This window comes from Ambystoma mexicanum, chromosome 13, assembly GCF_040938575.1.
Source record: "Ambystoma mexicanum isolate Mex_15411 chromosome 13, UKY_AmexF1_1, whole genome shotgun sequence".
Lineage (NCBI taxonomy): Eukaryota > Metazoa > Chordata > Amphibia > Caudata > Ambystomatidae > Ambystoma > Ambystoma mexicanum.
The window spans coordinates 442491474-443487172 of record NC_090938.1 but is presented as its reverse complement, the minus strand read 5'-3'; the positions used below and the strand labels follow the sequence as shown (position 1 = coordinate 443487172).

General features: G+C 47.0%; 1 protein-coding gene across 3 annotated transcripts; it reads right to left on the bottom strand.

Annotated features, from left to right (window-relative positions):
• Positions 1–47935: 47935 nt before the first annotated feature.
• On the bottom strand, positions 47936–821268 carry LOC138521321 (butyrophilin subfamily 2 member A1-like). Of its 3 annotated transcripts, XM_069634063.1 has the most exons (14): positions 821025–821268; positions 780873–780946; positions 722866–723213; positions 543684–543965; positions 500062–500178; positions 481003–481035; positions 465442–465462; positions 455013–455033; positions 358473–358505; positions 357269–357301; positions 356066–356098; positions 136306–136326; positions 136191–136217; positions 47936–75517 (listed from the first exon to the last, which is right to left on the bottom strand). In XM_069634063.1, the coding sequence occupies exons 2-14, from the start codon at positions 780943–780945 to the stop codon at positions 74982–74984; spliced, it is 1578 nt and encodes a 525-aa protein (XP_069490164.1). In that variant the 5' UTR covers position 780946; positions 821025–821268; the 3' UTR covers positions 47936–74981. The 3 variants fall into 3 exon arrangements, with proteins under 3 accessions (XP_069490164.1, XP_069490165.1, XP_069490166.1); XM_069634064.1 differs by lacking the exon at positions 357269–357301; XM_069634065.1 differs by lacking the exons at positions 722866–723213; positions 780873–780946; positions 821025–821268 and adding an exon at positions 554223–554505.
• Positions 821269–995699: the final 174431 nt, after the last annotated feature.

Genomic DNA, 995699 nt, shown 5'->3' with positions numbered 1-995699 from the left:
ACCTGTAACGCAGGCCAGCCAGAACTCCTGTATGGTCGGGGACAATGCCCCTGGCCCTTGGCACCTGTCTCCCATGTTGGGCGACCATCCCCAAGTCCAGCGGCAGTCCCAGTGAGCCCCGGCAGGGTCCCCATCCCTTCCTGGAGGTGAAAATCTGTAACGCAAGCCAGACAGAGCTCTGGGACGGCAAGGGTGCTGCCTCTGGACTCGGGCACCTGTCTCCCTTGTTGATCGACCATCCCCAAGTTCAGTGGCGGCCCCAGAGAGCCCCGCCAGAGGGCCCCAGAGGGAAAACCTGTAAGGCAGTCCAGCCAGAACTGCAGGACGGTTGGGGTGAATTCCCCCACCTTTGGCGTCTGTCTCTCATGTTGGGAGACCATCCCCAATTCCACCGGCGGTCCCAGTGAGCCCCGGTAGGGTCCCCATCCTTTCCTGGAGGGAAAAACTGAAACACAGGCCAGCCAGAGCACCGGGAGATGACTGGGGGTGGTGGCTCCAGGCTTGGGCACCTGTCTCCCTTGTTGATCGAGCATCCCCAAATTCAGCTACGGTCCCAGGGAGCCCCGGCAGGGTCCCCATCTCTTCCCGGAGGGAAAAGCTGTAACTCAGGCCAGCCATAGCTCCGGGACAGCCGGGGTGCTTCCTCCGGTCTGGGGCACCAGTCTCCCTTGTTGATCGACTGTCCCCAAGTTCAGTGGCAGCTTCAGGGAGCAATGGCAGAGTCCCCATCCCTCTCTGGAGGGAAAACCTGTAACTCAGGCCAGCCAGAACTCCTGGATGGTTGGGATGATGTCCCCTGTGTTTGGCGTCTGTTTGTCAAGTTGGGCGACCATCCCCAAGTCCACTGGCGGTCCCAGTGAGTTCCGGCAGGGTGCCTATCCCTTCCCAGAGGGAAATGCTGTAGCACAGGCCAGCCAGAGGCCCAGGACAGTTGGAGTGATGTCCTCGGCCTCTGGCACCTGTCTCCCATGATTGGGCGATCATCCCCAAGTCTAGCAGTGGTCCAAGTGAGCCCCGGCAGGGTTCCCATCCCTTAACGAAGGAAAAAGCTGTAACGCAGGCCAGCCGGAGCTCTGGAACAGCTGGGGGTGCTGCCACTGGGTTTGTGCACCTGTCTCCCTTGTTAGTCAACCATCCCCATTGACAGCAGCGGTGCCAGTGAGCCCCAGCAGGGTGCCCATCCCTTCACAGAGAGAAAATCTGTAAAGCAGGCCAGCCAGAGCCACGGAATAGCTGGGGGGGCTGCCTCTGGGCTTGGGCACCTGTCTCCCTTGTTGGTCAACCATCCACAAGTTCAGCAGCGGTGCCAGTGAGCCCCGGCAGGGTGCCCATCCCTTCCCACAGGGAAAATCTGTAACGCAGGACAGCCAGAACTCCAGAATGGTCAGAGGGATGTCCCTGGCCCTTGGCGCCTGTCTCCCATGGTTGGCAACCATCCCCAAGTCTAGCGGTGGTACCAGTGAGCCCTGACAGGGTGCCCATCCCATCCCACAGGCAATAGCTGTAACGCAGGCCAGCCAGAGCATCGGGACGGCCGGGGGTGCTTCCTCTGGGCTTGGGCACCTGTCTCCCTTGATGGTTGACCGTCCCCAAGTCCAGCAGCAGTCCCAGGGAGCCCCGGCAGGGTCCCCATCCCTCCCTGGATGGAAAACCTGTAACGCAGCCCAGCCAGAACTGCAGGATGGTCAGCGGTGATGTCCCTGGCCTTTGGCACCTGTCTTCCATGTTCAGCGACCATCCTCAAGTCCAGTGGGGGTCCCAGTAAACCCTGGCAGGGTGCCCATCCCTTCCTGGAGGGGAAAGCTTTAACACAGGCCAGCTAGAGCTCTGTGACAGCCGAGGTGCAGCCTCCAGACATGGACACCTGTCTCCCTTGTTGGTCGACTGTCCCCAAGTTCAGCGGTGGCCCCAGGGGGCCCCGGCAGGGTCCCCATCCTTCCTTGAATGGAAAAACTGTAATGCAGGTCAGTCCTAACTGCAAAATGGTCAGGGGTGATGTCCCCGACCTTTGGCGCCTGTGTCCCATGTTGGGCGACCATCCCCAGGTACAGTGGTGGTCCCGGGGAGCACTGACAGCATCCCTGTCCCTAGCCCGTTACAGCTTTTCCCTCTGGGTTGAGAAGGGGGCCCCCCTGGGGCTCCCCGGGACAGCCATTGAGCTTGGGGCCAACCTCCCAAATGGGAGACAAGCACCTAAGGCCGGGGACATCACCCCCGACCATCCTGGACTTCTGGCTGGGCTGCGTTACAGCTTTTCCATCTGGGTAGGGATGGAGACCCTTCTGGGACTCCCTGGGACTGCCACTGGACTTGGGCATGATCGATGGGAGACTGGCGCCCACTGCTGGCAACATCACCCCTGAATGTTCTGGAGCTCTGGCTGTGCTGCGTTAGAGCTTTTCACTCCAGGGAGAGATGCAAACCTTGCCAGGGCTCCCTAGGAGTGCTGCTGGGCTTGGGGATGGTCAACCCACATGGGAGACAGGCTCCCAAGGCCAGGGGCAGCACCCCGGCTGTCCTGGACATCTGGCTGGGATGCATTAGAGCTTTTCGCTCTGGGGAAGGATGGGGACCCTGCCGGGGCTCTCTGGGACTGCTCCTGGGTTTGGAGACTGTCGACCCACATACGAGACAAGCATGGCCGGTTACATCACCCCCCCCCACCCTCAGGGAGCTCTGGCTGTGCTGCGTTGGAGCTTCTCTCTCAGGGTAGGGATGGGGACCTTGCCTGGCTCCCTGGGACCGGCGCTGGACTTGGGGATGATCAATCCACATGGGAGACAGGTGCCTATGGCTGGCGACATCACCCCCGACCGTCGTGGAGCTCTAGCGCGCTGCATTAGAGCTTTTCCCTCTGGGTAGGGATGCGGACCCTGCCAGGGATCCTTGGGACTACTGCTCGGCTTGCAGACCATTGACCCACATGGGAGACAGGCGCCCCTGGCCGGGGACATCACCCCCGACTGTCCTGGAGCTCTGGCTGCACTGCATTATAGCTTTTCCTTACGGATAGGGATAGGAACCCTGCCGGGGGTCCCTGGGACTGGCACTGGACTTGGGGATGATTGATCCACATAGGAGAGGCACCCAAGCTCGAGGGCTGCACCCCCCAACCATCTCAGAGCTCTGGCTGGCCTGCATTATAACTTTTCCCTACAAGGTAGGGATGGGGTCCCTGCCGGGGCTCCATGGGACTGCCGCTGGACTTAGTGAGGGTTGACCCTTTTTCTTTTCCGCCCCGGCCAGTGCACCCAAACAGTGAGGTACCATTTTAGTCGGGACACCTGTGGGAACGTGGGAAGGTAGGATATGTGTTGTTGCCGGCGTGTTTCTGTGGTTTCCTTGTGGCAAATGTCTGAAAACTTTGTTTTTTCCCTACATGTTGGACTTTGCCGGGCCTTGTTGGTAAAATGTTCCACAGGGCAATTCACGAATGTCAGACCTCTTTGGATTCAGACAGGTGTCTTCCCTTCAGAAATGCATGGGGTTCCCTGTTTTCCTTAGTGGCTGCGGCACCCCAGGGACAAATCCGTGGGTCTTCCACAAGACCAAAAACCTACAAATGTCCTCTTCCCAGACCCTTTGGTATACCAGTGGTTTAGCCTGTCCCTTTGCACCGAGGTCAGTGCACCCACACATGTGAGGTTCGTTTTGGTTGGGGCACCTTTGGGAACGTGGGAAGGTAGAAAATGTGTTGTTGCCGGCGTGTTTCAGTGGTTTCCTGGTGGCAAATGTCCATACATTTTGGAATTTGCCGGACCCCGTAGGCAATAAATTCCAGGGCGATTTGGGAAAGTCAGACCTCTTTGCATTCCCAATGATGTCTTCTTTTCAGAAATGAATGGGTTCCCTGTTTTCCTTGGGCACTTCCTTTGCACTCTTGTCACACTGACGCAGTTATGCGTAGTCTGGTTGCTCAGGAAGCAAAGAGCACTGTCTCAGCGCGAAGTTGGGTAATGTACTTTGTGTCATGAGCAGAAAATACAATTGTGGGGCAACATCACTTTGCATGGCGCTAGATGTTTTGTGAATCAGGCGCTACGTTGTGAGTCTTGTAATCTTTTCTAAGCATTTTCTTGCATCTTTTTACTTAACCCATTTTGTTGAGCTTTGTCTACTACTTCAAGTGTTCATTATTTTTTCCTTTTCTCTTAAAATCATTTCAGTATTAAACTTTTCACAATCAGCTAAAGTCTACATAAGACATAGGGCCTCATTACAACTCAGGCGGTAAGGGGTTTACGGCAGCGTTAACAGCGCCGACCCTTACCGCCTGAGTACGAGGTCCCCTAGCGCCATGGTGCTTTTAACACCTGCTTTTAGCAGGTGTTAAAATCCATGGCGCTAAGGGACCATGGAGTTAATTACGCCACCGTAATTTACGGTGGCGTAATTAACGCCTTCCCCACTCCCATTATGCCCTATGGGGCAAAAATGGGAATGGGGAAGGGTAAATGGGGATTGGGGACTTACCGCCCCGCCTAGGTCGGAATGGGGCGGTAAGTCCGCCAACCACCATGGCGTAAACGTAGTTTACGCCATGGTGGTAAAGTCACGGCCCAGGCGGTAACTTACCGTCTGGGTCGTAATGAGGCCCATACTTTTTTAACCTTTTATTACTAATTCTAGTTATGCAGAACCTTTACAATACTTTGTGTATTTGTCTTTGGAGTTGTTGTGGGATGTTAATTGAACACTTTGATAACTTTTGGTTGTTGCGCCCCCACCCCCATATTACATTACATTTTTCTGCTGCCGTTACCTTATGAGGCGGTCAAGGGTTTTTATTGATTCTTCAATGGGCTCTAGCGTCGCCCCTTTCTCTCTTGTTTTATTACGAACGTCCTCACTAACCATGGCGTCTTTAACCCCAGGTTAGTGCTACAGAATACTGAGCCCTAATGCCTACAAGTTGACTTACAATTGAGGTGATGATCTAAATGTGTACTTAATTCCCCCATGGACTTCCTAACTGTCCCTACTCTATCCAGTTGTTAGTGTTCTATAGGGATCAGGAAAATGTGCCTTAAAGCTGCTCAGTTGGAATCGATCACGCTCACTCTCTCCTCTGCCTCTTCTGTTTCCTTTCTACCCTCCTTCGCCCATCTTCACCCACTCCCAGCTCTTTTCCATTCTATTGTTTGTCCCTCTGATGTCTCTCACTCTCCTCTACCCTTTGATGTTACTCCCTACTCTTAGATGTTGATCGTCCTTTCTACACCCTTCCACTCCCCCTTTCCACCACCACTCCCCCCCTGATTACTACTTCCTCCTCCACTATACTGCTTCCTTTTCCTAAACTCCCTCTCTCTGATACTACCCCCTCCTCCAAATACTGCTTCCTCCATCACTCTACTATTCCCTCCACTCTATTACTACTCAGATATCCTCCTTCCAATCTGCACAATAAAATTATTCTAACTGTACTTACTTACCACACTTGCCAAACAAACATGTACACTACAGTACTACTTCCACTCAATTACCAATACCTCACCTGTCTCAAAAATCGCCTTCACTCAGCTGCTCCTTCCTCACTTCTACTGGTCTTTTGGCCTCCACCTCCACCAACCTCAACCGAGTAACCCCCACTTTCGACTTCCTGTGGTCCATTTATATAGGCCAACCACCCTCTCTGTGGATTGGCTCTCTTCCCCTCTCATGATGGCTTGAATGCAGCAAACATTTCAAATAGGGGGAAACGCCCCACCCACTTCTGCTGTGTGGAAATTTGCAGAGGAGCAAAATGGCAGCCCGGGACGGGCAATGTTACCTGGCATTGGGTTCAAGGTATAGTCTATTGGGGAGTGAAGGTTTTGCTTCCCATCCATTCCCTGGCAGTATAGTCCATTCTTGCACAAGCTCTCTGGGTCCCCCTCTGGCACTGCGCTCCTCCTCAATCTGCCATACAAGGCGCTCCTCCTTGCAGCAACTCGCTCTCTCTGCTGTTTGTTGGCTTGCATTGCTGGTGTGCTCTGGTGTGGCTGCTGCATAGGTATGTATTCCTCTGGTATTTCATGTAGCCTGTTGACTGATTCTCGAGACAGATAGTTGCTGAGGCGGCAGCGACAGAGGTTTAAAGATCGGTGAACTTGCTGGTGTAATAAGTACATGGGCTTGGTCATTGGATGCTTGTGGATTGCAGTGATGTCATTAACAGGTACCTCCAGGACAGGAGCTTGCAGTGTTGCCATAGAACAAAGACCTCTCCAGGACGGTGGCAGTTGGGTGTATGCAAGTCTGCCCCATATGCAGTAAAGGTCCATGAGAGCAGTGGTACCCCTCTCAATATTAGGAAGATTGGCAGTTACATTGCAGTTCGCGTTCACCCCACAAACAAGCTATTGTTGCTTCTGAAATACAAGGAGAACCGTGTGAGTTTCATAACTTTAGTAGGGGGGTTATATTAGCTATCTAAGTCAAACTGTTCATGTACTTGCCCCATATGGCAGAACAAGTTTAATTTATTTTAACACCCACATTTTTGGGTAGCCCAAACCTATCTGCCCTGCCCTGCATCCAATCAGCCCTTTGACCCATTCACCTTTATAGAAGACTGTGCCTTTCATCTGTAGTTTAGGCCAACCTCCACAATCAGCCTTGCCGTATATCATTGGAACAATGGGATGCAGCAATGTCGTAAAAAGGAACTCATTCTTCCTAACTTGCTTTTCCTGAAAGTCAGTCATTTGCCCCTGTCCTCTTCTTTGATACCTATGTTTGAGAGCACTCATACCATAGTCCTCTGTTATCATATTTAACTCCACATAATTGTTGTCATATGCTGTTGTGTTAACTTCCACCCACTGTATTTGGACCTTATGTCCCTCAGCGGTGCCCCACACTCGGCATAAGGCAGATTGAACTAAACAACTTGCTACTTCTCGTGACATCTCTTGAGGTAAGAACAACCTAGGTGTGGCCACTTCATAAGGAATCAAGGAACAGACCCCTGAGCGGTGCCCCACACTCGGCATAATGCAGATTGAAATAAACAACTTGCTACCTCTGGTGACATCTCTTGAGGTAAGAACAACCTAGGTGTGGCCACTTCATAAGGAATCAAGGAACAGACAAAACAGGGGTCCGCACTGCCTTCATGTGGCGATACCACATGTCTTCTGCTTGGTGATGCACATCATCATATCTATCCTGGGATAACTCATGGATCAGTAATGTCTCTTAATTCTGGACATAGAAACATTAAGGCTCTCTAGCAGTTCAATGTGTTTAGAAACATTACTACACCCTAGAAATTCAATGGTTTCAGCATTAGTAACGTTATAGCCAGCAATATCCCGGAAGGAGAGAAAACTGAAAAAATTGAACATAAGAAAACAGAAAATGAAAAAAAGAAGAAGATGAGGCATGCACTCTCTGAGTCAGTCTGTGTTCTTTCAATGCCGTGATGAGTCCATAATGTCCTGTCGGCCAAATGCATGTTAAGAAGTCATTAATGTTATTGAATGCAAAAAAGTCAAAGCTATACTCCACTTGGTACTCCCCCCTCTTCTTCCTCCTGCTGTTGGAGGGGGGCGAGGGAACTGTTGTCCTTGCAGATGTCGTTGAGGTGAATCCATGCTTTCCAACTCGCAACTTTGACGGCTGGTGGGGGTAAAGTAATTTTGGGTGCTTACACTTGCAGACGAAGTTCCTGCCGAAAATTCTATCACCTTGAAAGTGCTGTGGTTGTAAACTCTGCGATGCCTCCTGTTCCCCCGAAGATGACTCGTTTATTGGTGGCTCTTAATAAGGAAGGAATCCCGGTAGTCACTAGTCCACTGCTAGGTGGAAATAGTGTCTACTCTGTCTATGCCCGGTAGGGCAAAACCATCAAATTATATCTGAGACAGAGCTCAAAAATAGGTTGCACACCTGGGTAGATTACTAAAAACACTATATATAAACTTTAATTAGATACATATTAAGAATTAATAATACACACAATTAATAACAATCATCACCAGACTATTAAGTACAATACAAAAAGGATCAATGTTGATCATCACATAAAAGAACATAGGATTTCGGTAATAACAATCAAATGGTTGGTCGACATAAAGTGAGCAATACATTCAACATATAGCTGATACTGTATCAGTTTCTAATCACTACTAGATAACACAAGTTTTTGTTTCCCTGTATAAATCCAGAAAAAAGTCTCAACATGTTTCTGTTCTTGGGCAAGTTATTCACAGAACATTCATCAGGAGGGTTGTCATTGTCACGAAAATCCCAATTAAAATTTTTCCAAGTGCTTCACAAGGAGAATGATATAGTGTGCACGTGCAACCTAGCGTGGTGCTTGTGGGGGCTCACAACATCAAACAGTGTAGGTTGCGGGAGGCTGTAAAGTAGCTCTTAACTTGTAACTGAGTGTGTCTTCAATTGAAGAATAGACTCAGGAGGAAAGGCGGGGAAGGTCCTTAGATGTGGCTGAACTTCAGAGTGGAGACGTAATCGCGGCACATGTAGCAAATGTGGCACTTCCGGCCCTGTGTTCGTCTCCGGTTTCCATGGAAACATTGTAAACTAGAACGGCTCAGTCGCGCGCCCCTCACACCGAGACACAAGACCAGCCGCAGACGGCGGAGCAAGCTGCGTACCGCACGGACGCTTTGATGTCCATTATTGAGATTCAGACTCGTGCCGTGCTACGCCAGCATTTGCTACATTCAGCTTTAGGAATTACAAGTTCCGTCTAATGACTAAGACGTGACTGCATAATTGGAGTTATTCATCCGCGATTACGTCTCCACTCTGAAGTTCAGCCACATCTAAGGATGTTTAGAGGCCTACCGGGGAGAAATCCACAGCCAGTCATACCCCTGAGGCAGTTGAGAGGCCCCCAATTCCTGCCCCCATGTGCAAGTCTGTTTTTGAGAAGTCTACCTTTGTTTCATACTGTACCTCCTTGATAAGATACATGGCAATCTTTTTTTTCTAGTCACTGTAGGGAAGGCATGGTATCAAAAGTATGACACTGGCACAATGAATACAATTTATAAAACCTTTATTGAAAATGTTGGGGTTGGAAAAACTCCTATTTTGCCCTAAAATGGGAGTAGTCTCGACCATCAAACAGTAAACAAAACAGTCCTAGTGGAGTCTGTCAAATCATAAATGGCCTATGCTAACAAAAACCCAATGCCTGCAATATCTCTTGTACAAATAGTGTAAAAAGGAGAAATGTATGCAAAGGAAAAATCAGTGTTCAGAAGAATAAAGGTAGTTGAACCACCTCTCCTCCTCACGTTAAACCTCAGAGAATAAGGCTGTCCATGTAGGCAGGATGACACACTCTGGCTCGGCTTCTAACACTCAAAGCAGTTCCAAACTGTGGATTGATGCCTACCTGGCTTTCTACGTTAAAGTCTCTTTCTTGACTTTCAAAATTGTATCCCAATGCAAAGTTCACTAAGGTCCCCCTCTGCCGGGCTCAGACCTTACAGCACAAAATTCACATAGGCCCCCTCTGTCGGGCTTAGACCTCTCACATCACAGTTCAACACAAACATTACAAGGGGGCTCCCTTGCCCAAACTTATTGTACTTCGGTTCTCCCTCAATTGGGCTCGGACCGCTCCGGATGTTGAAGACTTTCGAGTTGCATGGCTCTCTTTACAGACCACCGCAGGACCACTTCGACTCAAAGTTCACGTTAACTCTCACTTAATTCACTTTTGCTGTTTGTTCGCTTTTCAAACAATGTACCTTTCACAGAAACCTTTGACTGGGCTACTTTCCTTCGCCGGACCACTCCGTTACTTAGTATCGCTGATCTCACAGCTGCCTTTTATTTCAAAGTTCATTCACAGGTCTGCCTTTCCTCCCATCTCATCCACACACTTGCAGCCTTCACTTGTGATATAACATTACTATTTCATTCACTTTAACACACACCGGTCTCTCAGGTCGCTTGCCAACTCACCGGATATGTGCGTCTCTTTCTTATTTTGCTATTTTCAATTCATCGTTTAGTACCACTGGCTTGGCCTCACCTCCCTAACTCTGCCATTTAGCCGGGAGGGATGCTGGCATCTTGAAACACAATGCAATCTTCACTTGTGGGATCTGGCCTTCTCCACGTGTCTTTCATAGGCTGTCGGAGGCAACAACCTCCAGTAGAGAATACTTGGGTATTTCGGCACGCTGCTCTCGTCCCTTGGTCCGTTGCTCTGCTTCCGTAGGTGTGTCTTTGTCCCCGAATTTCAGCTCGTACTCGTGTTCCGCCTTGCTCAGAGTGTGTCTTTAGGTGTTGCCTTTTATTTGTGTGAGGAGAGCTAACTGGTATTAGGTGTATGCACTTAGTGTAAAGTGCCTGACTTTGCCTGACCCGATTAACAGGACAAGTCCAGTAGGATGTGAGAGCGTTACTCTGGTTACTCTCAGTCACCCTCTTCCTCAAACCCAGTGTTTGTGTAAAAAAGGGGTGGGGAGGGCGGGTGGGAATTTGGAAAATCCTACAAAATAGGATGGGGTAGATGAACGGAAAAGGGGGGAATACTGTGTCTCACCATCGGCTGTCTCACTCCCAATCCCTGAAGACCCCTCACACAGGTGATCCTCCACCACTGGTCTGTCCCCAGGAACTGTATCCAAAAGTGCTGGTAACGTCCTGGCCACCTTGATGACAAGTCCCTGAGGACTAGCAGGTGAGACACCCTTTGATTTCTCACATCACCAACCATCTCAGCAAGGAAATAAGACACATCAAAGTGAAAGTCTTCGTCAGTTTCCACACAACATCCGCAGAAGACCCGCAAGCCAATCACCAGCAGTGTCCCAGGAGGAAATAGGAAAAAGGAACAAGTTACTTACCTGTAACTGTTGTTCTCCAGCATGGGTCTGGCATGGATTCACATGCTCATGAATATTCCCCGTCGTCAGGCTGGGAATCCTCGGTAAAGAAAAAACCAGTATCAGTTTTGTTTCTGATCTGTCTTTCGTAGTAATAACCAATCACTGGTCTCTGCGTCATACTGACCACAGCCAATGACTGCCCTCTACCTAAGCACCGCCTCTGGCAGCCATCTTCAGATTTGGAAGCACGTGAAGTGGCAGTATGACCAAGTGAAGAGCCGCAGAGGGGTAGGCGGGAGGGTTCGCATGTGAATCCATGCCAGACCCATGCTGGAGAACAACAGTTACAGGTAAGTAACTTGTTCCTTCTCCAGCATGGGGTCTGGCATGGATTCACATGCTCATAAATAAAGAATACATAGCAGTATACACATGCACAACCACAGGAGGTGGCAAAGGCTCAACATTAAGCATAGCATCAAACTCAACATTAAGCATCTTACCTCCTCACCAGGCTCACCTCAGGCGAACAGGTTGCGCAGCACTGCTTGGCCGACCCTGGACTCCTCCCTGGAATCCCGATCGACGCAGTAGAACTTCGTGAAGGTGTGCGTCGACCTCCACGTAGCAGCCCTGCATATGTCCAGCAGGGGCACACCAGAAAGGAACGCCGTGGTAGCTGCGATCGCTCTGGTGGAATGGGCTCTCGGACGGCCGGGCAGCGGTCGGTTTGCCAACCGATGACAGTACATGATACAGCCGGAGAGCCATCTGGAAATGGAAGCCTTCGAGAGAGCCTTCCCCTGATTGACAGGTCCAAAGTTCACAAAGAGTTGTGACGTCTTCCGAAAACACTTCGTGCGGTCCACGTAGAACTTCAGCGCTCTAGCTACATCCAGCGAGTGCAAAGTCCTCTCAGCCGGCGACGAAGGCGACGGGAAGAATACAGGCAACACCAAGGGTTCGTTGAGATGGAAGTCTGACGGTACCTTGGGCATGAAGGAGGGGTGCGTCCTGAGCACTACCCTCGTGTCGTGGAAAGTCAAGTACGGGGCCTTGCAGGAAAGGGCCTGGATCTCTCCCACTCGTCGTGCGGAGGTGATGGCCACAAGAAAAGCAGTTTTCCACGATAGAAACTTCAACGGAGCCGAGTGCAGAGGCTCGAACGGAGGTCCCATGAGCTTGGTCAGCACCACGTTGAGCTCCCACGCCGGGGCCGGAGCCTTCACCGGCGGGAACGATCTGAACAGTCCCTTCATGAACTCTTTCACCAGGCGATGAGACCACAAGGACGTCCGCCCCGTGGTTCTGGTGTATCGGGAGATCGCAGCAAGATGAATCTTGATGGACGCGTGTGCCAGGCCAGCTTTGGCCAGCGTCAGCAGGTACGGCAGTACTTGGGGAGCCGTAATCCGTAGAGGGTTAATCTTCTGTGCGTGGCACCAGACAGAGAACCTCTTCCATTTGTGTCCGTAGCATTTAAGAGTCGAGGACGCCCTGGCCTTTGCAAGAACCTCTCTGCAGTCGGCCGGTATGTCGTATCCTCCAAACTCTAGCGCTGCAGGAGCAAGGCCTGCAAGTTCAGCGACTTCGGGTCGTGGTGGAGGATGGCGCCTCCTTCCCTGGAGAGTAGATCCGCGTCCGCCGGCAGCTTGATCGGCGGGGACGCTGACAAGTCCAGAAGGTCCGGGAACCATATCTGCCTCGGCCACGAGGGTGCGAGGAGGATCATCCTGCACCGTGACCTCTTGAGCAGGTTGACTAGCCGGATTAGCAGAGGCAAGGGAGGGAACGCGGAGAGGAACAGGCCCTCCCAGGGGAACGAGAAAGCATCGCCCATGCTCCTCGTCTGGGGAAACCTGCTGGCGAACCTCCGGCACTTGGTGTTCGTCGCCGTCGCGAACAGGTCGATCTGGGGTGTGCCCCACCGTCGGAAGAGGCGATCCACCAGATCCTGCCGTAGTTCCCACTCGTGGCACGAGCGCAGCTCCCTGCTGAGTGAGTCGGCGATGGTGTTTTTTATCCCTGCCAGATGAAACGGCACCAGAAAAATCCTTTGGGCGACGGCCCAATGCCACAGGTCCTGCGCCTCCTTGGACAGCGCTGGGGACCTGGTTCCGCCCTGTTTCCTGATGTAAAACATGGTGGTGGTGTTGTCGGTGAAGATCCTCACCACCTTGCCCTTGAGGGACGGAAGGAAGGACCTGAGGGCCCAAAACACTGCACGGAGCTCCAGGACGTTGATATGCAGGGACTTCTCCGTCGGGAGCCAGAGTCCCTTTGCGTGCAGATTTTCGGTGTGCGCTCCCCACCCTTCCAGGGAGGCATCCGTAGTCACAGTCTCCTGGTGGGCTGGGGTCTGGAAGTCCATGCCCGCCGTCAGATGCGCGCGGGTGCCCCACCACCGTATCGCTCGTCGGAAGTTCTCGTCGAGCTTGATCCTTTCCTCGAAGCTGCCCGTCGTCTGGATCCAGCGCGCATCCAGGAATTCTTGCAACGGGCGCATCCGGAGCCTGCACATGGGAATGAGGTAGATGCAGGAAGACATCATCCCGAGGAGGGACTTGATGGACCTCACTTTGGCCGCGTCGGCCACCAACATCCGTTGCACCTTGCCCAAGATGGTCCTGGTCCTCTCCTCCGACGGGGAGGCCAGAAGGGACACTGTGTCGAGCCTCGCTCCCAGAAACAGTGCGACTTGCGCGGGCACCAGGTGGGATTTGGCGTAGTTCACGGAGAATCCCAGGTCCGTGAGGAGTTGGACGGTCCTTGCCGTGTGAACCACGGCGAGCTCCCTCGTCTTGGCGCGGATGAGCCAGTCGTCCAGGTAGGGGTAGACGTGGATCCCCTCGCGGCGCAGCTGCGCCGCCACCGGTGCGAGGCACTTGGTGAATACCCTGGGCTTGTTCAGACGTCGGAGGTCTAGGATGGGGCGCCATCCTCCCGTCTTCTTCTTCACGAGGAAGTATCTCGAGTAAACTCCGGAGCCCCGAAGCCTCTTTGGGACGATTTCGATGGCGCCCTTCCTGAGCATCGCCTTTACCTCCAGGAGAAGTTGAGGGACGTGAAGTTCTTTCCTGGCCACGGGGGGGATGCGCGGGCACCTTCTTTGAAACTCGAGCGCGTGGCCCTGGGCCAGGGCGTCCAGCACCCAACGGTCGGTGGAGATGGACTCCCACACGCTGACGAAGCCCGCCAGCCGGCCTCCCACCGGGGTGCTCCGGTGGGGGCCCGACCCCACAGCCGGTTCAATCCTGCTTGGACGCGGCCTTGCCGCCTTGACCTCCTGGGCGACGACGGCGGGGTCCGCTAGACTTGCCTCGTCCTCTGTAGGCCTCTTGCGACGACGAGCGGGCCGCTTGACGGTAGGAAGCGAAACCGCCGCCGGAACCTCTGGAGGCGCCCTTGCCTCCGCTGCTCCGAAAGGGCGTCCGACGTTGCTGCAGAACTCCGAGGGCCCGGGCCGTCTCAGTATCCGCCTTGATGGCCTGAAGGGAATCGTCCACTGTCTTCCCAAACAGGTTGTTCCCGTCGAAGGGCATGTCCAGGACTCTGGTCTGGACGTCCTGCCGGAAGTCCGTAGCTTTGAGCCATCCACGACGTCGAAGGCAAACGCCGTTGCCCAGCTGGCGGAACCCAGTGTCGGCGATGTCCGTCGCCACGGTGATGGCGTGGTCCGAGGCCACCTCACCTTCCTGCAGGATCTCCAGGGCCTCCGCCCTCTTGTCGTCCGGCAGAAAATCCAGCAGGGGAGCTATCTTGTACCAGAGCTCCCTATCGTAGCGAGCCACGATAGCCAAGGCGTTGGCCGCTTTAATCGTCGTCGCTTCCGACGAGATGACTCTACGTCCCATAGCATCCAATTTCTTTCCCTCGCCGTCCGGCGGGGAAGTCGATGTGGAGGCCGCACCCCCCCCGCTTTCTTCCTGGCTGCCGCGGAGACGACGGAATCCGGGGTAGGCTGCGCCCGGAGGCACAGGGGGGCCGTGTCCGGGACCCGGTACTTTTTCTCGTACCGGTCTCTTCTAGCTGGCGTCGTGGAAGGGTTCTTGAGGAGGGAAAGGCCCTCATCCCAAATGTCGTCCAACAGAGGCACTGCGAGGACCATCTTCCTCTTGGCCTCGCGCCGCTGATAAAGGAAGCCTTCCTTTTTCTTCTCCTCAGGGCAGAGTTGGAAAAGCTCAGAAGCCCTGGAGATCATGGAGTGGAAAGATCCGATCTCGTCGGGCGGAGAAGCCCTGGCGGGAGGCGACGACGGAATATCCTCGTCGTATGCCTCGTCGTCCGTACCCGTCGCTGCCGTGTCAGTCCCCGTATCATCCCCTCGGGTGGACGGGGAGGAGGGCTGGACGGGGCGCGACGGTTGAAAAGGAGGTGGTGGATGGATCCTTCTTTTCTTGGTAGGGGGAACACCAGAAGGTCCCGGTTCTGGATCCCCCGACGGGAGAGGTTCCTCCGTCGGTAACGGTAGCCTCGTCCTTATCTCGGAGCATAAGGACTGTATGGCCAACAAAATGGCCGCCGAGTTGTCTTGCGGCGCTGGCAGAGGGGAATCCGACGGGCGAGCAGGGGCCCCGTCGGTATCCTCGACGATGTCGTCGTCGTCGTCACCTGCGTCGGGGTCCATTCCGACGGGCTGGCCTTCTTCCACGCCTAGGCCGTGGCTTAAGACCTCGATCAGCTCCTCTTCTGAGGTTGAGGCCGAATCTACGACGACGCCCTGCCCCCCCTTCTTCTTCCCCACGGAGGGTTTCACGGGGGTCCTATCGATGGGCACAAAAGAAGACTCCCTCCGAGGAGGCAGGGAGATTCTGGGCCCCGAGGTCGCCACCACTGGCGCAGCCTCCACAGGCTGAGCCAGGGCCGCCGCGACCGTTTCGATAGAGGGCTTGGTCGGATGGATCAAGGCCTTCACCACCTTAGGTGCGCTCACCGCCTTATCCTTGAGGGAGGGGGCACTGCCACGCTCCTCCTCTGTCTTAGAGCTCGACCGGGGCCTCTCCAGGAGTTTCGCCGGGTGCTCGGCCTTCCTCTTACCCAACCCAGAGCGTTGGCTCGTGGTTGATGGTGCCGGGGAGGGTGCGCCCTGCCTGGCGCCCGTAGAGCCCGACCGTTCGGCGCTCCCGGTGCCAGCGGACTCGCGGTGCTTAGCCTTATGTTGGGCCCCCGTCGCCGGGGCGCCCTCAAAGGTCTTAGAAGACCGCTCGGATTTCTTCTTCTTCTCGCCAGACGGGCTCTTACCCTCCAGCCAGTTGGCGAGACGTTGATGGCGGTCCTTCATGGTCCGTTCCGACATGTTGCCGCAAAACGCACAGTCCTTCTCCACGTGCGTCTTGTCCTCATGAAGGCAGTAAAGGCAGAAAGAGTGTTCGTCCTCCTTAAAGACGTTCTGCAGCTGGCATCCAGGGCAGACCCTGAACAGCTTTCCGGGCGTCGAGCTTCCCTTCTCCTGGGCCATCTCCGAGACCGGGCCTGAGAAGCTTCTGGAGTCCTCCGAAGTGTAGCTCGACGAAATCTTCACCCTTGAGGGGCGCAGACGAATCCGACACGGGTCCCCGTTGATCGGATGTAGGATCGGTGGAGCTTGAGGCTCTTTTGACCGAAAGAATCGAAGTTTTTTGTGAAAAAGCGCGAAAAATAGCACTAACGCTCGAGAGCAATAGCACGAGGATCCCAACACATGAACGTGCGGTAAAAATCTGAAGATGGCTGCCAGAGGCGGTGCTTAGGTAGAGGGCAGTCATTGGCTGTGGTCAGTATGACGCAGAGACCAGCGATTGGTTATTACTACGAAAGACAGATCAGAAACGAAACTGATACTGGTTTTTTCTTTACCGAGGATTCCCAGCCTGACGACGGGGAATATTCATGAGCATGTGAATCCATGCCAGACCCCATGCTGGAGAACTTAAGAGTGCTACTTTTGAATTTGCTTCTCATCACAAAATCCCAGGAGAGGAAGATAGGGCCAGATTGGCCAGGGACGGAGAACCAATCCAGAGAACGGGAGGGGGATAAAAAGGGACCACAGGAAACCGAAACAACAGTTTATTCAGGTGAAGTCAGATAACAAAGAGGTTGAAGACCAAGAGACCAACAGGTGGGAGGAAAGAGCAACAGAGTAGAGGTGATGTCTTGAGAAGGTGAAGTATTGAATAGTGAGTGAAAGTGGTACTGCAGTGTGAATGTGCATGAAAGTGTGGTTAAAAGGAGAGTAGGGAGTGCTGTGAGGTGAATGTGTTAGTGAAATAATGAGTCTGAGTTAGAATGAGTGGAGTGGTAGTAATGTGGAGGTTGAAGTTGTTGTGGAGTGGTAAGGAGGGGGTTATAGTAGAGTGTTAGTAGTATTGTGGAGGGAGGAGTGGTAGTTTGGAGGGAGTAGAAGTATGGAGGGAAGAGAAAATGGGAGGAGGAGAGAGTAGCAGTGTGGATGGAGTAATAGTTTGAAGTAGGAAGTAACCGCAAAGAGTGGAGGCGAGGACTAGTAGGAACGGGAGACATCGGAGGGACTGTTATGCTTGAGCTAAAACATGGCGCTGATGCGCTTTGCATTCTGGAAGCGCTCGGAGCCATGATGGATATTTACTTCATGCCGCAGTGAAAAGCTGCACTCATTTTGCTGAGAGTTAGATTCACGATGCTGAAGAAAACATGCTTTCCAAACCTGGTATGCAGTCAAGGACATTTCTGCTGGGAAAGCTAACTTTGGTATGTCTTGTTATGAGCTATGGGACTGTTTTCTGTGGTGCTTGTTTTTAGAGGAGGGAGGCACTTTGCTCCTTGAGGGTACTGTCGGTTGACCCAGCTGGCAACCAACTGCTGCTCATCAATGCGCAAGTGCGTTGCCAGAAGGTTCGAGAAATCGCCACCCCCTTTTGAATGGTGCATATATGCGGAACCCCGGAGCGGTCAGGTGACACTTCAGCCGGAGGGGGGACGCTTCTGTTAGGCATACCTGTGGGCTGTTGTGCTCTCGGCCTGGCTGTTATCGGGGTCTTCCAGCCGCTTCTGGCGAGATGAGGAATCCAGTTACGCTCACGGTGATGTATTTCCTTTTGAATTCTCTGATTCTTCTGTGATTTATTTCTGTGTTATCACTGGTTGTTTCTAAGCTTTGAATAAATAGCCGTATAAGTGCTCATTATTTTCTAAGATTGTGTGGGTGCAAGTTATTGCATCTTCCTATGTTCAAAGTATTGGCTCCGTAATTGTACTGGTGATTTATGACTGTCCGTGCACTTTGGGAGAGCAATACAGGGACAGAGGAGGAGTAGAGTATAGGTGGGTGGAATGGGACGAGTTTAGTCAAAAGGTTAACAAAGGGAGAGGAGAGAGTAAACATGAGAGGACAAGACCGAATCAAGCAGGGTGTCGCAATGCACAAATCCAACATCCCTCTAGACCACTAAAAACTGGATAGAGTAGAACAAGTTAGGAAGTCCCAGAGAGATTTTACTGAGAGAAGGCCAAGGGCCTTAAGATTAACATCTCAGTTCTTTAGCGATTTGCATACTGAGGGTAAAACAATTGTTGCATCCTAACCTGGGGCTACGTACATCTGGGTTAGAGAGGAGGTGCGTTGAGACAAGAGAGCGAGAGAGAGAGAGATGGATTGCCATAGGGCCCATTGATATAGCAATTAAAAATCCTTTTTAGTGCAAAGTAAGTGGCTTTCCTTACACATATTGGGCCTCATTACGACCCAGGCGGTAAGTTACCGCCTGGGCCGTGACTTTACCACCATGGCGTAAACTACGTTTACGCCATGGTGGTTGGCGGACTTACCGCCCCATTCCGACCTAGGCGGGGCGGTAAGTCCCCAATCCCCATTTACCCTTCCCCATTCCCATTTTTGCCCCATAGGGCATAATGGGAGTGGGGAAGGCGTTAATTACGCCACCGTAAATTACGGTGGCGTAATTAACTCCATGGTCCCTTAGCGCCATGGATTTTAACACCTGCTAAAAGCAGGTGTTAAAAGCACCATGGCGCTAGGGGACCTCGTAATCAGGCGGTAAGGGGCGGCGCTGTTAACGCTGCCGTTAACCCCTTACCGCCTGAGTAGTAATGAGGCCCATTGTTATAGAGTTGATATTTAGTTGTAATGGGAACATATAAATTGGCGTATAAAGACACAATGAACATTATTTTTAATATACTGTCACATTATTTTTTGATATTGTCTTTGTATTAACATTACTTTTGTTGTAATCTTTTCTGAGTGCAATAATGATTTTGTTTTTAACACTACATTTGTATATATTTGCTTTTATTTTTTTAAACAGGTACCATGTATATTTTCTGAACATTTAACAGTTTGTTTGTATACATTGTAAAAATTGGTGGTAGGTATATTTTAGATACTTGTTATGTGTAAAGAATATTTTATTTAAGTGGGCATCTATAATCACTGTATATATAGGGGGCAGAGATGTAATGGCCAGTGCCGGTCCTACCCCAGAGGTGGGATGATGTAATTGTATGGCCTCAGCCCCTGAAATATCCCGAGCCTTGTGTGATGTGACACAAGCAAGCCAAGCAGAATGTGGAAGGAGAACAACGACACCTAAACATCTGTGTTGACTCCAGTGCTGGTTAATGAAGAGTTCCCCTACTCACTGCCGCATTGCTCAAAGTGTCGCAAGCACAGAAGGAGCACGGCTGAAGAGGACCTTTGTGCACGTACAACAGTGGCCAAACCCCAGGATAAAGAACAGGAATAGATTGGGCTCCAGAGACAGGTGGAACACGCAACCAATAGGTAGAGGGTAGAGGGACAGAAAACCCAAAATATATGTATAAATGACCCATGAGAATCACAGAGTCTGTGGTATTTAGGAGAGGCCAGGAGTCATGGACGTGGACAGAGACCCCATAAGGAGGATGGGAGGTGGTGCAATGAGCTGAGGAGTCTGTGGAGCAGTTGGATAGGCATGTAGGTGTGGTAACGTGTGTGAGAAAGCATGTAACCTAGTGGAAAGACTGCAGCTGGGAGAGTGCCTGAGAGAGTGAATGTAGTGGAGAAGAGGGGGGAGTGCAGTAGAAGTGGTAGTGTGAGAGGATAGATGGTCAATGGAGAGAGAGCACATGAGAATATAAGGAGGAAGAGAGAGAGAGAGCGAGAGAGAGAGAGAGAGAGAGAGAGAGAGAGAGAGAGAGAGATTGAACTAGTGAGTGGAATACTACCGGGCATAGACAGGAGGGCAGAAGGTGGGAGGAACTAGTAAGGGGAAGAGGAACGTTGTAGTGTCAAGTTGGAGAAGAGTGAGGTAAAAACAGAGGGAAAGAGGAGACTGAAGTTAGGAGGAGAGAATGAGAGTGTGAGAGAGGATGAGATAGGAGGGAGTAAGAGGTGAGAAAAGAAAGGGACACAGTAGAGGAGAGAGACAGGAGGAAAGTGGGAAAAGAGAGTACAAGGTGCAGAAGTAGGAAGGGGGAGACACGGGAGAAAGTGAGAAGAAAGGGAAATATTGAGATTATACTGATGAAGGGGAAATGGGATAATGAACCAGCCCCATAAAAGGGATACCAGACTTGTGACAACCTCCTTCAATCATACTCCAATGAGCTGTGGCGCTCTTACACTTCATGCCACTGGTGGTGAGGAAGGGTGATAGTCCCTAGTATATGTATGCAGGTCTAAGTTTTTCTGAAAAAGAAGCAGTAGCTTTGTTTCTCAACTAGTTCTTTCTAAACATTGCAATTGTCCCGTCATCAGCATTTGTAAAACATGCATATAAAGCTCACAACAACACAGTTTAAACGATATATAAGTATCATACACTTTGTATGACCTGAATAAATACAGATTTCACACAGTATTAATTGGAAAAGAATTTAGAATTTGCTTGTTACAAGTTGGATGTCTCATTTGCACCTGGAGGAGGCTGCTCTGCTAATCAGGTGGCTGGAAAGGCAGGCGAGAACACAGTGTACCTCCTGCATTTTCCAGCCACTGGTGGCCCTTCCCCAGGGGGTGCTATCTTGATTGTGGTGAGGTAACAGGAAGTCTCTCCCTGTTACCTACCCACGTCCCCACCTTTCCCCCGCCACAAAGACATTCCAATCCCTCTCCCCACACCATCCCCCCTCTCCACTTACCTGCTGGGGCAGAGCTTTGTGCTCAGGTCCCAGAGCTCCTCCCACCGCGGTCGCCACCATAGACATGAAAAAGGGACTAAGCCCCTTTTCCTATGGTGGTGGCCATCTCCTGTTAAAAAACAAAATAACTATGCACCATGGGCGAACCCTGGGGTGCAAATAGCTATCACCCGCTTGTCAGGGACTTACATTGCCATTAACGGCCCACAGCCCTCGTTGAGACACTTGCTTTGCTCTGGTCTGCCTAGGCTTGAGCTGGTGGGCGGTTACCGGCCATGCACGTCCCCGGACGTGGGGGTGATTGCTATATTACTTTGCCTGCGGTCATGATTTGTGCATAAATGATTCAGATTCAAAGACAAACAGTAGTTGCAACAAATGTATTGAAATCCTTACGTTCTTTGATCTTAGATAGTCTCTCTAGTAACTGCCACCTTCACAGAATCTCTCTTTGGGCTTTCACGCTTTTAATGTTTCTCACCACCCCTCACATGCTCTGTTTTACAGTGTTCTCACAAACCTTTTCAAGCTCTAGATGCTTTCAGGATTCACAGACTTAGCTTCCCTCTCGTTTCTTTCACATTCCATTGGCTCAGAGGTGGCTATCTTGGAGCGTGTCAAATATTCCTTCTGTTTGTTTGGTGCTGCCAACATGTAAAACTGTTAGTTTGTGGGGCAATAAAATTGCTGAAATGTCAATTTAAAGGTCATTCACTGTCCTTTCTTTCTGGGAAAAGAGTGTTTATTCACAGTGCTTAACAATTCTATGCAATCCCAAAACAAGCACGGGAATTAATACAAAAAACAAGATAACAACGTTAGTGGAAGAAAAAAGTAAATGTGGCACAGGTTGTTTAGCTACTGTACATGGATTGATGTCCAAATAATTGTTAATATTCCTTTTTAACTTGTCTACTGCATAAAATAGGCTCCTTTTCTAGGATGTGTTAATTTTACGGAAGGGAATACATCCATATGAACTTCTATGTACGTATGTCCCTTCTGTGCAATTTCCATCATTTTCACTGCAAAGTGCAAAATACCTGTTAAACCTGGAGACAACAGCTTAATGCTCTTGTTTGCGCTTTGTAGTACAAAAGTGTGCATGCCTCACCCAATTTGCCTTGCAGGGATTATTTACAATTGAATTTCGATGGAATCTGACAGCTAAAAAGAACTGTAGCCTGTATACATTCAAATTGTTTCCACCAGTTAGAAAATTACATGCTAGCGAAAAACTATGTGTTTCTGGCAGGCAGAGGGGTAATGGCAGGCAAAAACAGTAATCCAGTTCAAAGCCCCTAGAAACACTTGTGTACAGGCGCGTTATAAATGACTTATCATATCATATATCATATCATGTCATGTTCCACATAACTAGAACCTAGAAAGTTTCTGGGAGAACAGAAATTGGTGTGAAGTCGGTCAAACACTTTCACACCTGCTTCTAGTACCATTATTTGTGCTCCGGAGACTATCAAAATAAGCACCCACGTTTTTCTGAAGCGCTTACAGATGCTTTGATGTCCTTTATTAATTCGATCAACCTAGTTTTGTTTGCGAATATCAATTTCCAAACTTTGTTTTAAAGAAATAATATTTAAAAAGTCACTAACACACACACACACACACGAAAAGACAAATGTTCACTTTCCACTTAAGAACTCTATTAATCAGGACTATCTAAAATCAGCCAGCACTCACAAAAGTAAAAAAAAAAAAAAAAGCATCTCATATCACCCATTTTAAGGCTTGTAATTTTGGCCACAGTCAAATGCAAGGAATGAGAGAAAAGGTGCTGTGGATATGCACCATAAACCCAAAGATCGACCATAAATTTCCATAGCAAAATGCAAACATCCCAAATGACAACTGTAAGGGAGGCATGGTATCACAAGGATGATAAGAGCTACTTTTATTAAATTCTTGGGGTTTGGAAAACCTCCTACTTTGCCCTATAGCTATGATGGGAGCTGTGTATTCTTTATTATTTGATGGCAGAGACTACTACCATCAAATAATAAAGAAAACACAGTCTGAGTCAGTGAAAATGGCCTATACTAACAAAACCTCATGCCTGCCCTATCTCTAATACAAAAAGTGTTTAAAGGGGAGTGTGTATGCAAAGGAAGGTCAATGTTATAACAAAGGATCAGGGTGGCTGAGTCAGCTCTCCTCCCCAAGTTGGACAGCATGGAGTAAGGCGGCCCCCGTAAATAGAAAGACACACTCTGGCGCAAGTTATTAAAAAAAAGGCTGTTCAAAACGTGGGTCGAGGCCCGCTTGGCCTTTGACGTTAAAGTCACTTATTCCAGTTTTCCAAAGGTTCTTTCACAGTTCAACAAAAGTTCACGTGGGTCTCCCTCTGTCGGGCTCAGACCACTCAAGGTATAAAGTACCTGATTCCACATAGATCTCCCTCAGCCGAGCTCAGGCCTCACAATCACAGCACTTGTAGGGGTTCCCTTCCCCAAGCTTCATTCACATTCATTAGGGGTTCCCTTCCCCTAACTTATTTCATGTTCCCGGTCTCCCTCAGTCGGGCTCGGACCTTTCAGTGATGTCAAAGAGTTTCGAGTGAGCAAGGCTTTTTCCATAGACTTCCGCATGACCACTTTGACTTTCACTTCAGCTATCCGTTATGTTATTTGCCCCAGTGTCTCTTGGTTTGGTAGTTCATTACACAATCAGCAAAGATCAAAGAGATCCTTCCCTTAAAGCAATCACCTTTTAACTTCCCCTTTCAACACGATTAAACTTGACCATTCTACATTTCAGAGTTCGTTCACTTGCCGCTTTATAAAAAGACAAACTGTTTCATGGAGACTTTTGAGTGGGCTACTTCCTTTCACCAGACCACTCCGCTACTATGCATCACTGGTTTCACAGTTATCAGTAACTTTTAAGTTTACTACTGGTTTGCTTTCTTTTGTGTCTCATCAGCAGGCGTGCAACCTTCAATTGTGAGATACACTGTTGCAGCTTCAATCTTTCCTTGACACAAACAGGCCTTTAATGTCTTTCACTAACTCACCAGGTGTATGCATTCCTTTCTTGTTTCTGCGGCTTTGATTCGCGAGTCAAGGTTGATACCACAGGCTTGGCCTCCCCTCCCCAACTCCGTCGTTGACCTGGGAGCGTCGCTGGTGTCCCTGACACCCAATGCAGGCTACTTCTTGTCTGGGATTTGGCCGTCTCCACGTATCCTCCACCGTTTCCCAGAGGCAACAACCTCCTGCAGGGATCTTCAGGGTTTGCTTACCCTTCGCTCTGGTCCCTCGATCAGTCGTCGTGCTAGAGTGGCTTCGCCTTTGCCCCGGAAGATCTGCTCCTTCTCGTGTCTCACCTTGCTCCGAGTGGGTCTCTATGTGCCACCTTTTATCCGTGTGGGAGAAGCTATAGGGTATCAGATGTATGTGATTAAGGTCAAGTGCCTAACTTTGCCCGACCTGATTAACGGGACATGTCCAATGAGATATGTAAGTGTTAGTCTCTTTACTCTCAGTTGTCCTCTTACTCGGCCCAGTGTTAGTGTAGAAATTGGGAGAATGGGGGTTGGGGGAGTTGGAACTTTGGAGAATCCTATAAAATAGGATGGAGTATGGGCACGGGAAAGGGGGAATACTGTGTCTCACCCTCAGTTGCCTCACCCCCACCCCCGAAGATCCCTCATCCAGGTGATCCTCCCGCACTGGTCCACCCCCAGGGTCTGGATCCAAAGTTGATGGCCATGCCCTGGCCACCTGAGAGAGTTCCCTGAGAACTAGCAAGTAGAGAACAGTAGTGCAGCCCGCATGTATCATTATTTTATCCGGAGAGAACTTAGGTTCAACCCATGAGGTGCCACATAGAATGTTGCTTTGTAATATGGCATTTGGGACAACTCTGGACAATTCGTCCCGTCTCCCGAGAGAGGAGCCACCCCCTTTATGGCTACGGAGGCGAGCCCGCTAAGCAAGACCCTCCTTAGGGATCTGGGCAAGTGGAACCTCACTGGGAATGACTCCCCCTTTGGGGACAAGGACTCCCATTCCGATAAGGAACTTCCGGTCCAACATACATTATCTGCATATATGGGAAATGGAAAGACTGTTGTTACTTCTGGTTTGAAACCACCAAACAGAGACATTTCTCCTATCTCTTTAGCTTCAGGTAATGCTGTATTCTGCCTGAACGACAACATCGGAGAGGAAGAACACAACACTTTTGTTTGTGCTTGTATGTATAAAAAAACGAGGAACTTTGAATCACGGAGTCCGAGAACTCCTACGTAGTGGGAGAAGAGAATCCTACACAGAGGCAATCGTATTACGGAAGACGTCCTAGAAGGCCAGTGCCACGCTAGACCACAGAGCCAGAGGTAGTGTGGGAAGCAAGCATAGCGCTCCTAGGACGCCGGAAGGCTGGCGTTCTAACCGACCAGGCAGCCAAGGTCAGAAAGGAGACAGAGATGGGGAAGCAACCGTCTCATCTGTTGGTGTGACCATGAAGAAGTGATGGTGGGCCCAACAACCGACGCCGATACCAGACTGCAGAGGGGACCTTGGAACCCTGAGCGCCACATGAGAAGTACATTTGCCATTGAGACAAGCAACAAAAGGGAGCACTGACAATCGAGGCTGGTGAAGCCGATGAGGTTACGGGAGCCTGATAAACCCAGGTAGAGACACAGCAAGTCTATCAGTGGGCAAAATGGCATTGGGAAACCCTGAGAAACCAAACAATATTAATAGTTCTGGCTGGAGAAGCAACAGGGGTTACGGGAGCTCGGAAAACCAGAACAGGAAGACGCCGTACCAAGGCCTTACCCAAGTAAGCCTGAAAGAGGGCCCGGAGGACTTTGAGAAGCCCAATTAACCTGAACTCTAACATATAGAATTGGGAAGAAAAGTGAACCTGGAGGGTTTGAACCTGTAAGTGTAAGACTAGGATAGGGTCAGTCACCAAGGGGGAAATGGTCCAGTCACGTTAAAGAAACCTTGGTTTGCATAAGAAGGAAACCTTATGTCAAGACTTGAGAAGCTGACATCTAGAGCCCATGGAAGGCCTGAGAACTGTATTATGTGGAAATATTGAACTTCTCTAAAATGTTGATACATTTTTCCAAGAACCTTGTGAAAAAAAACCTGTTTGGAGGAGGAATCCTAGTGTTGGGCCAGGCTGAAGTCCCGGGGAAGGCCTTGTCCTGGTCTTTTTCTTATTTTTTGATTTTTCTTAAGTTGTAAGGCCAGTTACTTTGTTAGGATTTGGACGAGAACTTTTTACTTTGAACTTTGACATAGACCCTTATTTTTAGCTCTGTTGGGTAGAGAACTTCATTCATAGCGATAGGGTCAGCTAGGCATTTTTATTTGTATTTGTAATAAAAAGCTTAAATATGGCATTAACTTGTCCAACTCCTTTATCTGGTTTGCAACATAGGGTGTCAGAGAAGTGGGATATAGGCCTGTTAATATAAGCTGGGGAACCTTACTCTTTAACAAGTTAGTAGAGAAAGTCAAAGCACCTACTCTGGCCACTCCCCAATCCATTGGTTTTGATATATATAGTATAGAGACTCCCTCTATCCCGCGGAATGAAAGGCGTTTAATATTAACATGTGCAAGAGTGCAGAAGGAGGAGATTGACACACAGGTGGCATAGTGATGGCTATAGACTTGTATTTAAGATCAAAATAAAGAGAAAAGCTAACTGTCCGTAAACTCTAAGAGTGGTTTTCTTACCTCAACTAAAATACTACAGTTTCGGTCAGGATGTCCGTATCAATCAATAGTCCACCATCCTGTGCCAAAAAGCCTACTTCTGTCCTTTACACTTATAACTAAACTAAAGAGGTAGTGGATATTCTTGGTCCAGAAGAATGTTCCCCTTCTTCAGGACAGCGGCTCACAGTTCCAGTTGTTAGACAGGATATTTACCTGAGGGAATAACTCCCTTCCCTAGGTCTCAATAATATCAACAAGCCGTAAAGTCCCCAATTCAACTCAAAAGGTAAAGTTTCAGTTCAAACATCAACATTCCTTATTGCCCAAAGTTGCATCTTCACTATTTGGGTTCCTGTAGAATGCCTCCCTTCTCCAAGTATCTTGTTCCTTGGTTTTCCACTACCAGGGGGGAGTAACTCCCTTCCTCGGACTTAAATACTTAAAAACAAACAATTGGTGGCTTTGCATCAAAAGTTCATTTTTTCTTCCCTCCAGGGGGAATGACTCCCTTTCCCCACATCATGGAGTGATCCTTCTTGTAACTCAATCACCAGGAGAGACTCTCTTCTCCTGGTGTCTGGCTCTCAGTGTTTGTCCCCACATAAAGCCAGTTGTGCTTCACGCTTTTGCAATGCCTTTTTTGGCTTTACTTTCACAGTTCACATTGCCAGGGGGAATGTCTCCCTTTCACTGGTCTTTCTTGTATATAAACTTGTCGGTGCAGGTCCCAGACCCGGGTTTCATTAGGGCCTCATTTGGGCATAACTGTTTCACTCGCCTGCCAGGTGCTGCCACAAAGAAAATGGCTAGTGCGGATTTCGTCCTCAAGTTGCAGGTCCCAGACCCTGTTTTCTCCTCTGTATTTTGTTCCTGATATACCTGTTTTACTCTCCTGCCAGGTACGATCATATGGCCAACCTCTTAAGATATTCCCCTTGGGTATATCTGGGTTTGAGGTTTCTCTTTCCCCTTTTCTCGATCCTGATAGCCCATGCACCTTCTGGGACTCTGCCGGTTCTTCCCTGTCAGTCGCATGCTTCTCTGACATCTTGTTCGACTTATCACGTTCTTATGCTGCTTCTGTGTCATCTGCAGTGACTCCTCGGCTCTTCTCTCTGGGCGTGTTGCACACCTCGCCACAACCGTGCAGTCCGGTTACTGTTTCCACCCGGACCTCCACTCCTCCGGTTCCTTGGTCTGCTCAGGCACAGCGAACCGGATAGGGATGCCTCGGATCCTTTGCATGCGTCCCAGTCAGCAACAGCCACTCTCTTCTATGCTGGACATTCCCCAGACTTGCGGGTCCTCCGCGGGGGGTCCAACAAAAAGGTAAGTAATTCCCTCTCTCTTTATGTTGAATGAGCGATGACAGCTAGAATGCTCATTCAAGTTCTTGGGAGGACTCTTCATTGTTCTGCACTTCCTCATCGTCTCAGTACCTAGCAAGGAGAACTTCATTAAGCCATCCCTACTCTTCCTCGTCTCAGTACCTGTCAAGTAGATCTTCATTAAGTCATCCCTTCTCTTCCTTGCCCCAGTATCTGTATGGTATTCAGTCTCACATATATACATGGAAGTGCGAATGTTGAGATGAACGTTTCATGTCCCAACGTAGGGAAGAGGTTCACGTTGCGAACGTCATATTATAACAATGGTGTGGCTAGGTTAGACGTGATCTTGATGCGATGTTCCAATTCAACATTTGTTCAGTGTAGATAAATTGTCAGTACCCGTACTTGGGCTCACCTGTGGAGGCTTGGAAAGTCTCTTCTTTGTGGGTTCAGGCTTCCTGCGTTTCTTAGAGGTGTGGGTCTCGTGGAGGTAAGGACGGGTTTCCTCTGACGTCACTCTGTCGAATAGTCAGTAGGGGGCTCAGCCCCGGGTGAAGCAATACCTCAGGAAGCACTAATTCCCAGGGTAGCTCTGAGTGACTGCAGTTCAACAATCCAGGGATAAAACAGGATTCCCAGGGAGGATAGGAGCAGTCTGGAGGCCACCGCGGTATGTTCAAAGGATCCGGAAACCCAGGCTGGAGTGAGAGTGGTCTGAAGGCGACCGCGGCAAGTTTGAAGGATCCAGAAGCCCAGGAAGGAGTAGCAGCAGACGGAAGGCAACTGCAGCAGGACTGCAAGGAATCGGCGGAGGCTGAACACTACAGGAAGGGTGGAGAGAAGGATGGAACCGCAGTACAGTTGTTCGGAAGGTAAGTGAACAGTAACACAGGGAATAGCAGCGTCCGAAGAACTCTGAAACTACGGAGCATTGAGACGTGCCGTACCGCAGGGGCGGGGCGCTTATCAAGCTATTGAGGAAGTCCTAGGAGCTAGACTGCAGATCTGATATGGCGTCCGCGATGTTGGAGCGCTTGGAAGGCTGACGTGGTACGGTGCCGTAGAGACCAGTAAGACCAGAGGGCACAGTACTGAGGTTTCATTACATAAATGGATTAGGATAAATGTTAATATAAGTGTAACTTGTGTTTAGTTTGGATACGTTTTAGATATGCATCACATAACAAAATAATAGAAGTTGTGGGGACACAATGTAATTGTGCAATGTACAATGTGTAGTGCTTAGAGTGGGAAGCAAGCATTATGCATGTGAGGAATAGAAGTCTGTGAGGGGAAAGCCACTGTGAGGGGTGCGGTAGCCCTGAACAAAGTACATGTAGGATTCGATAATGGTTTAGATGGGAGCCATGATCTGGGAATTAGGGGAGTATGGGGTTTGTTGCAAGTACATGGAAATATTACAGATCACCGTTCCCCCATAGCTGGGTTTCGTGTAGGCCATGGAGAGATTGGTTTGCGGAGGTGAACTTTGCATGGACTGAAGGGTTGAAAGACCAGGTCAAGGAAGGAGTAATGAAGCAAACCACATTTGGGCATCTTGCGAAACATCAAATGGTTACTTGAGGCAAAGAAGTGAGGCGAAAATTAAATGAAGTGCCATTGTGTCGTGGGTTTACGATTATATGGGTTTGTGGATATGGGGATCAAACCTTCCTGGAAGTCCATGGAAAAAAACATCAGGACCAGGGCAGAAGGTATGTTAATTTATATATGTGTATGTCTGTGTGTATGCTTGTGTTTTAAAAATGTTCTTGGTGGTGGGGAGGAAGCCTGCCCACCACACCTCTTGATTGGTTTGGGCTACCTCGCTACACTCCATCACACTGGCATATTTGCGGGAAATATTTAAAGCCCCTCCAATTAAAAAATTCACCAGCCGCCACTGGGATGTACTGTCAGAAACTGAAAACTGTAAACAATTCAACAGGGACAACGTGAGATTACTTCAACCATTGCTAAAGAACCAAAGGGGCAATTGGCTCCTTGCCCCCTGTACTCCACGACTTCATGTGATATTTCATCTGTAAAACAGACTGTCCTTGATTTTCATTTGAATCTGAGGTATAAGTGATATCTCTTCTGTTAATCTGACTCTTTTTGACTGGCTATTATTTAAAGCTAAGCTGGAAGTGATGTTTCTACTGTGAAATACCACGTCTTACTACAAAATGTTTAAAGCTGTGCTGAGAGTGATGTCTGCTTGAGTTAAAAGAACGTAGTCTAGTGCTGAGTGTATAGGGCATTTTTGCAACTGTTGAACATGACTTGACATTTTAGGTTGCAAATTAACTTGATGAAAAACGTTTTTTGCATTAAACCTACTCTAAACATGCTTAATGCCATGTTTTTTAACCAGCTTGGTTAAACCACTTTGCCCTGTTAACCCTTATTTGATGCAGAAATATAGTAGGGCAAAAGGGGGCCCCTCTTTTTGTTGAAGGGGGGCCTGACTCTGAAGGGTGAATAGACTAGCAAAAGGAAAAAATAGAGTCGAAGGCTACCCCTATTCTTGGACACACTGTAGGTATGTGGAAAAGGCAGCATAGGCTAGTTTAAACAAATATTAGCCAAGGAGAGATCACAAAAAAAGGGAGTGAATCCTCAAGGGTGCATTTTAATTAGTCATTGGATGAACATCTAAAAATACCAGGAACAGGAAGGTCTCGATAAGAAAAAAATCAAACACATACATATAAATAATTATTCACTTTGTGTGGGCTAGTAGCAGAAAAAATAGTAAGGAATAAGGATAAAAGCGCATTTTTCTGTGCTACTCAGAATTAGTAGCACGCGTTCATTGTCGACACAAAGCAATAGGTGTTTCTGGTTCGAAGCATAGTAAACCAACAGAAATGTGTGATGGAGGCAAGTTGTCTGAAGGGGATGAACTGTCGTCAGGACGCTGTTGATGGGAAGGTAATAAGGTGTACCTAAAGGGAAAGGTGACAGAGTGGTTGTCAAGGAGGTGTTCAGAAAGTACAATTATCTCGATAAATGGATGGGGATGTTTGCTGCAGTTGTAAGACCTACCTTTGTATCTTAAAGTGTCGTCTTGGAATTGAGAAAGGATTTAGTGAACCGCTGTCCGAAGTACTGGCGGGTTAATGTTGAGATCCTGTGCTAGCTAGGATCTAAGGAAATGACTCGGTATTAGTCCCGGGTGAATGCAACTTGATACTGATATTGATCTCTAGATATGGACATAGAACATACCTTAAGTATACTAAGTTAAGGTCCAAACGTGTGGCGCTGTTAATCCAGTGTTGTTGAGGGTTTTGGTTTAGCTGCGTAGGGGTTGATTGAGTTTTATGAGCAGCATGGAGGAGGCAGCTTGATTCCTAAAGAGAGGATGGGTCATATTAGGGTAATCCCATAACGAAACACACGCCTTTCGTACATAGCACACTAAAAAAAAATGTCAATGCACTATGTCTTAAAATCGAAAATTCAATGTTTCAAAAAATATTTTGCATTCCCTAATGCAACAAACACTGTTGCCCTCTTTCATTCCACATACATTGAGGGCCTTCAGCTAACCGTGTTTTGCAAATATGTTAAAAAACGTGACTGTTAAATCTGTGCTCGTAGGTAAACATTCCTTGTTTGAGAAAGAAGCAGCAGGTAGTCAGGGATGAGAGGCAGCAAACAGAATCAAAATCTGACCTTGCCTCACAAAATAAGAGGGAAACAACTTGCAAAGGCCTAAAATGACACTCGGATTTTGTTAAATCATTATTTATATGTGTATTGCAATAATGCTGTGCATATGTTTTATCACAGTATCAGGGATGATATATCACTTGCAACCATACGGTAAGGCATCACAAAAGCATACAGTCCAGAAAACCCAGTGCAGTCAAATCACACGTTGGAAAGTTGCATTTTTACACAGAAGCAGTTTTAAAATGCAAAAACGGTTTTAAAAAAAACGGGTGAAAATCACTGAATTCAGATGTGGTTTTTGGGCTGGGAACAGATGTATATCACAGGGACAATATCAAAGTGTAAGGATGGTAGTAGCTGAAGATTTGGATGAGATTTACGGGGTGGAATGGGGTTCAGGTTTAGGAAAATAGAGCAGTAAAAAATAAGAAAATCGGTTTTGAAAGAAAGGCAAATTTGACTTAAACTAAATTATCTAGACTATATTGTTAAAGCTCCAAGGTTGATTCGCAAACTCAACCTTGTCACCCCAGCGCTCAACTTTAACTGGAAATTTGTTTAATTACTCAAAATATGACACATAGAAAGTCAAGGGCAGGGTGCATGGATAATTCTAACAGTTTTAACAAGTTACCAGGGTATGGATAGGATTGCTTAGCGATTGCTTAGCGATTGTTTAATAAAGACAAAAGGGTCAAGATGGGGAGACTATGTGTTTCTCTGGGATGAAGAGATACAAATCCAAGCTTGGGTTTGGAATTTTGGAACAGCCAACTGGGTCTGGTCACCGGATGGCAAGTACAGCTGGGAAATTCGAGTCACTGGATGGCAGGGTGGGAGCGGGCATGCAATTAGTGGGCAAAAGCCGGTCTGGTTTCAGGATGCTTCCCAAAGAATACCACAGCCTTTCCCTTTGGTTATTGGGATTTAGTGAGATTTCAGGATTCAGGCCTTGCTGGGATAGGATCAGCAATGCTTTGGCCTTGCAGTGGTATCTGTAATCAGCTATGCTTTGGCTTTTCAATGGAATCTGGAATCAGGCAAGATGGATGGAGAAGATCAGCAACAGAGGCGCAGGAAATTCAGGAAAGAGTGTCCTTTCAGAGTTCTGTCAACCATCCCTTATATAGAGCCTGGTGACATCACAGAATTATTGGTGGGCAGAACTGAGCTAGGCCTACCCACAAGAAGCTTAATCGCCTCCTCGAGGAGGAGTCCCAGTTTATGAGGTTGCATGTTATGAGGTAAAAAGCCACCCCACAGGCCTTTTTGCCAAAATCCAGTTTTGCCATAAATGGCACATTTTTATGGTTGGGGCTTCTTAACAAATTACATAAGCAGATTACATATTTTACGTAGAGCATAGCCGTCCAATCCTCCAGTTTGTGAGACATTGTTTCACCCTTTTAATACTTTTTAGTCATTTTGAGTATGAAATATTCGGCTTAAAATTCTATAACTTTATACATGGGTGTGGATTATCATAAGGGAAGTATTAAAATGTGCAATGGCATCATGGATTCTTTCCTTATAATACCCAATTATCTGCCATTTCTATTCCCCATGTGTCAGTGAAGTCTATGACGTCTTAAATGAAAGCCCATAAAATCACATTTAAACTGTTAACTTTTCACATTTTTTAAAAGTCCTGTGGCAATGTTTTATTTATAAAATAGTCTTTGGAAACGTATTGTTCCCCATATATGGGCATGCCTTTCCAGGCCATCCCCCTAAATCCAGGGTTTGTCATGGAGTTTTTCTTTGAAGCTTCTTGTAGAAGTCCCAGGGAGGTGTGATTTTCTTTTCCACATCCTCATGTCCCAGCATTTCTATTGTAAGAGGCCCCTGCCCAGACCAAAGTCTGATGAGTATGTGAACTTTCTTTGTCTTGGTCAGTCAAAGTTTTCCAAAGTTTATGGTGGTTCCTTTTGCGGGAAGCCTTAGCTTAACAAGCAGGGAAAAACCTGTTCTGGAGCTTGCAAAATTCAGCCATTTTAGTTGAATTCCTTTTATTTTGTCCTGGATCAAAACAAATCTGTTGGATAAAACATCCCCTATATGTTTCCCAGCAACAAACACCTTTACATTGCTTACATGTTTTTGTTCATCATGGTACTTTTAAAACAGCCATTTTTTTCTGGTTTGCAAAAGCCCATTTTTTCCATGCGTAAAGCCAGCTGGCATTTTCTTTGCAAATTCGGTTTGTCTCTTCCATCTGCACTTCCACATTGTTTTGTAGCCATAGTTAGCTTCTTGAACACAACAGTCTGTACAAGGCAAAGGACTCCTGAAATTGACATGTGCACAGAAAGCTAGACTTCAAGTGGTGATTTTTGACATTTTGTAGCAAAGGTTTAAGCCTTTTTCCGTGCAGCTGAAGTAAAGCTTTTGTTGATTTCCTAAGATTTGGCTGGCACAGCCTGCCCTTCAGGAATAATGCTCTTTTCTGGCAGAGCACAATGTGAATATGGCTGGGCACGACAGGGTCTTGTTGGTAAAAGTAGTTTGATGAAACACAGATGAATCAATGGGATCTTTGGCCTCGCAACAAAGCAGCGCTGCTTTTTCACTCCCCTTATTTTGTACATGTAAGCAACACACTGGCAGGCTTTTTCAGTGTGCCCCCTTGTTCCATCCTGCCCAATATGTGCTTGGCAAGGTGGTGCAGCCATCTTTTTGTTGCTAAAAAACGCAGTTTTGGTGTGAGGCAGTGGTGTTCAAAGAAGCCAGCGTAGCCATTTTGCTGTTTCTGCTGAAATGCAGCTTGGTGATGTGGGGAAGTACTGCTGAGTGGGTAAAAATATCCAACAACACTGTGGATGAAATATTCAAGCTCAATAACAGCTCAGTTATTCTTCTGGGTTTCTTACACAATTTTACCAACACCAGTGCTGTAAAGCATGCCTAATAAGCAGTATAGAAAATAAACTATATCAGTTATATTTTGTATCCATGGCCTGTCCACCCTACCTTTGTATGCTGCTTCAGAGCAAAGTATTGGAAAGAGAACATTCATTTTTTGCCTGGTGACGAAGTGATGACAAAGCAATGTTGGCAGTGGGTACTAAAGTCTTTTGTGCAGTACTTCTGAATGCAGAGGTGTTTCATGATGGCGTGTAGAGGATGCAAATTTAAACGTTTTTCTTTTAGTTTCATTTTTTTAATGTAATGGTGTCCTATGCTGCCGGGGTGCTCCCGGTATCTCCATACTGCAATTTTGTAAAGTGCAAATGGTTGGAGGTTGCATTCTCTTCTAAGATCCAGAGGCAAAGCTTCCTCGTGTAGTTATTAATGTGGGCAGATCACTCGTCAGCCACATTTGCACAGCTCTTTTTTGTCTGCAGGACACCTAGCTCTCTGTTAGGTTATTGCTGCTGAGGGTACAGGGAACATTGTTCTCACACTATGGCAGTGGTCTTCAAACTTTTTTGGCCGGGCCCCGCGGAGCAAAATTTGGGCAGGCCAGGACCCCCCAAAAATGCCAAATGGACAGTATGTATGATATGATAGGTTATTTATAACACACTTAATACCCAGAGGTTTGTAAGCATGGACCCGGGGATCGAAACTGTGTTGCTTCGTGTCATCTTGCTTCTAAGGTGAGCACGTTGCAGCTGAGCTGTCCTCCAGGGCTGTCACCACTATTGCATGCTCTCACCACACCCTACTCCCAGTATAGTCCCTGGGCTCCTCCACCTGCTCCCATCACAGTCGCTGGGCTCCCTCATCCCACTCCTACCCAGTCCCTGGGCTCTCCCCACCCCATCACACACCATGGGCTTTCCCCACCCTGCACCCACCACTATCCCATGGTTCCCGCCCATCCTGCTCCCACCACAGTCCCTGGGCTCCCCCATCCCATTCCCAACACAGACCGAGGGCCAGTGGCGGCTGGTGTATTTTTGAAGTGGAGTGGCATAACTATTTCCCCCAAAAATGCCTAAGCGACTGAGCACATGAGGGAAGCTGAACCAATCAAGGGAGGATCGGGGAGTTTTCCCCTGTGATTTTCTTTTTAATAATGGGTTCAAATGTTGCATTGTAGAGCATACTTTAAAAAAAGAAATGGGTAAATAGCCAAACAGTTTGCAATTGGTGCTGGGGGGCCCAGGGGGCATCTATGGCATTTTTTACTGGACATCTATGATACCATCCTTGTCCCCTGGGCCCCACTGGGCCTAACACAATCAACATGATTATGTGTGTATGCAAGGCATTGGGGGTGCCAAGGGGGAAAGCATGGTATTTTTGACTGGACATCTATGATAGAAATCCAGTAAAAAAATACCATCCCTGTTCCCTGGGCTCCACAGCGCCTCAGAAGGAGAGCTGATTTTGGCAGGTGGGTAGGGGGATTGTGCAACAAAGGCATTTAGGCATTTTTAAAATGCCTTTGTTGTACAACCCTCCTTCCCCCTCTATCCACCACTTGCCAAAATCAGCTCAACGGACCAAAACAAACTCACACACCACATTCATACAGCAATCACTCTATCATTCACATGAGCATCCATCACCATACACTCACTCATAACACAAGCACACACGCATCCATACACATGTTTAAATTAAAAAAATTAACATAAACGTACCTTCTGGATTGGCCTGCATGTGAGTGCTGAAACTCATGGTGGCCCTGAATCATGCTGTTCCAATCTTCGTCTTGTATACTGGCTTGCAACATTATGTGTAACTACTGACTTCTGCAATTGTATTCGCTCTCCCCTCTTGCTTTCTCCACTCCTTTTGACTGCTTACTCTCTGTTCTCTCCTCCTCTCCCTTTTCCTATCTCCCCCCCTTACGTTCTTCTATGCACTTACTCTATCAGAATTGTCCCTGGACCTAGTATGATAGCAACCTTGTCTGTCTCCTCCCCACCTCCCCTTACTTGTTTTGTTTGCTGAGCCCCCTCCCCAGCACTATCTGAAATGTTGTCAGGCCTAGTATGATAGTCGCTTGTTTTGTTCCTCCCTCCCTTTCTGCACCCCTCTCCCTCACCTTTTGTTTTTCTCCAGCTCTACCAGAAATGTCGTCAGGCCTAGTACGTTAGTCGCTTGTCTGTTTCCATTGCCTTCCCACTCTCCCCCTCCATTTCTTATCTATTTACTGAAATGTCATCAGGACGAGTACGATAGCTAATTTCACATCCTTACCGTTCATGGCCTGTAAGAATGTCATTGTATTTTCCCTTGTTCCCTCCCTTGCCTTGAAGCATTTTGAAACAAATTGTGTATAGGCGCTATATAAATAAACTATCATATCATATCAGGGGCCACCCCCCATATTAACAGGTGAGCAACAGGGCCGGTGGAGAGACAAAAGGGAAACCTGCCAAAGATCACATAAAGGGGAAGACAAAACAACACCACTACCCCCTGTTGCCCAAAAAGAAGAGACTTGGCCCTCCCCACACAGAGTGAGGGATAATATATATCATCATATGTCTAGTGAGACAGGAGCAGCCAAGCCACAGAGCATAAGGGACAGACCCACAAAGGAGCAAACACAGGCTCTCAGAGAAGGGAGGGGCTGCCTGCACAGAGCTTAGCCACAGGAGGGCATCCAGCGCTGCAAAAATTCAGGAGGGAAGAAGACTCCCAACCACCTAATGCCCAGAAACCTGCGTTGACAATGGGTGAAGCCACTATCAAGGAGGACATTGCCGGTGTCATGTCGAGATAACAGCCCTTTGCATGGCCATTCAAACATCAATCTCTGAACTGCGGGGGAAGATGCAGAAGATAGAGGGGAAGGTGGAGAACCTGGAACATAACCAGCTAAATGCTGACCTAGTGGAGAGGAGACTGAATGCCAGAATGACCAACATAGAACTGAGAGAAGAAGAAGTTGCCCTGAAACGGGATGATCTGGAGAATAGGGAACAGAGAACGAACTTACGTATAGTCGGTCTGGCAGAAACAGATGGAGAAACACCAGCCCAGGTCGAGAAGAAAGTACAGGACATTGTGAACCGCCTCTATCAGGCGGAAGGAGGCAAAACAGTGCAGATCGAGAGAGCCCACAGAGGAGGAAAAGCATTTAGTGGCGGACCACGCTCCATAGTTGTGAAATTCCTCCAATACAAAGAAAAAACGGAGATCCTACTTAAAGCGACACAGGTACAGGAAATAGAGTACCAAGGATCCAAGGTGAAGCTGTTTCAAGACCTGTCAGGCTTCACCCTCAGGCGATGAAGGGAATGCAGGCCACTCACAACATGGCTAATGGACAAAGGGATTCGATACAGATGGGCATACCCCTTTGCGCTGCTATTTGAGAACAAAGGAGAAGAATACAGTCACCACAGCAGAGGAGGCAAAGCAAGTGCTGCGGCACCTAACAGAAGACACAGATGCAAGAGCGTTGACAGGCCCATCGAGCTCACACACCTCCATTAAAACGCTACCAGATGTCAGGCCTCAGAGGCGCAAAATAAGTAAAGTGGGAAGGAAATATGTGAAGTTGGACAGTCCTTCACCGACAAAGCTGTCCTGAATTTAAGTGAGGGAGGAAGGAGTCCGAAGAAAATGATTGGTGAGATGAAAGGGCAGGCAGGTGAAATGCTTGCACGACCCCCGGCGGATAGGGGTTTTTACCTGGTGGCCCTCATTTTAAAGAGGGCGTCTCAGTAAGGGGTACCATGGTTGTTGTACCCAAGGTCTTCTCTTTTTTTGTATTTTTGTTATTTGTTACAAGGGGCGTAAAAGGGTGGGAACAGACAGGATGGATCTCGAGAGGGGGTGATAGCACAGGAGGCAATCTATGCACAATGGAAACATTAGTGGAACAGGGAGATAAGCGAAAGGCACGAATTAACGAATGGCGTGAAGAATGACGAAAACGGCAGAAGAAAATCTCCTAAGGGTGGGGACACTGAAAGTCAAAGGGCTTAATTCCCCCACAAAAAGGTCACTGGTGGTGTGAGAATTTGGGAAAGCATCACTGGATGTCCTCTTTTTACAGGAGACAAGACTGAAAACAGGGGAGGAAAGACCACTGAGAGGAGGGGGAGTGGGGCATACCTAATGGGCATTGGACACACAGACAAAAGGGGGAGTAGGCCTGAATTTGCACAGGCTGGTTAATCCAGTGGTGCAATCCCTGATGGGGGGGCAGGCTATTACTGGTCCAGGGAAGCTGGCAAGGGACCTGAGTGACATTCGGACTCAGTATATACCCCCAACCAGGGCCAGAACACATTCAATGAAGAGGCGCTGTCTATTATAATGGCCAGGAGTCGAGGTGCAGTTATAATTAGGGGTGATTTTAACTCATGGGCTGACACACATATGGACAGACAAGCAACAAGAACCGAGCACTTGGGGCAGCCAAAAGGAGGGGCCGACACATTCAAAAAATGCCTTGAAATTAGGGGCCAAATGGATGTATGGAGGGTCCTACACCCATATCAAAAAAGGGCTACACATTCTTATCAGGAGTACATGTGACCTTCACTAGGATAGACTACATACTATTAGGCAGGAAATACAGGTCACGACTAAGAAGTAATGCGATCCGACCTGTGGGCTGGCCACACCAGGACATGTTCACCATGGAACTTGACATAGGGGTTATGAACAAAAAGGACTCAAGTTGGCGCTGCAACGAGTTCCTGTGGCGAGACAAGCTCTTTGCCCAGCAGTTAAAGGTAGCACTGGAAGAATACTTCCAGGTAAACGATAACAGAGAAGTAGGGAGACCACACTCTGGGAAGCGGGGAAGGCCACCTGGAGGGGGATCCTAATAAGCGAGGGAGCCAGAAATAAACAGGAAAGAAAGTTACAGGAAGAGAGGCTCCGCAAGGAAATTTTAGAGGTTGAAGGCAGATTACATGGCGAGGGGAATTATGAAGAAAGAGAATTGGAGACACTCAAGCAGAAGAGGATAGAACTCAAATCGCTGGGAATTGGGGACACGATTAGGAAGTAAAAATTCTTAAAGCAAAAATTCTATGAAAAAGGGGATAAGGTCGACAAAAACATGCATCTGCCTACTTCCGTTCATTTACAAACAGAGAAAAATTTGAAATGTTATCAAGCCGAAGCGCAAAAACCACTAGATGGATTTGAACCAAATAAGAAACAACTTGGGCACGAAGCATTGAATTAATTACCGGGACAGGGTTGGGGTTATTCCGTCACGTAGTTTTTAAAATATCTGACAGAGAAGAGGGGGACGTCTTCTCCCAAAAATATATGGTGCTTTGCAGCAGAGAGAGTTTTCTTTTGCTCGGTGTGAGCAATTAACACAGTAATACTGGGAGAATGCAAAAATGGAAAGTGAAAAAAATCAATTTGGAGCAGAAAAAGGGATGAAATCGCATCCGGCTAGAGACGGGGAGAGGGAAAGAGAACACCATGTGAAGTTGGGGAGATGGAGAGGGTTTGGGGAGCCAGTTACAGTTCGGAAATTTTTTCCATTATCAGGGAATCTCGTGAGTTTACCGCGGTACTAACGCAAAACACGCTTGGAAACGAAAATGCGTCACATGCAGCAAAGAGAGAAAGAGAGTATTGGGATGGGCAGAGGGAGGTAAAAATCAACTGAGGTAGAGTTCTAGGGAAAAGGAAGGAGGCACATGGGGAGCGCCTGTGAGGACTTGTACATTTTGGAGCGTTATCTCCTTAATTAGAGCGAGATTAGCGCAATAATTATCAGCGGATAATCGGGGAATGGAAACTGAAGAAAAAAAAAAAATGGGGGGACATCTGTTGTGATCAAATCTACTAGGCAAAGGGAAATGGGTCTTCGTGCCAGCGGCTCTGGCCTGTGGGCCCCACAGAAGCATATTGCTGCAACATGTGCAGCGGCCACGGCCAAAGGCCTTGGCCACAACAAGTGGGTTTGAAAGAAACCTATTGGATTCAAATATACAGTGGGCACTGTGAAGAAAGACACAAACAACAGATTCCAAATTCAAAACAACCAAGTTTCCTAACTTAAATGTCAGGATGGAAAAAAGGCCTAACCTGCCTTATGCTAAGGTGTTATTTCCCTACCTAAAGAAAACTAAGGAAAGTCTGAGTCAAAGAGTTCAACTTAGGAATCCATCTGTGTCCAAAAGCTATGCTTGCCCTCACAACTAATATATACAATTGTAGCGATGTCAGCAACAAAGAGAAAAAAATTCAACATAAAGTTCTGAGCTTTTTCCAGCTCATACCTTCCTTTCAGCTCCATTCCCTTTCCCAAAACAGTTCCACACAGAAAAAGGTTTTAGGACTTCCTTTCTTGGATTTAAGATGCAATAGTCTTTTCAAATCTCGGGGTTCCCTTTCCCCAGTTCCAAATCACACAATTTAAATGATCTTGAAATGAAAGGCTTCTAGTCAGGATTTAGGGTTTCCCTTCCCCAAGTTCCAAGTGCCACAATGTTATTTTTGTATTTTATTGTGCATTTGTTAGGCGCTTATATAAGAGGTAAATTGTGTTTCAAAGCGCCCACAGGGCAACAGGGAAGGAACATGCGATAGAAAGCAATTAATACACCGGAGGAGAAAGACAAACCTACTAGGCCTTGTGAGCATTCAGAGTGTACAAGTGCAGAAAGAGGAGCGAGGAAGGGCGATAAGTGCTGCAGTGCCTGTGCTCGTGAGTGAGCGAGCAGCAGTTGTAAGTGCCCAGTGTAGGAAGTGCTAGGGAACTTTCAGCTGTAATACATAAAAGGGTAAGTGCAGGCCTACAGTGGCGAAGGCCAGTGAGTGCCAAGACAAGTGCTGTGGGCCAAGGACACATAAGGGCCCTGGTCACCAATCTCAGCAGCTGTGAAATTAGCAGAGGAGGGAAGAAGGGAATGAGGAGGTAAAAGGAAAGTCTTCAGCAGCTTCTGGAATTTGAGGAGATCCAGCTCAAGAGGGAGGCTGTTCCATAAGAGGGAGCCAGCTGAGAAAAGAGATCGGCCACCGGCCCTATGTTTAGCAAAACGCTTGGCACACAGAGAGTTGGTACTGGAGGAATATAGAGGTCTAGAGGGAGAGTATTTGGTGAGAGCAAGTTGCAGATAGCATGGTCCCTGGCCCCAGACAGCCTTATGGATGATGCAGAGGGATTTGAAGTTGATCCTTGCAGCAACCTGGAGGCAGTGAACAGTTCTAAGGGAAGGAGAGATGTGGTCCCGGGGCTTGGGGCCAAGGATAAGTCTTGCTGCACTATTCTGGATTAGCTTAAGAGGTCGTAGGGAGGAAGAAGGTAGATTCAAAGGAAGGCTATTGCAGTAGTCTAGCCTAGAGAGAACCAGAGATCTGGTAACATTGAGCTTCCGGGGGGAAGTGAGAAAAGGGACAATTCCTTTGGGAAGGAAGAGTTGAAAGTGGGACTTCTTGGCAATGTCCTGAATGTGAGGGAGGAAGGAGAGAGAGGAGTCGAAGATGACTCCAAGGTTTCTGGCTTCAGATGAAAGAGAAGGTTGAGAGCCCATAGAGGGTGGCCAGAGTGAGGGGAATAAAGAGGGAGCTGGGGTCCCAGTCGGAAGGATCTCAGTCTTGCTGGCATTGAGGCAGAGATCGTTGGAAGCGCACCAGGACTGGAGGGCAGATAGGCATTCTGGGATGATGCAAGAAGCAAACGGATTAGCAGGAAGTTTGAAGAAGAGTTGTGTGCCATCAGTGTAGAACTGGAAGTTAGGAGAGAAGGAGGAAATGTGGAGTGCCAGCGGAGCAAGGTAATTGTTAAAGAGCCAAGGGGAGAGGTTGGAGCCCTGAGGGACACCCCAGGTGGAGAAAGAGGTAGGTGAGAAGGTGCCCAGAATAACCTGGGACAGACGGTCATTTAGGAAGGAGGTCAGCCAGTCCAGTGCCCGCTCCGAGATACCCAGGGTGTCATGGAGTCATTTTATGAGGATGGAGTGGTTGAACATGTCAAATGCAGAGGAGCGATTGAGTATAATGAGGACAGCTGGAGAATTAGAAACCAGGGATGCAAGCAGTTCTTCACTGGTGTTCAGAAGAGCAGTTTCTGTGCCTCTGGATGCTCAGAATCTGGATTGATGGTTTTGGAGACGGCCAACAAGTTCAGTGTGTGAGGTAAGTTGGGGGAAGGCCACTTTATCCAGGAGTTTCCAGAGGAAGAGGCTAATGGAGATAGGGTGGTAGTTGGCTGGACAAGTAGTGTCTGCTGAAGGTTTTTTCAGGAGGGGGCGCACAAGAGTACTTGAGGGAAGAAGGGAAAGATCCAGTACCAAATGAGTGGTTGCAGAAATCATTAAGTGCAGGGGCAAGAGCGCCAATGTTGTCCTTAATGGTTCTGGAAGAACAGGGGAAACCTGTTTGGTGGAGACCTTTATAGAGCGGACAACCCTGGTGACCTCATCATGTGTGACAGGGGAGAAGAGGGACATGAGGAAGAGGGAGGGTGGGAGGCCATAGGAGGCAAGGGAGTGGGGAAGAGGGTAGCAAGGGTGCTCAGAATGTCCAGAGTTTTTGTGGTGAAGTGTGTGGCCAGTGCGTTGCAGAGGGCCTGCAACAGAAGAGTGAACAAAGAGACTGTGGACGGGTTGACTAGTTCCCTGCAGATTTTAAAGAGTTCAGCCTTGTTGTTGGATGCACCAGACACCCGTGCCTGGATGGGGCCCTTTTCTTGGTGTGAATGGAGAGTCTGTATTGACTTTGGATCAGGCGGCAGGCCAGTATGTCAGAGGTTGAGTCTGAGGTATGCCACTTCCGTTCCGCAGCTCTGAATTTGCGTTTCAGGGCTGCAAGTTCAGAGTCGTACCCGGTATTATGCTTAGAGGGAGGTTTCAGGCGGATCCTCATGACTGGGGCAAGAATGTCCAGAGTGTTAGTAATGGCCAGATGGTGGTTGCTGAGAGCAGAGTCAGAGGGAGAGACGGGGGTGGGGGTATAGGGGGAATGAGAGCGGATGTGAAGACAGCAGCTGACACTTGTTTCATCGTGCAGATGTTCGTGAACAAGGTTGGCACGGCTGGAGGCGGTGCGGTCAGAGGGGACCCAGGTAATAGGAGAGTGGTCTGACCAGGAGAGAGGAGTGATCAGTGCGGGGGGGGTGAGTGAACGATCAGAGTGGATGAGGGCGTCAAGGTTGTGCTCGGCCGAGTGGGGTGGAACAGAAAGGAGAATGGAGAAGGAGAGTGAGGTGCAGAAGTCAAGGAAGAGAGTCGATGCTGTGACAGAGGAGTCCAAATGGATGTTGAAGTTGCGCAGGAGAAGGAGTTTTGAGGTGGTTGAGAGGAGAGAGGAGCAGAAATCAGCTCCTTCAGAGAGGAAAAGGGTGATAGTGCCAGGGGTCCTGTAGATACTGGCAATGGTCAGAGAGGAGGGGGGGGTGATCAACTTACAGACCAGGCTCTCAAAGGAAGAGTAAGGCTGGGTGGATATGAGGGAGGAAGGACCCACTCAGGGAAGATTAAGGCAACACCAGCATGGTTAGGTTGTGGCTTGGAAATTATCTTGAAGCCATCGGGGAGAAGGGAGTCAAAAGCAGTGACTGAGCTGGCCTTGAACCACGTCTCAGTAAGAGTGAGAATGTCAAGGTCAATGTCTTCAAGAAGGAGGCAGATGTCGGCAGAGTGTTTGTTGGCACAGCGGCCGTTAAGTGTGGCCAGGTGAAGGAGGTCTCCATCTTTAAAGGTTTTCCGAGGAGGGGCACAGAGGCGTGGTACACCAGTCGGAAGGGGGAGGGATAGAGAGAGTGGTTGGGGGAGAGGCAGGTGAGGGAAGGAAGTTAATAAGGGTTGGCACGCACCGGTCAAAGAGAAGGAGGTTGGGTTGAGGACCCTGAACCAAGATAGTGCCAGTGTGGTAGACATTAATGATACAGCTGGATGAAAAGAAGTCGCCAAGAGGACTCCCACTTGGTGCCACCATTAAGGGGAGGGGATGTTGTGAAAGGGGAGAGAGTAGAGATGAGATAAGGAGTCCATAGATCTGGGGATCTATGGACTCCTTATCTCCGAGGTTTTCCGAGGCGTGAACAGGGGCGTGGTACACCAGTAGGAGGAAGAAGGAAGAATTCCAAAAGAAAACACAGAATGTCCTTGTTTTCCACAGTTTACTTAATGTTGTTTTCAATTGCACAGTGCAGATAATGTTGTAGCTTTTACACAAATAAGGTTTTAGTATCCTTTGGTTGCCTGATCTTTTCAAATCCTGTTATATTTCAGCATACTCTGGTTGATTTATAATTATATTCATTTTAGCCCATAAATATATGATGCTTCGCATGGATTTAAACTTGTTTTCCTCTTTTAAATTTACACTGTTTTATTCCACAGAACAGGTTATCATGCCATGTTCTTTCTGGAGAGGGGCACCTGCTACCTTTTTGAAATTTGTTTGCAAGGAACTTGGGGTTAGTCACCCTGAGTTACCTGGGGGAACCCAGGCGTGGACTCCCTGCTGACTGTGCTCAGAGAGGCACAGCTCCACCTCACTGATGAGGCCCAACAAGTCTGAAACACGTGTATGGGGTTGCTGTTGGTACTCTTGTTCAGAAGGGAATTGCCGTAGCATTTCGATGCTGGACTGCCCATGTGGGCGGAACAAAGACTGATATGCAAATGTACAATTCCCATCTGTTAAAGATACAGTGAGCAACAAGCAATGGCTGTGAACTCTCAAATTGGGAAAAAAAACACAGAACAGGTTATCATGCCATGTTCTCTCTGGAGAGGGACACCTGCTACCTTTTTGAAATAATTCCATTTAGCAGCAAAGTTTTAATTCAATTCAGTGTTCAATAATGAGTTCTCTTGGCTTAGGGAATCGCTTTCACTTCATATATATTTTGCTAGTTCGTTTCACCTTCGAAAACGTGTTTCTTGCCACACGTGTCCTCTCTGATGCAAAATATTCCCCTTTGTTCAATAGTAGACAAATATAACTGTTTGTTTCACTTTAACTGAATAGTTCAGTGTTCAGAGACTTTCGAAAGCGTGTTCCTTGCCACACATGACCACTCTCTTACAAAGTATTTCCCTTTTTTGTATCATTAACAAATCTAGGCGTTTGTTTAACTTTAAATGAACAGTTAGTTGTTCAGAGACCGTCGAAAACATGTTTCATGCTACACGCAACCACTCCGATACAATGCATTTCAGGAAAGGCTTAAGTTCACACACGTGCACTGGGTTGCTCAAGCCCCAGAAACTCACTGGCCACTTTGAATGTTTGTGCTGCAGCGCGGATCACACAGCCTTCTTCCTTCAGTGCTGGGGCTCCAGTTCCTGCCCCTCAGACATTCCTGGGGTGGTGCTCCACCACAGGGGAACAAGCATGTTGAATAGAAAGTAACAGGGCAGCCTTCCAGCACAGCTCCCATCACCTTTCCTATTCTGCTCCAGGGAGTCCCCACTCCCACGCCATGCTGTACGGTCCTCTGCTGCCTGCACCGGCCTTCAGGTCCTTCTCCTGTTGATCTCTTCTGCCATTGGATTGGGCTCCATTTATACACCTGCAGCCCCTTCACAGGCTGCAGGTGTGGATGATTATTCAGCCCTGCCTGACTCCCATTAAAAGGACATGCCTGACCTTCACTGATCTTAACAGGAATCTTTCTCTTCCCAGTACTAGAGTGGTAAAATGGCATAGTCTTCATTGCTCTTAGCTGCCTCTTCTTCGTCCCAGTACTGTCAAGTGTCAACTGTGGAGAAAGGAGGGGAACTGGCTTACAATAGCCCATAAAGGTTGGGGAAGGATTGGGTAGGCTGTTGCTGGGGAAAGGGGGATACCATGTCTCACCCAGGGGCACCCAACTCCTAGTTCCGAAGGATCCTCCAACCAGGTCATCCTTCAATGCTTCATCTGCCTCAGGGTCGGGATCCAATAGCGATGGCCTTTCCCTAGCCGCCTGCACAGAGGATCCCAGGGGTCCAGGAGTGAGAATACCCTCAAGTTTCTCACAGTACATCCAAAGGCTGTGCTCACTGGCCAGGGCCAAAGGCCATCCCAAGTGGGCCCCAAGGAAACGTATATGTGGAACATATAGAGTGGCCATGGCCGAAGGTCATGGCTAGTGGACCAGCCCTAAAGAAACCTACATGTGCAACATGTACAGTGGCCATGGCCGTAGCCCATGGATAGTGGCCCTTGAATAAACTATGGTATAACAAAATCCTTGAAATTCATTGAAAAAACGTTAGTTAAGGGACGGTTATAAGGTGATCAGATTTACCGCAACAAAACCCTTAAAATTCAGTAGATGTGGTAAGTGAAGATCATCTTAACTCAGTGCCCCCCTGTTGCAAAGCCCATGCGCACAAACATAACAGTTGGGATTACAATGACAAACAAAATTAGAGGCCAGCCAGATAGCTCAGTGAGTTGAGCGTTTGCTGCTGCGATTTGTGTGAGATCTGCAGGTCGCAGGTTCATATCCAGGCCAACTCAGCTTTTCATCCTTCCAAGGTTGATTAATGAGACCAACTCCGTTTGGGCGATCTTTTATGTTATGTATATGTGTTCTATGTAAAGCGCTCAGGTGTAAGCGGTATATAAATAACACATCATTAGAGCCTAAGGGTCATCAACGGGGGAAGGCCGAGTTGAGATGATCATCACATCCGCGGAATTTCAAGGGTTTTGTTGCGTTAAATGTTATCACCTTAATTGTCTCTTAACTAAAGTGTTTTCAATGAATATTTATTATATATATATATATATATATATTTCCAAATTTTGAAATCGCCATTAGCTGGTGATAGTTGACTCTCAGAGATTTAGAAATGGTTTGCTGTATGTATAGAATTGAGGTGGCAAGTTACTTTCTATGGCTGACTAGCAGCTTGCAAACTACATATGTTGACATTTTTAGGATTGAATGTGCTAATGATGTCTGATGCAAAGCAAGCAAACATGATTGATTACTTTTTTCACTTCATAAGGTAATGCTTGACAACTGGAATGAGCCTCTGACAACCTAGCAGACTTGCCAAGAGGATAGACGGTGACTGATGCCCCATATGTGGGTCCATTGCCCTATGGTATCAATGCCTTCAAAACTATGTTAGCGCAGCAAAGGTTGATGCAGGTCTCCATGAACTGACAATAAGCTTGACCCTTTCTTGATAGGAGGAAACCGTCCAAATTGGAAGGGTAATTTGCGTTTACTGTAATGTGTATGGGGCGGTTCAGTTTTCCAATGAGAGTGCAGTTAGGTACAATCACAAAGATACAAGATCGCTCAAGGTGCAGCACGAGGATAAGGTCATTGTTTTGCTAGCCATGGATCGGTAAAGTATTAGTCAGGGCAGATGTCAAGATTGCATCCCAATGTCATTGAATTTGGATCACATATTCTTCGTTGGTGGCTTATTGTGATTTCTTTATTGCAGGATTGGTAAATAAAAATGCTTGAAAATAATAATAAATACACCAACTTTTATTTTAATTGTAGATCTTGTGTAACAAAACCACAACACAATAGTTTTTTTGCAGTTTTTCAAGAAATTGACATAAATAACTGTCTTATACAAACTTTAAAAAATGGTGAGAACACATCCACAGATCTTGGTTTATGCCAAAGAAAGCTATATATACTACACTATTAAAACTGTTCTATTTTAGAAATAACCACATTCATAATTGTGTTTTACATTTCTACGTTCAAATAAAAAAATACTTTTCTCAGTTAAACATTCTTTAAATAACAGCTCTAGAACCCGTCTTGTCCATTTGTAAACTCTCATACCAATTAAATGCTTAATTCAGAAGGAAAAAAGAAAGTGTTTAAGTCATTTTTTGTCCTGGTTATTTCCAATGGCCTGTCTTTATGTTAAACCACAATGCTTCAGTTAACATTTTGCAAGTTGCAAGACGAAGTCAAAAGTTCTCAAGCCTGAAAGTTTGAAAGCAGTCAATTTATCTAGAAGTGAAAATACTTTAATGCTTAAAATGTGTAAGCAAATGACGTCTATGACAACAAAACAGGAATTCAATAGTTGGGTAAGTAAACTGGTCTTGCCTTTGTGTTTCCAAGTCTGAAAACAAAACCCAAGACAGAGTAACAATTGTATTGTAAAAGTCCAAATTGGTGTGTGGGGAAAAATATTTACTGTCTTTAACAAATGGAAGAGTGGATGTGGTATTGAGATGTTTGCGAATAACACAAACAAAGAGAATACAATATTGGCTCAAGAATAAAACCGCATCATTTGATAGAGACAATGATGTGTACAATTATCAAGCAAGACCCATAGTGGACCTTTTATTCGATATATGCACTCTCGAAGTAGCCCTCCTAAATATATTACGGCTTTTCCTCAGTTATGGTTAACAAGAAAGTACATACTTTTGAAGTTCAATAAAAGTAAGACTCTAGAAACTGAAGGTGAGCGGAAAGGCATTAACCATAGCGAGTGATATTGCCGGTTATGTGGGGAAGAAACAATCGAATCGCTTGAGCAGAAACAAGATGTGACAGACTCATCCATATTAGGAACCAAATTTTAAAATCCTATAATAATTGTTTTTACTGCAGGGAACCTGCTCTTCTGTGACAAATATTTATGGATGGAATGACCAGCATTGTATTTATTTAATGGTCACATTTTACCACAAATGTGTAGAGATAGTTCCTTCAATTAACATGTAATTAACTGGGCTCATTACCAACGGTGGAAGATTATGGAAATTAATTTTAAATGTAATGTCTTGTTTTATGTGTGTAATGATGTATTTTAATGTAATTTATGTATACTGCTTGTTATTATATATTGTTAACACTGTTTTACAATGTATATACAAAGCATATATGCTGCATGTATATTAATATATTGAAAAGTCCAGATCCAGCCACAAGGAGTGGGGAGATATGTCCCGGCCAAGCAATGGCCATTAAGAGGGTGACCGGCGGCTAATGCTCAGCTATGCCCCCCTCGCTCCCCTCACAGGGACGCTAAGAATTTCAGCACAGGCTGTGGGGTCATGCAACATGAAGTGAAGGAGGAAACAACATTGGGCATCATTTTAAGTACGACAATGTGGGTAAAAATGACGGTAATTCCCTTACCCCCCTGCACTACTGCACCACGACTTTGGTGGTGGATGACTTACCTCCAGCAAAAAGCTGGAGGTGAATCTGTCACTTCGCCGCCAAAAGAGAGATGGAGAAGCAGCTCCCAGTGGAAAGGTGAGCTGTTGCAGACAGGTTTTTGTGCAACCAGCCTGAGAGCGGGCAAAATCCTGGGCACTCAGCGAGATTACTGCTGGTAATCCAGCATCCTGAATGGATGGCCGTGCACAACGTTCACAAAAAGGGTACTGACATTCGGTCATTATTGGGATTCACCCAAAAATGCAGAAACCTATATTTTGCATCTTAGTTTCATAAATGACTTAATGCACCCTCTCAAACAACAATTATTTCCTGTATGGCAAATAGTCAAAGCTGCCGCAAAACTGTGTACTTGAGCATGTCAGACATAGTATGGATTACTCAATACAATCCATAAAAGCAATAACAATACACACATTCATAAAAGACAAAAACATCTCAGATAATAATGCAATCATATTCTTATGAAACACCAGCAATTAGTAGCACTTTGTATCGACAAGGCATTTCTACCACTAATATTTCTATGCTTTTTATAGAAATGCTAACAAAGATCATGGTCTATTGCTACACCACCACAGTATTTTATGGACAATGTGTTGGTCATTGGTATTTCATCACTAAAATGTACTATACATATACTAACTCCAATATTTAAGACTCTGGGAAATAGGGATACCAAATCAACATACATCATGACAATGATGCATAAATTACTCTCAGGCGAATCCAACAAAACATTCCTCCTCTTAACAGCTTTAGTTATACATGGACCTCTAGCCCATCTAGCACATGGGTCCCCTAAAACCATTAAACAATCCATAATGGTTTTAACTATTATTTAATTGCTTGCACAGTCTTATTAAAGTACATTTCCTAATGTCTTATTATAGATAGCAGAAAATCAAAAAATGTTGCAAGAATTCTGTTCCTTCATTGCGGGGAGAGACAGTGATAGGGTCGTAGCCTTACTCCAGCCCTCCATCTGCGTGCCAATCTGCCCCACTCCCGTGCAGAGTGCGTTAAGGCAGGTCCATGTCTCTCCCAAATGAACTCGCTGCAGATACTTAGCTGGAGCAATTGGCAAAGCATATGGAAGATGCATTTTCACTGTTGATCTGCTGGCCATCTGGAACTCACTTTCAGCAACCAGTTTTGGCAATATCACATTCTTAATTGTCTTAGCAGCTCCAGCCCTTATTTTGTTTGTGTTCCTGAGTCGATCAATTAGACCAACACTCTATAAGCATTTCTGATATAACATAGCCAGGGCCTGCTGGTTATATTGAAATTATCAACCATGTGTTTAATTACTAATATATTCATTGTTGCATCTTCATTAGCCAAAGTTTACCCACAGCACTATTGGTTATATGGCTGTTAAATCACTCAAATATTGAATACCCACTTCCCAATACACTATATTTCACGCCTTGAAACACTTGTGTATAGGCGCGTTATAAATGCCATATCATATCATATATATTAATAATATAATTAGGGTCTTTATTGACTAGCGTCAGAAGCAACAGAGCACTTTACAAATCATAAGTGGAAGTACACAGTGAGGGAAGCCGAGGCACAAGGGAGTGAGCAGCTAACAGTGGGCGAGGGCGGGCAATCGGGCAGCAAGTAACCTAAAAGCAACCAGGAGAGGAAAGAGGGGGCCACAGATCAGCCAGTCTCACCCAAATTTCAGTTTCATTTTCCCTAGAATGCAGGTTTAAAGGTGACTAGCATGAACCCTTGAGCCAAGCTTGGGTCTGGGGCTCAACGCTCTACTGAGCAGCAATGGGTAGGGAATTCTCTGGAAGTAGTTGGCTATGGCTTTGCGAAGCATTCAGTGTAGCAAGCCCAGGGAGCCGCTGTGAACTGTGGAGTCACCTGAATGCAGAAAAATAACAGCAATTTATTTATTCAGGAAGGGCGGAATTCGGCTGTATTTCTCAATTAGAAATATAACCTCGCAATTTGGTTTAACACAAAAGTATTGTAATGTTTTCAAATGTGTCCACTGAAATTGCGTCCGGTCCCTGCAAGTAGAAATGCTTAAGGAAATGTTGGAAAACAATTAAGGTCTGGGCAGTCACTATATTTGTTGGTGCTGTAAAAACGGCATACCCAACCCTGAGCATAGAAAACTATTTTGTGCTTGTTGAATCTTATTCACTTACGAACAGCCCTATACTGCTGCTCCATAACGATATACAGTGTTTATAACGAAATAAAAATAGTGACAAACGTTTTCAGTGAAACATAAATAAGGACAAAAATGTTGAATTTTTAATAAAAGTATATGTGGGGGAGGGGGATTAAAACGTGTGGGTGGCCTGGGGAGGTTATTAAAGCAGGGAAAACAGGGGGGTTTGGGTGGGGACCATTCCAAAATAAAAGATAAAACTATTTGAATTTCTTTTGTTATTTTAGTCACTGAAAAACTGTGTCACTATTTTTCTTGTTGTTCTAAAGACATGATCGAGACAAATGTATCTTTATACACTTCCAAGACTCTGAGGTGCCCAACTGTCATCCTACTGAAAGTCAGCATGATTTTCCCAAGGTGCATTTTACGCATTGCCCATATGAGTGCAATACCTAGCCCACTAACATGGTTACGTTCATGGTGCAAGTTGCTGAAGTGACTACCCGAGTCCTCCATCCGTGCTTGGTGTCCCACTAGGAAGGAGGGGTGGCAGAGCAAAGCGGTTAAAAAAAGAAGAGGCTAGTAGCTGGTGGGAGGGCAGGTGGGGGTGTGTGCTGGGGAGGGGGGACTGTACGATGAAACATGTGTGCGAGATGCAGGGAGTGGGTGCGGGGAGGCAATCAAGAAGTCGGGGGGAAAAGCCAGGTTCTGAGGGTTTTCCTGAAGGCCATGTGATCCTCTATGAGCTGGAGTGTGAAGGGGAGGGAGTTCCAGAAAGTGGGTGCGAGGACAGAGAAACAGGCACCTCAAAATCTGGAGAACTTGAAAGGAGGGACTACCAGGAGGTGTGCGGAGCCTGATTTGAGGATTCTGCTGGTGTGGTAGCGAGTGAGCTTGTTTTGGAAGAATACCGGGCCAGTCTTGTGAATTGTGCGGTGGGTAATGCACATGGCTTTGAAGGAGGCCTGTCGGCTGATGGGCAGCCAGTGGAGTGTCCTGAGTGTGGGTGAGATGTGTTCTCTGGGGTAGAGTGTGAGGAGGAGCCTAGCTGCAGAGTTTTGAATCCGCTGGAGCTTTCTCAGTTGGTATGTAGTTAGAGTATTCTAGGCGCAAGAGGATGTGTTGTGTGTGGGTGTAAACTGAGATGCAACCTCCTGCTGGGGTTACATGAGAGTGGACTGTTATTGGGCAGTCATTTGTATGCAAATGTTATTCATTAAACATCATGCTGCTCTGTTTGTCTGAAGCATTTTTCAAGCTTGGCCAATGAAGTGTAACTGATCTGCAATACTAAATTTGATTTCAAGATTTGAAAAATTGGTACAACTTTTCTAATTTAACCCCCCCTATATCACCATTGCATTTAGCCTACAGTTCTTTCTTGCAAGGACCATGGTATTCGATTTCTTAAAGTTCACAATCAGGCCCAATGCAATTTTCATACGTTTCTACTTGCGGCTTCAATGCCACGAGGGATCTGGCTAACAAAACGGAATCATCTGTTTAACACAAAAAAGATGTGCTTGTTTCCTGTCCTGGGAACATCAGAGGTACACTACCATAACACTTTGGATAGATAATTTGTGCAGAGAGATTAAATAAGGTTAGTGCAAGCACATAACCTTGACTAACTGCTTTATTACTCTCAACCTCATTTGTTAATGCCCCATCTGGACCATACCTCACATGGGCCGTGTTGTCACCATGTAGTTCCATCCAAATTCATAAGAGTGCCTTAGGAATACCAAAGCCCTACCAGTTGACATGCTCAAAAAAATCCCATGTTGTGTAGTTTAAGAACACACATTGATAACAAAGGACATAACATTAGTTATGTTATAAGAAGAAAGGGGTAGAATTACAGGTGGTGGGAGTTACAGCATAACAAAACTCTCAATAGTCAGTAAAACAAATGTAGTTAAGGGACAGTTGAGGTGAATAAGTGCAAAAAACCCTTGACACTCTGTGAAAAAAACATTCGTTGAAGTGATGCTAAAGTGCTGATTTAATGCAACAAAATCCCTGAAATTTGGCAGGTGTTGAAAGCTATGCCACCTTAAAAGGGAAGTTCTCTCAAGAATTGTATTGGCCCAACTGATCGGGCATGCAGATTTGAGCATGTATCAATCCACATTTCGTTTACAATGCATCTTACCCTTGTTTTTCAAACATTTACACATAGGAAACCCATGATCAGAAACCGCCTTCTTGTGCTAATCTTATCCGTTGATCCACCGCCCTAAGTTCAAGTGCCCTCACAACAGTAAACCAGATCACCCGCCCCTCAAGATGACATCACTAGATGCTTACGCCACCTGTCACAAAGCCAGTGCACATCTCATGCGAATGTCCTTTGTGGGTAATCTATTGATGTGTCTCCATGCAAATGCCAATACGCATCAACAAACCCTTTCTGATCAGACAACATTGGAGATTCTTCTTCCTACGTGTCAGTCAATTTCATTCTGAGCCTCCATGACTTCTTTTTGCTCTGTTCAGCTATCTACCAAGTACGACGTACTGAGAACAGGTACTTACACTACCACAAATTAATTAACTTTGTAAGCGCTTTCTATTTAAAAAGAGGTTTTTATATAATGTGCAAATGTCTTTACCAAACCATATTAACATTTTATATTTACATGACTTCTTCTTTACGTGTGCCAATGCAAAGTTTCAACGTTTGGGCCTATTCCTCTTGTCTTTGCATATTGTGTTTTAACATGTCTGTTTCTTCACATAATTGTCTTTAACGTTTAATTTTAACCCCTTAACTGCTGAGCTTTAATCAAGCCTATGGAAAAAGGACGAGCATACTCGTCCTTAGCAAAACCTCATTTTGTTACTTTATCCAAATTACTATTTTTTTTACTTTTTCTCTCACAGTTGATTTTATACTTCTTCAATACTCATAATTATGGCAACAAATCAGCCCTACCTAGACTAGCCGGAGTATACAGAAGAGGAAATGGTTGAGAGAGAAAGAAGCCCAAAATATGGAGAAGCTACTGTAAGACGTGAGCATCAATCACAAGATCCTGATCCTATTTGCATGGATAGTGTTTCCACTTGGGCTACCCACCTTCGATGCGAGGTAATGCCAAATATGGTTGAAAACTCTAGCTGCTTGGCTTACATAGCCGGAAAAGAGCCTCCACTGGTATCTGTTACCCAGCTGCATGACTTCAGGGCAGCCTGCCCTAGAAGATCCGTCTTGAGAATGATGATGGTACTGATGCACGAACTAAGAGAAACAGTTTTCCCTCGTTTATATATTTTATTTGTGTGAACTTTGAACTGTAGCTGTTCATGTTGTTCTCCTACTAAATTGTGAGTGTGATGGTTCACTGACGATAAAAATGTTCTTATACTTGAAAAAGGTACAGTTCTTCAACATTCTATTGATTGACTTAACAATTAAATGTCATTAACTTTGAAACTAAAAAAACATTTCACTATGTTCCTATCTTTTATTGTTCGAAAGGGTGTACACATTTATATATCACCCTTACTTTAAAAGAATTGTACTGTCAGGGGGGGTGCTGTTGCGCACGAGGAGAAATGGAAGCTCCCGTGTGAGCTCTGCTGGCATCCCGGGGCGTAATACGACTAACGTTATTAATATAAGGTTCTGCCTACAAATTGGCGAGAATTTTCCTCCAGGACACTAGAACATCAGCACGAAGTTTGGACTAAATCGGGACAACGGTCACTGAGATATACCGTGGCGAAGGTGCCACGCTGCCAGCGAGGGAGGCCAGCTTCTGCGAACCGCTGTGTAAGAGGAGGAGCACAGCGGTGTGAGGAATCGAGGACCAGAGGCCCGACAAGGCAGCTCGCCAATACGCTGAGGAGGGTCGCGGGCGCTCCGAATCTCATCGAGCGCCTGCAGACCGAGTAATTCTGGCACCCGACCAGGAGCCACGGCCAGGCTAAGGCACCCAAGGAGCAGTCTCGCAAACGGTAGTAGGGGGGTCACGGGTGGAGACGGTGCAATACCCAGCCCGCTACTTACCAACATGAGCCCCGGCGTGCAGCTCCCCGCTCAGCGGCTGCCACCCCCCCCTCGCCTTCCCCCTCATCAAAGTGAGGCACCATAAAAAGGAAGGGGGACCCATCAGGAATCCCCCCACCAACATAAACGCGCAGCACCACTTAACACGCACCAGAAAACGTGGCATGGAAGGCGTGACAAATGGAGGAAGTTAGTGACAGTTACGGGAGCCAGGGGCAGGGTCGCTCCCATGCGCATCCCCCATTGAACTGGGGTGACCACGCACCAGTAAAATTCCAGGCAGAATAGTGGGTCCACCACAAACAATGATAACTCCCAGCCTGCATCAGTAATATAACTGTTCGTGAAGAGGCCCACAGGCATTGACACTCAAGTTAATCCCTAGCCAGTGACCCCAAGCACAGCGGTGGCTACCACAGCGGACAACACCACAAGGATAAATGAGACTATATCCACATCCATACAGTAACAAGCGACAGGCGCACACGTGTATAGTATACTATACATAGAACCACTGGGCTCACCCAATACTACTGCAGGAACAAGTCCACACACTTCATGCTGAGCAGAGAATACAGCTAAATCAAGGGAGGGCACCCCCAAGCTGGTTGAACACAACGTACCCGCGCCCATGCCCAGGTAATCACAATCCCAGAACGAATAACAGCAGAGAAGGAAAGCAAGCAAGCCAAAGCATAACCTACCTCAAACCACAGTGCGAATAGTTACATTCTCAAGACAGATCACAGAGGGAAGAAAAGGAACACACAGAGAATACCCCGCCTCTCCCCATAACAGCGGAATCTGACAGATCCACATCATCATCTAGACAACTAGAAATAGCCACACGGAACTCAACCGGGTGGAGCATCCAGTTCACACGAGAGATCCTGGAGCAGCACGTGACCATCGCACCCCCACCACCCTATGGCCTCTGGTCGTAAAGAACCGCAAGATATAACAGCGCCACAGACGACAGCAAAGGAAGCAAAGTACGATGCCCAAGGGCTTCGGCCCCAAGAAAGGGAAAGGAGCCATTGAAAAATACACAATGACAACGAGGAAAGACACAGAAGCCACGATGTCCACGAAAAAAGCACCATAGACACAACCGGCTACACCTCCCCAGGCGATGGACCCACAAGCAGTCTTCCTGGCCATGCAGCCGGGGTTCACCTCACTCAATGAGAAATTAGACGGGATAACTGCCAATGTCGCTTCTATCAAAACGCAATTGGACAAGACCACAACCCGAATCACTGAAGCAGAAATGCGAATATCCAACACGGAAGATGGACTCGAAGCATTAAAGAACACTGTGACAACTATGGCTAAAGAATCAGGAACGGTTAAAATCAAGTGCGAAGACTTAAAAGCTAGTCCCCGACGGAACAACATCCGTATAATTGGTATGCCAGAGGAAGCCCTGAAAGGACCCATGGAACAAGCACTGGAAAAACTCTTACGTGATCTACTGGGGCATCCTGGATGGTCACCCATGTTCATTGTGGCGCGCGCACACAGATCCTTGGCACCATGATCCAAGCCAAGATCATACCCGAGGCCCATCATAGCGCGCTTGATGAATTACAGAGATAGAGACCTAGTGTTGAAAACTGCCAGAGAAAAACAAGAACTGAAGTGGGAGGCCAATACTGTCTGCATCTTCCCAGACTATTCATTGGCAGTACAACAAGAAAGAAGGCTATTTACAGGGGTCAAGAAACTACTACACAAACTACACGTTCCCTATGCCATGCTATACCCGGCTAGGCTAAAAATACAACACCAGAACAAAACCTCCTTCTTCACATTTCCCGAAGAAGCGGCAAACTTTGTCGAGACACATATTCCCATGCCAACATATCAGCCGAGTAATGAGGAGGACTCTTAAAGTTATGAGACCCTACAATGAGGAACAAACAAGAGGAAGGAACGATGATGTGAAAACCGGTCCCCCCAACCCCTCCCGGGGGAGCCCCATAAAGAAAAAGGGCAAGCTCAATCCAGACCACCCAAAATAAAGAAATGAGCACCCTTTTTGTTCAGGATGAGCTAGAGCAACAACACGCAGAACTGGCCGCAACGCATGAGAACATAAGAAATGGCGGCCTGGGATGCCGCTACAGTCCCCCTGTAGCATGTGCACTACGAGTTAATGGGAAGGGAAAGGGAGGGACGAGCGGGCATAGTTAAAGTTCGGGGAATTATGAGGGTGGGAGAGGGCAGCCGAGTGACTTTGTTGGGGTTTAGTTCAGGGGGAGAAGAACTTAAAATAAAAAGCACACAGGTGAAGAACATACGCACAGACAAGACCACACTAAAAATGGAACACACTGAACATAATTACACACATACCTGGGAGAATGGCTGAATCAAGAAATGAAGACATTAAAATGCTAAGCTGGAATGTCTGGGGCCTAGGTTCCCAGATCAAGAGAAGGAAAATTCTTGCATACATTAATTGATTAGTCCCCAAGGTGGTCTTCCTGCAAGAAACGCACTTACTGCAACAGCAAGCCAGAAAGCTCGCCCCCAATTGGGGAACACACCAATACTACACGTCGTACTCTAGCCGTGCGAAAGGTGTGGCGACCCTCATACACAAAACCTTCCATTCGTAAGTCTCCACTCTGGATGTGACACGCAGGGCAGATATGTTCTGGTCCATGGCACCCTTCACGACAGGGAGGTACTATTACTCAACATATACGGCCCTAATACAGATGACCCTGACTTCTATTCCACTTTAGTCGGGAAACTAGCAAAGTTTCCGACAGCACACCTGATATGTGGTGGTGTTATCAACACCATTCTGGATATACACCTAGACCGCACATCGGATCAACCAAGGGCACTATCTAGATCCGCCCAAACGATACTTACCCATAAGACTGATTTGAACTTAAGGGACGCATGGCGCTCCTTGAACACCACCAAAAGGGCATTTACGTACTACTCGTCAGTGCATGACATGCACTCCAGAATAGACTTGTGGCTAATCGCTACCGACGCATTAAGCTGGATGACTGATGCTCACATATACCCTAGGACGTTCTCCGATCATTCACCTATACAACTAACTTTACGCATCCCCGACGTAAAAATAGGCAGACCCCCCTGGAGGTTCAAAGCAGCTGCCCTCCAGGACTTGGTCTATAAAACGTCATTAGCCCAACATATACGAGAATACTTTGAGATTAACGAGGGCTCTGTGTCCAGTCAAGCGGTATTATGGCAAGCATTTAAAGTCTGTATTAGAGGCACTGCAATGTCCACTGAATTCGGAGTCCTTAAAGATATTCGGAGAGATCTAGTCGGCCGAGATGCAGATATTGCCAATAAACAAACCCAGTATGCACAGTCACCTTCCCCACAACTAGGACTAGAGATCAAAACGAAATTAGATGAATTTAAGGAAGCGGCTGACCGCGAGATCTGCTACTTCCACAGGCCTGCTGTGGCACGTCGCTATGGGGAAAGAGAGCGCCCGGGGAGACTATTGGCCAGACTGGTGCGAGGAGAGCAGAGTCGGACTACTATCCCATGCATAAAACAGACAGACGGCACTGTGACCACGGACAAACAAAAAGTGATGGGGGCGTTTAATGATTTCTACAAACGGCTATATTCTCCTCAGAGCAATGCCACTCATGAGGAAATAGACCAATATCTCTCCCGCATACCTACAACATTAATAGCAGACTCCACTAGAGAGACTTTTGAAAGCCCGATCACAGAGGCCAAGATATTAGAAGCTATAAAAATGTTACCCAATGGGAAGGCGCCGGGCACTGATGGCCTCGGGGCGGAATTCTACAAAGAGTTCAGCCAGCTCCTCGTACCCAGGCTACACGCAGTATGGACAGAGGCTCTAGAAAAAGGGGAATTACCCGAAACAACTAGATAAGCGGTCATCACTTTACTGCTTAAGCCGGGGAAGCCACCGGAAGACTGTGGCTCCTACAGACCACTCTCACTAATAAACACTGACTCTAAAATCTTCTAAAAAATTCTGGCCACCCGGCTAACCCCGCTAATGCCCTATATGGTACATGAGGACCAAGCAGGATTTGTCACTGGCAGATCCACTGCTACAAATATCAGACGCTGTCACAAAATTCTGGCGGCAATACCGGACGAAACACAGGGGGTGGTGGTCTCCCTTGATATGCAAAAGGCTTTTGACACAGTACATTGGCCCTTTCTGTTCAGGGTATTACAGAACTATGGGTTCGGCCCTAATTTTATTAAGTGGATTAAAATATTATACACACGCCCTTACACCAGGATTAGTGTCAACGGCTCCCTATCAAACGTACTGGAGCTCCGTGGCAGCATCAGGCAAGGATGCCCACTATCACCTTTACTATTCGCATTGGTGATTGAGCCCCTGGCGGACATACTCAGGGCTCGGTACAGCGCATATGGGCTGTGGCTTGAAGGCAAATTGGAAATCATCACACTATACGCCGATCACATCCTATTATATCTTAAAAACCCAGCCCGCACGCTAGGGAAAGTCCTGTCAGAGGTGAGGACCTTCGGCGAGTTCTCTGACCTTAGACTCAACGCCAAGAAATCAGACTAAGTTGGAGGGTGTTAACTGATCTTTTTTTTTTTAACAATTTTTATTATTTTAAACAAACAAAACTCCAAACTTTACAACCATTTAGGACGTTTGTGATCAATGTTAAAACATTAAATTATGAAATGCTCTCCTCCGTCCTCCCCCCTCCCTCCCCAATAACTTGAGCCGTCATATCCGTTCCATCCACCTGTGTATCTTCAGGTGTCTCAACTATCATCAACTCATCCAAGTCTTCCGTTTCGTGGTTGGATTGGTGAGGGTTTGCCATTGAGGTCACCAATTGCCTCCAGGCTATCAGGGGACCCACCTCTTCCTCCCCCCTCTAGTGACTACTTCATACCAGGCCGCTGTTTCTGCCTCAGCCCATTTCAGGAGGTCTGCCCACCAGATCTCTATTCTAGGCCGATGGGCCGCTTTCCAGCACATCGCAATTCTGTGCTTGGCCAAGATATAAGCCAGGTGTCACGACCCTCGCCCAAAACCCCCTCTGGCAAACCCATTGGCCAGGTGGAATCAGGACTCGGGCCTCTAGAGCCTGGCATCCTCTTCAAAAGCCCTCATGGGGCCAGTCCTGGCGCCTATGGTGCCAGGCTCATACACCATGAACAACAATATGCTTGGGAACTACTTTATTGTATTGTCAGCCAACATGGAGGTATCCACATAGCTTGGTTCCTAAGAACCAAGCTATGCAGCCTAGTGTTTTGGGTGTGGCAGGCCTGGAACTACTTTCCCTGGTACTACTTTATCTGGGCTATATAAACCACACTCTGACTGCAGAACATGCTTTGTGTTACTTTGCAGCTTGCAACGTGACGCTCAGCGTGTCCAGCTATTCCCTCGAACCTCGAAGAAGCAGAACCTGCAAGGAGACAAAAGGAACATCATTAGCAGCAGCATCTTACCTGCAGTCTTCATCTTTAAACACTCGCAGCTACTGAGAACAGCTTCCTCGAATCTGCACGCCTCCCGGACAGAACGACTTGAAAGAGGAAGATAGAGGCAACATTAAAGAAAGCTGTAGAGACATTTACGAATTACCAACTGCTCAAAAGGCTTACCTGGCTGGTCGCCTCTCGGCTGGCACTACTCCGGACATTCCACTCGCGCTGAAGAACACCGCGACCTACAAGGAAGGAAAACACAGGTTAGCAAAGGCAAGACTTTGCAGCGCTGCGCATGGCGCTTACTTACTGCATCACAGCGCTCTTAATGCGCCATCATTTACCAGCGGGGGTCAACCAAGCCAGTTCGCCGTGCTGAAGCTCTGCATACCTAAAGGAGAAAAAAAGGGACATTTTAAACAAAGAAAGGCATGCAGGATAGCAACAAAACTAAAGAGCAGCAATAAGACCTACCTGAACAATATCAAACGGGCCGGCGTCAGTGAAGTAACTGGACCGCACTCGCCCATGAAAGACAACACACCCCTGCAAAGAAGGCAGGACGGAGAGCAAGCCTAAATCTACCACAAGGTGAGGGCACCAGAGGGACTGAAAGCATACGGGGGTGGAGGGAGGATACTTACCCCAGTCGGTCAGTCTTGAACACAGTCCTCCTGTATATTCAGGCAGAATCTTCCCTACAGACCACATCAGGGCAAATCTGAGAAGCATACCAGTGAGTAACCCAGCTGGGTGGCGTCCCTGTGGATACCAGGTGAGCGTAACACCAGGTCTTTCATCTTGCTAATATGCTTTAGATTGCGTGGCCTTGGAAATCCCCCAAGCATACATGCCCAGGCAGACCCCACGTCAAGCACCATCCCACTACTGGCCATTCTCGCCTTTAGTTCCACCCAAAATCTATTCACTTCCGGGCAGGCCCAGAACATATGCAACAGCCCAGCCTCCTTCTCTCCGCACCTGGGGCATTTCTGTATAGCCGAGCCACCAAACCTGGCTATTCTACCGGGGGGTCAAGTACGCTCTGTGGGTGATATATAGCTGGATCTGCTGGAGTCTCGCATTACGGGACACTTTTTTGTGGTACCTTTGGGCTCTATCCCATTGTCCATCTGTCATGGGTTCCCACACCTCCTCCTCCCAGTCATGCCTCAGCTGAAGCAGCTCTTTCCCCGCCTTCGTACTCAACAGCTCATATATCTGAGATATTTCATGCCCGCCCTCCGAGACATCGTACATCATTTCTATGGTGGCATCTGGTTCTTCTGCGAGTACTGTCTCGGGCCATCTTTCCCTTACCCGTTTCATGATCCTGGAATAAGTAATATTTTGGCCTTTATGCACCCCGGTCTCCTCCAGTAATCTCTGAAATCCTAATGCCTCCCCCTCCTGTCATATGTATCCATGGGTGGCCAGGCCCATCGGTTCCCAGTATCTGCGGACCCCTTTAATCAGTTGGGAGTCTCCCCCACATAACGCTACCAGCGGGAACTGCTGAGAGAGCGGGTCCGGGTCACCCACAGTTCTCCATGCTCTGTGCCAGACCTCCCAGCCCAGCACCAACACTCTCCCCATCCCTGTCACTTTCGCTTTGTGCAGCCACGCTGTTTCTTTTAAGAAGTATGGGGCAGAATCATCCTGCAAAAGCCTGGCTTCCACTGATTCCTCTTCAGATAAAAACCTAGCTACATACAGTAGCTGTCCCGCCAAGTAATACAATTCAAAATTTGGCAGATTTATGCCCCCCTTATCGCACGGGTTTTGTAATTTCCAAAGGGCCAGCCTGTTCCTGGAATTGTGCCATATGAAACCCCTGCACAGGCCATGAAGTCTGACGAAGAAACGTCTGGGGATCAAGTACGGGATCCCTTTGGGAACACTGCAAAAGATTTAGGACTACAGGTGTTAGCAGTAAACCCACTTGGTAGCAGTCTGTACCACCCAGATTTACCTGGTAGCTGTGGCTGAGCAGTCAGACTTCCCTCAAGAAGAGTTAGGCAATATGCAAAGTATACACAATAGGCACTCAGACACTCAGACACAATAGCACAAGCAAACACTGACCAGATCTTTGGTATCAAAGTATATAATTATTTATTTAAAAACACACTGTTTGAAACACTCCAGCACTCTTATTGTAAAACACTCTAAACACAGTTACTATTATGATATATACAACCCTTATTCCTTATCAGACAAGTCTTAGTTAACACCACTTATTTCCAGACAGAGGTGAGCGCTTAACTATAGATGGCACTCCAATAAGTTCATGAAAAAGGGAGGGAAAAAGACAGAATATGTGAAGATACACCACTCTAAGATTTAGGAACACTTTTAGCGAGGCAGAAGAGCAAAAGTCACTGGTGAGCCAAAGTCCATAGGCTCGGCCCACTCTTAGAGAGAGCAGAGCACAAATGCGCCCAAGATCACACAGTTACACTAGGCTTTGAAAGTCTTGCAGATGGTTTGAAAAGAGTTTAGAGAGGCTCAGAAAAGTTTAGCCAGGGTGTCCCAGGCTAACCCAGGTTCAAAAGCCGGGGGCTAAATCTACCCCGTACAGTCGGTGGCAAGGGAAGCCAGGCGGAACACGGTACCTTAAGTGGGAAGGATCCTCAAGCGGTGGCAGTTGTTCCTGGCAGCGGGTGCAAGTCTCGGCATCGTCCAGAGGAAGAGAAGATCTCGACTTGGAGGGAAGATGAAGGTCGTTGCAATGCCAGGGAAGAAACCAGCCGCAGAGTTTTCCGGTTAAAGGTATTACCCTTTATTTCGCGGTCGTGGTAAAACGTGGTATTCCGGTTGCCGGGGTGCTTGGCACGAGATGCGTCGGGAAGGCGAAAAGATGGTGAAACTGGTTATCCCCACCAGTCAAAGGAAGAAGACTCTCCGGCGGGAGATCTCCTCTGTCGTTGGGAAAAGTGGTGAGACGGTTCCGCAGGGCTCCACCGGTGGTGTCGTCGTAGCAGGTCGACTCAGCTTCTCCCTCGTCGGATTCTTAGGTCCTGTGGCGACTTCTGAAGTTCCAGTCCCCAAAGACCTGCTTTTATGCAGAAAACCCCCATTCACTCAGCCTAGCTGTCACTCAAACATGCTAAGTGGTGAGCCGGCCGGCTCACCACTTGGGCCAATCAGGACGGAGTGCGACTTGAGTTGCCTAGGCAACTCAGTCCAGGGTGCCTAAATCCCCCTCTGCCCCTCCTAAGTACCCCAGACAGAGTGGCACCACTTTGGAGGGCTTCTGTGGAGAAGCCCGCCAAAAAAGTGGAACAAAGGGCTCGACTTGGGTTGGAGTCACAGAAGAGAACACAAACGCCATTTTAGAACCGAGTTTTGGCCAAAAATACCAACCGGAGAATTAATAATAATTAAATAAACCGGCGGTATGTTCGAGGCTATCGTAATTAAATAAATAAAGATAGTAGCCTCGAATAATGGGAAAATCCCATACAGAAATATTCGCGGTTGAATATTAAAAGTAGTATCCACTGCCACCAGCCAAAACTCGAGCAGGGGGGACGGAGACATGCCCCCTCGACTAACAGACCCCGGGGCAATCGAATTGCCCCGGCCAGTACGTCCACAATATGATGGTTTGTACTGGTTCTGTTCAGAATTCAAGACTAGTAAAGTTAATGGTGACTTTATATGCCCTGGGAGACAGTAGTCAGTCCCAGGGTATGGAGTCTATACTGGGGGGTCACTATGACACCCCTGTGTTACTGCACTGAGGGTGCTGTGTAACACACATCACAAAAACACATGAAGCCCTATGGAGTAAAAGACCCCATAGCCCATTAAACACATCTAGAGTCAAAGGAATACACTCAAATCATGTCCAAGAGTGAGGGTAAAAGAGTCTCACTCTTGGCAGGAGAAAAAAATAAACCCCAAAAATCCAGCAAAGCTGCTCGGGGACTCACTAGGTTAGGAAATTCAGCCTAAACAGAGAATTCTCCCTAACAGGGACATTTACAAAAAAGTGTAGCAGTCTGGGTAAAACCACCATCTTGAGCAATGCTGCTCTTCCCATCATAGCAAGGGGCAATCTGGACCAAAACTCCATGCTATTTTTGATACCTGCAACTGCTTTCTCCGTGTTGTATTTGTGCTCTACCTCTACCTTGTGGTATATGTTTATGCCTAGGTATCGAAACGTCTCAGTCTGCCAGGGTATCTGCAGAATAGGCAGTTTTTCTAGTGGAACACTCTTATACCTCCCCAAGGGGAACACGCTGGACTTCCCGGGGTTTACTGATATGCCCGAGAGGATGGCGTAGCAATCCATCACCTCCAACACATATTGCAGGTTCTCTTCCGGGAAGCGCAGGTAGAGGAGCATGTCATCGGCATAAAGTGATATCAGGTGTGTGCTTCCTGTCGTACGAATCCCCACCTCACCGTATTGTTGCCTAAGGCAAATTGCTAACGGGTCCAACGCAAGAATATATAACATGGGTGACCAAGGGCATCCCTGTCTAGTCCCCCTACTAAGTTGCCATTTGTCTGAGATTATGGTGCCGGTTTCAACCCTAGCAATCGGAGAGCTGTATAACATCTTGACCCATCCAATGTACCCCTGCCCTATCCCGTACCCTTTCAGGGTCGCCATCAACCATGGCCATCTCACTGAGTTGAAGGCTTTGACTGCGTCCAGTGACACAATGGCCAGCTCACCCGGGTCTTTCTCAGTTTTGATCAATAATATGGTGTAGCCTCCTATGATTGTCAGTGATGCTTCTGCCGGGGACATAGCCTGTTTGGTCCGGGTGTAGCAATTTACCAATTACTCGCTTAAGCCTGTTGGCGAGCACCGCTGTAAGTATTTTGCTATCTTGGTTAAGCATCGATAGGGGCCTGTAGGACCCACAGTCCGCAGTCGGCTTGCCCGGTTTTAAGAGCGGGATGATCACTGCTTCTCGAAGGGATTCTGGCAGCTCCCCCTGTTCGTAGGCCTCATTGAGCATGGCTAGCAGCGGTTGGAGTAACTGTACGCTTCATAGAATGTGCTGGGTAACCCATCCGACCCAGGCGCTTTACATGTGGGCAGATGTTGAATCACTGTCTCCAGCTCGTCTAAGGTGATTGGGGTCTCTAAGTCTGCTCGTTCCAAGTCATCTAAGGTGGGCAGACCTACATCTTCTAATGTTTCAAGAATTTCTTGACCCGTGTCTCCACCTGCGTCCTCATACAAGCGTTTGTAATATCTGAGGAACTCTTCGGTGACACCTTCCTGGGTATTGCGGATCTGGCCTTCCGCATCCCTGACTTCTCTAATCACCAATCGGGGTGTCTTATTTTTGTATAACCAGGCCAGTAGTCTGCCCGGCTTGTCTCCACACGCATGTTGCCTTTCTATATATTTCTTATAATTCAGTTTACATAACCTATCCCTGAGCTCGCTGCTAGCCTTTTGTAACTCCTTTGTCTTAGCACTGTCTTCCCGGGTGCTCCCCCCCCTTCGCATCAAGTCCTCTAACTCTCTTTCTGTTTCCTGCAACTCTCGTCCTATACCCCCTTGGACTCCTTGGATTTTGATATAGCCACCCCACGCACCACCACCTTGAATGCCTCCCATACTGTTCCCATTGATTGCACACTGCCGGTATTAATGTCAAAATATTCTATGATGGCCTCCCTTAGGTCCTCTCGGAATCCGGGGTCCTGTAGGGCCTCAGCTCTGAGCCTCCACGTCAGGATTCGCGCCCTAGGGGGATGGTTCCGCCACTCCACGACCAAAGGTGAATGGTCCGAAAGCACTCTGGCTTTGTATTCTGCGCCTACCATTTCTCCCGCTATTTCGGCGGCAGCGAACACATAATCCAGCCTAGTATGCAGGTTGTGCAGCGCTGCGTAATACGAGTATTGCCTATCTGTTCCTCTTTCACCACCATTCTACCTTCCGGGTCTGTTGTCGACCGGAGCAGCTGAAACGGCACATGCGGTGCTACCCATATGACCACCCCTCTTGCATATGTGGAGTATGTGGCCCCCTTTCGATCGTTCCACCTTTCTGGAAGAATTTGAGTATTTTTTCACGATCCCGATAATTCAGGATCTTTGCAATCAATGGCCTGGGAGGGGTTCCTGGAGGCGGCTTCCTCGTCAAAGACCTGTGCGCCCTTTCGACAGCAAACCCCTGGGTCAGTGCCGCTCCAGTTATCTCCTGCAGTAACATGGTTTCTACGTATTCCGTTGGATTAGGCCCCTCAGTTCCTTCTGGCAATCCAACAATGCGGATGTTATTGCGTCTGGTGCGTCCTTCTGCCTCCCATGCTCTGCTTTCAAGGTTGCCCACCCGCTGCACAAGGGCGTGAAGTTCTGATTTGTGGGCGGCGCATTCCGCCGTGTTCGGGCCATCTCCTTTTCCAGGTTTCCGGTGCGTTCCGCCAGTGTTCTCACATCTTGCCTAAGTAGGTTCACCTCTTCCTGGACCGCCCCGACCTTAAGGTTCAGTGCCACCTTTAGTTCGGTCATGGCCAGCCCCAGTTTAGTCTCCCAGGCATATTTCAGGTCCGCAATCGCAGCCAGCACCTCCTGGATTGTGCCCGGAGTCTCTGCACTCCCGGTGTTAGTTTTGTCCTTACTCCTGGCCCCCTCTGTCCCTGGCGATGTCTTGGCATAGTCATCCAGTGTGGGCTGCTTGCTCCTTGGTCTTACAGTTTTGTTAGACATCGTGCTGCACTCACTAGGTGTGGGCTGGCACAGCAACTTTTTTTTCGCTTGAAGGTCTGCGTGGTGTCAGACTGTTCCTGATGATTAGGGCCCACTACGACCGTATTGAGGGTATGCGCCTACTGCCTGCTGCGCTCCTGGAATGGGCTGTGGCCTCCCACGTGCCTGGTCCAACTCAGTGTTATTCCACAGGCTCCACCTGTGGTTCCCTCAGTCATTGGTGGTCGGGTGCATTTGCTGGTTCCCCACACTTCTGCTCCGGGGCTCGACAGGGCCCCTTCGACCACTTGGTTCGCAGTAGTGGGTTTAACGCCAGTGTCGAGCTCTGTGCCGGCACAGGCTACCTTCTGTATGCTCTCTGGAGTACAGCTTATGTCCCAGAGTAAGCTGCTCGTTCTGCCCCGTTCAGTTGGTAGTGGGATCCAACAGAACCCGGGCCTCGTTCAGGCGGCTTGAGTCTCTCTACTGTGCCTGGGTATTAGCACGGGGCCCTGGCACCTTGTAGATGTTTCTATCTCCGGTGATCCTCAGGCCAAGGCGCATCAGTTTCCCCTTTCCCCAGCCTGTGTTCGACAGCGGCAACTGCGAAGTAGCTGCGGATGCCGCACCATGTAGGGGGCCCGTGCTCACATACGCCTTCTAGGGCTGAGCAAGCCTCCTTACAATCCTAATATGTGTCACCGAGGAGCCCAGCTGGGTGCACCCCTCGGGGCACTCTGTTCATCTAGTGGAGCCCCAGTGTCCAGGGCGGCCTCCACTTCTGGCCTCCCTACTCCATTCTCCGGTGTGCCAGGTCACGAGTCACGACACGGCCGATTAGAGCCCTCGCTGGGGCCGGCCGTACTTAGACCTCTCCGCTGTCTTTCTGTGCTGATTCCTGCACAGTCTACCCGGCAATCCGGGTTACCGCAGGGGCCGGCACCTCTTAGCTTATCCAGCCCCTTCGAGCTCTGACACTGCGGGGGCCTCCACTCCGTCGGGCACTTCAACCCCCTCCCGTGAGGCTCGGAGTGCACAGCGCCAGTCGCTTTGTTGCGCCATGTACAGTGGCGACAGCGCCGCCCGGGGAGATCCGCTTGAGTCCCCAGCAGTTTCCCGAAGTTGATGTGTGCGGGGAACCCCTGTCGTTCCTATCCCCGTCTCGGGCCACGGTGTCCGTCACTTGGACCAGCAGGCTTTCCTCGGGCCGGGTCCTTATGCTGCTCACAGGCTGGTCTCCACACCTCGCACAGTGCCACCACGCACTCTGTTTATGGCCTTTTGTCCTGGGCCCGCCATCTTGCTCTTCTCCCAATCTCGGGCGCCCGGCTTCTTTTCTGTGGCTGTGGTTTCTCTAGATTGCCACTCATCAGCCTCTCGCGTCGCTCGATGCGTGCACCAGACGTTCCTACATCTCTGGGTGCGCTGCGGCATGCTTTTGTCCATGGGAAACTTAGTTTTTCAAAGGATCTTTAGCGGATCTATGGGAGCCCCTCGAGATCCTGTCCGCTCACGTAGCCATCTAGCCATGCCCACGCTAACTGATCCTTATGCACAAGGAGGCCTAGCAGCACCAGACTTTGAACTCTATTATCTAGCTGCACAAGCACACTACGCCGCCCAATGAGCTACAGATTTTCTCAACCCCAAGGACTCATTGAACGACCATCACCTAACGAAACCCACCACACTACTCCACAATATGACAAAACCTTGTCCCAAACGCCACAACTCCATCAACCCAACACAGGTCACAACCACAGCTTGGGCCAGAATCACTGAAATATATGGCACAGATAAGCTGTACCACACCCAAGCATGCCAATCTGGGGTGACCCCCAAATACCACCCAGCTTGGACAGGGAGGCAGCTACACACTGGGGCGCCAAAGGTATTGTTCAGTGGGGTCAATTGTTCCCAGACAAAAGATTTGCGACCTGGGACAACCTCAAGAATATAGTGGGTGATGTGGCCAAACACAGGATGTACTACATGCGCATAAAATCATCCCTGGCAAACCTATGGCCCGACTTCCCAGCCGAACCAGAGATAAACCTGGGTCTGGGATACATGTTCACTGTGGAGAAAGGGAACATTTCGCCATCCACACTGTACAAGACCATTATTCAGTCTCGCCCACCAGAAAAACGGAAAACCAAAACTAAGTGGGAACAAGATCTGGGCCACCAGATAGAGGACTACCAATGGCAACAGATATGCACTCTGACCAAATATATATCATGCAATGCCAGATACAAACTAATACATTATAACATTGTCCAAAGAATACATTATACTCCTACCAAACTGAAACGCATATACCCAACAATAGCAGGCACATGCCCAAGATGTATTTCCGAAGAAGCAAACATCTTCCATATGTTGTGGGCATGCATACAACTGAATAAGTACTGGGCGGAGGTTTGCGCAGTCCTAGACGAAATGGCTGATCAACCCATCGAATGGTCACCAATGCTGTTTGTTTGGTGCAACAGGGAAGATGAATCCAACCTGGAGGAAGCTACTGAACTTGAGTTTATTGATAGCTAAGAGGGCCATACTGCTGAAGTGGAAATCTAATAAACCGCCCACCAAGCGAGATTGGGTTAAAGATATGATATGGACAAGCGACACCGAAGAGCTGTACATAGACTCAGTACAGCCCACCTCGAGACCCAGGAACATTTGAGCCAGATAAAGACAATACCTATCTGAGAAAGCTGTAACCGACAACCCAGAATGACAAGAAAAGTAAATGATAGTAGTGTGAATGTCTCCTAATTTAATGCAAGATGTGTATAAAACCTACCTGTGTGCAATTCTAAATAAAGGTTTAAAAAAAGAAAATAAAGAATTGTACTGTCCGTACTCCCACAGATACTTTTTTAAAACATACCAATGCCTTGTATTTTAGATGATAAGCAAAACAAGATACATGCAATTATTAGATTCATTCAACAAAACTATTTCTGTATCTGTTACACAGATGGTACAGGCTTGTGGCCTATCGAGCGTTTACATGGTGGATTCATGAAAGACTGGGATTTCCGCTTTCGACGAGCAATAACTCTGTGAGGTTCAAGCCGTTCATGAAGAATTCCGTATTAACTTCAGACAATACACAAAATGTATACAGACAGTACCTGAACCACAGCAGTATAATTTGTAGTTTGTATATACCATCAACATTTTCTAAACAAAAACGAGCATTTTACTAAAATATGTAACTTTTAATGAAAAATATATGTATAAAATAATTATGCATTGGCTTTTTTCAAATTATTTCAATTTACTATGTGTTTCATTTAAAGTTTTCAGTTTTCCTTTCAAATCTCAAGTTTTAAACAACATAAAACAAGGCACATACACTGCAATGATAAAAAATAATCTGTACTTGCATTAAAAGTGCGATTGCAAATCATACTCTTATCATTTATTCACGTTACTTTTTGCTTTCATGTAATCTATATAGAATACATTCTATTTCTGAATAAACAACTCTTTCAATAAAAGTTAACAATAACACTTTTATTGTCATAGTAAATAAAATCAATGAGGTAATATGACAAATGATTAAAAGTAACTTCTAAGTCACTAACACCTCCAAGTATACTACTAAAAAATGTATGCTATAACATCTAGATCAAGACAGAATACTGTTACTGCCATCAATAATTTTTAAATATCATTCTGACTATATCATAATGTAGCCAGAGTTATCCCTTATAAATGCACTAATTTATTTAATCCCTTTAAGGTTTCTTTTTTAATTTTGGGCCAGCAGGTGCAGCACAGTGTAAGTAAATGTACAACTCAGCGTGTTCCATCGTCTATGGACAATTGTCTCCATAGTCCCCTTAGAAGGCCACGTCTCTGCACTGAACATATCTCTGTGTCCTTTGACTAGGTTCCTGGACTTTTGCGCTCACCTCATCCACATCCACCCCCCTCCCGTATCAATGGCATTTCTCACCTGTGACTGTGTGCTCTCAAGGAGGCTGAGTGGGTGAGAACGCACAAGGTGCCGGATACCATGTACAAGTCAAAGGAGTCTTGCCTCTAGGGACCATTGTCCACATGGCCACTCCAGACCTGGTGTCTCCATACTCCCCTTTTATGACTCAGTCACTGCAATCAACATATCTCTGTGTCCTTTGACTAGGTTCCGGGCCTTTTGCGCTCGCCTCATCCACATCCATCACCCTTCCTGTATCAATGGCAGTTCTCACCTATTACTGTTATGGTATATTTATTGAGCGCAGACCTAGCTTCAAGAAGTAACAGAGCGCTTTACAGAAGTATACAACAGTACAGATGCATAACTGAGCGGTTTTCAGAGGTAACAACAGAACAGATATACAGCAGGGGGTAGGATACAGATGGATGCAGAGGAGGGGTAAAGCTATACCGGGTGGCAGAGAGTGGTGGGCATCATCTAGTGAGTCAGATGGCACAAGGGGCAGTCTTGAGTTATTTTCAGAATTTTTGGAGCGTGGTGGCGAGTCTGATGCTGACGGAGAAGCGGTTCCATTGTCTTGGGCCTCTCATGCATTCCTTTCATGAAACAGCACACACTTTCAGGCAACCCGTACCTCATCCCTGGGCTTATTGGGTGCTTCCAATGTCTCTCGTGTTTCTCCTACCTCCAACCTGCTGGCTCGTCGTGCGTCCCGTTAGCTGCTGGGTCTTTGCTGTGTCCTTCTTTACTGCGCACGGTTCCTGCTGCCTCATATTCTCAGGCAGCAGGCTTCCTGCTCTCTGGTTCCTCTTTGTGCTGTCTGCATTTGCTTTCATGCTGCTTCGCACAGCATTCTCTCCCTCAGCGTTCTGCCCGGTGACAGCCGAGGCCGCTGTACAAGGCAGCCTCTGCAGGTCTCTTCCTTTGGGGTGAGCTGTTGCAAATTTAATCTTCTCGGCATGATTGACTGACTTCCAAAGACTAGACTGCTGTGTTGGTTTATCAGTCTTGGTCGTCTTCATTGCTCCATCCCACTTTCTTATCTCAGTTGTCACGTTGTTCCTGATATGATATTGAGCATCTTGGACTCTAATGGGTGTAATCATCATGGCTCCCTGCCTCTTCCTCATTTTAGTTGTTAACATACTGTTCCTTGGGTGATATTGGGGAATACTTGAATTAGGCTTGGCAAGTGGCTGAGGGGGGAGTGTTACAATATGCCATCAGGGAATGAGAAAGGGAAGGAACATCCCTAAAAGGGCACAGGGGTATGTGACTTTCTCCAATGATGCCATGTCATCCCCCTGAGGGTCGCCTCCCACCATGTGGTCCTACCTCATATGGCCGCCCCCAGGGTCAGGATCAGATAGCAGCCCCCAGGGTCAGGATCAGATAGCAGCTGCCGTTTCCTGGCCACATGAGCAGAGGCTACCTCGGGGAAAGAATTGATAACATCATTAGATTCATCTTTCTTTCCATAACCAATGTACAGATGGCTGAAGCATTCCCACAACTGGTGTCTGTACAATAAATAGCATAAAGATGGGAACAGGTAGTGAGCCAGTTTATGATGGCGTAAAAAGAATTAGGAAATATACCGTGGACAAAATAAAACAGAAACAAAATGTAAATGAGAAAATGGGTGAATTACAAATGTAACATTAACCTAAAGGGGCAAGTGCTTCAAACTGAAGAAGAGTACTAATTATATACAAAAAATGTAATTATTAAGCATCACTGGAGGCAGTAGTGGGCTTAGGTAGAGAGGATGGGGGCGAGGGCAGGGGGGGCTCCCCAGAGGCGTAGACAGGGTAGGGCCTGAGTAGGCAAGGCCACCCAAAATCTGTCAGTGTTTACTCAACAGCGCTACGTGGGCATTTACTGATGTAAATGTCACTGCGGTGGGCCCAACTACATCAGCTTCAGGCCCCACTTGTTAGACAGATCTGGCTATGCCACGGAGGCTGCCTCTTTAGCAAGTAAGTGAAGTGTAAGGCAAACTTAAAAGAGATCCACAGATGGGGTGGCTTTGATTGTTATGGGCAGTGGGTTCCAGTGGGGCGGGCTGAGGAGGGATAAAGAGCAGAAGTGAGAGAAGGCACATGGAGGGTATGGGACAGTGAGGTTGAGTGCAGAGGAAGATCGGAAAACATTTGATGGTGGGTGAACTGAAATACAGACAGACAGGCATTGAGGAGCAAGACCATTGATTGCTTTCAAGACTAGAAGGAACTTGAAGAGAGAGGTTGCACATGAAAGCCAACCAACATGTTGTCGATAAGTAGAAGTGGGGGAAGATTTGGGGAGGTTGTATAGAGTGCAGGTAGCAAAGTTGAGGACTTTTTCTAGAGGGAAGAAGAAGTGGAGCGGAAAGACTAGGCTTGAGCAGTCTAGTGTGCTGAACACAAGAGTGGAGATTAGAGTTCTTGTAGAGTGGTTAGTAAGTAAATAACACATAAGTAATGTTGAGGAGGTTAGTAGAATATAAAATAGCATGCTAATAGTACAACAGCATGTCCTCAGCTAGATTTCCCAACACTAACACATCAGACTGTATGTTACTAGACCCACTTCCTCAGTTGGCCAACCATCTCCTGTAAGAAAATAAAGTGGCCAGTGTTGGTCTAAAAGGTTTAAAAGTGCTATATTGTGGTCCAAAAGTGCATAGATAATAGACTCTGAATCGGTTTCAGAAGAGTATAAGACACAATCTGCATCAGTGAATCAGCGCTGTTAATTCAATTGGAGGGTGGAGGGGGAACTCTACACTGTTTTGTTTCGCCAACAAAATATCTTTCACCTTGTCATTAGGTTGCAGCAACTCGATGGACATAGGTCTCAAGTAAATTGGGAAATATAAACTTTGGTGCCCTATAGCCTGACTGTAAATGCCTTTCCATACCTTACAGATCGGATAACGGAATGAGCTTGATGTAAAATCACACTGTGGAAAACCCAATGGCAGAAGTCACATCCTGCAATACGTATGGTTTCTTTGCAGCGCAGACAAGGCCAGTTCAGGAGTTTCAGTGCTGTATGACAGTATTTCTTCAAAAGACATATTACACTGTAAGCAGGACAAAAGTGGAATTCACATCTTAAGCTCTGCCCCAGGCCCAACATAAAAAAATGGAAAAATCGCCTCATGATCCTCGATTTCAATATTGTCATCCTTAATTTTAAAAACATAAATTTCTTCCATGTTTTCAGCATTGTAAAAAAAAACCACCCACTTGTCACAATCCAGAAAAACGCCAAACTTTGTTGGGATTTTTTCCAGGTCCACACTTCTGGGCCCTTCTATAGTCTTTGCGCGGACAATGGCTTCCCTGAGCGACACAGAGAAGATACCTTCATTGGGAGTTATCCTCACATCACCATTTCTATTTGCAGACTCCAGAATAACCCCCACTATGCAGTCTTTTCTTTCCCCAACCTCCACCGTCCAGTAATGTCTTCCTTTGGTGAACCCCTGTGATCCTAAGACACATGGGCGATGATCAAACCTTCCTTTATGCTTTGGTAGATCATCCGAACTCTGAGACCACTTTACACTTCTTCGGTCATCTGATAGAGCCAAGTCACAGTGATTAGTTTCTGGATCCAGAGTCACATCATGGTGCTGGGCTGAAAAATAGGATTTTGTTTTAAAATCACAGGCAACATGGCAGTCTGCTTGAAACGTGCAAGACAGAATGAAAATAAATTGTTATTGTGAAATCTCCATTGTAGTAATTATATGCCTGATTTTCAATTGTTTTATTCTTTAGACAAATAGACCATTCCCGGTCTAATTCTCCTCCACACTGCTCTGCCCCATTAGTAGGGGACTGGTCAACTCTGCTTACATGCAAAAGGTCACCAACAGCAAGCTTCCTGCTTATAACCCCATTGTCAATATCTGCATCTAATTGTATATATTATTTTCAGACAAGTTTACTGTACGTATTTCCTTAAAGATGCAGGTCAATTAAAAATGAAAACCCCTTTACATTATACCATTATACTATTTATATTTCACACTCCAGTTTTTATATTTCTTTTTATGACAATTGTATCTGTATTTATTCATATTTAGGTTTTATCATTTCCTATGCTTTTATACACTTGCGCACATCCAAATTGTGTGACGAGGTCCCCTGCCTGGCCCTGGGACCTGGAAATGGGGTGGTCATAGGAGACCGGGGCTACCCTGACCTAGTGAATGCTGGACTGGGAGAAGGTAAACAGGAATCCCAAAACCACTTTCACTATAGCCCTGGGATCGTCATATGAAGACATACAAAGACCCCATTGATGTCTATGGGGGACTCAGGCACCACAGCACTGCCTGCTTTCCCCTTGTCCTGGTGTCTAGTATACAAATGGGTTCCTGCCCCTTTAAGGGATACAAGATGTAGGACTCTGAATACAGCAGAAGCTCTGGTGATTCAGTTACTTCTGGCAGGCGTCCCTGGTAAGAGTAACATTTCAGACAATTATTGTGATACATTTCTTTCCTCTGACACGTAAACCGAGATTTGGACACATTCATTACTTTGGAAAAACTGCTAGAGAAATCGTGCAACTGGATTAAACAGACACGCACAGTTAGAGAGAGCTGTGCTGTTACAATCTTACCACAAACGTGGATTGAGAACACACTCAGTACCACCTATGGGACTTGCATGGATACAGCATTACACTCCTATTGTCCTCGTGCTCTAGAGGGTGTAGCTGGAGTTACAAAGTGGCAATGTACCTGCTATGAAAGCTTTTAATTACAGAGAGACTTCCCTGGCTTACAAATGGGATTTCGGACTCCCGTTTTCCACAATGGGAAAGCAGATGATCTCAGAGGGAAGCAGGCAGCTTCAGCACAGCTCCAAGCGGCATAGAAGGCCAGCTGTCACATGGCTAGGGATGTTTTGGAATACAAGATGGATGCAGGTATTGATATAACGCCAGGCTAGAGCTCCTACATCCTAAAGGTCCCCAGGCACATGGTCAAAAAGAGCCCAGCCTACCCGACAGGTGCAATACATTCCCTTGTGGGTCCACCTCAGGGGAGGAGGAAACAGACTACAAAAGCAGGCTTAGCCAGTCTCCAGGTGTGGGGTGTTCGAGTAGGTGCTTGGGGAAGGTGTAGGTGCTTGAGGAAGGCGTTTAGAGGAGAGTGGGGAGTGAGAGGTGTATTCAGAAAGTAGGACGTTGAAGGAAATAGCTGGAGGTTCGAAGGAGGTTATTTTGGAGGAGGAGGAGGTTTACGATTGTCGAAGCTGACAGTGTTTTATTTCTGCATTAGCCATTGATGTACATGAGCCATGGACAGAGCGAAGCCACAGACATGATAGTAGATGGCATTGAAGAGAGAGGTCCAGGTATGGCCCTTATGGCCCCCACACGACTCTTGACTCGCAGATTCAAGAATGAAAGGTGCAACTCACTCTTTGGCCAGTCCCTGCCTACATAAATGTATTGCATGTATGAGAAACAGTATTCAGTCAGGCAGCCATTCAAGCCATATCCAGTCGATGATTTCGAGGAGAAAGTGATACCATCAATCAATCAGGTCGACTAACTGTGAAGCCAGACATTGATGACGTCATTCGTGAAATCACGACACAGCCGCAGTTATACATGAAGCAAATAGGACTCATGTTGGCCAGAGGACAGATAGACATACATAATGTTTTACACATGGTCAATGCTAGGGCAACTCGTGCAAGATGCGAAAGGTATACGTGGACCAAGCTTGCTTATGCTTAACTGCTACTAATAGGAAGAAGCCAAAAGAACACATAAGGATACTATAGGCCGACTGGAGTGACTACGGAAGGAGAAATAGGCCTCAAATACGTGTAAGGGCAGACAGGACCCTGCAACCAGAGGCGCAGAGACTGTGTTCCATGCCAAGGACAAGGGCGGATGGAAAGCTCCTGGTTGCTGAGACCGCAGGCCACCTGCCAGAAGTGAGGCTAAAAATCCTCATAATTACAGGCAAGAAGAGCTCCAGTTTGTGGTCCCCTCACTCGTGACCCAGCAAGAGGTGGGAAAGAGGAGCCATTCCCAGCAAGACAGAGGTGGATTGTTACAAGTGTTGTCTACTAAACTGCAACCTGCGAGCACTCTCTCAGGCTTGGGTGATCAGAGAATGGCAAATATAGAGAACCCTGTATAGGTCTGTTTGACCGAAACAAATTGACCTTTTCCTATTTGACTGAATATATTTAGGCTTTTTTTTTTGTTCGGAATCAAGAGGGGAGACCCCCCGCACCTCCTCCCATTTCCCCCCACCTTAACCTATTCCCTTACCCCACCCCACATTAGGGATGTAACGGTATAACGGTATACCGTTAAAGATACCGTGAACCACTTAAATGAACAATAATAACCGTCACATTGTTTATACCGTTATACCGTTCATACCGTTAAGTGTGCTTTTCAACCTGATTTGGAAAGGCTGCAGTAAGCAATTGCTGCGCAGTCTTGGTTTTGCACTGTTGGATGTGTCGTCTGCCGAGTAGTTTCAGTTGGAGCAGTTTTTAATGCCATTCCATAAACCACACGTGCCTTACACAAAATCAATATGTTAGCAATAGGAAGAATAGATACAGTGCCAAGAAGGAAAAGGGTTTAATTTGGGGTGGCGGCTTTGGGGTTTATATATTTATAATGGATAATGTTCTCTAAACATATGGCAATGGGGGATTTCGCTGGTTCTACATTTAAATTTACATATAATAAGTCACACTGCGAAATTCACTCATCTCTGTGGGTATTCCCTGCTGCCATACCAAAGGGTAACATGTCAGTGATTACTGAACACCTTTTGGCCTGCAAGTAAACTAAAGGCTGTAACGTAAAGAGAGAGTGCGCGTGTGTGTGTGTGTGTGTGTGTGTATATGCGCACAAGCGTATACTACCATCACCCTCCATTGATCTGTGGCATGCAGGTTATCAAGATGGCAACATGTTCATCTTCACCAGTAGCCAGTGGGGGAGCAAAAAGCCTAAATGACCACTTAAGAAAAGCTATTCAGTTTGGTTTGCCAGTTGCAGCAGGCCTCCACCCCACCCACTCCTCTCCACACGTGTGTTTGTGTTTGGTGGAAGCAAGGCATTTCAGTGGAAAGTATGTTGAAAAGCCCAATTCTGGCCCTGGGTGCCTGGTTTTGTTTGTGATGATACATCTGTCAATTTATGACCTTTTAGAAAATATTTGTTAAGATTAGTTAACTCCACCTGCTATACCGCGATAACCATGATATACCGTCATTTGGCAAGAAGGTTATCGTACCGTCATAAAACGAATACCGTGACACCCCTACCCCACATATATATCTATTTCATTTTGACTGAAATTCAACATAAAAACAATCAAAAAAATCCAGTCAAATAGAAAAGGTAAATTTGACCTGCGATCAAGTATGCTAATACCGGGAACACACAGCCCTCCATGTTCTTTCTCATTGCCTTGAATAGGTACATTTAGCTCTGTGAACAGACAGGGTCCCAGGCCTCGGAGGACCCGCTCTAGCCAATCCAGAGGCTCTCTTTACAAGATAGTATAACATGTTGCAACGGCCAATGGTCTTCCTGCTTCCCTGCAACAGTGTAGTTTGCAACATTTAGAGGTGGTGCCAGGAGGAGCCACCCGATATGACTGCCCAATGAATGAACTAACCCTTATATAGCTAATGAGTCGAAGAGGACCAATATGATGGTCTAAGAGGTTTTGGGAATGGGATCTGATTTTGTGACGTCACACCAGAATGAAACTGTGTGACAGAGGCTCAGAATTCGAGATTAGTGGAGAATTGCTGTTTTCTGGTGTGATCCCTGTCTATTTTGTTGGAGAATAAAGACAGTAAACTTTGCCCCATGGCTGAATCTTCTGTTCCTGCGGTGGGGAGTCTTTAATTGGCCCGCAAATCTCTGCTCGTAACTGGGGTGACTACTGTGGTCCACTGCTGCTTGCCTATACAAAGTGGTAGCAGAGGACATTCGCTACGATCCTCCTGCAGTATACCATTCTCATCTCGGTGCATGCCTTGGGACTGTGCGGCGACCTGTAGAAACCGAGACCACGTCACACGTGCACTAAGAGGAGGTTTAAAGGAGCCGCCTTTGAAGGGAAATTCCTGCCCGCTTTCTGTGGGACGCCCAGTAGACCGGAAAAACAGAATGGCAGGCTGGGGGAGAGTCAGTGTCCAAACGACATCAGCAGACCATGGAGTGTAGACTCGGCTATATGGCAAAAGGGGGGAGGCAAGGGTTTGGTTTGACGTTTGTGGACTCGGCAGGAGTGAGTTGTTGAAGTTTGTTTTTAGGGACTATTCGGTCTTTGGGCAATTATTTTGGGCAATTAGCCTAGGTGATTGACTCAGGGGTACGGATAACAACAAGTATATATATAGATATAATAATGATTTTCCTGTGGGTTATTCGTTTTAGCTTGGTTCATGGATTGCCTGTGTATAGGGGCTTACCAGAAAAAGCTAGCCTATATTGCGGAAGGTGGTTCTCCTGGTAGACTTTCTATAAGACAACGCTATAGAAACAGGTCCCATGTACATTATTGGTTTTCCCTGTTTGGTAGGCAGGAACGCGGCCGTGTATTTGTTATTTAGGTTGTGTCAAAGTTGTCAGTGTGTTTCGGGTGTATATTAGCGGACATATTGAAAGGTGAGTTATTGGCAATTCTCACTTCAGTGTAGCAGTGACGTCAACAGTGAGGCTGTTGTATATGACTCGAGGTACGAGGGAAGTAGTAGACTTGAGTAGACTAGAATTGGAATTGCGGTTAAAAAACACTGGTTGTGCCTTTAGGGCGGAGCATCAGAAGCACAGGAATGAAGGTGCCAGTTGAGCCTTTAGGGCAGAAAGTTGGAGAAGGGCAGTGCGTGGAGCACACCCGAGGTAAAGGTGATGAGCCGGAGGGGTTGAGGTGGAAATGTTATTGTGGTGGTTTGATTTCCACATGTGATATTGGAGGAAAGTATCGAGATTGACGGGTATAAAAATATCTTTTGAAGGTGACTGCAATGAAATCCTGTCAAGTAAGTATTGACAAATGTTGCACACAGGCAATAGCATGAGGCACACACCCCTTCAGCATATGGGCAAGGACAAAATATAGAAATATAGCATGGAATGGGCTCACGTTACTGAAGGCAAATTGGCAAAAGCCATGGCCCAAAGAGGGAAGCTTTTCCAAATGAGTGCATCAACAAATAGACACGTATTTAGACACAGTTATAAGGGGAACAAACTAAGCAAATTAATGGCTATACTAGAACTTTGGAGAATGTTTCATGATGAGGAAGGGGACCAAGGAAGAGGACCTGGTAAGGTGATAATGGATGCTGGACCAGCGAGAGCTAGAATGCAAACTTCCCCTCCTCCTCCTCTTTAAGCTGCGAGCGCAGAAATGGCAACAGACAGCCAGGGAGTGTATTCCATGAGGGAGTTAAAAGCAGCAGCGGGATACATCAATCCCACATTTGCATCTCCAGCATATAGTGGCGAAGAGGCGCAAACTAAATGGGCAACTAGAAGAGCGCAAGCATCAGTAGTGAAAGTAGGCAGTGCAGCGAGCTACAAGTAAAACTCAGAGAGTGACTTGGGAAAGACAGGAGTGAATGAGGGACGAGAATTAGCAGTTTCAAATAAATGGGTAGGCAGACAAATATTGCTTAAACTGGACGGACAGTCTGCCAGTGACCTAGGGCATGGGGGAAAGGTAGAAGCCAAGTTATAAAGAGACAGAAGAGGAAGCGAGAGAAGAGGCAGAGGTAATGCAGGAAGTGGAGAAAAGGGAGAGGGAACAGAAGGAATTAAGTGAAAGGTTAAGGCGGGAGAAAGAACGAGCAGAGGCACGAGAGAATGAGGAAAGGTACAAGAGGAGAGAGAAAGAGTTTGAGGACATAGCAAGAAGGAAAGCAGAGGAAGAGAGGGAAAGGCAAGAGCAAGTCAAAATGGACCAGAGAAAGTTAAAAGTCGAAGGGCTAGTTAAGGAGCTCTGACGCAGAGAAGAGGATGAGCGAAGAGGTGAAGGGAGTAGATACGAGAGCAAAGAAAAGCGATTGTCCAAAGCGGGGGGATTAAGATGGATTTAGCATACTCAAATGATGAGGATGGGGAAGTTATATGAAGCAGAAAAGAAGGACTCTATAGGAGCAGGAGAAACAGCACGGCTGCCCACGGGAAGACAAGTGCTGAACCCTCAGTGAGGGGGGAACGCAAAAGGGACAAAACAAATGGAAAGCAGTCGAGCAACACAATTTTAAGGAGACTAAGCTTCAAAGACGAAGGAGACAGAGAGGGTGTCGAAAATGCAGCCTTGAACAATATGGATGTACGTTAAATAAAGTTTGACGACAGCAAAAGGATGTCATAAAGAAGATACATGAAGCTATTCTGGAATGATATGAAAATACTTAAGAATGATGATGTACCTGAAGCACTAAGAGAAACATGTACCTGATGATAAAGTAATCCTGGATGCAAAGAAGATAAAGTAACGCCCCGGCCAATAGCTGCAAATATGCAGTAACGCAAGGTAGAAAAAGCATATAGAAGCTTGGTAAAAGAGGCATACAACAAACATTTAGGACAGCCATTAGAATAAAATAGATGGCGGCTCATGTTAAAAAGGCCAAGGGATATCTGACTGGGGAGGCGGAGAGGGGAGAGGAATGCCTGGGGGATACGGGGAGATCTGTTAGATAAGCCATTCGGTCATGTGATTGAATCACTGTATGCAATGATGGGTGCTTTACGTTCTGTGGCTGTTTCTATTGTGCAACTGTTTCAAAAATCAACTCAGCTTCCTCAGAAATACATGCCCAGCATTGCAAGTAACAAGACAATCAATAAACTACTATCATGTGCAGATTAAAGGAGTAAATTGGCCTGGACGCAGAGGTGCTATTTCGAGAGTTGAAGGCAAGCACAAAGGTAGTTGAAGGAAAAACATCAAATCAAATCAAATCTTATCAGAATGGGAGTCCTTGTCTTAGAGAGGTGACCACTCCCAAAAAGGAAACCGACATTTTTTCAGGAAAACATGGAAATGGTGCCAGGTATTCTATGGACCACAACTCCATATGACGTTGGTCTATCGAAAGGAGTGGGAGCAGTGAAAATTAAGCTCAAACAAGGAGACATTTTGCCACGTGCAAAACAGTACCCAATGTCTAGGGAAGCGGATGAGGGGATATTCAAAACAATATCTGCCGTAATGAAACAAGGCATCCTAGTACCATCTGATTCCCCATGTAATACAACTGTGTACCCTGACAAAAAATATCAATGGGGGGCTCTAGAGATTTATCCAAGATTTGAGACCCCTAAAAAATATAGCTGAAGCAGAGTATCCTTTAGTTCCAAACCCTGTAAGAATATTGTGCAATATTCTGTCAAAAGCCAGTTATTGATTTGAAAAATGCATTTTCTCAATTTCCCTGCATGAAGACTCACAGGATTTGACTTCATTTTCATATAGAATTATTCACCCGAAGCCTACTTGTTTGCCCCAGGGGTACTGCGAGTCCCCTTCTATTTTTAATAGAGTCCTTCAGAAGGACCTGGGAAATGTTCAGCTCGAAAGCGCCGTAATTCAATATGTAGATGACATTTTACTGTGTGGTGAGACAGAAGAAATATGCAGAGAAGAATCTGTAAAACCTATGACAATACTTGCAGAGAAAGGGTATAAAGTAGACAAAGGAAAATTACAATATTGTCAAGAAGAAGTATTGTATATAGGACAGTTAATTTCACATGAAGGGAGAAAAGCAACACCCAAGAGAGCAGAGGCCATTATGAGGACTGTGCAGCCAAAAACGGTGAGACAAATGCAACCACTTTTAGGTCTATGCAAATATTGCAGGTCCTGGGTCTTTGACTATAGTACATATATTCAACCACTTTTGAAAGCACCTAAGGAAGCAAAGGTGGCTAAAACTAAATTAATCTGGACAGAAGATATTACTGAAGGATTTAATGAATTAAAAAAGGCGATTATTACAGCTTGTGTATTAGGGATTTCAAATGATAGTGAGGAATTTTATATGTTCTCCCATTCAAATGAAGCAGTCATGACAGCAGTTCTTACACATAAGACAACATTAGGACATGTTCATAAACCATTGGCTTATTACAGTGAGATTCTAAATCTGGTTATGAAAGAATGCTATCCTTGTGAGCTGCTGCATTTGCCATAGCAAAGGCTTCAAGTATAACTATGGGGTGGTCCATAACTATTTGTAGAGAATGCATTATTCGCAATTCTGGAGAAACCTAAAAGTACATTAACTACTCACAGACCGTCAGGGTATGAGGTAATTATCTCAAACCTTGCAATCAAAATTGTTAGATTTAGCACAGTAAATCCAGCAACATTCATAGCTGAACCAGTTGGAGAAGATGATGATGTACATGACTGAGTTACTTACAATGAAGTTATAATGATATTCCCCACGTTAGAGAGAATGCTCTAGGTAGGGACGAGGGAGGAAGGGATCTTTATTGATGGGTCTTCGAGAACAGAACAAAAGATGGGGTTGAGACTTACAGCAGCAGTAAAGCTAACCCGAGAAGGCAAATTTGAAGTATTGATTAGTAGAAGATGGCCCCCAACTTATTCTGCGCAGGCTGCAGAATTATCTGCGCTTATTGATGCACTGCGAAGTTTTGAAGATGAGGAATTGATGGTGTACTATGACTCTGCCTATGTGACGTCAACTGTACATGCAGGCTTGGCACATTTGAAGAGGGGGGCTTCATTCATGCAGACGGCCCTCCAGTGCAACATGCAGGGTTGTTAGACAAACTTATTGAAGCATTGAGCTTTCCAGAGACCATAGCTTTCGTGAAGTGTGCAGCCCATTCAAAGAGAACAGATTCAATCTCTCGCGGGAACAAAGCTGCAGACTTAGAAGCAAAAAGCGCAGCATATAATTCAACTACATTTGAAAAGGAGATGAAAGATACAAAGAAAGCGACATGGCGATGCATGCTGGTTAAAGAAGGATTTAATATGATGTCCATTGTACAGCTAATTAAAATTCAAGGACGAGCATTTCAGGAAGAATGAGAGCTATGGAAAAAGTGGGGGTGTTCTTTATCCCCCACTGAGGCAATTTGGAGGCAGGATAGTACAGGAAAGTCAGTTATGCCTCTAGCATTATTGAGAGTAGCATTGGAGCAGCTGCATTATCCAGTGAATGTGACTCGATAGAGAGTCTAGCTGCTACCATAGCAGAAGACTGGTATGGACCAAACCTTAGTGAACATGTGGCACAGTTCATTGTAAACTGTATTGTGTGACAGGAATTTGCTGCACGGCATACCTTACGAATGGTTATAGGAGCAATCCCTAGACCTAATAGCCCTTTCCAAGATCTGTATATAGATTATGTAGATATGTTACAGGCATGTAATGGTAATCGATACATGTTGGTGGTAGTATGTCCCTTTTCTAGATGGATCGAATAGGTCCACGCACACATCCGTATGTTTCTTGTCCACAAAGTGTTTCCGAAATGTGGAGTGTGCAAAGTTTTGTGGTCCGATAATGGACTGCACATTGTGAATGAACTCTTTGAAAATATAGTCTCACTCTTAGGCATCAAGCATAAGTTTGCCTCAGCCCATCACCCGCAAGCCAATTGAATATGTGAGAAATTAAATGGCCTTTTGAGAGAAAGAATAGCAAAGCTTAAAATAACACTAAAAAAGGATGGCTGAATACACTTGTGTTGTATGCATTACGCAATCAGCCTGGCTCAGATCACCAATGAATGCCCCATAAATTGGTGACTGGGTGTCGTGTGAGAACTCCTCCCACCCCTCAATAAGGGCAAAAACAGATGCCCACAGTGTAGTGAAGGCATTTAGTGACGAGATGCATGATTATCTGACAACAATGACTGGAAGTGTTTCTTTAATTTCTTAACAGGTCCACAAGCAAGTTGTCAAAGGAAAATAAAAAGGACAATTTGTCTATTAATTTGGAAGACTTATTAAAGCCCCTAGCACTATACCCCCCAGGGGACCAGGTGTTTGTACGAAAATATGTGCGTACTTGGAGCACCACTCGATTTAACGGCCGCATGAAGAGGAGGAAGTAAGCCCTACTGCTGTCAAGCTCAAAGGACGGAGCGTGTGGATCTACCTGCACAATATCGAGCCCTATCCTGCAGCTATCCCCCAGTGAAGCAAGTGAAGAGCGGCAACAAGTAACGACTAGATCATGACCAGAAACCAAGACAAATCACATGAAATGTTTTTAGATTCCGGTTTTCTTATGAACGGATGGACTTATAGTGATCTTGGAACACATTCCTTAGACAGTCCTAAAGGAACAATGAGAGAAGAGTTTAAACTTTGAAAAAAAAGACAAGAAGTTCAATCATTGTTTATGATACCTGTCATCACATTGGTATATACATGCTTAGCTTTTCTTCGTTCTTACATTTCTCAGACTTATCCAGCCTCAATTCAAAGAAGAATAAATATTGGCGCATTCTTGGAGAACCCAAAAAATAATTGGATTGTTTGAAGAGTGATAACTGAAACAATACTCCAGTTCTTGTTATAGAATTGATTAAATAGGACGTATTACATTTGCATATCTAAAGAAAACAAAAAGATGGAGAGACTCAAACATTTCAAAAACTCATTACCATCCAGAAAGTCGATTTGGGATATTGATGATAGTATCAATTGGTATTATGATTTGTATTTTTCTCCTTATTATTATAGCATTACGAACTGCTGCAAAAAGTGGTTCAGATGTGGCGGGGGAGAATGAAGCACCTATTATAACTCACACTCAAAATACAGATAGCCTGTTATACAATAAAACTAGTAGGTTATTTTGATTTAAAAGCGATATCGAAGAAAACCATGAAGGTATACCTTGAGAATTTGGTTCATTTAAAAAATAACAGCATATCTAGTATGGGTGACTAAGAAAACATCTCAAAGAGAAGACGATTATGTGCAAGCCACATAGTCAAGCGAGAATAAAGATACGATGCATCTGATATTCAAATATGAACAACCATGAGTAAATGGAGCAAGAATCAAGGTCGAAGAGAACAAGATGTTACACTGCCAAGTGTGAGAAACCTGAAGGTGTCTCACCCACTAGTCCCCGGAGATCTGTCATTCAGGTTGCCAGGACACGGCCATCGCTATTGGATCCAGTTCCTGGGGGTAGATCCGTGGGGGAGTATCACCTGGATGGGGGCTCTTCAGGAAGTGAAAGTGGGACACCGAAGGGTGAGACGCGGTACCCCCTTCCCTAGGACACCTTTTCCCTGTCCAACCCCACAGGATATTTAGAAGCTATACCTCTCCTTTTCCAACACAAACACGGTCTTACCGAATGACAAACAACGGACTAACACCAGAGCCGTTTATCTAACATGTCCCAACACAAGGGTCAGGCAGAGTCATGCGATTACCGATTTTTACACACACATGATGGCCCGTTACCTTCCCTACAGGGATAAAAGGCGGAGCATGAAAGCACACTTTGAGCAAGGCCAAACGCACAAGAAAGCAGCTATTCCACAACGGCAATTCAAACGGAGGAGAAAGGTGGTGAGATCTGAAGGGATGACACAGAGGAAATTGCCCTTTTCAACCCAGACCTGCAAAGCCTCTGAAAGGGGAATCATAAGACCAGGAAAATACAGCTGGCGTATGGTGTGACAGGTGTCAACGGTGCAACAGGCCCTCCCACACCGATAGCCAAGGCAGGGAGAAGCACTTGCTACTAGGGTACCGCCCTTGACTCCAGAGACAGGAAACACCAATGAGTCAGAGAGAGAGCTGATAGTAAAGCGGACTGTGTTGAGCCCAAGGCTGCAAATGGCAACATTATAGAAACAAAAAACATCTGTGTATTTGAACTGTTAAGAATACCCAGTGAAGGACCAGCTGCAGAGTGGTACGCCGCCACATGGGCACTCATTCGAAGGACTCCAACTGGTCCCCTTTTTTCTGTGAACTACAAGTACCAAGAGGCCTGAGGCAAGGCCGGCGTGAGGTGTCAAAGTGGTCATATGAGGGTCAAGAAAAAACCCTCATACAGCCGTAAGTCTTTGACACGTTGAGGAAGCAAAGTAAACTTTGTGACTAGAACTGTGTGAAGCCCGACTCGGGTCTGAGACCCAGAAATAGGTAAAGGGAAGAATCTAAGGGGTCTGGGATGATTTTCTCATGAGTTATGAACTGTGAGGCAAACGTGAACCCAAACGGGGGATGCCTACGAATCAGGGTGGACAGTAACACACTTGTGCACATTGTGTTGACACGCGTGAACCCGACTGTGGGATGTCCACAGTGAAAGGGATTTGAGCCCGGAAGAGGGGGATCCAGGGGCAGAGAATAAAGCGCCCAACGTGAAGATTGCTAGAAGGAACATTTTGTTTGTTGTGCTTTTGTGATACATCAGGTCCTCTGGCTTTGTTGGAAGAGACTTGGACACAGAAGGCCCTGATATTGATAATTAACTGTCAGCTTATGCTGGAGAAGCCCAGAAGTGTGCTGTGCTCGAGAGTCCTGCCTTGTCCCATGCTGAAAACGTGGGGGAGGGAGACCCTGGCCCTAACATCCTGACTTAACATTTTGTGAACACTTCTTTCTTTTCTTGTGAACATTATCTAATACTATTTTGTAGCATAGCGGTAAGGATTGGAAATATTCTTTTTTAGTTTAGGCCCTTTTTATTTGACTAGACTCCACTAGGACTGTATTAATATTTTATGGTTGTAGCTTGCTCCCATCTTAGATTTAGGTTTGGATTATGCTTTTATCTCACCCATTTTACAGTTTAATAAACACCCTTGAACTGTGATCACTTGTGTCTGTCTTACTTTGATGCCATGCCTTCCTTACACAAGGCAAGAATGAAGAAGAGATACGAATATGCTGGGATAGAGGGCAACTACAAATCAAAGGAACAGTGTTCACTCCTGGAGGATGGGCTGAAGTAGTGGTTGTGTGCAGAGCAAGGACAATGAGTGGACAATGGAATATAGGTGTGATAAATCCAGAAAAGGAATGCAAAAACCAATGGCCTAGGATTGTAAGGCTGCTGACTTGGGTTGCTGAGGAGGGGGGGACCGATGCAGATACTACTCCTGAAGAATGCATCCCTATGTTTCAGAAACAATGGTACAATAAAAGTCAAAGAAAATCGCAAGAGTGCTCGATTCTTTCATGTACCAGGCATGGATGAGGAAACTGCAGTTCTGATGGATCACTATTGGGCCTGTGGATCAAGATCATATGAGATACATTACTCACCATAATCGTATTTCTGATGCTTGTATCTGCTTAGATTCACATGCTGTGCATAGGCCGACATCTAGTGGAAGCTGTGGAGTATTACAGTTTGTTTTCCGAAACTCGAAAAGGGGCGTCGAAATAGGGCGTGCCAGTAGTACTATCCCTAGTGTGACGTCCATTGTACCCATGATCCCTCACGCGTGTAGAACCCTCAGATTGTATTTTTTCTGACATGAGGTAGCATGAGGAGTAGCATGAGTACAGAGTATCCAAGCAGATGGATAGATAAGACTACATGCATCCATGCACCTTCTCTCAGAGGGGAGGTAGGGCAGGCACATGTGAATCTAAGCAGATACAAGCATCAGAAATACCATTACGGTGAGTAATGTATCCCTTCTGAGGCTTGTGGAATCTGCTTAGATCACATGCTGTGCATAGATTAACGAGCAGTGTTAGAAGAAGGAGGTGGGATGTGAGAACAAATGTCTTAGAACCGCTTGTCCCACTTGAGTATCTGTCTTGGAATGAGTGTCAATGCAGTAGTGCTGAGTAAAGGTGTGAATAGAGCTCCATGTAGCTGCTTTGCAAATGGTGTGAAGGGGTACATTTGCAATGAAAGCCAGAGTGGCCCCAGTACCTCTTGTAGAGTGGGCCCTTGGCGTGAAAGGCAGTGTCTTTTCTGAAAGGGAGTAACACAGCTGGATACAGTTGACTATCCATTTAGAGATGGCACCTTTAGAGACGTGATTTCCTTCTGTCCCTGTAGCTACGGAGACGAACAGTTGATCTGTCTTTCTTAGCAGTCTGGTCTTGTCTACGTAGTAGAGGACCGCTCTTCTCACATCTAGTGTGTGTAGTTTCACCTCTGCAGAGCTCTTGGGTTCTTGGAAGAAGGCTGGTAGCTCAATGGACTGGTTAACATGGAATTTAGAAATGAACTTAGGTGCGAACCTAGGGTGAGTTCGTAGAACCAGTTTATCCTTATGAACAGTAAAGAAAGGATCCTGCACTGACAGAGCTTGAATCTCACTGACCCTTCTTATGGATGTAATGGCTACTAAGAAGACAGTCTTATAGGTCAGGTGCTTGAGACTAGCTTTATGCATGGGTTCAAAGGGGGGGCCCATGAGTTTAGCAAGCACCACATTAAGGTCACATCCTGGTGGTGGGTTTGAAATTGGAGGGTGGAGTCTCTTGACCCCTTCCATAAAGGCTTTAACAACCGGTACATTCCACCATGACACCTTGTTATGTGAGGTGGTGTATGCTGACAGCGCCGTCAGGTGTACCTTGAGTGAATTAAATACCAACCCTGCGTCCAACAGGTGGAGCATGTAGGTGACAATATTGGAAGGAGTGCAGTCAATCGGGTTGACTTGCTTATTCTGGCACCAAATAACAAATCTTTTCCATTTATCAAAATAACAGTGTCTTGTGTTAGGTTTTCTTGATTCTTTTAAGATGTCCATACATCTCTGTGGTAAATTGAGATGGCCAAACTATATGACTTCAGGAGCCATGCTGCCAAGTTCATTGAGTTGGGTTGAGGGTGCACTGTTTGTCCTTCGTGCTGGGAGAGTAGGTTGTACCAGCACAGAAGTCAGATTGGGTCGCACATCGCCACTTTGCGCAGGTGTGGGAACCACAGTTGTCTCACCCACATAGGAACAACTAGGATGAGCATCATCGATTCCCTGTGTATCTTGTTGACCACCTTCCTCATTAGAGGGGTTGGTGGAAAAGCGTATGCAAACATTCCTGACCAGTTCATCCATAGAGCGTTCCCCTTGGAGCTTGGCTGGGGGAACCTGGCTGCAAATTCTGGGCATTGTCTGTTTTCGCTTGTGGCGAATCGGTCTATAGTGGGGAAACCCCACTGCGAGAAGAGATCTCCTACAACCTCTGCTTGTAGACGCCATTCGTGTTCTTCTGGAAGAGGATCTCTGCTCAGAGCGTCCGCTAGTGAATTGAGATCCCCTGGAACATGTTGAGATGACAAGTAAATGTTCCGTCTGAGTGCCCATATCCACATTTTCTGGGCAAGCCTGGACAGATTTGGCGAACGAGTGCCCCCCTGTTTGTTTATGTAAAACATTGCTGTTGTGCTGTCTGTTAGTATCTGCACTGACAGGTTGGATTGGTGGGGTTCGAACGCTCTAAGCTCTCTGAAGACTGCTAGGAGTTCTAGCAGGTTGATGTGATTCTGGGCCACTGTGTGAGACCAGAGGCCCTGAGCTGTGTGGTGAAGGAGATGTGCTCCCCACCCTGACAGGGACGCGTCTGTTGTGACCACGGCCTGTGTCTCCGGATAGTAAAAGGGTTTCCCCTTTGAAAGATTCTCTCTTGTCCACCAGCGAAGACTTTGTACCAGCGTTGGCGAAACAACCACTAGATCGTCCCACTGACCACTTAGCTGAGACTACTGTTTCGCCAACCACTTCTGCATGGGACGCATGCGCAGGCGCGCGTGGGGGACCAGGTAAATGCAAGATGCCATCATGCCTAGTAAACACATCGCTTTGCGCACCCTTATCTGGCAGCCGGACTGATATTGAGGAATTTGCATCAACAGATTCCGAATTCTTTCCTCTGATGGAAAGGCCAACCCCTCTTGTGTGTTTAGGACAGCTCCTAGCTTGGCACCAGGCTTGATTTTTTCTCGTTGATTGAGAAGCCCAATTGGAAGAGGAGGTTGATCGTTCTTTGAATGTTGGATCTGCAAATGATGGGGGTTTCCCCTGTAATGAGCCCGTTGTCCAGGTAAGGGTACACCGGGATTGCCTCCCTGTGTAGGTGCGTGGCCAACAATGCTAGTACCTTGGTGAATACCCTTGGAGCTGAGGCTATACCGAAGGGCAGCACCTTGAACTGGTAGTGCTGGCTGTCTACCTTGAAGCGCAAGAATCTTTTGTGCGCTGGGAACATGGAAATATGGATGTCCAATGTTGCCATGTAATCTCCTTTTCTTAGTAGGGGGATTACTTCCTGGAGTGTAGTCATGCAACATTTTTGAGGTTTCACATATTTCTTTGCAGGGCGTAAGTCTAATACTGGGCACATCGTTAGATCTTTTTTTTGGCACAAGGAAGGAACAAGTTACTTACCTGTAACTGTTGTTCTCCAGCATGGGTCTGGCATGGATTCACATGCTCATGAATATTCCCAGTCGTCAGGCTGGGAATCCTCGGTAAAGAAAAAATCATTATCAGTTTCGTTTCTGATCTGTCTTTCTTAGTAGTAACCAATCACTGGACTCTGGGTCATACTGCCCCCAGCCAATGACTGCCCTCTCCCTAAGCCCCTCCCCTGGCAGCCATCCTCAGATTTGGTAGTACGTAAAGTGGCATTATGACCAAGTGAAGAGCCGCAGAGGGGAAGGAGGGAGGGTTCGCATGTGAATCCATGCCAGACCCATGCTGGAGAACAACAGTTACAGGTAAGTAACTTGTTCCTTCTTCAGCATGGGGTCTGGCATGGATTCACATGCTCATGAATGTAAGAATACATAGCAGTACACACATGCACAACCACGGGAGGTGGCAAAGGCTCAACATTAAACATTACATAAACTCAACATTAAGCAACTCTTACCTTCTCACCAGGCCCACCTTCAGGCGAACAGGTTGCACAGCACTGCTTGGCCGACCTTGGACTCCTCCCTGGAATCCCGGTCAATGCAGTAGAATCTCGTGAAGGTGTGCGTCGACCTTCAATGTAGCAGCCTTGCAGATGCCCAGCCGGTGCACACCAGACAAGAACGCCATGGTAGCAGCGATCGCTCTGATCGAATGGGTTTTCGGACGGCCGGGCAACGGTCGGTTTGCCAACCGGTGACAGTGCATGATGCAGCCGGAGAGCCATCTGGAAATGGAAGCCTTCGAGAGGACCTTCCCTTGGTTCACAGGTCCAAAGTTCACAAAAAGCTGTGACGTCTTCCGAAAACTCTTTGTGCGGTCCACGTAGAACTTCAGCGCTCTAGCTACATCCAGCGAGTGCAAAATCCTCTTGGCCGGCGACAAAGGCGACGTGAAGAAAACTGGCAACACCAAGGGCTCGTTGAGATGGAAGTCCGACGGCACCTTGGGCATGAAGGAGGGGTGTGTCCTCAGCACCACCCTCGTGTCATGTAAAGTCAAGTATGGAGGCTTGCAAGATAGGGTCTGGATCTCTCCCACCCGTCGTGCGGGGGTGATGGCCACGAGGAACGCTGTTTTCCACGACAGGAACTTCAAAGGCGCTGAATGCATAGGCTCGAATGGGGCCCCCATGAGCCTGGTCAGCACCACATTAAGCTCCCATGCCGGAGCAGGAGCCTTCAACGGCGGGAACGATCGGAATAGTCCCTTCATAAATTCCTTCACCAGGCGATGAGACCACAAGGACGCCCGTCCCGTAGTCCTGGTATATCGGGAGATGCCAGCCAGATGTATTTTGATGGAGGCGTGAGCCAGTCCAGTAGGTACGGCAGTACTTCAGGGGCCGTAATCCGCAGAGGGTTAATCTTCTGTGCACGGTACCAGACAGAGAACCTCTTTCACTTATGACCGTAACACTTGAGAGTTGAGGACGCCCTGGCTTTTGCAAGAACCTCTCTGCAGTCAGCCGGGATATCGTACCCTCCAAACTCTAGTGCTGCAGGAGCCAGGCCTGCAAGTTCAGCGACTCCGGGTCATGATGAAGAATGGCGCCTCCTTCTCTGGAGAGAAGATCCGCGTCCGCCGACAGCTTGACTGGTGGGGACGTTGACAAGTCCAGAAGGTCCGGGAACCAGATCTGCCTCGGCCGCGCCGGTGCGACAAGGATCATTCTGCACCTGGACTTCTTGAGTTGGTTGATGAGGCGGAGCAGCAACGGCAAAACGGAGGGAACGCGTATAGAAACAGGCCGTCCCAAGGGAACGAGAAAGCATCGCCCATGCTCCTCGGCTGCGGGAACCTGCTGGTGAACCTCTGGCACTTGAGAGTTCGACACCGTCGCGCAAAGGTCGATCCGGGGTTTGCCCCATCGTCGAAAGAGCCGATCCACCTGGTCCTGACGTAGTTCCCACTCGTGGCACGAGCGCAGCTCCCTGCTGAGTGAGTCGGCGATGGTGTCTTTTATTCCTGCCAAGTGGAAGGAAACCAGAAACATCCCCTGGGCGACGGCCCAGTGCCACAGATCCTGGGCCTCCTTGGATAGGGCTGGGGATCTGGTGCCTCCCTTCTTCAGTATGTAGAACATCATGGTGGTGTTGTCGGTGAAAATCCTCACCACTTTGTCCTTGAGGGACGGAAGGAACGACTTGAGCGCCCAGAACACTGCTCGGAGCTCCAGAATGTTGATGTGCAGAGACCTCTCCTCCAGGAGCCAAAGGATCTCCGGTGTGAGCCCCTCAACCCTCCAGAGAGGCGTCCGTCGTCACCGTCTCCTGAAACGCCAGGGTCTGAAAGTCTGTGCCTGTAGTGAGATGCGCACGGGTACACCACCATAGGATCGCCCGACGGAACTCCTCGTCGAGAAGGATCCTGTCTTGGAAGCAGCCCGTCGCAAGAAACCAGCAGGCATCAAGGAACTCCTGTAGCGGACGCATCCGAAGTCTGCAAAGGGGTGCAAGATAGATGCATGAGGACATCATCCCGAGGAAGGACTTGATGGACCTCACCCTGGCCATGTCCGTGGCTAGCAGGCGCCGCACCTTGCCCAGAATGGCCTTCGTCCTCTCCTCCGACGGGGAGGCCAATTGCCCCACTGTATCGAGCTTCACTCCCAGAAACAGTGCTACTTGCGACGGAACCTGGTGGGATTTGGGGTAGTTGATGGCGAATCCCAGTTCCGTGAGCAGCAGGACGGTCCTTGCTGTGTGTTCGACGGCGAGTTCTCTTGTCCTTGCCCGGATTAGCCAGTCGTCCAGGTAGGGGTAGACGTGGATCCCCTGCAGGTGCAGCCGCGCCGCCACTGGTGCCAGGCACTTGGTGAATACCCTGGGTGCCGAATTTAATCCGAACGGCAGGGCTCTGAATTGGTAGTGGCGTCCCTGAACCACGAACCTGAGAAACTTTCTGTGTCCTTTTAGAATGGGGATGTGGAAGTAAGCATCCTCCAGGTCCAACGACGATAGGAAGTCGTCCTCCTCCAGCTGTCCCAGCACGTGCTGGAGGAAGACCATCCTGAATTTCTGCGCCTTGATGTATTTGTTTAAACGACGCAGGTCCAGGATGGGGGCGCCAACCGCCTGTCTTCTTTCTGACGAGGAAGTACCTTGAGTACACTCCGGAGCCCTGGAGCCTCCTGGGGATGAGCTCGATGGCACCTTTCTTGAGCATCGCCCTTACCTCCAACAGCAGTTTAGGGACATGATTCTCCTTCCTGGCCACGGGAGGAATGCAAGGACACTTCTTTTGGAATTCCAGCGAGTGCCCGTTGGCCAGGATGTCCAGCACCCAACGGTCGGTAGAGATGGACTCCCACACGCTGATGAACTTCGTCAGCCGCCCTCCCACCGGGGTGCTTCGGTGGGGGCCCAACGCCATGGCCGGTTCAGTCTTGCTTGGAGGAGGCCTTGCCGCCTTGGCCTCCTTGACGATGACGGTGGGATCCCCCTTGCTTGCCGCGACCTCTGTAGGCCTCCTGGGACGAGGAGCGGGCCGCCTGGCGGTATGTAGAAGAGCCACCGCTGGATCCCTTGGAGGCACCCTGTCTGCCTCCGGAGCTCCGAAAGGGCCGTCGTTGTTGAAGTACCCCGACGGCCCGGGCTGTCTCAGAGTCGGTCTTGATGGCCTGGAGCGACTCGTCCACCGTCTTCCCAAAAAGTTTGTTGCCGTCGAACGGCATATCCAACACTCTGGTCTGGACGTCTTGGCGAAAGTCCGTCGCCTTGAGCCATCCTCGTCGTTGGAGACAAACCCCGTTGCCCAGTTGGCGAAATCCGGTATCAGCAATGTCCGCTGCCACCGTCATGGCGTGATCCGACGCCACCTCTCGTTCCTGCAAAATTTGTAGGGCCTCCGCCCTCTTGTCGTCCGGTAGGAAGTCTAGCAGGGGAGCTATATTGAACCAAAGCTCCCTGTCGTAGCGGGCCACGATCGCTAAAGCATTGGCCGCCTTAATCGTCGTCGCCACCGACGAGATGACTCGTCATCCCATGGAGTCCAACTTCTTGCCCTCGCTGTCCGGCGGGGAAGTGGAAATTGAAGCCGCCGCACCCGCTGCTTTCTTCTTGGCCTCTGCCGAGACGACAGAGTCCGGCGTGGGCTGGGTCCTGAGGCACAAGGGGGCGGCATCGGGGTCTCGGTACTTCTTCTCATACCTGTCCCTCTTGGCGGGTGTCGTGGAAGGGTTCTTGAGGATAGCAAGCCCCTCGTCCCAGATGTCGTCGAGCAATGGCACCGCGAGGACCGTCTTCCTCTTGGCCTCTCGTCGTTGGTAAAGAAACCCTTCCTTTTTCTGTTCTTCAGGCCAGAGCTGGAAGAGCTCGGATGCCCTGGATATCATGGTGTGAAAGGAGCCAATTTCGTCGGGTGGAGAAGCCCGAGGGGGGGTGATGATGGGATGTCTGTTGTGTCATCACTGCCGTCGTCGTCCGTCCCCATCGCTGTATCCGTCGCCGTATCCTCTCTAGGGTTCGGCGAGGGAGATGAGGGGTCCACAGGCCTCGCGGGCACGAAGGGAGGAGCGGGGTGGACTCTCCTCCGCTTGTTCGGAGGGCTTCCCGACGGGCCTGGTTCTGGATCCTCCATCGGGGTCCGTGGTAACCTCGTCCTTATCTCAGTACATAAGGATTGGATCGCCAACAAAATGGCCGCCGAGCTATCCTGGGGCTCGGGTAATGGCTGCGACGGACGGGATGGCCGTTCCACTGGGCCCTCTTCGTCACCATCGTCGCTATCTTCAATCACATCAGCGGGAACCGTCCCCTGGGATTGAACCTTCTCGAACTTCTCGTTGAGACCTATGAACCTCTCGTTGAGGCCCTTCCTGCTTTCCACCAGATCCTCCTCAGAGGCTGATTCTGAGTCTGTAATGGCCACCGCCCCCCCCTCTTTTTCCGCCAGGGACTTCACAGGGGTCTTAACGATGGGCTGGAAAGAGGATTTCCTCCACGGTGGCAGGGATACTCTGGGCCCAGAGGCCGTTTACACTGGCGTAGTCTCAGCCGGCTTCGCCAGGGTTGCAGCGACCACTTCGATAGAGGCCTTTGCCGGCTGGATCAAAGCCCTCACCACCTTAGGTGCGTCCTGGGCCTTCGCCTTGGGGGGAGGGTCAGCGCCTCGCTCCCCTTCGGGTCCCTTTGAGATTGACCGGGGACGTTCCAGCAGCTTACCCGGGTTCTCGGACTTCCTCTTCCCCGAACCAGAGCGCTGGCTCGTGGTTGAACATGCCGGGGAAGTCGCGCCCTGCCTGGCAGCCGAAGAGCCCGACTTTTCGGCGCTCCTGGTGCCCGCGGACTCACGGTGCTTGGCCTTCTGTTGGGCCCCCGTCGCCGGGGTGCCCTCACAGGACTTAGAAGCCCGCTCAGACTTTTTCTTCGCCTTCTCACCTGTTGTGCCCTTCTCCAGCCAGGCGGCGAGGCGTGAACGGCGATCTTGTTTGGTCCGTTCCGAAAGGTTCTTGCAGAACGCACAGTCCTTCTCCACGTGCGTCTTGTCCTCATGAAGGCAGTAGAGACATCGCAAATGCTCGTCCTCCTTGAAAACATTTTGTAATCCGCATCCAGGGCAGCACCTGAACAGCTTGGATCCGGGTGTCGAGCTTCCCTTGTCCTGGGCCATGTCCGTTGAGGTAGGCCGCAGATCTTCCGGAATCCTCCAAGAAGCGTAAACTCGACGAAAACTTCACCCTTGAGGGGCGTAGAAGAATTCCGAAACGGGTCCCCGTTATCGGAAGTAGAAACGGTGGTGCTTGAGGCTCGATTAAACTGAAAAAATGAGAAAATCTCCTGAAAAAGCACGAAAACGCAGCAAAAACTCGAGAGCTAAAGCACGAGGACTCCCAACACTTGAACGTGCGGTAAAAATCTGAGGATGGCTGCCAGAGGCGGGGCTTAGGGAGAGGGAAGTCATTGGCTGGGGGCAGTAGGACCCACAGATCAGAGATTGGTTACTACTAAGAAAGACCGATCAGAAACGAAACTGATACTGATTTTTTCTTTACCGAGGATTCCCAGCCTGACGACGGGGAATATTCATGAGCATGTGAATCCATGCCAGACCCCATGCTGGAGAATACTCCGCAGCTTCCACTAGATGTCGGCCTATGCACAGCATGTGATCTAAGCAGATTCCACAAGCCTCAGAAATAAAGTTACCAAAGAAATGGGGAGGAATTTGTTAATTGGTGCTGTTAAGAGCCTTGGCAGTACCACAGAGCGATTTACAGATTACAGACTTCCCGGAGATGGTTGCACACTTGAGGAAGAGAAGATCTCTACATCGAAGGTGACAGAAGGAACAAGTTACTTGTCTGTAACTATTGTTCTCCAGCATGGGTCTGGCATGGATTCACATGCTCATGAGTATTCCCTGTCAGGCTGGGAATCCTTGGTAAAAGAAAAAACAGTTTCACTTACACTTACAAACTGCCTTTCTCCTTTAGACCAATCACTGTCCTCTGGGTAATTTTGAACCCATCTAATGACAGTCCTCTCCCTAAGCCCCTTCTCTGGCAGCCATCTTCAGATTTGGTAAGCAAGTAAAGTGGCAGTATGATCAAGAAGAGCCGCAGAGGGGACGCAGGGAGTCCTGAATGATTATGCACACAGCACAGGATCTCTGAAAAATACAATGGTTAAATGCTGATTTGCTTTCACTGGAAAGAAAAGCATAATTTGTTCAAAATGTTAATACTCAATTGCAACTTAGTTTTCCATCTTAATTGTACAATCCTAAAATGCTAGGAAAATAAATATGCACAGTGCTTCCGTTTGCATGAGCATCAACACAGCAGTAGCTGAATGGATATCAACCAATCCTTTAATCACAGTGTGCAGTTTCTTTTTTTGAACGGCTTCAGAGAAATACATTCTGTTTCTTAGGCTTTTATCCATGGCTTGCAATTACATCAATGTATATAAAAATCTAAAGAAGCGTTCTGGTTTGTGTCAAGTGACCTGACCTTTGCACTGCCCTCTGCTCTAAACTTGTGTGTAAATGTACACAGGAAAATAATAAAGCTGTCATATTTAAAAGATTTTAATGCATAAAAAGGCCTAGTAAGCACCTTATCTGGAGCCCTGGGTAACACCAAAGACTTGTTGAGGTGGAATTCCGATGGAACCTTCGGCATGAAAGAGGGGTACATCCACAGCACCACCCTCGATTCATCGAAAGTCAAATATGCTGTTTGCAGGATAAGGCCTGGATCTCGCCTCGGCACAAGGAAAGCTGTCTTCCACAAGAGGAACTTGGGAGGGGCCTGATGCATAGGCTCGAAGGGAGCCCCCCATGAGCCTCGTTGGCACCACATTGAGTTCCCACGCCGGGGCAGGAGCCTTCACCGGCAGGAAAGATCGAAACAGTCCTTTAAGGAACTCCTTGACGAGTCGTGAGACCAAAGTGAAGAACTTCCTGGAGACCTGGTGTAGCAGGAGATAGCCGCCAGATGTACCTTGATAGAGGCGTGTACCAGTCCGGCTTTGGCCAAGGATAGCAGGGTGGAAGAATCTGCAGGGCCGTGACCCTCAAAGGGGTAATCTTCTGAGACCAGCACCGCGTAGCAAAATGCTTCCACTTCTGTTCGTATCACTTCAAAGTCGACGACACCCTGGCCTTGGCAAGGACCTCCCTGCAGTCTGCCGGCAACTCATCCTCCAAACTCTAGGGCTGCAGGAGCCATGCACTCAGGTTCAGCGATCGTGGGTCGTGGTGAAGGATTACACCTCCTTCTCTGGTGAGAAGATCCAGAACCACTGGCAGCTTGATCGGAGGTGACACGGACAGGCTGAGAAGGTCGGGGTACCAAATCTGCCTCTGCAACACCAGGGTGATGAGGATCATCCTGCATTGTCACTGCTTGGGTGTGTAGATGACTCGTAGCAGGAGATGCAATGGTGGAAACGCATACAGAAACAGGACATTCCACAGGAAGGAAAATGGGTCCCCAAGCTCCTCAGTTGGTGAAATCTACTGGCAAACTTCTGGCATTTGGAGTTCATCACCATCGCAAACAGATTGATCTGGAGCCTGCCCCACTTGACGAAGATGCGGTCAACCTGGTCCTGCCAAAGTTCCCACTCATGGCAGGAGTGTAATTCCCTGCTGCAATGGTATTCTTGACTCCCGCCAGGTGACGAGGAATGAGTAACATCACTTGTCTGACGGCCCAGTGCCACAAGTCCTGCCCCTCTTTGGAGAGCGCTGGGGATTGAGTACTCCCCTGCTTCCTGATGTAGAACATTGTGGTGGTGTTGTCCGTGCAGATCCTCACCACTTTGCCCTTCAGAGATGGGAGGAATGACTTGAGGGACCAGAACACTGCCCATAGCTCAAGGATATTGATATGGAGATCCTTCTCTTCCGGCCGTCACAGGCATCTGGCGTGCAGACGTCTGGTGTGGGCTCCCCAGCCCTCCAGGGTGGCGTCCGTGGTGACTGTCTCTTGGTATGGGGGGTTTTGAAACCCTGTGTCCCGGGTGATGTTGGAGTGAACGCCCCACCACCTTATCGCCCAACGGAACTCCTCGTCAAGCGGGATCTTGTCCGTGAAGCAACCGGGCACTTGTATCCAGTGAGCGTCCAGGAACTTCCGAAGAGGCTGCATCCGCAACCTGCAGAGCTGGATAAGGTAGACGCAAGAGGACATCATGCCGAGCAGCGTCGTGATGGTCCACACTGAGGCAGTCTTCATTGACAACATTCGTCGTACCTTCCCCTGAATGGCCGTTATTCTCTCCTCTGAGGGAGACGGCAATCAGGAGACTGTATTGATTCTGGCTCCTAGAAACAGCGCGTTCTGCGATGGCATCAAGCAGGACTTTGGGTAATTAATGGAGAATCCCAGATCCGTCAGCAGCTGGACGGTCGCCTCTGTGTGTCCAACGGCCAACTCTCGCAAGCGGGCTCGGATGAACCAGTGTTCGAGGTACGGGTACATGTGAATCCCCTGTAGACACAGATGGGCCGCCACCGTTGAACGCCCTGGGGGCCGACTTCAAGACGAAAAGAAAGGGCATTAAACTGGTAGTGCTGTCCCTGCACTATGAAGCGTAGAAACCTTTGGTGTTTCTTGTGAGTGGGGACATGGAAGTAGGCGTCCTCCAGATCCAGCGACGTCAAGAAGTCTCCCTCCTGCAGTTGGCTGAGCATGTGCTGCAACGTGACCATCCTGAACTTTTGGGACTTGGGGTACTTGTCCAGACGTCGCAGATCTAGAATGGGCCTCCAGCCCCTGGTCTTTTTCTTGACTAAAAATTATCTGGAATAGACTCCGGAGCCCCAGAGACGTTGGGGAACCAGCTCTATCGCCCCTTTTCGTAGCATGGCTCGTACCTCCTCTAAGAGCTTTGGGATGTGCCGCTCCTGGCGGGACACCAGAGGGCTCCACAGACACCTATGCTGAAACTCCAGGGTATGTCCTTGGGCGAGAGCATCCCGTACCCATCTGTCGGTGGTGATCTTTTTCCACTCGCTGACGAATCCCATCAGTCCGCCTCCCACTGTGGTGCATAGGTGGGGGCCCGACTTCCGGGCTGGTTCAGGCCTGCTTTGGCGCCAGTGTTCTGCCTTGCTGGATACTTGTTCAGGTAATATATTGGCCAGGAATTGGAGTGCACGCCTCGCCCCTGCTTTTTTAAACATTTAACTTGTGGAGATCCGGACTCCAGAGGATGCAGCACCAGGGTTATTTTGCCCTACACTGGAGAGCCATAATCATGGTTTTCCCCCCTCCCCCTGCTAAGGATATGATGTGTGTGTTGGAGGGGAGTCTTTCACTGGTCACATGAATTGTTTAAATGGGTTCACTACATTGACCATAATTCCTAGAGACTGCAACTGCATCTATATTGGTTTCACCTGACTTGAATGGCAACTCAGCCTCCCTGATGAGTATTGCAGATACGAAAGCGCTTGGAGGAGTACAACAGTGCAAGAAGGGAATTAACCCTGTGAACTTTATTGGGATTTAACCCTGTGAATATTTTGGACACTTTGGGATTTAACCCTGTGATTGTTTTTGGATACTTGTTCAGGTAATATATTGGCCAGGAATTGAGTGCATGCCTCGCCCCTGCTTTTTTGAACCTCCTCCACCGTAGACTTGGGAATGGCCTCTGTAGGCTTCCTGAGTCGTGGACCTGGAAGGCTGACGGTACGATGAGGAAAACCCTTTTGACGACCTGCTCGACTTCCATCTAGAGGAGCAAAAGGAGGAGCGGTGCTGCTGGAGCATGCCCAGGGAACGGCCCGTCTCTGTATTCACCTTGATGGCCTGCAAGGACTCGTCGAAGAACTTCCCGAAAAGGTTATCTCTGTCTAAAGGCATGTCCAGTACCCTCGTCTGGAATTTCTGGTGGACATTTGTGGCCTTCAACCAGCCATGGCAACGAAGGCAGATGCTGTTTCCCATCTGCCGGGACCCTGTGTCGGCAATGTCGAATACCAGCTGTGCAAGGGTTCTTCAAGAGGGCCAGGCCTTCCTCCCACACGTTGTCCAGAAGGGACACCACGATGATGGTCTTCCTCTTGGCCTTGCGCCTCTGGTACAGGAAACCCTCCTTCTTGGTTTCTTTGGGCGTAAACTGGAAAGGTTTGGAGGCTTTGGCGACCATGGAATGGAACAACCCTGTCAAGAATTGGGGCTGGGGAAGAAAGAGGCATCCAGTGCGCTGTTAAATTCACTTTCCGATTTTGAGAACTACATTTCCCAGCAGCCTTGGGACCAGCCTGTAGTCCTTGCGATTTGCGTGTTGTAACAGCTGCGAGCCATTAGGGGAAGACTAGTAAACTGCTGGCCGCCCATGTGCAGGTGTGGCTTATTGACGGTTAATGCAGCATGGGCAGTCATGGCGGTTGGCGTGAGGAGTTCTGATCCAGGGAGAGACGCCGAAGGAATGTTGCAGTACCTTCATCCCGGGCCGCGGCGGTTAGCACAAAACCGGTCCGGTGTATGCAACGCTCTTCAGCTACAGTACCAGGTCGTCCCTCGGGGGCGCCCGGGCCATCAGTTAAGTTCTTTGTGATTACGATTGATGAGTTTGGTGGGGACCTTATCTAACTGTGTTTAGCCCATACTGACAAACTCAATGGGTCAGGGGGTGACAACATTTTCCGCTGGCGCTCCATGGGGTCAGATCGTTGTTCAGAATTGAGAGTCATTATATTTTCATGTTATGAGATGGGACATTATTCGCCTACTCGCCGTGGAAAGCAACATCAATTCTACTACGCACAGACGTGTCACGTTTAGTTCAGCAGCATTACATGAATCAAGAGGGATTGCCCTTTAATGTTATGCAAGTCTTGTTTGCTTTCACTAGCCCAAGGGGCCATGAGTCTGTTTCTTTCATGAAGGGGAAAACCCCTGTATGTGTCACATCACGCTTGCTCTTCTGCTCATCTGTGTTCTATGTGCTACAACCCATTCTCTGTTTGATGTGCAAGTTAACAGGTGTGCTACTTCATGTGCGTTCATGTGGTCGTAACTTACAGTTTGCAGGATCAATGTGGTGTTATGTTTTATGTGCCATGTCCTTCAGGTGAAATATGCTTTTGTCTCAAGTTATATAGTGGAATTCTCCACACTGCAGCCAGTATGGAAGGGGTTCAGGTAGAATGCCAGTGACAGGTTAAGTACTTAGGACAGGCAGAGTTTCTGGTAGGATTAAGTTAGGAGTGTTAGCAAATGCTATGTGTGTTTCTTTTCCCTGAATTCCCCCATACCCATCCAATCTATATTTTCCTTACCCTCTTTCCAGTGTTCCTAATACCCTCTACCTATCCACAACCTCTCTCTAATTCGTCTACCCGCTCATTGGCTGCCACGTGGTCACCTGTTACTCTAATATTCAGGAGCCCGTGCCAACCACGGTAGGAGGGGTCAATCTATTCGGCTTCTGTGGTTTGGGTGAGGGTGTCGAACCCTCACCCTTTGTTTGGTTCTTGATAGACCCCACCTCATCCGGTGGGGACGCCCTCGGCTGCGGAGTCCCGCCGCCTGCTGCAACAATGTCATCAGTCGTTGCCGTGGCCACATCCGTCCCTGTGTCCGGGTCCACCGGGGTAGAGGGCACCCGATGCGGATGTGGAGGCTGAAATGGGGCGTCGGATGATGCTTCCTCTTCTTTGCCAGAGGCTGATCAGGGGTCTAGGGGGGGCATAGGAATCAGGCCTTGCAGCATCCTCCTCTGGATCTCCGACACCAAAGTGTGTTGGGTCGACAGGATGTCCAGAGATACATCCCTTGGCTGAGCTGGTGTGATCAGAACACTAGGCCCGGTGCCGTCGTCGTCGTCCTCCTCCACGTCCTTGTGGACTGTGTGTAAGCACTACAGGTCCTCGTCGTCCGTAGACAAAACTTCCATGGCCTGGGGCACAGCCTAGGGCTGGTACGGGGCCTCCTTGCCCTCCTGCCCATTTTGTCCACCCTGAGGGGTCGGAGCCGGGCTCAGAGATGGCACCCTATTCTCTGGCATGCCAGCAGACTTTGCTTTGGCACTGCAGTGGTTTCACAACACCTTCTGTGCTATGGGGGCTACCTTTATGGGGTCAGACCCTTTTGCCTTCATGAGAGCAGCCGTCACCAGCTCTATCGTCGACTAAGACTTCTCTTGAGCAGATTGGGCCTTATTGGGCAGTTTGGCCGCCTTCTCATCTGTCACTGGCTTCTCAGGCTTGCTTCTCCCGCAGCTTAGCCAGTGTGGACGATTTCCTTTTTGAGGAGGAGCTCGATGGCTGGCTGGCAATTGAGGCGGATGGTGATGTCGATCACACCTTGTCCATCGTGGGACCCGCTTGCGCGGTGACCCCAATGGAACCAGACTTGCAGTGCTTGGCCTTGTCTTGGGCCCCTACGGATGAGGCACCCTCAAAAGACTTAGAAGCCCACACTTTGGAGCAGTCGGTCCTGGGTGAGGCATGACCCTGCTTGGAGCATGGGACAGAGGCCTTGGCATTCAGCCATGCCGCCAGTCTACTGTGCCTATCCTTTGTCATCTTTTTGGAGTTGCCGAGGTAGATCTTGCACTCTCCTTCTTTGTGTTCCGGATGAAGACAGTAGAGGCACTGGAGGTGCTTGTCCTCCACAAACACATTCCATAGCCTGCACTTGGTGCAGGGACTGAAGAGGAATCTTTCTTCCTTCTTCTCCTACGTCATGGTTGGAGGACACAGTGTAGGCCTGATGGCCTCCTGGAAACTTTGAAGAAACTTCAACGATCTTCGCCCTTGAGGGGCACCAACAATTCACTGACAACAGGTCCCCGCTGTCAGCAGATGGAGAGAAGAGCACACAGGCTCTTTTAGAAAAATAGAATCTTTTTCCGTCGAAAAATGAAAAAACGTAGAAGTAGCTCACAGAGCGAAACTCAAGGACTACCAACACTAATGCGTGCAGTAAAAATCTGAAGATGGCTGCCAGAGGAGGGGCTTAGTGAGAGGACTTTCATTAAAGGAGAAAGACAGTTTGTAAGTGAAAGTGAAACTGTTTTTTCTTTTACTGAGGATTCCCAGTCTGATGACCAGGAATATTCATGAGCATGTGAATCCATGCCAGACCCCATGCTGGAAAAAAGAGACAATGATTTCTCAGCAAAATCAGTAGAATCCTATCATGACATTCCAGATAAGCACAAGTTGTTCAGCAGAACGGTAGTGATTTTTACATCTATGTTCTTGCCAGGAATACAGACTGCAGTAAACGCCAAGTGGCTGCAGACTACCAGATGTGAGCTGCTGCAGACGATCAACACGACAATCAAAGGCTTTAATGCAATCAAAGAAGAATTGAGGCCAATCAGGCTCATGGCTCTCCAGAATAGGTATGTCCTAGACCTGATCACAATGGACCTTCTTGCTGTACATTTATACCATTCCATGATGAAGAAAATCAAACCTTTACAGAAGCAATAACTACGCTGACAAATCTACAAACGAAGGCGGTGAAGGAAGTAGATGCAATTTTAAAAGATGATTGGTTTACATCTCTGTTTACATGGATTCCAACTTGGCTAGCAAATGCTTTCAAAATGCTTGGAGCAATACTAGTGTTCGTACTTCTAGGATTCTGTCTCATAAGGATCATAGTGGGACAATGTAAGAAGACTGCTAAGAAAGCTATTGGGATGAAGATAATGATTAACATTGATGCTGCAAATGGTGAACAAATGAAATGCGAGGCCAGCGTTCGTGAGAGCATGAAGAAAAGTACCCTTACACCTCCAGGAACTAAGTTCTATTACCCTAAGGATTGGAAGAAATATGTGGGACAATGGATATTCTGGGCACCAGCAGGAGATTGTCATCTGATGACCTGGAATGTGGATGAAAACAAAAAACGCTGGTCACCTGAGGGGGTTACAATGATATGTATCCCAAAGAAAAGAAAATATGATGAGATGATAGAAGAAGATGAAGCAGGAATTGCTGAAGAGGAGGTGAAGAGTTTGGCAGAGAACCCGACCAGAGAGTGTAATGTAGAGGAGCAGGTGGATACCTTCTCCCTGGTCTCCGCCCCTTAGCACCATCCCATTGGAATGACAGACGAAGAGCTACAAGTGGGCACCTGTGCCTGAATTCCATGCAATATTCTTGTACCACGCTGAGTATATGAGAGACAGTATGCACTCAGATAACCATTCAGTGTACCCACAAGCTGAACTGGTGGAAGAATGCTACCAGGAGGGATGTCCCTTGCTGAGGTGCCGAAATGTATCCATGAACAAAATGGATGTACGTTAAAGTTTGACGACAGCAAAAGTATGTCATAAAGAAGATACATGAAACTAATAGAAACGTGTACCTGATGATAAAGTAACCATGGATGCAAAGAAGATATAAGTAATGCCCCGGCAAATAGCTGTAAATACACATTACGCAAGGTAGAAAAAGCATATCGAAGATTGCTAAAAGAGGTATACAATCAAATGTTTAGGACGGCCTTTAGGAGAAAATGGACGATGGCTTACGTTACAAATCAACCCAGCTACCTCATAAATACGAGCCCAGGATCGCAAGTAACGAGACAATCAAGAAACTGCTCTCATGTGCAGAATAAAGGAGTACATTGGCCTGGACCCAGAGGTGCTATTTTGAGAGATGAAGGCAAGCACAAAGGTAGTTGAAGGAAAAAAGATCATGTGCGTAAGACATATCTTTCCCAAGATTAGGAGGGACAAGAACATTTACAGAAGCCAAGTATTGGGCAGACAAGATGGCAAAGCCTATGTGAGGTGGAGTGGGCAAGTCTCTAGAGGCCACAGAGGGTAAGGACACCCGGCTTATTAAAATCAAATCACAGTAAATAAGAGGTAGAAAAGGACAAAATCGTGGTCTCCTAACACATGATGAAGAACCTACGAACAAGACTATTCATTAGTCTCAAAAGTGAGATAGTGGTATACCTACACTCCCTTGAAAGTTCCAGCACAGTGAGCAGGATGGCAAGGTCAACTTCAGACCGAAGACATTGTCATAAGGCTGACCGATGAGAGAGGGTAGACTAATTGGGAAAACAAGGGAAGAGTTGACGTATCTCAGAGCAACTGGGTTTCATTCCATGCACATGCTGCTAGAGAGCCAAATGTCCAAGGTTGCATAGGGTTGCCAACCAATTATAAGGCCTGTATAAGCACTTTTACATACAATGTTGCAAATCGCTATTCCACTGCCATATTCTCTGCTGTAATCAGTATAATACGTATGTAGAAGAAGCTATGGGTGTGCCCTACAGACAAGGGACAGCTAATGAGTTATCAACACTCATGCATTCTATAAGTAGATATGTTCCCCTAATCCAATCCCAACCCTCGATAGGTTTTATAATATGATACTTAGGATGACGTCATAAATGACGTGAAAGAGAATATATAAACCAAGTGTAATCAAAAAACATTGTGATCATGCAAGCATCGTTTTGATGAATGTCGATTTACCCCGCTTTCTTTCATTGAGATAAAAGCAGTATTTGCCCATCTTCTTTGAGTCTGTCCAGTTACTTGGTCTGAGACATTTTAATGTTATTCAAACTATAACAAACACACACTTCAAGGTGCTAGAGCACAATTTAATATTAGAATATGGGATTTTCTGTGGTATGACTCATAAAAATTCAACTGGCATACAGTCAGAAATAGATAAGAAGGGGGATTAGCCAACAGAAAAACAGAACATTTATCTATGTCTTGGACACAGTGTGCTAAGACGTCTGAAGACATGCACCATGTCCATAACTTGTTTTGTTTAGTTTTTAAAGGTTGTAACATAGACCTTTTGATTCCAGGAAATCTGGGAAACTACCTAGTCTTGCTAATTTGCATAGGGAGTCATGTGTTTCAGGAAGTGTGTATGACCAATGGGTAATGAGTGGTGTTTTGACCCTTTAGTAAAATGGCAAATAAGAACAGGTTAAAATCCAAGGTCCAGATTAGCATAACAATATTGTGCAATCCTGTACTGTCTATAAAAGTGTGTTGTCATTTAACAAAATCTCACAATTCTCATGGTGGCAGATGTCATTTGCTGAGCATGTAAATTAACGTTTAATTGGGTAACAGATGGGGAACAAGATGGAAGTAAACAATGTTATTCTTTGGGGATACATACACAAATTATTAAAGAAGGTAAAAAATGCCACACCTTTGACAAAAAAGGCTACAAATACAATAGATCAGGAGGATACAATATGATTAGGGACACTATTGGTTCTTTAGAAGTGTCTTTCACGATACCTCCCATGTTGAGATAAGAACATTGAGTTGAGCGGGGTGACAGATAGAGATGCATAGTTACACTGCATGGGAGGGAGGGTAAACAATAGGTATGTGATCAAGTAGTGTTTGGATATATCAACCAGAGGGGGGAATGTAGAGGAAGAGCCTACTCCCCCTCACGTGGCAGGCAGGTAAATATGGTAGTTAGGGCCCATATAACCCCCACCCCTGTTCCACACTGTAAAAATCAGGAGTATTGTGTGTTTAGGTAGTTAAGATGCCCTTATTCAAGGCAAAGTACATTGAAAATAGGGATCAATGGACACACTTATTCAGGGCAACATAAAACATATAGGTATGATTACATTGCTCACAACATTAACACATAATATACATTTCTGATGTAAAATATAGGTTACGTAAAAAGACAGCCATTGTATCATAAATGGCCGAAGTCTCAGAATCTCATAAATGTTAAAAAGCAGACACAGAAATGAAGTGTTGTGTGCAATTCCAGAAGAGGGTGTCTGGGTACAATCCAAGGTTGACTAAGAGCAGCTGAAACAGGTGCGGATCAGTTGGCAGCATTTAATATTCGAATATGGGATTTTCAGTGGTGTGACTCATACAAATTAAACTGGCATACAACCAGAAATAGATAAGAAGAGGGATTAGCCAATAGAAAACCAGACAACTTATCTATGTCTTGGGCACACTGTGCTAAGATGTCTGAAGACATGTGTCATGCCCAGAACTTGTTTGTTCAGTTATTAAAGGTTGCAACAGAGACCTTATGATTCCAGGAAATCTGGAAAACTACCTAGTCTTGCTATTTTGCATAGGAAGTCATGTGTTTCAGGAAGTGTTTATGACCAACGGGGATTGTTTGGTGTTTTGACCTTTTAGTAAAATGGCCAATAAGACCATGATAAAATCTAAGGTCCGGATTAGCATAAACATATTGTGCAATCCTGTGTGGTCTATAAAGGTGTGTTTAAAAGGGGCAGACTTTGAGTCCTTGCTTTGCCAAATGACCACCAATGGCATGTGTGAACAACTTCCAGTCGACTGAGAATAAAACCTTTGCTGTTTGCACAATTCCATCTTTGATGGGGCCTTTATTGAATTATGATGGAACAGGACCTCCCTTAACAAAATGATCAGGGCGTTGAAAGCTACCAGAGACATGGGGAAACAGAGGGGAGGGATAGGACTGACACAGTTCCCACTACTAGAGAAAGGTGACCTCAATACATACCATGACAGCAGATGGACAAAGACAATTTAAGATGCAAGTTACCGTCGGTCGTTGACGGCCGGGACTGGCAAGGGGATTTATGAGATAGAGAGACTGACGACAGGGACGACATTAGCAGTGGGTGACATGAAGAGTTTGCTCTCTGCAATTCTTGGGGAGGTAGCAGATGATGTATGGAAAAGAGCCGGGTATCCTAGAGTGAAGGTGTTTGATACGGCACAAGATGGTGCGCCGTTTAATAACTGCTGAGCGGCCATGTGGAATACTCTTAGGGTGCAATACCCAGACACATCGGACATGCAGGGCAAGCAAGATGCGTGAGGACGAAGACCCACTTCAATATATTCAAGCTATTCAAGAGAAATGGTGGGATTATTTTACTGCATATTATGTCAGGGGTTACCTGAACAGGTAAGCAGCTTAAGAAGCTAGTGCGGATGGAGGCTAAGTCGTGGCCAGAAATACAGTTAACCATAGTACACTATTACACACTAATGCAAGAGAATGCAAGAAAGAAGCGTGAGGAAAGGAATCAGGAAGAAGCCAAGCTAGTGCAGAAAAGGTTATCTAAATATACCATTAAAGGGGCGATGTCATTAAGCGGAGAAAGAGCAGCCATACTGCAAGCGCAGCATAGACCACAATCAACAAAGGGAGATTTTGCAGGGTAAGGAGACATGAATCGAGGGTTTAGAGGGTGAGGAGACATGAATCACAGGTTTAGGGGGCAAGGAGGAGCACCTCGGGGAAGAGGATATGGACATCAGATGCAGCAAGGCCCAGAGGGATTTCAGGGGGGTCAGCAAAGACAGATGGGAGCCAATATATTATGTTGGGTATGTGGACAAGTGGGACACATATCACAAGTGAGCAGAAACCGAGAAGGGATACAACTGAATGGGTGAATGCAACACCAACCCGCATATCAGACAGAGCAGGCTGACTATGCCCAGGACCAAATGCACAGGCAGACATATGCTTCACGACAGATGCATGCACAGGACATATACATGCAGTCATATCAGCATGTGGAACCCGCACCACAGACACAGGGGCCGTATAGCCATATCAGCACACATTGCCTGGACAGAAGATGCAGGGGCACAAGCAGTCATCGCAAACCAACGCAGAAAAACGCTAGAGCACTGATGCCCATAGACTCCATGGGTTTGAATGCCGTTTGAAAGCTAGGAGGGGCGACTGTTGTAAGGGAAACCCATTTACGGGACAGGGATGTCCTTATATCCACAATAGGACAGCCCACAAACAGACCTGATGTGTTCAATCCTATCAGTTACACCCAATCCAGCAGAGGAACCACGTATAAAGGTGAATATAGGTGACAAGACTTTCTTTTCTCGTGGACACGGGGGCGACTAGGTCCTGTATCAGAGAAGAAAGATACCCAATGTCAGGCAATGCCATGAATGCGCAGTGATTTTCTGGGGTGACGGACTTGGTTCCTTTTACTGACAAAGTACCACTTTCTTTGGGAGAACACAACTTGACCATGCCACTATTGTATTCCGGACAGACACCAGTGAATATAATGGGTAGAGACATCATGAGTAAACTCAACATGACTATCTAATTCACAGACCAGGGGATAGTGTGCTTGATACCAGGAATTCATTACATGAACGCGAGGGAGACCATTCAAGCATATTGTGGCCACACTGTACAAAGAGGGGTGCCTGTAGACATGGAGTTATTTCCGTATACAGTGGAGGTAATTATTGCATAGCTTCCAGGGATTCAGGGTAAGTTGTGGCACATACCTAATGAGTTTATATGGAGGCCAGAGATTCTCGTAGATGAGCCCAAAGGAAAGGTAGTCTCAATAGAACTCGAGGCAATCATAGTGAGAGAGGACAGGATAACATTGCATGGGACAGATGACACAGGACGATCCTGGAGGACAGTGACTGCAATAGGGGAGGGATACAGATTGACTGCCGTGACAGATGAGGAACTGTCCAAGATGATCCATCAGATCATGAAGTAGTGGTTGACATCAGTATTACATATGAGGTGAGAATACACTACAGGGAGGTACCACAGAGAATGCCTGCGTTGTGCAACATGCCACCACCATTTCTCAAAGAAGACCTGTATGTGTGCCTAGTGTCCTATGGACCAACAATCCCTATGACGTGGGGCTAATCAAAGGGATAGGGGCAGTCAAGCTAAAGCTTAAACCCGGAGCAATTTTACCAAGGGCGAAAATGTATCCCTTATCAAGGGAGGCAGACAAGGGCATCTATGAGACGATAGCCGCACTAGTGGGATAATGCATTTTGGTACCATCAGAGTCACAGTGCAATACCACGGTGTACCCTGTGAAAAAGGAGACAGGGGGATTGTGGCTTTTTATACCAGATTGTTGGAGTTGAAATTCCTTTAGTTCCTAATCCAGAGACAATTATATGTAGCATCCCGAAGGAAACTACCCATTTCACGGTAATAGGTCTGAAGAATTCTTTCTTCTCTATACCGCCCCACAAGGAGTCACAAGACTTGAATTCCTTCCTATATAGAAACTGGAAATGGAAACGTATCAGATTACCACAAGGGTACTGCCAGTCACCCTCTATCTTTAATAGAGTCCTTCAGATGGATCTAGGCAACAGACAGATGGAAAGCACCTTCATACAGTATGTTGATGACATTTTGATATGTAGTAAATCAGAGACACAGTGCAAGACTGACTCAGTGTGCATGTAGACGGTTTTTGCAGAAAAGGGGTACAAGGTGGACAAGAAAAAGGCAAAGGGTGAAGCCAGAAAGGGCAGAGGTGATCCCCAGAACGCTGAAACCTAAAACTGTAAGGGAAATGCAACAGTTTCTAGGCCTGTGTAATTACTGCAGAGCTTGGATGTTGGACTATGGTACATACACATGACCTTTGTTAAGCGCACTCAAGGCAGCACAGAGAGGGGATGGTAAACTACAATGGACAGAGGAAATTACTGGTGCATGGCGTTAGGGATTCCAGATTATCAGGACAAATTTGATCTATTTTCACACTCCGATGGAGTAGTGATGACTGCAGTACTCACACAGAAGACTACTTTAGGACACAAGCCACTGACTAATTACACTGGACGGTTAGATCCGGTAATGAGAGGACATTACTCTTGTGAGCAAGCACTGGCTGCTGCTACATTTGCAATGCAATAGTCAACAAGTATTTCAATGGGGTGAAGCACCACGCTTTACATGGAGTATCCTCTCTTTGCAATCGTTGAACGACCCAAGATTACATTGATGATGCAGAGAGCCTCGGGATACAAGGTAATTATTTTAAATCCGCCCATATAAGTGGTAAGGTATAGGATTGTAAACCCGGCGACATGTGAAGCAAACCAGTAGAGGAGGGAGACTATGTTCACAACTGCACCACGTACATGGAGCAATATGACGATATTCCCTACGTGACGTCTACAATACATTCTGGGTTGTCACTATGGCAGAGGAGGGCCTTTCGATGTGCTGACGGCACAGCGGTGCAGGACGCACTCCGACTGGGCAGGCTCATAGACATGCTCCAACTCCCAGCAGTAATAGCATTGATGAAGTGCCAGGACCACATGAGGGGGGAGGACTCCGTTTCCAAGGGCAACAAAGCAGCAGACGCAGAAGCGAAGCGCACAGCATACTTTCCCTATATTTCAGATTTCAATACTCCATCAAGCACACGTAAATGTGTGCGCACAATGGTTCTAAAAGAGGGATATAGCACCCTGCCTGCCACTCAGATAATGGAACTTCAGGGTGTCAGTCTAGAAAAATGGATACCTCTCATGATTGACGGCAAACGTATTTTGGTGGCCGAAGGCCAACCGTCTCATGTACGAAACGATAGAAATACAGGTTTCCGAGTTCACCAATGAACAGCCATTTTGATGTGACGAGGATCGCCATTTTGTTTTCTTTGAATTGCTCATTGCTTTCTGTTCACATTGCTTCGCACCACATTTTCTGCTTACACTGCTCGACTGTTAACATTGTTGTCTGAACGTGAAAGGACAAGGCCGCAGGGCCGCGAGGCTAATAAGAGTTTGTTGAAACACAACGTAGGCCGCTCCGGGGAGGAATGCCCGGCTCCCTCCCGAATGTAGCCTTGAAGCAGAGCCGCAGGGCATTTAATCATTTCACAGCTGCCAGCCATTCTCGTTATATGGTAGAATATGTTAGAATAAAGCAGCTAAAGGCTTGAATTATGCTCTTCTTACGGCCCCCCTTTTCCGAGCCCTGTAGAGCGTGTCAGCTCCTAGGACACGAATAGCACCTCATAGATAGCAAGGTCTGGAATGTGACTCTTCCCCCGTATGAAGCTTGCTTCCAAGAACAGAAGCACTGTGTTCTGTTCAACAAAGAAAAGATGTCTCCGCACTTGCAAAGTTGCATATTGTTACTAGAATCTACATTTGAAGGTGTCATATTCGTCGAAAGTGTCCATCATCAAACCGAGTTCAAAGAAACCCAATAAAGGGGGGTGTTAAACATGTCACAGCTGATTGCATGATATGCATTTTGTATATATGTAACTGATGTACGTAATTCGCTGTCTTGCGTCCCTCGAGGTCTAGAGATACACGTCGCGGGGCGTGAGTCCAAGTTGGCCAACTGAGATTATTTGCTTTGCAATAAACCCAAGCTTTGGGAATACAACCTTGTGTCTGGCGTATCTATCGTGTGTGGTGACCTGTCTTGTTCCCATAGACGTGAGGGACCCCTAGGGGCCCCTTTCAAGATGGCGCCCGAATAGGGACACTCCCACACTTGTTCCATCGTGTACGTTGTAATTGAGTAAAGGCGGAGAACGACGAGGACGGGACGATCGAGCCGGGATCAAGAGGTGTTCAGGGCGCCCTGTAGAAGTGATGAGAGATTCCTTTGCGTATCTGCACACACCTGATCCCTGATCGACGTATCTGGCTAGAGAACAAGGAGGCGAGGGTCCCAAACGAGGCAGAAGCCAAGAAACGCAGATACGATATCATTGGTTGCGTCAGTATACAGACAAATTGTGTCCTGGAGGACAAATTGATTTATCAGGTGAGTCATTTCACGATTCAAAGTAATCCTGATATTGATTGAGAGTTGACTTTGCAAAATCAAATGCCCTAGGTAAGGTTGATTAACCAGGAGGTAGGTTGAAACATTCCTGGGGTATTTTCCACCCTCGCGGGGTTTTTCCGCTGTGGTGGACAATCTTTGGAAGATGGCCAAATTGCACCACCTGGGGGAACGCCGGCGTATGAGATGTATGTGAAGTATGGTGTGGGAGCGATAATATTTTGTGAGACTTGGCATAGGCAAACCAGAAAGCAACAAGACCATCAGTGGCTGGTAAATGGTAGTTTTGAGATAGCGAGAATAGATAATTTGGAAAGAGTGTTGATAAGAAGGAAAGAGCGTCCCGCAGCATTTGATATTGTTAAGGACTGGAGAAGGGAAGCAATGCTCCGATTTAGAAGTAGAGCGAAGCATGCGCGCAGGCATAAACCAAAAGGTGAAGTAGCGGAAGAAAAGGAGGAGGAGGAGTGGACTGAGAGTCTAAGAAGGTCAGGTAGACGTGAGCAGTTGATTATAGAAAAAATATACCCCCAACGAGAATTGAACATAGCAGATGAAGTAATGGAAAACATATTGATCCATACAAAACAAGGCCCAAGATCAGAAGCGAGCTCAAACATGTCAGTAACTATTGCTCAAACCCCTCCCATAGCTCAAGCCCCTCCCGCAGCTCAAGCCCTCCCACAGCCACAGACCGCGCACGTAGCAATTCCTATTAGCCAACCAGGTCCACAGCAGACACTCCCCGGTCCCATTGTCCCATCCGCACCTCCCGCCTTAGATACAGGCTCGGTACCGTCCGTCCCTCCAGGGGTTGAAGTTGAAACCGCAGGGCGAGAGGCGGGACTGAACAAAGTGGATGCACAAGGGTAACTCGCAGTGCGATCAGCAAAGAAAGGAAGGTGGAATTGCAGCAACAGGCAGAAATGTATATAGATGGGAATGATGGGACGGCAGCATTGGCTTCGATGTATGACTTCCGAAGAATCAACGAAAGACAGGTAGTGTTGGAATGCATGGGTGAATATTTGGTGGAGAGATGGAAACAGTTAATTGGGAAATTACCACCGCAGCGATTGTTAGACTTAAATGCATTAGCACGCTGTAGACAAAGAGATGAAGAAGTGAGGGAACATGTGTATGGACTTTTTGAGCTTAAAAATGAATTGGATAATGAATATGCTGAAATGTTTACTGCACCTGGGTACAGGGGTAAGGATATTGGGAGAGATAGGAAGGAAGTGCTAGGGCCACACAATCGACGGCAACAGTTACCATCGCCGAGGCGAAAGACGATGGTGGAAGAATTATTGTTATTATAACAGGTGGGGGAAGACTTGAAAGAATGCATTTTGAAAACAAGGGTGTTACTGCAGCAAGTAGCAGGACATAGTAGAGGAAGAGGGAACGCACAAGGGAGGAGTAATTTGAATATGCATGAGGGGCCATTGGGACCAAATCAGTGTGCATACTATAAGGAGGAAGGACACTGGCGAGCGCAATGTCCACATTTACAGAAGAGAAATGGATCCGGTCAGAGAAGACAGCGCAGAGGGCACCAAGGAACGATTGGACCAAATAGGAATAGTATGCAGCAGCACCACAATAATGAAGGTAATCAAAACCAAGGCCAAAACCAAAGTGCTCCTAACCAGAGTCAGCAAAACCAACAGTATGGGAATCAGAGTTGGGGAAATAGAGGAAAGAGTGGGAACATTTTCAATACGCAGCCAAATACTTATTACAGTAATAGTAGTGACTACACATCGGACTATGTGTTATTTCCCCAATAGGACAGCCCAGGGCAGGGGTCGGAACCAATGTCTACTCCCGTGAATCAGGGGGGACCCTACGTAGAAATGGGAGTCGGGAATAAGGAGCACCACTTCCTTATAGATACAGGAGCGCAAAAGTGTTCAATAGACCATCACTTGGTTCCGGATATACCACTGTCAGGGCAAAAGAATGTTTCCGTAGGGTTCGCAGGTACACCAGTCATAAACCCAGTGTCCCAACCAGTCCCAGTTAGTATAGGACCATTCACGGAACATTGTCCTTTCCTTTTAACAGACAATTGTGGGGAGAACTTGTTGGGATTGAACTTGTTGAAAAAGCTAGGTGCGATTATACATTGTACGTCAGACGGGGTGTTTCTAACGATTTGGCCACAAGATGCCCTTGTGTCAGAATTCATGTCAGAAACCTTGCCAGGAGAGTTAAGAGAAGTGCCAACCTGTATATGGGCAATGCATGACAACAATGTAGGATGCTTGAAGATAGAGCCAGTGAGGATCATTTTGAAAGAAGGAGTTACACTGCCAAGAATTCCCCAGTATAACATTTCGGCTAACGGAGAGAAAGGATTGAAAAGTATTGTTTCAGATTTGGTGAAATTAGGGGTAATTGAAGAAATTACAGGCAGTACATGTAACAGCCCGATTCTTCCAGTGTTTAAGAAAGGAGGCAATGAAGTACCATATTGTTTCATAATTGATTTGTGCGCGCTAAACAAAGTAGTAGATCCACAATTTCCTTTGGTCCCAGACGTCACTACAATATTGACAATGATACCTGCCTCAGCAGAATACTTTAGCGTAATTGATCTAAAAAAATGCTTTCTTTAGCATTCCGGTGGACAAGGACAGTAGATATTTGTTCGCGTTCACATTAGGGGGACGATCATTTACATTCACGCACATTCCACAAGGATATACGGAAAGTCTGAGTATTTACAGTAGAGCGTTAAAAGAATTACCAGTGGGGTGTGTACTATTGCAATATATAGATGATCTGTTGATCGCTGCTGATACAGAAGAGATTTGTAAAAAGAGCACTGTATTACTACTGTCACACCTAGTGGCACATGGCCATAAAGCTAGTTTGAAGAAGTTTCAATATAATCGAAAGGAGGTAGCTTATTTGGGCTACCTACTTTTGAAAGAGGGGAGAAGGCTAACGCCAGAACGCATAGTAAGTATTTCTTGTATGCCTATTCCAAAGACACAGAAAGGAGTCAGAGCCATAATAGGCATGGCTTCTTATTGCCGGAAGTGGATCGGTAATTTTGCGTTAATTGTGAAGCCAATGGTGTTATTAACTAAGAAGGATGCAGTGATGCCTTTGCAATGGAATAAAGAATGTCAGAGAGCGTTTGATCAATTGAAAACTGCATTATATTCTGCTCCAGTTTTGGGCACGCCAAATTATGAAAAAGTTTTTAGATTATTTGTATGCGAGAATGAAGGATGTGCATTAGCTGTTTTGACACAGGAACAAGGTGGAAGAAATAGGCCGTGCGGGTATTTTTCTTCTGCGCTGGACCCTGTGCGCGCACTACCACGATGTTTGCGATCTGTCGCGGCGGCTGCTGCATCGGTGAAACAAACGGAAGGGATGGTATTGGGGCATACTTTAATTCTGATGGTGCCACATGCCATAGATGTCCTATTAAATAGGACAAAGACGCAACACCTCACCTCTGCTAGACTGACAAGATACAAAATTGTCTTATTCGCACCCACATCCAAATTATGAGGTGTAGCGCTTTGAATCCTGCAGAATTAATGCCACTGCCCATGAAAGAAATTGGTGACAACGAATCACCGCCCCATGATTGCTTAATGGTCATTGAAGAAGAAACGAAGGGGAGAGTTGATTTAAGTGACATCCCACAAAAGGAGCCAGATGGAGAGTTATTTTGTGACGGCTCTTGTTTCAAACTACCTGATGGCACGACAACTGCCGCTTACGCTACCACTACCCTAGAGAGCGTTGTAGAAAGCAAAAGAATTCCCTACAACTCGGCACAAGCCGCAGAAATAATAGCATTGACCAGAGCCTGTGAGATTTCTGAAAATTTGAATGTGAATATCTATACTGATAGTCAGTATGCTTTTGGGGTGGTTCATAACTTTGGCCGACTCTGGGCTGAGAGAGGTTTCTTGACATCACATGGTGCCAGAATTCAGCATGGCCCTTTGATTGTACGATTGCTGTCTGCACTAACGTTTGCAAAGCGCCTAGCAATAGTGAAATGCGAGGCACATAAAAAGGTAACATGCAAAGTGGGAGAGGGAAACGCATTTGCAGACAGAATTGCGAAACAAAATGCCACTGATTTGAATAATAAAATGATGACAGTTCAGACTGAGGAAGTACCCTGTATGATAGAAGATGGAATTGCCACTGTGAAAGAGATGCAGGCCGAAGCCACGGCCGATGAGATACAAGGGTGGGCAGAGGGTTCTGCTGAGTTAGATTTAGAGGGTTGTTGGGAGGACAAGGAAACTAAAAACAGGATGTTGCCAAATTCTTATGTGACTGCAATGGTCACAATGGCTCACAGCCCTAATCACATCTGTGTGAAAAAAATAATACAGCACCTATCTACAGTATGGCAGAATGTAAACATAAAGAAGAATGCAGAGAGGTTGGTGCAAAACTGTATCACATTTTTACAACACAATGTAGGAAAGGGAACAGTCACTCCAATAGGCAGTTTTGGCCCGCCCTCTATGCCTTTTGAGGTAATCCATTTTGATTTCATAGAGATGGAGAGGTGCCAAAACTTGAAATATGTCTTAGTGGTGATCTGTGCATTGCAAGATTGCCAAAAAGGAGGAAGGGCAAAGAGTGCCCCAACGTTGCCCAGCAGAACCTACATCACTGCTGGCCGACACGAAATCTGCATTGCAAATAACGTCAGATACAAAACGTGTACCCCTTTGGCGCCCACCAGCACTTGCCATTTCGACAGAGCGAAAGACCGAATCCGCATCACTGTCGCGGCGCACACCAGCATCTGTCATTGCACCGCAGGCTGACGCTAAGCCTGGATTTGGAAGTGCATCGGCACTGTTCACGGATCACACAATACCAGGAGCGAGGCGATATGATTTGCGGCCTCGAAAGACAGAGTGTTCCACAGTTCTTTGGTGTTTATGCTAACCTCTGGTTCCGCTCATGGACGGAGAAGGAACTAGAGGTGTAGAGGAGAGAAGCGTGATAATTGTGCAAATCGGACAATTCAAGACTCGCGGCTCCTCGGTGCGATCATAAAAAGTACATGTGTCCTGAACCAGAGCGTACAAGCTGGGCGCACATGGTACTAAGGCAATAGAGAACTGTTCAGAAGTCCTCTGAGCAGTATAAGAGAGAATAAGTGATCTTGCCTAGAACGAATAAGCAAACCAGGCTGCAAAGGGCTGGCAGACTAAACTGTTGACAATTCCTGGAGGCGAGAGAGGGAAGGCTGGCGGAGCATCCTCGTGGCTGAGAGGGAAAAGTCGGGACTTGAGACAACATCTTTGCCGCGAGCTGTCATTCCTCCGTTACCAAGCGAGTTTAATCTACGCGTGTTCCCCTCGCGCCCCTTGCTCTGTGTAAGGCCGGCTGCTCACGAGCGAGCGAACTGCTGCAACGCTGCAACGCGGGTTGAAGCCCCGCCCACTTTTAAACTCCGCCCATTCCAGGAAGTGAGCATTCAAAACAGGAGCCCAGCAACCCTTGCGGCGTGAAGCCCGGCCGCGTAAAGGGCGACTGCTGTGACTCCTGCTGTTTGGCTGTTTGCTGCTTTTCTGCCGTCTGCCGACTTTAGGGCTCTTCTGAGGAGCTGTGTCATCTCAATTGCTCAAAGAGCTAGCGGGTCAAGGAGCAAACAATGACCCTACTGGCCGACGGCCCACTAACCCGGAGAAAATCCTCGCTGCAACGGCGCTCGACAAACCCTTGGTCCAGGATGAAAGCTGTCGCCGGGGCTAAGGTAAGCAAAACAATTGGTTGCGCGCTTATGGCTGCTAATAGCTCACTTATACCAACAAGCCCAATAATAACAGGGGGCATCAGTTCCCTAATGCCCCCAGCATCGTCGTCGCTCGACGAGCGATGCATGCCAGCTGATGACTTAAATCCATCTGTGCTGCTTATTGTTACATCGGAAGCTCCTGCAGCCCAGTTGGATAACACCCGCTCACTTGGCACCCCTTCTATCAATCTCGAATGCAATCCAGCTTTGAACGGTGAACTTTCTGTAAGCACGCCTGCCAGCGAAACTGACTTGTTAGCACACCGAGTCGCCAACGTGGATCTGCTGAAATCACCCAGCGCTTCAGCCGCCATTCCGGCGCTTCGGTCTGACGCCAAAGCGTCTGTCACATCACGACCGATGAAACCGGTCTCTACGGCTCATGTGGCCCTTCTGAACAGTAAATCTACAAATGTTGTTGATTCTTGGACAGAAAAAGGTCTCCCATCACACTTAGTGACTGATGAAGAACTGCTAAAAATCTCAAATCTAGGAGTGGAAAACCTCCCGACGAATAACTTGAGTTTCAAACAAGCGCTGAATAACAACCGACTATCTATGCCTACCATGGCATCGACTTGTCCTCTTACTGCCAAAGACACTCTGATACAGGAAAAAACCTCTAGTTGTTTCCCGGCTCAGCCGCGTTGTTTACAGATTGGCTCGTTAATGCCAAAAATGCATTGAGGCCCAAAGTTAATATTCCATGTTCTCTACTTACAACCAATCCAACTTGCTCTCTAATTGATTCCTCCATATTAAAACCAGCAGGTCGAGCTACTTTAGGAGCAGCACTTGAACGTACTGAACCTGAGAATGATAGTGCTTTGGCCTGCCAAGCACCTGATGTTGGGCGACTCTCTTATGTCGAGCATAAATGAACAGTTCATTGATGCCAATCCTTCAAGTACTCCTCAACTCTTAGCACCAAAAGCCAATCCACTCCCCACTCACCTTGATCGGAGCGTGATTGCTCGTGCTAGTTGCCTGCAAAGAGTTGCTGAGCTCAAGGCAAAACGCACTTCCATCATACCTCCCCTGCATGAAAATCCAATGCTGAATGCGAGTACTCCGCACCCCATGCAACCTCAGTTTGGCGAAGAAGTTCATCCAATGAATTTTGCAAAAAAATGTTCCACCTTCAATCCGCATTACAATCTGGACAATTCGGCTTGCTCTTCGTCACTCCATGATTTTACACCTCAATCGTTTGGCATTTCATCTGAAGCGCTTTCTCAGATACATAACAATGTGCTAGCCGCCTCTGCTGTTGCCCTAGCACCATTCACAAAGATTTTTGAATCACTGATTGGAACAATAACTGATCAAGGCGCTGCCATCTCCAATTTAATGTCTAAAATTGACAAATTAGAACACTTTTCGAGTTTTCTTCAAGCTCAAATGACAACTAATGCTGAAAATGCTGTGAGATGGCAAGACAGGCTGAGCGATTTAGCTGCACGGCATCACTGTCAAAACGACGCCTTAATGGAGGGCCTCCTGGACTCTGTGAAATGGATGCGAAAAAATACAACCATCCCCTGCACGGGGCGCCCCGAAGACACGAGACATTTCACTTGGATCTCCTCATTCTCAACCTACAACTGCATCTGTGACAGCTCCTAATGAACCTTCACAGCCTGGTCCACCACCGAGCCTGTCGGCTCCCTCTCATGATGCTCGAGATCCAAACCAGAATATGCAAGGTCCAGTCCCTCAAGCGAGCAGTTTCGCATTAAATGCAATTCCGCTTACAGGAAGCGCACCAGCTCAAACTTCCACGTCAGTGAATTCATTCAACATATTCAAAGGTCCAGCAAAAACAATCAACACAACCCTTGAAAGTAAACTGAAAAAGTTATCTGGAAAACAAGCACAGCAATCCAACAAAAAATATATCCCACCGAAACAAATACAACAAAAGGTAAAAAAATTCATAAGAAACATAACAACTCCGAAAAAGGCAAGCTTGTTCACTCGGCCAACTCATACAACTACTGGGAAGCGCATTGCCAGCAATGCTCCATCAAGATCGACAGGTGCCACACTGAGTCCTTCAAAGATCCCGGCAAAACGCCGGCGTATAGCATCCAATGACTCCTCATCTGATAACGGCATTACTGATTCCTCTGTTGACTTATGCAATTTATGGACTTACTCAGCTGATCCTGAGAATTTCACCATTGTCGCTATTGAAGCCCAAGCCGCAAAATCAACTAGGTCTTCAACGACGAGGAATCTAGAGGCAAACAAACCTTTGAGGATACCGCAGGCAAGACCTAACGATCGACAATTTTCTCTCATGATGAAAAGGCCTCCTCAGCAAGCGCTAAGCTCGAGGTTAAATCCTAAACAAACGTCGAATCAGCTAAAATCGCGTCTGCCTCTAGCTCAGCGAGTCTCTGGACCTGGATACCTTGAGACTCAAACATGCAAGTGGAAACTCCGGCTCCAAAACATCCACTCAGATGGCAACAAAGTCAATTTAAACAGAGGAAATATCCTATAATTACTTGCTTGTATTCCACCATTGCGAGCGATCTCATCAGATGATATTAAAATTGTGGAATATATCACCAAAATGTCTTCTGACCAAGTCCTTCTTCACATTTCTTCAGCGGCTGTAAAAAACATGCTACTTCAAGCAAATGAAGATCTTTTGGTCTATGGTTTTGATCTTACTCTCGAGCCACCTGCCCCGAGAATTATTTCATCCTCTAAGACAAATCTTGTCCATGAAGTAAGCCACGGAGCAGCCAAGCGAGCGGCCCTGCGTCAGTCCCTAGCTTCATCTCTCGATATTCTAGATGCTGCCACGCATCAGTCATTTCAAAGAAGAGCTAACAACGCAAAAAGATTTCCAAACGGACCACGTAAATAGCAATGACCTAACGCCAAACAACAAGAGCTAATTCTACTGTCATGGAATACGAGAGGATTCACACATTTGTTTAATACATTCCACGAACCTTTGGAGAATGTATTCGTAATATGTTTACAAGAAACGTGGCTACGTGATCCCCCTACACGCGATGGCTTTACCACGCTGATAAACCGAGCTGGCAAGAACCCAAAAGGCCGGCCTTTTGCAGGTCTAATAACTCTCTTGAAAATCTGGAACTGGTGGACGTTGGTAGCCTCCACGAACCCAAATCCATTTGTGCAAAGCACCTTGATCAAACTTTCACAGAGAGCCACTGTTTCTAATCTCTTAATAATAAATGGATATTGGAATCCCGCTATGATCTCATCAACATCTTTCATCCAGTCAGTATTGAATGAAATCGACCACACTTTTCTTAAACATGATAACGTTTCCGTACTCATCTGTGGAGACCTCAACTGCAGTGGGTTTAAATTCGATCTACTTACCAAGTCAAATGTTCGGTTGCCTGATCTTGAAGTCATTCCGAGAGGCCAAACTTGGGCTAAGGATCTCCTGGAACGCAACTGTCAGATGTTAAATGGAACAATTCAAGGCGACTCTCCTGCTAATCCGACGTGGCATAGCATGACTCGAACAAATACTCTTGATTATATTTGGGCTTCGACAGATTTTCTTGAAAAAGCTATTTCTCTTAATGTGCAGCCGATGTCATCCAGCGATCATGATATGCTGCGACTTGTTTGGTGCGAAGAGTATTGTAACATGCCAGAAAAATACTCGCACCAACTACAATCAAATGCCGCAGGAAATCGATTGAGAACTAACAAATCTGCTATTGCCCATCTAAGCCACAGTCTAAACGTACTCCAGACAGTAGAGTACACGCCGCTGCTGATGGACCAAACTCAGACAATTTTTAACTCAAGAGTCTTCGGGTCATTGCCAAAACACCTATATAGTTCTGAAATAGCAGCGGCAAAAAAACTATTAAGGAAAGATCTTAGGCAAATCAAAAGAGAGCTGAGTGACCCGCACTGCAAGGCAATGGAAGTCAAGAAGCGGCGGCAATCATATCGAAATTGGCTAAGATCACATCTAATCATCATCGACCAAGGCCGAGCAGAAACAATGCTAAAACTTCTGGTACAGAAAAATACACGTGAAATCTGGGCCATTTTAAATAAAGGCCGCTCGAAATCTACTCCAGCAATTTCAAATGAAATTTCATGCGACAAATGGTGAGAATATTTCACTCTAATATATGAAAAACCTGTATTCGAAGCTCTCCCGCCGTCCGATATGATAATTTCCACTTGGAACATTACACCTTCCTGTAAAGAGATTGAATTTGCAATCTCCAAGCTCAAAAATTCAAGAGCTGCTGGCCCTGACCAAATATCAAATCTTATGCTCAAAAAGCATAGTGTACACTTGGCTAAATTTATCCACGAGTTGTTTTTTCAGATCTCAACTAGCAGGAGGCTTCCCTCTTCTTGGTCCAAGGCAATTGTAGTGCCTATATACAAGAAGCGCTGTCAGGCCGATCCTGCGAACTATTGCCCGATCGCCCTTCTTGACACTATTGGCAAGATCTTTGGATCTTTCTTGCGCCAACAGTTGGTAAATTGGGCTCTCTCAACTGGAAAACTTGACTGTCGCCAAACAGGTTTTACAAAAAACGTGGGAATCGATGTGAATCTTACAATCTTGTCACTCTTAAAATTGTCAGCATTGGAGGCGAAAAAAAGAATCTTCTTTGCATTTGTCGACCTTCAACAAGCTTTTGACGCCATCAACCGAACTAAACTATGGGCAAAACTACGCTTGTGGCATTGTCCAGATCATCTGTTAGACCCCATCATCGCCCTGCATTCTAATACTTTGATTCAAATCAGAGTCAATTCACATGGCGACCTTACAGATCCAATAAGAACATTTAAAGGTGTCAAACAAGGTTGTCCACTTGCAGCAGATCTTTTTAAACTGTTCATAGCTGATTTACCGGAGTGGCTAAAGTCTTTCCATTGCTTTCCTCCCAAGCTTAACGGTCACTTTGTAAATCACCTGGTCTACGCTGACGATATAGTGTTGGTCGACCAAACACAAATTGGGCTCCAACATCTTCTTTCTCGCCTGCAGGAGTTTCTATCTGCTAACGAGCTGTGTTTAAATGCAGAGAAAACAAAAATCATGTGCATCGGACGTTCCATGTCAAGGAAAGACAAGTCTTTCCAATGGCGCATAGAAAAAAAAGCACTAGATGTCGTCAAGTCAATTCGATATCTAGGTGCAATGGTCAACGACTCGGTTTGTGGAGCTTCCTGGATTGGCGACTTGATGGCTAAAATAAAGATTTTGAGTCTTCAAGCTGTTAAAATCAACATTGACTACGGGAAATTCTCCATCACCCCCGTTATAATGTTTTATCTCCAAAAAGTAATCCCAACAATCACCTTTGGCGGCAAAGCTGCCTTGAATATCAACTACAACATTTGGAGCCGATTGGAAGGAAAGTTTTGGAGACGTGTTTTGAACCTTCCGAATTACATTTCAATGTCAGCCCTGAGATACGAGCTAGCTTTGAACTCAACTTATATGACAATTGTCTGGAAATCTTTATCTACCCTGCGTAAGATACTACTTGGTTCCTCTATACTGGCATACAACATCTTCAAGCCGGGTAAAGAATCCACCGACAATGTCCTTATTCATGCTTGGAAGCTCAAACTAAATCTAATTATGGTTGAAGCAGGCATATCTGAAGAAGAGTAAGCGCCCACAACATGCTAAAAAGAAGCTAGCAACATGGGACTGGATAACAACTTATAACAGCCTCTTAGCCCTCAAATCCATCTTGCCCTCTTCCAGAAGTATGGTCAAATTACACTGTCAACCAAATTATCTCACGAATTGTCCATCGCGTCATCATAGGGCACAATTCCTAAGGCTACGATTGAACGCTCTAAACACCAACGAGATACTTTGGAATGCGCAAGAACAAAGAAACAGTCAACAATAACTGCCGATTCTGCAAAACAACAGAAGTCGAGTCTTTAAAACATCTAGCAGCCATATGCCCTACGCGGTCAGGTCTCCGCGAAGTACATTTAAAGGAATTCAAACCACAATCCTATGTGTCAGAGGATTGGTGGGACTATGATGTAGCAGGTCATAACATCAAGCTCTCCTGTAACCTAATCAATTTTTTCGATGAAGTTCTAAAGTTAGTTCCTAACTGAATGTCGGGAGTAATTGAAAGTCACGCCATCACAGCCGATGTAGTAGTTTTATGTGACCGTGTCTCCTAACGGTCCAACTTGTATTGTTAAATCTGACTTTGGCAATTCTACGGAGGAGATGGAAACGAAAATGACTTATTTTTCTCTGAAATGTAACAAAAACATGATATAACATATCAAGTTGAAGTTTTACAATAAAAATTAAAAAAAAAATAATAATCCTTTGAACTTATTGACATCCGGACAAGTGCGACGAAGAGAGATATCAATGACGAATGTTGTCAGGAAGAAGGACAGTGAGAAAAATGTCAGGACCGGTTTCAGCCTCCTCCTGCACCACGGCTGAGAATGAGTTAGTTATAAAGACTGTAAACTTAGGGAAAACGCATGGTAAAAAAAATTGTATGCTGGCTTTGACGATAATAATGTGCTTCATGAGTGTGGTAGCACCAATAACGACAGCGTTGGTGTTATGGTATGTGGAATCTATACACCCATTGGGAATGTTTTTCCCAATAATTAATATATCCACTACTGAAAGCCCGGTTCAGGTGATTACTTATACCTTGTCCCCAATGGAAGAGAGACACAGAGAAGGGTATGGGAACAATACACTATTACTCATCATGAATATGACGCATGCAATTCTAAAGAAAAATAATTGTTGGGTATGCGCCCATTTACCGCAGCATGCGGGGAAAGGGATAGGGTGGTATGTACAACCATTGTCATTGAGTTCTACATGCAGTGCATCTTTAAGTGCAATGTTTTATGGGAAGTGGAACAAGAGTATTACGGGTCAATTAGACAGAGCAAACATGAATGAGTTTGAGGAAATAATTATGAGGCCTGTGGGTTGTTCCATAATCCAAAGCACAAGTGATGATCCCAGAACCTACGAAGAAATGTACGCGAAAAAGAACACGACAAAATCGACAAGATAGATTGTCCCCACCAGTTAAAACATCTGTGATGATGTTTCGTGTAAGAACCGACGGGAATAAAGATGCAATTCCCTCTTCTTACACGGTAAACTACAACCCGAGAACTGTCCCTTTTTGTCTAAAAAAGAAAGGCTCCTATTTAGTAGCAACATTTACTGGATGCATGAATACAGCAGTATTAAAATGGGAAATAGACCAGTATATGTGAGAGATCCAGTCTATTTCATATGTGGAGAGAAAGCATATTCTTGGTTGCCCAGAAACTGGGAAGGACATGTTACCTAGGTCTACTGTTCCAGGGAGTGTTCCTCTTAGAAACAGCAGACATGGCCAGACTATCCAGATCTAGAACCAAATGGAGTAGCGAAGGTGTTTGATAGCGACGGACGTAGCAAAATCATTTGTTCCATTCTTGTCCCAGATAGTGAACTCCTACAACATAAGGCAGTTGTCCAGAATACTAAAAGATACCATAAACACAACGACAGATATACTATTTAACATGACGTTGGAAGAAAAAGGAATTAGGTTAATGACACTGCAAAATAAAATGGCTCTCGATATAAACCTGGTTGATGGTGGGGGAATTTGCAAGATTGTGGGATCAGCGTGCTGTGTATTCGTAGATGACTATTCCCTTACGATTTTTGAAGCAATAAAGAAAATGCACGTCCTAAGCTCCAAACTCCCTACTGGAGAAGGGGGCTGGGGAATAGAGTCCTGGTTTTGGGGGATACTGCATTCTTGGGGATGGAAGTTTATCTCGATATTAGTATTGGTGTTTGGAATATTCATATCGTGCTGTTGTTGCATGCACTGCCTACCGATAGTTTGCACTGAGGAAACAGAGGGATGTACTAAGGGATGTATGCATATGATGACAAAAAGAAAACAAACTTATGGTCGGGATGACAGAGACACAAATGAAATAAAAACAGTGAAAGAATTAATGGCTATAGAAATTAATGAAGATGATGATGCTTATAGTAGCATGCAAAACTCAGACATAAGTGCTTCATACTTATCGTCATCAGAGGAGGATACAATAAATGAATGAGACGTTTGGCATACGGCCAAAGGAGGGTTTGTCAGTCTAGAAAAATGGATACCTCTCATGATTGACGGCAAATGTATTTTGGTGGCCGAAGGCCAACCGTCTTATGTACGAAACGATAGAAATACAGGTTTCCGCGTTTACCAATGAACGGCCATTTTGATGTAACAAGGATCGCCATTTTGTTTTCTTTCAATTGCTCATTGCTTTCTGTTCACATTGCTTTGCACCACATTTTCTGCTTACAATGCTCGACTGTTAACATTGTTGTCTGAACGTGAAAGGACAAGGCCGCAGGGCCGCGAGGCTAATAAGAGTTCGTCGAAACACAACGTAGGCAGCTCTGGGGAGGAATGCCCGGCTCCCTCCCGAATGTAGCCTTGAAGCAGAGCCGCAGGGCATTTAATCATTTCACAGCTGCCAGCCAGTTTCGTTATATGGTAGAATATGTTAGAATAAAGCAGCTAAAGGCTTGAATTATGCTCTTCTTACGGCCCGCCTTTTTCGAGCCCTGTAGAGCGTGTCAGCTCCCAGGACACGAATAGCACCTCATAGATAGCAAGGTCTGGAATGTGACTTCCCCCGTATGTAGCTTGCTTCCAAGAACAGAAGCACTGTGTTCTGTTCAACAAAGAAAATATGTCTCCGCACTTGCAAAGTTGCATATTCTTACTAGAATAGACATTTGAAGGTGTCATATTGGTCGAAAGTGTCCATCATCAAACCGAGTTCAAAGAAACCCAATAAAGGGGGGTGTTAAACATGTCACAGCTGAGTGTATGATATGCATTTTGTATATATGTAACTGACGTACGTAATTCGCTCTCTTGCATCCCTCGAGGTCTAGAGATACACGTCACGGGGTGTGAGACAGAGTTGGCCAGCTGAGACTATTTGCTTTGCAATAAACCCTAGCTTTGGGAATACAACCTCGTGTCTGGCGTATCTATCGTGTGTGGTGACCTGCCTTTTCCCATAGACGTGAGGGACCCCTAGGGGCCCCTTTCAAGGGTGGGGCACCAAGAGAGGAGAAGGAATTATAGGTGAGGAGGGGATGCTCTTTATCACCATCGGACGCCCTATGGTTACTAGAGAGCACAGGCCAACTAGAGATTCCAACAACATTGTTACAGACCCGATTTACACAGTTACATTATCCCACTCATATGGGGAAGGATGTAGTTGCTGCGAATATTGTGGAAAAGTGGTTCTGTCCCAACATGGCAGAGCATATATCCGCATTAATGAAAGGTGCAAAACGTGAAACAAATGTACCCCAGGGCATACCTTAAGGGTAGTGAGAGGACCCATACCTCGTTCAATAGGTCCCTTCCAACATCTCCATGTAGATTATGTCGATATAATCCAAATGTGTCAGGGCTGCCACTATATGATTGTGGTTGTGTGTCCATTTTCACGATGGATCGAGGCCAGTCCCTGTTCGCACCCCAATGCTCTTAGAGCACCAAAATTCCTTGCTAGGGAAGTGTTCCCACGATGAGGTGTGTGTGAGCACCTGCGGTCTGACAATGGACCTCATTTCGCCAATGAAGTGTTTGAGCATATTACAACCCTACTGTGGATAAAGCACACATTCTCCTGTCCCTATCACTTGCAAGTGAACAGGGTTTGTGAGTGCCCCAACAGCCTGCTCAAATAAATAATTGCCAAAACTAAATGGACTTTGAACAAAACTTGGCTTCACTGTTTACCTCTGGCCCTGTTCGCACTGTGTAATCAGCCTGGGTCCGACCACCATTTAACGCCCCATGAGGTGATGACTGGATGAACATGTGACTTCCCCTGTCTCCTCCCACTCGGGCATTGGCAGATGCACGTGCAGTATCAGAAATGTTTGGTAATGAAATGTACGAATATGTGGCTTCTTTGATAGCTAGTGGATCTTTCATTCCTCGCCAAATGCAGGCCCAGTGGAAGAGGTCAAAGAACAAGGTAGATAACCACTCTGGATGCAAATGAAGAACGTTTAACACCACCACTACTTTACCCCGGGGATCAGGTTTTGCTAAGGAACTTCACCAGGTCCAGGTTTAAGCCCAGGTTTGTTGGTCCTGTGAGAAACCTGAAGGTGTCTCACACGCTGGTCCCTGGGGATCTGTCTTCCAGGTGGCCAAGACATGTCCATCACTTCAGTTCCTGGGGGTGGACCAGAACGGGAAGATCACCTGGATGAGGGGTCTTCGGGGAGTGAAAGTGGGACGCCGGAAGGTGAGACACAGTATCCCCTTCCCTGTAACACACTTTCCCCATCCTACCAGGTAGGATACATATGAACTCAACCCCTGACCCCCATTTCCCGACACAAACACTTTCTCACGGACAGCTCACCGCGAGCAAAAATGGATTAACACCAGAGCCGTATACCTGACATGTTCCAATACAATGGTCAGGCAACGTCAGGCAATTACTGATCATTACACACACCGGACTTCCATCACACTGCCCCACATCGATAAAAGGCAGAGCACGGAAGCACACTCTGAGCGAGGCAAAGCACACAAGGAAACAGCAGTTTCAAAATGGCAGTTTAATACGAGGAGAAAGACGGCAAGACCAGAGAGGGTTGCAAGGAGGGAAGTGCCCTTGACTTTTTCAGACTGTTACTTTTGTGAAAATTGGAAAGTAAGAAACCTAAGACCGGGAACTAAAGCTGAACAAACCTGCATTGTGTGTTAGAGGTACTTGGAGCTCTCCTGCATCGATAAGCAAGCCAGGGAGGAGCGGCTGCTGCCGTGTTAGTGTCCTTGGTTCCAACAGCAAAGCAGCGCCAGTGAAGACAGCACAGCCGGTGAGTCGGAAAGAGTGATACTAAACTAGCCTATGTTGGAACCAAGGATGCAAGCGGCAACATTGTATGAAGAAATCTAAAGAGAATAGCGTGTGAAACTTATGTGACGAATGACGCGAATATAATTGTGATTAAACTTTGGGAGGCAAATAAGATACCATATAGTGGTCCAGAGCCATGTAGGTGCTCACTCTAAGGTCTCTGTCAGGTATACAATTAATTGGCAACTATTGAAAGGGGAAATTTGAGATCAAAGTGGTTCTGTAACGGGTGAAGCTAAAACCTGTGCACATTCGAAAGTCTTCGATAGTTGAATGCGAGCTACAATTGCTCCGTGCCCGGCTGAGGGAGACTAATTGTAACGAAGAAAGGATCTGAGCCCGGCTGAGGGGGATCCGGGGTGAACTGTGAGTCACCAGAGAAAGAGTATTCTGGAATCATTGGAAAAGGGGGATCTGAGCCCGGAAGAGAGGGATCCACGATACGGACTGTGATTTAAAAAGGTATCTGAGCCCGGCTGAGGGGGAGTTAGGGTGAGACACCTGAATTGAACAGTCGAAAGAGGAGAGCAACTGTGTGTTTATTTTGTTCTTGTACATCTTGCCCTTTGAATCAAGAGACTTTGGAAAAGCAAAGAGACTCACATTACAGAAGGCCCTGATGCTGGTAATAGAACTGTGTCCTCATGCCGAAGAAGCCAGAGTGTGTGCTTTGCTCAAATGAACAGCCTTGTCCCGTGTTGAAAACGTGGGGAAGGGAGGCCAATGGCCTGAACATCCTGACATGTAATTTTATGAACACTTCTTTCTTTTTCATGAACACTACTCCTTACTATGCATGTTTAGCGGTAAGGACTGGCAATAGTTTCTTTTAGTATATACACTTTTATTTTGACAAGACTCCACTAGGATTGCATTATTATTGTTTGATGGTCGCAGCTTGCTCCTATCTGTAGATTTAGGTTTAGATAGGCGTTTATCACACCCTTGTTAAAGGTTAATAAACACCCTTGAACTGTGGTCAGTTGTGTCTGTCTTACTGTTGATACCATGCCTTCCTTACATGTGGTATAAGGAGTGCGATGTGACCCAATTGAAACAAATTGAGGAACCCTACAATTCCAGAAGCTTCCAGAAGGTTAGTCTTAGCCTCCAACTCCTCCAATGCCACGAAAGAATCAATTGGTTTTGATATCTGTAGCAGTAGGGAAGCTACTATCCCTCCTGGGAAAAGCGGAATGATTTCCACAGACTTAGTTTTGATACCCCCTCCTGGGTGCTATATAAGATTGGCCCCAAAATCTGGATTCGCTTGGAAGTTTGGTATAGACTTTCTAGCAGGCATCATCGATCCAGACTTCCGGGAGACGTAAAGGTTCTCTTACAGAAGCATGGTGAAATCCCATTTAAAGTACATTATGGGGACACAATTGCCTAAGGGATTCTTGAAAAGGCTCTATTTCCTCATTGTAAAGAAAGTGAACCAGACAAAACAGAAAGAGGTACATTAGGATTTGGGGACGCTGATAAGCCTTCTAACATCGAAGAAAGGAAGGGAGAAGAGCCTACCACCTTTCCCAACCTAGCCTTCACCCAGCAAAAAAGCTTTCTTACAAGCTATTCCAGAAGGAGAAGGTATAGAAAAGGGGAGCCCTTTTTTCTTCCTAAAGCAGGGGTTGATAAATAGAAAAGAAATATCTACAGAAGGCTTGGAAAAAAGACAATTAGTGATCCCCAAAACCGACCGAAACGTTGTACTAGAGATTGCGCATTCCCATCTAACCGGGAGACACTTAGGACAATCCAAAACCCAGGCACATATCGGGGGGAGGTTTTACTGGCCAGGAATTTACGCTGATATAAAGACCTTTATTCAGACGTATGAAATATGTCAAAAAACCAGCCCTCACATCCCATTAACTGACCCTCTGAATCCATTACCAATCATAGAAGTCCCGTTTTCAAGAATCAGGATGGACATCATTGGGCCTCTAGAAACATCCAGACTGGGCAACAAATATGTCCTCATGATTGTTGACTATGCAACCAGATTATGCAGAATAATAACACCTAGCAAATTTTCAAAAACCTCCTACCGTATTATTCCAGGGTTGGCTTTCCTAAGGAAATACTGACTGATCAAGGTTCAAATTTTATGAGCAAGCTCATAGCTGAAGTCAAAGAGCTACTGCATCTTACCACCTTACTAACTTCTGTGTACCATCCCCCAAACCAATGGTTTGTGTGAGAAACCTTAAGGTGACTCACTTGTCCACGGGGGTCTGTCATCCAGGTGGCCAGGACAGAGCCATCGCTATTGGATACAGTTCCTGGTGGTGGACCAGTGCGGGAGAATCACCTGGATCTGGTGGGGTTTGGGGAGTGGAAGTGGGACACCGAAGGGTGAGATGCAGTATGACACCTTTTCCTCATCCTGCCCAGTAGGATATTTAGAAACTGTATCCCCCCCCTTTTCGACACAAACACTTTCTTACACCATGAGCGACAACGGACTAAAACCAGAGCCCTTTACTCGACATGTCCCAACACAATGCTCAGGCAGATTCAGGCAATTGCCGATAACTATACACACCTGACTGCTCTTTCCCTTCCCCACAGTGATAAAAGGCAGACCACAAGAGCACACTCTGAGCAATACCGAATGCACGAGGAAGCAGCTGTTCCAGGACGGCAGTTCAAACGGAAGAGAAAGACAGTGAAACCTGAAAGTTCAACAAAGAGGGAATTGCCCTTGCCCTTTTCAACCCAGACCTGCAAAGCCTCCAAAAAAGGAAACGTAAAACCCGAAATCATAGCAAGCGAATTGTGTGACGGATGTCAGCGGTACATGAGACCCTCCCGCACTGATAGCCAGGGCGGGGAGAAGCAGTTGCCATTGTGGTACCGTCCTTGACCCCATCGGCAAAAGAAATGCCAACGAGTTTAACACAGCCAGTGAGTCGGAAGAAACTGATAGTGGACCTGGCTGTGTTAGGCTCAGGGTTACAGTGGCAACATTATAATGAAGAAAGAAGATTAATAGACAGATGTCTTTTTGTGAACAAACTTGGTACCAGAGATAGAGTGGTCCGGCGCCATGTGTGCACTTATTCGAAGGTCTCTGGCTGGCATCCCTCTCCTGAACACTGAAAGATAATGAACTAAGATTGTTGAAACTACAATATAAAGATATGGTGGATTTACAGCTTGGTAAAACCTCTCGAGATAAATCTGCCAAAAATTCCGTTGAAGTCCTATGGACTCCAAAAATAGGGAGTTACATCTCACCTACCACCACCCATAATCCTGTGATAATGCCACAGGATCGAGCGGCCATAACAGTGAACGACTGTGGCAGTAAAGTGGCTGATTTGCAACTGATCTACCACCAAACTCATAATGTGGCTCTACATTTTGAAGTTTTAAAAGATACTCAGAATACTTTAATATAAAGCAGAGGGTGCTTTCAAAATGTTGATTTCCTTGACCTTTTTTGTAAATGTATGATTTTGGTAAAAAAAATAAGGATTTTGGTGGGTTTATGTCCACTGGAATTGGTGCATCAGCAAGGAAGGGATCAACTAACAAAACGCAGAAACATTCGATAGCAAAGAGAAAAAAATATATTTAATAACAAAATCAAAAGAAACTGTTTGGTGGTTTTGATTCACTTCAAAGGAATTGCAACTAATTATATTTGTCAAAAAATCCCATCACTGGATTATCCAAAAACCCAATTTGATGAAGAAATAATTGGTTTTTACCAAATCTGGTTACTTATGTGATTTTCAGTGGTCAAGCTTCTGTGCACTTGAATGACAGCCCCAGTGTGGGAGGAAAATGTTTCCAAGAAACATTTAAAGAAATTCACACTACATCAAACCAGCCAGCCTATTTTACATAAAAGCTCTGTTTACTCTTTGAATTTACAGCCAGCACTTTCACACCCCAACCTGAATTGTTTAACCAATATTACATCAGAATAACAGGGAATACCATGCTCCCTAGCCTTAGGGTTTGACGACAGACTTTTCTTTCGCCCATACGTTAAAACACTTGAATAGGATGATGATAAATTGACGACAGAAATACGTACCTGCATTCTTTATTGCACGTCTCCATTCTGAAAAGAAATAAAAGTTAGTTCTCTAGCCAAACATGCCCCGTAGGGTACATGTTCAATCTTAAGTAAACTGCAAAAAGGCACTTACTCAATTCTTCCAAAAGTGTACCTGCAATAAGCAAGAAAATAGAAATTACAAAGATAAGCGAGTACAACAAATGCTATTTAATTAATACACAGCTTATTTCATAAAATGTATCTTTTATTTATTTTTTTTGGATACATTTATTTCATTTTTCATTTTTCACAAATACATCAAACAAGTCTCAAGAATATAGAACATGAATATATAAACATTAAAAGAAAATATAACTATATGTATATATTTCAAATAATCCTATATTTGAACAAACGATAAACATAATGAAAATTCCCCCAAAAGACAAACCACTAAATGTCACACATCTACACACACATCACAACTACCCGACAATCTTCATCTTCAAAGAATCATTCAATTACAGATTCATGCTCCCTATTTATCCGTATAACTCATTAAATGAAGTCCACAGCTCAAGATATCTTTCTGTCTTTTCCAGTCCACCAAATAACACCTTCTTAAAGCTAGATTAAACTTGGAGTTAGTTAATCCAGTGCTCTACCTGTGTTTTTTTCTGCATCTTCTAGACTTTCATAATTTGCTTAGCTGCCACCGCCAGTGACTTATCTATCCAGCAACTATTTACCCGAGCCGTAATACACCTGCCAGTTTTTGACAACAGTACCACTGGTATTGGTGATCGAGGAAATTATATTCCCATAATTAGATTTAGCCTATCTAAATTCTGATTCCAGTAATCACATACCCTCACACATCCCCACAACATATGCAACAAGCTACCCACCTCTGAACTAAGCTACTCATCTCTGAACCACAATCTCAACACAAATTATCATCCATCAGCCCAAATATATGCATACACACCCGTATCCAGTACAAACGTCCTATTATCTTCTGATGAATTAACCTCATTTAAATCCAATTTTGCACTGTACCCAGCCTTCAACACTAACTCCCAATGCTCACACTAAACCTCACTCTGTTGATCCATCTCCCATTCACAACGCAACTTTTCCCAATGCTCCAGATATGCCGGATCCATGGACATCAGTTTTAGAAAGGTGGAAACTGTACGAGGTGGAGTGTTAAAAATGTCACATAAACCAGGCCTCTTCATAAGCGGAGAGTGTAACATACTTAATCTATCAGTAATTTCCAAAGCATCCTAAATCTATCACGTTCTTGCATCCCCAATTGAAATCTGCATCCCAATGCAGTGAAACTCATCAACTTTTAATTCTTGAAAACATTACCAATTTTCATTACCCCCTTCTTAATCCAACTCTGCCAATGTAAAGGTCGATTATCAATCTCTAATGCCAGATTAAGCAATAGAGGCCTCATAGTTTATCTACCAATCTTGTTCATTGTCTTCAAATCATGAGATTAACGCAAAACAGGCATCCTCAATAGATGGTAGGCTGTTGCATCCTCCTGTTCGTTTTTTAAAGGAATAAACATTATCCAAAGTGTAGGGACGTATAAATTCCCTCTCTGACTCCACCCAGTTCAGAGCAACACCTTCTACTGAACCAAAGTAATGGGCCAATTTCTTCAACATAAATCCTCTCCAATATTTTTACAAATCAGGACAGCCAAACACACCTTCATCTATACCTCGGGCCACATGAATTTAGGAATCTTTGTTTTTTCCCATTAGCGCAAAGAAACCCCAGAAAGATCTTATCTATTCTCTGAAAGTTTTTCCGTCGTAAATCTCAGATGCAATGACTGTGAAATGTATAGTACTTTAGGAGGCAATGTCATTTTGATTGCATTAAACCAGGCACAAATGCCTAACCACAATTTTTCCCACCTCCACACATCAAGTTTTGCAAAATATAAACTACCAAATCTGCCCATTTACAATCCCAAGTGTTAAAACATTTCTGGGTACATTTAGGAGACAGTGAAAAACTTCAGTCTTAACCCAATTTTTCTAGTGGCCAGACATTTGCACAACGTCTTCAAAGAACTTCTTCAATACATCACTACTCTCCCTGGGCTTGGACAAAGGTGAAACCATGTCACCGGCATAGGATAACACTTTAAATTCATGCTTTCCTACACATATACTCTGAATTCCCATCTCCTTCCTAATTTGAGCTGCCAGCGGTTCCAAAGCAATATTAAACAAAAAAGGAGAAAAGGTACAACCTTGTCTAGTTCCACGTTGCAGTTATTTCCTTTGAAAGCACCCCATTTGACCAAATCGTAGCTTTTGCCTCAAAATGTAAACATCTTATTGCTCCCAGAAAGATTTCACCAAACCCCATCTCACTCATTGTAAGTTCTAAAAATAACCAGTTCACAAGCCTTTTCTGCATCCAAAAGAAAACCATTGCAGCACCATCAGTAACATGTTTTCATAACCTTCAAGATATCAACTTAAATCCTAATATTATCATACCCAAACCTCTGACGCAGAAATCCACATTGAGTCTGATGTATAATCGCCCCAATATATCTGTCTAACTAATTCATTAAAATCTTTGTAAAGAAATTCAGGTCTACATTAAGCAGTGATATTGGACAATAATTGCCACATTTCGTGTGATCCTTATCTGGTTTTGGAATTAAAATAATAACGGCTTCCCGCATAGAGGGACAGATCCCACCTCCCTCTAGTATCAAATTGAATAATTGAAACAGAAAAGAGGAAAGCTACCGTGTAAAATTCCCCTGGCAGATCATCTAACCCGAGATTTAAGAATCTGAAATTGCGAAATTTCTGTGAAAACCTCCAAGTTCGTAACCCTCGCCTCCAAAGATATTTGACTGCCATGAGTCAATTTTGGTAATTTTAATATTTGAAAAAGGTAATCCATATCCTGGTCTTGTGGTGAGCTATTCTCCTCGTACAAATTATTTTATTTTTCTGTATTGTTAACAGCAACATTTTCTCAGTTGAAATTATGAAGTCCAGTTTGTTTTAATAGATACAGCACTGGGACATAGACCTTAACCTGTTTTCTCAACTTTGAAATTGTTGCTGGAAGCCCAGAATACCAATGCTCAAATTTCCTCATTTGCTGCCAAGGGCCTCATCACGAGTTGGGTGGTATCCCGGCGGTAATACTGGCGCAATACCACCCAACACTAATAGCGGTAACGCAACTCGGTCTGAGTTGCACGTGGGTGGTAAATCCCCATTCCCCATTGGGTCCATAGGACTCAATGGGGTTGGGGAGCACTATTACTGCAAGCAGTTATTGCGCCAGCCTTAATAGCACTGAAAATGGCCCAAACATTGTAATTTTTACCTCCAGCAAAATGCTGTGGGTAAAAATGCCATTTTCCACTAAACTCGTGATTTCGCCAGCCCTTAAATACATCGGTAATACCGTTACCGCCGCATTTAAGGGCTCAGGCCAAACTCGTGATGAGGCCCAGAGAGTGAAGGCAATCCTTACTGCTCCACCCAGCATATGCCACTGTTAGGTAAAGATTTGGGGTAGTGCCCTTAGGGTGCACTGCAACAATCTCAGCCTCCTGGCAATAGGACCCAACCTTTGGTATAAGTCTGAACTACACAGGTTGGTAGTGTGGTAGAGCAGCCAGGCTTATCTCAAGAGGGGTCAATGTGAGCAGTAGAGTGGTTACACAAATATTCACAGTGACAAGTATTCAAACAAACACTTAACTTAAGGATTCTTGATAAAAACAATGATTTATTTATACATGAGAGAGTGGAGAAAGGGCATCACTCTCTCCAGGTAAAAATGAAAAGGTCCTAGAGTCCAGCAAAAGAGCTGGGGGTCTCTAAAGTAGAGAGGAATTAGCACATTTCTGAGAATACTCCCTAACAGCCACATGTTTCTATGTGGTTTAATCTCCAACGTATTTAAATTGGAATGATCGGTCATGGCAATTTCAAAGCTGTTACCCATGTACCCTACGCCCATCTATATATTCGGTCATGGTGATCAAATTGCCACAGCCAAACAGTTCACTGCAAAAGTTGTGGAGATGATTCTACTGAAGACTATGCCACACATTACTTTAAAGCGATTAAATAATTACTCTTCCATTTATAGTCACTGAACTGCAAGGCATGATCTGTCGCTAATGGTATCTGCTAATTTAAAGGTCTGATAATGCTTTTAGAAAAATAAAATGTTCTTTCTTACTAATGTTTTATTTTTTTCCAATCAAAACCTCTTTATTTACTTTTTTCTACTTTTTTTCCACATTTTATTCTTGCTTAGTACCTGCTCCACTTTGTGAATTGCCTTCTATCACTGAAACAGAAAGTGACATTGAAGGCTGAGATGAAACACAGTCTGCAGATCTATTGTATCAGGAAAGAGGCAGTAACCTTGGTTGATTCTGGATGGCTGAGCCGCACCAGAGAGACAGTCATTCTCATTATGAGTACAGCGGTGTGGTAAAAATCGATGGTAATGGAATCACTGCTTCATTACCACCACACTACAGCACTGCCGTACTACAAGTTTGGTGGAAGAGGTTGTGGTAAATCTGCCACCTTTCTGCCAACTAACTGCAATGTCAGCAGAATTACTGCTGGCTGTATTTCCGCAGAAATCAGCATGAGTCCTATGGATTCCAATGAATGGGGACTAACACTGCCTACCACCACTTGTAATCAGACAGTAATACCGCCAGATCAAGGTGCGGTAACAGGAATTCCATTTGGTGGTATATCGGCGGATTTACTGGCTCAGATACCAAACTCGTAATGAGACCCTCTAGTGCTGTAATAAAAATTGAGGCCTTTTTCCAATGCACAATTTATCACCAAGTGCTAGAAGTACATAATATAGGATAGATGATTTTTCCTACATACCATTATTCTCAAATTCTCCCATGGCTACCTGCGATTATGGAAAAACCTCGAAGACGCAAAATGTTTCATTTCTCCAGTGACACCATTTTGCATAGGGCAACATTTTACATGTTGGTGGTAAATTGCACTGCGTGACATGTTCAACCAATCAAATGTTTCCTTTTTTGTTTTATTTAATGGGTAGTTGATGTGTGATTATATTAACTGCATGTTTTCTAAAAGCATACAACAAGGTGAATATATCACCTGGTGCAATTTATCACCACCACATACATTTCTCTATGCAATTTGACACAAGTGGGGCTAAATAACACAACGCTAAGGGGCTTTAGAGGGAATCAGCCTTTGCTGTTTTAAAATGTTTATATTTTGCTGGTAATTCCAGCGCTGATGCTCACATTCGGTTGTGCAGCTGTGATATGCTAGCCCAAATAAAACATCTTCTATCTTATTACTCCCCAGATACAAGGAAAATGTGATTTTTTCTTTTTGCTGTTAAAGCACATTGGACCTCATTACGAGTTTGGCGGTGTTAGGAAAGATTTAATTTGTATGTGTAATTTTCCCTCCAGTTGTACACCCCCAAACGTTTTGCTGGTGGTGAGACACCACAGACTGACTTTGCCAGAGAAGCACAGCCTTCAGCTGCACTCCTCTGGGCTTTCGCTCACTTTTTATGGGGAAACTGACATGCCCAGTACTGCATGTCAGTACTGACATGCCCAGAAACTGACAGTCAGTAATGGGAGACTTTGGGCCTCATTACGAGTCGGCCGTGGCAGAATCCGGTGATTCCGTGATGACGGATTACTCCACTTCCACAACTGCAAGGTTGCGGAAAGAAGGGCCGATTACGGCACTTGGGTCGCGCGCAACCCACCGAGGTGAAAACGGATTCACCGTCGTCATGTAAACACCCACACACATGGACTTTACGCCACAGAAAATGGTGCTAAACCAACCCGTGTCCGCCCCCGCCGACACGGGAACACCGGAAGCGGAAACACCAACACCCGAAGCGGAAACAGCATGACCGCAGGAAAAGAACGGAAACAGAGAGGCGGCCATTATATAAAGCACAATCCACTGCCATCCGCAGACACCACAAGTCAGATTACCTCCCTGAGACTGACAACTCATCGAATGGCATCCAGGATACCAGCACGCAGACAGCGAAAGCCGCGCTTTAGTGAGGCTAAGCTCACAGTCCTGGTGGACCACATTGTTGAGCATGCGGAAATGCTCTTCAGTGCAGATCATCAGCGCAATACTCCGCAACGGCGCAAGGAGGGGTGGGCGGAGGCAGCACGCAAGTGCACAGCAGTCGGTGTGATCACACGCTCTGTGAAGGACTGCCATAAGAGGTGGGATGACCTCAGGCTCTGGGTGCGCAACCTCATGACTGCACACCGCCAACGCAGCACTGGCACTGGTGGAGGCCCTGCATCCCCTCTCAAGTTGCAACTGTGGGAGGAGCGCTGCAGCAGTGTCATGCACCTCAAAGGCATCCACGGCATAGGAGAGGCAGAGGCAGGAGTGAGCCCACCTGCACATGCTGGTAAGTGCATATAGTACAAAGCCATAAGTGTGAATGGGAGTGACCCAATGGACCCACTCACAATGCCCCCCCCCAACAGGGCAGGAGTGACCCAATGAACCCAATCCCAATGCCCCCCGCCCAACAGGGCAGGAGTGACCCAATGGACCCACTCACAATGCCCCGCCTCAACAGGGCAGGAGTGACCGAATGGACCCACTCACAATGCCCCCCCCAACAGGGCAGGAGTGACCCAATGGACCCACTGACTGGCCAGATGACAAGTAACACATCCCCAAAGCATGAACCCTGGAAATGCACACAGTGCGCGCCTGACTGGAAGCAGACACACACACACCTGAGTGCATCAATAGTCACAAGTATGTACATGCAAGTGGTCATGGATTATCATGTTGGATGCATGTGATGGACACATGTAGTAACATCACAAAACTAACAGCATGCCCTCTGTATTCCCACAGTCGAGACAAGTGACAGCGACGGCCAAGAGGCAACGCAGCGGCCACCTGCACGCGCTCAACTCAGCACTTCTGCCCAGGAGGATGATGCTAGCTGCTCCAGCACACAAGCACCGGCTGCATCAGGCACACCGGCTACATCAGGCACACCGGCTACATCAGGCACACCAGCATACGCCGCCATCCCCATGCAGGCACCCACCCTAACCCCGGATGATGATTCGCAGCCAATCTGCACAGCTGACGAGGCTGCATCAAGTGATGGAAGTGCCCTGGCCATGCAGGCCGAAGCAGTACAACAGGGTGAGAGGGACAACATAGATGAGGTGTCACCCATCCATGGCCTACAGTTCAGCCCCCAAGAACTGCACAGCCCCATGCGCTCCCCAACTCCCTCCATGGCTGAGCTCAGTACACGCTTGCAGCACTTTGAGCAACAACAGGCCACCCTGACGCAGCTGGTGGAAAGTCAGCTGGAGGAGGCCAGGCTGCAGCGTGAGGAGGCCGTGCATCAGCGGGACGAGGCCAGGCTGCAGCTAGAGGGCAATGCTACATCGGTGCGGCGGCTCTCCAGGTCGATTGGACGATTTGCGGCCACCATTGTCACCCTGGCACGCCATCTCAGGGAAGGGAACAGTGTGCAATCCAGCATTGCTCAGTCAATGTTGCTAGCCCAGCAGGCGTTTGAAGGGCGCTTGCCCACAGTCACACCGACAGTCACATGAGCCAGCACCACCCCATCCAGCTCTGCCACTGCCAGGACACGGAGGTGTTCTAGTCGGGTGACTGCAGCCGCCAGCAAGGACACGGCACCGCATAAGCACCCCCGCAAATAGTGGCATGTGGGGATGCCAGTCAACATGACATTTGGGGACACCATGGGTGTAGGGGGGTGGGTACGTTTGGGTGGTGGGTGGGCATGGGTGTACAGCCACGTGTGCGGACATGTGCCCTGTTGTACGCATCCTCATGCCTGTTCCTTGGCCTCCGTACAGGCATCATCAGCCATGGCGTGAGTGCATATCCGGAATCTCCTACATGGGATGTAGATGTGGGAGACATGTCAGTGTTGGTAGTATCATGTCTTCATCAGATGCAGTGCAATCTTGTGTCATTGTTCATTCATGCGTATGTGTCATGCAGTGTTTTCACTGATGGGTTTTAATCTTCTATGGCCATCATAGTGGGGGTAGGCAGCTGGACATTGACCAATGCATTGGTGTGCATGTGGCTTGTGAGTATGGCATTGTGCAGTGATGTGCACACATGGCAGGGTCACTCCACAGTGATGATATAGTAGATGCAGGACATCTCATGTACAGCCATCATGTGCATTGTGAGTGCTGTGTTGCATATTATGGGGGGGGTTTGCTGTGGCTCCAGGTGTGTGTGCCAGCGGGAGTTCAGGCTGTGTGTGTCAGGTGGCAGGGTGTGTACGGCCACACTGTGGCTACCTGTCATGTGTTGCTTTGTGAAGTTTGGGTTCTGCTGTCTAGTCAGTGGATGGGTGGGGGGTGATGCATGTGCAGTCGCAGCAGCCCACTCACGTAGCTCATTGTGTAACGCTCACCTGGTTCCCACGTAGGCGCGGCGTCGAAGGCGCAGAACTCTGAAGATGGACAGGAAGGGCCCCTCTATTCTGGCTTCCCTGGCTCGTTGGATACCCTCCTGTGCGTGAAAAGGGAGTATTACCAACTGTGGAACAAAGCTCAAGCCTCCCACTCCCTTCCAACCCTCCACGATACCTCCTCCACGATTCCCCGTGAAGCCTCACCTTAGGGTTTGGAAGGATGAGCTCTCCATCCTGCTTCTGATGCAGGGGCGCGTTGAAACCCAGTTACTTCACTGGATTGAGGATTGATGGGAGTTCAGGTAAGCTTGACTGTTCAGGTAAGGTGCTGTAAAAGTTCTGTTCAAAAGTTCAAGCTTAATAATAATGTTCGTTGTCTAATTGCAGCAAGCGCTAATGCTTATGTCTTTTTCCCCTTAGGGGCCGGGGTTCGGAGTGCCGGAGATATGGCGCCGACCCGAAGTGAAACAGTTCTGGATGAGCGCTCAGGTAATGTCTTTGCATTCGCTCATTCAATGTCTTTGTCTTTTTTCCCCATAGGGGCCGGGGTCCGGAGATGCCAGGAAGCGGCAGGACCCGAAATGCAGTGGGAATAATCCAACAGGTAAGACTTAAAAGGAAACTGAGCTTTCCTTATTCCTTTTCTCCCTCTCACTTTTGTTCTTGTCTTTTTTCCTCTAGGCGCCGGGGCGTAGCTGAATCCGGAAGATCGCTGCTGAAGATGGAAGCGCCTTGCAAAGGTGAGTAAAATGCAGCGCTGCAGCGATCGAAACGAAATGCCTTTAAAATGATGTCTTCCTTTTCAGGGCCGTTGGAGAAATGACTCTGGGATGCAGATTTAGCAGGTAAGGGCTTTTCTTCTCCTATTCTCTTCCTTTCTCCCCTTGCAGGTGTTCCAGGGTGCTGGCAGGCGTGGCTGAAGTCAGGATGCAGGAGCTGACACGGTGAGCGTCCAGCTGCTAGGTGCAGAACAACGCGAAGCATGTGTGGCTGTTCGGGTGGGGTTTAAATAGCCTTGGAAGAAGTTCCTGGTATGTATCCTTCCACCAATCATGTATGTATCCTTCCCCGACCACACCCGGGTGGTGAAGTAGTCCTACAGGTTAAGTAGTCCCATTCAGGCCTCAAGAGGGCCTGGATGAAGCAGCAAGGTCTGCATCAGGTAAGTGTGCACCCAAGCACTTAAACACATATCCTCTTCTATGAGCCTGGCGCCTAAGGCGCCAGGACTGGGGTCCGCTATGAGCCTGGCGCCTAAGGCGCCAGGACTGAGTCCAAAGGGCCCCGACTTGGGCCTGCTGAGACTTCCCTGGGGAAAATGATGTCTGCCTCTGGGGTTGCTGGGCCCGGCCTGGCTCCTTAGAGGTAGGCATCATGACAGTACCCCCCCTCAAGGCCCCTCCCAAGGTCTTTTCCTCCGGGGGTTTTGGTTTGTGCGGGAATCTTCGATGGAATCTTTGAATTAATCGTGGTGCGTGAACATAGTTACTGGGTTCCCAAGATCTTTCCTGAGGTCCATATCCTTTCCAATCAACAAGATAGAAGAGTTTCGACTTAACTATCTTGGAATCTAAAATGTCTTTCACTTCGAATTCTAATTCTCCATCAATTTGGACAGGGCCTGGGGGCTCAGCCAGCCTGGTTCCAGGTTGTACTGGTTTTAGAAGAGATGCATGAAAAACGGGATGAATCCGCATGTTGGATGGTAAATCGAGTTTAAAGGCCACTGGGTTGATAATAGCTTTGATGGGGTAAGGCCCAATGAATCTGGGATTAAAAGTTCGCTGACCCTTGAGGGGTAGATGTTTAGTTGCTAGCCATACCTGATCTCCTACTTGGTAAGGAGGAGTTTTACTTCGGTGCAAATCAGCGTTTTCTTTATACTTTTTCTTGGCTTGCTGTAAGTGGGTTGTAGCTTCTTTGAAGGCTTGGGTTATTGTGGAATGTAGGTGATTTACTGCAGGCATCTCCAGGGTCAGAGGTGGATCTAGGTCAGAGGTCCGAGGATGGTAACCATACAGGGTATAAAAAGGAGTCTGTCCGGTTCCAGAATGCACTGAATTGTTGTATGCATATTCTGCAATCCAAAGGATGTCCTTCCAATTCAACTCGGATTGGTGTAACATGCACCGCAGATATTGCTCGAGAGTCTGATTGGTTCTCTCGGTTTGTCCGTCGGTCTGGGGGTGGTGGCTGGTGGATAACTGCACGTCTATTTGTGCTAGTTGGCAACATTTCTTCCAAAAGTGGGAGATAAATTGACTTCCACGGTCTGAGACTAATATGGAAGGGAAACCATGTAACCGCACTATATTTTCCATAAATTCCTTGGCCAAGGTGGAAGCTGATGGCAATCCTTTTAAAGGGATAAAATGGGCCATTTTGGAGAATAGATCCACTATTACGAGAATCGTGTTGTAACCACCACAAGGAGGCAGGTCAGATATAAAGTCCATTGACAAGGTGTGCCAAGGTGCTGGTGGAATGTCCAAAGGTTGAAGTAGGCCGGCTGGCCTTTTCTTTTTACTCTTATTTTGGGCACAGATTCCGCAAGAGAACACAAATGACTTTATGTCTTTTCTCCAAGAAGGCCACCAGAAGTGGCGTTTGATCTTTTCTTCTGTTTTCGCGATACCGGGGTGTCCTTCCATTAATGATTCATGATGACGGGTAATGACAAGTTCCTGCAATTCTTTACTTGGCAGAAATAACCGCTCTTGGAAGTAGGGTAAATCATCCTTAACGGTGTAGTGAGGACCCTTTTGACTCCATTCCAGTAAGGCAGAAGAGTCAAAAAGCTGTTTTACTTGAGCTTGGATGTCCTCAATGGTTTGCAATGAAGTCAAGCCCAGAATTCTTTGTTCCGGTATGATTGGCACAGGTTCTAAACTCGAATTGGGTTCTTCCATGCCTATCCGGGATAAGGCATCTGCCTTACCATTCTTGCAGCCAGGGCGATAGGTAATTACAAAATCAAATTCCGCAAAGAATAAAGCCCATCGGAGTTGTCGCGAAGATTGAGCTTTGGCCGTCTTTAAATACTGCAAATTTCTGTGGTCCGTAATTACGGTAATGGTGTGTCTTGCACCGAGAAGATAGTGACGCCAAGCCTTGAAAGCTGATTTAATAGACAGTAGTTCTTTGTCGGTAATTGCGTAATTGAGTTCAGGTGGAGAGAATTTTCTGGACCAAAAGGCTACAGGGTGTAGTTGGTTAGTTTCTGGGTCTCTTTGCGACAGGACAGCTCCCATGGCCGAACTGGATGCATCGGTTTCCACGATGTAAGCGAGATCTGGGCGTGGGTGCTTCAATACAGGTGCAGAGGTGAATTTGGTTTTCAGGTCCTGAAAGGCTTGTTCAGCCTCAAGAGTCCATTCAAAGCGTTTGTTTTTCTTTAGGAGAGCTGTGATGGGTTGAACAGTTCGAGAAAATTCCGGGATGAACCTTCGATAGAAATTGGCAAAGCCAAGCATGCTTTGCACTCCCTTCACAGAGCTAGGAGATGGCCATTTGAGAATGGCGTCCACTTTCCGCGAGTCCATTCGGATTCCTTGAGGTGTCAGGATGAATCCGAGAAACTCCACTTCTGTGGTATGAAAAACGCATTTTTCGAGCTTGGCAAATAATTTGTGCTGGCGCAATTTCTCAAGAACTGCCCTAACATGGTTTCTGTGATCAGATTCTGAGGAGGAATACACCAGGATGTCGTCAATATAAACGATGACACAAACATCGATAAGTTCGCGAAGAACATCATTCATGAAGTACTGAAAGGCGGCAGGTGCGTTGCACAAACCGAAGGGCATTACTTGATATTCGAAGAGCCCAAATTTGGTGCGGAATGCAGTCTTCCACTCGTCGCCCTCTTTTATACGTACCAGGTGGTAAGCTCCTCGGAGATCTAGCTTGGGGTACACACGAGCATCTTTTACTTGGTCGATAAGCTCAGGTATCAGGGGCAAAGGGTAACGATTCTTAATCGTTATCTGATTTAGGGCGGGGTAGTCAATACAGGCCCTAAGGTCTCCTTCCTTTTTAGGTACGAAGAACAAAGCGGAAGAGACTGGTGACTTTGATGGGCAAATGAAACCATTGGCCAGGTATTGATCCAAATACTGGCGCAAATGCAGGTTCTCAGGTTCAGTAAGAGCATAAATCCTACTACAAGGTAGTTGTGCATTGGGTACCAAGTCGATTTGGCAATCGTAAGATCGATGGGGAGGTAAGGTGTTAGCCTGCTCTTTCTGAAAAACGTCTTGGAATTCTTGGTATTCAGATGGTAGCTGTACAGGGGTGGAAGTTACAGAGGCTAGACCCATAGCTGGATTCCTTGGGTAACAGGTTGGTTCACAATCAGGAAAAGTTATCTTCTTTGCTCGCCAGTCTATTCTCGGATTATGTGTTTCTAACCAAGGGATTCCAAGAAGTACTTGAAATTGTGGGGCCTTGATCACATCAAACACGATTGCTTCCCGATGTCCGTCCTGATCCACCAGAGTGATTTCAACTGTGGAATGCGTTACAGGCCCTGAGGCTATTTCGGTTCCATCAACTGTAGTAATTACATCTTGGGCTACTTTCGGGCAGAGAGGAAGCTTAATCCTGGAAGCCAATTCACGGTCTATGTAATTTCCAATAGCTCCACTGTCTATGTATGCTTTTATAGCATGCAACTGCTGAGGCTGTTTTGGGTTCACAAGCACCATTGGCATGACAAAATGCGAGGTCAAAGAGTTTGTTTTCAAGCTCGGCAAGCGGACCCCTACGCTTGTCGGGCTAGGTCGTTTCCCGAAACAGGTGTCAATAACTCGTTATCAGTGGCTCCAACCACCTTCTTGGGTGGTTTAACTGGACAACTTTGAAGAAAGTGACCGTAAGTTCCGCAATACAGACAAAGTTGCATTTGTCGCCTTCTCTCTCGTTCCTTCTGCGTTAATGGTCCTTTAACACTGCCAATTTGCATAGGTTCGGAAACGTCAGTACTCTTGGAGTTAACGTGGGTCTTGATAGGTACTCTGGTTTCATACTTGAGCCGATCTGCTTTTCTATTTTGAAGTCTGTGATCAAGTTGAACCACTAAGTCTATGTAGTCTGCGCAGGCCTGGGGTGGATCTACTATCTGAGCTATAACATCTTTAAGCTATCCGCGCAGGCCTCGATGAAACAATGTGATCCTTTTATTTTCAGGCCATCCGGTTTCCACAACTAGTTTATTAAAGGTGGCGATATAGGACAAAAGATCCTGATTACCTTGTCGTAAGGATAGCAGTTCGTTGTCAAGGGCCTGTCCCTGCGAGTGTCGAGCGAACAATCTTTCCATGCTGGCCTGGAAGCCCTGGAAATCCCGGAGAATGGGATCATCCTGATTTACCAATGGAATAGACCAATCGGCAGCACAGCCACTGAGGTAAGATAGTACAAAGGCTACTTTGGTCTGGTCGTTGGGGAAGGCCCCGGGCCTGCATAAAAAGTGTGAACGGCATTGGTTCATAAAAACGGCATATTTCTTGGGATCCCCCGCAAAACGTTCCGGCGGGGCCAAAGGCATGTGTCCAGGTAGATTGATTTGTACCGGGTTATTCAAACCCATTGTTGTAGAAATATCTCCGGAAACAGGTAAAGGAGTGTGCTCTGCCTGGCCCTGCAATAACCTTTTGGCCAGATCATCAGTTCTTTCCTTGGATAGGATTAGTTCCCTTCTGAGAGCATTAGTCTCCTGCGGGCTGAGTGCACTTCTGCCCGTAATTCCCCTAAAAGATGGGCCAGCTGATCTGTCTCGGAAGTCTCCATAGCGCCCAGGTGGGAAATTGTGGTAAGGCTTCGCGTTCTGTAACGCTCACCTGGTTCCCACGGAGGCGCGGCGTCGAAGGCGCAGAACTCTGAAGATGGACAGGAAGGGCCCCTCTATTCTGGCTTCCCTGGCTCGTTGGATACCCTCCTGTGCGTGAAAAGGGAGTATTACCAACTGTGGAACAAAGCTCAAGCCTCCCACTCCCTTCCAACCCTCCACGATACCTCCTCCACGATTCCCCGTGAAGCCTCACCTTAGGGTTTGGAAGGATGAGCTCTCCATCCTGCTTCTGATGCAGGGGCGCGTTGAAACCCAGTTACTTCACTGGATTGAGGATTGATGGGAGTTCAGGTAAGCTTGACTGTTCAGGTAAGGTGCTGTAAAAGTTCTGTTCAAAAGTTCAAGCTTAATAATAATGTTCGTTGTCTAATTGCAGCAAGCGCTAATGCTTATGTCTTTTTCCCCTTAGGGGCCGGGGTTCGGAGTGCCGGAGATATGGCGCCGACCCGAAGTGAAACAGCTCTGGATGAGCGCTCAGGTAATGTCTTTGCATTCGCTCATTCAATGTCTTTGTCTTTTTTCCCCATAGGGGCCGGGGTCCGGAGATGCCAGGAAGCGGCAGGACCCGAAATGCAGTGGGAATAATCCAACAGGTAAGACTTAAAAGGAAACTGAGCTTTCCTTATTCCTTTTCTCCCTCTCACCTTTGTTCTTGTCTTTTTTCCTCTAGGCACCGGGGCGTAGCTGAATCCGGAAGATCGCTGCTGAAGATGGAAGCGCCTTGCAAAGGTGAGTAAAATGCAGCGCTGCAGCGATCGAAACGAAATGCCTTTAAAATGATGTCTTCCTTTTCAGGGCCGTTGGAGAAATGACTCCGGGATGCAGATTTAGCAGGTAAGGGCTTTTCTTCTCCTATTCTCTTCCTTTCTCCCCTTGCAGGTGTTCCAGGGTGCTGGCAGGCGTGGCTGAAGTCAGGATGCAGGAGCTGACACGGTGAGCGTCCAGCTGCTAGGTGCAGAACAACGCGAAGCATGTGTGGCTGTTCGGGTGGGGTTTAAATAGCCTTGGAAGAAGTTCCTGGTATGTATCCTTCCACCAATCAGGTATGTATCCTTCCCCGACCACACCCGGGTGGTGAAGTAGTCCTACAGGTTAAGTAGTCCCATTCAGGCCTCAAGATGGCCTGGATGAAGCAGCAAGGTCTGCATCAGGTAAGTGTGCACCCAAGCACTTAAACACATATCCTCTTCTATGAGCCTGGCGCCTAAGGCGCCAGGACTGGGGTCCGCTATGAGCCTGGCGCCTAAGGCGCCAGGACTGAGTCCAAAGGGCCCCGACTTGGGCCCGCTGAGACTTCCCTGGGGAAAATGATGTCTGCCTCTGGGGTTAATGGGCCCGGCCTGGCTCCTTAGAGGTAGGCATCATGACACATTGCCCTGGTCACACACACACCCCACTTACACAGATCCGGAGCATTGGCAGCTGTACTCACCCAAAAAGCCATGTGCTTTGTCCAGCATAGCGTTCCATGTACCGTGGCAATGTTGAATTCCGCAGTTCCATTGAGTCATGGGTTGAGCCCGAGAAACGTGCGCAGCAATGTGTAATCACTAGCGTCGCATCACATACCATCTGTACATTCAGTGAGTGGTACTGTTTCCTATTGCAGAACACCATTTCAATTGCACGTGGTACTGTCAGCTCAATGTGGGTGCAGTCGAGTGCACCTATGCAATTTGGCATGCCTGCTATGGCATGGAAGGCCAACTTGGTGGCAATCACCTGGGGGAGGGTACGGGGTAGGGCAATCTGTTCAGACACATGGCGCAACAGGGCATCCAGTACCTGAACCAGGATTATTGAGAATCAGGGTTGTGATAGGCCGTGCAGCTCACCGACTGTGTGTTGATAGGTACCGGTGCCAAGAAAGTGCAGTACAGACATGACCTTCAGGAGGGGGGGGGGTGGCGGTGGGGGTGTCTATGTGGCTGCTGATGTCGTCCTCTATCAGGCCAGTGATCTACAGGATTGTTGGACGGTCCAGCCGGTATAATGTGTGGATCTGTCCTGGGATGAGGTTCCAGGGTGAGACCCTGATGTGTGGTATTGCAGGCTGCCTGCGGGGTGCTGCCAGCTGGACAATGGGGTTTGCCATGGGTACAGGGTTAGCTGGTTGCCGCCTGCGCCTCCTACGCCTCCGCCTCCTCCTCTGCAACATTACTGCCATCATGTGCAGTGCTGCCTATTGGTTGAGTAGGCCCAGTCCCAATGCTACTAGAGCTGCTGCCTGCATGGTTCTGTTTTGAGTTGGGCTGGGTGTGGCCCTTTTGTACGCACCCAGTGGCCTGCTGGGTCCAGCTGGGCTGATTTGGTGCACCTGTGGCCTGATTCAGGACACCAGGCACAGTTTAACGCCATGTTGGCTGTGGCGGCGGTACCGCCACCGTTATCACGGTTTTACCACCATTTTTTGTTGGCGTTTCCTTGTCCGCGCTAGTTGTGATGCTCGCGGTGTTTCGTATTGCCGGTAACGGAGGAGTTTCCGTGCAGGCGGAGTTTACGGGAGCTTTAACTCCGCTGTGGCGGTTGGAGGTGGTGCTATTTCCGGGTTCGCAGGTCATGATTAGGCGGACGCGGAAACGGTGCCGTCATGGTTATACCGGCTGCGTTAATTCCAGACCGGAGCACTTGTAATGAAGCCCTTTGTTTCCCTTAGTCCTTTTCCAATGTTGCAACTTTTGTGCAACATGTAACAAATACACACTGTCTCAGTCTATTCTAATGACTCTAGATACTCTTGATGGACTTTTTGTGAGATGTGCAGATGTGTCATGGACAGGGCTGGTGGCAGCTATCTTTTTGCATTATTTTTAACCCTTTCCTGCCATGTTAACCACATTAACCGCGTTTGGCATGAATAGGTGGCCTGGCTCCAAAATGGCCATGCCACGAGGTTCTTTGTCCTGTCCTTTATCCATCTTGCCCCTTTGCCTTCGCCAGGCCAAGTCGACCCGAGTTAGTCCTTATTTGGTCATGCAGTTTCCAGCGAAACACCAAGCTTTCACTGGCTTCTGCATGCCTTATGTGTGTGCCTCGAGGATATGGGCTGGGGTGTCTGTCCCCAATACACATCCTGGGTGCCAGAGAGCCTGGAGTGCTGGGAATGACTGGGACCACCGTGGTCCGTAATGAGTCCACATATGGAGTGTGTGTTTGTGAGCAGATCTCCCATTGGGTCCTCTTCGTTTTGGCACAAAAGGAACTTTGGATAAGGGGAGGCCAAAAACACCCCTACCATGTCGATCTCTGGAGTTCTCACTGAACAAAGCATAGGATCCAAGTATCCTGAAACTACGAAGAAGAGTCGAGGAACCACTGGTGACCCGCTGGAAGGTTTGGCACCCTAAGCCTGCTGTCGTCCCCTGGGACCCCTCTGCATCTGGTCATCCTAGAAGGTCTGCGAAGACGCTCTGACCCATTGGAATAGTGGGACTAACTATTCTCGGCACCTTCATCAAAACTTGCAAGTAAGCTTTCTCGGAAGTGTCCCTGGGCCAACCAGTGGACTAACCAGCTTACCCAGTTGCTTTGCTCGGTCACCGCCGCCGTTTCGAGGAGGCCCTCGAAACTTGATATACTGCTAGCTCTGTGTCCACGGCACCCTCACACCAATGTTCGTACACTTGGCGTTCCCAGGTCTGAAGTGAGACGAGTGCGCCAGGACCGGAACATATGCGGTTACCGTGTTGCCCTGCCGCGACAACGACCCTTGCAAAGTTTGCTGCATTTGTGACCCTCTTGCTCGTGAAGCCTGCTGCAGTGCACCCGGAGTGGAGAAATCGCCACTGTCCCGTTTGGGAATCCTCACTGTATCTCAGGAACTGAATGCCGCTGAGACGTCCTTTTTGTTGCATTCAAACCTGCAAGCGAAGTGGACTGAACTGGCGAAGTTTGGGTATGAGAGCGTCTGGGATCGGTGAGTACTTCTAACACTAACCGGTGACCCCTAGTGCCAGGGCCTCTTTTTACGCATGAGTAGCCCCTGAGCGTCCCTCTATTTTCCACTGCTAGTGCGAACTAGCGACTCCATCCCGCACTCTGGAACTGCCTCTGCCTTCAAGTGGAGGTCCTCCCTGAATAGTTGGAACTTATTATTCATTGCCTCATCCACCTTCCTGAGCTGCTAGAGACCCCTGTAGAGACCCTGTTTCGCCCATTGGAACAACCGCGTACACTTGCATTGCATGTACATTTGAGCACAAGGCTCTTTGTTAGGTGTGTTGCTGATGCCGAAGGGCCTTAAAGACTACCTGCACTGCCTGTTTCCTTCCCATCTAGGTTGTTGACATATTTTGTGCAGTTAACCCTTTAGACTCCAATGGTCTTGCATATATACTGTATTGCTTGTGTTGTGTTGGTTTACTTAGTATTGCTGTGATTCTTTTGCTATGGTCTGAGTTACAAAGGCCTTGTAATAAATGTGTTTATATTTTTGATATAACACCTGTCTGGGAGTAATTTGTAAGTGTCCTTGCTCTGTGTGCTCATTGAGGTCTTTCAGTCACCCTCACCCCTCCTGAGACTTAGGGCCTCATTCTGAGATTGGAGGTAGCCATGGCGCTATTTGCGCCATGGCTGCCTCCAATACCGGGTCCGGCACCGGTCTGGTTCAATGGGGACTTACCGGTGCATTCCGACCCTGGTGGGACCGGTAAGTCCCCATTGAACCAACCATTCCCCATTCCCATTTGAGCCCCTTAGGGCTTAATGGGAATGGGGAGGGCGCTAATATCGGGCTCGCGAATAGCAGGCCTGTTATTAGCGCCCTGGTCCCTTAGCGGGACCCGTAAAGGAAGTGTGGTCAGACCACACGTCCTTTACGATTCCCGCTAAGGGACCTCGGAATTGGGCAGTAAGGGATTACCGGCACCGGTCTCCTTACCGGTGCCGGTATCCCTTACCGCCCAACTTGTAATGACCCCCTTAGTCTTGACCGCCTGCCACATCAAGCTACCTAGATTGGTCTTGCTTGTCCAGAGGTTACCCTGTTCCAAGAAACTAGGCTGGCCTTCTGAACCTCTGCCCACCAGGTCAGAGTTCAGAAATCCATCTTAACAGGCGGTAGCCGTGCCTGTAACACAGGCACGGCTGCCGCCAAACTGGTGAAAATTCTGTCACCCGCGAACGGGCAATTACCGGGTCATTACGGCTTTGACGGACCCGGTAATTGCCCGTTCGCGGGTGACAGAAAACCAGGTATGGGTGTTTGCAGGATAGGGCCTGGATCTCACCTACCCTCCTGGCAGAGGTGATGGCCACAAGGAAAGCCATTTTCCCCGAGAGGACCTTGGGAGGGGCTTGATGCATAGGCTCGAAGGGTGCCCCCGTGAGACTCGTCAACACACGTTGAGTTCCCACACCGGGGTAGGAGCCTTCATTGGCTGGAAAGAACGAAACAGTCCTTTGAAGAACTCGATGACGAGTTGGTGAGACCACAGCGAAGATTTTCCTGGAGAGCTGGTGTAGCAGGAGATAGCCGCCAGATGTACCTTCATAGAGGCATATGCCAGTCCGGCCTTGGCCAAGGATAACAAGTATGGAAGAATCTGCGTGGCCGTGATCCTCAGAGGGGTAATTCTGAGACTGGCTCCACATAGCACTTCAAAGTCAAAAATGCACTGGCCTTGGTGAAGACATCCCTACAGTCCACAGGCAACTGATATCCTCCAAACTCTAGGGCTGCAGGAGCCAAGCACTCAGGTTCAGCGATCCTGGGTCGTGGTGAAGGATTGCGCCTCCTTCTCTGGTGAGAAGATCCAGAACCTCTGGCAGCTTGACCAGAGGCAACGCTGTGAGGCTGAGAATGCCTGGGTACCAAAACCGCTGCGGCCATGCCGAGGCGATGAGTATCATCCTACATTGGCACTCCCTGAGTGTATTGATGACTTGTAGCAGGCGAGGCAACGGAGGAAATGCGTACAGAAACAGGCCTTCCCACAGGAAAGAGAATGCGTCCCCCAGGCTCCTCGGTTGGTGGAATCTGCTGGCAAACTTCTGCCATTTGGTGTTCGCCACCCGTTGCAAACAGATCGATCTGGTTCCTGCCCCACTTGACGAAGATGCGGTCCACTTGGTCCTGCCGAAGTTCCCACTCGTGGCAGGAGCGCAATTCCCTGACGACAGAGTCTGCAACGGTATTCTTGACTCCCACTAGGTGAAGAGGAACGAGGAAAATCTTTTGACCTATGGCCCAGTGCCACAAGTCCTGCACTTCCTAGGAGAGCACTGGGGATTGAGTGCCCCCCTGTTTCCTGATGTAGAACATTGTAGTGGTGGTGTCCATGAAGATCCTCACCACATTACCTTTCAGAGATGGAAGGAATGACTTGAGGGCCCAGAACACTGCCCGCAGCTCCAGGATATTGATATGGAGATCCTTCTTCTATGGCAGCCACATGCCTCTGGTGTGCAGACGTCCGGTGTGGGCTCCCCAGCCTTCCAGGGACGCATCCATGATGACAGTCCCTTGAATAGGGGTTCTTGAAACCCCAGGCAATGTTGGTGTAGACTCCCCACCACCTTATCACCCAACGGAAGTCCTCACTGAGTGGGATCTTGTCCGCGAAGCTTCCTGACACCTGTATCCAGCGAATGTCCAGGAACTCAAGAGGTTGCATCCGTAACCTGCAGAGCCGGATAAGGTAGATACAAAACGACATCATGCCGAGCAACAACTTGATGGTTCGCACCATGGCGGTCTTCATCGACAATACTCGCTGCACTTTCCCCTGAATGGCTGCTACTCTCTCCTCCGAGGGTGATGCCAAGCAGTAGACCGTATTGAGTCTGGCTCCTAGGAACAGCGTGTTTTGCGATGGTGTCAAGCAGGACTTTGGATAGTATATGGAGAATTCCAGATCCATCAGCAGCTGAACGGTTGTCTCTCTGTGTCCAACGGCTAACTAGTGCAAGCGGGCCCAGAAGAGCCAGTCGTCGAGGTACGGGTACATGTGTATACACCGTAGACGCAGATGGGCCGCAACCCGTGCCAGGCACTTCGTGAACACCCTGGGGGCTGACTTCAAGCCAAAGGGAAGGGCCTTGAACGGGTAGTGCTGTCTCTGCACTACAAAGCATAGACATTTTCAGTGTTTATTGTGAATGGGGGCATGGAGGTAGGCGTCCTCCAGGTTCAGCAAATCACAAAGTCTCCTCTTTCCAGTTGGCCGAGCACTTGCTGCAACATGACCATCCTGAACTTTTGGGATTTAGGTACTTGTTCATACGTCGCAGGTTTAGAAGGGCCTCCAGCCTCCCGTCTTCTTTTTGACTAAAAAGTATCTGTAATAGACTCCGGAGACCCAGAGTCGGTGGGGAACTAGCTCTATCACCCCTTTTCACAGCATGGCCTGCACCTCCTCCAAAAGCTGAGGGATGTGCTGCTCCTGCCGGGCCAGCAGCATGATCTGCGGACACCTGTGCTGAAACTCCAGGGTATTTCCTTTGGTGAGAGCATCCGGTCTGTGGTGATCTTTTCCCACTCGCTGACGAACCTCATCAAACGGCCTTCATGAGTGGGGGCCCGATGTCCTGGCCGGTTCAGGCTTGCTTCAGCGCTGGAGTCCTGCTTTGCGGGCAACGGCGCTGCTAACCTCCTCCACTGTAGGCTTGGGAACGGTCTCTGCAGGCTTCCTGAGTCGTGGATCTGGAAGGCTGATGGTACAATGAGGAAAAACCTTTTGATGACTTGCTCGACTTCCCTATGGAGGAGCGAAAAGAAGAGCAGTGCTGCTGGAGTGTGCCCAGGGAATGGGCCGTCTCCGTATCTGCTTTGATGGCCTGTAGGGACTAGTCGACGACCTTCCCAAAAAGGTTATCTCAGTTGAAAGGCATGTCCAGTACCTTCGCCTGGATCTCCTGGTGGAAATTTGTGGCCTTCATCCAGCCTTGGCGACGAAGGCAGACGCTGTTCCCCAGCTGCCGAAAGCCTTGGTTGGCAATGTCCAGCACCATCGTGAGGGCGTGATCCGATGCTACCTCCCCCTCCTTGAAGAGGGCGATAGCCTCCATCCTCTTGTCATTGGGGAGGAACTCCAAAATCGGAACCAGCCTGTACCACAGCTCCCTGTCATACCTGGATAGGATCGCCAGTGCATTGGCCACCTTGATGGTTGATGCAGCTGTACAAATCACTTTTCTTCCCATGGCGTCTATCTTCTTCTCCTCGCTGTCCGGAAGCAATGAAGACGACAAGGACGGGCTAGCCGACCGGTTCCTTGTGGAAACCGAAACCACCAAATCCGGCGATGGTTGCGACCTCAGGCACTTGGGTGCGGATTCCAGCACCCGGTACTTCTTCTCCAGCCTATCTCGTTTGGCCGGAGCCATGCAAGGCTTCTTCAAGAGGGCCAGTCCCTCATCCCACACGTCGACCAGAAGGGGCACCGCCATGATTGTCTTCCTCTTGGCCTTGTGCCTTTGGTATAGGAGACCCTCTTTCTTGGTTTCAACGGGCGCAAGCTGGAACAGCTCAGAGGCTCTGGCAACCATGGAATGGAAGAACCCCGCCTCATCCTATGGGAACGCCCTACGCTGCGGAGAGCGCAACGATATTGTCATTGTCGTGGCCGCATCTGTTCCCCTGTCTGGGTCTACCGGGGGAGAGCGTGCCCAACGTGGATGTGGAGGCTGAAATGGGGGCATCAGATGGTGCTTCCTCTTCTTCGCTGGTGGCTGATCGGGGGGGGCCTAGGGGACCATTGGAACTGGGCTCTGTGGCATCCTCTTCTGGATCTCCGACACCAAGGTGTGGAGGGTTGACAGGATGTCCAGAGAAACATCCCTCGGCTGAGCCGGCGTCACCAGAACACTAGGCCCCATGCCGTTGCCGTCTTCTTCCACGTACTCGCGGACCATGTGTAAGGACTCCAGGTCCAAATCGTCCGTGGATGAAACTTCCATGGTCTGGGACATGGGCTGGTCCAGGGCCTCCTTGCCCCCCCCACTTTTTCCACCCTGTGGGGTCAGAACTGGGCTTATAGATGGCATCCCCTTCTCTGGCGTGCCAGGAGACTTCGCCAAAGTCACTGCAGCGGTTTCACATCTTGGGAGTAGGGGCACTTTCTGCACTGCGGGGGCTACCTTCACGGGGTCAGCCCCCTTCGCCTTTGTAAGAGCCGGTGCCACCAGTTTTATCGTCGACAAAGACATATCCTGCGCTGATTGGGCTTTCTTGGCCAGTTCGGCCGCCTTCTCCCACGACCCTGACTTCTCAGGCATCTCCCGCAGCTTAGCCGGGTTGGGCGATTTCCTTTTCGAGGAGGAGCTTGATTGCCGACTGGCAACGGAGGCCGCTGGTTATGTCGATCGAGCCCTGTCCATCGCAGGACCCGCTTGCGCGGCGACCCTGGTGGACACGGACTAGTGGTTCTTGGCCTTTTCTTGGGTCCCCGCGGATGAGGCACCCTCAAAGGACTTGGAAGACCACTCCTCGACCGGCCGATCCTGGGTGAGGCATGACCTTGCTCGGTGCACGGGGGGTAGGCTTTGACATTCAGCCTTGCCATCAGTCTACTGTGCCTATCCTTCGCCATATTCTTGGAGAAGCCGAGGCATATCTCGCAATCTCCTTCCTTGTGGTCTGGATGCAGCCAGGAGAGGCATTACAGGTGCTTGTCTTCCACAAACACATTCCTTAGCCTGCACTTGGTTTAGGGCTTGAAGAGGGATCTTCCTTCCTTCGTCTCCTCCATCATGGTCGGAGGGCGCAAAGTAGGCCCAATGGCCTTCTGGAAACGTCAACGATCTTCGCCCTTGAGGGGCCCTGAAATTTACTGACAATGGATCCCTGCTGTTGGCAGATGGAGGAAAGAACAAAAAGGCTCTTTTGGAACAAAAATAGAATCTATTTCTGTCTAAAACACGTACCAATAGCTTGCAGAGCAAACTCGAGGACTCCCAACACTGAAGCATGTGGTAAAAATCTGAAGGTGGCTGCGAGGGGAGGGGCTTCGGGAGAGGACTTTCATTGGATGGGGCAGTATGACCCTGAGGACAGTGATTGGTTTAAATGAGAAAGACAGTTTGTAAGTGAAACTGTTTTTTCTTTTACCGAGGATTCCCAGCCTGATGACATGGAATATTCATGACCATGTGAAACCATGCCAGACCCCATGCTGGAGAATGATTTAATCTAATTTTAGCAGCAGTATTGATGAGCAGAAAAATCAAAAGCTTTACGAGGCACTTGTTGAGACCCAATTAACAAATATCCACCATATTCTCTTGCGATTTACCCTATCAAAAGTGGCTAACAGGTTTAAAATTGCTGTGAATATAGGGAATTGCCTTTTTCCTTTTAACCAATGCTTGACATTTCAGTGCGTGAAGGAGAAAGCCATTGCAAGAAGTTCCCAGACCTGAAATTCTTGGGAGTATGTTTTTTTTTGTTGTGCCCACTTTGCCAATTCCTTTAAAAAGCAGATATTTGATTAGAAAGATCCATTACGGCAATTGCTTTATAATTTTTAGGACCTTTTTTATAGATTGGAATTATAAGTTACTTTGACCATAATGAGGTAGGTTTTGATGATATTACAATATTACTAACATGTAAGCATAGGATCTTGCCCCGACTATCAGATGATATGATGGGAAAACACTAAGTAAGTTAGACTACAGCCTAACATATAAAAGTCGTCAGGATTAGTAGTGAGCAAGATTTTTGCCCGCAAAGTGAATAGTGCAGAATCCACACTGGAATTCACTTCTTCCGATCTGTGAAAAGAGCATTACGGTTCCGTTGCCACTAAAATGTACCCCAATTTTGTACAGTTTTGTGCAGAGCGTGGTGTTTCACTCCCATGTTAGTTTCGTGTAGCGCGTTGATAAACTTCAAACAGGTCTTTTTTTCCGAAACATGCTAGTTTTGTGAAGCGACATGAGAAACTTAGCAAGGTTTTTCGATTTGTGATTGGTTCGCACATTGACACAAGAAACTTCATGCATCTCTTATCGATCTGTGCTAGCTACACGACACGAGAAACTTTGTGTGGGTCTTTTTTAGATCCTTACTATTTTCATGGATCGGCATGATAAACTTTGGGTGGGTCTGTTTCGAGTCACGCTTGGTACGCACAGCAGCACAAGGAACTTTGTGCAGCTTTTTGTTTGATTCGTACTAGGCTTGAGCAGTGGCACGAGAAACTTGGTGCTGTCTTTTCGATTTGTGCAAGGTTTGCGCAGCGGCATCGGAAACACTGCGCGGCTCGTTTCGGGTTGCAAAAAGGCACGAGAAACTTCATGCCACTCTTTTCGATACACAGGGCTGGGGGAAAGGTGGATTTTGGTGAAATGGATCGAAATCTTTCAGATTACGCTTCCACGGCTTGCGGAATGGAATTCAAAAATTTCCCCAAGCCCTAGTGAGGATTGTATTGTGATCCCTTTAGACCGATGAAGCTTGGCTTTCTGCATACATTATGACTCAACTATCTCTCTATACCCATTCATTTCCCCAGGCATCCTAGTTTGGCACTCACTAACTCAAATAGACCATCTCTGTACCTTTGACTCTGCAGTCCTGCAAATATGATTGTGGAGTCTAGAGCCTAGAAACACTTAAAAAGCATTTAAGGCAGCTGTGCTTGCTTATCTACACAGTTGGCTTGAACATATCTCAGGACCCTCACACACACAAACCATTTTAATAGTACGATATCAGCCTCATGCCTTTTGTGACACTACTATTACACTGCTATTGCATTTGCATGGGGCCACTTGGTTACATGGCCAATACAATTCTCATATCCCCTCTACTCCTTCCCTTACCAACCAATCAACCCTTCCTCTTACTGACTTTTGCCCACCGATCTTGCCTAGAGTGCCTGGCTGGAACACAATATTCAAACCCTCGGACAAGCCTAGGCATTCTGAGACCACCACAGTGGTGATTTAGCACAGTATAAAAGCTATAAAACATAACAAAACCTAGGCTCAGCTTTCATGACTATGTTTACTAACCTGCCTGGACCAGAGACGCTAGAATTGTTTAGATTTTAAATTAATGCAGATATCAATGTCAGAGAATGTACCACCACATGTTTGAAAATTCAAAATTTCAGTGAAGTACAAATTGTAACGCTTACCTCTGGTGCCCTGCAGGAGTGCCTGGCCCGGACTGTTCAGAGCATTGCCCTCAAGGAATGGACTGGACATGATGGGTTCCCAAGCCACTCCTTCCTAACTGCACCACTGAAGAGCTATAGCCCAGTGACCAGAGTAGCGGGGAGTGGCCTGGTAGGATTTGAAGCCTCTGGCAAGGTTTATGAGGGACCTGGATGAGGACCTATGGGTGAACAAGTGAAAGTATTTAGTATATGCTCCCCTGCTTTCCTTTCACCTTCCTCCTATGCCTCCCCTAGCTTTGCTGGCTGGTGTGCATTCAGATTTGCTCACTGTTTCAATATGAAGCTGAAGACTGAAGGTACCAGGTAAGCATCTGATTCCATTTACTTCACTGGCAGTAGTGGCCCAGGCCAGCTGCGGCGCACAAGATGCACTGGAAGTAAGTTTTCATATAGCGCTGCATGTGTCCTGTTCTAGCCACTTGTGGCACAAGGCATGGCTTGCTTTGTATTGTTCGTTCTTGTGTCCTTGTTTGTTGGTGGCGCTGAGCGCGTATAATGCAATAATGTCTTGTTTCCCTTTTGTTTTTGCAGGTGCGGAATATGCGAAATGCCGTGCCGGAGAGGAGCCACTGCATGAGAGATGATCGGAGTTACAGCTGATGAGAATTCCAGTTGACAGGCAACATGCGCAGTAAGCCAGTTCTCAGGGAATGGTTTAAGTAGGAGTAGTTATGACTATGGGGCTCTTTCTGCAGGTCTTTCTTGTTTCAGGAGTCAGAGCCGCTACGGAGCACGATCTGTGAAGTCTTCAAGTAAGTATTGACAACGGAACCTATTTGGAGCACAGAGGAGCTTCAGGAGTTCACCAGTAGGGTTGCAGGAAGCAGCAGAAAGGTTAAAAGTCTCTGTGCACGTGGAAGCAGCAGCGGTAAGCATTACACTGCTGACATAGGTAGCAGAAGAAACGCTAAGCACAGCCTGTGGCCCAGGGTGTGGTATTACAGCCTCGGGCTGCACCCTGTAACACTAGACTACGAGGGACCCCAAAAACACAGGCCATCTTGAGTTCTGCCCCAAGTCTTGCCTTGGCAACCATGATGGTGTGGGTTGTGACAGTCTATACTCTTTAATGACCGCCTGTGCCAGCCAGCCACCTTCAATGTCCAGTCCCTCCCCACACTACTATGTAGAGATGTGCCCTGTGTTCCCAATGGGTTCATGACAGCACTCCCCTCCAAACCCCCCAAGGAGAGCCACCCCTGGTCCTGGCCGAGTCCGGTGATTGCAGTGACAGCGAGCTAATAAGTGAGGTGCATGTATGTTTTCTGTGGGCTCCCAAGTTCTATCTAGCACGCTGTAACCCTTCCAATCTACAAGATAATGTAGTTTCCTTCTAATGATTTTGGAGTCTAGAATGTCTCGAACCTCGTACTCCCTTTCCTCTCCCATTATTTCCACTGGAGGAGGCCTGTGTATTGAGTTTTGTGTTCCAGGCTGTACAGGACTCAATAATGATACGTGGAAAACTGGATGCATTCTCAAGGACGTGGGTAACCATAACCTAATTGCCACGGGATTGATAATGGAAATAACAGGATATTGACCTTTATATTTTGGGTGGAACCTTTTTGGGCCTTTCAATTGGATGTATTTTGTTGCTAACAAGAGCTCACACCCTATGTGGTATATGGATGCGTCAGTTCTTCATTTTTCAGCAAAGCGCTTGTGAGCCGCCTTGGTGTCCTGCAGTATTTTGGTAGCCTTTTCTAGAGTCTCTTAATACTGGTGTGTAGAGATGTCATAGCAGGCATTTCCAATGGTGCAGATGGATCTAGGGCAGTGGTACGTGGATCCCTCGCATGCAAAAAAAAGAAGGGTGAGAAAGCCATGGAGCTATGGATGCTATTGTTATAAGCGTATTCTGTTGCCCAAAGGTCGACCCGGCTGTCTGCTTGCACAAACATACAGCGCAAGTATTGCTCAAGGGTTTTATTTTTTTTTTTTCGTTCTGGCCGTCGGTCTGTGAATGGTGACTGGTGGAAAGACAGATTTTAATTTGGGCTTTGTTATATCAGCTCTTCTAGAACTTGGATACAAATTGACTTCCTTGGTCAGATATGATTACAGATGGGAAACCATGTAATCGGACTATATTTCCCAAGAATATTTGTGCCATTTGGTAGTCCTTTCAGGGCGATGAAATGCACCATTTTAGTAAACAGATTGACAACCACCAGGATGGTGTTGTAATCATTATAGGGAGGAAATTCTGTGATAAAGTCTAGGGATATTGTATGCCAAGAGGCAAGTGGTATGGACAGTGGCTGGAATATTCCTGGTGGTTTGGTTTTTGGTACCTTGTTTTGTGAGCAAACATCACAGGTTTTCACATATTGCATGATGTCTTTTCACCACGTGGGCCACCAAAAGTACTGTCGAATCTTTGCCATAGTCTTTGTGATTCCAGGGTGGCCTGCTGTGAGTGTATCGTGATAGGTGTGTAGAACATTGTGCTGCATACTGGAATCCGGTAAATACAAGCATGTTTGGTAGTAAGGAAGTGCATTGTCTTCAGTTCACCGAGGATCCTAAGAGACACATACCCATAATTGATCTGGCTTCATGGATTGTCTGACTTCATTCCATAGCTGGTCCAACGGGGATGGAGTAGAAGTTGTCACTCCTAACAGTTTGTTTTCAGGAATTATTGCAACTGGTTCCGGGCAGCATACACATCTTCACCCTCTGTGTCCCATCTGATACAAGATAAAGTGTCAGCTTTTCCGTTTCTCACTCCAGGGCGATATGTTACTGTGAAGTCATATTCTGTGAAGAACTGGGCCCAGAGACTGTGCTTGGGCTGTCCTTAAGTATGACAATGCATTACTTACCGTAAAAGCATTTCTGATGGTTGTATCTGCTTAGATTCACATGCTGTGCACAGTCCGACATGCAGTGGTCACTGCGGAGTATTGCATTTTGTTTTTGTAGTCGAAAAGGGGACGTCGACAAGGCGTGTCTGTAACACTATCCCTATAGTGACGTGCATTGTACCCACAATCCCTCACGAGTCGAGGTCCCTCTGTCTGTATTTTTTCTGCCCTGAGGGAGCCTATTAGACGTGAGTGAGTACAGAAAAGAGAGAGATAGATAAAGGATGTCTGCGTTCCTTCCATCCGAGTGGGGAGGAAGGGTGGGCGCATGTGAATCTAAGCAGATACAACCATCAGAAAGGCTTTTACGGTAAGTAATGCATTGTCTTCTGAAGTTTGTTAATCCGCTTAGAATCACATACTGTGCTTAGACTAGCGAGCAGTACCCGGAGTTGGAGGTGGGTTGTGAGAAGGAACAGTAGAAAAAATATGTCTTAATACTGCTTGTCCCACCTGGGAATCGGATCTAGAGTGGGCATCTAGACAGTAGTGTTTTGTAAAGGTGTCTACAGAACTCCAGGATGCCGCTTTGAAAATGGACTGCTATGGAAGCCCCAGTGCCAGGAGTAGAATGTGCTCTCGGCTTGAAGGGTAGTTCTCTCTTAGCAAGAGTGTAACAGAGAGTGATGCATTGGACAATCCATCTAGATATAGTGGATTTTGAAACTGCATCTCCTTCTCTTCCTGCTGCCGCTGAGACAAAGAACTGATTAGTCTTTCTCAGGGGTCTAGTTCTTTCCATATAAAACATGACGGCTCTGCACACATCTGGTGTATGCAGGCTCCATTCTCCTAAATTTTAAGGGTTTTGAAAGAACGTTGGTAGTTCTATTGACTGGTTGACATGGAATTTTGAAATACATTTTGGTGTAAACCTAGGATGTGTGCATAGAACCACCTTATCTTTGTGAACTGTTACAAAGGGGTCTAGTATAGAGAGCGATTGTAGTTCACTCACTCTCCTAATGGAGGTGATAGCTATTAAGAAAGCAGTCTTAAGAGTGAGGTCCTTAAGGGATGCCTTGTGCATGGGTTCAAAGGGTGAGCCCATAAGCCTGGTGAGTACCACGTTTAGGTCCCATCCGGGAGCTGGGTTGGCTATAGGAGGGTGTATACTCTTTAATCCCTCCATGAAGGCTTTAATAACTGGGACTTTCACCATGACACTTTGAGTTCAGAAGTGGTGTATGCAGAAAGTGCAGCTAGATGAACTTTAATAGAATTAAGGACCAATCCTGAGTCCAATAAGTGAGTCAGGTAAAGAACAATATGTGTGGGAGAGCAGTCAACGGGGTTGATGCTCTTATTTCTACACCAGATGATGAATCTCTTTCATTTGCTAGAATAGCAGTAACGAGTGTTAGGTCTTCTAGCCTCCCTAAGAATGTCCATGCATCTTTGAGGGAGCTGTAAGTGTCCAAATTCTATGATCTCAGGAGCCAGGCTGCTAAGTTCATGGTCTGTGGGCATGGGTGTATTGTCTTGCCCCTGTCCTGTGACAGCATGTTGTATGGGCAGGGTAGTTTCACTGGTGGAGACAGAGACATCTCCATCAGGTGAGCGAACCATGGCTGTCGGGCCCACATAGGGACCACTAGTATCATGGTGACTGGTTCCTGGTGCATCTTGTGAACTACTTTGTTGAGAAGGGGAGTCGGGGGAAAAAAGTAAACATATTTACCTGACCATGTTATCCAGAGACCGTTCCCCTTGGATCGGTTCTGGGGGTACCTGGAGGCGTAATCTTGGCATTTGGAGTTCTCCAGAGTTGCAAACAGATCTATTTCTGGGAACCCCCATTGTGTGAAAACATTGAAGACGATGTCTTCTCTTAACCGCCATTCGTACTCTGCGGGCAGAGGGAAGTCTCTGCTGAGTTCGTCTGCTAGCAGATTGAGTTCCCCTGGTACATGTTGTGACAACAGGAACATGTTGTGTTTGAGAGCTCACTTCCAGATGTTCTGGGACAGCTTGGACAGTCCTGGAGAGTACGTGCCTCCTTGCTTGTTCAGGTTCATGGCTGTGGTGCTGTCTGTGAGGACCATCACTGATTTCCCTTGCAGGTGTTGTAACGCTCACCTGATTCCCGTAGAGGCGCCGGTCTTGACTGGGCGTATACCGTATCTTCAAAGGTGATGTGTAACACACGGCTGGCTCTTTGGGCTGGACCTCTGTGCACTGTATGTCTGACTTGAAGGGTAAGATGTCTGCAGATAGAAAATATGGGATTAAGGAACTGGGTTATTGAATGTCTCTCTCTTCTTCCCTTTCTCTTCTCCTGTAGAACCCCAAAGGTTAACGCTCTCACCTTAGGTAAGTGAACGCCGTGCTCTCCATCTGCCTCGGGGCAGGGTGCTGTAACCAGTTTCTTCACTGGATAAGGGGAGCAGGCCTCTTGACTTCAGAGGACTGCTGTCTGTCGTTTACTGCACGAACGGTAAGTTTTGAGTAATTCTAATGTCTTTAAAGTCTTTAGTAATGATGTTTCTTGTTTTGCAGGGTTCCGGCGATGGCGGATGACGGGCTGAAGTGAGTTGAAGATGGAGCCCGTGTGATGAATAGAAGCGCCTGGAAGCACGTAAGTAAGCGCTTGTTGCCTGCTTCACGATGCGCTCTAACTGTCTTTTTATTTTGCAGGTACAAGTTCGGAGCGGCTGCAGGGTGCCGGAATACCCACTGGGTTAGATGTGGAAAGGAGTAATGGCACGTGAATATTAAAGTTCCCCAATGTCTTTAAACGCACCTTGTTTTGCCTTTCAGATGCGGGATGCAGCGCCGAAGGCCTCCGGAGCGTACGAAGAGTTGGTAAGCTTTTGTCTTTCAGATGCCGGAATGCAGTGTGAAGACCTCCGGAGCGCACGAAGAGTTGGTAAGCTTTTGTCTTTCAGATGCCGGAATGCAGCGCGAGGCGTTGGTGACAGCCGATGGACCAGGTAAGTGAAGAGCTGTCACTGAAGACCGTAATGCTAACCTGTTCTTTCTTGTCTTTATAGGTGTTGCTGAAGACTGGATTCAGGATGGTAAGCCTTTTTCCTTAGGCCCAGGATCAGATGCAGAAGACACGATGAGCGTTTTGCTGCAGAGGATGCAGAATAACGCAAAGCAAGATTCATCCATTGGGTGTGGTTTAAATAGCCTCCTGTAGTGCTTAGGTGTCTCCTTCCACAGCCACGCCTAGGTAAGAAAAGAGTTCCTGCTTTCCAGAAGAGTTCCAGTGTTCTGAATCTAGGGAGTGGCTCCTGCCCCACCCAACAGGAAAAGTAGTTCCAAACAGAAGAGGATCAGAGGCTCAACTGGCAGGCAAGTAAGCAGCATGGTCTGCTGCAGGTAAGTCCACCCAAGCATGATGAGCCCGGCGCTTCCAGCGCTGGGACTGGGCATATTTATGAGCCTGGTGCCACTGGCGCCAGGACTGGGTCCAAAAGGTCCCAATTGGGACTGTTTGGCACTCGGAACCTGGGTTATGGATCTGCTTCCAAGGGAGTTGGGAAAACCCTGACCTTTTGGAAGCAGAGATCATGACAGTACCCCCCCTCAAGGCCCCTCCCAAACCGGGCTCCTCCGGGGGTTTTGGCTTGTCAGGAAAGGTTCGGTGAAATCTTTTGATTAGGCGAGGAGCGTGGACATATTCAGCAGGTTCCCAGGATCTCTCTTGGGGGGCGTAGCCTTTCCAGTCAATTAGGTAAAATAGTTTAGATTTGGAGATCTTGGAGTCCAGAATGCTTTTGACTTCAAACTCGAGTTCTCCATCAACTAGGATAGGTTTTGGAGATTTAGTTAGTCGGGTTTGAGGTTGCACGGGTTTTAATAGAGAGACGTGGAAGACCGGATGTATCTTCATGTGCGGGGGCAAGTCCAACTTGACCGCTACTGGGTTTACTATGGTAGTGATGGAATAGGGACCAAGGTATCTTGGGTTGAATGTGCATGGCCCTTTTAGAGGTAGATATTTGGTGGATAACCAGACTTGATCCCCTACTTGATATTGAGGGGCTTCCTTCCGATGTTGATCTGCTCCTTTCTTGTATTGTTCTTTAGCCCTTTGAAGGTGAGAAACAGCTTCCTTAAAGGCTTGGGTGATTGTAGAATGCAGGTAGTCTACTGCTGGTGTTTCAAGATCTTGGAGGGGATCCAACTCCGAGGTTGACTGCCGTACGAAAGAAAAAACGGGGTTTTCCCAGTTCCCGAATGGACAGAGTTATTGTAGGCATATTCGGCTATCCAAAGGATGTCTTTCCAAGTTTTTTCAGTTTGTTGCAGCATGCAGCGTAAATACTGTTCCAGAGTTTGATTGGTCCTCTCGGTTTGTCCGTCGGTCTGAGGGTGGTGACTGGTCGATAGTCTCACATCAATTTGAGCCGACCGACAGCAACTTCACCAAAAATTAGAAATAAATTGACTAAATTGATCCGAAACTAGAACCGAAGGAAAACCGTGCAGTCGGACGATGTTTTCGAGAAATTCTCGGGCCAGAGTTGCTGCTGTTGGCAAGCCTTTGAGCGGAATGAAATGCGCCATCTTGGAGAATAAGTCCACGATTACTAGAATCGTATTGTATCCGGAGCATGGAGGTAGATCGGTGATGAAGTCCATAGAAAGCGTATGCCAAGGGCGAGGTGGGATGTCAATAGGGCGTAAGAGGCCTGCTGGTCTTTCCTTTTGACTCTTGTTTTGGGCGCATACCCCACAGGACATTATAAGGAACAAGTTACTTACCTGTAACTGTTGTTCTCCAGCATGGGTCTGGCATGGATTCACATGCTCATGAATATTCCCCGTCGTCAGGCTGGGAATCCTCGGTAAAGAAAAAACCAGTATCAGTTTCGTTTCTGATCCGTCTTTCGTAGTAATAACCAATCACTGGTCTCTGCGTCATACTGACCACAGCCAATGACTGCCCTCTACCCAAGCACCGCCTCTGGCAGCCATCTTCAGATTTGGAAGCACGTGAAGTGGCAGTATGACCAAGTGAAGAGCCGCAGAGGGGTAGGCGGGAGGGTTCGCATGTGAATCCATGCCAGACCCATGCTGGAGAACAACAGTTACAGGTAAGTAACTTGTTCCTTCTCCAGCATGGGGTCTGGCATGGATTCACATGCTCATGAATAAAGAATACATAGCAGTACACACATGCACAACCACGGGAGGTGGCAAAGGCTCAACATTAAGCATAGCATCAAACTCAACATTAAGCATCTTACCTCCTCACCAGGCTCACCTCAGGCGAACAGGTTGCGCAGCACTGCTTGGCCGACCCTGGACTCCTCCCTGGAATCCCGATCGACGCAGTAGAACTTCGTGAAGGTGTGCGTCGACCTCCACGTAGCAGCCCTGCATATGTCCAGCAGGGGCACACCAGAAAGGAACGCCGTGGTAGCTGCGATCGCTCTGGTGGAATGGGCTCTCGGACGGCCGGGCAGAGGTCGGTTTGCCAACCGATGACAGTACATGATACAGCCGGAGAGCCATCTGGAAATGGAAGCCTTCGAGAGAGCCTTCCCCTGATTAACAGGTCCAAAGTTCACAAAGAGTTGTGACGTCTTCCGAAAACACTTCGTGCGGTCCACGTAGAACTTCAGCGCTCTAGCTACATCCAGCGAGTGCAAAGTCCTCTCAGCCGGCGACGAAGGCGACGGGAAGAATACAGGCAACACCAAGGGTTCGTTGAGATGGAATTCCGACGGTACCTTGGGCATGAAGGAGGGGTGCGTCCTGAGCACTACCCTCGTGTCGTGGAAAGTCAAGTACGGGGCCTTGCAGGAAAGGGCCTGGATCTCTCCCACTCGTCGTGCGGAGGTGATGGCCACAAGAAAAGCAGTTTTCCACGATAGAAACTTCAACGGAGCCGAGTGCAGAGGCTCGAACGGAGGTCCCATGAGCTTGGTCAGCACCACGTTGAGCTCCCACGCCGGGGCCGGAGCCTTCACCGGCGGGAACGATCTGAACAGTCCCTTCATGAACTCTTTCACCAGACGATGAGACCACAAGGACGACCGCCCCGTGGTTCTGGTGTATCGGGAGATCGCAGCAAGATGAATCTTGATGGACGCGTGTGCCAGTCCAGCTTTGGCCAGCGTCAGCAGGTACGGCAGTACTTGGGGGGCCGTAATCCGTAGTGGGTTAATCTTCTGTGCGTGGCACCAGACAGAGAACCTCTTCCATTTGTGTCCGTAGCATTTAAGAGTCGAGGACGCCCTGGCCTTTGCAAGAACCTCTCTGCAGTCGGCCGGTATGTCGTATCCTCCAAACTCTAGCGCTGCAGGAGCCAGGCCTGCAAGTTCAGCGACTTCGGGTCGTGGTGGAGGATGGCGCCTCCTTCCCTGGAGAGTAGATCCGCGTCCGCCGGCAGCTTGATCGGCGGGGACGCTGACAAGTCCAGAAGGTCCGGGAACCATATCTGCCTCGGCCACGAGGGTGCGACGAGGATCATCCTGCACCGTGACCTCTTGAGCAGGTTGACTAGCCGGATTAGCAGAGGCAAGGGAGGGAACGCGTAGAGGAACAGGCCCTCCCAGGGGAACGAGAAAGCATCGCCCATGCTCCTCGTCTGGGGAAACCTGCTGGCGAACCTCCGGCACTTGGTGTTCGTCGCCGTCGCGAACAGGTCGATCTGGGGTGTGCCCCACCGTCGGAAGAGGCGATCCACCAGATCCTGCCGTATAGGAAATCCCCTTCCTCCAGCTGGCCCAGGACGTGCTGGAGGGTGACCATCCGGAACTTCTGCGCCTTGATGAACTTGTTCAGACGTCGGAGGTCTAGGATGGGGCGCCATCCTCCCGTCTTCTTCTTCACGAGGAAGTATTTCGAGTAAACTCCGGAGCCCCGAAGCCTCTTTGGGACGATTTCGATGGCGCCCTTCCTGAGCATCGCCTTTACCTCCAGGAGAAGTTGAGGGACGTGAAGTTCTTTCCTGGCCACGGGGGGGACACGCGGGCACCTTCTTTGAAACTCGAGCGCGTGGCCCCGGGCTAGGGCGTCCAGCACCCAACGGTCGGTGGAGATGGACTCCCACACGCTGACGAAACCCGCCAGCCGGCCTCCCACCGGGGTGCTCCGGTGGGGGCCCGACCCCACAGCCGGTTCAATCCTGCTTGGACGCGGCCTTGCCGCCTTGACCTCCTGGGCGACGACGACGGGGTCTGCTAGACTTGCCTCGTCCTCTGTAGGCCTCTTGCGACGACGAGCGGGCCGCTTGACGGTAGGAAGCGAAACCGCCGCCGGAACCTCTGGAGGCGCCCTTGCCTCCGCTGCTCCGAAAGGGCGTCCGACGTTGCTGCAGAACTCCGAGGGCCCGGGCCGTCTCAGTATCCGCCTTGATGGCCTGAAGGGAATCGTCCACTGTCTTCCCAAACAGGTTGTTCCCGTCGAAGGGCATGTCCAGGACTCTGGTCTGGACGTCTTGCCGGAAGTCCGTAGCTTTGAGCCATCCACGACGTCGAAGGCAAACGCCGTTGCCCAGCTGGCGGAACCCAGTGTCGGCGATGTCCGTCGCCACGGTGATGGCGTGGTCCGAGGCACCTCACCTTCCTGCAGGATCTCCAGGGCCTCCGCCCTCTTGTCGTCCGGCAGAAAATCCAGCAGGGGAGCTATCTTGTACCAGAGCTCCCTGTCGTAGCGAGCCACGATAGCCAAGGCGTTGGCCGCTTTAATCGTCGTCGCTGCCGACGAGATGACTCTACGTCCCATAGCATCCAATTTCTTTCCCTCGCCGTCCGGCGGGGAAGTCGATGTGGAGGCCGCACCCCCCCCCGCTTTCTTCCTGGCTGCCGCGGAGACGACGGAATCCGGGGTAGGCTGCGCCCGGAGGCACAGGGGGGCCGTGTCCGGGACCCGGTACTTTTTCTCGTACCGGTCTCTTCTAGCTGGCGTCGTGGAAGGGTTCTTGAGGAGGGAAAGGCCCTCATCCCAAATGTCGTCCAACAGAGGCACTGCGAGGACCGTCTTCCTCTTGGCCTCGCGCCGCTGATAAAGGAAGCCTTCCTTTTTCTTCTCCTCAGGGCAGAGTTGGAAAAGCTCGGAAGCCCTGGAGATCATGGAGTGGAAAGATCCGATCTCGTCGGGCGGAGAAGCCCTGGCGGGAGGCGACGACGGAATATCCTCGTCGTATGCCTCGTCGTCCGTACCCGTCGCTGCCGTGTCAGTTCCCGTATCATCCCCTCGGGTGGACGGGGGAGAGGGCTGGACGGTGCGCGACGGTTGAAAAGGAGGTGGTGGATGGATCCTTCTTTTCTTGGTAGGGGGAACACCAGAAGGTCCCGGTTCTGGATCCCCCGACGGGAAAGGTTCCTCCGTCGGTAACGGTAGTCTCGTCCTTATCTCGGAGCATAAGGACTGTATAGCCAACAAAATGGCCGCCGAGTTGTCTTGCGGCGCTGGCAGAGGGGAATCCGACGGGCGAGCAGGGGCCCCGTCGGTATCCTCGACGATGTCGTCGTCGTCGTCACCTGCGTCAGGGTCCATTCCGACGGGCTGGCCTTCTTCCACGCCTAGGCCGTGGCTTAAGACCTCGATCAGCTCCTCTTCTGAGGTTGAGGCCGAATCTACGACGACGCCCTGCCCCCCCTTCTTCTTCCCCACGGAGGGTTTCACGGGGGTCCTATCGATGGGCACAAAAGAAGACTCCCTCCGAGGAGGCAGGGAGATTCTGGGCCCCGCGGTCGCCACCACTGGCGCAGCCTCCACAGGCTGAGCCAGGGCCGCCGCGACCGTTTCGATAGAGGGCTTGGTCGGATGGATCAAGGCCTTCACCACCTTAGGTGCGCTCACCGCCTTATCCTTGAGGGAGGGGGCACTGCCACGCTCCTCCTCTGCCTTAGAGCTCGACCGGGGCCTCTCCAGGAGTTTCGCCGGGTGCTCGGCCTTCCTCTTACCCGACCCAGAGCGTTGGCTCGTGGTTGATGGTGCCGGGGAGGGTGCGCCCTGCCTGGCGCCCGTAGAGCCCGACCGTTCGGCGCTCCCGGTGCCAGCGGACTCGCGGTGCTTAGCCTTATGTTGGGCCCCCGTCGCCAGGGCGCCCTCAAAGGTCTTAGAAGACCGCTCGGGTTTCTTCTTCTTCTCGCCAGACGGGCTCTTACCCTCCAGCCAGTTGGCGAGACGTTGATGGCGGTCCTTCATGGTCCGTTCCGACATGTTGCCGCAAAACGCACAGTCCTTCTCCACGTGCGTCTTGTCCTCATGAAGGCAGTAAAGGCAGAAAGAGTGTTCGTCCTCCTTAAAGACGTTCTGCAGCTGGCATCCAGGGCAGACCCTGAACAGCTTTCCGGGCGTCGAGCTTCCCTTCTCCTGGGCCATCTCCGAGACCGGGCCTGAGAAGCTTCTGGAGTCCTCCGAAGTGTAGCTCGACGAAATCTTCACCCTTGAGGGGCGCAGACGAATCCGACACGGGTCCCCGTTGATCGGATGTAGGATCGGTGGAGCTTGAGGCTCTTTTGACCGAAAGAATCGAGTTTTTGTGAAAAAACGCGAAAAAATAGCACTAACGCTCGAGAGCAATAGCACGAGGATCCCAACACATGAACGTGCGGTAAAAATCTGAAGATGGCTGCCAGAGGCGGTGCTTGGGTAGAGGGCAGTCATTGGCTGTGGTCAGTATGACGCAGAGACCAGTGATTGGTTATTACTACGAAAGACGGATCAGAAACGAAACTGATACTGGTTTTTTCTTTACCGAGGATTCCCAGCCTGACGACGGGGAATATTCATGAGCATGTGAATCCATGCCAGACCCCATGCTGGAGAAAGTCTCTGATATCTTTTTTCCAAGACGGCCACCAGAAGTAGCACTTGATCTTTTCTGAGGTCTTGGCCATACCGGGATGTCCTTCCATTAAAGAATCGTGATAACAAGAGATTACTTTTTTCTGTAAATCTGTGCTGGGTAGGTATAATCGTTCTTGGAAATACAATAAGTTGTCCTTTACTGCAAAGTCCTTTCTCTGCAGATGCCAATTCTGTATGTCTGCTGGAGTTACAAGTTGCCTAGCTTTATCCTTAACTTCCTCTATGGATTCTGTGGCGATTACACCCAGAATTCTTTGTTCGGGAATGATTGGTACAGGTTTAGGGTTGATCAAGTGTTCTTCCACTCCCATCCGAGAAAGGGCATCAGCGTTACCGTTCTTTGTACCAGGTCGATAGGTAATTATGAAGTCAAACTCGGCAAAGAATAATGCCCAACGGAGTTGTCTAGAGGATTGGGCTTTTGCGGTTTTCAAATATTGCAGGTTTCGGTGATCCGTAATCACAGTAACGGTGTGTCGGGCCCCCAGCAGATAATGCCGCCAAGCCTTAAAGGCAGACTTGATAGCCAGAAGTTCCTTGTCAGTAATCGTGTAATTGATTTCAGGAGGCGAGAATTTGCGGGACCAAAATGCCACGGGATGCAACTGATTGGTTACCGGGTCCTTTTGTGATAGAACTGCCCCCATGGCAAGGCTTGAAGCATCAGTTTCCACGATGTAGGGGAGTTCGGGGCGAGGGTGTTTTAAGATTGGTGCAGAGATAAATTTAGTCTTCAAATCCTGGAAAGCTTGTTCCGCCTCGGTAGACCATTCAAAACGTTTGTTTTTCTTTAACAAGGCAGTGATGGGCTGGACTATTCGAGAGAATTCGGGGATAAACCTGCGGTAAAAGTTAGCGAAGCCTAACATGCTTTGCACACCTTTTACGGAGGATGGTGATGGCCATTTGAGAACTGCATCGACCTTCTTTGAATCCATACGCACTCCGCCAGGTGATAATATGAATCCCAAGAATTCAACTTCAGTCACGTTGAAAACACATTTTTCCAACTTAGCGAAAAGTTTGTGTTGACGCAATCTTTCGAGGACCATTTTCACATGTTTCCGATGTTCAGATTACGATGAAGAATAAACGAGGATGTCGTCAATGTAAACAACAACACACACATCTATGAGCTCTCTGAGGACATCGTTCATAAAATATTGAAAGGCGGCCGGGGCATTGCAAAGTCCGAAGGGCATGACCTGATATTCAAATAGCCCATACTTGGTGCGGAAGGCCGTCTTCCATTCATCTCCCTCTTTTATTCGTACCAAGTGGTAAGCACCTCTAAGATCCAGCTTTGTATATATGCATGCTTTTCTGACTTGGTCCAGGAGTTCAGGGATCAAAGGTAACGGATATCTATTCTTAACGGTGATCTGGTTCAGGGAGCGATAATCTATACAAGTTCTAAGGTCTCCTTCCTTTTTTGGAACGAAGAACAAAGCTGAAGAAGCAGGGGACTTGGAAGGACGAATAAACCCATTTGCCAGGTATTGATCCAGGTATTGTCGAAGGTGAAGGTTCTCAGGCTCGGTGAGGGCATAAATTCTACTACAAGGAGGAGTAGATCCAGGTATCAGGTCTATCTGGCAGTCATAAGACCTATGAGGAGGTAGAGATTTAGCCTGATCCTTCCGGAAAACATCTTGGTATTCTAGGTATTCGGGAGGTAACTGGGGAGTCTCTGAAGAAATTGCTGCCAGTGCAACACCAGGTGGAGGGTGACAAGTAGAGACACATTCTGGAAACTGGACCATTCTTGCTCGCCAATCGATCAGAGGATTGTGTTTCTCTAACCAAGGTATTCCTAGAATAATCTGAAACTGAGGGGCCTTGATCACATCGAACACAATCTTCTCATGGTGTCCATCTTGACTTACTAGCGTCACCTCTTGAGTGGTATGCGTTACTGGCCCGGAGGCTATCTCCGTACCATCCACCGTAGTAATGACGTCCTTTACAGCCTTGGGACAAAGAGTTAGATTCATCCTCAAAACCATTTCATGATCCACATAATTGCCGATGGCACCGCTGTCGACGTAAGCTTCAATTGCATGTAATCGATCCGGATTATCAGGGCTAATGAGGACCATAGGTATCACGAAATGCGAGGTCACGGAACTGGTTTTCACGCTCGGCAAGAGGACCTCTATTCTTGTCGGGCGAGGTCGTTTCCCTGCTCAGAGTTTGTCACTTTGGTAACTGCAGCTCCTACTGCCTTCTTGGCAGGTTTCACCGGACAGTCTCGAAGAAAGTGCCCTGAGTTTCCGCAATAGAGGCATAATTGCAACTGTTTTCTCCTTTCCCGCTCCTTTTGTGTTAGAGGACCTTTCAGACCCCCTATTTGCATGGGTTCCCCGGAGTCTACTCCTTTGGAAGGAGTTGGCGGTTTGGAAAATACTCGAGCATCAAACTTGGAACGATCGGCCTTCCTGTTCTGCAGTCTGTGATCTATTTGAACGACTAAGTCTATATAGTCCGAACAATCTTGTGGGGGATTCACTACTTGGGCTAACACATCTTTGAGCTCTCCACGTAGACCTCTATAAAACAGCGTAATCCTTTTGTCCTCAGGCCATTGAGTTTCCACTATCAGTCTGTTGAAAGACGCAATATAAGCCAAAAGGTCTTGATTACCTTGTCGCAACGAAAGAAGCTCATTGTCCAAGGCCTGCCCCTGTGAATGTCTTGCGAACAGTTTTTCCATACTGAGCTGAAAAGCTTGAAAATCATGGAGGACCGGATCATCTTGATTTACTAGAGGGATCGACCAGTCTGCCGCATTGCCACTAAGGTACGAAAGCATGAAAGCTACTTTAGCTTGATCAGTTGGAAAGGCTGCTGGCCGGCATAAGAAATGCAACCGGCACTGATTGATAAATACTGCAAACCTCTTTGGGTCACCAGAAAATCGTTCGGGCGGAGCCAGAGGTACATTCCCAGGTAGGTTGATCTGCACTGGATTCATAGAGGATGTAGAAGGAAGATTTCCCCCAGATGCGGGTAACGGGGTCTGTCCGGCTTGTGACTGTAGCAATTGTCTAGCGAGATCATCTGTTCGCTCCTTGGAAATAATCAGTTCCCTTCTTAGAGCGTTCGTTTCCTGACGGGCTGCATGCACTTCTGCCTTTAGTTCCCCAAGTAACTGGGCTAGCTGGTCGGTATCCGAGGTTTCCATAGCGCCTGGACGGGAGTTTTGTGGTAGGCTTTGCGTTCTGTAACGCTCACCTGATTCCCGTAGAGGCGCCGGTCTTGACTGGGCGTATACCGTATCTTCAAAGGTGATGTGTAACACACGGCTGGCTCTTTGGGCTGGACCTCTGTGCACTGTATGTCTGACTTGAAGGGTAAGATGTCTGCAGATAGAAAATATGGGATTAAGGAACTGGGTTATTGAATGTCTCTCTCTTCTTCCCTTTCTCTTCTCCTGTAGAACACCAAAGGTTAACGCTCTCACCTTAGGTAAGTGAACGCCGTGCTCTCCATTAGCCTCGGGGCAGGGTGCTGTAACCAGTTTCTTCACTGGATAAGGGGAGCAGGCCTCTTGACTTCAGAGGACTGCTGTCCGTCGTTTACTGCACGAACGGTAAGTTTCGAGTAATTCTAATGTCTTTAAAGTCTTTAGTAATGATGTTTCTTGTTTTGCAGGGTTCTGGCGATGGCGGATGATGGGCTGAAGTGAGTTGAAGATGGAGCCCGTGTGATGAATAGAAGCGCCTGGAAGCACGTAAGTAAGCGCTTGTTGCCTGCTTCACGATGCGCTCTAACTGTCTTTTTATTTTGCAGGTACAAGTTCGGAGCGGCTGCAGGGTGCCGGAATACCCACTGGGTTAGATGTGGAAAGGAGTAATGGCACGTGAGTATTAAAGTTCCCCAATGTCTTTAAACGCACCTTGTTTTGTCTTTCAGATGCGGGATGCAGCGCCGAAGGCCTCCGGAGCGTACGAAGAGTTGGTAAGCTTTTGTCTTTCAGATGCCGGAATGCAGTGTGAAGACCTCCGGAGCGCAAGAAGAGTAGGTAAGCCTTTGTCTTTCAGATGCCGGAATGCAGCGCGAGGCGTTGGTGACAGCCGATGGACCAGGTAAGTGAAGAGCTGTCACTGAAGACCGTAATGCTAACCTGTTCTTTCTTGTCTTTATAGGTGTTGCTGAAGACTGGATTCAGGATGGTAAGCCTTTTTCCTTAGGCCCAGGATCAGATGCAGAAGACACGATGAGCGTTCTGCTGCAGAGGATGCAGAATAACGCAAAGCAAGATTCATCCATCGGGTGTGGTTTAAATAGCCTCCTGTAGTGCTTAGGTGTCTCCTTCCACAGCCACGTCTAGGTAAGAAAAGAGTTCCTGCTTTCCAGAAGAGTTCCAGTGTTCTGAATCTAGGGAGTGGCTCCTGCCCCACCCAACAGGAAAAGTAGTTCCAAACAGAAGAGGATCAGAGGCTCAACTGGCAGGCAAGTAAGCAGCATGGTCTGCTGCAGGTAAGTCCACCCAAGCATTATGAGCCCGGCGCTTCCAGCGCTGGGACTGGGCATATTTATGAGCCTGGTGCCACTGGCGCCAGGACTGGGTCCAAAAGGTCCCAATTGGGACTGGTTGGCACTAGGAACCTGGGTTATGGATCTGCTTCCAAGGGAGTCGGGAAAACCCTGACCTTTTGGAAGCAGAGATCATGACAGGTGTGCCTGGAAAACCTTCAGTGTTTTGAAGACCGCTAGCAGTTCCAGCAAGTTTATGTGTTTGGACGCTACACCCGGAGTCCAAACTCCATGTGCAGTCTGATGGGATAGGTGAGCCCCCCATCCTGTGATGGATGCGTCTATGGTTAGAGTGGCTTCCACTGCAGGGTTGGCAAATGGTTTCCCTATTACCAGGTTTTCCTTCGACCACCATCGTAGCGAGAGAACCAAGGCCTGCGAGACCACCACTAGATCGTCCCATTGTCCGTTGGCCTGACACCACTGGCTGTTGAGCCACTCTTGCATTGGGCGCATGCGCAGGCGTGCGTGGGGTACCAAATATATACATGACACCATCATTCCTAGCAATCACATTGCTTTGCGCACCGTCACTTCTCGACCGGCCACATATTGAGGGATCTGAAACAGCATATTTTGGACCCTCTCGTTGGAGGGGAAGACGAGGCCGTCCTTTGTTCGAATTAGAGCCCTAGGAATTGTTTGATCTGGCTGGGGTCTAGGCTGGACTTCTTCTCGTTGATGGAGAAGCCCAGTTAGAACAAAAGGACTACAGTCTTTTGGGTATTTGAGAAGCATGTCTCGTAAGAATCCCCTGTTATGAGCCAATCGTCGAGGTAAGGGTATACGGGGATGAACAACCTGCGCAGGTGGGCCACTGCCACTGCCAGTACTTTTGTGAATACCCTCGGCGCTGACACTATGCTGAAGGGTAGCACTCTGAACTGGTAGTGTTTGCCCTCTATCATGAACCTGAGGTATTTTCTTTGCGCTGGCAACATTAAAATATGAAAGTATGCATCTTTCATGTCCAGTGTTGTCATGTAATCTCCCTGTGAAAGTAGGGGGGATTACTTGCTGTAGGGTCACCATGCAAAATTTATGACGTTTGACAAATTTGTTCGCTGGGCACAGATCTAGTTCAGGGCGCATGGTTAAGTCCTTTTTGGGTACAAGTACGTACACTGAATAAATACCTTCCGTTACCTGTGATAAGAGGCACGACCTCTATTGCTCCTTTTAGTAGCAGCAGTTCCACTTCTTGAAGAAGGATGGCGAGGTGCTCCAGTGATAAGCGTCGTCCCCTTGGGGGTCTGTACTTGGGGGACCGACTGAAATCTATGCAGTAACCGCGGGCTATGGTTGACAATACCCAGAGGTCTGATGTTATTCCCTCCCATGCTGGTAGGAAAGATGTTAACCGTCCCCCGACCAGCGATGCATGGGAGGGGACCCGAACCTTTGGGTCATTTGGTGTTGGTAGCCGGGGATCCTCTACCCTTGCCACGGCGTTATCCTCTTTGAGTGTATTGGCCACTGGATCCCTCAGTAGAGGACCAGTTGCCTGCAGTGTACTGCTGTTGTTGTTGCTGTTGTTGACGTTGGCATCGAAAAAAGCGTTTGTTGCCGAATCCTCGCTTATTGGGAGGCCTTGAAATAAAGTCCCTTCGCCTTCTGTGAAACCTTCTCGTAGGCTAGGGCCTTCTTTCGACAGTGGGAGCGGTCCCTTCTGGCATTCTCAGCGCTTCCCTGGCCTTGTGAGCGGTCTTCAGCGTATTACTCGCCGTCCGTTTCTGGCTGTCAGTGGAATATATACGCGCCAAGCTCTCGACGATTAATTTCTCTGTCGAGGGTTCGTCTGGCGTCGTGCTGGGCGGTGCCGAGTCTTTTTCGGCGACGATAGCACTCTTGCGAGGCGCGTCGCCTGGCGTTTTGCTGGTAGCGCCCTTGTCTACAGGTAGCCCAGTCGCTAGTCGCATCTGCGGTGGCGGGGAGGGCTTGCGACCCTTACAGTCGGTGGAGGACGTCGATGGGTCCGGCATCTCCGTTGGCGCTATGGCTTTCTTCGTCTTTGACGAAGAAGTGCTGTGGGTTGTGCGCTTATGTTTATGCCTTCTGTGTTCGTCAGTGTCGCCGGGGTGTTCATCCCCATAAGTACGGCGTGAGCTGAACTTGTCGGGGCCGGGGACAGACGCCGAGGATCGGGTACGCTCCCTAGAGAGGTATACAACTTCCGAAACGGAGTTCGGGTTATCACTATCCTCGTCACACTCGGCGGCGGCGGGTGAGGAATCAACTCTAGACATAGCATATGCTGCCCACCTCTTGACCCTGCGGTCCTTTAAAGTTTTCAGGCGAAGCAGTTTACAGGCTGCACAGCCTTCCTCGTTGTGGTCAAGGGGTAAGCAACGGTTACACAGCTTGTGCTTGTCTTTCCATGTGAATTTGCCCTTACAGCGTGGGCAAAATCTAAACGGAGTCCTCCCCATAGCTGAGGATACAGATACGAGTGATAACGACCCCGAAGGAAAGGGGGGGGGGAGAGAAAGGCATTCTTAGAAATAGAAGAAATGTCCCACGACTCCACTCTCCCTACTGTCTTAGGCTGGCGAGGCCAGGCCACGTGTTCGGCAGCGCCGAAGGATCTCCTCCGTCTAAGTCACCGCCGTCGAAGTTCTTACTCGGCGGTGAAACAGCTTCGCAGCTTCGACGTCGAAGGAGGGATCTAATGTAATGTATAATATTAAATAACGACCAAAGGGTCGAGTAAATGTTTTTGCAATTTCTCTCGAGGAGCTCCAGGTTAAGGCAACCAATATCTGGGCGGAAAAAAACAATCTGCGGGACCTCGACGCGTGAGGGATTGTGGGTACAATCCACGTCACTATAGGGATAGTGTTACAGACACGCCATGTCGACGTCCCCTTTTCGACTATGAAAACAAAATGCAATACTCCGCAGTGACCACTGGATGTCGGACTATTCACACCATGTGATTCTAAGCAGATTAACAAACATCAGAATGTAGGTTACGATGGTCGGTAAACACTGTGATGGTGTAATGTTGTGACGGGCTCCAAGGAGATGGTGCCGCCATTCCTTAAAAGCTGCCTTGATAGCGAGTAGCTCCCTAGCATAGTTCAATGCAGCTGGGGAGAATTTCTTAGACCAAAACGCCACCAGATGTAGTTGACTGGTCTCAGGGTCTCGCTGGGACAGCACGGTGCCCATTGCAACACTGGACGCATCGGTTTCCACTAGAAACAGGAGTTCTGGGTCCGGATACCTAAGTAGCAGTGCAGTGGTAAACTGCCTTTTGAGCTAGGCGAAAGCTTGCTTAGCTTCTGCGGTCCACGTGAAGGTCTTGTTTTTCCAAAGCAGTGAGGTGATTGGGTGTGCGATGTTCGAGAAAAACGGATATAAACCACTGATAAAAATTGGCGAACCCCAGGATGCTCTGCACTGCTTTTACCGATGTAGGAGAGGGCCACTGGAGAATTGCTTCCACCTTTCAATTTTCCATTTGGATTCCACGCAGAGTCAAGATAACACCCAAGAACTCTACCTCAGTCACATGAAAGGAACATTTTTCCAACTTAGCATATAACTGATGTTGTTGTAGCTTTTCCAGGACTGCCTTCACCTGTTGCACATGTTCCTCCAGTGTAGTAGAGTAGATCAAAATGCCGTCTATGTATACCATAGCACAAACATCCAGAACTGGAAGACTACTGGCACGTTACACAGGTCAAAGGGAATGACAGTATACTCAAACAGCCCAGACTTGGTGCAGAAGGCCGTCTTTCACTCGTTGCCTTCTTTCACGCGCACCAAGTGGTATGCCGCTAAGAGGTCTAATTTGGTGTATATCTTGGCATTTTTCACTTTATCCAGAAGTACCGGAATTAACGGCAGGGGGTACTGGTTCTTGATTGTAATTTTATTGAGCCCTCTGTAGTCTATACAGATCCTGATGTCTCCTTCCTTCTTGGGGATGAAGAAGAGAGCTGAGTAGGCTGGAGATATTGAAGGTCAAATGAACCCATTCGCCAGGTACTGGTCCAGATAGTCACGCAGGTGTTGATTCTCTTTCTAGGTGAGCGCATAGATGCGATTGCATGGGACCTGAGACCCTGGTATTAAATCTATCTGGCAGTCGTATGGCCTGTGCAGTGGTAATGTGTTGGCCTGTTCCTTCTGGAAAACATCTCTGTAATCCTCATAAACTGGAGGCAACTATCGGGTTATGCCAAGCAACACTATTATCTCGGTTCAGAGTTCCTGGAATCGGTGAGTAGGCGATCATGGGCATGGGTGTATAACAGGTCTGTGAGCATTCAGTGGAGAAGTCCACGGCATTAGTCGGCCAGTTGATGACTGGATTGTGGCACTCCAACCAGGACATGCCTTGTATGAGCTAGAACTGGGGTTCATTGATCAGGTCAAATACTATGCGTTCCCCGTGGCCTTCCTGGCACAACAGTTCGACCTCCTCACTACACTGGGTTACTGGTCCAGATGACAATTGCGAACCATCAACGAGACTATGTTGTCTACCTTCTCCCTTATTTGTATTGGTGCCATTATCCGCTGAGCCACAGCAAGGTCCATGTAATTTCCTATCGCTCCACAGTCAACATATGCTTCAAGGGCATGCATCCTCTGTGGTTGATTTGGATAAAGGAAGATTACTGTTATTGTGAGATGTGAGTCCCTTGTTGTCTTCTCCTTCCTCGACAAGCTGATCTCTACTCTTCTCGAGTTACAACGTTTTCCGAAGGCTTCCTAAGATCAACTGATTCAACATCAACTTCTCCCAGAGGTTTCCGCAGCAGTTTACTAGGCCAATCCTTCAGGAAATGGTTGCCTTACCACAATACATGCAGAGCTGTTGTTGTCAGCGTCTCTCCCTCTCCTCCTTGGTCAATGGCCCTATAACACTACCCAATTGCATGTGTTCCGGCAGGTTCTCTGAGGTGTGGGATGGTGTCTCTCATGGACGCAGGTACAGGCCGTCCTTCCAAATGGGATCGATCAGTTCTCCTTTCCTGTAACCGATAGTCTAAATGCACTAGCAGGTCTATGTATTCCGAGCAGGGTTTGGGCGGGTTGCCCACCTGTGCCAGGACATCTCTAAGCTCATTACAGAGGCCTCAGTAAAACAGGGTAGTACTTTTCTCCTCAAGCCAATTCCTCTCACAGATGGGTCGATTAAATGTGGTAATGTATACTAGCAAATCTTGCAAACCTTGTTGAAGGGTCAATAACTCCCCGTCCAAAGCCTACCCCTGTTTTCTGCATGCAAAGAGATTGTCTAGCTCTTGTTGAAAATCTGTCAAATTGTATAAAATGGGGTCGTCCTGGTTGGCTAACAGCACTGACCACCTGGCAGCATGGCAACCCGAATATGATAACACAAAGGCGACCTTGGTTTGATGTGTAGGGAAGGCCCCTGGCCGAAACAAAAAATGGAGCCGGCACTGGTTCATGAAGATGGTATACCTCTGTGGATCCCCCAGAAACTGATCAGGAGGAGCTAAGGGGACAGTGACAGGAGTAGTTACTTGGATTTGAGCTGGTCCTGCTATGGTGCCATCTGATGGACCTGGTAAAGGGACCTGACCTGTTCCAGTTCTGGTTAAGCACCCTGGTTAAGCGTTTTGCTAGTTCCTCTGTTGCCTTCTGGTTCACAACTAGCTCTTTTCTCATTGCGTTGGTTTTGGAGCAGGCTGCATGAACTTCTGCCCGATTCCCCCAAAAGCGCAGTCAACTGACTGATCTACCTCCGACTCCATGACACTCGGGTACGGCTTATAAATGTGGGCTTAGAGTTCTGTAATGCTAACCTCTGGTGGCCTGCAGGAGTGCCTGGTCTAGACAGTTCAAAGCATTGCCCTCAAGGAATGGCCTGGATATGACGGGTTCCCAAACCACTCCTTCCCAACTGCACGACTGACTAAAGAGCTATGCCCAGTGACCAGTGTAGTGGGGAGTGGCCTGGTAGGATTTGAAACCTCTGGCAAGGTTTATGAGGGACCTGGATGAGGACCTATGGTGAACAAGTGAAAGTATTCAGTATATGCTCCCCTGCTTTCTCCCCACCTCCCTCCTATGCCTCCCCTAGGTTGGCTGGCTGGGGCGCAGGTAAATTTGCTCACCATTTCGATATGGAGCTGAAGACGGAAGGTACCAGGTAAGCATCCGATTCCAGTTACTTCACTGGGAGTAGTGGCCCAGGCCAGATGCAGCACACGAGATGCACTGGAAGTGTGGAGGTAAGTGTTCATATAGCACTGCATGTGTCCTTCTGGAGTTCTAACAACTTGCGACGCGATGTGCGGCTCGGTTTGTATTGTTCGTTCTTGTGTCCTTGTTTGTTGGTGGTGCTAAGAGCGTATAATGCAATAATGTCTTGTTGCCCCTTTGTTTTTGCAGGTGCGGAATATGCGAAATGCTGTGTTGGAGAGGAGCCGCTGAATGAGGGATGGCCGGAGTACAGTTGATGAGAATTCTGGTTGACTGGCAACATGCGCAGTAAGCGACTTTGCAGGGAATGGTTCAAGTAGGAGTTGTTATGACTATGGGGCTCTTCCTGCATGTCTTTCTTGTTTCAGGAGTCAGAGCTGTTGCAAAGCACGATCGGTGAAATCTTCAAGTAAGTATTGACATCGGAACAGATTCTGAGCACAGAGAAGCTTCAGAAGTTCACCGGTAAGGTGCAGGAAGCAGCGGAAAGGCTGGAAGTTTCTGTGCACGTAGAAGCAACAGGTAGCAGAAGAAACGCTAAGCACAGGGTGTGGCCCAGGGCGTGGTTTTTTAGCCTTGGGCTGCATAGACCGCCAGGGATTCTAGAAACACGGGCCAGCTAGGGGCCATCTTCAGTTCTTCCCCAAGTCTTGACTTGTGGGACATGAGAGCCTATACTCTTTACTGAACGCCTGCGACAGCCAGCCACCTTCAATGTCCAGTCCCTCTCCCCGCTGCTATGTGGAGACGTGCCCTGCGTTCCCAATGGGTTCATGACACAAATGTGGGGAATGGTGCATGACGTTCCTCAAAGCGAGTCTGCAACAGGATTTATTTAAGCTAGTGATTGAACATCATTGCTTTCTGATATCAAAGCCCAAAACCTCTGAGTTTTTCCCGTTCAAAATGTTGAGCATTTCTGATCAGTTTGAATATATTAATGTTTTTACTTTGCTGAGTTTTATCATATTCTGTGGTGAAGTTATTCTGATGCAATTAGTCTTTACACAATTTATGAGAGGCATGTTCTCCTGGCCTTGAATTACTACATTAAAGTGGCAGTTTTCTAAACCATTCCTTTGAGTTGCCATTACTACATCTGCAAATATTGTATCCTGCCTGAATGTTTTGCCAGCAACATTCAGTTATGCTAATTGTGATGAATCCAATAGAGTCATCACAAATGCCACAGCAATAACCTCCTCCCATGTGGCCAGGGGATAGACGGCAGCTGCTACCTGATCCTGGGGGCCGCTACATGGGGGAGGATCACATGGGAGGAGACAGCAACCACTGGGATCTCATGCCGTCATTGGATGAGACATGGTATCCCCCATTTGCCCATGAAGAAAACCCTTTGATACCCAATACCCTAATGGCTTACTGCCATGCATCGATTCCCCCTTTAGGGAAAATAGAGAAACCTTTTCCCAAAACCCTTTAAGCCAAATTTCCATCCCTGGTCTAAAAAGTAAAAGCTCCAAGAATACCTTTTCAGTTCCAATTCCCCCTCATACAGAACTGGTTTATCATATGGAACCATTGAGAATGATTTCCCAAGTAATCTGCATCAGTAAACATCAAAGGACTTAAATTCCCACAATCCGCCCAAGTACTGGGATGAGGAGGAAGAAGGGAATGATGCAGAGCAGAAGGAGCCTCAAAGTTCAATGAGTGTGCTAGTTGCTTTCACAAGGCATCTGTGCACGGGACATTTAAAGATGGAAAATAATCTATATGGAGGCTGCTGTTCAGGTGAAGACGTTGCATCTCTCTCCGAGACGGGCAGATGCTGGAAGCACAAAACGGTGTGGCAGAGCCAATGGGCTCGCCAGCAAAGAGGAAGAGGAACGTTGCGCAAGACGAAAATGCTGAAAAGGCGCCAGGAACCAAGGGAAATCCTGGGCATTCGGCAGCTGGAGAAACCAATGTTTCACTTACCGGGATCTGAAAGAAGACAGGCATGCAGAAGCAGAGCCGTGAAAGAAACCGAAAAGACGTGGAAACAGTCCAGAGAGAAAAGAAGGTGGCAAAGCTGCGCTGCGTATGTGTGAATGGAACCAAAGACGCCACATAGAGCCTAGAGTCAACCCAAACTAAGTTGGGACTGCGGGGCATTTCAGCGACCGCACCAAACACAGTTTGTAAGCTTTAAAGCCACAGAGATGGAAACAGTAAGAAGATTGTTTGTAAGTCAAGAAGGCATATTGCAAATAGGACCCCCATCAATATATGAGTGAATGGAATGCAGATAGGGGGGAAACTTACAGCAAATGTTGAAACAACCAGATATACAGAACCAAGGAAGATATATGCAATTGTGGATTTAAAAGAGAAACTGTTACCTATGGAAATAAAAAGTCCTGGCAGGCGAGTGGACCAGGCAGTTGTAAATCCACAAGAAGTGTGAAGAAAGGCCTGTGTTTGTTGAACAAAGTTTGTCAAAGTAAAACATTATCTGTTACTTATGAATATAAGAAGTCCTGCAAGGGAGTATACCAGGCAATCACAAGTTCATAAAGAGTGCTGGCAGGGGAGTCTACCATGCACTTGCAAATCTACAGGAAGTCCTAAGAAAGGACTATGTTTGTTGAACAAAGAACTGTCAGACCAAGAATCATTTACGTTAAAGAAGAATGCAGGGGAAAGGAATAAGCCAGCCTGCTCTAGGAAGGCGCACAAGAGCAAGACCCTTCCTGTTTGCCCTGTTTGCCTCGGTGAGCCGCTGCTCGCAGCCCCACTTTAGTACTGCCCTAGAGCTACGTAAACAAACATTACCCAATCATGATTCTACGCTTATGCTTCTGCATAGACATATTGTAAGTACAACGTTTGTCGACCCAAATTGAACTCTGAAATACCCAATCCTCCAACTTTGCCGAGCTTACTTAACCTTCTTGTTATAATGGTTTAATCACTGTACCTACCCATGTGCCCCCATTCTGTTGTTCTCTGCTCACTCATAAACGTACTTCCCGCCAAGCTCACACCAGAAAGCATCGACCTAGTATAACATGACTGATTCAGCGAACTGTACCGAATTCCCAAACTCCCACGTATGCCTCCTGTGCCTTAACCCACTATGCCTGATTTCGTGTTAGCCCACTGTGCCTCAACTGACGTGCCAGCTATGCTTATACTGTTCTAGCTCACTGTGCCTATCTGAACTAGCCTGTTGTGCCCTCACTGTTCTAGCTCACTGTGCCTATCTGAACTAGCTTGTTGTGCCCTAATTCTTCTAGCTCACTGTGCCTATCTGAACTAGCCTGTTGTGCCCTCATTGTTCTAGCTCACTGTGCCTATCTGAACTAGCCTCTTGCGCCCTCACTGTTCTAGCTCACTGTGCCTATCTGAACTAGCCTGTTGCGCCCTCACTGTTCTAGCTCACTGTGCCTATCTGAACTAGCCTGTTGCGTCCTCACTGTTCCAGCTCACTGTGCCTATCTGAACTAGCCTGTTGCGCCCTCACTGTTCTAGCTCACTGTGCCTATCTAAACTAGCCTGTTGTGCCTGAACCTCAATATACTAGCCTACGGCGCCAGAGCCAACCCTGTCAAAACGCTTACCCAAATGGTTCGTTCATGGCAACCCTCTACAGAACTATTCTTACCCTGGTTTGCAACTCTGCACCTCCTCCCCCAACACTGCAACCCTCCCCCTTGCAAGTTTACAATCCCAACCCCCTCATCCACATCATACATACGCCAAGACCATGGGGTATTCTGACACTAAACAGTCCAGCCTTCTAACCTGTCCCATTAGCCCATTAGAATGGATTCGCCGATTTGCTGCACCCCCCACCCCGTAGAACCCATGTCCAGTGAAGGACGGAAACCTGAGACGTGGCTCCAGGTTCTTAACCCCCAGGACTCCCAACAAAAAACACGTCCCTCGTTCTTTTCACAACCAACCACAACCCAACTCCACGCACATTGTGGCCAACGTTAAAAAAAAACACTAGCATAGCCGAACACCCCCAGATCAGAAGTGCTCTCATCAATGCTCGGTCGCTGGTCGCCCATGCGCTTGCCATTTCCTGACCTTATCTCTGCTAACAACCTCCACTTTCTGGCTATCACGGAAGCTTGGCTGCATCAAGCAGCTGGCCCAGCCCTGACCCTCGCCATTCCCAGAGGGCTACTCAATATTAAGGAACGACAGGGAATCAGGTAAAGGTGGAGGAGTAGCCTTTATCACCAAAACAGCCCTTGGCCTCAGAGCGACCTCTTCATCCAGATTCCGGTCCGCTGAACTCCCATCAGTTAAGTTCCAGCTCTCCGCAGCTCAAACTAGCCTTATTCACCTCATTTATAGACCTCCAGGCCCCATCTCCTCATTCGAGGAAGAGATATCCGACCTTCTGACTGCTAACACAAAAACAGGATCGCAAATCATCCTACTTGGGGACTTAAACTTATGCCTCAGCGATTGCAATGATGCTAATGCGCTGTCCCTGGAAAACACCTTTTCTCAACTCGGGTTTAAGCACAAGATTACAGACCCAACACATAACAAAGGCAGAACCCTTGATTGGCTGGCGGATCACAACTGTTCCACCTCCATCCTTAAAAATGAACCAGTTGCTTGGTCAGACCACCACGTCATCTCCTTTGCAATCCAAGGGAAGGGACAGTCGAATACCTTACCGGCTACTATCCCCCAAACCCTCTCGAGAAATAACCGCAACATCGCCTTGCAAAACCTTCGCCCTCAACAATAATGGATCAGCTTGCCAACCTCTCTAATAAAACCCTTGAGTCAGCAGTAGACACCATTGCTCCCATCAAACTTACCAAAGCCAAACCGGCAGCCCACTTGAACAAATGGTTCACTCCTGAGCTTAAAATCCTTCGGAACGCCAAACGAGCAGCGGAAGCCACCTGGAGAAAAACACCCAACCCGACCAACAAATCTCTTTTTACAATAGCAGCCACCACCTACACAACTTCTATCCTCAGGGCCAAAAAAGAGCCATATGACAATAGAATCATCAATGTCAAATCAAGATTAAAAGAGCTCTTCACTATCCTCAGGGAACTCGAGTCCCCCTCTCCACCTACAGAAACCTGCGTGAAAGATGCAGATTGGTGTGAGAGCATCCAAAAAGCTCTGGCAGACAAAATTGCCGTTCTACAATCTAAAATCGAACAGAAAAAGACAAACCTAGCCAGAATAACTAACTCTCCTCTACCACCCATTTTTATAACAACTCCAACTTGCCCTCCCTTATCTTTCTCACCCGTCACAACGAAAGAAGTGGAAAACATCATCAAAGGCCTCAAGCCAGTCAGATGCCAAGGGGATTCCTGGCCAGCCCCCATCATTCAGGAAGGCGCCAACGATCTGGCCCCTTTCATAACAGCCCTAATGAACGCCTCCTTCAAAACAAGCTTAGTCCCCAATACGCTCAATGAGGCATGGGTCATGCCCCTTCTAAAAAAAAAATAAACCTATACCCCAATAACCCCAACAATTATAGGCCAATCACCACTGTCCCTTATATCCTTAAGATCTTAGACAGAGTGGCCTATCTGCACATTCAGAAGCACCTGGAAGAGAACAACCTTTTGGGCCTTAGACAATCTGGCTTCAGGCCAACGCATGGAACAGAGACAGCCCTTCTGGACTTACAAATCCAGATGGACGAGGCGAAGGACAAGGGCAATTTAGCCATTCTCCTGCTACTTGACCTCTCGGCAGCCTTCGACCACGGTGACCACCAGATCCTCACGGAACATCTGACGCCCTCAGCTGCTTTCTCCAGCCTGGCGACCACCTGGATCCAATCCTTCTTAGCCGACCGAACCACCCGGGTCTTCTCCCCGGGGGCCTCAGCCCACCCCATCCCCAGTGACGTCCCACAAGGCTTGTGTGTCTCGCCGACGTTATATAATATCTTCACTAAGCTATTATTCGACCGCCTTCACAGCTTGGGCATCACATACACAAACTATGCTGACGATACCCAGGTTCTCATCACCCTATCAGGCTGCTATGAAGAGGACTCCTTACGGATTAACAACCTCTACCTGGAGATCCAAGCCTGGATGGTAAAACACGGACTATGCCTTAAAGGCGAGAAAACTGAGCTCCTTCTCGTTGGCTCCCAACCACGGCTAAACAAATTGGACCCCTGTTACACCTCTATCAACATAGATGGTAACCGAATTACAGTGGCTAAAGAAATCAAAACCCTAGGGGTTTATCTGGATTCCACACTCTCGCTTAAAAAGCAAGTAAACGCCACAGCCTCCTCCACGGCTTACACCAATAAGCTCATCAATGCCTGCAAAGCCTTCCTCTCGCCCTCTAGCTGCATCACTCTAGCCAGAGTGCTAGTGCTCTCAAAAATAGACTACTGCAGCACTCTCTTCCTCGGCACGTCAGAGCGCAATCTGAACAAACTGCAGGTGTTGCAAAAAAATGCCATCAGAGCGGCTCTGAGTATCCCGCGACATCTACATATCTCTAGCTACAGACAAGATGCCCACTGGCTCCTTGTATGAGACAGAATTACTCTTAGATCGCTCGTCATCGTCCACAAATGCCTCTCTAATGACGCCCCAAGTACCTGGCAGATAAGTTCAACAAACACACTTCAGCCAGACCAACCAGATCAGTGTACTCCCACTGCCTTTCCATCCCCAAATTCTCCCTAAAGAAAGCAGGCGGTACCAGCTTCCCAGTCCTAGCAGCAAAACAGTGGAACGCCTTACCTATGAACCTCAGAGCAGAACCCTCCTTCTGGACCTTCAGAGCAAAAACGAAGACCTGGCTCGCCAACAAGAATTCTCCCACTGCCTGATGTATGAACTAATGTCTTTCCTCCGTATTCTGCCTGTTTGTCAACCGACCACCTTGTAACCCGGTCATTTGCACTTACTGTTATTAGATTGTATGTCTTTAATCTGTTGTAACCCGCTCTAAGTCTCTGGCGCCCAGTTACCTCAGGGTTCGGCGCGCGATACAAATAAAGAAACTAAACTAAACTAAACACCTCTGGAACCAAGGCTTCTTACTCATGGCTCATGGTGAATTCTGTCTTAAGAAGGAACTTTTGAAGAAGGAACCATAAAGCGAAGCAACTTTAAAACTAACATGATTGTTGTGGGCCAATAAAGACACAAAGAACTGTTACGCCAAGAAACATTGACATTGCATTGAAGAAGAAAGGGAAATCACCCTCTGGAACCAAAGTTATGTTACCTTGGAGAACTTTGATGTTAGAGCTGTGCTATTTTTTTTATTTATGAATACTTTTTGCAATCACCAGGTTAAAGGCATTTCCCTTTTCACCTTATTGTTTGTTTTGTACTGTGAGGGTCAGGAACGTTTGGACACAAGGACGGTTTTGATTTTTTTGACATCCTGACACAGACAGATCATTCGCTTTTGGTTATAGGTAGGAGAATTCCTCCTACAGCAGGGTCACAGAGGCCTTTTCCCAATCCGTTTTATGTTAATAAAAGTATTTAACCAAAAACATGGCAACTTTGTGTCAGGCTTTTGTTTCTGACTCCTCACATATGGTCTCAAGAGTGGGATGCTAAACCAGCTGACACAAACTGGGTTCCCACCAAAATGTTGTAATTGTATCTCTTGTGCCCTAAATACGATTCACCATCCAACAACTAGAGGAGGAGACTTTGCATTTAAAATTAAATCATGTGAGACAGTGCTTAGTGTTAAGCAACAATCCTAACTAAGTTTTCCTTCCCTATGAGACACCAACATCTCCTTTTTCAAGGTTGCCATTTGTTAGACACGTTTAGACTGTTAGACTCTGGTATAGGACCAACTAGTCAATTGAACCTTAATTGCAAAACCGAAACAGATCTACTTCTGATATCCTCGCTAGGTATCATACCTAGTATTAGGAGGCCCTCCATAGCCCTTTTCGAGAAGGAAGGACCAACAGAATCCATTTCTCTGTTAGACGCAAGTGAGCCAATAGAAGACAAACCTCCAGAGATAGAGGAAGGGGTATTTTCCTTTGCTGACAAGCCAGAAAGAAATCTATTTCAAGATCCCGATTTGTATAACTTTGAACAGGACATTGTTTTTGTTGAGAAGGAAAGACCCAAAAGAAACATTAAGATGGCTACTATAGAGGACCTGTTAACTCAGCTGACTGCCCACCAAATTCAGGCTGAAGTAAGGTTTCAAACCGGACTAGACATAATTGTTGCCTCTCATCAGAGGCTTATATTGCCACATGGGATATTACAGGCATCTAAGGAAGGGGACGATCTCAGGAATTTTTTTCTCAACTTTGAAAGATAGGCACATCAGTTAAATTGGGAAGACAAGCTGACAACCTATTACTTGACCTCCTTGCTAAAAGGCGAATTACAAAACTCCTGTCAGCTATTAATCCTTTGGGGACAGCCTCTTTTGATGAAATAAAACAAGGATTACTAAAGAGAGTGGTTCAAACAGAATTTTTATAAACAGAAAATTTGAAATATTAGACTGAACCCAGATGAAACTCCAGTGGAACTAGGGGCCTGAGCACAAAACACTAAGGGCCTCATCACGAGTCTGGCGGTAACCCTTAAATGCGGCGGTAGCTCTATTACCGCTGCATTTAAGGGTCCGCCAGATCAAGGCCTTGGCGGATTTCCCCCAGCTCCGAACTCTGAGCTGGGGGGAAATCTGCTGTAAATTTATTTTCAGCGCTATTACCGCCGGCAGATTTTGGTAATAGCACAAATTTTCCCCATTGGGCCCAATGGGGAATGAGGAATTCCAGAATGGGCCCAATGGGGAATGGGCACTAACCGTTCTGCCAAACCCGTGATCCGGCGCTAATAGCACTGGGGGTTTGAAGGTAGGGCTAATAGCGCCGGCGTTACCGCCCAACTTGTGATGAGGCCCAAACTATGGTTGGTGAAAAAACTAATTTCCAGAAGTACTGGAAACACTATCCATAGAACAGTTTGTAAACTCATTACGACCATATATACAAAAAGAGGTTCTTCAGTTAAACAGACCTGGTTTAATATTCACCATAGAAACAGCTCAGAATCATCCTGAAGTCAATAAATATTTAAACACCCTTCATAGAAGTGAAGAACCCAGAAAAGAACCAAGAAGATTCTCCATTCCTTCTTTCCCTACCAAGGATAGAAACCAAGACAGTTCCTATAAACTCACAATGAGATTCCTAACAAGGGGAGAAAGAAAGCCTATGATAACCAAAGAAAAGGGAGAAGTGAAACCAGGAGAAGGATGAACCCCAAGACCCATCTCCATGGTATGCTTCTTTTGCGGGCAATCAGGACATTTGGCCCGACAGTGCCCTTCTAATAAGAAATAAGAGCCCATGGATATTGGTTATATGGTGGGAAAAGATTGGGAGGGAATTGGCTTCCCCGAAGAGGATATTGAGTCTGCTAGGAATTTATTTTGTACAAGTACACCATTTAAAACTCATGACTCTGCTATAGTAAACAGAGTACCGGTTAAAGCCCTAATTGATTCAGGGAGTAAACAGACAGCAATAAGATATAACCTAAAATAAACCAGGGACCTTAAAAGGGGAACCCCATTGAAATGGCCTGTGTCCATGGAGACGAGGAGAGATATATAATAAGACCCCAATTACCATCCTAGTTCAAGGACAGTCCACAGAGATTAATGCTGCTGTTATTCCTGGGTTACTGGAGGAAACAGACTTTCCCAGCTTTGATACCATACATTAAAATGCCAACAAGACACCCCTTCCTTACTCTCCTTTTGATTCTTGGAAAGAAGATGGTTTTACTTCAGAAGGCCCTAATTGGAGATGGGAAACCAAGGCCAGAGAATGTCTTCCTCACATAGGGGAGGCTGCTAATCAGCATTGCGTTAGTTACCCTTATGTAGGAGGCCAGGTCTTAAGGGGAAGGCTATGTGATTAATCCAACAGTGTCATCACAAATTCCCTGGCGGTAACCTGCTTCCATGTGGCCAGAGCAGGGCAGCCACTACCTGATCATGAGGCGGCTATATGGGGGAGGATCACATGGGAGGAGACAGTCATCAGTGGGATGTCATGGCTTCATTGGATGAGACATGGTATCTCCATTTGCCCATGAAGAAACCCTCTTGATACCCAAAACCATAATGGCTTACTACCATGCATCTATTCCCCTCTTTGGGAAAAATAGAAAAACCTTTCCCCAAACCCTTCAGGACACATTTCCATCCCTGGTCTAAAAAGTAAAATCTCCAAGAATACTTTTCCATTTCTAATTCCCCCTTCATATATAACTGGTTTATCATATGGAACCATTGAGAGTGATTTTCCAAGTAATCTGCATCAGTTAACATCAATAATATGATATTGCATTTATAATGCGCCTATGCACAAGTGTTTCAAGGTGTGACGAGGCAAGGGAGGGGGAACAGAGGGAAGACAGACAACAATCATACTAGGCCAGGTGTCATTCAGATCGCGCAACTGCATGGGAAGGGGGAAAATGGGAAAGTGCGGGGGGGGGAGGGAGAGGGGACAGTGCGGTACAAGGGATATTGAAAATAAATACGCAATTAATAAAATACAGCCAGCAGGTGGCAAGTGCAAAGGTAAGTGAAGACATCGGGTGACGTGTGCTTGTGGTGAGCCTGTGGGGATACAGAATCAGTCCCCAAAAGCAAGGGTTGCCAGGAAGGAAGTGCAGGGTGTGCGACTGGCAGGGGAGAGGACCTGGGCCCAAGATCAGAGGGTGGCCAGGTAACCAGTGCAGTTTCAGCTAAGAAGTCAGCAGGGGAGTGGAGGAGAAAAAGCAGAAGCAAAGGGAAAGGTTTTAGAGGTGCTTCTGGAACCGGAGATGGTTCTCCTCAAGTTTCAGGGAGGCCGGGAGGCTGTTCCAGGGGGAGGCCCCGGCCAAAGAAAGCGATCTACCACCAACTCGTTGCTTGGAGAAGCGACTGACCCTGAGGGAGTTGGAAGCGGATGAGCGAAGAGCTCGAGAAGGCAGGTATTTCGGAAGAGAGAGTTGAAGGTATTGAGGCCCCAGGCCCCAGAAGGCCTTGTGGTCAGTGCAGAGGGTTTTGAACTTAATCCACGCAGCCACAGGGAGCCAATGGAGAGATTTCAGTCCTAGAGAGATACGATCCCTGGTCTTCAGGCCAAGCACAAGTCTCGCAGTCCTGTTCTGGATGAGTTGCAGAGGGCGGACAGTAGAAGCAGGCAGACTTAGAAAGAGGCTGTTGCAATAGCCTAGAGAGAACCAGAGCTCTGGACACAGTGAGCTTCTGGGGGAAGGAGAGGAAGGGAAGAATACCTCTGAGGAGGTGCAGCTGGTAGTGTGACTTCTTAGAGACATCAGAGATGTGAAGAGAGAAGGAGAGTGTGGAGTCGAAGGTGACCCTGAGGTTTTTAGCCTCACAGGTGGGAGCAGGGAGAGGGCCAAGAGAGGCCGGCCAGAGAGTGACAGGAAAGGAGGGAGTGGATGTGCCGATGAGGAGAATCTCGGTCTTACTGGCATTAAGGCAGAGGTCATTGGCGGCACATCACTCCTGGATGGCAGACAGACAGTCAGAGATGAGAGAGGGAGGAGAAATGGCTGAGGGTAGCCTGAAAATGAGCTGAGTGTCATCCGCATAGCACTGGAAGTTGGGGCAGAGCGCAGCAATGCAGTGGGCAAGAAGTGCCAGGTATAGGTTAAAAAGCCAGGGAGAGAGGTTAGACCCCTGGGGAAGACCACAGATAGAGATAGAGGAGAGGAAGGACCCAAGGTGAACCTGGGACGGTCGATCCGAGGGGAAAGAAGTCTGCCACGCCAGGGCCTGACCGGTGATACCCAGGTTATCACAGAGACGATTGGGCAGGATGGCATGGTTGACTGTGTCAAAGGCAAAAGAGAGATCAAGTAAGATGAGGACACAAAGGACTACAATTCCCACAACCACCCAAGTATTGGGATGAGGAGGAAGAAAGAAACGGTGCAGAGCAGAAGGAGCCTCAAGCTCAATGAGCATGCTAGTTGCTTTCAGAAGGCACCTGTGAACCGGATATTTAAAGATGGAAAACACACTATTGGAGGCTGCTGTTTAGAAGACGTTGCATCTCTCTCTGAGGAGTGTGGAAGCTGGAAGCAGAAACCAGTGTGGCAGAACCAAGGGGATAGCCAGCAAAGAGGAAGGGGAACGTTGCATGAGAAGGACGTGCCACAGAGACGCCAAGAACCAAGGGAACATTCCTGGGCATTCGGCAGCTGGAGCAAGCAATGTTACACTAAACAGGATCTGAAGGAGGGCAGGCTTGCAGAATCGGAGCTTTGAGAGAAACTGGAAAGACCTAAACTATTCGGCCACAGTGGGTGGCGTTGAACGAATTTCATTCAGTTCAGTTCGCCACGGGCTGTCTGAACCGGAGTTCCCAGCTTTTTCTTTAATGGAATTACCTTTTGGCAAGGGTCCCCATGTACATTGTGGAGGCCCCAGGCAGACCCTCAACATAACCAAATTGTCTGCGTATAAATACATGATATGGGGACTCCCCCCAATTTTCGGGCAGCAGCCTCCAGCCTTAGATAGGCGTGTGAGTAAACCAGCCAGATACAGGTTGAATAATAGGGGGGCCAAGGTGCATCCCTATTTAACTCCAGTACTGATCTCAAACCATGCAGTGGTGTCCCTGCGTCATCCAACCTCACTCTCCCCCCGTGTTAGACTGTAATCCTCTGAAAATCACCAATAACCAACTAGGGCATCCCCACTCCTTCAACTTGCTCCATAGCTTTTCCCGGTTGACCCTGTCAAATGTCGCCTGGAAGTTGATAAACATGATATATAAAGACCACCCGTCCATAGCAGCTGCAGCTCTTATCAATCTATCCATAACCCTAATGTTGTGGGTAGTAGCACAGCCCGATTGAAATCCCGTCTGGGTCATTTGCAGCAAATGATTATCTTCGACCCATGTCTGATGGGCCTCCAGGACTAATAACAAGAAGATTTTCCCTGTTACATCCAAGAGGGATAGCGGCCTGTAATTTTCCAGCATCTGTCTGTCCTCCTTTTTATAGACTGGTGTAAGGATAGACTTTTTCCAGGAAGTTGGTATTTCTTGGTCCAGGCACACCCTCGCAAATAAAGTATATAGAATCTTGGCCCATCCTTTCGGGTCAATTTTTAAGATGAGATTATGAATAAGACTAGCAAGGCTGTTAGGACCCGGAGCCCTGTTGCTCTTTGATTTTCAAATAATCAGCTCAATCTTGCGCTCAGAGAGAACCAATGGCCAGCTCTCAGGGTATACTTATGTGTGCCACTCTTTACAGTGAGGGGAGCCTTGATGACTAAGGTGCCTTAACCATGTTTTTTCCTTGATTGGATTAACAAATTTATGTGCCCTTTCGCCTTTAGCGGAGGATAATATCCTTCATATTGCCCTACTCTCACCACTTTGCCATGCAGCAATCATGTTTTGCCACTGGCTATTCAAAATTGAGCACCACTAGTGCTTAACCCAGTGCCTATATTCGATCTTAATTACTTTACTCTTGCAGCGCCTCTCGCTTTCAGGGCAATCAGCTCTGAGCAGCATTTGTAATTTCTTTCTCAGAGCCCTCTTAGCGTGACAAATGATTATATCAAACTTGTGTGCTTTTCAGTAATTACCAGGGGGACCTTAGTGTCCTATCCAGTTTCCATAGTTAAAGCACGCAGCCATTGCTCAATCTCATTGCCAGACATTCTACTATAAGTAAGGCATGGTATCAAAAGTATGAGAGACACAACAAAGTATAGATCAAGGGTGTTTATTGAATTTAGCATGGGTGGAAAAAACGCCTATCTAAACCTAATTCTAACAATGGGAGCGAGCTATGACCATCAAATAAAATAAAATGCTGTCCTAGTCAAGTCAAAAATGGCCTATACTAAGAAACCTATTGCCAAACCCTACTCTAAAGAACAATAGGGGTGTGGGATGTTGCAATGTGTAAAATTGGGTGTAATAAACAAAAAGGTCCAGGTAACGTGGTAGTTCAGGACTGCTGAACTGTAACTTCCCCTTCCCCACAGTTACGCACAGGACAAGGCGGAACAATATAGCACCTGGAGCACAATCTGACTTCCTTGGCATGAGGAGGCAGTCTCTAAGGCACACCAGGACCTTTCAGCATAGCGTCCTTTTTGTATTGTATCAAGTCTAACTGTGTTGAAATGCCTTAGTCCAATTATATAACAATTTAAAACGTTTTTTTACATTCTTTTCTCTTGGTCAACCTCAGCCGGTCAGACTTCTTTCTCTTTCTTCTTCTCAAATGAATCTCCCTCAATCTGGCTCAGATTCCTATTTTCTCCGAATACACAATAGATCCGCCTCTGCCGGGCTCACACCCTGTGCTTCAAAGAATGCTTCACACAACTTATTTTTCTCTTATCAGGACAGAATCCCTCCAATCGCGCACAAGCCTGCGTTCCTTTTTGCCAAGTTTATACGTTCAAAGACTTTTGATTGTGCACGGTTTTCTGTCTAACTGGTGTAGGACTACTTTGACACTTTCACATCTCACTGCTTTAACATCTTTCCGAGATACTCCCTACAGAGACCTTCGAATGAGAGAGACCTTTGAATGAGCACCCATGGGTGCCGAACCACTCTGTCACAATGTATCACTTTTATTTGAGTTTCAAAGGATCACTTCCTTTCGCCTCAGGCTTTCATCTACATTCTCTATTGATCCACTTTATAGCACAGTTCAATTTATCAGGTTATTGCCGCTCATAGGTTTAGTTTCAATGCCAACCGGTATCGCAATGTTGCCTCCAGCTCACCGGCTGCACTGGCATGCTTGGTCGGCGTCTGTTTCTCTCGAGCCAAGGACGATACTTCGGCGGCCGTATCTCCTGCCTGCTTGGTCTCACCACACAGGAGGTCCTTGGCCAGTCTGCACCTGTAGGACGGCAATTCTTTGTCGCGCCAGCTGTTAACCAACTGTTCAGTTTTGACCGATCACAGGGGGACAGGGTCAATGGCTTCTCCCTGCTTGTAGCCCCATCTTGACCTGTTTGTCGTCTGCCTTCGTCCAGTCGCCTGCGTGACAATCCTGCTCCATTATGCTTTTTGACTCTCTCCTCGCCTTGCTCATAGTGTGCTCTCATGCTCCGCCTTTTATCCCTGTGGGGAAAGGTAATGGGATTCAGGTGCGAGTCATTACAGATAATTTCCTGACTCTGTCTGATCCTGAGATTGAGACATGTAGCATGGAATGGCAGGGTGTGAGTCTATCTTCCCCCAGAGCGCTCAAGCCTGTGCAGTAGTGTTCATGTAGGAAAGGGGGTTAAGGCTCCCAGATAGCATATCGGATGGCAAGGGGTAATAGGAAATGGGGAAGGGGATACCGCATCTCTGCATTGGGTGCGCCACTCCCAGTCTCCCCGGGCCCCTCATCCAGGTGATCCTCCCACATGGGTCCACTCCCAGGTTCTGGATCCAATAGCGATGGCCGTGCCCCAGCCACCTGGATGACAGATCACAAGGTACTAGTCTGTGAGACACCCTCTGGTTTCTCACACTACCCAACTTGAGTGTACCTCTGTTTGTAAGTCGGGAGATGACCCTATTTGCTTTACTTATGTGGCCCGACGTCCACCGTATACAGTTACCGGAGTGGTTTGAATACAAACCCCGGCCGCCTCTATGTTTGCCAACTGGCTGTTGGCCTCTTATTGTTAGGGCCAGGATAGCATGGTCGATAAAGGTGTTAGGCACAACCCTCAACTTAACTACCCTTTCCAGAAAAGCATTGTTGCCAAAAAAATAATACAGGGTGGATCTAAATGTACCCATCCCCCAGGTGTACTGTCCCAGGCAATCCCCCCGGGTTCGACCATTCACTAAGGTAAGGTCTTGTTCCTTTTGAAAATTCACCCATCGTAGGCCCATATTATTGCTGCCCTTCTGGCAATTTCGCTTCTTTCAAACACGTTTTGGTACCGTGCTACGTCATATTCATCCGGGCAGTGGGCTTTCAAATCCCCCCCCCTTGAATTAATAGTTGACTATCGCTTGCTCCCCAATCCTACTTAGCAGTTCCTCTATGGGGTCGTATATAAAATCCAGGGAAGGGAAATTTGGGGTACATATACATGTACAATCACACAGGAATACTTCTCATCCCTGTCCCCGAGAATTAGCAAAAATATCCATGGAAGGGGCTGTACTTACCAACATTGTCCCAGGGCAGCTTGCCCAACAAGGGAGGTTTTCCTGCAGAGGGTATGAGAGGTTACCACAGAGAGGAGTATATCCACAACACAGAGTAGGGTTCCAGCAGCAAGCGGGGAGGGGTTCCCCTAAAAGGGAGTATATCAACAGCAAGGGTATTATCAACAAGGTGGGTATTACCTGCATGTGGGATATTACCAACAGGGCAGAGATACCCACGAGAGGGGGGTATGGATATAGAGGTGCAGGACCCACATTTGGAGGACAATGTTTTACATGTGGGCAGAGGGGACACTTTTAATGGACGTACCCACATGGACAACAACAGCAGTATGGCCAAGGGGGATCCCAGGTATATGTTCAACCCATGCAGCCACAGATGCAGCCCATGCAGCCACAAATGCTGCCCATACAACAGCAGATACAGCCACTGCAAGCACAGATGCAATCACATCAGGTGCAGGTGCCCCTTACACGGACAGTACAACATGCAGGACAAGGGATGACCCAGACACCACAGGCAAATCCACAGCAGCAGGCGATAGGTCCCACCGAAAAGCCTTACAGGCCCAAGCACAAATATACAGGCAAGGTGACAGCACATTGTTGGCTCAAAACACAGTAGCACACTATACGAGTGCAACAGTATTTGGAGGTAACCTGTTCCCATTTCAAGGACAAGGCCCAAATGCCCAATAGGCCAGCCCAAAGAGGACATGTGTGTGCTCAATCCTTTCAATAACTGAAGACCCTGATGAGGAACCTGAGGTAGCAATGAAGATTGGACAAAAAGATTTCTCATTTTCGATTGACATGGGAGCCACCAAATCCTCCATTTAGGAGGGCGCTTTTCCCTTGTCGTAAAATGTAATGTACACACAGGGATTTTCTGGGGCTTTAGTAACGGTTCCTATCACAGAAGACATGCCACTCACAATAGGCACACAGGAAATAGTAGTGCCCTTGTTATATTTAAAAGACATGCCTATCAACATATTAGGTAGAGGCATCATGAGTAAATGAAACATGAAAATGTCATGCTCAGCACCCGTAATTTTTTATGAGCGAGTAGAAGCAATCATACAAGCATTTTGCACACACCGCACTTTATACGGATCACTGCGCCACCTGGAGTTATTCCCCTGCGCGGTGCAAGTATTGTTAGGGTGGGTGCCCAGAATAAAAAACTAGGTATTCCGATTGGTTACAGAATTGGAGCAATACACAAAGAAGTGGCACCAGGTACAACACACACAATACACTTAGAAGCAGCACTCACAAGGAAGGATATGGTATTATTGTATGGGACAGACGAAAGTGGTACAGAGTGGCACACAGTTCTACATATCGACCCAACATTAAGACTAACAGACCAACAATTGTTTGCAGAGGACGGCGAGTAAGGGAACATGGTATTCCAGATTTGCATCCTGGGTCAGGTGAAAATAGAAGAGAGACAGGTTGCCCAGAAGATGCAGATAGCAAGCACAGTATCTGTTCACTTGCGGGATGATTTGAAAAAGGTCCCAGAGGTATTATGGACCAGTTGGCTCCATGATGTACGGTTACTGAAGGAAGGAGGGGTGGACCACATAAAAATGAAGGAAGGGCACTGTTGCCCCGGTTTAAAGAATACCCACTATCTTGCGAAGCAGACAAGGGTATATATGACACACTCCTTCACCCTATGGCGATAGGGCTTTAATAAAAACATCAGAGTCCCCATTCAATACTGTCATTTACCCTGTCAAAAATCGAAAGGTTGGGAGTGAGAATTATTCAAGATCTCCACACCTTGAACACTGTAGTGGAAGCAGTGGTTCCACTTGTACCAAATCCAGCCACCATATTATGTAACATCCCCATAGAAGCAACATATTTTCACAGTTATTGATTTGAAGAATGCGTTCTTTTCCATCCCATTGCACCCAGGTTCCAACATACTCGTTTACCACAACAGTATTGCGAGTCACCCAGTGTGTTTAATAAGGTGATCCAGATGAAACTAAGCAACTTGCAAATGCTCAGCACAGTCATCCAGTACGTGGATGACCTCCTGGTGTGCCGCACAACAGAGGACCAGTGTAGGAAAGATTCAGTAATGCTCCTGACAATATTGACAGAGATGGGAAGGAAGATGGACAAGGAGAAATTACAGACTGCCAAAAATAAGTAGTGTACCTAGGGCAGATCATATCAGTAGACGGCAGGAGGATCACTACAAAGAGGGCAGAAGCAATACACAGCACACCACAGCCACGCACGGTCAAGCAGATGCAGCAGTTCTTTGGCCTGTGCAATTATTGCAGGGCCTGGGTCTTCAAAAATTCCACATTTACAAAGCCCCTCCTACAGGAATTAAATGATTAATAGAAGCACAGAAAGTAAAAGGCCCCATAAAATGGACTTCTGAAATGGCCGACTCATTTGTAGAACTCTAGGAAGCATTAGCAAATGCACCATGTGCTCAGAATATTGCAAAATCTACAGCCACATTTCTAGTACAAAAAGTATTTCCCAGGTTTTTCCCAGTATTTTCCTCTACCATATTCATGCCTGTTGCCAGAAGGCCTTTCTAAGATGGCTGTTTGCACGTTTATGTCGAAATTGTTATTGTGCTTTCTTTTCTGGGCCAGCTCCTGCCTCCCTTTCCCATTGGTTGCCTTGGCCCCCTTTAGCCAATGGCAGCAACCGGGAGGTGGGAGCCGGCCACACTACCGAAGGCCCACAACAAAGGCCCTGTCTACCCCTGTCCACCACGGTACACCTCCCCCTCCGTGCCTGTGAATGCCCCCGCTCACCTCCCTGCCCCCCATGTGCCTGTAAATGCCCCCGCTCACCTCCCCCGCCCCTGTGTGCCTGTGAATGCCCCATCTCACCTCCCCTGCCCCCCGTGTGCCTGTAAATGCCCCGCTCACATCCCTCGCTCCTGTGTGCCTGTAAATTCCCCCGCTCACCTCCCCCACCCCCGTGTGCCTGTGAATGCCCCTCTCACCTCCCCCATCCCCCGTATGCCTGTGAATGCCCCCTCTCACCTCCCCACGCCCCCGTGTGCCTGTGAATGCCCCCTCACCTCCCCCTCCCCGTGTGCCTGTGAATGCCCCCTCTCACCTCCCCCGTGTGCCTGTGAATTACCCCCTCTTACCTCCCCCTCCCCCGTGTGCCTGTGAATGCCCCCTCTCACCTCCCCCGCCCCGTGTGCCTGTGAATGCCCCTCTCACTTCCCCCATCCTCCGTATGCCTGTGAATGCCCCCTCACATCCCCACGCCCTTGTGTGCCTGTGAATGCCCCCTCACCTCCCCCTCCCCGTGTGCCTGTGAATGCCCCCTCTCACCTCCCCCCGTGTGCCTGTGAATTGCCCCCTCTTACCTCCCCCTCCCCCCGTGTGCCTGTGAATGCCCCCTCACTTCCCCCTCCCCGTGTGCCTGTGAATGCCCCTCTCACCTCCCCCGTGTGCCTGTGAATGCCCCCTCTCACCTACCCCTCCCCCCATGTGCCTGTGAATGCCCCCTCTCACCTCCCCCCGCCCCCGTCTGCCTGTAAATGCCCCCCTTCTCCTCTCCCTTATTCTTAGCACTTACTCTTATCATGGTCGCTCACCTTTGATAATAGCTTATCTGCCCCCCCTGTTTTTCCCTTTGTTTTCTACTCCCTCGCCTTCTCCAGCACTACCTTGGTTCAGTCACTAACCCTTAAGATAGTCATTGTTTTGTTACCTCTCCCTTCCCTCTCGACCACCCTCCCCGCCCCTCCTCCCCCTCCTCTTGTCACTCTTGCACTGCAACAATTGTCGTCAGGCATAGTAATGCTACTGCTAGTTTTGTCTCCTTTTTTCCTTCCGCGCCTCTCCTTTATTGTTTCATGCACTTGTACTATCTGCTATGATATGATCGTTTTTTTTCACATTCTGGTTTGTTTCAAGGATCTGTAAGAATGTTGAAAAACTGTTTTTATCCCTTGTTCTCCTCCTCCTTGAAGCACTTTGAAACACATTGTGTATAGGCGCTATACAAATAAACAATAATTTATTCATTCATTCAGGTGGGGAGTATGCAACATGTTGCGGTCCGACAATGAACAACACTTTGCCAATTATCTTTTTAAGGAGCTAACAACACAAATTCAACCACATCAAGGCAGGCCTGCCGATCCAAAAGCAGTGAAGGTGGCCAAGAGGCGTCCATGCATTCATCTTACAGACATCCACCATGGGACATGGGCAGTGCTCTCCTGGTAGAAGAAGAGAGGGGGGGTCGACTGATGTGAAGTACAATTCAGTTCACTAGGACATTTATACCTTCCTTCCGCCTTTACAGAAGTCCTGGGAGTGGGCTGAGAGAAGTGCAGAACGTTGAAGCAGCAGGAGGAGGAAAGATATTGTATAAGCTATGTTGTTGTAGTGTAAGTTATTTTGTTTTATATTTGTTTTTTAGTTAAAAGGGGACAGTTTGCCCTGAGTAGGAGCAATAATGGAGTAGTACGCAACAAAAGAGAATCGTTTCATTATGAATTATTTGAAGATGGCATACAGGGCAGTCATGGCACTGCATCTGTCAATGTATGGTATGACCAACCGGAGACGGATGGGGCGAGAGAGGGTCAATTACACGTTATATGTGCTCTCTCATCCCACATGTTACACTGACCCCCAAGCTCTTTCTCCCTCAAGAGGTATTAGTTGAAGAGGGGGGGGGGTTGCTTGATGCATTTGGCGTTATGCAAAACAAGAGGGTTGTTCCAGTGACACTTGGTTACTGTCCAATGGATAGATGAGGGGGAGGAAGTGTTAGCGACAACTATATGAAACGTACCAGGATGGCAAATGTAGAGGCCACAAAACATACACTATTAGTATATATAACAGATGGGGCGAGAAGGGGGAGCAACTGTTCACAACCTACAGCAGATTAGATTGTTACAATGCCACAGGGCATAGTATTCCGTGGTACCATACCAGGCCATTAATACGCATTGAGCGGTCCATTTTCAAAGACGGGGTTGGGAGAGAGGAATGTTGCAATGCAGGGTGGAAGGACTGGTAGGGTTTGAAGAAAATCTGGTAAAAAAGATGGATAACAGCTGTTGTACAATTTAGTATAGGAATGTTCATGCTCTCACATGGATAGACGAGACAAAACCATCTTTACACATAAGGGAACTCGCACAATTTCCTTTGTGTTTTAGATGCAGAAGCTTGATATATTTGGGGACTAAGATAGGCCGCAAGAAGATGATATCATTGCCAGCACTGAGGAGTGGAACTGCAGTTATAATGGAAACATGGTGGAGACGCGGGACCCAGGCCTACGCTCAGCTTACTCCAGACAGGGGAGGAACTTGCTCCCTAGTGGCATTACACAGCCCAGCCCTTGTGGTGCCCCTCTCAGAGCACATTCCATTTACTGATCATCCTGTACTATTGAATAAAGATTTACAGACTAATAAAGCATTGGGCAGGAGGGCACATATACGATCGGCCCAATCTCTAAAATTGAAAAGAATTCACAGGGACAGTAATTACTGGTCGCAGACATCATCAGACACACTGCTGCCATTCCACCAGAATTTCGCATGTTTGGCAAAGCGGATACCTTTTTCTCTTCAATATTGCTTCCAGATGTCCAGGCAGCATTGAACGCGAAGTGGGTTCAAATCACCCGCTACAAAGTACTACAGTCGGAGAATTCAATGGAGAAAGGATTGAATGCAATAAGGGAGGAGCTGGGGGTAGTAAGACTGCTTGTGCTCCAAAAACCAATACATTTTGGATTTGTTAACAGCAATGGAGGGTGGTGTGTGCAAGAAGATAGGAAGCAGCTGTTGTACGTTTGTGCTCGCAAACGAAGAAGCAAATGGAACTTTGTCCGAAGCTATTGAAGAGCTGCATACACTCCATGAGACTATGACAAATGAAACCAGCCCAGTAGCATCTAACAACTGGCTCAACAGCATTTTCACTTATGTCCCCATATATTTGTCCAATGCTTTTAAGACAGCAGTCCCAATCCTCATTTGTGTTACTTATCAGCTTTTGTGCATGTCATTTAGAGTTAAAAATGTGCAAGGGAAGGGGAAAATATATGCTGCCCCTGAAGGTTGAATGGACACTCGGCGGATGACATACACAAACACAAAGGCCTGAATATGGTCCCCCAGGAATACTTACAATGCCACCCCTGGATATAGATAACTATGAGGCCTTTTGGTTAGGCTGTTCAGCTGATGTGGAGGCCTGTATTCTATTTATTTATTGGGTATTTATAATGCACATATACACCAAAAGGTGTTTCAAGACACAACAAGACAAAGAGGGGTGTGGGGGGACAGGCATGAAGAAAACAAAAAAACAGTCCTACTGGGACTTGTGTTATTCGGATTGTGCGAGTGCAGTAAAAGAAGTGCAGGGGGGGGGAAGGGAAAAGGTGCCGGTCAGGACAGAAAGAGTGCTCATGGGGTAGGCGAGTGCTAAGGGAGGCCAGGGGGACAAAGTGCACAGGGAATGCAGACAGTGCAGGGGGAAAGAACGTCCATGTGCTAAGTGCAAGGGGCAGGGCTGGAAGGGTTCAATGGGGTACAGGCCCAGCCAGGCTAGAGTAGGAGGAGGAAGCAGGTTAGGGGGGTCTGGGGAGATCAAGTGCAGTGTTATACTGGTCAAGGAGGGCCTTGTCCCCTGTAAGACTCAGAAGGAACCAGGCAACCAGTCAAGAGAGGCAGAGGGGGACATTAGCAGGGGCGGGGGAGACGGAAGGAGGAAGAAGAAAGGAGGGTCTTCAGAAGCTTCTGGAATTTAAGGAGATCCAGCTCAAGTCTGAGAGGGGCAGGAAGGCCCCCGCAGAGGACCGAGATCTACCCCACCCCACTCTCTGCTAGGAAAGCATCTGATCTGCAGAGTGTTGGAGCTAGAAGACTGAAGGGATCTATCAGGGGGCATTTAGGGAGAGAGAGTTGAATGTAGCAGGGTTCCAGTAAGCTTTGTGGATGATGCAGAGGGTCCTGAACTTGATCCTCACAGCAACTGGGAGCCAGTGGAGATATTTTAGGGCTGGTGAGATGCAACCCCTTGGCATGAGGCCAAGGATAGGTCTTGCAGTCCTGTTCTGGATTATATGAAGGGGCAAAGGGAGGAATTAGGCAGATTGAGGAAGAGGCTGTTGCAGTAGTCCAGCCTGGAGACCAGAAACCAGAAGGTGTCTCACCCGCTAGTCCCAGCGGATCTCACTCTCAGGTAGCCAGGGCACGGCCATTGCCTTTGGATCCAGACCCTGCGGGGAGGACCAGTGCGGGAGGATCACCTGGGTGAGGGGTCTTCGGGGAGTGGGACACCGGATGGCGAGACGCGGTATCTCCCTCTGTAACACCTTTACCCCATCCTGCAGGTATGATGCGGGGGAAATGTATCCTCCTTTCCATTCATGAACACTTTCACACGAACAGCCAACTCTGGGAGAAAACAGACTTACACCTGAGCAGTGTATCTGACATGTCCTACTACTATGGTCAGGTGATGTCAGGTAATTATTGGCAATCACTCACACCTGACTCCCATTAATCTTTCCCAAATGGATAAAAGGCGGAGCACGAGAGCACACTCTGAGCGAGGCAAAGCACGTGAAGGAACAGCAATTTCGAGACGGCAGCTGAACGAGGGGAGAAAAACAGCAAACCAAGAAGGGTTCGCAAGGGGAAATACCCTTGGCCTTTCCGGCAAGAAACCGTTACTTTCAAGAACCTTTCAAATTAGAAAGCTATGGCCAGGAAACCAGACTGAAGAATCCTGCATTGTGTGTCGGAGATACCGGGAGCTCTCCCATGTAACTGACCAAGTTGGGGAAGAGCAGCACCTGCGCCATGGTACCGTCCTTGGCTCCAAGAACAAAGTAGCACCAGAGAGATCAACACAGCCGGTGAGTTGGGTAGACTGATGCAAGACCAGTCTGTGTTGAAGTCAAGGTTTCAAGCAGCAATTTATATAACGAGCATAGGAACTAACATTGTTAAACGCGTGTGTTGAGAGACGTGAGTAAAGCTAAACTGCTGATGAATGTTAGAACTTTGAGAAGGAAAGCTACAATACCATTGACAGAGTGGTCCGGCACTGCAAGTGTGCTCAATCGAAGGTCTTTGTAACTTATCCCACCAAGAGAAACGAAAGTAGAAGATTGATGAGAACAATCGTGTGAAGTAAATCGTGGTAGTCCTGCGAAGGTTTAAGCAAAACCCATCGCACATTTGAAAGTCTTCAATTTCCATATCAAGAGGATCCGAGCCCGAATGAGGGAGATCCATGGTCCGAGCCCAAACGAGGGAGACCAAATGTGAACATTGTGATGAAAATGGGGCCTCAGCCTGAAGGAGGGAGACCCATGATGAACATTGAAAGCTAGAACTTGTGCATGTGAAACTCCTGATAGGAATAGAACTTAGAGATTTGTTTGTTACGACAGACACTCTACATTAATAGACTGTTATTGGAAAAGAGTCTTTGGCAGAAGGCCATGATGTCTATGCTTTGAAATGTATCCTCGTGGCCGAGAAGCCAGAGTAGGTGGAAAACTCTGACGTGCCGCCTTGCCCCATGCTTAAAACATGGGGAAGGGAAGTCAACTGCTCAACCATCCTGACATATTATTTCTTGGAACACTTTTCTTTTGCATACACCATTGTCCCACACCCTTTTGTATTTATAAGGATTGTCAATGGGTTTATTAGTATAGGCCCTTTTATTTTGACAGACTACATTAGGACTGCGTTATTGGTATTTGATGGTCGTAGCTTGCTCCCATCCTTACATTTAGGTTTAGATAGGAGTTCACCCAATTCATTGAAGTTCAATTAACAGCCTTGAACGTTGATCACTTGTGTCTGTCTTCACGGTTTGATACCATGCCTTCCTTACAGGGGGCCTTAAAAATGTAAATGAAGCCATTAAACAGTACCTTGGGAGAAGCACACGATCACTGTGAGGAAACTAAGGGCATCCTCCCATCAGGTGGCCAGAGAAAGGCCATCGCTCTTGGATCCCAACCCTTGCGGTAGATATGCGAGGGAGGATCAACTGGGTGTAGGGACCTTGGTGAGTGGGGACAGGGTGTCTTTGGGTGAGACGTGTAATGGTACTGAGAAAAATGCATGTTTGGCCTTGGGATCCCGACCCTCTCTTCACGTTATCCCCCTTTGCCTTGTAAGAATGAACCCGACCCACCCTCTGCCTTCATAGGTTATCGTCAACCTTTACCTCTTTCATACACACAAACTGTCCCACAATCCTTTGTCCAAGGAGGCAACTAAGAGTTATGCACACTTCTAGCCATTCACACCACTTTGGTACTGGACGAGGAAGAAGACTATGAAGGAATACCATTGGAATGGTCAGGCATGTCCTGCTAAAAGATTAATAGGCAGGCAAAGGACTTGCACCTGCAACGTGTTAAAGACCCACAGGTGTATAAAATGGGAGACCAGCGTGAGAAGAGGAGAATCCCGCCAGGAAAGAGGGAAAGAGAATCGCGCCTGGGGAGAAGATCCCGCCTGGGGAGACGGACGCGGCTGGCAGGGCTGAAGCAGACCGGAAAGGGGCAGGTGAAAAGGATGCCATGAGTTGCAGAATGGTGAGAAAGATGCTGGGGCCACAAGAGGGTTGAGACACTTGACAGAGCTGTGGGACACTGTGGGTTTAAGACTGCCGCGGGTCACAGCAGCAATGTTCGAAGATAGTGAGCGCTGCTCACCACAGCTCCTGAAGAGCACAAGCAGAGCGAGGAGAAGTCAAACAGAAGAAAGAAGATGCCTAGAGCAGTGGCCGCACACTGTTGAGTGTGAGAAAGGGAACCCTCATACCGGGGAGCTCCGGAGTGGGAAAACAGGCATTTGAAAATGCCGAAAAACTGAAACGTATAAGTATGTTTGAAGACCAAATTGAGGAATTTTAAATACTAAAAAAGCTGCACAGTACTGTTAAGGATGCAACCAGAATTATTGAATATCGAACTGAAGGAAAGATATGTAAAGTATATGAAAGCAGAGTACGAATGAAAGCGAAGTGATGCGCACTTATGAACCAAGTGAGAAGCACTTATGAACAAAAGCAAAGCAAGTAAAGAACATTTATTGAGAGAGTGGAAAATGAGTAACAAGCCTTAATAGTGAAGGTGAACAGAAGGTGGTGGAAAAGGATGAACACCACAGAGTGAGTTGTGTGAAATACACGTTGTGGCAAAGCCTAGAGACTGTCAAGGAGAAACAGACTTGAATGTTGATTAATGACAAAGGTTTAAAGAGAGAAAACCTGTATTAGCAAGAACAGTCCAAAGAGAACAATTAAGTATAATAAAGTGCTACAGGTTATCAATTGCGTGACCTGTAATGGGTGGACGGTGTGATCCGATGTTTGCGCCTAGGCCGAATAACCCCAATTTGAAAATAGCCAAGAACAAACCAAGATAAAAAAGGTTGTCCTGTATAACAAGTGCTGAAGTGATTGAAGAAAAGAACAATCTGTATGAACTATTGCAAAGCCTGGATGGTTAGCTGGAAGAGCTGACTTCTTGGAGAAGGGAACCCCAAGGCCTTTTTGGAATGGTTTTGAACGTGGGGAAGGGGGAAGCTGGAAAACAGGAAGGAGCTCAGAACTGTATTTGGAGCACTTTCTTTTTTTGCTGACATCCCTACACATTGTATAGCTTTAGTTGTGGAGGCAAGTATAGGTTTTGGACACAGACAGACTTTTGAGTTGGACTTAATGACACAGACTACCATTAACTACTTTCGGTAGGGAAATCCCACCTTAGCATAAGGCAAGTGAGGCCTTACTCCATCCTGACCTAAAAGAAAAATGAAGCAATTTTTAGAAAATGTGAATCTGTTGTCTATGGGCCTCATTACGACCCCGGCGGTAAGTGAATAACGATGCCGGTAAAGGATTACCGGCATCGTTTACCGGTCTGGCCCATTAGGACCTGATAAACCGCTATTAGCGGCACCGTAATTAACAGTGCCGTTAAAAGCGTCAAGTGCGCGGGCATGCGACCACCCATGCCGCAAATACCAGCATGGCACAGACAGGGGATCATCACAAGTCAGGCGGACATGCAATTAACGCCCTACTGAAGCCCGAGAAATACCTTCCCGGCATGGAGCTAATTCCGCCATCGCAGACCACCCGTAAACGGCCATGTGCAGTGTTCCCATCTGCCACAGGTGCACACAATCAGCACAGGTGGAGGCAATACAGACTGGGCCAGCACAAAAGGAGCACATCCCACCCCTTCCCACACCCAATCACACTCCACAATGATTCCAATACTACTAGCAATGCTGGGGCTGGAGGACATGATTGCAGTGGAAGTGCTACAACAACAACAACAACAACAACAATAGGCAGCACAGAGGAGACGCAGGAGGAGAAGGAGGGCAAGGCAGGGCCAGCATGCCCCACCAGTGCAGCCAGTGGCACCACGCAGGCAGCCCCCAATTCCTTGCATCAGAGCCAGTCCATTCAACCTAACCCCTGAGCAGATCCACACCCTGTACCGTCTGGACCGGGACACCATCACCACCATTGTGGACATGATACATGACGACATTGTCAGCCTGATTGAAACACACACCGGCATCCCACCCCTAGTGAAGGTAGTGTCTGTGCTCAACTTCCTGGCCACAGGCACCTACCATCACACAGTGGGGCACATGCATGGCATTTCACAACCATTATTCTCACGTACGCTGAACCAAGTGCTTGATGCCCTCCTCAAGCACACAGACAACCACATTTCCTTACCACCGTCTGCCCAGGAGATCTCAAACACCAAAGTTGGCTTCCATTCACTGGCCGGCATCCCTGGTTGTATTGGCATCATCGACTGCACCCATGTGCAATTGGTGGTCCCACATGCCATGGAGGTAGCGTACCGTAAGCTTGATGCATACTTCACCTGGCTGTGAGTGCCTGAGGGAATGGACCATGCTCATACCCCAAAGCAGCCCAGACTTGACCTGACACCTGACCACATAATGCAAGATGTAAGCAGCCCTACCATGTAAATAATGCAGTGTCACAACCATTCCATAGCCATCTGCATGTGCACTGTACCAAATCAGACCATATCCCCCTCAACACAATGCAGCTACAAGCAATTACTATGGCCAATACACAGCACCAAATACCATCAACTGAAAGGACAGTCCCCCATCACTGCGTACAAAGGAGTCACATGAGGGTCCAATACATCAATAAACCACTACACTGACACAGAGGTCCAACTTAATTGCATGTCACCATTTGTTGTGCATAGTCAGATCATCATGAGGATGACGTCAACGGTGCCAGGATGAAAGCATACAAATTACTGGACATCAGCCAGATCATAGAAACAACCGCCGTGGACTAACACAGTGCATGAGCACTCACAAGGAACTAGTTGATGGCACGCACACCAGTCCATAAGAGGCATACACACATAGCAGTCACATCGTGTGTCTCCATTCATGCATGGGAATGTGGTTGAAATCAAGAAATGAATGCATGCTATGGTGTCATTGAATGAGGTCCCATATGATGTGATGACTTACACATACATTGTTGCCCACATGCAGGTGATGCAAGCTATCCCTTGAAGAGGTGGCTCCTTACCCCAGTCTGGAACCCACAGAACAGGCACGAAGAGGACTATAATCGTGCACATACACGTACCCGTGTAGTGATTGAGCAGACATTTGGCCTCTTGAAGACACGGTTTCGCTGCCTCAGCAGGTCTGGTGGGGCACTCCTGTTCCGCCATGAGAAGGTGGCAAAGATTGTCATGGCATGTGTCATGCTACACAATATGTGCATCAGATGGAATGGGCCCCTGCCCCCCGATGCAGAACTGCAACCACCTGACGATGAGGATGAGAAGGGTGGGGATGGGGCATCACCTCAGGGAGGCAGCGATGCACAGGAGGGACGTGACATGGGTCAGACTCTGATCAACCAATGTTTCTAGCACACATGGACGGGGAGTGTGACATGGAGATGGCACTCGGGGCACTGGGTGTGTCAGGGACATGGACACTGTAGACTGTACACCAATAAAGCACACGTACACAATAAGCAATGTCCACACATGTGAATTATGAGTTACCAAAATGTGTATTGAAGAATTATAACAAAGTGAACAAGCCCTCCACCCCACACACCCTCTCCCCCCTCCCCCCTCCCCCCTCAACTCCCCCACACACCCTCTCCCCCCTCCCCGTCAACTCCCCCACACACTCTGTCCCCCTCCCCCTTAACTCCCCCACACACCCTCTCCCCCCTCTACCCTCAACTCCCCCACACATGGTGTGCAGTAGTGTGCAATAGTGGGCCGCATGGCACCAGTATGCTTGGCTGTGCCTACTGGCCTCCCCCTCTTCCAACAGCAGGTGCCCCCCTGTCCGATCTGCGTAGGTTCCTGCCAGACCTACGCACGGGGCTGGTCCTGGTTGAACTAGCAGTTGAAGATGTACCCGGTTGTTCTGAAAAGTGTGGCGGACACATGGCCTGCATCGCTGCCACCATCTCAGAGAGGACGTGCCACACTGCTGCCAATTCGGCACAAATGTCCTTCGAGGATGACTCTATGGCTGATTTCAAGGATGCAGCACATTCCCGGATGTCATCCCTTACACTCCCACATTCAGTTATGTGCTGCGCCAACATGCCAGTGAGCTCCTGCTGGCGCCTCTGAATGTCCTGGATCCCCTCTTGGGTGGTGGGGCTGCGGTGGATCTTTGAGGGGTGTCCAAAATACTATGTTCCTCGGGCACAGTTGGCGTGGTGCTGGGAGTTGCAGGCCATGAATGATCCGGAGACAGCCCGTGCATGCTGATGTCTCGCATGCTGCATGGGGACAGTTGTGGGGAATGCAGGGGGTCTCTGGCTGGAGTTGCAACATGCAGCTGATCCTCTTCCTCATCATCAGAGACTGCTGCTGTGGCAGCTGTCTCACCCACTGTGCTGCTTGCAGTCGATGCAGTCCCTTCTGCCGCTGCCACTTGGGTGCTGGTGGCTGTTGTGGGCGATGTAGTGGGGGCCGTAGAGCACATTGGTGCTGTGGCCTGTGGTGTTGTCTTAGCCTTCCGATGTGGTGCCAGTTGGCCTATGCCCCTTGAAGTGGAGGGGCGGTGTTGTCCCTCCTCGGCCCTGGCCTTCTTACGTGGTGTGCCATCTTCCTCCCTGCTATCCTCGTCACCACTGTCTGAATGCGTGCCTGTGGGGGACCAATAGAGGGAGAGGGTTAATGATGGGTCTACAGGCATTGGGCATGCATTGGGGTGGCTGCATCCATATGGAATGGCAGATGATTGACATTGGGGGAGTGACATACGGGTTGCTTGGCTTTTGGGTGGGTGATGCATGGAGGCGTCTGACCTTACACATATGGGGTGCATTCTGCATGTGGACAAGGTGATGCTCTGCACTGCCTGTAGGCAGTCTAGTACTCATGTGTCTGGTGGACCCTGCTCTACATCCTTGTACTGTCAGTTCAGGTGGACATCATCGTGGTGGTGTTAGCATTGTATCGTTTGGGACACCTACCTGCATCAGCCGATGACGGTGCTCCTCACTCCATGTCCCCGACTCCGTGAATTGACTCTGCCCCTATGGTGGTGGCGCATATCTCCTCCCACGGTTGTAATTTGATGGGGGACTCTGCACCTTCACCTTTCGCCATCCCCATGTTGCGGTTTGCGGAGAGTATGCTGCGCACGTGTAAATGCAGGTCATCCCAGCGCTTACGGCATTCTTTTGGTGTGCGGGGTGTGCTGCCAACGGCGCTGAATTTCTGGCCGCCCTCCGCCCAAATCTGCTTTTTGCGCTGCAGTGCTGGACGGGACATCTCGTTTGAGAAGACCTCATCTGCATGCTCCTGCAGTGTCTCCGCTAGCATTGTCAGCTCCTTTCTGGAGAAGCGCTCCTTGCGCAGGCAATCTCCCATTTTCTTCACAGCTTTTGGCATGGTTAAATGCAAAAGGTAGTGGTGGAGGTGTGTAAGAGTTCCGGGGGTCAGATGACTTCTGGTTGTGGTGGATGGCAATGGATTGTGTTTTTAAACATGGCCGCCGTGCTCTTTCCCATTCCTGTGCGATGACACTACTTTCAGTTCCGCTTATTAACGGTCACCGCTAATAGCAGTGGCCGCTAATGCCGGAGGAGCTATTTCCACTACGGACGGTGCCATATTGGGAGATTTTTCAGGGTGTTACGGCATGGCGGTGAGGTCTTTACCGGCATGGCGCAAAGCTTGTGCCCGCAAACTTGTAATGGGCCACTTTTAGCGGTCTATTGCCAGCACAGACACGGTAATTGCGCCATGCCGGTAATGACCGGTACTTAGCGCCCGGGTCGTGATGAGGGCCTATGTCTTACTTCATGATGCCTTCACATCACATAGACATTTGTCCTTACCATAACCTATGTTACTTGTTTTCAGTAAAATATTGTCTACGCTTAGTCAACCCCCCAGAGCAGCAGCAGATTTTTACATCTAGAAATAGTGAGTCTGGAGCAGGGTGTGGATGTGTAGGAATGTGGGGGGGGGCAGGGGCAGGGGGAGGGGTGTGTGTGTGTGTGTGTGTGTATTATTTGTTTGGTATGCTAACCTATGGCAAGTTTTTCAATCGGTCTCCATAAGGCTATGCCTTCTCTGCTCTGCCCTGCTTTGAAATACTACACAGGCTTAGGTTTGGTATGCTACACTGTATTGTGTTATGCCATGCCATGTCAAGCTTTTAAGCTGTTGGAATATGTCATGTGATGTTTTCTCTACTGGTAGCGATGTGTTTTACTCCAAAAGCTTAATGCATGGTAACCAGTTTCGCTTGTTGTTCATTTGCATTCTTATGTATTTATGCACCCCTTCTTTTGTATTTTTTTGTGCCTTCATGCGCGGTCCCTTTTATTTAGCTGGTTAGGTGATGCTTTGTCAGGTTATAGTATGTAATGTTTCATTATGTTGCTTTGCTTTAACGTCTAATGCGCAAACACCTAGAAGCAGCCATAAAGTGGCAGATAGTCTGTAAATGTGCAAATAAATAAACACAGGAACACAAATTAGACCTGCAAATATAATCTGGTAACCACGCATTACACCCCTGTTTTGGCCCAAGATTCACATGCTGCCCTCTATTACCAGGACAAGGTAACTACCGAGCCCAGGTTGAGAAGAATATACAAAGGCTGGATTATGCATATTAACTCCCAAAAGAGCCCATCTTCAATGCCTGCCTTGCACACCACTATAACAATCTCATAAAGGTCCAAGCAGGCACAGCAACCTCCAGAATTTCATGTCTGGGGCTTTTGCTCCCATGTTAGCCATGGTTTCAACATAGCCAGGCTCACAGTGAAAACCTGGCGCTGTTGAAGGCTTAAAGGTCTGACCACTGGTGAATCGAAAACAGTGTTAATGACCGTAATTACTTTGCATATAAGAATAAGCCTATATTTAATTTAAATATTCCACAATAAATAATACTGTCAATAAAACGAAATAAGTTCCATCTGTGCCAAAAATCGTATTACTGCTATGGTCAGTGACACATAGTTTCCACTTAACATTCATTGCCATACATTTTCAATATCAATAAAATCAACTCTATCAAACTCTTTAAAGTGGATTATCCGTAAATTGATTAGAACAGGACAATTCAAGACTATGGACCTCATTAGGAGTTTGCCTTTCTGGAAACAAGGGTGCCAGTAAGGTCACCAGCACTCTTGTTTCCGGATCGGCAAACTCTGAGTCTGCCTGCCGTGGCCGCTGTACCCGACAGGTCTGACCCTGCAGGGCGCAAAGGCCACGGTAGGCAGACCCGTCACAGAAGCACCAGCACCGTTCGCAATGGTGCCGGTGCTTCCGTGTCCCCACTCCCATGTGGGGAATTTACCAGCGCCTGACTTCCCGGGCCGCAAGACTCGTAATCAGCCGGTGGCACCGAGAAGTCAGGAGCCAGTGAAATATTGCGAGTCCGGCGGCAAGCTGCTAGCAGCATCGGCAGGGTTACCGCCGGAATCATAATCAGGCCCTATATGTTTCAATGCCTCTAACTCGTTTACATCCTCACATTAACGACAGTGAGGCAGTTCAATTGGTAAAGTCTTACGAATAGTTAACATTTTCCTGGTCGATAATGGGTTCAATCTAAATGTCATAAACTTAATCCACAAAAACGTATTAGGAGATCTTTTCAAATAAAGAGGTTAAATACACCTGTTTTTATGCTCATTCTTTATCTGCGAAAACAGGGAATATTTATGAGTCATTTCACAACCATTAATCAAATCCTTACTATACAGTGGCAGTTTGACCCTCCCCCGGTTTCGAGGTTCTGAATCAGAACCTCAAATGATCCTTCTGTCTCTGCAAAATATTCTGACACATCTTAACGAAGTGTGAAACTACATTCTCTGTTGACAAATTTAGGAAATGTTTCAAATAATCAAAAAAATAATAATCTGGGGGTTCCAGTACCTCTCTATAAAATAACAAGAGTCTCCATTTGGCAACAGCCTTAAGATCAAATCTTTACTATTCGGTGCCAGTTTCACCCTCCCCCGGTTTCGAGGTTCTGAATCAGAATCTCCGATGATCCTTCCATCTCTGCAAAATATTCGGGCACATCTTAACGAAGCGTGTAACGACATTCTCTGTTGACATATTTAGGAAATCATCAAAAAAAGAATCACCTGGGGGTTCCAGTATCTTTTTCTTTTAAATAACAGGATTCTCCAATTGGCAACAGCCTTAAGAGACTTGATGTCCAGCTCAAACCGAATTACAGAGGCTGGTACACAGTCCAGTAATTTCAACACCCATCGCCAAATCCTAGCCTCCAACATGTGCAACTTTGCCATCACCCAGGCTTGAAGAATCTCTATTTTTAGGAATTTAGTTTTGTGTAACCTTTTGACCATCTGCCCAGCCAAAACATTCACCCTATATAACATGTCTTATGGGACTCCATGAAATCGGGATTTACTGCCCTTTCCACGGCCTGTAATATCTCGGTAATACAGGGATATCAGGCGGCAGAAAAGGTAGGTCAGTTTCCTGGTATCTCGCCAATTTTACTAGTGGCATACCAGGAAAATTAAAATGACCCCCAAAGTGTACATCGACATTCCGTTTCAGATGCCCTCTTCCACTCTACTCCCCCACGCCTTTAGGCAGTTTGACATTGCCTGGCCCCTTGGAGGCAAAAAGCCTACAGGAGATGAAGTCTCTCTCCCAGATGTATCTCCAGATCAATGCCTTTTCCCTGGGGATGGGTTGAACAGCTTCATGTATTTCCTGCAAACAGTCCCTTTCTTGCACTGAGGTAGCCCTCTATGCAGCAGATGCTGGTCTCTCTTCTCCACTTGATACGGCTATGAATTCCCCCATTTGCTTTAGTTAGATGGCTCAGAGTCTATCACTTCCTCAGCTGTGGTGATTCGTTAATCTTCTTTGCCATATTCAAATTGCAGCGCAAATGGACAAACCCATCTGTATCTCACTCCTTTATCATCAACCACTGTGTCAGAGGGTAACAATCTCGCCTTCTCAACAGGGTGAGCCTTGACAGATTTTGGAAAATCTGGACCTACCTCCCCCTTCAAAATCAATCTCTGATGTCATCTTTGCTTTCAACAGTACTTACATTTTGTCTTTGTAGCGATGAAATCTCACAATGATGGCTTGGGACCCATTGCCAGAAGCCTTCCCACCTCTGTGAGCTCTTTCCATTTGTACTACCTTCCCGCCCTCTAATGATTTCATGCTTTCTTTCACCCTGTGAGGGGCGGGGTGGTTTCACCGTCCCGCTCCTTTACTCCGACGTCCCTCTTGTAATTTCCTTGCTCGCAATTTACCAGGTCATCCAATTTAAGAAGAAGTCTTCCTCCGAGGACCGGGACCTGGAGCGTGCATGGCTAGAGTGATCTACCTTGTCCGATCGGGACCTCGACGGCTCCCGATGATCAGAGGAATAGCGGGAACCACTCCGGGACCGAGACCCCACGGACTTACGCCGACGCTGAGAGTCGGCCCTCGAATCGTCAGTCGAAAGCCGAGCAGATCTCGATTTGCGGGGCTTGGAAACCCTAGCGACCGTCAACTTCTTCTTCCGCTCCCGCAAGGCCTTCGACATCAAAGACTGGCAATAGTCACAGTCATCGGTGGCGTGGTCCTTGCCGAGGCACCACAGGCAGACTTCGTGCGGGTCCGCAAGCGACATCTTGGAACCGCAGCCGTGGCACTTCTTGAAGCCCGACCGCGGGGTAGAAGACGAAGACATGATAACTTCACAAACAACCAAGTTCGAAGAACCAATAGAAATCAGAAGAACCGAGGCGCGCCGAGATCTCCGAAGCGAACACGTTCGCGGAAAAAATGGAACTGAGGCTATGGGCGTCGTGCACCCTACTTATAACATCCGGTGACGTCGGCTCGACGGAGGCCCTCGAGGGAGCGTATCGACATCATCGACGCAGGACGCAGACGCCGGGAATTTCGACGAAGCAGCACAGCTGTGGTGATTACCTGTCATAGATGTGGAATACGTCGGAGGACACAATCCCTTCGAAAGTAGGTTGAATAAATACCCTTGTTTACCTCGTTGGACGGCACAATCTCTAGTGCGTCTTTGAGAAGTAACGCCTTGACTTGTTCGAGAAGGATGAGCTGCTCTTCCCTTGTTGTCTTCCTTTGACGTGGGGATGGTTTGATGGTTTTTGTAGAAGCTCCACACAATACCCTCCCGCTACCGTTGATAGCACCCACTTGTCCGTGGTTTTTCCCTCCCATGCTTGGGTGAAGAGTGAAATCCGTTCCTCTATTGGGGAGGCATGGGAGTTGACCTGTAGCATGCTGTCATTGCTTGGGAGGTGTTCCTACACCTCTAGAAGTGGAGTTTCTCCCCCGGCCATGGGATCTACGCTGGCCTCTCTGGTAACCCTGGGTCCTTGGTTGTTATTCCAGGAAGAATTTTGATTTTGTCTGTACCGGGAGCCTCTCTGGGAACTTTGGCTGCAAAAGCAGCGAAAATCGTTCCCACCTCTCTGGCCAGACTTGAGGGTATCGTATTCCTCTTTGGCTGACTTCAGGGAATCCTCTACCTCTTTGCCGAATAACACAGTTGGTTCCACAGGCATGTTAAGTAATGTTGCATGGGTCTCCAGTTTAAAGCCGGACTGGTGAAGCCAAGCATTGCACTTGATTATGGTCCCTTCAGCGATAATTCAACCTGCATTATCTGCAGCGTCAAGGTTATTCTTCAGTATACAAATGGCAGTAGCTTTGCCCTCAGCCGCTACTTACGCCAGTTGGGACTTTAATGGGTTCATCCCATTTATGGCAATCATAACTTGCCAACAGTGAAGTCGCAACCTTCCTTCCCATGGTATAGAGCTTTTTGCTCTCCTTGTCTGGCGGAGCCTCTGAGGAGGCTAGTCGTGTTCCCGCCCCTGGTATAGAGCATGTCAGATGGCGCTGGGTGGAAAAGATTCTCTACACGCAGGTTTACTGCCCGAGTTTGATTAAGTGTCTCTACTGAAGGTTGGATTCTTCTCTGTACAGCTTTTAAAATTGGGATGAACTGGCTGAAAATATCCTCCACAAAGTCCTTGTCTTGCTGAGTTTCTTGTATCTGGATACCAAAATGCTCAGCTACCTTAATTAATATATCATTGTGGAGATGTTGATTATCTACTGAAGAATCAGGCACTGGTGAATCTTGCTGAATCAGTGAGGCTAGGGTATACACCTCTGCCTCATCCTCTTCATCATCATCTCCATAGTAATGATCTGAATGTTGATAGTCCTCATTATCCGCTTCAGTGTCTACATTAATGTCGTAAAGCTCTGCTGTACGAGACTTCTTTGCCGGGGTCCTGGTTTGAATCCAGCGGCTGAGAGCTGAAAGTCATGGGCTGAGAGCTGGAAGCCTGAGTGGTAGAAGGTGTATTTTGCAGGCTTTCAAATTGGCCATAAAGGTCATTTTTGACATCACCCTATCTATGTCCTATGCAGTCCATTTGGCTGAACTGGGGATAACCCAGGGTATTGCGGGGTATGAGCTTGGACCAAGGGTGTAGGTGTGGATAGGTCTTTATTTATTAAGGCCTTAGCCAAAGAAGCCTCTTCCTGTCCCTATGAGAAGTATCCTTAGAGGGGGCCGACTTGTCCTTAGAAGACTTATCCTTATGAATAGAACACTTGCATGAAGATTTTCTTGTTTGAGAAGCCTTTAGGAGGCTCTGAGGGACGTGTTTTTTAACCGGATGTGACAACCCAGAGTCTTTAGCCACTACAACCGATTTCGACGACTGATGTCGAGTTTCGGTATTGAGAGGACCTCCCTCTCGTCAGCTGACATTCAATGTTTGGTTGATGTTTTGTGGGCAGTGTCTTTCGGTTTCCGGGGACTGTCATGTGGTGATTGGGTGAAGGACCATGGGTACAGTGGATGTCACACTAGGGATAGTATTAGTGGCACGCCCTGTTGCCGTCCCTTTTCGAATTTCGAAAACAACTGCAATATTCCGCAGCTTCCACTAGACATCGGCCTATGCATAGCATGTGATCAAAGCAGATTACGCAAGCCTCAGAAATATATGTATATTTATCTACATACTTCCGTCTGATTTTTCCTGCTTTCTTTTCATTCTTCGGATGGTTCCTCTGCTCGCTTTTCATCTGGCTCATCAATCAGTCGCAAAGCGTGTCTGGGATAACCCCTTTTCAACTAATTGATGTGGACCCATTTTTCCTCTGTCTGTTCTCCTTTGGGGATGCAGATCTTATAGGCGACAGGTGAGATTTTGTCCACAATTTCAAAAGGTCACGCCAGGAAGGGGGGAATTTCCGCTCCTTGGCCTGGTTCCTTTGAAAATCGTACAAGTAGACACTGTTTCCTACTTGATATTCCTTTTTAGTAGTCTTTAAATCGTAGTGGGTTTTCATCCCCTCTGCCGATTTTTCCAGATTCCGCTGAGCGTACGCAAAAGCATGCTGAAGATGTTTTCTCAGATTCTCAATATATTTGTGTGTCGTGGACGCGTTAATTAGTGTCTGTTCTTGTGTTCTGTAGAGCAGATGCTTTCGAAGCACCATTTTTCGTCCAGTCATTAGATCGAATGGAGACAATTTGGTTGCAGAAGATGGTGTAGACCTGATGGCCATCAGGACAAGCAGTAGTCCGATGTCCCAAATAGGCCCAGAGTCCACCACAAACTTTTAAGAATGCTCACAATTGTTTTATTGTACCTCTCAACTCCCCCACTAGAGGCTTGGCGGTAGGCAATATGGAGTTTTCTCTTTACCCCAAGTATCTCCCACATCTTTGTCATCACTTCTCTGGTGAAGTGACTTGCTCGCTCCGACTCAATCCTTTGGGGAAGGATGAAATGCAAGAAGATGTGGTTGATCATCAGGGCAGGTGCTGTTTCTGCCTTGCAATTTGGGGCCGGAAGACATTCCACCCATTTGGTAAACAAGCATGTTACTGTTAACATGTACTTGTTTCCTCTAGAAGAATGAATCACTGGGCTGATGAAATCTACTTGTAAATCTGACCAAGGCAGTGTCATCCCCCTTTTCTGGAGGGGAGCTCGGTGTGCGAGTGAACTTGGCTGAAATTGCACACACACACACACGAGACACCCCTTCAAATATTGGTCGAGGTCCTGCCACATGTGTGGGCAGTATGTGACCTCTCGCAAGATTTCCAAATTAGTATGAAACTCCAGATGACCGACTGTGTCCGCATCATGGGCATGATTTAGCATCAGGCTCTGGAATGAGGTAGGTACCACCCACTGGTCACATCCAGAGATGGATCTCCATACCAACAAACCATCTTGGATTCAGAACATTTTGGCAATCTCCAACACCCAGAGATCCTCTTTCCAGATGTAATCGGTTTCGGTGAGAGGAAAAATCACTGGGTCTTCAAAGTGTTGATAATATTTCCCAATAATCGGATCACCTTTTTGTGCCGTAATCAGATCAGCATCTGGGGTCTCCTTACTCCACTGGGCATTTGAGAGTTCATTTTGGGCAAGTGTTTGGGACCTGGTGACAGCAGCGACCTGGATTTCCCCCAACAGGGACTCAATCTCAAGGAGATCACCACTGATGGCTTTGGTTTTGGCCAACTGGTCAGCCAGGTAATTTCCAGTTTTGTCTGGTCCCTCTATTCTCGAATGATCCTTGATCCTTTTCCAGTAGATGGCCATCTCATTAGAGGTGACCACATCATCAATGGATTTTACTAGTTTGCCATGCTTGAGTGGTTTATTGTTTGCACACAGCATGCCTCTGGTTTTCCAATTAATCAGGTGCTCCACGAATCTGTTCCAGACATAATCTAAATGGTGATTATGACCAGTTCGTGGAGTTGGTGTTGCACGGCAGTGAGGATGGCCTGATGAACCGCCATCAACTCACCTGACTACTTCGGGGACCGATCTTGTATCAGGCGGAGGGCTCCGGAGCATCATTCACACAGGCATTCCCAACGCCAACCACCAGTTCCTTTTCCCCGTTGTTAGGTAGGAGCACCCATCCACATAAACTGAGGGCATCCCCTTACATATGTCTTCTTCATAGACCTTGTTCAGGGAATTCAGGTAAGCCTCCATGTTGTCTTGTGTTTTGAGACTTTCGTCCTCAAGACAGTTTTCTCGAGCACAATCATGCAAGTCAACCAAAACGTGCGCGACGGGACTCTTCTTGTTTTGGCCATATCTGACCTCCACAGGAAAGCCTTGCATGGACAGAATCCAGGAAGTAATTCTGGAATTACTTACATTCCCTGCCCGTATTCTGTCAATTTGGAGGTATTGCAAAGGCTGGTGCGGAGCCTCAACAATTATGTGCTGCCCTTGGATGAACGTGTGGTAATTTTTCAATGCCCACATCGTTGCCAGGAGTGCCTTCTCACAATCGTTGATTTTTTCCTCCACAGAGGATAAAGTCTTACTAGCGTAGGAGATTACCTTATTGACCGTGCCATGCTTCTGGTATAATACTGCTGTTAAGCACGTATTTGAGAACCCTGTCTCCATGAAGAACTCCTTGCTTTTAACGGGGTAAGCTAGACATGCGCTTGTGAGATGCTTCTCTTTAGTTGTTTCACTGCCTCGGCTAGCTCTGGACCCCACTCCCACTTGACCCTGACCTTTAATAAATGGACCAGGGGACTCGTGACCTCTGTGTAATCCTCTATGAACTTTCTACTGTAATTAGTCGGTCCAAGAAAGCTTCTTAGTTGCAGAGTTGTGGGGTCTTTTAGTTTTAGTAGTGATTCCACCTTTTTTGCCTGGGGACAGTGACCCTCAGGGGTGATTTCATGTCCTAAGAAGTTCACGTGGGTCCTACACCACTGCGCCTTCTGGAAGGACAGTTTCGCTGCGGCTTTCTTCAACTGGGTCAGAACATAGCGGATTTCCACTATGTGTTCCTCCACAGTTGAGCTTTTAATTAGGACATCATCCACATAGGCCAGTTTACCCCTTTCACCCAAGACGGGCATGGCCTTGTGCAGAAAGATGTTAAATTAATTGCCAGAGTTTATATATCCAAAGGGAGTTCGGGTCCATGTGTACTGCTGCCCCCCAAAGGTGAAGGCCATCTTGTACTGGTCTTCCCTACTTATGGGTACTGTCCAGTATTCATTGGTCATTGGTCAGGTCAATGGCGGTGAACACCTTTGACTCCTGGATCTGGGCCAGTCCCTGGTCAATGTAGGGAAGAGGCCATCGTGACATGTGGCCCCGTTTGTTTAGCTCCCTAAGATCTGGGCATAGTCTCCTTTGGCCATTAGGTTTTTGTTTCCCCAGTACCTGCTTGTCAAAAGGTACTGTGGACTACACAGATTATCCCAGGGGACTCTAGGTTCTTTATGATTTCTGTGAGTGTCTCCATAGACGTGAGAGGCAACCGATATTGCTTCACGAATAAGGGAGCCATCCGAGGGTCAGTGGCATGGATGTAGAATGTATCTTGGTGCGACGACAGTCGTATGAGTCCACAGCAAAGATTTCTTGAAAATCTAAAAACACCTGATTCAGCTTTTGCTCCTCAGTCTAACAGGAATCAGCGAGGTTGACCCGTTCCTCAACCATCTGTCTGAAGCCTGGAAAGACCTCAGGTTTTGCAGTCTCTGCGGTATCCTCCAGCTGCGTGGAGAGGTCTCTGGTTATGGTGTTAACCTGGACAGGAGGTTTCAGTAGGGGAGGCAGTCACTGTGGACCTGGAATATCCCCTCATCCTTCCCGATTTCACAGGTCACCTCTTCCCCCCGTAAGGGGAAATTCCCCCTTGCCGGGTCAAGATCTTTTCTGGCGGTATGTCATCATCACAGTCGTAGCAGTCATTGGGGATCTGCCCCATGATTTCATTCACTAAGGCAATGGAGACATGTTCGTCATCTACCGCCATTCCAATAAAGGTGTCTGCGCCCAGAGTAATAGTCCTAGGGTCGCTGTTATCCACCAATATTGGAATTGGGTTGTGTTCAAACCCAACCCCTGCAGTTCGAGATGATGATTGAAATGTACATAAGCGTCCGGTTTTTGGAGTTTCTGTCCTCTTTTAAGTTTTAGAGAGATTGGGAATTGTCGGGTCCGTCCCAGGATGGTGACCTCCTCTCCAATTTGAATTTCAACTGCATATGGTAGCAATTGAGCTGACCGAAATGCCTTTGCAGGATTGTCAAAGCCCATTGATTACCCCCCAGTCGGGACCAGGCTTTGTAATTAATGAGGTCCAAATTAATTGCGAACCGATTGAGAATGTCACTGCCTAAATATAAGGCGGAGGGGACATTTCGCACGACCCAACAAGTATGCTCTAAACTTTTATCACCAATGGACAATTTTAGCATCCACCAGCTAGACTGGAGATGTTTGGAATTGGGAGTTTCCAGACCAATTTCCCACTTATCAATCAATTTAAATGTGGGAATGGTCTTATCTTTTGCGAGATTTCCTGAATAACGCTTCACTGATGAATCTTTTTCCATTATTCAGGCATAATCTGGCGAGAACAGGCTCCCCCCCTCATTTACCTGAATGGGGAGAAACAGCTGTTCACCCTTTTTCTGAATATCGGCCAAGCTTTGAGCTGTTTTTTTCATCACTTTTGATCATGGGTCTTAGGTTTTCAAATTGTGGATCAGTATAACATTTCAGGGTATTTTCTTCCAGTGTGGAATTCCACTTGGAACTGGGAGGAAGGTTGATTTTCAGAAATGGAGAAGGGTTCCCATCACCAGTTTGTTGTCCTACAACAATTACAGTGATGTCTGGGACTTGATTGGCTGTAGTGTCTACAGTTTGTTCTGACTGCAGAAACTATCTTCTTTTTCCCAGCTGTTCCAGTCACTCATGACTGGTCTTCTCTCTCCTTCCTATCGCCAGTGTTCTGCGCCGTCTGCAATCTCAGTTGCAGGTAAACCTAATACTTTTCACCGGTTTCAACGGCTTACCTTGCTCCTTTCCAGTACCGGTGCGTCTGTTTACGAACGCCTTTCTTTTAAAAAAATAAACTCTTTATTCATCTCATTTCAGAAGTATAACAAATCACAAACTAGACATGGCAACAGAGATCAACATGTCAAGAAATATCACACATATAGTATCAAACGATTCAATTATATCATAAGTAGTAGTAACACTTGTATAAATCAACTATACAGGTCCCCCATATTATTGTAGTTATCTATCACACTCAACATGACCGGACAAGACATCACAAACAGACACCAACAAACAACATCATTTCCTAATTAAACCTTCTCCTACTAAAACACAAAAATATCTATTCTCTTAGAAAACACCTGCACTAGCCATATAACTCTTCCAACAATCCCCAAGTTGCAGTGTAATACTCTTCACGCTTTTGTTTTTTGAGCATTTCTTTCTCATATCTAGATAACATTCGTAACTCTAATAGCCATCCTTCCACCTCTGGCTTTTCCATTGATTTCCACACCTTTAAAATCTGTTGTGCCCCTACCACATGTGTTCTGTTGATCCATTCAGTATGCTACTGAGCTACCACACCTCTCTCCTTGTTGGCCAGCAGGATTGTCGAATAAGGCGTTCTCAGCAGCGTATCCCTCAATACCAAGTCCATCCTATCAAGAACATCATTCCAGTAGCCGACCGCTCTAGGACACAACCATAACATGTGCAGCAATTCATCCCCATTGCAACTGCATCCCCAGTACTTATCATCCGACAGGCCCAATTTAAACTTTCTTGCTGGGGTCCAGTACAGACGGAACAGAATTCTTTCCCATGAACCTCAAACCTAAATCCAATTTCGACTGTGTGCCGATTCTCAAGGAGTCCCACTCCATTGTTGATATTTACCTGCCCAACTCTCTCCCCCAAACTTGAGGCAGTTTCTCCCAAGCATCTTCGCTAGAACTGTCCACCAGCATTAATTTCAGGTATGTTGACTTCTTGCATGGGGATGACCAAATAACATTGCAGGTCATCGGTCTTTCTTTCATGGAGTCTTCCAACATCCCCTGCCTTTCAGTGAGAAGAGATTTTAAATCTATATACCGCCTCCGCTCCCTTCCTCCTAATCCAAAAAAGGGGACCATCCGACCAGCCTTCCACACATCAGACCCTCAAAATACGCTTTTTGATCCAGCTTCGCCTACACAAAGTCCTATTATCAATCTGTAAAACCAAATTATACCACAATGACACCTCGTAGTGGATCCACACATTGTCCCCTTTGGCGGTCATAAAACTTCTCAGAGTCTCTCCTGTAACGCCCACAGTGGGTAGTTTAACAATTGATTTGGGCATTTTTCCCATCGTATAAACGTCATGCAGGGCATACGGTGAGAGTTTATCCTTTTCTATAATCTTCCAAATAGTTATGTTGTTACCCCCTTCCCCAAAGTACAGTGACGATTTCTTCAATATAAAGCCCATGCAGTAACTTTCTAAGCTAGGGTACCCAAATCCCCCCTCCCGTACAGGGCGCAGCAGAACATGTTGTGGGATCCTGGGCCTCTTTCCTTCACCCCAAAGAAACTTTTGAAAGACATTATCAATACGCCTAAGGGCTCTCTTCGTAAATCTCAATGGTATAGATTGAATGATATAGAGAACCTTAGGTAGGAGTACCATCTTGATGGCATTAATCTTTGCCCATAATCTCAATTCTAGTCGCTCCCTTTTTACAATATCTTTCCGGAGAACCTCAATAATTTTTGCACCATTGAATTCCACCATTTCTTTTAAATCACGAAACAGATATATTCCCAAATACTTCTTTTCACCTACATTCCATTGACAGTTCCAAGAATTCAAATCGCTCCTTGGCTGTGAGACCTCCAATGGGAAGACTACCGTCTTATCCCAGTTTATCTTGTGACCGGACAAATGTCCCACTTCCCCAAACATACATTTTAGTCTATCCCCTCCTTCCTTTGGATTAGACAATACGATAACCATGTCATCCGCATAACATATCACTTTCACCTCGCTGTCCCCAATCCTGAGTCTTCTAAGTCCCTTCTTCCTGCCTAATATAGGCTATTAAAGGTTCCAAAGCCAAGTTGAAAAGGTAAGGTGAGAGTGGGCAGCCCTGCCTAGTTACCCTGTGCAAGGGGAGGGAGGCAGAGAGCACTCCATTAACCCACACTCTTGCACAAATGGAGGAGTTCAGGGATTTAATAACTTTCCAGAAGGTTTCACCAAACCCCATTTTCCGAAGCGTATAGTCTAGAAAAACTTACTTAACCCTATCAAAGGCTTTTTCTGCATCCATGAAGATTAGTAATATATTCTTAATTTCATCCTTTGGGAGTCCCATTATATCCACGAGTGTCCTGATGTGGTCATAGCCATACCTCCCCTGCATAAACCCAACTTGGGACTGCCCAATCAAATTACCAATACACTTGTCCAAGCGATTAGCAAATATCTTGTTAAATAGTCCACATTTAATAATATTGGCCTATAATTGTCGCATCGCTTGTGGTCTCTTCCTGATTTGGGGATTACAGTAATGCATGCTTCTTGCACTGATGGACAAATGGCCCCCTCAGACATGAAAGAATTATATAGATGACATAGAAATGGGCTCAGTTCGGGGCCTAACGCTTTATAGAATTCTACTGGTAGTCCGTCAAGTCCCGGAGACTTACCCTTGTTAAGCTGGCCTATTGCTCTTAGTATCTCCTCCTCCCATATGGGTTGATCAATAGCGTTTACTTGATCAACAGATAATGTCGGCAAATTGATCTTCCCAAAAAACTCGCCCAAGTCTTCGGGTGTCGGGAAATGATCCTCTGCATTCAGGGATGTATAGTATTTCCTCAAAAATTCACTTATCTACCCCTTTTTAACTTTAAATGTTCCCTCGACAGTTACTATGTTTTGTACATAGGAATTATCAACTAAGTCTTTCAATTTATTTGCCAGTAACCTCCCACTCTTATCTCCCTGTTCCCAACATTTCTGCTTCATAAAAAAGATACCCCTCTCACTCTATATGCCCATTTCGTTTTTCAGAGAGTCTCGCACCCTATCCATCTCCGCTTTGTCTGCACTGCTTCTAGTCATTTGATATTTTTTCTGGCACTTTTCCAATGTATTCTCTAGTCGCTTCAGCACTTCCATACCCTTTTTCCTAGTGCGGGCTGTGATGTTCATCATTTCTCCACTAATTACTGCCTTAAAACAGTCCCAGAATACCATCTCAGAAGCAGTTCAAATATTTGTTTCAAAATATGTTTTTTATAAATGATTTTAATGAGAGAAGTACATCCTCCTGCAATATGTAAGTTTTCAAACGCCACCTTGACATTGTAGGTCGCACTCCCCCAACCCTAATTTAAGAATTATCAGAGAATGATCTGAAATACACCTTTCCATTATTTTAGTCCTAGTTATTCTGTCAACAATTCTTTCGGAAGTCAGGAAATAGTCGATTCTGGAATACGTGTCGTGGCGAGAAGAAAGTATATTCTTTTTCACCCGGATGCCGAAATCTCCATACATCCACCAGATCTAACCCATGCAGAAGTTCCACAAATGCTTTGCTAGCACTTCCCGCTGTGTAGCATTACGGCGCAGAGCGGCCCAACTTAAAATCCAGGACACAATTGAAATCTCTTCCTAAAATCATGTATTCCCCATTCATGTCTTGCAACAGAGATCTTATTCTTGCGAAAAAGTCATTTCCAGCAGCGCAAGGTCCATATATACATCCTATAGTAATCACACTATCTTCATACTTTACATCAAGCAGAATTATTCTCCCTTCACCATCCATAACTACCTTTTCCTTAATCCTCTACGAAATAGCATACCCACCCCTCTTGCCTTAGAGGTATAACAATTTAGCAATGCCTTGCTATACAGAACATTATTCATAGTGCTTTTTGACTTCTCTGTTAAATGGGTCTCCTGTAGAAGGATAACATCCGGCCTCTCCCTCTTTAGCCTTGCCAATACCTCCTTTCTTTTCCTGGGACTATTCAGTCCCTTGACATTCCACAAGCAAAATGTCAACTCAATCATCCAGATGCCTGATCACTTGTATGCATTTCCCTTTCATCATGTTACCAATTCCATGGAGGACACACTCAACATCCGGAGTGATATTATTTGCAAGCTTCATACTATCTTTCATTTGAGATCAGTACCCTTGATCGCTAGTTTTGGGGGGTAAGTGAAAGATGAGATTTTTCTATGAACCACATTTCCCTGATTTAGCAGAGATTCAAGTGTTACATAAAACACATAATACACCAGACAAAGACACCCACACCCTTACACAAAAAACAAATCCAATATAATTTGACCATTACGCCCTGTACCCTCACAGTGCGATTCTGAGTCATAATATATACACTACCATCACTGTTCTGAACTATAATCCCTTCAAGGCCCGCGCCTCAAACCTTAGTCTTACATTATATAGCACCTACCTGCACTCCATCCCGTTAACATTCCTCCTGAAATTCCCTCTAACCTATAACACCTGTTTTTTAATGTTGAGGCAATTTCATACTACACTTATGCAGTCATCTCTCAATTCAAGGCACCAACACTGAGTTAATACAGCATCATTTGTTGGCAATTTCAGCAATTGGGCACAGGCCCCCCAACATCAAAGTTTTATTTAGAATCAGTGCCCATCTAGCAATTCAACTAATGCAACTTAAAGGTCCTAGTGACCAGAAATGGCAAGTTTAAGCAGTTTTAGCACCTCAACAATTGGTAAATCATGCAGTATCTCTAACTATGAGGCTGCTTCCCTCGTGTCAACTATGGCGCTATAGAGACATGTTCTATTGCAATCATTCTGGCTAACAGGTGAATGTTGTTTGTCTAACACAGCACCTAGGATGATGTCCAACATAAGCTAGGTAACTTCTGCAATCAGCCAGGCACACGTTAGGTACAAAGCAGCCAACCTGAGCAATCAACACAATGCTAGACATCAAAGCCCTGTTTAAAATTGCTGTTAGCTTGAACTGAACCCCTCCCCAAAATTTAGAAGTGCCCCATTGGTACATCATACATTCCAGTGCCCTACTCATCACCACATATTCAATTTAGCCATTCCATGAATTTAAAGGCAATGAATGGACCATTGCAGGCCTCAAATCCTAGAACACTTCAAAGAAATAAGATAGGGAGCAAAATATCAACATACAATTGGTTTACCTTAATCCCACAAAAGCCTTTCTCTCTCTGACATTAGCATGCTCCACATAGCCCCCCGAACATCTTATACATATGTTAGTTAATGTTCCCAGCTCGGCGAGCGCAAGGCTGACCAAAAGATAAAAAATAAAAACCCAAGGACAAGTATCCACTTTAGCCACATGTACCCAATTCACCACCTCAGGGAGCAAGGCCCGCGCCACTACCAAGCTGCACCAGTCCGAAGGCGCATACCATCAGCACCTTAAAGCCAATGCAGCCTCCCCGGCAGCAGCGCAAGCCCCACCCCCCACCACCGACACAGCTGTTGCAGCGCATAATCACCCCGAGTGAACACAGCGCTGGCCGAATGCCACCCCCAGTCATGATGACCTCCTCCTATTAATTAGGCCCTTAGTTCTGATGGGCTGCAGTTGGGCCCTATGACAACCCTCACCGATTAGATCAGCTTCAATTTCCACCCGGTACCCGCCCTTCCGTATTGGTCATCCAAGGCCACGCTGGGTCAGCTGAATAGTCCTTCTCCGCTGCAGCAACCTTCTTCCTTTGTGATACGCGCTCACTTCCTAATAACTCAACGTGATCACGTCAATACCAGGTCCTCTCTTCAAATTGTCCCGAGTCCACCATACAAAAATAAACAAACCGAAGCGGCAGCAACTGAATTCGCTGCGAGACAAACATTATTAAACAAACTATCACAAAAGAGTATTGAACAAGTAAAAAAAAAAAGGAATTAAGATTTTTTTTTTTAATTAAATAAAGAGAATCCAGTACGCAAGACACCAGTCGAAGGATTTATCTCTTCTTCTTAGTAGGCAAGGTCCTCTGAGAAGTGACTGTAGTAGCTTCCATGGGTTCCTGATCTCTCTCAAGGTTGCTAAGAAAAGCTTCAGCACTCTTGTGATCACTGAATGAAAAGAGCTGTCCATCCAAAACCACACGGAATATTGCTGGGTATATCATATGATATTTAAGGTGTTTGGCTTTTGCCTTTTCCTTGGCCACATTAAACTCCTTCCTCTTGTCCAGAGCATCTTTACTTAAATCTCCAAATATTATTACTTTGTGACCACCCCAAGAAAGATCATTCAACTCCGGTGCCTTCCGTAAGATCATCTCTTTCACTAGAAACCTCAGGACTTTAACCACAAAGTGCCTACGTTTCTGACCAATGGCGGATTATGTTCCCAGGCTCCTATGTGCCCTTTCAATGTCCAGTATGATTTTTGGGTCCAAATTAAGTACAGAAACCAGAGTTTTCTCAATGAATTCCATGGGGTTCCCTTTTTCAATGTTTTCAGGTAAGCCAGCAACTCTGATATTACTTCTTCTGGAAAAGTTTTATTCTCTAAAACCTTTAAAGTACATTTTTCATTTGTGATCTGTAGGTCTCTTATCCGCTCTTCCATTTTCAGTATTCTGTCATCCGTCTCAGATATGTGAGTCTCAATTCTGCTGATGTTTGAGGACAGCTCCACATATCTCTCCTCTGCTTTTGTTACCTTCTCCTTGATTTCAGTGACATCCAAAGTCACTTTGGTTAGAAGCTCCAGTGCACTTTGTTAATCACTTTGCATATTTTGCACAACTTGATCCGAGAAATAGATGGGTCGCCTTGGCAGCCACTGAATGTATGAGTATAAGAATTGCAACGATTAATTTTTTACAGGACATGAACTTGGAATGATGGTTTTACAGTATTCTGTGAATTTACGTGGTTTTTTCTTATGTGGATTTTATGTTTATGAACTTTTCGATTCTGTATAAATTGAAAAAGTTGATGTAATTTCAACTATATTCAATAAATAAACATTTTTTAAAAAAAGAAGCTCCAGTATTTTGTCCTCCCTTTCTTCAGGGGCCATCTCTCCACCTCCCTTCTGCCTTATCGCAGGTTGTGTTGAGTCAGTTGTACTTGTTTCAGCCATAGCAGAGTGAGAGTTCAGTTCAGGCACAGGCGCACAGCTCTCAGGCAGCCATTCCTGGAGTTGACAGTTCTAGAATTCAGGAACGCCTTTCTGACTATCCTTTCCTTTTGCGCAGCTGCGTACCTTTCCCTCTCTTGGGGTTTCACTCTATTACTCATCCCTACCTTCCTATACTATTTTCCGCTTTCCCTTTTCTCTCTTTGCCTGCTCCGGAGAACTCCTCGATACATTGCGATTCCTCTTGTCTACCACTGTGGTTCCAGCTTGCCTTCAGCTCTCCGTTTCAGGCTGGTTCCTGTACTCATTAGCAAACCTGGGAACTTTGATCATCCCTTGCTCCCTGGGGGAACTCCACCTTCCTAATACTCCTGCTACCCAAAGGAAGGTGTGTCTTCACATTTTCGGAATCCAGTTAAAGGGGGTTTGTGTATACCAGCTCCAAGGACATTTTGCTACTATCAGCAACCTAAGGAACAACTACCAAGGTTTTTTGGTGCCATCTGCTTTTTCCCTAGTCTGGGGCTGACTCCCTGGGGTTCCCTTTGGCGTGGGTTTCTGTCTGAGTCAATGTGGCCTCCGGGGGAGCCAGACCCTATTTACACGAGAAGAAGGAAAAGAAGACCAAGGACAAGGAGATCAAGGAGGTCAAGAAACCCAGACGAAAGGAATCTTCAGAGACCCGAGACAGCTCTTCAGAGGAAGGAGGTGAGGAGGGGTCTCGGGAGGGAACCCCTGGTCAAGCAAGGCAGGACAGTATACAACGCCCAACAACTACCATGGCCCCCTTATAGCAATATCATCAACTGGTGGTTGCAATACAGGGGTTGACCGCTGAGGTCCAACCCATTTGTTCAGAAAATGTTGCATTACGACAACAGGTGGTGGAGGGAGAGGGAAGAGGAGACCTACCTCATATGCCCTTGCCATTTGGGAAGTATGATGGAAGCCCCAGGACTTTGAAGGAGTATCAGGACGCCTATCAAGTTTATTTTGCGTTTCAACCTCGAGCCTATGAGACAGACAGGGCCTGAGTAGGGATCCTGATCTCTTATCTTGTGGGGAACGCCTTAGCTTGGGCAACTCCCCAGTTACAAACAATTACCCTGCTTTGAATGATTATGCTCAATTTGTACAGCAGTTTAGGACAAGGTTTGACCACCCAGAGGTTCTGTTTTCTTCGTACGTGGCCATGTTGGACGTCAGGCAAGGTTCGTCTGACGTTCAAACCTACGTAGCCCGGTTTCAGAAGCTTCCAGCAAATGCCGGGTGGCCGGATTCAGCGCAACAGACCTTATTCGGGAGGGGACTCCATGAAGACTTGAAGGACGAGCTGGCTCGGGTGGCACGTCCAGCCACCTTCCAAGAACTGGTATCTTTGGCTCTTCAGATAAGAGTTTCGCCTGATTGAATGCAGACAAGAAAAGAGAAAGAATCGTGCGTACCCTCCTTTAAACGACCTTCCACCTCAGTTGAAGGACGCCCACTCGCTTGAAGAAGCCATGCAGATAGGCATTACCCGGGGACCACTAACCCAAGAAGAACGTCGGAGACGCTGAGAATTGGGACTGTGTATGTACTGTGGGTCATCCAAACATATACTTAGAAACTGCACTGAGGTTCCTCCTAGAAAGAAGGGAAACTCCTTCCCCCGATCTTATGCAGGGGAGATATCGGGGGAAGCAGAGGCAATCCCTGCAACCAAACCCAAGCAGTAAAGTAAGAAGAAGACACAAAATTAATGGTGTTTCAAGTACACTTACAAACAGCCCCAGGTCTATACCTGGAGGTTCTAGCCATGTTGGGCTGCGGGTTGGCAGGTAACTTTGTAGATGTCAACTGGACCATGGACCAAGGGATCCCTTTGGTGGCCAAGCAAAGACCCATCCCTGTGGAGGGGGTGGATGGCTCTCCCCTTTCCACTGGATCCATTGTGTTAGAAACAGAGACCATCCAGGTCAGAATGGGAGAACACAGGGAAGACTTGGTGTTTGATATAATAAGAGCAGCACATTTTCCAGTAATTCTGGGAATACCATGGCTCAGACTGCATAACCCCTGGATCGATTGGGCATTGAACACGTTAAGTTTTGACTCCTCCTACTGTCAGCAGAACTGTCTACAGAGAGCAGAAGAAGATACACATGAGGGGAAAGCTGTCCAGATGACCAATACCATTGTATCCACGATCCCCATCCACTATCAGGAATACACTAAGGTATTCAAGGACAAGATTCCTTGACTTCTGCCGCCACACAGGCCGGAGGACTGTTCAATTGATTTACTCCTAGAGGCTACAGTTCCGTTTGGACAAATGTACCCTCTCGCGCTTCCCGAAAGACAAGCGCTCAAAGACTATTTAGATGCTAACATGCAGAACAGTCTCATCTAGGTCCCCAGGAGGAGCGTCCCTCTTCTTCATACCACAAAAGGGAACTATTGAGATGAGACCCTGCATAGATTACTGCGGTCTTAACCACATCACTCTACGGGACCGCTACCCTATGCCTTTGATCTGGGATATTTTGGAAGCCGTCCAGGGATCCTCAGTCTTTTCCAAACTGGACCTCTGGGGAGCGTACCAACTCCTACAGATTAAAGAGGGAGACGAATGGAAGACCGCTTTTTGCACACCTCTGGGTTTATATGAATACAGAGTAATACCCTTCGGGTTGGTGAACACTCCCACAGTGTTCCAGAGGTTCGGCAACAAGATCTTCGCAGACCTGCTATACTTTTCAGTGGTTGTGTAGCTCGTTGATATTTTGGTATTCTCCACCAGCATGTCCGAACACCACTGATATGTCAAGGAAGTGCTCCGGCAACTTCAAGCAAACCATCTGAATGCCAAGCCAGAGAAATGCCAATTCGACGCATCCTCTGTTTCATATTTGGGGTACATTCTGTCCAGGGAAGGGCTGCAGATGGATCCAGAAAAGGTAGCAGCCATTTTACGGTGGCCAGAACCACAGAACGTCAAGGAAGTCCAGAGATTTCTGGGGTTGGGGAATTATTACAGGCACTTTATCCCTCAGTTCTCGGAAGTGGTGTTACCCATCACCTCCCTACTTAAGAAGGGAGTACAATTCTACATGAATGGAGTGACCAGACAAGCCTTTGCACACTTAAAGACCCTCTTTACCACTGCTTCGATCCTTATCCAGCCGGATCAGTCTCAACAGTTCTTTCTAGTGACAGACGCTTCCGACAGAGCTGTAGGAGTGGTATTGCTACAGAAGAGTACAGACAAGCTAGAACATCTGATAGCCTATTATTCAAGGACGTTAACCACTAGCGAATGCAATTACTCAGTATTGGAAAAAGAACTGCTAGCAATCAAGCAAGCCTGTGAAGAATGGAGGCATCTCTTGCAGGGAGCAGTTCATCCTTTCTTGGTGAGAACAGACCACAGAAATCTCAAGGTATTCCAACAGAGGGAGTGCACCAATTCTTGTCATGCCCGCTGGGCCTACTACTTTTCTCAGTATAACTTCTTGATAACCTAGATCCCTGGTTCTGAGAACAAGCTGGCAGACGCATTGTCAAGAAGCCAATGACAGGAAACTGAAGTCCAGCTAGGTAACAAACTACTACTACCGGATGATAAGAAATTCATTGCGCACCTATCTACCTTCCTACAAGCTATCCGAGACGGTATGCAGAACACTGATGAAACTGCTTTAAGACTCACTCGTAGGAACAGACTCTGTACCATGACTCAGCCTTATATGTCCCAACCAGGACTTTACAGACCCAGGTACTATCCTGGTGTCAGGACCTTCCTCTAGCAGGGCTTAAAGGTCAGAACAGTACCTTGGAGTTGGTAAAGAGGCTTTTTTGGTGTCCCGACCTGGGCAAGGATGTACGAAACTATGTATCCTCATGTCCCATATGCGCTACCAGCAAGACAACCCCTAGCAGACCTGTAGGCAAACTGCAACAGGGAGTTTTACCTTCCAGACCCTGGGAGCACGTGCCCACTGATTTTATAGTGGACCTTCCCCCATCTGAAGGGAATCGGGTCAGAATGGTCACAGCTGATACTTTCGGCAAGTTGGCACATTTTTCTTCTCTCCTGGGTGTGCCATCTGCCCCAGAAACCACTACGATCTCCCTTCGGAATATTGTTCGGCTACACAGTATCCATAAGACCCTGGTATCAGACCGAGGTACTCAGTTTACTTCTAAATTCTGGGCCTCACTCTGCACCCAACTAGGTAAACAAAGGGCCCTCTCATCGGGCTATCACTCTCAGTCTAATGGCCAGACGGAGTGCCTCAATGCCAACCTGGAACAATATCAGAGATGTTGCTGTAACAGAGAACAAGACAATTGGACCACCTTACTCCCTCTGGCAGAATTGTCATACAATAACACCTAACACACGGCCATACGCATGAGTCCATTCTTTTGTACCTATGGATATCATCCACAGCATCTTCCTTGGTCTAGCCTTTCATCCACTAATTCCCCTTTAGTGTTTATCCTTCTTGGCAGCCTCAAAGAATCACACAAGAGAGCTATTCAATCATTAGAAGAGAGTCATCAAGGGCATAAGAGGTGGGTGGATAGAAGGAGAGAAGCAAATCCGGAGTGGACACCAGGTACTCCTGTATGGCTATCCACTAGGTACCGGTCCAGATGGATCCACACAGGGAAGTTTGCTACCAAGTTTATTGGACCATTCTCCATTTCCGCAAGGATCAATCCAGTGGCATATAGACTACGACTACCCAGGAATCTGCAGAGAATTCACCCAGCCTTTCACGCATCTCTTCTGAAGGAGTATATTCCAGATCCTTTTCAGAGGAAAAGACAGACTTACAGAGTAGCTCCTCCTTCAGAGCCTGAAGAATACAAGATATCTCATCTTGTGGACTCTTGGTACCGAAGGGGTACGCTCCAATATCTGGTCCACTGGAAGGGGTATTCCGAGTCAGAACTTACCTGGGAACCCCAAAGCCATATTCATGCCCCTAAACTCATACAAAGATTCCATCGACGGCACCCAGGTAAGAAGGGAGGGGGAGGGGTTTGATGGGGAGAGGGCATACTGTCATGCTGCAGCCATGGAGGATTTGGAACAGATGGAAACTCCAGTACAGAACTGTACATGTCATGCAGAATGGAGCACCCCCGTCCGCACATTCAGTCGTGGTCTAGTCCTCACTCAAGATGGCTGCCGCTAGATGGGCGATGCTACTATAATAGTGCGTCTCTTCATAAACACGGCACGTTGTATCCATCTTTGGAGCCTGCTGTGGTGTCTACAGTTCGTTCTAACTGCAGAAACTATCTTCTTTTTCCCAGCTGTTCCAGTCCCTCGCGACTGGTCTGTTCCCTTCTTCCTATCTCCTCACAGGTCCGTGCCTTTTTCTCTGCCTCCCAGCATTCTATGCCGTCTGTTACTGCAATCTCAGTTGCCGGTAAACCTAATAATTTTCACCGGTTTCGGCCACTTACCTTGCTCCTTCCCGGTTCTGGCACGTCTGTTTAGGAACGACTTTCTGACTATCTTTTCCTTCCACGCCGCTGCGTACCTTTCCCTCTCTTGGGGTTTCACTCTATTACTCTTTCGTACCTTTCTATACTATTTTCCGCTTTCCCTTTCTCTCTTTGCCCTCTCCGGAGAGCTCCTCCGCACACTGGGATCCCTCTTGTCTACCACTGTGGTTCCAGCTTGCCTTCAGCTCTCCGTTTCAGGCTGGTTCCTGTACTCGTTAGCAAACCTTGGAATTTTGTTCATTCCTTCCTCCCTGTTGGAACTCCACCTTCCTAATACTCCTGCTACCCAAAGCAAGGTGTGTCTTCAAGAAGTTTTTGAAATCCAGTTAAAGGGGCTTTGTGTATACCAACTCCAAGGACATTTTGCTACTATCAACAACCTAAGGAACAACTACCAGGGTTTTTTGGTGCCATCTGCTTCTTCCCTAGTCTGGGGCTGGCTCCCTGGGGTCCCCTTTGGCGTGGATTACCATCGCAGTCAAGGTGGCTTCCGGGGGAGCCAGACCCTATTTACACGAGAAGAAGGAAAAGAAGACAAAGGACCAGAAGATCAAGGAGGTCAAGAAACCCAGAAAAAAGGAATCTTCAGAGACCCGGGACCCCTCTTCAGAGGAAGGTGAGGAGGGGTCTTGGGAGGGTACACCTGGTCAAGCAAGGCAGGACAGATTCTGTGCTGTCCCCCTTTTCCTGGAGACAGTCACTTGAATTGGTTTGGGAGATTTGAGAATCCACCTTTCCCCCTGATTCTGTGTTCTCAGGATGACATTTATGGGAATCAGGGATAGGTGGTTCTAGGTCAGTCCCCATACCTACCCAGTCTGAGTTATGGTCTTTTGGGACCCATTTTTTAATTTTCTGTATATATGTTTTATTGGTTATTACATTTTAAACCTTTAACATTACTCTATTTAGTACTTAGAAATACTATTCCATCCGAACAAGGTCAATGATCTATTCCAATGCTGTTGCTAATCATGGATCTTAATCCTTTAATGCTGACTCCACCAATTTTAGGGCTGCAATCGTTACTCCAATTCTTTCAGGCGTCATCAGCCCCTCCCTCCATCCTTTTTCAGTCATCGAGTCATACAGTTCAGCATATTCACCCTGGTAGTTTGCTCTACTTTCGGTAAATCCTGGACAATTAAATGTTAGATGCTTTATTGACTCTATTTTCTCCTGATCTTTACAAAAGCGACAGGCTGCCTCATTGGGGTTAATCTGATTTCTCTCAATACCAAGATCCCTTAAGGTCAGTTGTCATCAGAAATTCACTGCATCGATAATCCCCAGTGTTTGAGGTATTTGTCTTTCAGCTCTCCCTGATTGTTCAGGATCTCAAAAGGCACCGGAGGAGAAATTGTTACACATCTCCCCAGATAGTTTTCCACATGGTTATTGATGTCAGGGACTGGAGTCTAAGCACATGTCTTATCATATATCCAGGTAGGGAATTTGGTAGTCTCAAAACCTTTCTCCAGAAAAAACCATTGCAGACTCACCAGGTCTTCCGAGATAGATGCAATAGTGACTCGGATCTGTATGTACAAACCGCCACCACCTTTTGTTTGTAAAAAGTCAAAATGGGAATCATAGAGAATTTTCCATATCGGTTATGAAGAGCTCTCCCCTGGTTAGTCAGTTTTATAAGTTTATCTCTGATAAGCTTGTAGTGGCCTAATTCGTTAATATTTTTGTTGATCTTGACTCCCAAGTATATTAAAAGAGTCTACCTTCTCCAACTCTTGAGCATTGATAGACCATTCAAAGGCTTTCCCCCTTTTTTTTGTTCCTCGAGCTGACATCATTATCATCATTTTTTATTTCTTCTCATTCGCCTTCATGTCATTCTCATGTCAGTCCGTCTGGTCTATAAAGACCAGATCGTCTGCCTACAGCATCCATGGGATCTCCGCCTCATTCATTTTTGGTGGGAATGCTCGGATATCCTTTTGCGATTCGTCCATATCTACCATATAAAGAGCAAACAAGAATGGGGCCAGTGGGGGGCGTGGCTTGGGCAGGCATGGAGTAGGACATGCTTCCCGTGGAGCTCCGGAGGATCCGACAGATGATCCGTACAAACTACCTTTAAAAGTGCGCCACTGGTTCCAGAATAGATCACACACGCATGGGAATTAATGCTTCGCTCATTGTATAAAGATCGAGAAAAATCATAAGCGGGAGTCTGGAGGAATTGCTCGACGAACGACGGCGGTGGCTCGGTCCATTGTCACACAAGATGGCCGACAACAAAAGAAACAAAACCAGGGTACCCGAAGAGGACGAATAGAGGCGGCGGCCACAGGGAAAGAAGGACAATGGCGAGGTGAAGGCGGAATACAAAAACCCCGGGGGCCGTAGGTCTTGAGTCGTGAAAGCTTGGGCGCTGGCCCGGACGGCAGGGGCCCGAGGGCAGCAGAGGTGTGAAAATTCAGGCCGCACTACGATCAGCACAAGAAGCGCTTGCTCGGCATTGAACTAGCAGCGGCGAGAGGAGGTGGTGGTTGCGACTGCCAGGAGACAACCGCGACAGTCGGTAAAGAGCAGAAATGGCGGCTGGGGGGACACTCGGTCGCTGAATCGTGATAGGGAGACCCAACGGTAACCAGAAAATGGCGGCGCAGGGGCCGTGGGCGAGAATAAGACCAAACAACCCACGATGGACATTTTTGCGAAAGCACAACTGTCTCCTGCGGCCACCTCAACCAAAGGCCCGATGGCACAGGCTGAGGGCGCGACAGCGGCTGATAATCGTCAGATTTTGGAGGCCATTACGGAGCTGAAGGAATCTTGGGGGTTGCTATGATGGACCTACGCACTTCCCTGGAGGCTAAAATTAAAGCAGTGGGCATTGAAGTCCCCCTGCTGAGACAGGATGTCAGGGGACTGGCGGAACGCACAAGCAGCCTGGAGGGCGCGGTGAAATCTAATACGGACACCGGTGCCAACAATACAAAAGAGATCCATGTCCTCAAGCAACAGGTGGCCAACTTGGAGTCTCGAGCAGAAGAAGCAGAAGGAAGAGCGAGGAGAAACAACATTTGTGTGGTGGGTCTGCCGGAAGGCGAGGAGGGCCAGGACGCGACTGATTATATCGAGAACTTACTCCTACAAGGAATCAGGGCCGGTACACTCTCGCAAGGATTTGTGGTCGAGCGTGCACATAGAGCCCTCATGCGGAAGCCAAGACCGGGGGCCCCTCCACGAGCGATAATTGCCAAAATACTGAACTATAAAGACCGAGAAAAAATATTGGAATATTTTCGGAAAGGCGGTACAATCGAGAGGGCCTCGAGCGCTATCACGGCATACCCGGATTACACTATGCTGGTCCAGAGGCAGCGGTACAGCTATGTAACCATCAAAAGGAGGCTGCGGGCGGCTGGGATAAAATATATGCTGCTGTACCCTGCGAAATTGAAGGTCGTGTATAAAGGCAATATGCACTTTTTTGACACTCCGGAAGAAGCGACAACGTGGTTGGATCTGCAGGGCTGCCCGGATCAAGACACGGAGGAGACACAAAATGGACGTGAAAAGTGACTCAGAGACGGTATGCATTTTGCTATGGCGGTGAGCGAACATCCTAGGCGAAGGCTGAGAACGATGGGCCTGGCTGTAGGAGGCTGATATTCGATAACATATTGCGGATTGTGAGAGACTTGATGGACTTGAATATAGTGGCGGTTATCTATGTTTAAACTGTATAGCAATGTGAAGTTCTTTGATGTGCTATTGGAGTGGCAGGGCGGTAGCACCCTACCCACCCTGAATTGTAGTTGTAGTTATAGTAGGTTGGCCACTAGGGCAGCCTCACCCTGCGGAGCTTCGAGTACAGGCGAAAGCCGGAAAGAGCTAGATGCGGGGGAGCCTGAGATCCAGGGATGGAGCTGGGCAACAGTTGGGGGGGGGGGAGTGTTGGGGACGGGTTGGGAGGCGGGGGGGAGAGGGAGTGGGAAGTTTGGTGTGTTTTTGGTTAACGTGGTTTTAGAAGGGGATGCGAGCCTATATAGATTGGAATGGAACTTAAGGTTACACAGCACCTGGGGGGGAGGGAATGGGGTCATACCAGGCCATGGGGGACCTTAAAATACTGACATGGAATGTGCGGGGGCTTAATAGCTATTTAAAAAGGAACAAGGTTATGCTGTATCTGCGCAGGCAGAAAATAGATATTGCATTGCTACAGGAAACCCACCTTACATGTGACAAGATGGACACGATTGCGGGAAAGTGGAAGGGGGTGTTGGTGGGCTCTTCGTACTCGGCCTACGCAAGAGGAGTACTTATATGGGTGGCGCCACATGTCCCAGTTCAGTGGTTGCAAGTGGTGGCTGAAACGGACGGGAGGATGGTTATGCTGAGGGGATTGGTAGAGAATAGGGAGATAAGTATTGTTAACACGTACGCCCCGAACCAGAACACGGCGGCGTACATTAGGACATTAGGACACTGAGTGCGAACCTGAGCGTGTGTGTGGAAAGCGCAGTGATCTGGGGAGCGGACAGGAAATTGGATAGACCGGCCCCTGCAGCCAGGGCGCTACAGACGCTGCTGGATGACTTTGGGTTGGAAGATGCATGGAGAGTGTGGCACCCTGGGGATAGGCAATATTCGCATTATTCAGCCCCACAGCAGTTATCAACAAGGCTGGACTATGTCTTCACATCACCGGAAATGATAGCGGAGATTGCGCACATAGAGTACAGGGCCAGGGTCCTCTCGGACCACTCGCCCCTGATTCTTGCGTGGCAATATTGCCCCCTGAAGGCGAGGATCCCGACATTGGGGCCTACGAGCGGAGGCGTTGAGAGACCCCTTGTTTAGAGAAGATTTACGGGAGGAGATAGTAAATTATTTTGAAACGAATACTGGCAGTGTGGACTCGGCGGGGACGCTATGGGAGGCCTTTAAAGTTGTTATGAGGGGGGCGGCCATGTCGAAATCCAAGGGCCTACAGGGTGGGGTTTCAACAGAACTGAGGGAGATGGAAGCAAAATTGGAAGAGGCCTTAAAAGCCGGCGACGATACAGCAGAGAAACTAGATTTGATACTTAAGCTGCAGCAAAAATGTGCGGATTACTGGGAGAGGTTGTGCAACCTTAACTATGAAAGGTACATAGAGAGACAGCATGCAGGAGGTGACAAACCAGGGAGACTTTTGGCGTGGTTATATAAGAGCGACACCCCCAGAGCCACAATCAGAACTATAGAGAGGGAAGATGGTAGCGTAGAGGACACCCAGGAGGGGGTTAATCAAGCGTTTGTGGATTATTATAAAGGGCTATACGGGGAAGACGGGGAAAGTAGCCAGGCAATGATAGAAGAAACATTTGAGGATATGGGGCTGCCCAAGAATAAGTGAGGAGGAAAGAGAGGAATTGGGCTCCCCGATTACCCTGGAAGAACTGGGGGAGGTGGTGAAAATATAAAAAAAAAAAGAAAAAAAAAAAAGAATGGGGCCAGTGCACACCCTTGTTTTATGCCCCTGTGCGTATGGATCTTTCTTGAGAGGGAGCCTTCACTTGTAAGGCTCTCCTGGATCGTTGTATTCATGTAGAGCGATTGTATAGCCTCTATTTGGTGTTTGTTGCAAGTGCACGTTGTTTTAGCAAATTCAAAATGAAAAGATTTAATGAAGTACCTACCCACTCCAGTAATAAATGCCGCCTACCTTGGATCCAAAATACCTGCTGTAATTTCCCATTGTTTTAGATCTCTCAATAATAGTGAAGCAAATAGTTTTCCGATCGAGTCCAAAAGGGTTATCGGTCGATAGTTAGATGGGTTACCCCGGTCTCCTTTTTTATAAATGGGGACTATCATTGCTTCTTTCCATGACACAGGTATAGGCTTAGTTCTTAGCATTTGCTTGAATAGTAAAGTAATCAGATCACCCCAGCTCTCCTCGTTTGATTTCAAGGCGTAGTTTGAAATGCCGTCCGGACTAGCCGCCCTTGATGAGCTGAGGTTTTTGATCATTCTTAGTATATCTGTGCGGTCAAAGTCCAATTTCCATATACTTTGATCTTTACTACGCTCCTCACAATTACTTGTACTTTTCCTCTTGAATAGAGCCGTGTAATGCTCTACCGAGTGCTCTCCCGACACCTGGGCTACGGCAGTGGCCGATTGGAAATCGTTTCCCTTGTTGATGACATCCCATAGATTTCTGCTGTTATTTGCACGCACCACAGCTAGCATTTTTTCTGCATCACATTGTGCTCGATTCTCTCGGGTGGCTCTAATCCAGTTCTTATATCTTTGTTTACATTTCCTGATCTTTTCCTGCTTATTCCAACATTCAGATATACGCAGTGTTCTAAGTTCTGCTGTATATGTTTTTCTTTTTATCACTAGGATCTTATCATAGGCATGCTTTCTTTCTATTGTTGGTTTCTTGCTTACACCTCTTTTCATTTCAAATTCTTTTAACAGCCACCTATACTCCATACCCTCTGGATTTTCCCCCAAATAGTTTTCATATTTCTTTGCGAGTTTCGATAGATCTTTCTGTTTTATCCTCAGTCTATTCATAATTCTCAGGTCTTGCAAGGGTATTTCCATTTCATTCCTCAGCAGATCGTGATTTCTTGCTTTTTGCTTTTTTACCTTGAATGACTTGATCCATTGTACTGACTTTTCAGGCATGAAGCAATAGTCCAGGCAAGCTCGACTTGGGCCCCGGGACCAGGTGTCAGCTCCATGGAGATCCTATTAATGTGTCCATTTAACATCCTCATGTCCCCGATTTCCATTTCATTTGTCCATCGTAAAGCTCTCCCCCGCAACTCAGATTCAGTTATCGGCTTTCCTTTTTTTGTTAATAGTTTAATATTTAGGTCACCGCAAATCATAATTAATTGATTTTTATCTTCCAACATTGTATTATCCACCTCTCTCATTATATACTCAAGGTAGGTCTCAGTTTGTGACATGTATTCACTCCAATATGTATTAGTTAGTAATGGCTTAAGTTCTCGCCTGTCTAGTTGTTTGCTTATTTCCAGTATCTGCACAAAGGATTCTATAGGTGGAGGAGTAGCCATCATCTACAAAACCACATTAAAGTTTAGGGAATGCAAAATGGAATCACTTATGGGGTACAAAACCCTTGCTCTAAAACTAACCACCAGCCCAAAGACAACAATTAACTTCCTAATTGTTTACAGATCGCCAAGTGCCACCAATAACCCGGACATAGACCTACCCTACTAATCACACCCATGCTCAAACCCAACACAAAGTATGTACTCCTGGAGACCTCAACCTAGGCTTCAACGACCCACAAGATAGGAAAGCAACAGCCTGCCACAAAGCATTCTGTGAAATGCAATTCACTCTAATAGTTGATGCCCCACCCACTCCAAAGGAAGAATCCTTGATTGGATACTTACCTTGAACACCTCAGTCACCATGGCAGACATCCTTAAGATGCAATGGACTTACCACTATCTAATCCACTTTAGCATAAACCTCAAATCAGAACTAGTAACAAAAATGCCTAGCTTAGTACCCATCCAGATCAGAAATGCTCGTAAACTCACTCCCGAAAACCTAAACCCATTACTTAACAAATGACTGAACTCCAAACCCTCAAATGACATTAATAACAAACACATCTCAGACCATTACCACCAATGCCTAAAAACTGCAATTGATGATGTAGCTCCACTGAAATCCAAAATACCCAAACCCAAACACAGCTTCCCATGGTTTAACGATGAACTCATTGAACTTAGAACGGAAAAAGAGCCCTAGAACACCTAATCAGGAAAAACCACTCTACAGAACTCAAAACCATAAAGCAAAATCTCTCCAAAACCTACAAATACAAAGTACTCTCGTACAAAGCCAATTCACTTAACAATCAAATTGCCAATGCAGCCTCAAATACTAAAGAATTATTTACTATTATCAAAGAACTTGAATCCCCTATCCAACCCATCAGCCTTATTACCATTAGCAAAGCATGGTGTACCACCATACAGGATGCTCTAGCCGCCAAAGTGAACACTCTCCAAAGCAAAATAGCTGCACAAAAAGAACTACTTATGTTGACCAATGCTCCCTCACATCCCCCTTTCACCACCACAAGAACGGACATACCGGAATTTCACTTCCAACAAGTTACAAATGATCAAGTCCTTAAAACCATAGCCTCCCTTAAGCCATCCAACTGTAAAGGTGACAACTTCCCGGCCAAAGTAGTTAAAGACTGTGCCAATATCCTATTCCCCACCATCACTAACTTTGTGAATGAATCATTTAAATCCAGTGAGATACCAGCATCCATCAAGGTTGCATGGGTTCCTCCCCTACTTAAAAAAAACACTTTAGACCCCACCAACCTGACGAACTATAGGCCCATAATAACAGTACCATTCCTCCTTAAAATCATTGATAAAATAGCCTTCTACCAAGTGCAAACCCATCTAGAACAAAACCACTTGCTAGGTGACAGACAATCCGGATTCCGGCCCAGCCACAGGACGGAGACAGCTCTTCTAGACTTAAAAGACCAGATGGATTCCGGCAAACTAGGCATCTTACTAGTTGGACCTCTCTGCGGCATTCGACTTAGTGGACCACGACAAACTATGCCTCACCCTAGCCACCAATTTCCACTTCTCAAAGGAAGCCACCAACTAGATAAAATCTTTCATATCAGACCGTACTTCAAGAGTGGCCATAGGAGAAGAAGTGGCCGATCCCATCCCCGTTTCTCTGGGAATACCACAAGGCTCCTGCCTATCCCCAACACTATACAATGCATACACAAAGCTACTCTTCGCGGCACTACATGCCATGGGAGTAATTTACACAAGCTTCACATACGATACACAAATACTGATCCCCATCTCAGGCAACCTTGAACAAGACACAGCTCACATAAACAAAATATATTCCCTTATCCAAAACTGGATGGCGAACAACAGTGTCTGCCTCAACAGAGAAAAAACTGAGATCCTCATAGTAAGCTCTCCAGCCAAACTCACCAAACTCCCTCCCGACTACACCTCCATCCTAATAGATGGCACACCCATCACCATCTCACATAAAGTCAAAACCCTAGGAGTCCACCTCGACTCCAACCTCATTATGAAAAACCACATTAGCGCCCTAGCCTCTTCCACGGCCTACAAAGCTAAGCTAATAACGCTCAGTAGACCCCTCCTCTCCACTCAAAATTGCTTGACACTAGCCAGAGCCCTTATTGTCACAAAACTAGACTATTGCAATGTCCTACTGCTAGGCACCTAAAAAAAAAAATCTAACCAAACTACAACTCATACAAAACAAAACCCTTAGATAAACATAAGAGAACATATTTACCAACACAGAAGAGATGCCCACTGGCTACCAGTACAAGCGAGAATCTTCCACGAAACCCTCACGATCACCCACAAATGCATCTCCAACACAGCCCCCACCTACCTCAATCACATCATCTCCCGCAAAAATACAACCAGAATCATCAGATCTAGCGACAACTTACATCTCCACATACCACGCTTCACTACCTCCAGAGCAGGCAACTCTAGCTTCCCCATAGCAGCCCCACGTATATGGAACTCACTCCCCAACCACCTCACCAACGAAAGTTCCTTCCATAAGTTTAACAAACAACTAAAAACCTGGCTATTCATCAAATCCCTCAGACTAGAGCAACGTAAAAGTGAAAATACCTGGAAACATTCTCCGACAGAGTCCAATAAAACTAACCTCATCAAAATCTCTGGCAAATACAAGAAGGAAATAATTCTGGCTAAACAAGACTCTTATAACCTGAGAATCTCCCAATCAAATTCTAGTACTAAGGAACTGTTTAGCATCCTCAAAGAATTGGAAACACCCATCCCCATCCCCGACACCTGCACCAAAGATAAACCTTGGTGGGTGTACTAGTGTACAAAACGCTCTCTTAAACAAAGTGGCTACCCTACAAGCCAAGATAGCCAACAAAAAAGCTAATCCGCCCAGTAGCACCACTTCCCCCACTTCCATGCCACCACCCAAACATATCCGTTTCAGCTTCTCTAAAGTAGCCATCCTCGAGGTCGAAAAGGTTATTCTCTCCCTGAAACCCTCCAACTGCCAGGGTGATCCATGTCCCAAGCAGATTATTAAAGATGCAGCCAGAGACCTCTCACCCTTCATCACCAAACTAATTAACTCATCCTTCTCCAAAAGTGTCATCCCCAACAACCTCAAAGAGTCTTGGGTTCTCCCACTACTCAAAAAACAAACACTAGACCCCTACATACCCACCAATTACAGACCCATCACCACCGTCCCCTTCCTACTCAAAATCCTAGACAAGGTTGCTTACCTTCAAATTCAGCATTATTTGGAACAATCTGGCTTCAGGCTCCAACATGGAACAGAGACAGCCCTGATTGACCTTAAGGCACAAATTGACACCCTTAGAGACAATGGCAAAACAGCCCTATTCTTCCTCCTCGACCTATCTGCGGCATTTGACTTAGTGGACCACTCCATTCTCTGCAAGCACCTTAACACCGTAGCCCACTTTTCACAAGAAGCCATTAGTTGGATACAATCATTCCTCAACGACAGAACCATGCGAGTCTTCTCCGCATCTGAACATCTTCACAAAGTCCCTTTTCGACGATCTCGATGGTCTGGGTATCACCTACACTAACTATGCAGATGATACCCAGATCCTCATACCGTTGACGGGAGATTACAACAAGGATTTGGCCTTGGAGAACAGGGTGTACCTCATCATTCAGGCATGGATGGCTTCACCTGGGCTATGCCTGAATGACAAGACGGAGCTCATCATCCTTGGTACTACCCACAACATTAACAAGCTAGGCCACATCTACTCCTGCTTCTTGATTGATGGAAACACCATCGAGGTAGCGAAGGAAGTAAAAACGCTAGGCTTCTACTTAGATGCCACCTTCTCCTTCCAAAAAACAGGTAAGCTCCCTGGCCTCTTCCACCTCCTACACGTGTAAATTATTTAGAGCAGCCAAACCTTTCCTCTCCCCCAAAAGTTGCACCACCCTTGCCAGAGCCCTTATTCTATCTAAGTCAGATTATTGTAACGCCTTATACCTAGGGGGCAATAAATATATCATAGACAAAATCCAGATATTACAAAATAACTTGCTCAGAGCAGCACTGAGCTTCCCTAAAAAAGAGCACATATCCAATCTAAGAAGAGCTCACAACTGGCACTCAACCAAAGACAAAATTGCTCTAAAAGTTGCATTCTCACCCACAAATGCCTTAATAAAGCCGCGCCGCGTTACCTCATAGATAGACTCACCAGACACGCCCCTAATCGACACACGAGATCAGCCAATTCCAATACCCTCACAGTGGCCCAGATACAAACGCTCTAGAACAGGAGGCGCCAGCTTCCAAGTACAAGCCGCACAACATTGGAACTCACTCCCCTCCTCCGTAAGAGCTCCCCAATCCTACCCACTCTTCAGGCGTAAAAACATCCAATGGATCAAGGAAAATGACATCTAACTCCCCTAACCTCCCTACCTCTCCCAGCCAACTTCTGCACATTTTACATTTCCTGTACATATGACCGGTACTACTGTACATATTTTACATATTTCTATTTACTGCTTATATCTCCCGCCTCACTTGTATGTGTAATACTTACTTGTATATTAAGCTTGCCTATTTTATTTACTGTATTGTATTTACTGTATTTTCTTTATTGTATATGAACGTACAGCAATGTAACCAAGCTGAGAATATTCTTTTTTCCTTTTGCGCCCTGATACCCCCGGGTCCGGTGCGCATTACAAATATTAAAGTAAACTAAACACTTAACACCCAAGTAACAATTAAAAAATTGTGTTTACTGTGCAACTGAACCACTTTGCTTGTAACCTATGATTAAGATGTTTGAATAAGATGTAAGAGAACCATTATTACATGTAACCTAATCCTAGCAAAACATGATGTAATTTCCATTTATAAGATCTCTGTACGCCGTGATACCCAAGGGTTTGGCCGTGTAACTAAATGCAATAAATAAAATAAAGGGATTAGGGGTACGATGTTCCAGTACATTTAGACCATCGTCGATTTTAACGAAAAAGAACATGGGTTTCAACCACACCATTCACTGCGCCACATAAACAATTCAATTTGCAAAAGTAACAAGAGTAGTTGTGAAATTAATTTGCAAGAATATTTATTGTTGGCCCTATGTGATTACACGTGTTTCAGCACTAAACCGGCCTTTCTCAAATCAGGGCATATCTACTTGATTGACCTATTAGCTAGTCCAAAACATTTTGTTGAGAATGATAAATCATATACAAATCAAAATGTATTTCTGAACATTGGTAACAAAAAACATGTTATAGTTGTCACATCAGTATACAGACCCCGAAAGGGTCAAATCAGCATAAATTAGTGAGCAAACATTCAACAAACGTGAAAAATAATTAGTTTAGAAAAATGAGAAAAATAGAATGATAAAAATAAATAAAGACCGAGATTCCAGATGGGGGATCAGGGAGGTAATATAGGGTTAAGAATTGATACAAGAGAAAGGAGCATACAGAAAGATATTATGAGCAAAAAAGTCAGTACCATGTATACATCAATGAAAAAATGATGGATTCTCTGTATGTTGCAAAGTTGTGCACAAGATTAAGAACGATCAAAATATAATTGTTCTATAGGCATACAAAATGATTGATAACTCAGGTAGCAAAAAAAATTATAAATAATATGCGCCGGGTTGCTAAACAATCCCGTTTAGATTTTTCATGTATTTATGTTGTATTTGGAAAATGACTCCTGACTGCTCATATACTGTGACATTAATCATTCCATTGGTTGGTTTCAAATATATGTCATATATCAGCAGTTCCATGGTTGGTTCTCTTACCCTTGTGTATCCATGTATGTTCTGTCTTGTTACGATGCAAAAGGAAGCCCGGGTTAAATCCCACCTAGATGAAATAACCACGGTTAGGAAATTAACTACTTTAAGCATGGGTTTGTAAGCCCTTGCGCTTTGCTGCAAAGACGAACAGGAAGGCAAGTGGAACAAATATCTCTAGCGGTTCATGCCCTTGCATGGTCTTGCATGTTCCGCTGTTGTGTGTATAATTCAAGCCGACGCATTAAGTATAAACTAGTCTGCCATCTTTGGGCAATACGGTGCTGCCGGAGTTGTCACATGTACGACTGAGTATGATTGCAAAAAGCGTACATTGAAACTGGTCAATTAGAAAAAATACTTTGTGGTAACTAATCGATATAGATAGGACAATAGGATAAATATAACATCAGCCGCTGGATTGCAGCGAGTTTAAACGTGGTTCCTTACGAATAGTGATTTGGTTGGTTGCCATGGAGGGTGGGCTTTCGGGGACTACAGGGCTTAGCTTAAAATTCAAGTTTCGTGCGAACCGCGTCGGGTAATGTTGGCCGCTGTTTCTGTGTTTTTTCCTGTTTATCTACTGCTCCATGGAAACTGTGTAGTCCTACCACAGTTTCCATGACTCTGAGCATCCTGGCGGCCATATTCTGGGATGCTTTGTCTGTGTGCTATGGGCAGCGTGTTAGAAAGATCAACCATGAGCCCCCGTGTATGGGATGTCTTTTGTATTACAATCAAAAAAAATTCCAAAGACTCTGTAGATCGTTTATGTTTGGGTACCCCATTGGTACGCTCCAAAAACATTTTCTGATGCTGTGTTATTAGACTGTTGGGTTTCTCACTATGATGGCCGTGTATCATGCCTGCACCTGGGGCAGTTTTCTTATTCACATGTTATTAGCTGTGCTTCAAAATACGGTTGTAAGAAAAATGCTTAAAGAAATTGCAAGTGTCAAATGTCTTTATGCAGATAATGTTGACTGTACCTAAAATTTCCATTCAGTTCTGAGGCATATTTCCAAATAAATTTTAAAATGTAATGTAGTATGTCATGAAAGAAATGTCTTCTTCTTCTCACATGATTGTAACACTGAAGAAACCTCATGTGTCATGTGGTTTTAGCATATCCAACACTGTTGAGTATACATATTAGGAGACAGTTGACATAATGTCATAAATTTGATGCCAATTGTGTTCCTAAGAACATTTCAAAACCCAGATTGACAATCTAGTCGTTAATACCCACGATTAAGCGATCTAAAAAAATAGATATAAAAATCACATGAAATTTCACTGTGGTATAGTTCTGCTTGTAAAAAAATGTATGTTACAGAAAAGATGCCATCTTGTCCGAGTTTAAGCCACAATCCACAGTTCTGAAGCGGCAAATGAGTTTGGCTTCTTCCTGGCGGAGCACCAATTCCTGATTGCCTCCTCTTCTGCCCAAGGTGACCTTCTTTAGTCCAATGAATTTAATGTCCTTCTTGTCATTGAGTAGGTATTCGGTTTGCCAATGCTCGGCTAATGGTAACTTTTTGTCCTGACTGCCTATAGTGAATAAGCGTTCTCTGATTCCGATTCGTAATTCACGAATCGTACTGCCAATGTCGACAAATTGACAAGTGCATATGATTGCAAATATCACAAATTTGTGGAGAGACAATTTATTGATTCCTATATTTTCATCTTGACCCCATTTGGGTCTCTAAAGATATCCGTACTTGCCATTGCATACTGACACATTGAACAGGTACCACACTTCCTGAAACCTGAGTTCGGTTGTTGTAGCTAAGTTTTTGATGCCATGTCTTTTACTTCGGGTAGTAACGATGGGCTCAAACTGGTTCTGAGTGTTTTGGCTTTTCTATAAATAACAGAGGGATGATTGTCAATAAACTCGTTTATGTGTGGATCCAGTTTGAACAAGTACCAGAGTCTTTTTAATCAAATGCAAAATGTGGTGATGAATTGCACTTTGTTGTCTTGTTTCTGTTCATGTGGTGTCTGTGTCAAGGTGTGTGCTGTGGTTGTTCGTTGTGCTTTTATCCGTGCTGCTTGAATGCATTTGTTGGAGTACCCTCTCGCAGTAAATCTTGCGGATAATAACTCACACTCACAGTCTTGCACTGTCTCTCTACATTGTGCTTTGGATTTTATCACTTTTATCACTTTTACATGCTTTCTAGAATTATCAACGGTAAATCGTAGAGTTTTTTCCAGATGGTCATGCTCCATTCGGTCTACAGTCTCCTCATTACCAGTCGCCTTCAAGGGTAATCTTTGGCATTCTCTTCTAGTGGGCTACATCTGTTTTTTTATCCTTTCCTTCACTATTTTCCCCAAGTATGATGTTTTCTTCGTATCCTTTTTGTTATCATCAGATTGTCTGGCCCTTGTGTCATTTCTTACTGACTTAGGCGTTCCTTTTTCCTTCAGGGCTCAAGCAATATATTCCGGCTGTGTTTTCCAGTCTTTAAATTCAGTAATTTCATAGCCTAGTTGGGCCATTTCGTGTCTTACCTCTAAAAGCGATTCTTGGATTATAGTTGAGTTCAGATGCAGGGTTACCCAATCCGGCCTTCTCTCATTAACAAAATTCCACTATTCTAATATCATCCGATGATATATATCTTATTTTCGGAATCTGTTTTAGGAGCTTCATCACTTTTTCTCTGTTTAGGATAATCTTCTTGGAGTCTTTCGAAATTCTCTCCAATCGTATTTTGTGTACCCCCTCTTCTCTCTGGGTTTTTTCCCCCATCTCCTAACTTCACTTTGGGAATATGTTTCTTTGGGTTTACAATCGCTCTCCCCAATCTTCCTCAGTTCTTTCTTCTTCTCTTTATATGTTTTTTCCCCCATTTATGAAGTCCTTTCTTTTAGCTTCCAGTGTTCTAAACTTAACTAGTTTTCCATCACTCTCACTTGCAGCTTTTTTTCTCTGGCTCTCCTTGATTTGTTCTCTTTTGTTTAGGGTGTTATTCGCCTTCGTTTTTTTTAATGATGTCACATCTGCATTTGGTATCACCGTCAAATCCTGTACTTTTTTGTCTATTTCCTCCCACTCCACGGAGCTAAAGTTATCCCACACTTCCTCATCCTGATTTTTCTCTATGATCTCTATCAGATCATTCAAGTTGACTTCTGACTCGGCATCTTGGGAATCACAATCGTCTGGATCTTCGCTTACTACTAGCGAGTCTTCCAGCACATGCAATTCCACTGGTTCTTCAGTTATGATAATTTCTCTTCTTGCTTTCTTTGCACACTGAGTCAATTCCAGTTTAGGTGGGGATCTTATATTCCGTAAGAAAGATATTGATCCATTTCATTTCCTTTTTGGGGCAGCTTTCATATTTTGGATTTTTTTGAAAAATTCCTTCAGTTCCTTTGTAGTTGGAGGTATTATCTTTATATCACTAGTTTTTATTTTTTTCCAGAATCACTGATCCTTGGAAAATTGGGAAATTTATTTTTCCCTGTTCGTTTTTATTTAGCGGGTCAAGAGAGTTTATATCATTCCCCATTTCACTCATCTTTGGTCTTTCCATCGCTCAATTGGGATCTAGTCCTTTTTTTCAGCTGGAGTCAGCTGCACAGTCCGATCATTGATGGCTGTACTATTCTTTGGTGGCTGGCAAATGATCCTCGTCTTTGCACCTGATTTTTCTTTATGAGTAGGTTCCGCTGTCTCTGTCCGGTTTGCCTTGAGGGTAGGACTTTGCTTCCGCAATGCCTCATCCACTTACAATCTTCAAAGACTGCCTCCATTAATTGTGATTTATCGTTCATTTCTCTTCTGGCCATATCGCATAAGTGATTTGCCCATGCATTGGTTAATTCAGCTTCCTTATCAGGTTTCTGATCTATTTTCTTCATGAAGCATTCCAGTTCTAACATCTGAGAGGTGGTTTGATAATTTCCCACCTGAAGATCTTGCAGAGAGCTTTTTATAGTTTCATACAACTTTAGGAATGGGGAGATCGCTATTGTTAACGCAGACATGACTGTGTTTTGTATACGAGCCAAATCAATCCCTTTTTCGTTTATGGACAATTTAGTGCTCCGCCAATCCTCCTCCTCCTCTTTCTTCTCCTTATTTTGTGGCTCCTTATTCCTTTCCTTACACCCAAGTGCTCTGGGAGTATATTTGCTCCCTTGACAGCCACTTACTCAACGTGGCAATCTTGGGTTGGAAGGGTACGAGTGGATCCCAATGATCTCCATTCCACAGTTTTTTCGGCCGTCTTTTGCGTCAGCACTGTTGCTTTATTATCTAGTGCAGCTATTTTCTCATTTATAAAGGATAGGCTTTTACGTTTCTCTCGTCCAATCCTCCCAGTTAGGGCGGTAATATCTTTGATAAGTTTTTCCGCCAGTGCTGAATTTGAGTAGCTCCTAAAGCCTTGCTCGCCATTCATCTCATTTATTTTTTGTCCCGGTCCTATTGTCGGGGAAACCTCCCCTTCCATGGGTTCCTCTGACAATGAGATTTGCCTCATAATGGAATCCACCCTTTTTGTATCCTTGGGAGCCAAGCCTCTTCCTACTTCACTTTTTCCTTCCAATGTTGAATGTGGGAAAGTCAGGGTTCCTTTTTCCAGGCCTTTGAGCCTACTCGTAGGCCAGGTTTGCTCCTCCAAGTGATCCCAGCCATTTAAATCCTCCCAGGTCGAGCTTTCCATTTCACTGGTTGTCATTTCAATAGTCCTGGTCTCCGGCAGGACCGGCCTCCCACTGTTCTCCAGTCGGGCACCGGTCAAAGTTGGAGAAGCCTGAAGGTCTTTCGTCTTCTCATTGTCTCTCCATAGTGGAGTAATCAGAGCTTCAATTACCCCATTTCTAGTTATATGCGCTTGAGCTGGGAAACAGGGGGGGTTCCAGTGGGCCCGTCGAGTCAATTCTCATTAACTGCTCTTGATGGAAATGGACCCCCCCGGGGGTTTTCATCCGTTTCTTCCCTCTCAGCTTCATGATCCGCTCTTAATACTCGCTCCTGCTGAGGGACTTCATTTAAAAGTCCACTTGGGATTCCCTTTAGCGTTAAAAGATCAACTGGCTCCTGCATCTTCGTCGGGTCATTTTCTTTCTCGCTGGATCCCATCGTGTTTTCAAGGGAAGCAGGGGATTTTTCTCCCTCAACAGTACCTTCCATCGGTCTCATTGGGCACATCCCTTGCGCTCCCAATCCCCCCCCTCTTCACCTCATCTCTACTATTCGGTAGGGCCAGCGTTTCCAATAGTGGGGGAGCGGGTCAAGGTACGTCTTGCCTAGGACCATTCATCATTTCCAGGGCTTTATAGTCATTAAAGTGTTGCCTCAAAAGAATTAGTCTCCTTGGGCCTCATTACGAGTCTGGCGGTAACCAAGCTGGAAAAAACGGCAAGTTACCCCCGGACTCGTATTACCATTCCGCCTCCGTGATTCCTGGAATTACTGGGGCATTACAACCCCGGTGATGCGGGAATTCCAGAGGCGGAATTGTGTAAGTCCCCATTCCCATGGAGTCCAATAGGACTCCATGGGGATGGGGATAATGGAAACACTGGTTCCGTCGATGACGGAGCCAGCGTTTCCATTCCGCCTGCAGGCGGGTGGTGTTAAACCCGCCAGGTCAGACCTGGCGGGAGTGACACCTCCTGCCTGCAGGACTCGGAATCAGCCACTCCGGAAAGAACGGTGGTGGCGGTTTTACCACCACTATTCTTTCAGGACCAGCTGACTCATAATGAGGCCCCTTGTAACTTAAAAACGAATTTGCCCGTCTATTGCGTGCATTACCCCACAAATTCATATTTGCATCTGTTCCGTTAAAACCCCAAACTGTAGTCCCATTGAGAGCAACCCCTTTTGCCTACAAATCTATCTGTTATGTGTCTCTGTCTGTGTCAACGAAAACCGATTTTCCTATTCTGAGCTATACCCCTTCCCTGAGCTGCTTATCATTGTAAATCCAGTGTCTAACGAATTTCGGTCCCCCTCTGTGGGAGGGGCGCTTTATCCCCCACAGCCGGTGACCAGAGATTTTTATTACCCCCTTTGAAGTTGTCAGTTTGTCCTTGGAAGTGGGTGCAGGACGAACTCCCACCTGCCAGTCAAGTTTTTAGCCGTACTTGCTTTCCTTGAAGTCCCTGCCATCAAGTCTGGCAGAGCAGGTAATTATAACGCCCTCAGTACATCACATGTCATGGCAGGATGATTCACTAGTAGGTCCGACTTCCAGTGGGAAGCAGGCTTTCAATTGAGAAGTTTCCTGCCTGAGTCCCAAAACAGTTTTTTCTGGTATTATGAGCCTCTTCCAAGGTGATTGAAGTCATGTGGGTGTAAACATAATGTACATTGCTTAGTCAACCCCTCCACAACATATTTCCCTGTTATTACTGTGCAAGCAGAGCTATCCTTTCACAGTGACTTGTGAAAGTCATTTTTCACACGTGTGCACACTGTTTTTTCCGCTTGCAATGTTTCAAGGGCTACTGTTCAAATGAAATGGAAAGCAAAAGCCATGTTGGGTTGTAATGTTGAAACCCTTGCCCATCATGTGAATTAAAAGTAAAACAAAACCGTTTTGGGATGCAGTGCATAACTTCATGTCACTCGGATGAAATAAAAGCACACAGAGCCGTTTTTGGGAGGCAGTGCATAACTTCATGTCATTCAGGTGAAACAAAGCAATGCAGGGCTGATTTTGGGATGCAGTGCATAACTTCATGTCATTCAGCTGAAACAAAAGGATGCAGGGCCGCTTTTGGGTTGCAGTATTCCAATGCTTGCCACTCATGTGACAGGGAAAGCAAAGAACGGCCATTTATGGTGACAGGGTTCAATGCGATGTTCAGGTGGAGGGGATTTCTGTTTAGGGCCCTAAATGCACCCCACAACAGCAACTATGCTCATGACACACAAGGTCTACTCCCACTCTATGGTAACTATGACTCTGATGCCAAGGCCCTCAACACTGCTTACTCCACTATTCAGGCCTGGATGTCAGCCAAACGTCTTTGCCTCAAGATAAGACTGAAATCATGCTAGTAGGCTCCCAGGAAACCCTAAATAAACTTACTAACCAATAAACTGCCTTTAGAATCGATAAAATACAGATCCCAGTCTTCCCATCTGACAAAACCTTAGGGGTCTACCTACTACACCAAACTGATGAACGCAGCCAAACCATTTTTATCCCCTGAAAACTACCTCTCCATCGCCAGAGCCATAATAGGCCCCGGACTGGATTACGGTGACTTCCTCTTTGTTGGCACTACATCAAAAAACCTTATGAAACTCCAAATAATACAAAACATTGCACTTAGAGCTGCTCTCAACATTCCCAAAAGAGAACACATACCTGCTGCCAGACGCGAAGCACACTGGCTCCCCATCAAAGAATGTGTCCTATTCAAAACTCTTGCCATCACTCACAAGTGCATCATACACACCTCGAAAGTAGTGAGAAATGCGTTCCTCTAGACCTATGCAAACACCAGACTCCCACTGACTCATAATCCCCCGGGTCAAACAGGCCAAAGCAAGTGGGGCCAGCTTTCCTTTCATTGCTGCCAGACAATGGAACTCCCCGCCCCTCACTCTCAGAAACGAACCCTCACACACCGCTTTCCGCAAAGCACTCAAAACCTGGCTGTTTAACTAACCTCTGTCCGCACCCCTGCTCTGTATCTCACTCCTGCATACTACCAACTTAACTGTGTACACCTCATATGCTATGTCATGTACGACTGTAATTGCTTCCTGTAATTCTGTAACCAACCCACCTTCCGTGGCTTATATCTTCTATATTTCTGTACGTACCACTGTAACTAAGGATCCTACTTACCTCTGTAACAGCGCCACGATGACTGCAGGCTGTTTCTGGCGGTACAAATAAATAAATAAATAAATGCTACCACGTCTCACATGTGGGGAGTGGGGGGGTGCTACCACACAGTTTGAAGACCTCTGACCTACAAAGAGCTTCCTCAAGAAGGGGTTGGATACAGTCCTTTTGAGCTTCTCTTTGGTCACCCTGTGAGGGGACCGCTAGCTATAGTCAAGGAAGGATGGGAGCTCCCCACTCTTCCTGTCACTACTAAAGTGGTGGACAATGTGCTAGGTTTGGGAAAGAGGTTGGCCTTATTGATGGCTCAGGCCAGCGACAAGCTGAAGCCTGGTCAGGCTTTGGGTAAACATTTTATGACCAGAATGCTTCACTTGTTCATTTTCCCACATGCCAGGAAGTCCCATTATGAATCCGAAAAGGCCTAGAGCTTTACAGGATAAAATGGTCAAGCCCTTACCAAGCAGTGCAGCAGCTTGATGAGGTAAACTATTGGATCTTAAGAGACCTGATCAAGCCCCCAAAGCATTCCACATAAATAGATAAAGTATGTATCCCTATGATTGATATCAAATCTTGCTGTTTTTGCTTTTTGCTAGAAAGTCAAATCTTGCTGCCCATTGCCAAATTCTCTGTATTTTGCTTGTATACTGTTGCTTCTCTGTAACTTGCCAGCCCAGTGACCTCACCACTCTCTTTTGTCCCACACCTACCTGCCTTAGCCCCCCCCAGCTTCTCCATCCTCTCCTAGCTTCCACCGCTATGGCGCTTTCTGTTTCTCCTATATTTTCCAACTGCTTCTCCATAGACTATTCTTCCCTTCTCACCAAGTCTGGCATGAAGAAGTTAGATATGTTGCCCTCTAAACCTGGTCTTCCTATCGCCGACACCTACTCCAATGCTTCCGCCAGAAGACCCTCGCCGACATCCTCTTTGTCGTTCCTTCGCCTGATCTATGGACTCTTCATATAATCTCTGTGCTCTGTCCTATCTCCTCCTCTCCCATTAATGGTGGAACTCGCTGGGAAGTTCTCATGGCTTCCTTCGACTCCTCTAAAGTCATCATTAATGTCTACCTTAATGGCACTGTCATGGTCCAAGGCCCTCAGGCCAATCTCCTTCCCTTTGACAGGCGCTTCCCTCGCCTCATCAATTTCTTCCCATCTCCTGTTGTCCCCTCCTCTCCCCCTTGGCTACCTTGCCCTCTCTCTCCTCCTCCTCTGCCCCTCCTCAGACTCTTTCTCCTCTGCATGGCATACCTCTGATCTGTACCCGCCCCCCCCCCCCCGGAAGGTCTTTAAGGCTGGCAACCTTCTTCATCTTGCCACTCTCAACTCTCGCTCTACTGTCAAAAACTCCTCTGACATCTGCCACCTCCTTGAAGAACTAGACCTTGATGTCCTTGGTCTTACTGAGATATGGTTCATGGCCAGCTCTGTCACGAGCTTTGACACTCTCCTCCCTGATGGCTACAAGATCCTCTCCACGCCCAGATCTTCCCAGTCCTGTGAGGTTCGGGGGGTAGCCCTGATCTTTCCTGAGTGGATTCCTGCTTCTATCATTCCCACTCAGACCTACTCCTCTTTTGAATTCCTTGTCTGTAGGCTCTCTCTCTCTCTCATACCCATTCTCTTACTGTGGCTACCATCTACTGGACTCCTGGTCAAATCACTTAATTTCTCCCTGAGACGGCGGACCCCTCCTCCTCCCTCCTGGCCTCTACCACTCAACACCTCCTCCTCAGTGACCTCAATATCCATTTAGAGTCTCCTTATTACTCCTCTGTACTCTTTTGTGACCTCTGCGACTCCCTCTCCCTGTCCATCCTCCCCTCTGGCCCGACTCACTCTGCAGGGCAAACACTCTTGTCTTGATCTCCTCTGACCTCCCCCTCTCCATCCCTCTGACCACTCCTCTCTCCTGGAGCAATCATTCTGTCCTCTCCTCCCACCTCTCCCTCTCTTCCCCCCAAGCCAAGCCTACCCCAACATTGTCACCTACCTTCTCAGACATCCGGCCCATGAAGCGTGTATCAGTTGAGGCGTTCGCCGCCACTCCCCCCCCCTCCACCTCTAGCTGTATCGCATCCTGACACAGCCCTGTCTCCGCAATACTCTTCTACTTCCGATACTCATGATGCTCTTGCCCCTGTCATGTGGATCCATTTGAAGTCCAAAGCCAAGTGCAATTCCTGGTATGACTCCGACCTAGCTACACTTGAACGCAAGTGTAGGGTGGCTGAGAGGAAATGGAGGGCTTCTTGTTTATCCTCTGACAAACTGACCTGTAGCCTGCTCTAAAGGCAATACGGACTCTCTGTCCTCACCAAGAAGAGTCCACATTCAAGCCTGTGTCTCTGCAGCATCTAACAATTTGGCCGAACTCTTTAAAATCTGCAAGGAGCTGGCCAACCCTGCTGCAGTCTCTACCCCTCCTGCAGGCTCTTTGCAATGCCCTTGCATCTCACTTTATCTAAAAAAACAGGACATCCTGTTCACCCTCTGCTCCCCTTCCCCTCCTCTCCCCTCTCCGTCTGTGCTTGCTGACCCTCCTTCAGCCACCCCCCACAGTCCGTCTCTTCCTTTCCTCTTTTCTCATCTGATGAGGTCGCTAGACAAGTCCAATCTATGAAAGCCTCGTCAAAACAGGTTTATCCCTGTTCCTCTAAAACCATCAAGGACCACATGGACACCTTTGCTCTGGCCCTTGCTAATTTTTGCAACCACTCCTTTGCCTCAGGATCCTTCCCCTCCCCTCTAAAGTACTTGTGCATCCTCTTGTCAAGAACCCCACAGCTGATCCTTCTTTTCCGGCTAACTATTGCCCAATTTTCATTACTCCCTTTCTGGGCAAACTCCTGGAAAAGCTGGCCATCTCTCAGTTTAACCTTCATTCCGATTCTGTTGGCTGTCTCCATGACCACCAGTCTGGCTTCAGAGCTGCCAGAAGCACGGATACCACTCTCCTGAACATCCGTGAAGATCTGCTCTCCAACCTTGACTCTAACATTCCCTCTGTCCTTATCCTACTTGATCTCTCTTCTGCCTTCGACATGGTCAACCATACCATCCTGCTCAACTGTCTCCATGATATCCTGGGTATCACCGATCAGGCTCTGGCCTGGCTGACCTCTTTCCTCTCTGATCGACCCTCCCAGGTCCAACTTGGCTCCTTCCTATCATCTATCTCCCTCTCTACCTGTGGTGTTCCCCACGGGTCTACCCACTCGCCCTGGCGTTTCAACCAGTACCTGGCAACTCTCGCCCACAGCATTGCCATTTTCGGCTCAAATTTCCAGTGCCACGCTGACAACACAACTCATTTTTAGTCTGCCTGTTAGGAGGTGCTTAGAACCAACTTGAGATCTCATCTCCCTGTGCAATATTTTAGTCACTCATGGCATTGGGTATCTTAGTTACAAGGGAACCCTGGCTGTGTTGACTCAGTAAGGGTTCCAGATTCCAGGGAGGTTGAGAGCTGAAGGAGAGAAGTGGTTTACTGCTGGGGGCCGTTCTCATGGATGTATCTTTTCTGAATAAAACCTCTCAACTCATGTGAAGTCTCTGAAGTGTATTACAGAACCTTTTAACATTGGCGACGAGGATTGGGCCGAGTGAGACACGGCCCCAGGCAACAACAGGAATCCTGCACCAGTTTTGGATTTTACCGGGTGCAAGGAAGCACAGGAAGGGTATCCTGGTCGGTTTGACTCCCTGGACCTGGTCTGTGTCTTGGAGCGGATATAGTGCAGCCTGAAGCGGAGTGTGTCCCCCATGGTCAAATCCAAAGAGCAGTATGACCAAAGGAATGCCTGTAGAGAGTTCAAACTTGAGGAAGGTGACTGGATTAAAATTAAACTACCTACTAAAGTCCGCAAAGGTGCATCTCTATTTTCCCAGCCTAAACAGGTTGTGAAAGATTTAGGATCTTCTGTCCTTGTCAAAGGGGGTGGTATTTGGAACAAGGAGAGGATAGCACTTTGCAAGAAGATTAATGGGACCAAAGTAATTTAATATCATTGTTCCAGTAACCTATCCACTTTAAATACTGTTATTTCAGCAATGTTTTTTTTCCATTGCTTGTATACTTTTATACTTTGTTATTGTTATGTTCTTTGATTTGGTGTTAAAGGAAGGGAGGTGTTAGGAGGTGCTTAGTACCAACTTGAGATCTCATCTCCCTGTGCAATATTGTTGTCACTCATGGCATTGGGTATCCTAGTTACAAGGGAACCCTGGCTGTGTTGACCAGTAAGGGTTCCAGATTCCAGGGGAGGTTGAGAGCTGAAGGAGAGAAGTGGTTCACTGCTGGGGGCCGTTCTCATGGATGTATTTTTTCTGAATAAAACCTCTCAACTCATGTGAAGTCTCTGAAGCGTATTACAGAACCTTTTAACACTGCCCTCGGCCACATCCTCTTCCTCTCTCATCTCTGATTGCCTAACTGGCATTCAAGATTGGTGTGCCGCCAATGATCTTTGTCTGAATGCCAGCAAGACGGAGATCCTCCTCATCGGCACACCTTCACCATCCTTTCACCTCACTCTCTGGCCGGCCTCCCTTGGCCCTCCTCCTGCGAGGCTACGAACCTCAGGCTCATCTTTGACTCCACACTTTCCTTCTCTGCCCACATCTCTGATGTCTCTAAAAAGCCAAACTTCCTATTGCACCTCCTCAGAGGTACTCTGCCTTTCTTACACTTCCCCCAGAAGCTCACTGTCTCCCAAGCTCTGGTTCTCTCTAGGTTGGATTATTGTAACAGCCTCTTTCCAAATCTAAATCTACCTGCATCTACTCTTGGCACCTCTGCATCTAATCCAGAACAGGACTGGGAGACTTGTCCTTGGCCTCAAGCCCTGGTATTGTATCTCTCCAGCTCTGAAATCTCTCCATTGGCTCCCAGTGGATGCAATGATTACATTCAAAACACTCTGCATTGTCCACAAAGCTTTCTGGGGCCGGGGTCCAAAATACCTTCAGCTATCCCTCCGCAAATACCGCCCCTCTCAAGCTCTTCGCTCCTCTACCTCTAACTCCCTCATGATCAGTCGTTTTTCAAAGAAACAAGCTGGGGGTAGATCTCGGTCTTCGGCTGGGGCCTCCCTGCCACTCTAAAACTTGAGGAGAACCATTTCCGGTTCCGTAAGCACCTCAAAACCTTCCTATTTGCTTCTGCCTTTGCCCCGCCTCTCCCCTGCTGATCTGTTCTCTCTTTGCACCGTGCACCTAGCCGCACTCTGTCCTCTGGGCCCAGGTACCTGCTTACACTGCCACACTCCCGCTTTGCCTCCGGGCCACCCCTTGGCACCGGGGTCTGTATCTGTACCCATACAGCCCCACCCATCAGACCAACCCTGTCTGCTGACTTAAACCCAGCACTTGCTGGCTGCACTACCACTGTTTGTTGTCTTTATTATTTATTTATTTTTTTATCTCTGTCTCCTTTGCTCTGCACTTTCCATTCTCTCCCTTCCATGCACTTTTCCCCTCCCCCACTCCCATGCACTTGCACGTTCTCAATGTCACTGGGCCTAGTAGGATCGTTGTTTTGTTCTCCCCTGTTCCCCTCCCTTGCCTTGTCACACTCTGTAACACTTGTGTACAAGCGGGACAGAAATAAAATATCAATTCAATTCAATGGCTGCTCTGCTCTTGCCTTAAGACAGGGAGGAAGGGGAGTCTGAACCCCCTTCCTGATCTGTTCCAAGGCAGTCCTTCAGATGGCTCCTCAAATAACTCCTAAGCAATAAGGTGAGGTGAGAACTTTGCTCCCCCTTGTTTTCACTTACTCCACGTTTGACACTTTTAGGTAAGAATTGGTGCAGTCACACTGGATGAGACTACACAAGACTTATCTGCTTATTATTACGATACCCACCTTTTGGTATAGGCCTGTACTACACGAGTTGGCAGTGTGACTGAACAGAGAAGCCAGGCCTATCACAAGAGGGTACATGTGAGCTGTAGAGCTGTACAAAAGAAATCCGTAAATACAAGTAGCCAAGTAACACTTACACTCAAGGTTTCAGTTATAAATAATTATTTATTTAACGTCAGTTTTAAATAAGCATACTTTAAAAAGGTAAAAGGTTGTACCAATACAAATAAACTTTGAAACTACTTTTCAGATTCAAACAAGCCAGTGAATCATCTTTGGATATGCTTCATTCATTTCTCCTACACCCGGAGGTGACTTCAATCACAAGGATAGTATTTGCATTTATATATAACACTAGCATACTTTGCAGATTCAGAAATGCAGTAAGGAAAGGTTAAGGGAAGCAAAAACATTACAACAGATTCCCGGAATATGCAAGGACAATTGATTCCTCCAATGAAGTCTAGATACGCCTTTCCCAGCAATAATAGTGTTTAACAAGCAACAACCTATGAGGGACAAACAATATAAAAGTCAATGGATTAAGAAGAGTGTCTTTAAGGAGCCAGGACAGCCAGAGTCATTTGAACACATCTGTGGATCTGATGCACTTCTTGGATAAAAGTCTTGAACTAAGTTAGAGAGTTCAGACAAATCACTTGTAGGGTCACAAGCTATTAAACTTGTGAGAAGGGAGTTGAAATCAACTCGAAAAAGGTAAGCCAATGCAATTCCCCACTGAGAAAAACGTGGCTAAAGGCAAGTCTAAACAGTACATCTTGTTAGAAGAAGAATGGTCCAGCTGGATTCCGTCTTGCTACAGCGATGCAGATCCTGGTTCCTGAGCCTCAGTCGTGGGGAAAAGAGGGAGGACATCTGGAGGGCTCCTGCGGCAGTACTCGGGAAGGTCGTCGGCAGCTACGGGCTCTTCTCGGTTCTGCTGCACTTTACAGTTTCAGCGCTAAGCAAACAGCACTGATGTGGATCACGGACACCGGTTGGACTTCCTTCACTCCCTCAGTCCTGCACTCTGGAGAGGGAACTCTGGATCTGGAGGTCCTGCTTCTGGAGGGTCCTTCGGTGACTCCTGGAGCTTCTAGCTGGATTCGTTCCACGGCAGACGCTACACTCGACTACAGACAGTCGACACTGGGCATTGGGCTCCCGCAGCAACGGAGAGGCACAGCAAGTTTAGGGATGGTGGTCCAGTGGAGTTCGTGTCTGGGTTAGTTGGCTCCACTAACCAAGGGGAGAAGTTGTACCATTCTGAGCTTCTCTGTCAAGGTGAAAAAGGTGGTCAGCACAGCAGCAGGGCTTCACCGGGCAATTTAAAGGTCCAGGAGGTTGCGGCAAGCTTTGTTCATGGTTTCTTCGTCGGGTGTTTTTCCCACTGGTCAACTCGTCTCTAGTCCCAAAACCCTTGCCTTGTAAGCAGGTTTCTCCCATTCATGCACAGCCTAAGCTGTCAATCACACAGCAGGGTAGCTGTCCGAAAAGGACAGCCAGCTGTAAAGGAGGTCCCAGATATGGCCTGCACTCCAGCCGCCCATTTTGAAGTACCAGGAACGTACACACCGAGATATGTGACTTATGATGAGCAAATTTACCAGGAGAGAGCCGCACTAGGGCTCTGCCCAGTGCCCATCAGAAGAGCAATACCTATTGAAGTGCCAATAACCAGACAACCATGGGCAGTGATATGATATGATATGATATGGTATTTGTAACGCGCCTATACACAGGTGTTTCAAGGCGCGACGAGGCAGGGAGGGGAGGGACAAGGGGAGACAGACAACGATCCTACTAGGCCAGGTGTCATTCAGATCGCGCAAGTGCAGGGGTGGGGGAGGGGGAAAAGTGCAAGGGGAAGGGGAGGGGGGGAAGTGCAGTACAAGGTAAGTGGCGTAAAGTAATAAATAAATAAATAAATAAATAGGGCCAGCTGGTGGCAAGTGCAAAGGTAAGTGCAGAGCAAGTGCTGGGGAAGGGGGGGGGCTGTAGGGATACAGAGACAGTCCCGCAGTGCAAAGGGGTTCCAGGGCATCAGTGCAAGAGGAGAGTGGCTGGGCCAAGGACCGAGGCCGTCTAGAGTGGTCCAGTTGCAGGATAAGTGCAGTTTCAGTGAAGAATTAATTAGCTGTTCAGCAGGGGAGAGGGAGAGAGAAAGCAGAAGCAAAGAGGAAGGTTTTGAGTGCTTCCGGAACCGGAGATGGTTCTCCTCAAGTTTCAGGGAGGCAGGAAGGCTGTTCCAGAGGGAGGCCCCTGCCGCGGAGAGAGATCTACCCCCAGCTCGTTGCTTCGAGAAGCGGCTAACCCTGAGGGAATTGGAGGCGGATGAGCGAAGGGCTCGGGAAGGAAGATATTTGGGAAGAGAGAGTTGAAGGTATTTAGGACCCAGGCCCCAGAAGGCCTTGTGGACAATGCAGAGGGTTTTGAACTTTATCCTCGCAGCCACTGGGAGCCAGTGTAGAGATTTCAGTCCTGGAGAGATACGGTCCCTGGGCTTGAGGCCAAGGACAAGTCTCGCAGTTCTGTTCTGGATGAGTTGCAGAGGGCGGAGAGTGGAGGCAGGCAGATTAAGATAGAGGCTGTTACAGTAGTCCAGCTTCGAGAGAACCAGGGCTCGGGAGACAGTGAGCTTCTGGGGGAAGGAGAGGGAGGGAAGAATACCTCTGAGGAGGTGCAGCTGGTAGTGTGACCTCTTGGCGACGTCAGAAATATGAGGAGAGAAGGAGAGTGTGGAGTCGAAGATGACCCCAAGGTTTTTTGCCTTGCAGGTAGGAGCAGGGAGGGGGCCAAGGGAGGCAGGCCAGAGAGCTGCAGGGAAGGAGGGAGTGGGAGTACCGATGAGTAGAATCTCAGTCTTACTGGCATTAAGGTAGAGGTCATTGGCGGCACACCATTCTTGGATAGCAGACAGACAGTCAGAGATGAGGGAAGGAGAGGGGGAGGCTGAGGGTAGCCTGAAAATGAGCTGGGTATCGTCCGCATAGCACTGGAAATTAGGGCAGAGAGCGGCGATGCGGTGGGCAAGGAGTGCCAGATACTGGTTGAACAGCCAGGGAGAGAGATTAGATCCCTGGGGGACACCACAGGTGGAGAAAAAGATGCCGGAGAGGAAGGACCCCAGTTGGACCTGGGAGGGTCGATTTGAAAGGAAAGAGGTCAGCCACGCCAGAGCCTGACCAGTGATACCCAGGTTTTCCCGGAGACGTTTGAGCAGGATGGCATGGTTGACAGTGTCAAAGGCAGAGGAGAGATCGAGCAGAATGAGAACACACGGAGTGTTGGAATCGAGGTTCAAGAGCAGGTCTTCACGGATGTTCAGGAGAGCGGTTTCCGTGCTTCTGGCAGCTCTGAAGCCAGATTGATGGTCATGAAGACTACCAACAGATTCAGCATGGAGGTTAAGCTGGGAGATGGCCAGTTTCTCCAGGAGCTTGCCCAGGAAGGGAGTAATGGAGATAGGGCGATAGTTAGCCGGGCAGGAGGGGTCGGAGGAGGGTTTCTTGAGAAGAGGGTGCACAAGGGAGTGCTTGAGGGGGGAAGGGAAGACTCCAGAGGCGAAGGAGTGGTTGCAAAAGTCAGCCAGGGCAGGAGCCAGGGAGTCGATGTGGTCCTTGATAGTTTTGGAGGAACAGGGGTGAACCTGTTTAGACGAGACTTTCATTGATCGGACCTGTCTGGAAACCTCGTCAGCAGAGAAAGGTGGAAAGGCAGAGAAAGAGGGAGGAGGGGTGAATGCAGAAGGGCCAGAGGAAGGGCCGGGTAGGGAGGGAGGGAGGTGAAAGGAGGAGAGCGAGGACAGGATGTCCTGAGTTTTAGAGATGAAGTGAGAGGCCAGTGCAGTGCAGAGGGCCTGGGAGGGGACAGGAGAGGTAGAGACTGCAACAGGGTTGGCCAGCTCCTTGCAGATTTTAAAGAGTTCGGCGGAGTTGTTTGATGCCGCAGAGATGCGGGCTTGGATAAGGGCTCTCTTCTTGGTGAGAACAGAGAGCCGGTATTGCCTTTGGAGCAGGCGGCAGGCCAGTTTGTCAGAGGATGAACATGAAGCACGCCATTTCCTCTCTGCAACCCTGCACTTGCGTTTTAGGGTGGCGAGATCCGAGTCATACCAGGAGTTACATTTGGCTTTGGGCTTCAGGCGGATTCTCATGACGGGGGCAAGGATATCAAGAGTAACAGATATAGCAGAGTGGAGCATGGAGAGGGCTGTGTCAGGGTGGGAGTCAGCCGAAGGGGCAGGGGGGGGCGAGAAGGTAGCAGCGAAAGCCTCAACTGACACACGCTTCAGTAAGATATCCATTGAGACAACCTTACCAGCAAATGACACGAAATGAAGACTACTTAAAAACTGTCCCAGACGAAACTCAAAAGGCCTTAATTGAAGACGAATGGTGATGACACAAGGGCCCGAACAGACGTTCAGATGAACGAAACGACAACCAAAAGATGACACACAAAGACGAAACTATATGAATAAGGATGTAATGAACTTAGAAGGAGAGGCGATGTTGAACCAGATAAAGATTTAAACTGTAACGCAGGATGAAAATATTCAACTAGCTAACGCCTGTACATATGCTTGAAACGCAAGAAGCTAAGAAAACAGTGATGCTTGCTATGCTTAGTAAAAGAATAGAGCGGCAAGCGCCACCTATATATCTACCTCAACGAAGCATATTATATAAGTGCGAATCCACTTTATACAAAAGCAGAATTAACCCAGGTTACTAAGGGTCGAACAGGCCAGGATTCGTATGCCAGCGCAAAGCCAGAAGAGAGGGCTGAATCGAAACTCAGCAAGGACCAGGCCGTGCCTGGGAAGTCGAGGTCAAACCAAGAGAGGGAGGCGCATAGTAACTTCGGAGAATCAAAACTTAAGAGCAGAGCAGCCTGCCCCGTGAAGGTCGAGATAAGCAGGCCCAGGCAGGTGGCGGCCGAGAATGAGAATTAAATGCACAAATAGAAGAAAAAAGAAGCAGATTCACTGTGTGCTAACACGTGACCAGCCGAGCACGAACAGGTACCAATGTCTGATGTCACCCAAAGCAGGAGATACCATACCTTTTCCTGACAAGAAGCTACAGTTTCGAGGCCAACCTCAGCCAACTAATTGACATATAGCCCTAAAGTATTGATTGATGGAAGGGAGGCAGGGTCAATCTTGGGGCATACTGCAACTGGGTGACCATTCTGCATGCTGCTAATTAAAGTGGAGATTTATGGTTAGGGTTGTAGCCAGCCCAACCACTGTGGGCCAAATAATCTAAAGTCCTATAGATAGCAGAACCAATGAGACGTTGTACTTTTAGTGACGTTTTGCATGAGTAATGTGGAGGGAAGGGCGTAGACGCCCACCCGATAAGAGTTATCCAATCCTCACACTCCGTTACCATATACAGATATAGCATCTATACTTAAGTTACCTTTTCCAACCAATAGAATTGCATGACAAACTTGAGTGTTACATGTCAATGATGACAAATTATTACTATAACTATTGCTGTTTGAATGAAGATTGTCAGGAGTTGAAGCAAGACCGGCCATCGCATCATTTTTGATCTCCATGTTTCCCCGTTTCTTGTACTTGTCATTAAACGGACTCCTCTTTGTCAAACCATTGAGTTGTGCTTATTGATTGGTGTTGGAGTAAGAGAGTCTCGCACCCCATCCACCTCAAGGTGCAGCTATCTCATCTTAAAGTACTCTATTCTATGGGCCAGTCAGAGGTCACTCCACCTCCCGTACACTTGGTAGCAGAGGATGGTTGGAAAGCATTGATTATTGATTATTGATGAGACACCTATTGACCATCGACACAAAGTAACTCTAGGTCTTCGGCAATATTACAAGTCCTTCGCCATTTGGTTGAGTATACTGTGAAGCTTCCCGTGGACAAATGTAGTGTAATTGATCCAAAACTGCAGTGGGGCCTGAAGGGACCCGTTTTAAAAAAAGCAAAAGCCTTCCCATTCCGGATTAGGCGAAAATCTGAAGGAGGCGGTAACGGAGGCGGTGATCCCGAGGGTCCAGAGAGGAACGATGCAAACGGTGAGTGGAAAAAAAAAATGGAGTGCTTTGGCAAATTTCACAGGTATTAGAACAAGTAAGGGAAAAGGTAACGGAGGGAGGTGGAAAAAACAAAATAATCATCAGAAGTAGAGAAGACTAGAAGACTATATATATATATATATATATATATATATATATATATATATATATATATATATATATATGGGGCTAATTACTCAAGAATAATTGGATAAATGAAGAATACCATGGTGGACACCTGAGAAGAGAAGAATACCAGAGCGGACACCTGAGAAGAGAGAGAATACCAGGGCAGATACCTGAGAAGTGAGAGGATTCGCCTTATTCCTGCGCTTTAATTTAGCAGTCAGTAGAAACGTGAACTCAGAGCCGCACATAATAGGGGATGACTAGGCTACCACCACGTTTAAAGACGTTGTGAACGGAGTTCGTTTAAACTCCATGTAGGGGTAATAATTAGAGGCAGAGTTATTTGTGTCCAGCTGGTGTCTGTCTAGTCTGTTAAGTGTTTTTCTTACATGTTCTGTTGTGCCATCACATGTGAAGGAATTTTTGTTTTATGTGAGACTTGATTAAGACTTGCGCGATTCGATAGTTGAGATAGAATCGCACACAAATTGATGTTTTTGAGTAAATTGGTAATAATAAAAAAATTAATTGGCGGGAAAATTCGTTTGGAGCTTGCAGTGTTTGGTGCTCGCTTATATTGTTGGAAGTGTTAAAGTTGCATGAACGCATTGAAAAGTATTGTATAAGAGGAACAGAAACAGATTTAAGCATGGAAGACATTGCTCCATTAGCACACTTATGTAAGCAACTGCCGAAACACGCACCCAAGCCTAAGAAATATAGCACCGAGTGGGTTAAGGGTACTGCCCACAAGATGTTTATGCCGTGGCCACAAAATGGGTCTTTATCTAAAGCCGTCTTACAACACATGACAACGTACTTGCGTGCCAAATATACAGGCAAGAAGTTAGAGAAACGCCTTGCTGTTCTAGAACTCTGGAAAATGTTCGAACAGTCAAAGGAGGAAGAGCCACCTGCAGACTGGATATTAAATGTATGCACAGAGGGGGATGAGACGCCTACCACGCTACCTGCCCCGCCTGAAACAGAAACCGAGGGAAGCCTGCCTGAGGGACTCCACACATTAAGGGAGCTTAAAGCAGCCAGAGGGTACAGCAATCCCGCATATGAGTCACCTACATACAGTTGTGACGAAAATCAAGGGAAGGATAAGGACAAGAATCTTACCTCGGCAGTCCAAAGGGACAAGGGGAGACGCGATGATGAAAGAAAGGATCAGGCACAGACAAGTGCATCTCTCGATAAGGAGAGAGAGGGAAAGAAGTGGAAAGGAAGTGAAGACAGAACTGATGAGATAGCATTCGCAAAAGCCGAATGGATGGGAGGACAAATATTATTGAAGCTCGATGGGAAAGGATGTGATGATGTGAGACCTAAAGAGAGGTTAGATGAGGCACAGAGAAAAGAGAAAGAGAAAGAGTTAAGGGACGAAAGGATAAGAAGGAAAGATAGGCTGAGGCGAGAACATCTATATCGCGAAGAGCAAGAAAAACAGCTTGATCGCAAACAGAGAGCAGCCTATGACCACGAGAGACAGAAAAAGCAAAGGTTGGAAGAAGAGCAAAGGGTACATGAAAAAAGGATAAGGAGACGAAGAGATGAGGAGATACGAAAGATAGATGAACGTAAAAGTGAAAAGAAAATGGAAGAAGTTAGAGAAGAGGCAAGGAAGTGCAAAGAATTTGATGATGATATCGAACGAAAGCGTAGCCAGAGGGCACGTGATCTCAAATATCTGGAGAGGGAAGTAAAAAAACCTGATCCGGTGGTATACTGGGAAGACATTGAAGAATTCTTTCCTGCGTACGACTCAGTACCAGGCACGTCTAGGGCAAATATTGAAGATGACTTTGGCACCTGAAGCATTGGGGAAACGATGATAAAATATATGATGAAATGGGGCTAGAACAAATATCCCAAGGAGAGGGGGAAGATGAGCGCTTGGAAAGCACTCAGATGTACAACACTGAGGATGTCACCCGAAGTAGTGGGAGTAGGAAACTGTCCCTGGACAGATTAGAAATCAGTAGAAACGATGATGACACACGGAGTTGCGTGAATTGGGAACAACCAAAGTCCGACTCTGAAGAGGAGGAGCGCGAGGCAAATGAAGAAGGGAGACAGCGCGAAAGACGGCTCCCAAGGGACAAAGGAGTACGATGGTCAGACGCTAGCGACTCCGCACCAAGGACATCAGAGTCTGCCACGCAGTCCGACTGGCATGAAGTAACACCCCATGGTCAGAGGGGGGTGTCGTCACCAGTCTATGTAGACAGATTGAGGACATTGCCAGGCAGGAATATTACCCCTGCGATAGACAGAAGAGCTATGAGAGAAGAGAAAGAAGGCTGCGCATTACAATTTGCGCTACTAGAAAAGGGGGGAGCAAGACCACAATATATTCCATGGCCACACATGGATCAAGAAAACCTGAAGCACAAGCTTCCAATGCTGACATCGGGAGCCGGAAAATGTATACATGAGTTAGAAGAAATAACAGGGGGAAACACGCTAGCTATAGGGGACATTAAAGGACTCCTGATTGCCATAATTGGTGAGAGAGCAGACAATGGTCCTCATTCCGAGTTAGGACTACACCATGGAGTAAATAGCTCCATGGTTGGCAACCATGGAGCTATTTACTCCATGGAATACCGGCATGGTGAATGGAGTAATTTCCGGTCCATTCCAAGGTTGGATGGACCGGTAATTCCCCATTCACCACAGCCCTTCCCCATCCCCATTTCTGTCCCCATAGGGCTCAATGGGAATGGGGAAGGATGTAATTACGGCACCGTAAATTACGGTGCCGTAATTTACTGCAAGGTCACTTTGCGGTTCCCGTAATTTACACCTGCTAAAAGCAGGAGGTAAAGAGGGACCTGCAAAGGGAACTCGGAATACGGAGATTACCGCCATCGGTGCCCTTACAGGCGCCGGTAATCCCTTACCTCCAACCTCGGAATGACCCCCAATGGGTGGACACGGGCAGGCTACCCTGGTGTAACCACAATTAACACTGCGCACGACGGAGCGCCATTTAACAATTGCAGAGCAGCAGTATGGAAAGCGCTACGAGTGCTTTACCCAGACACTTCTGATATGGGAGCTATAATGACCAGAAGATCCGTTAATTTATATCCAGAATTTCCAAGACGTGTGGGTACTCAAAACGCATGAATCTTGGACGAAATCTATACCGTATTTTAACATATTGTGCCAAGGGTTGCCAGAACCAGTGCAGAAACAGCTCATGAAATTGGTACGAGTTGAGGCTAAACCTTGGGCTGAAATACAGTTAACTATCGCACATTACTGTAGATTGTTACAAGAAAAGAATCGAAAAAAGGAAGCGACTCTAAAGGGTGTGGAAGCCAAGCTGGTGCAAAAGAAATGATCAAAGTATGCTCTTGAAGGAGCTATGCTAACTAACCCAGCTAAACAAAACATGCAACAGGTGGCTAATCCACAACAGAACAACCAGGGTAACGTAGGATTTTACCCAAGAGGAAGACCTTTTAGAGGAAGAGGATGGCAGAGCAATCAGGGAGGTTTCCAAAGTAATCAAGGAGGCTTTCAAACCATGCAAAATGGTAATTTGTTTGTGTCAAATGGAAAAATAATCCGCCCACCGCCAGTATGTTGGCTGTGTGGAATGACAGGGCATTTGGCGCGCACGTGTGGAAGTCAAGGCACATGGCAGAATAGCCAAGGAATGGGAACAGGCACGGCAAATCCACCTGCATTCCCACAACAGGGCGTTGCACAGAATCATATGGTGTAGCAGCAAACGCAAGGAGTGCAGCAAGGGGTGCAACCACAGAATATAGGCAACTTTCCATAAGGACAAATACAACAGGCACCACCACAACTTACACAGACCCAGAACAAGCAACACCGGGAATGGGGAAAATCTGCAAGTGCACAGTGGCCCAAGCTTATATATAAAACTAGGACAGCTCACTGGGAACCCTGATGTGCTCTATCCTATCAGTGACACCAGACCCTCATAGGGAACCTAGGGTGAATGTCGTTATAGGGGGTAAAGAATATTCCTTCCTAGTGGACACGGGTGCAACATGCTTGTGCATACGTGAAGGCAAATTTTCCTTGTCCGGTGAGGCCATAGATACTCTGAGTTTCACAGGAGCTCACAGTCAAGTTCCCTTTACGGACGCACTCCCAGTCTCCATAGGAGAGTGCAAAATGAATGTACCTTTATTATAGTCACGTCATACCCCAGTAAACATTTTGGATCGAGACTTAATGACAAAATTGAACATGACGATTTTGTTCACGGAGGACGGCATAGTATGCTCTACCCCAGGAATGCACTATTCAAATGTATGCAAAATAATTAGAGCATACTCAGGACACTTAGCCATGAGAGCTATACTGCTGGAACCAGAGGTTTTTCGCTTATGGCATGCGTGTTCTTATGGCAGGATTGCCAGGCCTAACAGATAGAACTATGAGAACCCCTGATGAGTTTTTATTCAGACCAAGAATACCTATGCATGAAGAGGAGGGACAAGTATTTCCCTTGATGATACATGCTGCAGCAGTGTGAGGGAAAGTAGCATTGGTCGATGGATCCGATGATGAAGGCAGACAATGGAGCGCGATTATCGCCATTGAAGAAGGGTATCGAGTGACTGACGTCACCGATGACGATCTGTTTGAAGAACAACCAGACTCAGAAGAGACAAGGGTGGAAGTGAGTCTCATCTTTTGGGTAAAAATTATCAAAAGAGAAGTGCCTCAGAGAATGATGTTGGCGCTGAAGCGTCCGGAATATTTTGATGAGGATATAGCTAAAGTACCTGTTTCAGTATGGACTACAGGACCCTATTACGTAGACCTCCTGAAGGGGGTGGGAGAAGTGAAAATGAAACTAAAGCCAGGAGCAATTTTGCAGAGAGTCCGACAATATCCCATGTCCAGAGAGGCAGACGAAGGGATTTTTAAGACAATCACTGCCATGATGGACCAGGGCATCTTAGTGACGTCAGAGTCACCATGTAATACGGCGGTTTATCCTGTCAAAAAATCAAAAGGGAGGGTCTTGGCGTTTAATCCAGGATTTAAGAGCAATAAACAACATTGATGAAGCTGAGTTCCCACTAGTCCCTAATCCATCTATGATCCTACGTAATATACCCATCGAGGCAAAATATTTCACAGTGATTGACTTGAAAAATGCCCTTTTCTCAATCCCGTTGCACCGTGACTCACAAGATCTGACGTCATTCACGTTCAGACAAATGCGTCTAAAAAGCACGAGACTGCCACAGGGGTACTGTAAATCCCCGTCCATTTTCAATAGAGTCCTACAGATGGACCTAAGCAATATTGCATTAGAAAGTGTCGTCTCACAGTATGTGGATGACATTCTAATCTGTAGTACCACAGAAGAGCAATGCAGGCACGATTCTTTTCAGCTACTGACTATACTGGCTGAGAAAGTCTATAAGGTTGACAAGGAAAAGTTACAATATTGTCAACACAAAGTGCTGTACATAGGCCAGCTGATCTCTCATGAAGAAAAGAAGGTGACCCCAAAAAGGGCTGAAGCAATATTGAACACGGCTAAGCCACACACGATAAAGCAAATGTAGAGCTTTCTAGGCCTGTGCAACTATGTTAGAGCATGGGTTTTCGATTACAGCGTGTATACCAAACTTTTACTCCAGGCCCTAAAGAAGGCCCAGGTGACAAAGGAAGAGATTAAATGGTCTGAGGCAATGTAAAAAGGATTTGCAGAACTCAAGAGAGTGATTTGCACGGCTCCAGTTCTCGGAATTCCTAACTATGCAGAGGAATTCTACCTGTTTTCACACACAAATGGCAGCGTCATGACGGCAGTGATCGCTCAAAGAACCGTGTTGGGGTACAAGCCCCTAGCATATTACAGTGGAAACCTGGACCCAGTAATGAAAGGTCAATTCCCATGCAAACAAAGTTTAGCTGCTGCAGCGTTCGCCATAGAGAAGGCGACAACCATTGTAATGGGATGCTCCATGACGTTATACGTCGAGCACTCATTATTTGCCATTTTAGAGAAACCAAAGGGCACATTGACATCTCAGAGAGCTTCTGCTTATGAAGTGATCATATCAAATCCATCGATCAAAATAGTCTGATCTAAAATAGTGAACCCAGCTATTTTTATAGGAGAGCCAGTCACTGAAGGAGAGCCGATACATGACTGCACGAATTATGAAGAACTCTGTGATAAAATCCCCAGGGTGAAAGAAAATGCCTTGGCAAGGGGAGAGATCGTCTTTATTGACGGGTCTTCGAGAATCGAACAAAGTGATGGATAAAGATATACAGGCGTTGCTGTGATGAAACACATAGCAAACTGAGAATTTCGAGTACTAGTCAGTGCACGAATACCATCTCATTATTCAGCACAGGCTGCAGAATTATTGCAGCTGATACTCGCTATTGCGAATCACGCAGACCAGGAAGTAACGGTGTACAGTCACTCCGCCTATGTGACGTCCACAGTGCACGCAGGACTAGCATGCTGGAAAAGTAGGGGCTACATCCAAGCAGACGGCACGCCAGTGCAGCACGCAGCCTTATTGGACAGGCTGATAAAGGCACTACAGCTTCCAGTGGGAATAGCGGTCGTGAAATGCGCCACCACACGAAAGGGAGAGATTTTGTGTCGCACGGAAATCACGCAGCAGACACGGAAGCCAAGCGTATGGCATCCAAAAGTGAGGCGGTTACGGAAGTGGAAGTGGCGTGCAGCCATGAAAGGATGATGGTAGCACGAACCACACCAGAAGCCTATAGAAATCTTGGGCAAACGCAACCGATGGAGCTCCAAGGGGAGGTACTGCAGGAGGAAAAAAACCTGTGGAAACGTTGAGGGTGTTCTTTGAACCCCTCTGATGGCTTGTGGCGGCAAGACAGCACTGGCAAACCAGTAATGCCTGTAGCCCTACTAAAAATAGCGTTGGAAAAATTGCATTACCCAATGCACCAGACAAAAGAGAATCTAGCAGCAACGCTCACGGAAGACTGGTTTGTACCGAATTTAGTGGAGCATGTTGCATTCTTTATGGTGAACTGCATAATCTGCCAGCAATTCACTGCTGGGGACACATTAAAAGTATTGAGAGGAGTCATCCCCCAGCCAAATGGGCCTTTTCAGCATCTGCATGTCGATTACGTGGACATGATTCAAGTATGCAACGGGTACAGATACTTAATTGTCGTGGTGTGTCCATTCTCTAGATGGATAGAAGCAGGTCCATGTACACACCCAAACTCTACCTGTGCGGCCAAATTCCTTGTGAGGGAAGTGTTCCCTAGGTGGGGTGTGTGTGAAGTAATGAGATCAGATAATGGGGCTCATTTTGTAAATGCAGTCTTTGAGCACATTAGCTGTTGCTTGGTATAAAGCACAAGTTCTCGTCGGCGTATCATCCAGAAGGTAATGGGATTTGTAAGAGGCTCAACCGCTTGTTAAAGGAAAGGATAGCCAAGTTGAAGCTTACTCTAAAGAGGGGATGGTTGCACTGCCTTTCATTGGCATTGTATGCTCTTCGGAACCAACCAGGCTCCGACCATCATCTTACGCCACACGAGATAGTCACAGGAAGGAGAAGGAGGACCTCCCTAACCCCTCAAGACAGAGCTAGATGTGATGCCCAGTCAACCCGAGAGGTCCTAGGATCCGAAATGCAAAAGTACTTGAACTGCATGACATCCAGCCTTACTGTAATTTCAGACCAGCTGTAACAACAATGTAACGGGTGCAGCGCAGCACAGAACACCGAAGGGGGCACTGCAACAGACTCAGTTCAAGGTCTACGTGTTCCACTCGTCTTCCCTGGAGATAGTGTGCTGGTGAGGAACCACGTGAGGAAGAGGTGGGATGAGCCAAGATTCAATGGTCCTTTCATCGGGGAGGACTCCGTCAGCTGTGAAGCTAAAGGGCAGGAGAGCATGGATTTTTCTAAATGATATTAAGCCCTATATCGGAGAAAGCTCCCTGCCTGCACCCCACCGCGAAGAGACTACAGACAACAGGGAAAAACCACAGCACGTGCAGACGAGATCCATGACAAGGAAGAAGGACGCATGAGCAGTAAAATAAGACAAAGAACCCTTTTTGTAAATTGTGGCTTAAATTGGACATTTCCCCTAAGCAAAAAAGGGGATAAGGAAATAAAAAACGGACACTCTTTGCATCCTAGTTGCAGGGTGAAGAAGAAAATTGCACATATGAGCCACAGCACGTTTTGTTGACACAAACTTTTGAACCAAGTCACACTTAAGCCTTGTTGAGGAAAAGACTATAACAAAATTTGATCATTGAAAGCAAATACAGTATCCAGAGTCATCCAGTACCAAGACTTTGTTTGGCAGCACTTATGGTGTCCCCCAGTAGAGACATCACAAAGGACGTGCTTGCTTACTTCCACTTAGTATTAGTGTCATATCCGTCACTGGTAGGGAGGGTCACCAGTGTCGCAGACTTTCCACAAGATCCTGAGAACAAAAAAGTAATCAGACACCTGCTTACTATCATTGTGGAAGCCTTTATCGTACTCCCGGAGTACAGAAATAAGGACACAAATGCTTCCACCACAGGTGATACTAGATGAACTCATCAATACACTTTTCTTTCGCATAATCGAAGAGTGCCCATCTATTGTCAGAAGAACCACAGACACGTTGACATTTATTCGAGATCCAGCAAACACTGAACATTTGAGCAATCTGTTAAACAAAATTTGCATATTGGTCGCACTCCATGCGTCCGGACAGTGCAAACATTGTTTGCGTCAAGGAAATAACTTATAATCCTGAACCCAGCAAGACAGGATGAATGTCCTTATCACCGGAAGACAGCAGATTTGCATACCACGTCTTCTTTCACCTCATTGAGAACTTTCCGAGGCTAGTGGGAAGACTAACCAACGTTGACGTACTTACATTCCTCGGAGATCCAGTGAAGAAAGCACAGCTCAACATGCTCAAGCGTGCCATCGTAGTGCAAATTAGAAATAATAATGTCCATCGACTTCTTAGGAGATCCTGAAGAAACTTTACGCCGAGGGACAGATAGAGGGAACAGAGTCAAGAACCCAAACGGTTATATTTTGTTTTCATTTGTTCCATATTTCTTCATACTGACTTGTGTCCGACACATCCGTTGGACTGAACCAAATTAAAGGAGTGAACGAAGAACGCGCACACTTTGAACTCGCACAATAGAAGGTGCCTCACTGAAGTGTTATTTTAATCTATTTTTCCCATAGTAGCAAAGGAACTGTATCCTGTATCAAGAGACAATTACCTTCCGCAAGAGGGGGGACACGTGTGAACCACTTGACACTTTCTGACACTAAAACTGTCCAAAGAACAATATTAACAATATTGGGGGGAGGGGATAACAGTGACATTTGGTAAATGATCGAGATGGGGGCCCAGAACAGTAACCTGGTCCTCCCACAAGCAGAGGGGCACCCTCGCTTCTCTGGAAGAAAATGCTGCCGCCTTACTTATCGAACTATAATGTACCTATGTATTGTGTTTATCATTATTTTGCTGTCATTGACGATCAGAACTGCATTTTTTATTGGTGCACGAAGCGTTCCAATTTCAGTGCACCCACCTAATGATGTATGCATAAAACCCACAAAAGCACCGAGACCTTATATAGTCATTCCAATCGTGAGAAAATCTGATGGTAAGGTAAATAAACTGAGAATGAATGTAATTAGCAGTGACACATACACACTTGAAGTAATGAATGAGCAGGAAAGCCGGAGACAGGGTCGACACGAAAGGCATGAAAACAAAGCACTGTCACCCACACACACACTGAATGCACACGAACCAGGCCTGGTGTCAAGGACCTCAGAACCTCAAACGAAAGCAACAGAGAAGATGAAACTGCCTACTGAAAAAGCTTTCACAGAAGATAATGATAAACAACGAGACAAAGTAAGTGGAAAGCCAACAGAAGCAGTCCTCCCGGAAGCCCTCAAGAAGACAGAAATGGCAGCAGAAGGACTCTTCGCAAGGACACGAATGTTAGTAGACCTTCTATTTCCATACCTGAGTAGAGCGAGAAAACTACAAGAGGAACTGAAGAACAGAACCACAGAGGCTGTACTATCCAGCACACATAGTCCAACACGAGGGACAAATACCAGGCCCACGATATAGCCATACACTGGGCCAGCAACAGGCTGGTGGTTGATAAAGGCACTTATAGACGGCAGGAAAAGGATGCAAGAAGAGAAGGAGAGAACTGCAAAACCTCCATCTACCTCATCGATGCACTTAAAGAGACCTGCACCGTGGACCAGAATACCTGAGAATCCTCCAGCAAGAAAAAGCCATATAGACGCATTAAGGGATGTCGTTATAGCAAACTACAGGAAGACACTAAGAGTCAAGAGAAACCTACATGAAGATAACAATGAACTGAACGACTACCTGGACAGCACAGCACATCTAGGGAACAACATTTGATACCAGCACATGAAAGAAGTTGGAAGGCGAACTTCAGAAGGAGAATGCTTCGTTTGTGCACTTCTACCGTACAGCATGGGGAAATCCAAGATCTTTGTGGCTGTAGAAATTGATGTCCCAACAGCACACTGTCTGTCACATGTTGCAATGTCCAACACCAGAGGCCAGTTCATGGGGAGGGATGCCTCATTGATATAGGCAACTGAAACAGATTACCCCGATGAAGATGATTATGTTCAGGACATTAAGACGAGAAATAGAGCTCATATTAGGAATCAAGTGATCAGGTATGAAAAGCCTGAAGTTAAAGGAGCAGGAACAAGATGTGAAATAAACCTGAGACTGAACGTTCAAGGGAAAACTCCGGAAGAGGCTCAAATTTGGAAGAACAGAGGCCAAATGCAGATTTGGGGAACAGTACTTTCACCAAATGGATGGGAAGAAGGAGTGGTGATCTGCCGAGCATGGATGGTCCTTGGAGCCTGCAAGGAAGCAATAGAAAACTCACAGAGGTTGTGCAAACCTCTATGGCCAAAACTCACAAGATTACTGACATGGGTCGAAGACAGAGGAGGACCCCTGCAGATAGTGCCACTGGAAAGCTCAAAATTGTGCTTCAGGGACAATGGCACAAGGAAGATGGGAGAGAATCAGAACTGCGGATTAATTTTTGAAGCTCCAGGAATGACTCACAGAGCTGCAGTAATTATGGATCATTATTGGGTGTGTGGATCCAAAGCATACTTAAGACTGCCGAAAAACTGGGGAGGCATATGCACAATAGTGAACGTCCACGTTCCAGCACCAGTGATCCTGAAAAGTGACCTGAATATTGACAGTTTCCCGAAAGCAGATGCTCACCTGAGGAAAAGGAGATCTGTGGAGCTGGTATCCCGAATTAAGAGAGAGAATTATTTCTCTGCCAAATCAGAAGAGGCATTTCATGCAATCCCATATGAACACAGGCTGTTCAGCCTCACCTCATCAGTGTTCACGACAATCCTCATGCCAAGATTCCAGGTTGGAGCAAACACTAAATGGTTGCAAATAACCAAACTGGAATTATTGCAGACCATCAACTCGACAATAAAGGGATTCAATGCGATCAATGAAGAGTTAAGAACAATCCGCCGAATGACTCTCCAGAACAGATATGTACTTGACATGATCACAGCGATGGATGGAGGTGTTTGTGCAAAAATTGGAGAATCGTGTTGCACATTTATACCTTCTCACGATGAGGAAAATGGAACTTTAACAGAAGCCATAAGTATGCTGACAAACCTACAGAAGAACAAGTTACTCTTTTACCTGGTAACGTTCTTTCGATGGGATGGTCTGACGACGTATTCCATATCTATGACAGGTAATCACCACAGCCGTCCTCGAGGGCCTCCGTCGAGCTGACATCACCGGATGTTATAAGTATGACGCACGACGCCTGTAGCCTCAGTTGTAGTTTTTTCCCCAGAACGTGTGGCACCAATCTTCTACCAGTATGACCACAGAAAACCTTATGGAAACGTAAGCTGCAATCGCATAAGAAAGTCTGTAGTGGGGCAGGTAGAGAGGGAGCGATATGGAATACGTTGTCGGACCATCCCATCGAAAGAACATTACCAGGTAAGAGAGTAACTTGTTCTTTGAGGGGATTGGGTCCTCCCACGTATTCCATATCTATGACAGACTCCCAAAGTAGTACCAACGTATGGAGGAGGGAAAAGAATTTAGAAATAGAATTTAGAATACCCAATTAAATTGCAGAGTAAAGGACCGCCTTGCCAAAGGCTAGATCCTGCCCATGTATCGAACCTAGGGAGTAGTGTCTTACAAAAGTATGGACCGAAGCCCAAGTGGCTACTTCACAGATGTTATGAATAGGAACACCCCTCTGCAGGGCAGTAGAGGCAGCCATACCCCTAGTAGAATGGGCCCGTAAACCTACTGGAGGGTCCTTACCCGCCAAGCGGTAACATTCAGAAATTGCCAAGATAATCCATCTAGACAAAGTCTGCTTAGTAACAGCTTGTCCCAAACGCCTTCCAGCGTAACCTATTAAGAGCTGATCGTCCACTCTGACCTGGGACATGCGTGAAATGTAGAAACTTAAAGCTCTCCTAGGATCCAACCTATGGAGCCTCTCCTCTTCCTTACCAGGATGCAGAGGAGGATAAAAGGCCGGAAGAATGACCTTCTGGCTTAAATGAAATTCCGACACCACTTTCGGAAGAAAGGAAGGATGAACTCTAAGGACAACCCTGTCCTTATGAAACACTGTGAAGGGTGGCTTAACAGAAAGTGCCTGAAACTCACTCACTCTGCGAGCGGAAGTAACCGCAACTAAAAATACAGTTCTAAGGGTTAACAGTCTCAAAGGACAGGAATGTAAAGGCTCAAATGGAGCACCCATTAGGAATTTTAGAACAAGGTTCAAATCCCAACCGGGCACCTGGAAAGGTGACGGTGGAAACACATTAGTGAGCCCATTCAGAAACTGAGAAATTAAAGGAATTTCGAAATAAGAACACTCCTCAGACGAGCGCTTACATATGGACAGCGCCACCAGGTAACCTTTAATGGTACCCACTTGAAGGCCCTTGTGGGCTAATGAAAGCAAAAAAGCCAGAACCACAGGAATGAAAAAGGATCCACATTCTTTACCCTGCACCAGTCGCAGAACTTTCTCCAATGGCAACGGTATAGGGACTTTGTTGTAGTCCGTCTGCCCGAAAGCAACACCTCCATCACGTCTTCAGGAAGGTCCCAATCCCTATACCTAAACCTTTCAGAAGCCAAGCGTGAAGGTTGAGGGATCTGACCTCTGGATGGAGAACCTGACCCCCCTCCCGTGTTATGCAGAAACCTGTGCAGTTCCCTTAGGGACCACTGCAAAAAGTTTACGACTACAAGTGTTGGCAGTAAACCCAATTGGTAGCAGTCTGCACCACCCAGATTAACCTGGTAACTGTGGCTGAGCAGTCAGACGTCTCTCAAGAAGAGTTAGGCAGTATATAGAGCATACACATTAGGTACAAACATACAGTAGCACAAGCAAACACTGACCAGAGCTTTGGCATAAAAGTATATCATTATTTTTTTAAAAACACACTTATAAAAATACACTGGCACTAATACATCAAGCAAGTTCAAACACAGTCACTAGAAATATATACACCTCCCTGATTAATTATTTGACAAGTCTTAGGAAAAGAACACCACTTATTATCAATACAGAGATGAGCGCTTGATGGCACTCCAATAATTATTTAAAAAAAGGGAGGGAAAAGGCAGAATCAGGAAAGCACACAATACCAACACTTTTAAAAGCACCACAGCAAGTCAAGAAATGTAGAGTTTACTGTAGAGAAAGAAAGTTCATAGGCCCGGCCCACTCTTGGAGAGAGCAAGGCGGAATATGCCCAAGATCACACAGTTGAAGTACACTTTAAAAGTCTTTGCAGATAGTTCAAAAGGAGTTGGATCAGTTCAGAAAAGTTAGTTAACAGGTCCCATGATAGAGAGTCAAGGATTTACGGGACACCTTGAACAGTCTGTTGCAAGGGAGACCAGGCGGCACACAGTACCTCAAATGGTGTGAAAGCTCCAGCGCGGGCAGTTGTTCCTGACGGCGGGTGCAAGTCGGTGCTTCGTCCAGAGGAAGAGAAGATCTCAACGTGGAGGAAAGCTGGAGTTTGTTGCACTGCCAGGGAAGAAACCAGCCGCAGAGTTTCCCGGTTAAAAGGTACTACCCTTTTATTTGCGGTAGTGGTGAAGCGTGGCTATCCGGCCGCCGGGGTGCTTGGCACAGGTGATTAGACCAGGAGACGATCCAGGAAGGCAAAAAGAGGGCGAACTGGTTAACCCCACCAGTTCAAAGGAAGAAGACTCTCCAGGATGAAGATCTTCTCTGTCGTCGGGAAGTGGTGAGGCGGTACAGCAGGGCTCCACCGGTGGTGTCGTCGTTGCAGGTCAGCTCAGCTTCTCCCTCTTCGGATTCTTTAGATCCTGTTGCGACTTCTGAAGTTCCAGTCCCCAAAGCCTCGCTTTTATGCAGCAAACCCCCATTCACCAGTCCTAGCTGTCACTCAAACATGCTAAGTTGTGAGCCAGGCGGCTCACCACTGGGCCAATCACACAAGAGTGCGACTTGAGTTGCCGTGGCAACTCAGTCCAGGGTGCCTATTCCCTCCTCCCACACATCCTGTAGACCCAGACAGAGTGGCACCACTTTTGGAGGCTTCTGTGCAGAAGCCCGCCAAAAGTGGAACAAAGGGCTCGACTTGGGTTGGAGTTACAGAGGCGAACACAAACGCCATTTTAAAACCGAGTCCTGGCAAAAAGACCCAACCGGGGAATAAATATTAAATAAATAACCCAGTGATATCTTTAACATTGCACCAAAAAAGTGGTGCGTTTAAAATGAATGGGAAAATCCCATAGGAAATATTCCGGTGGAATATTTCGCGTGGTAACCACTGCCACCAGCCAGAAACTCGACGAGGGGGGACTGCACAGTGCCCCCTCGAAAAACAGACCCAGGGGCAATCTAATTACCCCTACCAGTACTTCCACAATATGATGGTTTGTACTGGTTCTGTTCACAATTTAGGACTAGTAAAGTCAATGGTGACTTTACATGCCCTGGGAGACAGTAGTCAGTCTCAGGGTATGGAGTCTATGTTTTGGGGGTCACTAGGACACCCCTGTGTTACTGCACTGAGGGTGCTGTGTAACACACATACCAAAAACACATGAAACCCTATGGAGTAAAAGACCCCATAACCCATAAAACACATTACAAAGTCAAAGGACATTCTCAATTCATGCCTAAGAAAGGGAGAAAAAGAGTCTCACTCTTAGCAGGAGAAAAAAAATAAACCCCAAAAATCCAGCAAAGCTGCTAGGGGACTCACTAGGTTTGGGAAATTAGCCTATACAGAGAATTCTCCCTAACATCCCGTGAGAGCAGATCATCTCGGTAGAAAAGACGGCGTGGAGGGCAGATGGACAAGTCGAGAAGGTCCGGGTACCACGTTCTCCGGGCCCATGCCGGAGCAATGAGGATCATCCGGGAACCGAAGTTCTGTAACCTCCGCAGCACTTGCTGGATGACGGGGACTGGAGGAAATGCGTACAGCAGTGGAAAGGACCACTCCACCACGAACGCGTCCCCTAAGGCTCCTCTTGGAGGAAATTCCCGCAAGCAGAACCTTTCGCACTTCCGGTTCACACTGGAGGCGAAGAGATCCACTTGTGGGGTCCCCCAAAGGGCAAAGATCTCCAAGAGAATCTCCTGAGCCAGCTCCCACTCATGAAAGATCACGCTCTGCCTGCTCAGAGCGGCTGCCGTCTTGTTTTCGTCTCTGGCCAGAAGAACTGCCGAGATCGACATTTCCTGCTGGATGGCTCAGAACCAGAGCTGCATCGCCTCCCTGCACAGAGGAATTGACCCTGCCCCTGCCTTTTTGTTGAGGTAGTGCACGGCCACTGTGTTGTCCGTCAGAGGCATTCTTCCCTCGCACAGTCGTCAGAAAAGCCTTCAGGGCAACCCTGACGGCCCTCACTTCCAACAGATTCCTATGGAGTCTGGACTCCGACGGAGGCCAACGACCACTGTCAACTCGTTGCCATGAGCTCCCCATCCCGTGAGGGATGCGTCCGTCACGATCATCACCTCCGGCCAGGGTAGCCAAAATGGAGCCCCCCTCATCAGATTGCCTTCGACGGCCCCCCACAGAAGGTCCTGGGCGACCAAGGGCGGCACCTGAACGGGGTCCGACATCCTGCCGGAGGACTGTGACCACTGCATCTTGAGAGCCCATTGCAGAGATCTCATCCGCAAACTGGCCTCTGGCACCAAAAGAATGCAGGATGCCATGAGGCCGAGCAACCTCAAGAACTTGAACGCTGGGAGACTCTAGGCATGTTGAAACTTGTGCACCATCTGCTGAATGTGATGAGCTCTCACCTGGGGAGGGAAACACTGCCCCAGAGACGTGTCGAGCACTGCTACGATGTACTGGAGACGCTGAGTTGGCGTCAAGCGGGAGTTCTTTAAGTTGAGGGAGAAGCCCAGCTTGTGAAGGGAGTGGCAAGTGACTGACAGATGATCCAGCACTTGCTCGGGAGAGCGCGCTCTGATCAACCAATCGTCCAGGTAGGGGTAGACGTGAATCTCCCTTTACTGAGATACGCTGCCACCACCACCATGAGCTTGGTAAAAACCCTCGGGCCGGAAGTCAATCCGAATGGCAGGACCCAAAACTGAAAGTGCGAGTCGCCAACCGCGAACCTCAGGTACTTCTTGTGCTTGGGATGGATCGGCACATGAAAGTAAGCGTCCTTGAGGTCGAGAGACACCAACCAGTCCTGAAGTTGAAGGGCCTGGAGGACTTGAGAGAGAGTAACCATCTTGAACTTGTCCTTCCTGAGGAGCTTGTTCAAACCACGCAAGTCCATGATGGGTCTCAATCCTCCGTCTTTCTTCAAAATCAAAAAATAAGGGGAATACCATCCCTTGTTCCTCTCTGCTACAGGCACCAGTTCTATGGCGCCTTGCTCCAGCCGGGATTGTATTTCCTGCGCAAGGAGCAGATCCGGACTCTTCAAAAAGAGATTTCCTGGTGGATTGTCGTGAGGCCTCTGCCGAAAGGGAAGACTGTAGCCGTGGGCTATGATCTCCAGAACCCACACATCTGAAGTAATGGCACGCCATTCTACAAGATGCTGCGCCAGCCTTCCCCCAACCGGCGAACCATGGGACATGGCCTTATGACTGAGCTGAAGCGGCTGCGGCATTGCCTGAGGGCAAAGAGGCAACTGCCCGGGCAGCCTTGGCACCTCGAGTACCTTGTTTTCCACCTCTGGTACTCCTACAGTGGCCCCTTTGACTTGCCGCTCCTCTCGATCTACCAAAGGATGAGTAATATCGAAAGGAACCTCCCCTCCATTGCTGTCCCCTAGGACGAAAAGGCGGAGGTTGGTGCACTGCAGCGCTCAACGACTTCGCTGCAGCTTTGGAGGTCTGCAACCTCTTAAGGCTCTCGTCAGCCTTGCTGCCAAAAAGATGTTCACCATCGAAGGGCATGTTGAGAAGCTGGGCTGTCACATAAGGAGCAAACCCCGACTTCCGCAACCACGCAAATCTGCGCATTATGGTGCTCGCCGCCATGGACCGGCTGACGCAATCTGCCATGTCCAGACCCGACTGAACGGCTTCACACATGGCATCCTTGCCATCCTGAACAAGAGCAAGAAAGCCATCCCGTTCCTCCCCTTCGGGAATACGTTCAGCCGCCAAAGAGACACAATTCCACAGAGTATGAGTGAAACGTGCTAAGGCATACACGGAGTTGGCTGCCTGTAAAGCCATACCCCCTGAAGAAAACACTTTCTTCGCCCAGCCATCAAAACGTTTTTCATCCCTATCAGGAGGGATGGTAGGGTACGATGCCTGTTTTGTCGGGGCCGTAGCCGCCTGCACCACCAAACTCTCTGGAGTGGGGGGAAGGGGAGCGTGGCTAGGCGGCCATGGCATAAGACGCGCTTCAGACCATCTCCTGCCGATCCGGAATGATCGTTGGGTGCATCGGCACTGTAATCCTGAACATTCGCCACCAAAGACAGACGAGAGTCGGTGGGAACGCTAGCTGCTTCGTATAACGGCACTCCGCCCAAAATTCACCAAGTATTAGTGCGGCTACCGCAGAAAATTGTGCTGGTGGTGAAGGACAGTGCCCGGAATCAAAGATGGTGGCCGTACGGCTCTCCGAACAAAGAAACGAAAGGACTGAGGAGGAGGCCTCGCTGGGCATCCTGAGGGACAGCGTCCCTGGTCGGCCGAGATGGCGGCTTAGAGGATAATCGCGAAGAGCCCAAGCTGCGCTGCTTATACAGGCGGTCATCGGAAACGGGAGTGCACGTGTGCTCCATAGAACTGGCGGCATCGACATAGGATACTCCCAAGGGGCCCCGAGAGCGGTTGCGCATACAGTGGCGGCATCCACCCAGAACTGGAGGGAGGCAGGGGCCAATAGTGGGCCCCCAACATACGGCTGGCCGGCCGGCGAGTCTGCGGGACTGCGGGCCTACTCATTCTACGGCAACGCGACAAGGGGCCTAACAGGCCTCGTTTGTGACCACGGGAATGCCAGACGGCAAGACGGCGTCCAAACTGCTCAAATCCAAGACGAAGCAGCCTACAATGGAAGATTTCACCAAGAACCCACAACAGGCGGAGGGGGCGAGACCTAAAGACAAGACTCTACCAGTGGACATCACTCCTACACGCATCGACCAACAGATCCTGGAGGCAATTGCAGACCTTAAGGCATCATGGGAAAGCAAGCTAGAGGCAGCCACTGACGAGCTTAAGGCAGCATTGGAGCTCAAAATCGGCACAGTGCAGGAGGAGGGCAACTTGCTCAGGTTGGACGTGCGGAAAATGGCGGAATGCACAGATGAACTAGAGAAAGATGGGACCATAAACATGACTGCCCGGAACTCGCACGCTTCGGAGATCCATGTCCTGAGGCAGCAGGTGACCAACCTGGAGAACAGAGCAGAGGAGGCCGAAGGGCGTGCTCGAAGGAACAATGTGCGCATAGTGGGCCTTCCGGAGGGGGAAGAGGGCCCTAACCCAACGGACTATGTTGAGAACATGTTGCTTCAGGAAATAGGGGCTGAGATCTTCACGCAAGGCTTCGCGGTGGAGCGCGCACACAGAACGCTTACGAGGAAGCCCCCTCCGGGTAACCCCACGAGGCCGATCATCGCCAAGATTCTAAACTATCAGGACAGGGAGAAGATACTGGAATATTTCAGGAAGGGGGGCACCATACAAAGGGCCTCCGGGACCATCTCGGCATATCCTGACTATACGCTTCAAGTGCAGAGGTGGAGGCTGAACTATGGGACGGTGAAAAGGCGATTACCAGCCGCTGGGTTGCAATACATGTTGATGTACCCAGCTAAACTGAAAGTATTCCACAAAACCAAAGCTTTGTTTTTCGAGGGTCCGGAGGAAGCGTTGGAATGGTTGGATGGCCAGAATTGCCCGGAGGGCACGGACGGCCGCAAGAAGGGCGATAAGGACGAGTGAGGCCCGATCATGGGACCGAGGTGCTGTACATATTGTGACTCTGGGACTTGATTATAATATAGTGTAGCGATTTGTTGATTCTCAGGGGCGAAGTACTTTATTGTGATACGAGGGATGCACAATGTATCACGGTAATCATCAGGAGACGAGTGAGATGCACTCTTGACCCCAATAGTTAGTATAGTAGTTAGGTCACCTAATATTGGTGACACCCTGCCGGGTTCCCGACCTCGGTATTTCGAGGTGGGACCAAAAGCGGGGGAGCCTGAGATCCAGGGATGGAGCTGGGCATTAGTTTGGGTAGGGTTGGGGGGCGGGAGGGAAGGGGAAGTGTACAGTGGGGAACAGTTGAGTGGGGGGTGGGGAGCGGGCTAGTTGGAGAGCCCAAGTTGGGGGAGGGCGGGGAACGAGCCCAATTTCATGCTGGCCAGGACTGGAACGGTGACCCGGGGGGAGGGGGCAGTGCGGTACATTTTTCACACGGCTATGGATAGCCTCCGGATTGTAACATGGAATGTAAGAGGTATCAACAGCTACCTGAAAAGGAACAAAGTAATGATGTATCTGAGGAGGCTGAAAGTCGATATAGCATTACTAAAGGAGACCCATTTTACCAGGGACAAATTAGAGGTGGTCAAGAGAAAGTGGAGGGGAACCACCTCAGGAGCTACATATTCGGCATATGCAAGGGGGGTGATCACGTGGGTGGCACCTCATGTACCTTTCCAGCTGCTCCAATCCACGCCAGACCCGGATGGGAGAATGCTAGTGGTGCGGGGATGTTGGAGAATAAGGAGGTCAACATCGTGAACACATATGCTCCCAATCAGGACACAGCGGCCTATTACAGGACCCTATATGACAAAATTAGCCCCCTAATGGGCAGCTCTACCATCTGGGGAGGCGACTTTAACTGTACAATAGCTCCCAAGATGGACAGGTCCGATAAGAAATTCGAGAGACCAACCCCTGCGGCGAAGGCACTAATAGCCCTACTGCGGGATTTTGATCTAGATGATATTTGGAGGTTGCTGCACGCGGGGGACAGGCAATACTCGCACTATTCGGCCCCCCCATGACTTGTACACCAGATTGGATTGCATGGTTGTGTCCTCAGGAATCGTCGGGGAAATGACAGGTTCGGAATACAAGGCCAGAGTGCTCTCGGACCACTCCCCCCCAGTGGTGGAGTGGAGGCATCTGCCCCCCAGGGCGAGAATCCCGACGTGGAAACTCAGAGCTGAGGCCTTGCAGGATTCGAGAGGACCTAAGGGAGGCCATAACTGAATATTTCGATATTAACACTGGCAGTGTGCAGTCGGAGGGCACCTTATGGGAGGCGTTTAATGTAGTAGTGCGGGGCGTGGCCATATCTTAGTCTAGAGGGCTCCAAGGGGGCATAGAGCGGGAGCTACAGGAGACAGAGAGGAAGCTTGAAGAGATAATATGGATGGGATGCACCTCACAGGAAGATACGTCGAGGGTGGCCCTACTCCAGCAGGCTAGCAGTGGGCACTGGGACAGGCTCTGTAAGTTAAATTACAAAAAGTACATTGAGAGGCAACATGCGAGAGGTGATAAACCAGGCAGGTTGCTAACGTGGCTTTACAAGAACGAAACGCTGCGCCCAGTGATTAGGGAGATAAAGGACGAAGATGGCCAGACCTGGGATACCCAAGAAGGAGTAAATGAGGGATTTCTCAGATTCTACAGGCGCTTATACGAGGACACGGGAGAGGAGATGGGAAGAGAGACCCGGGAAACCCTGGAGGATATAGGACTGCCCAAGCTTAGTGATCAGGAGCGGGAGGACTTAGACGCCCCAATCACTGTTGAAGAACTAGAGATGGTGGTACAGCAGCTACCCACGTGTAAGGCCCCAGGGTCAGATGGGCTCCCGAGTGAATTTTATAAAACATACAAGCAGGAGGTGCTCCCCCGCTGCTCGCCATGTTAAACGAGGCGTTTAAACAAGGGGAGCTGCCGATGTCCCTGAGGGAGGCGGTAATAATCCCACTCTTGAAACCAGGCAAACCAGGCTCGGACTGCGGATTTTACCGACCCTTGTCCATGCTTAACCAGGATAGTAAGATTCTCACTGCCCTGTTAGCAAACAGGCTTAAACGTGGTCCATACCGATCAAACAGGGTACGTACCAGGAAGAATATAACGGACAATCATAGGAGACTCCACCACATAATCGAGCAAACTGAGAAAGACCCGGGCAAAATGGCAATAGCCTCGTTGGATGCAATTAAGGCCTCTGATTCGGTGAGGTGGCCGTGGCTGCTGGCGGCGCTCAGGGAGTACGGCATGGGGCCAGGGTATTTGGGGTGGGCCAAAATAATGTATAGCTCCCCAACCGCCAGGGTTAAAACCAGCGCCATGATCTCGGACAAATGGCAGCTCAGCAGGGGCACGAGACAGGGTTGTCCATGTTGTATATCCTTGCTCTGGAACCACTGGCAATCTGCCTCAGACAACAGTATGGGGAGATTAGCATCCCCACAAAGGGAGGCACGCACCTCACCCCGCTGTATGCAGATGACATCCTGTTATACCTGCGCTTCCCGGAGGAAAGCTTGCAATTTGTCCTGGAGGTGATGGAACATTATGCCACCCTCTCGGGCATAGCGGTGAACCCCAGGAAATCGAGCTTGTTCCCTTTGGGAAGATATAGACCCAGTGGAGAACTTGCCGGTCTTGCCGATACCCTGGCAGACTAGGACCTTTAGGTATCTAGGCATTGATACATACCACTCAGTGGAGGACGAACACATACACAATAAGGAGCGGGCAGTAGCAGGTATTAAGAACAGTATGGTGTTCTGGTCTAGGCTCCCCTTGGCCATGATGGGTAAGGCGGCGCTGCTTAAGATGGTGGTCCTGCCAAGACTGTTGCACTTCTTTGTGAATATTCCATGTATGCTTCCCAGACGTTTTTTTTCGAATGCTCCACAGTTTATGTAGGGGCTTCATCTGGCACAATAACAGAAACAGGGTGGATTTATGGAAGCTACAAAACCCAAGCGACAAAGGGGGCATACATTTACTGAACTTTTGAGCTGTATTATCTGGCAGGACAACTTCAGTACGTGAACAGGTGGCTGTCCGAGGAAGAATCCGCTGAGACCAGGCTGCTGTATAAATCGCCATCTCCTTTCGAAATTAATCCCATTCCGCAGGAGTGGAATGCTTGTTTTGAGAAGCAACCCGCCGACAGGCAGAGTCCTCGGACGAGAACGGGGAAGGCGAACGGTGACGGCGCTTCCGTGAGTGCCTTGAAGAGGCAGAGGAATGGCGGGACCCACTCTGGGACCGAGACCCCCTGGACTTACGCTGATTATGCAGAGAGTCGTCCCTCGAATCGTCAGTTGAAAGCCACATGGATTTCGACTTCCGGGGCTTGGACACCTTACCGACAGAAAGCTTCTTCTTACGCTCCCGCAAGGCCTTCGACGTTAATGACTGGCACTCGTCACAATCATCTGTGGCGTGGTCCTCACCGAGGCACCAGAGGCAGGCGTTGTGCGGGTCCGTCAGCGACATCTTGGAACTGCAGTCCCGACACTTCTTGAAACCGGTCACGGGGTAGAAGAAGAAGAAGACATCATGGAAATCTTGACAAACGAACAGGTTCGAAGAACCAAAAGAATAGAACTCAGAAGAACCGAGGCGCGCCGAGATCTCCGAAGCGAACACGTTTGTGGAAAAAACGGAACTGAGGCTACGGGCGTCCTACTTATAACATCCAGTGACGTCGGCTCGATGGAGGCCCTCGAGGACAGCGTATCAACGTCATCGACGCAGGTGCCGAAAATGTTCCGAAGCAGCACAGCTGTGGTGATTACCTGTCATAGATATGGAATACGTCGGAGGACCCAATCCCCTCGAACCAGATGATCGAGGAAACTGACGAAGTTGATGATGGCAGCTGGTTTGGATCACTATTCTCGCGGGTCCCACAATGTATGGCAGACATATTCAAGTTTCTGGGAGCCCTGCTATTGATGATACTATTAGGATTTTGTGTTATCAAAAGAATAATCTTGCAATGCCAGAAAACTGCAAAGAAAGGCATAGGGATGAAGATCATAATTGATATCAAGCCAGGATGGAAGCCCAGAGACCTAACTGACGAAGAAATAAGAGACTTTGTGCAGACCAGCGAATATGCGCCAGAAGGAACAAAGTTCCTGTATCCCAGGAAACAAAGAAATTATGAAGGAAAATGGATCTATTGAAGCCCAAATGGGCAATGTCAGCTAATGACATGAAATAAAGACGAACATGTGAAAACAGCAGGAAACCTGAAAGGAGTGATAAAAATATGGACGCCAAAGAGACATTCCTTCACACCATCATGTACAAACCCAGAAGAAGAAGAAACGGATACAGAAGAACCAAGTAAGACGAATCCAAAGGAGGAAGCAGAAGTGGTCGATAAACCAACCAGAGGGGGGAGTGTAGAGGAGGTCGCAAATATGGCCTGCACTCCAGCCACCCATTTTGAAGTACCAGGAATGTACACACCGAGATATGTGATGTATGCTGAGCAAATAACCCTTTGGGAGGCAATGAAGCTAGTAACCAGAGGCGAGGTGATAGCAGAGGCTGGCGGAATTAGGAGGCAACTGAAAAGGGAACTTGAGACCAAGGAAGAGGAGATTAGACATCTGGAAAACAGTCCAACCCCATCCAGCGAGAGGGAATCCAAGCTGGCGGAAATCAGGGACGGCTGCCGACTCGCCTGGGAGAGGCTGTCCAAATTTGACTTCTCCACACGCACTGTCAAGGCACACAAGGAGGTGGACAAACCGGGCAAGATACTGGCCTGGCTGTGCAAGAAAGAGCACCCGAGGCAGGCTCTCAAGGAAATCAAGGATGAACACGGAGCAACTCAAAGGACACAACAGGCAATTAACAATGTCTTCTCAAACTTCTACGCCAAGCTCTATGCTCACGATGAGCAGGTCCCAATAGAAGACATTCGGGACACCCTGGCTGAAGTTGGACTCCCCAAACTGAGCTCAGAGCAGCGGGAGATGCTGGGAGAAGCTATCACGATGGAGGACATCTCGGAGGCAATCAGGTCCCTTTCTACATGTAAGAATCCTGGAACCGATGGCCTCACACCAGAATTGTATAAAGCCTATGAAGAGATCTTGGCACCGATGCTCCATGGAGTATACGGAGAGGCATACGAGACTGGCATATTACCTGGCAGCATGAGAGAGACGCTTATAATTCCAATGCTCAAACCAGGTAAGCCCATTGACGAATGCGACTCATACCGCCCGCTGGCGATGCTGAATTATGACAGCAAAATCCTAACAACCATACTGGCAAAAAGGCTGTCTAGGGTGATAGGGTCCATAATACACGAGGACCAAAACAGCTTTGTCCCGGGACGCAACAGCACAGCCAACCTGAGAAGGCTCCAACACGTTATAGCTGAAACCGCAGGGAGCAAAGAAGATCTGTCAGTACTCTCGCTGGATGCCATAAAGGCATTTGACTCAATATTCTGGGAATGGCTGATTGAGACTCTGAGGGAGTTTGGACTTGGCGAGCATTTCATCCGGTGGGTCAAGGTGCTCTACAACACCCCAGTGGCAAGGGTGAAGACAGGCGGTGTGGTGTCAAAAGCCTGGGATATTCAAAGAGGTACGAGGCAAGGATCCCCACTGTCGCCAATGTTATACGTCCTTGGCCTAGAACCAGTGCCGATCTACTTCAGGAAGCAGCTTTTCGACGCAGGGATCAGAACGGGTGAGACGGATAACATCATCTCGCTGTACACAGATGATGCCCTCTTGTACCTGCGCAACCCCCAAAAGAATGCACCAACAGCATTAGACATCCTCGATAACTTAGCGAAATACTCCGGGATAAAGTTTAGCAGGCAGAAATCATGCTCCTTTCCTCTGGCCGGACTCCGAGGGAAGGAAACAGAAGAACTACCCGAGATCGGGATCCAGTGGCAGACGGAAGCGTTTCGCTACCTTGGACTCACCATTACGCACACGCCTGCTTCCACACACGAAAGCAACACGGAGGCAGCAATGCGAGGGGTGCGCAAATCCATCAAATTCTGGTCCAGGCTCCCACTCTCTGTGATGGGCAGAGCGGCTATCACTAAAATGATAATACTACCGAGATTCTTGTATTATTTTACCAACATAACGTACTATATACCTCCCCCCTTCTTCAGGAAATTGGAATCCCTACTCAGAGACTTCCTATGGGGCCCGGCCAGACACAGACTTTCGCTGAATACCCTCACACTTCCATACAGGGAGGGCGGAATCCAACTGCCCGAATTCCAGAAATACTACCTCGCAGCACAACTGACACACATTGTTAAGTGGCTGTCAAACGAACCAAGGGCTCGTTTATCCGTTGGCGACAGGTCTCCTTCGCCAACGGATAGCACCAATGCACCCCAAAGAAGTAATATGGAACTCACAGGTTGGGCCCCCTGACCCGCCCATGCTGGTAAGGTTGGGGAGACAAGTCTGGAACAAGATCTGCTCATCGCTCGGCCCGAGCCAACCATACATGCTCGAAATCCCCTTGCTCGCTGGTGTCTGCAAGACACCCACCGACCTACCGGCAATGAGGAAATGGGAGAACTCCGGCCTTTACACGTGGGGGGACATGTTTGAGGATAGAACATTCAGGGACTTTGACTCACTACAGATGGAAGAAGGGCTTGCCGCTGGTCAATTTTTATGGTACCAAAGGTGAAGCATGTTGCTAAGAAGACCTGGTGCACATGGCCTGAGGAACCGGAAACACACCCTCTTGTGCAGGAGATGTACAATTTGAGAGATGGCAGGAGACCCACGTCGAGACTATATACCCAACTAAATGATAGACGGAATCCGAGGAGGGAGCACCTGAAAGATAGGTGGGAGGCACACTTGGAGACTGATATCACAGAGAATGAGTGGGACAGGGCCCTGATGTACCCGAAGGAGGTGTCCCGCAATGCCAGGTTCAGGCTCATCCAGCTGAATGTCCTCTACAGGACTTACATGACCCCACACAAGGTATCCACATTCAGTGATAAAACCCTACCAGGGTGCCCATGGTGCACCAGCGAGCATGCAGACCTAATCCACATGTTCTGGACCTGCCCCAAAACTAAGAAACTCTGGTCCGCTGTCGAAAGGACTTGCAGAGGGTTGGGAGTGGAAAGGTATGAGTGGACGCCCAAGGAGTGCCTCCTGGGCACATATCCCAGACTGAGTAAAATTAAGCACATAGTGAAATTAATGGACATGGCATGCATCCTAACGAAGAGAACGATAGCAATGGCTTGGAAATCTCCTGGAGGCCCCAGATATGAACCCTGGATCAGGGAAATGGAGAGATGGAGCAGTGCCGAAACCAAAGCCTGGGAGGAGGGGTATAACCGTGGAGGCGAGGATGTGAGTGCAACACTGGAATCCTGGATGGCCCTCCTGAGGGACAGGATCTTCTCGACGACCTTCAAGCCCCCCTAAGTAGACCCATTGTCATGGACTGTTGTCATGAAAAAGATTCAGAGACTACAACCACGACCACCCTGGCACTGTGGCTCTTCGGGACAGCTAAATGGTGTCTGGAGCGTGGCCTGGACTGGGGCTAGCAGGTATCCCTATGGTGGTGGGAGGCGGGACAGTCGAGTTACTGTTTGTTTACTGTTATTGTTTTGTAATGTTTATTGGACAAATTCTGCGACACTCTGGATGCTGAGATGCATTCATGTTTAACTGCTTTCTGTGTATACAAAATGCCAATAAAAACATTTAAAAATAAATGCTGAGCAAATAAACTAGGAGAGAGCCGCACTAGGGCTCTGCCCAGTGCCCATCAGAAGAGCAATACCTATTGAAGTGCCAATAACCAGACAACCATGGCCAGTAAGATATCCATTGAGACAACCTTACCAGCAAATGACACGAAATGAAGACTACTTAAAAACTGTCCCAGAAGAAACTCAAAAGGCCCTAATTGAAGACGAATGGTGATGACACAAGGGTCCGAACAGACGTTCAGATGAACGAAATGACAACCAAAAGATGACACAGAAAGACAAAATGATATGAATAAGGATGTAATGAACTTAGAAGGAGAGGCGATGTTGAACCAGATAAAGATTTAAACTTTAACGCAGGATGAAAATATTCAACTAGCTAACGCCTGTACATATGCTTGAAACGCAAGAAGCTAAGAAAACAGTGCTGCTTGCTATGCTTAGTAGAAGAATAGAGCGGCAAGCGCCAACTATAAATCTACCTCAACGAAGCACATGATATAAGTGCGAATCCACTTTATACAAAAGCAGAATTAACCCAGGTTACTAAGGGTCGAACAGGCCAGCATTCGTATGCCATCGCAAAGCCAGAAGAGAGGGCTGCATCGAAACTCAGCAAGGACCAGGCCGTGCCTGGGAAGTCGAGGTCAAACCAAAAGAGGGAGGCGGATAGTAGCTTCGGAGAATCGAAACTTAAGAGCAGAGCAGCCTGCCACGTGAAGGTCGAGATAAGGAGGCCCAGGCAGGTGGTGGCCGAGAATGAGAATTAAATGCAAAAATTCAGGAAAAAGAAGCAGATTCACGTTGTGCTAACACGTGACCAGCCGAGCACGAAGAGGTACCAACGTCTGATGTCACCCAAAGCAGGAGATACCATAACTTTTCCTGACAAGAAGCTACAGTTTCGCGGCCAACCTCAGCCAACTAATTGACACATAGCCCTAAAGTACGGATTGATGGAAGGGAGGCAGGGTGAATCTTGGGGCATACTGCAACTTGGTGACCATTCTGCATGCTGCTAATTAAAGTGGAGATTTATACTTAGGCTTGTAGCCAGCCCAATCACTGTGGGCCAAATAATCTAAGGTCCTATAGATAGTAGAACCAATGAGACGTCGTACTTTTAGAGAAGTTTTGCATGAGTAATGTAGAGGGAAGGGCGTAGACGCCCACCCGATAAGAGTTATCCAATCCTCACACTCCATTACTATATACAGATATAGCACCTATACTTAATTTACCTTTTCCAACCAATAGAATTGCATGACAAACTTTTGAGTGTTACACGTCAATGATGACAAATTCTTAATTTAACTATTGCTGTTTGAATGAAGATTGTTGGGAGTTGAAGCGAAACGGGCCATTGCATCATTGTTGATCTCCATGTTTCCCCGTGTTTTGTACTTGTCATTAAAGGGACCCCCCTTTGCCAAACCATTGAGTTGTCCTTATTGATTGGTGTTGGAGTAAGAGAGTCCCGCACCTCATCCACCTCAAGGTGCAGCTATCTCGTCTTAAAGTACTCGAGGGTGAGCTCTGATTCTATGGGCCAGTCAGAGGTCACTTCCCCTCCCGTACACCACCAGTAAGCCAATCAGGACTAGTTGCATTCAGGCATTCCTAGAGACAAAGGGCAGGGGAGTTTCGGGACCCTCCCTCACATCCTGTCCTTCCAGAAACTGGATAAAGGGGCGGGCAATCAGGGCTGAAGCCCACCAAAGGAAAGACAAGCAAAGGGCACAAACCTGTCTCAACGCACTGAGTAAAACCTAAGAAAGACCTCACCTACAGAAAATGGTAAAAAAAAGAAGACAGAGGTAAGTTTGACAAAATGGACACCCATGGGTGCTGTACTGCAGCTGAGGGTTCAGCCTGCAGTTGAAAAGCACAACAGTAGGAAAAATTAAGCCACTGGCACCAAGCAATTAAAGTAGTGAGGGTAACACAAAAATGTTACATGAGAAACTAGGATAAGGGTTTCTAGGTAACCCCTAGCACTCCACATAAGATGTTGTGTGCTGGACCTACAAAGAGAAAAGGTAAGTAAAGCCAATTTTACTTTACTTTTCTTGAAAACTGTAGTTCACACAAGAAAGGGTATTTAAACCTTATGAGAAATCCAAAGGATTTCCCAGTGACACTGCACTGAAGGTGCCGTGTGTCACTGCAAAAAGCAGATGCCTGTGGAGTTTGTCAGACTCCAAAAACAGTGAAAACAAAATCCAAATCAGGTACACACACATGAGAGAGGGAGAAAAAGGGTCCCACGCACTCAGGGTTAACATTAAAAAGGCCTAAATCCAGCAAAAGAGCTGGGGGTCTCTTAGTTGGGAGGAATTAAGAACTAAAACGATAATTCTCCCTAACATATAACTTGGTGCAAACTTGGAATTGACACTGGGGATAGTGTGCTTACCAAAAGTAGGAGTTATAGGATGTTAGACAAGGTAAGATCCCACATCAAGTCTGAGGTCAACAAGAAGTTGGATCTAAGGGTGATTAAACCCTGAAATAGTCCATGGTCCAGTCTAGTGGTTCTGGTGCCAAAGTCAAGTACCTCTGAGTTGAGGTTTTGTGTGGAGTGCAGGGATCTGAATGCTGTCACCAAAACAGGTGCTCACCCCCACCAAGAACAGATGAATTGATAGACCTGCTGGGTGCTTTCAAGTATCTCAACACAGTTGATTTCACGGCAGGGTATTGGCAAATTTCCCTGTAAGAAAATGCCAAGGAGAAGACTGCATTCTCGACCCCAGAGGGGCTGTATCCTTTCAGGGTAATGCCCTCTGGACTAAAGAATGCACCTGGCTAGTCAACCATGTTCTGAATCGGTTGGATGAATTCTGCATTGCATAACTGGAAGCAGTCTTCAGCCCCACTTGGGAGGAGCAGCTGAGACACCTGCAGATTGCGTTGCGGGCCCTTCAGTAGGCCACCTGACCATAAAGGTCTGTAAGTGTCTAATTGGTCAGGGGTCAGTGGTCTACCTTGGACATGAGGTTGGTGGAGGTAAGATTCAGTCTCTTCCCAGTAAGGTACAAGCAGTACAAGACTGGATTACACCCACAACCCAAACCCAAGTGAGAGCTTTCCTAGGCCTCACTGGGTATTACAGAAATTGGATATTATAGGGACTTTATGGCAGACCATGGCACCATAACTGCTCCTCTGACTGCCCTCTCAACTCCCAAGAAACCCACAAAGATAATTTGGACTGAGGAGTGTGAATAGGCCTTTCAAGGCTTAAAAGACTCCGATCCCAGGCCCCTTTTCTTATGGCATCTGACTATCAGAAACCTTTTATTGTGCAGACGGATGCCTCTGACACTGGGATGGGTGCAGTTCTATCACAGCTACATGAAAAAGGCAGGGAACACCCTATCGGTTTTACCAGCTACCAGCTTAAGGTCAGAGAGCTCAGATAGTCTACCGTGGAAAAGGAATGTTTTTCCATAGTGTGGGTACTTCGGAAGCTGAGGCCCTACCTTTATGGGACCCACTTCACTGTGCAGACTGACCATAGGCCCTTAAAGTGGCTAATGAATATGAAGGGTGAGAATCCGAAATTGTTGAGGTGGTTCATTGCAAAGCTTTGATTTCACTATTAAGCACAGGTAAGGTACCCAGCATTACAATGCTAATGGGTTGATCATAATGTTTAACCGAGCTGAACATAAGACCCATCCAGGGGTAGATTAGTTTCCCCTGTCTTGGTCGGGGGCAGGGGAGCGCAAGTGTTAGAAAGGATTTCTCTAGAAGCAACTTCTCCTCCATAGTCCATGGACCCCCAAACCTTTTGCATTTGTTTATGTATCCTAACCTGACTTTTACAGTGGAGCACAGCCTTTAGCTGTACTCCATTGGACTTAAAGGAATGTTTTGGTCAAAATTTTTTATTGTTCCTACGGGTCGGCCATGTGTTTTTAAGCCTAAATCGCACGATTTTAGAAACATTTCCTGTAGACCTTACCCGAGTTTTCGTCCATTACACGCACGCGAAAACAGGCAGCAGGGCGCAGCCATTTTGTGATAATCCTATCACTTGCCCCATCACCCTGGCTGACCTGCTTTTGCGGCACTAAATCATATCCCCCGCCCCTGAGCGTGACATTATCAAAACATTCATATTCCCCGCCTCTCTGCATGATGTTACTGTGCTGCGTAGGCAAACGCGCCCAGTCGTCTTCTACGCGACTTCACACAGAACCCGGAAACCAACACAGATCAACTCACAACACAGCGCGCCACAATTCGGAATATGAAACTGTACTTTAAAATCAAACAGCAACAGGGTACATTTGGTAAAGTACATTTATTTGACATTAAATGTTTATAGAATATTCATCAATTTGCATATTAAATCGGAATGTGATTTTTTTTTCTTTTCTCTCGATCCACAAATCCGTAAAAGTTTATCGTGAGTCACGCGCTGTTCCTTTGTGGTACACAGGGTGTTGGTTTTCGTTAAAAGAAACACTTTGGTCGCACGGTGAACCGCAAGGCTATTCCATCAACTAGGCACTAGGCCAGCGTAAATGTTGATATGTTGTTTCTAGCCGCTAGTACCGCGTAAGGTCATATGGGCCCTTGGCGATCGTCCCATAAGATCGTCAAAGTGGTGCAGTTGTTTACGATAAGCTGCAGCTGGCGGTTGAAAAAAACATCTGCCGGGGTCTGAAACTGGTGGCAGTAGCAGTAGGGTAGGATATACCTGTTTTGAAAACATAAAAATTATAAATAGTCTCGCCAGCCTATCTTTATTACTATTATTCATTTTATTTATTACGGCCGATCAGAAACTATTTGCTTGCAAGGATAGTGCAATGGAGAATGTTCGGCTCTAAAATCAATGCGAAAACTAACAAAATAAATCGAGGTTAACACTCAATGAGAAACGACTGTTTGTCTACATGCGTGTGGAATGTGGACCTGCATGCCCATGTGCCCGGTACAAAGAAGATCCCACAAACGTTTTACTTGCTCTTCGTTCGTTCGTTCGTTCATTCATTCATCCATTCATTAATTCTCCATTCCGGTATAATAGCGTCTAAAGAGTTACTTACATTATATTTGCAATTTCCATTGTGCTTCTGCGTAATGCAGTCCGTAAATCCCACTGTGCTTGTGACAACGATTTTTCGTATACTGAACTAACATGAAACTCGGTCTAGTTTCCGAATGTTCTGCCTTATCGTCTCTTACATTATTGCCCACCTCCTTCAAATGAAGCCCTTTCGGCATGGTCCCTGTCTCTCAAGGTCAAAAAACAATAGAACCAGTGCGAGTTGTGGGCCTCTTCAGGCCGCAAGCTGAAAATCAAAGCCGCTAACCTTCACTCGAAATGAGCATACATTCTTACTTTGCAACATCCCGAAGTAAATCCATCTGTGAGAACTTGAATTTTCGAATCCATCTATGTACTGGGCCTCAATGTGCAAATGCGAACTGGCTTCTCTCCCATCTGCAAAGGCTCGCTTGGCGCGTTCTAAGGCCCCCAATTTTGCCCTCGTTGTCCGCAAGCTTTGCAGCCCTAGAGAACCATAACTATGGGGATATTGACTTTTTGGGGGAAGGTCAGGGAAAGTATAAAGTACCCGAGGAGTTGAGTTGAAAGTGAGATTTATTGTTTGTTTGTTTTATTATTTGCAATACGCAAGCCTCCCCTTGGTTAACAGTGCGCAGTATTTACATGAGATTGCGAAACTTAGTTACATCAACAAAAATATATACATACACATATTGACAAGGTCAGCGATATGAGGTGAATAGGGAGAGAAGTCAAAGATGACACCCAGGTTGTTCGCCACCCAGGATGGTGAAGGTAGGGGTTAGAGTTTGCATACTTTGTATGTACACTGTACAATAACATTTTTTTACAAAAAGACAATCAGATTATAATGATTTAAACCGGGATTTGTACTTCTCAACGAGCTCTGCTTTGGGTGGACATGGAACAGTGGCAATGTTTGGTGGCAATGCATCAGTGCTCTGCACAAAAACGCTCAAAATTCCATATCTGTGCTTCTTGAGTACAGCAACAATAAGGCATTTAACAAAGTCGAACTCCATTTCCTCATAGACTGGCTTGATCACCCATTGCTTACTTCTTTTTGCAAAGGCCGTAGTGTAGCGAAGCATCCCTACATTACCTGTAGTTCTAGTGTAGTTCTAGATTGTTCACGGCACACATTCTCGTTATGGGCCAATACCTCAAGTAGAGTCCTATATTTCATGCCCTGCATGCTGAAATGCAAGCGCTTTGGCCTGAACTTTAGGCACATATTGTGGAACACTTCCAAACCTCCTGTGTGACAGAATTCTGTCAGCCCCCTCAAATCTCTTGATAGAGTTTTATCGAAAACAATCTTCTCAATGGCTTTGTGTGTGGGTGAAGATGGAACCAACCACTTCTTCTTCTGTGCCTCCTCTGGGGACAAAGGGCCATGTTCACATTGGTAGAAATGTAGGTTTTCTGTCCAGCGGTGAACGTTGGTACAGTGGTGCATCAGTGACCGCCATTTTTCAAGTAGCATTTCCACTGACCCTTCACAAGTTTTGGAGCTCCACCAAAAATGGTTGCTGATAGACTGGGACCACTGTGAAATACTTTCCAAACCTTTTTTTTCCCTGCAGCTGAGATTTTCTTATTGATTGATTTAGCAAGATGCCATACATAAAATTGATGTTTAATATGTGAGAACTGCTCTCTCATTGTCTTGGCAATTGAAACGTGTCTGTCCGTGGCTATGAGGTCGATGTGCATTCCCCTCGATTGTAGATATTCCACTGATTTTATAAATCCTAGTTTCCCCATGGCCGCTGAGGATTTACATTGGGACACCTACACGACCACCAAACTCACAATTTTCTTACTATCCATGTCCTGAAAGTGGTAGGTGCAGTACTTGGCAGAAGATCCAGGGCTGTCGCACTGTCCATCGCCGGCTAGCCTGAATCGTTTGCCTTCGAATGTACTTGCTAGAGACAATTGTTCAATTTTCCAAGCATCACTAATGGCCGGAAATAGATAATCACGTTGGTATCTGTAGTACTGCGTTTTCGAAATGAAATGGAGTCCCACAAACTGAAAGAAAGACTTTAACTTTCTAAAACTGGAGCCACTAAAAAGTGATGCAGCTGTACACAGTAGATTGCCTGCTGGCAGTTTCCCCAGCATCGGTTGTGCAGACCATAAGAACGTATGATTTAATCTACAGGCGGCATGTATTGTGACGTACTGCCTTGTTTTTGACGAGTCACAAGAATCAATGGCTTCCCACATACTTTACCTCTGATGGAATGCCCACATTTCAGCATACTTATAATATCCATCAAACAACTGTCGAATACTATGTATTTGCCATCTTTCTTTAGACTGTCATCCGGCATCACACTTGTTTCGGACTGCATCGTTGCGGACATATCAGCAGAATTGAAAGAAATGTCGCCGATATCAGGTTCTGATGCGTCGGTGAATGCTGCTGCTGGTTCATTCTCTGTCATTTCAACATCTGTTACTTCAACATTGATGGGAGAACACAACATTGTTGACAGCTTTTTGGGTGGCATTTTTTGGGCGGGTGTAGATTGTGTGAATTGATATGCGACTACTTCAGAGCTATCTTCAATACATTCAGTATCATCTTCTTGTGGTGTTGCAGTCGCACTGTAGCAATGGTCCATTGCAACTTTACTGGATTCTCCGGACACATTCAATTCATGTTCTGGCCATTGGACATGAGCATCTCTAGTCTCAACACGCGGTGTCTGAATTAATAGTTCCTCCATAGTGTAAATGGTCTGGCAAGGAACATCTCTAATTCGCTTCACTGTCTGTGTATGTATAGGTCGGACACCCACGGGTAACTAGAGGACAGATTGGAAAAGGGATGTTCAGTTTAAACACAAGATAAAGTATAGTACAATTGACTGGAAAAAAACATAAAATAGTCCCCAGCACAAAAAAAATTCTAAAGTTATGAACTGATTGTAACTAACCTTATTTTTGTTTCTTTTCTTTGCTACTTTTTTGACTCGACCTTCAACATCTGCATGCTGTAGCTCCGATTCGTTTCTGCATCTCTTCCCTTCCTGTTGCGCTGCAACGACATTATTTTCTGTATCCGCATAGACAGCACGGATTGAGGCTCCATCGACTCCCTGAAACACAGTACTTTCATTACTATGTATCACAATATTGTTAGCATAAAACACACGTGAGGACGAACACACAGGTACATCTCAATAGGTAAACACGATTTAAACATTGTGTAGAACAATCAAACGACAAGTATTCGAGCTCTGATGACCTAGTTCGATGGAACTGTCAGTATCCATACCTCTGGCTCTGCATGGACTGCCATTAATGATTATATTGGAGAGGATGCATCAGCAACTTCCGGAAACACAGTACTTGCGTTAGTATGGTTATCAATATTCTAAACATACACACACTTGGGGTCGACGGCACAGGTACATATAAAGAGATAACCACAAATGATGCTTTGTCTAAAAGAATCAAGGAATATTTAAATATGATCAGATTTAATCGACTTATTTCTCCGATTTCTTTACATCTGCATCATCTAAATGGGATGTTGTGATTGTAGTGGAAGCTCCATCGTCTCCCTGAAACACAGTACTTGCGTTAATAGGGAAGAAAGTTGTTAGGGAGAATTCTCTGTAAGGCTAATTTCCCAAACCTAGTGAGTCCCCCATCAGCTTTGCTGGATTTTTTGGGGTTTATTTTTTTCTCTCCTGCTAAGAGTGAGATTCTTTTGCTCCCACTCTTAGACATGATTTGAGGTGTTCCTTTAACTTTCCATGCGTTTTATGGGTGATGGGGTCTTTTACTCCATAGGGTCTCACGTGTTTTTTTGATGTGGGTTACACAGCACCCTCCGTGCCGTAACCTAGGGGTGTTGTAGCGACCCCCCAACATATACTCCATACCCTGGGACTGGCTACTGTCTCCCAGAGCATGTAAAGTCACCATTGGCTTTGCTAGTCCCAAATTATGAACAGAAACCAGTACAAACCATCATATTGTGGACTTACTGGTCGGGGCAATTCGATTGCCCCGGGGTCTGTTGTTCGAGGGGGCACGTCTCCATCCCCCCTGATCGAGTTTTGGCTGGTGGCAGTGGATACTACTTTTTATATTCGACTGCGAATATATCTCTATGGGATTTTCCCATTGTTCGAGGCTACCAACTTTAATTATTTAATTCTCATAGCCTCGAACATACCGCCGGTTTATTTATTTAATATTAATTCGCCGGTTGGTATTTTTTGCCAGGACTCGATTCTAAAATGGCGTTTGTGTTCTCTTCTGTGACTCCAACCCAAGTCGAGCCCTTTGTTCCACTTCTGGCGGGCTTCTCCACAGAAGCCTCCAAAAGTGGTGCCACTCTGTCTGGGTACCACAGGGGGTGTGGAAGGGGGTTTAGGCACCCTGGACTGAGTTACCCTGGTAACTCAAGTCGCACTGTTGTGTGATTGGCCCAAGTGGTGAGCCGGCCGGCTCACCACTTAGCATGTTTGATTGACAGCTAGGCTGAGTGAATGGGGGTGTGCTGCATAAAAGCAGGGCTTTGCGGACTGGAACTTTAGAAGTCGTCACAGGACCTGAGAATCCGACGAGGGAGAAGCTGAGCCGACCTGCTACGACGACACCACCGCTGGAGCCCTGCGGAATCGACTCACCACTTCCCGACGACAGAGAAGATCTCCCTGCTGGAGAGTCTTCTTCCCCTGACTTGTGGGCACAACCAGTTTACCTTCTTTTTCTCGCATCCCAGGACGTCTGGTGGTCGAATTGCCCGTGCTAAGCACCCCGGCAACCGGATAGCCACTTACCCCTTGACCGCGAACCAAAGGACCGCTCCTTTTACCTGAGAACTCTGTGGCTGGTTTCTTCCCTGGCAATGCAACGGACTCCTGTCTTCCTCCCCGACGAGATCCTCTCTTCCCCCGGACGAAGCACCGACTTGCATCTGCTGCCAGGAACAACTGCCCCCGCTGGAGTATTATCACCACTTTAAGGTACCGTGTCCGCCAAGCCTCCCTTTCTAAAGAGTGCTACAAGGTAATAATAAACCCTTAACCTTCTGGACTGGGCTGGCCGCCTTGACCATCTAACTGGTCCCCTTTCTTTTGGTCCAACTCTTTCTGAACCGTTTCGAGACTTTTGTGCACTTTTTAACCGTGTGACCTTGGACACATTTCGTTCTGATCCTCTTAAAGTGGATCCGGCTTTCTGAACTCTAACTTCACGGTTCGACTCTGCCTTCCTCTCTTGCTGTGTTCTTGTGAAAGTGTTGGGATCTGTTTCAATGTATATCCTGCTTTTCTCTCCCTTTTTAAAACGAATTATTAGAGTGCCATCTGCGTTAAGCGCTCACTGCTGTCTGAAAATAAGTGGGGCTTTACTTAAGACTTGTCTAATATTCTTTTAAGGGGGTGTATATCTTTTAGTGAAAGTGTTTTTGAACTGCTTAATATTAGTGCCTGTGTGTTTTATTAGATGTGGTTTTAAATAAATAATTATATCTCTTTTACACCAAGCTCTGGTCAGTGTTTGCTTGTTCTACTGTGTTCTTTTGACCTATTGTGAATAGTCTGTATACTGCCTAACTCTTCTTGAGGGAAGTCTGACTGCTCAGCCACAGCTACCAAGTGAATCTGTGTGGTACAGACTGCTACCAAGTGGGTTTACTGCCAAACACCTGTAGTCTTAAAACTTTTGCAGTGGTCCCAGAGGTTTCTGCCTAACAAAAGTATAGCAAATGGAATCACGTTACATGATCACGCTCGATGGAGCTGTCAGTATCCATACCTCGTGCTGCTAAAGAATATCTAGCGATGTTGTAAATGTAGTGCACACTTCCAAAAGCTGTTGCGCCGATTCGTATCCGCATGGTCCCGCTTCCACTTCCCCTGGAATTACTTGAATGTCAGGCTCCGCATCAAGTGCGGGGGTTGACGCTTCAACAACTGCCTGAAACATAGTATTTGCATTAGTAAGGATTACAATATTGAAAACATAACACACACTTGTGGTCGACCACACAGCTAACCACAAATGAAACATGGTGTAGAACAAACGACAAGTGTTCCAGTCCTGATGATCACGGTCGATGGAGCTGTCAGTATCCCTACCTCGTGCTGCTGAAGAACATCTAGGGCTGTTGTCAATGTGGTGGACGCTTCAGCATCTCCCTGAAAGACAGTACTTGCATTAGTATGGATAACACTAATTATAACTGAAAACAAACACCAGCGGACGACAACTAAGGTGTATATCAATTGGAAAGCACTAACCAAACAATTGGTAAACTAATCACACGATACATAAAAACTATTACTTGACATGCATAAAAGAAGTCTGTAGCGGAATAGCCAAGTAAGATTACCTGATACGCGCTAGAAGTGGTTGATAACTGCGAGCACGTCATGGAAGTAGAATGTTCTTGCTTCAGATTCAAGGGATAGTCAAGCAGTTGTAAAGGTAAATTATTGTTTGATAATGAAATGGCAATATTTAAAATTGCCATGTAAGGAGACAGAATACTTGAGTAATGCATTTGAAAATGCGCAATATAGCACAGTTCCCTGTGCCCATATATAGATTTTGTTTGTGGGTTATGAAATCTAAAAATAATACATTGATAAATGTCATTACTCAAAAAGCTATACACTCATATCAATGTCGAAAGTATTACAAATTGGAAAAAACACCTAAAATATCAATGAATCCATTCGGCTACCTACACACTAACGCAAGGCCTAAAGCTAAAAACTGACACTTGACTCACCAGTGTACGGAATGTGGACGAATAGAGTGGGAATAGCGTTTGCGAGCAATTTTCGTAACGTTCGCCGTTTATTCTTCTTTGTTACCCAAGATGTGGCGTACATGTTCGAGGGAAAGTACCGGCTGCAGATGCGGTATCGATCACCCCTCTTGTCCTCAAAGACTTGTTGGACTCTACTTTCAAGCTCATGCAGTGGATATCAGCAATGTCTGACCCATTCTCTTATTCGATCAACAGTTTTCGGGAATACATCATGCATTGTAGTGCCTTCAGATTTAGCATGGGTCTTCAAAGGGCAACCGCTAATCGAACATGCAAGGCATTGTTGAAAATTCTGAAAAGTAAATATCGACATTATTAAACAATCTTGATGAATAAAAATGTGATACAAAAGTAAATGAACATACAATGTTCAATGCAAAGTTTGTTTTACTCGCCGGAACTATACCAGTTAATCATGTGCGGCTTAGTGTTTGCATAAGTTGCAGAAATTTGCAAATGATGTGCCTAAACTCTGAACATGTGACTCGTCCCTTGGATGTTCTGTCTTGCACGAGAAGGAAACATGCTTACATTATGGACTGGACCCCCGAAGGATGCAATTCGATGACAATTGACACAGATGAAAATAAATAGATCTATCGATAGCATACCAATTGAAACCCAAGTCAGTAGCAATGAGCCAAATGAACATAGCACTATTGGGAACTCTAATCGCAAATAGATAGAAATTTAAAAATGACCGAAATATGACTAGTATACATGGCCTTACCTTGACCAACAAACAGTTGGATTCAGCAGGCCGAGCAGTATGTTGCAGGAGAACAGGTAGATGGCCACAGGTAGCACACTGACGAGTTTGCTCTAAGCGGTCACAGATGGCACGATGACGAGCAGATTAGCATAGATCTCAGTGCTTCTCAGGTAGAAAGTTCAGGAGTTGACTTGCAAAGCACAAAGATGTTCCCATGAGACATATCAAGTGGTTTATAAAGTATTAGAAACAGGGGTGTGTTTGTGAATGAATGACATGTGTATGTCGTGGTATTATGTGGATTGCAGGGGGGCGGCCTGCCTCAGGGGAGGCCTGCCTGCAGACACGGAGTCTGAGGAGGCCATGTGAGCGATTGCCCCTTTGGCGTGGGATACCTTTTGAAGTGTACATGGTGTTTGGCACCTTGGCCTTTATCGCCCCTGACAGCACACCATGGCAGCGCTCATGCACGGGTGCGAAATGCCTTTGATATGGGAGGGGGGGTGGATGGATGGGCCGGTGGGCGTGCAGACAAGGCACAGGAAGACTGCTGAATGGAGACACACTTATGTGGATTGCAGTGGGGCAGCCTGCCTCAGGGGAGGCCTGCCTGCAGACACAGGGTCTGAGGAGGCCATGTGAGCGATTGCCCCTTTGGCGTGGGATACCTTTTGAAGTGTACATGGTGTTTGGCACCTTGGCCGTTATCACCCCTGACAGCACACCATGGCAGCGCTCCTTCACGGGTAATGAAATGCCTTTGATATGGGAGGGGGGGTGGATGGATGGGCCGGTGGGCGTGCAGACAAGGCACAGGAAGACTGCTGAATGGAGACACACTTATGTGGATTGCAGGGGGGGCGACCTGTCTCAGGGGAGGCCTGCCTGCAGACACCGGGTCTGAGGAGGCCATGTGAGCGATTGCCCCTTTGGCGTGGGATACCTTTTGAAGTGTACATGGTGTTTGGCACCTTGGCCGTTATCGCCCCTGACAGCACACCATGGCAGCGCTCATGCACAGGTGCGAAATGCCTTTGATATGGGAGTGGGGGTGGATGGAGGGGCCGGTGGCCGTGCAGGCAAGTGTGTGGGAGCGAGGGGCCATCAGGCCCCTCTCATCCTGTACTTCTCAGTAGAAACTCGGAGCAAGTGCCTCCAGTAGTGGGTTTGCCCCTTGCCCTTATGTGATGTTAACTTTGGTTGACATTCGCGTAGATGGGACCACTGAGCAGGACACGATGCATCCATTTGTGTACCCCCTTTCGACTCCATCTTGGTGACCAGGCCTCACTGCGATAGTACAGCGCGCAGAGCACATGGCCCCCACCCTCGTTCCCACTCTGACTGGAAAACTCTGGAGGTATTTACAACACCTAATAAATGTAACACATCAATCTTCCTCTGAGATCACTGTCCTGCATGTGAACCAGCCTGAACTAGGCACATAGCTCGTTCATCTCCACAAACGTGTCCTTGCCCACGCACCCTCGCCAGTGGAAACTTACTGCCATTCTGACCCTGTGTCCCTGCAAGGTATTCTCTTCATATGCCAGACCACTGACCACGCCATGATGCCCACCTAGCAGATCCCCAACTAACAATAGACCCCTACCACAGTATATCGTTGCCTATCAATAACAAATGACACATACCGGAGATTCTTGTGAGCACAGACCCACACTTCAACCAGTGTGTTAATTGATAGTATAGATATATGTGTGACTTTTATGGAGACATAACCTACTGAAAGACTTTGAACAAGTGTTGTTTAGTGCATGCATTATTGAGAATATATTATGTTAGCTTAGATAGTGACCACCCCGCTTCACAGCGACCTGCCCTTCACCCATTCGGAGCACAGATGTCTGACGTCCATCCTTGAATGAAGACACACTTCATTCATTTAAAAAATTGAAACAACCGTTGTTGAAATATATGTGGTGTTTTATTTTGTATCTTATTCTGATGGCACAAAAATACAAGACTTTACACAGGTCAGGTTGCAGCACAGCGAGGGAAAATCCCCTGTACTGACCGCTGTCACTCGGGAACGTTTCTCTTATGGCACGAACGGCACAGGCGGGTATTACTCTTCGAACGCGGTGTCCAAGCCCCCCGTGAAGCCACCATGTAAAGGAACGATAGGCCACCAGCCGGTACCACCTGTGAAAAAGAATGATACAAACTGTTTTTAAATGAACAAGATAAGTTTATTAAACGTTTGTTGTCAATGACAATTCTTGTAACTAATGCCATTATGCTTGGACAAATGCTATCTAGAGACTGCACACTATTGAACGACTTTCATGCGTTAACATGATATGTATATGTAATTTTGGATATAGTAGAAGACCATGAAATAGGAGTGGCATCACAAGCAGAGTATACTTACTCATTACTCGGATTACGAGGACGAACAGTTGCGCAAAGTTAGTGCATAAACACCATCATTACCCTCAACACGGACCGTGTGAGGCAGGCTGCCCTGAAATCTGGCAGCTCGGTGATGCATTGCGGTCGTGGCTCGCCTTCCGAGATGTAGGCCACACATCCCGAGTTTTCACAGCACCAACACTTCTCCTCCTCGGTTGGCATTAGCTTGCACCGATTGCATGTGCACCAGGTGGAAACACCGTCCATGCGACTAGGTCCAGTGTCTTCATCCGTTGATTTGTCCTGCCAACTGCCATCCGAAGCCCCATCGTTTTCGCGTGTTTCCCTTTCCAGTAGTTCCTCCTCGGTATACTCGGGCTCGTACATGTAGGGCATTATTGTAGCCATTGTGTGGTAAACAAACTAAAATAATTTATAGCGATGATACAGGTGTTCACACGGGCTACAAACAATGAAGGTAGCTGACCAGAGCACAGAAACGAGTCACAGAATACTCAAAGAAATACAGTGAGAGGAATGGAATCGAAAATCTGCTGCTGTGTGTTGTGAAACGGTGTGTTTATACTTATTGAGGAAAGAGGCGTCCTGCCATTTGCATGGTGACACGTCATTAGCTGAAGCGCAGCGATTGTTGACACGAGACGTGCTTTGGCGTTGTGAAATGGGCGGTACGCGTCTGCTGATGACAGGCTCAGAGGCGGGGGATATGATTTAGTGCCGCAAAAGCAGGTCAGCCAGGGCGATGGGGCAAGTGATAGGATTATCACAAAATGACTGCGCCCTACTGCCTGTTTTCGCGTGCGTTTAATGGATGAAAACTCAGGTAAGGTCCACAGGAAATATTTCTAAAATCATGCGACTTAGGCTTAAAAACACATGGCCGACCCATAGGGACAATAAACATTTTTGACCGAACCATTCCTTTAACCTCATTGTTTTTGGGAAATTGACACGTCCTCCAGGGACTCAGTACTGAGAAACTTTGTTTCTCTTGTCTTTCGACTTTGTTGCCACTTGGTAACTTTTTATCAATGCACAAAGTACCTTATAATACTAGCTCTCAACTCACCCGCTTTTGGCGGGTGTCACCTGCCTTGCAAAGGGCTGCCTCACCCGCCAAGCCTCCTGCACGCCCATTCATTTCAATGGGCGTCTCACCCGCCAAAAACAAAATCGGGTGATTTCACCCGCCTTTGCGAGACAAATGGTTGAGAGCTATGGCAATGGGGTCATTGTGTTTTATGGCCCAAGGGAATTTTTGGTGATTGTGCCTTGGAACAGACTGGTGGCATTAGTAGATTTTCCTTGTATTTTGGCAACTTTTTATGAGCACGATAAACGCTGCAAAACATTCGATTCCATGTTGCATTACATGATTCTAGAAACTAGTAATACCAAGGCGGAGGATGGCAATGTCATTGTTAAAGAGTAGGGAGGAAAAGACAAAGCTATTGCTCTACCTCTGCACAGGGTATTTAAAACACAGCCTGAAAGATGAGAACGTTAAAGTGCAAAAAATCAGCATGTCTTAGCAACAACAACAGAACAACTCCACCATCACCACCACCTATGCAACCAGGTGAGCATAGTAGGACATGTCTTGTCCCACTAAGAAAATCCAAAGTGTTGAATTTCTCCATAGAGGACAAAGAATGGCCACATCTCACCATCTGCACTCTGTACAAGAAGACTCTGCACCAGGGAAAGGCTGGGACCAACTTCGGCAATATAGTGATTCAATTCCATATGCTGAAACAACCTAAGATAAACTGTCATGAACCGTCTACTGCAGCCTTTTCATCAGCAGCCCAGCACCATATAGCACTCAGCCCATGTTTTCACACCAGTAAATGCTGCTTCTGTGTCTTAGTTCTAGTTACTGCCCTCTGGTGACTCTAAATCGTAAGAGATGTAATTACTATTTCTGCCACTACTGCGCGGGTTCTCGAGTCCTGCTCTTACTATTTTACCATCACAGAAATGCCAGAGAGTCACCTTGCAACAGTTTCCTCAGTACCCTTTTCAATTATTTGGGTTCTCCCTGTTAAACAAGAATGGTACACATGACAATTGTTGGGGTTCTCCCTTTTAAACGAGAGCAGCAAACATAAGCATTTTGTGGGTTGTCCCTCTTGAAGTAGAGCTCCAAACGTGATCATCTTTTGGGCTCTCTGTGCTTGATGACAGCCAGAAACTCACAAGTTGAAGCACCTGCCAAAGTGTGCCAAGCAATATAGCACACACCATTTTAGGTGGAATATCTTATAAGATGATTATTACAACATGATTTAGTGATATACTCCCAGACACCAATATATTACTATATAATCCTGAGAGTTTCAACTGCAATAATTTTCTGTAATGCATTTTCATGTTCAATGGCATTAACTGGTTGTTTGTACATGTCCTAAAATTTCTGAGCACCTTGGGCACACGGGTGCAAAGTTGCAGGCGGATCGGCCTGCGAGGAGCCGAGATACATGCTGTTTACAGTTTCTCGTGAAACCGAAAGTGCTTTCCCTGATGCAGTGTTCCATGGGGACGGTGTGCCGGAGTGACCAGAGGACAGACTGGGGTGCGCAGTCAGAGGCCCAGGTGGAGAGCAACCCAGAGCTTCAGATGGTCCCCACCTGTTGCCCAGCACCCATCGCAGGGGTCCCTGGCACAGTTGAGCGGCTGTGAAGATGGAGACGGGAGAAGGTGATGCAGAGCCATAGGCTGTGTTAGACTATAATAATAATATGCATCTTTCATAGCCCTAAGCTAATCCCTTTTTTGTGATAAAAATCCTGTTCTTTTAGTAATATTCAAAATGGGGTCACATTTGTCAGTAATTTGAGTAGAGACAAAATAGAAATGTGTTCATGGCTTCCTCGGTCAGTCATTACAAGAAAAGGCTGGGTCCGTGTAGAGGGCATGTATCAGCCACCTGGCCTTCACCGATAAACCCAGGTAAAATAACATTAAGGACAGGTGCTCCTATTCTGCCAAGTAAGAAAGACTATTGCAATATGGCTCTATTTTCTTAGCTAAATGTTATGTAAAGACTGGCTGCACTAAGCAGAGGCTAGTTACACAATGAGTCACAGTGTTCAGCCCTTCCACTTTGTTAAACGCACAAAAGGTATCTTTTAAAGGTTGTGCAAATAGGGTGACCATTGTTGGAACGGAGGGCAAGGGGATTCTGTGTTTAGGGCCTCAAACATAAGTCACCGTCTGTGAACTGGCGGAAAGAGCTTGTAACTAAAGCCATAAGCAAAGTGAAGACTTTGGATATAACAATAACATCTGTTCAATATGCAATTTGTTCTGCCTTCTTGGGATTAGGGTATTAATGTGTATGTAGTCTGAACATATTTGGGTTGTAATCTGTTGCAAATGAATAACAAATGACCTATGTTGATGCAGGTTTCATTTTCGTATAAAATGAGATGCCATGTATTATTCAGGCACTTCACTTCCCCACTCTTCATGAAATACTGGTCGCAGATGAACCTGAAGTTCGCTCGAGTGTATGATATGCGCAAAATAAATCTTACCATGCAATTTTGAAACTCTGTCTCAGATACTATACTTTGTTTGAATTATAGCGCTTAGAAGTCCCAGATACTCCCATTGAAACGACTTGAGATCTGGGTGAGTCGGCAACAGTGACCCTTGGGTCGGTAGTGGGCAGAGGTGACTCTAGCTCCCAGGATCTTGGGGCCGGCACTGGGGGACCCTTACTGGATCGGTGCAGTGGTGCACACTGTTGCGCCTCCACTGGAAGAGTGAGGCCCTGGACCGAGGGCCTAGACTCAAGATGTGAGCCCCCGGCCTTGACTAGGAGCATGTACCCACCTTGCTTGGTGAACAATTGGGGAAGATCCTTAGGATTAAGCTGGTGTCAGTGTGTTGATGTTCCCTGCTACTGGGATGGGAGTTTCCTTGGAGTGGTTGTGCCGAGTGGGGACCTGGTGGAAGTGGTGCCAATGACGTCCCGGGCCGTGCAGGCTATAATCCATATAGTGGAAAGGCTCGTTGGAGGCACTTAGTCTGACCAGGGGGTTACCAACAGAGAAACCAGACCCTGGGGCCCCAGGTGGAATGTCTGCACAGGTGGTGATAGTACACCAAATTGGGTGTCCCCCTTCAGTATAGGAAAAGTGTGCCAAGTCTGCCGGATCCTGTCTGATGTCATATGGCAGGAAAGGTTTAAGTTACTTAGCTGTAACTATTGTTCTCCAGCATGGGTCTGGCATGGATTCACGTGCTCATGAATATTCCCAGTCGTCAAGCTAGGAATCCTCGGTAAAAGAAAAAACATTTTCACTTTTATTTTGCAACTGTATTTCTCCTCTAAAACAAATCACTGTCCTCTGGGTCATACTATGCCAATCCAATGGCTGTCCTCTTCCTAAGCCCCTGCCCTGGCAGCCATCTTCAGATTTGGTAAGCACGTAAAGTGGCAATATGACCAAGAAGAGCCGCTGAGGGGCCGGAGGGAGGGTTCACATGTGAATCCATGCCAGATCCATGCTGGAGAACAATAGTTACAGGTAAGTAACTTAAACCTTCTCCAGCATGGGGTCTGGCATATATATGATATGATAGTTTATTTATAACACGCTTAATACCCAGAGTGCGGACCCGGGGATCGAACCTGTGTTGCTACCTGTCGTCTTGGTTCCAAGGTGAGCATGTTGCCCCTTAGCTATCCTCCCGAGACTGGATTCACATGCTCATGAATAATGAATACATTGCAGTATACCATTACACAACCACAGGAGGTGGCAAAGCTCAACAGAAGCAATTAACTCTTACCTCTGGAACAGGCTCACCTAAAGTGAACAGGTTGCGTAGCACTACTTGGCCGACTCTGGACTCCTCTCTGGAATCCCTGTCGACACAGTAGAATTTCATGAAGGTCTGCGTGGATCTCCATGTAGCAGCCCTGCAGATGTCCAGCAGGGGCACACCAGACAGGAACTCTGTTGTTGCAGCGATCGCTCTGGTGGAGTGGGCTCTCGGACGGCCAGGCAGCAGTCGGTTCGCCAACCGATGATAGTGCGTGATGCAGCCAGAGAGCCACCTTGAAATGGAAGCCTTGGACAAGGCCTTCCCATGGTTCTCAAGACCAAAGTTCACAAACAGTTGTAAAGTCTTCTGAAAACTCTTCGTGTGTGTCACGTAGAACTTCAGGGCACAAGCAACGTCCAGTGAGTGCAAGGCCCTTTTGCCAGTGACAACGGTTTCAGGAAGAAAACAGGTAACACCAAAGGCTCGTTGAGGTCGAAAACCGACGGAACCTTCGGCATGAAAGAGGGGTGCGTACGCAGTACCACCCTTGATTCGCAGAAAGTCGGTTTCGGTTGCTTGAATGAAAGGGCCTGGATCTCACCTACACGTCTGGCAGAGGTGATGACCACAAGGAAAGCCGTCTTCCACGAGAGAAACTTGAGTGGGGCCTGATGCATAGTCTCAAAGGGAGCCCCCATGCGTGTCGTTACAACAACGTTGAGTTCCCATGCCGGGGCAGGAGCCTTAACCAGCGGGAAAGATCAGAAAAGTCCTTTGAGAAACTCCTTGACAAGTCTGTGGGACCAGGATCTTCCTGGGAATCTGGTGTAGCGGGAGATAGCCGCCATATGCACCTTGATGGAGGCATGCGCAAGATCAGCCTTTGCCAAGGATAGCAAGCATGGAAGGATCTGTGGAGCCATGACCCTCAGAGGGGTAATCTTCTGTGACCGGCACCACATAGCAAAACGCTTCCACTTATGGCCGTAGCACTTTAAAGTTGACAAAGCCCTGGCCTTAGCGAAGACCTCCCTGCAGTCTGCTGCTAACTCATAACCTCCAAACTCTAAGGCTGCAGGAGCCAAGCCTTCAGGTTCAGCGACCCCCGGTCGTGATGAAGAATTGCACCTCCCTCTCAGGTGAGAAGATCCGGAACCAGTGGCAACTTGACTGGAGGCGCAGCTGATAGGCTGAGAAGGTCCAGGTACCAAATCTGCTTCGGCCACACCGGGGCGATGAGTATCATCTTGCATTGGCACTGCCTGAGTGTGTTGATGACTCGTAGCAGGAGAGGGAATGGGAGAACGCGTATAGAACCGTCCTTCCCACAGGAAGGAGAATGTGTCCCCCAAGCTCCTCGACTGGTGGAACCTGCTGGCGAACATCTGGCATTTGGAGTTTGTTGGCATCACAAACAGATTTATCTGGGGTCTGCCCCATTCGGCGAACAGGTGGTCCACCTGACCCTGACAAAGCTCCCACTCATGGCATGAGTGGAGGCCCCTGCTGAGGGATTCTGCGATGGTGTTTTTGACTCCTGCTAGGTGAAGAGGGACGAGGAACATCCCCCGGTCTGACGGGCCAGTGCCACAAGTCCTGGGACTCCTTGGACAGTGCTGAGGATCGAGTGCCCTCCTGCCTCCTGATGTAAACCATGGTGCTGGTGTTGTCCATGAAGATCCTCACCACTTTGCCTTTCAGAGATGGTAGGAACGACTTGAGGGCCCATAACATCGCCCGTAGCTTCAGGATGTTGATATGGAGATCCTTCTCCTCCGGCAGCCACAGGCTGCTGGCATGCAGATGTCAGGTGTGCGCTCCCAAACCTTCCAGGGAGGCACCTGTGGTGACAGTCTCCTGGTATGGGGTGTTTTGAAATCATGTGACTTGTCCGATGTGGGAGTGGACCCCACACCGTTTTATTGCTCGTTAGAGCTCCTCATTGAGAGGAATCTTGTCTGTGAAACTTCTGGACACCTGTATCCAACGGGCTTCCAGGAATTCTTGTAGGGGTTGCATATGCAACCTGCAGAGGTGGACGAAGTAGATGCAGGACGACATCATGCCCAGTAACGACTTGATGGCGCACAGCTTGGCCATCTTTGCCGAAAAAAGCCATTGCACCTTTCCTTGAAAGGCTGCAAGCCTCTCTTCTGAGGGAGACACCAGGTCAGACACTCAGAGTTCGATGGTAACCATGCAGGTGCTACCGGAAGATTGCCGCCGGACTAGCAATGATTTACCGGCACCTGACTTCCCAGTAACACCGGGGGATTACAACCCCGGCGGACCGGAAAGTCAGGCGCCTTTAAATTGTAATTCTCAATTCCCATAGAGTCTGAGAGGACTCTATGGGAATGGGGACCACCGAAGCAACATGCACTGTTGTTAACAGTGCTGGTGCTTCCGTGGTGGTCTGCCTACCATGGCCGCTGTGTCCGGCAGGGTCAGATCTGTCTGGCACAGCGGCTCCAGAAGGCAGACTTGTAGTTTGCCAGTCTGGAAACAACAGTGCCGGTAATCTTCTGGACCGGTAAACTTAGAATGAGGCCCACTGTGTTGAGTCTAGTGCCTAGGAACAGCGCATTCTGCTGTGGTGTTAAGCAGGACTTCGGATAGTTGACAGAGAATCCCAGATCTGTCAATAGCCTGCATGCGGCAAAATCAGTCAGTCATCCAGGTACGGGTATACATGTATGCCCTATGAACGTAGATGGGCCGCCACTGGTGCCAGGCACTTCGTGAATACTCTTGGGGCCGACTTGAAGCCGAATGTTAGGGCTTTGAACTGTGCTGGCCCTGCACCACATAACAGACATTTCCAATGTTTCTTGTGAATGGGACGTGGAAATATGCATCATCCAGGTCCAACGACGTCAAGAAGTCTACTTTTTCTAGTTGTCCGAGCATGTGCTGCAACATGACCATCCTGAATTTCTGGGTCTTTAAGTATTTATTCAGACGTCGCAGGTCCAGGATGGGCCTCCAGCTCCCTGTCTTCTTCCTGACTAGAAAGTATCTGGCATAAACTCCAGAGCCCCGAAGCTGTTGGGGAATTATCTCTATCACCCCTTTTCGTAGCATGGCTCGTACCTCTTCCAGAAGCTGAGGGTTGTGCTGCTCCTGCCGGGGAACCGGCAGAGGAATACGAGGTCACCTGCGTTGGAACTTAAGGTGTACCCCTGGGCAAGAGCATCCAGCACCAATCTGTCGGTGGTCATCTTTCTCCACTCGCTGACAAACTTTGTTAGTCGGCCTCCCACCGGGGTGCATAAGTAGGGGCCCGACACCTTGGCCGGTTCAGGCTTGCTTGGGCGCCTGCGTCCTGCCCTGCAGTAGACGTCGACACTGACCTCCACTACCGTAGGCTTAGGGAGCAGCCTCTGGAGGCTGCTTGCGTTGATGAATGGGAAGGCTGTCTGTACGACCTGGAGAACCATTTCGATGACCTGCTCGACTTTGCCCTGGAGGAGCATAAAGAAAACGAGAGGTGCTGTTAGAGGGTGCCGAGGGAGCGGGCCGTCTCTGTATCTGCTTTGATGGCCTGGAGGGACTCATCGTCGTCCTTCCCAAACAGATTTTCCCCATCGAAGGGTATGTCCAGCACCTTCGCTTGGACCTCTTGGTGAAAGTTAGTGGCCTTCATCCATCCCTGTCAACGAAGGCAGACACTGTTCCCCATTTGCCGGAACCCTCTGTCGGCGACGTCAGCTGCCACTGTGATGGCGTAGTCCGATGCCACGTCTCCTTCCAGGAAGAAGGCGAGGGCCTCCATCTTATCGTCGGGGAGGAACTCCAGGATCGGTCCCAGTTTGCACCACAACTCCCTGTCATACCTGGCTAGGATCGCCAGTGCGTTGGCCGCCTTCATTGTGGACGCTGCAGTGTAAATTACCTTCTTCCCCATGGCGTCCATCCTTTTCCCCTCACTGTATGGAGGGACCGAAGATGACATGGATGAGTTAGTGGACGGCTTCCTCGTGGCTGCCGACACCCCCGGGTACGGCGATGGTTGTGATCTCAGGCACTTGTGTGCGCAGTACGGCACCCTATACTTCTTTTCCAGCCTATCCTGTTTGGCTGGAGCCATGCAAGGGTTCTTCAAGAGGGCTACACCCTCTTCCCAAATATCATTCAGAAAAGGCACTGCCATGATTGTCTTCCTCTTGGCATCTAGCTTTTGATTTAAGAAGCCCTCCTTCTTGGTTTCCTTGGGCACCAGCTGGAATAGCTCAGAGACCCTGGCGTTCATGGAGTGGAACAAACCCACCTTGTCCGGTGGGAAAACCCTATGCGGGGTATCCAAATGTGGCGACTCACCGTCCACTGCAACAATGTCTTTGTCGTCATCCGCCGTCGTGGCCGCATCCGTTTCTGTACCCATGTCTGGGTCTGCTGGGGGAGTTGGGTCCTGATGCGGTGGAGGAGATTCATATGGGGACGTTAGATGACGCCTCCTCTTCTTCGTAGATGCTGACCGGGGCCTTGGGGGACCATAGGTACCTGTGCTGGAGGCATTCTCATCTGGATCTCTGACAACAAGGTGTGGAGAGTCAAATGAATATCCAAGGAAATGTCCCTCAGCTCAGAAGACAACACAGGGAAACTAGACCCTGCGCAGTCGTCCTCCTCGTCATCGTCCTCGTGGACCATAGGCATGGACTCCTGATCTTCGTCGTCCGTGGACGAGATCTCCATGGCTTGGGAGACGACCTGGGAAGGCTGTTGCAGGGCCTCGTCGAACCCGCCCCACTTTTTTCTTCTTGAGGGCTCCGAACCAGGACCTTTGTCGGTATACCTGGCATATCTGGAGACTTTGCCAAAGTCTCTGTGGTGGTGTCGGACCACACTCGTAGGATCAGCGCCCTTAGCTGCCGTGGTAATAGTAGCCATCGACGGAGTCACAGACAAGTCTTTGCCTGTGCAAGTTGAGCCTACGTGGGCTGCACAGCCTTCTTCTCCTCTGTCCGCGGCTTCTCTGGATTCTCTCGTACCTTAGCCGGGGTAGATGACTTCTTCTTTGAAGAGGAGCTTGATGGTAGGCTGGCAATGGAGACGGAAAGTGATGCTGATCGTGCCTTATCCACTTTGGGACCTGCTTCTGCGGCAAACACAGCAGACTTGGACTTGCAGATCTTGGCCTTTTCTCGGGCCTCCTCGGATGAGGCGCCCACAAAGGTCTTAGAAGAGGGCTCCTCGGTCCGGCCAGTCCTGGACGAGGCATGACCCTGCTCGGGGCATGGGTCAGAGGCCTTGGAGTTAATATGCCACCAGGCTACTCTGCCTGTCTGTCCTTTTCTTAGAGAAACCGAGGTATATCTTGCACTCTACCTCCTTATGGTCTGGGTGTAGGCAGTAGAGCCATTGTTGGTGCTTGTACTCCACAAACACATTTTGTAGCCTGCATTTAATGCAGGGCCTGAAGAGGGACCTTCCCTCCTTCTCCTTTGTCATGGTCGGAGGGCGCGAGGTAGGGCCCAAGATGGCCTTCGAAAATCTGTGAGGAATCCAAGCCTGTGAGGGGCGCAGAACTTTACAAACAACAGGTCTGTACTGTCGGCAGATAAAGGAAAGAGCGCACAGGCTCTTTGAAACAAAAATGGAAACCTTTCTCATCAGAAAACACAGAAACACATACAAATAGCTCGGAGAGCAACTTGAGGACTTCCAACACTGAAGTGTACGGTAAAATCTGAAGATGGCTGCCAGTGGAGGGGCATAGGGAGAGGACTGTCATTGGATGGGGGCAGAATGGCCCTGAGGACAGTGATTGGTTTAGAGAAGAAATACAGTTTTAAAGTGAAAGTAAAACCGTTTTTTCTTTTACCGAGGATTCCCGGCCTAACGACGGGGAATATTCATGAGAATTCGAATATATACCAAAACGGGAATGGAAAGGAGGAGTAAAGTGCATAGACTATGGCGGCGGGAGGAGAGGACTCAATGGCTACAAAAAAGATGTTGCCTCCTTACTGGAAGAGATTAGAGGAATGAGATCGTATATTGGTGGCAAACTGGACAAGATCAAAACCAGAATTTTGGAAACTCAAATGGAGATGCGAATAGAAGAGCTGGAAAGGAGAGAAACAGAAATTATGTTGAAAATTGACGATTTTCAGATCTGAGAAATAACCTAGGAGTCTTTGAAATACCGGCGAAAAAAGGATATACAGAAATTGACCTTAAAAGATCCATACAGGAAGTGGCAAAAAGTCTCTTCGAAAATGATAGCACTGATGAGCTGAAAACTGACAGAGTCCACAGAGCGGGTGGATCTACTAAAGGTCCGAGATCGGTCCTGGATCACTTCCCTAACTACCCACATAAATCCAAAATCCTGGGGAAGGCGAGGAAAATGGGCTCGGTGGTATGAGAGTTACAGTGTTCCAGGACCTCTTGATGCTACCTTTAGCCAAAAGGTGTCTGTGCTACCCCCTAACAAAATGGCTTACCGGTAAGTGTGTCCGTTATCGATGGGGCTTCCCCTTCTCCATCTCCTTTGAGGCAGATGGATAGCAGTATAAGCTGGTCACGGAAGATAAAATCAACAGAGTTATGGGGGAATTAATGGGGGCCGAAGCACCTAATGGGAGACCTGTAGAGAATGACGATGGAGATAGACAGTAGCGGGTGAAAGTCCACAGGAGACGGCAAGTCCTGGGCTCAAGGAAATTCAGGAAACTAAATTGTAATTGTAATTGGTTATTTATAACGTGCTTAATACCCAGAGGTTTCTAAGCGTGGACCCCTGGATCGAACCTGTGTTGCTCTGTGTCGTCTTGCTTCCAAGGTGAACACTTTGCCCCTGAGCTACCTCCCGGCCCAAACACCACAAGTAAATACTTCACCAATGACAGAAAAGTGAATCTTCTAGATTGCAAGGTTTTGTCCTGTGGGGGAAACACACCTGATGGGTGTAATTGGAATAAGAGAAGTGTGGAATGTTTTCTGTGATGGAGAGAGATCCTGATTTCGGGTTCGGAGGGAGGACAGTGATATGTGACGTGGCATGACAGAGAAGATGTTTTAGACTCTATGGAGAGGTTGCCGATTGGTGGGGGTGGAGGGTGGGCTCTCGCTTATGGGAGTTAATGTGGTTATGACCCTGGTGTTCGGGTTCTGTTGGTAGTCAGTGATTGCCCTAAAATGGTTACTGGGGAGCACCGGGCACCTAGAGGGAAGGGCGCGAGGAATGGGATGGGGGTGGTGCAGGGGTCAAAGGGGTGTTTGTGGATATAGGTGTTGACTGTTCTTTGTACATTTGTGACTCAGTTCAGTGTGAACTTCTGTTAGGGAGAATTCTCAGAAATGTGCTAATTCCTCTCTACCTTAGAGACCCCTGGGTCTTTTGTTGGACTCCCATTTTTACCTGGAGAGAGTGAGACCCTTTTCCCACTCTCTCATATATTTTTAATGTGATTTTAACTCTGTGTTTCTTTTGGTAAACTACTGTTTCCAAGAGCAGTAAAGTGAAATTGACTTTACTTACATTGTAACTCTCTAGACCCAGCACACACTATCTTACCATAGAGTGCTGGAGGGGACACTTAGTAGCCCCTTTGTCTAGCTTCTCATGTAACATTTTTTTAGTTACCCTTTACACAATTAATGGCTGGTGGCAGTGGTTACTTTTTACTACCGTGATGTGCTTTTTCCACAGGCTGCGTACGCAGCCACGGGAAAGCACCCTTGGGTGCCATTTTTGTCAAAATGGCCCTGGTCTTCTTTTTTCGCCATTTCTTGATGTTTAGGTCCTTCTTGAGATTTACTCTGCGTGCAAACCTTTGTTTGTTTTGCCTTTTGCGGGATTCACGAGTGAAGCCTGCCTCTGGCTCCAGAGAGTCTGGTGGGGGCAGGAAGTGAGGGAGGTGTCCAAAACTCCCTGTACTTAGTCTTCTAGGAGACAGGAATGCACTCCAAGGTGATTGGCCAGGTGGCTGTCCGGCAAGGACAGCCACCCTGCTGGGTGACTGACAGCCAGGCTGGAATGAATGGGACAAACCTGCATAAAAGGCAAGGCTTTTTGGCTTGGAAGGAGGAGTCGAACACTGGACGAAGGAATCCGAACAAGAACTTGAAGAGGACGCCTTCTGCAACTCCTGGACCGTTGGTTTGCCCGGTAAAGCCCTGCTGCTGTGCTGAAGCTCCAAATTCATATCGACAGAGAAGCCCTGCAAGGAAGACTTCTCCCCTTGAGTTGGTGGAACCAATCAACTCCAAAGTAAGCCACCTGGACATCCTTCTCAGAGCTGATTGAAATTCCATTGCAGTTTCTGCTGGAACCGAATAGCCAGGGAGAGGAACACCAGTTTGTGTGTGTTGCTTTTAAGTTGGCCAAGAGCTCCAGGAAGATCCTTCGGACTCCCAGGAAGAAAGACTGGCCGAGCCTGAGCGCCTTCAGAGTGTGGGACCCCAGATGCAAGGAAGGCCCACCTTGACAGACAAGAACCGTGGTGTTGCTGATTGCGGTAGACGCAAGGAGCTGAAACACTGAAGTGCCACTTGTTTGAAGTTTGCTGGATGCCATCCGTGACCGTCCCGTTTTAAGTGCAGAAGTCCCAGAAGTCCTCGCTCTTGTCCCCACAACTGAGGCCCAGGAACAGGAACCTAAAGGTACTGTGAAGTCTGAGAGAACTTACCTCTCTGTGTAGATTTGCTTGTAAGCTTTCTACTTCGCAAGTCTCCCGGCTTGTGGCCCTACATTTGATTAATCTTTTTCACTAAAGACTTCTAAAAACATTGTGCCAAGACTTTTACTCACCTGCAAGAAGTGCTTCAGCTACATGGGGCTTCATTACAAGTTGCCCGGTCCGGAATGCGGTGATTCTGCGGCGACGGTAATAAAGTTTCCGCGTCCGCAAGGTTGCAGAAAGATCAGCCGATTACGGGCTGTCGGTCGCGCGCACCACACAGACGCGGAAACGATGTCACCGTTGCCACGTAAACACCCACGGAAATGGACATATCGGCCCCACAAGCAGTGTAAAAACTGTGTCCGTCACCGTTGTCACGGACACGGAAGCGGAAATACCATGCCCACGGAAGCGGAAACACCATGACCGCGAAAACCGGAAATAGAGAGGCGGCCATCATATAAAGCACAATCCACTGCCATCCAGAGTCAGCACAGGCTAAATCTGACAGTGAGAAGCCAAAAAGGACCAGCAGCATGTCAGCCAGGATCCCTGCCCGGAGGCAACACAAACAGCGCTTCAGCGAGGCGGAGCTCACTGTATTTGGTTGACCACATAGTGCAGCATGCCGAAATGCTGTTTAGTGCAGACCAACGGCATGCAACACAGCAGTGCAGGAAGGAAGTGTGGGCGGAAGCTGCACGCAAGTGCACAGCTGTGGGCGTGACTACGAGGAGCGTCAAGGACTGCAACAAGAGGTGGGACGACCTCAAACTGAGGGTGCGAAACCTGATCGCAACACACCGGCAACGCAGCAGTGGGACAGGTGGAGGGCCCCCTTCCCCACTGAGGCTGCAGACATGGGAGGAGCGCTTCAGCAGTGTCCTCCACCTTGAGGCCATCCATGGGATTGGGGATGCTGAGGCAGGAGTGAGCCCACCTGCAGATGCTGGTAAGTGCACAAATATGAATGCCATATGAGTACTTGTTGAGGCCAGGAGTGCCCCAAAGGACCCATTAACAACCCCCCTAGCCAGTGCATGAGTGCCCCAAAGGACCTATTAACAACCCCTCCCCCCAGCCAGTGCATGAGTGCCCCAAAAGACCCATTAACAACCGCCCCCAGCCAGTGGATGAGTGCCCCAAAGAACCCATTAACAACCGCTCCCAGACAGTGGATGAGTGCCCCAAAGAACCCATTAACAACCCCCCCCAGCCAGTGCATGAGTGCCCCAAAGGACCTATTAACAACCCCTCCCCCCAGCCAGTGCATGAGTGCCCCAAAAGACCCATTAACAACCGCCCCCAGCCAGTGGATGAGTGCCCCAAAGAACCCATTAACAACCACCCCCAGCCAGTGGATGAGTGCCCCAAAGAACCCATTAACAACCCCCCCAGCCAGTGCATGAGTGCCCCAAAGGACCCAATCATGACCCAGATGATGATCAACATCACTACAATACATGACCGTCAACAATCATATGCGTGTAAATGCAAATGTTCACTGATCAACCTGTCTGATGCATGTGATGCACCCATCAGGTACCACCACACAACTAATAGCATGCCTTCTGTGTCCCCACAGCCATTTCAAGTGACAGTGACACCGCACAACAGCCGAGGCAATCGGCACCTGCACGTGTGCAAGCCAGCGCCCCTGCCCAGGAGGATGCCGCTAGCAGTTCAGCAACTCTGCCACCAGTAGCATCTGGTACGTATGTACCGGCCACCAGCACCACCATCTCCACGCTGCCTGCTGCAACACAGGTGCCACAGGCACCCATCATGCCTACACAACCCACCTCAGAAAACATCTGCACTGCGGAGGAGGCAGCAGGCAGCGACAACAGTGCCCCAGCACTGCAGTCTGATTTAGGGCCACAGGGGGAGGTGCCCAACCTGGATGACTTGGCATCCTTCCATGACCTCCAGTTCAGCCCGACATCACTACGCAGTCCAATGAGGTCGCAACCCCCTCAATGGCTGAGCTCAATGCCCGCATGCAGCGGATGGAGGACCAACAGGCTACCTTCACCCAGCTAGTGGAAAGGCAGCTTGAGGAGTCCAGGCTGTAAAGGGAGAGCTACAGCACATCTGTGCGTCGGCTCTCACGGTCAATTGGATGCTTTGCCACCACAATAGTGACCCTGGCACACCATGTGCTTGAGGGCAACAACAACACTTCCAGTATTGCTGAGACTATGTTGCTTGCCCAGCAGGCATATCTGGGACGTTTGCCACCAATGCCAGCAACAGTGCCATCCTCTACCACCACCCCATCCAGCTCCACCTATGTCAGTCCACAGAGGCGCTCAAGTCGTCTAACAGGTCCCTCTGGCAAGGATGCCCGTGCGCAGAAGCGCACACGCAAATGATGGCATGTGTGTTTGGCACTGCAGGACACATGGGGACAAGAAGAGTGTAAGGGGGTGGGTACGTTTGGGTGGTGGGGGAGGTCCATTAGGGGGTTAGTCATTTGGGGCCTGGTTGGGGGTGGGTACGTTTGGGTGGTGGGGGAGGTCCATTAGGGGGTTAGTCATTTGGGGCCTGGTTGGGGGTGGGTACGTTTGGGTGGTGGGTGGGCACGGGAGTTCAGCTTCCCTACCCAATGCACCTTCTTCCCTGTTGTAATGTTAAAAATATATCATCATTGAAAGAAACATTCATGAGTGGACATCCATCATTTTATTTTCAGTCCATCAATGTATTAACTGGCATCGTCATATTCATGCAATGCTGTCAATGTGCAGTCTTTCAAATGTAAATGCAAATCAATGTATCCTGTGCTCGTTGTCCATCTTGTGCACCCCCAGGAGGAGGTGCAGCCATCCCATCCCCATCCCCATCTACATCCCTATCTCCATCCCCATCTTCATCCTCTGCGTCTGGGGGCAGCGGAATGTTCCTGCGCAAGCACAGATTGCGCAGCATGGCACAAACGAGTGTGATTTTACCGGTCTTCACTGGGCTGTAGAGCAGTGATCCGCCAAATCTGCTCAAGCAGCGGAACCGGGCTTTCAGTAGTCCAAATGTCCTCTCAATCATGCCACTTGTGCGGACGTGTGCCCTGTTCTACGCCTCCTCATGCCTGTTCCTTGCCCTCTGTACAGGCGTCATCAGCCATGGTGTGAGTGCATATCCAGCATCACCTAACATGGGAAGTAGATGTGGGGGATATGTCAGTGTTTGTTGTATCATGTCTTCATCAGATACAGTGCAATCATGTGTCATTGATCATTCATCCATATGTGGCAAGCAGTGGTTGGACCGGTGGATGATTGCCATTCCTGGGTCATTGTAGTGGACGTTGGCATCTGGACATTGACCAGCAAATTTATGTGCATGTATAGTTGCCCCTGCGGGAGATATTGGTTGATAAGTATGGCATTGTGCCCTGATGTACACACATGGCGGAGTCAATCAATTGACTGTGATGATGTTGTCGATGCAGGATGTCTCATGAGCAGGCATCATGTGCATTGAGGGGTCATTGGTGCATATTGTGGGTGGATGTATTGAGTGGCTAAAGGTTTATGGGCCAGTGGTAGCATTGGCTGTGTGTGTCATGTTGCAGGTTGTGTACGGGCACACTGTGGCAACCTGTCATGTGTAGCTTTGTGATGTGTTAGTTGTGCTGATTATTCACTCAATGGGCTGGGGGGGGAATGCATGTGCAGTCGTAGCAGCCCACTCACATAGGCCCTGGACACACACCCCACTTCCACAGGGACTGTGCATTGGCAGTTGTACTCACCCAATAGCCACGTGCTTTGTACAGCGTAGCGTTCCATGTACCGTGGCAATGTCGAATTGCGCAGAACCATTGAGTCATGTGTTGATCCCGGGAAACGTGCGCAGCAATGTCTTAGCACTTGTGCGGCATCACATACCATCTGTACATTCAGTGAGTGGTACAGTTTCCTATTGCGGGACACCATCTCGATAGCACATGGTACTGTCAGCTCTAGGTGGGTGCAGTCTACTGCACCTATGCAATTTTGCATGGCTGCAATAGGGTACGGGGTAGGGCGATGTGTTCAGACACATGGCGCAACAGGGCATCCAGTACTTGTACCAGTATTTTGGAGAAACAGGGTTGTCAAAGCCCGTGCAGCTCACCAACTGTGTGTTGATAAGTTCCGGTGCCAAGGAAATGCAGTACCGACACCACCTTCAAGGGGGGCGGATGGCGGTGGTGATGTCAATGTGCTGCTGATGTCGTCCTCCATCATGGTGGTGATATTGATGATTGTTGGACGGTCCAGCCGGTATAATGTGTGGATCTGTCCTGAGGTCAGGTTCCAGGGTGAGACCTTGATGCGGGATATTGCAGGCTGCCTGCGGGCTCGTGCAGGCTGGACAGTAGGGTTTGGTATGGGTACAGGGTTTGGCAGGTGTGGCCTCCGCCTCCTCCTCCTTTGCACCATTACTGCCATCATGTGCAGTGCTGCCTGTTGGTTCAATAGCCCCAGTCCCAATGCTACTAGAGCTGCTGCCTGCATGGTTATGTTTGGAGTTGGCCTGGGTGTGGCCCTTTTGTAGGCTCCCAGTGGCCTGCTGGGTCCAGCTGGGCTCATTTGGTGCACCTTTGGCCTGTTTCAGATCACCAGGCACTGTTTAACATCATGTTTGCGGTGGCAGCGATACCGCCACCGTGGTCACGGGTTTAGCGCTATTTTTGTGGCGGTATTTCCTTATCCATGCTACTCGTAATGCTCGCTGTGTTTCGTATTGCCGGTAACGGGGGTTTCCATGCAGGCGAAGTTTACGGGTGCCTTCACTCTGCGGTGGCGGTTTATGGTGGTGGTATTTCCGGGTCCGTAGGGCATTATTTGGCGATCGCGAAAACGGAGCCGGTATGGTTATTATGGCAGCGTTAAGTCCGGACCGGAGAACTTGTAATGAGGCCCATAGACGTTTGCCCATTGAAATTAGCTTATCCTGGTTCCCTGAAGGACTCTTCTCTCCTCTGTTACACATTGGGGGATCCAAAAGTATTTGCCTGCATTAAGAATATTTGTGATCCCTTGTTTGTTCCAATAACTCTTTCTGTTGACACTCTCAAAGCCTTCTCTGAATGTAACAGTAATATATTAATGTCCACAGTGTCCTAGATATTTAATTCACCTGAGGGTGTAGGAAGCGTCTGTGTGCCATCCCCAATGGGTCTTTACAGATTCTGAGAAACCTAAAAGTGTGTATTTCTGAAGTGTGTTTAAGTGTTGCTTTCATATTGCTCCCTTCTGAAGAAGGCTTGTTTAAATGACTGGTAAATAAATTAATAATTGTTTTATCAAGAAACCTTGAGTATCAGTGTTTATTTGAATACTTGATTCTATGTGTAACTCCATGACTGCTCACATTGACCCCTCTTGAGATGAGCCTGTCTGCTAGGCCACACTACCAACCTGTGTAGTTAAGACTTATACCAAAGGTTGGGTCCCTATTGCCAGGAGGCTGAAGTTGATGTAGTGCACCCTAAGGGTACTACCCCAAATTTTGACCTAACAACTTCCTTGATCGAATGATGGGGCGGAGTATCCTGAAAGGGCATGACTTTCAAAATGGCAGACATTATGAAGGGATCCAAAGAAGATTGCATGCAAGTCTGCACACTAAATGTAAAAGGACTCAACTTCCAACTAAAAGTTCCCTGGTTGCCAGAGAATTTCAGAGAACGAAAATGGACATACTCTTCTTACAAGAGGCCAAGTTCCTCAGAGGAGAAGGGAAAATCCCCTGTGGCCTTTTGGGTCATGCATATTGGGACTCGGGGGAACTCCAGGAGGGGCGACGTGGGGATCTTGATTCATAACAACCTTCGGATGGAGGTTACGAAGTGTGGCCAGAGGCTAAGGGGAGAGCACTGTTCATCTCAGGGGTGATCAAGGGTATACATTTCACATTTGTGAACGTGTACGCCTCGAATGCAGGTCAGATGGAGTTTTTTAAAGATATGTTGGTGAGAGCTCTGAATGAGGGTGTGCGGCATCTGATCATCGGTGGGGATTTTAATAGATGGGTGGATTTTACCTTGGACAGACTGCTCAGGCCCCCGGATGGACATGGTCCTCCCGGGAGGGGTTCGGAAGATGTCCAGGAGACTCTAGACCTATATGGGTTGCAGGATATATGCGCTTCTTCCATCCTCAAGAACAGGGGTTTCCATTTTACTCTCCTCCACACAGGACTTTTACTCATGTCGACTATTTGTGTATTTCGAGAGACTTAGGGGATGCCGCACAAGGATCAGAGATCCACCCAGTTAGTTGGTCCGATCATGACTTTATTTATACATTTCCATTTAACATACAAAAGAAGCGCACTGTGCACCTAGCGTGCCCCCCCCCCTTAGTGTCTTCTTTACCGCATAAAATGAACCGGCCATTGAACACAGAGAATCACATTGACCACAGTGCCCTAGGAGCATGTTGAACTGGAAAAGAGTAAAGTTAATGAATCGAGGCAGGTGAGGAGACTCCCGAGGAGGAGGAGATTAAGTAGTTCACATACGGGCCCCCATATGTCAGGTGGTCTTCCATGGAGTGTTAGTGTTTTGATGAATTGCACCTCAGTGTCCTGACAGTAGGCTAAATCCTGCAGCCACATTTGGGAACTTGGAGTTTGACCTCTACCCCAAGTCATAGCCACTCTCCTCTTGGCAAGAACCAGAAGAAGACCCACCAGTTTCCGTACATGGGTCGGGACCCCGCTGGTGAGTCCCAGGAATGCAATCATGGGGTCCATCTTGATTGTCTCTCCCACAATTGCTGCTACCTTCTCCAAGATTTCTCCCCAGTATCTATTTACCAGTGGGCAGTTCCATGCCAGGTGTAGAAAGTCAGCATCAAGGGCACCGCACAGCGCACATACACCTGATAGCTCAGTCCGCTGCCCATGAAGTCTGGACGGAGTCTGATAAGTTTGATTTATGTAATATGACTTGGTGCTATTTGATCTCCAATGGCTTGGGTTATGCCCGAGAAGTTCAAAGTGGAGGTGTAATGAAACCTCATGGAAGGACCCATTATTTAGGTAGGAAATGGAGACAGACATTAGACAATTATTCCTAGTGAATAGCACAGGGAAGTAAGTTATGTTAATGGATTTGTAAAGCGCACCTGGTACCCGAAGGCTTACGGACGCCGACTCACATACATTGAACATAAAACATAAAAGGACACCTGGGAAAAAAACGAGTGCCAAGAGAAGCAGAGGCAGGATCTAATTGAGTAGGACTAAGAAGAGCACAGTCTTCAGTTTTCTCTTAAAATCCACTGTCGAGGATATGGTTATCAATGCTGGCATTATCGCATTCCAGGCCAGTGGGGCCACTATTCTGAAGGCTCTGTTCCGTGCTTCATTGGTGTTACAGGGAATAGTGTTAAGCAGGTTGGTATTGTCTGATCTCAAGGACCGTCTACTGTGTTTTATTACAATGGCTTCCATCATGTAGTCTGGCATTTGGCCCTTCAGGCATTTATGGGTTATAACTAATAGCCTAAAGTACACCCTAGTCTGTATAGGAAGCCAGTGGAGACTTCTATTTGCCTCTGATACACGGTGTCCCCTATGAAGGCCCTTAACAGTACAACGTCCTTTCATCGCGGGGCGCTTATTCGCTGTTTTTTTTTACCGCAAATGTTTTTACGGAAAAACCCATTGAATTTGTTTTTGGGGGGTTAGAAAATTATATATATGGGATGTGGGTGTTTGGGAATAGATAAAAACTGAAGGGGAATTGGGACCCCCCCAAAAATATATTTTTTTAAATTTGATGGTTTTTTTCATTAAATAATTCACGGTAAAAACCCTGTGAAAAAACATCCCGCAATGAAATGACATGGAACCCCCTTAACAACCCTAACTGCTGAGTTCAGTTTGAGGGATGCCCATTAGCAAACTACAACAGTAGTGCAGTTTGGATCCTATTATAGCCCTGGCTAATGTCTCATAGGTTTTTCAGATATGAGGGGGCGCAGATGGCAGAAATATTTAATGAACTAACAAGAGGAGGAAATCAGGCTGTTCACATGGGCCTTCATGTTCAGGTTTTTGTCTAAAAGAATATCCAAGGTCTTCACCTTACTCTGAACCTCAATGTCACAGCTGCCTATATTGTAGTTATTGTATATTGGGCCTAGTTTCTCAAGTTTTGCATCTGAACCAACAAGCACAAGTTCTGTTTTTGAGCTATTGATAGCCAGGCCATTAGCCACCATCCAATTTTGTATTCTTTTTTACACTTTATTAATATAGATTTCGTCCTCACGTGCCTGTGATGGGAATAACGTATTGCGTATCATCGGCGTAGTTCGCGAATATGATCCCTTCCTGTTCCAAAATATAAAAGAAAGGAATCATAAAAATGTTATAGAAACACAGGGAGACACATGTTCCCTGCAGAGCCCCATACAAGAGAGTGGTTGGTTTAGCTTCTGCGAGGTTGCTTGCGACTCTCACTTGTCTACCCTTCAAAAAAGAAGAGATACATTAAATCGCCTCATGGGAAAAATTGGCATCATCCCTTAACCTGGTGGACAAGATGGCATGGTCCACCAGGTCAAAGGCTGCTGAGAGATCTAAGGCCATAAGAAGGGAGATTTGGCCTTTGTCCATACCATGATGGAGATGAGATTTTAAGGCTAGTAGAACGGTCTCAGTTCCGTGGTTTTGTCGAAATCCCGATTGATAATTGTGGAGAATTTGGTTCTTCTCAAGGAATGGTGAGATTTGATTATGCGCAACTCTATCCAACATTTTTAACAGAAAGGCAGTGTTTGTGATAGATCTATAATTGGATGGTGTGAGTGGGCAAAGGTTTGGTTTCTTCAATAATGGGGTGATCCGTAAAGTAAAGGGGGAGAGTGGTCTGGGAAGCGGGTAAGGCTACCTGGAGGGGGTTATTGATTCATAAGGGGGGCTGGGGAAAAAAGGGAAAGGACTCTCTTGGAAAATAAACTAAGAAGTGAGATAGGGGCTGTAGAAAAACATGCGCAGATGGCAACTAAAGGGAAAGAAGATTTGATAGTGGATGCGAGTGGAAGAAGGAGGAGCTGAGACTATTGTGAGGAGGGAAAGATTATTCATAATCTTCATTTTTTAAGACAAAAATACTATGAGAAGGGAGACAAGGCCGATGCGCTTCTGGTTGCACGACTGAGGGGACAGCTGGCAGAGAGATGAAGAAAGGAAGTTAAGGGTCAGGGGGAAATAATGTATACATCAACTGAGGGAATACAGGGGGCTTTTGCCTCCTTTTATGAAGTCCTATACAAGGGCGGGAACCAGAGAACTGAGGAAAGTTTTGGGACATATCCAAGTGATATTCCGTTGCCTACAGTAACCAGAGAAGAATCTAATGTCCCCATTATTTAAGATGAAATCTTAAATGCAATCGGGAGACTCCACCTGGGGAAAGCCCCAGGGAATGATGAGTTTACCTCTGGTTTTATAAAACATTTTCCTCGGTGTTGCTTCCCTTTCTGATAGAATTGTTTAATGATATACTGGAAGCTGGGGAGGCCAACCAATCGTTTCCATGAGCCCATATCTCTGTGATGCCCAAGGAAGGTAGAGATCTGAGCATCTGTGGCTCCTACCGCCCCGATTTCTCTTCTCAATATAGATGCCAAAATGTACACTAGAATACTTGCAGCAAAGTTAGAGGGGTTCTTGCCTCGCTTGGTTCAACCGGATGAAGTTGGATTTATTAAGGGGCGACAGGGAGCTGACACTATAAGGAAATCTCTACGCTTGATCAATGATGCATTGGGTGGAGTGGGAGACCCGTACCTTTTCTTATTTGACATGGAAAAGGCCTTTGATGGGGATGAGTGTGATTTCTTGAGGGCATTGCTGGTTAAGTACTGGATGGGTACCACATTCTTAAAGGGGATTATAGCTGTATACTGCTCTACGAGGGCCTGTGTTGCTGTGAATGGGGGTTTCTCCCAGTGGTTTGAGTTGAGTAGAGGCACGAGATAAGGCTGTCCCCTTTCACCAATTCTATTCACCTTGTCCCTGGAACTGCTGGCTCAGAAGATACGGGCGGGTTGAGGGGATAGAGGTAGGTGGGGTGGAATATAAGTTGGGGCTATATGTGGATGACATACTCTTACATGTTAGGAACCCATTGACTTCAATACCAGTGGCAGTGGGTCTTATTGAACAATATGGGGAGTTTTCGGGATTCAAAATTAATAAAAGTAAGTCCACTTTGTTGGACCGGACAAGGGATCAGGATGTAGGCAAGTTCTTGGCACTTGGGATGAGGACAAGCCTTGATTAACTTCAATATATTCAGGTTAATGTTACGAGGGATTTAAGTGAGCTGTATGACGCCAAATTTCCCCCCTTATGTCAAAATTATATGCAGATCTAGAAAAGTGGAATAGGTTAATTATCTCTTGGCTGGGACGTCTTAATGCTCTAAAGAGGTTTTACTTCCGAAGATTGTTTATTTGTTTCAGATGTTACCCATTTGGATCCCTAAGGAGTATTTTAGCAATGTGCTGCAACGTCTTTGAAGGTTCTTATGGCAGGGGAAAAAAGCGAGGATATCTCGGGAAATTCCTCCTCTCTCCAAAGATAAAGGGGGGAGTGGGGGCTTCCAGATATATGACAATGCATTACTTACCGTAAAAGCATTTCTGATGGTTGTATCTGCTTAGATTCACATGCTGTGCATAGGTCCGACATCCAGTGGTCACTGCGGAGTATTGCATTTTGTTTTTCGTAGTCGAAAAGGGGACGTCGACAAGGCATGTCTGTAACACTATCCCTATAGTGACGTGCGTTGTACCCACAATCCCTCACGCGTCGAGGTCCCTCTGTTTGTATTTTTCTGCCCTGAGGGAGCCTTCTAGACGTGAGTGAGTACAGAAAAGAGAGAAATATAGTAGAGGATGTCTATGTTCCTTCCATCCGAGCGGGGAGGAAGGGCGGGCGCATGTGAATCTAAGCAAATACAACCATCAGAAATGCTTTTACAGTAAGTAATGCATTGTCTTCTGATGTTTGTTAATCTGCTTAGAATCACATGCTGTGCATAGACTAGCGAGCAGTACCTGGAGTTGGCGGTGGGTTATGAGAAGGAACAGTAGAGAAAAGATGTCTTAATACTGCCTGTCCCACCTGGGAGTCAGATCTAGAGTGTGCATCTAGACAGTAGTGTTTTGTAAAGGTGTGCACAGAACTCCAGGTAGCCGCTTTGCAGATGGACTCAAGGGGAACATTTGCAATGAATGCTATGGAAGCCCCCGTGCCTTGAGTGGAATGTGCTCTTGGCTTGAAGGGTAGTTCTCTCTTAGCAAGAGTGTAACAGAGAGTGATGCATTGTACAATCCATCTAGATATAGTGGACTTAGAGACTGCATCTCCTTCTCTTCCTGCTGCCACCGAGACAAAGAACTGATTAGTCTTTCTCAGTGATCTGGTTCTTTCCATGTAGAACATGACAGCTCTGCGTACATCTAGTGTATGCAGACTTTTTTCTCCCAAGCTGGAAGGGTTTTGAAAGAACGTTGGTAGTTCTATAGATTGGTTTACATGAAATTTTGAGATGAATTTTGGTGCAAACCTTGGGTGTGTGCGAAGAACCACCTTATCTTTGTGAACTGATACGAAGGGGTCTAGTACAGAAAGAGCCTGTACTTCACTTACTCTCCTAATGGATGTGATAGCTATTAGGAAAGCAGTCTTAAGAGTGAGGTATTTAAGAGTTACCTTGTGCATGGGTTCGAAAGGAGTGCCCATGAGTCTAGAAAGTACCACGTTTAAGTCCTATCCGGGAGCTGGGTTAGCTATCGGGGGGTGTATTCTTTTTACCCCTTCCATAAAGGCTTTGATAACTGGTATCTTCCACCACGACACTTTAAGCTGGGAAGTGGTGTATGCAGAAAGTGCCGCTAGGTGGACTTTAATGGAATTAAACACTAGACCTGAATCCAGTAAATGGGTCAAGTACAGAATAATGTCAGTGGCAGAGCAGTCAACCGGGTTGATGTTCTTACTTCTACACCAGATGACAAATCTTTTCCACTTGCTAGAGTAGCAGTGGCGAGTATTAGGTTTTCTGGCTTCCCTGAGGATGTCCATACATCTCTGAGGGAGATGTAAATGTCCAAATTCTATGATCTCAGGAGCCAGGCTGCTAAATTCATGGTCTGAGTGGGTTGCCAGTGAATTCGTCGAAAAAAATTGGTCGACCAGACAAATGGTCGAATCAAATTGGTCGAAAACCATTTCGTCGAATTTTTTTTTTTTTCTATTTTAACCCTTTTTTTTTTCTTTTTTGGGGGGGTCCCCCCCCCCAACCCCCTTTTTTTCTCTAAAAACCCATTTTTTTAACAAAACGAAAACCCAAAAATAAATATATAAATAAAAAATTTTTTTGGACGAAATGGTTTTCGACCAAATTGCGTCGACCAAATTGCAGTCGACCAGTTTTTTTTCGACGAGTTGACTGGACACCGTCTGAGTGCATGGATGCAGTGTCCTGCCCTTGTCTTGTGACAAAATGTTGTACGGGCAGGGAAGTTTCATTGGGGGAGATAGGGACATCTCCATCAAGTGAGCGAACCATGGCTGCCGGGCGCACATTGGGGCTACTAGTATCATGGTAACCTGCTCTTGGTGCATCTTGTGCACCACTTTGTTGAGGAGGGGAGTCGGGGTAAAGGCGTAAACAAATTTCCCTGACCATTGAATCAACAGACCGTTCCCCTTGGACTGGTTCTGGGGGTACCTGGAGGCGTAACTTTGGCATTGTGAGTTCTCCAGGGTTGCAAACAGGTCTATTTCGGGGAAACCCCATTGCGTGAAGACGTCTAAGACGATGTTTTCGTGTAATTGCCATTCGTACTCTTTGGGTAGGGGGAAGTCTCTGCTGAGTTTGTCTGCTAGCAGATTGAGTTCCCCTGGTACATGTTGTGATAGTAGGAACATGTTGTGTTTGAGAGCCCACTTCCATATACTCTGGGACACCTTGGACAGTCCTGGAGAGTGAGTGCCCCCTTGCTTGTTGAGATAGTGCATGGCTGTGGTGCTGTCTGTGAGGACCATCACTGTCTTTCCTTGTAAGTGTTCCTGAAAGGCTTTCAGTGCTTTGAACACTGCTAATAGTTCCAGCAGGTTTATATGCTTGGATGCTAAGCTCGGAGTCCACACTCCGTGAGCAGTCTGATGGGATAGGTGAGCCCCCCATCCTGTAAGGGATGCGTCTGTGGTTAGAGTGGCTTCAACTGCGGGTGTGGCAAAAGTTTTCCCTAATAACAGGTTTTCCTTTGTCCACCACCGTAGCGAGAGAACCAAGGCCTGCGAGACTACCACCAGATCGTCCCATTGGGCCTCATTACGACCCAGGCGGACTTCGCGGTGCTAAATGCACCGCGAAGCATGGCGGAAAGCCGCCGATAGCGCCATGGGGTTTGGCGGATTTACCGCCCCATTCCGACCTCGGCGGAGCGGTAAATCCCCAATCCCCATTCTGCCCTTCCCCATTCCCATTTTTGCCCCATAGGGTATAATGGGAGTGGGGAAGGAGTTAATTACGCCACCGTAAAATACGGTGGCGTAATTAACAACGAGGTCCCGTAGCGCCATGGTTTTCTCCGGCTGGTAAAACCAGGCGGAGAAAACCTCCATGGCGCTACGGGAACTCGTAGTATGGCGGAGAGGTACGCCATGCACTACGCTGGCGTAATACCCTCTCCGCCAGGGTCCTAATGAGGCCCATTGTCCGCTGGCCTGACACCACTGGCTGTAGAGCCACTCTTGCATTGGGCGCATGCGCAGGCGCACGTGAGGTACCAAATAAATACATGACGCCATCATCCCTAGCAAGCGCATTGCTTTGCGTACCGTCACCTCTCGACCTGCCACATATTGGGGGATCTGAAACAGCATGTTTTGGACCCTCTCGTTGGAGGGGAAGACGAGGCCGTCCTTTGTTCGAATTAGAGCCCCTAGGAATTGTTTGATTTGGCTGGGGTCTGAGCTGGACTTCTTTTCGTTGATGGAGAAGCCCAGTTGGGACAAAAGGTCTACGGTCCTTTGGGTATTGGAGAAGCATGTTTCGTAAGAATCCCCTGTTATGAGCCAGTCGTCGAGGTACGGGTAAACTGGGATGGATAATCTGCGCAGGTGGGCCGCTGCCACTGCCAGTACTTTCGTAAATACCCTTGGTGCAGATGCTATCCCGAAGGGTAGTACTCTGAACTGATAGTGTTTGTTCTCTATCTTGAACCTGAGGTATTTTCTGTGCGCTGGCAACATTAAAATATGAAAGTATGCATCTTTCATGTCTAGTGTTGTCATGTAATCCCCCTGTGATAACAGTGGGATTACTTCCTGCAAGGTCACCATACGAAACTTTTGAGGTTTGACAAAGTTGTTCGCTGGGCGCAGATCTAATACAGGGCGCATGGTTAAGTCCTTTTTGGGTACAAGGAAGTACACTGAATAAATACCTTCTGTTACCTGAGATAGGGGGACAGCCTCTATAGCTTCTTTTTTCAGTAGCTCTTCTACTTCTTGAAGAAGAATAGTGAGGTGTTCCGGTGTCATGCGTCGGTTCCGTGGGGGTCTGTATTTTGGGGAACCGTTGAATTCGATGCAGTATCCGTGGGCTATGGTGGATAATACCCAGCGGTCTGACGTTATTCCCTCCCATCCTGAAAGGAACGATGTTAGCCGGCCCCCGACCGGTGATGCATGGGAGGGGACCCGAATCTTTGGGTCATTTGTTGGTATTGGGCGTGGGGCCTTTTGGACTGGTGCCGCGCCCTCTTCCTTTGCCACGACGTTGGCCTCTTTGACTGAACTGGGTGCTTTGGTTAGAGGGCCAGTTGGTAGCAGAGTAAAATTGTTGTTGGCTTTGCTGCTGGCGTTGGCCACGAAAGGAGCGTCTATTGCCATAGCTGCGTCTGTTAGGTGGCCTAGAAATTTGGTCAAGAGTCTTGATGGTATCAAACTCCTTCTTCGCATGTTCTAGGGCCTCATCAACTGCTTTCCCAAACAGATGTGTCTGCTCTATGGGCTTATTTATTAGGGAAGCCTGGGTTTCTGGCTTAAATCCCGAATTGCGCAGCCAGACATGGCGTTTGAGAAGTATTCCCTGAACCAGGGAGCGGCCAGCTGTCTCTGCGGCATCTAAGGAGTTTTTTTACGATGCCCTGGTTTACAAGAGTTCCCTCTGATATAGTAGCCAACAGGCGTGAACGCAGGGGTTCTGGTGCGTCCTCTGCTTCGCTGCGCAGCTTGCTCCACTGTGCATCTGCGTAGCTAGCTAGTAGGGAATTGTTATTCGCGATCCTGGTTGAGAAGGCGGCGGATGCCGTGATTCTCTTCCCAAGTGCATAGAGCTTCTTGCCCTCTTTGTCAGGTGGTGCCTCACTAGTAGTTAGTGGTACCCCTGCTCTTTTTCTTGTGTTAGTCACTACAAGAGAGTCCGGGATAGAATGTCCCCTGATGTACAAAGGGTCAGAAGACGAAGGGCTGAAGAGCTTTTCTATACGAGGGTTGACCCCTCTGACTAAGGCCGGATTGGAAAGGGAAGGAGTTATTCTTCTCTTTATAGAAGCCAGGAGCGGAATGGACTGGCTGACCGGGGCTTTTTCTTTAATAACCTTTTCTACAAAGTCTATGTCCGGAAGGGTCTCCCCTGTGTCTATTTCAAAATGCGCTGCTGCCTTGCGCAACAGTGCATTAAGTGAAGGCTGGTCATCTATGGGGGAGGTGTTCCCAATAGGTGAGTCCTTGGGAGGAGAAGGATGAAAGACATCAGGGTCTGAGTGCACTGATGGGGATTGCCAAGGCTGCACTGATGGGGAGTGCCAGGGCTGTGAGGCAGCTGTATCTTCTTCCAAAGCCCCTGCGCTAGTGTAAGGGTCTTCCTCAAACCTCTCCTCCTCAAGTTCTTCCTCTCCACCTAAACACTCCTCATCTTCCTGGAGGTATTGCTCCTCTTCAGTGAGGTCATAAGCATCTGAAGAAGGGGTAAACAGCCTAGGAATCTTGACCCTAGGGTCCTCCTGGGTCCATTCTCTTGGTCTTTTGGGTGGGGGTGGGTTTTGGCTACCCAAAAACCTCTCCATCTTTTCCATACAAGAATGGAGTCTTTCCAGGGTCTCATGGGGAACCCCTGAATAGTCTAGAGGGGGGAAATCAGTGTTTTCGGCTTCAAAACGCTTCGAACGCTCCCACAATGTCGACGAAAGGTTTCCGTCGCCCTCAGAAAAGCCCTCCGGTAGTTCAGAAGTGCCTTTAGATGGATGGGGCAGTTCCTGGCTACTCTTGTGCTTTTTCAGCGTTTCTATATCCTTGGGTGCGGTATTCGACGTCTGTTTAGTCGTCCGCTTACGTTTGTCCTCGGAAACAATTCTCGCCAGACTCTCGACGACGAGTTCGTCAGTCGAGGGTTCTGGAGTCGGCGTTGCCTGCGTTGCGCGTTGTTTTTCGACGGCCGCTCTATGGAGCGTTACGTCGGATGTTTTTGGGGTAGCGCCCGTATTAGATAAAAGCCCAATCGCTGGTCGCGGCTGCGTTTGCGGGTGGGGCTTCAGACCCTTGCGGTCTGAGGTCAACGCCGGAGTGCCCTGCGTCCCCTTCGGCGCTGGTGGATCCTTCGTCCTGGACGAAGAAGAGCCGTGGGTTGTGTGCTTAGGCCTATGGGGTCTGTGTGCGTCCTTGTCGCCGGGGTGTTCATCCCCATAAGCAGGGCGTGAGTCGAGCCCATCGGGGCCGGGGACGGACGTCGAGGAGCGCGAGCGCTCCTTCTGGGGGTTAATGACTTCCGTAACGGACGTCGAGTTATCACCCTCCTCGTCACTTTCTGTAACAGCGGCGGCGGGTGAGGAAACGAACTTCGACATCGCGTAGTCCGCCCCCCTCTTAACTTTCCGTTCTTTAAGAGTTCTTGGTTTCAAGAGCTTACAGGCCGCGCAGCTGTCCTCTTTATGATCCAGGGGCAAGCAACGATTACAGAGCTTGTGTTTGTCCTTCCAAGTGTATTTGCCCCTACAGCGTGGGCAAAACTTAAAGGGTGTCCTCTCCATAGCTGAGGCAATAAAAACTGGTGATAACAACCCCAAGGGAAAGATAGGGGAGAAAGAAAGACATTCTCGACGAGAAGGTAAAAAGTTCGAAACCCCCACTCTCCCTACTGTATGTTGGCCGGCGAGGCCTGGCCACGTGTTCGGCAGCGCCGAAGGATCTCCTCCGTCTCTTCTCCTCCGTCGAAAACTTGCTCGGCGGGGAAACAGCTTCACAGCTAACGTCGAGGGGAGGGATCTTTAACAATAAGTATATATTAAGGACCGAGGTCCGTAGTAATTGTTTAGCAATGTCTCTCTAGGAACTCCGCGTAAGGCGACCATAAGCTGGGCGGAAAAAAACAATCTGAGGGACCTCGACGCGTGAGGGATTGTGGGTACAACGCACGTCACTATAGGGATAGTGTTACAGACACGCCTTGTCGACGTCCCCTTTTCGACTACGAAAAACAAAATGCAATACTCCGCAGTGACCACTAGATGTCGGACCTATGCACAGCATGTGATTCTAAGCAGATTAACAAACATCAGAAATGTATATTATACGGCCATCCAATTTAGGATTCTGATCCCTCATTTGCAGACCCAAAGAGACTTACAATGGGTAGACATGGACAACTTCCATCTCAGGCCAGCTACTGTAGTGGAATGGTTATGGTTACCTAGGAGTAGGCTCCCCTGGAGAATCAGTGAACACCCCATCCTAGGGACAATTTGGAACATTTGGCGTTCAGGCCAGGAGATGGAGGGGGTAACAACATGGCTCTCCCCACTAAGCCACATTTGGGTGCCAGGTTTGAGAGACCTCATTCCAAACCCGGAGAGGTTTCAAAGAAGGTACTAGGCCGGTCTGGAAACAATAGGGCAACTCTGGAGGAAAGGTACATTTATCACAATATCTGATCTGGAGGAAGCACTGGGGTCTGTACCGCTTCCCTTGGACTCTGCAGGAGCGTCTGGATGTTGTGAAGCTAGTTCCATGCCACTTGCCGCCCCACACCCATGTAGCGCTAAGATGAACACCACCCAGGATAGCCGGCGTAGTGCGGATAGGTTTCTAAAACCAAAACACATTTGTCATATTCCTTAGCAATGAACTCTGTCTTACTCCCCTTCCCGTGGAAGCCTGGACTCACCTGTTTAATCGTCACAGGAGCGCCTTCGTCACAGGAGCGCCTATGTCACAGGAGCGCCTGTTTCCTCATTTTCATCTGTGCCAGTTGCTTCACTGGTGCTTCCCAGAACGGCTGTGGCTTGTCCGATGGGTTGCTTAATGTCTTTAATGTCCACTTCACTTTCTTGCCTCTCGCCTTTGTGCTCTCCTGTCTTCATGCTGCCTTAGTGCCTTTGTCTTTCTTTAATGTCTCTGCACTGTTGGAGCCTCTTAGCTCTTGTTGCTGAGCGCTATTCCTTTCTCTGTGCTTCTAATGTGCATGCCTTGCTGCTTCATGCATGCATGCCCTTGTTTACTGCTTTGCATGCGCTGCTGCCTCTGCATGCCCGTCTTTGGTTGCTGCGGTCTTACTGTCTCTTTACTTTCTTTTTAAGAGTGCCCGAGCTGCAGTCCCAAAGTGAGGGAGCCTGAAGCTGCTAAAGACAGTTGTGGCCATCGGGATGCCCAGAACGCCGGGGAAATGGAGCCGCGGAACGGTGAGTCAGACGTTGCCTCTGGGGTTGTCCTGCTTGGTACCTGCCTCGACTTGCTTTCTTTCTTCTTACTATTAGGGCCAGAGTCGGACTGGAGTTGCTGGAAACTGTGCGAGGGCACCCATAGCCTGCGGTAAGGGTTGCGCTGCTTAATAGCAGGGAAACGCAAAGCAGGGAGGAAAGCATGGGGTGTGGCTCTTATAGTCACCCAATCCATGCACATTAGTCTGCAAACCTGCAAGATGTTTTGTGGGCCTGCCGTTGTCCATATTGGTGGTGACACCGAAGGGCATACAGGGTGGCCACCTTGGAGGGGACAAGCCTATACAGTGTCCAATGCAAAACCTATGGCTATGGTGAGCACCAGGCGCGCAGCAGTGAGGTCCAGCTTTCCTTTTCCTGGCACCTGGTGTTATGTGGGTATGAGGATGTGGGGATTGCTAGGGTGATGAGCGGATCCCCTGGTGATCATGACAGGATTAGTCGGCTGTCAGTCTTTTAGGAATTGCAACTGAAAGGGTTCATTACAGCAGAGGTTTGGAGAGAAGGGATACAGAGGGACTTCACTCCCCTAAAGAAAATCTTAGACACCAGAAAGGATATGAAGAGTCTGATCGCCTCACTATGTGGGACGTTAGTAGAAATTGGTAGGGAGTCCACAGATGGAGCGAGGACCTGTTGGCAGAGGGACCTGGGTATGGTGAACAACCCTTCACTATGGCATAAACTATGTAGGGGAGCTTTTAAGGCATCTATCTCGTGCCAATAGAAACTCCATGCGATTAAATCCTTGCACAGGTGGCAATACGACCCAGTCAACCTTTCCAAAATGTATCAGGGTTTTAGCCCGCTTTGTTGGTGTGGAAGTGGGGCAAGGGTGAATTATTGGGACATGTGGTGGGGTTGTCAGAGTCCAAGTTTTCTGGGACGAGGTCCTGGGTTGGATTAAATAATTGGATGGGATCTCTCAGGATAAGTCCCCAATGATGGTCTTGTTCGGAATAGAAGTAGTTGACAAAGTCTTTATCAGACTCCCACACATGGTTCACTCCTTGTTGCTGGCGGGAAGGGCATGCCTGGTGACATATTGGAAGAGAGTCTTTCTCCCAAGTAAAGGGGAATGGATCAACGTGGTTAAGAGCATTTATGTGATGGAACGAGTTACTGCAGAACATACCTGGGAGAATTTTGTAGTGCATATATGCCCTCTCCACCATGGGGATACTTTTGGAATGATTGGTGTGGATTCCTGGGGACAGGTCTGGAGGATGTATTAAGGACAATGTAATGTTGGTATGCATATTATGGCATTAGACTTCCTGGATTGGTTACGGCGGGAAGGTGTGATATTATGTTGACCAGAGATGAATTTGCATGTTATTAATGGGGTACACTGAAGTTATTTGGCGAATGACACTCGCAGCTGGTGATGGACCGCGGGGTGGGGGATGTTGGGAGGGTGGAGATAAGGCCTATCTTGTTGTCAACCAGTTTTGAAAATGTAAGCTGGCCATGTTTAATGTTGGAATGTGCAAAACTTAATTATAATTAAAAAAAAAGAAGATGGCAAATTCACATAAGTAATAAAATATGATGTTCGAGAGGTCTTAATATACACTATAAGGTGTTTTATCCATCGCCTCATAGCCTGTTCAAAATATTTCATTTTTGGCATTTTTTTTTATTTAGCAAAGTTAATATTAACATCGGATTTGGTGGCTTGACATTTTCCAAAAGTCTTCATCATTTCAAGTACATTTAATTTCATCCAGTCATGAAAAAGACACAAGGGGCCCATTCCTATCTGGTATTATTTTGCATGTGGTGGATGAAAACTGCATATATTTAAGAACAGGAGAAATGTCATTCAATATGTTTCTGCATTTCACAATCCCATAGGATTCAGTTAACTTTACTACACTAAATTGATTCTGGAATAACACATTTTTCAACTTTGCATGCAGTGGTGTAAACTCAAGAGTTGAGTATGGTTGTTTTCTTTAACCAAACCAATAGATTATTAAAGAGGTTTTTGAAAATCATTCAGATTGTGACCCTGGACACAATTGAAGGGACTATCTCACAGCACAGAGCCACTCTCTCAATATGTGTGGAATATATCTCAGAGAGTAGATACTCCATCATGTCTGCTATTTTCCTATGCTCTTGTCCATTCACATACAAGCGGGTAGGCTGGTTTTGGAGTATATGCCTCTCCAGAGCACCCTCCACTGCCCCACAGCCACAGGGTCCAGCTCCTCCTAGCTGGTGATCATCCGGAAATACAGATGTGTGCCTGCATGCTGCATCATTCTGTCTGTCTCTCTTGCTCGGCCCAAATAAAGCTGGAATCAAAATGCTACCACCAAGCTACAGTGCAACACAGCTCTACTGGTGGATGGCTCCACTGCTAAATGCTGTGCTTTGTTGTGCATGGCGGGAAGAGGTGCTTCAGCAGGCCCAGGGTGTGGGGGGGACTGATGGCTGCTTGTACAACAAGATGTACTCTCTCGAAAGGAACCTACAGAAACTAGAGGGTGTTGTATAAAGGGTGCAGTGGAAGTTAATGTGTGCGCTCTGTAGTCATGAACATGCCACCATCGAATGTGGTTGTGCATTACCAAGGTTATCTTTTTTTTTATTAGACATCGCTTATCACACACTTTTGTCTACATCCAAACACTTCTCCAACCAAGGAGAAAAAAAAGAAGAAGAAAAGGGGAATTACATCAAATTAACCATCATAGTGGAAAAAACATCACATCAAAAACCCAATTTTCTATTAATTACTTCATTAAAAAGAGTCCCTTAAAGGATCCAATTGTTAAATTACTAACAACCTCACACCATCTTAAGGCATTAACAAATTTCACAAGTGTAAAAATCATCGAAAAATGTTGTCCAGCATAGAAAGGGCCCACTATTCCTATACATTAAGGGGTTTTCCCCTTTCTATGTATCCTCCTACGTAGCTGGTCCTAAGGGGCGTAAGGTTTCTGCAAATAAGAGCAACATGCTTTAAAGACTCAGTCTCCCACTCTATACCATAAAATCTAAAGCTTCCATCATGCTCAAGTTGTTTATAGAGCGCTGAGTTTGCCTTGTTGGTTATCAATGCAAAACCCTTTGTAGCCCTAGTGTAGTTGACTAGTCTCTTACTTAGGTTGCTTTCCATAATGCACTCCTTCCTCTAATAAGACTCCTCCAGCAAGCTAATATACTCACAGAACCATGGTGATGTGAATACTGTCATGGGTGGAGATGCCTTCTGCCCCTCCTGAAACCTAACAAGTGATGCCTGTCAATGCCTTGTCCCCCTGCAAAAGCAGGCCTCAGTCTCTTAATTATACCAAGCCATCTGCTTGGGGAATCACCTCTTTCTCCTCCACCTCTTGTTAATCTGTCTCCAGAAGTACCACAACCTACACCGTCTCCTAGTCTTTTTTCAGGACCCACAACTCTTCTGTTTCCTCTCCCGAATATCACCACCTCTACAAAACCAAAGTTCATAAAGTTAGAGTCCTTCTCCCGGTAGTCCTGTCATGTATCTGCAGCTACCATGATTTCCTCTTACTTCCCATGAAAACTAGAGCCTCCCCAGACACATCCAACTCTTTCCAACATTTCTGGCACAATGACTCCATGCATCGGCATTGGCCATATATGACAGCACTGCGTCCTTCACCTCTACTTCCTTATTTGGCAGTGACAAATCATCCCCTACTTTTCCTGAGCCATCTCCCAATGACTCTCCCACTTAAGGCAAGAACTGCTGTGAAAAAGGATGACTGAAAGTACAACTTGTACCAGATTCACCACACTCTCAACATCCTTCCCCAAGACCCGGGAAAAACTCCTCGTCCAACGATAAGTAAACCTCCTCTTCCTGCTCTACTACTTCCTCCAAGTGTAAAGCTTGCTCCAAATTACTGTTTCAAGTTCCTTACTCCAAGGACTCAAACCACAAAACAGGTATACAAAAGGAGACAATGTTTAGTCGGTAAAAGGCAAACAGGATCAGGAAATCGTTTTTTGGTCTTTAGTTTTTAGGAGATGATTCAAATAGGCAGCTTTTCGAAGGTTTGGAAAGGGCAAGAAATGGAAGAAGCCACATAAGTTCTAGGAGAACAAATATGCAGTGTATGGGTATGCCAGAGGACTGGGGTTTGTGCTACAAAGTCACAGCTTAACAGAAAACCCAAGGCCCAACTAACCCTACCCCGGCAATGAAGGAGGACTCAGCCAAAGGCAAGTTAGAACTGTCCTGTATTTTACAAACAGACAGGGATCATACAGGAAACACTAATCTCCAGCAATCACAGTGACTGAGCCCATGTCAAAAGCTTTTATTGTATTATGACATCACAATCTCTGACCGTTCCCCAAAAACCTAAGAGCCTATCTCCTTGGTTAACTGTGGTACTATCACCTATAGGTATCCCCTGTATGAGTGGCCTAACTGGTACTTCCATGTCAGATGGCCTTGACTGAGACGTTGCCAAAAACAATCTATTACATTGTTTTAGGATGTCCATTGGACCTTGCTGCATTAAACACCACCCTATGATTTGTGCTCCATGATTGGCTGAAGCAGGTCCCCCCAGGCCTTGGAGCCTGCTCTGTTCACAGCACTCAGTGTACCTTCTCAAGGTAATGAGAAAGACTGTGTCCCAATTGTGGCCACTGGCATAGCCACCAAGTCTGGGAGAGTGTCTGCAGGTTGCAATGTTCGTTGGGCAACGCATGTAACAATTCCGTCTGTCTTCGCTAGGAACCGCTTCCCTTCCAACCATGGCTAAATGGCTATTGTTCGGCTTGGCTGCGTCACTTGGGTGAGCACTGCAAAACTGTGCTTTTCGGTCTGCAATTAGTGACGATTATTTCTGTTAATGTGCTGGTAGTTCCCTGCCCCGCGTGCCAGGAATGTGCCACCCACCCTTGTCCTTGGCTGCTACCATGGGCCCTTTGCTTCGTGCTGCAGAATCTGCATCTCTTCGTTCCTTATTCTGGGGCCTGTGGTTTCATGTGAAAGCACTACAGTCATTCTATGGTTTTCCTACATATGTATATATTGTAGGAGTCTCCTTAGGGGTTAGTAATATTCGGGTGTGCCCGGGATTGAAGAGAGAAAGACACTCCTGGTTGAGTCATCTCATTCAAGACACCTACACCTACAACGAACATGAGTGTTGGGCCCACTTGATTGGAGGAGAAAAACGAAAAGGGTGATAGCAGTTGTTGGCTTCTTCAGGCAGATAGGCTTGACAGACATGAAATCACAAGAAACAATGTTCTAGGTGAATGCAATGAGGAGAACTGTGGAATAAAGAGATTTTCTTTTTTTAGGGATTTTGGAACTTTGTAAAAATTGTTTTTTTAACAATTAAATCAAATAAAAAAAATTGTTTTTGGGGTGGCACAAAGGTGAATGGGAAAATACAGGAAAAACGTTCCTTCTATGTTTTTAAACTCTTCCTGTGGGAATGTAAGGGTTGCAATGGAAAGAGGACAAAGTGGGTCTAACAAGCGCACAGACAAAAGGAAGCAAATAAGAATCAATTGATGCTAGAAATACCTAATCTTGCATTAAAAGCCAACTCTCCATCAAAGTCCAGCAAAACACCTCAAAAATATATGTTATGAGGCTATATGACGAATCTGGACTATGAGTCTCTTTTCTCCAGAGGGGAGCCATCCGTGTTGAGGCTAGGGAAGTGAGGCAGCTAGGCAAGACCCTTGCTAGGGGTCTGGGCAAGTGATACCTCACTGGGAGTGATCCCCGCTCGGGGAGAAGGACTCACGTTCTGGTAAGGAACTCCCGGACCAGAGTACATTCTCTGCCTACATGGGAATTGGAAAGTCTGTGTTTACTTCTGTTTTGAATCTAGCAAACAGTAACACTGCTTCAATTTCTTTGGCTTCAGGTAATGCTGGATCTCCTCTGAACTCCACAGTTAAAGAGGAGAGACACACCCATTTTGTTTTGCATGATGCACATAAAACCGAGGGGAACTTTGAATCAGAGAGAAGAAAGAATCCTGCACAGAAGCGAGTGTCACGACTATCAGCGTTAATCCTAATGCAATGCCTAAACCCAACATGGCAGCTCCTGCAGTCCACTGCAGTATGTGCAGCAGTCTAGTTGCCGCGCCCCAGAATGCCTTGCAACGTTTCCAGGCCAACGCGCCGACAGCTTATCTGTCTGCTTCTCCCAGACAAGAACGCGTTGCTACTCTCCAAGGAGCGTGCGAACGCTACGTGAGTCCGTGTCAGGGAATTCTGTTCCTCTTTCTACTCAGACTTACCTTTGGGGCATATATTCCTATTGCCACTTTTCATTTGAAACTAATTGATCTTTGTTGTGTTTATATGTGTTTACTTTAGGACGCTTCGTTGCCTACCCGTTATGGGGTTCTTTCAGAGCCGCCCAAGCCACTCGCCTTGAGAGAATTTGTTCACAACATCTGCCTTCGACCGGTGTTGGTTACTAGGGTTTCCTTTGGTAGGCACCCTTTTCTTCTGAAACATTTATAAGAATTGTTGTTTCTTGTCCTGCGGACTTACAGTTTGTCTTCGTCTCCCAGACACAACACCCTGTACGCTCATTCCTTCTGAACCGCAGTCACTCATCAAGCTAGAAGGGGTCTCCGTTTATTCAGGGTAACTATTGTTCTCTATTCCCCTCTTGGAGGTTAGGTTGTTTCCAATTACTCTTGAGTGTGTTGTTCATCTTTTTTCCCTTGTTCTACACCTTCCAGTTTATCCAGTCTTTCAGATCATACCGGATGGTCGGTTACTCTCATTTCTAAGTCTTTTTGCAATCAGATCCATTGGTAAGGGTTCCGTTTCCAGAAGTGTCTTTTCCAGTACTAGGCAGAATCATTTCTAATCACTTTGTTTCGCTATTTCCCTTTAGCCAATCTGATTCTCCTGCACTGGATTCTATCCTTTAAAGACAAGCGAATTCATCACCATACTCCCGGGATAGCGTAATCTACCTCCACGGGTCGTCTAGTGGATTCTACGCTCACTAGCAGCTCCACAGGGTTTTATTCCCCAGGAGGGTTTCCCTGGGAACCTCCCCTTGCCCTGGCCTTCGTGCCGTGTCTTTGGGTGTTTCTCGAGGGGAATTCTAATTGTCATCTGAAGCTAGAACATCTCCATCTGGGTACCTTTGTTTCCTACATCCGTAGCTGCTATTTTGCTCCAAACCCCCAGGTGAGAGAACTTCGTTTCTATGTTTTCCTTACACGGGACACTTTTGATTGTTGAAACAGTTAAGTATTGTGTGCATCCATAACAGCAAGCCTCTAACAGAGAGGCATCCTGGAAGGGCGGGGCCACGCTCGAACACAGAGCCAGCACTGTTGCAGATGTTATGATAACAAATGTACACAATAAAATAAATTTGCATGAGCAAGTAAAGTGCGCACAATCATTGAGAAGTGTTTTCTTAATTATATTCCTTAGAAGATAAGTAGAAAATATTTACCTATTTCACGAGTACTTGCTTCTCTTAGATTACCTAGAATATAAAGAAAATAAAGAAAAAAAAACAAGTCTATCATACCTATGGTAAAAATCATGGGGCAACCAAAAATGCACCCAAGAATCTATTTGCTGTTAGTAAACTCAATCTATACACAACTTTCGAACAGATGTCTTGGTTGAAGGTGGCATTTTATATAATCTGGAAACACTTGAATCACAATTAACCTACTCAGCCTTTCAGCTCAGCATCATGCCAAACAATACAAGCCCTTCTCCTATAGCGTAGGGTGAGGCCTCAGACAGGCTCCTTCTTGATTCAACTCCTTTACACAGGGGCTAGGGCATTGCCCAGGCTCGCCTTTTTATAGATGGCAGCACAATTACCACTTAAATCACAGTCTTTGTATCTCCTCAATTAACCGAATATTGGTAAACCATAATGCAGAAGTGTTGGCTATACATCTAGAGAAATTAGGCAATATACAGGTTTATCAACACACTACGTGCCGTTCTGTAGCATTTGGGAATGTTCACCATCTCAGATTAAAGTTAAATAAAGAAAAATCAAAAACAGAGGAAGGTCATATTTGGTCACTGTGAAACAACTCACTCTTTTTACTGTGATTGTGTCCCCTGCCAAACCCCTAGGCTATCTCTGGGAGTGAGGCTCAGGGGGCCAGGCCCTACCACCTTCTTGGTGATGTGGTGACCAGATTGGTATGGAGAGGACCCCTGGTCTCCCTGACAGAGCATGGGGGCAGGCTGGCCTGGGATTGTCACACTAACAGAGCGGCCCCTTTAATAGGAGACTTAAGAAGTGCGTGCAGAAGCTCCACAAGCCTTGACCATCTGGACCCATGGTATTACTGTATTACTGTTACTATACAGATTCATCCAATCCCAAAGTGAGAACAGAGGCCCAACAAATACTCAAAGTGTACAACCAGGGCAGAGCAAGAAAGTGCAGTTGAGGCAAAACTTTGAATCAGAGAGGAGAAAGAATCCTACACAGAAGAGAGCCTCTAAGAGAGAGACATCCTGGAAGGGCGGAGCCACGCTGGACTGCAGAGCCAGCGCTGTTGCAGGCGTTTGGACAACAAAGTTACACAATAAAATAAGTTTGCATAAGCAAGTAAAGTGCACACAATCATTGAGAAGTGTTTTCTTAATTATATTCATTAGAAGATAAGTAGAAAATATTTACCTATATCACGAGTACTTGCTTCTCTTAGATTACCTAGAATATAAAGAAAATAAAGAAAAAAAACACAAGTCTATCATACCTATGGTAAAAATCATGGGGCAACCAAAAATGCACCCAAGAATCTATTTGCTGTTAGTAAACTCAATCTATACACAACTTTCGAACATATGTCTTGGTTGAAGGTGGCATTTTATATAAGCTGGAAACACTTGAATCACAATTAACCTACTCAGCCTTTCAGCTCAGCATCATGCCAAACAATACAAGCCCTTCTCCTATAGCGTAGGGTGAGGCCTCAGACAGGCTCCTTCTTGATTCAACTCCTTTACACAGGGGCTAGGGCATTGCCCAGGCTTGCCTTTTTATAGATGGCAGCACAATTACCACTTAAATCACAGTCTTTGTATCTCCTCAATTAACCGAATATTGGTAAACCATAATGCAGAAGTGTTGGCTATACATCTAGAGAAATTAGGCAATATACAGGTTTATCAACACACTACGTGCCGTTCTGTAGCATTTGGGAATGTTCACCATCTCAGATTAAAGTTAAATAAAGAAAAATCAAAAACAGAGGAAGTTCATATTTGGTCACTGTGAAACAACTCACTCTTTTTACTGTGATTGTGTCCCCTGCCAAACCCCTAGGCTATCTCTGGGAGTGAGGCTCAGGGGGGCAGGCCCTACCACCTTCTTGGTGATGTGGTGACCAGATTGGTATGGAGAGGACCCCTGGTCTCCCTGACAGAGCATGGGGGCAGGCTGGCCTGGGATTGTCACACTAACAGAGCGGCCCCTTTAAGAGGAGACTTAAGAAGTGCGTGCAGAAGCTCCACAAGCCTTTCCCATCTGGACCCATGGTATTACTGTATTACTGTCACTATACAGATTCATCCAATCCCAAAGTGAGAACAGAGGCCCAACAAATACTCAAAGTGTCCAACCAGGGCAGAGCAAGAAAGTGCAGTTGAGGCAAGACTTTGAATCAGAGAGGAGAAAGAATCCTACACAGAAGCGAGCCTCTAAGAGAGAGACATCCTGAAAGGGCGGAGCCACGCAGGACTGCAGAGCCAGCGCTGTTGCAGGCGTTAGGACAACAAAGGTACACAATAAAATAAGTTTGCATAAGCAAGTAAAGTGCACACAATCATTGAGAAGTGTTTTCTTAATTATATTCCTTAGAAGATAAGTAGAAAATATTTACCTATTTCACGAGTACTTGCTTCTCTTAGATGAACTAGAATATAAAGAAAATAAAGAGAAAAAAATCACAAGTCTATCATACCTATGTTAAAAATCATGGGGCGATCAAAAATGCACCCAAAAATCTATTTGCTTTTAGTAAACTCAATCTACACACAACTTTCAAACAGATGTCTTGGTTTAAGGTGGCCTTTCAAATAAGCTGGAAATGCCTGAATCACAAATACCCTACTCAGCCTTGCAGCTCAGCATCATGCCAAATAATACAAGCCCTTCTCCTATAGCGTAGGGTGAGGCCTCAGACAGGCTCCTTCTTGATTCAACTCCTTTACACAGGAGCTGGGGCATTGCCCAGGCTCGCCTTTTTATAGATGACAGCAAAATTACAACTTACATCATAGTGTTTGTATCTACTCTATTGACCGAATATTGGTAAACCATAATGCAGAACTGTTGGCCATACATCTAGAGAAATTAGGAGATATTCAGGTTTATCTACACACTAAGTGCTGTTCTGTAGCATTTGGGAATGTGCAACTTTCAGATTAAAGTTTAAAACAAAATCAAAAACAGAGGAAGGTCATATTTGGTCACTATGAAATAACTCACTCTTTGTACTGTGATTATGTCCCCTGCCAAACCCCTAGACTGTCTGTGGGAGTGAGGCTCAGGGGGCCAGGCCCTATCACCTTCTTGGTGATGTGGTGACCAGATTGGTATGGAGAGGACTCCTGGTCTCCCTGACAGAGCATGGGGGCAGGCTGGCCTAGGATTGTCACACTAACAGATCGGCCCCATTAAGAGGAGACTTAAGAAGTGCGTGCAGAAGCTCCACAAGGCTTGCCCATCTGGACCCATGGTATTACTGTATTACTGTGACTATACAGATTCATCCAATCCCAAAGTGAGAACATAGGCCCAACAAATACTCAAAGCGTACAACCATGGCAGAACAAGAAAGTGCAGTTGAGGCGAGACTTAGAAGGAGTGGACCTCAGAGGGACAGAAGATTGGAAGGAGGAGTGGGAAGTGGCCAGATGTTAGAACAGATTTCTCTAGAAGCAACTTTTCCTCCATAGTCCACGGACCCCCAAACATTGTGCATTTGTTTCTGTATCCTACCCTGACTTTTTACAGTGGAGCACAGCATTCAGCTGCACTCCACTGGGCTTAAGCTCATTGTTACAGGGATATGGTCACGTCCTTCAGACTGTCAGTACTGAGAAACGTTGTTTCACTTAGTCTTTTGACTTTGTTGCCACATGTTGATAACTTTTTATCATTGGGCAACGTACCTTACAGTACCGTGCAGTGGAGTAATTGTGTTGTATGACCCTAGAAACCCTCTAAGACATTTTTCGTGATTGTACAATGTGCCTTGGTACCAAATGGTGGCAGCAGTAACCTTTTCTGTATTTTGGTAACATTTTACCGAGCCATACCGCGTTTACCGCATTTAGCTCATGACTGTGGCTAGTGTATAGAATGGCCATGCTACAAGGTCTTTTGTCTGTACCTATTACCATTTTGTCCCTTGGACTTCCTCTTGACCTTCCAGGGCCCGGATTTCCCTGTTTGGGCATGCAGTTGGCCGCAAAAGCTGCTTCTTTCGTTGGTCCCTGCAGGTCACGTGTGTAGGTACCCAGGAAGTGGACTGGGACGGTCTAGTCCCAAGCCACATTACTAATGACTGGGTGTCTGGTGTGCATGAAAGCATGAGAACCCCAGTTGGCTTTGATTCGACCACTGCTGGTGTGCATGCATAGGGCAGATCTTGCCATTGGTGGGCTGGGTGCGCACACGTACCTGACTGTGGATAAGAAGAGGGGTCCTGCATTTATTCCAGCACATCAACAATAGATTCAAACAGATCTGACAAAGGAACCAAGCATACTGAAGAGTCAAGCAGAACAAAAGACGATCCTGGGACGCACTTGAAGAGGGCTGGCACCCGAATACCGATGTTGGCCTGGTCGAACCGTGCTTTGTGCCTGATCTCAGAAGACCTGTGAAGGTGCTTCAAACCCTTGGAGTGGTGGGACCAATCACTCACAACGTCTCCTGGTAACCCTACAAGTCAGCCTGTTCGGATGTGTCCCTGGGCCATCCAGTGAGCTGTCCAGCTGAATCCTTGGTTACTGTGCAGGAGCATAACCATTTCAAGTTTCGACCAGAGACTTTGGAGAATCCCTGCTTATTCAACAAAGCACATTTCTGCTTTGGGCCGTAAGATAGGAGGCTGGGTCATACCACGAGAATTGGGCTCCCCTGCGTCACTGTGGGACAGTGATGGTTGCTGAAAGCAGTTTAACTGCGGTCCTTCCATTGCTCCGAGGCCTGCTGCATTTTTTTTCCTCGCTCTTCATCCAAATCAAGACTAACCACTTCTGTCCCATACTGGACCTGTGTTCGCACCTGCAGCGCCTGTGAATCTGGAAACCGAACCAAGGGAGGTAAATCGTACCACTGATGACCACCTCTAGACTTGCCAAGTCTGGATCATAACCAAGCTAAGGGCGATGAGTAGTGAAGTCACTTACCGGTTGCCCTTTGTTCATCCACTCACATTTACGCATAGAAGGTTAATTTTGGCCTTCCTTTGGCTTCGGTAGTACCTGCTCCCAAGCCCTCTGAAAGTCAGGAACAGCTTTGTTCACAGTAGCAGATCCTCATCTCACATTTGGAATCTGTTTCACCCCTTCAGATTCTTCTAACTTTTTCTTGCTCTCTAAGAAATACTTTGTGAACCTTACGCACAACCGTGCGTTTTAACACACTCATTGAGCACTAGGCTCCATTCATCTAACGGCTGAACTTATAAAGTTAGGGTTGCCATTTCTGAAGACTGTTGGTGCTACTAAAGTTATTCACCCTTTTCCTTTGCAGGTATTGGTGGAGTTAACTTTCTCGCACTAACTCCAGTGAGTGTATATATATTACATAGTGTGCTGCTTGTCTGGTGTTTTACTATTGCATTTCATGATTCATGTGTGTGGTTATTGGGCCTATAATAAATATTATATTTTCATATACTACTCTCTAATTGCAATTCTTGGTGTTTCATTGTGTGTGCTCTGATGAATCCTGCGGAGTCATAACTGATCTCCAGCCTAAAGTTTCCTCATGTGGCCAGAGCAAGGCAGCCGCTACCTGATCCTGACCCTGGGGGTAGTATTCTGAGGGTGGATCACATGGGAGGAGATGGCTGTCACGGGAGAGTGGTGTGATAAAGCCTGCAGAGTCCTAACAGAATCCCTGCCTAAAGTCTCCTGCCAGGTGGCATGGGGAAGGCAGCCGCTACTGATCCTAACCCTGGGGGTCGTATTAGCCGGGTAGGTCACCTGGGAGAAGGAGGCCACCTGTGGAATATGATGGCTACGCTAGGAAACCCAGTATTAATCTTCTTGGGTGAGGGTTACAATTCCATAATACCAGAATACCTAATGGCTTGTTGTCAGAGTAAGGCTTCCCTTCCCGAAATTACCCAAACTGTTAATAGTGAAAACCCTTATGGTCAACAGGGGAATTATATATGTAAGGGTCAGAGAATCAATATTACTACTCCTGTTAGCGATGATTTCCCCTTGGGTTTGAACTATAGAATCAAAAAGCAACCATTGAATCCTTTAAAAACCTCCATTAAAGATATGTTTTATAAATCATTTAAACACAGTGAATTAGAGTATGAAAAAAGGAACAAGAACATTAGGGACTTGAAGTCTCGTAATACTCTAGGTACTGCAACGAGGAAGAGGAGCTCAGAGGTGCAGAACTATAGTATGCAGTATATTCGGTCTAAAGACCCACACCAGAGTGGGACTTTTAAAGATGTAAAGCCCCTCCAGGTGCAGGCCATTAGAAGGAGAAAGCAACATCAATTGGGGGCAACATAAGCGGAAGTATGAAGACGCGGGAGCCGTCGCTGTGTTTCCATCGAGTTACTTTTCTGAGAGAGTCGTGGAAGTTGGGAATTGGAAGTGCAGAGATTCTGCATCGGGAAGCAGTGCGGATACTGACTATCCCATGGGAGAGAGGAGGTCTCCTAATTCTGTGCCTTGCTCCGGTGGCTGGCGAGTACCAGAGTATGCGAGGAGCGAAGATGGCTCCCTTGTACAGAAGGCGCGAGCACCAGGAGTGTGACCGGAGCGGTTAGACACCAAAGTCCGGACAAGAGAAGAAAATTAAGCAGCGGCAGGTCGAACGGAGGCGCAGGGAAATACCAGTGAGTTGGCCTTTGATAGGTGAGCCCGGGGAATTCTGCAATAGACCGCTGGCTGGAATTAAGCCATTTGAATACTGAACTAATGACTTAAAGCATTTTCGGAGTAGAACAAGTTACTCTCTTACCTGGTAACGTTCTTTCGATGGGATGGTCCGACAACGTATTCCATATCTATGACAGTAATCAACACAGCTGTGCTGCTTCAGAAAATCTTTCGGCGTCTGCGTCAATGACGTCGATACACTGTCCTCGAGGGCCTCCGTCGAGCAGACGTCACCAGATGTTATAAGTAGGACGCACGACGCCCGTAGCCTCAGTAGTAGTTTTTTCCCAGAACGTGTGGCACCAATCTTCTGCCAGTATGACCACAGAAAGCCTTGCGGAAACGTAAGCTGCAATCGCATAAGAAATTCTGTAGTGGGGCCGGCAAGGAGGGAGCGATATGGAATACGTCGTTGGACCATCCCATCGAAAGAACGTTACCAGGTAAGAGAGTAACTTGTTCTTCGAGGAGATTGGGTCCTCCGACGTATTCCATATCTATGACAACAGACTCCCAAAGCAGTACCAATGTAAGGAGGTGGGAAAAGAATTTAGAATATACAAATTTAGAATGCCCAATCAAATTGCAGAGTAAAGGACCGCCTTGCCAAAGGCCAGATCCTGCCCATGGATAGAATCGAGGGAGTAGTGACCTACAAAAGTATGGACCGAAGCCCAGGTGGCTGCATCACAGGTGTTATGAATAGGAACGCCCCTCTTCAGGGCAGTAGAGGCAACCACACCCCTAGTAGAATGGGCCCGTAAGCCCACCGGAGGGTCCTTACCCGCCAAGCGATAACATTCAGAAATTGCCAAGATAATCCATCGAGACAAAGTCTGCTTCGTAACAGCTTGTCCCAAACGCCTTCCAGCGTAACCAATAAAGAGCTGATCATCCACTCTGACCCGGGACATGCGTGAAATGTAGAAGCTTAAAGCTCTCCTCGGATCCAGCTTATGGAGCCTCTCCTCTTCCTTACCAGGATGTGGAGGAGGATAAAATGCCAGAAGAATAACCTTCTGGCTTAAATTAAATTCCAACACCACCTTCGGAAGAAAGGAAGGACGAACTCGAAGGACAACCCTGTCCTTATGAAACACAGTGAAGGTTGGCTTAACTGAAAGTGCCTGTAACTCACTCACTCTGCGAGCAGAAGTAAACACAACTATAAATACAGTTTTAAGGGTCAACAGTCTCAAAGGACAAGAATGTAAAGTCTCAAATGGAGTACCCATTAGAAACTTGAGAAAAAGGTTCAGATCCCAACCGGGCACCTGGAAAGGTGACTGAGGGAACACATTAGTGATCCCTTTCAGAAACTGAGAAATTAAAGGGATTTTAAAATAAGAACACTCCTCAGACGAGCGCTTAAATATAGACAGCGCCGCCAGGTAACCTTTAATGGTACCCACTTGCAGGCCCCTGTGGGCCAAAGAAGGCAAAAAAGACAGAACTACAGGACTGTCACATGAAAAAGGATCCACATTCTTAACCCTGCACCAGTCGCAGAACTTTCTCCAACGGCAACGGTACAGGGACTTTGTCGCCGGCCATCTGGCCGAAGCAACTCCTCCATCACGTCTTCAGGGAGGTCCCAATCCTTATACCTCAACCTTTCAGAAGGCAAGCGTGAAGGTTGAGGGATCTGACCTCTGCGGGAGAACTTGACCCCCCTCCCATGAGAGCAGATCGTCTCGGTAGGGAGGACGACGTGGAGGGCAGATGGACAAGTTGAGAAGGTCCGGGTACCACGTCCTCCGGGCCCATTCCGGAGCAATGAGGATCATCCAGGAACCGAACCTCCGTAACCTCCGCAGCACTTGCGGGATGACGGGGACTGGAGGAAACGCATACAGGAGTGGGAAGGACCACTCCAACACGAACGCGTCTCCTAAGGCTCCTCTTGGAGGAAATTCCCGCAAGCAGAACCTTTCGCACTTCTGGTTGACACTGGAGGCGAAGAGATCCACTTGAGGGGTCCCTGAGCCAGCTCCCACTCGTGAGAGATCACGCTCTGCCTGCTCAGAGCGTCCGCCGTCTCGTTTTCGTCTCTGGCCAGATGAACTGCCGAGATCGAAATTTCCTGCTGGATGGCCCAGAACCAGAGTTGCATCGCCTCCCTGCACAGAGGAAGTGACCGTGCCGCCCCCCCCCCTTTTGTTGAGGTAGTGCATGGCCATTGTGTTGTCCGTCAGAATCAGGACATTCTTTCATCGCACAGTCGGCAGAAAAGCCTTCAGGGCAAGCCTGACGGCCCTCAGCTCCAACAGATTGATATGGAGCCTGGACTCCGACGGAGACCAACGACCGCTGACTGTCAACTTGTTGGCATAAGCACCCCATCCCGTGAGGGATGCATCCGTCACGATCGTCACCTCAGGCCAGGGCAGCCAAAATGGAGCCCCCCTCATCAGATTGCCTTCATCGGCCCACCTGCGTGACCGAGGGCGGCACCTGAACGGGGTCCGACATCCTGCCGGAGGACTGTGACCGCTGCATCTTGAGAGCCCACTGCAAAGATCTCATCCGCAGTCGAGCCAATGGCACCAGAAGAATGCAGGATGCCATGAGGCCCAGCAGCCTCAAGAACTCGAACGGCGAGAGATTCTGGGCATGTCGAAACTTGTGTACTATCTGCTGAATGTGAAGAGCCCTCACCTGGGGAGGAAAACACTGCCCCAGGGAAGTGTCGAGCACTGCTCCGATGTACTGGAGCTGCTGAGTTGGCGTCAAGTGGGACTTCTTTAAGTTGAGGGAGAAGCCCAGCTTGTGGAGGGAGTGGCAGGTGACGGACAGATGATCCAGGACTTGCTCGGGAGAGCTCGCCCTGATTAACCAATCGTCCAGGTAGGGGTAGACGTGAATCCCCCCTTTCCTGAGATACGCTGCCACCACCACCATGAGCTTGGTGAAAACCCTCGGGCCGGAGGTCAATCCGAACGGCAGGACCTGAAACTGAAATTGCGAGTCGCCAACCGCGAACCTCAGGTACTTCTTGTGCTTGGGACGGATCAGCACATGAAAGTAAGCGTCCTAGAGGTCGATAGACACCAACCAGTCCTGAAGTTGAAGGGCCTGGAGGACTTGAGAGAGAGTTACCATCTTGAACTTGTCCTTCCTGAGGAGTTTGTTCAAACCGTGCAAGTCCATGATGGGACTCAATCCCCCGTCTTTCTTCGAAATCAAAAAATAAGGGGAATACCATCCCTTGTTCCTCTCTGCTACAGGCACCAGTTCTATGGCGCCTTTCTCCAGCAGGGCTTGTATTTCCTGCACAAGGAACGGATCTGGACTCTTCAAAGAGAGATTCCTTGGCGGATTGTCGTGAGGCCTCTGCCGAAAGGGAAGACAGTAGCCGTGGGCTATGATCTCCAGAACCCACACATCTGAAGTAATGGCACGCCATTCTACAAGATGCTGCACCAGCCTTCCCCCAACCGGCGAACCATGGGACCTGGCCTCATGACTGAGCTGAAGCGGCTGCGGCGTTGCCTGAGGGCAAAGACGCAACAGCTTGAGCGGCCTTGGCACCTCGAGTATCCTGTTTGACACCTCTGGCACTCCTACAGTGGCCCCTTTGACTTGCAGCTCCTCTCGATTTACTAAAGGATGAGTAATAACGAAAGGAACCTCCCCTCCATTGCTGTCCCCTAGGACGAAAAGGCGGAGGTTGGCGAACTGCAGCACTCAACGACTTTGCTGCAGCTTTTGAGGTCTGCAACCTCTCAAGGCTCTCGTCAGCCTTGCTGCCAAAAAGATGTTCACCATCAAAGGGCATGTTGAGGAGCCGGGCTTGCACATCAGGAGCAAACCCCGACTTCCGCAACCACGCAAATCTGCGTATTACGATGCTCGCCGCCATGGACCGGCTGACACAATCTGCCATGTCCAGACCCGACTGAACGGACTAGCACATGGCATCCTTGCCATCCTGTATAATAGCAAGAAATACGTTCCACAGAGTGTGCGTGAAACGTGACAAAGCACATACGGAGTTGGCTGCCTGAAGAGCCATAACCCCTGAAGAAAACACTTTCTTCGTCCAACCATAGAAACGCTTGTCGTCCCTATCAGGAGGGATGGTAGAATACGACGCCTGCTTTTCTGGGGCCGTAGCCGCCTGCACCACCAAACTCTCCGGAGTGGGGTGCATGGTCAAGTAGCAGGGGTCACTACTGGCTGGACGGTATTTTCGCGCCAAAGACTTGCTCACAGCCGGGAGACTCTCCGGAGCATTCCAAGCCACTGCCACCCTTTGTTGCAAGGCCATATGGAATGGCAATACCGGGTCAGTCAGCGGACCTTGGTCGAGGATATCCGTCAGGTCATCCTGCGAAAAATCCACTGGTGGCGCAGACCACCCCAAGTAATCCGTGACCCTCGGCATAAGGCGCCGGTACGAGGAATCGCCATGGGTGCCAGGCTCAGGCCTACAGAACTCCACCTCCGGAGAGGTGTCCAGACCGCTGGCATCGTGCAGCGACTGACCCAGGTCCTCAATCTGGCTATGACCAGATATAATCTTGTTTGGTACCCTGTCAGGAACCAACCCATCTTCAGAACCCTCATCCATCTCAGAAATATAATCCAGAGGCTGGAATGTGGGCACAGAATAAGGGAGAAAGACATTTTTTGCCTTGGCCAGAGCCTTTCTACGGGGTTCCACCGTGCCACGGGGTACCTCCGACAAGACAGCCTCGAAAGGCGCTGAGGGCATCAACGGAATCGGCGTCGAGCACGGTGCCGACAGGATCGACGGCTTTGACACAGGCCTGCAGCGTGTCTCTCGACAGCCTAGGTGCCGATGACGTTGACGACTTCTTCGGAGGCAGAGCCTCGAGAGAGTCCGTTGATGACCTCGGCACCGCAGGCATCGATGTCTTCTTCGAAGACATCACAGGTTCTCGCGGCCTCGAGGGCGTCGAGGAGCGGGACCTGGAACGGGCATGACTAGAACGATTCCCCTTGTTCGAGTGGGACCTCTCCCGTGGATCGTGCCGACCACCCGACCCCGAAGGCGTACGAGCGGTGTCTCTAGTACGGTCACGGCCGACCCCTCTCAGAGGCACGGACGGACCGGAGCCCTGTGATTCAAAAATCGCCAACATCTCCTTACTGAAGGAAGCCCATTCCTCAGGAGTCGAATGCTTGGTGGGACAAGCAACCCGTCGACGGGCGGCGTCCTCAGAAGAGGACCAGGAAGGCGACCGATGACGGCGCTTCCGTGAATGCCTCGAAGAGGCAGAGGAATGGTGGGACCTGCTCCGGGACCGAGCCCTCCCGGACCGACGACGATGCAGAGAGTCGCCCCTCGAATCGTCCGTCGAAAGCCCAGAAGACCTCGGTTTACGAGCCTTGGTCACCTTACCTACAGAAAGCTTCTTCTTATGCTCCCATAAGGCCTTCGAAGTAAGCGACTGGCAGTCCACACAGTCATCCGTGTCGTGGTCCTCACCAAGGCACCAGAGGCAAGCGACGTGCGAATCCGTCAACATTTTGGACCCGCAGACCTGACACTTCTTAAAACCCGGTCGCGGGGTAGAAGAAGACGAAGACATCATGCGATAACTTCACAAACGAACAGGTTCGAGGAACCGAAAGAACAGAACTCAGAAGAGTCGAAGCGCACCGAGATCTCCGAAATGAACACGTTCGCAGAAAAAACAGAACTGAGGCTACGGGTGTCGTGCATCCTACTTATAACATCCGATGATGTTGGCTTGACGGAGGCCCTCGAGGACAGCGCATCGACGTCATCGACGCAGACGCCAAAAGATTTTCCGAAGCAGCATAGCTGTGGTGATTACTGTCATAGATATGGAATACGTCGGAGGACCCAATCCCCTTGAAATACTTATACTGAGAGAGCTTGAGTGAAGAAAGACTGTAACCATCATTGCAAAAATAAAGAGGGGGCAATATCTGACCCAGATTGTAACCATCATTGCCAAAGTAAAGAGGGGGCAATATTTGAACAAGATGACAACCAGCATTGCCTCAGCCAAAGAAGGGCAATTGTAAATAAAAAGGGAAACAGCTTTCCTAAAGAGAGAAATTTGAACAGGAGATATTAGCAGTAGTTAACTGGTGTTGTAGAAAGGACTCCAAAGTGGCAGAAGAGAAGCCCTCCTTGTAGCAATCATCAAGTGTAGAGGAATATAACCTGCATTTCGTGTGGCAAACCAAGTCAATGGGCCTCATTAGGAGTTTGGCGGTAGCCCTGCCTGTATGACAGGCAAGGCTACCGCCAAACTGGCATCCGACACCAGCAACCGCAAATGGGCAATTACCGGTCCATTACGAGTTCGCCGGACCGGTAATTGCCCATTCGCGGGTGCCGTTGTTAACGCACTCCCCATTCCCATTCTGCCCCATAGGGCAGAATGGGAATGGGGAGCATGGATGCACCGTGCATCCGCGAGTTGTGCTCGCGGGAGCCGCACAGCCCACCAGGTCAGACCTGGCAGTTTGTCAGGCATCCGCGAGTACAACTTGTAGTTTGGCGGTACGGTGATAATGGTGCCGGTAAGCTTCCCGGCACCGTTATCACCGTACCGCAAAACTCCTAATGAGGCCCAATGTGTATTGTATCCTTATGGATGAAGTAGTGAATCTTAATGTTGTTGAAAGTTAAAGACTTTTCTAAAGTTTTGAAGCAAGCCTCGCCACAGAGTACTTGTAGTAGTGGTAGGAGTTTTGTCCTGACAGGCGACTATACCACGAAAGGGACTTTTTAGTGGTTAGTCCTGGCAGGATAGTGGACCAGGAAGAAGACATTGAAGTACTGTATTGTGGTGGAAGTTTGTGGTAGAAAGAAAGTGACAAGCCCACTATTGTATTGTGATGAACTGTGATGAAACTATCCTAACAGAACATTATTGTTCATGAAGAAGAAATGTGAAGACAAAGTCTTTTGGTTTATTAAGCAAGCGCTTGTGGAAACTTGGAACAATCATTTGTTGAAGAGTGGTAAATCTTGTTCAAGCAAATCCAAGTGCCAAGTTAAAGACTTTTGGAGTGAAGAGAACTTTGTGTTACATTTGGAACATAACTTGGCTATTGAAAAATACTTTCTTGACTGGAATTTTGGATTGGGGAAATCTTGCATTAATCCTGGGGAAAGAGATCCGACCCAGGTTACAGGGATACCTGTTTACAAAGTTTATGTTTGAATATAAATGTTATTTTGTTGAGTTTCACTGGCCATATGCTGCCTATATGATTTTGTTGTATGTATAAGTGTGAGGTACAGATATCTTTTGATATTCGTGTTTTCCTTTAGTCTTAGTTTACCAGGCAGGGAAATCCTTGTTAGGTTAGGGAACGTGAGGCATTTTTCTCACCCTTATTATTTAATAAAATGGCTACTTGTGAGAAAACGATCTACTTCGCAGCTTCGCATTTCTGACCCGTCACAGAGGTGACTCCATAAGGAGAGAAGCAGTATAATTCTCTTTATTGTAAAGAAAAGCCCTTAATTCTAGAGTTCTTGATGGCTCGCTGCCATTACTCAAAACCATCTGATTGTAAAACTCTGAAACACTTTGTTAAAACAGAACCCTATTCAATCTCTATGTAAACATGGTGAACCTAGGGGGTGGCGCTGTTGAGCAGCCCAAGATGGCTGCCTAGTCTTTGAGCTCCGTGGGGTTCCGGCCGAAATCCGCCATCAACTGCGGTGTTAAATATCCTCGCAACCCAATACTTCTTGGATTCACTTGGGCGACCTTTCTGCATGTGCTACAGCAATCCCGACCTGAAACGGTCCCGGGAACCAGACGAATCGGGCGTCTCTGCCGGCTGGCGGCCTCCTGACTGGGCCTCCGCACGCGCCCGGCTCCCGCCTCCTCCTCCCTGCCAGATCTCGCGGAGGCCGGCAGTGAATGGTGGGCGCGGGACTCGCAGCCCCTGATCACTGCCCGGGGCCTTCCGGCTCGCAGCCTACACCAGTCCCCCCTGGGGAGTGAATCCGACATCGCCTGCGGCCTCCCTCCGGGAGTACGCTGTAAAAGCGGGCGGCCGCTGCGGGGGCCTGCGCTGGAGCACGCCCCCACTCTTCATCGACACACCAGCTCCGCGGCGCCTGCCTTGCGCCCCCCTGTGAGGGGGACTCTGCCATCGGCTCCCGCCGCCCCTCCCTGGGGCACACCACCGCACCGGCGATCACCGTGGGAGGCCTGTGCTGGTGCGCGCCCCCACCCCTCTTCCTCACAACGGTGCGGCAGCGCTCGCTCCATACCCGCCCCGGGATAATTCGCTGCTCTCCCTCGTGGCGGCACTGGGGCCCTGTCCTCAAAGAGCTGCGGGGTGACTGGGCAGGAGCCTGGTTGCCCACCCGATATCTGCAGCTCCCGATCCGGACACCGACGCCCAGGTGAGGAGCGGGAAGGGGGGGACCAGAGCCGAGTCACTTGTGGCCTACATCACCTAGTCTTGCCGCCTAAGAGGCCCGGAGCCCAGGCCTACGCTCTGGAAGGGGGCGCTGCGCCCGGATCACCTACGCCTGAGGTGGCCTCTGTGGACCCTGGCTGCTGGACACACCAGCGCCTCCTTGCTTGGAGCTCCTGACTGTACCTGGGTTTCCCCCTTTGACCAGCTGAGTGTTTGGCCTCCATTAACATTCCACTGCTACAGGCGCATGCCTCATCGGAAATTCTACCGGCTATGCCCAACAAATCCAGAGGGAATTCGAAAGGGGACACGCGTGGACCACGCGGCCACCAGAATCTCCGACACGGAGAGCAGAATTTCGACAAACGAAGTTGACATTTTAGCCTTGCAGAACACGGTCACCTCCCTATCCCGTGACATGAAAAGTCTGAAAGCTAAGTGCGACAACTTGGAATCGCGCTCTCGCAGAAATAACCTGCGAATCATTGGTGTTCCCGAAAATGCCCTGAAAGGGCGCATGGAAGGCGCCATTGAAACATTGCTCAAAGATCTCCTCGGCAATCCGGCCCTCTCGCCCTACTTTACGGTGGAGCGCGCCCATCGGGCCCTCTCACCGCGCCCCAAACCAGGGGACATTCCAAGGCCCATCATCGCCAGAATTTTAAACTACCACGACAGAGACCTTATCCTGCGCCTGGCACGTGAGAAGGTTGAGCTATGCTTTGAGGCCAATACCATTAGGATTTTCCCTGACTTTTCGATAGCTGTACAGCAGGAGAGGCGCCAATTCCTCGGGGTCAAGAAGTTGCTCAGGGAGCGCAATGTCCCATACGCCATTTTGTTCCCCGCTCGTCTTAAAATCACATACAGTGGCAAATTATATTTCTTCACTGTGCCTGACGAGGCGGTGAAATTTATTGAAGCCCACATCCCTCTCCATGATCCAGAAGGTGGACACGCCGAAGGAGACTGACCCAACGCGCCGCGTCCTAATGGGACCTAATTAACCTATCTAGCAGAAACCCCTTTTCCTCGTCAGTGTACATGTGTAACTAGCAATAATCTACCGCAAGCACACCACGCTTGGCCCCATCTATGGCCCTCTGGCCCCTGGCTCACCGCTGGTACTTTGGACACTGATCTCTGTGCGCCTTCAGTGCTTGGAACTGAACATGACTACTTAGTACTCCTCGGTTCCCATCCTACGTTCAATGGCCAGCTGACCCTGGGACCTGACACAAGATCCGCTTACCGCAGAACCTGCACCGGACGGCTGTTGCTGTCCTACATGATGCTTAAGCGGCCGTCCTCACGGCAACAGCACACCCCACTGCAATGGAAATGTTAATGTTTGATTGGGTGTTTTCGATGGCTGGCCCCAGTTGGGCCATGGTGGGGGCACATCCCCGTTGGATGTTGTCCTTCGTCATCTTCTGTTTCACCAGCTTTGGGGCGAGGGGGGACTGCACTGCAAGTTGGGGGTGGGCAGTGAGGGTGGGGGGGATTTGTTGGGGAATGGAAAAGTGTTATGGTAAAAGGTGGAGGTGGATTGGCAGACCGCGTCGCATTGGGGCATCCGCATCTGAGGGGACTTTGTCTCGCATCTGGTTTACGACAACAGTGGTGGGATGTACATTAGACTTCTGTGCTGCCTATAACTGCGATGTCTAGCGACCCGCACGGACTGAACAAACTTGTTGGGGTTCCGGAGGTTGTGGCACACGTCAATAGGCATAAGCGCAAATGCTACCTATGCAAGAAACGCACCCTATGGGCTCTCCAGTTAAGTGTATCTTATTTAGATCATTAGAATGCCTGTAACTATAATGTCCTGGAATGTTCGGGGCCTAAGTAACTATACCAAGGGTGGCAAGATTATAGCATATGCCAGCAGGCACAGATGCAAAATTCTGCTCCTACAGGAGACACACTCCACGGGCCCGCTGGCTAGGAGCATTGCACCAACCTGGGGGCCTCACAGATATTTCACTTCATACTCCACTCGTGCCAGAGGAGTGTTGACATTGATCCATAAGTCACTCAAGTTTGTTCTCCACAAGAACTACATAGACCCGGAGGGGAGATGCATAGTGTTGTACTGCGCCATTGCCAACAGTGATTATTTGCTGGTGAATACCTATGGCCCCAATGTTCACTCTCCCGAGTTTGTTGATCAGGGGGTATCCATATTACTATGGTACGTGGGGGTGCAGATCATCTGGGGTGGGGATATGAACTTCATCCTTGATACCATGATGGACAGGACTAACACAGCCCCCAAGCCCCTGCCAGGCGCAGCGCGTAGACTCCTGACTCATTGCGCGACACTCGACATTCATGATGTATGGAGGGTATTACATCCGCAAGCGCGGGAGTTCACCTACTACTCATCAGTACACGACAGTTCTTCCAGGATCGATCTGTTCCTACTGTCCAGCCCTTTTCTGGGCAGGGTGGCGGAAACATGCATACTTGCACGCACACTGTCTGACCACTCGCCGATTGCGATATCCCTAGAACTAGGAATTCCGGCTCCCACAATCAATACATGGCGCTTCAAATCGGCCGCTCTGCAAGACATTGTGTTTAGGGCGGACATCCTTGCTGACATTCAGTCGTACTTTGAGCACAATCTGCCACAGTCCACCACCCTGGGGGTCCCCTGGGACGCCTTCAAGGTCTTCATCAGGGGGGCGTCCATCTCTAGGGAATCGGGAGTCCTTAAAACCATAAGAGCTACCCGATCCCGCACTGAAACTAAACTAAGGGACCTGGAGCAAGCCCACCCGGCCTCCATTGATCCGGGAGTCCTCTCCCAGATCAGCGTGGAGCTCAGGATCTTCAACGAGCAGGCCAATAGGGAAGTTCAGTACTTCAGCCACCCACAGGCGGCACGGAAATACAGCGAGGGTGACAGACCAGGCAAAACACTGGCCGCTCTGGCGAGGGGGCATTGGGGTCAATCCCAAATTACTTGTGTTAAGGACAGTCAGGGGGCGATACAGTGGTCTGATCAGCATATCCTGGAGGTCTTCACAGGCTTCTACTCTGATTTATACTCTCAGCCTCCCGAACACGGTGACTCCCAGATGCGGGAGCTTCTGGAACAGATTCCCACCACCATCGTCTCCCCCGCTATAAGAGACCAGCTAGACTCCCCCGTTACACTGGATGAGATAGTGGAGGCTATCTCTAGTCTCCCAAAAGGAAAGGCGCCGGGCCCCGATGGGCTGACGGCGGATTTCTATCAGGAACATGTGGCTATACTAGCCCCCGAGTTGCTCAGGGTGTGCAACGAGTCTCTGCGGCTGGGATCCCTTTCCCTGACATTACGCGAGGCCGTTATTACGGTTCTGCTTAAGCCTGGCAAACCTGCTGATGACTGTGGATCATATCGGCCCCTTTCACTTATGAACCAGGATACAAAAATCTTTGCCAAGGTGATCGCCAATCGCTTCCTACCTGTTATGCCACAAATGGTGCACGACGACCAGTTGGGTTTTGTGCCCCGGAGATCCACATCACATAATACCAGGAGGCTTCTTAACGTCCTGGCACGAATCAATCAGGACGTGAGTGCAGTTGCGGTCACCCTGGAGGCCCAGAAGGCCTTTGATATGGTGTCTTGGAGGTACATGTGTTTGGTCCTGGAGACCATGGGCATTGGGCCTAGGATGATTGCATATATCAAACTGCTGTACACCTCTCCGGTTGCCAGGGTCCAAGTCAACTCTCAAACGTCCGCCTTGTTCCCTCTTTTCTGAGGCACCCGCCAGGGATGCCCGTTCTCCCCGATCCTGTTCGCACTGGCCATTGAGCCTATGGCGGACTTTGTCAGGGAGCGCCACTCACGCAAAGGGATACGGCTACAGGGTACCCCCAAATTATTTCACTTTATGCAGACGACGTACTACTGTTTGTCAGAAACCCAGACCTCCACCGCGACCTTATTCTGCGCGACATCACTCGTATCGGTAAATACTCTGGATTCACCATCAATAATGCCAAATCCGAACTCTTCCCCCTCACGGGCTCCACGATTCAACCTGCCACGGAGTACCCGCTACATTGGTCTCCCGACGGGATGAAATATCTGGGAATCCAGGTGTCCTTGACCAAAGAAGCTCTCTTAACTAACAACTACGTGGGCAGAACTGGCAGAGTCCAAGATAGTGCGCTGGCGCTCTTTCCCGTTGTCATTGGCAGGTAGATTATCTGCTTGCTTGTGTCGTTTCTATCCTGGTACCAGCAGCCGCCTCAATTCCTGTGCGATCCGCATTTGTGAGCCTTCAGCTGGGACCTGACATCCTCTCCTGCATTCCCTCTTCATTCAACAGTGCAGCTTTTATTTTCGAAGTTCCCACACATTTTAGGCTTAGCGATACACCTATGTCTGCACATAGGGCCTCATTACTTTGTTGCCAGTCCGGATACGAGGGTGCCGGTAAGCTCAACGGCTACCTTGTTTCCGGACCAGCAAACGACATGTTTGCCTGCCGGAGCTGCTGTGCCCGACAGGTCTGACCCTGCTGGGCGCAGCGGTCACGGTAGGCAAACCATTCATCGAAGCAACAGTGCTGGTGCTTCCGTGTCCCCACTCCCATAGAGACCCATGGGACTGGATGGGAATGGGAATTGACAAATATACCAGCGCCTGACTTCTCGGCCACCGGACGCGTAGCAACGGCAGGGTTACCGCCGGACCCGTAATGAAGCCCATAGTCTTTTGCGTTCCTGTCACTTTGCATGTACTCCCTTGTCATCCTCCATGTTTCAGTACCTGATGGTTTGTGGGAGTTGGAGTCCACAGATGTTTTTGGACTTGTTATTCTCAGATGATTTCTCTCAGAGATTTCACAAAAATGCTCATCATAAAAAGGTGTTACATATGTGTTGCTGATATCTGGGTCACAAGTGGGGGCCTGATTAGAATAATTTAAGGGAAAGGTTTCTTGACTTCCTCCAAAAGGGGGAACTGATAATTGACAATAGGCCATCATGGTCTCTGATATTAGAGGGTCTCCCTCATGGGAAGTGGGGATACTGCGTATTCTCACCAGGAGGCCACCATATCTCCCTGCTAGTTGTCTCCTCCCATGTGATTCTCCCTCATATAACCACCCACAGGGTCACGAAGCACCCGTCTTTCCCTGGCCACGTGGGAGGAGGTCACCACCAGGGAAACAGTGATGACTCCAATGGATTCATCAAAAGTGGTACAACAATTCAGGCACCACAGGTACCACTCTGTGTAGTGGGCGTATCATTTCAGGAGGGCAGGAGTCGATGCTGATGGTCCCCTTGATCCTCCAACATCCTCTGAGCTGAGGTTTATTCTGGTGTTGGTTGACCATGCCACCAGGTACCCTTAAGCCATCCCACTCAAGACCTTAACTGCCAGGTCTGTTGCTAAAGCATTACTTGGCATTATCACTAGGGTTGGATTCCCTAAGAAAGTTGTGTCTGACAGAGGTAGCAAATTGAGGTAGCAACTTTATTTCTAAGTATATGCAAGCCATGTTCAAGGAATGTGGGGTCTCCTAGAAGTTTTGATCTGCTTTTCATCTACAGACAAATGGCTTAGTTGAGAGATTCAACAGAAAGTATGATTGGAGCTCTTGAGGAGCCCCAGTGGAGAAAGTGGGATATCCTTTTACTATGCTTACTCTTTAGAGAGGCCCCTAAAGAAGGAATTGGATATAGTCCCTTTGAGCTTCTCTTTGGTCACAATGTGAGGGTAACACTAGCTATAGTCAAGGAAGGATGGGAGATCCCCACTCCTCCAGTCACTACTAATGTGGTGGACTATGTGCTAGGTTTGAGAAAAAGGATGGCCTTACTGATGGCTCAGGCCAGTGACAAGTTCAAAGGCTGGTCAGGCTTTAGTTAAACATTGGTATGGCCAGAAGGCTTCACTTGTTCATTTCCCAGAAGGCCCCGAATTCCTGATTATAAATCTCAAAAGGCCTAGAGCTTTACAGGATAAATGGTTAGACCCTTACAAAGATGTGCATAAGCTTGATGAGGTAAAATATGTAGTGGATCTTGGGAGACCTAGTCAAGCCCCCAAAGTATTCCACATAAATAGACTGAGGGCATTCATGCCATAGGATTGATATGGCTGCTCTGCTCTTGGCTTCAGACAGTGAGAAACAGGAATCTGAACCCCTTCCTGATCTGTCCCAAGGCAGTGCTTCAGGTGGCTCCACTGAGGGTGCCAAAATGGCTCCTCAACTGACTCCTAGGCAACAAGGTGAGGTGAGAACTTTGCTAAGGCAGTTCTCCTTCTTGTTTTCACTTACTCCAGGTTTGACACCTTGGTGCAAACATGAAATGGACACTGGGGATAGTGTGCCTACCCAAAGTAGGAGTTAAAGGATGTCAGATAAGGTAAAATCCCACATCAAGTCTGAGGCAACAAGATGTTGGATCTACGGGTGGTTCAACCTTCCAGTAGTCCGTGGTCCAGTCCAGTGATACTGGCGCCAAAGGCAGGTACCTCTGAGTTGAGGTTCTGTGTAGATTACAGGGCTCTAAATGCTGTCACCAAGACAGATGCTCACACCCTACCAAGAACAGACAAATTGGTAGAACTGTTGGGTGCTTCCAAGTATCTCTGCACATTTGATCTCACTCCAGTGTATTGGAAAATTGCCCTGACAGAAAATGCCAAGGAGAAGACTGCATTCTCGACCCCAGAGGGGCTGTACCAGTTGGCACCTGCTACTATCCAAAGGCTAATCAACCATGTTCTGATTGGGTTGGATTAATTCTTCATTACATATTGGATGATATAGCAGTCTTCAGGGCCGCTTGAGAGGAACATGTGAGACACCTAGAGATAGCGTTGTAGGCCATTCAGTAGGCCCACCTGACCATAAAGGCCAGCAAGCGTCAAACTGGTCAGGGTTCAGTGGTCTACCTTGGGCATGAGGTTGGTGGAGGTAAGGTTCAGCCTCTTCCCAGAAAGGTACAAGCAGTACAAGACTGGATTACCCGAACCCAAACAAGAGCTTTCCTGGGCCTCACTGGGTATTATAGGGACTTTATGACAGTCTATCGCACCCTAGCTGCTCCTCCGACTGCCCTCATAACTCCAAAGAAACCCAAGAAGATCACTTGGATTGAGGAGTGTGAGAAGGCCTTCCAAGGCTTAAAAGACTCCCTGTGCTAGGCCCTTGTCCTCAAGGAACCATAATATCAGAAACCTTTTATTGTGCAGACAGATGCCTCTGACACTGGGATAGGTACAGTTCTATTCCAGCTAGATGAGAAAGGCAGGGAACACCCTATCCGTTTCATCAGCCTCCAGTTTAAGGACAGAGAGCTCAGGTGGTCTACTGTGGAAAATGAATGTTGTTCTAGTGTGGGCAGTTTGGAAGCTGAGGCCCTACATCTATGGGATCCAGTTCACTGTGCAGACTGACCATAGGACCTTAACGTGGCTGATGAAGATGAAGGGTGAGAATCCTAAATTGATCAGGTGGTCCATTAGCCTACAAGGCTTTGACTTAACTATTGAGCACAAACCAAGTACCCAACATGGCATTGCTGATGGGTTGTTCAGAATGTTTAACCGACCTGAACATGAGACCCACTGAGTCCCCTGTCTTTGGTCTGGGGCGAGGGGGAAAGTGTTAGAAACTATTTCTCTATAAGCAACTTTTCCTCCATAGTCCATGGACCCCCAAACCTTTTGCATTTGTTTATGTATCCTAACCTGTCTTTTTACAGTGGAGTACAGCCGTCAGCTGCACTCCACTGGGCGTTAGCTCATTATCACAGGGATACAGCCACGTCCTTCAGGCTGTCAGTGGTGAGTATTTCTTATCCATGCGCAAAGTACCATACAGTACAGAGCAATGGGGTCATTGTGTTTTATGGCTCAAGACACCCTCAAAGGAATTTTTGGTGATTGTGCAATGTGCTTTGGAACATACTGGTGGCAGCATCAGCATTTTTGTGTATTTTGGTAACTTTTTACCAAGCCCTACCGCGTTTGCCATGTTTGGCTCGTGACTGTGGCTTCTGTCTAGAATAGCCATACTACAACGTTTGTTGTCTGTTCCTTTGACCATTTTGTCCCTTGGCCTTCTTTCTGTCTTTCCAGGGCCGGGATTTCATTATTTAGGAATGCAATTTCCTGCGAAAGCCCTGCAGGTCATGCGTCAGTACCCAGGAAGTGGGCTAGGACTGTCTGGTCCCAATCCACATTACCGGTGCCAGGGTGTCTGGTGTGCATGAAAGCATGAGAATGCCAGTGGTCCCTGATTGGACCACTGCTGGTGTGCATGCATGGGGCAGATCTTGCCATTGGTGGGCTGAATGCGCGCACTGACCAGACTGTGGATAAGAAGAGAGGACCTGCATTCAAACCAGCAGATCAGAAACAGATTCGTACGGATCTGACAAAGGAACCAAGCATCCTGACGAGCCAAGCAGAACAAAGGACGATCCTGAGATGCATTTGAAGAGGGCTGGCACCTGAATCCCGCTGTTGTCTCGGTCGAGCACTGCTTTGCGCAAGATCTCACAAGACCTGTGAAGGTGCTTCAAACCCTTGGAGTGGTGGGACCAATCACTCTCGACGTCTCCTGGTAACCCTGTTCAGAAGCGTCCCTGGGCCATCCAGTGGGCTGTCCAGCTGAATCCTTGGTTACTGTGCAGGAGCATCACCATTTCAAGTTTGTGGATAGGCAGAAGAACACCAGTGAATTGTCTTGACCATGAAAGAGGCATGATAGATGAGATAGTGACTGAGCATTTGTAGTCCGCTATCCAATCCAGTATTCTGCCTTTTAGATGGGTTGGTTTATTAACTTTGTGAGTGAGTCCTATTGAGCTGATTATGTTGACTATGTCAGAGGCATTTTTGTTCATTTGGTCATTGAAACCTATGTTAAAGTCCCCTAATAGGAGTTATTATGAAGACGGTTTGACACTGTTCATGAGTAAGTTATGCAGATCCTCCTCGAAGGTACCAAGAGGACCAGGCAGTCTATATATTAACTGAATAGTGAGTTTGTGAGTTATTTATTTGGAATTTAGCAGAGAGAATTTCACATGATTGTGAGATGTGGGTAGGGGCTAGTCTTAGAGAGAGACACGGTTTAGAAATAATGGCAATGCCCCCACCACGGGCACCATCGCCGTCTTGTCTAACTATTGTGTACCAATCCGGGATAGCTAACATAAGTGAGGGTCCTGCTGCGTTGTGAAGCCATGTTTCCATGATTGCAATGAAATCCTTGTTCATCCAATTGCTTTTACGCATAGAAGGTTAATTTTGGCCTTCCATTGGCTTGAGTAGTACTCACTCCCTAAAGCCCTCTGAAAGTCAGGAACAGCTTTGTTCACCGTAGCAGATCCTCACCTGACTTATGGAATCCGTTTCACCCCTTCAGAATTCTTCCCCTAACTTTTTCCTGCTCTCTTAAGAACTATTTTGTGAACTTTACGAACGACCGTGCACTTTCTACGTGCACATTGACCATTGAGTACAGGTACAAGGCTCCATTCATTTTAGGGCTGGATTTATAAAGTTAGGGTTGTCATATCTGAAGACTGTTGGTGCTACTAAAGTTATTCACCCTTTTCCTTTGCAGGTACTGGTGGAGTTATTAACTTTCTTGCACTAACTCCAGTGAGTGTATTTATTTTGGCATTTGTAAAGCGCGCCTAAGCCGGAGGCATCTGGGCACTGATATTCTTAGAAGGTTACATGTTGCAGGAATATACTTAGTGGTTACAGGTTGGGGGAATCCAGGATGCTTGGTTACATACATATGACATGTTATGGGGAACAGTCTGATTTGCATAACTTCATAGATTACTCAGAGAGGACATTAGATTGGATGTGTCATCATATATTACATTCAAGAGGACATTGAATGAATCCAAGTCTGAGGTGAAAGGGTGGACATCTAGACTGTAAGAGTGTTAGATGGGGATAAGTATGTTGTTCTGGTGTGAAAAGTCGAGTTTTCAGGTGTTTGAGGAAAGTCCAGAATGAATAATTTATATATATTATACATATGTATAAACAGTGCTTCATTAGAAAATATGTCTAAGTACATTGATCAAACATTACTACCTTTAGTGTTAACGTTACCTTCTTACCTACGTGACACGAAAGATTTCCTCAGTAGAATTGAAGGAATCACCTGGGAAAGAAATGTTATGTTTGCCACATTGGGCGTAGTATCATTGTATACGTCAATCCAACATAACGATGGTAAAAAAGCATGCAAATATTTTTTGGATAGCAGATCGCTAAACTATTTGAGCCATGGAGAAATGGTTATGGAAATGGTAGATTTATGCTTGACCAACAACGTATTTCTTTTTGACAACGTTTACTACAACCAATTGCGTGGCACGGCAATGGGCACAAGCTTTGCGCCATCATATGCAAACCTTACCATGGGATGGTGGGAAAAATTCATTGTCTGGACTGATGTTAATAGTAAATACACAGACCAAGTTGTCCTTTGGTTACCGTATATTGACGATTTGTTTGTCCTATGGATTGGTGAAGAACAAGACTGGCTAGATGTTGTGTCAATATTGAATGTTAACAACTTAAATCTTAGATTTACTGAGACCCACAGCCAAGAATCACTAATTTTCTTGGATGTCGTGGTAAAAACGGACAAAAAGAAATCAGCACTGAACTTCACCGTAAACCTACAAGTTCGGACATGCGATTATTTGCAACAAGCAATCATCCAACTCCGCTTAAATGGAGTATACCATATGGTGAGTTCATTAGGATTTGACGCAATTGTAGTAAACTGGATTGCTTTGATAGAGAGTGCAAAATCATAGCCCGGAATTTCAGTAAACAAAGATATCCTAAGGCCGTCATTGAAAGAGCTTACATCAAAGCCCGAAAGTTAGATCGAGCAGTGTTGCTCTGTACTAATCGAATACCTGAACAACCATCTGAAATTGATGATGTAAGACTGATACTCACCTATGGTTCACATGCTAAAATAATAAGGCAAATATTACAAAAACATTGGCATGTCCTGAAAACCGATGAAGCTCTATCTCCTTTCAGGGGGCAACGTGCCAATATAAAGTCAATCTCCATCAAAGACACATTAGTAACAAGTTTCATGGCACAGAAAAATGCAATGCAAGCGGAACCCACATGGTTGAGTAAGAGAAACACTGGTTTTCTGAAATGCACCAAATGCAAAGCCTGCCAATTTGCCCTTAACAAAACCAGTTATACACATCCGATACTGGGACATGATGTTGAAATTAAAACTAAAATCACATGTAACACCGAATTTGTGGTATATGTTTTAGTATGCTCATGCAATCTTTGGTATGTAGGTAGCACCATCGGCAAGCTGAAATTAAGGATCTTGCAGCATATGCGTGCCATAAAGAACATAGATGCCTCATACCCCATGGCAGTACATTTTAGAGATCAACATCAAAGCAAGCTGGACAGCTTCAGATTTTTGGTGTGTACCACATTAAACTCAATCCACGTGGTGGTAACCGGGAGCTTGCACTGCGACAGATGGAAACACGCTGCATCTTAGACTTTCAAACCAAAAAACCAGAAGGACACGACCTGGACGAAGAACTATATACTTTCCTTGGGACATAGTGCACCTTTTCCATTTGAACTCAAAGTTTTTTGTAGCTCACCACTAATGGCAATGTCTTGCTTAATATTTTTGATACCTGAGCTCATTTTAACATTTTCAAATATTTTGTAAATTGTATAAACTTTTTTGTATGTGTATTGATCTTTTTAGTGAAAATTGCACAGCTCTTTTATCCCTTTTCTCTCTATACTTCCCCATTTGTTTAAAATCCGGCATGTATTTCCCCAAATTCTGGTTTTATTACAACCTATATTGCACACTGATTTACAGTGGCAATGGATGTTTACAGCACACTGCACTTTATTGAGAATATCTTCTGCTTGTACAATCAATGAGTTTATCGACAACCAAGCTATTGCCCGTATATGAGGAATAATGATGACACTATGCACTTTATAAAAAAAATGTTTGGTTTTATTTAGAACCAATGTTTACAGCACTATGCACTTTCAATCATCATGTTTCCTCTCTGTTTTCTTATATCTACGGGACAATATGCTTAAAGAAAAGGAGATCTTTAATTGAATTTGAAATAGCAGCTTATTCATTTTATCATTTATTAAAATGGGGAAATCCAGTTGGTTTGCTAGTAAACGTGTTAATAAGGTATATTGATACCGAGTACGTAGTATTTCTTGCGTTGACCACTAGTGTCACAATATTTCCGTTAACACCATTAACAAAAACTGCCGGTTTAGCAAAAAACTTGTTATCTGGTATTTACATCAAACATAACGAGAATGGCTTGAAATACACTTTAAAATGGCCGCCTGCAGTTACACAGGAGAGAATCTACATGGATTGGGGAAACGTCAAAAGAGAAAAGGGACTAATTGTATTGAGTAAAACCATAGAGTTTGAAACTTTCCTCTCTGATTGTATTTAAATGCTGTGCAAATCACTCATTTTATATGATCAAGCAACGGGATCGCCGCGAAACGCGTCAGCTCTGTTATGCCCTTAATAAAACTGGATATGGCATAAGTAACCTTGTTGGCGAATGGTTGATTTATTTTGAAGATTATCTTTGACGTCCCGACAGCTCTGAGTGCCGTCCTCGTTGGAAAAGTGGAATCACCTTTTCCTTTGAACATATATATATATATATATATATATATATATATATATATATATATATTACATAGTGTGTTGCTTGTGTTGTGTTTTACTTTTGCATTTCATGATTCCTGTGTGTTGTTATTGGGCCTATAATAAATAGTATATTTTTGTATACTACTGCCTAATTGTACTTCTTGTTATTTCACTGTGTGTGCTCATTGAAGACCCCTGATCACACTCACTCCTCCTGAGATTTAGCCTTGACTGCTCTCAAGCTACCGTGATGTGGTCTGGCTATCTTCCCAGAAGTGTTCCCCTGTTCATCTAACAAGGGTGGCCTCCTAAACATCTGTCCACCAGGGCAGAGTTTAGAAATCCATTATAACAGCAGAGAGAAGCAAGAGTGAGCATGATAGAAAGGGGACTGAATCAAACTGCGTGTCTGTAAGGCAAAATTCCCAAGTCCCAATAGAACACTAGCAATTGGATAGAGTAGATAAAGTTAGGAAGACCCTGAGAGAGTTTAGCTAGAGAAGGCACATCATCCTCTATGTAATCATCTTTTAGCATAAAACAGAAATTAGACAGTAGATGGTCAAACTTCTGTATATACTAACATGGGTAAGTGACACCTGGGTTACTGACAAGGTGCTAAATAAGACGGGAGAGAGGGGCGGCTCTGGGTGAGAATGAAAAAAATCAATAAAAAACCTTGAACCGCCTCTGCAAGTGGCAGTGATTCTTGCACCATCAGTGACAACATTTAAATCTTACAGGGATTGGAGAGTGATACAACTCAATCTCTACAATAGTTGTACTACCCATCTGAGCGGTCTTAACTAAAATGGACTCCATGACTTACATGTAACATACCGATTTCTGCTGTTGTCACATTAACCAATTCAGCTGTCCTACTGTTTTAAGACATGCATTACTCACCGTAATAGCATTTCTGATGATTGTATCTGCTTAGATTCACATGCTGTGCATATGGTCCGACATCCAGTGGTAACCGCAAAGTATTGCATCTTGTCTTTCGGGAACCGAAAGGGGACATCGGCATAGGCGTGTCTGGAACACTATCCCTATTGTGACGTTTAGTGTACCAAAAATCCCTCACGCGCCGAGGTCCCTCCGATTGTATTTTTTCTGCCATGAGGGAGCCCCAGTTTATTGTGAGTGAGTACATGAAGAGAGAAAGTAGAAGACGTCTATGTTCCTTCCACCCCGCGCATGGAGGCAGGGAAGGCGCATGTGAATCTAAGCAGATGCAATCATCAGAAATGCTATTACGGTGAGTAATGCATGTCTTCTGATGCTTGTTAATCTGCTTAGAATCACATGCTGTGCATAGACTAGCGAGCAGTACCCAGAGTTGGAGGTGGGTTATGAGAAGGAACAGTAGAGAAAAGATGTCTTAATACTGCTTGTCGCACCTGAGAATCATATTTAGAATGAGTGTATAGGCAATAGTGTTTTTAAAGGTGTGTACAGAACTCCAGGTTGCCGCTTTGCAAATGGACTCTAGGGGAACATTTGCAAGGAATGCTATGGAAGCCCCAGTGCCCTGAGTAGAGTGTGCTCTAGGCTTGAAGGGCAGTTCTCTCTTAGCAAGAGTGTAACACAGTGTGATGCATTTGACAATCCACCTTGAGATAGCTGATTTAGAGACAGGATCCCTTTCTCTACTAGCTGCCACTCAAACGAAAAACTGGTTTGTCTTTTTCAGTGGTTTAGTCTTTTCCAGATAAAACATAACTGCCCTGCGCACATCTAGTGTGTGTAGGCTTCTTTCGGCCATGCTAGTGGGATTCTGGAAGAAAGTGGGTAGTTCGATCGATTGGTTCACATGGAACTTCGAGATGAATTTAGGCGCAAATCTGGGATGAGTGCGCAGAACCACCCCTGTAGACTGTAACAAAAGGGTCCAGAACAGAAAGGGCCTGTAGTTCGCTAACCCTTCTAATAGAAGTGCTAGTCACTAGGAAGGCCGTCTTGTAAGTAAGGTCTTTTAGACTTGCTTTATGCATTGGCTCAAAGGGAGATCCCATGAGTCTGGTTAAAACCACATTTAGATCCCATCCAGGAGCTGGGTGAGAAATGGGGGGATAGATTCTCTTAACCCCTTCCATAAAAGCCTTAATAACCGGTATTTTCCACCACAACACTTTCTGTTGTGACCTTTGTTAGGCAGAATCCCGTGCAGTGCCCTTAGGGACCACTACACACAATTAAGACTACAGGTGGTGATACAAGTTTTACCTTTGGTACAAGCCTGTACTGCTATGTCATAGTGGTAGAAGTGGCGGAGCAGCCAGGCTTATCTCAAGAGTATATGAGCAGTAGCAGAGATTACACAAAGGGACCACAATTACTGTGACTCAAGCAAACACTGACTCAAGGTTTCAGGTAGAGAAATATAAGTACATTTATTTTGAAACCATTCGTTATAAACACAACACTTCTATTAAACTTCAATAAAAACCACATGTTAAATATACTACAACTAACCAATTCACTTTGCACAGTAAGTCTCAAGGTAAGTACCCTGTGTTGGAATGAACCAGTGTTAGGCACAAAAACACGTTACCGCGGATATGAATGCAATCACTTTTTGACAGTTCGGTCTACTAAACAAACGCGTATCCGTGACATGAAATGCTACCGGGGCAAAAACACACCTAGCACCTAAGATACCCAGAGGGAGTTGGAGGCAAAAATCACAGGCACTATTTTGGTTAGGCAGCCAGAATCAAGAAACACTCAGAGACAGGAGTTCAAAAGTCAAAGGGCCGGAGCCAGGATCGAAAGACACCGGGTGCCAGTTGTCGAAGATCACACGGTCTAACAGTTCACGATTCAAAGGAGCCAAAAGTACTTCGATATTGTCAATGTTCGGAAGCAAAAGTTATAAGAAGGAGGGAAGACAAGGTCAAGCCTTGGAAATGAAGAAAAAGGGATTCACCCAGTTTCCTCAACAGAACACAGTACCTTGTTCCAATGGTGCAGCTGGAGCCCTGGCAGTTGTTCCTGTTGGTTTCCCGATTCCTGGAGCTTTGTCGAGAAGGGAGGACGTCTGAAGGCGGTCTGCACCACACAGGGATGAGGCCGGCAGCAGCGACACGGAATAAAAGGTGCACTCCTTAAAAACAGGAGAGGCTCTTCGGGTGGCTATCCGGCCCACTACAGCAGTGTGCAGCGATTTCGACCACGGAAGAGGATCCTCTGGCTGTAGAAGATGAGCTGGTTATCCCCACCAAGCTCAAGGGAAGAAGACTCCGGACTGGATCTTCTCTGAGTCGTTGAAGGGCACATAGCTCAGGACTGCAGCAGGGCTTCACCGGGACGGGGTAGTTGCAGCAGCCCGGACAACTACCCTGGCCAATCATGACAAAGTGCGACTTGGGTTTCCTAGGATACCCTGTGCAGGGGGTGACTACACCCCTCCCTCACATTCAGCCCACCTAGACACCCAGGCATCCTGAGGAGGGCTTCTGGGTAGAAGCTCGCCAAAAGACAGTGAACAAAGGAGGCGTACCTAGTTTGCCGTGCAAAGTAAAACACAAGAAGGACTTTAACAAAAAGAAATGGCGAATAAAACCAACCAGAGCCAAAAGAAAGACTATTTGGTCAAGCGGTTTATGTTCAAGGCTAATATAATAGCCAAGAACAGTGCCACGTTTATCTATTATTATATTATATTATTATATCTATATATTATTATTATTATTATCTTATGTAAGATACCCGAAAGACAAGATGCAATACTCTGCGGTTACCACTGGATGTCGGACCATATGCACAGCATGTGATTCTAAGCAGATTAACAAGAATCAGAAAATAATTGACCTGCAGGTTACATGCATATTTCTACATTGGGTGCATTCGCCAACAGAGCTATATCACAAGGATTGGACTTAAGGCTTGGAGGCTTCACACAGAGTACAATAGCAAATACATGCATTACCTCCGGTATCTAACTGGCATTGGCACCTGTGACCTACTGGATTTATACTGGTTGATGCAGTAGTGCATTAATCCCTTTAGGATAGCTCACATAGTTGGAACCTGTGGCCTACAAGTTACACACAGATCGCTGCAGTTGGTGCATTAAAACCACAAGAAATGTAAGAAATGTTACGGACGTAGGAAATTGACATTCAGCACGCACACAGAATTAAAAAAGATAAGCAATCCTAATAGAATTGTAACCTAAAGGATAGACACATATCCTTGCATTAGGTGCTTTAAATCTGTGACCCATCTTACTAGGATTAGATCCTGTGGCATAAAACTGTTTGGAATCCATGACCTACTGGTTATACAGAGATCTTTAGTAGTGAAGGTGCACTATACCCCCCGATTAATGTTGATGTTGTCGGGTCACAACAACAGACGAAGCATGACTCTCCACCAAAGTAAAGTGCCATGTACAAGGGATCAACTGACAACTCTAGAATCAGGAAGCTCGGTTGAAAAGTGTTGAAAAGTGTTTGTTTTACACCACTGGAAGTAAGAAAAAATAAACACTGAAAATAGGAAACCCCAATTAATAATGTGGCTTCTTACCCAATTGTTCACAAAAAGTGTGCTGTAAAAAGCACTAGTTTAACCCATTATTTAAAACATTTTCTTGGTGGGGGGAAAAACCCCTGAACCCCTTTGGTTTGTTTGGGTTTTCTCACTCCACTCGGACCGTCCCACATTTTCAGGTGCGAAAAAACCCTCCTTTGGGTAGGCTCAACTAAATTAGGTTCAGGCCCTACTTGTTAAACAATCCTGGCTACGCCTCTGGTCTTCAGGCACACATCAGTAGTCTTATGTATGAATGGCTGTATATTTCCACTTAGACAATGTAGCCTTTTTCCACAAGCACCCATGACAAACTTGCTTAGACCTTACAAGCAGAGTGTCTCTACATATGGGTTTGGCTAAAACATGCACCACCCTTCATCTTCTCTCTTTCAGGTATGTAGGTGTAACATTCACCGTCCATGCCCAAAAGGTGTTTTTTGTGCTTTATTCTCACCCGTCAAGGAATAGAGATGGACCAGGGAAAAGTGAGATCTGTTCTTTAATGGCCTGTCCCGACAATTCTAAAGCTGCTACAGGCCTGTCAAGGTTTCACAAACGTTTAGAGATACTTTATCGAGGACTACTACGACACTGCTGTTCCATTGATAGCCTTGTTAAAGACACTAGTTTTCATTGGACCCATGACGCCTGCATTATCTTTGAATGGCTAAAAGACGCATTCACCTCTGCCCCGGTATTGCAACATCCCAACCCAGAGGAACCTTTCAGAGTTGAAGCAGTTGCCAGAGACATGGTGGCAGGTGCCGTCCGGTCACAATGGTGTGCCACCCCTCGAGCCCTGCACCCTGTGGCCTTCTACTCATGCAAACTGGCTACTGCAGAAAGAAACCACACTATCATGGACAAGGAACTATTGGCTATCCAAACAGCCTACAATGAATGAAGACTGCACTTGTTAGGAATCAAACACCAGATGACAGTGTTCACAGACCAACAAATTCTCATTGCTCTCAGCACGATCCATTGTATGAATGCCAGGCAAGCCCATTGGCACTTGTTTTCCCGCTGCAAGATTACCTTTCGAGTTGGCTACCGCAATGGTAAAGCCAATGTCCTATCACATATGCACCAACTTCGATGATCTTCGCCCTTGAGGGGCGCTGAAATGTACTGATAACTGATCCCCGCTGTCAGCAGGTGGTAGAAAAGCACACACAGGCTCTTTTGGAACAAAAACGTATAAGTAGCTCGCAGAGCAAACGCGAGGACTCCAACACTGAAGCGTGCAGTGCAAATCTGAAGATGGCTATATGGCTCACTATATTGTGAGTGAGGGTTGCAGGGGTGTCCCCCACAACCGGTCCGAATAAAAGAAAAAAAATCAGAAGTGAAAGAGAACAGGCATTGCAGTGACACAGCGAGTCAGCTGCAAGGTAAGTAGGAAGGGGGGGGTGGGTCCGGTGGGGGTGTGGGTGGGGCCAAGTCAGAAATGTTCAGGGGAGAAAAGACTGAAGGTTATTTCGGAAAAATAATCTTCGGCCTCTTCTCCCTCAAACATTTCCATATCGGGCTTTCAACCCCGATCCACTACATAGCACCATTAGGCTATCCCACTAATAGAGTCAGGCAGGGTCAGGCACTTTACTCCAACTACACACACCTGACTGCACTTTCATCTGCACTATAAAAGGTGTGTTTTTGCTAGAAGCAGTGAGCAAGATGGGGTTGCTGGATGGCACTTGGAGGTCAGAGGGCAGAAGGCTGCAACAAGAGGAGCCCAGAAGTTACGGTGGAGAACGGGATGCTGAGACACTGACCCCTTGTGTCAGAAGGGTAGTAGCGTGGCGATGGAGCCGTGTCTCCAGGGAGACGGAGCGGGACAAATTGCAGGCTATTGGCTGTGTTTAGGTCAGTGCTCGTTCGCCTGGGATGTGTGCCGGCTCCAGGGGTATCTGAGGGGCAGGTGGTGAGACGCTGACCTCAATCCAAGATCCTGAGGGCATGTTCGCCAACGCCACACTACTTTGGTGAGTTTCATGCATAAGAGAGAGAGAAACTTTGTATAGCATGCAGGTGGCTGTAGCAAGAGCAGAAAAGAAGCAAAGCGAAGCATGGGCAATTGGCCCGATGATTGAAAAGCAAAAAAGAAGCAAAGCGAAAGGAAGATAAGATGCGCTACAGGTGCGGTACTGAGACAGAAGAAATAGAAAGAAAGCAGGAAGAAAGTAAAAAGTGGGTGCTAACGACCCGAAAGCAGGGAAAAGGGCGTGAGTGACCTGAAACAGAGAAAACAGAAAGGAACAGAAAGGAACTGAACGGAAACCAAAGAGAGGGTGCGAGCGACCCAAAAATAGGGAAAAGGGTGCGAGCAATCCGTAAACAAGAACAGAATGTGCAAGAGGCACAGTAATGGAAAAGGAAGGTGCAAGAGTGCATGAAACAGTAAGGAGAGGCATGCAAGACGCACAGCAAGGTGGAAATAGGGTGCAAGTGTGCACGACGGAAGAGAAGGTGTGCAGGATGCAGAGTAAGGTGGAAAAAGGACAGAGTAAGAGAGGCACATAAGGGATAAGATGCCAGAAGAAAGGTGAAGAGAATAAGGAGAGGGGTTGGAAGTCAGAGTGGTCGAACCTGGGAGGAGCAAAGAGCCTAGCGTTCTGATAAGTCTCTAATACTATCCCTATGAAAGAAGTGTACATTGAAAGCTACATCCTGACATCCTGGCTTGGGAAAGGGAACCCTGAGAGGCTGACAAGGACATTGTGAACTTTACAGGAGAGGTCTAGACTTGGGGAAGGGATCCCTGAGAGGCCTAACAGGAACTGTGTCTTTTTGTTTGGAACTGGAAGGATCGAAGCTTGGGTAAGGGAACCCTGAGAGATTCTTATATGATTAGCATAACACCCCAGCTAGGATTCCAGACCATGAATTTCATATCATTGACACAATATTGTAGAGGCTACTGTGGCAGGAATCTCAACCAAGAATAGCATGTAAACTTTGGTCGGCTTGGTGTGGAATGGTGGGATTGGTCTCCCAGATCTCAAAAGAACTTTATTTACTTACTGCAAGAGCCTTACGTGGAAGGTTCCAAGGGCAACCCTTTTGAGTTGAACTATTTTTGAAACTGGAAGAACTACACCTATTGGTAAGACTACCTGAAACCAGCAGTGGTATACATTTCCTCTTTTTGAACCACAATTTTTCCTTCAAGAACCCCTATAACATTTGGTTTAAGAGTGAGGTCAAGCATAGGTTTGGACACAGACGAACTTTGGTACCGACGTACAGACATCGACAGCCCTTAGAAGCATCAGTTTGAGGGAACAACGCCCTTAGAGTTAGGGCCAGGTAGGCATTACACTAACCCCACCAAGTTTGACAATAAAGGTTTTCAAACTGTTACTTTTGAGTCTGTGTCTCTCTTGATACCATGCCTTTCTCAAACCGCACATGCCAGCCGCAGAGCATTGCTAATGGCCCAAACAAATGGGTTACCTTTTACGAGCAAAAGCTATGTGGTTGCAGTGAGATTTGTCCTTGTGGCTTGGAGTGCGAGGGGAATCTTATTACTTTTCTAATAGTTTGTAGGTTTATAATTCACCTAAGACACGTTTGCTTGCATCACATTTTAAAATGAATAAAATAACATGCTCAGGGGCGAGGTGTTTTTTTATGATTAATAATGAGGAAATATTTTTATCTGATGCAGCTAATTTTCATTAAGGATGCTTTTCAAATAATGAATGTATTACAGAATCATGGAGTCTAGTTTTGTGTGAGGTTTATTTTTAGTTATTTTAATGTGCCATGGCAGTTGTATATTTCGTGGTCTTGTTTTGTTGTGATTTTAATCTTTGTTAATGGATGCAATGTCAGAATAAAATGTTGTTGTCTATTATCCAGTGCTATACAGGCATTGTCCTAAGATACGTATACCATAGTGTAGTGTGTATATGGACATATTACCTACCACCCAGCTGCCCGTGGTATTACTGGGATACCATTGCTTCCCAGAAATTGTGACAAGTATCAGTACAAAGAGAATGAGAGGAGGTGGAGAAAGACCACCAAGTAGGAGCAAGCTGATGAGGAAACACATGAATGGGAGAGATTGAGGAGGAGGAGGAGGAAAATCAAATAAAAGAGGGAAAGATCAGGAGGAGAAACAATAAGGGTTGGAGAGGGAGGAACACGATGAGGCATACAGAGAAGGAATTTGAGTGAGGAGAAATATAAAGGAATAGAGAAGCGACAGGGGAAGGAGGAGGAGAAACATCCAGAGAGAGAAAAAGTCATATAAGTGAGTGGGTAAGAGAGTCGGGAAGAGAGACTTACCCCTCATCCTCACCCATTGCACCAAGAAGAATGAAAGCACTAAGGGAAGGAACTGGAACTCGTTTCTAGTAATCAGTTGATGCCATGGTCTGTTCCTTTTATTCATTAACTTGATTCTGATAACACTATGGGTGGTTTGACAACTTAGAATAGATCGTTTGTGCAGACTAAATAACTAAACATTGAATGAAGATTGCACACAATGTAGTCACTAATATCTTATCCAAAGTTTTACAAAAGTAATATAAATCATGAATAGGCCAACTATATTTCAACAGCTTTAGCCAAATCCATTCTGCCATTTCTTTAATTGAAGGTTGAAGGTGACACTGAAACACTGCCAAAGCTTTGAAGTGAGTTGTCCCAAATAGCATATGCTAATTTACAGTTTAAGGATTTCTCAGTTTGAAGTTAAAAACCATCATGACTGGATGTAGCTTTCAACAAAGATAGGGTTTCTGTTGCAATCTTGTTTTCTTTTTAAACTGCTTTTATTACGTTTCAAAAAACAAATTAACAAATCAGGACAAAAGGAAAAGCACATCTCACTATATCCAACAAAGTGAAGGTAATAGATCACATTTCCCCATAGTACACTTATCACGTGCCAACAGAGGAAATGCCTGTCGCCACAATTGTATATTTAATTGGCCTCCATTTATTCCAGATCTTCCCAAATTTGTCAGGGCAGACTCTAGCCTTGTACACCCATTCTTCCACTTCCATACAGCTGTCCACGTACAATACTCACTTGGACATTTCCCAACCAAATGTTCAGCGGCTACATTGGCATCCAACAGGGATTGCGCTGGGTAGTCGTAACTTCCGTGGAATTGTGACCACACCACATGGCATGACGAAACCGGATGTATTGGTAGAAATCCTGCCTTGTTAATTGTGAGTTCTGCTGTAATTCTTGGAAGGACTTTAATAACCCTTATGCCTTTGCCCTACAATTGGGACGTGAATGCCAGCTTCATCTATTCAGGCACATCACTGTTATGCCATAACGGGGCTTGCCATGTCACTACCCTCTCTCCCCCAGCCCATTTCCTTCCTAGCCCTGACCCAAACTCTCCCAAATTTTTGCAAGATAGAGGGCAATCCGACCCTGGTCACACGTCCATGGGGCGTCTGCAATGGGTCTTTATGAACACTGGCGCACTCCAACCTGATGTGTTGACTGCTCCTGTCTCCATTTAGCACCCATTCTAGCTGTAAGGCCCAGTAGTATCTTTTGAGATCTGGGAGACCAATCCCACCATTCCACATCAAGCCGACCAAAGTTTACATGCTATTCTTGGTTGAGATTCCTGCCACAGTAGCCTCTACAATATTGTGTCAATGATATGAAATTCATGGTCTGGAATCCTAGCTGGGGTGTTATGCTAAACATATAAGAATCTGGGCAAATTCATCATTTTCAACATTGCAGCTCGCCCCAGTATAGACAAGGGTAGGGCCGATCAGAATCGGGCATCTGCTGCAAATCCCGTACTGATAGGTTTCAGGTTACGATCAAGAATGGCGGCGTGGACTAGCCCCAATGCAATACCCAGATATTTAAACTAGCTTCCCGCTACTCTAAGGACACTATCTTGCAGGATTGCTTTCATGCCGTCCTTCACCGGAAGCAAGACTGATTTATACTAGTTGGCCCCAGAGGCTGCTGTGACGAATCTGATTGAAATTATCACTGTTTTCCCGGTGGTGACCTTCCCCCATGTGAGGGCTATATGAGGGGGGATAACATGGGGGGAAACAGTCTGCGGGGAAGTATCGCGACTTCATCGGATGAGACGCGGTATCCCTGCCAATTAAGGGACCTTAGACACCCTTTTAACATTCCTAAGAATAATTTCCTCCCTAAAGGACTCACGGGTTGCACTTATTCTCCAGTTTCCCTAAAAAGTACTGGGATGAGGGAGAATAAGAATCACTTGTAGGAAGATCACTTTCCCATTACTGTGATGAGGAAGGAGGTGAGGCACAAGGATGATCACTCCCCATGAGAACCACTATCAGCAGTCTAGTCATTCCCCAAATGCTATTGGCCAGAGACAATATAAAAGGAAGGAAAGACTCAGGAAGTGTGAAAGGCCCTCTCTGGAGGACCTGGCTGCAGGAATCCTGTGTTACAGAGAGAAGGGGTTTGAGCTGCTGTGCCAGAAGAAGGCAGGGGGGACCCTTGCTAATCAACTGTCTATGGGGAGCTTGGAAGCGCTTGGGGAGCCAGGGAGACCAGTCTACCCCCTTCAGGAAGAAGGGGAACCCCTGGACCTCAGCAGAGTGCCACAGCTCAAAAGACACTGCAGACTCCCTTACTGAGGGGGAAAACAGGGGAAGTTTGTTTTCTTACCCAGCTGGGTGAGACCTGTTGCAGTCCATGGTAACAAGACTAAAGCACTTTGCTGGCGAGAGAGGGCTTGTCCCCTCTATTGTGGCTGCTGCTGTTTATGATAAGTAGTTTGCATCGCTCTGCAAGGCTTTAGAAGCTGGGAAGCATGAACCAAGGTGGCGGACCCGAGCGTCTCACCAACAAGGAAGCAGAGAACTGCTGAGAGGACAGGACGTGCTGAAGACTCCTGGGCATTTGGCAACTGAAGAAAACAGAGTTTCACCTACCAGGACCTGGGTCTAGACAGGTGTGCTGAGGCGAAGCCGCTAGAGACCAGAACAACGCGAAAGCCGTCCAGAGTGGAAGGCAGGCAGCATACTTTTGCCACGTTGTAAATCCATATTTTCATGCTTGCTGTAGTAGTTATCATATGAGTAATTCATCCATTATTCATCCATTATATCATCCATTTGACCATGCATTTAACTAGTGAAATAGGCCATTTCAATACAATGGGTTGCTTTAGCTATAATGAGTGCCATATTTGCTGAAAGCCATGCATTTAGAATGTATATGTACACTGGTTCATATTAGTATAGTGCTTAAGAATTCTTCTAGGAGCTAGACAGAGAGCTGCTCTCTCTGTTCCATTCTGAAGGGTTTTGCTGTGCGCGATTTGTTGATGTACAGTGTGAGAACTGGAATGATAAACTGCCTCTGCTCTCTGACCCAGTAGAGAGAGACGGCCTTGCTTTGTTTTGCCTTAGCTGAGCAGGAAAGGGGGAGGAAATGTGTCTTTTCGGTGAAAGGCTGAATGCGGAGAATCATGTTTTGATTTAGCAGAATGAGATGTCTCCCTGCCATGAGCAAAAAACATGATATGCTGTCCTGTTCTTATGTAGATGTCACCGTGAACTCATGTCCACATACGCAGGAAGACATAGGGCCTCATTACAAGTACTCCGGTCCGGAATTAACACTGCCGGTAAAACCATACCGGCACTGTTTCCATGTCCGCGCAATCATGACCCGCGGCCCCGGTAATAGCACCACCCTAAACCGCCACCGCGGAAATAGGGTTCTCGTTAAGTCCGTCTGCACGGAAACCCCTCCGTTACCGTCAACACGAAACACCGTGAGCATCACAACTAGCGCGGACATGGAAATACCGGCAAAAAAATGGCGTAAATACCGTGATCACGGTGGCGGAACCGCCGCCACCGCGAACCTGGCGTTATACACTGCCTGCTGAACTGAATCAGGGCACAGGTGCACCAAATCAGCCCAGCTGGACGTAGCAGGCCACTGGGAGCCTACAAAAGGGCCACACCCAGCCCAACACAACACAGAACCATGCAGGCAGCAGGTCTAATAGCACTGGGACTGGGCCTACTCAACCAACAGGCAGCACTGCACATGGTGGCAGTAATGGCACAGAGGAGGAGGCCTAGGCGGAGGAGGCGCAGGCGGCAACCAGCCAACCCTGCAGCTTGCCCAGCCAGCCCGACCCCGCCGCCAGCCACCAATACCACGCATCAGGGCCTCACCCTGGAACCTCACCCCAGGACAGATCCACACCCTATACCGGCTGGACCGCGCAACAATCCTGCACATCACCGCCATGATTGTGGACAACATCAGCAGCCTAATTGACACCCCCACCGCCATCCCCCCCCTCTTGAAGGTTGTCTCAGTTCTGCATTTCCTTGGCACTGGCACCTATCAACACACGGTTGGTGAGCTGCACGGCATATCACAACCGTGTTTCTCAAAAATCCTGGTACAGGTACTGGATGCCCTGTTGCGCCATGTGTCGGAACACATAGCCCTACCCCGCACCCTCCCCGAGGTCATTGCCACCAAGTTGGCCTTCCATGCCATAGCAGGCATGCCAAATTGCATAGGCGCAGTTGACTGCACCCACGTCGAGCTGACAGTACCACATGCAATTGAGGCGGTGTTCCGCAATAGGAAACAGTATCACTCTTTGAATGTCCAGATGGTTTGTGATGCCATGCAACTGATTACACACTGCTGTGCACGTTTCCCAGGCTCATCACATGACTCAATGGTACTGCGGAATTCCACGTTGCCACGGTACATGGAACGCTATGCCGGACAAAGCACATGGCTATTGGGTGAGTACAGCTGACGATGCTACAACCCTGTCGGAATGGTGTGTGTGTGTCCAGGCCAATGAGCATTGTGAGTGTGCGGCTGTGACCGCACATACATCACCCCCCTTCCATCTACCAAATACACAGCGGATGCCAAACATCATGAAGGAAGACATGACAGGGCACCACAATGTGCCCGTGCACACGCTGCCACAGCCAATCCCGTCACTGTCCCATGAACCCTGTGCCACTGCAGACACCCACCCTCAATTGAAACACTGCCCCAAAAAGCATGAGAGGCGTGTAAATGAGACGACGTGTATTTACTACTTCCGTACAGTGGAGTCACTCTGCCATGTGTGGACAGCACTGCACCATGACATGCCACAATCAAATGTCACCCGCAGGGCACAATAAACATGCAAGTTAATGTGTAGGCCCATATGCAGTCAGCGACATACCTCGTGATGCCCAAGACATACCTCCATACACTGCATGGTACATATGCATGAATGAATGATGATACACGAATGTACAGCAGCAGATGAGGACATGATGCCACAAACACTGACATGTTCCCCCATCTACATCCCATGTAGGTGATGCGGGATATGCACTCACGCCATGGATGATGACACCTGTACGGAGACCAAGGAACAGGCATGAAGAGGCATACAATAGGGCACATATCCGCACACGTGGAATGATTGAGAGGACATTTGGACTGCTGAAGGCCCGTTTCCACTGTCTGAGCAGATCTGGCGGATCACTGCTGTACAGCCCAGTGAAGACGGGCAAAATCACGCTCGTATGTGCCATGCTGCACAATATATGCCTGCGCAGGAACATCCCAATGCCACCAGACGCAGATGAGGAAGATGGGGATGGAGATGGGGATGGGGATGGGGATGGAGATGGGGATGGGATGGCACCGCCTCCCCCTGGGGGTCCACATGATGGCCAGAGAGCACGGGATGCCCTGATTCGCATTTACTTTTGAGTCACAGCACATTCACAGAAATGCACAAACATGGTGACGACAATGAATTAATAGTTGCACTGCAAAATAAATGATCAATGTCCACACATGTATGTCTTGATTTGAAATGGTGATGTATTGATGTGATAACAACAGGGAAGAAGGTGCATTGGTTAGGGAAGCTGTACACCCGGGGCCACCCACCACCCAAACGTGCCCACCCCCACCCAGAGCCCATTGTCCAAACCCCCAAAACTACCTACCCCACCACCCAAACGTGCCCACCCCCACCCAGAGCCCATTGTCCAAACCCCCAAAACTACCTACCCCACCACCCAAACGTGCCCACCCCTCTCACACCCTTGTAGTCCACATGTGTCCTGCACTGCCCCACACACATGCCATCACTTCCGTGTGCGCTTCTGTGCCTGTGCAACCTTGCCCGAAGGACCCGTGAGCCTACTCGAGCACCTCCTTGGACTGGCAGTAGTGGAGCTGGATGGGGTGGTAGTGTTTGATGGGCCAGAATCTGGGATTGAGGGCATCCGTGCCAGATTTGCCTAGTGGCCAACCAACATGGGCTCTACAAACCTGGAGGTGTGGTCGTTGCCCTCCGGCACATGGCGTGCAAGGGTCACTATGGTGCTCGCAAAGCGTCCAATGGACCTCGACAGGCGACGCACTGAGGCACTGTAGCTCTCCCTCTGCAGCCTGGATTCCTCTAGCTGCCTCTCCACCAGCTGGGTGAGGGTAGCCTGCTGGTCCTCCATCCGCTGCATGCGGGCATTCAGTTCGGCCATGGATGGGGTGGGCGACCTCATGGGACTCCCCAGTGAAGTGGGGCTGAACCCCAGCTCATGGAAGGAGCCCAGGTCTTCCAATGTGGGCATCTCCCCCTGTGGCCCCGTTTCCGAGTGCTCTTGCGGCGCACTGTTATCACTGCAGGCCGCCCCCTCTGCAGTGCTGCTGCCTTCGGTGTTGTGTTGGGTGTCCATGATAGGTTCCCGTGGCACCTGTCTAGACTCAGCAAGTGTGGAGACGGTGGGGATGTCGGTGGTGGTGGTGTGCCGCACATCTGTAGTGGCTGGTAATGTGGCCAGAGGTGCAGAACTGCCGGCAGCATCCTCCTGTGTGGTGGCGGTGGCTAGTGTACTTGCCGATGCAGATTGACTGGCCTGTTGTGCAGTATCACTGTCACTTGAAACGGCTGTGGGGACACAAAGGGCATGCAATTAGTGTTGTTGTGGTGGCAGATGGGTGCATCACATGCGTCATTAAGATTGTACATTGAATAGTGTTTGTCACATGCATCTGATTGCTGGTGTCTGCATTCAGTGATATTGGTTGCCATACGGATCATGATGGGTCCTTTGGCCCACACATGCACTGCCTGGGGGGGGGGGGGTTGTTAATGGGTCCTTTGGCCCACACATGCACTGCCTGGGGGGGGGGGTTGTTAATGGGTCCTTTGGCCCACACATGCACTGCCTGGGGGGGGGGTTGTTAATGGGTCCTTTGGCCCACACATGCACTGCCTGGGGGGGGGGGGTTGTTAATGGGTCCTTTGGCCCACACATGCACTGCCTGGGGGGGGGGGGGTTGTTAATGGGTCCTTTGGCCCACACATGCACTGCCTGGGGGGGGGGGGTTGTTAATGGGTCCTTTGGCCCACACATGCACTGCCGGGGGGGGGGGTTGTTAATGGGTCCTTTGGCCCACACATGCACTGCCTGGGGGGGGGGGTTGTTAATGGGTCCTTTGGCCCAGTACTCACAACTGCATATTTACATGTGGCATTCATGTTTGGGCACTTACCGGCATCTGCAGGTGGGCTCACTCCTGCCTCAGCCTGCCCGATTCCATGGATTCCCTCTAGGTTGAGGACGCTGCTGCAACGCTCCTCCCATGCTTGCAGCCTCAGTGGGGAAGGGGGTCCTCCGCCTGTCCCACTGCTGCGTTGGCGGTGCGTGGAAATGAGGTTGCGTACCCTCAGCCTCAGGTCGTCCCAACGCTTGTGGCAGTCCTTCACGCTCCTCACTGCCACGCCCACGGCGGTGCACTTGCGTGCAGCTTCGGCCCACACCTCCTTCCTCCGCTGCTGTGTGGCACGCCGTTGGTCGGCGCTGAACAGCATCTCAGCATTGTCCACAATGTGCTCCACCAAGACGGTTAGCTCCGCCTCGCTGAAGCGCTGTTTGCGCTGCCTCTGAGCAGGAATCCTGGCAGACATGCTGGTGGTCCCTTTTGGCTTCTCAGAGTTAGGATTGTGCTGGTGCTGGCTCTGGATGGCAATGGATTGTGCTTTTATATGATGGCCGCCTCTCTGTTTCCTGTTTTGGCGATCATGGTATTTCCGGTTCCGTGTCCGTGGTGGCGGAGGCGTAAACGGGTTTTGCGCCACTTGTGGCTTGGTTATTTCTATTTCCGTGGGGTTTTCCGTGACGGCGGTAACAACGTTTCCGAGTCCGTGTGGTGCGCGCGACCGACAGCTTGTAATCTGACGGTTTTTCCGCAACCTTGCGGACACGGAAACGTTTTTACCGCCGTCACGGATTTTGCACGGTCCCGGACTGGCAGGTTGTAATGAGGCCCATAGTGTCACTTTAGGAGAGAGAAATGCTTTGCTAGTGAAAAACACATGCATTACGACACGTAGCCATAGAAATGACCAGATTGCCAGATTTGCCATTTGCTTCACAGAAGTGCATTAAGCCATGCCTGTGCTTTTTAGGAGAGAGGCCCGGCTAGCTCGCTCACACTCAGTCTTGCAGTAGGGGCCTGGCTGTCACTTTGTTGTGGGTCAGTGAATAACGGTGCAGGAGATCGTTCACATTCAGAGGGGTCTTTTGGATGAATGAGGGCTCTGATTAGAGTAGCTATTTTGTTAGGCCATGGGAGAGCGCTGCCCTGCCAAGCACACTGCTTTACAGAAGGCATTTGTTGGGGACTGCACAGAAAGGAGTCATGAGTGTGTGGCTGGGAGAACTGTTAGAGAGTGCTAGTGTGTGGGGACAGAGGAAATGCTGACAACAATTCGGAGCTTTGCTATTATTTGCTATTAGGCTCAGCTGGTCTGAGTGCTAGGCTTGCTAGGAGTGAGGCCGGAAGGGCTAGAAAGGTTGCAGTAATTAGGCACCCGTGTTAGGGGTTGCAGATTCGTTTGCTAATGTAGTATTTTTTAGTGATTTTATCATGCAATGCATGGCATGAATACATTTCATCTTGTTGTGAATTGAACCAATTTTGTGTGTCTTTTGTGTCTCATTTTGTGATTTCTTTCCATGTTTGTTTGTCTCATAGCATAGCAATTTTGCTGTAGTATCTCAGTAACACAGTGCACCATTATATTTCAGTTTTAACAGCTTAAGCGCGAACAGGACTGAGAAGGCCAAGCAGAGCCGGTGAGTCAACCCAGGCATATAAGGGGACCCGGGGCATTTTGGCGACCGCACCAAACTATAACAATTAAAGCCAAAGAGACAATACAGAGTTCGATTGAAAACGAAGAAGGCATATGGCAAAAAAGGACCCCAGCCATATATGAGTGTATGGAATGCAGATATGTGGGGAACCAAAGTGAATGATGTATCAAGGAGATGCAATATACCAATAGGACTATATGCAACAGAGGAAGTAAAAGAGGAACAATGTGTGACTATAAGAAGTCCTGGCAGGTGAGTAATCCAGGCAGTTGCAAGTGTGTATGAAGTACAAGAAGCCTAGCAGGGGAGTATACCAGGCAATCACAAGTGCATAAGAAGTTCTGGCAGGGGAGTATTCCAGCCGTTGCAAATCAACTGTGTTTGCTAAACAAGAGGGACCTTATAAAAGAAGTGGAACCATAAGGCTAAGCAGCTTTATAAGTAACAAGCTTGTTGTGGGCCAAGAAAGGCACAAATAACTGTTATACCAAGGATCATTTGTATTAAGGAAGAATCCAGGGGAAGGGAACCATCCTCTGGAACCAAGGCTCTTCGACTGTGGAGAACCTTTATGTTGGGGCTGTTCTATTTTCCTTTACAAACTTTATTTGCAATCACCTTAAAGACTTTTCCCTTTTCACTTTATGTTTTAGTTTATAGTGTGAGGGTCAGAATAGAACTTTTGGACAAAAGGACAGTGTTGATTTTGACATCCTGAAACAGACAGATCCTTAGTTTCTGGTTTTAGGATGGGAAATTCTTCTTAGAGCAGGGTCAGGGATGCCTTTTACCAACCGGTTTGCTTTAATAAAAGTCTTTAACCAAAAACATGGCTAACTTGTGTCCGAGTTTCATTCCTGACTCCTCACAACGCTATGCCACCCATAAAACTCTAGGATTTCAATTATCCTCAAAGTCAACCATTGCTGCTAACCCACATACAACGAAAGATTGTCCGCATACACAGACACTCGATCCTCCCTTCCCAAAGGCCACACAAAACCTTTCATGAGATGGTCTTCCCAAAGCCAGATTGCCTGGGGTTCCATGGCCAGACTGAACAAAGCCAGAAATAGGGAGCAGCCCTTGCCTCTCTCCAACAAGAACTCAATAGAAAATATTAAACTAACCCGGACCGCCACCAACGGTGCACATTTAACCCATGCCAGGAAGGTCATCTCGAAAAGTATGTGCAATTGTTTCCCACACAAAGCCCCAATCGATGAAGTCGAATGTTTTCTCGAAATCTATGGTCACCAGTGCCCACGGGCCAGAACTAGTGTCAGCCATATCAAGGCAGCGTGAAGCCGACGGATGTTCATATGGATTGCCCTGTTTGGCAAAAAGCCGTTTTGGTGTGGGTGTATCAGCCCTGGCAAGACCACAAGTAGTCTCATCACCAAAACATTGGCCAGCATTTTGGATTTCATACTGAGGAGGGATATCGGCCTATATGAGGCACATTCCTCCAGTGGTTTATCCGCTTTTTGGAATAACTATGACTGTCACATGGCACAGGTCCAGTTTTAACATACCCACCATCAAGCTCTCCCAAAACATCTCCAACATGGGTCCTGTATGCTCCTCACTAAGATGTTTCCATAACTCCCCCAGGAATCTATTGAGTCCCAGCATCTTCCCAGATTAGAGCACTGTCACTGCTGCTGCCATCTCCTCCCGTGTGATGATCTCTTCTAGTTCCTCTGCCTGCAGATTTATGATCTGTGGGAGAGGACTCTGTTAGGGAGAATTATCATGTCTATGCTAATTCCCTTCAACCTTAGGGACCCCCAGCTCTTTTGCTGCACTTTAGGGCTTTTAAGTTTAATCCTGGAGAGAGTGAGCCCTTTTTTCTCACTCTCTCATAAAATTTTGATCTGATTTGGATTATATGTTTCTTTTGTTTTTGGAGGCTGACAAACTCCATATGCATCTACTTTTTGTATGGTGACACGGAGCACCCTCAGTGCAGTGTCACAGAGAAATACCTTAGATTTCTCTTATGGTTTAAATACCTTTTCTTGGGGGAACTACAGTTCCCAAGAATAGTAAAGTAAAATTGACTTTACTTACCTTTTCTCTTAGTAGGTCAGCACACACCATTGTATGTGAAGTTCTGGGGGTTTACTTAGCCCCTTTTCCTACTTTCTCATGTAACATATTTGTATGTTACCCTCACTACTTTAAATGGGTGGTGGCAGTGGTTTAATTTTCCTACCTTTGTGCTTCTCTACCGCAGGATGAATCCTTAGCTGCAGTATAGCACCCATGTGTGACCATTATGTCAAAATGGCCCTGGTCTTCTTTTTTTGCCATTTTTTGTTTGTGAGGTCTTTCATGGGTTTCACTCTGCATGCCAAGCCAGGTTTGCATCCTTTGTTCATTTTGCCTTAGGCGGGTTTCAGTACTGAAACTCGCCTCTGGCTCCATTGCGTCTGGCAGGGCAGGAAGTGAGGGAGGTGCCCGAAACTTCCCTGTCCTTAGTCTCCAGGGAAACCTGAATGCGCCCAGTCCTGATTGGCTGGCTGGCTGTCCTTGTGATTGACAGCTAAGCTGTGCATGAATGGGAGAAACCTGCTTAAAAAGTGAGGCTTGTTGGACTGAAGAGAGAGTCGACCACTGGGAAGGACAACCCGAAGAATCTGTGAACGAAGCTTGCTGCATCCTCGTGGACCGTTGAACTGCCTTGTGAAGCCCTGCTGCTGTGCTTAAACTCCTTTTTCTACTCGACAAGAGAAGGTCCGGAAAAGGACGACTTCTTCTCTTGGGTTAGCGGGACCAACTAACCCTGAGACGAACTTTGCTGGAAGACCTTCCCCAACCGGCTGTACTTCTTTGGTGCTGCAGGAACCGAGTGCCAGGGGACGAGAAATCCGTAGTCCAGAAAATGTCTGTAAGCCGGCCAAACGCTCCAGGAAGCTCTAGAGGACCCTGCAGAAGCAGGACGACCAAAGCTTGAGTCACCTCACCAGAGTGCTGGACTCAATGAGTGAAGGAAGCCCAACCAGTGTCCAATATCCACGGTGGTGCCATTTTCTGAGCGCTGAAACCGCAAAGTGCTGCTGATCGGAAAAGATCCCGTAGCTGCCGCCGACTATCAAATTGCTGCCGCAGGAGTCCCTAGAAGTCCTCTGTCTCGTCCCCATGACTGAGGCCCAGGAACACAGGATCTGCATCACTGCAACCAGACAGGAGACAGCTGGACCCTCTTCTTCTAACCAAAGGTACTGTTCTGACTTTTGGGTATTTACCTCAGGGTCTGTAACTTTGCTCTTCTCAGTTGAGACTTGCATTGGCTGCTTTTCTAGAGTTGATCCCAGCTCTAACTTTCACAAGTGTAACAGCTTGTGGCCCTACATTGATTTTTCTAAACAAACTAACTGTGTGCAAGACTTTTGACCATCTAAGAAGTGCCTCAGCTTCATAGACTTTGTTCAAATTTACTTTGGCTGTCCTGGCTCCTTGCAGGCTCTTCTATTCCATTTATTTTGATTCATACTGTCCCTCATAGGAGGTGCATTGGTTTTAAACTAATATTGCTGGGAAAGGTGTTTATCTAGACTTCATTGGAATATTTAAAGTCGTCACATGCTTTGAGAACCAGTTTAACCTTTTTCCTTGCTTTAATCTTTCCTTTCTACAAATCTCAGAACTTTACAAGGTATACAAGTGATACATAAATGCCATTACTGTCCTAGTTAGAGAGGTCACCTCAGGGTGTAAGAAGTGTGTATGAAGCATCTCTATAGAGTATCTACTTGCTTTTTGTACATTCTGAGAAAGTATTTTTAAGTGCATTTGATTGCGACATATATTGCCATTTTTAAAGAATGCTTATTTACAACTGACCAGTAAATAAATAAATGATGTATATTACTAGAAAGCCTTGAGTGTAAGTGTTATTTGGATACTGGTATTGGTGAATTTCATTGTTACAGCTCTACAGGTCACATATACCCCTCTTGAGATAAGTCTGGCTGCTCAGTCACACTACTAACTTGTGTAGTACAGACTTATACCAATAGGTGGGTTACCTTATACCAAGAGGACAAGACTGGTGTAGTCTCCCACAGCGTTACTACATCAATTCTTGCCTAACAGAATCTCTCCCAGAAGGGCAGAGTATGAAGGTGGATCCCGGCCCATCAGAACTGCATAAAGATTCTTATAGTATTGCATGAATACCTCAAAGATCTGCCTATCGGCTTTGGCCATACCGCCAGAGTCATCAATGACTCCCTGGAAGGCATGTCTCGTCGCTCCAGCCATGCCAATAACTTCCCAGCTTATCCCCTATTTCATGTACACTAGCCCAGGATGCCAGATAGGCCAGTTTGGCGTGTCCATTGTGAGAGAGTGTTAAGAGTCTCTCTTGTAACAGCAGGCATTGCGTATGCCGAGAGCGGCCGTCAGGAAGAGACGATCCAGGCGCAATACTGACAATTCTGCATCCATAACTTTTATCAACCTCTCTTTCTCGCTAGCCACCAAAACCAAAATCGCTTCCCTTGTATAGCCACCTTGTATCTATCCCAAAGTGTTGCAGGACTCACTACAGACGGGGTATTAATTTCAAAATATTCCGTCGTCGTAACTTGAAGTTTGTCAACCTTTTATGGTGCCCCCAGGTAGTACGCATTCAGGCACCAGGAAGAGTGGTCCCTTCTAAGGTCTGATCCCTTCGAGATCAGCAGTGGGGAGTGGTCGGAGATGCCCTTCGCCAGTAGCTGTGCGTCAACTATGTTATGCATATCCATGTGAGGCACCAACAGAAATCGATCCTGGAGAGAGAGAGAGGTGTACCCAAGAGTGAAAAGAATAGCTGACTCGTGTGGGTGTTTATGGCGCTATACGTCAACCAATCCATTAGCACTTGCAAACTCACTCAACAGTGATTGCCTTGTGCGCGCCCGTAAATCTGTCCTTACTACTGTCATTACTTCATTAAGGTCTCTGCCCCCCAGCCACCTGTCAGCGTGATGTTGAACCAACAGTCCCTGGATTTCATGTAGTAGGTCCCTGTGCAGGTGTGGTGGAGCATAGACATTTAGCAGCCCCCAAATCTCTCCTCTAAGTGACCATGTCACCAACACATATTTTCCTCTGGTGTCGTGGACCACACTCTGGACTTGAATGGTACATGTTTCGCACTGACACCATCACTCCATGTGCTCCCCTAGTGAATCCTGCATGATCAGATAGGGGGTAATTAGATTTCCTAAAAAACATGCATTCCGTAGCCGACAGGTGTGTTTCGTGCAGAAATGCGAATGTGGGCTTGTGCCTGCTCCGCAATTGCAATACTAGCCCTCTCTTAATTTAGTCGCACAAACCCTTGACGTTCCATGACATCACTACTGCCCTACAGTTAGTGCATCATCCATCATACTGCGTGTGACTACCATCCATCAGCATGTGCACACCTGGCGGTCCCAAATTTTGGAAATTCGTGGATCTGCCCTCCAACAATGCAGTGTCCTGATCTAACAGAATAATGCCCCCTCCCAAACTAAACAGTGCCCATGTATTCCCCCCAACTCTCCCCACCCCATAAGACCTATGAACTCGGTGTATCTGTAGAACCTAATAGATAACTAAAACGTGACTTTCTGGAGGTGAAGAGAACCCTTGCAGGAAGCCGTAGCAGCCTACAACCCCCCCTTACAACCATAGTAACCCAACATCATACCATACCCTTCCCCGCACATCAAACCTCACCTCCTCCACTGAGAAGCCCCAACCTATCCCACTGTTCCGTTAATCCCCTGGTGTAGATCCAGAATCCCCCCTTCAAAAAATCCACACCAGGAGGCCTTAACCGCATTGCCATCTCTCTGCAACTAAACCGAAGGTCTTCAGCAGCCCCTTCTCATTCAGCGCGCTCAAAACATTTTTGGGTATCCCTTCCATAAACAAGGTGCAGACTACCCCTCACCACCTGATCACCAACAGCCTTGGCTGGCCTTCTTCCCCCACTGCCAGAGGGTCCCCTCTGCTGGACAGTCTCTAGCCAATCTCAGACCTCCTGGCGGCTATGAAAGAAAAGGGAGTGACCCTCTGCCAATACTTTGATTAGCTGGAAAGAACATCTTGTATTTAAAGCCTCCACCTCTTAGTTTCTGAAGCACAGAGCCAAAGGATCCGTGCAGCTTTTACACTTCCTGAATGAAGTCCAGGAAAATCATGATTCTGGCCAACCCCAGTTGGTACATCAATTTTCGCCTGGCATCTTACAGAATGTGTCTCTATCTCGAAAGTTGAGTTTTGCTACAATGGCTTGGCCCGGGATTCTATCAGCCCACTCAATCTAAAACCAATTTGACAGACCTCTGATTTTCAAAGTGTCTACAAGCCATCCTTCTATGAATAATTCCATGCTTGGACCCTCCGACCCTTTACCCACTCTGAGAATTCTCATGTTGCTCCTGCAGGAGCGCCTCTCTGCGTTCTCCGCCCGGTTTTCCAGGGATCTGTGGCAAGAGCGTTTAACCTAGATTGCAAAACTGCCACTGTTTCCTCCATGAAGGCATCAGTAATATGTTTTGGATTGCAAGGAAAACTAAAACTTGCATTGAAAACGGACAGCTTTTTCTTTGAATGGAATGTGTTAGAGGAGTCTATTAATTATCTACACAAGGCAACATGCACGGAATGGTGCACCTCACGTAACCAAAACGTTTTTTAAAGTTTCCTAGTCACCCATTGATAACTGTTAGGGAGAATTCTCAGAAATGTGCTAATTTCTCTCTATTTTAGGGACCCCTTGCACTTTTGCTGGACTCTAGGACTTTTTAATTTTTAACCTAGAGAGAGTGAGACCTTTTCCCCACTCTCGTTTGTATTTTTCTGTGATTTTAACTCTGCATTTCCTTTTGTTTTTGGAGTCTGACAAACTCCATAGGCATCCTTTTGCATTTTGTCACACAGCACCTTCAGTGCAGTGGCACAGGGAGGTCTTTCAGATTTCCCAAGGTTTAAATACCTTACTCTTGGATAAACTACTGTTTGCAAGAGCAGTAAAGTGAAATTGACTTTACTTACATTTGTAACTTTTTAGATCCAGCTCACACTATCTTACAATAGGGTGCTGGAGGGGTTACTTAGTATCCCCTTTGTCTAACTTCTCATGTAACATTTTTATGTTACCCTTTCTACAAATAATGGCTGGTGGCAGTGGTTTACATTTTACTACCATTGTGTGTTTTTACCACGGGCTGCGTTTGCAGTTGCAGTGAAGCACCCATGTGTGCTATTTTTGTCAAAATGGCCACGGTCTTCTTTTTTTGCATTTTCTTGTTGTTAAGGTCCTTCTTGAGATTGACTCTGCGTGCCAAACCAGGCTCGGTCCGTTTGTTTGTTTTTATCTCTGGTGGGCTTCATGAGTGAAATCCGCCTCTGGCTCCAGTATGTCTGGCGGGGGCAAGAAGTGAGGAAGGTGCCCGGAATGAATGGGAGAAACCTGCATAAAAGGCAAGGCTTTTTGGCTGGGAAGGCAGAGTAGACCACTGGACCAAGGAATCCAAAGAAGAACTTGGAAGAGACCCCTGCTGCAACTCCTGGACCGTTGGTTTGCCCGGTGAAGCCGTGTTGATGTGCTGAACTTCCGAATTCGCCTCGAATAGAGAAGCCCTGCAAGGACGACTTCTCACCTTGTGTTGGTGAGACCAATCAACTCCAAAGTAAGCCACCTAGACATCCTCTCGGAGCTGGTTGAATTTCCACTGCAGTCGCTGCTGGAACCGAATAGCCAGGGAGAGGAACACCAGATCGTGTGCGTTGCTTTTAAGCTGGCCAAGAGCTCGAGGAAGATCCTCCGGACTGCCAGGAAGCAGGACTGGCCAAGCCTGAGCCACCTCAACCGAGTGCTGGACCCCAGATGCAAGGAAAGCACATCTCGACAGCCAAGGAACCGCGGTGGTGCCATTTGCGGTAGACACGAGGAGCTAAAACACGGAAAGGCTACTTGTTTGAAGATTACAAGTTGCTGTCGGTGACCATCCCATTGCAGGAGTCCCAAAAGTCCTCCATCTTTTCCCCACGACTGAGGCCCAGGAACACCAGGATCTGCAGAGCTGCACAAGAACAGAAGTCATTTGCTGCATTGTTCTTCTAACTAAAGGTACTGTACAGTCTAAGAGAACTTATCTCTTGTTGTAGAGTTGCTTGCTTCTTCTACTATTCACAAACCTAACAGCTTGTGGCCCTACCTTGATTCTTCTTTTTCTTCAAAGACTTCTAAAACATTGTGCAAAGGCCTTTTACTTACCTGAAAGAAGTGCTTTAGCTCACATAGACTTTAGCCCAATTGACATTGGCCTAGCCTGGTTCACTGATTGACTCTTCTCGCCTCTGACATTATGTTGCACCTGTCCTTGCAGGACGCGGTTAACTTGCTCTGCATTGGGGGGGTCCAAAAGTATTTGCCTGCTTAAGAATATTTGTGATCTCTTGTTTGTTCTAACAACCCTTTTCTTTGACTCTCCTCTAAGTAATTCTCTTAATGTGTATGTGTGCCATCGCCAATGGGCATTTGCTGGTTTAGAGAAACTAAGGGTATGTATTTTAAAGTGTATTTGCGTGTTGCTATTATCAGTTGAGAGCCACTCACATTAACAGTCCACTCAGACAGCAAGGTGGGTGGAATGTACCTATGTCAATGACATCACGACCCATAACTCACATTTACAACATTAACCAAAAAGCCCAGCCAGAACTCACATCCTAACATCTGTATCAGAAAAGTGTCTGCCCTGTTGAAGATATCTTTTGATAGGTTTCCCTGATATAGCACTGCCTGGTATAGAATCCATATTGCTCCCTTCTGAAGAAGGCTTATTCAAACTGACTGATAAATGAATACTTGTTTAATCAAGAAACCTTGAGTATGACATGCATTACTTACCGTAAAAGCATTTCTGATGATTGTATCTGCTTAGATTCACATGCTGTGCATATAGTCCGACATCCAGTGGTAACCGCAGAGTATTGCATCTTGTCTTTCAAGAATCGAAAGGGGACGTCGACAAGGGCGTGCCTGTAACACTATCCATAAATTGACATGTAGTGTACCAAAATCCGAGGTCCCTCCGATTTATTTTTTCTGCCGTGAGGGAGCCTTATGACTATTGTGAGTGAGTACAGAAAAGAGAGAAGGTAGTAAGACATCTATGTTCCTTCCATCCGAGCGGGGAGGAAGGGTGGGCGCATGTGAATCTAAGCAGATACAATCATCAGAAATGCTTTTACGGTAAGTAATGCATGTCTACTGATGCTTGTTAATCTGCTTGGAATCACGTGCTGTGCATAGACTAGCAAGCATTACCCGGAGTTGGAGGTGGGTTGTGAGAAGGAACAGTAGTGAAAAGATGTCTTAGTACTGCTTGTCCCACCTGAGTATCAGCTCTAGAATGAGTGTCTAGGCAACAGTGTTTTGTAAAGGTGTGTACAGAACTCCAGGTTGCCGCTTTGCAGATGAACTCTAGGGGAACATTTGCAATGAATGCAAAGGAAGCCAAAGTGCCTCGAGTAGAGTGTGCTCTAGGCTTGAAGGGCAGTTCTCTCTTAGCAAGAGTGTAGCAGAGTGTGATGCAATTGACCATCCACTTTGAGATAGCTGATTTAGAGAGCATCTCCTTCTCTACCAGCTGCCACTGAAACAAAGAAGTGGTTTGTCTTTCTTAGTGGTCGATTTCTTTTCAAGTAATACATGACTGTCCTAAGTACATCTAGTGTGTGCAGGCTTCTTTCTGCCATGTCAGAGGGGTTGTGGAAGAAGGTTGGCAGTTCTATGGACTGGTTCACATGGAACCTAGAAATAAACGTAGGTGCAAACCTTGGGTGAGTGCGCAGAACCACCTTATCTCTGTGAACTGTAACAAAAGGGTCTAGAACTGAAAGGGCCTGTAGTTCACTGACTCTTCTTATAGAAGTGATAGCTAATAAGAAAACGGTCTTATAGGTAAGATCTTTGAGACTTGCCTTATGCATAGGCTCAAAGGGATATCCCATAAGTCTAGTCAATACCACATTAAGGTCCCATCCGGGAGCTGGGTTAGAAATGGGGGGATGAATTCTCTTTACCCCTTCCATGAAAGCCTTAATAACTGGTATCTTCCACCACAAGACTTTCTGTTGTGACGTAGTGTAGGCTGAGAGAGCAGCTAAGTGAACCTTCAGTGAATTAAAAACGAGGCCTGAGTCTATTGAGTGAGTCAGGTATAATACAATGTGGTTAGAAGAGTAGTCAACAGGATTGACACCCTTGGAATTGCACCAGATGACAAAGCGCTTCTGTTTACTGGAGTAGCAATACCGGGCATTAGGTTTACTTGCCTCTCTAAGTATGTCCATGCCTCTCTGAGGGAGTTGGAGGCGCCCGAACTCTATGGCTTCAGGAGCCAAGCCGCTAAATTCAGAGTTTGTGGGCATGGGTGAAATGTTTCTCCCTTGTCCTGAGATAACATGTTATAAGGGCAAGGCAGTTTCACTGGAGGAGAGAGAGACATCTCCATCAGATGAGAGAACCAGGGCTGGCGGGCCCACATTGGGGACACTAATATCATGACGACTGGTTCCTGGTGCATTTTGTGCACAATCTTGTTGAGTAGGGGAGTCGGGAAGGGAGGGGGGAGCGTAAACAAATTTCCCTGACCTTGTGATCCAGAGACCGTTCCCCTTGGATCGGTTCTGGGGGTTACCTGGAGGCGTAATCTTGGCATTGAGCGTTCTCAAGAGTAGCGAACAGGTCGTTGGAGACGATGTCTTCGTGTAATCGCCATTCGTACTCTAAGGGCAGTGGGACATCTCTGCTGAGCACATCCGCCAGAAGATTGAGTTCCCCTGGAACATGTTGGGACAACAGGAACATCCTGTGTTTGAGAGCCCATTTCCAAATGTTCTGGGACAGTTTGGACAGCCCTGGAGAGTGCGTGCACGCTTGCTTCTTTAGATAGTACATGGGCGTGGTGCTGTCTGTGAGGATCAGGACTGTCTTCCCCTGCAGCTGCGTCTGGAAGGCCTTCAGCGCTTTGAATACACCTAACAGTTCCAACAGATTTATGTGGTTGGATGCTATCTCTGGGCACCAAACGCTGTGCACCATCTGCAGAGCAGGTGAGCCCCCAACCCTGTGAGAGATGCGTCTGTCGTGAGAGTGGCTTCTACTGTGGGGATAGTGAAGGACTTTCCCTTCAAGAGGTTTTCCCTCGACCACCACTGCAGAGAGAACGAGGGCTGGTGAGACAATCACTAAATCGTCCCATTGTCTGCTCGCCTGACACCACTGGCTGTTGAACCACTCTTGCATGGGAAGCATGCGCAAACGCGCATGAGGAACCAAGTTAATGCAGGACGCCATCATGCCTAACAGTCGCATAGCCTTGCGTACAATCACCTCTCGACTGGCTACATATTGAGGGATTTGAAACAGCATGTTTTAAACCCTCTCGTTGGAGGGGAAGACGAGGCTGTCTTCTGTCCGAATTAGAGCCCCCAGAAACTGCTTGGCTTGACTGGGGTCTAGGCTGGATTTCTTCTTGTTGATGGAGAATCTCAGGCTGAATAAGAGGTCTATCATCTTCTGAGTGTTCGACATGCATGTTCCATAGGAATCCCGTTTTATGAGCCAGTCATCGTGGTAAGGATAAACTGGTATGGATAGCCTGCGCAGGTGTGCTGCTGCCGCTGCCAGTACCTTTGTATATACCATTGGTGCTGAGGAAATGCCGAAGGGGAGTACTTTGAACTGATAGTGCTTGTTCTCTATCATGGACCTGAGGTATTTTCTGTGCGCCGGCAACATTGAAATATGAAAGTATGCACTTTCATGACCAATGTTGCCATGTAATTCCCCTGTGTGAGCAGAGGAATTACTTCCTGCAATGTGACCATACAAAACTTTTGAGATTTGACAAACTTGTTCGCTGGGCGCAAGTCTAGCACAGGGCGCATGGTGAGATCTTTTTTGGGTACAAGGAAGTACACTGAATAAATACCCTTGCTTACCTGTAGAAGAGAGACATCTTCTATGGTGCCCTTTTCCTCCTGGATCTCAACCTCTTGCAGCAGGATGTGTAGGTGTTCTGACGACAGGCGTCTTGATCTCGGAGGTCTGAATCGAGGTGGCCGGTAGAACTCAATACAGTACCGGTGGGCAATGGTCTTGAGCACCCACTGGTCTGTTGTTATCCCCTCCCATGCTTGAAGAATTGATGTTAAATGTCCCCCAACCGGGGTGGCATGGGAGGTGATCCAGATCTGAGGGTCATTTTCGACCTGAGGCTGGAGAGCCTCTAGGGGTGGAATTCCGGCCTCTTCCCTTTCCACAGCGTTGTCCTCTGGGAGGGTATGGGGTGGAGGAGGTGGATCCCTGGACCGAGGACCAGTTGTTTCCTGAACCACTGGTTGTGAGGGGAGCGAGATTGGCCACGAAAGGAACGAGAGCCACCCCCTCTCTTTTGGAAAGGCCTTTCGGTAATTTGCTCCAAGGTCTTCAGAGTGTCGTGTTCCTTTTTAGTCATCTCAAGTGCCTCATCAACGGCCTTCCCGAACAAGTTGGTCTCCTCAACCAGGCATGCCGTTTTAGTAGGGCACCCTGGGCTGGGGTCCTGCCAGCTGTCTCTGCAGTGTCCAGAGTATTCTTGAGAATACTGTGATTGACCTGCTTGCCCTCGGCTCCAATGGAAAGAAGGCGAGTTCGTACTGGTTCTGGGACCTCTTGAATGCCCTCTTGTAGCAGGTTCCATTGAACGTCCGAATAGCTGGCCAACAGTGTGGTGTTGTTGGCTATGCGGGTGGAGAATACTGCAGCAGTCGGGACCCTTTTCCCCAGTGCGTACAACCTTTTGCACTCCTTATCAGGCGGTGCTTCACCTGTGGACAGGGGCACACCTGCCCTTTTCCTCGTCGTCGTCACTACCAGGGAATCTGGAGTGGCGTATCTCTAATGTAGAGGGGGTCAGAAGGGGAAGGACGGAATAGTTTTTCGACCATGGGATTGACAGCCCTGGTCTGAGCAGGTGTCAACAACGAAGGAGCCAGGCATCTTCTAATAGAATTTAGCAATGGAAAGCCTTGCTTGCAGGGGGCTTTTCCTTTAGGATGTCTTCGGCAAAGTCCAAATCTGGCACAGCTTCTTGAGTGGCAATTTGAAAGTGTTCGGCTGCCCTCTTTAAGATAGCGTTAAACACTATCTCATCGTCAACTGGAGAGGCTTGACGGGCTTGTGTGGAAGCAGGGGAGTCCATGCACAAGGTGGCTGGGTCCGGGGTAGGTGTAACGCTCACCTGATTCTCGCAGAGGCGCCGGTCTTGACTGGGCGACTACCGTATCTTCAAAGGTGATGTGTAGCACCCGGTTGGCTCTTTGGGCTGGACCTCTGTGCACTGTATGCCTGACGTGTAGAGTAAGATGTCTGCAGATAGAAAATATGGGGTTAATGAACTGGGGTTATTGGGGTGTCCCTATCTCTTTCCTCTTCTCCTCTCCTGTAGACCCCCAAAGGTTAACGCTCTCACCTTAGGTAAGTGAATGCCGAGCTCTCCATCTGCCTCGGGGCAGGGTGCTGTAACCAGTTTCTTCACTGGATAGGTAGCGCAGGCCTCTTGACTTCAGAGGACTGCGGTCCGTCGTTTACTGCACGAACGGTAAGTTTCGAGTCATTCAAATATCTTTAAAGTCTTTAGTAATGATGTCTCTTGTTTTGCAGGGTTCCGGCGATGGCGGATGACGGGCTGAAGTGAGTTGAAGATGGAGCCCGTGTGATGAATAGAAGCGCCTGGAAGCACGTAAGTAAGCGCTTGTTGCCTGCTTCACTATGCGCTCTAACTGTCTTTTTATTTTGCAGGTACGAGTTCGGACCGGCTGCAGGGTGCCGGAATACCCACTGGATTAGATGTGGAAAGGAGTAATGGCACGTGAGTATTAAAGTTCCCCAATGTCTTTAAACGCACCTTGTTTTGTCTTTCAGATGCGGGATGCAGCGCCGAAGGCCTCCGGAGCGTGCGAAGAGTTGGTAAACTTTTGCCTTTCAGATGCTGGAATGCTAACCTGTTCTTTCTTGTCTTTATAGGTGTTGCTGAAGACTGGATTCAGGATGGTAAGCCTTTGCCTTTCAGATGCCGGAATGCTAACCTGTTCTTTCTTGTCTTTATAGGTGTTGCTGAAGACTGGATTCAGGATGGTAAGCCTTTTTCCTTAGGCCCAGGAACGGATGCAGAAGACACGATGAGCGTTCTGCTGCAGAGGTTGCAGAATAACGCAAAGCAAGATTCATCCACCGGGTGTGGTTTAAATAGCCTCCTGTAGTGCTTAGGTGTCTCCTTCCACAGCCACGCCTAAGTAAGAAAAGAGTTCCTGGTAAGAAAAGAGTTCCTGCCTTCCAGAAGAGTTCCAGTGTTCTGAATCTAGGGAGTGGCTCCAGCCCCACCCAACAGGAAAAGTAGTTCCAAACAGAAGAGGATCAGAGGCTCAACTGGCAGGCAAGTAAGCAGCATGGTCTGCTGAAGGTAAGTCCACCCAAGCATTATGAGCCCGGCGCTTCCAGCGCTGGGACTGGGCATATTTATGAGCCTGGTGCCACTGGCGCCAGGACTGGGTCCAAAAGGTCCCAATTGGGACTGGTTGGCACTCGGAACCTGGGTTATGGATCTGCTTCCAAGGGAGTTGGGAAAACCCTGACCCTTTGGAAGCAGAGATCATGACAGTACCCCCCCTCAAGGCCCCTCCCAAACCGGGCTTCTCCGGGGGTTTTGGCTTGTCAGGAAATGTTCGGTGAAATCTTTTGATTAGGCGAGGAGCGTGGACATATTCAGCAGGTTCCCAGGATCTCTCTTGGGGGCCGTAGCCTTTCCAGTCAATTAGGTAGAATAGTTTAGATTTGGAGATCTTGGAGTCCAGAATGCTTTTGACTTCAAACTCGAGTTCTCCATCCACTAGGATAGGTTTTGGAGATTTGGTTAGTCGGGTTTGAGGTTGCACGGGTTTTAATAGAGAGACGTGGAAGACCGGATGTATCTTCATGTGCGGGGGCAAGTCCAACTTGACCGCTACTGGGTTTACTATGGTAGTGATGGAATAGGGACCAAGGTATCTTGGGTTGAATGTGCGTGGCCCTTTTAGAGATAGATATTTGGTGGATAACCAGACTTGATCCCCTACTTGATAGTGAGGGGCTTCCTTCCGATGTTGATCTGCTCCTTTCTTGTATTGTTCTTTAGCCCTTTGAAGGTGAGAAACAGCTTCCTTAAAGGCTTGGGTGATTGTAGAATGCAGGTAGTCTACTGCTGGTGTTTCAAGATCTTGGAGGGGATCCAACTCCGAGGTTCGAGGGTGACTGCCGTACAAAAGAAAAAATGGGGTTTTCCCAGTTCCCGAATGGACAGAGTTATTGTAGGCATACTCGGCTATCCAAAGGATATCTTTCCAAGTTTTTTCAGTTTGTTGCAGCATGCAGCGTAAATACTGTTCCAGAGTTTGATTGGTCCTCTCGGTTTGTCCGTCGGTCTGAGGGTGGTGACTGGTCGATAGTCTCACATCAATTTGAGCCGACCGACAGCAACTTCGCCAAAAATGAGAAATAAATTGACTACCTCGATCCGAAATTAGAACCGAAGGAAAACCGTGCAGTCGGACGATGTTTTCGAGAAATTCTCGGGCCAGAGTTGCTGCTGTTGGCAAGCCTTTGAGCGGAATGAAATGCGCCATCTTGGAGAATAAGTCCACGATTACTAGAATCGTATTGTATCCGGAGCATGGAGGTAGATCGGTGATGAAGTCCATAGAAAGCGTATGCCAAGGGCGAGGTGGGATGTCAATAGGGCGTAAGAGGCCTACTGGTCTTTCCTTTTGACTCTTGTTTTGGGCGCATACTCCACAGGACATTATAAAGTCTCTGTTATCTTTTTTCCAAGACGGCCACCAGAAGTAGCGCTTGATCTTTTCTGAGGTCTTGGCTATACCGGGATGACCTTCCATTAAAGAGTCGTGATAACAAGAGATTACTTTTTTCTGTAAATCTGTGCTGGGTAGGTATAATCGTTCTTGGAAATACAATAAGTTGTCCTTTACTGCAAAGTCCTTTCCCTGCAGATGCCAATTCTGTATGTCTGCTGGAGTTACAAGTTGCCTGGCTTTATCCTTAACTTCCTCTATGGATTCTGTGGCGATTACACCCAGAATTCTTTGTTCGGGAATGATTGGTACAGGTTTAGGGTTGACCAAGTGTTCTTCCACTCCCATCCGAGAAAGGGCATCGGCTTTACCGTTCTTTGTACCAGGTCGATAGGTAATTATGAAGTCAAACTCGGCAAAGAATAATGCCCAACGGAGTTGTCTAGAGGATTGGGCTTTTGCGGTCTTCAAATATTGCAGGTTTCGGTGATCCGTAATCACAGTAACGGTGTGTCGGGCCCCCAGCAGATAATGCCGCCAAGCCTTAAAGGCAGACTTGATAGCCAGAAGTTCCTTGTCAGTAATCGTGTAATTGATTTCAGGAGGCGAGAATTTGCGGGACCAAAATGCCACGGGATGCAACCGATTGGTTACCGGGTCCTTTTGTGATAGAACTGCCCCCATGGCAAGGCTTGAAGCATCAGTTTCCACGATGTAGGGGAGTTCGGGGCGAGGGTGTTTTAAGATTGGTGCAGAGATAAATTTAGTCTTCAAATCCTGGAAAGCTTGTTCCGCCTCGGTAGACCATTCAAAACGTTTGTTTTTCTTTAACAAGGCAGTGATGTGCTGGACTATTCGAGAGAATTTGGGGATAAACCTGCGGTAAAAGTTAGCGAAGCCTAACATGCTTTGCACACCTTTTACAGAGGATGGTGATGGCCATTTGAGAACTGCATCGACCTTCTTTGAATCCATACGCACTCCGCCAGGTGATAATATGAATCCCAAGAATTCAACTTCAGTCACGTTGAAAACACATTTTTCCAATTTAGCGAAAAGTTTGTGTTGACGCAATCTTTCGAGGACCATTTTCACGTGTTTCCGATGTTCAGATTCCGATGAAGAATAAACGAGGATGTCGTCAATGTAAACAACAACACATACATCTATGAGCTCTCTGAGGACATCGTTCATAAAATATTGAAAGGCGGCCGGGGCATTGCAAAGTCCGAAGGGCATGACCTGATATTCAAATAGCCCATACTTGGTGCGGAAGGCCGTCTTCCATTCATCGCCCTCTTTTACTCGTACCAAGTGGTAAGCTCCTCTAAGATCCAGCTTTGTATATATGCATGCTTTTCTGACTTGGTCCAGGAGTTCAGGGATCAAAGGTAACGGATATCTATTCTTAACGGTGATCTGGTTCAGGGAGCGATAATCGATACAAGTTCTAAGGTCTCCTTCCTTTTTTGGAACGAAGAACAAAGCTGAAGAAGCAGGGGACTTGGAAGGACGAATAAACCCATTTGCCAGGTATTGATCCAGGTATTGTCGAAGGTGAAGGTTCTCAGGCTCGGTGAGGGCATAAATTCTACTACAAGGAGGAGTAGATCCAGGTATCAGGTCTATCTGGCAGTCATAAGACCTATGAGGAGGTAGAGAGTTAGCCTGATCCTTCCGGAAAACATCTTGGTATTCTAGGTATTCGGGAGGTAACTGGGGAGTCTCTGAAGAAATTGCGGCCAGTGCAACACCAGGTGGAGGGTGACAAGTAGAGACACATTCTGGAAACTGGACCGTTCTTGCTCGCCAATCGATCAGAGGATTGTGTTTCTCTAACCAAGGTATTCCTAGAATAATCTGAAACTGAGGGGCCTTGATCACATCGAACACGATCTTCTCATGGTGTCCATCTTGACTTACTAGCGTCACCTCTTGAATGGTATGCGTTACTGGCCCGGAGGCTATCTCCGTACCATCCACCGTAGTAATGACGTCCTTTACAGCCTTGGGACAAAGAGTTAGATTCATCCTCAAAACCATTTCATGATCCACATAATTGCCGATGGCACCGCTGTCGACGTAAGCTTCAATTGCATGTAATCGATCCGGATTATCAGGGCTAATGAGGACCATAGGTATCACGAAATGCGAGGTCACGGAACTGGTTTTCACGCTCGACAAGAGGACCTCTATTCTTGTCGGGCGAGGTCGTTTCCCTGCTCAGAGTTTGTAACTTTGGTAACTGCAGCTCCTACTGCCTTCTTGGCAGGTTTCACCGGACAGTCTCGAAGAAAGTGCCCTGAGTTTCCGCAATATAGGCATAATTGCAACTGTTTCCTCCTTTCCCGCTCCCTTTGTGTTAGAGGACCTTTCAGACCCCCTATTTGCATGGGTTCCCCGGAGTCTACTCCTTTGGAAGGAGTTGGCGGTTTGGAAAATACTCGAGCATCAAACTTGGAACGATCGGCCTTCCTGTTCTGCAGCCTGTGATCTATTTGAACGACCAAGTCTATATAATCCGAACAGTCTTGTGGGGGATTCACTACTTGGGCTAAAACGTCTTTGAGCTCTCCACGTAGACCTCTATAAAACAGCGTAATCCTTTTGTCCTCAGGCCATTGAGTTTCCACTATTAGTCTATTGAAAGATGCAATATAAGCCAAAAGGTCTTGATTACCCTGTCGCAACGAAAGAAGCTCATTGTCCAAGGCCTGCCCCTGTGAATGTCTTGCGAACAGTTTTTCCATACTAAGCTGAAAGGCTTGAAAATCATGGAGAACCGGATCATCTTGATTAACTAGAGGGATCGACCAGTCTGCCGCATTGCCACTAAGGTACGAAAGTACAAAAGCTACTTTTGCTTGATCAGTTGGAAAGGCTGCTGGCCGGCATAAGAAGTGCAACCGGCACTGATTGATAAATACTGCAAACCTCTTTGGGTCACCAGAAAATCGTTCGGGCGGAGCCAGAGGTACATTCCCAGGTAGGTTGATCTGCACTGGATTCATAGAGGATGTTGAAGGAAGATTTGCCCCTGATGCGGGTAACGGGGTCTGTCCGGCTTGTGACTGTAGCACTTGTCTAGCAAGATTGTATGTTCTCTCCTTGGAAATAATTAGTTCCCTTCTTAGAGCATTCGTTTCCTGACGAGCTGCATGCACTTCTGCCCTTAGTTCCCCAAGTAACCGGGCTAGGGGGTCAGTATCCGAGGTTTCCATAGCGCCTGGGCGAGAGTTTTGCGGTAGGCTTTGCGTTCTGTAACGCTCACCTGATTCTCGCAGAGGCGCCGGTCTTGACTGGGCGACTACCGTATCTTCAAAGGTGATGTGTAGCACCCGGTTGGCTCTTTGGGCTGGACCTCTGTACACTGTATGCCTGACGTGTAGAGTAAGATGTCTGCAGATAGAAAATATGGGGTTAATGAACTGGGGTTATTGGGGTGTCCCTATCTCTTTCCTCTTCTCCTCTCCTGTAGACCCCCAAAGGTTAACGCTCTCACCTTAGGTAAGTGAATGCCGAGCTCTCCATCTGCCTCGGGGCAGGGTGCTGTAACCAGTTTTTTCACTGGATAGGTAGCGCAGGCCTCTTGACTTCAGAGGACTGCGGTCCGTCGTTTACTGCACGAACGGTAAGTTTCGAGTCATTCAAATGTCTTTAAAGTCTTTAGTAATGATGTTCTTGTTTTGCAGGGTTCCGGCGATGGCGGATGACGGGCTGAAGTGAGTTGAAGATGGAGCCCGTGTGATGAATAGAAGCGCCTGGAAGCACGTAAGTAAGCGCTTGTTGCCTGCTTCACTATGCGCTCTAACTGTCTTTTTATTTTGCAGGTACGAGTTCGGAGCGGCTGCAGGGTGCCGGAATACCCACTGGATTAGATGTGGAAAGGAGTAATGGCACGTGAGTATTAAAGTTCCCCAATGTCTTTAAACGCACCTTGTTTTGTCTTTCAGATGCGGGATGCAGCGCCGAAGGCCTCCGGAGCGTGCGAAGAGTTGGTAAACTTTTGCCTTTCAGATGCCGGAATGCTAACCTGTTCTTTCTTGTCTTTATAGGTGTTGCTGAAGACTGGATTCAGGATGGTAAGCCTTTGCCTTTCAGATGCCGGAATGCTAACCTGTTCTTTCTTGTCTTTATAGGTGTTGCTGAAGACTGGATTCAGGATGGTAAGCCTTTTTCCTTAGGCCCAGGACCGGATGCAGAAGACACGATGAGCGTTCTGCTGCAGAGGTTGCAGAATAACGCAAAGCAAGATTCATCCACCGGGTGTGGTTTAAATAGCCTCCTGTAGTGCTTAGGTGTCTCCTTCCACAGCCACGCCTAAGTAAGAAAAGAGTTCCTGGTAAGAAAAGAGTTCCTGCCTTCCAGAAGAGTTCCAGTGTTCTGAATCTAGGGAGTGGCTCCAGCCCCACCCAACAGGAAAAGTAGTTCCAAACAGAAGAGGATCAGAGGCTCAACTGGCAGGCAAGTAAGCAGCATGGTCTGCTGAAGGTAAGTCCACCCAAGCATTATGAGCCCGGCGCTTCCAGCGCTGGGACTGGGCATATTTATGAGCCTGGTGCCACTGGCGCCAGGACTGGGTCCAAAAGGTCCCAATTGGGACTGGTTGGCACTCGGAACCTGGGTTATGGATCTGCTTCCAAGGGAGTTGGGAAAACCCTGACCCTTTGGAAGCAGAGATCATGACAGTACCCCCCCTCAAGGCCCCTCCCAAACCGGGCTTCTCCGGGGGTTTTGGCTTGTCAGGAAATGTTCGGTGAAATCTTTTGATTAGGCGAGGAGCGTGGACATATTCAGCAGGTTCCCAGGATCTCTCTTGGGGGCCGTAGCCTTTCCAGTCAATTAGGTAGAATAGTTTAGATTTGGAGATCTTGGAGTCCAGAATGCTTTTGACTTCAAACTCGAGTTCTCCATCCACTAGGATAGGTTTTGGAGATTTGGTTAGTCGGGTTTGAGGTTGCACGGGTTTTAATAGAGAGACGTGGAAGACCGGATGTATCTTCATGTGCGGGGGCAAGTCCAACTTGACCGCTACTGGGTTTACTATGGTAGTGATGGAATAGGGACCAAGGTATCTTGGGTTGAATGTGCGTGGCCCTTTTAGAGATAGATATTTGGTGGATAACCAGACTTGATCCCCTACTTGATAGTGAGGGGCTTCCTTCCGATGTTGATCTGCTCCTTTCTTGTATTGTTCTTTAGCCCTTTGAAGGTGAGAAACAGCTTCCTTAAAGGCTTGGGTGATTGTAGAATGCAGGTAGTCTACTGCTGGTGTTTCAAGATCTTGGAGGGGATCCAACTCCGAGGTTCGAGGGTGACTGCCGTACAAAAGAAAAAATGGGGTTTTCCCAGTTCCCGAATGGACAGAGTTATTGTAGGCATACTCGGCTATCCAAAGGATATCTTTCCAAGTTTTTTCAGTTTGTTGCAGCATGCAGCGTAAATACTGTTCCAGAGTTTGATTGGTCCTCTCGGTTTGTCCGTCGGTCTGAGGGTGGTGACTGGTCGATAGTCTCACATCAATTTGAGCCGACCGACAGCAACTTCGCCAAAAATGAGAAATAAATTGACTACCTCGATCCGAAATTAGAACCGAAGGAAAACCGTGCAGTCGGACGATGTTTTCGAGAAATTCTCGGGCCAGAGTTGCTGCTGTTGGCAAGCCTTTGAGCGGAATGAAATGCGCCATCTTGGAGAATAAGTCCACGATTACTAGAATCGTATTGTATCCGGAGCATGGAGGTAGATCGGTGATGAAGTCCATAGAAAGCGTATGCCAAGGGCGAGGTGGGATGTCAATAGGGCGTAAGAGGCCTACTGGTCTTTCCTTTTGACTCTTGTTTTGGGCGCATACTCCACAGGACATTATAAAGTCTCTGATATCTTTTTTCCAAGACGGCCACCAGAAGTAGCGCTTGATCTTTTCTGAGGTCTTGGCTATACCGGGATGACCTTCCATTAAAGAGTCGTGATAACAAGAGATTACTTTTTTCTGTAAATCTGTGCTGGGTAGGTATAATCGTTCTTGGAAATACAATAAGTTGTCCTTTACTGCAAAGTCCTTTCCCTGCAGATGCCAATTCTGTATGTCTGCTGGAGTTACAAGTTGCCTGGCTTTATCCTTAACTTCCTCTATGGATTCTGTGGCGATTACACCCAGAATTCTTTGTTCGGGAATGATTGGTACAGGTTTAGGGTTGACCAAGTGTTCTTCCACTCCCATCCGAGAAAGGGCATCGGCTTTACCGTTCTTTGTACCAGGTCGATAGGTAATTATGAAGTCAAACTCGGCAAAGAATAATGCCCAACGGAGTTGTCTAGAGGATTGGGCTTTTGCGGTCTTCAAATATTGCAGGTTTCGGTGATCCGTAATCACAGTAACGGTGTGTCGGGCCCCCAGCAGATAATGCCGCCAAGCCTTAAAGGCAGACTTGATAGCCAGAAGTTCCTTGTCAGTAATCGTGTAATTGATTTCAGGAGGCGAGAATTTGCGGGACCAAAATGCCACGGGATGCAACTGATTGGTTACCGGGTCCTTTTGTGATAGAACTGCCCCCATGGCAAGGCTTGAAGCATCAGTTTCCACGATGTAGGGGAGTTCGGGGCGAGGGTGTTTTAAGATTGGTGCAGAGATAAATTTAGTCTTCAAATCCTGGAAAGCTTGTTCCGCCTCGGTAGACCATTCAAAACGTTTGTTTTTCTTTAACAAGGCAGTGATGGGCTGGACTATTCGAGAGAATTCGGGGATAAACCTGCGGTAAAAGTTAGCGAAGCCTAACATGCTTTGCACACCTTTTACAGAGGATGGTGATGGCCATTTGAGAACTGCATCGACCTTCTTTGAATCCATACGCACTCCGCCAGGTGATAATATGAATCCCAAGAATTCAACTTCAGTCACGTTGAAAACACATTTTTCCAATTTAGCGAAAAGTTTGTGTTGACGCAATCTTTCGAGGACCATTTTCACGTGTTTCCGATGTTCAGATTCCGATGAAGAATAAACGAGGATGTCGTCAATGTAAACAACAACACATACATCTATGAGCTCTCTGAGGACATCGTTCATAAAATATTGAAAGGCGGCCGGGGCATTGCAAAGTCCGAAGGGCATGACCTGATATTCAAATAGCCCATACTTGGTGCGGAAGGCCGTCTTCCATTCATCGCCCTCTTTTACTCGTACCAAGTGGTAAGCTCCTCTAAGATCCAGCTTTGTATATATGCATGCTTTTCTGACTTGGTCCAGGAGTTCAGGGATCAAAGGTAACGGATATCTATTCTTAACGGTGATCTGGTTCAGGGAGCGATAATCGATACAAGTTCTAAGGTCTCCTTCCTTTTTTGGAACGAAGAACAAAGCTGAAGAAGCAGGGGACTTGGAAGGACGAATAAACCCATTTGCCAGGTATTGATCCAGGTATTGTCGAAGGTGAAGGTTCTCAGGCTCGGTGAGGGCATAAATTCTACTACAAGGAGGAGTAGATCCAGGTATCAGGTCTATCTGGCAGTCATAAGACCTATGAGGAGGTAGAGAGTTAGCCTGATCCTTCCGGAAAACATCTTGGTATTCTAGGTATTCGGGAGGTAACTGGGGAGTCTCTGAAGAAATTGCGGCCAGTGCAACACCAGGTGGAGGGTGACAAGTAGAGACACATTCTGGAAACTGGACCGTTCTTGCTCGCCAATCGATCAGAGGATTGTGTTTCTCTAACCAAGGTATTCCTAGAATAATCTGAAACTGAGGGGCCTTGATCACATCGAACACGATCTTCTCATGGTGTCCATCTTGACTTACTAGCGTCACCTCTTGAGTGGTATGCGTTACTGGCCCGGAGGCTATCTCCGTACCATCCACCGTAGTAATGACGTCCTTTACAGCCTTGGGACAAAGAGTTAGATTCATCCTCAAAACCATTTCATGATCCACATAATTGCCGATGGCACCGCTGTCGACGTAAGCTTCAATTGCATGTAATCGATCAGGATTATCAGGGCTAATGAGGACCATAGGTATCACGAAATGCGAGGTCACGGAACTGGTTTTCACGCTCGACAAGAGGACCTCTATTCTTGTCGGGCGAGGTCGTTTCCCTGCTCAGAGTTTGTAACTTTGGTAACTGCAGCTCCTACTGCCTTCTTGGCAGGTTTCACCGGACAGTCTCGAAGAAAGTGCCCTGAGTTTCCGCAATATAGGCATAATTGCAACTGTTTCCTCCTTTCCCGCTCCCTTTGTGTTAGAGGACCTTTCAGACCCCCTATTTGCATGGGTTCCCCGGAGTCTACTCCTTTGGAAGGAGTTGGCGGTTTGGAAAATACTCGAGCATCAAACTTGGAACGATCAGCCTTCCTGTTCTGCAGCCTGTGATCTATTTGAACGACCAAGTCTATATAATCCGAACAGTCTTGTGGGGGATTCACTACTTGGGCTAAAACGTCTTTGAGCTCTCCACGTAGACCTCTATAAAACAGCGTAATCCTTTTGTCCTCAGGCCATTGAGTTTCCACTATTAGTCTATTGAAAGATGCAATATAAGCCAAAAGGTCTTGATTACCCTGTCGCAACGAAAGAAGCTCATTGTCCAAGGCCTGCCCCTGTGAATGTCTTGCGAACAGTTTTTCCATACTAAGCTGAAAGGCTTGAAAATCATGGAGAACCGGATCATCTTGATTAACTAGAGGGATCGACCAGTCTGCCGCATTGCCACTAAGGTACGAAAGTACAAAAGCTACTTTTGCTTGATCAGTTGGAAAGGCTGCTGGCCGGCATAAGAAGTGCAACCGGCACTGATTGATAAATACTGCAAACCTCTTTGGGTCACCAGAAAATCGTTCGGGCGGAGCCAGAGGTACATTCCCAGGTAGGTTGATCTGCACTGGATTCATAGAGGATGTTGAAGGAAGATTTGCCCCTGATGCGGGTAACGGGGTCTGTCCGGCTTGTGACTGTAGCACTTGTCTAGCAAGATTGTCTGTTCTCTCCTTGGAAATAATTAGTTCCCTTCTTAGAGCATTCGTTTCCTGACGAGCTGCATGCACTTCTGCCCTTAGTTCCCCAAGTAACCGGGCTAGGGGGTCAGTATCCGAGGTTTCCATAGCGCCTGGGCGAGAGTTTTGCGGTAGGCTTTGCGTTCTGTAACGCTCACCTGATTCTTGCAGAGGCGCCGGTCTTGACTGGGTGACTACCGTATCTTCAAAGGTGATGTGTAGCACCCGGTTGGCTCTTTGGGCTGGACCTCTGTGCACTGTATGCCTGACGTGTAGAGTAAGATGTCTGCAGATAGAAAATATGGGGTTAATGAACTGGGGTTATTGGGGTGTCCCTATCTCTTTCCTCTTCTCCTCTCCTGTAGACCCCCAAAGGTTAACGCTCTCACCTTAGGTAAGTGAATGCCGAGCTCTCCATCTGCCTCGGGGCAGGGTGCTGTAACCAGTTTTTTCACTGGATAGGTAGCGCAGGCCTCTTGACTTCAGAGGACTGCGGTCCGTCGTTTACTGCACGAACGGTAAGTTTCGAGTCATTCAAATGTCTTTAAAGTCTTTAGTAATGATGTTCTTGTTTTGCAGGGTTCCGGCGATGGCGGATGACGGGCTGAAGTGAGTTGAAGATGGAGCCCGTGTGATGAATAGAAGCGCCTGGAAGCACGTAAGTAAGCGCTTGTTGCCTGCTTCACTATGCGCTCTAACTGTCTTTTTATTTTGCAGGTACGAGTTCGGAGCGGCTGCAGGGTGCCGGAATACGCACTGGATTAGATGTGGAAAGGAGTAATGGCACGTGAGTATTAAAGTTCCCCAATGTCTTTAAACGCACCTTGTTTTGTCTTTCAGATGCGGGATGCAGCGCCGAAGGCCTCCGGAGCGTGCGAAGAGTTGGTAAACTTTTGCCTTTCAGATGCCGGAATGCTAACCTGTTCTTTCTTGTCTTTATAGGTGTTGCTGAAGACTGGATTCAGGCTTGTAAGCCTTTGCCTTTCAGATGCCGGAATGCTAACCTGTTCTTTCTTGTCTTTATAGGTGTTGCTGAAGACTGGATTCAGGATGGTAAGCCTTTTTCCTTAGGGCCAGGACCGGATGCAGAAGACACGATGAGCGTTCTGCTGCAGAGGTTGCAGAATAACGCAAAGCAAGATTCATCCACCGGGTGTGGTTTAAATAGCCTCCTGTAGTGCTTAGGTGTCTCCTTCCACAGCCACGCCAAAGTAAGAAAAGAGTTCCTGGTAAGAAAAGAGTTCCTGCCTTCCAGAAGAGTTCCAGTGTTCTGAATCTAGGGAGTGGCTCCAGCCCCACCCAACAGGAAAAGTAGTTCCAAACAGAAGAGGATCAGAGGCTCAACTGGCAGGCAAGTAAGCAGCATGGTCTGCTGAAGGTAAGTCCACCCAAGCATTATGAGCCCGGCGCTTCCAGCGCTGGGACTGGGCATATTTATGAGCCTGGTGCCACTGGCGCCAGGACTGGGTCCAAAAGGTCCCAATTGGGACTGGTTGGCACTCGGAACCTGGGTTATGGATCTGCTTCCAAGGGAGTTGGGAAAACCCTGACCCTTTGGAAGCAGAGATCATGACAGTAGGGGACGTCCAGGGTTGAATGTCGGCCGGTTGGTCTTCCTCCCAACCCTCTGCGGGATCAGCAGGATCATCAGTAGGATTTCCAAAGGGATATCCATCCTGTATGTAGTGATCTAGAGGGACCCCATCATAAGTGAGGTCATATATGTCCTCATCTTGAGGAGCATCAAAGGTCCTCTGAAATTTTACTATAGGAGTATAAGGGCTCTCCTCATGAAGCCTCTTTGGAGCAAACCTTTCAGAAAATTCAACAACATTTTCCAGTCTGTTCATGCACCCCTCAAACTTCTCTCTTGTCCATGAAGAGAAACCAAGGGGTCCAGGGGAGGAAAGGGCTCTTCATGATGATCTTCCTCCCTAGAACGTTGAGACTTTTCCCTTAAAGTCGAAGATAAGGACACTGAGCTCTCAGAATAATCTCTCAGAGACTCCGGCCGCTGTGACGTGTCTTTCGACGCATCTTTAGGCCTTTCTTTAGGTTTCGATGTGTCCATCGACTGTTCCTTCTGTCTCATCGCCATAACGACTTTCGCGATACTCTCAGTGATGCTGGGGGTCACAGGGAGGTGTTTAGACTGTGCCGGTGGCTGCGCAGTGGTTTTCGGCGCAACCGGGGCCTTGTGCGGCGTCTGCGCTTTCTTCTGAGGCGTCTTGACAGTCAAGTGAATTTTGGTGGTAGCGCCCTTGGTTTTAGAGTGCCCGGACGCATGGCGCCGCTGCGGTTGCGGGGAGGGCTGCCGATCATGGGGATCGGCGGACACTGACGAACTACCCGACATGCCAGTTGGTGCTTTTGAATGCTTCGACTGTACCGCCAAAACCAAACCGGGGGTTGTGTGCTTTGTGAGGGAAGAATGTGCGTCCCTGTCGCCGGGATGTACAGTCCCCATTTCAGGGCTCTCACCATGCCTTACAGTGCCGGGGTCGGACGACACAGAGCGAGGACGCTACGCTGTAAGGTCAATGGCCTCTGAATTGGAGCCCTCGTCGTCACTAATGCCTTTGTCACACTCAGCGGCTGTGGTGGCGGGGGAATTACTCTTGGCCTGCGACATCCCGTAGGCCGCCCACCACTTCACACGACGCTCCTTTATAATCTTGGGGCATAAGAGCTTACAAGCCGCACAGGCCGACTCATTGTGATCGAGGGGAAGACACCTATTACACTGAGGGTGTTTGACTTTCCACAGGAATTTTGCCTTACAGGAAGGACAAAATCTAAATGGAGTCCTGTCCATAGTGCAGGAACGTGATAGCGATGACAAGGGAACAAAGAGAGGGGAAAAGGAAAGGCATTCTATGTCCACCCCGACCCCACTCTCCCTACTGTGTAGGCCGGCCAGCAGGCCCAGCCACGTGGTCGGCAGCGTCGACTGGATCAACCGCCGTCGAAGTTCCGTAGTCAGCAGTGGTACAGGAATAAACCGTCGAGAGAAGAGACGGCAATAATAAATGACCAAAGGTCGGGAGATATAACAATATCGCAATCTCTCTTGAAGACCTCTGCATAAAGGTGACCAGTAAACTGGGCCCCAAAAAAACAATCTGAGGGACCTTGACGCGTGAGGGATTTTGGGTACACTACACGTCACGTTAGGGATAGTGTTACAGGAACGGCCATGTCGACGTCTCCTTTCGATTCTCGAAAGACAAGATGCAATACTCTGCGGTTACCACCGGATGTCGGACTATATGCACAGCATGTGATTCTAAGCAGATTAACAAGCATCAGAAAAGTGTTTATTTGAATATTGGTGACTTTGTAACTACCCTACTGATCACACTGACCCCTCTTGAGATAAACCTGACTGCTCAACCAGACTACTAACCTGTGTAGTACAGACTTATACCAAATGTTGGGTTCCTATTGCTAGGAGGTCATGGTTGTTGCAGTGCACCCAAAGGGTACTGCTCCAAATCTTGCCTAACACTGATGGCAGGTGGTGAGGATCTATTGTAGGGTTGTTAAACTAAGAATTTGCTTTGCTTTTGTTCAACTAAAACCTTCACAAGGCTAAGCTCCACTAGAATAGCAATTCAAACATGCCAAATGTGGATAACTTCAGTCAGGAAGCCCTGATCATTTTAACAGTAGGACAACTGAAAGAAATGTGTAAGATCTGGAATCTCCCTGTTAAAGGAAAGAAAAATGAATTGATTGCAAGATTGTTCAATCATCAAAGTCTGGGTAGTGAGCCTGTCACACCTACTAGCCCAGGAAATGTGGAAAATGATAATGAGGATGATAATTCAGAATATAACTCTAATGTCTTAGAAGAGTCAGAGGAAGGAGAGGAGTTCCAGGAAAGGAACCCCTCTATGCATCACCCTGCCCTTTTGCCTCAACCTGTATCCACTGGGACCCCACAAGGTCCATCACTGAGCCCAGAATGTGTGTCTCTTGAGAAAGTGAGACTTGAACTTTAATTTAAAATATCACAAATCCAAGCTGAAACCAAACATCAAGACATCAAACACAGGGAACTAGAAATGCAACATGCTCTTGAAAAAAGAAGAAATTGTCTCTTGAAAACATTTCTATCCCAGGGTCCTCTAGATCTTCGAGTCCAAAGAGGCCTTGCATGCCCAAAAAAGCAGTGAGTATGTATGATGTGAAACATGATCATTTGGATTGGCTGGGTGCTTTTGAATACAATTATGGGATTCAGGGTTCCACAGGGAATCAGTTGATTCCCTGGCTTTGGTCTAGGCTCCCTCAGGTTGCATCTGATGCTGTAATGGAGGTGGGGGAACTTGAAAAATAGGAGTATGAAAATGTGAAGCTAGCTTTGATTGCTAGATTTGGGAAAACTCCTTCCCAGTACCTTAAGAGGTTTAGGACCCTCAAAAAGACTCATGGTACCCCTTGGGCTACCTGGGTGTGTGAATGTCTGAAAAACTTAGATGGTTGGGTAAAGGGTTACAGAGTGAACTCCTTTGAAGGAAAGAGAAATCTATTTTTGTTGTAATCTATTTTTGATGCCTGCTCTCCTGAGCTGAGATAGCACTTGGCTGCCTCAAGAGAGATTGATCCCAAGAAGCTACCAAAGGCTACTGACTTGTGGGTTGCCAACAGGGCCACTCACAAGGATTCTCGGGCCACTTGCAAAAAGGATGAGGGGAAGCCGCACAAGAAAGATGACAAAGAAAAATCTAAAACCTCCCATCCAAAAGAGGGTCACAAACATAAGAAGGTAAGCCATATGGGAAACCAGGTCAGACTAGTGAAACCTCTGGTGCTAAACCAGGAGGGAGGTCAGCAGAAGCCCCCATTTGTCAAAACATTTGGAAAATGTTATGCTTGTGGGTTAACTGACCATGTGAAAAGTGATCCTAGATGCAAGGGTAAACCTTCAGGGGTCCACACGGCCTCCTTAGCCTTCATCCCTGAGGGAGAAGTTCATATGGCAAGTGGAAACTTTCAACTATTGGTGGCTGAAGACCCCATTGGAGTCTCTGCCAGTGTTACTTTAGTGTCCCTGGGCCTGTGGGAACAGCAGAATTTAGATGTGTATAACTCTATTCCAGATAACACAAAAAAATATTACAAGAACAGTGTACTTGTGAATGGTCAGGAAACCCTGCCATTGGAGAGACTGGGGACAGCATTACAGTGATGGATGAAACCCTTTTCAAACCTGAGGATGGTGCTAAGGCACCCAAAAGGCCCCACTAAGCTTGCTGGAAGCCCTGTCCAGATTGTTCAGATACTACCAGCTCTCATCCAGTGCAACAATATAACTGTAAGAATACATGTCAGTATACAAAATGAGGTGCATGGGAGAGTCCTGTTGGGGAATGACTTAAAAACTCTTGGAGTTGTATCAAGCACCCCCAGGCCTCCCAGTAAAAGGAAGCAGGAGCAGACTAGACTGGCCAGAGAGCAAACCTTGAATGACTCTCAATGGGAAGTTACAGAGATACCTAGAACTCCCAGTCCACAGGAAGAACAACCTTCTGATTCCAGGAAGATGGAGACAAAGGGGAAACCCAAAGTCTCAGGAAGTAAGAAAAGTGCTATCCCTGTGCACAAAAACAGGACACCTCTCGAGAAGACAATCCAGTGCCACACCTCTGACCACTTCACCAGCTGCGGCTGAGTGTGAGGTCCAACCAGAGGATGGTGAATCAGCTACTGATGACACAGAGATGGAAGAAGCCCTTCCCCCCTGTTGGAGATCTGGATCCTAAAGACCATCCTGAACTGCAGACTTTGCTTGCAGAAGGTGGCCCCTGTAGGGCAGACTTCAGCAGAGGTCAAAGAGAGTGGCCTACTCTTGAAAGACTTCGCCAACAGGCAGCTTCCCAGCTGCAAGGGCAAGAGCCAGGGAAACACAGGCTGTACTGGGGGGAGGATGGCCTCCTTTACAGTGGGCCTATTGAGACCACCCCAGGGGACTACAGGAGACTTGTAGTGCTCAAGAGGTGAGACCTCAGTTTCTACAGTTAGCCCATGAGCATCCTTTGGCTGGTCACTTAAGTTTCAAGAAGACATAGGAAAGGATTTCTCTATATTTCTACTGGCCCAAGATGGGGTCTGATGTTGATAAGTACTGTAGAAGCTGCGACACTTGTCAGATTTCTGGCAAGAGTTGAGCCAAGAATGTGGCACCCTTGGTGCCTCTCCCAGTGGTGAGAGTTCCTTTTGGGAGGGTAGGGATTGACGCTGTTTGTCCCTTAGACCCTCCCACATCTTCAAGCAACCGATTTATATTGGTTGTAGTAGACCATGCTACCAGGTATCCTGAAGCCATACCTATGAGGGCTGTTACTGCTCAGGCAGTGGCTAAGGCCCTCCTTGGTATTTTTACTAGTGTTGGTTTTCCTAAGGAGGTTATCTCAGACAGGGGGGTCAATTTTATTTCCCAATTTTATGTCCCACTACATGCAGGCCATGTGGAAAAACTGTGGAGTGACCTACAAGTTCTCAACAGCCTACCATCCCCAGACCAATGGGTTAGTGGAGAGGTTCAACAGAACTATGAAGAGCATGATAGGTGCTTTAGTGGAACCCCTTAGAAGAAAGTGGGATCTTCTACTGCCATGCCTTCTCTTTGCTCATAGAGAAGTCCCTCAGGAAGGGGTTGGCTTCAGCCCCTTTGAGCTTCTCCATCGTCATCCAGTTAACGGCCCATTGACCATTCAAGGTGGGGTTGGAGAGTGCTCCTTCCCTCAAGCCATGAGAGTCCCTGAGTATGTGTTGGGTCTCCAAAGGAGAAGGACACACATGAGGACAGAAGCTTCAGATAACTTGAAAGCAGGTCAGGCCCTGGTGAAGCACTGGCATGACCCGAAGGCCAACATGGTTGAGTTTACTCAAGACCAGCTTGTTCTAGTTATGGTACCTACAAGGCAGAGGGCCTTACAGGACAAATGGACTGGACCCTTCAAGGTTGTGGGCAAACTTGGAGAGGTCAATTCTTTGGTGGACTTCGGCAACCCTAAGGAGGCCTCCAGGGTCTTTCACACCAACCGCCTAAAGGCATATGTCTCGAGACCAGAACTGGGAGCTTTGCTTCTAGCCTTTGCTCAGGAGAAGGAGGAGAGCGAGCTTCTACCTGACCTCCTTAGGGGGCAATCTTTAGATGGCAAGATAGAAGGTGTTAATCTCTCTTCTGATCTGACTCTGGAACAACAGGAGGAGTGAAAAATTCTGTTAAATCAGTTTGCCCCTCTGTTTTCACTAACACCAGGCTTGACCCCTTGGGGCCAGCATGATATACTCACTGGTGACTGTCTCCATGTTAAGAGCAGGGGTTACAGAATTTCAGACCATGTAAGAACCCACATAAAGGAAGAGGTCAAGAAGATGCTTGATCTTGGGGTAATAGACCCATCTACAAGTCCATGGGCTAGTCCAGTAGTACTAGCGCCAAAGAGGTGAGATTCTGTGTGGATTATAGAGCTCTTAATGCAGTCACCATGACTGATGCCCATCCTTTACCTAGGGCAGATGAGCTGGTGGACAAACTTGGTCCAGCCAAGTTCCTCAGTACATTTGACCTAACCTCAGGCTGTTGGCAAAGAGCTCTGACAGACCATACCAAGGAGAAAATTGCATTTTCAACCCCAGTAGGCCTCTACCAGTTTATGGTTATGCCTTTTGGGTTAAAGAATGCACCTGCTACATTCCAAAGGATGGTAAATCATGTTCTGAAGGATGGAGGACTTCTTCATGGCATACTTGGATGACATTGCAGTGTTCAGCCCTATTTGGAAAGAACATATTGACCACTTAGGATATGTTTTGCAGGCTCATGAGCAGACCACTCTGACCATAAAGGCAAGTAAATGTAAAATTGGTCAGAGTAAAGTGGTCTACCTTGGACATGATGTAGGAGGAGGTAAAATAAGGCCATTGGCTAGCAAGGTACAAGCTGTACAAGACTGGGCCACCCTTACTACTTAAACCCAACTGAGAGCCTTTTTAGGTCCCACAGGGTAGTATAGGAACTTCATTGAGAACTATGGGACCATACCTCCTCCCTAGAATGTGATCTCGTCACCCAAATTCCCCAAGAAGGTCAGGTGGAATGAGGAGTGCACCAAGGCATTTGAAGGATTTAAGAAAGCCCTTTGTCAAGCTTCAGTTTTAAGAGCTCCTGACTACAACCAATCCTTTATTGTAGAAACAGATGCTTCCAATAGAGGTATAGGTGCAGTTCTGAGTGAGCAGGATGAGAAAGGCGGGAACACCCAATCTGCTTCATCAGTAGGAAACTGAAGGACCCTGAAACAAGGTTGGCAACCATAGAATGTGAAGGTTTCGCCCTTGTGTGGCCTTTGAAGATGTTTAGACCATACTTGTATGGATCTACTTTTGTAATTCAAACAGACCACCAACCCTTGAGGTGATTGATGCACATGAAGGGGGAAAATCCTAAATTGTAAAGATGTCTATCAGCCTTCAAGGGTTTGATTTTACCACAGAAAACAGGTCAGGGTATAATCACCAAAATTCTGATGGTCTCTCCAGAAATTATGACCGACTGGAGTAAGGAGATTCATCCAGGGGTGGATTAAATCCTCCTGTCCCTCAGTCTGAGGGGCGGGGGGAGTGTTTGGGAGATTGCTCAGAAATGTGCTAATTCCTCTCTACGTTAGAGACCCCCAGCACTTTTGCTGGACTCAAGGACCTTTTCATTTTTAACCTGGAGAGAGTGAGACTTTTTCACACTCTCTCATGTATTTTTCTGTGTTTTGAACTCTGTGTTTCCTTTTTTTCTTGGAGTCTGACAAACTCCATAGGCATCCATTTGCATTGTGTCACACAGCACCTTCAGTGCAGTGGCACAGGGAAGTCTTTCAGATTTCCCAAGGTTTAAATACCTTACTCTTGGATAAACTACTGTTTCCAAGAGCAGTAAAGTGAAATTGACTTTACTTACATTTGTAACTTTCTAGATCCAGCACACACTATCTTACAATGAGGTGCTGGAGGGGTTACTTAGTATCCCCTTTGTCTAACTTCTCATGTAACATTTGTATGTTACCCTTTCTACAATTAATGGCTAGTGCCAGTGGTTTACTTTATACTTCCATTGTGTGTTTTTACTGCGGGCTGCTTTTGCAGCTGCAGTGAAGCCCCCATGGGTGCCTTTTTTGTCAAAATGGCCCTGGTCTTCTTTTTTGCCATTTCTTGTTCTTATGGTCCTTCTTGATATTTACTCTGCGCGCCAAACCAGGTTTGGTCCCTTTGTTCGTTTTGTCTTTGGTGGGCTTCACAAGTGAAACCCATCTCTGGCTCCAGTATGTCTGACGGGGGCAGGAAATGAGGGAGGTGCCCGAAACTCCCTGTGATTAATCCTCTTCATTACAGGAATGCACCCAAAGGTGATTGGCTGGCTGGCTGGCTGGCTGGGAAAGACAGCCACCCTGCTGTGTGATTGACAGCTAGGCTGGAATGAATGGGAGAAACCTGCATAAAAGGCAAGGCTTTTTGGCTTGGAAGGCAGAGTCGACCACTGGACAAAGGAATCCAAAGAAGAACTTGGAGAGATGCCTGCTGCAACTCCTGGACCGTTGGTTTGCCCGGTGAAGCCCTACTGCTGTGGTGAAGCTCCAAATTCGCCTCGACTAGAGAAGCCCTGTAAGGACGACTTCTCCTCTTGAGTTGGTGGGATCAATCAAATCCAAAGTGATCTCGTCTGGACATCCTATCAGAGCTGGCTGTACTTCCTTGCTGCTGCAGGAAACGAAGCGCCAGGGTGAGGAACTCCAGATTCGGAGTGCATCACTTTTAAGCTAGCCAAGAGCTCCAAGAAGATTCTCTCGACTCCCAGGAAGCAGGACTGACCGACACTGAGCCACCTCACCATAGTGCTGGACCCCAGATGCGAGTAAAGCCCATCTCGACAGTTAGAAACCGCGCTGGTGCTATTTGGGGTAGACGTGAGGAGCTGAAACACCGAAGTGCCACTTGTTTGAAGATTGCTGGTTGTTGTCGGTGACCGTCCCATTGCAGTGGAGGAGTCCCCAGAAGTCCTCCCTCTTGTCGCCACGACTGAGGCCCAGGAACACCAGGATCTGCAGAGCTTCACAGGAACAGAAGTCATCGGCTACACTTTTGTTCAAAGCAAAGGTACTGTACAGTCTAAGAGAACTTACCTCTTGTTGTGTAGCCTTGCTTGTTCTCAGTTGAGACTTGTCTTGGTTCCTCCGTAGAGTTGCTTGCATCTTCTAATCTCACAAGCCTAACAGCTTGTGGCCGTACATTGATTCTTCTTTTGCTTCAAAGACTCCTAAAACCTTGTGCAAAGACTTTTACTTACCTGAAAGAAGTGTTTCAGCTCACATAGACTTTTGCCCAATTGACATTGGCCTAGCCTGGTTCACTGAATGAGTCTTCTCTCCTCTGACATGTGTTGCACCTGTCCTACCAGAAAGGGGTTAACTTACTCTGCATTTGGGGGTCCAAAAGTATTTTGACACTCCTCTAAGTAATGCTCTGAATGCAGCAGTAATATATTAATGTCCACAGTGTCCTAGCTATTTAAGTCACCTGAGGGTGTAGGAAGTGTCTGTGTGCCATCCCCAATGGGTATTTGCTGATTTAGAGAAACTAAGCGTGGTTATTTTGAAGTGTATTTGTGTGTTGCTATTATATTTCTCCCTTCTGAAGAAGGCTTATTCAAACTGACTGATACATTAATTGTTTAATCAAGACACCTTGAGTATAAGTGTTTATTTGAATACTGGTCACTGTGAATCTCTGTGTAACTACCCTACTGCTCACATTGACACTTCTTGAGATAAGCCCGGCTGCTCAACCACACTACCAACCTGTGTAGTACAGGCTCATACCAAAGGTTGGGTTCCTATTGCCAGGAGATCAAGGTTGTGTAGTGCACCCTAGAGGTACTGCTCCAAATCTTGTCCAACAGTAACAGAGCCCACTGGGTTCAAAGTACACTGCACGGGTGTGCACAATTATCTTTTTTACAGAGCACAAACCGTCACTGGGCACAACACGTTTCTCAGTGAGATAAACTACCACAACCCAAGACCATGCTCTTTCACCAGTATGCTACTTTGCATGAGATGACCCTTCACATTCATGCATGGTATACAATTGTAATAGGACCACTGAATTATCACAGCACACCATTCATCATAAACAGGAACCATATTTTTGGTTTCTTTATAGTTCTACAGGACTACTACACCTTTGCATTTTAACCTGAGGAGCAGGCAATACATGCTCAGCTACTTCTAAGGGACATAGCCCATAAGTGGTTAAGTAATGGGGATTACACATGGCAATAGTTGACAAAAATATATGACTGCATGTCCGTTTTATCTCAGTTTGGCTGCTAAACAGTGCCTTCAGCACTAATGTTTAGCAGTTGACTCGCGATTACTAATTTTGATAAATATGGGTTTCTACTGTAACCTTTTTGAAATTGGTATACCATAGATTAGAATGTTAACAATAAGAGACAATAAACAATGGTATTGCCACTATATGTGACAGTCGATAATGTAATCAATTGCAAATGATGAATTTATGATACTTACATTGGTTTATATATCATATACAATGCCTTCAGCACTGTTAAGTGGTTGATTCAAGACTCCTAATTTTGTTAAACATGAGTTTTTATTGCAACGTTTCAGAAATGGTATTACAGAGTAAAATGTTAACAAGGAGCCCATTTTTTGTTTCGTTATGACCAAATTGGTAATGGCAATGTCTGTTATATTTAAGTAGAACAGAGAAAAGCAGAGTGCAGGCTACCCCTCCCTCAAACACACAAGGGGTGCTTTGAAAAAAAACCTACTATAAGCTATTAATTGGACTAGCTGTGGATGATCACACTAACAACATAGAAACATACAGATAAAACAAAGTTAAACTTTCAGTTCTATTAGCAGATTTAACACAATAAAATCAAACAGAACCATTATTTATTACATACATCGTGTCAGTCTGCACTTTTGACATTTTTTCCATCCCCAACCCCTCCCGATCTCCCGCTGCCCCCACTTCGCCTCTGGGTAGCCAAACCTTGTGTCCCTTAAAGTCCACGTTTCGAGCTCCACCATTCAATTTTTTCCACCATGCAGTGAGAGTCTTTGTCTCTTATGTTTATAATGGGTTTTTTCAGGGTCTGGATTCAGTATTACATTTCACATTCTCCTGTACCTCATGTGGTTTGTTCCTTACTTCACCTTTCGCATTACCATCCTTAATATCTACTTCGCCACGACACGGGACGCGGAAACAACATTTTCAGTTGGGATTGATGCCAGTTATTACATCTTCAGTAATGGTTACAAGAAACAATGCTGGATATGTCCTGATTTGAGAAAGGCACCTTACTGAAACACGTGTAATCTATAGGGCAATTTAATTAAACCTTCCTATTTAGCAAACGGAGTCGAGGAACTCAAAGTCTCCGTTCTATGACACACCAATGCGACAGTGCACATTTTTGCAATTAATCAGGTCGCGGAGGCATAAAGGGATATCGACCCAAAAGTTCCTTCACATTAGTCTTAATATCTGATGTGCCCTGTCCTAAACTGTTGGATCTTTCAACATTCTCAATTTGTATGTTGCCTTCACCTAATTGTATCTTCTCCGGGCCATACTTCTTAAGGAAGGCAGACCATTCCATTTCCCTCGAGGGGGCCAGGCCATGTAATTGCCCGGCTAGGTGCTCCATCTTGTATACATCCCTGGCCTTCAGGGCCCATTGTTGCTCACCGGAAAGGATCTCCCTCTTCCATCCCCCTGCCAAACATGCCCTTGCCGCCAACAGCAAATAGTGGGGCATGTGGGTCAATTTTGTCTATTCCCCCTCTACCACTTCCATCCCAAACAACACCAACAGGGGTTCTAGACTTCTCTCCACTCCATCCAGGGCTTTTATCCATCCCAGGACCTCTTTCCAAAAGGTTTGTACTTCCCCACATGCCCACCACATATGCCAATAGTCCCCCTTTTGGCTGCATCTTCTCCAGCATCAGGGGTCTACCACTGGGAACACCTCAGATAACCATAGTGGGTCCCACTGCCATCTGTTCAGTAATTTGATGCCATGTAGATTGTACTGACAGGCAATCGATGTTAGATGTGTGTTTTCACATAACATTCTCCACTGGCCTGCATCCAGCTCTACTCCCACAGCCTTCTCCTACCTCTTTTTACATACGTCTATCTCCCCTCCCTGTGAAGTTAGTAGGGTCTGATACAGTTTTGATATTAGTCCCTTTGTTCCCCTTGCTGTGCTCAATACCGTTTTCGTGTCTGTCAATTCCCTCTGCAGCTCCTCCTTTCCATATGCCGGACATTAGAATTCCCTTGAGTTGCAGGTATTTAAACACTGAGATTTTACCTATGTCCCTACTCTTCTCTAGTTCCACTACATCTACAAATCCCCCCTCAACCCCCTGACCACTTGTCCCACCCTCTCCAATCCTGCCTCAAACCAGTCCTGGAATCTGGCGTGATTCGGGATATGATCCCGTATCGGGCGGGCCCATATGTGACTCAGTGGGGAAAGCCAGGTCATAACTCCAATCATTTCCTTCTAGACCCACCACAATGCCCAGAGTGGTCCCATAAGTCAGTATGCTTTCACTTTTCTCGGAATCGCCTTCAGTGGTGCCAAAATTCATTCCCCCAGTGTGACCCGTCTCCATTGGTAGTTGCACTGTTTCTATTGGTCCAGTCTAAGGTGGGGGATCAGGGCTCTAAATTGAGCTGCTCTATAATAAGTATGCATATCTGGGAGCCGTTCTCCACCCGTCTCCTTCGATTGCACTAGCACTCTGTACAAGACACTCTGCTTCTTCCCTTTCCATATGAATTTACAGATTCTCTTCTTTAGTTCCGCAAAGTGGAGGTCAGGCATCTCAATTGGTAATGCCTGGTATATAACTCGGGGGAGCAACGTCATCTTCACAGCGTTCAGTCTGCTCAACCAAGAAATTGTAAGTCTCAACCAAGTTTCTAGATCCCCAAAGAGCCGGTGCAGCAACAGTTGGAAGTTAACTTTATATAAATTATCCAGGTCCTTGGGTATTCTTACCCCGAAATACTTTATACATTCATCTTCTATTGGAATCCCCAGGTTGTTCCCTTCCCCACTTTTCTCAACTGCTGCCCCTCCAAAAGGGAGGAGGACTGACTTGTTCACATTAACTCGGAATCCCAATACCCGCCCGTAGTCCTCCAGTATCCGGAGTGCACTGCAGACTGATGCAGCTACATCTGAGATGTATAACAGGACATTGTTGGCATACATGCTTATTTTATAACTCTCCTCCCCCAACCTGATACCGCTTATCCGGCCCTCTTCCCTCACCTTCGTGTCTGGGGGCTCCATTGTTAAAGCAAAGAGCAGCAGTGGGCATCCCTGTCTAGTACCTTTAGTGGAAGGGCGAGTAGCCGAGATGAAGGAAAATGGGTCCAAATAAAGGGGGCAGGAGTCTGGTCGTTGGTACTTTAAATGTAAAAGGACTGAATTCAGCAATGAAGAGAACCATAGTGGAAAGGGAATTCCGTAATACATCCCTGGACGAACTATTCTCAGGGCTATTAGACTCTGCTGAGTTTAATAGCACTGGACATTTTCCCATTCACCACAATCCGTGCTGTGGGCTCAGCATAGATCGCTCCGATGGCCGACACATTCTATCCCCAAAGCCTACCTTCCGCAGCACTGTGAATAAAAAAGCCCACTCCACCCGGTCAAAGGCTTTTTCAGCGTCTAAGCTCAGCAATGGTTAGTCACCTGGTTCCCCAGAGTAGTGCTCCATGAGATCCAGAGTCTTCCCTATGACGTCATGGCCCTGTCTACTTGCTATGAATCCCATTTGATCTGGATGTATTAAGCACAGCATTTTCTCTTCGAGTCAGGTTGTCAATATGCGTGTGAATATCTTTTCATCCACATTTAATAGTGAGATGGGCCGGTAGGAGGGGCAGTGGGCTGGGTCCCTCCCTTCCTTAGGTATTGCTGATATCAATGCATTGCTAAAGGTTTCCAGGGATTTCCCTGTCTCTAATAAGTTATTGTAGAGCTTTACCGTATGATTCAGGAGTACCCCTGCAAATCTCTTGTAGAATCCTATGGTGTAGCCGTCTTCCCCTGGGGCTTTCCCGTTTGGGAGGCGAGTAATCGCCTCTTGCACTTCTTCTGTGGTAATTGGGCCTTCTAGATGTTCTATCTCCGGTTCCATGACCCGGGACATATTAACTCCTGTTAGGTACTCTTCTGCTATCGCTTCGGAACATTCTGACTTGTAGAGTACCTCATAATATTGTGCGAAGTCTTCTGCTATTTCTACTGGTGTATTTTTGGGGCTTCCTCTCGGGTCCTCCAGGGTAGTCGCCCATCTTTCAGCCTTCTGTGCCTGAAGCCTCGCTGCCAAGAGTGCGTCCGCTTTATCCCCTTTTTCGTAAAACCTCTGTCTAAGGTACCTTAGCTTACCCAGGGTTTCCCCTACTCTTAGCATTTTCAGTTCTGCCCCCTTTACTAGCAGTGCCTCCCACATCTCTTTCATGTCTTCATCCTTGACATGCATCCGTAACTCTCCCTCTATTATTTCCTTTCAAATGTTTTCATCTTGAAGCCGCCTTTACCGTTTCTTTCATGCACCTTCCCTGATCAGGAGCCCTCTCTAGGTGGCTTTCCCAGTGTACCATAACCCGTTCATGCCAACCTCCCCATTGTCGTTTATCTCAAAATATTCCGCTATTTCTTTGGTAAGCTGGTCCACAAATCTAGGATCTTTCCAGAGGATCTCATAGCATCACCAGCTGCTATCCGGCCTGTGGATCCTGTCTTTGTCTAACGACATAGGGACCCTATCATGATCAGTCTACCCCACTGGTCTAATGTCACAGCCCGTTATTCTAGCCCCCCGGTCTCTATTCGTTAGCAGGTAATCTATTGTGGTATATGTTGTATGCGGTGCAGAGAAGGTGTATCCCCTCTGTCTTGCATGTTTTAACCTCCACACGTCCACTAAGCCACGCACCTCTATTGCTCACCCCAGATGCCCAAGTCCTTCTACCTTTCCAGGGGTCTAAAACTCTCCCTATGCTTTCCTGTACAACACTTAATTGCCCAAGTGTTGAAGCCCCCCCCAATGATATACAGTTCTACTGACAGCGCTTGTATGTTGTCCAGTAGTTTCAGTATAAATCTTGCCTGCCCCTGTTAGGGACATAAACTGTGGCAAACACTACCCGAGACCCCTCCAGGGTAACCTGTACCACAAGCAGCCGTACTTCCATACATTTAGTCACTACACAGCACTGCAGTCGGCATTGCTTATGTAGGATCATCCCCACCCCACTGTGTTTTACCAGCCTAGAGGCCCAGTGGACCTGTCCAATGCCTGAGCCTCTCAAACTCTGCTGTTCCCCCAACACCTGATGCGTTTTTTTGCAAGAATAGTACGTCCAGGGATGCATTACAGAATTCCCTTGCCACTAGGGGTTCTCTTCGTTGATGAATTCAGTCGTTTTACATTGAAGTTAACCACAACCAGATACCTGCCCCTTTCATTTGGACCCATTATCCTTCATCCTGGCTACTTTCCCTTCCACTCGCATCCATCCTCCACCGACTCCCACCTTCTCCCATCCAGGCTGTTACTATTATATTGACAGACACATGCTACCCTGAGGATCATCCACCGTTAAAACACCCCAATGAACATTATAACGAACTATAACGATAAACAGGTATGTGCTCAAAAAGTTGCTGAGGTGCCTTGTTTCCCACAGAGGGCCACCTTGGAGTGAAGGGGATCTCCTCCCTCCAGCACAGTTTCTTAGTACCTTTGCTGTCCACCTGGACAACCTTAGTGTACTCAGCCGTTAGCTGGTTCCTTTGGGGGCGCTCCCATCCTGCAGCTGCTTCGGTGTCGTGGGGTCCTGCGTAGCGACGGGCCGTTCAGGCGTATATATTTTCTCCCCGTCTGTCCTCTCTTTCTCCTCTGTCGGACCAGGCTGGTGGTTGTCTTTCCCTATTTGTAGCTGGTCCGTCAGGGTGCTTTAGTTCAACTTCCATGTCCGAGGTGAGGTGGCACAGGGCGTGTTCCGCCTCATCTGCTGAGGTTATGCAGTAATCCTCTGCTTCCACATAGAACTGTAATGAGAACTCGTACCCCGATCTATATTTGATTCCTTTCTCTTGTAACCATTTTGTGAGGGGTCTGCAGTCCCGTCTCCTGGAGAGCGTGAGGTTAGACAAGTCTTTATATATTGTGAGCTTTGATCCTTCAAAATCCACTTCTTTACGCTGCTTTGCCCTGATCAGCACTTCTCTCTTATCCTTGTACCTCAAAAATGTGGCTACTATAGAGCGAGGGCTGTTTCCGTAGGGTCTTTGACCTCTGTGCACTCTCTCTAGTTGCACCACTTTGCCTCATTTAGCTTCGAAAGATGGTAGACAAGGGCCTGCACCCTCTCCTCCACTTGCCTTCGGGTCTCTCCCGCCATGTCTCTGAGACCCATTATCAGGACGTTGTTTCTCCTCTATTTTCTAAATTGTCCATCTTTAGCATCACCTCTTCTTCCCTCAGCTCTAGTTCTGTCATCCTTGTGTCCAGACGCATCTCCACCAGGTCTGTGTTGAGCTGGTTATTTTTCCAGACCCTCCACCTTGTTTGTTTGTTTGTTTATTTGTTTATTTATTTGGTAATGCGTTCCAAGCCCATGGGCAGCTGGGCGCAACAGTACAAGTAGACTCGAGACTTAGTTACAAAGTCTGACACAGCTGCTACAAAACAGTGGGAACTTTCAACAAATGATACAGGTGAAACAGTACATATAGGATCAAGATTCAAGATGGGTAAGCGCAGAAGAATATTGTCTTAACAATGTATAACGTGATCAGCAAGATAAGGGTGAATATCGTTACATATCGTTGTTGTGCAGCCATTTGAGAGCGTTAGATCTGAATCTAGTGTAGGGTAGATGGCGTCTAAGGTTAGGTGGGAGTATGTTCCATGATTGTGCAGCTCTAACTGGGAAGCTAGATCCACCCGCCGTGGTAAATTTGAATCTAGGGACTTCAAGTAAGAAGGTGTTGGCAGATCTCGTCAATCGGTTAGAGGGTCTCCAGTTAATTCTTTCAGCTAAATAGGGGGGTGCTTGATTGTTGAGGCATTTGGATGTGAGAGAAATGGTTTTAAGGAGGATTCTGTCTTTTATCTTTAGCCAGTGAGCCTCGGTCCGGTGTTTGGACATATGCTCTCTGCGTGGGTTGTTCAAAGCTGCTCTAAGAGCGTTATTTTGTAATCTCTGGAGTTTGTCAATGACTGACTTATTTGCACCTTAGTATAGGGCGTTGCAATAGTCCAGTCTGGACATGACAAGGGCATTGGCCAAAGTGAGGCAGCTGGCACTGGAGAGGAAGGGTCGGGCAGCCCGGATGAGTTTACACGTGTAAGTGGTTGTGGAGGCGAGGGAGTTCACTTGCTTTTTGAGGGTGAGAGCATAACCTTAATAGTATTATTGTCGATGTTAAATGAGGCATAGTCCGGGGTGAGTTTGGATAGGTTATGGTCTGATCCGAGAGCAGGATTTCAGTTTTATCGTCGTTCAGGAAGAGGCCATGGGTGGCCATCCATGCCTGAATGAGGATGTAAATTTTATTCACCAAAGCCAGGTCCACTCCATAGTTGCCCGAAAGGGGTATGAGGATCTGGGTGTCATCTGCGTAATTTGTGTAGGTGACGCCCAGTCTGTCCAACTTGTCGAACAATGGCTTGGTGAAAATGTTGTACATGGTGGGTGAGACACATGAGCCCTGTGGGACTCCACATGTAATTTGGATGGGATCGGCACAAGTGGAAGTGGAGAACACTCTCATGGTCCGGTTGGCTAGAAAGGATTGGACCCATGCTATAGCTTCTCCTGTGAAATTGGCAGCAAGCTTGAGGTGGTTGCATAAGACTGCATGATCCACCAGATCAAAAGCTGCTGACAAGTCCAGTAGGAGTAGCAACGCTATTTTCACACTATCCTTGAATTCCTCCATTTTAGTTTTAAGATCTATCAAGGCTGTTTCAGTGCCATGGAGAGGGCGGAAGCCCGTTTGGCGCGAGCCTAGTAGATGGTTAGCTTCTAAGTAATCTTGAATTTGGAGATAGGCTACTCTATCGATAATTTTTAGTAGGAAAGGTACAGTGGTGATAGGCCTATAGTTGGTCGGGATGGAAGGATCGAGGGTTTGTTTTTTAAGAAGGGGGAGGACCCAGGATTCTTTTAGGTTGGCTGGCACTGTATTGGATTTGAAGGGGGAGTTAATGAGCTTCGAGATGAATGGGGCTAAATCTTTGGCTGCGTCCTTTATTATTTGAGCTGGGCAACTGTCGCCCTTGCAGTTGGAAGGCTTCAGTGAGAGGATAACCTTTTCCGTGTCGATGATGGAGATGGGTTTGAAGCTAAAAGGGGGGATAGTATTAGGTTCAGTCACTGGAGGTGCTTGGTGATCAGTAGGAGAGAGGGCGTCCTTTTTTTTGTTATTTTAAGTTGGAGGGTGGATATTTTATTCGATAGGGCATTCTGTATATTAGTGCACCATATCTTGTCCTTGGGGACCGCGTCAGTTGGTTGGATGGGAGATTCCATTTCCCGGAGGATGGCAAAAAGTTCCTTGGTATTAGATTTGGCGTTGGTAATTCTGTCATTGATTTTTTTTTGTATTGATAATTTCAGACTTGTAGTATTTAGTGAATTGGGTTAAATTAGCTTTGTTGTCGTCGGTAGGCGAATTACGCCAGATAGTTTGGAGTTTTCGTTTCTGCTTTCTGAGGTCCTTAAGCTGGGGGCTGAACCAAGCATTAAGGTGGGCTTCTTGTTTAGCTTTGCGTAGTTTTGGAGGTGCAATAGTATCTAGTGCATGAGACATAGCTTTATTAAAGGTGTCTACTAGGGTGTCTGGGTCAGTATTGTCCTTCGGGCCATTGATACTAGGCAGGAGGAGGGGGATGAGTTTTTCTGTAGTAATGTCTTTTTTTACTTCTGGTGGGGAGTGGTGGCATCATTTTGATAATTTTAGGGCTGAGGAGGTCAAGCTTGGCAGTGAAATTTATTAGATAGTGGTCGGTCCATGGTTGAGGGGTGATGTCAGTAATGACTATGTTGCAGTTAAGTTCAGAAACCCAGTCAAGGGTTCTGCCTTTAGCATGTGTGGGGGTAGAGGACTTTTTGGTTAAGGCCGTGGTCATTTAGGATAGCTGTTATAGAGAGGGCATTTTTGTTGTCTGGCTCATTAAAGCCGATGTTAAAGTCGCCCAGCAACAGCGTTTGCGAGTGATTTTGGGTATTGTTCGCTATGAGGGTGGTAAGGTCATCTTCGAAGGTTCCCAAGGGACCTGGGGGCCTATAGATCAAGTGAATGGTTAGCGTGCGGTTATTGGAAAGTTGCAATTTTGCTGAGAGTACTTCGCAGGAAGCACAGGAGGGTGAGGTGGTAAGTCTGATAGGTAGAGTGGTTTTAGCGATGATGGCTAGGCCACCGCCTTTAGCATTAGGTCTGTCTACTCTATGGATCTGGTAATTGTCAGGTATGGCTAACATCAAGGAGGGTCCTGCTACCTCGTGAAACCAGGTTTCTGTTACGGCAAGGAGGTCAATGCTACTGTTGTTTAGTATGTCAGCAATTTCAGTTGCATGGGCTACCATGGATCTGGCATTGATAAGGGATCCATTAAGTGATATGGTGGTATTAGGAATAGGATGGCTTGCGGATTTATCTGTGTGCTTGTTTTGACTCGGGTGTTTCTTTTTGTGAAAGTGAGTGGGATTTAGGGTCGGAGTTAAGGGTGTTGTGGCTTGAATTTGCTTATCCAAGTGTGTCAGTATAGTTGGGGATCTAACAGTATGGTTTGTGCTGTTTCTTTTGGGTTCGTATATACAGGGTAGTCTTGCCCTTAGTCTTAAGTTTCTGTCTGTGGGGGGGCTAGAGCTGTAGGTAGCGAAGGCCATGATTGTAGTTAGGAGGGTCAGGGAGGTTAGGTTTCTGCACATGGTAGTTAGTATAGTTGACTGATACTCTTTACTTCCCTTACTTCGTTAGGATGTCTGGTTAGGATGACGCAATGTAGATTGCGGGTGGCTATTTGTAACCAGGGGTTCACCAAGTGATGTGGAGCATGATATTCAGGAATCACAATAAGAGCTAAAATGCATGGTCTCTTAATGACCATAGGGCACAACACAATCAGTGTGGTCTGTTAGCGACCATAAGGCACAGCACAATCAAAGTGGTCTGTTAGCGACCATAAGGCACAGCTCAATCAAAGTGGTTATTAGGACCCTAAGCGCATATGCAGGCAGGGAATACCTAGATTCGAAATTCAAAAATATGGCTAAAATGCAAGTGCAAACTGGGTATGCCTAGTTTTGGTACAACTAGGAATGCAAAAGGCTGGTATGCAAATCAATTAGAATTAGTACAACTAAGTTATATAAAGGCAGTGATGACGTTAAACATGCTGCCAGCTAAGTTCGATTTCGCACAGGAAGCCGAGGCCACTAATGACCAAGGAGCACAAAGAGAGCTATCTAGCTATCCGTGACTAGGAGTACAGTAGGCTAGTATGCAGATGGGTAAGTCATTATATCAACAGTAACGTAACAGTATACAGAGGTAATACAATGCTGGTACAGGTATTTACTGAGCAGGATGTATGCGCAGACAGACGGTGGATTTACAAAATCATAGGTAGATTTGGGTACAATCATAAGTATTTCGAAAGTTCATTGAGATTACGCCACGACTCAGTAGGGCAATATCAATTAGGCAGAGGGATAAACAAGCGGATCGTATATGCAGAAATATTTCTGGCATGGGGTAGTGCATTCAGATTTGGCGAGTGTGCAAGATAAAACGAATCACACGTGGGCTAATGTGTTTGGCAACTTATGCGAGTCTTTGAGAGTCAAGCATGGGTGTGTTTACCTTGAGAGCCGGTCGAGGGCGAGCTGAATAGCATTTCCGGCACATGGCAGATGGCGTGCATGGCTGTGACAGGCTAGGACAGGCACTAGCCTTCCTGCGGGTGGGCCGGCTCACGCCTCCGGTCACCGATAGGTGCAGTTGTTGGTAGTAGCAGCCTAAGGCTGAGCAGATTGATAAGAGGCGACTGCATGTTCGGCTCGGAAAATGGGGGCCACCATCTTGGAATGGCTATGGCCTTGTGGATCCTGATGGTATGGAAGACATCTCGGGGAGTGGGTAGGTAGGTAGGTAGGTCGCTTGCTTTTGACGGAGACCACTCTGCTCGTTAGGTCCACCAGTGAGGCCCATAGATCCCACGAGGGCCTCGATTTCTGCTAGAATGTGCCCAGAGTCCTCGTGTGTGGAAAAAAGGGACGTGTCCACCTCCGTTAGCACCCTTCCCTCAGGTGTCTTCCTTGATCCCCCCCCCCGCTTTCATGACTGCATCTCCATTGGATTCATCCTCTGTTTCAATCAGTGAGGGTCACCTCTTTTTTTCTTTGTTCCTCTTTTTCTTCCCCTCCCCCAATTGCCTCAGTCCTCTGACTCCACAGCGTTTTCCGCCTTCTGCTTACAACTTTTTGTTATCCGGTCTTGAGGCTACCTCCTTGTCACATGTATTACCCAATCCCTGGAGTGTCTGCCGTTGTGGCACCCGGATTTGTATTCTCTGCACTTCTCCTCCGGCGTAGGTGGGGTGTCAGTAGGTCCGGCACCGGTACCAGGGACAAGGTGCAGTGTAGTCCCTACCACTTGGCTTCCTTGCTGCTACAACTGTATGCCTCAGGGTGCCTCTCCATTCACTTCCCGTTAGTAGAGCGCGCTTTTGCCTTTCAATCCTGCAACCTCCACTTTACTCAGGGTCTCTCTTCTGTGGTGCCAGGCGTGCTATCATCTGGAATCAGGACACCCTTCCGGTCTCCCCAGGTAATTTGGTTCTCCCATGGGCCCCAGGCGTCACTCCTGCAACCTCCTTTCTGTGGGGGGGCTAGTTCTGGCACCTAAAGTGTCCTTACGACCACCCCTGCTGTCTCTCTCCTGTTGCTTGCCCTGGGCCACTCTCCCCCGCTGCAATCTCACTGTTCCGCACCGGGTCTGGAGTAGTCCAGCTGCGGTGTCCCGTGCTATACTATTCTGCCTCGCCTTCCTGCACCTCTCGAGAGGCCCGGGCCACACTCCATCGCTGTGTTCTCCTCCTCAATCGCGGTGCCAATGGGCTCCAGCTTTGGTGCAGCTGGGCCTCACCACAGGCCCTCCTGTCTGTTTGTCCCTCAAGTTGACAAGGGTCTCCGGAGGCACACACCATCCCTTGCAGGTGCTCCGACTTCTTCCGGGGGCTGCTGAACATCTGAAGTTGCGGTGAGGCCCCGCCGCCGCCGCCCTTACTGGCTGTCAGGGCCGATAAGTCAATCTCTGCTCAAGCTCCGAGTTGGCCTTCCTCGCTTTGTTTGGGGGCTCGTCTCCCCTTCTGCCACTTTTTTCTCTATCTCGTCTCCTTTGTGCTGGAGGGTGTGGGAGCCGACGTTTGAGCGGTGATATTTCCCCATGTCCTCTGGTGGTCTCCAGGACACATCTTTTAAAGGGTGTAGAGCACACGATCGAACAGGCAGAAGCCTCAGTGGTGATCCTTGGGGAGTCTCAATGGTGCCGATGTTGTGATGTACGCCCATGGTCCGGTCTTTCTGTTAGGGTCGCTGGGATCAAGCAAATAGTGCGTCAGTGGGCCAAAAGGCAGCCCGATCACTCCCAATATCAGCAGCTGGGTCTTGCTGTGGGACTCAACCCACTTGGGGAGCACGACAATGCCCTCTCAGCCCCCCCAAGTAATAGTGTGTGCTCCATGAGCCACGGATCACACCAGGTACAAGACGTTGTCCCAAATAACCTCCCAAGTGATTGATGGCTGGGTGTCATGGTGTACCCCACTCAGGTGCTGAGGATCTGTGTTTGCCCACCTCGAGCAAACACTCCTGGGCCGGTCTCGCAGGGTGGCCACCGGTTCAGGCATGTAGTTCGCATGGTCCCTCCGATGCCCCGGTGTAGCCAGTCTGCTCAGCCAGCGTCTGTCAAGGGATCTTACGTCACTGCCTCAGTTTAGCCTGCAGTTGGCAGCACACATCAGTGTTCTCAACCATGATCGGAAAGTATCGAAAATGGCGGTCACGCCGCACCCTCAGCGGGCCAGCACTGTTCTGCTCATACAGGCGACCCCCATGTTTTGCAGCGAGTGCATGGTCCTTTCAGGGGTCCACCACCAACACTGCTTCTCTGCTTCTTCAGCAGAACTCTCCGTGGGAAGATATTGCCAGGATTTAGTGGGTCATATGGACAGAGCTCATCCACCCTACATCCGCACCCTTACAGCAAGCCACACCCTCTTTCTTCAGCAATCTTGATCTATTTGCATAAAACTGAATGAAGATTCGATTGACAATGGCATATATTAGAAAATGCTAAAAGACAAATAAATCAAACGTGGCTAACTGAAAAAGACATTAGGAGAGAATGGTATACTGTGACAAGATTCTCAATAAGTCACGTGATGACACTAACAACCTTTCCATCCATACAAGAAAAGGCAATTGGGGCTCCCAGTCTAGAGGCGGTCCTTATACAGTTTCCCTCTACTTCAAATTGGGCTGAAATGGGTCTACAACCTCTAAATCCCAGGCATGCTACCCCCCAAGTTATTGACACAAGACAAGTTCACTACCGACAGGTACCCCTGCTGTCTAAGCGGACCCTAACCAAGGTGGGGCATAAAGTCCATAGCCTTGTGTTGAAGTTTTTTACAAAAGTTTGTTTAACCAACGTTAGTGGTGTGACCTAAAGCAAGGAGATCACAAATGTTATTTAGCCACAGTATTTGTACTCAGAAAACATTCCTTATTTTCACAGAGTAATTTATTTTGTGTTTTTTTTATATAAAGGATAAGGTTAATAAATACAAAAAATTGGAGATGCAGTTTGGAATAAAAGTTAAACAATTGAAGGAGAAACTGCAAATTAGAAGAAAATTTAACAGAAAAACAAATTGGTGCACGTTTTTTGCTAGTAGATAAATGCAAACAATAGATAAATCAGTGCTTGTGGAAAATACAAAAACATGTATAATAACAAAGCAAACAGGTCAGCGGCCCGAATTTCAATATACAAGTGCTGCTGATATGTAATAACAAAGCAAACAGGTCAGCAGCCCAAATTTCAATATACAGGTGCTACTGCTTTACTAAATAAAATGAACGCAGGTCTGCCTCAAAAAGACAGAACAAACACACAAAGGCCAAACTAGCCTCAGGCCAAATACCCTCAGCTAGAGGGAAAATTTTAGGCGGCCCATATTTCAATATACAGGTGTCACTGTTTTGGTAAATAAAAAGATGCAGGTCTGCCGACGTGTTGGTTCTTTGATGGGGAGTTTAACTCCTAGAAGAAAGCACGAGAAAGTTCGTGCACGAACAATGTTACAACACTAATTTGAAATCGGACTCCCAAGTTGAGTTTCAAAATAGAGTATTCCAGTCAATGAAGAAAGTTCAAACATCCATATCACGTTTCGGATCTGCCCCCTGCTGGGCATGTACAATTGTAGTAGAGCCTTCCTCAGGGCGAAAAAAATGAAGAAAAAAAGGGGAAAGTCAAACTTGACCCTGTATGAAGGCAGACAAAAAGAGAAGGAGTATCACAAAACAGGTTTTGAATTTAAGGAATGTTTTCGTCTTTTGTGGCATAAGTCTAAGTCCAAAGAAAATTGTTTGCTTGAAACAATGGTTAAAAACCCCTGGTGGGAACATAGACCTTACCCTGATTCTGCCCTTGGACTAGACCAAGAAAAACCAGTGGGGCTGGGATTCTGGTCTTGCACAGACAGCGGGGACACAGCCCAGAGCACGAGGAACCCCAGGGCGCAACCGCCCGCAGTAATGTTGGCAGTTGTTCTATAGCGGGAAAAGACAAGAACACAAACCAATGGGTCTGTCTTACTGGCAACTCATAAGTGCTAGAGTTAATATGCTAAAAAGAGATAAATAAAATTATATTTACATACCACTTGTGGGTAAGATTCGTGTCTGAATGACTTTTGCTCCCGAACTGCTTCAGACACGCCCTAGGTGACCTAAACTGGGGTGGTCTGATTGCCCTATCAAACCCTTCCCCTTGTGACACTCGAACTCCCTAACCACGCTCTCTCCTGACACACCTCTAGTCCATCTCTGACTCTCACTCTACCTTTCACTCTGCCTCTCTAGTCTCCTTCCTCATGCAGCCTTACCACTCCTCTCATTTCTGCTGTTTCCACTTTCTTCCACCAGCTTATCTCCACTCCCTCGTAAATCTGCCTCTCACCCCTCAAGCTCAACTAACTCCTAAATCTCTCACACCATTCTTTTTATCACATTCACTCACCTCCAAGCATACAACAATTGCACCCACCACTCTCTCAAGTCAAACACCACACGTTTACTCTCTCCAGACAAGTCAAAACGTTCTCCAAGTCCTCCTCCACCTGCTGCATGCTCCTCTCTGATCTACAGGTCCTCCTCCACCTGCCGCATGCTCCTCTCTGATCTACAGGTCCTCCTCCACCTGCTGCATGCTCCTCTCTGATCTACAGGTCCTCCTCCACCTGCTGCATGCTCCTCTCTGATCTACAGGTCCTCCTCCACCTGCTGCATGCTCCTCTCTGATCTACAGGTCCTCCTTCACCTGCTGCATGCTCCTCTCTGATCTACAGGTCCTCCTTCACCTCGTCCACTCTCACTCAAACGCCTTTCCCAGCAGACTGACTGTTTTTGTATAGCCGATTCCTTCCTAGCCCGAAGCTTCCTCGCACCTCCTTTGAATATTCGAGTCAGCTACTTACCTGGACCAATTTCTTCTCTCTTTCTGGACTAGTTCCAGCTCCACCCAGCTCAAGCCCTTGTGGTTTGGAATTTTCTTTGGAAGTCTTCATAAGGGACTTTAGCCACACCTCCTCTTCAGACTCCATTTATGTCCATCCTGCCATTCAGTCCCTTTTATTCTTTGCCCTCTTGTTCCCTCCTGTACTTGGTAAAACATATTGTCCATAAAGAGGGAGTGTTCACTGGTGTCCCTTGATACTGTTTAGTCCCTTGCTGGTTCGATTTCTCCTGCTGCTCCAGTGCTCAGTCAGATTAGGGGTTCTGGGGTAGATGTTGGGATGGATAGTTAATTTGTACCAGAGCAACCACCTCTTTCCTGTTCCAGGCCAGGTCATGCTGTGTCCGCTATACCCAGATAAATTGTGGTACTTGTAGTTTTTCTCTGGACTGGGCTGCTTTTCGGATCCATTATCCACTCCAGGAATATGAGAGGTCCGGTGCATGCTAGTAGCTGATGTCCCTCGTGTTGAGATACCAGCCCATTCTGTTTGCCATGCCTCCAGAAAGTCACCTGACAAATTACAAAGAGACCCCACCTGACCAGAGTCTGATAGACACCGGGTTAGGGAAAGAGGTACCAATAGCCATGTGTGAAACCAAATATACCTGGGAGCCAGATACAATGGTCGCTCTGCGCTGCCTCACTCCACCTTAGGGGTAAATCTTACTCGGGCCATGCCCCGAAAGGATGCCTACACTAGTTTGAGAGGGGTCCTTGAGGTCACATGACAGGCTTATATCCCTGACCCTGTCAACACACATTTAACAAAAGTCTGTGTCTTACCATCCAAGTACACCCAATTCTTTGTACAATTGTTGAGGCTTGCCCACAAAGTATTAGAAAGTACGGGGGAAGAGCACCTCGTCTGTGCTGTGCATTAGCCGGTAAGATAGCACAGCAAGTAGAACGCTTGCTTTGACATCAGTGCAGAGCCTGCCGATGCAGGTTTGAATCCCGGCAGGGCCAAACTCAGTCTTTCATCATTCCAAGGTCAATAAATGAGCACCACACACCTTGGGAAATAGGCAGTGCTCAGATACCAGAGTGTTCGTTGCGCTATATAAATGCAAAAAAATTTAAATTAAAAAAATATAATTTCCATCAGGGGTTTGTCAGAGCAGGCAAAGGGTTGAAAAGCAGTATCCACATGATATATTTCCCTCTGACTGGCTTTTGATAAGGAAGCCCAGGTGCAGGAAACGGAGCCTCTAGGACAAGTACATCGTCCAAGTGCATAGTTTCATAAACGGCAGATGCACTTAGTGATGCAATAGCCACTCCCACAGCACAGGACCTGTCAGTGCGAAGGGTGACACAATGGCATATTCCCTTTTATGAATCATGGCACCAGCGGAATGCAGGAGCCTGGTTCACATGGATGAACACTTGGAACATGCATGTGAAACAAACTCTTGATGAATCTGACTTAATGTGTGTGTCAGAGGGAATTGTACACAAAGATCTTGGACACCACTTTGAGCCTACATATTTCTAAGCGTCTATAATTTGCTCACCCCCTCTTTGAGTTATGAAATAAGCAATAATCCAAAAAATGTTAAACTCTCTCAAAAACCTTTCACAATCTACAATAAATTGGCATTTTCACACATATAAGGGATACATGAACATAATATATTTACCCTTCTCCTGCTCCAAATGATCTAGGAAAAGAAGAGAGATTTGTAAACATAGTATTAATTTTTACAGTAAGAATCCCCTGCACCCTCAATCCCCGTGACTATACAACAATATGGCTATATTTAAAATATAGATTTCACTTTTCTATCAGTTAATACATTTTTAGTATTTTACACTTCTCCTAATGATGCACTTTAATCCCACTGCAGTAAGGGGGTGTTACCCTCCCACTTATTCCAGGGCATAATCACATAACAAGCCCAGCGCATCTGGCCATGCTGGAAGAGTCCTTCCCAATTGTGATTCTTTCACGATTGCTTACTTGCTGGTCTTGGTTTCCCAATATTCATTGAAACCACAGCTTTTCTGAAAATGTCCAATGTACATAATCCTAGTTTTCTTGATACCGACAGACTCCCTTAAACTCAAGAACAACATATACAATTACAAATCAGATAAGAAAAAACTCTAGCCATTATGACATTTGTTGATTGTGGCTTTCGTGTTAAGAGTTGCAAGGTCACCATTCGCCTACAGTAGGTCGCGGTTTATTTTTAGAAAGGTCAGCTCCTTGTGAGTGAAGTGGGCATTTAGGTAGGCATGAAGAGACTGGCTGGTTTAAGTAGCAGGAAATCGAATAACTATGTGGCACAACTGGCGTTATTCATATGATAAAAGCACCAAGAACCACATTAATTGGTGGTCTTCTGGCACATATTTAGCAGGTTTTTCAGAGGCTGACTTTATTTTATGCCTTTGTTATTTGTTTAGGGGTTTTTAGGCTTCAACCTAACAGGGATAGTTATAACAGGCTATTAAGTGAGGTTATATCATGTGCTGAAGGTTATACATATGACGTAGAAAAAGAAAAAATCCGGGACTCAGCGCCACCAGTATAACAGTCATTTAATTGTGTTATATTGTCACACATTAAATGATGAGGTAGAGCCCATGAATGATAACATGTTTCGGCAACGCGTGTGATTTTCTTTGCCCGCTGATCTAAGATTTAGTTCTGGGGATCTGACCCCGTTACTACTACATTGACAAACCAAAATACAGGAATACAAAAGGAGACTGTTTTTTTGTAATAGACAACAGGACCAGGAAATCGTTTTTGTGTTCTTTTCTTTTTAGGAGGTGACTCAAATAGGCAACTTTTATAAGGTTCTGTAAGGGCAAGAAATGAAAGAAGCCACACCACACAAGATCTATGGGGACAAATAGACATTCACATGGGATTTTAAATACAAAAGGTGAAAAGGGCTTTTTTTACAGTGTGTTTATTGATGTTAAACATCATCAACTTACAGGGAAAAACAATATCCCCCCCCAAGGTCCCCTCCCCCCACGTGCCAGTAGTAGTATGTCCGGGTCCAAAAGTCCATTTGGTTCATAGTAAGTCCAATATCCTGATTTTGTGTGGTGTAAGCAAGGCATGGTATTAAAAATAGACAGACACAAGTGATCACAATTCAAGGGTGTTTAGTAAACTGTATAGGTAGGGTGGAAAAAAGCCAAATCTACACCCAAATCTAAGATGGGAGCAAGCTACAACCATCAAATTAAAATAAGGCAGTCCTAGTGGCATCTTGTCAAATTAAAGGGTATATACTAAGAAAAACCTATTGCTAATCCTTACGCTAAATACAGAAGAGTGTGAGATAGGGCTCACAAGAAAGAAAATAAGTGTTCACAAATAATAAGCCAGGATGCAGTAAGCGTGGTCTCCCTTCGCCACGTTTTGAGCAAGGGAAAAGGTGGGACTCTGGAGCACAGCACACGCTTGAGCTTTCCCAGCACAAGACAACAGTTCTGTTCTCAATTATCAGGACCGTCGATTGGCCAAGTCTGTGTCTTTGTAAAAAGTCTCTTGCCTTTGAGGATCTGATGTGTTCAAAATAACAACAAAAAGTTCCTTTGCAATGGTACATTGGGGGATGCCTTTTCATCCCTGTATCCCCCTCTTCCGGGTTCAGACCCTTCTCGAATGGTTGCTATCCTCCATTGGGTTCACACACTGTCCTTTCCAATTTCTTACGATGTGGGATTCACTTCCCTTAGCTTTACGATCATCTGCCGGTCAAAGACTTCGACTGTACAGAGGATTTTACTAGACCACCGTATGACCAATTTGACTCTCTTCTCGCCTTTTCCAAGGCCTTCTGGTAAATGTAGTTTCAACAAGCAGGTAATCGCCGAGAGTTTCTCGAGTGAGCACCCACGTGGTGCCTGGCTCATCTACAGCTGGCTTTCCCCCTTTCACATTAACAGTTCTTTATGGTTTCTGCAATCAGCCATTTGCTACTTTTGATCAACCAACACAGTTCAGTTTCTTTATCGGCTCTCCCCTCGACTCACTGGCTATGATGAACCACTTGGCTTTCTTCGTATCGGGAGTCGGTACCACAATAGCATGCGTCTCCCTCAGACCTGCTTATTGGCGTAGACACGTTCCGTGTACCGTTGACATCTGTTGCAACACATTTGAGCTACTGTTCGCGGCCTTACCTTTTCTTGTGAAGAGGTTTCGTGGGCCTGGGTTGGAAAAGGGCAAGGTTGCTTCTCTCCTTGTCAGCCTTTCGGGTCTCGCCGCCTTTCTCCTCCTCTTGAACTGCCGTGTCTGGATAGATGTCTTGTTGTGCGATCTGCCTTGCTCGTATTGTGCTCTCGTGCTCCACCTTTTATCCCTGTGGGGAAGGGAAAGAGCTGTTGGGTGTGTTTGATTCTGGTCAATTGCCTGACCTTGCCTGACCCTTGTGTTGAAACATATCAGTTAAACGGCTCTGGAGTTTGTCCTTCGTCTTTCGCGGTGTGAGAAAGTGTTTGTGTCAGAAAAGGGTGGTGGGGTAGAGTGTTTGAATATCCTATGGGGTAGGATGGGGAAAAGGTGTTATGAGAAAGGGGAGCCACATTTGTTTCACAGGGGAACTGGGAAAGGAAATCTACATTTCATTGGTCTTATCCTCTTCGGTGTTCCGCAGTGAAACAATAGGGTTGTAGGTCTAGAAACCATTGCATGACCCTAGGGTTGGAGTCTTTGCATTGGCTAATCCAAACTAGGGGTGAGTGATCTGTGATGAGTTTGAACTTTCATCCTAATAGGTAGTATCTAAGATGGATTATGTCCCAATTGATGGCCAGTGCCTCTAGTTCCAACAAAGAGTAATTGTTTTCACGTGGGAACAGTTTGCGGCTGGTGAATAATATGGGGTGTTCCAATCCATCGCAAACCTGGGACAGGACTGCTCCTAACCCTGTAAGGGAGGCATCCGTTTGTAAGAGAAATTCTTTAAAGAAGTCTACTACCTTTAGGATCGGGTTCTGGCACAGAGTTTGTTTCAAGGTGTTGTAGCATATCTCATTCTCGTCATTCCAATGAAGTTTCTGGGATTTGGCATTCTTAAGTTTATCTGTTAGCCGGGCTGTTTTATCCAAAAAGTTGGGGATAAACCTACGGTAATATCTTATTTTCCCGTTACCTACAAAGAAGTCTAGGTATTTTACGGCTGACTGGGCCAATCTGCATTTAGCTGGATTTTCAGTAAGGCCAGCTTTTCTGAGGACTTTCATGTTGGTATAAAGATGGAAGAGATGGTCCTCCCAGGAGTTTGTTTTACTACAAATGACAATATCATCAATGTAAGCTCCACAGAAATCAGTGTAGGGTTGTAAAATTTGATCCATGATGCATCGGAAAGTGGCTGGCGTGCCGTGTAAGCTGAAAGGCAGGACTTTAAATTGAAATAGTCCTAGAGGCATTGAAAACACACTTTTTTCCTTATTTGGCCCGTGTGCAGAACCTTGCCAGTAACCCTTGGTAAAATCTAGGTTAGATAGAAAGGTGGCTGCTCCGAGTTTATCAATTAGGTCATCGATGCGAGCCATGGGATATGCATTGAAGTCTGAGATGGCATTAACTTGACGAAAAATCTATGCAGAATCTCCAGGAACGGTCAGGTTTAGTGACCAATACGATAGGGGAGGACCATGGGCTGGAAGATGTTCAACAATATTGTCTTTCAACATTTTGTTGACTTCCTCAATCACTATCTGTTCACAGGCTTTAGTGAGGCAATACGGTTTTAAATGAACCACTTTACGTTTAGGTGTTTTGATATAGTGGTATGTGCCTTTTACGCTTCCTGGTTTTTCTGAGAATACATCGGGAAATGAGACCACTACGTCTTTTAAACCTTCTTGTTGTTGGATAGATAGCTTGGGAGGTATTAATCCAAAGTTATATTTCTCTTCGGGAACCAGACAGGCTAGTACTTTGGCATGGGTGACAATGTAATACAAATGGATCTTCTGTTTTTTGTCTGGTTGGGCTACTTTACAAGGGCAGGTTCCCACTCATTCTACTATCTCATAAGGCTTGTGCCATTTGGAGACAAGTTTGTTTTCTTAGGTGGGTAGAGAACCATTACTTTGTGTCCTATGGAGAAGGATCTTAAATTTACCTTTTTATCATAAGCAGATTTGTGTTGGCTGTGGGCCTTTTCCATATGCGTTAAAACTAAGTCTCGAACCAATTTCATATATTCTCGCATTCTGGTGGCGGTTTGTGAGATGGGAATGAGGGCCTCCTCTCGTTCTTCCCAGGTTTCCCGTAGCATGTCCAGGACATCTCTGGGTTCTCTACCATAGAGCAACTCGAAAAGAGAGAAACCTGTTGAAGCCTGGGGGTTTTCCTCACTGCAAATAATACCCATGGCATCATTCGGTCCCAGTCTTTCCCATCCCTGTCTACCAACTTTCCTAAAATTACCTTCAGGGCTTTATTGAATCTTTCCACCAGGCCACCGGTTTAGGGATGGTATACGCAAGTTCGCAAGGTGGTAATGTGGAGTAGCTCTTTGACTTCGGCCATAAACTTTTTTTTGATTGTCTATTGGTTAAAAAAAATGCCAACTTTAACAAGACATTCTTTTAAAAAGTAAAAAAGATAAAATCAAGTAAAAATCGAGTACAGGAAAAAAAAGGCACACCCAAAAAAAGATGAACAAAGAATAGACAAGTACATTTAATAATTTGCTAATTCCTTAATTAATTATGCCACAAAAACAAAAACAGTGTACTCAAACCATAAAGCCAGCACATTTGTGAATAAAAGATTTTTCATAAGATAATCAAGATGCCAAATTGTGAGTCCCCATCATAAAGGGGCTTATGCTGGCCTAGTCGTATTGGTCCAGGTTAGTTAAGGTCATTTAATTTCAGGCTATTAATAAATGTGACTACTGAAACCACCATAGACACTTGTGTGCCCGCAATACATTTTCCCCAGAATGATTCCTGATCTACACAGACAACCAAGTCAAAATCTTTTTGGAAATGGCAGTACCTCCTAGTTCTTAATGTGGAACATTCTGTTAATAGATGCTTTAAGGTTTCTGTTTTGGTATTATGTTTTCAAAATCTACATTCAGCCTCTGTCATCGACAACCTTTTCTGTCTAATCAGGACCTCCTTAGTCGGAAAAAGGTTCCAATGGAACCGTAGGTAGTCATCCTGGATCTTAGCACCAGGAAATGCCACCAAGTAGGGAACCGGAGTCCCCTTACTTCTATGTTCATGTGAAGTTGAGATAGGCGGATGTATTCATGCAAGCTTTCTGTATTTGTAAACCAATCATATTCAAAAAGCTTTTTTTGACACGTTCTGGATTACTTATCAAGTCATCCTTTCCCAATTCTAGACTGTGCAGTAGAGTTTCACAACGATCAGTGAACTCCACCAGCGTAGAAACCTGGCCAGAGTTCATGACCTCAGCAAGGTCCAAATATAAAATATTATCGTAGGGCCACAGAAATTTGGAATACAATAGCAAGAGATGCCAATGGCCTTTGGATTTCAATGGAGTCAGTCCACGTTTGTGTCTAATAGCACTCATGGGGACTTTGTTAGGCACCCCCAAAATATTATGCCAAAACAAACCCTCAATCAGGGTGAGAAAGTCCAAAACCCAGTCTTCCAATAATTCAATTACATATAATAGTTTTGGACTAATTTTACCCTAAAAAAATCTGATTAAAAGGATTATAGAAAATGTACAATAGCGATACTTAATTCTTTTCAACTGTGTAATGTAGTGTTCTGCCTTCGGTCTCAGATGATTCAAGAGGACATTTCTGTCTGAGGAGCTTGTGATTGGAAAGCCAAGGTAAACGGTTGTCTTAACCCTTTCTACGACAACCCCATTCAAAGAGCAATTAAGCTTGGTTTTTCGTGCTCTCCTTATTAGCGAAATTACCTGTGTTTTTTTGGAATTGATCTGGAGAGGATTTTCGCTTGAAAAGCCTTCGAAGGCTGCCAAAAGGCAGCGTAGCCCTGTTTGGGTGCAATCCAATAACACAAAGTCATCGGCATAGGCCAACCAATTTATAGAAATATTTCCAATTTTGGGAGAGGCAAGAGAAGCTTTCCCCAGCAAAAAGCCCACATCTGCAACATACAAGTTAAAGAGACAGGCGGCCAGTATGCACCCCTGTCTCAAGCCATTGCTTGTTGGAATCTTTTGAGATAAGATGCCCTCCATGTTTAATCTAACTTGAACATTAGTGACCTTGTGTAGTTTAATGATTAGCTTTAGCCGACCCTCAGGAATGCCCCATTTCTTTAATTTGGCCCAAAGTTGAGGTCTATAATCAGTATCAAAGGCATTGGAAAGGTCCAAGGTGACTAGGTGTATTACAAAGTATTTTCCTTTTTTGACTAAGTCCCGAAGACAGCTCATCACATGTCGGTTCAAATTTGTGCCATGATTTTAACGGAAGCCGGTCTGAAAGGGAGATAACACATTTTCACCTTGAGCCCAGCCCTTCTTTTTTCCGCCACTGCCTTATCATATTTGTGGGTTTTCTTATTCTTGGGTTGTTTAATCTTATCCTTATTCCGTTTCTCAACATGTATGGTCTCTATAGCATTATGCAAGAAGTTACCAAAATGTTTGTATGGGAACGTCAGAAGTTTCCAATCATAATTGGTGCCTTTAATTACACCTTTGACTTCTTCATTAATCTTGTCTATCTTGTGCTGGTTCCATTTAATTCTATTGGAGGCACAGTCGAGCCCAAAATACTCATCATACTTCTCTCGACCTGTTCCCATTGGCCAATTGAACAAGCAAGTTTGTAGGCTGTGGTCACTCCAGTGATTTTTGGTGATTTTGCAGTTGCTATATCTGGCCATCAAAAAATTGTCAAAGAAGATATAATCCATGGCAGATCTCCTGTCACTGTTGTGCCAGTTGATATATTCCCTTGTGTCTACGTTGGTGGAACCATTCAAGAAGTACAACCCCATATTGTTTAAACACATTTTCCATTTGCTGCCATTCAGACATAATAATTCGGGGTCCACAAAATCACCACTTTCCCAAGTAGGTGTATTAGATGACAGAGCTACACCTGCATCTGGGTCAAGACAAGTTGAATTGAAGTCACCAAGGACAATTACATGTACATCTTTGTGAGACTCCATCCAGTCCAGAGAAAAAGTGGCGAGGGCTTCAAGGAAATCGATATTGATATTTTATTTCTATTGCGCTCGTACACAAGTGTTTCAGAGCGCGGCAAGGGAGGGGAACAGGGGAGAGCAAAATAGCGATCTTACTAGGCCCAGTGACATTGAGAACGCGCAAGTGCATGGGGGAGGGGAAAAGTGCATGGAAGGGAGAAGTGGAAAGTGCGAAGCAGAGGAGAAACAGATGAATAGCAATAAATAAATAATAAAGTCAACAAACAGTGGTAGAGCAGCCAGTAATTTGCAAGTGCTAGGTTTACGGCAACAGACAGGGTAGGTCTGATAAGTGCAGGAAGAAAAAGGGGGGGCTGTATGGGTATAGATACAGACCCCAGTGCAAGGGGGGGGCCCGGAGGCAGTGGGGGAGGGTGGCAGGGTTAGCAGGTTCCTGGGCCCAGAGGACAGAGGGGGGCCAGGTGCACGGATCTGAGAACAGATCAGCAGGGGAGGGGGGAGCAAAGGCAGTAGAAAAGAGGAAGCCTCTTGAGGTGCTTCCGCAACCGGAGATGGTTCTCCTCAAATTTTTAGAGTGGCAGTGAGGCTGTTCCAGAGGGAGGCCCCAGTGGAAGACAGAGATCTACCCCCAGATTGTTTCTTTGAAAAATGACTGACCCTGAGGGAGTTAGAGGTAGAGGAGCAAATAGCTTGAGAGGGGAGGTATTTGCAGAGGGATAGCTGAAGGTATTTTGGACGCAGGCCCCAGAAAGCCTTGTGAGCAATGCGGTGGGTTTTGAATTCAATCCTTGCATCCACTGGGAGCCAATGGAGAGATTTCAGAGCTGGAGAGATATGATCTAACTGAAAGAATCAAACTGTTCTTTGCCCGCGTGCCAATAAATGTTACAAGTTAAGAGTTGCAAGAACATCAATTCGGTGTGAATTTCCCACTCAGTGGCCAGGAAGAAAGTTCTGAGATCATATGTTTTGATGAGCTTTGAATCACTGTCAGATCTACACACGATCACAAGGCCCCCTTTTGGCCTCCCCTCATACCCTTACTTGCCAGTTGTGCGGTCACAATGTATTCATCCATTACAGGCGTTTCCATTAACCAAGTCTCCTGGAGGCAAATTAGATCTAATACTCTCAACGTGCGCCCCACAGATGGATTGCTGAATAAATGCTTGTGACCTCTTGTGTTCAAAGTGGCTAGTTTGAAGGCTGTAAGTGATAGAGCCTACATGTTGATTTTTGGGGTTCACAGCTTGTGTTTAAAGTTGCTGCCAACCAAGCCTAACCCAGTAGACGCTCACCCTCCTCCCCTGTCACTCTGTCAGGGCCCATCCTTCTATCCTGTTTGCTCACATTCATGGTACAAATGGTTTATTGTAGGGGAGAGTTGTATTGACGTTTGTCAAAATTCTGCATAATGGCACACACACATCGCACCATGTACGCTCTACAGCAGCTCCTTTACTGCACTCTGATGTACATCGATCCACCTGAAATACTTACCATGATGCCCACTTGCGCTCTGTACACCGGTTTCATAGTGCCCGGTTTTGGAAAGGCGTTCATGACAGAGGGCGGCTAAGTTGGAGGTTGCCTTGGCAATGGTGGTGTCCGCTGCAGGCCTGGCATTATGATAAGGGCTGCTCCTTTCCAGATAACTAAGAATTTATAATGAGTTTACAGCTGAATCTCACGCAAGCTATCAGATTGAGTGTCAGTCAAACCATGCATGCCAAATGATGTCATGTGGGCTTGGTGAGTGGCAGTTAAACCAGCCAAACTCAGGCAAGAAGGGGTTTCCATTTAGTTGCAGGGACCAATCAATGTGTATTGTGCAATTGTAAGAAATGTCACATCAGTCTTAAACAAGTATAAAAGGAGCTGATGTTGTTGGGAGCTCATTGCTGCTGTTTTCTGGTGTCCTGTGATGCATTAAAGATGATTTTGAACACAGCCCGGGCGTTCGTCTCCCTCCTTGTCTGGTCTCCAGTACTTCAGTCTACAGATGTCAAAAGGTTATGGAGGATGTGGGGTCCTCCTATTCAACAGTAGCAGGTGCCTCCCTCTGTCCTGCTTATCAGCGTAGACATGCTCTGTGTACCATTGACATCTGCTGCAACACACTTGTGTTATTGTTTGCGGTTTTACGTTTCCCTCTGTGGAGGTTTCGTGAGCCTGTGTTGGAAAGGGCAAGGAGAGAACCCACCAGGCCAGTGTCTGATAGAGACCAGGATAGGGAAAGAGGTACACATAGCCATGTGTGAATACAAATATACCTGGGAGCCAGATACAATGGTCGCTCTGTGCTCCCTCACTCCACCTTCGGGGTAAATCTTGCTCAGGGTATGCCCCGAAAGGCTGCCTACACTAGTTTGAGAGGGGTCCTTGGGGCCACCCGACAGGCTCATATCCCTGACCCTGTCACAACATACATTTGACAAATGTCTGTCCCACCATCCAAGTACACCCAATTATGTGTACAATTGTTGAGGCTTGTCCACAAAGTATCAAAAAATATGGGGGAACAGCACCTTGACTGTGCTTTGCATGTGCATTTCCATCAGGGGTTTGTCAGAGCAGGCATAGGTCTGAAAAGACAGTATTCACATGATGCTTTACCCTCTGACTGGCCTTTGATAGGGAAGCCCAGGTGCAGGTACAGGAAAAAGAGCCACAAGGACTAATACATCCCCCAAGTGCATAATTTCATAAACGGCAGATGCACCCACGCAATAGCCACTCCCACAGCACAGGTCCTTGTGGTGAAAATTGTACATGAAGATCTTGGACACCACATTGAGCCTACATATTTCTAAGCAAGTCTATAATTTTCTCGCCGAGTTATGAAATAAATAATACACAAAATATTAAACTCTCTTAAAAACCTTTCACAAACAAAAATAAATTGACATTTTCACATATATAAGGGATACATAAACATAACATATTTACCCTTCTCCCGCTTCAAATGATCTAGGAAAAGAAGAGAGATTTGTAAACATAGCATACATTTTTACACTAAGATAGAATCCCCCCACACCCGCCAATCCCTGTGACTATACATAAATATGGCTATATTTAAAATATAGATTTCACTTTTCTATCAGTTAATACTTAGTTAGTATTTTCCACTTCTCCTAATGATGCAATTTAATCCCACTGCAGTAAGGGGGTGTTGCCATCCAATTTATCCAGGCCATCATACATACCAAGCCCAGCACATCTGGCCATACTGGAAGAGTCCTTCCCAATAGTGATTCTTTCAAGGTTGCTTACTTGCTACTCTTGGCTTCCCCATATTCATTGAAATCACAGCTTTTCTGAAAATGTCCAATGTACTTAATCCTAATTTTCCTGCTACTGACAGACTCCCTTAAACTCAAGAACATCATATAAAATTATAAATCAAATAAGATAAAACTCTAGCCATTATGGCATTTGTTTGTTGTGGCTTTCATGGTCAGAGTTGCATGGTCACCATTCGCCTACAGTAGGTCTCGGTCCAGCTTTAGAAAGGTCAGCTCCTTGTGAGTGAAGTGGACATTTAGGTAGGCATGAAGAGACTGCCTGGTCTAGGTAGCAGGAAATCAGATAACTGTGAGCACAACTGCCATTATTCATATGTTAAAAGCACAAAGAACCACATTCGTTGGTGGTCTTCTGGCACATATTTAGCAGGTTTTTTAGCAGCTGGCTGTATTTTATGCCTTTGTTTTGTGTTTAGAGTTTTTAGGCTGCCACCTAACAGGGATATTTATAACAGGCTGTTAAATGAGGTTTCAAATTTCTTATTTCTAGAAGTCACAGAGCCGTCATCTCCATACTATGTGGATCACAGTACCAGGACAATGTTTACATCCATGTAGGCTTAATTTTGCCACAATCCGTTCAACAAGAGATTATATCATGTGCTGAAGGTTATACATATCACCCGTACATCTGGTGTTTAGCTTAGGAATTGGGTGTTTGGCACTCTATACATAATTTGTGGCCATAATAGACCTGCTACTCAAACATCTTTTAACTCAAATAAGAAGTGTATCTTTAATGATCACTACCCTGCCCACTTCTTCACCTCCTCCCACCCGTGACATCAACCACTGACCTCCATAGCCAGGCACATGATGAGGGCAACAATGCATTCCTGCTTAGTCTGCTAGTGCAAACACTGATCCCCATGCTTCTTAAAATCTGCAAGGACTCTAGGCTGACCCTGACCACAATTCCATCTCCACCAGGACCACAACCTACACTGTCTTCTTGACTTTCTTCAGGATGCCCCACACATTAATTTTAAAAATGTTTATTGGTTTCACAAATTAAAACTTTAACATTAACATCAATATACTCACAAACATTCTACATTCATCCATTAAGACCAGACAGAACATCATCATTTCAATCATTTTCCTACATTATCTGTGATTTATCCTTGCTTTATCTGGGGGAATTAATTACACAATCCCTTTCAGTCCAAAGATTTTCATACTCTATTCTTCTTTATCTTTGAGCACAAAATCCACTAATTTCATAGCCGCTAAGACCAGACTTGTTCTTTCCCCTAGTAAAACCCATTCCCACCACTGTTCCGCCGACAAAGATGACATTTGTCTAGTATGGGCCTCCAAAAATCTTGGCTGTGTTCCAACTAGCGTTTTGCATGAAGTTATTAAATGAAAGAGTTTCTACACTTCCCACTTCCCTACAGTATCCACATTGTGCATTTGCCAAGTCAATTTTGTTTATCGTTAATTGAACTTCCCGTCTAGCCAGGATGTTCAGCCTATATCTAAGCAAGAGATCTCTGTAGCATACCGACGGTAATTTTTGGAGGTAAATCGGAAGTTGATTCATCAGACCCCTTTGCTACATACTGAATATTGGTCTCAATTTGTCTCTAACCCTGGTCTCAATAGTTTTTGATCAAGTCTAAATCCTGTAACTTTCTTTTTTCACTTTTGCCGGATTAGAAACTAAATCCCTTAGTTCAATTCCTTATCTACCAAGATTGCCTCCACCTTCAATCTCCATCTGATCAAACTTCCTTCTTGCACCTTCTCTTGTGGATTGGGAATAGAAAAGGGGTTCACAGTAGCCAAAAGAATGTATTTCCTATATAGTGCCATGGTTTTCCATAGCACCATCGAAGCCAATGATTGCAGCCGCAATTCATATCGTATAGAGACCATTGAAAGAGCGATTGGAAGTTTCAAAATCTTCAGCCCAACAAAAACCTCCAACAATTCCTTGGATTCAGGCTCCACTGCCCCCTCTGGGGTGGGCCAAGCCTGATTTGCATATGGTCTTTCACTTCTGTAATGGCTTGGCATGGGACGATTGATGTTCTGGAGGGTTTCCCAGAGCAATGCCAGTGGTCAAGATTCATTCTAAACCTTCAAGCCATCACCCCTTTGTTTTTGCTTTGTCACCCCAAGTGGGACGGGTATGCCCAGAGGTGGGTCCCGTGCCTCCTGGGCGTAGAAACCCAAGTTACTCCTCACAGATGCGGCCCAACAAGGCCAAAACATGTTTGGGGATGCTTGTGGTCTCGTGCAGAAGGGATGTGACCTAGCAGTTCAGGCTAGACTGCCCTTTTTGGGGTGGGGCCAAGCCTGATTTGCATATAGTCTTTCCCCTTCTGTAATGGCTTGGCAGGTGAAGAACGATGGTCTGGAGGGTTGCCCACAGCAATGCCAGTGGTTAAGATTCATTCTACACCTTCCAGCCATCGCCTCTTTGTTATTCCATTTTTCCCAACAGCTGAACAGGGTTCGTAACAAGTAAGGAGCCAAGAAGTCATGATCACTTAACAGTTGTTTTACAATTGAAAATCTTTCTATCCTTTCACTCATATTTCTTGAGACAAAGCAGTAATCTAAACAGTATCTCTGCATGCGTCTTGCCCATGTGCATGCGCCTGACCTGTCTCCTTCTGTTTGTGCATTAAGCATGCACAGTTCTCTGGATTTAGTTTCAGAGATCCAATTTCGTGCTCCATCGTCCATTTCCGATTCTTTTATTGGCCAGTCTTCATTATTCAGCAACCGAATGTTCAGGTCCCCGCATGTAACAATCCGGGCATCTTCCCATTCTATCGTGGCTTGGTCAACGTAATTCATTATTGATTTAATGAATTTCTCTTTTCAGGACATATTCACCCTCCAATACACGTTGACTAGCAGGTACTTTGTTTTCAATGGGTGGGTTCCCCTGCTCAGTTTTAAAATTTGCACATATGGATTTGGTTGTTCATGGCTGATTATTGTTAGACCAACATCCACATTTATCAGCGTCAAGAGTCCTGAGTAGGGTCTCCCCAAAATGCCTTTATAGGCTGGATTTAAGTGGGCTTCATAGCCTTAACATGAGAGGGTTGACCTGAGCCCAGTCTCTTGTAGGCATAAGATATCATATTGGCCCAGCATGGAGGAATTTTGGGCAAATAGTGACTTAAATCCTCTTGTATTCCATGATCCAATAAGGAGCCTATGGTCATCTCGATGACAATCAAGTCTATTCTTGTTTTGGGTTTCCCAACGCACCTGCCAGCCAATCCCAATTAGTTGATTTATCTCCTTTCTGCTTTTCCATTTGAGAAACCTGACCACACCTTTGTTTTTAGCTTTGGTTTTCAATGGTGAATTCCAAAAGGAAGGAGATCTTTTTTGAAGACGTACAATTCCTTTTTCTTTGCAATGTCCTTCTCCACAATTTTCCCTTTTCTGCTTACTGGATTGATCCTAGAGCAGGGCTCAATCAATATTTTTTCAGTCGCCTCCTGCCAACTTGCTTTAATCCTTTCCTGATGGTCACTTAGTTCGTATCCCAGTGGTAGAAGTGTATCATTCTGGGCTAGCAGAACCTCCTTAGTTAATTGTGAGGCCAGATGTAAGATCACCCAGTCCATTTTCCTCTCTAGCACAAACTCCACCACCCTAATATCCTCTGTAGTTATATGTCTCAGTAGCAGAATATATTGCAGTAGTTTCTTGACATTCCTCTGCTTCAAAATTGGAGCATTTGGACCCGATATAATTCTTTCCAGGTAGACTTTTACATTTTTCTTTACTGCAGCTTGTTCAGGTTTCATATGTTGTCTGGTTTTCTGATGCACTTTATGTGAGTTTGTCATGGAGCTCCTTTCAACCCTTTTTCCAGATTCTCTCTGGATAGTCTCTCCTCTGCTTGCATCTTCCCCTTCGTCAACCTTTTTTCTTCCATTGTTTTAAATGGGAAGTACTTCTTTCTTAACGGTAATTGAGAATCTTAATCCGTGGGTTTCATACTTAAACGTCTCTGTTTCGTGGTGACTTGGGCAACTTGCCTTTCAATTTCCACCCAGTCCGATCGACTTAAGTTGTTCCACTCCACATCTTCTTCCTGGCTATCCATTATTTCAATTAAGTCACTTAGGCAGGTTTCAGAGAGGGTTTCAGCTTCCACTTGCTCTTCTACTATGCTGTGATCAGAGTATGTAGGATTCGAATAATTAACTGCCAAAATGACTTGAGGCAGCGCCAGTTCTCTTCTCAGCAGTTTAGGGGATGGCCTCGTATCACTGAACGGCAGTGTTCTTAAATTCCTTAAAAACGCCCTAAAACCAATCGATTTTCTCTTACGCACTGTTGTTAAATTTTTAGACTTCTTTTCCAATTTTTCATAATTTGTTCTCTTTCTAACGGCCCTGCTCAGAAACTTCTGATTGAGAACATATTTGCTTCCTTAGTTGGTATTTGCGGTTCACGTTGTTTAGTTGCCACAATTTCCACCACTTCACAATCCTCACTCAGGTTTACTTGGGCAATTGAGGTCAATTTTGGAGCTTTCGTTTTAAGGTTCTTTGCGACAATGGCTTGTTCTTCCATTGTGACCTCATCCATTAGCAATCTCCAAGAACTGCCTACATTAGAAGGGTTTAATCAGTGGATTCTCGCCTCGCCATGTCGCACTGGCGGATTTGCCATTGACGAGAAATTTCTGCTTATTTGATTAATCTTTATTCCACCTTAAAAACAAAGCCTTCCAGACCAATCATTTTTGTCTGTATCATTGCAATCAGGGTGGCCTGGTCTTGTAGAGAGTTATGGATAGATTCATACAATTTGGTAAAGGGAGTTAGTGAAATAGATAGAGAAGCCATCAGCATCTGCTGAAAGTGGCTCAACTCCTTATTTATTGGAATTCCCTCCCACTTCCGATGGTCCCGCTTTCGCCATGATGAATTATGCGAAGGGATAGAAGGGGTGTAAACGCTGCAATCGGACAGCCTTTTTTCAAAACTCACTGCATCTATATCTGGTGAGCACGGGGTAACCTCTCTAATTTGGCTTTGTTTTTGATCTTCAAACCCATCGAGCCCCTCAATTATTTTTCCATTCATTTGCTCTATAGGTGCAACCTCAATTAGTATGTCAGTTTGTTGGTAGACTGATTTCAACCCCAATGCAAGCTTAAGCCCAGAGCTAGAATTACAAACTGCAGGTTTCATATGAGCTGCACTTTCAGCGCGCATATCTGCATTTGTCATGTTCAGGTCCAGAGCAGTCAGCTGATCCTTAATGGTGGTTAAACTTTTTCTTTTTTGGCAAGCTATTTCTTTGGTCAAATCGATCAGTTCCCTTGCTAGATGGCCTGCTAATTCAGACCTTTTAAAGTCCTTTCCACCCGCTAGAGCAATCTGTTTGAGGGGTTCCTGCATCGTCTGTTGAACTGGAAGTTGTTTATTTCATCGGTTTGGCATTCCAAAATCCTCAAATCCCAGAGGTACACTTTTCTCCAGCTCATCCCCTCCGGGTAGGTTCACTTGCACTTCGACTTGGTCGAAGCCAGCAGATGTTCCCTTCATGTCCGGTGGAGGCGCCATTTCCCGGAAACTTAATGATGCCCCATCACATTGGGATTAGTAGCAGCGGGTAGCCAAGCTTGCAGCTACAACAAGGAGGTACTCTCCAGAGTGAGTCGACATACCGTTTCACTTTCTTCACACGGCTCACTCACTTCTCTTACAGCTGATATGTCCAATGCAGACACTATCTCCCACACGGAGCCCATGGATGTGCTCTGGCTGTTGCGAACCATCCTCTTATTAGTGTTTTTAACTGTGGCTACCGGATCTCCCAGATTCACAGAGCCTTCAGAGGTATCATCATTTGGGGCATGTCGTCTTACCTGGAGTCCAGTTCTTGCTCCGGTCGGACTCTTCGAAGGCAGCGCCATTCACTGATGGATGTTTTCCTTCGCCCTAACACCGCAGCCGTTCCCCTCCTCCAGCCAACACCAGCAAACACCACTTTCCCCCACTTTCCTCCACTTCACTCCGCTTTGTGGAGGGAGGGTGGTTTTATGGGTCCTGGAACTTCCTGGTCACATGGCAGGGCAGGGCTTCAAAGATTAAAGGCACAGTGTACTCCACAGCACTGCACACAACTCCAGCAAACACCACTTTCCTCCACACATATTCTGTTCTCTCTCCCTAACACCAACCCCTGTACAATACCAAAGTTCATACACAGAGTCCTTCTCGAGGAAGTCCTGTCGTGTATCTGCAGCTACCATGACTTCGTTCTGCCTTGCTGTGGAAACTACAGCCTCCTCAGACACATCCAACTCTTTCCACCATTTCTGGCACAAGGACTCCATGCATTGGCATTGGCCCACTATGATAGCCCTGCATCCTTCATCTCTACTTCCTTCTTTGGCAGTTGCAAACCATCCCATCCCATCCTTGTGCGATCTCCCAATGACTGTCCCACTTAAGGCAAGAACTACTGTGGCTGAGGATGACTGGAAGTACAACTTACCCCCACATTCACAACGCTCTCAACATCCTTCCCCAAGTCGCGGAAAAAATACTTGTCCAACGATAAGTTAACCTCCTCTACTTGGTTTACCTCTTCCTCCAAGTCCAAGTGCAACGTGTGCTCCAGACTAATGTTTCAAGTTCCTAACTGTAAGAGCTCAAACCAAAATACAGGAATAAAAAAGGAGACCATTTTTTTGTGGGTAAAAGACAACAGGACCAGGAAATCCTTTTTGTGATCTTTTCTTTTTAGGAGGTGGCTCAAATAGGCAACTTTTAAAAGGTTCAGTAAAGGCAAGAAATGGAAGAAGCCACACAAGGCCTATTGGGACAAATAGACAGTCACATGGGATTTTAAATACAAAAGGTGAAAAGGGCTTTTTAACTGTGTTTTTATTGATTTTAAACATCATCAACTTACAGAGAAAAAACAATACCACCCCCCGCTCCTTGCGTGCCAGGAGTAGTCCCTTCTTGTCCAGATCCAAAGGTCCATTAGGTTCATAGTAAGTCCAGTATCCTGATTTTGTGTGGGCAACACTGGAGCATATAGTCACATTGTATGTATGATAGAACTTGTCCCCATTCTTGTTTGAAAACCACTTGATTCCCGTGAATTTGATATGTCACCTTTTCCATTGAAACAAAGCTCCAAACATTGCATAACCAATCCGGGGTCAGTGTTTCCAGTGTTGTGCGATCACCAGCCATGCTGCCATTAAAAGGGTTATGAATCCCCGTTTCTGTACCTTGGTAAATGTTTTCGACCCTGGGTCCCACATCCCACACATTCAGACCCACTTGCTCCGTCCCCCGGAACATCTTTTGCATCTGTGTTTTTACCCCTGATCAGAATGCTTGTATTCCCGGACAATCCCACCAAATGAGTGCCCAATCCCTCACCATATTACAACCCCTCCAGTATAAATCTGATGTTGATGGGAACATTGTATGTAGCCTTTCGGGTGCATAGTGCTACTGTAAGAGCATTTTAATCCACATCTCCCTCACCTGAATGACCCGCGTCAGCTTTGGGATAACCGCCCATAGATATTCCCACTGTCTACCTGTAATGACCTCACCCAAGGTCCTTTCCCCCCTTTTCATATACTTCCAATGAATCACTTCCCCATTGCCATTTAAGAATCTTGAAATGTTTGATACCAATTTTCTTGAGCCTGTGTGGGTCGTGGTATAACCCTCAAACGGGGTAAAATCTCTTATTGTTGCACCCTTAATTGCTTGGTCGGTTAACCAGTGTTTTAGCTGGGTATATCTAAAGCGATCTTTCTCTATTAGGCATATATCCCGTATACACTACTCAAAGGTCCTTAGAGTCTGTCCCCGATAGATATTGTGTATCTTCAGGCATCCTGCCCCGATCCAAGCCTTAAAGGAATGGTTCGCCCAAAAAATGTTATTGCCCAAAAAGATGGGCAATAATAAAACAAATATACTCGCACTTTTTTTTTGTTAAGTTCCTAAGTAAAATTTTGAGCAATTCAAGCTCAAAAATTGGAAAAGCAAGCACATGGGTGCATCCATTTTGTGAAATGGATGCCCGCCTGTGCTGGCTTTTGCGGCACTAATCAAGGAAAAGCCAGCCAGCTGTAGTAAACAAAACTACCAATGGGTGGGTTTTCCTTCATTGGTCCCGGGACTCGGAGGACGCGGACCGGAGACTACAGGCAGAAAAGCTTCAGCTGAATCTCAGTAAGTGCTATTTATTATTTTTAAAAATAAGCACTGGCTGTGGGTTTTTTTCTAAGTTTTCCGGGCTGGAGGAGCCCGGAAAACTTAGAAGCTTTTGAAGCTACCGCAAACATAAATACAACGTTATTGTGTTTGAAAACACTGCGGTTTTTCTTTCTAAGATACTTAGAAAGAAAAACCGCAGCATTTTTAAACACAACCGCGTTGTGTTTCTGCCTAAATCTGCTTTCCCATTTGGGGCTCTCGGGCTCCTCATGGGGAGCCCTAGAGCCCCAAATGGGAAAGCAGATTTAGGCAGAAACACTGCAGCATTTAGCATTTCCCATTTGAGGCTCTCGGGCCCCCCGTGGGGAGGCCGAGAGCCCCAAGTGGGAAATCAGCTGTAGGCAGAAACACTGCAGCATGTAAACACAACCACGTTGTGTTTCTGCCTGCCTTGGCTTTCACTGGGAGCACCGGAGACCCAAAGTGATAGCCACGGCAGGCAGAAACACAACGCGGTTGTGTTTGAAAACACTGCGGTTTTTCTTTCTAAGTTTCTCAGGCTCCTCCGGCTCGGAGGAACCTGAGAAACTTAGAAAGAAAAACCGCAGCGTTTTCAAACACATTGACGTTGTATTTATGTTTGCGGTCGCTTCAAAAGCGACCGTAAACATAAATTCAACGTTTTTAAAGCTGTGGTTTTATTTCTAAGTTTTCCGGGCTCCTCCAGCCAAATAACCGCAGCTAGTGCTTATTTTAAAAAATAAATAAATAGCACTTACCGAGATGCAGCTGCAACTTTTCTGCCTGTAGTCTCCGGTGCGCGTCCTCCGAGTCCCGGCACCAATGAAGGAAAAGCCACCCAGTAGTAGCTTTTGTTTACTACAGCTGGCTGGCTTTTCCTTCATTAGTGCCGCAAAAGCAAAATCCAGCACAGGCGGGCATCCATTTCACAAAATGGATGCACCCATGTGCTTGCTTTTTCAATTTTTGAGCTTGAATTGCTCAAAATTGTACATAGGAACTTAAAAAAGAAAAGTGGCAGTATATTTGTTTTATTATTGCCCATCTTTTTGTGCAATAAAAAATGTTGGGCGAACCATTCCTTTAAATGCCCCCTGTACCATTCCTTGTAGAAAATCTGGGTACCCAAACAATCGATAAAATGGGGAGGGGTTGTCTGTCAGTGCCCCTCGCTTGACCGCTGAATCCCAGGCCTCCACTCCAAGGACTTCACTATTCCTAGTGTTGGGGTGCCTATGTTTCTTATTTAACCACATGAGCCCTGATAGGGCTGATCCTGCCACCGCTCTGTCCTGCCGTGCCCATATCTTATGTTGACTATCAGCAAGACACTCTTTTGATCCTCAACTGTGCCGCCTCAAAATATCTGCGAAAATGTGGAAATGCTAGTCCCCATCAATTTCTTGGGGCCATCAGTGTGGTCATCACCACCCTATGGGGTTTAGGCCTCCATATATATGACGTTACTATTCTTGTGAGGGGTCTAAAAAAGCTCTTCGGAATCCGAACAGGTAATGCAACAGCCTTGGCAATATTTCTATCTTGACTGCTGATATTCTCCCCCACCATGAGATTGTGAGGGGATTCCACTTCATAAGCTCTACTTTTATTTTTTTGAAGGAGTTGTGGGTAGTTTGCCCCGTACATCAGTTAAATTGATCTCATGAGAGTTATGCCCAAATATCCGATACCCTCCTTCGCTATATTCAATTGTGTATTGGAGCCCATCCTGTCCTGTATATAACCATTCACTGACAAGTTCAGCACTTCAGATTTCTGCCTATTCATTTTTAAGCTGGACAACGTCCCGTAGAGTTCCAGTTCTTTCATCAGCGCCGCCACGGATTCCTCCGGATCCGACAGTGCTACCAGCATGTCGTCCGCAAACAATATTACCTTGTGTGCCTCTCCTGCCATTCCTATTCGTTTAATCTGGGTCGCCTCCCTTATCTTGACCAATAGGGGTTTTAAATAAATAGCGTACAGCAGTGGAGATAGTGGGCACCCTTGTTTGGTGCCCCTCTCTGGTGTTACCCTCTTTGATACCGTCCCATTGACAGCTATACGAATAGATGTTTAATTATAATTGGCTCTAACCATTTGAATGAACCCGGAGCCAAATCCCATATATTTCAATATGCCAAACATCAATGACCATTCGACCCTATCAAAGGCCTTTTCTGCATCCAGTGACAATAGGACTGCTGAGTTTTGAGTCATGGCTGTTTTTTCAATTAGATGACACACTCTACGGGTGTTGTCAAATCTCTGTCTATCCAGTATAAAACCTGATTGTATCTGCCAGTTTCTTTGTATATAATTTGGCGTTTAGGTTCATCAATGCTATTGGGCGATATGAGCTGGAGAGCGTGGGATCTTTGCCTTGCTTCAAGAATACCACATTTTAGCTTCGTTCATCGATGGTGTGATGGACCCCTTCTTTTTGAAAATATTAAAGTGTGTCATAAACCTTGGGGCTAGGTTATGCTGATATGGTTTATAAAAGCTCTCTGAATACCCATTTGGGCCCAGGGCTTTGTTTCTTGGCAACCTTCTTATAGCTTTTCTTACCTCTTCCTCCCAGATATCTTCCTCTAATCGCGCTCTGTCCTCTTCCGCTATTTGAGGGAGCAGTAATCCTGCTAGATACTCCTCCTGTATATCCCCCTATGGGTGATCAGATGCATATAGTTTTTGATAGTGTTCCCTAAAAGCTTCTCCCATATCCTCATGTGTCATCTTTTCATCCCCATGACTATTCTGAAGCCTCATAATTGTCTAGGTGTGACTCTTATCCTTCAACTGTATCGCCAAGAGTCTATCCGCCTTATTAGCCACCACATAATAGCACTGTTTCGTGAATAACAGCGCTTTCTCGGTCTTCTCAGAGAGAAGCGTCTCAAATTGGCCCAGTACATGTCTCAAAGCCCTCCTCAATTTATTTTTTGGATGCTTTGCCATTTCCCTTAATATATCCCTTATCTTCTTCTCTAGCGCTACCTCCCACTGTCGCCGTTGTCTATCCCTCCCTGCCTTCATTGCTATCAAATGACCCCTTATAACCACCTTAAATGCGTCCCATACCACTTCTGGGGACATGCCCTCTACCGCATTGTCTGCAAAGTATTGTTCTATTTTCTCCTCAATTTGTTAAACTTGGACCTGATCAGATAACAGTTCTGCAGGAAATGTTCACTTCAACAACCTCAACCCCCCCGGAATTCCCCAGTGTGATAGTCATAGATAACGGGGCATGGTCTGACAATTAAATAGATCTCAGTTCTACTTCAATCACTTTTCCCACCAGTCCTGTGGAGGTCCAAATATAGTCAATCTTAGATTAGGAGGAGTGCACATGGGATTTATAAGTAAAACCTTGTTCTTGCCTCTTATTTCTCTCCATATATTGTGGAGAGCCATCGTTGCCATTTGTCTGTTCAAGTGCCTTGGATGGTGCGTGTGCCCCTGATATGGTTCTCATGTTCCTATCCTGTTTGGGTGCCTAAGCCAAGTTCAAATCCCCCAGCAATATTATATCTCCTGCAGCAAACGCTTCTAACCTCGCCAGCACCCCTATCAGAAATGCATGCTGTCCTGTATTTGGGGCATACACTGATGCCAGGGTAACTTTGTGATTCCCCAAAGAAGCAATCACAAATAGGAACCTTCCCTCCTTGTCCACTTATAACGTCTGTATTTGTGCCCCCAATCTATCATGCAATGCTATGAACACACCTGCCTTCTTTTCCCCTGCATTTTCCTGCTTTAATTGTGAATACCCTCTTATTCATAATTTCCTCTTATCCTTTTTGCATATATGTGTTTCTTGATACATAAGGATATCCTGCTTCTCGCCCCTCACACATTTTTCAATGTTCTTCCTCTTGATGGGTGTATTAGGCCCCTTATATTATACGTTAACACCCTAAGGGTCTTCATTTCTTCGGCTCCCTCTCCCATTCTCACCCTTTCCTTGGAACCGTGTCCCACCTCTCCCTACTTCTGGAACCATCCCCCCTAATCCCTACCTTGCCCCACCCCATAAACCCAAACTCCCAACAACAATCTGCATCCAAACATCCCCGCACTCTATGAATGCCAAAATATCTATGGGGATTATTTGAGGACCAGGCGCGATGGGCTGAATTACCCATCACGCCTGGCCCTCAAGTAATCCCAGAGATATTTCATAGGGATTACTAAACCCCACTACTGGTTTCCAAGTGCCGTGCCCCCACCCCCACGGGCTACAGGTAGCATTTAACTTGTATGTAGTTTACCCATCCTCGGGGTTCCATGTCCATCCGCATCCACTCCTTCTCTACCCCAGTTCCGGGATTGTTCAACACTGCTGTCCCTCCGTTCCACTTCATATCTTATCGCCCCTCTTGCCTGTCCTCTGTATTGTCTTCCATTCCCATGGCTTTCTGTGCCATCTTTTTCCTCTTGGTTGACCTTCTCGCTCCTCCGCATTTCCTTCTTGCATCTTCAGAATCTGTTCTCATTCATCGCATGATGTAATCTTAGGCTGCCGTCCTTCCCATGTCCAAATGGAAATGTCCACTTATACCCAATCTGTTTCTGCTTTAAGAATTTCACCACTTGGCCCATCACCCTCCTTTTATGTAAAGTGGATTGGGCCAGGCCTTGATACAGCTGTACTTCTTCACCGTTAATTCTCGTCAAGCCCGCTGATCCTGCCATCCTCATAATCTGTTCCTTTTGGCTATACAAAGTCACTGCCACCAAAATGTCCATTGGTCTCGAGCCTGACTCCACCGCTATCTGTGGGCCCACCCTATGTATACGGTCAAACTGCACTGCCTCCTCCACAACGCATGTCAATATATCTGCAAATAGCTGCTGGACAGTGTCCTTCAAGTCCCTATCCGCCATTGTTTCCGACAGGTTCTTAATCCTGATGTTGGATCTCCGTGAATGGTTTTCCAAATCCTTACACTGGAGTTCCAGGTTTTGCGAGAGACGAGATGTCCAGAGCTCCGTCACTCTTCTGTGCATCATCCTCCATGTTCTGGACCACCCTTTCCAAAGTATCCATTCTTTCCTCCAGTTTTGCCTGATTCAATTTTATTTCCTGCACTGATTGCTTCATTTCCTCCTTCAATGTCTCAAATGTGGTCCTGAAACTTTCTAAACCAGCTATGCATATCCTCCTTATGCAAAGTCATTGTACCTTCTTCCTGGTTTCCTTGCTTCTGCTGAACAGAACTTTCCGAATCTTTTCTTGTTCATGGGGGAAGTCTCTGAACCCCACAATTGTTTAATATTCCCTTCTTGGCAGGCCTCGGGGTTTTCTAGCCTGATGACGCAGCTTTTCCTCTGTTCTTGGACATAAGGACGGTGTAAGGTGGTTCCTACAGTCACACCACAATTGGTTTGTGGGTTACCCCTTATTCCGGCTCACCACTATCCATGTAAGTATTTTTGCCTGGCCCCTTCCCTGTGCAATGTTCAGTGGGGTCCTTTGATGCTTCTTCAACCCCTTGCCCTGGGAGTTGGGGCTTCCTCTTGTACTGCAATTATGACCCCAGCTGATTCTTCCCTGGTGCTCCTTACTGGTGCTCTGTATTGCAGCTCTCCCCTGTTTCCTCTGCACTCCTCTGGATCTCCGAGCATGCTTCCCCCGTCGCCGCCTCCTCCCCTTACCACTTCACTCTTGGCCGGTCTGTTCCTTCTCCCGGGCCTAGACCCTCCTGCTGGGGATCTGCTCCGCGATCTGTCCCTCGTTGCCAGCGCTGCTCCTTCCATTGCACAGACCCCATCTGCCTTATCGGCCCGGTCTGGCTCCCCCTCACCTACACCACAGATGATGCCTCCTTTGCTCTCCTGCAGCGCAACGCACGGAGGGTCACTTGCCGATTCCGACAAGCTAACTCCAGCCCGACTTCTCAAGGCGTTCTAGGCACGACCCGCCTGGGGTGTCTACACGCTTTCTCCCCTCACTGTACGTGGTTGCCGGTCTCCTAGCCTCCGATCCTTAACCATGTTGCTTTATTGAATGCTTAGTTATGGCCCCAGTGGGGACAGAGAGATGCTTAGACACGTCTTCCTTCACTGGCCGCCATCTTGGAATGAAAAGGGCTTTTTAAAAAACATTTGGAGGTAACAAAAATAAAGGTGTTTGGGATGTTTTTGGAGTGGGGTGGCACAAAGGTGAAAGGGAAAATACATTTCTTCTGTGTTTTTAAACACTTCATGTGGGAATGTAATGGTTACAATGGAAAGAGGACAAAGGGGATCTAATAAACACACAGACAAAAGGGAGCAAAACAAAATGAATTGATGCTAGAAATACCTAAGCTTGCATTAAAAGCCCAATCTCCATCAAAGTCCAGCAACACACCTCATAATGATAAGTTATGAGTATCCTCTATATGACAAATCTGGACTATGAGTCTCTTCTCCCCTGAGGGGAACCACCCCCTTTGACGCTAGGGAAGTGAGCCCGCTAAGCAAGACCCTCTCTAAGGGTTTCGGCAAGTGGCACCTCACTGGGAGTGACTCCCCTCTTGAGGACAAGGACTACCATTCCGGTAAGGAAGTCCTGGTCCAAAGTACATTGTCTGCCTACATGAGAATTGGAAAGACTTGTTACTTCTGTTTTGAATCCACCAAACAGTAACATTGCTTTAAATTTGTTGGCTTCAGGTAAGGCTGGGTCTCTCCTGAACTCCAAAGTCATAGAGGAAAGACACCCCCCTTTTGTTTCGGATGATGTACATAAAACCAAGAGGAACTTGAAAAAGAGAGGAGGAAGAATCTGATGCAGAGGCCAGCCTCTGACGGAGAGACATCCTGGAAAGGCAGAGCCACGCTAGACAGCAGAGCCAGAAGTGTTGCAGATGTTATAACAGATGTACATAATACAATAAGCTTGCATGAACAACTAAAGTGTGCACAATCATTGAGAAGTGTTTTCTTTATTATATTCCTTAAAATATTGATCAGATAGAAGATAAGTGTGCAATATTTACCTATTTCACGAGTACCTGCTTCTCTTAGATTACCTAGAATACAAAGAAAACAAAGAAAATCACAAGGCAATCATACCTATGGTAAAAATCATGGGACGATCAAAAATGCACCCAAGAACGTATTTGCTTTTAGTAAATTCAATCTGTACACAACCTTCAAACAGATGTCTTGGTTTAAGGTGGCCTTTCAAATAAGCTGGAAACGCCTGAATCCCAATAACCTACTGAGCCTTGCAGCTCAGGATTATGCCAAACAATACAAACCCTTCGCCTATAGCACAGGGTGAGGCATGAGAGTTGGGCTTCTTCCTGCTTCAACTCCTTTACACAGGAGCTGGGGCATTGCACAGGCTCGTCTTTTTATAAATGACAGCAAAATTACCACTTACATCATAGTCTTTGTATCTCCTCTATTAACCGAATATTGGTGAACCAGAGCGCAGAACTGTTGGTCATACATCTCGAGAAATTAGTCAATGTTCAGGTTTATCTACACATTAAGTGCTGTTCTGTAGTATTGCCTATCTCTAGGCTGTCTGTGAACGTGAGACTCAGGGGGCCAGGCCCTACCACCTTCTTGGTGATGTGGTGCCCAGATTGGTATGGAGAGGACCCTGGTCTCCCTCACACAGTATGGGGGCAGGCTGGTCCTGGATTGTCACATTAACAGAGCGGCCCTTTTAAGAGGAGACTTAAGCAGTACGTGCACAAGCTCCACAAGCCAAGCCCATCTGGACCCATGGTATTACTGTATTACTGTCATTATACAGATTCACCCAATCCCAAAGTAAGAACAGAGGCCCAACAAATACACAACGGGGAGAACAAGAAAGTGCAAATGAGGCGAGACTGGAAGAGAATGAATTTGATAGAAAGGGAACTGAATCCAATCCTGTGTCCAGAAGGCATAATTCCCCAGTCCCAGTAGAACACTAACAATTGGATAGATTAAGGAAAGTCTGGATTCCGCAAGTTTCTTGTACACAACGTGAAGGAACTGGAAGTGCTCATGATGAGTAACAAGTCTTTTTGTGCAGAGATCGCCCACAATGTTTCATCCAAAAACCGCAAGACCATCGTAGAGAGGGCTGCTCAGCTCGCCATCAAACTCACAAATCCAAACGCCAGATTGCGCAGCGAGGAGAACGAGTAGACTGTCCCCTTGTCTGTGCAGCTCTGTTTGTCAAATAAAAAACTGTAAACTCCAAAAAAAAAAAAGAAAAAAAAAGGAAAGTTAGGAAGTCCCTGAGGGAGAAAGAAAGTAGGGGGTCAACATTTTGTATATACTAACCTGGGTCAGGGACGCCGGAGTTACTGAGTAGGTGAGAGAGAGGGGAGGTGGGGCGGCTCTTCGGAAAAGAAAAAAATTCAATAAAAACCCTTGAACTGCCTCTGCAGGTGGGAGCTATTCATGTGTCATCTGTGAGAACATTTAAAGCTTACTGAGATTGGAAAGTGATCCAACCCAATCTCTACAACAGTTGTACTACCTGTAAGGAAGGTATATATCAAAGTAAGACAGACAAAAGTGATCACAGTTCAAGGGTGTTTATTGAACTTTATCAAGGGTATGAAAAATGCCCATCTAAACCTAAATCTAAGTTGGGAGCAAGCTACGACCATCAAATAATAATAATACAGTTTGAATGGAGTCTAGTCAATTAAAAGGGCCTATACTAAAAAAAACTATTGCCAATCCTCACCGCAATGCTACAAAATTGTGTGGGATTATGCTCACAAAAATAAAGAAGTGTTCACAAAATTATAAATCAGGATGTTAGGCCATTGGCCTTCCTTCCCCTCATTTTTAGAACGGGACAAGGCGGGTCACTCCAGCACAGCACACTCCTGGGCTTCTCTGGCACAAGGTTACAGTTCCTTTCACCAACATCAGGGCCTTCTGTGCCCAAGTCTCTTTTATGCAAAGTCTTTTGCCTCAGAGGACCCGATGCACCATAAACACCAAAGAAAGTTCCTCTCAATATTCACGTCAGGCGATTTACTCTTCACCCTGGATCCCCCTCAGCTGGGCTGCGATCCTTCTTTCACCTATAGCCTCCCTCAGTCAGGCTGAGAGCAACTTCAGTTTTTAGGCATCACCTCAGTCGGGTTCACATTTGCCACTACAATCTTCTCGAGTGTGTTACTTTTCACCCTGTTCCGGGCTCAGACCCCTTTTCTACAATTAGTCACCCTCGAATGGGTTCAGACCAATTTCAGTTTACCGACAATCAAAGACTTTCGAATGTTAACAGGATTTAACGCAGGAGCACTTTGATTTTACAGTTCAATAATTCTTCCCTATTCAAAGGGGAAGAGGGCACCAAACAGAGACCTTTGAGTGAGCACCCACGTGCCACCAGACCACTCTGTATCTGGTACCTATCTTGTTTTCACAAAGTTCAATTGTATTCAAGTTCTCTTTCTCCCTACAATGTTGCTGCTTGCAACCTTGAGCATAACATTGTCTGGTCGGCTATCAGTTTCTCCAACTCACCGGCTGTGCTGAACTCGTTGGGGTTGCTTTGCTGTCAGAGTCAAGGACAGTACCGCAGTGGCAATCGCTTCTCCCGGCTTGGCTATCAATGCAGGCAGGCCCCGTGTACCTTTGACACATGCTACACCATTCGTCAGCTGCAATCCCTAGTCTTAAGTTTATTTTCCTTGAGGACTCTTGAAAGTGGCGGTGCTGTGTTGAAAAGGGCAAGGGCATTTCCCTCCTTGTCGTCTTCTCCGATCTTGTTGCTTTTCTCCTCGATTTAAATTGCCATTCCCAAATTGCAGCTTCCTTGTGAGTTATGACTTGCTCAGAGTCTGCTTCCGTGCTCTGCTTTTAATCCCTGTGAGGAAGAGAAAGGGATGTCAGGTGTGTGTAAGTAAGGGTGATTGCCTAATCTTGCCTGGCCTCAAAATTTGGACCACATGGCAGGCTCTCGTAGGGAGTTATAGCCCTCGTATTCCCATGGGGATTCGTTCTGTCTTCTAGTTCATTAACCCTCATCCTAGTGGGGTTGGTAAACCCGGAAGGGTGAGAATTGTAGTGTTTGTGGAATTAATTGGAAAAATCTGTAAAATAATAGTTTGGAGGTTTGTCAAGGGAGCAACCAGGATTTTTGTTGTGAAATGAATAGGGGAGATTGTGGAAGCTGTAGTGTTTTATAAAACCGTACTGGGAGTTTGGAAAAAAATAATAGGGGACGGGGAGAACAATAACTGGGAGTACTCGGGTAGTCAACAGGAAAAAAGGGATTCTGGCAGATGCAGTTTCCCAATGCAACTAGGTTTGAGTTCCTAATAGGTTTACCAGATGCGGAGGGGTTGTTGGATTTTCCTTCTGGTAAGGGGGGAGATTCATTGGGTGGAAGGGAGGTTGATTTGGAACAGCCTATAAAAGCCTCATGGACTTCGTCCTCCTCACCTTCTTCCCCGGTGTAATACCGTTTCTCGCCTGGGGTATTCCCCTGGGCATAACCCTCGGCTCCCTTACCCTGGTGATCCTCCCTCGTTCGTCCACCCCCAGGGTTGGGATCTAAGAGCGTCAGCCTTTCCCTGGCCACCTGAACGAGGGATTCTTGGGGAGAATACCCATTGGTTTTTCACATTCCCTTCCTGTATGCTGGTTGGACTGCAGTGTTTCACTTGGAGATGTCATTGTGGAACACCCAGACTGCTGGTCCAAGCATTCCAGCATATAACCTGGATTGGTCTTCTACTCTAGTATATAGAGACCATTACTGGTTGGGTCCTAAACCCTTTTCCGGTTGATCAGTGTTTGTGTATGTTAGGAATTTAAGAGTTCGCTGCTCTCTCTTTCTCCATCTTCCTTTCTCTTTCTTGAGCTATCATCAACTATTACTCTATATTTTCAGGACAAACCCCCACTCCCCACAAAATAAGCATTGTTCTAAATGACAGGTTTCCGAGTCCTCCAGAGAAATAGTAGAGGTTGACCCTCTCCTATCCTTATTCAGGGGGCTAAACCTTTGTTTTGGTGCATGACTGTTCTCTAGTTTCTGCTCCTCCTTGTCAATATAGGGTTCTCCTTGTATCGTCTCATTTGGGTTTCTCACCTTCTCTCTCATTTGCTCATCCTCGGGAGGATAGCTTAGAAGCAACATGCTCGCCTTGGAAGCAAGACGACACGGAGCAACACAGGTTCAATCCCGGGGTCAGCGCTTAGAAACCTCTGGCTATTAAGCGAGTTATAAATAACCTACCATATCATATCCCTTAATTTTCCCTTAAACCGGTAAGGATAGGTTTCTGGGATTTTATTTTTCATAGGAGGGGTCTTTGGGTCTTCTCCCTATAGATCTTCACTGGGTTTATGGAGAAATTCAGGAGAACAAATGTTAATTTGTCTCCACAAGAGAAAAGGGGTAACATTTTCATGTTATGTTCCTTGCATGGGAAAATATAGAAGGACCAACCCAAGGGATATTTTACTCTTATTCGGAAAGAGATTACGGCTTTGTCCCTACCCTGTACTAAATAATTCTGAGGGCAAAAAAGGTCATTAATATTGCCTTCAACATTCTTTTGGACAGTTAGATGGCTTGAGAAGTCAGGGGGGGGAAATTGGATTCCCATTCTCTGTTTATGGGCTGCAAGGGTTGCCTCATGTTTTACATAGACCTCACCCCATTGATGGAAAAAGAGGCTTAATTGGGTTTGCCTCTTGATTCAAAGATTTCTGAGTCACCTTGGAGGGAGTTGTTCATTCGCTCTTTCTCTAATACTGAGTATGGGAACTCAATCAGTCTTTCTTCCTGTAAGTGGGTTTTGGGGATTACTAAATGGGTTTTACTCAAGCATTCGGGAATTGTTTGTAAAAAGGCCTCAGCGAGGGCTGGGTCATTTCGCTGGGCGAAGGCTGGGTCGGGATAAATGGTAGGCACTTCGCCCTTTTCCTATACAATGCTGGATGGTTCATCAGCTTTCCCAAAGCCTAAGGTACCTCATTCTGTTTTGTCTGGTTCACCTTCTTCAAAATTAGGAAATAGAGCTTTTTCCAGGATTGCTTGAGCAATTTGGTCCCCCCGATGTACTTCAAAAAGGAATTTCACCAAGATTCTGTAAGAGAACCTTTACGTCTACCCGGAAGTCAGGATAGATGATGCCTGCTAGCACGTCTACACCGAACTTCCAAGCTAGGCCATATTATGGGGTCAACCTTATGTAACACACCGCAGGGGTATTAAAACCAAATCTGTAGGGACCATTCCTCTTTTCCCAGGGGGGATAACAGCTTCCCTACTAATACGTCTGTCAAAGCCTATTGATTCTTTTGTGGCAACAGAGGGGTTTGAAGCTCTATGACTAAGCTTCTGCAATTGTAGGGTTCGCCAATTTGTTTCAATTGAGTCACATTCCACTTCTGACACCATATGTAAGGAAGGCATGGTGTCAAAGTAAGGCAGACACAAGTGATCACAGATCAAGGGTGTTTATTGAACTTTATCAGGGGTGTGAAAAATGCCTATCTAAACCTAAATCTAAGATGGGAGCAAGCTACGACCATCAAATGATAATACAGTCCTAGTGGAGTCTAGTCAAATATAAAGGGCCTATACAAAAAATAACTATTGCCAATCCTTAACGCTATGCTACAAAATAGTGTGCGATAATGTTCACAAAAAGAAAGAAGTGTTCACAAAATGATAAGTCAGGATGGTAGGCCACTGGCCTTCCTTCCCCTCATTTTTCAAATGGGACAAGGCGGGTCACTACAGCACAGCACACTCCTGGGCTTCTCTGGCACAAGGTTACAGTTCCTTTGACCAACATCAGGGCCTTCTGTGCCCAAGTCTCTTTTATGCAAAGACTCTTGCCTCAGCGGACCTGATGCACATAAACAAAGAAAGTTCCTTTCTCGATATTTACATTGGGCGATTTATTCTTCGCCCTAGATCCCCCTCAGCCAGGCTCTGATGTTTCTTTCATGTTTAGCTTCACTCGGTCGGGCTCAGACCAACTTCAATTATTAGGCATCCCTCAGTCGGGTTCACATTTGCCACAACAATCTTCTTGTGTGTGTTACTTTTCTCCCAGGATCCCTCTCTTCCGGGCTCAGACTCCTTTTCTACAATTAGTCTCCCTCGGCCAGGCTCAGAGCAATTTCAGTTTTTAGGCATCCCTCAGTCGGGTTCACATTCGCGACAACAATCTTCTCGGGTGTGTTACTTTTCACCCAGGATCCCCCTGTTCCGGGCTCAGACCCCTTTTCTACAATTAGTCCCCCCTCGACCATGCTCAGACTAATTTCAGTTTGCAGACAATCAAAGGCTTTCGAATGTGCACAGCATTTAGCGTAAACCGCTGCAGGACCACTTTAATTTTACAGTTCAATAATTCTTCCCCATTTGGGGGGGGTGCACCAAACTGAGACCTTTGAGTGAGCACCCACGTGGCGCCGGACCACTCTGTATCTGGTAGATATCTTGTTTTCACAAAGTTCAATTGTATTCAAGTTCTCTTTCTGCATACAATGTTGCTGCTTGCACTCTTGAGCATAACTCAGTCCGGTCGGATATCAGTTTCTCCAACTCACCGGCTGTGCTGAACTCATTGCCGTCGCTTTGTTGTCGGAATCAAGGACAGTACCACAGTGGCAATCGCTTCTCCCCGCCTTGGCTATCAATGCGTGAGGGCCCCATGTAACTTTGACACACGCTACACCATTCGTCAGCTGCAATCCCTGGTCTTAAGTTATTTTCCTTGAGGCTTCTTGAAAGTGATGGTTTTGTGTTCAAAAGGGCAAGGGCATTTCCCTCCTTGTCGTCGTGCCGAGCTCGCCACCTTTCTCCCCGGTCTAAACTGCCATTCCTGAATTGCTGCTTCCTTGTGCGTTTTGCCTTGCTCAGAGTGTGCTTTCATGCTCCGCTTTTTATCCCTGTGGTGCAGAGAAAGGGAAGTCAGGTGTGTGTAATTAAGGTTGATTGCCTGATCTTGCCTGGCCTCAAAATTGGGACAACATGGCAGGCTCTCATAGGGAGTTATAGCCCTTGTATTCCCATGGGGATTCTTTCTCTCTCCTAGTTCATTAGCCCTCACCCTGGGGATTGGGGCGGGGGGGTTGGTAAACCCAGAAGGGTGAGAATTGTAGTGTTTGTGGAATGAATTGGAAAAATCTGTAAAATAATAGTTTGGAGGTTTGTCAAGGGAATGACCAGGATTATTGTCGTGAAATGAATAGGGGGGATTGTGGAAACTGTAGTGTTTTATAAAAGCAGACGGAGAGTTCGGAAAATAATAATCAGAGGGACGGGGAGAAGAATGACTGGGAGTACTCAGGTAGTCAGTATTAAAATAGAGATTCTGGGAGATGTAGTTTCCCAATGCAACTAGGTGCACTATTCCCGTCCCCCACCCTCCTTTTAATGTTAATGTTTAAGACACTCAGAAGCTGTCAGGTCACAACAGATGATGCACGACTCACAAAGTAATGTGTTATGCACAAGGGATCAACAGGCAACTTGAGAATCAGGAAGCTTGGTTGAAAAGTGTTTATTTTACAATAGAAATGGGCCAAAGGCTTCAGGTGGACTGGTTGTAACAATGAGGATAAATAAAGAAATCAACTATGTGCAAATTCCAGCGTGCTCAAGGACCAAAGTCTGCCAGCCCATTCTTCTATTTTCTTGGGCTCTGCCTCTTGGCAGTCAAATACAAGTCACTTAAAGTCTGTTGAGTTTATGTGCCCCCTGCATATCTTTCTAGTCTTTGCTGATTGGTTGCCTGGTCAGGATGTTGATTCTCCCCGTGGTATCTTCCATCTGCTGGTACACGAGGGGCCTTGGGTCATTAATCTCCACTGAACGCCAACGTAATGCTAAACCAAACTTCAGTGGGTCTGAGCAGGTTATATTGCAGGCCTCAAAGTGCTGGTGACTGACTGTGCCACAGTGTCTGTGAGCACTGGGACATCAGGTATCTCCAAACACTTCCCACCTCTGGTCCTGGTCTCCTCTCTTCGCTATGCAATAGACTTGCATTTCCTCTTGTAACTTCCTCAGCACCATCAACATTTGTACTCTCATCATATGCCCGCTTAGCATCTTGACCGTTTAGTCTTCTATTTCCCCTTTTTACTCTTGCACTTCTTTTCCAAACTCTTCCGCTTGTATAGTCAATTGTCTCTTGGGATCCTTGGTATTCATGCCTTGCATTCCTTTCTCCTTCATCCCCACTCCCCTTTTCCCAAACACCTATGTTTCGAGTGCCAGCTGCTTTACACCTTTCTATAATACCCCCTCTCCTTTTCTCTTCCCTTCACTCTTATTGTCCTTTTCCTTTCTTCCACCTCTCTCTCTCTCTGATTTTGTCCACATTCCTGCTCCTCTCAGTCCCTCCATTCAGGTCTTTCTCACCACTCCTTCTCCTTTCCTTCTGCTCACGTTCCTGCTCCTCTCAGTCCCTCCTTTCATGTCTTTCTCACCACTCCTCCTCCTTTCCCCCTGCTCACTCTCCTTTAGTTCTCACCACTACTAAAGGCCACTGCTTTCCTCTCCTGAATACCCTAGGTCTGTTTGAAGCACTGGGTGTTTATATATTCACCCAGATCCAGCCCCAGGGCCTGCAAACTCTGGACCATGCTCAGCTGCAGAGCTAAACAAACTGAGCACAGGGATTGGCTTGCAGAATTCACACAGTCTGACAGCTACTTCTACTTAGTCTGAGCACTCATGCATGGCTCCGCGGACGGAACCCTTAATAGGACTGTCCACAATGTTGTAAATGTCACTAATGAACTCAAGAGGGGGGGTGTGGCTAAATGACGACGTAGGAGGACGCGTATCCCGGAGCTCCTGCAGATCCGAAGGCTGAAACAGCTTACGGAGCGGACAATAAGCAGCAACGACAAAGCTACAGCTTCATGAACACACCGTGCATGCATCGGCCAACAAAGTGGAGGCGATGCCCACAGACTAAACAAACGCGAGGGAGAAAAGTTCGGCCAGGATTGCAAACGTGTGCAACAAAATGGCAATTGGCAGAATAAAGGCAAGTGGAATACTGGCAGCGTGAAATGGACCCTTGCTCACCAAATAGAAAAGAACTGCACCGGAGCCCATGAGGAGTAGTGGGCAGTCAGAGCTGACTACGAGGGGCCTGGAGAAGCAGTAATACAAGCGCAGGTCGGACGCGGACAGCAACCGGGGGAAACAAAAGGTACATTGAGACACGAGCCGCAATCGGAGAAGGCAGTGTGCGGCTGGGGAGAAGGTCTATGATACCGGGCTACGGCGGGACGGATGAGCGTGTGTCAAGATCCCTGAGCCGAGCCTGCTATACAAGCGGGGACAGAATAAGCAGAGGAAAAACGAAATAAAGGCAAGATCGAACAAGATATCAGCATGCAAAGAGCCCCCAGCAGCGGACACCGTGCAGTTGGACAAGGAAGACAGCCCACGCGCAACACGGATCGGCTCTGCGGATGCTTTCAGAGCACAGCAGAACTGTAACTCGCAGTGCCGGAGTGTCTGTGCACTGCGGGGAAGCATGGATCCTGCATAATGGATCACGGGGGCACTCCAAGCTGAGGAGTTCATAGAGGTCCCGTGCCCCAGAAAAAAGGAGCCTGAGTGCATCGCACAACAGCTGATGTGCGAGGCACTACGGTTGCAGCACTACCTAGCCCCAGCCACCACAGATTGCCGGAGGGCTGAGCGCACAGATGCAGGTGGAAAACGGTGCTGACCTCAGACGGCACGACATCACATGCAGGCACTTGGGGAATGAATATAGCACACAAGGTGGTGTAGAGCGAAGATCCTGGCGGTAGCTGCAACACAAGGATCACACTGGGGCCATGAGCCAGTGACCTAGGGTGGGACTAGTTATTCGGGCCTAAGGGACAACACGAGGTTTGACGCCCCACACCGTGAGCAGCAGCCAAATCCCGGAGCAGGGCGACTGTGTGCTAGTACAGTCCATAGGCAGAAGACACAGGAGTGTACAGCGGGGTGGCTGAGCGCACACCTGAACCCCTACTGCCCTGCAGGCATGTTAGAAGTGCAGCAGGACATGACTTTAAATAAACCCGCAGGTCACATGAGAAGCAGAATTTAGGGCACAACCTCAGTGGTGGAAACCAAACAAGCCTTGGGCACACCACACAGTCACCCGTACTGAAGGGCACTGCAGGTGAAAGCGAATGTAAGAAGAAGCAGTGCGTCGGCGACAAGGCTCTAAAAGCTGCCACCCCCATCAGACAAAGGACTCCATAAGTGAGGATAAAAGCAATCCTGGTGACAGGACTGAAGGTTTAGAGTCTGACCAAATGAGCGGCCAGACACTGAAGACTAAGCCCATACCAACCCCAGGAGCAGGAATGGCGGCCAAGGGGACCAAACCGAAAGGGAAACAACCCAGGTGGAGGATTTTGCCAAAGCATCCCCTGCGGGAGAAGTGGTGAGACCCAGGAAATTAGATACACAAGGGGAGGTGACCCAGTCACGAGATGACCAACAGATTCTGAATGCCGTAGCAGAGCTGAAGGTGTCATGGGAATGTAAGATCGATGCGGCTATGGTGGAATTGAGGACCTCACTGGACCTGAAAATTGACGCGGTGAGCGTGGATGTCAACCTTTTGCGACAAGATGTTAGGAAGCTAGCAGAGTGCACGGGGGCGTTGGAGAACGATGTGGAAGTCAACACAAAGACATACACCGCGAACGCCGAGGAGGTCACCGTACTGCAACAACGAGTGCGTAACCTGGAGAACAGGGCAGAAGAAGCGGAAGGGAGGGCGCGCAGGAATAACATACGCATAGTTGGGCTCCCGGAGGGTGAGGAAGGCGCGGACCCAACCAACTATGTCGAGAATATGATGTTGCAGGAGATCAGCGGGGGAGCACTCACCCAAGGATTTACCGTGGAGAGTGCGCACAGGGCCCTGACCAGACAGCCGCAGCCAGGAGCACCTCCTCAACCGCTTATAGCAAAAATCTTAAACTATAAGGATAGGGAGAAGATTCTGGAGCACTTCGGAAAAGGCGGGACCATAAGCAGGGGATCGGCGATCGTCACAGCATACCCTGACTATACCTTCTGGGTACAGCGGCAGCGTTTCAACTATGTGTCAGTTAAAAGAAGGCTTTGTGAGGCTGGATACAAATACATGTTGCTGTACCCGGCAAAAATGAAAGTGATCCACAACAGTAAGGCACATTTCTTTGACACCACAGAGGAAGTGACAACATGGCTTGATGCACGGAACTGCCCAGCTGAAGCGGAGGACCAGGCGGGGAGCAGACCGAAGAAGTGAATGAGAGCTTTGCAGGCAAGTACGGTGAGCTGGGCAGGGGGGAGGTTACCCAATACGATGACACAGACTTTGGACTAGAATATAAATTGTAATAAGGGAAGCTCCAGGTGAGCTGTGCATGCACAAAGCCTAAGGTGATTGGAAGGTTAGAACAAGAGATACCGAGGAGGTGCATTAGCAACCCCCAGCAGCTAGGTTAGTTGGGATACTGGTAGAGTGGTATCCCCATGCATAATTCCGAGTATCGGCTAGGCCCGAGAAAAGGACTAGATGCGGGGTAGCCTGAGATCCAGGGATGGGCAACAGTTTGGGAGAGGGGTGTAGGGGCAGTTGGGGCGTTCAGTGTGGGGAAGGCGGGGGGAGTTTGGTGTGTTCCAAAAGTTGGGGTTGAGGTGAGGGGAGGAGGGAGGGAAAGTTGGGGAGTTTAAAGGGGGGGAAGAGGTGGGGTTTGGAGAGTTAAAGGGAAGCGAGGGGGATATGGAGGGAGTGTGGGGAGTTATAAGGAAGCAAGCCTACAAACACATGCCAATGAATAAAAGGAGAAGGGCGGGGGTGGAGACATCACTGCGCATGGAGCGGAAGACAAGGGAGGACAGGGGCGGAACGGGGTATGGAAGAGATGGGAGACCTTAAGATAGCGACCTGGAACGTCAGGGGGCTCAATAGTTTTTTTTAAGAGGAATAAGGTCATGATGTATTTGAAGAGACAGAGAATCGATATTGCTCTATTATAGGAAACTCACCTGACAAAAGAAAAACAGGAAGTGGTGGGGAGGAAATGGAAAGGGGCCACCATAGGAGCAACATATTTGTCATCTGCCCGAGGGATAATCACGTGGATAGCACCGCATGTCCCCTTTAAGCTGTTGCAATCCACCATAGAGCCAGATGGGAGGATGGTACTAATAAAAGGACTGATAGAAAACAAAAAGCTGAGCATTGTCAACACGCATGCCCCAAACCAAGACGCTACCAGCTACTTTAGAACCCTGTACTGTAAGATCAGCCCATATATCGGGGGGGGGGCAGTTATATGGGGAAGGGACTTTAATTGCACGCTAGATCCCTGGGTTGACAGGTCAGATAAGAAGATGGAGAAGCCCACTCCAGTAGCCAAAGCTCTGAAGTCCCTATTAAGTGATTTCTGACTGGTGGACGTATGGAGGCTGCACCACCCACAGGATAGGCAATATTCTCACTATTCATCCCCACAAAACCTGCACACGCAGCTGGACTATATATTTGCGGCACCAGAGTTGACGGGGGAACTAGTGCGAGAGTCCTCTCAGACCACTCGCCATGGATTGTGACATGGCAGTACTCGCCGCCCAGGGCACGGATCCCGACATGGAGGTTTAGGGCCGAAACTTTGAAAGACACAGGGTTTAGAGAGGACCTGAAGAAGGATATAGTGGAATACTTTGAAAACAACACCGGAAGTGTAGGATAGGCTGGCACGTTATGGGAGGCATTCAAGGTGGTGGTGGTGAGGGGGGCAGCAATATCCAAATCCAAAGGCCTACAAGGCGGAAAAACGCATGAGCTACACTTAGCAGAAAAGAAATTGAAGACAATGATGCGCAAGATAGAGCACTCCCCAGAGGAGTCTGTAATCATAAAACAATTGCAGCAAGATTGTATGGGGTACAGGAAGAGATTATGCAACCTGAACTATAAAAGATACGTCGAGAGACAGCATGCAGAGGAAGATAAACCGGGCAGGTTGTTAGCCTGGTTGTATAAGAATGAGACACCCAGACAAATGATCAGAGCTGTACAGGGGATGGATGGACAAATGCTAGATACCCAGGAAGGGGTGAATAAAGGTTTTTTAGAGTTCTACCAGCGATTGTATATGGACGTTGACAAGGGAGAGGAGATTGATGTGATGGAAACATTGAAGGACATAAGCCTTCAAAAACTAGAGGAAGCGAAGAGGGAGAACTTAGAGGTCCCGATTACGCTAGAGGAGTTGGAAGCAGTGATTAAACTCCTGCAAAGCGAGTTCTACAAAACGTACAATGCGGAGCTGCCCCCCCCCCACTACTAGCAATGTTAAACAAGGCATTAGAAAGGGGAGCGCTGCTGGAGTCTCTGTGGGAGGCGATTATCATCCCACTTCTCAAACCTAACAAATGGAGCTTGGACTGCGGATCATACAGACCACTATCAATGCTTAATCAGGATAGCAAAATACTTATGGCAGTGCTGGCAAATAGGCTGAGACCGGTCATCAATAAACTCATACATCCTGACCAGATCAGGTATGTTCCGTGTAGGAACATATCCGACAATCTCGGAAGGCTCCATCACGTTATAGAACAAACCGAAAGGGACCCCCAGGAAGTTGCAATAATTTCATTAGATGCAGTGAAGGCCTTCGACTCTGTCAAATGGCCTTGGTTGACGGCGGCCCTGAAAGAATACAGGGTTGGGTTGGGCCCACGTACTTGAGATGGGTCCAATTGCTCTACAGCAAACCACCGACTCGAGTTAGGACGGGAGCGACCATCTCAGATCGATGGCAACTCAGCAGGGGCACTAGACAGGGATGTCCGTGGTCCCCGATGCTGTTCATTCTAGCACTAGAACCCCATGCAATATATCTGAGGCAACAATACAGGAAGGTGGGGATCAGTACGACGGGAGGGCAAAATTTAATATCAATGTATGGTGATGACATGCTGTTGTACTTGAGATATCCTGAAGAGAACCAAGAAATTATATATATTTCCCCTGGGTGGATATATAGGGAAAGCATGTGAGGAACTACCAGTATTACAAATACAATGGGAGACCCGGACCTTCAGATACCTGGGGGTGGATGTATATCACAGTGAAGAGGTCGAACACAAACAAAACACAGAGAAGGTGGTGGCTCACATTGAAAACAGCATGAGGTTCTGGGCTAAGCTCCCTCTGACCATGATGGGAAGAGTGGCACTGTTAAAGATGGTGGCATTGCCCAGGTTGTTACACTACTTGGGGAATGTACCATACATGATACCCTAGCGAATCTTTGTCAAAATCCAGGGTATATGTAGGGGCTTTGTATGGCACAACACTAGGAACAGAATAGCATTATGGAAATTGCAAAACACATATGACCAAAGAGGCATCAGATTGCCCAACTTCGAGATGTACTATCTGGCCAGCCAACTACAATATGTGGCCAGGTGGTTATCGGAAGACCCCACATCGGAGTCCAGGCTGTTGAGGGCTGAATGTGCCCCGTTTTTCCAGAAAGAATGGATATGGTTACCAAAATCACGGCAGGGCAGAGGGACAAGAATGTTAGACCTGTGATGGAAGATATGGCAAAGGGCTTGCAGGGCCATGGAGAACCCATACCCGTGTTCCCCACAGATGCCGCTAGTGGCACTGCATGGAGTGGATGAGCAACAGAGGAAGATAGTCCAGAAGCACCGATTCGTATAGCAACGCTGGGAGATGTGTGGCAGGATGTGAAGGCAGTGGAGTTTGACATACTGGTAGAAAGCACAGGACTACGTCAGGGACAGATCACTTATAAAAGGTTGGTGCGGAAGATAAAAGACACTTTGTCAGAAAGAGCACGGGAGAGTCAGCCGGACACGGCCATAGAAACATTTCATGATGTGTTGGAGGGAGGTCATGAGGTCTCGCGGATCTATGAACTTCTGATGTTGAGGGTGGGAAAGGAGGTGACTCAGCTGAGACGGGATTGGGAGGAGGAAGCTGGGGAACCTATGAGTGATGGGTTGTCGGTGAGGGTACCAGGGTACCACAAAAAAGTGTCCAGGAATGCGAGGTTGCAACAAATCTAGTTATCCATTACCCATAGAGCGTATATGACCCCCCAGAAGATTGCAAGGTTTAAGAATGCAGGAATACAAACATTTCCGAAATGTGGGGAGGAGAATGCGGGACTGGTGCACATGTTCTGGGTGTGCCTGGAAATAAGGGGATTCTGGCGGAAGGTGGCCCACCTTTTGATCGAAAAGGAGATTAGGCTGGAGGTGGAATCTTTGTAGGCATGCATGGTGGGGGGATTCCCCAGGTCGCACAAGTTGAAACACGTGAGTAAACTCAAGAGACCTGGCTTATATACTTGCGAAGCGCAGGATTGCCATGAGCTGGAAAACTAGTCATAGGCCAAAAGTGGAAGCCTGGTGGTACGACCTTCAGAAATGGACAGTGGTGTGGGTTGAAGCAGTTAATAGAGGGGGAGAGGAAGAAGCAGAGACATTGATAGCGTGGAGGCACTTAGTAACCTCACTGTCTGGGCCTGCCCAGACTTGCCTAGAAGACGATGGTCCCTCAGGGGATACGGAGGAAGGAGTGTCCTCAGATAGAGTGGTGGAAAGCGGTGATGTGGGGTAAGCTCGGCATAAGGGAGGAGGTAACAGGGAATTGGTGGACACATTGTGAGACTGCATAGGATACTGGAAATGTATAATCGTGGTTCACTGTTCACAGACATCTCTCCCTGGCATCGCGGCTCACCTGCAAACATCTCAGAGCGCAGACATTTTCTTCCTGGCACCACGGCTCATCTGCAAACATCTCGGAGCGCAGACATCGTCTCCCTGGCATCGCAGCTCTCTGTCATGGTCATGAAGTCAGGGGCACAGGCATGCAGGGGTCGCATGCACAGGAGACCTTGCTGGACATTGTCCTGGCGCCTTTGGTTTATGTTTTGGTTGTTTGTTGAAATCAATAAAAATTGTTTTAAAATGAAAATAAAAGTGAACTCAGGAACACACCAAATCTCGAAGATAGCTCAAGGGATTTTATTTTAAAACTCAAAAGGGTGCTCGCTAAGGGCTGTCCTCTCCCTAGCCGTGGCATCCCAATACGCCAGTTTGTTCTCTAGAGATGTTCTCTAGAGATTGGTAACCCCTGTTGTCTAAACCTCTGTATCTGTCAGATGGTCTAAGGAAAAACACTCTTCCTAACCATCTCTCTAAGGGAGAAATCTTGGCAGTCCCTGCCCTAGGTTCCTCAATGCAGATTTGTGTAAGAATTGTGACAAAGTCCCTTCCTTTGAGGATAGGGAGGTGAGCCGCTCTGGAATACCCTCGCCAGGGCTAGGGGGAAGTGGGACCTCAGCGAGAGAGACTCGATACTCCCCGTTGGTGGACAAGGACTCTCGTTTCTGTGAGGAACTCCCTACAGAGGCACACACTATGGCATACATGAGATGTTCTCCAACTCAAGAAATATCTTAAATCCAAACTGGGATGAAGAAACTTGACAGAGATGCCATTATTTTGATGAAAAGGATAATGTCGCTTTAAATAGAATTAACCAATCCACTGAGACGAGTAGATCTTATAATGTAAGGTCAAGTAATATTGAGAGAGAGCGAGGAGAACAGACGTCGGCACGGGAAGCCCCCGAGAGATGTAAAACCTGTAGTAAGCAGGAACCAAAGAGCCTTCATGTTTCAAACTTGCTCCAGTGGATCAAGCAGTACGCCAATGCAACGGCGTAGCTGTGACAAGAGAATCCACTCGAGCAGAAACCCCCCCAAAAAAATGGTGGCAGGACTAAGGGGAGATATTTGTGGTGGACCGACGGTCCAGACAACGCCACAGAGACCATTGCAAAGTGGGAGTTCGAAGAACTGCCGTTTCACATTTCAAGACCGTAACACCGAAGCGATACACCCACAGAGAAAGGGAGACTGCGAGAAATTCTGCGCCAGGGAAGGGAATTGTAGCAGTCGAGAACAGTCGAGAAAGGTTAGATGATCAGGCCTTGTACTCCTCACCCTGGCGTTCTTTCCTTCCCTTCCTACTACTATCCTCCCCTTCTTTCTGCCACGCTCCTGACACTGTCAAATATGTCAAATCATCTCCACAGTTGACAACAATGGTCCTCATTTCAGCAGTATTCCATCCATTGCCCAATGCCCTCCGCATGCCCGCAAGCACTCATCCCTGAGAGTTGCAAGCCCATGACAGGACGTTGGTAACTGTCCTCCAAGTCTTCTGTTCACTGAACCATTGCTGTATGTTTGGCTGGGCTGAAATGCGGGACTCCACATTATCACATGCTCCCGTAGGTACCACTGCATGTACCTCAGGGAAAAGGTAAGAAAGAAAAGGTATATATCAGAAGTGTATATATATAATTTTACTGGCATTAAAGGAAGGTAAAGCCAACAGGTTTATGTTCTTACAAGGGAAGGGGACTGTGGCATATACTGGCAGAACCAGCATGAACATATTTTCTTATGGTATCATTACTGGCATTATGAGCAAAACAAAGCAAGTATGAGCATATTCATATGTGGAGACACTGGAATATATTAGTGCAGCCAGCAGCTAGCATGAACATGTAGGTACACAGCTTACATATATAGTGGGCAAAAGCTTCATAGGAACGCTCCTGTGCACTCTCAGGGCTTGAAATCTAGTGGATTTATTCAAGTCTTAACCTACAAAAATGATGATAAACTATGTGGTTTTTACCCAGTTGTTTACATAAAGTGGGCTGTCAAATGCACTATTCTAACCCATTATTTAAAACATTTTCTTGGTGGGAAAACACCCCTGAGCCCCTTTGGTTTGTTGGGGTTCCCTCACTCCACTCAGACTCTTACCACATATTCAGCTAAGAACAAACCTCATTTGGGTGGGCCCTACTAAATTAGCTTCAGGCCATACTCGTTAAACAATCCTGGCTACGCCTCGGATCTTCATGTGCACAACAGTACTGTTATGCATGACCAACTGTATACATCCACTTTGACAATGTAGCCTTCCTCCACAAGCACCTATGACTATAACTTGCTTAGCCCTTACAAGAAGACGGTCTCTGCACATGGGTTTGGCTAAACACGCACCACCCTTCAGCTTCTCTGTTTAGGCAATGCAGGTGTTACTTCAGAGACCTCAATGGAAGATTTGCTCTACCTACACCTAACACGATACCTTAAGGCCATGGGATGGTTAACTTCTCAAAATGATATCGCAAGACTCTTGACAAAACCCTGCATAGCTTGCTTACTGGTAAAGTAGTAATGTTTAAGCTTCTTCTTCCAAACTGGTTCATTCCCAATTATCTTTCCTTAATTACTAAAAACTCAATGCAAACTCAGTAACTATTCAATCAATCACTCCTACTTGCTGAAGTCCTCAAAACTCAGTCAGTCAAAATGTACCTGGAACTGACTATCTCCTATACAAATTCACATCTAACTTAAACATAGCAGATTTCTAATGAACTCCCCATCAAAACAATGTATATTGACACAAAACACTGATCAGCTGTTTTTGAGCTGGACAGTCATTTTGGTTCTGCCTCACCTAAGAACATGCAAAAATAATTTGCAGCCCTCTATATTTTTCTGTGATGCTGCTGCACTCGCAATCTCTTCAATCTAATTTCTCCTTTTCCACAACGTCTGCCTTCTAACACTTCAACTCAATGCTTTTGGGGTCATATTTAAGGCGATAGATTTTACAAATCTTTGCCACACAATTTCCTGCTTCACCGGTAGGTCTCTAAATAATTCAGACAATTTTCCAATAACTACTTCATTATTATAGTGGCAGTGTGTAGCATGCAAAATTCATGTATATCTCACTGAACTCCATTTGGAAATTCACAGGCCTCCTGCATCTACAATCCAGAGACTACCCTTGCCAAACTATGCACTTTCCACTGGCTTCATAGCCACAAATGAATACAGATGCTGTTGAAGAATTCAGAAAATGTATTAGTCATATATCGTCATAAGTTCAACAAAGAGACTAAGGATGGCAAACCTAAGTTACCTTGTCTTAGGTGCATACATACCATTTCTTATTAGTAATCTCCGGATGTACCAACAAAAGGGAAGAAGAGATAAAGCCCAAAGAATTAGGATGACACACAATGCCACCATCCAGGGGTTGTCCTTCATGAAAAACGAATCTGGAAAAACATAAAATTAATATCCATCAGAAATAAATCTGAAGAGAAAATGAGAAAGGTCAATGATTCGAAACTGAAATGCACAGGGAACATTAGCCGAGAGGTTAAGGGGGACTTAAGCCATATCTTTCATTAGCAAGGTTTCATATATTATGCGTGTGACATTACTCAAATACAGAATCCAAGTATTTCAGTACTCACATCTTCATCTGTCTTACGTTTCTGTTACAACACTTCTTTGTTACAAACATTTGAGGAAATAACATGGGAAAACAGGGTCAAGGCACTGTCACGGGGGGATTAGGGACACCTCCCAGAAGTGGGAAGAGTGAGTTGGAGGTGCGGGGGGCTCCAGTCCCTTGTTACCCCCTCACATGCGATGCATGTTACCAAAGGTACTACTACTCTGTCACATGTCGCAACCCAGTACTTTGCAACAAAGAAAACCCAGATTGGAGCCAGGAGAATGGAATCAAGAACATACAGGGAATTAACTGGGAATGTCCTCGACAAACAAATGAGAGACCCAACACCTATCCTACCAACCCCAGACATACCCCAGGTGAATGAAAAACAAAATGGGGAGTGAGGTGAGACTGCAGGGGAACAGGAGAAAAACAGAGGGGGGTGAAGGTAGTGGTAAGAGACAGGTGGAGAGAGTGGTAAGGCGTAGATAGAGGAGAGGGGTGTAGTGAAAAGTGAGAAGAGGGGGAAGGAGAAAGGTGCAGGGAGAAAGACAGAGTATGTGAAAACTGTAGTGACAGAAGAGGAAGAAATGGAGACAGGACAGAAATGGAGGGAGAAAGAGAGAGAGCAGGTAGTCTAAGGAGCAGAGTGCCAGAGTATGACACAATCTTAATAACATCATTGTCAGGGTCATCGGGCCAAGGGCACAGACCTTACAGGGTCACACACACACACAGGGGGCCAGATGGACACAGTCCTGGCACCTTTGGCGCCAGGCTCATAAAGAACAATAAACAAGACACTCATTTGGGTCAAAAAATACCTTTATTATGGATATTGCACCTAATTTTCTGGTGCAACGTGTGTTTAACATTGGAACTTTCATCTTCACAGCAGCCCCATGTGCACTCTTGGGTGGGGCTGCTGCTATTGGGTTGCCTAACACGTGCTGACTCACTGGGAGTGGCAGGGTGTGGCAGACAAGCCAAGCCTAGTGGGCGTGCCCACAAGCACAGCTATATAAGCTGCTCCAATCCCTGAGGCAGATGCTTCACATTATTCTGCACTTCCATGCAGCGTAACGCTCACCGCCGCCTGGGATTCAACTTACCTTGGGAAGTCCGATCATCTGCCTCCATACTTACCATCTGGAGGATCCTGCTCTCACCTGTACTCTTCTTCCTGCCATTGCGGCTCACCTCCAAACATCTAGGAGCGCAGACATCTTCTTCCTGTCACCGCGGCTCACCTGCAAACATCTCGGAGCACAGACATCTCTCCCTGGCATCGCGGCTCACCTGCAAACATCTCAGAGCGCAGACATTTTCTTCCTGGCACCACGGCTCATCTGCAAACATCTCGGAGCGCAGACATCGTCTCCCTGGCATCGCAGCTCTCTGTCATGGTCATGAAGTCAGGGGCACAGGCATGCAGGGGTCGCATGCACAGGAGACCTTGCTGGACATTGTCCTGGCGCCTTTGGCACCAGGCTCATGAACAAAAGTAAACAAGAACATCCATTTAACCCCAAGATGCTTTTATTATGGACATAGCACTTCAGATGCATGAACCTTGAACATTCCATCCATTAAGCAGCCCCCAGTGTATTCTTGGGTGTGGCTGGTAATGGATTGCCTTTGCACATGCTCACTCTCTAGGAGTGGCAGGGTGTGGCTGGTAAGCTGGCCCTAATGGGCGTGCCCACGATCTCAGCTATATAAGCTGCCCCGATCCTCAAGACAGATGCTTTGCGTTATTCTGCACCTCCTTGCAGCATAACGCTCACCGTCGCCTGGGATTCAGCTTACCTGAAGAGATCCTGCCATCCACAATCATACTCACCATCCGGCAGATTCTGCTCTCACCTGAACGCTTCCTTCTGGCACTACGGCTCACCTGCAAACATCTTTGAGAGCAGTCATCTTCTTCCTGGCACCGTGGCTCACCTGCAAACATCTTGGAGCGCAGTCATCTTCTTCCTGGCACCGCAGCTCACCTGTAAGCATTTCGGAACACAGACAGCATCATCTGGGCACCGCAGCACAACCTCAGCGTATCTGCAACAGAAAGGCAAAAGACAAGGTTAGACACATAACAGAAATTCGTTAAAGGTGCGCTGCCATTTAACCTTGCACCTTACAAAAGCCAACACTCACCTGCTGCCGGATACTGCGGTTGCATCCATCTTCCGCTCAGCCACGTTCTGCGCCTCCACCGCCACAGTAAGGCTGCATTTCCATCTATTGGGAGAAAACAGAGAGGAACGTTATTCAGGGGAAAACAACAACGTTAAGAGCACAAAACATCAAGAGACATTGAGAGAAAGCAGAAAAAGGGGAAAAGACAAGAGAGATTGCAAGAAAGCAGAAAAAGGGGAAAAGACAAGAGGCATTGCAAGAAAGCAGAAAGAGAAGCTTAGTTGCAGCAGGACTAGACTAATACTCAGGAATCAGTGAAGGAACTCGATTCCATTAACAAGCGCCCCTGCCAGAAGCAGCAGGACTGAGAGCTCATCATTCATATTTACCAGGTGAGCCTTATGGGCCGGTACGTGCCCAGAGAAATCGGACCTTGGTTCGAAGGGTTAGGGAGATACCATTGTCACCTTTCAGCGCCACGTTTCCCCATATCCACACAGGAGCATTGCCACCGATTGTCACCGCCCACAGCTTATTCACAGGGGATGAAACCTGAAGAGGGTGATCTAATTCCAGGGAGGGCTGCAACTGTGCCCCAATGCCTCCGCAGAGACCAGGTGAGCGTAACACTCACCTGCAAAAATCTCAAAGCGCAGACATCTTCTTCCTGGCACCGCGGCTCACCTCCAAACATCTCGGAGCGCAGACATCATCATCTTGGCTCCGCTGCACGAAACGCTCCACCCACAACTGCAGCACCTGCAAATAAAAGCGAAAGACAAGGTTAGACACTTAACAGACATTAAGTTTAAGGTTGCGCTACCATTAAACCTTGTGCTTTCCACTCACCTATTGTCAGACATTGCGGTTTCATCCCTCTTCCGCTCGGCCGCGTTCTGCGCCTCCACAGCAGCTGTTGGGCCACATTTCCATCTATTTGGAAGAAAACAGAGAGGAACATTATTCAGGAAAAAACAACAACATTGAGAGCAATAACATCAAGACAGAAACTAGAAAGGGTAAAAGACAAGAGAGATTGGGAGAAAGCAGAAAGAGGGGAAAAGACAAGAGACATTGAGAGACACTTTCCACCAAACCTGAGGAGCATAGTCACAGCTGGACTGGACTACTACTCATCAGGGATCAGTGAAGGAACTAGATCCCATCAACAAGCGCCCATGCCAGAAGTTGCAGGACGGAGAGCTCATCATTCATACTTACCAGGTAAGCCTTATGGGCCGGTACGTGCCCACAGAACTCGCACCTTGGGTCGAAGGGTTTGGGAGGTACAACAGTCACCAATCAGCGCACTCACGTTTTCACATATCCACGCAGGAGCAGTGCCACCAATTGTCGCCGCCCGCAGCTTGTCCGCTGGGGGAGAAACCAGAAGGGGGTGATCTAACTCCTGGAAGGGCTGCAACCGTACCCCAACGCCTCCGCAGAGACCAGGTGAGCGTAACAATCATTTGCTACCTGGGGAAAGGTTAGGCTACCCTTACAAAGTCCAGAGGACGAAAGACAGATGAGACTCTGACCGTTAGGCCTCCATCCATAGCAAACCTTTAGATAGTAGGGCTTACTGATCTCTAGTGATAATCACATTGGGAATTGGGGATTAGGGAAGCCTAGGCTAGGGTAGATGGAGCCCACAAAAGACAAGAGAGAGGGGCAGCCATTAGTTGAACCACCCCCTTAACGTTTAATAAATACCAATGAACTGTCTGAGAGACTGTGTGCTATCATGCCCGTGTGACATAGAATAGTGGAAATTGTAATACTGTCCTCCACTCTTACCTCTCCGCCATTCCCATCCTTCTAGACCATTCTGCTGCCTTTGATACTGTGGATCCTTCACCCTTCCTTCAAACACTTTCCCTCCTTGGCTTCAAGGACACATACTAAACTCCTATTGCTCTAAAAGCTTCTCCATTTCATGGGACTCCAGCTCCTCCTCCCCGATACCCCTTCGGGGAGAGGGGGTGTTACTCAAGGATTATTCCTAGGCCCACTCCTCTTCACACTATACACTTCTTCCTTCAGCAAACTTATTTTCCCATTTGGCTTTAACTATCACCTCTTCACTTACAGTACTATGATAGTTCTTTACCTTGCCCTTGTACTCCCCTGTAATCTCTGAAGGCATAACCAAATGCCTAACCACCATCTGTCACCAAATGCCTCTAAGCTGCATCCTGCAGAACTCATAATAGGTGAAAGTCATCTTTCTCCTTACCTCCAACACCAATAACACTGTCTCCTCTACTTTCTCTTTCTCCCTGACCTTTGTGGTTGGTCAGACGGGGGAGACATACTATCATGTGCGATGTTCAACTTGCTTTTAGTTAAATAATAATTAAAATGCCTCACTAACGCCAATTTATGGAATGCCCTACCGAACAAAACTAAACTGGGGTGCTCGTCGTCAGATGTAAAGTCCAAACTTAATAGTCAGTCCTCTGTCAGAAATGGTCTATGCTGACCCTTCAACTATTAATACAAAACAAAAAGGCCAGAAGAATGACTCCCTTTTTCCGGTGGGATGCTTCTCAGGACAAGTCTATGTCTGTAGTATATATCTGACCCCTGGATGAACTTTGCTTTTCACACAAATTTGCCAATCAGTGGGATGAGGATGCAGAGCCCCTGAGTAATCTTCACTCTTCTTATACTTTTGCCAATCACTGGGACGAGGATGCAAGGTCCCTGAGTGATCGCCACTCTCCCTAAACCCTCGAACCCTATTATTCAAGATAACTGCCCAACCCAACTTTCCTGCATTCTACCCTCAGGACTTCTCTATGCAATGAGTCAATCAGCCTCATTTCAAGTTTGCCGGTCCGGAAACAACGGTGCCAGGAAGCTTACCGGCACCGTTGTTTCCGGACCAGCAAACTACGAGTCTGCTGGCGGTTGCCATTTTGCCCGCCAGCAGACTTTGACAGAAGCACTGGCTTTGTTGCGCACAGCACTGGTGCTTCCGTCCTCCCCATTCCCATTCAGTCCAATGGGAATGGGGAGTAACAAATGCCACTGCCATACTTACCGGACCGCCAGGGCTCTAATGCCCCGGTTATTCTGGCAAGTCAGGCGGCAGTAATTCATCATGAGTCTGGCAGCGGCCTGCTGGTTTTACCGGCACGGCTACCGCCGGACTCGCAATGAGGCCCAATATGTTAATAATGGTTTCAGGCTCTCAATTTAAAAAATAATTGAAGGCCCTCCAGACCCTGTCGCTGGTACATGCCCCTACTATTCTCCATTCCCCACTCAGTATATGTCATTCAATCCAACAATGATATTACGTAAAGGCACTTTACCCAAAAACTGCCTCTGCAGTAAAGGGCTTTTACAGAATAGGTTTATTGAATTGAATGGCATATGCTGGGTGTGGAAGAGAGAATAGTAGGAACATTTACCAGGGACAGGGACTGGAGGACCTTACATTATATTTTAAAATTGAGAGCCTATAGCCATTATTAACATATTTGCTCATTATAAAGAGTGGTCCTGAGTGTAGAATGCAGGAAAGTTGGGTTGGGCAGTTATCCCGAATCTGTTATTGCCTACTTTGTAAGTTATTTCTGTCTGTTTGAAATGGCACCTTGTTTGTAAATAAATACAAGGGAAAACTATCCACCCACTATCTGTCCACTATTCTAATAACTGTCCACCCAACCTGAGGCTGGGCAATCTGCTCTCCCCAGCTTGCTTGTAGATCCTTCGCTGTCAAATTGCCTGCAATCCCCTGTTGTTGGCTCCCATATCACTTTTAATGATCTCTTGCGAGCTGCTTCCTCACCATGTGCCACCCACCATGACTTATAAAGTGCTAGGCTGCCTCCCAAAGCTAGGTCGTGCTCAATAAATACTCTAATAATAATCTGTGCTACTGAATACTGAAGGCCTGCCTGTTGATTATGCTTCGGTCCTATGAGATTTGGGGTGCTTAGTCATGCTTAAGTAAGGGCAAACCTTTTGGAAGTCACCATGCTGTCCATGTAGTGAAATTCAAGATATGTCTCTCCAAGGTGGACCCCTTTATGGAGATAAAAAGCAGTACTGGTTTAGGATCTGGACTAGGCTTCTGAGACCAATAAGCAGAGGATCAAGCAATTAGATGCTCAGCAGAAGGCATTAAGTAAGTAGTGTCACAATATGTTGGCCTTCCATTCACATGTCTAGGTGGAAGTATAAAAATGCTGTCAATGACAGAAAGAAGTATGTCACTGGCATACTAGACTTGGAAAACTATTAGAACAATCTGTAAGACAACAATGGAATGAAAAATGGGCAGACATCTTGAAATGTGCTGTGATATTTGGCTACCATACCACAACCAAACATGCAGTGTCAGATGCCACAGTATGTGCCGACCAGAAATACTGCAGCCAGAACTGTGCTTAGACGACAACCCCAAGTTTTATACCCAGCAAGTGTACCAAAGGAAGTACATTGCTAGGTGAGAAAGGGCCAAAGCAGCCACTATCAAAATGCTGCTTGTGATTTCTGCCCCACGATGCACTGTTCCAACCCCAATTGGTGCATTCCTAAAACATGCACTCACATCTTTTTCTACAGCAAACTATGCAGCATTGTTGTGCCCTCCTCTCCTCCCTTTGCCATGTTTGGCGATCGACGATTGTAATTCATTTTTAGCAACACATGACACAGACAGATCTAGAAGTGCTGGTTTTCAAAATGTGGCACTGTAAGCTCTTGTTCCTAGCCACACATGCTAAAGCAAGCTGTATTGTTATCTATTAAATCAAGCACCTAGCGCAAAGCTAGAGAAACCTGCCACTGTCACTCATTATACCTGCCACTAACATCCAATGTATTGTTCCAGAAAAAGTACTGGCAAAATCAAGTGCAAGAACATTCTAGGGTGTTCTCTGCTGGGTATTTAATCAAGGCCCTGCTGCAAAATGTTCCAGCGGGTGGTATGCTGCACCACACTACAGAACAACCTGCCAGTGACAAAGATTAATAACACCACCACCAACTGTCAGACCCTTTTAGCAGCTGTGGCAAATGCTTCCAAGCATGTCTCGCTGGGGTTCTTCATTGTTTACGAAAAGCGAGCATTGGCAGCCTAGTTCTTCGCCAAGAAGGCGCCATCTCACTAGACATAATGCACGGCGTACGTCATCCATTGAGGGCGTGACTACCTCTGTTCATAAAACCGGTCCAGTGCAGGGTAAGTCGCGTTGCAACTCTCTGTTGCGGTTACGTTCAGTGGTTCTTCCCCGCTCTTCTCCTGGTCTTCCTGTTTGTTCTCTCATCTTCACTCGTGTTACACGCCTCCTCCTGTTTTCCTACTCAGCCAGTTCTATCCTCAGCGATTCCTCTGTCTTGGGCAGTCTTTCATGCTGTTTGGAGTTACATCTACTCGTCGCACTCAAGCCATCAATCTACACACTCTAACAAAGTTTTTCTCCCTGTACAGGAGTTCTTGCTTACAGGGTCTGACCCTTCTTGGAGCCACTGACAGGCAGTGGCTTCCTGTCCTGTCTCCTGTGGCTGCATGAGAGGATTGGCTTTGCTAAGCATGGTTTTGAGCTGTAGCAGCAATCAGGTTAGGGGAATTGCTGAGACCACCCTTGAAACAATTTAAGGCTCAATAAAAGTAGTGGCTAAATCAAGTGGATAGATCAAGTGCAGGGAACATTTAGAGTTCTTGTCATTGAACATTTGTAAAATTAAGTTACCAGTTTGTTACATCACACACCAGAACAACTTGCCAGAGGCACATCCTACCACCAACTCCCAACTAATTTAAGGCCACCAAATGTGGCATTTGTCACTATGTGATCAGATCCACATTGCTCAAAGCACTGTGATGAATCGCAGGTATTTGTCACTTCTCCCCAAAGGGGATACTCCCCTTGGAGGCTAGGGAGGTGAGCCTGTTCTGGAAAACCCTCCATAGGGGTTGAGACAAATGGGACCTCACCGGGATAGACTCCCCCTTTGGGGACGAGGACTCACGTTCCTGTGAGGAACTCCCTAAGCCAACTACCATAGCTGCATATTTGGGACCATCTTCTATGAAGAGTAGTGTGGCAACTTTACATTTGGCTGAAGACAATGTGAAAAGAAACATATATGGAAGAAAAAGGGAAGATGTCTCTTTAACCAGAGATGTGTATTTAACTGCGGTGAATCAGAGCAGAAGGAGAGTGCTAGCACTGGGGAAGCCCCCTGAGATCATCAGGATGTGTGAAGCTAGAGTCAAGCCAGGACACGGAGCCCGCGACTTTAGAAGAGTGAGAGAAACAAAGTGGGAGACGCCAGAGGCCCAGCGTATTCAATCGCAAAGGAAGCAGTACGAGAAGGAACACAGAGGAGAGGGGCCTGGCAGTGGTGTGACCACGTTTGCAGACTGGTGGGAAGGAAAACCGAAGAACAGTGCCGAGAGTACCAAGAAGGGAAGTCTGAATGACATTCGATTGCCAGCGTCTGGAAGGCAAGCACCCGATGAGGAATCGAGAACGGGAACCCGAGCAGCGAGAAGAGAGCAAAGCACTACCCGAGCATGCGCCAAGCTGTGCAACACTTCCCCGCACAATGAAAGGGTACTGTGGGAAGCTGGAATAGCAGGAGGCCGCCTGGGAACCATTATGTGCATGAAGAAACTCATCCCAGTCCTAAGGACGAGAACGGAAGTATACAATTCAGTGATTGGAACTGTAAAAACCAGAGAAAGCGAATAAACAACGTGGTCGGGGAAGACCTGTGTCACTTGAAGAGAGAGACTCGTGCCAGTCGTGAGAACAAAATCAAATCGAAGAAAGTAGTTTACAAGGGATGTGACGCATATATGAGAGAGAGAAGTAATCAACCTGTGGGACAGCCAACAGAGACTGGGAATCAACACCCTGGGATGAAGGGCAAGAACCCTATATCTGCAGAGTTGAAAGCTAGAGAAAGTACAAGCCAGCAACAGACAATGGGAAAGATGAGAAAGCTTGCCACTGAACATATATGTGATAACAAGAGTATGAGGAACCACTGGAAGGAAAAGTACTTCAAAGCAAGGGCCACAGAAAGCACGATACCCAAGAGTCATTTTGAAGGACTACAAGAGTTGATAAGAAAGTCTATCAAAGGTGATCACATTAAGAAGTATATGAGCCAAAAAGAAACCGGTATATAAAAAGACTATACAAGAAGAAGAAAAGACCAGGGGAGGGAGAGACATTCTCTTTGCCTATTTAGTTTAGTTATATTTAGTGGTAGGGTCAGATAATGTTAGTTTGGATGCAGGACATGTGTACTTTGGACTTCCTGGCATCTGACAAGCACATTTTGTTTCTTTAGATAGGCAGAGTATTCCCTTATAATTGCCATGAAAAGCGAGTACAAAATGTCTTCAACGTGTCCGACTCCTTCTTCCGACCCACCACAGCACACTCACTTTTTTTGTTGCCTCACTTGATGCTTAGGCCAAAAACTGTGGGAAAACAACTAACACAACAGTGGCTGCCATCTTAGAACAGCGATTTCAACCACTGTTTTATACAGCACTAGCTGTCCCCAGCCATGCGTTGCTGTGGCTCAGTCTGGTTAAATGGAAAAGAAAGAAAAGAGAATGCGCACGTTTCTATTATGTTTAATTTGACGATGCTTGTGGGTAGTTTTTAATGTCTCTGGCGGTTCTCTAAGTTGAGGCAGTTTAATTTTCCCGGCGGCACAAGTTTCAGAGCCTTGCAATAAGGACACACTTCAGTCATGGTGCCGATGAGAACATGCCAGCTCAAACTATAATCAGCTGGGTTGTACCGGAATGCAAGGCGCGTGATTTGCTGAACACGGAGTCGTGTTTGATGCTGTTCTGCTGTTTCTCGTTGACGTCTTTCAGCCACTCTCAGCGTGTCGCGTTCATTCTGTTGAGAACGAAGCAGATATGAAGCTGCTGAATGCGATCGCCGTGCTCGCAACCGTGCATTCTAAAGTCTGGCTACATGTCACTCTGCTGCTTCCTCAGCACGTATTTGAGCATTGAAATTGAATCGTAAAATAGTGTGTGTTGCTTTTACGTCCAACAGTTGGTGCTGTTTTTCAGAAAAAGCATGTTTTTGCCTGTCACAGGTGTGACATAAATGTATAGTAGGTATATAAAAACACATGCCTATTCGAATGCAACGTTGTGTCAAAACTTCAAAGCAATCGGTGAAGAACTTTCGGAGATATAAGATTTTGAACAAACAAACATTTACATTTTTATTTATATAGATATGCCAAAGTATTTCCTATACCTATTAATTAACTCTATCTGCATTTATAAATATTGTTATGTTTTAGTAATTTTCCTTAGTATATCACCTGTGGAAAACATGTTGGAATGTGCTACTGTGCATATATTGTTACTTAACGTGTGGTTGCACTTTATTCCCATTCAAAACTGATCCTTTTCATTTGTGAATTCCACCAGGAATGTAAGATTGTGAATCAGAAATAGATGGAGCCGTTCATTTGTTTTCCAATTGCTCCATGGTTGGAATTTGGATGGCTGCCATCCAGGGTTGGACTGGAACCGAAACGTGGCCCTCTGCCCGGCAGCCCCTTCAGCTAAGGACCTCGAGGCAAAGGGCAGCTCCTAGAGTGGCGGCTCCAGATTGTATCTGCAGGAGAAGCATGAAGCCAGTAGCCTGCCAACCAGCACCAGCCAAAAAGTAAGTGTGGCAAGGGTGGGGACTGAAGCAATCACTGCACGCCAGAAAGCCCTACCACTCTCACCTAAAATTCCCTAAAAGTATTACTGTTTTACATTGTACAGCCACATATCAAGGACAAACGTACCCTAACAGCATCACTATACTGAACCCTGCATGTAGACTGTTCTCCCAACAACATTGAGTGTGCCCTAATAGCGTCTCTGTGCTAAAGTTGAATTTAGTAAGTGTGCCTAATAGCGTCACTGTGTTAAAGTTGAATTTAGAAAGTGTGCCTAATAGCGTCACTGTGTTAAAGTTGAATTTAGAAGGTATTCCCAACATCATTGAATGTGCCCCAATAGCGTCTTTGTGTTAAAGTTGAATTTAGAAAATGTGCCTAATAGCGTCACTGTGTTAAAGTTGAATTTAGAAAGTGTGCCTAATAGCGTCATTGTGTTAAAGTTGAATTTAGAAAGTGTGCCTAATAGCGTCACTGTGTTAAAGTTGAATTTAGAAAGTGTGCCTAATAGCGTCACTATTCCCAACATCATTGAGTGTCCCCTAATAGCATCACTGTGTTAAAGTTGAATTTACAAAGTGTGCCTAATAGCGTCACTGTGTTAAAGTTGAATTCACAAAGTGTACTTAATAGCGTCACTGTGTTAAAGTTGAATTTACAAAGTGTGCCTAACAGCGTCACTGTGTTAAAGTTGAATTTAGAAGGTATTCCCAACATCATTGAGTGTGCCCCAATAGCGTCTCTGTGTTAAAGTTGAATTTAGAAGGTATTCCCAACATCATTGAGCGTGCCTAATAGCGTCTCTGTGTTAAAGTTCAATTTAGAAAGTGTGCCCAATAGCGTCACTGTGCCAAAGTTTAAACTTAGAAAGTGTGCCTAATAGCGTACTTGTGGTATAGTTGAATTTAGTAAATGTGCCTAATTAGCGTCACTGTGCTAAAGTTTGAATCTAGAAAGTGTGCCTATTAGCGTCACTGTGCCAAAAGCTCGAACTTAGAAAGTGTGCCTAATAACGTAACTGTGGTATAGTTGAATTTAGAGAGTGTGCCTGATTAGCGTCACTGTGCTAGGGTTGAATCTAGAAAGTGTGCCTAATAGCGTCACTGTGCCAAAGTTTAAACTTAGAAAGTGTGCCTAATAGCGTCACTGTGCTGAGGTTGAATCTAGAAAGTGTGCCTAATAGCATCACTGTGGTATAGTTGAATCAAGAAAGTGTGCCTAATAGCGTCACTGTGCTAAAGCTTAGTGGATGGAGTGGATATATCTCTGTATATCTCTGTAGCTCCTTTTTATGCTATATATATATGCTATGTTCCTGTATCCCCATGTTATCTGTATCACATGTTTACCCTATCCATCCTGTCGCTTTATATACGTGTGCTGCTATGTAGGCCCCCTGTCCTGCTCTTGTGCTTGGTCGCAGGCGCTTTACTTATAACCACCATATCACATTACTACGCTTACTCTCTCCTATACACCATCATTCAACTAGAACACAGCTATGCTATGACACATTCGGCCTAGCAGTTCCCATACTAACATGACCCCACAAACACCTCATCATACTAATAAAACACAGCTAGCTGAGCACATACCGGCTAGCTTAGGCGTCTCTTCAGGCCTAACGCCTCAAGAACTCAGTCTGGGTGTCCACCCACCAGACTGAACACATCCAACTGATTTCCTCAGCACCACACCTACTGGTAAAAAGCAGCTATCATGCAACAACCACACCAGCTGCACACATATCCGGTGCACCCACGCACCATATGACACTCTCTCTCTCTCTACTGACTTGAACTGCGGTTCCCGAGGGCGTTCAACCTACCAGCAATTTGAGGTCATACCAATGATACATAAGGCGCTATATAAATGCCAAGTAACATAACATAACATATTTCAAAATGGCCCTATATTACACTGTTTGAGCAAGCCGAACCCCAGAGTGTAGGGTTTGGGGAATTCACTCCCAAGAATATTTAGAAAAATGTGTCCAAATAGTTATTTTTTGTTTTACATCTTTTTTAAGTTCATCAGTCACAGATCGCAATAATGTACAATCAGCATACATATTAAGTATACAGTAAGCACGTCAACGTTATTACATCGCTTCAACAAAGCCTGGGGGTGTGCAGCATTTAACCTACATCAGATTGTAATCTCTGGCCAAGTATACTCTAAACTCTTTCCATATGTCCTTTGCATTCATTAACCAAGGTCAACTCCCTGAGCCATTCATCTACCTTCGGTGGGTAATGGTCTTTCCATTTTTTCACACTACTCCTTTTCGCCACCATGCAACACATATTCATAAAGGCTCTGAGTCTTCTTTCTGGTATATCATGCCATAGCCCAAATCATGCAGACATCTAGGACTTGTGTACCTCTCTTTCTATGATCTCAGACATACTGGCGAATACCTGTTCCCAATACCGGGCCAGGTTCTGGGCAGTCCCATAACATATGTGCATATCCGGCCTCTGCTGCATCGTGGACATGTAACAGCATGTTAATAGAAACATCTTGGATTTCTCATAGTTCACTGTGAATCTGGAATACATCCTGAGTCGAACGAGGTCCGTATTATATGGTACAAGTATTGGTGTGGATCTCTAATATACAATAGGACATCATCTGCATATAGCAATATGATCTCTGTGGGCCCGTGTATGCGAATGCCTTTACCACTGTGTCGAGATCGGATGAAGTCTGCCATGGGTTCTATAGCCAAAGCAAATAGTAGAGGCGACAGTGGCCATACCTGTCGTGTGCCCCTGCCAAACTCGAATGGGGCTGACCGAGTCGTGTTGGTACGGATAGTGGCCATAGGTTTTGTGTACAAAAGTGTAATAAAGCTTATAAAGGTATCGCCCAGGCCGCACTTCCAGAGCACAGCAAATAGAAACTACCAGGATACCATATTGAATGTCTTTTGGGCATCGAGATTAAAAGCCATCACGCTGGCCGTTGGGGGAATAAGGGCCATGATGTTAAATAATCGCCAATGGTTGAGGGATGTCGCTCTCCCAGGTATGAAGCCTGCCTGGTCGTCATATACCAAGGCCGGCATAAGATGCAGTCACCAATTGGCCAACACCTTGGCATAAATCTTAGTATCACCGTTCATCAATGGTAACAGTCTGTAAGAGCCACACTCCTCACTCAGTTTGCTCGATTTAGACCAAAACAGCCTCGCGTAGCAACTGCAGGAGTTGACCCTCACAAATGGACCCCCCCCCCCCATAGCTTCAACAGGGGGGGCGCCAGAAGTGCCCCAAAATTCCAAAATAAAACTCTGCCGCGAGTCCATCCGGACCCGGCACCTTGCCTCTTGACAGCTCATAGATTACGTGCAGGATTTCTTCCGCCGTAAGTGGAATGTCTATTCGATCGCAAGCAGCCGGCGATAGTACAGACATGGCATGGGGATGGATTCTAACAGGTCTTCAAGGCCCTGCACATCACCCTTTTCGTGTGCTTGATAGAGGGTGCTGTAAAATTTCACAAACATCTCATAATTGTCCTGCTCCGAGTGCCGCAGCACATGGTGTTCATTCCTGAAAACCACTATCTGACACCGGACCCCGGACCCCCTCCAGTTTCACCATATTAGACAGCGTTCTTCCTAGCCTTTCTCCTTCGCCATATCGTCTTGCTGCAGCGGGTGTGGCAAAATATTTCACTTCCCTGACCGCCAACTCACGGAAAACCTCTAGTTGAGTTTTAATAGCAGCCAGTGTAGTATGGCTAGATGTAGCTAAGTATTCAAGCTCCAAGTTTTCAAGCTTGTCTTCCCTGTTTGCTATGTTCAGGTACCCCAAATTCACATGACATAGCCATGCCCCTTATGTCAAGCGTGGCTTGCAACACTATTCCATCATTCGTCAGGAAGAATGTGTGGGTATCTTCGCCCAAATCTGTATCAAAGACCAAGGCCAATGATTTGAATCGCCACATATTGCAATGTCCGAGGGCATTTTCCCAGGGCATGGACAGCTTAATCGGAGAGTCGTCAGAGTAGGTGCGGGGAAGGATGACAAAGTCTGCAGTGAGCCCCACCAAATGGTCACAAATAAGGAATAGATCTATCCTGGACGACATGTTGTGCAACCTAGAATAGAAGGTGAACCCTCTCTTATTTGGTTTGAGTGTGCGCCACACGTCATGCAGGTCAGGTTCTACCATCAGGTCAAGTATACAGTCTGCTGCTTTTGACAGAGGTCTGGATGCTGATCCAGTGAGGTCCATGCCTATGTCCAAAATAGTGTTCATGCCCGCTCCCCACACAATCGGGACCGATGGATATGTCCCAATTATATCTGTACGTTTAAGGTAAAATCCTGGTTCATCTAGGTTAGGCCCTCAGGATCTATATGTGACTGTAACAGAACAAAGGCCACACTCTTACGTATAAGCCTCAATACGCCTCTTAACTGAGTCGGGTAATGGGTGAAAAATATATTCAAACCCCATCCTTTAGCAAATACGGCATTCATGCCCGCACGTGCGTGTCTCTTGTAGGAATAAAATCTGTATGGTGTGTCGGTTCACATAGGACATCACTCTCCTTGCCTACCCAGGCCAAGCACATTCCAGCTTAAGATGTTAAGAGTCACCAGGGCAGTTTGAAATGCAAATGTACCTTGTGCTTGTGTAATCCGTCCTTTTTACTTTCCTTGCAGGCCTTATACAATCTTGGTTTTGATTCTGTGTCTGTCTGAACAATTTTACCCCAACTTTTCTCCCAACTCCCCTTGCTCCCATCTACCCTCATTACCCTCCTAATCAGGGCCATCTGTATCCCCCCTCCCACTCTCCCCAGCTGTGGCGCACATCCCCAACTTGGGCCGGTATCGAAAACCAATCAGCAGCAACCTTGCCTGGGGGCTTACTATCTCTGCTCCTAGATATCACAGTCATGGCTGCCCTCACAAGCACAGTTAAATATAAAGGATTAACGAGTCCGTATTGAGTAGGCCCATCCATTGGTATATCTGGGTCTGGGTACTAGATCGTGCTGAAAGTTGCAAACACACCAGCTTTCAGCCAGCGTCTCCAAGTGAAAAAGGAATGCATAAGAGTTACTTAAACTAAGATCATTTTGGCAAGTACTCCACCCCATGCCCACCATTCGCCGACAGTTGGGGGGTGATTGGTATGTTAGCCTCAATGTAGGACGTAGCCTCCTCCTGATTCGTAACAAACAGAGTTTTCCCCCAGAGCTGTATGCGCAACCTTGCTGGAAAAAGAAAAGCATATTGAGTGGCCCTCTCACAGAGCATGCGCTCAACACCCATGAAAGATTTTCGTTCCAGCTGGATAGCAGCAGCGAAATCCGGATAGATGTGTATTGTCGTGTTTTCATAATTGAGAGGACCCTTTTCCCTGGCAAGGCGTATGAAAGCATTCTGGTCCTGGTAATTCAGGAGCTTTGCAATAATTGCCCTAGGGGGGCTCCAGGTCTAGGCTGTACAGTTGGTGTTCTATGAGCACGTTCTACAACAAACATAGCAGAAAAGCTCTGGTCGCCAAGCAAGTCTTTCAGCAGTTTTTCAATAGCCATTTCCATTGGGCCCCGGCCAAAGTCTTCCAAAAGTCCCACAAAACGTATGTTACTTCTCCTTGATCTAGACGCAATGTTGTCACACTTAAGATAGGGCCTTCTTTAGGTTTTTGGCCATGATCTTCATCTGGGACTTAAGGATATGAATATCATCCTCAGCTGTCACAATTTCCGTTTCAGCCTCTGACATTCTGGCACATACATGTTCCATTTTGCCATTGAGGGTATTTATGTTTGTTGTAATGCCATCTAACTTGCCTGTCATGGAGGCATAGCCAGCCTGCATGCTTTCCATCAGCTGTTTAAGGTTTGGGGCATCAGCAGGCGGGTCCATGGGGCTCGCTGCCACCTGGGTCACAGGGGTTGCCTCGGCCTGGGGCTGGCTAGATTGACACGCAAATGCCTCTATTGTGTTTTGCCTTTTCTGGCTGCCTCCCCCCTTGGTCATGATTTCAGGCGTAGGTTTGCTGGTGGGCAGACAGTTGCAAAAGTATGGGGTCTAACGTTCTCAAGAGGCCTCACGCCACAGGTAGTATAACATAGTGCCCAGCACCAGAGTTCCAGTCCTTCCCCTCAACGTTGCTTGGGCTAGATGATACAGCCACTAACAGCTTGTCTGTGGTCATAATTTGCGCATGGTCCTGGCGTTCCCACAGCTGTGCCAGTAAATTATCCCTCAATTCAGAGATCCAGCCTGCCCGTGTGCATTTGTGACGCTGAAAGGACCGGGGGCTGTGGCAAGCTTCAGGCCCACACTATATCCCTTCGAACAAGCAGCTGTGTAGCGTTACCACTGCGTGCCAGGTAGTCACCCGCGTTCCCAGTGTGTCCCTCAGATGGAGGGCTGCCAGGGTTCTCCTTCCCCGTGGGCATAGAAAAGTGGCTGGGATGTGCGCAGCACCCAGCCAGAGGCAATTACCACCCTTGTGGCCCCTCCTCCGCGTTCCCCACCAGGCAGCCGGAGTCTTCGCACCGAGGCTGGTCGAGTCGGCTGCCAGGTCACCAGCCTGCCGGCCGCTCCAACCACGTTACCGAGAGCGGCAAGGAGCACAAGCCCCCGGGCACAAGTTTCAAAAGACAAGCAGTAACTCTCCCAACGTCAGCGGCAGGTATTATATCACTGCTCCGACCCCTCTAAGCGGACTTCACAGCACAGGTCACGGGCAGCCAGTGTCGGACCTCAGAGGAAGGCATCCATCTTGCAGCTGCTCAACAGCGCCTTCCCCAAATAGTGAATTTTTCAAGACATTTGTCCCTAAACAGGGATTCAAAATTGTTAAACATAACAATAACTGGCATATAACATTAGTTGTGAGTGAAGTACAACATACTGGAATCTTTATAACACATTCCTTATTTCAGAGGGAAATGGGGCATGAGGAGAGATTGGCCCATGATACAGAGGCCCACCAGGAAACTACAGAGTTACCTTTAGGCCATTTCAGAACTGCTGCCATCTCGAGGAGGGTCGATGCATAGTTGCCGTTCTTTGCCTGGCTAAGGCTGTCATTTTTCAAAGGAATTCATCTCACTGTATTTGCTCTCAGAGACGAGCATTTGCAGCAAGAAAAAAAAAGAGTGATATGTCCAACGTTTGCTCCCAGTTAGAGGATTCAATCAAAGACCAGACACAAAAGCCATAAGTCGGCAGTGTGTTACCTCAAACACCAGAACAATCTGCTGGAGCAGCTACCTACCAGCAACCGCCAACTAATTTAACCCCTCTACATGTAGTGACAAAATCAAGCACAAGTAACACCAAGGGTGCTCACTGGTGTTTTGTATTTAATAAAGCACCTAATACAAAATCTCAAATAGGTGGTATGCTGCATCATACACAAAAAATAGCTCTGGGGTAACTGTAAGAAACCTAGGGGTGTTCTCAGTTTATTACACACTCATCGCGCTTGGATACCGACACTGGGGGCTGACAAACGAAGGAGGATCACCTGGGCAAGGGGCCCTTGAGGACCGCGGAAGGGAAACCCTGGCGAGACGCACTATCCCCTTTTCTGCAATAAACCCCTACCTAACAACCCCTCCATCTTTATGGGAAATTGCCACCACAGTCCCATCATACTCCAGTACTTCCCTTTAAGAAAAGGCAGGAGAAAAACACATTTACCCACATCTGTTCCTCCCTTTCTGACAATAACCTTCCCTCCTCTTCAGCGGAACACTACAAACCCCATATTCCCTGTTTTCTTATTGACAAAGCTTTTAATAATTATTCAGCTGACTTTGTCCCAAAATCTGCAACTCACTACTTTCACAGAATTCCCCTTCAGTCACCCTGTCTTTCAAATACTGCAAAGAAGAGGAAGCAACAAGGAGGAATGAGGATTACCCATAGCAGTCCCCTGGACCATTGACTCCTATGTAAGACCACCATTTTGTCCCGCTAACGAGGACAGGTAAAGTCAGGCATTCCCTTACAACCATGCACACCTGAACCAAATCACCACTCCCAGGAAGTATAAAAGGCGGGGCAGGAAAGCACACTTGAGTGAGTTGGGGATGCTGGAAGCTGCAAGAAGACCAAAAGAGCTGCAGAGACCCTGGGAGACCTGGCAGATGAGAAAACCACCCTGTCACTGGCCCTGTGAGTCCAGAGGAGACTGCACTGTGGAGTGGGAGCTGTACCCCCAGAAGGCAAGACCAGGGGCAGCTGGGGTTGCCTGGCGGTACCTACAGCAAGAGTCCTCCCCTGGGCCATCAGGTGAACCGCGGTCTGTCAGGGTCAGCAGAAGAGACCCTGACCTCAGAACATTATCCCCTCTTAGCTCTGCAGCTCCCAAGGCCAGAAAGTGCTGTTTTGGGGAGCTGAGAAGTGGGAGTAAAATCCTGACAGTGCATTCTGGGACTGGAAGACCCAAACCCCTTTTTGGAAGATTGTGAGCTTTGGAAGAGGGTCTGAGTCCGGCAGAGGGCCTTTGTGAACCTTGGCAGAGAAGTCCGAGCCCGGAAGAGTGAGGCCCTTTGTGAACCCTAAGAGGGGTTCAAACCCAGCAGAGGAGACCCTTGTGAAATCTTGTGAAAGAAACTGGCACCAGAGACAGAGTGGTCCGGCACCACGTGGACACTCATTTGAAGGTCTCTGGCTGGTGCCCCCTCTCCCGAACAAGGAGAAACTACAAGAACCAAGAGGCCCCAGGGGAGGCCGGAGTAAGGTGTCAAAGTGGTCACACGAGGGTCTCACCAAAACCCTTGTACAGTCCAAAGTCTTTGACATGTTGTGGTGATAGAATTTGGCTTTAGAGAGAGCCTGACTGGGGCGGAGACCCAGACTTGGGTACATCCCTGAACATTGTGACAACAAGTGTGAACCTGACAGAGGGAGTGTTTGGGCTGAGCCCGAGTGAGAGAGGCTTATATTGAGAGAAGGATCGGAGCACGGCTGAGGGGGATCCTAGGGTGAAGAGTAATCACTCGACGTGAAGGTTACCAGAAGGAACTTTTAGTTTTGTTGTATTTGGCATATCAGGCCCTTTGAAGCAAGAGACTTTGCATGAAAGACTTGGGCACCAAAGGCCCTGATATTGAATTAAAGGAACGGTAAGCTCATGCTGGAGAAGCCCAGGAGTGTGCTGTGCTCCAGAGTGCCGCCTTGTCCCCGGCTAGAAACGTGGGGAAGGGAGAGCCCGGCCATAACATCCTGACTTATTCTTATTTATTATCCCACACTATTTTGTAGCATAGTGGTAAGGATTGGCAATAGGTTTTTTAGTACAGGCCCTTTTTATTTGACTAGACTCCACAAAGAATGTATTATTATTATTTGATGGTCGTAGCCTGCTCCCATCTTAGATTTACATTAGATTAGACATTTAATAAACCCTTTTAAGGCAATAAACACCCTTGAACTGTGATCACTTGTGTCTGTCATCTTACTGTTAATACCACCAAACTCTGCTGTCGTAACCAAGACTACACTGACCATCATGGTTTCAAAGCCCGCTTCTGGTACCTCATTTAGTGGCTCGGCCCGGCATGAAGCACAATATAAGAAAGTGATTTAATGTTTTTTATTTTTAAACGCTAGCCAGAGCTGTACTCTAGGACTGACCACTACCATTCAAACATTCCCCAAAAGAGATGTCAAAACCATATGGAAGAAAAATATAGTGCCCTCTGTAATGTACAATCAATCTTTTTATGCCTCTCTGCCGAATTCCCACCAGCTAAGTATGCTCCCAAAGTCAACTTCTTCACCCTTATACCCCCAGTGTCACACCTATGAAACTGGTAAGGGAACATACTTTACTGAGTCTTCCCTCTCTCTCCTTCCAGCATCTGCATGACTCACAGAACTGTTGTTCTTTCCATCATTGTCATCTCTCTCAGATCCTGCTCAGCCAGAACTACTAAAGTTTAGAGCAGACTGGACTAGAGACATTAATTTACAGATGGTGTGATGAATTCATCCCCCATCCCCATGGGCGAGCCACCCCATTTTGGGAATAGGAAGGTGAGCCTGCTCAACTTAACCCCTAGGGGAGAGGGCAAGCGGCCTCCCACTGCGGATGACCCCACCACCCTTAGAGGACAGGAAGTCCCTAAAAGGGACAGCAGTTATCCTGCTATCCCCATAATTCCAATGATACCTTTTCTGGTTACATGGGCGTTCAAATGTCTGATAACTGGAATCTTCCTGTAAGGATTCAAGTTGGTGTGGTTTCTGACGCTCTGTGTGCACAGGATCACCTGGGATTGAGCAAGCCATGGGAAATCCCACCCCTAATAGGGATATAAAGAGCCAAGTCATTATTAGGATCAAGAGAGGGACATCAACGAGTTGGCTATGCATGGCGCCTTCCCCCTGGGAGGTGTGGCAGGAAAAGGAGAGCTCACGCCAACCATTGCAGGGCTGACCGAGCCAGAAGCCATGCAGGACACTGACAAGCCAGTGCTTGGAACCGGAAGAAGAACTCAGACTACATTAGGTCATAGTTAACAATGTTTATTTAAATACAAATCCAAAACGACTAAATAGCCCTATCGCTATGAGGGAAGTTCCCTACCCAGAAAAACTAAATCTTAGCATGCACGTCAAGTCCAAATAAAATCTCTTCTGTCCTAATCCTAACCAACTAACTGGCCCTACCACTTTAGAAACACCCAACTAAAAAAGAAAAGGGGAGGCTTGCACAATAGCCTCGGTATGGGCTTCTGCCTGGCCCAACTTGTAATCGCCTTGCTCACAATCTCAAAGCTTGTTTATAACATAATCGTATAGTCTTTATAATCTTCATAGCGAGTCCTTTGGGTAAAATTATAATTATCTTCTGTATGGGCTTCACTCTCCCCTTGATAAAGAGAACTGTCTCTTATGTTTAAACATTCCAATCCCTCCAGGATTACTGCAAAGATAGTTCTTTCTTTCCCACCTTCATGGAGCTGGGACTCCCCAAAGTCCTCTGGCTCTGTGGTAAATATCTTGTTTATCGATCACAAAATCTATCTTAGGGCTTCTGCCCGCTCGGGTAATACAGGTTCCTGTGGCCTCATGGACTTTGCAATCCGAGCTCATTCAACTGCCTTTCCCTCTGATTAAGCGTAGGACCTATGTCTGTCCTTTTTTAAAAGTCTGGTTGGGTATTCCAGCTTTGATATACAGTGTGTCTCTTTCACTTTGGTTTAATGGGGCTGTGTGCCCGTTAGCGTATCTTAAGTTCTCATACTTTTGGCAGCTATTTCAGCCTTGATTTACAGTGTTCATATCTCTTTCACTCTGTTTTAGTGGAGCCGAGTGCATGTTACATTCTCTCTGTATCTTGTACCTACCTCTGTTTCGGTACTTCTGAAAACCAGAAGTCATAGGCTTCACTCGCCTCCACAAGTTGGTAGCGTCTGATTTCCTATTGGTACTCAGTGGGAAAGGCACTTGACGGGTGGAGCTCGGACCTCAGGCTCATTTCCTGTCTCAGATCTCGGCATCAGTTGCTGGGTGCCAGGCCCACCACTGCTCATCAGTGGTCATGCCACCCAAGGAGACAATATTCTTCCTGTCATCTCTCTCCCATTGACCGGAACCTCTTGCTCGATCAAGTTACCCACCTTCCACCGCTGGCTCTGCGGCTCAATCCTCCAGGACTTAGTCGCTACAGAGGCTCACCTCTGTGCAGCGCTTGCTCTCCTCCCTCCGTAGGAGTCTCCTCTCCATTCACGTTCCGCTCTCTCCTTATACACATCATTGGAACAAAAGGAATTGTGTCCATCTTCCTTGATCATGGCATTCAGGTGACGTTCAGCATAACCTGAAGCCAGTAGAGACAAAGGAGGATCTTTGTTGAATAAAGACCTAACAGGAGATGCCAAAGTCTTTCCAACTTCCATATAGGCAGAAAGTGGTGTTTGGACTGAGTTCCGGAGTGGAATGGGAGTCCTTTTCCCCCAAGAGTGGAGTTACTCCTAGTGAGGTCCACTTGCCCAGACCCTAGGAAGGGTCTTGCGTAGCCGGCTCACCTCCCTAGCCTCAATGTGGGCAGCTCGCCTCTAGGGAGAAGGGATGAATTGTCCTAATTTGTCACACCAGAGGTCAAGAGCACCAGTGCAGAGCCCAAGCTGGGCGACGACACGCAGGCTGAGGAACAGCAGCCACAAAGTCAGTGGAAGACCGAGAGAGAGAGAGAGAGAGAGAGAGAGAGAGAGAGAGAGAGAGAGAGAGAGAGAGAGAGAGAAATGCAAGCTCTGCCCGAGGCCGAGAACACAGAAGCACTTCACCACACTCCCCACGCCGTCATCGAATCAAGGTGGGCCCGCCTGGGGGAGCCAACTTTTCTATATTTTCTGGAGCCTGGGACGTTACATCTGTGCGGACCCTTTACATGCCTCCACCTGTCCCCGGGCGCTTTCTCTTCTTCAACCTGTTTCAGGCTGTCTCCTTCCAGCAGTTCTTCTGAGACCTTTCTTATGTCTTCCTCCTTCACAAGTTTGTAGTTATAGCCTTCTACTTCAAAGGACACTGAGAAGGGGAACCCCCAATGATATCTCACCCCTTTCTCTGTCAACCACTTTATGAGGGGAGCGCACAATCGCCTCTTCACCAAGGTGAGTGCCGATAGGTCCTGATATATTGCCACTTGAGCATTGCCAAGGGCCACCGCTTTCGTCCCCCTGGCCCTCTCCAGAATCTTGTGTATGTCTGGGTAATTATGGAACCGTCCCAGCACCGAGCACGGCCCTCTCCCCTTTGCGCTATGCTCTGTGGACCCTTTCCAATTTGGGCTCGTCCATGTTCTCATCCCCAAACAGGGTATTCACCAGGTCATGTATGGTTCTCCGCAGGTCCTCTTCTGTTTCACCATCTTTTTCCAGGATCCCAAAAAATCTCAGATTGTTCCTTCTCTCCTTGTTTTCAAAATTGTCCATCTTCAGCACCACCCCACCCTCCCTTCTCTCCAGTTCCTCAATCCGCATATCCATCTGGGTTTCCATGGTGTCGAGGGATGTCTTGATTATGTTCTACTGCCTGCAGCCTCTAGTCAATGTTATCAATTCTTACATTTATTCGGTCCACTTTACCTCCAATGTCTGCCCTCATTCCCCTAATCTCCTCCAGGAGGGAGGCAATGTCTCTTTTGGAGGCCATTACGTTTTCCTTCGCTTCAGACATAGCGGTCCAGGCTTTTCCAAGATGGCCACCGCCATCCATATCAGTGCTTGCAAGGAAGAGATTGGAGGGGGCGGGGAGTTATTCTTTAGGAAGGTGTGAGACACGGTGGGGGCTTGAATTAATTTGGGATATTGGGAGATGGGCCGCGGGAATGTGTGGGGGTAAACCTCTGATGATTCAATCCTGTCGGGGGTGATGGTTCGGGATGGGGGAACTGGAGATGTAATGACTTCTTGCTTAAGGATAAAGCAGTACAACAGGAATTGCTAAGAGGGATCAAGGAATACTTCCTATTTAATGACACAGGGGAGGTGGGAATTCAAAATGTCTGGCACGGCTTCAAGGCAACGATAAAAGGTACATTGATGAGGATAGGGTCACAGAAGAAGAGAGAAAGAGAGGAGGAGGTGGTTCAGCTTCGGAGGAAGATAGAGGAGATACAACCAGGAGGTGCCCAGGGGCAATATATCTCCCCGCCATGGCTAAAGAGCTGGGAAGGGAGACAGGGCGGACAGGATACTGGCATGAAGACTGAGGGAAGAGAAAAAGAGGAGGTCCATCTGGGTCATAAGAACGGAGGATGGTAGAGACCTATGTGATACCCAGAGTATTGGGGATGAGTTCGTGGAATACTACAGAACCCTGTACTCATCAGAATGGGAGGGGGCCCAAATAGAGAAGTTCCTGAAGAAACTGCCCATCCCAGGGCTGTCGGAGGAGTTAGCGGAAGGCCTAGACAACCCCATGACCGGAAAAGAAGTGATTAAGGCTATTGCGGGAATGAAAGCGGGGTCTGCCCCGGGGGATGATGGATTCACCATAAGATTCTATAAATTGTACAGGTCCCTGTTAGCTCCATATCTAGCAAAGGTATTTCATACATGCCTTGAGGGGGAACCCGTTACGATGATGGTAGCAGTTATTGTCGCAATCCTGAAGGAAGGGAAGGATCAAACCAAGTGTTCTGCCTATAGGCCAATTTCCCTCCTCAATGGTGATGTGAAAATTCTGGCAAAGGCCCTGGGAACAAGATTAGAAGGAATTATGCCGTTGCTTGTACACGGGGATCAGGTGGGCTTCATTAAGGGGAGGCAAGGGTCAGATAACATCAGGAAGACCATCAACCTGATCCATGGGGCTCAAACGACAGGGGTGGATGCATGTCTAGTTACATTGGACTCAGAAAAGGCCTTTGATAGGATGGAATGGCCCTTTATGATGAAGGTGCTAGTGAAGATGGGGCTGGGAACAAATGTCTTGAAATGGGCGACAGAGCTGTACAAGAGGCCTAGGGTGAGGGTGTGGATAAATGGGGGCTTACGGAGTCCTTCAAACTCACGAGAGGCACTAGGCAGGGGTGTCTCCTATCCCCGCTGCTGTACGCGCTAGCAATGGAACCATTAGCAATTGCAATAATAGAGGTGGAGACTTGGATTGCAAAATCTCATTGTTTGCAGACGATGTGCTGGCGTATTTTATTTATTTATTTATTTATTTATTCACATTTTTAAAGCACACAGCTGCACTTGGGCATCGTGGCGCTGTTACAGACAGCTCACTTGTCAAGGCATAATATTGATATTGGAAGAGGTACAATATTGAGGACACAGTAAAAAGGATTGCTTAAGGACATTGCTCGTGTTCCAAGGTTACATGGGAACAGTGGGGCAGGTAACAGTTTATTTGAACAAAGTGGTCTTCAGTGCCTTTCTGAAGGCCAGGAGTGATGTTTCTTATCTCACTAATGTGCCAGTTTCCCTTCCAGCATTGATGGGTCAGATAGAGGCATATGGTCACCTCTCGGGGCTCAAGATTAATGTGGGGAAATCTGCCATCATACTGCTACTGCCAAAGAGCCCGGTCCTAGATGGGTAAAGAAGTTACCTGGGCATGAGGGTCAACCAAAAAAGCATTTAGTACCTGGGCATATTGGTGACATGGGATCTGGACGTGTTGGGGACAGCTAACTTTGCTTCTTTCCTTACACAGCTAAAAGCAGATATAAAGAGATGGGGCCCACTGATATTGGCGTGTATGGGAGGATGATGTTGATAAAAATGAATGTTTTACCTAGGCTACTGTATCTGTTTGCGGCAATCCTGCAGCGTCTCCCAGACAGGTTTTTTCAGGAAATGACAGGGGAGCTCCGTAGGTTCATATGGGGAAATAAGACCCCAAGAGTAAAACGAGCAACGCTTACCCTTCCAAGGGCGAGTGAGGGATTCGGGTTCCCGTATATTCGCTGGTACTACCAGGCGGCACAAGTGAGGGTGATGGTGGAGCGTATGAGGGAGGGATTGAGGACATACTGGACCTATTTAGAGGACCTGCTAGCGCATCCATTGAAGGTTCGAGACTATTTCTAGGCCCCACTGAGATGAATTTCGGAACGACTGAGGGCCCACTCATTGTTGGGAGTCTTTTGGTCAGTCTGGAAATATGCAAAAGTCACAAGGGGTTACACATCAATGCCCTCACTGATGTCCTCAATATGGGAACCACTGTTTGATCTGGGGAGTCCGGGCTTTAAGCATTCCCAGAGGTGGTCTGATGCAGGGCTGGAAAGGGTGGGACAACCTTTAGGGGGGGGGGCTTCTTGGAATGGGATTTGATTACCTCCGGATTAAGGGGATCTTGACAGATCCAAAGTGGGGGACAGGGGTGCCAAGAGATTTGACGCCAGCGGAAAAGGCCCTGGACCAGTCAGGTATGCGGAAAGGTATCCTGTCCAAATTATATAAGGCAATGAGGGTAACCCTGCTACAGGGGAGGCAAACTTTCCAGAGGTATTGGGAGGAATTAAGGGGTGAGGAGATCCCTGAGGAAGATTCGCCAAAAATATACAAAGTGGTCTTTCAGGGAGGTCTGCTCACTGCATCGTTCGAACACAACTTCAAAATGTTAATTGGTTGGCACAGGGACCCAGTGAAATTGTCTAAAATGTTTCGGGCAGTGTCCTCCTTATGTCCAAGGGAGTGTGGTAATCGGGGATCGCTAGCACATGTGTGGTGGTGGTACCCCAAGGTGCAAATCTATTTGAAGGAGGTGCTGAGCTGCATTGAAGAAGTAACAGGGATAGGGTTAGGACTGGACACTCTTCAGTTGTTGTTGGGACTCCTGCAGAAGGACAGGGAGGAGCAGAGACTCCCAGAGATGTGGGATGCCATGTTAAGAGCAGGGAGGTTGTCAATAGCCCAATGGTGGAAGAAGGAAACGCTCCCAACGAAAGAGGTGTGAGAAGTGATGGTACATAACATGATGGTAATGGAAAAGCTTACAGCGGTGGTTAATGATAGAGTGGCAGAATATCATACTAAGTGGTCAGCCTGGCTGCTAAAATGGGGAATAAACTACTGAGCAGATTCTTCCAAAAAGGGGGAGCTGAATGTGATGAGTGGAAGGAGATGGGGCAGGGGACACCGGTGGGGATACGACAAGGATTGGATGGATAAACTGTGCTGCTCCTTGGACCTGAGACTTTGGCAGACTTATTGTGCACCCCAGAACGACGGGCACCGTTTAACAAGGCGGTGGGAGCGCGGGGGAGTGGGGAGGGTAGGGGAGGGGAGATCTAGACTGTTATTGGGAATGTTGTTGCTACACCGAAATCTGTTTCTTTTTTAAAAATTGTCTGGTTCTCTTCAAAAATGTGAATAAAATCAAGTTTAAAAAAAGAATGGCTATGTGAACCCGGTGCAGGGATGCCAAGAGAAACCCAGGGGAAGTGAATCCTGCATTGTGATAAAGCAAAGTGAACTATGTATTTGGCGAGTGTGGATCCGGCTGAGGGGTTCCTGCGAATTGGTTTGAACAGTGATACACCCGTGTACATTGTGTTGCCAAGAGGGAACCCGGCTGAGGGATGTCCACAGTGAATGGTTGTTTAAAAAAAGATTGAGACTCTTGAATGTTACATTTTGAATGAAAGGCCGTAGTGAACCCAACTGAGGGATGCCAACATTGCAAGAAGGATCGGAGCCCAGTTGAGGGGGTCTAAGGGTGAAGAGAAATCACCCGGCGTGAAGATTACTAAAAGGAACTTTTGTTTTTGTTGTTTATTGCACATCAGGTCCTCTGAGGCAAGAGACTTTGTGTGAAAGAGATTTGGCCACAGAAGGCTCTGATATTTTGGAAACTAACTGTGAGCTTGTGCTGGAGAAGCCCAGAAGTGTGCTGTGCTCAAGAGTCCCGCCTTGTCCCGTGCTAAAACATGGGGAAGGGAAACACCAGCTATAACATCCTGACTTATCATTTTGAGAACACTTCTTCCTTTTCTTGTGAACACTGTCCCACACTATTTTGTAGCACAGCAGTAAGGATTGGCAATAGGCTTTTTAGTATAAGCCCTTTTTTATTTGACTGGACTCCACTTGGACTGGATTATTATTATTTGATGGTCATAGCTTGCTGCCATCTTAGATTTAGGTTTAGATTAGGTGTTTATCTCACCCATAGTACAGTTTAATATACACCCTTGAACTGTGATCACTTGTGTCTGTCTTTACTGTTGCCACCATGTGTTCCTTACAGTAGGTAGGTGCAGGCTACCACACACTATCCTAGGTAGGCTTGCTTAGTTGGCAATTTGTGTATATACTAGTCACACACCGGTGCTCCTTACGGAAATAGATTAACCTATGCACTGGTTAAGGAAGAGGCATATTATCTACACATCTTGCAACTCTACATTTTTGCACACCCTGCACTGCTGCATTATTTGCACTTCTGCAACATTTGCATGTTTGCATTGCTTGCACTTTTGCATCGCTTGCACTTTTGCGGAATTTGCACATTTAGTGCTACACCATGACCAAACGTAAGGCCACAGATCTCCCACCGACTGGGAATAAAAATAAAACGAGCAAACCAAGCCAGACTGGCTCCAAGATGCAGAGGGCCCAAATCTCCCAACAAACTAGCCTGAATGAATACCTAAAACAAATGGCAGGGAAAATTGAGGAGCGGATTTTGAATACCGAAAGGGCAATTGAAGTTGCATCTTCCCACACAAGCGACCTGGTGGGCATATTAACACTTACACCCTGCCCCAACACCAGTCCCCTCAGTGTATCATGCTGTATTAACTCATGAGATTCAGTGGGGGCAGGAGCATCACATCTGTCAAACATGCCTGTGTTGGATCCTGTATCTATTAGACAAAGCGTACTAGAAGGAGGCACTGAGGGTAGAGCATTATCCCACTCATTGCCTGGACAGGGTGACAACTCCATGGATTCAGTATCCAGTGACTTTAAAATCTTGGAAAACGTGCTAGACAAGAAACTGGCTCCCGTTCTCATTAGTATAACATCACTCAAAGACGCTCTGAATATTTCCCTGACTATTTTAGACGATTTAATTATGGGGGTGAAGAAGGATGACTTGGAACTCAAACATGTAGTCTCTATAAAAAGTGTGGCTACTATAGGGGGCAGGGCCTCAAGTTCAGTAATTATGGCACATTCGGTACCTCATAATGCAGCTCAGAGGAATATGCAGCCTGTAACCCCAGTAGTCCCTGGGCACACTCACCAAGACAGGATGGGAACAAGTATGAATGATGTAGCAAGTGTTAAAGGCTTAACGATAACACCCCCTAAACTTGCTGCACAGCGGAACGCTAGAATGCTGCAGCCAAACAAAGTTGTAAATGACCTCCCACCTGAAGCAGCACCATTGGTGGGAGTCATAATTGGTGTGCCCTGTTTAGTGGAAGGGGGGGAAGAAACCACAATCTCCCTAATAAATAAACGTCCCAATGGATTAACATCCGTCTACCCGGCATCAAGATCCACCCCGGGAGATTCTGATGGCAAGAAGGGTATCCTGGATAGGTAACACTCCTAAATGGGGAGGGGGGACTGTGTGATAGTCACAGTAGTGGCCCCAGCCATGTTGGACTATTTGATCTCCGCACTTAATCCTGCTTGGCACAACATGGAGAGTAATAATAACACAAGTACTTTCCTCGCCTCTGGCTGCCTTTTACCCCCCGCACACTAGCCCCCTAATTCCACAGCAGGTTGGGTGGAAGGTGGCAAAGGGGAGAGCTGGGGCAAGCTGCCCACCTAACAGGGGCATGGCAGGTGCCTGGAAGGCGGGAGGGGCAATTATCACCTCAAACCGCTTTGACACCTTGGCAGGCATCGAAGAATTGGACTGACTAGGGGCCTCTGAGGAAGGAATTTTAAAACCCTTGGGGTCGTGGTGAGAACGCCAATCTCCTCGGTGCCTGAGGAGGCCAACTGTCTGACTAGGGAACAGCCTGATCATTACCCAGAGCATGCTGTTACCTTTCTCAGCTGGAAGATCGCAGGAGCAGCGTCAAAATTTCAAAAAGGAGGGACGTTGTGTCATACATGATGACTTATGACATCATTCTTTCGCAGGAAATGTGGGCTATGGTACGGATATGTTTAATTTTCAAATCTAGCGCGTAAGAACAAAAGAGGCTGCTGCTATGGAGGAATGGCAATCCTGATTAAATCGTCCCTAAACTATCACATTGAGGCAAGGAATTGAATGTCCTCACTCTTCAACATGTAGTGGTGACACCCGAGCAGGGTTACAACTGCTGTTGGTTAATTTCTGTAATAACTCACATGCTTCAGAAACTAACCAGCTATGGGTAACAAAAGATCTGTTCGAATCCACACTCCTGGATCTGGTGAGTGAGCACATGGTAGTGGTTTTGGGAGGGGATTTTAATGTGAAATTGGGCAACGGGATTCCCACTGACCTGGCAGACGTGGGTGAAGACTTGCATAAAGGTTTGCTCGCCCGCAGATGTCTGACGATCAAATGGGCTGAAGGGGCTTACAGCTGAATATGTGGTTTATGGAACGGGGATTGCGTTCTTTGAATGGACGTGTATATTCAGATGTACCGGGCAACATTACACTTGCAAGCATCCAGGTTTCATCAACAATTGACTAATTTTGTAAGCATGTCCAAAACTGGCATCTAATCATGGATTTTGCGGTTGAGAGGAAATTGCCAGTGATAATTTTCCCTTGAAGCTGGTCATAAAACAGGACCATCTCGATTTTCCTACTGTTGCTCACCCACAACTAGACCTATGCGAAATCAACCCACACTGTAAACACAGGGTAAAATGGGCAAAGTGCGATCCGATAGTGGCCCAACACAATGGGCCTCATTACGACCCTGGCGGAAAGTGACTGACCGGACCGCAACAGCGTAAATAGCGTTTCCGCCATTGCACGAAGGAGCAAAGTGCGGCTAATTACGACCCATCGGGCACGAGCATTACGCCATGGCGGAATCCGAAAGGCTGCGATGGCGGAAATGACCCCAAAACGGCCCTTACCGCCGCCGTACGCTGCACCAGGTGCAATACCGCCACCCATCTTAGCGGTCACCGTAATGAGCGGTCACCGTAACGAGCGGGCACCGCAAATTACGGGCACCGTAAATATACGGAAACGGAAGTAAAAGCATGTGGCCGGAACGGGAAACAGCACGCCGCACAACTATAAAATCCGAATCCCAACACAACCATTAAAAATCCGACCCTGACACACATCCCAACCCGTTAGCAACCCCAGTTAAAAAAATAAATATGGGAAAGGTAGCCAAGAAAGCGTGTGATCGCAAGCGGCAGGTACACTTCTCCCGAGAGGAACTGACCGTGCTCACCGAGACCCTCCAGGAAAATGCCGCCGTCGTCTTCTCCAGTCAAATGACCAGGACGGCCCTTGCCAACAAGAAGGCCATATGGGCCCTGGTGGCACAGCGCGTAAGTGCGGTGGGGACAACACCCCGCACGCCACAGCAATGTCGCAAGCGGTGGGACGACCTGCGGATCCGCGTACGCAGCATACTTTCTGCGAACAGGAACATCGCCACAGCTACCGGGGGGGGTTCAGAGTCGCCCATCAAGTTGACCCCCTGGGAGGATATCTGCGCCTCCACCATAGGAATGGAGAGCATAGAGGGAGTCGGAGGGATGGAGAAAGGAGTGCCGACATCCGGAGAATCAGGTAGGTTGGCCAAGAGAAACAATGCGAAATCCACAAAACACGAACATGTGCAGTACCATGTGACCCCATAGTGCAATACATACTTTGCCCTGACAGCGCCCTCTAAAAGTCAGAATGAATAAACAAATCAATCAAGATGCCATAAACAACCCCTACATGTGCAGCATGCACCCCCTAACTGCAGGCAGCCAAATGAATGCATCCTCAATCCACACGAAAATGAGACCACCTCCAAGGCCCAGTCCCAAATCAGCCTCATGTACCACCCCAATGCATTTGATACGTTGCCATTCCAAATCCGACAGACCCATAACTAACGCTCGCCCCTCTTTACTCCACCACAGGGTCCGATACCAACGACGAGCTGCAGGACACCCCTACCAGCACGCCTGCAAAGAGGGCCAGGACCAACGTCCCAAGAGCCTCCACCTCAGGTGCAAGGATCAAGACACGGCAGCAGCAGGAATCAAGTGGCAGCACACTGGAGGGGACTGCAACAGGCACCCCAGCAGCCAGCAAGTCCACAACCCCAGCACCACAGGTCCCCCCAAAGAACGCATCTGATGGCACTGCCTCTGGTGGTAGCAGCACCATAGGTGACACAGCTGTCATGCCAGCATGCTCCGACACGGAAAACAGTGCTGGCGACGTAGGTACCATCCATGACCTTTCCCAATCCCCCTGCATGTTCCATCCCCTACACCATGACGAAACCACGCAGGGGCACCCTGAAGACGACGACTGGCCAACCCCCACAAGTCCTGTGCCAAGGCAACATGTGTTGAGCAGCCCCCCTGTCACACCACCGCAAATGTCCATGGCCCAGCAGAGGCAACAGTCCCTCGACCTGCTGATCGAGCAACAGCAGGAAGTGTCCACGCTACTCAAGGACCATGCAAATGAATGCGGGGGTTCCAGGGCAGCCATGGAAACATCCACCGAGACACTCAGGGCACAAATAGAGAAAAGTAGTGAGAGCCTCAGGGGAGAAATGGAGAAAAGCACCGAGAGCCTGAGAGCACAAATGGAGAAAAGCACCGAGAGCCTGAGAGCACAAATGGAGAAAAGCACCGAGAGCCTGAGAGCACAAATGGAGAAAAGCACCGAGAGCCTGAGGGGGGAACTGCATGCGACGTCCAAAGACGTTTGTGCTGAACTTGCTGCTGTGCGCCGTGTGCTCTCGGAGCTCTCACAAACCCTCAGAGACATGCATGGACGCGAGCAGGCAGAGACATCATCCGTGGCAAGTTCCGTCCAGGGCAGCCCCCAACGCAGATCTGGCAGGAACCTGCGCTCCACGGGCAGGGGTGCCCCTGATACCCGTAGAGGGGGCTTGCAATAGCGTCTAACCACGGACAGCATGCATATTTGGACACTGGTGTTGGGGGGGGAGGTAGTAGGGTGGAGGGGGTGTGTTGGGCTTCACTGGGTGGCGGGTCCATAGGGTGTATAAATCAAATCACATTAACAATACAGCACCTCATTATCATCCAATGACATGTGTGGACATTGATATTTGCGTACGAGGCCTTCATAGGCGTACAGTCCACAATGTGCCTGTACTACACACACACAGTGCCACAGGTCCCCTTTCCGTGTAATAGGCACCATGCGTGGTTGCTAGAAGCATGCATCTATGATGCTCTGTCGGATTGCACGTGCATCCTGTGCCTCATGGACTCCTTGAGGTGCCTCCACATCCCCACCCTCATCATCATCATCATCTTCAGGTGCATGCAGTACAGCGTCAGGGGGCATGGGCACATTCCTACGTATGCACATGTTGTGCAGCATGACACATGCCATGACCATCTTAGAAACCTTCTCATGGCTGTACATGAGTGCCCCGCCAGACCTGCTGAGGCTGCGGAAACGAGCCTTCAGTAGGCCGAATGCCTGTTCAATGACCACACGGGTACGTGAGTGGGCATGGTTGTAGTCCTCCTCATGCTCGTTCTGTGGGTTCCGGATTGGTGTAAGGAGCCATCTCTTCAGTGGATACCCGGCATCACCTGTATGAGACGAATAAAGGGTGTCAGTGGAATGATAGTGCTAAGTAGCCCCCCCCCCCTCCTGCAAGGTCATTGACGCATCAAATGGGCCACGATGTCATGCATGGAATGAGACTCACCGAGTAGCCAGGATCTGTGCCCTGCGTGTCGCTCCATGTAGCGTGGTATTCTTGTGTTCCTCAGGACCATAGAATCATGGGTAGATCCTGGAAATCTGGCACAACAATGCGTAAATATCTTGTTGGAGTCACACACCATTTGCACATTGATTGAATGAAATTGTTTCCGGTTGCGGTACTGGACCTCCATGGCATGTGGGACAACCAATTCAACATGGGTGCAGTCGATGGCACCAATGCAACCCGGGATGCCGCCAAGTGCATGGAATCCCACTTTTGCGTTGGTAATCTCCTGGTACGTGCGTGGTAGTGTGATGTGGTCGTCGGCGTGCTTCAGGAGGGCATCGTGCACTTGGAAGAGTGTCTGTGAGAACAGTGGCTGTGAAATGCCATGCAACTGTCCCACTGTGTGCTGGTAGGTGCCTGTGGCCAGGAAGTGGAGTGCAGACACCACCTTCAGTAGGGGTGGGATGGCGGTTGGGCTATCTATCATGCTCACGAGGTCAGCATGTGTCATGTCCACAATGGCGATTATGGTGTCCCGGTCCAAACGGTAGAGGGTGTGGATCTGCTCAGCAGTGAGGTTGAACGGATCGGCTCGGAGGCGTGGGATTGCGGGCCGCCTGCGTGGTGGTAGTGGCAGTGCTTGTGGGCCTTGCTGACCCTGCCTTGCCCTCCTCCTCCTCCTTCTCCTCCGTCTCCCCTGTGCGCCCGGTTGTTGTACCTGTTGTTGTTCGTCGTCTTCTTGTAGTTGTAGCACTTGCAGTGCTATCTGGTCCCCCAGGCCCAACATCGCTAGTCCTGCCGGTAGCATTTTGGAGTGGGAGTGGTTGTGGGAGGGGTTTGGGTCTGCTATATATGTGCTGTCGGCCTGTATGGCCTCCACCTGTGCTGATTGAATGAATCTGTGGCAGATGCAATCCCTTCTGGCCGAGCACGTCCCGCACGTAAGGCTGCATTTGGCCGCATGGCATCTTGGGATTGGAATCATGTATCAAATCCCGATGGCAGTGTGATGTACTTTGACTGATTTTCATGCTATGCTCCCATTGTTACACATGCTATGATTGCAGCCGCTTACATACCTGTGAAGAGTCAGTGGTATGTAGGGCTCGATCGATGGCCGACCCTCATGCAGCACAGTAACGTACTTCACCGACGGGCGTGGCGTCCCATTTGTGATTGCAGCCAGTTAGCATTATGACACACAGCCGCACTACATTGATGTAATTGTGAATGCAAGCGTTCACAGAAGCCTTTTCGACGTAATGTTGCAAGTGAGGAATTCGAAGGCCAGCATTTTTGGTTTTGAAGTAGCGGCGAGGATACGCCCACAGGTCTGGCTGGAAATGTAACGTTCTATTGTAGAATGTCCTTGGGACATGGCCCATAACGAGCAAGCAATGAATGATATGAATTGAATGGGATGCGCAATAGCGTAGTGGACGATAAGGCAGGACGTTCCCAAATCCATCTTGCTTCACAACACTACAGATCCGGCCAGGAGCACAGTGGTTTTTGCAGACTGCATTACGCACAGACGCGATGGAAGTTTCACATATTATGTGAGTGAATATTCATGCGTTTTCATTGCGGGATGAGGGAATGATGAATGGATGCATGGACAGATGATTCCGTTTAGGGTCTGCCATGTACATGGGTTTTTTGAATCACTCCCCTTCCCCTGCGCTATGTGATGCAAGGCTGCCATAGTGGGACTTACGTCTATCTGCCCTTGTCGGATCCTCCCTGTCTCGACGCGCCTTCATACACTTGTGTCTAGGCACGTTACTAATCCCATGTCATGGGTTCTATCTTGACGGACGCATGCACAGTAACCGACGTTGCCAATGGTGTATTTACCTCGATTGATTTCGTTATGAATCGATACTGATTTAGGGGTCTGTATATTCCTTTGGAGTGGGCTAGCATGCATATGGGTGTGGATTTGGTGTGTTGAATGAAGATTGTAATGCATCATGAGTCCCGTAATGCAATCGGTTAATTTGTGTTTCTTTTGGGTGACAGGTATCTCCTGCCCTATTGCAGATGCCATCTCTACGCCACTCCTCCAGATGGGTTTTACTCTCGACACCTGCAGCTTCGGGTGAATCAGTGGAGCACCATTTCGATCTTATGGGACGATCGCCAATGGGCCACATGCCCTTACGCTGTACTGGTGGCTAGGTGCAACATTTCGGCCTTTCAGCTCGACTAGTGCCTGCCTCATGGGACGGACCTGCGGTTCTTGCCGCTTCCATGTTGCCTTTTGGAACGTTGATGTAGGCCCTGTGTGCCATGATGGTACAGGGCGTCACACAAGTGGAAGCTGGTCAATTATTGCAGATGCAGCCCTCGGTGATGATGGATGTTTTGGTGTTATTTTGCAAATTGCTGTGGGGCCTTTGTCATTTGGATGTGCATTTAAATTGTATTCCGATATTTGTCGTGTTGCGTTATTCTTTGCAGGTGATGTGGCGATTTTCGATTTGTGGCGGTATGTATTGCGAGATGATCTGCATTGTGTTCCGCCTTCTGAGTTGAGTTGTGTGGTACAGTACTGGCCGCGTTTGCCTACGTAGCACAGTATGGTCACGGATAGGGGCTGCCATTGTGACTGTTTACATGATGTGCTGTTCAGGGGCGGGGGATTGGCTTTTGGCCGACTGGTGCCTGTCAGCCAGGTCGATTGGTGGAATGATGGGATGTTCAGAATGTGGCTGGTCACAGGTGACTGTGTTTGCGTGCGTTTGTTGGAGGGGGACTGGGGTCATGTCCATTGGAATAGCTTCTGTATTCATGCCATCTGTGCCCTGCAGCTCCCATCGGCCCCTCTTGGGATGAGCCTGGCTGCTCAGTCACTCTGCCAACTTGTGTGGTACATGCTTCTGCTGATGGTTGGTTTGTTTACTGGCAAGAGTACAGGGCTGGTGCAATCCCCCTCAGGATGCTGTTTTGGATGTTGCCTTGCGCTGGTGGCAAGCGATGGGGGACTACTGTTGTTTTGTGTCATGTGTTCTTGATTTTCAATTTGATGTATTGTACCTTCACATGCCTGTGCTGCATCAGTACGGCTATGGTGACATGCCGTACATGGATGCCCACTCACGGGGCGCTTTGAGCCCCTGCATGCATTTCTACGTTGGCATGCATGGGTGAATTGTAGATTTCACTGGTTGCATAGTGTGAGTACATTGCGCCTGCCAGGAGTTGTGCAATGTGGCCAGGGAGTGGAGTACAGGCACTCAGTGGGCCATTTACGGTTGGTTCACGATGCCGTATTTCTCGCCATGGCGGAATGGTACTTTACGACGTGCTTGATGGCGTTCAGTACATGTCCGCTAGGGTCAGAATTCGCGTACCGTTGCGCCATGGCGGTGATTCCGGTTTTGCAAGGCGCGCGTGCGCGTACTTGGTGCAGTTAGCGTTGCCGTTCACTGCGGTGTCGCTAATGGCATCGTACTTTACGGTGACGGGTCATAATCGCAACGAGCGGTGTTCGATGGCGGTATTGCATTTCCGCCATCATTTTTCCATTTCCGCCAGGGTCGTAATGAGGCCCAATGTGTTGTCTATAAATTTAGATCACATCACATCCATTCTTGCTCATGGTGCTGAACCACACCAAATCACTTGCGCCTCAGAAAAACTTTGGAGGTCCCTGGCAGATCTACTTCAGTGCGATTTTAAAATAGGTAAAGGTAAATAAATTAGTCGGTTTTGTTAGGGAGAATTCTCAGAAATGTGCTAATTCCCTCCACCTTAGAGACCCCCAGCAACTTTGCTGGATTTTGAGGACTTGATTTTTTAACATGGAGAGAGTGTGACCCTTTTTCCCACTCTCTAATGTGTTTTAATGTGAATTTTACCTCTGTGTTTCTTTTGGTTATGTAGTCTGACAAACTCCATAGGCATCATCTTTTACAATTGTGTCACACAGCACCTTTAGTGCAGTGACACAGGGAAGTATTTTAGATTTCCCAAGGTTTAAACAGCTTCTCTGGGATAAACTACTGTTTCCCAGAGTAGTAAAGTGAAATTGACTTTACTTAGCATTGTACTTGCTAGACCCAGCACACCCTATCTTACAATAGAGTGCTGGAGGGGTTACTTAGTATCTCCTGTCTCTAAATGCTCATGTAACATTTTTGTTACCCCTTCCTCACTGAATGGCAGGTGGCCATGGTTTGTATTTACCGCGGCTGTTCACAGCTCCGGTAACGCTAATCGCAGGAGCCATCTTTTTCAAAATGGCGCAGAGCCATCTTTGACAAAATGGTCCCCGGTCTTCTTTTTTCGCCATGTCTTTGTGGAAAGGTCCTTCTAGAGAGTTTCTCTGCGCGCCAATCCAGGTTTGGTCTCTTTGTTAATTTCGTCTTTGGCGGGCTTCAGGAGTGAAACCCGCCTCTGGCTCCAGAGTGTCTGGGGTAGGCAGGAAGTGAGGGAGGTTCTCGAAACTCCTTGTGCTTAGTCTCCTAGGAGACCCAAACGCACTCTGTGGTGATTGGCTGGCTGACTGTCCGGTAAGGACAGCCCCCCTGCTGGGTGAGTGACAGCTAGGCTGGAATGAATGGGAGAGAACTGAATAAAAGGCAAGTCTTTTGGCTTGGAAGGCTGAGTCGACCACTGGACGAAGGAACCGAAGAAGAGCTTAAAGAGGACACCTGCTGCAACTCCTGGACCGTTGGTTTGCCCGGTGAAGCCCTGCTGCAGTGCCGAAATGCCAAGTTCGCATCGACAGAGAAGCCCTGCAAAGACGACTTCTCCCTTTGAGTTGGTGGGATAACTTCAAAGTAAGTCACCTGGACACCCATCTCGGAGCTGGTTGAATTTCCCAAGAGTTGCTGCAAGAAACCGTATAGCCATGAGAGGGAAACCAGATTGTGTGCGTTACTTTTGAGCTGACCTAAAGTTTTTGAAGATCCTCCGGACTCCCACGAAGCAGGACTGACCAAGCCTGAGCCCCCTCAGCAGAGTGCGGGACCCCAGAAGCAAGGACAGTCCACCTTGACAGCCAGGAACTGCGTTGTTGCTATTTGCAGTAGTTCAAATGCGAAACAGCCACTGAAAGTGAAGTTTGCTGGTTGAGGGTTTTGGCTGTCCGAGTTCAGTGCAGGAGTCCCCCGATGTCCTCCCTTTTGTCACCACAACTGAGGCCCAGGAACAGTGGGATCTGCAGAGCTGCGCAGGAACAGAAGTCATCAGCTGCATCTTTTCTTCTTTACCAAGGGACTGTAAAACAAGTCTAAGAGAACTTACATCTTACTGTAGAAGTGCTTGTAACTTCCACAACTCACAAGTCTAATCAGCTTGTGGCCCTACATAAAGACTCCTAAGAACTTGTGCAAAGACTTTTCCATTGACTCACCAGAAGTGCTTTATCCTATCCAAGACTTCTGCCCACTGACTTTGGCTTAGCCTACTAAATTGAATGACTCTTCTAGTGAACTCAAAAAGTATCTGCACTGCTGAAGAATATTTGTGGTCTCTTGTGTTCTAATAACCTTTGCATTTTACAAACTTTTAAGAGTATTCTGAATGCTAACAGTAAGATATTAATGTCCCCAGCACCCTTGTTATTGAAGTCGCCTGTGGGTGTAGGTTGTGCCTGTGGGCCATCTAAAATGGGTCTTGTCTGATTCAGAAACTCAAAGTGTACAGTATTGAAGTATATTTGTGTGTTACTATTCTATTGCTTCCTTCTGAAGAAGTCTTTATAACTGACTGATAAATAAATTAATAACTGTTTATGCAAGAAACCTTGAGTGTAAGAGATTATTTGAATACCTGTAACTGTGAATCTTTGTGTAACTCCACTACAGCTCACCTTTCCCCTCTTGAGATAAACCTGACTGCTCAATACATTACCAAAACTGTGTAGTACAAGCTTATACGAAAGGGTGTGTTGCCTATACCTGTAGTCATAGTTGTTGGTAGTGTTCCCAGAGGGTACTGCATTCAAACATTGCCTAACAGGTTTGACGATACATTCAGGACTGTGCTGGTTACCTTGAAGTGGATTTTACGTAACAAGGACAGCCCTAGGGGAGACGTCATCAGGGCAGGGGCCTTTTACAAAAGGTCAGTAGAAATCAGGAAAACTTTTTTGGAGAATGAAGTGTGGGAAGAATTTCTCTTGGCTGCTTCCACGAAGTATTCCAAGAAGTTCTGGGATTTTGTTGCGGTGGACCAGCATATAGGAGGTTAAAGACACACAGGGAAAATTATGTGGGAGCCAGAACATGGTCAGACCATTTCAGGACCCTGTTCAAAGGCCAGGAAGATAGATATGAGGGTGATAATCAATGCTCCACATTACGTCTGACTCTGAATGAGGTGGAAACAGCAATCGCAAAACCGCACACCAGGCCCAGATGCGGTCCCTGCAGATTTATTTAAGGGGGAACTGGAATTGGTGTTCCACTTCAGGCCCAGATGTGGTCCCCGCAGATTTATTTAAGGGGGGAATGGAATTGTGGGTTCCACTTCAGCCAACTTGTTTTAACTCCATAGCCTTTGGCAGAGTGGATAGGGCTATGTTATGGCAGGTGCTCGGGTCCATGGGCTGCCCGACCAAGTTGATTAAAGTACTTCAAATTATCCATGAGGACACCAGAGCATGTGTTTGAATTGGGGAGCAGGGCAATGCACAGGCTACTTTAAGGTAGCCTAGGGAGTGCGCCAAGGATGTCTCTTAGCTCCAGTGTTGTTTGCACTGTACATCAATGGTCTAATAGGGCACTGGTGGAGTCGAAGGCAGATTACCCTAGGGTGGGTGCTGAAGCTCTCCCTGTATTGGTGTACGCAGATGACACAGGTTTAATTGCCCGCACCCCAAAGCCCTACAGCAGTTAATAGATGTTTACACTAACTTCATGTCTGATTTGAAGCTAACAGTTAATACCAGTAAATCAGCAGTGATGGCATGTTCTCGAAGGGGGGTAAGAAGATCAAAATGCGCAATATGTTAAGTAACGGTGCCATTATCCCACAGGTGTCTAAATTTGATTACTTGCCATTTGTTTTACTAAAAATTGGTGGGGGCTGTCTCACATACAGAAACAGAGTATGAAAATGAAACAGACGTGGGGGGGGGGGGGCATTTCACGCTTGAGGAACATGTGCCAGTGCCAGCCAATCAATCTTATTATGGAACTTTACAGAGTACAAACCAAAGCCGCAACCAATTATGGTGCGGCACTCTGGGGTAATGTAAAAATAACCTGCATTGCTGTAATTGAGAATAACTTTCTGAAAAAACGATTGGGCCTCCCCTGTTCTGCCCCGAATTATGCAGTACATATAGAATTGGGTATCGTTCATGTAGGGGATGATTGGTACATGGCACCACTTTTGCACTGGTTAACACTATCGTCAAATTCAAGAGCCAGCCGTACTCACAGCATTATCACAGGCATACTGTTGGGGTCTTCTTGATGAAAAATACCATGGCTGAATTTTATCTCAAAGTGTTATTCCAGCTGAATGCCCTAAGTTTGCAATGCCCTGTTGCACTATTATCATCAGTTGAGTCCAACAAGTATAAGCAGGTGTTTGGCACCCTAATTATGACAAATCGGGAAACATCGGAGCTTTTAATTAATTTAAACAGAAAACACTTGCTTCTAACGCAATTAAACGTAATTCAACGTCATTTGCTGCACAGTAACAAAACTGTAGACCGCTGGGCACCGACCAGGGCCCGTTGTAACCTTTTATGGCTCAGAGACAACACAAAGAACTGGTCGGGCCATGAGCAGTCTGCAGCTTGCTGTGGTTGTAGCGCTAAAAAAGCTTTGATGCATTTTGTTCTATTCTGCCTACTCTATCATGACATTAGAAAGAAGACCATTGCCCCATTGTTGGGGGAAGTCAATTGTAACCAATGTCCACCTGCATTGATCTTTCTTTTGCATGCCGAAACAATTGCTGTCGCATGGGGGTGTTTGGAATTTTTAAGAAAGACGTGGAACAGAAGGAAATATCTGGTGGATGACCAATTTTAATCTGTTATGTTTTTATTGTTATCGCTACCTATGTAACATTAATATTTTGATTTTATATATTTTGTCTGGGTAGTATGTACTGTTGCATTGTTTGTGCTGTGGTTTATGGATTTTAACTGAATAAACTTTGATTGATTGATATTGTAAAGCATGTTGGTGTAAAACGCCATATAAATGTAATCAAAAACGAAAACAAATAAAAGTGCAGCCTCAAAAGACCCATTAATGCCACTGTATGCAGCTAATGCCTTATATGCCAGATATAATCATATCTGGGGTACTCACTTGTCCAAGTACTGCATTGAATGCCCCACTAATGCCATCTTAAGACAGTAAATAACCAAAATGCCTGTTACAGTCATCCTATGCAAGGTAACGCAACAGTGCGTCCCACCCCTTATTCCTCTCTTACCCATTCTGCAAACTTCACTGTGATACGTACGGGGAGTGAAGGGGAGGGGCAAGAGGTTGGAAACACTAAAAGAAACATTACTCAGGACCTGACCTGTTTTCTTCCTTTTCCTGGTGCTGCCAATGTGAACTCTGACCAAGGGCAGTGGGGGCAGCGACGGGGGTTCCCATGAGGAAGCTTGGGGTAACAGATGGTAGCCCTGGTGACTCTTAAATTATCCCTGCTTGAGGTGCTGAGAAGGTAAGGCCATCAGTGCTGCAGTACAAAGAAGCTAGCCCATTAATGTGCGCCCACACTTTCCTTATCATTCTAGAGTACTGTAATTGCATGGTACAGTGCTTTGAGAGATAAGGTATGCAGTCATAAAGTCACCAAGGAAAATGCTGCCAAGGGGCAAAATCTATCAAAATGTGCACTCGGAAAAAAATCAAACACTTTCCCTAAATATTGTACGACTGGAGTTTAGAATAGTAAATAAAGCCAGTCCTAGAGTATGTTGTGGAAGGCTTTTTAGGGAGCAGGATCAAATTGCCTCAATGGTGACATTTTCACCAACCTTTTCACATGGAACCAGCTAGAAGGCATATACTGGAACAATATCTGGGAAAAGAACCCGAGAAACACTTACCTCTGTAACTAATACCCCTTTGTAATGGGGTCATACTTAGGAAGCACAATGTGGGGATAGCCACTTTGCTGCAGAGAAGGGCACGCTGTGGCTTGCATTCTTAAAATTATTACTTAACTTAAAGTTCAGGATAAAAAAAGATACCTGTAAAATATATTGCAGACATTTGGATTTGGTTTCTCGATGTATTATTTATATAACAGGAGACATTTTGGTTCAAGTTTTGATTGATGAGAATGGCACTTTCAATGCTGTAGAGGCCGCTGTCGTTTAGCCTTCGATCTATGGAAATTGCTGATACCACATTTCCACGTTCTCCTTTCCACGTCACTTCTGGCTTTGGATACCAGCCTTCAGACTTGCACACAGCGCGTACGCCCACGCCTCCATTAGCATCTACTTCAATGAATGGATCACTTCCATATCCTGCAACAGAAAGAAACAGTCACCATAAATTTGAGCAATATGAAGGATGTTATACAGAAGAATGGGTGAAGCAGAAAGGATTTTAGAATATCAAGCCATCTATTGAAGCGAGGATCCCAATCATCAATATTACTGCCCAATGCCAGCAGTGTCATAGGCAACAGTGACAGTCCTTCAGTAGCCATCATCACCAAGTTCCCATCTATTGGAATCTCCTTGTGACACACTCAAAATGACTGAAATCTCCAACCACCATCCTTATTATTGCCTCTCAGCTTCCTCCAAGCATTGGTATCAGTGCTCCCACTCACCATCACTGACAATCCCGCCAGAAACAATAATCCAGTTGTTACCTTTCATTACCATCAATAACAGTGTCTTAAATCACAGGTCACCAGACAATAACCAGTGCCTGTTTACATTGTCAATGCCAACACCCCATGAATAGTATACTGCATAGTAGGTGGGATCAATAGACAACTCAAAGCCGAAGGCTAGGGAAACATGTTTTGTTAGAAAAGTAAGGAACTCATGGTGGCAACAGTAAAGACAGACACAAGTGAACACAGTTCAAGGGTGTTTATTGAACTTTATAATGGGTGAGAAAAACGCCTAAACTAAACCTAAAGCTAAAATGGGAGCCAGCTACGACCATCAAATAATAATAAGGCAGTACTAGTAGCATCTTGTCAAATAAAAAGGGCCTCTACTAAAAAAATAAAAAATTGCCAATCCTTACCACTAAGTTACAAAAAGAGTGTGGGAAAATGTTCACCAGAAAGAAAGAAGTGTTCTCAAAAGTATAAGTCAGGATAGTAGGGTCTCCCATGCCCACGTTTCAAGCACGGGACAAGGCGGAACTCCTGAGCACAGCACACTCCTATGCCTCTCCAGCACGAGGCTCACAATTCCAGTTCAACAATACCAGAACCTTCAAGGGCCAAGTCTCGTTCCTCAAAGTCTCTTGCCTTAGAAGGATAGCTGCACCAAAACAACAAACAAAGATTCTTTCGGCAGGCTTGCACTTTGGCCGATTGCTCTTCGCCCCTAGGATCCCCCTCCGCCGGGCTTGGATCCTCCTTGCAACTGGACCTCCCTCCGTCGGATTCACTACGGCCTTCCTTTAACACAGTTCATGTATTTCTAACACAGTTCATGTTTTTCTCATTTTCATCAGAAAGCAGGGTTTTCCTTCTCCTAGCCTTCTTGCGGCATCATTCTGTCCGGTTCACACTTGCCTTATTTCACATTTCACAATCGTCTCAGAAAGCGGGGTTCCCTTCCCCTAGCTTTCTCTCTCAACGATGAGTCAGAGAATTTCGATTGTACAAAGGATTTGACGTGACCTTTGTAGGACCACTCTGACATCTCACATTGCCCTTTCCTAGGGACTTCTGTTGCCAGCGAGAGGCCTTCGACTGAGCACTTCTGCAGCGGATGACCACTCTGCAGCTGGCCCTTCTCTGGGCTTTCAAACAAGTTCAGATATACACATGTTCTTTGTTTCAGGTTCTTGCATTCATCAAATATTGCCACTTGCAACCTTGGGCTCAACACACGTCGGTTTGCTATCAGCTTCCTCTGACTCACTGGCTGTGTTTAACCTGTTGGCTGATCTTGCCTCTGGAGTCAAGGGTGGTACCATGGTAGCCAGTATGCCTCCCTGCCTGTGCTATTAATGCAGGAGGCCCCCGTGTACCGTCGACAGCTGCTCCTCCACACCCGCTGTAACTACCGGTCTTATGATTTCCCTCTTGGAGGCTTCGCAGATTTAATTTGAAAAGGGCAAGGGTAGTTCCCCCTTCGTCCTCCTTCCAGGTCTCGCCGCCTTTCTTCTCCGTTTGAACTGCCGGTTCGGTGTAGCTGTCTCCTCGTGCGTTCCCCCTTGCTCAAAGTGTGCTTTCGTGCTCTGCCTTTTATGCCTGTGGGAAAGGTAAAGGGCTATCAATGCCTGACTTTGCCTGACCCGCGTGTTTGGACATGTCTGTTATTGTGTAAGAAAGTGTTTGTGTTGGAAAAGAGGGTTGGAGGGTAGAGCTTCCAGGGTAGGATGGGGAAAAGGTTTTACAGGGAATGGTGTACCACATCTTGCCCATCAGTGTCCCACTTCCACTCTCCGAAGACCCCTCACCCAGGTGTTACTCCCCCACTGGTTCACCCCCAGGAACTGGATCCAATAGGGATGGCCGTGTCTTGGCCACCTGGATGACAGATCTCCAGGGACCAGCGGGTGAGACACCTTCGGGTTTCTCACAGGAACAACAGAAAATAAGGAATTAGGTTAAACTTGGGTCACAGTGTGGGATTCTTGAAGCCAACACAGCTTGTTAGTCTTTCATAGACCTTGATCCTCAGTCCTTCCCTTTCTTCCCTGAACCACTCTGCCTTCTCAGCCGGAAAACTGTAATTCACAGTGTAAGGGTGCAGAAGGAACAAGTTACTTACCTGTAACTGTTGTTCTCCAGCATGGGTCTGCCATGGATTCACATGCTCATGAATATTCCCCGTCGTCAGGCTGGGAATCCTCGGTAAAGAAAAAATCAGTATTAGTTTCGTTTCTGATCTGTCTTTCGTAGTAGTAACCAATCACTGATCTCTGCGTCATACTGACCACAGCCAATGACTGCCATCTCCCTAAGCCCCGCCTCTGGCAGCCATCTTCAGATTTGGTAGCACGTGAAGTGGCAGTATGACCAAGCGAAAAGCCCCAGAGGGGTAGGCGGGAGGGTTCGCATGTGAATCCATGCCAGACCCATGCTGGAGAACAACAGTTACAGGTAAGTAACTTGTTCCTTCTCCAGCATGGGGTCTGGCATGGATTCACATGCTCATGAATATAAGAATACATAGCAGTACACACATGCACAACCATGGGAGGTGGCAAAGGCTCAACATTAAGCAATACAACAACTCAACATTAAGCATCTCTTACCTCCTCACCAGGCTCACCTTAAGCAAACAGGTTGCGCAGCACTGCTTGGCCGACCCTGGACTCCTCCCTGGAATCCCGATCGACGCAGTAGAATCTCGTGAAGGTGTGCGTCGACCTCCACATAGCAGCTCTGCAGATGTCCAGCAGGGGCACCCCAGATAGGAACGCCGTAGTAGCAGCGATCGCTCTGGTCGAATGGGCTCTCGGACGGCCTGGCAGCGGTCGGTTAGCCAACCGGTGGCAGTGCATGATGCAGCCGGAGAGCCATCTGGAAATAGAAGACTTCGAGAGAGCCTTCCCTTGATTCACAGGTCCAAAGTTCACAAACAGCTGTGATGTCCTCCGAAAACTCTTTGTGTGGTCCACGTAGAACTTCAGCGCTCTAGCCACATCCAGCGAGTGCAAAGTCCTCTCAGCTGGCGACAAAGGAGACGGGAAGAAAACAGGTAACACCAGGGGCTCGTTAAGATGGAAGTCCGACAGCACCTTGGGCATAAAGGAGGGGTGCGTCCTAAGCACCAACCTCGAGGCATGGAAAGTCAAGTACGGTGCTTTGCAGCTTAGGGCCTGGATCTCTCCCACTCGTCGTGCGGAGGTAATGGCCACCAGGAATGCAGTCTTCCACGACACAAACTTCATCGGTGCGGAGTGCATTGGCTCAAATGGGGGCCCCATGAGCCTAGTCAGCACCATGTTAAGTTTCCACGCCGGGGCCTTCACCAGCGGGAACGACCGGAACAGTCCTTTCATAAACTCTTTCACCAGTCAATGGGACCACAGGGACGTCCGTCCTGTGGTTCTGGTATATCTGGAGATCGCCGCCAGATGAATCTTAATGGAGGCATGGGCTAGCCCAGCCTTTGCCAGCGCTAGCAGGTACAGCAGCACCTGAGGGGCCGTAATCCGTAGGGGGTTGATCTTCTGTGCTCGGCACCAGATAGAGAACCTCTTCCACTTGTGACCGTAGCATTTGAGAGTCGAGGACGCCCTGGCCTTTGCAAGAACCTCTCTGCAGTCGGCCGGTATATCGTACCCTCCAAACTCTAGCGCTGCAGGAGCCAAGCCTGCAGGTTCAGCGACGCCGGGTCGTGGTGGAAGATGGCGCCTCCTTCTCTGGAGAGAAGATCCGCGTCCGCCGGCAGCTTGATGGATGGGGACGTTGACAAGTCCAGAAGGTCCGGGAACCAGATCTGCCTTGGCCACGCCAGTGCGACGAGGATCATCCTGCACCGGGACCTCTTGAGCTGGTTGATGAGTCGAAGCAGCAACAGCAACGGAGGGAACGCATACAGGTATAGGCCGTCCCAGGGGAACGAGAACGCATCGCCCATGCTTCTCGGCTGGGGAAACCTGCTGGCGAACCTCTGGCACTTCAAGTTTGTCGCTGTTGCGAACAGGTCGATTTGGGGTTTGCCCCATCGTCGGAAGAGTTGATCCACCTGATCCTGGCGCAGCTCCCACTCGTGACACGCGCGCAGCTCCCTGCTGAGCGAGTCGGCAATGGTGTTTCTTTCTCCTGCCAGGTGGAAGGGAACCAGGAACATCCCCTGGGCGACCGCCCAGTGCCACAGATCCTGTGCCTCCTTGGATAGGGCTGGGGATCTGGTAACTCCCTGCTTCCGTATGTAAAACATTGTCGTGGTGTTGTCCGTGAAGATCCGCACCACCTTGCCCTTGAGCGACGGGAGGAACGATTTGAGAGCCCAGAACACGGCTCGGAGTTCCAGGATGTTGATGTGCAGGAGCTTCTCCTCCGGGAGCCAGAGGCCTCTTGCGTGGAGATCTCCGGTGTGGGCGCCCCAACCTTCCAGGGAAGCGTCCGTCGTCACCGTCTCCTGGTACGCCGGCGTCTGAAAGTCCTTGCCCGCCGTGAGGTGCACTCGAACGCCCCACCACTGAATCGCCCGCCGGAACACCTCGTTGAGGGGGACCCTGTCTTCGAAGGTGCCCGTCGCCTGCATCCAACGGGCGTCGAGAAATTCTTGAAGAGGGCGCAACCGTAGTCTGCATAGGCGCACCAGGTAGATGCAAGAGGACATCATCCCCAGGAGGGACTTGATGGACCTCACCCTGGTCACGTCCGTGGCTAGCAGGCGCTGCACTTTGCCCAGTATGGTCTTCGTCCGTTCTTCCGACAGTGCCGCCAGGCGCCTCACTGTATCGAGCTTCGCTCCCAGAAACAGGGCCACCTGCGACGACACCAGGTGGGACTTTGGGTAATTTATGGCGAATCCCAGGTCTGTGAGTAGCTGGACGGTCCTCGCAGTGTGTTCGACGGCGAGTTCCCTCGTCCTTGAGCGGATGAGCCAGTCGTCCAGGTAGGGGTAGACGTGAATCCCCTGCAGGCGCAGCCGCGCCGCCACAGGTGCTAGGCACTTGGTAAAGACCCTGGGGGCCGACTTCAATCTGAATGGCAGTGCTCTGAATTGGTAGTGGCGTCCCTGGACGACGAACCTGAGGAACTTTCGGTGACTTCTGAGGATGGGAACGTGGAAGTATGCATCCTCCAGGTCCAGCGACGATAGAAAGTCGCCTTTCTCCAGCTGTCCCAGCACGTGCTGGAGGGTGACCATCCTGAACTTTTGTGACCTGATGTATTTGTTCAAACGACGAAGGTCCAGGATGGGGCGCCAGCCCCCCGTCTTCTTCCTGACGAGGAAGTACCTTGAGTACACCCCGGAGCCTCTTCAGGACGGCCTCGATGGCGCCTTTCCTGAGCATCCCCCGTACTTCCAACAGCAGTTGCGGGACGTGATTTTCCTTCCTGGCCACAGGTGCAATGTGAGGGCACTTCTTCAGGAATTCAATAGAGTGTCCTCTTGCCTGGGTATCCAGCACCCAACGATCGGTGGAGATGGACTTCCACACGCCGACGAACTTCGTCAGCCGGCCTCCCACCGGGGTGCTTCGGTGGGGGCCCGAGGCCACGGCCGGTTCAGTCCTGCTTGGAGGTGGTGGCCTTGCCGCCCTGGCCACCTTGCCGACGGTGGCGAGGCGCTCCCTGCTTGCCGCGACCCCTGTAGGCCTCCTGAGACGAGGAGCGTGCCGCCTGACGGTAGGACGACGAGCCACCGCTGGATCCCTTGGAGGCCCCCTGTCTGCCTCTGGAGCTCCGAAAGTGCCGTCGTTGCTGAAGGGCTCCTAGCGCGGGGGCCGTCTCCGTGTCCGTCTTTATGGCTTGGAGGGATTCGTCCACTGCCTTCCCGAACAAGTTGCTGCCGTCGAACGGCATGTCCAACACCCTGGTCTGGACATCCTGACGGAAGTCGGTCGCCCGGAGCCATCCCCGTCGTCGTAGGCAAACTCCGTTGCCCAGCTGGCGGAACCCGGTATCGGCAATATCGGTTGCCAACGTTATGGCGTGGTCCGACGCCACCTCGCCTTCTTGAAGTATTTCCAGGGCCTCGGACCTCTTGTCGTCCGGTAGGAAGTCCAATATGGGGCCCAGCTTAAACCAGAGCTCCCTGTCGTAACGGGCCACGATCGCCAGGGCGTTGGCCTCTTTGATCGTCATCGCCGCCGACGAAATGACCTGTCACCCCATGGCGTCCAGCTTCTTTCCCTCGCCGTCCGGAGGGGAATTCGACGTTGAGGCTCATGACCCCGCCGCTTACTTCTTCGCCGCCGCCGAGACGACCGAGTCTGGCGTTGGCTGGGCCCTGAGGCACAGGGGAGCGGTCTCGGGGACCCGGTACTTCTTCTCGTACCGGTCCCGTTTGGCTGGTGCCGTGGAGGGGTTCTTGAGTACCGACAGGCCCTCCTCCCAGATGTCATCGATTAGAGGCACCGCGATGACAGTCTCCCTCTTGGCCTCCCGGCGCTGATAGAGGAAACCTTCCTTTTTCTGCTCCTCCGGGCAGAGCTGGAACAATTCGGACGCCCTGGCGATCATGGCGTGGAATGAGCCAATCTCGTTGGGCGGAAATGCCCGTGCGACGGGAGATGGGAGACCCGTTCCGTCGTCGTCGCCATCAGAACCCATCGTCGAGCCCACCGCACCGTCATCTCCCGACTCGTGGGAGGATGAGGAGGGAACTGCAGGCCTTACGGGGGCGAGCGGAGGAGAGGGTTGGGTCCTCCATCGTTTGTTCTGAGGACTTCCCGACGGGCCAGGTTGCGGGTCCTTCGGCCTGGGCCATGGTAATCTCGTCCTTATCTCAGAGCATAAGGACTGGATCGCAAACAAAATGGCCGCCGAGCTATCCTGAGGCCTAGGTTCCGGCTGCGTCGGAAGGGAAGGCTGCTCTTCCACGCCATCGTCGTCTTCCTCGGTTATCTCCCGAGGATCTTCCTTGTGGGACTGAACCTTCTCGAATTGTACTTCGAGATTCCTCGCGACCTCGGTCAGTTCCCCCTCCGAGGCTGACTCCGAGCTCGAGGAGGCTACCGTGCCCCCCCCTTGTTCCATCATGGGGGCCATGACGATGGGCTGAAAAGAGGATTCCCTCCTTGGCGGCAGGGAAACTCTAGTCCCGGAGGCAGTCTCCGCTGGCGGGGTCTCTGCGGGCTTGGCCAGAGTCGCGGCGATTGCCTCGATAGAGGCCTTTGCCTGCTGGGTAGGGGCCTTCACCACCTTAGGTGCGTCCTGGGCCTTCTCCTTAGGGGGAGGGGCGACGCCTCGCTCCCCCTCTCCCAAGATCGGACGGGGCTTCTCCCGAAGCTTACCCGGGGTCTCAGACTTCCTCTTCCCCGAACCGGAGCGCTGGCTCCTGGTTGACGGTACCGGGGAAGGTGCGCCCTGCCTGGCGACCGAAGAGCCCGACCTTTCGGCGCTCCCGGAGCCAGCGGACTCGCGGCGCTTGGCCTGGTGTTGGGCCCCTGTCGCCGGGGCGCCCGCACAGGACTTAGAAGCCCGCTCGGACCCTTTCTTCTTCTTCTCACCCGTTGAGCCCTTCTCCAACCAGCTGGCGAGACGAGATCGACGGTCCCTCATGGTCCGCTCCGACAAGTTCTTGCAGAACTGGCAGTCCTTCTCTACATGAGTCATGTCCCCATGAAGACAGTAGAGGCATTGCGAATGTTCGTCCTCCTTAAACACATTCTGCAGCCCGCATCCAGGGCAGCTGCGAAACAGCTTGGGTCTGGGTGACGAAATTCGCGTCCTGGGCCATCTCGAAGTAGGCCGCGAATCTTCTGGAATCCTCCAAGAGGTTGATTCGACGAAATCTTCCCCCTTGAGGGGCATAGGAAAATCCCGCAACGGGTACCCGTTAACGGGAGTAGAAACGGTGGAGCCTGAGGCTCGATTAACCGAAAAAATGTGAAAATTCACCTGAAAAAGCGCGAAACACGCAGTAAAAGCTCGAGAGCTAAGCACGAGGACTCCCAACACTTGAACGTGCAGTAAAAATCTGAAGATGGCTGCCAGAGGCGGGGCTTACGGAGATGGCAGTCATTGGCTGTGGTCAGTATGAAGCAGAGATCAGTGATTGGTTACTACTACGAAAGACAGATCAGAAACAAAACTGATACTGATTTTTTCTTTACCGAGGATTCCCAGCCTGACGACGGGGAATATTCATGAGCATGTGAATCCATGCCAGACCCCATGCTGGAGAAGTAAGGCTCAGACACAGATGTGACATGGTTTTGGCTAGTGACTTTTATTTAAAGAAAATGGTAGGTTGGAAAACTGCTTCTCTGTCCCTAAAGCTAAGAGGGATTTCCCTGCCTCAAAGAAAATTAATGAGAATGTCAGGATGTCAAAGAAAATGCCAGTCAACTGTTGTGTCCAAAAAGCCTATTTCGGACCTGAACACTAATAACTTAAACGAAAGTGCAAGGGTGAAGTCTTCTTCCGGTTGGTGGTAAAATGTTCTTCGCAAGTTTCCAATGTCTTTGGGTTGCTAATAAAGGAAACAAATGCACTTTTGAAGTGCCACAATGTTTCAGTCCCATGGGGGTGGCTCCCTTCCCCTGAGGCTCTTCAGGCTCTCCAAGTGATGTCAAACAATGTTCTCAGCGCCCGGGGAAATGTCTCCCTTTTCCTGGCTTTCACAATGAAGCAAAACAGGATGCAATGGGATCATGCACTTCTGTATTTGAGGATCCCCTCCTTTTATTCTTCTGGGTCCCAGACACCGGGTTCTCTTGAATTCCATTTGTTGCACACTTAATCTGGGTTCCTTCTCTACCCGGTACTGTGATTATGAAGATCTGTAAATGATGAAGTCTTTCCTAATTCTCAGGATTTCATATGGGTGCAGGTTGCAGCCTCAGAGTGCCATCCTCTGATTGCTTGGTGTATTTACCTGCCAAGCATACATTGTTTCTTTTCTCTCTCTTTGTATCTTAGGGTCCCAGACCCTCTTATCCCATTCTCTGTATCCGCTCCCTGAATTCCCCAGACTTCCAGCACTTTTCGGGTTGCCCACGTATCAGTTTGTGTGGTTCGCATCAATGCCGGCACCTCTCGAGCAGCCTTGTTTCTCCATAAGGCTCTGGTAATTCACTTCGGCTGTGACCGTGCCGCAGGTTGCTGTTTCTTCCTGGGAGTGCGGTTTCCCTCTCTAACCCTTCCCGGGTCTTCAGAAGGCCCAGAGGTTCTGTTGAGCAGCAGCCTGCATAGTCTCTTTGTCTTGGACTACCCTCAGGCTCTCTTCCTGTTCCATACATGTCGTCCCGTTCTTCTTTGCTCCCTCCACCTGACAGGAGTCTCTCAAAGTTCCCCTGGGGATGAGGATTCTCTTTAGTTTTGCTTCCATCTTCTATTTTGTATCGGATCTGCTTGTTCCAGGAAACTTGGGTGATGGATACAGCCATAGTCTCAGGGTTTCATAACTGCACTGCACCAGCAATTAAGGGTCTAAAAGGCTGCCCAAGTGGGATTGTCATTCTGGTGCCCTAAAGAACTGCGGTATTTACATTTCTGTAGTACAGATGACCCCGATATTTTATGTCCATTATTTACGACAGCTGATAGTCATTATTATAGATTGTGAAATGTCTACATAAAACCAGTAAAAGGTAGAATTGATTAAAGACTTTTGGATGAACTAAAGAAGGTATTAAATATTGATATTAAATATATCCCCTGCTTGTCGGAATGTGGATCTGTTGCTTTTAGTAATGCAGAGTTCGAAACTGCTGTGATCTAGGATCTAATGAACTCCTGCTTCTAGCCCAGGAGAGATTAGTTAGCTTGATACTAACAGCTACCAGGGACTACATTTGACTCCCCAGGATAACTGGTGCCTTACAAACATATATAAGTGACATTAACTTGAGTATTTGAGAATGGTAATAAAGAAGAATTGGGGCACTTCTAGTACAAATTTAAATATAAAGGAGCACATATAATGCTCAAAAGGTTCAAGGTGCCTCACCTGTAGAAGTTAGATTTGCGGTGCGCTGTGAACCCGCTCCTGGTTCCCCACTTGTAGCTCCTACCAACTGTGTGATGCCCAACATCCAGGAGCTGGTTTTAGCTCTTGCTCATTCAAACTTAATTTCAAACTTGGTACTGGGAGTCTTAATGATCAACATGAACCTCTCCACTCTGTTGCAAGATGTCTATGTGGAAGAGGACACGACTTGAGACTTCTAGCGCAGTTTGCCAACATCCGGATGCATTGAATGTGGATGCTTTGCTCATGGAATTGGGTTTGAGAGCTGGAAATGGACGACTCCCTGGCTGATGACTGGGAAACCTACATTCAGAAGAGATATATCACAGTCAAATATATTATATTCTTATCAACTGTATGAATTGGCATTTGACTAGAGATTTAAAGGTGGTGAAAAGACCGGACATCGACCACAACCCTGAAATTCTCTGAATTAAACTCCCTAGGGGGGGTAGATAGGCCCAGGATTGGAGCAGTAATAAGAGTTTTGATAATGCATAATAGTGACTAATGCAGAATTTAATGGGCCGATTTGATTTGCATAAACATCAGAAATTGCCCTGCATATATAAAAATGTGATACAGTGTTTGAACAATTTGCGTCTGATTTAACAATTGAAAAGGCCATGGCAAATGAACCATATAATGATAGGTGTATGGCTACAACTCCTTTTCTTACCAGTAAGTGTCCTTTGCAGAATATGAGTGCTAAAATGGGAATTCTTGGCATGACCCTGAATGTAGAGCAGTGAAATGGCCGCTGAAAAAAGCTTCAAATTATGGTTTTGTTTCTAGCAGTGGTTCAGTTGCAGCATAGTATAAATTATTGATGAAGAAAAAGAATAAACTACCTGTTAGAGATCTATGGGTATCACTTACAAAAGCAGTGAAAGATAATGATCAGAAGACATTCTGGAGCATAGTAACTAAAGGAAGAGATGCTACCCAACATCATGACAGACTATATCTCTTCTGACACATGGGTCTCCCGTTTCCAACAACTTTATACGGCCCAGAGGTATTTTGTGGAATTAAGTAGAGACTAGGAAACCGCCTAGGTCTGGATTAGTATTTTCCGAGTCAGAAGATACAAAATAAATAAAATCTCTGAGGACAGGCAAGGCTGCAGAAATTGAGAATATACCGGGTGATGTGTTTTTGCATGACCCTTTGATATGGAGCCCAATTTTGCAATGTTTCTTCAACATAATAAACTGCACTGGAGAATTTCTGAAGAGCTGGTTAGGCGCAGAAAGTGTACTAGTCTTTAAGCAGGGAGCTAGCACTTGCCCATAGAATTACTGGCCAATTTCTCTGATTGATTTTATGGCTAAAGTGCACCTGAATATAATTTTAGCACGATTAGAAGATTGGGCAGTGGAAAAGAAACTCATTACTCTCCCTAGGGAGGATTTAGGAAGAATGAGGGCACATGGAGCAAAGTTTTCTTTTAAGTGTGCTGGTGTATACATATTGTGCGTAAAAGAATGTAATTTTATATTTCGTTTTTATCGATTTTAAGACTGCTTTTGACAGGGTATTAAGGGAGAAAGTGCGGGATGCTTTGATTGTATTGAAAATCCCTGATTCATTACTCGCAGCAAAAAAAAAAGTTTATGTACGAATACTGTGGCACGGGTAAAGTTTTATCAAAGGGGAGAAGGCACTTATAATTTTAAATGTTTTAATGGAGTGTGGCAGGGGTGTCTGTTAGACCCATTTTTATTTCTTTTATATATCAATTTCTTAGAGATGTAACTCAGAAAGTAGATTATGATGTTCCAAGTTTAAGCAAAAAGAAGGTAGGTATCTTGTACTCCTATGACGTGGTGCTTATATAAATATCTCCGGCTGGGATGAAGAAACAACCTGAGAGCTCTATTGCAAGGAGTGGGGCCTAGAGGCGAACCTAAAAAAACAGTGACATTGATATGTCAGATTAAAAAAACAAATATACCGTTTGTGTTTAATGGAGATGTAATCAGACGTGCCGAACAATTTGGTTATTTGGACCTTAAATTGTCAACTAATGGGACTTGGTCCAACCATGTGGAAAGAAGTGGCTGCGTACCAAGTCAGCGGATGTAGCGGAGTGCCACATTGTCCTTTATGAGGGAATCTGGTGTCAAAGTAGTAGTGGAAATGCAGGAAGTTTATAAAGCCCAAGCTCGCTAAGCAGTGCTCATAGAAACTGGACTCTAGGGGTTTACAGCATTGAGTCGTATTATGTTAGGTTATATAGGTCTCTTGAAACTACTTTAAGTTTACCTAAAAGTGCACCCACAGTTCCACTTTATATGGAGGTTGGTTTGCAACCCATCCAACATATGGATTGGGTAAAACCCCTTTTCTTCTGGTTCCGCCTAAACACACATGAAGACTTGCCGTTTAATAAACAAGTTTTGTGAGAACCTAGAAAAAAACTGAAGGCATGCAGTGGAAATGGATTGTATTTATTATGAAGTTCTTTTCTCATTTTAACCTTATGCACTTGTGGATGGATTCTCTTAAATTATCTTTTTAAGATTGTAATATGATTAAGTCAGCTTTTAATGGATGGTTTATGACGCACTTACTTTTTGGGTCCACAATCCTTAAATCATTTGTGCATGAAGTCAACATAGGGATTCGAGACACATTTACTCTGGATTATATGTCCCCGAAAACGTGCACTTTACATAAGATTTCCGTTTGATATTTTACCGTTATAAAGTTTTGTGGCAAAATTGTACACAACAGGTCAAAATATGTGCGTTTGTGCATTTTAGGAGCAGAAATGACTATCCATTTTTTATGCTTTTGACCTCACTATAAAAAATACAGGAAGAGGTTTCATACCTTACTTTATTAGGAATAAGATCTTATATTCAGCCGGAGGACTTGTCTTTTTTAGAGCATGCACAGACCAAAAAGTGATAGATTCAGTGTCCAGTTTTCTTGATTCTGCATAGCCTTTATGGAAGGGATGCATGAAATCGACCAGTACATTGATTTTTATTTTTAAATGATCTTGCAATGCTTGCTTAGTGTGCATTGTGATGATGTTGTTATGCCTTCATGGCTATTTATACATTATCCGAAATAAAGCTTTATGATATGTCATGAATGCCAGAGCGCTCTTGGAGGAAGAGGGCCATTGTGAGGAAGAGCCGGCATCCCAACTCTGGAGGTGAAACAAAGGTGAGCAGTAAACAAATGAGGCACATGGCCCTGTGCATAAAGAGGAGGAGCATTAACTCTGGACAGTGAGCATCTGGGGCAATATAAACATAGTCTGAACGAGAACACAGTGCATGTAACAACTGTCCAGGATGTGGCGCATGTAGATGAAGTAGCATAATTGACAACCCCGTACCTGCTCTTGCATTACATAACAAGACAGCAACTGGTGGCGCACTAGGCAAGCTTACAGATCACCTGGACTAGAGGGGTGCTGGTACACCTATCGTAAACACATCTTATTTGCAGCATACCCAAGCAGCATAAACCAGTGAAAAAGACAAGTGATCAGGAATGGGATGGCGCTCATCAGGAACAAGGCGGTTGTGAACAATGGATGTGAAGAATCCACTAGCCTGGCAGAAGTAACGGTAAGTCATGTTGAACTTGCATCAAAGATGGATGCTATAATCTTTAGGGGGAACAATATCCAAACCAAGCTCAGTGAGCTTGCAGCAAGAACACAGGAGGTTGCAAAAGGAATAGGGATAGCACAGGATAAGATTACTGGCATGACCAGGACTATCAAGAAGCTGGAGTACCATACTAAAGAAAAAAGCAGAGGATTTGGAGGGGAGGGCTTAACTATCTAATTTACAGATTGGAGGATTGAGAGAGGGAGCAGAGTCTGGGAAGGTGGAGACATTCGTGGATGAATTGATACAGGGCATTCTGCCGAACACAGCGCTATCCTGGCTCTATATCCAAAAGTGCACATAGATCTCTAGGCTCATGCCTGGTACCTACAACTGAACACTAGAAAAATGCGGTGTGGAATCATTGCCAGATACTTAGGTGTATAGATCGAATTGGGGCCTCACAGAGGAGACAGAGAACATCTACTCGGGCAACAAGAGACAAGATGTATCATAGACTATGAGAGTAAAAATCCCATCGGGCATAACATCAATGAGGAATTATATATGTTTCAGGGACAATAGGGTAACCCCTTTTTCTCATAGTCAGTGTGTTATCATTTACCTCTGATTATTTTCTCTTTAGCTATGGCCATAGTACACCCTCCTGAAGATACGCTTGATATACTTTTAATGTAATTTTCACATTCATGGTTTTTACCACTTTTCTTTTTTTCCTTTTGATGGATTGATTGTTTATTTGTATAGCGCCTATACACAATGTTTTTCAAAGCGCTTCAAGGAGGGAGGGAACATGGTTGAATACAGTTACATTCTTACAGGTCCTTGAAACAAATCAGAATGTGAGAATAACTATCATATCATAACAGATAGTACAAGTGCATGGGAACAGTAAGGGAGAGGAGGGCAAGGGAAAAAAAGGAGACAATACTAGCAGTAGCATTACTATGCCTGGCGGCAATTGTTGCAGGGCAAGAGTGACAAGAGGAGGGGAGGTGAGGGGCAGGGGAGAAGGGAGGAGGAGAGGAACAAAACAAGTGACTATCTTAAAGTGTCAGCGACTGATCAAGGTAGTGCTGGGAAGGGAGTGGGAGGAGAAGACAGGGAGGAAAGGGGGACAGACAGCTAATATCAGAGGGTAAGTCTTAAGTATTGGCTTTTCAAGGGCTGGTCGGTTAGGCGACACATATCTGTTTGGCTTGAAATAAGTGTGTTACCACATAATTCTTTACAGTTTGAAGTTCCAGTGTTGCTGTCGCGTCCTGCTGTGTATGGTGGTTAAAAAGCCAAATACACCACCTGAAATATTAGTCCATCAACACACTCAGACATAAGATTGCACCAGGTAGTTATTCAGATGATTGTTTAATTATGAAAAAGAATTCAATCATAAAGTTGCCCTTTGTGATGACACGTGTTTCAGCTCATGCCGCCTTTTTCAAATCCGGGCTAGTGTCATTGAAGAAACCTTTTATGTATTCACAGAATTAGATTATATTGCAATGTGTTCATATACATACACCAATACATGGTGTAAAATAAGCATAATGTGAAATTAACATCAGCAGTTAGAGGGTGAAAAGTTCCAGAGATATATTTATAAAAACCAAGAATCTGTTAAATCACATAATGTTTCCAAAGAAAGTTTCAATCAAAATCACAGAGAATCAATGATTGGTGACGGGGAGGATTGTTGGGCTGTGAGAAATGAAAGAGGAAATAAGAAAATGTACAGTATTAATTTCACATTGTGTTAACGTTTCTTTGTTATTCATTTCAAAGCTCCTCTATTACAGTTTCTGTACATCTGGATCAAAGTATAAGGAGGGGTTTATTACCTTATTTGTGAGTCTTGTTAGGCTCTTCATAGGTATTTCCAGAATAAACGGGTTAGATCCCTGTGAGTAAATTAAATATGTATATGATTGCATTGCAATTGGTTGTTTGCCAATGTTATCATTAATAAATGGTTGCTCTATGTATGCAGACCATTTGTACCCTTTTCCCGAAAATTTAAAGCATAAGAAAAGGTACCAAGCATATCTAACTGTAAAGTAAAAATTTATAATATTCTAAATCCAAGTTCCTGAGAAAACACATGGATTCGTTCTAGGCGTAAGATCATAACTATGAAATGTGCGCTTCTAAAAGGTCAATCGTGTTGAAGCATATTGATTTGTGTTTCAGTTGCGAAACTGAGAATGTCGCCGTGAATTAGTTCTTGAGTCCTAATCAGAGATTCTAATACACATACTTTCCGCCCGCTGTCTGAACAGCTGCGCTTCTTGCTATGAAAACTAGTCAAGGCTCTGTCCGGCCGCTTGGCCGATGCTTTGTGATTGCGTTTTACATAAATAAAAAAGGTAAGGTAAAGGCAAATGGTCTCTTACCGTTGCCTCGTCTGTATCCTCGATCACACGCGTCGGCTGTTACGCGGACTCCGAATGGCCTCTCTCTAGTGTAATAACCATTGTTTGGCATTGACATGGCAACGCTCTGGCAGAAGTCCATCTTTTGTTTCAGTTGTTGGATCCATTAGTCGGGCACCATCTTTTGGGCATCCAATGCCTTGATAGCCCTTCATTTCTATTGGAATTTTCCCGGATTGGGTTGAATGCACAAAATATATGCGTGTCGTGTGAGTTCACTCTTTCTAATCTGAATTAATATTAGTAACGTACTGAAATAAATAAGTTAACCTTATTTTGAAAATAATATTCTCGTCCTATGAATACTATGGGGAGCCCAATTTAGCGCATTGATATTCTCTTTATTCAAGTACTTAAGTGTACCCAATTTAGCCCATTTGACTTTTTACAATTTCCAAACCTATATTCACTCTAAGGTGTCATCCGTAAATGGTTTCAAAATAGTCAAATTATTAGATGATCTAGGTTGATAAAGTTAGTGTTATTGTTCACAAATTTGCGAGGTTATAAGCATACTTAAGTAGAAAAAATTAAAAAAACAAAAATCAAGTACATGGTAATGATCTTCAGATATTTCTTTCATCATAATCCAAAGCTTACATTCCAATAAGGGTTAAGACACCATCTCATTGTCCGAGTTCAGGCCCATATCTGCACTGTTGAGTTTGCATTTCACTCTTGCTTCGGACTGACATAGTGCTTTTTCTTTGTTACCTCCTCTTTTACCCTTTGAGATTTTTTAGAGACCAATAAACCTGATGTCTGATTTGCTTTCCATTTGATGTGTGTCTTGCCAGTGCAGGGCGAGGGGGAGTCATGGGTCTTGACTCCCTATCTTCGCCAGGTATTCCCTAATACGAGTTCTTAATTCCCTGATGGTACTACCTATGTATACATTATTACATACACATATAATACCATAAACCACATACTTGGCCGTACAGTTTATTCCTTGTTTGATCTTAATCTCTTTGCCATGGTGGTCTGTGAATTTACTATTTTTTTCATCTAATATAATATCAGAGGTCAAGGGAACAGTGATAAGAGTAAGTGCCAAGATAATAAATGGTGAATAAAGGGGGGGGGATGGCAGGATGGCTACAGAAGGCAGGCAGCTACAATTGCTATGCCTGATGACAATTGAGGTAGTGCCAAACTTACACAGGACAAGGGGAGGGAAAGGGAGGAGGGTGTGGGGGCAAGGGACTGTAAAGAAAGCGGCTACAATTACTATGCCTGACGGCGATCAGGGTAGTGCCGGAGTTTGACAGAAGGAGGGGGGGAAAAGGGAAAGGGGGAGTAAGGGAGGGGGAGGAGGAGGAGGAGAGGGGCAAAGGATGGTAAAGCAAGCAGGGAGGGAGGGAGTAAGGTGGGGGAGCAGAGACCATCAAGGAAGGCATGGGAAGGGTGAGGGGGGGCTTTGAGACGATAACAACAGGGCAGGGGGTGAGGAGGGGACTAATGGTGTCGGGAGGGGTGAACAAAACATACTCAGGGGTAGGAGGGGCATCAGACGGAATCAGGGGCAGGGAGGGGTACACAGAAGGACTCGGGGGCGGGGCGTACACAGAAGGACTCGGGGGCAGGGGGATACACAGAAGGACTCGGGGGCAGGGGGATACACAGAAGGACTCGGGGGGGTACACAGAAGGACTCGAGCAGGGAGGGTACACAGAAGAACTCAGGCAGGGGGGTACAAAGAAGGACTTGGGGGCGGGGGGTACAAAGAAGGACTCTGGGCGGGGGTTACAAAGAAGGACTCGGGCGGGGGTACACAGAAGGACTCGGGCAGGGGGGTACAAAGAAGGACTCAGGGGCAGAGGGTACACAGGAAGGACTCAGGGGCAGGGGGTACACAGGAAGGACTCGGGGCAGGGGGGTACACAGGAAGGAGTCGGGGGTGGGGGGTACACAGAAGGAGTCGGGGGCAGAGGGATACACAGAAGGACTCGGGGCAGGGGGAATACATACTCAGGGGGGCAGCACTGTGGTGTACTGTGGTGGACAGGGGTACAGGGCCCTTGAAGTGGGCCTTAGTGGTCGGGTGCCCGCTCCCGCCTCCTGGGTTGCACTGATTGGCCTATCTAGGCCGGGCAACCAATGGGAGAGGGAGTCAGGGCCTGGCCAGAAACAAAGAAAGTCCAAATTGAAACAGAACGGCCATCTTGGAAAGGCCTTAGAATGCATGTGATTTTGCAAAAGAAAAAGCAAACAACCCAAGAAAAGGGTTTCATCCAAGTGTAACATGAATACTATAGCAAACATCGTCCAGCCAACAACAAGTCACACAATTTCAGATGAAACGCATGAAAATTGTGCATCAGGCGTGGTGTACTCCACAATTGCCAGGCTTACCTTGGCAATAAGTGGAAGGATCTGATGAGGCTGTAGGCATGGTGGCAGCCGCTGGAGCAGCAAGGCAGGCACCCAGGTGCGGACGAAAGAAGGCAGGAATGAAGGAGCAGCCCTCGAAGTGGGCCTTAGTGGTCAGGTGCCGGCTCTTGCCTCCCGGTTGCACTGACTGGCCTATCTAGGCCTGGCAACCAATGGGAGAGCGAGTCAGGGTCTGGCCACAAACAACGGAAGTCCAAATTGAAACAGAACGGCCATCTTGGAAAGGCCCTAGAATGCATGTGATTTTGCAAAAGAAAAAGCGAAAAACCCAAGAAAAGGGTTTCATCCAGGTGTAACATGAATACTATAGCAAACGTCGTGCAGCCAACAACAAGTCACACATTGTCAGATGAAAAGCCCGAAAATTGCGCAGCAGGCGCAGTGTACTCCACAATTGCCAGGCTTACCTTGGCAATAAGCGGAAGGGTCTGATGAGGCTGTAGGCATGGCGCCGGCCGCTGGAGCAGCAAGGCAGGCACCCAGGTGCTGATGAAAGAAGGCCACCGACTTGGTTTCTTTGCTGTCTACACATTCATTATTCATTATTATTTAGGGTGATCACTTTGGTAAATTGTCACTGTATCATGTTTGTAACAGACCGGACCTACATCTGCCATATTTATGTGTTATATTACTCGGCTGATGTTGCTCTTTCTAGCAATGCGCATTTGTATATATTGAGAGACATGTAGCAACTCACTCAAGTGATATTAGAAAATGAGTATGTCTGGCTATTTAGCTTCAGGAACCTCATATGTTGCCCATACTCTGATCATTTGTGCACTGTTTTGCCGTCTGAGTGGCGAGAGATAATCTTTATCATCCAAAGATCTGTCATGATGGGCACTTTCTGTGCATGCTGCTTTCAAGCACTTATCACTTTAGATCTGTCATTCCTGATATACGTCAGGCAATTTGTATAATGCTGACATGATAGGAGTGATGTATGTCATTGAGGACGTAGTAATTTTCCAATCTTTCTCTCAGTTACTGTTTCATGCTGCTGAGTGAAAATATATCGGTTATTGGCTGAAGATAGCACTAAGCATTTCATCCTGTTATATGTTTCTAGGCACTTTATAACCAGCCTATTGATAGCCTCACGCACAACACTATGTGTGCGTGATAATATTCTTATCATTGGCCATAGCTAGCACTCAGCACTTTATTCTGCTATATCCTACTTAGCACTAAGCACTTTAGAACCTGATTATTGGTTGCCACATTTACAGCACTTAAGCATATTATATGCTGCTGGGCACCAAACACTTTACATTTGAATAAATCATACACAGCGGGATGGGTTTACAACCTCCTGCTTCCTACAATCCACTGTCAGCTACAAAACACTGATAACTCAGCAAGAAGATGCAGCTCATATTCAACTATTCTGCACTTTCCATTATATGCCCGTCATCTGGGGGACTAGATGTTATAAAATACCTGCCCACACAACAATTATCTTTTCATAGAGTAACAGAGTTTAGATTATGAACTTCTTGTTACCTAGCTTAAATGGACCTTGCTGTACACCGACACTGTTATTACGCAAAAAGAAGGGAACGTATCATATATGGTCACATGCTCAATAAGATCATCACAGGCTGCATTTTACATTGGTGTGGAAGAACATAGATGTTGATTTCAGGAACATTTGCGTAACGTTGCATACCAGCATAACGTAGTAGTCACCGTACTCACGCAATATGGCCAACACTTTCTCCAACCAGCACTAGTCTGTCCTCTCTGTCTACCACTCACTTCCTGGATATTATCATGCATGTTATGTGAACAAGTGATGAGTTAGTTGTGAAACGCGTCATGCTGCCACCCTTTTTCGCTTTTACTTGTGTAACGTCATCATGATGTTTTTTTAAACAACTTTAATAAAGAAGATTTTGTGCAAACCATGGACTCTGACTGTTGGTAAATATCATTTGCTTCAAGGAGTGCAACTCGACGTCTGGTGTCCACACAAATATGGATGAAACATTGGTATCTTTTGTTACTACATTACCCTCATATCTAAAAGAAAGCTAAGATTTCTTGAGTCGAATCAAAGGCATACCATGGGAATCTACTTATTTGCTAACCACATTGGGTGTAGTGTCTCTCTACACGTCAATTAAACACTCTGATGGCCTCAAAGCATGAGAGTATACTCTGTACACCAGATCAATGAACTATCTACAACATGGACAGATGATACTGGAGATGATTAATCTTTGCTTGACCAACAATTGCTTTTTATTTAACAAAGAGTTTTTTTATCCAACTCATGGGCACTACCTTTGCTCCTTGGTATGCTAATTTGACAATGGGCTGGTGGGAGAGGTTTGTGATATGGCATCCCAGTAATAGCCAATGCACAGGCAAAATTGCTCTTTGGCTCCAGTACATTGATGATTTATTTATCATCTGGGATGGGACAAGTCTGGAATGGTTAAACTTTGTTAGGATATTAAATGTGAACAAGCTAAATTTGAAATTCACCGAGAGCCACAGCAAGACTGCTATCATATTTTTGGATATTCTTGTTACTGTGGCTCAATGTGAATTAGTAACTAGCCTATATAGAAAGCCCAGCAGTTCCAATATACCACTACATGCGAAGAGTAATCATCCCACAGCCCTCAAGTGGAGTATCCCATGTGGGGAATTCATTCGCATACGTAGAAATTGTTTGAAAATCGACACCTTTGACAGCCGATGTACCCTAATGGCGCAAAGGTTTAAACATTGTGGTTATCCCAAAAAAGTACTTGAGAGAGCTGTCTTGAAAGCTAGAGATACAGATCGCACTTCACTTCTGGTATCCAACACTGTTCCAGAGGACACCACAGACATGAGTGAAACACGTCTTATCTTGACCTATGGAAATGGGGCATAGAACATTCTCCAGGTCATGCAGATACTGGCATGTCCTAAAACTAGATGAACATTTGAGCAAAATATTGGGCGATAAAATTAATATTACATTTCGCAGATCAACTTCGCTCAAAGATATTTTGGTTCCTAGTTTTATGAGTCCCCCCAAGTAATCTGTTGGGTGGTAGTTGGCTTAATACTAAAGCGCTGGGCTTTCAAAAATGCTCAAAATGTAAAGCCTGCAGGTATGCTGTTAATACTGTTAGCTACCAACACCCAATTTTGGGCCTGGACATTAAGATTAGGTCAAGGATAACGTGTTAAACTGAGTTTGTGGTGCCCTTGTGACAAATGGTATGTGGGAAGCACAATAGGGAAATTGAAATTGAGAATGCTCCAACACATACAGGCAATGGAAAATGTTGACCCCAGATACCCGATGGCGCTACATTTTAAGACCGAACATGGAGGAAAATTGGAGGGGTTCTCTTACTTTGGCATTCATACAGTGTTGAAATCTGTCATGAACCGAGGCTTCCTCCCCCAGCTCCTCACCTGACTCTTCGGGGAAGGATTCCTTAGGATTGGCCTCAGACTTCTTCTGATCCTTTCTCCTTGAGGGAGTCTTGTCCTTTGGAGTACGGACCTTCTTATCGTGTAGGTAGGGTCTGGCCCCTCCGGAGGCCACCTTGGCAGAGATGTAACTCTGACCTCGGGGATCCCCAGAGGGCCAGTCCTAATTTACAGGGAAAAAGCACAAATGCAGAAAAAACCCTGTTCCCGGATGGGTTCTGATGGGGGGTAGTCGGTTCCTCTCAATCGACTAGGAAGGCGTAGCTTCTCCACACCAAAAGGGAATACTTGTAGAATCGCAGTCAGATTCCTCTATTGTTCAGACTGCAGGGAGTATAAACGGAATAAGACTCCAGAAGAACTCCTAATAGAATGCAGATAAGAATAAAGGATATAAGGTGAAAAAGGCAACACCACGTGATAAGAAGAAAGTATGACAAAAGAATATCATAAACCGTTTAAGGAAGGCTGACCGAAAAGAAAAATAGAAAAGTATACAGATCTAGTCTGAATTGAGCAAAGACAAAGTTCCCAGGGTGTAGTCAGAGCAATAGGGACCCAAACCTGTGAAGGGCAAGGCAGCTCCAATAGCAGTAAGGATAACGGCACCCACAATACAAATATAAAATTAGAAAAGGATAGGCTGGGTAGCGAAAGGCACAGGAGCAAATAAGGACAGACTAAAGGTACAAGCACTGAACAGGCGGCGCCGAGACACCGGGAGTGGAAATATGAATAAAAGGCAGGAGAGAAACAGAGCAAGATAAACAAAAGATGCACGGCAGGTAGGAAGAGGGTGACTAGAGTGGGATTCAAGGCGGTAAGTAGATTCGCAGAAGGCACAGAGGGATCCAAACGAGGAAACTCCAACACACGAACCGAGCGTTGACTAACAGATACAACGTACCGGCTTGTGGGAGGAGCTAGCCTCTTAAAGGTACGGCGGCCATCTTGGGTGAGGACTGGAGCGCGCGCTGATCATAGCCTCCAGCGCTTCCATAGTCTCCAGTTCCTGACAGTATACTCCTTCTTCCTCGGGGCACCCCCAGGTTTGCCCGGATGAAGTCGATGGAATCTCTGCACCAAACGTGGGGCATGTATATGGCTCACTGGTTCCCATGTCCTCTCTTCTACTGGATAATTCTTCCAATGAACCAAGTAGTATAACCGCCCTTTGCGGTAACGGGAATCCACCAAATGAGATACTTCATATTCTTCAGCTGTCGATATCACTCGGGCACGTGAGTGATTCACAGGTCTCTTGAATGGATCATCCTTGTATTCCTTGAGAAGGGATACATGAAAGACCGGATGCACCTTCCTGAGATAGTCTGGTAGCTGGAGCTTATATGCAACCGGATTGATTTGTTGCAAAATGGGGAAAGGCCCCAGAAAACGAGAGGAGAACTTCCCCCTATGAACCCATCTAGGTAGATACCTGGTGGATAACCAGACCAATTGACCGACCTTCCAGCTTGGATGGGCGCGACGACCCTTGTCGGCCCACTTCTTCTGTGCTAGTTGACTTGCTTGGTGAGCCTCCTTAGCGAGCTTGTGCACCTTCTGTAGGTCTAGTAGAATCGAATCTAGAGCTGGAATCTTGGTAGAAGGAGGACTGAGCCAGGGTAGGTGTTGAGGATGGTATCCGTAAGTACAATAGAAAGGGCTCATCTGGATCGAGGTATGCAGGGAATTGTTATAAGCGAATTCCGCTTGTGGGAGGAAGCGATACCACTCTTCCTGTTGTGGACTGCAAAAACACCTAAGATATTGTTCTAAATTGGCATTAAGTCTTTCTGTTTGGCCGTTGCTCTGTGGATGATAACCTGAGGAAAGAGCCTTGTGGATTCCGAGAGCTTGGCAAAGGGAGGACCAAAACTTTGAAGTGAATTGGGGTCCCCTGTCGGACACAATGGTCTTAGGAACCCCATGAAGATGAACAATGTCCTGGAGAAAAGTTGCTGCCATCTCAGAGGCTGAAGGGACTTGCTTGAAGGCAGAGAAATGCGCTAGCTTGCTAAAGGAGTCTATTGTCGTCATGCCATATGATGGAGGGAGGTCCACGATAAAATCTGTAGATATATGTTCCCAAGGACGGTCTGGTAGGGAGTGTTGTTGTAACAACCCCAGCGGCCTTCCTGTTCGGTTCTTGTTAGAAGCACATACCGAACAAGCAGACACGTACTGGCCTACATCTCTTCTTAAGGTAGGCCACCAGAATCCTCTCCGGATAAGATCAAAGGTCTTCCTAATACCGGAATGACCAGATAGAGGGGTGTCATGACACCAAGAAAGTATTAGCTTCTGCAACTCCTTCGTCGGAATGTAGAGAGCTCCTTCATGATAGAACAATCCATCCTTATCCTGGTTAACAGATAACGGAAGTTCAGATTCCTTCTGATACTGTGGAATTAGGTCTTGAAGGAACGAAACTGTAGACGCTAGGACGGTGAGATGTGGAAAAACCAGTTCATGTTCCTTATAGGAACTGGATGACTCTCCTAGGCTTCTGGACAAGGCGTCGGCCTTCCTGTTTTCTGTGCCTGGTATGTAAGTAATCATAAAGTCGTATTGTAGGAAAAAATATGCCCATCTGGCGTGTCTGGCGTTAGAACATTCTAACTGTTGCAAAACCCAAAGGTTACGGTGGTCAGTTCTAATAGTGAATTGATGTGTAGCTCCTTGTAGGAGATGTCTCCATTCTTGGCAGGCCAACTTTATGGCCAACAGCTCCTTTTCGATTACAGAGTAGTTGCACTCACTACTAGTCAGCGTCTTGGAGTAGTAAGCAACCGGATGCTCATAGCCGTCTTCAGTCCTTTGAAGTAAAACTGCCCCTACTGCCCCTCCAGAAGCATCCGTTTCAAGAATGAAAGGCTTGGCCTGATCCGGTTGGACCAGGATGGGTGCAGAAGAAAAACATTCCTTTAAGAAACTGAAAGCTCTTTGAGGTTCGACTCCGAATATGAACTTCACACCCTTCTTCAATAAGGAGGTCAAAGGGAGTACCTTCTTAGAGAAGTTGGGAATAAACCTCCTGTAAAAGTTAGCCAGTCCTAGAAACCCTTGTAGTTCCTTGACATTGCTAGGTTCCTTCCAATCTCTAATGGCCTTTGCCTTATTAGCATCCATCTCAATACCATCCTTGGACAGTATGAAACCCAAGTAGGACACTGTTGTGGATTCAAATGTACATTTCTCTGGCTTCACCAGTAAATGATGGAACTGCAGATGTTGTAGAACTAATCTGACCAAAGATCGGTGCTCTGATAAAGACTTGGAAAAGATTAGGATGTCGTCTAGGTACACTACTACCGACAAAAACAACATGTCGGCGAATACCTTGTCCATGTACCTCTGGAAGATGGCTGGTGCGTTTACGAGACCGAAGGGCATCACACAGTATTCAAAGAGTCCAAAGGGGGTGCGGAACGCCGTCTTCCACTCGTCACCTTACCTGATTCTCAAGAGGTGATAAGCACCTCTTAGATCTAGCTTAGTAAAGTACACCGCCCCCTGTACTGCCTCCAAGATATCCCGAATTAGGGGCATGGGATATCTATCCCAGATGGTAATCTTGTTTAGACCCCTGTAATCTATACAAGGGCGAACCTCTGTCGAGTCCTTCTTGGGAATAAAAAATAAGGAAGCCCCACAGGCGGACTTAGACTCTCGGATTAATCCGTTCTGTAAATTAGCGTCGAGGTACTCTCTTAATGCCTTCCTCTCTGGTAACGACAAGGGGTACATTCTACCAAAGGGTACTACAGCCTCCGGAATTAAGTCAATGCAGCAATCCTCAGGTCTATGTGGTGGTAGTTGTCTGGGTATGGTGTCCATAAACACCTCTGTGAAGTCTTGATAATGTAAAGGAACTGAGGCCACAGTGATAGGTTCCTGAACCCCACACTGGCTGTGTTCAAGGGTGTTAGGAGAAGCAGACCGGTTGATACAGTGGGTCTCACAGAAGGTTGAATTGAATGAGACTCTGTTGGTAGTCCAATCAATGTGAGGGTTGTGTTTCCTTAGCCAAGGAATTCCAATAACTAACGGAAAATGAGCAGCACGGATCTGGTCGAACACCAAAAACTCTTCATGTTGGCCGAGCCTCATCTTTAATGGAGTGGTCTCCAGCGTTATAGGTCCGGATGACAAGGGCCTACCATCAACCCCTTCTACAGGAATCGGGGTGGCCTTGGGTATAGTAGAGATTTGATGCTCAGCTGCCCATTTAGCGTCAATGAAATTGCCTGCAGCCCCGCAGTCAAGCATAGCGAACACCTCAGTGGGGGAATCCTCGGTCAACCACAGGTTGACCCGAAACACCATTAGGCTGTTGTCTTCCGGGGTGCTTACTGCTCTTGTGTAGTAGCAAGGGTGCTTGTTACTTCCCCCGAAACCTCCCTTGCTGTGGATCGGGGGTGGAAGTTTCCCTGTCTTCTAGGTGGGACTTCAGGACAGTCTCTCAGTAAATGCTTCGAGGAGCCGCAGTACATACATAATCCTGCTTCTCTCCTTCTTCTTCTTTCTTCTTGCGTCAAGGGACCGCGAGCCGCCCCAATCTGCATAGGTTCATCTGTCCTAGGGGTAGTTCGAGGTGAAGGAGCAGGGGATGGTTGACTGGACTGTTGTGGGAAGCCTCTGGTTCTTCTTCTCTCGGATCTTCTCTCTTGAAGACGGAACTCGATCTGGAGTGATAAAGTTACCAATTCCTGAAAAGATGCCGGACGAGCCACTCTGGCTAGCTCGTCCTTGATTTCGTCACGAAGACCCCGTCTGTAGATTGTTTGTTGAGCAGAATCAGGCCAATCTGCCTTGGCTGCCAGCCTCTGGAAACGGGAAAGATAGGTCTGTATGTCTGTGTTTCCCTGTTGGACATCAAGTATAGCTTCCAGCGAAGAATAGAATACTTCTGGTCTATCAAATCTTTCACCAAAAACTTCTGTAAAACGATCGTAGTCGCTCAAAACGGGATCATCTCTGGTAACTAGGGGTGTGGCCCATGCGAGGGCGTTTCCGATTAGATTGGCTATGATGAACCCAACCTTAGATCTGGCAGTCTCATAAGCGTGAGGTCGGAAGGCGAAATACACTCTGCAGGCATCCAGAAATTCCTTCAAACCCCCGGGGTGACCATCATATTTACCAAAGGAAAGGGGCATAGTAGGCAGGTCTCCACGATCATCCCGATGTAACACTACCTGCTGCCTGAGGGCTACATTCTCTGTCCGTAAAGCCTGCACCTCTAAAGTAAGGTTCTGTAAAGCAGCCACCAATTCTTGATACTGCTCTAGTGAGGCCATGATGGTTATTGGGCGTTGTATGCTGTCATGAACCGAGGCTTCCTCCCCCAGCTCCTCACCTGACTCTTCGGGGAAGGATTCCTTAGGATTGGCCTCAGACTTCTTCTGATCCTTTCTCCTTGAGGGAGTCTTGTCCTTTGGAGTACGGACCTTCTTATCGTGTAGGTAGGTTCGGGCCCCTCCGGAGGCCACCTTGGCAGAGATGTAACTCTGACCTCGGGGATCCCCAGAGGGCCAGTCCTAATTTACAGGGAAAAAGCATGAATGCAGAAAAAACCCTGTTCCCGGATGGGTTCTGATAGGGGGTAGTCGGTTCCTCTCAATCGACTAGGAAGGCGTAGCTTCTCCACACCAAAAGGGAATACTTGTAGAATCGCAGTCAGATTCCTCTATTGTTCAGACTGCAGGGAGTATAAACGGAATAAGACTCCAGAAGAACTCCTAATAGAATGCAGATAAGAATAAAGGATATAAGGTGAAAAAGGCAACACCACGTGATAAGAAGAAAGTATGACAAAAGAATATCATAAACCGTTTAAGGAAGGCTGACCGAAAAGAAAAATAGAAAAGTATACAGATCTAGTCTGAATTGAGCAAAGACAAAGTTCCCAGGGTGTAGTCAGAGCAATAGGGACCCAAACCTGTGAAGGGCAAGGCAGCTCCAATAGCAGTAAGGATAACGGCACCCACAATACAAATATAAAATTAGAAAAGGATAGGCTGGGTAGCGAAAGGCACAGGAGCAAATAAGGACAGACTAAAGGTACAAGCACTGAACAGGCGGCACCGAGACACCGGGAGTGGAAATATGAATAAAAGGCGGGAGAGAAACAGAGCAAGATAAACAAAAGATGCACGGCAGGTAGGAAGAGGGTGACTAGAGTGGGATTCAAGGCGGTAAGTAGATTCGCAGAAGGCACAGACGGTTCCAAACGAGGAAACTCCAACACACGAACCGAGCGTTGACTAACAGATACAACGCACCGGCTTGTGGGAGGAGCTAGCCTCTTAAAGGTACGGCGGCCATCTTGGGTGAGGACTGGAGCGCGCGCTGATCATAGCCTCCAGCGCTTCCATAGTCTCCAGTTCCTGACAAAATCATCCAGAGAAGGCAATCGTGAGCACTTGTTAAGACCACTGGAAACAAAGTGCATTCTTGATCTCGAAACTAAAAGACCTAAGGGCCATAACCTCAATGAGGAACTGTATACGTTTCTGGGTACACGAGTGCATTCACCTACCCTTCCACTAGGTTTGTGGACTAAATAGTTATCTGAACTTTACCAAGTAAGGCTAAAAAACTAAATTACTTCGGCAGTTCATTTGTAACCCAGCTTTTCTCATTTGAAATGTATGTTCTTGAATTGATGTGCTTAGTATATTACTTAACTGATTGTGAACAATTTAGATATTTTTCTATATGCAATTTGGTTTTAGCATGCTTCTTATGGATTGTGTGATTTTGACAATTTTTTTTAGTGAAATGAAAGCTTGTATAAGCTAGGGATGGACTATGATTCAGTTCATGAGACACAGAGATTATTGGACTTTTTTATACCGCAGCTTGTTTTGCAGATGTTGTGAGTCATATGCGGTTGGTAATATATTTCACATATTTTAAACTGAATCACAACTTTTAACAGCTTAGGAGGTTATGTTTGCCATTAATAATTCTGTACTAGGCACTTTATATGAGCACTATTTGCACGCACTATGCAATTTACTATTGAGTGATTTCAATATCTAGCAGCCCAGGAATGCATCCACGTATCTGTGAGGCATACATTTGCTTTTGACGTATATATGTTTTAAAATATAATACCTACAGGAAACAGGTACTTCGTCTGTATCTAATTATACAGACTGTAATTGTTACTGTTTCTCACAGATACGAGATGTACATGTTCTTATATTAAGGAGATGCATGCATGGACGGAGAGCACTATGCACTTTATGATTGCTGCTTTAGGCATATTTTCCACATTTCCTATATTGCTGCTTTGCGTATTTGCACCTTCCCTTTGCAACCGTTTCCTCATATATGCTATTTTTGAGCAATTTGGATGCTTGATTTCACGCACAATTGGTAGTGAACTGTTCGCGTAATGGGGGTGGTGGAGACTGCCGTATTGCATATGGAGGAGCTGCATCATGCACACTTATGGCCTAATTCTGCTCTACAATTGTATACAGTGAGGCTACGCTTTATTAGCAGCCCATAAATTACCATTGACAAATTAAAGACGGCTTCACAACTTGCTTGTGTCTCACGTCAGTATACAATAAATCTTAGAAGCAGTCCTCCATTAGCATAATGCGGCAGCCTCTACCAGACCCAATGTAAGCTTTGAGAGATTCAATGCATTTAACATATGCTTATACTAAAAGGCATTATAACATCTAAATATGGACGACTGCATAACCAAGTTAACAATTGCTTTGTACATCATAGAGTTGTCAGGGTATACAATCTTGTCCATCATATGTGTTTCCTATACTTACGTGATCAAGCGGTTGGAATACCGCGAAACGCGTCGTCATTTTACCAGGTTTCTTTTTCTCCAAGGCACATTTACCAATAAAGATATTCCGTGTTGCCTGGATTTGCAGTGATGACTTCTTTTTGCTGAAAGGACACTCGATCCCCAGCTGCTCCCAGGAGTGCATTCCGCTCTGCGTACTTAAGTATGAAGGTTTTTTGAGATATATATAGATATATATATATATATATATATATATATATATTACACAGCCACGGTAGTGGTTGTGTAGTTATAGTTAAGTTGCTGTTTCCATCGGAAGAGAACTTTTTGGGCGGCTTATAACTTCGCTCCCCCTGGAGGAATCCACCAAACTTTGCAAAAAAGTATATGGGCCACTCTGAATTTTTGTGAAGGTTTGGTCCAGGGGGGGAAAAGTTATAGGGGGGTCCCAAAACGTCTTTTTTTCCCATAGACTGAAAGGGAGAAAAACTTTGCGCACACCTACAGCCCAAACCGCTGGGTGGATTTTCACCAAATTTGCGGTAGGAGCAGGAGCTTGGTCCCGAGAGCGTGCTTTTGTAAATTTGGTGCCAAACCGTCCAGTAGTTTTCTTTAAAACAGCCAAAAAGTATGTCTAAAAAAATGTGTGATATCTATGCCCGCTCTGCGGTCACACTTCCCTGTTCGCTCCGTGGACAAGATAAGGATTGGCTAATGGGCTCGCGTCATGACGACCGCGGACACGCGACGTGTCCTCCGATTGGCTGGAGTGAGGCGTGATGTGCGTCAGATTGTTCGGATGCGCCCGACATCTTGGATCCGCCGATAGCGCGGCGGCGAACAGAGGTGAAATGCAGTTTTGGGGAGTGTTTTGGTGTGTCAGAGTGCTTGGGGAGGTTTAGAGAATAAGAGATGGGTGAAATACTGTATTGGTTTAGGCGGCAGGTGCGAATGATGTATTCGCCATGCCCGCGCTGTCCGGGATGTTTGTAATTACTGAAAATGAGGGGTCTCATAAGGATAGTATTTCCGTCCGTGCTGTGCGCAGGCAAGTTGAAACAGCGGTCAATACAATTGAGTACATGCCACAGTTAAAATTTTTGATTCTATGAGTGTGGTACTGAGTTATAAGCCGCCATGGGTGTGATATGCTGCAGTGGTTGTGGCCAGGCCCTAGAGTCTTGGGTACATGGCTGTAGGCCATGTCACGCCCATACATCACACCCATACAATCAAATATCTATCTGGTAGTAGTGGGCAGGGCCTAGAGTCCTGGGTGCCAATTGAGTATATGCTGCAGTTAAAATGTTTCATTGTATGAGTGTGCTAATGACTTATAAGCCACCATGGTTCTGATATGCTGCTGTGGTTGTGGCCAGGGCCTAGAGTCTTGGGTGCATGGCCGCAGGCTGTAGGCCGCAGGCCATATACCCAAGACTTTAGGTCCTGGCCACAACCACCGCAGCATATCACACCCATACATCCTGGGTGAGTATATGCTGCAGTTAAAATGTTTCATTCTATGGGTATGCTAATGACATATAAGCCATGCACCCAAGACTGAAGTGATAAGCACTGAAGTTATAAGTCAGCATGGGTGTGATGTGGTGCGGTGGTTGTGTGCACGACCTTTATAAGCAGTGAAGTTATAAGCCACAATAGGTTTGATATGCTGTGGTGGTTGTGGCTAGGACCTAGAGTCTCGGTTGCCTGGCCGCAGGCCGTAGGCCGTCGGCTATACACCCAAGACTCTAGGCCCTGGCCACAACCACTGCACCATATTTCATAGATCACACATATAGATTCGGATATGTATGAAATGTCTGAAATTATACTTTCTGTTTCATTTGTTGAGATTCAATATATTTTTTACATGACTTTAGTACTTGGAGGAATGATTCTTTTTCAATTTCTGTGATAAAAGAAAAGAGCATGTTAGTGTATGTATTTTATAAAGACTTCATCCATCCTCTTAGAGGGGTGAGGGCAGGAGCCCCCCCAGCCCAGCAGAGGATCTAGGCACAGAGCGTGCTGCCTGAATGGAGTAGGGCCTGCCTGACCCTGTCCCCATACGGTGCCCGACTTGCTCATGCCGGGCGCTGAGCGGCACGAAAACGAGGCTGAACCTCGTTTTGATCATGAAGATCCGCCGGCAGGCGGAAACGCCGGCCTCACAACAAAGGCCCATACTAAGGCCCCTGTTTGCCCCCTGTTAGCACGCTGGAGCGCGCTACTCTGCCCGTGCTCATACCTGCAGTATGATCTCTATGCCAACATCACAACTGAAGGCCGGAGGAGTAGGAGATCCCGCAATCCATTGCAGGAGCAGCAGGTTTCAGGATCGTTGGTTACGAGCCCTGCCAGACGCAAGGTAGGCCATATGCCTCCCCTAGTTGTACTCCAGATTCCAGCCACTTGCCTGTTTTTTTTTTCTCTTTCCTAGAGCGCTTGGGCACCCATATGGGCCCTCTCTAGCATACGGCATCCAGCCTGTTTACCATTGCCACATGTAGAAACAGTACATGTATCTCAACTTCTGCATTGTGCCCTATGGTCACTAATAGACCATATTTGACTTACATTGTGCCCTATGGTCGCCATATTTGACTTGCATTGTGCCCTATGGTCGCTAATAGACCACACTTGATCTGTACTGTGCCTTATGGTCGCTAATAGACCACACTTGCTCTGTACTGTGCCCTATGGTCGCTAATAGACCACATTTGATCTGCATTGTGCCCCATGGTCGCTAAGAGACCACACTTGCTCTGTTCTGTGCCTTATGGTCGCTAATAGACCACACTTGATCTGCATTGTGCCCCATGGTCGCTAATAGACCACACTTGCTCTGTACTGTGCCTTATGGTCGCTAATAGACCACATTTGACTTGTATTGTGCCCTATGGTCGCCATATTTGACTTGCATTGTGACCTATGGTCGCTAATAGACCACATTTGATCTGCATTGTGCCCCATGGTCGCTAATAGACCACACTTGCTCTGTACTGTGCCCTATGGTCGCTAATAGACCACACTTGATCTGTACTGTGCCTTATGGTCGCTAATAGACCACATTTGACTTGCATTGTGCCCTATGGTCGCCATATTTGACTTGCATTGTGACCTATGGTCGCTAATAGACCACATTTGATCTGCATTGTGCCCCATGGTCGCTAATAGACCACACTTGCTCTGTACTGTGCCCTATGGTCGCTAATAGACCACATTTGATCTGCATTGTGCCCCATGGTCGCTAATAGACCACACTTGCTCTGTACTGTGCCCTATGGTCGCTAATTGACCACATTTGATCTGCATTGTGCCCCATGGTCGCTAATAGACCACACTTGCTCTGTACTGTGCCCTATGGTCGCTAATTGACCACATTTGATCTGCATTGTGCCCCATGGTCGCTAATAGACCACACTTGCTCTGTACTGTGCCCCATGGTCGCTAATAGACCACATTTGACTTGCATTGTGCCCTATGGTTGCCATATTTGACTTGCATTGTGCCCTATGGTCGCTAATAGACCACATTTGATCTGCATTGTGCCCCATGGTCGCTAATAGACCACACTTGCTCTGTACTATGCCCTATGGTGGCTAATAGACCACATTTGATCTGCATTGTGCCCCATGGTCGCTAATAGACCACACTTGCTCTGTACTGTGCCCTATGGTCGCTAATTGACCACATTTGATCTGCATTGTGCCCCATGGTCGCTAATAGACCACACTTGCTCTGTACTGTGCCCTATGGTCGCTAATTGACCACATTTGATCTGCATTGTGCCCCATGGTCGCTAATAGATCACACTTGCTCTGTACTGTGCCCCATGGTCGCTAATAGACCACATTTGACTTGCATTGTACCCTATGGTCGCCATATTTGACTTGCATTGTGCCCTATGGTCGCCATATTTGACTTGCATTGTGCCCTATGGTCGCTAATAGACCACATTTGATCTGCATTGTGCCCCATGGTCGCTAATAGACCACACTTGCTCTGTACTGTGCCCTATGGTCGCTAATAGACCACATTTGATCTGCATTGTGCCCCATGGTCGCTAATAGACCACACTTGCTCTGTACTGTGCCCTATGGTCGCTAATTGACCACATTTGATCTGCATTGTGCCCCATGGTCGCTAATAGACCACACTTGCTCTGTACTGTACAAGGGCACAATGCAAGTCAAGTGTGGTCTATTAGCGACCATAGGGCACAATGCAAGTCAAATATGGCGCTAATAGACCACACTTGACTTGCATTGTGCCCTTGTGCCTTGGCACTGTACCTAGCATGACAGCTGCATCTAGCCTGCCTGTTCTTGGCCTTTTCAAATTGCTACTGAAACTGTACCTAGCCTGATAGTTGCATCTAGCCTGCCTAGTCTTAGCCACCTCAATTGCCATCGAAACTACTCCTATCTGATTATTATTCAGTCACTTAGCATGTACTCCCTGGGTCTTGCCTACAGGTCACCCTGGCTACCATTGTATATCGCCCTCCTCATTACATTAGGAATACAACTACCTAAAATAAGCACCAAAGTTAACATTCTGAGTCTTCGCACCACGTCCTATTCCACCCATTGCACCTGCCATATCATGCTCAACACACAACAACCCAATACTGGACTTAAAATGACCCACTATCCAGATAGCACCACTCTACAAAGGCCATGCAACACTGTAGACAGAAACCTAAGACTACGTGCTCGCCTGTCCAAACTGCATGAGCTACCAGCCAAGAAAGCTGAACTATCAAAATTCAAAAATAAAACACAGTTACCCTTGAAGGGTATTGCGGAACCTACTAGGAAACAGCCTAAGCCCAACAGACCCAAAATAAACAACTCCAAACAGACAACCAAAGGTAGTCATAACACCACCAGCCCTAACTTAGCTGACCACAAACCATATCTCAAAGGTGCACTTATAAACGCCAGGTCGCTAGTCGCACACGCCACAGAGATCTCAGATATCATTGCCACAGACAACTTAGACTTTTTGGCCATCTCAGAATCCTGGCTACATGATGCGGCTGGCCCAGCCTTATCACTAGCAGTCCCAGACAACTATACAATCCTAGGTGCGGACAGACTTACCTCCCGAGGTGGAGGTTTAGCAATCACTGCTAAAACTAGCCTGGACATGAGGATCATCACTACTACCAATATGCAATCCTGTGAATGCCTCACGGTCAAAATAGCCATCGCCAACTCCCAAACCCTAAACATCATCCTCATCTACAGACCACCAGGTCCTATCGGAACCTTCGCTGAGGACATCTCGACATCCCTGTCCAATAACCTAAAAAATACATCCCAAACAATAGTGCTAGGAGACTTTAATCTAGGCTATAATGACAATAAGGACACCCAATCGACAGCGATTGCTCTGACCTTGAAATAGCTGGTATTCTCCCAAAAAGTTGAACTACCCACCCACAACAAAGGTCGCATCCTTGATTGGATAGCAGAACATAATTGCGAAGTAAATATTACGGATTCTGTACCGCAGATCTGGACTGACCACTACCTGTCTCAGTGACAACCCACCGGGCCACTGCCCTGTCCTCACCTGCCCCACCTCTGCCAACGAGAAATAAAAAACTAATGACAGCAGAAAATCTGATGCCCGTTATAATACCTAAATTGAACTCACTACCTGACTGCATGGACCCTAATCTGTTAGTCGAACATTATAATGCAGCCATGTCCTCAGCCCTGGATCACATAGCCCCGCTCAAACTAAGAAATAGCAAACGTAAAAAACACCTCAATTCTTGGTTCATGCCCCACCTAAAAAATCTTAGGCTGGCCAAAAGAAAACTTGAAACTATTTGGAGACTTTCCCCATCAGTCAAAAATAAACTCAACCTCTCCAAAGCCTCCTCCCAATACAAGAAAGAAATACTATTAGCCAAACAAGAAACCTACAATACTAGAATATCCAACTCAAAATCTAGTGTCAAAGAACTGTTCAGCATTCTGAAAGAATTGGAAACACCCGTTGTACCCCAAGAAAACTGCACCAAGGATAAAAAATGGTGCTCTAGCATACAACTTGCTTTAACAAACAAAGTAGCAAACCTACAAACCAAAATTGCCATCAAGAAGGCATCACTAACACCACACATCCCTCAGAGCTCAGCGCCACCGCCCAAATTGGGAGCCCGATTCTGCTTTTCTAAGGTATCGACCATAGAGGTAGAAAAGGTCATCCTGGGACTTAAACCGTCCAACTGCAAAGGCGACCAATGCCCAGCACAACTCATCAAGGATGCTGCGAGAGAACTATCGCCATTTATAACCAAACTAATCAACTCTTCCTTTACCTCAGGTTCAGTACCGATCAACCTAAAAGAGTCCTGGGTACTGCCACTACTAAAGAAGCAAACCCTTGACCCTGCTATTCCGACTAACTTCAGGCCCATCACGACTGTGCCCTTTCTTCTAAAAATTGTAGATAAAGTGGCTTACTTGCAAATTCAAAGCTTCCTAGAGTCTAACCACTTACTTGGAACCCGTCAATCAGGATTCCGCCCGCAACATAGGACCGAGACAGCGTTAATAGACCTTAAGGCCCAAATAGACGATTGCAGAGACAATGGCCAAGCGGCCCTACTTCTCCTCCTGGACCTATCAGCGACATTCGACTTAGTGGACCACACAGTCCTCTGTAGTCACCTCGACTCGGCAGCCCATTTTTCAAAAGAGGCCATAATTTGGATCAAGTCATTCCTGAGTAATCGGACCATGAGAGTTTTCGCTCCATCAGCCTCAGCAGATCCAATTCCCATAACATGCGGTGTTCCACAAGGGTCTTGTGTGTCACCCACCCTCCATAATGTCTTCACGAAGCCTCTCTTTGATGAAATGGATCATCTGGGTATCGCCTACACTAACTACGCAGACGATACCCAGATCCTCCTCCCGCTCTCAGGAGACTACGCCAAGGACCTGGCCCTAGTGAACAGGATCTATAGCATCGTTCAGGCATGTTTGGCCACACACGGCCTATGCCTGAACGATGATAAAACTGAGCTTATCATCCTGGGCACCACTACCTACATATCCAAACTCAGCCCTGATTACGACAACTTCATTATCGATGGGAACAACATAAAAGTAGCTCATGAAGTAAAAACCTTAGGATTTTACCTAGACGCCACCATGAACTTTACCAAACAAGTTAACTCTCTAGCTTCTGCCACAGCATATACATGCAAACTTATCAGAGCGAGCAAACAATTCCTCTCCACAGATAGTTGCATTACACTTGCCAGAGCCTTGATCCTATCCAAATTAGACTATTGTAATGGACTTTACATTGGAGATAATAAACAGACCATCCACAAAATTCAAGTGCTCCAGAACAATGCTTTGAGAGCAGCACTCAAGATTAATAGAAACAAGCATATATCCTCTACAAGATGAGAATACAAATGGCTCTCCACCGTAGACAAAATTCATCTCAAAATCGCTTCCCTCACCCACAAATGTATCAACAACAAAGCTCCACCTTACCTCATGGATAGATTACGTAAAAGGACTTCTTCCAGACCTACCAGAATAGCCAACGCAAACTGCCTCCAAGTTCCGCGTTTCAAACTTGCCACCATAGGAGGAAATAGCTTCCCGGTCAAGGCTGCGCAGTTATGGAACTCCCTCCCCCATGATGTCAGAGAACCTCAGCCTTTCGCAAAATTTAGACAAAACCTCACTAGGTGGCTGAGAGCCAATGACAGCTAACTAGTCCACTTGTCACATTGTACATTACTGTATATAACTATATATTACGTGAACAGGACCATGCAGGAGCATGCTTCTTGCTCCCCTGTCCTTGATCTCTCCCTGTTCATATCTGCTTGCTGTAATATTGCTGATGTCTATGTCTACACTTCCTGCCTTTTCCTGTACTTGCAATTAGCCGAGCATATCTGTAACCAAGCTCAGCGCATCTCTGTACCTTCATCTGATTTCTATGTACCTGTAACTAAGTTGAGCATATCCTTGTCTGTTTGCGCCCTGATACTCCAGGGTATGGCGCACCATACAAATAATAAACTAAAACTAAACTAAAACTTATTACATTGCATAATAGACATTTTAGCTTTTTTTGACCCTCATATTTAGTTTACAAACCAGTGTACTGTGCATTTTGGTCAGTTTCTCTGTTTGTTTTTCAAATCATTGGGTCTGGGGGAAAAAAAATCATTGTCGGATTAAAAAACCCTTTTTTTGCTATGCTACAAACTATTTCTTTGTTTCCTTTGAGTGTTCACTTGTTGTTTCTGGTGAATGTTCAATCTGTTGGCTGGTTGCAGATTTTTGAAGCAGTTAGATACCTGTTGGCGTATTCTAACTGTGTATTTTTTGTTACAATTCAGTGCTATTCATTTATCTGTGTGGTTGTTATACAATCTTGGGCAGTTAGATACCTGTTGGCGTATTCTAACTGTTTATAGTCTTTTAATTGCATTTTTGTTAATGGTGAAGTACAGATTAGTAATTAAATTTTGGCTTTAAGCAGATTAAATAAGCATTTGTAAGATTTGCTGGTAATCTCTGCTTCAGAGTAATGGTACTATCATTACATTCGACCCATCCACATTTCTTTTTAATATATGCAGTGTAGTGACCTGCATTGGTTGTGGCTCCTGCGTGGTAGATTATACCTATTGTTGTGAAGGTTTTTTTACCAAGTGACACTTGACCGTGTGTGAATCGAGTCAGTTTGCAGTTGTTTTTGGTACCATCTGCATTGTAACGTAGAAGCATTAGTATTACGTATTTACTATGTGTTTGTATTAGTAAGGTGGAGCGATTATCTGAATTGTAGATAGTACATAATCTGTCATGGTTTGAATTTTGTACAAGTTGTTGAAATGGAATGGATTCACAATTAGGTATGGATACATACACAAAGCGCTCATTAGGGATTTGTTCCTGTGTCACATTGTTGCAGAGAGTGCATGTATGTTTACACATGTATGAAATCTGAAAGATTTCATTTATAGGTATGTTTTTGTTTTCCAGTACTTGTAGTAAGTACATTAGAAATTCTTGTGGATCTTCTTGTGAGTTTATAGTGAACCTCACCATTCCAACACAGTAGTCCAATTCTTGTCTTATCCCGTGAACACTATATGTGTTGTCAGGATTGTTTGTTGCGTTTCTATGAAGGACTCACATTCGCAAACACAATTGGTCTGTACTGTATAAGTAAATGCTGTTAACAATTGGTGGCAATTGAATTAGAATATTAATTGCTACATTTGCGTAGTAACTTACACCAGTTACATTTGAAAATTTGAATGGACCAGATAGTTCTGTGTCCGAGTCATTTTTTCAGAGTTTGAGTTGCTTCTTTGAAGAAGTACCCGAGTTACTTTCAATAATAGGTTCTTCTTTGGTTGTGGTAATTGATGAAGTATTATCTTCTTTTACTCTCTTTGAAGGATTTGCAGTCAGATCCTGTTGCATTTCTGTTTGAATTAGTTTTCTTTTACAATGTTTTCCTTTTTGTGGAACAGGATATGATTTCAGATGGGAGGTGTACAGTGAACGTAGTCTATTGTATTCTAAAATGCAAGAAATATCAGCGTTTACTTAACTTGCATCAAAGTTGATTAGAAACAGACCGTCAAGTGTACATAAGCGTGATAGTGCTACGCAGCTCATGCCTTCTTTAAAGACTGTGTTCCCAATATCTATCAATGCTTTGTCTAGGGTAAGACCTTGGGATTTATGAATGGTGACTGCATTTGCAAGAGTTAGAGAAAATTGTTCTCTACGTACATGCATGTCTTTGAAGAGAAGGAATCGAGCTGTTGAGCGCCCTATCCTTTTTACTTCTAAAAGTTTGTCAAAGAGAATATTGACAAACTGAATGTTGTTGTCACGTGGGTATGTTTGAAAGCCAACAACTGTAGCCAGTGCTCCATTAACTAGTCCTTGCTCCACGTCAAGGTTACGTTTAAGCAGTACTCTACAATTTAAGGATAATTTTAATATTTTTTCCAACCCAGCTGTGTTGGAGATTGAATTTTCTAGTATTTAGTCTTGTTGTGGCTTGTTGACACATGGGTAGTGTCATACCATGTACGTCCAGTTTGTCTGTGGAGCAAATTTCAAATATTGGTTGCATTTCTTTTTTAATATTGTTTCATTGAATTTGGAACAGCTTGCAAGAGTTGCCATTAAGGCCATACAATTGACATTTTTGTGCGCTAATTGTTCCATAACATCAGTAGCACATGCGTTATCGCCATAAAGTGAATGGATGTGCCAGGCTTTCAATATTGCTTGTGCTTCTTGAGATAGTACACCAATTCTATTACTTTTTAAAATGTTGGCGTAAGTGAGGTCTGCAGATTGACGCATGTTTTCTGTTAATTCTCTGTATTGGAAATGTTGCCAAAGGTTGACATTTCCTATGCTGCCAACAGTTTTACGGCACAGTTTGTGTCCTAAGGTTTTAAAAATAGGTTCACCTTTCACTGGTGTCAATTGCAGAAGGTCTCCGAAAACAATAATGTGTTTTCCTCCTAAGAGTTCTTCGTAGTTTGTTTTAAGTACTTCTTGCAATCTGAGGTGAATCAAAGCCAACATTAGGTTGGAGACCATGCTCACTTCATCTATTAGTAGCATTTTCATTTGTTTCAATACTCTGCGTAGTTCCATTGCAGCTTCTGTAGAAAGTTTATAATAGTCTAATTTGTTTTGGTGTTCTACTAGAAGGAGTAGTAATCAGTGTAAAGTGACACCGCCTATGTTGTAGGCAGCTAAACCTGTGGGGGCAGTTACAACAGCGGACAGTTTGTTGTTTGTCGATTGTTGAAGGAACTTGCTGATGATTTTGATTAAGAATGTTTCGCCTGAACCAGATTCACCACTGACGTACAGCAGTATAGGTTTGTAATTTTGGCAGGTACATTCTTTATTTTGGTGTTGTAGACCATGTGCAATTTCTTTTGTTACATCTTCAAAAATGGTGCGCTGGTCTTTGTTAACTTTTGATTGTAGTACAGTTAAGTCTTCTGTATCTTGTTCATAGTGACAAATGGTGTTTTCTACTTCTGTCATAGCTAATTCTGCCTCATTTGCTATTAGTGGCTGTCCTAGTGGTTCTTGGCTTCCTGTTACAGAAGGTTGACTACTGTCGGAAGTGTCCTTATCTAGTTGGGCCTGGAGTTCTTCTTTGTGTTGCTGTTCACTGTGCAACATTGTTTTGTACTGCGTAAAATTAACATCGGTGATAGTGCTTTCATTTGCTTTGAAAGCGTCTTCATAGCAGTCATAGTTATTTAGTATCTCTTCTTCTTCTCTCCATGGTTTAAAAAGTTGTAGCAGGAACATGTAATATAGTTCTTTCTGTTGAGGAGTTTTTAATGACAATTTGACATGCTTAATTAAGCTTTGTTTGGTAAATTTCACTAAGCTGCCTTCACAATCTGTCAATCTATATCTACCTTTGTTTTCATCAGGGTTTATATTATTTTTGTATGCAAAGTTTTGGGCTATGTGGTAAAGACACATGGTTTCCAAAGTGGTACTCCTGTTCGGGTAGTATCTGTCTAGTAAATTGTTTTTCAAAATCTCTTGGCTGTTGGGATAATTTTTGGCTATTGTTTCTATGTCCTCATATGATTTGAGAACTCTTTCTCTAGATTTAGCAGGACCAAGACTTAACCATACTATATTTTCAGATTTTCCATAGAAAACAGTACCGGTTAAACGATCTGCAGCTTCATAGGTGCCACATGCTCTATGAGAGAGCATTTTTATGCCTAGGCTGTACAATTTCTGAGATAGTGTTTTGTCTGATGATAGGTCATTTCACAGGTCTTGAAGCTCTGTTTTTTCGGCTTTTGTTAAGTAGGCTGTAACATACAATGTTTGCATTCCATAAGAAGGCAATGATTGCATTGTAATCATTGATATATTTTGATTCTTCTGTTATTTTTATGTAATACATGTTCTTAGGTGATTTACCTTTAACACTATGTCGAACTGAAGACATGAAGTTGTTCAATTCACCTGTTTCTGTAACTGGTCTAGGGAAACCAAAGCAGCATTTGGTGTACTATTTCCCTTTGTTTTTGTATTTGCGACAACAATATTTGCCACATTTGTGTCTTTGAAATTGTACAATTTGTCCATGAAGGTCACTATGTCTCGTTTGTGAAGGGATTTCACAAGTGACATATTTTTGGATGAACTCCAAAACAGTGGCATCACTGTCCTGACCAAATTTAGGTGCACCTTTAATCCATAAAAGCATGTGGATATGTGGTGCTCCTCTGGCTTGGTATTCTTTCTCCAAAAGAAGTGTTGCACTTCTCTGAGGGGAGAAACAGTTTTATTACAAATAAAGTGTAGCATAGCAATGAAATGATGGTGGAAATATCCTTAAACATTAACAGAATCTAGAGAGCAAAGTTCTCCAGGTGTCAGCATATGTATTTTGGTTTTGTTGTTGTTTGATATGCGTAGGAAATCATGTAAATCTTCCCATGCATATTCTGCACAACTTAATGTAACAAACCAAGTGGTTGTCCAAAGTTTCTGATCATGCAACGTACATCTCCGTGATGTCGGAACCAGTATTGTTTCGTACCACACATGTTTGCAAACAGATTTGTTATGCTTGATTGTAAAATATAATCTTTTTCTTGCACTTTTTGTATTAATTGCGTAGCTGACATATTTTGAAAGTGGGTTCCAGATTTCAATATGTGTGCAACTCCGTAACATAGGGTTGCTAGTTCACTTTTAAAGAGTAGGTGGAACATGTATTCCACATTTTGTCTAAATCTGGGCTCTTCAGAATACATTCGTAATGAGCGGTATTCTGATGCTGTTATCTGAGTGAGTCTATCATCGTATCTTCCTCCTTTGCCAGTAGGAAATAGTAGTGGAAAAGCACGTTCTTCTATACTTTTTTCCCATATGCTCATTGGTGAACCTTTGGTTTGTCGCATTTGGTAAGTTTCTAGTGCATCATCTATGCTGTCATTAGAGTGTAATGGATGAATTGTATAATGGTCCAAAAGAGTGGATACTGCAGCAGGATCCAGAAGTTCAAATTGACCAGTTTCTCATGACTCTTGAATTGTTTCAGTTGTTTCCCTTAAGGTTTCTTCAATATTTATTTCTTTGTAGTATTCATTATTGTCTTTCAGATATTGCAAGGCTTGTCTAACTTTATGTAAGTCCACGAGTTGTTTCCACATTTGTTTGTCTTTTGTTGGTAAACCATTTACTAAGACAATTAAAGATTGCTCTATTGGACGTTGCACTCCTAGAGTGTGCACATTTTCTGTCAGATCTAATGGTAAATAAACTACTTTGCCACGAATGCCTTTCACCCTGTTTGAATTATGATGCTCCCATACAAATTGAGTTGTTGCAGGGGCTTTGGTAGTGGGAATAATTCCAAGTTATTTGTGATAGCACGTGAAGGAGTTTGGTTTTTGTCAAGTTTTGTAGTGCAGTAACTGCAACATATTAAGGGTTCACTTATTTCGTAATTGTTTTCTGCTAAAAGGTAGAGAGCTAATTCAAACCATTTGCAGTCTTCATTGTCTTCTATGTTACGTCTATAGTTTTTGTGTTACTTTTGTAAACAGTTCTGCGGCAACACACACACACATGGTTTGGTACTTCAGCAGATGTACTTTTAAATTTTCGTATTTCTTTTTTGTATGTGTGTAATAGAAGGTTGCCATGTGCACAATTGTTGCTAGTCTGTTCTAAAGCTATTGCATTTTGTAAGTGGCTTTCACTTCCAAAATATTTTCTCTGGATACGGTCGATTTCTTCTTGTAGGTATTTGGGTGTACCATGTAGAAGAGTGTTATTGGCTAGTTCTAAAGCAGGACTTTTAGCATAGTACAGTTTATACACTAGATTTCTCACATTTGAATGATGTGTTGATATTATTTTGATATCATGGAAGGTGCTTTTGCAAATAGGTCCTGAAATGCAGGCTAATGAATGTCCTTTTAGTCCTGTGTATTTGCGCACTGGACAGGTATCCATATTTTGCAGCACTTAACTTTGATTTTGTCTTTACCTTTCACATACTGATTGAGGAACTGGCATAAAGATTTGAAAGATTTGTTCGGAATGTTACACATTGACGTGCACGGCCATTTGTATGCTGGACGTTCAGATTCAGTCGAATGGAGAGGTAATTCTGAGTTTTCTGGGGATACTTTTGTAAGCAGTGTTTCTTGTTCCATGATGGTATTATTATCCTCGTCCACTGCTATGGATGGCACTTGTGTTTGTTTGGTTTTGTTTGTATGCTTCTTCATTAAAATATGGTTCTGTGGTCGTGATGTGACTCCATTCACCTCCACAGATATTTAAGAAGTTATTTTTGTTGACATTCCGTTTATTAAGAAGTTTCTTTTGTAGTTTATTACTTAGTTTTGTTAGTGGTTTCATCCTGTTTGAAACTAAAATAAATAACTTCCTTTTGAGAAGGATTGCACTGTCTACGAGAGCTTCTAGGATTAATTTTTCTACGGTAGGTTTTAAGGGTTGTGGATGATTTCACTCCTGTTCTTATTAGATTCTGAAGGACACTGTGGCGGAATACTTTTGCTAAAATACTTTTTTTAGTATGGTTTCTTGCTAGTATATGGGGATTTATAGGAGGCACTGTTAGCAGTAGTGGTAGCCAAATTCTTGTTAAGCATTTTTTTCTGTTTCATTTCAGATTTTGATAGAGGAGGAAAAGTTTCTGTAGTTGAAGCTTCTTTTGTTTCGCTAAATGACTGCATTAGCTGTTTTGTTTGAACGTTTTGTAAAAACTCTGGTAGAGATGGATGCTTATTTTGGACACTTTTATTTTCATTTGCTCTATTTCTGCGTTGCTTTCTACGGACTTGCTTTTTGGTAGGCATTCTTTGGGGTCTGTTAAAAAACAAGAAGGTATGGTTTGGTCTGTTTTACAATGTATGTGTGCTGTGTGCATGCGTGTATGAGTTTGATGGGGAAGTTGTTTATGGTGGTGTGTGAATGTGCATTGGGCAGTTACAATGAGTTGGGAAGGCTATTTTTCTGTTTGTATGTTACTACACTCTAGTTCAGATGAGAGTTGAAAGTGAGCTAATGGTGAGAAGCATTAATAGTAAACGTAATGGTATAAAATTAAAACAGTTATTTGTTTTGCAGTACTAACATTCTAAAGCTTGAGTATGTTAGTTGTGTTCCAAAAAAATGGGGATTTGTGTGCCATTCTGCCTGTTAATCTCTGTTTACTAAATGGGGATTTGTGGGCAGAATGGTTCAGAAATCAATGTTTTTTTGGTGCGCAAATTACATGAATGAACCACACAGTGTCTTTGAGGAACAGTAAGAATATAAAGGTAGTATTCTACTTACTTTATTTTTGTGGAATGAGCAGGTTTCTTCGGATATGTTGTTTGTAGTTTAGATGCTGTTGATTTTCTGGAGAGTGGTCTTCACTGCAATTGTAAAAGGAAGACGTTAGTAATTTTGTGTGTTTATAGCACTGATGTTAATGTACAAGTTAACTTTTATGTTTTTGTGGTAGTATTCTCGTTTGATATCTGAACATAGTGTATGCACGCATTTTATTTGATTATGTGCAGCCTTTATATGTTATTTGCAGTATGTTAGTTCAACCTGCTTTGCAAATGAGTACAATTTTAAGTTCATGAAATTCAATTGTTGTTTTGCAGCTATGTTGTAGATAGCAGAGAGGTTTGGAAGTGATAGTTAATTATAGTAGATGGGCAAAATTTGAATAATTTCATATTATAACTAGACATGCGAACGATCGGGAGCACCTGAGAGGGAGATTTCACCACAGCAATCGGGAACGTTCATTTTTCTCATACAATCGCATTGGGATTAGCATTAAATTTAGGCGGGAGACACTAAAAAATGGTGACATTTCTTAATGAAAAATCAAGTTTCGCACATAAATCAGGAGGGTTGGCATGTATGTATAGGTTATGGGGGAGATAGTAAAAAGTAGCGTGATTTTTCAATGGAAAATCGCGAGTCTCGCGCTTAAAGCGGAAGCCTTGGCATGTATGTATTGCCTATGCAGATTTAGTGGCATTACTTTGTTTATATGGATTCATAAGAGTTGTACATGTACTCGGAATAAGCATGGAGCTGTAAGTAGAAATCTTCGAGACTTGCACTGTAGTTTTTGTAGTAGGTGCTTTCCAATTATATGACACTTGTATTCAGAGTGATCAACAGTACATTTGAAGTGCGGAATTCTGATGAGGGAGTTAGATGTAGAGGTCTTGTATGTGATTGGTGGATGGTTGTGTGACTGCTTAGCTGTGTCCAATGAGGGAATGGATTTGCGAGTGATGTGGGAAGGGTAGAAGGGCTGGCTAAGAGTTACGTGCCCAGCGCGGACACCGCGCCTGTCCGCGGGTAGGGCATGCCACATACAGGGTTTTACAGCAAATCCAGCATGGAAAGGGGACTTTAGGGATCAGCCAATCAGATGTTGACATTGATTTGTGTAGAAAGAGAGTGTGTTTAGTGAAGATGGCAGAGGTGGAGACAGTCAGGGTGTTGGTGCTCAGAGATATGTTTGTCCATGGTTTACAGCACTATTCTCAATGCAGGCATGTGGCAAACAATTTCGATATTATAGATTTGGAGGTGGTGTGGAGTGCTGCGACTGACTTCAATGCAGAGGCAATTCACCAAGTTTGCAGAGATATGCCTAGGATGAACAGTCCCCATGTGGTAGTTTTGCACTATGGTGCTTTCCATTTGGGCTACGTGAGTTCCCCTACTTTGTTGGGAGATTTGGAACAGTTGGTTCAAGCAGTAATAAACATCTTTCCAACTGGTGTGTGTGGGGGGGGGCGTGGCTTGATGGCTACGTGAGAGGACGTTCCTTGGAGGAGCTCCCGATGATCCGATCCTGATCCTGGGAAGAAGTGATGGTTATTGGCAGACTTTCGAGCCCACGGTGCATCCAAGGGCGCATGAAAGTGGGGGGCACATGGTGAGTGCCCTCCCCACTAGGGAGACTGCATATCCACGGAACTAGACTTCGAAGAAGGTGGTGGTCGCGCAATGGAAGGGCAGCACCCAAGATGGCCGCCTGCGGACAAAGGGCCATAAATGGTCCATGGAGCTGAGGAAGACAAAGTTGGTCGGAACGTGGGCGAGCCCAACCAGATAGACGTGTCGCATGCGCCTCTGGCTGAAGGCAAGAACAGAAGGGCGAGCCCCCACTGAGGAGGCCCTGGATCGTGGCGGGCTAGCAAAGTGAACGCAGGTCCAGCAGAACCTCGCTGTGAAGGGGCCGGCGAGTGAACCCTGTGGGGTACTCTGCAGCGCCGAGGATACAGCTGGGCGCGCGGGCCCAACCGACGCAGCAGGATGTCCTCCAAGGTGGTGCGACCCCGGATCAAACAGCCCACGATGGAGGCCTATGCTAGGTCGCCCTCGAGCGTGGAAGGGGGCAAGAGCAAAGATACCCCCGCGGCGGCGATGGACCCACCGGGTACTATCCAGGAGGTGCTGGCGACAATTGCCGACTTGAAGGTGGCCTGGGAGACGAAGCTGGGTCTGGCAATGAAAGAGCTGCAAGAGGGCCTAAACCTTAAGATCGGAGCGGTCCGAGAAGAGGTGAACCTGTTGTGCCAGGACGTGCGAACGATCGCGGAGCGCACTGGGGAACTGGAGAAGGAGTTGGCCCCGACCACGGAGGCATGCAATACTCACGCCAAGGAGCTTCATGCCCTCGTGCAACAAGTGGGCAATTTGGAGGACAGAGCAGAGCAGGCAGAGGGGCGCGCCAGGCGCAACAACATTCGCATAGTGGGGGTTCCGGAGGGAATGGAAGGATCGAACCCCACGGATTTCGTTGAAACTATGCTCTTACAGGAGATTACAGGTGGGGAGCTGACCCAGGGGTTCGCGGTCGAAAGGGCGCATAGAGCCCTGACCAGGAGAACGGCCCCAGGAGCCCCCCCGCGGCCATTGATCGCGAAGATCCTGAACTATCGTGACCGCGAGAAGATTCTCGAATTTTTCCGGAAAGGAGGCACGATAGAAAGGGGGTCAGCGAATATAACGGCGTATCCGGATTATACGCTGCTCGTACACGGAGTCGAATGAACTTTGGAACGGTGAAGAGGAGTCTTAGAGAAGCAGGCCACCGATACATGTTGCTCTACCCCGCCAGGTTAAAGGTGTTTCATAAGAACAGATCCCTCTTCTTTGAGACGCCGACTGAAGCGATGGAATGGTTGGACATGCAAGGTCGACCTCAGGAATCGGATGCCCAGACAGAAGCGGCTGGAGACAAGTAGCACGTTGCAGAGGCGCCCGTGAGGCCATAGTTATGACATTGGGACTGGAATATAGTATGATATTGTGCTTGGGGGGGGGAAGTCACGGTATCTGCCGGCGGGTCCCGTTGAACTCACTTCTCCTAAATAGACGACTGGGAGCTCCTGGGGAGCAACCTCTGCACCCAATAGTAGTATATTTAGTTGGTCACTGTTAGATTGGTGACACCCCACAGGGTCCTCGTTCTCAGACACGAGACGGGTCCAGACGTGGGTAGGCCTGAGATCCAGGGATGGAGCTGGGCTATTGTTGGGGGTTGGCGGGGAGGGGAGTTGTGTGCAGTGGTGTGAAGTTGGGGAAGGGGGGAGGAGGGCACTGTTCGTGAATAGAAGGGAAAGAGCCAGGGAACGACCCTACGTAGGGAGCATTATGGGAAGGGATGGGATGGAGATAGACCGACCAGATGGCATCGGGTAATCTCAGAATTGTGACCTGGAATGTACGGGGCCTCAACAGCTACCTTAAACGTATCAAAGTGATGTTGTATTTAAAGAGGATGCGCGTAGACATAGCCCTGCTGCAAGAGACCCACCTCACTAGGGAAAGGCTGGGGGTGGTCAGGAGGAAATGGAAGGGCACTGTTGTGGGGGCGGCGTACTCGGCGTATGCTAGAGGGGTTATTACTTGGGTGGCGCCCCATGTGCCGTTTCGGGTGCTTGATTCTACGGTGGACCCGGAGGGTAGAATGGTGGTGGTAACGGGTCTCTTGGAAAACAGAGAAGTACACATCATAAATTTGTACGCCCCCAATAATGATACAGCGGCTTACTTTAGGACCCTCTACGGTAAACTTGGCTCCCTGGCAGGGAGTACGGTAGTGTGCGGGGGGGACTTCAACTGTACCGTAGATCCCAGAATGGACAGGTCCAAGGACAGGGCAGGAAATACGGCACCGGCGGCTAAAGCGCTGAGTACCTTACTGAAAGACCTAGGCCTAGAGGATGCGTGGAGAAGGCTGCATCCCACGGATAGACAGTACTCACACTACGCAGCGCCACATGATTTGCACACAAGGTTAGATTACATGTTTGTAACAGCCGAGATAGTGAGAGACATAGAAGGGGCGGAATACAAGGCCCGAGTACTATCAGACCACTCGCCCTTGGTGGTAGACTGGAGACACCAGCCCCCACGACCGCGGATCCCCACATGGAGACTTAGGACCGAAGCTCTGCAGGACGAGGGGTTTCGGGAGGGCCTGAGGGATGCCATCGAAGAGTACTTTGATATAAACACGGGAAGCGTAAGCTCTGTGGGCACACTGTGGGAAGCGTTTAAGGTGGTGGTGCGTGGGGTAGCTATTTCCCAAGCTAAGGGGCTACAGGGGGGGGGTCGAAAGGGAACTTCAGGAGGTGGAAAGGGAGCTAGAGGATCTCACGAGTTGCGAGAGCACCGCTCATGGTAATAGAACCAAAGTAGAGGAGCTACAGTTGTCCTGCAGCGCACTCTGGGATAGACTGTGCAGACTCAACTACAGGAAATATACAGAGAGGATACACGCAGGGGGCGACAAGGGAGGCAGACTGCTGGCCTGGCTGTATAAGAGTGAGACCCCCCGCTCGGTGATAAGTGAGATCCAGGACGAGAGAGGTTGCATATGCAACACCCAGAAAGAGGTAAATGAGGAATTCCTTAGGTTTTACAGACACTTGTATGAGGACACGGGGGAGGATATGTGTCAAGACATACTGGACACATTGGGGGACATTGAGCTGCCCACCTTGGATGATCTAGAACGCACTGAGTTAGACGCACCCGTCACCTCGGATGAGCTGGAGATAGTGATTCGGAACTTGCCCACTTGCAAGGCGCCGGGTTCGGATGGGCTGCCCAGCGAGTTCTACAAAACATACCAGCAAGAGTTGCTTCAGCCACTGCTTGCCACTTTCAACGAGGCCTATGAGCAGGGAGAACTCCCATTGTCCCTCCGTGAAGCTGTAATCATCCCACTCCTGAAACCAGGCAAGCCGGCCGTGGAGTGCGGGTCTTACAGACCGTTGTCCATGCTTAACCAGGACAGCAAAATACTCACGGCGGTGCTGGCTAATAGACTGAAGAGGGTGATTAAGAAACTGATACACCCAGATAAGACAGGATATGTTCCAGGTAGGAACATCACCGATAACCACAGGAGGCTACACCATGTCATAGACCAAACTGAGGAAGACACGGGCGAGCTGGCTATAGTGTCGTTAGACGCGGTCAAGGCCTTCGACTCGGTACGATGGCCCTGGCTGAAAGCGGTCCTGAAGGGGTACGGAATGGGACCTGGATACCTCAGCTGGGTCCAGTGGTTTTATAGCACCCCGATGGCGAGGGTCAAGACAGGGTCCACAGTCTCAGATTCTTGGCAACTTTGCAGGGGGACCAGACAAGGATGCCCCTGGTCACCCATGCTATATATACTGGCATTAGAGCCGCTGGCAATATGCCTGCGACAACAATATGGGGAGGTGGGTATAAGCACTGCCAGTGGAGAGCATCTGATATCATTATATGCGGATGATATGCTCCTTTATTTGCCTTACCCAGAGGAAAACCTACAGTACGTGCTAGAGGTAATAGAACGGTACGCTATCCTCTCGGGCATATCGGTGAACCCTGGAAAGTCCATTCTGTTCCCTTTGGGCAGATATAGGAATGTCCCGGTGCAGAGGCTGCCTGTCCTGCCAATACCATGGCAGCCCATGACATTTAGGTATTTGGGAATAAACATTTACCACAAGGTCGAGGCAGAACACAAGCACAACATGGAAAAGGCGATAGAGGGGATCAAGAACAGCATGGTATTTTGGTCCGGATTGCCCCCGACCATGATGGGGAGGGCGGCCTTGCTCAAGATGGTGGTCCTGCCTAGACTTTTGCACTTCTTCGTAAACGTCCCGTTTCTGATACCTAGGAGCCTATTCGCGAAACTTCATAGCGTGTGCAGGGGTTTCGTGTGGGGCAGCTCTAGGAATAGGGTTGCTCTGTGGAAGCTCCAGAACCCATGTGACAGGGGGGGGATAGGCCTGCCTAATTTTGAACTTTATTACCTGGCAGGGCAGCTGCAGTACGTGGCCAGGTGGCTCTCGGCTGAAGACTCGGCGGAAGCCAGGCTCCTGCGTGGAGACACAGCCCCATACTTTCTGATGGAAGTTGTGTGGTTGTGCAGAGACAAACTGGTGGGCAAGGGGCGGCTACTGAGGCTGGGCTGGGAGATCTGGCACAGGACATGGAAGATTGGGGGGGACTCGGAGCCGTACTCCCAGCAGGCCCCTTTGGCGGCGCTGTGCGGGAGCGACCCTCAACTACTTGAATCGGTCCGCAGATACTGGGAACAGGTTGGCTTAGCCACCCTCGGGGACATATGGCAGGAAGGGGAGGCAGTGGACTTTCAGAGGTTGCAGGAAGAGACGGGAGTACATGGTGGCCAATATATAACCTACACTAGGCTTGTGAGAAAGACTAGAGAAAGATGGCCTGAGACAGTGCTAGCGGAAGACCCAGACGCCTCCCTGGAAACCAAGTATGATGTATCAGAGGGCGGGCATGAAATATCGAGGATATATGAGCTCCTGCGAGTAAGGGCAGGAAAGGAGTTGCTCCAATTGAGACAAGATTGGGAGGAGGAGGTGGGAGGACCCATGACGGATGGGCAGTGGGAACGGGCCCAGAGGTACCACAAAAAGGTGTCCCGAAACGCGAGATTCCAACAGCTTCAATTGTATGTTACCCACAGGGCTTATTTAACCCCCGGGAAGATTGCAAAGTTTGGGGGACCAGCTACGCAGCAATGCCCCAGGTGTGGAGAGGTGAATGCGGGACTTCTACACATGTTTTGGGCTTGCCCGGAGGTGCATAGATTTAGGGACGAGGTCAAGACGAAACTGGCTGGTGGGGGGTGGTGCTGGATGTGGAATCGGCCTGGGCATGCATGCTTGGGCTTTTTCCTAGACCCCGGCATTTGAAACACATAAGCAAGATGAAGGACCTGGCTTATGTTTTGGCCAAACGTAGGATTGCCATGGGCTGTAAGGCGGCCCACAGACCTAGGGTGGAGTTATGGTGGACGGACCTTTTGAGGTGGGCGGAAGCTGAATCTGTTGTCTGGTTTGAAACGGTCACCAGGGGGGGCGAGGAGGAAGTAGGGCCCTTGCTGGCCTGGCGGCAACTGGTGGCCTCGTTGGCAAACCCTCACCAGGGTGACAACGAAACAGAGGACCCGGACGATGACAGCCTAAGTATTGTGCTACCCAATGATGCTCCCGTAAATGACATGTGAGAACCGGCTCTAGGTTAAGGGGCGAGGGGGGAGTTGGGGAGTTTTGATGAAAATGTGCTGGAATATGATGCTTTCTATGTTTTGAAACAGTTGTAGTGTGTGTGTTTGATTTTAAAATAAAAAACAAAAAAACATCTTTCCAACTGCGAAAGTAATTTTTTCTGGATTACTTCCTAGAGCAAAATGGGACAACAGTTCTGTTTTTTGTCCTGATCAAAGCATTGCTAGTTGTGCAATCAATCAAGGCATGCGTGCTTTCATGCTAAGAGCTGGTATGTTTTTCTGTAGCCACTAGGACATTGTTTCGAGTAATGCAGCTTATTTCGAAGCAGATGGTGTTTCTTTATCTTTTTTGGGAAATGCCATGTTTTTTTGGAATGTAAGGGTTGCTTTGGAGCAGGTTATGTGAAGATTTTAGGAGTAAACTAAGAAGAAAAAAACCCCCAAAAAATACAAAATTACAGGTGTCTGTCAGGCATCCGCAAAAAAAACCCAAAAAACTGCTCTTTTCAGAGTCCACCTTAAAGGGGAAATGGGGAACAGTATTTAAATGTACATTCGCCACGCTCAGATCTTCTACATGTCCGCGGACATGGTGGTAGTCTGCAGACAGCGCGTATTACATACAGGGATTCTGGGGTGGAGAGGCATGCAAATGAGAATGAGCGGAGCTAGGGATTGGTATGTAAAGTTTAGTGGGTGTGTTGTGTACGGAGAGATTTAGTGAGGACGTCTTTTTCCTGAGAGGAGAACAGACAGCTATGGCTGTGTGTGCTCAAAACAGATTATCTGGATTTTGGGAGATTCATGGATACATTGGTTGAAGGTGCATGCAGAACGTTGTGGTATATCTGCAGATCTTGGATTCCCTCATGTGGAAGTGCACTGGCATGGAGTTCGTGGAATGAAGTGGCTGGACTTGGTACCTCTCTGTGCTACTTTACAGACAGAGCGTCATCCTGACATAATTATAATTCATTGTGGAGGGAACAGTTTAGGACATGTGTCCGGAATTTCTTTGCAATTTGAAATGAAGTAAGGACTTGAGAAGATCATGGACATGTTTACAAATTGCCAAGTAATTTTTTCACGTATTGCACAAAGACAAATGTGGCTGCGTTCTTCATTTGGTCCACAAATGGAGAAAGCGAGGCGCAATGTCAATAAGGCTGTTTGTGCCTTTCTAAGAGATGTTGGCATGTCGTCTTTCTACAATGAAAATATTATGTTTCGCAACACATTCATTTTTTGCAGAGATGGAGTCCATTTTACATATGCTGGCAATCAGATTTTTATTCGAAATGTACAAAATGCATTGCGACCTTTTTTGGAAGTATAGTCATCTATTTTGCATTACATGTTGACGAATCCAAGTTTTTGAAACACACAAAACACCACCAAAAGGCTCTTTTCAGAGCCACCACTTACTCCCAGAGAAAAGTGCATTGGTTTTGCTAGGGTTGCACCCCAAAATGTTATCTGTCCTAGGACTGTCTGCAGACTTTTAAAAAAATGTGTGGCGGCCTGCACCGTTTACTTCATAGTTCTATTTTTAAACTGAGAAAGGCGGCTCTGAAAAGATTTGGTACGTTATCATGAACGGTAAATAACCGCCACACCCACGACTCCCGGCGAGTGCTGTTAGTAGGGAGTTCCTCAACCTCATTCTCTTCATCCTCGTTCTCTACATCCTCACGCGTATTCCCCTATGCAGGCCCTTGGGGAGGTGGTAGTGGTGGAGGGTTTGGGGGTGGTGCTGAGGCTGATGTAGCAACAGCAGTCATGGATGCCATTAGGGTTGGTGAGGTAATCTCTGCTAGAGCACTAAAGGCAGCAAAAGTCAATCTCCAATAGCCAGAAGTACAATGAAGATGAGCTCTGGGGTGTGGCCTTTTATAGAGGTGGAGGGGTGCGCCTCGTCACCATATTGATCACTCAAAAGCAATCAAAAAGTTCCAAAAAACATGTGGAAAGCTAGGGCCTTTGTCTGGGACATGTGAAATGGTGATTTTTTACTGTAAAATAATTTGGATTGTCTGCATAAGTTCTTTTAAAATGTTGGGGAAGCGGCAAAGTGCGCAAATTAGGACAAACGCTCAGCGTCGGTGCGGTCACATGATGACGTCGTGAACACACCCGCGAAGGGAATGGGTGTCTGCAGGACACCAAATGCACAGGAACGGTCGTGCTCATGCACGCGGGTGCTCTACGGACAGTGTTCGGGTCCTGAAACGAATTGAAAGTGCGACACACGTGAAATGGACAGTTACGGACAGGCGCGATGTTCACAGGACTTACGGGTATGGTGCGCATGTGCGTAGATGTTCTGCAGACTGTACGGCCAGGTATAGTGTCCTTAGGCCACCTCCATTTTGTTTGACTACGGACATCGCGGCCACCGCGCCTGTTCTACGGACATTTCCATCTTGGTTGCAAACAGTAAGGACAGGTATAGTGTCCTTAGGACACCCCCCATTTTGTTGATTTACGGACATCACGGACAGCTGGTGTGTTCTAAGAACAGTTTAATCTTGGTTGCGAATGGTAGGGATAGGTGTACTGTCTTTAAGACATCCATATTTTGTTAATTACGGACAGGCCGGATAGGCGCGCTGTCCGCAGCCATTTTAACCGTTTTAAAAAAAAAAGACACAAACTATTTCATTAAAACTAACATAACATTTATTTTATTATACACATATACAGCAATTAAGAAAGAGAGGGGGAAGCAGAAACTGAAACAAATATAGGGGAATTAGGGGTTTGCAGAGGATCGCTGTGAGGGGATGAAGGGATGGAAGTTTCGTCGAAACGTTTATGTTGTTCGTGAGGGTTTGGGGATACTTCAATGGGACATGGAGAGGCAGGACAGGTACAGGTAGTACAGTGGTATCTAATTTTTCCTTTGACGTGCTCCTCCACAAATTGCCTTAAACCATTGAAATTATCTTTCAGCATGTCCACTTTCTGTTCTATGCGTTGCAAGGTGTCTTGCATTGTGCCTTTTGGTGGAATTTCTTCAATCTTTGCATGGTCTGCTAAAAATAAATATATATACGTTAAGTACACAAAGTACTGACTATTAATTAGCTTATGCAGAGAAGTGTGTACCATTATTCTCGCTATCTTCCGACATTTCATTACGCGGAAAATTCTCTTCGAGCCACTACAAAGTACTGCACATTTCTGTGTGAAAAACACAAATACATTAATTGTTCTGTAACTCATACAAAAAGTATACAACTATATAAGAAAAATGAAGTTTACTTACTAGTTTCTGGTAATTTGTATTTGTTGTGTTGTGTTTGTGTACTGTCGCGCCTAGCTCTGCAGTTTCTGTGAGGAAATTATGTTGGAAGCATATCATTTAGTTATGGTATAATCCATTTCATTACATATGGTATTTAAATGGATGGTTGATGTGTTAGACGTGTAGGTTCCACTGCCTATTTATTATTACTTATGTGTTTATGTGCTGCTTTTTAAACTTGTGCAGTTTTTCTATGGTATGATAGAACAATTTCAGATACCCCCTGAGTATTTGGGTAGTGTTGATGTCATCCGCGGATATACGCACAGTCCGTGGTGGCCTTCAAAATCATTAGCGGGGGGGGGTTCAGTATGTTACATGTATATAAAGTAAAGGAGTCCTAGTAAACATCTCCCAAATTCACACGATGAAAGTGTATATTCAGTAAAATAACTTTGTTAAAGGGATGTTATGGTTAAGTTGCGCTACTAAAAACCTATGAAATTCAGTAAAAACACTTTGTTAAAAGGAACGTTATGGTTCAGTTGTGCTACTAAAAGCCTGTGAAATTCAGTAAAAAAACTTTGTTAAAGGGACATTATGGTTCCAAGTAAAACCGAAAAACCCTTGAAATTCGCCAGTTATGGTCAACTAAGCAACCATAACTCGCGCCACCACTGTGCACTGCTAAGACTAACACCCAGGACATCAAAGATGACATCACATGTCTGGCTCCCCCTTTTTTCCTTTACTGACATATCTAGGCCACATGGTTTTGTTCAGTAACAGACAGGAATTAAAAATTGAAAAGGTACTATATTTGTAGACTTATCCTTGAAGTATGTTCTTACAGTAATTCCCTTAGGGTCCAGTCAAATCATGTTATACATATGCATAGGGTAAGTAGCAGCTTTGAAACAGAGCAATCATTTCTCTGCATAAAGGTAATCAGTTAGGTTATGAACACTTTCTGCTACTACTGCTGCTTTTTTCCTTACTTCAATTTCCTTGTATATACTCATATTTGTATGTGTTGTTGTCTCTTTGTGTTTTGTCTATAATACAATTATGTAGTAAGTGGGTTTTATTACCTACTTATCACATGTTTCATAGTACGGAAAACTCTAATAAGAAAACAGTTATTTCACTATTCAACATGGCAAGATTATGAATATTGCACCTCCATCATGTATGCTGCAAACAATGCCTATGTTTCTACATGAGTAGCTTAGTATACTGGATAGAATTTCATAATAGAATGCTATTTATATCAATGCATTGCTTAATGCACTAATTAGCACTTGATATTTATTCCTATGATCCTTCACACTTTTTGGTCAACATTATAATAAGAATCCCTTCTACAGAGTTTTCATGAAAAGTAACTGCACATGTGATGTCATCAGTGATGTCATCAATGAAATTTGTGATGTCATCTTTGATGTCCTGGGTGTTAGTCTTAGCAGTGCACAGTGGTGGCGCGAGTTATGGTTGCTTGGCTGACCATAACAGGCGAATTTCAAGGGTTTTTCGGTTTTACTTGGAACCATAATGTCCCTTAACAAAGTTTTTTTTACTGAATTTCACAGGTTTTTAGTAGCGCAACTGAACCATAATGTTCCTTTAACAACGTTTTTTACTGATATATATATGGGATACAATACTCACCGTAATCGTATTTCTGATGCTTGTATCTGCTTAGATTCACATGCTGTGCATAGGCCGACATCTAGTGGAAGCTGCAGAGTATTACAGTTTGTTTTTCGAAACTCGAAAATGGGCGTCGACACAGGGCGTGCCAGTAATACTAGCCCTAGTGTGACGTCCACTATACCCATGTTCCCTCACGCGTCTAGGACCCTCAGATTGTATTTTTTCTGACATGAGGTAGCATGAGGAGTAGTGCGAGTACAGATAATCCAAGCAGATAGATAGATAAGACTACAAGCATCCATGCACCTTCTCTCAGAGGGGAGGAAGGGTGGGTTGCATCTGAATCTAAGCAGATAGAAGCATCAGAAATACGATTACGGTGAGTAATGTATCCCTTCTGAGGCTTGTGGAATCTGCTTAGATCACATGCTGTGCATAGATTAGCGAGCAGTGTTAGAAGAAGGAGGTGGGATGTGAGAAGGGTCATGAGCAAATAAATGTCTTAGAACCGCTTGTCCCACTTGAGTATCTGTCTTGGAATGGGTGTCAATGCAGTAGTGCTGAGTAAAAGTGTGAATAGAGCTCCAAGTAGCTGCTTTGCAAATGGTGTCAAGGGGTACATTTGCAATGAAAGCAAGGGTGGCCCCAATGCCTCTTGTAGAGTGGGCTCTTGGCGTGAAAGGCAGAGTTTTTTCAGAAAGGGAGTAACACAGCTGGATACAGTTTACAATCCACTTAGAGATGGCACCTTTAGAGACGCGCTCTCCTTCTCTGCCTGTAGCTACGGAGAGAAACAGTTGGTCTGTTTTCCTTAGCGGTCTGGTTTTGTTTACATAGTATAGGACGGCCCTACGCACATCTAGGGTGTGTAGTTTCACCTCAGCCGAGCTATGTGGGTCTTGGAAGAAAGCCGGAAGCTCGATGGACTGGTTCACGTGGAATTTAGAAATAAACTTAGGTGAGAACCTAGGGTGTGTACGTAAAACCAGTTTATCTTTATGAACTGTAAAGAAAGGATCCTGCACTGACAGAGACTGAATTTCACTGACCCTTCTTATAGATGTAATTGCTACTAAGAAGGCCGTCTTATAAGTCAGGTGTTTGAGACTGCTTTTATGCATGGGCTCGAATGGGGGCCCCATGAGTTTAGATAGCACCATGTTAAGGTCCCATCCTGGTGGTGGGTTTCAAATTGGAGGGTGAAGTCTCTTTACTCCTTCCATGAAGGCTTTAACCACTGGTACTTTCCACCACAACACTTTGCTATGGGAGGTGGTGTATGCTGACAGAGCTGCCAGGTGTACCTTCAGCGAGTTAAAAACCAACCCTGCGTCTAGCAGGTGGAGCATGTATGTGACAATTGTGGAAGGAGTGCAATCAACCGGGTTGATTTACTTATTCTGGCACCAGATAACAAATCTTTTCCATTTGTCAAAGTAGCAGTGCCTCGTGTTTGGCTTCCTAGATTTTTTTAGGATGTCCATACATCTCTGTGGTAACTTGAGATGTCCAAACTTAGGAGCCATGCAGCCAGGTTCATTGAGTTGGGTTGAGGATGCACTTTTTGGCCGTGGTGCTGGGACAGTAGGTTATACCAGCCCGGGAGTTTGATGGGTTCGCACACCGCTAGTCTGCGTAAGTGTGGGAACCACGGTTGTCTCGCCCACATGGGAGCAACTAGGACGAGCGTCATCGATTCTCTGTTCATCTTGTTGACCACCTTCCTGATGAGAGGCGTTGGTGGAAAAGCATACGCAAACATCCCTGACCAGTTAATCCACAGGGTGTTCCCCTGGGAGTCTGGTTGGGGGAACCTGGATGCGAATCCTGGGCACTGTCTGTTTTCGCTTGTGGTGAATAGGTCTATAGTGGGGAAACCCCACTGAGAGAAGATATCTTCTACGATTTCTCTGTGTAGACACCATTCGTGTTACTCTGGGAGGGGATCTCTGCTCAAAGCATCCGCCAGAGAATTGAGATCCCCTGGAACATGTTGAGATGACAGGAAGATGTTCTGTCTGAGTGCCCATATCCAAATTTTCTGGGCAAGCTTGGACAGATTTGGCGAACGAGTCCCTCGCTGCTTGTTCAGGTAAAACATCACTGCACTGACATGTTCAAGAGGTAGGGCTCGAACGCCTGAAGCACTTTGAATACTGCCAGAAGCTCTAGCAGGTTGATATGATTCTTGGCCACTGAGTGAGACCAGAGACCCTGAGCTGTGTGGTGGAGATGGTGAGCTCCCCACCCTGTCAGACATGCGTCTGTTGTGACTACCGCCTGTATCTCGGGATCGTAAAAGGGTTTCCCCTTGGACAGATTTTCTCTTGTCCACCAGTGAAGGCTGTGTACAAGTGTTGGCGAAACGACCACTAGATCGTCCCACTGACCACTTGCCTGAGACCACTGTTTCGCCAACCATTCCTGCATGGGACGCATGCGCAGGCGCGTGTGTAGGACCAGGTAAATACATGACGCCATCATGCCCAGCAAGCGCATTGCTTTGCGTACCGTTATCTGGCGACCGGCCTGATATTGCGGAATTTGCAGCAGTACATTCCAAATTCTTTCCTCCGATGGAAAGGCCAACCCCTCTTGATTGTTTAGGACAGCTCCTATGAACTGTTTGGAGGTGCTAGGCACCAGACTTGACTTTTTCTCATTTATGGAGAAACCTAATTCGAAGAGGTCGATCATTCTTTGAATGTTTGTTCTGCAAATTACTGGGGTCTCCCCCGTGATGAGCCAGTCGTCCAGGTAAGGGTACACTGGGATTGCCTCCCTGCGTAGGTGTGCTGCCGCCACCGCCAATACCTTGGTGAATACCCTTGGAGCCGAGGCTATCCCGAAGGGAAGTACCTTGAACTGGTAGTGCTAACTGTCCACCTTGAAGCGCAAGTACCTTCTGTGCGCTGGGAACATGGAAATATGAAAATGGGCATCTTTCATGTCCAATGTTGCCATGTAATCCCCCTTTTTTAGGAGGGGGATTACCTCTTGGAGAGTAGTCATGCGAAGTTTTTGGGGCTTGACATACTTGTTTGCAGGCCGTAAGTCCAATACTAGGCGCATTGTCAAATCTTTTTTGGCACAAGGAAGTACGTTGAATAAATACCCTTGTTTACCTGGTGTCCCGGGACGAGTTCTATCGCGTCCTTTGCTAGAAGATTGACGATCTCTTCGAGGAGGATCTTCTGGTGGTCTAAAGAATGTACTTCATGTCGTGGAGGGTGGTTTCGGGGACGCTCTAACAGTTCTATGCAGTATCCTGCGGACACTGTGGACAGCACCCATCTGTCTGATGTGATCCCTTCCCTAGCTCGGGTGAAGTTGGAAATGCGTCCCCCTACTGGGGATGCGTGAGAAGGGACCCTGAACGGAGCATCACTGTTTTGGGGGAGGCGTGCCGCCGCCTCTATTGGGGATGCCTCTACCCTTCCCACGACCTCCCTTGTTACCCCTGCCATAACCCTGGGTAGAGTGCTGGTTGTTGTTGTTCCATGATGTACCCTGCCCCTGAGAATAGTTGGAGCCTCTTTGGGAATTTTGTCCACGTGGGTGACGAAAATTGCCATTGCCCCTTTGATTTGGGGGTTTGTTAGTTAGTTGGCCCAGGGATTTAAGAGTCTCGTACTCATCCTTGGCATTTTTAAGCACGTCCTCTACCGCCTTACCAAACAGTAGATCAGGCTCCACCGGTTTGTCTATTAAAGATGCTTGGGTCTCGGGTTTTGAACCCAGATTGCCTTAACCAAGCATGTCTTTTGATAACAGTGCTCTCTGCTATCAATCTGCCGGCGTTATCCGCGGCATCAAAGGTTGCCTTTAAGATGCAACCGGACACGGCTCTTCCCTCCGACGCAACCCATGCCAACTGGCTTTTTAAAGGTTCCGGTGCGGAGTCGATGAGGGCCGCGACTTCTTCCCACTGGTGACTGTTGTAACTCGCCAGTAGGGTGGTGGAGTTGGCAATCCTTGCCTGGTAGGCGGAGGTGGAGGCTACTTTCCTACCCAAACCATAAATCTTTTTGCTCTCCTTGTCGGGAGGAGCTTCAGTCGATGATAGGGGCGTTCCCTCCCTCTTCCGGGTGTTTGTCACTACCAGGGAGTCCGGTCTCAGATGCCCCCTTATGTACAGCGGGTTTGACTGGGCTGCCCTGAATAGTTTCTCGATCCTGGGGTTTACCGCCCTGGTGAGGTTAGGATTTACAAGAGAAGGGTCTATTCTCCTTTGTATGGATTTGAGGATAGGGATGGCCTGGGCCACAGGTCTCCTTTCTCCCACTAATTCCTCCGCAAAATCCCTCTCTTCCAGAGCTCCTTGGGTATCAATGTGAAAGTGTTCTGCCGCTCTGGACACAACCTCATTCAGGAGAGGTTGGTTGTCGACCGGGGAGTCGGTAACCGGAGGTTCTTTGTCTACCGGGGAATCTACCCTGTATGTTTCTGGGTCATCCTCGTCCTCCTCTTGGTCCGCGTCATCCCCATAGTAGCCCGTCCCAGTTTGATCTCCCAACGTGTCCAAATCTGCATCCTCAATAAAAAGTGGATCCACATTATATTGAGAGTAGGGCTGTATACAGAAAGGGTCCGAAGACCGACCTTGTGTTGGTGCTTCAACCCGGGACTTCTTACTTGGGGGTGTCGGGTCCCTAGAGCCGGAGGGTGAAGCCCCGTCAGGGGTATAGGAGAGGAAGTGCTCAGGATTCTTGGCATAGAAGTCTGCCAGGGATGACATCCTAGACATAACTCTGTCTATATCTTCACTAGACCATTCCTTAGAGCTGGGGATTACCCTTTCTTGGGAGGGTTTCCCTGTTCCATCCTGACTGGACCTATGGCCTTGTGCAGGTGTCCTGGGTAAATTGACAGAAGACTGTGGCTTGTCTGTCTGTTTTTATGGCGTAGAAGAAGGTTGGGAAAGCTTCTTTTGTTGTTTAGCCCCCTCCCCGTGCGTGGAAGAGTGTTTCCCCTGTGTTTTCACTACTTCGGAGCTTTTCGACATCTGGCGTGGCGTCGAGATACGGGGGTAGTGTCCCTATCTCTAGAGTGTGGAGGTTGGGACGCTGGCGCAGCCGTTACGCGGTCTGCTGGCGCCAACTCCTGGAGTGCGGCCTGGGGATAGAGGTCGGCTTCGTCTTCTGATGATCGAACCTCCGTTACCTTAGGGAGCGAGGCACTTTTGGCAACAGTGGATGGTTGCCTGGAGTCATGCGGCGATCTTGATCGAGAACGCCCAGAGGACACCGATTCGGTGGACCGTTCTCTGTGTGCCTCTTTCTGAGAACTCGACGTGCGCGTCGAGTCTCGGTGGGACTTATGTTTGGTGGAAGTGGTGTGGGTAGTGCTTGTGTCGCCGGGTGTTTTCCCCATAGCCGCCCTGCCGGACGACCTTCCGAGGTCGGGGACTTGCGCTTGGCTGTCTCTCGACGCCACGTTGCCCTCGCCGTCCGAAAGCACGGCGTTGCTGCCATCGCTGAAGGCGCCCTCCGCTGCCATGGCCTCTTGACGCCTGGCGTGGTGGGCCCAACGCTTGATCGAACGTTCCATTAGTGTTTTCGGTTTAAACCTACTAAACGCTCTGCAGTTTGCCTCGGGTGGTCCCTCGGCAAGCAGAGGTTGCATGTGGCATGTCTGTCAACGCAAGGGTACTTGCAGTTGCACTTGGGGCAAAATTGGAAAGGGGTACCCTCCATACGCACCTTGTAGCAGCGGGCTAATGGTTGTAGGAATATATATAGAGATGTCTTATATATTAAAGAGTGTAGAGTATGTGCCACTCCCCACTCTCCCTACTTGCAGGGTCGAGGCCAGAGGCCTTCCAAGGCCCAGGCCGAGGCCAGAGGCCTTCCGAGGCCCAAGTCCATCGTGCAGCTGTCGACGGTTGATTCCTTCTCCAGGCCGACGTCGAGTGTTAAACTTCGGTGGCTCGACGTTGGGGTGGAGAAATGGGTAAATATTAAGATATTTTAGCAAAATTGTGGCTAAGGCCAGGGACTCCGTGGGATGCTTCTAACCAGTATGGCGGAAAAAAACAATCTGAGGGTCCTAGACGCGTGAGGGATCATGGGTACAGTGGACGTCACACTAGGGATAGTATTACTGGCACGCCCTGTGTCGACGCCCATTTTCAAGTTTCGAAAAACAAACTGTAATACTCCGCAGCTTCCACTAGATGTCGGCCTATGCACAGCATGTGATCTAAGCAGATTCCACAAGCTTCAGAAATATATATATACACATACGCACACACATATATTTGATTATGCAAATGTATATAATCCTATTGCCAAAGTCAAGAAGATGCCCCTAGTAGCTCAGGGCGGGCTTTCCCTGAGATCACAAAAGGTAACCACTAAACGTTCTAGGATTTTTGTTGCATGTGCTTAAGATAGTAGGTAAATAAATGGATACACAGGCAGAAAGAGGAATGTTTTTTTAGGAAACAGAAATATTGGTAACAAGGAGATTGGGTGGGCGACTCTTAGCTAACAAATTGAAGGATTTGATGGAGAGGTTGTACATTCAAAAAGTCGAAAATAACTTAGATGAAATTGTTGTTAAGAAATCAGACATTTGTGAATGTTTTCGATCCTTTTATGCTCATTTATATACAGAAGAGTTAAATCCATCAAGGTCGGATTCCACGCTTGTCTGAGGAGGGTAGAGCCGCTTTGGATTTTCCGGTAAGTTTAAACAGAGGTATAGACCGCAATAGACCAGCTAAACATTGCGAAATCCCAGGGTAATGACGGTTTACCTGTGGAATTTTACAGATCTTTTAGCCCTCAATTGGCACCAATATTATGTGAACTGTATAATCAATTTCTGATGGATGGGGTCCTTTATCCATCCATGAGGGAGGCGATTGTTACCATGAATACAAAGCCGGATCGAGATCACACCCAATGTAGTAATTACCGTCAAATCTCATTACTTAATGTTGATGCTAAACTATTTACTAGAATCCTGACTAACAGGTTGTATAAATATATGGGAGACTTGACTGACCAATCGCAGGTTGGGTTCATGAGGCAGAGATACTGCTATGATAATATCAGGACAATTATAGATGTTATGGAATTTCTGAAAATTGAAGTGGAAAACACATTCATTTTTATGGATTCGGAAAAAGCATTTGATCGTGTTAATTGGGTATTCCTGGATGTTATACTACTCAGGATGGGTTTGTGCCCATTTTCTTTTTAGAGTGATTTGCACTTTACACTTTCCTATTACTGCGAGAATTTGGGTGAATGAAGAGCTTTCGGCCTCCTTCCCTTAGTCCAGGCTACCAGGTAGAGGTGTCTGTTGTCACCTTTTCTTTTCAATCTAGCCCTAGAGCCCTTAGCGGCTTACATCAGGCAGGAGCCGGGTGTTCAGGGCTTATGGGTAAGAGATAAAGAAATTAAGGTACCTTCTTACGCGGATGACATGACAGTGATTCTGGCAAACCCAAAATGAGGGTGGAGTATTGCTTAAAAACATGTCTGAAGAGGTGGGGCGTTTATCAGGCCATAAAATTAATTGAGGAAATCTGTATTCAGCTAGAAGAATCTTTCTCACGCGATAGTTTGACTGCTTGGAATTGCCAGTGGGTGATGTAGAGCGTAAAATATTTGGGGATTCATGTTGTTGGGATTTGAAGAAGGTTGTGGAATTCAATGTTAACAAATTGATAGAGGTACTTCGGCGGTATGTGTGTAAATGGGGCCGACTGACCATGAGTATTTGGGCGATAGTAAATGCTATTAAGAGGTTGCTTTTGCCTAAAGTACTGTATGTCATCCAATGCCTCCTCCTAAAATTTCCAAAGAAATTTCCAAAGAAAATGCTTAAACGTATTGACAAAACTTTCCAGGAATTCTTATGGTGTATCGGGAAAAGACCAAGAATAACTTGATATGTTATGGTCCGTAGTGTACGAGAAGGCAGCTTTGGTTACCCTATTCTCGAGAACTATCAGAGGATTCTTATTTAAAAAATCTGCTTATTATTTTACTGGGAATGGAACGGCTGATCCACTGTGGGTGTCAGTTGAGAGGGAGAGGTTTACAACATATTGCCTGAATGGTATATATTCTATAGGAAACATACCCAAATTACCCACCGTCTATTGAGGGTACTAAGGCTGCACGGACATCAAGGATCATTGTGGACAGAATTCATAGATGTACTATGGGCCTTCGATCTGCATAATACTGGTTTGCAGATAGAAAATAAGACATTGGGCCTCATTACAAGTACTCCGGTCCGGAATTAACACTGCCGGTAAAACCATACCGGCACCGTTTCCATGTCCGCCCAATCATGACCCGCGGCCCCGGTAATAGCACCACCCTCAACCGCCACCGCGGAAATAGGGGTCCCGTTAAGTCCGTCTGCACGGAAACCCCTCCGTTACCGTCAACACTAAACACCGTGAGCATCACAACTAGCACGGACACGGAAATACCGGCAAAAAAATGGCATAAATACCGTGATCACGGTGGCGGAACCGCCGCCACCGCGAACATGGCGTTATACACTGCCTGCTGAACTGAATCAGGGCACAGGTGCACCAAATCAGCCCAGCTGGACCTAGCAGGCCACTGGGAGCCTACAAAAGGGCCACACCCAGCCCAACACAACACAGAACCATGCAGGCAGCAGGTCTAGTAGCACTGGGACTGGGCCTACTCAACCAACAGGCAGCACTGCACATGGTGGCAGTAATGGCGCAGAGGAGGAGGCGTAGGCGGAGGAGGCGCAGGCGGCAACCAGCCAACCCTGCAGCTATGGCAAACCCCATTGCCCAGCCAGCCCCACCCCGCCGCCAGCCAGCAATACCACGCATCAGGGCCTCACCCTGGAACCTCACCCCAGGACGGATCCACACACTGTACCGGCTGGACCGTGCAACAATCCTGCACATCACCGCCATGATTGAGGACAACATCAGCAGCCAAATTGACACCCCCACCGCCACCCCCCCTCTTGAAGGTTGTCTCAGTACTGCATTTCCTTGGCACTGGCACCTATCAACACACGGTTGGCGAGCTGCACGGCATATCACAACCCTGTTTCTCAAAAATCCTGGTACAGGTACTGGATGCCCTGTTGCGCCATGTCTCAGAACACATAGCCCTACCCCGCACCCTCCCCGAGGTCATTGCCACCAAGTTGGCCTTCCATGCCATAGCAGGCATGCCAAATTGCATAGGCGCAGTTGACTGCACCCACGTTGAGCTGACATTACCACGTGCAATTGAGGCGGTGTTCCGCAATAGGAAACAGTATCACTCTTTGAATGTCCAGATGGTTTGTGATGCCATGCAACTGATTACACACTGCTGCACACGTTTCCCAGGCTCATCACATGACTCAATGGTACTGTGGAATTCTACGTTGCCACGGTACATGGAACGCTATGCCGGACAAAGCACATGGCTATTGGGTGAGTACAGCTGACGATGCTACAACCCTGTCGAAGTGGTGTGTGTGTGTCCAGGCCAATGAGCTTTGTGAGTGTGCCGCTGTAACCGCACATGCATCACCCCCCTTCCATCTACCAAATACACAGCGGATGCCAAACATCATGAAGGAAGACATGACAGGGCACCACAATGTGCCCGTGCACACGCTGGCACAGCCAATCCCGTCACTGCCCCATGAACCTTGTGCCACTGCAGACACCCACCCTCAATTGAAACACTGCCTCAAAAGGCACGAGAGGCGTGTAAATGAGACGACGTGTATTTACTACTTCCATACAGTGGAGTCACTCTGCCATGTGTGGACAGCACTGCACCGTGACATGCACACAATCAAATGTCACCCGCAGGGCACAGTAAACATGCAAGTTAATGTGTAGGCCCATATCCAGTTAGCGACATACATCGTGATGCCCAAAACATACCTCTATACACTGCATGGTACATATGCATGAATGAATGATGATACAAGAATGCACAGCAGCAGATGAGGACATGATGCCACAAACACTGACATGTTCCCCCATCTACATCCCATGTAGGTGATGCGGGATATGCACTCACGCCATGGATGATGACACCTGTACGGAGACCAAGGAACAGGCATGTAGAGGCATACAATAGGGCACATATCCGCACACGTGGAATGATTGAGAGGACATTTGGACTGCTGAAGGCCCGTTTCCGCTGTCTGAGCAGATCTGGCGGATCACTGCTGTACAGCCCAGTGAAGACGGGTAAAATCACGCTCGTATGAGCCAAGCTGCACAATATATGCCTGCGCAGGAACATCCCAATGTCACCAGACGCAGATGAGGAAGATGGGGATGGGGATGGGGATGGAGATGGGGATGGGGATGGGATGGCACCGCCTCCCCCTGGGGTCCACATGATGGCCAGAGAGCACGGGATGCCCTGATCCGCATTTACTTTTGAGTCACAGCACATTCACAGAAATGCACGAACATGGTGACGACAATGAATTAATAGTTGCACTGCAAAATAAATGATCAATGTCCACACATGTATGTCTTGATTCGAAATGGTGATGTATTGATGTAATAACAACAGGGAAGGAGGTGCATTGGTTAGGGAAGCTGTACACCCGGGGCCACCCACCACCCAAACGTGCCCAGCCCCACCCAGGCCCCATTGTTCAAACCCGCAAAACTACCTACCCCACCACCCAAACGTGACCACCCCTCTCACACCCTTGTAGTCCACATGTGTCCTGCACTGCCCCACACACATGCCATCACTTCCGTGTGCGCTTCTGTGCCTGTGCAACCTTGCCCGAGGGACCCGTTAGCCTACTCGAGCGCCTCCTTGGACTGGCAGTAGTGGAGCTGGATGGGGTGGTTGTGTTTGATTGCGCAGAATCAGGGATTGAGGGCATCCGTGCCAGATTTGCCTGTTGGCCAACCTACATGGCCTCTACAAGCCTGGAGGTGTGGTCGTTGCCCTCCCGCACATGGCGTGCAAGGGTTACGATAGTGCTCGCAAAGCATCCGATGGACCTCGACAGGCGACGCACTGAGGCGCTGTAGCTCTCCCTCTGCAGCCTGGATTCCTCTAGCTGCCTCTCCACCAGCTGGGTGAGGGTAGCCTGCTGGTCCTCCATCCGCTGCATGCGGGCATTCAGTTCGGCCATGGATGGGGTGGGCAACCTCATGGGACTCCCCAGTGATTTGGGGCTGAACTCCAGCTCATGGAAGGAGCCCAGGTCTTCCAATGTGGGCATCTCCCCCTGTGGCCCCGTTTCCGAGTGCTCTTGCGGGGCACTGTTATCACTGCAGGCCGCCCCCTCTGCAGTGCTGCTGCCTTCGGTGTTGTGTTGGGTGGCCATGATAGGTTCCCGTGGGACCTGTCTAGACTCAGGCAGTGTGGAGACGGTGGGGATGTCGGTGGTGGTGGTGGGCGGCACATCTGTAGTGGCTGGTAATGTGGCCAGAGGTGCAGAACTGCCGGCAGCATCCTCCTGTGTGGTGGGGGTTGCTTGTGTACTTGCCGGTGCAGATTGGCTGGCCTGTTGTGCAGTATCACTGTCACTTGAAACGGCTGTGGGGACACAAAGGGCATGCAATTAGTGTTGTTGTGGTGGCAGATGGGTGCATCACATGCGTCATTAAGATTGTACATTGAATAGTGTTAGTCACATGCATCTGATTGCTGGTGTATGCATTCTGTGATATTGGTTGCCATACGGATCATGATGGGTCCTTTGGCCCACACATGCACTGCCTGGGGTGGGGGGTTGTTAATGGGTCCTTTGGCCCACACATGCACTGCCTGGGGGGGGGGGTTGTTAATGGGTCCTTTAGCCCACACATGCACTGCCTGGGGGGGGGGGGGGGTTGTTAATGGGTCCTTTGGCCCACACATGCACTGCCAGGGGGGGGTTGTTAATGGGTCCTTTTGCCCACACATGCACTGCCTGGGGGGGGCAGGGGGTTGTTAATGGGTCCTTTGGCCAGTACTCACAACTGCATATTTTCATGTTTGGGCACTTACCGGCATCTGCAGGTGGGCTCACTCCTGCCTCAGCCTCCCCGATCCCATGGATTCCCTCTAGGTGGAGGACGCTGCTGCAACGCTCCTCCCATGCTTGCAGCCTCAGTGGGGAAGGGGGTCCTCCGCCTGTCCCACTGCTGCGTTGGCGGTGCGTGGAAATGAGGTTGCGTACCCTCAGCCTCAGGTCGTCCCACTGCTTGTGGCAGTCCTTCACGCTCCTCGCTGTCACGCCCACAGCAGTGTACTTGCGTGCAGCTTCGGCCCACACCTCCTTCCTCCGCTGCTGTGTGGCACGCCGTTGGTCGGCGCTGAACAGCATCTCCGCATTGTCCACAATGTGCTCCACCAAGACGGTTAGCTCCGCCTGGCTGAAGCGCTGTTTGCGCTGCCTCTGAGCAGGAATCCTGGCAGACATGCTGGTGGTCCCTTTTGGCTTCTCAGAGTTAGGATTGTGATTGTGCTGGCTCTGGATGGCAATGGATTGTACTTTTATATGATGGCCGCCTCTCTGTTTCCTGTTTTGGCGATCATGGTATTTCCGGTTCCGTGTCCGTGGCGGCGGAGGCGGACACGGGTTTTGCGCCACTTGTGGCTGCGTTATTTCCATTTCCGTGGGGTTTTCCGTGACGGCGGTAACAACGTTTCCGAGTCCGTGTGGTGCGCGCGACCGACAGAGTGTAATCGGACAGTTTTTCCGCAACCTTGCGGACACGGAAACGTTTTTACCGCTGTCACGGATTTTGCACGGTCCCGGACTGGCAGGTTGTAATGAGGCCCATTGTGTATTGGTGCAGTTCGATTACAAGAGTGATTTTAACGATTGGCGATGTTCACCAAGATGGTAGGATGGTATCCTTTGCTTTCCTTACTCGCAGGTTTGGCCTAGGCAAAAGGGAATTTAGAAGGCATAATGATTTGGAGGCTCTACTATCGGAAAGGCACGGGATGTTGGATGCCCCAATGAGAACTAAACCAGTGGTTTGTGATCTGTTTGATGCACTGTCACAAATGGTTTCAACCTTTCTTATGATGATGCCTATGGAGGACTCATATGTGGCTTCACGGGAAAAATTTAGAGAGGCATGGATTGAGGAATTGGGAAGAAATATTTCTGCTAAGGAATGGGAGGGATTATGGAGGATGGGCACAAGGTCAAAGATGGATTTAGGTTTATGTTACACTCATCAAAGAATGTTACCACATCTTTACTGGACTCCGGTACAAATGCATGGGTTGGGTATGCTGGATAGCGAGACATGTTGGGGTTGTGGTCGAAGGAGAATTACTTTATTGCACATGTTGTGTGATTGTCCGAGGTTTATTGATTTTTGGAAGAAAGTTTTGGCCACGTTGGATACAGTTCTAGGAGTGGCATTTCCGAGGTCTCCTTCCTCTGTGGTTCTACTTTCGATGCAAGGGAGATGTAATGTGGCCCATAAATTGACTTGTTGGAGAGAGAAAGCACTAATGGTGGCGATTAAGCAAATCCAGAGAGTGCCGAAAACAAGGGAAAAAATCAATGGTTGAAAGCTGGTTGTTGGATTTACAGGCTAACTACGAGAAGCACATGATGAAAAAGCAGGATTGAGAGGGGACTTACTTGTAATTTGGGGAACTGTTTAATTAGTTATATGACTGAGGGAGAGTTTTGAGTGACTTGTGGAGAGGGAACGTGTGTTTTGGGTTGTGTTACTAGTGTGTTTGTGGTGAGTTGTGTGTGTGTCTATAGTATGTCTTGTTGCCTTGTGTTGCTTCTATATGTGTTTCCTTTTTAATCATCTTTCATGAGGACATTTGTATATAGAAGTTTCATGATATATTAGTCTGCAATATGCCTATTAAGCATGGTTAATTTTGTTGAGATTGTTATTTGGATATTTCATGTTTCTCAAGGTGTATGAATCATTGTGTTGGTTATTTGATTGTTTTTACCAGATAATCTAAATAAAGTTTTTTTTTTTTAAAGACAGTAGGTATATTAGGGACTTAATGTATATGGCACTGAAAAGGTGGGTTATTCCGTGTGGGTGGGAGGGATGTATGTGAACATTTCCACAAAAATGTTTTGAAGCCCAAAATACTGATTTTCTGTTTTTGTACCCCCCTTCACTAGAAATGCAGGGAAAGAACCGTCTCAGGCTAAAGTGCGCAGGTCACTGGATTATGTAGAGTGGGTGTGAAATGTGTGTTTCCAGGAGATACATTTGAACCCAGACAGATAAGACTACATAGCAAAAACATGGGGCGCGCACAGATACTATGCTTCTTACTCTTCCTTTGCCGGGGGTCCTAATCATTATACGTAAAAAAATGAATTTTACATAGTGTTTCGGTGCACTGTTCAGAGGACCACTTTGTAGGAGTCCTGGGCTAACGGATGCAGATATGCCAGCGTTCTGTTATAATATCTGTTTGGTGCTAGCTAATTGGCCACACCCAATAATGATCTGGGTGGGAGACCTGACAGTGTATTAGGCCCAATCATGGATTGTTCCTGGGGTTCACAATGCCAGCTCTTCGTAATGGCATGCGCAGTAATGCAACTTTGTTAATACTTTAAACTAGATGATGTGCAGAGTCATTTACAGGGAGTGCACACACTACTCGGAGGCTCATAACTCGGTCGCTAGAATTTACTACATATTTATATCAAATACTGCCATTTCATGGGTGCACATTATTGGATCACAGCCCTATTCAGATGGTTATAACATTCCACACCAAGAAGCCATGGTCTAGTAGATGGCGCTTTTAATCATGCCCCCTGCTAGGACCTATGTTTTGTGAAGATATATAGAAGAAAAGGTAGAGGGATACATCAAGATAAACACAGGCTCTGTATCGTCAGTGGCAACCCAGTGAAAGAATTTAACGGTTAGGGGATATGTATTGCGAACGAATCAGGGATACTTAAAAGATCTTAGGAATGGACTGACTAGGCTAGAGACTGAGCTACATAGCTTGCAGGTGGAGGAAAGAAATAAGTAACAATGCATACTCCTTTATGTACCCCCTCTCATTTTATCATTGTGTACCATTATATTCTGTCTGCCACTGGCCATGTCCAAACCACTGTCTCTAGCTTGCATAAGGCGAGATGGTAGACTGTACTGCGCATGTCACAGTTAGAAAAGTGTGTTGCCTATTGTGAGGGGTCAGTAATGCAAGGCGGACAACTGTTTGATGATTTATCAACACATGCCATTTTATTCTCAAAATAAATGTAGTAAAATGCCTCACTATCCCTACTCTGCTGAGGATTTCCCTGCCTACCAAAGCTAAGGGAAAACACTAACATAGGGTATCTGACCTTCACTCTAAGCAACAAATACACAAAGCAAATATATGGCAGTACAACATAACATACGCATTCACAGTTTCTTAATAATCATCCAAGATATGGGTAAATCCCATTCCCCAGGATTCAAGATACATTCTGTTAATGTTCAATCAAAGAAAGAAATAGGGATATCCTTGTAGGTAAGACATGCTCAAATCAGTTCTTGAAGTTTCAAAGTCAAAGTAAAGGTTTGTTAACCAAAGTTCCAATAATAGCAATTATCTTCTCCTAGGTGAAATATCCACTTTACACTTCCACCAAATCGCACCAATGGTAATGCCAGCCACAATGCTTTGTTACTTCTTCAAGAAGACTTTCCACAGTTCAAAAGAAATGCAATATCTACAACTGTCAGTGAGACACAGTTCTTGGTTAACAGTTAGTATTTCTTTAGTTACAGTTTTAGAATTCACAATGGTATATTTGTCAGGATGACATCTCAGTGTTGCTGCTTCAACTTCAACAACTCCACTTCTACTTGATTCATGAGAACTTGATTCATGAGAACAATCAGCTTTGTCTCACAGTACTCCACTTTGTTTAGGCTACTACAGTGGTGCATCTATTGACAACCAGATATACCACCACAACTTCAGTACTTTGGACTACTACCACAACTTCAGTGATTTGTACTTTCAGACAGGCTTCGACAAGACTCACTTTAAAGTACTTTAACACCTTCAAGTAGGCAAGGCACACTTCCTCTGAATATCTTTCTTCTAAAGGGGCAGCCTCTTTGCCTCTTTTGTCTGGCTGTCACAATATCAACCTAGGTTTCCCTTTAAGATTTAATTCTCTCTTGTCTTCCACAGTCTCTGGCAATACAGGCTGTGTCCACTTCAAAATAGTCTTTACAAGCAGCCAGTGTCCCCTCCCCAACTTTATCTTCACCTTTATGCCAGCTATCAGCCAAAGTGATTACTCAGAAGCCTTGGTGCCACTCTCTTAGCTTCAGGTAATACTTGCACACATGTATCTTAGGTCGGTTAGACTCGCAGTAACAGTTAGATTGCTCTCAACTCTGAGAAAGGATGATTTCACTCTTAATATGGGGAGACTCTTGGCTTGGGCAATGCTTGCTCTCTTCAATAGTAAATACACATTAACTTCGTATATATGAAATATATACTGCGTTAAATGGAAGAATAGAGTTCAGACTTCCTTTAGGAATCACAATTAGGCACACGCGACCACTTCTTAATGTTGTTTTCACAAGATAAAGATTTGTAGTGAATTGTATTCCTGTGTGAAAATAAAAGATAAAGTTCAGTCTTCCTTTGGGAATCATAAGGTTTAAGTTACTTATCTGTAACTATGCTCTGCAGCACAGGTCTGGTATGGATTCAAATGTTCATGAATATTCTCTGTCGTCAGGCTGGGAACCCTCGGTAAAAGAAAAAACGGTTTCACTTTCACTTTAAAACTGTATTTCTCCTCTAAACCAATCACTGTCCTCTGGGTCATACTGCTCCCCATCCAATGATATTCCTCTGCCTAAGCTCCACCCCTGGTGGCCATCTTCAGATTTGGTAATCACGTAAAGTGGCAGTATGAACCAAGAAGAGCCACAGAGGGGAAGGCGAGAGGGTTTGCATGTGAATCCATGCCAGACGCATGCTGGAGAACAATAGTTACAGTAAGTAACTTAAACCTTCTCCAACATGGGGTCTGGCATGGACTCACATGCTCATGAATAATGATTACACTGCAGTACACATACACAAGCACGGGAGGGGACAAGGCTCAACAAACAAACACTCACCCCTGGAACAGGCTCACCTCAAACAAACAGGTTGTGTAGCACTGCTTGGCCGACTCGGGACCCCTCCCTGGAATCCCTGTCAATACAGTAGAACCTCATGAAGGTGTGCGTGGACATTCACATAGCAGCCCTTCAGATGTCGAGCAGGGGCACACCAGAGAGAAACGCTGTCGTTGCTGCGATGGCTTTGGTGGAATGGGCTCTCAGACGGCCTGGCAGCGGCCTGCTAACCAGTCAATGACAGCACATGATGCAGCCGGAGAGCCACCTGGAGATGGAAGCCTTCGAATAGGCATTTCCCTGATTTACAGGTCCAATATTGATGAACACCTGACTACGTGCCACGTAGAATTTCAAGGCACAAGCAACGTCCAGCGATTGCAAGGCCCTCTCCGCTGGCGACGACGGATTCGGAAAGAAGACAGGTAACATCAAAGGTTAGTTGAGTTGGAATTCCAACAGTACCTTTGGCATAAAGGTGGGGGGTGTACGCAGTACCACCGTTGGAGCGTGGAAAGACAAGTAAGCCTGCTTGCAAGACAGGGCCTGAATCTCCGTGACCTGCCGGGCTGAGGTGATAGCCACGAGGAAAGCAGTCTTTCATGACAGAAACTTGAGCGCAGCCTAATGCATAGGTTTGAAGGGCGCTCCCATGAGCTTAGTTAGCACAACATTGAGCTCCCAAGCTGGGGCAGGAGCCTTCACCAGCGGGAAAGTCCTGAAGAGCGCCTTGAGGAACTCCTTGATGAGCCTGTGAGACCACAGCAAAGGTCTGCCCGGCAACCTCGTATACCTGGAAATGCTGGCGAGATGCACCTTGATGGAGGCGTGAGCCAGTCCCGCTTTTGCGAAGGAAAGCATGTATGGTCGAAGTTGCTGGGCCGTTCCACACAGAGGGGTAATCTTCCGAGTCCGGCACCACACGGAAAAGCATTTCCATTTATGTCCGTAACACTTCAACATTGACGATGCTCTGGCCAGGATGTCCTTACATTCTGCAGTTAAAGCATTACCTCCAAACTCTAGGGCCTCAGGAGCCATGCCCTCAGGTTCAGAGACTCTGGGTTGTGATGCAGAATTGCCCCTCCACCCCTCTTCTCTGGCAAGATGGTCCAGGGACAGCAGTAGCTTGATGGACAGGGCCACTGACAGGAGTAGTACTGGTAAGTCCAGATACCAGATCTGCCAAGGCCACGCTAAGGCGGCAGGTATCATCCTGCAGTTGCACTCTCTGAGTGTGTTGATCACATGTAAGAGGAGTGGAAATGGGGAAAGTGTATAGGAACTGTCCCTCCCACAGAAACGAGAACACATCCCCCAATCTCCTCGGTTGAGGGAACCTGCTGACGATCCTCTGGCACTTGGTGTTCACGGCCGTCGCAAAGAGAATGATCTGAGGTCGACCCCATTTGTCAAACAGCAGATTCACCTGGTCCTGGCAAAGCTCCCACTTGTGGCAAGAACGCAGTTCCCTGCTGAGCGAGTCTGTGATGGTGTTCTTGACTCCCGCCTGGTGAAACGGAACGAGGAACATGCCTTGACAAATGCCCACTGCCACACGTCCTGGGCCTCCTTGGAGAGTGCCAGAGACCGGGTCCCCCCCTGTTTCCAGATGTAGAACATGGTTGTGGTGTTGTCTGTGAAGATCCTCACCACATTGTCCTTCAATGATGGCAGAAAAGACTTGAGGGCCCAGAAAACGGCCCGAAGCTCCAGGACATTGATGTGTAGGTCCCTTTCCTCTGGTTGCCAGAGGCCTCTGGCGTGCAACTGTCCAGTGTGGGCTCCCCACCCCTCTAGAGAGGCATTTGTGGTGACTGTCTCCTGGTTAGGAGGAACCTGAAATGGAGCTCCCTGGACAAGGTGCTGTCGCACACCCCACAACTCTATCGCCCATCGGAACGCTTGGTTGAGGGCAATCTTGTCTGTAAAGTTCCCCGACGCTTCCAGGAACTCCTGGATAGGCCTCATGCGCAATCTGCAGAGGCGAACCAGGTTGATGCAGGAGGACAACATGCCCAGAAGCAACTAGATGGATCGCACCGTCGCTGCCTGGGCGGACGACAAGCGATGCACCTTGCTTTGTATGACTTTCACCCTCTCCTCCGAGGGGGTCGGCAAGCACGTTACTGTGTTGAGTCGTGCGCCCAGAAATAGAGTGTCCTGAGATGGCTTCGAGTAAGACTTTGGATAGTTTTTGGAGAACCCCAGCTCTGTCAGCAAACATACGGTTTTGGCCGTGTGTTCGCTTGCCAGAGATTGTGAGACGAACACACCAGCCAGTCGTCCAAGTAGGTGTATACGTGGACGCCATGCAGACAAAGATGTGCCGCCACCGGGGCCAGGCATGTCGTAACACCCATGGGCTGTCTTCAGGCCAAAAGGCAGAGCCTTGAACTGGTAGTGGTGACCCTGGACTACGAATGGCAGGAACTTGCAGTGTTTTTTGTGAATGGGGATGTGGAAGTAGGTGTCTTCCAGGTCCAACGATGTCAGAAAATCTCTCTGTTCCAGCTGGCCGAGCACGTGCTGCAACGTGACCATCCAGAGCTTTTGGGACTTTAAGTACTTGTTGAGATGATGTAAATCCAGAATCAGCCTCCAACCCCCTGTCTTTTTTCGAACTAGAAAATATCTGGAATACACTGCGGAGCCGCTGGCGGACAGGCTCTATCGCCCCTCTCCGTAACATGGACCGCACCTCCTGCAGAAGCTGTGGCCCATGTAGTTCTTGCCAGTGAATCAGAGGGATACGAGGACACCTGTGTTGGAACTCCAATGTGTGCCCCTGTCTGAGAGCGTCCAGCAACCATCTGTCCATGGTGATCTTTTCCCATGTGCTGATGAACTTCGCTAGCCGACCTCCCACTAGGGTGCGTAGGTGGGGGCCCAGAGCCATGGCCGGTTCAGGCCTGCTTGGGGGGAGGTTTTCTGCGTGCGGGCGGCACCGCCGCTGAACTCCGCTGCCTTCAGAGTTCCTGCTGTACACTTCTTGAATGCAAGAGCGTGAAGGCTGCCTGTAAGGGGTACTATAACCCTTTGAAGATCTTCCTGGCTTTCCTCTTTATTGCCTGCAATGACTCGTTGACCGCCTTTCCGAAGAGGTTCTCCCCATTGAAGGGCATTTCTAACACCTTAGTCTGAACGTCCTGACAGAAATGTGTAGCCTTCAACCAACCTTGATGGCGTAGAGACACCCCGTTCCCTACCTGGCAAAAACCTGTGTCTGATGTCTACCGGCACTGTGATGGCGTGATCTGTGACCACTTCCCCCTCATGAAAGAGTTCCAGTGCCTCAACATTCTTGTTTTCAGTCAGGAAGTCCAGGATAGGGCCCAGCAAGTACCAGAGTTTCCGGTCATAACGCGACAAAGAGGCTAGAGCGTTTTCTGCCTTGATGGTAAATGCTGCCGTGTAAATTATCCTCTTGTCCATCGCATCCAGCTTCTTCCTCTCCTGGTCCAGAGGTACCATGGCTGCCGAAGACTGGTTCGCCAAGCGTTTCCAAGCTGCGTCCGAGCCAACCGAATGCAGCGAGGGCTGAGACCTTAGGCACCTGGGAGCCGAATCGGGCACCTTGTACTTCTTTTCCAATCTGTCCCGCTTGGTCAGAGCCGTACTTGGAATTTTAATTAGGGCTCGGCCCTCCTCCCAGATGTTGTCCATGGAGGGAATGGACATGATGGTCTTTCTCCTCGACTCGCGTCACTGGTACAGGAAACCCTCCTTCGTTGTCTTGAGAGAAACCTGAAGGCGTCTCACCCGCTAGTCGCCAGGGTTCTGTCATCCATGTGGCCAGGTGTAATGCGTGTGCGAAAATGAGCTAAAAAAAACATGGCGCCGGCGCGCAGCCATTTTGGACATTCACTTCCAAACCGCAATGAAAGTCTATTATTGTGAGCTCAGTTAGAAGTCAGACATGAATTCAGCAGTGGTTGCAAGATTATATTCTGAAACAGATGAACTCACTATGAAGGATAGTTGTTGTATTGTGCGCTCAAGGACGAGACAAGAAGGGAGTTGGAGATGTGCAGGTGCAGTGATAAGGGGTGCTGGGAGTGAGTGTGTGGGAGACAAACTGGGTTTTTCCACTACTGATTGGATTTTTCCACTCTGCGCCTCCCATGTTTGCTGTCTTTCCTCCGGCCGGGGATGTTTTGCGCCATAAGAGGAGAGGTATCGTGATGGTAGAGAGAGAATTGGAACCCCGGGTGAACGACGCTCTGCTCCGGACCCCGTTAGCATGTGTGATCTCTCGGTAGGCAGAGATAACATGTGCTAACGGGGTTCATTGGGACTTGGCAGTGCTGTGGCTGAGATGAAGTTTTCCTCTGCAACTACACTAACGCTGATGTAGCTCCTTGTATAATTATTCCTGCTTGTGTGTGTGTTTATGTATAACCAATTGCATCTATTTCAATATTTAGCTTTATATTTATATTTGTGAATAAATAGCCTATAAAGAGCCTATTACATTTTAATAGTTAGTGTAAGTGTGTATCATTTCCTTCCTGAGTCCAAGAACTTTTTGGTTCGTGTAATAGGGTAAGTGGTTCAGAAGGTCCTTACGCGTATCAGAAAAGCAAAACACCAGGACACAGCCATCGCTTTTGGATCCATTCCTGGAGGTGGACCAGTGGGGGAGGATCACCTGGATGGGGGGTCTTCGGGGTGCAGGTGTGGGACACCGGATGGTGAGACATGGTATCCCCTTCCCTGTAACACCTTTTCCCCATCCTACCAGGTAGGATACTTAGGAACTCCTCCCCCCTTCCCTCTTTACTAACACAAACACTTTCTCACGGACAGCTCACTGGGAGAGAATACGGACTAACACCCGAGCCGTACACCTGACATGTCCCAACACAATGGTCAGGCAGAGTCAGGCAATTACTAATCATTACACACACCCGACTTCCATCAAACTTCCCCACACGGATAAAAGGCAGAGCACAAAAGCACACTCTGGGCACGGCAAAGCACACAAGGAATCAGCAGTTCCAAGATGGCAGTTTAATACGAGGAGAAAGACGCCAAGACCAGAGAGGGTTGCACGGAGGGAAGTGCCCTTGACCTTTTCAGAGGAAAATTGTTACTTTCACGAGCCTTCAAGAATAAGAAATGTAAGACCTGGAATTAAAGCTGAAGAAAACTGCATTGTGTCGGAGGTACCCGGGGCTCTCATGTGTCGATAGCCAAGGCGGGGAGGAGGAGCACCAGTCAAGTCAGCACAGCTGGTGAGTCGGGGAGACTGATAGCAGACCGTTGAGGAGACTGATCGCAAACCTGTCTGTTTTAGAACCAAGGTTGCAAGCGGCAACCTTGCATAAAGAAATGTGAAGAGAACAGTGTGTGAAGCGTATGTGACGAACAATGCGAATATAATTGAACATTAAAGGAGTGACTGAACATTTGAAGCCAATATAGACCCTGTATGCTGAGTGGTCCGGCGCCACGTGGTGCTCATTCAAATGTCTCCGTTAGGTATCCAACTAAAAGGTGGCAAATGTAAAAAGGAATTGTGAAATTGAAGTGGTCCCGCAATGAGTCAAGCTAAACCCTGTGCACATTCGAAAGCCTTCGATAGTTAATGCAAACTGAAATTGGTCCGAGCCTGGCTGAGGGAAACTGTGTAAGAGGAAGGATGTGACCCCGGCTGAGGGGGATCCAGGGTAAATTGTGAGTCACCCGAGAAAGAATATTCTTTGAGCACTGGAGAAGGGGATCTGAACCTGGAAGAGGGAGATCCAAAGTAACGATTGCTGTATAAAAGGGATCTGAGCCCAGCTGAGGGGGGATCCAGGGTGAAGAGTGAATCACCTAAATTAAGTACTTGTAAGAGGAAAGGAACTTTGTGTTTGTTTTGGTACATCAGCCCCGCTGAATCAAAAGACTTTGATAAATAAAGAGATGCTGGTTATGGAACTGTATCCTCGTGCCGAAGAAGCCAGAGAGTGTGCTATGCTAGAGTGAACCGCCTTGTCCCGTGCTGAAAATGTGGGGAAGGGAGGCCAACAGCCTGAACATCCTGACATATCATTTTTGTGAACACTTATTTCTTTTTCACGAACACTACCTCACACTTTGTATTTAGAGGTAAGGATTGGCAATCGTTTTGTTTTAGTATAGGCCCTTTTATTTTGACGAGACTCCACTAGGACTGCATTATTATTATTTGATGGTTGTAGCTTGCTCCCATCTGTAGATTTAGGATTAGATAGGTGTTTAGCACACCCTTGTTGAAGTTCAATAAATAGCCTTTTACTGTTGTCACATGTGCCTGTCTTACTGTTGATACCATGCCTTCCTTAACAACTTTGGTGCCAAGGACGAGGTATCCCGTCCTTGGAATTCTCTCCCAGGTGCCAAGCACGAGATAGCAAATCCTTTTTGGCACTTTGTTTTGAGCGATCCCTGCTAAGCAGGGATCGCTCAAAACTGAAATCCAACCACCGGGTTATGTGAGGGGGAGGTCCTGTATCAGGGCCTGGGTTGGATTACCTTCAGTTTCACGTCAGCATGCGTAATGCACGCCGACATGAAACAAAGTAAATTCACTGCTGCAGCCATTTTCGGCTGCCGCAGTAAAGAGAGAAGGTAAGATCCCATCTCCCTCTCCCTCGATTTCCGGCTGTATTTCTAGCCGGAGATCCAGGGAGGTGTTGTTGAAAAGGAGAGACTCTCCCCTGCAAGAGATGCCACCCCTCTTTATATTACAACATTCTCCAGTAGTTTCGGGTGCCCCTCAGCCCCTCTAAAAATCATTGTACCATTTTCAAAGTTTCTTTTTGTTTACCCAACTTCCCTTGGGGCAGATGGGCACATAAGTGTGTCAATCTCTGCACTCTGGGGGCTGATTGGCACACTAATGTGTCCATCTGCGCCAAGGGAAGTTGGGTAAACAAAGAAATACATTGAAAATGGTAGGCTGCATTTTAGGGGGGCTGAGGGGCACCCTAAACGCCAGGGAATTTTGTAATGGAAAGGGGGGTGGCCCTCTCCCCCCACACCCCAAATGGATTTGGGGGCATCTCATGCAGAACTCCCTGGGGGCAGATATCCCAAAACCTACTGCCCCATCCATTGGGGGGACTGTCTGGGTGGGTTGGTTTTTGGCTGGGCTGACGACACAGTCTTGTACAGTTCAAGCTTCTCCTTTGTGATGCAAGTATGGAATTTGGGTTATATCAACACTGTATATTACGCGGGGGTGGATTGCTAGTGGGGTGGGTGGGAACTGGGGCTGGAGTGTTGGAGGTGTGAGCGGGAGTAGGTGCTCTGGGGAGGTATTGTGGTGGCCAGGGACACACTTGCAGGGGCTGCCCACAAATTGCCCCCCAGACCAGCTGAACAGTGCTGTTCCCCATGGAAAGCAGTTTGCCACTAAGCCATCTGTACAAGGTTTACTTTGTGCTGGGCGTTGCCATATGCCCATTTCCTATCAGTGTGCAGTTCAGCCTTCCATGGTCTTAGATGACTGGGATGTGCCATGTTTGGGGGCCGGATTGCTAGTGGTGTGGGTGGGAACTGGGGCAGGAGTTTTGGTGGTGGGAGTGGGAATGGGTGCTTGGGGGAGGTATTGTGGTGGCCAGGGACACACTTGCAGGGGCAGCCCACGAATTGCCCCCCAGACCAGCTGAACAGTGCTGTTCCCCTGGGAGGGCAGTTTGTCAATATGCCATTTGCACAAGGTTTATGTAGTGGTGCGGGTTTCCATACGCCGATTGGTCTTATTCCCATTTCGTGTCAGTCTGCAGTTCACCCTTCCGTGGTGGTAGTTGACTGGGATGTGCCATGTAGCTGGTGGAAGGAATCGAAAGGTTTCTAGATAGCAGCCTCAATATTTGCATGTAATAATGGTGAGCTGAGTACAGATTGTAATTCTTTTTTGTTTCCTTTGCAGTTGTGGAGATTCAAAAGCTTCTACTGACTTAAGGAAGTAGTTACACATTTTCCTTTTGTTAGTATGCACTGTAATGTGGGGGACGGTGGTTACTGTGGTGGGAGGGACTGTGGCTGTAGTGTCAGTGGTATGGGTGGGAACAGGTAGTGGGGAAGTCATGTTGGCAATAATGTGTGGGCCCTAAATAGAGCAAGTTGGCTGCTTTGTAGGAAAAACAAATTGGTAAACGCAAGCCTTTCGGTACAGCAGCTTTTCAGGAATTTCGCTCATGTGGACAACCTACAGATTTGGGCCTAGGGTGTCCAAGCCACCAAGGACAACAGGGAACCCCACGCATGGAACCCCACGCATTTCCGAAAAGAGGACACCTGTGGGAATCCACAGAGATCTGACTTGCGCAAATCGGCCCAGAATGTATTACCCACAACCCCCGGCAAATTTCACTCTGCTAACCAACCGAAACACGCCGCCAACAACACATGGCCTACCTTACCGCGTTCCCAAAGGTGTCCCGACGAAAATGGTACCTCACATGTGTGGGTGCACATACCTGGCCGCAAAGAGAAAAGGCTAACCCACTGGTAACCCCAAGCCTTTCGCCAGAGCAGATTTTGCTCATGTGCACAACATACAGATTTGGCTCTAGAGTGTCGAAGCCACCAAGGAAAACAGGGAACCCCATGCATTTCCAAAAAGAAGACACCTGTGGAAATCCATAGAGATCTAACCTGCGCAAATCGGCCCAGAATTTATTACCCACAAACCCCAGCGAATTCCGAAAGGTGGCGAAAAGAAACACAATTTGCGCACATTTCACTCTGCTCACGTCCCGAAACAGGCCGCCAACATCACATGTCCAACCTTCCCGTGTTCCCACAGGTGTCCCGACGAAAACGGTACCTCACATGTGTGGGTGCACCTACCTGCATGTAAAGGGAAAAGGCTAAATACCACTGGGAACCCACAAAGGGTTTGGGGAGACAACCTACAGATTTGGGCCTAATGTGTCGAAGCCACCAAGGAAAACAGGGAACCCCATGCATTTCCGTAAAGAGGACAACCGTGGGAATCCACAGAGGTCTGACTTGCATGGGGTTTCCAGTTTTCCTTGGTGGCTGGGACACCCTAGGCCCAAATCTTTATGGTGTGCACATGAGCCACATTCCTGCCAATCTGCTCGGCGAAAAGACTTGGGGTTACCCGTGTTTTACGCTTTTCCCCTTTGCCCCCATGTAGGTGCACCCACACATGAGGTACCGTTTACGTTGGGACACCGGTGGGAACGCGGGACGGTAGGCCATGTGTTGTTGGCGGTGTGTTTCGGTGGGTGAGCAGAGGCAAATGTGTGGAAACTCTGTTTTTTCCCCACAAATTTGGACTTTGCCAGGGGTTCTGGGTAATAAATCTGGGACAATTCAATCAAGTCAGACCTCTGTGGTTTCCCACTGGTGTCCTCTTTTCAGAAATGCACGGGGTTCACATTTTTCCTTGGTGGCTTGGACACCCTAGGCCCAAATCTGTATGGTGTGCACATGAGCCAAATTCCTAACAATCTGCTCTGCGAAAAGACTTGGGGTTACCTGTGTTTTAGGCTTCTCCCTTTGCCCCCAGGTAGGTGCACCACCACATGTGAGGTACTGTTTTTGTCGGGACACCTGTGGGAATGTGGGAAGGTATGACATTTGTTGTGTTTGAGTGGTTTTCATTACGTTTCGACCCATTTGCTGCTGCCCTTTGTCACACAACCCTTTCATTTCCCAAATGTGACTTACATTTAGTCGCTGCTTTAGGCACTATACAATTTTATAACCTGTACAAGTCACCTACCCTTCAAAAGGTCTCTCTGTGCTCTTTAAAAAATGTATGCTTGCCCTTCCTCACCACATTTGTTTTAATTATTTACACATGCTAAGTATGTCTGTTCAGGCCGTAAACATAAAACACCTGTATACCATGGCTCCGTTTTTGGCTTGTGGTATTGCTGGTTTTGGGAAACATTACAAAAAAAATTGTGATTCCCTAACTGCAAGAGCTGGGGGAATGGACCAGAGCACTGTTTTTATCAAAATTCATAGAAGCCATTGCCGTACCAGGCCACCATGCGCACCACATACCTTTTTGCTGTCGTTTTCCCGCTTTGTCCCCACACTATGGTATTTTTCCCTACATAGTTGTTGCCTGACCTGTGCAAATCACCCGTTCCTAAAATTGGAATTTTGCCTACTTTTCAGAAATGTATGCCTTTCCGTCCTCCCATTCAGCTTTCCTACCCTTTTCTTCCATTCCGTCCACGCATGTCCTTTTGGGGAAAAAAAGGCCTAAATTGCCTACCTCTCACAAAATGTTGATAACCATATCAAAATATTTTATTTTCGTATTTTCGTTTCCACTCAACCTGTTCTTGAAAGCCAGGAAAATGGGGAATTCAGCACAGCAAACCATTTGTTCCTAGCTCTTACAAGGAAAAAACCACAGGCTTCTTTGTACATCATTTTATTGGCATTATTTGAAAAAACCCAAAATTGTCTCCAGTTTTGGGTATTTTCTCTCACCCCCCTACAGCAAACTAGTATTCCTGGATGCCATTACGATTGCCTACATGTGGAAGAAAAAGGGGCCAAATTTGTCTGAGATATCTCATGTAACAGAAAAGTTACAAGGCATTGAATGGCAACATTCCGAAATCACCCACAAATGCCTTGGCACTGGGGGGGGGGGGGGGTAGGACCCATGGCACTTAAGGGGTTAAAGTATCCTTAGGAACTAACCAAAACAGTTCCGAGGTCCTCAAGATTACTGAATGAAAAGATCTAACTTCGTCCCGAGGGGAGGCCCTATGGGGCTTGTCCGCGTGCGGAGTCTCCCTGTCGTCACAATGAAATAGTCGTCCTCGTCGGTACCAGTAACTGTGGTAGCTGTGTCTGTGCCCGTGTGTGGATCCGGAGCTCCGGTAGGAGTCTTGCTGTGACGAGGTGGCGGCGGGGTCGAATGATGCAGAGGACCCACGCCCCCATTGGACTTTCTCTTCCGCGGGGGAGAGTTTACCCTAGGAGATTCTGGATGTGCCGGCCGTGATGGCGGCATCCTTTGCTGGATTTCGGTTAGCAGTGTGTGCAGGGTGGATAGAATGTCCAAAGACATGTCCCTAGGTCTAGGGGTAAACTGAGCCAGCAGAGTAGGATCCGGGCTAATGCGTCTCCTCTTCTGCACAGGGAAATGAGGTCCTCCCTCAAATCCTTCTCCTCTGTGGTCTGAGCAGCACCTATTGTGCGGATCATTGTCCTTGTCAGTACTCGAGTAGATCTGCTCCAGTCTATCCTCAGTAGCCTGCCGGTACGCATACCTGGTAGGCTCCACAGTTGGCACCAATTTCCCTCTCATTGGGTCTGAGCGGCCGCTTGATCTTTCCCTGGCCCTGGTTCATTCACTGCTGCTTTCCTGGACAATGCTCTCTTTCAGAGCCACAGTGAACGTTGTTGACTTAGACGACAAAGTACTTGTGGCTGCCTTCGTAAACAGTGCTATCGTTGACTCGGCCTTGGTTGAAGCCTTAGCTGGCTTTGATGAGTCTAGCCTGGACTTTTCCCTCGTTGGGCTATCGGTGGACACACAGAGTTTGGATGGGGTTAGTGACTTTCTCTTTGAAGACGATCCTTTCGTTGGCAGGCTCACCGTGGAGGATGATGGTGATGGCGAACGCCTTTTGTCCGAATCGGGACCTGTATCAGCGGCAAACCCAGCGGAGCTAGTGTTGCAGAGCTTGGCCTTCTCTTTGACACCTGCACGGGAGGATTCCTCAAAGGATCTCAACCTCTTCCTGGAGGGAGAACGCTCCTTGGACCGGCCGGTTTGGATGAGGTTTACCGTGCCCCGAGGCTGCGCCAGAGGCCTTGCTCGACTTGAGCCATGCCGACAGTCTGCAGTATCGGTCTTTTTTGGTTTTCTTTGAGAAACCACGGCACAACTCGCATCCCTCATCATCGTGGTCCGGATGCAGGCAGTACAAGCATTTATGGTGTCAATCTTGCACAAGTACGTTTCTTAAACCACACTTCACGCAGGGTTTAAAAGGGCTGCAACCTTCCTTCTTCGCCTCAGCCATGCTGTAGGCCGCAAGGCCAGTCCTTCTCAAAACTTTGATGATCCAACGCTGGATGGGGATCTTCACCAGTAGCGGAGCCCCGCTGCTGGTCTCTATCCTTCGGCAAAGACGATAAAGCAAAAAATTGTCAAATTCTAACTTTATTGCAAAACAATTACGAGAAAACACAAAATTATCTTGGAGAGCAACTTGAGACTTCCAACACTCACAAGCATACAGTAGAAATCTGAAGATGGCCACCAAGGGTGGAGCTTAGGGAGAGGACTGTCATTGGATGGGGGCAGTATGACCCAGAGGACAGGGATTGGTTTAGAGGAGAAATACAGTTTTAAAGTGAAAGTGAAACTGTTTTTTCTTTTACCAAGGATTCCCAGCCTGGCGATGGGGAATATTCATGAGTATGTGAATCCATGCCAGACCCTATGCTGGAGAAAGATTTGTATTGAATTATACTCTTGTGTGAAAATAAAGTATAGAGTTCAGTCTTCCTTTCGGAATCACAATTAGGCAGGCGCACGCGACCGCTTCTTGATGGAGTTTTCATAAGATAAAAGTTTCACCAATTGTTTTATCAAGGTTAGGTATTCAGTAATGGCCTTCGCAAAATTCACGCTTCTTAATTAGTGACACGTGACCATTCCTTCAAATAGTTACAGTCCTTAAGGGTTTAACAATGGGGGTTAAGCAGCGTTTGATCTTTATGCGAGTAAAAGGACTCTCCTAATATATGCGAGTGCTGCTTTTCCATTGTTCAAGCATTACAACATCAACGAACAACTTCAGCTCGCTGTAAACCATACGCAAATTAATATGGAACTGGATACTGTTGCTGGCAGTGCTCGCGCAAGGTATTACAAAGCCATGCTTCACACACCGACTTCTTTAACACTTGCTATGCGGGTCACACCGTTTTCCACAACAACTTCTACTGCTTCGGGCTTCTTTGGGACCCACAACCTTCCTCTCTGAATGTGTCTCTGGTCAGGCCACAAGTTTCTGGAAACCCTTTTGCTCCTGAGACCTTTGGCTTGATAACTGCTCCTCGCCTCGGTCTTCAGCACATTCTCTGCACAGCAACAGCACATTCTCTGCACAGCAATCATGCTCACAAGGGCAAAGACAGTTCTCCTACACACATTCCGCTGTGCAGCCTACGCACTTCAGAGTTTGGGGAACAGGACCTTCTCAGAGCAAGCCAGTGAAATCTGCTGTCTCCACGTTCCGGCGTCCCTCTTGTTCTCCCACTTCTGCTTGATTTGCCAGCCTCGTGCCTTCTTTCTGCTACTAATGCTCCAGCTCACACTCCAGTCGCAGTTCCAGCTCCTTCCAATTGTCTGCACGTGAGGGGGCATTTTATGCCCCCCAGGTTCCTTCAGGTGTGGGCTGTCAGGCTTAATTGCCTGACTAGAGCTACAGCATGCCTCTTCGGCCCTCTTCCTCGTCCCAGTACTCATGGGATTATGGGACTTGTAGTCCCTTTCAACAAAGTTGTTTCTTTTAACTTCTTCAGTTTGGCAAACAACCATCAAAAGTGTGGGATTACAGGGAAAGTTAAAAAGGGGGGTTTCCCAGTCTTCCTGGTCTGTCTCACTCGCATGTGATCCTCCCGCAGTACACCAAGCCCAGGGTCGGGATCAGGAAGCGTCTGCCTTTCCTGGCCACATGAGGAGGGTCCAAGACCAGGTTTCTGGGCGGAATCATCACAGATTCATCACACTATCCCAAAAGAATGCTTGCATTACCTATTCTCGCTTCTGATGTATAGCGGGTTCAATTGCGCTGAAGTCTCATGTTGCCATTGGTCATCTGTCTGCTAGCACTTTACGAAAAGAGTTCATCAATCCACCCGAATCGTGAGTGGTTATTCTTTTCCACGGAACAGGTTAGATATGACAACACATGAGCAGGGATTGTGGGCTAAAATAGATACTCTAGACCACTATAATGAAGTGGCAAAGTTGAAGACTAAATACTTAGAAAAGAAGGTGGCAGCACCGCCCTAAAGAGAATTAGAACAACTTGATAGGTCCCTGGCATGGGCGTTGAGTGGAGGAATGCGGCAGCAGTGGAATCGCTGGGGTAACTCGAATAGACATCATTTACGAAACAGACCAAGCTAAAATAAATTTGATATTTCAGAATTACCATCAGACCATGTTCAGGACCAGAAGGTCCTACTCCTATACAGAGTTGAATAATGTTCTGGATAACATGGCATTCCCACAATTACTGTATTAATCCCGGGAGGCACTTGATGCCCCCAGCACACTTGGTGAAACAAAAAAGGCAATTTGAATCATGGCTAGTGGTGAATCCGTAGGACTGGATAGGTCCTCCATGGAAGTTTTTAAGGCGTACACAGACATATTGGAGCTGATGCTGCGCTCAGTGTTCCTTGAAGCAAAACAAAAAGGAGCTCTACCACCCTCCCTAAGGGAGGTGTTAACTATCATCCTGGGAAAGCTAGCACAGTGTGCTTCACATAGGCTGCTAGCTATGTTAAATATAGATGTTAAATCATAAATATAGATAATAAATATTAGCAAAAGTGGTTGCAAATGGTATCCTTACATTTGTATCTTCTTTAGTACACCACAACCAATCAGTGTTTATACTGGGTTGAGCCTCGCAAATTAATGTATTGTGACGAATCGTGAGAAGTCATCCTCTTCTCCCCAACGGGGGAGCTGCTCCGCCTGAGAGGCTAGGGAGGTTAGCATGCTCCTCAATACCCTCCCTGGTTGTCGAGGCAAGCAGGACCTCACCGTGAGAGACTCACCCTTTGGGGACAAGGATTGCTGTTCCGATGAGGCACTCCCTGAAAACCATCTCAACAATACCTCTGACAACATTTACTATGGAAACATGTGTGAAGAATGAATCAGTATTTACTACTGTCACCCAGAACTGTAAATCTCTAAACAAAATATCTCATTGAACTGGTACGGGGAGGATGATATATGGAGGAAGACAGAAGGTGTGCGAGATGGAAAAAGGAAGACCCGGACGTATGTCGGGGAAGTACCAAACATACGTCACGCATAATGGGGGAAGAGACTGGCAGAGAGAAAAGCCTGTGAGTAACAAAATGGTGCTGCTCCCTGTTGCAGAGAGAGAATAGTGCATACAGCGTCCGGTGACCAGAAAGAAATGTGACGCTGAATCAGACACACCGCTCTTACCGAGAGAAGAGCAAGAGAAATAGTCAAACGCAGAGCGTCCTGGAATTCAGACAGAGAAACACAGCTGAATCAGACGCGCAGCATCTCACCTGGAAGAGATCAAGCGAAGTAGTCGAATGCAGAGCATTCTGGAGTCGAGAGAGAGAGAGAGAGAGAGAGAGAGAGAGAGAGAGAGAGACACCGAAGGTGGTGATGTGACCACGAGAGACTCATGGTGAATCAGGAGTCCTCCAAACAACACTGAAACCACTCTGCAGATGGAGACATGGAACCTAATGGTACAGGAAGTGCCATATGATCATCCTTGACAATGGCATAAAAAGGAAGCATTACAGAATCAAGAGAGAGACTGTTGACGGTGCAGAGAACCAACCCTGAGCAGCTAGAAGCCCCGGTGACGTTATCCCTGGGAGACACGGGAGGGGAACGGAGAATAGTTATGGGACCAACCATAATCATCCCAGTAAAAAGTCGAGAGACTGTGCTACTTGAGCTAAGAGGAGTGAATGAGAAGCGTTATAAGACCAATCATGCTCATCCCAGCCAAGAGGAGTGAATGAGAATCGTTATGGGACCAATCTTACTTGTCTCAGTCAAAATAAAGAAATCCAAATAGTAAAATCTCCATAAGGGAATAAGAATCAATACCGAAATACTAAGTTTTGTATCAGTAAAGTCCAAGGAAATAAAGTAGGAGGAAAGACTTATAAATGTTGGATAACTTTACCATGGGAAGAGAGAAGAAAACTTCTCTAGAGAGAATCAAGAGGAGAGTAATAGAAACCAAAAGGATAACCATCAAGGAAAGGTGGAGCCAAGCAAAGTCTTGACTGAATTGGATTAATTGATGAAAACAGTCACCAAATACTATCTGAAAATGAATTATTGAAACAGAAGTTTGCAAAAAGCAAATAGACTACAGGAGAAGGGAGTCATTCTTCTGCCTTTACTTATGATTAGAGTGGTAGGGTCAGTTAGGCTAGTTTGGACGGTGGACAGGTTCTGTTAAGACATTGTTAGGTAGGGACGTCTTATAGAATAGGGAAAGATGGGCATTTTTTATTTTCTTTAATAAACTGCCTAGTGAAATGACTTTTCAGAGCCTGCATCTTTCTTCTGACCCGCCACAGTATGCAGACTATTCAATACAATGTCACCAGAGGCAGTGTGGTTGGAGCTTTTTTAGATGCCAAAAAGGCATTTGATTCAGTGGAATGGCCATATCTTTGGTATGTATTGGGGAGGTTTGGATTTGGCGTGGGGTTAATACAGTGGGATCGCCCTTTATGTATTGCACCCTGGGCTAGAGTCCTAAAAAACAGAAATATTTTGGAATGCATGAAATCTGAAAGGGGCACACGCCATGGATGTCCTCAGGCCATTATTTATTTGTTCTGATGGAGCCACTGGCGATAGCGCTGCGCCAAAGACGTATGCATACGGGTATTAAATATACAAAACTATAGGAGTCTACTGTCACTATCTGCAGACACCATTGTATTACATATGAGAGACCCGGCTCCAAATCTACAACCACTAATTGGCAAGTAGGGATGTAACGGTATAACGGTATACCGTTAAAGATACAGTGAACCACTTAATTGAACAATAATAACCATCACATTGTTTATACCGTTATACCGTTTATACCGTTAAGTGTGCTTTTCAATCTGATTTGGAAAGGCTGCAGTAAGCAAGTGCTGCACAGTCTTGGTCTTGCACTGTTGGATGTGCCATCTGCCAAGTAGTTTCAGTTGGAGCAGTTCTTAATGCCATTCCATAAACCACACGTGCCTGACACAAAATCAATATGTTAGCAATAGGAAGAATAGATACAGTGTCAAGAAGGAAAAGGGGTTAATTTGGGTTGGCGGCTTTGGGGTTTATATATTTATAATGGCTAATGTTCTCTAAACATATGACAATGGGGGATTTCCCTGGTTCTATCATTGAATTTACATATAATAAGTCACACTGCGAAATTCACTAATCTCTGTGGGTATTCCCTGCTGCCATACCATGACATGTCTGTGATTACTTAACACCTTTTGGCCCGAGCCTAAATGACCACTTGAGAAAAGCAATTCAGTTTGCTTTTCCAGTCGCCACAGGGCTCCCCCCCCCCTTCCTCCTCTCCACACGTGTGTTTGTGTTTGGTGGAAGCAAGGGGTGGCATTTCAGTGGAAAGTATGTTGAAAACCCCAATTCTGTCCCTGGGTGTCTGGTTTTGTTTGTGATGATAAATCTGACAATTTATGACCTTTTCCAAAATATTTGTTAAGGTTAGCCTTTCAGTGGAAAGTATGTTGAAAACCCCAATTCTGTCCCTGGGTGTCTGGTTTTGTTTGTGATGATAAATCTGACAATTTATGACCTTTTAGAAAATATTTGTTAAGGTTAGTCAACTCCACCTGCTATACCGTGATAACCATGATATACCGTCATTTGGCAAGAAGGTTATCGTACCGTCATAAAACTAATACCGTGACACCCCTATTGGCAAGATCTCTGCATTTCGCAAGTATGCTGAACTGAGTATTAATTGGAGCAAGTCAGAACTTAACTGATGGAACTGAGAAAACCCCAATTGGTTTAGAATGTTGTTGGCTACCAGACAGTGTAAAAAATATCTGGATGTTAATGACCAGGAAAAACTATACAGATATAATTATATACCCTTATTAATCTACTTCAGTGGTGGTATGGCTAGGTGAAACAAAATTCCCCAATTTATAGCAGACCGAGCGGCCATAATTAAGATAAGTGTTCTCCTCAAGTTTCTCTGTTTGTTTTAACCATTACCAATCCCCCTAACTAAAGTGTTCTTCAATGAAGTTAAGCATATACTAGCTGGTATATTCTTTGGGGCGAGTCTTTTAAGTCAAGCTGGTAACCTATAATCAGGCCGTATTATTAAAAGGGTGGTGGTCACCAACCTATAGTTAAGGTAAAATGGAGTTACATAGGAAATTTGAAATAAGTAAATTGCTTATAACTTTTGACTCGTGCGATGGATTTGGCTGAAATTTAGCAAACAAAAGGTTTACAATACCACGTAGAGCTATGGAATAACAAAACCCTTTAAATTCAATGAAAAAACTTTAGTTAATGATCAGTAAGGTAAGAAACTTTGCAACAAAAAAACCCTGAAATTCAATGCATTGGGGAATTTAGGACCGGATTAATTCAGCACGTTACTGTTGCAAAGCCCAAGAGGACATATTTAATAGAAGAGAAGGGATTCACAATGCTATAGAAAATGGCATTATGGGGGATATAGTACTGTAGAGGAGATCAACAGGAACGTGCCGAGTTAAGCCGGTTCCGAGTTCCCCACATTTGTTGCATTGATATTACTCACTGTAATCATATTTCGGATGATTGTATCTGCTTAGATTCACATGCTGTGCATAGGCCGGCATCTAGTGGAAGCTGCAGAGTATTACAGTTGTTGTTTTTGAAATTCAAAAAGGGACGTTGACAGGGCGTGCCAGTTAAGTTGCACAGACTTAACGCAAAAAAAACCTTGAAATTCAGCGGATGTGGGAAGTCATGACCAGCTTAACACGGCGCGCTCCAGTTAATTTCCCCCATAATGCCATTTTGTATGTCATTGTGAATCCCTTCTCTTATAATATATATGTGCTCATGGGCTTTCCAATGGCAACGTGCCCAGTTAAGCTGGTCATGACTTCCCACATGCACTGAATTTCAAGGGTTTTGTTGCGTTAAATCTGCGCAACTTAACTGCACCTTAACTAAGGTTTTTATTTTCAGTGAATTTCAAGGGTTTTGTTATACCATAGTTTTTTTTTATGGGCCACCACCACCTTCAGCCATGCCCACTGTATATTTAAAATACTACCAGGCCACTAGCCATTGCCTTTGGCCATGGCCAGTGGCCACAGCCACATTTCCACTAGGTGGCCAGGACACGGCCATCGCTATTGGATCCAGTTCCTGGGGGTGGACCAGTGCGGGAGGATCACCTGGATGGGGGGTGGGGCGTCTTCGGGGAGTGGAAGTGGGACACCGAAGGGTGAAAAGCGGTATTCCCTTCCTTATGACACCTTTTCCCCATCCTACCAAGTAGGATATCTAGAAACTCATCCCCCACCCCCTTTCCAACACAAACACTTTCTCATGGGCAGTTCATCGTGAGCGACAACTGACTAACACCAGAGCCGTACACCTGACATGTCCCAACACAAGGATCAAGCAGAGTCAGGCAATTACTGATAACTACACACACACACACACCTGACTTCCATCACACTTCGCCACATGGATAAAAGGCGGAGGATGAAAGCACACTATGAGCAAGGCCAAACGCACGAGGAAGTAGCTATTCCGCGACGGCAGTTTAAACCGAGGAGAAAGGCGGCGAGACCAGAGAAGACAACAAGGAGGGCATTACCCATGGCCTTTTCAAGAAGCCTCAAGGAAAAGAAACATAAGACCAGGAATTACAGCTGACGAATAGTGTAGCTAGCGTGTGTCAAAGGCACCATGTACCCTTTGACACACGGTACCTACAATATTCGTCATTTAAAGCCAATGCGGGGAGAAGCGATTGCCACCGTGGTACTGTCCTGGACTCTGACAGCAAAGCAATTCCAACGAGTTCAGCACAGCCGGTGAGTCTTGAGAAACTGACCGCAGACCGGATTGTGTTATGCTTGTGTGTGATTGAACTTTATTAAATAAAAATAGGTACCAGGTAACCAGGTATAGAGTGGTCTGGTGCTACGTTGGTGCTCACTCGAAGGTCTCTGTTCGGTACCCCCAGAACATGTAATAATTGTAAATAAACGCAGGTTAAGTTGAATCCTGTGCACATTCGAAAGTCTTCGATAGACTATGAACTGAAATTGGTCTGAGCCCGAAAGAGTGGGACTAATTGTTTAAGAAGGGGATTTGAGCCCGGAAGAGGGGAATCCGGGTTGAACAGTAAAACTCACCTGTGAAGATATTGTGGCAAATGTGAAACCGACTGAGGGATGCCTGCGAATTAAAGTTGTTCCGAACCCGACTAAGGGATGCAAATTGTGAAAGAAGGATCTGAGAAGAGTAAATCGCCCGACTTGAATATTTGAAATTAACTTTTATTTTTTGTTTCTGGTACATCAGGCCCTCTGAAGCACTGGCTCTGGTTCAGGACATACGCCTCCCTAGCCAGCTCCTCTTTTCTCCAGGCTCCCATTTGCAGCAACTGACTTTCACTGTTTTGCTGCACCATCTGCAGGATTTCTGTTCATTCGGGCTAGGACGCTTGCCTTTCCCCAGTTCATCAACTCCATAAGTTACTCTGCTCCTTACGCGCAGGGACACCGCCTCCTCCCCAATTGGGTCCACCCCACGGTATCCGATGACACTGCTCCCCAGGGCCCTCTGCTCAGCACTTGTTGTGAGCCCAATAACCTCCTGAGGACCACTACTTATGAACCCCAGCGGAACCATGCTTCCCTTCTAACAGCATGCCTTCCCTTTTGGAGCTCCCAGCAAGAGAGACTTGATTTTTGTCCCTAGAAGAAGGCTCCCCTTCCATTGAGCCGAAACGTCAGCAGACACTGTGCCCCTCATTTGGGCTACGTCATAGTCTGCCACTATATCTCTAACCTTAGATCTAGACGTCGAGCAATACAGAGTTCATCCTTCTGCCGGGCATAGGAGTAACCCCTCAGAGGTCTCCCAATTGAACAAAAACTTAGACTTTGTAAAAATACATCTTACACAGTCTTTTCATCACATGACAACTACAAATGCAAATTCACTACTATGGTTCAAGTCACAAAATATATGTCTACTGTTAATTTATTGTGTTGAAGACCATGTGTTACTTTGGTCATTCTTTATGTTGATCATTCCTGCTGTAAATGTTTAACAGATTTATGGTAATTGGAGTGTTTATAAGACACTGTGTTGTAGCATAATTTGGCACTATTGTTTGATGCATGAACTGGTGTACTGCCAGTTGTTCAGTTTTTTATTCTTCTTTTGAATTTAGAACATGTTTAAACTTCTAAAATCACAATAGCTAGATAATAAAGAGCTGTAGAAGTATCACAGTGAGTTTTGTGTATTTCCAGGTCGCATACCCATGATACAAAGTGGTTTTATTTAATTAATTAATTAATTTATATTTGTAAAGCACCTAGCAGCCCAGAGGCATCGAGTCGCTGTTTCAAGTCTTAGTTACAGGATGTGTAAGGCAATGCAAGGGTTACAGGTGTCATGTGCCTTACAAGTTGGCAGGATGATCAAGGACATAAAAAGAATACATGTAGTCAAGTACAGTGTAGTGATCTTACACAAACAGCATGGTTTTGATTGCTTTTCGAAAGACCACGTGGGAGACTCAATGCCTCTGACAGAGGGCGGTAGCTGGTTCCAGTTGGTAGCTGCGATAACTGGGAAGCTAGAGCCGCGTGCTCGAATCCTAAGGCTTTTGGTAATGGCTAGACGGTTGGTGTGGCTAGATCTGGTGGGTCTGTTTGAGGGGGGCGCAGAGCATCTTTGCAAGACGTAGCAAGGTGCTGTGTCAAGGCGACATTTGTGGGTAGTTGTTGCCCCATTGGATGTATGTAAGGGTACAAATGTTTCAGCATTAAATAATTGCGAAGATTGACATTTTAGAGGGTAGGACAACCCCCCTGTTTGCACCTCTGAAGCAAGAGACTTTGAATGAAAGAGACTTGGGCACAGAAGGCCCTGATGTTGGTAAAAGGAACTGTGACCTCATGCTGAAGAAGCCCAAGAGTGTGCTGTGCTCGAGTAACCTGCCTTGTCCCGTGCTAAAAATGTGGAGAAGGGAGGCCAACAGCCCAAAACATCCTGACTTATCATTTTGTGAACACTTCTTTCTTTTTGTGAACATTATCATACACTATTTTGTAGCATAGCGGTAAGGATTGGCAATAGATTCTTGTTAGTATAGGCCCTTTTTATTTGACTAGACTCCACTAGGACTGTATTATAATTATTTGATGGTGGTAGGTTGCTCCCATCTTAGATTATGGTTTAGATGGGCGTGTTTCACACCCCTGATAAAATTCAATAAACACCCTTGAACTGTGATCACTTGTGTCTGTCTTACTTTGATACCATGCCTTTCTTTACAGGTGTGACAAAAATTGCCCTTCGTACAATTTTGTCTGCAATGCGTATGAGTCAAATGTTATTAGCCAATCATTTTTCTTATTTCCTATGGTACGCAACATGCACCTTAACTGTAGTGAGGCAACCGCTGCACTATTATATTATATATTAATTACATGGCCACAGTAGTGGCCATGTAGTTATGGTTAAGTTGGTGTTTCCATAGGAAGAGCACTTTTTGGGCGACTTATAACTTCGCTCTCCCTGGACGAATCCTCACCAAACGTTGCAGTATTGGGGTCACTCTGATTTTTTTTGCAAAGTTTGGTGAGGATTCGTCCGGGGGGGCAAAGTTATAGGGGGGGTCCCAAAACTTTTTTTTTCCCCATATACTGAATGGGAATTTGTTTTTGCTCGTGTCTACAGCCCAAACCGCTGGACGGATTTTCACCAAATTTGGACCAGGAGCAGTGGCGTGGTCCCGAAAGTGCAAATTTGGTGAAAATCCGTCCAGTAGTTTTTTTTTTAAAAATGACCAAAAAGTAGGTAAAAAAAAATGTGTGATATCTGTGTTCGGTCTGCGGACACACTTCCCTGTTCACTCCGCGGACAGTGTCCCGATTGGCCAATCGGCTTGCGTGATGTCCGCGGACATGCAACGTGTTCGCTGATTGGACGACGTGGAGCATGAAGCGCGTCAGATTTTCGGTAGCGCCCGCCATCTTGGACAGCGCTGTGAAACTTTGTTCAAAATTTGTATTTAGTAGAGTGTGTTGGTGTGTAGGAGTGTTTGGGGAGGGTGGGAGTGTATGAGATAGGATGAAAGTTGTGTTTTTTTATGTGTTAGACGTTCTTTTTGTGTTCGATTTGCGGACATCACGGGTGTTCTGAAATGTTCTAAATAAACTGAATGGGGGGGTGTTCTGAGGACTCAATATGTGTCTGTATTGTTCGCAAGCAAGCTGAAACTGTTCTAAGAACACTTGTGGTGTCCTGAAATGTTCGCAAATAAACAAAATGGGGGTGTCCTGAGGACGCTGTCCATATTGTTCGTTGTCAAGTTGAATGTGTTCTAAGAACACTCGCGGTGTCCTGAAATGTTCGCAAATACACAAAATGGGAGTGTTCTGAAGACGTTGTCGAACACTCGCTGTGTCCTGAAATGTTCGCAAATATGAATGGGGGTTGTGGCTGGCAAGTTGAATGTGTTCTAAGAACACTCGCGGTGTCCTGAAATGTTCGCAAATACACAAGATGGGGGTGTTCTGGAGACGTTGTCGAACACTCGCAGTGTCCTGAAATGTTCGCAAATAAACAAAATGGGGGTGTTCTGAAGATGCTTCTAAGAACACTCGCGGTGTCCGGGGAATGTTCGTAGGGGGTGTCCTGAGGACGCTGTCCGTATTGTTCTCTGTCAAGTTGAATGTGTTCTAAGAACACAAATGGGGGTGTTCTGAAGACGTTGTCGAACACTCGCTGTGTCCTGAAATGTTCGCAAATATGAATGGGCGTTGTGGCTGGCAAGTTGAATGTGTTCTAAGAACTCTCGCGGTGTCCTGAAATGTTCACAAATAAACAAGATGGTGGTGTTCTGAAGACGCTTCTAAGAACACTCGCGGTGTCCTGAAATGTTTGCAAATAAAACAAAATGGGGGTGTCCTGAGGACGCTGTCCGTATTGTTCTTTGTCAAGTTGAATGTGTTCTAAGAACACTCGCGGTGTCCTGAAATGTTTGCAAATAAACAAAATGGGGGTGTTCTGAAGACGTTTCTAAGAACACTCGCGGTGTCCTGGAATGAATGTTCATAGGGGGTGTCCTGAAGGCGTAGTCCGTATTGTTCTCTGGCAAGTTGAATGTGTTCTTAGAACACTCACGGTGTCCTGAAATGTTTGCAAATAAACGAAATGGGGGTGTTCTGAGGACACTGTCCGTATTGTTCGTTGTCAAGTTGAAAGTGTTCTAAGAACTATCGCGTTGTTCTGAAATGTTCGTAGGGGGTGTCCTGAAAACGCTGTCCGTATTGTTAGCTGGCAAGTTGAAAGTGTTCTAAGAACACTCATAATGTCCGCGGACATTAAAAGTTTCCATAGACCATAGTTGAAATGTTTGACTCTATGGATGTGATATGCTGCGGTGGTTGTTGCCAGGGCATAGAGTCTTGGGTGCATGGCCATTTGGCCATGCACCCAAGACTCTATGCCCTGGCAACAACCACTGCAGCATATCACATTCATATTTGCTTATAACTTTGGGTGAAAAACAAATGTATAAGGAACAAAGGTATTAGATACTATGGATGTGATATGCTGCTATGGTTCTCCTTATTATTGTATACTTACTTTTTGGTCTAACCGGAGTACATGTATTTCTTGTTAATTTCTGTGATAAAAGATGGCATGTTAGTATTAGTATTTTGTAATGACTTATTACATTGTATAATAAACATACTTCTTTTGGACCCTCATATTTAGTAGATTACAAATCAGAGTACTGTGCAATTTGCTCAGTTTCTTTATTTGTTGCTAAAATCATTGGGTCTGTGGGAGAAAAAGAAATCCATGTTGGATTAAAAAAAAAAACTTTTTCTGTTATGCTACAATTTTTTTTTTTTGTTTTCAGTGTTCACTTGTTGTTTCTGGCTAATGCTTTATACTTTGGCTTGTTGCATTTTATTGGAGCAGTAACATATTATTTATTTGTTTGGATACTATAAAATTTTGGAGCAGTTAGATACCAATTGGCGTATTCTAACTGTCTATTTTTTTGATATATTTTAGTGGTATTGATTTATCTATTTGGATATTGTTAAATGTTGGGACAGTTAGATACCAATTGGCGTATTCTAACTGTATTTTTGGTCTAATTTAGTGGTATTCACTTATCTGATTAGTTGTTGTAGAATCTTTGAGCAGTTAGATAGCTTTTGGAGTATTCTAACAGTTTATATTTGTTTAACACAAGTTTACTTAGGGTTTAAATACAGTTTAGTTATCAAATTTTGGTTTTAAGAACATCAAATAAGCGTTTGTAAGATTTGCTGATAATCTCTGCTTTAGAGTAATGGTACTATCATTACATTCAAACCATCCACATTTCATTTATATATATGCAGTGTAGTGCTCTGAATTGGTTGTGGCTCCTGCGTGGTAGATTATACCTATTGTTGTGAAGGTTTTCTTACCAAGTGATATTTGACCATGTGTGAATCCAGTCAGCTTGCAGTTGTTTTTGGTACCATCTGCATTGTAACGTAGAAGCATTAGTATTATGTATTTACTATGTGTTTGAATTACTAACGTGGAGCGATTATTTGAATTGCAGGTAGAGCATAATCTACCATGGTTTGCATTTTGTACAAGTCGCTGAAATGGAATGGATTCACAATTTGGTATTGATATATATATATGAAGCGTTCATTGGGGATTTCTTCTTGTGTCACATTGTTGCAGAGAGTGCATGTATGTTTCCACATGTATGAAATCTGAAAGATTTCATTTATAGGTATGTTTTTGTTTTCCAGTACTTGTAGTAAGTACATTAGAAATTCTTGTGGATCTTCCTGTGAGTTTATAGTGAATTTCACCATTCCAGCACAGTAGTCCAATTGTTGTCTTATTCCATAAACACTAAACGTGTTGTCAGGATTGTTTGCTGCATTTCTGTGAAGTACTAACATTTGCAAACACAATGGGTCTGTACTGTGTAAGTAAATGTTGTCAACAATTGGTGGTAATTGAAATAGAATATTCATTGATACATTTGCGTAGCAACTTACACCAACTATATTTGAGAATTTAAATGGTCCAGGTAGTTCTGTATCTAATTGCTTTTTTTGGAGTTTGTCTTCCTTCTTTAAAGAAGTACCTGGTTTACTTTCCCTAATTGATTCTTTTTTGCTTGTGGTACTTGATGAAGTATTAGTTTTTTTTACTCTCTTTGGAGGATTTGCAGTGACATCCTGTTGCATTTCTGTTTGATTTATTTTTCTTTTATAACGTTTTACTTTTTGTGGACCAGAATATGTGTTTAGGTGGGGGGTGTATAGTGAGCGAAGTCTATTGTATTCTAAAATGCAGGGAATATCAGCGTTTATTTTACTTGCATCAAAGTTGATTAGAAATAGACCGTCAAGTGTACGTAAGCGTGATAGTGCTACATACTCATGCCTTGTTTAAAGACTGTGTTACCAATATCTATCATTGCTTTGTCTAGGGTAAGACCTTGTGATTTATGAATCGTGACTGCGTATGCAAGAGTTAGAGAAAATTGTTCTCTGCGTACATACATATCTTTGAAGAGAAGGAATCTAGCTGTTGAGCGTCCTATCCTTTTTACTTCTGAAAGTTTGTCAAAGAGTATATTGGCAAACTGAATTGTGTTGTCGCGTGGGTATGTTTGAAAGCCAACAACTGTACCCAGTGCTCCATTAACTAGTCCTTGGTCTACGGCAAGGTTACGTTTAAGCATTACTCTGCAATTTAAGGATAATTTTAATATCTTTTCTAAGCCTGCTGTGTTTGAGATTATTTTTCTAAACTATTTGTGTCTTGTTGTGGCTTGGTCACACATGGGTAGTGTCATACCATGTACATCTAGTTTGTCTGTGGCGCTAATTTCCATGATTGGTTGCATTTCTTTCCTTAGCATGATTTCATTGAATTTGAAACAGCTTGCAAGAGTTGGCATTAAGGCCATACAATTGACATTTGTGTGGGCTAATTGTTCCATAACATCTGTAGCACATGCATTATCGCCATAAAGTGCATTAATGTACCGGGTTTTCAATATTGCTTCTGCTTCTTTAGAAAGTATACCAACTCTGATACTTTTTAAAATGTTGGCATAAGTGAGATCTGCAGATTGCTGCATGTTTTCTGTTAATTCTCTGTATTGGAAATGTTGCCAAAGGTTGACATTTCCAATGCTGCCAACAGTTTTACGGCAGAGTTTGTGTCCTAATGTTTTAAAAATAGGCTCACCTTTTACTGGTGTTAATTGAAGCAGATCTCCAAAAACAATAATGTGTTTTCCTGCAAAGAGCTCTTCGTAGTCTGTTTTGAGTACTTCTTGTACTCTGAGGTGAATCAAAGCTAACATCAGGTTGGAGACCATGCTCACTTCATCTATTAGTAGCATTTTCATTTGTTTCAATACTCTGCGTAATTCCATTGCAGCTTCTGCAGAAAGTTTGTAATAGTCTAATTTGTTCTGGTGTTCTACTGGTAATAGTAGTAATCGGTGTAATGTAACACCACCTATGTTGTAGGCAGCTAAACCTGTGGGGGCAGTGACAACAGCTGACAGTTTGTTGTTTGTCAATTGTTGAAGGAACTTACTAATGATTTTGATTAGGAATGTTTTGCCAGAATCAGCTTCACCACTGACGTACAGTAGTATAGATTTATAATTATGGCAGAAACATTCTTTATTTTCATGTTTTACACCATGTGCAATTTGTTTTGTTACTTCTTGAAAAACGCTATGTTGCTCATTGTTTCGTTTTGATTGTAGTATAGTTAAGTCTTCTTTATCTTCATACTGACACATGGTGTTTTCTACTTCTATCATAGCTAATTCTGCCTCATTTATTATTAGTGGTTCTCCCAGTGGTTCTTGGCTTCCTGTTAAAGAAGGTTGACTACTGTCAGGAGTGTCCTTATCTAGTTGGGCTTGGAGTTCTTCTTCGTGTTGCTGTTCATTGTGCAACATTGTTTTGTACTGTGTAAAGTTTACATCAGTTATAGTGCTTTCATTTGCTTTGAAAGCATCCTCATATGAGTCATAGTTATCTAGTATTTGTTCTTCTTTTCTCCATGGTTTGAAGAGTTGTAGCAGGGACATGTAATATACTTCTTTATGTTGAGGAGTCTTTAATGACAATTTGATATGATTAATTAAATTTGGTTTGGTGAGTTTAACTAAGCTGCCTTCACAGTTTGTCATTCTATATTTACCTTTTTTTTTCATCAGGTTTCATATTATTTTTGTATGTGTAGTTTTGGGCTATGTGGTATAGACACATGTTTTCCAAAGTATTGCTTCTGTTTGGGTAGTATGTGTCCAATAAATTGTTTTTTAAAATGTCTTGGCTGTTGGGATCACGTTTGGCTATTGTTTCTATATCTTCATATGATTTTAGAACTCTTTTTCTAGATTTAGCTGGACCAAGAATTAGCCATACTATATTTTCAGATTTACCATACAATGCAGTACCAGTTAAACGATCAGCTGCTTCATATGATCCACATTCTCCATGGGTGAGCATTTTTATGCCCAAGCTGTATAATTTCTGAGACACTGTTTTATCTGATGACAGGTCATTCCAGAGGTCTTGGAGCTCTGTCTTTTCTGCTTTAGTTAAGTATGCTGTGACATATCGTGCAACTGCAGTAGAATTGTCTGCAATGTACTGCACATCTATGTTTGCATTCCATAAGTGGGCAATGATTGCATTATAATCATTGATATATTTTTCTTCTTCTTTTCTTTTTATGTAATATGTATTTTTAGGTGACTTAACTTTGACGCTATGTCTAACTGAAGACATGAGGTTGTTCACTTGACCTGTATTTGTAACTGGTCTATGGAAACCAAATCGGCATTTGGTGTAGTATTTCCCTTTGTTTTTGTATTTGCAACGACAATATTTTCCACATTTGTGTCTTTAAAATTGTAAAATTTGTGCATGAAGATCACTATTTGTGGCTTCTGATGGAATTTCACAAGTGACATATTTTTCAATAAACTGGAAATCAGTGGCATCACTGTCTTGACCAAATTTAGGAGCATCTTTAATCCATAAAAGCATGTGGATATGTGGTGCTCCTCTGGCTTGGTATTCTTTTCTCCAAAAGAAGTGTTGCACTTCTCCAAAGGGAGGAACAGTTTTATTACAAATAAAATGTAGCATAGCAATGAAGCGATGGTGAAAATATCTTGAAACATTAACAGGATCCAAAGAACAAAGTTCTCCAGATGTTAGTATATCTATGTTTGTTTTGTTTTTATTTGATATGCGTAGGAAATCATGTAAATCTTCCCATGCATATTATGCACAAATTAATGTAACAAACCAAGTGGGTGGGCCAAGGTTTCTGATCATACAACGTACATCTCCATGACATCGAAACCAGTACTCTTTAGTACCACGCATATTTGCTAATAGATTTGTAATATTTGATTGTAAAACCTCATCCTTTTGTTGCACTTTTTCTAATAATTGTGTAGCTGTCATATTTTGAAAGTGTGATCCTGATTTTAATATGTGTTTAATATCCGTAACATAAAGTTGCTAGTTCACTTTCAAAGAGTAGGTGGAATATGTATTCCACATTTTGTCTAAATCTGGGATCTTCAGAATACATCCGTAATGAGCGGTATTCTGAACCTGATATTTGAATAGGTCTATCATCATACCTTGCTCCTTTGCCAGTAGGAAAGAGTAGAGGAAAAGCACGTGCTTCTATACTTTTTTCCCATATGCTGATTGGCGATCCTTTTGTTTGACGCATTTGGTACGTTTCCAGTACATCTTCTACGGTGTAATTAGAGTGCAAAGGATGAATTGTATAATGGTCTAAAGTATTTGATATTGTAGCAGGATCTAGTAGCTCAAATTGACCAGCTTCTTGTGTTTCTTGAATTATTTCAGTTGTATCTTTCAAGTTTTCTTCAATATTAATTTCCTTGTAATATTCATTATTCTCTTTAAGATATTGGAAGGCTTGTCTAACTTTATGTAAATCTACCAGCTGTTGCCATATTTTTTTGTCTTTTGTAGGTACTCCATTTACTAAGATAATTAAAGACTGCTGCATTGGACGTTGCACTCCTAGAGTATGCACATTTTCTTTTAGATCTAATGGTAAATAAACTACTTTTCCACGAATGCCTTTTACCAATTCAGAGGGAGTTAATTTTGCTGTTTTTGGTTGAAGGTGTATTATTGCTTGAAATGGGTATACTGTTTGAATTATGATGCTCTCATATAAATTAAGTTGTTGTAGGGGTTTTGGTACTGGGTATAATTCCAAATTATTTGTGATAGCACGTGAAGGAGTTTGGTTGTTGTCAAGTTTTGTAGTGCATTAACTGCAAAGTATTAAGGGCTCAGTTATTTTGTATTTGTTTTCTGCTACAAGGTAGAGAGCTAATTCAAACCATTTAGAATCTTCATTGTCTTCTATTTTGTATGATAGGTCTACAGTTTTTGTGTTACTTTTATAAAAAGTTCTACGGCAACATACACATACATGGTTTGGTACTTCAGCTGATGTACTTTTAAATTTGAGTATTTCTTTTTTGTATGTGTTTAGCAAAAGGTTGCCATGTGTAGAATTGTTGCTTAATTGGTTTAAAGCTATTTCATTCTGTGAATGGCTTTCACTTCCAAAATATTTTTTCTGGATATAGTCAATTTCTTCAAGTAGGTCTTTCGCTGTACCATGTAGAAGGATGTTATTTAACTTTGCTAGTGCTAAAGCAGGACTTTTAGCATAGTACAGTTTATAGACTAGATTTCTTATAGTTGAATGATGTGTTGATATCCTTTTGATATCATGGAAAGTGGTTTTACAAGAAGGTCCTGTAATGCAGGCCAATGAATGTCCTTGTAGTCCTGTGTACTTGCGCACTGGACAGGTATCCATATTTTGCAGTAATTTAATTTTGATTTTGTCTTTGCTTTTTACATATTTATTGAGGAATTGGCGTAAAGATTTGAAATATTGTTTGGGAATGTTACACATTGACGTGCATGGCCATTTGTACACTAGACGTTCTGATTCAGTTGAATGGAGGGGTAATTCTAAGTTTTCAGGGCATATTTTTGTAAGGAGTACTTCTTGTTCCATTATGGTATTATTCACTTTTTCATAACCTCGACCACTGCTATGTATGGCAATTGTATTTGTTTGCTTTTTTTTGTACGCTTGTTCATTAAAATATGGTTCTGTGCTCGTAGTGTGATTCCATTCACCTCCGCAGATACTTAAGAAGTTCTTTCTGTTGACATTTCGCTTATTGAGAAGTTTTTTTTGTAATTTAGTTATTAGTTTTTTTAGTGGTTTCATTTTGTTTAACAGTAAAATAAATAACTTTCTTTTGAGAAGAATTGCACTGTCCATCAACGCTTCTAAGATTAATTTCCTACGATAGGTTTTAAGCATTGAACCTGATTTCTCTCCTGTTTTTATAAGATTTTGAAGGACTTTGTGACGGTATATTTTGGCTAAAATACTTTTCTTGGTCTGCTTACTTTGCACTATATTAAAATTTAAAGAAGTAGTTTTATCTGTAGTGATAGCTGATTTTCTGTTAATTGTTTTTTGGTTTGTTTTACATTTTGATAGGAGGAGGCAACGTTTTTGTACTTGAAACTTCTTGTGTTTCACTAAATGACTGTATTAGCTGTTTTGTTTCAACTTTTTTTTACAAATTCTGCTAGAGATGGATGCTTACGTTGGACACTTTTATTTTCATTTGCTCTACTTTTGCGTTGCTTTCTACGGACTTGACTTTTCGTAGGCATTCTTTAGGGTCTGTTGAAAAAAATAAAGAAGGTTTGGGTTGGGGTGTTCTGCAATGTATGTGTGCTGTGTGCATGAGTGTTTGAGTACGATGATAAAGATGTATGTAATGGTGTGTGATTGTGCATTGGGAACTACAACTAGTATGGATAGCTATTCTTGAATTTATGTGTTACTAAACTGGGGTTCAGATGACCAAAAAAAAGGAAGCTAGTGGTGTGGAAAAGTACAAATAGTAAATCTAATGTATACAATTAAAACAGTTGTTTGTTATATAATATGAAAATTGTAGCGGTTCAGTTGGGTAATTTGTGTGTCCAAAAATAGGAATTTGTGGGCCATTCTGGCTGTAAATCGCTGTTTAAGACATGGAGATTTTTGGACAAAATGGTACACAATCTCTATTTTTAGGTACAGAAATAGTTTGTATTAACTTTACAGTATGTTTGAGTAATAATACGAATATTATGGTGATATTCTACTTACTTTTTTTCTTAAATTAACAGGTAACTTCTTAGTTCTTCTTTGTTCTTCGAATTTGGCTGCTTCTTTTCAGGAGACTGGTCTTCACTACAATTGTAAAAGCTTCAAATTAGTAACTTTGTTTGTATATAGCGCTGTTTTTAATTTAGATATTGATTTTTTTTTTTATTGAAATCCTCAGCACCTTCTTTAAAACCATTAAACTAATTTATTTACATAAGATACATTGCATCAGTTCAGTAAATATGATATGTTCTTAATGAACAATTTTTTTTGAATGACTAACTGTAGCAAAAAAAATATCTTTAATATGTCTTGTGAAATTTATAATATATCAGTGAATACCACTATTTCTGTAACTAAGCTGTTCTAGGTAATAGCGCCTCAATGTCATGTCTAAATTAAAGTAATTAAGTAAACAAATAAATAAAAACAAAAAAATATGAAATTGTATAAGTATTTTTTTAAAGATTTAAAGATAGATTGTGCTTTCATGCAATTTTGTTTGAATATATGTAGTCTATATATTTCATTTAAAAAATGTTAGTTTAACATGATTTGAGTGTGTGTGTATAAAGAAAGTAAATAGTATAAAGGTTTATAAGTGATAGTTGATTTTAGGAAATTGAAAAAAATACAGTAAATTCATTTTACAGATTACACAAGCTAAAAGTCTGTTTGAAAATGCGTTCATCTACTGTACAGAAAATATGCATACCTGAAGTTTGTGTTCATGCATATGGATATGCATGGAGCTGCAAGTAGAAATCTTGGAGACGTGTACAGTATTTCTGGTAGATGGTGCTTGCCAATGATATGACACTTGTACTCAGAGAGATTCACGGTACATTTGCAGTGCTGATCTATGATGATGCAGTTAGATGTAGAGGTCTTGAATGTGATTGGTGCATGGTCATGTGACTTCTTAGCTACATCCAATGAGGGAATGGCAGAGAGAGTGAAGTGGAAATGGTAGAAGGGCTGTTCGTGTTACGATATGTCGGCGGACATGGCGGTAGTTCGCGGACATCGGGAGTTACATCCGGGGATTTTTGGGTTCAGAAGTCATGCAAATGAGAATGAGTGCTGAAAGGGATTGGTCAGGAAAGTTTAGTGGGTGTGTTGTGCCAGAAGAGAGTTTCTTATATACTGTTTTTGCTGAGAGAACAACAGATAGCTATGTCTGTGTGTTTTAGGAAAAAGATTGTATGGATTTTGGGAGATTCATGGATATATTGGTTCAAGGTGCATGCAGAAAGCTGTGGAGTAGCTTTAGATCTTGGATTCCCACATGTGGAAGTACACTGGCATGAAGTATGTGGAATGAAGTGGTTGGACTTGCTACCTCTCTGTGCTACTTTGGAGACAGAGCAACATCCAGAAATAATTGTAATTCATTGTGGAGGGAACAGTTTAGGACATGTGACTGGAATTTTTTTTGCAATTTGCAATGAAAGAAGGACTTGGGAAGGTTATGGACATGTTTCCTAATTCTCAAGTGATATTTTCACGGATTGCGCAAACAAATGTGGCTTTGTTCTTCTTCATTTGGTCCACAAATGGAAAAAGCAAGGAGCAATGTTAATAAAGCTGTTTGTGCCTTTCTAAAAGATTTTGGCATGTCTTCTTTTCACAAAGAAAATATTCTATTCGTAGTACAAACATTTTTCGCAAAGATGGAGTCCATCTTACTTATGGTGGCAATCAGATTTTTCTGAGAAATGTATAAAATGCATTGCAACCTTTTTTGGAATTACATCCATTTTGAAGTAGGTGTTAAGCATTTATAATTTTTGACTTACAAACACCTCCCAAAGGCTCTTTTCAGAGCCACCACTTCCTCCCAGAGAAAATTGCAATGTTTATGATAGGGTAGCAACCCAATTTTTTAAATGTTCGCGAACTGTCCGCGGACTTCTAAAAAATACAAAGGGCCTTGCTTCATTTATTTTCACTTCTATTTTTTAACTGTGAAAGGAGCCTTATTTTTTTTGTTTTGTTGATATTTTGTATTTCTTTTGGTTTTTATACACGACACACTAGGAGAGGAGGGGAAAGGAAGGTAAAGGGGGGGACACCAACCACAGGGATAAGAAAGGGCAAGCTGAGAGAGGAAGATGTAGAGTGGGTTTTATTTGGGTAGTGAGCAGATCTTCTCGTGCTCTGAGACGATAGTCTCAAAAGCACTATGAAGTTGCTCCCCCCTGCAGAGTACTGTGTCACAGTACATACATACAACTGTGACCCTCGAAAGGTAAGGGTCATCAGCATTCTGTATGGCTTGTGAGGCAGCTTGAGGAAGACGCTGTCCCACAGAGGTGGTCCTTGTGGTGACAGGATCAGAAACAGAGGATGAAGTAGAGGAAATCAACCTGCTACGTTCTTCGCAAGGTACAACCCTGCGAATAGCCCCAGAGTGAAATGATCTCAGGTGTCGCTTCATAGTAGTGGTCCCAAAGCTGTACTTACCGTGCTTCCCGCGACTCAGTATCATTTTGCACTCATTGCAGGTAACACAGTTCGCACGAGCCTTAGGAACATTCCCATGAATGGTAAATAACCGCCACACCCAAGACTCACGCCTAGTGCGGGTAGTAGGGATTTCCTCTACCTCATTCTCATCATCCTCTTCTTCCTCCTCTGCATCCTCACTCCTGTTCCCCTCTTCAGGCCCTTGTGGAGGTGGTGGTGGTGGAGGGGATGGGGGTGGTGCTGAAGCAGGTGCAGCACCAGGTGGCAGTTCAGCAGCCAGGGATGCCATCTCGATGATGGTGTAATCTGCAGGTGGCAGCAAAAATCGCTGTGTTCTGAAGAATAGCCAGAAACACAATGAGGATAAGCTTTAGGGCGCGGTCTTTTATAGGGGTGCTTGTGCGCGGTCCACGAACATGCACGCTGTCCGCGGACAGATCGAACACAAAAAAAAGTTCGAAAAGTTTCAAAAGGGATGTAGAAACTCAGGATTACTATGTGGGACTTGTGCCATGGTGAGATTTTATTGAAAAATATTATGGATTAATTGAAAATGTACTTTTAATTTGTTCGGGGACACGAACAGTGTCCGCATTCAGAACACGCGATCAGCGTGGGCGCGGTCATATGATCCGTTCGCGAACAAGTCCGCGAAGGAAGCGCATGTCCGCAGGACACCAAATGCACGGAGATTGGCTAGCGCATGCGCGTTGATGTTCTACGGACACTGTTCGGGTCCTGAACTAATTAAAAATGCGTCACACGTGAAACTAACATTTCAGGACACTGCGTGTGTTCTAAGAACAGTTTAAACTTGCTAGCGAACATTAAGGACAGATATAGTGTTCTTCAGGACACGTCCAATTTCGTTTATGTACGAACATTTCAGGACACCAATTGTGTTCTTAGAACAGTTTCAACTTGCTAGCGAACACTACGAACAGGTATAGTGTTCTTTAGGACACCTCCATTTTCATTTACATACGAACATTTCAGGACACCAATTGTGTTCTTAGAACAGTTTAAACTTGATAGCGAACACTACGGACAGATATAGTGTTCTTTAGGACACATGAATTTTTTTTTTTACGAACATTTCAGGACATCGCGTGTGTTCTTAGAATAGTTTGATCTTGCTAGCGAACAGTACGAACAGGTATAGTGTTCTTCAGGACACCTCCATTTTCGTTTATTTACAAACATTTCAGAACACCTGCACTTTGCGCAGAAACCTACATTGTTTTTTTTTTAAACTAAACTATTTACAACACAATATAAAAATTAAACTTTATTTAACATATATTCATAATTTATGACAGAGAAGGTGAGGCAGAAACAGAAACAAAAACAGGAGAATTAGGGGTTTCAACATGATTGTTATTAGGTGAAGAAGGGATGGAAGTCTCATCAAAATGTTTTGGGTTATGGAGAGGGTTTGGGGATGATTGACTGGGATATGGTGAGGAGGGACAAGTACATGTGGGGCAATGGTACGAGGTTTTTGGTTTAAAATGATCTTCCACAAAAGTTTTCAAATTATTAAAATTAGTCAACAATAAATCCATGTTTTCTTCTATACTGTGAAAAGTGTTATCCATAACAGGTTTTTCTGAAGTATTTTCTATTTTGGTATGCTCTGTACAAAAATATATATATATATGTTAAATGTATACAAAATAATAATAAATAAATGGTTTATATTATGAAGTGTTTACCATTAGTTTCACTATCTTGTGACATTTCTTCATGTGGGAAATGCTCCTCTAGCCATTCCAGAGTACTAGACATTTCTGTGAGAGAAAAAAAAAAGATTATATTTTTTTATCTAATACAGAAAGTTTATAAATATATGAATAAAATTAAGTACACTTACTATTTCAGGTAAGATATGTCCTAAGTACTCAGTGGGTCTGCTCTTGTTCTCAGTTCTGTCGTGTTTGTGAGGTAATGTAACGCTCACTTGATTCCCGTAGAGGCGCCGGTCTTGACTGGGCGTACACCGTATCTTCAAAGGTGATGTGTAACACACGGTTGGCTCTTTGGGCTGGACCTCTGTGCACTGTATGTCTGACTCGAAGGGTAAGATGTCTGCAGATAGAAAATATGGGATTAATGAACTGGGTTATTGAATGTCTCTCTCTTCTTCCCTTTCTCTTCTCCTGTAGACCCCCAAAGGTTAACGCTCTCACCTTAGGTAAGTGAACGCCGTGCTCTCCATCTGCCTCGGGGCAGGGTGCTGTAACCAGTTTCTTCACTGGATAAGGGGGGCAGGCCTCTTGACTTCAGAGGACTGCTGTCCGTCGTTTACTGCACGAACGGTAAGTTTCGAGTAGTTCAAATGTCTTTAAAAGTCTTTTGTAATGATGTCTCTTGTTTTGCAGGGTTCCGGCGATGGCGGATGACGGGCTGAAGTGAGTTGAAGATGGAGCCCGTGTGATGAATAGAAGCGCCTGGAAGCACGTAAGTAAGCGCTTGTTGCCTGCTTCACGATGCGCTCTAACTGTCTTTTTATTTTGCAGGTACAAGTTCGGAGCGGCTGCAGGGTGCCGGAATACCCACTGGGTTAGGTGTGGAAAGGAGTAATGGCACGTGAGTATTAAAGTTACCCAATGTCTTTAAACGCACCTTGTTTTGTCTTTCAGATGCGGGATGCAGCGCCGAAGGCCTCCGGAGCGTGCGAAGAGTTGGTAAGCTTTTGTCTTTCAGATGCCGGAATGCAGTGCGAAGACCTCCGGAGCGCACAAAGAGTAGGTAAGCCTTTGTCTTTCAGATGCCGGAATGCAGCGCGAGGCGTTGGTGACAGCCGATGGACCAGGTAAATGATGCGCTGTCACTGAAGACCGTAATGCTAACCTGTTCTTTCTTGTCTTTATAGGTGTTGCTGAAGACTGGATTCAGGATGGTAAGCCTTTTTTCCTTAGGCCCAGGATCAGATGCAGAAGACACGATGAGCGTTCTGCTGCAGAGGATGCAGAATAACGCAAAGCAAGATTCATCCATCGGGTGTGGTTTAAATAGCCTCCTGTAGTGCTTAGGTGTCTCCTTCCACAGCCTCGCCTAGGTAAGAAAAGAGTTCCTGCTTTCCAGAAGAGTTCCAGTGTTCTGAACCGAGGGAGTGGCTCCTGCCCCACCCAACAGGAAAAGTAGTCCCAAACAGAAGAGGATCAGAGGCTCAACTGGCAGGTAAGTAAGCAGCATGGTCTGCTGCAGGTAAGTCCACCCAAGCATTATGAGCTCGGCGCTTCCAGCGCTGGGACTGGGCATATTTATGAGCCTGGTGCCACTGGCGCCAGGACAGGGTCCAAAAGGTCCCAATTGGGACTGGTTGGCACTCGGAACCTGGGTTATGGATCTGCTTCCAAGGGAGTTGGGAAAACCCTGACCCTTTGGAAGCAGAGATCATGACAGGTAATTATGTTGGAAGCCAATTTATCTTCTTGTGGTATATTCCATTTTAGAACATAGTGCATTTAAATGAATGGTTAGTGTGTTGTATATATAGGTTACATTTCTTATAATGTGTTTGTGTGCTCCTTTTTGAATTTGTTAAATGTTCCTATGTTATGATATAACAATCAAACATACCCCCCCAGAGTTTTTAGGTAGTGGTACTGTTCTTCGAACATGTCCGCGAACATTAAATGAGTTTGCGGACATCAAGTACAGTAGAAGAGATTCAGTCAGTTCCATATGACATGTATATAAAGTCAAAGTCATTATTGTTAAGTTGCACTGCTAAAAACCTTTCAAATTCAGTGAAAAAACGTTGTTAAAGGGACGCTATGGTTAAGTTGCGCTGCTAAAAACCTATGAAATTCAGTGAAAAAAACTTTGCCAAAGGGACGTTATGGTTCCAAGTAAAACCGAAAAACCCTTGAAATTCGCCAGTTATGGTAAGCTAAGCAACCATAACTCGCGCCACCACCGTGCACTGCTAAGACTAACACCCAGGACATCAAAGATGACATCACAAATGTCATTGATGACATCACATGTGTATGTACTTTTCATGAAATATGTGTACAAGGGATTCTTATTATAATGTTGCGAAACAAGTGTCAAGGATCATTGCAATAAATATCATACCCTAATTAGTGCATTGAACGATGCATTGATATAAATAGCATTCTATTATGGGGTTCTATCTAGTATACTAAGCTACTCATACAGAAACATAACATTGTGTGCAGTATACAAGATGAAGGTATAATATTCGTAATGTTAATATGTTGAATAATGAAATGATAGTTGTTTTCTTAATAGATTTTTGTGTACTGTGAAATATGTAATAAGTAGCTAATAAAACACATGTATTACATAATTGCATTACTATAGACAAAACACAAAGACACAAGAACACATACCAATATGGGTATATACAGGGAAAGTGAAGTTAGCAAAAAAGCACAAGTAGTAGCAGAAACAATTCATAATTTAACTGATTATTTTCATGCAAATAAATGATTGCTCTGTTTCAAAGCTGCTATTTACCCTAGGTATATGTATCACTTGATGTGATTGGACCCTAAGGAAAGTAATGTGAGTACAATGTATACACATATGACCATATACAGGGAAAGTACAGCCATAAAAAAAAAAACAGAACTATCAGAAAGTGCTCATAAGTCTATTGATTATCTTTATGCACAAAAAGGATTGCTATCTTTCAAGCTTGTGTCTTCCCGTATGTATATGTTTCATATGATGTGACTGGACTCTAAGGGAATTACTGTAAGAACCTACTTGAAGGATACGTCTACAAATAAAATACAATTTTTAGTTTCTGACTGTTACTGAAGAAAACCATGTGGCCTAGATATGTCAGCAAAAGAAAAATGAGTGAGCCAGACATGTGATGTCATCAGTGATGTCATCAATGACATTTGTGATGTCATCTTTGATGTCCTGGGTGTTAGTCTTAGCAGTGCATGGTGGTGGTGCGAGTTATGGTTGCTTAGCTTACCATAACTGGCGAATTTCAAGGGTTTTTCGGTTTTACTTGGAACCATAACGTCCCTTTGACAACGTTTTTTCACTGAATTTCATAGGTTTTTAGCAGCGCAACTTAACCATAACGTCCCTTTAACAAAGTTTTTTCACTGAATATATATATATATATATATGTATATGGGATACATTACTCACCGTAATCGTATTTCTGATCCTTTTATCTGCTTAGATTCACATGCTGTGCATAGGCCGACATCTAGTGGAAGCTGCGGAGCATTACAGTTTGTTTGTCGAAACTCAAAAATGGGCATCGACACAGGGCGTGCCAGTAATACTATCCCTAGTGTGACGTCCACTGTACCCATGATCCCTCACGCGTGTAGGACCCTCAGATTGTATTTTTTCTGACATGAGGTAGCATGAGAAGTAGAGCGAGTACAGATTATCCAAGCAGATAGATAGATAGATAAGACTACAAGCATCCATGCGCCGTCTCTCAGAGGGGAGGAAGGGCGGGCGCATGTGAATCTAAGCAGATACAAGCATCAGAAATACTATTACGGTGAGTAACGTATCCCTTCTCAGGCTTGTGGAATCTGCTTAGATCACATGCTGTGCATAGATTAGCGAGCAGTGTTAGAAGAAGGAGGTGGGATGTGAGAAGGGTCATGAGCAAACAGGTGTCTTAGAACCGCATGTCCCACTTGAGTATCTGTCTTCGAATGAGTGTCAATGCAGTAGTGCTGAGTAAAAGTGTGACTAGAGCTCCAATTAGCTGCTTTGCAAATGGTGTCAAGGGGTACATTTGAAATGAAAGCCAGAGTGGCTCCAGTGCCTCTTGTAGAGTGGGCTCTTGGCGTAAAAGGCAGAGTTCTTTCAGAAAGGGAGTAACATAACTGGATACAATTGACTATCCACTTCGAGATGGCACCTTTAGAGACGCGATCTCCCGCTCTGCCTGTAGCTACGGAGACAAACAGTTGGTCTGTTTTTCTTAGCGGCCTGGTCTTGTCTACATAGTAGAGGACCGCTCTTCGCACATCTAGAGTGTGTAGTTTCACCTCAGCAGAGCTTTTGGGTTCTTGGAAGAAGGTCGGAAGCTCAATGGACTGGTTAATGTGGAATTTTGAAATTAACTTAGGTGAGAACCTAGGGTGTTCGTAGAACCAGTTTATCCTTATGAACAGTAAAAAAAGGATCCTGCACTGACAGAGCCTGAATTTCACTGACCCTTCTTATGGATGTAATGGCTACTAAGAAGGCAGTTTTATAGGTCAGGTGTTTGAGACTGGCTTTATGCATGGGTTCAAAGGGTGGGCCCATGAGTTTAGCAAGCACCACATTAAGGTCCCATCCTGGTGGTGGGTTAGAAATTGGAGGGTGTAGTCTCTTTACCCCTTCCATGAAGGCTTTAACCACTGGTACTTTCCACCACAAAACCTTGTTATGGGAGGTGGTGTAGGCTGACAGCGCTGCCAGGTGTACCTTGAGTGTGTCAAATACCAACTCTGCATCCAGCAGGTGGAGCATGTAGGTGACAATATTGGAAGGAGTGCAATCAACGGGTTGATTTGCTTATTCTGGCAACAGATAACGAATCTCTTCCATTTATCAAAATAACAGTGCCTCATGTTTGGTTTCCTAGATTTTTTTAGGATGTCCATGCACCTCTGAGGTAAGTTGAGATGCCCAAACTCTATGACTTCAGGAGCCATGCTGCCAAGTTCATTGAGCTGAGTTGAGGATGCACTGTTTGACCTTGGTGCTGGGATAGTAGGTTGTGCCAGCAGGGGAGTCTGATGGGTTCGCACACTGCTAGTCTGAGTAGGTGTGGGAACCACGGTTGCCTCGCCCACATGGGAGCAACTAGGATGAGCGTCATCGATTCCCTGTGCATCTTGTTGACCACCTTCCTCATGAGAGGGGTTGGTGAAAAAGCATAGGCAAACATCCCTGACTAGTTCATCCACAGGGCTTTCCCTTGGAGTCTGGCTGATGGAACCTGGATGCGAATCCTGGGCATTGCCTGTTTTTGCTTGTGGCGAATAGGTCTATAGTGGGGAAACCCCACTGTGAGAAGATGTCTTCTACGACTTCTCTGTGTGGACACCATTCATGCTCTTCTGGGAGGGGATCTCTGCTTAAAGCGTCTGCTAGTGAATTGAGAACCCCTGGAACATGTTGAGATGACAGGTAAATGTTCCGTCTGAATGCCCATGTCCAAATTTTCTGGGCAAGCCTGGATAGATTGTCGAACAAGTCCCTCCCTGTTTGTTTATGTAAAACATCGCTGTCGTACTGTCTGTTAGGATCTGTACTGATAGGTTCAACAGGTGGGGTTCGAACGCTCGAAGCACTCTGAAGACTGTCAGGAGTTCTAGCAGATTGATATGATTCTTGGCCACTGAGTGAGACCAGAGACCCTGAGCTGTGTGGTGGAGGAGGTGTGCTCCCCACCCTGACAGGGACGCGTCTGTAGTGACTACAGCTTCTACCTCCGGATCGTAAAAGGGTTTCCCCTTTGACAGGTTCTCTCTTGTCCACCAGTGAAGATTTTGTACAAGTGTTGGCGAAACGACCACTAGATCGTCCCACTGACCACTTGCCTGAGACCACTGTTTCGCCAACCATTCTTGCATGGGTCGCATGCGCAGGCGCGCGTGGGGGACGAGGTAAATACATGACACCATCATGCCTAGCAAACGCATCGCTTTGCGCACCCTTATTTGGCAACCGGGCTGATATAGAGGAATTTGCAGTAGTAGATTCCAAATTCTTTCCTCTGATGGAAAGGCCAACCCCTCTTGAGTGTTTAGTACAGCTCCTAGGAACTGCTTGGAGGTGCTTGGCACCAGGCTTGATTTTTTCTCGCTGATAGAGAAACCCAATTCGAAGAGGAGGCCGATCGTTCTTTGGATGTTTGATCTGCAAATTACTGGGGTCTCCCCCGTGATGAGCCAGTCGTCCAGGTAAGGGTACACTCGGATTGCCTCCCTGTGTAGGTGTGCTGCCGCCACCGCCAGTACCTTGGTGGATACCCTTGGAGCCGAGGCTATACCGAAGGGCAGCACCTTGAACTGGTAGTGCTGACTGTCCACCTTGAAGCGCAAGAATCTTCTGTGCGCTGGGAACATGGAAACATGAAAATAGGCATCTTTCATGTCCAATGTTGCCATATAATCCCCCCTTTTTAGGAGGGGGATTACTTCTTGGAAAGTAGTCATGCAAAATTTTTGGGGCTTGACATACTTGTTTGCAGGGCGTAAGTCTAATACTGGGCGCATTGTTAAATCTTTTTTTGGCACAAGGAAGTAAGTTGAATAGATACCCTTGTTTACCTGGTTGCCCAGGACGAGTTCTATCACGTCCTTTGCGAGAAGATTGACGATTTCCTCGAGGAGGATCTTCTGGTGGTCCAGTGAATGTATCTTTTGACGTGGAGGGTGGTTGCGGGGGCGCTCTAGCAGTTTGATGCAGTATCCTGCAGACACTGTGGACAGCACACATCTGTCCGATATGATCCCTTTCCCATGCTTGGGTGAAGTTGGAAATGCGCCCCCCTACTGGGGATGCATGGGAAGGGACCCTGAGCGGAACGTCACTGCCTCTACCTCTACCACGGGCCCTCTTGTTACCTCTGCCGTAACTTTGGGTAGTCTGCTAGTTGCCACCCCATGATGTACCCTGTCCCTGTGAATAATTGGAGCACCTCTGGAAATTTTGTGCGTGTGCGCTGCGAAAATTACTATTCCCTCTTTGATTAGTGGGATTATTAGTCAACTGTCCTAGGGACTTTAGAGTATCATACTCGTCTTTGGCAGTTTTTAGTGAGTCCTCTACTGCTTTGCCAAACAAGACATTCAGTTCCACCAGCATGTCAATAAGGGTTGCTTGGGTCTCAGGTTTAAACCCGGACTGTCCTAGCCAAGCGTGCCTCTTAATGACAGTGCTTTCTGCAATGAGCCGTCCTGCATTATCTGCATTATCTGCGGCGTCAAAGGTTGTCTTCACAATGCAACCGGACACGGCTCTACCCTCCGACGCGATTTTGGCCAACTGACCCTTTAGTGGTTCCGGTGCGGAGTCAATGAGAGCAGCTACCTGCTCCAACTGGTGGCAATTATAGCTTGCCAGCAGAGTGGTGGTGTTGGCGATCCTTGCCTGGTAAGCGGAGTGGAGGCTACTTTTCTTCCTAAACCGTAGATTCTTTTGCTCTCCTTGTCTGGGGGAGCCTCCAATGATGACAGAGGTGTCCCCGCTCTTTTTCTGGTGTTAGTGATTATCAAGGAGTCGGGCTTGAGTTGACCCCTTATGTAAAGAGGGTCTGACTGGGCGGCCCTGAATATCTTCTCAATTCTGGGGTTCACAGCCTTAGTGAGATTAGGATTGAGAAGGGAAGGATCAATTCTACGTTGGATTGATTTGAGAATAGGAATGGCTTGAGCAATGGGTCTTTTGTCCCCCACTAGCTCCTCTACAAAGTCCCTCTCTTCCTGCGCCCCCTGCGTATCTATGTGGAAGTGCTCTGCAGCTTTAGCCAAGACCTGATTTAGAAGGGGCTGGTTATCTATAGCTGAGTCAGAAACCTGTGATTCCTTGTTAACCGGGGAGTCCATATTGTAGATCTCCGCCTCGTCTTCCTCCTCCTCATCCTGGCCCTCGTCATTTCCATAATACTCGACTCCAGTTTGGTCATCCAGCACCAAAACGTCTAGGTCATCCCCATACTGTTGGTAAGGCTGAATATGGCAAGGGTCTGAAGACAGTCCCCGAGCTGGGGTATCAAGCTGAGATCTCTTATTAGGAGGCTAGGGTCCTTGGATCCTGACGAAGTAGCATTGTCAGGGGTATAGCTAAGAAAATGCTGTGGATTTTTTTCATAAAAATTAGCTAAGGAAGATATTCTCCTCATCACCCTGTCTATGTCCATGGTGCTCCATTCTCTGGAGGTGGGGATGACAACCTCCCGATGAGGTTCCTCTTCTAATATCATATCATAAGAGGTGGGAGGGGTGAGCCTGGGTGAAGACACAGGGACGGGGGCCTTAGATTTGTCCCTATCTGACGACTTGTGTTTGTCCTTGTGTACCTGGGGTGCAGAAGTTGTAAGTGTAGACCTTTTCTGCTGTTTGTCCCCTTTCCCATGAGTGGAAGAGTGTTTCCCTGACGGTTTGGCCTTTTTAGAATCTTTGGACGCCTGGCGTCGAGATTCGGGGGTACTTTCTCTCTCTTTAGAGTGCGCATGTCGGGACTCGGAGGCAGACGCCGAACGTGCTGCCGGAGCAGACTTTGGGTGTGCGGCTTGGGGATGGAGGTCGGACTTGTCTCCTGACGAACTAACTTCCGTTACTTTAGGGAGTGAGGCACTCTTGGCAACCTTGGATGGCTGCCGTGTGTCGTGCGGCGATCTCGACCTGGAACGCCCAGAGGACACTGATTCGGTGGACCGCTCTCTACATGCCTCTTTCATCCGAGAACTCGACACAAGTGTAGAGTCTCGGTTGGAGTTAGTGTGGTTAGATGTAGAAGAAGAAGGGGTGGCACTCGTGTCGCGGGGTGTGCTCCCCATAACTGCCCTGCCGGACAATCCTCTGAGGTCGGGGACTAGCGCTGGTGTCTTTCGACACCCCTGTGCCCTCTCTGTCCGAATGGGCGGCGTCGCTGCCATCACTGAAGGCACCCACCGCTTCCATGGCATCGAGCTGCCTGGCGTGGTGGGCCCAACGTTTAGTGGAGCGGTCCTCAAGTGTTTTAGCTTTAAATAAAAGCTTACAAACTCTGCAGTTAGCTTCGGGGTGGTCCCTCGGCAAGCAGAGATTACAGGTGGGGTGTTTGTCAACCCAAGGGTACTTGCGGTTGCACTTGGGGCAAAATTTAAATGGAGTACTCTCCATATGTCACCTTATGGCAGTGGGCTAGTGTGTGTAGGAAAATAAAGAGTGTAGAGTATGTTTCCACCCCCCACTCTCCCTACTTGCAGGGCCAAGGCCAGAGGCCTTCCAAGGCCCAAAGTCTGTCGTGTAGCTCTCGACGGTTGTTTGTTCTTCGGACCGGCGTCGATCTTCGATGTCTCGATGTGGGAGTGAAAGAACGGGGAAATTAATATCGATTTTTTTTCTCGCAATGCTTCCAACAAGTATGGTGGAAAAAAACAATCGCAGGGTCCCACACGCGTGAGGGATCATGAGTACAGTGGACGTCACACTAGGGATAGTATTACTGGCACGCCCTGTGTCGACGCCCATTTTCGAGTTTCAAAAAACAAACTGTAATACCCTGCAGCTTTCACTGGATGTCGGCCTATGCACAGCATGTGATCTAAGCAGATTCCACAAGCCTCAGAAATATATATATATATATATATATATATATATATATATATATATATATATATATATATATATATATATATACACATGGGATACATTACTCACCGTAATCGTATTTCTGATGCTTGTATCTGCTTAGGTTCACATGCTGTGCATAGGCCGACATCTAGTGGAAGCTGCGGAGTATTACAGTTTGTTTTTCGAAACTCGAAAATAGGCGTCGACACAGGGCGTGGGATGTGAGAAGGGTCATGAGCAAACAGGTGTCTTAGAACCGCTTGTCCCACTTGTGTATCTGTCTTGGAATGAGTGTCAATGCAGTAATGCTGAGTAAAAGTGTGAATAGAGCTCCAAGTAGCTGCTTTGCAAATGGTGTCGAGGGGAACATTTGCAATGAAAGCCAGAGTGGCCCCAATGCCTCTAGTAGAGTGGGCCCTTGGCGTAAAAGGCAGAGTTTTTTCAGAAAGAGAGTAACACAGCTGTATCCAGTTGATAATCCACTTCGAGATAGCGCCTTTAGAGACGCGATCTCCCTCTCTGCCTGTAGCTACGGAGACAAACAGTTGATCTGTTTTCCTTAGCGGTCTGGTTTTATTTACATAGTAGAGGACCGCCCTACGCACATCTAGGGTGTGTAGTTTCACCTCAGCCGAGCTTTGCGGGTTCTGGAAGAAAGCCGGAAGCTCGATGGACTGGTTTACATGCAACTTTGATATAAATTTAGGTGAGAACCTAGGGTGTGTGCGTAAAACCAGTCTCTCTTTGTGGATAGTAAAGATTGGATCCTGCACTGACAGAGCCTGAATTTCACTGACCCTTCTTATAGAGGTAATGGCTACTAAGAAGGCCGTTTTATAAGTCAGGTGTTTGAGACTACTTTTATTCATGGGTTCGAAAGGGGGGCCCATGAGCTTAGCTAGCACCACATTAAGGTCCCATCCTGGTGGTGGGTTCGAAATAGGAGGGTGAAGTCTCTTTACTCCTTCCATGAAGGCTTTAACTACTGGTACTTTCCACCACGACACCTTGTTATGGGATGTGGTGTAAGCCGAGAGGGCTGCCAGGTGTACTTTCAGAGAGTTAAAAACCAATCCTGCATCCAGCAGGTGGAGCATGTATGTCACAACGTTGGAAGGAGTGCAATCAACAGGGTTGATGTGTTTATTCTGGCACCAAATAACGAATCTCTTCCACTTGTCAAAGTAACAGTGCCTTGTGTTGGGTTTCCTGGATTCTTTTAGGATGTCCATACACCTCTGTGGTAAATTGAGATGTCCAAACTCTATGACCTCAGGAGCCATGCTGCCAGGTTCATTGAGTTGGGTTGCTGGTGCACTGTTTGACCTTGTTGCTGGGACAGTAGGTTGTACCAGGCTGGAAGTTTGATGGGCTTGCACACCGCCATCCTGCGTAGGTGTGGAAACGATGGTTGTCTCGCCCACATGGGAGCAACTAGGATGAGCGTCATCGATTCCTTGTTCATCTTGTACACCACCTTCCTGATGAGAGGAGTTGGTGGAAAAGCGTACGCAAACATCCCTGACCAGTTCCTCCACAGGGCGTTCCCTTGGGAGTCTGGCTGGGGGAACCTGGATGCAAATCCTGGGCATTGTTTGTTTTCGCTTGTGGCGAATAAGTCTATAGTGGGGAAACCCCACTGAGAGAAGAGATCTTCTACGATCTCTCTGTGAAGGACCCATTCGTGTTCTTCTGGGAGGGAGTCTCTGCTTAGAGCATCCGCTAGGGAATTGAGCTCCCCTGGAACATGTTGCGATGACAGGAAGATGTTCCGTCTGAGTGCCCATATCCAGATTTTCTGGGCAAGCTTGGACAGATTTGGCGAACGAGTCCCTCCTTGCTTGTTCAGATAGAACATGGCTGTCGTGCTGTCCGTCCGGATCTGAACCGACAAGTTTAGTAGATGGGGCTCGAACGCCCGAAGCGCTCGGAATACTGCCAGAAGCTCTAGCAGGTTGATGTAGTTTTTGGCTACTGAGTGAGACCAGAGACCCTGAGCTGTGTGGTGAAGATGGTGAGCTCCCCACCCAGTCAGGCATGCATCTGTAGTCACCACTGCCTGTACTTCGGGATCGTAAAAGGGTTTCCCCCTTGCGAGATTCTCTCTTGTCCACCAGTGTAGGCTCTGTACAAGTGTTGGCGAAACGACCACTAGATCGTCCCACTGACCACTTGCCTGAGACCACTGTTTCGCCAACCATTCCTGCATGGGACGCATGCGCAGTCGCGCGTGGGGGACCAGGTAAATGCATGACGCCATCATGCCCAGTAACCGCATTGCTTTGCGTACCGTTATTTGTTGACCGGACTGATAATGTGGAATTTGCAGTAGTATATTCCGAATTCTCTCTTCCGAAGGGAAGGTCAACCCTTTCTGAGTATCTAGGATTGCTCCTAGGAACTGTTTTGAGGTGCTTGGCACCAGGCTTGATTTCTTCTCATTGATTGAGAAGCCTAATTCGTGGAGGAGGTCGATAGTCCTTTGAATGTTTGTCCTGCAAATTCCTGGGGATTCCCCCGTTATGAGCCCGTCGTCCAGATAAGGGTACACTGGGATTGCCTCCCTGCGTAGGTGTGCAGCTGCCACCGCCAGTACCTTGGTGAATACCCTTGGTGCTGAAGCTATCCCGAAGGGCAGTACCTTGAATTGGTAGTGGCGACTGTCCACCTTGAAGCGCAAGTACTTTCTGTGCGCCGGGTGCATGGAAATATGAAAATAAGCATCTTTCATATCCAAGGTTGCCATGTAATCCCCCTTTTTTATGAGGGGGATTACCTCTTGTAGCGTGGTCATACGGAATTTTTGGGGCTTGACATACTTGTTGGCAGGCCGTAAGTCCAATACTGGGCGCATTGTCAAATCTTTCTTTGGCACAAGGAAGTAAATTGAATAGATACCCTTGTTTACCTGGTGTCCTGGGACGAGTTCTATCGCGTCCTTTTCTAGCAGAATGGCGATCTCCTCGAGAAGGATCTTCTGATGTTCTAAGGAGTGTACTCTTTGTCGTGGAGGATGGTTCCGGGGACGCTGCAGTAATTCTATACAATATCCTGTGGACACTGTTGACAGCACCCATCTGTCTGAGGTGATCCCTTCCCAAACCTGGGTGAAGTTGGAAATGCGTCCCCCTACTGGGGTTGGGTGAGAAGGGACCCTGAACTGAGCGTCACTGCTTTGGTGGAGGCGTGCCACCTCCCTTGTTGGGGCTGCCTCTGCCTCTCCCATGACCTCTTTTGTTACCCCTGCCGTAACTTTGGGTAGACTGCTGGCTGTTGTTCCACTGTGTACCCTGTCCCTGGGCATAGTTGCCTCTTTGTGAATTTTGGCCGCGTGGGCGACGAAAATTACTGTTCCCCCTCTGGTTCGGGGGTTGGTTGGTTAGTTGGCCAAGGGATTTCAGTGTCTCGTATTCGTCTTTGGCGTTTTTAAGTGCGTCTTCGACCGCTTTCCCAAACAATAGATCGGGTTCCACCGGCTTGTCTATTAATGAAGCCTGAGTTTCTGTTTTGAACCCTGACTGCCGTAGCCACGCATGTCTTTTGATAACAGTACCTTCTGCTATCAATCTTCCTGCGTTGTCCGCGGCATCGAAAGTTGCTTTTAATTTGCAACCAGACACGGCTCTCCCTTCTGCCGAGATCCGAGCCAACTGGCCCTTTAACGGTTCAGGAGCAGATGCTATGAGTGCCGCGACCTCTTCCCATTGATGGCAGTTGTAACTGGCCAACAGGGTGGTGGAGTTAGCAATTCTTGCTTGGTAGGCGGACGTTGAGGCTACCTTTCTGCCAAACCCGTACAGTTTCTTGCTCTCCTTGTCGGGAGGAGCTTCTGACGACGATAAGGGTGTTCCAGCCCTCTTCCGAGTGTTGGTAACAAATAGGGAGTCTGGTTTAAGATGTCCTCTTATATAGAGAGGGTCAGACTGGGCTGCCCGGAAAAGTTTTTCGACCCTGGGGTTGACTGCTCTGGTGAGGTTTGGGTTCACCAGGGACGGATCTATTCTACGTTGGATGGATTTAAGGATAGGGATGGTCTGAGCGACCGGCCTCCTCTCTCCCACCAACTCTTCTGCGAAGTCCCTTTCCTCCTGTACACCGTGGGTGTCGATGTGAAAATGTCCTGCCGCGCGAGCGAGAACCTCATTAAGGAGGGGCTGGTTATCGACTGGCGAGTCGGTAACTGGGGCTTCGCTCTCTACCAGGGAATCTACTCTGTAAATTTCCTGCTCATCTTCTCCCTCCTCCTGTACCTCATCATCCGCATAGTATTCAGTCCCTGTTTGTTCCTCCATAATTTCAAACTCCTGGTCCCCCTCAGGGAAAGGCTGTCCTTGGTACCTGGGGTGTGGAGTAGAGTATGGAGTAGAGTAGGGCTGCACCTCGAAGGGTTCACGTCTTTCGAACCGGGCCTTTTTACTTAGGGGGATAGGATCAGTGGAACCTGAGGGAGTGGCCCCATGAGGGTCATACGAGAGGAAATGCTCTGGATTCTTGTCGTAAAAATCAGCCAAGAAAGACATCCTTGACATGACCCTGTCTATGTCTTCACTGGACCATTGTTTGGAACAGGGGATGATCTTAGTAGGCAATTTAGGGGACTTATCCAGGGTAATTTTGCTGGATGTTGATCTTTCAGTAGACTTGTATTTGTCTGTCTGCTTAGGGGGGAAGGGTGGTCTTACAGGAGTGGAAGAATGTGCTTTCCGCTGTTTTCCCCCCTCCCCGTGCGTGGAAAAATGTTTTCCCTGTCCCTTGGAGGGCCCGGAGACTTTCGACGCCTGCCGTCGAGGATCGGGAGAGGTCTCTTTATTTTTCGAGCGTGGGGCCTCGCTGGTGTTGACTGCGGGCTCCGTCTCTTGGAGTGCGGCCTGGGGGTGGAAGTCGTCTTCATCCTCCGACGATCGAACTTCCGTTAGTTTAGGGAGCGAGGCACTCTTGGCAAGAGTGGATGATTGCCTTGCGTCATGAGGCGATCTCGATCGAGGGCGCCCAGAGGACACCGAGTCGGACCGTTCTATCTGTGCCTCTTTCCGAGAAGTCGACGTCGTCGAGGTTCGGTTGGACTTAGTGTGCTTAGTGTGTGTAGGGTGTGTAGCGCTTGCGTCGCCGGGGGTCTTCCCCATAGCCGCCCTGCCGGACGACCTTCCGAGGTCGGGGACCTGCGCTCGGCTGTCCTTCAACGCCGTAATGCCCTCGCCGTCCGAAAGTGCAGCGTCGCTGCCATCGCTGAAGGCGCCCTCCGCTGCCATGGCCGCCTGCCTGGCGTGGTGGGCCCAACGCTTTGTCGAACGGTCCTTAAGTGTCTTAGGTTTAAACCTACTACACGCTCTGCAGTTCGCTTCGGGGTGGTCCCTCGGCAAGCAGAGATTGCACGTGGCGTGCCTGTCGACCCAAGGGTATTTGCGGTTGCACTTGGGGCAGAATTGGAAAGGGGTACCCTCCATACGCACCTTGAGGCAGCGGGCTGATAAGTGTAGGAAATATATAAGGTGTACCTATATACCAAGAGTGAAGAGTATGTACCACCCCCCACTCTCCCTACTTGCAGGGCCGAGGCCAGCGGCCTTCCGAGGCCCAGATCCGTTGTGCAGCAGCCGAGGGTCGATGTCTTCTCCAGCCGTCATCGAGTCGACGGTCGACGTCGGGGTGGGGAAGGATGTCAATAAAGAATTTTAAATTACAATATTAGCAAAAGTATGGCTAAGGCCAGGGGACTCCGCAAGATGCTTCCGACCAGTATGGCGGAAAAAAACAATCTGAGGATCCTAGACACGTGAGGGATCTTGGGTACAGTGGACGTCACACTAGGGATAGTATTACTGGCACGCCTGTGTCGACGCCCATTTTCGAGTTTCGAAAAACAAACTGTAATACTCCGCTTCCACTAGATGTCGGCCTATGCACAGCATGTGATCTAAGCAGATTCCACAAGCCTCAGAAATATATATATATATATACACACACACACACACACACACACACACACACACACACACACACACACACACACCAGGGATAGAAATTGAGATTTGATTAGCAGGAGCTAAAACCAGCTCCTGGGTGTCGGGTATCACTCTGTAGGCAGGAACTACCGCAGGGTAACCAGGAGCTATCAGAGATGCTCCTTTAATGTTTTTTTTGTGTGCACTTTTTGTCTAAATTATTTCAACCAGTTTTTTTTTTTTTTAATGGGGGTACTTTCTCCACCCACACTCCACCGCATCAGGCCCCACTCCCAAACCTCCAGATACACATATACATGCATAGTTGTATGCAACTGTTCTTGCGCTTTTTGTTCAAATCGACACACTTTCAAAAAGGCGTCTACGAAAAGACATATTACTTATCACAAGCATGTTTTGCACATTATTGGTTTCATGACACAGAGAGCTCACCACATGCACATCTTAAAAAGTTCATTAGCACACCATATGCGCTTAGGGTGACCAGACGTCCCGGTATACCAGGGACAGTCCTGGGAAAATCGCCCTCTGTCATGGGGTCCCGAGAGTTTTTCAATTTAATAAACCCTGTCCCAGGTTTGGATGGGTGGGTGGCTACGGTCCCGGTTATTGTAGAGAACCAATTCAGAAATCCCAAAGGCTTTTCACACCCCCATTTCCCCCCTTCCCCTCTCTGCCGCTCTCCTCCAATGAGAGGAGTGTGCCAGCAGCATAGAAGTAGGACTACAGTGTTATCTGTGTCCTGTTTGTGTTTACTGTAGTCCTACTTCTATGTCTATGGCCTGTCCCGTTTTTTTTGTAATTTTTATCTGGTCGCCCCACATGCCTCGATGCTACCGTAGCGGGACCAGCCATTGGGGCACGCCAGGCATAGGAATCTGGTACAGACGACAGACTAGGCATTGAGTTAAAATAGGTGGTGCTCGGGGAGAAAATGCTATTTTTTCTCCCTCATTAAAAATTTGGAATTCGCCAGACATGGGCTTCTCTAGGGAGATAAAATTTTATAGAAAATGGCGTGAGGCTGGCATAGAGTGCTGGGGAGATCTGGTGAATGAGTTAACTGCTCCGGATATAATTAAACAGCCAGATTTACATTTCGACCTGTTCTTACTGCAATAGTATAGAGCATGAGATACATTGAGGTCAAAGTGGCTGATATACCAGGAATTACTGACCACTTGAGATATAGTATATTTAACTACAAATGCTGGAACAGGAGCATCATTTGTCTCCAGAGGGTAGAGGCAGATGCAAAAAGGTTGGGTTGCACTTAGGCTAATGCACGGGACAGGTGGAATGCTCAATTAGAACCTCACCCGAGTACGGAGGAGTGGATATTAATTTGTGGACTAACCAGGGATGTATCACACAGTCCTCGGCTATGTGCAGTGCATTGTACTTCACACCTGCTTGGTTACACAAAATGAACGAAAGGCTGCACCGCTGGGACTGAGAGCATATTTCTTATTTATGCCCTTGGGTTGCCCACTCACCCTCGAATACTAGAAGAGAGTTACATGTCATCAATTTAGGGGCATGACGAAGATGGTGATACTGCTACTTCCAGTTCAGTTGGCTGCCTCCTGGACTCATAACCAGGAAAGAAAGAATTGAATACCCAATTTATAAGGGTAGAACTTTTGATAGCTAAGCACAGAGTGGCACAACTATGGAAGACTGGCTCACGAACATAATATTCGTAGACAACAACAACATATGGAGGGGAATTTACATCATGGCTTAATACTCTGACATTTGGCTGCTGAATTACATGTTTTTAAAGATAGCTTTAAGATACAATATATTGCGGCTCCCAGTGTGTCTGCAGGTGTCCGCAGGGGACGCCAGGGCCATTCCACCGCTTCATCTTGTGAGCTCCACCTGCTCCCTCAGCCCACCCCACCCCTACCTGTTCACTTCCTCGCAGTGTGGCTACACTTCTTTGTGTTCTGAATTTGTGGTAAACTAGGGTTTTTCTCCCTCTGCAGGATTCTTAAACTTCTCCACTGTGTACCTGATACGCTTACTATGTTCTGAATTTGTGGTAAATGAACGCCTGCTGCTCTCTTCCTGTCCGCTTGCGCTTGTCCTGTCTTCCCCCACCCACTCCCTCCTATTCTATGGTGCTCTCTATCTCACCAATCTTTTCTAACTGCTTCTCCATTGACTATCCTGCTCTCCTCACTAAATCTGGTAGGAAAAAGTTTAAAAAGGACATCCTGGTCTCCAACCCAGGCCTCCCTATCGCTGACACCTAAACTAGTGCCTCCTCCAAGGAAACTCTCACTGACATCCTCTTTTTCGTGCCTTCTCCTGACCTATGGACCCTTCATATGGTCTCGGTGCTCTCTCCTTTCTCCTCTTCTCCCATTAATGGTGGCACCCGTTGGGATGTCCTCTTGGCTTCCTTCCACTCCTCTAAGGCCATCATTAATGTCTATGCTAATGGGACCGTCTTGGTCCAAGGCCCTCAGGCCAACCTTCACCTCTTCGATAGACGCTTCCCACGCCTCATCAACTTCCTTTCCTCTCCTGCTGTGCCTCCTCCTCTGTCCTCGACTAACTTGCCTCTTCCCTCCCTCCCCACCCCCTCTCATGCTCCTTCTTCACCTCCGCAGGGCGTACCTCTGATCTGTACCCCTCCCCGGAAGTCCTTCAAAGATGGCAAACTTCTCCACATTGCCACTCTCAACTCTCGCTCTGCCGTCAAACATTCCTCTGATATCTGCCGCCTTCTTGAGGAACTTGACCTTGACGTACTCGGTCTCAATGAGACATGGTTCACGGCCAGCTCTGTCACCAGCTTTGACACACTCCTACCCGACGGTTACAAGATCCTCTCTGTGCCCAGGCCCAACCGTGCGGGGGGAGGTGTGGCCCTTATCTTCCCTGAGTGGATTCCTGCCACTGTTACTCCCATGCAGACCTACTCCTCTTTTGAATGTCTTGTCTGCCGACTCTCTCTCTCTCCTAGCCATTCCCTTACCGTGGCTACTATCTATCGGCCACCTGGTCAAATTTCCTCCTTCCTCTCCGAGTGGGCGGACCTCTCCTCCTCACTCCTGTCCTCAACCACTCAACTCCTCTTTCTTGGAGACTTCAACATCCACCTGGATGCCTCCTGTCCCCCCTCTGGACTCTTTTGCAACCTCTGCGACTCTCTCTCACTCTCTATTTTCCCGTCTGGGCCGACTCATTCTGCAGGGCACACTCTTGATGCCCTGATCTCCTCTGACCTTCCCCTCTCTGTCCCTCTCTCCACTCCTCTCTCCTGGAGTGATCACTTTCTCCTCTCCTCCCACCTCACCCTCCCTACCCCACAGGCAAAGCCACCCCCATCACTGCCACCTTCCTTCTCGGTCATCCGACCCATGAAGAGCGTGTCAGTCGAGCCTTTCGCTGCCACCTTCTTACCCCCTCCTCCCCCTTCGGCTGAATCCCACCCTGACACAGCCCTCTCCACTCTCCACTCTGCTATATCTGATACTCTTGATATCCTTGCCCGTGTCATGAGAATCCGCCTGAAGCCCAAAGCCAAATGTAACTCCTGGTATGACTCGGATCTCATCACCCTTAAACGCAAGTGCAGGGTGGCAGAGAGGAAATGGCGTGCTTCATGTTCATCCTCTGACAAACTGGCCTGTCGCCTGCTCCAAAGGCAATACCGGCTCTCCGTTCTCACCAAGAAGAGAGCCCTTATCCAAGCCTGCATCTCTGCGGCATCTAACAATTCGGCCGAACTCTTTAAAATCTGCAAGGAACTGGCCAACCCTGCTGCAGTCTCTACCTCTCCTGTCCCCTCTCAGGCCCTCTGCACGGCACTGGCCTCTCACTTCATTTCAAAAACTCAGGACATCCTGTCCTCACTCTCCTCCTATAACCTCCCCCCTCTATTCCCTGCCCTTCCTCTGGCTCTTCTGCAGCCACCCTCCTCTCTCCTTCTCTTCCTTTCCCCTTTTTTCTGCTGACGAGGTTTCAAGACAAGTCCGATCTATGAAAGTCTCATCAAAACAGGTCCACCCCTGTTCCTCCAAAACTATCAAGGACCACATTGACTCATTGGCTCCTGCCCTTGCTGACTTCTGCAATCACTCCTTCGCCTCTGGAGTCTTCCCATCCCCTCTCAAGCACTCCCTTGTGCACCCCCTTCTTAAGAAACCCTCTTCCGACCCTTCCTGCCCAGCTAACTATCGCCCAATCTCTATCACTCCCTTCCTGGGCAAGCTCCTGGAGAAACTGGCCATCTCCCAGCTTAATCTCCATGCTGAATGTGTTGGTAGTCTTCATGACCATCAGTCTGGCTTCAGAGCTGCCAGAAGCACGGAAACTGCTCTCCTGAACATCCGTGAGGACCTGCTCTCGAACCTTGACTCTAACATTCCATGTGTTCTCATTTTGCTTGATCTCTCTTCTGCCTTTGATACTGTCAACCATACCATCCTGCTCAACCGTCTCCGTGATAACCTCGGTATCACTGGTCAGGCTCTGACGTGGCTGACCTCTTTCCTCTCAAATCGACCCTCCCAGGTCCAACTGGGGTCTTTCCTCTCTGATATCTTCTTCTCTACCTGTGGTGTCCCCCAGGGATCTAACCTCTCTCCCTGGCTGTTCAACCAGTATCTGGCACTTCTCGCCCACCACATCGCCGCTCTCTGCCCCTACTTTCAGTGCTATGCGGATGATACCCAACTCATTTTCAGGCTACCCTCGGCCTCCTCTTCTCCTTCCCTCATCTCTGACTGTCTTTCTGCTATCCAGGAATGGTGTGCCGCCAACGACCTCTGCCTTAATGCCAGTAAGACTGAGATTCTACTCATCGGCACTCCCACTCCCTCCTTCCCTGCTGCTCTCTGGCCGGCCTCTCTGGGCCCTCTTCCTGCTCCTACCTGCAAGGCAAAAAACCTTGGGGTCATCTTCGACTCCACACTCTCCTTCTCTCCTCACATATCCAACGTATCTAAGAAGTCACACTACCAGCTACACCTCCTCAGAGGTATCCTTCCTTTCCTCTCCTTCCCCCAGAAGCTCACTGTCTCTAGAGCCCTGGTTCTCTCTAAGCTGGACTACTGTAACAGCCTCTATCTTAATCTGCCCGCCTCTACTCTCCGCCCTTTGCAACTCATCCAGAACAGGACTGCAAGACTTGTCCTTGGCCTCAAGCCCAGGGACCGTATCTCTCCAGGACTGAAATCACTACACTGGCTCCCAGTGACTGCGAGGATCAAGTTCAAAACCCTCTGCATTGTCCACAAGGCCGTCTGGGGCCTTGGGCCAAAATACCTTCAACTCTCTCTTCCTAAATATCTTCCTTCTCGAGCTGTTCGCTCATCCGCCTCCAACTCCCTCAGGGTCAGCCGCTTCTCCAAACAACGAGTTGGGGGCAGATCTCTTTCCACTGCAGGGGCCTCCCTCTGGAACAGCCTTCCTACCTCCCTGAAACTTGAGGAGAACCACCTCCGGTTCCGGAAGCACCTCAAAACCTTCCTCTTTGCCTCCGCTTTCTCTCCCCCTCTCCCCTGCTAATACTACTGAAACTGCACTGAATCTGCAACTGGGCCATTCACCGTTCTCGGCCCAGCCACTCTCGCCCTGCACTGCCTCCACGGCAACCCCTGCACTACGGGACTGTGTCTGTATCCATACAGCCCCCCTTCCCAGCACTTGTCTGCACTTACCTCGCACTTGCCACCAGCTGGCCCTTGTTATTTATCCTGTATGCTGTATGCTTATAACCCTGTACTGCACTTTCCCCTCTCCCTTTCCCCCATGCACTTTTCCCTTCCCCTCTACCCTTGCACTTGCGCGATCTGAATGACACCTGGCCTAGTAAGATCGTTGTCTGTCTCCCCTTGTTCCCCCCCTGCCTCGTTGCGCCTTGAAACACTTGTGTATAGGCACGTTACAAATGCCTTATCATATCATATCATATCATTGATATATGTACCATGACTATGTGGCTCACCTAGATGTAACATTCATAGATCATTGCTGAAAGTGGTCGCTTATTGTTATGCTGGAGGCATCTGTGTGATGATATTTAATTTTAATGTAAAATTTAAATTCTATAAAAACATATTTGAAAATAAACGTTGCATTTTCCGATAGGCCTGGATCTGTGTGGGTGTACATGCATGTGGCCCATGTACTGCTGTGTGGTTACATGTCTTTATAACGAATAATCTTATAACGAATGCACATATAACAAAAATGTTCTAATGACAAAACAGAACACATTTTTTTCTTTTGGGTGGCGACCAAATCCCCGTTTCCCACTCCTAAAAACCCCCTCCAACTGTTTCCCCACAAGATTTAACCCTTTAATCCACCCACATACATTTTCGATATGTTTTTCGTTCTATAATTTTTGTTATATAGTCTTTCTATATACAAATTCTGTTATAAAGACTGTATACCCTGCTGCATTCTCAGATGTTTTTATAGGACGGCAAATACACAGCGCGTGCACTCGGCCCCTACTGGAGGGGGGGGTGCTATGGTGCCTGTTCTAATGAAGTCAGTTTGCATTACTCTCCTAACTTACATAGCGCATGCCAGGATATTTTATGGCATTCTGCTGAGGCTGTAAATCTATTGCCTGCCTGTTGTCTGCTCTAATCAATTCATCCTGCAATGCTTTTTGTGTTCACTGTGGCGTACATATTTTGTGCTTTTAGCGCACCACATCTCCTGTAGTATTCCCACCTTCTTGTGGGAATTATATTGAATGTTTACAATAGCCAAAATTGAAATGTATATTAATACATTTGAGTGCCTTGATGGCTGCCGATGAATCAATGTGTGTCCCTAGGCAAAATTACAATACCAAATTACAGAAAGGCCGACTCAGCCTTTTCTATGTCTGAAGTTGATAGTCATGCTTGTATATGTGCTTGTTATTTGCAGCACTTTGTTTCCGCCTCACTCCTCAAAGAAATCTTCACCTCCACATGTGCAGAACTGGCAAGGTCCAACGTTAATGACTCCCTTGCCTCTGGCAACTTCCCAGAATCTTACAAAACATTGCATGTCAAACCCCTTCTAAAGAAACCATCCCTCGACCCTCTCCAACCAAGTAACTACAGGCCCATTTCTAACGCTAGACTCTTAGCAAAGTTCACTGACTGAGCAGCCAGCGCAACTCTTTAGTGTAAAATATCAACAACTTCTTAGACCTTGCACAATTAGGTTTTTGTCTCTGATACAGAACAGAAAACCACCCTAATCTCTATCTGGGATGACCTGAAGGTTACTGCTGACTCAGAAGGGTGTGCGACTTTTGTCCACCTTGATCTATAGCAGCTTTTGACACCATTAACCACATGATCCTTCTTGACAGACTACACTCCCTTGGAATCCGAGATTCGGAACTCAAATGGACTGGTTAGTTCCTCACTAACAGACAGCAAATCACCTATCTCCACCCTTTTTTCTCTGCTGCACACCCAGGAAGAGAACAACTACAGACCACAGAACTGCAGCTGAGTGATCTAACCCTGTTAATACTGAGTACCTGATTTGCAGCAAGGGATCTAACCCTGTTAATACTGAGTACCTGATTTGCAGCAGAAGGGATCTAACCCTGTGAATATTTGTCCATTTTGGGACGTGACCCAGCTACTTATTTTTTGCAACAGGTTTAATTGACCAGGACCGGGAGTGCGCGCTTCACCCACCTTCTTTTTTGTACTGAATGCTATGGGAGTCCCGGGCTCCAGAGTCAGCGCCACGGGGTGACTGTGCCCCACTTTGGAGAATCATAAAGATGGTTCTCTGCACTCCCCCAAATTTGGGAAGGACTTGTGCTTTGGAGGGGTGTCAGTTGCTGGTCACCTGAACAGAAAAAAACGTTTTCACTACAGCTACCAGAATCCTTTCAGTCCAATTAGACACACCTGCTCAACAGCCTCCCTGATGATTATTTGAGATAAGAAAGCGCTAGGAGGAGAACAACTACAGACCACAGAACTGCAGCTGATGGATCTAACCCTGTTAATACTGAGTATCTGATTTGCAGCAGAAGGGATCTAACCCTGTGAATATTTGTCCATTTTGGGATGTGACCCAGCTACTTATTTTTTGCAACAGGTTTAATTGACCAGGACCGGGAGTGTGCGCCTCACCCACCTTTGTTTTTGTACTGAATGCTATGGGAGTCCCGAGCTCCAGAGGCAGCACCACGGGGTGACTGTGCCCCACTTTGGAGAATCATAAAGATGGTTCTCTCCCCTCCCCCAAATTTGGGAAGGACTTGTGCTTTGGAGGGGTGTCGGTTGCTGATCACCTGAACAGAAAAAAACTTTTTCACTACAGCTACCAGAATCCTTTCAGTCCAATTAGACACACCTGCTCAACAGCCTCCCTGATGATTATTTGAGATAAGAAAGCGCTAGGGGGAGAACAACTACAGACCACAGAACTGCAGCTGAGGTATCTAACCCTGTTAATACCGAGTACCTGATTTGCAGCAAGGGATCTAACCCTGTTAATACTGAGTACCTGATTTGCAGCAGAAGGGATCTAACCCTGTGAATATTTGTCCATTTTGGGATGTGACCCAGCTACTTATTTTTTGCAACAGGTTTAATTGACCCGGGCCGGGAGTGCGCGCCTCACCCACCTTCTTTTTTGTACTGGATCAGTACCCGAAGATGCCTGCCTCTCAGCCCTCTTTTGAACCTCTCCTTGACCCCCCAACCTGTCCTCATCCGTTATCACAACCTCACCTACTATAACTATGCCAGTGACACACAAATCATTCTGAAGATTCACAAATCATCTGCCAACCCTCAACCAGACCTGGCAGCAGGTTTTACAGACATAGACCTCTGGATGATGAGTAACCATCTCTTCCTGAACCCTGGAAAAACAGAGATCATGATATGCGGCAAAACAGCTCTATTCCCACAACCGATTCCATGGCCTCCCACCCTCGGGCTCTGACCTCCAACCCACACCATTGTCAAAATCCTAGGGTGTACAATAAACTCTGACCTTACTCTGTCACACCACATTCACAATATATCCAAATCCTGCCAATTCCACCATAGGCCTTTGAAACGCATCTTCCTGTACCTCGCCTGACCCAATAGACTGGCAGCAATCATGTCAGCAATCATGTCTGCAGTAATGTCGACTAGATTTGACTACGCAAACTCCCTATAACTGGGCGCACTGGCCTAACAACTGTACAAACTTCAAGGAGTCAAAAAATCTGCTGCAAGATTACTCCGTGCACTCGGACCAAGAGACCACATCTCATCCGATCTCCGCACCTCACACTGGCTCCCGGTTGGAGGAAGGGTGGCTTTCAAACTCTATGCCTTACTTACAGAGCAGTGCACAAAACCAGCCCTAAATACCTACAGGAAAAGATCACCCTTTATGTCCCAAACCACAGTATAATGTCTAGCACGTCCTACCTCATATCAATCTCTGCCTCTGCATCGGCCAGGATCAGTGGATCCACCTACTGCACCAACAATGTGGAACTGGTTACCTCTGCCCATTCGACATATCCAAGATTACATGGCTATCAGAAAAGCACTCAAAACCCAGCTCTTCCCTTAAAATAGTGCGCTTCTAGCCCACCATTGATATCGGCTTCCCCGAAACACATTCTATGACATTTTTCAACATTTCAAAGATTACACAGCCTTCCGGAAAGCAGCCTAACCTGCCATGCACCTCACGTAAATCCGTATCTGTCTAGAAGTAACTCCCAGAACACCTTACCGGGTGTCATATAGCACTTAGAATCAATAAATACAACTGGCCTCGGGCAAACTGGTTCTCAACGCCACAGTTGAAATCTAGCTGGTTTCAACACCTCATCCGAAGTCTAAATGCACTCAGGCAGTGGTTTTCAAACTTTTTCTCCTGAATACCTTTGGGGATCCCCCCGCCACTTAAATAAAACATCATCACTGGGCTCGGATGTCTTAAACCCTAGGTCTATCGCTACGTCGGGGCCTTGTTCCCAGCCCTCTCTAGGTATGCCCTAGGATGAAATCTCGATAACCCTACTCATCTGAAATTAAATTGCACTGAAGCCTGGATCACAAGCAGGACTTATGGTCCATAGCTATGACTGGACATGCCTTTGGCCCACCAGGTAGGCATCTCAAAGATACAATGAAGCATAAGCAATTTGCTTGCTCAAGCGGTCTCAAGGATGGCCAATAACCAGCAATTTCCTGGCACAAATAAGGATTAGAAGCTGCCAACCAAGCACCTAGACTATTGTTGGGCCGATAAGGATGTGGCCTGGCTTGGCGAAACAATGCTAGCTCCTCAATAATAAGTAGAGTTCCTAGAGGTGCTTCCCTAATGCTGCTGGGTTGTACTCTAGGTATCTCCTTGCTGTCGCTGAGTTTGATTCTGGATGCTCTTCCATATTGATGCTCTGACATCAGTTCCCTATAACCGCTATGTCTCAATTCTAGTTGTTTCTGCTATTGCTGTTGTAGTAGGCACAGGAAGATAAATCGAGAACAGACAACTGCTCTGACTGCACAGGCACTTACACCTACCCACCAATACGCTGACTCTTTACTCTGCATCAACACACAGATAGAATGCGGCTAGGCCAAGTATAAACCCAGCTAGCTGCACACAAAATGATAAAACAACATACACCCTCAACGCTCTCTAGGACGCAGCTATACTCACAAACAAAATGGACTAGCTGCACACATAATCTCATATATAACAAAGACTCCACTAGAATGCAGCTACCCATGAAAAATTCAGCCTAGCTGCATGCATAGGGCCTGGTCTCATACAACACCCACACCTCCACTAACATTGAAATGCAGCTACCAACTTCTGCCAGCCTAGCTGCACACATAGTGAGTGCACACACGCAACTATTATTTTCTCCACTGACCTAGACTGCGGTCCCCAGAGTGTAAAAGGAGCTATTCAAATGTTCAATAACAACATAACATATCAGGTGTCATTATCACCAATGAACTAGCACCAGATAGTGATTGCTATAAAAACTAACATAGTATTATCTAGAAATCGGTTCCTTCAGATGGGGGAATTGTAAAACCAATGATGAGCATAAAGATTTAGTCCGGAGAGGTGATTAGGTGCCCAAATATAAGACTAGAACCAAAGCATCCATGCTTGTATCCTTGCTTTGCCAGCAGAAGATACCGTGATCCTGGACAAATCATCTTCTAGTAGCAGTTTGCCTTCTCAAATGCTGGTGGCATTGTTTAACAAGTGATCTGCTCTTTCATTTTATGTAGGCCATTTAGGTGCAAGGGGTTCTAGATAGAAGAGAGGAGACCAGATATCACAGACTTCTGGCAAGCATATTTTTAGGTCTGCTTATTTGAGAAAAAAGGTTTGCTTTTTTATACAATTCAAAGATTCTTCTGCACATCATCAATAACAGTCCACAAACCTGTTTTGAGTGTATTTAAAGCTGTGAATACAAAAGAGACGCCTTCATGACATTGTTTAAAATCACATTAATTAGAATGCTGGTACTTGCATACTTCCCTTAATGATGGAGACAATAAAGCTAACATAATTCCCATTTTGCATAAATGCTTCTATAAGTTATTTTTATAAAACATGTTTGTTGTTATGTGATTTGTGTACTTTACAATTCAGATTTAGTTCATGTATTTAAATAATCCCATTGCTAGAAAATTCGATTATTTTAGTTCATGAAAGTCAAACATTAACAAATAATTGCACCTTGATTATGGTAAGAACTGGAAAGGTTAGTGATAAAGTTAGGAAATTGCATATTAGGTGCAAATCCCTATTTCACCTCTTAAATAATGTGCGACATGTGGCGGGTCAGAAGAACACAGACTCTGGTTTTCCATCTCACTGATGTATGATATGATATGATATTTTATTTATATCGCGCTCTTACACAGGTGTTTCAGAGTGCGACCAGGCAAAGGGAGGGGAACAGGGGAGTAACAAAAACAACGATCTTACTAGGCCCACTGACATTGAGAACGCGCAAGTGCATGGAGAAGGGAAAAAGGGGTAAAGTGCATGGGGAAGGGAAAAAGGGGGTAAGTGCAGAGCATAGGAGAGAAACAAAATAAATAGTAAGTACATAAATAATGTGTTAGCAGTGGTAGTGCAGCCTGTAAGAGGGAAAGGTGCTAGGTAAGTCAGATAGGGAGTATCTGATAAGTGCAGATGAAGAGTGGGTGGGGAAATGTATGGGTACAGACACAGGCCCCAGTGCAAGGGGTGGCCCGAAGGCAGTGCAGGAGGATGGCAGGGTGAGCAGGTACCTGGGCCCGAAGGGCAGAAGGTGGCCAGGTGCAGAGTGCCGAGGGGAAAAAGGCAGATCAGCAGGGGAGAAGCGGGGCGAAGGCAGAAGCGAAGAGGAAGGTCTTGAGGCGCTTCAAGGTGGCAGGGAGGCAGTTCCAAAGGGAGGCCCCGGCCGAAGACAGAGCTACCTCCAGCTCGTTTCTTTGAAAAACGACTGACCCTGAGGGAGTTAGAGGTAGAGGAGCGAAGGGCTCGAGAGGGGAGGTATTTACAGAGGGATAGTTGAAGGTATTTTGGACCCAGGCCCCAGAAAGCCTTGTGGACAATGCAAAGGGCTTTAAATTCAATCCTTGCATCCACTGGGAGCCAATGAAGAGATTTCAGAGCTGGAGAGATACGATCCCAGGGCCTGAGGCCATGGACAAGTCTCGCAGTCCTGTTCCGGATTAGTTGTAAAGGGCGGAGAGTAGAGGCAGGTAGATTTAGAAAGAGGCTGTTACAGTAGTCCAACTTAGAGAGAATCAGAGCTTGGGAGACAGTGAGCTTCTGAGGGAAAGTGAGGAAAGGAAGAGTACCTCTAAGGAGGTGCAATAAGAAGTTTTATTTTTTAGAGACATCAGAGAAGGAAAGTGTGGAGTCAAAGATGACCCCGAGGTTCTTAGCTTTGCAGGTAGGGGCAGGAGGAGGGCCAAGGGAGGCTGGCCAGAGAGTGAGGGGAAAGGATGGAGAGGGTGTACCATTGAGGAGGATCTCAGTCTTGTTGGCATTTAAACAGAGATCGTTGGCAGCACACCAATTTTGAATGGCGATGAGACAGTCAGAGATGAGGGAAGGAGAGGAGGTGGCTGAAGGAAGCCTGAAAATGAGTTGGGTTTCATCAGCATAGTACTGGAAATTTGAGCAAAAGATGGAAATGCAGTATGCGAGAGTTGCCAGGTATTGGATGAAAAGCCAGGACGAGAGGTTAGACCCCTGGGGAACACCGAAGGTAGAGAGGGAGATAGAAGATGGGAAGGACCCAAGTTGTACCTGGGAGGGTCGATCAGAGAGAAAAGAGGTCAGCCAGGCCAGAGCCTGATCAGTGATACCCAGGTTGTCACAGAGACGATTGAGCAGGGTGGTATGGTTGACTGTGTCGAAAGCAGAGGAGAGATCAAGTAGGATGAGGACAGAGGGAATGTTAGAGTCAAGGTTGGAGAGCAGGTCTTCACGGATGTTCAGGAGAGCAGTTTCCGTGCTTCTGGCTGATCTGAAGCCAGATTGGTGGTTGTGGAGAGAGCCAACAGAGTCAGAATGAAGGTTAAGCTGAGAGATGGCAAGCTTTTCCAGGAGCTTACCCAAAAAGGGAGTTATGGAAATTGGGCAATAGTTAGCCGGACAAGAAAGATCAGCTGTGGGTTTCTTGAGGAGAGGATGCACAAGGGAGTGCTTCAGAGGGGAGGGGAAAGACCCAGAGGCAAAGGAGAGGTTGCAGAAATCAGCAAGAGCCGGAGCAAGGGTATCGATGTGGTCCTTAATGGTTTTAGAGGAACAGGGATGGACCTGTTTTGATGAGGCTTTCATGGATCGGACTTGTCTTGCGTCCTCATCGGGGGAGAAGAGAGGAAAGGAGGAGAAAGAGGGAGGGTGGTTTGCTCAGGGTGGGTCAGCAAGCAGAGAAGAAGGGAGAGGAGTGGGAGAGGAGGAGAGAGTGGACAAGATGTCGTGGGTTTTCGAGACAAAGTGTGCAGCCAGGGCATTACAAAGAGCCCGAGAGGGGAGAGGAGGGATGGCTACTGCAGCAGGGTTGGCCAGCTCCTTGCAGATTTTAAAGAGTTCAGCCGAGTTGTTAGATGCCGCAGAGACACGGGCTTGAATGTGGACTTGCTTCTTAGAGAGTCGGTATTGCCTTTGGAGCAGGCGGCAGGCCAGTTTGTCAGAGGATGAGCAAGAAGCCCTCCATTTCCTCTCATCTGCTCCAACACTTACGTTTAAGTGTAGCTAGGTCGGAGTCATACCAAGAATTGCACTTGACTTTGGGCTTCAAACGGATCCTCTATTCTATAAAAGCGGGAAACTCCTAATTCTGCCTAGGCTAAGGTTGTTCCTACCTAACAAAGCTAACTAAGGTGCTCGTCAGTCGTCAGAGAGAGTTCAGACAAAATTCAGGCCACTGTCCAACTAACCTATCGTGATCCTACCACTACAAGAACAACTAAAGCACAGCAGAATTACTCCCTTCTCCTGTGAGCTAGTTTTTCACCAAGTTCAGTTCAATAGAGTATCCTTAGGTAGTTCTTGGTAACTACTTTTATCAAATCATACAGTTCAGATACCGGGTTCTTCAAGGTCACAACAGTCTCTTTCACTCGCTTGTTCTTTCTTTTATTCTATTCAGTATTAATCCTTTTCCTCCACTGGACAACTCTGTTCTTTTCTCTTTATTCAGAGTTTAAGATTTTCTCTTTACTCAAAGGCCACTCTTTATATTCACTGGGACGAATTTGCAGATTCAAATAATGATTCTCTTGTCTTTCGGTCATTCTCAATAACATCCTGACTGGGACAAGTATATGTGTTCCAGTAACCTGTGTTCCAGTAGTGTCTCAGTATCCTCATTTATTCTTGTTATTTATCTTGACTCAGAAGAGTATGAACATTCCAGTGATGATTCTCACTCTCCTCAGGTACTCTTGACAGTTTATCTAGACTGGAATGATTATGTGCATTCCAGTAATGATTTTCACCCTCTTTGTATATTCTTAAACACTTCGTCCTGACTGGAACGAGTATGGGCATTTAAGTAGTTATCTTTGGTCCCCCTCTCGGGTCTCCCACCCTACCCGTAACCTGGATTGTTCAGGGATAACATAACGTCACCAGGGTTTCTAACAGGCTGGGACTGAACATCAGGTTGGCTTTTCATTCTTCATTCGGCTCGCGCCACAAAGCCCTTATGAAAGTGGTATCAAACTCGTTTATCGAACTCCATCTCCACCGTAATACGGTCGCGCCACCATCTACATCCACCTCATTCTCTCGCGTCTCATCTCTCCTCTAGTGCCACACGTTAGAAGCTGCACTCGATCTTCTCTCCATCATTGCACGCCATGCATCCAGGTTTCTTTCAGTGCTTCTCTCCCAGCTGATTATAAACTCCCAGGTACTCCCTCTCTCTCAAGGTCCACAATTCCCAACATTTATGACGCTGCCGTGGTACTTCCCCAGCTTAGTGTTAAAGTCCTTCTTCTCTGTTTGATTTATACTGTGTATTCTTTCAGTAGTTTCCTTCATCTCAGTACCATGTAAGTATTTCTTCATAGGTGCAATCAGAGTGTTTGGTTGACAATAACCGATTTTTGTTTGTTTGTCATGTTTTCTTTCACTAGATGTTTTTGAAAATGGATTCGGGATATATTGCTTAGAGAGTTCATCATAAGAACGGAAGTCCTTCTCCCCAGCAGGGTGAGGGGGTCTCTCCCGGTGAGGTCCTGCTTGCCTTTACCCCAAGGTAGGAGTATTGCATAGCAGGCTCACCTCCCTAGCCTCATAGGGAGAGGCTCCCCCTTGGGAGAAGTGACGGAATTCTGCTATTGTCCAGCTCCTAATCATCCAATTTAATCTTGTATTGCCTAACCTGTTCTTTAGCTACAGTGTTGCTTCATCTATAATAATAGTGAGCGCTGATGTAAGGGTATGCCTGTGGGATATATTGACCCACTCATATGTGCTTTACCACATTACTTTGCTGCATTGGTGCAAGAAACAGCAAAATGGCTGCACTAACTCCTGTGCGCTCCGAGATCTCAAAATTGTGTTTTTACAACCACCAAAGAAAATTGCTGCATCACCCTGCCACACACATTTCAGGCGGGGAGGAACAGAGCACACACCGCAGGAGTGTGCCAGTGTACTCTGCAACATTTAACATGGCATTAAGTGAAATAGGCAACATTGCCTTGCTGAAAACACCCAAAATTCCCTTTAAAAATTACACCCTTTTCACCCTTTAAAAATGCTGTTTTGAGGCTAAATCCATCCATGTACTATGAAACTGCTGTGATTGAAAAGGCCCGGCCATGCCCAGGAGAAGTCATTGTGCATTAGCAAAACCATGTCTAGTTCCTGAATGACAGGCCCAGTCATTTTAGCTTGGAAAGAAATGAACCAGGGGCTTTGTTTTCAGTTTACACAGGAAACTCATCTATTTGCTTTGCAAAAGTATCCAAAAATCAGCTGTCCAGAGAAAGACTCTGAATAGCTGAGCCATGCCTGTTTAAATGTATCCATGCTGCAGAACAACTCCAGCATTCAAGAGAATAACCATAGCTGCATGGCAGTGTGTGAATTTGCTGGAGATGAAAATCGAATTTAGAAGAAAGAAATGTTAGCAGTTTTTAAACACGTGTGGTAAGATGGGCTTTGCTGACTGAAAAAAAATGGCCTATTTCAAAGTAATTTGTAGAGTGAAGGCCAGCTTACTTAGCAATGTAAAGGGATTATGTGGCTGGTGATAATACATGCATAGGCTATTTTTATTCCACAGGTTTGTTAAATCAAGACTCCGAAATCAGGAAATAAAGACTTTTAAATCAACTGGGCTGAGTTGGCAAGCTCTAAAAAAAAAAAGAAAAAACTGGTCTTCCAGTTGTTCAAGTTCCAGCCCTGTAACTTCCTTTAGGAAGTGAGGCCCACCATAAAGTTCTAGGACACCAAAAGTGCTAATTGCCAGCTTGAAAAACTTTGAATGGGACAGGACAATGGGAGTTCACAAGCTCAGACATTCGTCTGTGCTCCAGGCTGGACAATAGCAGTCTTGGGACACTCAGCTGTCAAGTGTGAAGGGCAACACAACCTTCAATTAAGAGAGAGGCCCCCCCATCCTGCTTGGAAGAAACTGCCAGTGGGTGTCAGCTGGGAAATAAAAATTGACAGTCAATGGGCCTCATTACGACACTGCCGGTCTCGAAAAAACGGTGGTGGTACATCTACCACCACCGTTCTTTCCGGACCGGCTGATTAAGAGTCCTGCAGGCCTGAGGTGTCACTCCTGCCAGGTCTGACTTGGCGGTTTAACACCACCCGCCTGCAGGCGGACATGGAAACACCGGCTCTGTCATAAAGGACTCCATGGTTATGGGGATTTATCGATTTCCGCCTCGGAATTACCGGGTCACCGGGGTTGTAATGCCCCGGTGATTGGGGCAATCACGGAGGCGGAATGGTAATAAGAGTCCGGCGGTAACCTGCCAGAATTTCCGGCACGGTTACCGCCGGACTCTTAATGAGGCCCATTTGACTCCCATTTGTCTTAAGACTATTTTATAAAGAACTTTAAAAAGACATATCTCAGCTGTCATAAATGGTAAAAATTTTGAGTTTTCACAGCGTAAAAGTGAAATTGTGGCCTGTGTTTGAAAACTTGGTTGAATGTTGTGACACACTCTGGACAGAAATGGTGATATATGTTGTATTACCAGCAAAGCATCCATATTGCAAATGTCAATTTTTTTTACATAGATCCCTGTGGACAATTCGCATCCGTGTATAAAATTGTGGAATGTTAGGCCAAATCTTTCATGTGTAAAATTACCAAAATGTGTCAGAAAGGCGAAACAAAGTCGCACAGACTGGAGGTTTGGACTAATCTGTGCTGCACAAAATATGTAACCTGTGTATCTAACTTACTAAGAGGTTGCAACTGCAGAAGTATGTGTTTTAGGCAAAATCAGATTTTCAGTAAAGTAAATGTGGGAGATTCTAGATACAGTAAAAATCACCTCATAAACATGACATCACTTTTCTGATATCCAACCAACTGTAAGTAAGGCGGAGACTATGCCCTTGCTCAATCCTGTTATTAGAGGCGTGGGTAGTGAATCCTGCCCCCGGCATATTCTGTAATGATGTCATCTGGCATTATAAATAAGGGCCCCTGACAAGCACTCAGAGACTCACTGATTCCTGACTGCTTCCCGATTTCCTGCCCGGCATCCTGCCTGTTCCCGTCTTCTTGCAATTATCCATCTAGAATCCAGATCCCAACCACAAAGCCCAAACTTGCTGATCCTGCTTCAGCTAGGCCTCAATATTTAATTATCCCAATAACCAAAGGCAAGCTGTGGTGTTTTGGGATAGCATCCTGAATATAACCTGGCTTGCCACTCACTGCATGCTGCTGCCATCCTGCTCTCCTGATGCACTATCTTATCCAGTAAGCAGAAATGCTACCTGATATCCAGTCCATGCCCGCTGATTTTGTCCGGCTGTCCTGTGTTAGACCAGATCCGTGTGGTGATCCAGGGCGCTGACTGTCCACAATCCAAATTAAAAGTGGACTGTGAGGATCAATAGAAACCATAGAACCATAGCATAACTTGCCTTGCCTTGTCCTATCCCAACCTCTAAACCATCCTATCCTTATAACTTGTAACATTGTCAGAATACTTATTGCAACCCTGTCATGGATTTATCTTGCTAAACGCCATTTCTTTAGTCATTTCTATCTTGTCTTGTAAATCCTAAGCTATCAATCCTATTTCGAGTGATCGGACTGGTTCCGCCAGGGCGGGCGCTGGGAAACTAGGGTTGAACTGAATCAACCGTGGAGCTTACTGTGTCCCTCTTTGGTATCCTAGCATGAATGCTCTTGTATGGAGTAAAACTGTTCTTGTCCAAATTGAGTTTCTTTTCTGTTTTCACTAACCGATTTTTCTAAAAACGCCTCTTATTCTACATTGCATATCTGCCTCAGTTTAATAGCTAGAGACTTAATTTCACTTCCTGATTGTACCTAAGATCTGTAGCTACACCCCAACCAAAGAACCGCAATTTCACCCGTTTTTATCAAAAACCGTCTTGTCATTCTAGAAAAATGGATACCTCTACTTTGTGACCACAAACATATTTTGGTGGCCGTGGGCCAACCGTCTCATGCATGATATGACAGAATATAGGTTTCCGAGTTTGCCAATGAACGGCCATTTTTGATGTAACAAGAATCGCCATTTTGTTTCCTAACCATTGCTCATTGCTTTCTGTTCCTATTGCTTCGCAGTACATTTTCTGCTTACACTGCTCGACTATAAAACATTGTTGTCTGCACGTAAAAAGGACAAGGCCGCAGGGCCGTGAGGATAACAAGAGTTCGTTGAAACACAACGTAGGCAGCGCCAGAAAGAATGCCCGGCTCCCTCCCGAATGTAGCCTTGAAGCAGAGCTGCAGGGCATTTAATCATTTTGCAGCTGCCAGCCAGTCGCGTTATATGTTAGAATAATACAGCAAAAGGCTTGAATTATGCTTTTCTTACGGCCCCCCTTTGCTGAGCCCCGCTAGAGCGTGTTGGCTCCCAGGACACGAATAGCACCTAATAGATAGCAAGGTTTGGAATGCAGCTCTTCCCCCTGTATGTAACTCGCTTCCAAGAACAGAAGCGCTGTGTTCTATTCAACAACTGAAAGATGCCTCCGCACTCACAAATTGCAAATTGTTACTAAAATAGATGTTTGAAGGTGTCATAGTTGTCGGAGATGTCCATCATCACACCAAGTTCAAAGAAACCCAATAAAAGGGGGGTGTTAAACATGTCATAGCTGATTGTTTGATATGCATTTTGTATATATGTAACTTATGTACGTAATTCACTCTTCTTGTGTCCCTCGAGGTCTAGAGATACACGTCGCGGCGTGAGACCGAGTTGGCCAACTGAGACTTTCGCTTTGCAATAAACCCTAGCTTTGGGAATACAACCTCGTGTCTGGCGTATCTATCATGTGTGGTGACTCGCCTTGTTTCCATAGACGTTAGGGACCCCTAGGGGCCCCTTTCAAGATGGCCCCCGAATAGGGACCCTCCCCCACTTGTTCCATCGCATAAAGTTGTAATTGAGTAAGGCGGAGAACGGCGAGGACGCGACAATCGAGCCGGGATCAAGAGGTGTTCGGGGCGCCCTGTAGAAGTGATGAGAGACTCCTTTGCAGATCTGCACACATCTGATCCCTGATCGACGTGCCTGGCTAGAGAACAAGGAGGCGAGGGTCCCGAAACGAGGCGGAAGCCAAGAAACGCAGACACGACATCATTTGGTGCGTCAGTATACAGACGACTTGATCTATCAGGTGTGTCATTCCCTGATTCAAAGTAATCCTGATATTGGTTGAGAGTTGACTTTGCAAAATCAAACGCCCTAGGTAAGGTTGATTAACCAGGGGGAAGGTTGAAACATGCCTGGGGTATTGGCCACCTTAGCGGGGTTTTTCCGCTGTGGTAGACAATCTTTGGAAGATGGCCAAATTGTACCACCTGGGGGAACGCCGGCGTATGAGATGTATGTGAAGTATGGAGTGGGTGCGATAATATTCTGTGAGACTTGGCATAGGCAAACTAGAAAGCAACAAGACCATCAGTGGCCGATTAATGGTAGTTTTGAGATAGCGAGAATAGATAACTTGGAAAGGGTGTTGATAAGAAAGAAAGCGCGTCCTGCAGCATTTGAGACTATTAAAGACTGGAGAAGGGAAGCAAAGCTCCGATTTAAAAGCAGAGCGAAGCATGCGCGCAGGCATAAACCGAAAGGTGAAATAGCGGAAGAGAAAGAAGAGGAGGAGTGGACTGAGAGTCTAAGAAGGGCAGGTAGGCGTGACCAGTTGAATATAGAAAAGATATATCCACAACGAGAATTACACATAGCAGATGAATTGATAGAAAACATATTGACCCATACAAAAACAGGCCCAAGATCAGAAGTGAGGCCAGACACATCAATAGCTATTGCCCAAACCCCGCCCGTAGCCCAAGCTCTCCCTCCGGTAGCTCAAGCCCTCCCACAGCCACAGACAGCGCACGTAGCACTTCCTATTAGCCAACGAGGCCCACAACAGACACTCCCTGTTCCTATTGTCCCATCCGCACCTCCCGCCTCAGACACAGACTCGGTACCGTCCGTTCCTCCCGGGGTTGAAGTTGAAACCGCGGGCAACTGGCAGAGATGTATATAGACGGGAATGATGGGATGGCAGCATTGGCTTCGATGTATAACTTTCGAAGAAGCAACGAAAGACAGGTAGTGTTGGAATGCATGGGTGAATATTTGGTGGAGAAATGGAAACAGTTAATTGGGAAATTACCACAGCAGCGATTGTTAGATTTGAATGCATTAGCACACTGTAGGGAGAGGGATGAAGAAGTGAGAGAACATGTATATGGACTTTTTGAACTTAAAGATGAATTAGATAATGATTATGCCGAAATGTTTGCTACACCTGGGTACAGGGGTAAGGATATTGGGAGACAGCCGAAGGGAATGCAGGGGTCACATAATGAACGGCAGCAGTTACCATCACCGAGGCAGAAGGTAATGGTGAACAAATTATCATCGTTAAAACAGATGGGGGCAGACTTGAAAGCATGCCTATTTAAAACGCAGGTACTTCTGCAGCAAGTAGTAGGACATAATAGAGGGCGAGGGAACGCACAAGGAAGGAGTAATTCGAATATGCATGGGGGGGAACAGTGGGACCAAATCAGTGTGCGTATTGTAAGGAGGAAGGACATTGGCGAGCGCAATGTCCGCATCTGCAGAATAGAAATGGGTCTGGTCAGAGGAGACAGCATAGAGGACACCAAGGAGCGAATGGACCAAATAGAAATAGTATGCAGCAGCATCACAATAACGGAGGTAATCAAAACCAAGGCCAAAACCAAAATGCCCCAAACCAGAGTCACGGACAGCAAAACCAACAGTATGGAAACCAGAGTGGGGGAAATAGAGGAAAGAGTGGGAACGTTTTCGATACACAGCCAAACACGTATTACAGTAACAGCAATGATTACACATCGGACAATGTGTTATTTCCCCAATAGGACAGCCCAGGACAGGGGTCAGAACCAGTGTCTATTCCCGTGAATCAGAGAGGACCCTACGTAGAAATGAGAGTCGGGAATGAGGAGCACCGCTTTCTTGTAGATACAGGAGCGCAGAAGTGTTCAATAGACCACCACTTGGTTCCGGATATACCACTGTCAGGGCAAAAGAATGTTTCCGTAGGGTTTGCAGGTACACCAGTCATAAATCCAGTGTCTAAACCAGTCCCAGTTACAATAGGACCATTTACTGAACATTGTCCTTTCCTTTTAACAGAAAATTGTGGGGAGAACTTGTTGGGATTAAATTTGTTGAAAAAATTAGGTTCCGTTATACATTGCACGGCAGACGGAGTGTTCCTAGCTATTTGGCCACACGATGCCCCTGTGTCAGAATTCATGTCCGAAACTTTATCAGGGGAACTAAATAAAGTGCCAACCTGTATATGGGCAATGCATGACAATGATGTAGGATGCTTAAAGATAGAGCCAGTTAAGATCATTTTGAAAGAAGGTGTTACCCTACCGCGAATTCCCCAATACAGAATTTCTGCTGAAGGTGAGAAAGGATTGAAGAGTATTGTTACAGATTTGGTGAAATTAGGGGTAATCGAGGAAATTACAGGCAGTACATGCAACAGCCCGATTCTTCCAGTTTATAAAAAAGGAGGCAATGAAGTACCATACTGTTTTATAATTGATTTGCGCGCATTGAACAAGGTAGTAAATCCACAATTTCCTCTAGTGCCAGATGTCACTACAATATTGACAATGATACCTGTTTCAGCGAAATATTTTAGTGGAGTGGATTTGAAAAACGCGTTCTTCAGTATTCCAGTGGACAAGGACAGCAGATATTTGTTCGCGTTCACATTAGGAGGACGATCATTTACATTTACGCAGATTCCGCAAGATTACACGGAAAGCCCAAGTATTTACAGTAGAGCATTAAAAGAGCAGCTGGACATGCTACAATTACCAGTGGGTTGTGTACTCTTGCAATACATAGACGATCTATTGTTAGCTGCCGACACAGAGGAGATTTGTAAAGCAAGCACTGTATTACTACTGTCACACCTAGCGGCACATGGCCATAAAGCTAGTTTGAAGAAATTTCAATATAATCAAAAGGAGGTGGCCTATTTAGGCTACCTACTTTCGAAAGAAGGGAGAAGGCTAACGCCAGAACGCATAGAAAGTATTTGTTGTATGCCTATTCCAAAGACACAAAAAGGAGTCAGAGCCATAATAGGCATGGCTTCATATTGCCGACAATGGATTGATAATTTTGCGTTAATTGTAAAGCCGAAGGTGAATTTGACTAAAAAAGAGGCGGTTATGCCGTTACAGTGGGACGAGGAATGTCAGAATGCATTTGATGAATTAAAAACTGCATTATGCTCGGCTCCGGTTTTGGGTACGCCGAATTATGAGAAGATTTTTAGACTGTTTGTGTATGAAAGTGAAGGATGTGCATTGGCGGTTTTGACACAGGAACAAGGTGGAAGAAATAGGCCATGCGGCTATTTTTCTTCTGCGCTGGACCCTGTAGCGCGCGCACTACCACGATGTTTGCAATCTGTCGCGGCGGCTGGTGCGTCAGTGAAACAAACGGAAGGGATGGTATTGGGGCACACTTTACTTTTGATGGTGCCACATGCCATAGACTTTCTATTAAATAGGACACAGACACAACACCTCACCTCTGCTAGATTGACAAAATATGAGATTATCTTGTTCGCGCCCCATATCCAAATTATGAGGTGTAGCGCTTTGAATCCTGCAGAATTAATGCCACTACCCATAAAAGAAATTGGGGAGGATGAATCACCCCCCCACGATTGCTTAATGGTCACTGAGGAAGAAACCAAGGGGAGAGTTGATTTAAGTGATACCCCACAGAAAGAGCCAGATGGAGTTATTTTGTGACGGCTCATGTTTTAAATTACCAGATGGCACGTCAACTGCCGCATATGCTATCACTACCCTAGAGAGCGTTGTAGAAAGCGAAAGAATTCCCTACAATTCGGCACAAGCCGCAGAGATAATATGATTAACCAGAGCCTGCGAGATTTCTGAAAATTTGAATGCGAATATATATACTGATAGCCAGTATGCTTTTGGGGTGGTTCATAACTTTGGTCGACTCTGGGCGGAGAGAGGGTTTTTGACATCACATGGCGCCAGAATTCAACATGGCCCTTTGATCGTACGATTGCTGTCTGCACTCACGCTTCCAAAACGCCTAGCAATAGTGAAATGCGAGGCACACAAAAAGGTAACATGCAAAGTAGGAGAGGGAAACGCGTTCGCAGACAGAATTGCGAAACAAACTGCCACTGATTTAAATACCAAAATGATGACGGTTCAGACAGAGGAAGTACCCTGTATGATAGAAAATGGAGTTGCCACTGTCAAAGAAATGCAGGCCGAAGCTACGGCCGATGAAATACCGGGGTGGGCAGAAGGCTCTGCTGAGTTAGATCTGGAAGGTTGTTGGGTGGACAAGGTAACTAGAAACTGGATGTTGCCAAATTCGTATGTGACTGCAATGGTCACAATGGCCCACAGCCCTACTCACATCTGTGCGAAAAAGATAATACAGCACCTTTCTACAGTATGGCAGAATGTAAACATTAAAAAAAAATGCAGAGAGGTTGGTGCAGAACTGTATCACGTGTTTGCAACACAATGTAGAAAAGGGAACAGTGACTCCAATAAGCAGTTTTGGCCCGCTCTCTATGCCATTTGAGGTGATCCATTTTGATTTCATAGAGATGGAGAGATGCCAAAACTTAAAATACGTCTTAGTGGTGATCTGTACTTTCAGTAAGTGGGTGGAGGCATTTCCCTTGAAGGACTGCACAGCAATGAGCACGGCAAAAGTAATGCGTAAGGAATACTTTTCCAGATTTGGCTTGCCCCGTGTCCTATGGTCCGATAATGGACCACATTTTGTGGGTGCAGTGATGTTACAGATATGTGCTGGCATTCAGATTGATAAGAGATTCCATAGTTCAAGGCATCCGAGTTCTGCCGGACTTGTGGAGAGGCACAACGGATTCTTAAATTAAAGATTAGCAAGATTTGTGCGGGAAGCAAGTTCAGTTGGGTGGATGCATTACCAATAGAACTATTATGCATGCGTACGTCTGTACAGGCTAAAACTGGGCTCTCCCTGTACGAGATCGTAATGGGGAGGCCGGCAAATGTATGGTGCGCACCACAGCCAAAACGACTTAGTGAGGTAGAACATCCTGTGCTTAGTACTTATTGTGGCCTTTTAATGCAGAAATTGCGTTTGATTCATCAGCAGGTGCAGGAGGCATTACCAGTGAGATACACCGGTCCGGGGCACGCGCTGGAGCCAGGAGACTGGGTGCTGCTAAAGAATTTTGAAAGAAAGTCATTGTTAGCACCTAGGTGGCGCGGGCCCTATCAAGTACTCTTGGCAACGCAGACGGCAATACAGGTGGATGGAAGGAAGTCGTGGATCCATGCCACCCATGCCAAGAAGATTCCAACTTCACTGAAAGACTTGCCTGACCCTGATGACCGGAAAGAGACAGCGGTCCCAGGAACGTAAGAAACTGTTGCCAGCAAGCAGCCACCAAATCTGCCAAAACGAGACGTGAAACTCGAAACAAAACCTGAGACGATTGCCAAAGAGGGGGAAGGGCAAAGAGTGCCCCAACGTGGCCCAGCAGAATCGACATCACTGCTGGCCGACACGAAATCTGCCTTGCAAATACCAGCAGAAACAAATCGTGTACCCCTTTGGCGCCCACTAGCACTTGCCAGCACGCCAAAGAACGGATCTGCATCATTGGCGCGGCGCACACCAGCACCTGCAGTAGCGCCACAGGCTGACTTTGAGCCTGAATCTGGAAGTGCACCGGCACTGTTCACGGATCACACAATACCAGGAGTAAGGCGATACAACTTTCGGCCTCGAAAGACAAAGTGATCCGCAGTTCTTTTTTGGTGTTTATGTCAACCTCTGGTTCAGCTCATGGACGGAGAAGGAACTAGCGGTGTAGAGGAGAGAAGCGTGAGAATTGTGCAAGTCGGACAATTCAAGACTCGCGGCTCCTCGGTGCGATCATAAAAGTATATGTGTCAGGAACCAGAGCGGACAAGCTGGGCGCACATGGTACTAAGGCAATAAGATAACTGATCAAAGGTCCTCTGAGCAGTATGAAAAAGGACAAGTGATCTTGCCTAAAAATGAATAAACAAATCCAGGCTATTAAGGGCTGGCAGAACTGAACTGTGACAATTCCGTTGAACTTATTAACATCAGAGCAAGTGCGACGAAGAGAGATATCCACGACGAACTGTGATAAGGAAGAAGGATGACGAGAAACATGCCGGGACCGGTTCTAGCCTCCTCCTGCACCACCACTGCGGAGAATGAGTCAATTATAAAGACTGTAAGCTTAAGAAAAGCGCATGGTAAAACAAATTGTATGCTGGCACTGACAATAATAATGTGCTTTATGAGCGTGGTAGCACCAATATCGACAGCCCTAATATTATGGTATGTGGAAGCGATACACCCATTAGAAATGTTTTTACCAATAATTAATATATCCACTACTGAAAGGCTGGTTCAGGTGATTGCCTATACCCTGCCCCCAATGGAAGAAAGACACAGGGAAGGTTTTGGGAATAATACGTTGTTATTAATCATGAACATGACACATGCAATTCTGAAGAAAACAAATTGCTGGGTATGTGCCCATTTACCACAGCATGCTGGGAAAGGAATAGGGTGGTATGTACAGCCATTACCATTAAGTTCTGCATGTAGTGCATCTTTAGGTGCAATGTTTTATGGGAAATGGAATGAGAGCAGTACGGGTCAATTAGACAGAACCAACATGAATGAGTTTGAGGAGATAATAACGAAGCCTGTGGGTTGTTCCATTTTCCATAAAGCACAAGTAATAGCCCCAGAGCCCACGAGGAAAAGTACACGAAAGATAACACGACAAAATAGACGAGATAGATTGTCCCCACCAGAAAAGAAATCTGTAATGACGTTTTGTGTAAGAACAGAAGGGGACAAAGATGCAATCCCCCATCTTACACAGTGAATTATAGCCCAAGAACGGTCCCTTTTTGTCTAAAAAAGAAAGGCTCTTTTTCAGTCGGACCATATACTGGATGCATGAATACAGTGGTATTAAAATGGGAAATAGAACCAGTATATGTAGGTGATCCAGTTTATTTTATATGTGGAGAGAAAGCATATCCTTGGTTGCCCAGAAACTGGGGAGGTACATGTTACCTAGGTCTACTGTTCCCAGGAGTATTCCTCTTAGAAACAGCAGACATGGCCAGACTATCCAGAACTAGAGTCAAAAGGACTAACAAGGGTGTTTTAATAGCAACTGATGTAGCGAAATCATTAATTCCATTCTTAGGGCAGATAGTCAACTCCTATAATATAAGGCAGCTGTCCAGAATTCTAATAAATACCATAAACACAACAACAGATATACTATTTAACATGACGTTGGAAGAAAGAGGAATCAGGTTAATGATGCTGCAAAATAGAATGGCTCTCGATGTGATCCTGGTTGATCGTGGGGGAATTTGCAAAATAGTGGGATCAGCATGTTGCGTTTATGTTGATGACTATTCCCCTATAATCTTTGAAGCAATAAAGAAAATGCATGTCCTAAGCTCTGAACTGCCTATTGAAGAAGGGGGTTGGGGAATAGGATCTTGGTTTTGGGGAATACTACGTTCTTGGGGATGGAAGTTGATTTCAATATTAGTAGTGGTGTTTGGAATATTCCTAACCTGCTGTTGTTGCATACATTGCCTACCAATAGTGTGCGCTGAGGTAACTGAGGGATGTACGGAAGGATCTATGCATATGATGACGAAGAAAAAACAACCTCATGGTCGAGCTGACCAAGACACAAATGAGATGAAAACCGTAAAAGAGTTGATCGCAATAGATATTGATGAAGACGATGATGTTTACAATAGCATGCAAAATTCAGACATAAGTACTTCACACTCATCATCACTAGAGGAGGTTTCAATAAATAGATGAGATGTTTGGCATACGGCTAAAGGAGGGTTTGTCAGTCTAGAAAAATGGATACCTCTACTTTGTGACCACAAACATATTTTGGTGGCCGTGGGCCAACCGTCTCATGCACGATATGACAGAATATAGGTTTTCGAGTTTGCCAATGAACGGCCATTGTTGATGTAACAAGAATCGCCATTTTGTTTTCTAACCATTGCTCATTGCTTTCTGTTCCTATTGCTTCGCAGTACATTTTCTGCTTACACTGCTCAACTATAAAACATTGTTGTCTGCACGTAAAAAGACAAGGCCGAAGGGCCAGGAGGATAACAAAAGTTTGTTGAAACACAACATAGGCAGCGCCAGGAAGAATGCCCAGCTCCCTCCCGAATGTAGCCTAGAAGCAGAGCTGCAGGGCATTTAATCATTTCGCAGCTGCCAGCCAGTCTCGTTATATGGTAGAATATGTTAGAATAATACAGCAAAAGGCTTGAATTATGCTTTTCTTACAGCCCCCCTTTGCTGAGCCCCGCTAGAGCGTGTCGGCTCCCAGGACACGAATAGCACCTAATAGATAGCAAGGTTTGGAATGCAACTCTTCCCCCCGTATGTAGCTCGCTTCCAAGAACAGAAGCGCTGTGTTCTATTCAACAACTGAAAGATGCCTCCGCACTCACAAATTGCAAATTGTTACTAGAATAGATGTTTGAAGGGGTCATAGTTGTCGGAGATGTCCATCATCACACCAAGTTCAAAGAAACACAATAAAAGGGGGGTGTTAAACATGTCATAGCTGATTGTTTGATATACATTTTTTCTATATATGTAACTGATGTACGTAATTCACTCTTCTTGCGTCCCTCGAGGTCTAGAGATATACGTCGCGGAGCGTGAGACCGAGTTGGCCAACTGAGACTTTTGCTTTGCAATTATCCCTAGCTTTGCGAATACAACCTCATGTCTGGCGTATCTATCGTGTGTGGTGACTCGCCTTGTTTCTATAGACGTTAGGGACCCCTAGAGGCACCTTTCAGTCTGGTTAATTTCAGGCGGGAATGAGCATTTTTGCAAAGTTTTACACCTGTTATTTTTACTATCAATTGTTTTAAACCTTCCATTCATTTTCGAATTGTATGCTTTTGCTCAATCTATCGCCTATAACTTTCGCTTGTAACTTTCCAGTGTTGCTCCCGTAGAGAATTGTGCTTGTTTAAGGATTTTTGCACACATTCATTGTTTTATTCGGCCATTTCCGAGTGTCATTTTAACATTGCAAGGGTTTCAAATCCGTTTTTATCCCTTGTTTGGGGAGGGAAGGTTGAATTCGAAATGTGTTTCTTATTCCTCATTCCCGATGACCTGCTGCTTCCTTTTAACTATTTAGAATTGATCATTTGTGGGTTGAGGAATACTGCAGGCGGAAATCTTTACTTGAGTGCTATCTTTCTAAGAATTCAAAAGTGTCTCTATTCTCACCAATCTGTGTTGCTAAAGGGTTAATTTAAGTGCATTTCCTACATTCCTATTGTTACTGTCTCCACATTGGGGATTGCTGCCCCATATATGTGTATGATTTTCTTGAATTTTAAATAAAAATAAAAAAATATTGCCTTTTCCAACCAGCCTGGTTCCTGGTCCACCGTGACACGAGGTACTTGAAAAAGGGGTGTGATATGAGTAGGTATCACTCATATATTGAACCTACATGTATAACAAAATAAGCATTTCAGTTGTGCGCTGCATACTAGGCTGAGACCAGGGTGTATCAACGGATTGAAATACTTAAGATGCCCAGACATGGGTCCTGCACCTGCTGAGCCTAGAGACCCAAGCTACTCCTCACTGATATACCCAAATGAGGCCGAAACATATCTTGGGATGCTTGTGGTCTTGTGCAGAAGCAATGTGACCACCTAGCGGTTTGTGCTGGACTGCCCCTTTTGGGGTGGGACCAAGACTGATTTGCATATGGTCTTTCCTCTTTCTGTAATGGCTTGGCAGGCTAAAGAACGATGGTTTGGAGGGTTGCCCAGAGCCGTGCCAGAGGTTTAGAGTAATTCTAAACCTTCCAGTCATCACCTTTTCTCTAGAGATCCAAGGTACTTCTCTCTGATGATGTTGAATGAGGCCGAAACATATCTGTGTATGCTTGTGGCCTCGTACAGATTGGATGTGACCTAGCAGTTCAGGCTGGACTGCCACTTTTGGTTAGGGAAGCGGAAGAGGGAAGAAAGGTGATGGCAGTGGAGGGCAAGAGTAAGAGCATGTAGGGAGAGCTGTGAGGGAGAAGGAGGTTGTGGTAACATTACAAAGGGTGAGTGGACAGAAAGAGGTGAGGATAGCAAAGGAGGACTCAGCTATGGAGCCAATGACAGGAAGGGAGAGTGGACATAGGGAGGCAGGGGTAGTAAAAGAGGTCAAGGTCGATGTGTCAACCGTAGATGGGGTGGGTGAACAGAAGTTGGAGGTGGCAATATCAGATGGGGAGTGTAAAAAGAAGCAGGTGGGGGGTAACAATTTAAAAATAGTTTATGGGGCAGGTGGGAACAGCTGAGAAGACAAGAACTGAGAAGGACCAAGATGTACAAAAGAGGTGGTGGTAGAAAAGGTACAGGAAGAAGAGGTAGAATCCCAGGATCATGAAGCAGTGCAGACATTGGGGACTTGGGGTGGCACATAAGAAGTCACACATGAGGAGGGGAGTGCTACTAAATAGCTGGACGAAATCTGAGAATATCAGGGAGTGAAGGAGAGAGTGACGGAGACCATGGCATAGTTAGCCAGAATAGGAAGGTTCTGATATGCCTGCACATCCCTTAGGCAGAACCACAAAGTGGGCGGAGGAACTGTACAAGGCCAAGGAGGTTGTCAGTTTAAAGAGGCAAAGGGAAAGGCACCAGTGTATACTCAGCCCGCCCCAAGGACCCCTCTCTCTAGCTCTACATTAGGCTACTAACAACACTCATCAGACCTGGTGCCAGAGTCAACTGAGGGGAGCAGTGGCCCAGAAAGACTGCATCTAGACTAGATGAAAGAAGAGAGTTTGGGAACCAGTAAGCAAGCAACACCAGAGATGGGGAGGTGAGGCAACTTCCAGTAAACTCTAGAGATTCAGACATTGGCATCATATGCACAAAGACCTGACTATGAGAGCCCAGCCTGGTGTGAAGACTCTGAAGTATTCATCCCCTCTGGCGATACAACGTCCAGGAGGGGCAGCGTCTGCGGAGCCTGCGGTACCCTGAGCACAGGGAGCAGAGAGCGAAGGATGCCGGAGGACCGGCAATACGTGTGGTGGGCAAGCAATACGTGTGGTGGGCAAGCTGCTGCAAAGACAGAGGCAGAAAAGTCATCTCCACTGGTGGCATGACCACACTGATGCTGTGGTGGGCTAGGAGCCTGCTAACAAATGCCAACACTAATATCCTAGTGAGGAATGAAGCCTCAAGTCTGTGCCATGACACAAAGGTTACTAAAACAAGTAGCAGCAGGGTTACCATCAGAGCAGTACCCACAAGGAGAAGAGAACCAAAGATTAGTGAGGGGCCATCAGAGTGGCCCTCACAAGCCGAAGCGAGAAGCAGACACAGGAGAGTTGCCTCATGGAGACGCCAGCCCCAGGGAACAGACCCAACACAGTACAGGAAGCAGGGTTGCTAGGAGAAGGGGGAAGAAAACCGGAACAAAGAGAAGTAAAATAGAAGTATATTTATGGGAAGCCAAGAAACCCGAAGCAAACTGTATTCGATATAAAGCAGCAAGAGGGTCTGGAGGACCCCATTGAAGTAACAAGTGGGAGCGAGCCAGGAGGATTCAAATATATGAAACACAAGTAGAACCATATAATTGGACAGAAAAGGGAGACAAGAAGAATCCCTCAAATAAACAGAATTTTAGGTTTAAACCGTTATCAAGAATTGATTCAGCTCATGAGTAATGTGAAGGGGGTGAACTAGAGAACTTTGTTGCGAGATAACAGATGAAAGACATTTTCACTTGGAACCGATAAAGGAACTTTTGTGATATTTTTCTAATGAAACCTTTCTCCTTTCATGAAACGGAGAACGGCATTTGGAGATCAAAACCAGGGACTTTGGCCGGACAAGGCCCACCAACCAATAGCATGATCCTCTAGTTATTTATGTTATTTTCAATAGTGGTAGGTTTTGATGGAGGACCATTTTTGATTTCTTCAGAGGACAGACAAGCCCCCTTCACTTTACTTTAGCAGGTAGGGAATACCCTCATGTGATAGGGATAGTGAGGCCTTTTTTTAAAAATAAAAAACATTTTATTGGCATTCTGCAAATAAAGCAAAAAAAAAAAACAGTAAAAACAAATAAAACTGAGCCAGAAAACAAACAACAGAGAAGGAGCATGGTCTTAACTTGGGACCAACCGGGTCCCTGCCTTAGTGTCGGCCATGGCTTCCTTGCCAGGTGAGCCCTCCAGCTGGCATGTAGCTAAGTTGCCTCCTTTTACTGATTGCATTTTTGTTGGTTTTTAGATACAACGTACCAGCCAACAAACGACAAACAACCAACAACTTCTCTTTCAATACAACAAGCATCGGCAGGAGGGTCAAACAAACTATGTTTTTGCACACTTTCCCGTCTTGCCACATCTCATGTCCAATGGCTCCTGCAAGTGTGCGGTAGGGGTTCTTACTGCGGGCTGTCTGCTTCCGATTTACTGCATTGTCCAGCTGGTGCTGTCTCTACATGGTACGATCAGGCGTGTGCATATTCCCCTATTTCACAGTTATCTCTCTGCTGCTTCCATCAGTGGGTGCAAATAACTCCTGTACCAACCTGTTCCATTCTGTTATTTTAATGCTGCTCTCTCGTGCACCCCTCTATAATGCCATAGTCCAGACCGTCGACTCTGCTAGTACCCATCTCTTTAAATCTGCCCACCATGCCTCCACTACCGGGCCTGTGTTGCACTTCGAAGCTATAGCTATACAGCATTTTACTAAGATGCTGATTAAGTCTTTAATTTTTGCCAGGTGCGCTTTTTGCCTGCCTCCCCTTGGGAACAGTCCCAGTAAATAGGATTCTGGTGTCCACGCTTGCATTTGAATTCCCCCAGCTGCGGCTTTCGATCTTATTCGTTCCCAAAATTTCGCTATCACTGGACAGGTCCAAAACATGCGCAGCATGTCTGCATCTTCCATACTGCACCTTGGGCAAGTATGATTAGCTTTGCACCCATTCTGGACAGTCTACTCGGGGTGAGATACACCGTGTGTAATAAAAGAATTGTATTTGCTGAAAGCTTGCAATTCGGGAGAACTTCTTTAAGTATTTTAGAGCTCTTGCCCACTCTTGGTCCATGAAGGTTTTCTGAAGCTCCAATTCCCATTTCCCCTTTGCTGGGAGCTCAGTGGCGTTTGGAGTGCACAGAAGCAGACCATACAGTCTGGACACTGTGTGCCTTCCTTCTGCTACATCGTACCATGCATCTAGCACCTCGTCCGTCCCTACCCCAGTGCTCAAGCCTGGCCACCTTTTGTTCAATGCTGTCACCATACCCTTGTATAATATGAATTGGCCACTGTGTATGTTGCTTTCTTCCCATCGGGTTTGGAACTCCACCCACTGGCCCTCCCTCCAGAGGACTCCTATTTGGGCTATCCCCTTTGCCTCCCAATGTCGTCTGTACGCCATGAACGCACCTTGTTAGGGATTTACCTACCCCGCCAGGGGGACATGTACCGAGCAGGGGTCTGGGATTTTCAAGATTTTCCACACTGTCCTCCATAGGGAGAGGCCCAGTGTGATAAGCATGGGGTGCTTTTGATGCCTGGGCTGTTTCATCCATTTGATCTCCCTCAGGTTAGCAGTGTTGTAGGGCAGGCTGTAAAAGTAATGCATCTATGGAGGTCTCGTCTCCCAGCCAATGCGCCACAAACTGCAGCCGCCCTGCTAGATAGTACAATTTGTAGTTCAGCAATTTAATCCCTCTGTAGTGTACCCAACGCTAATCTGTTCCTGACGCCTCCCCACAGGAATTCCCTCAGCATTGTATTCAACTACTTGAAGAATGTCCTCAGTATCGTGTAGGGTACGTTAGTAAAGTGATACAATAGGTAGGGTAACATCATCATCTTCAGCAGGGCTGCTCTGCCCAGCATTCCCAGGGGGAGCGTTTTCCAAACACCATGGACTTCGTGACATTTTTTAGGGCTGTCAGTATGTTAGCCTGATGTGATTCGGCTGGGTCATGATGTATCTCTATCCCCAAGTAGCAGAAGGAAACTGGAGCCCATTTTAGTGCCAGATCAGGCAGATCTATGTTTACACGCCTAAGTGCAGCCAAAGTGTACAAAGAAGATTTATCTCTGTTAATGCAATTTCCCGATAGCCTAGCGAACGCTCATACTACCTACAGCAATTGCGGCAGGTTATCTTCTGGGTTGTTGACATACAAGAGCATGTCATCAGCGTATAGCAAGACTAGGTGGGTGGTAGTGTTTATGCTTATTCCCATGTCGTTATATTCTGTCCTCAAGAAGGCTGCTAGTGGTAATAAGGCCAGTATATAGAGCATTGGTGACAACGGACAGCCCCGTTTTGTACCTCATTGTATTCTCCATGCTTCCGAGACATGCTTACCTGTTTTGACCCTAGCTCTAGGTTCTGTATATATCAGCCTGACCCATCGCAGGAAACTTGTGGCCATCCCAAAGTGTTCAAGCACCTGCAGAAGCCAGTCCCAGTTCACTGAGTCAAAGGCCTTGCCCGCATCCAGGGAGGCGACTGCGCTCTCTTCCTGCCTGTGATTGGTCTGGTCTATGACGTGGTGAAGTCTTCTTAGGTTCCACATGGTGTTACGTCTTGGGACGTACCCCATCTGGTCTCTGTGTACTAAGGTGTGTATGACCTGTTTTAGTCTGTTTTCTAGGATTGCAGTAAGGATCTTACTGTCCTGGTTGATCATAGAGAGCGGTCTGTATGATCCGCATGCTAGGGGTGATTTCCCTGGTTTCAGTATGGGTATAATCAGTGACTCTAGCATGGTGTCCGGCAGTTGGCCCCGTGCATACGCCTCTAGTAGTTTAGGTGCTAGTTTGTCTTTGTATTTCTTATAGAACTCCACCAGTAAGCCATCCGGCTCAGGGGACTTAGCCGTTGGGAGGCCCTCAATAACTGTTACAATCTCTTCTATTGTTATTGGGGCGTCTAGGACCTCTATCTGTTCTTTTGTGAGCTGCGGCAAGTCTATTTGGGTCAGGGCCTCATGCATTTCCCACACATCTGCACCCAGATTCGGGGCGTATAATTCTTCATAGAATTGTGAGAACACCTGATTAATGGCCTCTTGGGTCTTAACTATTTTCCGCTGTGTGTTTTCTAAAGTCGTTGATCGGGTCTCTTCGCAATTCTTGCTTGGTCAACCAGGCCAGGAATCTGCCCGGTTTGTCGCCTTCAGCGTGTAGTTTTTGGATGCATCTCCCATAGTCTAGTTCCCCCAATCTTTCCCAGATAGCTATGCACTAGTGTCTTAATGATAGCGACTCGGCCAGTTCTGCCCCCTCCAGGCCCGCTCATATTTCTGCCTCCGCTATGTCTTTTTCTATTTTGGCCAGTTCCCCAAGTACAAGTCTCCTCAGGCCGCCAGTCTTCCTCATCGCCAACCCTCTAACCACCACTTTGAAAGCATCCCACATGGTTCCAACCTTATCTACACTGCCGTTGTCTTATGCTCAAAGTATACTTCAATGGTCTCTTGCATGAACTCTTGGAATTCACTATCTAATAGTGCCTCGGCTCTCAACCTCCACGTTGGGGTGGGGGCTCTTGTGTTTATGTATCTCCATACCATAATCAATGGGGCCTGGTCCTAGAGGGTCCTTGCCTTATATTCTGTATTCGTGAATTCCCTTATAGAGTTTCCTCCCCCGTGAAAAGAGAGAGAGAGAGAGAGAGAGAGAGAGAGAGAGAGAGAGAGAGAGAGAGAGAGAGAGAGAGAGAGAGAGAGAGAGAGAGAGAGAGAGAGAGAGAGAGAGAGAGAGAGAGAGAGAGAGAGAGAGAGAGAGAGAGAGAGAGAGAGAGAGAGAGAGAGAGAGAGAGAGAGAGAGAGAGAGAGAGAGAGAGAGAGAGAGAGAGAGAGAGAGAGAGAGAGAGAGAGAGAGAGAGAGAGAGAGAGAGAGTGTGTGTGTGTGTGTGTGTGTGTGTGTGTGTGTGTGTGTGTGTGTGTGTGTGTGTGTGTGTGTGTGTGTGTGTGTGTGTGTGTGTGTGTGTGTGTGTGTGTGTGTGTGTGTGTGTGTGTGTGTGTGTGTGTGTGTGTGTGTGTGTGTGTGTGTGTGTGTGTGTGTGTGTGTGTGTGTGTGTGTGTGTGTGTGTGTGTGTGTGTGTGTGTGTGTGTGTGTATATATATATATATATATATATATATATATGGGATACATTACTCACCGTAATCGTATTTCTGATGCTTGTATCTGCTTAGATTCACATGCTGTGCATAGGCCGACATCTAGTGGAAGCTGCGGAGTATTACAGTTTGTTTTTCGAAGTCGAAAAATGGGCGTCGACACAGGGCGTGCTAGTAATACTATCCCTAGTGTGACGTCCCCTGTACCCATGATCCCTCACGCGTCTAGGATCCCCAGATTGTGTTTTTCCTGACATGAGGTAGCATGAGGAGTAGCGTGAGTACAGATAGTCCAAGCAGATAGACAGAAAGGTAAGACTACAAGCAACCATGCGCCTTCTCTCGGAGGGGAGGAAGGGTGGGTCGCATGTGAATCTAAGCAGATACAAGCATCAGAAATACGATTACGGTGAGTAATGTATCCCTTCTGAGGCTTGTGGAATCTGCTTAGATCACATGCTGTGCATAGATTAGCGAGCAGTACCAGAAGAAGGAGGTGGGATGTGAGAAGGGTCATGAGCAAACAGGTGTCTTAGAACCGCTTGTCCCACTTGTGTATCTGCCTTGGAATGAGTGTCAATGCAGTAATGCTGAGTAAAAGTGTGAATAGAGCTCCAAGTAGCTGCTTTGCAAATGGTGTCAAGGGGAACGTTTGCAATGAAAGCCAGAGTGGCCCCAATGCCTCTGGTAGAGTGGGCCCTTGGCGTAAAAGGCAGAGTCTTTTCAGAAAGAGAGTAACACAGCTGTATACAGTTGATAATCCACTTTGAGATAGCGCCCTTAGAGACGCGATCCCCCTCTCTGCCTGTAGCTACGGAGACAAACAGTTGATCTGTTTTCCTTAGCGGTCTGGTTTTATTTACATAGTATAAGACCGCCCTACGCACATCTAGGGTGTGTAGTTTCACCTCAGCTGAGCTTTGTGGGTTTTGGAAGAAAGCCGGAAGCTCGATGGACTGGTTTACATGGAACTTGGATATGAATTTTGGTGAGAATCTAGGGTGTGTGCGTAAAACCAGTTTGTCCTTGTGGATAGTAAAGAAAGGATCTTGCACTGACAGAGCCTGAATTTCACTGACCCTTCTTATGGAGGTAATGGCTACTAAGAAGGCCGTTTTATAAGTCAGGTGTTTGAGACTACTTTTATGCATGGGTTCGAAGGGGGGCCCCATGAGCTTAGATAGCACCACGTTGAGATCCCATCCTGGCGGTGGGTTCGATATAGGAGGGTGAAGTCTCTTTACTCCTTCCATGAAGGCTTTAACCACTGGTACTTTCCACCACGAAACCTTGTTATGGGATGTGGTGTAGGCTGAGAGGGCTGCCAGGTGTACTTTCAGAGAGTTAAAAACCAACCCTGCATCCAGCAGGTGGAGCATGTATGTTACAACGTTGGAAGGAGTGCAATCAACCGGGTTGATTTGTTTACTCTGGCACCAGATAACGAATCTTTTCCACTTGTCAAAGTAACAGTGCCTTGTATTTGGTTTCCTGGACTCTTTTAGAATGTCCATACACCTCTGTGGTAATTTGAGATGTCCAAACTCTATGACTTCAGGAGCCATGCTGCTAGGTTCATAGAGTTGGGTTCCTGATGCACTGTTTGACCTTGTTGCTGGGACAGAAGGTTGTACCAGGATGGGAGTCTGATGGGCTCGCATACCGCCATCCTGCGTAGGTGTGGAAACCATGGTTGTCTCGCCCACATGGGAGCAACTAGGATGAGCGTCATCGATTCCTTGTTCATCTTGTACACCACTTTCCTGATGAGAGGAGTTGGTGGGAAAGCGTACGCAAACATCCCTGACCAGTTCATCCACAGGGCATTCCCCTGGGAGTCCGGTTGTGGGAACCTGGATGCAAATCCTGGGCATTGTTTGTTTTCGCTTGTGGCGAATAGGTCTATAGTGGGGAAACCCCACTGAGAGAAGAGATCTTCTACTACGTCTTTGTGAAGGACCCATTCGTGTTCTTCTGGGAGGGAGTCTCTGCTTAGAGCATCCGCTAGGGAATTGAGCTCCCCTGGAACATGTTGCGATGACAGGAAGATGTTCCGTCTGAGTGCCCATATCCATATTTTCTGGGCAAGCTTGGACAGATTTGGCGAACGAGTCCCTCCTTGCTTGTTCAGATAGAACATGGCTGTCGTGCTGTCCGTCCTGATCTGCACCGACAAGTTTAGTAGATGGGGCTCGAACGCCTGCAGCGCTCGGAATACTGCCAGAAGCTCTAGCAGATTGATGTGGTTCTTGGCTACTGAGTGAGACCAGAGACCCTGAGCTGTGTGGTGGAGATGGTGAGCTCCCCACCCCGTCAGGCATGCATCTGTAGTCACCACTGCCTGTACTTCGGGATCGTAAAAGGTTTTCCCCTTTGCGAGATTTTCTCTTGTCCACCAGAGTAGGTTCTGTACGAGTGTTGGCGAAACGACCACTAGATCGTCCCACTGACCACTTGCCTGAGACCACTGTTTCGCCAACCATTCCTGCATGGGACGCATGCGCAGACGCGCGTGGGGGACCAGGTAAATGCATGACGCCATCATGCCCAGTAACCGCATAGCTTTGCGTACTGTTATCTGTTGACCTGACTGATAATGCGGAATTTGCAGAAGTATGTTCCGAATTCTTTCTTCCGAAGGGAAGGTTAATCCTTTCTGAGTATCTAGGATAGCTCCTAGAAACTGTTTTGAGGTGCTTGGCACCAGACTTGACTTTTTCTCGTTGATGGAGAAGCCTAATTCGTGGAGGAGGTCGATGGTCCTCTGAATGTTTGACCTGCAGATTCCTGGGGTTTCCCCCGTTATGAGCCAGTCGTCCAGATAAGGGTACACTGGGATTGCCTCTCTGCGTAGGTGTGCAGCTGCCACCGCCAGTACCTTGGTGAATACCCTTGGTGCTGAAGCTATCCCGAAGGGCAGTACCTTGAATTGGTAGTGGCGACTGTCCACCTTGAAGCGCAAGTATTTCCTGTGCGCCGGGAGCATGGAAATATGAAAATAGGCATCTTTCATATCCAAGGTTGCCATGTAATCCCCCTTTTTTAGGAGTGGGATTACCTCTTGTAGTGTGGTCATACGGAATTTTTGGGGCTTGACATACTTGTTGGCAGGCCGTAAGTCCAAAACTGGGCGCATTGTTAAATCTTTCTTTGGCACAAGGAAGTAAGTTGAATAGATACCCTTGTTTACCTGGTGTCCCGGGACGAGTTCTATCGCGTCCTTTTCTAGCAGAATGGCGATCTCCTCGAGGAGGATCTTCTGATGTTGTAAAGAGTGGACTTTTTGTCTTGGAGGATGGTTTAGGGGACGTTGCAGTAGTTCTATGCAGTACCCATTGGATACTGTTGACAGCACCCATCTGTCGGATGTTATCCCTTCCCATGCCTGGGTGAAACTTGATATTCGTCCCCCTACTGGGGTTGCATGGGAAGGGACCCTGAACTGAGCGTCACTGCTTTGGTGGAGGCGTGCCTCCTCCTTTACTGGGGCTGCCTCTGCCTCTACCACGTCCTCTTTTACTACCCCTACCATACGCCTGGGTAGACTGTTGTGAGCTGGTGTTCCACTGTGTACCCTGGGTGTGGGAGTAGCTATTTCCTCTATTGGAATTTTGGCCGCGGGAGCGACGAAAATTGCCATTCCCTCTTTGGTTAGGTGGTTTGGTAGTTAACTGGCCAAGGGATTTGAGGGTGTCGAATTCTTCCTTAGCGTTTTTTAGAGCGTCCTCGACTGCCTTCCCAAACAGGAGATCACTTTCCACTGGTTTGTCTAAGAGCGCAGCTTGTGTTTCTGCTTTGAATCCCGACTGCCTCAACCAAGCATGCCTTTTGATGACAGTCCCCTCTGCTATAAGTCTACCCGCATTGTCAGCGGCGTCCAGAGTTGCTTTTACAGTGCAGCCTGACACGTTCCTTCCTTCCGCACAAATGCGAGCTAGCTGGCTTTTAAGGGGTTCGGGAGCAGAGTCTATTAGTGCTGCCACTTCTTCCCACTGGTGACAGTTGTAGCTAGCCAACAGTGTGGTGGAATTCGCGATTCTGGCTTGGTAGGCTGCCGTGGAAGCTACTTTCCTGCCAAAACCATAAAGTTTTTTACTTTCTTTGTCGGGGGGAGCCTCAGAGGAAGATAATGGTGTACCAGCTCTTTTGCGGGTGTTGGTTACTACTAGAGAGTCTGGCTTAAGTTGACCTCTAATATATAGGGGGTCCGACTGGGCTGCTTTAAACAGCTTCTCCACTCTCGGATTTACAGGTCTTGTCAGGTTTGGGTTGACAAGGGATGGTGCTATTCTGCGTTGAACAGATTTTAGGATGGGAATGGTCTGGGCTACTGGCTTCCTTTCCCCTATTAGTTCTTCCGCAAAGTCCCTTTCTTCCTGGGCACCTTGTGTGTCTATGTGGAAGTGGTTAGCTGCCCGAAAGAGCAGTTCATTCAGGAGGGGCTGATTATCTATCGGGGAATCAGACACTGGGGCTTCCCTTTCGACTGGTGAGTCCATTCTGAAAATATCTGGGCTATTTTCTGGCTCATCCTCGTCTTCGTCTTCGCCGTAATAATCTGATCCTGCAGGATCTTCTGGCGTGTCAATTTCCTGACCTTCTATAAGGGAAGAGTTTCCTTGGTCTGTAGGGAAGAGGTAAGAATAGGGTTGGACCTCGATGGGGTCTAAAGGCCTAAATGGTGTCTCGACCCGGGGTCTTTTATTTGAGGGGATAGGGTCCCTTGACCCTGAGGGAGAATCTTCCTGAGGGTTTAAAGCTATGAGTTGTTCAGGGTGTCTTTCGAAAAAATTTGCCAAGGAAGACATCCTTGACATTACTCTGTCAATGTCCTCGCATGACCAGAGTTTTGAGCTTGGGGTGACCTTGCTGGGACTTTCTATGGATTGGCCCTGAGAAGACTTGGTCAGTTCTTTTGTAGTGGAGGACTGCAAGGGTTGTTTCCTTTGCTGTTTACCCCCTTCCCCGTGGGTGGAAGTGTGTTTCCCCTTTCCCTTATCTTTCGACGCCTGGCGTCGAGGATCGGAGGTGGAATCCCTGTCTTTCGAACTAGCCTTCGAAACTGGGCCCTCTTTACTCCCAAGTGATGTACCCTTTTCCTGGGGTGCAGGCTGGGGGTGGAAGTCGTGTTCGTCTCCGGACGAATGATCTTCCGGGATATTAATGGTCGAGGCACTCTGTGCAAGTGTGGAGGCTTGCCTGACGTCGTGCGGCGACCTCGACCGGGACCGCCCAGAGGACGTCCTTTCGGACCGCTCCTTCTGTGCCTCTTTCCGAGGTTTCGACGACGTCGAATCTCGGGTGGATTTTTTGTGTTTAGCGTGTGTATGTGTAACGCTTTTGTCGCCGGGGGACTTCCCCATAGTCGCCGGGACGGACGACCTTCCGAGGCCGGGGACGTGCGTTCGGCTGTCTTTCGACGCCTTGGTGCCCTCGCCGTCCGAAAGTTCGGCGTCGCTGCCGTCGCTGAAGGTACCCTCCGCCTCCATAGCTGCTAGCTTGGCGTGGTGGGCCCAACGCTTGGTGGAGCGGTCCTTAAGAGTTTTGGCCTTAAACCTACTACAGGCCCTGCAACCCGTCTCGGGGTGGTCTCTGGGTAGGCAAAGGTTGCACGAAGCGTGCTTGTGCTTATCTACCCAAGGGTATTTCTTATTACACTTGGGGCAAAACTGAAAGGGCGTACCCTCCATACGCGCCTGTGGGCAGCGGGCAAGTGTGTGTAGGTAATAAGGTGTCGAGTGTGGAAGTGTACCACCCCCACTCTCCCTACTTGTAGGGCCGAGGCCAGCGGCCCAGGCCCGAGCCGAGGCGGAAGCCTCAAGGCCCAATCCGTCGGGTATTCGACGTTGATCTCCTCCCCGGTTCGGCGTCGAGATGTTGATCGACGAAAGGTTGGTCAAACGGGGCAAATTAGAATTAGTTTAGAGTGAAAATATGGCAAAGCCAGGGAACTCCGATGAAGTGCTTCCGACCAGAATGGCGGAAAAAAACAATCTGGGGATCCTAGACGCGTGAGGGATCATGGGTACAGGGGACGTCACACTAGGGATAGTATTACTAGCACGCCCTGTGTCGACGCCCATTTTTCGACTTCGAAAAACAAACTAGTATCCCAGAGTTTCCTTATGTGATTCCCTTCAGACGTCCACCAGCCTCAATTGGCTCAGAAGTGTCTGTAAGGCCTTTGCTGGTGGTGCTGGTTTCTTGAATTTTGTGCCTGGCTTGTCCAGAAGCGAGTTAAGTGGGCAGGTGTGGTCCCCGCCCCAGATGTATGCCGCTCCTCTATAAGGGGAGGGTTGAGGGGCAAGTGTCCTAAAAAATCTTGTTGCATCGTGGTTTGGTGCATACGTATTTACAAAATACACTTCCCTATTTTCTAGTAGTCCATGTACGATTTACTAGCCTGCCCTCTTTGTCCTCGTCAACAGTTATAAGATGGAAGGGGAAGTTAGGAGCTATCCAAGTCAGTACTCCCCTGGCGTATGCGGAGTAGGGTGATCCGTATATCTTCCCTCCACACTTACTTGTTATCTTGGCCAGTTTTTCCCCTGTCAATTGTGTTTCTTGCAGCATTGCTGCTTTCACTTTCGATCTGCGCAGCCATGAGTATACTCTCAGCCGCTTGACGTAGTTATTTAGTCCTCTAACGTTCCGTGTAACTATATTTATCTCCTCAGGACTCATCTTTCCCTCTCTTTACGTGGCCTGCTGTTTCCCACTGGCCCATCTGCACAACACTTGCTCCTTCATCTTTTCTTTTACCTGGGTCCTCATGTTTACAACTCTCCCTTCCAGTGTCTCTTCCATGCTCTCATCGGCTTCTCAATGTGTGGGTCTGACAAGATTTCTGTTGATCTGCATTCACATCATGAGTTGGCTCTCCGTAGTATGTGTGCTTGTTTTCGATGTGCACCTTCTGATCGCTCTTTGATGCTGTCGTGTTCTCCTGCATCCATTCTAACTTTTGAACAACAAACTTGAACTTTAAACAAACGCCCTGCTTCTCTCCCCTTGCTCAGGCTTTGCTGCTTCTCTAGCCCAGTCCCAATTCCTCTGGGATGGCCCTCCGCAGAGCAATGTCTTTTAACTGTCATTTTAAACTTTTTCAGCGTTCTGGGGTTGCTCGCTGTGGCAACTGTTGGTGCAGCCACGGGGTTACCATTTTTGGTCTCCCGTTTTTTGATGTTCCTGGTCTTAGTTTCTCTGAGTGCCTTTAGACATGTTCTCTTCTGCCTCTTCTCACAGCCTCTTTGAGCCCGTTTCCCGTTTGGTTATGGCGGTGCATTGACATTGTTATTGCGGTTTCTGACTTCCAATTGGGGTATGCCTTGCTGGTCCATCCAGGTGTGCGCCTCCTCTGTGCTCTCGAAGCAATAGGATTGTCCGTTTTGCAACACTTTAAGCTTGGCAGGGTACAGAAGCATGCATCTCAGATTCGCTCTTCTAAGTCGCTCCTTCATTGGCCCAAACTGTGCTCCCTGTTTCTGCACCTGCACAGTGTAATCTGGGTAGATTGCAATTCTCGAGGAGTTCCTGGTGATCGCGCTGCCTTCTCTTAAGAAGGTAAGGATCTTCTCTCAGTCTTTGAAGTTCATGATTTTGGCTATCATGGCCCTCGGCAGAGCTCCGGGTGGGGGCTTTCCGGCTAAGGATCTATGGGCTCTTTCTACTGCGAAACCTTGCGACAGTGTGCCCGCCCCCACCTCCTGCAGCAGCATACTTTCTATATAGTCTGTCGGGTCTTTGCCCTCCTCTCTTTCAGGTAGGCCAACAATGCCGATGTTATTTCTTCGGGCTCTACCCTCCGCATCCTCAGCTCTGTGCTCCAGGGTCCTTATCCTTTCCAGCATGCTTGTGATTTGGGATTGGGCGCGTGTTATGTTATCTGTATTTTCTTGCACCTGTTGTTCTGCTGTGCCGATCCTTTCCGCTAGGGCCCTGACATCCTGAAGCAACAGACCCACATCTACAATCACTGCATCCATTTTGGGCTATAGCGCAGTTTTCAGTGCAACTATTGCCTCCAAAATGGGTCAGTTCTCCTGTCGCCCTGTCTGTGGGTCCGAGCTGGTCGCATCCGTGTCCGCTGAGGTATGCGGGCTGTGTTTGTTCTTCGGGGCATATGCCTCCATACTTGTCTGCTAATTCTTGCCCCCTCTTTGTTTATCTGGCATCCTGCTGCCTTCCGTCTTGTGCCTTTGCCTCGGTCTATCTCCGCAGTTGTCCAGGCGTCCCTCATCAATTATTGCTAGATGTTGCTGGGGGGCCGCGTGGGTGCAGGGTCCTTTCTCAGGTCCTGTTCGCGGCTTAGGTTCTAGTCTCTGCAGCTCAGGAGTCTGGCAGTGGCGTTCTTCGGGCTGCCTCTCTGCTGGCTCCCTCTAATTTGGAGAGGGGGGAGCAAGGCCACCTTTGGTTGCGCTCTGTTGTTCTTGTGCTCTGTGCGTCTGTCTCTTTCCCCCGCGTTCAGCCGACCACACTCTGTTCACCTCGCTCTGAATGCTGGGGTGGATGCCGTACTCACTTCAACCCGGTTCACATGGTATCTCACTGTGCGCTGTCAGGTTCCCAGCACTATTATTGCGCTTTCCGTGTCTGGGCCCTTAGCTTGAGCCCCTGGTCAGTATTATAATATACCTCAGCTGCTAGCCGTATGTTGTGCCTAGTTCCCGTTTAGTCACTCCCAGGATCGAGATTGGGGTGGTGGGGGTGCTTGCGACAGCAAAGTACCACCTTCCCTGCGCTTTCCTGCTGGTCATCTTCTCACCCTATACCTTAATCGGGTGTACTCCTGCCTCCCCTGCAGTCTCAATGGTGCAGCTCCTCCTGTTTCACTGGTCCAGATGGGGATTATGTCGAGGGACAAACAACATCTCCTGTGAAGCTGAACGTGTCGTTCTGTAGCCCCTGTGACCCCCTGGTGTTCATTGGGGAGAGTTTGTACTCACAACGGCTTGTTTTCACAATAGGCTGCCCGTGTTTGTCACCATTTGTCTCTCTGTCTGTCCCTCACTCGTCTCAGTAGTGGGGCTCCTCCTCATAGGGATGCTTTGTGGAGTCGTACAACAGCTATCCCGTAAACCCTTGCTCTGCAGATCCACAAGATGCTCTGGTGTGCTAGCGTGGATGGTTCACCCCTCCTGTGCACCACGTACTAGTCCCCAATGCTGTCTTTCTTCGTGCCTGCCGCGGGGGGAGCAGGGAGGGCCCACCGACCGCTGCTCACTGCCAATGGCTGCCTTTCCTTGTTCAACTTAGTCCGGCTGCACGCTCCTTTTCTGGCTCACCCTCTATTCCGCAGCTGTCTGTAGTCTGCCGCAGGGCTGCCCGCTCCTCTATGTTGGGCAACAGCCTTGCGCTGGTGTCTTCCTCAGGCTTCCTTCAATGCTGCACTCTGCGTCGGATCGACTGCTCTGGTCCCACAGCTGTTTGTCACACTTGCACTAGTCTCTCACTGCCTGCTGTCCTTTGCTTTACTGCAGGCGCTTCAGCGTCCTTGTGGTTGCCTTCGTGCCCGTCTCTCTCGGCTTCCCCTTCAGGGCGGCTACCTCACGTCCGCCATCTTGTATCCGGAGCATACACCGCTTTTTTGCAGGCTGTCGTTTGTTAAGTCCACGCTCCCCCGCACAGCGGTTTTGTAGCCCGCCTGCTCTCTTAATCCACTGACACCTTTCCCTTAATTTCCCAGGATCGTCAGTTTAGCAGATCTATGCATAGGATCTCTTGGGAGCTCCCTACTTCACTGCATGGCCGCTAAACCATGCCCCTGGGATAGCAAGGCCTTTCTTTATCATTTAAAAATAAACATCTTTGAAATATCCTCTTTTGGTCTGCCTCGTTCTGGTTTGCCACACTGGACAGACATTTCTTTGGAAAAGAACACCCTTCTGATTGTTATTATTTCTTGGGGCGAGTGTTAGGGAGAATTTTAATTTCTGTGCTAATTCCCTTCAACCTTGGAGACCCCCAGATCTTTTGCTGAACTTGGGGGTTAAAATTAAAAACTCCTGAGTGAGTGGGACCCTTTTCTCCCTCTCTCATGTGTTTTTACCCGATTTGTATTTTCACTGTTTGTGGAGTCTAACAAACTCCATAGCCATCTGCTTTTTGTATGGTGACACACAGCACCTTCAGTGCAGTGTCACTGGGAAATCCTCTGGATTTCTCATAAGGTTTAAATACCTTTTCTTGTGTGAACTACAGTTCCCAAGAATAGTAAAGTGAAATGGGCTTTACTTAACTTTTTAGGTCCACCATCTTTTTGCCATTTTCTATTTGTGAGGTCTTTCTTAGCTTTTACTCTGTGCGTTGAGATGGGTGTGAGCCCTTTGTTTGTCTTGCCTTTGGCGGGCTTCAGGACTGAAGCCCGCCCCTCGTTCCAGTAGGTCTGGAAGGACAGGATGTGAGGGAGGGTGCCACACCTCCCCTGTCCTTTGTCTCTATGAGTGCCTGAACAAAACTAGTCCTGATTGGCGGGATGGATGTCTGTCTGTCCTGAAAGGATAGTCATCCTGCTGTGTGATCGACAGCCTAGGCTGTGCATGAATGGGAGAAAGCTGCTTAAAAAGATGAGGGTTTTGGGACTACAGGCAGAGTCGACCACTGGAAGAACATCCGAAGAAGAAACCGTGAACGAAGCTCGCTGCAACCTCCTGGACCTTCAATTGCCCGGTGAAGCCCTGCTGCTGTGCTGACCTCCCTTTTCACCTCGACAGAGAAGCTCCGCAGGAACGACTTCTCCCCTTGGGTTAGTGGGACCAACTAAACCTGCGACAAACTCCACTTGGCACCCTCCGCGACTTGCTGTGCCTCTCCGTTTCTGCAGAAGCCCAATGCCCGGGGTCGAGGCACCATAATCGCGTGCAACGTTTGCCGCAGAACGAATCTGGCCAAAAGCTCCAGGAGCCTCCTACGGGCCCTCCAGAAGCAGGACATCCCGATCCAGATTCCCCTCACCAGAGTGCAGGACCGAGGGAGCACAGAGAGTCCAACCGGTATCCAGCGTTTGGCATCATTACTGTTTACAAAGCGATGAAACTGCGAAGTGCTGCTGAAATGACAAGAGCCCGTAGCTGCCGACGACCTTCCCGAATACTGCCGCAGCATCACTCCAGACGTCCTGAATCTTGTCCCCATGACAGAGGCTCAGAAAACAGGGTCTGCTTGGTTGTAGCAAGACGGAATCCAGCTGGACCACATTTTCTTCTAACCAGAGGTACTGTTTGGGCTTGGGGGTACTTACCTTCTTGCCTTGAGTCGTGCTGTCTCACTTGAAGCTTGCCCTTACTTACTTTCTGAGTTGATCTCAACTCCATTTACACAATCTTAACAGCTTGTGGCCCTATAAGTGATTTTTCTGAACTCTCTAACTTTGTGAAAGACTCTTATCCAAGAAGTGCATCAGAACTGTAGACTGTGTCCAAATGACTTTGGCTGTCCTGGCTCCCTAAGGCACTCTTGGAAATCCATTGACTTTGGCATTGCTTCTCGCCCCTATAGGTTGTGGCTTGTCAAAACACTTTTACTGCTGGGAAAGGCTTAACGAGACTTCATTGGAGAATTCAGTTGTCTTCACATCTCCTGAGAATCTGTTCTAACCTTTTTGCTTCCCTTAAACTTTCCTTTCTGCAACTCTGAATCTGCAAAGTATACTAGTGTGACATATATAAGTGCAAATACTATCCTTGTTATTGAAGTCACCTCCGGGTGAAGGAGAAATGTATTAAGCATATCCAAAGATTATTCATTGGCGTGTTTGAGTCTGAAAAGTAATTTCAAGTTTATTCGTATTGTTAGAATCTTTTGCCTTTTTAAAGAATGCTTATTTAAAACGGACGTTAAATAAATAATTATCTATAACTGAAACCTTGAGTGTAAGTGTTACTTGGCTACTTGTATTTACGGATTTCAATTGAACAGCCCTACAACTCACATTTACCCCCCTTGAGATAGGCCTGGCTGCTGCTCAGTCACACTACCAACTTGTGAAGTACCGACCTATACCAAAAGGTGGGTTACTCAATAACAAGCAGATAAGTCTTGTGTAGTCTCACACAGTGTGACTGCACTAATTCTTACCTAACAGCGAGTTTACAGTTTTTTCATTAGATGCTCATGTAGGCACATAGTATCCACATAAAGGTAGTGAACCAACAACACTTGTGGCCCCATTACGAGTGTGGCGGTCTCGAAACAAGGGTGCCAGTAAGCTTACCTTGTTTCCAGACCGCCAAACTACGAGTCTGCCGTAGTGCCCAGCAGGTCTGCCCTAGCCGGGTGCATTGGCCCCGATAGGCAGAGTCGTCACGGAAGCAACAGTGCCGGTGCTTCCGTCTCCCCACTTCCATGGAGTCCTATGGGACTCCACGTGAATGGGGCGTTACCGAATGTGCTGCCTGACTTCCCGCTCCGGCGGGACTCATAAAATGTCAGCGGCAGATTCCGTATTTCGGGACTGGCGGGTTACCACCGACCTCACAATGAAGTCCTTGGTCTTGACATCCATCTTGATCCTAGGTCCCCTACAAGAGGATCTATGTGATCACTGCGCCGCCCGTATCTGCGACGGCCGAAAATGCTGACGCCAGTTACGGCGCGGCACAGTGATCATATCGTTCACTGTGCCCGCTCCCCCAGCCAGCTTTACCTCTCCCAACCACCCCACGCCACCTACCTTTAGGGCGGCACACTTCTGTGTGTGCCGCCCGCACTCTATGATTCCTGCAGTGTCAGCTCTTCCCACTAATGTGGGTTAGAGCTGACGCTGCTGTGTGCATTTATTTTTTCTTACGTGTCCCCTGCTTTCCAAAATGGGAAGTGAGGGACACCCCTGCAACCCCGGACTCCTGTTACTGTGCTCAAGTAGAGCAGGGGACACCCCCGCAACCCCCGCTCTGCTTGGGTGCAGTAAATGTCGCCCTCATTTTGTGCGCCTCCAAAGTCGCAGTGACTGCGGGGGCGCACAAATGAGGGCGATATTTTGGTATGATACCCTACAAGACAGTGGGCCTCATTGCGAGTTTGGCGGTAGCCGTGCCCTTAATAAGGGCACGGCTACCGCCAAACTCGCTACCGGCACCCGCGAATGGGCCATAACCGGCCCATTACGAGTTGAAGGGGCCGGTAATGGCCCATTCACGGGTGCTGGTGTGGGTGGGCTCCTGATCCCCATTCTGCCACATAGGGCAGAATGGAGGTGAGGAGCATGGTTGCACCGGCACCGTTTATAACGGTGCCGGTGCAATCACGAGTTCTGCTCGCGGGTGCCGGTCTGCACGTCTGGTCTGATCAGGGGTGCAGAGCGGCACCCGCAAGCAGAACTCGTAATGTGGAGGTATGGTAACAACGGCGCCGGTAGTGCTACCGGCGCCGTTGTTACCATATCGCCATATTCGTAATGAGGCCCAGTGTTTATGAAGAAAGTTTTATTTCTTTTAAAAAACGGTTGGATTTAAACGCAAATTTAGCAGTCTATAACTTGAAGGAAGTTGTCAATGTGGATACCCACACCCGGTTCATCTCCCCAATATGCACAGTTACCTCTCCCTGCAAACTGCCAGGCCCATCCACCCCAGAACAAAGCCTTCACATTGTCTTCCCTGCCTTACAAAGACTCTTACCCAATAAACCGCCCCTGTCTATAGGATTGCACAAACTCCCACTCTAGATGAAAGTAAACATCTCCCTACATTGCAATGCTTTTACTCTGAAAGCTAGGGCAATCACCACTCCAGATTCCAATGATAAGGATCATACGCAGCACTGTTTACACATCGAAAGGGCATCCTTCCAATAAAATAACTCAGTGAAGTGTAGCATATGTCTTCCTCCTATTTAATGATCAAAAACTAGAGTATGCACTGTACCACTATCTACAGTCTTGTTCATAGGCATTGAGAAATGATGTGCAGCAATTAATGCAAATATTAAAGGGATGGTCTAGTAAAAATTTTTATTTAAAAAATAGATAGGCAACATAAAAAAAAAAATACTACCATTCTCCGTTTTAAAACTTCCTATGTAAAATTGTGAGCTATTCAAGCTCAAAATTCACAAAAGCAAGCACATGGACGCATCCATTTTGTGAAATGGAGGCCCTCCTGTGCTGGCTTTTGCTTTTGCGGCACTAATGAAGGAAAAGCCAGCCAGCTGTAGTAAACAAAGGCTACCGCTGGGTGGCTTTCCCTTCATTAGTGCTGTAGGCGGAGGACGGGGACCGGAGACCAGAGCAGGAAAGCTGCAGCTGAATCTCGGTAAGTGCTATTTATGTATTTTTAAAAAATAAGCACTAGCTGCGTTTTTTTTCTAAGTTTTCCGGGCTGGAGGAGCCCGGAAAACTTAGAAATAAAACCGCAGCTTTAAAAACGTATTTATGTTTGCGGTCGCTTTTGAAGCGACCGCAAACATAAATACAACGTTATTGTGTCGGAAACCGCTGCGGTTTTTCTTTCCAAGTTTCTCAGGCTCCTCCGGCTCGGAGGAGCCTGAGAAACTCAGAAAGAAAAACCGCAGCGTTTTCCAACACAACCGTGTTGTTTCTGCCTGAATCTGCTTTACCATTTGGGGCTCTCGGGCTCCCCACGGGGAGCCCGAGAGCCCCAAATGGGAAATCAGCTGCAGGTAGAAACACTACGCGGCATGTAAACATAACCGCGTGTGTTTCTGCCTGCTGTGGCTTTCACTTTGGGTCTCCGGTGCTCCTGCGAGCACCGGAGACCCAAAGTGATAGCCACAGCAGGCAGAAACACACGCGGTTGTGTTGGAAAACGCTGCGGTTTTTCTTTCCAAGTTTCTCAGGCTCCTCCGAGCCGGAGGAGCCTGAGAAGCTTGGAAAGAAAAACCGCAGCGTTTTCCAACACAATAATGTTGTATTTAGGTTTGCGATCGCTTCAAAAGTGACCGCAAACATAAATACAACGTTTTTAAAGCTGCGGTTTTATTTCTAAGTTTTCCGGGCTCCGCCAGCCTGGAAAACTTAGAAAAAAAAACGCAGCTAGTGCTTATTTTTAAAAAATAAATAAATAGCACTTACCGAGATTCAGCTGCAGCTTTCCTGCTCTGGTCTCCGGTCCCGTCCTCCGCCTACAGCACTAATGAAGGGAAAGCCACCCAGCGGTAGCCTTTGTTTACTACAGCTGGCTGGTTTTTCCTTCATTAGTGCCGCAAAAGCCAGCACAGGAGGGCCTCCATTTCACAAAATGGATGCGCCCATGTGCTTGCTTTTGCGAATTTTGAGCTTGAATAGCTCAAAATTTTACATAGAAAGTTTTAAAACGGAGAATGCTAGTATTTTTTTTTTATGTTGCCTATCTATTTTTTAAATAAAAATGTTTACTAGACCATCCCTTTAAGCTCTGCTCTTCAAAGAAGAGAATCACTAAACAACTGAGAATTGAAAAGAGTACTTTCACAAACAACAAGAATGATTAATTATACACGTTTACAATTTTAGATCCTTGTTTTAATAATGTGGCCGTTTTATCTGCCCCTTTTTCCACCATAACCACAAACTATTATTTCCATGCTACTACCCAAGTAAAGGAAGTGTGATTTTCTGCAATCGATCTTTACATCATCGTATAGCAGGAAGCCCAGCCAAGACACGTTCTAGGAATCCATCATGGGTCTGGACAGTATTCTACATGTATGTCAAAATAAAGTCATGCAACAGAAAGAAAGGTTTGAGTACAATATTTCAAATAGAGAATAACAACCAAAATGTATTAAAATGTTAAACCATCCCTTTATTGTATGACCAACCTTTAAAAGGAAGCAAAATCCATTGCACTCACCAGTTACCTTCATTTCGAAGAATGCCTCATTATGGTAGGAATCTGATTGGAACAAACAGCTGTATTGTCCTTCATCTGAGACTCTGACTTTCTTTATTTTTAGGGCAACACTGCCATGGACAATGCCATCTTTAATGAACTCAGTTCTTCCCAGGAATTCTGGGTCTTTCCCTTCATCTGTGTCGTTCCGGAGGTGATACTTGTGTGCCATGAGCCGTCTGTCGGTTTTCTGCCATGCCACCAACATATCTTCAGCACTCATCTGAGGGTTGAGTTGACAGCGTAACACTGCATCTTGGCCAACGGCATACTCAATGATCAGATGTAGCGCAATCACATCAAACTTCTCTATTACAAGACACGAATAAAACAGAGTTAGAACAGAATGTAATGGGGAATGTGTTACATAAGTATACAAATCTAAACCGTAGAGCAGCAGATGACATGCATTACTCACCGTAATAGCATTTCTGATGATTGTATCTGCTTAGATTCCCATGCTGTGCATATAGTCAGACATCTAGTGGAAATCGATGAGTATTGCATCTTTCTTTCAAAGATAGAAAGTGGACGTTGACATGGGCGCGACTGTACCACTATCCCTAACGTGACATATAAAGTACCCAAAATCCCTCATGTGTCGAGGTCCCTCTGGTTGTGTTTTTTCTGCCATGAGGGAGCCTTATAGTCAGCGTGAGCGGGTGTAAGTGGTCTATGTTCCTTCTACTCCATGAGGGGAGGAGGGGTGGGCGCATGTGAATCTAAGCAGATACAATCATCAGAAATGCTATTACAGTGAGTAATGCATGTCTTCTGATGCTTGTGAATCTGCTTAGAATCACATGCTGTGCATAGACTAGCAAGCAGTACCCAAGAATGGTGGTGGGATGGATCAGTAGCAAAGAGATGTCTTAGCACCGCTTGTCCCACCTGAGAATCAGACCTAGCGTGTGTATCCAGGCAGTAGCGTTGTGTAAAGGTGTGTACAGAACTACAGGTTGCCGCTTTGCAAATGGAATCAAGAGGAATATTTGCAATTAATGCTATGGTGGCCCCCGTGCCCAGAGTAGAGTGTGCTCTAGGCGTGAAGGGTAAGAGAAACACCGTGTGATGCCGTTTACGATCCACTTAGAGATAGCTTATTTAGAGACAGAGTCCCCTTCTCTGCCAGCTGCCACTGAAACAAAGAACTGGTTTGTTTTCCTTAGTGGCTTTGTCTTTTCCAGATATTAGATAACCGCTCTCCTTACATCTAGTGTGTGGAGGCTTCTTTCTGCCACGTTAGTGGGGTTCTGGAAAAAGGTGGGTAGTTCTATGGACTGGTTTACATGAAACTTTGAGAGAAATGTAGGCGCAAAGCGAGGGTGTGTGCACAAAAGCACCTTGTCTTTATGAATCATGACAAATGGGTCCTGAACTGAAAGGGCCTGCAGTTCACCAACTCTCCTTATAGAAGTGATAGCCACCAGGAAGGCGGTCTTGTTGGTGAATGCTTTAAGGCTAGCATTGTGCATTGATTCAAAGGGAGGCCCCATTAGTCTAGTAAGAACAACATTCAGGTCCGACCCGGGAGCTGGGTTGGAAATAGTGGATGAAGTCTCTTTACCCCTTCCATAAATGCTTTAATTACAGGAATTTTCCACCATGAAACCTTGCTCTGGGACGTGGAGTACGCCAAAAGCCCGGCTAAGTGGACCTTTAGAGAATTGAAAACCAGACCTGAATCTAACAGGTGGGGTAGGTACAGGACGATATCTTTAGGTGAGCATTCAATAGGATTGAGGCCCTTGCTGTTACACCAGATGACAAAGCTCTTCCATTTTCTGGAGTAGCAACACCTGGTGTTAGATTTCCATGCTTCTCTGAGTGTTTCCATGCTTCTCTGAGTATGTCCATGCATCTTTGAGGGAGCTGGAGGTGCCCAAACTTTATGGCCTCAGGAGCCAGGCTGCTAAATTGAGTTTAGGGGCATGGATTTTGTGTTTCTCCCTGGTCTTGAGACAGCATGTGGTACGGGAACGGCAGCTTCCTGGGAGGGCAGACTGACATTGTTATGAGATGGGAGAACCAAAGCTGACGGGCCCACATTGGGGCCACCAGAACCATCCTCACTGGCTCTTGGTGCATCTTCTACACTATTCTGTTGAGAGTGGCAAAGAAGTCAACCTCTGGGAAGCCCCACTCTGAGAAGACATGGAGTAAAATGTCCTCCTGTAGCCGCCACTCGTGCTCTACGGGTAAGGGGAAGTCTCTGCTGAGTACGTCTGCCAGAAGATTGAGTTCCCCTGGAACATGTTGTGAAAGGAGGTACATTTTGTGTTTGAGAGCCCACTTTCATATGCCCTGGGATAGTTTAAACAGCCCTACAGAGTGAGTGCACCCTTGTTTGTTTAAGTAATACATGGCCGTAGTAATGTCCGTGAGGACTAGAACTGTCTTCCCCGGCGTGTTTGGAAGGCCTTCAGGACCTTGAACACTGCTAGCATTTCCAACAGGATGGTGTGATTGGATGCTATCACTGGGGACCACACGCTGTGCACTGTCTGTTGAAGAAGGTGAGCACCCCCCCCCACCACGTCAGAGATGCGTCTGTGATGAGAGCGGCTTCTACTGCGGGGGTGGTGAAGGTTTTCCCCTGCAGAAGGTTTTCCCTTGACCGTCACTGCAGAGAATGAACGAGGGCTGCCGAGACTACCACTAGATCGTCTGACTGGCCGCTGGCCTAAAACCATTGGCTCGAGAGCCACTCTTGCATACGGCACATGTGCAGGCGAGCGTGAGGAACTAGGTAGACGCAGGAAGTCATCATCCCTAACAGTTGCATGGCCTTGCGTACGATCACCTTGTGACTGGCTACATAGTGAGGGATCTAGAACAGCATGTTTTGAACCCTCTCATTGGAGGGAAAGACAAGGCCATCTTTGGTCCGAATTAGAGCCCCCAGAAACTGTTTGACTTGATTGGGGTTTAAACTTGACTTTGTCTCGTTGAAAGAGAAACCTAGGTTGAAGAGAAGGTCTTCTGGGTATGTGTTTGGCATGTTCCATACGAATCCCCAGTTATGAGCCAGTCGTCGAGGTAAGGATAGACTGGGATGGACTGCCTGCACAGGTGAGCAGCTACTACCGCCAGTACCTTTGTGAATACCGTGGCGCTGAGGCAAAGCCGAAGGGGAGAATCTTGAACTGTTGGGTTTCCTCTATCATGAAATAGAGGTACTTTCTGTGCGCTGAGAAAATTGAAATATGAAAGTATGCAGCTTTCATGCCCAATGTGGCCATGTAATCCCCCTGCTGCAGCAGGGGGATTACCTCCTGCAGTGTTGTCATCCTGAATTTTTGCGGTTTGACATAGTTGTTCGCTGGGTGCACGTCTAACACAGGGCACATGGTGAAATCCTTTTTGGGTACAAGGAAGTACACTAAATAAATATCCTTGTTTACCTGGTGAATGTGGACGACTTCTAGGGCGCACTTTTCCAGAAGGACTTGAATCTCTTCCAGCAGGATGCACAGGTGTTCTGGCGACAGGTGTCTGCTCTTCGATGGGTTGTGATCCCCTCCCAGGCATGACTAAATGACAAGCGACCCCCGACTGGGGAAGTGTTTGAGGGGACCCGAACCGGCGAGTCACTTTGAGGTGGAGGCCGGGGAGCCTCTAGGAGTAGAGTTCCTGCCTCTACCCTTTCCTCTACAAGGGCCTCTTTGCTGATATATGCTTTTACTAGAAGAGCCTTGGCCGGAGGACCATGGTGTACTCCCTGAGCCATATTGTCCATGGGAGAGCGGGAAAAAGATGTGCCACGAAAGTACCTGCAGGAGTTAGAGCCTCCATGCTGGTGAAGGGCTTAGCCGTGAGCTGGCTGAGAGCGATTTTAGTGTTTCATGCTCTATTTTTGCAGTCTCCAGGGCGTCATCAATAGCTTTCCCAAAAAGGTTGGAGTGCTCAACTGGTTTGTTGATAAGAGAGGCCTGAATTTCAAGTTTAAAGCCGGAGTTATTTAACCAGGCGTGTATTTTAAGTAAAGTTCCCTGGGCTAGGGTGCGTCTAGCGGTCTCAGCCGAGCCCAGAGTGTTTTTCAATATGTTGTGGGTAACCCGTCTGCCCTCAGCCACGACTGCCAGCAGGCGTGATCGGGTGGGCTCTGGGACATCTTGAGGCCATCCTGGACTAGGCCCCATTGGACATCGCTGTAGTTCGCCAGGAGATTAGTATTGTTTGCGATCCTAGTAGAGTAGGCTGCAGAGGCAGTGACCCGTTTAACCAGGGCATAAAGCTTTTTACAATCTTTATCCGGAGAGGCTTCCGCCGAGGACAGTGGAGCCCCCGCCCTTTTCCAAGTGGTAGTAACCACCAGGGAGTTCCGGTGTAGCATGACCCCTTATGTATAGTGGGTCAGAAGGTGATGGGTGGAATAATTGTTTAACCCGGTGACTGCCCGTGTGAGAGACGCCGACTCAAGGAAGGGGCTAGGCACTCCTTTATAGAGTTGAGTAAGGGGATGGCTCTACTTGTTAATGAAACTATCATCAACAAAGCCAGAGTCTGGAGCTGCCTCATGTCTGGAGGTGGAAAAGGTTGCCCAGAAGGGGGAGATTTTCCTAGTAAGGCCTTGGAGAGAGGCTGGGGCTTCAGAATACTCTTCTTGATGAGAGGGGTTGTCCTTGTGCTCTGTGGCTGCAAAAATGATAGCCGCGAGGCTTTCGCAGATTTTCGGCGATTGAATCGAAGGTCTCCATGCGCATGATGGCGCTGTCGCGGTCAGTGAGTCCACTGATGCCTTAGGTGCTTGTGCGCACTTGGACGGTATGTCGACAACTGTATGTTTTTTAGGGTGAACGCCCTTTCCAGAGTGACCCCCAGTCACATGCTGCGAAGACGGTTGCATGGAGAGCGCCGAACCGCAAGGTTCAGAAGGCACCGGCAAAGTTTTCGACGCCCCTGTTGGCGTTGTGCGCTTCTTCGATGACTCTGTCGAAGAGGCCTTAGGGGTTGTGTGTTTTTGTAAGTGTGGTGCGTGGGTGCTTTTGTCGCTGGGGTGTGAATTCCCCATAACAGAGCTGGTGGCCTGTCTGTTGGGGCCAGAGACAGGCATTTGGGAGCCACAAGGCTCCGCCGAAAAAGTTCAATGGCTTCCAATTCGTAGCCATGGCTACCGATGCATTCCTTGTCATCCGAAGCGACGGCGCCAACGGGGGAATGGCTATCTGCCTGCATAGGCGGCCCACCATTTAGTGTGTCTGTCTTTCAACGTTTTAAGTCGAAAGAGCTTACAGGACTTGCATGAGCGCTCGTTGTGGTCTCGAGGAAGACATTGATTGCAACAGCGATAGGTGTCCTTCCAAGGAAACTTGCCGTTACACGACAAGCAAAGATCAAAGGGTATCCTCTCCATAGCAGAGGGTAACAGCAGCCAGACCAAGAAGAGAAAGAGGGAAAAAGGAAATACATTCTTAGGGAAGAATAAACCCAGGGCCCACTATCCCTACTTTAAGGGCCTGGTGGAGGGCTATGGCCACGCAGTCGACAGTCACCGAGCAGTTGTGGATGTCTTCGGTGGCAGGAAGCCCACGAGGCAGTAGTCGAGATGATTAGTCGGGAGACTAAACACCCATAGCTCATGGGGACAAAGTTAGCAATATTAACTCTTGTGAGCTCTGCATAGGCGACCAACCAGGTTGACTGAAAAAAACAATCTGAAGGACCTTGACACGTGAGGGATTTTGGGTACACTACACACCACGTTAGGGATAGTGATACAGTCACGCCCATGTCGACGTCCCCTTTCAATCTTCAAAAGTAAGATGCAATTCTCTGTTATTTCCACTAGATGTCAGACTACATGATATGGTAGAATAGGTTATCTATAATGCGCTTAATACCCAGAGGTTTCTAAGCGCAGACCCGGGGATCGAACCTGTGTTGCTTTGCGTCATCTTGCTTCAAAGGCAAGCACGTTGCAGCTGAGCTATCCTCCTGGGACCCAGGAATCACATGCAGAGCATGTGATTGTAAGCAGATTCACAAGCATGAGAAAAAGGCGTTACCCTTTTTTTATGATCACTGAGAAGCCACAATCATCTATGAACTCCCGATGGACACCAATGGAGGATATATTCCATGGTTTACCTCAGTTCAGGCTGTGGTTAGCTCGCTGTGAGCTGACATTAGAGTGATTATCCACACAGTAAGACTGAGCCTCCGGTGCTCGTTAAATTAATCTTATTTTGGTGATATCTTCTTTTTCGTCGCCTTCTTAAAACCTGGTTATTTTAACTGCTAATTCGGCTGCTTATGTGTTAATGGTATACTCCTCGCGCCAAGAAACCTCTAGTGAACGTGCTTGTTACAAGTACAAATAATATAACAGAATACTCCATTTAGCTGGCTGATTTAGCTGATTTAGCTAAGGATTACACAACACAGAACCCGGGTTTGAGGCTAGAACCTTCATTATTTTTATTATTATTATGGTTATCATTATTGTGATTACCATTACGACTGCTCAGAAAATGCCATTTACACTCACCTGCAAAAATGAAAACTGGGAGCATGTAACTGTAATTGGGTCCTCTCAAAGCACCAAAAATGTCTGCTTGCAAACAAAGAACGAACCTGCATGCAAGGATTGACCTCTGGTTATATAGTCTGGGAAATCCCTTGCTTGTTTACCAGACGGATGTTCAGTCTTCAGCTCCTTCTCACTCTAAGAGGATGCTGCGAGAGCCTGGAGCCCCATTTCTGCTTGTGCAATGAATGTTGTGACAAAGTCCCCTGCCTGACTACGATGTTGAGGGTGGCGTCGCCTAGGGGGGCAGAGGCTGGGGCCACCACAAGTGATGTGATGCTGGGCCCATGGGGTGACATTGGGAGGATCCGGTAGCCACCCCCATCATGCCACAGGTGAAGGGCATAGGCTCATCACATTAAAAAGTAAACGGAGGAGCAGTGGTCCTGAGGAACCAGCAGCACCTGCATGCTCGGCTCTACTGCAGGAACCTCTCCCAAATCTACCTAGAGAGAGGGACGTAAGCTAGCCCAGGAAATCTGACCAGCAGACAGCAGGTCCTTGCACGAGATGTTCACTTCCATACAATAAAAACAGATAGGCCAAGAGATTTCACATGGACAGCAGTGTAATGGACGCCTAAGAGGAGGCTCTAGCCAACACAAGTCCCACCACAGGCTGGATGTCATCCTCAGAGGTGGGGCACACCAGCCATTCCATACATTTACAACCTAGAGAGGAGGGGGAAGATACACAGTTCTTAAATCTGCAGTCAACCAGACATTAGAGATCCAAAGGGAACATACAGAACTACAACTCCCCCGTTCCCTACACCAAACCTACACACCCGAGTTCCCTTAACCAAGAGAGAGGCAGGAAAGCAGGGCCACGGTTTGTCAGGCAGATGGATGGCCACCCAGGAGGAGGGACAGGCTAGTCCCAAGTCCCACATCAGAGCTATAAGCCCCTCCCAGAAATGGAGCCTGACAGCCAATCCTCATTCTGTCTGCCACAATTTAAGTAGGATTACATCAGAGAGGGTGGAAGGAGGAGCCTGAGCCCTATAAAGCCCCAACACATCAGTCAGTAGGTTGTGGGGTTAGGAGTAAGAGATATTTTGGTACTGGCTGTAGAGGTGTAGAGATGGAGCAGGAGCTGGAGAGAGGTGACTGAATGGAGTCCTTGAAGCCTGGGGACAGCAGGAGATAGGAGATCGGAAAAGAGACCCCTAAAGGTTAGGATAAGGAGGAGACACGAGGCTGCAGAAGAAGCCCTTGAGGCTGGGGAAAGACAGACCCTTAAGGTGGGGTAGTTAAGAGGTTGGGTAAAGGAAGGCCCCGGAGTAGGGAGGGGTAGTGGAGCGATAGAAGCAAAATCATACTTGTTAGGGGAGAGGTCCCCATAGGAATAAAGATGGCATCAAAAAGTGGTAAAGAAGGTGGGCGAAATAGACAAGGGTTGAAGAGCCTTACTTGTTATGACAGAGTAGACCAATGGGATCTAGAAGGAGCCTACTGGGTATAAAAGGTGGGCCAGTCAGAGAAACTTTATTTTTTATAAGAGAGGGACCTAAAAAGGGTGAAGAAGGGACCCAAAGGGTTGAAGATGAGTAGGAGAGTAGATGGCTGAATGTTCTGGCAAGAGGTGGACAAGAAAAGAACAGAGCTGAAGTAAAGGACAGTTAAAGTACTAGGGGAGGAGTTGGTAGAGAGAAGTGTGAAGTGGAACATTATTAAAGCAGAGGCAGAAGATCCTAAGACCAAACAGTGTACACCTAAGAAGACTGACACTCTAGTGCAAAGCTTTGTGGGAGAGAGAGACTTGAGACGAGATGCATGGGAAGAGAGAGATTGGTTCCGGTGTCCGGAGGAGCAGTGACAGAGGGAGGTGATGGGGGATGTAGTAAGAACTTAGCTTTGAGCTATCTTCCTGTCCTGTGGCTCTGCAGCTTGGTGGAGGGCCCGCCACTCAAGGCCCCACTTACAGAACCTGCCAAACAGGCTCCAATCTGTAGCTAAGGCTGCATTGGAGACTCTGCATTATTAAGAAAGGATTAACTTTGGGAAACGGGGTGCAGGGACCCTTAAAACTCGGGGCTGTCAACCAAATGGAACAGAGCCAGAGAACTGTGAGGAAAGGGTTCAGGCACACCTCAGAATCCACCACAACTGGGACCACAAGAAGGGTTCAAAGACCCTAAAACCAATGGCTGCAGGCTCAAAGTATATTGGATCAAGTTGCTGAAGGTGGGGCCTGGTCCCTGACTTGCTAAGAACTGAAAGAACTTTTGTTTGGGAACTTTGTACTTCCCAGGAGACATGTTGTCCAGTGGTCCCAGAGCACTAAGCCACCCTCAGGAATACCTATCCTAACTACTGTTAGTGTAATTCCAATCCTACTTGTTTGTTATTTTGGCCATCACATGTACACATTTGTTTAGTGCATTCCTATATCTGGCCTCTTTCTCGAGCAATGTCCAAGACATGAGAAGTATTTCTTTAGTGAGTTGCAGAGAATGGTGCAAGATGTGTAATTATATATGTGCTTTAACATTTTATGCTAGTTATGTTAAATGGGCGTATGAATGTGGGCACAAGACAATGTTGCGATTTATCTTAGACTGCAGCATATGAAGGAGGTCATTAGATTGTGTTGCTAGATATATTAGGTATATTTAAGTGGAGCATATAGATGAAGTCACCAGATTGCTGCGTCACTTACATAGGCTGATGCATATAATTTTGCCAGTTACATTCAACTGTGACATATATTAAATGTGGGAGCCTGTTAATTTTTGGGTGCATGACAAAAACACAGCAGGTTTGTATTTTTTTCAATTGTATGCTAAAACAATTAGAATTGCAGTAGTGCTTCAGACACTCAAGCAGTGGTATCCACAGTTTTTTGTGCTGAGCCCCCCTTAATTAAAAATATGGTTGCCACCTCCTGCCTCCCACAGGCCATAACTGCTTAAATGTTTTTTTAAGTGGCCATACTATATTCTTAAAGTGACTTGTGCCCCTGCTGGACATGCTTCTGGCCCTGTAGGGCAGGCAGCCCTACAGGTTGAAGACAACTGCAATCAAGTTATGTCTTGAAAATGGGGCTTAAGAAACCCATTTGCTCTGGTTTATGAAGATAAAGGCAAAGACAAATGCATGGAAAACTCAAACCTCTCAAAATAACTTAATTGTCCAGATATCATTGCACTTCTGGAGACCCATGCAAGAGCGCCTTATGGGCTCCCATGTATTTTTGCAGGCCTAGTGGCACAACAGTGTTTAGCTGCAGGCTCGTATTGGATCAGTTCATGTTTTCAAACCAGTGTGCTACATTGGCAGTTTGCTACGACTGGTACCACCTTTTATTGCAGTTCCACAGGGTCGAATCTTTCTCCGCTCCTTTTTAATCTGTATGTGACCCCTCTAATACAATTATTGGTATTATTCGGCATACATTTTTATATGTATGCCGTGTCATATATGGCATACACAAATCACCTCCGAGACTCAAGAAAGGTTCAAGGGTTTTTACTGAAATATAATTTTGTGGGCTATAGGGCTCAGTGGCGCCCCCAGACATTTTTCATAGGGGTGGCCGGATGAGGTCACTGCAGTGGCGCCCCCTTGGTGGCGCCTCCGCTGGTGGGTGGGGGACAGAAGTTTTATAAGGGTCCCCCCCTCACCCCCCTTGGTGGTGCCTCTGCTAGGGCTATATATCTCCCTCTCTCTCTCTCACCCCGCCACCCCACACCACCCACATGGGATTCCCACCCTAGCTCAGGTGTTTGTAACTCCCTGGTTAGTGCTACAGACCAGTAACCACCTACTGTCTACCACTACCTTCAACTAAAGAAATCTCCCTGAAACGCTGGCTCTCAAAACTCCCTTTGGGACTTTGCCTTTTTGCACACATGCACATGTAACAGTTCCCTACCACCAAATTAGAGAGCAACTCCAATATGAGCTCATAAGATTTGTGGGTTTCTATTCTCCTCCAAAGACTTGCGTTTCTTTAAATGGTAGAGTTGGGAGGGTTTCCTCCTGTCAACTTGTTGTACTCTATAGGTCAGGGCAGATACTTTATCTTTAACAACATAGGGCCCATGGCAACATGTCAACAGTATGTTTTCGGTCATGGGGGGAGCACCATGACCTTGTCACCCACATGAGACCTGCAGAGTTGGACCTTCTTGTTGTAGCTGTTAAATTGTCGCAGCTAGGTTTCCTCCATATAACATTTGGGCAGCTTCTGGACCGTCTCCATGTAGTCGCTGGTATTTTGAATGAGTGGATGGCCACTGCAATGTTGTTGCTCCGGTACTTCCCATTCTTCCCTCAGGAAATCCAATGCATCCAAGGGGTTTCCTTCCATATACAAACTCGAATGGAGAGAATCCTGTAGACGACTGAGGGGTTTTCAGATGGGCAAAGGGGGCACAGGGTATCAATTCATTCCAGTTTTTCCTATCTTCGGATACTAGCTTCTGGAGTATTTGCTTCAAGGCTTTATTAAACCTTTCAACAAGTCAATAGGTTTGAGGGTGATATATGGATGTAAGCAGTGTTCATATTTACATGAGGTCTTTCATTTCTTCTATGTGCCGAGGCATAAAACTGCTTCCTTGAGCCATCAAAATTTCAGCAGGAAATCTCACTCATGTAAAAAAGGATACCAAAGCCTTCAGGATATTTTTTGTGGTATTGCTACATAGCGGAAAGGCTTCAGGATAGCAAGTGTCACAGTCTAAAATTGCCAGGATGTAGTTGTGTCCCGTCCCAGAGAGAGGGGTGAGGGTTCGTCCGCAGGCATCCCGATCAGATGGAAAAAAAAACTCAATGATGGTTAGGGGCTGTAGCGTGGCCCAAGGAATATAATCCGGGAGGGTGTTTTGGCAGATGGGGCAACAGACGCACAATTGCTTCACCGCTGCATACACCCCGGGCCAATAGGGCCTGGTTAACAAAGTCTGTTGAGTTTTCTCCAGCCCCAAGTGCCTGGCCATCAGGTTCGAGTGGGCGAGCTCCCACACTGATTTCCTAAACTGGTTGGATACCAATAGCTGCTGATGGTTAACCACAACACCCCTGGGGTTAACAATGATGTAGTTCAGCAATCCTCTTTTCTGTATGAATTATGGGACTCTGAGGCCCTGGCTCTCTGCTTCCCACACCACAATCTTCAGCCCTGGTCTAGCAAGGCATCCATTCGCTGGGTGGTGCGAATTACACAGAGGCTAGTTTCTCTGAAAAAGGTCGGGTCTCTTCTTCCCGTCTCCTGCTGTACAGTAATGCCTCCAAACCCTGCACCTCCTCTACCTGCAGATTTGAAGTTCTCAACTTCCTCCACCATAGGTATTATGATTCTTTCACATATCATTTGGGCCCTGGCCTGCCCAGTTTCAAGATGAAGGTTACTGTCTCGAAGTGGAGTACGAGTACCTTGCCCTCGACTCGAAAGTCCTGGTTATTCACTCCTGCCCCTGCTTCGAAAGCATGTTTCCAGGCGAGGCAAACTTCAGGGCTATCCGACCAGAGGTTCCGTCCATTAAGTCCATCTTCAACCTGGTCTGAACCAAAGCTTGAGGGTAATATATTCTCTTCACCAGCATACATGTCACCCCAGCGACTCTCGGTGTAACTTGGGTAGGCATGCAGACCGTACAAGTTTATCTCACAACTCGCAGCATTCTTAGTTTGTGGGTGACTTCTGTATGGGGGTGTATCATCATCCCACTTTGCACACCACCTGTCACAGATCGCATACACAAATAACTCCTGAGACACCTGCAAAGTCCAAGAGTTGTAATGAAAGTTTTTGGGCCCTACGGCTGTCCCACTCTCTCTCTGCTCCTTTGGGATACCGACTCAATCCCAGGCATCCGTAACCCCCAATTAGTGCTCCAGACCGGTAACCCCTAGTATCTACCACTTCCTTTAATAATGAAGTATCCCGGAAACGCTGTCTCTCTAAACTCCCCCAGGGATTACCTATCTATCAGTGTCAGTTGTGCGTTTTCGTAGGGGAGTAAGAAAATTCCTAGCACTTGCTCAGTTGTACTCATGCTTGTTCAATCACACCCATGTTCACTTTTCCTCTTTTACTCTTACTATCTTCCTCCTCCTTGTATTCCTCCCACCAATTCTCTGTCCTGTGTTTAACTCCTCCTAGTGATTACCTCCACCCTTTGATGCTGCTCTCCCCCTCCTCCACTCTACTGCTCTCCCCTCCCCTCTCCCCCGCCCCTCTCCCCCACCCCTCTGCTGCAGCTCCCCACTCCCCTCTGCTGCAGCTCCCCACTCCCCTCTGCTGCAGCTCCCCAATCCCCTCTGCTGCTCCCCACTCCCTTCTGCTGCTCCCCCCTCCACTTTACTGCTCCCTCCTCCACTCTACCGCTCCTACTCAAACACTCTCCCTTCACCCTGTTGTCATGCCCTTCACATAAACTCTCTAAATTAGCCTTAGCCTTTCTATACACTTGCAACACAAAAACGCACGCTCACATTGCAGTACCCTTACACTCACTAAACCAATGCCTTACTTTTTCAGATAACAGCTTCCACACTCTGTTGCTTCATTCTTTCTCCTGCTGGTCTCTTGGTCTGCCTCCTTCTGCTCTGACCCCACCCTTACAACCCGCAACTTCCACTTCCTGTTCCCTGCTTAAATCCCCCCTACTTGCTGTTGATTGGTCACTGTTCCCTAACCAATAATATGGCTCCTTCCCCTGCTGGCTGTGTATGTGCAAGAGAAAGTCTTAACAGGGCTTTTGGCCTCATCCACTTTTTCCGTGTGGGCTTGCTGCTTGGTTCTGCTGGCAGCGGTATCGTTTCAGTGCACAATTTTGTTTGGCACAACTTGGTAAGGTTAAGGGATCTTCCCCTTGTTCCCTTGTGGTCTAGTGTAGGTTTGTTCAATTTCAGAGCGTTACCAATCGGGAATGTAATTTCGAAGGCTCAGCACTGTTGCGCTTCTATTCATTATACGGGGTGCTCTAACTTCGGCATATAGCTCAGCTCTTGGTGGCGTCAGGGCTTTGCTGTAGTGGACAGCTGTGGTGAATGTTCCTGGTGCTGATTGGAGAGTGTGGGACACTATTTAATTCAGGCTGCCTCTTGCTATGGGAAATAAAAGTAAGACTGGCTAGTTTCTGTACCTTGAGGTCTGACAGAAGTGAAAGTTCTGTCTCCAAACAAATAGGAACATGGGAAACGGGTGAAGACTGGGTCCCGCCCAGCTGCCACATTCTCCTGGCACCCTCCTTGACAGGGTCAGGTACTAGCCCCGTCACAGCTAATAATATGCAAATATTGCTACACCTATATGTTGACCAACTTGTCATCTCAATGAATTTAAAAGACTTTATTTACGTTGATACATGGATGTGTATTAAACTCGAAAAACAAAGGTTTTGTTGCCTAGGGATCTAGGCCCAATGAAGGACGCACACACGGAAAGATTGGAGGAACTTCTTTATTCTCTTACAACAACGTAGTAACTGGCGCTTGCCGCGCACGTGCCCCAGAACCCCTTTCTTCGTCAAGCTCCGCCTTCCCAACGGCGGGGGCTCGAGAGTGTTAACTCCTTCAGCCCCGGGTAACACTACCCCCGAACAATATGTCCAAACATCAACTTAACACTCTGTATCTAAACAATAACTTAACACTCTTCAACAAGTCTCATCGGTTTCCTTATGGTTCGTCACGGCCTCTCACCTTGAGTCCCGGGCTCTGAAACCTCTTGGGTTACCACTCTCTGGCTCGTCCCTCCAGGATCTCCCTCTGGGGGAATCCACATGTCGTCCCGCTGCATCCGTGGTTCTGGGGAGACGGCCCTCTGTGGTATATCTGCACCTTCTCTTCTAACGTAGTGTCTGAACTGTTGACAGTTCCTGGTGACAGCTCTGTTCTGATCTTCAGCTGTCACCATCGTGCCTTTCACCGCGACTATCCTCATGGGACTTGGAGCAAAACGCGGATCTGTCTTCCTGGTTGTTGGCTGTTGTACCAGGACTTCATCTCCTATGTGAAACTCTGGTGTCACTGCTCCGTGCCGTGCATCAGTACGGAGCCTCGCGTTCTCTTTTGCCTCAGCATCCCTTTGGAGCAGATCCTTGTCGACCGGCTCTGCACTTGACAGGTTTCGCGGAATGCGGGTTCGCACCTCATAGCGGAACATGAGCTCGGCAGGCGTATTATTTGTAGCCTCATGAGGAGTGTTCCTGTAGTCTCTTAAAAGACGACACAGTGCCTGATGCGTGTTGACTGCGTCAAGTCGTGCTCTCTGTATTGTCTTCTTGATCGACGCCATGAAACGCTCAGCCATTCCGTTCGCTTGAGGGTGTCGAGGGGTTATCTTCATATGTCTGAAACCCAGGTGCTCTGCCAATGTCCCAAACTCATGCCCACAGAACGGTGGTCCATTGTCAGATTTGACCCATTTGGGGATCCCCCACTCGCTGAAGACCTCCTCTATCGCCGCCGCTACCTGGGGGAACGCCGTGGTGTTGACCACCTTGACTCTAGGGAACCTCGAATGTTCATCTATGAAGAGTAGGAGGTAATCACCTACTTCAGTCGGCCCATAGAAGTCCATGGCTATTCGTTCCCATGGGCGATCAGGTATTTGAGTGTGTTGGAGTGGGGGCGGACGTTCAGCAGGGGCTGTACACTGACAGGCATGGCAGTTCCTTACCCACTCATTGACGGCGGCATCCAGGAAGGGGAACCACACATGGCACCTGAGCTGTTTCTTCGTGTTTTCAGCTCCTCTGTGGCCTTCATGGGCGATGCTGACCACCTCACTCCTGAGAGTGGCGGGAATGACGATCCTGCACCCTCTTAGCAGAATGTTGTTGTCTTTCACCGCAAGTTCACCATGCATCCGAGCCAGCCGCTCAATCTCCTGTTTGTTCACTCCTGGATGGGCTAGCATGGCTCTGTGATGATCCTTCCATTTGCTGGTCGACGTGAGGCTGATCGCCAGGGCTGTCGTTGGGTCAGCTGCGGACGCGGCGGCAACCCTTTCGAGGGACAACGCCGGAGGCAGCGAGTGGGATGCCACATATTGTACATAGGCAACGTCGCCCTTCCGGGCGAGCGGGGCTCCAACAGGGTGCCGTGACAGGTAGTCCGCGGGGTTGAGGTCGCCACCCGGTCGGTGTATAATGTCATAATCGTATTCTTGGAGGCGGATGCCCCACCGCTCGATCCTCGGCGGCATCCTGGTGTGCGGGTTACCAAATAGGGATAGAAGCGCCTGGTGGTCGGTGATCAGAGTGAACCTCTTCCCGATGATGAAGTTGTGAAAGTGTTCACATGCCCAGACCGCCGCCAAGCTCTCCTTCTCGGCCTGGGAATAGGCCAGCTCTGGCGTCGACAGCGCTCTGCTCGCATAGGCGACCACATGCCTGGGATTGACATCCGCGCCACTGGTTTGAGCCAAGATGGCGCCAAGGCCGACCGGACTGGCATCCACCACCACCTCGGTGTGCCACGATGGATTGAAATATGCGAGGCGGTGGGCTTCCGTGAGGGCCTGCTTGATGTTTGTGAAGGCTTGTTGACACGCCGGAGTCCATTCGAACGACGACTCCTTCTGCAGAAACTTTCTCAGAGGGTCTGTGAGGGAGGCGTAGTGGGGTATGTACCTCGCACAGTAGCCCGCCATGCCGAGAAACGAGCGGACGTCCGCCACCTGTAGGGGTTCGCTGAGGTTGGTAATCGTGTCGACCTTGTCAGGATCAGGCATCATGCCTTCCCTGGAGAAGATATGTCCGAAGAATTTGAGTTTCGTTTTGCTAAAGCGGCATTTTGAGATATTGAGTGTGAGGCCTGCCTTTTGAAGGGCTTCACAGGTGTCGTGCAGTGCCGTGTCGTGGGCCTCCTTGGACGATCCGAAAACGAGTATATCGAAGCTGTAATTCAGAGCCCCTTTTATAGGTCTGATTATCTGACGTATCGCTTCCTGGAAAATCTCTGCGGTGGACGAAATTCTGAAGTTCAGTCTCCGGTACCTGAAGAGACCGTCGTGTGTTGCGAACGTCGTAATGGCCCTGGAGTCGGGATGGAGCTCCAGCTGATGGTATCCTTGGATTAGGTCTAGTTTGGAAAACATCTGAGCGCTGTTTAACTGCACAATCATGTCTTCGATGCATGGTCCTGGGTGTCTCTCCCGTTGTACTGCTGTGTTGGCCACCCTCATGTCCACGCACAGCCGGATCTTTCCCCCTTCCTTGGGTACCACCACAAGGGGGGAAACCCACGGAGTCGGCCCTGTCGCCGGTTCTATGATGCCGTCGCGGAGCAGTTGCTGGAGCGCCTCTGATACTGCCTCCTGAAGGTGGAACCCGACCCTTCTGGGGTGCTGCGGCACTGGACGCACGTTAGGGTCGATGTGCAGCTTAATGGGGGGCCCGTGGAGTTTTCCTAGCCCCGTGCACAGCTTGGGGAAACTTCTCGCGATGTTGTCCTGCGAGACGAGCGACTGAGTCTGGTGGAATGCTATCGACCCCGTAGTGTTCCTCAGGTCTGGGCTGCTCGAGGCAGTGGTGATCACGTCACCCGCGTTCACGTGGATCTCAATCAAACCCAGGCGCGATGCTGTGTGGTAGCTGAGTAGGCATCGACTCCTGGCGAGGAACCGGATGACGTGAATGGTCGCGTTCACTTGCCGCCCATTTAGGAGGAAGCATTGGGTAAATTGTCCCACTGTCTGTAGCGGGGTGGCAGCACCCCATTGAAAAATTCTGGACCGGGACGGGTCCAGCGGCGGCGGGTGTGGTATCCGGTCATAATCCTGCTCGCCCATAATGTTCACCGTGGCACCGGAGTCGATCATAAACTGAAATTGGCAATTCCCCATCTTGATCGGGATTTTCGGGGCCTCCCTGGCTTCTTTGTTGTCGAGTATGAGGTTGACGAACTCGTCGTGGTCGTATTGATCGTACGGTGCGTAGTAGGCCATCGCCTGGTCATCCTGGTAAAGTGTCTCAGGTCTGTAGTCCGCAGGAGGGTTGTCGTATTCATCCGTGAAGTGTCTGGGCTGTTCGGCCTGGTCGTACTGTGGAGCGTATCCTGCCGATTGGTATTCGTCGATCGCCCTGACGTAGCGCCTCTGCCGAACCCTTGTTGGTAAGGTCTTGGCTGATTATATTGCAGCGCCTGTGGCCGGAAAGGCAACTTGGAGGCCACTTGGGGTCGCATCGGGGGAAATGGTACGCCCTCTCTGCAGACGGAGTGAAAATGTCCCTCTCTCCCGCAATTTGTACATCGTTGGGACAGGGGCATGACCCTGAGTGGGGGAAAGACATTCCGCAGCGGTAGCACTGTCTTTGTTGGCGTGGGGTGGGCGTTGCAGGGGTCGCCGGTGTTCTGTATGGCTGTGGGCCCCTGTCACCTTGGCGGGGCGGCTGTATGGCAGCTATGAGCTCACCAGTGTCTGGTTTAGGGTTGCCGGAGTGTCCCATGGATGAGGCTTGCGCATCCACCCTCTCATGGATGCGAGCAAGTTCACTCACTTCAGGTATGGTGAGTGGTTTTTTTAGCAGCTGCTTCTTGAGTGCGGGGGAGAGGCAGCCTTCGATCACCCTCAGCCATATGGCTTCCTCCAACGAGAACGCATCAAACTGGTAGTTCGCACCTTTCACTCTTAGACGTGTGATGAACTCATCTACAGTCTCTTGTGGCAGTTGGGTGCACTGGTTGAACAAATATCTTTCGTAGTCCCGATTGACCTCAATGATCAACAGTTTGTCTAACGCACCAATCAATTTGGGGAAGGTGTCTTGTTCAGCTGCCGGAATCGCTTTTACGACGGTTTTGATTTCCCCCCCCTACAAGGTTGAGGAAAATGTCTCTTATGTTGGGGGAGTCCCCGTCGCCGGATCCCCTCACGAAGTGATGAAAATCATCCATCCAGTCGGTCCACCTGGGGCCTTTGGTGGCTTGGGGTGTCATGGTGAATGGCGGGGGCAACCGCAACTGTATCGACTTCGCCGCCCGCGATGGTTGAGGAGATCCCTGGCTAGATCCAGGGTTGGAGGGTGGACTGCTCATGGTGCCTGAAAAATGGGGCCTGTAAGTGCGTAGCCAGCACGTGGGGCGGGGTTGCTAGGCCCCGAGCGAGTCCACGTGCGCCCAGGCGCACTTCGGATGTCCAGTGATTCGGGCGTCTTCTTCAGCAAAGTGGTTTCGGTGGCGAAGGCCTGTGGTCCAGGAGGGAGGACGTGGGCGGGATCGCCTCTGCAGGGCTCTGGAGGAGGAGGCTCAGCGGGTCGGCAGCCACCCGAGCGGATCCGGCGGATTGCCGTGTTGCGCGGAGGGGGAGCATGAGGAGGAGGCTCGCTGGGTCTCCCGCAGCGCGAGCGTGGAAACAGCGGACTGCTGCTGGAGGAGGGCTCCGGTGTGCGGGAGAAAACCTTGTTACCAAATGTTGCTTAGGGATCTAGGCCCAATGAAGGACGCACACACGGAGAGATTGGAGGAACTTCTTTATTCTCTTACAACAACGGAGTAACTGGCGCTTGCAGCGCACGTGCCCCAGACCCCCTTTCTTCGTCAAGCTCCGCCTTCCCAATGGCGGGGGCTCGAGAGTGTTAACTCCTTCAGCCCCGGGTAACAGGTTTTGCCCCTTTTCTCCAAATCTGCCCTCTGGTTATCAACCCTTTGCCCAATTTACTTGGGCCTTTTCCCAAGGCCTGTTTTAGTAGCAAGAAATACAGACATGAAAATTGACTTCTCGCTGGCTCTCTTCCTACTCATTAGGAGTGCTGTTCAGTCATGCATCTTCCAGCTATGAACTCTATGAAAAGGTCTTCACTTGCTACCTATGCTAACCTTTTTTTGTTCACCCAGGTTATATCCTCTGTTATTCCCAGTTGCATTGTAACCTATGTAATATATGTAATTAATAAGATTATTATTATGTTCGCATTGTTTAATTTTGTAATGTATTCTCCTGCCTGTATGTTTCTTTCTTGCAACCCTGTACAAATTGCGCCCTGATGCCCCTGGGCCTGATGGTATGTGCGTTATAAATAAACAAATACAAATACAAATACTATTTTAATCCTTCCCAGCAAAAATTGCAATCATTAATGGTTTAATTTCTGCTATACTAGTCTACTGTAATGCCATGCTACTTGGCCTTACAAAATAGTAAATATTCCAGCACAGCGTGTTCAAAAGGCAGCAGTTGGGCTCTTATTCAGAATGACTAACCATTTATTTCCTATGATTCGTTCTTTGCACTAGCCCCCAGTTGATAGGTTAATGCAATTTAAAACCCTCTCTCTTATCATTAAGACCTTACACACCCAACATTCAGCATCCAATGTTCCTTCGATACAACATGATGTGCTATTAAAACCACCAACAGCTTTGCTTTCAATCGCCAAATGATCTGATTGTTCCTTCTATTTGCTCCTCACATCTCAGCGGTTGTTGTGACAGGGTCAGGGTTGTGACTCCATCAGAGGAGAGGAGGGACGGCTCTCTATATGGGATAGGCGGCCTACCAGGGCATGGTCAAAGCCTGACCTACCCCAGAGGTGATGTGAGGGAATTAAAGACCCCAGTCCCCGTCTTTTCAGAGGTTTATGTGGCGTGAGGGCATTGGTATCACTGTTCCCTCAGCAGTAGCTGGCTCCCTCGTGTCCGGCCTGTTGTAATTCTCCTCTTTTTCAGGAATACGAGTCCCATAGCCTCTCAACCCACCAGAAGAAACACTTGCACTGGAGCCACAAAAACGCTGGGACAGCTTACGCATGCTGGTCGGAAATCAACTCAACAAGGAATCCTGGGAAAGAAAAGGAACCATCTGTACTTGGTGTGAGAGATGGACCTGCAGAGACCGAATTACATCCTGACAAAGCAAAGGAGCGGACACCAGAGAGCAAAAAGGGGTAGGGCTTAACAGACGTATTGAAACTTCTGTACCACAATCCAAACACCCTGGGGAAAGAGCAGGAGAGTTTAGGCCACAGAAAGTGGTGACAAGAGAAGCCAATGGGAGAAGGGAAGAAGGGTAGATAAGGATAGGCAGGAGATATAAAAGGTCCTTCACTACATAGATGAATGAGAGATGTTCGAGGGAGGAGAGCAGAAGGTGGAGAAGCATACTAAGGACATTACGGAAGTGTTGGAGAGGGCAGGTAAGGTAGTGTGTGAGTGAGAGAGGGGTACCAATTTTGGATAAGGGTAATTTGTGATGGATGTGTGAGTCTGACTCGTGAGGGGAGTATAGAGGGAGAAATAAGTCAGTATAAGAGTAGAATGGAGAAATGGTATAGTGTGAAAGCATGAATAAGAACTGTGTAGGTGAGACAGAGAGAAAGGAGAGTGATTGAAGGTTGCTGGGAGAGAGGAGGTGATGCAGTGGGGAGCTTGGAGGGCAGAAGGAAGGAAAGATGCAGAAGGGGGAGGGGAGAGCGTGTCAGGCTTGACCAGGTTGAAACTGCAATCTCAAGTCGGAGTGTCTCTCAAACTCGGGACACAGCCCTCACCCCCTTAATTCTTGATATTAAATAAGGTAAGGGAGTCTCTCTCCCAGGCAGGTGCGATTTAATGGCTCCGGCGCCTGATGTATTCAAAGCACCTCGACCTAGAAGCTGCAGGGGATGAGACAACAGAAAGAATGGGTAAGGACCTGGGGACCCTCTTTCCCCTTTGGTCATAAAGAAGCTGTTGTAATACATACAATGATATATCTAGCAGGGATTGAAATTAAGATTGCATAAACAGGAGTTAAAACCAGCTCCTGGGTAGCCACTATTAACCAGTGACCAGGATCTACCATGAGGGAACCAGGGGCTAGTACAACATATAATTGTGTCCATTATTTATGACCCCTTATGCTGTAAATGCTGTTTAGTTGCGTTTTAATGTTTAGTTTAGATTGTCCGAAACGCAGAGAGTTGAATTTGCATAGGTGTGTTTGTTCAGCCTCATTTGCCCTGGGAGCCAAAAGTAGCTCCTGATAGCTGTTGCAGTGAAGCTAGCCAGGCTGTGCTAGGCTATAAGCAGGAGCTAAATAGCTCCCAGGTCCCCTCAATTTCGAACCCTGACCGAGTGTCCTCCGTTGTCCTCAAACCACCCTTAAGATTGGTCCATGTGAAAATACACGGACCGTACAACATCTTTGAACAAGTTGAAGAACTGAGATTTTTAGGCAGTCTCATTTATGATAGCCCCTGGCAATCATTAACTCTCACTAAGGGAGTTTTCCGCTTCTTTACCCAGACATGAATTTGAAAAGTAAAAGAAAAAGGTTTACCAAACAAAAGAAAACCTGAATCTATCTAAACAGCTAAGCTTACCCAATTAATGTGGTGGAACTCAAGACCACAGGAATCCTCCATTTAAAGTGTAGGGGAATTCCCGATGACTAGGAACGTATGACGTTCCTAGGTAGCAGCAGCCATCTTGGAATGAGACGCATCATCCCGGAGATACTCAGGAAAGGAAAGTCTACAAAACCCCATAGCAAGGATAAAACTCCTAGTACATATGGGTTGCCAGAAAAGTCCCGGAAGTAATGCAGCATTTACAATGGGAGCCCTCCTCTCATGGGAAACCATAAATGTATGTCCCCCTCTCAGGATTCTTCTTATGGAAAAGCCTCAGTAATTCAGGGGCATGGAGATCCCTCGATTTAACCCACGATCTTTCTTTGGGTCTGTACCCCTTCCAATCTACCAGATATTCAACCGGATTCCTATAATGGCAAAAATCCAGGCTATGACTGATCTCATATTCTTCATCGGGCCCTACAGCAGGAAGTTTAGACAGAAGACAATCAGGGTATTTAACTGACCGTTCTATTTTAGGAGCGAAATATGGAACGCTGGATGGATCTTGTAGGATTCAGGCAACTGTAAGTGCATGGCTTTGTGATTGATCATCTTCTCGATGGGCAGGTGGCCGATATAGCAGGGTTTGCGTTTAGGGGCACAGGACGGGATGTGGCGGTTAACCAAACAAAATCTTTTGTGGCATAAGGCTGGCCAGGGCTTCTTTGTTTATCTGCACGCCATTGGGCATTGTCTTGAGCCTTCTGTAGATGGAGACTTGCCCTTTCAAGCCATCCTTCAAAATATACAATAGCGTTTTTACCACAGGGACTTCAGAAAGTAGAACCAACCCCAGGGGAATCAAGAGAGAATGTAGACCATATGTTAAATGGAATGGCAAATCCCCTATGGAAGAATGGTTCATGTCATTATATGCAAACTCTGCGTGGTGCCACGTGGAAACCCAATCCCCAGGATACTCAGTGATGTAATAACCAAGGTATTGCCCCAGTTTCTGATTTATGTGTTCTGTCTGTCTGTCAATTTGGGGGTGATATGCATTGGAAAAGTGTAGGCCTATCCCAAAGAGATTACTAAGAGACCTCCAGAAGATGAAGACGAATTGAGATCCCCAATCAGCGATAACGACACAAGGGATTATGTGCAGTCTAAAAAGGAGTTGGATGAACGCGGTAGCCAACTGTGGTGCTGAAGGGACTTTGGGTAATGCTCTTAAATGACCGAGTTTGGTTAGGGAATCCACTATTGTCCAGATTACAGTGTTACTCTGGATCCTGGGAAGACAAAGTCCATTGAGCAGGTATGCCAAGGACCTTCGGCCATGGGAAGAGATTGTAACAACTCTACTGGTTTAATATGAGGTGTTGCAGCTCTAGCACATACACCACCTCTCTTGAGATAGTCCTTCACATCCTATGCAGGGATTCCCATCAGTTGTAACGTTCCAATTTCACCTCTGTTTTATGGGTACATAAATGTCCTGCTCCAGGAACGTCATGGCCCCATTTCAAGGCATAGAGTTGCAGAAGGCAACCATAATTGTTTTCTTTTCAGTAATAAACCTTGTAGTTCATGATGGAATGGCTCTTGTTCCAAAAACGGCTTTCATCTTTCGGAGCATATGATTTCAATAATTCGGCTTCCCAGGCAGGAGCATCATCACAACCCTCTGCGAGGAGATGAAAGGCACTCTTTTGGATTCTTTGACGTATATATACGTGAAACAGGCATCTACTTTGGTGTTGGAATGTCTTGGTTTGTACATTACTATAACGCCAAAATAAGCTAAAAAAAAATGTACATCTACGTTGTCTTTGATTCATTGCTTTGGCTGTCTTCAAGAAGTCTAGGTTACAGTAGTCCGTCAGAACCGTGATGGTATGGTGTGCTCCTTCCAATAGATGATGCCAGACGAGGAATTCTTTTTCAAAGTTGCCGTAATGTTGTTTGGCGGCAGATAGCGTTTTGGAATGGTACGCAACTGGATGTGTGATCTTAAAAACGGGGTCCTTTTGTACCAGTAATGCCCCCAAAGCATGGTCTGAAGCATCTGCTTCTATCCCCCCTTTTTTGGGCAAACTCTTGGAGACGCTGGTCATCTCCCAACTAATTCATCACACTGAATCCGTTGGCTGTATACACGACCACTAGTCTGGCTTCAGAGCAGCCAGAGGCATGGAAACTGCTCTTCTCAACACCTGTGACGACCTGCTCTCAAATCTTTGTTCCAACTCTCCTTCTGTTCTCATCCTCCTCAATCTGACCTCCGCCTTTGGCAATCATTCCACCCTCATAAATCGGCTACGTGATACCCTAGGCATCACTGACTGGGCTCTGGATTGGCTGACCTCCTTCCTCTCGAGTAGGCTCTCCCAAGTTCAACTGGGTCTGTTTCGCTCCTCTATCTCACTCTCCATCTGCGGCGTCCATCAGGGCTCTATCCTTTTGCCATGGCTTTTCAACTTTTACCTTGCCCCGCTCGTCTACCAGATCGCCACCTTCTCACCAGGTTTTCAATGCTATGCTGACGACAAGCAGCTCTCCTTTAGGCTTCTCTCCTCTGCCTCCTCTCCTGCCTCTCTCATTCCTGACTGTCTGACTGCTAGTCAGGCATGGTGTGCTTCTAATGATCTCTGCCTTAATGCCAGTAGGACTGAGATTCTTCCCATTCAGACTCCTGCTCCGTCCTTCCCCCTACTCTCTGGCCGCCCTCATTGGGTCCCCTCTCCTCACCCGCTTGTGAGGCAAAAAACCTGGGTATCATCTTTGACTCCTCTTTCCTTCACACCTCACATCGCTGACCTTGTCAAGAAATCTCAATTCACCTCCTCAGTGGCATCGTCCCTTCCCTCACCTTCCCCCAGAAACTAAATGGCTCAAGAGCTCCTATTCCCTCTAGGCTCGACTACTGCAACAGCCTCCTCCTTAATCTGCCTCCTTCCTCCCTCCGCCCTCTTCAATCAATCCAGAATAGGACTGCGAGAAGTATCCTTGGCCTCAAGCCCAGGGACTGCATCTCTCCAGTGCCAAAACCTCTCCACTGGCTCCCTGTGGCTGCAAGGATCAAATTCAAGACCCTCTGCATCATTCACAAGGCTTTCTGGGGCCTGGGACCTCACTACATCCAAATATCTCTCCCTAAATACCTCCCTGCTAGAGTTATTCGGTCTTCTAGCTCTAACTCTCTGCAAGTGAGATGCTTCTCCAAGCAGAGAGTGGGGAGGGGGGATCTCTTTCTTCGGCAGGAACCTCACTCTGGAATGGATTTCCTGCCCCTCTCCTTCTTGAGACAGATCTCCGTAAATCCCAGAAGCTTCTCAAGACCTTCCCTTTCTCCTATCCTCTCCCCTTCCTCTGCTAGTTCCATCTGCCTCTATGTCTGGTGGCCTGTATCCCTCATGGGCCTTAGTGGGGCAGGCCCTCCTCAACCAGTCTCCCTCTCACCCCTTACCAGCACTTGCCCTCGGGCACCCTTCCCCGACCACCCTACTGAATCCAGTCCAACCCCCTCCCTCGCACTAGTTGACCCCTATCCCTTTTTTTCCTGAGCACTTGCCCTCCTGGGCCTCCCTTGCCACTTCCCCAGCCTCTTGGCCCCCTCCCCTTGCACTTCTCTCTCCTGCACTTCCTTTTATTGCACTGCACGATACAATGTCACAAGGCCTTGTAGGACCATTACTGTTATTTTCTACTCTATATGCCCCCCCAGGTCCTTCCATAGGGAATACTTGGTCCTGGAAGTAATCCGATTTAACAATCATACAGACAGTGTGGTGGAAGTTGGTTGGCTTCCACTGGATCAAAAACCATGGCATATTCTTAATATGCAGAATTCTTTTATGAATGGTTACCAGCCTAGTCTGGTAGTTGAAAGCGGAACAACTGGAAGTGGAACCCTCTTCCATCCTTGGTAAGTCACAATTTGCCTCTAGGGTGAGTGAACAGGGCTCCCAGAACTTTACTTCTTGATGGGCCCAATCTATTACTGGGTTGTGAAAACACAACCATGGGATACCTAGGATTATCTGATTATGTGGGGTGCTGCTATAGCATTTACATGGATGTGTCCTTAATGGTCCGGCCCACATGTCATGCAGACAGTCGTGGTTCGTTGTAAGATCAGATCCAAAGTTAGAGTGGAGCCATCCATGGACAGTATGGGTTCAGGCGTTTCTAGAGAAATCATCGGAATCCCTTTTTAAGTGGCAAAAGAGAGATCTATACAATTGTCAGTGGCACTCCTGTCTATGAGAGCTTGTACTCCCAACCATTCCTGTGGAGTTTTCTTTAGTTCTACTTGAAAGCATAAATGCAGAGCTTGAGTGGGCACTATCAGAAACGTATTGCAGAGAAGCAATTTTAAAGGGATTGTCAGTTCCTTCCCCATCACTGATGAGCGGTACCTTTTCCCCCTTGCCAAGGGTTTCTCTTGTTGCAAAAACTAACCGGATGCCCGGATTCACCACAATAGAGGGAGACTTCCTCCAGAATTCCTTTTCTTCCGATTTCAAGGGCCCTCGAGTACTACCTAATTGCATGGGTTCTGTCTCAGTATTGTGACGAACCTGAGGCTGTTGTGCCTCCTCCGCTGGGGCCAGGGCGATTTGTCCACAGTAAAATAGTCCCCCTGCGGGTGGTGCACCAAAAGAGGATCACATGGGGAACGTAGCCCCTTATGGGATTTGAGACGTCCATTCTCAGAGAACACGGTATACCCCAGGGTCAATGCACCCAAACCTTTTTCTAATGCCAAATCCTCCTTTCCCCTCTTTTTCGAAAGAACCAATCTGTTCTATTGTCAAGTTAGCCAACCTAATATACTTGACAAGACTAAAACATCAGAGAATGCAAAATATGCAACACATGGCCATATTTCAAGTACTGTGAAACCTAATATACTTGACAAGGCTAAAACGCCAAAGAATACAAAGTATGCAACATATGGCTCTATTATTAGTAATGTGAAGAAAATGATGACCGGGAGTCCAAGGATCACTTCACAGAAGCTTAGTGAGCGGTTTAGCCTCTCACGGTATGTGATCGGCCCAAAGCAATTCAACCATCCAGCACGGGAGTTCAAAGGCAGCTTGCTCAGCTGAGGTGCAAAGGGATAGCTGTCCTCCTAGGAGGAACAGGGTGGGCCATGCACCAGCCGAGCAGATGAGAGCCAGAACGGAAGCCATGAGCGGAGGAGAAGGAGAACCCGAACGTGGTCCAGGACGGAAGGACTACTCTGGCTGCTGTCGAGTCAAACCTCTGGGCTTCCCAGGCCACAGCAAACCGCCAAAGAGAGGGGACGAGCAGCCAGGAAGAACAAGACGACTGCAGAGCCGCTGCAGACCTTGCCGGTGGCCCGAATGCTACCGGAGCCCCTGAAAATGAAGCAGCTGCTCAGGAAACACTGGTACCTGCATGGAAGAGACACACAGGTATGCGAGTTATCCAACAGGTGCTGGAGATTTGGGGAAGCACAGGGGTGAAGGCAGAAACTGGAATTAGAGGCTCAGGGACCCTGGGAATGAAGTGTGAGTCTGAGACCTGCACCCTTATGAGAAACTGAGAATAAGAGGATCTGGGTCCCTAAGTGTAAGAGGAACAAACAAGGAACAGCTAGTGTGCTTGGCAGGGGAGCAGACCAAGCGGATACAATGGTACAGTACGAGTCTGGGACCCGCACCCATATGAGATGACAATTGCTTGGCAGGCGAATAAACCAAGCAAGGTACTCGCACCCAAAGAGAGACAGTCCGCGTGACAACAATACAAGTCTATAACCGCACCCATATGAGAGGACAATTGCTTGGCAGGAGAGAAAACCATGCCATTCTGAATATGCATGTCTGGGACCTGCAACCAAATGAGAAGTTCATGAGAGGACAATTGCTTGGGAGGGGTGTAAACCGAACCCTTCTGAATATTGCGAGTCTGGGACCCACACTCAAAGTGAGAGATGAATATTTAATTTAAAGGAATCCTACGCTTGGTAAAGAAAGGGTGCCAAGTTGTTGGGATAAAGCAGGGTGAATTTAAGACGCATAGTCTTGTGAATTACCCAGTGACATTTGCTGAGAATACAGGCCTGAGAGGCCTAAAAAGGAAAGAAAGTAGAACAAGAAGGACTCTAGGGTAAAGGATCAGGACCCTAGCCTTGGAGTCCTACAAATGTTATATGTTTGGATTACCTGGGAGACTGGGAACTTTTCTGTTGGTTGGAATTACAATGAACACTTTAATGTGCGAAGAGATCAACCTTGCACAGTTGGTTTAGTTTATTAGTCTTAGGGACAAGTAGGCTTTTGAGACACGACAGCAATGGACTTTTTAGTTTTTGACATTCTGGCAATTTCCTTAGTTTTCTTTGAGTTAGGAAAACCCCTCTTAATTTTAGGGATAGAGAGGCATTTTTCCAACCCTTTCTTAAACAATAAAAGTGTCTGCCCAAAAATATGCCACCTTTGTGTCTGAGCTTTACTTCTGCACCCTTACAGTAAATTTAGTGTTTTGGTCGTATTCTATGCGGGGGTAAACCATCAGGGTTCGCAGTACCTTCTGTTACCCTTTCTTACCCCCATTCTTTGATCTTATCTCACCACTAGGGATATGTATTCATACAACGTATCAGGGTGAGAAACTACTTGGCTCATGGCATCTTAAGTCATCTCTCAGGCCTCAGTAGAATAAGGTTAATTGCATGTCTTCAGCCCATAATGTCTGAACCGCAAAACTGGGAAAATGGTCCATATAAACTAGTAAATCTTTATTGCCCTGACAAATGTCTACAAGATCATTTTGGACTGGTTGGGAGGCATATAGTCTGTCAATCACACTTTGGAATGCTTTGTGGAACTGGTCGTAGTTCCACAAAATGAGTTAATTGCTGTCTATAAATGGGGTAGCCCATGAGAGTGCAGGTTTATCAAGATTTAACACTACAAATGCGATTTTAGCTTGATTGGTGGCTTGCAAGATCGGCCGATTTAAATAACGAATTCTATATTGAGTGCAGAATGCCCTGAATTCTCTTGTATCTTGTGACAAATCGAGGGAATTTATCTGAATTCCCCTTTCCCCAAGGGGATCCCCCACCCCCTGTGAGGCCAGGGAGGTAAGCCCGCTCTGCAATACCCTCCCTAGAGACAGGGGCAAGTGGGACCCCACCGGGAGAGACTCCCCCTTTGGGGACAAGGACTGTGAGATACTCCCTCAAGCTGGATGTACTATGGGCTACATTGGATGTTTAACAGTATCAGAAAACCTGAAGTGTCAAAACTGGGATGGAGAAACTCCCAAGGGTTACCATTATCTTATGAGGAGAGATCATGTCCCTTTAAATCAGAATGCCCATGCTACTGAGATGAGTATGTTAAAGAGTACATTCAAAGAGTGATGAGAGAGAAGCAGGAAAACAGAGAGAGGATTGTTTACACAAGCCGGGGGAGGCTCTGAGCTGCATAGCAACTGGTGACAACGAGAACCAGGAAGACCGTGTGTTTCAAACTTGCTTGCAATTGCTGACGCCAAAGTTGCAGCGGACCCAAAACCCAAGAAAAAGACAGGACAGAAGCCCATCTAAATGTGGTGGCAAGACCATGGAGATGAATCCGGGGTGGACAGACAGTCCGCAGAACGTTGCCGATGCCACCGGCAACAGAACGTCGCAGTGTGTGTCGAGCACCGGGAAACCGTGAGAAGACGAGAGAGAGTGAAGAGATGGATGCCAGAGAGGAAACGATACTGGCGCTCCATGAGCAGGAAGTGAGTCCCTGGGAGAGAAGCCTTCCCGAAAACGTTCCCCTTTCAGAAAGAAGGTAATAGTAGAAGTTATGAAACAAAGCTAAGTACGAAGTGAAGTATATATAAAGGTGGTGAATAAAGAGAGAACGTTGGTGAAAAGCTGGGCAATGACAGAGAGAACTGATGGATGAAAATACCCTGGGAAAGGGGAACAACAACTTGCTATCCTGAACAAGAGCAGTATATTACTAAAGATAAAGAAAGACATGGGCAGAAGCTTCCAAACTTAAACCAAGGGATCAAAGAAAGTTGGAATTATTTATAATCTAAGAATTATAATCAGAATTATATTCCTTCAAAAAGGGCACTCTGAAGTTTATGTTGATAAGAGACAGTTGTTAGGGAGATTTATCATGTTTATGCTTCACCCCCCCCCCCTCTCCTAGTGAGAACCCAAGGACTTTTTGCTGGATTTCTGGACCTTTTTCTTTCAACATTGAATGAGTGGAGCATTTTCCCACTCATTCATTCTTATGGGCTCTGTCTTTTGAAACTCTATTCTTTGTATTCTACCTGTACCATGGAGTCTGTCTGTTCCATAGCTCTTAAAGTCATCTGTGTTTTTACTTCTGCAGCACACAGCTCCTTATGGGCAGTGTTGCTGGGGACCCTTAGGGTCCTCCTTTAAGTTTCTTTTTCTATATCCTCGAGTAACTACCGTTCTTAAGGATACTTACTCTCCTACAACTCTATAGTCTAAGAGATTGGCACACACCACCTCTCTGCTCCTATGACTTTCTAGTCACATACACAATCTCCTAGTTATGGCTGGTGGCAGTGGACGTGTTCTACCAACTATTGTGTCGTTTATATACCGCAGGCTATTGTGATGGAGAAATGGGGTAAGGCTCAAGGTCGACGGACTGGGGACACAGAGAGGGAGGCGGGAGGAAGGGTAGGGGGCGGGAAAGGAAACAGCAGTTGTTATGGAGAAAATAAACAGAAAGGTTCAGAAACCCATGGCTCCTGTGTTCCTTCCTGTGGGTATGTTTGGGGCCTAACAACTGGCGATGAAGAGGCACGTCTCTTACTGCCGGACGTCGCCACCGAGTGCCGAGACGCAGGACTCGTGGAGGCATTTGCAACCTTGGTTGCGGCGTACCCAGCGGGACGCTGCAAAGGCGAGGAGAGCCATTAAAGAGGAGACACGGACGTGGAGAGCCTCGCTGAAGGACCGGTGTAGATGGAAGCCGATCCAGAAGGTGCAGCGGACCAGAGTCCCTGGGAAGAAGCAAGAGGATGAGAAGGACTCAGCACATGGAGGTGGCTGACCGGAGGAAGAGCAGATGGCAGGAGCCAGCGGTGTGATCCAGGAGGGTGCGGAGGACACACCACAAAACACCGGTAAACTGCGCACAACAGCATAAGGAGACACAGGGACATGTGCATCGCGCGTGCACCAAGAGCTAAAGAAATCAAAACAATAACACACGGCTGCACCGGGAGAGCAGCGCAGGGGCACAGAGACATGCGCACCACGTGCATATTACAAATGCTGACAGGAAGAAAAAAAAAAACATGTGGTTATTGGGAGAGCAGCTCATACAACGAGAAAGAACCCAGCCCACATTCAGAGCAGCGGGGAGAGCAGACGCACTCTGCCTCAGCCGCAACATCACCTGGCCACCAAACTACGCCATGCCACCAGGGCGGTGAGGAAAGAAAAAAGGTGGCAAAAGAGAACGAAGAGATACCAGGAGCAAGAAAGAGTGCAAGGGCCAAGCAAGGGACACACCAGGGCACAAACTGGTGGCCGCTGAGAAGTAGGCAACCAGAGACAGGGGCAGAGCAGACGCCTGCACAAGCCCCTCCACATACAAGTTGCAAGGCCTAACGAAGGGCAGAAGACCCCAAGGAAACCCAGCCTTGCTGACAGGCCACAGAACATAGACGGCACAAATACACTGTCGAAGGGGCAGGGAAGCACACCATAACCCACAACGATGACAGATGAGGCCCAACCAGCTGCAGGCGTGGCATAGTAGCCCTGGTTGTCGTCGGAACAGGACAAGCTTCCAGGGCAGCTGTCCTAAGGCAACCCAACCCTTTCACACTATAACCACATCATGACCAGGGACAGAGGTGGGAAGAATGGATGGAGGAGTTTGAGGACTTTATGAGAGCCAAAAGGGGACCGGGACTCACCCAAACAAAATTGAATTTTTTGCCAATCTAGTGGGTAAGGAGATTCAAGGGGATCCTGAAGACGATCCCCACACAAGAGAAAACTACCTACCAATGCTTAATCTCCACCATCAACAGGAAACTAATCATACTCCCTAGCAGAGATTATGAGAGATATGCATTTAATCAATGCGTACAACTACCGCAAGAGACTGTAGGGGAATTTGTCATCAGGTTCCAGAGGAAAATCACCTACTGCGAGTTTGCCACTTTCAACGATGACAAAAATCAGACTCAGGACAATTGAGGGATGCACCTCCTCACAATTTAGAAAGAACCTACTAAAGAAACCCCTCTCTCTACAAGAAACCATCGACCTAGGATATACGAACGAGTGGACGTGCAGGGGGCAGCCATGGAGAACCCATAGAAAGAAAACACCATTGTAGCGATGGCCACTGGACCTCAAGGAGACACCCGCAACCCAGGTCTGCCAGGTAGACAAGATCCCTGAAGCCCGCACTGATGACCCACCCCATGGGTCCCTTCTAGTCGTCGTCCCAAAGGACATAGGTCGCCTGAGTCCTCTGCGTGGCCATGCACATACCGAACACTGCAATCCAAAGAGAGAGAGAGAGAGAGAGAGATGGACACCCAGGACCCAACATTGAGCACATGCTGGTAAAGCTCAACCAGGCCACCTGCTTCTCCAAACTGGACCTGAATCAATGATACCACCAGCTGGTGATTGACCCCACCTCCAGACCAATTACCAAATTTGCAACGCATGAAGGGCTATTCCGCTACAAGCGGCTCAATTTTGGGATATCTTCCGCTGAAGAGATATTTCAAGAGACGATTTGCAGACTGATATCCCTGGTGCTCAACGCTCTCAACTACAGGGACAACATCCTGATCTTTGGCATCACACAATAGCAGCATGACCATGCACTAAAAGCGGTGTGCGACATACTCCACAAAGCTGGGCTCACCCTCAACGGATCATAGTGTGCCATCAACAAACATAGCCTGCGTTTCTTTGGCCACATCTTTTCGGACAAGAGCCTCACGGAGGACCCCGACAAAATCAGTGCCATTGTTGGCCTAGCCTCCCCTACAGGAGTCGTGGAGCTACGTTCTTTCCTGGGGATGGCAGGCTACTGTGCCTGCTATCTGCTGAACTATGCCACCCTCTCGGTCCCGATCCGAAGGCTTCTCAAAAAGGACTCCCGATTTGAATGGGACATGCGCTGCCAAGAAGCATTCCACACCATAAAAGAGGAACTTGCCAATAATCAACGACTCAACCTATTTTAAGCCCGGGTGGGAGACAGAACTCATTGTTGATGCCAGTCCCGTTGGCCTGGGAGCTATACTGGCCCAGACAAGCCCCAGCGGGCACCACAGGCTCAACATCATCCCATATGCCAGCAAAGCCTTGTCGCCCACCGAACAGGCGTATTCTCAAGCTGAACGAGAGAGCCTAGCAGCGGTATGAGCAAATGGGAAATGTCAGCATCGGCAGACAATTCACTCATCACTGATCACCAGGAACTGCTCCTCTTGTTCGGCAACCCCAAAACCAAAATGCCCTCACGCATCGAAAGGTGGGGCATCAGGCTCCAGGAATACGACTACCTGATCTTCCACAAACCCGGAGGAGACGCCAACCCGGCAGACATCTGTCCAGACACCCGGAAGGGAAAATGGAAGACTCCATGATTCACGAATAAGAATACAACATTTCATACCTGTAAATCAACGCCCTCCCCCCCGCCGTCGGGACAGAAGCAGAGCAGATCCCACCATACAAGCAGTGGTGCACCTCACAAATACAAAAAAAATCAGCACAGAAAGATGTGGGCGGAGAAGTGGACAAGAAAGAACTGGAAAGGATGGTGAAAATACAAAACAAACTCAACACACTGGAACAAGGCATACTGCTACAGGGCAACCGCTTAGTGTCCCCAAAGGCCTAAGGAAAGCACTCGTGAGAGTCACAGAGGGCTCAAAAACACAAAGAAGCTACTGCGAAACCAATTGTGGTTCCAGTACATGGATGCAATCATTGAGGGCTCCTTGACCCACTGTCTGCTCTGCCAAAAGACAGCGGCGAACAGTCCCCCATGCCCACTACAAAATAGTACCACTACCAGATGGACCCTGGCAAAGAATAGGCATGGACTTTAGAGGAAGGAGGCCACCTACTTGTAATCATGGACGAGTACTCTCGATTCCCACTAATAAAGCATGTACAATCCACAGCATTCCATCATGTAGCGGGAGTGGTCGATTAACTATTCAGTGAATGGGGATCCCAAAATTTGTAAAAACAGATAACGGCCCACCGTTCCAAGGGCAGGACTTTCGGAAACTCGCTACCCATCTAGGATTCCACCACCTGAGAAGCACACCGCTGTGGCCACATGCCAATGGCATTGTGGAACGGTTCATGTCCACCATCAAGCGAACCCGACAAAAGGCCACCGCAGATCAAATGTCGCTCCCCCAAGCAATATGCCAAATGCTGAGGAGCTACAGAAACACACCACATGAAGCAACAGGACAAACGCCACTAGAACTAATGATAAAGTACAAACCTCTGATCCATCTCCCGCAAGTGGAAGACTACACGCCAGAACAGGACGCAGAAATCCGAGAAAGAGACGCAGAAAAGAAAAAGGAATGCCAAAGAATGGGTGGACCAAAGGAAGAGAGCAAGGGAACGCCAATTCCCAGTTGGAGAGACCGTTCTGATGGGACAAAGAGAGCAAAGGAAGACCGACCCTAGGTACAACCCGGAACCATTCATAGTGACGGAGGTGAATGGGCCGATGGTGACCGCAACAGGAGTGAACATGGGGTGAAATAACCCGGAATGCCTCGTTCTTCCGCAAGTAATACATTGAGGAACCTGAACCAAGGGAGGAGACCGCAGCGGAAGAGGAGGAACCGAGAAGTGAAGAAGTAATCGAACCACCAGGCATGGAAAGATCAGGAGAGACTCGCAGATCAACTGGGCGCCCTCAGCGAACCACAAGGACATCCCTACGCCTGATCGAGCAAATGTGAACACTGAACTTCCATGCTAAGCAAGGGAGAAGTGGTGTGATGGAGAAATGGAGGAGGGCTCCTTTAAGGAGGACGGACTGGGGACACGGAGAGGGAGGCGGGAAAAGGGAGGAAAGGGAGGGGATAGGAAAGGAAGGGGCAGTTGTTACAGAGAAAATAAAGAGAAAGGTAGAGAACCCCATAGCTCCTGTGTTCCTTCCTCCGGCTATGTTTGGGGCCTAACGGCTATGTCCATAGCCTCGGTATGATACAAGTAATTTATAACATGCCTGTACACAAGTGTTTCTAGGCATGACAAGGGAGGGAAGACAGAGGGAGGACAAGACAAACGGTCTTACTAGGCCTTGTGTCATTCAGATTGTGCAACTGCAAGAACGCGAAGTGCAAGGGGAAAGGGAGGGAGGAAGTGCAAGGGAGAGGGGAGGGGGGAAACAGGGCAGCAATGTTCTGAATAAGTTCAGCCAGGATAGCGCGATTCTTGTTAGTGCCAGGAGAACAAGGGCCTGTAGGGTTACATTTACAGCCCCTAAGTGCGTGGCCCAGACGCAGTGCAAGGGTGACTGATCAAGAAAGAGCCTGGTAGCCAGTGAGACTCTGAGGGTACCGAAGCAACTATTCAGTACAGCAGACAGGTCGGTCAGCAGGGGAGGGAGGGAGAGAGAGAGAGAAAGCAGAGGAGAAGGGGAAAGATTTGAGCTGCTTCCGGAACTTCAAGTGGTCTGGCTCAAGTTTGAGAGGGGCAGGGAGGCCATTCCAGAGTGACCCCACTCTCTGCCTGGAGAAGCGTCTAACCCTTAGAGAGTTGGAGGTAGCGAAGGGCTTGAGAAGGAAGGTATTTTGGAAGAGAGCGTTGGATGTAGTGCAAGCCCCAGCCCCAGAAACCTTGTGGACAATGCAAAGGGTCTTGAACTTGATCCTTGCAGCAACCGGGAGCCAGTGGAGAGATTTCAGGACTGGAGAGATACGGCCCTTGGGCTTGAGGCCAAGGATAAGTCTTGCAGTTCAGTTCTGTTCTGTATTAGTTGCAGAGGACGGAGAGTAGAGGAAGGCAGACTGAGAAAGAGGCTGTTGCAGTAGTTCAACCTAGAGAGAATCAGTGCTCTGGAGACAGCGAGTTTCTGGCGAAAGGGAAGAGTCCCTGAGGAGGTGCAGCTGGTAGTGGGACTTCTTGGCGACGTCTGAGATTTGAGGAGAGAAAGAGTGGAGTCGAAGATGAGACCAACTTTTTTTGCCTCGCAGGAAGGCGAAGGAAGAGGGCCCAAGGCGGGCGGCCCGAGTGAGAGGGAAAGCAGGGGCAGTGGTCCCAATGTGAAGGATCTCAGTCTTACTGGCATTAAGGCATAGATCGTTGGAGGCGCACCAATCCTGAATCGCAGATAGACAGTCAGGAATGAGGGAGCAACGAGAGGAGGCTGAGGGGAGCCTGAAGGAAAGCTGAATGAACACTGAAAGTTAGAGGAGAAGGTAGAGATCCGGTGGACCAAAGGGGCCAACTAGATGTTGAAAACCCAGGGTGAGAGTATAGAGCCCTAGGGAATGCTACAGGTAGAGAGAGAGAGAGAGGGGAACAGAGAAAGAGATCAAGTTGGACATGGGAGGGGCGGTCCAAGAAAAAGGAGGTCAGCCACTCCAGGGCCTGACCCTGTAGTGCACAATAGGGGCACCCAGGTACCAACTTGCAGCCTCCCTTCTTTTTTCGCCATTACTAGCATGGTTAATCTTTGTTAGCCCTTTTTCTACCATTCTGGGTGGGGGAGGTTTTCTACCATTCTGGGTGGGGGAGGTCAGTATGTGTGTTTTGTCTTGGCCCGGGAACCCTTGGGTGTCCCCGTCTAGGCTCCAGAGTATCTGCGAAGGCAGGAAGTGGCGGAGGAGTCTTCCACCCCCCTGTCCTTAGTCTGCCAGATTGCCCGAATAGGACCAGCTCCCACTGGGGGTCTGGCTATCCTGATTGGACAGCCAAACGCTGCTTTCTGTAAAATGCAGAGAGAGATTGCAGAGGAGTGTGTGCTGGAACTGTAAACAAGAAACCACTCGCGAATCCACTCGCGCTCATTCAGAGCTGGAGCAGGAGCTCCGGTTCGCTGCAGGAGCAGCTTTATCCACATTCACCTGAAGCAAATGCCACAAGGAGGTATGATGCCCACTACCTTCAATACTCAATAGCTTATAGCTCTTGGCTATTCTTAGCGCTGTAACGCGCGGTAGCCACACAAATTTCTTCCTGCATGCATGCCCCCCTCACTGAAGCACCAGCCCAGCACACAATGCCTGCTGATCCGAAGCAGGTTAATTCGCCTACTCGGCGCCATTGAAACACACGAGGTGTTTCACTTTCAAAGATGGCCGCCCGTGAACCAACCCGATGTGCCGCCCCCCCCCCCCCCTATCACAGCAGAGGATAGCCTTGTGCTGATTGGACCGTGCACAAACTACTCAGGCCTATCGGAAGCCGGCAGGCGTAAGCCGGCCCTTCATGCAAAGGCCTGAGGGTAAGGCCAGCAACTGTCCATAGACTGTCCCGAGCTGACCAGAGCCAAGGGCCATACCCCCTGTTCGTATTCCCTGAGACTGTGAGTAGCCTATGACTGCCTAGATTTACTGCACTTGCCAAGCTACAAGGCACAAACTCAACTTAGTTGCCCCATTACTTTAAGGCTAATACTGAGTGCCATTCAGCGATAGCCTCTATCTCACAGCCTGACTCCTGATGCACCCTCAACTGTGCACTCTGCATTCTGCTGTACATGTACTTTTACACTTTATTCATTCCTCATTACAAATTCGAATCTAGGTGTTCTATTGTTTGTGTACCTTGAACTAATGCCTTTCTGGCTCCTACTACAAACACTTCTGTGGTATCTGCTTAGCCCCCATAGTATAGCGCCTGGTTCTTATGCATCCGACTCCACCACAATTGCTAGACTCCCGTTGCCACATATGCCAATTGCCAGTAGCCCTACACTACAGAACCCCAATGTTTGCACATGCCTTTCTAGCCCTAGTGTGAATTATGTATCTAGGTGAACCCTGTTTGCACATGCTTTCTAGCCCTAGTGTGAACTCTGAATCTAGGTGAACCCTGCTCGTATATGCCTCCTCTAGCTTAGCGTGAACCCTAAACCTAGGCGAATCCTTTACTGTATCTGCTCACACATGCATCCTTAACCGTTGCGTTAACTCTGAATCTAGGCAAACCCTTTTCACTAATCGCTTATGTACTCGCTATTACTCACCCCTGCCTATTACAGTAACTGACTTGCAAGTGCCTGTATCTGTCCACTAGCCTCCAGCCCACCTACTCTTGCCTGCTCCCTGCACCCTGCAAACTTGCATCTAGCGTGCCTGTTTTAGTAATGTGCGCTTAGGTTGCTCGACCTACACTAGGCCACTATTATGTATCTACCACTACTCTAGCTTCACTCTAGGTACTGTTTTAGCTTACAACATGCTGGATAACTGCCGTTATGAGCCTGACTGCTTATGATGAATACCCACTTGGCATCAGAGATCAATACCGCCTGATAGCACCCTGCCTTAGACTATCCTAATTGCCACCTTTCAGCCTACCATCTGTCCTTATTCTGAACATAAATCCCTTTCCTACATCTAGCCCTCACATCCCTCCTAAGCGCCAGACCACCTACCTTAGGAATACACCTTGCTACAACTAACTAGCATGCCTCCCCTGTTCAGTAGTTGGCTTGCCTGCTCCCTGCTCCTCTTAATCACCATAGTACTGACCAACATGCTGCCTCAACATCCAACTAACATGTGTGCGACCTTACCTAACTCCAATTCAACTAAAAGCTCACCGCTAATGATAATTGAGGCACGTCTAGTGCTACCGACTAGCGTCCCTTGCCCCACTATAGACAGGAAAACAAGACTCAGAGCTAGACTAGCCAAAATCCACGAGCCACTCGCCCATTCCATGCTCACCACAAAGAGACCTAGCTCCACTACCACCAGCCCAAACAACCTCAAACTTAAATTGTCTCTGAACCACCATAATAAATCTCTACTCTATCCCACTAACCAGAGAAGTACTAAATCCACACAGAAATTGTCGGCCTCTACTACCACTACACCCATAGTGAGCCCCCAAATCAAGGGAGCTCTAATCAACGCTAGATCACTAGTAGCTCATGCAACTGAAATTGCAGACCTAATTATCAATGAAGACCTGGACCTCCTTGCTATCACGGAGACCTGGCTCCATCAGGCAGCAGGCCCCATGCTTATGTTAGCAGTCCCTGATAATTACACCATCCTGAGACAAGACCGACCTAACTCTAGAGGAGGTGGTGTTGCTATCATTCATAAATGTAGCCTTCCTATAAGAATAGCTATCACCATTAGTGTCCTTTCATGCAAACTACTCTCAGTCAAAGTTACCATTTCCAATGCCCAAACCCTCAACATCCATGTGATCTATCGCCCTCCAGGCCCATTAGGCACATTCGATGAGGATCTTAACACTATCCTATCCACTAATCTAAAAAACGCCACACAGGTGCTCGCCCTTGGAGACTTTAACATGGGTTTCAACGACCCCGAAGACCAAGCCACCATCACCACGCTTAACACCCTCACCGAATTAGGATTTACTCAAAGAAGCCTGAAACCCACCCATGACAAGGGCAGAATACTTGACTGGGTGGCTGACTACAACTGCTTAGCTAACATCACTGACATCCCACCACTAGCCTGGACCGACCACCACTTGGTATCGTTCTCGCTGTCCACCACTAGACCTCCTCCTATGCAGTCCAGTAGGGCCCCACCCACACTCACGAGAAACAAAAAGAGCATCACGGTGGAGAGACTTATCCCCAACCTACTCCCCACACTCAACACACTCCCTGACAACCTGGATCCTGAGACCCTGGTTGAGGAATACAATAAAATTATGTCCACTTCCCTGGACTTAATCGCCCCTCTCAAACTCAGGCCAAGCAAGCCCAAAACACACTTGAACACACGGTACACACCATTCCTCAAAAACTTAAGACAGCAAAAAAGAAACTGTGAAACCACCTGGAAAAGAGACCCATCAGTAGCTAATAAAATCAAACTCACCAAACTAGCGGTCCTGTATAAAAAAGAAATCCTCCAAGCAAAACGTACCTCCTTTGACTCCCATATCTCCCAAGCCAGTTCAAACATGAAGGAACTATTCTCTATTCTGAAAGAAGTAGAAACCCCCATAGCACCACCAGACACTTGCATTAAAGCCAAGAACTGGTCACCGAAATCCAAAATGCCTTAGCCAACAAAATCGCTACTCTACAAAATAAAATCTCTTGTAAAAAAGCATCCTTGAATAACCCTGTCTTGTCCAAGCCACCCGACAAGCAGACTACAAGCGAATATACCCGATTCAATTTCACCAAAGTGACCATACTCGAAGTTGAAAAAATTATCCTGTCCTTGAAGCCCTCTAACTGCCAGGGAGACCTGTGTCCAGCACAGCTCATAAAAGACGCTGCCCGCGACCTTTCCCCATTGATCACAAAGCTAATCAATGCCTCCTTCACCACTGGATCTACCCCAACTAATCTAAAACAATCCTGGGTATTACCATTACTAAAAAAACCTACACTTGACCCAGCTACCCCTACTAATTACAGACCCATAACAACTGTACCATTCCTCCTAAAAATCCTGGACAAGGTCGCCTATGTTCAAATACAGAAGCACTTGGAAGAACACCACCTGTTAGGAGCCAGACAATCAGGCTTCCGACCCCAATATGGGACTGAGACAGCTCTTATGACCTTAAAACACAGATCGATCTGCTCAGAGACAATGGCCAAGCAGCCTTACTCCTCCTCCTCGACCTCTCTGCAGCATTTGACCTGGTCGACCACTCGGTCCTATGCACTCACCTACACACGGCCGCCCACTTCTCCCCCGAGGCCATTACATGGATTAGATCTTTCCTCGATGGCAGAACTATGAGGCTGTTTTCGCCTACAGATGCTGCAGACCCCATACCCATCACCTGTGGCATACCACAGGGTTCTTGTGTCTCCCCTAGACTGTATAACATATTTACCAAGCCCCTTTTCAATGATCTGGATCATCTCGGTATCACCTACACTAACTATGCAGATGATACCCAGATCCTCCTTCCGCTTTCAGGAGATTATGGAAAGGATTTGGCCTTGGTGAAAAGGGTTTACATCATCATCCAGGCATGGATGGCCACTCATGGACTATGCCTGAATGATGATAAAACTGAACTCATCACCTTGGGTACCACTGCCAGCCTAAAGAAATTAAGCCCAGCCTACTCATCCTTCATGATCGATGGCAACATTATCAGAGTGGGACACGAAGTCAAAACTTTGGGCTTCTACCTGGATTCCAACTTCTCCTTTCACAGACAGGTGAACTCACTAGCCTCCTCCACGGCTTACACGTGTAAATTGATCCGTGCAGCCAAACCCTTTCTATCCGATACCAGCTGCCTGACCCTGGTCAGAGCCCTCATACTATCCCACTTAGACTACTGTAACGCGCTTTATCTTGGGTCCTCCAAAGCCACCACCAACAAATTACAAATCCTCCAGAATAATGCACTCAGAGCGGCCCTGGGCATCTCCAGAAGAGACCACATCACAGCACACAGTCAACAGAACAACTGGACCCCTATCCCAGACAAAATCTCCCTAAAAACTGCTTCACTCACCCACAAGTCCCTCAATAACGCGGCCCCTATCTACCTGATTGACAGATTTCACAGACCGACATCCTTGAGACCGACAAGGACAGCATACAGAGACTGCCTCTCCGTCCCTAACTACAAACGATCTACCATAGGAGGTAACAGCTTCCCAGTGAAAGTGGCTAAACTGTAGAACTCCCTACCACTCACTCTTAGAATGGACTTACCCTACCAAAATTTTGGTTCCAAAATGATGTCTTGGCTGAAGGCAGCCGTTGTCTAAACATACTGAGCCATGATCCATTTCCCCCTCTTGTCATTTGGACATACCGTACACACAATTATTAACTGTATATATGTATATACTCCTTGCTTTTCTTTTAATATTATTGTGCATATGCCATGTATATATTTTATTGTCTGCAACTAAGCTTTGCAAATTCCTGAATCTGCTGTGCCTTGTTACCATAGGGTATTCCGGCGCATTACAAATAATAAACAAACAAACAAACAAACAAGGTGAGGCTTCTGGAGTGAAAAGCAAGTCGACCACTGGAAGCTGAAGTAACCAAAGAAGACGACGACCAGAGACGCCTGCAGACCCTTTGCAACAACGTGAAGCGACCGCTGTAGTCCTGACCACCCTTTCTGTGCGACAGAGGAGCTCCGATGAGGACAACTCCTTCCCTTTGGCTCGTGGGAACAACCAGTCCCAAGTTGAACTCTGAATTGAGCCATCTCCTGAGGTCCTAGGAGTTTCCAGAGCTGCAGATCCCCAATACCATGTGACCTGCCGCCCATTTCGAGTGCATCGTCGTAGAGATCCGATCCAAGTCGCCCAGACCCTGTAACGCTCTCCTGGTTCCTACGGGGGCGCTGGTCTAGTCTGGATTGCTGTGGCCTCTTCTAGCGTGATGCGCAGGACCCGGAACACCGATTGGACAGGACCTCCAAATCGTGCTTGCCTGGCCCGTAGGAATATCCTTCTTATGGTTTGGAAGGATGAACTCTCCATCCTGCTTCTGGTGCAGGGGTGCGCATTCGTCCAGTTACTTCACTGGTTTTCAGAATGGCGCTGGCAAAATCCACTTGACTTTCCTGAGCGATGCGCCGTAAGTATGAAAATTCAAAGTTCAAATGAGGCCCCCTTTATGTTGTCTTTCTAACCTGTGATCTGTCCTTTATTTCAGGTGCAGAATGAAGGCGATGCGTCGAGGGGTTAAACTGCCGAGGTGAGTAGTGATGAGGGCGATCCCTCTAAATGTCCTTATCATTCCCCAGAAATGTCTCTTGTCCTTTCCCCATAGGGGCCGGGGTACGGTACCTGCCAACGGGGCGGCGCCGACCCGATATGTGGAAGAAAAGCCGGTAAGTATTATGGCTGTTAATCAGGCTTTCCTTCTGTGTTCCTTCTGCTCACCTTTTGTTTCTTCCTCTCTCCCCTAGGTGCAGAGATGTGGCGTCCGATGCTGACAGCCGCGATGGAGCCGGGAGATGTCTCGAGGACAGGTGAGTGAAGCGTGGCGCTGCAGCGAGCAACGCAATGCTTTTAAATGGAAGTCTTTCTTCAGAAATGCTGGCGAGAAGATTCCGGATGCAGGTAAGAAGTTTGAAATAGTCCTTGGTTTTCACCTTTCTCTTCTCTTCCTTCCTTGCAGGTCTTCCAGGTTCGAGGCGGGCGTGGCTGGAGTCCAGGAGCAGGAGCAGACACGGTGAGCGTTAAGCTGCAGGAAGCAGAACAACGCGAAGCATGAGCTGCTGTCTGGGCGTGGCTTAAATAGCCTCCAAAGAAGTCCCAGGTATGTATCCTTCCCCAACTAGGTATGTGTCCTTCCCTGGCCACGCCCGAGTGAAAAAATAGTCCCTATGAAAAAATAGTCCCTTTCAGGTCTCAGGGAGGCCTGAAGCGTGCAGCATGGTCTGCATCAGGTAAGTGCACAAAACACCTCCCTTTATGAGCCTGGCGCCTATGGCGCCAGGACTGATGTCCAACATGAGCCTGGCGCCAAAGGCGCCAGGACTGAGTCCAAAGAGCCCCTATAAGGGGCCGCTGGGCTTTTACCCGAGGGCATGATGCCTGCTTCCGGGGGTGCTGGGCCTGGCCTGGTGCTCCGGGGGTAGGCATCATGACAGACCCCCTCGTCAGAGCGTGGGGCTGCAGGAAGCTAAGAAGATTGACCGGGCGATCCGTGATCTTTGTTGGTGCTGCAGAAAAGCCACCAAAACCGCAGAGTGAACCAAGAAGTTGCTGATAGTCGTGACCCAGGTCCGCCCACGAGACTGCTGCTGAGAGATCCAGTCCATTGTTCTGCCTTCATTCATCAGACCAAGGGATCCGGATTTCGGGTCCAGAGCAGCAACATCGCGGAACATCCAGCACAAACATTTTCTTCTAACTTAAAGTACTGTGGGGAAAAAGGTATTGCTTACCTGATTCCAAGAAGTTGCTCCATAGTGTTGAAGTGCACCTAGAGGTGTCCAGGGTCACCCCCTCTTACCTCCAACTCAAGCCGCTCCTTGTGTCCCTTCATCGAGTCCTTTAACAGGTCTCCCTTTTTAGTTGTTAACTTGCTGCTTCTATAACACTAGAGAATGGAAGAAATCCACAGGAACTCTTCGTATTCTGCCGCTTTTCAATACTTTGAGCCCTCTCTGTACTGCCTTTAGCTAGGGTTGCGTTTTTCTACCTAAAAGACTTACTGATGGAAGAAACCATCTCTAGAACCTTGAACCAGGCTAATGTTACACTAACTAACCATTTTCCTCCCTTTAAGTGACTTTACTCTATGTGTTTGCAGAGTAAATGTATTACCATATGAACTGTTAGAATCTGCAGGTGCGCGTAATACCCGATAATAAGATAACATTGTCTTTTCCCTTTCTAACGTTGCCACAAATGTAACCGCAAACACAAAAGTGAACGTGCCCTTTGAAGTATATTCTCAAGTATTCCGAAATTGTTCTAGTGTAAACGTCTAAAGTATTTAAAGTGATTCTGGTGTACATATAATAAATATATAATTTTATATAAATGATAAATGTAAGAGTTTCTTTGGTGTGCATGTCTAACTAAGGATCAGTGTACTTACCTACAGCTCACATCTTCCTCTTAGGATAAGCCCGACTGCTCTGCCACTCTACCAAGGTGCTGAGTTAGTACAGACTAATACTAAGAGTTGGAGATCTACAAACCACTGGGATAGTGTTACAACGCAGGTTGAGGGGTTGCAATGATGAGCCAGGAGACCAGGTTGGGTTAAGAGACTTTAGTGGGTTCGTGGTACATAAGTCACAGGTAATAAGTTACAGGCAGGATAAGTACATGAGGGAGGGAAGCATCCACCAGTCCCCCCTCTGTTCAGCTCATTTTCCAACTGAACAGGGAGAACCTTGGCACTCACACCAAAACATTCTAGATGGAACACTATAATACAAGCATTCCAGGCACAGGCTCACATATACTTAGGGAACAGCTAATGAACCAGGATAGGTAAGACATAACAGATAGCTTACTAAAAATCTTACTACCAGTAGGACTTTAGGAAAACTCCCCTAACAGTCAAAAGGGATTCCAGAAGAGAGAGAAAACTCAACATTGCCCTTGGAGAACTGAATAGACTGATACAAGAAGTTACAAGAGACTATTTACAGATTGTCTATTAAAGACTGGTACTGGACGTACCCTTAGGAGCAGGGAATCATTCTCCTAACTTAAGTTACTTTTTTTAGTGGTAGGGTCAGGAAGGTTAATTTTGGACAGCTGACTTATTTCTTTGGACACTCACAATTGACAAACGTGCACCTTAGTAACATAGGTAGGGACCACCCATAGCCATAGGAAAAGCTAGGCCTTATTTCATTGCTTTAATAAAAGATTGTAGATCATGTCCTCTGAGAGTTTGTGTCCTTCTTCTGACTCGCCAAAGTCTCCATTGAACTTGGTTGGCATGGGCACTGAAGGGATATTGGGTCCCATCAAAGGGGCTGGTAGAGTGGCCGGGGTTAGAAATGGTAGAGTATCAGAACGGGAAGTGGGAATGGAGGCAGGCCCAGCAGCTGCCCCTCCCAGTAACCCCATGGATGTCCTAGCCCAAGGCATTTTTCTGAAAGCTGGTCCACCCTTCCTTGTAAGGTAGACATGGTGTGGAATAACACTGCGGTTTCTTGTCAGGAGGCTGAAACCACGGCCTGTAGCTTTTATAGAGTGGGAGGAAAATGTTTTCAACATATCCTCCATGATTCGAAAGAGATCGAGTACAAAGGACTCACCATCTTGTCAGGCTTTACCAGGTTGAAACTGCAATCTCTTGGGAATCACCTTAGAGTATCTCTCAAACTCGGGACAGCTGACTCCCCCCACCTCCCCGTCCCCAATTCCTGATACTAAATAAGGTAAGGCAGTCTCTCTCCCAAGCAGGATCGACGTATTGTCTGCGCCTCCTGTGTATTCAAGGCAATCCGATCCAGGAGCTGGAGCGGATGAGAGAACAGAAAGAATTAAACAGAGGGTAAGGACCTGAGGACCCTCGTTCCCCTTTGGTCATAAAGAGGCTGTCGTGATACATAAAACCTAGTGTCCTGCATTGTCTTTCTCGAAACACCCTTACATTTGGTCCGTGTGAATACACACCAAATCGTACACCTTCTCTGAACAGGGTGAAGAAATTAGGCTTTTAGGCAGTCTCAGTTATAATAGCCCCTGGCTATCATTAACTCTAAACTAAGGGAGGTGTCCGCTTCTTTACCCAGACATGGATTTGAAAAGTAAAAGAAAAATATTCACCAAACAAAAGAAAACTTGTATCTATCTAAACACCTAAGCTTACCTAGTTAATGTGGGGAAACCTAAGACCACCTCTCCTCTATTTAAAGTGTAGAGGAAATCCTGATGACGAGGAACATACAACGTTCCTACGTAGCGGCAGGCATCTTGGAAGAGTCCAGCTGGCTTGCCATAAACAGCCCAAAAGGAGGCGAGCGTTTCAATGGGAGCCCTCCTCTCTCGGGAAATCCTAACAGCGGGATAGTAAGGAGAGAGTGTGCAAGAGATGAAGGGAGAGATCGGAGATAGGGAGAAGAACAGGGAGTGGAGGGAGGTTGAGAGTGTAGGAATACCAAGGTGTAAGGAAAATGTAGATAGAGGGATAAGAATAGAGAAAGCAGTGAAGGAGGGAGTGCAAGAGCATAATAAAACCAAGGGGGAGAAGATTGGAGATAGAGAGGGAGACTAACAAACGGAAGAGAATGAGACAGGATGTAGGGACAAAGGAGTGTTTGTATGTGAGGGAGAGGGAGAGGGAGAGAGAACGAAAATGTGAGAGCTATATCTCGAATTTTGTTTATATCATCTTTTGCCATTTTAGACCCTTAGTACCCTTAGGATTTCCTGAAAGCAGAGAGCTAGAAAAGGCAAAAGCCTTTACGATCCTTCCCTAGAGAAGTCTAGATATAGATAGTAGAGGAAACCAATCATTACTTACAATTCTTGGGTACCTTATGAAAGCAAGGGATTCCTGGGCTAAGGTGGAGGGATCTTAATAATAGCAAACTACCAACTACAGCTTTGTAATCCCACTCGCCTTCCATTTTACACTTACCCCCCGCTGCATTGAAACTAGTCAGGTGACTGGGGAGTAGAGCCTCTAAAGCAAGGCACATTGGAATCTACTGTGTGCCTGGATCAAAACTAGAATGGATGGTCCTAGTATTGACCCAAAATCAGTATTAATGGCTCGTCATGTTAGTTGGGTTGGCCTTAAAGAAAAAACTATTATGGGGGATTGCATAGTGGTCTCTTTTTCTAACCCTCTAATCACCAAATGTATTATTAAGTCCTCCACGTAGAAGTGTGCTTATCAAATAATCAATTTAAAGTATTACCTCTATCCTATTCTTATCCTCCTAAAGATGTTGTACAGCCCAACAGCCTAGTTTATGAGTGGAAAGGTGTTTTGCTGGTACCTCCAATCTTAATTATGAGGGCGAAAAGCCAGTGGGAATGAGCACTGAGCAAAGGGGTGTTGAAAGGTTTACTAGCGCACCACTGTGCTCTATGGGGGCACAGACACAACTGCTTCAACTGGTTCAGACACACACGGATGCCGGATGAAGGCGGGGATCCATCTGACATGAACCCAAAATGACTATATACTATTGACACTAAAAACGCTCCGAGAGATTTTCTCCTAGGATTGAGGGACCGAAAAGAACAAGCCGTATTATGCTGAAACTCGGACATGTGCTTTTTTGGACAAGCCCGTGAAGTTACAAACGGGTCGGTATTGCGGGAAGTACCACGCAATTCATAACAGTCCGACACATAGTCGCACACATGGTGCAACCATTATGAAGAGACATAACAGAATGCTTACGTGGTGAGAACCTCATTTCGTATCCCTGAACATCGCACAGACCCACATGGGCTTTGTTAAGCTTTTGCCTTGAAAAAGACTGCAAAGGTTGAAACACGTGTTGGCAAAAAAAGAGCACTATCGCCACCTTTATGCATGACGTTAACACAAATTAAAATCACTTTACTGTCAACCTCTTATTGTCTAAGTGCAATGATTTTGGCACATCCATGGTTTTTTGCTTCAATAAATAGATACAAATGTTTGTCCAATACAGAATAAGTGCAATGACCTCTAGTCAACTGGAACTCTTGCCCAAAAACCAATTCTTTATATAATCAACATTATAAATTAATCTACTTCTGCTATTACTGTTATGAATGACAATGGGGAGCGATGTGGGGTGTGACGCAACAAATAATTTATCTTTCGTAAACTGGAATATAGCAGGGACTAGAAAAAAAATGTACGTCAGTTGAGATTGTAAATACACTGTAAAACGTGATATTGTTCTTTTTCAAGAGAACTGGGCCCTATCTGATATTGTTATAGATGGTTATAGTCTGTATGGAATGAATGATAGCGAGAATGATCTGCGAAGAGCCTTCGTCGGTTTGTGTATTTTAGTAAAAACATCCATCCAATCTACAAAGAATGAGAGGTGTTCTAATTACAAATGTATACAAGCAATTGAACTACGTGCAAAGTGATGAATTAATGTTGATAATCAACTTTTATAATAGCCCTCAAAAACAGAACAATGAATATTCCATATCAGTATTCAAACCCGTTTTGAATGATTTGCTGATTAAAGATAAGTCCTGCTGGGTCATTGTATGTGGTGATTTTAATTTAAAACTGGGCAATGGTAACTCCTCAGAACCTTTTGATCTGATGGAAGATTTGTCAATGGAATTAGAGTAACACAACATGTTTGATCCCCATACATGCATAGCAGGTATGATTTTTCATACCTGGCTTATCGAATGGGGTTTGTGTTCTGTAAACTTGCACACCCTGAATGATACTCCTGGCAAATATACATTTGAGGGTTCCCAAGGGTATTCCTCTATAGATTATTTCTGCATTCCACCCAATCAATGGTTAAGGATTTAGAACTTTTTTGTATAGGAAGATGTTTGCAGTGATCATCACTCTATTGTGATCAAAATTCTATGGCAGCAAAGTTCCGAGGTATTGAATGTTATTCAACTTACGGCCCAGGTGGAACCAGCCTGACTAGGTATCGGGATTAGATGGCCAGCTATTGATAAGACTATAATACAACAAGAATCTTGCTTCAATTAATGTTCTCCTATCAACTGAGAACAAGCAAAGGGCGCAATTGTGGATGTCTTTAGTGATTTAATACACTACATGTCTCAATGGTTTCACTCGAATAGGGTTACCAGCCTGGTACACAAACATAGGGGCTGGTTTAACAAAGAGTGCACTTGGCAAAAAAGCAATTCTTATGCATTTAAAGAAATCCATTTTCAACTTAAGACATAATAACGGCCTGTGCCAGATTTAAACACACCACCACTGTTCAGAAGTAGGAACTGGATTCTAGCTGTTACCATAAAGGATTCTTGTAAGTTTTGGGATATAGTGCAGCAACAGTATAGCTACTTCTGTTGGTGATTCTGACAGAGTAACCCACTTTGCTACCCTTTACAATAGGTCTCCTTTATTTTACACTACTTATCAGTATTATCATCAACTGATCAGGGGAATGAGGCCCTCATGCCTAAATGCCGACCATTTGGAATTCTCAGTGGAGGAAATGTTGGTTTCTATCAACAAACAAGCCAGTGATCGTTGACCCCGCCCAGAGAGGATCCAGAGCAGACCTGTATAGAGACTCTGCGGAATTCGGGTCCCAGATTCAAACAATTGTTTACAATGCTGTGATACACAAAGGCATTGTACCAAATAATTGGACACGGGCAATTATTCATCCTATTTAAAAAAAAAAAGGAAAAATTGGATACCCAATTAAAACATTTTAGAAGAGCCCTTTTAGGCAAATTAAAACAATGGGCAGAAAACAAAATCTTATATGATGTACAATTGGGCTTCTGGGCATAGTTGGGCACTTCGGAACAGGCATTAAAACCTGTATCTTGTTCTGGCAAATTCCCCGTTTATAAAAAAGAGCTCACCTAAATTGCATTCATGGACCTTTTGACAACTTTTGATCAGGTCAACAGGTCCAAACTGGGGGATAGACTACAACTACTTAATCGCTCTAAGTAGTTAGTAACAACCCTGGTGAATATTCACCAAGCCACTGAAGCCTGTGTAAGGAGCAGTGGAGGGGGGGTCATTCCATACCATATTTCCAAGTTGGAACTTGGGTTAGGCAGGTGTGTGTTTTGACAAACACATCATTTTGATGGCCTGTACCCCCAGAGCTCTACAGAAGCTGCCCTCATTGAGCTGTAACAATTCTGTTATCTCGACCATTAAGGAATTTGATTATTTGGCAATTCGTTTTTAACAATATAGCAGCTGCCTCGAGTCATTGTACGAAGCAAACGCTAAGAATAAAGCAGGCTATTAGTGGTGTTTTACGTTTCTCAAAAATGTGCAAGTCGCAACTGTTGAATACGATTTTAGAAATGAACAACAAGAAAACACTTTTGGTTGTTAATTTTGGGGCTTCACGCTGAGGGTTTGGGTACACAACGTCTCTACAGACCACAGAAAATCAATTCTTAAAGAAAATATCAGGTCTCCCAGACTCTGTATTGCACTTTGCGGTGCATCAAGAACTTGGTCTGAATTTCATAGCGGACGATCTCTTTCTACAATTTAAGCCAGTTCATCATCAAAACAATTCTAGATAAAAGTAGAGCATTGTCAATACCTTGGTTGCTTCATTTCAAAGTACTCCTAACTACACACTTTGAAAATAGAACTATGGTATTTTATTTAAAAGACAAGCTACTGGTCCATTACAAAGACACACGAGAATTGATCGAATTAAGTAAACCTTTTAATTAGAGGCATGCAGCTATATGCTCCAATACCCATCAGCGCTACCTAACTTGGTCTAGGTTTATAGATGTTCTCAGTTATCAAGAGCAAGGTTTCATTGTCTACTTTGGAGAGCGATAATGGCAGTTTAGTCTGGCATCCAGGAGTCTACATGCTTAATCTGCAGTGCCCACAAGGAGGACCTTTTACATTTTGTATTTTCCTGTCCCGCATATGACCATATAAGAGTATCAACACGGGTTCCCCAACTGATAACAAAGGGGTTTCTTCAATGTTGGGTTGCTCTTGTAGATCTATTAATGGTGGACTATGCCCTAGTTGGATGGACTTGGACTATGCTAACGTACCTTAAGCATGATGCTAAATGTAGGAACATTCAAATTGCAAATTTGTAATAAAATCCTTTTTAAGGTTTTTATTCCAGCTTTTCTTTATGTATCTCTATTAGCCGTATTGTTTGCATATATATGTGTATTGTTTTTCTGGATTTTTGTTATCCGAATACATTTAAGATTTATTGATGACAATAGGAGATACCAATCATTAGTAACAAGTCTCTGGAACCTTGTGGGGGCAACAGATTCCTGGACTAAGTTGGAGGGACCCTACGTGGAGTTTGAGAGAAGCCTAGGGATCCTCTTAGTGTGGTCTCCACAATACTTCCGAATCTTCTTTGTGTTGGAAAAATCTCAAATCGAGGAAAGTATTCTACTGGTTTTTGTGGCTTTAACGTAATCTGTGGCAGTGTAATTTCACTAAGCAGTCTGCACGCATCTACAACTCAATGCCTCCTACTCTGTACAAAATTCCTGTTTTGCTTCCTTTGAGAAATGCTTTAAAAACCTGGCTATTCTCTGACAGAAAGTATCACCTTTTGTAGGTTTTTACCCCCACTGTTGCAACATTACCCCCCATGTCTCTCTACCGCACACCCCAGTCATTACAATATGAGGCATCAGACACTCCCCACAGAAACATCTTCAAAAGCTTTTTAATGCCCATTAAGGGAGGAGCGTACTCAGCAAATGGCAGCATGAATCTGAAACCCCTCCCAAGCCAGAATTTGGGGGGCGGAGGGGTTGGCTGTCTTTGTGAGGCTCCCTATAGCCATACCAGGCTTGACAGTAAGTTGAGCGGGATCCCAAAACCAGATGAGGCCGCAAGCCAGTCTTGAGTCCTCTTGTGGATTCGCTACAATGTGGTAGTAGAGCAGACCGCCAAACGCAAGAGCTCTATACTTTCCTTCATGGTTTCCATGCATGAGTAAGACTCACCATGAATGTGCGCCAGGAAGGGAGAAAGTGAGTGATCTTGTGGATGCTTCAATGCTTCATGTGCCGGGTCTGTGGATCGGGGAAGTGTGTGTTCCATTTGTTGTGCTCAGTGTTTCAGATTGAGACTTAGTAGCAGCTGGTACTACCTTGGTGGCATTGTGTCTTCCATTCTACTTGAAGAATGGTGAGCATTCTTTGAAACTGAGGCATCGAAGAGGGACCTCCACCTGCTCCTCCTCCTCAACACACACCCATCCCCACTTCACTCCCACAGGAAAAGTAGAGAACAGAGAAGATTCTGATGAAAAAAATTGGAGCATTGTAAGGGAAGGGGAGATGTTGCAATAATTCTGCACGCCAGTGGGGTGGATCAGGAAATAAATGCCGCTCTGGGGATAACTCCGACATTGACACCAAGAGTAAATATTTAGACAAAGAGAACTTGCATGCAGTTTATGCAATGGTGTGAGAAAATCTGTGTCTGAAGATCCCACTCCTTCCAAAACCAGTGGTGGCTTTTAGGCGGAGATGGTATACAGGGGAATCTGAAGGATGGGATTCCCCTACACTCAGATGCAAAGGACACTGGCTATAAAGAAAGGATGGAGTCTGGATAAAATAATGCTTCTGAGGTCTATGTTGAAGCTATATCTTCTGGTGGGGTAGGAGGACAATTTACCAGACTATGGGCACAGCCACTTCACGACAGACCAAGGCAGACTCTTAGGACTGCAGAGAAGATAATTGTGTTTATGACTTTCAACCAAAGAAGTGTTCCAGTCAGGGGAATAAGAACCATTCCTGAGATGAAGCACAGAGTCGCAAGTGAGCAAGGATCCAGACCCAAACATACTTTGCTCCTGGCTATAACACCAGCAGGTCAGGAAACCCCATGTGTGCCCATCTACTGCCCATCTACTACTTTTAGCCCAAATCTGGGAAATATAAAATCACAGGCAGATGGATGAAATAGGCAGTTGCATTGGTGTCCATGCTGGAATTGTCATCAATGAATATTACCTACCTCATGGTCATGGGATGTAATGAAGAAAGTTCCCTAACTCCGCCCCCCCCCCATCGAACCCAAGCCCCGGACGCTTTTTATTTTTGTTTTATTTTTTATTGTATTTTTTATTTATTTTTTCGCTTGCTTCTCTCTCACCCCTTGTTCTGTAAATATGGTGCTTTCTTTTTGTATATTCCGCAGATTCTGATTTTTTCATGTAAAACAATAGCTTGGATTTTTTCTGATAATCACTCTTTAATGTACCATTTGTTCTTATTTTTGTCATTAATGTTAAAATTATAATAAAATATGTTTTTTTAAAAAAAAGAAAATACAGATGGAGGGGACTGAGACTCTCCTGGGTGAAAGAGTTATCTCCCCTGTCCCAAAACACCTTAAGGGCAGAGGGGTATACTTGTTTTTCATGGTTCAGAACTGATCAGGGGTCAGGTATGTCCACAAGTTCATTGCCACAGTCCATTGGAGACCCTTCAGTAGATTATTCCTTTAATGGTGAATGGATAATGTATGGTGTCTCTGGACCTTGCAGATGTGCGCCTTCATATCTGTATCCACCAGGATTACAAAATACTCCTGTGCCTTGCTGTTGGACAGTCCTCCTATCAGTTCTGGGCATTGGGCTTTAGCTTTCAATCTGCCCCTTGCGTATTTATGAAGGTGTTGGCCCTAATACTAAGAATACTAGGATGTTTGTATAATTACAACTCCATTTACAAATATCCTACAAGACCACATACATGAACATGAAGAGGCTTGTTCTCGCATAGCTTGATGATCTACTGTGGTAAGTGCCACCTATCTCTAACCAAAGAGTTGCATTGTATAGGTGCATGGTCCTACACAATCCAGGGCATAGTTCAAAGAGGTTACAGAGTTCTCTTTTGGCTATCTAGGGACCAGAGGCATCTACGGCACAGCAGACTCAGTTTCCAAAGTCCTGTGGGAAAGATTGCATCTGGTTACACTGTGCGAACATCAGTGCAGCTGCTGGAACACGCTAGCACAGGACTTCAAAGAGCCAGTCCCCATGATCTTGGTGGGGCACCAGTCTCTTTAGTGGTGACTGGACATGATGAACTTATCCAAGGGAGTGCCCCTCTGTCTCCAGGACTGGACTGTAGGCTCCAGGTTTGTGGGCATCACTGTGGGGGCAGAGCGTTCAGGGGTTTGAGTCTGTGAGGGAACAAGCAGTGTAACTGAACTAGAGGGTGCTGTCAGTAATTTTCAAAGCCCTTCAGTATTTCCTTTCCTGTCTGCAGGATCAAATCACCATGATGGGAATGGACAACCAACTCTCTGAACTATAAAAACAGACAGCATGGAACAAGGTTGTTGGAACGTGCAAAGCTCGCCAGCAGGCTTGGGACATTGGTGGAGCATTGTTTGCCCTTTCAGCATCTAATTTCTGGGTTCTTGACAACCAACTAGAGAGTGGATTCCTTGCTTGCGGCATACGAGTCTCACTCTTCATCCCACAGTCCTTTGCACACTGAAGTACTGTAACAAAGAAACAAACTCAACTGAGGAAGCTACCAAGCAGTATGATATGCAACATTATTAACTGTACGGACACTAAGCTCCTATTCGCATACCCATTCTTTTTATTTCCTCAAATATGTGTGAACGATATGTGTTAATATGTAGGTGCTTTTGAAAGATGTATAACATATGTTCTCTAATGAGATAGCTGCACACATGATTTAAAAGGACCTTTGCTTGCAGAAACAAAATGCCCTTGTTTGGAGTGACTGCCCACACATGCTTTTGAAGTAGGCCAGTGGGTAAATTAGCCAAACGACAGCTGTGTGGTGGTATGGTAATGTTTATTTGTAAAGCTCCTATACACAAGGCAAGTGTTTCAAAGCACTTAGGGAAGGAGGGAACAAGCCCCTTGAATTTCTGAACGATACAAGTCTGCAGAGTCAGAGTAAGTGCATATAATACAATTAACAGTGTAAATGACAGCAAGTACATCTGATGACAATTCTGCAATTATTTTTCCAAGTGCATTGATGTGCACCATGCAAGGAGGGGAGACATGGAAGATAGACAGACGATCTTCAAGGCATGGTACGTTCAGATCATGCAAGTGCGGGGGGGGGTACAAGTGCAGAGGAGGGAGAGGGGGGAGTCCAAGTGCACCCAGTAAGTCAGAAACCGGGGTAAGTGCTGAGAGATGTCACGGGGTCATTGACCAAGTGCAGTAGCGATGAGGCAAGTGCAGGCCCGGAGGCAAGTGCGATAGGACTAGAAAGGGTGCCAGGGACCGGTGAGAATCTGAGGTACACCTGGCGGCAAGTCAGCAGGCTTTGTGGAAAAGGAGGGAGAGAGGAATTGAGCGGAGAGAGGTTAGCAGGGTAGAGGGAGAAGGAAGAGGAGAAGAGGAATGTCTTAAGGAGTTTCCAGAACTTAAGGTGATCAGGCTCAAGACGGTGGGCGGCAGGGAGGTTATTCCAGAGGGAGGCCCTGCTGAGGATAAAGATCTCCCTCAGAGAACCGGCTCACTCGCAGAAGGTTGGAGGCAGATGAGCAGAGGGCTCTGGAAGGACAGTATTTAGGTAGGCATCATTGAAGATAGGTAGGTCCCAGGCCCCAGAAAGCCTTGTGGACAATGCAGAGGGTCTTGAACTTGATCCTTGAACTTGATCCTTGCAGCCACAGGGAGCCAGTGGAGGGATTTCAGTGCTGCAGGGATGCAGTCCCTGGGCTTAAGGCAAAGGATACATTTTGCGGTTCTGTTCTGGATGAGTTGCAGAGGGCGCAAAGCAGAGGCAGGGAGGTTGAGAAAGAGGCTGTTGCAGTAGTCCAGTCTTGAGAGAACCAGGGCTCTGGAGAGAGTGAGCCTCTGGGGGGAAGTGAGAAAATGAAGAGAACCTCTGAGGAGGTGCAGCTGGTATTTGGACTTTTTAGAAATGTCCGAAATGTGAGTGGATAAGGAAAGAGTGGAGTCGAAGAGGACTCCAAGGTTTTTTGCCTAACAAGTGGGTGCGGGCGCAGGGCCATGGGAGGTCAGCCAGAGTGAGAGTGGGAAGCGGGAGCAGGAGTCCCAATGCGAACAACATCAGTCTTACTGGCGTTGAGGCAGAGGTCGTTTGCAGCACACCATGACTGAATTGAGGACAGACAGTCATATATGATTGAGGTAGAGAAGGTGGCTGAGGGGAGCCTGAAGGAGAGTTGCGTGTCATCCGCATTACACTGGAAGTTAGAGGTGAAAGTGCCAAACACATGTGCCAGGGCAGCCATGTACACATTGAAGAACCAGGGGGATAGGTTAGAACCCTGGGGCACGCCACAGGTTGAAAGAGTGATAGTATAGAGAAAGGACCCAAGTTCCAACTGGGATGAGCGGTCGGATAGGAAAGAGGTTAACCACATCAGAGCCGGACCTGTGATTCCCAGGGTATCACAGAGACGTGCAATCAGGATGTTATGGTTTACTACGTCAAAGGCAGAGGAGAAGTCAAGAAGAATGCAGACAGAGGGAGTAAGCTGAGATGTTGGCCACTGTCCATTTTTAGCCCATGAGTACACGACCTATCATAAAACTATTTGTGCTGAAGTGTATAAAGTGGTTTGTTCTTGTCAAAGGGGGGGGGGGTAGGAAGCCCAGGTGAACGATTGTACATCATGTTGAGCTCGCTTGAAACAAAATAAACCTCTCTGAATTTCCTTTCAAAAACCCTCCTGTGCCGGTGCTTTTTTTTATTTAAGTTATTTGTGAAGATAAGCAGGCATGCTGAAAACTAGTTTGCCACATATAGTTAAGTAAAATAAGAAAAAGAAGTACTTGACGTTTGTGTTGGTTGTACTTGCTGCCGCTCACTCCTATAAAAGCCAGTATTTTTAAGCCAGTGTAAGATACTTCATTTGCATCTGGTATTCCTTTAATGGCCACATAGGATTTATTTTAAAAGTATTTCATTTAGTGGTGCTGAAATATCTTCCTACCCCTTGGACCGGTGGTCTCCATGTCAGGTCCATTGCAGGTAAATCCACTCCACATTTTCAAGCTATCCATTGAAAATACATTTCAATATAGTGAATCTGAATTTGAGTTAAATACATAGTTGGAGGTTAACCAAAACACCTGGTGTGCTTGGGGCTCTTGAGGGCTTGACGTGAAAACATCTGCTTTAGACCTACTTTATGCAAAAAGCAGCCATTACTAGAATATTGGATTTCCAAACTTTCTTAAATTACTACATTTCCATGCATACCAGACAGAATTTAGTGAATGGTCACTATTAGTAATGGAGGAAGACATTTGTAAACATTCCGAACATTACTAAGACAGCAGTTGAAATCTGCACAAGAAACAACTTGACACTTGATGTTTAAGGTGAGTGAACACAGTGACAGCCGAACCTTAATGATAGACTGACCAGCCATTATTGTGGGATCATTATATACCTGTGGTTTATGGCCAGAGGTTAAGCCAAGAGGCTTAACTTGGGAAAAGGTAGTGATACTGTACGTTCATTGGGGCCTATAATGTGCTAAGCAGATCATGTAAAAATTGAAATAGGTCATGCGATTGTGGTATTATATACTTTTAATGGAGGTGAAATGGTTTCAAGGAAGACATTTTATTTAAGACGTATGTGTATGAACCTAAATGTAAACCAACATACTTTAATGGCAATGAAGTGAAACGGATCATTCAGATGTTTCGTTGTAGGAACTTGACGGTCTTCTTTCATAGCGGTCAGCCACAATTCTGCAGCTGCTCCCGTATCTGGAATCTTGTCTATGCCAGGAGCTATTGACTGAATTTCTAGCATTCTGATTGGCTGAGAGGTTAGTGATGAACACAAGGAGATAATAGAAATGAATACCCAAGCTGCGAACATAAATGCAAAAGAGTATTACCTGCAATGGAAGCACAGATGGCCAAAAGGATGATGGCAATTGCGTGCCACGAGGAACTTGAGCGAAAGATCATTCTGCGGGTAAGAGAAAACAAAATATGTTCGACATATTTTCTAGCAATAGTATTCCAGCAAAAAGATATTAAATCGTTGCAAATCCAAGCTAAGAAACAGTGCTGTAGCACAAGAGGTGTAGCTTTGAATGATTCAGCAACAATCCACACAACCATATCAAATGAATGCATTGTATGCATTAATATGTGTAACACTGCACTAATATTCATAACACATCAGTCTGGTTTTTGCAACAGATTTGAGCTAATTATATTTTTTTTAAAACTACCTACATAAAAAGAAAAACGGACAACAATGTGTATCAAATAGTTCTGAAGAAACAAAACAAAGCTGGAAAAAACTCTAGAGATCCTGACTGCAAAGTCACAGAAAATAACTGAAGTGCAACTACCACTATGCGGCATCATGACATGACAGGTTCCCTGCCTTAAAGTGGCAGTGTTCTATTTTGTTTTTACATCGAAGCCTATTGCCCTCCATCTGCCTCTTTATGTTTTCTGCAGGTTTATTGTTCATGTAGTTTGGACAAAAGTAAAACGTGAGCCAGATAGACTTGTAAAAATCTCTACAGTTGGCCAAAATGAAAAGAGCATTTTCTCAACAAAAGCATTCCAAGTGTATGAATTTAATGAAATGCACATGTTGGAAAACGAGAATTACAAGTAACTTCTCTGTGTTGTCAAAGCAATTTAATTTGGTTATGAATACGTCTATTTAAATAATTGATGTTTTAAAAAAAAAAATGTATTTTAGTTTTTCCTGAGGGAACCATTTTTAGGTGTGGTAGAAGAAAGTCTGAGTTTGTTCTACAATCCACATGAATTCACTGACACTTCCCTGTTGCTTTGTAGTTATTGTGTTGAATCCTGTGGAGTCATTGATCCACCGGCAAGGATTTCCTCCCATGTAGCCATGGTAAGGCAGCCGCCACCTGATCCTGAACCTGCCGGTGGTACTATGAGGGAGGGTCACACGGGAGGAGACGGCTGTCGGAAGAAGGTGGTGACCCCATCAGGAGAGATGCTGTATTCTTCCCCTTATAGAGAAGAAGGCCTCATAATTCCTAAGTTCTTGATGGCTTGTTGTCAACATACAAATCCATCCCATTGTAAAACCCAGAAACCCCTTACTGAAAATCACTCTAGACAAAATACCATTCATACCTCACACACACCTAACATCTTCTGTTTCTAATGTGTTCTAAGTAAAAGTTCTAAACAACATCACTTTAGAAATCCTAGAAATACTATGGACTCCAACTCCCATCAATCCTCAAGTACAGAGACGAGGAAGGAGGAGTTGATGCAAATTGAAAGAAACACAAAGCTGAATATGCAGACTAGTTGTTTTGGTGAATCTCAACTGTGCAGAACATATAAAAATGGTATCCGCACACGAGATGCAGGCAGAGCCAGAGAAGGAAGCAGTATGGGAAAGGACTATGCGGCAGAAGATCGAGAGAGCAGGCACTACTAGACAGCAGCTTGCAATTGCGGGAGTTACATACCGGCATGGCGCGAGGCCAGGAGAGACACAGTGGCCACCGTTGGAGGACCGTCGGAGCACCGGCGGCAGCAGCAGAGCTACCGGAGATGGTTGTGCCGAGAAGCAGCAGTCTCCAAGGCCAAGTCGTGGAGAGAAGCCGGCGGGTGAGCGCTGAGCTGCAGGGAGCACTGTAGGAAGACCTCCCCAGAGAAAAAGCTCCACCGCTGTGACATGCCACGGGTTGGGAATGCTGCAAAATACTGGTGAGTCTCCCCAGAGCCATTGGGGACCCTGGGGCATACAACCAGGCATGTATGCAAATAAATCAAATAAAAATATTTGAATACCACCAAATAAAGCACAAAGACAGAACTTGAACAAGTCTCCATGTCTGAGATGTCAATGTGGGGAAAGTTGGAACAAGTAGTACCTCAAGCAAATAAAGTAGAAACACAGTGAAATCATACAACTGTGCTATACTAAAAGACAGTGAAACTCAATAGGATGGGATAAAGGTGTTAAGTGGAGGATACCGTGTCTCGCCATCCGGTGTCCTACTCCCAATAGACCCCTGACTCTAGTGATCCTCCCTCACTGGTCCACCCCCAGGGTCTGGATCCAAAGGCGATGGCTGTGCCCTGGCCACCCGAGAGAGAGATCCGCGGGGTCTAGCGGGTGAGAAACCTTCTGGTTTCTCACATAACCTTCCCCTATGCGATGTAGCCGCATCTTTCACAGGGAAATGGAGAAAGGAAATCGACATTCCCCTGGTCTTTACCTTTTCGGTGTTCCACAGTAAAACAGTTGGGTTGCAGGTCTAAGAACCATTGCATGACTCGAGGGTTAGAGTCCTTTCGTTGGCTTATCCATACTAAAGGTGATTGGTCTGTGACAAGTGTGAACTTCCTTCCTAGAAGATAGTATATTAGATGGGTGATTGCCCATTTGATGGCAAGGACCTCTAACTCCAAAACAGAGTAGTTCTTTTCACGTGGGAAGTTTGCGAAAAGTGAATAAGATAGGGTGTCCTAATCCATCACAAATGTGTGATAAACTCCTATCTCTGTGAGAGAGGCATGGGTTTGTAACACAAACTCCTTTGAAAAATCTACCACCTTTAGGATTGGGTTTTATTCTGCTTCCCCCTTGACTTTGGCAATGAGAATTTATCCCAGCTTTTACCATATGTTGTACAAACATGGGCAACAAGTTTCACAATTTAAGTACCTTTCATTACCCCCTTCTGTTGTTGGTTATATTTGCTGGATTGGATTTGCCTTGGTTTTAGTCTCTCTGGGCTTGGGCAATGCTTGTATTGGGCAATGCTACTTCTTAATAAGATTGCCACATCGGGTTCTTGGACTTTCCATAAACTCACATATTTAGAGTTATAGTCATTTAGCATGAGGTTGTCGCAGTTTTTCAATGTTTCGATATTCACAAGTACTTTCAGAGTTATATTCACACATACGCGAGTGCTGCTTATTCACCAAATGCCTGCTTTGACCACGCAAGTGGGTACGGAGCACACCGGGGTCACTAACAGCTTGTGAACTCACTGGGTAGCTCTTGCAATTCTGATCCACTTGTTGCTTGCAGGACTTCTGCTTCTGTGGCTCATTGCGACCCGGCAAACTGCTTTGTTTGTCTGCCGTCGCCCACACCACCTGAAACAGGAGCTCCTTTCACTCTCTAGGCCCTCTGATGAACGCCAGCCAACAGAGACAGTCTCGAGGCTGTCGGGGGCACGCCAGCCACCTGAGATAACCTCCAGGCCAGGAGGTTTTGCTCGCCTTCGCTTCCCGCTGTGCAGCCTCTGCAGAATAGGACGCCAGAGGACAAGCTTTCCTCTTGAACGCTTCTCGCTGCGTGACCTCTGCACTTCAGGTTTCGAGAGGCACAGACCCTCTCAGGTCTGGCAGCAGATATCTGCCAAACAGTGGTGCCAGTGTCTTCTCTCTCCTCCGGCTTCTGCCTGTGCTGCCAGCATGACCCACGCTGCTTCAGCTTCTTGCTTCCTCTGCCCTTCTCTATGGGCTGCACCTAAAGGGGCATTTTAAGCCTCTCTGTCTCCCTCAGGTGTGGGTCATTTGAATTAACAATCTGACCACTCCTATGATATGGTACCTTTTAAGTCCTCTTCCTCGCCCCAGTGCCTAGGGAATTATGGAACTTAAGTCCCTAATGGCAAAAATAGGTTTTAATAATTTCTTCCGTTTTACAATAAGCCATTAGAAGAGTAGGGTTTCGGGGAAAGTTGAATAAGTGCGTTTCCCATTCTTCCTTACCCGCTTCCCCCTCATGTGATCCTCCTGCAGAACACCTCCCCCAGAGTCGGGATCAGAACGCGTCTGCCTTTCCCTGGCCCCATGAGAAGGGTACCAGCCCAGGTTTTCTGGGGGAAACATTGCTGATTCATCCCAATACCTAATGATGAGGAATTGTTGTTTTTCCATTCATTATGTGCATGAGCTGATGAAATCGTTTTTTTCCTCATAACTGTAGTGGTTTACATCACCGGCCTCAGACCTGAAAAATGAAAGTGATTGTAGCATTATTCTTATTCATTTCTTAGCAGATTCGTTATTTAACAAGTCATGGTGCAGTGCTGACACAAGATTTGCTCGTTTATTAGGAGAGGAGCGAGTCTTTTGTTATAAAGTAAGCTAGTGTGAGTTCCGGTCTCTCGGTTGGTAACTTCATACCGTTACTGTATTTTTGAATGTGCATTGTTTTCTTTTGTATGTACCCTATTGGAAATACAATTTCTTTAATAAAGTATGGAAGATTTATATTACGTTTGTATGGTACCACTGTTGTGTTTGGTAGGTCTATTTATCTTTTAAATTAAACTTTAAACACAGGAATGTAAGCCACTGTAATGTTAGTAATATAAACACAAGAACGTAAAACACATGTTAGTAATTAAAGTAGATTGGGTAGTGGAGACAAATAGTAAATTAATGCTGTTCAGATGTGTGTGCACGCGCTCGTTCTTCATTCCACCCCTGCATAGGTCTGTGCCCCACTGGGCCACCCCAGTCAAAAGAGTCTGGACACGCCACTGCTTGAGGCAGAATCTGCAGGAACATGCTCCATGCTTATGGTTAATTAGACAGTGAGTAGTACAGCCTGAGGGTCACGCGCCCTCTTTTCTTTGCAGACAAAGCATGTCAGCTGCACTGTGGAAGGCCATTTACACATGAATGTAAAATTCCAACCCTGCTGAACACGCCGTTTGCTCAAGCAGTTTTACAACTGAATATAAGTGATAATCATGTGAGCAGGCCCTGCCACTCAGCTGCACTGCACACCACCAGTTGTCACACCTTCCAGGTACCTACGTATGGGTTATAGGCAGACATTATTGAGGAGGCTGATAGTCACGTGACCAGACCATGCCTCTTCGTCGCACTAGTAGTTTTCGCTCTTTCCACCCAGCTATTTGCGGGTTACAGGCCAGCTCATGGAAGGCATTGAGGAGGCGGATTAGAACGTGAGCAGGCACTGCCACTCAGTTGCCCGGCGACCACCAGCAAAATCAAACCCCTTCATCCTGCCACAGAACTTCTGGACCCTAGTGCAAACCCTTGGGGTCGCACACATGGGTTAGGGAAAATATCCTTGTGATCGGTCTCCCAACTGTTCACTTGGCTCCCCTAAAAGCAGTCCGCTACACTGCAGCACATCTTATCATGGGTGCGTGAAATTACTGAATCACACGGTCCTACGCAAGCTACATTGGCTTCCTCTAAAGGCCAGAATACTGTTAAAGACTGCATGGATCATCTACAAACAGTCACAATGTACCTGGTGGCCAAGCTCCACATATCTGGTGGCACAGCAAATCGATCAATTGGTTTGAATCGCAACTCATCCGAAAAGAGGACCCACAAACAATCCTTCTCTTGTCACACGCACACCCTCTGGAACTCGGTCCTGGTATCGGCTCAGAATGCCAACCCAATTCTCCAATTTCCCAATTCTCTCAATATGTGGCTTCTTTAACAACACTTGACCAAAGCCCAATCCCAATGGACGCACTGGCAGCAATACCCAGTACAGCTCCACTGTCAAAAGATGCCAGCCCAAACGCTAGCTACCCACACTCCGTACAGCGATCTGCTAATCTCTCGAGCTAGGTCCATGTTTTAAACAATAAAATATAAATAATCACTGAAACATCCCGTGTTCCTGTTGCTAATCCTGTATTTTACCCCGAGTTATAAAAGTAAACATTTTCTTAACCTAAAAACCACCAATTGATTTCCTTAGTATTTATTTTTGCAATGCCACCTCTATTAAACACCATGCACAGCATACCATGTAGACTCTTTTAAATATGATAAAGAACATGTGATGCCAAAACACACAACGTGTAAGCCGGAAAAGAGATTAGTCTTCTGGAGTTGGCATATATGAAGTTTAAGATGCTCACCCTGTCCTGGCATATTGGCTCCCATCGCATTCTATTCTTCTGTGTAATTATTCTAGGTATTGCCCATGCAACAAAATTTTGACCCAATGTAGATTGCATACGAAAGATAAGGCCTCACTCTGCCCCACTGTGAGCCCACTCAATATGGACCCCACATTTCTGCTCGCTCCCACCTTTTTGGATGCTACCAGAGTACTCGTTTCCCACTTCGACCACTGCTACGAAGAACGTGTAGCATTCTGCTTATGTAAATCACGTGCAATATAGAATGCAGAGGTTCCATTTTCCACAGTCAAGGGAACAGCAGTTGGAAGGAGCCACTGGGGCATTACGGATGAACATTAAACCCTCTTCCATAACTCGCTGGGTACGGATTGATTATGTCACTGGCAACAAGTGGGAGTACAATTCAGGTGGCGCCCCTCGAGTCGCCACACCGTTGATTCACTTTGCCTGCACCCCTGTGGCGTGGTCTCACTGTTGCAGCCTATCTCACACCGCGTGGAATAAATTGTGTCTGGTAGCTTCCCCATGCTATGACCTGCTACTGCGGTGTGCCCTTATCATATGATAGTTTATTTGTATTGCGCTCATACAGAAGTGTTTCAGAGAGCGACGAGGCAAGGGAGGGGAACAAGGGCGAACAAAACAGCGATCTTACGAGGCCCACTGACATTGAGAATGTGCAAGTGCAGGAGATAGGGGGAGGGGAGAAGTGAAAAAGTGCTGAGCAAAGGGTAAAACAACAAGTGGTAGTGCAGCCAGAAAGGTGGCAAGTGCTAGGTTTAAGGCACAGGTCAATGGAAGAGTTATATTTAGCTCAGTTTGTACATGTGTATTTATAAACCAGTTATGAACTTATCGTTTTATGTTAACAGGACTGTACGGCTGTATAACCCTGGTGCGTAGCTGCTAGGTTCTTCCCAGACATGTTTGCTGTATACTTTGCAAGTAAGCAACAAGGACAGCACATTAGAATCGGGGGACGGCGACAGGGCCTTTCAAATGAAAGGGGCCTCAAGCCTCAGGGGACCCCCAGCAATATTACCACTCAACAGTGTAATAACACAGCAATATATTCCTTTATATATTGTACATTGGGAGGCTCTTACAGTGTGTGCTTTGCAGTGCTCACCTTACAAGCTGCTGCTGGAGCCCCATTGAGGAAAACAGAAATATTATCACCTACTTTCAACACCGTTTCCTCCATGTCACATACTTTCTTATGAAGAAGGATCATTCACAACTATTCAGCGGTCATTCAGTGTTTCAGCTCACTGCTGGCTCGTGATAATTGGCGGCTATTAACCTTATCTTCATCTCCATTATAATGTATACCCTCCACCCCCACAGGACCCTCAGACTCCTTTCTGCTTTAAGCAAGGGGAGCCCCCAAACATCATGTTGAAATGGTCCCCCACACATCTTCACCCGGGCCTGCAGAGAATATTCCATTATGTTTAGAGAGGACATTTTATCAGAACTATGTGCCCCACTACATCGAAACAATTTAGCCCTTGCAAATCATGGCCCATACCGCACGTCAAAGCATTGAATACTATGCACATGTACCAGAGGTGCAGCATTCATACAGTTACAAGAACAGTACAAACAATTTTGATAGTGGAGGTGCAAGATATCATGGCCTGAATGCACCTATGATAATTTGCATCCCCAGTCTCCCGGGGGTTAACTCACAATGACACAAGTGGTCATCCTGTTTTATGTTTAATCTGGTTCCAACCAATGTAGAGGCACCATCTAAGCCCTCCCTGGACACCCCCATACCTTTTGATTGTGGGGGGTGCAAGATAGCATGGCCTGATTGCAACTATGGTAATTTGCAAACCCTATTTCTTTTGGCAACACACTAAAACAAGTGGTCATCATGTTTTTTTTTTTTTACTCAGGTCCCAACCAGTGTATCGGCACCATCTTTCTCCTCCCTGGACACCCCCATACCTTTTATTTGTGGGGGTGCATGCATTCATGGCCAGAGCATACCTATGGTAATTCACATACCCTGTTTTTCTAGGGTTAACTCACACTGACACAAGTGGTGATCCTGTTGTACGTTTACTCTGGTCCCAAATAATGTAAGGGCACCATCTAGCCCCTCCCTAGATACCTCCATACCCTTTTATTGTGGGGGTGCAAGATATCATGGCCTGTACACACCTACAGTAACTCGCATTCAACCTGTCTCCCTGGGGTTAACTCACAATGACACAGGTGGTCATCGTGTTTTATGTTTAATCTGGTGTCATGATCCCTGCTTCCAAGGGGTCAGGACTTGCCCCACGACCTTGGAAGCAGGCCCATAACTCTGATCCCAGGAACCAGCCAGTCCCTATTGGGACCTTTTGGACCTTGTCCTGGCGCCAGTGGCGCCAGGCTCATGAAGGTGACTGGTCCCGGCACAGGAAGCGCCGGGCTCATATTAGATAAGAGTGCTTGGTGGACCTACCTGTAGCAGACCATGCTGCTTACTTACCAGCTAGCTGGTCTCCTGATCCTTCTCTGCCTGGGACTACTTTTTCTGTCTGGGTGGAGCAGGAGCCACTCCCTGGAAGCAGAACACAGGAACTCTTCTAGAAATCTGGAACTCTTTTTCTTACCTGGGTGAGGCCGTGGAAGAAGACGCCTAAGCACTACAGAAGGCTATTTAAACCACACCCGATTGGTTTCACGTGCTTCGCGTTATTCTGCATCTGCAGCAGGACGCTCACCGTGTCAGCTCCAGGAAACCTCCAGCTCCAGATCCTGTGAACACGAAATCACCTGCTGGGATCCAACCTTCAGTCTTCAGCAGCTCCTGCAAAACAAAGGCACAGGTTAGGCTAAAGCAAAGGCAGCGCATCTACTTACCTAATCCAATGGCAGCATCCAAGGCGCCTTTTTCAGCCTTTCTCTTCCGGCATCCGACATCTGCAAAGAGAAAGAACATCAGTCAGTAATATTTAACTACAAAGCCTGCTTACCTGTGTTACGCCCGTTCCAACTCAGCTCGCGCTGCATTCCGGCACCTGCAAGACAAGATACATCGGTTAGTAACGCTTAGTTACAAGACTGCTTACCTGTGTTACGTTCGCTTCCAATCTGTTCGCGCTGCACCTCGGCACCTGCAAAGACAAAAGAGACATTACGGTGCATTCTACAGCGCTAGTGCAGTCTTTCTACTTACGTGCCATTAGAAGAATAATCTTCACCGCCACAGCATCTGAAAAGGAAAAGACATAGACTTTAAAGACTTAAGACTTTTGAAAGAGAAGAGAACAATCTAAAAGGAACTTAAATACTTACAAGGCACGCTTGTGCAATAACGGCGTCTTCGCTCGCAGCTAACCCTCTGCTATCAAGAGGCAGAGCTCGCATCCAGTGAAGCAACTGGACCCAGCGCCCCTGCACAAGACGCAGGATGGAGAGCCCGGCATTTACCTATCTAAGGTAAGCGCAATTATCAACCCAGTTCCACGGGGAAAGAAAGGGCGAGAGGGGCTAGGAACTTTCCCAATCTTCCAATCACTAATACCTTGGTTTACCCTTGCAGACACCTCACTCTTCAGCTTAAACTTTCAGTGAGAAGGGGGCCCTGTCCGGGAGCAAAACAAACCCTGCACCTAACACTGAAGACGGTATCCCCACCAGATCAAGGCCTGCGCCTCCGAGGGAACCAGGTGAGCGTTACAGAACGCAAAGCCTTACCACATAATTCCCGCCCAGGCACAATGGAAACCTCAGACACAGACCAATTGGCCCATTTACTCGGGGAGTTGAGGGCGGAAGTACACGCCGCACGTCAGGAAACAAATGCCCTAAGGAGGGAGTTAGTGGTCTCCAAGGAGCGAACAGACGATTTGGCTAGGCAATTGCTGCAAGCCCAAGCGGGACAAACTCCTCTACCCACCCCTAGTGGGGGCCACGCTCCTACAGCTTTCTCAAATCCAGTGCAAATCAATCTACCAGGAAATATACCTTTGGCTCCGCCCAAACGCTTTTCAGGTGATCCGAAAAGGTTTGCTGTGTTCATCAATCAATGTCGCTTGCACTTTTTGTGCAGACCCGCCGCTTTTCCAACGGACCAGGCTAAAGTGGCCTTCGTGCTCTCTTATCTCAGTGGCAGTGCCGCAGATTGGTCTGTTCCTTTAGTGTCTCAAGATGCCCCATTCTCCATAACTTCCAGGACTTCCAAGCCAGTATGGAGAAACTGTTCGCAAGGCACTATCAGGGACAGGCCTTGGACAATGAACTTCTTTCACTACGACAGGGCAATCAAGATCTTCTGACTTATATTGCATCATTTAACAGACTAGTGGTGGAAACCGGATGGCCGGAGGATAAGAGGATCACACTGTTTTACAGAGGTCTGCGTGGGGAATTAAAAGACGTTCTGGCTCAAGTGGTAAATCCTCCACAAGACTGTTCCAAATATATTGATCTGGTAGTGCAATTGGATCATCGACTACAGGATCGGAAAGCCGATCGATCCAGATTTGAAACCCGACTTTTTCCAAGGCCACAAAGTTCCACGAAAGGAACCGATTCTGTGGAATCCATGCAAATAGGGGTTGTTAAAGGACCTTTAACCCAAAAGGAGAGGGAAAGGAGGAGACAATTGCAATTATGCCTCTATTGCGGAAACTCAGGGCACTTCCTTCGAGATTGTCCAGTGAAGCCCAAGAAGAAGATAGTAGGGGCGTCTGATAAAGGTGCCGAGAATTCTGAGCCGGGAAACGACCTCGCCCGGCAAGTGTAGAGGTCCGCTTGCCGAGAGTTAAAACCAGTTCTTTGACCTCGCATTTCATCATGCCCATGGTCCTCGTGAGTCCAGAGCAACCTAATTGTATGCATGCCATTAAAGCATACATTGATAGTGGCACAATCGGGAATTACTTGGACTGTGAACTGGCAGCCAGGATGAATCTATCTCTTTGTCCAAAGACGGTGAAAGACGTCATCACCACCGTGGATGGGACGGAAATAGCTTCCGGACCCGTAACTCACACCACCATGGAAGTAACGTTAGTAAGCCAAGATGGGCATCAAGAGAAGATCGTGTTTGATGTGATCAAGGCCCCGCAGTTTCAAGTCATCTTGGGAGTCCCTTGGTTGGAGAAACACAATCCTCAAATTGATTGGCGAGCAAAGACAATCCGGTTTCCAGAATGCGCTTCGACCTGTTACCCTCAGCCCTCCACCAAACTAGCTGCAACTGTTTCTGAGAGTCCACAACTGCCTCCCGAATACCAGGAATTCCAAGATGTTTTTCGGAAAGACCAAGCTAATTCTTTGCCTCCCCACAGATCATACGACTGTCAGATAGACCTGATTCCCGGATCCACTCCTCCGTGCAGTCGGATTTATGCCCTCACTGAACCTGAAAATCTCCACCTAAGGCAATATTTGGACCAGTACCTGGCTAATGGATTCATCCGTCCTTCGAAGTCCCCGGCCTCCTCAGCTCTGTTCTTCGTGCCAAAAAAGGAGGGAGACTTAAGAACGTGTATAGACTACCGTGCCCTGAACCAGATTACAACTAAGAACAGGTATCCATTGCCATTGATCCCAGAACTACTTGACCAAGTCAAAAACGCCTGTATATACACTAAGTTGGACCTCAGAGGAGCCTACCATTTGCGAATAAAGGAGGGCGATGAATGGAAGACGGCCTTTCGTACCAAGTATGGACTGTTCGAGTATCAAGTGATGCCCTTCGGGTTGTGTAACGCACCGGCCGCGTTCCAGTTCTTTATGAATGACGTGCTCCGTGAACTCATTGATGTGTGTGTAGTTGTTTACATTGACGATATTCTGGTTTATTCGTCCTCTGAGGCAGAACACCGAAGACACGTCACCGCGGTACTGAAGAGGCTCCGAAAACACAAACTTTTTGCAAAATTAGAATTGCGTCTTTCATGTCACTGAGGTCGAATTTTTGGGATTTATTTTGTCGCCTGACGGAGTTCACATGGACTCGAGGAAAGTAGACGCAATCATCAAGTGGCCCTCACCAACATCTGTAAAAGGGGTTCAAAGTATGTTGGGCTTCGCCAACTTCTATCGTAGGTTTATTCCAGACTTCTCTCGGGTAGTCCAACCCATTACAGCTCTCCTCAGAAAAAACAAACGTTTTGAATGGTCTACCGAGGCAGAACAAGCCTTTCAGGAGCTAAAGACTAAATTTACCTCAGCCCCGATTTTAAAACATCCCCGCCCGGAACTACCTTACATCGTCGAGACCGATGCCTCCAGCCTCGCTATGGGAGCAGTGCTTTCACAAAGAGATCCAGAAACCAACCAGTTACACCCCGTGGCGTTTTGGTCTCGCAAATTCTCGGCCCCAGAAATCAACTACACCATTACTGATAAGGAACTTTTGGCTATTAAGTCCGCCTTTAAGGCCTGGCGGCATTATCTCCTAGGAGCCCGACACACTGTCACCGTCATTACTGACCATCGTAACCTACAGTATCTTAAATCAGCCAAAGCCCAATCCTCCAGACAACTTCGCTGGGCATTATTTTTTGCCGAATTTGATTTTATAATCACCTAACGACCAGGCAATAAGAATGGTAAAGCGGATGCCCTCTCTCGAATTGGAGTAGATGAACACATGGTTAACCCTGAGCCCGTATCTATTATTCCTGAACAAAGAATCCTGGGTCTGATCGGCATGCAATCCATTGAAGAAATTGAAGCCCAGGTTAAACAACTTGTAACTCCAGCAGACATACAAAAATGGCATCTTCAGGGGGAAGACTTCACAGTAAAGAACGACTTATTGTACTTCAAGGAACGACTTTATCTACCCTGTACTAGCTTACAAAATCAAGTCATCTCTTGTTATCACGACTCCTTAATGGAAGGACACCCGGGTATGGCCAAGACCTCGGAAAAGGTCAAGCGTCACTTCTGGTGGCCATCTTGGAGAAAGGACATCAGAAACTTTGTCATGTCCTGTGGAGTGTGCGCCCAAAACAAGAGTCCTAAGGAGAAACCAGCAGGCCTCTTACAACCAATTGACATCCCACCTCGTCCCTGGCATACCCTCTCCATGGACTTTATCACCGATTTACCTCCCCGTTCCGGATACAATACAATCCTGGTAATCGTAGACTTATTCTCAAAAATGGCACATTTCATCCCACTAAAGGGTTTACCGTCAGCAGCAATCCTGGCTCGAGAATTTCTTGAAAACATTGTTCGGTTGCACGGCTTTCCTTCAATTTTAATCTCGGACAGAGGAAGTCAATTCATCTCCCACTTCTGGCGGAGTTGCTGTCGGTTGGCTCAAATTGATGTGAGACTTTCAACCAGTCACCACCCACAAACCGACGGTCAGACCGAAAGGACCAATCAGACTTTGGAACAGTACCTACGCTGCATGCTGCAACAGACAGAAGGAACTTGGAAGGACATCCTTTGGATAGCCGAGTACGCTTACAATAACTCAGTCCACTCTGGAACCGGAAAGACCCCGTTTTTTCTTTTGTATGGTAACCATCCTCGAACCTCTAACCTGGATCCACCTCAGGATCTTGGAACACCAGCAGTTGACCACCTACATTCAACCATCACCCAAGCCTTCAAGGAAGCTACTACCCACCTTCAAAGGGCCAAGGAACAATACAAGAAAGGAGCAGATCAACATCGGAAGGAAGCCCCTCAATACCAAATAGGAGATCAAGTCTGGTTATCCACCAAACATTTAGCCCTAAAGGGACCACGCACCTTTAACCCAAGATACCTGGGACCCTACTCTATCACTGCCATAATAAATCCAGTAGCGGTCAAGTTGGATTTACCCCCTCGTATGAAAATGCACCCAGTCTTTCATGTTTCACTACTAAAACCTGTTCAACCAGAAACCCGATTGACTAAATCTCCTGAACCTATCCTAGTTGACGGAGAACTCGAGTTTGAAATCAAAAATATCCTGGATTCCAAGATCTCCAAATCAAAACTACACTACCTGATTGACTGGAAAGGCTACGGCCCCCAAGAAAGATCTTGGGAACCTGCAGAACATGTACATGCACCTCGACTAATCAAGAAATTTCATCGGACATTTCCTAACAAACCAAGACCTCCGGAGAAGTTAACCTTGGGAGGGGCCTTAAGGGGGGGTGCTGTCATGATCCCTGCTTCCAAGGGGTCAGGACTTGCCCCACGACCTTGGAAGCAGGCCCATAACTCTGATCCCAGGAACCAGCCAGTCCCTATTGGGACCTTTTGGACCTTGTCCTGGCGCCAGTGGCGCCAGGCTCATGAAGGTGACTGGTCCCGGCACAGGAAGCGCCGGGCTCATATTAGATAAGAGTGCTTGGTGGACCTACCTGTAGCAAACCATGCTGCTTACTTACCAGCTAGCTGGTCTCCTGATCCTGCTCTGCCTGGGACTACTTTTTCTGTCTGGGTGGAACAGGAGCCACTCCCTGGAAGCAGAACACAGGAACTCTTCTAGAAATCTGGAACTCTTTTTCTTACCTGGGTGAGGCCGTGGAAGAAGACGCCTAAGCACTACAGAAGGCTATTTAAACCACACCCGATTGGTTTCACTTGCCTCGTGTTATTCTGCATCTGCAGCAGGACGCTCACCGTGTCAGCTCCAGGAAACCTCCAGCTCCAGATCCTGTGAACACGAAATCACCTGCTGGGATCCAACCTCCAGTCTGCAAAGGCAGCGCATCTACTTACCTAATCCAACGGCAGCATCCAAGGCGCCTTTTTCAGCCTTTCTCTTCCGGCATCCGACATCTGCAAAGAGAAAGAACATCGGTCAGTAATATTTAACTACAAAGCCTGCTTACCTGTGTTACGCCCGTTCCAACTCAGCTCGCGCTGCATTCCGGCACCTGCAAGACAAGATACATTGGTTAGTAACGCTTAGTTACAAGACTGCTTACCTGTGTTACGTTCGCTTCCAATCTGTTCGCGCTGCACCTCGGCACCTGCAAAGACAAAAGAGACATTCTACAGCGCTAGTGCAGTCTTTCTACTTACGTGCCATTAGAAGAATAATCTTCACCGCCACAGCATCTGAAAAGGAAAAGACATAGACTTTAAAGACTTAAGACTTTTGAAAGAGAAGAAAACAATCTAACAGGAACTTAAATACTTACAAGGCACGCTTGTGCAATAACAGCGTCTTCGCTCTCAGCTAACCCTCTGCTATCAAGAGGCAGAGCTCGCATCCAGTGAAGCAACTGGACCCAGCGCCCCTGCACAAGACGCAGGATGGAGAGCCCGGCATTTACCTATCTAAGGTAAGCGCAATTATCAACCCAGTTCCACGGGGAAAGAAAGGGCGAGAGGGGCTAGGAACTTTCCCAATCTTCCAATCACTAATACCTTGGTTTACCCTTGCAGACACCTCACTCTTCAGCTTAAACTTTCGGTGAGAAGGGGGCCCTGTCCGGGAGCAAAACAAACCCTGCGCCTAACACTGAAGACGGTATCCCCACCAGATCAAGGCCTGCGCCTCCGAGGGAACCAGGTGAGCGTTACATCTGGTCCCAACCAATGTGGAAGGAAGCTCCATCTAGCCTCTCGTGGGACACCCGCATTCTGTTTCATTGTGGGGGTGCAAGATATCATGGCCTGATTACACCTGTGGTCATTTGCATCCACTGCCTCACTGGAGTTAACTCACAATAACACAAGTGGTCACCCTGTTTCATATCTACTCTGGTCCCAACTAATGTATCAGCACCATCTATCTCCTCCCTGGACACCCCCATGCCTTTTCATTGTAGGGGTGCATAATGTCATGGCCTGAACACACCTACTGTAATTCACATCCCGTCTCCCTGGGTTTAACCCACACTGACTCAAGTGGCAACCCTGTTTTATGTTTAATCTGGTCCCAACCAATGTAGAGGCACCATCTAACCCCTCCCTGGACACCCCCATACTTTTGATTGTGAGGGGTGCGATAAATCATGGACTGAACGCACCTATGGTAATTCGCATCCCCTGCCTCCCTGGGGTTAACTCACACTAACATAAGTGGTCATCCTGTTTTATGTTTACTTTGATCCCAACCGATGTAAGGTCACCATCTAGCCCCTAGCCCCTCCCTGGACATCTCCATGCCTTTCGATTGTGGGGGTGCAAGATATCATAGTCTGAACACACCTATGGTAATTTGCATCCCCTGCCTTCCTGTGGATAATTTACACTGACAAAAGTGGTCATCCTGCTTTATATTTAGTCCAAACCCAACCAATGTATCAGCACCATTTATCTCCTCCCTGGACACCGCCATACCTTTTCATTGTGGGGGGTGCATGATATCATGGCCTTAACGCACCTATGGTAATTCACATACCCTGTTTTTCTGGGGTTAACTCACACTGACACAAGTGGCATCCTGTTTTATGTTTAATCCGGTCCCAACTGAAGTAGAGGCACCATCTAGCCCCTCCCTGGACACCGCATACCTTTTGATTGGTGGGGGGTGCAATATTTCATGGCCTGATTGCACCTATGGTAATTTGCATTCCCTAATTCTCTTGCAGTTATTCACACTAACACAAGTGGTCATCCTGTTTTATATTTACTCACGTCCCAAATGATGTAAGGGCACCATCTAGCCCCTAGCCCCTCCCTGGACATCTCCATGCCTTTTGATTGTGGGGGTGCAAGATATCATGGTCTGAACACACCTACGGTAATTCACATCCCCTGCCTTCCTGTGGTTAATTTACAGTGACACAAGTGGCCATGCTATTTTGTATTTACTCTGGTCCTATCCAATGCAGAGGCACCATGTAGCCCTTCCCGGGACACTCCCATACCTTTTTGATTGTGGGGTGCAAGATATCATGACCTGATTGCACCCATGGTAATTTGCATCCCCTAATTCTCTTGCGGTAATTCACACTAAAACAAGTGATCATCCTGTTTTATATTTACTCAGGTCTCAACCAATGTATCATCACCATCTATCTCCTCCCTGGACACCCCCATACATTTTAATTGTGGGGGTGCATGATATCATGGCCTGAAAGGACCTATGGTAATTCACATACCATGTTTTTCTGGGGTTAACTCACACTGACACAAGTTGTCATCCTGTTTAATGTTTACTCTGGTCCCAAATGATGTAAGGGCATCACCTAGCCCCTCCCTGGATACCTCCATACCTTTTGATTGTGAGGTGTGCAATGTATCATGGCCTGAACGCACCTATGGCAATTCGTATCCCCTGCCTCCCTGGGGTGAACTCACACTAACACAAGTGGTCATGCTGTTTTATGTTCAATCTGGTCCCAGCCAATGTAGAAGCACCATGTAGCCCCTCCCGGGAACACCCCCATACCTTTTGATTGTGGGGGTGCAATATATCATGGCCTGAACGGACCTATGGTAATTCGCATTCCCTGCCTCCCTGCAGTTAACTCACAATAACACAAGTGGTCATCCTGTTTAATGTTTACTCTGGTCCCAAATGATGTAAGGACACCATCTAGCCCCTGCCTGGATACCTCCATACCTTTTGATTGTGGGGGTTGCAATATATCATGGTCTGAACACACCTACGTTAATTTGCATCCCCTGCCTTCCTGTGGTTAATTTACAGTGACACAAGTGGTCATGCTATTTTGTGTTTACTCTGGTCCTATCCAATGCAGAGGCAACATGTAGCCCTTCCCGGGACACTCCCATACCTTTTTGATTGTGGGGTGAACGATGAGGATTGCGGTTCTTGCACGAAGATGAACCCGAAATCACTGCGGAAGAGGCCTATGAAACTCGCATTAGGTTCACCCCCGTCAAGGTCTCTGGCCTGCCTGACCGCCTGGTCGTCAAAGCTCAATACGGAGGAGCCCACTCCGGCAAAGGATATTAGGCGCCATAAAGAGACCAAAAAGTGATCACATTTGCACAGTCATTCCTCGTTCTCCTCTTCCTGTAAAAAGAAATGGCGTCATCGACAAATGTACGATTCTGGTTCCTCTGACATACACATTAAATTGGATTCAGGGCCTACATCTAGGACCGAGTTGGAGGTTTTTAAAGGGCAAATGCTCGTCATGTTTAAGAAAGCAGCTACAGGTACGGGCGACTCCTCGAAGCAGCACACTCCATCGGCTCCAGTGGTGCCCGGCCCCAAGGAAACCGTGTCAGCACCTGAGCCCTTGGGCTCGGCGCCGACTGCTTGCAAGGCATTGACTCAGCTATCAGTGCCATCTGGTGCCATCTGGTGTGGATCGGTGCCGATGATGTCCACAAGCCGATTGACGTTGATCTCGCAAATTCAGGCAATTCTTCAATGTGGCCGATTTGATGGTCCTGGCAGAGGGGTTTTGAGATGCAAGTGGCTTGGACACTTCCTCTGATGTGGAGACTCAGCAAGCCCACCCTTATGGTCAAGCAAGTGCAAAGTATCGTTCCACAGTGGACAGGGGAGTGGATGCACTAGGTAGCAGCGCCCAAGCCAGAACTCGGTCAGGATATGATCTGACTGACATTTTGGATGAGGGAGCCCCTTCAGAAAAAGCCATGCCTTTCAATATGGCCATTGCTGACCCCATCACCACCTTGTGGCAGAAGTCTTGTACCACAGCACCTATGAATTTTCTTCACAACGAAGTATAAGCTGGAAAGAGATGACCCAACATACCTCCCCTCTCATCCTAAGCCCAAGGGGCTGGTCATACAAGCAGCCACCATTAATATTAGACCATCCATGTCAACTTCCATTCTCCCTACAGACAGGGAAGGTAAGGTGGAGAGTGTTGGTCCCTTCGCTGTGGCCAAACAGTGCTTGTTCCCCTGGATGGAAGTACCAGTCCAGGAGTGCCTGAGGGGCTAAAGAAAAGAGTGCCGTGATCGGTAAGTTTCAGAGAATGCGACAAACCTAGTGCGCGTATGAAATCGCTGAGTTACATTGTATCAGAGTGGTCGCATGCGATCAGCACATTCTCGAAAGCCTCTGATCAAGCAGAAGAACGAACCGAAATGAATGCAAAGTTCAAAGTGGATTTTTTTAGAAACAATGGGGGTCATTACGAGTTGGGCAGTAAGGGTTAACGGTCACCGGTAAGGAGACCGGTGCCCGAAAACCCTTACCGCCCTATTTCGAGGTCCCTTAGCGGATCCCAGCAGGAACGGTTGGTCTGACCAGCCGTTCATTACGGGACCTGTTAAGGGACCTTGGAGCTAATAACGGGCCCGCAATTTGTGGGCCCTTTATTAGCACCGTCCCCATTCCCATTGAGCTTTATGGGGGCTCAAATGGGAATGGGGAATGGTAAACTGAATGGGGGACTTACCGGGTCCGCACAGGTTGGAATATCCTGGTAAGTCCCCATTCTGCCAGACCGGACCCGGGTTTGGAGGCAGCCATGGCGCTAATAGCTAATAGCGCCATGGCTACCTCCAAACTCGTAATTACCCCCAATATATCAGAGCGGCCACAACTCAAGGAAGTATAAGTGTTCAAAAGTCTCTGATCAAACAAGGATACTACGAAAGTAATATGAACTGTTAATGCTATGAAAACAAGAATGAAAGCTGTGAACGCTAGTGAAGTGTGAGCAAAATGCAGAACGAGCAAATGTAAGCTGATCAAGTGGGAGTAAAGGCTGCAAATGAAAGCCAATAAAGTGCAATTTGGAATAGAGAGCCAAGGAAGTGCCAAGAAAGAGAAATCATTAATCTATGAACTTGTGAGCTTCTGAGTTGGCCGTGAACTGCCAAATCAGTCTAAGCCAAGGTGGCAGAAAGCTGTGGCAAGGGAAACTGGTTGCGTAACCACAAATGGGTGGGACGTGCTGTCTGTCAACTGCACCTCAACCAGGAAGCCCCAACAAGTCCAGGACAATTGTGAACACAACCCTGAAACAAGATAAAGCTGAACATTGTGAGATTGTTTTGTGAACCAGTGCTTGTAGCTTGGGGAAGGGAACCTTGAGCTCCTTTGGAACATTGTAAACCAGTAATATGAGCTTAGGGAAGAGAACCCTGAGCTGCTTTTGAACTTTATATACTGAACCCAAGTGTTCTTGAAACTTGGGTAACAGAAACCCAAGTCCTGACAGAACATTTGAAACCCATAATTGTTGAAACTGTATCCTGAACTTTTGGAAGGGCGCTAGAGACTGCTCCAGACCTTGTGTTGAACACTATTGAATTAGAATAACCCTACACTACCTTTTTGTATTAGACGTGAGGGCAAGCATAGGTTTTGACACAGGCATACTTTTGATTTGGACTTATGGACATAGACTTTCCTTAGTTTCTTTAGGTAGGGAAATCCCCACCATAGCTATAGGGCAAGTTAAGATTGACACCCATCCTGATACTTAATAAAGATTATATTGTTTAATTCACAATATGTCTGTATCATCTTTAGATACCATGCCGGTCTCATAGCGCTCACTCCCCCTTTGCAGGGAAGCGATGCAGCTGTGCTTCTGGCTGTTGGAGAATCAGATTTTGGTCTCTGCAGTGAATCTGGCGGGGATGGACAATGGATTTGCGGATGCTCTCAGAAGGCAGAGCACAGTCTCACACGAGTGGGAAGTGTGCCAGGAGGTCTTAGAGGAAATCTTTGCTCAGTGGGGTACCCCGAAGGTGGACTTGTTTACCACAGAGTCCAACAAGAAGTTCAAACAGTTTTGCTGAGGGAATTCCTGGTGAGAGGCGCATTGGGAGATGCGTTCCTAGTAGAGTGGGACTCCGACCTGCACTATGCCTTCCCTCCGATTCCTGTCATTCTGTGGGTTCTCAGGAGGTTGAGAAGGTTTGAAGCAACTATGATCTTGATCGCCCCAGAATGTGCGAGGAGAGCATGGTACGCGGACCTTCTGGATTTGACCATCTGCACACCTCTCCGGGTGTCTTGTTGGCCGGACTTCCTATCCGAGTCAGAAGGGCGGGTACTGCACCCGAACCCAGAATCTCTCAATCTACATGTGTGGCTCTTGAGAGGATGATATATGATGACTAGGACCTTTCGGAGGAGGTACTTAAGGTGCTGCTGGCTCCAAGCAGACCCTCCACAAGATCGCTGTACGGGTGCAGATGGAGAAGATTCGAGGCGTGGTGCAGGGAACATGGGATGGATCCTATCTCTGGCCCCACCACTGCAGTGATGGAGTTCCTTCTGTCAATGGCCTCATCAGGGCTTCAGGTTGCAAAAGTCAAAGGATACTTGGTGGCTTTGTCTGTTTTCTTGCTCCATTTGCTTGCTTACTCTAAAGACTGCTTTTTTGCTGGTCATTATGTCAGCAAGACAGGTCAGTGAGCTGCAGGCCCTATCGTGCAAGCCAGCATATCTCCGCTTTTTCAGGGAGACGGTTTCTCTTAAGGTACGACTGGGATTTTTACCCAAGGTTGTGTCTGAGTTTCATCTATCCCATGCTATCGACCTCCCAGTTTTCTATACGTCCCCTCATCCATCCAAGGAAGATGAGCGGTTTCATAGACTAGACCCGAAAAGGGCGCTTAGCTTTTATGTTGTGAGAATGGCAGAGTTTCGAAAAACTGACCAACTATGTGAAGCCTTCTCGTTGGCAAGAAAGGGATTGGCTGACTCCAAACAATCCGTCTCTAGGTGGAGTACGCTTTGCATTTCAGAACGCTTTCTCAATGCGGGAAAGGCATGACCGTCGGGCATCAGCGCCCACTCCGCTAGGGGTGTGGCTGCTTCTTCAGCTCTACAAAGGGGTGTGCCAGTGATAGACATCTGCCGAGCAGTGACTTGGTCTTCACAGCGTACCTTCACCAAGCATTGCTGCCTAAATGCAGCCCACAGAGCGGACGCTCGCTTTGGGAGAGCAGTTTTCCAGAGTTTCCTGGTGTGAGGACTTTCATCCCGCCTCCTTAATACATACAGCTTGGGGATTCTAACCGATGAGAAATCTGTGAAAGAAAAGCAATCCATTGAAGGAGAAATTACTTACCGTTAATGTTCTTTCAATGGATTCTTCTCCCGCAGATTCCTCATCACCCTCAAATCCAACCCCACTGTAAAAGCTCCTGCAGTTTGATGGATACCTTCATTACAGAAAGAATGAGGCAAGCTCCCTTTTCAAGGTCGGTCTTATAACTTCTTTGTGTTTTATGAAATATTTTATGGGTTCCGTTCTTCTCCCAAAAAATCAAAAAAGAAACAACCTCATTGGGTGAATTTTTTTTTTGAGTTGCGGCTCTTTTTAGCTGAATCGTTAGATTCTTCCTCCACAGCAGCTGAGATTGGGAGTAAAAAGGTGAGGAACTGAGGTACAGGGATGTAGTGATGTGGTATAAGTACGACGACCAACATCACGTCCGGAGTCAACTATCGCTGCATTGAGTCAAGAGGAATCGAGGCCAGGTTAAGGTACAGTACGCCCCCTGTTGAAAAGTTTTGGAGCAACTGACATTGGAATCTGCAGGAGAAGAATCTACAGAAAAAACATTACCGTAAAGTAATTTCTTCTTCTGCACCACTTAGGCTGCATTCAATCATTGCCCCATGTACATCTTGGATAATCTGCATCTCCTGATGCAAAAGGGTACCCACTTATACAGCAGGTATGCCTCTTTTCAATGTATCTGATTGACAAAAGATGGTCTGAACTATGCTGCAACAAACATACATTCCATCAAATTTGCACACATAAATCTATCAAATTCATGTGCCAAATATAGCCCCTATCGTACTATGCCACCCCAAGCTGGGATAACTTATATTCTTATCCAGAAAACTCCAACCCCTCTCAGTTCATCCTTGTCAGCACCTCGTTTGACACCTCTTTTTCATTCAAAATATTTCTCCCTTAAGACTCTCCATTCATAATCAATATAATTTTTGTTATCATATAACATAGCAGTGAGTCTTTTTATTTCAAATATGTCTTTCCCATTCAATGCCCGTTCTCTTTTGGTAGGTAGATCATCTCTTTTCCAGTAAGTTACTAAGCACACCCTCGCTGCCATCAGCAAGACATGTGTCCCATCATATGTGGAAGATGCCACCATTTCTCATCACTTTTCTTAAGACCAAACAGCACTTATTACAGTGGACTCTTCTCTCCGGAGATGCCTTCTAGTTCTTGAATCCAGCCTAGAACCTCTTTCCAATAGGCCTGGGCTCTTTTATAGGACCTCCACATGTGCCAGAAACAAGCTAAATCCCTACAGTTCCTCCAACACACTGTTTTATTGCTGGGATACAAGATATCACGGCTCCATACGCAATCGTGATAATCCACATCCCCTACTCTCTAGGGGTTTACCCACAGTTACACCTCGACTACCCTGTTTCATTGAGACCCAATGGATGGTAAGTACTAAGCGGACTGCTGCCTGCCTCCCCCACACATTCCCACATCTTTTTGTATTGTGGGGTTCCAAGATCTCAGACCCATGCACGGAAAAGATAATCGTCATCTTCTCACACAAAGCGTTAACCCATAGAAAGACACCATGTGAGCCTGTTACATATGTATTTAAGCCGTAAGGGAGGGTCCAAACTCTCCTACCACATTCCTCAACCCCCTTACCTTTTTGATTTGGTGATGTATGATACCAAAGCCCCATACACAACCATGATAATCCATATTTCCTGCCTTTTTGTTGACCCACAGACAAACAACAGGGTAGTCTTTTTTATATTGATTGGAATCTCAAGATATGTTTCTGAATCATGTAGCACTTCCATGAATTACCCACACCCTTTCTTATTGTTGTGGTCCAAAATATTATAGGTTCCTAGCAAAGCCTTACTCTCATTACAGTGATTGGATCATGTCATGCAAAGCAAAAGAAAGACATGGAATAATGTATGCAGACCTCAGCCCCTTACACATACAACACCTTTGATTTCATACCTCAGTCATACTCTGTCCATGGGTGCCACGATAAGAGTGAATAGTAGATAATGGGGTAATGGGTTAGTCATTTGTAGTAAGTGGGATACAGACAGGTTGGTGGACCAACAGAACACCTGCCAAATAAGTCAGGTGTTCAGGGTATTTATTGTAGACGTCAGGCTGGATATGGGGTAAATGAGCATGGGTACCGAAATTGTTCTCATTTGATCAGATTTTGTCTTACAGCCTGGTTTTGGGGGTCGAGCAGGAGCTCTATGTGATTGTGCACAGAAGCACCCAACTCAGAAGAATATTCCCATATCGTGGTACCATTATTAGAGAAGTTGACCAACATGGGTACCCAATACCTGCCCCCACAGGAATAGGTGTGGAGGGGAAATGCAACAGGGTCTCGGGGACCCTCAAGGCCCCGCTGTGCAACTCACAAGGGGATCGTTCAGTTTGTGCAAACTTTCCAAGGTCTCCAGATTGTGTCAGTGAGCTACGCCTCTTCTGGAGCTTCAGACAATGTCTGAATGAAGGGCTCTTGCATGACATAGACATCCAAAAGGGGATCTCAGAATGTAGAGCCACTAAAAGGGTCTTGGATAACAAGCTGCCTGTGTAGATGAAACAGATGGCGCAGCCAGGGCAATAATGCAGTGGAAAACGAGGGACAATAAATGGCGTAAGAACACCCCAAAATAAATGTGATCACATCACTTAAAGTTGAATTGCAACTTAGAAAGAAATGTCTGGTCTGTTCCAGGAGAGAGAGAAGTGGCTGATTTTAAGAGCATCATGTATGACCTGAATGATGGCAGTTTCAGTGCCCAAACTAGATTATTAATCACAAGAGGCTGTGGAAGTTAATTAAATCATGGAGTTGGTTGCAACTGGCTACTGAAGGATTTCTCCAATTAATAGGAGGCTTAAAATCGGACAGTAGCTTACAAGATTGTCAGGGTTCAAGGTACCTTTTTGTAGGAGGGAGGATGAGTCCTGTTTTAGGTTCCTTCGAAAGATGCCTTGTGTGAGTGAAGTATTTACTATTTTGATTAGGGAGGATAAGGGCATTCCCCTTGATCTTTTAGGATGTGTGACGATCCTTCAGATGGCGTCACTTCTCCCCAGAGAGGAGCCCCTTTCCATGAGGCAAGGGAGTTGTGACCTCTAACCAGTAGTCACCCTGGGAGTGGTAACATGCAGGAGGATCTCATGGGGAGGGACTCCCTTCCTGTGGATAAGGACGCGAGTCTGAGATACGCCCCCTTTATCTCCCAACCCCCTGGGCTAATACTAATAACGCAGTTCACTGGATGAATGGTGAAGTCTGAAACAATGTTATTGTAACATTCCTGAGAAATCTATTAAGATAAATACATAGATGAAGAAAAGTCGGAAAACACAACAGTCAAGCGGGAAGAACACTCCACCGCTGTAAGCAATTGGACCAATGTTACCCTGGAGCTGTCCCCGCTCCTTAAGCTAAACCGCAAAGAAGGACATTATTCTCGCCACCTGATGATGAGAATGGAAGCAAGTGATCTTTGTTGCAGTGTGGCCCATCCGGCTGGACCCGAGCGACCGCGGTTTGCAAAGAGGAGGAGAACCAGGCGAGCAAAAGGGCCTCCGGTGAGCCTGTGAAGTTGAATGTAGGCTCTGGGGGACTATAAAGAGGCAGCAGAGGTGAGCAGTGGGATGCCTGAAATGTTTGTTGCAGGTCGGTGTGAAGCCAGCATACTGAAAGTGGAGGGAAACAACAGTGGTGGCATGACCTGTAATGGGTGGATCGTAGGTCCAAGAATTGCGCTGAAACCGCAAGTATAACGTGAAGCCGCGTGGGTGGAGAAAGACTAAGATGGTGGCATACCCTGTCATGGGTGGACCAAGCGGCCCAACAACTGTGCCGAGACCTTCAAGCATAAGAGATGGCTGCAGAGAACAGTAAATCGTGGAAGTAAAGTGATAAAGTGAACCGGCGCCCCTGGCAAAACCAGTGAAGAGGTTCCCCGGAGAAAGGTAACTGAAACCAAGATAAGTCCAGGAGGTGGCCCGGTAGAGTTGAGACTGTGAAGTATCTTGAGAAAGTAGTTGATCATTTTCGTCTGCAAATCCCTGGCCAGTTCCACAAACGTGTGGTCCTGGAAAGTCAAGAACACCTAAGGGGGCATCTTACTCATCCCAGTGGGGTCCAATTTCAAGTATCGAAGAACATAGTGGGCCTCATTACAAGTAGGGCATGGCTGCCTCCAAACACGGGTCCGGGTTGCCTGAATGGTGAAATACCGGGCCATTCCGACCTTGGAGGGCCCGGTATTTCCCCAGTCAGGGAACCCAGACCATCCCCATTCCCATTTGAGCACCCATAGGGCTCAATGGGAATGGGGAGCATGCTAACAACGGGCCCGTTAATGATGGGTCCGTTGTTAGCATGCTGGCCCCCTCGTGGGACCCGTTAAGGATGTCTGGTAAAACCAGACATCCAAAGTGGGTCCCGCAAGGGTCCTCGTAATAGGGCGGTATGGGGTTAACGGCTCCTGCGCCTTTAACCCCTTACCACCCACCTCGTAATGAGGCCCATTGACATTTCCGAAAGCGGATTACAAGAGTTGATTAAAAAAAAGCAGAACATTGAGGAACTATCTAGGAGAAGGGAGTCCTTCTCGTAGCCCTTCTAAGAACTTTTCGTGGAGCTTGTTTGGTTGCTGGAACTCTTTTTGCTGAACTTTCAAGAACTTTTGTTTGGAAAGACTTTCACATCCAGGAGAAGGGAGACATTCTACTGGGCTCAGAAATTGCTTGAACTTTAGTTATTATTTGGTGTAGAGACAGTGAAAGATAGAGGTTTTGACAAAGACAGAACTTTACTATTTGGACACTATGGACACCCCGACAGACCTCAGTTTAGTTTCTTTAAGTAGGGAAACTGCCTATAGAATAGGGATAGATAGGCTTTGTCTTTGGTTAATAAAAGTATATAGCAATCACTATGGCACCACTTGGTCTGTCTTGCCATTCCTTGCCACCACAAATGACAGGGGGGATCATCTTTGTATGCTATGTGGTTGGTTTAAGTGGCATGAGGGCAACGGGAGTGAAGGTGGTCTTGCATTATGTTATAAGCAGTGGCAGTGAGAGCCGTGGGGAACTACGAGTTTGGGGTATGGATCATTGCTATATGTTATCTTGATGAAAAGGTTGTTCATGGCGTTACACTGTTCTTTAGAGTCAGGGATAAAAAGGGTCGGGAAGTGGGTTGAGGAGTTTTTGCCTGCTGTGAAGACAGCTTTACTCTTGTTGCTGGTGGACAAAATAGTTGATGAGTAATAAGCAGTTTGGGCTTTGACGAGAGACAGGCAAGTACTGCATAAAGTTTTGAATTTGAGGAGGGCTTTATTCCTCTATGCTTTACAGCAGTTTTTTTGAGTGATTGGATAGTACGGTTATTGTTGGTTATTTCTTCTGTGTACCAGGGGATGGTGAGTTTATCCCTAATGTGAAGCAGTTTAAAGGGGTCATGGGCATCAACCAATTCCATTATAGTTGTTTGAGAGTTAATAAGCGACTGTCAGCATTGGAGGGTGGTGGAGTTAGAGTTGCTAGTTTGTGTCTAGTGCTCCCAAGGGGGAAGTCCTCAATGGAGAGACTCAAGCACATGGTCGTTTGATAAAGACCCTTGCTGGACGGGACATTAGAAGTAAGGTGGAGGAGGGTGGCAGCGTGGTCTGCCCAGTCATGTGGGATAGGGTTATGACAGTGTATAGGAAGGATGCGGAGATGACAAGGTGGAGTATATATCCTATGATGTCTCTGGGGTTTAGCATTCATTGTTTTATATCCAGGGGATCCATGAGGTGGAGCTTAGAGTCCCTAGTGATGTTAGTGAAGTCACCAAGGAAGATGTTTGCAATTGATGGTGAGGTGATGGTGTCAGAAGTGTATTAGAGGAGGTGTGTGATAAATCAGATTAAATGTAATGGTTTCAATATGTGGTGCTAGAAGGTGGCAAGCGAGAAGCAATGGGGATTTCATGGCTGTTTAACTCGGCATGGTATAGTTTGAGTCTGATTTGTGGATAACTGGCACACCTCTCCTTATCTTCTCTGTGCGGCCAACATTTTGAATGCTGTACCCAGGTGCGATGAGAACATCAAAGGCAGTGGTAGAGGGAGTGCCAGGTTTCAGCGATAAATATTGCATTGACTTTGTTTGCGGTGATGAGGTTGGTGATGTGAACAGCATGGTGAATTAATTAATAAGCATTATGTGGATGATATCCTAACGAGGGAAAGAGAACGTGGCTGAGATTGAGATGATTTGCGGCTCAATGACGCGGCAAGCGTTTGTGAGTTTGTGTCCTCATGAGCTTGGGAATGGACTGTGGCTGTTCAAGACACATTGTAATGTCTGCCTGTTGGAAAAGCAGGGGTTTCCCCTGTCCATTCCCTAGCCATTACAAACAGGTAATGTTCTTGTCTTTGTCCTTAGCGAAGGATGCCAGCGATGAGGACACCCAGGGAAGGCTGGATGTATGGAAGGGCATGTGGCTTGTGATTGGCTGGTGGGCTGGAGGCGACTGGGCTGGCAATCTGACACTGAGCCCGGGGGAAGAGCACGGCAAGTGAGAAGAAGGCCAGGCCCTTAAGTAGTATGTAACATGTGATGTACAAGGATATCATGTGTTAGCCGAGTCGGTGTGCTCTGTGCCTATCAGAGGTACAGATCCTTCCCACATTAGTGGATCTGTCTAAACTTTATCACAGGTTGACCATGGAGCCATCGCAATTCAGTGAGTCTTTTACATGTTATGCATAGAGGTTTCTCATGTCAGCGACCCTGTCTGCTATGTGGCTTTCAAAGGGAACGCAAAGAGTTGTCTTGTCAGCAAGCCTGCCTACTCTCTACCAATTATAGATGATACACTCCCACATTAGTGAATCCATCTGCACTTTATCTATCACTGATTAAACACAGGGGCCCTGACAGGTCAGCAAGTCTGTCTTTTCTGTCTATCACAGTATATGCACACAAATATCACAAGTTAGCAAGTCTCTCTGCTATGTACCTATCACAAGTGATGCATAGTCACCACACATCAGCGGGTGTGTCTGAAATGTGTTTATCAAAGGTGATACACAAAGCCATTATATGATAGTCTGTCGGCCATGTGCCTATCACAGTTAATGCAAAGAACAATCATATCTCAGTGAGTCTTCTATGTGCCTTTCACAGGTGGTGCGCAGAGCCATCACACACTAGCAAACCTTTCTTCTATGTATTGTGACAAATCTCAGGGTGTCGTCAATGCTTCCACAGGGGGAGCACCTTCTCATGAGCCCAGGTGGGTGAGTCCACTACCCGATAGTCCCTGAGGGGTTGGTACTCAGCGGGAGGATTGCATGGGGAGGGAGACCAACTATGAGACCAGTGATGACCCTGGGAGAATGTGGTATCCCCGTCAATCACCTGACCCTAGAACTCTTTAACTTCTCTCTCTACACCTTTATCTGCATACACTATGTGTTTTGGTAGACCAACCAAAGTAGAGAAAACTGAGGCGAGGGAGATCCCTAATGAGTCACAACATCATGGCCGACTCAGTACTGGGATGACAACGAGGCGCGGAGCAATATAGAGTGCCTATCGGTACCAGAACATGCACCCTAGAAGTTCTTGACAACCAGTCACGTCAAGACAAGTTAAAAAGGAAGAGGGACTTGACAAAGTGGGAAGCCCGCGCTGGAGGAAGCACGAGTCGGAGAACACTCAGGGAAAAAGGAAGGCAGACCAGGGAGCCGTGGAGCTTGCTGGTGTGCAGAGACGCATGGTGTGCAGCATGGGAGGCGCTCGTGGCAACCCTGAAGGTCAGCAACTGGGGACGGACAGTCCCGCGCCGACGAGAGCAAACATGGTGCAACGGAGCCAACAAATGCCAGAGAGGAAACAGGGGAAGCCCCACCACTGATGGCAGGAAGCATCAAGAGCATCACGCACCAGCAACCAAGGTACATGGAAGAGCGGGAGGTGCTGGGAGCCCTGTGAACATAACGAAGGCCAATTACACACAGACTAGAGTCTGGAACCCCTACAGTTCAGAGGTAGACCAAGAAGGAAGAGTTTCTGTGCAGAGGGGACCTGGCCCGGCAGTTGGGGCTAGGGTGCTACATTGGTGGCAGCACCTGACTGATTTGCATATGCTGGACCCATTTTGCAATGGTGCAGACGGGCTAAACAACAGTGGAGAGGAAGGTTGCCCAGAGCAATGCCAGTGGTACAGATTCAATCAAAACCTTCTACCCATCACTTTTGTGGTTATAGTTAGTCTCACTATGTGAGAGATGGTATGGCCAGACGTGGGTCCTTTACTCGCTGTGCCATAGGGAACCAATCTGCACCTCACTGAGGAGGCCCAACAAGGCCGAAACATGTCTGGCATTGCTTGTGTTTCTGTGCAGAGGGGACACAGCCTAGCAGTACAGGCTGGGCTGCTACCATTGGTGGCAGTACCTGTTGCATATGGCGGAACCCCTTTTGCAATGGTGCAGACGGGCTAAAAAACGATGGTGTGGAAGGTTGTCCAGAGCAATGCCATTGGTACAGATTAATTCAAAACCTTCCACCCATACTTTTGTGGTTACAAGAAGGAAGAGTACCTGATCTTCCTTGTGAAAGTACTTGGTCAGACAACAAACTAAGTCAGCCCCTCAAAGCATGAGACTATACAGAGAACTGGTAGAGCAAAACATATAAGCATAGTACTTGGCATGCGAGTGAACCAAGTCTTTGTTTGTGTGGTGGCATATGGTAGTGGAGGAAACCAGATCTGCCAGTCAGGGTCGGGGACCCACCACAGCCTGGGAGTGCATCCAGGTTGTTCTTCTTTGTCCCAGTACCTGGTGGGATGATACTAGAGCTGCCAACCCGGGTTACGGGCCCACCACAGCTTGGGAGTGCACCCAACCTCCTCTTCTTCGTTGTCACAGTACCTGATGGAGGGAAACCAGGCCTGCCAGCCAGGGTCAGGGACCCACCACAGCTTGGGAGTGCATCCAAACTCCTCTTTTTGTTGCAGTACCTGGTGGTGGGAATCTGCCAACCAGGATCAGGGACCCACCACAGCTTGGGGTTAGTGCATGTAGGCTGTTCTATTCCATTGCAGACCCTGGTGAGAGGAAACCAAGCCTGCCCATCAGTAGGATTTTGACATTGGGACGTTTACTTTGAACATTGTGACATTAGTATTTCAGTTGAGGCAGGGAAACCCCTCTTAGAGTTAGGGCAAGATAAGGTTTTCTTTTCCTTTTTACACTTCAATAAAAGTCTATAACAACCATAATGAACCCTCTGCCTTGGAGTCTTGCTGCTGTGCCCTTACAGTATGCACACATTATACACAGAGCCATCACATGTTTGTGAGCCTGTCACCAATGTGCCTATCACAGGTGACACACAGGGTCATCACATAGAATAGTGTATGTCTACTATGTGCCCATCACAGGTGATACACCATGCTACCATGCTATCAGGTCACTTAGCCTATCTGCTGTGTGTCTATTATGGGAGATACACAGAGACATCACAGGTCAGCAAGTATGGCTGCTCTGCACCTGTCACATGCTAATCACAGAACCATCACATCAATGAGCCTGTCGGCTATGTGCCAATCACACATTATTACAGTAGCATACCACATCAGCAAGTCTGTCTGTTATGTGCCTAGAACAGGTGATAGACTAAATAACTATTTACAAAGGCAAACTCCCTGTGAATCTCCTCGAGGAACTCCACACGCCTCTCTTCCGACGCAGGGTGTTCTCCGCCCTGGCCATGGTGAGTCATGCCCCCTCTGCCCCGAGTTGCTGGCCAATTTGCTGCAACACGGAAGACATCCTTGTTCCAAGGTCCACGTTACCCTCCTGCCCGATGGTGGAGTTCCTCGAGGAGATACGCAGGGAGTTTGAGTGGAGCACGGAGGAGTCCCTGCGGGCCCTCGAGGGTAGAGCACAGGCCCGCCTCTAGGAAATAGACGCAGAGTTCGATGATGCCCTGGCCGGAACTCTTGGGGGAAATGGTGAGTCGTAGGACTAGCCCGCTGCCTTTGTAAATAGTTATTTAGTGGTAGGTTTCCTTTATTTCTTTAATGATTTATAGTTCATGGACTTTGAGCCACATCTTGTGAATAGTTTTTAATTAGGGTGTTCTAGGATGCATATTTGGATTTGGGGATCATGGACCCTTCAGCCTTGTACATAGTTGGACATGTTTTAATTTATTTGGATTTTTGTTCACCATGGAGTAATGGTTTATTTATGATTTTGGTTTGCAATTGGAAGACAATCATTGGACCTGGATCACTTTTTGGAGTTTCAACTTTTTTAATAACACATTTCTCATTGTTTCAAATTTAATTTTCATTTGCATTCGATTCATTATCATTTTCATGGTTAGCTTTCAGTTGGTGTGATTTTTGGTACTTAATACCTTTTTATTCCTTACAATCACAGTGGTGTCTGCTTTCAATGGTTTGTTGCATGTGTCACTCTTCATTGGCTCCGTTACGTGCCCCTGCTGTTGAGCAATGTTGGTCATCTGTTGGCAAACATGCTTGTGTGTATTTGTGATTCAAATGCCATGGGGCATGTACTGGGGAATAGGACCAATGGATGGGTGTTGAGTTGCACTCTGAGGGGGCAGCGTGTGGTGGCATTTTGGTGGACATTTGCTACATGATTGCATGGTGTACAGATTTGGGGGGCATGAGTCAGGGCCTGCCTGGAGTTTGCCGTCACTGGTGGGGGGACATGAGTCGGGCCTGCCTGCAGGTTGCCGTCACTTGTGGGGGTGGGGGACATGAGCCAGGGGCCTGCCTCCGGGGTATGGTCACGGGTGATCACATGTGGTGTGGGCTGCCTACAGGTATGGTCACGGGTGATGGGGGGGGGGGATCCCTTGTGGTGTGGGCTGCCTGCGGGGTGTGTTCTCGGCTGATGGCAGCATGCACTGCCCTTTTCACGCAATTTGGCTGGCGCGAGCGGGGTATGCAATTTCGCGGGTGTACGCAAGGGCTTTTTTTCACGCGATTTGGCTGGCGCAAGCAGGGTAGGCAATTTTGCGGGGGTAGGCGACTCCCTTTTCGCACAATTTGGCTTCTGTAAGCGGGGTAGGCGATTTTGTGGGGGTACGCGAGGGCCTTTTCACACGTTTTGGCTGGCGCGAGCAGGGTACGCAATTACGCAAGGGTACACAAGGGGCGGTGTTGGGGGCGTTACTGGCACAGATGGATGTTCACTGCGCCACGGCTGGTAATGGCTCGGGAAATCCATGAATACGTGTGGCACGCAGATGCTGCTTTGTGCCCTAGCTGGCACATGCGTGGTGCATGCTACCCCCTCAGCGCAAAGCGCTTGCGCTGCTTCTGCATTGGAATCTATGAATCTGGCCCATTATTACCAGACCGGCACACTACGAGTCTGCAGGCGGGTGCTGTCCCGCCCACCAGGGTCAGTCCTGGCGGGAGGAATGGCACCCGCCCACAGACTTTCACAAAAGCACCTGCACCGTTATTAATGGTGCTGGTGCTTCCATCATCCCCATTGAGTCCTACGGGACTCAATGGGAATGGGGATTTACCATTTACCTGTGCCTGATTTCCCGGAACACTGGGGTTGTAATCCCCCGGTGTTTCCGGCAAGTCAGGTGCCACTAAATATTGCAAGTCCGGTGGTCCCATGTGGTGTGGGCTGCCTGCGGGTATGGTCAGAGGTGATGGTGGGGTCCCTTGTGGTGTGGGTTGCCTGCGGGTATGGTCAGAGGTGATGGTGGGGTCTCTTGTGGTGTGGGTTGCCTGCGGGTATGGTCAAGGGTGATGGAGGGTGTCCCTTGTGGTTTTGGCTGCCTGCGGGTATGGTCACAGGTGATTGTGGGGTCCCTTGTGGTGTGGGCTGCCTGTGGGTGTGGTCATGGGTGATGGGGGAATCCCTTGTGGTTTGGGCTGCCTGCGGGTATGGTCAGGGGTGATGGTGGGGTCCCTTGTGGTGTGGGCTGCCTGCAGGTATGGTCAGGGGTGATGGGGGTCCCCTGTGGTGTGGGTTGCCTGCAGGTATGGTCAGGGGTGATGGGGGGTCGCTTGTGGTGTGGGCTGCCTGCGGGTATGGTCAGGGGTGATGGTGGGATCCTTTGTGGTGTGGGCTGCCTGCGGGTATGGTCAGGGGTGATGGTGGGATCCTTTGTGGTGTGGGCTGCCTGCAGGTATGGTCAAGGGTGATGGGGGTCCCCTGTGGTGTGGGTTGCCTGCAGGTATGGTCAGGGGTGATGGGGGGTCCCTTGTGGTGTGGGCTGCCTGCGGGTATGGTCACGGGTGATGGTGGGGTCACTTGTGGTGTGGGCTGCCTGCAGGTATGGTCACGGGTGATGGGGGGATCCCTTCTGGTGTGGGCTGCCTGCGGGTATGGTCAGGGGTGATGGTGGGGTCCCTTGTGGTGTGGGCTGCCTGCGGGTATGGTCACAGGTGATTGTGGGGTCCCTTGTGGTGTGGGCTGCCTGTGGGTGTGGTCATGGGTGATGGGGGAATCCCTTGTGGTTTGGGCTGCCTGCGGGTATGGTCAGGGGTGATGGTGGGGTCCCTTGTGGTGTGGGCTGCCTGCAGGTATGGTCAGGGGTGATGGGGGTCCCCTGTGGTGTGGGTTGCCTGCAGGTATGGTCAGGGGTGATGGGGGGTCGCTTGTGGTGTGGGCTGCCTGCGGGTATGGTCAGGGGTGATCGTGGGATCCTTTGTGGTGTGGGCTGCCTGCGGGTATGGTCAGGGGTGATGGTGGGATCCTTTGTGGTGTGGGCTGCCTGCAGGTATGGTCAAGGGTGATGGGGGTCCCCTGTGGTGTGGGTTGCCTGCAGGTATGGTCAGGGGTGATGGGGGGTCCCTTGTGGTGTGGGCTGCCTGCGGGTATGGTCACGGGTGATGGTGGGGTCACTTGTGGTGTGGGCTGCCTGCAGGTATGGTCACGGGTGATGGGGGGATCCCTTCTGGTGTGGGCTGCCTGCGGGTATGGTCAGGGGTGATGGTGGGGTCCCTTGTGGTGTGGGCTGCCTGCGGGTATGGTCACGGGTGATCCCTTGTGGTGTGGGCTGCCTGTGGGGTATGGTCACGGGTGGGCTGCCTGCGGGGTGTCGTCACGGGTGATGGTGGTCCCATGTGGTGTGTGCTGCCTGCAGGTATGATCTCGGGTGAAGGGGGGTCCCTTGTGGTGTGGGCTGCCTACGGGGTATGCTCACGGGTGATGTGGGGGTCCCATGTGATGTGGGCTGCCTGCGGGTATGGTCATGGGCTATGGGGGTCCCTTGTAGTGTGGGCTGCCTGCGGGTATGGTCATGAGTGGGCTACCTGCGGGGTATGGTCACAGGTGATTGGGGGATCCCATGTGGTTTGGGCTGCCTGCGGGTATGGTCACGGGTGATGGGGGGTCCCATGTGGTGTGGGCTGCCTGCAGTTATGGTCACAGGTGATGGGGGGATCCCTTGCGGTGTGGGCTGCCTGCGGGGTGTGTTCTCGGCTGATGGCAGCATGCGCTGCCTTTTTCACTCGATTAGGCTGGCACGAGCCGGGTACGCAATTTCGCAGGTGTACGCAAGGGCCTTTTCACACGATTTGGCTGGCGCGAGCGGGGTATGCGATTTCACGGGTGTACGCGAGGGCCCTTTCATGCGATTTGGCTGGCGCGAGCGGGGTACGCTATTTTGCGGGGGTAGGCGACTGCCTTTTCACGCGATTTGACTTGTGCGAGCAGGGTAGGTGATTTTGCCAGGGTACGTGAGGGCCTTTTCACGCGATTTGGCTTGTGCGAGCAGGTTAGGTGATTTTGCGGGTGTACGCAAGGGCCTTTTTTCACGCGATTTGGCTGGCGCAAGCAGGGTAGGCAATTTTGCGGGGGTAGGCGACTCCCTTTTCGCACAATTTGGCTTCTGTAAGCGGGGTAGGCGATGTTGTGGGGGTACGCGAGGGCCTTTTCACACGTTTTGGCTGGCGCAAGCAGGGTACGCAATTTCGCAAGGGTACACAAGGGGCGGTGTTGGGGGCGTTACTGGCACAGATGGATGTTCACTGCGCCACGGCTGGTAATGGCTCGGGAAATCCATGAATACGTGTGGCACGCAGATGCTGCTTTGTGCCCTAGCTGGCACATGCGTGGTGCATGCTACCCCCTCAGCGCAAAGCGCTTGCGCTGCTTCTGCACTGGAATCTATGAATCTGGCCCATTATTACCAGACCGGCACACTACGAGTCTGCAGGCGGGTGCTGTCCCGCCCACCAGGGTCAGACCTGGCGGGAGGAATGGTACCCGCCCACAGACTTTCACAAAAGCACCTGCACCGTTATTAATGGTGCTGGTGCTTCCATCATCCCCATTGAGTCCTATGGGACTCAATGGGAATGGGGATTTACCATTTACCTGTGCCTGATTTCCCGGAACACTGGGGTTGTAATCCCCCGGTGTTTCCGGCAAGTCAGGTGCCACTAAATATTGCAAGTCCGGTGGTCCCATGTGGTGTGGGCTGCCTGCGGGTATGGTCAGAGGTGATGGAGGGTGTCCCTTGTGGTGTTGGCTGCCTGCGGGTATGGTCGCAGGTGATTGTGGGGTCCCTTGTGGTGTGGGCTGCCTGTGGGTGTGGTCATGGGTGATGGGGGAATCCCTTGTGGTTTGGGCTGCCTGCGGGTATGGTCAGGGGTGATGGTGGGGTCCCTTGTGGTGTGGGTTGCCTGCAGGTATGGTCAGGGGTGATGGGGGTCCCTTGTTGTGTGGGCTGCCTGCAGGTATGGTCAGGGGTGATGGGGGTCCCCTGTGGTGTGGGTTGCCTGCAGGTATGGTCAGGGGTGATGGGGGGTCGCTTGTGGTGTGGGCTGCCTGCGGGTATGGTCAGGGGTGATGGTGGGATCCTTTGTGGTGTGGACTGCCTGCGGGTATGGTCAGGGGTGATGGTGGGATCCTTTGTGGTGTGGGCTGCCTGCAGGTATGGTCAAGGGTGATGGGGGTCCCCTGTGGTGTGGGTTGCCTGCAGGTATGGTCAGGGGTGATGGGGGGTCCCTTGTGGTGTGGGCTGCCTGCGGGTATGGTCAGGGGTGATGGTGGGATCCTTTGTGGTGTGGGCTGCCAGCAGGTATGGTCACGGGTGATGGTGGGGTCACTTGTGGTGTGGGCTGCCTGCAGGTATGGTCACGGGTGATGGGGGGATCCCTTGTGGTGTGGGCTGCCTGCGGGTATGGTCAGGGGTGATGGTGGGGTCCCTTGTGGTGTGGGCTGCCTGCGGGTATGGTCACGGGTGATCCCTTGTGGTGTGGGCTGCCTGTGGGGTATGGTCACGGGTGGGCTGCCTGCGGGGTGTCGTCACGGGTGATGGTGGTCCCATGTGGTGTGTGCTGCCTGCAGGTATGATCTCGGGTGAAGGGGGGGTCCCTTGTGGTGTGGGCTGCCTACGGGGTATGCTCACGGGTGATGTGGGCGTCCCATGTGATGTGGGCTGCCTGCGGGTATGGTCATGGGCTATGGGGGTCCCTTGTAGTGTGGGCTGCCTGCGGGTATGGTCATGAGTGGGCTGCCTGCGGGGTATGGTCACAGGTGATTGGGGGATCCCATGTGGTTTGGGCTGCCTGCGGGTATGGTCACGGGTGATGGGGGGTCCCATGTGGTGTGGGCTGCCTGCAGGTATGGTCACAGGTGATGGGGGGATCCCTTGCGGTGTGGGCTGCCTGCGGGGTGTGTTCTCGGCTGATGGCAGCATGCGCTGCCTTTTTCACTCGATTAGGCTGGCACGAGCCGGGTACGCAATTTCGCAGGTGTACGCAAGGGCCTTTTCACACGATTTGGCTGGCGCGAGCGGGGTATGCGATTTCACGGGTGTAAGCGAGGGCCTTTTCATGCGATTTGGCTGGCGCGAGCGGGGTACGCTATTTTGCGGGGGTAGGCAACTGCCTTTTCACGCGATTTGACTTGTGCGAGCAGGGTAGGTGATTTTGTCAGGGTACGTGAGGACCTTTTCACGCGATTTGGCTTGTGCGAGCAGGTTAGGTGATTTTGCGAGGGTACGTGAGGGCCTTTTCTCGCGATTTGGCTGGCGCGAGCAAGGTACGCTCTGATTTTTCACACGATTACGATGGAGGGGGGCTGTGTGCAGGCCCAAGGATGGCATGGGGCCTTGCAAAGTATTGGCCATTTCACTTGCTTTTTCCTGCGCAAGGGGCGGTGTTGGGGGCGTTACTGGCACAGATGGATGTTCACTGCACCACGGCTGGTAATGGCTCCGGAAATCCAAGAATAAGCGTGGCGCGCAGATGCTGCTTTGTGCCCCAGCTGGTGCATGCGTGGCGCATGCTCCCTCTCGGCGCACAGAGCTTGCGCTGCTTCTGCACTGGAATCTATGAACCGGGCCCATTATTACCAGACCGGCACACTACGAGTCTGCTGGCGGGTGCCGTCCCGCCCACCAGGGTCAGACCTGGTGGCCGGAACAACACCCGCCCGCAGACTTTCACGGAAGCACCTGCACCGTTATTAACGGTGCTTTCTTCATCCCGATTGAGTCCTACGGGACTCACTGGGAATGGGGATTTACCATTTACCGGCACCTGACTTCCCGGAACACTGGGGTTGCAATCCCCCGGTGTTTCCGGCAAGCCAGGTGCCACTATATATTGTAAGTCCGGCTGCAACCAGGGTTACCTACAGGCTTGTAATGATGCCCATTGAGAGATTACATTATTTGCCCAGGATCACACACTTACGCTAAACAGCGAAGCAGGGATTTTAACGTACTCTGCAATTTGCGCACGGCCATCTTCTACCACGCTTTACTTGGAACAAATATTTAAGTTTTGGGTGTCAAGACCTACAATGATACTGTCCTAGAGAGTTTACTTGCAAAATCCACAAATTGCATAGTAAAGCATCATGACGACATCTAAATACTTATAGCAGCAGCATGCTGGGCCACAATAACATCAGTGTACCTTTATTTTCCACATCCTGAATGGAAAACTATAAGATGCGAAAGGTAAAATATCTATGTACTCACTTTATTTTCAGCGCTTTAAGACACACAATAAAAGAGGCTAAAAAACTCACTTTGGTTTGGAGGTTTGTCACAAACCTCCAGTGTTGTTACATATGGTTTTAAGAACATTCAACTAAGGACATGAAAGGACACGTTTTAGGATATCAAGCTATTAGACATTATGGGTGTGAACACATTTTAAAAGGGTGCTTTATTGTGTTGCTCACTTTAACTGTAACAGATTTGCAAGGTGACTTGTGGTCTTTCAGTTTGAAATTCACCATTATGAATAAGCAAGCATCTGCTGCAGATGACAAACGAAAAATAAACTTGTGTGATATGCTGCATCCCCAAAGATTACAGGAATGGGCAGGGGCGGGGCTACAAAGGACATCACTGACCAATCCAGGAACAGAGCTGTTGGAGGGCGGGCTGTGCCGCTGTATTTAATAATGTTTCATTTGTATGCTATTTGTATGGCTGTAGCCATCTGTGGGTGGGCGGGGCATCCAAGTGAGCGTGGCTTGGAAGATTCCCGAACACTACCTCCCACAACTACCATGGGGGTGCAGGATACCATACAACACCGGCCTGCCAGGTGGGGTTAAAATTAAGGAAAACGTTGCTTATGGCGAACAGAAATCCAGTACCCAAGGGGACTTTTTTTTTACAAAATGGGATGCAAATTGTGCATTTTAAAGAATATTTACCCAGCAACACTAGTCAAAACTATTCTCCGCATAGTGAAGTAACTCATCAACAGTGCCATGGAAGTGGAATTGATATATAGTTTGGAAAACAAGCAGCATGAAAGAAATTGCGCCGTTTTAAACTATTATTTTATTATTTCCTTTGGTCTGAGGTTAACTGCCAGCTCCGCTCCCTTAACCCCGCCTCCTCGGGCTCTCTATTAGACCAAAAAATGTGTGATAGCTATTCAGCCTCCTGGGCTCAGGGGGAAAACAGCACAATGAGTTTAATGGACTCACTCACTACCACTCCCCTCCCCCACCTCCGCCATTAGCACCAGCCACCCCTCTCAGAAATGGCTGCACCATTCTCTTTCCCTGCTCATACATTTGCTGACAGCTCCTGTCTCAACCTCATTCCCGTGTGTCCAATTCCCACGTAATGGAGTTCTGAGGAAGAGCGGTGGACTCACTGTGATTCTGTGAACCAAATAGTTCACACGGCTGGCACACGTCATTACAACTGCGGCTGGTTTTGTTATAGTCGCAGTACCGATGTCTGAAGAAAAAAATACATTTCATGCAAACACACCGTATGGGCATTTGGAATAATCTACCTGAAAAGCAGTGCCAGTCGCACGCGGGCCAGGCACTAACGCACCACCGCCGCCTCTTGTTTTAAAACGCCGGACATACGAGTGTTGCACACGGCGAATCGCGTCCCTCCAGAAGCTTGCTTCGCTGCGACCCCGGACGAAAAAACGAAACTGAAAGCATAGTCTCAAAACAAATGGCAGAAAACGCCCAATGGGATTTATGTATGTATTTCGTGGAGGGGGCGGGGATAACTGGCATCAGATTTTGCTGGATACAGTTTTCGCAAGCACGACACCAAGAAAAAGGTTATTAATAGTCAATGTTTAAAGTTCATGTCTGACTCCGCCTACCGGCACCCCTGTTGTATATTAATATAACAGAGGCTCTTGAGTTGCAGGCTTAACTCTTAAATAACCAGTACCAGCAATACAGGATACATATAACGTGCACAGGGCAGTTTCTAGTCCATTTGGTGCCCAGGGCAAACACTAAATTGCGCCCCCCCAGCGCTCTGCATGCGTGTCACTCCCAAACTATACCCTGCATTAAGTAACTCCTACCCAACGTCAATAAATCACTGTTATACACACGAAACAGGTTTTATTACATTGTGATTCAAGAACTTTTTTAATTAAAATAGCTTTTTATGTTTCTAACAATTAGTGTCTAGTTTAATTTCTTGTATGTGTGACTTATAAAAGCACATCATTGGCTTTTTGGATCCTTGGCTTCTCTGGTCCATGTCCAACTGGTCCTTCATTCATCACTCTGCTCAGGTCCTTGGCTCCCTTGTATACCTGCCAGGTATTTCCATGTCCTTTGTGACACTGAGCCAGCCCAGGCATTTCCTGTTAATTGCTAGGACTGGTATGTGTGTTCTTCCAATTATAAGTATGGGCCTAGAAGGACCTCCATGCAAAGTGAAAATCCAGGACTGGCTCATGGCGTCACACATGGCATGGACCCCCCACTTGGCAGTAAGGCCCTTGTGAGTTGCTCTGCTTTTCTGTCACTCCTGTGGTCCTTGACTCCCTTGTGAGTCACTATTTTCTGCTCAGTCGCCCTTCTGGTCTTGGGGAACCTGGTTGATCGCTCTCCCCTGATCCTTGGTTCATATGACCCATCACCCCTTTGGTCATTGGTTCCCTCATGGGTTGCTCTTCTGGTCCATCACTCCTCTGGCCCTTGGTTCATATGGCCCATCACACCTCTGGTTATTGGCTCCCTCATGAGTTGTGTCTCTAGTTAATCGCTCCTCACATTTTGATGTAATCATAAAATACCTGGGTGGTTACCGAGGATCATTTTTGGCGAAATAAGGGAATAATAGTGTGTTTACAAAGCATCCACTTGTACTCCCCCCAAGTGAACAAGCCAAGTACCAGGTGCTATGGCAGTTCTTGCGAAAGGACTCAGTCGTCTGGTTCACGCTAGAGTTGTCCTGTCAATGTACTGAACAAGAAAGAAACTCTTTCAGCTCTCTTTAATTAAGCCTAACATCAAACTAAACTTTGCACTCAAAGTGCATGTCAGGGTTTTTTCAAAGCAGTCTTCTGAGAGTTAATGGACCTCAGTACAAGTTTGGAGGTAGCCATGCCGTCATTACTGTCATGGCTACCTCCAAACTCGTGTCCGGGTCCCGAAAAAAGGGAATTACTGGGCCATTCTGACTTTTGCAGGCCCGGTAATTCCCATTTTCGAGACCTGTCACGTCCCCATTCCCATTTGAGCCCCCATAGGGCTCAATGGGAATGGGGAGGATGCTAACAACGGACCCGTTAACAACGGGTTCGTTGTTAGCATCCTGGTCTGCTCGCAGGTGCCCGTATGCACGTCTGGCCAGACCAGACGTGCATACCGCCACCCGTAAGCAAACTCGTAATGTGGCGGACCGGTATGAACGGTGCCAGTACCATACTGGCACCGTTCATAGCGCAGCCGCCAGGGTCGTAATGAGGCCCAATGACTTTATTTGAGCTGGAAGTAGTAAAAATGTCTTAACCATGTCTGCTTTCAGCCAATCGATGTATAAGCACTGTGAGTGTCCATCAGCGAAGTCCTGTTAAAAACAATGGCAAAGCCAACAGTTTTTGGCTTGTGTATATGTTTTATGCATTGGGTGTTCAACCTTTCTTTGCACACTTTACTGGGAGACTATCAATTGGGCAGGCTGCTGTAGCACAAAGTGAACTTCAAATCAGTTGCCGCCTGATGCTGTGTGTGTGTGGGGGCACCATCAGTCATCCCAGGTCACTCATTGGCTTTCAAAACTGTTGACTATGGGGCATTACTAAAGGTTATATTCATCAACATGGAAAACTAGGGGCTACTTTTTAAAATGGGTTTCATCTCAATAAATTGGATGCTCAATTCGCGCAGATTCATCCTCTCAAGCTCGGACCGCATTACTGTGGAGTAGATCATGGTGTATCCCATGGGTCAATCACACCTTTGCTATTCAACATGCATATTTTAAGTGAAATCATTCCAAGACTGAATTTTAGTGGATAAATTCACCTTCTTTTACTTATTTAAAATGTAACTTTTTTTTCTTTGCCATGTTAACGTAGATATTCCACATTTATTTTAATTTTTTCCGTTCACTTTTAGATTCTGCTTGAAATGTATGTACCCAGTACGGTCCTTTGAAACTGTACAATCTGAAAGTGACAAAAGGCCAACATCTTGTGAGTTTCATACACTATTTCAGGCCCTGGTTGCTTTCGATTTTGACCTGCGAAATTAGCTTTCCGCCTTCTATTTTGCCTCCACTACAAATCATTGTATATGCTACAACAGGCCACAGAACGCACACTAAACATCTTCTTGCTAGCGAGAACCGTCTCTGAGCAAGTAAGAAATCGTGTCCTGTAAACACGAGGACAATGGAGAGGGAAGGGAGTCTTTATGCCTGGGTACAGGACAGTTTCTAGTCCAGAGGCTGCAGCGCCGAGCCCATGAAACTTTGCAGCAGTGCTCAGCGCTGCCGATAACACACAGGGAAGTTAACTCCTAACATGATTGAAAAAGGAGTTAACTTCCCTGTGGCTTATTGTTTCTTCACTTCACCCACTGTGGCGCCGAGTCTAATAGTGACCCCTGTTGCTAAATGACACTTAGCAGCAGGGGCCCTGGTGCCGCAGCGGGGGATTGAAAAGAAGAATGCTGAGGGGCCGGGGATGTCAATTGGAGGTCATTTGTGCACAATTGCTCGAGTAGCTGATGTGCTCACATTAGGTGCCGGGGCCGGGGCAGGCACCTATCGTGAGCACATCAGAGGCAGATCCAGCACCTGCTGCCTCTACTCGAGCAATCGCGCACAGCCCAAGGCCATTGAGCTCGCCCCACAGCAAGTCGAGCCGTCACCAGTGTGGAGATATTTGCGCCCCGGGCAGTCGCCTGCCGCTCCCGGGCCAAGAAACGGGCCTGCATGTGCAGCATTGAGTCCATGGGTGTGACGTCCCAGCGCGACTATCGCGCATGCGTGGGCCTCGTTCCCGGCCACGCATGCGCAGTTGTAATAAACCGCGCCCGTGCGGCTGTTCGCGCCGGGACGCGTACAGACCAACAGCTCGTCCCGTGTCTTCCTGTGCTGTGTGTGTGTGGATGACCGTATGAGTGCTTGACAGTTCCCCGAGGCACGGGGGACTCCCTAACAACTGGCGACGAGGGGAACGATCGCCACGGCAATGGTTTGCATGTACGCACTGCAAGCGAGAGAGAGAAATCGGCAGTGCTACGTGTCGTAGCGAGACACGGACCCGACGCAAATGATCCCGTGATGCATGTGCAGCGGTAGCGGCCTGGATAGGTGCTCGTGCGCCGCTGTACAGTTGCTACATTCAATTTTTGGACCTTTGGTTGTCCCCCAGAACCCGGGGACGACTTTTTCTCTTTTTCCCTGGAACACTGACGCCTCCAGGAAAGGAACCCAAGACTAGAGACACAGTGGGCAACCGTCTGGCAGCAGCTTCAACAACCCAAGAGAGCCCCAAGTAAGGTTTGCGGCCTCTATAACACCAGGAGGTGCCTGTGCGACCTGAAATCATGGCGGAAAGCGATGGGGAGGAAGGAACTGCGGCAGGTACAGTCATGCCACAACAAGGGTCTCTGCTACCAATGCAAGAGTTTGATGTGTCTGGCCCCCCTTCCAAATTGGGGCCTAGGTGGTTGCTGTGGATTAAGAAACTCGAGATGTACTTTACAGCAACTGGCATCACCGATGATAATGCGAAGAGGGCCACGCTGCTATACTCTGCGGGGCTAGACGTCTTACGTATTTTTTAATCATGCAACCTACAGGTAGTGACGTACAATACTGTCAAGACTGCGCTGGAGAACCACTTCATTCCTCTCTCAAATGTTGACTACGAGAGGTTTCTGTTTTGTGGTGAGAAGCAGAGAGAAGGTGAATCCCTTGATCAGTTCTGCGCCAGGTTGAGGTTGATGGCCACCACGTGTCGGTGGGACAATGATGAGTTAATGATACGGAACCAAATCATCCAAGGCTGTAACTCCGGAAAATTAAGAAGGCAAGTGCTGAGGGAACCGGGGTGGACTCTGCTGCAGATCCTGGACAGTGGCAGAATATATGAACTGGCGGATGTGAGAGGAGCCAAAATGGATGCTGCAAGGCATCCAGGCACGTCCAAAGATGCATTTGCCATAAGTAAACGACCCGGAATAAAGGACAAGTGGGGACAAAGAAGGCAAGAGACTCGTCATCCTCCCGAGTCGGGGTCCATGTGTCCATCTTGCGGGTACGACCTACTCCACGCAGAAGAATGCCCAGCCGTGTCGAGGTCGTGCGGCCGGTGCGGCAAGCCAGGGCACTACGCCCGGATGTGTCGTGCTCCAGCTCCCATTCCAGTGCCGAGAGGCCCAGCACGAAGTAGTAGCAGTGGGCCCAGAAGGCAAAGGAGCATTGCAGCACTTGAACAAGAAATACAGCGGCTGCAGTTGGCCGAAGAGGAGGAGGAGGACGAAGAAGAGGTATTCTTCATCTCAAACCTGGCCTCTGGGGCTAGGAAGAAGAGACAGCCCAAATGCATGGTGGACATTCAAGGTGTGCCGACACAGGTCCTGATTGATACAGGCGCCTCAGTATGTTTGTTGGCCGAGGACCATTATCAGCGGTTACCAGGTCCTCCCCCACTGGACAGTTCGGCAGCAAAGATATTCACCTTTGGAGGGGATGCCCCACTACCTATCAAAGGGGTGTTTGTCACGCCAGTCGCAAAGGGAAACAGAATCATCCGAGCGCGATTCTTTGTCACAGACGTGAGTCCCCATTCGTTGCTCAGCTGTGCCGCGTCTGAAGCCCTCGACTTGGTGCATTTTGCATGGGAGGTGTACCAAGTGGACATTGTGAGCTTACTCGACAAGTATGCGGACATCTTTGAAGGGGTCGGGATGTTGAAGGCGCCCCGATAAGGCTACACATCGACGACACCATCAGACCAGTTGCCCTCAAGCATAGGAGGATCCCGTTTCATCTCAGGGAGAAGGTTGAGGAAGAACTGAGGTCGCTCATCAGCATGGATATTATTGAAAGGGTGGAGCGACCCACACCCTGGGTGTCGCCTATAGTGGTCGCTCCCAAACCTAAGCAGCCAGGAGCGGTAAGGATCTGGGTTGATATGCGCCTCCCCAATGCCGCGATTAAGAGGGAGAGACATTTAACGCCAACACTGGATGACATTGTGGGGGAACTCCAAGGGGCACGTGTGTTCTCAAAGCTGGATCTACGGGCCGGCTATCACCAATTGGAACTTCACCCGGACTCCAGATTTATTACAACCTTCACAACACACGAAGGCCTCTACCAATTTAAGCGCCTGAGCTTTGGCATCTCGTCGGCGGCGGAAGTCTTTCAGAACACTATAAGGGGGCACTGGCCGGCCTTCAAGGCGTGATAAACATGAGTGATGACATTTTAGTGTTCGCGGACTATGAGGCGGAACACCTGAGAAGGTTGGAAGGTACTCTAAGGAGGTTGAAAGAACTGGGTCTCACTTTACATCGCCAAAAATGCGAATTTTTTAAAGACCGGATAGGATTCTTCGGCTTCATCTTTCAGGCTGCAGGAGTGTCACCAGACCCGGCAAAGGTCAGAGACATAAAGGAGGCAGCGGCACCACAATCCCCCACGGAGGTAAGGAGCTTCTTGGGAATGGTGACTTATTGTGGGCGTTTCATCAGGGGACTAGCGTCGATGGCGGAGCCTCTCAGGGCTCTGACAAGAAATGACGCGGTGTGGAAATGGGAATCCCGAGAACAAGAGGCGTTTCAGGCCCTCAAGAATGCTTTGTCAGATACAGACACCATGGCGTACTTCAACCCGGCCGTGGAGTCAGAAGTGGTAGCCCCGTGGGTGTAGGTGAGGTGTTGCTGCAACCGGATGAGCGCGGCGAGATGAGACCCATTGCCTATGCCAGCAAAGCACTTTCTAGTACAGAGATGAGATACTCACAGATAGAAAGGGAAGCACTGGCCATCCTATGGGGCTGTCGGCACTTCCGCCTGTACATTTTGGGCAAGCCAGTTGTGGTGGTCACCGACCACAAGCCTTTGCTGCCGATACTGGCGGGCGCATCATCGAAGCCGCCGCCCCGAATCGAGAGGTGGATGCTAGCCTTAATGGAATATGGGGTAAAGCTTGTATATAGGCCTGGGACCAACAACCCCGCAGACTATTTGTCGCGTCACCCTAACAAAGAGAACGCAGAAGTGGAAAACGGGGAAGTGGACTGTAAGGGTCTGCTATGTCAAGTGGTAGAAGGTGCACTTCCCATGGCGCTCTCGAGGCTCACCGTAGCGACGGAGTCCTCCAATGATGAAGTCTTCCGCATCATCAAGGCAGCAGTGAGGAGCGGAGACTGGAGAGAAGTGTTACGGAACAACTCAAGGCGCCAGGAGGAAGCACAGAAGGACTTGCAAGCGCTCTGGAGGGTGAGAGATGAGTTGTCGATTTCCGAGGATGGACTGCTTCTCAGGGGGCAGCAGATCGTCATCCCGAGGGAGCTAAGGATGCGAGTGCTGGAGCTGGCACACATTGGACACCAGGGTGTCGTCAAGACGAAAGCCAGGTTAAGGCCAAAAGTCTGGTTTCCCGATCTGGAGGGGAGAGTTTAAAGCTTTGTGAAGAGGTGTCTGGCCTGCCAGGCGGCGACACCGGGTGACAAAGCGCCACCCATTAGCTCGATGGAGCGCAGTGAGAAGCCGTGGGGTACGGTCCATGTGGACTTTGGTTCGACAGGTCGGGGACGGTACTTTTTGGTGGCCGTCGACCAATGGTCACGGTACCCGGAAGTAGAGGTGGTTGAGTCGACGGCGACTGAGTTCACCACGGCGGCGTTGGACAAAATGTTCGCAGCGCATGGATTCCCGGAGATCATCTGCTCAGACAATGGGCCACCGTTCACTGGTAGCCAGTTTGCGCAGTATCTACGAGAAAGGGGGATAAAACACAGAAGAGTCTCCCCGCTATGGCCGCGAGCCAATGGCGAAGCCGAAAGGATGATGAGAACGCTCAACAAGGTAACGCGGATCTCGGCCAGCAGGGGTGAGGATCTTGTCCAAAGAGTGGTGGAGTTCCTTCGAGTGTATCGCTCAACCCCCCATCAATCCACAGGGGTTGCCCCAGCTGAGGCGCTCTTCGGGCGGTGCCCGAAGGGGATGTTACCAGAAATGGAGGACAGGAGGCCGGGGGTCATAGACAACGATAAAGTTCGTGAAGACCGAGCGGTGCGCAACCAGAGGGAGAGTGAACGCAGAGGACTACAAGAAAAGGAAGTGAGGGTTGGAGGCTCCATACTAGTCAAGAATAGACATCCGGAAGGAAAGTTGTCCCTACCGTTTGAACCACGCCCATGGACAGTGACTCACGTGAAGGGCACGATGGTGACCGCAGCCAGTGAACGGGGTACCGTTACCCGAAATCGATCTTTTTTCAAGAAAGTGGATGTCCCGGCGGAACCGCAGGTCGTGAATGACCCTTCGAGCCAGGAAGGAACATCTGAGGTCCAGGATGGCGTCCCCTCATCGGATCCTGGACCCACACAAGAGGCGGACCGGCGTGTGCCTACGGTCACATCGAGATATCCTGTGCGCGGGAGCCGGAGACCTCCAGCTCATCTGAAAGACTATGTCATGGACTCAGGGGACTGAGCGAGGGGTGAATTACACTCGGGGGCACCGGTTTATCATAGTATTGTTACTGTTCTGTTCTACTATAAGGGTTCCATACTCCAAAGTTTTGTTTTGTTCTGTTGTTAAAAAAAGAAAGGGATGTGACGTCCCAGCGCGACTATCGCGCATGCGTGGGCCTCGTTCCCGGCCACGCATGCGCAGTTGTAATAAACCGCGCCCGTGCGGCAGTTCGCGCCGGGACGCGTACAGACCAACAGCGCGTCCCGTGTCTTCCTGTGCTGTGTGTGTGTGGATGACCGTATGAGTGCTTGACAGTTCCCCGAGGCACGGGGGACTCCATAACAATGGGCAGCTGGCCTCACTTGTGCTGGAAGGAACTGTGGAATAATGCCTCTGGAAGTAATGTAATGCCTCATTACAGAGGAGCGCCGGGAGCTCAACCTGTTCCGTGTCCTCTGCCTTCTCGGTGGCGCCTTCACGTGCTTTCTTCCCGGCTCTTCCAGGTTAGTCAAAGGTTTCGCGAGACTTCTGCGTCACACGAGATCCCTACACACCTCCCCTTGATAACACAGTAAACCTTATTGCATAACATAGTCATTATACTTCACCGGTCTTCTGTGCTCCCTTCTCGGCCGGTCTTCTTTCCTGCCACTTGTGTCCAGTATCTGACCCGCTTCATGAGAGGCTTCCGATACGTCTCCTTCTGTTCCTTACTCCGCAGTCTCTCTCGCAGTGACTTCTAGTTCTTGTTCCCGGGCAACCTCTCTGGCAGGGCTTTTGCAGGGGTTTGTTTTCTCCTTGTGTCTTTTCTGCTTCGCGATGCTTCTCAAACATGGCTACTCGCTCCATGTTCCACATGCAGCCATCCTCAGTGCGGACGTGGTTTGTCCCTCTATGGATAACCGTATTGGTTGACTGAACTTCGAACCTGTCATTTGGTCCTTGATTGGTAGTCGTATTTTGATCCAGTCTCCTTCCTTGACCTCGCGACCTTGGGTCGTTCTTCTTTGGTCGCTCCATCTTTTCATGCGTGCTTCACTGTTTTCCAGCCTCCACACCACTTCAACCATATCTACTTGGTCATCCTCTCTTACTCTGGTCAACCATGGTGGCACCAGTGTGGATGCTGCTCTCCTCCCTTTCAGCATTTGAAACGGCGAAATTTGGGTGATGCCTTTGGGAGTTAACCTGTGGGCCGCAATAGCCTCCTTGACTGTTTTGAAGGGATCCATACCTGAATCGGTTGCCAGTTGGATGGAGTCTTTAATGAACTTATGGCTCTCTCCACTAGTCCTTTCGCTTGGGGATGGTGCAGCACTGCTTTCTCTGATGTATGTTGTGTTTGTGCAGAAATGACTCCATATCCTTCGACACTAGCTGTACTCCATTGTCTGTGACTAGCTCTTTGGGGCAACATTCACATTGCTCTACTACTAATTCTTAATGCGACTATATAGAGAGACTAATATACTTACCAGTAGTTACGATTACTTGTTTCTGTATCATAACGCGTTACCTTGGCAAGGCCTCGAACACCCACACCAAGATGGCATCCGAACGACGGGATGCGCGTGCACACCCGTTGCCGGACTACCATATCAACAGTGATCCAGTCGCGCCTCGCTCAGCGAGGAGACAGTCTAACAGCAGGGAGAGTCGCTGTTTTCAAGGTAAGCAGAGACACTAACCCTCGATCCAGAATTATGGGTAGCTCTAGTCGGTATGCAGACCGCCACATGCATTTCCATAGTGACACTAATAGTCCTCTATTTGGGGATCACAGATACTGTTGCAAACCTACGGTTTATATGTGTTTAATGTATCTACGGCTAATATACTTATTATCATCGACATAGTTACGGCAGACTTACTTAGGTTTACATTGCAGGACCTGGTACTCAAGTGTCTTCTAGGTACCTCACGGGAGAGTTATCAACACTCATGCGCATAAGACACAAATTGTGAATGTAACGCAATAGATGACCCTAAGGTATCCCTCTAACGCTATTAACAGCATGCTTGAATAGACATTGCCGGACCACACTCAATAGCAATTTTATATGATTCCTGCATTAGTTGATTCGGACAACTTCTGTCCTGTGACCGGGTTCTCTCTCGGACATAGGAACATCATGCGCAGTGTGGGATGTATTGACCCACTTTTTTTATGCTATGCCGCATCACTGTGTGTGATGGTGCCAGAAATAGCAAAATGGCCGCAAAACCCTTGTGCATGCCAATACCTCTGAAAATTGCGCTGTGCAAAGCACAAAAAAATGGCTGCCCAATCTGCCACGCATGTTGTCAGTGGTGGAACAGAGCTCTCACTACCGGAATGTGTCACTGGACTCCACAACAATTGAAAGTGTAGTGCAGAAGGAAACAGCTGTGCTTTGCTAAATGAAACTCCAAATCTTGCTTTAAATCACTTTTTCTTTGTTGCTGAAAATTCAGAATGCCGGTAGATAACACCTTTAAATACTCAAAATTTTTGCTGGGTTCTACAATTCACTTAGTTTAAGAAATCATTGTGAACTTACAAGGTCCTGAAAAGACAAAAGCATAAAGAGAAAGAGATGTTCACAGCAAAAGTGGCCTGTCTGTGGATCTGTCAAAAATCTCTGTGCAGCAGAGGGCTGCTGGGATGACAGCTGTCAGTGGCCTGCCTGATTAAACTTTAACATGTATAAACTGAAAATCAAATGTTTGCAATCCAAGAGGCCTGTTACTGATAGTAACCCATATTGTAATTGTTTTGATCCCGTATTGTAATTGTTTTGATCCCATGGTTTAAAATCCTGAATCAGAATTTAGCTGTGATTTGATACAAGAAGTTTTCTTTGTGCTAAGGAAAAATTCAACAGAGTTGACAATTAAATTAAGGTTGGCTGAAGCTACCAAACTGGAATAACATGTTCCCTCACAGAAGGAAGGCCATTCACCCCAGCAGGAAATCACACAGAAGCGTTAATTACAGGGTTTGGAAAGAACCTGGTCTACAGAGGCAAAAGGGAACAATGATCAGCTGTTGCTAAGGAAATGCGAGATGTGAAGACAGTCGTAAATGGCCTCTGCCAGGAGCAAACGGGGAGGAGACTGCTCCTGTACTGCAGGGAGACAAAAAGAGGAAGACCCAAAAAAACATCTGTGGCTGAACATTAACAAAGAACATTTGTTTTAAAGACTTATAACTTGCCAGTCAAAATTGTGAAAAATATAAAAGTAACAGATTTGTGAATCTAAATTTTGGCTGCACGTTTCAAGAGGCGGCAACATCGTTTGGCATGTTCTGGAAAGAAATGGCAAGAAATGTGATTTTACGCAAAATACATGGCTGTTAGAAGTATGAAACTTTATACACTCATGCCCATGTTAAACACGCATATTTGTAGAAATTTGCTCAAAAATTGGACATTGTGATCCTAGTGAAATGGCAAAATTCTGTGAAATGCAGAGACAAGATCCCACAGCTACGGGGTTTTGAGGAGTAGCTGCTATGTAAAATATGTAATCTGTATATGTGATTGTTATAGAGGTTGCACATGTGTAAATATGGGTTGTGCCAAAAGTAGATTTTGTGTTCCAGGGGATAGGGGTGGATTCTCAGCCTCATAAAATCACATCATAAAGGTGACACTATGTTTCTCTCCTCCTATCAAGGCAGAGAGTAGTCTCTGACCCAATCACCTGTCAAAGGGGCAAGCTTAGGCTAAACCGGCCTGCACACCCCCTTTATCATAGCATAAATAGAGACAGCTCACCACTCAGAAAGGGACAGATTCACTCATTATCCTGATGCTGGCGGAGCACCCTGCTGCTCAACTCTACATCTTCCTTGCTCCAAACTCCAGAAACTTGGCAAAGCAGAAACCCATTGCATAGCTGAACCATTTTCAGAACCAGAACCCCACAAACCTAAGGGGAAGCATCATACTACAGCTGTTCTGCGCTGTACTGCTTGCCAGCTGAAAATAATTATCATCAGAACCAAGAAGGGCAGATCCAATCCAGTGCCGTGCAGATACAATCCAGTCCTGTGCCGTGCTGTGACCAGAGTGCCTTGCAGATCCAGTCCGATGTGCCCAGCCGTCTGTCCTAAAACCAGATCCAATTCCCTGACCAGAATCTTGACTGTCCAGAATCCCAACGGTTCAGTTTAAAAACATATCTAGTGAGTATCTATAGAAAGAACTGTGTCACTAGCATATGTACCTTGCTTAGTCCAATCCCTATCTTAAACCCATCCTATCTTTTATTCAGAACCTGTATTGTTAGGAGTATTTTTGAATTGTCTGAACTCTCTATCCAATCCCTCCTATCTTTTCTCCACAACTAGTACTGTTAAAACTATCTTTGTGCTGATCTGTCCTCATCTGAAGAAGGCGAGTTTCCTCCGCAGGCAGTCATTCTGATCAAGTTACTGTGTTCCTGTGTGATATTCGTTTTGTTCATAGTCATCCTCTAGTGTAAGAAACCTTTTTGTCATTTTAAAAGTGCATTCCTGTTTTCCATTCTGGTGCCTATCTCAAAAAAACGACCTCTACTAAAACACCTATAACTTCCTTTTTGTGCTAGAAACAATATTTCAACTTCTGCTTGTAGCTAACATCCACAGTTTTAAATCGCACCTAAAAACGGATTCCAAATCAATACGGTTCTCCCGTTATCGCGAATATCGTGCATTGAAGAGTTTGCCACAAATTTTCGTTTTGGGAACTTCTTCCACGTGTAAAACAGCTTTTGATTGCTTCCAACTTCAATTTTAAGATTTCAAATTGTTTCTTGGTATTAAATAATTGCTTGTGTTTGTGTACAACTATCCAAAGCGGCTCCTATAAGAATTTATAGCAATTTCAGCAATTTTGACCTTATCTCTATGTGTTACTTTTAGATACACATCGGGTGATTTAAAATGGAAACGCATGAATCTAGATAGGCTGTATTAGCCCTGAAGAAGGATTTATTCCGAAAGGCGTCTGCAGTTTTTGAACATCTCACGATACAGCCTACACATCTGGAACAATTGTATAAAGGACTATACGTGACCCAACAGTGTGGGACTAAAAACGTAACTCTATGACGAAATATTGAGATGTGACACACTGGACTATTGGAAAACGTTTATTGAGTATTTGTTAATACCTGTATTACTTCCCTGTTCATTCTTTTACATTTTATTTCTCAATTGTTTTTCCTTTCTGTGAAAATTGTGAAAATTGTAAATTCTTTTGAAAATGTGCTTCCTTTTACTTATTGTGATAAATAATCACTAATTGAAATTGAAAAGATTGTAGCTATGTCATTGCTCGATTGTAACACTCACCTGACTCCCACGGAGGCGCTGGCCTGGTTTGCGCTGCTGTGACCTCTTCTAAGGTGATGCGCAGGGTTTGGAAGACGGACTGGATCGGGCCCCCCAAATCTTGACTGTCTGGCTCGCAGAGGTACCCTTCTGTAGGCGAAAATAGGGGATTAGCTATCTGCGGGGTAATGCAATCGGCCTCCCACTTTCCCCTCTCACCCTCCTCGAAACCCTTCTGTGATTCCCCGTAGCGTCTCACCTTAGGGTCTGGAAGGACGAGCTCTCCAGCCTACTTCTGATGCAGGGGCGCGTTGGTATCCAGTTACTTCACTGGATTTTCGGATTGGTGAGAACCAAACTTGCTTGGCTTCCAGGTAAGTTTTTTGATGAGAGATTCCCCTTGTGTCCATGCATTAATGCGCTAATGCTAGTGTCTTTTTCCCCATAGGGGCAGGGGTATGGAATGCCGGGGAAAAGGCACCGACCCGAGATGAAAGGTGAAATCCTTGTAGAAATCAGGTAAGTCTTTAATGAGCGTTTTGGTAATGTCTTTCATTCGCTCATTAACGCTGATGTCTCTTTTTTCCCCTTAGGGGCCGGGGTCCGGAAATGCCAGGATGCGGCGCGGACCCGAAATGAAGAGGGAATGAACCAACTGGTAAGTCTTAATAACATGGAGATTTAGCTTTCCTTATTCCCTTCTCTCTCTCACCTTTTGTTCTTGTCTTTTTCTCCCTAGGCGCTGGGGCGTGACTGCGAATCCGGATGATCGCTGCTGAACATGGAGGCGCCCTGTAAAGGTGAGTGAAATGCGGCGCTGCAGCGATCAACGCGATGTGCTTTTAAATAAAAGTCTTCCTTTTCAGGATTGTCGGCGAGATGTCTCCGGGATGCGGATTTAGCAGGTAAGGACTTTTCCTTCTTCTGTTCTCTCCTTCTCTTCCTTTGCAGGTGATCCAGGATGCTGGCAGGCGTGGCAGAAGTCAGGATGCAGGAGCAGACATGGTGAGCGTCCAGCTGCTAGATGCAGAACATCGCGAAGCACGTGTGGCTGTTCGGGTGGGGTTTAAATAGCCTTGGAAGAAGTTCCAGGTAAGTATCCTTCCTCCAATCAGGTATGTATCCTTCCCCGACCACGCCCTGATGGTAAATTAGTCCCACAGGTAAAGTAGTTCCTTTCAGGCCTCAAGGAGGCCGGGATCCTGCAGCATGGTCTGCATCAGGTAAGTGCACCCAAGCACTCTCATAATGAGCCTGGCGCCTATGGCGCTAGGACTGATGTCTTTTATGAGCCTGGCGCCATAGGCGCCAGGACACTGTCCAAAGGGCCCCTACATGGGGTTGCCGGGTCCTTCCCTGGGGACTGGATGTCCGCTTTCGGGGATGCAGGGCTTGAACCGGCTCCCCGGGAGCGGGGCATCATGACAGCACTCCCCCCCAAGGCCCCTCCCAAGGTTGTTCCCTCCGGGGGTTTTGGTTTGTCTGGGAAGAGTCGGTGGAATTTCCTGACTAATTGAGGTGCATGCACATTGTCGCTGGGTTCCCACGACCTCTCCTGAGGTCCGTAACCCTTCCAATCAATTAGGTAGAACAGTTTTGACCTAAACATTTTTGAGTCTAAAATGTTCTTCACTTCGAATTCGGGCTCCCCATCTATTAGAATAGGTTCTGGAGGTTTGAGTAGTCGGGTTCCGGGTACCACTGGTTTCAGAAGTGACACATGAAAAACAGGGTGAATTTGCATACTAGCTGGTAAATCAAGTTTAACAGCCACTGGGTTCATTATTGCCGTAATAGAATAAGGTCCCAGATATTTTGGGTTAAAAGTTCGAGACCCTTTGAGTGGTAAATGTCTGGTAGCTAACCACACTTGATCCCCAATCTGATACGGAGGTGCTTCACTCCGATGTAGATCAGCATTCTCCTTGTATTTTCTCTTGGCTTGTTGTAAATGCGTAGTTGCCTCTTTGAAGGCTTGGGTAATTGTAGAATGCAGATGTTCTACTGCAGGCATTCCGAGGTTCTGAGGTGAATCAAGGTTTGAGGTTCGAGGGTGATGCCCAAACAAAGTATAAAAAGGACTGCGGCCAGTTCCAGAGTGTACCGAATTATTATATGCGTATTCGGCTATCCAAAGAATGCTTTCCAGTTGCTTTCAGATTGCTGTAACATACACCGTAAGTACTGCTCAAGGGTCTGATTTGTCCTCTCGGTCTGACCATCGGTCTGAGGGTGGTGACTGGTCGATAATCTTACGTCGATCTGCGCCATTTGACAACATTTGCGCCAGAAGTGGGAAATGAATTGGCTTCCCCGGTCAGAGATTAGTATAGAAGGGAATCCATGTAGCCGAACAATATTTTTGAGGAATTCTTTGGCTAGGACAGAAGCTGAAGGTAAACCTTTCAAAGGAATAAAGTGGGCCATTTTGGAAAACAAATCCACAATTACCAGAATAGTATTGTACCCCGAACAAGGAGGCAGGTCCGTAATAAAATCCATTGATAGGGTGTGCCAGGGTGCTGGCGGTATGTCTAGAGGTTGAAGGAGACCGGCTGGTCTTTTCTTTTGACTTTTATTTTGGGCACAAACACCACAGGAAATCACAAAAGATTTAAGATCTTTTCCCCAAGAGGGCCACCAAAATTGTCGTTTCACCTTTTCCTCTGTCTTGGCAATACCGGGGTGTGCCTCTATTTATGTATCATGATAACCGGAAATAACTAGTTTGTGTAATTCCTTATGTGGCAGGAATAAGCGTCCTTGGAAATAAGGAAAACCATTATCTATGGTATGGTAAAGTCTGATCCCTTTTGTATCCAATCCTGTAAGGTTGTAGGGTCCAGGAGTTGTTTCACTCTGGCTTGAATGTCTTCAAGCGTCTGTAACGAAGTCATGCCTAGAATCCTCTGTTCGGGAATTAGTGGTACTGGTTCTGAGTTTGTATCAGATTCTCCCATTCCAATTCGGGATAAGGCGTCTGCTTTGCCATTCTTGCAGCTAGGTCGATAGGTAATCACGAAATCAAATTCAGCGAAAAACAAATCCCATCGGAGCTGCCGTGATGACTGAGCCTTGGCGGTTTTCAAATATTGTAAATTCCGGTGATCAGTGATCACTGTGATGGTATGTCGAGCGCCAAGCAGATAATGCCGCCAGGCTTTAAAAGCGGACTTAATGGCTAACAGTTCTTTGTCAGTGATTGCATAATTAAACTCGGGTGCCGAGAATTTTCTGGATCAAAATGCTACGGGATGCAGTTGGTTGGTTTCGGGATCTCTTTGGGACAGGACAGCTCCCATGGCTAGGCTGGATGCGTCAGTCTCGACGACATAAGGGAGATCTGGACGCGGGTGTTTCAATATAGGTGCGGAGGTAAACTTAGCTTTTAAATCCTGAAAGGCCTGCTCGGCTTCTTCAGACCATTCAAAACGTTTATTTTTCCTCAAGAGTGCAGTAATGGGTTGTACCACGCGTGAAAATTCCGGGATAAACCTGCGATAGAAATTGGCAAAGCCGAGCATGCTTTGAACCCCTTTTACAGAGCTAGGTGATGGCCATTTGAGGATGGCATCCACTTTTATTGAGTCCATTTGGACTCCTTTGGGTGTCAGAATGAAACCTAGAAACTCGACTTCTGTGGTATGGAAAACACATTTCTCCAATTTAGCAAATAGTTTGTTTTGGCGCAGTTTTTCAAGTACTGCCCTGACATGTTTTCTATGATCAGATTCCGAAGAGGAGTACACAAGAATGTCATCGCTATATACGACTACACAAACATCGATGAGTTCCCGAAGGACATCATTCATGAAGTATTGGAAGGCAGCCGGCGCGTTACACAATCCGAAAGGCATCACCTGGTACTCCAATAATCTGTATTTAGTACGGAAGGCAGTTTTCCATTCGTCGCCTTATTTAACTCGTACCAGATGATAAGCCCCCCGGAGATCTAACTTGGTGTATATGCAAGCGTCCTTCACCTGGTCAAGGAGTTCAGGGATCAGAGGCAGAGGATAACGGTTTGTAACTGTTATCTGGTTCAATGCGCGGTAATCGATACAAGTTCTAAGGTCGCCTTCTTTTTTGGGCATGAAGAACAAAGCCGAGGATGCCGGGGACTTTGACGGGCGATTAAAACCATTAGCTAGGTATTGATCCAAATATTGTCTCAAATGCAGGTTCTCACGTTAGGTAAGGGCATAAATCCTGCTACAAGGGAGTTGTGCACCGGGCACCAGATCGATTTGGCAATCGTACGATCTGTGAGGAGGTAACGTGTTGGCCTGTTCCTTTTGGAAGACGTCCTGAAAGTCTTGGTATTCCGGAGGTAGTTGCATGGAGGCAGAGGTTACAGATGCTAGATTAATCTTCAGGTTTTCTGGGTAGCAGGTTTGTGTACAATCCGGGAAGATTATTCTCTTAGCTCGCCAATCAATTCGAGGATTATGTGTCTCTAATCAAGGGATTCCAAGAATAACCTGAAACTGTGGAGCCTTTATTACATCAAACACAACACCCTCCCGATGGCCGTCGGGACCAATAAGAGTCACTTCAGTAGTGGAATGTGTTACCGGTCCAGAGGCAATTTCAGTTCCATCGACTGTGGTGATGACATCTTTGCTGGTTTTAGGACGGAGAGGGAGGTTAATCCTAGAGACCAATTCACGATCCACATAGTTTCCAATAGCCCCACTATCGATGTATGCCTTTATTGCATGCAACCGCTTAGGCTGTTCTGGATCTTCGAGAACCATTGGCACAATGAAATGCGAGGTCTGAGAGTTAGTTTTCAAGCTCGGCAAGCGGACCCCTACGCTTGTCGGGCGGAGTCGTTTCCCGAAACAGAGTCTTCATGGTTTTTATCAGCGGCTCCTACCGCCTTTCGGGGCGGTTTTGCCGGGCAATCTCGTAGAAAGTGTCCAGAATTCCCACAATAAAGACATAATTTTAACTGCCGCCTCCTTTCACGTTCCTTTTGAGTTAAGTGTCCTTTAACCCCTCCAATTTGCATAGGCTCAGAGACATCAACTCCCTTGGGGTTAGCATGGGTCTTGACCAACACCCGGGTCTCAAACCTGGACCGATCTGCTTTTCTGTTTTGAAGTCTGTGATCCAATTGGACCACTAAGTCTATATACTCTGTGCATTCTTGGGGCGGATTTACAACTTGGGCTAAGACATCTTTAAGTTCTCCGCGTAGGCCTCGATAAAACAACGTGACTCTTTTATCCTCTGGCCATCCTGTTTCCACAATTAGTCTATTAAAGGTTGAAATATAGGATAGGAGGTCCTGATTGCCCTGTCGCAGGGATAGAAGTTCGTCATCCAGAGCCTGCCCCTGAGAGTGTCGAGCAAATAACCTTTCCATGCTTGCTTGAAACCCTTGAAAATCACGGAGAATCGGGTCATCTTGAGTAACCAGTGGAACTGACCAATCGGCAGCGCAGCCGCTGAGATATGACAATAAAAAGGCTACCTTGGTCTGATCATTAGGGAAGGCCCCAGGTCTGCATAGGAAGTGCAAACGACACTGATTCATGAATACGGCGAATCGTTTGGGGTCCCCAGCAAAGCGTTCGGGTGGGGCCAACGGCATGTTTCCAGGTAGTTAATCTGCACAGGGTTAGTGGAAACCACAGGAGCGGGGTTCCCTCCGGAACCGGGTAGAGGAGTTTGTCCAGCTTTACCTTGCAAAAGCTGTCTGGCCAGGTCATCAGTTCTTTCCTTTGATATTATTAATTCCCTCCTGAAGGCATTAGTCTTTTGACGAGCGGCATGTACTTCGGCCCGTAAATCCCCCAGTAATTGGGCCAGCTGATCAGTCTCAGAAGTTTCCATAGCGCCTGGGTGGGAATTTGTAGGATGGCTTCACGTTCTGTAATGCTCACCTGACTCCCACGGAGGCGCTGGCCTGGTTTGCGCTGCTGTGACCTCTTCTAAGGTGATGCGCAGGGTTTGGAAGACGGACTGGACCGGGCCCCCCAAATCTTGACTGTCTGACTCGCAGAGGTACCCTTCTGTAGGCGAAAATAGGGGATTAACTGTCTGTGGGGTAATGCAATCGGCCTCCCACTTTCCCCTCTCACCCTCCTCGAAACCCTTCTGTGATTCCCCGTAGCGTCTCACCTTAGGGTCTGGAAGGACGAGCTCTCCATCCTGCTTCTGATGCAGGGGCGCGTTGGTATCCAGTTACTTCACTGGATTTTCGGATTGGTGAGAACCAAACTTGCTTGGCTTCCAGGTAAGTTTTTTGATGAGAGATTCCCCTTGTGTCCGTGCATTAATGCGCTTATGCTATTGTCTTTTTCCCCATAGGGGCCGGGGTACGGAATGCCGGGGAAAAGGCACCGACCCGAGATGAAAGGTGAAATCCTTGCAGAAATCAGGTAAGTCTGAGCGTTTTGGTAATGTCTTTCATTCGCTCATTAACGCTGATGTCTCTTTTTTCCCCTTAGGGGCCGGGGTCCGGAAATGCCAAGATGCGGCGCGGACCCGAAATGAAGAGGGAATGAACCAACTGGTAAGTCTTAATAACATGGAGATTTAGCTTTCCTTATTCCCTTCTCTCTCTCACCTTTTGTTCTTGTCTTTTTCTCCCTAGGCGCTGGGGCGTGACTGCGAATCCGGATGATCGCTGCTGAACATGGAGGCGCCCTGTAAAGGTGAGTGGAATGCGGCGCTGCAGCGATCGACGCGATGTGCTTTTAAATAAAAGTCTTCCTTTTCAGGATTGTCGGCGAGATGTCTCCGGGATGCGGATTTAGCAGGTAAGGACTTTTCCTACTTCTGTTCTCTTCTTCTCTTCCTTTGCAGGTGATCCAGGATGCTGGCAGGCATGGCAGAAGTCAGGATGCAGGAGCAGACACGGTGAGCGTCCAGCTGCTAGTTGCAGAACAACGCAAAGCACGTGTGGCTGTTCGGGTGGGGTTTAAATAGCCTTGGAAGAAGTTCCAGGTAAGTATCCTTCCTCCAATCAGGTATGTATCCTTCCCTGACCACGCCCGGATGGTAAATTAGTCCCACAGGTAAAGTAGTTCATTTTAGGCCTCAAGGTGGCCGTGATCCTGCAGCATGGCCTGCATCAGGTAAGTGCACCCAAGCACTCTCATAATGAGCCTGGCGCCAACTGATGTCTTTTATGAGCCTGGCGCCATGGGCGCCAGGACACTGTCCAAAGGGCCCCTACATGGGGTTGCCGGGTCCTTCCCTGGGGACTGGATGTCCGCTTTCGGGGACGCAGGGCTTGAACCGGCTCCCCGGGAGCGGGCATCATGACATCGATCATATCCTAATTACTTAAAAGAGACAATACCCTTATGGGTCACACAGAGAAAAATGTTGCTATACTGATCTGAATCTGCAACTACTACCTACGACTTGGGATTGTTATATCCCTTAGGAGTGCATTTAAGGACTACCTGTCATCATATGACGGGTCACGTTTTGTAGCTCTTTGGGGAGAACTTCCCACTGAAATATGGAAGTGAGGACATCTATGACTGTAGCAGTTGTGATAGCTTCATTGCCTCCAACGGTACGATAAAATCGAACCACACTGCTTCAGGGATCTCCGAGGGAATCATCAGAGCTTGTCTGGTCTTCAAGCGTTTTTCACTGTTGAGACACTTGTGGCATCTCTCTATCATTGCGCAAATTTCTTGATCCATGCCGGGCCACCAGTACACCTCCCTCACTCTTGGCCGTGTCATGGTGTTCCCTAAATGCCCTGAGTGGGCTCTGCACAGGATGACTTTCCTCATCCCCACCAGTGGTATCACTTGATCGCTTTTCATGATCAATCCGTCCACCTCTGAAATTTCTTCTGCCACTTTCCAATTTGGCCTCATGCCTTCTGGTACGGACCTTTCTTCTGACACTGGCCATCCATTCCTAACCCACTCCCAGAGTCTCACCAACATGGGGTCTTTACTGTCTTCTTCGTTCCAAGGCTCCTTGCTTAATTCTAGGAAATCTGGGCCCCTGAGGTCTTGAATTGACGCTGCGATACACTCATCCTGCAGGAAGGTATTGGCCTTGTCTTTGTCCTCCGGTAGCCTTGACATGTAGTCCATCTGGGCATTTCTCCACCCTGCTATGTGGTTAATTTCAAAAGTGTGTTCTTGCAGGGTGGCTGCGATGCGTGCCAACCGGGGTGTTGACGATTTTGTCCCTCCTGGACTGAGCATATGAATGCGGGGCTTGTGGTCGGTGACCAGTTTGAATTTGGTTCCCCACACACAAGTCCTGAAATGTTCAACAGCCCATGCACAGGCCAGCATCTCTTTCTCCTCTGTGGAGTAATTCGTCTCAGCCGTGGACAGGGCTTTAGAGACGAATGCCACAACGTGTTCTGTGTCCCATTATTTTCTGGGTGAGTACGGCGCCTAACTCGCATGCAGTGGCATCCCTGGTGATGATTGTACTCCATTCCGGATTGAACGGCTGTAGGCACGGTACTTCCACTATGCATCCTTTTATGTTCTCTACGGCCTCCTTCTGGGCCTCCAGCCATGTGAACTCTGTGCCTTTTTTGAGTAGGTCTCGCTGTGGCGTTGTTGATTTCTGAAAATCTGGGGATGAATTTGGCATAATATTCTGTGAGTCCTAGAAACAACCTCACTTCTTCTTTGTTGGTTGGCTCTGGAGCCTTGATTATGGCTTGCACCAGGTTTTGGTTGGGACTTATGTCCTGGGAAGAAATCTTATACCCCAAATACTCAACTTTGCGTGCCCTTAAGACACACTTTTCATACCTTAGCTTGACTCCAGTGTCCTGTAGTTTGGTGAGGACTTTCTTTAGAATTATGTCATGTGTATGTTCAGCTGCGGCGTAGACCAATGTATCGTCCTGGAAATAGGACACATTTCCTATGCCTCGTAGTAATGAATCCATCATTCGCTGAAACGCTGAAGCTGCAGACGACAGGCCAAAGGGCATCTTGGTGAACTGGTAGGTGCCAAATGGGGTGATGAACGCAGTTAGTGGATTGAAGTCTTTGTGCAGGTGCATTTAATGATACGCATCCCTCATATCTAACTTGGAGAAAACTCTGGCTTCCTTCATCATGAGGATGAGTTAATTTATGCTTGGGAGTGGGTAGATATCTATGATGACTTCCAGGTTGAGGCTGCGAAGATCAATACATACCCTTACGTCTTGTGAGTTCTGTTTCTTGATGAGGACAACAGGACTCAACCACTCTGAGGCTTCGACCTCTTCAATGGTGCCCTCCTTCACCATTGTGTCTAGCTGGGTTCTGAGTATGTCTCTGGCTGTCGCTGGCACAGGCCTTACTTTATGTTTTACGGGGACTGCATTTGCCTTAAGCAGTATCCTATGTACAAAGTTCTTAATTTCTCTTGGCCCTTCCGAGAACAGCTTGGGAAAATCTTCTTTGACAACCGGTGCTCCTCTTGTGCTAAATATTAACACTTGATCTTCTGAGGTGAGATCTAGTTTGCCCTGCTCGTCCCATCCTAGGACTGCAGGGCCTTCTTGGCTGAAATGTATTCTTGTGGTGGTTTCTCTCCCTTTGAACTCCACCTTTCCTTTGATGTATCCTACTAGGTCAATGGATGCAACAACACTGTGGATTTGTGACGGGTGCTGAGGACTTCAACTGTTTCGGTGCCCATCATCTCTTTGTATGTGCGAAGTGGCAGTATGGTTAAGTCAGAACCAGAATCTGCCATGACCCTCGTCTCCATGCGTTCACTCTGATGGCACAGTGGGGCTTTTCTCTCCTGGCTTGTGGGCTGTTCGCCATTACCACTGTGAGCCTCCCTTCTTCTTCGGATGAGGATTCTCCCTCTGCGTTGTACTCCTTTGACGTTTGTAACCTTTTTATTTTGCCACCTGCATACCAGTTAAAAATGTCTGATTTTCTTGCACACCAAGCACTCTTCGTCTCTTGCGGGACATTCTCTGTCGTTGGCTAAGTGCTTTGAGCTGGTGCATCTGTGGCACGTTAATCGTTCTCTCCTTCCCCACTTCTTTTCTCTTGCATCAGTGACAGGTTTCTCCTTCTTGGTCCTAAAGGCAATGGCTTGGACTTCTGCTGCGCCGGGGCCACTATCGTATTATTTCAGTCCTCCTGCAGTCTCCTCAACTGTTCTCGCAATCTCTACGGCTTTTTCCAGCTGAAGTTCTTTCTCTAAAATAAATTTGTACTGCACTTTTCTGCTTTTTGTGTGCACTGTCAGCATGTCGCAGATCAATCCTTCAGTGTTATTTCCAAAATTGCACAGTGCGGCAAGTTCATGCAGCTTAGTCAAATAGTCATCTACGGGTTAGGATGCCTCTTGTTTGCGACTGTAGAACCATATCCTGTGCAAAACTGTATTGTCTTTGCTAGCAAATCGCTTTATTAGTCTCCTGACAGCCTCCTTATACACATTGTCGTTATAATAAGCCACCACCTCGGGCGTAAGGCTTGCAAACACTCTTTGGCCTTCAACGCCCATCGCATTCAATAACATGGGTCTGCACCTTGCCGCTGTGTTCCCTGCACCTCCCAGTGCCACCAGGTACGTAGTAAACAGGGGTTGCCATTGTGGCCATGGAATGGTAAACCCATCTGGGGTTTGTAGAAATGGCGGGGTCTGTGTTGCTCCGTGCATGGTGCTACGTGGGTTCAAGTCTTGATACTCGTCGTCAAATATGTTGTATATTAATATAACAGAGGCTGTTGAGTTGCAGGCTTAACTCTTTATTAAAGAACCAGTACCAGCAATGCGGGATACATATAACATGTGCAGCATTGAGTCCATGGGCATCTGGCCTCACTTGTGCTGGAAGGAACAGTGGCAATATGTCTCTGGAAGTAGTTTAATGCCTCACTACAAAGGAGCGGCAGGAGCTCAACCTGCTCTGTGTCCTCTGCCGCGCCTTCACGCTCTTTCTTCCTGGGTTAGTCCGAGGTTTGGCAAGACTTCAGCATCACGCGAGATCCCTACAACCCCTAGTTCAATTTCTCTTTGGTGCCTTTCCCACAGGCCAGTACGTTAAAATGGCTGCTGGAGTGCTTTAAAAAACAAACTTTGGTAAATTCAGCATGTCTGATTGTTATGTGAGGGAATGAGTAATTATTGAGCTAGTACAGGGCAGCTAAACATCTGTCAGGGCTCATGGGGGTCCACTTCAATATGTTTGGGAGTTCCCTTGCCTACAGTTCGGGGACAACAGTCTGCGGTACCCATGGGCATGCCTAAGTAATAATAGATACAAAGGAATGCGCAAGGATGCTAATCGCTGCGGGTATCGCTGCCAGGCAGCCAGAAGGAATCTGAAATATTGTTGACTAAAAAACGAGTAATAGCTCCATAACAGCAAGTTGTAAATGCAGATGAACCCGGCACAAGCTGCAACAAGGTGATAACGCTGCTGAATGTTGGCAGCCTGTAACGTGTGTGCTCCAAAGCGTCTTGAATTAAGGTGACAGCAGGCAGCAAAGGCACCCAGTAACATACACGCAGCAAAGCATGCATTAACATGTTATGAATCAAAGAACTGAAAATTACTTGAAAAATGCACAAATCAAGTACTACACAAACCTGACAATAACTGAATCATTATGCTAACGAGTTTTGTGAAGTTGCACAAAGAGAGCATATATATGGCTTTATTTTCCCCTCCCTAAATGGGAGCTTACATTTACCAGCATGGAAAGTAATGCGAGCCTGCCAAAAGTGTCGTCTTTACAACTGTACCAACTGATCATGTAGAACTCTACATGATGACATAGACTTCTCTCCCATCCTGCCGCCTTAGCCCCTGCCCCTTTACTCATATAATATATATATATATATATATATATATATATATATATATATATATATATATATATATATATATATGAAAGTCCATTTGAGCCAAGCCACACATTCCACATCACCACCTAATAACCATCACTGGAAGTTCACCTCCAGTTGTGAGCCACAACAGCAAGGCATTGTGGGTATGCAAATTAGCTCAAATGCAAACCTTTTCCTCCAGGCCAAGACAGAAGTTTTGCAAGGCTTCCAGGACAAGCTCATACCTGGTTTCACCCTTATTAAGGATCACCATTGCAGTATAGTCCTGACAACCTTGTGGTTGGAGAATTTGGCCAGGTTTTCACAAGACCAAGAAAGTTATGGTGGGTTTAAAAGGTTTTGAAAAATATCCTTTCACCTGAAATGTGAAAGTAGGAATTTCCATTTGAGCCAAGTTACATGTTCCACAACGCCACCTAGTAGCCATCACTGGAAGTACACCTCCAGTTCTGAGCCACAAAAGCAAGGCATTGTGGGTATGCAAATTAGCTCAAATATATATGTATGTGTATATGTATGTATATATACATATATATATATATATATATATATATATGTATATATATGATACATTACTCACCGCAATTGTATTTCTGATGCTTGTATCTGCTTAGCTTCACATGCTGTGCATAGGCCGACATCTAGTGGAAGCTGTAGAGTATTACAGTTGTTGTTTTCAAAATTCAAAAAAGGGGCGTCGACAGGGCGCACCAGTAATACTGTCCCTAGTGTGACGTCCACTGTACCCATGATCCTTCACGCATCGATGTCCCTCAGATTGTTTTGTTCTGACATGAGGTTGCATGAAGTGTAATGTGGGTACAGTTGTATCCAATCAGATATAAACAGAAAGCTCATATAACATCTATGCACCTTCTCCCAGGGGAGGAAGAGTGGGCACATGTGAATCTAAGCAGATAAAAGCATCAGAAATACAATTACGGTGAGTAATGTATCCCTTCTGAGGCTTGTGGTATCTGCTTAGATCACATGCTATGCATAGATTAGCGAGCAGTGTTATGAGAAGGTGGTGGGTTGTGAGAAGGAGCAGCAGCAAATATATGTTTTAGAACCGCTTGTCCCACCTGTGCACCTGCTTTGGAATATGTGTCAATGCAGTAATGCTGAGTGAAAGTATGTGTACTGAGCTCCATGTAGCTGCTTTGCAAATGCTGTGTAAGGGGACATTTGCGATAAAGGCCAGAGTAGATCCAGTGCTCCTTGTGGAGTTAGCACTTGGTGTAAAAGGCAGTGTTTTGTTAGATAATGCATAGCATAATTGAATACATCTTACTATCCATCTGGAGATGACATTTTTCTAAATGCAGTCTCCTTCTCTGCCTGGTGTTATGGAGACAAACAGTTGATCTGTTTTCCTAAGCGGTCTGGTCTTGTTTACCTAGTAAAGGACCGCCCTCCTCACATCTAGAGTGTGGAGGTTTACCTCAGCTGAGCTAGTTGGTTTCTAAAATGAAGCTGCAAGCTCAATGGATTGGTTCATGTGGAATTTAGAAATGAATTTAGGGGAGAACCTAGGATGAGTATGTAAAACCAATTTATCTTTATGTATGATAAAGAAAGGGTCCTGCACTGACAATGCTAGCAATTCGCGAACTCTTCTTATGGAAGTAACAGCCACTAATAAGGCAGTCTTGTATGTCAGGTGTTTAAAGCTTGACTTATGCATAGGCTCAAATGTGGGCCCCCTGAGCTTTGCTAGCACTACACTGAGAACTCATCCTGGTGGTGGGTTTGAAATAGGAGGGTGGAGTCTCTTGACTCCCTCCACATGAATGCCTTAATGACTGGAATCTTCCACCACAATACCTTGCTTTGAGAGATGGTATAAGATGATAAAGCCGCCAGGTGGACCTTTATAGAGTTGAATACTAAACCTGAGTCTAACAAGTGGAGCTTACAGTTGAGAATGTGAGCAGGAGTGCATTCTATGGGGTTTATTTGTTAGGACTGGCACCAAACTACGAATCTCTTCCACTTGTCGAAATAACTGTGTCTAGTGTTAGGTTTCCTTGCCTCCTTGAGCAAATCCATATACCACTGTGGTAGATTAAGGTGTCCGAACTCTGACTTCAGGAGCCATGCTGCCAAGTTCATTGAGTGTGGCTGAGAGTTTACCGTTGTTCCTCCGTGTTGGGTTAACAGGTTGGTTAGGTACAGGAGCTTGATGGGATTGCACATCACTAGTTTGCGCAGATGTGGATACCATGGTTGTCTCGCCCACATAGGATCTACTACGATGAGCGCCATATGTTCTCTGTGTATCTTGTTCACAATCCTGCTCATTATCAGTGTCAGGTGAAAAGCGTAAGCAAATTTCCATGACCAGTTCATCCATAGGGCGTTCCCCTTGGAGTCTGGCTGGGGGAACCTGGACGCGAAGTCTGGGCATTGCTTGTTTTCTTTTGTAGCGAACAAGTCTAGTGTAGGATAACCCCATTGAGAGAAGATGTGGTCTATGACGTTTGAGTGTAGTTGTCACTCGTGTTCCTCTGCTAGGGGATCTCTGCTCAGAGAGTCTGCTAGAGTGTTGAGTACACCTGGAACGTGTTGGGAGGATAGTGATATCCCCCGTTTGAGTGCCCAACTCCATATTCTTTGTGCCTACGTGGATAGATTTGGAGAGTGTGTGCCCCCCTGTTTGTTGACATAGAACATGGCAGTTGTGCTGTCTGTTAGAATTAGAACCGACTGGTTCGTCAGTTGCATCTCGAAGGCCCAAGTGCTTTGAGTACTGCTAATAGTTCCAGTAGGTTGATATGGTTCTGTGCAGTGACCTGTGTCCACAGACCGTGTGCTGTGTGGTGAAGGTAATGAGCCCCCCACCCGTAAAGTGACGCGTCTGTCGTGACAAGTGCTTGCGCCTCCGGATCATGGAAGGGATTTCCCCTTAACAGATTTTCTTTCGACCACCAGCGTAGGTTTTGTACTAGTGATGGTGAAATGACCACTAGATCGTCCCACTGACCAGTTGCTTGAGACCATTGTTTCGCCAACCATTCCTGCATTGGTCGCATGCGCAGACGTGCGTTTGGGACTAGATAAATGCACAATGCCATCATGCCTAGTAATCGCATTGCTTTGCGTACGCTTATCTGGGGACCGGCTTGATACTGGTGTATTTGCCAAAGCCTGTTTTGCACTCTTTCCATGGATGGAAATGCTAGGCCTGTTTGGGTATCTAATACAGCTCTTAGGAACTGTTTCGATGTACTCGGTACAAGACTTGACTTTTTTTTCGTTTATAGAGAGGCCCAATTGATGGAAAAGATTTATGGTTCTTTGTGCATTTAGTTTGCAAAGATGGGGAGTTTCTCCTGTGATCAGCCAGTCGTCCAGGTAGGGGTATACTGGGATTGCCTCCCAGCGCAGGTTTACTACCCCCACCGCCAGTACTTTGGTGAATACCCTTGGAGCTGAGGCTATTCCTAAGAGCAGCACCTTGAATTGGTTGTGCTGGTTCACTACTTTGAACCGCAAGAGTCTTCTGTGCGCTGGGAGCATTGACATATGAAAATAAGCATCTTTCATATCCAATGTTGCCATGTAATTCCCCCGCTTTAGCAGAGGGATTACTTGTTGTAGCGTAGTCATGCAGAACCTTTGTGGCTTTACATATTTGTTTGCAGGGCGCAAGTCTAATACTGGGCGCATTGTCAGATCTTTCTTTGGTACAAGGAAGTATGTTTAATAGATACCCTTGTTTACCTCATTGGACGGCACAATCTCCATGGCGTCTTTGTGGAGTAGCGCGTTGACTTCCTCTATCAAGATGAGTTGTTCCTCTCTTGATGTTTTCCTCTGAAACGGCAGGGGGGGGGGTTTGATGGTGATTCTAGGAGCTCCACACAATAACCTCACGCTACTGCTGATAACACCCACTTGTCTGTGGTTATGCCCTCCCATGCGTGGGTGAAGTTTGAAATCCGTCCTCCTACTGGGGAGGCATGGGAGGGGACCTGTAGCGGGGCTTCATTGTTTGGGAGGCGTTCCTCCACCTCTGCCAGTGGAGGGTCTCCCCCAGCCGCGATCTCTGCGCTGGCCTCTAGGAAAACCTTGGGACGCTTGTCCTCGGTTGTAATTCTACGATGTATTCTGGTTTTGGTTGTAACTGGAGCCTCTTTGATTTTGGCTGCGAAAATGGTGACAATTGTTTACTCCGCTTTGTCCGGTTGTTTTATTAGTGAGTTGACCAAGGGACTTGAGTGTTTCATACTCGTCCATGGCTGACTTTAAAGCATCCTCCACTGCTTTGACAAATAACACATTAGGTTCTATTGGCATATTGAGTAAGATTGCCTGAGTGTCTATTTTAAAACCGGATTGTCGAAGCCAGGCATGGTGCCTAAGGATAGTGTATTCTGCGATAACGCATCCGGCATTATCCGCAGCGTCTGGGTTGTTCTAGAGCAGGCTGTTGGCAGTGGCCCTGCCTTCAGTTGCGACAATGGAAAGTTTGGATTTCAGAGGTTCAGGAGCAGAGTCAGATAGGGCAGCAACCTCGTCCCATTTAGTACAGTCGTAGTTTGCCAACAGTGTGGAATTGTTGGTGATTCTTGCTTGGTAAGCTGCGGAAGAAGCACATTTCCTACCAATGGCATAGAGTTTATTGCTCTTTTTGTCTGGTGGTGCTTTGGAGGAGGCCAAGGGTGTACCAGCTCTCTTTCGGGTAGTTGTGACCACCAGTGAGTCTTACACTGTCCTCTTATATACAAGGGATCAGATGGGGCCGGGCGGAATAACTTTTCTATTCTTGGGTTAACTGCCCTTGTTTGGTTGGGGGATTCAAGAGAAAGTTGGATCCTTCTTTGAACGGACTTCAAAATGGGTATAAACTGGGTGGCAGCTTTCTTGTCCCGCAGGATGTTCTCGACAAAATCTTTGTCCTGCTGAGTGTTCCCGGGTTAGTGCAAGGTTTTGCATGACTTCAACGTCACACAAGATCCCTACACACCTCCCCTTGATAACAACAGTAACACCTATTGCATAACATAGTCATTATACTTCACCGGTCTTCTGTGCTCCCTTCTTGGCCGATCTTCTTTCCTGCCACTTGTGTCCAGTATCTGACTCGCTTCATGGGAGGCTTCCGATGCGTCTCCTTCTGTTCCTTCCTCTGCATTCTCTCTCGCAGTGGCTTCTAGTTCTTGTTCCTGGGCAACATCTCAGTCAGGGCTTTTGCAGGGGTTTGGTTCCTCTTGTGTCTTTTCTGCTTTGCGATGCTTCTCAAACATGGTTACTCACTCCATGTTCCACGTGCGGCCATCCCCAGTGCAGACGTGGTTTGTCCCTCTATGGATAACTTGTATTGGTTGACTGAACTTGGAACCTGTCATTTGGTCCTTGCTTGCTAGTCGTATTTTGATCCACTCTCCTTCCTTGACCTCGCGACCTTGGGTCGTTCTTCTTTTGGTCGCTCCATCTTTTCATGCATGCTTTGCTGTTTTCCAGCCTCCACACCACTTCAGCCATATGTACTTCGTCATCCTCTCTTACTCTGGTCAACCATCGTGGCACCAGTGTGGATGTTGCTCTCCTTTCTCTCAGCATTAGAAACTGTGAAATTTGGGTGATGCTGTTGGGATTTAACCTGTGGTTCGCAGTAGACTCCTTGACTGTTTTGAAGGGATCCATACCTGAAGCGGTTGCCAGTTGGATGGGGCCTTTTAATGACCCTATTCGCTTGGGGATGGTACAGCGCTGCTTTTCTGTGATTTATGTTGTGTTTGTGCAGAAATGACTCCATATCCTCAACACTAGCTGTACTCCATTGTCTGTGACTAGCTCTTTGGGGAGACCTTCCCTCTGAAATATGGAAGTGAGTACATCTATGACCGTAGCAGTTGTGATGTTGGGGACAAATTCTGCTTCTACCCACTTCGACAGGTAGTCCACCAGTACTATGCCGTAGTTGATGCCTGGGCATAATTGCCTCCAACGGTCCGATAAAATCTAACCACACTGCTCAGGGATCTCCGTGGGAATCATCAGAGGTTGCCTGGTCTTCAAGCATTTGTCACTGTTGAGACACTCGTGGCATCTCTCTATCATTGCGTGCATTTCTTGATCCATGCCAGGCCACCAATACACCTCCCTCACTCTATGCCATGGTGTTTCCTAAATGCCCTGAGTGGGCTCTGCACAGGATGACTTTCCTCATCCCCACCGGTGGTATTACTTGATCGCTTTTCATGATAAAACATCCACCTCTGAAATTTCTTCCGCCACTTTCCAATATGGCCTCATGCCTTCCGGTACGGACCTTTTTTTCTGGCCATCCATTCCTAACCCACTCCCTGAGTCTCACCATTGTGGGCTCTTTACTGTCTTCTTCATTCCAATGCTCCTCTCTTAATTCTAGGAAGTCTGGGCCCCTGAAGTCTTGAATTGACGCTACGATACACTCATCCTGCAGGAAGGTAGTGGCCTTGTCTTTGTCCTCCAGTAGCCTTGACATGCAGTCCCCCTGGGCATTTCTCCACCCTGCTATGTGGTTAATTTCAAAAGTGCATTCCTTCAGTTTGGCCGCGATGCGTGCCAACCGGGGTGTTGACGATTTTGGCCCTCCTGGACTGAGCATATGAATGAGTGGCTTGTGGTCCAGTTTGAATTTGATGCCCCACACATAAGTCCTGAAATGTTCAACAGCCCATGCACAGGCCACCATCTCTTTCTCCACTGTGGAATAATTCTTCTCGGCCGTGGACAGGGCTTTAGAGGTGAATGCCAGAACGTATTCTGTGTTCCCTTTCTTCTGGGTGAGTACGGCGCCTAACCCGCACGGACTGGCATCCGTGGTGATGATTGTACTCCATTCCGGATTTAACGGCTGTAGGCACGGTGCTTCCACTATGCGTCCTTTTATGTTCTCTATGGCCTCCTTCTGGGCCTCCAGCCATGTGAACTCTGTGCCTTTTTTGAGTAGGTCTCGCAGTGGCATCATGATTGCTGAAAATCTGGGGGATGAATTTGGCATAATATTCTGCGAGTCCTAGAAAAGACCTCACTTCTTCCTTGTTGGTTGGCTCCGGAGCCTTGATAATGGCTTGCACCAGGTTTTGTGTGGGGCTTATGCCCTGGGAAGAAATATTATACCCCAAATACTCAACTTTGCGTGCCCTTAAGACACACTTTTCATACCTTAGCTTGACTCCAGCATCCTGTAGTTTGGTGAGGACTTTCTTTAGAATGACGTCATGTGTATGTTCATCTGTGGCATAGACCAGTATATCGTCCTAGGAATAAGACACATTTCCTATGTCTCGTAGTAATGCATCCATAATTCGCTGAAACGCCAAAGCCGCGGATGACAGGCCAAAGGGCATCTTGGTGAAATGGTAGGTGCCAAATGGGGTGATGAACGCAGTTAGTGGCTTGGAGTCTTTGTGCAGGTGAATTTGATGATGCGCATCCCTCATATCTAACTTGGAGAACCCTCTGGATTCCTTCATCATGAGAATTAGTTAATTTATGCTTGGGAGTGGGTAGCTATCTGTGATGACTTCCAGGTTGAGGCTGCGAAGATCAATACATACCCGTAATTCTTGTGAGTTCTGTTTCTTGATGAGGACAATAGGACTCAACCACTCTGAGGCTTCGACGTCTTCAATGGTGCCCTCCTTCACCATTGTGTCTAGCTCAGTTCCGAGTATGTCTCTGGCTGTCGCTGGCACAGGCCTTACTTTATGTTTTACGGGGACTTAATTTTTCCTGGCCCTTCCGAGAACAGCTTGGGAAAATCTTCTTTGACAACCTGCGCTCCTCTTGTGCTAAATGTTAACACTTGATCTTCCGAGCTGAGATCTAGTTTGATTTTGAGTTTGGCTCGATCGTCCCATCCTAGGACTGCAGGGCCTTCTTGGCTGAAATATATTCTTGTGGTGGTTTCTCTCCCTTTGAACTCCACCTTCCCTTTGTTGTATCCTACTAGGTCAATGGATGCACCAACACTGTGGGTTTGTGACAGGTGGTGAGGACTTCAACTGTTTCGGTGGCAGTATGGTAAGTCAGAACCCGAATCTGCCATGACCCACGTCTCCATGCCTTTCACTATTATGGCACAGTGGGGCTTTTCTCTCCTGGCTCGTGGGCTGTTCACCACTACAACTGTGGGCCTCCCTTCTTCTTCGGATGAGGATTCTCCCTCTTCGTTTTACTCCGCCTTGATGTTTGTAAACCTTTTATTTCACCACCTGCATACCAGTGAAATATTTCTGATTTTCTTACACACCGAGCAATGTCTCTTGCGGGGCATTCTCTGTCGTTGGCCAAGTGCTTTGTGCTGCTGCATCTGTGGCACTTTTATGGTTCTCTCCTTCCCCACTTCTCTTCTCTTGCATGAGTGACAGGTTTCTCCTTCTTCGTCCTAAAGGCGATGACTTGGACTTCTGCTGGGCCGGGGCCACTGCCATATTCTTTCAGTCGTCCTGCAGTCTCAACTGCTCTCGCAATCTCGACGGCTTTTTCCAGCTGAAGTTCTTTCTCTAAAATAAATGTGTCCTGCACTTTTCTGCTGTTAGTGTGCACTGTCAGCATGTTGCAGATCAATCCTTCAGTGTTATTTCCAAAATTGCACAGTGTGGCAAGATCGCGCAGCTGAGTCACATAGTCGTCTACGGGTTCGGATGCCTCTTATTTGCGACTGTAGAATGGTATCCTGCACAAAACTGTATTTTCTTTGCTGGGGAATCGCTTTATTATTCTCCTGACAGCCTCCTTATACACGTTGTCGTTATCATCAGCCACCACCTCGGGCGTAAGGCTTGCAAACACCCTCTGGCCTTCAACTCCCAGCGCATTCAATAACATGGCTCTGCGCTTTTCCGCTGTGTACCCTACACCTCCCAGTGCCTCCAGGTACGTAGTAAACAGGGGTTGCCATTGTCGCCATGGAATGGTAGGCCTACCTGGCGTTTGTAGGAATGGCGGGGTCGGTGTTGCTCCGTGGAAGGTGCTGGGTGGGTTCAAGTCTTGATCCTCGTCGCCAAATATGTTGTATATTAATATAGCAGAGACTCTTGAGTTGCAGGCTTAACTGTTATTAAAGAACCAGTACCTGCAATGCGGGATACATATAACATGTGAGGCAGTCAGTCCATGGGCATCTGGCCTCAATTGTGCTGGAAGGAACAGTGGAATAATGTCTCTGGAAGTAGTTTAATGCCTCTTTACAGGGGAGCCCCAGGAGCTCAACCTGCTCCGTGTCCTCTGCCGCGCCTTCACGCTCTTTCTTCCCTGCTGTTCTGGGTTAGTCCGAGGTCTCATGAGACTTCGGCGTCACGCAAGATCCCTACAACCCCTAGTTTGATTTATCTTTGGTGCCTTTCCCACAGGCCAGTACGTTAAAATGGCCACTGGAGTACTTTAAAAAACAAACTTTGGTAAACATGTCTGATTTTTGTGTGAGGGAATGAGTAATCATTGAACTAGTATAGGGCAGCTGAACATTTGTCAGGGCTCAAGGGGGTCCACTTTAATATGTTTGGGAGTTCCCTTGCCTACAGTTCGGGGACAATAGTCTGCGGCACCCATGGGTATGCCTAAGTAATAATGGATACACAGGAATGCAACGAGGATGCTAATCGCTGTGGTTTATCGCTGCCAGGCAGCCAGAAGGAATCTGAAATATTGTTGACTATAAAACGAGTAATTGCTCTATAACAGCAAGTTGTAAATGCAGACGAAACCGGCGCAAAATGCAACAAGGTGCTAACGCTGCCGAATGTTGGCAGCCTGTAACGTGTGTCCAAAAGCGTCTTGAATTAAGGTGACAGCAGGCAGCAAAGGCACCCAGTAACATGCACTCTGCAAAGCATGCATTAACATGTTATGAATCAAAGAAATGAAAATTACTTGAAAAACTCAGAAATCACGTACTAAACCAACCTGACAATAACTGAATCATTATGCTAATGAGTTTTGTGAAGTTGCACAAAGAGAGCATATATGTGGCTTTATTTTCCCCTGCCTAAATGGGAGCTTACATTTACCAGCAGGGAAAGTAATGCAAGCTGCCAATAGTGTCATCTTTACAACTGTACAGTTCTACATGATCACATAGACCTCTCTCCCATCCCGCACCCTTAGCCCCTGCCCCTTTACTCATATATTACGTATATATATTTGTAGGAAAGTCCATTTGAGCCAAGCCACACATTCCACATCAACACCCAATAACCATCACTGGAAGTTCACCTCCAGTTCTGAGCCACAACATCAAGGCATTGTGGGTATGCAAATTAGCTCAAATGCAAACCTTTTCCTCCAGGCCAAGACTGAAGATTTGCATGGTTCCAGGACAACCTCATACCTGGTTTCATCCTTATTAAGGATCACCAGTGCAGTATAGTCCTGACAACCTTGTGGTTGGAGCATTTGGCCAGGTTTTCACAACACCAAGAAAGTTATGGTGGGTTTAAAAAGGTTTGAAAAAAAACCTTTCACCTGAAATGTGAAAGTAGGAAATTCCGTTTCAGCCAAGTTACACATTCCACAATGCCTCCTAGTAGCCATCACTGGAAGTTCACCTCCAGGTCTGAGCCACAACAGCAAGGCATTGTGCCTAGGCAAATTAGCTCAAACATATATGTGTTTATATATATATATTCAGTAAAAAAAACTTTGTTAAAGGGATGTTATGGTTAAGTTGCGCTACTAAAAACCTATGCAATTCAGTAAAAAAAACCTTTGTTAAAGGGATGTTTTGGTTCCAACTAAAACCGAAAAACCCTTGAAATTCGCCAGTTATAGTAAGATAAGCAACTATAACTCGCGCCACCACTGTGCACTGCTACGACTGACCCCCAGGATATCAAAGATGACATCACAAATGTCAGTGATGACATCACTGATGACATCACATGTCTGGCCCCCTCTTTTTTTCCTTTACTGATATATCTAGGCCAGTAACAGTCAGAAACTAAAAAATCATAAACTCATTATTTATATTCAAGTACTATATTTGTAGAGTTATACTTCAAATATGTTCTTACAGTAATTCACTTGGGTTTCACTCACAGCATATGAAACATATACATATGGGAAAACACAGATTTGGAAAACAGCAATGCTTTGTGTGTATAAAGATAATCAGTAAGGTTATCAACACTTTCTTATAGTTCTGGCTTTTTTTAATTACTTTACTTCCTGGATATGCTCATATTTGTATACATTGGGCCTCGTCACGAGTTCGGCAATAATGCAGCGGTTTTCCCGTCGAAAGTAAATAGCGCTAACGCCAAGGCCCCCGGCAGATAATCCACCAGAACACGAGTTTTCGAGCACGTGCACAGTGACATGGCAGTAGCACCAATAGCGCGCAACGGGTAGAACCCGTAAATCCGGCGCACCGTGCGCTACCGCCACATTGCGCTAATAGCGCGCGGGAAATGCGTCACCACCGGAAAGGGAAACAAAGCGGTGGCCATATTGGAAATCACAATCTGTCAGATATCACAGCCCCTGGAAGCCATCCACCCGACTGAACACCAAAACATGTCACAGGAGCGCACTAGGGGCAAGTCTGCCCTGGACAGGGTGAGAAAGCCCAAATTCAGCGACCAAGAGCTGGCTGTACTGGTGGATGAGGGTGAGATCCATCACGAAGAGCTGCAGCAGCGCAAAACCAGTGGCCAGCGCAGAGCACAGATTTGGCGCAACATCAGCCAAAGGGTCACTGCAGTGGGGCGCGTGCCCCGGGATGGATAGGATTGCCGCAAGCGCCTGAACGACCTGCGTGTGAGAGTCCGCGTCATCCTCTGACAGCACAGGAGTGCAAGCAGGGGCACTGGAGGAGGGCCACCACCACCCCCACCCGAACTCACACTTTGGGAGGAGAAGATGACTGCCCTGATTGACATCGGCACTATCGAGGGAATTGGTGGAGCAGGGGCAGGCACTGGCATTGATCCAACTGCAGGTGAGTCCCACCACAAATGCATGCAACCGAAAGTACCACAAATGCAATGAGTGATTGAATGTGAAGAAATGCCTGTGAGGCACTGCAGGCACCCATAACTGACCCCTTGATCCATTGAACCGTAGTGCTGCCTATAGTACCCCGCACGTGCAGTGCATCAATAGAAGTGGCAGGGGATAGACATCCATAGCCATGGGACAGCTACGTAGAGTGTGAGTGTGCAAGAATACACCTCCAGGACCCTGAGTGCAGTGCACCCCAACCCCGCATGTACTCTTGCCACACAAACATTTCCATGCAGTGTACCTCCAGACTCACACCAAGCACCACATGGTGACAGAACAAAATGCAAGTTGAATGCATGATTGATACTGTCTTCAATCCCACTTGATGGCATGAACTGCATGATACTAATGTAGGTTGCCTTGAACTCAAACCAGACCCTATGTACCCCACAGGCACACGGCAAACCCCACGGGATGAAGATGATGGGGAGGAGGCCACACCATCACAGCGCCCTAGGCAGCAAGCCTCCACCAGCACAACCACCCCACAAAGGGGCCGCACAGAAGGGAACCGACGCAGGCCACCTCCCACTCCACCACAAAGCAGCCCTACCAGACCGTTGCAGCACCCTCATGCCCGCAGGGAGTCCACGGCCAGCTCGCCCCAAGCCACCAGGCATAGCCCCGATGCAGAGGGACTCACCTGTGGATCTGAGCCCGATGTGGAAGTGACACCTCCACGTGTGCATCAGGCAGGACCTCTGCATTCACCCAGAAGCAGTGTCGCTGAAGGGATGGTCACACCACAGGGGACCCCAGGGCCAGGCAGACAGCAAGCACAAACCACACGTGTGCATGTGCGTTGTGTCCGCACACTACAGCCAGACGAGGACACGCCATCATATGGCAGCCCTGAAGACCGGCAATCAGAGCCCGGCGGCCCAATACCACCCGGCAACATATCCCCATGCAGCCCCCCCCAAAAGCGTACAAGTGGCAGGCTGGCACCTGCCACACCAGGGGTACCCTTCGCCACGGGGGCAGCAGTGATGGGCCGACTGGATGTGATGGAGGCCAAACAGGCCAAAGTTGAATCTATGGCAAAGGTGCACAACCGGCACATTAAGGCTATCAGTGCATCCATACGCCATGGATGCAAGTACATAGCGCGTGACAATGCGCGCACACGCAGAGTGGTAGTACAATGCACCGCAGCCCTGACAGGGTTTGGACAAAGGGTGAGGGAGTTGTGCGTGGCAGTGTCAGCACTTGCTGAACAGACAAGAGAGGGGAACAACCTTCTCCGACAGCACATGCAGGCAACCGGGCAGTCCCTTCAATCTCCACCACACCCACGGAGGGATCCCTTGAGCCGTCGGCTAGGCGCCGTTCATTGCGCCACCTGAGGTCACACACACCAGAGGGGCCTGGTCAAGGAAAGCGTCCACAACCATCCTAGTCGGACATGGCATCGTTGTGGGTGCCCTGATAACAAACTTGCACCTACCTGCACTGTTGTGGGATGTTCACTGGGGGCAGGGGGGATTGTGTGCTGGGTGTTCACTGGGGGAGGGGGCATTGTGTGCTGGGTGTTCACTGGGTGGAGGGGGGATTGTGTGTTGGGTGTTCCCTGGGGGGGGGGATTGTTACACTGATAATAAATCATGTTTCATAAACCACAAAGCATGGGCAGTAGTGATTGTGAAAAAGTGCAATTTAATGTGCAAGTGACATTTGTTAAATGTAGCCGTCACCCGTTTCAAAAGTAAACATCAATCAATCCCGGTCTGGCCAACCTCCCCTCCCTCAGCCCAACCCTTTGTGCACGTGCGACACCTTCCGGTACATCATCACCTTCACTCCCAACCTCAGATGGCTACACATGAGCATCAGGGGGCAGTGGCACATTCCTGTGACAGCAGATGTTGTGCAGCATGGCACATGTCAGTACAATTTTTCCTACTTTTTCTGGTGCATAAATCAATGCCCCTCCCGTACGGTCCAGGCACCGGAAGCGTGCCTTCAGCAGTCCAAATGCCCTTTCCACGCAGATCCGTGTACGAGCATGGGCAAGGATGTATGCCCTCTCCGCTGCAGTGTGTGGATGACGCACAGGGGTCATGAGCCATGTGTACTGGGGATATCCAGAATCGCCTACAGGGGAGAGAAAGCAGGTTTGGGAACAAGGTAAGTTCAGTGGGTGTACAGGGCTCAGTCATCAGTGTCATATTGCCATACTTGTCATTTGGTCGATGACATTGTGGAGTGTGTTGTGCTATGAGCAGCATTGAATCAATGGGGCACTCACAACTTGGTACGCCTCTGTTTCAGTATGTGACAGTACTCATTCACTTGTCAATGGGTAAGAGGGCCCTTCCATCTGCTTGTGCATGCAAGAAGTGGCTACCTCATGTGTCATTGCCATTCACTTTGGCTGCAGTTGCATCTGCTGATTGTCACTATTCTGTACTGTTCTCCATGCATTTCATTGGCCATTCAGGGGACAGGGTTTGTGGGACGTACATTGCCATTACTCAGGCTACTTATGTGTGGTGCATTTGTGGATGTGGAGACTTTTGTTTTACATTTGCATGACTGTCGGGTGGGCAGGGTGGGATGTCTGTACTGTGTCAGTGTTGGCAGGCATAGTGCTACTCACACAGGAGGCTTTGTGGTGGTAGGCCTTCCATATGTCACTGTGCTGCCACATGGCTTTTAAATCCTGAATAGGCATCTTCTGCTGTGTTGGACATGTCCAAGGTTTCACGTGCAAGGTGCTTGATCGGAAATGCTGCACTGATGGTGCTGCCTATTGTCATTCAGGGATTTCATTGTGTGTGACCAGCACCATCAGTTGTGGATTAACATGCATTATGGTATACATTTGTACTTACCCAGCAGCCATGTGTTTTGCCCTCGGTGCCTTTCCATGTATGCTGGCAGGTTACTGTTGCGTAGGACCATGGAGTCGTGGGTAGATCTTGGGTAGCGGGCACGACAGTGGCTGAAGGTGAAGTCAGGGCCACATGTCATCTGCACATTCAGAGAATGGTACAGTTTCTGGTTTCTGTAGGCTGCCTCATGTGCCTGGGGTGGTACAAGTGCTACGCGTGTGCAGTCCAGGGCTGCTAATACATTAAGGACTTGGGCAATGGCATGGAATTGACCCTTCAGCTGGTTCACCTGTGCCTGTGTGGCTGGCAATGCGATGTGCTCATTGACATGATTCAACAGTGCGTTCAGCACCTGTCCCAGCATGGCACTGAATGTGGACTCGGCCATACCATGCATCATGGCAACGGTGTGTTGGTAGCTGCCAGTCCTGAGGAATTGTAGCACAGACACGAGCTTCACTAGCTGAGGTACTGCTGTGCTGATGGCTATGCGGCTGCTGATGTCAGCCTGGATTGTGTCCAGCAACTGGGTGATGGTTGCCCTGTCCAGCCGATATTCTGTCACCAACCGGCCATCAGTCTGGGCCCAGGGTGTTGGCCTGACCCTGGTGGTGGCTGGACGCCTTGCTGGTACTGCTCTCCTCCTCCTTCTCCTCATCCCCACAACCCCCTGCACTGCCAGGGCCCTGGCCTGGTTGGCAGGCCTCTGTAGCTCCAGGCGCAGGAGGTAGAGGTCCACATCAAGCGTCCCGGCTCCAAATGGCAGCATAGTGTTTGGAAGTGTGTGTTGTGCATGGGTGGGTCCTTTGTAGGCCTCTGATTTGCATTGCTTTCACCTGGGCCCTTATTGATGTCTCCTCCCTGCTCCTACTGGGGGAATGGTGTTGGGGAGGATGTGTCGTGCATGAGTGGGGCCTTTGTAGGCCTCTGATTTGCATTGCTTTCACCTGGGCCCTTATTGCTGTCTCCTCCCTGCTCCTACTGGTGGAATGGTGTTGGGGAGGGTGTGTTGTGCATGGGTGGGTCCTTTGTAGGCCTCTGATTTGCATTGCTTTCACCTGTGCCCTTATTACTGTGGCCTGTGTTCTTTTACCTCCAGCTTTTTGCTGGGGGTATTGTCGGCAGATTGTCTGCCGCTTTTCTGGCGCTAATTGCGCCTACGCCGGACTCGTGATTGCAATGTTTTAGCGCGAATGGTTACTGGCGCTTTTACAGCCGACGCTTGTACAGCCGGCTGTACTTGTGCCAGCTGTAATGGCGCCAGCGGTATTTGGACTCGTGATCCGACGGACCCTTAAAATCGGCACTGATAGCGTTACCGCCGATTTTAAGGTTTACCGCCAAACTCGTGATGAGGCCCATTGCATGTACACTACTCTCCTTAGGGTCCAGTCACATTATATGATAGTTATACATAGCGAATTAGTAGGTTTGAAGCACAGCGATCATTTCTGTGTATAAAGTTCATCAGTTGGGGTATGAAGATTGGCTGCTAATACTGTTGTATACTTCATTTTCCCTGTATATGCTCATATTTGTATGTGTTGTTGTTATTTGTGTTTCGTTTTGAATAATGCACTTATGTAGTAAGTGGGATTTATTAGCTAGTTATTAAATGTTGCCCAGTAGACAAAACTGTAATAAGAAGCATGTATCATTTTACTATTGAACATGGTAAGATTAATAATATTGCACATCCATCATCTATGTTGCACACAATGCCTATGTGTCTAAATGAGTAGCTTAGTATACTGGAAAGAACCTGATAATAGAATGGTATTCGTAGCAGTGCATTACTTAATGCACTACATACTTCATGAAATTTATTCCAATAACCCTTCACACTTTTTGATCAACATTACTATAAGAATCACTTGTACAGACTTTTTATAAAAGAAAATGCACATGTGATGTCATCAATGACATTTGTGATGTCATCATTGATGTCCTGGGTGTTAGTTATAGCAGTGCACAGTGGTGGCACAAGTTATGGTTGCTTAGCTTACCATAACTGGCGAATTTCAAGAGTTTTTCGGTTTTACTTGGAACCATAACGTCCCTTTTACAAAGTTTTTTTTACTGAATTGCACAGGTTTTTAGTAGTGCAACTTAACCATCACGTCCTTTTAACAAGGTTTTTTTTTACTGAATATACATTTTCATAGTGTAAATTTGATAGATGTGTACTAGGGTTCCCTTACTTTATATACAATTAACTTAGAACATATCAAACACCCCGCAAATCATTTTGATGTCCGCGGACGGGCACGGATGACATCAACACTACCCAAACATGCAGGGGGTATCTGAAATTGTTCTATCATACCATATAAACAGTACACAAGTTGCAAAAGGAGCACATATACACATTATATATATTAATAAATAAGCAGAGGAACCTACATATTTAACACATCAGGCAGCCATTGAAATACGATATGTAATAAAAATGGATTATACCATAACAAAAAAGATATACCTCCAACATAATTACCTCACAGAAACTGCAGAGCTAGAAGCAACAGTAGACCTACACAACACAACGAATACAACTTACCACAAAGTAGTAAGTAAACTTCATTTTTTGTATATATTACTCTACTTTTTGGGTGAGGTACAATATAATTAATATATTTTGTTTTTCACACAGAAATGTGCAGTACTTTGGAGTGGCTGGAAGAACATTTTCCACATGAGCAAATATCTGAAGACCGTAATAATGGTAGACACTTGTCTATACAAGGAAATTGATACTCATTACCTAATGTGTACTTAACATATATATGTTTATTTTTTAAAGACCATACAAAGATTGAAAATGTGACTCCAAAAGACACAATGGAAAAGACTCTCAAACGCATTGAACATAAAGTAGACATGTTGAAGGAAAATGTCAATAGTTTGAAACAGTTAGTAGAGGACCACATCAAAGAAAAAATTAAGTACCATTGCCCCACCTGTACCTGTGCCCCTTCTCCATGTCCCAGTGAACTATCCCCAAACCGTGAACAACAATGTAAACGTTTTGAGGAGATTTCCATCCCTTCATCCCCTCCCATCCATCCTCTCCAAACCCCTAATTCCCCTGTTTTTGTATCAGTTTCTGCTTCCCCCTCTCTTTCATAATTTGTGTATATGTTGTTAAAATAAAAAATGTTATGTTTCTTGGAATGAAATTCTTTGTATCTTATGATTTTTTTTAAAAAGCAGTTAAAATGTCGGCGGACAGCACGCCTTTCCGGCCTGTCCGTAATTAACAAAATGTGGATGTCCTAAGGACACTACACCTCTCCGTACCATTCGTAACCAAGATGGAACTGTTCTTAGTACACAACAACTGTCCGGGGTGTCCGTAAATCAACAAAATGGAGGTGTCCTAAGGACACTTTACCTGTCCGTACCATTCGCAACCAAGATGGGACTGTCCGTAGAACAGGCGCCGTGTCCGGGATGTCCCTAGTCAAACAAAATGGAGGTGTCCTAAGGACACTATACCTGGCGGTGCAGTCTGCAGACCATCTACGCACATGCGCACCACACCCATAAGTCCTGCGAACATCGCGCCTGTCCATAACTGTCCGTCTCACTTGTGTAGCACTTTTAATTCGTTTCAGGACCCGAACACTGTCCATAGAACACCCGCGCGCATGCGCATGACCGCTCCTGCGCATTTTCTGTCCTGCGGACACCCGTTCCCTTCGCGGACGTGTTCCCGACGTCATCATGTGACCGCATCCACGCTGAGCGTGTGTAACATTTTAAAAGAACTTATTCAGACAATCCAAATTATTTTACAGTAAAAAATCACCATTTCACATGTTCCAGACAATGGCGCTGGCTTTCCACATATTTTTTGTAACTTTTTGAACGCTTTTGAGTGTTCGATATGTTCTCGAGGTGCACCCCTCCACCCCTATAAAAAGCCACACCCCAGAGCTGATCTTCATTGTACTTCTGGCTATTGCAGATTAACTTTTGCTGCCTTTAGTGCTCTAGCTGAGATTACATCATCAACCCTAATGGTATCTATGGCTGCTATTGCTACATCAGCCTCAGCACCACCCCCAAACCCTCCACCTCCACCTCCCCAAGGGCCTGCAGAGGGGAGCACGCGTGAGGATGTAGAGAACGAGGATGAAGAGGATGAAGAGAATGAAGTGGAGGAACGTCCTACTACCAGCACTCACCAGGAGCCTTGGGTGTGGCGGTTGTTTACCGTTTATGGTAACGTACCAAAAGCATGTGCGGACAAGGTCACCTGTAACCAGTGCAAATTAGTGCTGAGTTGTGGGAGACGTGGTGCATACAGCTTTGGTACGACATCCATGAAGCGACACCTAACTTCGGTCCACAGTGCGGACATTCGCAAGGTTGTACCTTGTGATGAACGTAGTAGGTTGAGTTCCTCCACAGCACCCTCCGTTTCCGCTCCTCACACCACAAGAGACACTCCTGTGGGAGAGCACATCCCACCAGCTGCTTCACAGGCCATTTGCGATGCTGTTGACCCTTACCTTTTGAGGGTCACAATATTGTGTATATACTGTGACGCAGTACTTTGCAGGGGGGAGAGTCTTCAAAGTGCTTTCGAGACTACGGTCACAGACCACCAGAAGACCTGCTACCTACCTAAATAAGGCCCACCCTACATCTTCCTCTCTCCACGTGCCCTTTCTTATCCCCGTGGTTGGTGTCCCTTCCTTACCCTCCTTTCCCCTCCTCTCCTAGTGTGTTGTGTGTAAAAAAGCCCAAAAAATATAAAACAACAAAAATCCCCAAAAAAAGGCTCCTTTCAGAGCCGCCTTTCTCAGTTTAAAAATAGAACTATCAAATAAACGGTGGAGGTCCTTGCGCATTTTTTAAAAGTCTGCGGACAGTCTTAGGACAGATACAATTTTGGGGTGCTGCCCTAGCAAAACCAATGCACTTTTCTCTGGGAGTAAGTGGTGGCTCTGAAAAGAGCTTTTTGGTGGTGTTTTGTGTGTTTGAAAAACTTGGAATCGTCACCATCTAATGCAAAATAGATAACTATAATTCCAAAAAAGGGTGCAATGCATTTTGTACATTTCTAAGAAAAATCTGATTGCCAGCATATGTAAGATGGACTCCATCTCTGCGAAAAATGAATGTGCTACGAAACATAATATTTTCATTGTGAAAAGAGGACATGCCAACATCTCTTAGAAAGGCACAAACATCCTTATTGACATTGCTTTCGCTTTCTCTATTTGTGGACCAAATGAAGAAGAACGCAGCCACATTTGTCGTTGCGCATTACGAGAAAAAATTACTTGGGAATTTGGAAACATGTCCATGACCTTCTCAAGTCCTTCTTTCATTGCAAATTGCAAAGAAATTCCAGACACATATCCTAAACTGTTCCCTCCACAATTAATTATAATTATGTCAGGATGACGCTCTGTCTGTAAAGTTGCACAGAGCGGTACCAAGTCCAGCCACTTCATTCAACGCACTCCATGCCAGTACACTTCCACACGAGGGAATCCAAGATCTGCAGATACACCACAATGTTCTGCATGCACCTCCAACCAAGGTAGCCATGATTCTCCCAAAATCCAGATAATCTATTTTCGAAAAACACACAGCCATAGCTATCTGTTCTTCTCTCAGGAAAAATACGTCCTCACTAAATCTCTCCTTACACAACACACCCACTAAACTTTACTGACCAATCCCTAGCTCCGCTCATTCTCATTTGCATGCCTCTCCACCCCAGAATGCCCATATGTAATACGCGCTGTCCGCAGACTACCACCATGTCCGCGGACATGTAGAAGATCTGAGCATGGTGAAAGTACATATAAATAGGGTTCCCCATTTTCCCTTTAATTTGGGCTCTGAAAAGAGCCGTTTTTTGTTTTTTTTGCAGATGCCTGACAGACACCTGTTATTTTGTATTTTTTGGGGGGTTTTTTCTTCTTATTTTACAACTAAAATCTTCACGTAACCTGTTCCAAAGCAACCCTTACATTCCAAAAGAACATGGCATTTCCAAAAAAAGATAAAGAAACACCATCTGCTTCAAAATAAGCAGCATTACTCAAAACAATATTCTCGTTGTTACAGAAAAACATAACAGCGATTGATTGCACACCTACCAATGTTTTGCTGAGGACAAAACACAGAACTGTTGTCCCATATTGCTCTAGGCAGTAATCCAGAAAAAAATATTTTCGCATTTGGAAAAATGTTGATTACTGCTTGAACCAACTGTTCCAAATCTGCCAACAAAGTAGGGGAACTCACATAGGCCAAATGGAAAGCACCATAGTGCAAAACTACCACATGTGGACTGTTCATCCTACGCATATCTCTACAAACTTGGAGAATTGCCTCTGCATTGCAGTCAGTCACAGCGCTCCACACCACCTCCACTCCTCTAACATCGAAATTGTTTGCCACTTGCCTGCATTGAGAACACTGCTGTAAATCATGGACAAACATATCGCCGAGCACCAACACCCTGACGTTCTGCACCTCTGCCATCTTCACTACGCACACTCTCTTTCTAAACAAATCAACAACGTCAACATCTGAATGGCTGATCCCTACAGTCCCCTTTCCATGCTGGATTTGCTGGAAAACCCTTTATGTGGCATGCCCTACCCGCGGACAGCTGCGGTGTCCGCGCGGCACGTAACTCTTAGCCAGCCCTTCTACCCTTTCCACATCACTCTCGGTTCCATTCCCTCATTGGATACAGCTACGCAGTCACACAACCATCCACCAATCACATCCAAGACCTCTACATCTAACTCCATCATCAGAGTTCCGCACTTCAAATATACTATTGATCACTCCGAATACAAGTCTCATATCATTGGAAAGCACCTACTACAAAAGCTACAGTACAAGTCTCGAAGATTTCTACTTACAGCTCCATGCATATCCACATGCATGATTACAAAGTACAGGTATGCATATTTTATTCAGAGTACATGTACAACTCTTATGATTCCATATAAAAAATGTAATGCCACTAAATCTGCATAGCCAATACATACAGGCCAATGCTCCTGATTTAAGTGCGAGACTCCCAATTTTTCATTGAAAAATCACACTATTTTTTACTGTCTCCCGCATAACCTATACATACATTCCAACCCTCCCGATTTACGCGTGAGACTCGATTTTTCATTGAAAAATGTCACACTTTTTTACTGTCTCCTGCCTAAATTAATGCTAATCCCAAAGCAATCGTATGAGAAAAATAAATGTTCCCGATTGCTGTGGTGAAATCTCCCTCTCAGGTGCTCCCGATTGTTCTCATGTCTAGTTATGATATGAAATTATTCAAATTGTTCTCATCTACGATAATGAACTATCACTTCCAAACCTCACTTCCACAACACAGCTGTAAAAAAACAAGTGAATGTCATGAACTTAAAATTCTACTCATTTTCAAAGCATGTTGAACTAACATACTGTAAATAAAATATAAAGGCTGCACATAGTGAAATCAAATGCATGCATACACTAGGTTCAGATATCAAACAAGAATACTACCACAAAAACATAAAAATCAGCATGTACATTAACATCAGTGCTATAAACACACAAAATTACTAACTTACAATTGCAGTGAAGACTACTCTCCTGAAAATCAGCAGCATCTAAACTACAAACAACATATCCGAAGAAACCTTCTCATTCCACAAAAAAAAGTAAGTACAATACTACCTTTATATTCCTACTGTTCTTCAAAGACACTGTGTGGTTCATTCATGTAATTTGCGCACCAAAAAAAACATTGATTTCTAAACCATTCTGCCCACAAATCCCCATTTATTAAACAGAGATTAGCAGGCAGAATGGCACACAAATCCCCGTTTTTTTGGAACACAAATAACATACTCAACCCTTAGAATATTAGTTCTATAAAACAAAGAACTGTTTTAATTTTACACCATTATGTTTACTACTAATGCTTCTCCTCACCACTAGCTCACTTTCTACTCTCAGCTGGACCGCAGAGTAGTAACATACAAACAGAAGAATAGCCTTCCCAACTCATAGTAATTGCCCAATGCACATTCACACACCACCACATACATCTTCCCCATCAAACTCATACACGCATGCACACAGCACACATACATTGCAAAACTGACCAACCCATACCTTCTTTTTTTTTCAACAGACCCTAAAGAATGCCTACCAAAAAGCAAGTCCATAGAAAGCAACGCAGAAATAGAGCAAATGAAAATAAAAGTGTCAAAAGTAAGCATCCATCTGTACCAGAGTTTATGTAAAACGTTCAAACAAAACGGCTAATGCAGTCATTTAGCAAAACAAAAGAAGCTCCTAGTAGAGAAACTTTGCCTCCTCTATCAAAATGTAAAACGAAACAGAAAGTGATTAACAAGATTTCAGCTACCACTACTGCTAACACTGCTCCTATAAATCTTGATGTAGTGGCAAGTAACCATACCAAAAAAAGTATTTTAGCAAAAATGTTCCGCCATACAGTCCTTCAAAATCTTATAAAAACAGGAGTGAAATCATGCACAACCCTTAAAACCTACCGTAGAAAATAAATCCCAGAAGCTCTCGTAGACAGTGCAATCCTTCTCAAAAGGAAGTTATTTATTTTAGTTTTAAACAGGATGAAACCACTAACAAAAATAAGTACTAAACTACAAAAGAAACTTCTCAATAAACGCAATGTCAATAAAAATAACTTCTTAAATATCTGTGGAGGTGAATGGAGTCACACCACAATCACAGAACCATATTGCAATGCAGAAGCATACAAACAAAACCAAATAAACACAATTGTCATCCATAGCAGTGGACGAGGATATGAAAAAATTAATAATACCATCATGGAACAAGAAACACTGCATACAGAAATAACCCCAGAAAACTCAGAATTACCTCTCCATTCGACTGAACCAGAACATCCAGTATACAAATGGCCGTGCACGTCAATGTGTAACATTCCCAACAAATCTTTCAAATCTTTACGGCAGTTTCTCAATCAGTATGAGAAAGGTAAAGACAAAATCAAAATGAAAGTGCTGCAAAATATGGATACCTGTCCACTGCACAAATACACAGGACTACAAGGACATTCATTAGCCTACATTTCAGGACCTATTTTCAAAAGCACCTTCCATGATATCAAAATGATATCAACACATCATTCAACTGTAAGAAATCTAGTCTATAAACTGTACTATGCTAAACGTCCTGCTTTAGAACTAGCCAATTTAAATAACACTCTTCTACCTGGTACACCCAAAGACCTACAAGAAGAAATCGAGCGTATCCAGAGAAAATATTTTGGAAGTGAAAGCCACTTACAAAATGCAATAGCTTTAGAACAGACTAGCAACAATTCTACACATAGCAACCTTCTACTACACACATACAAAAAATAAATACTAAAATTTAAAAGTACATCCGCTGAAGTACCAAACCATGTGTGTGTGTGTTGACGCAGAACTTTTTACAAAAGTAACACAAAAACTACAGACGTAACATACACAATAGAAGACAATGAAGATTCCAAATGGTTTGAATTAGCTCTCTACCTTGTAGCAGAGAACAAATACGAAATAAGTGACCCCTTAACACTTTGCAGTTACTGCACTAAAAAACATGACAACTACCAAACTCCTTCACATGCTATCACAAATAACTTGGAATTATTTCCAATACCAAAACCCCTGCAACAACTCAATTTGTATGAGAGCATCATAATTCAAACAGTGCACCCATTTCAAGCAATAATATGCCTTCAACCAAAAACACCAAAATTACCTCCCTCTGAATTGGTGAAAGACATTTGTGGCAAAGTAGTTTATTTACCATTAGATCTGACAGAAAATGTGCACACTCTAGGAGTGCAACGTCCAATAGAGCAATCTTTAATTATCTTAGTAAATGGTGTACCAACAAAAGACACAAAAATTTGGCAACAACTCGTGGACTTACATAAAGTTAGACAAACCTTGCAATATCTAAAAGACAATAATGAACACTACAAAGAAATAAATATTAAAGAAAATTTAAGGGAAACAACTGAAATAATTCGAGACTCACCAGAAACTGGTCAATTTGAACTTCTGGATCCTGCTGCAGTACCCAATATTTTAGACCATTATACAATTCATCCATTGCACTCTAATGACAGCATAGATGATGCACTAGAAACGTACCAAATGCGACAAACCAAAGGTTCACCAATGAGCATATGGGAAAAAAGTATAGAAGCACGTGCTTTTTCTGTACTATTTCCTACTGGCAAAGGATGAAGGTACGATGATAGACCCACTCAGATAACAGCATCAGAATACCGCTCATTACCAATGTATTCTGAAGATCCCAGATTTAGACAAAATGTAGAATACATATTCCACCTACTCTTTGAAAGTGAACTAGCAACTCTATGTTACGGAGTTGCACACATATTGAAACCGGGAACCCACTTTCAAAATATGTCAGCTACGCAATTAATACAAAAAGTGCAAGAAAAAGATGAGGTTTTACAAACAAGCATTACAAATCTGTTTGCAAACATGCGTGGTACGAAAGAATACTGGTTCCGACGTCACGGAGATGTACGTTGTATGATCAGAAACCTTGGACCACCCACTTGGTTTGTTACATTAAGTTGTGCAGAATATGCATGGGAAGATTTACATGATTTCCTACGCATATCAAACAAAAACAAACATAGATATACTAACACATGGAGAACTTTGCTCTCTAGATCCTGTTAATGTTTCAAGATATTTCCACCATCGTTTCATTGCTATGCTACACTTTATTTGTAATAAAACTGTTCCTCCCCTCGGAGAAGTGCAACACTTCTTTTGGAGAAAAGAATACCAAGCCAGAGGAGTACCACATATCCACATGCTTTTATGGATTAAAGATGCTCCTAAATTTGGTCAGGACAGTGATGCCACTGTTTTGCAGTTCATCCAAAAATATGTCACTTGTGAAATCCCTTCACAAACGAGACATAGTGACCTTCATGCACAAATTGTACAATTTCAAAGACACAAATGTGGCAAATATTGTCGTCGCAAATACAAAAACAAAGGGAAATACTACACCAAATGCTGCTTTGGTTTCCACTGACCAGTTACAGAAACAGGTGAAGTGAACAACTTCATGTCTTCAGTTAGACATAGTGTTAAAGGTAAATCACCTAAGAACACGTATTACATAAAAAGAACAGAAGAATCAAAATATATCAAAGATTACAACGCAATCATTGCCCTCTTATGGAATGCAAACATAGATGTGCAGTACATTTCAGACAATTCCACTGCAGTTGCACAATATGTTACAGCCTACTTAACAAAAGCAGAAATAACGGAGCTTCAAGACCTCTGGAATGACCTATCATCAGACAAAACACTATCTCAGAAATTGTACAGCTTAGGCATAAAAATGCTCTCTCATAGAGAATGTGGTGCCTACGAAGCTGCAAATCGTTTAACCTTTACTGCTTTGTATGGAAAATCTGAAAATATAGTATGGCTAAGTCTTGGTCCTGCTAAATCTAGAAAAAGAGTTCTCAAATCATATGAGGACATAGAAACAATAGCCAAAAATGATCCCAACAGCCAAGAGATTTTGAAAAACAATTTACTAGACACATACTACCCGAACAGGAGTACCACTTTGGAAACCATGTGTCTATACCACATAGCCCAAAACATTGCATACAAAAATAATATAAAACCCGATGAAAACAAAGGTGGATATAGAGGGACAGATTGTGAAGGCAGCTTAGTGAAACTTACCAAAAAAAGCTTAATTGATCATATCAAATTATCACTAAAAACTCCTCAACAGAAAGAACTATATTACATGTCCCTGCTACAACTTTTTAAACCATGGAGAAAAGAAGAAGAGATACTAGATAACTATGACTGCTATGAAGACACTTTCAAAGCAAATGAAAGCACTACCACCGATTTGAACTTTACGCAGTACAAAACAATGTTGCACAATGAACAGCAACACGAAGAAGAACTCCAGGCCCAACTAGATAAGGACACTCCCGACAGTAGTCAACCTTCTGTAACAGGAAGCCAAGAACCACTGGGACAGCCACTAATAGCAAATGAGGCAGAATTAGCTATGACAGAAGTAGAAAACACCATGTGTCACTATGAAGAAGGTACAGCTCATTTGTTGAGCTGAGCGGGATCGAGCGGTCGCCAGTAGCCCTGTGTGGCCAGTTGTGAGGCTTGCCCTGCCGTGTCACTGGGCTTCCCAGTGAGTGTGTTTAAATTTTATTTCAGGATTTGTTTTTGTTTTACTGCGCTCCGTGCGCCTTGTGCTGCCCCCTGCCCCCTTCCCTGCATCCACCTCCTGGTCCTCCTCTCCCTTCTTCCCGCCTCCCTGCCCACCCACACCCCCCTTCCTCTCCTCCTCCTTAAATCCTACCTCCCTAGGCAGCCCCCCTCGGTGAAGGGCCCCTTAGGCAAAGGGCAGCTCCTACATCTGGGGATCCCACTGTGTCTGCAGGTGCCGGCAGGGGACGCAAGGGGCCAGTCCTTCTTGTTAGCTCCACCTGCCCCCCCCTGGCCCCTCCACCTACACCTGCTCACTTCATTCGCATGGTGCCTTCATTTCACCTTGCTCTGCAACTTGTGGTAAACTGGGGCTTTTTCTCCCCTCGCAGGATTCTCAAACTTAGGTGGCCTTTCCACTGGGTACCTAATACGCTTTTTACTGTGTTCACTATGCTCTGCAACTTGTGGTAAACTAGGGCTTTTTTTCTCCTTTGCAGGATTCTCAAACTTAGGTGGCCTCTCCACTGGGTACCTAATAGGCTTTTTACTGTGTTCACTGTGCACTGCAACTTGTGGTAAACTAGGGATTTTTCTCCCCTCGCAGGATTCTCAAACTTAGGTGGCCTCTCCACTGGGTACCTAATTCGCTTTTTACTGTGTGTTTACTGTTGTTCTGAAATGTGGTAACTAGGGCTTGCCGCTCACTCCCTGTCCGCTTGCTCTCATCTGTCTCCCCCCCACCCTATTCCATGGTGCTCTCTATCTCGCCTATCTTCTGAAACTGCTTCTCAGTTGACTATCCTGCTCTCCTCACTAAATCTGGTAGGAACATGTTTAAAAAGGACATCCTGGTCTCCAACCCAGGCCTCCCTATCACTGACACATACACCAGCACCTGCTCCAAGGAAACTCTCAGTGACATCCTCTTTTTCGTGCCTTCTCCTGACCTATGGACCCTTCATATGGTCTCTGTGCTCTCTCCTTTCTCCTCTTCTCCCATTAATGGTGGCACCCGTTGGGATGTCCTCTTGGCCTCCTTCTACTCCTCCAAGGCCATCATTAATGTCTACGCTAATGGGACCGTCTTGGCCCAAGGCCCTCAGGCCAACCTCCACCTCTTTGATATACGCTTCCCGCGCCTCATCAACTTCCTTTCCTCTCCTGCTGTCCCCCCTCCTCTGTCCTCGGCTACCTTGCCTCCACCCTCCCTCCCTGCCCCCTCTTGTGCTCCTTCTTCACCTCCGCAGGGCGTATCTCTGATCTGTACCCCTCCCCGGAAGTCCTTCAAGGATGGCAACCTTCTCCACATTGCCATTCTTAACTTTCGCTCTGCCGTCAAACATTCCTCTGACATCTGTCGCCTTCTTGAGGAACTGGACCTTGACGTCCTTGGTCTCACTGAGACATGGTTCATGGCCAACTCTGTCACCAGCTTTGACACACTCCTACCTGACCGTTACAAGATCCTCACCATGCCCAGGCCCAACCGTGCTGGGGGTGTGTGGCCCTTATCTTCCCTGAGTGGGTTCCTGCCACTGCCCTTCCTACACAGACTTACTCCTCTTTTGAATGCCTTTTCTACCGACTCTCTCTCTCTCCTAGCCATTCCCTTACCGTGGCTACTATCTATCGGCCAAATGTCCTCCTTCCTCTCCGAGTGGGCGGACCTCTCCTCCTCACTCCTGTCCTCAACCTCTCAACTCCTCCTTCTTGGAGACTTCAACATCCACCTGGATGCCCCCTGTCTCCCCTCTGGACTCTTTTGCGACCTCTGCGACTCCCTCTCTCTCTCTATTCTCCCGTCTGGGCCGACATTCTGCAGGGCACACTCTTGATGCCCTGATCTCTTCTGACCTTCCCCACTCTGTCCCTCTCTTCACTCCTCTCTCCTGGAGTGATCACTTTCTCCTATCCTCCCACCTCACCTTCCCTACCCCACAGGCAAAGCCACCCTCATCACTGCCACCCTCTTTCTCAGTCACCCGACCCATGAAGCGCGTGTCAGTTGAGGCTTTTGCTGCCACCTTCTTGCCCCCTCCTCCCCCTTTGGCTGACTCCCACCCTGACACAGCCCTCTCCTCCTTCCACTCTGCTATATCTGATACTCTTGATATCCTTGCCCCTGTCATGAGGATCCGCATGAAGCCCAAAGTCAAATGTAACTCCTGGTATGACTCGGATCTCGTCACCCTTAAACGCAAGTGCAGGGAGGCAGCGAGGAAATGGCGTGCTTCATGTTCATCCTCTGACAAACTGGCCTGCCGCCTGCTCCAAAGGCAATAACGGCTCTCTGTTCACTCCAAGAAGTGAGCCCTTATCCAAGCCCACATCTCTGCAGCATGTAACAATTCGGCCGAACGCTTTAAAATCTGCAAGGAGCTGGCCAACCCCGCTGCAGTCTCTACCTCTCCTGTCCCCTCCCAGGCCCTCTGCACGGCACTGGCCTCTTAACTTCATTTAAAAAACTCAGGACATCCTGTCCTCACTCTCCTCCTATCTCCTCCCCCCCTGTATTCCCCGCTCTTCCTCTGGCCCTTCTGCAGCCACCCCTCCTCCCTCCTTCTCTGCCTTTCCCCTTTTTTCTGCTGACGAGGTTTCGAGACAAGTCCGATCTATGAAAGTCTTGTCAAAACAGGTCCACCCCTGTTCCTCCAAAACTATCAAGGACCACATTGACTCCCTGGCTCCTGCCCTGGCTGACTTCTGCAATCACTCCTTCGCCTCTGGAGTCTTCCCATCCCCCCTCAAGCACTCTCTTGTGCACCCCTTCTTAAAAAACCCTCTTCCGACCCTTCCTGCCCGGCTAACTATCGCCCAATCTCTGTCACTCCCTTCATGGGCAAGCTACTGGATAAATTGGCCATCTCCCAGCTTAATCTCCATGCCGAATCTGTTGGTAGTCTTCATGACCATCAGTCGGGTTTCAGAGCTGCCAGAAGCATGGAAACTGCTCTCCTGAACATCCGTGAGGACCTGCTCTCGAACCTTGACTCTAACACTCCATTTGTTCTCATCTTGCTCGATCTCTCTTCTGCCTTTGATACTGTCAACCATACCATCCTGCTCAACCGCCTCCGTGATAACCTGGGTATCACTGGTCAGGCTCTGGCGTGGCTGACCTCTTTCCTCTCTGATCGACCCTCCCAGGTCCAACTGGGGTCCTTCCTCTCTGACATCTTTTTCTCTACCTGTGGTGTCCCCCAGGGATCTAACCTCTCTCCCTGGCTGTTCAACCAGTATCTGGCACTTCTTGCCCACTGCATCGCTGCTCTCTGCCCCAACTTTCAGTGCTATGCGGATGATACCCAGCTCCTTTTCAGGCTACCCTCGGCCTCCTCTTCTCCTTTCCTCATCTCTGACTGTCTTTCTGCTATCCAGGAATGGTGTGCCGCAAATGACCTCTGCCTTAATGCCAGTAAGACTGGGATTCTACTCATCGGCACACCCACTCCCGCCTTCCCTGCTGCTCTCTGGCCGGCCTCTCTTGGCCCTCTTCCTGCTCCTACCTGCAAGGCAAAAACCCTCGAGGTCATCTTCGACTCCACACTCTCCTTCTCTCCTCACATCTCTGACGTCTCTAAGAAGTCACACTACCAGCTACACCTCCTCAGAGGCATCCTTCCTTTCCTCTCCTTCCCCCAGAAGCTCACTGTCTCTAGAGCCCTGGTTCTCTCGAAGCTGGACTACTGTAACAGCCTCTATCAAAATCTTCCTGCCGCTACTCTCTGCCCTTTGCAACTCATCCAGAACAGGACTGCGAGACTTGTCCTTGGCCTCAAACCCAGGGACGTATCTCTCCAGGACTGCAATCGCTTCACTGGCTCCCAGTGGCTGTGAGGATCAAGTTCAAAACCCTCTGCATTGTCCACAAGGCCTTATGGGGCCTTGGGCCAAAATACCTTCAACTCTCTCTTCCTAAATATCTTCCTTCTCGAGCTCTTCGCTCATCCGCCTCCAACTCCCTCAGGGTCAGCCGCTTCTCCGAGCAACGAGTTGGGGGTAGAGCTCTCTCCGCAGCAGGGGCCTCCCTCTGGAACAGCCTTCCTGCCTCCCTGAAACTTGAGGAGAACAACCATCTCCGGTTCCGGAAGCACCTCAAAACCTTCGTCTTTGCTTCCACTTTCTCTCCCCCTCTCCCCTGTTGAAATTACTGAAACTGCACTGAATCCGCAAATGGGCCACTCACCGATCTCAGTCCTTGGCCCAGCCACTCTCCCCTGCACTGCCTCCCTGGCAACCCCTGCACTGCGGGACTGTTCTCTGCATCCCTACAGCCCCCCTTCCGAGCACTTGTCTGCACTTACTTTGCACTTGCCGCCAGCTGGCCTTAGTATTTATCTTGTTATTCTACTAACCCGGTATTGCACTTTCCCCTCTCCCTTTCACCCTTGCACTTTTCCCTTCCCCTCTACCATTGCACTTGCGCGAACTGAATGACACCTGGCCTAGTAGGATCGCTGTCTGTCTCCCCTTGTTCCCCCCGCCTCGTCGCGCCTTGAAACACTTGTGTATAGGCGTGTTACAAAGGCCATATCATATCATATCATACAGAAGACTTAACTGTACTACAATCAAAACTTAACAAAGACCAGCGCACCATTTTTGAAGAAGTAACAAAAGAAATTGCACATGGTGTACAACACAAAAATAAAGAATGTACCAGCCAAAATTACAAACCTATACTGCTATATGTCAGTGGTGAAGCTGGTTCAGGCAAAACATTCTTAATCAAAATCATCAGCAAGTTCCTTCAACAATTGACAAAAAAAACAAACGGTGAGCTGTTGTAAATGCCCCCACAGGTTTAGCTGCCTACAACATAGGCAGTGTCACTTTACACTGATTACTACTCCTTCCAGTAGAACACCAAAACAAATTAGACTATTACAAACTTTCTACAGAAGCTGCAATGGAACTACGCAGAGTGTTAAACCAAATGAAAATGCTACTAATAGATGAAGTGAGCATAATCTCCAACCTAATGTTTGCTTTGATTCACCTCAGATTGCAAGAAGTACTTAAAACAAACTACGAAGAGCGCTTTGGAGGAAAACACATTATTGTTTTCGGAGATCTTCTTCAATTGACACCAGTGAAAGGTGAACCTATTTTTATAACCTTAGGACACAAACTCTGCCGTAAAACTGTTGGCAGCATAGGAAATGTCAACCTTTGGGAACATTCCAATACAGAGAATTAACAGAAAACATGTGCCAATCTGCAGACCTCACCTACGCCAACATTTTAAAAAGTATTAGAGTTGGTGTACTATCTCAAGAAGCACAAGCAATATTAAAAACCCGGCACATCCATGAACTTTATGGCGATAACTCATGTGCTACTGATGTTATGGAACAATTAGCGCATAAAAATGTCAATTTTCTGGCCTTAATGCCAACTTTTGCAAGCTGTTCCAAATTCAATGAAACAATGTTGAAAAAAGAAATGCAACCAATAATTGAAATTTGCTCCACAGACAAACTGGACGTACATGGTATGACACTACCCATGTGTCAACAAGCCACACCAAGACTAAATACCTTAGAAAATTCTATCTCCAACACAGTTGGGTTGGAGAAAATATTAAAATTATCCTTAAGCTGTAGAGTAATGCTTAAACGTAACCTTGACGTGGAGCAAGGACTAGTTCATGGAGCACTGGGTACAGTTTTTGGCTTTCAAACATACCCACGTGACAACAACATTCAGTTTGTCAATATTCTCTTCGACAAACTTTCAGAAGTAAAAAGGGCCCTCAACAGCTCGATTCCTTCTCTTCAAAGACATGTATGTTCTCAGAGAACAATTTTCTCTAACTCTTGCATATGCAGTCACCATTCATAAATCCCAAGGTCTTACCCTAGGCAAAGCGTTGATAGATATTGGTAACACAGTCTTTAAAGAAGGCATGAGCTACGTAGCACTATCACGCTTACGTACACTTAACGGTCTATTTCTAATCAACTTTGATACAAGTAAAGTAAACGCTGATATTCCTTGCATTTTAGAATACAATAGAATACGTTCACTATACACCTCCACCTAAAATCATATCATGTTCCACAAAAAGGAAAACGTTGTAAAAGAAAACTAATTCAAACTGAAATACAACAGGATCTGTCTACAAATCCTGCAGAGAGAGCAAAAGAAGTTAATACTTCATCAATTACCGCAACCAAAGAAGAACCTATTAGTCAAAGTAACTCAGGTAGTTCTTCAAAGAAGTAACACACACTCCGAAAAAATGACTTGAACACAGAACTATCTGATCCATTCAAATTTTCAAATGGAAGTGGTGTAAGTTGCTACTCAAATGTAGCAATGAATATTCTATTTCAATTGCCACCAATTGTTGACAAAATTTACTTACACAGTACAGACCAATTGTGTTTGCAAATGTTAGTCCTCCATAGAAATACAACAAAGAATCCTGACAACACGTATAGTGTTCACAGAATAAGACAAGAATTAGACTACTGTGTTGGAATGGTGAAATTCACTATAAACTCACAAGAAGATCCACAAGAATTTCTAATGTACTTACTACAAGTACTGGAAAACAAAAACATACCTATAAATGAAATCTTCCAGATTTCATACATGTGGAAACATACATGCACTCTCTGCAACAATGTGACACAGGAACAAATCCCTAATGAATGATTTGTGTATGTATCCATACCTAATTGTGAATCCATTCCATTTCAGCAACTTGTACAAAATGCAAACCATGGCAGATTATGTACTACCTGCAATTCAGATAATCGCTTGACCTTACTAATACAAACACATAGTAACTACGTAATACTAATGCTTCTACGTAGCACTTTGTAAGAAAACCATCACAACAATAGGTATAATCTACCATGCATCAGCCACAACCAATTCAGGTCACTACATTGCATATATTAAAAAGAAATGTGGATGGTTTGATTGTAATGATAGTACTATTACTCTAAAGCAGAGATTACCAGCAAATCTTACAAATGCTTATTTAATCTTCTTAAAATCAAAATTTAATAACTAATCTGTACTTCAACATTAACAAAAAATCAATTAAAAAAACTATAAACAGTTACAATACGCCAACAGATATCTAACTGGCCCAAGATTCTATAACAACCAAACAGATAAATGAATACCACTAAATTGTAAGAAAAAATAGACAGAATACGCCAACAGGTATCTAACTGCTTCAGAAATCTGCAACAAGCCAACAGATAGAACATTAACCAGAAACAACAAGTGAACACTGAAAGGAAACAAACAAATAGACTGTAGCATAACAAAAAAGGTTTTTTTTAATCCGACAAGGATTTTTCTTTCCCATAGACCCAATGATTTGAATAACAAACACAGAAACTGAGCAAAATGCACAGTACACTGGTGTCATGACCACGGCCAGAACTCCCAGAAGTAGTCCCAAGAAAACCTGGTCCTGTGCCTACCATTCGTGGATTGAGTGCAGACTCAATGGTGATGAAGCAAGCAAAGGAGTCACTTCCTGACTTCCAAACATGGCCGCCCTATAGTTCCTGGAAGTCACGGTATGGGTCTAGGCATTTTTACTCCTTCCCTACTTAAGCCCCGCCCCTCGAGTGCTCCACACTTCGCGTCTTTCTGCTTAGGCAGTTAACGCTTATCGCGGTCCGCTCAGTCAATAGAGAATTGCAGTTATAATTCTTCCACAGTCACCACTGCATCTTACTCCTAGTATTTCCCTTACTTTGTTTAGTTTTAGTTTTAGTTCCTGGTATCCACTTTCGTTTCAGTCCTGCAGTCTTCCGTTCCCTCATCAGTAAATTCCTGTCAGTCAGCTGTTTCTGTCACGGCAAGCACACAGCGTTACTCTTTGTTGCTTTGAAGTGCGCCGCTGTGCATAGAGCGACCTTTTCCAGTCACGGCATATTATCACAGAAAGTATTTCTTTACACATGTTGCTGTCCTGAAGTGTGCTGTTGCGCATTGAGAGTTTTTCTTGTTACGGCATTGTATTGATGTTTTCCTGTTTGCGTTTCTTCGCGGAGCAAGTTATTCATGTTCTGCTGTTATAGTGCTTGTGTACATATTAGAACGCTTATTTGACCGCTCTCTGAGTTTTCTCTCAGCGGTTTGTTTTTCACAGTATTCCACCTCATAGGAAGTTCAGTCAGGATTGGTAGGTAGTGACACTGGGTTCTTGCCTCCTAACGCATTCTCCATATTATAGGTGATGTCAGCTATTATTTGGGGAAGATTAGAATTAGGCCATTCATTTAGTGGTTGTTAGCCAGTGACCAGTATATTATTAGCTGGAACTTCGCATATCTAGGTTTTCATTTTTCCTGCTGCTCTGGGATTGTCGCCGCCATCCGATGCCTCTCTTCCCCTAGTTTCTCTCAGCTATCCTCCTCCATAGTTCCAGAAAATCTTCCTTGCCCAGCCCTTTATTAAATTGCTATTTACTCACACACTTTAATCACTGAGTCCATCTGCCGTCCATTCTTCAGAACAAGCGCCCCTGTGCAGAAGCAGGATGGAGAGCCCACCATAAAAAAGCAGAAGGTAAAGAGGAAGAGTGTTAATTATAGTAACTGCAACATTGAGTCAGTGCCCTTGTTTTCTGAAAACTAGAAGTCTTTTCTTAGAGGGATTTTCTGTGTATTAACAGGAATGCCATCGCTGTAGGAAGGTCCCTAATTAGAGGATTGCATCGCTCACTAAGAAGAGTTCTAGTGGTGTTGCGCAGAGTTCAGGTAAGCGTTACAACTGGTTTGTAAACCAAATATGAGGGTCCAAAAAAAGCTGAAATGTCTATTATGCAATGTAATAAGTCTTTATAGAATACATACACTAACATTCTCTTTTCTTTTATCACAGAAATTGAAAAACAATATTTCCTCCAGGTACGAAACTCATGTAAAAATATATATTACCTCAACAAATCAAGCAGTAAACATAATTTCAAACATTTGATTGATATTCAAATCTATAGGTCTGATATATGGCTGTGATATGGTGCGGTGGTTGTGGCCAGGGCCTAGAGTCTTGGGTGTATAGCCTACGGCCTAGAGCCTACAGCCTAGACTCTACATCCTGGCCACAACCACCACAGTATATCAAACCCATGGTGGCTTATAACTTCACTGCTTATAACTTCGCTCATGGCCTTCGGCCATGCACCCAAGACTCTAGGTCCTGGACATAACCACCGCAGTATAAGAAAACCATGGTGCCTTATAACTTCAGTGCTTATAACTTCGGTCTTGGGTGCATGGCCTTTGGCCTTTGACCATGCACCCAAGGCTCTAGGCCCTGCCCACAACCACCTGATAAATATTCGATTCTATGGGTGTATCTATGGGTGTGATATGCTGCGGTGGTTGTGGCCAGGGCCTAGAGTATTGGGTATGTAGCCTACGGCCTGGGGCCATGCACCCAAGATTCTAGGCCCTGGCAACAACCACCGCAGCATATCACAACCATGGTGGCTTATAACTCATTACCGCTTTGACATCTGTGAAGACCCTGCTGATGCAGGTTCGAATCCTAGTAGGGCCAAACTCAGCCTTTCATCCTTGAGAGGTCGATAAATGAGCACCACACACCGTGGGTAATAATAAGCAGCGCTCAGATACCTGAGGGTTCGTAGCACTATATAAATGCTAAATTATTATTAATTATTATTATTATCACACCCATACAATCAAACATTTTAACTGCAGCATATACGCAATTTGCACCCAAGACTCTAGGCCCTGCCCACAACCACCTGATAGATATTCAATTCTATGGGTGTGATCTATGAGTGTGATATGCTGCGGCCTGCGGCCATGCACCCAAGACTCTATGCCCTGGCCACAACCACCACAGCATATCACACCCATGGTGGCTTATAACTCAGTATCACACCCACAGAATCAAACATTTTAACTGCGGCATTTACCAAATTTGCACCCAAGACTCTAGTCCCTGCCCACAACCACCTAATAGATATTCGATGCTATTGGTGTGATCTATGGGTGTGATATGCTTTAGTGGTTGTGGCCAGGGCCTAGAGTCTTGGGTGTATGGCCTACGGCCTACGGCCTGCGGCCATGCACCCAAGACTCTAGGCCCGGGCCACAACCACCACAGCATATCACACCCATGGTGGCTTATAACTCAGTATCACACCCACAGATTGAAAATGTTTAACTGCAACATATACTCAATTTTAAAGTCTGCTGACACCATGCGTGTCCTTAGAACAGTTTCAACTTGCCTGCACACAGCACGGACAGGAATACTATCCTTAGGACACCCCTCATTTTCAGTAATTAAGAACATGCCGGACAGTGCGGCCACGGCTAATACATCAGTAGCAGCTGCCACCTAAACAAATACAGTATTTCACCCATCTCTTACTCTCTAAACCTCCCCAAGCACTCTGACACACCAAATCACTCCCCAAAACTGCATTTCGCCTCTGTTCACCAGCGCGCTGTCGGCGGATCCAAGATGGCGGGCGCATCGGAACAATCTGACGCACATCACGCCTCACTTCAGCCAATCGGCGGACACGTCGCGTGTCTGAAGACATGACGCGAGGCCATTAGCCAATCGGTGTCCTGCCCGCGGAAAGAACAGGGAAGGGTCTCCGCGGAGTGGACATAGATATCACTAATATTTTGAGACCTACTTTTTGGTCGTTTTAAAGAAAACTACTGGACGGATTTTCACCAAATTTACAAAAGCACGGTTTTGGGACCAATCCCCTGCTCCTGCCGCAAATTTGGGCTATAGGCATGCGCAAAGTTTTTCCCCTATTCAGTCTATGGGAAAAAAATAAGTTTTGGGACCCCCCTATAACTTTGCCCCCCCCGGACCAAACCTCACCAAACTTTGCAAAAAAATTCAGAGTGGGTCATATATTGCAAAGTTTGGTGAGGATTCGTCCAGGGGGAGCGGAGTTATAAGCCGCCCAAAAAGTGCTCTTCCTATGGAAACAGCAACTTAACCATAACTACACAGCCATTACCGTGGCTGTGTAATATATATATATGGGATACATTACTCACCACAATTGTATTTCTGATACTTTTATCTGCATAGTTTCACCTGCTATGCATAGGCTGACATCTAGAGGAAGCTGAAGAGTATTACAGTTGTTGTTTTCGAAATGGGACGTCGACAGGGCGTGCCAGAAATACTGTCCCTAGTGTGACGTCCACTGTACCCATGGTCCTTCATGCGTCAAGGTCCCTCAGATTGTGTTGTTCTGACATGATGTTGCATGAAGTGTAATGTGAGTACAGTTGTATCCAAGCAGATATAGACAGAAAGCTCATATAACATCTATGCACCTTATCCCAGGGTAGGAAGGGTGGGCGCATGTGAATCGAAGCAGATACAAGCATCAGAAATACGATTACGGTGAGTAATGTATCCCTCCTGAAGCTTGTGGAATCTGCTTATATCACATGCTATGCATAGATTAGCTAGCAGTGTTATGAGAAGGTGGTGGGTCGTGAGAAGGAGCAGCAGCAAATAGATGTTTTAGAACCACTTGTCCCACCTGTGCATCTGCTTTGGAATGTGTGTCAATGCAGTAATGCTGAGTGAAAGTATGTACTGAGCTCCATGTAGCTGCTTTGCAAATGGTGTCTAAGGGGACATTTGCGATAAAGGCCAGAGTAGCTCTAGTGCTCCTTGTGGAGTGAGCTCTTGGTGTAAAAGGCAGTGTTTTGTTAGATAATGAATAGCAAAATTGAATACATCTACTATCCATCTGGAGATGGCATTTTATCGAAATGCAGTCTCCTTCTATGCCTGGTGCTATGGAGACAAACAGTTGATCTGTTTTTCTAAGCGGTCTGGTCTTGTTTACGTAGTAAAGGACCACCCTCCTCACTTCTAGAGTGTGGAGTTTTACCTCAGCTGAGCTAGTTGGTTTCTGAAAGAAAGCAGGAAGCTCAATGGATTGGTTCACGTGGAATTTAAAATTAAGTTAGGGGAGAACCTAGGATGAGTACGTAAAACCAATTTATCTTTATGTATGATAAAGAAAGGGTCCTGCACTGACAATGCTTGAAATTCGCTAACTCTTCTTAGGGAAGTAATAGCCACTAAGAAGGAAGTCTTGTATGTCAGGTGTTTAAAGCTTGACTAATGCATAGGCTCAAATGGGGGCCCCCTGAGCTTTGCTAGCACTACACTGAGATCTCATCCTGGTGGTGGGTTTGAAATAGGAGGGTGGAGTCTCTTGACTCCCTCCATGAATGCCTGGAATCTTCCACCATGATACCTTGCTTTGAGAGGTGGTATAAACTGATAAAGCCGCCAAGTGGACCTTTATAGAGTTGAATACTAACCCCGAGTCTAACAAGTGGAGCATATAGTTGAGAATGTGAGAATGTGAGCAGGAGTGCATTCTATGGGGTTTATTTGTTTGGACTGGCACCAAACTAAGAATCTCTTCCACTTGTTGAAATAACAGTGTCTAGTGTTAGGTTTCCTTGCCTCCTTGAGGAAATCCATACACCGCTGTGGTAGATTAAGGTGTCCGAACTCTATGACTTCAGGAGCCATGCTGCCAAGTTCATTGAGTGTGGCTGAGGGTGTACCATTGTTCCACTGTGTTGGGTTAACAGGTTGGTTAGGTACAGGAGCTTGATGGGATCGCACATCGCCAGTTTGCGCAGATGCGGATACCATGGTTGTCTCGCCCACACAGGAGACACTAGGATGAGAGTCATCTGTTCTCTGTGTATCTTGTTCACAATCCTGTTCATTAACGGTGTCAGGGGAAAAGCGTAAGCAAATTTCCCTGACCAGTTCATTCATGGGGCGTTCCCCCTGGAGTCTGGCTGGGGGAACCTGGACACGAAGTCTGGGCATTGCAGAACTTCTTTTGTAGCGACCAAGTCTAGTGTAGGATAACCCCATTGAGAGAATATGTGGTCTGTGATGCTTAAGTGTAGTTGCCACTTGTGTTCCTCTGGTAGGGGATCTCTGCTCAGAGAGTCTACTAGAGTTTTGAGTACACCTGGAACTTGTTGGGAGGATAGGGATGTGTTTGTTGACATAGAACATGACTGAAGTGCTTTGAGTTCCAGTAGGTTGATATGGTTCTGTGCAGTGACCTGTGTCCACAGACCGTGTGCTGTGTGGTTAAGGTAATAAGCCCCCAACCCCGAAAGTAATGCGCCTGTCGTGACAACCGCTTGCGCCTCCGGATCGTGGAAGGGTTTTCCCCTTAACAGATTTTCTTTCGACCACCAGCATAGGGTTTGTACCAGTGTTGGCGAAATGACCACTAGAGTGTCCCGCTGACCACTTGCTTGAGACCATTGTTTCGTCAACCATGAATTGGTAGTGCTGGTTCGGTACTTTGAACCGCAAGAGTCTTCTGTGTGCTAGGAGCATTGAAATATGAAAATAAGCATTTTTCATATCCAATGTTGCCAAGTTATCCCCCCCGCTTTATCAGAGGGATTACTTCTTGTAGCGTAGTCATGCAGAACTTTTGTAGCTTTACATATTTATTCGCAGGGCACAAGTCTAATACTGGGCACATTGTCAGATCTTTCTTTGGTACAAGGAAGTATGTTGAATAGATACTCTTGTTTACCTCATTGGACGGCACAATCTCAATGGCGTCTTTGAGGAGTAGCGCGTTGACTTCCTCTATCAAGATGAGTTGTTCCTCTCTTGATGTTTTCCTCTGACACGGCGGGAGGTTTGATGGTGATTTTAGGAGCTCCTCACAATAACCTCCCGCTATTGTTGATAACACCCACTTGTCCGTGGTTATGCCCTCCCATGCGTGGTTGAAGTTTGAAATCCGTCCTCCTACTGGGGAGGCATGGGAGGGGACCTGTAGCAGGGCTTCATTGTTTGGGAGGCGTTCCTCCACCTCTGCCAGTGGAGGGTCTCCCCCGGCAGCAACCTCTGTGCTGGCCTCTAGGATAAACTTGGGACGCTTGTCCTTGATTGTAATTCCAAGATGTATTCTGGTTTTGGCTGTAACTGGAGCCTCTTTGATTTTGGCCGCGATAATTGTTTCCTCCCCTTTGTCTGGTTGGTTTATTAGTGAGTTGACCAAGGGACTTGAGTGTTTCATACTCTTCCTTGGCTGTCATTAAAGCATCCTCCACTGCTTTGCCAAATAACACATTAGGTTCTATTGGCATATTGAGCAAGGTTACCTGAGTCTCTATTTTAAAACTGGATTGTCGAAGCCAGGCATGGCGCTTAAGGATAGTGCCTTCTGCGATAACGCGTCTGGCATTATCCGCAGCGTCTAGGTTGTTCTTGAACAGGCTGTTGGCAGTGGCCCTTTCTTCAATTGCGACAAGGGCAAAGTTGGATTTCAGAGGTTCAGGAGCAGAGTCAGCTAGGGCACTAACCTCGTCCCATTTAGTACAGTCGTCGCTTGCCAAAAGTGTGCAATTGTTGGCGATTCTTGCTTGGTAAGCTGCAGAAGTAGCCACTTTCCTACCCATGGCGTAGAGTTTATTGCTCTCTTTGTCTGGTGGAGCTTTGGAGGAGACCAAGGGTATACCAGCTCTCTTTCGGGTAGTTGTGACCACCATTGAGTCTGGCTTAAGCTGTCCTCTTATATACAAGGGATCAGATGGGGCCAGGTGGAATAACTTTTCTAGTCTTGGGTTAACTGCCCATGTATGGTTGGATCCTTCTTTGAACGGACTTCAAAATGGGTATAAACTCAGTGGCAGCTTTCTTGTGCCCCAGGTTGTTCTCAACAAAATCTTTGTCCTGCTGATTCTCTAGAGTCTGAATGCTGAGGTGGTCAACTGCTTTGACCAAAATGTCATTTAACATGGGTTGATTATCCACTGGGGAATCAGGCAACAGTGAATCCTGTGGAACTCGGGAGTCCATAGAATAAACCTCTGCATCATCGTCATTATTATTATTGTCCACCTCATCCTCTTCGTCATAGTACCGACTATCTTATTGATATTCTTCTGTGTCTACATGAATATCATAAAGATCTGCTGGGGTGCAAGATTCTTTGGCAGTAGACGTATTCATAAGGATCGGAAGAGATGAGAGATCTTTTCCCTGATAGCTGGGATAATTGATGGGGCTGAGAAGTGGTAGCCTGATCAGTGGGAGGTGTATTTTGGAAGCTCGCAAAGGCTTGAGGGTGCTCTTCAAAAAAGTTAGCAAAGAAGGTAATTCTGGCCATTACTCTATCTATGTCCTGAGCTGACCATTTGGCTGAGCTGGGAATCATGCCTGGGTAAGGAATAGCAGGTGTAGGCAGGCCTTTATTATGTAGGGCTTCACTTAAAGGGCTTTCACTATCCTCCTGTAGGGTATTCTCAATCTCCTGTACAGTATCTGTGTCAGGGGTAGGCCTTTCACTTTGAGTTCTGTCCTTAAGGAACTTATCATTGTCCTTGTGGGACTTATCCTTGTCTTTTTGTTTATGTAACGCTCACCTGGCTCCCACGGAGGCGCTGACCTGGTCTGGATTGCTGTGACCTCTTCAAGCGTGATGCGCAGGATTCGAAACACTGACTGAACTGGACCCCCCAAACCTGGCTTGTCTGGCCCGTAGAAAAATCTTTCTGTAGGTGGAGAGAGGGGATTAACTGTCTGCTGAGTATTGTGATTGCTTCCCACCTCCCCTTTGCTCTTCTCTGACCACCTCCGAAATCCCCAATCAAGGCTCACCTTAATGTTTGAATGGATGAGCTCTCCATCCTGCTTCTGATGCAGGGGCGCGTATTTGACCAGTTACTTCACTGGTTTTGGAAGGCGAAATGCCGTAAGTATGCAGTTTAAAAAGTTCCAGAATAGAGTCTTCTCTTTGTTTGCTTTTCTTAACCTGCGATCTGTCCTTATTTTCAGGTGCAGAGTGGAAGTGATGCTTCGAGGGATATTGCCGGAGATAAACTCACGTGAGTTCGTGATAAAATGATCCCTTTAAATGTCTTTGAATCCCTCTAGTAATGTCTTTCTTTTTTCCCCTTAGGGGCCGGGGTGCGGTACCAGGCCAAGGAGTGGCGCCGACCCGAAATGAGGAGTGGTTCCGTCAAATATGGCCAGGTAAGTCTTGTGACGGAAAATCAGGCTTTCCTCATTTGTTCCTCCTGCTCACCTTTTGTCTCTTCTTCTCCCCTGCAGGTGCAAAGATGTGGCGGAATGCCCAGAAGGTCGCAGTGAATAGTGAAGAGCCCATGAGGCAGGTGAGTGATGCGCGGCGATGCAGCAAGTAGCGCGATGCTTTTAAAGAATGTCTATCTTCAGGATCGCTGGCGTGATGTTTCCGGACACAGGTAGGAAGTTAGATTAAGTTCTTGGTTTTCACCTTTTCTCTTCCCTTCCTTCCTTTCAGGTATCCCAAGATCGAGGCGGGCGTGGCTGGAGGCAAGATGCAGGAGCAGGCACGGTGAGCGTTCAGCTGCTAGGTGCAGAGCAACGCGAAGCACGTGTGGCAGTCCGGGCGTGGTTTAAATAGCCTTGGAAGAAGTTCCAGGTAAGTATTCTTCCACGGTCCCCACCCAAGTAAAATAGTTCCTTTGATAAAATGGTCCCTCCTAAGCCTCATTTGGCTTGAGGCTTCATGCAGCATGGTCTGCGTCAGGTAAGTGCACCAAACACCCTCTTTTATGAGCCTGGCACCTATGGCGCCAGGACTGATGTCCAACATGAGCCTGGCGCCAAAGGCGCCAGGACAAAGTCCAAAGAGCCCCTATTAGGGGCCGCTGGGCTTTTACCCGAGGGCATGATGCCTGCACCCGGGGGTGCTGGGCCTGTCCTGGTGCTCCGGGGGTAGGCATCATGACAGCACTCCCCCCCCCAAGGCCCCTCCCAAGGGAGTTCCCTCTGGAGGTTTCGGTTTGTTTGGGAAATCCCGATGGAACTTTTTTACCAGCCGAGGTGCATGTACGTGGTCGCTGGGTTCCCAAGACCTTTCCTGAGGCCCGTAACCTTTCCAATCAATTAGATAGAAAAGTTTTGATTTTGAAATTTTAGAATACAAAATGTTCTTCACCTCGAATTCAGGCTCCCCATCTATCTGAATTGGTTCTGGTGGCTTTATTAATCTGGTTCCTGGTTGCACTGGTTTCAAAAGTGACACATGAAAAACGGGATGAATCCGCATGTTAGCTGGCAGATCGAGCTTGACTGTCACTGGATTAATGATAGCTTTGATCGAATAAGGGCCCAAATACCTTGGATTAAAAGTTCGAGGTCCCTTGAGCAATAAATGTTTGGTAGCCAACCATACTTGGTCTCCTATTTGGTATGAAGGCACCTCCTTCCGATGCAGATCTGCATTTTTCTTGTATTTCTCTTTCGCTTGTTGCAAATGGGCAGTTGCATTCTTGAATGCTTGAGTTATAGTGGAATGCAAATGGTCTACTGCAGGCATTTCAAGGCTCAGAGGAGAGTCCAGGTCTGAAGTACGAGGGTGATGTCCATATAGGGTGTAAAAGGGGCTTTGTCCAGTTCCAGAGTGCACCGAGTTATTGTATGCATATTCGGCCACCCATAACAAATCCTTCCAATTACCCTCCGTTTGGTGCAACATACACCGTAGGTATTGTTCAAGGGTCTGGTTCGTTCTCTCCGTCTGACCATCGGTCTGTGGATGATGGCTGGTTGAGAGTCTCACGTCGATTTGTGCCAGTTGACAACACCTTTTCCAAAAATGTGAAATAAACTGGCTTCCCCGGTGGGAGACTAATATGGACGGGAATCCATGCAAGCGGATGATATTTTCGAGGAATTCCTTGGCAAGGACAGAAGCTGAAGGTAATCCTTTCAACGGAATAAAATGAGCCATTTTAGAAAATAGATCCACCACAACCAGAATAGTATTGTATCCATTACAAGGGGGCAGGTCCGTGATAAAATCTAGTGACAAGGTGTGCCAAGGCACTGGTGGAATGTCTAAAGGCTGAAGAAGACCGGCGGGTTTTGTCTTTTGGCCTTTGTTTTGGGCGCAAACTCCAAAGGACATCACGAAAGATTTAATATCCTTTCGCCAGGAAGGCCACCAGAATTGTCGTTGAATTTTTTCCTCAGTTTTGGCAATGCCAGGATGTCCTTCCATCAGGGTATCATGATGACGGGAAATAACCAGTTCTTGTAATTCCTTTTCTGGCAGAAATAAGCGTCCTTGGAAGTAAGGTAGGCCATCGTTGACCGAAAAGTAAGACCCCCTTTGGATCCAATCCTGCAAGGCGGTAGAGTCCAGGAGTTGTTTTACTCGTGCTTGAATGTCTTCAATGGTTTGTAAGGAGGTTAATCCCAAAATTCTTTGTTCGGGAATGATCGGCACAGGTTCTGAATTAATGTCTATTTCTCCCAGTCCTATTCTAGATAGTGCGTCCGCTTTGCCATTCTTACAGTCTGGACGGTAAGTGATTATGAAATCAAACTCAGCAAAGAACAAAGCCCATCGGAGCTGACGTGATGATTGAGCCTTGGCAGTCTTTAAATATTGTAAATTTCGGTGATCAGTGATCACGGTGATGGTGTGCCTGGCGCCAAGAAGATAATGCCGCCAAGCCTTAAAGGCGGACTTAATGGCTAATAATTCCTTATCGGTAATTGCATAATTTACCTCAGGCGGTGAGAACTTTCTAGACCAAAATGCTACAGGATGCAGTTGGTTGGTTTCAGGGTCTCTCTGAGACAGAACAGCTCCCATGGCTAAACTGGATGCGTCAGTTTCGACTATGTATGGGAGATCGGACGCGGGTGCTTCAAAATAGGTGCAGACGTGAATTTAGCTTTCAATTCCTGAAAGGCCTGTTCGGCTTCCTTGGTCCATTCGAAACGTTTATTTTTCCACAAGAGTGCAGTGATGGGTTGTACTACACGTGAAAATTCCGGAATAAATCTGCGATAAAAATTGGCAAAACCAAGCATGCTTTGGACCCCTTTTACCGAGCTAGGAGATGGCCATTTGAGGATGGCCTCCACTTTCCGTGAGTCCATTCGGACCCCATTAGGTGTCAGGATGAATCCAAGAAACTCCACCTCGGTGGTATGGAAAACACACTTTTCCAGCTTAGCAAACAGTTTGTGCTGGCGCAATTTCTCAAGGACGGCCCGGACATGCTTTCTGTGATCAGATTCCAAAGAGGAGTACACAAGAATGTCATCGATATATACGACAACACAAACATCGATAAGTTCCCGAAGGACATCGTTCATGAAGAATTGGAAGGCAACAGGCGCGTTGCACAACCCAAAAGGCATCACCTGGTATTCGAATAAACCATATTTTGTACGGAAGGCCGTTTTCCATTCGTCGCCTTCTTTTACTCGCACCAGATGATAAGCCCCCCGGAGATCTAACTTGGTGTATACGCAAGCGTCCTTCACCTGGTCGAGGAGTTCAGGGATCAAAGGCAGAGGGTAACGGTTTTTAACCGTTATCTGGTTCAATGCGCGGTAGTCAATACAAGTTCTATGGTCGCCTTCTTTTTTGGGACCGAAGAACAAAGCCGAGGATGCCGGGGACTTTGACGGGCGAATGAAACCATTGGCTAGGTATTGATCTAAATATTGTCTCAAATGCCGGTTCTCAGGTTCAGTAAGGGCATAAATCCTGCTACAAAGGGGTTGTGCACCGGGCACCAGATCGATTTGGAAATCGTACGATCTGTGGGGGGGTAACGTGTTGGCCTGTTCCTTTTGTAAGACGTCCTGAAAGTCTTGGTATTCCGGAGGTAGTTGCATGGAGACAGAGGTTACAGATGCTAGACTAATCTTCAGATTTTCTGGGTAGCAGGTTTGTGCACAATCCGGGAAGGTTATTCTCTTTGCTTGCCAATCAATTCGAGGATTATGTGTCTCTAACCAAGGAATTCCAAGAATAACCTGAAACTGTGGGGCCTTGATTACGTCAAACACAACTGCCTCCCGATGGCCGTCCGGACCAATAAGAGTCACCTCAGTAGTGGAATGTGTTACCGGTCCTGAGGCAATTTCAGTTCCATCGACTGTGGTGATGACATCTTTGCTGGTTTTTGGACGCAGAGGGAGGTTAATCCTAGAGACCAATTCACGATCCACATAGTTTCCTATAGCCCCACTATCGATGTATGCCTTTATTGCATGCAACCGCTTAGGCTGTTCCGGATCTACGAGAACCATTGGCACAATGAAATGCGAGGTCTGAGAGTTAGTTTTCAAGCTCGGCAAGCGGACCCCTACGCTTGTCGGGCGGAGGCGTTTTCCCGAAACAGAGTCTTCATGGTTTTTATCAGCGGTTCCTACCACCTTCTTGGGCGGTTTTGCCGGGCAATCTCGTAGAAAGTGTCCAGAGTTTCCACAATAAAGACATACTTTTAACTGCCGCCTCCTTTCACATTCCTTTTGGGTTAAAGGTCCTCTAACCCCTCCAATTTGCATAGGCTCGGAGACATTGGCACCCTTGGGAGTGACGTGGGTCTTGACCAACACCCGGGTTTCAAACTTGGACCGATCCGCTTTTCGGTTTTGGAGCCTGTGATCCAATTGGACCACTAAGTCTATATATTCTGTGCATTCTTGGGGCGGATTTACAACTTGGGCCAAGACATCTTTAAGTTCTCAGCGTAGACCCCGATAGAATAATGTGATTCTTTTATCCTCTGGCCACCCAGTTTCCACGATTAGTCTATTAAAGGTTGCTATGTAGGAGAGGAGATCTTGGTTGCCCTGTCGCAGGGATAGAAGTTCATCATCCAGAGCTTGTCCCTGAGAATGTCGAGCAAATAATCTGACCATGCTTGCTTGAAATCCTTGGAAATCCCGGAGGATTGGGTCATATAGAGTAACCAGTGTTACTGACCAATCGGCAGCACAGCGGCTAAGGTATGACAACACAAAAGCTACCTTGGTCTGGTCATTAGGGAAGGCCCCAGGTCTGCATAGGAAGTGCAAACGACATTGATTCATGAATACGGCGAACCGTTTGGGGTCCCCAGCAAAGCGTTCAGGTGGGGCCAGCGGCATATTTCCAGGTAGATTGATTTGTACAGGGTTACTTGAAGCCACAGGAACAGAATTCCCCCTGGAACCAGGTAGAGGGGTTTGCCCAGCTTGACCTTGCAATACCTGCCTAGCCAGGTCATCAGTTTGTTCCTTAGATACAATTATTTCCCTCCTGAGGGCATTAGTCTCTTGACGAGCGGCATGTACTTCGGCCCGTAATTCCCCCAGTAATTGGGCCAACATATCAGTCTCAGAAGTTTCCACAGCGCCTGGGTGGGAATTTGTAGGAAGGCTTCGCGTTCTGTAACGCTCACCTGGCTCCCACGGAGGTGCTGACCTGGTCTGGATTGCTGTGACCTCTTCAAGCGTGATGCGCAGGATTCGAAACACCGACTGAACTGGACCCCCCAAATCTGGCTTGTCTGGCCCGTAGAAAAATCTTTCTGTAGGTGGAGAAAGGGGATTAACTGTCTGCTGAGTATTGTGATTGCTTCCCACCTCCCCTTTGCTCTTCTCTGACCAATTCCGAAATCCCCAATCAAGGCTCACCTTAATGTTTGAATGGATGAGCTCTCCATCCTGCTTCTGGTGCAGGGGCGCATATTTGACCAGTTACTTCACTGGTTTCGGAAGGCGAAATGCCGTAAGTATGCAGTTTAAAAAGTTCCAGAGTAGAGTCTTCTCTTTGTTTGCTTTTATTAACCTGCGATCTGTCCTTATTTTCAGGTGCAGAGTGGAAGTGATGCTTCGAGGGATATTGCTGGAGATAAACTCAGGTGAGTTTGTGATAAAATGATCACTTTAAATGTCTTTGAATCCCTCTAGTAATGTCTTTCTTTTTTACCCTTAGGGGCTGGGGTGCGGTACCAGGCCAAGGAGTGGCGCCGACCCGAAATGAGGAGTGGTTCCGTCAAATATGGCCAGGTAAGTCTTGTGACGGAAAATCAGGCTTTCCTCATTTGTTCCTCCTGCTCACCTTTTGTCTCTTCTTCTCCCCTGCAGGTGCAAAGATGTGGCAGAATGCCCAGAAGGTTGCAGTGAATAGTGAAGAGCCCACGAGGCAGGTGAGTGATGCGCGGCGATGCAGCAAGTAGTGCGATGCTTTTAAAGAATGTCTATCTTTAGGATCGCTGGCGTGATGGTTCCAGACACAGGTAGGAAGTTAGATTAAGTTCTTGGTTTTCACCTTTTCTCTTCCCTTCCTTCCTTTCAGGTATCCCAAGATCGAGGCGGGCGTGGCTGGAGGCAAGATGCAGGAGCAGGCACGGTGAGCGTTCAGCTGCTAGGTGCAGAGCAACGCGAAGCACGTGTGGCAGTCCGGGCATGGTTTAAATAGCCTTGGAAGAAGTTCCAGGTAAGTATTCTTCCACGGTCCCCACCCAAGTAAAATAGTTCCTTTGATAAAATAGTCCCTCCTAAGCCTCATTTGGCTTGAGGCTTCATGCAGCATGGTCTGCGTCAGGTAAGTGCACCAAACACCCTCTTTAATGAGCCTGGCACCTATGGCGCCAGGACTGATGTCCAACATGAGCCTGGCACCAAAGGCGCCAGGACAAAGTCCAAAGAGCTCCTATTAGGGGCCGCTGGGCTTTTACCCGAGGGCATGATGCCTGCACCCGGGGGTGCTGGGCCTGTCCTGGTGCTCCGGGGGTAGGCATCATGACAGTTTATCCCTATGATCAAAGCTCCTAGAGGAGGATTTTTTCGAACTAGGAGTGTTTTTCGATGACACAGGTCGAGTTTCGGTATTTGGAAGGGCCTTTGCGGTCCGCTGCATCTTTCGACGTTCGACGCTCGGTAGACGAGGATATATGTGTGGCGTCTTCAGTCTTTTGGGGCCTGTCATAAGGCGACCGACTCTTGGAGTGCCCAGAGGACAGCGAATCCGCAGATCTGCTCCTAGCGCCGAATCCCGGCGTGTGCTTGACACATCGCCGCGGGGTATGTGTTTAGTGTGGGGGACATGGGGTGCTCTTGCCGCCAGGTTTAGTCCCTACAACAGAGCCGCCGGCCTGTCTTCTAGAGTCGGGGGCTAGCACTGGGGAACGTGAAGTTCCCTGTTACCCTCATGGTCCGAAAGGACGACGTTGCTGTCGTCGCTGGAGGCTCCCTCCATGTCCATGGTGGCCTCGGCCTCCATGACGTGATGGGCCCAGCGTTTTGTCCTACAATCTTTAAGGGTCTTGGGTCGAAAGAGCTTGCAAGCCTGACAGTGCCCTTAGTGTCGTCCTGATTAAGACACAGGTTACACATCTTGTGCTTATCGATCCACAGACATTATTTATTTCAGGATGGGCAAAGTTTGAAAGGTGTCCTCCCCATGATTGGGGCAGGCAGCAGGGCAACAAAGGGAAGGGGAGGAGAAATATATTGTGATATGACCGCCCCCCACTCTCCCTACTGTAAGGGCCTAGACCCGTTGGGCCTTCCAAGGCCGAAGCAATCCGTCAGAGTTTCTTCGTCCAACGTTTCGTCTTGTCCTTCGATCATTGATTTTTCACTGCATCGAGACACGGCAGTCGAAAAAGGACAGGAAGGGTAACTATTTTTAAACTTTGATAAAGTCAATGGCATTAGCCGAAATGCACTCTGCGATAAGCGACCGCTCACGATGGTGGAAAAAAACAATCTCAGGGACCTTGACACGTGAAGGACCATGGGTACAGTGAATGTCAAACTAGGGATAGTATTACCGGCACGCCCTGTCGACGTCCCTTTTTGAATTTCGAAAACAACAACTGTAATACTCTGCAGCTTCCACTAGATGCCGGCCTATGCATAGCATGTGATCTAAGCAGATTCCACAAGCCTCAGAAATATATTATTTATCACTAACAAAAAACATTGTTAAAGGGACGTTATGGTTAAATTGCGCTACTAAAAAGTATCTCCTTTACTAAAAAACTATGCTACAGGAAGGTTCTGCTCACAGTGCCCTACTAAACACCTATCATTATCACTGGAAAAACTTTGTTTAACGGACTGTATGGTTAAGTTGCACTACTAAAAACCTATGAAATTCAATAAAAAAAACTTTGTTAAAGGGACGTTGTGGGTTATATTGACCCACTCAACAGAATTCTTCTCCATAACCAAGCTGGGCTTTAGCAGTCAACAGCAAAATGGCTGCGCTGGCTCCTTGGGGCACCATTGCGTCAAAACTGTGCCTTGCAGCAATAAAAGGATGGCTGCACCATCTTGCCAAACACAAAATGGACGAGTTGGAACAGGGAGCACGCAGAGAAAGGTGTCAGTGTGTTCTGGGGTGCACCCAAGAGCAGCAAATCAAAGCAGCACTGCCCTGCTGCTTTCAAACACACATTTCCCAGTGAAAAGGGGAAATATTTACATTTAAAAATCTTGGCGCTTTGATGCGCTTTTTCCTCAGTTCCTCAACACAATACTTTTATTCATGGGACCTTGCCATGCTTATCCACATTCACATTGTGCTCCAGCAGACAAGAGCAGTATCCCTGAATGAGAGGCTGTTGTTCAGTTCTGAAGGAATCAAAAGAAGCTTTATTTCAGCGACACAGGAAACACTTTACTTTTGGCTACAAAATGTCAAGGATCCATGCGTCAAAAAAGGCCCTGGCTTTCTGGGCCTATGTCAATTTCAGTGCATCTGTGTTTTGACCCATTGCTGCATACCAGAAGCTAACTCTGGCTACAAAACAATGTGGAAATGCAGAATGAAGGGACAAACCGAATTTGCAAGGAAAATTCTAGCTGGCTTTAAACATGGAAAAATGGGCTTTTGCAAACCAGAAAACCAGAAAAAAATGCCTGTTTTAAAAGTACCATGATGAACAAAAACTTGTCTGTGCCTAGCAATGTAAAGGGGTTTGTTGCTGGGAAACACATAGGGGATGTTTTATCCAACAGTTTTGTTTTGATCCAGGGCAAAATAAAATAAAATAAAAGTTATTAAACTGCATTGGTTGAATTTCGCAAGCTCCAGAACAGGTTTTTCCCTGCTGGTAAAGCTAAGGCTTCCCCCAAAAGGAACCACCATAAACTTCCAGGACACGAAAGTGATAACTGCTAGCTTGAAAAACTTTGAATGGACCAAGACAAAGAAAGTTCACACGCTCGTAAGACATTTGTCTGTGCTCCAGGCTGGAACAATAGAAGTTCTGTGACACTAACCTGTGAAGTGGAGGGGGCCATAAAACCTTCAATCAAACTGGGAACCCCATCCCACACAGGGCTGAAGTGACAGTTGGTGGTAGCTGAAGAGAAAAAAAAATGGTCCAGTGAAGGACAAAAGCCAGCCCATTTGTTTCAAAAGACTATTTTATTAAGAAACTTTGAAGACGGTTATGTTTACAACAGAAATTCGCAAAATTGTTAAACGTACAGTTTTAATGTGATTTTGTGGGGTGTAATTTAAGATGTTGTAGCCTTCACTGCTACCTTGGGTACAGAAATGGCAGAGAATTGGGTATGATAAGTAAAGTATGCCTGATGCCACTGCGAATTGCAATGGTGACATGCCTAATGATAATCCACACACCTGTATAAAGTTATCGAATTTTAGGCTGAATATTTCACACTAAAAATTAACAAAAATTATTAGAAGGGTGAAACAATGTCTTACAGACTGCAGAGTTGGACGGGCATGTGCTTCATAAAATATGTAACCTATTTATGTAATTTGTTAAAATGCTACCACTCTACAAATGTGCTAACGTAACTGTGGGAGCGTCTGGGCATTGTAAAACTCACATCATAAATCTGACAGCATGCCCTTGAAACTCAACCAACTAAGAGCAAGGAGTCAACTATTACCCCTGACCAATCCAGTTATGTAAAGGCGTGCTCAGCTAAGCCTGCCCCACCATATAATTCTATTATGTCACCATGATTTATATAAAGGGTGGCTGACAGGACTCTGGACACACACTCTTTCCTGAATTCCTCCGCCTGCGTCCCTGATTTTCCACATTCATCTTGCCATATTCCAGATCCCCCTGCAAAAGCCAAAGTATCGCTGATTCCAGATTCCATTGAAAGGCCAAAGCATTGCTGACCATCCCAGCAAGGCCTCAATCCAGAGACCCAAGCCCAAAAAAATCCCAATAGCCAAAGGGAAAGCTGTGGTGTTCTTTTGGGAAGCCTCCTGAAACCAGACTGGCTTTTTGCCCACTGACTGCTTTCCCTGCTTACCTGCTCCATCCCGCTGAGGCGTCCCTGTGCTGTGACCAGACCTTTGCCCAGCTGTCTTTTGTCAGGTGAGTCTGCAGTCCGGTGATGTTTTGATTCTGTTTGCTGCCTCTTATCCCTGACTACCTGCTGCTTCTTTCTATCCACTCAGAATTTGATTATTTGTGGGTTGAGGGAACATTGCAGGGGGAAACCTTAACTTGGGTGCTACCTATCCTAATTCAAAAAGTGCTCCTATTAAATTGTGCTTTGGATATGTTCTACTAGAAGGTTAACCAAGTGCATTGCTTCCATATCCATTGTCATTATCACCCCTTTGGTGATTGCTACCCAATATTAGAATTTGTGTTATTTTTGTGAATTCTAAAAATAAATAAATATTGTATTTTCACCAACAGGAGTGGTTCATGGTTCATTGTGACCCAGGGTATTTGTAAAAGGGGTGTGAGACGGGTCGGGTATCGGCTCCATTTGAATTCATTGAAATTAAAGACAAAGCATTCCTATTGAGCGCCACATCCCAGGATACGACCAAGTGTCCTGGTCCAGTGTGTGACGCCTGATTGGTATCTTTAACAACGTTATGGCTAAATTACACTACTACAAACATTTCCCCTTCATTGAAACAACTAGCCTAAACCAATGTTAAGGTTAAAGTGCCCTACTAAAAACCTATGAAATGAACTATCAAAAAACGTTGTTAAAGGGACGTTATGGTTAAATTGCACTACCAAAAAACCTATGAAATTCATTGGAAAAACGTTCCTACAGGGACGTTATGATTACAGGTAAATCGGAAACCCCACAGAAATTCGCCAGTTATGGTAAGGTACGCAACCATAACTCGCGCTACCACTGTGCACTGCAAGGACTAACACCCATGACCTCAAAGATGACATCACTAATGTCATCGATGACATCACATGTGAAATTAATTTTGATGAACAGTCCCTATAAGGGGTTGTGTTTATAATGTTGGTTACAAGATGTCAGGTGTGATTGTGTAATGTTAAACATGTAATAACTACCTAACAATTCAAGACTTACTACACACTTCTGCTTGTACAAACAATACATATGAAGACCCACAATGCATACACATCAGAGGCACATACAGAGAAACTACAGTAAGGAAGAAATAAACAGCATCATCAGACAACGTCAATAGCAATGAAAGTTTATCTTCATTTATACAAATGAATTGTGTGTTTGAGGCCTGCCTATTGCCCCATGTATGTGCACCATGCGCTGAGACCAAACCCTAAGGAAAGTACTTTAAGAACATATGACAAGGTTAACGTCTAGATATACAGCACCTTTTTAATTTTAATATTCTGACTGTTAGTGAACAAAACCACCTGGCCTAGATATGTCAGTAAACAAAAACAAGTGGACCAGGTATGTGATGTCATCAATGACATTAGTGATGTCATCTTTGAGGTCATGGCGTTAGTCCTTGCAGTGCACAGTGGTAGTGCGAGTTATGGTTGCGTACCTTACCATAACTGGCGAATTTCTGGGGTTTTTCAGTTTTACCTGTAACCATAACGTCCCTGTAGTCACGTTATTCCATTGAATTTCATTGGTTTTTTAGTAGTGCAACTTAACCATAACGTCCCTTCAACAACGTTTTTTGTTAGTTAATTTCATAAGTTTTCAGTAGGGCACTTTAACCTTAATGTTGGTTTAGGCTAGTTGTTTCAATAAAGGGGATATGTTTGTAGTAGCGCAACTTAGCCATAACGTCCCTTTTAACAACGTTTTTTTATTGAATTTCATAGGTTTTTAATAGTGCAACTTAACCATACAGTCCGTTTAAGAAAGTTTTTCCAGTGATAATGATAGGTGTTTAGTAGGGCACTGTGAGCAGAACCTTCCTGTAGCATAGACTTTCTAGCAAACGAAATAGGTTTTTAGTAGCGAAACTTGATCATAACGTCTCTTTAACAATGTTTTTTGGCTGGCCTCCTCACAAACTTTGGAAAAGGCCAAATTGCCCTGTGTATCTATCCATTTGCACTACCCCTTCCCTTGCCTAACAGTGTCCGTATATCTTACAAATGAAAGGTGCGCATGTTAAGTGTTGGTGACAATGAGAGTGGTGGTTTTTTTTGTGTTAACATAGCATGGTGAGTGTGTGCCGTATGTTACTAGCCGAGATAGCTGCAAGTAATTAATGTAGTGGTTTCCTATGCACACAGCACGTGGCCGGCATATGTGCAATCACAATGCAGGTATCTGTAGGACAGCAGTACTAGTCACATGGCGGCATGCTGTAAAGCTCTTTTAAGTACTTGCGGCAGAGCACGTCTATCCGTTTTAGAACTATGTCCATGCTTAGGGCATCCTCTGAGTGCTGGTAAGCGCTCCTCTGTCACCAGCCCTATGGATTGATATGGTAGGCTACCCAATTTCAACTACTGGTCACGACTACATGTGTTGCTCTGCAAATCTACCAATTTGTCGCTGCACCACTCCTGCCTGTATGAGGCCGACTGGAAAACAAGGAACAGCGAGTGTAGAATGGGCGTGTTAAATGTCACAATGGTTTGATGAATATGCTGCTGGCCTTTCCATGACCCGTAAAACAGACACACCGTCTCTGTACTGAGCACTATGCTGGAAAGTGTGAAGGGTTTCCCTGCAGGTCGTAGAGTTGGAGATAACATTTAACTGCAGGTGTGACATTTTGTAGTGAGTCTGTGAAATGCCAAAGCTGGTGCGGCTTTTGTCACTACCATAGTAGTGCATGTTAAGAAAAAAAAGCAAACAACAGAATCTTCAGAGAGTAGATAATAGCACTGCTGGTTAGAACAGTACTATAGCTGCATGGGTCACGCTTAATAAATATCTTCCTCCGGCACATACTGAAGCTGCGTTTCTCCTTGCTGTAAGCATTGTTGCATTCCACAATTCTTTCATCTCCGTGCATGCTAGTCCTACGGCTAATGGCATACCATAAACTGTCCATACCACATGTGACGAGAACAGCAAAACAAGCATAAGGCACCAGTTGGCAGGGTACTAGCCTGCCAAAAATGCAGTAGGGTAATTTCATGTACAGCATTCTCCACATAGACTGCGGCCGGCAACAGGGGCAATCCTGGACGGCACCCGAGCGTTGAAAGACCCTTGTACACCCTATGCTGCCCTAATAATCCTTGCCTGGCAAAGGGCATTGTAGTGCGCATGTACTGCAACCCGGTACTCTACAGAGGGATGCTACTTTAAAGTGCTTGTGAAGAGTCCGTCCGGGCGCATGAGAATGAGTGGCGGCTATTTAATTGAGGACCACCCAACATTACCCTCTCTGTGCATGTCCCCTACGATATCCCTGTAGATGGTGGCCCTTCCGTACTGGCCCTTGCCTTTCGGTCCTGCGGTGGCGTGTGTTACAAGACCAAAAGTAATACTAATGAACTGGAAAAGGAGAAAAGGTAAGTAAAAAAACTCCTTTCAAAGTGCAATAATGTAAGTGCCAATGAAGGGAGGCAGGGCGCCGTGCATTGTGTACCCTCCACAGATTCTGAACAGAAAATCGTGTTACATGTTGTACAATTTTCCTTCCACAATGAACAATAATAATATTGTCGCGATCGCGCGTCACCAAAGTCTCACACAGACAAACCAAAATCAATCACTTCATTGTATGTACTTCATACGCGTACAAATCCACATGATACAATCCACAATCAGCTCCCACTGGACTCTGATTTCCATTAACTGTGAAGTAATGTATGTAGAACTCCCCCAGAAAGCATACGCTGTGGCCCGTGCAACATACAGCCATAAGCGCACCCTTTGCATTTTGCTCCACAAATATACCATGTAACACAGTCTGTGCGTGCACTCCACACCCAGAAACCTTATTGACCAATCTGGTGTCCTCCACAGGCCCAAATGTATGGCGGCCATGTACAAAACGGGCGTATATCACACGTGCAACCCTGCAACTGTCGTGATGTCCGCTGACTTTTCCGAGTGTGCGCGTGCGGGAATCAGGAAATAAATGTCAACCAGGGTAGGGGGATGTCGCTTGTAGTGGTGGCTCTCAAAAGAGCCGTTTTTTTTTTTAAAGGTACTTCCATAGAAACATTTTATTGTCAGGTTTTTATAAGTGTCTTTGTTTGTTGTACTTCGCCTCACATTCTTACAATAATGTCTTCAGTGCAGCCTGTAGATTGGAAAACAAGATGTCATTGCCACTGGGCGACGATGAAATGCCATTTCCATTGAGAAGGTGCACATATCGATAACCAATGTTGTCATTCTCACAGGAGTACATCCCAGCAGCACGCAAGAAGTTACACATGCTTCTGTTGATAAGACGCCTTCCGACCTCTGGCTGCCAACAACATTACTTGCAATAGTTGTATACTGGACTTGGTGGTATACATGAGAAAAGCACCTTCGCAGTGGGAAAAATGCACTTCACTGCGTTCATCTTTTTGAGTTGATGGTACACACTTGAACAAGATATGGAACCCAAAAGCAGTGCTCCATAGTGCAGGACCACAACGTGTACAGTAGCAAAAGTGGCCACTCGCCGACATTCTGCAAGCAAATGGACCAAAGTACGGACAGCGACACCGCACCACAAAGCGTCCACTTCCTCCAAATTGAAATTGCTATTAAAGCCTCTTTCCACGGCATACTGGAGCAGATCTACCACAAAGGGATCACCCACTATGAAAACTGTGCGTCTCGCCATCTCTGCCAGCCTCACTACACAGAGTAATGAAACAAAATATGGCTGCCCTTTCCTGTGAAGCACACTCTGACCACCCCGTTGGACAATTTGCACAGTCGCATTTCCATTGGCCAGCATGCTGAGAAACGCAGATTGTGGAATGTGCGCTCTCCATGTAACACTAGCATGTCTTTACAACAGTCCCCTGCGTACACACCACACTCAGAAACGTTGTGCAATCCCTCAGCCCGCATAGTCCCATTTCCATGGCCACCAGTCTGAAAATCCCCGGATGAGGCTTTTGTGCTGCGTGCGTTCGTGCGTGCGGGCATGCGTGTGTGTGTGCGTGCGTGAAGAAATGTCAACCAGGGTAAGGGCTTTCGTTTGTAGTGGTGGCTCTGAAAGGAGCCATTGTGGTTTTTTTGTGTGTGTTTTTTATTATTATTATCTGCTTTCACACAATGAGCGAGTTTTCGGTTTCATACAGTTGTGCGTTTTCTTTTCGTCCTCAGAATCTGACAGGAACCTTTTGAGTGCATCTTGGAGATGAGCAAACAAAACATCATTACCAATGATGACAACGAAATCCCATTTCATTGGAATAACTCCGCAATTGCAGAACTAATGATGTCATTGCTACAAAAAAAATGTCACGAGCGGACATAAAATCAAACATGCTTCTGTTAATCAGGTACCTTCCAACCTCTAGCTGGGTACAACAGCCAATATGAGTGGTCCATACTGTTGTTGGTGGTATGGCGGACAAAGCCACCTGGGCAGTGGGAAAAGGCCTCTTCGCTGCATTCATCAGTCTCTTCAGTCGACTGAGCCAATGTAAACAAGACACATAACCCAATTGCAACCCACCACAGTGCATGGCGACAACATGCACAGTAGCAGAACTAGCCAGTTGTCTCCAAACTGCATATCGGCTAAATCAAGGTCATCAACAGTGCACCACATTGCGTCCACTGCTTCCAGATGGAAATTGCCATGAAAGTTTCTTTCCTGGGCATACTTGTGCAGATCTATCACAAAGGCATCACCCAAAGTCAGCACAATGCGTTTCTCCATGTCAGGCAGCCTCACTACGGAGAGTAATGAATACCAGTATTATCGCCCCTTCCTGTGACCCACACCCTCAGTACCTGATTGGATAATCCCACAGTGCCATTTCCATTGGCCAGCATGGTGCAAAGCACAGATTGTCTCATGTGCCATTCCCAAAGTATTGTGAGGGCCGCGCCCCACTGAAGCATGAACACTCCTTCCCTTTCCACTATCCTCTTCCAACCACACCGTTATTGGGTATTGTTAAGTAGTCACACACGCATCCACCAATCCCATCCAAGACGTCAGCATCTAGCACCCATCACCACAAAAGAAAGGTATGAACATTGTTTTGGCACTATGTTTACAACTCTGTAATAAGTGCCTTTGCGCACGATATCTGCCTCTAAGCGTTCATTACGTGTTTGAAAAGCATATCGGTTTTCCTCCCATCTCCTACCATGAAGTGGCAATTTAATATTATTTGCTTGCAATGTTTTCATTTACCCATATCATACAGTGTATTAGCGAAACAGGAACTCTTCTTTCCATCCAACAATGCTACATGTGTTCCCCACTAACCCATCTCCTACATAAATCGTACAAAGCTGGCAACAAAGCCATCACTGAATGTATCTTACCAACCTAAAGTCAGTTCCCAAAAGGTCAGTGTGTGCACGGGTGTGGTTCTTTGTGCGCTGCACTATTGCCACAGCCTCTTTTTAAATCTGACAGCTTCCACTCTCCGCCATCAGCAACTCATCCATAAGAGAACTGCGCAACTGTCCTTGGCCTGAACGCCAGGGATTGTATCTCTGCTGGACTAAAATGTCTGCAATAGCTCCCAGTGCCTGCGAAGAATAAAAATAAAAGCCCTGTGCATTATGCAGAAGGCCTTCTGGTCCCAGGGACCTCAATACCCTGCACTCGCACTTCCTAAAATCTGCTTGCTCCAGCTCTTCCCTCATCCGCCTCCAACTGGGTCAGTTGCTTTTGCACACAATCAGTTGGTGGTAGGTAGCTTTCTTCTGCTGAGGCCTCCTTCTGGAACAGACTCTGTGCCTCCCTGGAACTTGAGGAGAACCATCTTAGGGTCTGAAAGCACCTCAAAACCTTTCCATGTGCTTCTTCTTTTACCCCTCCTCTCCCCTGCACACGTACTGCGTAAAAATGATTGTACACTGGTTTCCTACCCACCCTGTAATCTGTGCCCCAGGCCACCTCCCTCCCAACAGTTCCATCCCTGCACTGGCTTTCTGCCAACCCCCGAATTTGGGGACTGAACCTTAACAGTGCACCCACCACTTGATGTCTACACATATCCTTCCACTTGCCAGCACCAGCCGTAGTTGCACATATTGCTATTTTTGTTGTTCCCATGTACTCCACTTTGCCCTCCCCCTTCCCATTCATTTTCACACTCTCAGTGTCACCTAGCCTATTGGGATCCATGTCTCTGTGTGGCCTCTGTACCTCCCTTTCCTCATCGCGCCTTCACACACTTGTTTATAGGTGCCGTACAAATGCCACAGAATATCATATCATGTGATGTGATACACACACTGCATTCATTACAGCAGGATGCCTGCCACGTACCTTGTAGACTCCACAAAATGGTCTTTCCACTGTAATGCATGTACTGCATACAAACAGGATGCCTGCCCCTTACCTTGCACACTTTCACCAAAGCCTCCTACATTTCACTGTACAAACATACCTTCTGCCACAGTGCTTGTGTACACACCACAACCAGCAACCACATTGCGCAATGGCTTAGCCTCCACAGTGCCAATGCAATAGCTGCCATCCTAAAAAAAAAGCTGGATGTGGCATGTCTAATCCGCTGAGTTAACGTGCTAGGAGGGGGAGGTGGGAGGGGGAATGAACTGGGTAGGGGATTGTGTCTTTAGTACTGTATCTAAATACACGTATTTCTTTATTTTTGATCGTTTTTGTTATGTACGTGTGTGCATAATTTTTTTTTTGTGTTCTCTCTTTTGCTGACTGTCTCTTTGCTTCTTCTCATGACATTTCTCTCAACTGAAGATGAACTCTTCTCTTACATTTCTACAGGATTCGCTGCAACGCTTTGTGCAGAGTGGCCAACAAAACACCATTGCCAATGGAGGCAAACAAAATACCATTTCCTTGGAACCACTGGAAATCTTGCGGGTTCTTAATGCTTTCATAGTTGGTGCAGAACATCCCAGCACTGCACATAAAGTCACACATGCTTCTGTTTATCCAACATCTCCCGACCTCTGGGTGTGGACAAATTACACCAGCATGGTCCCATGCTCCTCTTGGTGTTATCGATGAGAAAATCCCCTTGGCAGTGTGAAACACCTGTATCACTGCTGTCATCAACTTCTTTAGGTGCGTGAGTAAACGTGAGCACGACATGTACCCCAAATGTAGTGCTCCAAAATGTACAACCACCACATCAACAGTACCGACAGAGGCCACACATGTGCAAAGGAAATGCATGCACCCGAAACCCCACTCAGACACTGTGCCCCAAAAAGCCTGCCCTCCTTCCAACTGAAAGTCGGTATCAAAGCCTCTCTCCACGGCATACCTGTGCAGATCGCACACAAAGGTATCACCCACTATCAGAACTTGCTGTCCATCCATTTCTGCCAACCTCACTGCATCGAAGTTTGGGTAAATATGTCACCGTCCCTTCCTGTGAACCACACCCTCCACACTTCATTGGAGAATCCCCACAGTTCCATTTGCGAAGGCTCCATGTTCAGAAGGGCAGGATGTGGCACGTGCGCTTTCCCACCGCTTTCCAAGCCCCAGTAAAGCAGACACAATACTGGCATTTTTCCAACACTCCCTCATTGGCTGCTGTGAAATTTTCTAACACATATGCACCAATCACATACTGAACCTCTACATTGCACACTATCATTTCTGTACACCACTCCATATTTACCGTTAAACACTCTCAGTGCACGGTCCCTTTGCTTCCAAAGGCCCTCTACCAGAAACGTCTGCTAAAGGATGCACTATTTCACCATCCACAAAGATCCTGAGGTGCACCCAGCACACCTTTGGCCATGTACACACCAGTCCACCCTTGCCCACACCCAGCACAACAGTGTGGATCTGTACATGCGCCCATGTGGGCAGCTATCATTATACACAAATATAACATACATAGGTAGCGGCACTTCACCCCAACTCCCCCACCCCATAAAACACCCATTCACGAAAACAGGTTGCAATTAGCAGAATCCACAAACATACCACCGCCTCCACCACCCCTACCCACAGCCATTCACAAAGTACTGTGGCACTGCCAACCTAACCACAACATTTTCACAACATTGTGCGTACTTCAACAAATCTGCATACAGCATAGTAACCAGGCACATATAAGCTGCCCTTCAACCATACTCTTTTCCATACTGACAGTATGCAAACACTGCACCCAGTGCCCACACTGCATGACTTTTCACTGCACCTTCTCCAACCACACAGCAAAACTTTTACCGCACTGCAACCACACCCTCTTCCATACTGACAGTATGCAAACACTGCACACTGTGCCCACACTGCATCACATTTCACTGCACCATCTTCAACCATGGATCAAAACATGTACCATGTCCTAACAGTGACCTCAACTGCAAAACCAAACATACACGCATGGCAGCTCACTTCTGCTGCTCTATGGCGTTTGATATGTGCTCCACAACCATTCTTTACAGGTCACCAGCATCTAACTGATGCAAAGTCAAAAATGCATTACTGCCGTGGGTGTCCTAAAGTCCTAGGCTCTTTCAGCCATGCACTCAACAGTCTAGGCCATGAACACACCCATTGCAACGTATTGCCACCCTGCATTTCACCATGTTACCAACTACGACAATCCACATACACACCACTGCTACCAGCACTCCTACCCAACCTGCACACCGCCATGGAGCTATGCATCAACCGTTACCATAATGTAGACAGAAAACACTCTCTCCTGCACCCCTGTGCACTTTCATTCAAATACTATGGGAGTACCCACTTCCATTCACAAAGTATTGTGTCACTGCCAACCTACCCACATTCTATTTGCAACAATGGCCCTACTCCAACCAATGTGCACAAAATCCTTCCCCAGACCCAACGCTACTTCATTCACCCATACGTGCTACCATGTGCCCAACTACCGCATCCATCCACAGAACACAGCCACCTGCCCTCCCACCCAACCTATGTCATGTGCAATTCACTCCCCTTCTCAAATTCACCTGCCAGCACTCACCACAAAAAGAGGTCGCTACAAACAGGTCATGGCAGAAGTAATCGGGCCGTTACAACAGCTGCCTCTTATCACCACGCAAAGTACTTGCCTGTCTCTGTACCCGCAAATTGATGCAAAAGCACAAATACTGCAGGCACTCCTCCGTCTTCTTCCACCTATGCACATATGTCGCATGAACCACTTCTCACTCCCGCACCTGTTCCCTCCATTCTTGCTGCCAACACATGGCGTACAGTACATTTTCCAGACCCTTCCGCCACTGCACTGTCCTCCGATACACCATGGAAGCGTTTTTCAAAAAAAGTTGACGCACAGCACGCTTCCCTCCAGCCAACCACTGGCCGCGTCCAAAGTTCTCCGACAGCACACCGTACCACAAGACAATGACACTTCTGTCCGCGGAGCGAACAGGGAAATGGGAACACGGAGCGAACCCAAATATCACTAATTTTTTGGGATGTGCATTTTAGTCCTTTCCAACAAAAGTACTGGTCGTATTTCCACCAACACACAAAAGCACGCTTTCTGACCCAAGCCCCCGATCCTGCAGCAAATTTGGTTTTTCCCCATTCAGTTTATGGAAAAAAAAATGTTGGGATCCCCCATATAACTTTGCCCCCCTCACTAAACCTCACACAACTTGGCGAAAGAATTCAGAGCCGGCCATATACTTTTTTTTGAAAAGTTTGGATAGGATTCGTCCAGGGGGAGCGAAGTTATAAGCCCCCGAAAAAGTGCTCTCCCTATGAGTTTAGCAACTTAACCATAACTACACGGCCGCTACCTCGGCCCATGTAATATATACATATACATACACAGACAGGACATGTGCAATACCAAACTTTCAATAATCAAATAAAATAGGCAAGTTGGTACAGTATAGATCTATACATGTGTTCTCTGTGGCACCACATAGATGCATGCATCCCACCACAATCCATTCATAATCCACACCCACCTCACATTCGTATTACAAAGTGCAGAGAAATAGCAGCACCTCCAACATGGGGGCAGCTTCTCGTCCCCCTGAGGCTCAGGGCCCATTTAAAATGAAAAGATTGAAAGGCCCGGGCACCACCCCATAGCTAGTATAATGTGCAGAATCACCACCAGAGTGGTCTCCTAGTGCCTATCTTTTTCTGAGCTTTAGGGTGCCTTATGTCCTTTCCCCATGACCACCAGACATTAGTCTGCAGTAAGGAAAATGAGGGATGGACGAGAGGATAGAAGTAGTGAAGGAGATAAGAAGGAACAGGGGAGGGGAGCTTGTAAATAGTAAATGTAAATTTGGAGGGTCATGGTATTTTAAAGGTGAAGAGATGAAGGCTGCAAAGATTAAGGACAACATATTAAAAAATGTGTGATGCTTATGTGCATGAGCTTTGGTGAAAGGGAAAAACGTATCAAGAGGACAGGGAAGAATTTTAAGTGCCAAAATTGTAAAACACAGGTCTTAGCAAAAACTTTGATTATTTGACCCTTGAGCAGGGTCTTGTTAGGTACTATGGGCCTCATTACACGGTAGGAGGTAAGGGTTTACCGGTACCGGTATTTTACCAGTACCGGTAAACCCTTACCGCCTTACTACGAGGTCCCTTTGCGGGTTGGGGAATTTAACGCCTGCTTTTTGCAGGCGTTAAAAAACGAACCCGCAAAGGGACCGGGGTGCTAATTACGGTACCACAATTTGCGGTACCGTAATTAGCACCTTCCCCATTCCCATTATGCCCTATGGGGCAACAATGGGAATGGGGAAGGGCAATGGAGGAAGGAGGAATTACTGCCTTCCCAACCTTGGAATAGGGCTGTAATTCCCCTTTCCTCCAAGGCAGTACCGGTAAATTACCGGCATGAACCATGGGCGCTAATAGCGCCATGGTTTACCGCCTACCGTGTAATGAGGCCCAATTATGAATGTAATGTGATATTACTTGATATGAATAGCGCCTTACAGCCAGTGGAATGGCTTCAAGGTGCTTTGGGGGCGTTTGGCCCTTCAGCAGACCATAATCTGAACATGCATAACAATACAAATCGAGTCACATTTCGTGTGACTGCGGAAATCATAATTACAGGTGGCTGTCCACTTATTAGCAGAGAAGAGTAGTGTAGTGAACTTGTGTTAGCCGTCGTATATAGAGTTTTCAGGTGCAGTGTGGAGTGCCACGTCACTGAATATGGACTGCTGGACTGGAGTTCTATTGGGACTCAGGCTTATTTCTTGCAGCGCGAAAGGGGAGCAGGAAGGAGAGTGTAAGCGGGTTTATCTAGCCCAAGATGAACTGTTTACAGTTGAATGATCTGCAATACTTTACATGCAAATCATATGAATAATAAGTAGCATGCAATCACATGTCGATTACATGCACAATCCCAAATATAGGGAAATGTTCTTACTGGACAGTTCTGCTCATCACCGTGTTCTCCATTGCTGTTGCAGAAGCAAGAAAGCAAGAAAGGACTAGCAAGGAAACTATGGTGCCGTCCACGATAAGGTGAATTCCGAGAGTAAGGCATGTCACAATTAACAGAATGTCATTTGAAGCGGATAAACAATCTGGAATACAATTGCATGGGCGGCTCGATCAGTGGGTAGATCCGGTTGCCTGGCTGAATGGATCAGTGGGTGAATAGGTCTATAGATGAATGGCTGAGCTGTGGTATACAGTAGTACTCGGAATGGCAAGAAATAACTATGCGGTTCCGGGAGAGGATGTGGATTAGAGGAAAGCCAGGGCGATAGGGGTCGGTGTGGAGTCGTGGTAGGGAAGTCATAAGGAATATGTTACTTACCTGTAACTCCTGTTCTCCAGCATTGGTATCTTTCATAGGTTCACATGCTGTGAATATTCCCAGTCGTCAGGCTGGGAGTCTCTGGTAACAGAGCAGTTTAAACTTAAACTGAAAACTTTCAGTCACTTTCATGCTCTATTATAGTCGTTTTTGAGTCATACTGCCCACAGCCAATAGGAACACTTCCCTTAGCTCCTCCCCTGTCGGCCACCTTTAGGTTTGACAGCACACAAGAGTAGCAGTGAGAGCCAAAAGATGAGCCATGCGGGGTAGGTGGGAGGGTCGTATTTTAATCTATGAAAGATACCAATGCTGGAGAATAGGAATTACAGGTAAGTAACTTATTCCTTCTCCTGCATTGGATCTTTCATAGATTCACATGCTGTGAATAGATTATAAAGCAGTATTACAACAATACCCATGGGCGGAGGCAAGCTCCCAGCATAACTTGCTACTGGAGACTTACCCACCTCAAGCAAAAAGGTTCTGCAGAACCGACTGTCCGACTCTAGATTATTCTGTAGAATGTCGGTCGACATAGTAGAACCTGGTGAACGTATGCACCGATCTCCAGGTGGCTGCACGGTAGATGTCAGGCAGCGGAATTCCAGAGAGAAGAGCTGTGGTTGCAGCCACTGCACTGGTGGAATGAGCCCGATGCTTGCCGTAAAGTGGTCTGCCGGCTTGCAGATGGCAGAACGAGATACAGGTAGCAATCCATCTTGCAATGGAGGACTTTGAGAGAGCCTTCCCAGGACCAGAAGGTCCAAATGAACCAAACAACTCATCCGTTGTGCGGAAAGATTTAGTAGGCGCCACGTAGTACTTGAGGGCGCGCACCACATCCAGCATGTGCAGAGTATGTTCCACTGGAGACGTGGGTGTGCCAAAGAATACAGGCAAAACCACCTGCTGGTTTAGGTGGAAAGCAGATGGCACCTTCGGCATAAATGTTGGGTTGGTACGTAGAACCGCCTTGTCCTTATGAAACGTTAGATAGGGAGGTTTTACAGAAAACACATACATTTTACTCACTCGCCTGGTTGAAGTTATGGCCACCAAGAATGCAGTTTCCCATGAAAGGTGTTTAATAGATGCTTGGTGCATGAGCTCGAAGGGTGGCTTCATGAGTCTTGCGAGTAGCACATTGAGCTCCCCCGCTGGTGCCGGGCATCTGTCTGGTGGAAAAGAACAGGAAAGGAACAACTGCCACTATGGGCACCTTTATGGAGGAATGCATTAACCCAGGTTGAGCCAGGGACAGTAGATATGGCAACAGCTCCTCCGGTCGGATGGTTTGAGGTTGCAGTCGCTGGCTTTTGCACCACACTTGAAAACGTTTCTACTTGCTTTTGTAGAATTTCAAGGTGGACAGGGCACTAGCCTTGGCCAGGACAGCTTGGCAGTCTTGTGGAAAGGACAGTGCCCCGAACTCTAAGAAGACAGGCCGTCAGATTGAGAGAGGCCGGGCTGTGGTGCACTGCTGCTTGATTCCTGGACAGGAGCAATTGTTGAGGAAGCAGCTTGATCAGTGGGGCTGACGAGAGGGCAAGAAGGTCTGAGTACCAAAACTGTCTTGGCCACGCAGGGGCTACTGATATCAGTTTGCACTGATACAGTCTGAAGGTGTGTATGACTCGAGGCACCACAGAAATGGGGGGAAACACATAAAGAAATGTCCCCTCCCATGGAATTGCAAAGGCGTCCCCCAAGCTCTCTGGATGGGGAAAACATCTGGCAAAGGTTTTGGAGCGCCTGTTCTTGTGGGTGGCAAAGAGGCCGATCTCGGAGTGCCCCACGTCTGAAACAACAGGTGTAGCTGGTCATGCTGCAGTTCCCAATCGGGGCAGGAGCATAACTCCCTGCTGAGGGAGTCCACCAGAGTGTTCTGAATCCCCGATAGATGGAGGGGAATGAGAAACCTGCCCTGTTGCAGGGTCCAGTGTCATAGGGCTTGGGCATCCTTGGAAAGCTGTGGGGACCTTATTCCTCCTTGCTTGCAGACATAAAACATTGACGTTGTGTTGTCGGTGTAAATGCGCCTCACCTGCACCTTCAGGAGGGGGAGAAAAGCCTTCAGGGCCCAGAACATTGCTCATAGCTCTAGCAGAATGATATGCTGGCTCTTTACCTCTTCCGACCAAAGGCCTCTGGTGTGTTGATCTTGACAGTGGGCATCCCAGTCCTCCAGTGAAGCATCTGTCGTGACGGTCGCCTGATGGTCTGGCAGCCTGAAGGGGGCGCCTTGCACCCGGTGCTCCCTTACCGACCACCAGTGAAGGCTTTGTTTGAAACCTGGTGTTAGGGTAATGCGGTCGTCACAGGACACTGGGGACTGGACCCAGCGGCACCAAGGAATTCTTGAACCGGCCTCATGTGTAATCCCCAGTTGGAGACTAACGGAATGCATGATAATCCCCAGCAAGGATTTGTAGTTGCGGGCTGGCATCACTCACCTCGTGTGGAAAAGAGCCAGCCCCCTTTCGTCCATGGGTCTGGCGGTGCAGGCCTGGGTGTCGATTGTTGCTCCGAGATAGAGTGCCTGTTGTGATGAAACCAGGCATGACTTTGGGAAGTTGATGGAAAACCCTGGTTGCTGTAGATACTGGATGGTGATGGCGGTGTTGATTTCTTCCAGCAGAAAAGAGGAGGCCCTCACTAACCAGTCATCTAGGTACGGGTAGACGTGGACACCCCTCCGCCACAGGAGAGCCACCTCTGGTGCATGGCACTTGGTAAATACGTGCGGAGCAGACCGCTGGCCTAATGGAATGGCTTTGAACTGATAATATACTCCTGACACCACGAAGCGTAGGTAATGCCGGTGTGCAAGGCGCATAGGGATGTGGAAGTAGGCGTCCTCGAGGTCGAGGGATGCCAAAAAATCTCCTTGTTGTAGCTGCGACAACACCTGCCGTAGCATGACCATGCGGAATGTGTGCAATTTTCGGAACATGTTGAGCACCCTTAGGTCCAAGATGGGTCTCCAACCTCCCCGACTTGTTGGGCAATGCTTTTTTCCTTAGCAGGAAGTAGCGGGAGTAAACTCCCGTGCCGGCTCGTTTCTCGGAACCTTGTCCACTGCACCCTTCCACTGCAGAGCCTGCACTTCCTGAAGCAAGAGGTGTCGTAGTTTTTCTGGCTTGTGCTTGGGAGGAATGTCCGGTGAATAGTCCACAGATTGCAGTGAGTGGCCCTGCTGGAGGAGAGATAGCACCCATTCGTCAGTTGTGATTAGTGTCCATTCGTCAACAAACTTTGACAGGCATCCTCCGACTGGGGTCGAAGGGGGTGTGGCTTGGTAGCCATGGAATAGGCTGCTCTTCCTGTGTGCTCCCGCACATCCGACAACGATCCGGACGCACACGAAATATTCAAGCAATTGGAACAATAGAGAAATATTCTCACAGCTGTCAGAACGCGGGGTGCGTATGCTGAGCGTTATTTGGAGCAAAACGGATGAACAGAAGGGGAGTTACGGAGCCGTGAGGAAATGACTCTGTCCCAGGAAGCTGGCAACAAGATGGCGGGTGCCATCGAACAAAGGAATAGTTCAGAGCGCATAACGGGACTTGCAAAGTAGCCACCGAACAGTATTGGCAGATTAAAACTACTCGGCGAGGGAGAATGCACCGTGTTTATGGTGATGGTACCTACTACAATCGGCTGATCTCCACGGCATGGACGTCGAGCTGATACATTGCATCTCCCCATAGACAGCATTCAGGCAGCGCGATACACAGAGTGGAGGAACAGCCTCGCGCCAGCACTATGGGTCATAATGTCAAAAGGATTACAGCGCGGGACCTGATCTGCACGAAGACATGGCTTGGACAGTGATTCCCAGGTGCGAGTCCGACCTATGTGAATAGGCGGTCGAAGATTAGACGGACCTCTGGTAACGAAGGAGGTGCATGCTACGGGGGCGGACGGACCTCCGGTAGCGTGGAAAGTGAACACTGTAACGAGCGCATAGGGCGCTACGAGGAACCTAGAGCCCCTGCAATGAAATGAGACTCTGTGTTTATACGACTGATGCGGAACTGGACAGGGCTGGTAAGCACCTCCTGGCCTGCAACAAGACAGATTACACCAGCGCAGCGAGCGCCTAAAAGGATTGCGGGCAGCAAAGCCAGAGTGTCTTATAACATAAGGGACATCAGCTGGCGTAAGGGACATATTGTAAACGTGGATTGAGGCATTATCCAAACATAACACAGACTGCCTGCCACTTGAGAGTTCACCAATAAGGCAGAGGAATAGTATTGCGGGCGAGCAAAGCGCTATTGCTGGCGATGCAGAACTGGACAGGCTGGTGAAGGCACAATCTGATTGGAGGCTGAGTGCCCCCAAAATGGCAGTGTGGGGCTACAATGTCCAGAAGGGGTGCATTAACAACGGAGCAGGGCACTGCCTGAGGTGATGGCGGGCTACCATAAGGGCTTGGAGAGGTACTTGCACAGTACCTAAATATAGTGCGGAGTGTGCTGCTTTGGACAGAAAACCCATAGCCCAGACATCACCGCACAGGGTAGTCAAAAGTCAAAAGATAGATGCCACAGCCACGAAAGGCTTGGTGAAGTGCTGAGTTCGGAGCTCTATGCTGGAAATGCACACCCATGGGACTGGTCATAGCAATTGGAGGACAGACCACTAGTGCGAGTTACCCCAACTGCGACACTACGAGGGATATGCACCCCCAACCAGCAAATAAAACCTTCCGATTAGAGTAAGGAAACCACAGAGGTGCAGACGAATGTACTGGCCACTGCCAACCGGCGCAGGATGGATTGACTGGTACAGGAAGTTCCCAGACCAACGAATGAAGGGCACTTAAGATACATTGGGGTAACAAAACAGCGTGGAAGCCATCAACACTGCAGAAGAGATGGCGTCCAAATCTAGCAATATTAAGGGAATGTACAATGGACATTTTCAACAAACCACCACAATCACCTAATGCATCGGTACAGGCAAAAGGAGACACATGAGGGACAACTGGCCCATTGCGTGATGATCATCAGATATTGGAAGCCATAGCTGAGCTGAAAGCTTCACGGGGGAGTAAGATTGACGCAGCCATGGCAGAACTGAAGACTGCACTGGAATTCAAAATAGACGCGGTCAGTGTGGACTTTAACCTCTTGAGACAAGACGTAAGAACGCTAGTTGAACGCACGAGTGGCCTGGGGAGTAAGGTGAAAACCAACACAGATGTCAGCACGGCCAATGCCATAGAGGGTCATGTATTACAGCAAAAGGTGCGCAATCTGGAAAGCTGAGCAGAGGAGGCAGAGGGGCAGGCAAGACGCAACAACATACAGGTGGTGGGACTGCTGGAAGCAGAAGAAGGCACAGACCCAACAAATTATGTGGAGAACATGCTAATGCAAGGTATAGGAGCAGGTGTGCTTGCACAAGGGTTCACAGTCGAAAGGGCGCACAAGGCCCTGCTTAGAAAGCCCCAACCGGGTATCCACCTCTAGAATTCATAGCTAAAATTTTGAACTATAAAGACAGAGAAAAGATCCAGAACACTTCTGCAAGGGTGGAACGATCAGCAGAGCGTCAGCAACTGTCACTCCGTACCCAGACTACACCATGCTTGTACAGAGGCAACGATTACACTACGTAGCTGTTAAAACACGGCGGAGGGAATCCGGCTTTAAATACATGCTTTTATACCCAGCGAAACTGAAAGTCATACACAGAAACAAGGTGTATTTCTTTGAGTCACCCGAGGAGGCTGCGAGCTGGCTGGACGCACAAGGTTGCCCGGAGGGAGCAGATGGCCGGGACCAGAGCAGACAGTATAAGTGAACCGGCTTCGCATTATTGATAGACTTGGCCGATGCCAGTTGGATGGCCCCGATATTGACATGTTAAGGGGCAGTTCTGATACCGAAAGGGGCCCACTGTGAATACTGACCGCTGGTTGTACATAGCATGTGATAGATGGCATCCAAAAGAGGGCGCTGAATACAAGCGTGCGCAGTATACTGTAGCATTAAGGTGGGAGAAGTGGGAACATAGCACTCTAACCCCTAGAAGTTAGTTTAGCTGGGATACCAATAGTGTGGTGTCCCCCTGGTGTGATCCAGGTACCGACGTAGGCCACGTAAGGACTAGATGCAGGGTAGCCTGAGTTCCAGGGATGGAGCTGGGCAACAGTTGGGGATGAGTGGGGTGGGGGGTAGAGAGGGAGTTGGGAATTTTGAAGGGATGTTAAAAGTTTGGGAGCGAGCTTGCACCTATACACCACTGTGGAAGATGAGAGGGAAGAAGGGCGGGATAGGGTATGGATAAGATGGGGGATATTAAGATAGTGACCTTGAATGTTAGGGGGCTCAATAGCTATTTAAAAAGGAATAAGGTCATGATGTATTTGATGAGACAGAGGATTGACATTGCTTTATTACAAGAAACCCATTTAACAAAAGAGAAACAGGAATTGGAGAGGAGGAAATGGAAAGGGACTACCATAGGGGCAACATATTCGGCATACGCCAGAGGGGTTATTACTTGGATAGCACTGCATGTCTCCTTTAAGCTATTATAGTCCAACGTAGAGCCAGATGGGAGGATGGTGCTGATTAGTGGAAAACAGGGAGCTGAGCATTATTAACACATATACCCCGAGGTTTAGGATGATTTTCCCGCATCCAAAGGTTCGCATGAACCAAAAGTTCTAAAAATGCTACCACCAAAGGTTCGAACACCAAAAGTTCGAACCTTTGGTGGAAGCATTGTAAAAAGAAAACGAGGGCTGCAGGGGTGTCCCCCGCATCACCCCGCTCACTATACCTCATGGTATAGTGAGCGGGGCCTCAGCCTTCCGTTTAAAAAAAAAAATAATGAAAAAAGAAACGGGTGCTGCGGGGGTGTGCCCCGCATCGCCCCGCTCACTATACTTTATGGTATAGTGAGTGGGGGCTGCGCGGGACACCCCCACAGCCTTCCGTTTAAAACAACAAAAAAAAGAGACGAAAAGGACCCTGCAGCACCGGTTCCAGATCACGGAATTGAAAGGGAACTGGCGCTGCACGAACCCAGAGTGAAGACAAGGTAAGTGGGGTTTGTTTATGTTGGGGGTGTGGGTGGGGGTGTTCTGAGGGTGTGGGTGGGGGAGTTTTATGGGTGTGTTGTGTGTGTGTGTGAGTTTGTAAGTGTATACGCATGAGAAAGGTGCAAACTTTTGGTAGTTTGCACCTTTCTCATGCAAGCGATTTGCCCGCAGTCATTTCAGCCGCGGGAAAATCACTCAGATTCATACCCCGAACCATGATGCTACTAGCTATTTCAGGAACTTATATAATGTGATCAGTCCATATATTGGGGGGACAGTTATATGGGGAGGGGCTTCAATTGCACGCTTGACCCCAGAGTAGATAGATCGGATATGAAGATGGAAAAACCTACCCCGGCAGCTAAAGCCCTAAGGACCCTATTGAGAGATTTTAATCTGGTAGATGTGTGGAGGATGCACCACCCACAGGACAGGCACTACTCCCACTACTCCGCCCCACATAACCTATACACAAGTCTAGACTATATATTTACTGGACCGGAGCTGATGGTGGAATTAGTACGGTCGGAATACAAAGCGAAAGTCCTCTGTGATCGTGCACCACTGATTGTAACATGGCAATACTTGCCACCCAGAGCACGGATCCCGACATAGAAACTTAGGGCCGAAGCCTTGAAAGATACATCGTTCAGAGAGGACCCAAGAAAAGAAATTGTAGAATACTTTGAGCACAACACGGGGAGTGTAGATTCGGCCGGCATACTATGGGAAGCATTTAAGGTAGTGGTGAGGGGAGCAGCAATATCTCAATCGAATGGTCTGCAGGGTGGGATAATACATGAGCTACACGAAGTGGAGAAGAAATTAGAGACAATTATGCGTAAGGGCAAGCACTCCCCTGAGGAGACCGGAGCTATTGGACAGTTGCAACGAGATTGTAGGGAGTATTGGGAGAGAATATCTAACCTGAACTATAGAAAATATGTGGAAAGACAGCATGCAGAGGGAGACAAGCCGGGCAGGTTGTTAGCCTTGCTATATAAGAGTGAGACGCCCCGGCAAACAATTAGAGCAATACGGGGCATGAATGGACAAATACTGGATACGCAAGAAGGGGTTAACAGAGGCTTTTTAGAATTTTACCAGCAACAATATAGGGATGTAGAAGAGGGTGAAGGGGATAATGTGATGGAACCATTGGCGGACATTGGTCTTCCCAAATTGGGGACCGCAGAGAGAGAGACCCTTGAGGTTCCAATTACGGTAGAGGAATTAGAAGCAGTGATCAAGCTTCTATCTGGTAGTAAGGCTCCTGGGGCGGATGAACTCCCTAGTGAGTTTTACAAGATGTACAAAGAGGTGTTGCTCCCCCCACTATTAGCAATGTTAAATGAAGCGTTAGATAAGGGGATGCTGCCGGAATCCCTAAGAGAGGCGATCATTATCCCACTTCTCAAGCCTAACAAATCATGCATGGACTGCGGGTCGTATCGACCACTATCCATGCTTAATCAAGATAGCAAGATATTCACGGCAGTGTTGGCGAATAGGCTGAGACCAGTTATCAACAAACATATACATGCTGACCAGACCGGGTATGTTCCGTGTAGGAGCATATCTGATAATCTTAGAAGGCTACATCACATCATAGAACAGACAGAATGGACACACAGGAGGTTGCAATAATTTCATTAGATGCGGTGAAGGCCTTTGACTCTGTCAAATGGCCGTGGTTGATGGAAGCCCTTAGAGAATATGGGGTTGGGCCATGTACTTCAGGTGGGCACAACTGCTGTACACCACACCACTAGCCCGAGTTTGGACGGGAGCAACCATCTCAGATCGCTGGCAACTTAGTAGGGGTACTAGACAGGGATGCCCATGGTCCCCATGTTTATTTTAGCACTGGAACCCTTGGCGATATACTTGAGGCAACAATATGGTGAGGTGGGGATCAGTACGAAAGGAGGGCAACACCTGATATCAATGTATGCTGACAATGTGCTACTATATTTCAGATATCCTGAGGAGAACCTACAGTATATTTTGGAAGTAATGGGGAGATATGCGGGGCTGTCTGGTATAACAGTAAATCCCAAGAAATCATGTGTATTCCCCCTGGGTAGATATAAAGGGTTACTGCCGGTATTACAAATACAATGGGAGACCAGGACCTTTAGATATCTGGGGATAGAGGTATATCATATGGTTGAGGCTGAATATACATATAACACAGTGAAGGCAGTGGCTAATATAGAACACAGTATGAGATTCTGGGCCAAGCTCCCTTTAACCATGATGGGGATAGTGGCGTTGCTAAAGATGGTGGTACTGCCTAGGTTGTTGCATTTTCTTGTGAATATGCTGTACTTGATACCTAAGCAATTCTTTGTCAAGCTTGAAAGTATAGGCAGAGGGTTCATATGGCACAATACTAGAAAAAGGATAGCATTATGGAAACTGCAAAAACACGTATGACTGAGGGGGCATTAAATTGCCCAACTTCGAGATTTACTACCTGGCCAGCCAACTACAATATGTAGCTAGGTGGTTATCGGAAGACTTAACATCAGAGTCCAGATTGTTGAGGGCTGAGTGCGTTCTGTTCTTTCTGAAAGTGTGGATATGGGTGACGAAACCACAGCAGCTTGGGAGGACGAGAATGTTAGCCTTGGGATGGGAGATTTGGCGAAGGGCTTGTCGGGTCATGGAAAACCCGATCCCGTGCTCCTCACAGACGCCACTAGTGGCATTGAAAGAAGTAGATGAGCAATTGAGGAAGGTAATTCGGTGGCACTGGGAACCGACTGGTATATCAATGCTGGGGGGATATATGGCAAGAGGGGAAGGCAGTAGAGTGTGACACACTGGTGGAAGATACCGGTCTACACAGGGGACAGTATATTACATATACTAGGCTGGAGCGGAAGATAAAGAATACATGGTCAGAAATAGTGCTGGAGGGCCCGCCTGACACTGCCATAGAAACATTTTATTATATATCAGATGGGGGCCACGAAGTTTCTCGAATTTATGAACTGCTGATGTCAAGGGTGGGGAAGGAGATGCTCCAGCTGAGACGGGACTGGCAAGAGGAAGCTGTGGAGTCTATGAATGATGGGTTGTGGGTGAGTGTTCAGAAATACTATACAAAAGTGTCCTGGAATTCGAGGCCGCAACAAATTCAATTATCTATTACCCATAGGGCGTATATGACCCCTCAGAGGATTGCAAAGTTCGAGAATGTGGTAATACAAACATGTCCTAAATGTGGGGAGGTGAATGCAGGAATGAAACATATGTTCTGGGTGTGCCCGGAAATAAAGAGATTCTGGGGGGAGGTGGCCCATCATCTGACGGTGAAGGGGATTAAACTGGAGATAGAAACTTTGTGGGCATGCACGGTTGGGGGGTTTTCTAGGCTGCGTAAAATGGCACATATGAGTAAACTCAAAGGGCCTCATTACACGGAAGGCGGTAAACCAAGGTGCTAATAGCACCTTGGTCCATGCCGGTAAATTACAGGTACCGCCATGGAGGAAAGGGGAATTACCACCCTATTCCAAGGTTGGCAGGGCGGTAATTCCTCCTTCCTCCATTGCCCTTCCCCATTCCCATTTTTGCCCGATAGGGCATAATGGGAATGGGGAAGGTGCTAATTACGGTACCGCAAATTGCGGTACCGTAATTAGCACCCTGGTCCCTTTGCGGGTTCGTTTTTTAACGCCTGCTAAAAGCAGGCGTTAAAGTACCAAAATCTGCGAAGGGACCTCGTAATAAGGCGGTAAGGGTTAACGGTCACCGGTACCCTTACCGGTGACAGTTAACCCTTACCGCCTACCGTGTAATGAGGCCCAAAGACTTGGCCTATATATTGGCCAAGCGCAGGATTGCTATGGGCTGGAAAGCAAGTAATAGACCAAAAGGTAGAGGTTTGGCAGCACGACCTTCTGAAATGGGCGGAAACGGTGGTGTGGAGCGAGGCAGCCAACAGAGGGGGAGATGAAGAAGCAGAGACATTGAGGGCCTGGAGGCATCTAGTAGCTACTCTGTCTGAGTCTGCCCTGACCAGTCTAGGAGATGATGATTCCACAGAGGCTGCAGGGAGGAAGACGCCCCCGAATAGGGTGGGGGATGGTGGTGTAGGGGAGTAGGCTTGAGATGGGGGAGGGTAATGGGACAGTGGTGGACATAATATGATACTGTATGTAACATTTGTAAGTTATGAACGATGTTCACTGCCTGGTTTTTTGGTTGTTTCGTTTGTTTGTTAAAATTCAATAAAATTGTTTTAAAAAAATCCTCCGACTGGGGTGCTGACGTTGGAGGTCTGACGCTGGGCTGGTCATGTCTGCTTGCCGGATTGGCCCCTTGATTGGGCTGAGCCACGGCGTCGCTATGAACCCCTGTAAGACTGGGGTCTTTTCCTGTATCTGTCACCTGATTAATACAGGGTCTTGTAAGAGGAGGAAGTCTGGTACGAGGTGCGGTTATCCGACAAAGTCCTGCCATAGCGACCTTTTCGTGAACAAAAGCACTGGCGTCCTTGCTGAAGTGTGCCCAACGAACAAGTGGTTTCCATGTCCGTTTTTATGGACTGCAGGGCAGCCTCCACTTTTTTCCCAAAAGAGGGCAGATCCATTAAAGGGCAAATCTACGACCCTGGACTGGAAGTCTGGTCGAAAATGTGTAGCCTTTAGCCAACCCTGCCGGCTCAGGACCACTCCGTTCCGCAGCTGGCGAAAACCAGTGTCTGCAATGTTTACAGAGACTGTAATGGCGTGGTCGGAAGCCAACTTGCCTTCATGGAAGATGTCATAAGGATTCTTGCTTCTTGTCGTCTGGTAGGAACTCCAGCAAGGGACCCAACCTGTATCACAGCTCGCAATCATAACGTGTAAGTATGGCCATTGCATTTGCCGCTTTGATAGTCGTGGCTGCGGTGGCAGTAGAGGCAGTCGTCTCGGTGATCCTCTATGTAGATATTCTTCAGTCCACAGTGGGCACAGGCCTTGAACAGGCTTTTCCTTGTGGATTCTGCCATGAGGTAGGCCCAACTATGCAGACAAAACTGCATCGAAGGCTACCTGTGGCGGGATGGTCAACGGTAGCTGCACTGTCACCGCTAAAGCCGGTTGTCAAGTAGACGTCAAGAAATATGTATTCATGAAGATGTTTTTATTTTTAATCGTAGAAAAGCTGAGATGATTTTTGAGGACTCCCTACACTAACGTGTGATAAAAATTTGGAAAATGGCTGACAGGGGAGGAGCTAAGGGAAGTGTCCATATTGGATGCAGGCAGTATCACCCAAAAATGACTGTAATAGAGCTTAAAAGTGACTGAAAGTTTTCAGTTTAAGTTCAAACTGCACTATGTTACCGACGATTCCCAGTCCGACGACCGGTAATATTCAGAGCATGTGAATCTATGAAAGATCCAATGCTGGAGAAACTTGTAACATTTAAAAAACCGAGTGAATTTGGGTCAAAGAACTGATATCACCCGGGCGGTGGTTCATTGAAGTAATGACTCTTTGTATGATTGTATACAGATTTTACAGTCTTGTCGCTTTATATTTGTTGGTGATTTATTAATACAATCAGCCGACACGTGTTTAGACCGAACATGGGTCTTTTTTCAAGGCATGTATGGTGATCACAACGCTTAAATTAAGTTTGATGAGCTCTGTCAATAGGCTCTTGTTGTATAAACCTGTTGGCTAGTGGGCCACTTCATCAAGATGGGCGGTCAAAGCAAGCTTTCGATAACACAGCGCGAAAATACCTTGATTACCTTGAAACATGCACAAATCACATACTAAATGAACCTGACAATAATTGAATAATTATGCTAACAGGTTATGTGATGATGCGAAAATGGAGCATATACGTGGCTTTATTTTAATGGGAGCCTACATTTACCAGCATGCAAAGCAATGCGAGCCTAAACAAATGTCTGCTTTATAACTGTACGGTTTGATGGAACCACATAAACCTCCCCTCCCCCCCACAACCCTAGCCACCCTGCCACCCCTTTACCCCCTACTGTATATCAATGTATATACACACACAGAGAACACGTGAAATGCCAAACCTTTGTTAATAAAAAAAATAGGCAGCTTGGTACAATATGTTCTTCTCTGTGGCACCGCATACCTCTCACCACAGTCCATTCATAGTCTGCACCCAACCCACTAGGTGAGAACTTTGTGTCGCAGCTTGTGAGTAGAGATGAACTATCTCCTCTGTAGAAACAGGAGGCCGTCGGGTTCCTGCAAGTTCCACTTTTGAACTAGGTCTTTATTTGTACTGGTGAAGTACTTTGCAGCAGGGCCCATTTAACAGTTTTTAGGAATGAGGAAACTGTGAAGATGAAGGTCTTGACTGCTAAAAAGCATTTGCTGTTGTACATTAGGCTCCACAATCACCTGATATGTTCAGGACAAGGCATCAGCAACAGTTGGCAGTACCGGGTATGTCAGTTAAAAAGAAATTAAATAAATCACACAATGTTCTTGCATTTAAACTGTTGGAGCCCTTGTAGATGACAGTGATCAATTGTGTACTGCACTAGAAATCTGTCCCCTAGCAGCAAATGTTATCGCTCTTAGCAAGCTTGTTTGAGGGCTAAGAGTTATTTTTCAAGAACAGCATAGTTTTCTTCACGGTGTACATGTCAAGGCCCCTACAAGCAATCTGCTGTTCTTACTGGTCTTCATATACTTGCTTCAGGGGAGCACCAATGCTATATCTGAAGGCTCAGACTCTACTATAGGCAGGCGCAAGGTATCAGGCTGGCACAAAATGGATGCTGTAGGGAAAGCATATTTCAAGGTACAGGAGTCAGTGTCTGCTTCTTCAGCCCAGGCAAATGGAATACCCCTTTTCCGTGGACGAGTCAGATGGCTGACAAGCAGAGAGAACTGCGATATGAACTTGAAATAAACATTGGCCAGCACTAGGAACCTTTGAATGTCTTTAACTGACCCTGGCAGTGTCCATTCTTGTGCTTGTGTGACTGATCTAGTACAGTACTCAGGAATTTTGGAATAGATTAAGATTTCGTCCAAATCTAACAGAACTGATAGCAGGAGCCCATCTGAGAATATGTTGTCCATGATACACTAGAACACAGCAGGGGTATTTGTGAGGCCAAAGGGCATCAGCATATATTCATAGTGCCCGAAAGACCTTTCCTTGTCATGATAAAATAATCCTCTCCGCAAAGGACTACCCTCTGACCCATCGGGCTTGCTGTACCACTTTGGGAATATCCTTTACATTTATCTTTCATCATGATCTTGTTTAGGCCTCAGAAGTCCAGGCATGGATGCAGTGTTTTTCTTAGGAGCAAAGAAAGGGCATGCCCCCTGGGGGCTTAGGTTGAGCGTACAGTCTTTTTTGTAAATATTTTGTAAATACTAATTTAGGGCCAATTTTTCAGGAAGTGAAAACTTATACATCCGTCTAAAAGGGACTGTGGCTCTGGATACAATACAGACAGCACAATCACCTGGTCTTTGAGGAAGCAATTCCCTTTTCCTATGGTCAGAGGAGACTTCAGGCAAGTCCCAATACTTGGGCGGAACAGGAGCGAGTTTGGCCACGTGGTTGCAAGATACCGATGTCAACACCAGCTCTGTGGGTACGAGGTCTGCAGTATTTCCTGGAAGGCAGTTAATGACAGCGTTTGAATCCAAAGGACAGCATTCAGGTTGTCCAATTGACACAAGGGCTATGCCTTCTTAGCAAACAGAACCCCAGAATGATTGGAAAGGGAGCTCCCGTTGTGAGGTCAAAGGTAATGACTTCCTGGGGTTTGGTCATGATCGTTGCTACAGGAGCAGATTGCTCAGTCAAAAAAACAGAAATCAAAGGTTGACTCTTTATTTATTTATTTTTATTTATTTATTCGCATTTGTAGAGCACGCAACAGCCCGTAGGCTTCCACCCTTTCTACTGGATGGGCCACCTTCTTAGCTTCACATGGTATTTTGTGTTCATAGGCCCAAATACATTGCATGAAGATTCCAGTTTCCACCACAGTCTACAAGGGCATTGGCATGTAGACAGTCTGTGGTATTTATGTAAAGCGTGACCAACAGCGACGGGTCAGGAACTTCAGCAGAAAACACTGTAGATGTAACAAATCGTGTCTGATCCAACCGATCCCTTATTGGAACAGGGGTTGCCATTTCCTAAATGCTGTGGTGTTGCTATACAAAGTCCATAAACCAATTGATATTTAGAGCCACACTGTATGGACAAACCCTGAGTGTGCCTTCAGAGTCATTCTGCTCCGGGCATGGGACCCCAGGGGCACCCTATTTACATGGATTAAAGATCTATGAGTATTAATAACGTTTCCCCGGGGTGAGATTTGTTACAGTGTTTAATGTATCTGTGTTAAGCGCTTGGACACAATCCAAGTCTACAGGCAGGTTTCTGCTTGCTTCTGTGTGGATGGGAAGGACCGAGATGCCGTCTCTGACATTCTTAATGTTGGTATTTAACATGTTTTTGCATCTCATTGTACCACTCTTTTGAGTGGAGTGAGGTCTTACTTTTGTGTACTGGATTTACTTGCAGGTGTGACAGCGTATACAGCGATTTGGAAGAGTTTGCTGCCCTAGAGATCTTTTGTGCCAGTACCTTCCTCTTATCGTCTGATATAGTTTACTTTTAGCGCACATGCACTTTAGTTTAAGGCAATTGGTTTGGGAGTGTGTAAGCCTAAGGGCAATCATCCTTTCTATTTGTCTCCCCCTGGGAACACTCTAGGTGAAGCCTAACTTAGGTCCCACAGCACAATTAGTACAAGAACAGGTGCCAACCAGACACTTGGGTCCAACTTGGCACTTTCCTTCCATGCCCTTTTATTCCTTGCCCTGATGGTCTAGCATTTCTCTTCCTTCCATTTACTCGCCCCCCCTCTCCCCTTTGTCTCTTCCTCCTCCCTTAAGCCCTACTGATGGTATCGCTCAACTCCCATCAGCTCTCTGCCACTATTCTCCCCTCTCAGCGCTACTACTCTTCACGCTGCTACAACGCTCCCTCTCCACAATTCTGCTACTCTCCTCCAACACCTTCTCCCTCACACACCCTCCTGTGACAGTCTCACCTTTCAAGCACTCCCATTCACCCCCTATTCTCCCTGTATTAGCCTGGTCTGCGTTGCATACAGTGTTTGGACCACTGGTCTACTGTGTGGGTTGCTCAGTGGTGTTGCAGTTCCTCACTGGCTCTCTTTGGGGAGGCTCATTTTCGTTTTCACTGCCAGCCCCTCTGGGAACTGTAGTCCTAAGGGACACGCAAAGAGAGTGGCCGGCATGTGAAGCATAGGTAAGGGGTAAGAAAACAGGGTTCTTATTTCATGCAAAGAGGCACAATTAGAAGGGACAGAGATTGGGGCCTCTCCTAAATACCACATCCCACCTCTGGCCGGTCTAGCTGTGGAGGAGACCCTGGTATGTCTCACACCCCAGGTTGAGAGGGGCCCCCATCCCCTTTTGAGAGATAGGTCTCTGGCCCTGTCACAGTACAGATACTACATTATTCTCCATTGCTAATCCAGCCCCCTTTGCCCTGTATGCCACCATTATGCCATGGACGGTGCTAAGGTGGAATTCCTGGTATCTCACCTTTGTGAAAGTTCCTTGACTTGGGCTACTCAATTGGTGACCTCTGGGGATACAATTCTGGTCAACAATACAAGTTCCCTGACTGCCCTAAAAGGAAGGTTCGGCTGAGCACAGCTGGCATATATGGGCCAAGCATCTTTATTTGACTTAACTCGAGTTACTGTCGATATATTTCCTATGTGAGACGCTTCAAACTATTGGCAGTGAAAACTGTCTGTCCAAAGACGGCTCAGTTTACATGGATTAAGTGATGAAATGAAGGAAGAGGTGGCTCGAGTCCCCAGATCGCTCTCAAAGGAGGACCTAATAACTATGACCATATAACCAGTTACTGCCTGCAAGAAGGCTGGAAGGAAAGGATGAAGAACTGTGCATGCACCTGAGCACTTCTATTTGAATGGCCTTTAGGTCACAGAGACAATAGACATGATAGCCGGCTTACGGTCTCCACATTGGCTGGGTAAACCATGTGACAAGCACTTAAGTCTTGTGCAGAGGTTTTAGCACCTGCAATCATGTAGATCATAAACACATCTGGCAGAACAGCATACATTCCTGAAAATCTGAAACTGGTCTGGGTGATCGCCTTATTAAAAAATGGCCGTCTTGTATCCCAAGAATTTTCCTAATTACAGACCTATTTCTAACGATCCCTTCCTACTTAAAATACCGGGTAAAGCTGGCTGCTAAATAACAACTACAGATACACCTTGAAACTAAAGCATTGCTGGGTGATGGACAATCAGGATTTCGGCTCATTCGGATCACTGAGGCAGCCCTACTGGATGTGAAGGATACTGTGCTGAAGATCTCAGACAAGTTACACAGCGGTATGTTGATGCTGCAATATCTATCAGCAGCCTTCGATACTTTAGATCACAACATAGCACTGAATCGTCTGAGAGACACATCTGCAGTCTCTGATTCAGCCATTAGGTTGTTTGTCTCTCCTTGATAAGAGATCTTTCAGAATGTAAGTCAATGTCTACGCATCATGTATCATAGCATTGACTTGCGGAGTACCAAAGGGTTCTTGCCCTTCTGCTCTACTTTGTAATACATAAAGCCCCTAGATGATCTGTTAAAGGAGAAGTTCTCTCAGGAATTGTATTCGCCCCATGGATAGGGCTTTTTTTTTTGTTTTTTAGCCTATATTGATCAATAACATTTAATTCCAATGCACCTTACTTTCCATTTTCAGACATGTCACATGTGAACCCCTCAGGTTGGAAACTGCCATCCTGTGATAATCTAATCCGTTTATCGATAGGCCTAAATTCAAGTGCTCTGCCGGCAAAAAATCATAACACATGCCCCTGTAGCTGACATCACCAAACACGAACTCTAAGCTTACGCCTCTTGTCACCATGCCAGTGCATGTTTATTTATTTATTTATTTATTTATAGAAATCACAGGAAAGCAATGCATCTTCGGCACAAAAACGCATGCAAAATGTTTCATTGTTAACAGAATGGAGGACATGGATCCTTGGCAATGGGGTGAGAGAATGTGACTTGAAGACCAGATGTTGCAGGGGAAGGTGAAAACAAACTAGGAACGAGTACAGGACAGAATGACATTGGAACGGGATGGTGGAGGAAGTGCTAAATTAAGGATGTAGTGGTGACAGAAAAGTGTTGTAGGGTTGTCCATGATGGTAGGGGGAGAGGGAGAGAATCAGTGTGATGGAGTTACAGAGTGCTAGGAAACAGGTTCTTCAGAAAGGAGGAGGGTTTTGCAGTTGGATTTATATAGTGGGAGAGTTGCAATAGTATGGAGAGGAAGAGCATTCCAGAGTAGGGGAGTGAAGAGAGGGAGAGAGTCGAAGCAAAAGGGTGTGTTGGGGGCTCGAGTAGTGTCAAGGAGGTGAGCTGAGGATGATCATAACGAGCGAGGGGGATAGTAGGGAGTGGAATGAGCAGTTAGGCATGGTGGTGCAAGCCCATGGATAGTTTTGAAGATGAGAAGAGGTTTATAATTAGCTGTTTGTTTCATAGATAGTAGATAGCCAGCCAACCTGGCGACAGGCAGACGAGGTAGAGGTAAAGTGAGAAAGGTTGAAACGTGTGCGGCCTGTGCAGTTAAGGACTTTGTCCAGATGAGAAAAAGCATAATTGGGAAGGTGATAGAGGAGACTGGCACAGTAGTCAGATCTAGAAAAGACTAAGGAGGAGATTATCGGTTTAGGAGTATTGAAAGGAAGAAGATGACAGATGTTTCAGTTATTGAGGAGGTTGAGTCTGGCTGCAGTGGCAGATTTGGAGATGAAGAGCGAAAAGTTCTGAGATGGGTCGAAGAAGACACCATGGTTATGATTGGAAGAAGAGTTGGGAAGGTAATTGGGAGACAAGAGGGGGTGAGGGAGAGGTAGTCTGTTTGGCTGGGAAGATGAGAACTTCTGTCTTAGTGGATTTAATCATGAGTGAGTGAGACTTCATCCAATACTTGATGGTAGAGAGACAGAGTAAAATGCTTGACAACAGCTCGTCGGATACGTTCTGAGTGTCATCAGCAAAGAGTTGATAGGAAAAGCCATAAGAGGAGATCATGGGTCAAGAGCTGAAGTACAGAGAGTGAAGAGAAGTTGACCAAGGACAGATCATTGGGGAACTCCAACAGTAAGGGGGTGAGTGAGGAGGAAAGGCTCTTACAGGACACCTGAACATGTCTAGGGCAAGACATAAACCAAACCAAGCAAGGGCCTTATCTCTGATGCCAGAGAGAGAGAGTAGAAAGAAGGTCAGAATGGTCGACAGTATCGAAGGCAGCAGAGAGGTCGCGAAGAAAAAGAATAGGTGAACGGTTTGCATGACCTGCAGAAGAGATGAAGTTGCTGGCATTGAGGAGAGCTGTCTTGATAGAATGAAGAGGTCGGAAGCTAGATTGAAGAGGATCATGGAGGTTGTGAGTATCAAGAAACTCAATGAGTCGATTGAATACTACTCACTCAAGGATTTTGGAATAGTGTGGTAAAAGAGAGGCAGGACAAAAGTGGGCAGGACAGTTAGGATCGAGAACAGGTTTCTTAAGGAGAGGGATGACAGTAGCTGATTTATTGGATCTGGGGAAAAATAGTATTATCAAGAAAGGAATTGAAGAGGGAAGTAAGATGTGGAGCAGCACTGGGAGGTATGTGCTTCACAATGTCCGGGAGCAGGGTGTCAGTGAGGGCAGAGGAAGGGTAAGCAGGTAGGCAAGAATGTCATACTGGTTGGTGGGTGCTAAGAAAGATATAATAGCATGAGAGGAGGATAGGATGGTGGAGAAAAGTAAACAGGAGGAGGGCCTAGAAGTAAGTAGCAAGGGTACGGACGGAGCATGGTAAAAAGTTTAGAAGCAAAGTAGAGAGCAAGATCATTTGCAGAAAGAGTGGAGGAGATGGAGAACGGTTTGGGAGGTAACAGAATTGAGTTTGAGGGATTTTTGGAGGTGCCTGGGTTGGGAGGCTTGAGACAAAATGAGCGAGAGATAGAAGTAACATTTTGCTGAGTCATGAGCCCAGGCGGAGTTTTGAATAGCAGTGAGGTAGAGTTGGAGATCTGAGGAGTGTCTTGACCTTTGCCAAATGCAAAGCTTTGTCTGCATTGTTGTTTTTGGGGTGCGGATGAGAGGAGTAATCCAGTGCTGTGGACGAGAGGATTTAGGAGTAAATGTGGAAAGAGGGTTGCAAGATGAGAAGGGAGTATAGAGAGCAGTGTTAAAGTTAGTGAAGGCTTTGTGAGGGGTCAGAAATAAGACAGACACAAAGTTGTAATGTTTTCAACATTAGACATTTTATTAAAATAAAAGGGGTTGGGTAAAGGCCTTACTATCCCTATCCAAATGAGAGTTTCCCTACCTATGAAATCCAAACTAGGGAACATTCTGTGTCTCGTGGTCCACCTTAAGCAAACTGTCCTGCACACTAAAATGTACAACAAAATGTGTAAGGTAAATGTCTCTACTTTAAACTTAGAAAAAAAGTGCAAAAAACGAAGTATATGAATCCAACAGAACAATCCTTGTAACCAGGGGATTGTTCCCTTCCCCTGAACTGTTTCAGGTAGAATATAGAAAGTGTCCAGTTCAGAGTTCCTTGGGAGTGATTGAACTGTCTCTCTTGTATAACACTTCCTCGAATAAAGTGTTTCTTCCAAACAAATGATGCTTTAAGGATGGTAAAGTATCTCTTAGCAACTTCATTAATGATGTTTTCCCACTTCCTTAGGGATGATGCAAACATTATTCTCAAATAATGACTTCCCACAGGTAGTGGAATTGTCTCTCTTATACAACACTTTCTTAATAATGACAATGAGTATCTTTCTCAAAGCAATTCATGATTTTTGTAAGGATGGCAATAAAGTGTCTCTTTCACTCAGCAACTTATTGATGAGGATTTCCTGGTATACCCCTGTGCCAGGAATATGTTTTTCAATGTCTTTCTTTCAAATGCTTTGGCTGGATTACCTGGTGTACTCCCCTGCCAGGTATCGCTCCCCTCCAGGCCTGGTAGATCCCTGGTATACTCTCCTGCCATTTATCTTTCTCCCCAAAGGCTCACTGCCTGATGCAACACTTCTTCTTAGGCTCCTTTTCCTTTTGGTCTTTATAGATCCCTGGTGTACGCTCCTATCAGGTATCTTTCCCCAAAAGGTCCTCTGGGTTCTGTCCATCCCCTGGTGTAATCTCCTGCCAAGTATCTCCCCTTCCCCAAAGGCACACGGCTTGATGCAACACCTTGACCAGGTCTTCTTACAACCTTTCAATTCTCTTCCTCTCATGTATAACAGAGCTCTTACTCCTTCACTGTTTTATATTCAATTGCCTTCAGATATGACGTGTTCCAACTCCCCCCCCCATACTGGCATCTCTCATATGAAGGCATGTTCAAGTTTTGCTTTTTAATTTCATTAGTGCTGTTCATTGGCTTGTGGCAATGCCTGTTGCAATCTTCCCCCCACATTGACCTTTCATATATGAAGAGTTGCACAGATCTTGCCTTTCAATGACTTCATTAGTAATGTTCATTTGCTTTTGACATTTACTCCAGCTTTCCTCTTATTGCCATCCTTTGTATGGAGACTTGTGTAAACTTAGTCTTTCAATGTTACTTGGCGGGTATTCAAAACAGCTTGGTAATTGCTGGTACGCCCCTGGCCTCCCGACACTCCATGGCAGACTCACCAGTGTTTCCTGGCATTCCTGACCCTTGACGTACTGCTTCCGTGATGTTTGTGTGGTGGGAAAGCGTTCCCCACTCTGCAGACACTTCTCCGGTCTTCCTGCCGGCTTGTCTCTCACTCACCAGTAGAATGGTTGCTCTGCAGCATGATTGCGCTCCTGATAGCCTTCTCTTCACTGCTGGTTGCTCAGCGGTCCCCTTTCTGCACCTGCCATGCCATTCCTTGTCTCTCTCCATCCCAGTAGGAACCACCTGCCTCCTTCAGCGTAGATTGCGCACGTGTTTCTGTCTCTGGTTATGCTTTCCGCTGTGCCTGCTCTGCATCCATCTTCTACTCTGCTCTTCATTTCCAAAGGCACACCATTTTTAAATGTCCCACACAGCTGACTGGTATCCCAACAACTAGTCTGCATATTCAGCTTGGTGTGCTTTCCGCTCCACATTAACCTCTTCCTCCCCTTACTCGTCCCAGTACTATAGGTTTTATGGGACTTGGAGTTTATTGGAGATTGATTCTCTGGTAAGCTTTAATGTTTTGGATTTTTATTCAAGTCAAGATGGTAAGACATAAAAGATGTTATGTGAATATTATGTGCACATGTAGTGCAAACGTTTTCCTGCTTAAGGTGTCTGGCAAGAAGCGTTCTCTGAGTTTTATTAATTGAAAGGATTGGTATACCGACAATACGCCATCAAGAAATTCAGGATTGTAGGATCTTCTTCACATGGAAGAGAAGCATAATGCATCCCTTCTGATGGGGTCACCACATCTCCCCGACAGCCGTCTTCCCCCCATGTGATCCATCCTCATAATACCACCCCCAGGGTCAGTATCAGGCAGTGGCTGCTGTCCCCTGGCCACATGGGAGGAGATTTTAGGCTGGGGATCAGTGATGACTCCACAGGATTCACCACATACCTTTTCCATCAAAATCCTACCTCCTGCTTCAGGGTCATTGGTTTGATGAATGCCAATAGCTTCCTCCATATAAGGAAGAGGTTCTTTGGTCTGCATATTCCAATCCCAAACCGGGCCTGTTGGTGGAAGTCCTTCCCTTTCCCATGAATGACTTGGAGAATATTGAAGGGATATTTTACTAGCATTCCTTTGATAGTCAGTTGGGGTCTCATTGGTATGTTTTTAATGGCAGGGCTTTTGTATGTTGTAAGTGCTATTTGTGCTACCTGGGAGATCCAGTGGTTAAACTGTGGAACTTCACTTCCCAAGACAAGTTGAGTCAGTAAATTAGGAATGACTTCTACTAATAACTGTACTTCTCTTTCCAAGATAGTAACAATAATTTGGGTTTGTGGGTGGGCCTTGGTATGGCCATGAATAATCCCTATGGTCACTTGTCCTACAGGTTTCCACCCCTATAGGTTTCCACCCATGAGGAAGAAAGTCGACCTTTATGGCACACCCCTTACTACCGGTATCTAACTGGGCCCCAATTGTTTTGCCTTGTACTACAACTGGGATTCGGTATATATTTTTATCACCAATACATAACATATCACTAGATTTCTCTAGAGATGCCACTACATTAGAATGAAAAGATATAGTTCTTTCACAGGACAATTCAACATCTAATTGTTGTTGCTCCTCCGTCACATTAGAGATGTTTAGATGAGTTGGGCAGTGGTGTGTAAAATGTCTTAAAACTCCCACAAATACAACATTCCATATCTAAAGAATGTGTGGGATATTTTGACCCACTCAGATGTGCCTCACTACATCACTTTACTGCAATGGTGAAAGAAACAGCCGAAAAGGACCGCACTGGCTCCTGTGCAGGCCAAGATCTTTAAAACTGCGTGTGTGTCACAACCCGAAAACTGCTGCGCACCCTGTTACACACATTTCAGGTGGGGTTGAAACAGAGTCCTCACTGCAGGAGTATGCCAGTGGGCTCTGCAACATTCTACATGGAGCAAAGTAAAAGAAGCAGCCTCATTGTGCTGAAAAACCCCAAAATACCTTTTAAATTGACACTTTCCCAATCTTAAAAAGTGCTGCTTGGCACTAAATCCATTCATTTCTCATAAACCTATGATCAAAAAGGGCCCTGCAATGCCCAGGATTCTTCATTGTGGCTCAGAGGAACCAGGCCTCATTGAATGACAGCTCCTGGCAACAGTATCCCTTGAAAAGCAAACCAGGGACTGTGTTTGCTAAAACTTTGCAACAAGTATCAAGAATCAGCTGTGCGGGGAGAGACTCTAAACAAATGTCTGATACATGTATCCATGCTGCAAAACAATTCTAGCACTCAAGACAAGAACTGTAAGCTGCACAAAGCGTATATTTGCTGAGATGAAAACGGAATTTAAAGGAATAGTAAAATGGGCTTGTTCCTGACTGAACAGGGAAAATCACCTATTTTAAAAGTACAGTGTTGTGTCAAGGCTTAATTACTTAAGAAATGTAAAAGGATTTTTAATGGTAAAGACACACTTATAAACTGTTTTAATTCTATATATTTAAAGTCAAGATTTAAAAGTATAAATCAAAGCTCAACCCAGTCTGAATGGCAAACTATATTTAAAAGAAAAAAAAACTTGCTCTGCCAGTGCTGACCCTGAGAAAGGATGACACCTCAACTGCTGAAACAGGAAAAGGCTAAATGCTGGCTGGAGGCTTGGCATCCCTAGGACAATGGAGCCTTTCAAGTCACATTAGACATCCGTCTTTGCCCCATTCTAAGACACTCATCCTTCCAGTGGGAGGGGCAGGAAGCTTCACTCTCAAGGAAGAGGACCCCCACCCTGCTTCAAAGGATTTGACACTTGCTTACAGTTGAAAGAAAGAAAAAAAAACCTTCTTAAGTGACAATGGACTGCTTTTTGGTTTTAAAATGCCTATTTTGCAATTGAACTTTAAGACATTTAACTTTGCCACAAGAAGGAGGAAAAATGTGAAAAGTGCATAATTCTAAATCTAAATTTATGCTATTTATTTGAAAACTTGGTAGAGCTTCTCACTGCGTAAGGAACTGAAGTTATAAAGAATGACCGATTGCGGGAAAAGTATTAATGTGGCAAACATGACATTGTGTACACATATCCCAGGGGTAACTGCGCATCCATGTAGAAAATTGGGAAATGTTAGGCCAAATCTTTCATGGTTAAAATTGCCAAAATGCAAAACCAGGTCTCACAGATTTGGGACTTGGATTGAAATGTGACCCACGAGATATGTAACATGTGCGTCTGATTTTCTTAGAGGTCATAACTACATAAATATGTATTTGTGGGAAAGTTAGATTTTGGTCCCAATAGCTATGGGAGGTTTCCAGACATTGTAAAGATCATCTCATAAAACATGACATCCCTTTCTGTCATCCAATCAGTGAAAAGCAAGGCAGAGATTATACTTTTGCCCAATCCTAGTAGTAGGGGTGTGGATAGTAGGATTGCCCCAGCCATATAATGTTGTGATGTCATTTGAATGATAAATAAGGGAACCTCACAACACACAGACACACTGATTCCTCACTTCATCCTGATTTCTGCGTGGTGCCCTGTTCCTGAATTCTCCATCCTTGTTCCTGATTCCTGATCTGATTACAAAGCCAAGGCCTCAGCATTGCTGAACTCCTTTTCAGCTAGGCCTCAAAATTCTGAAACAAATCCCAAAACCCCAGGGAAGAATCTTGATCCAGTCTGGCTTTCTACTACTAAATGCTTGCCCGCTGCAACTCGCCATCCCACTGATCTCCCGTCGCCAGTAACCAGTGCAGTGAAGTCACTAGTCCAGGAAGTCCAGTCCAGTGACCAGAACCGCCCAGCTGACCCTATTCCGCCAGACGTGCCCTGCTGTCCTTGGTTAGACCTGATCCGTGTGATAACCAGAACCCTTGACGGTCCAAAATCCTAAATTAAAGTGGACTGTAAGTATTAATAGGAAGCATAGAAAATCATAGCATACCTTGCCTTGTTTTGTTCCATCCCAATCTCTAAGTCATCCTGTCCTTACCTTAAGAACTTGTAATATTGTCACAACCATTCCTTGCCATTGATTCTTTGTGCTAGTGTTACATTCTTTAAGTAATTTTGCCTCGTGAATTCCCAAACCTTAAATCCTCCCTCGGGTAATCGGACTGAATCAGCCAGGGCGGACACGGAGGTGCTGGGCTTGGTCCTGCAGATCAACTCTAGAGCTTACTGTGTTTCAATCTGGTAACCTAGCCTGAATGCCCTAGTGTAGAATAAAAATTTCATACAACAGACTTCCCACTATTTTACCTGTATTGATTTTAACAGGGACTGAAGAAGGATTTTAAAAAAGTAACTTTAATTCTTTTCCACAAGATATAATGGGCATCATTTTCAACTTCCCCTCCTTACACGGGATAACAGAGGGATACGCTCGTAGGACAATCTACCCTCAACTGCAAGGAAACTATCATTTTATCTATTCCAGGTATTAAATAATAGATCTTGCCCTCTACAGTTTTCCTGCTAGGTAAAATGGCTTGACTGGACAATAACTGAAAGACCAATACCACATTAGAATGACAGGGGAATCTCTTAAAGATCCCATTCCACTGGTAGAGAATAGAACTTGTTTAGACTTCTCTTCATATATGGATGTTAATGTAAGGGAGCCTGTTTTAGTTTCTTGGGAGAGGAGCTATTAGTATAAGGAGTTTTACTGTATGGCCGGGCCTCCAATCCCCTTAACCCAGAATAGGCCCACCTATTAACAAGAGAGGGCATGTTTTGTCCATAAAACAAGTTTACTGTACAGACGGCCAAGAGGATCTAGATGACCCTATGGAGTCAATCTAACCCAAGTCTCCCTGAACCACACAAGTTGACACATTATATACATTTTTGTAGTAGTTAAAACACTTGCATCTATTTTATTCCAATCCACCCCCCACATGTGAACAGGTGAAACCTACACAAAGAAATGTCATCTTCCTCCAACTCCCCCATTCTCATTTGTGGCCATTATCTTAACTACTATCTTCAGCTCATGTGTAGAACACACCTCTTTTTAGGATTTGTCCGAAGTAAGTCATGACTTCATCATACAATTATACATAAACATAATTAATTACAAGCCCCAGTGAGACCTCTTAATCCTAAATGTAATGTTCACATGGTTAGCACATATACTTCAAACAACATGAGACACAGCAGAATAATCAGGTATACTTTGAACTATCGATAACTATCTCACCCACCCCTGCTTTGGCATCATTATAAAATTCTAATCTAACGACTACAATTTCACCACGCGTTGCACATCCTGAAATCAATCGAAACACCCAACTTGGTGGAGGACAAAAGACAGCTTCAGTCTGAGTACCCATGCAAGTTGAAATGGTAGTGGTTCTAGCTTTGGACAGGGTCACAGTCATCATGGCAGCTGCATTTAGTACCGGGGCAGAACAACATTGTAAGAGCATTTGACAGGAACAAAAGATAATAAGAAAAAAGACAAAAATAGGGACCAACATTTCTCACAGCTAGGCTCATCCAAGATAGCACCCAAGTAATAAGAGAGTCCAACCACGAGCATTTGGGATCCCTGCCTCGTTCTATAAGATTAGTCTGAGTCAGGGACCCATTCTCTGAATTATTGGGAGGCACAAACGTGAAGCACATACTCCCTATTTTCAGACAGACCCCTCCCTCCATTGCCATTAAGAGGTCGAGAATATACCTATTTTGTAATGTTATAAGCATCAGATCTCGTAGTTCTTGTTTGATGGCACTGAATGCCGATTTGGATGTATCGACAAACAGTAAAAGTTCATACTGGGTCACCTGGAGCCACTTGGCATTTGCATCGGCTTGGACACCAGGTGCCAGGATGGATGTTAAGAAAGTCCCTGTGCGACTAAATAGCCGATACTGTTCATGAATGGCCAATAAAGCTTTTTTTAATTTTTTTAAATTTTATTAGCATTTAGTGGAAAAACATGGAGCAAATTAACCAAGAATGTGGGGCAACATACCCTGTCACTTTTCAAATCTTCAGAGGCTCCGTGAAAGAACAACCCCCTCCCACTGCCCCCCTTCCCCTTCCATTGAACGGGCCATCATGGGGTAGACGGAACAGAAAGCTTGTATCAGTTAATAATGTGGGGCCATAGCCAGGCCAAGAGTCTATGATAATCTCTGTCTTACTCTAGATGCAGCTCCTGTGTCTAAGTCAAGTGTCCATTGAGGCTGGGTCCGTATGACTATCGTTACTCTGTACTGGGGATCCCGTGGCACTGAAAACACTATGAAATTGGGACCATTCGGACTCTACAGGCGCTGCATTACTGTGAACCTCAGCTGTAATTCTTTCCATGAGATATATATCTTTAGCAGTTCCCACCCATTCGCTCATTGTGGGGAGACGCATCCTTTTCCAATGTCTGGCTTGGCGAGCCCTTGCGGCTAAAAGCAAGAAGCGGGCCAGTGATGGAAGCTTTACCCATTGTTCTTCTCTTTCCTCTAGGCCAAAGAGGACCAAGATGGGGTCCAGGGTGTAGGACCCCCCCTGCATCTCTAATCCATCCCAACACTTCTGCCCAGTATACCTGAACCTTACAGCACGACCACCACATGTGCCAATAGTTAGCTCTTTCTCCACACCCATGCCAGCAGTGTGGGTTAACCGCCGGGTACATTCTGGCTAGGGACATCGGGTTGTACTGCCACCTGTGTAACAATTTCACCGCATGCATCTTGTATTGGCAGGCGATCGAGGTCTTGTATGCTCTCCCATAGATCCTAGCCCAGAGTCCATTATCCCTATCCCTGCCCAGGTCTCTTCCCCATTTTGCTCTGAGACTTCCGTTCACCACCCACCTGGGTTCAAGTAGTGCCCTATAGAGTACTGAAATTAGCCCCCTCATGTCTGTGTGTGTGTCTAGGACTTTCTTGACCGGGGTGAGGTCTCTTTGAATCAGGGGTTTTAGCTTTCCAGCCATAACTATCCCTTTCAATCTAAGATAAAGGAGAGGGGATAAAGTGCCGATGCCCAGTGCCTCCTCGAGCTCCTGGATACCCATAGAGTTGTCACCCCATATCAGCTGGCCAATCCTAGCAAGCCCCGCTTAAAACCAGGCCTGGTATTGTCCCACTTCTGGGTTTGCATCTCTCACTGGTGGCACCCATATGTGGCTCATCGGTGAGGGCCAAGTGGTAATTTGCTCTCTTCTACCCCCTCCCACCAGGGCCTCCCACATGGTTCTCAGATAGGAGTGTACCTTGATTTGCCTCAAGAGTTTTTTAATGGGGAACCAGAGCCATTCTCCAACCGTGACTGGACACAGTTGGTAATTTTCAAGATAAGCCCATTGCTTGTCCTCGTCTTCTCTAAGATGGGGGTTAAGGGCCCGAAGCTGTGCAGCCCTGTAGTATGCCTGCAGATCATGAAGGCCCACTCCACCCTTCTTTTTCGGGAGCGTGAGTGTCTCATAGCCTACCCTGGGTTTTTTGTCCTGCCATATAAATATTAGAATGCAGCGTTTTGATTCTCTTAGAGGTTATAAAGAATGATCGATTGAGCCCTGATAGGCAGCATTTGGAAGAGGTAAAACACTCTAGGGAGGAAGTTCATTTTTATCGCGTTGAGTCTCCCCATCCACCATATCTGTCCTTTACTCCATATCTCCATTTCCTTGTAAAATCTATGAAAAAGTGGGGGGTAGTTAGCCTGATCTATGTCTCTATCTGGCCTTACTATATTTACACCCAGGTATTTTATATCCTCCATCGGAATATGGAGCCCCAGGGGTTCCAGTTCCTTCAGGTCCCTGGCTGGGTCTGGGGCGAAGGGGAAAATCACTGATTTACCTACATTTACCTTAAAGCCAGAGAAGTGGCTGAACCTACTGATCACCTGGAGGGCTGCCGGGACTGACTGCGCTGGATGTCGCAGGTGTAGCATAATAGTGTCAGCATAAAGGCCAAACTTAAAGGTCCTCTCCCCCACCTCGATGCCCCTCACCTCTTCTGTCCCTCTAAGTTCTTCTGCCAGCACTTCCATAGTCATGGCAAAGAGGAGCGGTGAGAGGGGGCAACCCTGTCTTGTCCCTCGTCTGAGACGGAAGCTATGAGAGAGTCTCCCATTGACCGTGACCCTAGCCGTCTGGTTTTCGTAGAGAGCGTGAATGGCCTGCCGGAGCACCATACCCATGCCAAATTTTGCCAGCACCTTGCGCAGGAAACCCCAATCCACCCGATCGAAGGCCTTCTCTATGTCAATGGCCACCAGGACCGGGTTACCTCCTCTGGTTGCTGCCTTGCGCATAAGGTGCAGTGTCTTCCTCATTGTGTCTGCCCCCTGCCTCCCCTTTATAAACCCGACCTGATCTGAATGGATAAGCTTCGGCATCCGATCTTCCAGCCGTGTAGCAATTAACCTGGTGAACAACTTCGCATCCACATTCAGGAGGGAAATGGGTCTAAAAGACCGGTGGTCTGTCAGGTCCTTACCTTCCTTGGGGAAGACAGTAATCAGTGTGTTACCGAATGAGGGGGGGGGCTTTCTCCGTCTCCATGATATGGGTGAATAGGTCTGCCAGGAAACCTGCCAGCAGTCCTGAAAAAGCCTTGTTAAAGCCTGGTGTGAACCCATCTTCCCCCGGGGCCTTCCCTATTTTCAAACTCGCTATTGCCACCAGGACCTCCTCTGTCGTGATCAGGGCATCCAATACCAGGGCCTTCCCACCCCGAGTGCTGGTAGGGTTACTTTTTCCAGGTAGGGGCCCATCTCTTTCCCATCTGCTGTCTCCTCTATCCCATACAGGGTTTCATAATAATGGGCGAATTCTCCCACTACCGCCTTTGGGTTTGAGTCAAGCACATTGCCCCACATGACCCTATCAGCTCACCTTTCGGCTCGTTGGCCTCGGGGGCTGGCCACCAGCATTGCGTCAGCCTTGTCCCCCCCTCTCATAGTAACGTTGCTTCAAATATCGGAGGGCTGAAATTACCTTTCCCATTTCAACTTCTTTCAGCTCATTTTGTTTATTCCTAGCTGTCTCCCTGTCTCTTTTCTTTTGTTCCTCTCCCTTCCCTTCCATTCTTTCCAGGCAGCGTATCGCCCCCTTAACTTCTGGGCAGTGAGAGTCCTAATTCTCTTCTTCGCCGCCCCTTCCCTTATCAAGTTGCCCCTCCAGGTTGCTTTGGCTGCATCCCACACCATCCCCTTCTCAACCTCCCTCGTGTCATTGAGGGAGAATTATTCCCTAATGGCCTCTCCCATCTCTTCCTTAAAAACGAGTCCTTCAGGAGTGAGTCATTACAGCACCAGAGGGATTCCCTAGATTTGAGCCCTGATTTTGTGATATCTGCACCAACTAGGTTGTGGTCTGACCAAATAACTGGGTGGATTTCCGATTCATATACACTAGAGGATTGATGCTATTCCATGAAAAGGTAGTTTATTCTGGTGTTGGAGTCATGAGGTGCCGAGTGGAAGGTGTATCCCTGTATCGTTGTGTGGGCCTCCCTCCAGATGTCGACCAACCACTGGTCCCACATAAAGTCAGCGAAAACCCTATCCGCCCGCCCCCCCCTGGCGCCTTGAGGCGAAGGTCCACCCCCATGATCCATTCCCTTTTCGGCCCACATATTAAAGCCCCCAACCCATAGCAGAAGGCCCTCCACCCTACCCAGGATCTCCCACAGCGCTTCTTTCAAGAATTGCATCTGGCCTGTGTTAAGACAATAGAGACATGCAAGGGTGACCTTGGTCTCGACTAGTTGCGACAATCCAAAAATATTTTTGTTTTTATTTTTATGCAAGTGCCCAATTAATTTTCCCCACACTTTTTTATTTATTTCATCAAAGTTTATTAAAGATGAAACAGTTTATCAATTGTAATAGTAAATTTGTGATTTACGCAATTGAATGTATTTGCACGAAAACATATATAGGCAGTACAATAAGAAGTCTCAAAACAAGAGTATTTGAACATTTACAAGCCTTAAGAAACCATGATACAAGCTATCCATTGTCATTCCACTGTATAATGGAACATCCAGGACTCATAGTGGAAAGGCTTAAAATGTATGGACTTGATAAAAATGAAGACTTACCAAGAGGGGGCAATAAGGAACAAATCCTAAGGCAAAGGGAATCCAAAAGGATTTGTCTAATGGACACTTGTGAAACTGGATTGAACTCTGAGAACGAATTTTGTAATTGGCTCTAATTGGACTCATTTTCTATTCTTCTTGTTTTTACATTTTTATTTTTCTGCTCTGTTTCTGTTCTTTTCTAAATATTTCCTTTATCTTCTACAAATTTCTACATTATTTCATACCGTATATAAATGAATAACTGTCTGGAAGCATTTGACAGGGCAGTAGCAGTAACAATCACATATTGACAGAGAAGTGATACAATGAATCAAAAAAGCCCCAACAATACTTTGTGAGTAAAACACAAAAACCAGCCGAAAATGCAAGGCCATAGAGAAATTCGGCATTCAAAATGGCCGCCACGCAGCACGTGAGTGCGTGATGACGTCATTGTGCATGCGGGAACGCGAACGTGATGACGTCACACGCGGAAACCATATTTAAATGCGCAAGATGCAAAAAACAAAGCGCGCCAGAACAGGAGCCAGGGAATGACAAGCGGATCATTTCCAAATGAAAGGTAAGCTGAGAAAACCATTGATTCCCCTAGAACTTTAAGAATCTTTTGACTGATGATGTAGGAAGCCTAGCAAGGTTTTCACTGGAATGAATGTGCCATTTTGTTTAAATAGGTAAATATCCACAGAGAGTGCACAGAAAGGAAGTTGTTTGTAAGAGCTAGGCTAAACAAGCCCTTAGAAAAAGAAATTGGTGAGTGCCATTCTGACAAAAGTATTTTCTTTTTGAATTGTCTTAGAGCACTGTAGGAATGTATTCAATTGTAAAGAATTTGAAATGTTTAAAAAATAATTTTTAATTTTATTCTTTGTTTTGAATACTATAACTTTAAAAAAATGAAATTTTGTTTCCCATAAAAAATAACAGAAAAATAAAAAAATAAAAAAAATCTCTCCTGATGATCCCTTGTGACAAGAACAAGGGTGAAACACGTGTAGAGAGTAAAGAGAGTAAAATAACACATTTGGAAAAACAAATAAACTTTGACGAAATAAATAAAAAAGTGTGAGGAAAATTCATTGGGCACTCGCATAAAAATAAAAACAAAAATATTTTTGGAATGTCGCAAGTGAATATGTACAGAATCTGAAAAATGGCTTAACCATATCTATGGCAACCTATGTAATGGTACAACACCACAGCGGACAACTCCAATAACAAAAACAAATGTCAAAATAGGAATTCGCCAGGAACTAAGTCCTGCAAAGGTTGACGTCAGAGTATTTAAAAATTGGTATCGACTAGGTTTCCTTTTTTAAAAAACTTTTATTTATTGGCATGAGACAAGAACAGGCAAGCAACACAATGCATTAAACAACTAACAATGCAGGTACATGAATGGCATTACATATAGAGGGTTGACGGGACAGGGTAGGCCATGTGCCTCCCAGTTCAGTTTGTTTCAGGAATAGTGATGTTTGTGCGTCCGGGGGCGGGGGGGAGAGCAGTTCTATATTGTCTTTACTATTCAGGTAACTACAGAAATCGGACCATACATTCCTTGGACGAGATGTTACAGGGAGGGAGTTGATATAAGCCTCTTCACACATTTGGGTCCAGGTGTGGGCCTTGAGCCACATCTCGAATGAGGGGGGGGGATCCGCGCTTCCAGCACTGCAATATGCATTTTTTGGCCACCATAGTTGCAACATTAAAAGATTTGGACACCTTCCTCAGCTCGGGTCCATCCCATAGCCCGAACAGGGCGGCAGGTGGGCCGGGTGATATATGGGTCGAGATTATCTCGGCCAGGGCCTCCATGACGCTTTCCCAGAACGGGGCCAGTGCCTCGCAGGACCAAAACATATGAATGTGATCTGCATCAGTGGATTTACATCTTGGGCAAGTATGGACCTGGCTGCGTGTGAACCTCCCTACCCTGTGCGGCGTGTAGTACAAGCGATTCAAGAGCTTATATTGCATGCACCTAAATCTGGCATTTAGGGAGACCTTGCGTGTATGTGTACACATCTTATTCCACATTGCATCGGTTAGGGTTAGACCCAGTTCGTCCCCCCACATGTCACGCGGCACCTGCGGTGCTTCCTCCAGCTTCTCCAGCAGCAACTTGTATAGAGAGGATGTTATGCCCCTAACCCCGGTCGAATTAGTTATGAAGTGGATTTCAGGTGAATCTGGAGGTTCATCAGGATAGGTGGGCCACATGGCACGGAACGCTGCCCTCAGTCTAAAATATTGTAGTAGTTCTAGAGCCGTACCAGAGTGCCCGGGCTGCCATGTCTGCAGGGTGATGAATTTCCTGTCAGGATATAGATCGGTCAGTGCGCGGTAGCCCAGATCGTGCCAGTGTTGCATGAGGAGTTTGTCAAGAGTGGGGCTGAGGCCTGGGAACTGCCAAATGGGCAGCCATTTGTAATATGGATGGTGGCCTGGGCGAGGCTGCAAGAGGCGTCTCCACGCCGTTGTTGCTGCTGCCATAGGATCTGCCGGGGTATCGTCGCGAAACCTGTGGTGGAGAACGAGAGATAGAATGTTGACTCATTCGGTATCTAGTTTCTCGAGCTTAACATGTGGGGGGGGTCAATGTGTGTGTACCAGTGTGTGGCATGTTGGGCCTGCGTGGGTATCCAATATCGAGCGAGGTCAAGGGGCGTGAAGCCCCCTTTCTCGTATGGAAGAACTATGTGTTGCCACTTTTTGCAAACCCCACCGGAGTGCCAGAGAAATTGGGCGCATGCCGCGTGTAGATTCCTGAAGAATAGTTTCCCAGGCCAGATCGGGACATTTACGAAAATGTAGAGCAGCTTAGGAACAATTACCATTTTAATCAGGGACGGCCTACCCGACAAGGAGAGTGGGTGATTGCACCACTTCGACATGCGGGCCTCGACCAAATGCGCTGTGGCCGTGTAGTTATCAGCCAATAGGGAGCATTTAGAGAGGGATCCTTGAACCCCGAAATATCGGATTCCGTCAGGAGACCAGCGGAGAGGGAATTTGCATGTTGGTTGGGAGGTTGCCACAGTGAGCGGGAATATTTCAGATTTCGTGTAGTTTATAGCAAAGCCCGAGAATGTACCAATTTTGGTGATGTCACGAATAATCGAGTCGAGATGGCCCGCGGGGTCCCTAACATAGAGAAGTACGCCGTCGGCGTACAGTGAAATTATCTCCGGAGTGCCTCGCAAGCGGATACCCTTACGGGTATGCCTGTCTGTGACATTGTCAGCCATGGGCTTGATAACGAGCACAAACAATATTACGGAGAACGGGCAGCCCTGGCGAGTTCCCCAATGGAGCATGAAGGGGGATGAGACCTGGGAGTTAATAAGGACTTTGGCCACTGGGTTTGTATACAGTAATTTAATATATGACAACATACGGGGGCCAATCCCCATTTTGTGCAATACGGCCCACATGTATTGCCATGAAACCATGTCGAATGCCTTTTGGGCATCGAGGGTGACAGCTATGGCACTGGCATCGGGATCGATTCTGGACATTACATTGAACAGCCGACGGATGTTGAGGGCCGTTGAGCGGCCAGGGACGAATCCGCTATGATCTGGATGAACTAAGTGGGTCATTATGGGGAGGAACCTGCTTGCGATGATCTTGGCAAAGATTTTTGTGTCAGTGTTGATCAGGGATAGGGGTCTGTAAGACCCGCATTCATCAGGTGGTTTACCCGGCTTGGGGAGCACGGTTATGATGGCCTCACGCATGGAGGGGGGCAAGATGGACAGGCTGAGTGACTCATTCCAGACCTCGAGGAGTCTGGGTGCAAGGATAGCAACGTGCTCCTGATAAAACTCAGAGGTGAGTCCGTCAGGGTCTGGTGCCTTAACCTTCGGAAGGCTCGAGATGGCTTCGGTGATCTCATCAAGGATGAATGGGGCGTCCAATTGATCCCTGGTGGAGCCAGAGAGAATGGTCATGGGGATTTGGTCTAGGAGGAGGTTTGTATCTAGTAAGCGGTGTTCCTGCTGGGGAGCGTATAGGGTTGTGTAAAATGCTGTAAAGGTCTCAAGAATGTGCCGGTTGGACCAGTGCAGGACTCCATTCGCATCTGTGATGCAGTCTATGCGGGTTCTACCCCCTTCCGCATGCACCAGTCTGGACAGCGTTTTCCCTGGTCTATCTCCCTCGCCGTACTTCTGCGCCGCCATGGGGTGAGCATGGTATTGTATCTCCCTCTGGGCGTGAGCCTCAAAACCCTCTAGCTCGGACCTTATCGGTGCCAGAATGGTCGGGGAAGGGGCAGTGGCATAGTCCTTCTCAAGTTTTTTAAGGTTTGCTTCGGACCGCTGCAGGCTGTTTTTAATGTCTTTGAGGACCCCAGCCTCCCTGGAAATGCACATCCCTCTTATGTAAACCTTGAACGCCTCCCACCGGACCCCCTCGGATGTGTCATGCCTTTTGTTGCAGTCAAAGAAGGTGTTGATGTCAGCTAGGATTTCAGCTTTAAAAACTATATCTTTCAACACCTCCGACATGAAGCTCCAGGCAGAGTGGAGAGGTGGGTCCCGTCCCAGTTGAAGTCGTAGTGTTACCGGGGAATAGTCTGAAAGTTTGCGCGGTAATATCTGTGTGTCCATGGCCCTCCCCACCATTCCGCTCGATGTGAGGAACAGGTCTATCCTTGACAGGCTATCGTGTATGGACGAGTAAAAGGTATACTCTCTTGCACGTGGGTGAAGAACCCTCCACACATCTTTAAGACCCAACATGTCAGCGTGTGTTTGTAATATACTGGCCGCACGAGATGTGGCTCTGCGGGCAGTACCCGATCTATCCAGTTCGCTGTCTAAAATGAGGTTTATGTCTTCCCCCCATATGAAAGGGACATCAATATATTTTGTGAGTATGGTGATGATGTCAAAGAAATCTGGGGCGTCAAAGCTCGGGGCGTATGTGTTCACAACGAGGCATTCTACATTAAGTAGTAAGCAATGAAGGATCACATATCTGCCCTCCGGGTCGATGTGGCTGGTACGCAACGAGAATTGGACTGACTTGTGGACAAGGGTGAGCACTCCCCTGGATTGGGTTGAATATTTCGTGTAATATCGGTTTGCGCCCCAGGCAGGAGCCAGGAGCGTTGCCAGGCGCCCCAGGGCATGTGTCTCTTGAAGGAGGAGTATTTCACTTCTGTGCCTCTGGGCATACACTGTTATCCTGCGGGCTTTGCGGGCTTTGGGGAGGTTACTTAACCCCCGGACATTCCAGGTCATAAGGTTAAGCGACATATGCCATGCTATGGAACATCCCTGCAGCAATATCTGTTGCCATTCAGTGCCATGTGCGCAGCTGCAGTCAAGCCGCATTGAGTTGTAAGCATGTTCCCCGCTCCCATGCCTTTTCCATTAAACCAACCCACAACTGTACCTCCCCCACCCTCACTGCCCACCCCCAACTTGCAGTGCAGATTTCCCCACCCCAAACCCAGGTGCCACTGAATGGACCGACACTCCTAGTGAAGCAGAGGTCGGCGGGCAATACCCAACGTGGATATGCCTTGTTCGCGGCCCAACAGGGGCCAAAAAGCAGCAGCAGCCAACTCAAAATAAACATTGCAACTGCAGTGAGGTGCGCTATTACCGTGTGATCGGCGTCTTGAACATGAAGTAGGACAGTGGATGCTGTCCAGGACAGGTTTCTGAGGAAAGCGGATTCGTTGACTGGTCCCAGGAGCCAGTGTGTTGAACAAAGTAGAATGAGAGTGAAGAAGTGGTTAGGGTCGCAGCCGGCTACAGGCACTGGGGAGGAAGGATGGCGAGTGTCACTAGTTCAGGAGCGGAACCAGTAGCCAGGCCACTTGTGGCAGGGAACCATATTTGCTGAGTAAACAGAGCAACATTGCCATCATCACATTGTGTGTCGGGGGATCACCAGATAAATTGGGAATCATCAAGCATGATAGTACGTGACTATACGTTGTTGGCACAGTCCCCTTCTTGATTATGAAGTGGAATTTGCGACTCAATAAACCTCACCGCCTCATCAGGGACAGTGAAGAAGTACAATTTGCCGTTATGAGTGATCTTGAGTCGCGCAGGGAACAAGGCATAAGGGACGTTGCGTTCCCTGAGCAGTTCATTGACGCTGAGGAATTGTCGTCTCACTTGCTGCACCCCGACAGAGAAATCAGGGAAAATCCTAATGGTATGGGCCTCCAAGCGTAAGTCACCCTTCTTGTGTGCCAGGTGAAGGATGAGGTCCCTGTCATGGTAATTGAGAATTCTGGCAATGATGGGCCTGTGGGGTGCTTCTCTTCTATTCCTGGTTCCACGGACCTTCCCTGCAGCCTGGCTGCACTAGGCCGCAACAAGGACTGCACTATGGAGTTCAGTGCTGTATCCCGGGCCTCAACTCTGTAGCTGGGCTCCTCGCTCCCGGCCGGGATGTCGGCTTGGGGCGTGGGGACAAAGCGCGGTGAGCTCACTCAACCGTGAAGTACAGTGACGGGGCCAGATTTAACTGAAGATCTTTGAGTAGGCCTTCGACAGCCTCTTCCATGCACCCTTTGAGGACATTTTTGGGAACCCCAATGATGCGCAGGTTGTTCCTGCGGGAGCGCGCTCCAAATCCTCACACTTTGCTTTCACATTTTTCATATCGCGTGACAGAGATGCAACCGTGTTCTGTAGCATGTGTATTTCGTTTTCGTTTGTAGAGATCCTGTTTTCAGCCTCTGTAATCCTGGTTCCTGCTTGGTCCACTCGTGCCCTGAGCGAGGCGACATTGGCGTTCATGTCATCCAACTTCTCGTGGAAGGCGGCAAAATTTTTAGTCATTGATTCCATCAATGCAGTGAGGTCTGGCAACTATGCATCAGGATGGGGAACAGCCTCGGGTTCCTCCTGTAGGGATGACGTTTGATCCGCCTCAGCCCTTGGGACAGCCTTGGCAAACTTGTCCATAGCTCCACCCTTGACAGCTCCTTTGGATCTGCTCGACATTGCTAGAGTAGGATTGTATGTGGAGGTGGCCTGTGGGTAGAGCCAGCAGGGGGAGGGGGGCGTATGGTGAGGGCTACGGATAGCTGACTGGTCGCCAGGCGATATCACAGTGTAAGCCAGGGAACCGGGAAACGGCATTGACCGAGGAGCAAGGGCCGCAGATGGGTATGAGCGGCCAGAGTGCCCAGAGTTCAGCTGGAGGGAATTGTGCCCTGTCGGGGAGGAGTGCCGAGTTGGTGAAGCCGCGGCGGCCACAGCACCTGGGGCCATGCAACAGCAGTGGCTGAGGAGGCAAGACCGCAGATTGACAAAGGTGGTCAGAGTCCAATTGGAAGCAATTGTCCCTCATCGGGTGGAAGCACTGAGTTGGCGAGGTTGCAGCGGTTATGGCGCAGCGTTCCACGCCGGTGTAAAGTGAGAGACGTGTCCCCTCGTTGATGCGGGTGTGCCCGCTCCCAGGGGAGCGACCTGATGGTAAGTTGCAGAGGGATGAGGGAGCTGCCGCACAGGTTGGGGCTCAGTAGCAGGCCCGAACGGGCATTAAGTGGTAGCAGGTGCGCGCGGGTCCCACTCCAGGCCGGACGGGCGGGCCCGAAATGCAGGGCTCTAGACAGTCACTGCGGTGGGAGCTGAAGGTGGATCCTGTCCCCCTCCCCACAAAAAGTCCGGCGGGTCATAAACATATATTCGCGGCCGCGGACCGCATCAATAGGGAGCAGAGAGTGCGACCCCCCCACCTCCTCATCTAGTCTGCCGCGATCAGCCACGCACAGCACTCCAAGCTCTGGTGGCGACTGGGACACGGCCCAAAAGTAAGAACTTCGGCTCCAGCGCAGGCCCCAGCTGCGGCCCCACTCCACAGCAACACCGCCGACAGATGATAGGAGGGGCAGCTCCACAAAGCCGCGCCGGGGCTCCAGTCGCCCACCGAGGGCCGACAGCCGGTGTATTCGGGTGTCCCGCACGCAGCCGCACCGCCAGTACGGCCGTGGGGAGCCCACCATAGGAGGACAGGATGCTGGGTAAGGATGACAAACTGCAGCTTCCATAAGTTATAGATGTTGGGGACACGATGAACCGCAGATGTAGGCGGATAACTGCCGAGGCCACACAGAGTTAAAGAGCTAGGCAGCCATCTTGGGCTGCTCAACAGCACCACCCTCCATCGACTAGGTTTCCTGAGATCATCATCACTCTTCCGTCCGTTCTGCCCCATACTGTCGGTTCAGAAAGCCGGCGCTTACGATGGATCAGAATCTCGACCCCCCTTTCTTAGCCGGGCCGGATGCTCAAAACGATTGGCCTATATGGGGGCCCGGGATGCGTCTCTCCTCCCCCGCCACTAGCCTAGCTTCTTGGACAAAAAGGATGTCCAGATCTGCGTCACGCATCTCTCTACCCAGCAAGGAGCGTTTCATGGGCGAATTGAGGCCCTTCACGTTTAGGGTCCCCACCCTGAGAATTTCCGCCCGGCCATCATCCTCAGGAGTAGCCATCAAGGAGCAATAGATCACAATCCTTCCCTCCCGCCCTAGTGAGCCCCTTCTCATACTGCTCCAATTCCGATCTGTGCAAGGTCCCGTTCAGGCTTCCCCTTCCCTTCCCCCCCTCTCTTTTCCCTCCCCCCTCTTGAGACACCCGTCAAATGGCAGGCCACTGCGGGTCGTGAAGCGGTGGTCCTCCATTGTCCTCATTATCCATATCTTTCCCCCGGCAGGGGTCTGACTCCGTACATAGAAACTGAGAGAAACTTTATGTCTCTACATCATTCTCCCTTAGCCCCTTCCTTCCTCACGTGTCGGAGTATTTGGTTTCTTGAACTTTCTATTCCCCTTCATCTTCTTCTTTATAGCCCAAGGTCCTTCCAGTGCTCTGGATGGTTCAGGGGGTAAAGCATCTCCAACTCCCTCCTCCGGTGGGGCCCCCTCTCCCTTGATGACCTGGAGCACCTGGAAAGCCTCCTTTCCGCTTGTCACCCGATAATGCACTCCATTTCTCTCAAAGGACAAGGCGAAAGGGTAAGGCCACTGATATCTGATCTCTTGCCCCGTGAGCCACTGAGTGAGAGGGCAAAGTCCCTACGACGGGCAAGCATCAGAGTCGAAAGGTCCTGATAAATCCTGATTGTGTCTCCCTCAAAATTGAAGCTCTCCAGCCTCTTCACCTTCTCCAGCACCTCCATCTTTTCTCTAAAGCGGAGGAAGCCCTCCACTATGGATCTCGGGCCTCCCCCACCGCCGCCTCCACCTCTATGGGCCCTCTCCAGTTGGACCTCCTTGCCCCCCTCCAGGGTAAACAATTGATTGATCAGTCCTTGACTTTCCTTCCGACCTCCGTCGCCGTTTCTCCTCTCTGTTGTGTTACACCAAGGATACGGAGGTTGTTGCGACTCTCTCTATTTTCAAGATCGTCCATCTTTAGAACCATATCCTCCTCTCTCATTTCGAGATCCGTCAGTCTCGCCTCTTACTTCAGGTCGAGGAGGTCCGTCTGCAAGTGATTGTTTTCCATCCCCTCCATTTTCTCTTATAGCGTGTCCACTCTCCCCCCGAAGTCACTTATTGAGGCTTGTATATCGGTTCTGTTTGCTTTAATTTCCTGTAGGATGTCCTTAGGGTCTTCCCTCGTTAGTACCAGGATCGTGGGGCCTTCTCCCACTGACATATCGACTGTGGGTGTCTAGCGTGGCACGTTACTAACGAGGGGTGTTGCCTGAGTGGGTTTGCCACTTGTTGGGGGGATTGCAAATGGCTGTGCCAGATTCACTGCGTAGGGCTCTCCCCTCTGCCCCGAGATCGGGCCCAGGGCGTGCTGTCTTCTGGTCAGGATTACCCTGTCTCTCCTGTGTCTCTCTCCTACTGGAGGGTCGTCTGAGGAGCTCAGGCGAGGGTCTCTGGGGGACCCCTCCCTCAAAGACCTGAGTGTTCTTGGGGTAGGTACTATAGGGGGACCCTCTACCTCTGTGGGGTGGCTGCAGCTCCTCCTGGGCCTGTGGGGTGCTTCTCTTCTTTTCCTGGTTCCACAGACCTTCCCTGCAGCCTGGCTGCACTAGGCCGCAACAAGGACTGCACTATGGAGTTCAGTGCGGTATCCCGGGCCTCAACTCTGTAGCTGGGCTCCTCGATCCCGGCCAGGGTGTCGGGGGTCCATTGTCTGGGGCCACAGGGCCCAAAGGCTGGTAGGATCGGGATTAGCCTCCTGGGTCCAGCCCCTCCCCCTCTCCATACCTGTGGATGTGAGCGGCAGGCCTCTCTCGCCATCAGTCAGGGGCCAGGCGCTCCCGTTTGGGCCTCAGAGCCGCGGCGGGGGAGAATCCCCGGAGGCCCCCCTGGCTCTGTAGCTCCTCCGAAGCAGCCTCTCCTTGTCTGGTGGCGATGGGCACCACTCTTGCCGGTCTGGATCTCCAAAGTCGTCGGAAGCCCAGGGGGCGGGCTCCGACTCTCACCTCCCTCCGGGCCATCCGAGGCTCCCCTCTATGCACCTACTCTAGTGCGCTCCACTCCAGGAGGGTCACTGCAGCCTCTCCCAGGCGGCCACAAGAGCGCTCCGCCGGGACGCCACTGTTCAGGGTCCAGGATAACTGTGCCTTCCGGTGTTCAGGTCACCCTGGGGGGTCGTGTATTGTTCTCTCGGCCACGCGGCTGCAGGAGATCCCCACAGGCGTCGCCCCCACCAGGGCCCACCGTGGAGTTCGCTCTCCAGGCCCCCGTCGCCGTTGTTTTTCGGTGTCCCAGTCTGCAACCTGGGACGGGGCCGCTATGCTGGATTCTTCGGGTGGTATTTCTCACAGGCCAGGGGAAACACCGGCTGATTCGCTGTCGCAGTCCCCCCTGCCGGGGTGTAGCTAGCTCAGTAGGCCCAACGGAGGAGGACGGAGCTTGAGCTTCACACGTCCACCACCCTCAGCGCCCCCTAGCGGTCTCCTCAATTAAAGCTTTTGATGATGATGCCGAGATGTAATTGGACCACCTGGTTCATTGAAATAGTCCCTCCTTTCCATGGTCAACCAGTCATTGATATGTCCATGTGTGGTGATGCAGTGTACACAAGGGGCACAGGGAACAAAGGGGGGCGCAGGTGTGGCGTTGGGCATTGGGTGGTCCAGGACCAATGTTCTTCTAGAATGAGGACCATCACATGCAGTGTGGTGAAACTGCACACACCTCGCCAGGCTGGAGGCAACTGAACAGCAGTAAACTCAGCCCCTAATTAGGATATAAATACTTTGAAAAAGCAAAGCTTCAGATGTGGCATGACAACAATGTTGACATTTATGCTTGCTCCGTTATACTCCTGAAAGACAAAGGCAGCATAAAATAACACACGTTGAACTGATTGTTCTTGAGATAATGTTATATTTAGGAGCAGGTTTACATTTTTCAGTGCACTTATTTATTACTGATGAGTGTTGCTACTTACCTAACCCCTTTCGTATTTTAGAGCATTTTGTGCAGGGCCTGTAAGTATTTTTTTAATGCAAACTAATTATTCATTCATTATATACAGTACCACAAAACTTTGTGTTTTTAAATTGTGAGTATTGTGCAAGTTACACATTTAACTCCTTGTTTGTATTCTCCGGCTGATTCATTATTTTGGTGCATTTGCTGCTTGAAGGATTTAAATGTGTTTTTGCAAAATCCTCTTACCCTGACAGGTTTGTAGTGATGGCATGCAACATCTAAATCAAGCAACTTAAGTCTGGGTTCACTTGCACTCACTTGTCCTCCTGTAGAAAGAATGGTGCAGGGATCACTTGAGCAGCGGGCCAGAGAGATTGTAAACTTCAATATAAGTGGGCGTGCTGTTAGGATTACAGGAACAGCTGGGCAGCCCTTCCCATCTACTTACCAATGCCCGTGGTGTGTCCGGGATCTTCCTGGGACCCCTCGCAGAGTTCCATGGCTGCAAATGCTCGCCTCAAGGAAAGGCAGGTCTTTTCTTTGAATCAATGAATGCTCTGTAGTGCACGGACATGCAATGAGGTTTCCTCTAGTATGCAAGGCCGTGCTCTAAACTGATCTCATGGAAGCAGCTAACCATTAGTATTTAAGAATCACGCAGCATCAGAACCGTGTTCGTGCAATAGTCTACATCCATTACCAGGATCTCCTGAATTCAGCCACGTTTACTATAAGGTAATTAGATTTCGGGTTCTTACTTGGCTCATCCCTTTTATCCTGCCTTTGAGCCTCATGCTCCAACCCCTCCTTTTTTTTTTAACAATTTTTATTATTTTAACCAACAACACACAAAACCAAGTCCAACAATGCATGTCACAAATATTAAGCGTCGCATGCATTTTCTTAAAGTGGCCACTGTTCTCCCTTTACCCTCCCCCCTTAACGCGAGCTTACTCTCCTTTGCTTTCCATTTTGGTTTTTTCTAGAGTTTCCTCCTCGTCTGTTTTACCAGAGAAGTCCTGATCAACTAGGCGTCCTTGGGTAGAGCGTTCAGCGTGGCTACTAGGTGTCTCTAGGCCATTAGGGTTTCTGTTTCCTCCGCCCCTCCTCTGTTGGCCGCCTCACTCCACACCACTGTTTCGGCGTCCGGCCATTTCCGGAGATCATGCCACACACCTCTATTTTGGGTCTCTGGCTCGCTTTCCAGCCCATAGCAATTCTATGCTTGGCCAGTATATAGGCAATATCCTTCGGTTTGCTCACGTGTCTCAGGTTGCGAGGCATTACAAAGCCGCCCACCATACAAGCCCATGCAGATTCCACATCCAACCGAATCCCTTTATCGGTTAACCCCAGAATTTTCCCAATCTCCGGGCATGCCCAGAACATGTGTACCATCCCCGCATTCACCTCCCCACATTTAGGGCATGCTTGTGTGTCTGTGTTCCTAAATCTGGCGACTCTCTGGGGGGTCATGTATGCTCTATGACTTACGTACAGTTGGATCTGCTGCAACTTTGCATTTCTGGACACCTTTTTGTGATATCTTTGGGCCCTTTCCCATAGCCCGTCATGCCTGGGCGCCCCCACTTCATCCTCCCAATCCCGTCTCAACTGGGTCACCTCCTTTCCCACCCTAGACATCAGAAGTCCGTAAATTCGGGAGACCTCATGTCCTCCTTCTGAAATATCATACATTGTTTCTACATGTAATTTGGTTTCATCTACTAATTCTGCAAATTCCATTGCTTCCCCCTCTTTCCATAGGTCTCCCAATGTAGATATACCCACCGGTTCCCAATGCCTGCGAATCGTCTTCCTTAGTTGGTCGTCCATGCCCACCAATGCCACCAGTGGCATCTCCGGGGAAATGGGGTCGGGTTCTCCAAGGCTTGCAAGCTCTACGCCATACCTCCCACCCTAGTTCCAACAGCCTTGTATGCCCCCTCAATTCTAGTTTGGGCACCCATATCATCTCTTTCAGGAACAACGGGCGCATTCAGATCTTAATAATCTGGACTCCGCTGTGGGTTCTTCCGTCAGCCACTTCGCCACGTACTGTAATTGGCTGGCCAGGTGGTAGATCTCAAAGTTGGGTAGTTGTATGCCCCCTCTATCATACGTGTTTTGCAATTTCCATAAGGCTATCCTGTTCCTGGTGTTATGCCAGATATAGCCTTTGCATAGGCTATGTAATTTATCAAAGAAATGCTTGGGTATCATAAAGGGGATATTCACAAACAAGTGTAGTAGTCTGGGCAGTGCGTGCGACCATCTTCAACAGCGCCACCCTCCCTACCATGGCCAGGGGGAGCTTCGCCCAGAATCTCATGCTATTCTCCAAGTTTGTTACCACCCTCTCTGTGTTGTATTTATGTTCGTCTTCCACCTTGTGGTAAATGTCTACCCCCAAGTATCTAAAGGTTCTAGTCTCCCAGGGTATCTGTAATACTGGTAGGTTCACCTGCAGGATGCCTGCATATCTACCCAGAGGGAACAGGCTCGATTTCGTAGGATTAACTGCGATCCCAGAAAGAGGGATGCAAATCGCTCCATTACTTCCAAGATGTATTGCAGATTCTCCTCTGGATATCTCAGGTATAGCAGTATATCATCGGCATATAGTGATATGAGATGTGGCCCCCCTCCGTATAAATTCCCACTGTTTCGTATTGTTGTCTCAGGTATATCACCAGGGGTTTTAATGCGAGGATGTACAGCATCGGGGACCAGGGGCAGCCCTGTCTGGTGCCCCTACTAAGCTGCCATTTATCCGAAATAGTAGCCCCCGTCTTGACCCTGGCTAATGGGGAAATGTACATCAATTTAACCCATTTCAGGTACCCAGGCCCTATTCCGTACTCTTTCAAGGCTGCCATCAGCCAAGGCCACCTGACTGAGTCAAAGGCCTTCACCGAGTCTAGTGAGGCAATTGCTACTTCTTGTTTGTCTCCTTCTGATTGTTTTATGACGCGGTGAAGCCTTTGAAGATTGTCAGATATGCTTCTATGTGGCACATATCCAGTCTGATCCGGATGTATGAGTTTATCTATAATCTGTCTCAGTCTATTTGCCAGCACCACTGTAAGAATCTTGCTATCCTGGTTTAGCATGGATAGCGGTCTATGTGACCCGCAATCCGTGCTGGGTTTGTTGGGCTTGAGGAGCGGGATAATGATTGCCTCTCTAAGGGATTCTGGAAATCTCTCCATCTCCCATGCCTCATTCAGCATATCCAGCCATGGGGGAGCACCTCCGTCCAATACATTTTGTAAAATTCACTAGGGAGTGCATCGGCTCCCGGGGCCTTGCAAGTAGGTAGCTGCTTGACCACTACTTCCAATTCTTCCAGTGTGATTGGGGCATCTATGTTCTCTCTATCTTCCTCACTCAGCTTCAGTAAGCCTATATCCTCTAATGTTTCGACTATCTCGCTCTCCCCCCCCCTTTTCCATCTCCATACAATTGCTGGTAGAACTCGAGGAACCCATTATTCACTCCCTCCTGGGTGTCTAGTATTTGCCCATTCTTCCCTTTAATTGCTCTGATGGCTTGTCTGGGCGTCTCTTTCTTATATAACAATGCTAGCAGCCTCCGTGGCTTGTCCCCTCCCGTGTGTTGCCTTTCCATGTACTTCTTATAGTTTAAGTTACATAGCGTCTCCCACACGCCTGTTGTAATTTACTAATGGCTTCAGAAACCTCCGGGGAGCTGTCCTCCTTGTTCATGATTGCTTCTAATTCCACTTCAGCCTTTTGTAATTCTCTGATTATTCCGCCTTGCAGCCGTTTGGATCTTGATATGGCCGACCCCCTCACCACCACCTTAAACGCCTCCCACAGAGTGCCCGCCAAGTCTACACGGTGTTCTTTTCAAAGTATTCTATGATGTCCTCCCTCAGGTCCTCTCTGAACACCGTATCTTTCAGCGCCTCAGCTCTGAGCCACCATGTGGGGATCTTAGCTCTGGGGGGCACGTATTGCCATATCAAGATCAATGGGGAGTGGTCCGAGAGGACCCTCGCTTTGTATTCTGCCAGCACTATCTCCCCAGTCATCTCAGTAGAGAGGAACATATAATCCCGTCTCTTGTACAAGTTTTGTGGAGCCGCATAGTGCGAGCAATGTCTATCTTGTGGATGACGCAGCCTCCATATATCTTCTAGTTGAAGTTTGCCCACCAGGTTCCTCAGTGTTTTGGCAGCGGGGTGGGTTTGCTTTGCTTCCCATCCGATCTATCCATCCCTGGGTCCAGCGTACAGTTAAAGTCACCACCCCAAATAACTACTCCTCCCAGGTACGGGCTGACTTTGCCATACAGTGTCTTAAAGTAAGCCACAGTATCTTGGTTGGGGGCGTATGTATTTTCAATCAACCCCCTTATTGCCACCATCCTCCCGTCTGAATCCTCTGTGGACTGTATTAGCTGGAAAGGTACATGCGGAGCGATCCAGGTAATTACCCCCCAAGTGTATGCAGAGTATGTTGCCCCGATTGTGGGCTCCAACCCCTCCTTCATGTTACAGAACCCAATCTTCAAGGACTTCACCAACGGGTTTAGCCTTGACCCGGTAAGAGCCTGACATCATAGTCTGTCCCCCTCTTGTGAGACCTATGCGTCGCTGCTTCTAATTCTCTGACCCTTGTCTCCTCTATACAGCTCTGACCCTCCTGTCTCAAACCTTTCCAGGGGTGTGTGCAGTAGTACTCCCGCCTTGGGGGGAAAGATTGGACAGTGTTGTTACACCAACCTTTGGGTTCGTTCTCTACATGTTTGAAGGGAAGTTGCTTCCCAAGAGGTCTACAGTCCAGTCAGGCTTGCTCAGCTGACAGATCCCCGCTGTTAACATTTGCTACTAAAATAATTGGATAAATATGTACAATGATCACAGTCTAACTGTTCTGTAGAAGTGATGACTATGGCAACATCCCTGGGAGTAATCCTAGACTCTTCTTTGTCCATGAGTTCACAGATTAGTAGCTTGGTGAGCTCCATCAATTTCTGCCTCAGGATCTTAAAACAACTTTGTGCTTTATTGTCTGTACCCAATTGTTCGTCTATATTAGGGGACATATATATATACCTATATATAGGGAACACTTAGATTATTGTAACAGCCTATATTTGAGTACTAATAAACATCTTAGTTGCCTTCAAAGCCTGCAAAATATGGCTGTTTGTATTGTTAATAACAGCAGTCTTCAGGGTCATACAAGGTCTGCTCCATCGAAAATTGGCTTGCTGTTCAGGACAGAATCAACTTTAAAATGCTGACGCTGATTCATAAAACCATGTACGGTTCAACTCCTACATACCTAAAAGAATGATTTGCTTGATATAGCTCCCATAGATCGCTTAGAGCAGCACTGCATCTGTCAATACAGGTTTGCAGGTTCCGTAAAAATAGGTCTGGCGCGGTGGCTGGAAGCAAATTGTGGAATTATTTGCCAAGGGACATCCAAGAGATTGCAGATCTCCAACAGTTCAGAAAGAGACTGAAAATATACCTATTTGATGGCCAAGGGAAAATCAAACCCAATTGGCCTCCGTTTACATCCATTAGCGAGATATATTTCCTGCTTTCTATTGGGTCTTTCAAGCATTGAGAAACCTTTTAAGTCGTATCGCCAATCCGCTTTATCCAAATAGAAACAGGCAGGCAGAATTTTAGATAGTGGGGAGTTTCCACTCTCTAGTGACCATAGTGGGTTTGCGGTCGCCTGAGCTAGGGAGGGAACCTCCTAGGGGAGACTAGAGAGTGAGAGGAATGATATTTAGTGAGCGCCTTCTCAAATTCTTCACTAAGCAACCCTTAAACTGTCTTGGAGCATTGGTGTGTTCTTGGGGCCATCTGAGACATGTGGAGCCATTGCAGGATTTATCCATCCCTAATAAAGTGTCAGCCTATATGAGAAGAATGGAGGAGAATTCTGAGACATAAAACTGTAGGGAATCAGCTGGGTCAGGAAATGCCCCAACCAGAGTCAACCTCCTGGAGGAAACTACTGCCCTGCCAGAAGAACCTATAAAGAGTCTCGAAGAGCAGATAAAGGAGGTCCAATTGAGAACCAGACAGTGGGGGCAAACTCAAGCCAGTGGAAGCAGACTACTAGGGCTGCCAAGTAGCCCATCCTTCCAGCAGTGGAGGAAACCCACGCGCCTAGATGAAGAAAAGGAGGCAGAGCTCACACAATCTGCCAAAGACCTCAGTCCCAAGGAAGCATGCTCAACACACATGGAAGACCTTTTAAGGACCCTGATGGAAGGCCAACTGGCTATCAGCCACCATCATCAAGAGATTCTTACAGCTGGCTACCACAGAGAGGATGTAACAGCCAGCAGTAACACCAGCAATCTTAGAAAAATGCGGGAGGATTCAGATACCTTCTCTGTGAACTTTGAAATGGTGGGCAAGACTGTAGGCTGGCATCAGAATTGCTGGACCAGGTACATTGCTCCGCTGATAACGGGAGAATTCTAGCAGTCATTTCAAACAGGAGCAGTTTAACGATTCAAAGTCCCCATGCGTACTGCAAGGCGTCTGACAATTACCTGGGCCTACTTTGGAAGAAGTGATTCAAACGGTCAATACCCATTAGAGGGCAATGTATTCAAGAGAGCCAGTTCAAGGGGCCAAAGGAACCAAGCGAGCAAAACCTGGGTTGCAGGAAGAGAAGGTCCAGCCTGGAAGGCACCAGGCCACACCCTATCAACACTTGAAAGCAAGTCAAGGTCTTCTGTACTGACAGCCAAGCGAAAACCTGGGGGCAACCCATGTGTGGAGGTAGTTGAGGTGTTATGACTGCAGGGAAACCAGGACACACTGCCCAGGATGACCCAAGGCAGAGCCTATGGGTGGGGAAGAACCAACTGACCCAGAGTATCTCACCAACCCTTTCCTGGTTGAAGATGAGGGGCCAGAATCAACAACCTGGACCTTCTTCACTACAAACAGGAGAGATGGATCTGAAATTCCATCAGTCTGTAATGGTTCAGGAATCCCTGTCAGAGCCCCGTTAGATGTGGGCAATAAGCAGCCAGTCATCTTGGCTGGCCCAATCAGTGCTGAGGAACATCATCTACGAGCCTTATCACGTGCACCTAGACACTGATATTTAACCACAAGCCAAACTGAAGATTCAAGCCCTAGGAAAATGGATTCTAATGCCAATGATAGTGATACCTAGACTACCAGCAGAAGTTATCTTGTGGACCAACTTCCCCGTCCTTCAAAAATGGAACACATTCCCAGTACCCTCAGGTAGTCGGCTGCCCTGGAGAAAAGGACTCAGAAGAAGAGGTAGAGGCCTGTGGCCCTGCTAAGAGAGGATGGGAACCCCTTTCAAACTGAGGCGAGTGACATACCAGGGTTTTCTCCAGAGCCAGCGCTGCCCCAAAGACAGGGTTTGGGACTTGGAAGCGCCTCAGTCTCGGTCCCTTCTACTGTGCCTGTTTATATGAAATGACTACCACATTATTTCTCCACAATGCTGTCCACTCTCTTTCTATTTATCCTTAAGATCATGGTTCCCAGCAGACCTGGCGATGAAAAATAAACCTAACAGCCCAAAGAGAGAGACAGTGGGTGTAATGATTAGCTTCAATACAACAACTCACTCAGCAGGTACAGAGCGACGTTGAAGTGGTTAAAATGTGCAGTTCAATGGTTTGGGAGCAGCAGTCATGTTTTTCTGGACTGGGAGCTTGATTCATTTCAAATGCGATGCTGGATGAATTGTGAGGTCCCCCACGGTCAGTTCGACTGTGAAAATCCTGGTGACTGGCTGCACGGTTCTACTGGATCGGCTTGAGAAGCTGTGCTTCGGGAAGGCCCATCAGGACCAGTTTAACACTTGCTTCGGTGTCAAAACGGTTGGAGAGTTTGCACAGTTCAGTTCGAGCAGGCTTAGATGGTCCACACCCGGGTCGGTTTGACTGGCAATGGTTCAGCAAAGATGCTAGTGGTTTGAAGGTGGCGGAAGCAATAAAGAGCTTGTAGTTTGAGACAAGACAATGACGTGCTCGGCTAGATCGATTTGGCGGCAAACATGTTTGATTACGCATTAACTTCTCAACTATGTGTTGGTTCAACCCTCCACCGCAAACACCTGGGGAATAAACATTAAGAGAACTACAAGCATGGTGTCTCACGGAAATAACATCAATTCAAAACGGGGCTTGAGTAGACATAGACAATCAGGTCAGAAAGCTGTGCAAAATTCACATATTTATAACATCGTAATTACCATAAAAAACGAAACAATGAAATATGTTTTATCTATATGACGAAGTACTGTAGGTATTTGGCCACAATTTCTAGCAATTTATGGTGTATACGAGGCAGAAAGGGGCCAATATATAGTAACAATTTTTTGACTCCTCTTCAGTGGAGATTGAATTGCTTAATTTGAACTATATCATTTGTAGTGTATGCTTTATATTGTGCCTCTATGTGATTAATATTTCTACGTATATATGTTTTTATGTTTAACCTAGTGAAAATAACGGTTTTTATGATAATTATGATGTTGTTATAAGAATAAAATATGCAAATTTTGCAGAGCTTTCTGTCCCGATTGTCTATGTCTACCTAAGGCCCGTTTTGAATTGATGTTATTTCCGTGAGACACCATGCTTGTAGTTTTCCAATTACACGGTACGGCAGATCAAGGAGGTAGAGTGCGAACAGCAGCTCCAGAGGGTCCCTGGGGTTCGAAGGCATTGAATGGGCTTGAATCCCGATCTGCATTGTTTTAACTGTAGAAACACAGACTTTCTGGCAGTCTTGGTCCTCTGGTTACTACAAGTCCCAATCCAGGAGCCCAAGGGTACGTTTTAGCCCTTGTTCTAGTTCTCCCAGGCACTATGTTGGCTGGCCCACAACTTCAGGTATCCTACAACACAGTGAGGTCCCGGGTACTGTTGTGGCTGGCAGAGAGACGGTCATGTCCCAGCAGCAGGTCATACCCAATGGTCCCTGGGGATCGTTAGGGTACAAAGCTCGCCTCTGCCTTGGACACTCAGTCTTCACTCTACTGGTGGAGGACTGGATAGATCAACTCCCCCAACAGAGGTAAAAGAAGGGGTCTTCCACCACTTCATTGATTCAAACACAAAAAGCCCACAGGTGATTGTACTAAAGCTAGCCTGCTTTAGGAGTCCACTCCCTGCTCTTGAAATGAATGGACTTTGCCTTCTGACATCACACCCAAAGTGCTTTGTGTTAAAGGAATTGGAAGGGGTAGGGAGGGAAGATAGAGGCCGAGAGAAACAAGATGGTGGCACCTTCTTCCAACTGTAAAGAGCTTCCTCTGTCCACTCTAGCTCACCCCTTACCTTCTCCGTAGAATCAAAGACCTTTAGATATGCATCACCTGATGTCAAGCTAAAGCTTTTGTGAATAAGAGTGCCCTTTGATTCCTGTTCCCAGGCCAGCTTCCTGTGGGGTGCCTGTCTTCTGGGAAGGCCATTGCCTGCCCTTGCAAAAGAAACAAGGAGGAAATACCCCACAGATATAGGCAGGCACAGCCTTGACTGGGAAGAATGCACATAATCCTATCACAGCTGAGCTGGGCTCACAGAGCTCAGGGATGTCATTTCACCAAAACGCCAGGGGTAGCGGAAGTGACATCACACAACCTTTGAACTCTGATGCCATCACAGGAAGTGATGTCATTTGACGCCCACCCCAAAGTGATGGAACAAAACCTTTCAGCCCCTGACAAAACATGAAGTGGCATCACATAGCAAGTACACTACAAACAATATGGTTACGAGATCACTATAATGTGATATACATTTCATACAAGAATGGATCACCATATGCATCGTTAATATCAGTGTGCATAGGCCCATATTACAAAATTACTGTGAATGCAAGCAGAAGTCCAAGGCCAAATGAGAATTATGTGTTGTTATATAGCACTACTTAAGCACTTTTTATATGACAAATATACCTACAATATCACCCGACCTGTGTTGGTACTCATTTATCGACCTCAGAAGGCTTTTATGGCTGAGTTGAGGCGTTTAAGGACAGACTAAATCAGTGACTCACCCCGTGAAGTGTGCCTGAAATAAATCTTTAATTAGTCTAGCAATTATTGTATCAAATTCCAGAAGAACGACAAATAATTTGTTATTCTTATTCGTTCTTATTTAGGATCACTACTCAAAGTATTACACTTGTGGAACCCCCTGTTTTTTTTCATTTTTAAGAGGCAAAGAAAGCCAGCCACTCCAAAAAATAAAGAGCCACATTGCACTGGCCACAGCCCAGGAGCTTACATTTTTTTTTTAAAAACATTCTTTTTTTCGTTTTTGTGTTAGCAAGGGAGACCACAGGGGTAGCAAGGGAGACCCCTGGTGACCCCCAAATGACAGGGCTGACACATGTTTAATATCAAATTGCTGTGGCTGTAATACTTAGTAGAAATACCATTCTACATGCTATAACCAGTTTATGGTTTATATTTTGAGATTACTCTGCCACCAGACCAGTAGACTCGTAATAATTAGTTTTGGTGCAGGGGTGCATGCCTTAATTGCAGCCTTTGTGCTGCAGAGACATGGCTTTCATTGTAGCTGTCAAATGGGCTCCTCTGACCTCTGAACCTGCTCTGTGCCACTAGTAGAGCAGGCATGGCAGATCAGGCTACTGATGCAGCAGGGCACAGCTACATGCTACACATTATAGGTTTACTGTGGTGTTTATGAAAGGGGGGGTCCGATTAGGAGATCACCCATTCTGATATGGAATCACCTGCATCATTTTATTAAATTAATTTTTTAAAAATCAAAAAAATTCAGGCCTTCCACACACACCCTTGCCAAATGGCAATTTCTTTTTTTTTATTGTATTTGGTTAACTTAACCTTTTACAATCATACAAATCTAAAACAATGTTTATATATTACAAAGGGGAAAAAAGAAAACTAATAAATTGAATACAGTTAAGATACTTATATAGATATTACAACACATATAAATCGCATTCTATTACTCAAATTAAAACAAACAGTTTGACTAAACATCCATACAGTTACAATTTCCTATTGCCATTTGTACTTATAGACCAAGAAATAAAGTCCATCCCTGGCTGGTTTCGTTTTCCTCTTCCCTTTTTCCACAAAAACATATCCAAGGGGAAAGGGTAGGGTTCCTACCTGAACCGACCAACTAGTACCTGGACCCTGCCATTCACAAAATTATCTTGCATCTTTCGAGCACTTGGATCACGGCTATTGTCATACCCTGCGAATGGCCATCAATCAGCCTTTCCCAGAATGATTCTGGCCTGTCGTATGGAGATCCAAAGCCAAATTTGCCAAAGAGGAGGGATCTTACTTGCCTTGTGCTGTCACAGTTCAATAGTAGGTGTTTAATGGACTGTGTTGCTTGATTTTTACAGACCTGGCAGAGACTGATGGCTTTATCCCCCATCCCTCTTTTCATGAGTACTTCTCCTGTGTGAATGACATTCATCCTTAGTCTCAGGAATTTATTCCTGAGTCTCCAGTCAGGGAACATTACTAGATATTTGCTTAAATAACTCAGTTTCCGATCGGCTGTCTGCATTGGGTTAGGGTTCGCCCCGGAGTGCACTTCTTCTATTGTTTGGATCCAATCCATTTCATCCCATGTTGTTTTTGCTTTCAAAGGGTTCTCCAGTAGAGATTTCCATTCTATATCCACTTTGTGTAGACATGCTTCCACCTGGATTTGAGAGGATTTTTGATTTCTTCTGTTCCATATGGACCTTCATGTCTGCATATAGAGTGTCTTCCTTAGCTGTACTTATCCGTTGAAAGTGAGATTATTTTCCACCCTGCCTGGGCTTTCAGTGATTTTAGGCCCAATTTGAACCTAATGTTGGACATCGAGAGACTCATTGGTAACCCCAGTGCAGGTTTCCACAAAAGACCCTCCCATTTTTGCCATGATGTATTCCATAACTGGGGTTTTACTTCCACTCCATACAGTAAGACGGGAATTACTTTAGCTTGATAGAATTTTAGTACTGGAATGATGGAAAATCTACTGTATCTTATGAGTATTTTCTTCATCTGGGCGGACAGTTGTTTTATTTTCATCCCAATATCCTGCTCTACTTTACATAGTGCCGGGAAAGCATACATTTTGTATCCCGGACAAACCAGCACTTCCACCCTTGTTATCTTCTCATCCCCCATTGTCCATTGATGGAATGGGACTTTTTTGTTCTTCTGTCTAAAAACCATAATTTTTTATTTATTTGGATTCAGAGCTAGTCTGTTTTCTTCTGTATAGCAGTGCAGACCATTTAGGAGACGCTGCAGTCCAATAGCTGTCCTGCCAAAGACTACATTGTCCGCATAGGCAAGCTAGTGTAACTTCACCCCATTCAGCACCATACTTGGCAATGCAGACAAATCCAAATTGTCTTCCATTTCTGCTATGTATAAATTGAAGAACAGCGGTGCTCCTAGGCACCCCTGACATACTCCCCATTCCACTCTGACTGGCTCAGACAAGTGACCCTCTTCATCTAGGCACACTCTGTGTTATTTTTGTGGAACTCTATGAGCATCCCTAGAATTCTGGGATCCCCTTTGACCTCAATTTCTGCCAAAGCCTCCCGCTGTCCACCTGATCGAAGGCTTTGGAGAAGTCGACCCACGCTCCAAACAGCTGCTGGCCTCCACTATTTCCTGAGTTTTCACTCACAAGGTTTAACATCATGCCATTTACAGCAGTGGACAGCCCCCTCCTGAAGCCTCTTTCCCACCTCTTTAGCTCTCCCAATAATATCTTCATAAAGATTTTACTGTCTATGTCCAGGAAGGTGATAGGACAGTAATTAGCAGCCACCGCCCTATCGCCCCCATTGAACAAAGGGATAATGGTTGCAGATTGCCAAGACGGGGGTAATTCCCTTTTTGCCAGGATCTCTCTAAAAAGCCAACTCAACAGTTTGGCCCATAAGGACGGGTTGTTTTCCAAAACCTGATATGTAAGGCCATTCGGGCCTGCCGCTTTTGAAGTCGAGCCTTTCCCAATTAATTCTCTGATGTAGGTCTCATCGAAAGGATAGGCTCCAAGTCTCTTGTTTATTATGTTGGAATACCGTTTTTTGTGGTTTCCCAAAAACCAATCCTAAATGGCTAGTCCAGTCTCTTTCAGAGATTAGATTGCATTGCCGACTTTCGGATTTTCCCTCCAATTGGTGTAGCACAGACCAAAGCTCTCTGGTGTCATTTTTCGCCAATAAGTCATGTGTTCCTCACCCTGCTGGAGCCTCCCTATTCTCCTGGATACTGACCAGGCTTTGTAGTTCTTAATAAGGTGTCTTGCCTCTGTTTTCATTACCTCACTGTTTCCATTTCTTCATTTGATTTCTCTTAAGTTCTTATTCAGATCTTTTTTCCTCCTCATGGTTTCTTCATCAAACGCATGTCAGTGGGTCTGTGTTGGTCCTCTTCCACTCCCTCTCGGTGGGTAAGTGGACCAAACAAACTTAATGAACCCGTCTGGGTAACAGTTGTCAAAGTGTGTATGCTCTGGCAGGCCCATTAACCAATCACTCACACTCTGGTAATACAGGGCTCTCTGTAAAAAAAAGAAAAAAAAAACCTAAAGTATATCGGCTTTTCTTAAAACAGCCCACTCTTTTCAATGTGGCCAATATATTTAGTGAATGTAGCTTAGTTTGTTCTTTACAACACTTAAAGTCAGTTCTGTCTATTCACACTGCTGTACAGTCACCTCTTGAGGTCACATTACCAAGAAGTGCTGGGACTGTCCCACTGCAAGTATTTCATTCCTGTTGAAAAATGGAAGACTGAATCAGCGATGCTGGGATCCAAATGTGAAGTTCAGATTGCACAGATATCTTTGCAAAAGGCAATTTAACCCAATAACACAAAGTATCAGTGTTTGTTCTTGGGACATGTATATGCAACACTGATCCCTAAAGCAGGTGTATGGGGTGTCTGAACTGCATCTTCCAACAGGCCCATGACTGAGCCAGCGTAGGTCACGTGTGTGGCATACCTGGTGCTGACTGGGTCTGCCACAGATCAACCAGCTTGTGCCACCGAAAGGCTGGCAGGTCCAGGGCAGTGCCTGCTGCCTATACATGGGCGAAGATGAGGTGATGAAAAGGCGCGGGGTTAAGATAACTAAGGACTGAAGCTCCACACAGCAATGCAAATTCCTCATGATGGTACGGCTGGAACCCCCGCTCCTTTTATCCAGCTCAGGATGTCAAAAAAAGGCGATTTCAGACAGCCTTCGGTTCTCAGCCGAGACTCCCAACACATGCCAGATCTATACCATGAATGATGTAGAATCAGGCCCGGACTGGCCTATAGGGCAATAGGCCCATGGCCGAACCAAAAACACAAAATGCTGTGTGGGCCAGTTTTTCTGGTCAAAATGGGCAATTTTTCTGGCCAATTTGGGCCAGTTTGATGAGTTAATTCCCTCTGCAGTTAGTAGTTTTGAGCAGAGCTGCTGAATAGTCTTTAAAATTCACAATTTGCATCACACTTTATCAAAAAAATCCCGCCTTGGTTAATATTCAAACCATGTCACAAAAGGAATGTATTCCCATTTGCAACTGTGGGCCACTTTTTCATTGGTGCCCGAGACAATTGTATGGCCCAGTCAGACCCTGTGAATAATGATTCCTTTTTGAGAACTGCAGGGGGCCATACAGGGGTAGAGCAATCCTTCCAAGAGATGCAGTTACGGGCCCATTAAAGTACAGCACCGTCAGCTGAATGTACTGTAGCGTTCCAAGGTTTGCGGACTGCACCCTGTTAAGAGGAGCAAGGCAGTCAGATCAACTTGAATACATCTTTAATAGCCATCATAGTAAGATAACGAGCTTTCTCTCGAGGACTGGAACCTGGGACACAGAGTACACACCAATCTCTGTAACAGGCCCATTAACTAACAGATGGAGCTTTATTTCCTAATGTACCAGACTACCGGTGTCGTGAATGCCCCCGCGACAGCAGAACTGGCATCCGTTTATGGGACTGTTGTGGTCAGGGACCAGGCGGGCTTGCAGCTTGCCAGATGGGGACACTATTAACTGAACCCCCCCCCCCCCCTTTTAGCCCCCACCCAGGAGTGAAAGCTTTTATGTTGGCGCGGAGTGGGCATTTAATTTGCTCTAGAGGTTACAGGGGCTCAGAGAAAAGTTCAAACACCATGACCATTGGAATTTCTGTTGATTTTGCCATCAAATGCTGTATCGGTGCCAATTTAGGTAAAGTTGCCGGCACTTTGCAAATCAAGGTACAGCCCCCCTTCTGGGTAGTGCTCGTATGCTCCCGTTGAAAGTATATGCGATGGGGCAACATTTGGTACTGTTCCAATACATGTAAAGTAGTTCTGCCGGGGAGTGGATGTACCGATGGGCTGTTAAATTTATATATTTTCGGAGCAGCACGGCTTCTCCCAGAGACGAACGGATGAGAAATGCAGGTGCGTTTTAAGAAAATGGGTCTGGCCTCTCTTCCCTTCTCCCTCCCCTGAACCTCAGTAAAAAGCTGCACTTGGCGCGAGTAACAAAATGCTCTGACAAACCGGATGATGAGTGGGTGCTGAACACAGAAAATGTTGCAATACAAAACACTTTCAGGGGCATTGAAATGCTCTGCTAAAATCCCTCCAACAGGTCAGGGGCTGCAGCACCCCCACTTTAAATGTTGCTGATCCATGGGGAGGAGGGAACACACTATAAAAGTCCCCCGACCCCGCGACTCCAGCAGGGTGGTTTGTGGTGGTGTGTGGACGCAGCGGAGGCTGGAGGAGAGACCTCTCCACGTTCAAGGAGCACTTGAATCAGCCCTTTATGAGAGACCCCCCCCCCACCAACCCCACCCCAGCCCTCCCTGGTGAGCCATACCATAGGTACCTCTTCCACATCTTTTTAGGAGCCTACTCGCCACCACAATCAACGAGGATCACGATTTGGGAGAGGCAGTCCTACAGCCTACAAACGTGGAAGTGATTTCACGCCTTTGGGACTCAAAATACTTCCATGCTTACAGTTTGAAATGGAAGTCGGCGGTTAGGTCAAAAAGATGGGTCCACTTATTCTGGCTTCTTTTTTTTTTCCAAGTGTGAGAACAGAAGGCAAAGTGAGAAAAATAATTCTGTGAAACCTAAAATTGCCGAATACCAGAGAAGGTGCTGGCCAAGCAGTACCACGGCTCGTTTGAAAGTCTGGATCCACACACCAAAAATGGCAATTGTCAAATTCATTCAGCATTTGCGCTCAGAACCAACATAGGCATCCAAGTGCTGTGAATTCTGGTACCAGCGGAGACTGGAGACTTTTTTAAAGTGCTGGTTCGCAGTAATCGTCACTGAATTTGACTAGGCAAGCCCAGTGAGCGGCCCTGAAGCAATTCTGTGGGGTTCTGGGGTGCAGAAGGGGCCCTTTCCCTGAGAAGCATTTTGAAGGTATGGGTGAAAATGGTACACTTGTGAGCACAAACTTCAGAATATTTGGTCAAAAAGCAGTAGAATGTATAGAAGGGGGAACACATTAAATACTCCAATAGATACGATTCCGAGAACAGTACGCAGGAGCCTTTTGCAAGAGTTTCTTTTTAATGGGTCAAATTGGAACCATCAGGCATCTCTACAAGATATATGCCAGCATTGCCACTGTGCCATAGTGCTGGCTGTGCCTAGGGAAAATCATAAAGGGTGTTCTAAGGATACATGCCAGTGCTGCTCCCTGTTCATACATGATGTGTCCAAAGAAACTGATCTAGCATGTCCCTCAATGTTACAGTTTTGCCTCAAAGTCATGCTCTTCCCTTTCAACCCTGCACCCACTTCAACATAAACGCATACAGCACACACATATCTTCATGCACCAATGCAATTATGTTCCAGCATTGGTCATTGCACCCCGGTGCAGAGTGTCAAGACCATTTCTCTCCAGAAAGGGAGTGACCCACAACATGTATCTCCCATATTAACCTTGCTGTCTCAGTTTATGTACAGGCTGGGGAAGACTTCAGTATTCGGATCCTACTTCCAACTTGTGTGACAGACAGGGTTGAGGGTGGGATTATGTTCCCTTAAAAGAGCTTCAATTTGCCCTCCTACATTTGACCTCAGCTTGTTGAGTCCAGGCTCCACAAACCAAGAACAAACAAATGTGTGACGCTGTGTCACTTGACTTCCTTGATGCTGTCTGCCCCTCTGCTCCCAGCCACCCTGTACAGCTGTCCCCCTCCTCTGTGCCCCTCTGTATCCTACCCCCCACTGTATATCTGTTCTGTTACCTCTGAAAAGCGCTCTGTTATGCATCTGTACTGTCATGTAGTCCCAGGAGGATAGCTCTGCGGCAATGTGCTCGCCTTGGAAGCAAGACGTCACAGAGCAACACAGGTTCGATTCCCAGGTCCGCGCTTAGAAACCTCTGGGTATTAAGCGTGTTATGAATAACCTATGATATTCATATATATTTTTCTGTAAAGCGCTCCGTTGTGTATCTGTATTGTTGTATACATCTGTAAAGTGCTTTGTTGCTTCTCGGAGCTAGGTGTGCAATCGATGAATACCACAACAATAAGGTGGCAGTAGTGGAGTGCAAGAAGAAATGGTAGGGGGCTTAGATGATCAAGGAGAAGGTGGTAAAATCAGAAAGGGGGAGGTGGTGACATCAGAGGGTGAGAGTGGTGTCACAGATGGCTTCAATAACTTCGACCCTTCAGGATAGTTCAAGGGTTTTGATTTTAGAAATGGTCACAAACACTCATATTTCTCTGGTCAGAGTGCAGGCTGGATATTATAAAGCGCTCCCCGCCACCCCAGAACTCACTCTCAACCTCCCGTGGGCTCCCGCCACCCTAACCCAGGCATCCTTAACCCCCAGATTTCCACACCTACTTTCTAAAACCTGCCCTGGTTTAAATCCTGAAGCCAAAGCAGCCTCATCTATCCGACTCCCTCGGAGGCTCGTCTAGGGGTGGCCTAGCCTAACCCTCCCCAGCTTTGTCAAATAGGACTTCCTGGTTTAAGGTGCCAATATCAAATACTCTCCCTGTTGTTGACTCTCCCTGATCTTACTACTCCCTCTACTCTTTCTCCTTCTTCCCTCCTGCGTCACTCCCTCCGGTCAGCTTCCTACTCCATCTCCTGTCCCTCCGATATTCAGTCTCTCATGCCTCTCATTTCCCCTGCATTCTACTTTCCTCTCCCCTCTCTTCAACTCTCCACTCCCACTCCACACATACACCTCTTACACTCTCAATCACTCCATGTACTCTTCCTATCCCCTCTCACACTATCCACCAAATGCACACATTCACCCAAAAACAGGTAGCACTCCCTCTCACTAACGCCTCACCTGCAACAAGTTCCAACACAATATCTGCAATGCTTTGCTTCTCTGTCCTTCCTCGCCTGATATCTCGGTCTACCACACCTCACTCGAACACCCTCACACGTTTTGGCTTCCACAGGGTTTTTATACTACATACTTGTTTTTCCTGTTCTTTCCGCCTTCCGTCATTGGTTGCCTTGCTCATCTGATCTCTTCGGCTCATCTGTTCTTTCTTCTAACCTTGTGGATGCCACAATACCTGGACATGCTAAAAATCCCACTTATTTTGTGTAGAGGTAGAATCAGTCCCTCCAGTGCAGGGCTCTGTGGTTTGGCTATAGTTGTGGAGGGAAAGAGTCTTTATTTGTTGTTTTGATGGGCTGCTCGACTTGTTTTTGTGTTCGGGCCTCACTCATGAAGCTGGGGCCACCTTTCGGTTGAATACAGTGACTGGTAGATACTGCATGGCCCTCTGGGACCGGTAGTCCTGCAACAAAACAAATAGCCAGAATAGGGTTAGGCAGGCATTGGTAACAGACCATGGTACCACTCAACAGGTATGGGACATTTAGGGGCTGGTACCCTCCCAACTCATTCTCCCCATCTCGGGGGCAAGACTGGTTCTGGTGAAAATCCTGGTAGGCCTCCTGTCCTAGGTTGGGAGGGAACGGACCCAGCTTCCCCTTTGATGGGGTCATGACCTGGGGCCTATCACAGTGGATAGGAGTAAGCAACAACAAAGGAGGTGGTAATGATGGAGGGAGTAAAAAGAGAAGGGGGAATTACACTGGTAGAAGGTGGTAACATCAGCAGAAAGGCAGTGCCAGGAGGAGAGGATAACATCAGGGGGCATGGAATTCAAGAGGAGTTGGAAGGAGCTTGTGTGCTGGAGGTGGTGAAACAGCAGAAAGCGAATGTGGAGAGTCCTGGAGAAGGAGGTGGTGGCAACATCCAAGACTGGGAAGGATATCGTGGAAGTAAACACAAGGGGGAGAGACAGACACTGAAGAGAGAACCTCGTGAAACGGAGGGGGCTGAGTGACTAACGTTAGGTAGAGAAAGTAAAGTCAAGGCAGAAACATTGGGTGGTGAAATGAGCCATCAAGAGGAGAGGCCTAACTAGTTGGTTAGAGTAGGCAGGTTTCAGTGGGCCCGATTGGCTTTTGCCAGGACCAGATGTTTGGAGGAGGCACGATCAGCAGTCAGGGAGATTTCTGAGTTTAGAGAGTTGGGAAAAGAGAAACCAGGAGGAAACCTAGGCAGAGCCCTCTCTAGTACCGTCTGCCAGCTGCACCCACCGACCCACAAGACTTCACCATCAAATGAGACACAATGTATAGGACCCAGGAAAGCCCTCGGCTCTTCCAGACGAAGAAGGGTTTGGGCCACCCCAAGGCTGCACAGCCAGTGGGGTTTGGGGAGCCCCTTTGAACTAACACTTGCTACAGAGGCCAAGGTAGTCAACGTAGAGGCACCCCACAGATGGGCCATGTAGGAAAAAGTCAGGGTGGTGACAGGGGATTTATGGGTGAATGCAATCCAATCCCACTGAAGAGAAAACCAGTAGGACTGTTGGGAAGATTTCACTTACATTGGCTCAATCCTGCAAGCAATCTCTGAGTAAAGATAGCAAACATGAACATGCAGACTTGGGGTCTTTCTTGATCCCAGGTGCAAACGTGTGACAGGGTGCATAAAAGGGCGAGAATCAGTGAATACGTGTGAGAAGAGCAGTGTGAAGCAGGCAACCAAGTGGCGTCCCATGACCCGCCTCCACCTCCAATTACTGTGCAGTGGCAAGCAATATGGGAGTAGGAGAGCGATGGCTCATGCCCCACTCTAACGAAAGCCTGCATCACGATCGGATGCATGGAAGTCTTTCAGCACCAGCCTGCCGTCCATTTCTTCAGTTCGAATTGGTGAGAAGAGTGACAGGGTGTGCTTCAGGGGCTCAGTCTCCCGGCAGCCCTCTCCTGTGTGTCATGTCCTCCCCACACAGTAGCAGAGGCCGCTCTTTGGTGCCTGCGAGCCGGTAGCGCCTGCATTCTAAATGGTTCAAGCTCAAGTGGGCTGGTGAAACCCGTTAGTGGCGAAGCATTATTAATTGGTCCGCAATAGCACGAGGGACCACAAAGTAACATAGTGCGAGTCCAGGGGATTACCAAAAACGTTTTTTTAATGTAATGGGTTGGAAGGAAGCATTCCACAGCACACGTTTTGAAAATAGTATAGGTAGAATGGCATACAATTCGCAATCAGGTCTGTAGGGTAACGCATGATTAAAACAAAAAAAGAAAAAGCCAATGGACGCCAGTTCACCAATAGTGCACAGGAATGTTTGCCACATTTATTTTTAGGAGGCCTGTGCCCACAATATATGCCAGCATTATTACTAAAACTTTCATAACATTGGGCTCACAATACATGCTAGTGTTGCCACTGTAAAGCATCATGACTGGGTTGCCCTCAGTAAAGCCTTAATTACCACTGTAAAACGTACATTTTAAAATGATTCCTTCCATTTAAAGGGAGAGTTTGGGGGTTAATGCTCTCTTGTTCAATCAAGTTTTGAGAGCAATGAATTTTTAGATGTCTCTGTTACTTACCTGTAACTGGTATTTCTCCAGCATTGGTATGTTTCATAGATTCATATGCTTGAATATTCCCCGTCGTCAGACTGGGAATCCTCTGTGATTTAAATAATATTAAACATTTTTACATATATCCATTATTTCCATAGAAATATGAGTGTAAATAGCCCATTGTGGTCTATGAGCCATCCACTTGTGTAGTCCCTCCACCTCACTTTGTTCCTTTATAAACCTAACCAATGAGGTGGCAGGGTTTAAGCTCCATCCCAGTTAGCCATCTTCAGATGTTGAACCGTAGAGACTACAGTATGATGGATGCTGAGCGTAGGCGCAGCCTCTAGGGTAGGCAGGTGGGCGCATGTGAATCTATGAAAGATACCAAGGCTGGAGAAATACAGTTACACGTAACTAACAAAGACTTCTCCAGAAGTGGATCTTTCATAGATTAAGATGCTTGAATAGAATACCAAGCAGTTAAAAATTGCCCACATCATATATACATAGATATGCAGAAAGCTGCTGCGAGCCTTTGCCATACAGCAACACCAAGGTTACATATCCAGGGAAAGGCGGGAGGAAGGTTGAGGTAGCACAAAGACAACGCTTTTGTAGGAAAATGTGTTTAGTTACTCAGAGTATCTGAGGCAAAAAACTGGAGGTTCATATCCTCGAACTCAAGTGCAAGGGGTGACAAAAGAGTGGCATATCCAATGGGGTTGGTACATCGCTGTCCAGAACTGAAGATTAGATTCTGTAGCTGTGTGATGGTAATCCGACCTGGAAAAGGTCAACTGTTCATATTCCGTTTTCCTGTGTTATTATTTTAATGGTTCCCGTGGGTCACAGGGAGTTAGGAATACTGGAGGTTCAACAGTTGGAAATGCACAAATAAAAAATGGCCATGGGGCCAAAATGGTGAGGGAAGGCTCTTATAAAAATTGCACACTCTTTCCATCTAGGTGTGCGCAGGAGTAGTTGTTTATTGGCAATATCTTATTCCTTTCCGTGAAGATATTTGGTGTAGGTCATGAGAGCCCTCATGACCTGTGGGGTCGACCGGTTTCAATGGCACTCATAATTGGGGCCATCTTCCTCAGGACCGTGATTCCAAAAAAGGGGGATTAATCCGAAAGTTTCAGAATTGTCTGAAACGGGGACAGGTTCCTCCTGTAGGGATACAGAAAAAGGGACGGGGGGGAGAAAGAATACAAGGGCTTGAAAAATCTGGCCTTGAGGAGAAGTGTAATCTAGACCTTACCCCAAGAGTGAGAGGATCAATGTGGATAAAAATACAATCTAATTGCGGTGAAAATTACAGGACTATTGCTGGTGCCTGATCACCGGTGTCTATACATGTCTCATCGGGAAGGGGAAGGAGGGGAGGTGTGCTGGAGTGAGGTGACTTAGTCACAGAGGGGAACGTGCTAAGTGGCGATATGTAAAGAAGAAGGGAGCCGTGGGTACCTCTAATCACAAACTGTGTGCTGGAGGGGGTCTGTCACAGGCTGGCTGGTGGCTCTGGAAAACAAGACGGAAGGTCTGTAAACAGACAGGCTTGTGACATAATTCCAAATGCAACTGAAATGCAGGCTGCTCTGTAGGGCTAGTGTGGCAGCAAGGGCAGTACCTGTTCTGCGTCTTCAGTGCAGGAGTCTGCTTCGTTCGGTGGAGCTGCTCGGAATTAGCGCGATACCGAAGTGAGGCCAAGCACCTATAAAAACAAGGTTGCAGCGCGCGCCCGCCTGGCGTCAGAGTGACGTCGGCGGGCGTCTAGGCAACGTCCTGTCAAGTGCGGTATGGGTCCACACAGGGGAAACGTGCCCAAGCGCCCGTAAAGAGAACTTAGAAACACGTGTAGACAGCTGGAGGATCCTAAAGCTGTGTGCAGCTTGGAGGCTAAACGTGCCAAGGAGGGGGTAGGCTCCTACTTCAGTGGGGAGGGGGGGGAGAATGGGGGGGAGGGGTGGAGGGGGAGGGGGAGGACAAGGAGGGGAGCCCAAGGAGACAGAGAACCAGGTCTGTGTCAATGCAGCAAAGCGGGGAGGGGGGTCCCGAGAATCTAGAAGGGGCTCACTCAAGGGGGCTGGTCACGTAGTGGGAGGGTACTGTGAGAAAGGATGGTCACTCAGAAGGAAAGGGGAGGAAGCCGGGAGACAAAGGGCAATTGGAGGGAGGAACGGACCAATACTATCAGCCAAGCGGCCTATGTTAACACCGCTAGGTCGTGCCGCTGGATATTTTCATTTAGTCCTTTGGAACATGTGTTAAGTCTGTAGATCCACTGCTGTTCCCTTCTGAACAGAATGTTGTTGTAGTTACCCCCTCTCGCAGGAGGTGTGACCCTTTCTATGATAGTCCTTTTAAAAGAGTCTGCAGTATGTCCTTCAGCTACAAAGTGTTGGACTAAGGGAGCAGTAAGTTTGTTGGTGCGAATGCATGACCGATGTTCGACCATACGTGTGCGGACTGTCCTGGTTGTCATGCCAATATACCTGAGGTCACAGGGGCACGTGATCATATAGATCACTCCTTTGGAGTTGCAATTGGTCAATGTCATTTGCCTCCATGGTGTCTGCCATCCTATGTCGATCTCTGTGGTGCATGATGTCTGGGGGCACATGGAGCAATTGCCACAGGGGGCATGTCCTCGGGGGTGGAGCTGTGTCCCAGAGGGTACGCTGGCTAGGTCCTGTGATCGGGATATTGTGTGTTAGTGTTTTTACCACTTTGTCTCGCAAATTTGGTCGTCTTTTGAGAGCAAAGCGTGGTACAGGGATGGTGGTCTGTCCTGTGTTCAAGATCGGCCATAAAGTCTTGACTTCTTTCTTGATCTTGTTAAGTAGGGGCGAGTAACTAAATACTGCTGTAATTCCTGTAGTGATGGCTGGTTTTGTGTGTTGTTGCAGGGTTACGGATCTAGGGATATTTCTAGCTCTTTTGTAAGTGTCCCTAATGATTTTCTGTGGGTACCCCCTGTCTGCCAATTGTTCTCGTAGGGGGCTGGACTGTGTGGTATAGGTGGGGGTCTGGCTGCACAGCCTGCGGTATCGCAAGAATTGTCCGAAAGGGAGATTGTCTCTGAGTGCTTTTGGGTGGTAACTAGAATAGCATAGAAGGGAGTTTCTGTCGGTGGACTTTTTGTAGACACTCGAGACTAGTCTACCATTATTTGTGGAGATTGCAAGGTCCAGAAAATGAGTGGAATGTTTCTCTTTGTCTAATGTGAACTGTAAGTGAGGATTGAGTGAGTTGAGCCAAGCATGAAAAGATGCAAGGTCCTGTTCGGTCCCTTTGAAGATTACGAAGATGTCGTCTATGTATCTACGCCATATGCCAAGATTGGCAAGAAAAGGGTTGGTAGTAGGGTAGATATGTTGTTGTTCAAAAAGGTCGACATACAGGTTGGCAAGGCTATGGGCGAAAGTAGCTCCCATCGTGGTGCCGAAAACCTGTTGGTAGAAGGTATTTTGGAATACAAAATAGTTCTTGGTCAGTGCGATCTCTGCCAGTTGGTAGATGAAGGTTCGTGACACACCATGTAGTTCAATCCCAGAATGTAATAGTCTGCTCAGCATATTCAAAGTTTCTTGTTGGGGGATCCGAGTGTACAGAGACTCAATGTCGATAGTGACTAGCCATTCTTGTTGTGGATCGTACTGCAGGGTATTGAGTAGATTCAGCAAATTGGTGGAGTCTTTGACATAGCTAGTCATTTTGGGAATTTGGTCCTTTATAAAAAAAAGTCTACAAATTGAGAGAGGGGTTCCAAAATAGAGCCAATGCCGGACACGATAGGGCGTCCTGGTGGAGGCACAATGCCCTTATGGATCTTAGGTAGGGCATAGATCGCCAGGATGCGGGGATGAGGCGGGGAAAGAAAGGCGGCCTCGCGGGCGCTGATGTATCCTTCAGCCTCGGCTTCATAGATGATTGGAGCTATCATTTCTTGAAGAGCAGATGTGGGGTCCGTGCGGAGCACTTTATAGCTGGTATTATCGCTCAGAAGGTTATTGACCATGTTGATATAGTTGGTGGTGTCCATAATGACAATGGCTCCCCCCTTGTCGGCCGGTTTTATGGCAATGGCTGTATTTTTAGCTAGATCGGAAAGTGCTGCCAGTTGGGGTTTAGTGCAGTTGTTATTGATGAATGGAATGGTCCGCTCGAGCTCTGAGATTTTCTTAAGTAATGCTTGTTCAAAGGTGACTGATTCCGGAGTGTTCATACAATGTGGAGGAAAAAACTGAAGGTGGGCGTAAGCCCGTCGCATCAGTGGTCTCATTGTCTCATTGGTGAAATACTGCTTCAGTCTTATTTTCCGCATCAGTTGTGTACATTCGACCCTCGTTTGGAACGGGTCGTACCGTGCTGTAGGGATAAAGGATAGACCCTTTTGCAGAATTTCTTGTTCAGCTCTAGTCAGTATCTGTGTGGACTGATTGACGATCAATGAGGGAGCAGTGCTGGCATGTTTCCTTGGCCTCTGCTGCGGGTAACTACAGTGGGCGGCGGATGGTTCTGCCATCGTGCCCCGTGTTGGGCCTCTCCCTCGTGGGCCTAAAAAAGGAACCGCAGGAGGGGTGCCTAGGTTAGATCCGCTAAATTGTACGCGCCTTTTGTTCCAGTTGGCGTTACCCGAGCTGTTGCTCGAGTTACTGCTCAAGGTGTTCCAGGAACGGTTTACGTTGCCTCGTTGAAGGTTTTGGAAGCGTAGCTGAGCGGCGTCCCGTCTGGATTGTTTGGCCTCTTCTGTGAAGTATTCTTCCCCTACATAGGGGTACACTTTCACATGCGTGAATGCTGCAAGGTCTTTTTTAGTTTGATAATCTTTCTGCTGAGGTTGTTATCCTTAAATTCTTTAAGTGTGGTGTCCAGCAGACTGAGTTTCGCTGTATAGATGTCGATGGCTATTTTGGTTTTCAGATGGTCACTTTTCTCATTCAGCTCTCTTACTAGGTTGTCTGTGATTGTTTTGGCGGTGTTGATGATAAGTACCAACCAGTTGCGTGTGCACTTGTTGGCGATGAAAGACCAGTCTTTTCTAAATTGTAAGTTGTCCAGAAAAATACGTGGTTCAATACGAATAATGAGGCCGTTAGGGGCTGCATGTGCCCTTAGGTACTCTGTCATCAAAGCTCCATGCAGTTCAGTGCGGATGATTTTCTTTCTCAAGATTTCAATCTCGTTCCATTCGTCGTTGTTACTGACATTCTGTGGAGTGAGATCAATACCTAGCAATGACGGATTGGCTAGGATCCCATCGACCAGTTCTTCTGCGAAGGCAAGGAAATGTCCATCGGCCATTGGGCTAAGGGGTGTGAAGAAAAAAGGGGGGGAAGAGGGGATATCTGATGAGAGCAAAGACACCGAAGGCGTAGGTGTAACAGCTGGAAAGAGGGAGGGTGGCCTTCCTCTTATTAAATATGAGTTAATCTAACCCAGCAACCGGACCGTTTGCGCGAAGAGAATGTAACAACAAACAGGGTTACGTTGTTGTAGAAAAAACAAGGGAGGACACGGGCAAGCCGTTGGTTTCCTTTTAACCGTTAAAGGGGTTAGACGTGGTAGCACAAAGACAACGGTTTTGTAGGAAAATGTGTTTAGTTACTCAGAGTATCTGAGGCAAAAAACTGGAGGTTCATATCCTCGAACTCAAGTGCAAGGGGTGACAAAAGAGTGGCATATCCAATGGGGTTGGTACATCGCTGTCCAGAACTGAAGATTACATTCTGTAGCTGTGTGATGGTAATCCAACCTGGAAAAGGTCAACTGTTCATATTCTGTTTTCCTGTGTTATTATTTTAATGGTTCCCGTGGGTCACAGGGAGTTAGGAATACTGGAGGTTCAACAGTTGGAAATGCACAAATAAAAAATGGCCAAGGGGCCAAAATGGTGAGGGAAGGCTCTTATAAAAATTGCACACTCTTTCCATCTGGGTGTGCGCAGGAGTAGTTGTTTATTGGCAATATCTTATTCCTTTCCGTGAAGATATTTGGTGTAGGTCATGAGAGCCCTCATGACCTGTGGGGTCGACCGGTTTCAATGGCACTCATAATTGGGGCCATCTTCCTCAGGACCGTGATTCCAAAAAAGGGGGATTAATCCGAAAGTTTCTGAATTGTCTGAAACGGGGACAGGTTCCTCCTGTAGGGATACAGAAAAAGGGGAGGGGGGGAGAAAGAATACAAGGGCTTGAAAAATCTGCCTTGTTGAGAAGTGTAATCTAGACCTTACCCCAAGAGTGAGAGGATCAATGTGGATAAAAATACAATCTAATTGCGGTGAAAATTACAGGACTATTGCTGGTGCCTGATCACCGGTGTCTATACATGTCTCATCGGGAAGGGGAAGGAGGGGAGGAGTGCTGGAGTGAGGTGACTTGGTCACAGAGGGGAACGTGCTAAGTGGCGATATGTAAAGAAGAAGGGAGCCGTGGGTACCTCTAATCACAAACTGTGTGCTGGAGGGGGTCTGTCACAGGCTGGCTGGTGGCTCTGGAAAACAAGACGGAAGGTCTGTAAACAGACAGGCTTGTGACATAATTCCAAATGCAACTGAAATGCAGGCTGCTCTGTAGGGCTAGTGTGGCAGCAAGGGCAGTACCTGTTCTGCGTCTTCAGTGCAGGCGTCTGCTTCGTTCGGTGGAGGCGTTCGGAATGAGCGCAATACCGAAGTGAGGCCAAGCGCCTATAAAAACAAGGTTGCAGCGCGCGCCCGCCTGGCGTCAGAGTGACGTCGGCGGGCGTCTAGGCAACGTCCTGTCAAGTGCGGTATGGGCCCACACAGGAGAAACGTGCCCAAGCGCCCGTAAAGAGAACTTAGAAACACATGTAGACAGCTGGAGGATCCTAAAGCTGTGTGCAGCTTGGAGGCTAAACGTGTCAAGGAGGGGGTAGGCTCCTACTTCAGTGGGGAGGGGGGGGAGAAGAAGGGGGGAGGGGTGGAGGGGGAGGACAAGGAGGGGAGCCCAAGGAGACGGAGAACCATGTCTGTGTCAATGCAGCAAAGCGGGGAGGGGGTCCCGAGAATCTAGAAGGGGCTCACTCAAGGGGGCTGGTCACGTAGTGGGATTGTACTGTGAGAAAGGATGGTCACTCAGAAGGAAAGGGGAGGAAGCCGGGAGACAAAGGGCAATTGGAGGGAGGAACGGACCAATACTATCAGCCAAGCGGCCTATGTTAGCACCGCTAGGTCGTGCCACTGGATATTTTCATTTAGTCCTTTGGAACATGTGTTAAGTCTGTAGATCCACTGCTGTTCCCTTCTGAACAGAATGTTGTTGTAGTTACCCCCTCTCGCAGGAGGTGTGACCCTTTCTATGATAGTCCATTTAAAAGAGTCTGCAGTATGTCCTTCAGCTACAAAGTGTTGGACTAAGGGAGCAGTAAGTTTGTTGGTGCGAATGCATGACCGATGTTCGACCATACGTGTGCGGACTGTCCTGGTTGTCATGCCAATATACCTGAGGTCACAGGGGCACGTGATCATAGAGATCACTTCTTTGGAGTTGCAATTGGTCAATGTCATTTGCCTCCATGGTGTCTGCCATCCTATGTCGATCTCTGTGGTGCGTGATGTCTGGGGGCACATGGAGCAATTGCCACAGGGGGCATGTCCTCTGGGTGGAGCAGTGTCCCAGAGGGTACGCTGGCTAGGTCCTGTGATCGGGATATTGTGTGTTAGTGTTTTTACCACTTTGTCTCGCAAATTTGGTCGTCTTTTGAGAGCAAAGCGTGGTACAGGGATGGTGGTCTGTCCTTTGTTCAAGATCGGCCATAAAGTCTTGACTTCTTTCTTGATCTTGTTAAGTAGGGGCGAGTAACTAAATACTGCTGTAATTCCTGTAGTGATGGCTGGTTTTGTGTGTTGTTGCAGGGTTACAGATCTAGGGATATTTCTAGCTCTTTTGTAAGTGTCCCTAATGATTTTCTGTGGGTACCCCCTGTCTGCCAATTGTTCTCGTAGGAGGCTGGACTGTGTGGTATAGGTGGGGGTCTGGCTGCACAGCCTGCGGTATCGCAAGAATTGTCCGAAAGGGAGATTGTCTCTGAGTGCTTTTGGGTGGTAACTAGAATAGCATAGAAGGGAGTTTCTGTCGGTGGACTTTTTGTAGACACTCGAGACTAGTCTACCATTATTTGTGGAGATTGCAAGGTCCAGAAAATGAGTGGAATGTTTCTCTTTGTCTAATGTGAACTGTAAGTGAGGATTGAGTGAGTTGAGCCAAGCATGAAAAGATGCAAGGTCCTGTTCGGTCCCTTTGAAGATTACGAAGATGTCGTCTATGTATCTACGCCATATGCCAAGATTGGCAAGAAAAGGGTTGGTAGTAGGGTAGATATGTTGTTGTTCAAAAAGGTCGACATACAGGTTGGCAAGGCTAGGGGCGAAAGTAGCTCCCATCGCGGTGCCGGATACCTGTTGGTAGAAGGTATTCTGGAATACAAAATAGTTCTTGGTCAGTGCGATCTCTGCCAGTTGGTAGATGAAGGTTGGTGACACACCATGTAGTTCAATCCCAGAATGTAATAGTCTGCTCAGCATATTCAAAGTTTCTTGTTGGGGGATCCGAGTGTACAGAGACAATGTCGATAGTGACTAGCCATTCTTGTTGTGGATCGTACTGCAGGGTATCGAGTAGATTCAGCATATTGGTGGAGTCTTTGACATAGCTAGTCATTTTGGGAATTTGGTCCTTTATAAAAAAGTCTACAAATTGAGAGAGGGGTTCCAAAATGGAGCCAATGCCGGACACGATAGGGCGTCCTGGTGGAGGCACAATGCCCTTATGGATCTTAGGTAGGGCATACATCGCCGGGATGCGGGGATGAGGCGGGGAAAGAAAGGCGGCCTCGCGGGCGCTGATGTATCCTTCAGCTTCGGCTTCATAGATGATTGGAGCTATCATTTCTTGAAGAGCAGATGTGGGGTCCGTGCGGAGCACTTTATAGCTGGTATTATCGCTCAGAAGGTTATTGACCATGTTGATATAGTTGGTGGTGTCCATAATGACAATGGCTCCCCCCTTGTCGGCCGGTTTTATGGTAATGGCTGTATTTTTAGCTAGATCAGAAAGTGCTGCCAGTTGGGGTTTAGTGCAGTTGTCATTGATGAATGGAATGGTCTGCTCGAGCTCTGAGATTTTCTTAAGTAATGCTTGTTCAAAGGTGACTGATTCCGGAGTGTTCATACAATGTGGATTAAAAAACTGTGAAGGTGGGCGTAAGCCCGTCGCATCAGTGGTCTCAACTGTCTCATTGGTGAAATACTGCTTCAGTCTTATTTTCCGCATCAGTTGTGTACATTCGACCCTCGTTTGGAACGGGTCGTACCGTGCTGTAGGGATAAAGGATAGACCCATTTGCAGAATTTCTTGTTCAGCTCTAGTCAGTATCTGTGTGGACTGATTGACGATCAATGAGGAAGCAGTGCTGGTATGTTTCCTTGGCCTCTGCTGCGGGTAACTACCGTGGGCGGCGGATGGTTCTGCCATCGTGCCCCATGTTGGCCTCTCCCTCGTGGGCCTAAAAAAGGAACCGCAGGAGGGGTGCCTAGGTTAGATCCGCTAAATTGTACGCGTCTTTTGTTCCAGTTGGCGTTACCCGAGCTGTTGCTCGAGTTACTGCTCGAGCTGTTCCAGGAATGGTTTACGTTGCCTCGTTGAAGGTTTTGGAAACGTAGCTGAGCGGCGTCCCGTCTGGATTGTTTGGCCTCTTCTGTGAAGTATTCTTCCCCTACATAGGGGTACACTTTCACATGCGTGAATGCTGCAAGGTCTTTTTTAGTTTGATAATCTTTCTGCTGAGGTTGTTATCCTTAAATTCTTTAAGTGTGGTGTCCAGCAGACTGAGTTTCGCTGTATAGATGTCGATGGCTATTTTGGTTTTCAGATGGTCACTTTTCTCATTCAGCTCTCTTACTAGGTTATCTGTGATTGTTTTGGCGGTGTTGATGATAAGTACCAACCAGTCGCGTGTGCACTTGTTGGTGATGAAAGACCAGTCTTTTCTAAATTGTAAGTTGTCCAGAAAAATACGTGGTTCAATACGAATAATAAGGAGGAAGGTTGATCCTACACCTTATGCAAAGAGATGGAGGAGCACTGCCTGGCCAACTGCAAATTCTTTGTGGTTATCTTCCGTCAGTGCTTGGCGAACGTGTGCAGAGTGCTCCAGGTAGCAGCTCTGCAAATGTCCTTCAAAGCTACCCATGCGTGAAAAGCCACTGAAGCTGAGTGCGCCGAAGGAGGTCTGATGAGGGGGTCGCCTTTGGATTGATGACAGTGGGTGATACATTGAGAAACCCAACGTGCCAAACTTTGTTTTGAAATATGTTGACCATTAATGCATCCAGAGAAAGCAATGAACAATCTGTTGGAGGAGCAAACCTCTTTAGTTCTTTGTAGATAAAACTTTAGGACTCTCGCCACATCTAAAGAGTGCAGAGAACTTTCTGCATACGATGTGTGATTCTGGAAGAAAGTAGGGAGGACAATGTGCTCGGTGAGAGTCATCTCCGACAAAACTTTGGGAAGGAATTTTGGATGGGTTCTCAGAATGACTCAGTCTTTGTGGAACAAAGTGAAAGGCGTTTCCGATGATAAAGCTTGTAACTCATTGATCCTCCTGGCAGATGTGATGGCTATCAAGGAAGCTGTTTTCCACGATAAGAATTTCATGTTGCATCTATGAATAGGCTCATAAGGTGGTTCCATTAGAGCTGTCAGTACTGTGTTTAGGCTCCAGGATGGTACCGATGTTGGCGTAGGAGGGGAAAGTACGCATAAGCCCTTTTAGGAAGACTTTAACAGCTGGTAGAGTGAGCAATGACTGTTTACCTGGGTTCGTTGTATATGCTGCCATGGCCGATAGATGAACCTTGATAGAGGATATAGGTAATCCTGCTTTGGCCAAGTACAGTAAGTAGGGTAGCACTTGCTTAACCAATGCTGTGAGAGTCCATTTTCGGGTATAGGTAATTCAAGTTGAAGGAGCTCTAGATGCCTTGATAATATCCCAGCAATCTGAAGGCCTTGAGAGATAGGCTTGCAGGATTGTGGTGGAGGACCTTGCGGTTCTGCTGCATCAAAATCTCCCGATGAGCTTTGATGTGAATCGGGAGCCAACGGGAGAAGTGTTGTAGAGTTGAGTACCAGATCTGCCGGGCCCAATCTGGAGCTATCAGGATCATTGAACAATTCTGTTCTTTCAGTTTGTGTAGCACTCTCAATGTGAGAGGGATGGGGGGGAAGGCATTAAGGAATTTCCCCGTCCAATCCACCGAGAACGCATCTCCTACTGACCGATGTTCTGCGTACCTGGAGGCGAATTTGTGCCATTTCTTGTTGGCCAACAGGTCGATCTGCGGATGACCCCATTTGGAAATATTCGTTGGACTTCTTTCTCATCTAGTTCCCACTCGTGAGAAGTCGTGAACTCTCTGCTTAGTTTGTCCGATAGGACGTTGTCCACTCCGGGGAGATGTTCCGCTTTGATTTGTACTCTGTGGTGCAGTGCCCATGCCCATAGGAGTTGGGCTTCTTGTAAAAAGATTTCTGACTTGGTGCCTCCTTGTTTGTTCGTGTAGTGCATGGAGGTCGTATTGTCTGTCTGGATGGTAACCACCTGGCCGGCTACCGGAAGGAAGGCTTTCAGCACCCACCGTATTGCCCCGAGTTCTAGGACATTGATGTGCAGTTGAGAATCCTGAGCGGACCATGTGCCCTTGGTTTGAAGGTCCTCTAGATGGGCCCCCCAGCCGGACAGAGATGCATCTGTCCTGAGGAGAAGGGTAGATGTTGGTGCCTGAAAGGGCATTCCCTGTGATAGATTTTGAGGTGAGTTCCACCATCAAAGTGCTTTGAGTAAGGTCTGCAGTAGTTGGACTGTATCCTCCCATGACCATCGTGCCCGTTTCCATTGGTGGTTCAGGGCCTCCTGGATTGGTCTCATGTGAAGCCTGCAATCTGGTATAAGGAATATACATGAGGACATCATGCCCAGGAGAGATTTGTAAGAGCGTACCGTGGTTGCCACTCTGTTTGGGAACCATGAGGTCAAGTGGAGAATAGCTGTTATTCTGTCCGCCAAGGCTCTTACCCTGGGGATGTAGGTGTTGCGTTCCACACCAAGGAAGAGAACTGTTTTGCTGGGCACTGGGCAGGATTTCGTTTAGTTGATGGAGAAACCTAACCCTTTGTAGCGTTTTATTGTTCTCGAAACTGCCAAGCGTGCGAGTTTGTATGAGCTTGCCCTTATCAACCAGTCGTCCAAATATGGGAAGACACTTGTTCCTGTCCTTCTGAGTTTTGCCGCTACTGGTGCAAGGCACTTGGTAAAAACTCTTGGAGCTGACTTTAGGCGGAACGGGAGAACACGGAATTGGAAGTGTAACTCCCCTATTCCAAACCTGAGGAACTGTCTGTGGGCAGGATGAATGGGAAAGTGGAAGTAGGTGTCTTCCAAATCTAGAGTGGCCAGGAAGTTGTGCTGGTTTGGCCAAGGTAAGACACTTTGCAGGGATATCATCATCTTGAATTTGATGCGCTTGATGAACTTGTTGAGCGCTCTTAGATCCAGTATAGGTCTCCACTGACCATTTTTCTTCTTGATCAGGAAGAAACGGGAGTAAAAACCTCTTCTCTTCTGTTGGTCTTAGAATGGTCCGGTAGCTGCTTTTAGACACAATTTTTGAATCTCGGACATGACATGTCTTAAAAGAAGTACCTTGCGAGGTGTGGGAGCAAAGGATGGAGGTTGATCTAGAAATTCGACAGTGTGACCCTTTCAGATCACCTGCAACACCCACTTGTCCGATGTTATTGACTGCCAACGATGGATAAATTGGCTTACACTTCCCCCCCACAGGGGTGGGACGTTGAGGGGAAAGGTATGATATGTCAATTTTGCTTGCCCTGGGTCTTGCCCTGGGTAGAGCCACGCCTTCCTCTCTGGGAGTACCTGCTAGAGGTATGGCGGTATCTGTTGTCCTGGTATGTGTTTCCCTGCATTTTTTGAACATCAGAGGGACGATTGAAGCCTCTGAATTTGGAGGATGAGCCTCGAAAGGAACAAAAAGATCTGCAGTCTTTGTCCTCATCTTTAAGGGAACTGATGGCTCGAGCTGTGTATGTCTTAATTCCTTTGAGGTGGTCATCGATCTTTTTACCAAATAAGTCTTGCCCATCAAAGGGCATGTCCAATATTTGAGCTTGGACCTCGGGTCTGAAATTTGTAGCTTTCATCCAGGCCTGTCTCCTCAGTGCCGTTCCGTGAGCCATTCGTCTGAAACCTGATTCCGCCATGTCCACTGCTGCGTCAATCATATAATCTGAGGTAGCTTCCACGTCTGCTATGATTGATATGGCTTCTTCCTGGAGATCCGCTGGTAAATGTTTGGTTAGTTTAGACATACGCAACCACAGCTCGCGGTCAAAACGTGCTGTCATGGCTAGTGCATTATGCGCTCTCATGGTGAGAGGCTGACAAGAATACCTTCCTGCCCATGGCCTCTAACTTACATCCTTCCTTGTCAGGAGGTGCTGATAAGGGCGATGCAGGATTGGCCAACTTTTTTCTCACTGCCATCGTGATGACAGAATCTGGTTGGGTGTGTCCCCTTAGACAAAGTGGCACCGTGTCAGGAGCTTTGTATTTCTTTTCCGGTCTTGAAACCAGAGCAGGAGTAGATAAAGGCGTAGCCAATATCTTTGACCCAGATTCCCATATGGTATCAAGAAGAGGAATGGTTGTGACTGTCCTCCTGCGTTTATCCCTGTGCTCATAAAGCACTGACTTTTTCTCCTCAGATTTGATTTGAAGCTTAAACAAGTCTGCAGCTTTGCCAATAATGGTATGGAAAGAGACCAAATCGTCTGGTGGCGAAGAATCTCCTGGAGAGTCTTTCTTCCGGAGTTTTTCAACTATGTTATCGTCCCATTCACTCTGAGTGTCAGGCTCATGAGTAATCTCCCCTTCCTCAATAGTAGGGTCTCGAACAAGGGACCTTGGCCTAGCCTATAACCTAGGAGATGGTACCCTTGTCAGTGAAGCACTGAGCGTTCTGCTCCTGGATCTGCAAGGAGGCTCAGGTGAATGTGCCCTTTTAAGTGGCCTGCTCCTGGAAGGAGACTCTCTAGGAGTGCTATGCCGAGGTGAGATGCTCTGAGGAGGCGTTACCTCTTTTGGTATGGATGACGTATTCTTTTCCGCTTGACGTCTGTTGAATTCTTCAATGATCCTTTGCATCGACTCTATGAGGGCTGGATCGGCAGGTTCCTCCACAGTTGGTTGCCAGGGAGGACTATGTTCCTTGGGGGTGAGGCAAGGTTGCCCGCCAACAACTTCGGTGTCTGAAAACTCCTCCTGATGAATGATGTCTGGGAGTTCTGGCATCTCTCCCAAAGGAGAAGGTTGTGCTCCTATCGGTTCCTCTGATAAAGGGAGCACTTTTCTGTCATTGGATGGTGTAACAGTGGCGTCTGCTGCATCGGTTTTGGGTTTTGGTTTCTCCGTAGTAATATTTTGGCCAAATTGGTTGAACTAAAAAAGGTGTATGGTGGGGCTCGGACCTTTCCTTCACATCACAGGCCAACATACGTCTGAAGTCAGTGTTTTATCACGCAGAAACCCATATTTGTTTGGCACTTGGAAACCAACATCAATTAAAGGCCTTGATGGTTGTCCGACGAAACATCTCCACTTCTATTACTGCAATTTGCTTTAAGCTGCCCCTGTTAAGTCTGTTGCATCAACTTCAGGGTGGCTCATTTGCTTTACCTCACAACTGATGGTCCTTAGATGTTCTGTGCAAAATGTGAGACCATAATCAGCATTATTTTAGTTTTTCTTTGGGTTGAGGAACTTGCCTCGTGATCCCACAATGAGGCCTACGTGGTGTGATCACAATGCCGTTGGGTCTTGATAACCATCTATTAGCACATGGAGATTGCTATTGACCACCCCTCAGCTAATCAGAATGCTTAGAGAGCAGTCAGTAATTACTGGCATGGACGACATTCTGAACATTCAGTCTTCAAAAGAAGACAGGGACCAGGGAAACAACAAAACAGTTTCCAGGCAGGGCTTCTTTCAACAAAACACCCTTTCTGGGAGGACCTTTTTTTCACAGCAACATCCTATTTAACAAACCAGTGAGAAAGTGAAAACACGGGACTGTGCTTTCACTTTTAGAGATAACTCGTTTTCTTTTACATGACATCTAATGCATTCTCATGTTAAACATACTCCAGTTTAACTAGGTTTGAAATGAAAATACTTAAAATAACAAGGTTGTCTTCATAGGTTAACACTACAAAGTAAAACCACATTTAGTTTACCGAGTTTGCCTATTTCCTTTACTCCCTATCAAAGTCATGTTTTTACTTCACCACCAAAAGATGTATTACTACTACCACAACCTTAATTATCCTTATAGATCTTGGGAGGGGCCGTTATCACTTGGGAGAATGGCCCTTCCCGAATGCAAGGCTATGGCATTGTACAGGGACTGAAATGGGGATTTGTTGGGCATGAGCGAATCTGGCGTCACACAGTAAGCCGGCGCTACCGCTGGGTGACGAGGAGCAACTACATAGCGAGGCACAAATGTAGCTTCCATGTACGATGCACGCCAGCAACCTTTGACCATTGCATAGTACTCGCTGTGCTTTCAGTGTCTTCTGCACGTGTCCTAATGCACTGTTCTACACACGTACAAACACAGAGTTTAGGCCACATATGTATCTGTGTATGGCACTACTTTGCCTAAGAAAGTCAAAGGTTGGTCTCAAGCCAAGCAGGAGCTCGCTCTCAGCTCCTGCCAATTTCAAACCTGGCTGTGAATCTTGCTCCTTATTGGGGAAAAGGTTCCTCCTCCTTTATGAAATATACATTGCCTTTTAACTCTGTACTAGTTTGTACTTTGATGGGGTATTTTTATAGAATGTATTTGTAGATTATGGTGTTTCAGCTGAGATCTGGAAAACTCCACAGCAACTTCAGTCTAAGGTTTGAGACAACTTGCTTTGTGCATAAAGATCCTTGGCCTGGCCGCAAAGTACCTCCAGGTGAAATAATCTGGGTATGGTCTATTCCACGCCCCTTTGTTTGTTTTTTGAAGTGGGGATGGGAGACAGCGCAGGCGCTTCCTATTCCACACTCTTGCATTCACAAATGCAGGTTTATGGACCATCCTACAGGTTTTTGTGTTTTTTTAAAAGTAAGAATAGGTAAATGGAGCTTTCCATATTCAATTGCCCGTTCAGATCAAAAGCCCCATTTACCTATGGGGAATAGACTGCCTGTGAAATGGGTGAAGAAGCACAGATGCCAATATCGGGATAAGCGCTGGCTACTGGGCCAGCTCTTGCCCGATCCGAGATCTGTCATCAGATCTCTAGACAGAGCTCGGGGTCTGGCTTGCCTCTGCCCCAGCCCCGGCAAACCACCATGAACAGTGCGCTCACAAGTGATATAATCTTCTTCATCCAAGCGCAGTATTGCTCTTGAACAGAGCACATCACATCACCGAGGCCCAGTGGCATACCGAGCAAGGGGGAACAGCAGCAGGATATTTGTCAGTGGGTCACCTCTCCCGTTCAGCACCTCAACGAGGGTGCCCAACCAAAAGGTGTTCCGCTGGCAGGATGTGTGCCAAGCAATTCCTGTTCTGCACACTCATTGTCCTGGCAGCATGACACCTTATCCTTTCCAAATGGGAGAGGTGTCCCGCTGCCAGGACAATGTCCCAAGGAGCTCCGTGCAGCAGAGGGGCTCTCACGTTGCTTTGTGTCAACAGAACATCAGAATGTGAGCCATTAGGCACTGATGGGTGGGAGGTGGCACCTATTAGCAGTGACTTTTGTCTTTAGAAATGTGCATAATTATTATAATGGGAGTGAGTGATAAGTGTGCATAATGTTGCATACATTATGAAATGACTATGGCGTTAAAACCCAAGGGGATTTGTTAGGCTCACTTTGAATGCAAGGTGGGGAGAATAAAACTAAACCCATACTCGTATTGCACAACTTATTTCTATGACAATATGTATAGTGTATAGGTAGTTTACTACGAAAGGTTAGTTTATTATGTAATGTGGTTTGCGTCTATGGCATTGCTATAAAGTAGTATTTAAGCACATGAAATACAAATCAAAACCTTAAATATGTAAATCAACTAAACCTGGGAATATGTGCTCAGTTGCTTAAATAGTCCACATACCGGTTTCACCATTTAAGCAAAGTGTATGATTCTGGGCAAATCATTTAAATCGCACTGTGTCTGTCCTGCATCTCTGTAAGTGATTCACTTCATAGCTTATGTTAATATAGCATGCTATTATTAAAAAAAAAGCCTAATGACTATAGAGTTGCTCCATATATAACAATTGTGCAATTTAGATATTTTGCACCACAAAGTTATTTGCCACTTGGCTTACTTATGGCAACGTTTTCTAAAGTAATTTCCATGGTGCCTCCAAGTATTACAGATGATGCTCCTTGCAATGTCTTTTTCTTTTAAGTCACTTCTGTTGGTGCAATCCATATGTAAATGAGGAGGTTTGCATGTATTTTGCCCCAGAGCGCCTGGACAGAGCTGTCTACATACAAGTGTCCTGCACCTGTAATGATCCTGCAGTATTATTTTTTTTGTTAAAATGCCATCTGCCACTAATGTTACCAAAAAAGTAGATTGGGGTGGCCAGTTTGGGGCGCAAATGAGACTGTATGGAATTGCGCGCACTGCATTGGAGGGTGGGGGGAGTAGCAGGACTTTTTTCGTGCCTCACCCCCCACTCTTGCAATGCTAGATACTCCCCTTCTGAGACCAACCCCCAGGTTCGCCGAGGATCAAAGACCCAGTGGCAAAGTTGAAAGCTCATTGTGGACACCAAGCAGAATCCATTGGAAAACACATTGATCACCAAGCCCCGAGCTTCGCGGGCTCGGTAATTTAAATCACACACAGAACAGATTACATTATCGACCCCCCAAAGCTGGGGACTCGGATCACTGTCTTTCCCAAATAGATTCTGGTATTTGTAGTCTTGAGAAGATGGCTTGAAAAGTACATAAACCATAGTAAGGTACGTACGTGCGTATCTTACTATGTTTTGTGCACTTTTCAAGCCATGAAATCCTTCCACTGGCTCTCCGTGGCCGTTAGGATCAAGTTCAAGACCCTCTGCATAGTCCGCAAGGCTTTCTGGGGCCGGGGCCCGCACTATCTACAACGCCGTCTTCCTAAATACTCTCCTTCTAGAGCCCTCTGCTCGTCCTCTTCCAACTCTTTGCAGTGTGAGACGTTTTTCCAAGCAGAGATTTAGGGGTAGATATTTATCCTTTGCAGGTGTGCCTAACTCTGGAACAGCCTCCTGTCTCTCCACCTTGGGCCAGAGCTCCTTAAATTCCAGAAACTCCTCAAGAACTTCCTCTTGCTCTCTCCCTCTCCACTGCTTCGCTCCTCTCTCTTTCTCTGCGCTTCACTCCTCCATCTTTCCCCGAACTCTGTTCAGCTTTTGCTGACTGGTCGTGTGGCTCACCTCTAGAACCTCACAAGTCCCATGCTCCCCCACCAGTCTTTCCACTTGCCTCCGCATTTTGCTCAGCACTACTGAACTTTCAGCATATGTCCGATGAGAGGGCTATACTCTCTGCACTTAACCCGGGGCCCTGCTATACTGGGCACTCTTGTCTTCCCCGTCCCCCTCCATTGCACTTCCGCCTGTACACTTGCATGACCTGAATTTACTAGGCCTAGTAAGTTCTGTCTTGGCCCCCTTTGTCTCCCCCCTCCCTAATCTGGTTGCGCCTGAAACACTTCATGCACTTGCACAAGGAGAAATGCTGTCAGGCCTAGTACGCTAGTTACTTTTTTGTTAGATCATTCGGAAACCTCAAGGCCTAAGAATAACTACTCTATTTCCTTGCTCCCTTCCCGCTTTGAAGCACTTCACTTGTGTATAAGCGCTGTACAAATAATTACAATGAAAGAAATTGCAGCATTTTAAAACTATTTCAAACAGCCTTTGATTGGAGTTCAACTGTCAGTTTTGCCCCCTCTGAATTCCACCTCCTCAGAACTCCGTCTCTCCTCCTCTAACCTGCGCCCCCACCCCGGCCCTTGTGGGATTCCCCTTCACATTTTTTCCATGTCCACCACTGGTCGGGATGAACTATCTTTATTTCAATGAGTCTCAGGTTCGCT

Excerpts from the sequence above, each read along its gene's own strand:
- LOC138521321 (XM_069634063.1), bottom strand. The coding sequence starts at position 780,945 with ATGATCTTTCGCTCAAGTTCCTCGTGGCACGCAATTGCCATCATCCTT. Across the intron at positions 500,179-543,683 it reads GTCTGCAATATATTTTACAG|ATTCGTTTTTCATGAAGGAC; the intron begins GTATCTTTTTTT and ends ATGTTTTTCCAG. Across the intron at positions 136,327-356,065 it reads AGCAAGTACTCGTGAAATAG|GTACACTTTTGGAAGAATTG; the intron begins GTAAATATTTTC and ends TGCTTATTGCAG.